This window comes from Prionailurus viverrinus, chromosome E3, assembly GCF_022837055.1.
Source record: "Prionailurus viverrinus isolate Anna chromosome E3, UM_Priviv_1.0, whole genome shotgun sequence".
In the NCBI taxonomy this organism is placed as follows: Eukaryota; Metazoa; Chordata; class Mammalia; order Carnivora; family Felidae; genus Prionailurus; species Prionailurus viverrinus.
Genome location: NC_062576.1, coordinates 3,213,868 through 4,333,565, shown reverse-complemented (window position 1 = coordinate 4,333,565; position 1,119,698 = coordinate 3,213,868). Strand labels below are relative to the sequence as shown.

General features: G+C 50.9%; 8 protein-coding genes, 5 long non-coding RNA genes and 1 pseudogene across 25 annotated transcripts; 4 read left to right on the top strand and 10 right to left on the bottom strand.

Moving 5' to 3' along the window:
• Positions 1 to 8,226: 8,226 nt before the first annotated feature.
• Positions 8,227 to 11,951, bottom strand: LOC125154570 (uncharacterized). The gene is made up of 3 exons (XR_007147835.1): positions 11,167 to 11,951; positions 9,512 to 9,638; positions 8,227 to 8,575 (listed from the first exon to the last, which is right to left on the bottom strand). It is a non-coding gene; the product is annotated as an uncharacterized LOC125154570 (long non-coding RNA).
• A 17,813-nt stretch (positions 11,952 to 29,764) lies between these two features.
• WIPI2 (WD repeat domain, phosphoinositide interacting 2) lies at positions 29,765 to 69,567 on the bottom strand. 2 transcript variants are annotated; one of them, XM_047837972.1, is made up of 12 exons: positions 69,297 to 69,567; positions 61,974 to 62,056; positions 43,290 to 43,459; positions 41,156 to 41,252; positions 40,414 to 40,511; positions 39,893 to 39,985; positions 37,136 to 37,206; positions 34,481 to 34,588; positions 33,377 to 33,541; positions 32,412 to 32,519; positions 31,455 to 31,585; positions 29,765 to 30,570 (listed from the first exon to the last, which is right to left on the bottom strand). In XM_047837972.1, exons 1-12 carry the CDS (start codon positions 69,368 to 69,370, stop codon positions 30,458 to 30,460), a joined length of 1,311 nt encoding a protein of 436 aa, XP_047693928.1. In that variant the 5' UTR covers positions 69,371 to 69,567; the 3' UTR covers positions 29,765 to 30,457. The 2 variants fall into 2 exon arrangements, with proteins under 2 accessions (XP_047693928.1, XP_047693929.1); XM_047837973.1 differs by lacking the exon at positions 61,974 to 62,056 and having other exon boundaries at positions 69,297 to 69,566.
• Positions 69,568 to 71,266: 1,699 nt separating this feature from the next.
• Positions 71,267 to 71,553, bottom strand: LOC125154656 (NADH dehydrogenase [ubiquinone] 1 beta subcomplex subunit 1-like). The gene has a single exon (XM_047839188.1). The coding sequence runs from the start codon at positions 71,551 to 71,553 to the stop codon at positions 71,302 to 71,304; it is 252 nt and encodes an 83-aa protein (XP_047695144.1). The 3' UTR covers positions 71,267 to 71,301.
• A 59,467-nt stretch (positions 71,554 to 131,020) lies between these two features.
• Positions 131,021 to 216,584, top strand: RADIL (Rap associating with DIL domain). The gene is made up of 16 exons (XM_047838972.1): positions 131,021 to 131,155; positions 131,841 to 131,910; positions 155,468 to 156,066; positions 191,662 to 191,894; positions 193,547 to 194,185; positions 196,188 to 196,225; positions 202,654 to 202,814; positions 207,018 to 207,130; positions 208,238 to 208,475; positions 208,998 to 209,170; positions 212,638 to 212,788; positions 213,724 to 213,914; positions 214,090 to 214,414; positions 215,402 to 215,541; positions 215,875 to 216,014; positions 216,288 to 216,584. Exons 1-16 carry the CDS (start codon positions 131,134 to 131,136, stop codon positions 216,391 to 216,393), a joined length of 3,339 nt encoding a protein of 1,112 aa, XP_047694928.1. The 5' UTR covers positions 131,021 to 131,133; the 3' UTR covers positions 216,394 to 216,584.
• Positions 167,425 to 171,760, top strand: PAPOLB (poly(A) polymerase beta). Its single transcript, XM_047838984.1, has one exon. It carries the CDS (start codon positions 167,604 to 167,606, stop codon positions 169,527 to 169,529), a length of 1,926 nt encoding a protein of 641 aa, XP_047694940.1. The 5' UTR covers positions 167,425 to 167,603; the 3' UTR covers positions 169,530 to 171,760.
• Positions 209,166 to 213,758, bottom strand: LOC125154548 (uncharacterized). The gene is made up of 3 exons (XR_007147826.1): positions 213,626 to 213,758; positions 211,769 to 212,065; positions 209,166 to 211,192 (listed from the first exon to the last, which is right to left on the bottom strand). It is a non-coding gene; the product is annotated as an uncharacterized LOC125154548 (long non-coding RNA).
• On the bottom strand, positions 214,477 to 217,431 carry LOC125154549 (uncharacterized). The gene is made up of 3 exons (XR_007147827.1): positions 217,009 to 217,431; positions 215,394 to 216,442; positions 214,477 to 214,915 (listed from the first exon to the last, which is right to left on the bottom strand). It is a non-coding gene; the product is annotated as an uncharacterized LOC125154549 (long non-coding RNA).
• A 2,298-nt stretch (positions 217,432 to 219,729) lies between these two features.
• AP5Z1 (adaptor related protein complex 5 subunit zeta 1) lies at positions 219,730 to 232,728 on the bottom strand. Of its 9 annotated transcripts, XM_047838980.1 has the most exons (19): positions 232,574 to 232,728; positions 232,243 to 232,314; positions 231,964 to 232,042; positions 227,680 to 227,817; positions 227,221 to 227,407; positions 226,240 to 226,384; positions 225,933 to 226,045; positions 225,360 to 225,528; positions 224,878 to 225,018; positions 224,559 to 224,596; positions 224,319 to 224,481; positions 223,675 to 223,853; positions 222,902 to 223,044; positions 222,483 to 222,623; positions 221,763 to 221,874; positions 221,386 to 221,483; positions 220,767 to 220,899; positions 220,474 to 220,688; positions 219,730 to 220,264 (listed from the first exon to the last, which is right to left on the bottom strand). In XM_047838980.1, the coding sequence occupies exons 5-19, from the start codon at positions 227,308 to 227,310 to the stop codon at positions 220,006 to 220,008; spliced, it is 2,139 nt and encodes a 712-aa protein (XP_047694936.1). In that variant the 5' UTR covers positions 227,311 to 227,407; positions 227,680 to 227,817; positions 231,964 to 232,042; positions 232,243 to 232,314; positions 232,574 to 232,728; the 3' UTR covers positions 219,730 to 220,005. The 9 variants fall into 9 exon arrangements, with proteins under 9 accessions (XP_047694936.1, XP_047694935.1, XP_047694933.1 ...); XM_047838979.1 differs by lacking the exon at positions 232,574 to 232,728 and having other exon boundaries at positions 232,243 to 232,522; XM_047838977.1 differs by lacking the exons at positions 232,243 to 232,314; positions 232,574 to 232,728 and adding an exon at positions 231,163 to 231,380 and having other exon boundaries at positions 231,964 to 232,210.
• On the top strand, positions 231,528 to 246,723 carry LOC125154550 (uncharacterized). Its single transcript, XR_007147828.1, has 2 exons — positions 231,528 to 231,801; positions 246,233 to 246,723. It is a non-coding gene; the product is annotated as an uncharacterized LOC125154550 (long non-coding RNA).
• FOXK1 (forkhead box K1) lies at positions 242,056 to 305,370 on the bottom strand. Its single transcript, XM_047838973.1, has 9 exons — positions 304,712 to 305,370; positions 258,209 to 258,394; positions 248,085 to 248,241; positions 247,402 to 247,548; positions 246,551 to 246,744; positions 244,442 to 244,608; positions 244,070 to 244,354; positions 243,034 to 243,258; positions 242,056 to 242,572 (listed from the first exon to the last, which is right to left on the bottom strand). The coding sequence occupies exons 1-9, from the start codon at positions 305,329 to 305,331 to the stop codon at positions 242,304 to 242,306; spliced, it is 2,250 nt and encodes a 749-aa protein (XP_047694929.1). The 5' UTR covers positions 305,332 to 305,370; the 3' UTR covers positions 242,056 to 242,303.
• Positions 305,371 to 306,302: 932 nt separating this feature from the next.
• On the top strand, positions 306,303 to 306,488 carry LOC125154858 (uncharacterized; annotated as a pseudogene).
• Positions 306,489 to 313,743: 7,255 nt separating this feature from the next.
• Positions 313,744 to 326,817, bottom strand: LOC125154547 (uncharacterized). Of its 2 annotated transcripts, none has more exons than XR_007147824.1 (5): positions 325,307 to 326,817; positions 320,844 to 321,124; positions 319,711 to 319,812; positions 315,634 to 316,004; positions 313,744 to 314,502 (listed from the first exon to the last, which is right to left on the bottom strand). It is a non-coding gene; the product is annotated as an uncharacterized LOC125154547 (long non-coding RNA). The 2 variants fall into 2 exon arrangements; XR_007147825.1 differs by having other exon boundaries at positions 325,357 to 326,817.
• A 104,109-nt stretch (positions 326,818 to 430,926) lies between these two features.
• LOC125154655 (uncharacterized) lies at positions 430,927 to 450,822 on the bottom strand. The gene is made up of 4 exons (XM_047839187.1): positions 450,700 to 450,822; positions 439,984 to 440,130; positions 432,645 to 433,329; positions 430,927 to 432,399 (listed from the first exon to the last, which is right to left on the bottom strand). Exons 1-4 carry the CDS (start codon positions 450,820 to 450,822, stop codon positions 432,206 to 432,208), a joined length of 1,149 nt encoding a protein of 382 aa, XP_047695143.1. The 3' UTR covers positions 430,927 to 432,205.
• Positions 450,823 to 508,449: 57,627 nt separating this feature from the next.
• Positions 508,450 to 1,106,391, bottom strand: SDK1 (sidekick cell adhesion molecule 1). Of its 3 annotated transcripts, XM_047838939.1 has the most exons (45): positions 1,106,334 to 1,106,391; positions 1,037,884 to 1,038,043; positions 1,026,855 to 1,026,961; positions 1,024,256 to 1,024,403; positions 864,737 to 864,870; positions 747,048 to 747,159; positions 746,138 to 746,328; positions 737,808 to 737,891; positions 733,902 to 734,096; positions 730,301 to 730,417; positions 728,625 to 728,792; positions 726,662 to 726,764; positions 724,137 to 724,313; positions 714,526 to 714,662; positions 691,885 to 692,032; positions 690,786 to 690,926; positions 686,221 to 686,402; positions 664,274 to 664,389; positions 662,321 to 662,513; positions 655,446 to 655,544; positions 649,455 to 649,646; positions 646,602 to 646,723; positions 622,605 to 622,714; positions 620,813 to 620,963; positions 619,972 to 620,209; positions 612,263 to 612,378; positions 610,778 to 610,967; positions 608,232 to 608,330; positions 593,925 to 594,119; positions 591,144 to 591,345; positions 584,449 to 584,552; positions 582,185 to 582,255; positions 574,550 to 574,685; positions 572,988 to 573,047; positions 570,970 to 571,071; positions 549,673 to 549,788; positions 547,946 to 548,132; positions 546,383 to 546,520; positions 540,642 to 540,803; positions 539,625 to 539,750; positions 530,983 to 531,147; positions 527,958 to 528,095; positions 525,031 to 525,151; positions 524,494 to 524,623; positions 508,450 to 512,122 (listed from the first exon to the last, which is right to left on the bottom strand). In XM_047838939.1, exons 1-45 carry the CDS (start codon positions 1,106,374 to 1,106,376, stop codon positions 511,871 to 511,873), a joined length of 6,378 nt encoding a protein of 2,125 aa, XP_047694895.1. In that variant the 5' UTR covers positions 1,106,377 to 1,106,391; the 3' UTR covers positions 508,450 to 511,870. The 3 variants fall into 3 exon arrangements, with proteins under 3 accessions (XP_047694895.1, XP_047694896.1, XP_047694897.1); XM_047838940.1 differs by lacking the exon at positions 572,988 to 573,047; XM_047838941.1 differs by lacking the exons at positions 608,232 to 608,330; positions 610,778 to 610,967; positions 612,263 to 612,378; ... (23 more) ...; positions 1,037,884 to 1,038,043; positions 1,106,334 to 1,106,391 and adding an exon at positions 594,602 to 595,307.
• Positions 1,106,392 to 1,119,698: the final 13,307 nt, after the last annotated feature.

Below are 1,119,698 nucleotides of genomic sequence, written 5' to 3'. Positions count from 1 at the left end.
TGAGACCAAGCTCCTGTACCGAGAGCGGTGTGGGCTAGACTTTGATGAGACGAACCAATCATGGGGACAGAGCGTAGTTCCAGAAGTCACCCGAATGTGTGCACCGATGAAGGTGGCCTGACGTGTCAACAGGAGGAAGATAGATTATTGTGTAAGTGTTGCTGGCGCTGGGGGGGGAGGCAATCTGAAAACAAAATAAAATAAAATAAAATTGGGTTCCTATCTCACGCCTTATACCCAAGCGGAAACCAAACCCTACCACCAACAGAATAACAAGAAAAAACTCCAGATTTTTGGTTTTTGGTCATCTTATAGGAAGAATGTTCTAAGGAAGGCCCAAAACTCAGAAGCCATTAATGAAAAGACCACTAAAAATAAAGTGTGTGCATGGAAAAGCCCATTATAAAAAAATGGAACAGTGGGGGAAATATTTGCGACACATATGACAGGTATTACTTCCTTAATATATAAAAAGCACGTGCAAATCAAAGTGGAAAAGATCAAATAACCAATAGAAAAGATGGGTAAAGTCCATGAACTGACAATTTACAAAAGAAAAAAAAAACAACAACAAAACCAAAACCACAGTGGCTCCGACATATGAAAAAATGCCCCAGTCTACACCTACTAAGAGAAACACAAATTAAAGCTATGATGAGAGGCTGTTTTTCTCTTATCAAATAGGCCAAAACCAAAGTTTGAGGCAAGAGGCCCTCACACCCATGGGGGTAGACCGTAGACTTGTACGTCTCTGGAAGGAAATTCCGCACCTCGGTCAAAATCTTTTTTTTTTTTTTTTTAATCTCTTTTTTTTTAACGTTTATTTATTTTTGAGACAGAGAGAGACAGAGCATGAGCGGGGGAGGGGCAGAGAGAGAGGGAGACACAGAATCCCAAGCAGGCTCCAGGCTCCGAGCCATCAGCCCAGAGCCCGACGCGGGGCTCGAACTCACCGACCGTGAGATCGTGACCTGAGCTGAAGTCGGAGGCTTAACTGACTGAGCCACCCAGGCGCCCCCCTCGGTCAAAATCTTTAATGCAGAAACCATTTGATCCATTAACTATCTTTTAAGAATGTGTACGTGATACTTGCATATCTGTTCAAAGCTATGTATTCAAGCGATATTTGTTGCTGTTTGCTAACACCAGAAGATTAGAAGCAACCTAAATGCACAACAATATGATGGTATACTATGCAATCGCTAAGAAGAATGAGGCAGGTCTACTTGTATTGATGTGGATCCGTTTACAAGATACACTGTTTAGTTAGGCAAAAACAACACCAACCAACCAGACAAAAAGCTGCCGAAAACTACGATGGCTAATTGTATGCATCAACTTTAGGCTGGCCCCTGGTGCCCAGGTATGGGTCAAACACTGTTCTGTGTATTTCTGTGAGAGTGGTTTTGGATGAGGTTTGCATTTAAATCGGTGGACTCTGAGGGAAGCAGATTGCCCTCCGTAGTGTGGGTGGGCCCCGTCCAATCAGTTGAAGGCTGAATGGAACGGGAAGCTGATCAGCCCTGAGCAAGAGGGAGTTCTGCCAGCAGACAGCCTTTGGACTTCAGCCACGACATCAGCTCTTCCTGGGTCTCCAGGGAGCCAACCCACCCTGCAGATTCGGGGCTTGCCAGCTTCCATAATTGTGTGTCAATTCCTTAAACTAAATCCCTGCGCACGCACACGCACACACATCCTGTTTCTCGGGAGACCCTGACTAATACAGTGTGCAGAATATGAAATCGTTTGTGTTAAAAAGGGAGAGCATAGGGGCCCCTGGATGGCTCAGTCGGTTGGGCATCTGACTTCGGCTCAGGTCATGATCTCAGGGTTTGTGGCTTCAAGCCCCACATTGGGCTCTGTGCTGACAGCTCAGAGCCTGGAGCCTGCTTCAGGTTCTGCGTCTCTCTCTCTCTCTCTCTCTGCCCTCTCTCCCTTGCTTGCACTCTGTCTCTGTCTCTCTCGAAAATAAATAAACATTAAAAATAAAAGAAAAAGAAAAAAAAGGAGAGCATAGCTGGGAGTGCTCACCGGCCCATAGGTTGTTCTGGAAGGATGCACCATAGGCAGGTGATAGTGATTGCCTTGGAGAAAGGAGCCTGTGGGGCTGGGGTCAGAGAAGGGACACTTATTTCTACTGTGGCCTTTTGCACAAGTGGAATTTTTAAAGGGGCGCACGCAAGATACACAATTGTGCACACGGTATATTCACTCCACACAGAGAAATGATTATAACGAAAACAACATTGGTCGTCACTGAATATTCCTCTGTGCATCTCCACCTTTTCCACAGTAAGCCACGGTCATCTGTAACGCTTTTTGCCACGCACATGCTTAGCATGGAAAACAAAATGTGCTTATGTGCAGGGACGCCTGGGTGACTCAGTCGGTTAAGCACCTGACTTCGGCTCGGGTCCTAGTCTCACCACTCGTGGGTTCGAGCCCCGCGTGGGGCCCTGTGCTGACAGCTCGGAGCCTGGACCCTGCTTCGGATTCTGTGTCTCCTTCGACGCACGGCCTGCCCCCCAGAGATGCCCGCTCGTGGGAGGTGAACGCCGGGCTCTGTCCTGTCTTCTGCGTAGCATCTCCCGCGAAGGGCCGGCAGACTCCCCACCGCGGCACTCTGCACGTGTACCGGGGACTCGGTGACTCACGCTGGCCACGGGGATGTCGCTGGTGGTACGGAAGCGTTTTCACCTCAGCACCGCCGCGGTGACACGGCTGGCCGGTCCCCCGAGAGACAGGAGACGTGTGACGCGCAGCCACGCGGCCGAGGCCGCCCCAGGAGCCCCCAACGGCCTGTGGGCAAGCCGGTCAGGGCGAGCAGAGCCACCTGGCTCGCAACCCTGTTGCGTGCCGCTGGCCCGTCCGTTACGTGGCAGCATTGCGGCCGTGGAGAGCGAAGACGTCGACTCATCGACGTTAGCCGTGGCTTTGAGGGCTACGCTGTCCTGTGCCCCGGGGACCTCGTGACAGATGCGTGCGCCCGGCCTTGCCCCATGCTGGGGGAGGGACTTACTGCACTCCTGTTCCGTCACCTGGGCCTGGACAGTGTATCCGGCTTGGTGCAGGGGGAGGCCGTGGCGGGGGAGGCCGTGGCGGGGGAGGCCGTGGCGGGGTCCGCCTCGTGGACAGAGTGAGCGGGAGCCTCGCTTGGCGAGTTCCAAGTGCTGTTGTAAATGGCCTCAGATGCTCCCCCCCCAAAAAAAAAAACAGGTCATCTTTCAGTAGGACGGCTACCAAGGCCTCCTCCTTGGCCTCTCGGCTTTTGACTCTGCCCTCCAGCCCACTTTCCCCGACACAGCGAGCTTTCGAAAAGGCGTCCTGCTAATTCTCCCCTGTGCTTCCTCAGCACGGCAGAGATTGAAACCCAAAGCCCTAAGTGTTCTGACCCGGCTGACCGCTTCCGACTGTTTCCTTCCACTTGCTGACCATCAAGGAGAGGCTGAGAAGGGGGCGTGGGCTCCGGGTGGGCTCGCTGTGCCTCGGGCCCCACCGGCAGGGGGGTTCCGCTCGGCTCCGCTCAGTCCAAGCTGGTGTGATTCCTTTGCAAACTTTGTGGGCTTCCTGCGTACCTGACTGCGCTATGCTCCGTTGGGCAAAAGCCACACACGCACGTCTGTCGGAGACATCTGTTTGGGGCCATGCGACAGGCACTTCAGAGTTTGAGGAGCCTGCTCGTTGAGCAGAGAGAGGCTAAGTCTCCAGATTCCCAGAAGCCTTTCCATCTAGCGAGAGTTTCAAGAGTTTCAAGCATGGCCTGGAGTGTTTCTTAGCCACGACTTTTACTGTGGACAGTGGCACCTTTGAGATTTTGCTCAACCTGACACTGTGTTACGTCAGCAATACTCTACATTTGATCTTTGCCTCAGGTGAATCCTTTCCCTGGGGCCCTGGGGTCGGTCTTTCTTTCTTTCATTCTTTCTTTCTTTCTTTCTTTCTTTCTTTCTTTCTTTCTTTCTTATTTGTTTAATGTTTATTTATTTCTGAGAGAGAGAGAGAGAGAGAGCAGGGGAGGGGCAGAGAGAGAGGGAGACACAGAATCCAAAGCAGCTCCAGGCTCTGAGCTGTCAGCACAGAGCCCGATGTGGGGCTTGAACCCACGAACTGCGAGATCATGACCTGAGCTGGAGTCAGATGCTTCACCGACTGAGCCGTCCAGGTGCCCTGGGTCTGTCATTTCTAGTGGCCCATCCAACCCACCCTCCAGGTGCGAGTCTTTGTGCAGGAACCTCGAGGGAGACACTGGCCCAAGCTAGACTTTCTAGAATAACTCTCACTGTTGCAGTGACGACAGCCTCCAGCCTGGCCATCCATTGTCCATCCTTCCCAAGGCACAGGGGCCGCCGCAGACCTGACACTCAGTCTGGGTGATGCGCCTCACCAAAGACCAGCAGGCGACTCAAAGCATCATCCTACCTCCTCCAGCCACAGAGTGGGCTTGTCTCGTTTTGGGGGAGAGAAGGACTCAGGATGAGCTTTAAAATAAACTTAACGTCTGGGTGCCCGAGTGGCTCAGTCGGTTAAGTGTCCAACTCTTGATTTTGGCTCAAGTCACAATCTCACGGTGCATGAGTTTGAGCCCCGTGTTGGGCTCCACCCTGACAGCATGAAGCCTGCTTGGGATTCTCTCTCTCTCTCTCTCAAGATAAATAAATAAATGAACAAACTAACAATGTCCACAGGAAGACCCATAAGACTTGTATTCATAAGGGTAAAAACCCGGCCACAGCCCAGGCATCCATCCATCCAGCAGGAGACGAGTCAACAGACCGGCTCCTTCCGCGCCACGGCGATCTACACGGCAATAGAAAGGAACATACCACTGATACCCCAGTAACTGTGAGGAATGTCAAGGGCGTTGCACCCACCGTGAAAAAGGCCGACCCCAGAGGGACTCCTATCCACTCGCACGAAGTTCTAGTCTAGGCAACACGGATCTAAGGTAATTAACATGGTGACCACCGTCGGGGAGGGCGGGGGCACAGGGCACTCTCCGGGGCCAGCGCAAAGCTCTCTATCTCGGCGGAGCTCCGGCTGCTTCCGCAACGTGTGCGTCTGTCACAACTCCCCAGGTGTCCGTTTTAGATTTGTGCCTTTCAGTGTTTGTGAGTTTGGCCTAAAAACAAAAACCAAATAGCAAAACAAAAACAACCCCCTCCCCGCCAAAAAGAACAAAAAGCAAAAAAAAAAAAAACAGAAAACAAAGCCAAACCCAATACTGACCTCTAGCTAATGACCTGCATGTTGAGGGGTGAAGTTCACTGATGTCTGCCACCGACTTTGAATGCACTAAAAGCAACGTGACGGGTTGGTGGCTGGCGAGGGGGACGCGGGGACGGGCAGCTGTCCCAGAAAGCCAACAGAGCAAATACAGACAGTGAGCATATGGGTGATCGCTGCACAATTCCTTCGGATCTCCTTTATGTTGAAAACTTTCATAATAAAATGTCGGAGGAGAGAGAAGGATCAAGAGAGCCCAGCGGCGCCCCCCGCCTGGCCGTCGCTGCTCCACGGGGGCTGTTTCAGGCCACGGTGGCTGTGCCATCTGCTTCCTACGGAGCTCAAACCTAATTTAGTCCCAACTTATTAACTTAAAGCCCATTAGAATCTTCCCATCAACTGGTATTTGCAGCCAACAGCCAGACAGAGAGAGAAGCGCGGGGCCTGCCCAGGACACACGCGGCCAGGGAGGGAGAGGGAGCCTCCCGGGGGCAGAGGGAGGGACGCCGCCTGGGCTGCCGTCCAGGGCCAGCCAGCTGGACGCGCCGGGCATGGCCGGGCTCCGCAGATCGCCGAGGGGCGGGGGTCTCCACCCCTCAGTATCGCCCCTGGTGCAGGGACGGCCTTCACCTCTGTCGCCTTCTCTAATTCTTGTGGGGACTGGGGCACCCCCCCCCCCCCCCCGCCGAGCCCCTTTTAGGGATGAAGAAGCCAGCAGGTGTGTGGTGGGGTGGGAATCCCCCAGGGATGCTGGGTCGTAGTCATACATGCACCGTTCTTCGCGCTCACAGCCACCCCCGGGGACGCAGAGATCATTGAGTCACCTTAGGGCAGGTCCCAGGGACCAAGGCATCAAAGCCTGTTTCTGACCGTGGGCAGAAAAGGCCCCTGGGACTGCCAGGCCCAGAGAGGAGAAGGCCCTTGCCCGGCATGGCCCGCCAGGACGCAGAGTCAGCCCCGTCTCTGCCCCCCCCAACCCCACAGTGACTCCGGGAGGGGAGGCTGAGGCTCGGAGAGGCGGGAGGGCTTGGCCCAGCCACACGGCGGGGCCAGGCAGACACTCGTCCCTTGCTTGTCCCTCCCTCGTCCACCTGCCCTGGGTTATGCCACGCCCTGGAACGTCACACCCTTAGACCTGGAGATCAAAGGAGTGGCCCCGGCCAGGGCTGTCAGCGGCCTCCTGGACTCGATGCCCCAGGCCAGCCAGCAGGGTCCCAGGGCTCCCAGGGCTGCTGCGGTCTGGCCCCGCTCCAGGAGCTTTTAGTAGGAAGAGCTCTTTATTACGGCTGCTGTGGATGAGGCTGGGGGGGAGCCTTGGAGGGAGCCCGGGACCTGCTGGGAGCCCTGACTCCCCCTTCCCTGCCATCCCCGCCCGCCTAGACCCTGCACAGCCTCTGCGACTCCCCAGCCCCACACCCAGCCTCCTGTGGCTCCCCCTCCCCCACGGTCCGTCCCAATCTCCTACCCACGTGGTTCCCTCCACCTGCAGGGACTGCCCGTCCACACACACTCGCCACTACCCTTCCGCTTCTATTCCTCTGTCCGCAAAGCCTCGGGGGCCCACAGTCCCCTTCTCCGGGGAGCCTCCCCTGACTTTGGCGAGGTAGGAATGACCCTGAGCACTCACTGGATTGTCAGGCATCGGGGAATCCTTACCTGGACCACAGCCCGAGTTACAGAGGGGGCTGAGGCCCAGAGACGTGAAGCCATTCGTCCAGCACCACACAGCTCAGAATCTTGAGGACTTAGCTCCTCCCTGGGTCTCAGGGCAGGGCTGGGTCTCCAGGAGGGCTCCGTAAGTGAAAGGGAGGATTACCGTCAGGAGGGTGGGGGGCACAGAGTGATGCCAGCCCAGCGTCACCAGATGAAGGTGACCAGATTCTCGTAGACACCTCCGTTCCCAGAGCACCTACACGATGTCTCACGTTCTGCTCTGGAATCAGCACGCCCATTTCACAGATGAGAGGATGCCAGAGAGTCACAGAGGCTGGCCCAGGCTCTCCCGGCAGCCTCCGCGGGAGGGGAGGGGAGGGGCAGGTCTGGGACGGGAGCGGGTGTCCCGCCGGAGATCGGCGGCCGCACCTGAGCCGCACCTGAGCCGAACCTGAGCTGCACCTGAACCGAACCTGAGCCGAACCTGAGCCGCACCTGGGCCTTACCTGGGGCTTGTCTTGCTCGGTCGGAAGCCTTACCGGTGCAGCTAGAAATTGCTCGTCAGACACGCTGTTCGCCGGAGGCTTTGTACTCTCTATTTACAAGAGGAGGCTTGTGAGCAAATTAGCAGGGTAACCAGGGAAAATGTTTGGCTTCCGTGGGTGGGAGTTGGAGCCATCTGTTCCCGAGTGCTGAGCAAACACTGGAGCCGTCGCGGGAGCTGGAGCGCCCGGCAGAGCCGCGGAGAGAGCTACCTGGCCCCGGTGGGCTGTGTGTCCCAGGGCAGGGTGCTCACCCTCTCTGGACCTCAGGGTCTGCCTCGGTGGGGCCGAGGGGCTGCGGCTCCACAACGCGCCCTGCCTGCCTCCCTTCTCCTCCTGCACACCCCCCCACCCACTGTGGTGTAGACGAAGCCCCTCCCAGGCGGAAGAAGCCTGCCAATACACAGCTCTCTGGGCCTTCCCAGCACCGGCCTTTGAGGTTTTAGTCGCCACTGGATTTGTTTTGTTCCCAAGCTGCCGAAAATAGCTTTATTGTTTCCTCTGAATATAAGGACGATATTTCGCCAGCCCAGAAATGTAGGACATAAACCAAGCGAGAGTCCCCCCCCCCCCCCCCCACCACCTTGGACGGACACATCCGTTGAGCAGAACGTCTCTGTGAGCAGTCCGGGGTCCACGTGTGCGGTGAGATCGCTGGCGAGAGATTGCAGAGACCAGGACGGAGGACGGCCACCCCCGGCCCGCACCCTTTCATCCTCCCCGCCCCCCCCCCCCCCCCCCCCCCCGGTCAAGGTCCCTGGAGCCCGCCTCCCCTCCCCTGGTCCTTTCCCCGACCAGAGAGAGCAGAAAGGTGGCGTCGGAGCCTGGCCGCCGGGCAAACCTGAGCTCCCCCCGAGCCTCTGCCTCCGAGCTGTGTGCTGCTGACTGAGCTCACTTGTCTCATCTGTAGAAATGGGTCACAATGGTAGCAACGGTGTCATGGGATGGCCGCTAATTACATCAACAGCGTGTGACGATCGCCGGGCCCGCGGGCACCGAATCGGTGCCCAGCGGCTGTCAGCGGCCATCAGCAGGATCAACAATCAAGTGTCCGGGGCGTCTTGCCAGTCGGTGACAGTCGATCCCGCAGGGTCCCCGCCAGGTATGCAAGGCTTTGTGGTGAGGCTGGACCGTCCAGGCCGCTTCCTGCCGGCTGCCTGGTGGAAGGGACCAGCTCGGGCTGCAGAGGGGCCTGGATGCCGGGCCAGCGCAGGAAAGTCTCGGCCAGGGATGCACCCTCAGCCCGCTCACGACCAGCGCGTCTGCGGGCGTGGTCGGCATCTGGGGGTCAGGCTGTCCCTCAGGCTGGGAAGGGGGCTGGATGTGGCCCTTGGGGTGGGGGGTAGTGGGCACCGTCCTCATCTCCCTCCACCCCGTGGGATTTAATGAGGGAACGTTCTAGATGCCTCAGCTCTGCCTTCCTAGGGCTGTGCCGGAGAACACAGCTACCTCTGGAGAGCTGGTTATTACATTCTGAGGAAATTCTGCAAGACGGGAACTCAGCCATTATGAAAAATTAAATGAACATACAAGTCTGCTTGGGATTCTCCCTCTTTCTCTCTGCCCCTCCCCTGCTCATGCTCCCTCCCTCTCTCTCAAAATAAATAAACCTAAAGAAAATTGAATGAACATACAAAAACAATACATTTAAAAACTCATCGCTTCTAGGGGTGCCTGGGGGGCTCCTTCGGTTAAGAGTCCGGCTCTTGATTTCAGCTCAGGTCTTGATCTCCTGGTGGGGGACCGAGCCCTGCTTGGGATCCTCTCTCTCCCTCTCCTTCTGCCCCTCCCCTGCGTGTGCTTGCTCTCCCCCTCTCTCAAGAAAACCAAAACACAGGGGCGCCCGGGTGGCTCAGTCAGTTAAGCGTCTGACTTCGGCTCAGGTCACCATCTCACAGTTTGCGAGTTCAAGCCCCACGTCGGGTTCTGTGCTGACAGCTCGGGGCCTGGAGCGTGTTTTGGATTCTGTGTCTCCCTCTCTCTCTCTGCCCCTTCCCTGCTCTCTCTCTCTCTCTCTCTCTCTCTCTCAAAAATAAATAAATACTAAAATTAAAAAAAACAAAAACAAAAAAACCTCGTCGGTTCCTGATTACCTTGCTTTTTTAATCTCTGCTCTGGAGGTTGTGTCCGCTCTATCCAGCTGGTGCCACGTGGTGATGTGCTATGGCGTTTCTCTTCCCAACTCTGCTCCTTGACATCCTGTTGGCATCTGGACATCGGCTACAGTGGGAATATTTACACCATGGAAACTGGTCACTGCTTCAAATCAGGGCTTTTCCCACGTGAGAGGCGGTGGTTACAGCACTTAACCCCGCACACTGCCGCTTTCCCTCACCCCTGCTCCACACGGAGCAGGGGCAATCCTCCCCTCTGGGGGTCCCTCAAACGCATCCCAGACAGTCCGTGCCCTGGACTCCAGCCTGGGGACACCGCTGTCACGGATCCTGCTTGGCCGCTCAGCACGTCTGTGCCCCCTCAACTGCCTGCCCGCGGCATCCGGAGCCCCGTCTCCCAGCACAGAGCTGCCCGTGTGCCCGTGGCACCCAGTCCCCTCAAGGCACCACCCCCGAGCTTCCCAGCCAGGTTGTGAGGGTCCTGTGGGACTGGCCAGGTCTGTCTACTTCACCGATCACCCCCAGGTCCTGCCAAACGCACCAGCCGCGGCCTGGGGCCCCTCTGGTCCCCTGTCGGAGCGGCCCTGACCCCCTTCTGGGGTCTCTGGGGACTTTTCTCCTGATGTGTGGATTAGTGTGTGCGTGGCCCTAGACCAAGGGTGACCAAGGGGAGTGTCAAGGGTGCATGTGTGGGGAGTGAACCCACGGCAGGTGGGCCTTTGGCCACTGGACCCTTGCCCCAGGCTCTGCAATTTTAGGGGCAGGGCTGACCCCAAGGCCCAGCCTCGACACCTTCACTCGTGTGGCTTCGTCCACCCAGAACACCCATCTGTGCCTTTGGAAGGCTTCCTGAGCTGTGAGACGACACCAGTGTTTGTGGTCATTATGATCAGGGGCTGCAGTGCTATGAGGTGGGGAGGGGTCCTGAGGCCCGAGGGCGTTTGCCGAAGGGGCTGCTGTCTGCCCTCCAGGGGCTGCTGCGGGCTCCGGAGAAGCGCAGTGCTGGGGCAGGCGGCTGTTTCATCCCGGGAAGGAGCTTAGCTCGGCTGCATTTTCCTAATCCCCATGGAGGATTATGGAAACTCAGTGCATGTCCCTTGATAATGCCATTTAAGGATTTAATAGGCTTCAGGCTCTCTGAGAGAAAGCCCAGACGGCTTTGTTCCCGACTCACTGGGTGACCTTGATCTATGGCTCTGTTCCTCTTTCTGTAAAGGAAAGAGGTTGGCGGTGGTCAGCGGTCCCTGAAATGTCATGTGTCCAAGGGCGTGGACTGTGGTCACCACAGTTAGTGTTGGTTTGAAAAGCTTCCTCACCCAATCTCCCTCTCCCATGGGGGAGGTGGGGCTGTCAGTCGCCGAGCAGGAGGCCAGCCACGAGACAGGACCCACGGGGACACAAGTGGTTGCTGAGGGATGGGCGTGTGGCTCCTGCGTGCCCCCCCTCCCCCTCCAGAACTTTCCTCAGAACCTCCGCTGGGTGTAGCTGGTGGGTTTCTTCCTTGAGGCTTCCTAACTTGGGGGCATAAGCTCAGGCTGCTGTAGCCAAGCACTGACGCGTTGAGACGACAAGCAGAACACAGACGGAGAGAGAGCCAACCCCCGGCGGTGCTGGGACCCTGGATCTACCCTTACCTGACACCCGCTCCGTGAGACGGTCAATTCCCTTTCTGGCAGAAAGCTGTTTCAAGTGGTGTTTGTGCTGCTGGGAACTGGAGGCGATGGCCGCTGGAGGAACAGGGGTTCCTCCCCGATTGCTGCGAGGAAACCCTGGATTTTATCAGATCTTCGGTGGGGCCCCCGCTTCCTCCCAAAGACTAAGAAGCCTCGGGGGAGGTTTCTTCCAGCCCTAGATGCCCAGATATCTCAGCAGCCGCTGACAGGATGACGTTGGCGGGTTCATCGTCAGACTCCCCTGGACGTCTCCCCGGGCTTGTCCTTCTGCCACTCCTGTCTGCGTCGCGCCCTGGGAGCTGCCCCGTATGGGCCACATCCGTGGGGTCTCTGCCTCCGGCTCGCGGTTGGGTTTGCTGGATGGAAGGCCCCGATTCTCTCTCCCTCCGCCCCTCCCCTGCTGGTTCTCGTTCTCTCTCAAAATAAATAAATAAGCCTAAAAAAAATGTCGCGCGTGGTAACGCTCAGTCGATGCGGAGGGTGAGGCAGGACGGAAGAGGCGGCCCCGGACTTGGCTGGGGGAACGGACAGCCGGTGGCCTTTACGGAGAGCGGGACAGGGCGTGCGTTACCCGGTGCCCCCCAAACCAGTGGTTCGCGCAACAGCGTGGCTCCTGCTTGCGGGTCTGGAGGTGAAGCGGGCTCCGCTGGCAGTTCTCGTGCTGTGTGCCGAGCGCGGTCACAGGCGGGTGGTGGCCCCTCCCCCCGTCCCGCCCCGTCCGTCTGCTGCCTGGGCCAAGGCTCCCAGTGCGGCGGATGGAGCTGCCGGGGCCTCTCCCCCACGTGGCGGCCTCACGGGAGCCCGACTACGTGGGTGGCGGCATGGTGTGGCTTCGACGGTGTCCAAAGGCCCAAGCCCCAGTACCTGTGAACATGACCTTGTTTGGAACTAGGGTCTCCGCACAGGTTCAGAGGAGGTCCGAATGGATTCCAGGGGGTCCTAGCCCAATGGCCGGTGTCCTTAGAAGCAGGAGACCTGGACAAGGACACATCATGTGACAATGGAGGCAGAGACTGGGGACGTGTGTCTACAAGCCCAAGAATGCCCAGGGTTGTGGTCATTCAGCAGAAGGCGGGAGAGTGGCCCGGGACAGACCCCCCCCACCCCGCCCCAGCCCCCGCTCGCCCCTGCTCCTGCAGAGGGAGCCAGGATCAAGGTGTGGGCAGGGCCATCTGGTCCTGTGCCCACCCCCATGTGGTCGTTCCTCTGTGAGTGTCTGTGCCCTGAAATCCTCCTCTTAGAAGGACCCCAGGCCTCTTGGATTGGGGCCCACCCTCGTGACCTCATTTTATCATAATTACCCCCTTAAAGACCCTGTCACATTTTGAGACGCTGGGGGTTCAGAACGCAAGGTTAATTTGGGGGTCACAATTCAGCCCACATGACGATGCTCTGAGTTACCCGGTTGTGGACTTTGTTGCAGTGGCCACGGGAGACGGGGACATAACTCAGGGCTCATGGAGCAGTTTTCCCAAGAGACACCGTGGCCTTTCTCGACACGGTCACTGCGTCCTCGTCCGCCCGTGGTGGTGGTCACGAAGGTCCGCCCGGGCCGAGCAGCTAAGGGTTTGCAGATGCCCACCGAGGGGGGCCTGGGCTGGGAGGAAAGGTGGGTGGTGAGAAAGAAAAGAGGGACAAGGGAAGTTACTAGAAATAAAGATTGTAGTCAGTGGAACCATATGCACAATATGACGTTCGGCGGGGACGCACACGATGTGCGTTGCTGGGTAAAATGCACGCGGGCCAGGTTTCTGGGGGGTAACATGTTCATGGGGAGAAAAGAGCTCAGTCCTCAGCCAAAGGTTCGCCCCCGGGTTCTCCAACATTTGTCTATAGAGCCCCGAGACGTGCAGGATTCGGGGGTGCTGCTGATACCCGGGAAAGCACTCCCACGCCCCGGCCCCCAGGATGTCACGGGGCGACACCTGCCTGGTTTGCAAAGTCCTGTCCCCAGAAGGGCTGTCATTCTCCCAGGGAGGCTCCAACACGGGGAGATCTCGGCCTCTGGGGCCAGTGGTTAACTCCCCCCCCCCCCACCCCGACGCATCTAATTGTCCCTTTTTAGCCAAAGGCTGTGAGGGGCCCGATGGCTTCCCCATCTCAGCTTTCCTGGGCTTGGAAGGGACATTTAATGATAACTGCGGCTGCCTTGTTGAGCCACTGGTTGCTGCGGGCGACTGGGATTTTTCCGTTTTGACCCAAGGAAGGAGGGAAGCTTCTCTGGGACTCTGTGTCCCTGCGCCCCAGCCGCGTGGCCGTGGGCAGGTCGCGCCTCCCTCCTGGGCCTCTGTCATCACGTCCACGAGATGGGGATGCTGCTGGGTCAGAGCAGGGGGCAGTCCTGGTTCTGGCACGGGGTCGCCCCCCTGGGACGCACCTGCCGGCCAGGCCCATGTGTGCGTTTGGCGGAAGCCCCTGGGAGCAGCTGCAGTTAGCGACCTCGCTTCCCTAGTCACCAGGCCCCCCGAGTGCCCGAGGGCCCTCCAAGCCACCGCCTCCTCCCCCGAGGGCCCCGCCTGGGCCTCCTTCTGCAAAGCACACTCAGGACCCCCTCTCTGTTCCCCCGGCCCCACCTGAGCTCTGCCCCAGACGCTGCCCTGGGGCCTGGCCTGGGACTGTCTTCTGCGTGCCTGTTGCACGTGTCCCTTGGATGCCGGCAGCTCCAGCCCAGCTTTCTTCTCGGCTCCAGGGATACAGAGCCAGATGCCTCGTGGCTGGGAGAGCATGTGAGGAAGTGGGCCTGGGGGCAGGGAGGTGGTCAGGGCTCCCTCCGGGCCTTACTTTCTGCTGGAGGGACCCGTGGGGCTGGTGGAGGGACGAGTCACAGAGGCCCGGTGACATCTCCGATGCCTCGCTCTGGTCCGGACGCCCCAGGTACGCCGGCCGAACGTTCGGATTGGGTTTCTGAAACTTGCCCCTGAAAGGGTCCTGACTGATCCAGCCGTATGGGTCCCTGCCGGCCGGTCGTTTGGCAGTCATGGGGGGCGGGGGGCGGTGATGACAGGTGAGATGCCCTCCCCACGTACGTCACTGCTTGTGACAAATGCGAACGAGGGGAAAAACGAGGGGCCGGCTACAGAATAACAGGGGTTCACGTAGGGGGTGGTCGGGGCAGGCCTCTGAAGAGGTGACGTTTAAGCGGAGACGCGGTCGAGCGGCGGGGAGGCAGGTGGTCCGTCCGTGGAAGGGGTCTCCTCACCTCGGGCCGCACCAGGAGCAGGGCAGGGTGGGGTGTGGCGGGTGACCACGGGGCCTGGATGAGGACTTGGAAATGGCAGGGGCCGCAGCTCGTGTAACCACACAGGGGCTCCAGCCAGGGTGGGGCAGGGGCCCGGAGGCACTGGAGCCAGAGACCAGGTCGCAGAGGGGGCCTTTGGTCTTTGTCTCTGGTCGCCCCCAGCTCCTGGCTCACAGCGCCCTACCCCCGCCTCCCGAGAGGGCCTGACCCTCCTCTCTCCATCTCCGTGGGAAGAATTCTGATTGGCCCAGCGTGGGTCACATGGCCACCTGCTGGTGAGGAGCGTGGGTGGTCGGATGGTCCCTGCATGGCTGGGGGAGGGGGAGAGGGGGGCTTATCCCAGGAAGGGGGTGCTGTTCCAGGACAGCAGAGGATGTGGCATTCAGAATGACGGGCGGTGGCCACATGACAGCATCTAGAATGTTCTTCAGGAGAGAGCCAGAAATTTAGAAGAGAAAGAGATTCTAAGAGTTAAGTGGGAACCAGCCCCTCGCATCTATTCTGGTCCCTTTGATCCTTATCAGTATTGTCAATTCCATGACAACGAGGGACGAGCGCTTTTAGGCTGCGAGCGATTTTTGTAAGCAACCAAGCTGATATTTTTATCACTACAAACTCTCCCAACGGCTGCTTTCTCGAGGGCTGCGGTCAGGGCGCGGAAGGGGCTCTGGGGCCCGTGGTGCCGCAGGGCTGGGGACGCTCCGCGTGGGCCTCAAGCGGGGGGGTCCTGTGACTTCATCCCTGCCGCTGGGCCCTGTCTGGCTCCTCTGGCTACCAGGCCCCCTCCCCTCTCTCCCCTGCAGCCCGTGTCCTTTGCCTCCTCAAGGACATTTGCAACCAGAGAGTGTCATCCGTTCACTCAGTCTGCATTTCACTTGAAAACACAATCTTCAGCTTGAGAGGCCGCGCGCGCGCGCACACACGCACACACACACACACACACACACACACCCACAAACACCCTCCCTGTGCCGACCAGTCTCTCTCCATGCCGGTGTCAAGATGGGCCTGGATTGAAACCTCACTCTGCTGTGTGTCTCTGGTCACATTTGTCAACCTCTCTGAGCCTCGGGTTTCTTATAAAATGGGAAAAGCCATCCAGAGCGGACGTAAAGGCCAGGGCTCACCTGGGAAGGCCCCGCAGGGAGCCTGGGGCCTGGTGGTCCAGTGGCCAGAGGCCCAGGGCCGTGCCTGGCACATGGTGGATCTCCGCTGTTCTTGAGCGGGACTCGGGCCACCTCGGGCCAGCGGCACAATTTGGGGCAGTGTCAGCCTCTGCAGCCCGGTCCCCTCCCTCACGGCCCCTCACGCTCCCCCGGTGGCCCCAACACACCAGCGATTTGCACCTGTCTGCCTGCTCACCCCCTCCCGGACGTCAAAGTCCTGTCGCCTGCAGCTCCCCGTGGGGATGTCCCCTGATGTCGCCTGCTAACCTCAAAGCAGGCCCTCGGCACAGGTTCACATGTCTTGCCCGTCTTCCCGAGAAACGCCAACTCCAGGGAACAGAAGCTGCTCCCGGCTCTCATCCCTGAGCCCCGGCAGGACCACGGTACTGTCAGGTTGGACCGAAGGGGTCCAGAGGCTCTGTGAGCCTTAGGACAGCAGCGCGTGGCTCCGAACCGCCAGCCACAAACAGCGGCCAAGCCTTGTCCGCCAGTCGCGGATGTGAGGACACAGGGCGTCCCGGGCTCGAAGGGTCCTGGTGCGTCGGCCAGAGGAGTCGTTTGCTCGAAACTGTGCTCCGCGGGCCGAAGGCCCAGGATTCCGGAGAGCCCTGCCCCAGGCCCGCGAGTGTTCCAGACGTCTTACTAGTGCGCATCTCTAGCGCTCACCGCAAGACCCCGGGGCCGGGTTCCGGCAGCGCCTCCAGCCGCCGAGCTGGCACAGCGCAGCCTCATTTCCCTGAACCGCACGGCCACTCGCCCAGACCGACTTGAGTTCCTGCCAACCTGGCCGGGGGCCGAGGCGTTAAGGGCGGGAGTGACCAACCTGCGTCAAGATGAATAACGTCGGCGTTTTCTGACCAGGAGAAAAACAAGAAAAGTCAGTAGGTTGGATGTAAAATGCTGTCACTTTGGAAGAGGGTTTGGCTGGTTCCTAGGAAGACGCACCGTCTTTCTACCGTACAATCTAGAAATTGTGCCCCTTTAGCCCCCAAAGGAGGGAAAAACTTAGGTCCCCACAAAAACCTGTACACAGGGGCGCCTGGGCGGCTCAGTCGGTCAAGCGCCGGACTTTGGGCTCAGGTCATGATCTCACGGTTTGTGGGTTCGAGCCCCACGTCGGGCTCTGTGCTGACGGCTCGGAGTCTGGAGCCTGCCTCGGATTCTGTGTCTCCCTCTCTCTCTGCCCCTCCCCTGCTCATGCTCTCTCAAAAATAAATAAATAAATGTTAAGGAAAAAAAAAAAGAAAAGAAAAGAAAATCTGTGCACAGATGTTTACGGCAGCTTCATCCATAGTTGCCCAAACTTGGGAGCCACCAAGATGTCCTTCACCAGGCGATGGATAAATACACTGTGGTCCATCCAGACAGCAGGATACTATTCAGCCCTAAAAAGGAATGGCCCATCAAAATGTGGAAAGACATGAAGGGGCCTTAAATGTGTATGTTTACGTGAGGAGCCAGTCGGAAAAGGCTGCATACTATATGCATATAGTCCCAAGTATATGACGATCCGGAAAAGGCAATTACAGAGGCAGCACCAGATCAGTGGTTGCCAGGGGCTCGGGGCAGGAGGGGTGCAGAGGATGTGCAGGGCAGTGAACTTGGTCTGTATGACATTATAATGATGGCTGGGGCTCATCACACATCGGTCCAAACCCCCAGAATGTGCACCAAGAGCGAACACTCACGTCAGCTGTGGACTTTGGCCGATTATGTTGTGTCCACATAGCTTCAGGGATTGTAGCAACATGCACCGCCCAGGTGGCGGATGTGGGAAATCTCTGTATCTTCCTCCCAGTTTTGCTGGGAGCATAAAACTGCTGTAAAAAATTTAAGTCTTGGGGCGCCTGGGTGGCTCAGTTGGTTAAGCGTCCGACTCTTTTTAAAAAAAAAAATTTAATGGGGCTCAGTCAGTTAAGTGTCCGACTTCAGCTCAGGTCATGATCTTGGGGTTTGTGAGTTGCACCCTTGCATCAGGCTCTGTGCTGACAGCTCAGAACCTGGTCCCTGGACTCCTGATTGCGGCTCAGGTCACGACCTCATGGTTTGTGGGATCAAGCCCTGAGTCAGGCTCTGCACTGATGGTTCTGAGCCTAGTTGGGATTCTCTCTCTCTCTTTCTCTCTCTGCCCCTCCCCTGGCTCTTTCTCTCTCAAAACAAAACAAAACAAAAAACTTAAGTCTTAGAAACCACTGGGAAGCCAGGCTTTCTGCTGCTCCGACGACCAAGCAAGTATTTGTTGAGGGGTTCAGGCAAAGTCTCTGGAGGTTTAAGACAAGTTCTCCGACCCCCTGCCACCGAGAGGAAGCTCCATGTCCCCTCATCTTGCATGTGCATGGGTCAGGGGAGCCGGGGGGCGAGACACTGGGTCACGGAAGCTTCTGGTGCTTCTCACTGGGACATCGGCTCCTTGGGAGACGCCCACCGCCCTGCAGGGCACTCGGTCACAGCCCTGCCCCCTGCCGATCTCTTGCAGGCTCTCAGAGCCCTCAGGTGACCCCTCAGGTGACGGCAGCGCCTGGGGACATCTGACTGCAGCCTCAGGGGAGACCCCAGCAGGGGACGGCCCAGCAGAGCTGAGGACCTGCAGACGGAATCCTGAGCGAAACAAAAGGTGTTTCAAGTATGTTCTGTGCAACTGTAACCAGAGCGGGGAGGAAGCATTTAGCCAGCTGGGCCCCTGCCAGGTCCTGGTGCCCTCTGAGGTAGGTAGGATTAGTACCCCATTTCACAGATGGGACAAGTGAGGTGCGGGGAGGGTGGACACCACGACCAAGGCCACACACAGAGAGGGGGTGTGAGCCCAGGGCCGTCTGATTCTGAAGCTGGGGCCCTAGGCAGACCTGCCTCCGTGAATGAGCCCGCGATGGTCAGCACTGTCCCTCCCCCCAGGCTGGCCAGCATGCTGACGTGGGCCCTGTCGGGCACTGGGACCTGCAGAGGGTCCCTGGCAGAGTCCTCTGAGGACGCCTGTGTCTAGCCTTCACCCACTGCTCTGGAGACCCCGGGTGGAAGCCAGGGAGGGTCGTCCTGCCCCGTCCCACCAGGTCCTAGAGGACCACAGCCTGAGGGACAAGGCCGCCCCGGCCGTAACAGGCAGCTCCTTTTCCAGGACCCGGGGCTCAGAGATGCCAGCTGGGATCTTACCATCCACCGGCTGGAGCCACCCGTCCACCTGCTGCGCCCCTACGTGCTTTGTGAGCGGTTCCTGGCTCCCCCCAAGTTCATCTCCCGGGGGGAGAGAGGGAGTCTCAGGCAGGTGGAGGTGCACCCTCCTCCCTCAGGGCCCCGTGCTCCCCGCGTGGGTTTTGAAGGGTCTGTGCGTGTGGTCTCCACGACAGCGGCCTCCAGCCTGGCATCATCCCCGAGTCTTTGGGTTATTCTGGTTCGCACGGTCCTGGTGGGCGTGTGGCAGCCTCCGTGGGTCGGTGATCCCCAAGGGCAATCGTGGGGGGCAAACCAGCGGGCTTGGCCGCTGAGCGTCCTCCCTCCCTCCCCCAGGTCGTACCCCACCCCCACTCATCTCCTGCCAAGTGGCCTCACCCCCGCTGGCACCTGCGGACTCAGGAGCCCGTGGTGCCCAGAACAAGAACCGTTTTAATAAATGGAAGGGTCTGGACGTAAACCAGGCACAGACAGCAGCGGGTGCTGAGTCAGGAGGGCCAACACGTGCCAGCCCCGAGGCCCAAATCCAGCCACTCCCAGGCCCCACGTGCCATGCAGGGCGACCTCCCAGGGCCCTCCCGGCAGGTGAAGGGGCTCACATGGGCGTTAAAGCGGATCGTTCGAGTTGTAGAAATGATGCAAGCCAACGGTTAAAGTCGCCATTAAGAATTAAATGACATAGGCGTATGATTAAATAAATAATACTCAAAATGATGGTTAGTTAGGTTTGGTAAGGCCACAGTTAGGAGACGCCTTTTGGTGGTTTCACACAGCTTGTTCGTGGGCTCGCCCAACCCGTGGGGGCCTCCTGGGTGCCAGCTGGTTCTCCTCCCGGCCGGCCTCGGGCCCGGGGTGGGGGCTCTGGGTGCGCCCAGTGGCCTTGGCCTCCTTCACACAGTTTCCAGATACTCAGCAGGCAGAAATGCTGGAGCGGAAGTGATTTCTTCTGAGATGTCAGAGGCGAAGAGAATTCTCACCTTCCAGAGGGCCTCGTGGAGGAAGGCGGGAGGGAACGGGCATCTCAGGCCCGGGAGGCCTAGTTGGAGGCACACGATGTGAGCCCCAGCTTCCCCAGTGATGGGTCCCCAGGGAGGGGGGAGGGGGCTCAGAGGAGGGGGTGTGGGCAGACACCCCCCTCTTCCCCCCCCACGCCCCCGCCTTGGGCAGCTCCTCCCCCACAGCCCCTCCCGGGCAGCTCCCGTGATGAGGAACCACCGTTCGGCTTTGCCCCCTCGAGAAGCCGAGAGGCTAATAATCTTTCTCCAAACACTTCACGCATGATGCAATCCTAGACTCTCCGAGTGCAGGCCTCACAGCCGGGTGAGTGTGAGGTTCCTTGGCAAGTGCTCTTTGTAGACTCTGGAAGAGGTCCCTGGCTTCAAGGAGAGCTTCTTGAGCTCTGCCTTGGAGGAAGAAAATGTACGCGTGCCGTGTTTGCAAATGGCCTCTGCTCTCAGCGCCTGTCCGGGGTGCGGCCTGGGAGCGCAGGGGTGAGAGGCCGGGCCCCTGCTTTGCCATTATTCGCCCAGCGGACGCGGGCTGTGGCTCAGCTCTGCAGGGGAGGTTGGACTAGGCCAGACTGGATGTGATGAGGCGGGTTAACGAGCCTGGTGCGGGTGTTTGCTACGACCTCTAGGTCCTTGGCTCACCGGAGGGCAGGAGGCGTTCAGCTGTGCCCGGGGGCCCAGGGGCCCAGGGAGAGAACAGCAGGTTGGGGAGGAGGGGTCGGGGTCATTGGGAGCTCTGGCTAGCCCGACTCCAGAAAGCAGCACTTTGTCGTGGGGTTTGGGTGATGAGGGAAAGGGCAGGACCGCGGGCGCCCCTTCTTTCTCTGTCCCTCGTCCCCCTGCTTCCCCCGCTTCCTCTCCGCCACCCACCCTGACCCCTGCAGCTGGGGCACGGCCGGCCTCTAGGTGCCGGCGACCTCCACCGGGGGGCCAAGCAGTGCTCGAATGTGCCGAATTCCTTCCACTTCCCAACTTTTTATTATGAAAAGGGTCGATCTTACAAAGTGGTTGAAAGATCAGTAGAAACAGACCCTCTCCTGGATTCACTCTGCCCTCCTTCCTTGCTGACGCCCAGCGTTTTCGTAATAGGTATACATCACTTTAGCATCCCAGACTGGTCATTATTACTGTCCTTACTTTTTGGTAATAGCCTGCATGTCTTTGCTCATCATTGCTTCTCTCCCCGCCCCCCCAACCCCCCGAACAGGATACATCTTTTCTTTTATTCTTCTATCCCTCTGCGCAACGGGTAATTATTCATTCACTGCACAAGTGTCACGGGCAGGTCGGACACTGGAGCTCTTCACGGAGCCTGGTCGCTTGGTCAAGTGCCGTTACTCAGGTCTTAGCGACGACCATGAGTGGCCTCCTTCACCTCTGTATTCTCTAAGCTCTGCTGGCACAGAGGACTAGTGACTTGTGTTGCCTTCACAACCAGGCACCGAACTGAACATTCTTTTGTGATCCGAACACATCTGCATGGGTTTTCTTGGGCTTTCCAGGGAGACAATCAGATTATTTGCAGACACCGGAATCCTGCCTCCTTCTTTCCAGGATTTTTTAAATTTTGCTTTTAATTGTGTACATAGGTACACCATAAAATTTCCTGTTTTAACTGGTTTTGAGTGTAGAGTTCAGTGGCATTAGGTACACGACCAATGCTGCATAGCCTTCACCACTATTTCCAAAGAGAAACTCTGTTCCCATCCCCCAAGCCCTCTCCACGCCCCTCCCGGGCCCTGAGCTCGGCAAGTGTCCTGGGTCTCCTTCAGGGCTGGTGGCCAGGGCCATCCTGTCCCTTGTCACTGGGCAGCTCTTCTGTGACTTATGTTTGGAACGTCTCTGTCCTGATGCCATCTCAGATTCAGGGTCCCACCCGAGGCTGCCGTCTGGATCTGGGGTCCCCACGCCAGGCACCTGGGCCGTGAGCCTGAGCTCACCGGTTTGCTTTTTGTTTCTCAACCTGGGGATTTCTCCGTCTTTCTTTGGAGCATTTATAGCTGGAGTGGGGGTGGTTCTGCGTCCGCCAGGTTCATTCCTGTTGCTAAAACCCTCCACGTTTCCCTACCAACCCACACAGACTCCCATGGCAATCCTTCCGTTTATGGAGCAGAAACCACGGTGCCTGCCTCCCCCGTGGGCTCCCGGGTGTCTCCTTTGAAAAGTGAATACTGCATCTATCCAACGATCAGTTGAAACATAAAGTCAGGCAAACACTGCAGAGGATCTGAGGGCTGAACAGGAGTTTGAAATGACAGCTGGGTAATCACATCTTCTCTTAACTGGCCTGTTTCTTTACCAGGTTTTATTTTAAGCGCCTCCAGCATTTGTGTGGCTATTGCGAACCTCTGCTCAGAGCTCTTTGGCAGCCAAGCTCTCCCCCGGCTTATGCAAATAGAAACCCCCCAGAAGGCAGCCCCCCACGCACACTGAGGAGCTCTGGGTTTCTCAGGCAGTGGAGGGACTGGGCCTGGGCATCGGGCCAGCAGCCTCTCCACCGCCCGCAGGGCCCCCAGTTCAGCTCTCCTGCCGTGGAGCTGGTGCATCCCTTTGGACACGAGGTGCTGGGAGCACCCTTTCCCTTGGTTTTAAAGACACAAATGCAGGGGCACCTGGGTGGCTCCGTCGGTTGAGTGTGTCCGGCTCTTGATTTTGGCTCAGGTCATGATCTCGTGGTTCGTGGGTTCAAGCCCAGCATCAGGCTCCGCGCTGGGGGGGGGGTCCTTGCTCTTCCTCTCCCTGCGCCACCACTCCCCCCTCCCCCCGCCCCACCTCTTAAAAATAGACAAAACTTTAAAGACACAAGTTGGAAAAAAAGACATTCAGTGTCCCATGGGGCTGGGGAGGGCGTGAACTGACTGAAATGCTCACAGGCTGCCAGTGGTAGTGAAAACCGGTACAATCTCGGGCAGTCTCCGAGGATGGCCGTCCCCCCTCTCTTCCCACTGCTCCACATGCAGAGGTAGAGCTGGTCTCCCCCTCCCTTAGACCTGCCCTGATCTTCTGACTCGTCCGGGTCAAAGGAACGAAGTCAACAGGACAGCATACCAGTTTTTATTTTGAAAAGAAAGCCAGCAGCCTCCACATTCACTCTTTGCAAGTCGGCCACCGTGTAAGAGGTCTGACCGCCAGCAAGCCACCATGCTGCAAGGAAGCCCAAGCAGCCACCTGGGGACGCGGCTGCCCGCGCAGCTGGTAGCAACTCCAGCCACGTGAGTACAGAGGCCTTTTGGGGGTTCGAGCTGATGGAGAGCGGCTGGGTCCAGCCAGATTGCAGTCGTGATGAACAAATGTTTCAAGCCGAGTTGTGGGCGATGTGCTCTGCAGCAGGATCTCTGTTCCGCCATAACCATCTTGGAAGGCTGGTGCCATCTTCTGAGGCTGCACATTGGTATACCTCATGCCCGGCCACCCCGCTCCTAGGGAATAACCCCACAGGAGTGTCCCCAAATACGAATACGAGAATGTTTGTAGCGACGATGTTCGGACAGCCCCAACCTGGAGACGTCCAGTAAGACCCACACGTCCAGCAAGAGAAGTACGTGTAAACAAGTGATGTCAATGTCACTTCCACACAACGGAAAACTACACGGCCACGATGACACGTGGGAATTTCCTGAAAAGCCAAGAGAAAAATGTACGTAGATGTCCTCTTGTAAATATATCCTCTGGGACAGTGGGGCTGTCTATAAAACCCAACAAAAAGTCTTTTCATTTCTTCCTCCATTCATGGGTCTGTCGAGTCTTCATGGATCCTAAGTGAAATGCTCCGTATTCGAGGAAGTTGCACGCTGCAAGTGAGGTCACCCGGGAGGAGGGGGCTCTGGGTGTGCAGCAGGGGTGCCCAGGGAGGGGAGACCTCCCGCCAGGCCTGAGGACCTGTCTGATGTCACATCCGGGAACCCGTAAGAGAGTCCTGGTGGCTGGGACATCGGAGGTGACCTTTCCCCTGCTCTAGGCTGAATGTGCCCCAAATCCATAGGTCAGATCCTAACTTTGGGGTGCAGCCCTCGCGAATGGGATTAGTGTTCTTATAAAAGAGACACCCGCGGAGCTCCCTTGCCCGTCCCGCCTTGCGAGGCCGCAGTGAGAAGACGTGGTCTGTGAGCCAGGAAGCAGCTCCCTCCAGACACAGAACCCGTCAGCCCCTGGGTCTGGGAAACCCCGCCTCCTGAACTGCGAGACACGCACGCGCCACACACGCACGCAACGTCACGCCCCTGCCGTCCGACACTTCCTGGCCGTCTTCTGGCTGCGACCCTAAACCTTCGCTCGGGCGGCCTCTGTGCCCCACACACAAATCCTTTGTTAGAGAGCAGATTCCAGTGTGGGGACTGGAAAGATAAGACCCCCGTTAATAGTTGAGGGAGAACACGATGTCGCGGCAGAGCTACGTAATCATGTAAAGAGATCAACTTATAAAATGCCGTCAGAAAAGCAGCTGGAAGGAAACACACCAAAACGTTAACCCTGCATCAGCTCAGGGTAGGGGTGGAGGTGGCCTCGGTCCTCTTTATCCATCCCTACTTTTTTCGGAATTGTCCGCACGGACCCTCTGCGTTTATGATCAGAAAACCGTTACCAATGTTTATGTTGAACACAGAGCGGGTGGGAGGGGCTTCAACCAGGAGGACCCCCACTCCTGTGTGCCAGGACCACCGCACGCCCGCTCCCCAGGCAGGAGGCAGAGGGAGCTCCCCCTCCCACACCGGCCCGCAGGCCTCCTGCGTGCTGCACCCAGGAAACGGGGCCTCTAGGCCCGCACCGCACATATGCCTGCACGGCCCCGCAGCTAAGACAAAGAGGAAGACGGCCGAGGGCCCCCTCTGTGGGCCTGCTCCCCACGTGTCACGCGCTGTGGGGCGGCTGGGAGAGTGGCCCAGCCTCATTGAAGGGCCGAGGAAAGGGACCCACAGTGTCAGGGCGAGGTGGCATGTCCGGGTGAGGCGGGACAGCCGTCCACCCCATTATGAAAACCTTACCTCGAGGGATTCCAAACAGTCTGCTGCTGGAGTGTAATCGCAAACAGACCATGTTTTATTTGCATTTTTTATTCAGAGAGGAGCCCAGCAACCGTGGCTCTCACCCGCCACTGCAATCGGTGAGCGTTAACAGAGTAAGCCGGAAGGTCTAAGCCCCGGAGGCACAACAGGGTAGCTACCTTTAAGTTCAAATCCAGCAAGTTAATGACGGCGTGTTCCCGCCTGTCACAACCGCGCGGACGGAACGGATGACAAGGCAGGTCCCCTTGGAGCGCACGGCCAGCAGCGACAGAGCCCCGTGTGGTCTGTCCCTGTGACCTCCCAACCCCGTTCCCTCTGAAGAGCCTAGCTGGTGACACAGCCAACGTGGCCTGGCATTTCCTTCCCCGAGAGGCTATGCGATGAGCATGACCAGCCCGGGGGGAGCCGGTGACCGGCCGCAGCTGGGAAGTCATGTACATGGAAGGGAGCGCTCCATTTAGAAGCCACCTAACATCATTATCCCCCATTACTACAGGTACTGCAGTGGTGACCAGGGCAGGCAGGGCGAGACTTCTAAGGGCTTCTTTTTACAAACTCACTTTATCTTACTTAAGAGCTTGTTCTGGGGCTGGCTCTCTGGAAAGCTGGTTTGAACAGGGCATCCCAAGGACATCATTTGAAAAGGTGGTTGGAGTTTGTAACGTTCCCCATTTAATATGCACCCTGCCTTCTTGTTTCAAGCGCTTCAATCCCTACAGGACCCGCGTGCCTTCGCGCGACGCCCATCTCGGCGGTCCCGCCGCGTGGACACGTCTGAGCCCGCTCGCGTCCCGGGCCCGACAGACTCCGACTAGACTGGGGAAGGTCAAGGGGTGTCCTCCGGGGAGAAAAGGGGCAGCAAAGAGCCCCAGCGCTCTGCCCCAGCCACCCCGCCTCACGCTCCCTTGAGACAAAAGGTCCAGACGCTTCTAAAGATACATCTTTGTGTCAATCCGCTGAAATAAGCACAGGAGGAAAAAAAAATTACAAATGTTCTCTGTAAAAAAACCCCACGACGACCGTGGGCGCGTGCAAAGACTCACGGGGTCTCGTGTGCCTCCCCGCAAACCGAACTGCTGCGTCGGCGCCCTCACACAGGACGGTGGCTGCCAGACCGAAGGCGTGCGGTCCCAGCAGGGACGCGGCCCCCACGGCTTCGGGCAGTCGCCCCCTCAGAATCTCACCTGCTGGGGTCCCGGCACGCCTTTTCTGGACATTAGACGTGTCTCCGCCTTCGACGTAAAAAGGAACAAGTCCTCCAGCCTGGAGGGAGGTCTGTGACACAGCAAACCGGTGCCCAGGAGGAGGCGCTGCCGACAGAAGCCTCCAGGCTAGCGCTGCGCCCCGGTGACAGCGGGGGCCCAGGCAGGGGTGCGGGCGGAGCTCCTCCCGCTACAGCCTCCTCCCCAAACAGAACCCCACGGCCTTGGGGGCGGGGCGAGCGCACGCACCTGCTCCACCCTGCCCAGCCCGCGAGGGGCGGCGTCCTGGGAACATCTGGCAGATGAGGCCGAGAACACTAGTGGACAGGAGCGTGTCGTCTGTTCCACAGAGGACAGGAATCAGCTCCGGAGGAAAACCTTTATGAGATGTCACTTGGGCTTCAGGACTCTGATATTCTGCCCAAGTGCTCGAGGCAGAAGGACAGCGCATTGAAACACGAGACAGATGAGGTGGAGGGCCTGTGAGGCGGCAAGGAGGCCGCGAAGAAAAGGACATCGCAGCTTCTAATTTCTTAATGCAGTTATAAACGCTAACAGCAAGGGGCCTTCCGCTCGGATGTGGAATCGGTAAGCACGTTTCCCCACGGCGTGCGCACACGCACACCTTTCCCCTTGGCCCCCTCAGGCGCACGTGCACCACACACACACACACACACACACACACACACACACCCTCCCTCTCCCCCTCCCCCCCCACCCATATACACTGGCAGCACATACAACGGCTTCACCTACAAAGGAAATGTAAGAAGGAACAGAAATTACAACTCAGTAAAGAATGATACAACATAGGAGTGAGGAATCGAAACAGTTCCTTTAAATTCTGAGCTTTAAAAAGATTTAATTTTTCCAAATTAAAGACTTTCCTGGTCAGATATCGGGGAAGGATAAGAAGGGTTGGCCACGCCTCAAAATCCAATTTTTTTTGTGCTTCACAAAATCCACAGAATGAAAAGGTACAATACGGGCCAAGGGTCAGGACCTGGTAGGAGCCCAAATATACATCAGTGAGACCAGCTTGGCAACGAGCTGTCATTGTACGTTCTCAGTAAGAAAGCAGTCATTCACAAAAGAGAATTCTATAGAAAGCGCTCCTCCCACACAGAACACCAATGGCTTGAACGCACTCTTTTTCGTCTGACACCACAGAACCCGATCCAAAACCTTTCCGCCCGTCCACCGTCAGTTTAAGAATTAAGTACACTTGTAAAGTAACTTATTTGGATTTTCAGCTGCACTAGCTACATACAGAGTCATACACACATGTTAGCCGAGGGCTCCTGTCATTCCCCGCATGCACAAGACAGGACCTACAGACACATAGGGCAGGGGACAAACAAAACCAAACCAGCATGGCCCACGCACACCCCGCAGACGGCCGCACAAAACCTCGGACGACAGCGAGAATGAGCCCGGAACTCATCTCCCACCACTGACTGGCCTGTGACCTGAGCACATCTAGTCTTTTCTGTACGTGACTCACCATCTTCCCCATGGCTCCCCAAATGGATCTGAGCAGGCAGCGCCCAGGAGCCCCTCCATGGCGAGCGGGGGGGGGGCCGGCGGCTGCAGGGGAGTGGGACAGACGAGGCACGGGCTTGTGGCCCGTGCTGGCGGAAGGGAGTCTGCTCTGGGGTGATCGTGGAGTCTCCCCCAGCAACCCTCCTGCCCAAGACCCACTCCCGCAGCTGCTCAGGGTCCTGGAATCCGGGAGTGGGAAAGGCAGGGACGACAGGGAGCCACGTGACCTTGACTGGGCCTTATACTCACACTGTTCTCGTTTCACCTTTCCCACCGGCTCAGTATTCAAACGAGAACCGAAGAAGGACCATCGGTTGCATTTGGTCACAGACGAATTTCTGTTTCAAAGGTTAACCGGGCATTTGCAGCATGTATGTCCCGTTTAGGCAGCGGCCCCTCGGGGCAGGGACAGGAGGAGACCGAGGCGCCAGGCCCACCCAGGCCAGCTGACAGTACGGTGCAAGGATCGGGGGCTGCCGCAGGCGTCTTCGGCTCCAGCTTCCACCTGACTGTGGCTTCCGCTGCTTCAGGAAACACAAAGGGTTTGGTCCCAGTCCACACCGTTCTATGAAGCTGGCTTCCAGGTTTTGTTTCCTACCCCGTGATTCTTTCGGAAGTTCGGAAAGTGAGGACATAATTAAGTTACTATCTGCGTACGGCTTGGAGTTCAGCACGTCAGTGCCCCGTCTGGTTCGGCTAGCGTCCCGTCTTGTTTAAGCCTCGGGTGCGGCAGCAAGAGTCCTGCTAATGTGCATCTCAGCGGCTTCTCCCAGATTTGTCCTCTCCAGCGCCCCCTGCATGCGCCTCCGGCCTGCTGATGCCCAGGCACAAAGAAGCACCTGGCCAGCCCTGTCGTTGTCCCTTGGGACAGGGCAGGCAGTGACAGTCACAGCCACTCAGGCCACCTTTTCTAAGCGTCCGTCCCACCATCGAGGAGATGGCGGCTGACAGGGCCACCAATCCCAAAGACGGGCAAAGCCACGCACTCCCGGCCAGGAGGAACGACAGAGCAGACGTGACTCCTCACGTCGCCACAAGCGTGCAGGCCGACGCAAAGGTACCCAGCTCGGCAATACTGAACACACAACAGGAAAGGCAGTTCTCTCTTTGGTAGTCAGGAGACCCTAGCTGAGGGCCCCACGTCCGCCACGCAGCCTCTGACACTAGTTTTCCCGTGAACACTCACCCTGGCCAAAGGCACCACCAAAGACATGGAGTGCAACGCCTTGCTCCAGAGGGAACAGCGAGTGGGCCTTCCGGGTCTGAGGCAGGCTGTGTCCTGCGCGGGGCCTCAGCAGACGCACACCCTATCATCCCCGTGACTGCGGGTCACGCTGGCAGGCGTGCCCGCCTCCAGCCTCCAGAGGAAAGTAGAGTATATTCTGCCCTCACCTTCGACTAATACGGCACGTCCACTCGTTGCCACAACTGGCGTTTCTGGAGATTTCTGCCACAGTCAGAGCTTACTCTGGGTGCCCCCTGCACCTAGGCTTTCTACCTGAACCGCCAGGCACACAGCCGCAGGCACTTGGAGCAGGTGCCTCTCCCCCTTCTCCAGGCCGCACGACTGCCAAGACCAGACAAACACAACCCGGAGCAGATGCCTCTGCCCCTCTCCCGCCTCGGTTCAAATGCCCGACAAAGGGAAAAGGGAGGGCAGATACATTTTTGCTTTTTCACTTCTATCCTTAACTGTCACCATTCCACAGAATCCACCACGATCCTTTATGCCGCTAACTCTGTTTGAACGGCCTCAAAACTTTACCTGCTAGGTATCTTGGTTTGGAATGCAGAGTTTGAGGTATCTGCGGTTGTTTCAGGCTGTGAAAACGAAAAGGGAAGCTGGGCAAACACTGGGACCCGTGACCACAGCCCCGCGTCACTCTGCTGGACAATTCCGTAAGACTAAATGGAAAAGGCACGTATCACACTGGAAGGCAGGCGCTCAGAGCCAACCTCCCCGTTTCTAGCTCTCTCTACCACTTCTGACGAAGGTGAGGAGAGCCCCTGACAGTCAGCGGGGCTCAAGGTCAGAGGACAACTCGGGTAGCCACCACGCTGTAATTCTGTGCTCTGTGGGTCCAGGGAGCCGCTACTAAATTCCCTAAAAACAAACAACCCCCCCCCCCCACAGTTATTCAACAGGAAAATTAAAGACCAGATAATTTAATCACACAAACCAGACCACTTTCCTCGGCGCTGGCCTTCCCGGGTGCTCTTTCAAGTTCACGTGCTGTCCGAATACAAGGTTTTTAATGCCAGAAAGAATCGCTCTCCTCCAATACCCACATGGAAAATAAGGCCAGAAACAAAATAAAAGTCCAACAAGCAAGAATTCCCAGAGTAATCCAATCTGGAAAGAATTTAATTAACAAAATAAAATGGGGAAAAGGGCCCGGGAGGGGCTCCGGGGAGTGAGCATTCCTCCCCACGGCTGACGCCCCAGCCTGGCAAGCCCACAGAGGGCTCTTGGACCCGCCGAGCAGGTCCGCCTGGACACCCACAACCACTGCGCGATGCTGCCGTCCCCCGAAGACGCTCCTCACTATATACAGATTTTAAAAACCAGACAACTGCGGGTGTCGTAAAGTGGCTTCTAGCTCTCCTCTCCTCTGCTGGCTTGGCACATTAATGCATGCAAAGCAAGGAGGTTTCAAGGGCTTCACCGAACAGTTAATTTTGGCAAAAAGAGAAAACAAACGAAAAGCTAAGATTCCTAAGCGGGATTAAAAGCCACTGAAGTGAAAACAATGTATTTCTCGACAGTATGGAATGACACTACGGCTACAATCTTTTTTTTTTTTTTTTTTTCTTTTGAAGTCTCTGCCGTCCTCTCCCCAACTCAGGTCAAAGTTCATAGCAGCATAACACAAAGTCCTCTGTCAAGCCAGTGTCCTCTGCTTCAGGGGTCAGAGTTCACAGGTCAAGTTCAGTCCGTCCGAAGAATCATAGGGGGGTGCTCGCTGTCTTCCTCCAGCCGCAGAGCGCTGGCCTCCTCCTCCAGACACGCGCCGCCCGCGGCTCCCAGCTCGTCGGCATAGGCTGCAAAGAGACAGCGCGGCCATGCTCAGGGGCGGTGAGGCAGGACGGCAGCAGCCAGCGGCCACGGAGGCCGCGTGGGGACACGGCCGTCGGCGTTGTTTACAGGCCGCGGCGCACACTAAGTCTGAACTGTCCTCCCTCTCTGACTACAAGCCTTTTGCGGCCTTGGGCAGCCCCAGGTGAATCAGGTATTTTCCAAAATTCATAAACGTCAAATGAGATGGCTACACAGTAAACGGGGCTTCCCGACAGCCGGGCCGCAAATTTTCCTCCACAGAGTGGGAACAGTTCTCGAACTGGTGATGCGGGGTGCTCGCCACCAGACACCCAGGGCCTTACCCAACAGAAAGGGCCACTTCACCGCAGAGAGCAATGGTGACACCTACAGTCTCCCGTGGGAGCAAAATGACAGGATCGCCCCCCTGAGGTCAAGGTGGTTTTGGGGGTGGGGGGTGGGGTGGACGCCTGCATGGCCTCCCCTGTGTCTGTCCCGCAGCAGGAGGGGCCCCGAAGGCAGGCCTACAATCCCATCCTCCCAGGGCCCCAGTGCCTCCCAGTGCCTCCCAGTGCCAAGGGGGTGCCGCACGCTCGCCCGGTGAGCGATCACACAGGACCAAGGGCGCCCCCTTGGCAACGTCAAAATTGAGGGTAATATTTTAGCAGCAAGCCAGGAACAATTCACACGCACCCAAAGCAGCCTGAGCCATCATGACTACTCCTTCGAAAACGAATACAAGTAGTTCAGCCTCGAACCACCCCCCCTTGCCAACAGCTTGCCTCAGGGCACCGCCTGTCCCGGCCCAAGGGGAAAGGGCGGGGGGGGGGGGGAGGGCAGCAGCACGGGCCGCACACATCTACCTCCGTGCCTGTGGCACAGCCCTTACCAAGTCTGGTCGGAGACGAAGGCACGTGAGTACCTGTGGCGACAGCCGTGCCGTAGGTCTGCGTCACTAGGGGGCAGTCGTGAGAGGCCGAGTCCAAGATTTCATTGGTGGTCTCCATGCTGCCGTCCAACCTGGAGGGAGGGAGGAAAACAGACGGCGAGGCCGTCAGGGATCCTCACCACTCAGCCTCGTGGGCCTGTGGGGCCAGAAGTGCCCAGAAAACCCAACAGGCTCACCCAAAATGGACACACGTGTGTGCTCCCTCCACTGTGCTGACTAGAAGCTCATTCCCTGTGTTCACTCGGATTTCTCACCAAGATTTCTACCTGGGAAATCTGGTGAAAGTTATACCCACCGAGATAATAATCTCCCATTTTTAAGACTGAGGATCATAAGTACAATCTGCTATAAAAAAAAGACCCCAGTTATAACGTTACAGTATTATAGTATCATTGTTAGGGGAATTCCTGCGTAATTCAAAAAAAGCAAAAGCAACAGCAAACTGCACTCTTCCCAATGAACAAATATGAATTTCTTCTTTTCGAAGAGAACACCTGTGTCCCACATTGAGGCAGCAGGCTCTCCAAGAACGCTCAGTGTACCGTGGACGACACCAAGAGCGTCATCCCTTTCCTGGAAAAGGCTAAGTTCCCGCCTCAGTCGGCCCGGCCCGGCCCAGCCCGGGGACGGACGAGCACAGCGCCGGCCGCCTGTCCGATCTCTACACAGTCACCGCACTGGGCCACCAGCAGAGCAGCGCCGAGAGCCGGGGCCCGCGCCCTCACCCAGTTCTGTCTGCGCAAGGGAGTCTCCTCAGCGGCACAGGCCAGCCCCGCGGGCACATGCCCGACTGTGTCACTGGCTTTTGGGGAACCGGGCAAACGCACGGCGGTGGGGGGGGGTGCCTGACATCACAGTACCCGCGCTGGCGGTGCTGGCCGGCTGAGGCCCACTTACTTGTGCTGCTTCATCAGGGTGCACTCGCCTCCCTCCTGGGGGTCCAGGTTGTACATGTACAAGTACCCGTCGGAAGCTCCCACCAGTAGCCGGGGAATCTTCTGAATTCTAGGAAGAATCAGAAGGAGCCCGATTCTAGGACCTCTGCTTTCATACAACATTCTTGGTAAACCAGGAGCCTCGCCTGTGGCACAGCCAGGAAGGCCTCTCACCCCCCACCCCAAAGGAGCAGAGTTAGTTTCGTGCGCTCCACTGGTGAGAAGAGAGATGCCGCCCGCCCGCCGCCTGAGGCCACAGCATGGGGGCTGCGGGTGCACTTCGTGCGAATCGACACCCAAGCCCACAGAAGAGCTGGGAACAAAACCACTTCCATGGCTTCTCTGAATGCTAAGCGTAGATATTTCAACTACGTTAGTTGGACAAAGAGGAGGTCAAGTAACGTTTGTTACGTGCACGGAATCACGAAGACGTGCTATCGCGGAATTTTCAAGACAGTATCTCCCTGCGTGGCTACACTCTGGACAATCCGACGAAGCTCACCAGGCACCTTGTGCATTCTGAAGCCCCACTCCAGAGCGACACAGACAGCCCTGGACTAGGTCACACTGCAGGTTCTGTAGGTCCCAAGAGGTTAACTATTGGCGGCCTCCTATAGTTCAGATTTAGGCGGTTTCTTTAGTAACACGACCAATATTCCCAACAGAAACAGAAAGAGGAAGAATTTTTGGATCAGAACAACGCAGGCGAAGCATTTCAGTCCAGTAACGGTGAAGAGGCACTTGGGGGTTCCCTCCACTTCCACCTAACTCTTGACCAAGCTTTGCAAAGGCCTAAGTTCCAGGCTGTTCCCGGGCCGGGAGCAACTTAACGGGGCCACACCTCCACCGTCTGCAGTGATCCGAGACCAGGCTCTGACTGGATGTACCCTGGCAGGAGAGAGAGAGGTGACCCCTGTCCCTACTCACGTGGCCAGTGAGCAGATGTTCTTGTGGCCACAGAAAGGCAGGCGGACTGTGGCAAAGGCTCTGCCCTGGTTGAACATTTCTGTTACTTGGGAGGGCAAGTAGCTGGTGGACGCCATGAGCACTTTCCCGAAGTACCCGGTCCAGGTGGTGGGCTCCTCCTGAGGTCTAGAAGGAAGAACCATTATCAGATACACAAAGGCGGACTCTCCGCCAAGACAATGACCAGGTCCCACTCACAGAATCAAGTATCAGCCCTGAAACCGGAAGAGGGGTTCCCCACACCTCGGGAAAAAGGGGCGTAGAGAACGACGAAGTCTCAAGAGACTGGGGACGCTGTGGGCGCATCTCCTGAGAAGGGTCAGAGGAGGCCTGTCAGGTTTCAGAACCTAGAAGAGCCTTGCTCCCCCCAGGGGGCCACACGAGACGGTGGCAGACGGGCAGGCTCCCCACTTTGCAGCAGAAGTGAAAGTGCACGGGGCCAGATTCACGACCCGCCCTCCGCCCCACAACTTTTCAACAGGAAGTCTACGGAAACCTCATGAGCACACATCTCAATTATTTCCCCAGAGCCCGATTTTGTTGCTGTTCACCTGGATGTATTTGTTAACTTATCGTAAATATTCCTTTGAGTGAGACAGCACGTGAACTAACAACACTCGACCTTGTGGGTGTCTTTTTAAAAGTTAAGAAAAGAACCTCTCCTTCGCTGCGCACACCCGTCAGAGTAACGCGGAATTTCAATCAATTGCTTTAAATGCAGAAACCACCTGTGGGCAGGCTGGAGCCAGCACGCACTCCCACGTCTTGTGCGGGTAAAGGCAGAGGTACGAGGGGACATGTGCACAGACCCCAGGACGTCCCTCTTCACACCACCCCCGTCCCCCAACCTCCTGTCCTGCCTCACTGCCTCATCTTTCAGGGAAGTCATTTCACCGCTGAGCCCACATCTGGTGACACTTACACGAGAGGCAGCTCCGGGGTGTTTACTGGCAAAAACGTCTAAAGGCAGGGCAACGTCCGTGCTGGAATTTCCACCCAGTCAGTGGAAAAAGTGCTTTGTATTTTTTTTTTTTTAAACAAACATGTCTCTGCAACTCAACTCACTTTTCTTTCACAGTCTCAAGTTTGAAGATGTGCACAGTCTCAGTGTTGCTGGACGCGGACAGGAACAGGCTGTCCATGCTGAAGGCCAAGGAGCAGATGCTCACACACCTGCGGGTGAGCAAAAGAGGCCTGAGTGACGCGGTCGCCCGCAAACCTCCAAGGGGAGATTAGCAACCTTTCTCCAAGGACTTTAAAGTCAGAGAAGAAAAGTTCTCGGAATTGGCATACTTGAGTCTACGGACATCTTTCTTATTCCTCTCCAGACGCTTTTTCAAAAATTTTTCTGAAGAAAAGAAAATGTTTTAAAGATAATAAATTAAGAGCAATTCTTTACCATACTGCTGGCTAATTTTCTTTGAAATTGCAAATAACAAAGGGATTCAGGGCTTCACTAAACCAGTTTTAGCTGAATCAGGCAGGATTTACAGCACTCAGGTTAATAAAACAAAGTCCAATAATTCAAATCCTCACAATTCTTAACATGCAAGGCAGACTGGCAACCTTGGTGGTATCTAAGAGGAAAGCAGAACTTTCAACACGCTCTGACTCTCCAGTTTATCTTAAAAACCGCTGTAAAGGGGCGCCTGGGTGGCACAGTCGGTTAAGCGTCCGACTTCAGCCAGGTCACGATCTCGCAGTCCGTGAGTTCGAGCCCCGCGTCGGGCTCTGGGCTGATGGCTCAGAGCCTGGAGCCTGTTTCCGATTCTGTGTCTCCCTCTCTCTCTGCCCCTCCCCCGTTCATGCTCTGTCTCTCTCTGTCCCAAAAATAAATAAAAAACGTTGAAAAAAAAAAAATTTAAAAAAAAAAAAAAAAACAAAAAACCGCTGTAAAAATCCCAAAGCCTCAAATGAACCTGCACTTGCTCCTGATACTGAGAAGTACAAGACGCGTCTGCCCCGTCAGGTCAGTACATGTTTAACGGGTGCCTGTGAAGTGCCGGTGTCGGGCCAAGCTCTGGGGATGAAGCGGGGAAATCAGGAAGGGCTCTTGCTTTCACGGACCTTCGGTGAGCCGAGTTCGCGGACAGTAATCTGCCGCAAGAAAGGAGAGCCGGAAAGTACGAGTGGGCGGCGCTAGAGACCCGTGGAGGGAAGGGTTGTTGCCACGCGAGGGTCAGCAGTCGGCCGGGTCACAGACTGACACCCAGCACAGGAGACCGCACAGGCGAGACCCGGTGCAGAGAGTTCCCTCTGAGGAGCGGGCGTTCAGTGTGGCCGGAGCTGGGAGTCACGGGGCCAGGGCAGCCGAGCTGGAAAAGCAGGCAACGGCAGGCCTCACGCACCACGGCTGGGGGGTCTGTGGTCGGCCCTGCCGGCAGGAGGCATGCCTGGAACTCCCCCAACGGGCGTGTGCTTTACTGACACTGACACCCTCAAAGAGCAACCTGGGCCACGGTCTGAAGAATGGACCGAAGGGGCCGACGACAGAGACCGAGGCACACAAGAGGCCAGACGGCGGTGATTCGAACTGGGAGGGCAGAGGCGGAGGAGACAGGGGGTTGGTGGGACTGACCCAGGGTGCCGACACCCCTGCCACCTGACTGAATGGGAGAAAGGAGCCAGTGTGGAGCCCCTCGACCCAGGCACCAGGTCGATGATGGCGGTGTTCACCAAGATCAGGCACGTGAGCGATGAAGGGCAGATGGGGGGCACCTTCTGGTGGGTCACCGGGGGCCCCAGCATCCAGCAGGCAGGAGAAATACAGGTGCGTGTCAGGAGAGCAACCTGGGCCACACACACAGGTGGACCCACCAGCACACAGACAACCCGGTTTAGGAGCCTGTGGGAACCTGTGGGGCTGCACAGCACAGGAGGAGAGGCTCCAGGGCAGAAGTGAGACACAGGGAGAGGAAATGGAGAAGCAGTAGCAGTAGAAAAATCGAGAAAGGTGAATGTAAGGAAAACCAAGAGAAAAAAAGGCAAGAAACCTAGGAAGCAGTAATGGGGAGGGACTGAGGCATCTGGCTTTGGAGACGGGACCCTAAAGCACGCGTGTGCCGTCTCTGGGAAGGACCCCAGGGATGAGAGGGAGTGCTGATGCACAACGCAAGGTTCCCAGAAGTGGGGGTGGCCAACAGCTGCAGGTTCTGGAAAACCTCCCGGCCCAGTTCCCGCCCTGGGGTGGGCACTATCGGTGGCCCCTTCAGGACAGGGACCAGAGCCCTAGAGCCAGTCCTGTGGAAGAGGACCCAGGGGGTGCCAAGTACAGACACGGCAAGGTGTGCAGACGGACAGGGAGATTAGTGGAGGGAGCACCAAACGCTGAGGGGTTTTCTGAGTAGAGGAGCAGGACAGGAGCGTGATGAGCAGGTCGGGAACTCACGGGCCTGCCACCTCAGAGCAGGCCGAGGAAGCCAATGGCTCCAAGGGGTCCAGTCAGGCCGCTTCCTCCTCATCCTTGGGCTGCCTGGCCATTGCCCTCTGTTCTGGGGGGGGCGTGGCAGACAGAAGAAAGCCAGCTGGCGTTATAAACGTGCTCCTTTACCCGTCAGGACGACTCCCAAGTCCCCTCTGACCGTCTGGCTGGGTTGAGAAACACTTCTGCATTGAAATGGGGCTCTCAGGGCTGCTTTAAGTTTCCACTCGATCCAGAGAACACACACCCGAAATCCAAATGTCAACTCCAAAACCAGTTCTGGGACTTCTGTATCTTACCTCTTAACTCCTCTCCGGAACTCAAAGAGTTTCTGTCCCTCTGGAATGGAAAACACCCTAATCACGGTCCCCTGTGACAGGTGAAAAAGGAAAGAAAAAGGGATTTTAACCGAGTGAGCCCAGCCTTCTGTCTCCTTCACATCAGACTGTGAAGGAAACACAAGGGGCGCCACTCACCGGCAGCTTCCACACGCCCCCTGCACGCCAGCAGCACCCCACTCTGCCCACGGGAACATTTCCCGCTTCTACTGCGTACTCAACGTTTACGCTTCTCTTCAAATGCGGCCGCTGTGACTCCCTGCTTGCTCTAAACCCCGATACCCTTGGAGTCAAGTGTGCTACAGTTCTGGTCCTTCTACGTGACGTGAAGTTGAAACTCTTACGAGCCGACCCTGCTGCACATCAGGAAGCATCACCTCACTCGGTGGTCTGAGAGGTTCAAGGACCGCCCCCCCCCCCAACCCCCCACCCGGACAGCCTCTCTTGCTGCTTCAGGTTGAGCTGCTGATCAAGGGAACCACTGGCTGGAAATGCTGCTTAACGGCCTAAAAACAAGTAAGTCCCAACTTATACACGGTAGGACCAACACTAAGAAAACCCATATGACTCAGGCAAAGGAGCGTACGAACGAGCATGTGCGGCCCTACTTCCCCGTGTGGGGATGAGCCATTCTCAAGATGCCACTTTCCTGCCGCTGCCCTGGAGAACGGGGACGTGTGCCTGGAAGGACAGGACTTGAACATCTGAGAGAGTAAGACAGAACACCCAAGAGAGTGAGCACGAGTAGTGCTTTTGACATCCAGATGTTAAAGAATACTAACAAGCTACGGTCATAAAACACACAGGGAAGAGACTCCTAGGAAAACCTGAAAACAGGTAGTATCTCAAATGTGCGGGGGCAGGAAGAATTACTCAGAGGGTCACCTGACACCAAATGCGTTTTGGAAGGTTCAAACTCTTTAGTGTGAAAACCATTCTATGATATCTGACGTGTTTATAAATAGTAAAAATAAATAAATACATAAGCTATAAGCAACCTAATTACAGAACACCAGGAATCGTTTCCTTCTGGAAAACGTTCTTTAAATATAGTGATTCTCTATGGATAAAAAGATACCAAATGAGTTTGCCATTCTTGAGACTTGAAAAGGATAAAATAGCACACTCATCTACAACAACAACCACAGCAAAGGTTTTGTCCTCTGTAGTCTAAATTTTCGGACGTAGAAATTTATTTTAATGGCATACCCATTGCGTAATACTAATTAACGGTGAGCTGGTAAGGAGCCTCGCTGTGCCCACTGAATGCAGGATCAAGCATATAGCTGGACACGGCCCAGCGCCCCGCGGGACGGGATGCCGCCAAGGGCTAACCCCACGCACCAAGAGTATTCGGGCTAAAAGCAAATCAGAAGATTGCTCTCCATTGTCCAGAAAGCTCCAGTTCTGTTTTTACCGGCCTTGAGGCTCCACAAAATGCTTTAGGGTGCTTCTCTGACCCGATGAGAACTACGGAGACGAGACTTTATTACCCAAGGGGTGACAGAAGCTCACTGCCACTGCCCTAGAAGCGAACAAGGCGACGACGCAATCGTCCAGTGGTGTTTAAAAGCAAGGCCAGGCTTGGAGTCCAAACCTCTGCTGCCACCCAGCTTGGTGACCCCGAGCAAATGATTAATCTCTCTGAACCCTCGATATGAAATGAGAATATGTGTACCTTGCTGGGGGATGGGATGGAGTCATGAATATAAAAGACCTGTGTCCTCGGTGACTAAGGGAGCCACAGATGGCAGTGCTGTTGTTACTGAAACTGGGGGACCCTTGCGGCAGAGTTCAAGCGGACTTTTCTCAAATCTTACGTGGTTGGCTGGCTCAAGGGGAGAGGAGACAGGAGGCAGGCTACCTAGGTTGTCGGTGAGCAAGCATCAAAGCACAGCTAGGCAGCAGGGAACTGCACAGAAGAAGCCGGAACAGAGGCGAACGAGATTAAGGAGACCAGAGGAGCTGCAAAGGAACAAGACGTAGCAGCCAAGCTGGGAAGACAGTGACGCCCCTCTGGTGTCAAGAAGGTGTGGGGGGGGAGAAGAGGTCCAAGCGGAAGGGAGTCGCCCTGTGCTGTGTGGGGAGAACCTTACAACAACCACATCCTTTGAACCCAGAAAGTCTGCTCATTGGAATCTCTTAAGTGAACCGAGAGGCACAAAAAAGATCTGTATGTAAGACACACTATTATCTATATTCCAAATGTGATCATTCCAATCTAAACAGTAGGAAGAACATAAATGTCCCCACAGGGTGACATCTCGGTAAAGCACAACCAAGTGCCGTACGGCCGTTAGAAGGGTTTTTAACTCTGCGAAGTACGACACACGCAGGGCGAAAGAGGATGTAGGTGATACATTCGGCACGGTCACTGTCTTAAGTGAGCAGACACAGAAGGAAAGGAAAGAGCGTGCACCGAAATGTGTTCAGACCCGCCCTGGGCGGAACCGCGTCCACTCCTCACTGCCATTCGGGTTCCCTGGCACCGCGCCCGCCAGCACCGTCTCAGAGGAGGACGTGGGGCGTGTCGCCCACACGCTTCCCACTGCAGTCCCGGCGGCTCGTCCCACGGCCGCCGCGGGGGCCGCTGTCCGTGCTGGTCTGGGAGCCGGTCGACCCAGAAACCCATCTGGTCGCTCGACTGTGTGAGCGGAACCGAGAAAGTGTGCCAAAGCCCCCAGACCGGGTTCCCGTTGGGCCACGCGGCAGACGTACCTTCTCCGAGGCGGTGGCCAGCTTGGTTCCACTGGCGTCGAATGCCAGCGCCGCCAAAGGACTGTCGTGAGCCGGGATCATGTTCGCAGCTCTCTGGAAGGCAAGACCGACGTGCCGTGGCCGCCGTGCGGCGAGACCACACTCCCCGCTGCCCCCCGTCACGAGGCTGAAGCGCTGACTGGCTGGGCCTCCGACACCATGCCAGCTGACACCAAGGCCACGTCCACCTGATTTACTGGGGGTGGGGCCCGAGGCAGGGCTGCTCCAAGCAGGCCGTCCGCAAAGTGGCTACAGTTCCCTCCGGCCCTTCCAGCGGCCAGTCTGCCCGAGCTCAGCACTGCGGGCGTGACCACGGGGATCCATCTGCAGGGAGAGGTCACCCGGACCTGCTGTGCCCCCAGGAAGGCGGCAGTGAAACCGCAGTGCCGAGCCACAGAAACGAGGAGGCTGAAGGCTCCCCGGCACCCGGTTCGGGGACGAGGACGTTCGAGCGAGTGACCCCAGCACAAAAGGAGCCTCACCAAGTTGATGGTGTCGAAGACCTGCACCTCTCCGATGGTCGCACTGCCCGGGTACGCCAAGTAACAGTTGTCGTTGTTTATCGACAACGCACACAAGCCTGTGGAAACACACGGAGGCCCAGGAGAGTTAGGACGAGAGGGTTTTCTGTTCCGCTGTTAGACAGAAGCTGGCATTTACGTAACAAAGAACGCAGACAGCAAAGGGGACCCTGAGCCAGCCCTGGCGGCTGCCGAGCGGGCTTGCTTCTAGCGCCACAGCCCCAACCACCTCCTTCAGTGACAAGATTATAAAAACAGACTGCAGGCCTTTGCTTGAAACCGATCAGTAACCTCAGAACTGGAAGCCGACGAAACCAATGGTTTACGTGGTCACAAGCCCGGCAGCAGAGGGAAAGCAGCTTGGTTTAAGATCACTACTTTCCAAAGCGGTCTATCCGGGTAGAAGCTATATGGACAAAATGGCTAATCTTTAAAAGGCAGAACCAAGGGCACTTGGGTGGCTCAGCCGGTTGGGTGTCCGACTCTTGATTTCAGCTCAGGTCGTGATCCCAGGGTTGTGGGATCAAGTCCCGCACGGGACTTGGCACTGAGTGTGGAGCCGGCTTAGGAGTCTCTCCCTCTTTTCCTCTGCCCACCACCTGCCCCCCCACCCCCACGTGCACACACACTCTCTCTAAAATAAAATCAAAATAAGTGAGAGGCAGAATCAGGCAATGACACTTTCTTCCCGCAACTCGTTTACCTGCAGGGTTCGGAGGGGTCTCCCTGATTGTGTGCAGTACCTTCATGTCCCGGATGTTGTGTATGTAGAGAGATTCCTCCAGGCACACTATCAGCCGCTAGGGAAGGGACGCAACAGAAAACCAAAAATAAAGACACAATGCTTGCTCCCCAGTCTTAACCGCCTCCTGGATACGGAGGCTCCCTGTTCCTTCCGGAACACCAGGCGGACTGGATGCTCGCGGCACAGAGGACGTTGGCCGTGACCGGGCGGCTTTGTTCCTCATTTACCACTCGTGTGACATCCAAAGCCAGCAGTGCCTGCTCCCATGACCATTTCTGCCGACTGTACCAGGACCTCTAACCGTGACATTTAATTCACTATTACAGACACTGGTGAACTACAGCTAAGAAGAGTTCATTTTGTGTTTTTGGTTTGTTTTTGTTTGGCTCACTCCTCCCCTCATGAAAAGCAGAGCAGGTGCCTTGGACAGGTCTGGTAAAGGTCAGCTGCTTTCAAAAACCCATGCTGGGGGTGCCTGGATGGCTCCGTCAGTTGAGTGGCCAACACCTGATTTCGGAACAGGTCGTGGATCAAACCCCGTGTCAGGCTCTGTGCCGAGCATGGAGCATGCGTGAGATTCTCTCCCCATCCCCCCTTTTGCCCCCTTCCCCGGCTTGTGTGTGTGCACATGTTCTCTTAAAAAAAACAAAACAAAACAAAACAGAAATAAAGCATGAATAAACGAATAAAGCATGGCAAAACAAGAATAAAAGCCTAGGGTTCTGTTTTTGTTTTTGTTTTTTTTTTAACGTTTGAGAGATGAGGAGCAAGAGTGAGTGAGTGAGAGAAAGAGAGAGAGAGCACACTCGTATGGGAGGGACAGAGAGAGAGGGAGACACAGAGAATCCCAAGCAGGTTCCATGCTACCAGCAAAGAGCCCGACACGGGGCTCAAAGTGACGAACCGTGAGATTATGACCTGAGTTGTAATCAAGAGTTGCTTAACTAAGTGAGCCACCCAGGTGCCATATCTGTCTGGAGCAGGGGTGGGGGCGGAGGGCAGGGACAGAGACACAGAGGGAATTCCAAGCAGGCTCCGCCCTGTCAGGGCAGAGCCCCACACTGGGCTCGATCCCTTGAGATCAAGACTTGAGCAGAAACCAAGAGTTGGAGGCTTAACCGACCGAGCCACTCAGGTGCCCCCAAAGCCTAGGGGTTTTTAAAAGCATGAAAACTCACTCTGCGCTCCCATTATTTTGCAGGTGCAGTTCACACCCCGCTCTGAGGAGAGTGACTGCTTGCAGCTGATGCGCCAAGGGACGATTCACACAAGGAAGACGGCCCGGCTCGCACAGTAGCTGGTGCGTGCACGTACACTTGTATGTTTTAGGTTCAAAAGCGTTCAACGGGTCACGCCTTACAATCCCCGGCTCTGACCCACTTCCGCGGATCACAGCCCCCCTCCCAGTCTGAATCGCACCAGCGCGCCCCCAGTGCAACCACTCCACCCGGTCGGACGCTGCAGACCCCAGCGCGGCGACGTGCGCTCTGCACCCGGCAACGTCGGCAGCTTTCCCTGCGAGGAATACGTGGTTGTCGCGGAAAAGCTGAAGGATCTTCAGGACGGTGCCGCGTTTTGTAGGGAAGCGAAAGCCATGAGGTGGTCTCACGAAATAAGCTCCGGTGCCAGCCACCAAGCGCATACTCCGGGCCAGATGTTTTTGGGAGTGTGGGGAAGACAGTAAGTTTAAAAGAGAAAAAAGAAGAAAAAAGGAAAAAGACGTCCACAGACGTATTTTTTAAGTAGCATCTATGAAAGTGAAAGAAGGGACGAAAACCCTGACGCCACTCGAGGCCGAGTGCGCATTCAGGGGAGCGCTAGGCTTGTGTCTTGACGAGAGTAGAAGTTAACCCGGCGGAGCCCAAGAACGTGCGCGGGGACAGTGTGCTTGGAGCAGAACCGTCGAGGAGACGGAGCTGCATCGGGGAGGCGGCCCGGGGCGAGCAGGACCAGGGCCCGGGGCTGGGGCCCGGGAGCGCCAGCTCTCCCAGGCCCCGGGGGAGACCGGGTGGCGGCAGGGCCAGCTGGAAGCTGCGCGGGAGCGGCGGGGCGGGGACGGGGCGCCTGGCGTCCTGGGCGCGGTGTCGCTCACCTGCCTGTTGAGTTTCACGGCCAGTATGGTGTTGGAGTAGCTGTAGTTGCAGATCTCGGTGCCTTTCTTGAAGTGGCAGACTTTCAGCTTCCTCGGGGCTTTGAGGCTAACGATGGCCACTAGGCTGCTGGAGAACAATCTTTCTACGATGCACACATCTTCGGTATCGGCTGAAAGTACAAAACACACACACGTACGTATTCGTCGCGACGGGCGCGGTCTGCTCACACACGCGGATGCACGTCGAAGTGCACACGCACGACCAGTGGAGCAGCGCGGGCTCACAACGGTGGTCGTGTGGCGATGCGACGGGACTGCGGGGACGGTCCCAGAACACAGCGGAGTGGGAAGATGAGCTTGGGGACAGACTACCCCCCGGGTCCACCCCCCTCCTCCCAGGAGGCCCTTCTCGCTCCTCTCTCACACCATCCTGCTCACTCCCGCCCCACAGCGGCTCACGGCCGGCTCCCCGGGCACACCCCGGACACACCCCGGAACATGAGCTCCCATGAGGACAGAGGCTTCACGTCCCCGCTCGCAGCTGTGGTCCTGGAACTTCCCCATCAGTGCCTGACAGGCGATGGGCCCCGAATAACCGACCTCGAGAGGACTCGATCTTTCTAAGTCTCATCTCCTCACACGTAGGCTGGGGACCACGGCTCCTCCGTGGAACTGTCGGGGGGCAGGGGGCCTGCAGATACCGGCCCGCAGCCGGCGCTCTACACCGTTATCTGCCTGCGCTCACTTCAAGTGGGGATACCCTCCACCCACAAGGTGATGTTAAAAGTAAGCGCACACGTCCTGCACAGAAAGCAGCAGATGCAACGGACCCTCCACAGATACTACCTCACACCCACCCCATCTCCGCTAATGCCCACATGGACCCCAGTCTCTATTTCTGAGCTTGTTTTCTTAGTAAATCCCCGGGTCGGTTCAGATCTAGGAGCAAAGAGAATCCTGGACCGTAGAAAAATCACAGAAGCAGCAATCCCCACTATTTCCACGGGCGGCCTGTCTGTGTCTGTCGGGATGCGGCTGCGGTGGGTGCTTCGAGCTCGTACCCGTCCATCAAGCCAGCAGCGACCCGGGACCTACCTCTCTGGACCTGAGCGGGGCACACAGAACAGAGATAACCTGACAGGCGCGGCCCGGGGACCCGAAGTCCTGACTATCTGAAGCCTCAGCGATGTTTCCACTGTAACTAAGATGCCCTTGGGCGAAAATTCACACAGAACACAAAATACAAAGTTACCCAAAAGGGCTCCTCTCCATTAGCTCTGACGCTGGATTTAAATGGTGTAACAAAGGCACACTTAAGTTTAGAAACCCAACTACTAGAAAAAATGAAAGAATAAGTTCCAAGGGCCCCTTTATGAAGACACACTATTTCCAGGAAAGCGCTTGGAATCAATCATTTCCATACGGATGCGACGGCCCAACGTGCTCAGCGCAACCAGGCGCTAACAGACCCGGCGGCAGCCAGAGCCATGTGTGTGCAAAGTGACGTCGTACATGCCTGTGGGGGGAACTACAGGCTCTTATGACTTAGAATAGGCAGTGAAATCAAGTGCCCGATTCGCAGTCCCTTTTTTACCCAGAACATCACTTCTTTCCCACAGCAGCGGGCTAACCTTTATGCAAACAGAGCAGGGGTCCGTCCGCAGCTCGGAGACCCGTCCAGGACCCGACTCTCACCTGGCCGACCAAACTCAGACGAGACCCACCCGAAGCCAGAATGCTGATCGTGTGCAGCAAGAACTTCCTTCAGGGCCCAACACTTGAGTTCTCTGACCAGCCCCTTCCCTCTGGAAATTGGCGGGGACGCTGCGTTAGGACCACAAGCCTGCTTGGTGAGCAGACGGTCCGCTGGGCCAGGAGGAGCTGGGAGGGCGCCTGGCGCCACACTTGCTGTGCAAGGTGTTCCGGCCCGGGGGCCAAGGGTGCTCCCTCCATCACTGTCCAATGTCTCCCTCTCCAGGCTCCCCCCACCAGTTACCCTGCTCCTTCTTCGGGATTCAGGGACTGTCTGGGGCGCATCTAATTGCGTTCTCTACTTCTCCCTTTGGCGGTTATCACGTTACCACTGGCCATCTGGTGGTGTCCCCCGCCAGCTCGGGCAGTACCCCCAGGTCTGGCACCGCCCGGCACAAGTGCAGCCGGTTTTACATTTGTTGGATGATTGAAAATAGGCCTAGGATTAGATTTTGGGTTGTTTCTCAAACCTTTCAAAACACCACCAAACGAAACACAAAAATCTCTCGAATTGGGTCATATCTAAAAAATGGGCTAATCTTACCCGTGACATCTGCTTCAGTGGTGAAGTGGTCCACCCACAAGAGCTACCTCTAAGGGGCAAAACTCCTTGGTAATGTCCAAGCGCATTCACGCTAACCTAAGCACAGGGCGATTGCTCCCCCTCAGTATGTACCGGGGGTGGATGCCAGGGACCGGGGGAGGCAGGCCCCTCAGGAAAATCAGACTGTAGTCTCAATTCTGTTGTTTACTAGTTACAAGACCTGGTACCCATTTCTTCCATGATGAAGTTAAAAGCTGGAGCCTCAGCTTTATTAATCGTAGGACAGGGAAATAGTGAAGAGAAGTTGGCATACGCAATACCGACTTCTTATTAAACAAGTAAATATTGAGGCACCGGGGAGGCTCAGTCAGTTAAGCGTCCGACTCTAGATTTCAGCTCAGGTCATGATCCCAGGGTTGTGGGATGAGCCCCGTGTCGGGCTCTGCGCTGAGCCTGCATGGAGCCTGCTTGGGATTCTCTCTCTCCCCCCCTCTCCCTCTGCCCCTCCCCTTGCTTGTGCACTCTTTCTCTTTAAGATGAAACAAACAAAAAAACCCCACAAAACTTACTATTAACTTACTATTATTCTGTGTTTGTAAATTTGCCTGGTTGCTCAAGTTTCTGCGTCACCACCCCCCCGCCAACTGAATACTCGTGGTCCCTGCACAGCCATCCTAGACATGCACAGAGGGGCCAGAAAACGTGGACGTGACTGACCCAACACCCCCAGCGGAGGCTGGACGAGGTGACACACTGCCTTCTTGTTTTCAGCTCATTCTGTGAACCATCATCCTTCTCATGGTCTATGTTCTCGTATTTTGTGCTTTTGGTTGGTGATGTCACTGTTTAAAATGGTCCCCAACCACAGTGCTGGCTGGTGCTCCCAAGGGCAAGGAGACTGTGATTGCCTTCCGGAGAATCATGTTTGTCAGATAAGCTTTGTTTAGCACGAGTTACAGTGTTGTTTGTTGTGAGTTCACTGTTGACAAATCAACAGTACATATTAAGGTAAGATGCCTTTAAACAGAACCTCCCATAAAGCAAGATCGTGTGTTCATTAGCTGATGACAACATGGTGACCAGAGCCCCACGGGAGCCTAGCCCCGGGAGCGATCGCTGGGTATTCACAGCGTATTTCCAGAACATGACCGCAACGGGAACTGACTGTACTTCCCTTCGAAGAATGGATTTTCACTCCTGTCTGACACAACCTTACTGACTTCACCCATTCCACACGCACAATGAGATGCGGGCCACAAGCTGTCCAAGGCCCCGAGGACGGAGCAGGGAACAGGAGCAGGCAGCACCCCCACGTGGCGCGGAGGCCGAGGAGAGGCAGGCCCAGGGCCCCGGGCGGCACGGAGACAGCTGAAAGTCAGGCAGAGGAAGAGAGCCAGTGAAGGAGACCAAGTGAGACCGTGGCAGCGGCTGTACGACCCGGGGGACGAGGCTGCAGGAAAGCGGCAGCAACCGCGGGCCGGCCGGCACTACCAGAGGCGGGGGTGAAACGAGAAGCAGTCACTCGCTCTGGGCCCGGGGATGTTATTTGGTGATCGTGACCGATTTTGATGGGGAAGTGGAGGCAGCAGGAAATGTGGAAGGGAGGGAGGAGGCGGAGGAGCGCAGGGAGGACAGTGGCTGCAGGCTCACCCGCAGGGGCCTGGCGGTCAGGCCACGCCTCTGTTTTGAAATAAAGGAGCCACGGGATCTATTAACAGAGACTGAGGACGCAGTCAAGCCAGGATAAATGGAGGAAAGAACTACTTAAAACCTGGGAGGTGGGCCGTGACAGAAGAAAGGTCACACAAGACAGACCCAGAGCTAACACCACACTCAAAGGTCAAAAACCGAAAGCTTTTGCCTCCAAGTTCAGGAACGAGACAGCGATGTCCTTTCTCACCACTTTTCTTCAACAGGGCGTTGGAAGTCCCAGCCACGGCCACAGGAAAGAAGAAATAAAAGGAAGCAAGAATATCCAATGGAGGGAAAGAGCCTCTTCAATAAACGTGTTGGGAGAACCGGACGGCAACATGTGAAAGAATGAAACTGGACCAAGTCCTCACACCACACACAAAAATAAAGTCGAAACAGATCAAAGATCGAAATGTGAGACCTGAAACCATAAAGCTCCTTAAAGAAAACACAAGCAGTGAGCTCTTCTGACCTCAACTTTGGCAACATGTTTCTACACGTATCTCCTCAGGGAAGCAAGACAAAAGCACAGATAAACTACTGGAACTGCACGGAAATAAAAAGCTTCTGCACGGCAAAGGACATCATCAACAATACGAAACGGCAACCTACTGAATGGGGGAAGATATTGGCAAATGAGATACCCGGTAACAAGTTAATATCCAAAATATGTATAAATAAAAAGACTCAGCTAAACACCAAAAAAACCTAATAATCTGATTTTTAAATGGGCAAAGGACCTGAATAAACATATTTCCAAAGAAGGCAGACAGATGGCCAACAGACACATGAAAAGATGCTCGACATCACTCATCATCAGGGCAATCCAAAATAAAACCACAAGGAGATATCCTCTCACACGAGTCAGAATGGCTAGTACCAGAAAGAAATAACAAATGTTGGCCAGGCTGCGGAGGAAAGGGAACCCTGGGGCATTGGTGGTAGGAGTGGAAACTGGTACAGCCATTTGGAAAACTGAGGAGGCTCATCACAAAATTAAAAATGGAAATACCACCTGATCCAGGAATCCCACTACTGGCTATTTACCCAAAGAAAATGAAGACACTACTTTGAAAAGATGCACGCATCCCTAGGCTTACTGCAGCACTGTTTACAAAAGCCAAGATATGGAAGCAATCCAAGCGTCCGTTGATGAATGAATGGATGGATAAAGAAGACGTGTACACACGTACGTACATATGTGTGTACACACACACACACACAGACGAATATTATTCAGCCGTGAAAAAAAGTATGAGATCTTGCCATTTGCAACAACATGGATGCACCTAGAAAGTTTTGTCCTAAATGAACTAAAGACAGAGAAATACGAATACCACGGGGTTCCAGTTCCTACGTGGAATCTAAAAGAAACACACACAGAAACAGACTCCTAAATACAGAGAACAAAGTGGTGGCCGACAAAGGGGAGAGAGGTGGGAGGATGGGCAAAGGTGGGTGGAGGGGAGTAGGAGGCACCGGCTGCTAGTTGTGGAGTAAGTCACGAGGATGGAAGGAACAGCACGGCGAACGTAGTCCGTGGTGCTGCCGCAACACCGTATGGTGACAGATGGCAGCCACACTTGCGGTGAGCACAGCACCATGCAGAGGTGCTGAATCCCTAGGTTTTACGCCTGCAACGAACGTAATGTTGTGTCAACTATACTTCAACTGGAAAAAAAAAAGGTAGGTCAGGAGATAGATAAAAACAAAGATACGCAGGTATAAATCATTGCCATGCTAGCAGCATTTCCCAGTTTGGAGAGAAAAGTCTGTCCTGGTTGTCCAGGAGACTGCCTACTGACACAATCTCCCTGGGATCTGTTAAGAGCTCCACTGGCCTTGTGCAGAGCAACGGTACTCATGGGATTCTAACACAAGGGGTCCTCATGCTTCTCCATGTGACCAAGTGTTTTCTGAAGGCCTTAGGAAAAGGGGAAGGGAAGACACATCCAAACTGGAAAGGAAGAAGTAAAACTGTCACTCCTTGCAGATGACATGATACTGTGAATGGAAAAACCTGAAGACTCCACCAAACCACTATTGGAACTTATAAGCGAACTCCGGAGTCACAGGAGACAAAACGAACATACGGAAATCAGTTATGTTTTATACACTAATAATGAGCTATCAGAAAAAGAAATTAAGAAAACAATCCCATTTACGATTGCATCAAAGACTATCAAAATACCTAGGATTTTTTTTTTTTTTTTTTTTTTTTTACACAGAGAGTGAGAGAGCATGAGCAGGGAAGGGGGCAGAGGGAGAGAGAGAGAGAATATTAAGCTGAGTGTGGAGCCTAACACAGGGCTCGATCCCACGACCCCTGGGATTGTGAATTAACTAGGAATAAATTTATCCAACACGGTGAAAGAACTGTACTCTGAAAACTGTAATGATGAGAGAAATTGGAGAAGACACAAATAAGTGGGAAGATATTCCATGTTCACAGATTGGAAGAATTAATATTGTTAAAAGGTCCATACTATCTAATGCAATCGAAGAGTGTCAACATAATCCCTATCAAAGTATCAATGGCATTTTTCACAAAACTAAAGAATCCTAAAATTTGAACAGAACCACAAAAGATTCTGCATGGCCAAAGCAATCTTCAGAAAGGACAAGTAGGCTGGAATTATGCTCTCTGATTTTGAACTACGCTACAAGACTACAGGAAAACAGTATGACACTGGCACGAAAACAGACACACAGATGAATAGAATAGACCCTGAGAAAAATCTCATGCATGTACGGTCAACCGATCTATGACAAAGGAGGCAAGACATACAGTGGGGAAATGCCAGTCTCTCCAATAAACGGTGCTGGGAAAACTGGACAGATACATGCGAAAGAATGAAACTGGATCACTTTCTCACACCATACAGGAAAGAATTAAAAATGGATTAAAGAATGTAACAGTGGAAACCATGAAACTCCTAGAAGACACCGCAGGCAGTAAACACGTTGACACAGGTTTCAGCAACATTTTCCCGGACCAGTCTCCTCACGCGAGGGAAACAAAAGCCAAAATAAACACACGGGATTATAGCAAACTAAAATGCTTTTGCACAGCAAATGAAATCATTGACAAAATGAAAATGCTACTTACTAAATGGGAGAAGACATGTGTAAATCATATATCAGGTAACGGGTCAATATCCAAAGTCTATTTAAAAAACTTACATAACAACACCAAAAAACCAAATACCCCAATTAAAAAATGGGTAGAAGACTAGAACAGACATTTTTCCAAAGACATACAGATGGCCCACAGGCACACGAAGATGCTCAGCATTACTAATCAGTAGGGAAATCCAAATCAAAACACAGGGAGGTATCTGTCAGATTTACTATTAACAAAAACACAAAAAATAACAAAGCGTTGGCAAGGATGTGGAAAAAAGAGAACCTTCGTACACTGTTAGTGGGAATGTAAATCAGAGTAGCCACTCTGGAAAGTATGGTGGTTCTGCAAAAGATTAAAACAGGACCACCGTATGACCCAGCAATTCCAAGTGTGGATATTTATCTTAAAACAAACAAACACACAAAAACAACCAAAAACACCAATCCACACAGATGTATGCACTCCTATGTTCACTGCAGCACTGTTTGCAATAGCCAAGATCTGAAAGCAGCTTAAGTGTCCATCAATGGATGAAGGCATAAAGATGTGCATACACACACCGACAGGTGAGTATCAGCCACAAAAACAAATGAAATCTTACCATCTGTGACATGAATGGACCTAGAGAATATCAGGCTAAATGAAATAGGTCAGAGAAAGACAAATACCGTATGATTTCACTTGTATGTAGAATTAAAAAACAAAAACAAAAAACAGAACAAACAAAACAGAAACAGACTCACAGATACAGGAAACAAATTGATAGTTACCAGAGGGGGAAGGAGTGGGTGGGCAAAATAGGTGAAGGGGATTAAGAGGTACAAACTTCCAGTTACAAAATAAGTAAGTCATGGGGACGTGACGTACAGCACAGGGAATACGGTCGGTAATACCGTAATAACTCTGCACGGTGACAGATGGCAAATGGACTTACCGTGGGGATCATTTCATAATGTATACGAGTGCTGCCCGCTATGATGTGCAGCTGAAGGTAATACGATATCGTACGTCAATTATACTTCAAAAAAAAACTGGCAGGGGCGCAAGGGTGGCTCAGTTGAGCATCTGACTTGGGCTCTGTCCCCACTCTGTCAGCGCAGAGCTCGTGTCAGATCCTCTGTTCCCCCCCACCCTCTCTGCACCTCCCCCACTCACATTCTCTCTCTCTCACAAATAAAGAAAACACGAAATAAACTTGGAAGGTGGTGAGATCCACTAAGAGGGCTGGTTTTAACAAGACGGGAATCCCTGCTTTGCCATCTGAACAGGCGGGAGATGGGAAGATGGGAGGGTTGCAGGTAGACAGACCATCAGCTGAAGGTCAGATGAGGGAAGTCCGTGCTCAAAGTACCGGTTTATCTTTGAAGCGTGAGCAGTGGTTAGGAGCTTTGAGGGCCATAGTGGTGGGAGGTTTAATGAGTGAAAACAGCCAGAAACAACCATCTCAGAGGGCAAGCAAATACAGTTATTAGAAAAATGCAGGACCATCAGTCTCCACCTGAGGCTGTGATAATAAATGCAAGTTCAACTAGTCAGAGGAAAAGTACATCAATTCAACAGATGCAGGAAAAGCGTGACAAAATTCAATGCTTATTCATGGTAAAAACTTAGAAACTTGAGACAAGGAAGAAACTTTTTCAATCAATAAAGGACATTTATGAAAAATCTACAGCCATACTTAATGGTGAAAATACTGAATTCTTCCTTTTAAACCTGGAAACATGGCAAGAATGCCAATTCTCCTCACTTTGTACTAGAGATTTTACACATTGCAATAAGGCAAGAAAATGAAGGGGGAAAAAAAAGGCAAAAGGACCAGAAAGACGTCAAACTATCTCTACTGCAATTGTAAGGCATCTACAAAGCAACTATTAGAACTAATGAGTAAATTCAGCAAAGTCACAGGATACAAGGTTAAAATACAAAAGTCAACTGTATTTTTACAGACTAGCAGCAAACAAATGAAAAAATGAAAAAATCCATTTACAACATTGTCAAAACCCAAAATATGAGTAATAAATTTTAAGAAGATACATGACCTCCATGCTAAAACCCACAGAACATCACTAAGAGAAAAGATAAAGAAATTTAAAAATAAATGAAGATCTATATAAATGGAGAGCTACACCATGTTTATGGATTGGAATACTCAATATTATTAAGATAACAATTATCCTCAAATTGACCTCTAGGTCCAATGCAGTCCCAAGCATGATCCCAGGTGACTTTTTTGTAGACAATGACCAACTGACTTTAAACCAGAAAGGCAAACTATCTAGAATATGCAAGGCTACCTTGAAAAAGAACAAAGTTGAAGGCTTACACTGTGGTACTTCAAAATTTTGTATATAAAGTTATAGTAAACCAAGCAGCGTTACTGATACAAAGACAAACAGATCAATGGGAGAGAATAAAGAGCAGAAAATAGATCCACACTTACAGTGTTGTTTTTAGGCACCAAAACAATCCAATGAGGGAAGAAAAATCTTTTTGACAAATGGTGGAAGCTACAGGAATCCATCAGCGGGGGGAAAAAAAAAAAAGGAGCCTTGACTCACACCACACACCAAAAGTAATGAGAGGGACCATGGAACTAAACATAAAAGCTGAAACTATAAAGCTTTCATAGAAAATGTGGAAAATATGGAAAAACATCTTCATGACCTGATGGTAGCCAAAATTTGTTCAGAAAGAACAGAGAAAAAATCATAAATTAAAAAAAAAGAGGGTAAATCAGATCTTACCAAAATTCAGAATATTTGCTCAAAAGATAAGACAAGCCATAGACAGAGAAAAAAAAATTCATAAAACGTGACAAAAAATATCCAGAAATTTAAACTCTGACAACACAATGAAAAGACAAACAATGCAATTGAAAAGGGACAAAATATCTGAACACACATTTCACAAGAGATAAGCAAATGGCCAGAGTACCAGTTTGCCTCAGTCAGGTAAGCGTCTGACTCTTGATTTTGGCTCAGGTCATGATCTCACGGCTTCGTGAGTTCGAGCCCCATGTCAGGCTCTGCACAGGCAGCGTGGAGCCTACTAGGGATTCTCTCTCCCTCTCTTTCTCTGCCCCTTCCCCAGGTGCACAGTCTCTGTCTCTCTCAAACAATAAAGAAAAACAAACTTAAAAAAAAAGATGCAAATGGCCAACAAGGGCATGCAAGTGCCCAACGTGATGAATTATCGGGAAAATTCAGATCAAAACCACAATGAGATCTCACATCACATCAGCATGGCTAAAGTGAAAAAAGACTAGTTAACACCAAATGGTGGTGAGGACGCAGAGCCACCAGACTCTCACACAGCACGGCGGGGGGCAGGGGCGGGGCAGCGGATACAAACTGGGACAGCCTCGTAGGAGAATCTGGTGGTTTCTCATAAAACAAAACACTCTTTCCATCCCTAGATATTTAGTTAAGATAAATGAAAACGTACGTTCACAAAAGGATTTGTACAACAATGTCAGTAACGATCATATTCGTAATTAAAAACTGGGGAAATTGTGGATGTTCGTCAATAAAACAATGGACAAATTCACATATTTATATACTGGGCAACAGAGATGCGTTAACAGTATGGATAAACCCCAGGAACATGATGCCGAGTATAAGAAACCTTAGCGAAAGCGCGTGCTGCGTTCCCACAATGTCTGTTCTATTACAGGCAAGTCTAATGTATAGCAGAAAACCCCAGAACACTGCTCGCCTCTCAGAGGGTGAAAGGGAGTTGGAATGGATCGGAGGGAGGAAGTAGAGTAAAAGGGAACTTTCTGGAGTGATGGTAAACCTTGATCGGAGATGTCTGATTTGTCAAAACACAGAATGTTTACTTTAGATTTATACATTCCACTGTATGTAAATATTATCTCAGAATAAAAGAACAAAAACAGTGAACTCTAGTTAGTAACATCCATGCTTAAGTATTTAAGCAAGTACATACTGATGCCTGAAACGTGCCTTGAAATGCACACAGGTAAGGTGGATCGAGGGCTAGATGCGTGACAGCATGAACACAGTACAGTGTTAACAACAGACTCCCAAGCGGTGTATGTACACGTGCAGCTGTAAAATACTTTCAACTTGTCCGTGTTTGAAAATTTCCATTAACAAATGGTGGGAAGCAGACATGGTATGTTGTGCGTTCGCCTAAATGCAAGAGCAGGAAAGTGTGCGGCTAGTGCGCTGGGGTGTTTGCTTATTTCTTCCATCAACTACAAGCTTGGAACTTTTTGGGAATTTTAAGAAAAAAATGCAGGTATGATTTTAGAATTTTTTTGGTAGTGGGAGGCCATAAAGCTATTTTAAAGAAGAACAATTTTAGGTTCATTTATTTATTTTTGCGAGGGGTAGGGATGAGCAGAGAGGGAGACGGAGAATCCCAAGCAGGCTCCATGCTCTCAGCCCGGAGCCGGACACGGGGCTTGAACTCATGAACTGCAAGATCGTGACTGGAGCTGAAGCTGGATGTTAAACGGACTGAACCAGGTGCCCCAGTACTATCTTTTTTAAGGGCAACTTGGCAATATCTACCCACTTAAAAATGTTCTTCTGTTGAGTTTATCTTCCCGACTCCAGGAAATTTACCTTATACCCTAACTCACAAGTGCGACAAAGATGCTCACTCAGCAATTCCACTCCTACAGGTAACCATCTACTCAAGAGAAATGAAAACCTATGTCCACACAACAACCTGCACACCAATGAACGCAACAGCACTATTTACAGCAGACAAAAGTAGGAGCGACCCAAGTGTCCACCCACAAAACACGGCAGAGCCACGTAAGGGAATACTATCGAGCAATAAAAAGAAATGAAGCGTTGGCACGCTCTCCTGCACGGATGAACTCTGCAAACGTTCTGAGTGAAAGAAGCCAGTGGCATCTGATTCCATTTATCTGAACTGTCCAGAGCTGCCGACGTGCAGAGGCAGAGAGTAGATTAGCGCTTGCCCAGGGCTGAGGCGGGTGGAGGGAAATGGGCAGTGACTGCTAATGGACTCAGGGTTTCTTTTGGGGATAAAAATGCTTTAAAATTAGATTATGGCAGGTTGTCCACCTTAGCAAATACACGAAAATCCACTGACTTGTACACTTTAAACCAGTGATTTGTATGGCATAGAAATTACATCTCAAAAAAGCTGTTAAGCCACACAGACTACTGGCGAATTGGCATCCTAAGATGTTAAGAGCCGATGTAAGAAGCGTAGGGCATCAGGGACGGAGGGTGGACACGAGGTGTCAGGCGGAGCCTCTGAGGAGGGGGGTCTTCTGGGAGACCCCGGCGCCCTGAATCCTGCCACGCTCACGCGGGCCTCGAGGTCTCTCAAACCACCGGCTCACATATGAACTACTGGGTTTTCTGGGGGAAACCGCTGCAACTCATCAGACTACCAAAGGAGCCAGGAACTAGGAAACGGCCGAGGCCCCGCGTGCAGGGCTGACGCACCAGGTCACCCCGCAGCTAACGCGTGTCTGGCACCACAGAGGAAGCGGCAACACCCCCAAAGGATCCGCTTCAGGGTCAGAGTTCCTTTACGTCCGTGGCACCGAGGGCCTGCATCTTGTTGGGAACGCAGCCACCGGTCTTCACGGACTATCGGGTGGTTTGGGTCTGTTAATTTTCTACCGTGCGGTTTCAAGAAGCTCTTTGCCATTTTCACATGACACCACACTCCCTAGAGCACGTTTCTTTTTTTTTTTCTTTTTTTTAAATTTTTTTTAACATTTATTTATTTTTGAGACAGAGAGAGACAGAGCATGAACAGGGGAGGGTCAGAGAGAGGGAGACACAGAATCTGAAACAGGCTCCAGGCTCTGAGCTGTCAGCCCAGAGCCCGACGCGGGGCTCGAACTCACAGCCCTCACAGACCGCGAGATCATGACCTGAGCTGAAGTCGGCCGCCCAACCGACTGAGCCACCCAGGCGCCCCCCTAGAGCACGTTTCAACGCGGAAAGATGCTCAGAGCGCACGTGCCCAGCGCGGTCACCTCCCGGCAAACTCAAGTCCACACAGCTCGGCCCTCCACGAAACCAGGGTGCACACGCGTAGGGCCGGTTACAGGGCGCTGCAACTGAATGAAAAGCAAGAGAAACAAGGCCAAACGAGGCTGAACATTTGTAATTATTGGAGGTGGCCTGTTAAGGAGACAATGGCACCGATGAGCACTCGAGTCACCACTAAGAAAGTGTGAACTCGATGCCCTCAAGGGTCACGGAAAGCTTTGCTCTCAAGGACCATTCTAGGTGGCCTTGGTCACAGTTTTTGACAAACATTCTTCCTAGAGATACCCTGTACAAAATTTAAGAAACAAATTCCTTGATTTAAATTTTTTCTCAATGCTTATTTTTTTTAATGTTTGTTTATTTTTTAGAGGGACAGAGACAGAATATGAGTGGGGGTGGGACAGAAAGAGAGGGAGACACAGAATCTGAAGCAGGCTCCAGGCTCCGAGCCGTCAGCACAGATCCTGACACGGGACTCGAACTCACGAACTGTGAGATCATGACCTGAGCCAAAGTCAAACGCTTAATCGACAGAGCCATACAGGTGCCCCTTTTCTTAATGTTTATTTTATTTTTTGAGACACAGAGTGTGAGCAGGGGAGGGGCAGAGAGGGAGGGAGACACAGAACTTGAAGCAGGCTCCAGGCTCTGAGCTGTCAGCACAGAGCCCAACGTGGGGCTCGAACCCACAAAACATGAGATCACGACCTGAGCTGAAATGAGATGCTTAACTGACCGAGCCCCCCAGGCGCCCCTAGAATTACTTGATGTGAAAAAGAACGCTAGGGACATCCGATTCTTGACTTCCGTTCTGGTCATGATCCCAGGGTCATGGGATCGACACCCTGTCGGGCTCCGTGTGGGGCATGGAGTCTGCTTAAGATTCTCTCTCTCCATCTGCTCCTTCCCCTGCTGGTGAGCTACCCCCCCCCCCCCCAAAGAATGCTGTTTGCTTCTGCTGGCACTACTTAGAACTGGCAATGAGAACACCTCTAAAGCACTAAGAAGCGAAGAAGAAACCATGAAACAAGTGACATAACACACTTGTAAACGAGGCGTGTCTGTCGGATGCCTGCAGCTCTCAAGAGAGGCAAGAGCCCAAACCTCATCACGGCAGATTTACGCAGACAGGCAACTGGACCTCTCCCCTTAAGATCCAAAACTACAGCCCACTGAAATTGACACTCGAACCAGCTGTATGTCAAATCAGAACGATCTCAAAAAGCACCGTTTCTCAACCCGTAGGACGCAGATGATGCCTGTCCGGTCAAGAAGGGTTGGTCTCCCGAGGAGACGCGCTCTAGGTCTGTGGAGGCGCTGCGGATGTCGAAGCAGGCACTGGTCACTTTCGCTGCTTATGTTCGATTTCACAACCGAGTGCCTCCTGACGCATGTTTTCCTAGCTCAGAAACTTAAAAATGCAAACACGCACAATATAGAATGTAAAAGAGCCAACTTTTCCTCCCAACCTAAGTGATATTTTACAAATAACGACCACACACCCTTCACAGGGAAGGGAGACCACACACGTGCACATTATGCATCTTCACACACACAAAGGACAGAGAGAAAGAGAATGACAAAACAAACAGGCAGGCACAGACAGCGGGCAAGGCGTACACGGGAGCTCTTGCAACTCCAGAAATTACAATAGTACGATAGGAAAAAATCTTCCACTGATTCTGGGCAAAAGGCTTTCTGTTGCTGTTGTTTGAACAAACAACAGAGTCAAGCAGTTGTCCATCTTGCTCTTCCCAAGACCAGTTCTGGCTCATTTTTTCTGTAACAGCAACAGCGACCGAGAGCAAAGATCTGAGTTTGTGATGCATGCTTGAGATTATGAGGGAAAGGCCAACGCCGGGCCTGCAGCAAACAGCGAGGCCAGGCATCAAGTATGTTCTTTGCTCTGGGTCTATTTGTGGAAAAACTCCAGAGAACAATCTCGGTTCAGCAGTTAACCTGTTTTTGAAGGGACGTTCTTTTATCTACTCCATAAAAGTGTATGTGAGAGGGGAAAGGCGCAGAAGGCTCCAGGAGCAAAAGAATTCAATCACTTCCAGTTTAAAGTATTAACCCTCGAAAAATTCTTTGTCCATTTCATCATCTATTTCTAAGGGTCTAAGTTCACTAAGAACAAAGGAGCCTATGTTCCACCTCACGGTGTTGGTCAGTAAATACCCACTCTTTGCACAGTATTATCAAGACATCACGTTTTGTTTTTGTTCCACCAAAAACCTTTAAAAAACAAGACAGCAAAAAATCAGTAAATAAACTTCAAGGAATCAGGTGAGTCATTAAACTGATTCAATTTGAGAAGTAAAGACCAGGTTTTGGTCTTCTTACCCCCTTTCTAAGCACTGGGTTCCAAATGGCAGCGTGGTGGGGGGTGGATTCTGTGGATTTCAAAGCAGATGACCCTACTCATTACAGCAACCAGGTCATAGCACAACTCGGGCTCCCCTGGGTACGGTGTTAGTAAAGGTTTCAGTCATTCACAAAGGCCCAGTGGAATCCACAGACCGGCTACCCTTCTTTGAAGAAGCCCTATCGGGAACAATCCTGCGTGGGGCCACGGGGAAGTGGGGAGGTGGCCAGTCTGGAGATCTGCACAACTCCTGGCCCCACTCGAGATAAGCAAGCACACTAGCTCACAGCTATCTTATCACCCACATCACATCTTCTGGCTCCATACTAGAAAGAAAAGCTTTCTGGAAGGAAGATTTAGTGAACATCAGCAGGCCAAGTCTGAGGACAGAGGAGGAGCAAAATCTAAGGCAGCCCACAGGAAGCGTGGAGTCAGGGCCGCTGATTACGTCCCTAGGAAGGGCCTGGCTGCTGGCCTTTGGGCAGCAACAAACAGCGGACTTGCGGGGGGGGGGGGTGGGGGGGGGGGACACACACGACACCCTCCCGATGGAGGCGAGGGGGCACCCGAAGGCTTACCTGCCTGCCGGGAGGAGGCCGAAGCCTGGGAGGGGCCAGGGAAGCCTCTGACCTCCCGGGGGACCACGAGAACTTCCTATTGCAAGCAACTGGCAGAAGAAACGAGATCGTCCCCCCAACATCTTCATCTTAAGTTAGCAGGGGTGGGGATGCAGGGGGTGGTATCTGGGTCTGTGCCGGCTGCCATGTGCCCAGCAGAACGCTGGACACGAATGTATTTACTCGTTCTTGGTCTTCCTCCATTTAAGTGCAAGCGGCAGGAGAGCAGGGGCTGCTAGCGCATCGCCACGGGCGGGGCAGGCTGGCACAGAGCAGGCCCTCTGCAAGCGCCCCCGGAGTGGACGGACCCAAGGGTGAAGGACACGCCTATCCCGTTACTCGATGAACCGCCCTCCTTCAGAGATCTGGAAGGTGAAGCGGAATTCCAAAGTGGAACGCTCACTCCGGAGGGAGCAAAGCGGACGACACGGGGACGGTCGCTCGGAACGGAGGTGCCGACGCCGTTCGGAGGGAGGAGACCCCGCTCCCCACAACTGTCCGCTCACTCAGGTACGTGAAACGGCACGTGTTAAATCTTTCCCCGAATCCAAACCCCAGTGTGACTCATTACAAGCATGTCGTGAGTACAGAAGCCCTAATTCTCCCACAAAGATTCTTAACTGGGGTCAGGCCACAGGCAGCCTTCAGGGCTGCTCGTTACATACAGAGAAAATATTTACAAACCACATATCTGACAAAGGACTAGTACACGGAATATTTAAAGAACTCTGAAAACCTTACATTAAAAAACCCCAGATCTGCCTATTAGAACACAGGCAAAAACACGGACGTGTCACTGAAGAGAACATACACGTGGCAAATAAGCCCACGAAAAGATGCTCATCATCAGCCACTGAGGAAATGCAAATCAGAACCACAATGAGACAACACTGTTCATATCGACCAAGGTGGTACAATGAAAAACAGCAGTAACACCCACCGCCAGCAAAGATACAGAGGAACCAGATTCCTCAGACATCACTGGTGGGAATGTAAAATGGTACAGCCACCTGGAAAATACTTTGGCAGTTTCTTTAAAAAAAAAAAGGGGGGGGGGTCTACCATATGACCCGACAGTTGTATTCTTAGACATTTATCCCAGGGAGGTAACAACTTATGTTCACACAATCTCTATACATGACTGTTCACAGCAGCTTTATCTGTAATAATAGTCACAAACTGGAATCAGCCCAGATGCCCTTTAACAGGTAACTGACGATACACTATGGTCCATCCACACCCCAGAATATTTCTCAGTAATAAAAACGAACTACTGACACATCCAACCGTTCAGATGAATTTCCAAGGAATGATGCTGAGTAAAAACAACAAAACAAAACAAAAAACAAAACAAAACAAAACAAAACCCAGTCCCAAAAGGTTACATATTTGCATTTCCATGTCATTTTTGAAATGACAACATTTTGGAGAGGACAGATTAATGGCTACTAGGGATTAGGGCTGGGAGGTAGAGACAGGTGTGGTTATAAAGGGGCAGCGGGAAGGACCCTGTGTTGTTAGAACCAACCAGCATCTTGGCCGTGTGTGGGGGAAACAGGAATCTGCAAGGGCGTTAAGACCATACAGAACTTAGGAAACACAAACGCATACAGGTAAAACTGAGGAAACCTGATCAGGACCAATCAACTTTGCTATCCTGGTTGTGGTATTACACTGTGGTTTCGCAAAATGTGACCATTGGGGGAAACCGGGAGAAGGGTATATGGGGTCTGTATTATTTCTTACAACTGCGTGTGTATCTACAATCACCTCAATTTAAAGTTATGTTTTTAAAAACAAAAATAAAGAGCAAAACATTACAAGCTCACTTATATAAAACAAAACCACACACAAACACAAAAGTATATCTTTATGTGTGTAACTACATACATGCACAGAAAACAAGTTATGTATGCAGGAAGAGCCCAAAGCTTTCTAGCAAATTCTCTCTGGGGAGGAGGACTCTATGCTTACCGTTTACTCAGCAAGTCCTACTGCGCGCGCACACACACACACACACACACACACACACACACGAAAACCAAAGAAACTGAGATCCAAGATGAAGTAATCTATCTGAAGTCACAAATAAGTGACTGAACAAGAAGTCAAAGCTCATATGACCCTTCTACAAGTCCATATTGCCTCTGACATGTAGGCCACTCGAATGCCGTAAGATGTCAAATAAATCATTCCTATGGGGGCTGTGAAGTTCTCAGTTTTCTGGAAGTGGTTTAAACAGAAAGATAAATGGTTTCACTGGCATTTAAAATGGGGAGAAATTACAGAACACTACACACAGCATGGTATCGTGTATTGAAAGACAACCCATAAAACAAGCGTCTCCGCAGTACATTTATAAACACGCAAACACGCACACCTTGGAGAACACGTACCACCCGTTCACAGCTGTCATCCCAGGAAGCCCAAGGTCAAGGAAGAGTACTGGTCAAGGGGTGTCTGGACTTTAATCACAGTGTTAGAGTTTGAGAATGCATTCCAATTCAAGTATACTTTGTCTATTTTTTTGTTTTGTTTTGTTTTTAAGAAGGGGGAAAAATAAAGCAAACACTTACTGCATTCATAGATCTGTTCCAGCTTATCCACAGAAGAAAGGGAGAAAAATTTATAACCGGACTTACTACCAACAGCTAGGGACCTGCAAAAAAGCCAAATCAGAAATAAGAGCTGATACGTGTAGACAATGATAATGCAAAAACAAGCTCCATGTTACCAACTAGTAACCATCACCTCTACTGAAAATTAGCACGAGTAATTTCACACAGTTTGTAGTGGGCGAGTGCTGGCTGAGCAGAAAAGAGGCAAGGGGCAGAGCCAGGTGCCCCAGCTCGCAGCCAGGAAAAGGTGAAGGTCAATAAAATACAGACCTTATTCTTACCGAAAACCTACAAAACCTTAAAGATTACTTTGACAAATAAATGGAAATAATCAGCCCTTAATTAACGATCCCCTCAAAACAAAGCGGGGCTCCTCAGGTGATCTGCTCTATGTGTGAGTCCAAAAGCGAAGAAGGCGGATGCTCCGAGTTTTAAACAAAGACATTTACGATGGTGGACGATGACATCCTTCTGCCTCGGCAGGGCCACGGCAAGCGCAGCTCAATCACCTATGTGAAACGATAGCTGAGCAGTGGGGTGGAAATAAAACAGACGGAAAAGATAACTTGGAAGCTGGCATGAGAAGACTGCACAGCTGACCTAGAAGGAAAAGATAAAATCACTCACACCTGACGCCAAAGCCACGGCTTTCGCCAGGAGGCCTGAAGGGAGCTCACGGGCTCCCCAGCTGCCACCCCCGACCCTGCACAGGTGCAGTGGCCACTGAGTGAAGCAGTTCCCCACCGGAAGATTACTACTCTCCAGAAAGTGACTGACCGCGGGGGGGCTGGGGGGGAACAAAAGGAAGTCCAGCTCTGAGAAACAGAGGACGAGCCAATCAAGCAGGATGCGTGGGGCGTATGGGGAAGCAGCGACTGGACGGTTCTGAATCTAGTGTCTGGAAAAATGTGCAGACAAGTGGAGGCAGAAGACAAACCAGAAGACTAGAAAGACTGAACACCGACGTTTCCTAGCGGGAGTATCTGCACACCAAGACAAAACTTAGGGCTACTTCAAGGGCTATTTCATCTATTAAAAACTTGAGATTTCCAACCCTTCTCTTGCCCATAGGTAGAAGAAATGTATTCCAAGAATGGAGCTACTGTAAGCACTATGAAATTTTTAAGTTGTAATTGGTTCATCTTAGAAGTATAAACAAAAGCAAAACTCTTTGGGGCACCTGGGTGGCTCAGCCGGTTAAGCGTCTGACTTGATTTCGGCTCAGGTCATGATCTCATGGTTCGTGAGATCGAGTCCTGTGTTGGGCTCGGCGCTGAGAGCGTGGAGCCTGCTTGGGAATCTCTCCCCCCTGACCCCAAAATATGTAACTTAAAAAAAAAAAAAAAAAAAAAAAAAAAAGCAAAACTCTTTCTACCTTTTTTTTTGCAAAAATACTTCACTGTTTTGAATTAATTGTATCAATGAGGTAATTAGATATTTTTACCTGTAAATAATTTGAAAAGCAATAAAGAAGCCAACAAAAACATAAATATCCAGAACTAAAAATAAGACGAAAATCTCAGCAGTCTATAACTTTTGGGAAATGTTTTCCAGATAACTAATGGTTGCTATTTTAAGCACCGATAGATTCTTTCTATTTTTGCTTAAAAAATGAAAAAGGTGTTCTTGTATATGCTTTCCTGTATGCCTATCACAAGGGGGTGGGAGATTCTTAACATTTTCCTGGAGTCCTATGGGAGTGATCATTAAACCTACTGTACTATTACAATACGGTGACCCTCTCAGACCCTACCAAGGAGATGAGGGTTTTGTGTGTGTGACCACAAATGGTCAGACTGTAGTGTTGAGCTGCTAAAAATATTTTCCATTTATTCTTTTGCAGAGAGGTGTCACTTCCTTGTGACCCTCTCCCCAGGATTAACAGCTCCTCTCCCTTTCTAATTTGTTGACTTAGAAACCCAATCGCCAGCCTTATTGACACTATATATAAAATAAGCTTAGGGAGGGCTTCTTTCATGGGCAAACTTAATGAGCTTTAACTGGTTTATGAGAAACTAGATTTTGATTCTATGCTCCGAACAAAAGAATCTGTCAAAACTGGCCTTTGGTGATCAAACATCAGAACTTTGATGTCCTTACAAATATTCAGAAACTGCTTTAGGATATTAAATACCTTAGCTACAATTTTAATTGTGTGGTTTGTAAAACTGCTGTGCACCTCCATCAATAAGAAATACAAGCACATATATTTCAATTATTTTTCCCTATATATCCATGGCATAGTTCGAGTATATATTTTATCAGTAAAAATGGATGTTTTTATTTATTTTTGAGAGAGAGAGAGAGACAGAGTGTGAGTGGGGAGGGGCAGAAAGAGAGGGAGACACAGAATCCGAATCAGGCTCCAGGCTCTGAGCTGTCAGCACAGAGCCTGACACGGGGCTCGAACTCAGGAACAGTGAGATCACGACCCAAGCCGAAGTCGGACGCCCAACCGACTGAGCCACTCAGGCACCCCCTAAAAGTGGATGTTTTTAAAGGGTGGTAACACCAATGATCAGGTTCATACATCCCTCTTTGGGACTGATCCTGCTTTTAATAATTTCTCATGATTTGCCTGACCATACAATGGCAGACATATTAATGGGAGAGGCACAGTAACAAGGAAGCTTGAAATTCCCTTATTAAATAACCTTATCCCCCAATAAATGTTTGTGTAGTTTTTTTTTTTTTTTTTTTTTTTTTTAAGGTAACACAATGAGATCTTTTACAGCCGAAGGAGAAAAACCAGCTTACTATCCTAGAAAAAAGGTTATATTTACTCAGTCCCACGTTTCAACACCACAGCCCGGCCTTCACCTGCGCCTGGTGTCAAAATCCAGAGACCCTGTTATATAGTCTTGAGACGAGGCCTAAGTCCTTTGCCAGGATGGGAGAGTGAGTGCTTGTGAGACATGCTGAGGGCCAATCCTCTTCATTTTCACCACACCCCCCTTTATTCCACTTCGAGAGCTTCCCTAGGCTGCCGATCCTGAGCCTTTTGGGGATTCTGCAGTTTACACCAGGTTGGCTCTCTGCTTTCTCCACCAGCAATCCGGATCACCTTCCTGTACTACTTGCTAGCTTCTAAAATGTTGCTAGTGACTCCTTCCTCATTCTCCCTATCCTATGGCTTTCAGTCTCTTAAAATATTTTTTGAGGGGCGCCTGGGTGGCTCAGTCAGGCTCAGTCGGCTGAGCGACCGGCCAACTCCCGATCTCGGCTCAGGTCATGATCTCAAGGTTCCGGAGGTGGAGCCCCTTGTCAGGCCGGTGCGGACAGCCTGCTTGGGAAGCTCTCTCCGCTCCTTCCTTGCTTCCCCCTCTCCCCACGGTAAATAAATAAGCTTAAATATATATCTTTGGGTAATTTGTTGACTGACATTTCAGTAGGGTTTTGGGAGGGGCCAAAACAAATGCCTCTGTGTGATGCACCATCTTTAACTGCAAGTCTATCACTGAATTGAAACTTGAGCGCTCAATATCTAAAAGATAGTAGGGGCGCCTGGGTGGCGCAGTCGGTTAAGCGTCCGACTTCAGCCAGGTCACGATCTCGCGGTCCGTGAGTTCGAGCCCCGCGTCGGGCTCTGGGCTGATGGCTCAGAGCCTGGAGCCTGTTTCCGATTCTGTGTCTCCCTCTCTCTCTGCCCCTCCCCCGTTCATGCTCTGTCTCTCTCTGTCCCCAAAATAAATAAACGTTGAAAAAAAAAATTTTTAAAAGATAGTGAATTTCCACTAAAAAAAAGCGTGAATCAGATCTTTCTCTTAACTCCTTTTTCTTTCGTAAACTCTTACCAATAGTTAGTCCCGAAAGGCTTTCCCTTCCTACTATCTTACTTGATTAGAGTTAGGTGGCAACAGTGCACACGCATAAAAAGGAACCCAAGGAGGACACCTCGTAGACCCTGGGGCCCTACTTAGTAAGTCTGCTCCACAGCAGGCTCTTCCCGCAGCTCCCAGCATTTCCACCGCAGGCCTCCAGCTGGTTAGCCCTGATGCCTTGACAACTCCATAGCAGCCGAGCAGAATTCATCTTTTGCCCCAAACCGAGTCCCCAAAATGGAATCACTGTTCACACTAGACCCAAACCAGAGACTTGGGAGTAACCTGAACTTCCCTGCACCACGCCTGTCCCACGGGTCACACCAAGTCCTGATGGCTGACTGGTCTTTTCTCCACGGGCCACTGCTGTTGGACAATATCCTCCTGGGTGACTGTCCTGCCCTCCTCCAACACTCCCTCTACCCAGCCGACAGAATGGCCTAAAACTTTAAGGTTGAAGGATCCTTAAAGACCATCTACAATCAAGCCTCTCGATTTACGGATGAGAAAAAAGTGGAGAGAAGGGACTTTCCCAGAATAACAACCGTAACTGTAGAAGAAACTCAGTTAAACAAGCATCTCTATGATTTTCTGGACGCTAACAACTTCAATCCTGTCAGCAGGAGACCTGGAGAATCAAGTCCCTTTCTTTATTCTACCCCTTTTTGAAGTGTAGTTTAAAAAGGACATCGCCAAATCACAGATTTCCCACTAGACGAGCGGCATCCACTGGAGGAATTTAGTCCTTGACATTTCCATTTCAGGGATACTCTTACTAGTTTGTTGACTTCAATTTCAAAAGCCAAAAATTCCTCCAAAGTAAACCGTTCAAACGGTTACTTTCAGAAACCAGCACTGGAACTAACCAGTTAAGAGCGAGATGACTGAAAACAACTGTTCTCAGTGCCTCTTTCACGGCTCTAACTAAAAAATAAACAAACAAATAGTAAAAAAACAAAAACAAAAACAAAGCACTTCTTCATACTTTTAGGATGAGAATCCTAGGAAAATTAACACAATATTTGAAACCATATTACTAGTACAAAAAGCAGGACAGATAGTTTGGTGTACAGGGAATATTCTTTTGTTAAGCATTATTGTGTAACATACATGTATTCTATTAAGTGAAATTGCTTCCAGATTTTCTCACTGAACACAGTGAATGTGGATCCTAGACCGACAACCTTTGTCTTGTGAAAAACTGTGTTCTTCTATTAAGTTCTGGAGACGGGTAAAGGAGACAAAGGGGTAAACTGTACAGCCTTTCCTCATAAACATGTCTATTTCTTCAAGACAAATTAGTCATTTTAATCAATGATTAAATCCTGTCTTCCCATTTCTTAATAATTTACTATAATCCTATCCTACTATTTCTTAACAGTTTACATTCGTGGTATATCAAGGTTTCTGGCAAATCCAAGTTATGACACAGAAACCTCCTGAACTTTCAGACTCACTGAGGAGTGAGAAAGCACGGGACTTCCAAGTGTGAAAAGGTCTAACTTCAGGCCAGACTGACATTTTCTATTGTGTATGTAATTTGAAAGCCCATTTGAAGTAACAGCCAAAGAGAATATGTTCTCATATTTGATTTCCTTTCAACATAAACGATGAATAGTGAAAAGCTGGAAAAAAAAAATGGTAGAAAACGTTTTGGAAATTCTCTAACTTACACAAGACATAAAAACCCAGAAAGCTAGCGTTTCTTAACCGATCTCAAAACACTAAGGGCTTGGGGCGCCTGGGCGGCTCAGTCGGTTGAGCATCCGACTTCGGCTTGGGTCATGATCTCCCAGTCTGTGAGTTCGAGCCCCGCGTCGGGCTCTGTGCTGACCGCTCCGAGCCTGGAGCCTGCTTTGGATTCTGTGTCTCCCTCTCTCTCTGCTCCTCCCCCGCTTGCGATGTGTCTCTGTCTCAAAAATAAAAACGTTAGAAAAAAATTTAAAAACAAAACCAAAAAACACTAAGGGCTTAAAAACCAATCTCAGTTTGAAATGTTCTATTCGCTTCCTGGGTTCACATAACATAGTCTATCCCGATCACAACCACTGGCAACAGGTTATTCAACATGCTTTTGCTGTGCTGGGTTTTACTCACGTGGAACACTAAGCGTTTGGTAGTTTTAATCTTTAAAGACTGCTACAGTATGATGCCTAAATTCACCATCCTCAAAATCCTACTTTTTGGGTAGAGAAGACAGTGGCAGAGTGGGAAGGACAGTGGAAGAGACTCGGGCCTGCCCACGCTCCACATTAACCAACTCTGGGATCCAGGCACAGCTCTGAGCCTTTGTGAACCTCAGTTTCCTCATCTGCACTTGGGAAAAGGGGATCTGCTTCCTTCTAACCTCAGCGCAGTCCCACTGCCGGGCCACCCGGCACTAACCTCACAATTCTGGGGCGGCGCTACCGAGTACCCGCGGCATGCCACGGACTTGATGCCTGCTTGCCATTGTACAATGAACTCTTCAATTAAAAAAATAAAATAAAATAAAAATCTCATGTTCTACTTTGCTGACTCCATTCCGCCAGTAACAACTCGACCAACTACTTACTATGAAGCCAATGACCCATTCCTCCTCACTTACATCACTTCCTCTTACTCACTTCCCAAGATGGCTCTCCTCCCTTCCACAGCTCCTTCCTTCTCCAGAAACTTCATCTAGTTACTATCCTCACAGGTCACCGAGACAGCCTCTGAAGAATCAGCTTCAGACCCATAGGCGTTTGGACAAACAGCGTTCCAAATCCATGGGTTGGCATCAGTGGGCCTCTCTGTCCCTAAGGATGGGCCCATTCCCTGAAGCACCAAGACTCCTCAGGTATATTTCTCTGCCACATCCCCCTTGACTCAGTTTCTCCCCAGATCAGAGGCCGGGATTAAGGCTAAGTTTGTTTCTTGCTCGGGCAGGACATCGAAGTTACCTAAAAAAAAAAGAACAACGAGACAAGAAGAAAGGGAAAGAAAGGAAAAGGGCACTAAGATAATGAAGAGACAAGGAGAAGGGCCGGAAGAGGGAAAGAGTGGGGGGAAGAGGGCCGAGGGAGAAGGGCAGGTGGGATAAGAGGAAGAAACCCACGCTCACTGCTCCAGAAGCGGCTGGGACAACAAGTCAAGGCACAAAGTTCTGCCCCAACTTTGTGAGAAGGGAGGTCCCAAAAGGTAAAGCAACCTATCCGTCGGTGGGTGAAAAGCCTCCTTATCTCCATCACTTTCCCCGCCCAGGGATCGCAGCTCCAGCGCAGCGCCCGGAGGGTCCCCGAGGGCAGCGCCCCTCCCTCCACGCTCCAGGCCCGCCCCCGGGGACGCCCCCGCCCGCCCCGGCCTCCACCCCGAACCTCCAGGCCGAGTCTCCGGCCCTGGGCCCGGCCTCAGGCTCCCGCCCGCCCCGGCCCCGGCCCTCGGGCCCGGACCCCCTCCCGGCCCCAGGCCTCGGGCCCCAACCCCCGCCCGGCCTTACGTGTTGTCCTGGTTGAAGTTGGCGAAGAGCAGCTGGCCGGCGCCGGCCTCGCCGCTCTGACTCGCCAGGTTCATGGTGGGCGCGCGGCGGGCGGGCGGGAGGGTGGCCCCGGCCGAGGGCTCGCGCGCGGGAGGGCGAGTCGGGTGCGCTCAGGGTCGGCGCCTGGCCCCGCTCGCCGCCTCGCTGGCCGCAGCTGGCTGCCCGGGGATCAACCGCCGCCTCATCCCGTGCCCGCTCTTGTTTATGCTCAGGAGCCGGGACGCCCTGCGCGCCGGCGCGGCCCCGCCTCCTCGGCGCACGGCCTCTCAGGGCGCAGGCGTATTGCGGAGGTCCCGCCCCTTCATCTCCGGCCAGGGCTGGGGTTCCGGTCGAACACGCGCACGCGTGGGGACGCGCAGGGGCGCGCCGGGCAGGGCTAGCCGGCGTACGGAGGAAGGCGCATGCGCAAGGGAAAAGTGAGTCCCTATGGCTTTATTAATATTAAAAGTGTCCGCTGTGTGCCTGTCCTTGCGCTAAGGGTTTCTGTGCAGCATCTTATTTGATGCTTCTGGCAGGCCTGCCTAGAGACGATTGCGTCCCCACTTTACAGATTTGAAAACTGAGGCTCAGAAGTGTTAACCTATTCGCCAAGTGTTCAATCTGAGAATTGTAACCCCGTTCTTTCCCTGAGGCGCCCGCTTTCTGGATCCGTGGCGGATTCAATCATATTTACGAGACACCTTCCATGTAAACTAAATGGGCCTCCCTCCCCTCAGAGAAGTTACCCCGGAACACAATTACAAGCCGGAGTACAAGAGAGCACATGATGAGGTCACTCAACCTAGACTTAAGGGACAGGGAATGTGCAGTCAGAGAAGGCTTCCTGGAGGAGGTAAGACCTGAAGTTTGAATAGTAGGTAACCTACGGAAGCATTCTGTATGGCCAAGGTTCAGAGGTGAGAGTGTGTCCAAGGGAACGCTCTGCTCAGCGTGTCTAAGTTTAGAGTGGGGTGATGGACACAAGATTGGGCTTGTGAAACTGGAAGTGGCCAAATCGAGCGGGGTGTTGTTAAGATACATTAAGCAAGAGCCTGAACATGATCTAAACAACGGGTTGCCATTGAAAACACTTAGGCAGGAGAATGGCACAATTCAATCTGTGCGCAGGGAAGCTAATTTTTCGCCCAGAGTCAAGAATGCGTTGCAAATCCTTGAGGAAACAATGGTCCTTTCCTTTAAAGGTGCTGGCTCTCCTACCTCCCACCGAACTCAAAAACTAGTTTGAGATGGATTGTGGACGTACTCGTGAAAGGTGAAACAGTCAAGTTTCTGGAAGAAAACATAGGAGCATGCCTTGATGGCTCTGGAGCAAATGAAGTCTCCCAAACAAGTACTTTAAAAAGTACTAACCACAAAATAAAACGTTAATCTTCATCAAAACGGAGAGCAACTGCTCAGGGCGCCTGGGGGGCTCCGTCAGTTAAGTGCCCCACTCTTGGTTTCGGCTCCGGTGGTGATCTCACGTTATTGAGATCAAGCCACCCTGCTTGGGTTTCTCTCTCTCTCTCTCTCTCTCTCTCTCTCTCTCTCTGCGCCTCCCCAGCTCACTCGTGCTCTCTTTCTCTCTCTCTCAAAAATAAATAAACTTTATGGGGCACCTGGCTGCTCAGTCGGTTAAGCAGCCAACTTCAGCTCAGGTCATGATCGCGCCGGCCGTGAGTTCCAGCCCCGCGTCCGGCTCTGTGCTGTCAGCTTGGAGCCTGGAGCCTGCTTTGGATTCTGGGTCTCCCTCTCTCTCTGCCCCTGTCCCACTCATGCTCTGTCTCTCTCGCTCTCAAAAATAAAGAAACATTAAATAAATAAACTTTAAAAACAACTTCTCGTCAAGACAGGTCAAGAAGGCAAGCCTCAGAATGAGTGGGGTACATAAGCTTTCAATACATACACTTGAAATACATTTTGAAAATAGTGTGTTTTTATTTCCTAATTTTTTAAAGGTGAACATTCTTTATTTCAGTCACAGCCTTTATTTCCAGGTGACTTCTTCACTGGGTCTCAATTCCCTTTTAAGCAACACACTCTTGTTCTGGGAGGCAGTTAGTTTTTCATCATTCTTTTTGTCTAGATAACATCCAAGGACAAATCCCACGGGTACAAGTGTATGTACCCAGTGGTCACAAACAACCTGAATTACGTTCATCACGGATGCTGCGCCCTTGGTGCCAAAAAACGGCTCCACGGCCAAGGGCAACGGCGAGCTCAGCCCTGTTGTACACATTGTTGACAAAGGACTTCTTTCCAGAAAGTTAGAAGAATTTCTACAAATCAATGAGGAAAATACCAACTCATTTTGGGGTACTTGAGCATGGTACTTCAGAAAATATCAAAACGGCTAATGAGCACCTGAGAAGGTGATCATCATTAATACTCATCAAGAAAATGCAAATTAAGAGCAAATGAGATACTACAAGCATCCACCTGTTAAAATCAAATACAAATGGAGACCAGACTCGAAAATTCCGAGTTGACAACGCCAGTGTCGTCATACAAACAAAGCTTAATTTAGCTTATTTTGCAAGACTAGGAAAAGCTAACTTGACCTTGCTTGTGCCTCTGAAAATCACAAGCGAAACCAAAGTAGTTCCCCAAAGTTGATGTGAGGCGACCACCAACAAATTTCCTTTTAGTTCAGAAGATTCTAATACTGTACCCAGTCACTAAAGAGCAAATAGTCATTGCTTCCACGCTCCACACTCTAGAAGCTGCTCTATGATGCTATACCTCCGAGCCTCATTCTGTGTTTTGGTGTGAGTGCTCCTCGTTTGCAAACTGTCTTTTTGGTGGGTGCACCAGAAACTTCTAACTATTACTTCAGCAGTTCGCTGATTTTCTTTTTTTAAGTTTATTTATTTTTGAGGGAGAGAGACAGAATGCGAGCAGGGGAGGGGCAGAGAGAGAGGGAGACCCAGGATCCGAGGCAGGCTCCAGGCTCTGAGCTGTCAGCACAGAGCCCGACGTGCTAGAACTCACAAACCCCAAGATCGTGGCCTGAACCGAAGTTGGACGCTTAACCCACCCTGAGCCACCCAGGCGCCCCAATTTTCTTTTTTTGTTCTGAACTTTTGACATAACGTGTTGGCTAAAATTAAAATGATTGAGGGGCGCCTGGGTGGCGCAGTCGGTTAAGCGTCCGACTTCAGCCAGGTCACGATCTCGCGGTCCGTGAGTTCGAGCCCCGCATCAGGCTCTGGGCTGATGGCTCGGAGCCTGGAGCCTGTTTCCGATTCTGTGTCTCCCTCTCTCTCTGCCCCTCCCCCGTTCATGCTCTGTCTCTCTCTGTCCGAAAAATAAATAAACGTTGAAAAAGAAAATTAAAAAAAAAAAAATGATTGACAATGCAAAGTGTAGACAATAATTGCAGAGCAACTGGAACTCTCGTAACACTGTGAGGAAAAGTCTTAAATGGCTAGACTCCGCGCCCCTGGCTGGCTCAGGCGGCAGAGCAGTGACTCTTGATCTTGGGGTTGTAAGTTCGAGCCCCTCGTTGACTGTAGAGATCACTTCAATATAAAATCTTTTTTAAAAAATGAATTGTTAGAATCACCTGGGAAAACCCGTTTGACAGTATTTACTAAAGTTAAACATACATATTCCCTATGACTCAGACAGTTCACTTCTAGGTATATGTACTCAGTGGTAACTAATGCATATTTTCCCCAAAAGACAGGTATAGGAACGCTCACAGCTGCTTTACTCGTAATAATCGCCAACTGGAGATAACCCAAACATTCATCTACAGCAGAATGAGTAAGTAAATGGTGGTACATTCATACAGAAGAATACTACAGACCAATTAAAAGGCCATACACATATGAGTGAATCTCACAGATACAATACTGAGTTTAAAAAGCCAGATGCAAAAGAATATATGAGGCCCTGTGTGGCTCAGTCAGTTAAGCGTCCGACTCTTGATTTCAGCTTAGGTTATGATCTCGTGGTTCATAGGATTGAGCCCACATCAGCCTTCATGCTGACAGTATGGAGCCTGCTTGGGATTCTCTCTCTCTCTCTCTCTCTCTCTCTCTCTCTCTCTCTCTCCCCCTCCCCTGCTTGTGCTTTGTCTCTGAGAATAAATAAACTTAAAAAAAAGGGGGCACCTGGGTGGCTCAGTCATTTAAGCGTTCAACTTCGGTTCAGGTCATGATCTCACGGTTTGTGAGTTCGAGCCCCACGTCAGGCTCAGTGCTGACGGCCCAGAGCCTGGAGCCTGCTTTGGATTCTGTGTCTCCCTCTTCTCTTTGCCCCTCCCCTGCTCTCATTCTGTCTTTCTCTCTCTCTCTCAAAAATAAACATTAAAAAAAAAAAAAGGATATATACTGTATGAGTCCATTTATATGAAGTCAAAAATAGGCAGAGTAGTGGTTACCTCTGGCGGGGGTTTGGTTCGGAGGGGACATGAGGGGAACCGGCTGGAGTGCTGGAGCTGCCCTATGTCTTGATTTCGGTGGTTGGCTACCTGGGCACGGACATATGTAAATGTATAAATATACGTATGTGAGTGCCCATATAGCCGATCGCCAGTCACCAGAAGTCAAGATGTAACACAGGAGCAGTGTCTTTAGTGGTGTATCTATCAGTTGGCACAGCTTCCTATGGACCATTATTTTTGAACAGAGCCACATAAAGAGGTGCCTGAAGAAATCTCCTGGGTTCTCGACACAGTTCTTGGCTTCATTTGGAAAAGCCACCCGGTTTCCCCTCGTTCGTCGGAATCTATCACTTTATCCAGGATAGTAACTTCTTCTATCGGTTCAGCAAGTGAGGATTTCCAAATGGCCAGAGGGTCGACTCAGTTTCCAATCTACCTGAACCATGAGTCTGTTCCCTGGAGTAATAGGGGTCCTTTGGGTACTAGAACCTCAAAATCCAGTGAGCCCAGGGGTGTGTGGACGGAAACAAAACATTTTCAGTGGATTATTCTTTGTCATATGCAAGAAGACCCTACCACCTCCACTCCCAGTTTGCAGGCATGTATCGCCTACTGTGGAATGACAACCCAACCCCACAGGGTGTGGTCTCTTAGCTGGTGCCACAACTAAACCTTCAGTAAGCCATTCTGCCATCTCTCTAGGCAATAGGGCACATGATAAGGACAGTGAATTCCAAGGGCATGAGCACACTGTCGAAGCTTCCTCACCACCGTGTGAACTTCCGGTCAGAGGAGATGGGGTATGAACTGGATAACCCTCTTAAAAATGGTCACCTCCCTACTTTCTTCTATTCCCCATCCCTCTCCTTGCTCTCTGTCTCTAATAGTACTTATCACTTTCCGATGGACCACAAAACGCCCCCTCCTGACCAGAACATAATCCTCCACTGAGGGAGGATTTTTGTCTGTATCGGTCACTGTGCGACCCCATTCCCTAGAATGCTAGAACTTAGTCCTTGAACAACTCAGCTCTGGGCTTCCATTCCTGCGGGCCAGAATGGGCTGGCGCTCAGGGCTGCTACCCACCCGCCCAGATTTTGATTCCCTGCTCTATGATCTGGGAGATGTTGGGAACCACGGACAAGCGTTGCTGGGGAGCAGACTGGGATTGCGCCAAAGAGCTTGACCTGCGTGTGACTCAGACACGCACCCTCGTGTCCCAGCTCCCCTGGGGAGGACATGAGCTGACATTCCTGATGGCAGACAGAGCAGGAAGGATGCTCTCCTGAGCTGCTGTCATCGCTGCTTCCCTCCCTCCTGTCAACCTTAGAACAGAACCATCATCTGCCGGTGCTCAAAAAACTCCCCAAGTATTCTTCTTATGTGCAACGTTCAGAGATGAGCAATCCTCCCACAGGCGAGTTCCTAAATAAACCCGTGGGTTAAACAGCTGGCACGGAGGAGGGAACTAAGGGCTGAGTGAAAGGGTGCTGGAGCGCACCTTGCATGAGGTGAGGCAGTGGGAGAGAGGTCGGGATACGCACCACACCGAAATCGCACAGGCATACCGAGATTCGGATCCTGGTTCCGATGCTCACGAGCTGCGCCTCATCAGGTGAGCCACGTAACCTCTCCGAGCATGTTTCCTCAACAATAACAAGGGCTAGAATAATTCACCTCTGGAGAATGCTGTGGGGGTTGAATGGGTGGGAAGGAAGCCCTTCCAGAATAGTGGAGCAAGAATCTCTGAAAGCCATTCCTCCATGAAGGCAAAGAGAACGCTGGCAAAAATGATCGAAATCAACCTTTTCGGAACTCTGGAAATTAACAACAAAAGGCTTGCAACCATCTAAGAAGCTTTCGTTCAAACAAAACAGCCGCGTCTCAGCGACAACAGTGAGATTTGTGGCTTTTTAATTTTCCCTAATCTCATCTCTCTATCCAAGATCCATGGTAGCCTTGAAAATCAGCAGCCTTACAACTGTGATAGATGTAAAAACAAACAGCCTAGTGGTCACTGGAGGCGGGCAGAAAGGGCTTGGAGCTCCCCCAAAAGCCCCATCCCCAGAGAATGGTCACTATTTGACCTGCCTGATAGTTTGCTGAAAAACTCCCTTTCAGAGCTTGTCTTTATTTGATCCAAGGGTTTGCCAGCTCATCCCCAAGACATTTGACCAAAACAATCATTGGCAATTGTATTGTATTGTATTGTATTGTATTGCAACTGCCTTGAGGTTACCAGTTAGGGCGAACAAGGGACTAAGCAAAACCAAAACTGAAACGCACAAAAAACAAATCCTTGAAAGGAACGTCTGGGGGATGAGATGTCCATAAGAAGCTTTGAAATGCTCCTGGCATATTCCTGAGAGTCCACAAAAAACTCTGAGACACACAAAGAAACGGGAAAGCATGGCCCCAAAACAAGGGGAAAAGTTATTGCCTTTGAAGGGACCCAGAGGGTAGGTTTAGTGAACAAAGATTTGAAAGCATCTATTACAAATAAATTCAAAAAACCCAAAGAAACCATACTTGAAGAATTATGAGACGGGTATGATGACCGTGTCTCACCGAAGAGAATCTCAATAAAGAGACAGAAATCATAGAAATCTGTTCAGAAAATACTAGAGGCCGTCAGGCTGAAATGAAGCCATGGAAGACAGTCACTCAAAACCACATGAAGAAATAAAGAGCACTTGTAAAGCTACAACGTAGGTAAATACAGAGATAGCCTGAATGTATTGCGCTGGTAACTCTTCTTCTATTTGACTTGAAAAACAATGGCATAAAAATAAATAGAATGTTGTATTGATGGACTTCAACTGTATAAAGATGTACGAAGATGATGATTCGGTACAAAGGTCTTCGTTTTCTTTTAGCACTGCTCAACAGTTTTCCATATATAGGCCTTGCAGTTCGTTGGTTAAACTCATTCCTTAGTATTTTATTCTTTTTGATGCCAGCATAAATGGATTTTTTGTTAGTTTCATTTCAGGTGACTCATTGCTAGCATATAAAAACTCTTGATTTTCATATATTGTTCTGGTATTACCCCAATAGTTTTGCTTCAGCGGATTCCTTAAAATTTTCTGTATACACTAGCACATTATCTGCAAATAGGTTTTACTCCTTCCTTTCTAATATGGAGGCCTTTTATTTCTTTTACCTCGGCACACGTCTCTGGCCAGTTGTCCCAGCTAAAGCCTTTAGCAGAGTGTTGAAGAAAAGTGGCAAGAGCAGACATCTTTGTCTTATTCCTGATCCTGGAGGGAAAATGTTGCGTCTTCCACCATTAAGTATGAGGTTAGCTCATGAGTTTTTTGTAGATGCTCTTTATCATGTGGGTGAAATTTCCTTCTATTCCTAGCGGTTGAGTTTTATCACGAAAGGTGGTTAGGTTTTGTTAAAAGCATTTCTGCAGCTATAGGATGATCACGTGGTTTCTGTTCTTTATTCTATTAACATAGTATATTACATTGATCAGTTATCTTCCTTTCTTCCTTTATTTCTTTCTTTCTGAGAGAGAGAGAGAGAAAGAGAAAAAGAGAGAATGTGTGCACAAGGGGAGGAGAGGGGCAAAGGGGGAGAGGGAGAATCTTAAGCAAGCTCCTCATAGGGTCACCCAGGAGCCCTGACCAAATGGAATTTATCCCTGGAATGCAACATAAGAAAACTGATCAGGGGCACATGGGTAACTCAGTCAGTTAAGCATCCAACTCTTGATTTGGGCTCAGGTCATGATCTCACGATTGTAGGATCAAACCCTGAGTTGGGCTCCAAGCTGGATGTGTAGCCTGCTTGGGATTCTCTCCCTCTCTCTCTCTTTCTCTCTCTGCCCCTCCCCTACGTGAGCACTCTCTCTCTCTCTCTCTCTCTCTCTCTCTCTCTCTCTCTCTCTCAAATAAAAAAATTTATTTTAAATTCCATTTGGTCATGGTATATAATTCTTTTAATTTTCTGTCAGATACGGTTTGCTAGTATTCTCTTTTTTTTGAGAATTGTATATTAGGAATATTTTTTTTGTAGGGTTTTCTCTCCTTTTGGTATTTTTCTCTAGCTTTGTGGTAAGATAATGCTAGTCTCATAAAATGAGTTAGTAAATGTTCCCTCCTTTTCTATTTTTTGGAAGAGTTTGAGAAGAATTGATGTTAATTTGTCTGTCAATGTTTAGTAGAATTTTCCAGTGAAGCCTGTGTATAGGTCATGCTGTCTTGTTTCTTTTCATGTCTCACAATTTTTCTCGAAAACTAGACATTTTAAATAATATATTGTAGTAACTTTGGATACTGGTCCTCTGCTCCTGCCTCGGGAGATGTTATTGTTGTTGGCTTGGTAATTTGTGTATTTGTTCGGTGACTTGGTTGAACCAATTCTGAGAAGTCAATCCCACCCCTGCATCCCTCAACTCTCGGTACGCAATTTCTGATCTCCCCACTCAGGTTTTTTTCCTCTCATTTTTGCCTTAAAGTTTTTTTTTAAACGTTTATTCATTTTTGAGAGACAGAGAGAGACAGAGCTTGAGCTGGGGAGGGGCAGAGAGAGAGGGACACATGGAATTGGAAGCAGGCTCCAGGTTCTGTCAGCACAGAGCCCGACACGGGGCTCAAACCCGTGAACTGCGAGATCATGACCTGAGCAGAAGTCAGAGGCTTATCTTTCTGAGCCACCCAGGCGCCCCTTATTTTTGCTTTTTAACCTGCCTACCTGGGGACATCTCTGGCTCCGCTTAAGCGACCGATGGGTCAAAGGTTCTGTAAGGCCCTAGGTCAGTTAGATTTTTACCTGCTACTGTTGTACGTGTGGCCTAGAAGCTACTATCACAGTTCAGAGAGTTTGTTTCTGCCTTCTGTTCGGCCGGAAACTAGTAGCTCAGAGTTCTTTCTATGGTCTCTCCCAATGGGGTGGAGCCCTGGGCTTGCACACCGTCTTTCAGATGGCCAGAGTTGACTTGGATAGCATTTCAACCCCTATGGCTTGCTTGGAGCCACCACGGAGGAATAGTAGCTACTGTCCAGTACGTGTGGGTCCGAAGTTCTGGTAAGTTCCTTGTGCCATTGAGGCATCCACCTGTTTCAGCAAGAGCTGGGTGTGGCATGGGGAATGCCTTGGAGTTTACCCTGAGTGCTGTTCTGAATGCCTTGGAGTGGGTACAGTCTTCCTGATTCCCAGAGCTGTCTGCCATCCCGGGAAGGCCGTGGGAATCTGCCAGATCTCCCTCCAAGCTTGGAGTTTTCAACTCTACATGACACCAGTCTTCTCCAGCATAGCTGCTCAGCTCCTCCTCCTGGAGCCTGCCACTTCCTCTGGGCAGGACCCTGGGCCACTTCACCTGAGCCGGGTGGGGACCAGATTTTCTGGGAGTGATGCTCTTGCCCTATGAGTGAGCAGCGGGGCAGGGTGGGGTGGCCGGCCTGGTCTTCGCAGCTTCCACTGCTGTGAGTGCAGAGTGAGCTGGGATGGGGGCGACTGGGGCCCCAGTGTTCTCAGCTGTGCCCCAGAGTGAGGGCTGGGCGGAACAGGGACTGGGGACTCCAGGCCAGTCACATGGCCTGGACCAGAGTTTCTGCAGTGCGGTTGGGTCGGAGAGTGAATCTGGAGCCCTGGACTGAACTGGGCGGGGGGGGGGAGGGAGCCTCTTTCCTTGGCTGCACCAGCCCTGGGAGGGGCTTCCGGAGCTCCGTGGCTCAAGGGTGGTGAGCCAGGGGGCATGGCTTTTACAGAGATTTAGTAGATTTTCTTGAATGAAAGTTTCTCTATTTGCCATGTGCCCTTACTAGCATTTCCAGAAGCTTTGAATGATTGGTTTTGAATATTGTCATCAGATGAATTGCTGTTTTGCTGGGGAGAGGGTCTACAAGTCCCCTTCCTCCAACATTATAGAGTTCTACAACACACCTGGGAGATATGTCCAACTTCTCCAGGGCAGCCTCCAATCAGGCCACCGGAGACTTTCCTCCCGTCACTGTCGAGCTCTCCCACCCTCCTGCCTGCCTTCCAGTCCATCAAACAAGTGACAGTGGCCGACCTCCTTGTTGTGGAAGCACTGAATAGCCTCTGCCTGTCCGGGTCTGGGTGGTCTGGCTCACTCCCATGGAGAGAGCATGAAAGAGAAACAAAGGACCGCCCACCGAGGTGGGAAGGCCTTGGAAGGGAGTGGTTCCCTGACCTGCTTTGGGTTTTCCCATCACAGGAATAGTTGACCCTAACCATCTGGAACTCAGGGGAGAGGTCTAGACAGAAGAAATAAATCTGGGAGTAAAAAATGTGATGGGAAGAGAGAAGCCACAAAGTGGGACATTCTAGATACCCATCAACTGGGAAATGCTGTTTTAAAGATGGTAGGGTGGCCATACAGTGGAATCCAGTAGCAAAGTGCCTTCAATCCCAGGGCCTGGAAATGTCCCCAGGGTATGCATGGTGTTAAGTGAAAACGCCAGGCTCACTATGTGACTGGTGAGGGGAGCATCACCGGTTTTCTCTGATTGGTTCCAAGTTGGAAGTGGGGACCAACAGGAAGGAAGCTGTCAGTTATCGATGGATCCAGTGTGGCATTTGAGGCCAATGGCTACTGGGGAGGTTGTCTGACATCCTGGACTGGTTGCTGTGGGTGGTAGGTCAGAGTTCGATCCTCATTTGTGGACTGGCCACTGCCCGTTTGTATATTCAGTCTCCCACATCCTCAATGAACAGCGTAGATGCTATCTCCAAAATACAGTTGGGAACTAACCACTCCCCCTCCCCATCCCCATCAACGTCCCAGGCACCATCATTTCTGACCTTGCGGTGAGAAAAGACTTCCTTCTGGTTTCCACGCTTTCACCCTCGCCCCCTTTCAACCAATGGGAAGCACTGCTCAGAGGAACCCTAAAGGCAGTGGGGTCATGGACAGCCTCTCCACCCCAATACCCAATCAAATCTAATTTCCTCACCACGGTCTACAAGCACCTGTTCTCTGCAATCTCTGCACCTGGGACCACCTTCCTTCTCCCAGCCCCGTCATGCTTCTTCTAATCTCTCTCTTCTCTCTTTCCCACCTTGAAGACTTTCCCTTTGCTTCCACTCTGCCCCCACCCCTGCCTCCCATCTTTCAGGTCTGAACGGAACTCAGACCAGTGCTGACCAACATCCCTGACCATCCTGGCAGCCAAATGGCCTTAATGCCATTATCCCCCTTCACAAAATAAACAAATCATCCCTTTGCATCATCTATTCCACTGCCGGGAATCCGTTTCCCATGATTATCTCATAGACGTCTTTTTACCATGGTTTCCTTTGAGCCAGGATCCAAACTACAGCTCTATATTATATTGGATGTATAATACATTGGATTATATTGGCTATATTATATATCCTCTGATCTTGGAAATCTCTCTTTTATCAGAACAGTCTCCCCGCTCCCAGTTTTTATGCCAGGCCATTTTTTTGCAGGGACAGGATCTGTTGTCCTACAGATGGCCCCACATTTTGGATTCGGCTGATTACCTTCCTGTGGTTTCATGTAACACGAGGATGAGAATGTTCCTCTTATCTCTTGTACTTAGAACTAGAGGAAACACATTTTGGCAAGAGGGTATCATCTGTGATTTCCAGAGCTGGGGTCAATGGGTCAAAGCTCCGTGCATTCTACATGTTGACATGTATTGCTGAAAAGGTCGCTCTAAGTTATACCCCCAGGAAAGTGGGTGAGCAAGCTGGTTCTCTGCCCCCAGCTACTTCAAGATTGAGCCCACTCCCAGATTTGTCATTTTTAATGTGTCATGATGTGATAATTCTGCTTCTGGCCACAAGAGGCCAGCAAGGCCCAGCCATTGGACCCAAAGGGACCCTCCAAGGCCGGATCCCGGGCTTTGAACCCTCTTGGGAGGCCTGGGATCAGGGGTGTCCAGTCATCAGGGGCTGGGTAAGTGGGACAGGGATGGACGACAGCCTGGGCATGTTAGAGAAGCCCCGATGAGAGAAGGGCTGAACGTCAGAGCCGGTGATCAGCTCCTAGAAATTTGAACACTGGGTGCGCCTGGGTAACTAGGTCGGTTAAGCATCGGACTTCGGCTCAGGTCATGATCTCGTGGTTCCTGGGTTCAGGCCCCGTGCCGGGCTCTGTGTTGACAGCTCAGAGCCTGGAACCTGCTTCAGATTCTGTGTCTTCCTCTCTCTCTGTTCCTCCCTCACTCATGCTCTGTCTCTCTCTCTCTCTAAAATGAATAAACATTAAAAAAATTAAAAAAAAGAAACTTTGAACACCGAACATTTCTAATGTTAGTTAAAGCTTATAATCCTCACCTCTAGCAATAACTGGGCCTACGCACACCACACGCTTGTTCTTTCTCTCTCCTCCACATACACACACGGCAGGTACAAACGATAGAGCCTTTTAAAAAAATTGTTATGTATATTGTAGGTCTTTTCAATTTAACTGAAATGTAATATATTATTTTAAAAATGTCTGTAATATTTATTTATTTTTGAGAGATAGAGGGCAAGCAGGGGAGGGAGACACAGAATCCGAAGCAGGCTTCAGGCTCTGAGCTGTCAGCACAGAGCCTGACGCGGGGCTCGAGCTCACGAGTCGTGAGATCACGACCTGAGCTGAAGTCAGACGCTTAAACCGACCGAGCCACCCGGGCGCCCCCGAAATGTAATTTAAATATAGCAAAATTCACTCTTACTGAGTGTACAGTTGTGTGAGGTTTTTTTTTAAATGTTTATTTATTTATTTTGGGGGGGTAGCATAATTGGGGGAGGGGCAGAGAAAGAGGGAGGGGGAGAGAGAAAGAGAGAGAGAGAGGGAGAGAGAGAGAATCCCAAGCAGGCTCCACGCTGTCAGTGCAGAGCCTGACGTGGGGCTCGAACTCACAAAGTATGAGATCGTGACCTGAGCTGAGATCAAGAGTTGGACACTTAACTGACTGAACGGCCAGGCGCCCCAGGTGTATGAGTTTTAACCGATTTATACAGCCATGGAACTACCCTTACAAGCAGGATATAGACGTTTCATCATCCCCCCAAATTCCTTGTGTCCCTTTGTGGCCAGCTTCTGCCCACCCCTGCCTCCCAGCCCCTGGAAACCACTGAAGCCTGTACATGGTGTGAGAAAGGAAAAGAACAATTTTCTGTGGCATATGAATTTCAAATTTCTCCAGCACCATGTGTTGAAAAGACTGTCTTTTTCTCCATTAAATTATCTTGACGTCTTTGTCAAAAATCGAAGGGCCTATTTTTAGACTCTTTACATTTTCTGCAGCTAATCTATGTGTTGCTTCTTTCCCAACGTCCGTAATGTCTTGATTACGGCAGCTTTATAGTCAATCTTGAAATCATGTAGTGTGATTCTTCTAACTTTGTTCTTCTTTCGGTATTGTGATATATATTTTTTAAAGTTTATTTATTAAAAAAATTTTTTTTAACATTTATTCATTTTTGAGAGAGACAGAGACAGAGGGGGAGGAGCAGAGAGAGAGGGAGACACAGACTCCGAAGCAGGCTTCAGGCTCTGAGCTGTCAGCCCAGAGCAGAGGGAGACAGAATCCCGAGCAGGCTCCACCCGGTCAACACAGAGCTCCATGTGGGGCTCAAACCCACAAACCGTGCGATCATGATCTGAGCCAAAGTCGGCCGCTTAACCGACTAAGCCACCCATAAACCCTTGGGTTTATTTTTATTTATTTATTTGTTTATTTATTTATCTATTTATTTTTGAGAGAGAGAGAGAGAGCAGGGGAGGGGCAGAAAGAGAGGGAGAGAGAGAATCCCAAGCAGGTTCTGCACTGTCAGTGCAGAGCCCGATGCGGGACTTGAATCCACGAACCGTTGAGATCAAGACCTGAGCAGAAATCACGAGCCGGATGTTCAGCCGACCGAGCCACCCGGCGCCCCGTTATTGTGATATCTTAATTTACAGCTTTAGAGCTGGAATCCCTGTCTTTTAGAGGTGAAAAACCTGAGGCTCAGGTAGAGGGTGTGAGTTGAGGTAACACACCTGACAGAAGCAGGAGCAGGCCTGGGCCCCCAGCCTCCTCCTTCCCCATCCAGGTGCTCTGTGAGTTGGCGACATTCAGATCAGTTGTTCCAAAGTCATAAGCCCTGGGAAAAGCACAAGCAGTACCTGTCTAGAGTTACATAACAAAAATTCAACGGAGTAAAATTCAAACATCTAGTTGGCTTTCTGAATCGATTCATGTCTCAGGCAGTATCCCCTCCAGCAAGTAGAGGGGGGCTCCGAAAGGCTCCAGGAAAGGAAAGGCGTTTCAAGACGGGGGGTAGAAAAAGGAAATTATTAGCAAAGAATCCATTGTTTTCGGCAAGGTCACCCTCTACAAGGGATGGATGGGGTCTGTTCAGTAAATTTCCTAGCGCTGACTGAGAAACTCGCCACGTTTGAAAGGGTTAAAGGTTACAATTCTGGAGATTTGAAAATGCAGTTGGATATTAGGTGCTAAGTCGCGGTTTACTCACTTGAGGCTCTTAACCTAAGAGACGCCATTTTGGTCCCCTGTCTTTTTAACATTAGATTAAGTTTTGTGTTTCTTGCACTTATAAAACAAAGACAGAGTCTTGAAATCTACTTACTACATCACACCAGATTTTGCGAATATTTTGAAAATGATATTTTCTTCTTGGTGCCCCAGGGAAAATTTTTAAATGAAAAGCCGGAGGACGGTAACCTAACGTGGGGGAGTCACCTCATCCTCTAGGAAAATATTTGGTCTTCCACTGATTCTTCTCCTGCTGACTTAGATGATCAGTACTGAGATTACCTGCTTGGTTGTTTTTTGTGTGTGTTTGTTTTCGCTCTGGGCTCTCCAAGTCAGTGGAGGGCCTGGATTTGAATCTGGCTTCATCCCTTAAGAGACTCTTTCCAGCCCTAACCAGTCCTTTGAATGATGCCCTTGGGCCTTCTGCAAATGCAGGTGTAACTTGGGAGCCTTTCCTCCTCCTCCGGGATTTGGACAGTCACTCCTGGGCATGCAGTGCTGAGATGAGGGGTGTCTGCAAGGCAAAGAACAGACGACCCGTGATCTGGCCCCCGCACACCTCCTTCTGCAGTCAGCTTCCTGCTCTCACCTCTGCTGCTTTGGAAGCTCGGGATGTCGATTCCTCGCTAAGTCATGAGTGGAGCAGACGAAAGAAGGGTTCGCTTGGAGGAGGTGAGAGGCTGGGACGAGAGTGCAGGGGACCCAGGGAGAGCCCGGACAGTTCAGAGCAGTGAGGCCTGGTCAGAGGAGGCGCTGGCCTCGCCCACGCCGCACCCCTTTCCCGCAGCTGTGCCCGCTGACCGGTGGATGGGACTCCCCTCTGCATCTGCTGAAGCCACTGTCCAGAGAGGCAGGGAGGGGCCCAGGGAAAGGCTGGGCCCCTCGCCGCTTCTTCCCTCCCTGCCGCTGCTGTCCACCCCAAGGATAGTCACCTAATCAATCTCCTTGCGCTTAAACTCCTCTCAGAGCCTGCTTCCCAGGAACTCAAGCTGGAACAGGCTGGTTCCTGGGAACTGCTCCTTTCCTTCCCGGGAACACGCGAAGCTGGCTCGGGGGCAGCAAAGCTGGAAAGGAGCCTCCCTGGCTGAGCAGTGACCAGGACAAGTCCTGTATCCCCCAGGCCCAGGCACACCGCAGGCTGAACGAAGAATGGATGGTCAGAGTCCCAGCTCTGAGGGAGGACAGGGCACAGGGGACCCTGGTGGGACAAACTCTCCAGCAGCTACACGCACCTTGTTAAAAAGAAAACCACAGGCCCCAAATGGCGTCATTTATGTGAAGAGCCCCAGGTCAGCACGCCCGGACTTAATACCTAACCTAACTGCAGTTCTATTCTCTCAACTGCCTCCCCCCCGCCCCCCCCCCCCCCCCCCCGCCCCGAAGTAACCTTTAACCCGTCAACCTGGAATTTCCTGGTCAGCACTAGGAAATCTACTGATAGACATTTTCCATTCCCCTGAGAAGGGCAAACTTGTCTAAAATAATGCATTCTTGGCTAATAATGTCCTTTTTTCCATTCTCTCTCTGCCTGTAAAAACCTTTCCTGCAGCCCAGCGGAGCCTCCCTCAGCTTGCCGGATAGAATGCTGCCCGGTCCGTGAATTGATTAGTAAAACCAATTATATCTTTAAATTTTACTAGGTTTGAAGTTTTGTTATTTAACACCATACATCACATGTAATCTGGAATATACATTATAAAATCTGAGATATACACGTGTATATAGAATACACAAGTGTCTGCATATACACATACACACATGTGTATATATACACGTGCATATATGTATAGATAGATTATAGCTAAGCTACAGATGCAGGTACTATTTGAAGGTATAGGGAGTGGCCGAGAGCCCAAAGAAAGTGGAGGGTGCCTTGAAAAGAGTGACGTTTGCAAACTGGTGGCCCCGTGCCTGAAGACGGCTTCAATGTGGATATCTGAGCTTTCATTATGTTTCCATTTCAGAGAGTTGCCCCATCCCTAGTGGCACAAGGGACTGATGGAGGATTTAAAAATTGTTCCTGCCTGTCTGCAGAGTGCACTCCACTTTCATATTGACCCCTAAGGTCTTTTTCCTTTTTTTTTTTAACGTTATTTATTTATTTTTGAGACAGGGAGAGACAGAGCATGAACCGGGGAGGGTCAGAGAGAGGGAGACACAGAATCTGAAACAGGCTCCAGGCTCTGAGCTGTCAGCACAGAGCACGATGTGGGGCTCGAACTCACGGACTGCAAGATCATGACCTGAGCCGAAGTCGGCCGCTTAACCAACTGAGCCACCCAGGTGCCCCTCTTTTTCCTTTTTTTTAAAGTTTTATTTATTTTTTAAAGAAAGAGACAGTGCTAGTGGGGGAGGGGCAGAGAGAGAGGGAGACACAGAATCCGAAGCCGCTTCAGGCTCCCAGCTATCAGCAGAGAGCCTGATGTGGGGTTTGAACCCACAAACTGTGAGATCATGACCTGAGCCGAAGTCAGACGCCTAAGTGACTGAGCCACCCAGGCGCCCCCTGAGTGTCCAATAAAAAGGAGGGCCTCAGGAAAGTGCCACTACCTTGAACTTCCCTAAGTACCTAAGGCAAGTACAAATTCTGCCGAAAGTCCTTCCTAACGCCCCGCATGGAGACCCCTCCAGTTCCCCACATTGGGCCCTCCCCCTGATTGCAGCCAATTGATAAACCTTACCACAGGCACCGGTCCTGGTAGTCCTTGGCTGGTGGGTACCTACAAGATGATCCCGTGGGGCCCGGACGCTGGTTCAAAGGTGGCATAAAAGGGAGGAGAAGCCATTTCCCCTAAAGCTCCAACAAAGGAGAACTTTAAACTGGGTCTGGAAGAATAAATAGAGATCTGCCAGGCAAACTAAGGAGGAAAGGCCTTCCGGGCAGAGGGAACAGCATCTGTGTAGCCACAGAGCACGAGAAAGCCATGCATGTTTGGGGGGAGTTTGGATTCATTTATTGCGTGTGCACGGTGGGTGAGGTCGTTTTTCTATCCTGATTCCATCCTGAAAGCAGTGGGAGCCACTGAAGGGTTTTAGGGAGAGGGGCTTCGTCAGACTTGCGTTTCAGAAAGTCACTCTGGTAGGGAAGATTTGTGGCTTTTCCAGAGACAACGAGGACTTTGCAGGCAGACACTGCTAGGCGTATATAGGGGCCCACGTCGTAGCTACCGATCGGGGATGGAAGTCGCTAGGAGGGAGGGGAAGGATCACATCAGAGGGTGCCATTGGGTCCTGGGGACAGATGGCAGAGGTCGGTCGTGTGGGAGGAGACTGGTGACGTGGTCAGGGCTCTAGGGAAGGGATGAAAAGCGCTGGTGGTTGGCGGGCGTGTGGTGGTGGGGGGTGTTATCTCCCTACCTGCTTGCCACTCTGCGCATCTGATGAGCCGGGAACACGGTAGGTGTTTAATCAGTGCCCATGCAGTGCAGGGCACTTCAGCACAGATAGATGTGCTGTGTGGCTTGCTGTGGGACTTGGCCTGCCTGAGCACGGCTCCTTGTCCGCAAATTAGGAACGGCACCTCCTACCATGTAGTGCTGCAGAGGGGACTGAATGGGGAGACACATTGCCAGTAATAACATCGGGCCCAGGTGGCCTTTGTTCCTTCAGTAATCCTGCAGGGTGGGTGCTGTTAACTTCCACTTTACAAGTGGGGAAACTGAGCCTCGGATGGGAAGCACCTGGGTTCAGGGCACAAAGCTAGGTGGAGGTGAAGGCCGGCCTCGGATCCTGGGAAGGCCGCGTTCAGAGCTTCCAGCTACGGCCAACCGGGCCCAGGGGGTGGTGTGGGGCCGCCTTCTGGAGAGGGGGCTGGAAGAGGAACGGCAGAGGGAAGAATTGGGTTTTGGCCAGCAGGGCTTGTGGGGCTGATCGCTCAGGTGCCCGTGGTGGTCACTGTGGCGGGGGTCGAAAGCTGCATGTGGAGATGAGGGCACAATGACACCCCTCCCCCCCCAGGAGCAGTGAAGGACAGGCTTGGCGACAAGGCCGGGGGAGCCCGAGACCACACAGCCAGCAGGAGATGGTGGGCTTTCACCAAAGGGAGAAGTTGCCAGGGGCCACTGGCCAGGGTTATATGGGCACAGGTGGCCTTTCGTCACTGCAGGGGTGGGGCGCAGAGCCAGGGGCAGGGGTGCCAGAAATCCCACAGTCCGTAGATAGTCCAAGGCTCGTCCGGTGGCTGCCACCGCTGCCCCTGGAACCCACCTCATCTCCTTCACTGGCAGGCCAACCCTGACTCCCTCGAGGCCCTCAGTTACCATAACAACCGGATCCCAGCAGTAAAAATAGTAACTTATTTCTTATTCAACTTTTTTTTGGTCTTGGAGAAAAAGAAAATCCATTTTGAGGTTTGTGTTTCCCTTCGGGGGTCTCCTCTGGGGCCTTGCTGAGTGCATTGCCAAGACCCGCTGAAGGTCAACAGCAGGCTGGGGCCGGAGGAGGCCAGCGGGCCGGCAGCCTGGGGAGGTCTGGTCCCACACCTGTGGCTCCCCTCAGCCTCAGGGCAGCTGCAGTCAACAGCCGATGCTCCAGGCCAGGGAGGAGGGGGCCACAGGGAGGTCAGGCCTCTGGGGCTTTCTCTTTTATAAAGACTGAAGGGACCTTTTTGGGAATTGAGGTTGAGGACTGAGGAGGAGGTATGGCTGACCCGGGGACAGGTGTGCCCTGGTGGGGCTGACCACAAGGCAGTCCTTTATTGTATGTGCGTGTCGGGAGGGGGGGGGTCATAACAATGGTGATAGAGGTCAAGGTCAGGGAAGAAGCCATGAAATGCAGGCTCAGAACTCAGAGCCTGGGAAGCTGGGCTCCAGAACAGCTCCTCTGGCTGTGTGACTTGTGGGTGGGTCCCCTGGTCCCTCTCAGCCTCTTTCCCTCCTCCACCAAGGAGACAGGAGACTCTGGTCACTATAGCCTCGAGCCTCGCCCATTCCTCACCGTGACTCCCAGTAAGAATACATTTTCATGCCAACCAGGACACAAAATGTACTCAAACAACTGAGACAAAAGTTGCCTGAACGGGACTTAAGGCTTCCCAGCACAATGCACTCCGGACCAGACGTCTCTTCTCTTTCTGCTTGCTGCCCACCTGGGGTGACTTCCTGGTCTTCTGGGACTTGCTTCCATTTGGAAGTGGTCTGATACGGCAGCCACTGGTCACATGTAGCTGTTGAGCATTGGAAATGTGGCTCACGTGAGTAAAGAACCGCGTTTCAAATTGCATTTCATTGTATTTAATGTAGAAATAAACAGATGCAGGAGGCTGGTGGCTGGTAGGTTGAGATGAGCGATTCGAAATCTGCAGATCCAAGGGGACTTCCAGCTTTGCCCTCCCGGCTCCTCCTCGCAGGGTGGGCCTGCTGCCCTACTGGACCCTCTGGCTCACCAGTCTAGCCCTTGACCTTATACTCATGCCCACCTTGCCCTCAAACTCACCTGGCCAAAACTGAGGTCACATCTTCCTTCACCTCCCTTCCCTGCTGCTTCTCCTCTGGTCTCCTCCCCCTGCCCCCACACCCTTAATGTCATCAGTACCCACTCAGCAGGGCCAGCCAGAAGCCCAGTAGTCGCCCTCCACTTCTAATCCATCAACAGGGCCTGGTGGATAAAATCCATCTAGGTCTCATAAACATCCCTATACCCCTTCTCTGGTCCCCACCTGCAGCCCTGCCTGCCCAGCCCCACTCACTGCCCCCCCCCCCCCGGCCCCCCAGCAGCCCTGCTGCCCCCTGTGAATGCATCACCTGTAACCCTTCTTGTCCTCACCAACACTGGGTATCTGAGCCCATCTCACGCCCAGCATTTGGAGTGCAGAAATGAATTCTGTAGGGTGGGATTGTTTTCTGGATGTGTAGTAGGATTCTCGAATAAAGCGTTATAAAAAGTAGCAGGGAGCTGGGGTTTGTGAGCATAAGGGAAGGGCGAGGAGGGGGAGAAGGAGATGCCTGCCCTTCAGTTTGGGCACGGGTCCTTTCAGGTTGAGGGCTGTTCTGCCTCCAGCAGTCCCATCCTGTAGGTGGTTCCCCACAACCCATCACCCGGGCCAAGGTCTCCTAAAGGAGACCACTGGATTTTGTAGAAGAACAGAGGCGGGTGGGCAGATTCCGGGTACGCTGGAATCCGACAACCAAATGCATGTACCCCTGTCTGGGGGATCGTGAGGGTCCCCAGAATCACAGTCTCTGGGAGTGGAGAGCTTCCCCGGAGACTGCGGCCATTCCCGGGCGGATCCCTTGGGGCCGTCGCGCCTCGCAGGCGCTCAAAGAAAGGCAGGAGGCGCTGGCCGCGGGGGAAGCGTGAGCTACAAGTATACTCCGGGGCCAGCGACGCCAGGGGCCTGAACGGCTGGCGCGCCATCAGTGTCCTCGCTCCCTCTCCAGCCCAGCCCCGGCCGGGAGGAGCGGGGGAGACAGCGGGGCTCCGTCTAGCAGGCCGTCACCTCGTTCTGAAAACTACCGGCGGAGGGGACACCGGGACAGGGAGAGAGAGAGAGAGAGAGAGAGAAGGGGCTGCAATCGAAGCCCCCATCCTTCCCCATTTCTCCTCCCTCCCCCAGCGAAGGCCGGAGGGGTCCGCAGGGCACCGGGAGGGGGCCGAGGCCGCGGGGACTAAGGCGATTGGCCCGGAGCCCCCCCGCCCCGCCCCCATCACCATCTGCTCGGGATTTGGCGTCGGCGTCTCGGGCTCGGGCTCGGCTCGGCTCCAGCTCGGGCTCCGCGCCCCCCCGGCCGCCCCCGCCCTGCGCCCGCCTACCTGCTGCTCCCGCGCCCCGCGCCTCCTTCCTTCCCTCCCGCGCTCCGTCCCAGCGCCGGTTGTCGGAGCCCCGGGCTGGGTGCCGATGGAACCGCCGCGATGTTCGCTCCTCGGCTCCTGGATTTCCAGAAGACGAAGTACGCGAGGTGAGGGCGGGAGCGCGCGGGGAGGGGGCGCGAGGGAGGGGGGCGCGTGGGGGATGGCAGGGAGAGGGGGGCACGTGGGGAGGGGGCGCTCCGGAAGGGGGCGTTCGAGGAGGGGGCGCACGCGGAGGGGGCGCGCGCGGGGAGAGGGGCGCGCGCGGAGGGGGCGCGCGCAGGGAGGGGTGGCCAAGGGTCTCTCCCGGCTCCGCGCCGCGGGGCTGGCTCCCCGCGCCGCCCGGAGAATTGGAGTTGATAGATGCACCCTAAGCTCGGCCGGAAGAAACCAGAAAGGAGACTTCGTGGTCTTTGTGAGCGTCTCGGCGCCCAGCTGTGCGCCCCGCACCCGGGAGCAGCGCGGCTTCCCGGCGCCTCCTCTCCTGGCGGCGAGTCCTGAGGCGAGTCGCTTCACCTCCCTGAACCTCAATCTCCAGGTCTCCAAAACGGGGATAATGAACGTCCCATCCGTGGGGACCACGTGAGGATTAGTGACAGGCGCTCTCGAGAGCACTTTGAATGGCGCCCGGAGCAGAGTAATCGCTCAGTTTCTCTCCGGCGTTTTTGTTAATGTGAAAGGTGCTGGCGCGCACCACCCGTGTGCCCCCACTAGCCCCTGCACTGCCCTTGTGCCCCGCACCCCGCCGCCGTACCGTTCCTCTCAACCCCCCTCCGCCCCCGCATCACACCTCCCCCCCCCCCCCCCCCCCGACCACGCTCGTAGCAAGCGGGAGGAATGAATGAACTGCTCTTTTTCGGTGGGGAAACTGAGGCCTAGGACCCGGGAAGAGCTGCTTGTACGTCTTGGCCTTTTCCCGGTGTGAGGTTTGTGGTCACCCCTGAGCCTCAGTTTCTCCTGAAATGGCGAGGACAGATACTCCCACCCAGTTGCTGAGTGAGAGTCAAGCTCCTGTTGGACTAAGTACACATTGAATGGGGAGGTTCATAATTCTTAAGTTTCTCTAAGATTTTGTGGGGTCCACTCGCCTGAAAGCTGGCGCGAAAACCCTTTCCTGCAGTTGCCTTCCGCCCCTGGGGGTCTTGAGGAAGGGCAGGCAGTTCTGGGATCGCAGCCCCCAAGGCTTTTGCCTCCTGCCTGGGCACCAAGAGGGCGCCCACCTGACGTGTTGCCCTCCCCCTCAGGTGTCCTGCTTCTGGGTGGAGGGGAAGGTGGTGAATTTGAGACGGGTTGGCATCAGTTTTGATACCCACATCCACGTGGCTCGTCGTCTCCTGGCACTTACCGAGGGTCCTCGTCCCCATGAGGTCTGTACCCATTCTGGTCAAACAGCAGAGCGTGATCACAGATGTCCAGGCTGAGCATGGCATCGGAGGTGGGGAGGCAGGACTAGGGCTTTTCCCGCTCAGTCTCACCCTCCATTTCCTGGGGGGGGGGGGAGTTCCTTTTCTCCTTCATAAAGTTGGGGAGTCCTACTGGGAAAGACGGATGCACAGGGGAGTTCCTGTGGGGTTGGTTTTTGGTTTTTGGTTTCTTTTGGCTGGAAGGTGGGAGGCACTGGCTGCTCAAATCCATGGGATCTTCTTTGATACGGACGCTTGGACTTTCAAAGGCTTGTTCTCGAGGGTCCTTTTTTGCTATGGTGAGGTCTAAATTGGTGGAGGGTTCCTCGAAAGGGAAGGGGGAAGCCTGGGACAGGAGGCCACATTTGCAGACATGCAGGGAGGGAGCTGTGAAGCCCGTACGGTGGGCCTTCACCTGTCGTGCAGCTGCTGTGTGGTCTTGGGTAGGTGTCTGAACCTCTCTGGTTGATTTGTGAGAGGACGGGAGGCTTGGTCGGAGATGTCTAGATTTGGACACTGGTGCAGCCCTCCCTAACTGGGATAGAGCTCTCCAGCTGGGTCAGGGGCTGGACCATGAGCTTTGTTCCTTTCATGCTTGGGCTGATGCCATTTCTACGGGTGAGGAGTCCAGTGGGGAAGTAGAGCACATCAGTTAGAACTATTTCTGTTCCCTTCCTCATTGCATGGCCCTTACTGTGGTGCCGCCTACAAGTTAAATTCCTAATGCAGGCTTCTTGATTGAGCAGATTTAATAGCGTGACCCAGTGCTGCTCAGGAGAAACGTCATACAAGCCACGTATATAGTTCTACAGTTTTTAGTAGCTGTTCCGTTGAGTGTGTGGCTGATTTTCTATCTCGCTGTCATAGAAAGGTAGCAAACAGGTGAGATGAGTTCTTAGAATATGTTGTTGTTAATCCTTGATACGCAAAGTGTTATCATTTCAACATATAATCAATGTAAGTGAATTATTCATGAGACTTTTTACATTCTGTTCTCACCGCAAGTCTTTGATATCTGTTTGTGTCTTTTATACTTAGGACCCACCTCACTTCGGACTAGCTATATTTCAAGGGCTCAATAGCCACATATGCCCGGTGGCTGCCATATTAAATAGCACAGGAATATCTTCCAGGGTGAGAGATGGGTGTTTGTCTTAGTCATTTTGGGCTGCTGTAACAAAGTACCGTAGACTGGGTTGCTTATAAACAATAGAAACTTACATCTTATAGTTCCGGAAACTAGACGTTCGAGATCAGGTGCCCCCATGGTTGGGTTCTGGTGAGGCCCATCTTCTGGGTTATAGACTACAGACTCACTGTATTTTTATGTGATAGAGAAGGAGCTAGCTCTCTGGTTGCCTCTTATAAAGGCACTAATCTCATTCAGAAGGGCTTCTACCCGCTGGACCTGATTATGCCCTAAGGGTCCCGCCTCCAGATGCCATCACACTGAAAGTTAGGTTTCAACATACAAATTTTTTTAGGGGGGGACACAGACATTCAGCCCTCAACAGGGTCCCTAGTTATATGCTGTGTGATACTGTAAAAGATGCTTTCCCCCTTTGAGCCTTTGCTTTTCAATGGATGGTTGGACCAGCTGATCTTTAAATTTCTAACCTGGAATCCTTAAATGGTTTATCTAGATGAAGAAATATATTTATCATATAGCTATAGGAATTAAAGGCTGTGTAGTATTGGTGCAGGGCTAGGGAAATTGACCAATGAAACATAATAGAGAGGCCAGAAGCAGATTGATGCATATAAAGACATTTGATTTTTTTTCAAAGACATTTGAAAAGAGAGACAGAGAGAGAGAGAGAGAGAGAGAGAGGGCATGCGATTGAGTGGGGGAGGGATGGAAGAAGAGGGAGAGAGAGAATCCTAAGCAGACTCCATGCCTAGCGTGGAACCTGACAGGGGGCTCGATCTCACAACCCTGAGATCGTGACCTGAGCAGAAATGGAGAGTCAGATGCTTAACTGACTGAGCCACCTAGTCACGCCAAAGACCTTTGGTTTTTGAGAAAGGTGGTGTTGCTGATCACCGGAGGCAAGGATGGTCTGTTGAATAAATGGTACCGAAACAATTGGCTATCTAGATGGAAACAATGAAACCGGAGCCCTACCTCACACCATACAGAAAAAAGCATTTCTGGATGGATTAAAATTTATAAGTGAAGTTAAAAAAAAAAAAAACACTTGAAAACTTTTAGAAAATAGAAAAGAATATCTTTTGGATTTCGGGGTGGGTCAAGATTTCTGACAGCATGGAAAGTTAAAACCGTTAAAGAAAAGGTGGATAAATGAGACTACGTTAAAAATTATGAGTTTCTATTCATCAGAGAAATGCCATGAAGGAAATAGAAGAGGTGCTGCAACCTTGAAGGACATGTCTGCAACACATTTAACCACCCCATTAATTAATATCCGGGGTGTACAAAGCCCTACCGTAAGAAAAGGACAGATAAGAGAACAGAAAATACAGAAATGCAAATCGTCTTGCAGATGCACACAGAGAAGGGAGAACACAAATGAGCTAAGAGCTGCTCATTTTCACTGGGCATCTGCCCTGGAGAAAGTGGTGTGCACATGCATCAGAGGACGCGGACATCTTAGCATCTTAGTTGTTCATGATGAGCCAGACATCCCAAGTGTCAATGGTAGAATTCATATGCTGGAATAATATCCTTTCGTGAGAATGACCTCCGCTTTCGGGCAACAGAATGGATAAATCTAGACGTCGAGAGTGGTAGCAAAACACGAAGTATGAATGCAATCGTTTAATGCTCAAAAACAGGCAAACCAACTGTGTTGTTTAGGAGTGCAGAGGAAGGTATGTGGAAAGCCAGAAAATGATTATTGCAAAATCAGCTTACTGGCTACCTCTAAGAGAGGTGGGGTACACAGGGTGTTTCTGGGTCCTGGCAGTGTTGTAATTAGTGACTTGGGAAGAAAAACAAGCCGGATTCTATGTGCCCTGTAAGATAGCTCCCATTCCCATGGGGAGACTCACCCATGTGGCCACGCCTCACTGCAGGGGAGGCTGGGAAGTGTAGTCCAGCTGTCTGTGTCCATTGCTGCCTCCCTGGGGCTCAGAACAGCACCTGGCATCAGAGAAGGTACCACTCAAATCTGTTGAATTAGTGGCGGTGTGACTTTGGACAAGCAAATTAACCTCCCAAGACGCTGGTCTACTCTCTTGCTTTAAAAATCTGACGTGAAAAGGGGGTCCTTATAAAGCAACATGATGGTTATAAATGCAGCATATGCTCCTTAAAGAACAGTTTTTAAATCATGGGGAGTAGGTATCAAAATGAAAGCAGTCGGGATACCTGGGTGGCTCAGTCGGTTAAGCGTCTGACTTCAGCTCAGGTCATGAGTTCATGGCTCGTGAGTTCGAGCCCTGTGTCGCGCTCTCCACTGACAGCTCAGAGCCTGGAGCCTGCTTCTGATTCTGTGTCTCTCTCTCTCTGCCCCTCCCCACTGACTGTCTCTCTCTCTCTCTCTTTCTCTCACAAATAAATAAACATTAAAAAAAAAGAAAGAAAGAAAGCAATGGGTGCCTGGATGGCTCAGTTGGTTTAAGCATCCCACTCAGGTCATGATCTCACAGTTTGTGAGATTGAGCCCCGCATTGGGCTCTGTGCTGATGGTGTGGAGCCTGCTTGGGATTCTCTTTCTCTCTCTCTCTCTCTCTCTCCCCCCCTCTTTGTGTCTCTCTCAAAGTAAATAAACATTACAAAAAATGAAAGCAACGGTCACCCTTCATCCTGCCATCTTGAGATCATCGCTGTGAAATGTGTTTTTTGTTTATTTGCAGTCTTTTTTCTGCAGATACCGTACCTATAGCTAGCATTGTATCCTAATTTTAAAAGTGAGACCTTCTGCAGTTCTGTGTCCCTTGTCTTTAACAATTATTCACCTGCTCAGTTGAATGTGTGCCTAACACTCCATCTCATCATCGCACCCTGCTTTATTTTATTATTTCCCACCTTCGGATGCTTAAGTTGCTTCCCGGAATCCACTTCTGTAAGTAACGCTGCTGGGGACGTCTCTGCAGCAGGGTCCCGGTGTTCAGGAAACTGCTCTGATCCATTGTCAAACCTGGGCACTGGCCACGTCCCGTGGGTCCCAAGTTCCAGGTGATGCGCACTGCCGAGTTTACAGTGACCGGGTCATGGGGCGCCCCCAGGAATGGCCCCTGTAATGCAATTCTTACCAGGGGTCTTGAAGTTGCTCCTAAGGCCCCGCAAGGGTCAGGGCCCAGCTCTTCTTACAGTGGTGTTCTTGGAGAGTGGAAAGAGCTTGGAGCTTGTGTTCTGATTCTGCTCATCTCTTTGCTGGCTTCTCTGGAGCAGGCTACTTATTCATTAAGCCTTGCTAGCCTCTCGTACCTGAGGCTAATGTGGGGTTGGTTAAGCGTACGGTGACTCCGGTAGGCTCTCTGTAGGTTTAGATCCTGATGTCCTACTACTACCCAGCGTCCCCGCAAGGTCATTTAGGACCAGCCGAGAAATTCTGAAGGTTATGGGTTTCGTAAACATTTTTTGTTGTTGTTCTCGAGGCGATCAAGATGTGTATGAGAAGCATCCAGTACAGGTATACAGTTGGCGCTCCAGAGTGGTGGTTATTTGTGTAAGTGATTGTTACTTACAATCTCTTTCTGGGGAGGGTTTGAAGCACTGTGTAAGAATCAAGCTTCTCAAGAGCCATGGGACTGCCCCGGAGAACCCTTCCCTCCTGGCAAGGCTTGCTCTGATGTCAGCAGGTCTCTGTGTCTGGAGAAGGGATGGCGAGGAGGGGCTTCCGGGTCCTGTGTCTTGCTGGGCGGCCGTGGGCGGGCCAGTCCTGGGCTTCGTGGAGTGGGAACCACGTGCCAGGCTCGTGACAAGCATCTTCCATTCACCATCTCATCTAGTCCTTAGCTGGATCTTATTTATTGTTGAGAGAGAGAGAGAGAGAGAGAGAGAGAGAGAGAGAGAGCAAGCGTGAGCAGGGGAGGGGCAGAGAGAGAGGGAGACAGAGAATCCCAAGCAGGCTCCGAGCTCTCAGCACAGAGCCCAACGCGGGGCTCGAACCCACGAACCGTGAGATCGTGACCTGAGCCGAACTCAAGAGTCAAGACGCTCAACTGACCGAGCCACCCAGGTGCCCCCGAGGTACCATATTCTGTCCCTGTTTGGTTTGCCCTCTGTCACGGAGCCCACAGTGAGGTTCACACCTGGACTGTCCTTGGCTTTTCTGCCTCCCACGCCGCGATGGGGATAATAATCCTCAAAGTCAGGTGATTTTCCAGTCCCCGGTGGACCCAGAGGCTAGAATCCGGAGTCCTCCCCGCTGCACGTGCCGTTGCACGGCCTGGCAGGGCTCTCAGAAGACACCGCCTCCTTCATTCATTCATGGACAGGCCTGCCCCAAGCATCTGTGGGGACGGACCGAGTGTCCCAGTGGAAGCCCACACACCATGTGTCTGAATGTTTAAAGTTAAAAATCGGGGCGCCTGGGTGGCGCAGTCGGTTAGGCGTCCGACTTCAGCCAGGTCGCGATCTCGCGGTCCATGAGTTCGAGCCCCGCGTCGGGCTCTGGGTTGATGGCTCGGAGCCTGGAGCCTGGAGCCTGTTTCCGATTCTGTGTCTCCCTCTCTCTCTGCCCCTCCCCCGTTCATGCTCTGTCTCTCTCTGTCCCAAAAATAAATAAAACGTTGAAAAAAAAAAAAATTTAAAGTTAAAAATCTAGCTAACAAGCTTTTCAACGAAACAGGTTCCGTCCTCCTCGGCAAATACGCTTCTACGATGACACGGGTTGAACACTCTGTAGAATGGTGGCCGTCATATGAATGAAGACGGGCCACTGTCAAGTAAGGAAGTTGAGTTTAGTTATTTTTACATGTGCCGCGGCCTTTGTGGCCAGGCCGGCGATGCCTGGGTGAGCAAATAAAATAAAGGCGTGCATAACTTAGTAGTTTATAGATTTCATACGATTTATTTTTGTCTTCGCTGCAGCAAAATCATTAATTATGTTATTTTCAGGATTTTCACGGAAATTGCATTCTCTTCACAGTGATCATCTAAAGTTGTGCAGTCCAGTGTAGCACTAACCACCTGTGGCTATTTAAATTCAAGTCTAAATTCATTAAAATTAAGTAAAATTAAAAAGCTAGTCCCTCAGTTGCAGAGGCCACATTTAAGGGCTCAGGAGCCCCAGGTGGCCAGTGGCCACCATATTGGACAACACAGACCTACAACATTTCTGTCACTGTGGAAATTTCTCTCAGAGAGCACTAGTCTAAAGGATGAAAACGCAAAATGTAATTTAAAAAATACCCGCAAAGGTAAATTAAACGAGATGTAAAAAACTACCTAAAATTATTTGTATTCTAGGATATCCGAAATTCTCTTAAATTTGAAAGGCAAAATACAAATGAAGATTGACAAGTGTAAAACTTATAAAGTATTTACGTAGTGGCTCAGTCAGTTAAGCATCTAACTCTTTTAAACTTTAATTTTTTTTTTCAACGTTTATTTATTTTTGGGACACAGAGAAACAGAGCATGAACGGGGGAGGGGCAGAGAGAGAGGGAGACACAGAATCGGAAACAGGCTCCAGGCTCTGAGCCATCAGCCTAGAGCCCGACGCGGGGCTCGAACTCACGGACCGCGAGATCGTGACCTGGCTGAAGTCGGACGCTTAACCGACTGCGCCACCCAGGCACCCCTAAGCATCTAACTCTTGATTTCAGCTCAAGTCAGGATCTCACGGTTCGTGGGATTGAGCCCCAAGTCAGGCTCTGTGCTGACAGCGCACAGTCTTTGGGATTCTCTCTCCCGCTCTCTCTCTGTCGCTCCCCTGCTCATGCTCTCTCTCAAGATAAATAAATAAACTTTAAAAAGGAGGATGAGGACAAGAAGGAAAGGAGGGAAAAGGAGGAGAAGGAAGGGAAAACCAGAGAAAATAAACTTGTTAGTGTTCAGAACTGAAAGGTCCAGGCATGTCTGAATTCAGGTACAGCTGGATCCAGGGTCTCAAAGGAGTCCCATGCCGTCTCTCTTTGTCTTCGGGCTTTGTTTCTTCTGCTGGCTGCATATCTGGACTGCTCACAGCCCTTGTGGACAGGGAGTTTCTCTTTCCTGGCAGGATCACCACTGTCCTGGAATCGAGTCTCTGTGTCCTGACTTGGATTGCATGCATACCCTTGAACCAGTCACCAGGGTCAGGGGAAGGGCTATGCCAGTCTGGATCTTTTGGAGCATGGAGTTTGGGAGTCGGGCATGGCTGGGGGGGGTGGAAGGGTGTGGCTCCATGTGAGCCCAATGGAACGAGAGGGGGACTGTGTGGCCAAAAACGAAAGTGATTTACATTTTATACGTGATTGAGGGGGGTAGATGCTGGATGGGACAGAAGCCTCGGAGACCTTGCGGCTTTGGGGTGGGTCGTTCAGGATGAACGGGAGTTCTGCAGAGGCTGGAAGCGGGAAGGTCACCGGAGAGGGCTGCAGGGGAAGCACAGGAAGGCAGGGAAGAGTCTGAGGCTGGACTCAGACCCTCTGGAGGGGAGGATGTGGGGTCAGGTCCCCAACTCCCCGGGCGCGCCCAGCAGCCGGCCTTTGTCCCATGGGCTCCGGGGTGCCATTGAGGCTTTTAGGCTAAGTAGCAAGGTTTCGTTTCCCGAAGGGTGGTTGCCATCCAGATACCACAGCAGCAGTGGGGGGGGGGGGGGTGTTCCTGGGGCCCCCAGGGGCTGGGGAGCAGCAGCGGGTGGGGTCTGCCTGTTCATCTCCTGGCAGTGGGATTGGCCGCTGTCAATTGATTGGTCAATTACTTGTCAATATGTCCCTTTACCCCAAAGCCTTCAGTGCGTGTGAATGTAGCACCGAGTACTCGCTTATGGAATGACATTTAAGAACAGAGACTGAGCTTTAAAAAGGAAGGGGGCGCCTGGGTGGCTCAGTCAGTTAAGCATTCAACTCTCGATTTTGGCTTGGGTCACCATCTCGTGGTTTGTGAGTTCGAGCTCCGTGTCAGGCTCTGCCCTGATGGTGTGGAGCCTGCTCAGGGTTCTCCCTCCCTCTCCGCCCCTCCCCCCCCCCAAAAAAGAAAAAAGATGCAAAAGGAAGGGGGCGCTGATACGTGCTGCACTGTGCACGAACCGTATGAGGACAGTATGCTAATAAGCCGACGGACAAAAGGACAAATGTGTGATTCCGCTTCTGTGGGGTCCCCAGAGTTGTCAGACTCAGAGACAAAGAGCAGACAGTGGAGCCAGGGGCTGGGGCGGGTGGGGGGTGTGTAATGGGGACAGAGTCTCAGTGTGGGAAGATGGAAAGTTCTGGAGACTACAGCGGTCACGGTTGCACAGCCGTGTGAATATGCTCAGTGCCCTAGAACGGGACACCGAAAAGTGGTTGAAACAGTGAATTCTGTGTTGAGAGTATTTTACCACAATTAAAAAAAAATATTAAGAAAATAAAGTCGAGGGGCGCCTGGGTGGCTCAGTCGGTTAAGCGTCCGACTTTGGCTCAGGTCATGATCTCACGGTCTGCGAGTTCGAGCCCCGTGTCGGGCTCTATGCTGACAGCTCAGAGCCTGGAGCCTGTTTCAGATTCTGTGTCTCCCTCTCTCTCTGACCCTCCCCCGTTCATGCTCTCTCTCTGTCTCAAAAATAAATAAACGTTACAAAAAATATATAAAAATAAATAAATAAAAATAATAAAGTCGAGCTGAAAACGGTAACAGAAGCGGGTCATTGATTAAATGTGAGAGGCAAGACAAGAAAAAGGGACTTTAGTGTTGAGGCACTATTATCTCACAGTGAGTCCGGATGCAGATTTCACCAACTGCCCCCTCACTGCCCCAGCTGCCAGGATCCGCTTTGGGGTGCACTGCGTAGTTTCCTTAGCCTCCTCGAGTCCAGAATTCATCTTGTGTCTTTTTCTATCAGGCATCGGTGTTTTTGAGGTGTCCAGGCCAGTTCTGTAGGCTGGTTCGTGTGGAGTCCCTGGGCTCGGTTTGGGGTCTCACAGATAGAGGCTCTGCTTTCTTTCTTTCTTTCTTTCTTTCTTTCTTTCTTTCTTTCTTTCTTTTCTTTCTTAGTATTTTTGATGTTTGTTTATTTTTGAGAGAAACAGAGACAGAGAGCGAGCAAGGGAGGGGCAGAGAGGGAGGGAGACACGGAATCCAAAGCATCTCCAGACTCTGAGCTGCCAGCACAGAGCCCGATGTGGGGCTCGAACTCACGAACCGCGAGATCATGACCTGAGCCGAAGTCGGACGCTTAGCCTAGTGAGCCGCCCGGGGGCCCCCCCGCCCCTGCCCCATTTTGGTAGAAGCGATGCTGCTTTTTTTAGGCTCCTTGTAACCGACAACACGTGTCAGTCTGTCCTTCGGTGTGATGTCTTCCGTGATCGCTCGCTCACGGGGGGGTCTTCCTGCTTTTCTCTCTGTAAAAGTATTATTCGTTTTGGTAATCAGTTAGCATTCGTGGGGAGGGAGTGTTTGGAGCGCATGTGCGTATTCCGGTCCTCATACAATGAAAACTTTCTCTTATAAAGGTAGAGAGAATAGCGTAATGAACCCCAGCCACCCCCTAGCTTCAGCTTAACGATTAGTAACGTTTTGCCAAATTTACTTCATCTCTGCTTTTTCTCTGTCCTAAAGTATTTGAGGACAAATCCCTCGGTGGTATGGGTGATATGACTTCAGTGCGCATCTCTGCCTGGCGAGGACTTTCTTCCTTAACCACACTAGACCCCCAGCCCACCCATCAGCATCGGCAGTAAGTTCTAGCCCTATTGAGCACTTGAATTGTAAGTTCTATTTAGTTTTTAAAAAAATTTTTTTAATGTTTTATGTACTTTTGAGAGAGAGAGCATGAGTGGGAGTGGGGGAGGGACAGAGAAGGGGGGGGAACAGAAGATCCGAAGTGGGCTCTGCGCTGAGAGCAAGGAGCCTGACGCGGGGCTGGAACTTGCAAATCGTGAGACCATGACCTGAGAGGAAGTCGGATGCTTAACCGACTGAGCGACCCAGGCGCCCCCGGGTTTGTTTTATTTGAGAGAAAGCCCGTTTACTGGACCACATGTAGCTGTCGGTTGCCATATTAGATAGCACAGCTGTAGAGGCCGGATTCGATTCAGGACCCACGTTCCAGGCAGGAAAGGCCAGAAACTTCTTGTTGCATCTCTCCAGGGGGCACGGAGGTCCTGTTTCCGGTGATGCGGAGATGGATCTTGGGACTCTCGGCTCCTTTTATAGTAGCCGGTTGCTCGGCAACCTGTCATCAACCGTCTTAGCGTCTGTTGGTTACTGTTGTCGGAATGAATGATTTCATCAAGTCTTGGGTTTTCAGAATTCCCTCTTAGTGAAGAAGAGAGACCCCGCCCCCAAACTTCTCTGCACTTAGCGCACCAAAGTGGTGGGATCTTTGTTATTATCCGACATAAAGCCGGGGTTCATTTCTTTCCAAGAAAGGCCTCGCGGAGAAGGAGTGGATGAGTCTGTGTAGACATTCTTAGGATGTGTGGACGATGTTTTGGGCTCTGTGAACCCTTGGGATGGCGTGTTTAGTGTGTGCGTGCGCGTGTGTGTGCACATGGCGTGTGCATTTGGCCCCAGAGAGGTATAGATCTCCCAGCAGGCAGCCACTTTGCACAGGATTGGGTGACGCAATCCTGGTTGTAGGGGGCGGAGTTGGGCCCAAATCTGGCTTCAGCATATCCAATAGCCCTCTGCTGTGGAGTTTCTGTGGCTCTACCTGTCTCGGGATGTACTCTGGACCCTTGGCCGTTGGCGGGGCTGGGCTTTGCCAGGGCACGTGGCGCTGTGTTGGGAAGGATGGTCGTTCAAGGCCTCTGCCGTGTTGCACGGCCAGGGAATAGCACGAGCCTGGAGGACACTGTTCCCGGGGAAAGGGTGGGCCACTTGTGGTGGCGCACAGCCTGGCAGGACGTGGGCTGTGAGGGTGGCCCCTCATCCTGTGTCAGAGCCCCCCGGCCTCTGTGTCAGAGTCAGGGGCCAAGGGCTCCCGGGGGCAGGGGAGATATTTGCTGATTTTCTTCACAAATTCCTCCCAGTGGATTCCGGTTTGGGACTCGCCTCTGCAAAGGTGTGGGATTTGGGAGGAGTGCTCTCCGCGCCGTCGCAGTGAGGAGGAGGTTTTCCGTGAGCTCCCCGGAAATGTTCTGGAATTGTGATCCCGTCATGACATCGGGGAGGGTAAAACAGCAGAGATGGGGATGTGGCAGGGAGGCCAGGGCGCATGGGCGGTGGCCTGTCCTTCTAGAGGTGGCTGGGAGGATGACAGACCCCAGTGCCTGGGGTGGTCTTGTCTGGGGCGGGGGGCTGTGGGCCATTCATTTTAGCGGCGGATCCCAAGAGCGGTGGCCCCCGAGGAAGCCCTGCGCCCCAGCATCCCTGAGTCAGGGGCTGGCTGTACTCAGCTGGCCACCTTTGGGTGCCTCATTTCCCCATCTGAAAAATGGGCTAGTCAGCCCACCCTGCAAGCTTCCGAGGACTTTGGAGGGGAGCCGGGGAGTGACTTCAGATTCATTTCAGGGCCTGCGCCAGAGAGAGCTTTGGCGAACGGAGCAGATGTGGGTCCCAGGCTCAGCGAACTGCAGCCCTGAGTGGCCCGGGAATGTGAATGAGCCTTGCAAACTGTGAAGTGCTGTACGAAGAAGCCTTTGATATCAGCACTGTGCCCAGATGGGATAGAGGCATTCAGAATCGTGCCGCTTGCTTGCCCAGGGGCCTTGTGGCTGCTGTCTTCGGAGGCCAGCTCATACTTGGAGATAATCTACCTTAGTTTGGGTTTCCCCAGAAGCAGACCCCGAGACAAGGACCCAAGGGCAAGCGGTGGGGCATGAGCACAGGGAAGGACACGCAGCCACCAAAGGGTGTGTCAAGAGGTGAGCTGGGGGCGCCCGGGTGGCTCAGTCGGTTGAGCGTCCGACTTCAGCTCAGGTCGTGATCTCATGGTTCGTGAGTTCAGGCCCCGCATCGGCCTCTGTGCTGACAGCTCAGAGCCCACTTCAGATCCTCTGTTCCCTTCTCTCTCTGCCCCTTCCCCACCGGCTCTGTCGCTCTCTCTCAAAAGTCAATAAATGAGCTTTAGAAAGAGGCAAGCTGGTTCTGCTTGGGAGACAGTGTGGAGTGCGTGTTGGGCTCTCCCTGCCGGGCCCAGGGGCCTGGCTGATTCTGCAGCTCGCCGTGTCCTGGCGGAGGCTGATTGCCATGAGCGTTAACTCTCAGAGCCTTAACTTGGGTGGGGGATGGGCTTGCCCCCCCCCCCCCCCCGCTGCCGTTGCAAGGGTTGCTGAGGTGCTGGCCCCCCACCCCCCAGGATTTCTGGTTCAGAAGGTCTCTCGCCGGTGGTCTTCCAGTAGCTTCGGTGAGGCAGGGGGCAGGGTGGTCACTGCTTCAGAGATGGGGATTCTCATTACCTCAGAGGGGAGGAGGTTCCCCGGGGAGCCACAGGGAGGGTGCAGAATGGGGGGCTGGGGTCTGCCCAGGTCTGCCCGGCCCGCGCTACCAGATGCACACCTCCCGGGGGCACCGTCCACGTGGAATGCCACGTGAAGCGAGGCCGTGGCCCATCTTCCCTCCAGACTTCCTCGGACCTGGCACGGGGTCCAATCTCCGTCCTTCCCACCCCTTCGTCAGTTTCCCCTTCCTGTTTCCGGCCCTCTCCCTGCTGGGATTTTGATCTCCAGACCATCGTGGAGTGGCACCAGCCCAAAAACTGCTTCCCAAAGCCTGAGCCAAGATGCTGTCTGCACCCGGGAGGAGCCTGAATTCATGAATGGACACAAAGAAGTATCCTGGGGCCAAGCTGGAGGAGGGGGAGGCTCTCAGGGCCCGGGGCCAGCTTGGCCCTGCCTGGGCTGTGCTGGCCTCTGCGGGACAGACAGACAGACTCCCTTTGTGTGGAAGCCAGGACAAATCTCTTTAGTCCTCTGTCCTGGGGACCCAGGGCCGCCACTGCCAGGCACGGCCCAGTCGGGGAGGGGCGGCCGCTATCGTTGTCCTGGGTCTGGGCTTATTTGGAAGAGGAGCACTTCTCTCTGGGGGCTACCGCCCTGGGTCCAGGCTCGGAGGACGGAGGAACCGCAGAAGCCCGAAGGCTGGACCTGGCCCTTCCAGCGTGAAGGGAGGGAGCGGGAGGGGAGGCGAGCAGCTGGGATCTGTTGGGGGCCAAGGTGGTGGGGACCCGGCAGGTCAGCCACTTTAGACCCTGCCTGGGGCAGCCGTGTTGCACCTGCTGCCTGTAGACCCCAGGGCAGGTGCGATGTAGAAAGCATACCCTTTTAAAAGTTCTTTTTAAAGATTTTAATTAATTAATTAGTTAATTTATGTTTATTTATTTTTGATGGGGGGGCAGAGCGTGAGCAGGTGAGGGGCAGAGAGGGAGGGGTTGACCTAGAATCCAAAGCAGGCTCCAGCCTCCCAGCTGTCAGCACAGAGTCTGATGCGGGGCTCGAACTCACGGACCTTGAGATCATGACCTGAGCCGAAGTCAGACGCTTACTGACTGAGCCACCCAGGTGCCCCTTAAAGATTTTATTTTTAAGTAATGTCTACACCCGACGTGGGGCTTGAACGCACAACCCCTGAGATCGAGAGTTACATGTTCCACCAACTGAGCCAGCCAGGTGTCCCCCCACCTCCCCCAAAGCATACCTTTGCAGACCCCACCCAGACCTAGCCCTTAGGAGCATGGCTGCTCTGTTTGTTAGCCTCTTACTCAAGTCTAATGTACAGGAGAGCCTGCCTTTTGATTTCAGCTCAAAAACTGGGGAGCCAGCACCCTAATCAAGATGCTAAACATTGCCAGTTACCAGAAACCTCCTAAATACCCCTTCCAGTCGCTGTCTCCCAGTCCCAAGGGTGCCCCCTGTCCTGGATTTTATCATCAAAGACTCCCATTGCTGATTCTTGAAGTTGATATAAATAGAGCCAGAGAGCGCGTCCCGTCATTCGGCGCCGTGTCTGAGATGCATCCCGGTTTCTGTGCTTGTGTCTGGCCAGTGTGGTGTTATGAGGCGTGGCTCTTTCGTGGTATATTCCCATCCTGCGCTGGATGGGCATTTGGGTAGTTTCCAGCGCTCCTGTAGGGACCAGCCCCCCTCCCTCTCCCAACTCCAATGTGCCAGGTTTGAGAACGCATGGACATTGGTTAGAGTTTTACAATTGACTAACGTAGCAAATGACCGTTGCAGTCAGTGAAACGCTGCAGAAATCTAAAGAAAACAATGGTGCGTCCCGCCCTTGTCCGCAGTCTGTCCTGTGGTGCCCCCCTTTCGTACCTTCTGCTTTTCCAGGTCAGCTCACTGGCCCTGCCTCTTGGGTGACCTTGGGCAAGCCCCTTATCCTGGCTGGATTGACTCATGTCTCAGGAGACTGTCTGCTCCAGAATTTTTGTAAGATCTTAAAAGGCTGGGACCGTTCCAAACTTATTATCTCAAGTCTGAACGACTTCATAAACGCTGTGAGATGATGGATTAATCAGTTATTTGTGAGGCATTACCTGTCGCACGCCTGGCTCTGCATTGGTACCGAAAAGACAAAGACGAATCGGGGCCAGCGTGCAGTCTGGGGGCCAAGACGGACCCAGAAACACCCAAATACGTGTTGCGTGCCCTGTGATAGGGGCTCCACAGGCAGTTGTGGGAGTCCAAACGCTCCCTGCCTAGGAGTGCTCCAGGAAGAGAAAGACGGAAGGCGGGCCACATAAGCAACCGCTCGTGCGTTGGCCTAGAGGTGAGAGAAGGCTTTTGCTCTGCAGTCTGGATGGGACTGTGAGGATCAAGCAAAGCTCTTCAGAGGGGCCTTTTCACCTGGGCTTTGAAGGCTGAATAGGAGTTCTCCAGCTGGAGAAGAGGGAAAGGGATTTTTAAGCCGAAGAAAAGGTGTGTGGAAGGCCCACAGCCGTGATGACTGTGGGCCACGAGGAGAGTGTTCGTGGGGTGAGGAGAAATTGCAGGGTTTGAGGCAGGGATAGGAAACAAAAGAAGCAGGTTCCCCTGGAACACAGGCTCTTCTTTTTTTTAGTTTGAGAGAGAGAGAGATCAAAAGCAGGGGAGAGGGGCAGAGGAAGATAGAGAATCTTAAGCAGGCTCCACAAATGGCCTGGAGCCCGAGGCAGGGCTGGATCCCACGACCCTGGGACCATGACCTGAGTTGAAATCAAGAGTTGGACGCTCAACTGACTGAGCCACCCAAGGCGCCCCTGTTCTTTTTTTTTTTATTCTCAGTTTGACACGGGCTCTTGTGCTCTGGGTCTGCCAGAGGTTTTCCCTGACCCCATGAGACCTGAGAGTCTTGGTGTAGGCTTTCTAAGATGGGAGGGACTGACTAATTTGGGGCTCAGGGGGACTGGGGATCACGGGCCACTTGTGGCCAGGGCTGCTCTGACCACTGGCCAATGAGGCAGTGATTTCATGAGCTGCGAGAGGCCTCTGTTCCCTTCCCTTCTTTGCCTCCAGATTCTCCATCCTGGAGAGGATGCCCAGATACATTACACTATAGTGTAAAAGATTGATAGCAGAGCCTTTCCCATCAGAACCACAGACAGGGATGAAAGGGGAAGTGAGTGCAGTGGGAAGAATAAACCAGGAATCAGGAGGTCTGGGGTCATATCTCAGCTGTGCCACTTCCTAGCTTGTGGCTTAACTTCTGTGAATCCCTGTATAAAATCACAGTCATCATCTCCCCCCCCCCCCCCCCCGCTCACTTTGCAGCAAGGTTCAGAGAAGAGGAGGGAAGTGAAAGCATTGGGTACCTTTTTTTTTTTTTAATTTGTGGGTACCACTTAATCTCACCTATATTTTGTTTTGCTTCTAAATGTTCACAAACTTTTAAATTTTTGTAAGCTTACTTATTTATCTTGAGAGAGACAGAGACAGCACGAGCAGGGGAGGGGCAGAGAAAGAGGGAGAGGGAGAATCCCAGGCAGGCCTTGCGCTGCCGGCAAAGAGCCAGACACGGGGCTTGAACTCATAAACCGTGAGATCATGACCTGAGCCGAAACCGAGAGTCAGATGCTTAACCCACTGAGCCGCCCAGGCGCCCCTCGTTGGGCAACTCTTAAGCCTGGGATGGCTGCCTCTGGCCTGCCCAGTGCCTGTGGCTGACACCGCCAGTTCATCGCCGCCCCCCTTCCTGCCACGCGTAGACTCACGCTCCGGGGCCTTAGAGATACGATGCTCCAGGCAGCCAGCACGAGCCCATGGACTTGGTGTGGGGGCTGAAGCCTGTTTGCTGTCTGTGCTGAGCCGGGTGTCTGTTTTGTGGTCCTGGGCCCCTGTGGCATCTATGTGTGGCACCTGGTGCGGTCCCTTCTCCATGAAGCTCTTCCTCCGGCCCGCTGCTAATCCCCTGGGAAGTTTTCAAAAATTCCAATGCTTGGGTCCCTCGCCTGGCAGTCCCGTTGTAATTGTTGGGGATGAGGCCTGGGCATCGGCATTTTCTCCGTCTCCCCTGGTGATTCTCACGCGCAGCAACATTTGCTCTGGCTCCTTCCTCCGACCTGCCAGGTGGTGATACGGCTGCGTCCCCAGTGGCCCAGGGTTTCGGGGAGGGGGTGACGATGGCACAGCCCAGACCCAACTCCTGTCCCTTCCCTGCTGGCATGATAGTAAGTCTTCCTATGTACCTAGATGTGCCAGTGGCCTCGTTTTTTTGTTTTTTTTTTGTAAAATACAGACTTAAAACTTACCGTTTTAACCACTTTTTAAAAAATGTTTATTTTTGAAGGAGAGAGAGAGAGAGAGCGCGCACGAGCAAGCATGAGTGGGGGAGGGACACACAGAATCCAAAGCAGGCTCCGGGCTCCGAGCTATCAGCACAGAGCCTGATGGTGGGGCTCGAACTCACGAACTATGAGATCATGACCTGAGCTGAAGTCGGACGCTTAACCGACTGAGCCGCCCAGGCGCCCAGTGTTAACCATTCTCAAGTGTATGTTTCAGCGGCATTAAGCATATTCACATTGCTGTCACCACCGCCTGTCTCCAGGCTGACTTCCGTTGTCTCAAACTGAGACGCTGTCCCCGTTCACGCCGTCCCCTCCCCCAGCCCCGGATACCACCACCTTCTCTCTGTCTCCATGGAGTTGGTGACTCTGGGGATCTCCTTCCTATACGTGGAACCCTACGTTATTTGCCCTTTTGTATCTGGCTTGTTTCATTGAGCATAACGTCCTCAAAGTCCGTCCACATGGTAGCAGGTGTCATAGTTTCCTTCCTTTTTAGGGCTGAACAATATCCTCCCATTGTGTGGCCGGACCACCTTTTGTTATCCGTCCATCTGTGACGGACACTTCGCTTCCACCTGTGGCCTCGTGTGGACCGTGCTGCTGTGGGTGTGCAGGTGCAATTCTTGTCCCGGAAGCGGAGCGCCTGGATCGGATGGTGGTTCTTCGTGTGGTTTCCGGGGGAGCCTCCATCTGGTGTTCCGCGGCGGCTGCACCATTTACGTCGCCGCCAACTTCTCGTCCTCGCCAACGCCGGTTTTCTGGTTTTGGGGGGAATGGTTGTGGAGTGGGGAGGCCTGACATTGGAAAGCAAGCCTTCTTGCCTCACTTCAGCACGTCACGGCACCTGTTCTGGGGGTGCTGCGGGAGGCAGACAGGGATCAGCTTGTACTGAGTGCCTACTGTGTGCAGGGAGCTCACGCGGCACGAGTCGTCCTCTGTGAGGCAGGCGCCGTTACTCTCCTAGAGCGCAGACGATCCTGGGCGGAAATACCGGCCCTGTCTTTATCTAGCTGTCATGCCTTAGGCATTTGGGGATTTGCTTTTTCTGGGCCTCAGTTTCCCCAGCTATGAAATGGGGCCAGCAGTAGGGCGTGCCTCATCGATGGTGAGGATTCACAGTAACAGAATCATTCATGTCAGTCACGCGCCTACAGATGCTGAGTGCTGTGCGCAGATTAGCCCGGTTCATCCTTTTATTATCCTCTGTGGGGGGTGCTGGGGTTAACCCCACTGCTCAGATGAGAAAACCGAGGACAGCTTTAGCAGCTTGCACATGGACTCGTGGCTAGAGGGGAGTGGTGCCAGGATTGAATCTGGAATGTCTGACCCCCGAGCTCTCAATCTTAATTATAAACTCTGTTGTGTGCTAGGTAGGTGATGAAGGAGGGTGTAAACCAAAGCAGAGGCGTAGGCAGGAGATGAGGAGACCCCCAGGCCTGGCTCCACCCCATCTGAGAAGAGCAGGGGGCGAATGGTACCTTGCAGTGTGGAACACACTCCCTTGCGTGCTGTGAGTGTGGGCTGGTCTCCTAGCAGCCCCCCAGCAGGCGGGTACCTCACACGTGACCAGTTCCACGGACGGCCCCGTGACTGCACGTAGGATAGAGGGGGCAGGATGGGGCTCTGACAGAGGAGCTCTCTCCCAGTTGCTTGGAGACCGTTGTTGGAATCACTGGGTCGTTACAGCGCCTGCATTTGGAGTGTTCGCCGAGTCTGATCTGAATTGCGTCCAAAGGCTGTCCTCTTTCCACTGTGCCCCACCGCCTGTCCAAACCCTGGAAACCCAAGCATTTGCCACTTTGATAAAGGACTAGGACAGGCATCTCCCGGATGCCAGTGCTGTATTAGCCAGGCCACCGAGCTTCAGCAAAGCATAATTTACTTGAAAGTGTTCTGGTATTCATCTTGGGAGGAGGAAAGGAAAACAAATTTGTGCCATCAATCCTTCCATCCATTCAGACTTCTATTTATCCACTTACCTCTTTATGTTTCTACCAAGCTACGTGCCTATCTCTCTACTCACATACTCATCCACCTACCCCTTCATCCATCCATCCATCCCACCCATCCATCCCACCCATCCATCCCATCCATCCATCCCCCTGTCCGTCCGTCCATCCATCCATTCCATCCTTCCATCCATCCATCCATCCCATCCATCCATCCATCCCCCCATCCACCCCTCCCCCTGTCCGTCCATCCATCCATCCATCCATCCCATCCTTCCACCCATCTGTCCATCCTTCCTTCCATCCATCTCTCCATCCGTCCATCCATCCATCCTTCCATCCATCCAGACATCTATTTTCCACTTATCTATTTATGTTTCTACCAAGCTACGTGCCTATCTCTCCTAGTCACATACTCATCCACCTACCCCTTCATTCATCCATCCCATCCATCCATCCCCCTGTCCATCCATCCATCCCTCCATCCATCCATCCATCCATCCCATCCCATCCATCCATACATCCCCCATCCCCCTGTCCGTCCATCCATCCATCCATCCATCCCATTCTTCCACCCATCTGCCCATCCTTCCTTCCATCCATCTCTCCATCCATCCATCCATCCATCCATCCATCCATCTATCCATCCATCCTTCCATCCATTCAGACATCTATTTTCCATTTATCTATTTATGTTTCTACCAAGCTACGTGCCTATCTCTCCTAGTCACATACTCATCCACCTACCCCTTCATTCATCCATCCCATGCATCCATCCCCCTGTCCATCCATCCATCCATCCATCCCTCCATCCATCATTCATATGCCACCCATCCAACCAGCCATCCAATAGCTCATCCATCCATCCATCCATCCATCTATCCATCCTTCGCCTCTGTCCATCCATCCCCCATCCATCCATCCCCTCCACCCATCCTCCAGACTTCCCATTTATCCATTCATCCATCCATCCTTCCAGACAAATATTTACCTAACTAGTTATTTGTCTGAGAAGGCATTTTCTTCTCTTTGGTCTGCTTACCTACCCACCTACCCACCAGCTAGTTCCACAGTCAGCTAATTGGAAATGTACTGGAAAGGATCGCTGTTGTCCTGCGGACAGTGGGAGAGCCAATGAGAAGATTTCATAAAGTCACATTATTTTCTGCTTTTCACGATCAGTTAAAAGCGGCCAAATTTGGGGAAAGAATGTTCAGATTTGGGGTCTGTAATACCAAGGTACATCCATAATGTCTTTAGGGAGCTGTGGGCATAAGGCAACGTTTCGCAGGTGCCGAGACAGCTCTTCCAGCTCTGTGATAGCTGGGTGAGGTGGGAAGACAGCCAAAGTCCACATACCATCCTTCAGTGCGTTCCTTTGCTCTGGACAGCCATGTGCTGAGTGAAGGGTCAGGGCTCCCGGAGAATGAGGTGGGGATGGTTCTGGAGGATGGCAATGACTCGGTTCACCTGCGAGACACAGAGAATGCTGGAACACTAGGGATCACCTCATGACCCCTGCCCCGGCTCAGCTCCTACTCCAGCCGGGTGGGCTCCCTCCCTGCCTCTGAACACCCCTCCTCCTTCCCGCTCCTCCTCTCCTCGTGTGCTTCCGTCTCCAGAAATTCCCTCTGCTGTCTCCGGTGTGACAATCATGGGTGTGAGATCACGCCCTGGCAGAGGACTGGTCTTCGTTGTTTAAGTCTTTACATCATAAAAGCATTGGCATCAGAGAATTTCCTTCCAACCTTTTATTTTGAAAAATTTCAAACTTGTAGTCAAAAGTTGCAAGAAACGTTCCATGAACTTGCCCGAGTGCCATTCACTTAGAGTCACCGGCTGTTAACCTTTTGCTGTGTTGGCTTTATCACTTCCTCTTGGCGCTGAAGCTTTTGAGGCTAAACTGCAGACATTCGGACACTTCATCCTCAAGCACATCGGCATGTATCTCAGGACACCCTTATCTCGCCCAGAAATCCAGCCCTTGGTACAATGCTGCGGTCTGACAGGCAGTCAGTCCATCTTTATCTTCCCTCAAGACCCTTAAAAGAATTAAACAAAAAATTTTTTAAGTTTATTGTTCTTGAGAGAGAGAGAGAGAGAGAGAGAGCGCATGAGTGGGGAAGGAGCAAAGAGAGAGGGAGACACAGAATCTGAAGCAGGCTCTGGGCTCCGAGCTGTTAGCACAGAGCCCGACGTGGGGCTCAAACCCACAAACTGTGGAATCGTGACCTGAGCTGAGCTAAAGTCGGATGCTCAACTGACTGAGCCACCCAGGCGCCCCTGTAATAGGTGATTTTTTGTATCTGGCTTCTTTCACTCAGCATCATGTAGTTGAGGTTTGTATGCATAGCAGGTATCAATATGTCCTTCCTTTTTATGGCTGAGTAATATCCTGTCATATGGATGGATCTACCCATCCATGTGCAGCCAAGGTTGAGAACCACTGACCTAGAATAAAAAAAAAAAAATAGAGGCCAAGATGGCGGAGCAGCACGGAAATTCTCTGCTGCTTTTATCCCTGAAATGCAGCTAGATCGGCCCCAAACCGTTTTGCACACCTAGAAAATTGATCTGAGGACTAACACAATAATCTGCATAACTGGAGCCACAGAACTTGGCAGGTACACAGCGTGGAGAGGTGAACTGGGGGAGAGAGAAGCCGTGGAGGGTGGGCAGCTGTTTTGTTGGCTGAGAACAACTGGCCTAACCTCTTATAGCTTCATCTCCGAATTGGAATAATCGTATCTACTTTGCAAGGATGTGGTGGGCTTTAATTTTTTTTTTTTAACGTTTTGTTTATTTTTGAGACAGGGAGAGACAGAGCATGAACAGGGGAGGGTCAGAGAGAGGGAGACGCAGAATCTGAAACAGGCTCCAGGCTCTGAGCTGTCAGCACAGAGCCCGACGCGGGGCTCGAACTCACGGACCGCGAGATCATGACCTGAGCTGAAGTCGGCCGCTTAACCAACTGAGCCACCCAGGCGCCCCTTTTTTGTTGTTTTTGTTTTTATTTATTTATTTATTTATTTATTTTTATTATTATTTTTTTTTCTTTTTGATGTGGTGGGCTTCAATGTGAGGTACTGGGACGGGTCAGCTGCCAGTAAGAAAATGGTACCTGGGCTTTCTGGGGCTTTCCAGGAGGAGGCAAAAAGAATGTCCATTCCTCGAGCACCAGTACGTGTCAGGCACTCCCGCGTGGGCTCTCGAGCCGTATTATCTCATGTTATCTGTAGGATAGGTAGTAGTTTCTCCTTATACATGCAAGGGAGCTGCAGCCTAGAGACATTAGGTAACTTCTCCTAGGCTTCAGAGCACCTCAGTGACTGTGCAGAGATTTTCCACCCAGCTGTTCCAAGCTCCAAAGTCCCTGCTCTGTCCCGTTCAGGATGGGAATTCAGCCTGTGCCCTTGCCTCCCTGCCAGCTCTGACTCGGGGAGCTTTCCTCGTGGATTTGCCCTCCCCACACCCCACCAATGCCATGCCCACGTGGTTATCTAAGCAGTAGGGCTGTCCGCAGAATGGGGATTGTGTTGTCCAGAGGGGAGGAAGAAAGGCCTCTTTCCCTCCTTTAGTTTAACTAGTGACAGCCTGCTGGGGATATCAGCTCTTTTAAGAGAAACTTCCCCTAATCTTGAAGGTTGCTATCTGACTGTCAGCTCTGTTCTAGAACATTCTATATTTTATCTGTGTTTCCTCTGTTAAAAATGACTCCCTTATCCGTCTCCTGGGGAACGGATAAACAAGCTGTTGTACGTCCAGACAGTGGAATAGTGCTCAGCAGTGAAAAGTCTATACAGAAGGAAAAAAAAAAAAGGATGGAAGTTTTGAAAATAATTTGCCAAGAATGGGAATACACCATCTAGGAGGGTCTGTTTTCTTCTTGTATAAAATGTGTTTGTCTTAGACACATTTTAAATAAATAAGTAAATCCCTGCTTATCATGGAAAGTTTCCTTCCATCTGGGAATGTGCTTTGACTTTCTAAAATAAATTCTTTCTGGGGTGCCTGGGTGGCTCAGTCGGTTGAGCGTCCATCTTCGGCTCAGGTCATGATCTCATGGTTCATGGGTTCAAAAACCAGATCGGGCTCTGTGCTGACAGCTCGGAGCCTGGAACCTGCTTTGGATTCTGTGTCTCTCTCTGCCTCTCCCCCACTCATGCTCTGATACTCTATCCAAAAAAAAATTAAAAAAATTAAAATAAATTCTTTTTAGGTATTAAAGTAAAAAACATAACAACACGCTGTGGTATGACTGTGTTGCTCCATTTACACGACATTCTGGAAAGGCAAAGCTGTTGGGGCAGAGAGCAGAGCAGCAGTAATGGGGCCGGGAACAGATGTTGGGTCCCCGGGGCGTGCGAGCATTTTGGGAGGGACGAAGGGGGTCTGTTCTTAATCTTGATTGTGGTGGTGGTCACACACCCATCTACATTTGCCCAAACTCATAACACAGAGTAGCAAAAAAAAAAAAAAAAAAAAAAAAAAAAAGGAAAAGGAAAGAAAGAAAAAAATTAGGCCACAAGGAGGGTAAAGAAAAAGTTCTTGGTTCTGGAGGGTTGTGGGAACTATTTCTTGGGTGTTTGCCCCCGGCCCCGGGGCCTGGTCTGCCGGCCTTTTTCTCTGTCCGCCTTTCTCCCCATTCAGTGGCTGCAGCGCGGGGCAGAGACAAGGAGGGTTTTGTGGAACCCAGAAACAAATAAGGGATTGCCCATCATGGGTCACCGCGGCAACGCAATGTCGCTCTTGGACCCGTGAGGCTGGCACTGTGGGCGGCTTTTTGGTGTTTGTTAAAGTCGGCGACAGGTGGACGGGAACTTCCTCAGCCCCAGACCTGGTTTCCCACCTTGAAGAAAGGCGTCAGCTGTGTCCCTGCCCGGTTGACCTCTGCCCGCCCCCTCGCCCAGTTGGCACAGCGCCGTGGGGGGCTTTGGGGCAGAATCTATCAAAATTAACACCGTGCATCCCTGTGTTCGTGTCTCTAGAGCTGCAGTAAATGACCATGTGCTTTGTGGCCTTAAACATATAGAAATCTGGTCTCCCAGCTCTGGAAGCCAGAAGTCCAAAATCGGGATGTCAGGAGGGTGGATTCCTTCTGGAGGCTCTGAAGGAGGAGCCTCTGTGTCTGGGTCCCAGCTTCTGGTAGCTTCAGCAACCCTCAGTGTCTCTTGGCATGTGGACACGTCACTGCAGTCTCTGCCATCACCGTCACGTGGGCTTCCACTCTGTGTCACCCCTCCTCCCACGGGGACCCTAGTTGTAACAGACCGGGGGATCGCCCTCCTCCAGGGGAACCTCATCTTAACTGATAATATCTGCAATGGCTCTGTTGCCAAATGCGGTCACTTTCTGGGGTGCTGGGGGTTAGAATCATCAACGTAGGAATTTGGGGGAGACACAGTCCAGCCCGTAACACTGGTTTTGTTGTCCTATTAAGTTTCCCTTCTTAACCCACTCTTGGCCACTGACAGCTTCTTCCTGGAGAAGGTGAGCTGATGGGCTGGTTGTTTCGGCCTCCCGGGGAGGCTGTGCTTTTTGGGGGGTCCCCAGCTTCAGGGGTGAGTCCACCCTTTTCTCTGTGACCCTGAGCCCAGAGACTCAGCTCCGGGGTCGAGTCTGCCCCTGCATGGGTGTCAGACTCTGTGGGTGTTGGCGCCCTGGAGCACCAAGCTCTGCTCAGATGCCTGGCCCTGGGGCTTGCTGTGTAAGGTCTTGGTTTTCTCATCTGTGTAATGGGCTCAGCAGGACACTGACCTTGTCACAGGTGGAGTGACCGCTGGCTGATGCAGGTGGAGAACAGCTGTCAGGGCAGGTGGGTGGGGGGAGCAGCCGTGGACCCCCAGACTTGTCCAGGTGCCGAGGGGCCAGCACGGGAAAACCAGACGCGGTGCGTGTCAGGCAGATGGCAGCGTATGGCAATGTCAGCCCCTGGGAGACACCCCAGCCTTCCAGCCTCCACACCCGCCCTGCACACTCCCGTCTGCCGGTCCCCGGGCCAGGAGCACCCTTTCCTCTCCGCCTGGTGAACTCCCCCGTCATCCCTCAACATCTGTTTGCGGTGTGCGCTGCGGAGGCAGGTGCCTCGGGCGTCGTGCTGAGCCTGTGCCCTGGGAGCCCTCTCCCCTCTCCGCAGCCTTCACCCTGTGCTGTGCTGCTCCTCTAATCCCAGCCAGCACGTAGTAGGTGTTCTCCAGTGTTTCCCGAAAGGGCGAGAAGCATTAATCACGCGGTGTCAGGATTTCTGCCTGGATCCTGTGCCTTCTGGACCGTGAGCTCCTTGAGGAGCTCGTCTCAACCCTCTGTCCTGTGTTCTGAGTGTAGAGCCGGCATACAGAAGGTGCTTAATAGGTGCTCTGTGGTCTGTATGGCGGAGGAGGCGCTGGCACATCCTCAGTGAAGTGTACTTAGCATGGATCCAGCCTATGGAACGTGCTCCATAAATGCCCTGTGAACTTCACTGGCATAGGTCCAGCCCCCAGAAGGCATTCAATAAATGCTCTGTGGTCCGCACTGGTGTGGTACCGGCATGTAGAAAGTGCTCGGTAAAGTCTCGGTGAGCTGGGCTAGCACGACAGCTGCATACAGAAGCTCGGTGTGTGAGTCTGAGACGAACGGGGGAACTGCCCGTTTTCCTGATCCTGAGCCCGTGTGGGCCAGGGAGGTGACCCCTGCCAGGCTGGTCCAGCTTGCCAGCCAGGTGCTTGTAGACCTCACCCCCCGGCTCTCGGACGCCCCTTCCCCGCCCTGCCAGGCCTGCCTTCCCAGCCTGATTTGGATACCCCGGTGCGGAGTCCTGCCTGCCGGACCCAGGCTGAGTGCCGGACCCCCCTGGGGGTGTTGCTCCCTACCCTCATCGCGGTAGCTTTCCCTCCGTGAAATGGGCCCCTTTTGTGCTTTCGGAGCTCCACTGCGGGACAAAGGAGAGACTGGAGGGGCCGAGGAATCTCCCCAAGGACTCTGGAACACCAGGAGTGCATATTGCTTAAGACAGTCAACTGGCTGTTCCACGTGTGCATCTGCGTCCGGCAGAAGTGAGGGCAGATGGTCACCGAGGATGTGCACACGGATGGTCACGAGGCAGAGTTCCCCACGATGGCCCCAAACTGGAAAGTCCACGTCCAGTAGATGGGGGGCATAACCGTGTGTGGAATTCCGTACGGCGATGAACACGGTCCGTCACCGCGTCCAGCGACATGAATGAGTCTCGCAGCCAAAGCAGCCAGACAAAGAAGGGTCTGTGCTGTGTGATCCCATTGATGGGAAGTTCAAGAGCAGGCCAAGCTAATCTATGAGGACAGTGTCAGAGGGCGGTTTCCTTGAGGGAAGAGAGTCACTGGGAGGGGGCCTAAGGGCGCTTTCTGAGCTCGGCCCCCTCCCGGGTGGTGGTTATTCTGGTGGGTGTGCGAGTAAGAATGGGTTGGGCTGTGCCCATGGGGAGCTGTCTGTGTGTCAGTAAGGAAAATGAGCAACAGGAAATGGAGAGAACGCTGTATTTAGCAAAGTTGTGCAACAAATGCCACACTGGGGATTAGGCACAAAGTAGTGGGTAGTCCAAACAAAGTGTAAGAGGAAGGGAGGGGGAGGAGGGAGATGGGAAGGCCAAGAGGGAGGGGGAGGGGAGGAGGAAGATAGGAAAGAGGGGGAGCAGGGGGAGGAAGGTGGGAGGGAAAAGGAGGTGGGAAAGAAGGGAGGGAGAGGCAGAGGAGGGGCGATGGGGAGGGGAGGGATCTTTTTTCCCACTGAGAGGGACCTGGTCTTCAGGCCTCCTGGGGATCCTGTGACCACAGCTGCTCCCGGCTTCCTGGCCCAGCTTCCAAGAATTATGTCTCTCGTTCCAGGTTCATGAACCACCGAGTCCCCGCCCACAAGAGGTACCAGCCCACCGAGTACGAACATGCAGCCAACTGTGCCACCCATGCTGTGAGTTGGCTTTTGGGGGGCCGAGAGCTGAGAGGGGGACGCTTCCAGGTGCAGGGGGAGGCAGGCTCTTTGCCCTTGGCGAGACTCAACATCTCCATTCCACGGTGATGTCCCCGCTGACATCAAGTCCTCTGTGGCCCTTGGAAGAGTGAGTGGGATCTCGAGGGAAGGCCATTTGGGGAGATTGGACTGTGGTGCTGAGCAGGCCTCCCTTTTTGCTCTTCGAACCTTCAGTGGCTCCCTAGTACCTGTACAGCATCTGGACTCCGTTACGAGCTCCCGGGCAGGTCTTAGCTCATGTGTCGGCCCACCTCCCACTGCCACGCTCTTCCCCTCAGGTTCCAGCACCTGAATGCGCTGTTTCCTGGATAGAAGGTACACCTCCATGCCTTTGCAAACGATGTTCCGTCTGCTTGGAATATTCACCGACTCCACCCCAGCCTCTCCTAAGAAACCCTCTGGGCAGCCTCTCCTAAGAAACCCTTTGAGAATAACGAAAGACCTAGACCTCCCCTGTCCAGCTCGGTAGCCACTGGCCCCGTGTGGCTGTTGCGCGCTTGACGTGCAGCTCGTCTGATTGGAGATGTGCTGTGCGTGCGACATACGCACCGACTCGGGAAGACCTGGCAGGAAAGACAGGATGTAAAATGTCTCCTCAAAATGTGTATGTTAATTACGTGGTCTTGTGGACCTGTCGGGCTGAACAGATAAAGTTTTGACATTAACTCCACCTGTTTTTCCTTTTAAAAACGTGGCTGGCCAGAACGTCTCAAATGACCTCTGGGACTGGTGTTATCCTTCTGTTGACTGGTGTTGCCAGAGACCCTTTCTTTAGAAACAGTGCTCCCGGCACACAGAATTGGGCGCACGTTCTGGGACTCTGTGCCCCCAGTGCTTCGGAGAGTTCTAGACTTCTCTTGGGAAGTGATTGATAAACCAGGATGTGACGAGTGAGGGGTTTTCCAGGCGGACCTGGTGGGGAGGGACGTTTTCTTCAGGAGGCGGGGACTACGTGTGTACCGTGACCTTCTCTAGGGCTGTGCTGCCCCACGTGGTGGCCGCCGGCTCCGTGGGCTGCTGAAACAAACTGAGATCGATCGCCACGAAATAGAATTAAAAATTCGCTACCTCACTGCTGCAGTCACGGTTCGAGTGCTCAGTGGCCACTGGTGCCTGGTGGCTCCCGTATCGGATGGTGGGGGTCTGGGACGTTACCACCTCGGAGGGAGGTTCCGATGGGCGGCGTGGATCTAGAGGAGAGGGTGGGCGGCGTGCCCAAGGAGGCTCGGGGTCTCCGTCCCTCCCCGGATTCCACACGGGAGGCTGGTCCTGCAACACCTGTTTCCACTCTGCTTCCAGCTCTGGATCATTCCCAGCATCCTTGGCAGCTCCAACCTCTACTTCCTGTCGGATGACGACTGGGAGACCATCTCTGCCTGGATCTACGGCCTCGGCCTCTGTGGGCTGTTCGTGGTGTCCACTGTGTTCCACACGATCTCCTGGAAGAAGAGACACCTCAGGTGCGTTCCACCTGGCCCACGGGAGGGGTGTGTGCCAGGCGGGGTGGCCAGGGCAGGGGGCGCAGCTGGCTGAGCCAGGAGGGGCCCGGGGCAGTGATCTTTGCCTCTGCGGGCTGGGTCCGGATCCCACCTGGGCAGATCACCTCACCCACATGAGGCTCTTTTGCTCCCCTGTGGGCACCTCGGAGAGCCAGCCCCCGGCTCCCAGGGTCGTTCCGAGAGATCCTCGAACCGTCAGAATGACCGTCCCCTTGTGGGCACCACCCCGGGTTCCGGGTCCTGTGCAGACATCACCCCTGATCTCTTCAGTAGTTCTGTGGTGTAGGCGTTAGTCTGGGGTTTGTATTTATTTTTATTTGTTACTCTTATTTTTTCTTCTTCTTTTTAATTTTGGAGAGAGAGAGCGCGAGTGAGCAGGGAGAGGGACAAAGAGAATGTTAAGCAGGCTCCAAGCTCAGCGCAGAGTCCGATGTGGGGCTCAATCCCCTGAACCGTGAGATCATGACCTGAGCTGAAGTCACAAGTCAGATGCTCAATCGACTGAGCCACCCAGGCACCCCTCTTTTTTTTTAATGTTCATTTTTGAGGGACAGAGAGCACATGTGGGGGAGTGGCAGAGAGAGAGGGGGACAGAGGACCCCAAGAGGGTTCTGTGATGACAGCAGAGAGCCCGATGCGGGGCCTGAGCTCACGAACCGCGAGATCATGACCTGAGCTGAAGTCGGACACTTCACCGACTGAGCCACCCAGGCACCCCTCTTTTTTTTAATGTTCATTTTTGAGGGACAGAGAGCACATGTGGGGGAGTGGCAGAGAGAGAGAGGGACAGAGGACCCCAAGAGGGTTCTGTGATGACAGCAGAGAGCCCGATGCGGGGCCTGAGCTCACGAACCGCGAGATCATGACCTGAGCTGAAGTCGGACACTTCACCGACTGAGCCACCCAGGCACCCCTCTTTTTTTTAATGTTCATTTTTGAGGGACAGAGAGCACATGTGGGGGAGTGGCAGAGAGAGAGAGGGACAGAGGACCCCAAGAGGGTTCTGTGATGACAGCAGAGAGCCCGATGCGGGGCCTGAGCTCACGAACCGCGAGATCATGACCTGAGCTGAAGTCGGACACTTCACCGACTGAGCCACCCAGGCGCCCCTCTTTGCTTTTAATTTTTAAAAACACTGTGGTGAATACACATAATGTAAATTGACTGTCTTGACCAGGCTTAGGTGTCCCTCTCAGGGGCATTAAACACAGTCACATGGCTGTGCAGTCGCCACCAGCATCTCCAGAACTTTCTTCATCTTCCGGAACTGAAGCTCTGTCCCCTTTAAACACTCACTCCCCACCCCTCCGCCAGCCCCTGGCACCCCCCATCCTGCCTTCTGTCTCTATGAATCTGACTCCTCTGGAGACCTCATATAAAGCAGCCATACTGTGTGTCCTCTTGTGTGTTGAAGTTACTGCCCGCATAACCAGTGGTGTCACTGTGTTGCCCGTGGCTGTCCACGTCTCTCACGGAGTGGATGAACATAATAGTACCTATCTTCTAGGTGGGATTAAAGAGTTATTGGTCACAAATTGCTTAGACCAGTGCTCTGCTTATGGTCCCTGCCCTATACGGACTAGCTGTTGTTACCGCTTTTATTTCTAGGGAGACGTGAAGTTAAACCATATATAGAATCACTGGTCGGATTTATTGAGAGCTGAAGTTTGCTGGACAGAACCACGCCTTGTATTAGTTACCTATCGCTCTGTAACGCATGACCCTAAATCACAGAGGTTTTGAGTAACTGGAAACCTTGGCTATCTCTCAAAGCTCCGGAGTCAGGATTTCAGGAGCTTAACTGCCCGGCTGTGGTTCTCGATCTCTGGGGGAGTCAAGGTGCTGGGCCTCGGGGCTGCTCTCATCTGAAGGCTTGGCTGGGGCTGGGGCCGCTTGTAAGGTGGCTCCCTCACCTGGTTGGCAGATTGCTGCTGGATGTTTACGGGGTGCTCAGTGCTTCCTACATGGGCCTCTCCACAGACATGTGGCTCATTTCTCCCAAAGTTAGCGTTCCAAGAGGACAAGGCAGAGGCGATAATATCTTTTAGGATCTAGACTCAGAAATCACACGCCATCCTTTCTGCAGCCCCCTGTTGGTTACATGTGTTTGCCTTATTCATCGTGGGAGGGGGCTACACATGGGTGGGCTTACCAGAAGGTGGGGCTCTTCAGGCACCATTTTGGAGGTTGGTTACCACACCGGGCAAACATATGGAGGACTCCAGTTTGCTCCTCAACGTGAGGTCACAACAAAAACAGCCAGTGTTTGTTGAGTACTTCTTCTTAGGCGTGCAAAGTACCAACTCACTTAACCCTCACGGCCAGCCCGTGACAGGCTGCGGGTATCCTCCCTGCTTGACAGATGAGAGAGCCGAGGCTGAGAGATGGTGAGGAGCTAGGTCAAGGTCATACAGTCCATAAGTGGTAAGGTTGGGACTCGAACCCAGGCCTTCTGGCTCCAGAGCCTGGATCTGAACCAGGATGCCAGGACCCAGAGGGTCTTTGAGGTCGGAGGGAGCACATAGTTTTCGGCGGGGGGCACATGGTTTTGTTGGTGTTGCATTTTGTTTTAACCACCAAATTCGTTCATCATTTGAAATCTTTTGAAAAGCCCAGTGTATAAAGCCAAAATGCAGGGGCGCCTGAGTGCCTCAGTCAGTTAAGGGTCTGACTCTTGATTTTGGCTCAGGTCATGATCTCGTGGTTCATGAGTTTGAGCCCCACATCCCGCTCTGTGCTGACGAACCCAGAGCCTGTTTGGAATTCTCTCCCCCGCCCCCCCCCCCCCGCCTCTCTCTGCCCCTCCCCTGCTCGCCTCTCTTTCTCTTTTTTATGTGAACACACGTGTGTGTCTCTCTCAAAATAAATAAACTAAAAAAAAAAAAAGCCAAAATGCAGAGTTGCCATGTTTCAAGTGCAGGCGAGGGGGTCCATCCTTACCCTTCAGGAGAAGGGGGGTCCACTGAGAGACCTGCAGGGGTTCTCCATTCAACCCCCAGGGTCATGGGGAGCCTGGTTTGAAAACCTCTGGTCACTCACAGATGGGGACCCGGAAGCCCAAGGGTCGTGGCTGGGTAGAGGTGAGCCCGCCCCCAGCCGGGATTCTTCCCCACCTGCAGGGAAGCATGTTTGTCCAGGGCGTGGCTCTGGGGCCCTGACCCTGACCCTGACCCTGACCCTGACCCTGACCCTTCTCTGCTCCAGGATGGTGGAACGTTGCCTGCACATGTTCGACCGCATGGTCATCTACTTCTTCATAGCGGCCTCCTACGCGCCCTGGTGAGCATCTGTGTGCTGTTCCCGGGAAGGGCTGGCTTCTTCTCTTTTCTCTGAATTTCTTTTTGTATTTGACTGGGTGACATGCTGGCTCGGCATAAAAGGGTGTGGGTAAAAAGATGCCCTCTGCCCATTCTTCTTCTAGAAGCAACTATGTATTACCAGTTTCTTGTGTGTGTTTCCAGAGTTACTTTGTGCTAAAAGAGCAAATGTGTGCACACGTACATACGTGCGTAGTGATATTGTAAATTTATATGTTTATACTTCTATTTTTCCTCCAACTTTAAGAACAAAAGGGAAGGATACCATACAAACTGCAAATTGCATTTGTTCTCGGTAATGTTGCCAGGGACACCTCTCTACATTAGTACATTGAAGTGCGGCCTTTTTTTTTTTTTTTTAACGTTGATTTATTTTTGAGAGAGAGGGAGAGAGAGAGAGAGTGAGAGTGTGCGAGCGTGAGAGGGCCAGAAAGAGGGAGACAGAGGATCCAAAGCAGGCTCTGTGCTGTGATCGCAGAGCCCGACGTGGGGCTCGAACTCATGAACCGCGAGATCATGACCTGAGCCGAAGTCAAGAGTCGGCTGCTTAACTGACTATGCCACCCAGGTGCCCCAAGATTTTCCCAATCTTTTCTTTTTTCTTTGTTTTTTTTTTTTTTAAGTTTTTAAAAATGTTTATTTATTCTTGAGAGAGAGGGAGACAAAGCGTGAGTGGGGGGAGGGGGGGACCAGAGAGAGGAAGACACAGAATTGAAGCAGGCTCCAGGCTCTGAGCTGTCAGCACAGAGCCCGACGTGGGGCTCGAACTCACAAACCGTGAGGTCATCACCTGAGCCGAAGTTGGAGGACGCTTAACTGACTGAACCACCCAGGCGCCCCTTCCCAATCTTTTATTTCTTTCTACAGCAGCATACTGTTTCCTGGCCGTCCCCTGTATGTGGGTATTTATGGCAGGGAGACGGTCCACCCCTTTGCCAAGAGAGACAGAACCTCAGTGAATCTTGTTGTTTGTGTATCATTTAGCACACACGCATGGATATGTTGGCTCAAATCGTATGAATTGCTGAGACGCGGCCTTTTCTGACCTACAAAAACGGCAGCTTTGTGTGGTCAAGCCTGATCTTTGTCCGATAAATGCGAGACTTGGACTCCTGGGCGGCAGGGAGTGAACCTTTGTAATTTGGTTAACTATTGCCAGATCACCACACATGGTATCAGTTTTAAACTCCCCCAGCGAGTGACCCGGGGTTTTCCACCTTGATTTAGTAGTAAATCCGGAAAGTTCTGAAATAAACACTAAGCTTCAGGCCACACCCGGGGCGCCTGAGTGGCTCAGTCAGGCTAAGCAGCCAGTTCTTGATTTCCACTCAGGTCATGATCTCATGGTTGGTGAGTCTGAGGCCCACACTGGGCTGTGCGCTCATAGCGTGGAGCCTGCTTTGGATCCTCTGTCTTCCTATCTCTGCCCCTCCCCTGCACACTTTCCCCCCTCCCCCCCACCTTCTCTCTCAAAAATAAATAGACATTTAAAAATTTGGGGGAAAAAGCTTCAGGCCATGCTCTACAAGTCTGGGGAGGCGGCTGAGCCATTGCACTCATGGTTGGTGAATGCGTACCGTGTGGCCGGGTGACGGTGGGCGTTTGGACCCCGAGGGTCTGGCTGGTGGATGGACATCTGGGACAGGACGGTGATGGCGTGGTAAGACAGCCCTGTGTGCGTGCAGCTGTGGGAGCTCAGAGGAGGTGCTGCTGTGGCGTGGGGGCCTTGGGAGGGCCGCCTGGAGGAGGTGTGCCGCTCTCAGAACGTGCGTGTGGGCTTCTGAAGGGTGGGGAGCCACGGGAAGGTTCGTTCTGTTTTCGCCTGGGAAATTTCTTTCTTTCTTTTAAAAAATTTTTTTTTTTAACGTTTATTTATTTTTGAGACAGAGAGAGACAGAGCATGAACGGGGGAGGGGCAGAGAGAGAGGGAGACACAGAATCGGAAACAGGCTCCAGGCTCTGAGCCATCAGCCCAGAGCCCGACGCGGGGCTCGAACTCATGGACCGTGAGATCGTGACCTGAGCCGAAGTCGGACGCTTAAACGACTGAGCCACCCAGGCGCCCCTCTTTCTTTTTTTTAAATGTTTATTTTTTTTTTATTCTGAGAGGCAGAGACAGAGCACAAGCAGGGGAGGGGCAGAGAGAGGGAGACATCGAATCTGAAGCAGGCTCCGGGCTCTGAGCTGTCAGCACAGAGTCCCACGCGGGGCTCGAACCCACGAACTGTGAGATAGATCGTGACCTGAGCTGAAGTCAGATGCTTAACCTACTGAGCTCCGCTCGCCTAGGAAACTTCTAGTTTTGGCCGTCATAAGTGAGGCGTTCTCTTTCATTATGTGTGCTGATGAGTGGGTTTTGTGTGTGTACGCAAAGGCTGTTGCTTTAGGAAACACGTCTCGTGCAGGTGCCGTGCCTGCAGAGTGTGCACCCGTGTCCCTGTACAAAATAAGCCGATTTTCACACACAGCGGCCCGCACCCAGCTGAAGCAGACCCCGTCCAGCGCCCTCGTCCCCCTCCAGGTTACCACAGCCCCGACACCTGTCGCCATATGATAGTTTTGCCTGATTGCTTATTTCGCATCAGTGGCATCCTCGTCCTTTCGGATCCCGCTTCTTCCACGGAGCACGTGCCTGGTGAGACCTACGGAGTCACGGTTGCCGCCCACCTGCTACTCTCCCTGCCGGACAGGGTTCTGGGGGCCGCACCTCAGGTGTCCATGCTCCTGTGGCAGGCTTTGCGTGGTGCCCAGGTTTGGGGGAGATTATGGAACCATGGTTTTCTGGCTGTTCTCATAGCAGTGTGGAGGCAAACGGAGTGTAGATGGGAGGCTGCTCGGGCTATTCTCCGGGGTGATGGGGGTTTGAAGCAGGGCTTCGATGTGGTCTTATCGTTTGGACCGAAGGGTCGCTGTCTTGGGAGCGTGGAGGTGTGGGGGAGGCTGACCCAAGGACCTAGGGGAGAAGCGGGGGCAGCCTGGACCCCAGGCGTGGCCATGGGGGTCGAGTGGAGAGGACGGACAGATTGAAAAGACGCTTGCAGGGCACTGAGTAGACAGACTCGCCGAAGGTGGGTGGGGGTGCAAGTGCCAAGGTTTCCTGGGCTGGTCTCCCCCCCACCCCCAGCTGCCCCAGAAACCAGCCCCGCTGTTGCCTGTCTGGGGACAGGGCAGACGGTGCCCCATGACCAGCTGGGCTTCAGGACAGGAGGGGACCTGCTTCTGTCCCCAAAACCAGTATGCTTCTGACCGTCGGATGCTCAGGTGGGCAGGCATATGTCTGGAGGCTTCTAGAATAGGCACAGGTCCTGGGGGAGGGGCAGCCTGCTGGAGCAGGCCAGGAGCAGGAGAGAGACCCCAGGAGCCACAGGAGGAGGGAGCTCGTCCCACGCAGCCAGCTGTGGTCAGCCCCGGTGTGCCCGGCGCACCACCTGCGGTTGCCAGGAACCGGGCGGTGTCAGGTTTCCTTTTGGATGTGGCCGAGTGGAGCGGAGCTGAGTTTGGTGCTCGGCTGCAGCAACTATCTTTGACATGGATTTCTAGAACGGTCCGTGGACTGTCCTCCCCTCTGCTGATTTAATCCCTGCGTTTCTCTTCTTTACCCCCGGCTGCGGCTGACTGGGCCCGGGCTCTGTCCCGGTCCTGTGCCGGCGGCTGAGGATAAGGCCGTAAGCCAAGGTACCGGCTCTCTCCCCTTATGGGACTTAGGGTCTCACAGGGAACACAGACGTGGGCTGTCCCAATACCGAGCCAGGAGATGAAGCACAACGGTGGTTAAGTGCCGCGAACACGGGGAGCGGGTAACGTGCCTTGGGTCTGCGAGCCGTTCGGGAGGAAGAATGAGCAGAACACGGGGGTCGATTGGATGTGAGGGAGGAGATAGAGAAGGTTGGTGACCAGTTTCCCGGCTGGAAAACTGACCACCTGGGTGCCTGGTGAAAAGGGGACGTGGGACAGGTGGTGTACATTCCTTCGGTGGGAACTTTTTTTTTTAATTAAAAGAAAAAATTAAGTTTGTTTATTTTTGAGAGAGACAGAAACAGTATGGGGGGGGGGGGGGAAGGGCAGCTAGAGAGGTAGAGAGAGAATCCCAAGCAGGCTACGCGGTGCCCGCACAGAGCCTGATGTGGGGCTTGAACCCGAGAAGCCGCGAGATCATGACCTGAGCCGAAATCAAGAGTCAGTCGCTTAACCGACTGAGCCACCCAGGCGCCCCTGGTGGGTACTTTTCTTTGAATTGCTCTGGTTCTCAAGCTGTTTTCTGCGGAGGCCTGGAGGTGTCCAGAGGACCACGGGGGGTGGGGGTGTGAATGACCGTGGGTTCCCCCCATCCTTGCCTCAGTCAGGAAACCCCATTTTTTTGTGTTTGTTTTTGGTAGCTTGGATGTAGGTCCACATGTAAGATTCCTGCACACAGTCTTTACTTAAATAAAGGTTGTAGAAGATGGTTGAAGGGCTCTGGCATGGTAGAAAGAGAAAAGCAGAAATATTTGTTGGAAGTTCAGCACGTTTTTTTTAGGCGGGGGAAGGGTTCATTTTCTTCTGTTAAAGTCAAGTTGAAATTCTCTGTGATATTTTAGTAAAAAATGTGGTTGGAGGCTCACTCCTCCCTCGCCCTTGACCTCCATACCAGCCCATTCTCCTTCTATCCCTTCCTCCGCCCACGCCCTCCATCCCATCTCTGCTCATTCTCCTACCCATTGGCCTATGTTGTGTCTGTTTGGAGATCTAGAAAGATCTTCACTGATGGTTCTTTTGGGTAATGAGTCAAGTTATTCATTTATTTTTACCTTTAAGGTTTTTAGTATAACTTCTTTTTTGTTGTTTATTTATTTATTTGAGAGAGAGGGTAAGCGGTAGAGGGAGAGAAAGAATCTAAAGCAGACTCCGTGCCCAGTGCGGAGCCCGACTGGGGGCTCAATCTCACGACCCCGAGATCGTGACCTGGGCCGAAGCCAAGAGTTGGATGCTTAACTGACTGAGCCACCCAACGTGCCCCGACTTAACTTTTCTTTTTTTTAAATTTAAATCTAAGTTAATATATAGTGTAGTAAGATTTCAGGAATAGAATTTAATGATGTGTCACTTACATATGACCCCTGGTGCTGATTCCAACAAGTGCCCTCCTTGATGCCCCTTGCCCATTTAGCTCATCCCCCACCCCTCTCCCCTCCAGCAACCCTCAGTTTGTTCTCTGTATTTAAGAGTCTCTTGTGGTTTGTCCCCCTCCCTGTGTTTATCTTATTTTTCCTTCCCTTGCCCTGTGTTCCTCTGTTTTGTTTCTTAAATTCCACATGTGAGTGAAATCGCACATGTGTCTTTGTCTATTTTGCTAAACATAATACATACACTCTAGTTCCATCCACGTTGTTGCAAATGGTAAGATTTCAATCTTTTGGATCGCCGGGTAATGTTCCTGTGTATTTACCACCTTTTCTTTATCCATTTGTCAGTCGATGGACATCCAACTTCTTTATAATGACAAATAGACTCTGAGCCACTTGCTTTTTTGTGGGGACAGGGAGGGCAGAGGTTTTACGTGAGGTATTCTCACTCAAGAAATTCACTCGAGAAAAAAGTGAAAGGACCCCTCCGCACTCCCCCCACCCCCCACCCCCCCGCCAAATCACAACCATCTTTGACTGCCCCTTTCTAGATGGAGCTCCCGCGTCCCCGTCAACAAGGGACTCGGGTCAGTGTCTGTGCATTTACAGGTCTGTCTTCACATGTGCAGATAATACAGCCCTGCTGTTCTCCACTCGCTCCCCGCCCCAACACCTGCCGGCATGCCTTGGAGATGTATGCGCCTAGTTGCAGATGGTTCTATTTTCAAACCGCTCTGACGGATAATTTGGTATAAAGAATTAATAATAGGAGATTGGAATAGTGGAGAATTGGTTAACCAGCGTCAGTGACAAATCCAGAGAAGCCAGGAGCGGCAGATACAAGGGACAACTATGGACCTGTCCCTCCATCCAGGGCAGACCTCCCACCTCATTGGAAAGGGTCTGGTCTTTCTTTTTTTTTTTTTAATGTTTATTTGTTTTTGAGAGAGAGAGAGAGAGTGAGCGAGAGCACAGGCAGAGGAAGGGCAGAGAGAAAGAGGGAGGCACAGAATCCGAAGCAGGCTCCGGGTTCTGAGCTATCAGCACAGAGCCCGACGCAGGGCTTGAACTCACGAACCATGAGATCATGACCTGAGCTGAAGTCGCTTAACCAACTGAGCCACCCAGGCGCCCCAAAAAGGGTCCGGTCTTTGCGCACGGGATGGCAGAGGAGCTCCTGAGGGGCTTGTGGGTGCAGCTTGCTGGAAATCAGCCCTCTGGGGTGCCGGGGGAGGCCAGCCACAGGACGTACCGAGCTTTAGCACTTGCTCCGTGCCGGGGAAGCTGCTGTTTGCTGGGTGCTCCTGGAACCAGCAGCTAGAGAGGCCCCTGCAGGAACCTAGAGCGTTTCGGTGCGGTCCAGTCGTGCAGACAGCTGCTCAGGGTGAAGGTCAGACTGCTGGACGGGAGTCCCTGACGGGGGAGGGGGCCCCGTGTGCAGGTGTGTGGGGCTGAAGACAGGATGCAGGGAGCAGCCCCCTGGCCTGGGCCACGGGCCTGCAGCATCCGGGACCTGCCGCTGTACCGCCGGCACCCAGGTCAACACCTGGAGAACAGCTGAGGCCAAGTGCTGGAGAAAGCCGTGCCCCTCCAGGCAGCTCGCCCTGGGGAAACAGCCTGGCTGAGCAGTGGAGAGAAAAGCCTGCTCCCCAGGGAATGTGGTGGGAGGACCGCAGGGGTCCGGAAGGAAGAGCCTTTCCTCCTGCGAAGCGTCTTCACTGCATCCCCGACAAAGCCCAACATCATGCCTGCGGCCGGGGAAGAATGGACTCGGTCTGGCTCCCTTGTCTCTGTTATCTCGGAGCAGGCAGAAAGTGGGGGTTTGGAGCTGAGAGGCAGGAAGTTGATAACCAGTCCCCCTTCCCCTCCTGGCAGACATTTGGGTACCTTCTGGCTCTTCCTGTGTGGTCCGTGCTGTGATGAATGTCCTTTCTGAGCCGTGTGCACATACCAAACAGCGTTTCTCGGGTTTTTCCATGACAGCCCATGGCCCATCTGGGGAGCCTTAGGGCACAGGCTTTCTCCGGGGTCAGCCTTCCTGTGGCAGGGAAGGGAGCAACCCCCCTCAGGCTGTGCCCTCGGCTCTCTCCCAGGTTGAACCTTCGGGAGCTGGGCCCCTGGGCCTCGCATATGCGTTGGCTGGTCTGGATCATGGCCTCTGTGGGCACCGTCTATGTCTTCTTCTTCCATGAGCGGTAAGCCAGGGCTGGGAGGGCGGGGGTGGGAGTGGGAGTGGGAGCCCAGGGGAGGCGGGGCCTCCTCTCTGCTCCTGGGGAGATGAGACCCCCCCAAGATGACTCCGAAGCGTGACGGCACTGCTCTGCCTGATATCCTGGGGCCGGGGCCCGTGGATGGCCCCAAGGCCACAGCCTGTAGGCTCAATCTGAAGAGGTTTTTGAAAAGGCCCTGTGGGTCACGTGTTGCCCACCTTCCCTAAACCGGGTTAGCAGATGACGGGGGCTCCCTTTACTTCCGTCCTGTTGTCGGGTGAGGAAAGGAACAGAGAAGCAAAAGGGAACAGTTGACTTCCTGGCACGCAGGTGTCAGTCGATGTGGCCACTCGGGTGGATGGAAGGCGGCTGCTTGGGCCCAGCGGGAGGAGGTGCTCAGATGACATGGTAATGACCGTCCGGGCTGGAGCGTGGCAAGCGCCCACACGCATGCCACACTCAGCATTGGCAATCCTGGCCTGCCCTCGCGAGGGCGGAAGCCAGGACCACCCAGTTCCGCCAGCACCTGCTGCGTGTAGCTGGGTGGCATCTGAGCCGAGGGGTGCTGGGCAGAGGGTGGAGTCCTCCTCACTCGGTCAGGGGTCCCCTCCTACCCAGCACGGGGAGCCTTATGCTGTCCCGAGGCCCAGATGGCTTGTCTTCCCGCCAGGTACAAGCTCGTGGAGCTGCTCTGCTATGTTATCATGGGCTTCTTCCCCGCCCTGGTCATCCTCTCAATGGTAAGTACCACCCACCCGGCCTGGGGGCTCCCGGCTGGCCGGAGGGACCCGGGGTGACTCTCGGGGTTGTCCAGTCGGAGCCCCTCCTCTGGCACACGGGCAGAGTGAGGTCTAGAGAGGCCGTAGAGCATGCAGCTTAATCCTGGGGGGGGGGGGGGGGAGGGGGGCTCGACTCCTCGGCTCTGCAGCACTGACTGTGCCCAACCTCCAGTGAGCTGTGACCCTCCACGCTTCAGCCCTGCTGTGTGTTTAAGGATTAAATCCCACGGAGAGGGATTAGAATGGTGCGTGGGACGTAGTACCCAGTTGCTAAATTAAATCTGTAATATAACATCCCTGGGCACGGAGGCAGAGCCGAGTCTCAGGACTTAATGATTACCCCCTTTGGTGTTGCCACATCCTAAGCTCCCAAACCAAGCCCAGAAAGGGCGACCAGGTTCCCTCACTGCACACTCTCTGAGCCCATATGGAGCGCGGGAGGCGTACCCACAGGATCCAGCGTCCTTGCACCGGGCGTCACTGGAGATGGGACACCGAGAGAGGATGCAGCCGGCAGCGCTTTTGTGGCCCCTGAGTGGCCAGGCCAGGGTGTACCCCCATAACCTCAGACTGTGGGGCATAGGATCTCCGGGTAGCTTTGCCCAGCCTGTGAGGGGCAGAGCCTTGCAGGGAGAGGACTGAGGCCCCCGCCCAGGAAGAGAAGAAGCTGGTGGCCGTGCATGGACCCTGTCTCCTCCCTGACCCTCAGTTGCCCCATCTGTGAGGTGGGCACAGTAAATTCAGCCTGCCCGGTACCCTCCCTAGGCCAAGTAACAGTTTATTATTTTTATACTGTTATTGTTGGTTGATGTCAAAAGGATATTCCGTGAAATCTCACAGGTTTGTTTGTTTGTTTTTTAAATTGTATGGGTTTTATCCTAAGCGTTATGGTTAGGAAGGTCTTCCTTTCCCCAAGTTTAGGGATAACAGTCACCAGTATTTTCTCCTGTTTCTTTTGTGGTTTAACCTTTAATAGGTAACTTTTCTTCTAACTCTTGTTTCTCCTGTACGTGGTGATTCCTCCCCGAATACTTAGCCAGTGATGTCCATTATCTGCCGTTGAAAACCGCTGTGTGAAACTGTTAAATTCATGCATATATGTGCGTCTGCTTCCGAGATTTCAATTCTGTTTCATCAAGGGGACTGTCTCTATCCTGGCACCAGACCATTTTACTTAGTGTAGCTTAATTGCGTTTTAATCCGTGGCCCCATTAGTCCTCCTGCTCAGCATTTTCCCGATGATTTGTATTTATTCTTACAGGTTGCTTTTTCCCCCCTCCAAGTTTATTTTCATTTAAGTACGTATATTTAAGTTATCTATTAAATATTAAATTATGTAATTCATATTAAATATTTTTAAGTTTCTAAAGTTAAATTATTTAAATTGCTTTTTAAAAAAAGTTTATGAAGTGTATTAAGTTAAATATTACACTATCTAATTTATATTAAATAAATATTTTTAAAGTTTTAAAAATCTTAAACGTACTTTAAATGTATTCTTAAATTTTTAAAAATCTTATGAAATATATTAAATATTACACTGTGTATTTTATATTAAATATTTTAAAATTAAAAAAAATTTAGTATTTAAACTTATTTAAAAAATTTTATGAATTAGGGGTGACTGGGTGGCTTAGTCCGACTCTTGATTTAGGCTCGGGTCATGATCTCCTGGTTTGTGAGTTTGAGCCCTGCATCTGAGGCTGTCAGCACAGAGCCTGCTTGGGATTCTCTCTTCTCCCTCTGTCTGCTGTTCCCCTGCTCATGCTCTCTCTCTCTCAAAATAAATAAAAGTTAAAAAAAAGTATGAATTATATTAAACTAAATATTACACTGTATAATTTATATTACCAAAAAAGTTTTTGAATTAAAGAAATTTAAATTTATGTTTAAAAAATGGGTGATGGGCATTGAGGAGGGCACGTGTCGGGATGAGCATTGGGTGTTTGTTGTATGTAAGCAATGAGTCGTGAGAATCTATTCCTGAAGCCAAGAGCGTGCTGCTGTATACACTGTATGTCAGCTAACTTGACAATGAATTATATTAAAAAAAATAAAGAAAAATTTAAATTTTTAAAATTTTTTAAAATTTATGAAGTATATTAAACATTACATTTTTATAATTTCTATGAAGTGTTTTTTAATTTAAAGCTACTAAATTTCTTTCAAAATTTTAATGAATTTTATTATATTGCATTGTATAATTTATATTCAGTAAGTATTTTCAAAATCAAAACGTTAAAAAATTGTATTTGAATTTATTTTCAAATTCTTACAAATTTTATGAAATATATTAAATATTACATGATTAATATATATTAAATACATATTTTCAAATTTTTAAAGACTCATTTAAATTTATTAAAAATGTTTTAAATTTTATGAATGACGTGGGATAAATTTTAAATTATACGGTATCCATCAACTTATGTATTGCATATTTAAGTACATGTATACTTGCATACATTTAAGTACTTATATACTTGTATATGGTAAGCATATATTTAAACACATAGTCACTGCAAAAAATGAGCCTGAAAGTATGTGGACGAGCCAAAGCCGCCTTCTGCCTTCTCCCAATATCCCGCCCCAGCTGCAACCCCCATTCTGGTTGCTGTGTGTCCTTTCTATTTATTTACATGCAAGTCCACGTGGCTTTGCAGACACGCTGACTTGGCTTTCTTCTAAAAAGACGAGGTGACACGAAATGTGCTGCTCTGCAGTGTGCTTTGCTCGCTTACCACGTGTCGTGGGCATGTTTCCATGACCGCCATATAGAGTGACACCCGCCTCATGAGGACGTTGTGAAGGTGGCGTCAGATAACCCACCGAGGTCGTTCATGCAGTGCCCGGCACGTGGCAAGTACTGGGAGGCGCCACACTCTCGAGGACTGAGCACATACGTTGGCGGACGTGCATCCCCCGGGATGCTCCGCAGCGGCTGAAAAGAATGGAGATGGCTCCCGCTGTGGGAATGCAGACCAATCCCCAGCAGAGGAGTGAATCCAGCATGGAGTCACAGCATGGTGGGGATGGCGTGAGCCCGTTTATCTGGAATGATCGAGAAAGATCGGTTCCTGTGCATAGTACATACGTATGAAGTGCATGTTGCGTATTGCACGTGGAGAGAACGTTTCTGGAAGGATACCGTAAAGCACTGTTAACAGCGGTAGCCTGTGATGCGTGTAAAAGTGGACCCAGGGGCATGGGGGGGTGGCATGGCAAGTTCTCACGCAGTCTCTGCTGTTCCTTTAACCACGAACGACTCCCTTGTTGATAGTGCTCATCTCTGAAGGCTGGGACTACTACTTTCTTTTTCAGTTTATTTATTTTGAGAGAGCGAGAGAGAGAGCACGCGCACTAGTGGGGGAGGGGCGGAGAGAGAGAGGGAGACAGAATCCCAAGCAGGCCCCGTGCTGTCCCTGCAGAGCCCGGCACGGGGCTCGATCCCATGGACCGTGAGATTATGACCCGAACCGAAATCAAGAGTCAGACGCTTAACCCACTAAGCCGCCCAGGTGCCCTCACTACTTTTCTCTTCGTATTTTTGGTTTGGTTTCTCTAAAATGTTTCACCATGGACATGTATTACTTTTAAAAAAATTGTGATAAAATATACATAAAATTGATGATTTTAGCCGTTTTAAGTATACAGTTCAGTGGCGTTAAGCACATTCACGTTATTGTGGATCTGTCGCCACCGTCCATGTCCAGAACCTTCTCATCTTCCCTAACTGAACTTCTGTCCCTGTTAGACACTGACTCCCTGTTCCTCCTCCCCAGCCCCTGGTCACCTCCATTCTACTTCTTGCCTCCATGCATTTGATGAAGTCCTGGGACCTTATATGCGTGGCATCCTACAGTGTTCGTCCTTCTGTGTCTGGCTTATGCCACTCAGCATCACGTCCCCCAGGTTCATCAGAGTTTCCTTCCTTGTTAGCTCGGAGTGAGATAGTCCATTGCGTGAACTGACAAGAACAGTGGTTCATTTATCCATTCATCCGTGGATGGACGTGTGGTTGCTTCCACGCTTTGCCTGTTGTGAACCTGGCTGTACACGTATCTGTCCAAGTCCTTGCCTTCACTTCTTTTGGGTGTATACCCAGATGTGTTAATTTTTAGAAAAGATAGACTGTAGAATATTCTTTGAGATTTTGATAGCACCGAGTGACATTTGAGAATTAATCTGGGGGGAATTGACAGCACATGTGGGGACACCCTTCCCGGGAATCTGGGGAGGCTCACCATGCACGTCTCTTTTCGTTGGGTGGGAGGGGGGATGGTGGGGTGCTCCCGGCCCTGCTGCCTGCTCTTCTGACCTGCGCCCCACCCTTGTTCTTGCCGACAGCCCAACACCGAGGGCATTTGGGAGCTGATGACCGGAGGGGTCTTCTACTGCTTGGGCATGGTGTTCTTCAAGAGTGACGGGAGGATCCCCTTTGCCCACGCCATCTGGCATCTCTTTGTGGCATTTGGTGCTGGCACCCACTACTATGCCATCTGGAGGTACCTCTATCTGCCCAGCACCCTGCAGACCAAGGTGTCCAAATGAGGTGGCCCAGACTGCACGGGGCAGAGCATCATGGGAAGTGTTTCTGTGAACGTTGGTCCAGAGCACAGCGCCCAGGCCCGTCTGCGTGTCCACGGGCAGAGCTTTTGATGGGTCTGAGGCTACTTCTGGTTGGTAACAGCCAGAACGTCCTTAGGGTCCCAGGTGAGAAAGAACACATTTAGTCATATTTACAGAGGAGAAGTTAACCCTGTAATGTGTTTCTATTCTAGGCAAGCGTTTCCTAATACAGACAACATTAATGTCTTCAGAAAAGGGAGCAGACATTGTCCTGGCAAACTGGGGGGGACCCTGGGCCAATATGTGCTCCTTAACGTCCTCAGAAATCTGTTAGGGAGTCAGTGGGTTGTTTGTACCCGACCGGCCAGGGCCTCCTCTGCTACCAAAGTCCTGGCTGGGGAATCGCGCCCTGTTCAGGGAGTCACCCAGCTTTAGATCAGGGATGGTGAATACCTGTGACCACAGCAGACATTACCAATCAACTGCAGCATGGTGCGGCATCAGAATTCTCCTCCAGGCGGTGCTCAGGGCAGCTCAGCACTCATGATGGCGCCTCTTAGCCTTTCTCGCCTGGCGTGCCCTGCACTGGGGTCGTGGCCACCAGTTAAATGTCTGTCTCCAGGCGGGGGAGCGTGCTTGCCTCCTGCATTCCTTCTCCCTTGTCCCTTTCGGGGAAGCCCCTGGAGTGGGCGGTCTGGGGGCAGTAAGGGGAAACTAAGGCAGGCAACCTGAGCATACCTGACCTTGTGCTCCACTGTAGCTGGTTCTCGGTGCAGAGAACCTCAGGGCAGGCGTTCTCTTCTTATGCTGACAAACCCAGAGAAGTTATCAGCCATTCGTTGGGTGGGGGGGCGGGGTGCGGTGGGCCTGGAACTTGCTGGCCTGCTCCACGTTTAGGGCTCGTGATGCCAACATTCGGTGATTCTTGCTTGTTGCCAATCAGTGGCCCTGAGAGGCTCCTCCCATGAGCCCCAGAGGGAAGGTTCCATAGGGATCTGGGCAGAGTGTCTCCAGTGTTGGGATACTCCCACCTCTGAAGCCCCCAGCAGCCCAATGTCAAGGCCTCCAGGGACCTGTCCTCACAGCCTCCTCCAGGGGCTGGGCTGGCCGCTCTGACCTGGCTCGTGGACATTTACTCGGGAGGGGATCCAGGCCCAGCCCCCGATCTGAATGGGAATCTCAGAATCTCTGGATCAAACCTCTGTCTCAAGGTAGACAGGCCTCAGTCTGCGACTCCCAACCAGAGTTGGGTGGGCAAAAAGACAGGATGCCTTATGCTTCGTTCTAGTACATTCCAGGATACTTCAGGGTCCCAGCATCTGGAATCTCCGTGTACCGAAGCCAGTTTTAAATCATCCAACACATTCCTGAGATAGGCGGGTTCTGAGCCAGCAGATGCTTTGGGGATTTTTTTCCTCTCGGGCCTGTGCGTGGGTGTGTGCGGGTGTGCACACACGCGTGCATGTCTGTGTGTCTCCGCTGGCACTCCCAGCCTCTGGAAGCTGCCTTCATCTGGTCTGCTCGCCATCAGTTGGGGTCAGGGTTGGAGGTTGGGGATGAGGAGAGGAAGCTTTGTGGGGGCGGGGCCCTGGGGAGGCGCTCTTCCCTGAATGGGGGCAGGGACGCAGTGCTGTGATCTCTGCCTGGGCCTGAGGCAGGGGGAGGGGCTCGCCTTAGCTCTGGGAAGCCCATCAGGAAACCTCCCAAAGCAAGGCCCCAGCCCCGTGCCAAGCTGATGTGAAAGTCCTGTCACAGCCAAAGCCCCGTTACGGGACCAGGCCTGGGTGCCTGGGACCTGGGACCTCAGTGGCTCTGCAGCTGAGCTCTTTATGTGATACCTTCATTTCCTGCCCCCTCCTCCTGCCGTTTTGGTCTTGCATCATTCCCCCCCCCCCCCCCCCGAGGCAGCCTGCCCCTTTGTGCCCCACACCTTTTGAGGCGCGGGTTCACCCCTCCATCCACCCGTCTCATCCCCACTCCTCCTTCAAAGCCCTGCTCGGGCGTCAGTATCGAGGGACTTCCGGCCTTCCTCTGACTTGGGGGGCTCCCGCCTGCTTCCCAACACCCCCTGTGCTCACCTGCACCACAGCTTTGATCTCTGTCCTTTGTCACCCTGGTCCTTGCACCTGCTTCCCGATCCAGGAGCTCTTTGAGAGAGGCACTGTGTCCTGCTGGGTCTGACATCAAATGTGGCATCTTCTGTTAGTAAGGGCTTGGGCCAGTTCCTTAACCTCTCTGTGCCTCAGTGTCCTCAGCTATAAAATGGGTATAGTAAGGCGGCACTTTGCAGCGTTGCTTGAAGGTTCAGTAGGATAACGAATTAAACTCCCAGCCTCGTATCCTCATAGCTCTCTTAGTGGTCCACGTGGGAACCAACCTCTGATAATGAAGGTGACCCCCTTCTAGGCGTGTCAGCGGTACTAGCCAGAGGAATGAATCACTAACGGTGGAATTTCAGACTGTGGACAGGCTGGTGAGGACACCGCTCTGTAGGGCCTTGACCACATTCCTTCCCCTTATTCCACTTCAGGGTGTTTCCTGTGAACCCTTTCTCTCCCTCAGCATCGTTGTGAAAGTGAGTTTCCCAGCATTCCATTTCATCTAAACCCAGACCCTGGACCTCTTCCAAAATGTGTCACAAACAGTACAGGAAAGGACAAGATGTTGCTCAGGCCATCCCCTCCTGTGGGTAAGCATTCTAGTCTGTGCATTGGACATGCAGGGGTGGAGAGGGCGGGACACTGGGAATTCAGAAGCCAGCCCCCTCTTCCTGGCCACCTTTGAGGCTGTCGTATGCCAGGACGACCCAGCAAAGTGACCATCATGCCCCAAGGAGCCAGGGAGGCGGTTTGCAGACCTCTTTGATGTTCTGGGTGCTTCAGCAGCTGTTCCTGAGTTAGGTGGACACTGCTGGGGTGGGTGAGGGGTGGGAGCCGGTGAGCAGGGAGGGATGAAGGCCGGTTGGGGAGGCTCCCGCCGCTTGGCCGGGCTGGGGGACAGGCCTGGAGGTGACAGCCTGCTGACTGAGTCCACTGGCGGTCGTCTGGGCAAGCCAGAGCAGGTGTGCTTGCTGGTGAGGCCTGCCTGCCAGCCGGTGGGACCCCCCTGATGGGTCCTGGGCAGAACTTGCCGAGGGTAGTCCCCGGGGCCAGCGGTCTCTCGGGCCAGGGGTCTTTAAGCCAACGCCACACACCAGACCTGCCTTTCTTGACTGGAAATTGCACGTGTGGTGGGAACAGGACGGAGCGTCCCTTCTCCCCGTCAGCATCGGGCTCAGGCTGGGAGCACCCTAGGAGGGCACCGGTCACCGGTGGGTGCGGGATGGGAGTCCCAAGTGGGTCTAGACTGACGGTGGGGGTGGGGGCCCCACACAGCGGGGTGATGTAGAGGGCTTCCCCAGAACGTGGGATTCCTGGGTTTTCTGGGGTTATCCGCACACCAAGCTCTCTTTTCCATTTCGTCTGCAAAAGCTGAAGCGCTGGGAATGTTTTCCCAGCTCAGGCCTCCTTTGGGAAGCAGGGGCGGGGACAGCTCAGGGGCTAAGAGGGGCAGGGAGAGCTCAGAGGTCTGAGAAGTGAGTCTAGTGACTTAGAAAGGCACCGCCTACCGTGCAACCCGATGCCGCAGGGTGGGCTCTGGGGACCTCATTGTGGGGTCCTGAAAGGATAGGTCCGGCAGCCGTTTCCACGTGAGTATGTGACAGCTACACTCACAGGCGTGGTGCACAGCGGGTCTGAGGGGAAGGAGCAGGAAGCTGGGAGGCAGAGGCCTCCCCAGATGGCACCCCTCTTGGGGGCCGGCCTTTATGCTAGTGGCTTCATAGACGCTCTGTCCATTGACTGACACAGTCCCCTCTGTGGGATGAAGCTCGATCTTACAGAGCAGGAAGCCAAAGCACAGAGAGGTTTGGCGACTTCCCCAAGGGCACCCAGCATCTCACCAGCAGAGCAAAGCTTTGAAGCCAGGACTATCTAACCTCCAAATGTCAGGGCCCTTGGCCAGATCTCCTATTTCCAAGGAAATGCACTACCCCCAAGTCTGGGCTGAGCATTTAAAAAAAAAAAATTTTTTTTTTTTGATGTTTAGTTAGTTTTGAGAGAGAGAGAGAGACAGTGCAAGTGGGGGAGAGGCAGAGAGAAAGGAAGACAGAATCCGAAGCAGGCTCCAGGCTCTGAGCTGTCAGCACAGAGGCCGATGTGGGGCTCGAACTCAGAAACCGTGAGATCATGACCTGAGCCGAAGTCGGACGCTCAACTGACTGAGCCACGCAGGCGCCCCGGGGCTGGGCATTTTTAATGATTGAGAAAGCAAAACCAAGCACTAGTGTGTGTAGCATTTGCTGATTTCCCTGGTGTAAATGCTCCCATGGCCAATTTCCAGCTACCACAGTGACACCACCAAAGATGCCTGGGGAGGGGATGAGCGTCTTTGACCCTCACAAGCCCGCACGGGCCCGCCCAGCACGCCGCTGCCCCACTGCTTCCTGACTGTGCCCCCTCACGCACGGAGCCGGGCCGGCCCGGGATGCCAAGTTGTGAGAACAAACCAGCTCTGCAGGGTCCCCGTGCGGGGTCAGGCGTGGCATTGAGATGCTCGGAAACGCCCCCTCGGGAGTCTGGAACCGGGAGCCGGTGGGACCTGATCCAGGTCCGGCCCTACGCTGGCTGGCACCCAAGACTTTCAGCCACGTCCGGCATCTCACGTGCGGGATGGAGATTGCGGTCAGCACACGGAACCGCTTTCTCTTGTGAACCGGGGGGGCAAAGGCCATGCCTCTGCTGGAGGAAGTCAGAGCAGTGATCATGACCCCAGGGCTTGGCCAGGGAACCTCCACAGGGCTTGGCTGAACCACAGATCCAGCCTCCCCCCCCCCCCCCCCCCACCCCGGGGACTGCTGAGCCAGTAGGTCAGGATGGCACTCTGGAGTCTGCATTCTTCCGGGTGGTCTGGACACAGTTTCTGGAAGCCCTGCTCTGGAGCCCATCCCCTTTGAGGCTGTGCCCTGCACGTTAGTGGTGGGGTCATAGAGTCAGTCTCCAGAGGACAGACACGTGTCCGGGGTGGGGGGCACCGAACCACTGCTCTTGCTTTGGGTTCTTTTTCACTTAGTTTCCCAGATTCGCGGCGTTAATGCCCCTTAGCAGCCTGTGTTTATGCACAGGCCATTCCTGAAATTGGGCTCTGTCACTGACGTTTTGTACGCTTTGTCCCAAGCCCTGTGATTTATGTCGTTTTTACAAGCACTCTAAGAGGTGGGTATGAGCCCATTTTACTGATTTGGAGACTAAGGCTCAGAGACGTTAAGTAACTTGTCCAAGGGCACACTGCCAGTATGTGGCAGCCATGGGCTCTCCCCTACTCCACTGTCTGCTCCCTAAAACACTGGCAACTCCCAGCCTGTGGATAGGAGCACTTGAAATGGTGGTAGGCTCCGTGTTTCTGTTTCAGCCGGTTCACGTGCTCTGAACGGTTATTGCAAAGGTGTGAGGCTTCATTCAATAGCCCCGTATTCAGGCCAGTGTGGGAGACACGGGCAGAAACTCCCAACCAGTCTTTCAAAGGACGCTCATTTGGGGGAGCATGCAGCCATCTGGCTCCTAGTGGCCGGGTGGCTGGGAGGGGCCGCGCTGTGTCTCTCCCTAGACTTTATTCTGAGGACACTCTGGCCGGATGTCGGCGCTCACCGCAGCAGCCGGATTCCCTGCGAGGGCTCCGAGCCCCAGGTCCCGACGGGACACCTGCCCACGCACAGGTGGCTGGCAGGAAATGTGTGGATCCCAGACCCATCGGCCTTTCTGGTTGCCTTACTTGAGGTGAGATGAGCAAGTCTGGGAGCCTGAGCAACGCTGACCTTGAACATGAGCCAGAAGGGGTGGCACAGCTCGGTTTTGTCCCCGGAGAGTGAGGATGAAATCGGGGCAGTGATATCCCTGGGGCACAGAGCCAGGTCGGGCTGGGGCCAGTGCCTTTCCGTCCCATACTTTTCTTTTCTTCCCTGGGTCCCGCAGCCCATGCTCTGGGTAGAAGGCTGTGGCGAATCCTGAGCCGTCCGGTGACTGGATGTGCAGCCCTCTGCTGCCTCTCTCACAGCCTGGTGGCTCAGGTGGCGTGGCTCCCCCTGGTCTGGCAGGGAGGAAGCACCAGCCCTCCCCCGTGGCCTTGCTTTCCGTGCGTAGATGTGAAGCTTCCCGCTTGCTGTGTGACTTTTGGCAGATTACTTGCCCTCTCTGGGCTTTCGTCTGGTCTGCTGTTAAAAAGAGCTGGTCGGGGGGCGCCTGGGTGGCGCAGTCGGTTAAGCGTCCGACTTCAGCCAGGTCCCGATCTCGCGGTCCGTGAGTTCGAGCCCCGCGTCAGGCTCTGGGCTGATGGCTCGGAGCCTGGAGCCTGTTTCCGATTCTGTGTCTCCCTCTCTCTCTGCCCCTCCCCCATTCATGCTCTGTCTCTCTCTGTCCCAAAAATAAATAAACATTGAAAAAAAATTTAAAAAAAAAAAAAAAAAAAAAAAAAAAAAAAAAAAGAGCTGGTCGGTCTTACTCAGCTGATTGTAAGCTGCTGCTGGTCCGTTTCCAAACTGTGCACGTCAGGGATGAGCACAGAGCCCAAACTGGCGGGCTGGCTGGCTTGACTCCGCATGGCAGATCCTTCCCCAGATTGAGGAGAGGTCCCCTGGGGGAGCAGAGGGCTGTGGACCCAACTCCTCCCGGGAGTAACACCGAGACCCTCCTCTGTGCCCAGACGCCTCTGATAGATACCGCGCAGGGAAAATAAAGGGAACCCCAGGGGACGGAGAAACACCATACATCACGTAGAGAAGCTCTGTGTAGTCTGGTGTCGACACGGGTGGCTATTTACGCGTAAGTCCACTAAAATGAAATAAAAACAGAAATTCAGTGCCGCAGGGGTACTAACCACATTTGAAGTGCTTACTGAGTAGCCACGTCTGGCTAGTTGCTCCCAGCGCAGGTAAAGACAATCTTCATCATCCCAGAAGGTTCCGTTGGACAACACTAGTACATCAGTGGTTCTCAAACTTTTTGGAAGCCCTTTGTGCCCTTAAAAATCGTTGAGGACACCAAAGAACCTGTGTTTATGGGCTATCTCTAATATTGACATTCATCACCCTTGAAGTTAAAAGGGACAATATTTGAAAATACCTATTCGCGTAAAGATAACTTCATTTCACATTAACCTAAGTAACATATTTTTCTACTCAAAGTAACTATTTTTTCGAAACAAAAGAGATTCCGGTCGAGGCGTGGCATTGTCTTACGTTCTTGCAAATTTCTTGAAATGTCTGGCTTAACAGAAGACAACTGGATTCTCGTGCTTGCTTTGACACGATCTGTGACCATCGCCTGTGACGTAGCCTCGGGAAACCTTTGCATGAAGTACGCGGAGGAACAGATAAATAATGGGAGGGCCTTGGGAGACTTTCCCCTTTGTGGTACAGTTGGTAACAAATGTTGCACACACCAACACTCTCCCAGAGCTGGAGCTGGAGAGGTGGGTGGGACTGGGAGGCAGAGGGGTTGTGAGCAACCCTCAGGGACACCCGGTTGAGGGCAGGCCCTACATCTTTACCGATCATGCCCAGTGCCCAGCACAGCACATGGCGCTTAGCAGGTGCTCGGTGCACATTTGTGGGGTGAGCGGGGTGAGCTCATTCTGTATCTCCTCCTTCTCTTCCGAGGTTGGGAAGGTGAGGCTATAGAGCCTCCTGCAAGCATCGGCCCTTTGCATCCAGGCTGCAGACCTGAGCTTGATATTTTTGGACAGCTGGTTTAGCAGCTTCCACTGCCTGCGGCAGGGTTCACCTTTCTCGGTTCCATCCCCCTCTTCATCAGCGTAACAGGCCATATACACCCAGCTCTAGACACGTACACATTTTGTTCTTGTATCTTTCTTGTATGTTTCTCCCGGCAGCACCTGGCAGGAGGGAATTGCTGTTTCCTTATTACATGGGGAGCCTGAGGCTGTTGGGAGAGGCCGCCTGACTTACCCAAGGTCATCTGGTGGTGCAGGGCAGGGCTGGAACCCAAGTCATGGCCCTGGGGTGTCACACCCTCCTCCTTCCGCTGGCTTGCTCCCTGTGAGCTGAGCTCTGGGGCAGCGGATGAAGGCCTCTCCTTGACGTCCTTGTGGGGCCTCGTTCTCCTGTCTTTAGCAACGCCATCCCTTGGCCGCTCAGTTCCTGAGCTGAGTCCGTTTTACCTGAGCCCCGAGAGGCTTGAGGATGCATCTGCATTCTCTGCTCCTGCCTTTGGGAACTGGCAAGGGCTGGGACTCTCTATAGGGGGCACGGACACTGGAGCCCAAAGCCTCTCACAGGGCCTGGCAGCCAGTGAGCCCCCTGAGTTGTGGGACTGCTGTTCGTTACCGGGGCGTGGTGGGCGGTGGGCGGCGGGTGCAGCCCTGATTGGTTATCCCGGGTCTGCGTGGAGTCCCTGTGCCCATCCAACCTGCTGTCTCCTGACAGCCTTCTCTGTGCAAGCTGGCCTTGTGATGGGCTCTCAGGACCGGCCTCCACCCTCGTAGTGGTGTTAGGAGGGGAGATGCATCACTCCGGCTGCAGCCCATATCAGGAGGGTCACCTGTGCGTCATGGGATCTGCCTGGCGTGGGTCAGCAGTCCTCCGTTTATTCCCAGATACCCGTCTCCCAAACCTTTTTGATTACTACCCATCAGGAGAAATGCATTTTACACTGTGATTCCAGTTTACACATCCGTCGCCGACGCAGCCCCAACTTGTGTATGAGCTACCTGCCCTGTCGGTCCTACCCCTAGCCATTGATTCAGGTTGCTGGTTGTAACCCACCAAGTGACTTTTACACCGCAAGAGTGGGTCTGAACCATCAGCTCTGGGAATCGTTCTGGGTGGTACTGTCCTGCAAAGCCGTGGGCATTGGTACTGGGTGCTTAGTGCCTGTTCTGCCGTGATTGGTGGGGATCGGCGCGGTGCCATACCTTGGGAACGTGCGTGCCCAAGGCCAGATGGGGACAGTTAAAGAGAAAGAAGTTAGGAGCCTCAGAGGATCTGGCAGCTCAGAACCCTGACCCCACTGAGAGGAATGCAAGACCAGATTTTTGGGTCTCTTATCCTGGTGATGATGGCCCTGGTGATGATGGCCCTGGGGCTGGATGGGTCATAGAAATCTCCGGCGAGCTGAATGCGTGTCTGCCTTGATTCAGGCAGGGCTGGGAAGGGAGACAGTGAATCTGTTTGAAACGTGAGGGGACCCAATTTTGCAAGGGCTGTTTTGCCTCCATAAGCAATTTCAAATTTCGGGCCCTGACCCCGCTGAATGAATCGCCTGCCAGTCCTGTTTACATTGCCGGGTTTCACTACGAATCTGTCTGCTTCTGTGCAGGAATGGTTCCTGTTGCTTGTTAAAGCCTTTCTTGGGGGGGGGGGGGGCGGGGAGGGGGAAGCGGGAGCTCTGACTGTCTTTTACACTCGTCTTTCTAGACCTAGAGTGTCTACGGCGTCGGGGACTGGCATCTGTGGCATGACTTTTTTAAAATGTCCTGCTGGTATTGGACCCTCTCTGTGTTTGTGAAATTGCGATTTTGTATTAACACAACGTTTGATAAACATTTGTAGGAAGAGGAATAATCCTGTCTGTGAATGTTCTTGTTCCCAGTGGAGTAGAAAGAATTTAAAAAAAAATAAAAATTCAAGATGCCTCACTCTGGCCCAGTTGTCTTCTTACAAATAACATCTGTCCATTCTTTTTATAAAAGCAGTCTCTGTTCACTATAGAAAACTTGGAATATTTAGAAAAGCATGAAGTAAACTAAAAAGCTTGCATTAGCTGTCTGTTGCGGTAAAACAAATTATCCTAAAATATAGTGGCTTAAAACATCCATAATCATAAACATCTCTCATGGCTACCCCTGGAAAAGACAGTCTTTTTCCATGGTCGGTAAGGTTCCAGCTGTGAAAACATCAAAAGCAAACACATCTTTTGTTTTCTTTTTCATTATTTTTAATGTTTATTTTTTATTTTTCTTTTTAATTTTTTAAAAGCGTTTACTTATTTTTGAGAGAGAGAGACAGAGTGCAAGCAGGGGAGGGGCAGAGAGAGAGGGAGACACAGAATTCAAAGGCTCCAGGCTCTGAGCTGTCAGCACAGAGCCCGATGTAGGGCTGGAACCCATGAACACTGAGATCATGACCTGAGCTGAAGTCGGATGCTTAACTGACTGAGCCGCCCAAGTGCCCCCAAAGACATCTTTTTTTTTCTTTTCTTTCTTTTTGCTTTCTTTTCCCTCCCCTCCCCTTCCCTTTCTTTTGTTAGAGAGCACGAATAGGGGAGGTACAGAGGGAGAGAGAGAATCTTAAGCAGGCTGCATACCCAGCACTGAGCTCAAGGTGGGGCTTGATCTCACAACCAGGAGATCATGACCTGAGACAAAATCAAGAGTCACATGCTTAACCAGCTGAGCCACCCAGGTGCCCCAAGCAAAGATATTTTAATCCATACCCACAAGTGACTTCCCTGTTGGTCTGGGTTTCCCTTTACAATGTGGCAGCTGGGTCCCAAGAGAAAGAAAGAGCCAGGCAGGAGACATAATGTTGTTCACGACCTAGCCTTGGAAGTCGTGTAACTTCACTTCTGCCTGCCGTGTTCTACTGTTGGACACTGCTAAAAAGTCCTCACGGGGGGGGGGGGGGGAGCCCTCCCAAGATCAAGGGGAGTGTGTTTTCTCGAGACCACATGTGGTCATGTTTGTGATTTTATGTTGTGATCGTATCACAGGGTGATATTTTTGGCTGGTGAAATTGATTCTAACTCCTACTTGGGATTGAAAAACAACTTTTCAACATGTTCCCCAGTCCCAAGACCGGGACTAGAATTTCCAGAGGCTTCACTACCTGAATAGTTGATTGATTAACTGCGGGGGTAGATTATTTAAGTCCCACCCAGACTAAAATCTTTAACAGTCAAGTAAATGTTCAAGTGCTGTTAAACGAACACTCAAGAGTAAAGTGACTTGACATCACTTATTTTAATGGCACTGAACCCTTTGTTTGAGCTGAACACATCTATGACCTCTGGCTTCATTTCCCATATATATGACTTGAATTCCTGTTTTCCAGTTAAATATCTTACCTGAGCTACATCAGGTAAGCTTACTGGAGCTTACTGAGCTTACTAGAAATCTACATCAGAATAGACGTATCAACTTTAAATTGAATAATTTCAAATATCATGAGTCCTGGTACCGTGTGCTTTCCCAGGGCATACATTGTTGACTGGAAGTTGCTCAGCATATGATGTGCCAAGAAAAATAACAATCGCTGAGTTTTGACTGATGAGTGTACAAGGAATGGCCCAACCCGGAGCACTGCTATTTATGGGTTGTGGCAGTGAGTTCATCAGGAATGGGATCCCAGGATTGTTTGGCCAACCCTTTCTAGTGATGCGGCCAGAAAGAAGGGCCAGGATCTAAGGCTCTCCATGTGCCTGCTGCCACCTGCCCTTGTCTTCTGGTCCCCTCAAGAGCCCTGGCTTTCTGCCTCTAGACCCATCACCCCTGGAAACCTGCACTTTGACCTTAACCAGATGCTTTTTCTTTGGGCTCCTTTGCCCCTTTGGTTGATTGAGTCCCGGGACTCTGGTGCCCTCTGGTGGCCACAGAGGGCAGCTCAACACAACATTTTATTTGTGGATTTCCAAAGGCCTTCAACCCTTTATAGTTTAGACTGGTTTTGCTCACCTGCCCATGGGCCTGGAGCAGGGATACGAAGATGAATAAAACTCAGTTCTTGTCCTTGATAAGCTTCCAGTTGAGGGGAAGCAAAGGAGATGGGTGGGAATCTCTTCATTCCTTTTGTTTACTCATTTAACCGCTACTGAGCACCTACCTAATAGGTACTGAGTATAGGCAGTCGGAGTCCCTCCCTTTACAGAACACAGATGCCCGTGGGCGTTAAATACTCCAGAAAATACATTTAGATGGTGATACATGCCTATGAATGAAATAAAACAGGTAATGAGATAGAGAATGACCACAGGGATGACCGTCAAGAGAATGGTCTGGAGACAGTAATGGGAGCTGAGTTTTAATGAGAGGAAGGTGCCAGCATTCAGACACAAAAGGAGGAGCATTTTAGGAAGAGGAGACAGCAAAGGGAAGAAGGCTTCAGAGGAGGGAATGAGCTTAGAGGGTTTGAAAGCAGGAGTTTGGTATGGCTGGAGCCCTGTGATGGAGGGAGCAGTGGGCCGGTCAGCAGGGCCAGCTGGGATAGGGTTTGAGCCCTGCCTGAGTCTCTGCAAAGGGGAGTCATGGGGGAGCGTGGGCCGAGGAGTAACATCTCATTTGTCTTTAAGAAACATAGTTTGATATGATGTGAACCCACGGGGAGCACAGGGGAGGCGTCTAGACCCAACTCCGGCAGTCAGGGAGGCCTTCCTGGATAAAGCGTATTAGTTATCCATTCCTGCATAGCAAACTGTCCCCAAACTCAGTGGCTTACATTAATAAGAAACGTTTATCATTGCACAGTTTCTGGGAATTGGGGCATAGCTTTGCTGGGCGGTTCCGGCTCGGGGTCCCTCACGAGGTGTCTTCAGCATCTTGGTGAGGGCTGCATTCATCTGAAGGTTGTTGAGGCTGGAGGGCTCACATCCAAGATGGCGCACTCATGTGGATGGCAGGCTGGTGCTGGCTGTTGGTTTCTCACCATGTGGATCTCTCTAGGGCTGCTTGAGTGTTCTCTCAACACAACCGGCAGCTTCCCCCAGAGCGAGGGATCCCAGAGAAAGCAAGGAAGCCACGCCTTTTATGGTTTAGCTCCAGAAGTCACGCTGTCATTTTGGCAGATCTCGTTGATTACGTAGGTCAGGCGCTCTTCAGCACGGGAGGGGACCCCACAGGGGTGTGAACACCAGAGGGTGTGAATTGTTGGGGATCTCCTTGGAGGTCGGCTGCCTAACCTGAGTCCTAAAGGAAGAGTGCCAATTGGCCAGGTGATGACAATTAAGGTTAGGGGCTGAACTGTGTCCCCTTGAAATTCTTAGGTTGAAGCCCTGATTCCCTCTGCCTCAGAATGCAACTGTATTTGCAGTTAGGGCCTTTAAGAGGTGATTAAGATAGAACGAGGTCATCGGGATGGGCCCTAATCCAGTGTGACTGGTGTCCGTGTAAGAGATTAGGACACAGAGGGGCACACAGGGAGACATCCATGTGAGGGCACAAGGAGAAGACAGCCATCTGCAGGACAAAGACAGAGGCCTCAGGAGAAGCCAAACCTGCGGACGCCTTGATCTTGGTTGGCCCTCTAGTCTCCAGAACTGTGAGCAAATAAATATTTGCAGTTGCAGCCGCCCAGTTTGTGGTATTTTGTTATGGCGGCCCCAGCAAACGAACAGACTTGAGGAAAGGTGTTCCAAGGCCTGAGCCAAATAGTTGGCATTGCTAGATCCTGAAGAGCGGGGGGCCGGCAAACTCTTTCTGCACAGAACCAGAGAGTAGTATTCATTCTCAGTTATTCCAGGCCTTAAGGTCCCTGTTGCAAGAAAACAGTTACAGACAATACATAAACAAATGGGTGTAGCTCTGTTCCAATAAAACTTTATTTATCAAAGCAGCAGCCCAGAGGCCATAGTTTGGCAACCCCTGCTGAAGAGGGGTGCAGGGAGGAGTGGGAGATGAGCCTGGGTCATGGTGAGAACCAGGCTCTGCTTTCAGCCCTGATACCTGCCTCTTGAGGGTCAAGGTTGGGCGTGTGTATATGTATATGGGGAGTCCTATAAAGGTTCTTACATGTATGGGGGGAGTCCTGTAAAGGGGATTGTTCGATCACGTGGTCTCAGGCTCAGTTCTTGGCTCCACCTGTCCGGCCTCTCTGAACCTTTATTTCGTCGTCTGCAAAGTGAGAGCGACAACATCTGAGTCACAAGAGTCGATGTGAGCTCTGGGGCCTCGCTAGAGCCCCTCACATAGGGTCTGGCACACTGTAGGTAGGTGGTCTCATAGATATCCGTTCCCAGCCTCCACTTTCCTCCTGCATGTATGCGATCGTTACTATAAGAATTTATACCCCAATAGCAAGATGGCAGCAAAAAGCTTCACTCCCAGGGGTAGAATTATGCATCTACACCCAAGACCACATGAATCCCCCATGTGACAAAGGGACAGTCTTTCACCAAGTGAAAGTCTTTCCCCCAGCCGGAGGGCTGTTGCCAAAGCGAGTTTTAAGGACACGAGCTTCTTTTAAAACACCTTATCCAACGAGGTTGTTGGGCCAGAGCCCTGGAGCTGACCTGGCCCCGTTTTGCATCGTTTTAAGCAGAGGCGTCATGTTTTGATTTGTCATTTAAAACTCTGGCTGCGGGGTAGGGGACAGATTGTAGGGGAGATGGAACCTGCCACCCTTGTCTCCTCTCAGTGTCTTAGATGTTCGTATACTGGGGCCGCTCCCCTTTTGGTAAGCGTTTGCTTTACCCTTGTCCCTCCTTTTCTTGGTCCTGTCCATTGGGGGACTACAAAGTGGGGACACAACAGCCCACCGGTCTCCCAGAGCCTTAGATGAGCAAGTGGCCTCTGAGCTTAGTGTGGCCCCGCCTCTCCAGCAGAGGCCCCACCTCTTGAGCTGGAGACAGGGGTGGGCCGCCTAGTCCTGTCTCTCCGCAGCCAGCCCGCCCTCATCTGGAGACCCCGCCCCGATCTTGAGGCCACGCCCACACCCATTAATTGGCCGGCAGGTGGCGCTGGCGCCCCGCCCAACATCTCACCAGCTCCGCCCCCCCCTTGAGGGCCCGCCTTCTCAGGGTCTCGTCCTCGTCCGTTGGGTGGCCGGCGGGAGGAGACACCGCCCCGCCCGTCGGGCCCCGCCCCGAAAGGCCTCGCCCCGCCCTAAGGTCCCGCCCCGTCCGTTGGGCGGCCGGCAGGAGGCGCCGCGCCACGCGCGGGCGCGGGGCGAGGGTCGAGGGCGCGGGCCGACGTTGGTGTGGGAGCCGCGCGGGAACGCAGCGGCGGCGGACTGTGTCGGAGGTGAGTGCGGGGTGCGCGAGGAGCGGCGGCCGGGGCGCCGGGGGCGCGGAGCCGGCCGGCGGGGAGGCCGCGGGGCGCGTGCTGGGGCAACGGGGCCCTCACGGGGCATCTCTTGGGCAGTTCTGGCCAGGCTTGTCCGGTTGCCATGGAGACCGGCTACGGTCGGGCTCCCGGGCGCCGTCCCGGGGCGGGGGGGGGGGGGGGTGGGACCCGAAGCGGGGCGAGCGCGGGTTCCAGGGTTCGCCTGAGGCCACTATCCCCTGAGACCCGGGAATCTGGCCCCCCCCACTCACTGCAGGGGACCCTGGGCCTCAGCCTCCCTGGTGCTCCCTTAGAGGGGGGTCTGGCATTGCGGGCGTCGCGGGGGAGCAGGGCGCGGGGGTCCGCGCCCTCCCTCCAGGGTCGGGTGACATTCTCCGGCCCCCCCCCCCGCCCCCGCCCACAGCCCGTCCCGGTTTTCCTGTTCACGCAGCAGCGCGTTCCCCACTCGTGTGCCAGCCGAAAGCATTGTCTCCCAGCTATTTCTGTACCACCTCCGGCCCCTCGACAAATACTGCATCTAAGAAAACAGATGCTGAGCTGGAGCTCCTGGGGGCCCCGCGGAAGAAACTGGTTTATTTCCCGTCAGGGAGCCGGTTGGTGGGACCGCGGGGGGAGCTGCAGACGCGCCGGCTCAGCGCACCGGCCCCCCGCCCTCAAGTGTTTGCTTAATCTGAATTGCCCGAAAGAATTTTGTCAGTCGCCAGTGATTACAGGTGTCTCCAGTTAGCACGGGGCCACCTCTCGTGCATTCCAGAGAGGAGCCAGTCCTTAATCCCACTGGTGGAAAAAGCCCCCTCTGAGGCGGGTAGCATGTCAGAATCACATCTGATTAAATTCTTTTTGTATTTGAGAGCCTTGCTTCGGCTGGAGCTGTCAAGGTAGGGTTTATGGATGGTGGGGATAAAGCAGAGCCTGAGTCTGCCCTCTTCCTTCCCTGTCCTGGTGGAAATTCTAATGGGTTCCACATTGTGTTGTTGGGCCGGCCGTGCGCCTCCACCCATTTCGTCAGCCCGGCACTGACCTCGCTGGCTTCACTCGCTGGTGTGACTTACGCCTGTTTTCATCAGAAATCGGATTCTTCCTTGAGAACAAGAGAAAAACATTCTCTAAGAGAAGCAGCAGCCGGTGTCCTGCACCCTTGGGCCCGCGTTTCCCCAAACATGTGTATGGAAGAGAAAGAGTAGAGCACGGGGCAGAAAAGGGCAAGGCGGGTCACGCCTCCCAAACCCAGGTCGGGTGACCCCGGGGGGCGCCTGCCCTCCTGCCCTTGCTGGAAACGGGTCCGGCACAGTGTGACAGACAGGCTGTCCTCCGCATTCTGTCTGTGAAGGATGCTGGCAAGGGAACACGTGGCCGCCACCAGTGGCTGCTCTCTGAAGATGGCCACCAAGGGAATGCCCTCGAGGAGAAGAAGGCTTCCCTGACAACACAGACCACACAGTCTGGGGTCTGTGTTCGCCGGGGCTCCTTGGGGCTTAAGGAGGGGCTCCTGAAGAGAACAGATCACACCCTCTCTTGCATTTTCTCTCGTCTTGACGTGATTTTGCTGACTTTGCTTTGGAATCCTGCTGAGGAGAAGGGAGGGGACCTAGCAGTGTTGTAGGGAGCTCACTTCTGAGGCCCTGGGAGGGGACCTAGCAGTGTTGTAAGTTGTTTTTTTTTGCTTTTTTAAGTTTATTTATTTTGAGGCAGAGAGCATGAGTGAGCAGGGCAGGGGCAGAGAGAGAGGGAGAGAGAATCCCCAGCAGGCTCTGAGCTGTGAATGCAGAGCCCGATGTGGGGCTCGATCCCACAACCTGAGAGATCATGACCGGAGCCAAAATCAAGAGTCAGACGCTTAACCGACCGAGCCACCCAGGGGCCACTCTAGTTCGTTCTTTCTTTATTTATTTTTATTAAAGTAGAGTTGTATACGCTTTAGACCTTGCGGAACCCGGACCCACTGCCAGACGCACAATAGCCGTTGCCTTCTCCGCAGTATCTGGGCGTCTTTCCCGTAGTTTATGGCGTGATATTCAAGTTTACGTTCAGACATCTTGAAAGGCAGAGGCTTCCAAGCCCCTGGGCCACTTTGGGTTTGGGCCGAGGCCCTGGGGCCTGTGCTTGAAGGAGGAGGCCGGCTAAGGCAAGTGTCCGTGGAGGGTTCAGGTCCTTTGAGAAGGTGCTGGCCCAGAGGCTTCTGAGCCGGGGTGTCCTGAGAGGCAAGCTGTGTACGTAACTCGCGAGCTCCAGTCTTCAGAAAGCTACTGCATAAAAGACAGCTTTGCGGTGGTAAAGCATAAATGACAGGCTGTACAACACGAGGAGGGTCCCCCACCCGCCCCTCCAAAGGGCAGACGTTAGTGTTCGGAACCTAGTCTTTGGTGCGTGGTGCTGGTGCGTGTCAGCAGCAGCTTGAAGAGTTCAGGCTTTTCTGAGGGTTGTATGATGGCGGACAGATCCCGGATGGTTCTAGAGGACTTGAGCGGAGGGTCTGCTCCCGAGCTTCCTTCACAGCAGCCCTGGAGGGAGGGACACACTTAGCGCATGTGACCGAAGCCGGGGTGCACGACTAGCAAGAGGCCCAAGCACAGTGTCAGTGTCGCAAGCACCTTACGCTTCGAGTTCCCTGGGCAGGGGGGGGGGGCGGGGGGGCAGTGTGGGTTCTTTTGTTCGCGAGGCTCCCTGGTGACTCTCTCCTGCCCTAGGCGGACAGCCTCACTTCCTGAAAGCCTTTTCCAGAGCTGCTGGAGCCAGAGGTGGGTCAGGACTGGGGACGCCGACTTCAGCTGAATGAGTGCTGATGTTTGTCACAGTGGAGGTGGGACCCAGGCCCCTGTTTCCAGAGCCTTGGGAGAGTAGACTTTTCTTGGTTAGCCTGTCTGATTTTGTCTTTGGCGAGGGCAGCAGCATAGAAGTGGGGTGCAGTAGTTAGGTGATGGGTCTAGATTTTCCAGTGTCCCCCACTTGCTGCAAAGCCTTGGTGTTTATGAAGCAGAGACTCTTCTTTTTCTCGTGCCTTCCTGCTCCCTACAGTGCTTGCGGGAGACCCTGGCAAATATCTCTTTAGAATTCTCAGACCCTTCGAGCTCTAGGGGCTTTGGATGGAGGATTTTTAGACACACCGAAGTGTCCCAGAGCTGTTTTCTAATTTCCCCAGCAAGATTGCATCTGTGGCCTGGACAGGGCCTGAATACCAGGCTGGATGCGGTGGGTGGAATGCATACATTCCAGTCATGCCTCCCCTGGTTCTGGAAGAGCCCTTTTGTGTCCACTGTGGTCGTGTGGATGTTGTAGGGCCAGGCAAGGGCCAGTGAGGGACAGCATTTGGGGGGGGGGTGTCTGTGTTTTGAATGTCTGATCACTTACCACTCTGTTAACGTGCCTGCGACTTTGCCTGTTTTCCTCCATCCACGTGCTTGCGATGAATTTCCCGTATTAGACGCTGCGGTGGCGGAGAGGCTGGGCTTGGGAGATCAGGCTTGCTGCCCTCCGTGGGCTGCCTCCCACGAGACCTGGCCAGCCCTGTGGCGATTCTGCCAGGCAAGCAAGCGCTCTCATCCCCACGCCCGCTGCCCCTCTTTCTTGGCTGCCTACCGTGCAGGACGCATGTGCCCAGCACGTCCCAGAAGCCAGAACCCTGCAGCCGAGTGTGTCTTACCTTTTGGTGACCTCATCGTGCTTCCTGGAAACGGCTTTCCTTGAAGGGTGCTTCGGGCCATTCTGAGCTGCTTAGTTCCTTGCAGTCCCTGCTGGTTGCAGTCATATTCTGCCTCAGGTGCTTGGCGGGGTGGGGTTGGGGGGAGACTTGGCCGAAGGTAGCATGCCCTCTGGCTCCGTTGCGGCCCCGGGCCCCGGGTGGCCGAGCCTCGCTCCCTCTTGTCGCTCATGATGGTTGATGCTAACCCACCTTACGTTTTTCTCTCAGGACACGGCCTTTACCCTGCCATCGGCCAGAGCCGTCCGTCCTTGTCCATGAAGGCTGGCCCACCATGTTTTATGGGACCCACTTCATCATGTCTCCACCCACCAAGAGCAAGCTAAAGCGGCAGAGCCAGCTTCTGTCCAGCGTGCTGTCCCGGACGCTGAGCTACAAGTACCGCGACCTGGACACCACCTTTTCCAGCCTGGGCGCCAGCGACGACCCCGCGGAGCTCTCCACCCAGCTCTCGGCCCCCGGGGTCCTGAAGGTGTTCGGGGACAGCGTCTGCTCGGGCACCCACTACAAGAGCGTCCTGGCCACGGGCACGTCCAGCGCCCAGGAGCTGGTGAAGGAGGCCCTGGAGCGCTATGCCCTGAGCCCCGAGTGCGCCAGCCAGTACGTGCTGTGCGACGTGGTGGGCCAGGCCGGCGACTCTGGGCAGCAGTGGCGGGCCGAAGGCTTTCGGGTGTTTGGGGACAACGAGAAGCCCCTCCTGATCCAGGAATTATGGAAACCCCGCGAGGGCTTGTCCCGGAGGTTTGAGCTGAGAAAGAGGTCAGACGTGGAAGAGCTGGCAGCCAAGGACGTGGACACCATGACGGCAGGTGAGAACGAGAGAAGGTTCAGGAAGAGCAGGGGCTGGTCAGGGGAGAATGAAAAAGGCAGAGGCTCGGGGATCCGTTTGGGGGAAAGCTCGTCTGTCACGGCGTCTGAGGACTTTTTTTTTTTTTTTTTTAATGTTTATTTTATTTTTGAGAGAGAGACAGAGTGCGAGCAGGGGAGGGGCAGAGAGAGAGGGAGACACAGACTCTGAACCAGGCCCCAGGCTCTGAGCTGTCAGCACAGAGCCTGATGCGAGGCTCGAACTCACGAACCGTGAGATCATGACCTGAGCGGAAGTCGGACGCCCACCGACTGAGCCACCCAGGCGCCCCTTGAGGACTTCTTAATCAAAGTTGCTGTGGAGACTGCAGTTGGTCTATACTGCGGGACACGTGCGCGTGCTGTAGTGGCTCCTGATGGAGTCTTGCAGTGTCGTAGGGCAGGTCCCTCCTTTGTTCCAGCTCCCCAGTCATGTCCTTTGGTGCAGACAGCCGTGCACAGCCGCGCAGGTGGCCGAGGGGTTACGGGAAGTCCCACGGTGCCCGAGGTGTGGGGTGAGTCTTTGGAACAGTCCAGTGAAGGGACAAGGAGGTGTGAAGGGTCTCCAGAGGTGACGGGGTGCCTGGGGCATTTGGAGGCCTGTGGGCCAGGGCTCTGTGTCTGTTTGGCTGGTTCAGCTGGTGGAGAGGAACTGATTATCTTAATAGGTAAACGCCATAAAAAATCATTTTCTTCCAAAGCCAAAAGACTGTTCGGTGTATCTCAGATCATAGTTGACTTTTTCTTAATTTCTTGTAGAAAATGGTGGCTTTATGCAGAAAAGGGGCTTGTGTTCTGTGGTCCTCAGCGGAAGGATGTTTAACGGCCTTAGGGGACTTGTCGTTTGATTTCACAATATCCCAGGATCGAAAGAGGCCTTGAGCACTCCTGACCTGTTGTGTGTGCCCCCGAGGGGTTGCAAATGCTCCTTTTCTCTAGTTCTGCTTCTGGCGTGGGGCCCACTTTGTACCTTCAGTGTGGAGATGAGCAGTGGAACTCCAGGGACCGGGGTCACTCAGGCCTGATGGGGACCTCCGTGTCCCACAGTCCAGGGGTGTGCCGCGGTTGGCATTCAGCAGCAGCGGTCCTCTGTTACCTCGGGCAGATCACTTCACCTGTGTGGCCTCAGTTTCCTGATCTGGATAATGGGGGCATGACTTCCCAGTCACGGGCGTTAGCGATGTACGCAAAGCACTTAGCATGGTGCTTGGCAGACGCCCAGGGAGTTAGAGTTGTGTATTATTGTTGACGTTTCCTGTACGTGGTAAGCAGTTTATCCTGTGTGCTTATAGGCAGAAGTTGGGGGTCCTACTGACAGGGGGGACATCTGATCGCTGATGCCATTTGGAGTTGCTGGCACGAGGCGGCAGTAAAAAGCTCGCCAACTGGAGTTGACATTTTTGCAGTCAACTCTCCCTGGCCCAGCACCCTAACGTCCCCACCCTGTGGGCCCAGGGTCTGGCGTTCCATCCGGCCCTGCCTTGCCTCGATCCAGCGCACTCTGGCCCCGTCATTCAGAAGATGCCCCAGGAGGCCGGGCAGACCTGCTGAGAGGCTGCTGGTGTTCAGCTCGTGGTCATTGTCCTGCTCGGTGTTTGTTCTGCGGGGCGGAGGGCAAAAGCGCATGGGTCTCTGGGCCCCGGGTGTCGGCTAGGACGTTGGAAAGCTTGCTCTGTATTGCACAGGTGAGGGGACCAGGGGCCAGAGGCCATCTGTAGGAAGGGGGTCTTTATCTCCTGTTCACCAACCCCTTACGGACGGTGTTCCTTTTACATCAGTCGAGGCAAGAGAAGGCCGCATTGCCCACGGCCTATTCAACTTGGCATTGGTTTTGCAAAACCTTTCAAATAAAGAGTCCATTGAATGGGACCGGTCTCACGGACACACTTGGCCGGGCCGGAGGCGGGTTGTGTTACCTGCCTGAAGAAGGCCTCCTGGACCCCAGGGAATCACCCTTTGCTGCTGGCTTTCCCTTGGGGCGTGGTCCGGGACTGCGGGGCCTCCTGACCGTGCTGTCCCCCTGCCAGCGACGGTAGAGATGGTGCGGTGAGGCCTGCGGAGGCTGAGCTGTCCGAGCGGACCCCGAGGAGCTGAAGGGGGTGTTTGGTGTTGACCTGGTGTTCCTGTGTCAAGTCTGATAACGAGAAAGAATCTCCAGCTTGTTGGTCTGCCCTGCTCGGGAGATGCCCCCAGCACCTGGCCGTCCTCTGGGTGCCCGGCTGGCCTGTGTGCCGCGCCGAGGCTGTGTGGTGGCATTTGCAGTGGTGAAATCAACGCCCACAGAGGTGGAGCGTTTTAGGGCCTGGGACGGTGGTGATTCCACCGCAGAGCAGCGCTCCAGGGCTTCTCTGTGCGTCTTTTCCCCCAAAGAGCAGGGGAGGTTGACCCTACAATTCTAGTGAGCCATCTGGAAAGAGTGGTGGTAAAGGCAAGGGACTGCCTGTGTGTGTGCACACGTGTGCAGGTGTGTGTGCATGTGCGTGCGCGGGAGTTAACGCTGGCCTTCTCTGGCTTCAGGTGACCGAGCACTGTCGCAGTGAAGGACTCCTCCGGTCGCTAGTGAGCCGGGGCTCCCTAGTCTTGGTTCAGAGTAAGCCAGAGCCGACGCCCCCTCCGGGCTGCTCTTTGGAGCTGAGGAGCAGCTGGGAGCGGGTGCCGGGTGCTGGGGACCCCCCACGGGCCCCTCTCCTGCAGGCTGGGGTCCGCTCACAATCCCGGGGCGAAGGAGGGTGTGCCAGAGGTTTCCCCGTGGCGCTGGGACGAGGATCCACGGGCTCTCCTTCCCCGTTCGGACCCTTGTCACGCACCCGTAGTCACGCACTCGGACACTTTGGGTTTTGTTTTCCATAAATATTGTCTTTTTGCAGCTGCCGGCTCCCCTGATTTCCAGAGTCTCAAAATACTGTGTGTCTGCTCTGGGAGGGGGCGGCTGGCGTGGGGGGGGGGCGCCGCGAGGCCCCTCCTGTGTGCGTTTTCCCGGAAGGCTGGTGTCCAGGGCCGGGAGCACTGACAGGCCTCTGCGTCTCGTCACCGACAGAGACAACAATCACTTCTGTGCACTTCGGGGTGGGGTGACAACCGGGCCACGTGGTCTTCGTCAGTGGCGTGGGGAGGGCGAGAGAGAAGGTGCGTTTGCGTCCTCAGGACGGAAGTGTGTGTTCAGCTTCGATTTCTCAACCTTGGCCTCAGGGACAAGTTAGGTCAGTAGTTTGCTGTGCGGGCCAACCTGTGCGCATTGGCGGGGATTCGGCGACGTTCCAGGCCTCTGCCCGCTAGATGCTAGCAGCACCCCTGCCGACTGTGACAACCTAACGTGTCTCTGGGCATTTCCAGGTAGCCCGGGGGGCAAACTTGCCAGGACACGGAGCCGCTGAACCGGACGGAGCGGCTGCACCGAGCGCCTCACCGTTGGGGCCAGCGGCCACGTGCCTTTGTGACCCTCAGGCCGCACTCTCCCTCCCGGGGCTTCCTGAGGACTCGGCGCCCTGAAAGCCCAGTGTCTTGAGGGTGACATATGGAGCTTCTTTTTCTGCCTGTGGATGCCTTTTCTGTGTGGCCTGCGTGGCCCTCAGAGGCTTGGCATTGTTCTGTCCCCTGCAGGCGGTGTCTCCTTCTCTTCTTTGGGTGTCTTCTTAGAAGAAGGCCAGCTTAGAGCATTTCTGAAGCCACTGTGACTCAAGGTGTGCAGGCCACGCATTCCAGGCATCTCTGCCTCTGTCACTGGGCTTGTGACTAACCGTCTACACGGTATGGGGGCATACAGTAGGTGCTCATTAAAAGCCCATTGAAGTACTGATGCATGGAAGGAGAGCCAGCTCCCAAGTTTCACTTTCCACGTGCATCCAAGACTCCAGAGTTTGGCTCCATTTTCTTTTCTTTTTAAAATTTTTTTAGTGTGTATTTTTGAGAGCGAGTGAGCGAGCCAGTGCGAGCAGGGGAGGGGCAGAGAGAGGGAGATGCAGAATCCGAAGCGGGCCCCAGGCTCCGAGCTGTCAGCACAGAGCCTGACATGGGGTTCGAACCCGTGAACCGTGAGATCGTGACTTGAGCCGAAGTCGGACGCCCAACCGACTGAGCCACCCGGGCGCCCCGTCCGTTTTCTATGCTAGGGGTTGGAGACGGGGCGGCGAGAGGGTGGTGTTCCGACGGCGTGGCAGTCCACTAGTGCCAGCTGTGGCTTCGAGCGACTGGGAGTGTGTCCCTCGGGTACCTGAGCGTGCAGCCCGCCACACTCCTTTCTCCTTTAGGCCCAGCTGGAGAGGCCGGGGGTGGTGGAGACGTCGTCTCTGAGCACCTGATTCTGAGTATGTGGTTCCTCCCACCTTCTCCTCCATGGATGGGCAGGCAGGGCCTTGGCCCCGGTGACAGACAGGGATGTTGAGGCTTCAGGGGGGCCCTCTGCTGTCTCCACCCACCAATTGTGCACTGTGAATTCTGTCCTCACACGTCCCCCGGCCTCTCTGTGCTTTTGACGTTTTTTCTTTCGCCGTGGATCTGATCTTTAATAACTTCTCTCAGGATGAAGGAGGCGATCTGGATTTTCTTCTCCTTTTATTTTAGGAGGAATCGACTTGTGGGTCTTGAGTGAGACTCTTTGAGCGTATTTGCGGTGATGGACTCATTGTGGGCAGCATTTATCTTACGTGGTTTGGTAGAAAGCAAGACAACCCCTAACTTTCCTCATCAATCTAAAAGCAGAAAAGTAATTGAGCTTAAAAGACATTTTTGAGGATTTTTAATTCAGAGAGAACATAAAATTGAATGGTTAGTTGCTCACAGCCCATCTTATCCTTTAATTCACTGCATAGTTTTTTTTTTTTTTTTTTTAAGTCAAGTCTTCAGCATCACAGAGAAGCGCAGCGGCAGCGGCAGAGGCAGCTTCGCGGCCCTGTTCCGGGAAGCTGGGTGGTGCCCGCCCGGGGCCTGGCTAGCGGCACCACCCCCTTCCCCGGGACTTGCCACCTCGTCCTACGAGGAGCCTCCCAAGTCAGGTGCTCCGTGCTTCCCACAGCAAACACAGGGGGTGGGCAGAGCGGGCACAAAACATTCGGAAGATGTGACACGTAAGAGGAACCGGCTGGGGAGGGCCGGTGTGGACGGGGCAGGGAAGGGATTTAGCCAATGAGGGAAGTGCGTGCCTGTGGGGGGTGCAGGCCCTCCTGGGGGGTTGGGCCGGAAGGGATTAGGTGTCAGGTCGACGGGATGAGAGAGAATACCAGACACCTGTCAGCCCCTTGGAGCCACAGGCCTGCACCTTTCTTCACATTTGGCCCCCAGTGGGGATGCTCCCAAGGTGAGAGCAGATGTTTATTGGTTGGCACGAATAACTAGCGATTCCGTGAACTGAACAGCACTGAACTCAGATTTCCTAAAACCTCTTCATAGTTTTGGTGAAACTGATTTTAAAAGTCTAGAAGTAGATTTAAAACCACTCATTTAGGGGGCGCCTGGGTGGCACAGTCGGTTAAGCGTCCGACTTCAGCCAGGTCACGATCTCGCGGTCTGTGAGTTCGAGCCCCGCGTCGGGCTCTGGGCTGATGGCTCAGAGCCTGAAGCCTGTTTCCGATTCTGTGTCTCCCTCTCTCTCTGCCCCTCCCCCGTTCATGCTCTGTCTCTCTCTGTCCCAAAAATAAATAAACGTTGAAAAAAAAAATTTAAACAGAAAAAAAATAAAATAAAACCACTCATTTAGCCAGCATTTGCTGTCTAACTAGTACAACAAATCCACCTGGTTCCCGAGGCCCTTCTGTGTTGTACCAAACCGCAGTAAAATGAATCAGCCTCTTGAAAGTGGTCTTGAAGGAGGCAGACATAAAAGCAAAATTTTGCATTTGGTTACACGGCAAGAGAGACCTCACTTGGGTTAACCGTGTGAAGCATTTCCAAGAAGTATTAACATATTAACCACTATGTTTTATTACCACTTAAACCGTGTTCGTATCTGTTGGTTCCCAAAAGTGACTTATAATTTTGGGGAAAGATTTTGGGGGATATATTTAAATCACATAGAATAGTTTATCTCATGGATTTATTTATTTGTTCATTTGTTTAGGGAGAGAGTAAGCTCAATTGCAGGAGGGAGAGGGAGAGAGAGACTCTTAAGCAGCCTCCACACCCAGCATGGAGCCCGACAGGGTGGAGGGGGGGCCTGAACTCACGAACCGTGAGATCGTGACCTGAGCCGAAATCAAGTGTTAGACGCTTAACCCACTGGGCCACCCAGGCGCCCCCTCTCAGGGTTTTAGATGATATACTCACGTAAACAGAGAATGCTAGCCAACTATCTTTTCTTCCTTCTGAACGTTGACGTGGCAGAAATGTTCGCTGAGGTCTGGGACACACATTCAGATGTGTCCAGAGTGACAGCAGTAAATGAGGCCCAAGTCCCCCTTCTTTGCTGTGCTGTCCTTGCAGAGACTGAGTCCATCTTTGTGAAAGAATACCGGTTCTCGAATGCCCAAGATAGGTCTGAACAGGATGAGCAGGGGTAGGGGGTATTGATCTCCTAAGCTCTGAGATAGGTGATAAAGTCGTGGTAACTGAAGGCATGTGGTCCGTGGACAGGAACATCCAAGCCGACGGAAGGAACAGAGTAGAGAAGGCAGAGGCAGACCTGTGTTGACTGACCCGGTGGGAATTTGGCACAGTGTAGATCGCGTCACAGATTGTGGGGAAAGGGTTTTATAAATGGTGTTGGGATGACTGGCTTCAGCCAAAAGAAGAAAGATTTCATAGAGAAGGCTTAAAAGGCACAAACCATAAGGGGAAGAGGTAGATGGATTTGACTGTATCAGAGCTTAAACTTTCTCTTCAACTGAGGACCGTGTATAATAAGATTAAGGTCTACCTGTGGTGCTGTAAATTTCACTCAGACCTGGTTTTCCATTGCCTACATAAACCACCTTATCCATTCCCCTAATCACGGGCACTCAGGTCGCATCTAGCTTCTTCCCACTACAAACACTGGCGCTCCCACCCTGTTGAGGGTCTGTGCAGAGTCCTCGGAGGGCATTTGTTTCCTACTAAGCGCTGACGGACAGCAGCTTCTCCAGAAAGGCTGCCATGACGATGCTGTGCTTTCTTGTGTGGTCCTTCCGCATCCTTAGGCACGGAGTATGAGCCCCTGGCCCTCAAAAATCTCCCTTGGAATCGCTCTTAAGTCAAAAGGTGCTGTAATGTTAATGTAGCAAGGGTCCTAGAGGCACACAGCTGTTAGAAAGTCCCTGTAGCCAACTGGTCTGAGTAACTGTGAATTGAGTCGCACGATGATTTCCCAGTGTGTACATTTGAAACCGGCCTCTACCTAATCAAAATTCAAGAACTGTGTCTTCTGGATATTGATTAGCCAGTGACTCGAAGGAGAAAGAATTTTATTTTTTGTGCTCATTCACTAATTTGTCAGCACATATTTGTTGGGCGCTACTCTGTTAGGTGCTGGATATATAGCAGTTGACAAAACAAAGACGTTGTGTTCTCATGGAGCTTAAGAGTCTAGTGGGAAGTAAAGACCAAGAAATAATCACACGAAAACCATACTTACACATTGTGATATGTGCTACGGAAGAAAAGCACATGAGCTAATTTCGCATGAAGGTTAGGGAAATTCTCACTGAGGAGGTAAAATGTAAGCCAGTCTTAAAGATGACGACACATTAATCAGGTGAACGGCAGCAGATACTTGGTGGGGCGGGAAGAGCTCTCTGGGCAGAGGGAACAGCTGTGTACAGACTCCAGGAAGAGAGAGAATGAAGCAAATTCAAGGCACTGAAAGGAGGCCCGTGTGGCTGGAGCGTGGGGGGAGCCGTGGGCCGTGGGGCTGGGGAGATGGGCAGGGGAAAGACAGACAAGCTTGGGTCGTTGGGTATTTTAGATTTAGACTGAGTATAATGGGAGGCCCCGAAGGGGTTAAAATACCACTCTGGCTCCCAGGCAGAAAATACTTGAGGGGCGCCTGGGTGGCTCAGTCAGTGGGGCAACTGACTTCGGCTCGGCTCACGATCTCACGGTTCGGGAGTTTGAGCCCCGCGTCGGGCTCTGTGCGGACAGCTCGGAGCCTGGAGCCTGCTTCGGATCCTGTGTCTCCCTCTCTCTCTGCCCCTACCCCGCTGGCACTCTGTCTGTCTCTCTCTCAAAACGAAATAAATACTAAAAAAATATTTAAAAAAAGAAAATACCTGAAAAGGTCAGTAATAGGAGATGATTAGATTATTGTAGGAACCTAGATGAGAGTTGGTGGTAGCCTCCAGTAGAGTTCGGAGGGAACACGTAGGGAGAAGTGTATGAATTGCAGGTATATTCTGGAGGCAGAATCACTAATATTTGTCAAGAACTAGATGTTGAGTGTGAGAAAGAGGGAGATGCTGAGAATGACTGCCAGGTTTCTGGTATGCCCAGTTGGGTGGATGGAGATGCCATGCCCTAAACGGTGACTACTGAGAGAGAAACAAATTATGGAGGGAGGACTAAGAGGTCTCTTTGGACTATGTTAAGTTTGAGACATTCAACGGAGGTGGTAGACAGGAAGTCAGATAATATGCATCTGCAGCTTAGAAGAGAGTCTGTTACAAAAACTTGAATTAAGCCGTAAATAGTTGATATTTAAAGCTGTGAAAACTGAGATCATCTAGGCAGCGAATGTATATGTGATAAAGAGAAATGAGGGCTTGATAACGGAAACTGGAGTGACACCAACTCTAGAGGCTAAGTCATAGCCTTATAGGCTGAGGAGAGGCCAGAGATGCACAATGCGGGACAAAGAGTGTGGTGCCACGGAGGCCAAGAAGAGGCCACCGTAGACCAAAAGAATGTAGACCATTGGATTCAACGACATGGCAGTCACCAAAGACCTTGCTGAGAGCTGTGCTGCTGGAAAGTGGAGCATGCAAGCCGTATTGAAGTGGGCTGAAAACCAGGTACTTCTATTCTTGTAATACGTGGGATTACTTACCCTAGAAAATCTTTCTGTATAGAGTACCTGGAAGGGTTGGTTGAAACATAAAAAAAAAAAATTCTCCTTTAAGATGCCAAGCCGAGTGCCTAAGAAAATAAGGTAGGTCGGCAGGGTTGAAAGAACCCCAAAGAGGTACTTTGAAACCTCAGAAACTTAACTGATTCTAAAGCTCTCATGGCTCTGGAGGCATTTGCCAGTCCTTGTAACCAAGAACCTTTATTTTAGCAGCTGCCCAGGAAAGAGGCAGAGCTTCGGGACCTACAGAGGTAGAGAAATGGAACTGACACTCCCAGATATGGTCGCAACTCTCAAAGGGTGACACGCTGAATGAAAAGATGGGGTAGGAAGAACCTGCTACCTGGTGAAAGGAGATGACAAGGTGTTATCTTTCTTCCTCCCTCCCTCCTTCCTTCCTTCCCTCCCTCCTTCCTTCCTCCCCTCCTTCCTTCTTCCTTCCTTCCCTCCCTCCCCCTTCCTTCCCTTCCTCCCTCCCCTCCCTCCTTCCTTCCTTCCCTCTCTGTCTCCTTCTTCCCTTCCTTCCCTCCCTCCTTCCTTCCCTCCTTTCTTCCACTCCTCCCTCCCTCCTTCCTCCCCTCCTTCCTTCCTTCCTTCTTCCCTCCCTCCTTCATTCCTTATTTATTTATTTATTTATTTATTTATTTAATATTTTAGAGGCAGACAGAGAGCACACAATGGGGGAGAGGGGCAGAGGGAGAAAGAGAGAAAGAGAATCTTAAGCAGGATCCATTCCCCGTATGGAGCCCAACACGTGGCTCAAGCCCACGACCCTGGGATCATGACCTGAGCTGAAATCGAGTCGGACGTTCAACCGAATGGGCCATGCAGGCGCCCCTAGAGTTCTCTTTCTTGACCTGGGGTCCGGGTGGGGAAAACTCCCCTAGAATGGAAAAATACTTTTCCTCTCACATGTGTTCGGGGTTCAAAATCGCACTACTCTGGTAATCTGGCTAGTCCTTGGAAGAGGAATTAAATTACACTGTACAATTTGATGACGTACAAAGACATCTGATAGAAACAAAGCAAGTCCTCTTTGGGAGGACATCCACACAGGCATCCCAAGCCTCACCAGAGATGAGCTCACAGTCCCAAAATTACAAGACACATGAAATGATGTTGGTCTGAGTTGGTAGAAAACAAGCTAGAATCAGATTATCAGGAATATTAAGAGTAGGAACCGTTAGTTATAGAATATTAAGTAAGGTTAGTGTTCAATGAATAAAAGATAGAAAGAAAACAGGAAAGAACAGAATGTCTTCCAAAGAGGCTGGAAAGATTTGGAAAAGAACAAGGTGTAATGCTTCTGGTGATTAAAGATGTCAAGTATTGAGGGGGACCTGGGTGGCTCAGTTGGTCAAGCACTGGCCTCTTGGTTCCGGGCTCAGGTCATGATCTCTCGATTCATGGGTTTGAGCACCACATGGGGCTCCGTGCCATCAGCCCAGAGCCTGCTTGGGATTCTGTCTCTCTCCCTCCGCCCCTCTCCCACTCGTGTGTGCGCACTCCCCCCCCCCCCCCCCAAATAAATAAACTTTAAAAAAGTATTGAAATGGATACTTCAGTGACGGCTTAAACAGCAGACTAACTGCAACTGAATCAGAGAACTGAGAGGTAGACCCGGCATCGCCCGGGGAGAAAGGGGAGGCGGGAGACATGGAGAGCCCAATGAGAGAGTCCATCACGTGTCCGCATGAAGCGCATCGGTGGTGGGGAGGGCATACTCCAAGGACACGCCTGAGAATCTTCCTGGGGTCATGAGACGAAAACCGCGCATCTTACGGTTCAGAAATCACCGTGTACGATAAGATAAGGGAAAAGTTTATCCCCCGACACCCGGTGGCGGTATCGCAGGACGTGGAGGGCAGGGAAGATTTGTATCGCCGCCAGAAAGACAGGTGAGCGGGTCGGCCGGACTGCAGACTTCTCAACAGAAGCCGTGGAAAGCAGAGGCGGCGCGGAGGACCTTCAAGGCTGGAAAGAACAGAACCGTCGACCCCGAGGTGCCGACACCGCTAAGCCCCCAGGCAGGCACCTGGCCAGGGAGGACGCAAAGGGACGCTTGGCAGCAGCGGACCCTGACCGCGAGGCGTTTCCGAAGGACGTGCGTTAGGGCGGAGGCCCCCCGGAAGCTGCTCCTGGAGAGGAAGTAGATCCGAGGTGCGAGGCACTGGAGATCCGGGCGGTAGGTGGTAGGTGTGCGTAAACGGTACTGACGAGGCGCACCCCTGCCCGCCTGCGCTGCCCACCCTCCCCCCCGCGAAACTACAACTCCCGTGGGGCTCTGCGCGCGGCGCAGGCGCCGTGGCGTGCGTGGCCTGCGCGGCCGTTCTAGAACGCCGCGCCGAGAGCCCCGGCGCCATGTTGGGGCTGAGGGGAAGGCAGAGAAGCGCTTGAAGCGGCGGGAGCGGAGAGGGAGCGGGAGCGGGTTGGACCCGGGCCGGCAGGAGCCCCGCCCCTCCCGCCTCAGCGGATCATGACCCGGGCGGAGGTCGCGGTGGCGGGGGAAGTGGCGTGGCGGGGCCGGCGCTAGAGATGATGCCGTTTCCGGTGACGACCCCTGGATCACAACAGCCCCCGCCGCCGCCCAAGCGCTGTGGCATCTCCTCCCCCATCAGTTTAGCAGCCCCCAAGGAGACTGACTGCGTACTTACCCAGAAGCTAATCGAAACCCTGAAGCCCTTCGGAGTTTTTGAAGAGGAAGAGGAACTGCAGCGCAGGATTTTAATTTTGGAAAAATTAAATAATCTGGTGAAGGAGTGGATACGGGAGATCAGTGAAAGCAAGAGCCTTCCACAAGCTGTAATTGAAAATGTTGGCGGGAAAATCTTTACGTTCGGCTCTTACAGGTTAGGAGTACACACGAAAGGTGCCGATATCGATGCGTTGTGCGTTGCTCCAAGACATGTTGACCGAAGCGACTTTTTCACCTCGTTCTATGATAAATTGAAACTACACGAAGAAGTGAAAGATTTAAGGGCTGTTGAGGAGGCGTTTGTGCCAGTTATTAAACTGTGTTTTGATGGGATAGAGATTGATATTTTGTTTGCAAGGTTGGCGCTGCAGACCATTCCAGAAGATTTGGACCTAAGAGATGACAGTCTGCTTAAAAATTTAGATATTAGATGCATAAGAAGCCTTAACGGTTGCCGGGTGACAGATGAAATTTTACATCTGGTACCCGACCTTGACAATTTCAGGTTAACTCTGAGAGCTATCAAATTGTGGGCCAAATGCCACAATATCTATTCCAATATATTAGGTTTCCTAGGAGGTGTTTCCTGGGCCATGCTAGTGGCAAGAACTTGCCAGCTCTATCCGAATGCAATAGCATCGACTCTTGTACGTAAGTTTTTCTTGGTGTTTTCTGAATGGGAGTGGCCAAATCCAGTGCTACTGAAAGAGCCTGAAGAACAGAACCTTAATTTGCCTGTGTGGGACCCAAGAGTAAATCCCAGTGATAGGTACCATCTTATGCCCATAATCACACCTGCGTACCCACAGCAGAACTCCACATACAATGTGTCTGTTTCAACAAGGATGGTCATGATTGAGGAGTTCAAACAAGGGCTGGCCATTACACACGAAATTTTGCTGAGTAAGGCAGAGTGGTCCAAGCTTTTTGAAGCTCCAAGCTTCTTTCAAAAGTACAAGCATTATATTGTACTTCTAGCAAGTGCACCAACAGAAAAACAACATCTAGAGTGGGTGGGCTTGGTGGAATCAAAAATCCGAATCCTGGTTGGGAGCTTGGAGAAGAATGAATTTATTACTCTGGCGCATGTGAATCCTCAGTCATTTCCAGCTCCTAAAGAAAATCCGGACAGGGAGGAATTTCGCACGATGTGGGTGATTGGGTTAGTGTTAAAAAAGCCGGAAAACTCTGACGTTCTCAGTATTGATCTCACCTATGATATCCAGTCTTTCACGGATACGGTTTATAGGCAAGCAATAAATACTAAGATGTTTGAGGTAGATATGAAAATTGCTGCAATGCATTTAAGAAGAAAGGAACTTCATCAACTACTACCTAATCAAGTGCTTCAGAAAAAGAAAACACATTCAGCGGAAGGTGTCATTTTGACAGCTTTGAATGACAACAGCCTTGACTTCTCTGTAGACAGTGAAGACGGCATGTCTGTGCCTTCGCCTGCTAGCATTATGAAGACCGGCCCGACGACTGGCAGCTGTCAGGGCAGAAACAGTCCTGCTCCTGCTATAATGGTGGCATCTGTGACCAATGTGCAAGTTACTGAAGTTTCCTTGCAACAAGCGAATCCCAGTGAAAGCTTGGGTGCGTCGGGGGAAAGCATTCCTCAGACTGCCTCACAACCAGCCCTTTGTCCGCCACCAAAGCCCACAGTTGCCAGAGTTGTTTCTTCTACACGTCTGGTAAATCATCCGCCCAGGCCTTCAGGGAGCACTGCAACAAACATAGCTAATCCTATAGTGGGAGTCTAGCAGACGTTCTCACCTCAGAAAGGACCAAAGAAACTAAAAGAAGAGGAACAATCTCCTAAAGAGACAGTATAACTCCACTAGAAACCATTCAGATAGTGGCTGGCCATCTGGAAAACATCCAGTACAGAACTTTTCAGTATCTCTGCTCTTCCTGCAAATCCTGCTCCTGTTACCAAGAATTCAGTAAGACACACCGAACTGACAAAAACAACCTCCAGGGTCCGTAAACAATATCTGCCAACTCAACCTGTCGTCTTCAAAGGCCACAGGAAGAGAATGAAGGGTACCAAACGAGATTTGACTCAAAATAGATTTAGCCTTATTTGGTAACTTCCTTTACTTGGCTAATCTTGATCAGAAGTCCAGGTTAGTAGGTGAAGCTAGAACTGTTATTAATGTGTCAGCAGCAGTTGTAGCAACTACTTTAAAGGACTAGTGCCCATAAAGAGAAAAAAAAAACAAACAACCCCTTCAGCTGGCAACCCCATGCCTGACATCTGGACTGGATTTATGTTTGATGCATTGTTGGGGAAAATTGGCAATACAAATTGGTATCAGAATTCGTTATACTGATGATGCACCGTATGTATATTTCTATTAGAAAGTAGAACTAATTTTAAGTTTTCCAGTTTGATGAATTCTAGTTTTTTCCTGAAGAGTTTTCTTCATTATTAATCGTCAGATGGGATGCCGTGGTGCAGTGTGTACTAAACGTCAGAAAAAGTGTAAAAGTACATCTAATTCGGTCTCTGTGAGGTAGCCATAACCCTTTAAAAGTGAAATGTCAACGCATAGGGTATATATTTGACATTGAAGCAGTAGATAGTCTTTGGTTTTGCTAGGACACAATCAAGAAATGATATATTGGTTTTATCTGTACAGTTGTTTTAGAGCGCGTACAATTGTTTTAGAGCGCATACAATCAGCAAACAGCAAATACAGTCTCAGAGCTAACAAAACTCCCTAGTCTCTTGCCCTTAATCATTTTTCCTCAAACAGAAAAGTTTTTGCCTCTCCCCTCACCCCAACTCCGTTCTCTTTGCTTGTATGCACAAAGTATGCTTGTATGCAGATTCATGAAAATACCTGGAATGCTAGTATATTCTTAACCGTGATATGAAGCCAACAGTCCTGTGGCCTCGTGGCACAAAACACTGGATTTTGGCTCCATGGCTAATATTTTACTAAAACTTTCCTAAAAGTAGCGAATTGGGAGACACGTTATTGGCCCTGGATGGCTCAGACGAGCTCTACGTATGAGAAATTTTGTATGCTCCACAGACTGTGCTAAAGTTAATTTCCAATTTTAACATGTAAGCGAAAAGCCATTTCCCCCAAATATTTAAACCAATTTTTATTTTTAAAGGACTCACTAAAATTCATCAATTTTTACATGTTAAGATGTAAAAAATAATTTCTAGCAAGCACTTGACATCTAGTCAGCTTTCTGTTTTCGTTTTATTCTATAAGAGATTAGGAATACCTTCCTTAAATTAAAAAAAAAAAAAGACCACTCATAATTAAGCAGCAGAACATCCATGTTTAGGAAACATGAACGGCCCAGATGTAGATGAATGGAAACGTAGTCTGCCTCAATCTGGACACAGTGAGCCTGACAGGTTTTCCAGTTAGCCTGTCCTGATTCCGGCCTCCCCCAGCCATGTCCCTTTCTACCACACGTGCATTTTTCATACTCAACTATAATTTCTTACGCCCTTCCCCTGTCCTAGATTCACTTTCCAAGGTTGGATTAGTCTTCCCTTTAGGCTCTGCAGTAATTGAGGATTTCTTTTCACCCTTACTTTGTGATGTCAAGTACACAGCGTTCCTGGTTTCCACGTCTGCCCTGTCAAGTCCTTTACCCTTCCGGCACCCTAGGTCAGGTGGAGTGTGCACAGTAACTCTGTATTTCAGGTAGCTGTGGGGTCAGGTTGGAATTGCCAGGCACGAATTTGGTCTTGTCGTTTCGTTAACGCATAGGGGAAAAGTAGTTTATTAAGTGTTTCACGTAACTATAATTAACCAAGCTGGAAACTGGGAACTTTCTAGTTTTCATTACCTGAATATCGGACTAGGTTTTTTTTTTTTTTTTTCACATGATGTACGTAGTGTCTCATGATGGGAGTTTGCTTTGTTTTATAGCACCTGTACCCCTTGTATTTTTCGAGCACTATTTTGAAAACAGATGATGTATTTCTCCATTAAAAACAATAAAAATAAATAGCAAAGAAGCAAGCAGAGGGGTTGAAATCTGACAGAGTTCAGATGCTCTTACATCGTTGCGGAGGAGGATAAAGACACTGAGGAGATTTTTTTACTTTGTTAAGGCTAGAATTGATGTTACAACGTGAGGGCAACATTTGAAAGAGTTAAAACTTCAGTCAGGTAAAAAACGGAGTGAAAAAACTCTAATCAAAAAAAGGCAGGAAAGGGGCGCCTGGGTGGCTCAGGCTCTTGATAATAGGCTCAGGTTGTGATCTCACGGTTGTGAGATTGAGCCCCACATCAGGCTCTGACTAAAACGGTCAGGATGCATGGGAAAACCGAGTGCAGCCGTGTGCTAGTTATGGGAGACACATCCAAAATATAAGACATAAAAGAATGGGAAACAAATATGCTAACAACAAGAAACTGTTGTAGTGATGATATCATCCACACCGATTTCAGAGAAGTCATTACTAGGGACAAAAGTGACCACTGCTTTAATGATGCTGATACATTTAATTAATAAGTCATGTACCAGGAAAATAGAGCGATTTAAAACTCATTTGCGTCTAAGAAATTCGCCTTAACATAAAGTAACATCACAAGCAAGGATTGGGAGAAATTGCCAAAAGTGTTGTCGTCTTAGATTTAAAAATGGCTCTTTCATCAATTGATACCAAGCAGACCAAAAAAGAAAACAAAAACAAAAAAAAAAGAACTAGGGAAACCGTTCTGAACACAACAGAGGCTGGCAAGCTTTTCCTATAAAGGGCCAGAGAGTAAATATTTTCAGCTTTGGGAGGCCATATGGTCTCTGTCTCACCTACTTAACTCCGCCGTTGTGGCGTGAAAGCAGCCAGAGACAATATGTAAACAGATGGCCGGGGCTTGGATTTGTTACCCATCCCCCTGGCCGGCGTCTGTCATTCCTTATCTGTTGGACATTTATTCCAGCACCCTCCACCCAACAATTGGAAAGTGCATCTTACTCTCAAATAAACACTGGGATGTGTAAAAGTTACCCTCCTAACTTGATCAGAAACTAAGATTCAGCATATTGCAAATTACCTGATTCGTAGAGCATGTTCTCTGACTACAAAACCGGTTTTTTTTTTATTCAATAACAAAAAGCCTAGAGAAGAACTTCCTGAGGAAGGCACACAAAAAGCTCAAACCACGAAGAGACGGATGAATCTCTTTAATTGTATCAAATAATGAACAGTGAAAAGTGAAAAATAGGCTAACGTGGGAAGATTTTATAATATATACAACTGACAAATGATTACTGTCTGGAATAGATCAAGGATGCCAGGAACAAGCTGTTTAAGAAAATCAGCTCGATAAAACATGGGCAAAAGAGGCACATAGCCGCCTCAGAAGAGGAGGTAGGAATAGGCAGGAAGTACAAGATACCCCATCGCATTAGCAGTGAGGAAACGTGAATTAAGAGCATAGAAGGTAGGTCTAGGGGCACCCGGGTGGCTCAGTTGGTTCAGCTCAGGTCACGATCTCTCGGTTCGTGAGTTTGAGCCTTGAGTCGGGCTCTGTGCTGACAGCTCAGAGGCTGGAGCCTGCTTCGGATTCTGTGTCTCCCTCTCCCTGCCCCTGCCGCCTCCCCCGCCCCCAGAAATAAACAACAAAAAAAGAGAGTCTAACAACATCCAGGCTGTGGAGGAGGAGGAGAGGGGTGCTCCAAGAGCGCCGTGAGAGCCGGAAGTACCTTGTCCCCCTTGGGAGCCGTGGGAGACCATTTGGACTCATCTGGCACCATTGGCCGGCTTGCGTGCCTCTGCCACCATACTGTGGGGCACCGATGTGCTTCATTTTACTGGTCCCCCGAGCCTTCGAGGAGCCATGCTGTGGGCCCCCTCTGCAGCTGCATGCAGAACTCTGCACCCCTCCACGTTACCTCCGGTGTGCACGTAAATGTCACGATCTGCGTATGTCATGGTGTCAGAGGAAGCCTTCTCCTGAAGACTCTGTCCCATGGGTCACCAGGGCACGAGTACAGGGGTGTCGGTATCAGCATTTTGTAATAGCTTAGAGCTTGAAATAACCCAAAAACCAAAAACGGAGGGACGGATAGAGTCGTGTTCGTGCGATAAACAGTACGGAGCTGCGAGATTAAATGAACCACAGCTACGAACATCAACATGGGTGTGTCTCGTACGGTTGAGGAAACAAGCAAACAGCGGAGAAATAGTGTGATATAAGCAAAACAGAGCAGTGTAACTTGGGGTTACCAAAATGTGTGGTCTAACCATCAATGAAAAATAAGGGAATGTTGAACACAGAATCCAGAATAGGGGTTCCTTTTGGCGGGGTGAGAGCTGGGGAGCAGGCGGGGAGGCGTAGTTTCGAGAACACAGGGAGCCTGGAAGGGTTCCGCCTTTTTCAAGTTGGATGGTGGATGAAGTGGGGTGCATTTTATTATTAGTCTAAGTTATAAATGCTTTCGTATAGGTGAAATCTTCCATGATCAAAAAACCGGTCCCAAGTGGGGTCTTGACAGCCTCTGTATTAATTAGGAACTGCATTTGGCCAGGTAACCGTCGCTGAACCCAATGCAGGTTTCTTTTCTTTGGCGATACAGCAGTGGTAGGTTCAGGGCCCATAGGGTGGCTTTCCAGGTCACCGCGGACCCGTGGCTCCTTCCGTGGCCAGCCCTCCCCGCCATTCCAGTTCACGCCTTCAGGCCGGAAGATCCCCTCAAATGCAGGATGCTTGCGGGGCTGCTGCCAGCACATCTGCCTTCGGGGCAGGAAGGGGGGAAGAGGGGGCCAGGCAAAGGTGTCCCCGCAAACCGTGTGCTCCTTCCGCGGCGCTTTCCTAGAAGTCCCAGCGGGAACATTCCCTCATCTCTCGCTGACCGCGCCTTAGCCGCATGGCCACGCCGGTCTGCAAGAGAGACCCGGAAAGGTGGTTTTTGTGACTGGGCACATTGCCTCGTCGTTCCTCACGTCATGCCGTTAGGAAGGCGGAAAGAATGGATACTGACAGGCAGTGATAGCCGACTCTTACACAGCCCTCAGATACATACAACTTCAAACACGTCCAAGCAGCTCAGGGATCCAAGACTTGAACGTGAATCAGAACTTGGGGGAGGCAGCTGATCTGGAATTTAGAGGAGGGCTGAAGCTTTAAATGCTCATACGAGGAAATAAAGACTGAAAACCAATGAGCTACCTGCCTACTTGATTAGGTCAAAATATATAGCTAATGAACTCTGCGAGAGAAGACAGGAAACAATATAGAGCAGAACACATGCAGGAGAGAGGATCAATAAAATGACAAGTGGTACCTTTGAAAGGACTACCCAAAACTGGCAAGACTGAGGAGGAGAAGTCCAGACGGTACACGAACAATCCCAGGTATAAGAGGGGATGGCGACAATTACACTAGGGGCATTTAAAAAAGGGGGGGCCTGGGTGGCTCAGGTCATGATTTGTGGGTTCAAGCCCTGCATTGGGCTCTGTGCTGACAGCTGGGAGCCTGGAACCTGCTTTGGATTCTGTGCGTGTGTCTCTCTCAAAAATGTATTTGTTTTAAAAAAGGATCTTACAGATAGCTTTTTGCTAGTAAATTAAAAAACTTAACATGCAACGGGCAATCTCCTAGAAAGGATACAGCCTACCAGAACGCACTCAAGAAAGGCCAAACCTTGAACAGGCTCCTCGACAGTGTGTGTGAGCCATTCAAGCATGCACCCAAACCAGACAGAACCGTGAAAACACCAGCCCCGAAGGCTGTCCAGGCCAGTTCTTCCTCATGCTCGAGGACAGATTATTCCAACACTGCACCTCAGACTATTCCAGAGAACAGAAAAAGCAGCAGCAGTTTATGAAACCAAGAAAACCTTCGTATCGGAACCAGAGAAGGGAAGGACGGGAAACGTGGGAGGGCCTCCCGTAGGCTCTCGTGCGTGGCGAGCCCAGGGCTTTGATTTCTCGCGGTACCACGGTTCTCTTTCCCGGGAACCAGCTAGGGTTTTCCCAGACAAGAACAACTCCTACCTCTGGGTTCTCTCCTTTCAGATTTTGGCCTAATGGTTTCCTTCACTCTCGTTTATGCCTCATTCGGCCAGTGTTGGTTGTTTTCAGTGGGAATGTTCAGCTGACTAATCCTGATTAGACTGCTGGATTTTAGGGAACGAGCCCTTCTCTTAACCTAACAATGCACTTGCATTTAACTTTACATAAATGAGTTCACACGATGCAAACGTTTTTTTCTTTACCCCGGCGTTCTGCTCTCTGCCATATCAGTGCCTCTGCCATTCTGACCCCTCCTGATTTCGTGTTGACATCCTAGTCCGTGCGTGTATTAGTTTCCTCTTGCCATATGATAAATTACCGCAAACACAGCAGCTTTAAACGACACGCACTGCTCAGCTCACGGGTCGAGTCCGCGTGGCCTGGCTGGAGTCTCCGGGTATCCCAAGGTTGAATCTGAGGTGTCAGCCAGGCCGAGTTCTTGTCAGGAGGCTCAGCCTTACTGTTGGCAGAGTTCAGCTCCTCGTGGTTAGAGGACTGAGGTTCTTGTCCCCCTGCTGGAAACCCTAACCACCACCCCCCCTCCCCTTCAGGCCAACAGCGTGGCATAGGCTACTCCCTTCCGCGAGTCTTTGACTTCCTCACCACTCGTAAAGGCTCATGTGCTTAAAGTAAGCCCACATGGATAATCTCCCTTTCACTGACCCCAAAGTGAACTGACTAATGAAACGAGTTACATCTGCAAAAACCTCTTTTACCATAGAAAAACAAAGCCTCAACGGCGGCACAATGGCTTCCACCTTGACAGGTCCCTCCCACGCCCTGGGGAGGTGATTACATGAGGGCCCGGTCACTCACGGGGGCTGGCTCATCCTGGGCCGAGACCCACAGCTACGTCCGTGGGCAAAACGCTCCAGCCATCTCCAGGCCCCACAGTCTTGCGCCGTTACGTATCCGTTCACGTCCAGATGCTCGTCATATACAGAATCCGAGTCAGGTGTGAGGCGGGCGCCTGCCTATATCCGTTAAGTGCAGCTCAGCTCTACCGCCGGAGGGCACAGTGCTCCCCACCCGCGGGCCGGTGGGACGGTTGGCTCCCCGCATGCGGCGGCCGGCCAGGTGCAGGACAAGAGTCGTGGCGTTCGGGGTCAGAAAGGGGGCAGTGGACGGCGAGAAGGAGTCGCTGGTGCAGGTGAATTTTGAAATGCGGCCAGGCGAGCCTGGCTGGGGGCCGTGGTGGCATTTCCAGGCCTGGGAACACTCTGCTGGCCGTCTTCTGGGCCCTGAGCCACTCTTTGCTTTTCCCGAAAGACGGGACTCTCCTGAGTGGCTTCTTCTGCCTGCTGCCTGTGGAGAGCCTCTCTCCGTGCCGGGCTCCCTCCGTCCCTGCTCCGAGCTGCTCGCTTCCGAGAACTTGCCGGCTGGGCCAGGTGTGGATTCCAGGGGCGGCCGGCCGTCAGACATGCCACGCCCAGGGACGCTCCTGAGATGGCCCTTCTCTATTTGCGGCTTCTGCTGAGAGGTGAGGTTGCCCTTAAGCTTCTCCAGGGCCCCTGATTTGGTTAAGAGAACCGACGAGCAGCACCCTTGGTCTCTTGAAAGGGTCTTTGGCCCGGCGCTCTGGCCTTCGGATCTTTTTGAGGCGCCAGGAGAGGGTTGAGCAGGACACCGGCCCCTCTCTCTGCGCCACCCTCCGACTCTTGGCCTCCTTTGTCGTCCGGAGACTGAGGATCTTCAGTCATCAGTCCCGGTTCCGTTCTGATTCACAGCTCCTGATGTTTCTCTCCCTCTTTGCCTCTTGGGACAGGTAATGGGAAAGCGGGTGGCATCTCCTGAGGGGTGTGCTCAGGCACATCAGTCACAAGTCCTGCTCCCGCATGGCGGGCCACCTTCCCGGGGTTTCCAGAAACACGCCCCCGTGTCCTCCTGAGCCTTTGCCACAGCCCCTTCGAAGTCCACACTCCCGTGACACACGATCCTGGTGTCTTCAAGGCGAGGTGCTCCTCGCCTTTTTCCGGGCCCTCCCAACAGGCACACGAGTAGTGGCTTCAAACCACACCCTTTCAGTGTCTCACGGATTGAGCGTGTCGGGAGTCTGGCATGCGGTGGCTGGGCCCTCCGCTCACTGGGTGGCTGTGGTCCCTACGGGAGCACGGGGCCCCTCAATCCCACATGGTATTGGCAGCGTTTGGATCCTTGGGGTTGCAGGACTGAAGTCTCCATCTTGTCTCTGCCTTTCCTTCTTGTTCCGCTGTATGTGGACCGCGGGCCCCTCCCAGCTCTGCAGCGTTCAGACCCTTGTCACACATGAAATCTCTCTGATTTCTGTGACCAGCTGGAGAAAACTCTCTGCTTTGATGGCACTCGTGTGATTAGGTTGGGCCCCCTGGATTGTCTCCGTATGGTAAGATCAACCCCTCAGGAACCTTAATTACATCTGCAAAATCTCTTTGCCCTTGAACACAGTCATGGGAGTAATCCCAGGAAGCGGAGATCGTGGGGTGGGGGTGGGGGGGCAGTCATTTGAGAATTCTGCCTACCATAGTGACCTTGTCTGGTTTGCCTGCGCTTGGGTAAGCCTGGACACACCTCAAACGTGTACTCACACAGGCTTTGATCAAAGTTTGTTGTTTTAGAAATGGGGCCACATACTTCGTTTTCCTACCAAACTCCTTTGGGAGATCTCTCCACATGTGTCAGAGTTCCCATTCACTCGTTTTAGGGAGTATGGAATATTCCATGGTGTGGATGGAGCACTATGTATATTTTGGGATCGTTAAGAATGCTTTTGCAAAACCTATTGCCATATATAATGTATTAACGCCGAATGTGTTAATAATTGCAAGATGGCCAGTACCTACTTTCGACTAACCTAAAAATCAGTGTTAAATTGAACACCGTGCCTTAATAATTACTTAGGATTCTTAGTTTTGTACTTCCCTGAAGAGCTCTCATAAATGGAAGGGTTTATTTAATCACGGACTTTCATCTCTGTTAGTTTCATGCATACATGAAAAGACAGGGGCGCCTGGGTGGCTCAGTCGGTTAGACGTCCGACTTCAGCCCAGGTCACGATCTCGCGGTCCGTGAGTTCGAGCCCCGCGTCGGGCTCTGGGCTGATGGCTCAGAGCCTGGAGCCTGCTTCGGATTCTGTGTCTCCCTCTCTCTCTGCCCCTCCCCTGCTCATGCTCTGTCTCTCTCTGTCTCAAAAATAAATAAACGTTAAAAAAAAAAAAATAAAAAAAAAAAGACAAACACCAGTGAAATAAATCCAGTGTCTTATCCCCCTTTTCCACTCCGGGCTGTCCGCGCCCACGTGCCCGTGGGAACACCCGGACGCACCCTTTCTGAGGAGAAGCCTCAGCTGTTAGCTCTGCGATTTTCTTCCCAGCCGTGGGCATGAAATTCTGCGAGTTCTCGCACGGCAGCCAGGAGTCACGTTCGCTCTTCAAGGAATCCTTAAGTGACTGAAAGACTGTAGCGCCGCCCCCTGCCCCGCCCCCGGAGGGAATAACAATCAAGTTTCCACCTCACGGCCGCCACCTGGCTGGCATCCATATGAATGTGGGATGCTTTCCAGTTTCAAAGATGCAAATAACGGGGATTTAAAATGTAGAGGACGGATGACGTATCCCCCCTGGTGTGCGTGTTCATTCATTCCTTCCTTTAGTAGCTGGAACAGGATGCACATTGAACGTTTACTTTTCACCAAAGTCACATGGGTGCACAGCTTCCCGTCACTAATGAAAAACAGCCAAGCCTCACGCCGGGCCCCAGCCTGCGCTTCTTCCCGATTTTTGCGATCCTAAGAGGGAATCGTTTTCATCTGTGAATGATTTTTTTTTTTTTTTTTTTGTCATTTATTTCCAAAGCTTAAAATAAGGAGCTTACCCTACAACGACTTGATTTGTTAAATTTCGGGCGGAGCTAGTGATGTCCCACCATGGGGTTGGGAATGGCCCTCGTTAAACCACCCAGCTCCGGTGGCCCGTGCTCTCGGTGAGCTTGGCGCTGGGGCTGGATTAGCCAGGGGGTGTACGTTGTTTCGGCCAGATGTGGCTTTTCAGAGCTGAAGGCGGGTCTGTGCAAGGGTTACTTGTCCTAGCGGACCGACCTTTAGCTTCTTGGAAGTGAATTACTGTTAGCATTGTTTGTTTTCTCTTTCTGTCGGTGCTTCTCTCGAATCCAGTTTTCCCCAGCCCTCTGCCAATTGTCCTGCTTCAGGATGCTCAGCTATATGGTGTATTTTATCAATTCCAGCGTTTTTGGGGTCCGCTGCCTCGCTTCAGTCTGGGCTGGCTGCCCCTGAAGGCTGCTCTTAGCTGTCATTCCCTTGGCGTCTCTCTGGGGAAGGAGACCCTGGTTTTCGCTGTCCCTTCCTCGTTCTAGGTCCCCCCCCCCACCTCCCGTCCTGGTGGAGTCTCTCCCCGGTGGCTTCCTGAGAAAGTGCACCTGGGAATTAAAATTGCTCAAGACCCTGTATGTCTAAAAAGATCTTTATCCTACTTTAACGCGTGATTAATAGTCGATCTGGGTGTGGAGTTTTAGAATGAAAGCAACTTTCTTGCTAGAATTTTGAAGGCGTTGGTCCGTTTCCAGTAACTTCCAGCGCCCCCCCCCCCCCCGGGGGGAGGTGCTAGACGTTGTGCTTCCTCACCCCTCGTGTTCAGTCGCTTTCTTCTCCTTCTGGAAACATCTCATTTCTCTATGCTGCTCCCTCCCAGCCTCGCTGTGAAGAGCCAGGCTGTGTGCCTTGGAAGGGGTGTGTTTCCACTCTGGTGTGAGTCTTGCCTTCTTATTTAAAAAAAATTATGGTCGTATCTGTTACCATATTTATTCAAATTATACCCAATTGCATATTTTGACCCTTGTGCGTTTTTAACCTCTCTTGTGTGTTGGGCTTTTAATGGGCCATTTTAATCTAAAAACTCAGGATCTGAAAAACTTAGAACTCCGTTCTGAAAAATTATGTTATTCCTTTGACGATTTCTTCGGGCTCTTCTGTTATTCAGGTTCTGGATCTATTTTTCTGATTTTTCGGTCTCCTAGTTTGTCTTCTTTGTCGTTTTGGTCTATTTGCAAAGCAGTTTCCTCAACTGCCTGTTCCAACCTGCGGGGTCAGCGTGGGGACCTGATTCCAGAGCAGTGGCGGGGGAGGGGGGTGAGCCCTTCTTTGGCGTCAGGATTCCTAATGGAAGGTTAAACCTGAGACCGCTCAGCTCTGGCAGGAGGATCGCCTTCTCCGGGGGATGCCCACCTGGCGGGCCTAGAGCAGAAAGTGGTCCCCGGGTCTTTCTTGTCTCTGTGTGCTGTCTGTCACTGTGCGTGCCACGCGGTCCTCCCTGCAAAAGGGCTCAGCGCCATCTCGTCATGTCGGGGGAGCCAGATAGGGCCTGGGGTTCAGAAAGTTCTTGCTTCTGCTGCCACACTGCTCTGGCTTTGCTGCAGTCCTGGGGGCTCTGTTTCTTTCTGTGACCGACTAACAAATGGCTTAAGCATTTTATCCACTCGGTTACCCGTTATCTTAATGAGGTGCTTCCTTCTAGAGAGGGGATGTTCTTTCCTGACCGAGGCTCGAATTAACGTGAGAAGGTCCAAGGTTTACCACAGAAACAATCCTGTCAGTGCTTTAAGATGTCATTTCTCTCCACTTAGAAAAACGATGTTCCCATCGTTGAAAATTTGGAAATAGGGAAAGTATAAAGAAGGGAACAGAAATCACCCAAAATGTCCCCTTATTATTCCAGTCTCTTCTTATTATTGGATTTCCTATGCAATTTAAATCAACCTGGGGCGCCTGGGTGGCGCAGTCGGTTAAGCGTCCGACTTCAGCCAGGTCACGATCTCGCGGTCCGTGAGTTCGAGCCCCGCGTCAGGCTCTGGGCTGACGGCTCGGAGCCTGGAGCCTGTTTCCGATTCTGTGTCTCCCTCTCTCTCTGCCCCTCCCCCGTTCATGCTCTGTCTCTCTCTGTCCCAAAAATAAATAAACGTTGAAAAAAAAATTTTAAATCAACCTACATCCACGTCCTCCGTTTTCTTTAACTTAGTATATTTATTCATATTAGGAATATAATTTTTTTTAAGGTTTATTAGAGTGCAAGTGGGGGAGGGGCAGAAAGGGAGAAGGGAGGAGAGAGAGACAGAGAGAAAGAGAGAGAGAGAGAGAGAGAATGAATCCCAAGCAGACTCTGCACCATCCATACAAAGCTTGATGCAGGACTTGAACTCATGAACTTTGAGATCATGACCTGAGCTGACCCCAAGAGTTGGATGCTTAACCGCCTAAGCCACCCAGATGCCCCTATAAACATAATTTCTTTTAATGTTTATTTATTTTGAAAGAGGGAGTACACACACGTGAGTAGGGGAGGGACAGAGGGAGAGGGAGAGAGAATCCCAAGCAGGCTCCACACTGTCAGTGCAGAGCCCGTCTCGGGGCTCAAATCCACGAACCAGGAGATCATGACCTGAGCCAAAACCAGGAGTCGGACACTTAACCAACTGAGCCACCCAGGCTCCCCTATGAACGTAATTTTTAATGCCATTTGAATGAGTACACCTGATCATTTTCCTATTGGATTTGAAGAATATTTCCCATTTTTTGGTGTATAAATAATGCTTATATAAATAAACATCCTTGTACCTAAATGTTTGATTCCTTTTTTGATTATTTCTGTAGGACAGCAACTTAACAGTAGTATTCCTTTCTGGAAGAATGGGGACATTTTAGATACTGATAGATCTTTATCCAATACTGGTGTAGATGGCCTATCTCGATAGCTTTTTTTATTTTTATTTTTTTCGTAAAAATATTTTTTAAGGGTTTTATTTATTTTTGAGAGAGAGAGAGAGAGAGAGAGAGAGAGAGACAGAGACAGAGACAGCAAGCAAGCAGGGGAAGGACCAAGAGAGTGAGACACAGAAACTGAAGCAGGCTCCAGGCTCTGAGCTGTCAGCACAGAGCCCAACGTGGGGCTCCAACCCACGAACCGTGAGATCATGACCTGAGCCGAAGTTGGACGCTTAACTGACTGAGCCACCCAGACGCCCCTCGATAGCTGTTTTTAAAACTGGGGGCAGATTGGTGCCACTTTCCATCCCACCAGCAGGATGTCCATTTCCGTATCTTAGCCATCACCTGATTCCATCATTTGAAATACTGACTTGAAAGAGGGACGTCGTCTCTCCCTCCTGTAGGTTGTTTCCTGTAGTATTTGTGAGGTCGAACGGGTTTTAGGATGTTTATGAATGTTTAGATTTCTCATTCTGTACCTGTCTCTGCTTTCCTCTTGATCGTGAAATACTTGACGCCCACGAGAAGCAGATACAGAATAATACCGTGAACTATTTGTGTACCCGCGACCCAGCTTAAGGAATAGGCTGCTCTGGACAGAGCCCCCCGGGGGACGTTGTTCCCTTTGAAGTTTTCCTGGGTACCTGGGGAGAAAGCTGGGGAGCTCGGGACATTTGCATTTTGCGTGGGAACCGAATCCCCGGGTCGCTTTCAGGAAGGAAGCGGTTCGGCAGCTCCTTGGGCGGAGCTAAGGGGTGTGCTGTGGAGACGGCGCAGGGGCAAGTGGAGGCTGCAGGGCCGGCGGCGGGTGCGGGTGGCGCTTGCCCGCCTCGGACAGCCTTCGAGTGACCAGGAAGGAGCCAGCAAGACTCCACTTGTCCCGGCAGCGCCCGGCTTTCAGAACCGCTGGTGTAGATGGTTCCCGCGCGTGGTCTCTGCGCCGTGTTCCTGGTTCCTGGTGTCCCCAGTGTCTCCGGCCGGCCCCTCTGCCGGCCAAGCCGCGTCCCCTGCGCCCTAGAAACACAAGGCGGTGTGGTCGTGAGGCCGCGGCCGGGTGCGTGGAGCTGCCGCTGTGAAAGGGGCCGCGTGTGGGAAAGGGCGTGGAGCGCGACTGCTGTAGGGTCAGTGGGAGGGAGATCCCCGCTTGCTTTTCGTGGGTGGACACGGATGGTCGCCTGCCCCAGGTCGCCCTGCCCCAGCCCCCCCACCCCCTCCCCGCAAGCCACCACTGTCCTGATTTCCTCATGCTCGTCTTGTCCCTTTTCTCTGAGTGATAACACCCGCGTGTTTGCTCCTACACGACGGTTTCATTTCACCTGTTTGGAGTATCGTTGGTCTTTGGGAAAAGGCTTCCCTGAGACCCTTCCTCAGCTCTCGCACAGCCCTGAGCTCTCTACTGTGTCCGCTGACATGCTCGTGTGGCTTGGTGTCTTATTCTACTGATTTGCTGTATTACAGTGATTGATTTACGTGGGTGAAATCAACCCTGTGTTCCTGGGATAAATCCCACGTGCTCTTGGCGTATCATCCTTTTCCTATCTTGCTGGATTTGGTTCGCCTGTGTCTTGTTGGAGACTTCCATGTGTTTCCTTGTGATGTCTTTCTTCGTTCTTTTATTGGACGTCACGAATCTGTGAACCGGATTCTTCAGTCAGTCCTAGAAAATTCTCAGCTCTTTTCTCGTCAGATGTTGCCTTTGTGCCATTGTACCCCTCTCTTCCTGGAGCTGTCTTTAAACCCGTCAGACCTTCTCACTCTGTCTCTTAGCCCATATTTTCTCTTTCTTGTCTCTTTGCACCACTTCCTGGGTAATTTTTTCCGACTGGTCTTTGGGTTCATCAGTTCTCCTTTCTGATATGTTTCGTGTGTCTGAAACGTTACATGGAAGCGATAGTTTCTGTTACTGAATTTTTCATTTCTAGAACTTGAAGTTCGTTCTTTTTGAAATCTGGCGTCACTGTTTATAATTTACTGTTCTCTCCACGTATTTCAAGGTGTGTTTTACTTTTTTACACAGGGCAGGCGTGGTTGTATATTTTGTGTATGATGATCTCAACATCTGGGCTCCTTTTCTTGGAAGGACACTTGTCATTGAAATAGAGCACACGGACACAAAAGTGCACAGATTGTAAGTGTGCAGCTCAGTGAATCTTCAAAAAGTGAGTGGACCGTGCAGCAGGCACCCAGGTCAGGAGACGGGGCGCTCCTGGGACTCTAGCAGGGCTCCCTCCTGGTCCCTCCCGACCGTGAGGCACCGACGCAACTGTCTTGACTCCTAACACCAAAGTTGGGTTTTTCTTCTTTTTGTATTTCCTACAAATGGAATCCTGTAATATCTACCTTTTTGTGCTTGGCCTTAATATCACCTTTGAAAGATTCCCTGATTTTGTTGGTTATGGAAGAGTTCATGATCATTGCTGTATGCTGTTGTGTAGTCACATGAATACACTCCAACTTGTGTCTTCATTCAGTTTTTGACGGACACTTGGGTGGGTTCCAGTTGGGGCTCACTAAGAATCACGCTGCCGTGAACGTACTTGGGTCTGTCTTATGGTGACGCGTGCATTTCTGTCAAGCGCACAACCGGGGGGTACAGTCGATGGGCCAAGTGAGTGTGCGTATGTGCTCGTGTAGGAGATCCTGCTAACCGTTTCTCCCCTAAGTGCGTGTGCCTGTTGACACGCCCACCACCAGTGTGTAAGAGTTGTGACTTCCGTTTTCGCTCTCACACTTGGTGCTGCCTGTCTTTTCACTGTGGCTCTTCTGATGGTTGTGTAGCAGTTATTTGTGGTTTTAGTTTGCGTATCTGATGATGAGGGAGGCGAATCACGTTCTCGTATGTTTAAATACCATTTCGGATGTTCTTGGCGGCATCTGTTCAAAGCCCTCGCGTGCTTCTCTGCTGGGTCGTCTGCCCCGTTCCTAGTGATTTTGGGGACGGGCCCTTTTCCTGAGGGCTGTACCACAAATATCCCCTTCTATGCTGCAATTGGCCTTCACACGTTTTGAAGAGAAGTTCTTAATGCGACGACTGGGCCAGTCAGGGAAGCAGAAACCACACCAGTTGGTGACAGGAACTTAGGCTGCGCCGTCCTGTGATGTCACCTCCAGTTCCCACCGGGCCCCAGTAACGGGTCAGGAGATGTTTCTAAAGGAAACCATCCAGGTGCCCCTCTTTTGAGATCTCTATAAACACAGTCAAATTGTCTGCAAAATAATTATAATCTTATTTCTTTCTTTTCAATTCTTAGACTTTCATTTGTTTTTCTTGCCTTAATTGTACTGGCGGACCCCCAGTCCAACGTTGAATGGAGGTGGTCATAGCAAGCATCCCTGTCTTATTCCCAAGGGGGTGGTGCTCCATATAGACTTGGTTTTGAGTTTTCTTTGCCAGTAGTCAGACTGGTCCTGTAAAGCTAGGCTAACATATTCCCATCCACCCGCAGTCCCTTTATAGGGTTTGATGTGAAAATGAAGTGGAATTAAATGCAAAATGCCCAGAGTAAGGCTGGCCAGGCAGTAGACAGGTGCTCACCAAATTATCTGTAAGTAGTTCCTTTTTGTGCATTTCGAATACAAAAAAGTTCACGTTAACAAGGATTGCTTGGTAACTCAGAGCACTCCATTCTGTGTCTTTGCTAAAGTAGAAAAGGGTGTTGCAGTTAAAACGGACTTGCTCGAGGCAGGTGTGCCTCTGCATTTTGCAGCAGCTACTGGAGAGTGTATTCAGCAGTGTATGCCCAACTTACTAGAGATCACTTAAAAGTAGTCAAATTCCCCCAATTCTAATAAAATTCCGTCACGCAGGACCACTCCGTTGCCACATCAGTCTTTAATCATCAATCAAAACCACATCTGAGAGACCATCAGCCCTGCGCACGCGCGGTGGGTGTAGACAACACAGATTTTCCAAGTTGTACGTATTCTTTCAAACTCTGAATCCCGGAGGGAAGAGCAAACAGGATTCCGAGGTAAAAAGCTACAGGTTAAATTTATTGCCCTAAACTTAGTGACGTTCAGGAAAGAGCTGTGTTTTTCTTTCCAGTGCTGTCCTGGAGCCAGCATCCAGCCCGTGACCGGAGCTCCGGTGACAGCTACCAACTGTTTTCAAAATTAATTTTGCCACCCCTGGTATGCACAGAGTCCTGTCCTCTCCACCGTTAGAGGGGACGTCTGCACCAACCCGATGTGGAGGGAAGAGGGGCTGCATTTAAAAGAGTTTGTGGCCCAGGGTGTACCCCATACCCCTTCTTCCCCTGCGCAGATGGCTGCCTCACCCAGGAACGTCTGATCCAGGGGATAAGGAAACCACGGATTCCTGTACTGCAGAGCCACCTGCTTGTGGGTTTAGTTCTGGGCAGGTGAGGGAGCTAGCTAGGGCCAGCGGCCAGGAAAGGGACGCACGGAGCTCCTTTCTGTCACCGTGTCCATTGTGGCCGATCTCTACCTTCTCTCACTGTCCCTATCACGGCCACACCTCCTGCAGGTTAGGAGCCCCTTCCCAGTTCCCCGGGTCAGAGCAAAGGGTTCAGGAGACGCACAGTGGACTCTGTGTGTCCCATCAGGGCCCGCGATTGACTTGTGATTCCTGTCGTTTCAGAACGTCCTCGAGTTGATTTACCCTCTTAAAATGAGGAAAGTAATCGCTTGGCTTCTGAGTCTGGTGCCTGTGTGCATTAACAAGTGTTGGGAGGTACCATGGTTCCCGCGTGTGTCCTGGGGAGGGGGGCGGGGCAAGGTGGTCCTGCGTGTGTCCGGCAGAGGTACAGGAGGCCTCCGCAGGTGGGTTACCCAGACCCCTGCTTCCATTTCTCTTGGGCCGTGTTTCTGGTTTTTCACCAGAGCAGCTATATAAGGGTGGAACGGGGAGCCCCATATCTGCCACCTTTCTGGGAGCTGACAGACACTTACCTAGAGAAAAGAATTAGAAATCCAAAACTCAAGTTAAATGGGTAGGTACTCAAGTAAGTTTAGCAAGTGCTCGGCGCATTTCTGCACCGGGGGCTTTGTCTGGGGACGGTGGAGGGGGAGTGCCTTGGCAGCAGTGGTCCAGAACCTTCCGGGCGCTTTTACAAAGTACAGACTCCTGGGTGTCCCACAGACCCCTGGAATCAGGCCAGAACCTCTGGCCCCACTGAGCTCAGTTGCACCGTAGCAGGAACACGTGTGGCTCGGCACACCCGGCCCATCGCGGGGGGAGTGTGGTGGCAGACGGGGTCTATTCTGGCCCGCCAGCCTTGGAGGGCATCTCCTTCACCCGTGGGCAAGGCCTGGCACTCTCGTGGGATGAATAGCTTCCACCTAGAGTACCGTGCTGTGACGGGCGTGCACCCCATTGCCCATCTATTTCATTAGATCTCCTCTGCTGAGTGAAATCCCCGCCTGGGGGTGGCGGGGCTGCTGGGTTGGCCTTGCTGGTGGCAGAGACCCCAGCCATCCCCCACCCCCACCCCCCATCAGGCTGCAGACCCGGCCGGCCTCTGCACCGCAGGCTCCTTCCTCTCTGCTTCTCGGCCACATCACACCTGGCCCGGGCCCCTGAGCACCCTGCAAACGCCCACGCTGTGCAGGCCAGATCCACGCCACGCGTGCCTCTGAAGGTTTCTGGGGTACGTTTGCAAGGACTCTGCCCAGCTGTGTGCCACCTGTCACCCTCCACCCAGAAGTGAGGGCCTTCTTTCCAAGTTGGGCAGATCTGTCCCGGTTTTGCATAGTGCTCAGATGCCTGGATCTGATGATGGCAAAGCTGAACTAAAATGAGCTGGCAGCAGGGGAAGGTGACTGTCCTTGTGAGCACTCTGGGAGCCACAGGCCTCCTCGGAGCCTCTCACTGGGGTCGGTGCTGGGCTTCACCTCTAGCGGCCTTGTGAGGATGGGGCCAAGCCCGGAACTGCACCTAGGGCCACAAGGGGGCCGTGGTCACGTGCCTGGTGGTGGGGGGGGGTGCCTGCAAGGTGTTTATGATTTTAACAGTATAAAGAATGATGTAACTGACGCCCAGAATTGACGTACAATTTATTCATGTTGACTTGGAGTTTTCTTATATAAAAGACACGGCATATATACAAAGTTATATATAAAAATACACTCTGAGCCATTATGTTCTTTGTATTATATATATCCCCAGGCTCATTCCGTCCCCACCTATGACAGCATTTCTCGAATTGACTGTGGGTCTTTTCTTTGAAAAAAATTTTTTTAAACGTTTGTTTATTTTTGAGAGAGAGAGACACAGCAGGAGTCGGGACGGGGCAGAGAGAGAGGGAGGCACAGAACCCGAAGTAGGTTCCAGGCTCTGAGCTGTCAGCACAGAACCCGACGCAGGGCTTGAACTCCGAAATCGTGAGATCGTGACCTGAGCCGAAGTCAGATGCTTAAGTGACTGAGCCACCCAGGCGCCCCCACCCCCCATTTTTTTCTAAAGTTTATTTTGAGACCGAGCAAGCGGGGAGCAGAGAGAGGAAGAGGGAGAATCCCAAGCAGGCTCCAGTCTGTTCTCGCAGAGCTGGTCGTGGGGCTCAGTCTTACGAACCGAGACATCGTGACCTAAACCGAAGTTGGGCGCTCAGTGGACCTAGCTGCCCAGGTGTCCCTTCAATGATTTATGTGCTTTTTAAGTGTGTAAAGAAACGGCCTCATACCTCAAGTGTTAAACCCCAGTCTGCTTTTTCCGCCCACCTCGGGTGCATCCTTGCCTCCCACTTTTCCCCCGTGGCACCTTCGTCCTGCGAACACATAGCTCCCACGGAGGTCGTGTGGCCTGTCCAGTGGCCGTCCTTGCACAGGTGTCTGTGCACGGGCGAGGGTTCTCCTGGTCGTGCCGTGAGCACGGCGTGTGTGGGGTCGTGTCGGGGTCGTGTCCGTGCAGGCGCGAGGGTCCTCCTGGCCGTGGGCGCTTCACCCCTGACAGACTCGGAGCCAGCGTTCCTCAGCCCCCACCCTTCAACACTCCTGTGGCCGCCCCCGGACCCAGCGAGGAGACCCGGAGGCCAGACCACGCTGCAGTGTTTGAAACTCCCCGGGAGGGTCTGTGTGCAGGCGGACCGTGGAGGGGGACTGCCTTGGCAGCAGTGGTCCAGAACCTTGTGGGCGCTTTTACGAAGTACGGACTCCTGGGTGTCCCTCCGACCTCTGGAATCAGGCCAGAACCTCTGGCCCCACTGAGCTCAGTGGCGCCGTAGCAGGAACCGCTACCTTCTGCAGCGACGCCAGAGACGCCGGCCCTGGGCACTGGGGTGTGGTGAGGCGAGTCTGGTGCTATGGCTCCATCCTGGATGGAGGAAAAGCTTGGCGGCTACATCATTTTGGATTGGTTTTTAAACGTTTCTCCTTCCGAGTGTGGCCCGGGGTTGTGCGAGTGCTGCCACAAGCCCTGGGGTCTGTGGTGCTAAGAGCAGCAGGGGGGCAGGGCAGGTGGGGGGAGGAGCTGGCTTCCACCGGTGCCCACCAGCCCCCCGCCCCTGTGCTCCCTGCCCCTCCCGGCCCCCAGGTCCTTCTGCCCCTCCCACCCCCCTGGCTCCCCCCCTTCCCCCCCCCCCCCCGCCTGTTCCCCCTTGCCCCCCTCCCCCTCTGCCCTCCCTGTCTCCTCCGGCCTGCCCTCCCCATCCCCGCCTGCCCCCTGACCCGCTGCTCCCCCGCTCCCCCGCCCCACCTCCCCCTCTGCCCGACCGCTCTTGCCTGCCAGTCGCTGGCTCTGCAGCAGGCACGGAGGAGCAGCGGGCGCCGGGCGGACAGCCTCGCACTGCGGCGCCTGCTGCACCGCCAGCCTGGCCTCCCGCAGACCCGGCCTCTGGCGGGCTGCAGAGAAGCAGGCTTCGTCCTGGAAGGGCCGCTCTCGGGTAAGGCGGCACCGTCGCTCCAGCCGGCCTGCCTCACTTCCTCGGGCCGCTCCGTCTGGTGTGCCTGGAACGGTTGTAGGAAGGCAGGCTCCAAGCGGGGGCGGGTGGGAGTCGGGAGAGGGTTCAGAAAGAAAGCGCCGGGGTCAGCTCTGCTCACTGGCCGCCTGGGCTCCAGTTGGCTTCTCAGCTTTCCAGCAGCGTTGGTGGCGGAGTGCCTCCTGTGTGTGTGGAAGAGTCTTTCGTGGCGGAGGGGGCGCAGGTGCACGAGTGAGTGTGTGGGCATGTGCGTGTGTTTGCACGCGTGTTTGTGTGCATGTGTGTGTTTTCGGACCCGGCCGTGTCGGGGGCGGGGATAGCCTCGGAGAGGAGCAGCCATGCTGCTCTACACAGAGACCAGCCAGCTCAGGGGACTGGGGGTCGAGGGCACACAGACTGCTTCCTCCTTGTAAACTGGGCGGGGGGGGGAGGGAGGCTGTGAATATTTCTTGTCTCATCTAATCACGGCACACACTCTGGTGCACATGCACCGTCCCCTCGCGCACGTAGGCAGCCCCCGCGCACGCAACCACCCCCAGCGCCCTCCCCCCTCCGCACACACGCATGCTCCCTCCCCCCCCCCACATGCACGCGCCCTCCCCGCACACACGCGCACGCACCCCCCCCCGCACACGCACCCTCCCCCCCCCCCGCACACACACGCACGAGCCCTCCCCCCTAAGGCCCTCCCCCCACGCGCGCGCCCTCCCCCCACGCACGCGCCCTCCCCCCACGCACGCGCCCTCCCCCCACGCACGCGCCCTCCCCCCACGCACGCGCCCTCCCCCCACGCACGCGCCCTCCCCCCACGCACGCGCCCTCCCCCCACGCACGCGCCCTCCCCCCACGCACACATACACAGAGGCATTCCCCCCATACACACGCACCCGCAGGAGCCTGGCTGTACACACACACACACACACACACACACACACACACACACACACACGTGGCCTGGCAGGGCTTTAGGGACAAGCCCCTCGGTGGCCCAGGGGAAGTGAAGGTGGCAGTGGGTTTGGCGTCCTGAGGGGAGGGCTGCCGGGTGGCTGGTCCAGGTGGGTCACTGTGTTCCCATGGGCGTCTCTGGACATGGACGGCTGGCCCGTCTCCTCTCGGGAACCTCGGAGGTGCCCCGGCCTCACGAGTCTCGCGGTCTCCTCTATAGCAGTTGACAAAACAGCGACTGACCAGCGTTAGAAGGGGACCCAGGAGGTCTCATTTCAGAAGGCCCCGGAGGCTCTGTTTACCTAACCGTGCTGCTTCCGTTTCAGGGATAAACGCCCAAGCCCGGAGGCTGCAGCGGAGCCGCGCCAAGGGGACACCGGCCCTGGCTTCGGGCGCCGCCCAGAGCCCCCCCACATCCCGGCTGCGCCGCACCGTCAGCGAGACCAGCCTGAGCTCTGCCACCGCCCAGGGCGCCGAGGACCCTGGCCCGGACGCCATGCGCTACTCCCTGTACGAGTCGCCCCACCTGCTGCTTCTGCAGGGCTACAGCCAGCAGCATGTGAGCCGCCCCCCGCAGCCCTGCCGCCCTGAGCTGACCGAGTGCCCGCTGGGCGTTGTCGTGGCAGACGGCCTTCTCGCCCGTTAGCTGCGTCAGCTGGGAGCTCCTGCGGCTACGGGCGCTCGCGTGATGAGGCTGGAGAAACGGGGTGGTGGGGACCACCACGCAGGGCTGTCCTGGATTCTGGGGGAAGTGGAGGCTTCCTCTGTGCTGTGTTTCCAGAGCATTCTATGTCCGGGCTCCAGGAGGAAGCGGCGGGGGAGAGGGCTCACCCGGTGCCGGGCCTCTCGGTACTGCTTGTCTGCCCCCTTCCGTGTGTGTCTTGGGCCGCGCCCTGCCATGCCTTTGGGGTCCCCGACACGGGTCTGCCCACCTGTCCAGACGACGGTGGCTGCTTGGCCAAGAGCTGTTGTGTCGTACAGCTTCGACTGTACCGCGAGAAGCTTTCCCCAAGGAGGCAGGGAGATGAGCCACCCGTCCCCGGCCCGCATGTCCCACCACTTCTGTGGGAGCCCTCGGCTGGAGGGGTGTGGCCCTCCGAGGTTCCTCGTCAGTCCCGCTCCGCACCGTAGGCTCTCCCTTCCTGCTCTCTGGCTCGTGCCGATTTGCCCAGCTCCCTCCCGGTGCCCGCCATGCAGTGGTGGGGCTGGCGGCGCTCAGGTCTTAGGGATGCCAAACCGGGCCTCGCGCTGGGCGAGCAATAGGAATTGATGAGAGGCCCGACGAGGGTTCCGGGCGAGGCTTTACCGGGGCGTGTGCTCGAGCACGAGGGCGGCAGCTCAGAGGAAGGAGTCCTCTGCTGACTCTGCGCCTAGAGGTCGGGGAAGAGTTTCCTCGAGAAACAGGTGGGGAGAGGGTGGCGGTGAGGCTTTAGAGGCGAGGGTTTTCTTAGCACTCGTGTACTTCACGGTTGTGCCTTTGTGCACGCTGTATGTTAAGTGTCCGTCCCGGCTGTGATTTTCAGCTTGTGAACGAGGGGAAGGTAAGTTGGGGGCACGCCTGGTGGGCCCCGCGCACACGCAGGCCAGCGTCGGGGGCCCATCGTGGCACATACCAGCAGGGGCCGGATGTTACGAGCGCCTTCGGGCACCGGCCCCTCCTTGAGGTTGGTGTCCTCCGTTATGCACTCCTGTAGGGCACGTGGCTCTAGGAGACACAGACTCCTGTGTCTTCTCTTGGGGAGGTTTTCTTATGGCAGCGTTGCATCAGGTTCCGGGAGAGGCTACAGTCCTGTCCCTGTTCCGTCTCGTGAGAAGTCATTGGCCCTCGCGAAGCCGGGGCCGCAGAGGAGGGTGCTGGCGCACAGCTCGGCACAGGTCACGCCGGGGCCTGGCGGCACGTGGCTGTGCCTGTAAGCCAGTGTCAGTGCCCAGCTCGGCCCTGTCGGGCCTCTGGCGTCTCACAGCTGGAGTCCTCCCCAGGGTGTCCGCTGTGCCCTGGAGGCTGCTCCGGGAAGCCCTCCTCCCTCGGGGACCGTGGGTGCCCAGCGAGGGGCGGGCGGGTGGCAGGCAGCAGGTTAGGAAGGGCTCCAGGGCAGGGGGGCCCAGGATGGCGAGCCGACCACCTGGAGCCGGGCCACCTTTTCGTTTCTTCCCCCTGAGGGGTTTGCCCGAGGTGTGTCCGGCCCTTGAAGTCTTGCGTTTGCGTTTCAGGACAGCCTGGTGTACCTGCTCAACCGGGAGCAGCACACGGTGGGCCAGAGGACCCCTTCCAGCAAGCCCAGCGTCAGCCTCTCGGCCCCGGACATCCTGCCCTTGCACTGCACCATCCGCAGGCACCGGCCTGCGGGCCCAGAGAGGCCAGGGAACAGGCTGGTCCTGGAGCCCGTCCCCGGGGCGCCCGTGTCCATCAACTTCTCGGAGGTGGGGGGCCGGGCCGTGGTGCTGCGCCACGGGGACCTGCTCTCCCTCGGCCTCTACTACCTGCTGCTGTTCAAGGACCCGGCGCAAGCCCAGCCCCTGCCCGCCCAGGCCCTGGCCCGGCTGCGGGCTGGGCCGCGAAGCTGCAGGATGTGCGGGGCCGCGCTCCGGGCCCGGGGCACCCCCCGCTCCGGCTCCACGCGCGCCGCCTTCCCCCGGCCGAGGCCGCTGCACCTGGAGTTCGAGCCCGAGGTGGAGGACGCGCTGCTGCAGAGGATCATGACGCTGGTCGAGCCTGGCGGTGACGGCCACAAGCTGGCCCCCGCCTTCCTCCTCTGCCTCTGCGTCCAGCACTCGGCCACCCGCCTGGAGCCCGGCTCATTTGGGCCGCTCCTGCTCAAGATGGCCAAGGCAATCCGAGAGACGGTCTGGGTCAGTCACGGGGCTGCCGTTTGCTGTGGTCGGTGGGGTGGGGGTGGGGGGCCGTTGGCTGGGGGCAGAGCTGGGTGTGGGCTGAGCTGGGTGTGGGCTGTGGGTGCCTGGGGGATGTCACGAGTCCCTCCTCTGACCGAAGGCCAGCTTTACTGCCTGTCCATACCTAGGGAGCCCAGAGCATCCCCACCGTGGCATTTCGTCCTCGGGGGTGGGGGTGTGGGTGGGGCTGGGGGCCGGCCACGGCATTGTGCGCTCCGGTCCCACGTCCGTCCCCCAGGCCCAGCCCAGCCGTGATGTGCCTCTGAGCCCTGGATACCCATTAGGCCCGAGTGCCCTGTGCTGTCTGCCTGGGGCAGTTCGGGCCTTGGCCAGCACTCGGCTATGGAGCCCTTGTCAGCTCAGGGCTGGGGGCCCGGGGCGGGTCGACTCTTGTACACCGAAAAGCTTGACTCCCTTAGGGTCTCGAGACCACCCACCTTTGGGCAGAGGTGTGGGGCCAGCCTGTGCCCTGTTAGAGGCTGGTTCACATCCCTGGGCTCTGCCCGCTGCCTGCCAGTGGCTCCCCTGCCCTCACGGAGGCGGCTCTGGGCACTGCCAGGCGTCCCTGCAGGGCCAGGGCAAGTGCTGCTGCAGGCGGCCTGGGTCCAGAACTCAGGGCCCCTCACCTCTTCCTGCCCCTCCAGGACCCAAAGCCTGACCGGTAGTTACACATGGTCTCCCAAAGAGATGCCTGTATGTCTTGGCCCAGCTCACTCTGGCTCTGCAGAAACTGGATAGATTTTTCAGATTAAGATGCACGTTTAAAATAATTGAAACCTTTTAAAAGCAAAAGCCAATATGGGCTGTCACCTCCCAAGGTTTGTACAAGTAATCCATGTGCATTGTGGCTATCCGAGGCCACCTCTGATGGTTCCCACGTGGATTGATGTTGGTATGGCCCTGGTGTGGTCGCTTCCCTCCGTGTGGTCAAGTGCACGGTCACGTGCGGTCTGTGAGGGCCAGGTGAAGTCTACGAGGTACATCAGCCTGAGCACTCTAGGGCCTGTGGTGACCGGGGGTCTGAGGTCACGGGTTGTGAGTTTCTACACAGCTCGCTGTCCTGTCCTAAGCCTGCTCTGGGCCAGGCACTAGTAAGTCACACGCTACGACGCGGGAGCCGTATCCCAAGCCCCGCTGAGGAAACCGAGGCAAGGAGGGTGTAACTTGGCTTGTGATGGAGCATAGAGGCGGGCGGGGAGCCGTGTGCCAGCCTGAGCCCGAGTGCCGCCCGTGGCTGTAGGAGGTGCTCCTGGGATTAGCCTTGTCACCCACCGTACGGGCGTGGAAGCCGAGGCTCGTGGAGGTGAACTACCTTATCCGTGGTCTGGGGCTCACGAAGGAGTCAGAATCCGGGCTACACCCTGCCTGCTTCCCCCGTCTGTCCACACACCTCAGCCCTGGTCTGGCGAGAGCCCCGTACGTTTTTGTTGTTCATTTGTCTGTCGGGCAGCAAGAGCCGTCTGTCCTCCGCCACTAGAGGTGGGCGAGCACGTCTTGGAACAAGTGGACCTCCGCTCTGTCAGATGACAGCTTGCTACTAAAGCAAGAGTAACTTCTCAGTTAAAAGTGAGGGGGAGGATATTGGCTAACCCGTGGCCGACGTCGAAAAGCGTATGTGTTAAGCTGGACGGTACGAGTGCGCACAGAATCTTCATCCTGGCGTTTGTAAGATGTCTGAGCTGCTTGACTGTTTCTGAAAGGGCCGCTTGTTAAGTCAGCTAGATGGTTGTAAATGATCTCTGTTGCAGGAAGCACGCAGGTCATATTCGGCAATGGAACGAAGAGATGTCACATCAGATGGAAAACCGGCCTTTCCGGCAGAGTTTCGAGTAAACAGTCCGCACAGTAGTGCCGTGTTTTTACGCGGACGGTGTGCTGGGCGTTTAGCGGCGTTCTCGCCGAGCGCATCCTGTGCTGTCCTGTCTTTTCTCATGCTTGATTTTTTTGTCTCTGATTGTAGGAGAAAACCAAAGAACTGGCGGAGAAGCAGGCACACCTGTAAGTATGGCCCAGCCGTTGCACCTGTCCCGTAGGGAGCTAGTTCCCCAGCAGACTTGCACCTCCCTGTGGAGCCTGGGGGGCCCCTGACGTCTCCGGGGTCAGCCGTGTGCTGCTGTCCAACTGTCCTTCTGCCTCAGAGTGGCTGTTTCCATTTCTGCGCTCACCACCCCAGGAAGCACTGTATTCGGGGAGTTTCTCCAGAGCACCTGTAAGACCAAGGGGGCGAGGTCCCCTCTGCAGCCTTGTCGTCCCCTCACTTCCCTGACGACTGTGCCAAAGCGAACCTGCCGCTTCAGGAAGTTGTGCAACCCTGATTTTGAGAGAAGGCGGCACGTTTCTGTTCTCCCACGTCTGTTTTCCCAGAGAGCGCTGTTTATGCTCACAGCACTGCTGGGACTTGGGAAGCTATTTGGCATTAAAGCGAAGACGTGTATATGCTGCGGCCCAATACAGCATATTGGGTCTCCCGAGCGGGCACCACGGAGAAGGCTGCCCACGCAGGGCAGGAGGTGTGCTCTCAAGGCCTTGTTTGTGAGTGACCAGGTGGGCAGAGGGCCGTGTATCTGTACGGCGGACGCTTGGCGACGGTGAGAGTGAACGCACTATGTGCTCCGTCTGTGTGTCGGAATCTGAAAACCGTGTGGAGCGGACAGGGCACCCGCACGTAAGGTCCACGGCGAAGCCGTCCGGCCAAGGAACGGACACGTGTGGTAACACCCCAAAGGAGAGCCACGTTGAGGGGGCTGGTCACTGCCCGTCGTCAGGGAAGGGCACACGGGACCTTAAGTCACACGTTGGTCCACTCCCGTTGATGCCTCTGCTATAAAGACCATCTGTCAAGCATGCCGTTGGCGGTACATGTCTGCTCAGGCGTCTTCTGCGGTCCCCGGAAGGGAAAGGAGCAATCGTCACCGCCCCCCTTTCGAAGGGAGGGATGCAAGCCTGGGTCAGGAGCGGCATAGGTCTGGAGTGGCCCAGCGGTCCCACCCGAGCCGGAAGTTGAGCACAGGGTTCCTGGCACTCGTCGGCGTGCACTCTCTGGCTCCCGTTGACGTCGGGAAGCTGGAGCGACTTCTGTGGAAGTGTTTGCTGATGAGCGATGTGCCTCTGAGGCGTGAGGCGGCACGGGGAGGCCCGGCCCTGCCGCCCAGCTCACCGGGGCAGCACTCAGCATGGCCCGGGCCCCACGGGGGAGTCCGGCATCAGAGGGTGGCGGCTGGCTCACCCGCGCCGGAGGGAACGGCACAGGCCTAGTGCACTGGGCGGCCCGTATCGCGTACGTTTCCCGTGTGAGGGGCTGGCCTTGGGGGCCTGGTGACAGGTGTGGCGGCCTCACCCCCAGCCCCTTGCTTTGCTCCGGGACAGCCGGGCTTCCGGGGCAGGGGGGGGGGGGTGTGGAGGTGATGGAGCTGAGGTTTCAGGGGCTCGTGCTGCCCCTTCCCTCCTCAGTGCCGCCTCCCACATCGGTGCCTGTGCTGTGGCACCCTGCTCACGGGGGAACCAAGGCCTCCCTGCAGCACCTCATGCCCATTTTGGGTTCCAGAACTTGTGTTGTTAGGGCCTAAAAATGCCTGTGTCCATCGGCAGGGATTGCTCCTTCTCCCTCCTTTGTAAAAAATTACAAATCGGGGCACCTGGGTGGCTCAGTTGGTTGAGCGTCCGACTTCGGCTCAGGTCATGATCTCGTGGTCTGTGAGTTCAGGCCCCGCATCGGGCTCTTGTGCTGACAGCTTGGAGGCTGGAACCTGCTTCGGATTCTGTGTGTGTGTCTCTCTCTCTGCTGCTTCCCTAGTCACGCTCTGTTTCTCTGTCAAAAATAAACATTAAAAAAAATTAAAATTAGGGATCACCTCCAAAATATAGAAAAGCACAGACTATTAACCACCCAAGAATCCATACCTGAATTTCACATTAACATTTTGCCTCACGGATGTCAGAGCTTTGTGCGGGGTGGTTTTGTTTAAATTTCGAACGACTGTGGGGCACCTGGGTGGCTCAGTCGGTTAAGCTGCCGACTTCAGCTCAGGTCATGATCTCACAGTCCGAGAGTTCAAGCCCCGCGTCAGGCTCTGTGCTGATGGCTCAGAGCCTGGAGCCTGTTTCCGATTCTGTGTCTCCCTCTCTCTCTGCCCCTCCCCCGTTCATGCTCTGTCTCTCTCTGTCTCAAAAAAAAATAAATAAACATTAAATTTCGAACGACTGTGGACTTTCACCACGCGCTTTTGCTGCCCCTGTGATCACGCCTTTTTTTCTGGGAATGCACGAATGTGGGTGCTGCGTTACCAAGTTTTCTGGACCACGACTGAATCCCTGGGAGTAAACCCTTTGTGATGGCTGACTTTTTAGGAGGGCGAGGTTCAGGTTGGTTGATGTTTTAATGAGGGTTTTCCCATCTGAATTCACAGGTCACATTAATCTGTGATTTTTTATTCGTGGCCTTTGTCTGTAATAACAGGATTCGCAGAGACTGAACCGGGCCACCGTGTGTGTTTTCAGTTCCCTGCATTGGTTTGTCTGAGGTGTGGACTCAGCTCTCACAGGTTTGCTCAAAGTACGAAGTACTTCCCTGTAAAAGTGTCTGGACGGCCCGGTTTTGCTGAACCCATTTCTTCGGTGATTACTGGCGTATCTAGTTTTCTGGTTCTGCTTACACTGATCTCGGTAATTTTTACTTTCGTTTTCAAAGTTATTGGAATAAAGTTGTTCGTTCTGTTCTCTTTGGAGTTTTCACGTCTCGTGTATTTGTAGTACTATCCCAGCATTTACATTGGTTGTATCTCCTTCCTCTTCTCTCCCTTTGAATTATCTTCCCAGGGATTCGTCTGTTGTCGTCTGTTTAAAAGGGCCAATTTTGTCGTTTCTGCTTACGTTTTCTTCGATTTCTATTCCGTGAAGGTCTTTATCGTTTCCTATTCTTGCATAATTTCTATTTTCTCTTTGATTCGTTAATTATTCGGAACAATATTTGAATTTCTTAAATTTGTATTAACAAAACCTTTCCATTTTGTTGCCAAGTAATAATTTCCCCTCGATATGCTTCCCATATGGATTAAAAAAAATTAGATCGTGGGCGCCTGGCTGGCTCCGTTAGGTGGAGCATGTGACTCTTGATCCCAAGGTTGTGAATTCAAGCCCCATGTTGGGCGTGGAGCCTACTTTAAAAAAAATTGTATCAGAGCAGTGATTGATTTGATCCGCTTTGGTTTATTTTTATTGTGGTAAGAACACTTGACGTGAGCGTAGTACCCCTTAGCGTTTTGAGGTGTCGGTTAGTCATTTCTGGTTTCTCCGTCCCCGCCCCAGCCCCTGGCAGCCGCCATTCTGCCCTCTGAGTCCATGAGTTGGACTGTTGAGAAATGTCACCTGAGCGACATCATGCAGTATTTTTCCTTCCGTGATTGGCTTATTTTGCTTAGCATAATGTCTTCAAGGTTCATCCGTGCTGTCGCGTTATTGCAGGATTTCCTTTATTTTTCAGTAATTTTTTTTTTAACGTTTATTTATTTTTGAGGCAGAGAGAGGCAGAGCATGAACAGAGGAGGGTCAGAGAGAGGGAGACACAGAATCTGAAACAGGCTCCAGGCTCTGAGCCGTCAGCAGAGAGCCCGACATGGGGCTCGAACTCACGGACCGCGGGATCATGACCTGAGCCGAAGTCGGCCGCCCAACCAACTGAGCCACCCAGGCGCCCCTCCTTTATTTTTTAAAAGCTGAATACCATTTCATTGTGTCCCCTACCAGATTTTCTTTACCCCTCCCTCCCTCGGTGGACGTTTCGTGTGGCTCTGTGTCGTCCTCCTCGCGCCTGGTGCTGCGCTGAGCAGTGGGGTGCGAATACCTCTTGGAGATGCTGATTTCAGTTCTCGCGGGGAAGTAGGCAGGAGCAGAACTGCTGGGTCCTCAGGCCGATTTTGAGGAGCCTCCACACTGTTCTCCACGGCGGCCGCGCCGTTCCTGGTCTGCACTCCCGCCGACAACGCAGGAGGGTTCCACCTTCTCCACGCCCTCACTGACGCCTGTTACCTCTTGTCCTTCTCACGATGGCCATTCCAACGGGGGTGAGGTGACAGCTCATCGTGGTTTTGGTTTGCGTTTACCGGGTGGTGAGCGATGGTGAGCGCCTTTTCACGAGCCTGTCGGCCACCTGGATGTCTTTTTTGGAGACCTGTCTGTTCGAGTCTTAAACCTTTTCTTGAATCGGGTCGTGAGTTTTTTTACTTTCGAGTTACAGGGTTTCCTTACGTGTTTTGGAAATTAACCACTTAGCAGATGGATGGTTTACAAATCTCTCTCCCACGCTGTAGGTTGCTTTTTCACCCTGTTGGAGGTTTTCTCTGCTGTGCAGAAGCTTTTCAGTTGGACGTAGGCCCACTTGTCTATTTTTGCTTTCGGTGCCTGTGTCTTTGGAGTCCTATCCGTGAAATCGCTCCCACTCGGTGCTCACCTGAAGGGATAGGCCGGACCCGTTGCCCGGTGTTTGTGCCCCAAGCGTGTGGCCTGCGGCTGGCAGGTGCCATGCCTTCGGGGCCACCTCGCCGGGGTTCGACACCGAAACTCCCACTGCCAATACCTGGTGGTTTATTTTTCAGTAGAGCCCGTCCGTCCTTTAGGGTTCTGAGAAGGTGACATCGAGAGGGGCAGTGAACGTGGAAAACAAAATGGAATCAGGCTCTGAAGCCCCAGGTTAATCCTTTTCTAACAACCCCAAACTCTTTGCGGCTACGCGCCTGCCTGCGTCTGCAAATGGGCGCGGAGCACAAATGTGGAGGAAGAGCATGGGGAGCACGAGCGTGCGGAGCACAGACGCGGAGGAAGCGCGCGAGGAGCTGTGCAGGAGCCGCGGCGGCCACAGCCCCGAGCAATGAAAACGAGGAGACGGAAGAGAGGTCGCACCGTCGGGGGCACAAGGGGAGTTGTGTCGGAACAACAAAACCAAAACCGCAGGCACGGGAGGAAGCGCGACAGGGAGCCCGAGGCCCCGCCGCCTGGGCCCATGGTGGCTGCCCCAGGGGACGACGCAGCCTTGTCAGCCCGCCACCCGTAGGGCCCCCGTGGCTTTGCCCGTGAGCCTCGTTGGCCGGACCCTGGACGCCACCCTCACGAACGCGCGCAGCTGCTCCGGCCGTGCCCCCGGGACTGCGGGTCAGCCTGCCCCGTGTCACCCCTACCCAAGCCCGAGTCACAGCTGGGCGGGGCGATTTGCCGGCGAACGGATCTCTGCTCACCCGTCAGAACAGTCCAGTGGGTGTGGTGGCGGCACCAGCGCGACATCCTGGCTGCGGGCGCCTCGGGGGTGTCCTCACAGGCCGTCACAGGACAACCCGCGGAACCGCTTCCGCACAGCGGGTGGGGCGACACGAGGGACTGTGCCCAGGAGGATGGCCGTCGACCTCTGAAACGGGAAATTTCCCGAGCTCGGCACAGCCTCGCCCCGTCCACCCCTCAGACTCCTCAACCGGTGGTTGAGTGGGGCCGGTGCTGGGGAGCTCCCTGTCCCAGCCGGTGCCCCCAGACACGAGGCCCTGCATCCTAGGGGCCGCGGTGGACCTGCGCTTGGCGGGAGCCCACCGGACCCCGGGGGCGAGTGGCCCGGAGGAGCCTCTAGGTGCCGGCCTGGGAGAGGAGCGCCTCTGGGGCCACCTCCACCCCAGGCTGGCCGTCCCCAGGCTCGTAAGGGGAGCAGAGGGACGAGGAGCTTCTCGCCCCGTGCCTGGCGCCTGGCGGCTTCTGTTTGGACCGCCGCAGGGACACGCGCTTGGCCCTGGCGGAAGAGCCCGTGCGACGAGCGTGTGGCGGCTCCGGGAGCCGCGGCCGTCGTGGAGTCCTTTTTCTAACAGTTCCCTCTGAATCTTCAAATGAGACACTCTGATGGCTGCTTTTGGATGCACGGACTTCAGGCATCGTCGGGCTTTTAACAAGGTAGTTCTCAGCTAGTCTCGCCCGTGCGCCTCCTGGAACAGAGGCGTTACCGTTCGTTCAGTTCGTCACGTGAACTTAACACGCGGAAACTCCCGTCTCTCGGACACGAACGACACACTCGTGCTGCTCGTCCTGACAGCCGTGCGCCCCATCTGTCCGAGCACATGCGCTTGCGCGCGCCCCCCCTCCCCCCACCACCGAGCTCCTTCATTATCTCCTCCGGAAACCGGAGATGTGCAAACAGTTCGTTGACGAGAGTCACTGGCACTGGCCGTGGGTGCTGGTGCCTTCCTGCGAGGTCGGAGGTTTGTAGACGGGCCTCTGGCTGTCGCGGGTCGAACGGCTTATATTTGTACCTCATTTCCCAGCGTGACGCCGGGAGGCCGACGGGTCACGGCTGGTTGGGGTGGCGTCCCGCTGAGCAGAACACCCTTCCGTGCAGACTTAGCGCGTTCGGCCTCCCTGGGCGGCGGCCACGAGTAACCGTTCGTCTTGTGTCTTGGCAGCCAGGAGCCCCTCTCTCTGGCCGGCTTTACCATGGCTGGCCTGGTTCCAGACCTGCAGCACATCCTCTTCTGGATGTCTAACTCGGTCGAGCTTCTGTACTTCATCCAGCAGAAGTGCCCGCTCTACATGCAGACCTGGGAGGAGGAGCTGGATGTCACAGGTACCGCCGGGGAGCGGGGCGCGCGCCCCGTCGCCTTGCCGTCCAGCCGCTAGAACAGAGGTGGCCTCGTGTCAGGGCTCCCCACGCGAGGGCGTGACGCCGGCGGTCGGGCCAACCCGGCTCTTCGCGCCGTCCTTTCACGCACAGCGTGCTGCCTGGGGGGCGGCGGACACGGGCCTCCCGTGTGCCCCTGCGGGAAGAGGACGGTGTGTCGGCCCTGGGCCGTCCCTTACGGGTGCACCCGTTTCAGAGAGCAGCCACGCTGCCGTTGGGGGCCGCGACTGTGACCGCGACTTGCTGGCTTTGGGGCCTCACCTGCCCGGGGAGCCCGCGTTAGGTTGTGTGAGCCACAGCCTGACGTGCTGAAAACAGAGACCGAGGGGGGCAGTCCTGGCGGGCTTCATGAAGAGGGTGGCACGGGCCGGGCCCCGAGGCCGGGCGGGATTTCAGCGGCTGTGTGTCTGCATCGCGGGTGGTGGAACGAGGCGCAGGGCCGTCCCAGGGGCTGGACCACAGCCTCACGTGGGGGAGCCTGGTTTCGCCGCTCGCTCGCTTGCTCCTGTGTGGCAGAAGCGGAGCCGCTCCCTTCCCCGTATCCCTGTCGTGGGGCTTCGGCAGCAGAAGCTGCAGGGGATCCCGGGTAGGCGTGGTTGGCAGCCGGCCTCTGGAGGCTGCGCCCAGAGCTGGGAAGGAAGCCCGGCAGGCAGGCGGGCCGGGGCCTGGCCAAGGTGCCCCTGTGGGGTCGGTCTGCCAGGCCCTGCACAGGTCCGTGCGCTAGGCTGTGTCTCCAAGGAGGTGGCCGCGGGCTACCGGTGAGAGGGCCCCGAACCCCGCTCAGGTGGCACGGGGTCCCGCCGTGCCCCTGCTAGGAGGGGCTCCTGGCGGTGACGGTGAGAGGCCGCGGTCTGTGTGGCACAGGCCGTCCTACCCCGTGCCAGGCTGGCGTCTGGCCTCGCGAGCCAGGTGAGGAGGCCGGGCTGCCAGGTGGGGGCCGAGGGGAGGCCGAGCCAGCGAGCGTGTCTACGTGTCTTCTTGTTAGATGTGGTTTCTTAGTGTTTTCTGGTCCCCCGCTTCACAGTGTAGGGGACATTGGGAACGTCCTTGGGCTTCCGTGGGTATGCGGAGGGAAGCACCGGATCCTTCTGCGTCCCAGGGGGCATTCGGGCCCGCTGGCCTGTGGCCTGCAACCCTCGTTGCCCTTGGGCGGACGTTGCGCCAGATGTGCACCTTGACCTCCCAGGGTGGGCTGCTCTCTGTGCACAAACCTGTGGCAGCTGCTGACCCGGCTTTTCCCCTGAGCGTCAGGTGAACAGCCGCCTCTGTGTGTCCCCAAAGCCAGGGCAGTCGCTCTGCCTTGGGGAGCCCTTGCGGCTCTGCTCCAGCGGCCCGGACGGTCCCGACCTCAGTGCTCCCGGGACCCAGGCCCCTCTCTCTCCAGAGCCTGCTTGTCGTCCTTGGGGGCCCCGGCTTTTCCGAGCAGAGGGGCCTCTCTTGTGGACATGGCCCCGGCCAGTGAGCACCCGGGCCTCCGGCTCGTCTGTAAGCGCCTGTGGTCCTTCTGTACTAGAGGTTAGGCGGTCGGGGTGCAGCCGGGGCGCCCTTCCTGCTCTGGCTCCAGCAGAGTCAGCCAGGAGAGCCGCCCCCTCCACGGCTCTCCGGCACAGCGTTCGTGGGCGGGTCCCGCTCACGCCCCTTCTCTCTGGCCTAATCTCAGACGCTGTGGTCTTGGGGCCCCACCGGGCCTGCCTCCCCAGGCCAGGGACCCCGCATCGGGCTGATTTCCATGAAAAAAGCTATTTGGGGTTGACGGGGGCTCTGCTTCCTCAGCTGCCGCCTCTGCTCTCAGAGGAAGTTATTTTTGGTCCCGGGCCTGGGTGTCCTGTAGCCCAGTCGATGCCGGGAGAGCAAGGACTGGGATGGCCGGGGTCCCGCCTCCACCCGCCCCTGGGACCGCTCGGGGCCGGGGGAGCCACGGCAGGATCTGAACGTCCCACAAACAGCGTCCTGTGCGGTGCAGGCGCTGGAGAGCGCTGAGGAAAAAATAACATCACCAGAGGGCAAAGGCAAGGTTAGAGCCGCGTCTCGGCCTCCTGACCTGCAGCGGGAAATTTCTGTGGGAAGAATTCTGAAAACAGACGTCACGTCCCGAACGCTGGAAAATCGCCTTTTCGTTCCGCAAACAGTCTTTGTTGTCTGAAGCTCTTACCCAGGACGCCTCGCTCACGCAGGCACACGGAAGGTGGGCCCCTTGGGAGGGGATGTTTTGAGAGTCCTTGGGGAGCCCTTGCGGCTCTGCCTCAGCACCTACAGATTTGGGGGCGTCGAGGCATGGGCCCCACCCCCGAAAAGGCTCGTGGGGGCCTCTGCTTAGCCTGTAGTGTTTCTGCTGGCTTTCCAGTGATGTGGGAGGGACTGTGGCGGCATCTGTGTCTCCCTGTGGCCGCCGAGTCCTGGCCTCCTCTTCCCGTCATCCCTCCTCCTGCCAGAGCCCCCACACCCACACGGGAACAGGCCGGGACAGGCTCGTAGCTTGCAGGGTGGCGCCCAGGCCCAGCTACGGTGGAAGGGTTTGGAACTGGTTTCTTGGTCTCGTTCCTACTGGCTTTGAGTGGCTGTGAGTGGCGGATGGTCTGCGGGTCTCGGCAGCAGTGGGCAGCCTTGCGTGTTCCTCTTGGCCTGGGAGGCTGTCCCATGGGGGTGGGTCCCACGAGACCCCACAGGCTGGGCTCTAGGGAGGACCCCCGGCAGGCGAGGCAGGCGTCTGGCTTCCCAATCCAGACGGGTTCCTGGGGCGTGAGCCCTTGGGGTGTGTTCTGTGGGTCCAGGGGCAGGAGAGCCCCGAGTCCGAGAAGTGTCTCGAACAGTGGTGCATCCAGGTGTTTGAGGGATGGGGTCTCTGACGGACTTGTACGCCGTTTCCATTCTGTTTGTGCAGCAGTGGGCGGCCTGGGCCCCCGTGCTCCCGGGAGGGCCGCTTCAGTGCTCGGAGCGATTCTGGGCCCCATCGGGCCCAGCACCTCCCTCCCTGCTCTGAGAAGAGGTTCCTTTAACGGAACGGCTGTAGCAGGGGCACCTGGGTGGTTCTGTCGGCTGAACATCTGACTCTCGATTTGGGCTCAGGTCACGGTCTCACGGTTTGTGGGTTTGAGCCCGGGGTTGGGCTCTGCCCTGACAGTGTAGAGCGTACTTGGGATTCTCTCTCTCCTCCCATCTCTCACTGCTTCTCCCCTGCTCCTGCTCTTTCTCAAAATACATAATAAACATTAAAAAAAGAAGAGGCTGTAGCAGAATGAACAGTGGCCGAGAGCCGCGGGTCTGCACTGGACATACCCGTCCAAGCTGCCCGGTTGCAGCTCCTGTAAAAAAGTGAGGATCTGAGGGCGGCGGAGGCAGAGGCGGGGCCTCCAGGCCCCGGGCAGCCCTGCTCGGCGCTGGTGGGACATGGGGTGCCTCCTGCATTTGGAGGCCCTTCGGGACGGTTCTGCCCTGTTGGGGTTCTCTGGTGTTGGTGTCCCTGTGGCCGATCTGGCGTCTTGACTTCACGGGAACCTCCAGAAGCAAGGAATCACCTGGCATCCGCGGAGCCCCTCCTGCCACGCTGGGCAGGCCCCCTCTCGGCCCCCGGGGCTCAGTTCCAGCTACGGGCTGGGGAGGCCCACCCGCTGGGGCCGCATGGAGCCGGGCTGCCTCCCTCCGTGGGGCTGTCCGGCAGCCGGGCCTCAGCTGCGTCTTCTCTGTGGTCTCTCCGGGATGCTGGGGGGGAGAATGGGGCTCGTAGGCCATTTGGATTTCTTTCTTCTTGGAAAAACGTCACAATTCCGTGGAGTGATGGTCTCCTTAGGAGCTTTGGCCAGGTGTTCCTTTGATCTGTGTCTGGAGTGGGAAGTGACCGCAGGCCCTGGGGTCAGAATCCGTATTGCTGGGGCCGCTGGTTCTACCAGGAAACGTGTCTGAGATCTATTCGTCAACGGGCTTCAGAATCCCTTGACGTGATGCTTCAGCACCGATGGGCTCGGAGTCACGGTGCCCGGACCCCTCGGCCACCTGGGCCGGCGTCTCATCCCTGGGCGCCTCGGGGAGGAGTGGCAGTCGGGCCGGGGGTCAGCCGGCCGCGCGAGGCGGCTCCCCAGACCCGAGATGGGACGGGGCGAGCGCAGTCCGGAGGTAAGCGCGCGGTGACCGTGCCCCGCTGTCTCCTCGCAGGCTCCAGGGAGTCCCTGCTCTCCTGCACGCTGACGGCCAGCGAGGAGGCCATGGCGGTGCTGGAGGAGGTCATCCTGTACGCCTTCCAGCAGTGCGTGTACTACGTCTCGAAGGTACGGCACGGCCAGGGTGTGCGCCTCACCCTCCCCTGGGCGGGGAGGGCTGGGGACCTGGGAAGGATGGAGGTGCTTTTGCCACCGTCACCCGAGGGTTTCGAGCTCCGACTGCCACCTCGGCACACCTGAGCCCAGTTCCGGGTCCTCTCCCTCCTGGCCCGCGTCCCCCTCATCCTGGGAGCCTGCGGCTGCGCAAGCGCCAACGTCGGGGAGCAGGAGGGGCGGCTGCTCGGGGACGCGGATGTTGGTGCTCATTGTGGCGACCAGAGGTGGTGGTAGCCTCCGGGTCCGGAGGAGTCACTTACCCCGTCCCAGCACACAGAGCAGGGTGCGGGGGCGAGTGGAGAGAGCAGCAGCCCCTGGGGCAGGTGGCGCCAGCTGGGGGATCCAAGGGGACTTGCCGAGACCGAGCTTTGACTTGGATTCTGTGGGGGACGTGTCCGCGGAAAGCGAGAGGGGCCGGTTGGACAGGGCACTCTGGGGACAGTTCCCCGTTTGTTCTGCGTGGAGACCCGACACCCAAGTCCGCCAGCTCCGTGGTCAGTTGGTGACGGCTTGGGACCCCGTGTGAAGGGTCTGAGCTCGTGTCCTGGCCCAACAGGAACGAGCCCCCGCCAATGTACTCACCTCTGCCCCAGGGGTCTGAGCAGGGCTGCATCCCCCCCTTAACGGGTCTGTCATCCCAGGATCCCCTTGAGGTGTGGTGGCTGCGAGGACCCCCCCCCCTCCCCCCGGAGGGGATGCCTTCGCTCGTGTCTGGGGAGCAGCTGTTGATGTTGCCCTGCCCACCCCCGCCCCCTGATGAGTGTGGGCGCCCGCAGTGCCGCCCCCCAGGCCTTCAACCAGGACCGTGGCCGTAGCCCCCAGGCTGTTGCCCCTGGCTCAGCTCCCCGGGAGGGGGTGCTCCTGGTGCGGGGGGTGGGGCGGTGGTCCTGGGCCAGCCAGCAGACCCCCCAGCCCGTTCTGACGGATCAGGACCCGTGGGCTGTGCCAGCAGTCTTGCCAGGCTCCCTGCGCCTGTGAGTGTCACCTGCCCCCGGTGCCCAGAGCTGGAACCGCGTGCCCGGGGGCCAGACGTGCTTGGTGTTTCCCTCTTGCCCCCAGTCGCTGTACGTCTGCCTCCCGGCCCTGCTGGAGTGCCCCCCTTTCCAGACGGAGTGCCGGGAGAGCTGGTGCTCGGCGTCCCCGCTGCCGGAGGAGACGCGCCGGGTGGTGTCCGTCTACCAGGCCACCCTGGATCTCCTGCGACAGTTCCAGGTGCACCCCGAGATCGCCTCCCAGGTGCTGGCCTACCTCTTCTTCTTCTCCGGCACGCTGCTCTTCAACCAGCTCCTGGACAAGGGTGAGGCTGGGGGGTGGGGGCCCGCACAGGCCTTGCCTGGTCCTTTCTACCCCCCAGCCCCGTGGCTGGGAGCGGAGGGAGGGGCTCAGAGAAGTGACGTCCCTGACCCTGCTTGCTGCGCCCCAGACCCTCCTCGCTTCTGGTGCCAGCTCCTTCCGGCTGGGGGCCCTGCCCGGACTCGGGGAGATGAGAGTGGTGTGAACTTGTGGCCCTCGTGTGTCTCCCGTGTGGCTTTCCCGGGCTGGTCGGGGTCCACAGGCGGGCTCTAGGCCTGACGAGGCCTCGCCGTAGGGGTGCATTCCTCTCTGCTTTCGGGACTCGGCGGCTGTCACAACCCCTCTCTGCCCCCCCACCCCCCCCCCACCCCCCGCTTCACCCAAAGAGGGGCCCCAGAAACGGGCCAGTTGCCTTGGAAACCAACAGCAGGCACCGAGGCCCGTTGTCAGAGGCTCGCAGGTGGAGAGGACAGGCCCTCCCTGGGAGACGGCGGCCAGCACGGCGTCCCCTTCCCGCCCCCTGCAGGCCCCTCTCTGAGTTGCTTCCACTGGCCCAGAGGTGTCCAGGCCTGTGCCCGCTTGCAGCAGCTCCTGGAGTGGATGAGGAGCACCGGCTGTGGGGAGGCCGGGGAACACTTCTTCCGGAAGCTTTCCTGCACGCTCAACCTGCTGGCCACTCCCCGAGCCCAGCTCATCCAGGTAGGAGGAACGCACGAGGTATCACTTCTGGGGTCGCCAGCTCACAGACCAGGCGTGGGCCATGGATGTGGCTTCGGGGCTTCTGAGACCCTGCAGTGTTGCTTCCGTTCCGCTTCTGGTCCCACCTGCAGGCAGGATGAGGCCCCCCCGGAGGTCTGTGTCCCCAGTCCCCGACCCCACACGGCACGGGGGATCTGCACGGACCCCGAGATGGGGAGATCACCCTGTCCGGCGGGCCCGGGCTAACCACGCCAGTGCTTACAAGGGCAGACAAATGGGTCAGATTGAGCACAGGAGGTGGGCCCCGACCGCCCGGCTGGCTCTGAAGATGGACCGTGGGGCGTCGTGGCCTCCGCGAGCTGGGAACAGCCCTCAGCTGCGGGCCAGTGCAGAAAGGGGAACTTCCGTCCCGTCGTCACAAGGAACTGAATTCGCACGACCCACACCAGCCTTGCTGAGTCCCGGGGGTGGGCCCGACACCGGCTCGGGGTCTGAGCCCCCAGAACCGCAGCGGATGCGCGCACGGTCATTTGTGGGAAGAATGACAGGAAGCGAGTACGGCACGGTCCCCTCCCTCGGGAGCTACCGGACGGTCGTCACCGATGCTCAATGAAACCAGTGTGTCCTTCCCTGCCTGCAGGACACGGAGCGTGCCGAGGGGTGACGCGAGTCTGGGGGGACGGTGGACCTTCCCGTCTGCTGTAAAACCGGAGCGCTTCCCTTCCGCTCAAGGACGCAGCACAGAAATCTGGGTGTCGTCACTGTCGCTCTTAGTAATGGATGGTGGCCGCGGCTGCCTTGCCGAGCACCTCCGAGGTGTGACCCGCGGAGCGGGTCGTCTCATTTCAACCTCCCGTGACAGTTGCTTCCTGCTGGCTAAGCCCCGGTGCCACGGCCGGTGATGGTTCGGCAGAGACCGAACCTGCCACGTGCTGGGAGCCACGGCTTGTTCCAGTATCTTTTGAGTTACTTGATTTTGTTCTTTTAATTCTAAAAGCGCAGCAGGAATTCACTAGAGACAGTGCAGAAAACGGGACCTCTGCATACAGATTGCAACCTGAACCTATGCTTTTGGCCTCCTCCCCAAATACCACTCCGCAAAAGCAAAGCGTAAGCCCACAGGGACCGAGCAGGCCGGGGGAGGAGAAACACCGCAGGGGCCGGAAAGCGGAGGCCGGGGGGGTGACTGCCCACGGAAGACGTGGAGCCTCGAGAACAGGGCCGGCGGGGACTGAAGGTCCGTGGAGCGTGCGGCTCTTGATCCTGGGGTTGTGAGTTCGAGCCTTTGGCATGCGTATAGTAAATACTTGAAATCTTGAAAAAAATCGAGAAAATTCCTTGCAGCGAAATTCCACACAGCAGCGTGAATGCCCAGGCCCAGGCCAACGTTAAATACGAGGTTGAGCCACAGTCTGGCCCAGAGGGGCACAGGTGGTGATTCCCGGGGTCTGGAACGCAAGAGCAGGCCGAGCGGGGCTGCAGCGGGGGACAGGCCTGCCCGGCAGGGGCCTCCTCCCGCGGCCACACACTCCCCTCTCTTGCCCTGCGCTGGGAACACAGGCTGTCGTGCTTCACGTCTGTGCGGTTTCTGTGTGCGCTTCGGATCTCAGCGGCCCCTTCCCGCACGGCCGGGCCGGCCCTCCCCCTGTGCTTACTGCTGGAACATTTAAGACAGGGTGTCATCCTGACACCAGAAGGGTCATCCTGAAAAGGAGGGCTTCTGAGGGAAGACAGAGAACCTGCTGCGTGCGGGAGGCCCCGTGCTCTTTGTCAGAGGGGGCTGACCGGACAACGCTGGCGTCAGTGACACCCAGGCAGAGGCTGGAGGACGTGGCCATCTGTCCCACCACGAGCCAGCCTGGCAGACTGAGCACCCGCTCGCTTCCCGCACGAGAGCCAGATGTTCGAGGACGCAGATCCTGGGGCGACAGACTTCTCTGTAAAGGGCCGGGAGGTAGATAATGTAGCCTTTGTGGGGCACGTATAGTTGCCGTCCAGAATTCTTCTTCGTTGTTTTAAGCCCTTTAAAAAATGTGAACACCACTCTGAGCGTGCAAAACTTTTCCGGGAGAAAAAACTTAAAAATTTATATTCTCCTAAAGATAAGAGAACCAAAAAGATTTTTGGAAATTCGAATCCTGAGAGTAAAGACAAAGGGTCCAGTGGCAAGACTGGAAGACAGTCCGGGAAATCTCCCAGACAGTAGACAGATGGTATGAAGGACAGGGGAGGGTGCTGGGTCCCTGCTGGTGGCTTCTGGGCCTGATGGCTGGCACCCTCCTGACACCAGCCCCAGACAAGGAACAGCCCTGGGAAGGAAGTCTGGATTCTAGGACCTGGGAGAACCAGAAGGAACGGAGCCGGTGTGGGGGGATGGGGCTCCCAGTCGCGGCCCTACGTCCCCCCCCCCCCAAAGTAGCCTTAGGGAACGGTTGTTCCTCTGCCGGAGGCACTTGCCCCCCACGGCCCAGGCCTCGTGACCTTGGCAGTAAAGTGAAGCTAGAGGGAAGCCGAGGAGAGGAGGCCAGACGGGAGGGGAAAGAGCGGGGGCCTGGCAGCCAGGGAGTCCGAGATGGCCGCGCCCACCCCCAGACCTACCTGCCCCGAGGTGCTGGCAAGCGTGGCCGATGGCTGAGCAGTTCCGTGGCTGCACTTGCACAGAGAAGCCCAGGGCTGCCGTGTGGAGACCGTGGGCCAGAGGAGCCCGTGAAATTCCCACAAGAAGAAAGACTGCACGCGTCCCGAAGACTAGCCCTCAGCGTGGTTTCCGACTTTCAAGAGCAACGCCAGAAGCCGGGGATACCCGCCGTGGAGGGCGACAGCGTGGGCCGGCCCGCCGACTGCGGGGTCAGCAGTGGTCCTCGGGAAACCTTCGTCAGGAAGCTGCTGGAGCGTCTGTGTCACAGAAATGGGGGTTAGCTCAGAGAATTGGAGAGAAGTTTCCAGAAAACAAGGGAGGAGGGGCATCCCTGGCCAATGGAGAGCAGGGTCGCGGGTAACCGTGCCCGTTTTCTTTTGTGGAGCACGAGTCCACCCTTCTCCTCCCCTCCCCCTTTTGGGCTGCTCGTCCCCCTCCAGGAGGCCTCCCCGTCCTGGAAGGCTTTGCCTTCACGCGCGTCTTCAGCTCTAGGGGTCGCATCTCTTCATGCTGTGAGGCAGGAATCCCCAAATCCCCGGGCTCTTTTCCTGGCGTCTCAGCCCCACGCGGTGCCGTGGGGGGAGGCACGTTCAGGGGACCCAGCCCTCGGGGTGGTGCCTGCTGGCCGCTCCCCAGAACGGCCGTCCCACCTGGCGCTCCCCGGGCCACCCACCCCTGGCCCTTCGGGGGCCACGGCCCGGGGTGTGCCGGTGGGGAGCTCGGACCCTATACCCTGGCCCCCAGAGCACCCAGGAAGAAGATCCTCCCTGGCGGGGGTGGGGGGGGTGCGCGTGGGGCCTCTGACCACACACTCCTTCTTGTCACCCAGATGAGCTGGGCCAGCCTGAGGGCTGCGTTCCCCGCCCTGAGCCCAGCCCAGCTGCACCGGCTGCTGACACAATACCAGCTGGCCTCCGCCATGGGCCCCATGAGCGCCTGGGAGCCCGATGCCCGGGACAGCCCCGAGGCCTTCAAGTCAGGTGAGCCTGATCAGAGGCGGGAACAAGGGGCCGTGGGGGTCGGGGTGGGAGCAGGGGAGAGCCTCCTGGGGGGACTTCCAGAAGAGCTTACAGAGCCTATCTCCTCCACGCTGGTGCCCTGGAGGCTATCACAGATGGAGGTCAGGGAGCCCACAGCCCGGTTCCGACTTTGCGGTCAGGTCCAAGGTCCCACCCAACATGGGGACTGATGGCAGGGCCTCGCTTGGTGCACACAGCCCACCGGGAGGAGAACAGGGTCTCGGCGTTGAGTGCCAAGATGGTGGGCGGGCCCCGCACCCATGTCTGTTCACACACAGCGTACGTGTACGTGCACGTAACGTTTCTCACGAACAGATGCGCGTCTCGTCGTTAGCATGATACACGTAACGACAATTAACAGAAGATAGAAGATACGGCTAGAAACGGGGCCTCGGGCTCGGTTCTCCCGTGCCCCGTCGCCCAGGGCATGGCCGGTGGGAGGGACCGCTTGGAGCAGGACTCTGGGCCCCGCTGGCCCCTCGCATCCCTCCTCACTACCGGGGCCTGTCCCCGGGTGGGCTCTCTGCTCAGAGCTGGTGCAGGTGTTGGCCTTCCCGCCGTCTGAGCATGCCCTGTTCTGGGACTCAGGGTCCTGGGGACCGTGCAGGATGCAGTCACCACGGGCCTTGGGAGCACCACAAGGACAGGGTGGGGGGTACAGAAGCAGGGGGAGTTGGGGGTGGGGCAGTGGGGGTGAGGCAGCTCGGGCCTCTTCCTGGGTGCTCACTGGGACGCAGAAGGGCCGTGGTTTGGGCGGGGTGCCTTCGCCCGAGTCCCACGCTCCCGTGTCCCCGGTACCTGCAGTGTCAGGAGGGGGGGTGGCTGGTGGGCCCGGGGAGGGGCCGGGCGTTTCTTCTTGGCCAGCGCGGTCACACCGTCCTCCCCGCCGTCGGCAGAGGACGTCCTGGAGTCCTACGAGAACCCCCCGCCCATCGTTTTGCCGAGCGAGGGCTTCCAGGTGAATCTGGAAGCGGACTGCCCGGACGCCGGCATCTACCAGCAGCTTCTGTACCTGCGCCACTTCCTGTGGAGCCTGCGGAGCAAACCCAGCCCTGGCGCCGGGCCTTCCCAGCCGGGGTGCCTTGAGGTACCCGGGCTGCTCTGGCTTTGACCACGGGGCTGGTGAGGGCAGCCAGCACGGGGCCTGGCTGCTGCCTCTGTGGCGCCTGGGGGTCCCCAGAGGCGGGGGTGGCCCCTGGGGTCTCCCACTGTGGCGGGCCGCTGGGCACCTGAGGCCTTCGTCCCTGTCCCCCCACCCCCAGGGCCCGCAGCACACCCCCGAAGGGCCCCCGGGGGGCCACAGCTGCCCGCAGGGTTCCAGGGGAGCTCGTGAAGCCGGCCAGGTGCGCCCTCCTCCTCCTGCGGGGGCTCCCCGCGCACAGGGCCCTCCAGGAAGGCAGAGCCGCGGGGGCCCCCAGGCTGGCGTCCTGCACGTGGACTCCTCGTGCCTGCTCACGCCTCCCGGCACCCCGCTCGGCCTCGAGCCCGCTGTCCCCGACTGGCCAGAGCCCGGCGGCACCTGTGGGAAAGTGCTCCCGGAAGGGAGGCCGAGCGGGCAGAGTGGCCCCCGAGGTGCAGCTGGGGAAGGTAAGACCTGTCCCCAGGCTCCCAACAGCCCCCAGTCCCCCCCCTTCCCCCCTCCCCGGCACCTGGGCGGGGCCCCTTTGGGTCACCGTAACCATGCGGCCCTAGGGGCACGTTGGGCCTGGGCTTCTGGTACCTGCCCACGAACGCCCGTAGCCCGTGCTGGGCAGGCTCTAGGGGCCACGTGAAGCGGGCGCAGGGTGGTTCAGGCCCCCGTCGAAGGGCACAGGGTGCACGCACAGCCGCCTGTGGGACGAAGTCCCTCCCCCCAGGGTGGAGGAAGGGACGGCTCAGGTGGTGTGCACCAGGTAGGAGGCTGGGGGGAGGGCCATGAAGTGCAGGGCAGAGCAGCCCCCGGCAGTGCCGCCCCCGGCAGTGCTCCTGCAGACTCTGGGTGTGCCCCAAGGCCAGGGGTCACCTGGGCAGATCCGGGCCTGAGGCAGGGCACCTGCTTGCTGGTGAGGGGACTGCAGCCACACGCTCTGCCTGAAGGCCTGATCTGACCTGTGGGGAGAGAAGGCACAGGACCCTAGGTGGGGGGCCGCAGAGCTGACAAGTCCCAGCTCCGGCAGGGGCGGGGTCAGACAGGGGGGTGGGGGGGGGAAGGAGGCGGAGTCACCGCTTAACGGGTAGAGGGAGGGGAAGGGAGCCCTGGGGGGACCTGGAGCAGAGTCCACCGCTCAGCCTCTGGAAACAGCCAGGCTCTGGGAGGGGCTGCCATCCCGGGCCGTCACGAGGGGGGAGGACGCACACCCCTTCCAGGCATGTGGGGGTGTGGCCCACAGGCGGGGCCGGGATCCATCACCCCCCGGTGGTTGGAGGGGACCTGCTCCCCTTGTGCCCAGATGGGCATCTTGTCGGAGCCGCGGGAGCATTTCCCTGTGGAGGAACGGCGGAGCCCGCTGGGTGGGGACAGGGCGGGACAGTACCGTGGCGACGGCACGAGCCGCCCTCCCCTTCCACCCGTGGCGTCTCTTCTCACCTGCCCAGGAGACGGCGTGGCTCCGGCGGCCGAGCCCCCGCCAGCCCTCTCCAGCCGCAGCTCCAGCGCCGAGGACTTCTGCTACGTGTTCGCGGTAGAGCTGGAGCGGGGTCCCTCGGGCCTGGGGATGGGCCTGATCGACGGGATGGTGAGCGGCCCCCTGGGCTCCTCCTGCTCAGGACCGCCCCACGCAGGCCCACGGCTCGCGCGGTCACTGGGAGACCACGGGTGGGCAGGGCAGGAACGGCCGCGGGCTCGGGACCGGGCTCGGTGGGGCAGCTCGGTGGCGCTTGAGAGAAGGGCCCGTGCGGCAGCCGCTTCCCCGGCCGGCCGTGTCCCCTCTGTCCTCAGGGTACCGGGTCTGGGTGGGGGTGGGTGCTGTCCGGTGTTGCCGGTGCGGAAACGCCGGAGCCCACGAGAACGACCCTCCCCCCCCCCCCACCGGGGCCCGCCCAGCCCTGAACTGCTACTTGGCCCACAGCACACGCCGCTGGGCGCCCCCGGGCTCTACATCCAGACGCTGCTCCCGGGCAGCCCCGCGGCAGCGGACGGCCGGCTGGCCCTGGGCGACCGCATCCTCGAGGTGAACGGCAGCAGCCTGATGGGCGTCGGCTACCTGAGGTACGCCCGCCCTCGGGCCCGGACCGGACCGCCCAGCCGTTAGGGGAGCCCGGGCCCCTTAGCCCCGGCCCCCATCTTAGACGAGAGAGCACGCGGGCTCGGCCCCCAGCCCACTCTTCGACCTCTGACAACACGGCAGCCCCAGCGGGGCCCCTCGGGGCCGCGGGGGGGGGGGGGGGTCCCCAACCCAGGCACCCCGGGAGCCCCACGCACCCCGCGGCTGGACCCGTGGTGGGTCGGCCACACCACGCGTCTCCCCTGGCCGGCTTTCAGGGCTGTGGACCTGATCCGACACGGAGGAAAGAAGATGCGCTTTCTGGTTGCCAAATCTGACGTGGAGACGGCCAAGAAGATCCGCTTCCGCACCCCACCTCCCTAGGGCGGGCTGGAGGGACAGCTGTGCCGGCCGTGCCGTGTGGTCACGTCGCCTGCCGTGGATAATGTACATCTTAGTGTATATTTTATTTATATGACAGACGATACGAAGTTGTGACGTTTGTTACAGAGCTTTTATGTTTGAAAATTTTAACGGAAAAGTATAGATTCAATAAACTATCTTTCGTACTCTGAGAGGCTGGTGCTGCGTGCAGCCAGGGGGGGTGCCGTGCTGGGGTCCCCAGGGCCTCCCCCCTCCCCACCAGCCTGGGAGAGACCCTGGGAGGACACGGGATCGCGGTTTTAAGGGAGTCTGTCTGCCCCCCACCCTGCCCAGAAACGAGCAGAGGGGAGGGGGCAGTGGGCACGCCGGTGCGGGGCCCTCCTGGTAATCACAGGCTCAGCACCCGTCCAGGAAATGGTCTAGAACCTCCCTGAGAAGGTTACAGTGAGGGCCTTTACCCACCCTGAGTACCTGGATCTCCTCCCCGCAACTCACGACCCCTCCCAGTTTCTCCTCGGATTGTGGAAGCTGAGGCTCGACCCTAGTACCAAGCTCTTAATCTGCCGTGGGGCTGGTGTCCACTTGGTCACCGTCCCTTCCCGACAGGAAACTCACCTCCTTGGCTACCAGGCGGCCGAGCGCGTGCGGGGGCGAGGCCGGGTTCGCGGCCCGGTAATAGCGCGGCTCCGACATGTCCACGCCGGGCGTCTTTAGCAGGGTCCTGCGGCCAGTGTACCCATGGCTCCCGTGTCGTCCTCACAAGTCAAGGCTGGGCTCTGGGCCCGGGTCCTCATCTTTGACAGGAACAGACACCTGGGGGAGAAGGGGTTTCCGGCGGGTCAGTGGCAGACCCGCCCCTCACGTGGACAGGGGTCTTCTGAAGGGTGCACGGCCACCCGAGTGGTGGCCTAGGTCTGGCGCGGCTCCCTGCTGCCCTCTGGTGGGCGCAGAAGACAGGCGCGCTTGCGTCTGCCCTGGGCCCTTTCAACGTGAGGCTCCTAGATTCCGCCTGGTTGGAAGCACCACCCTCTACTAAGTGCCCCAGACGCCGGGTAAGACGTACTTGCATGAGTTTCATCTTAGGGGCACCCGGGTGGCTCCATCGTTTCTGTGTCCAACTCGGTTTCGGCTCAGGTGGTGATCCCAGGGTCAGGGGATCGGGCCCCGCATTGGACTCTGTGCTACACATGGAGCCTGCCTAAAATTCTGCCTTTCTACCCTGCTTGCGTGCTCTCTCTCTAGACAAAAAACATTTGAAACGTATGATTGAACCCAAGAGATCAATTCTGAGAGCCCCGAATTGCAACAAGGGCACCAGTTCAGAGAGGCCAGCGGCAGCCTACGGCCGGCCGGATTACAGGTCTCGGTTCCTCACTGCTCTGCGCAGAGGTGACGGAGCGTGGAGCCACGTGGCCGTGGGTCCACATACCTCAAGGCCCCCAGGGGCCGGTACCCGGGGAGAGGCGACGAAAGCAGAGCTCACGGCAGGCTGAGCTCCCCGGGCCCGTTACACACAATAGCTCACGAACTGCTCCCAGCCACACCGCCGTGGGACGATCAACACGTTTTCCAGACGAGGAAACGTGTGCAGGAAGACGGATTTTCTCTGTCTCTAGCCGTTACCCCAATAACGCTCTGGGGGAACAAATGACAGAACTCCGTGTCTCCAAACAACGGCACCGACTCTCAGCTCAGCCGGAGGTACTTCCCCACTCCAGGTGGGGTCCAGGTCTGCCCCACGCTTCTCCCGCCTTAGACCGACAGATCAGCCAGGAACGTTCTCCTTGCAAAGCAAAAGCCAAGAGGCCGAGCCCAGCTCCCAAGCACATTTCAACCCCCATCACTCCTGCCCACAGTCTGTCCGCCAAAGCGGGTGGGACCCAAGCCCACAATCAGTGGGCCACCCGCGACCCACCCCCCACTCCCAATCAGGCCACAGCAAGGGTGTGGGTATGGACCCCAAACCCAGGGGAACGAGAAATCGAGGCCACCGAGTCAGCGTGCCCCTCCAGGGCCAGCCGGGATCGGTACTCGGGTAGTTTGTCTCCAGACGCTTAGGCACCGCAACAGTTCACCCGGCCGAGAACACGCGAAAGCAATGTCTGGGTTGCCCGAGCTCTGTGTGCAGCAGGGAACCCATCTCCTCCAAGTCTGCACTCACCAACTAGTTAGTACGCAGATTTGGGACCCCCACTGTGTGCGGACGAGCTGCGCGCTGACGATGGCACCGCAGGCACCTTGCAAAAATAATACTTTTCTCTAAAACATATATTCTCAACCCTGGCCTTCCGGCCTGGAGCTCGAGGCCCACGTGGGGTCGGCGCGGGACAGGGAGAGGTCCGCGGACCCCGGCCTGGAGTTGGCGGCTCACGCGGGGTCGGTGAGGGGTGCGGGGAGCAGCAAAGCCGGGTCTGCCCCATCCCGGGAGGACCAGGGTGTCCCTTGGCGCGCCCCGCCCCGATACCCGGCTCTCTGCTCCGAGGGCGCGTCACCTGTCGCCTGCCGGAACTCATCCTGAGGCCGACTGTCGGAGCAGAAGCGGGCACCCCTTGCCCGGCCAGTCCCGGGTCCGGGCCCCCCCGGCGTCCACCCACCTCCGCGGCTGCCGTTTCTACAGGTGCCGGAGCCGCCAACAGGCAGGGTCCGGGCCTGGGGGCGTGGTGAAGGCGGAGCCGGAGCCGGGGCCGGGCCTGGGGGCGTGGCCGGAGTCGGGGGCGGGGCTGGCCCGGAGACTCCCGCAGCAGCAGCACCACCTGGTGGCCCGGGGGCCCCCTCGCACCGGGTGGAGCTGGGGAGCAGCCTAGGGAGCTGGTGTGAGAGGTGGCAAGCTGACCTCAGTGGCGTGGGGGCAGGAGGCGCCGAGGCTGGGGGCAGTTTCTCGCCCCACCACACCCATCGTGTCTCCCCCACTTGCTCTAAGGCTCCGAGCAGCAGGCGGGCGTCAGGGTCCCCGGGAACCACCGCCGGAGCCCCCTCTTAACGGCAGGAGGCTGTAGGCCTGAAGTCGCAGCACCTGCAGCCCACCTGGCAGGGGCCCCAGGGGCCCCAGGGCCCATCTAGCAGGAGGCGGGCGAGAAAGGACGCGGAGCCGAGGCCCTTCCGGGGGCAGCTGCACTTCTGGGTCACCCTGCTTCCTCCCTGCCGGTATTCGGGCGGTTCTTTCTGGGACCTCCGGGACGCCATGGGGACGGAGCAGGCAGGAACGGCCTCCGGTGTCTGGTGTAGCTGCACGAGGGTCCCCAGGGCCAGGTCTCGCAGACCAGCAGTGCACCCCCACTTCTGGCCCTGCCCCCCTGGGTGGAGGAAAGCGCACAGCCCCTGCCTTGTGCACACAGATACTTGCAGAAAGAGGTTTATTTTTGCTGTACCTTTTCTTGCCCGAAACCAGGAACAGCCCGAAACAGACCAAGCAGATGCCATCCAGCCCCAAATCATACCTGTGTTACCACACGGCCCACCAGGGTTGGAGAGACACACAAAGAGCCACCGGCTGAGGACGTGACGGTCCTGGCAGGCACTGAGGGACCCAGACCCACCCAGGCCTCCTCACGTCCCCTCTGATCACGGAAGCCGAGGCCCGGCCCTCACGCCGGGCTCTTCGTCACCGTCCTTTCACCCCGGCAGGAGGCCCGTCTCCTTCTCCACCAGGCGGCTGACGGTGCGCAGGGCCAGGGGCAGGGCCGTGTTGGCGTCGCGGTGGTAGCGGGGCTCGGACACCTCCGTGCTGGGCGTGAGCACGAACTGGGCCACACTGGGCATCTTCAGCAGGGTCAGCAGCTCAGCGGCCCGCGTGCGCACGGCTCCCGCGTCCTCCTCGCAGCTCGTGGAGCTCGGGGCTGGGGTCCTCATCTTCGACAGGAACAGAGAGACCCTGAGGATGAAGGGACCCGGGTCGGCTGCAGACGTGCCCCGCACGTGGAACGGGGCCCCCAGCTCGTGGGGCTCGAGCTGGAGAAGTGAGGCGGCCACGCCAGCAGCCTTCCCCCCGCAGAGCGGACATCGGGGACCGGGCAGGCATCCGGGGCCCATTCCCTTACCCACGGGAAGCCTGCGGGTTTCCCTGTCCGGCCGCGACCGTACCTGGGAATCAGGTCTTGGCTCCGGGAGGCCAGCTTGGTCAGCGTGGTCATGAGCACGGTGACGACCTGCGGGGGACACCTGGGGAGGGCGGCCGACGGGCGGGACTGGGTGACCTCGAACAGCACGGCCTCCAGGGCCTCGAAGAACCTGTTGATCTGCTCCACGGTGCACCGCCGGTCCCACGATACGGACAGATACTCGCCGATGGCCCACACCTGGGTAGGGACAGACCTCAGCCCCCTGCGGGCCGCCCGCCTCGGGAGCAGGGGTGCTGGCAGGGAGGCCGGCCTTACCACGGAGGCGAGCATGGCCCCTCGGCCCTGGATCCCGCTCACGCTCCCCACGAACTCCAGCAGCTCCTTCGCCAGCTCCACCACCAGTGACGGGTGCAGCGCGCACAGGGCCAGGAACCGCGAGCTCAGCACCCTGCCCGGGGAGGACCCAGGTGGGCCATGGCCGCCCCCAGGCCCCGGGCCGCGGCCCCTCACCCAGAACCACAGCCAGGGTACAAAACGGAAGGCTCTGAGCACCAGGTCGGGGTGCAGATAGTTCCAGCCCCTAAAGGAACCCGCGGCCCCTCCACCCCCGGGGAGGAGGCCGGGGCCGGCGAGCGGCCTGGGCACAGGCCCGTGTGCATCAGGCTCTCTGAATGGAGAACGGGCAGCCCAGAGGGCTCCATGGAGAGGGACCTGGGCCAGCACGGAGATCACAGACCTGGGGGGAGGGACGGACACAGGGACAGACACAGGGACGGAGCGCTGGCCCGGTAGCTGGGCCTGGGGGTGACGCTAGGTGGCAGCTGGAAGGAGATCAGCCACGGGGGGAGCGGGGACCTGGAGCTGGGACCTGAGAGGGGACACTGAAGCTGTGGGGTGCGGGGTGCGGGGTGCGGGGTGTGGGGTGCGGGCCCACCTGTGCACGTGGGCCTCGTACTGCGGCACCTGAAAGAGGGAGTCGCTTCTCTCCAGGAGCAGCAGCGCCAGCTGTTTGGTCAGGGCCCCGTCGGCAAACTGGGGGTCAGGAGGGAGAGACCGACTCAGTCCCGGTCCCGGTGACATCACCTCACGCCACGCTCTGCTCCGGTCCCAGCCGTGTGCGCCAGTCCCGGGCAGGTCCCAGGGCCCCCGTTCTGGGGAGGAGGACGGGCCCCACCGCGGCTCCCACCCTTCCCCGTGACTCTGGCCGAGGCAGGCTCTGCAGAAGTCCATTGCGAGGATGCCATCCCTGCGCGCGTGTGCAGCCCGTCCTCCCTCCGGGCTGCCCCGGGGCCGCGGGTGTGTGAGGCTCACCTGGGTCACCGCTGAGAAAAAGGCCTCAAGCAAGGTGGGCACGGCCCGGGCGCACTGGACCACACGGGCGCAGCTGGCCAGGGGCTGCAGCAGCCGGTGGAGTGGCCCCAACCTGGAGGACACAGCGCGGCCCATTGAGTCTCCGCCCACACGCTCCCCAGAGCCCCCACACACGCCCTCAACACATGAACGGTGGGCCGGGGCCTGAGGGAAGAGACGGCGGTCAGAGCGCCACGGCCCGGGCCACGTTCTGTGACACCGGCCTCCTCGGAGCAGGGCACGTGTCACCACGAGCGTCTTCTACCGCAGCTCTGCCCCCGTCACCAGGATGGAACACAGGGAGGGCTGGAGTGGGGCCAAGCTGCAAGGGATCTGCAGTCAGGACGCCCTGTTCTGGTCCCCAGGCTCCTCCTCCTGGGGCATGCTACGCCTCAGTTTCTCCATCTGTGCAATGGAATCTCCACGGCACGTACCTCGCAGGATCACGAAGACTGACCCAGGGCGCCGGCAGGGAGCTGAGCACGAGGCCCACGTCCAGGGAGCACCCATGATGTGGCCACTGCAGGGTGGCGGGGCAGGGGGGGTCGGCCGTGCCTGCCTCTTCGCGTCAGGAGGCACAAGGCCCAGGGGCAGAAGCAGGGTCCCACCATCCCTGGAGCAGGCTCTGGCCACACACAGCAGGTCCCAAGGCCTTGGTGCCGCACCCCAGAGTCCCCCCACCTCTCCGTGGTCCCGCTGGCCGTGGCACGCAACAGGTACTGGAGAAGACCCTGGAACTGGGGGTCCCGGGAGGCCTCCAGGCAGCTGGGGATCTTGAGGGAGGGGTCCCACAGCGGCCTCTCGGATGTGGCTGGCGACAACCTGTGAACAAGCAGGTGCCTGAGGCCGGGCTTAGCTCGTGGAAAGACAGAACAGACGTCTCCGGGATATCACCACACCCGAGCCAGCGGGCCTCAGGGTGACGGGAGCAGGCCGGGGGCACGGTGTCTGCAGGGTGAGGCTCCACCTGCGAGAAACGGGCTGGGGGCTCCAGGGCCCGGGGATGGTGCCGACGGGAGGCAAAGAGCCAGAGGGAGGCGCTGTCATCGGGGGAGAGCAGCGGGGGCGGGGAGGGGCCGAGGCACGCCCCCGGGGCTCACCTGAGCTGAAGGTCCAAGGCCGCAGTCAGACAGGGCAGGTCCAGCAGCGCATGAAGCACCTCCACGGCTGTGTCCGCGTCCACCAGCGACGGCAGCAGAGCCACAAACTCGGCCGTGAGCGGCGGGCTGTTCCAGGCCAGGAGCTGCAGGGACAAGCGAGGCGGCTCGATGGGAACGGGAGGGCCCGTGTGGGGTGCACAGCCCAGCAGCAGGGCCGTCGTCTGGGAGCCCACGGGCCGCCGCAGAGGGAGGGCGCCTGGGTCCCGGGTTGCCCATCGGCAGCGGTGAGGGTCTCTCCTGTGATCCTGGAGCCTGAGACACTCCGGCCTGTTTGCCCTCTGTCCCTGCTCTGATTCTGCGTTTGCTTTCTCCCGACAATCAACGTCATCTCTTTCCACCTGCCGTGTTCTTTTTTTTTTCCCCTCTAATGAAAGGACGGCGTCTCTAGCCGAATTTGCAAAGGCCACCCAGTGACCACGACCGGTCACAAAAGACATCGCAAGTCAACAGCACCAAAGGGCTGGGCACAGCAGGCAAGGCTCCCGGATGAAGGGCTGACCGGATGTGACCATCTGGACAAACCCGTGAGAATAAACCGCCGTCAGGCCCCCTGTTCCTCTGAAGGGGGTCAGCACAGGGCTCTCTCCCCGCCCCCGGTGTAGGTGCTGTTTCCGTGTGACGCATGGACCCCCAGGCCGCCCCACGGTTCACCCTCCGCCCTGTACCCCCCCCGGCCCCCAACCCCCGGCTCTGGCGAGGACGACAACACATGCCTTGAAGAGGTTGGGGAAGCTCCGTTTGAGAATGTCCAGGTTCCTGCCAAACAGGGGAAGGTTGTCTCTGCAGAAGCACGTGAGCTCGAAGGCCAGCATGGGGCTGTGGAAGAACTCGGAGGGGGTCCTGGTGAGCAGGTGCCGGAGGATGGCTTCCGAGTCCACCGCGGCCGCCTCCCCTGAAAAGCACCAGCAAGGTCAGGGCCGGGGCCCCGGCAGGTGCGTCCCCATCTCTGCTGCTGGCTGGGGTCCCTCGGGGTCACGGGCCAAGCCTCCGAGGCCACACGTGTCTCCAGGACACCAGGGGCTCTGGGGTGTCCACCCCGCATGAGAAAAACCGGCTGAACTACGTTCAGCTCTTCCCGAGAGTTTCTGGTTACAGACCGATCCTTCTGAGGGACGTGATGGGGAACATTCTTTGGAAGGTACTGGGTTCCACGGCCCCTTCCACGAAACTCCGGTGAACCCTCACGGCCAGGAGTTCTGAGGTCAGCGTAAAGTCGCTACCTTTTCATTCGCTACATCGACCCGCCGAAAAACGACACAGTCCCTCAGAGAGCGAGAAGAGACAGGCTGTCCCAGGCCGGGAACCGGAAGGTTCTCCGGGCAGCCCCCGGGAGCCCAGGCTCAAGGCGGAGGCTCACCGTGGTTCAGGAAGAACTGCGCGATGGGCAGCAGCGTCCGCACCCGGGCCGGGTCCCCGCAGAGGCGCGCGTGCAGGGCCTTCAGGCAGGACAGGGTGCGGTACAGGAAGGAGGGGTCCTGCCTGCAGAGCACGTCTAGCACCAGCACGGCCTCCACCAGGCACTGCGGGGACGTGGGGACACGGGGTGGGCTCGGGTGGAGCCGGGGAGCCCCGCATGCCCCGCCCGCCCCGCACTTACAGCTTTCTGCAGGTCCGAGTCCCCCTTCCTCAGGGCTCCTGCAGAAGGAAGACGGCCCCCTGGTCTCTGTCAGCGTCACAACAGTGATCGAGGGGTGCACTGTTCTGGAAGCTCGAGGAGAGGGCGGGGAGCCATCCGGGAGCAGAGAGCGGCCCCCGGGGCGGACGAGACATTGGGACAGACGCCCGGGAGGGCCGGGGACAGCTTCTGTCCACTGCCCGGCTCCCCGGGGTCTACGTCTGGAACACAAAGCCCCCCGGGAAAAAGAGGCTGCCCCACGTGCCCCACGAGCAGCCTGGGACGCGGCCCCGGGACTCACGGCGGGTGCTCTGCTCCGCCAGGCGCTGACAGTACTCGAAGGCTTTCTCCCGCAGCCACTCCCGCGGGGGCAGCAGGCGGCCGGCGGTGGAGCCGGCCGACAGCACGGACAGCGTGGAGCCCTCCAGCTCCGACCTGTCGTCTGGAAAAGACAACGAGGCACTCGAAGGGCGCCCAGGCCAGCCTGTCCGGGGGCGTGAAAGTCACCGGAGCCGGTCTCGCCCTGAGCAGGCGCTCCCGTGGAGTGGAGGTGTCCCCGCCCACAAGTCCAGCCGGTCTACACTGCCGGTCAGACCGCAGAGGAGAAGGGGCTCGGGGGAGCTCTCTGGACACCCTGATGACGCCTGCCCTCCGTGATCACTCTGGATCCCGCCCCAGACCGGGCAGGGCCTCTCGGTGCCGCTGAGGCTCGGCCGGGGCTGCCGGCGCCGCCTGGAGCCTCCCCCAGGCCCCCCTTCCCGTGGCTCCCCCACCACGTCCCACCTGCGTCCGGGGCGCTGGGGCCCTCGGGGTCGCTGTGCAGCAGCCAGGCCCGCAGCATGGAGAAGGCCTGCACGTTCAGCCACTGGTCCTCTGTGAAGTGCTGGCCCGTGGACAGCACCGTGAAGAAATCCGTGGCCACCGCCCCATCCACCTCGGTGACAGGGCCAGGCTGCGGGAGGCAAGGAAGGATGGGCAGCGCTGTGGGGACCCGGGCTGGGGAGGGCGGAGACCACGCGGGAGCGGGAGGGAGCCCCGCCTTCACACCGGGTGTGGCCGTCCACGCTCGAGAAGCAGGGCGGCCCCCGGAGAGGCATAAACGCTAGCGCCCGAGTGGACACGGCCCTGGCAAGTAAGCGATGCTCGCCAGCGCGTTTGGCACATGACGTCTCGGGCTGGGGGGCCATGACCCTACGAAACCCAAAACTCCCTCACCCAAGTGGAGACACAGAGGGATCATTCTGGAATCAAGGCGGGTGGAAAGACGGGAGGAGCTGAAGGGACCCTGCGGGCGAGGCCGGCCAACGTGGCCGGGGGCCGCCCAGGGACAGGAACGGTGGGAGTCCCCAGGCTCACCTGCCGGGCTCTGGGTGTGGAGAAGAAGCCTCCGGAAGTGTGCGCCACCCCTTGCTGGACGCTGGCGTAGCGGAGCCAGTCCACCAGCCGCTTGCTGAGCTGGTTGGTCTGGTCTATGGGTCAGGGGAGGTGGGAGAGCGGGGATAACAGGTGGGAAATATGTAAATCCCCAGATGCGGGCTGCAAGGGCACTCGTAGGTCTTTCTAGAAAACAAGCAGCTGCTCCCGACAGGGTGCTGTGCCCCAGGCCGCCCCGGACCACCTCCCTCTGCGCCGCCCGCACGGGCCTCTCCGGGAGGACGAATACCTTCGTGGAGGGTGTGCGGGGCGAGGTGGGTGATCTTGGACACGACTGGGAGCAGGTGCCTGGGACTGGGCCCCTCGGGCTGCCGGCTCTCGAGGATCCTGAAGACACGCTGGCCCACGCTCCTGACCTCCCCCTTCAGGTCACCCTTCAAACAGAACACAGGTGGACAGGAAAGCAGTGACTTATGTCGGCGTGAGAGCGACAAGTCATTTTGGTCTGAAAACTTCTGGAAAAGGACCGTCCGGTTCTGAAGGCTGCTGCTCTACTAGCATCGTTCTTTCGGTGACGTCACCTTTTACCCGTGTCTAGGACTGGGGCCTGGAATGGCCTTCATACAGCCCTGCTGCTTCCCCAGAGAGGAGAGGAGACAGGAGGAGATGGGGGTAGATAGGAGTGGGGGCGGGGAGGCAAGAGAAAGCGGTAGGTGGGGGGGTGGGGAGGCAGCGGTGGGGGGAAGCAGGAGGTGGGGTAGGAGGCAGGGGGAGCAGGGGGGTGGGGAGGCAGGAGGGGGAGGCAGGGGGAGGCGATGGGGAAAGGCAGGGGGAGGCGGTAGGTGGGTGGGTGGGGAGGGAGGAGGGGGAGGCAGGAGGAGGCGGTAGGTGGGTGGGTGAGGAGGCAGCGGTGGGGGGAAGCAGGAGGTGGTGGGGGGGGAGACGGGGAGCAGGGGGGTGAGGAGGCAGGAGGGGGAGGCAGGAGGAGGCAATGGGGAGAGGCAGGGGGAGGCGGTAGGTGGGTGGGGAGGCAGGAGGAGTGGGGGGAGGCAGGGGGATGAGGAGAGGTAGGTGTTTCTGTCACTTCTACAAGCACACAGGTGTCGGAGGACTAGTACACGAGCGACAGCCGGAAACATGGCCGAATGGAGGGGGAGGCCAAGCCGAACCCGCCTGTGCCGCAGGTTGGTGCCCGCACAGGGGCCGTGCGCCGGCACCCCAGGGTGACCTAGGGCAGGGAGGCCCACTTAAGCAGGGACGGCCACGTTACCTGGGCCAAGAGCACAGAGGCCACCAGACTCAACTGCCGGGCGCTCTGAATGTGGTCACAGGACAGGCTCAGGTCGTCGCGGGGCGACATCTCTCTCAGGATGGAAGCGCACAGGAGCTGGAGCTGCTCGGGGCACTTGGGCGAGCACAGGGTGGCCTGCAGCAGGTGCACGCAGGTGTCCTCCAGCCTGGGGTGGGGGGGGGGGGGGCAAGGCCGTGTGAGCAGGGGCCATGTCCCAACAGGAGTCCCCCTGGGGCCACCGCCCCAGACCGTCCGGCAGGCAGAGAGAACGTTCTGGATCCGAGGGCCTTCAGCACTGGCTCAAGTGGACGTAAGACTCAAGCGCCAAACGCCTACGTTTGCGCCAAGCTGCCCCGCGCTGGCGGGTATCCGCCTGCGGCCTCTCGTGTCGGGTGCCTGGCCCGGGGCCCGCAGCACCCCAGAGACCATCACACTCACTTCCTCTTGTATTTTGTGGCTGACACGATGAGGAAGAGCCTCTGCAGGGCGTCCACGGCGTCGGGCCCCAGCTCGTCCTTCTGCAGCAGGTTAACGACCCGGGAACAGAACTTCTTCAGCTCCTCGTCCCGGATGTCCCTGAGCAGAGAGCGAGGTCAGCCACCTGGTGTGCTGCCCTGAGCCATGGACAGAGCAGCTCTCGCACGGGAGGAAACGCCCATCGAGCAGGGTAGGCCGGGTGTGGGCGGGAGAGCGATTCTACCAAACCGTGGCACCTCTGCCTCTCGTGGGGACCCACCTGATTACCCGGCCTGGTTCCTCCCTCCCTCCCTGGGGCCCAGCCATCACCGGGTCCCCTCCCCCCTCCCCTGGCGGGCAGGGCCGTGGGGAGACCACCACTCCCGACAGCAAGCCCCGATAGAGACCACACGCATTCGGATTTGGTTGTCCCAGGAGCGGAAGAACTAAAACCGATTGGTTTTAGGAGTCCGTATTAAGGGAGGTTTAGTTTGAAGTAAGTTGCTTTTCAAAAGATCCGCTCAACGAGCCTTGACCTTCTGGGACAAGAGCAGAATCTCATGTAGTAAAGGACAAGTGTAGTGACACGTAAGGTATGACTACTACATACAGCTCCTTATTCCAGGGTTTAATCTGCCTGGTTAAAAATAATATCTGTTGAGCGTTGACAACTGGTAAGACATTGAACAAAGTCTCAAAACGGAAAGCCGGTTTTAAGTTCTGTTTCAGTCCAGAAGCTAAGAGAAGATAACATGCCAAGGAGACGCGGTCCTAGGGACCTCCGGGGTGGCTGGTGGGGGGGGTGTCTCGGAGAAGGCCCCCATCTTTCCCCGAGCCATGACTAAAGGCCACCGAATCCCCGCTGGACCCATGAGATGCTCGAACTCGGGAGAGTCTGGAAATTTGAACCACTACAGATGGGGCATCTCCAGACTCGGGCTGATGAGAAGGTTAAGCAGACATCGGGAGCTGGGGTCCTGGGGTCCTGGGGCTGCATCTCGTCTTTCCTGTTCTTACTTGGAGGCTGGCGGATAAATCTCCATGAATCTGCCACCACTTCAGGTCTCCCTCTCCCCTCCCGGCCCATTTTCATTTTTGTTTCCCTTTGACGTAGCCAGAGTCGGATTCGGTGACTTACCACGTAACTGGCGCTGTGGGGGGAGGGCACAGAAAGACAAGAGGCCGGGCCAGGTCGTTTCTAACCAGGTTAATGGGACCGAAGCTACCAGACCGTCTCAAAATAACATGGGAGGCTCCTCCTCCCAAATGAATCCTTTCCAGCATGTTCCCCATGTTGCAGGATGCTTTCTAAAACCCAGTCTGCTCCAACCCCTCAGTGGCTCCCCAGGGCCATCAGAGCCAAGCTCCTACCGACCCTAACAATGAGTAGAGGGTCCCTGGCCTTCCTTAGTTGGTCTAAGAATCCCACAGTTCTGTTTCCCCTGCTCTTGCCCCCGCCCCGGCATTGGACCTTCTGCCTGAAATACCCCTGACTTTATCCCTTGCTGGTTATCTCCTCATGGAGAGCCTCCAGTTGGCTGGAGCTTCTGGAACCGCCCCCTGACTTGCTGCACTCTGCGCACCCGTTCTCAGAGCCCCTGTCCTTCACTCAGTCTTCAGCTCACAAGCGATGCTCCTGGCCGCTTTTTCCACCCTTGCTTTCCAGCTCTGAAGAATTCAGAAACAAAAACTCACTCCAAATCCTAACTCCCGGACATCGGCAACTTAAAGTGCTCCCCCAAATCACAGGCTTCATTAGAGCCAAACAGAGTGAAAACCAGTGACACCTGATAGGGACTAGCTTTCCTCAAACGCTCAGACAGAGGAATTGCATCACACGTGTATTTCACTTTTGGATATCAAACCGCACTCTACCTTCAGACCACCCACACTCACCCGTCCAAGTCAGCGCGAGAGAAATATTTAGATGGTGAGGGCTAGTCATCCTGCCTTTCATTCCACGAAATTTATGACCAGGAGCAGAGGGGAGTTGGGAGAAGTAAACCCACTGAAGTTCTGAGTGGGTGTCTGTTCTTAGTGTCGTCTCGCAAGAACGTGGGCGTGGCCATGTTGCATCTTGAGGGAGAGGCTAGTATTTAAAGATACCTATTTTCACTTCTTACAACCCCTAAATTCAAGTGAGCAAGAACCGTAACATTGGAACTTGAATATCGGAGTATCTGCCCAACAGTGATGGAGACACAGACGGGGCCACAAATCGATGAGGCACTTTCCCAGCAGGGTCATTTTGGCCACATATTTTTGCCCCGTTCACAGCCTTTAGAACTTAATATACATTCAAGATCTCACTTCACTAAATTACAGCGGCTTCAGCGATCCTAATCCTTCCCACCAATCGGTCCAGCGCCAGATGGAGTTTGGGTTTTTTTTTTTTAAAAAGTTGACCACGGGCGTTTTTCTGGATACAAGTAGCTTCAAGTCTTACACCATCTGATGACGGTGGCGTTTTAGCCCTGGCCCCCTTTCTGCTTTGTCTCATGACCGGTTAGTTGGTGGGCAAAGGGCTACCGATGAGTTAGTGGCGATCCAGGGCCAGCTGGGGGCCAGAAGCAGGTGGGTAATTTCTCCGCTTATCTAATCCCTCCGCAGGAAGGCGTCTTTCTAAATCGCAAAATCCTCCCTTGGCTCCCCCACCCCTCGGATGGTATCAAACTCCTGAGCCTGGCGCTGTGCTCGCTGCTGTGGCTCAGTCCCACCAGGCTCTCCAGCCTCTGGGTGGCTCTGTGCTCCTGACCCCAAAGCATGTGGGAGCTTCTGGCTGTCCCACTTCCTGCTGGGCGTGGGGCGGGGGTGGCTCTCACCCACAAGCCTTCGCCAGTCCGCGGGGCCCCATCCCGGGCCCCCAACCCCAGACTTGGACGGCGTGGCCTCCCCGTCCCCCTGGTCGCTAGAGTGGGTCCAGGAAGGCTGCTTGGAGTCGCCACGCACGGGTCGCCTGAGACAACCTCCACCCCCCCCCCGCCCCGAGCCCCCAGGGAAAGGTCGGGGCACCTGGCCTGGTGGAGCAGACTCTCGGCCCCCGCCGTGAACATGTCGCCGCCGCCGCCAACACCGGCGACTCCGGGAGTCCCGCCCGCAGCCCGGCCCGCGGCCCGCCACTTCCGGGTCGCGTCACGTGTCGCGTCACGTGGGCGGGGCGGACAGGCCGCCGACCAATGGACTTTGGTGGAGCAAGTCCGAGGGGGCGGGGCCGTCAGCGCTCGCGCCACGGGCCCAGGTGGGTTCGTGGTTGCCTCAGTGGGCTGCGGACCCTGGAACCTTGAGACCTGGGGCCCCGAGACCTCGGAACCTCGCCCCTCCCCCGCGACCCCGCAACCCCCAGCACCCCGTGACTTCAGCACCTCAAGGCCCCAGGTCCTCCCCGATGGATTCCGGGTGCCCGGTGCCCTTAGGGGGCGGCCTGCCTCCGGCCGCAGCGCCATTGTCCCACTTGTAGGTGGTTACCTGACCACAGACGACACCGCCTTCTGCGGGTCCGCTGCTCACTAGGACCTGAAACGTGAAACAAACTGCGGCGTGTGGCAGTTTGCAGGGAACAGCCGAACGCCTCAGCAGTGTTTTCTTCTGAGGCTCCCCTCTGTGTGGCACCGATCTAGGCTCTCGTGGTGCTTTAGAAAGTCTTGCTCGATGCCCACCACAACCCCGGGCTGCGGGCAGCAGGCCTAGAGAGGAGTAGTTCTGGGGGAGGTGTGGCCACAGTATTCCCACCTGCAGACTGGGTGGAGGCGCAGGGCGATGCCCCGGGGCGGTGACCATGGTGGGTGGGGAATGCTGGGCTGGGCAGGCAGGGTGCTGGCGGAAAGGGTTTCCAGAGGGACTGGAGCCCAACGTGATCCCAGAGGCCCTCGGGCCTAGGGGTGGGGAGGGGCAGGCCTACTTCCTGGGGCTTGCTGCACCCGAGGGGGGACTGATGTCGGGCAGCAGGATAGAGAGTGGATGGGGTGGCCCAGGAGACAGGGAGGTCGCCCCAGTGAGGCAAAGGCCACCAGGATGGCAAGTAGGCCTTACCCCCCCCCCCCCCCCAGCTTACAGTCAGCAGGTGGTCAATGATCGACTATGCAAATGCACAGCTGCCTAGCAGTGGTAAGTGCTATGGAGGGAAGAAAAAGCTGAGTGGAAGCAGGGCGCTGTGGGAAGTCGGGTGTCTGGGCAGCGTGGTGGGGCAGGGGGGCCTCTGAGGGATGAGCAGGAAGGACACACCTGATGCCAGAGAGGGGGCGGAGGGAGGACCAGCCAGGCACTCACCTGCCAGAATCCCGGACGTGGCGGTCTGAGATGCCGCGCCGGCACCCAGGAAGTGCTGAGGGCGGCCGGTGCCGGGGACCTGGAGACGGGGCCGCAGAGGTAGAGGAAGGGAGCTGGCGAAAGGAGTCTGTCCTGGGTGGTCTTTACGGGAGGCCTGCTCCATGCCCAGCACCGCAGGTCAATGATCTCCTCGAACCGGGGGACAGCTCGAGTGGTTTCATTACCACCATTTGAAGGATGGGTGGACTGAAACTGGGGAAGGCGCCCAAGGTCACACACCTGTCAGTGGAGAGGCGCTCGGAACCAGCGGGGGTGGGGGGGGGTCCCCGGGGCAGCCACACTGTGCGCTGCCTGCAGAGGAAGGGCCAGAGAAGTAGCGTCTGGGAGAAGGCGGGGCCGTGGAGGTCAAGTCCTGAGAGCCGCTGAGCCTGCGCGCGGGGCAGGCACGGACTCGGCCCAGCTGGCACAGGTCGGGTCCAGTCAGGCGAGAAGCACCTGGCTGTTCTGTTCGATCCCGTGGGCACGGGGAGTCGCAGCTGCTGCCGGGAGTGGGGAATGGGCAGCAGGTGGGGCGGGGGGGGGGTCCCAGAGCCTGGAGGGGAGGAGGCACCTGCGGACGGCTGGCCCCGGGCCGGGCTGCAAAATCTAACTGCAATCCACTGCCCTGCCGTTGCTGGAGCGTTTGCTGCAGGAAGCGGCCAGGAGCAGGAAGCACCCTCCCGCCTTGCGGGAGCACCCGTGTTCCGTGTTGAAGGGAGAGGCTGGCGCCGCGGGGCCGGGTCTGCAGAGCCCCAGCCCTGGAATCACGAACACACAGGAAGTTGGGTGTGAAAATACCGGCGGATAGCTCACTAATGACCCGTGGTTTTGGTGCGAGTTTACTGGCTCATTGGGCCACCACATAGACATCAGGCCCAAAGGTTAATGGCATTGGGGAGCCTGGGTGGCTCGGGCAGTTAAATGTCGGACTTCGGCTCAGGTCGTGATCTGGTGGTCCATGGTTCGAGTCCCCACGTTGGGCTCTGTGCTGACAGCTCGGAGCCTGGAGCCCGCTTCCGATTCTGTCTCCCTCTCTCTCTGCCCCTCCCCTGCTCGCACTTTCTCTGTCTCTCAAAACATGAATAAACGTGAAAAAAATTTAAAATTCAAAGGTTAACGGCATTTAGACCTACAAAATTGGAGACCTAGAAAGGAGTTCAAGTACTAATTTCATAGCTTAAAAAGTGTTTATTGAGGTAAAACATATGAGGAACACCAATTCTGAGTGAACTCAACGAGCTCTCTCATTTCTATCATTCAGTGGTACGAAAGTAAACGTTCAGCTAGCTCGTTGGGGGGCACAGGGGCTGACTCGTAGCGTTTGATAATTTCCGTGGTGTAAATACTCCCCAAATGGCAGAATTCCAAGCTGCCAACGCGACGTCACTGGGCAGCCGCGGGAGCCAGTTACGGTTTGACGGTCCGCCCGCTGTACAGACGCCATGGGTGGGGGTGGCCCAGGAACACAGGGACAGGGAGCAGCGAGTGACGAGTCGAGTACTCACTACCTTTGTTTCCAATGTAATTGAGAGAATTAAAATTCTTACCGATGGCTTTAGCAACGGGCTCACAAAATTCCCGGAGGTGTGGCAGGCGGCTCTCACGAGCGGACCCCGCACACCAATGTGAGGCCGCACGGCCACCGCCCCACTGGCTCGCGGTGCCTCACTTTTGTCACTGCGCCTTAGTGCTGCCTGCTCACGCTTCCTACACGTGCCAGCCGACGGCGTTTAGCCTTCGCCGTGGCTCAGCCCGACGCCCCGAGAGGCGTCCGTGTGGCGGTCTCGAGCCGTGTTGTGTTCGGCGTGTGACTGCAGGGCGGGTCGCCGCTCGCCATTCTACCGTCGGCGAAGAATGACCCGGTTGGTTTCCGGATTCTGGCAGTTGTGCACGCAGCCGGGACGCAGTCTGTCGTCTGCGGGGGGGGTGCGCCCGCTGGCTTTGGCATGCACCCCGCTTCACGAAGCGGCTTCGCCTGCACCGAGAGCTTGGCCGTGTGCCGGGGCCATTCCCTCCCTCCCCGCGCACACACACCCCAAGCACCTTCCCAAGGGTGATATTTGACTGCTTCTTACAACAACGTTTCCGTTTGTGTAGACTGGCATCTTAAGGTCTTACTGGTGAGAAATGGTCGTCTTGATCAAAACTGAAACTTGGGGCGCCTGGGTGGATCAGTCGGTTAAGCGTCTGACTGTTGATTTTGACTCAGGTCACGATCTCACGGTTTGGGAGTTCGAGCCCCACATGGGGCTCTGCACGGACGGCGCAGTGCCTGCTTAGGATTTTCTCTCTCCCCCTCTCCCCTTCTATTTCCCCAAATAAATCAATTTTTAAAAACTTAAAGAAAAACAAACTGAGACTTAAAAAGCTACACGTTTCAGAAGGACGCTAACTAGCCAGCGCAGCTCACAGAGCTTATTCTCACTCTTGCCCGTCATTCGGCTAAAATCCTGAAATGTCCCGACTCTGTTAAGGTTGAGCTCAGGCTTACAGTTAGCATCTTGCGGTGGCGGTGGGGTAAGGTGAAGGAAAGCAGGGTTCAAGCTTCAGTTACAACCGCAGGCAACCGCAAAACCCGAGAGAGGCCAGTTGTTTGGCTCGGCGAGGTGACGGGGTCACGTGCACAAACGCTGGAGAACCTTGACCAAAGATGCGTCTGTGACAAATGCACGTTTCTATGAAATCCCAAGTCAGGACTGGCACCCTTCTTACGACGGCTGAAATCGTAAACCCGGCCGGGCTCGCAAAGGGGGGGGCTCTCACCACAGCTGTCGTGCACGATGGCCTTTAATGCACAGAACGCTGTGAGGCAGGGGGCCCCATTTTGCAGATGAAGAAACAGGGCTTCTTGGAGGCGGAAGCCCCCCCCTACTGAACTGTGAACCCAAGTCTGTCCAGGCTCCGCCCCCGGTGGGTGCGAGGGCCCACCCGCGAGGCGGCTACGGGCGTCGCGTCGGTGGGCTTCCCCAACTTCGCGGTCGGTGCCTGGGAGCCGGTGGAGGCTCCGCCGGCCCCTCTCCGTCCAGGGGCAGACGTGACTTGTCCTCCCGTCCCTGGAGCTGCAAACACGCACACTCAGGGAACTCCCCGGGGCCCAGGCCAGGCCAGGAAATCACAGGCACCTGTCCGTTGGCTTCTTCCCGGGAAAGGGCTACCGGGCACAGTGGGAGAAAACACACCTTCCCCAGGAACGGCCCCCTGGGGTCAGGCACCCCCCCTCCCCGCCCCGCCCCCGCGCCAGGGAGCAGACAGTGGCTGGGTGTCCACCCATCTGTCCCTCAGCAGTCACTCACAAGGACCACACAGAGCCCCGGGTCACTTCTGTAATATATAATTTTATTTCTGGTTATAGAAACAAATGCTAAGAGGAGAAACAGAACTTCCCCATCCACATACAACAGTTTAATAGATAAAAGGACAGTTAAAATAAATGGAAAACAAAAAGTAGAAATTTGCAACTTTGTTATAGCTTTAAAACATTAACGTCTGATACAATTAGAAATCACATTCAGATCTCAAACTTTTTAAAAAAAAAGTATGGCTCCTTATTAAAAAAATACTGTATCCCATTTGAAACGATAACGCAGGCAGGCCCAGCGAGGTGGGCCTCTCGTCTTTCCGAGGACGGGAGCGGACGGGACCGCGGGCCGTCTGCCACCTGCCGGGGCATCTGGGTCCCTCCCGGGAGGGCTTCCCACAGACGGACGCCCGCTGCGGGCCCAGGGAGCCGAGCCCTGCAGCACAAGCCACTTTCCCGTCCAGCGTGCCAGAACCCAAGTCTCCACTGCGTGGGCAACCACCGCTTTTCAAGCACTGATGATGAAACATACGGTGAAAAGATACTTCAGACAGCCACTGTACAAACACGCTCACGCGTGCACTCACCCCCAACACCCGCCCCCCCCAAGTCACTTTACAGGGAAGGTAATAAGCCTCTGTACTGGTTTAATCCCTCATCATGCGGGCCGTGCTGCGGGCACGGGGTTTGCGGGGCTGATCCGGGCGAGAGTCTGGGTCCCACTTTTGTCTCATTCCTCCTTCACCCCATCCTGAAATACAGACTGAGCCGCGTAAATTAAGTATCCGGGTATCCAGAAAGCCTTCCGGGCAGGGAGCTGCGAGGGAAGCAGGGAAGGGCCAAATTTAAAATGCTTGATTTTAAATCCCATATTTGTGGATTAAAAAAGGAGAGGAGGAGGAATCTGGGTCAGTTAACACAGAAACTTAGACGTGATGAGCTTAAGAGGCAGCAGGCACAGGTTGACATCCTTCACGCTGGTTAACTTTGTGCGGGGAAAACCCACCCGAGTCAAGGCCCTCTTGCGGTGCGGCCAGCTGGCTCAGCACTCGGGGCGACAGGTCACTGGGCGCCTCGGGACTCTGGGAGACAGCTCAGAGGAACAGCCCTGCCACTGCAGCTAAGGAAAACATTGTGCAACGTGCCAGACGATGTAACAGCAACCCAGGGCACGTGGCCTGTCTACACGGCCACATCCCTCCCGGGCCTGGCCTCCCCAGCACTTTCTACTGTTTCTGACGCGGAGTAAACCACCAATAAATATTCAGATGAATCAAATGAGCAAACTATTCCAGAAGAGATTCCCGAAGAGAATAAGCCGGAATTCTTCCAATTATCATCTGAGTCCTAAAATACCTGGGTTGGAGCAAAGAGGAGAGAGCCGCCTGGAGACTCGCCGGCCCGCCTGGGACGAGACCAGAACCTGCGGAGGGAGCGGCGGACGCAGCTCCGCCTCCCGCCGGCCCCCGGGGGCCTGCCCCTCACGTTCCCCAGTGCACCCAGATGCCAGCAGGTGCCAGGAACGGGGACAGACATGCCCAGAAATGAAGTCACTGCTCCGTTCACTCTTTGCTGACTCCTCACGGCCAAAACCAGCGGTTAGGAGAACTGAAAGAGACGGGGTCCCCAAGCCTCACTAACGCAAAGAATTTCCTCCCAATCCTGTGTAGCAATGCAGTGCAGCCTCAGCCCCGGGCGGCGGGCAAAGCTTCAGAGGAAGCCCCGATTGGGAGCGACCGGCAGGAGGGCCTCCAACCACTAGTTGGCTGCGCTCCAGCGTCCCGGGGACCAGGCGTGTCTGGGGGTGGAGGCAGGGGTCGTTTTCTAGACGGGAGCCGGGCCTCCCGCAAGCAGCCGGCACGGACACTCGCTCTTATGTGGTGGAGGCACCGTGGGGTCCGTCAGGCTCGCAGAAGTGATCCTGTGGACGTCCGACCTCCGTTTAGCTGTCCTGTGTCCCCCCTCCTGGGGGGAGCGGGCGCAGGCAGCACCCCTATTTTCTTCCTGGGGCCCTGGTGCCTCTGCGAGGACCTCCTAGGACACGGTGGAGAGGCAGGTCGTGGAGCGAACCTCCAAGTGGCCGCAGGGCCGAGCCGGGGTTGCCGAGCGCCTTGGCAGAGACGGCCCCACACGGCCTGGGGCCCCTGAAGACTCTGCGGGACAGGCGGTGGCCTCGCTCAATGCAGGAGGAAAACGATTTTCCTCAAACGCAGCCGGGCAAGCGGGCCTGTGTTATTTCAGTTTGGAGTACGCGCCTGTGGCTGCGTCACAAAGTCCCGTCCTGGAGCCGGCACCAGGGACAACAGTGGAGACCTCGGCCAGCTCCTGGGGCTGCCGAGGACCCACCCGGCCAGGTCCTGAGCATTTAAAACCTAACGCGGGAGGCGAGGCCTCGGGACAGAATGCGTAAAAGGAAAGGACCGTATAAAACTGGAAAACAAGCTGAAAACGAGGGACAGACACCCTGCAAGAGACTGCGGGCGCGGCCACCCCTGTGGAGGCCCGTCCGGAGGGCGGCCCCACACGGGCACGCGGACAAACTTACATTCTTCTCAGAAAATATTGCTTCGAGGCTGAGGTATCACAAAGGCGGCTTGCGGGGGGGCTGGGAGGAGACGTTCTTTGCTTTAAGCCAAGCTAGCAGTGGGGCTGTGGGTCGGGGGGCCTGGTGGGGACTTTGGGTCGGGGGGCCTAGTGGGGACTGGCGGCCACGTGGCCGGGCTTCCTCTTAGCAGCTCTGCCTCTTGGGACCCGCGGAGAGTCGCGGTGCCTAAAATAAGCAGCTCACGATCCCCTCAGCATCTGTGAGCACAGCTGCCCTGACCCCTTTTCTGGGGGAGCTACCGCCTCTCAGGGGCGCGGGGGGCGGCGCTGTGTGACCCCGAGATGGCCCTGCGTCCCGCACGCAGTCGCTGGAGGGCAAAGCGGAATGTGAGGCGTTTGGAGAAACACACACCCACGGGACTCACTTCTGGGCTCTAAGAGCTCGGGGAACATTGTTTCTTCCCTGACGCTTTCTCACGTTCAACCACACGTTCAACTAAGCATCTTTTTTCAAATGAGGCCTGTTTTTGTCTCTATAAAGAAACTGACCCCAAGACCAAAGGCCCGCCTTCTTCTCCTGAACTCTGAATGGAGCGACCTTGTGCGCTCCCTCTGGATGCTCCACGGAGACCCAGTCTCAGAGGAAAGGAGAGCACTGATCGAATCATGCCCACGGCCCCAAACTGGTCTTCCGCCAGCCCCGGTGAGGAGCAGGAAAGGGACCAGGAGGTCCCCGCTGAACCCATCGGGGCGCGGCGGGGCCCCCGCCCCCCGGCCGTGGCGGCACCCCCACCCCGCCAGCTCGAGAATCACAGAATAGTCATGTTAGTGACTCAGAAATCCCTCGTCACCTTCGCAATTTGGCCTGGCTGTTAAACAGAGAACAAAGGGAAGACCGCAAACCTTGAACGTGAACCCACCAGACCGAGAGCGGGGAGTTGACGGGAGCGGCTGTAAGCACGCGGACCCGTTCCCCCCCCCCCCCCCAGCACAGGGCTCAGTGCACCCGGCCATCGGTCCTGCGGTCCCCAGGGTGTGGGCCGAGGCCGAGAGGGCTGTGTCCCAGGACAGGGGTGGGGGCAGTTCTGGCAGGTGTCTAACCTCACCGGGGGATGTGAGCCCTGTTACCTTTACGACTTGACAGAGAAAGAAGGTGGAAAAGGACATCTGCCGGAGCCGCTGACGCTCTGCCTCAGCCTGTCCTTGCACCACTCAGGACGGCGTCCGTGGCAAGAAAGACGCGGACCGCTCGTGAGGTCCACCCTACGGTGGCAGGGGCCGTGCCTCTGTGGCCTTCTGTGCCCCGCACCGTGGCACTCACTGGGCCCTGTGACACGGCCCGTGAGCTCTGGGTACAGGCCTTTTCCTTCCATTGCCCACCAGACCGTCCAGGTGGGAAACGCTCAGCTACTGAGTAGTTACTTCTGTGACTTCCTTCCTGTGCAGAGAGGGTGTTTTCCTGCATCTGGTGCCGGTCGACGGGGCGAGAGGTCAAGCAGCAGACAGAAGGGAAGCCGGGTACCAGGGGGAGGGGGCCCGAGTGCCCTGTGTCACGATGCAGGGGAGGCGGGCCCTTCCCAAAGCCCGCACACCTGCCTGGCCGCCCCCTTCACACGCACCTGGGCCCCCGGGTGACCAAAGAGAAGGTTCTGAGACCCCTGAGACCACACTGACAACAGGATGGTGCCGGGATCGAGCTGTTTCCGCTTCTCCCCCACTGGTGGGGGCTGGCCCACCCTCTACAACCCACACCTGTGGCGGGTCACACGTGGCCAAGATTCTGAGGGTCGCGGTTCCTTGGTCATTTATAGCCTGGCACTCTTGCTTCCAGCGTGGGGGGGAGACCATCACTCGGTCGGCTCTGGGGGCACAGAGCGACCTTTTCACTCTAAGGTGCATCTGGTCCCCAGGTGCAGGCTGCCCTCAGCCTTCCGGCCACCAGTCCCAGGCCAAGGGTGGGCAGGAGCAGGCCCGCTCTTGGGTCAGAGGACCGTGAACCCACCCAGACGCCCACCGTCTGTGAGCCCGGACGGGCAGCTCCCCCAAGGCCTAGCCCTGCCCTTCTCAGTCCTGTGAGCTCCCCACGAGGCAGAACCCACCGATGGACACCCTGCCCTCTCTCGTCTTCCCTCTCCTGGAACCACTGCCCGAACATGGGGTGGGTCATCCCCAAAAATGAACGGAAACCAAAGCGTCTCCAAAGCCGGGCAAGCAAAAGGTCGGTGCCAGACTCACCAGACCCGGCGAAGGCCCGAGGCTCTCCCGCGCCCACGCTGTCCCGCGTCCGCGCCCACGCCGTCCTGCGTGTCCCGTGCAGGCTGCCGGCCCAGCGTTCCCACGGGGGCAAACCTGGGGCCGTCCTGCCGGCCGGTGAGCAGATACAGTCCCCTCGGCAGGACCTCCTGACAGCCGACCTGAAGGCAGGCCCTGGGTTCGGATCCTCCCAGGTGAGGCCCTCGCAAGGGGCAGACTGCCTGTGCAACGCCCACCACCCCACCTGCCCTCTCACGCACACACCGGACGCTGCGGCAAAGGACAGAGTTTATGAAACAGAAATCGCCAACGCGGAACACAGTGCGGTTTCCCATCACCGAGGACGGCCCGCCCGGCCACTTCCACCCCAGTGTCACCGGAGGCAGCGGGTGGGGACTTCACAGAAGAGCTTCTCTCCCAGTTGAAGTTGGCGCCACAGACACGAGCGGTTTGGGGCTTGAAGAATGTCGGACCAGGTGTCACAGGCCGGACGGGAGGACACTCTGTATTTGTCCTCGGCGACTGACGACCACGGCAGTGAGACAGAGCCCGTCCGCCCGCCCCGGCCACGGCCCGGCCACGCTTGGCACATAAGCCCGTCTTGCCTGAACGGCCTCGAGACTGTTCTGCGGTTTCTCCTTCGCTCCGAGCTGGCGCCTGACCCGGCCCGCCAGGCCCGCTCCTTCTCTCGGGGGCTTTAGGGGCCGAGCTCGCTCCCTGTCGCTGCCGCTGGGGCGGGGGCCTGGGGAGGCAGCTTTGCTGGTTGGAGACCGATGCTGAGGACAGGCGACTTCCAGGAAGAAAAACTGTTCCTGCTGGACTTCTGTGCAGGGCCCGGTGTCCACCGTCAGAAAAACCAGTGCTGGGGCGGCCGGCCAAGTTTAGAGTCGCTTTTCACAGACCACTTGACGTTTCCTGAGAATGTTCTCCGAGAGGAGCTGAAGAGCTAGAACGTGGACCCCAAACTGGGCTATAAACCAGGAGTGCGGCGGCCTCACCTCCGGCTGTGGTGACGGCTCCAGGAGGCACGGGGCGTCTGTGAGCGCAGGGCCTCGGTCCCGGGGAGCCTGGCGTCACTCGCTGGTCACGCGGCCAGGTCGCAGGCAAGACCGATGGAGGCAGCAAGAGCCGAGCACAGGGGCGGTGTGGCCCCGGCGCTGCGGGCACAGGACCCGGCCTGACTTACAGCAGGAGGTACGTGTCGAGTGGTAAAGCGACCGCCACTTGCTGACGGTATCCGAGAGGCGCCCGCCAGCGCTGTGCGTCCCACGGCGTCCAGGCACCGGGGCCTCAGGCCCGCGGAGGACACAGGGCTCGCCGATGCCCGGTTTCGGGGCCTCTGGACGAGGACCCTCGGCCGCTCCCACCCACACAGCTTTCCGCCCCGAACGCCAGTCCGGGAGGCCGTCGATCTTTCTTGAAGTTAGCAGACAGAGCGGCAGGATTGACTCGTCACAGGATTAATGCCAGTAAGAAGCCCAGGCCTACGGCCGTCACGTTGTCCACAGACGCAGACCTCACAGACACCTGCTTCCTTTCGTGTTTATCTCAGATTTGAGATGAAGCCTGAATCCCACCGTTTCAACAAAATAAGAAAGCCAAGCCTGAGCCCCGCACCCCAGATTAATGCCAATGCTTTCTGTGTCGCTACTTTAGGGAGAAAACCCCACGGGACGCTCCGGGCTCTGGCAGCGCCTGCCTTCCTCCTGCGCACTCCCAATCCGCCTCAGAGAGGACCCGTGCCGCTGCCGTCCCCTCCCTCGCACGACGGCCTCCGTCTGGGCCTCCGGGGGCCACGGGTGCTCCGGCAGCCTCGCCTCTGCTCGCGGCTAAGTCTGCCCGTGATCCGTTCCTCCGGGCGCCGGGCCGCGGCCTCGTCCCCCACGCCCTCGGCCACGGGCCCAGGAGAGAAGACGGTGCAGGAGAGAAGGAAATAAAAACAAAGAATTCCCGAATCATACAATCAGCGGTCTGAACTTGTTTATGTGTTTTGTTTTAAACCACAGCAGGGGCAGGAGACAGAACAGGGAGGACGAGTGCGTCCAGGTGCGGGTGGAGGCCGAGACCGTCCTGTCCGTTTGGCACGTGCGCAGGTCACCGTGGAGCCTTCTTGTCGCGGTCCGCAAGCGGCAGGGGGTCGGCGGTCAGGGCCTGGCTCCAGAATCCCTTATGGCGAGCGTCCCACTCGGCCCGTAGGCAGGCGTCTTCACTCCCCGGTTCCGGGTCCCTGCGGGCCGGCGGCCGTGATCACCCCGGCCTGCGCGGTCACAGTCCCACTGGGCTCCTCTACGCGCGACCTTTTGACCTCGGGCTCCCCGGTAGAAGAGGCGGCGGAGGCAGCGGTGGCCGGGGCGGTGGCGGTGGTGGCCGCGGCCGCCGCCGGCTCCTCGGGCCCCACCTCGCACACCCGCGTGACCACCACCGGCGTGGATGAGCTCGCCTGGGCCGCCAGGAGTTGTAGGGGGCTGGTGAGGGCTGGGAGCGGAGGAAAGAGAGGTGCGCGTTGGCGAACGGCCGAGAGCGGCACACGGGGAGCCGCTGCGGGAGGGCCGGGCCGACCACGCGGGCACCCGGATCCCGGCCCCTCGCCGGCTGGGCCTCGAGGGCCGCGCCCTCCCCGACCTGACCCTGCTCTCGCCTGGGGGCCCTCCTCTTGCTGATCTCTGTGGACGCCCGGGGCCCCCGCCCCCTCCCTGCAGCTGCACCCCTGCTTCAGTTCCCGCCGGGACTCGCCGCCCACCTCCGTCTATTTTCCGACCCCATGGGTGTGAGCGCTGGGCCGTGAGGACTCTGCCTTCGGCAGGGCGTCGGCCCCGGCCTGACCGGCAAGTCCCCCGCGCCGAGGGCACAGAGGGATCGACCGGACGTTCTCGCACGGCAGGCGCTCCGCGCAGAGCGACCGGGCGCAGAGGGGCAGGGGCCGGGCAGGGCCTCACCGTAAGTGCTGCCGGCTAAACTGTTGGTGGGGACCGCGTGCTTCCCGTTCTGAGTGACGGCCCGGACCGGTAGGTGGTGCTGACCGATGGTCACCGGAGTGGCTGGCTGCAGGATGGTGACCGTGTGGCCGGGGACCCCCGGGGCCATCTGACTGGCTACCGTCTGGATGACGCGGCTAGCGGCGGGGATGGTGGCGAAGGCGATGGTGGGCTTCTCCTCCAGGCCTGCAGGAATACAGTGTGTGCGAACCCCGCGGGCCCGCCACGGCGGCCCACGCCCATGCCCACGCGAGCCGCGGCAGGAAGTCTGTTTACGGGGGGGATCGGACTGCGGCTTTAAGGCATCGGCGCTGGGGAAAACACTTTTCTCAAAAGAAAAATCCTACCGACGAAATACATTTGAAACGAGAAAAACGATGAATAGCGTTTTAGAAAAACACTGCCGGAGCCCGAAACATAAAACAGACGAAGAGACGGTATCATGTGGAACGAAAAGGCTTGCATCTGGAGTCACAGACTTCCTTCCCCAGACGCCTTTGTCGTTACGACGCGATCAACAGGCGTGGGGGCCGCGAGGAGGCGGCCCCGGAGTCAGGCTCCCGCCAGCATCTTCCGTGCCACGGGCTGCATTCGCGAGCACCCGTTATTCCTTGGGCCCAACGTGCCTCCCGTAGGAACCTGTAGCGGTTTTTAAGCGACTTCCAAGGACTCCCCACCGGGGGCCCCAGAGCAATGCTCCCCCCCACCTCCCAACCCCCCACCCCAGCCACGGCCTCAAGCCCCACAGCCCCGCACCGTTTCCTCGGGGTCACGTACACCCGAAGGCACGACCGCCGAGGAGGGTAAACAGCACGGATTTACAAGGATGCGCTCCCCAAGAAACCCGCAGCAGGGAGACAAGGAGGAGCAGCCTGAGAACCCTCGGCCCCCGGAGGGAGCGCGTGTCCCCAGCACGCGGGCCTTCAGCCTCGTAGCCCAGGCTGACGGGTGACCTTCCGGGCACCAGCCCGGCCCGGGGACCACATGACTGCCTCACCTCTTGTCTCGCTTCCCAGGTCCAGCACGGCTGTGCCCGCCGCTTCGTGGGCGGCTCCCGCCGAGGCCTGGCTGGCGAGGATGTACCCGTTGGCGGAGCTGGCGGACGTGGTGACCACCCTGAGCATGGTGACAGGGGGAGCCTGCTGCACGACGTGGATGGCGTGGCCGGAGGGCTGCTGCGCCGTCACTATGGACGCGGGCATGTAGGCGACGGGCTTGGCAACCAGGCTGGGCGGTCGGGGAGGCACGGTCATGATCACCGGCTGGGCGCTGACGGGAGAACCTGCACGGAGGAGGAGCACGGCCGCTGAGCCTGCGCACACGAGGCCCACTTCCGCCACGTCGCGTAAAGGCCCCAAACCACTCTTACCGGGTGCGCTTTGGGAATACCGATACTCTGGAACAGAAGCTAACTTTGACCCGAAGTCAGGGTCGTGTGGAACGGGCGAGCCCTCTCGAGACAGGCACTCTGGGGTCTGCAGGCCGCTAGAGCGAGGGGACATCAGCCCAGGGTGGGTGGGCGAGGCTGGAGCACTCCTACGGAAGCAACGAGAGAACGAAGCACGGCGGTAAGCACGCGGGGCGAGGAACGAAGACGGCATCTGAACGTGAACGTCGGCGCATCCGCGTCTCACACGTCACCTGCGCCAGCTTTTCCTGACGCTCTTCTGTTCTCGCGGAGAGTTTCCAACACCAACAACGATGCTGTCCGATACACGGAAAGGCAACCGGGCCCTGAACCCAGCGAACGGGAGGACGCCGCGTTATTCGTGGCTTCCCAGCAAAAGCCACGCTCCAGAGCATTTACTTCCTGAAAGGGACCCGCCAGGCTTCCGCAAAAGTGGCTCAGTGTTCCGTGTTAAAATCACGAGCTCTGCTGGGATGGGCACAAAGCCCCCACCAGGACAGAGGACACACCTACAGGCTATTCATCTCGCAGGAAGGGCTGCTCCCTCCGCCACCGTTCTCTTGGTTCGAAAACGGCGATCCCATCTGGCTCCTGCCAGTGAGGCTGGCCCAGGACCGGCTACGCAGCACAGGGACTCATGTCCCGTGAGCTGAGTCACAGGGTCAACACAAACCCTCAGAGGCAGGACGACGGGACTGCCTGGGTGCAGCTGGGGGACACAGTGGCCTTCACTCTGCATTCATTTATCACCATAAACTCCCTCGTGAGCGGCACCCTGGTCTCCCCGGGCACGGACCTGGCACCCTGTCCCCCGCCCCCGGGCCCCCAGTCTTCCTTGCTTCTCCCATCTGCCAGCTGGCTCGTCTGACTCCAACCCAGGCCTGGACCCTGTCTGCTCATTCCCATGCTCCAACCGGTAGTCGGCCTGGGTCCCTCCCAGTCCCCGAGCCTGTGACGGTCGTCAGCCCTCTCTAGCAGGACCTTACCCTGCACCAAGCGCACCCTGCTTCCTGCCCGCCTCCCACCCAGCACAAACACACCCGCTGCCTCCCTCCTCGGCCACCCGGGCTCTGCAGCCACGAGAGGCCCCCCTCTCCGTAACACACAGCTCACGCGGAAGCCGTGCTGGGCTGCCCTCCCGGCCTGAGGGTTTCCCGCCTGCCACTCCCCTGTGCCTTGTCACGAGATGGCGTCCCTAACTCCCAGGGTGACCCTGGGGCAGGCCCGCCCCACGCCCTCCCACAGACACTCCTTATCGGGGTTTCCGGGCAGTGCTGGGCGCAAAAGGCCAGCCCCGTAACCACTGCCCCAGCTGGCGGACAGGCTCATCTACAAGTGAAACGTAGTGCTGGTCACCGCTAGGCTTTGAACTGTGTCCCCAGAAACCACCAGTGCCTCAGAAGGGGGCCTTGCTTGGAGTCAACTCTTTACGAAAGTGACGGAGTTGGATGAAGTCACTAGGATGGTCCCCAGCTCAGTGACCAGAGCCCTCAAAGGGGCACTCTAGACGCACGTGCCCGGGGAGAACAGGGCGGGATGATGCAGGCGGAGGTCGGGGTGATGCTCCCACAAGCCTGGGGGCCACCGGTCGTGGCCAGCAAGCCCCGGAAGCCGGGACAGGCCTGGAGGAGAGGACGCGCCCGGCCGCCCCCGTGGCCTCTGGCCGCGGAAGCGTGGGACAAGGGCGGCTGATGTTTCCGTGGTCGGGCCTGTGGTACTCTCCCCACAAACTAACCCTTGTCACTCTCACAGAATTTCTCTCCACGTTCCTACCAAGCAACATGGGATCCGGAAAATCTGAGCTCCGTTCAAACGTCCCGAATTCCGACCTCACCAACGTGACCATCGCCTTTGTTCCAATTTCTACTTCGGTCACAGTGTCGGCTGCTGAGAGCTGACAGGTCAGAGGGGCAGCGAGCTGTCCACTCACTCTGGTGTTACAGACCTCACCGGTCCTCAGACAGTCTCGCTCGAGAAATACAGGTGACAAGTTTAAAGCACCCAAAACGCTACTGTGACGAGCCGTCTGTGGAAGCTGGCCTCTGACCAAGGGGCAGCCCGGAGGCTTACCTGGACGACAGCGGCCCGAAGGGGGTGCGGAAGCAGGAGACGCCCCTCTGCCTCCGTTTCCGGAATGCCTGTTCCACGAGCTTCGCTTCTGAGGCGGGGTCTATCCGCCAAAAAGACCCCTTCCCAGGCTCCTCCTGGGAACGAGGGACTTTAATAAAGTAGCGGTTCAAAGAGAGGTTGTGTCGGATTGAATTCTGTGGACAAGCAGAGACATTCGCCAGTTAGCACGCGGCAAAACAAACTCCGTATGTGAACGCAACAGGCACGAGACCAAAGATGATGGGGCGGCCCGGAGGTGATGCCAGCGAGGGCGCTCCACAGGCCGGCAAGGTAACTGTGTTTTACTGGCAAGTGCAAAGGCACGGTGGTAGTTTTTTTTCTATCAAAATCGAGCACAGCATTCTTTCCAGAAAAAGTGGAACAGAGAGACAAGCCATAGGCCAGGCGTATGTCAAGTTTGAAACCTGTACTAAATCAAGTAGCCAGCGGGAAACAGCGACCGTGGGCAAAACAAGTGAGACACAGCTCAGTTAGGTCTGACGGTCCCCGTGCACGCGGGCTGCCGTCTGGGCCCACGTGTGCGCCCATTTCCAAAGTAGCTCGGGACTACCAGGGGGGGTCAGCGTGGAAACGTAACAAGGCATATGTATCGCCCCTCCCTGCTCTGGCCGTTGGAGGGACAGAAGACTGTTTCGACTCCCAGGGGCCGTGGCTCTTTGGAGACAGACCACAGGTCACCGGCGAGGACACCCCTGTACGGCTTTCGGGCTTTCAGAACACGACCCGCCCGTGGGCGCCCTGGTCCCGGGGCAGCGGACCCAGAGCCCGGCTTCTCGGGCTCGAGGCCTCACCTGCCAGCCTTTGTCAGCCGTCCGGTAGTAAGGGTAATGCTTGGTGATGTGGGCGTAGATGCCGCTTAGTGTTAGCTGCCTGTCCTGCGCGGACGAGATGGCCTGCACGATCAGCTGAGCGTAGGAGTAGGGCGGCTTCGACTCGTCCTGAGGAGACAGGCAGCACGCGGTCAGCGCGTCGGCGGCTCCAGAGGGCCGCCCACGGCCCCTCCGGCAGGGCGCCCTCCCCACACGGACCGACGGCTACGGCGTGCCCGCCTAGCCCCGTCCCGGCGACCGCCACCCGCTTCCCCGACGAGCGAGCGGTGCCCCGCGCCTGCCCCACGCAGGGAAGACGCAGAAATCTCTCACTTCCTCTACAAAAGGATTTCAAAACAGGTATCAGACGGGAATGAGCCAAGATACACAGCTGTAAGGAAAAACTTGTCATTTTTCCTCAAAGACTAATTAACGCCCCAAAGCCATCCCATCACGGGCAGACGGGACGAGGGTGAACAGTAAGGGGGTGCAGGGCGGGAGAGAGTAGCTCCCACGGTGCCCAAACGTGCCGCCAGCAAGCGGGCTATTCCCGCAGCGTCCCGTCCCCCCCCGGGGGCGCCTCGCTTTCACGCCAGCGCCTCCGCGCCCACTCCGTGCCCCGCGCCCGGCCGCCGCGCGGCCACATGCGCCGTGAGTCCCGAGACCTTAGGGCTGTCCCCTCCGGACGCGTCCGCCTGCTGCTCTGAGGCGGCCTTCGCGGCAAACTCTGCGGCCAGCTGCAGGTCTGAGGTCACGTTCTGAACAAAGCGGTAGCCGGAGGACCCCGCTCCGCGCGGACTGGCCGGGCAGGAGTTGGGAACGCTGTGGAGAGAAATGACACGTCCTAAGTTCTTGACCCCGAAAAGGACGGCTGGCGGTGCAGGATCTCAGGACCTACCTGGGTGATGCAGGGGGACAGAAACTCTGACCCCCTTCTTCTCTATGTGACACAGCACCTCCCCTTTGAAAAAGGCTGGACCAAGTGTGACCAGAGACAGTTCGTGTCCACGCACGGCCAGCGTAGCAGTAGTTTCTGCTTGTGGTGGGCAGCTGTGGGCCCTGATGGGCAGGTTTCCGGGACGGCCACCGGGTGGCTCCCGTCCCCACTGCAGACCGCCGGGCTGACCCTGCCCGTGGCTGCTGTCGGGCGCTCACGGGCCCACACGAGGGCGCTGTGGGCAAAGGCTGGGGAGCCGTGGCGTTCAGAGAGGGCGTGAGCACCTCTCGGTCGGGCCCTCCCCAGTTCCTCCGGAGCCACGGCCACCGCTTCGACTTCTGTCACTCACGTTGGCTGTGAGTGGAACCACCTATGGCCCAAGGCCACTCTCGTTCCCGGCGGGTCCCGAGTGGCTTGCAGGGCCCCCGGCCGCTTCCTTGCTGGAGCCCGTCCGGCCCGGCTCACCGGCGGGCTCTGGTCTAGTGCTCTCGTGAACAAGGTGGACTTTGGTTATCAAACTACAACAACATTCTCATTTTGAAAACCAGTTCTGTTATAAAATTTTCAGAGGCAACAAATGACACCGGGAGTGGGTGACAAGCCCAGGTAAAGGTGCCCCTGCTGGGACCTGACCAGACCACGGACGGGCCCCCGGCTTCAGGAGAGCTCCTGCAAAGCCAGTACCCCAGTAGGAACCATCCAGAGCCCCATTTCCCTGCCCGAGTGTCCTGCCCCTCAGTGTCCAGAACCTTCCTCCTCCCCCCCGGCCCAGGACAGCAACCACCGGCTTACGGGTCTGTCTCCCTTTGGTAAAGGCAGGAAACAATTAAAAAAAAGCAACTTTTTCTTAATTGAATTTGGAACCAAATACACAGACCCCAAACTTACAACATGAGGCGTGAGGGGAAGACAAAGGATGTCACTGGTGCCACGTTCACATACTCGAAACCCAGCTGCTCAAATACAGTCACCCCACGTGGCACCAGGCGGTGGTTCAGCGGTCACGCAACCCCGACGTGAGGACTTTTCCCGAAGGTTCTGCCCTGCACTCTGCCAAACGGTGCGGCAGCAGAGAAGGCACCCGCCAAAGGCAGCCCCATCAACCCCGCGTCATTCCCAGATACACTCCACGCCCCGTCTGGACCTGAACGCAAATAAAGCCAAACGGTGCATCTTCCTCTAGAGCACGAGGGACGAGACCCGGAAACATACCTCCCGGACACAGATTCACACCCGACCGGGTGGCTGGTGGACCCATAACCGCGTGCCGCCCTCACAGTGGAGAGGACACACAGCGGCCCGTGGGCTTAGGCCCACGGGTTCCCGCCGCCCGTCCCAAGTCACCGTTTTGTGAAAGACTATAGAAAACTTGCATTGAACTCACTGAACTCAGAGAAAAGGCTGTCTGTCATTCACCAAAGAATGATTGCAAATGGAAGTGACGTATAGGGTAGCAAAAGCAGGCTCACGGAAAGGAGAAGTGGGGGCGGCCCCGTAGCACTTTCTACGGCGCCCGGCGGCTCGTGCTGGCCAGTGCTCCTGGGGGCACGCAGAGGGGCAGGTTTTGGCCCAGAGCTGCCCAGCAGGCCCGTCCCAGGCGGACGTGTGTTTGTGTGCACAGCCCTGCGGCCTCAGAGCAGCTAGCTTCTCCGTGAGCCCCAATCAGCTGTCCCCGCAGGCCGCCTCGGCCGAGAGGGCTGTGCCTGGTACCCGGCCGCCCTGATCTCACACCGCCATCTGAAGGGAAGGACGACAGAGAGAGGCCACGTGAGCCTAGGGAGGCCTCAGGCAGAGCAAAGTTCAGTTCAAGGACAGGCCTCAGAGGGGCAGGTGTGGGGTGGGGGCCTGGGGGCCTGGGCTTAAAGCAAGGCTCCCGCCCTGGGGAAACCCACCCAGACATTCAGAGCCCCATACCAGAGCTGGAGCCTACCCCACTGAAAATCTCCCTGACTACTAGCAAAATCTGGAAAGCATCATTCTTCTTCTTCTTCTTCTTCTTCTTCTTCTTCTTCTTCTTCTTCTTCTTCCTCCCCCTCCCCTCCCTCTCCCCTTCCCCTCCCCCTCCTCTTCTTCTTCTCCCTTCTCCTCCCTTCTCCTTCCCCTTCTCCTTTTCCTTCTTCAAGTAGGCTCCAGGCCCAACATGGGACTTGAACTCATGACCCCCAGATCAAGAGTTGTGTGCTCTATGACTGAGCCAGCCAGGGAACCTGGAAAAAGTTCTTAAAGTATAAATGCACTTGTGTATCTCTAGAGGGGACGGGACAGAGAGGACACGGTGGGGCCCTCCTCGGATGCCAGACTTCAGCAAAGAACTGCTCCCTTGGTGGGGTGGGGGGGTGTCCCCAACTGCCCAGGAACCTGGGACATCTGAATTTGAGCACCAGAGAGCAGCAGCGGACTCCCAGCAGCCGTGACCTACCAGGCGTCACATAAAACAAGTGTCTGTTGTTCCCGAGATTAAAGGTGGAAATGAAGCTGAACGTGCATTTCAGTCCACTGCTCATCGACCCCCCTCTTATGGGAAAAGTGCTCCTGAGTCACATTTTTGTTTCAGGCGAGAGAGACTTAAGGTGCTGAGTGGCGGCCACCCTGGACTGGGGCCACTGTCTCGCCAGGGCAAACCCAGACTGGCTCTGACAGCCCAGGCCTGGAACGGGACCTCTGTGACCACGCAGGTCACAGCTGCCGATGACACTGCGTCCTATGTTTACAAATACTGGAAAAGAAGGAACAGCCTGATGGGAAAATGCATCTTACTGTGGCGATAAGAATTCAAGCTGAGAAAGACCAATCGGACAGGAGGTCAGCCCAGGATGTCCGCACATGGAAGGATGTGGAGTGTGGCCTTGACCTCATCCCCAGAAAGGCACACAGACTGCATTTACGAGCGGTGGGAAGGCTGCTAAGGCACTTTCGAGGGGCAAGGAAACGCTCTTAAAATCTTAAAAAGAGGATAAAAGGAAGTTCAGTGAAGGATGGGAGGGGAGAGCCTTCCAGGAAGCTGGCGGGAGAGGCGGGAGAGGGGGTAAGGACACAAGCGGAGGCCCCCTGGAAACAGTAAGGTCGTCACGGACCCACGGACTCTTGCGCTCAGAGGGCAAACGTCAGGTCTAAAAGGGTCAGCATCCAGAGGGGCACCGGACTCGTTAACAGCGACACTCAAAGCCAGAAAATGGCTTTAAATTCCGAGGGAAGAATGTGTCCCACTGAGAATTCTCCATGTAGCGCAACCAAGAAAAATGATGATTTCCTACATTTACTTGTCCTGTACCCCTTCCCTTCCCAGGAAGCAACCGGGGGACGTTCTCCACTAAAACCAAGGAGCAGGTTGGGGAGAACTGCTGGGCACAGGGAGTCAAGGTCAGAGGTGCCCCAGGCTGGGTCCAGGCGGAGGGAGCCCGGGCTCCTGAGGAAGAACCCGGCAGGTGTGAGGGCTGCGCGGGGCAGAGGGTGGCCGTGCTGGGCACAGGGACGTGGAGACAGCACCAGACACAGACTCCCGGCAGAACCGTCAGCGCCCAGACAGGGCACGGTGGGGGCTGGAGCTGCCACCGGCCCACTCGGAAAGCACCGCTGCCCACTGCACCCACAGCCCTGGTGTCATCTTCTCGGGAGCACGGGGCGGGCAGGCACGACAGAACCCCGATTTCCAGTTAGGAGGTCAACGCGGCACACGCCGAAACCCGAGAAGCCAAGAGAGCCGTGTCGCGGACCACGCAGAGGTAAGCAAACCGGCAGGGCGCTCGGGGTGGGGGCAGGACGGCCACGACGGTGCCACCGCGGTGGGCCAGGCCAGGCCAGTGCTCCTGTCACCACGTGCGGAACGCTTCAGTTCATCTGCCACCTCACGTCCTCTCCGGATAAAAACCGGCTTTTTGAAAGCTTAACGGAAACCAGTTAGTGCCGGCACCATCCCTGTGGGCACCAGCCAAACACCATGCTCGCCCGCCGTACACAGTCTGCTGGGCCTCGGTTTCTGATCTGTGAGCGGGGACGGCAGCGCCTGGGTCTCCCAGCGTCATGGTGGACACGAAGGGCAGACGCGCGTCCAGCCCTCAGACGCCTGGCGTGAGCGTCGGTAACAGTTCCTGTTTTCATTACTGTTCTTAAAATCTTGTGGCTCGTGACTCTTAAAGAGCCTATTTTATTTCACTTTTTTTTTTAGAGAGAGAGATGGTGTGCACTCAAGCAGGAGAGGAGCAGAGAGAGGCAGAGAGGGAATCTTAGGCAGGTTCCACGCTCAGCACGGGGCCTGACGTGGGGCTCGATCTCACGACCCTGGGATCATGACCTGAGCTGAAATCAAGAGTCAGATGCTCAACCGGGGCACTGGACGACTCAGTCAGAGAAGCGTCTGACTTCGGCTCCGGTTCACGAGTTCGAGTCCTGCATCAGACTCCGTGCCGACAGTGTGGAGCCTGCTTGGGGTTCCATCCCTCTGCCCCACCCTCCCCCACCCTCTCAGAAATGAATAAACATAAAAAAAAAAAAAAGTCAGATGCTCAACCAACTGAGCCCCCCAGGCACCCCGAACGGCGTACCTTAAACAAAATAACCAAATCTGAGAAATTCACTGCCTCAGCATAAGATGCGCAGATGACTCGGAACGCGAGACCACCGCGGTGCGGCCCCTGAGAGGAGGACACCGGAAAGGGCTCGGATGCCGCCCAGGAGGGAACTCACAAAACACTCGTGCGGCCACTGCGGTGTGGCGACGCGGAAAGTCTCCCAAGACCCGGCGCGAGAGGGGAAAAGGTCGTGCGGAGGACACTGGGCCGCACGGGGCCTTCGTGGGGAGGACCGACCGACAGCAGCCCCCATGAGAACGTCTGGCGCAGGTGCACGCCGCGCCCCCGTCCTGGGAGCGCCGGTGCGGGGAACCTGCGCTCCCTGAGATGTCTGAGCTCCGCGTGACGCTTACACGGCATTGCTGTAATCTGCAAGAAGCGAAAGAACCGGCGAAGAAAATCCACAGAGGCCAGCTTCTGAGACCTGTCTTAGCGATTAAGGTAAACGCAACACTGTGAAGTCCTGGGAGGCGACTTCAAGGGCCCGCCTGGTTTCTGCAGTGCGTTTTGCCCCGGTGCCCAGTCAGCGAACCGGCTTGAGTTGCTCCTCGGCCGGGACTTAACTAGGTGTGCACGTCCCAGGGGCGGCCCGGTTCGAGCGGACCTTGCAGGGTAGCCACCCCCACGTCCCCCTCAGCTCCAGGCCTCCAGGTCCTTCCCGCTTCCTGCTTCCCCGCGTGTGAGGCCTGGGCAGGGCCCTGTCCCCAGGTCACGTGCCCGCGGGAGCAGCAGCACAGCAGGCCGCTTATGCACACGGCCCTTATGCACACAGCCAGCCTTTATGCACACAGCCGGCTGGGGCCGGGATTAAGCGTGAACCTTCAAAGGGCCCCCCCTGAGAACCGGGAAACGGCCACCCTGGGAAAGACAAGAACTTTCTCTCGACATGTTGGAGCCCAAACACACCCTGGCCCGGATTTCGGCAGAAGGGAAAACATAAAGTACGGGGAGGGCCCACCTTTCTGTGTGGATGAACCAGTTTTATTTCCCTGGAGTTTTCAGACAGGGAAAGGTGGGGGTGTGAGGTCCACAGGTACAGGTGCTCGGAGGTCAAGTGGCCTCCAGATGGGCCACAGAGGACAGGGCTCCCCGACCGGCCGGCCAGGATCCCTGCTGGCCTGAGTGGAGAGCCACACTCATCCGCAGGTCGTGCCGGAGCACGTGCAAAGGCTGTGGCGACAAGCCGTGACCGACTGTGACCCTGACGCAGGAAACGTCACCCCAAGGAAGGGCCCGAGTCTGCCTTTCTCCCGGGGACGGAGAGCGGCCGAGCTCTATCCAGTGACGAGGCGGACTGGCGATCGAAGACCACGGTTAAAGGTGGTTTCGTTCTGAAAGCGGCAGCTTAGACTCCGCCAGACTCCACAAAACAAACTGCTCTGGTTTCCGTCTCGACCTTGAAAAAGTTCAAGAAGCGCCTTCTTAAAGGGACAGCTCCTGAGGCTGGCTCTCGGCGAAGACTAGCCCCCTCTCCTCCTGCGCTGCCTTTTCTCTGGCTTCTGGTGGGCACGTTCCCCAAAACTCGACTCTGAGAGCCTTTTTTAGATTGGTCTCTAGCTTTGTAAAACCCAGAAAATGATTAACCAATTTCTCCTGAAAACACCACTTCTTTGCAAAGCAGAAAAAAAAGTCAATAAAATGTTGCTGAAGACAGCAGAATTTATTTCAAAGAGCTTCATTCATTTTCTGGGTGGAGTACATCAGCACACACACACACACAAAAAGCCACCCCACACAACACAAACAAACGCCCAAAAACAAAGCAAAAACCCAACCACAGGCGCACCACACCCCCTAGCCAGCGGGGGTGGGGGGGGTGGGGGGGGGGTGGGGGGGGGGTGGGGGGGGGGGGGAGGGAAGCAGAAAAAGCCCAAACAGAAAGGAAGGCAGGCGGGGTCCAGAGGGCGGGGCGGGGGCTGTTTATTAGCAAGAATCGAGAACGTTCCTACAGGGACTGCCTCTCGCCACTCCACTCGGAAAACCCTGGAGGAGACAGGGGCTCTGGCTGGGCAGGGTGCTGGAAAACCAGGTCCAGGGAGGAAAGCAACCCAAACAGAGGCCCCCAGGCGGCCCGGGCGGGCGGGGATCCAGGCACACAGGCCAATGGCACGAGCGGGGACACAGGCACACCAAACTAGGAGAAGAGGAACCTCTCCTCCCGCTGTGCTGTCAGGAGGGACGGGGGCTGTGACGGCTGCTCACTCGGGGCCCCAGGCTGACAGCCCCCAGCCTCGTCCCCTCCCCCTCCCCCCCCCCCCAGCTGCAGGGAGGGGGCGTCCCAGGGAGGAGGGGAAGGGTGGCTGGTGTTTGTAAACATGAGGCTCCACCCCGGCACTGGCCAAAGTTGAACAGGATCTTGGCTAGCAAAACCACAAGGGCCCCAAGGTTTCTAAACACTCCATTGGATTCCGCGGCGCTGAGATAAATGAATGTAAACAGAAATCCTTTCTGTGATAGTTCATAGGCCAAAAACGGAGAGGGCCAGTCCCAAAGTGACTACTTTCTCCCCCAAATATCCTGCCAGATGAAAAAGAGAAGCAGTCTCTCCTCGGGGGTGGGGACACAGCCACTGGGGCCCAGCCCAGGACCGGCCCCTCAGGAGCCTGTCTTAACCGCTCCACTGCTCCGGGAGGGACCACCTCCCTTCTGACACAGAAGCAAAGTCAGCGCACGGGTTTGAACAGCTTCCCCGGGTGGCTACTGCGTTCATGTGGAACACTACTGGAAAATACATCTATTTTCTGAAGCCCTCCAGGTACAAAGCAGCACATTTTTCTTCCTTCGAAAGCATCCATTTGGCTGGCTCATGAACCGATTATCAACAACCCCACGCCCACCGCCTGCTCTGGTTTTGCCGGAAGCCCAAGGCCCTCCGCGGCCCGACCCCACGGTGGGACCAGCCTTCAGCTGCCAGCAGCGTGGGCACCAAACACCCTCGGCCGCCGTGCCCACTGCTGCGTCAGGGGCAGCTGGGTGGAGGTGTCAGCCCGTGTTACGTCCCTGTATCAGCGTCAGGGAGACGTCATTCACCCGTCCGGAGCGTACAATTCAGTGGTTTGCGGTGTGTTCCCACGCTGCGCAATCCTCACCGCTCTCCGATTCCAAAGCACTTCTGTCACCCCACAAAGGACCCCCGGGACGGGTGGCAGGCCCCCGGCAGCCCCCCGTTTTCTCCAGATCCGTCCGTTCCAGACGTCTCCTGCCAACGTTGCATCTGCCTGTTTTCACGGGCCACCCGCATCATACCAGCCTATCGGTCCTTCGCTCCTTGTCTGCGGCCAAGTAACGCTCCGCGGTAAGGACACTCCTCGCTGTAATTTGTCCACTCCGTAGCTGACAGACAGCTGCGTCGTCTTCCCGTTGGGGCTATTGTGACTCACGGTGCCCTGAGCCCTCGTGTGCAGTGTCTGCCCGGACCTCACGCTCCACCGAGTCGCCGAGTCACGTGGTACGTTGTGAGGCGGAGCCGGTCTGTTTCCCAAAGTGGCCACGTCACTTCACGGCCCATGACCTTTTCAAATCTCGGTATGAACTACACACATACGAGCAAGCGTAGGAACGTTTTCGTAGCGGGAGCATAAAACTCACGTTCTAGGGGCGCCCGGGGGGCTCAGTCAGTTAAGTGTCCGACTTCGGATCAGGTCATGACCTCATGGTCCGAAAGTTCAAGCCTCACATCGGGCTGGCTGCTGTCAGCGCAGAGCCCGCTTTGGATCCTCTGTCCTCCCCCGTTGGCTGTCTCACTTTCTCTCTTTCTCCCTCTCTCTCTCTCCCCAAAATAAAACAACTTTAAAGAAAAAAACCCACGTTCTAGGTTAAATTCAAGTGAGCTGTCTGAAAGAACAACGAGATCACGCGCTCAATGGTGGGTTTTAGAAGGGGGCCGTAGGGCCATCCTAGAAAGCTGGAAGGGGCGGAAGAAGAGGCAGCCTCCTTGTAGAGCTGCAGGACGAGGCTGAGACGGGGCAGGTGTGGACGGAGCTGAACACAGGACCCAACACACACGTGGTTCTCCCGAGCCTGCAGATCTGGCCTCAGCGACTCCCCCCTCCCGCTGCTCCCGCTGACTGGATACATGGCCAGAAGCAGAACTCAGGTCCCAGCCTTGGGTTCTAGGCCAGGCCAGGTTCAACGCTGCCCCTACCATCCTCTCTGTAAGAGAAAGACACACCTGCTCGCCGGCCCTGCAGGCAACGCACTCGACGCCAGCTCAGTGCAAACGGTTCCCAGCTGACGACCGACACGTCCCAGCAGGAAGACAGAAGGCGCCAGAGGGGCATGATTCTTACACGAAGGCCGAGCGGCACACGGCTCCAGAACCCAGGCCCGCCGGAGTGTGGCTGCGCGGTGAGGGAAGGCTGCCGGGACGGCAGAGCACCCGCCCGTGCCGCGGCGGTTTGCAAAGCGTGGCTCAGAGGCGCCCCTGAGGATCCGAGACCCCGCCGGGAGGCCCGTGAAAGCAAAACCATCTTCGCGGCAAGACGAAGCCACAACCTGCCTCTCCCAGGGCTGACACAGTCACCAAGGCGGCAGCCGCAGGGGAAGGTACCGGTGCGGGAGCCGAGGCACGGCACCGAGGACACGGGGGTCACTGCACCCCTGGGGCCACACACGCAGCGAAGAAGAGAAAGAAAGCGAGCTTCGCCGAAAATGTCCCCAATGAAGCAGCAAAGTACTTCATTCAACCTGTGTTAAACGGTGACCCTCAGACACGTCTTCCACTGGGCTTTGCGACGACACAGCAGAGGGCAGGACCTGAGTGGCACGGGGAGTCGAGAGCCCAACCCGCCCCTCTGTGCATGATCCCCCACGGCCTCCGCCCGAGGGTCCTCTGTGCACCGTGCCAAGGACGAGAATCCTGAAACCTCACCAATAAAATTGAGAAAAACAAAGTTCCAATCCTGGTACGCACAGGCGACTTCGCAACGTTTTCAGTCTTTAAAGAACTCACACCTGTGCCTGTTTTCACGCAAGCCCCGCATCCACACGGCTGCCGCCTGAAAGAGTGAGTCAAGAGGCAGTGACTCCTCCCTCACCAGACGAGAGAATTCTCCAGAGGGTTCTGTAAGGAGTCAGGTCCCTTGGACGCACTTAAAATAGTTTCAAAATTTCCATCCACGCCCCGCTTTCCAGAGAGACACAGGATGCTGTAGGAGACCTGGGTGACCCGCGTCACCTTGCTCTTTCCCAGACAGACTGTCAGGGTGCAGGGACCCTGGTTCTGTGACGGGGACCGCGTGGCAAGGGCTCACGGCCCACGGACAGGCCAGGGCAGGCCGCTCACCTGATGGTGCCGGTCGGGGAAGGGACGGGGCTGACCAGGCTGCGGAGATCCGGCTCCGGAATGTGAATCTTCAGAGGGGAGATCTGCGGGTAGAGGGGCCGGAGGGGAGACGCCGGGGCCTCCTCCTGACGGTACAGCGACGTGAACTGGATCTTGATGGCCGTGCTAGGGAACCGAAGGGTGCACCTGCAAGGGAAGGGGGAGCACACGTCAGCGCGGGAGATGCGGAGGAGGGCGGAGAGTCGGGGGGGGGAGGGTTCTGGATCGCCAAGCAACGGAGCCCCCACCATCCGTCACTCTGGGTTCACAGAGCGAACCAGAAATCCTCTTTCTGTCGCGGTCACGGACACGGGTTCTTCTTTCCCTGCACGTGTGAAGAGAGACACAGACCCCGACGGGTCCCCAGCAGAGCTTCAGACACACAGAGCCACCTCCCCTCCCCTGGGATGGCCACAGGGGGACCTGAGGGGGGTTCACTGGCTCGCAGACAACGCCTGTCTGCAAACTGACAAGCCACGGTCACCGTTCACACGGCGAGCTGACACACAGACGCCCACGCTGCGGCTGCGAGACGCTACGAAGCGTGACAGAAGAGGCAGGGCCCCCTCCCCAGGCTGGCGGGAGCCTCACGGAGAAACGGGACCGTGGGCCGGACTTTGGGCCCTGGTTCTCCTGCGGGCAGGTGACTGCGCGCAAGCAAACCCAGCCTCGCGCATCCCAGTCAAACCCCGCGTGCGCCCGCGCGCGTGTGTGTCACAGGAACCCAGGGTGGCCTCCTTCCGAGAAACGTCTGCCTTTAAAATCCAGACATCACTCATCCAGAGCGCCCTCTGCCTTCTAGACGGACGGACCCTCAACAAGTCACAAACAGAAGCGAAGACCCAAAGGGCCAAAGGAGAGCAGGCTGCCCGCACACCCCCGTGGCAGTCTCGCCGGTGGCAACGGCTTACAAAAGGCTCTTTGGGAAAAGCGGGGGGTGTGGCGGGGGGGCTGGAGGCGGCACACGTGAGCTCCCACCCCCGACGCACGCGCCACAGTCTCAGAAAGGCGCTCCCGTCGCGCCAAGCGAATCACAGCTCGGGCGCGGGTCAGGGTCGCCCCGGGGGCAATGGTGCCGGGCCACCGCCAGCCGGCTGCTGGCCCCCTCCTGCCGTACTTCCGACTCGGTACCGGTGTTTACCCAGCAAATACACCTCCAAACTGCCATGGACGCGGCCAACGCCCCCTTTTCCTCTCAGTCAAGTAGTTTTTAAAAAGTGAGATTTAAGAACAGGTCAACATAGGTCCTGAGACCACGCGAGGCCGCGAACGGGCCCGCTGTGAGCCCACAGGTACTCCTGAGCCTTGCAGCGGGAGGACGGCTTCTCGTGAAACGACTCAGCGACGTAGGCAGGCATCTGCTCCGACGGCCAAGCTGCCTGCGCCTCACGGGGAGACCGGCAGCAAACCGGCCTGACCGGCCAGGACCCATTCTTCCAGAGACACCTGAGCGCAGGGGCTGGGAGTCTCGGCCAAGGGGGGGAGACCCCGCAGCCAGGCCGCAGACTCCCAAGGCTCTGACCCACAGGCGCCAGGTCTGTATTTCCGAACCTAAAACCAGAACGAGGGGATTCTGACGCGGTTTCCTGCTCCCGGGCTGATTGTGGGGGATGCGGTCTAAACGCCAGCACGTCAGGGTGGGGGTGGGGGCGGTCTGTCCCGTCACGTCAGCATCGCCCCCGCGGTTCTGCCTAAGGCCACCCGCGGCCATTTCAAAATATTCTGTAATCTTCTGCTTGCAAAAGCCACGGTTTGAACCGTTTGATGTCGCTTCCACGTCCCTTAGCTCTCCCACAACCCAACAGACGTTTCCTTCGTCGGTATTTTGGCCAGGAAGGTACGTCACGCATTTTTCTATGACGATGAGGTCCGTGGTGTCTCCAGACCTGGAGGCCTGTCGGCTTCTGAGGGCACAGAGCCCACATCCTTCCCGGCTCATGCCCGAGGGTGGGCCGCCGTCCCCGAAACAGAGGGGGGAGGAAGGAGCTGGAACCGGGGACGTGGCCGAGGGCTCCACACGCGCACACCCCTGTCCTGCAGGGTTGGCAACGGAAGCGATGATGAGGAACGTTTGCAGACAGCTTCTCCGTCCTCTCCTGTCCCTTCCTTCGGCAGCTGCACATCCTCACAGCGAGGGGCTGCCACCCGCCAGCAGGGCGCGCGGACGGAGTTCCGTGCCCCGCGCTGCGAAAGCCCCCACGCTAACAGGAGATCAGAGCGAGATCAGAGTGTACTAGAGTCGTCCAGGCAGCCAGAGGGAGGATGTGGCTTTGGCCCATGACAGAGGTCACAAGGCAGGGGGCGATGTCAGAAACAGGGCTTCGGGTGAACACAAGAGCTGGGGGTGCGGGATCCCTGGACCCGGAACAGGAAAGCCAGGCTCCGGGGAAAAGCCAGGCTCCGGGCGGGAGGGTCTGGCCCGGGGCTACATCACTGCAGGACCAGAGGGCGAGTCTCAGCAGGTGATGGAGGCGCCCAGGGAGGGCACCGCTTCCGGTCCGGTGCAGGAGAGGTGGTGGGCTGACACGCAGGGGGCCAACGCGAAGGAAGAGGGTGATTTAGGGCCTCACCTCACCTCCAGGGAGCTCAGTGCCCTAACCTCTACGGCGTTCGGTGTTCTTGGCTAACAAAAGCGGACGCTTCGAACAGAAGAGATGATCTCTTAGGCACTTTCCAGTTCAAAAACCAAAGATTCCAGATAACAACACGCACACGGGTGGACTTCTCAGTAAAACAAAACACAACATTTCGTGGGCCAGGGATTTCGGTCAGCAAATTCGTAGCGAAATCGAACACCATCCAGAACTGATTCAAACAGGGCAGTTTCCTACTGGAAGAGTCATTTCCAATTAGGGTTTAACAATAAACATTTTCATATTATTTGCTGTAACAGCTATTTCAAAAGCAGCTCCTGACTCACTCTTCCAAAAATCATCCCGAGGCAGACTGTATCCTACCTGGGAGAAACACCAGGAAGCTACATGATTTTAAACAGACATCTCCCCAGGGTGCTCCCGGGTTCGCCAATTACTTCTCTCCCTACAAAACTTTCATTCTGGGTTAGGGCCCTAGTTGGAGTTTTAATGAGCATGTTTTGTAATTAAAGCTATTCTCTTGAAGCTGTTTCCATTTAGGTCTCACCCCAACCATAAGCTGCACACCTGCCTTCAGTGCCCGGGACCCCGACTGCAGGTAAGCCTGTGTGTCTAGAACTCACTAGAAATCACCGCCCCGGCCTGCAGCACAGCTCTGCCAGGGAAGCGCCTACCTGGGAGGGCCAGCCCCTCAGATCTCCGCATAGCGTCCTTGTCCTGATGGACAGAGACAAAGTGGGTGGGTGGCGGCCTAGGGCTGGGGGGAGGGGTGGGGCGGGGGAGCCAGCTTGCAGGGGTGGTATTGATTATGGCAGGAGCTGCTCACCAGACTAAAAACCACTGAACTGGACAATTTAAGTGGGTTAGTTGCGTGCTATGTGAATTGTATCTCATTTGAGCTCTTCTGAAAAAACGTTCTTGCCCTCAAGCCCTCATGCTTGGGGTCTGCCCCAGGCTTGCAAAGGTCCTGGGGCCATCTGGACGCCAAAGGCTCCTGGGTGAGGCCTTGGTTCCCCGGAAGCGGCCCTATTCAGCATCAGGTCAAAGATCACAGCACGGAAGTCTGGCTCTGCTGCTGCTCAAGCTCGAATGAGCCTAAGTGATTTGGGGGGCCCGGGGCGCTGCCTTACCCTCACTTCCGCTTGGGCCTTAAGTGGGAATCCCACTGCCTGCCCTAACAGCCAGGAAATTGTTGCAGATAAAAATGGCTCATTTAATCCTTACCGATACAAATATAAGTACCATGGTCTTCATTTTAGACCCAAGAAATAATCAGAGAGGGAAGTACAGGCGAAAGCTTCCAGAAAAGGTTTTTTTTTAAATTTTTTTAAAGGCAACAGAGATTTCATCTCCAGAGCTGTTACTGCCCCCACTCCCCAGGGCCCGCCTCTCGCCCCACCGCGTCCCCACAGAGAGGGTGACCCACAGAAACACTCCTGGGCATCTCACAACGAGCAGGCAAGGACATCCCACGCTGAAAATGAATGACTGAAATTCTGCACGCCAAACAGGGCACCCCCAACCTTTCTCACATCCCCCAGCGGATGGCACAGGGGGCAGACCCGGCGTCTGTGGCCCTCGTGAAGCCCATCGGACAAGGAACCTGCCAGCCGACCAACCCGGCACTCGCGGCAGTGGTCAGCGGTCAGCGTGAGCACCTCGCTCTAAGCGCGGACAGGGAAGGACAGACATCTGGGAAGCATCTGCAACAGGAAGCCAGGGACCAGACAACTGGGGGGCCCAGAGGAAGCAGATAACTGAGGAGCAGAGGGGAAGGCAGACCACCTGTGTCTCCCAGCTGCCCAAGGGCTGAGGGCCCCAAAAGGCACCTCCTGGACAACCAGACGTACACAGAAAATAAATCTTGGGAAGTAAGGCTGGATGAGACAGGAAGTCACCTCCCGAAAAGACAAAGGAAACTGGTGGTTCAGGCCGGGAGGTTCACATCTGGACAAGACCCACTCCTCAGAGAAGCCCTTTCAGGAAGCTACGGGGAGGAAGGCTCCGGATCCCACAACACAGACCGCGGCCTTCGAACCACACCTTGCTTCCCGGCCATCACAGAAGCCAGAGCTTGCTGCAAGGCAGCTGGGGACGGCCCCAAGTTTAATTCCAAACACAGGCGCTGTTTCACCAGCAGGAAGTGAGGACACGAATGTCAGAAGCTGGAGGCCGTGCACCTTCCCCCGCGGCAGCGGACAGCGGGCCCCGTGCGACGGAGCCTGCCACCGTGACCGGACATGTGGGGATGTGCAGTGTCGGTGTCCACGGGGACGCCCAACGTACGGGCTGCAGCACTGGGAAGGGCCCAGGCTTTCTCACCGGGCTAGAGAATGGGGAACCAGGCTGCTGAGCCTCGAGCTTCGGGGGCCCCGGGATGGAGCAGACAGCCCCACGCCTGATACCAGTAACTGAAAGACCCATTTTCCAGGATGACACCTGGCACCGGAGACCCCTGCCGTGGTTCCTGGACGCGGACAGGACCCTGAGCAAGCAGCCGGGGCGCCTACCGGGCTTCTGTGGAAACTGCAGCCCAACAAGGCACAAACCCGGCCGGCAAGGTGTGACCTTCCCACCCCGCCCTGCATCAGGTGGGACGGGCCACTAGGAAGCGCATCAGCTCCAGGGCCCGCTGCAGACGAGGCCAGGGAGGCTGGTGGGCAGAGATCCTTCCAGAAGCAGATGGAGGGATGGGCCCTGTGGGGCACAGGCTTGGAGAACGTCCGTGACCAGTGAGTGGGTTTCCTGCTCTTCTCTTTCCCAAGTAAGAGCTGGGATCACCTGCCCCTGCTTCTGCTGGGCTCAGCATTGCAGCAGGACCACCTGGAGCGCCCTGACAGAGGGATGCGCTTGTCACCAGAGATCCTGGATTTTACGGGCTGCAGTCACCGAGGGGGGCTTGGGGTTGCCTCCTGTAACGATAGGGATGAGTGTTTTCATGTTGGAAGAAGGGACACAAGCATGTGGGTGGTCAAAAGGCGGACTATGACAGCGACAGCCAGTCCCCTGGACACACGTCCTCTCTTGCTCTTACGGTGAACTAGCTGGACAGCTGTGCACACTTCTCTGCCTCTCCTGCAACCAAGGGACCGTGCTGGTCAGTGGGATGTGAAGACTTAGGCCCTGAAGAGGAATAGTGTCGCCACTTCTTTCTTTCCCCTTGGCCACAATGCCAGTGTGATGGCAGGAGCTGCAGCAGCCATAATGGGCCATAAAATAAATGGACATCGGGTAACAGGACAACATAATGGAAAAGAGCTTGGAGCTGCTGTGTCAGCTTAGATTAAGACTGTTACGTGCAAAAAATAACCAGCTTCACCCTGGGTTTTTTTTCAATGTTTAGTTTTGAGAGAGAGAGAGAGAGCACAAGCAGGGCAAGGGCAGAGAGAGAGAGAGAGAGAGCACAAGCACGGGAAGGGCAGAGAGAGAGAGAAAGAGAGAGAGAGAATCTGAAGCAGGCTCCAGCTCTGACCTGTCAATACTGAGCCTAACGCAGGGCTCGAACCCAAGAGCCCAGAGATCATGACCAGAGCTGAGGTCGGATGCTTAACTGACTGAGCCACCCAGGTGCCCCAACGTAAGTTTAATTTTAAACTAGCTTATTTATTCACTCTTTTAAAAAGTAATTTTTAAGAGATTTTATTAAAATATTTAAGTTTATTTACTTTGAAAGACAGAGAGAGAGAGAGTGAGCGAGCATGGGGTAGGGGCAGAGAGAGAGGGAGAGACAGAATCCCCAGCAGACTTTGCACTCAGAGCCTGATGTGGGGCTCAAATTCACAAACCATGAGATCACGACCTGAGCCGGTCAGATGCTTAACGGACTGAGCCACCCAGGCGCCCCAGCTTCACCCTGGTTTTTTGACCTTAGTTAAAAAAACCAAAACTACACCCTAACTCTAAACAGCTGAAGAGCTCTCTAATAGGAACCACTGTGCAAACTATGCTGTGTACTCGTGGACGAACGTCACGCAGCCATTTAAAAGGACGCTTTTCATCACCGTGCACCTCTGGACAAATCTCGAATGCATCCACCTGTTTTCCCCATCGAGGAGAACGGGGTAACTATAGAAAATCCTTCGTAGGGTTCTTTGGAGTATTAGGCAGAACGGTCCAAGCGCCCACAAAGCACCGGCCCATTGTGAGACGCGGTGATAAGTCAAAGCGCAGAGACCAGCGGCTCAGAGTGGTGGCGAAAGGTGTGGGATCCGAAATCAGACAGGCCTGGGTTGAGAATGGGCTGCGGGGATGGCGTCGGGGGGCCGGGGAGGTCTCGGCGCAGCGGCAGCCCGGACGCAGGAACGACACAGAGCGCGAGGCCCGGCACGCGGCCAGCCGCCAGCCGCCAGCGGCACGGCATGTAGGTGGTGGTGCTCTCAGAAGGGCCGGCCGAGAGGGGAAGGAGCAGCCCTGGGGGGGGGCGTGGGGGCGGCCTCCCAGGACCCCCCCCCCGCCACCCGGTTTCGAATTTTCCTTCGGTGTTACCGTGTCCTTTCAGATATGAGACATTCAAGAATCTGGGGGTGGAGGGAAAGTAATACTTGATAACTAGTCCTTCGGGACGTTGCGAGGCGTGACGGGTCTTCTGGAAAATTCACGGGGGACCGACCCCGGCCCAGTTCTGCTGTGTGGTCTGGCTCCGGGGGCGGGGGTGGGGGGGAAGGTGGACACACGGCCGGGCCTCGAGGTCTGAAGGGGAGGCCGGGAGGCCGGCCGAACGTGACTCCACAGACAGGCCCCTCCCTTCCCGCCCTGCCCCAGTGCCGCGGTGCCGGCAGACGCGATGAGACAACGCTCATGGGGTGGCCGCGGTCCGCGGCGGTCCCCACGTGCCTCTGTCTGCAGTGACGATGCCAGAGGAGCTGGATCGTTGGAGAAAAACAAGACCGTTCGGGAAACGGTTTTGAGACACTTTTACGTATAAAATCCCCAAATCAAAAGACTCTGGCAATCTTATTTTTTTCAACCTAAAACATCTGTTTTTCCTAAAAACGAAGCACATTTTGCTAGAATACCCAGAAGCGCAGAAGGGAGGCTGTGGGACACCCTCGTGGCTAAGCTGGGGCCGTCGGTGGGGGCCGCAGAGCACAGGCGGGTCGGCAGGGCAGGAGCGACAGGGCAAGCCCGGGCCAGGAAAAGCAAAGGGGAGCCGATGGCCGAGGCCTCGGGAGGGCGGGAGGACCGCGGTCCCTGACCGGGCGCCGGCTCTCTAAGGCCCCCGACGCAGCGCCCAAAACTCCAAGCCCGACCCCCTGTGTTCAGTCTTGGTCCCTCTTCCACGAATCAGGGCTGCAATCTCCACTCTGCACCAGCCTGCCCCACCTTCGAAGTGACCCCTCAGCCTTGCTTTCCTGGGCTGGCCCGGCCACACGGCTGTGCCCTTGGCCGGCTGCTCCCGGGGAAACAGGTGGCTACCGACCCGGCTCCGATCCGGGTCCCTGTCTGCGCAGCAACAACGCAGGTGTGGGAATGAAATATGGCGGATTTAAGCATTCTGGTTTTTTTTTTTCAATGTTTTTATTTTTATTTTTGGGACAGAGAGAGACAGAGCATGAACGAGGGAGGGGCAGAGAGAGAGGGAGACACAGAATCGGAAACAGGCTCCAGGCTCTGAGCCATCAACCCAGAGCCTGACGCGGGGCTCGAACTCACGGACCGCGAGATCGTGACCTGGCTGAAGTCGGACGCTTAACCGACTGCGCCACCCAGGCGCCCCAAGCATTCTGGTTTAGAAGGAGCTTTGTTTTCTTCTTTGTTTTCTTCTTCTTTATGTGTTTTCCTATGATCTATATTTTTTTAAAATAAGGACAATATATTTTTATAATCAGGTCAAAAAAATCTACTTTTATAGGGAAAAAAAAGAAAAAAAAGATAGGATATTTAAGCCTCTGTGGTAAATAAAAAACGCAGTAACAAATGCAGCCAAAGGCCTGGTCAAAGCCAGGGCTCCTTGGTACAAATGGAGGCTCAGCCCCCATGTGAGGAGCCCCCCGAGGAGAGAAGGGGCAGGGGACCCCCGAACTAGACGGGAGCCCCTGGAGGCCCACCCTCGCCTCGCACGTCCCGCCAGGTGGGCTCACGGCAGTCCCGGGGACCCCCTGCAGGAGGCGGCTAGGGAGGCCCACCTGGGGTTCATTTCACCCACCCTTCTGGGGAACAACATCCTGCTCCCAGGAGACCCCTAGCAAATCGGGACGGGTTCTCTGGCATCACTCGGAGGATTCCTGCTCACTTCGACAGTGTGACTTGAAGAGTGTGTGGCCATGTGTACAGTGTCACTCGGCTGAGGCCCACTGAGTCATCCGGGAGGGCGAGGGCCCCGGGATCCGCGCTCTCAGTGGGCGCCCCCCCGGGGGAATCTTACTCCCGGGGAAGCCTGGTGCTCAGGCGTGTTTGGGAAACTACCTAAGACCCCAGTGAATGCAAGGTGAGGGGCCAGGCATGCCTGCTCTGTCCCCTGGCCCCAGGGGAAGCCCACGAAGCGACCCACCCCCACGTGGCCATTTCTATCGCGCCACAGAGAAGGGGCCTTAGACACAGACCTGCCGGCAGCGGAGGCTCAGGGTCCCTGGGGGAGGACCCCGGCCATCTTCTCAGGGGCATTCTTAGCCCTTGGTGGGAATGTGTGGGATTTAACACAAATCAGAAAAATCACCGTGTAAGGCGAGCTCCCAAGCTTTAGAGTTTGGAAAATCAACGGGACAGAAAGTCCAATATACCTCCCAGACCTGCCTAAAAATCACCAAAGACCCTCCAGCTGGGTGAATGGAGGAGCCACAAAGGTCAGAACTAGCACCTCCACTGTCCTGGCTTCTTAAAGGTCAGTGCCAGACCGAAGAGGCCGCGGAGGGGCCGTCCCGTGCCGCAGACCACAGGACCGGACCGCACGCACCGCAGTCACGGAAACAGCACCGCGGCTCCCTGGGGGCGACGCGGGACACAACGGGGCCATGAGCACGAGCACTTCGAGTTCCCTCTTCCCTTTCCCTCCACGCGGATCCAAAGAAACGACTCCAGGAAGTTTAAGTGGCTTGACCTACGGATCTTACAACGCAGCCACAGTATCTCCACGTCACCACTCTTTCCCGGGGGCCTATGTTCTTCCAGATTCTGTCCCCTCGGTGCTCGTGCCCGGCTCAGGGCTGCTCAGCGCCCCTCAAGCTCCTTCGGGCAGGTGCCCGCACCGCGGCCAGTCTGCTCTCCTGGCACACATAGAGCACACACCTGTCAGAGCGCACGACAAGTTTCCCACGATGTATTTCTGGAATCGAAAGTCCATCAAGAGGTAAAGGTACATAAGGCAGAGACAGGAGAAGAGAATTCTCATCAGGGCACCGCACGAACCACAACATGGAGGGCAGCAGCTACATCTCGGCCCCGGTGGAGTCGCCGAACCACAGGGAAAGGACTAGAATTTTCTGGTCCTAGATTAACGTCGCAATGATATGGACAACACACCTTCACTGTGCTTAGTGGAGTCAACTGGCGAAAGAATCAGACAAGGTTTGGGGCAGCGGAGGGCCATCGCTTCACCCCCGGCCGAGGGACTGGGGACGCCCCAATCCGCACGCACACTTTCCCGAGAGAGTCAGGTGGATATGGCACTGCTCGCGGCGGCCCCGAGTTCTCTGGCCAGGATGCCACGGAGATGGGGGGAGGGGGGAAGTCTGCACAGCCACCAGCACCTGCCTGACCTACACCCATGTGACCCAGGGACGCACGCCCGAGGGCCCTCTGGACGCACAGCGTCTCCGCTGCTGGAGCACAGGGCGCTTGTGCAGGAAAGTGAGGACACCCGGGAGGCCCAGGAAAGCGAGGACCCCCGGGAGGCCCAGGAAAGCATCATAAATCACCAAAAAGTAAGTAATCGTCACATTTACGCTTTGAAATGCTTTTCAGAGAGCACCAGTAATGCCCCCTCCTCGGGTCACGGACCCCCACCCCACGGGGCACGACATCCAGGTGACATTCAGAGTTTAGGACCAGTCGGGTAGGACACTGCCAGCCGCTGGGACGCTGCCGAAGGAGAGACGTTCTGCGTGAGAATGATGTGAAAAAACAAAGGTCTTTTGCCTAAGGCTTAATTAGCGTGAAGTTCCCTAATGATACAATAACAGTTAAAACAGCGTGCCACGTATCGGCACATTGAAGGCTCTAAACACGTTAACGGCCCAAACACCCTGCTTTTCTGGACACTTTAGTTTTATTTAGATCTGCGCATTTTGAGAATATTACAAAAAAGCCGCCGCGTTATCATTCCCCCCCCCCCCCCCCCCCCCAGAACAGAGGAGCAAAGGGAAAGATCCCGGGCCGCAGCCGCCGTCGAGCTGTGGAAGGAAGGGGAGGAGAGACCGACAACGGGGCAGAAATCAACTCTGTGTGTTTATTTTCTGGATTCTGGAAACTCAAAGAGGCCCGAGTTCAGTTTTGTTAAACTTGGCAGAGGAAATGCCTTCAGAAGCTGCAGGCAGAGCTGGGAGGGCCGGCCAGAACGGCGTCACCACCACGACCGCCCGAACGGAAGGTCTGTAGCAAGGCCCGTCCTTCCGCAGAGAAGCGTGAGTTCGCCCAGAACAGGGCCGTCCCAGGCAAACCCGCGAGGCCCCGCGCCCCCGCCTCCCACTGGCAACCCTGTCCCAGTCGAAAGTGATGTTTCAAGGCCTTCCCTGCTGGTCCCGTCCCCAAGGACAGCAGCAGAGCTCAAGACAGAGCCTGAAAACATAACTCCAAGTTCGCCTCCACCGAGAGCAAAGAGTCTGCGCCGGGCTTTTATTTCTTTAAAGTTCCATTTGTCAAAACACCACAGGGAGAGCAGAGCGCCCGGTGCCCTAACGCTGTGACAAATCACGTCCTTGCTTTATCGAGGCCCAGCTCAGCTTACTTTCCTAATTTGGAAAACGCAACAGGCGCAGGCGCAAACCGAAACCTGCACGGAGCTGTGAGGGAGGGACCGTGGGGCGTGTGCGGCTCTGCCCCGGGCTATCTGGGAACCACGCTGGCGTCCGGCCACTTTCCCGGGGAACTGAAGGCCTGTGACAGGGCCCGGGAAGCGCTCACGGTTGGCAGACGGGGCGCTCTGCGCCGACGTCTGAGCCCGGGTGGAGTCTGCTCCCAGCCCCGCGCCCCGCAGCCCGCAGCACGGGACGGGGCGCGCTGGCACCCGGCCGCCCGGCCCCCAGGGACAGGGAAGGCGCTCTCCTGCTCTCCTGCGGTGACACCCCGCTGATACCTTACAGAGCAGCACCCTCTAGTTGACCTACAGGGCCCCTGCAAGCTTGCTTCTGTCCTCTGCTGTGGCAAGAGGGACACGGGGTGGCGACCTCTGGGTGTTCCTGTGAGCAGAGCTGAGGACTGTCACCCTCAAGTGGCAGCCCCCAGCGGCCTTAAACGGAGCCCAGTCACAGAAGGAGCCCTCACGGGCAAAGCTAGTGTAGGAGGTTCCGCGGGGGTGGCAGGGGGAAGGGTTGTGCTGGGTGGGGGTGCGCACGACGGCCGCCCAGGCAGGTTTCTCCCGGAGAAAGTGCAGAAGGCGGGGCGCCCACTTCCCTTATTCCTCCCCCCAACTTTTTCCTCCGTGCCCAGGCTCCACCTAAAAGCCTATTTCCCAGCCATCTCCACAGTGGGGGATGACCAACGAAAAGTGAGCGGAACCTCATGGGCAGGCCATGCAGAAAGTCCCCGAAGAGGAGGACACACAGCTACCGAGTGAGCACTAAGTGCCCATCATCTCTTCCTCCACTTCTCGCCTAGGACAAAACTGTGATGACCGGTGTACCAGCAACCACCCTGCACAAGGAGGTCACTTGAAAATGAAAGCCTCTTGCTAAGAATGGTGAGACAGAAAAACAGAAGCAGCCTTGATATGTGCTGAGCCCAGCCCGGGCCTCGACTGCAGTCTGTGACGGAGGCAGCAGAGCTACCCTGAAAACACACACACACACACACACACACACACACACACACACACACACACACAGCAAAGCACCAACCTCTCATCCTCTGCACATCCTTTATACAAAACAAAACTGCTTGGCTTTAGAAAGGAAAAGAAGCCAGGGCTTTCTGCTGAAGAAAAGACTGAACTATTGTCCACACAGCAGACCCCAGGAGGGTGGGCCACGTTTCAAAAGCAGTTTACTGCACAGCACGGCTCTGGTGAACACACCAGGAGCTCCTTTTGCAACACCATTATCATCTGGGCTCACACAAATTAAGAAGCCAAAATGCCAAGGGCCCTTGAAAACCTAAGAAGCAGAAAGACACAAGGTCACTTAAATTTCTTAAAAATTAAAGGTAATTATTTTGAATGATTATCTGCCCGAAAGAGAGAAGGGGAGGAAGAGCGTGCTTCCCGAATTCCTACAAGCACCCACTCTTTATGCCGTAGCCATGGCGACCCTGCCATGGCAACCAGGAAGCTTGTCTGCAGGGAGCAGGGGCAGATCTAGGGACACCAGACAGGGAGGTTCAGGCCCGCCCGGCACAGCACGGCACAAGCTTTATCTTCGCGTTCAGTATGCTTCTGACCAGCGACATTATTCAAAGGCGGTCCTGGAAAGAAGTCAGCTTGGCACATTCAAAAATCAACAAAGCGAAACAGCTTTGAGAAGACGAACTAGGCCCACGTTTTCAGGCGTCTGCCGACCAACAGGCTGCGTTCACCTCTCAGGGGTGGGGGGCGGGCAGCACCCACGTCCTGCAGGAACGGGGGCCACGGCCAGTGCCGGCTGGCGCTTCCAAGCACCAGACACGAACTCCCACGGCACCATTTAAGACAGGCCCACCGCTGTCATCCTCGTTGGGACAGACGAGAGAACCGGGGTTAGGGTCACCAAGGTGAAAAACGGCGGGTGCGGAGGGCACCTGGGGGTTCCCGACGCAGACTGCCGTGGTTTTGACCGCACACCTCCAACAGAGAGTGCCGCGCACGAGGCTTCGGGACAAGACGCTGGCGTTTTGGGGGCTGGACCCAAACCCAGCAGAGAATGGAGAAGGAGCGGGGATACGGTGGGGGGCTGGGCAAGGGGGGCCGCCTTGCCCTCCTGGCTTTCCCGGGGGCCAGTTGTGGCTGCGTAACATTCTTGTAGATCATGCTCCTGAGAGAAAGCCCACTGGAAACCCCCCACGACGTACACGAGAGCTTACTTGCCGCGTAACAAGTGAGCCCTGCCTGTCTCTGTGGCGGCGAAGTCAGCCACGCCCAGCATCGTAGCAGGACCCCCACTCACCTGGCACCATCACCAGTGGGGGCTCCGGACAGCCCCCTGGCCAAGATGTGGAACACCCGTTCACAGAACACTTCTTTAACTAAGGAAATGCTGCCAACAAGCATCAGAAGTGCAGGAGAGGATCTGGGCAGCACCCTGGAGACGTTCTAGACAAGAGAGTGTGGATGGTTCCCGGGGCAGCAACACCTGGGAAGGCAGCAGGGGAAGGAACAGCGAACATTCACCGAGACACCCCCCCCCCCCCCCCCGCCGGTTCCCTCAAGTACTCGGGGCAGGACACGACCCCTGCCTCCGGGCGGGCGGGTGCGAGCACAGGACGTGGGGCAGGACCCCCCGGGGGCAGGGCAGCCACTCTGGGGCATGGCAGGGGGTGCTGTGCCTGGCTCCTGAAGGACACAGGCTGCCCTGAAATTTAAGAAGCCCAATTGTGAAATGAAAGCAGTATGGACGTCTCCTGTTTCCCCTATTAAAAAAATTTTTTTTTAATTTTTTATTAAAATTTATTTATTTTTTACTTTACATCCATGTTAGTTAGCATGTGGTGCAACAATGATTTCGGGAGTAGATTCCTTAACGCCCCTTAGCCAGTTGGCCCATCCCCCCCCCCAACCCCTCCAGGAACCCTCTGTTTGTTCCCCATATTTATGAGTCTCTTCTGTTTTGTCCCCCTCCCTGGTTTTATATTATTTTTGTTTCCCTTCCCTTATCTGTTTCGTCTCTTAAAGTCCTCATATGAGTGAACTCACAGGATATTTGTCTTTCTCTGATTTCACTTAGCAGAATACCCTCCAGTTCCATCCACATAGTCGCAGATGGCAGGATTTCATTCTTTTTGATGGCCGAGTAATACTCCATTGTATATATAGACCACATCTTTATCCGTTCACCCATCGATGGACATTTGGGCTCTTTCCATCCTTTGGCTATTGTCGATAGTGCTGCCATAAACATGGGGGTGCATGTGCCCCTTCAAAACAGCACACCTGTATCCCGTGGATAAGTGCCCAGTAGTGCCATTGCTGAGTCGTAGGGTAGTTCTATTTTTAGTTTTTTGAGGACCCTCCACACTGTTCTCCAGAGTGGCTGCACCAGCTTGCATCCCCACCAGCAGTGCCAAAGAGATCCCCTTTCCCTGCATCCTCGCCAATATCTGTCGTGGCCGGAGTTGTTAACTTTAGCCATTCTGACAGGTGTGAGGTGGTATTCGTTGTGGTTTTCATTTGTATTTCCCTGATGATGAGTGATGTTGAGCATCTTTGCATGTGCCTGTTGGCCATCTGGATGTCTTCTTTGGAGAAGCGTTTATTCGTGTCTTTTGCCCATTTCTTCACCGGATTATTTTTTAGAAAAACATTTTAATGTTTATTTTTGAGAGAGAGACAGAGTATGAGCGGGGGAGGGGCAGAGAGAGAGAGGGAGACGCGGAATCCGAAGCAGGCTCCAGCCTCTGAGCTGTCAGCACAGAGCCCGACGCGGGGCTCGAACTCACGAACCGCGAGATCATGACCTGAGCCGCAGTCAGACGCCCAACCGACTGAGCCCCCCAGGCACCCACTTTCCCTATTTGCTCCGCATTTTCCTGTGCTCCTCACTGGAAATCTAGGGGATCATCTAACTAACTTTCCACACAGTGCAACATGGGGTGCCGTCATCATGCGTCTTAAACTGTGTCACGTGGGGTACCTTGAGCCGCGGTCACCAATCGGAGGAGGAAATACCGAATGACACGTGGAACCCACTCCAGGTTCGCTGCGAACACACCATTGAAGGAGCAAAGCCAACCCTCGACAACCTCATGAGACACCTAAGTCGGTGCTGAGCAAGTTTTCTTTTTTTCAGGGTTAATTCGGGGAAATTTTAAGTACTTCCAGGCCAGTTTTTAGTTAAAAATTAAATTAGCATGAACTTCCACCAAAGCCTGAACATTCATCAGATGCCAGGCTGGAGCAGGCAGGCCTGCCCGTGGGTTCTCATCACCGAGCTTCCTGGAGTCTCCTCCCACACCCTGCCCTGTTCGGTGGGTGGCTGGATGGCCCCCAGGGCTCCCTGTGCCCTGCCCTCTCCATCCCATCCCCTGCCCTCCACATGCCAGCGGGACCGTCTTCCTGAAGCCCCTCATCAAGTCAGGTCCTTCCAAAGCTTAGAAACTGTTCACAGCTCTCGGAAGACAATGCAAACTTCTGGGCCCTGCAGGACCGGCCCCACCAGCCTCCCGGATGCCATCCATGCCACGCGGGGCCCTCCCTCGGCCTCCCTGCCCCGGGGCCACCCTTCTGGGCACGCTTGCACCCGCCCCTGCCCTGAGGCTCAGCGAGGACACTTCAGTCGTGCGCGGCAGCCCCACACCCTCCCTCCTCTGCAAGCACTTGGCTCTTGTCCCCGCAGCACACGCTGCGCTTTGTGAGAACACGAGGGCTGGGTCCGTCTCTCTCCCCTCCGTCCTGCCCGCTGGCCGGCCGCCTCCCCAGGACAGAGCCGGGCCTTGCCCATTCACCGTGGTGTCCGGGGCCCGGCACGCACGACAGGTGTGCCAACGCTCGGTGAAACGGAAGGAAAGGAAACTGTCCCTGAGCTGTCAGCCCAGGATTCTCCTGGGTGGAAGGCTGGAACCATTCTCATTCCCAAAGTTTAGGAAAACTCTTGCTGTAATTTGGCTTAATGACTGCCGACAGCCAAGATTAGAATTAAGACCGTTTTCTAGAACTACCACCTGCCTACAGGAAACAGGCCTGGTTGTCACAGGGAATGCCACCTTCTCACCAAGGCCATGGGCGGGGGGAGGGGTGTTACATCATCCTCAGAGGCCGCAAGGCCACAGGGGCCGGCTGGGAAATTCTGGGGGGTTTCCATCCACTTTGACTAGAACACACAGTGCAAGGCCCCCAAAGCCCCAGACCCTGCGTGAGTCTGCGCTCCTGTGTAATAAGCCACAACCAGATCTGGACGAAAACGGGCCGTGAGGAGCGGCACCCGAAGGTTCACGGCAGAAAGTTAATCACGTGGAAGGTCCCAACAGCAATGGTAACAACAATTACACAAACGAACCGAAAGTCAGAGACGTGTGAGACTTTCATGGAGAAAAATTACAAAGCGTATTTGAAGGACACACAAGACCTACACGTGAGTTTGTACGACACGTCTGAGTCTAAGGAAGCGTTTGGCTATAGGGGAGGAAGGACAGACACCGAGCCAGGAGGCAAGGAAGAGACAGCATCACAGAGAGACAGACGGTGAGGCTGGGGACACACGAGGCCTCGCTCTGCTGAGGCCCAGAGGCAGCCACAGACCCACGGTGGACGCGAGTCCCTGCAAAAAAAGCTACGTGCACTAGGGCCAGGGACACGAGCCATCCCTACCATGGACAGGGGTACACACCGTCCCCTGAGGACTTGGGGACAACAGGCCAGGGCAGAGCTCGTGAGGCAGGCCGGCCCGGGCTGGGAGCGATGCGTGCGCACAGGGCACGCCCTCAGTGTCCACGGAGGGGCGACCCCCACTGCGCCCACCAGCGTGGTATCGGAGGCCTGATAAAACACAGGATTAGGACGAGACCCCGAAGTCTTCGACCATCACACGCCAAGCGTCCTGTTTCCGTAAAGACCACCTGTCATACCAAGAATGGGGAAGATTGCAAATGAGAACAGACACCAGCACAGGACGACGCTCATGCCCGGATCCCGTGACGAGGATTTTAAAGCAGCCACCGCGAGAACTTCACGCAATTCCAGACGCGTATAGTCATGCTGACACAAAGAAAGACCCAGAGACTCTCAGGAGAGAAGGCGGATGTGGAAGAGCCGGTGGGATTTCCGAACAAAAGCAAACCAGTAGCTGAGGTCAGGGCTTGGTGGAGAGCTTCCCGCAGAATGAAAAGAGCCGAGAAAGGAATCGACAACCTGAGGCTAGAAGGACAATTACCCCCGAAGAACAGAGGAGACGGGCAGAAAATCGGCGACTGGAGTCTCAGGCACACATGGCACTTTGAATAAGATCGAACATCCAGGGGCACCCGGGGGGGCTCAGTCGGTGGAGCGTCCAACGTTGGCTCAGGTCACGATCTCATGGTTTGTGGTTCGAGCCCCGCGTCGGGCTCTGTGCTGACGGCTCGGAGCCTGGAGGCGCTTCGGGTTCTGTGTCTCCCTCTCTCTCTCTGCCCCTCCCCTGCTCACGGTGTCTCTCTCTGTCTCTCAATAATAAATTAACGTTAAAACAATTAAAAAAAAGAAAAAAAAAAAGATCGAACACCCACGTCGTGCAAGGCCCCATAAGAAGAGAACATGGGGGAATAGTCAACAGATGGCTGACATTTCCCCCCAAAAGAGGTAAACCTACATATTCAAGAACGCGAATGAATCCTAAGCGGGATAAACCCAAAGAAATCCATGCCGACCTTTTGAACACTGATCTGTCTTGAAAACAGTCAGTGGGAAACAACACATTCTCTACGGGGGGAGAAAGTCAAAATTCAAAAAAGTTTTCGGAGCTAGAGCTTGGACTTCTTAGACACAACACCAAAAGCACGGTCCGGAAAAGAAAAAAAAAAAAAATCAACAAACCGGATTTCATCATCGAAACCATGGGCGTGCGTCTGCTGGAGCCGGCAGAAGGTCCCCAGCACCGCACGCGGGGCAGAGGCTCACACCTACGAGCGTCACAAGTCTCAAAGCTCAGCGGTAAAAAGCAAACCACTCAGTCAGAGGGTGGACAGGAAGCACGAAGAGGCACGTCGGTTGAAGGGGGACCACGGACGGCAGACGAGCCCACAGGAGGCGAGCACCGATGCCGTCAGCGACTGCAAAGCAGGGACCCCGCCGGGCCGTCGCCGCGCACCCGGCGGAACGGCTGCGATACGAGCCGGCGCCCCCCAGAGGCCGGCGGGATGGCGAGCAGCGGGGTGTCTTCCGCCCTGGCGGCACGAACGGAAAGTGGCCGTGTCTTCACCTAAACACACGCCAACGGGTTCGCAGTTACAGCCCGGGCCCCCGTCCAGTCCAGCCCGCGCCACAGCCTTACTGGCGACCCCCACGCTGCAGACGTCCCTCAGCGGGTGAGGGTTAAGCCGAGGGGGGAGCCGCTCGGCGGGACTCAGACCCTCGGCGGCAGGGGCCACGGGCTGCTGGGACACGTGACGGCTGCACAGAAGGCGTGACGTGGTGTCGGAAAACGGCCTAACCCTAAATGACAAACGCCGGCGCCGGAGAGCGGACGCGTGGCTGCAGGGGCGGCACCAGGGACGGCCGTGTGGTGCTGGGACAGTCGTGCGTCTCGTGGAGGTGGCGGTCCCACAGATCTACGTGTGTGGCCACGCGGCACAGCCACGCGCACGCCGTGACACATCAGCTTCCTGGCTCTGATTCTGTCCCCTGACCACATGCCACCTAACAGGTGGGGGCAACCGGGTGACGTACACAGGGGACCCCCCGGAAGCATTCACGATTTCCCGTCAACCTACTTCAAAAGCAAAAGCGAGCCTGCGGAGCCCGGACCCGCTGTGGAAGGCCACGCCCCGCTGCCGACGGGGTCTCCCCGGGGGCAGGACCCTCGGTCTCCTTCACTGCGAGACCGGAACACCGCGCAGAGGGACGTGAAGCACGTACAGCGGCACGTCCACGCACGACGGTCCGCACGCGTCAGCAGGAAGAGGCGGTGAGGAGGCGCAGACGCCTCTCGCTCCACGGCTCTTACGACAGAAACGACGGGCCCGAGACCAGAACTCAAGCACGGCACCAGCTCGAGGGCCGCGCCCTCCACGACCTGCGCAGGCTCCGATCACTCTCGAAGGGAGCGTCGCCCCGCTAAAGCGAGAGCCACGGAGGCGCAGTAACACGTTAGAGCGGGACTCGGAGACACGGCTCCAGCTCTGCCGGTCCCGGACGAACACACAGATGCCGGGGCGACAAAGGGGTGCCGGCGGGTGTGGGGGGGCAGGTGCAGGTGCAGGGTGGTCCCGTGCCCCACTCAGCGCACGCCCCCCTCTTGCCCGGAGAGCCGCGTCACCTGGAAAACCGGATACAAACCAACAACTGGTTTCAACTTCCGTTAAAAAAAAAAAGACTCGAGCCATCAGCCTAAAATAACTCACGAGACTACGACGTGCCCTCGTTGCTATGCGTCCTCACCTGTGTCAGCCAGCTCCGGGTCTGTAAAGTGGGTGCTGAGGCGCTCGTGGGCTGCTGGCGGGCTAGGCCCGCCCGCGTGGCGTGCCCGACCCGAGCCCGGCTGGCGGCGGCCGTGCCCCGAGGACACGTGGGCTCTCGTGGGGGGAGGGGCGGCTCCCCTCCGGGCGGACCGGCCTGGCCCGCGTCTGTGCTTTCTTACGACGTGGACGGCCTCGGCGCCCCGTTCCACTGGGGACACGGCCTCCCGCAGACTCTCAAGAGAGGCACCCTATTTCCCGGCCCTTATTTCTGGTCCTTTACTGACAGATTCCGGGGGGCGGGGACCAGGGTGAAGTCCGGCAACTCCCCTTCTGGGAACAGCCTCGGAAGGACTGTTTTTGCCTGCTGTTGTCGTTGTTGTTTTCCCCTCCGTGAGCCCTCCTGTCGGAGACCCCTGCGGGGCCCGGCCTCCAGCTGTCTCAAGACACACAGGTTACTACCAGGCCCCCCGAAGCCGCCTGGCCAGCCCAGCTCCTGTCGGTCGGTTACAGAGAGAAAAAAGAACTTGCGAAGTTTCGTGTTTCACAACACCAGAGTGTTTCAAAATATCCTATTCATTCATTCCAAACTTGGCTCTGCCCGAGCCCAGAGCCGACTTGATAAACAGCAGGCTTCTCATAGGTTAGGCATTTCAGCCTCTGCCACCGGCCAGAGGGCCCGAGTCCCAGCCGGTCCGCGGGAATGCAGGACGGCGGGGCAGAGTGGGGTGCGTGGGGCGCGTGGACTGCGTCACCGCGAACTGTGCCCGGGCCTCGGCCGGTGCCTCCACGTCTGGGCCCCACGCCACGCGTAACCCTGGCCCTGAAACAGCAGCGTCCCTCGGACATGCGCTTTGCCATCAAATGGAAGCTACCGTTAGGATCGCGCCTCGAAATGAAACGGCCACACGCTATGGGACAATTCCACCTACGATCCCTTTGAGGATTCTCATACAGAGACATAGACAAAGTCGAGAAACTCAGTTCACCCGAAGAGCGACCTTTTCACCCCTAGGCAGAACCCGATTTTTGTTGTTGTGATTTGGTTCCCGCAGCCGGGAAGGAAGACGCGGGACAGTGCTGTGCGCCGCGCACAATTCCACGTGCACACAGACTTTCTGAAAGCGCGCGTGAAAATCATGGCTCCGTGGAGAAAAGGAAGTCAGGGTGGAAGGGACACCTACTCACGAAGAACCAGAAACGGATTATCTGGGAGGGAAGCCAGGATGAAAGAGAAAAAGGTTGTGGACTGCATACCCTCTGAGTTTTTTATTTAAAAAAAATTTTTTTAATGTTTACTTATTTTTGAGAGAGAGAGAGAGAGCAAGCAACCAGGGGAGGGGCAGAGAGAGCGAGGGGGACACGGAATCCGAAGCAGGCTCCAGGCTCCGAGCTGTCAGCGCAGAGCCACACATGGGACTTGAACCCACAAACCCTGAGATCGTGATGTGGGCCCAAGTCGGATGCTCAACAGACTGAGCCACACTGGCACCCCTGTTTGTTTTTAAGAGTTTATTTATTGTTGAGAGAGAGACAAAGAGGGAGAGAGCACGTACAGGGGAGACGCAGAGAGACAGGGAGACAGAGACTCCCAAGCAGGCTCTGCACTGTGAGCACAGAGCCTGATTCAGGGCTCGAACTCACAAACCGTGAGATCATGAAGAGTCAGACGCTCGACTGACTGAGCCCCCAGGCGCCCCTGCCTTTGAGTTTTGAACTGCGGGAACATATCACCTTTCAGAAAACCTTTAAATCAACATGGATAAAACGTTCCTTTTTGCAAAAGCGAAACAAGCAAAAAAGCACCCTACTTTTAGACACAAATGTAAGACCTGGATCTTATCTTGACACCCCGGCTGTGTCTGGCTGACCGCGGAGGCCAGGGGAGGGTCCCCACCAAACTCCACGCGTCTCCTCTGTCCGCGTCCTGTGTGAAAGTGATGAGACCCGGGAGCCACAAAGCAAGCGCCTGTCAGTATTCAAAACTGGACGACTGCAGAAACCTCCTGCAGATGAGCAAGAAATCAAACGGACGGTGGCTGTCAGACTGGAATCTTCTGTCTGGGAAGCCGCCCCCTCACGGGCTCTCCCGGAACGAGTGGCCACATGGGCTGCATGGCCTGGTTCTTTCCCCCGTGGTCTTCCCACGGCCCGAGCTTGGTCAAGGCAGGAGCCCAGACGGCCTGCACCCCCTGGGCCTAGCTCAGGGCCTGCCACACGATCACCCCGAAATTATTACGTAAAACAGTTGCTTTTCACCACTTGAAGCTCATACGATGGGCTGTGAACAGTGAATAACTTTCTCTGCTGACTATTTAACAAAAGTAAGTAACTAGAGAATTAATAGGGCAGGAGGAGAATTTTATTTTTAAGTCACAAATTCACTTGGATAAATTACCTAAACCAAGGTTATCTGATTGTGAACCTGGATGTAAAGTTCACGAACCGATGGGGACCAGGGAGAGGCCCACCCCTCAGAAGTACCTATTATCCCTTTTTTTACCATATTTTATTCTTTTAAAGTTTATTCATTTATTATTCCTGAGAGAGAAAGAGAGAGAGAGAGCACGCACAAGCAAGCAGAGAGAGAGGGAGACACAGAACCTGAAGCAGCTCCAGGCTCTGAGCTGGCAGCACAGATCCTGATGTAGGGCTCGAACTCATGAACTCTGAGATCATGACCTGAGCCGAATTCAGACACTTAACTGACTGAGCCACCCAGGCGCCACCACCCCCCCCAGCCCCATTTTTATGTTTTTTAAAGTTTATTTTGAGACAGAGAGGGTGGGGAGGGGCAGAGAGAGAGGAAAAGAGAGAGAATCCCAGGCAGGCTCTTCACTGTCAGTGCAGAGCCCAGCAGCACATGGCTCGAACCACGAACTGTGAGATGATGACCAGAGCTGAAATCAAGAGCCAGCCGCTCAACCGACGGAGCCACCCAGGCGCCCCTCTTACCATAATTTTAAAGTGAAATCTCGTTTGGAGTTCTACAGAAGTCACAGAGCTATGAGCACCGTTTAAAAATAAGTGTCATGTCTTGTCAACTGGAAATACACAGAACAGAGAAACGACTCTCCTTCCCCCTCCCCGAGCACTCCATCCACATCAGCCCTGCTCTGTGTCAATAAATCTCACCCTGGCTGTTTGAGCAGTGTTTAATCATAAATGGCTCCGAATGCACTCACAACTATAAACAGAACTAAATGTCACCTATCGGAGCAGCAGATTAGCAAGGAAGAAGACGGAAAGCCCGAGCCGTGTGTACAGAGAAAGCCAGATGGCTGGGACGTTTAAGCTGCAGACAGACAGGGCCATTTTCAAGGTTACAAGAATAAATCCAGAATTCAGAGAGCAGTGGCTTGATTTTGTCAACTCTTAGCACTCCTTCCGAGGAAGTCTGAGGCGCCAGGGTGCTCAGTGGCTTGTTACAAATGCGTATTCCTCCTCCTCCGCGGTGCCCGTCAACAGCATTCCGCCTCCCCCGTCTGCAGAGATCATTCTGTAAGGTGAAAGGCGCCGGGAAAGATTCGGAAGTAGTAACCTCCGCTCGTCAGAGGAGCGGGCTGTCCTCAGGGGGGGACCATGCACTTCACACCATCCGCAGGGCAGACGGCGGTTTACGGCGCTGGGCTCGCTCCTGTCTGGAGAGCCCTGCTGGAGAGCCCGTCTCAGCAGGTCTGCGGACAGACCCGACGGCAGAGCGGAGGGTCCCCGGTGGGCGCTCTCGCTGCGTCTCACTTCAGATGCCATGCTCGGACCTCATCGGCACTCTCCCCATCGGTCTGCGCGAAAGGGCAAACGGACCCAGGAACTAATAACAGGCACGTACGATCCGCCTTAAACATCAAGCCTAGTTCGGGACTTGGTAGGAAAGGACTCCTGAGGCGCCCCAATCACCTGCCACCCTCCCTCCGCGCACGGCGCACACCGCCCAGCGTGTCTCGCCCTCCTGCCTCCCTCCAAACGCGCACCTCCTTTCCCGGCCTGGGGGTCGGTCGCCCGCTCCCTGGAGGCCCTGCCCCGCTCCCAGGCTCGGTTCATCTCAAACCCAACTTGACCTCGCTCAAGGCCGGCTCGTGTCTCGGCATCCCCGGCGTGCTTCTCCCGGAGGCTGCGGCCCTCCGAGGTCATCTGCACATCTGAACGCTCCCTTCCTGTGGCCGTGCACGGGACCCAGCCTGGCGGGCTGTGTGCCCCTGGGGAGGGACTCCACGTCTCGAAACCGGGCCCCTCCTTCGTAAAGCGTGAGGGCACTCACCTGCCGCACGAGATTAAGGCGAGAGCTGTCGGTGGGCCAGCGTGCCCGCCACGGGCGTCATGTCTGCTCTGCTGCAGGCCTGTGGCCACCTCACCCCAATCCCCCTGCGGCCGCTGCCGACTCAGGTTCCTAAATGTGCTGCGAACCACATCACGTGCCTCCTTGAAAAGCCTCCAACAGGCACCTGCGGCCACAGAATTTTCAGCACCTTCCCAGCCGCTCCACTTGCCAGCGTGTCTGAGGTCCGCTAAAAGCACCACACCTTTCTACACTCCGCATCCAGATGGGCTCTCTCGCGCTGGACGGACCGCTGGCTGCTTGCCGAAACCGCGTCTGCCATTGGGGCCGCAGCTCAGCAACACTTCCGGCAGCCCCTGCGGTCACGTGCGCCGCCGGCCCACCACTCCTGGGCCGACACTGTGCAGGACGGGGGTACGCCCGCTCCCTGCCGCGACCCCTCCCACGGGCTGGGTGCGCGGCCTCTGTGGCCCCCGGGGAGAGGCTGTCCTCACCGCCTCCGGGAGGGGCTGCCTGCTGCTACTTCCTCTGTTTCGGTCGCCGCGCACCGGTCATCGGGTGTGCCCGCTACTATGCCCCAGCTCCTCTGACTGACACATCACGCACGAGCGCATGAACGCTTGGCTGGTGCGCCTGCTTTCCCGGGGCTGCCCTACGGAGGAAACCTTCCCGGTGCAGGAGCTTCCCGTCCTTGCGTTTCTGGTGGCCCCAGCGGGACAAACATCAGCGCAATGCTTCTGAAGCCGAACCAGAATGAACCCTGCCCCGGGCCGGGGCCTTGAAGCAGCGTCTGTTTCAGGAGCAAAAGCAGGTGCCGATCAGGGATCAGGAGAGGCGGGACCGAGTACCAGCTTCGCCGCACGCCAGGTTCTCAGTGCCCTTCCCGGCTCGGAGCCCCTCTCGAGGCTGTGACTCATGGTCTGGTTTCCCTGAGCACCTAGCGGCCGGGACGGAGTCTCACAAGTGCGCCAGAGGCCACACTGACGGAGGCCACGTCTGTACTGAGGAAGAACCACGCTGAGCAGGGGGAGGAGCACGGAGGACAAGCACGGTGACGAAAACCAGCAGCAACACCGCGGCGACCACGAAGCAGGACAAGCCAGGACGTGCAGTGCCTAGCTGCACGCGGAGGAGCCCGGGGTTCCATCTGAGCTCAGTCTCCATTAAAAGAGTCTCAACCTGCACAGAGTGTGGGGACAGGCCTGTATTACACTGCTGGGCGGCCAGCCCGCCCCCGAATGTGGCCCTCTCTCTGGAGCACGGGACACACGTCCTGCTTAGCGGGAGTCAGACCTGGTGGCACAGCTTCTCTGGAGTCCACGTGATGTGGTAATTAAAGTCTAAAACAGTCCCCTGGCTCAAATCCCCAGTTCAGATGTCAGTTAAAACACGGACCAACACCACTGGTCCTGAAGCCAACATGTACGGGTCTCTGTCGACGAAGCTGGTTGAGTGTGAAGATCCTGAGGTAGGAAACTCAGTCGTCCAGGACTTTCCAAGGCTTCCACCATCCCGGGAAGGAAGGTGGCATCTGCACTGCTTTACAGATGAGAAAACTGAGGCCTAGGGGGGATAAGTCACTTGTCCAAAGCCATCCAGTCACCAAGGCAGCAACTGAGAGCTTCTAGTTAAACCCTGGCTTTCCAGCTCCTCAGATGCAGAAATGGAGAAACCGAGTTTTGTTAAAAATTTCAACAGCAAAAACCACCAGGACTGCCGCTGAGTCAGCCTCGCACCTGGCAACTCAATCTCACACGGCCGCTTTCTCTCGCCTGCTGGTCTTTCTCTCCTCCAGCTTCAGCGTGACATGGGGGGCACCGGGCACCGGTCCGCGCACCTCCCTGCAGGAGCCCACGCAAGCCCCCCGCTGCAGGGACACGGTCCCGCCAGTCCCGCCACCATGCAGACCAGGGGCCGCAAGCTGTCAGCGAGCCGTGACGGGGCGCGAGGGCCGCACCAGGCCACTCAAGCCGGGAGCCGTCACTACGTGTGGAAGCTCACGCCTCAGAAGTTCAAGCCGATGGCACGATATGCAGCTTGGACTTTTTATTACGTGAATGAAGCTTCACCTTTCCCTGCCGGCCGACCACACACGCCTGCCATGAAACTACCAACCGTGCCCACGTGTGGGGAAGACATGGTCTGTGTTCCCGGATGACAGCCCGAGTTCCAGGGTAAAGCCCCATCTTGGCAGAAAGGGCAGCACTCACCAGGTCCCCTTGGGAGTCACCACGGCCCGCCCAGAGATGGCCCAGGCCATGGCGCACCCCTTCAGGCTGTGATTCACCCACAAACACTCGTTAGGTGTTTGTTAAGCACCCGGCTCTGTGCGGGCCCCAAGAAGAAACATAAATGACGGTTTCTCCTGGGAGGCAGGGCCTATGACCTAGTCAGGGGGGGCAGATAAACAGCCATGTGACAGGTGCTGCATTAGAGCGACAAAGACAGGAGCCATGGTGAAGGGCTGCACCCCACCCTGGTACACAACACGGGGAGGCAAGGTGTGCATGGCCAGAAGGGGGGGGGCTGTCCGGGAGACGGGTGGAAATGGCACTCGAGGCCGTGAACAGCACGGAGAAGACACCAGGGGACGCGGGGATGGGGCTGCTGGGTTCACAGCCACCCGGTGTTCGACTGGCCACATTCACAAGAGACGTTTCCCACGAGCCTCCTCAGGAGGCGGCCTCCGATGCCACCCCTGCCCACCAGCCCTCGAGCCCACGGGGCAGCCGAGGCCAGACCACACCCCACTGTTCGCGACACTGTGGCTTCGCTGCAGAAACATTCAGAGCAAAGTCCTGCCCAGGGCACACAAAGGAAGTTGAAGCTTCCATCATTCGGGGCAAATCGCTATACTTTTATCACACAGGTTTGTTACACCCCAGACCCCTCGTCCTCGCTCTGCCACGTCAAATCCCCTACTAAACCGAGAAAAGCACTTTGGGTAATATAAGGTCGAGTTAGATTTCAACATTTCCAACCTTTCCTAAGGGAATGGTCTCCCCCGCCCCCCCCAGCCCCCAACGTTCCCCCGACCTCCCCCCACCTCCGCAGCCCAGATCCAATTCCGATTTACCCAAGGCAGCAGCCACTGATAACCCAGCAGCCTGATCAAAGAGTCAGGAAGCACATCCGGTTTTCCGAAAGGAGGCTGGGATCCTCTCCAGCAACCAGATGATGTTTACAAAGCAACCAGCCTCGTTTTAGAGACCTCCACACCGGCCGTCCTGCATAGAGCCCCAAACAAAACGGGGGAGTGGTATCCTCACCAAACAGAACCTGAAAAGGCCTTTATTCCTTTATTCTGCTCGGGGCGGCCCTTGACGGGCCCTTCAAAGGGCACATTCCTACCGCCCGGAAAAGCCGGCCTTGTCCTTGCAAACCGGTCCTGACCCAGGGGCCTGTGCAGGGCAGCCCCTTCTTCGCCCCTGTGTTTACTCAGAACCGGGAGACCGTGTGAAAATCTGAGGATCACTAACAAAATAAGCTTCCACACTCGTGAGTCAGAAGGACCGTGTGGCACCAGGGGACGTATGGATGGGAAAGACGAGTGACGACGGGCCCTTCCCAGATGGAGGGGTGCTGGCGGGGCGCAGGCGGGGCGCGGAGGTCATCCCGTGGGCCGCTCTTACCGCCACCCGCCCGCTAGGGCAGACCCCGTGTCTCTGAACATGTTCAGTGCCGTGAAGAGAAGAGATGCGCCTGGGGAAGTGGGTCATAAAGCAGATTAGCACCGTGGAATAAGGAATCATCCCTCCGAGAGACGCCCGGTTTCAGCCCAGGGTCTACTGAACTGGCTTCATTGTTATGTAAATCACACCCGAGGTCACGTCCATTTATCCCCACGGTCTGGTCTGGTCTACTCATGGGCAGTGTTCTCTGAAATAAAAACTGAGCAGACCCTCTTTCCCGGCCCAGCACGGCTTGCCTCCGGGTCCTAACTTCCAGACGTTTCTTTCCTTGAGAGTCTGTGCGGCACCTGCCCCCACCTTCCTGCCCGGGTGCCCGACACATGAATGGAGACACGTAGCATCACAGGAAACGGGAGGAGGGAAAGGCATCGTTCTTTCCCTGCCGGCCGGCCGCTGGTCGGGCCCTGCCTGGGCTGTTGGAGCCTCTTCTCTCTCCCGCGAAGGCAGCAGATGCACAGGCTTGAGTCTGCACTTTTACAAAGAAACCGCAATGGAGTTCAGTCAGGGTGTAAAGCAGCTGAGCCGTTTCCAGGGCAGAGCTTTTCGTGAGCTGTCGCGTTATCCGTTTGTTTTCCATGAAATGATCTGCCGGCCCTGCAAATCCAAAGTGCTGGGGAAAAACGGCAAGTCTCTGCAGACCCTGGAGAGCCAGCAGCCCCTCCTGCCCTGGGCTCCAGGGGGACTCGGCCGGGCCGGCTCTCGCTGCGGAGGACACAGCCCCTCGCTCGCCCCCCAAACACAGCTCTCTCGTGAGAAGTCTGCAGCCCGGAGCTCCAGGCCCTCTTCTGCACCACCCCCCCACTCTGAAAACTTTCCAGAAAAAACTAGCAATCACATTTTGCGTTGGGTTACCGCAAGCGTTATCTGGTCCAGTCCGACGAGGACAGTGGGGAGGCCCCTTCCTGATAAGAGGGAAGCACAGGAAGCAGGACCAGGAGCCAGGAGCCGCCCGACACGGCCTCCTCTGGGGCCGCCCCCGCCAGCCTGGCCGGCGGACTCCCCCCCCTCCCCCTCAAGCGTCAGGCCACAGGGACAGGCGAAGAGGCCAGAGGCGGACTCCTAGCTTGGGGGGGGGGGGTGCAAAGCGGCCCTAACCTCCTCAGTTAAACAGACATTAACATAAAAAAGGCGTCTTAAGGTCTGACCGGTGGGATTGGGATCCCCAGCGATAGTGAAATTGCAAATCTGCAGTTTCAGCAAAGCTCCTGCTAAGGCTCTTTAAAAAGGAAGCAAGGAAAATCAGCCTTAGCCGGTGTCTCTGTGGAGAGCTATTCATGGCTTCTTTCCACGTTTCCACATTTTCCAAGTTTTCTATAAGCATGGATTGCATATTTAATACCAAAACGTCTGAAATAGTAAAGGTACAGAACATAAAAGCTAAAAAAGGTACTTTTTTTGGCTTTCTGGACAGAACGCAGGCTTCTAAAACAAACTCCCAAATAAACTTTAGTATTAAAGATTTTTAGCTTTCTGTTTATTACCATATCAGCAGTCTGGACTCCTCCGGAGAAAAATCACTTTGGATAGATGAATTCTCTGAAGAGACAATCATCTGCTCCTTTAAAAAGTTACCGACTTGAAAATTTTTGCCCATTTTTTTTTTTTTAGTTATCTTGTTAAAAATACATCTTACCTCCCTGGCTTCGTAGGTGACAGTGAACAAAATGAAATTAACATTCTGAAAGCCATAAAAGATGAAGGCTACATGGAGTTATAATTTTTTAAAAATGACAAAATTACGATGAGAAAAAGTAAATTTGAGTTAAACGCAGCAAATCCCTACACGTCAGAATTCCAGTTCAATCCCTTAAAGGCTAGAAGGCAAGAAACTTGAAAGATTAATTATCCCCGAACATGGGCTGCACGTATCGCCAGAGCTCCCTGTACGGCCGCCGCACATAGAAGGTGCCGGAACCGGAGAGCAGAGAGACGCTAAGCCACGCATGCACAGGGAGGAGGGAACCAGGGCACGCCTGTAGGAGCCATCCTGGCAACGACTATCCAAAGTGGGGCTGACCAAGTTCTGAGAGCCTCCCCACATCACCTCCGGGTCAACAGAGGCGGGGGGGAGGGGATGGTGGTTACTCAGGTTCTCCTCTGCCACCACACGTTCACCAGCAAAGAGGCCCACATGAACCCTACGACCTGGTGAACCACAGCAGAAACACCTGCGTGCATGGTCCTCACCGTCCCAGACCTTCCAGCTTAACGGGGCAGGCAGGGGGAGGGGCGGAGGGGAACGTGTCCTATAAAATATGTGCCCAATTGTAAACAACACCAACACCCTGAAGAAATGCAGACTGCAAACAATGCGTGCCCTGCACGGAAGAAGGTGGACGGTGCTCCAGGCAGGGGACAGAGGGGGCTGAGGAAAGGCCGGCAGGACAGGAGGGCGGCGGGGACGCGGCGGGGACGCGTGCATGAACACGTGCGGTAAGGGGCGCACGTGCTTGGACTGGCAGCCGAGTGAAGATGACAGACGCGGAAGGGGGCGCGGGAATAGGCCGCTCCAGAGACAGAGTGGAAGGGGAGCGCCCGGGGGGGACAGAGCTGCGGTTGGGGAAGATGCACGCGGTCGGCGGCTGGCCGCTGGTGACAGCAGCGTGAGCGTACCGGATGCCCCCGAACCGGACACAGAGATGGGGAGAGCGGCCCGTTTTACTTTACGTATGTGTCACCACGATTTAAAGATGAGCTGGAGGGAGGGGCTCCGGCAGTAGCTGACCTGCGGCGAGTGGCTCCTGGGCCCGGGGTGCTGACAGGGGCACCTGCCCCGGCCGAACACGGGACGGGGCAACTGCCTCCCGGGCCCACTCAGCGGCCCAGGCTGGGCTCCCACTCCTGCTTGACACCCGCCCGGGAAGGCCCATCTCAATCTCACTGGCACTTAAAAAACCAAACCGATCTACTTTAGAAAAATTCAATTCACTGGACACAGGGTCATAAGTCGAAATAAGTATTAGGGAGAATCTTACAAGAAAGGGCAACACGTAACGCAGACAAGCTGTTCCGCCTCCACCTGGCCCCCTGCCCTCCCCGAGGCACGAAGCCGGACGGCTCCCTGGGACAGTGTGTGGCATGTCGGCTGCTCAGTGAAGCGTACCCCTCGTGTGTTAGCGGAAGCGCCCCCCCCCCGGCCGTGGACACTCGGCCTTGAAGAGGAGGGGGCAGGGCGCCCCGCACAGGGCACACCTGCGGGGGCCCACGGAGCCCCCGAGAACCTGAGGGCGCCGCAGGGGGAGCCGGGACACCCCCTCCCTCCTTCCCCACATCCTGAGCCCGTCCCCAGACACGCTAGTCTGGCCCTGTCCTACCTGCTGTTCCCGTGGCATTGGTCTTGCCGCTGGTCACCCTCAGAGGGCCCCACGAGTGCCACCCTTTGTGTGACTCCAGCCTTCAAGCCCCTTTAGCCTACATACCTTCCCGTCCCGGTGGCTGTCCGCCTGTCTTAGCAGACGGTGACCGGGGCTGAGGACAGCCCGGGTACACAGAGGGCTCTCAGCAGCTGGCGATACGTTCTTCGGGCTCCATCTGGAAGTGGCGCGATGGGCCAGCGTCCAGGTCCCCCGGGTGCAAGAGGGGTCGGCAAGGAGACGTTCAGCTTGTCCGAGGTCACCCTGTGTCTCCAGGGCCCTCGGGCACACGAGCCGGGCCAGGGAAACAGCACGCACGCCCTCCCCAGCAAGCCTTCTTCTGGCCTCTCCTCCGCCTTTCACAGGCCCGGGGAGCAGAAGAAAATGCGGACCAGGGTGTGGGCTGAAGATAAGCAGGTGCTGGCCCCGGATGGTTCCACCGTGGACTGTGCCTCGGCTTCTCGGTCTCCAATCAGGGACGGGGTACTCACAAAGTACTCGGGAATCTGTGCTTTCGCCAGGGCTCCAAGGGCAGGGTCCCAAGCCGGCACCTCGAGCTGTCCGAGTAATTGTTCCCACGCTATTTTGCCAAGCAAGCAGGAGCCAACCTTCCAAGCATACGGACGCATACTCTCAAAACAACAGGCGCACGCACACATTCTCCCGCACCGTTAGGTGTTCTGCACTCACAGAGACGGGCAGGGATTAGCGCACAGACGTGACGTCCGTGACTCTCACCTCCCCAGATGAAGGCGTGGCTGGGGTGGTCCCTCTAGCGTTTCCAGCAGCCGTGGCTCCATCTGCAATGTTAGCCTGAAGCAGTCACAGCACACTCAGCAAGATGAGCCGGAAACGCGGCCAGAGTCCGGAAGGGCCTTCCCACTGTCCAAACAGCATTCTGAGTCTCAGGGAGGAGCCAGCCCCTGCCTGGAGCTTCCCTCAGGTCGTGTGGTTTCATGACTGAAGCTTTTCGTTTTGCCACACAGAAGGAAACCATCGTTCTCAACGACATTCGGTCCCCGGCACGCGGGTGGATAAAATCCACCCTAGACCCCGGGCTCCGGAACTTTGGCGCACACTTCCTTCCTTCTGCACCGTGAGGCCAGGCAGCGCTGGGGACACCTGGGGGAAGTGAGGACTCCAGGCCCTGGACAGGTGGCTCCTCCTGGGTGCTTTAGGGACCTGTCCACACGCACACGCACGCACACACACGCACGCACCGCTCCCACGCCCTCAGAGCCAGCCCAGCACTCGGCCCTACAGACCCTACTGACCGCTGCCACGGTGGCCCTGCTGGGAATGTCACCGCCCCCTGGAACCTTCCGGGGCCTTGGGCCCTTCAGTCTCTGGCCTCCTCTGTGGGTGCCCCGTCCGCCCCCACCCCAGCCACTGCACCCACAGGTCCCACCGCTGGGAAGTCTCTGCCCTCGATGCTTCCAGTCAGTAGCTTCTGCTCGTAACGGAGATGCCAAAATATCACTTTCCCACCCACCTGAAAGTCTCTGGCTTCCTCACTGCACCCCGCACCCCCCAAAATGGTACCACACGCTCACGCTTCACGATCGTGAGGTCTCCCTCCTGACCCGGCCCGCACCGCGAGCACCCACGTGTGGACGCGGGTAGAAGCGAAGGCCTCAGTAACCACCTGGCAGGGGGCATGCGGGCCGGGGGGCTGAGGGCGGTCTTCCCAATGCCGTCTGCTTTCAACGTGGAGATGCCGGGGCCACCGCGCAGGGCTGCAGACGAGCCCGGGGACGGGGCAGGAGCCCAGAGCCACCCCGGAGCAGGTGCGAGCAGAGCAGGCACAGGAGCTCGAGCCGAGACACGGAGGGGCTCCCGGTAGCCAGGCGCACGCGGGAGCGCTGGACGTGGTGAACGGGAGCCACCCCGGCCAGAGCCGAGAGAACGGGGGACAGGTGGGACAGCAGGCTGCAGGACGGGAAGGACGGGGGCCCGAGCAGCAGGGCTGTGAAGAAACAGGAGGCCTCTGTGTCTGACCGTGTCACCCACGAACCAGTCTTCTGGAGAAGTGGAAAACACACGTAGCGTAACGGGCAGATTTGTGAGGCCACTTCTGTACGTCTGCCCCCATCCCCTGCAACAACTGAAACAGGGGAAGTGAGACAGATCCGGAGCTAAACTCCGAAGGGTGGCTGCCTCTGGAGAAGGGACAGAAACGTGGTAGGAAGGGGGACTCGGGGCCTGCTGTCATCTGCGGGGTGTTGTTTCTCTATTCAAAACAAGGCCTGGGGCGCCTGACCGGCTCAGCTGGACAAGCGGCCACTGATCTCGGGGTTGTGAGTTCGAGCCCCCATGCTGGATGGAGAGATTACTTAATAAACGCAACTAAAAAAAAAAAAAAAATATATATATATATATATATATATAGGGGCGCCTGGGTGGCTCAGTCGGTTAAGCCTCAGACCCTTGATCGCAGCTCAGGTCTTGATCTCTCAGGGTCACAAGTTCAAGCCCTACGTTGGGCGAAGATAAGTAAAGAAAAGAAAAAATAAAACAAAACTCTAAAAAGCCTTGAAAGCACATGACACGATGTGGACGAGTGCCAATTCTTCGTGGGTCACAAGCACACATTCCGTCATCTTCCATACTTGTCCGTATTCGTAAATGCCTTGACGTGCAGACCAATCACCGGATCAGATCTGGGCTTCCGTCCCCAGCTGCCCGCTGATCCTCTGCCGAGTGCCCTGTGTCCCAGCCAGGGGACGTCAGACCGCTGCACTGAGGCTGGCTTTGCTCTCAGCGTCCCGCCCCAGTGCGGGCCGGTCTCTGAGCCCCACGAAGGGGGTTCAAACTGATCCACGGGAAAATCCGAGTCTGTCTTTTCAAATCCCCACCCTCTGCGCAAGCAGCTCAGAGAAACACAAGAAACAAACCCTAGTTTGCTCTGATTGCACCGCCTTGGGAGCTGCGAGGGATCCTGGCCCACCCAAGCCCAGTCTCCAGCCAGCACAGACCGGATGCCATGCTCTGTGACACCCTGCCAGTGACTGGCACCTTTGCTGGAGGGCGGGGGCCAGACTACCCCACCGAGCCGGGCTCCAGGCCCTGCAACAGCTCTCCCACCACAAAGGAGATCTCACTTCGGACACCTGGACGCCTCACAGAGCAACAAAGCCTCTCCTACACGGTCACGGTGACAGCAGCGATGGCAAGGGCCTAGGCACGTGGAGAGGGCACCTATACACCAGACACTGAGGTGAGCACTTTGGCCCACCGCTTTTAGTTCTCGTAATTCCCCAGCAAATGGGGAGTGTGCCCATCTTACAGACGGAGCTTGAGGTCAGGGCACCTGCCCAAGGGCACCCAGCTGGGAGGGTGACGATGCAGACCTTTTAGATGCTAAGCTCCTGTCACCTCTGGTCACCGTCTTCTGCCAGGTTATTTCTGCACTCAGACCTTTCCTGTTTGCTTTTTTATTCATTCTGCCAACAACTTACAAAGCGCCAACTATGTGCCCAGCCCGGGGTCACTGGTTGGTACTGGGACGACAGCAGTGAATGAGGAAAGCACAAACCAGCGCACCCCCCACCCCCACCAGATCATGTCAGATAAACACACTACCGACCCTACAGTAACAGCGGGATGGCCAGACCAGGGGCGCTGTGGGTGCGCAGCCCCGGGCTCACCTCAGCGAGGTACCAGGAAGACTGCCTTCGGGAAGCAGCTTCGGAGCAGCAAGGCTACATTTACTCTGAAAGGCCCCATAAGCCTTCCTGGTCCGGCTCCAAACAAGAATGGAGCCCACCATCAGGGTACCCATTCTGTGTTATCTGGAGGTTCTAGCAAACTCGACAAGATGCAAGAAGAAAGGAGATAAAAGGTAGTGGAAGAAAGACACAAAATAATCATCATTTGCGGATGAAAATTTGACCTAGAAAACGCACGCAAAACGGGAATTTAAAAACTGTTACAAGAATGGTAACAGCGACTAGATACAAAATAAGCATTTTATTCCAGCGCCGAAGGGCAAATATTACTTGTTAACTACAAAAGGAAAAACAGTAACTATCGGGCAGAGAAGCGCAGTCAACACTTCTACCAAGGGATCCTCGTCACCTGCACCAGGAGGGACGCTAGCACTGGAGTGGCCCTGGAGAAGGGGAGTGCTCTCGCTCGGGCTGTGGAGATGCCTGACCCGAATCTCATCAGGACTTGGTCTTAACCAGTCAAATCTAATTTGAGAGGCATCCGATAAGATGACTGTCCTATTTTTTTTTTTTTTTACGTCAAGGTCAACACAAAGAGGGCCAAGGAGCTGTCGCAGAGCAAGGAGGCCAGAGAGACAGGGCACCCAAACACAGGGCTCCACACTGGACAGGACCCGGGACACCGTAAAGCGTGCTACTGGGGCACCTGATGGCGTGGGCACACGGGCCGTGGACTGGAGGGCGGGGCACGAGGTCCCCAACTCGGTGACCAGACCGCGGCCACGGAAGATACCCCTACTCCAAGGGAAAAGGAGGCGTCGTATGCGTAACCTGCCCTCAAGCAGCACAGACACGTGTAGAGAAAATACTAAAAGCAAACATGGCAGAAAGTTAAACATGGAATCTGGGCAGAGGACAGGAGTGATCTGAACTAGTCTTAAAGCTTTTCTGGAAGCTTGTTTTTAAAATGCAAAAATCTAAAAATAAATTATTATAAAGTTCGTACAAAAAAAAAAAGAAAACACACACACACACACACACACACACACACAGAGCCCTCCTTTCCTACATGTCAGCACTAACCCTTTCGAAAATAATCAGGGAAAAAAGATCCCATTATTGACAGTGACCATCCCCAAGACAAATATATAAAACACCGAGAATTAAACATAACACCTCAAGAGACACAGGGGCTCCACGTAAAGAAAACCGGTAACGATCTCGGCAAAATGTATCACTAATGGACTGGGCTGCCGAGTGCGTGCGCTGTTTCTGTAAAGGGCCAGACGCTGAATCTGTTAGCTTTTCGGGCCACCCCACCTCTGCCTCAAGCAAGCAGCCGCAGAAACCATGTCAAGGAACGGGCACGGCCGTGCTCCCGAAAGACTTCATTTACAAAGACAGGCGTCTGGCGGGACTTGCCCACAGGCTGCGGTCTGCTGCCAGGGCCCCGAGGCGCTGAGACCGGCTGACCGCCCACCGGGGCGTTTCCTCTTCTTCCCGGACACACGGCCCTCCCGCGGAGCGGCCCTGGGCCGAGCTCTGGTCGCTGGCCGAAAGCCGGGTGCAGACACCGCCACGGCCCGGAGAGCCGAGCCGACGACGGCGGGTCCCCGATTTCCCACGTGGAGCACGGGGCTCCCAACCACGAGTCAGAAACACCGATTCCGGGCTTTCCGTGAGCCAGACGTTGGAATTTGTCCCGTACGACAAGCAGCAGGCCACAGAAGGTTACGTGCGTAAGTAGGGGTTTCGTGTTTCGTGGCCTCCAAGCGCTAAGTGCAACGCTCAGTGCAGGGAGCTCAGCCCTGCCCTCGTGGGCTCTCGGCTCCCTGCGGGGCCGGCGGGGGGGGGGGGGGGCGTCCACGACCAACAGTCACACCAGAGAATGACCAGCCATACCGGTCACGGGCGTGAGCAGGCGTCCGTGCAGGCGGCACGCACACTCATTTGTTCACAAAGGAACTTCAAAATCTGTGAGCGTGTAATGTTCACATCAAGCCACTGGACTCACAAGCACTCTGTCGACGACCAACGGGCACAGGAAAGCCAGGGCCGGAAAGGGCCACGGAGTTTGAGGAACGCCGCTTCCCACACCAGCAACCGCGTGTCTTCTCTCTATTACCCACAGGCATCAACTTTGGGTCCCTCGCTTCTCTGCTCGGCCCTCAGGCTTCGAGAACCCGGGCAACAGGCGAAAACGCACACCGTCCATGCTCACGTGTCTGCGGTGCCGAGGAGCAGAAGCCGACGAGGATGGCCGGCCTGTGCAGCCACAAGACGTTTCAACGTCCTTCCGGAAGGCCACGGCTGGCGGCCGCCTCGCCTCACCCCCCCCGGAGCCGCAGGGAGTCCGCCTGAGCCCCAGGCCCGGGCCACACCTGTGGGGCTCTCTCACCTCGAGCACCCTGCAGAAAACAATACGCGTGCCTCGGGGGTGACGGGTAAACTGAGGCAGCGGCCACGCCCGCCCCGGGGGACCCACAGACCGGCCACCTCTCCAGGCCAGCGGCACGTGCGGCTTTGTAAACGTGAACGAACTTATAGACCAAACAACTGAAACCTGAGTTCTCCACTCACTTCGGCCATATGTTAGACGCTCACCGGCCACACACGCCTCGTGCTGCCATCTTGGATGGCGCAGACACAAAACATTTCTATCACTGCAGAAAGTTCTAGACTCTCCGTGAGATCTCCTGTTGGCTAACCCAAGGGGTCAGCAGGTCTGGAAAACCTGCTCACACCACAGTCTGCAGAGAAAAACACAACCGCTAAGAAAGCCCAACATTCAGCAGTGTCCTCGCATGCTGGCAGCCAAGGCAGGGCTATAAATGTTCGCAGTTGATACGGAATCCAACCAGAGGGAGGTGGCTATTCTTGAGGGAAAGATGTTTTCCTCAAGCTGTGATGAGTCACTGTTCCCAGCTTCAGGGGTGTACCAGCCAAGCAGAACGGATATATTTATGTCCCCAGGGGTGGAGGCAGACAGACACAAACTTCTGTTCACGGAGCTTTGCAGCCCCCAAGCTGCCTGCTTTGCCACCGGGACCATCAGACTCCACTGTCACGCTCTTTCTGAATCAGCTCCGGAGGGTTCCTAGGCTTACAAGCTATTTTTCACTGCCTGTGTTCCCCCACGGCTCCACGGGAGCATAGAGAAGGATCCTTAATTTCACCGGTAAACTGTAACCAAATCACGTGATAGGAGGGAGTTTTTCTGGGCAGGTTTCTGATGGACAGCTGGCCCCAGCCACTGCCCGTGCACGTGCCTGAGCCCAAATCACTCACGTGGCTCAGCAGTGTCGGGCGGGAGGGGTCCTGGTGGACATCTTCCCGAGCAGCTCGCTAGGCCACCGATCGGCTCGGGCGTCAAAGGCACAACCACCACACGACCTCAAACTCCGCAACTATGAAGTTTATAAAATCCAGAATAGCTGTGAAAGGGGGCAGTGCGAGTCTGTGGGAAGGGCCCGGGAGGGGTCAGAACGCACTCGGCGTTTCTGCTGGTCCGTCTGGAAAAACAGCGAGTACCTTTTGTTATTGTGCTACAAACCCCAGAAAGCAGAGTCTCTTCTGAGCAGACAGAAGGTCAGTGCTGGGCCCTAGGATACTGATTTACTGTGAGGAGGGAAGAGAGATCTAGGGGGGAAAATACGAAATCAGGGAGGGAGGGAATGCCGGTGTTTATCGAAAGTTGGCACAGTTTTTTAGAAGTGTGCTCAGAAGGGTTTCGAAAGAAATCCCAAACGGGGAGTTATTTCCATAAAAACACACCTCCTCTGTCACTGACACCCCGTGAGGACTCTCACAGTTCTGTGTCCAGACCCTTCTCCCTGACTTCTCCTGGTGGCCCCACTCCAGTGGCTGAGGGGGGACAGCAGGACCACCACCTGGGAACCAGGAAGAAGGACGAGGGCCCCCATGCTCTGCCTGGTTATAGGAAGACAACAGAAATAACTGACAAGATGGGAGAGCCCCATATGAAATCATCAAGAATTGACTGTCCATACAAGGGAAAAAAAAAAAAAAGCCACCTAAATTTAAGCCTAATTAGGTCATGAGGTGCTAACAAGGCCAATGACTACATTACATGACTTTTTTTATTTCTATAAAAATACACTGTGTCGCTCAACTTTTAAAGCAAATTTTACAATTAAACTACATCAAAATGTCTGATCCTTTCAAAGATTTCTATTTTCCAAAAATATGACCTGCTGGGTTCAAGGGGGCTCAAATTTACCGACCCAACTTAAGACAAAATATGCTTTTCTTTATATGATAAGACATACTGACATCAGAAGATCTGCATAATTCAATCGATACTTCCCCCAATAATCAACCAATGCATGAGGTCACAAAACCAAGCCGGGCAATGAGAGATTTATTCTAGATGTGAGACAGAGCAACAGGTTTTAATGTAACGGAGAGAGAACACGTCCACCGATGATGTGTCAGACTCCATACTGCAAGTGACCCTGAAGAAACTACCACCTGTCAGGTTCTGGGGAGGCGTCGAGGAACGATGTCCACAATCATCTGAAAGGCGCTAGGATACCCCTCCCTCGTCCAGCCCCCTCTCTGCGTGAGGCTGAATTTCCTTCCCAGCGTGAACCAAAGCCACCTACCCCCACAGACGAGAGGCACAGCAGCCAGGACATTCCAGCCGTCTTCGATCAAGCCAGACCTGAAGCCTTTTCCAAACACCAAACACCCTACTCTAAATGTCTGTGTTTGGGGAAATAGAGTGGTTTTGTCAAGAACAGCGATTCTTGAGATACATTTATCACTGCTCTTTCTGAGCAGGTCAATAAACACGTGTATTTGAACTTCTCACTTCCAATCGCTAATACGCTGAGGGTGACAGACAGCCCCACGTGAATGAAAGCTCTCCGGGGTCCCCAGCGACGTGTGAGGGTGTGGAAGAGCCCTTGGACGCAACATCTTGAGTCCTGCTGGAGAGGGGGAGGGGGGCGCCCTGGGGAAGAGGGGCAGGCCAGGGGAAGCCCTTCAGCAGCGCCGGGCCGGGGCTCAGGGGCAGGGCGTTGGGCGGCCGCTGTGGCTTCCAGCAGGAAGGTGACACAGTCACAGCCCCGCTCTGCGCGCACGTGCAGAAGAACCAGAGCCCCGCTTGCCGAGGAAACAAACAGAAGATACATGTGTGCCTTTCTGGGCATGGTGGAACACGTGACAGATGACGAAGGGGAAAAGGCGTCTTCTTAAGCAGACCACGTAAAAATAGCCATTTCTTCTCTGCGTGCCTCCCGGAAAGTACTCGTAGGAGAGGGGATGCCACACCTTTGCAACCGGCTCATGACGTAAGGCTGGAACCGTTATGTCCGAAGAAAGCAAAACCCGCACTAACACATCTTCGGCCTGTCATCGGGCTCCTGGAAGGGGGTCTGGTGAGGCCCCAGGGGCACGGTGGCAGGACCAGTCAGCACGAGGCCGGCGGGGACCCGCTGTGCTCACGGCCTCTGTCCAAGACTCCTGGGCAGTGCACAGCACACCCTCACGGCTTCCCTTTCTACGTTTATGAAATACACGTACAGCCAGAGATTCCATCTGCTTTCCTTTAAATCCATCAGGAACCTTTGCCCAGAAAACCGGAAACTTGTGAAAAGCGACAGCGGCGGCGAACATTGCCCACGAAACCTCCTTGCAAGTCACGATGCAAGGGCCCATTTCCAGGAAATCAAAGTAAAAGCATTTATATAATCCTCTCCTGTTAATATGAAATGCTTTAAATGCAGGGTAATTATGGAAATGAGGCATTGCTGTAATTTGAGTTGTCATTAATTTACCAAGTTTATCCCCTGACATTCACAAGATGCAAAAACAGCAAACAGTAAATTACTGTATCTCCAAATCAAAAGCTTTCATTTCATTTCAGCTCATAATTGTAAACATAGCTGTCTTTTTCGAAAGCACTGACTATGAACGTCATTAAAACTCTACACAATACCCTTTGGGCGCCCACCAACCCTCTCCCTCTCCCAGTGACAAAGGCTTTTGTAAAGTTATTATAAATTCGATTTCAGCACACGCTCCATGATAAGTAATATCCTTCTCACAGGCTCATTGCTAAAATACTACATACGTCTTCCTATGTGGGTGACAGGCCCAAAAAAGTCAGCGTGAACTGAATGTTGGAAAGGGGCACACGTTTTCATTAACAGGGATTTCGCGTACCGGCTCCCAATGGGTTACGCTCCCAGAAATAAGCCCTTTCCAAGCAAACGTTTAACAAGATGACAGTGTAACTTTGAACAAATATCCACAAGTGATCCACAACAACTGCCACAGGGCAAGAAAACCAGAGTGAGGGGTGTATCTAGAGAAAATGCGCATCCTGTATTCTGGCCCACGCCGTGCGGACACCATGCGGCCGAACCCACGGCTTGGTCTCCTGAGCGGCTCCTCCTTCCACGGGCACGTCTGAGTCCGGCAGCCTCCACACCCACACCATCTCTTCCCTCCTGGGAGGCCCCGGACGGGGACGTTTCTTCCTCAGAGGCCCTTCTGGCCACCTGTCTTCTCTCCAGTCCAAGGCGCGCAGTCTCTCTTCGCGGCGGCTGGGAGATGAGCTGACACCCTCTCCCGTCCCGAACCCCATGCAGCACACAGTTCCGGCCATGACCCAGGCTCCGGGTCGCGAGGGGATCCTGCGGCCGCGGCGGACAGGGAGGCACGGCATCGAGAGTGAGGGAGAAAAGCAGTTTCTGCTGCCTGGGATGCTGCTGTCTGCAGCAAATCTGGGGCATTTTCCGACTACTTTCAAAATGACTTCAATCTGATAACTACTGCTATGACGGTTAGTGACTGATTCCATACTTTTCGAGGGACCACAGCGGAACAGCCCTGGGAAGCTACAGGAAACGATCTCATACGTGCTAAAATGCTCTGCTGGTCACAGTCAGTCACCTTCCATCACGGTCCGTGTGCGGAAGCTGAGAGCCCTCCCACGGGCCGCTCACAGCATGTCCTTCAGAGGGGAGCGCACGCCGGCACGGCCAGGCACCAAGATCACCGGCCACGGTACAGGCGGTAACCAGTCTACGGGCCTAGGCAAGGACCGTCCAAAGGCGCGAGGGGAGACAGACAGACATATCTGCTTCCTGACAGACACACGCCCTACCGCCTAAGAGGCAGCTCAGACAAAGCAGCATCAAACCCACGTCCGATCAGATCTTAGCCCCACTACTAACCTACGTAAGGGGAACCATGGGAATCCAGTCCACAAACGCAGGCTGCAGAAACGATATGGGGCAAACGAGCCCATCTCTTCAGCGAGGGAAACAGAGACGGATGGAGCCTACAGGTGACAAGAGATGTGAGTGACACCAGCCAAACAGGCTGTCTGCACCTGATTTAGTTCCTGATCCAAATAAGCACAGTGTAAGAAGAGAAATTCACGAGACAGCAAGGGGAACGCACACAGTGGCCGGAAGTTTGATGACCGTGAAGAAATTATCGTTAATTTTTAAGGTTGATAACATTGTGCTGAAGCTTTTTAAAAAAGGATCTTTGGGGCGCCAGGGTGGCTCAGTCGGTTGGGCGGCCGACTTTGGCTCAGGTCACGATCTCACGGTCCGTGAGTTCGAGCCCTGCGTCGGGCTCTGTGCTGACAGCTCGGAGCCTGGAGCCTGTTTCAGATTCTGTGTCTCCCTCTCTGACCCTCCCCCGTTCATGCTCTGTCTCTCTCTGTCTCAAAAATAAATAAACGTTAAAAAAAATTTTTTTTTTAAAGGATCTTTATCTTTACTGAAGCGTTGACACACAGAAGGAGATGACATTTGTGACTTCCGTCCAGATAAGTGGGGGCCGCAGGAAAGCTGAGTGGGGACGAAGGAAAAGTAAGCCAGGTCACGGCAGGCTACCCCCAACGCCAGTGACGGGTGCATAGAAGTTCACCGCTCTATTTCCAAGTTTGAAATGTTCTGTCATAAAAAGTGTCGGGGGAAGGACAAAAGACCCCTGCTCGTCCCCAAAAGGTTGGAAAACACGGGAAAGGAAAAAGGGAAGAAAGGACCCTGTGATCTTACCACTCCCAGAGGCCATCGCAAACAGAAGTCTTGTTTGTACTGTAATTAATCAAGTAGCCCATGTTTATTACAAACCTGTTTTTTAAAGAAAAGAAGGCTGGAAAAGAGGGGGCAAGAGCACGTGGGGGGCTGCGTACGGGCCTTTCTCTGTGTGGCTCACACATAACATCGACGTCAAGTTCCAAATCTGAGGGCGTAAAGAACTAGTCACACGCACACCGTACCCACCCGTAAAACCAGGGAACGGGGTCCACGCGTCCCCGGGGCAAGTTGACTCTCCACCTCAGAAAACCGCGTGAAATCAATGCCACCGCTTTCCCCACGGACGCTGCAAATCTCTCCAGTTACTCATGAGTTCATTCAACAAACACAACTCAGCTCTGTGCACGCACTCCCCGCCAGTTCCTGCGCTGCGTCTCCAGGGAGGGAGAACCGCGCCCGGCCCAGTCGTGGGGAGAAATGCTGGACTCGCGGCTCGGGAGGCCCGGCAGAGTCCAGCGAGGTGCGTGCTAACTTAGGGGCGTGTATAACTTAGCACAAGTCATAACGGACGCGCTTCCCTCCCTGAGCGTCCCTACGCACTCAGCACGGTGGAGCCCCGCAGCCGCAGGCAGGGCCGGCTCTCAGTGTGTCACAAGGAACTGTTTTCCCACCGGTCATTCAAAAACAGGGAAGTTTTGGGAAGACGTACCTCTAGAAATAAACTGGGGTACATTCTGGTATTCCTCTTAGCCACATGCTTTCTTGAGTGGGGAAGAAGAGCGAGGAATGTGCAGCGAAACCTGTCCCAGGGACGGGAGTTGCGTGTGACGTCCCCCATCGGGAAAGGGTGTGTCTATGACCACAGCGCAAAAAAACAACAAAACAAAACAAAACAAAACAAAACAAAAAAACAAGGCCCCAAGGCTCACGCACCTGCACTCCATGAAATCCAAGCATCACCAAATCAACGAAATGCCAATACGATAGGAATTTTAAATTTATGGTAAAGAAATTCATAGCTTCAAATACTAAAAAAAAAAAACCACATTGTTTTAATGTTTAATTATTTTTGAGACAGACAGAGAGAGAGCAGGGGAAGGGCAGAGAGAGGAAGATACAGAATCGGAAGCAGGCTCCAGGCTCTGAGCTGTCAGCACAGAGCCCGACGCGGGGCTGGAACTCACAAACCCTGAGATCATGACCTGAGCGGAAGTCGGACGCTTAACCGACGGAGCCACCCAGGTGCCCCCATAGCTTCAATATTAATGGCAGAACCATGTACCAATGCCTGAGAGGAAACAGACATTAATTACTACCTTTCTTTAAAAATAACGAATTTCCCATTTTGGGAGTGACAAAAACGTACACATTCAACTTCCTTGCGCTGAATTCATTAAAATTTCCTGAGTGCTTTCGGTGGGCCAGGCCAGAGAGCCTAGCTCTGAGAAGCTGACAACAGCCATTTCATATGCAGGATTACGGAGTTAGTTTACGATCTCTAAAACAGAAAAAAGCGAAACAAAACACAAAACAAAACATAAACCCACTCAAACTGCCAAACACGTCAGTCAACAGGCTTTGTCGGTTTTCAGAAGCAAACGGGAGGGGAGACACGGACGTCCACTTAATGTTTCTCCTTCTGCCCGTTTGTTCTGTTCTTGTGATTTTTACATCACTGCCTACGTGGAGATTGCTCAGAAGCTCGTCTCGAGTCAGACACAGGCACAGCGGGGCAGAGAGCCGGGTCAGCCACAGCACAGCGCTCCAGACGCGCCCACCAAGGAGGCAGGCCCCTCGAGGGCAGACCTGAGATGCACCACGAACACCCACCACGTGTTACAGGCCACAGACCTGGGACTGGCCCATCCTGAGGCTGATCTGAGGACTCGGCGGGCTAACACTCCGTCCCTTCGAGTTCCAGAAGATACCGTGGGCTCTAGATTCAGCAAGCTAGGCCCTAGTTAGTGTACCTATTCAACAACTGGGCAGGGCGCTCTGAAAATCAGCCTCCAGTATACAGACAGGCATTAGCAGAAACAGGCCTCTAAGAGCCCCAGGGCGGGGAGGGGAAGGCGCTGTTCTGCCTGTCACTCTCCCAGGCCCTGAAATGTACTGAATGGCCCAGAACAGAGAGAACAAAGTGGTAACAAACACAGGATAGAATAACTTTGTGACTCGCCAAGCCCTGATTTTACCCAAATACATACCTTTCAAGTTTGCAAAATAAAGGTCTGTTCTCACACCCTAAGCAGGAATGAGTCACTGCTGGTGTTGCACTGGGAAACTATTCAGTGCAATATTTACAAGCCAGCACACCGAGACCCTGGGGAGGGGAGAAGTTTACAGAAACAAGCTTTGGGTGCCGGGGATCACCCCAGCAAAAATCCCCTGAACTCTCTCATAAAGAAGAACACTTAGCCCATCAGAGACGACTGTGCAACAGGAAGCCGGTTGGAGAAATATAAACACTCCGTGAGGAGTTAAAGGCAATTACTACACAGAAACAGAAAGTGCCCTGAAGAGGAAGCGGGGCAGGTAAATAGGCTTTCTCCTCATCAACAGACCTTGAGAAAGCAGGGATCGCAGGAGCAGAGCCCGTGGGGGAAAAAGTGGACGTGGGAGCCAGAAGACAAGGGAAAGTGAGTGAATGTCGCTAAAAGCACGCTTGTGACAGTGGCTGTGCCACCCCTGGAACCGCCTTCTCCCTGCCCTCCCCCCCCCCCTCACCCTGCTGTTTCCCCTTTGGGCTCAGGAATCCCAGGCTGTGCTACAAATGCTCAAAGTGCTGGGTACCACTGCCCCACCCCAGGAGCAGCGCATTCAGGGGCACTGAGGACCGAGCACTTCCTGCCCTGTTCCTCCGCCCTGGGAATGGGAACGTCCCTCACACGCCCAAAGTCACTGCCATTGACTCGGCCCCTAGCGCGAGGGGGTGAGGGGCGCACCTCCCCGACCAACACCTCCCGATGCAATCCTTTTCAGGAGTGCGTGCAGGGGCGACCCCCGGACTCAGGCTGGGCGGGAGTCAGGGGTGTCCTCCGGTCCAGGCCTGGCAGAGGCAAGGGCGACCCTTATGGTTCAGGCTCGGTGGGGGCGGGGCGACCCTCGGAGCCCAAGGCCCAAGCAGGGGTGGGGGCGGGGGGGAGGGTCAGGAGTGGACCTTGTGTCCCGGGTTGAGCACAGATCGGACCTGGGTTGGAGAACGTCCCTGAGGCCCAGGCTGGGCGGGGTCGGAGGCGTCTCCGGTGTCGGGCAGGGCGGGGTCAGGGCAAGGTTTAGGGTGACCCCAGGATCTAAGTCAGGCTGCGGATCCGGGGCGGTGGTCGGGAGTGACCCCGGGACGAGGCTCGGGCCCCGGGTCGGGGTGACCTCTGGGTCCGGGCCGGGCCAAAGGCCGAAGGTGACCACGAGTCGGGAGTCGGGCCGAGGGTCCGGGTGACCCCGGGGTCCAGGCCGGGCGGGGCGGGGAGGGAGCGGGGGCGCGGCAACTCACTGTTTGGGCAGCTGCAGGGCGGGCGCGCCGCGCCGCTGGAAGGCCCCGTCCACGAAGACGCCGTTCTTGCCGAGGCAGCGCAGGTAGAAGTGAGGCTCCTGGAAGCTGAGCTGCAGGTGGCGCCGCGAGATGAAGCTCGACAGGCCCATGCTCAGGTCCACGGAGCCCTGCGACGAGTTGCGGCCGATGGTGACGCTGGGCTGCCGCATGAGGAACTCGAACTCGCGGCCCTCGAGGCGCGCCAGCGCGGGCCCGGGGCTCCTGCGCACCGAGGCGGCCGCCGCGGCCACCAGGGCCTCGCCCGACGCGGCCCCCGCGCCCGGGCCCGTCGCGCCGCCCGCGCCGCCCGCGATCGCGGCCCCCGCGCCCCCCGCGCCCGCGGCCCCCGCGCCCCCCGCGATCGCGCCCGGCGGCGGCGGCGGCGGCGGTGGCGGCGGCGGCGGGGGCTGGGCGGGCGGCGGCGGCGACGGGGCGGCGGGCCCGGCCGCGGGGGCCGCGGGGGCCGCGGCGGCGGGGAAGGCGGCGGCGGCGGCGGCGGCGGCGCACAGCACGGGGCTGCAGGGCGCCGAGCGCAGCGCCAGCAGGGCGCGGGCCCCGCTGTCCTCGCCGACTTCGGCCATGTTCGCGCAGCTCCGAGCGGCCTCCGGCGGCGGCGCGGCGGCGGGGGGCGGGGCTCCGCGGGGCGCGGGCGGGCGCGGCATCCCGGGCCGGATCGCGGGCGGAGCGGAGCCGGAGGCCGCGCGCGCTCCCGGGGCGGGCCGGGGCGGTGTCCACGCCGGCGGCGCGCTGCCCTCCCCCCGCCCGTCTTCGGGTGGGGTGGGGTGGGGTGGGGTGGGGTGGGGTGGAGGGCCCAGCGGGGGAGCGCTGCCTTCCCCGCGCTCGCGTCGCGGGGGCGGGGGACGGGGACAGGGGAGGAGGGGACAAATGCCCTCCCACTCCTGGGGTGGGGGTGGGAGAAGACCGGGGAGGGGGGACGGCTGTCCTGCCCCAGTTCCTGTCCTTGGGTGGGGTGGGGGGGGCCGGGAAGGTGGGGACCGTCCTGGGGAGGGGGGAGGGACGACTGCCCTCCCCAGCCCCCCCCCCCAGTCCTCGCTTGCGGTGGGAGGGCTGAGGAGGGGAACCCCTAAAAGTCTAGCTGGAGAGTTTTGCTCCTGGGTCACTGGGCAAAGGGACAAATGAGCTCAGCAGTCTCTGGGGCCCACACGCTCCACCCCCCTAGCCTAAACTGCCTTCACACTTAAGCACCTGAATTAAGGGTTTTCTACTGTAAATGGAGTTTGCCTAAAGATGCTTGCGATCCCTGATGTCTGTGTTCCTTTTTGGAATCATTTATTCAATCAACTAACAGCTAGATCAAATATCCCGGGACCCAGGCTAGGCACCGGCTTCAGGAAGGCAGACACAGCTTTGCCCTTCAAGCTGTTTACCTGCTCATCCGGGAAGAACATGCCTGGCCAGTGGGGCACTGGGGGCCAGACCCCTCTAGTACCCCTCTAGTACTACGGAGGACCCCCATATGCCTTCCTAATTCAGCCAGGCCCCCTGAAAAGGTGGCAACGTTCCCACATTTCCATCATTTAATAATTGTCGAATACTTACCTGGCTGGGGAGATACCATGATCATGAAGGTGGTTTTCCCAGGACGAGGCTTGTCCATTGCACTCCACATGTGCTGACCCCTGCGACCTCCCCAACTGCAGAACCCTCCACTGCATAATTTGGGATAGTGGGGGAGGAAAAAAAAAATGATTGTCAAGTGTCAGAACACAGACCCTCCCTGGTGGAGCTAACAATTCAGTGGGAGATGCAGACGTGGGTCAAATGCATGTGCTAATAAATACAAAATCACCACCATCAAAAATCCTGTGAGGCATTGCTGGGTGCTGACCTGAGAGTGTGTGGGGAAAAGGGGCCCCCCAGGGTGAGAAGTTTGCCTGTTTACTCACTTTCCAGCCTGGACGTGCAGGACGTATTAACCAATCATCGTCTGAGCAAATACAGAGGTACAAATGGAGATAGAGAAGTTTGTGGTGCTGGCGGGGTGCGGCAGGGGGGCGGGGGGTTGTAAAACATTTTTATGAAAAGCTGTCACAAGAAAACATACTTGGCAGAGGGAAGAGGACAGTAAAAACAGGGTCAGGGATCTCTTCCCTAAGGAATGACAGTTGATCTGAAGTCCAAAGATGATTTGGGGTGAGGGGGGGTGGGGAGTCTGGGGGATGGGATTCTAGCCAAGGAACAGCATGTGTTAAGGGAGGGTGGGACCTTCAAGGGACTGACAGGTCACTGAGGATGGAAGAGAGAGTGACCACGTCAGCTGGGCCAATTAGGCAAAAAAGCCTAACGGGCCATGTTGGGTCATGTAAGGATTTAGGTCTTATCCCACCGGCCATGGAAACCACTGAGGGGTTTTCGGCAGAAAGGCACACGTATTTGACCCACGTATTTGAAATAGAACCACTGGCTGTTGTGTGGAGCTCGAGTCAGAAAGTGACTGTGGGAGGCCAGTAAGGAAGCTGGTAACTCAGGCGAGGGGACAGGGCGGGGGCCGAAGGAGAGAGGTGGACAGAAGTCGGGGCAATTCGATTTCTAGGTATAAACCCCAAAGAATTGAAAGCAGGGTCTTGAAAAGATGTTTGTACATCCATGTTCACAGCAGCACCAAAAGGTGGGAGCCAGAGTTCCACCCACATGTGTGGCCAGACAGCCAATGGGGTATCAGTCACTCGGCCTGAAAAAGGAAGCAGGGGCGCCTGGGGCAGGGGGGTGCTCAGTGGGATCAGCGTCTGACTTCCACTCAGGTCACCATTTCTTGGTTCGCGCGTTCGAGCCCCGATTTGGGGTCTGTGCTGACAGCTCAGAGCCTGGAGCCTGCTTCGGATCCTGTGCCTTTCTCTGTGCCCCTCCTTCTCTCTCTCTCTCAAAAATAAACATTAAAAAAATTTTTTTTACATTTATTTAAAAAAAAGGAAGGGAATTCTGACACCTCCTCCCCCATGGATGAATCTCGAGGACACTGTGCTAAGAGAAACCAGTTGGTCACAGAAAGTCAAGTATGGTATAATTCCCCTTATATAAGGTCCCCAGGGTCGTCAGGTTCTTAGATACAGAGAGTACAAGGGTGCGTGCCAGGGGCTGGCGGAGAGAGAGGTAATGGGGACACAGTTTCAGTTTCGCAAGATGAAGAAGTTTTGAACACGGAAGGTCGGGATGCCCGCACAGTAAGGTGGATGAACTCAGTGCTACCAAGCTGAAGGTGTTTAAGATGGTAAAATTCACATGGTGTATTTTACCACGATTTTTTTTTTTTTTAAGAGTGAGAGATTTACATACAACCTCCAAGATTCTTTCTTCTGGGTCATCTGAGGTGACTTCTCGCTTTTCGATGCCTGGTGTGTTGGATGACAAGAGGTACGCTGTGTATATCCAGGCCCCTCCGGCTGAACTTACCGTCCAATGTGAAGGCTCAGGCCCAGACCGACAGAGCTCCATGAGTCTTTTCCCAAGGAGCAAGTCCACGCGTGTTGGTAACACCAGCAGCTCGTGGGCTGCGTCACGGTGACCCTGCCAAGTCCAGACACCCACTGCATTCCTTCCTCCAACAGCAAGCCACTGGATATCCTGACAGCTTCAACAGACGGCGCGAGGAAAGGGCCAGTAAAAGGCCATTAAAGAAGCAAAATGCAAGACGCTGACTTCTTCTCGCTCTGTCCAGGTCTGGAGGGCATGGAGAAGCGCCTTCACGAATCGGGCACTCGGAAAAGGAGCAATAAACAGCTTGCAAGGGCGAACCTTGTCAACCTTTCGGACCCTGTGACCGTCAGGCTCTTACCCTGATAGAAGCTCCTGGAGCTGGTTGCAGAAACAGAAAGAAATAGAACTAATACCAAGACACTAAACCATCAAGAAGAAAAGTGGGCTTTATTGGGAGGTGACAAGACCGTGTTAAAAAGAGGCAGGGCACAGGGGCACCTGGGTGGCTCAGTCAGTTAAGTGGCCGACTTCGGCTCAGGTCACGATCTCACGGTTTGTGGGTTCGAGCCACGCGCCGGGCTCTGTGCTGACAGCTCAGAACCTGGAACCTGCTTTGGATCCCGTGTCTCCCCTTCTCTGCCCCTCCCCCGCTCACCCTCTGTCTCTTTCTCTCTCTCTCAAAAATGAGTAAAAAACGCTAAATTTTTTTAAAAAAAGAACAAAAGAGGCAGTGAACTATCCGGAGAAACACCCCATTTAAGAAAAAAAAATAAAAGAAAACACAAGACAAAACATGAACAGGTTATTTATCAAAGAAGATATATATGGATGACAGACAAGCACAGGAAAAGAGTCTCGACATCACCCCTTGTTGGGAGTGAGTTGAAACGAGACATCGGTAGACACCTACTGAAGTTACTTAAGGAAAATGACAATACCAACTGTTGTTGCAAACGTGGAGCGGCGGGGGGCTCGCTGACCTAGCTGGCGGGATGTGCACGACGATGCTACCGCTTGAGAAGACAGTTTGGCGGTTTCTTATGAAGTTCGGCAAACTTACCTTCTGGCTGGTGGCCCCATTACGTGGCTTTAACCCAAGTGTAATGAAAACTTGCGTTGGTACAAAAAACCTGTACGCAAATAACCACCAAAAAGTGGAAACGCCCCAACGATCCCAATGCACCCCAACTGGGGACCGATTAACAAATTGCCGTCCAGCCACGCGGTGGAATACAACGTGGCAACGAAAAAGAGCCAAGTGCGAATCTGCAGGAGAAGACGGGTGAACCCCAAAATGCCCCGGGTAGGCTTTCATCTGCAGGACGTTCCGGGAAAAGCAAAACTATAGAGACAGAAACAGGTGAGCGGTTGCCAGGGGCTGGAGGTCTGGGGAGAGGCTGACCGCAAAATGACATGTGGGAATTTGGGGGGCGGGGGAGGGGATGATCGTGGTGGCCATTGCGTGACTCTGTGTATCTGTCAAAAGTAGCAAAACTGTGCACTAAAAAAAGCAAATTTTCGGGGCGTCTGGGTGGCTCAGTTGGTAGAACGTCTGGCTTCGGCTCAGGTCCTGATCTCACGGTTCGTGGGTTCGAGCCCCGCGTCGGGCTCTGTGCTGACAGCTCGGAGCCTGGAGCCTGCTTCGGATTCTGTCTCCCTCGATTGCTGCCCCTCCCCCACTCAGGCTCTTTCTTCTCTCTCAAAAGTGAATAAACGCTAAAAAAAAAAAAAAAAAAAGGTTTAAAGCAAAATTTCCTCTATGTAAATAGTACTTTAATTTACAAATTAAAAAATAAAAATACAACTCTACAGAGCCTGCGTTATAGGCCCCGAACGTGGATAAGAGCCATACCGCCCAATTCAGAAGCCACTAGCCACGGCTGGCTATTTGCATGTATGTTCTAATTAAAATGAAGTAACATTAAGCATTCCATTCCTCAGTGCCATGAGCCACGTTTCGAGTGCTGGACGTGGAGGTCCTTATCCTGTGGCTCCCGTCCTGATCACTGCAGATAAAGAACATGCCCGTCATTGCGGAAAGTTCTCCCGGCCCAGCCGCTCTGAGGGTGGGGTGTGGCCGGGCTCCTGCCTCCGCTCTCTCCTGTCTTTACCTGCCAAAGTCGGGAATCGTGCCAGGCACACGGTGGCTGTACCAGACCTGCAAAGAAGCGATGCCCTGGGCCCCCGACGGCCCTGAGGGGTTTTCACCCTCGGGCCGGGGTGGGTACGTGCAAAGCACAACAGAGCCCCAGCAACAAGAAAGGGTGCCTCTGGAACCCTCAGCGTTAGAGCTGGCTGAGTCTGAAGGCAGGTAGATGGGGCCGAGGAGGAGAAGCCGCAAAGTTCGGAAGCTCCTGGTCCATACCTGCATCCTCAAAGGGTTGGAACTCACTTAATATCTGTCAAATGCCTCCAGAACCCAGACCTCTGTGTTTGTATCGTCTTCCCTTTCCCGTCTGCTGAGTGTTACTTCCTGCTGCTGCCCTATCCTTCTGGGATGCTTCCTGTGGCCCCAGGACTGCTTCCTGCCTGTTCGCGGCGTCCTGAGGGCTTCCTGTCATGCAGCCACGGGAACTCTGACCAGTGTGGAGCAGGACTGCACTTTTGTACAGCTGCAAAAGACAGCCAGAGAGAGAGAGAGAGAGAGAGAGGCTGTGTTGCTCATCTGTTGCTGGGTGGTAAATGGCTCCAACGTGATGAAAACACAAGAACACATATCACCTCAGTTTCTGTGGGCCTGGAATTGGGGAAGGAACGACTCAGCTGGGTCGTTCTTGCACGGGGTGTCTCAGGAGGTTGTGTCAACGTGTGGGTCGGGGCCGCATCTCCTGGAAGTTTACCTGAGACTGGAGGGTCCACCTCCCAGGTGACGAGCTCCGGCGAGAGCACTCGAGGAAGCCCCACCCTGCCGTTTCTACAGTGTCCCTGTGGTTACGCGGTCACCCAGTTCAGCACGGGAGGGGCCTCCGCAGGAGTGTGGCCACCAGCAGGGGAATTGGAAGGAGTGGGGGGTGGCGCCTGGGTGGCTCGGTCGGTTGAGCGTCTGACTTCGGCTCAGGTCATGATCTCACGGTTCGGGAGTTTGAGCCCCGTGTCCGGGCTCCGTGCTGACGGCTCAGAACCTGCTTCGGATCCTCTGCCCCCCTCGCTCTCCGCCCCTCCCCCATTTAGCAGCCAGACAATATGCTGGTGATGATATGCCGGCTGGTGACATAGGACAGAGCCAACTGTGTTGAGTTGCCACAGTGAAGTCAAAGCGGCAGGAAGGTGTGCCGGAGGGGACACAGGCTCTGGAGCCCGCTCCTCTGTTACCCAGTCACGTGACCTTGGGCGAGTTATTTGGCCTCTCCGGGCTTCAGAGTCCTCGGCTATACCGCGGACTTAGAAGGGTGTTGGAGGGCTTACAAGAAATAATGTCGATGGGGCTCCAAGACACTCGGAACCTCATTCACATTGCTTCTGGAAACGCAGAGCGCTTTACAAGAACAGGCTGGGAGATGAGGAGAGCCAGACTCTTAGCCCAAAGCCCACCCCGCCCGGCAGGCCTTGCAAAGCAGAGCCCCCTGCACGTGTTGCAAGACAGGCCGCTTCCCCTCGCCCGATGGACACCCCAGGGGATGTTTTTCCCTCCTCTGTTAAGACCTGATGGAGACTCTGGGGGCAAAGCTCACGGAAATGTGGGGCGGACCCCTAGGGCTGAGAGGTTTTCGTTCTCACGCTTGTCCTTGTCGCGAGGCCAGCATCCACCGCGTCCATCCTGGGGGGGCTTCTCTGGCCCCCGCTGGGTCTCCCGGCGCCTCCTGCTCTCGGACTTCTGTTCTGGAAAGCTGTCTCCCCCACTTGGGCACCGAGGTTTGCCCCGTGGCCTCCCTTTTCTGGCCGATCTAGGAGTTGCTGATTTTCAGCGTGTTCGTTCGGCTTCTATCGTGTGGCGTGGATCGGGGGGGCAACGTGTAAGCTCCGGGCACGAGGGACCGGACACGGGAGGTAATCGTACGTCTCCCAGCAGCTGTTTCTGCTTCTTGGCGAAGCTCCGTGCATCCTCTCCCACCACTAACTGCTCAATGCCCCTCTTCCTCTGCCCCTCCCCTGCTGGTGAGGTCTCTCTCTCTCTCTCAAAAATAAATAAACATTAAAAAATATTATTAATATAGTAATAGTTTCCACAGGGGTTACAGTTTGAAATGATAATATTTGGGATATATTGGCTTAAATAAAGTGTATCACTGAAATTAATTTCACCTATTTCTTTTTACCACTTTAATGCAGCTCCTGGAAAATTTAGAACTTACATCTGTGCCTCTCATCTGTGGGTCATATATTTCTACCCCACGGTGTGTTAGAGGCCAGTGAAACTTTTCTGGTCCGGTCAATGTTTCTGTCTTCATGACGATGCTTTCCATTTGTGTTAGAGCAGAGCGAGGGCTCCTAGCTATCAATTCGGTGCCTCTGTGTGGTTGTGGTGTGTTTTCCTTCCTGTTTTAGTTGCCAGGTCGCCTTGTGCAACTCGTAGCGTCCGAGGGGGTCTGCGCCTGTAGCTGAATCTGCCCGAAGGAGGTGCAGAGACGGAAGGAACGTGCAGACTGTCCGGGAAGCTGTGCTGTGTCTGCCCCGGGGTGTTTTGGTTTTCGGCCAAGGAAAGCAACACTGGCCAACTTAAACAAGAAGGGAATTTATCGGCGTGATGCTGGACGGTTCACAGAACCAAAGAAAGCTGAGATCCGGGTTCCCGAAAAGGGTGGGAGTCAGCTGCCGTGGGGATTAATAGCAGAGCACCCCAAGGCTGCTCTCTCGGGTCGGGGTGGGGGGTGGAGATCAGCTCTGGCTTCTCCCCTTTTCACACCATCCCACATGAGCTGAGCGAGAATGTCCAGGAGACAGCGGCTGACTGGCTCCCCGAGGCTCCGGGCCCGGGGCCTGGATCGAAGGTGGGCAGACCACGGAAGACGCAAGCAGAGGCTGGCCCTTACTCACAGCAAAGTCTGGCCACTGTTAGTAGAAGGGGGAGGGTGTGCCGAGCAGGCAGAGACAATAGACGTTCACTGCCTCACTCCTGCCTAGTGTTGTCAGTGGCCACTGCGGGACGTGGCCAATTCAGCTTTTTTTCTTTCTTTCTTTTGAGACTCTTAAGTTCATCTTTTCAAACTTTAAAATATGGAAGCATGTACCAAAGAGGACAGAATAATAAAATAAATCTCCGTGTATCCATCCATCCCCTGGCTTCCACAACGATCAACTTATTGGCAGGCTTGTTTCATCTATAAGCCCACCCAGATCCTCCTGTATTATTTCGAAGCAAATCTCAGGCATTATATCATTTCCTGTAACTCCGTATGCATCTCTAAAAGACAAGAGTTTGTTTTAAAGAAACCATAACCGTGATATTATCACCGGTAAAAGACTCCCAACAATGTCTTAATATTATCAGATTTCTGGCCAGTGTTCAGATTCTGATTTTTTTTTTTTTTAACGTTTATTTATTTTTGAGAAAGAGAGAGACAGAGCATGAGTCGGGGAGGGGCAGAGAGAGAGGGAGGCGCAGAATCCGAAGCAGGCTCCAGGCTCTGAGCCGTCAGCACAGAGCCCATTGTGGGGCTCGAACCCACGAACCCCGAGATCATGACCTGAGCCGAAGTCAGACACTTACTGTCTGAGCCGTGCCCCTAGCGTCTCCTTTTTTAACAACTTTATTGAGGCCTGACGTTTTCCGTATTAAATTCACACAGTTAGTGTATGGCCTGATGACTTTTAGTCCTGCCCAGTTTTCAAATGTCTTAGAACGTTTCCGTCACCAGAAATGCTCCCTTAGCACTCTTGCAGCCAAGTCCTCACAATCTTTTCACAATCTAGCGAAAAGTTAAACATACACTCAGTGTGCAATGCAACGCATCCACCCCTAGGAATCTGCTCGAGAGAAGTGAAAACACATGTCAAGGACTACTCCGTGAATGTTTAGAGCAGAATTATTCATGAAACCCAAGCTGGAAACGACCCGTATGTCTATCATCTAGTGGGCTCATTGAAATCAAGTGTGCTCCGCACGAGCGGGGACGGGTAGAGGATACGTGCAACAACACAGATGAACCCCAAACCTTGTGCTCAGTGAGGGAAGCAGACAGTGGACCACACGAGGAGTGACTCCAGGCATAGGAAAGGGGTAGAAACGAAATTTTAGAGGCGAAGGCGTATCGGGGCTGGCCGGGCCGCCCCTCCTGGGAACTCTTCTCTCTCTGTCCTTCTCGGAGGCTCTCACTGGAAACTGGTGCTTTCAGTTCTGCAATCCCAGCTGCCCTAAAACGGGGGCACACGAGGCCCGGCTACTTCCAGAAATAAACGCAGAGAGAACAAGATACAAATTTAGATATCGGGAAACGTCCTGCCATGTGCACTTTAAGAATCATGCCTTTATGTCTTGAAACAGCGATACTTTGGGGGCGCCTGGGGGGCTCAGTCGGCCAAGCGTCCGACTTCAGCTCAGGTCATGATCTCGCGGTCCGTGAGTTCCACCCCGCGTCGGGCTCTGTGCTGACAGCTCAGAGCCTGGAGCCTGCTTCAGATTCTGTGTCTTCCTCTCTCTCTTTGCCCCTCCCCCCACCTCAAAAAAAAAAAATAAATAAAAACTTAAAAAAAAATAAAATCAAGTAAAATAAAATACATGAGCAAAAAGCTCTCACTTAGTCCTTCCTACAAAACGCTTTGTCACCCACACAGATGACAGTATGCTTCCGCCCCTAGGTTAGCAGAGCCGACGGCACACGGGCGCCGTGGGTGTGGGGACAGGCACTGGAACCAGACCCCCTTAGGCTTCAGGTGTGACTCCAGCACTAACTACCTGTGTGACCGTGGGGCTCCCCATGCCTCAGTTTCCCCACTGCCTGTAAACCTCCGGACTAAATGAGGGTCATGTGTGTAAAGGGCTCCGGGCAGCGCCCGGCAGGAAAGCGACATCCCAGTCACGCTATTCAGCACTGGGTTGACGCGCCCTACTGCCCCTCAAGAATCGTCAAATCTGCTCGACGGCCACTAATTTCTCCTGTTTCAACCTAAAATTATAACCGGGACTCAAGTTTAAAAACACAGGCCCAAGTGTGGGAGCGCAACCAGAGATCCCCGGAGGTCTGCTCGCGGGAAGACTCGGAACCAAAGGCCGTGAGACTAAATGAAACTGGTCTTTACCAATTCCACGCCACGGGGGCGGGGGCTGCTGGTCTCATCCTCCCCCCACGCACAGCACCGCGTCCCCGATGCGAAGCGGGAGAAAAGGGAGAAACAAACGCAGCTTCCCACACGTGTGAAGACGTTCGTATCTTAGGGAGGGAAATGGAATTCGAGAAGTCTAACTTCTGGCCTAACTCCCAGCCATTTACAAAAAAGCGTGGCTGTGCTAGACACAGTTGGTGCTCCGGTAATTGGAAGCAGCTGAAATGCAGCCTCTGTTGTGCGTGTACCTTGCGGATGACGTGGTGTGGGGAGGCCACGAGACGCGTGTGAAAAGTGCACGGCCCGGCGTCCCTCGGCTGTGCAATACCTGCCGATCGGAGTTCCCCTCTACGGTTTATCCTGTTGAGGCTCCAAAGGAAAAAAACAAGCTGGCTGAGAGAGTCTGACGAAGTTTACGGTGATCGGAAAGATGAAATCTATAAGACAGAATGCTGCTCAGTCTTTTACGTCTACCACTGCCATCGAGAATGAGCAACCAGCTGTTGAGTTTGAAGTGAGCTGACACATTCGCTTCCAGGTTTGAAATCCTCCCTGGCAAGCGTTTTCTTACCGTGCCAACAGCAGCAAATATAGGCCCTGAAGGAGATTTACAACCAACCTAGAATAAGAAAATAAGTAACGTCTGAGAAAAGGATCAAATAAATATAAGGTTAAAAAAAAAAAAAGAGTACAGGACCCCCAAGATTCCTGAACCTCTCTCGAAACCAAAAACCCCTGATTCCCTTGGAATCATGACTTGGAAACAGTCATGCTTGACCCTAAGCACAGAAAGACAATGGCAGTTCCTGTAACACCTCCGTGTTTCCCTTTGGTGACGGTGGTCACCCAGCAGCGACCCGCCACGGGCGGGCCAGATTTACCACCCAGTCCCTCCCCTACAGAAGGTAATTAGCCATCGAAGATTCAAAACGTGACAAGATGGAGATCATTCTCCTCTGTAGGATGCCGGAGGTGAAGCCGTGTTCGAGCGAGGAAGGCGGGGGCGCTTGTCCTGCAGGTGACCGCCGTCAGGAGTCCTGGCTTCTGGTGGGTGTGACCCAGGCGGTGTCACAGGGTGGTTAATGATTATCGTCTGCAGTTAAAAGGGCAGAGCCTCCTAGCAGCCTCCTCCGTATCCATTCTGCACTTCCTCTGGTTAGTACAACTCCGGTTTTGCCCAGGAGGGTACGGAGCCCAGCTAAAACACAGCGTGTCTCAGCCTGCCTTGAGGCCAGGGGTGGCCACGCAACGTTCTGTGGCTAACGTGCTCAAACAGAGGTCACAGAGCTCAGGATGACAGACTCGCTTACCCTTAGAGTTTTATCACGTTATGTGTGCAACCTTGAATAATGGGTTGCATTTATTTGTTTTTACGCTTTTTATGATTGGAATGATACTGCATAGGCCTTCTTGTTTATTTTGAGTCGGGGGAGAAGATGCAGAGAGAGAGAGGGAGAGAATACCAAGCAGGCTCTGTGCTGTCAGCACGAACTGCGAGATCACGACCTGAGTCACGATCAAGTCGGATGCTTAACCCACTGAGACACTCAGGCACCCCTGTGTAAGGTCTTCTGTGTCTGGCATTTTACAATCAAATTGTTTGGACCATGTGTCCATAGTTTGCAAGTGGTCCATTCATTTCCAATGTTTTCTAGCATTTCCCCTGTAGGAATATGCCATACTTTGTTCATTCAACTGTAGATGGACATTTTCAGCAATTACTCTAAGAACACTTCCCGTCTGTATATCCCGGAGCACAGGAACACACATCTCTCCAGGTGCTTCTCAAAGTGTGGTTCCCTAGATCAGCAGTGTCAGCATTACCTGTGGACTTGTTAGAATGCAGATCTGGGGGTCCACCCAGACCTTCAGACTCACATTCTGGGAATGGGGCCCAGAAGCCCCCCAGGAGATTTGGACACATGAGAACTTCTGTTCTCGGTTATATATCTAGACGTACACTTGGAGTCACAGGATAGGCAAACTTCAGATCTCCCAGATAATGTCAAACTATTTTCCAAAGCCTTTGTCCCAATCTGCACTTCTGCTTACAGTGTATTTCAGCCCCCCTTGCTCCATATTTTTGCCATCACTTGGCTCGGTCAGACTCTTAAATTGTCAGCCTGGAAGCTATGAAGCTGCCTCATCATAGTTTTAATAGTGTGTGACATAGTTTTAATAGTTTTGTGTGACTTCTGATGAGGTTGAACCTTTACTGGCCATCCAGATAGGCCCTTCCATGCAGTGCCTGTTCCAGTTTTTTACCCATTTCTCTCTTGGGTCATCTGTTTTTGTTTTGTTTTGTTTTGTTTGTTTTTGTTTTTTCCTCATTGGTTTGAAGCTCTTTAAATATTTGGAAAATGGGTCTTGGTTGGTTATTCCTGTGCAGGTTATCTCCTTCCAGTCTGAGCAAAGCTGTTGCTACACTTTGAGGAACAGCTTCTTGATTTTAATTTAGTCCGGCTTGCCCTGTTTTCATTTATGATTGGTGCTTTCAATGACTTGTTCAAGAAGTTATTCCCTACCCCTCAGTCATGAAGATGTTCTCCTACAGTGTCTTCTAAAAGATTGTAGCTCTGCCTTTCACATTTAATTCTTTGATCCACCTGGAATTGACTTTTTGCATACGATGTGAGGTAGGGGTTCCATTTCTTTGACAGATGTGTACGTACATAATTTTCTTGGTATCATTGGTTGAAAACTACGTCTTTCCCCCAACAGCTCTGCAGGGCCACTCTGTCACACACTGAGTGCTCACATGTACACAGATCTGTTTCTGAGCATTCTGGCGTCTCCTCTATGTATTTGTGTATACTTGGATCAAGACTACACAGTATCGGATGCCATACCTCCTCTGCTGCTTCCCTATAGCAGAATTCCTCCTCTCAGAGAAGCTTTAGGTGCCTTGGGTCGGACTGTTCCCTTGCCCCCATTTCATAGGGTCAGGATGCCTTAAGAGTTGTCTGTAATTTTGCCCTGGCTCACACACTTCATGCCCCCTCTCCACACACCATCCCTGCCTGTTGACATCTCACGTTTCCTGCAAGGCTGCCCTCAAATGCCGACACCTCAGTTCACTGGCAGCCAGAGTGATTCCTTCCTCTTCAGACAGAGCCAGTGGGGAGGATGACTGCATGAGAACGCTGGGGTTGCTCTAACGAAGTACCACAAACCAAGTGGCTTAATCCACAGAAATGCATCGTCTCTCAGTCTGGAGGCCAGAAGTCTGAGATCGAGGTAACAGCAGGGCCAGCCCCCTTTTTATGAGAACCCCAGTCACTTTGGATTAGTGGCCACCTACTCCAGTATGGTTTCACTTTAATGAATGACATCTGCAATGACCCTATTTTCAAGTAAGGTCACATTTGGAGGGACTAGGGGCAGGGTTTCAACATGTGACTACTGCAGGGACACAGGCTGACCCAGAACAATGACCATATACTTGATCATCTGAAACTGGGACATTTTAGAGAGTAAAATAGGGCAGTAGTAACTGTACCAGGCTCAGTGTAAACTGTGAGTTCTCTGGATAATCCACAACACGTGGGTGCCCTACGGAGACGAGGGGGAGGTTCACATCATGCAAACACGTCTAACTTCGGCACTGGCTCAGTTAGCAGGTTTTAACTGCAAATAACAGAGAAGCCAACCCAGTGTGGCTCTGACGCAGAGGGGATTTATGACCTCACGTGTAAGAACTTAGGAGAAAGGACAGGCCTAGGATGTGTTGATTCAGTGACTCCGTGGTGCCATCAAGGACTCCATTTCTCTCCACCATGTGGCACCTGTGTCCTTGATGTATTGATTCTTGTACTTTTGAGTGCCTGAAGCGGCCCTGGGCCCCGTCTTCCCAAACCAGGATCCAGAGACCATTTTTGCTTCATGCATCTCTTTTTAGGAACAAAGACTCCAGCCCACTTCCCTTCATGTCTTGTCGGCCCAAATTACACTCCCCACCTGTGCCTAAGCCATGGGGGATGTGGGACCACCACACCCTTCCTAGCTTAGTCGTGATCCTCTCTTAAGAGCTGGGCCCCACTTCTCCTGCAGCAGATAGTAAGTATGTATCTGGACAAAATCTGGGATCTCTCTGCAGGAAGAGGAGAAGGGTGGGCGGGGGCTTCTAGGTAGGCAGCAAAAATGCACCTGCCACAACAGGGCACAGGGCCGACGGTGAGGACCGGCAGCGTGGAAGGAGGTAAAAGGAGAGATTCTCACAGCTGCGTGTGGAAGCAAAAAGTAGGCCCCTCGAATCTTCACCACGTTCATTCTTTCTGGGACATTTATGAAACCCAACGTCTTGGGGAGCCGGCAGTGGTACTCACGTCTCGTAAGGTGGAAGGTGTGATGATTAAGGTTAGATGGTTTTGTTTTGTGGCCCTGGACGGAAGTCACTTCACAGGGGATCGCTCTGCAATGTGGCATCACTAGAGAGTACCAGTGAGAAACAGGCAATCAGTGAAAATGATGGTTACCAAGCCACAAGCTAGCACAGCAAGAATGGAATAAAGGGGACTTAAAAGGGCCACGGAAATCAATCAGCAGAAAAAGGCGGCATACTCGAGAAAAAACACATCGGAGAGCCAATCCAGTTTCTGCTAAATTTCATTTTTAAAAATGACACTTTCCCTGATTTGAAATGCAATATATGTTCATTGTAGAAAATCAGGAAATACTTATAAAAAAGAAACTAGTCGTGTGCCTAATCTCACCACTGACTACTTTCAATAGTTTGGGGCATTTCCCTGAGAACACACACACACACACACACACACACGCACACACACACGCACACACACGCTCACACTCTATCTCGTATCTTACCTTTTTCATGTCGCGTTACTTTGTATGGTATTTCCCCATTCTTAAAAGTCCTCAGTCGACATCATTTTAATAACTGCCTAGCACACACACTGATCAATCACTCTGCAAAACACCATCACTTTGTGCTTTGGAATGACTATCACAGGGGTGTGGGTGGTGGGGAGGAAACGGGGAGATGAGAAGCTAAGTGCCAGCATTACTCACGTATCCACTTGTTGGATTGTGAAGTTAAGCCAAAGGCTTAGCCTCCTTCTGATCTCTTCTTCAGTTTGGGGAAAAGAAAGCCTGTGTCGAGGACGGGGTGGGAGGAACGTCTCTGATTTGTGTGTGTGTGTGTGTGTGTGTGTGTGTGACAGGGGAACCCTGTGTGTTGATGTGTGCTGTAAACCATAAAGCAAAACACAAAACTTTCCGATTATTAGTGACATTTTTCAAAAAGATAAGCCATCGAGCGCTTGAGCCCTTCCTGGAATAATAGTGAGCTAATAGGTACAGTAAGGTACCCAGCTGTACCTTAAATTTCCTCCCTTCACTGGTGTGATGGATCCTTAGGAAGCACTGAAGAACCATTATCCTAATCATCTCTCCTATTAAGAGTGTCAATTTTTTAATAAAAAAAAAAAACAAAACTCACAATGGCAAGGCTGCAGAAGTATTTTTTTTTCACTGTCCTCGTAGGATTTCCCTGCTATGTGACAGTGTGTATTAGGCCAGACTAATTTCCAGTCATTTTATTCTGTTAACCTTCAAGGAGTGATCAGGCCTGGTTGGTCACAGATCAAGCCACATCATCTGTTTCTCAGGTTTATTATTTCGGCAAGGAGAGCATCTGCCCTCTTGGGTTGAGACGTCATATTGATCTCCCAGTGTGATGATGCTATGTGTCCCCCATCCTTCCCGTTGTCTGCGCCATACCTGTTAAAAAAAATTGTTTTTTAATGTTTATTTTTTGAGAGAGAGAGAGAGAGAGAGAGAGAGAGAGAAAGCAAGCAGGGGAGGGGCAGAGAGAGAGAGGAGACACAGAATCCAAAGCAGGCTGCAGGCTCCGAGCTGTCAGCACAGAGCCCGACGCGGGGCTTGAACTCACAAACTGTGAGATCATGACCTGAGCCGAAGTCGGACGCTTAACCGACTGAGCCACCCAGGTGCCCCATGCCATACCTGTTTTAGATTCACGGGACTACTGCTGTATCCAAAACATGCCAGATTTTGTGTTTTGAAGTATACCTCCCATGTTGAGGCCTTTACAATGAATTGCATCTTTATCCATCTGACTTCCCAAGCTGAGAGGATGTGATCGTTTTGATACACTTCTGCCCTCATGGGAACGGATGGCCCTCAAATGTTCTTCGAGCCAGCTTTTTTTCCCTTTTTTTTTTAAATTAAATCTTTATGGAAAGGAATGTGCTTCCGTTCAGAGGCATAGAGGCCGCTCCCCATCCTGATAGGGGCCACAATATCGGGACAAAGAGGCTGTTTCTCTCTGCAACAGGACAGTCCAAAAGGCAGGCCCGCAGATATCAGGCCTGGTCCCCAGGAAATGAGGACTTGTCTTGGGGAATGATGGCTTGGTGTTTCTGTTCAAAAAAACAAGCCAAACTCACATTTACAGAATGATGCTTAAATGCGAGATTAGTTATTGGTTAACGCAGAGTGGCAACATCAGAAAAAAAAAAGAGAGACACAGGAGTTAAGAGTCAAGGCTGTGTCAGAGGCTGGAGTGAAATGGGATTTTTTTTCTCTTTCCCATCTTTTTCATATGTGTCTGCTTTCAAAAAAAATCGTTTAATTGGGTCTTTTTTGCTTTTTAAAATAAACAAGGAAGGGGCGCCTGGGTGGCTCCGTCGGTTAAGCGTCTGACTTCCACTCAGGTCATGATCTCATGGTTCGTGGGTTCGAGCCCCACGTCGGGCTCTGTGCTGACAGCTCAGAGCCTGGAACCTGCTTCGGGTTCTGTCTCTCCCTCTCTCTCTCTGCCTCTCCCCCACTCGTGGTCTGTCTCTGTCTTTCAAAAATAAATACATGTTAAAAAATTTTTTTGGGGCGCCTGGGTGGCGCAGTCGGCTAAGCGTCCGACTTCAGCCAGGTCACGATCTCGCGGTCCGGGAGTTCGAGCCCCGCGTCGGGCTCTGGGCTGATGGCTCAGAGCCTGGAGCCTGTTTCCGATTTTGTGTCTCCCTCTCTCTCTGCCCCTCCCCCGTTCATGCTCTGTCTCTCTCTGTCCCAAAAATAAATAAACGTTGAAAAAAAAATTAAAAAAAAATTTTTTTTTTTAAGTAATAAAAAAGTAAATAAAACAAGGAAGGGGCCATATGCGGGCGAGACCCCTTACTCACCACCCCTGCCTTGTCTACGGAGCACACAGACGGACTGGTCACATTCCAAATCCGCACCCCCCCTCCCCCCCCCCCGCCCCCCGCCCCCCGCCCAGCTATTCTTGTTTGTGTGAGTCCCAGAGGCCCCAGCATCTTGTTAGTGTCATACTGGAGAGGAGTTGGGGAATCTTTCTGCTCAGGCCTCTGGAAAGCTCTTCCTGCTTAGAAAAGAGGTTTTGTTTCTTTTTGGCCTCTGAGGCACCAGAGGGAGTGATTAATAGGGAACCACCTCAAGATTTCAATAGAGCAGCAGCGTGGGCTCCCAGGGCGGGCAGGGCCTTTGTTTGGCAGAAAAAGCGGCCGATAAAGCCGAGAACGGCTGTCGGCCGGGAGTCCGGTCCTCAGGCCTGCTCGGTTTTGTCCCTGCCAGGCCAACCTCGAGCCCCCACGCCGGTCTGGGAAGATTCATCTGCCTGCGTCCTGGGCAGGGTGATTAGTAGGAGCTTTCTCCTCTGGGGAGGGGGGTCAAGTCTGGCAGGCAAAGGGGGGACCCGGGCTTCACGAAGCGCTCAGGCTGGGCCGGGGCCCAGAGACCCTGCTCTCTTTTGTGAGGTCCCGCAGGCAAGAGGAGGGCAAAGGCACAAGGGCGGTGATGGTGATGGTGGCACGCAGGCTTGCGGGGCAGGGGTGCGGGAGGGCTCCTCGGCGGAGGCGGCAAGGTGGCCGGGCCTTTGGGCGTCTGTGGCTGGGGGAAGCGTGCGGGCCTGGGACTGGGGACCAGCCTCTTCTGACTGCAGGAGAAGCGGGAGGATGGGGACGAGGCCCAGCGGAATTAAAGCAGGAAGCGGAGCAACAGCCGGGAGGCCCAGGCCCGGAAACCGTGGCCGGTGCGGGTCCCACGCTGGCTCGATGCTTCCTTGTGTGCGTTTGCCCGTGAGCGTGAACGGGGGCATGAGCGGGTAGTTGTGGCCACATCGGAGTGAGGGGCAACGGGGTTGTCAGAGCCCAGAATCCCCGCCTCCGTTCTAACAACTGCCGAGGGGCGGGCAGGACGGCAGCATCCCGTGCGGATCCCAGAGTCAGGCGCTCAGCATTCGAGAAGCCTCTGCCAGCTCTGAGCACGTGGGGCCCCCACCCCGCGCAGGCCGCTGATGCTAGCGTGCCCGACGGCGGCTTCTCTTTAGCACAAAAGTGCCTCCCGACGAGGCCTCAGAGGCCAGGGAGCGTACGGGCAGATGTGGGGAGTGTGTTCGTCAGCTCAGCTGCCGTAACGAGCACACCACAGCCCGGACCACTGACAGACAACAGATGCTGATTTCTCACGGTTCTGGAGGCTGGGAGTCCAAGGTCAAGGTGCTGGCAGATGGTAGCCAGCACGCAGAACGCCTCACGGGGATTTAGCTATGACAAAATGGAAGCCAACGGGCCCCGCCCACCTTGCCTGACTCCAGGGGAGCTGCAGACACAGAACCCAGCATCCACTGTCCGTTGTCCCTCGTGTCCACAACCGCCCCCCCCCCCCCATCAATGCAACAGCTTTTACATGACAACCTAATCAGGATGCGAGCTCAGCCGTCAACTACCAGAAAGCTCAACTCAAAATGGTCTGAACGATGCCCAGTGTGTCCATCCACATGACCAGGATCTGGATGTAGGGGGAATTTCAGGGTGGCTCGACCCCATGGTTCCAGCCACCTCAGACAATGATATCTGTGCTCCTCCTGTGGCAAGCCCCACGGCCACCACAGCTCACGGTCTCCCATGGCATCTGGAGAGGGAAAGGCCTTCCCTTCTCGAGGCTGTAGCTTAGGAGGTAAGAACCCTTTTGGGGAAACTCCTATCAGACAGACACCTGACCTCTCCCAGAAGGCTTGGGGGATGGCAGACAGTGACTGACTTGGGTTCCTGAATCACTCACTATGCATGGTGTAGACCCATCTGTGCCCAGCTGGAGTCGGTCCCCCTCCCCGCCCCCTGACGGCTCCATAGCGGGTGAGGGCAGCAAGGGATGATGGCCACTTAACACGGTCCACTGAAAATGGTGGCCTCACTGAGACCTGTGCAGCTGTGCCATGAGGCAGGTACTGTGGTCACCTCCACTTGAAAGGAGAGGACAGGGAGGCCTGTTGGGACACACAGGTAGGCAGGAAGCTCTGGCACAGAGGTGAAAACGAGGCACAGGAGGGGCGCCTGGGTGGCTCAGTCGGCTGAGTGTCCGACTTTGGCTCAGGTCATGATCTCTCAGTCCGTGGGTTCGAGCCCCACGTTGGGCTCTGTGCTGACAGCTCAGAGCCTGGAGCCTGCTTCACATTCTGGGTCTCTTTCTCTCTCTCTGCCCCTCTCCTGCTCACATTCTGCCTCTCTCTCTCAAAAACTAAATAAAAACATTAAACAATTTTTTAAAAAGAAAATGAGGCACAGGAGTCTAGCTCCCGACCTCACACCCACCGCACAGCTCGTGGACTCAGGACAGAGTCATTGCGGGCTGCGGGCGGGGGTGGGGGGGGGTGGTGAACCCATCCCAAACGGAAACCCACCTGGAGTTTCCTCACAGTGACACCATCTGAGAGCATTCTGGGCCAACACCGGGGTACGGTTCTTGCCTGCTATTTTCATTGTGCAATGTTTACATTTCTCCCCAACTTTTTAAAATGGGGAAATGTAACATTTCACACATACATAGAAAGGTGCATAAATGTAGCAAATGATGACATATTCACTTTCTGATGCAGTGTAACAAACGAGCACACATTTAGTAACTGACAAAGCACAGGTTGGTTACCTCAGGCTCCCCAGGGAAGGAGTCAGGGGTGGGCAGAGCCGCAGGCTCACCGTCTCCTGCGTAATCCAGGTGGGGGCTGGGCTTTGCTCTCGTCTGGAGGCTCCACTCTTTCCGGCTCATTCAGGCTGCTGGCACACGCGTGTCCTCGTGAGCACACGACCGAGGGCCCCAGCTTCTTTGTGGCGATTGGCTGGAGGCCACCCTCAGGTCCTGGAGGCGGCCCACCGTCCCCTGCCACGGGGCCTTCTCCAAGGGCTGTTCATGTGGCTGTGGCTCCTGCAAGGTCGGCAGGAGACTGTCTCCAGACATCATGGGATCGTGGGCGTGATGGGTGTGACATCCATCATCCTTCACATGTGAAGGGACACAGTCAAGGGAACGAGGGCCTACCCCACTCAGCAAACACTGCTGGTCATAAGCACATGATGGGTCGGGCTCAGACTCAGGGGGAGGGGATGATACAGGGCACTGACTCGCCGGGGGTCACCTTGGGGGGCGCCTAAGTGGAACCCGGGGGAAGAAACTGAACATCCAGGACCAACCCAGAAGCCTAGCTTACACAACCCCATCTCCACTTGGAGGTGACACCCGTGCGAGCCGGAGCTGGGGCAAGAGAATCAAATGTTAAATTTTCAGGAATTCTGTGGGCTTGCGGTTAAACAGACATTATCAAAAATTAAATTATAGAAGTTTACAGTGAAATCAGTACTCTTGATAACAAGGTCTCAAAACACGTTACTTCTCAATTATCCTACCGTGACCTACGTGCCTTGGGTTACTTCCATTTATTGGATCCATATGCTGGAAAGAGGGTTCCCAAGCCTCATTCTGACACTCCATGTTGGTTCAGGCACCCCACATTGGCCGCTTGAAATCAGCCATCAGAGAAACATTTATATTGTGGAAATCTGAACATGCTACAGTTCAGAGCTAGAAGGCTGAATCTGGCCTTTGCTGGAGCTAAGAACAGCTTTCATGTTTTGAAAGGGTGGTAAAAAAACAAAACAAAAGAAAAAATATGTGACAGACACTACATGTGTCTGGCAAAGCCTAAAATATTTCCCATTTGACCCTTCCGGGAAAACTCTCCCAACCTCTAGTCTAGACTTAAGAAAGTAATGGAGAAAATTAACAATGTAGTTTAATTTAAAATGTTGCCAAAATTTTGACCAAAATGTGTCAACTCTGTATCCTTTACATTGTAACCGGCAGAAAACATGGAGGAAAAACTGTATTTGTGCCCTATGGGAAAACCATGATCCAATTTGGCCAAGAAGTTGCTCATGTCATTGATGAAATTCTTTTTGGCTTCAAAGTTCGTATCACATATTAATTACATTTAATGACAAGTTTATTGGGAAGCAACTCAGTTTGACAGATCATGGGTGAATTTCAACTAGAGACTGGCTTTGGGTTTGAGAATTACGGGGGGGGGGGGGCACCTGGGTAGCTTGGCTGGTGGGGCATCTGACTTGGGCTCAGGTCATGTTCTCTGAGTTCGTGAGTTCGAGCCCTATGTCCCGCTCTGTGCTGACAGCTCTGAGCCGGGACCGGCTTCAGATTCTGCGTCTCCCTCTCTCTCTGCTCCTCCCCCACTCACCTGTTTTCTCTCTCTCAAAAATAATTTTTTTTTAAAAAAAAGAATTACTCAGGGAAGAGAGGGGCACCTGCCTGGCTCAGTCAGTTGAGCATGGGATCTTGACTTCAGCTTGGGTCATGATTCCAGGGTGACGGAATAGAGCCCCACGTCCAGCTCCATGGGTGTGGAGAGATTCTCTCTCTCTCTGACCTTCTCCTCCGCTCACGCTCTCTAAAATAATAATAAAAGAATTCAGCAAAAATAAACAAAAGCATTCTCTGAGCATCAGTGGGCTCTAAGAGATTTACAAGAAAGAATACTGTTTGTTTTATCATTCTTTGTGGAGGGGGTGCTGCCCATGCTTGGTTTCAGCTAAATTTGAAATAAACTCATGTTTATGCACATGCACCCTGCCCCAACCACTTGTTACAGTAGCATCAGCCTGATCTTCAGGGTAAGTACTTCCTGCCTTTTCCTGATAACCAGCTTTAGAGCTGCCTCTTCCCTACACGTGACCCAGGCACCTTAAAGGCTGCAGCAACGTCCAGCACACAGTAGGCATCGAATAGATGTTGCTCAAGTGGGCAAACTAATTTTGACAGAGCAACCAGCAGCGGCAATGCAATGGTGAGCCTTTCCGAAAAAATGGCAAAAAAAAAAAAAAAAGTAAGTCGGGGGAAGTCGGCTTTCTAACCTCTGCAAGCCTCCTCAAATCTTTTTTTGAAGCAACAGGGCATAAAATCAAAGGCGGGCGGGGAAGCGACCGCTCTAACAACGGCACAGCCTGGGGGCTCCGCGAGCGCCCGGCCAGGTGACGGGAGAGGCCGGGCGCGTCGCCTCTCGTTTGCGCGGCCCCCTCGCATTCAGCGCGCACGGGGCACCCGGAGAGCGTCCGCGGGGCCGCCGCGCACGAGCGCAAACTCGGGCTGGGCAGGCAGCGGCGGGGGCCGAGCGCTCCGCCACCGGGGCCACGTGGACGCCGCAGGCCCCGCCCCCGCACGGCGCGGGGTCTTGGGGCCGCCCCGGCGCCGCGCGTGTGACCTTGGGCGGGCCGCCCCCAGCTTCCCCTCGCCGAGACCCCGGGCGGGCGGGAGGACGCGCGGTTGTCGCAAGGACGCAACCGACCCACGCCCGGTCGCGCGCAGACCGGAAGGCGCGTCGTGACGCTTGGTGCGCAGGCGCGACGCGCGGTGCGGCGCGCGGGGCCGCCACCAGGGGGCGCTGCGGGCCGCCGGCGCCGTTGGGGGAAGGGAGGGTCCGCGCCGGGACCGGACCACGTGCGCACCACGTGGCGCACCCGGCAGCCCCGGACCGCGGTCGGACGGCCGGGCCGGCCACGCCGCGCCGCGCCGCCAGCAGCCGCCAAAGGCTAAGGGATCGGTCTGCCCCTGGCGCCCCTGCTGACCTCTGACCTCCGACCCCACTACCTGTCGGGTTGCCCCTCGCGGGTGGCCGCGCGGTGTGTTTATAAACAGAGCTCTCGGCGGCGCCCAAATCCCGGATCGCGGATCGACTCCCGGGGAGCGGAGCCTCCTGCGCATGCGCCCCGCGTCTTCCGCGGGGCTCTTCCTGCGCAAGCGCCTTGGCGGGCGGAGGGCGCCGTTGCGCCGGGCGGGGACCCGTCGGGAGCGGGAGGGCGGCGGCCGGGACAAGCTGGGTTCCGCGGTTGCGGCCCAGCTGGGCCCCGCCCGCTCCTTCCCGGGCTGCGTTCCGCGGTTGCAGCCCGGTGTCCTGAGTCCGGCAGATGAGGTCCTGATCTGAGGATCTGAGCCTCCCCCCCCCCCCCCCCCCCCGTCCCCCGCTGTCCTCCCTGGCCCACGTGGCCCTGGGGCCAGTCCCCACCCAAGAGAGCCTTTAAACCCAGCAGCCCCCAGCCTCCCCCCTCCCCCGCCCCGTGCTGATGAATGGGTGCTCGAAAGGTGTTTACACACAGTGGGATACTGCTGAGCCTCAAAAAGCAAGAAAGATACTGTGTTAGCTGTATCTTGTCTCGATGAACAAGGAAGACAGCTCTGACCCAAGCCACGAGGGCCACGAACCTGAGGCTGAGTGACAGAAGCCAGACACGGAAGGATCACTACTGCATGATTCCACTCACAGGAGGGCAAATTCATAAAGACAGAGAGAATAGAGGTGCCCAGGGGATGGGAATTCTTTGATGGGGACGCAGTCTGAGTTTGCGAAGATGAAAAAAAGTTCTGGAGACGGATGGTGTCAGCGGCTGCACAGCGATGTGAACGTGCTTAATGCCCCTGAATCCTGCACTTGAGAATGGTTAAAATGGCAAAGGGTGTGCGGTGTGTGTGCTTTACCACATCCTCCCCAGTCAGTATCACATCAAGTTCTGCCAGGCAAGATCCTTTCTATGTTGCAAAAGGCCCCGACCTCTCTCATCCCTGCCCACCTCATCTCGAACCCCTCCGGCCCCAACCAGTCGCCTTTCTTGCCTAGAACACACCATCTTTGCTGCTCCTTGCTGTTCTTGCTGAAAGAAATGCTTGTCCCTCTCATCTTCGCACGGCTGTTCCCTTCTCGTGGACTCGTCCATTTCATACACATGCTTATTTTCTGCCAGGCATCATACAAGACCGGGCGATGCACAGGTGATCAAAACAGGTTAGGACCCTCCTCTCATGGACCTTATAATCTGGCAGAGGGTATAAACGCAGAAAAATGTCAGATGGTGTAAGTACCGTTAAAAAAAAGGCATGAGGCAACTGTGGACCGGGGATCTAAGCTAGATGGGGTAGGCCTGAGCGACTCACTGAGAGCTGGTGGCCTGAGCTGAGACCCTGCAAGATTGGGAGAGGGGGAGGAGGGGTTTCTCGGAGAGAGAGGGCAGCTGGGGCAAAAACCCTAGAGGCCAGAACCATTTTCGTGTGTTTGGGGAGCAGAGAAAAGACCAGGTGGGAGGAGTATGCGAGTGAGAGAGAGGTTTAAGAAATGAAGGCAGGGGGCGCCTGGGTGGCGCAGTCACGGCGCCTGCGGTGACGCAGCCTGGGTGGCGCCTGGCGCGTCCGACTTCAGCCAGGTCACGATCTCGCGGTCCGGGAGTTCGAGCCCCGCGTCGGGCTCTGGGCTGATGGCTCGGAGCCTGGAGCCTGCTTCCGATTCTGTGTCTCCCTCTCTCTCTGCCCCTCCCCCGTTCATGCTCTGTCTCTCTCTGTCCCAAAAATAAATAAACGTTGAAAAAAAATTAAAAAAAAAATCACAACTATTTAAAAACTACTGGGGGGCTCAGTGAGTTGAGCATCCAACTTCGGCTCAGGTCATGATCTTGCGGTTTGTGAGTTCAAGCCCCACATCAGGACTCTGTGCTGACAGCACAGAGCCTGGAGCCTGCTTCAGATATTCTCTCTCTCTCTCCCCCCCCCCCCCCCCGCCTCTGCCTGTCCTCCAACTCTTTCTCTCAAAAGTAAATAAACATTTCAAAAAAAATTTTTTTTAAACTATTGGGGCACTTGGGTAGCTCAGTCGGTTAAGCATCTGATTCTTGATTCTGGCTCAGTTCACAATCTCACAGTCGTGGGATCGAGCCCCAGGTCAGGCCTGGAGCTGGGTGTGAACCCTGCTTGAGATGGTTTCCCCCACTCTCTCTGCCTTACCCCCCACTCAAGTGCACCCCACACACACACTCACTCACTCAATCAATCAATCAATACTACTAAAATAACCCACCAAAATAGAGTACGCAGTACTGTATCAAGAACTTTAGAATCGGAGTGCCTGCGTGGCTCAGTCAGTTAAGCGTCTGACTTCAGCTCAGGTCATGATCTCACGGTTCCTGAGTTCGAGCCCCACATCAGGCTCTGTGCTAACAGCTCGGAGCCTGTACCTGCTTTGGATTCTGTGTCTCCTTCTCTCTCTGCCCCTCCCCCACTCACGCTGTCTCTTTCTCTCAAAAATAAACATCCAGGGGCGCCTGGGTGGCGCAGTCAGTTAAGCGTCCGACTTCAGCCAGGTCACGATCTCGCGGTCCATGAGTTCGAGCCCCGCGTCAGGTTCTGGGCTGATGGCTCAGAGCCTGGAGCCTGTTTCCGATTCTGTGTCTCCCTCTCTCTCTGCCCCTCGCCCGTTCATGCTCTGTCTCTCTCTGTCCCAAAAATAGATAAACGTTGAAAAAAAAAATTTATAAAAAAAAAAAAGAAATGAAGGCAGACCCGGGGCACCTGGGTGGCTCAGTTGGTTGAGCGTCCTACTCTTGACTTTGGCTCAGGTCGTGATCTTGGGGTTCGTGAGTTCGAGCCCCGCGTCAGGCTCTGCACTCGTGGTGTGAAACCTGCTTGGGATCTGCTCTCTCTCCCCCTCTCTCTGCCCCTCATCTGTGTGCACAGTCTCTCTCTCTCTCTCTCTATCTCTCTCTCTCTCTCTCTCTCTCAAAATAAATAAACTTAAAAACAAAAAAGAAATGGAGGCAGACAGGTAAGTGCTCCTGTTACTTTCCGGGAGGGAAGGAACCTCACACTCGCTTGGGAAAAGCAATTATTTTGTTTGGCCCGCAGTGTGTAGGTCAAGAGTTCACTTAGGGCTTAGCTATTCCGGTGTTCGCTTGGGGATCTCAGGCAGTTACCATCAGGTATTGGTGGGGGTATGGACATCTCTTTTTTTCTGATTTTAGACATAAAAAAATCTATTTTACAGGCATGCACACACATGAGCGTGCATACACACACACACACACACACACACACACACACACACACACACCAGGTGCTATATAACTTATTGAGCCACGTTCCTGTGTTTCCCATAATCACTGCTGATGACTTTGCAGTAATAAACAGAATTTGGTAACTGGGCACAGAGAAGGTCCTAGAGGTGTGGAATTGTCACATCTAAAAATGTTAGAAAAGAGGTCTAAACCAGTGATATTCGAAGTGAGGTTGTAGACCACTCCTGATCTGCCCACTGTTTCCTGGTCTGTGACAAGAAAGTGCAGACATTGGAAATAAACATTTAGAAAGTTCTTTAGGGGGCGCCCGGGTGACTCAGTCAGTTGAGCGTCCCACTTCGGTTCAGGTCGTGATCTCGCAGTCTGTGAGTTCAAGCCCTGTGTCGGGCTCTGTGCTGACAGCTCAGAGCCTGGAGCCTGCTTCAGATCCTGTCTCTCTCTCAAAAATGAATAAGCATTACAAAAAAATTAAAAAAAAATAGTTCTTTAGGAATTTGACTCTTTTTTTAAAAAAGTGTTTATTTTTATTTTGAGCAAAAGAGAGCGAGCAAGCACACTCGATCAGGGGAAGGGTGGAGAGAGACAGGGAGAGAGAGAGACAATCCTGAATCCCAAGCAGGCTCCAAGCTGTCAGCATGGAACCCGACACGGGGCTTGATCCCACAAGTCGTGAGATCATCACCTGAGCCAGAATCAAGAGTCAGATGCCCTACCGACTGAGCCACCCAGGTGCCCCTAGGAATTTGACATTTTAATGACATCCGAGAGTGGATCCCATGGACTCATCATCTGTTTTGTAAAACACATTGAGAAGAAGACCACAGTCTGGCCCTTCACTGCACATGGTTTGGGAAGGACTGGAATCAGTAAGTCGCCTAAAATGTTTGTGCACGGCATGAGCCGTATCTAGAAACACAAGGCAACTGGAAAACTACTGCAAGATGAGTGGATGTGAAAACAAATCAATAGCATTTCTATGTACAAATAGCAACTCCTCAGAAAATACAGTGGAAGAAAAGATCCCTTTTCCAGTGCAAAATAAATGGAGACACCCAGAAATAAAGCAAAAATGTGCAACGTCTGTATGAATGATTTGCTCCCTTTAAGAACTGGAAGATGCAAGAGGTTTTCTGGACAAAATTGAGGTTAAGAAGGACCTTCACTCACTTTGCAATAGGCCTAGAACACATCCAAGGAAGCCACGGTGTGGTTCTGGAAACTTCATGGTTTCTCGAAGGCACGGACGAACCCACGTCTGTCTCCTTGAACCTGCCTTGTCTAGATACTTCACGTAAATGGAATCACACGGTATTCTTTTCTGTTTGTCTGGCTCCTTTCACCGGCTATCGTGTTTTCAAGGCTCGCCCACATTGTAGCAGGTGTCAGCCTTTCGTTCTCTTTTACAGCCGAATAATATTCCATTGTGCGGACCGACCACGTTTTGTTTCTCCACGCATCTATTGACAAGCACTTGTTGATGAACATATTCCTTTCGGCTCTTGTGAATGATGCCGCTGTGAACATGTACCTACCGGTATCTGAGGCCCTGTTTTCAATTCTTTCAAGTATACAGCTGGGACTGCCAGTTGCTGGGTCACGTGGTGATTTCCGTTTTACTTTCTGAGGCACCGCCAGCCTGTTTCGCACGGCAGCCGCACCTTTCTGCGTCCCCACCGGCAACGTGTGAGGGTTCCAATTCCTGCACATCGTCACCTGCCCTTGTTAATTTCCGTTGTAAACATTCCATCCATCCTTACGGGCGCGAGGTAGTGTCTCACTGCATTTTGATTTGCGCTTCCCTAGCGATTAATGATGTTGAGCATCTTTTCACGTGCTGGCTGGACATTTGTGTTTTCCCTGGAGAAAGAAATGCCGGTAAATATTAAGAAGTATATTAGTTAAATTTAAGAAAATATTTTTTCTGTGTTTTTCAATGACACCCCAACAAACGTAATTCAACACGTATTTCATCAAACTTTATGAGCAAGATCGAAAGAGAACAGGAACCTAGACAAATGATGGTTAACACGCAACACAAAGAAGGGCCTAGAATCTACAACTCTCCAGTAATAGCATATCTAGCACCCAGAACTTGATCTCTTTTTAAACAAAATATTGAGAAAATATTCTTTAATTTTTTTTTAATGTTTATTTATTTTATTTTATTTTATTTTTTTTAATTTTTTTTTCAACGTTTATTTATTTTTGGGACAGAGAGAGACAGAGCATGAACGGGGGAAAGGCAGAGAGAGAGGGAGACACAGAATCGGAAACAGGCTCCAGGCTCTGAGCCATCAGCCCAGAGCCCGACGCGGGGCTCGAACTCACGGACCGCGAGATCGTGACCTGGCTGAAGTCGGACGCTTAACCGACTGCGCCACCCAGGCGCCCCAATGTTTATTTTAGAGAGAGAGAGGGCATGAGCGCGCATCAGTGGGGGAGGGGCAGAGAGAGCGAGAGGGAGACACAGAATCTGAAACAGGCTCCAGGCTCCCAGCTGTCAGCACAGAGCCCAATGCGGGGCTTGAACTCCCGCCTGCAAGATCACGACCTGAGCTGAGGTTGGACGCTCAACCGACTGAGCCACGCAGGCACCCTGAGAAAATATTCTAATATAAAGCAAAAGCCCTCAAGCTTGGTTTTGTGTTGGAATAACGGGGAAGTTTAAAAACAAATTAAACTGGGGTCTCTAGGAATGCTCACATCAGTATTTTTTTACAGCCCCACAGGTGGTTTATTTCAACATGCAGATGGCCTTAAGACCGGCATTCTAGAACAGAGCATCTCAGACTTGACCGTATCTGTCTGTGAATCACCTGGGGGACGGGTTCAAATGTGGATTCTGATCCAGGAAGTCTGGGGTGGGGCCGAGCTCTGGGGTATTGCGGATGGTGTCAAATGAGGGCCACATTTTGAGTCGCAGAAATTTCCCAGGTGCTGCTGATGCGGATGCTGTTGGTCGCTGGACCACGTTTTGAACATCAAGGATCGACTGGGGCCTAAGAGCAGCGGCCGCTGGGGCTTGCTAGAAAGGCAGGCTCTCAGGCACCACCCCCGCCCGCTGCCTCGGATGCTGCATCTGACGAGGTCCCAGGTGCCTGCTAGGCATGTAACCCTGGGATGAGCCCCGGTCGAGGGTCCTCCCTGTCTTGGCCCTGTGGTCTCACCAGCTCATAGCGGAGGGGACGGGCCGTGAGTGTCTGGGCTTCTGGCTTCTGTCCCTGGAAAGCTCTGAACAACTCCCTGCCCCCCACCTCCCCCCAACCAAGGGAGAATAGTGATAAGTGACTGTTTCTCAAGTGCCCCGACCTTTCTTGGATGGAATGCCCCCGGTTAGGAGGAGGATTTCGTGTTTGCGGGCCGAGTTGGCCGCGCCTCTTGTCATCCTGGAGAGGGCAGTGCAGGACGGCAGTTGAACAAGGCCGTGGCCGCAAACCCGCAGCAGCTCCTCCCAGACACTGCCATCATCCCTCCCACTGTGATCCCCAGAACTGGCCCCGGTTCTCCCCCAGGGGGTCCCAGCCCTGAGCTCTGGTTTCCCCACGGCGGGGGTGTGAGGCAGGCGCCCCACCCCGAGCCTGATGGGGGTGGGCGGGGTTCATGTATATCTGCCGCAACAGGAGAGCGTTCGATATTCCACCAGCATCTCATTGACTGCCTACTGTGTGACATGCAGCCTGCTACGTGCCGGGGACCTAGAAGGCAAAGCGAGCCCACAGTGCTGGAGCCTGCCCAAAGCCACGAGCCAGCGCTGCCGCGGGACAGCTGCCTGGTGCTCGGGGCGGGTATAAGGAGGGTGGTGACCTCATCTGGGAGGTGAGATCTAAGGGACAGACAAGGAGCCCGGCAGGAAGCACACGTAGCGACTTTGAGGCAGAAACCGCATGCGTGTCAGCACATCCGTATAGTTTCCAAAGATCACTGGTACAAACTGGTCCCAGGCAGTCAAAGCTGGGATTTACGGGCCATCCTGTTACTCAGAAAGGGCAAGCGCTTTTCGGCAGGAATGGCCCCAAACGGTGAGGAAATACCTGTCCTCAAAATAATGAACGCGTGTTCCCAGAGCGGGGGGCGTGTGCAAGATGTGGCCCTCGGTCACGCGGAGAAGTGACCGCCCGGCTCTTGTCTGCAGAGGACTGCTGGTTTTACTGAAAAGGTTGGAAACCGCACGTGAAAAGAAAAAAAAGAAACAGGAGGCCAGCGTGGTTTATGAAATGGCAGATGGGTGGTGGAGGGTGTTGGGGTTGCGTGGAGTTCAGAGGGGAGAAAGTGGGTGCAGGGGGAGGACGGGGGCGGTCTAGGTGGGTGAGAGGCGGGAGGTGCAGGTGAGGCCAGTGTGGGTGAGTTCTGAGGGACGGGCCGGGGGGGGGGGGGGCCAAGCCTGATGCTGTAAGCCAGAGCCGTTTATCCCGGGCTCGTCCAGCCCGGTACCCGGTACCCGGAGGAAGAGAAAGAAGTCTTCTAGGGCTCGTCCTGCTGAAACTCCCCAGAAGCATCCGCTTTATCTTGCAAAATGCTCATACATTTTGGATTTGACTCTGTGACAGAGGCACGTTTAGCATAAAAATAATGTTTTGAATTACTAGCTACGAGATTTGAATTTTCTTCCTTTACACTTCCCGACAGTCTGAGGTTTTAGGAAGGCAGGCGCTTCCCTGTTTCCCTGACCCACTCCTCAGCAGGACACAGGGGCCTGCACGGAGGCTTCTTCCCCGGGGGGCATCAGGCCCTGATGGCCTGGGGTCAAATCCCGGCATGGCCCCCCATGTGACCTGGTGGGGGAGACCCTTCTCTGGTGGGTGCCTGGGCTCCCTGAGAGGGGAGGAATCTCAGGACCCACCTCACAGGTTTGGGTGAGTACTGAATGAGTGAGTACCCATAAAATACTTAGCACGGCACATAGCAAATAGTTGATCAACGTCAGATGGTAAGATACTACGTTAGTCAGTAAATGGGAGATGTTATGGTCACCAGCATCACTGACAGGTCACGGGCATCTTGAATGGTTCCCACTTCAAAAAGTGTGTCCAGGTCTGGAGCGGGCAGTCGAGGTCCTACGAGTTAAATTGTTGTGATTTTGGGGGCCGGTGGGGGTGGGGGGGCACATTCTGACGCATGAGGACCTGGCTGCCTTTGGCTCTTGGAGAAACCACACCACACCACCAAGTTCACCAGCTGGAAAGACCGGGGAGGGGCCCTGGAGAAGGGGGCAGGTTGCCCACATGTCCTGGAAATCGATACGGGAATTGGATCTGGATGAATCTTTGCCCACCTGCCCGTTGGGTCTGGATGAATCCTTGTGTCCCTCTGAAATTCATCCGCTGAACCTGGGCCCTCGGGTGTGGCTGCATTTGGAGGTCCCGAGGGTGGGGCCCTGCTCCCACAGGATTAGCGTCCTTATTAGAGAGCTCGCTGTGCTCTCTGTCACGTAAGGTCACGGCGAGGAGGTGGCTGTCCGCAAACCAGGAAGAGAGGTCTCACCAGAAACGGCCTGTGCGGGACTTGACCTCGGACTTCCAGCCTCCAGAACGGGGAGAAAGTATATTTCTGTGGTTTAAGCCGCCCAGTCTGTGGTACTTTGTGACGGCAGTTGGAGCATAGCTGGTGCAGGGAAAGAGGCCATCATTTATTAGACACCTACTGTGTGCCATGCCCAGAAGGCTCTGCACAGATGATATTTTTAGGCTCAGAGAAGTGTGTTCTCACCCTTTTCTCCAGCTCTCTCCCTCACTCTGTAATTATGCATTCTTCAGCCTCTTTCCTCATTTTAATGGTCTGTATGTGTGTGGGCCTTCTGCCGGACTCCCAGCCTCTCATGGAATACTTGGAACAAGCAGGTGGTGAATGGAGGCACCTGAGGTGCACAGTGGTCCTCACTGAGCCCTCGAAACACGGAGCCCTCGAAACAGGCAGGGGTGGGGTGCCTTGTGACAAATGCACACATTTGGACAGTTGTGGCTGCGAACGGGAACCGGGTTTGACTGGCTGCAAAGATCCCGGGCCCCCCACAAGACCCAGCTGCCTTCAGTGGGCTCGCGTGTAGACATGGTGAGCTTCCCAAGACGGGGGGGTTGGGGGGTGCCACTCTGGGGTCCAGAGGCTGCTCGTGGACGGGAAGGATGCTCGGTTTGGGAGGGACATCACTACGCCCTTCCTCCAAGACTGCACTCTGGTCTTCATGGTCACGGAAGGCGGTCACCGGGGGCTTCGCCCATGTACCTGCTGATGGGACTCCCCGCCACAAAGGGTCTACTGGACCTTTTTTCAGATTGTTTAAGTTCTTCCTTGTCCTGAGCTGATATCTATTTCCCTTGTTTTTTTTTTTTTTTTTTTTTTTTTTTTTTAAAGGTACACAGGACAGAGCCGTGAGGAGAACCTTGAGGTCTTGAGACCTTTCTCTTGCTTGAACAGCAGCCCATTAATCACAGCTTTGCATTTAGTTTTTCGCCTCTTCTGAATCTGTCTCACTCCACTGCCCTCAGCCCCTATTTGTAGAACCCGCTCACGGGAGCCGCCTGAGGACCTCCGCCAAATGTCTGGCTGCACCCCAGACGCATCGTCTCTGGAGTCTCCCCTCTCAGGAAGGGAGAGCTTCCTCTCGTATGAGTGGTCTCTGGATCCAGGCGGTCCCCAGAGGACCCCCCGCTCCTGCCTTGTTCTCCCGGGGTTTACGAGACTTCAGGACTGTTGCCCAGCCAGACGTGGAGTTCTGAAGCTTCTGGAATCTGCCTTTTTTGGCAAAGAGGCACAGATGTTCATCTCTCCTCCGCTGGCACCTTCCCACCGCTCGGGGCTCTGTGAGGGCGGGGGCTACATCTGTCACAGTCACCGTCCCGCTGGCCCGCCGCGCCCCCAGAGCCTGGCAAAGAGGACGTGTGTCCTCGGTAACTGTGTCGATCTGCCCTGAGCTGAGCTGACGCCGGTCCGACAGTCTCGCTCATAGGCTCTGTCGTGTCCGTGATCCTTCCGATTTCCCAGCTCTTCTCAAAACACGGCATATTCCTTTTTGCGGCTATAAAAGGAGCATGTGCCCACTGGGAATCTTGAAGGTGACCGAACCAAAGGCAGTCCACGCTTAGGGCTCGAAGGTCACGAGTACCAACGGTTCCGACCCTGGCATCCACTCACCTACTGAATGTTTCTGCCAGGGTGTCTCTAACGCATCTCAAACCCCACCTGACCCCAATCGGCCTTCTCGTCTTCCCCTTCACACTGCTCCCGAGTTCCCAGACTGGTTCACAGCATCGCAATTCACCGGATCGCCCAAGACAGAAGTCTTACGTTGCTTTCCACTTCACCCCCAACATCCAATTATTCATCAAGGCTTGCCCAGTCTTGCTCCCCGGAATGCGGCTTCTCATCATTACCGCAGCTTCCCCGGACTCTAAAACAGCCCCTCATCACCGCTCATCTGAATCATCGCAGCCACACGCTTACTGGTCTCCCGACCTCTCCGGCCGGGGCGACCTAATCTCTCCAGGGCTGCTGGGATAAGACCATATTATCCCTCTGCTCAAAAAACGTCAGAGACGCACCGTTTTCCACCGAAAAATCCAGCATGACATTCAAAGCTGTGTCTTCATCTCCCATCTACTCAAGTGTCACCTCCTCCAGGAAGTCTCCTCTGATCTTCACGACCAAAATTAACAACCCCATTTCCCTGTTCTCCCATGGTGCTTTCGCTGGGTGCCTTTAACAGGTCTTACCCATCATTTCATGGTTTGTCACATAAATCTCTTGCTCCCTCTCTGGACTCAGGAGCTCATCAGTACCAGGGACCACTCCACTCACCGTCGTGTGACCCGAGAGAATCACAGTATTGCTCGGGTGGATTTCAGCACAGAATTCATCTGGACATAGAAACTGGAACTTGAAAAGCACAGATATGCAATCTGAGTATCACCTTTGTTCCCTGGCACTTGTGTTTTCTAAGAGTTTTCAGTTAAAGTGTTACATGGATTTTTGTCTTTCAAAATTTTTTTTAATGTTTATTTATTTTTGAGAGAGATAGAACAGGGGGGTGGGCAGAGAGAGAGGGAGACACAGAATCCAAAGCAGGCTCCAGGCTATGAGCCATCAGCACAGAGCCGCCCCATGCAGGGCTTGAACTCATGAACTGTGAGATCATGACCTGAGCCAAAGTTGGACACTCAACTGACTGAACCACCCAGGCTTCCCTGGATTTTTGTCTTTTAAACACTGAATTTAGATTTTCTCTATTTAAAGTTAAAATACATGTATTTCCCAGTTACTCATTTCCTCTGATTTTGCTCGAGGAATCTCCTGTCCCTTTCCCACTGGATACAGTTCAATGGCAGTGAATGGGGTTTATAATCAGGAGGGACTCTGCCCTCTACCCAGCACACAAGGCATCACACGGCCCAAGCTAGACCCAACTGGATGCTTCTTCCTCTGGAGCTGAGTCCTGGGCAAAAGAACAAAGGGTCTACAAAATGAATGGAATTCTTTTCCATGCCCCAACTTGTGGGATGTGCCACAATTAGGGCCTCGCCCCTTGTGGGCTTAGGTGACACATTTTTGACAATTACAATGAGATGGAAATTTCAGGGCTCCAAAGGGTTTTGCCAATAATCTTCTTCCTGGTACTCCCAGCTCTCTGCTGGAGGCAGGTCTCCTCACTTCCTGGACCTCTGAGCTGGCAGGGCTTACCTGGCGTGAGGGGTGGATGCAGGCGGCCCCCCATGCTTTACAGCTTGCCGTGGTGGGGAAGTCTTTTGTGACGGAGAAATGTGGGCACAGATATTCATGACTTATGTTTTATTTGAGACACTGAGAAGGTAAGTTTCTCCCCGGAAATAGATAAGAATAAACCAGCAGGATCTCCCAAGAGGGACTTCTAGAAGGCAAATGGATAGACTTCTCTGTTTTTCTTCTTTTCCCAACCTAACGCTTGGCTTCCAGGAAAGGATGTGGTTTGCTTTCAGACACAGGTGACCGTTTACTAACCCAGCTGCTGCTCTCTCGAGAAGGATTACCACACGCGGGTGAGGAGGTCACCCATAACTTTGTGGGTGTGGTTCTTGCTTCTTAACTCTCCAGCTGCCTCCATTCTTGCCCGTTTTTAAGCCAGGTTCTCCAGTTTCTTGTTGGTCCTGTGAGCCCTGGATGGCTCAGGGATGAGTTTGCAGGCAGTGGAAAAAGAGTGACTTAAATATCAGGCAGCTGGTCCGGTCTGTGGCTCCAGAGAGTCACTAATGTCACAGACTATTCTTGTCTCTCTGCTCTAACCATCCTCAGCATGGCGCTTCGATCCTTAAGGTCACGTAATGTCATCATTGCTGCTGCGGCACCAGCCATCATGTTGATATTCCATACAGGAGGAATGAGGAAGGAGGAGGGTCAAAAGGGCATTGCCAGTGCAGTCAGCCACTTAAAAACGAACAAACAAGCCAAAAAAAACCCTTTCCCAGGATTCCAACCCATTGGACTTCCATTTATATCTTGTCTGCTGTAATAATGTCACACAGCCACACCGAGTTTTAAGGGAAGCTGGGCAGTGGGGTTTAAATGGACATGTTCCCACTGTGACAAAGATCAGGCTTCTTTTAGAAAGGGAGAGAGAGAGAGAGAGCGAGCGAGAGAGAGAATGTTGGGTGGGCAAGTCTCACTCTTTGTTTTGTCTCAGCCCCCAACATCCTTCCTAGGACTTGTTTTTGATTAGATTAATTTGAGTTGCTTTCTGTGACTTGCAACCAAAGAAGACTGAAACCGTAACTTATTTATCTAGATCTGTCGTGGGGGAAAAGGGAAAATACATGAAAGAAAAAAATCAAAATCACCTGTAATGCTACTCTCCAGGGATAAATATCGTCAATAATATATTAATAACAGTAAATATTCTACTAACTTGTGGTTTTTCTTTTTCTTTTTTAACATTTATTCATTTTCGAGAGATAGAGAGGGACAGAGTGCAAAGCAGGGGTGGGGTAGAGAGAGAGGCAGACACAGAATCCGAAGCAAGTGCCAGGCGCTGAGCTGTCACACGGAGCTCGACACGGGGCTCGAACCCACGTATTGTGAGATCATGACCTGAGCCGAAGTCGGATGCTTAACCGACTGAGCCACCCAGGTGCCCCCCAAATAAACACAACCTTAAAGAGATGCAGCCTTCCACGCCACATTCAACACCTCGTTTTTTTGGTTTCACCCTGGGGTTTGTGTGCAGCTGACGGGCCACCATTATGGGGCTGGCCACGCTGGTTGCTCGTGGCTGGGCTCTGTTCCGACCGGCTCGTGCCAGGCTGTACTGACCGTTCAACATTTCTGTGAATAAATGACCTATTTTTAAAACTCTTTATTTGGAACAAATTCTAGATTCTCAAGAAGTTGCAAAAAAATATATACGGGGAGGTCCCCTGAACTATATCCAGTTTTCTTCAATGGTAACATCTTGCATAATTATAGTACAATATCATACCCAGGAAAGTGACGTTTGTATAAATCTGTAGAATCTACTCGGATTTCACCAGTTGTGTGTGTGCGTGTGTGTGCGTGTGTGTGCATCTGTGTGCACATGCAGTTTTGTGTCATTTTATCTCATGAGTAGATCTGTTAACCAGCACCACAATCCAGACACAAGGAGCCCCCTTAGGCTGTGTCTTTACTCTGTCACACCCACAGATTGGCTTTTTTCCTCCACTCAGCGTGATTCCCTTGAGATTCGTAAAAGTTACTATGTGTATCCACGGTTTGTTCCTTTGTATTGCTAAGTAGTATCCGTGGTGTGGATGTAACGCTTTCCTTGAAGGGTACTGGCTGTTTCCAGTTTGGGGCCATTATGAAGAAAGCCACTATGAACAGTCGTGCACAGGTTTTTGTGTGCACGTAAGTTTTTATTTCTGGGCGAATATGATAAGTGCATATTTAGTTTTGTAAGAAATCGCCAATTTTCTAGATGGCTGCATCATTTTACGTTTCTGTCAGCAACGTAGGCAGGATCTAGTTTCTACGCGTCCTCACCGGCACAGGGTGTTGTCTGTTTCTTTTTGTTTTAGCCACCGTGGTAGGCGTGTAGCGATAGTTCACTGTGGTTTCAATTTGTGGCTAATATTGTCGAACTCTCTTCATGTGCTTAATTCCTGTCTATCTTTTTCAGTGAAAGGTCTTTTGGTTCCTTTTCCCCATTTTCCAACTCGATTTTATTTCTGCTATGGATTTTTGAACGTTCTTTTTAATACGTATGTATTCTAAATGTAAATCCTTTGCAAAATAAGTGGTTTGTAGAGGTGCCTGGGTGGCTCAGTCGTTAGATGTCGGACTCTGGATTTCGGCTCAAGTCGCGATTTCGCGGTCATGAGATCAAGCCCAGCGTCGGGCTCTGTGCTGGGCCTGGAGTCTGCTTGAGAGTCTCTCTCTCAAAAAAAAAAAAAAAAAAAATAATGGTTTGCAAATATTTTCTCTCCATCTGTAACTTGTTTTTCATCCCATTAACAGTCTTTTTTTTTTTTCCCCTATTGAGATATAAATGACACACTGTAATTTCGTGCTTTTAAAGCGCACGGTCCACTAGTGTTTAGTGTGTGCATAATTTTGTACAACAGTTAATCACTATAAAATTCCTGAGCATTTCCATCACTCCAGAAATAAACTCCAGACCCATTAGGCAGCCCCTCCTCATTCTTCCCCTCCCTCCAGCCTTCACATCCACTTTGTCTCCGGATTCGCCTGCTCTGAGTGTTTTGCACAAGTGGAATCACACCACACGGGATCTTGTGGGTCCGGCTTCTTTCTCTCAGCAGCATGTTTTCAGGCCTTACGTTTTGCAGGCTTTCCGTTCCTTTTATGGCTGGACAGTATTCCCTTGTACGGACAGACCGCATGGCGTCGGTCCATTGTTCGGAGCTGGATTGTGTCCTCCAAAAAGGAAATGTTGAAATCCCAGCCCTCCGTACCTCAGAACCTGACCTTATTTGGATACAGGGTGGTTGCCCATGTAACTAGTAAAATACAGTCATACTGAGGATCAAGCCCTTAATGACTCGCGTCCTAGTAAGATACACAGAAGACGGCCACGTGACAACAGAGGCAGAAATTGAAGTGACACAGTCACAGCCCAGGAAATGCCGAGCTTGGCAAGACAGGAGCCCCCTCCAGCTCCCGGAGGGGCGAAGCGCCTCCGACACCTTGGTGTCAGTCGTCTGGTCTCCAGAGCTGGGAGACCGTACACTTCTGTGGTTTGAAATCACCTGGTTTGTGGCCGTGCCTTTCGGCAGCCGGAGGAAACTCACACATCCACTCGTTAGGGCCCTTTGGATCGTCTCCACCCGTTGGCTGTTGTGAATCATGCCGCTGTGAACGGTCCTGGACAGGTTTCTGTGTGGATATTTGCTTTCAATTCTCTTGGCTCTGTACTTCGCAGGGGAACTGCTGAGTCATATGGTTACTCTGTATTTAATTTTCTGTGTGTGTGTGTGTGTGTGTGTGTGTGTGTGTGTGTGAAAAATACACGTAACATGAAATCTATCATTTTAACCATTTTAAAGTGTAGGATTCAGGGGCACTAAGGAATCTGCAAATTGCACAACCATCACCATGATCTAGGTCCAGAACTTTCCCCCCACAAACTGAAACGCTGTAACCAATCCCCCTCCCCCCTCCCCTAGCCCCTGAAAATCACTATGCGGCTTTCTGTCCCTATGGATTTGCCATCCCTAGTATCTCATCTAAACGGAGTTAGACCATATGCGCCCTCTCGTGTCTCGTCCTCTCGTGTGTGGCTTCCTTCACTTCCACCTTCCAGTTCAGCCACGTTCTGGCCTGTGGCAGTACTTCCTTCCTTCTGTGGAGGAGTGGTACCTTTGAGAGAGAGAGAGACAGAGCACGAGTAGGGGAGGCGTAGAGAGAGAGCGAGAATCCGAAGCAGGCTCCAGGCTCCCAGATGTCAGCACAGAGCCCGACGCGGGGCTCGAACTCACAGACCGCGAGATGGTGACCTGAGCCGAAGCCGGACGTTTACCGGAAGAGCCCCCCAGGCGCCCCGAGGGTTCTGTTGTTCATAAGCCACCCAGGCTGTGGAACTTTGTTGCAGCAGCCGGAACAGACTGAGACGGTTTTGCCCCGTTTTAGAACATAACTGGGCTCCCGTGCTCAGCATAGCGTCTCCAGACTCCCAGATACTATGTTGCCGGAGACGGGACTTGTTTCTTCTCACTGCTGTACCAGGTTCCATCACCAGAACAGACCACAAGCGACCACCCACCACCCGGGGGACATCCGGGTGGTGTCCAGCTTTTTGCCTGTCACAGATAAGGCCGCAGGGGACATTCTGGAACGCGTCTTCGGGTGCGTCCGGGCTCTTGTTTGTCTTGGGGGACGTCATGGGGCATGCACGCAGCTCTAGCAGGTGCTGGCAGATGTATTTCCGAGGTAGGCGTACCATGGGGTGCTCCCGTGTAAAGGGGGAGACTTTGCTTTTGCCCAGCCTCTTATGGAGTTGCAGTTTTTCTTTGCATTTCTTCGGTGGGTAATAATGTGCAACAACTCCTGGGGCACCTGGGGGGCTCCGTCGGGTAAGCATCCGACTTCGGCTCAGGTCATGATTCGCCTGTGAGTTCGAGCCCCACGTTGGGCTGTGTGCTGACAGCTTGGAACCTGGAGCCTGCTTCGGATTCTGTCTCCCTCTCTCTCTCTCTCTCTCTGTGCCCCTCCCCACTTATGCTCCCTCTCTCTCCCTCGCTCTCAAAATAAATAAATATTAAAAAAACATTTTAGGGATGCCCGGGTGGCTCAGTCGGTTGAGCATCCGACTTCGGCTCAGATCATGATCTCATGGTTTCTGAGTTCAAGCCCTGCGTCGGGCTCTATGCTGACAGCTCAGAGTCTGGAATCTGCTTCGGATTCTGTCTCCCGCTCTCTCTCTCTCTCTGTGCCCCTCCCCACTTATGCTCCCTCTCTCTCTCTCGCTCTCAAAATAAATAAATATTAAAAAAATATTTTAGGGGTGCCTGGGTGGCTCAGTGGGTTAAGCGTCCGACTTCGGCTCAGGTCATGGTCTCGTGGTCCGTGGGTTCGAGCCCCGTGTCGGGCTCTGTGCTGACAGCTCAGAGCCTGGAGCCTGATTCGGATTCTGTGTCTCCCTCTCTCTCTGCCCCTTCCCCACTCATGCTTGCTCTCTCTCTCTCTCACTCTCTCTCTCAAAATATAAATAAACATTAAAAAAAATAACGTGGGACACCTTTTCATATTCCAACTTCCCACTTAATGCTATGTTTGAACAGCACTCACTATAATCCTGAGAGGTTGGCATTCTTGTGTCGTTGGACGGATGGGGACATTTGGAGGGCAGAAGGGGCCGGCGGCTTGCCTGAAGAGGAACAGCTGGTACATGGTGGATCCCGGATAAACTCGGATGACAGGGCGTGAGCTCCTACCCGCTGAACTGCAAAGAAGCCTTGTCCTAGGACAGGAATGAGCTCTTCTCCGTCTCGAACTGGAGGAAGACGGGCAGAACTCAGATCAGCCCTTTATTTATTTTCTTCAGATCAGCACGTGAATCACTGGAACCCGGCAACACACGGGTTAAGAAGGCTCTTTGGGGAACAGGCTTTGCTCTCCCCCACGATAGCCCCTGCTGTTATTTTTACGGGAAAGCATGTTCTGAGTTCCAAGCCCGGATGCCAGAGGGAGGCCCGGTGCATGGCTCGTGGGAGCCTGTCTGTGTACCCAACGAAACCATCACGACTTGAGTAATAGCGAGTCCTGGAAATGATGACGGCCGCTTCCAAGCTTGTTGCCAGCCACTTGCTGGCCTTTGCAGAAACCTGAGACGCAGGCATGTGTGTAGGGGAGGCGGGAGGCGGAAGTCCCCGCCAAGGAGTCTCAGGTTGCGCAATCTCCACGACGCTAGAATCCGTTTTCCCCTCCCATCTCGGTCAGGCTGCCGGGGAGCAAACCTGGTGACGGAGATTGGTGTGCAAGCCGTCCTCTGAAGTCACGGTCCCAGGGTGGTCTGCAAGGGGCGGGGGGAGGAGACCAAGAAGCCAAGCGGGGATGGGGTTTTCTTCGGCAAAGTCTCCCCAAGGGTTTGTCTAGGCTCGGGCGGAGGAGCTGGGCCTTCATATCCAAGTACCTGTGTGTCAGTGACCAAGGGTTCACCTGGGGACAGAAGCCCCGGGCAGCTCTCAGCATCCGCGTGTGCACGCGAAGTAACTGCAGGTGCACGCCGTGCGAAGCAAAGCACCCCAAAGACCAAGGAGGCCGGAAAGAATCACAAGGCTTCAGGGGAGCTCCCAGAGCACACTGGGGGCCGCCGGTCTTGCTGGACTCACACCAATCAATCTCATCCAGCTCCAAACGTGTGATAAGTTGTTCAGTGAGGTGCCGATACCTTGTAACATTTTCGTTGCTTCCAGAAAACAAGAGGCCAGTGATACTTGCCAATGGCAAATGCCAGAAACAATGTGAGCCGCAGCCAGAGGCAAGGATTCCTGCTCACCAATCCGGGAGGTCAGCCTGTTGACACAGCCGATCCAAGGAAGCTGGCCTCCTGCAACCACACACCGTCTGTGATTCCCGGCAGCCCGGGAAAGAACGTTACTCCCAGAGGCTGGGACGGCGGCCCGGCGGTTTTCTCTCTCCGTCTCCTCCGAAGCCTTTCCCTGCCCGGTGACGCGTGGGACCATCTACCGTGACACTGTTGATCGGAACTCAGCATGCTGATGGAAAAGTGCAAACGCGTGAGTGTGTACAGACGGGTGGATTTTCCCAACGTGAACTCATCCATGTGACCCCCTCCCAGGAGCCCCTCAGGACGTCGGGAGATCCCCCGGGCGCCCTTTCGCTCCCCTCCCTCCGCCCCCTCCTTCCCAGGGAAGGTGCCATCCCGACGTCCGACCCCAGAGGCTAGTTCTGCCCGCCACGGACATTCTATACGAGTGACATCACGCGGGGTGTGCTCTTTCGCGGCCGGATTCGTTCACGCAGCCCCACCTTTGTGAGGTTCGTCTGTATGACGGTTTGCAACGGCGGTTTGCTCTTGTTCCATCGTCGTCTACTGTGCCGCAACTTCTGGATCCTTCCCATCACTGACGGGCATCAGAGCTCGCTCCCGTTTGGGCCGTTGGAAACGGTGTGCCTGTGAGTGTTCTAGAACGTGCTTCTGGGTGCGCGTATGTGTGCATACTGTTGGGCGCACACCCAGGGGAATGCCTGGCTGTCCGGTATTTGCATGTTCAGCTTGATGAGGTGCAGCCTGTTTGCAAAGTGCACTGATTTACACGCTCGGAAAAGTGCAGCTGTTCTGGGGCCTGCACCACCTCGCCAGCACTTGGTATTTGGAACTTCTGTTTTGCTTGCCACCCAGTCATAATGCAGGGAATGATACACGTTCATATTCTCCACCCTTACGACTGCGGCTGGTTTTTATAACATCTTTGTGGGAATCGTAAAAGGACCCTCCTGCCTTAAGACCCTTCCGCCGGATGAAAATGTGATGAAAGCTGGTTTTGTCAGAGCATGGCATGTGACTGCCCTCTGCTGGAAGACTGCTGAAATTCGTAGTACAGAGCCTGGATGCCGGCGATGGAAATGGCAGCCTCTTAGGTGTGGTAGCCTTGGGCAGTGCACAGTGTGGTAGCCTTGGGCAGTGCACACCCTGGACAACCACACATGGTGACCCTGCCACTCTTCACTCTTGTTCACACACACTGGAGGTGACGGTCAGGACTGGGCAGAGGCGGCCCAATGAAAGCTCACAGAATGATGGCCCGGGGACTGAACCTGGTCTGCTGTTTTTATTCGACCCGCAGAGGGGGAAAAAAATGGAGCTAATATTTTAAAATTTGGCAGATTGTGTCTAATGATCTGGAAAAATCTGAGAAATCAGAGAAAGTAGAGAAACTGGGCCCTCACTCCCAAATTATAACACAGAGGCTGCTCTCCATGTGTCTCCAGTTAGCCTTCGTCTCCGCCAAGCCCGATTGTCCCTCAAGCCTTAGTCAATGGCTATAGCAAAATGAAACTATGCTAATGCAGCGTTAGATGCCTTCCCCAAGTGTCTTCCCTTATGTATCAGCAGTCTTCACTGCTGCTGGAGGCCTATAAATTTTTTTATTTTTTATTTTTTTTTAATTTTTTTTTCAACGTTTATTTATTTTTGGGACAGAGAGAGACAGAGCATGAACGGGGGAGGGGCAGAGAGAGAGGGAGACACAGAATCGGAAACAGGCTCCAGGCTCTGAGCCATCAGCCCAGAGCCCGACGCGGGGCTCGAACTCACGGACCGCGAGATCGTGACCTGGCTGAAGTCGGACGCTTAACCGACTGCGCCACCCAGGCGCCCCTGGAGGCCTATAAATTTGTGACCACTGGTCTTGATACTGATGAAAAAAACCCCACCCCAAGCTGATCCTTAGATCGTAAGATCAAGTAACCCCTATATTCTTTGTGCTCTAGTGAAAATCCCATCAGACAAGGTTTCGGTGGAATCATAGGGTCGAAGGGCTGGAGTTTGCCGGCCCCAACTCCTGCCCCAAGGGGTTGGTGCTTCACCAGCTGGTGGCCCAGGAAGGGGGGAGGTGGGGGAATGTGGCGGGAGGGCTGGGTGAGCAGGTGAGGGTGAGGGGGCTGCATCTAGAACCTGCTCAGAGGGAATCCGGTGTCCCAGGGATCGGGGCTGGGACAGTGTAGCAGCCTGACAGTTATGGGACTGAGACAGAGTTGACGATTTTGAGGGAGAGAGAGAGAAAGAGAGAGATAGTGTGGGGGAGGGGGAGAGAGAGGGAGACACAGAATCCGAAGCAGGCTCCAGGCTCTGAGCCGTCAGCACAGAGCCTGACGCGGTGCTCGAACTCATGAGCTGTTAGATCGTGACCTGAGCCGAAGTCAGATGCTGCACCGACTGAGCCACCCCGGCGCCCCATTATTGGGCACTTACTATGTTCCAGGAACTGCGTCACGTCAGGTAGCCTTCATAACGATGCTGTCTGCCCTACTGTGTGTCCTCTGATAAGCCCTGTCTTGTAGACAAACCGAAGCCCGAGGCCCAGATCACACTCAGGGGTGGCGGGAGGGCGGGTTTGAACCCAGACCTTCCTGATTGCGGGGCTCCAGCTTCAGACGCCTTTTCTCTTCTGCTCAGAGAGTGTCTGATTTAGAAGCAGAACCTCTTAACTTGTGGCACCAGGTGGAATCTAGGTGGGAAGACAGAACTTTGTAATAATCACAGATGTGTTGGTCTGGTTTTGCTGCTCTCTGGGAGATGTGAGTCCTTTTGATTTTCGATGTCACGAACTCTGAGCGCCCACAGGCTGAAAACCACTGATGTCCTACCTTATCTTTCTCTTGCAGGGCCTCCCAGAGTGACCTGACGCTTTGCACAAGGTCACACGTCCCGTCTGTGCCACAACCGGAATCGGGAGCCCGGGTCCTGACTCACTGATTTTTCTCCACCCGACGTGCAGTCTGAGTTTCCAAATCCGGCAGGCATCAGAGCACGCTGCTCTTTAGAAAGATGAGCCAATTTACATTCTTCCCCGGCAGGCCGCGGGCTGCCCCCTCTCCCGGAGAGCCCTTTTTCGAACTGACATCTGTCAGCAGCCTTGATCCGTGCGTGGCTTTTTCCAAGCGGTGGTCCTGCTCGGGGACCTCAGCTCAACTTTGATTCCAGCCGCGGCACACGGGCAGCCCCTCCCGGCTCCAGTAAGACGGGTCGTGCCCTGGCTGCGAGGGACAGCGTGTGGGCAACCGGGCCCGCGCTGTGCCCTTGCAGGGGTGGGGGAAGGCTCCCATGAGATGCGGGCACGCAAGTGTTTGGAAGAATCATGCGATGTTGGGCAAAGGCAGAGCGTTAGGATTGCGGTCGGTGGGGGAGCGGGCTGGAGGAGGAGGCAGATGGGCGGGTGCCGCGTCCTCTTCTGGAGTCGGGCCCAGAGCCCAGGGCTCCCCTCCCTTCCCTCTGACAGTGCAGGGCTCGCCAGGTTCTGTGCCGGCAATCGAGGGAGCGCCGGAGCTCTCTGACGCTGTGGCTCGGCACTGGAGCCTCCCTTTGGAGACATCTGCCAGCGAGATTGGAGCAAAGCTCCTTTGAGGCCACGAAGAGGTGATTGTTTTGCATTGTGTAGGAGGAGCCATCCAGGGAAGGAGAAATTTCCCTCCGAGAAATTCAAGAGGCGATGCCGGAATCCTGTCAATTCCACGACTCACGGAGCGGGGTCTTCGCCTTTGTAGGGACGGGTGCGGGGGATGGGCAGGGGGCCGTGACGTGTGCGGGGTCCTTCCTTAGCGGGCAGAAGTCAAAACGGGTGGGATGTGTTCATTCACGTACTTCCTCATTAAAAAATAATTTACTGGCATGCATGCCTCGCCTTCTGTATGGACCCAGCCCTCGGGGCCCAAAGTGCAGGCAGAAATGGATACCCACACGAGTGACTTAGGAGGGCACCGAGGTGGGAAGCGTCAATGCTGCTGGGGAGGTGGGTGTCAGGGGGTCTTCTGGAAATGAGGTGGCGTTAGCATCTTAAAGGATGCATAAGATTTTCCCAATTAGACAAAGAAGGGAAAGGCATTTAAGGTGGAGGAATGGCATGAGCAAAGGCCCTGTGGCTGGCAGGAGCGGGGAGGTTTTGAGCATAAGGGATCACCTGGGGTGGCTGGAGCATGAGGCGCTTGTAGAGGAGGGGGAAGCCCAAATCAGGCTGTGGAGATCCTCTGACACTGCGGTGGGGGGCTGTTATCACTCCTTGCCTCATATTTCCACGGGACGGAGGCTGTCTCTAGGAAGGAAAAGCACCATTGGAGGACTTTGTCTGCCTGCCTGTCGCCAGAGTGACACAGTGTGCTCAGAGGCACAGCAGACCTGTGGCCCTGGGTCCCCTCTCCCACTATGTCCCATGCGGACGGCCGGGGAGGTGTGCCATTTGAGATCCAGACCTGTCCACGGCAGCTAAGCTCCCGGGGGGGCTGGATCCTGGAATGTCTGGGTGGAGCAGAGCCCCCAGCCCATCAGGAACGGCCCTGCCCGGGTCTGGTCCAGGGATGAGAAGGGCATTCTTGCTGCTTTAAGCCCCAGCACATCTGGGGTTGGTTACAGCAGGTTGCCCGAGTCTGATACATCAGGTGTCGGGAGAGGAAAGGGCAGGAGGAGAGGAGCGGAAGTGACCCACGAGAGGGACTCCTTCCTTGGGGTGCCTGCAGGGGAGCCATGAACATGCAAGCACGCAGCAACATACTCACCACTAGGGGGCGCTGATTCACCCTGGGCACCAAGAGCGGCTGAAACTAAGCTTTAGGTAAAAACAAAGTGCACGCACACACACACACACACACACACACACACACACCGTGGAAAATGAATTCCAGTACTGCCTGTAATCTACAAGTTTTGTATTTTTCAAAGAAGGTAACAGCCAATGATTTACTGCCCTAAAACTTGAAAATAGATTATTTGGGGTTTGGGCATGCTGACATACACCGAATTGTCTCTCCTATTTGCATAAAATATGTGATTTCCTTGTCAGTGGTTGCGTTCCGTCTCCAGACAAAACTCTGAACGTGCCAAAGTGATCTTACACACCGCACCACACACGCTCTGGATAAACCGCTTGTACTCAAATCTACATCTCAGCCCTGCCTCTGGGAGGACCCAGATGAAGACAGCCAGCTATGATCGCCAATTACATAGAAAATGGTGATAAGAAAACCCTTGACATTGGGGCTTTAGTTAAAATTGCATTTCCAGGTCTGGGGCTGTACGTCCACCATAGACCTTGAAATGTGTGGATGTCTGATCTTATCTACTCAGGCTCCCGTGGAAACTGCCCCTTCTCACTCAGCCCGCCCCTCCAACGGCCGTCTGATGGTCGCAGTGGGAACCGCCATGTTTGTTCGGCGTCTGCTGTTGACAAAGTCCCTTGCTCTGGAGGCGGCTTCACCACAGCTGATCCAGGCAGAGACTTTCCTGGTGCTAAGAGACTCCAGGTTGGCTGGAGTTGGGCACAACTCTCTCGACCCCAGGTAGAGAAACCCTGAGTGCCTTTGGCAGAGACCATCTTCTCCCCGGTTGGCCAGGCATGCCAAGAAGGCAGAATGGATGCCTGGGTTCCCTCAGGTGCTCTGGTTCCTGGCTGTGGTCCATTCTGGAGCCGACACTCACATTCTTACATCCCTAGTCTGAAACTCCCATCTGGTTTTGGTGGTAACCCAAAGAAGCCAACGAAGTCCTACCTCACATGGAAACGGAGGCTCCCAGGTGTCCACAGAGGCTTGTCATCAACGTGGGATCCAAGTGTGTTTCGTAGCAGATACTAACGGAGTCTGCAGAGTAGAAAGCTGTACAACAGCAACAGTCAGGGCAGCATGGCTTCGGCTCGACTCTGTCAACCAGAAACGCAATTCATCAAAGCCGTGCATTTCCCAAGCTCCCCGTCGGCCTGACGCGTCACTGTGTTGGGAGATGATTTAAGAGGGAGCCGATGCTACAGAGGAAGGGGACAGGCGTGCATTAAATACAAGCAAGCAAACAAACAAACAAACAAGGGAGGAGAATGGCTGGTCACTCTGATTGCCCCAGGCTCCGTGTATGGTTCCGAGAGTGACATCGGATCTCCCATAACCCTATGGGGAGTCCAACGTGGGATGTTTCCTTCCTGCTGCAGCATCGACACAGCGCAGATTCACAGGGAAGGGGGCAAGGACGGGGCATGAATTCAGTGCTGGGTCCACCTGGCACCTTGCGAGGCACCCCACTGGGTGTTCATAGGCGGCTTCCTCAAAGCAAACCAGGGAGCAGCTGTCAAGAGAGGAATTTCTCTCCTAGAAGGCAAAGGTGGAGTCTTAAGTATTTACAGTCTGAGCGAGGATCTGGGCCCATGGGCGGTGCTCAGTACATACCTATAAAATAACGAATGAGTCCGTGAAGTCTAGTCTTCCCAAACTGCCCAAGTGCAAGGGGAGGGGACACAGGTCCCATCCCTCCACGGGAGGGGTGTCAAGCTAGAGCAGGTGGGATGGGAGATGATGTCCGTGGTCCCTTTTGGAAAACACAACCTGCCTTAAGACTAGAGGGAGACATGGGGCGCCTGGGTGGCTCAGTCGGTTGAGCGGCCGACTTCGGCTCAGGTCATGATCTCACTGTTTGTGAGTTCGAGCCCCGCGTCGGGCTCTGGGCTGACAGCTCAGAGCCTGGAGCCTGTTTCAGATTCCGTGTGTCCCTCTCTCTGACCCTCCCCCGTTCATGCTCTGTCTCTCTGTCTCAAAAATAAATAAACATTAAAAAAAAAAAGACTAGAGGGAGACAGTGGCACAAGGGAACCAAAAGATTTGCAAGAACCTTCTGCCAATCCCACGGAGGATCCATGTTCCTGGTTTAGATAAAGGAAATGGGGTAGAGGGAGCATGGTCTGTGGTCCAAACTCGGCCCATCCACTTATTCCCAGAGTGACCTTTGACCTGCACCTCCCTGCACCTGTAAGAGCTGGCACATGTGATGAGCGGTGGCTGGGATGCCTGTTGGCGTCACCGCTACCGGTTACAGCGGGTCGGATCTGCTGCAAGGCCCTTTGCCCTCTTAGTCACTGGGCGTATGGTCTGTGTGTGACATGCCCTACATCGATATGAAGACTGACACGATCTGGCCCTGACTTTGGGTGTTGGGACAAGGCGGATTCTGTGTGGGGGAGGAGTACCGCCAGACGAGGGACATCTGGGGAGTCCAACGACACAGAGGTCCGGTGTTTGTCGAGAGAATGGCACGGGCCCAGGGAGCCTGGGGAACAAGGCTGGAGGGCAGCCTAGTGGGTTGCGTCTTGGCTGGGGACCTGCCCCGGGTGGGCTGTGTGCTTGCAAAATCGGAGTCAGGGGGATTTAGCGGGGGCGGCCTCTGGCTCAGAGAGATCCCACGATTCTCTCCAGGTGGGCATTGCAGTTCTCTCGTTTTCATTTTTTTATTGTCTTCCCATCCCAACCTCCAGTAAGAGTCTCTGGGTCAGGGTCGGGGTCAGGGTCAGGAGAGGGCAGATTTTGTGTCCCGCCTTCTAAAGGGAGGTGTCCAGACTTGGCCTCCACCCAGAGGCTGGGCTTGGGCTGACTCTAGATTCCCCCAGGCAGTGGGGTGGGGACCCCTGCCCCTCTCTTGGGAGACAAAGCTCTGCAGTGAATTTCGGCCAACGCTCAGCGCCGTCTTGTGTGAGCAGCACCCCCCACGCACGTCTTGTGCCTGCCTTTTTCCATCCGCAGTCTGTCTTCCTTCCCTAACTCCCTCACAGGGATACAAAGTGCCTGCAAAGCACTTTTTTGTTCGTCAGACAAAAAGAAAAAAAAAGGCACTACCGAGATAGAAGATATTATTAATACCTCACGATTGTAAAAATGGTGATCAGGGAATTGAATTAAGGCATTATGGGAGAGCTGCGGTAGTGAATATTTTAGAAATAAAACACACATGATAAAAGAATTATCAGAGCTACTAATTATAGAGCGGGGACTGTTAAGGGAACAGAGGAAAGTCTGCGCTGAGGGGAAAACGGGAAGAAAATTGGTGAACGGAGAAATGGAAATTAAGCAGGAGAGAAATATTTACGTGCGTTGCCTTTTCTGTTAGCGTCACCTGAGATGTGATGTGTAGAATCGAAAGGAGTCGTTCGTTTAAAGAGGAAAGTGGTCATTTGTTAAGAACGATTTATTTTATATTTTTACGCTGACGTCAGTTTCATTGAGGTATAATTTACACCTAGTGAAATGTCCCTTTTCCGTGTGTGGTTCCATGAATTTTGACAAAGATATTGTCATGCACGTTCCCCTGCAATGAAGATCTAGAATATTCCATCACCCCACTCAGTCTCCCACAGTCTGCCTTATGCCACCGTCTCATCCCCGGAGATGTCCTGCTCCAAGCCAGGAAGGACTTCTTGATGACCGAATCCAGCAGACATCTTTGAGATGGTTCAGATGTTCATTCAACTGAGTTGGGCCGGGACGAGGGTGTGCCCAGAATGGAGGCACGGGTGTGTGGGGGGAGTAGAGGAGACATGGAGGAACTGAGACCACAGGGTCTTAATCCTCTTGAAGGGAGAGGCCAGACTGCCCCATCAGAGTGTTGAGGTTGGGACACTGGATAAGGTGTGAGGGGGGCCGGGAAAGCCGGGAAGCATCTGGAGGAAGAGGAGGAATGAAGAATGTCCCGCTTCCTTGTCATCAAGGGGACGGGAAGGTGAAGGGAAGGAGCGAGGCAGGGCTGGGTGTTGGGACAGAGGCAGGGGACAGGTGACGAAGACGCGGCTCTGTGTCAGCCTCGCCCACCAGATCCTGGGTCGTCGGGGACTTTCTCAGTGCAGCGAGGGGCTTCAGGGACAGGACTTCCAAAACACCTGGCTACCACCTCTTTCGTTTCAAGATGAACTTGAGCAGATGGTCCAGTTAGATTCCCTCCGCACCTGTCTCCTGCCACTGTAGGATGGGGTGGATGTGGGCAGCCAGCTCGGACCAGAAGCCTTCTAGTCTTTGCTGTCTCCAGAGCCGAGTGTGACCTTGCACTCCAGGACAGCTCAGATGGCGAGACTGAGTGGCAGAAGCCAGCCTTCTGCCCTGATGTCCTCAGAGTCAAAGAGGACACTTCTCAGGGCTCAGTCCTCGTTTCTTCCTGACATGCTCTCACTTCCTTGGTGACCTTGGCTGCACTCAGAGCAGATGTCCAGCTGGAGCTCTGTCCCACGCAGCTCCTGGGACCATCCTCTGAGAGTCTGCCTGGTACTCTGCTCCCACCGTGCCCTGGCTCCCTTCCGTGTCCCTGTCACACCTGTCCACCCCCCGCCTGGGCACAGGCCCCTCTCCAGGAACACTGTCCCCTTCAGGCAGATCTTTGTTGACATCGGCACCTTCCTCAGCTATCGGGCGCCCTCCCGGCCACCTGAGCAGAGAGAGCTCACCAAGTGTCCAGGGGCTGGTGGGGTCACAGACCCAAGGTCAAGACAGAGCTGCCTCTCGGGCCTCATCCAAACCAGGTCAGGCCAAACAGAGCCAAACTGACGAACCAAACAAAGCCACTTCCTGTAATTCAGACTCCGTGGCAACTGGCCTGTGCACGTCTCTAAGGGTGTCTGTTTCGTTCAGCCATTGTCACGGCCAAATGACTTAATCTAGAACATTTTCTCGTTCGGTTTAAAACAGATCGCTCAGTTTCTTTAGAATTCAGAATACGAAACTCAAAAGTAGTTTCCACAGACTCAGGAATGCTGTACCAACGGCCCTCGGATCTCACGGAGGGCGACCTCGCCTTCTGACTGCAAACAGTTCACACCCCAATGCAAAGCACTTGAAAAAACAAAACAAGCCAAACAAAACCCCTAGACCAGCCCACAGAAAAAAACCAAAGATTAAGGATCTTTCATGCATCCTGCCACCCGGAGATAACTGCTACTTCTTTTCCGCTAGTTTTTATTTCCACTGTGGCTTTTAAATACATGCCTACACCCGCACACACACACATACCTCACACAGACTTACAGGTTGTCCGTGATCTACGGGCAATGATGAAGTTCTGTATTTGTGTAAAAGCATGAGCACGCGTGCTTCCGAAGCTAACTGCATCGTCGGTGGCACATCTGAATGGCTCCCTTTTCCCTTCTGCAAGGGGTTATGAATTTCTTTTTGCATTGTAAGTATTCTTTCCTCAGTATCCGTTTCTATAGCCCTATGGTATTGATTGTCCAGTTAACTATTATTTTTTTCATGTTTATTTATTTTTGAGAGAAAGAGACAGAGCACGAGCAGGGGCGGGGCAGAGAGACACGGAATCCGAAGCAGCTCCAGGCTCCGAGCTGTCAGCACAGAGCCCGACGCGGGGCTCGAACCCACGAACCGCGAGATCGTGACCTGAGCCGAAGTCGGCTGCTTAACCGACTGAGCCACCCGGGTGCTCCAGTGATTTTTAAAGGAGAAGTTTCTTGTGCATACTTTCGATCCTTGGGCACGTTCCCAGTTTCCATCTCATTTAGCTCTCCAGGCCACTGGAAGGGAAGTCTTTGGGCCATTTTGCGGGAAACTGGGCCAACGGAGGCTCAGAGAAGCTGTATGGTTTTTTGTTTCTTGTTTGTACCTGGAGTTAGAATTCCTCACCAGGTCCTCTTTAACCAGCAGCCTCTTTCACTGTATCTCAGCTGCCTTTAACTCAGAGATAAATTAAAATTCTCCAGAAGTTATCTCTAAGGCGATTTTCGCTTCTAAAATGATCTTTTAATAACTTTGAAGAGCCTAAGCAATCTCTCCAGACTTTAATGTACATTTTATATGCAAACGATGCTGGAATTCATAAAGAAGCTTGATGTGTTGTTATGACTTAAATCACTGGTTCTCAAACTTTGTTCCTTGGAGCTGGGGTGCCCTGGGGCCATCACAGCACAGAGCACAGGGTGAAGGGGGCAAGTGGGAGTGTCCTCTGCCCATGTGGGCTTGGACCATCCCAGCTCTGATTGATTGCCTGTGACTGTTCGTACTGGGGGGGGCGGTCTCTGACTGTATGTGCAGGGACGGTCTTTTTGAGAGAAGTATTTTGCTGCTAATAAATCAAATATAACAGACTAAGATGTTCTCTGTGAGTTTATGACAGAATTGAAGACCTCAGATTCTATAATGAGACGATTGCAAAGGCGTGATCCTGTGGTCTAGCTGTACAGTCAGGCTCTGCTATTCAAAGGAATGAAGCAGAGAATTTGGCCCACGTACGATTTTAGGTGGCTTAGAAGAAGAATGTGTGTTAAAAACAGGAAAACACACATAGATTAAAATCCGCCTCAGGGGACAGCAGAGTAGAGTGTGGCCCTGGTGAAGGGCTGCCCCGGGAGGGAAGAAAGAGCAGAGAGGGCAACATGGGGACAGGGGCATCCACTCTAGCGGCCACTGGCCACACGTGGCTCATGAGCACAGGAGAAGTGGCAAATGTCACCAGGGAACCTCCGTGGGGGCTGGGGACGGGGAGACAGGGGTGAAGCTGGAGGGGGTGGTGCTGCTCAGAGGGGTGGGGCTTGGTAGCCACGGTTAGGATTTTGGACTTTGTCTTAAGAGAAATGGAAGCCACTGGCGGTAGTCAGAGGACAGCCAGACGGACACAGTGGGAACAGAACGTGCGTGCAGAGAGCAGTGCAGAGGGCGCAGGGGGCCCGGAGGGAGAGGAGGAGGAGGCGGACAGCTCGGGCTCAGGCACGGCTGGGGAGGCAGAGGGACGTGGATGGAGTCTGGAGGTCTTTGGGAGGTGACGCTGGCAGGTCTCGGGTTGGGTCTGGTTACCCCGATTAAGGGACACAGCCTCAACCAACAGCATCGGGCAGAGAGGCTGCTGTGTGAGTCTGGAACCAGGGCAAAGAAACATGTGCACTCCCACCTGGTTCTTGTGTGACACTCGCTCTCGGATACGGCCACCGCGCTGCAAGGAGGCCCAAGCACCCCACAGAGACCACGCGGGGATGCCAAGTGTAGGTGCCCGGGCGCCCCGGTGAGGTTGGGGCCTGTGGGCCAAGTGCCAGACGTTTGAGCAAAGAGCTCCCCTCCCAAGTCACCTCTCCCTCCTGCCGCGATGCCAGCCCCTGGCCTCCAGTCGAGGCCCCCAGGTGGGAGGGCAGCAGACCCTTCTGTCCCCGCTGCGCCCGGCCCAATTCCAGACTCACAGAATCCACGCACAGAACGACGCCACCTGGGCTCTCGGGTCTGGGGGGGGGGGGGGGGGCGGCGCCTCCTGGGATGCCCCTGACCTCTCGGCCTCTGACGCACAGCCTCACCTCCTGGGTGGAGGCCTCCCTTGGGCCAGGGAGCCCGTGCGGGCGGCTGCTGGGAACGGCTTGCTTTGGTTAGGCCGAGCCTTCCCGTGTTTTTATCCCGAGAGGGTCTTTGGGACCGTTGCACACCCTCTAAAACTCAAACGAATTAAGCTTCAAATTAATTAAAAACGTAAGGCAATTGATCTGAAAAGCCGTGTACTGAGAGCAGAAAGGAGGTGGAACCCGAGCCTTAGACGGAGGGCTGGAGGCTGCTCTGCCCACCGAGTGGCTCCTGTGGGGGATGCGGCCGTTTCCAGTCAGGGCCCCTGCTGCTTTCCTCCACGTCAAGGGAGCCTCGGTTCTGGAATGTTCCACTGCACCACCGTGTGCATGAGGTCCCCGCTGCTGCTTCTCGGAGCCTGACAACCAGCCCATCTGTTAGATGGAGGCAAAGCCGGCCCAGACGAGGCCCCGGAAGTGACCCTTGCCCCGATGCAGTTGGAAAAGGTCCTGATAAGGAGCGCCGCTCCTACGTCTGCAGGCCCCCGTGTTCCCGACCCATCACATGCGTGAGCTCGTTCTGCTGTCAGAGCGACTCCATGCCGGGGAAGGTGCTGGGGATGGGGGACTCACCCCTGGAAGGGCATTCAATGCCCCTGAATGGGTCAACTTAAAACAGTTCACTTTATGTGACGCGAATCTCACCTCCATAAATGATGGACACATCAACAAAACAAACGCCTCCACGGAGCTGACTGTTACAAGCCATTGGACGAAGAAGGACTTTGGGCCCAGAGGTGACTGGCTTGGCTCCCAGCAAGTTCATGGGGGACCCGGGATCTGAATCCAGGTTTTAGCTCAGAGTCCGAGCTTTTTTTGTTTTTAAGTTTATTTATTTGTTCTGAGAGAGAGAGAGAGAGAGAGAGAGCTCCAGAGAATGGAATCAAGGCAGGGGCAGAGGGAGAAGGAGACAGAATTCCAAGCAGGCTCCATGCTGTCAGCGCAGATCCTGATGCAGGGCTTGAACCCATGAATCGTGAGATCACGACCCGAGCGGAAACCAAGAATCAGACACTTAACTGACTGAACCACCCAGGTGCCCCAGCTTTTGGTTTTCTTTTAAAGGTTCCCCCACCTCTGCCTGTCCTGATCATTTCCACACTACCTCAGTTACAGTCTCTGTATGATAGGCCCCATCGTGGGTCTTACTCGGTAGCACAAACCCTCCGACTTTCTCCTCCTCCTGAGTCTTTCCCCTTCTCCACCATCGCCCTGTCCACGTCCAGCCTTCTGCATTTCCCTGTGAATTTTGGTGACACTCCCCTAGAAGACCGTTTGGCAGGACCTCCCGGAGCTGAACCGGTTTGCACCCCACAGCCCGGAAGTCCCACTCGGGGCCAGCCCTCGAATGAAACGCAAGCGCAGGTTCACCAAAAGACACGTACCGGCACGTTCCTGTTCAGCGGCACAGCTCAGGGAGGCCCCAAGCCGGAAACTGCGTGGCCGCCGGTAGGGGGACGGTTGAGTGCGTTGTGCACGGTCACACCTTGGAATGCTGCCCGGTGGTGAAAATGAAGGAGTTACCGCCACACGTGGATGAATGTCACAAACGTAATGTTCAGGGGGTGAACGAAGGCAGACAGAGGAGGAGTCATCCGTGTGATTGCATTTCTGCAAAACACAAAACCAGCCTCAGCTCATCTGTGCTGTCGGAAATCGAGAGAGAGGGTAGCATTTGGGGGCATAGTTGACTGGAAGGGGGCCCGGGAGATTTCTGGGGTTCCCGTCACGTTCTCCTCCTGGGTCTGGGTCCACGGCCAGATGGGGTTTGGGAAAATACACCGAGCTTCACGCTTGTCTTCTGTGCACATCTGCACGTAGGTGACGCCTCGGTAAAAGGTTTTTAAAAATGGGGGGGGCAGGGGGGGCGCTTCACTGCTTTCCAAAGGAAGGACAGCTAGTTAACTGTCCCTTAGAAGCCTCCTGAACGGTACAGACTGGCGGCCCTGGGGGTGGACATTCTCTGGTCCACGTGGCTCCTCCAGATCCTGTCCCCTCGCCCTTAATGCCCTCCTCTTCTCTCCACCTCCTCCCAGCCGGGAGTACCCTATTCGTCTTGTTTCTCCAATCTCATCTACGTGTGAGAGAACATTCTAGTTCTTGGGGCCCAGGCTTTTGAAACTCAAAAAGCCAAGAAATGACCGTCTCAGTCTGTTCAGATACCACAACAGGGAGGGGGTGGGGTAGCTTTTCTCACTGTCCTGCAGGCTGGACGTCCAGGTTCAAGCCACCTGCACGGTCATGTTCTGGTGAAGGCCTTCCTGGTTCATAGATGGCGGCCCGTCCCGCCGTGTCCTTACGGGGGGGGGGGCGGGGAGCTCTGTGGGGCCTCTTGACGTGATCCCGTGTTGTAAGAACCCTCCACCTTCACAACCCGAGCACCTCCCAAACGCCCAACTTCCTAACACCATCACCTTTGGGGGTTAGGACTTGAACACGCGAATTTTGGGGGGCCAGTCTCTCAGAGGGTAGCTATGACTCACTTTCTTTCTGCATTTCTCCTTTGCCATTTATTTACTGAAGCACGACCGGCAAGGTCGAAGGAACTATCAGGCACGAAAATGTAACCAGTGAGGTTTTGAAATCAGGCGGAGGTGATGGCTCGATACCATTGTGAATGTGCCAAATTCCACCAGACTTCACCCTCTAAAAAAGTTCGTCTTATGTATGTGAATTTCAGCCCAACAAGATAAAGAAAGGCATTCGTTAATAATTCAAAGACGGTATCGCATCGCATTATGGCATATTCTCTGAGCCAGGTGGAGGGGTGAACCCTGCACCTTTAAATCTATCCTTGTTAATTGCGGTGAGCTGAAGCTTCTGGCTGTAGCAAAGCAACTTTATGTGATTAATTCAGCAAATGTCATGGTCAAGAGGACAAGCTGTGGGGCAGGCTGAATGGGGTCGAGGCTTGGCTCTGCCACTTACGAGTTCTGTGACCTTGGCAAGATTTTTGATTAAAACAAAATTGTTCAATTATTATCAACGGCCCGAGAGGAAATGCCTGACTGTTCTCCCACAGCCTGTGTTTAACTTGTAACGTCTGATGAACTTTCACCCGAAGAAATGGCGAGTCCAGCCACGAAACATCCAAGAAGGAAGAGGGTAATCAGAAGTCATAACGTCCCCCGCATGGTTCCAAACGTTAAAAGAATGAACCACCGGCCGACGAAGAACGCTTCTGGGAGTCACAGATCCTGAAATTCTTTGTGCTTCTGTCTCTTTATCAGTGAATCGGGAAGTGATAACCCACCCTGTCTCGGGGCAGGGACAAGGGGGTTTGGAGCCCGTCTCGGCAGAGGGGAGCTTTGCTGCTATTGTTGTGACGATTATTACTATTAATTCATCTGTTGGTTTTGAGTGAGCTCTGTGAGGGCAGGAAACTTGCTTGTTTTCTAGAACTGGAGACTCCACTTTTTTTTTTTTTTTAATTTTTTTTTCAACGTTTATTTATTTTTGGGACAGAGAGAGACAGAGCATGAACGGGGGAGGGGCAGAGAGAGAGGGAGACACAGAATCGGAAACAGGCTCCAGGCTCCGAGCCATCAGCCCAGAGCCTGACGCGGGGCTCGAACTCACGGACCGCGAGATTGTGACCTGACTGAAGCCGGACGCTTAACCGACTGTGCCACCCAGGCGCCCCTGGAGACTCCACTTTTAACAGAGTGCCCAGCATTTGATAAATAGTTCAGTGAGTAAGTGGATGAATTATGTTAATGTTAAAATCCCCCAAAGTCTACGCTTTTATCTCTGAGGTTGGAGACTGAACACTTCTGTCTGCTATGCCAGTTCTCAAATTCTTTGTGACCCCCTCGTGGTGCCCAGCAGGGTGCCCAAGAGGCTCTAAGAACACGTTCGCTGAATGAATGGTCACATCACGATGCACACTTTTTTTTTTTTAAAGTTTATTCACTTTTGAGAGACAGAGAGAGACAGAGCATGAGCAGGGAAGGGGCAGAGAGAGAGGGAGACACAGGATCCGAAGCAGGCTCCAGGCTCCGAGCTGTCGGCAAAGAGCCAGACGCGGGGCTCAAACTCACAAACTGCGAGATCATGACCTGAGCTGAAGTCGGACGCTTAACCCACTGAGCCACTCAGGTGCCCCAACGACAGACACTCTTACGGCTCTTTGCATACAGAGATTTTGATGAGCGTTACTTTGTGGTTGGAGAGAAGTATCCCTTGGGAGTCGAGCCTGGTGCATAGAGCCCCTGATGCTCTGGGTGAGTCTGGGGAGTGTCAGCTGGTGGAACCGGCAAGCTTTGTCCCCGGCAGCTGGGGGAACCACGCAGTTCCGACCGGCTCCCGTGTCGTGGACCCACCAGCAGGGCTGGCTGAGCTGAAGAGACGGCCTGTGTGTCTTTTCCGTGGACGGCTCATCCTTGTAGCGGGAGTCACTCCTTACACGTGGAATCCTGCCAGGACTGGAGGGCCGGCCTCGGGGTGGGCAGTGATTGCTGTCCGGGGGGCCCCCTGGGACCGCAGAGCTCTGCGGGGTTGGCGTGGACCAGTGTGCGTGGCTGAGGCTGCAGCAGACCGTGGCTGTGAGCGTCTGAGGCCAGAGAAGCTCCCGAGAAGACGAAGCCGGCGATCCAGCAGGACCGGCACGGGGAAGCGGCCAGGGTGGTGGACACAGGCTGTCACCTTCTGCTTGTTGACAATGCTCTACCTCTGGCTTCTCCTGCCATTTCCGTAAGTAACTTGGCTTTTGCAGAACCCCACTTTGGTGCACGACTCACTGGCGGCCCTGATGGCCCTCCTCTGTTTTCTGAGAGGGAGAGAGGGAGAGAGGGAGAAGGGGAGAGAGGGAGAGAGAGAATCCCAAGAGGGGCACAGGGGGAGCCCGAAGCGGGGCTCAATCTCATCCAATGTGGGACTTGAACTCAGACAGTGAGATCATGACCTGAGTCCGGGTCAGATGCTCAACAAATGAGCCACCCAGGCGCCACGTCCTCCTCCTTTATGGTGACCCATCTGTCCCCCAGTAAAAGGATGCTTCGACCTCCTGTGTGCCAGGGCCCGGCCAGGTCACCACGGGGAGCCCCACGCCACCCTCACGTTCTGATGAGCAAGTCTTGTCTGCCCAGTTACCTGAACGCTTGACTGCATTTTGCCTTCGCCTTTCAAAATAATACTCTTACAAATGACCTACTGCTAAAGCTGGGAGCTGGGGGGCTTCAAACAGAAACGTGTTCTCCCGCAGTTTCAAAATCCAGGCGTCCAAAGGCCCATGTTCCCCTGAGGGCTCCAGGGGAGGATCCTTTCCTGCCACCTCCAGCTTCCGGGGGCTCCTGGGCTTCCTTAGCTTGTGGCCGCGTCGCTCCGATCTCTGCCCGCCATCTTCACACAACCTTCATCCGTGTGGCGCCCCTTGTCTCCAACCTCGCTTCCTTCTCTTACAAGGACACTGGCCATCGGGTACGAGACCCAGACGCAGGATGAGCTCATCTCAAGATTCTTCATCACGGCCTCAAGGACACGGTCTCCGAGTAAGGTCACATTCGCGGGGGCCTGCAGTGCAGTGCGGGCTGGGGTGTATCTTCATGAGCGACACTGTGGCTGCCGAGGATGAGGAAAGCGCTTGAACGGATTCCTCTCTCAGTGCCTGGCAGACAGCGGGGTCACGTAGCCTGGAGAAGGAGGTCAACTATTCCCACTCAGGATTATGCCGGTAACTTCCGTCTGCTAATGTGTTTTCCTCCCAACCTCAGTCGTCCCATGTTTGAACTTACACACACCTTTAGAGAGAAACTTCTCAAGCATTAGCTCTGGGCTCCCAGCTGCAGATCTGGGGGTTGGAGGTCCGATCGACTGGCCGCTATCCTGGGTGTGGGGAACGGGAAGGGACAGTTGGGTTGCATCCAGCGCCTGGAACTGAAGGAGGCCCCGTATGCAGTAGACAGGTACTAAATTCTTAGCGACGGCTATTAAAATGATATGAAAAACACAACCGCACCGGGAGGTTTGGGATTCCTGTCATCCACGCGTCAATTACCATCTGGCAGGTAGAGGGCGGTATCCAGGAATGAGAGGGAGCCCGGGGGACAGATGTTGCAAGGAGAGATATTTATCCATTCCCTTCTTTCGGCTAAAAGGTCGTTGGGAAGCCGGAGTTCCCCTCCCTCCCTCACCTGCTTCTAAATTGGGCGGACTCTCCTATTTAAATCTCAGCGAGAGTTTTGATTCTTTATGATAACATCATCCATTACGGAAGGCCTAATTTGGACATCTAGGGATGGCCGCCACCTGCCTCGTAATTTATCCGCCTTCGCATTTCATTTGGGATTTGGAAGGCCGAGATAGGTCAGAAGCTACACGCTTCTGCCTTTTTCGGTTTGGATTTACTGTCACATGCAGCCAACAGAGAGCGAAGGCTGCAAATCCCCGCTCTCACCCCTCGGGCCCTGCGGAAGACTTTGGAAAATTCCTTATCAAAAATCAGATGCAGACATCCCTTCTCCATATTCAAGGACAGCGGCCTCGGGCAGGCCCGTCATCTGCTTTCACAAGGCTTTATCGAGCCCTCAGACTCGGCATATTTTTCAGGTTGTAAACCTAACACTAGGCGTTGTATGAAAATCCTATGTCCCTTGCATCGAAACATCATTTGTGTTTACAATTAGCTTCCTATCTGCACCCCTCTGTTCCCACTTTCCTGAGACGCCCGTATTTCCCAGGACCGCACAGATGGACCTCACGTTGTGTTTCCCACTCTCCCCCTCCTTCCTTCCTGTTTCTCGTAGTGTGGCCTTGATCACGTTGGTTCTCCTCTTGAATGTCTCACGGGCCACGTCGTGGCCACGATGCTCTGAGCATCTGACTCCCCTTCTTCTCCCGGTTCCCCGTGAATGAGGCTCCCGAAACCGTTTCTCCAGACATGCCTTGATGGCTCTCTTTCGTGCAAATTTTACTAACTGGCTCCCAAAACCGTCCGTCGTGAGGTGTTCGTGGGCCCGGCTTGGAGACTCCCAGGGAGATAGTAAGACCGCTTCGAATAAGAGACAGGTCCAATAAGATTATGGGAAAAGAAAAACGAATCAAAGCCATGAAAGGGAACAAGTAAGATTCCTCAAGGACTAAGCTACTGTGATTACATTTTAAAACTTGCACCGGAAAGCCTAGTGGTCTGGGCAGTGAGGGAAATAGCACTGCCCGAGTCACGTTATTTAGTGGGGAATAAAGCTGGCTCGTTTGTCATTTTCTGGTTTGAAACTATAAAAGGACTTTCTTGGTGGATGTCATACGAGGGACGACACTAACACAAAATGCAAGATAGAGACGATCTTGACCTGAAAGCCTCCTGCCCACCCCCCCACTCCCCGGCACCCGAGACATCCCCTCCTTGGGGACACTGCTGTGTGCCTGAACTACAATGCCCCCCGCCATGGGACTGAACGGGCCGACCACCCGAGCACAGGGGACAGAGGCGCCCGTTCCTTGTGGGGCAGCACCAGCCGAGCTCCGGCATAGACTCTGCTCTCCAACTACCTTCTGCTCCCTGTTGGTGCCGCGAGGGGCGTGGGGTGGGCTCCGGGCCGACGGCTCCCTGGAGCCACTCTGGGTCTCTGACGATAAGACAAGCTCATTAATTTTACCCGGGAAAGCGGGCAGCAAGCGGGTTTTTCCACAACCCTGGCTTCACCGCTGGCCAAAAATCATTACCTGGCCCAAGGGAAGGCCTCAAAAATGATGATGTGACGTCCGCGACCAATCGGCAAACCTCAGCCTCACCTTGGTTTACCTGTCCCTCGACCTTGGGCCTTTCCTTCTTGGTTTCTTCCCCCGTGTTGGTAGAGGGCACCTTCTTATTTTTATTTATTCCCAGGCTTACTGAGATGTAACTTACAAAGGACACTGTGAAGGCGTCAGGTGCACAACGCGGCCGCCCAGCTACGTGCATACACGGCAAAGTGCTTCTCACGGGAAGGTTGCTTAACTCAGCCTTTGCCTCACATTTGGAGCTTTCTGAGAAGAGATGCACCATGGTACTTTTTTTTTTTTTTCCTTTAAGGGCTTGCACACCTGAATGTGATTCTGCTTGGGGGCTAGTTTAAGCATACAATCGTAGGAAGGTCCGTAGGCTTGGCGTAAAGCTCATCACTCCTCACGGTGTGGGGGTGGGGGTGCTCATCTGGCCAGCTGACCAAAAACTGGGCAGCGGCTTGGCCAAGGGGACCCATAAAATTAACCATCACAGGAACAAAAAGACATTTCCCCCCTTTTTGCCTAGAAGAGAACTCCCTCTGGGCTATTACTGCTGGGTGAGTGCTGTCTGAACCCCCTCTTTTGCTGCGTATGGTTGCAAATCCCAGCTTAGTTCCTTAGTAAAAATGCTCCTTTTCGCGGGGGGAAGTTCTGGGGTTTCAGACTTTCCAGAAATGGTGCCGGAGGCCCCACCCAGCAGTGGCCAGGTGTAGCCCAGGGCTCTCTTGTCTGCTGTGAGGAGTCTCAGGTGTCCCCTCAGCTGGCAGCCCGGCCCTCTGGCTGATTCAGCCCAGGACTTCCTCTTCCAACTTGTAAGCATCCTCGAGAGGCTTTTTTCTTTCCTGGCAGGTGCAGATTCCCAGGGAGGCACAATCGTACTTGGTATTGGGAGAAGCGCGTCCAGGGGGACCCTGGTAGAGGCTCGTTAAGCTCGGTGTGCTAGAGTCAGGCTGTTCTGTTCCTGGCACACGCTCTTAAGGAGCCTTGTTGTTTCCCTGGATGGTTCTGGAACTTCAGTTTCCCGGGCAGCCCGAGATTCACCTTTGGGGAGTTTGCACACACTTGCAATCTCTCAAGCATTGGCAACCTCCCCCCCCCCCCCCCCGCCCCGGTATTTCCACGGCTCTAACTCACCCTTTGGCACCTGTGACGTCTTTTGGGTGTTGAGAGGTTGAACCAGGGCTCTCTGCTTTACTTCGGGCACCTTCTCAGCAGGCGCCCTGGGGCTGACTTGAGCAGGGAGGGAGTGTAACTGAGGTGAAATGGTGCCTGTCTATTGATTTCAAGTTTCGACCTACAAAGGGAGAATCACTGATACGCTAGAAAAGAGATGCTTTGGCAAAATTATTAGGAAGTTAATGTAACTGAATGCAATAGACTCGCGGACACACAGACGGAATGCTGGTGGGGCTGTTGAGGCTACTCCAGCTGTGATCCTTCGCCCCAGGCCGGGTGTCTGCGCGGAAGGTTAGGCGCTCGCGACCAGAAGGCCAGCAGCCAGGGTCTCTACTACAGGAGGCTCTCCGCTTTGGATTTCCTTTCCTGCAGACCTGACCTGAGCCTTGTTTCTGAAATCCCGCTTCTCCCGCTCAGGCCCTCAGTGCCCAATTACCGCCTAAGAACTTCCTGGACTTCCTTCCTCCGAAAAAAAAAAAAAAAACAAAAACCAAAAAAAAAAAAAAAAACCCCAAAAACGACAACAATAATTTCCTTTCCACTTTTCCCAGATCAACTCCTTCGTGGACGCACCCCCACACTCACAATTCCGGGGCCCTGTTTTGCACAGTGAAAACATCAAAATCACAGCCGGAACTCAGCGACGGGTAGTTTTGTTGTTATTTATTTAAGTGACAGAAGTGAACACTCGGAGCAAGTGTTTTATTTATTTTTAAAATAACTGTATTCTTTTTTTAAGTTTATTTTCAGAGAGACAGAAACAGTGTGAGGGGGGAGGGGTGGAGAGAGAGAGAGAGAGAGAGAGAGAGAGAGAGAGAATTCTAACCAGGCTTCATGCTGTCAGCACAGAGCCAGACCGGGGCTGGAACTCACGAACTGTGAGATCATGACCTGAGTGGAAACCAAGAGTCGGACGCTTAACCGACTGAGCCACCCAGGCGCCCTAGAGCATGTGTTTTAATATTAGCTCCATCTTTTTTGGAGAAGTGACACTGTCCCCTCTTGTCCGTTTGCGGTGGACGACTGGAGGGCAAGTCTCCCTTGTCATTCATCCGTCCATCACTTTCTCAATCAACAAACACGTCTCAGACTTATGGAAATCTGCTAGACTGAAAGAGGTCACTGGTGTCTTAATTTCCTAAATCCACTGGAAATCTAGCAGGGCTCCTGACATCAGTGAACAGGGTGGTAACTGGGGGTTCAGAGCCTGCAGGCCACGCTGGCTTTCCCTCAGCATCCATTTTCCCACGTGGCCCTGGAGGTAAGAATTCAGACAGTTATGAGATTTAGAGACAACCCACGTCCCACCAAACACGTCAGAAAGAACGGGGTTATGTGGTCTTCACAGACAGGCTGAGATGTTCGGACTCTACGGTACTCGCAGACAGTTCGAGACAGACTTGAAATTCTCCGTTTCAATATTTCCTCTGTCCTCTCTCCTTTTCCGTAAGACGTCACTAACCCCTGCGGTGACAGGTAGTAAGTTGCATTTCATCTGCTCCGGGTCAGTTCTGTCCTCATTAGGGGCAGGGCTCATTACATTTAGATTAGTAATATGTTTTCTTTCTTCTCCTAGGGATTTTGTGATTTTGATGCAAAATGTTTTATAAAGCAATGTGGGGGTGAGTTCTGGAAACTTCCACCTGACAGGCTTGCTAGGATGAGGCCCCTGTGGTGTGGAGGTCTCTGTCGAGAGCCCCTTGGGATGAAGCCCTCTAGCGAAAGATTCTGGAGCCTTCCCTTCCTGGATCCCATGAGTCACCAGGTCGAATGTGAGTCAGGCCGGGAGACCTGCAGTGCGTCACTGATCTCCGGCCATCGGTGTCCAGGGACCCCCAGCGTGGCTTTCTGTCTCGTGATTACCCATTTCCCCTCCTTACATCCCCTTTAACTGCATAAAATGCATTATTTCAAGTCCTTGTAATGTTTGCCCATCAATGCATGTCATTACCTCTTTCCCACGTGATTCACTTTTCATTAAAAGCCCCAAATCCCTTATTGAAATTTTGGATTAAATATGTCATTTTGAAAAGTGGGCTATGGGGCCATCGGTGGGGAGACCATTTCTGTTCAACTTTTCTTACTTTCTCTGCAAGGGTGGGGTTTGTTTGTTTTATGTTTTAACATTAAGCCAAGATTTTTCTTTCAATAAAAAAATACAGAAGAGGGGCGCTTGGCTGGCTCAGTCGGTTGAGTGACCGACTTCGGCTCAGGACATGATCTCACGGCTCATGAGTTCAATTCCTGTGTCAGGCTCTGCTGACAGCTCGGAGCCTGGAGCCTGTTTCGGGTTCTGTGTCTCCCTCTCTCTCTGCCCCATCCCTGCTCGTGTTCTGTCTCTGTCTCTCTCAGAAATAAATAAACATTAAAAAAAATTAAAAAATATGCAGAAGATTGGGGCGCCTGGGTGGCTCAGTCCATTAAGTGTCTGTCTCTTGATTTGGGCTCAGGTCACGATCTCATGATCTGTGAGTTCGAACCCACATCAGGCTCTGTGCTGACAGCATGGAACCCGCTTGGGATTCCCTCTCTCTCTCTCTCTCTCTCTCTCTCTCTCTGCCCCTCACCTGCTTGGCTCTCTCTCTCAAAATAAATAAACGAACTTAAAAAAATATTTATTAAAAAAAAGTATACATGAATATTTCTGTACTCCAGTCTATGGACTTGAAGGCATGTAGGATATTTCTAGATCACGGTGGTTACAGATGTGCTGGGGTTTGGTGAGGCCGAGGGAGGGGTGGAGTGTGGGGCTGGGCTGCTCACAGCCAGTGGGGGTGCCCCTCCCTCCACCCCTCTTCATCTTCTCTCAGTGGCCAAAGAGAGGAAAGTTGAATATATTCACACAGAACTGATATAAATAATAAATAGAAATATAAATAATAAATAGAATAATATAAATATTTCTCTATCTACCCATATCTAGTGAGGTAAAGCAACGTTGTCGCTCTCTCAGAAAAGACCAGATTTATCATGTATTTCTGTGACATAAATACTTCCATTGTGGTCCATTTCAAGCTGGTTTGGCATCCAGCTCACAAAATTCCATGGTGGTGGTGGTTGTGGTGTGTGTGTGTGTGTGTGTGTGTGTGTGTGTGTGTGTCCATCCAGGTGAGTGTTTGTTTACAGGTGTGTGTGTGTGTAAAAGGGTGTATGTGCATCATGGGTATGTTTGTGTATAAGTGTGTGTGTGTGTGTGTGTGTGTGTGTGTGTGTGTGAATATGTACGGGATGTGTGCACACACATTAAAGGGCAGGATCCCAGCAGTTGTGTTGGGACATCGAGGTTCCTGGCGCCAGTGGGCTGTGCGGGTTGAGGGGCAGCGTCTCCCTGGATTCATTAGCCAGCTCGGCCACCTGAAAGCTGGGGGATCTAGTTATTCAATGCTGGGGAGCCTCAGTTTCCCCATCTGTGATACAGGGATGATAATGGCACCTATAGTGGGGTTTCTGTGAGGTTGAGGACGTTAATGCAGTTGACGCTCTCCTGTGATATGAGACACCACCGAGCCACCTAGAGTGCTGGCCAAGGTCGCTGAGATTCGTACTTGCTGCACAGGCTCTTGTCGGCTGCAGAAGCGACGCAAGTTGCCTGGTTTGGCACAGGTCTATTTTTTTTTTTAAAGTTTTTTTAAACGTTTATTTTTTTTTGAGACAGAGACAGAGCATGAGCAGGGGAGGGGCAGAGAGAGAGGGAGACACAGAATCTGAAACAGGCTCCAGGCTCCGAGCTGTCAGCACAGGGCCCGACGCGGGGCTCGAACGCACGGACCGCGAGATCATGACCTGAGCCGAAGTCAGACGCTCAACCGACTGAGCCACCCAGGCGCCCCTAGCATAGATCTATTTGCTGAAGAGCCAGCTTGCTGAATGACTCAGTCCCTGGATTCCTGAAGATACTTTCTGGGGTTCAGTTCTTCCCCCACGCCTGACTCTGTGATGTGAAGAAGACGGTTTTCCTGGAACACACTTTACTAATCTGCATCAGGACGTATGTCCTGCCGTGACACCTGCCCGTCCCTTGCATTGTCCTTTCTTGGGCCCCCCTCGGCCCCCATTCTGTGGGCACACCTTAAGTCCACACTACCGTCCTATTTTTGTGGAGGGATGTCTCTGTCTCTGACATTGAGACGAGAGTGATGGAAGTTTCTGGGCCTCATGTCTTGCAGTTTTGGCGAACAGACTTATCTTGAGTTAAGAACGAGAAGGAAACGCTGGGCTTAGAGCCAGACCACGTTGTCATGGCCGCGGCCACACTGGCCAAAGCTCGACCCTCCTGATCCCGGTGGCTTTCAAGAAGCTTACGTCATCAAGCCCACGAGCCTTTGTGTCATGCCACGAGAACTGGAACTAATGGTTATTTAACTGGCCTGTTTGCAGAGTGTGTGGCCTCTGCACCCGCACCTGCCTCTGCGCACTCTGGCTGCTGCAACAGAATGGCACAGACGGGCCGGCGTATACACAGCAGGCGTGCATTTCTTCCGTTCTGGGGGCCAGACGTCGAGGATCAAGACTTCTGCGGATTCGGTGTCTGGCGGGGCCACTTGCTGGCTCATCCCCTGGCACCTCACATGGCAGGAGCAGAAGGGAGCTGGCGGGGGCGTCTTTTCTAAGAGCGTGAACCCCAGTCCTCAGGGCTCCTCTTAGCACCACCACTGTGGGGGGTAGGCTTTCGACCTGTGAATCTGGGGGGAGGGGACACGAGCCTCCAGACCACTGAATTAGAAGGTGGCCACGCAGAACAGATGATTCCTTCATTCACGATTCGTTCAAAATCAGCGTGCCCGCGGCGGTGCACCCAGGGCCCAGGAATGCAGAACTGAGCCAAGTGTGTTCCTACTCAGGGGGTCTCGTTATTATTATTAATGCAACGTCTTTAGTGTATATACAGTGTGACAGATGTCCCCATAGGCACTTTCATGAGATGCCGCCAGGTTTTGGGAGGAGGAAGTCAGGAGAGGGGGCATGAAGCCGTGCCCTCCGTGGTCCCATGCCACCTGTGTGGGAGGTGCCCCGGTGAGGGTGTCCTACTGGCATTTCTCCGGCTGGTGTCTGGCCCGTGGGACCTGCCAGTGAACGGTGACAGGATCGACAATCTCGGTCATAAAAAAGGTGCCTTGGGACGCCTGGGTGGCTCAGTCGGTTGAGCGTCCGACTTCGGCTCAGGTCACCATCTCACAGTTCGTGGGTTCGAGCCCCATTTCGGGCTCTGTGCTGACAGCTCAGAGCCTAGAGCTGCTTCCGATTCTGTGTCCTTCTCTGCCCCTCCCCCGCTCACACTCTGCCTCTCTCTCTCAAAGATAAACATTAACATTTTTTTTAAAAACAAAAGAGGTGCCTCAGTGTTTGGAAGGAGGTTTTGAAATATTGAAAATATTGAAATATTGAAAAACATAAGGGCAAAGGTAGCCAGCACCACACCCTACTGCTCAGAACCGAGAATTTAAACCATTAATGTGTTGTTTTGATTTCAGATCAATATTTTCTAATATTTAAGGGCCTCAGGAGAATGCGATAGAGACGAAGTACCCTCTGTACCCTTCCCCAGTTTCAATCTTTCTTTTTCGCTCCCCGGAGGCAGTATCATCATAAATTTGTTATGTGTTTGCCTACTCTATTTAAAATGATTTCATCACGTTTCAATGAATATGTATTTCTATACCATATTGCAGACTATCATTTCATGCATTTTCAACTTTTACACAAGTTATTCGTTATGCATAACATCCTAGAGCTTGATTTCTCATTCAATGTTGTGTTTTCCAAGCCACAGACATCTTGACACATATATTAGCTTACTAATTGTAAATGCTGGACAGCATTCTTTTTCTGCCGAATGACTATTCTATGATTTATTTATAATTTTTTCTCTACTGATGGACATTTAGGTTGTTTCCACTTTTTTTTTAATTAATGTCTATTTATTTTTGAGAGAGAGAGAGAGAGAGACAGAGCACAAGTGGGGGAGGGCGGAGAGAGAGTGAGGGAGACACAGAATCTGAAACAGGCTCTAGGCTCGGAGCTGTCAGCACAGAGCCCGACACGGGGCTCGAACTCGGGAATCGCGAACGGCGAGATCGTGACCTGAGCCGAGGTCAGACGCTGAACCGACTGAGCCACCCAGGCGCCCCGTCCACTTTTCTGCTCTTACCAACAGTGTTGCAAAGATGCCTGTACATCTCCTGGTGGAAGGCTGCAGTTTTGGACCGCAGCGTGTGTGTGCCATACCAGATCAAGCCACAGCGCTCTCCAAGGCACAGGACCAATTTACAGAGCTTGCACGTTTTAATGCATCTTTCTATTAAGGCCCCGGTGTCGTCAGGCTTTTTGATTTGCCAGTTAGAGGTGCGAGACGGTAGCTCGTCGCCAGCCATGTGCTGGAGCTGGTCTGGATCCCAGGAGAGCCTATCGTGGCAGGGCTCGGGGATGTCACGACGTTAGTGTGGAATCGGCTCTGAGGGGAGCACCGGCACCACGGAAGCCGGCCAACACCGCCAGTCAGGGTTTTCCTCTTGGGGGGCCAGGCAAGAAGCACTGACCAGCACAGCGCCGAGGTCCGCTTTCCTCCCCGAACCCGGTCTCCTTGACCCCCAGGTGACGAGGTTGAGGAGACTCCTCTTTTTGGTGGCCGTAAGTCTTACACAGGGTAGCTGTGACGGCCGTCACCGTCACAGAATTTAACAAGGTGGCGGCCACCCCGCTGTTCCAGACTGAAGGGGCGCCAGCGAGAGGCTCTCCTGTAAGCAAATTTTAAAATACATACACACCGCACAGGTCTCTTTACCGAAAGGCTAGGCAAACACATATTTAAATACGTTACTACCCCCTGTTCTTAGACTCCTCTACTATCGAATACTTTTGCAGCTTTATTTTTCTCAGTTAACAATAGTTTTGGGAATTTGTTGTACAGATTATGTTATAATCGTTTCGTGCCTTTTTACAGCATCCAAATGCTCCATTTTAGGGGTCTACCACAGTAGGACTCAGTCCCCTACTCATGGACATTTGGGTTGTTTCCAGTCTTTTGCGTATATAAAAAATGCTACAGTAAATAGATTAACGCATGGCCATTTTGCATTTTTGCTAAGGTGTATTAAGGATCGATTGTTGGGTGCAGAGTTTCTGGGTAACGTATAGAACATGTTTGTTTGTTTTTCAACAGCTTTATTGAAGTATAACTTATATACCATAAAACCCAACTGTTGTAAGGGCAGGCTCAATGGTTTTTAGTAAATTAGTATCTTCTGCACCCACCCGTTACCCTGTTTTAGAACAATTCTGTCACCCCCCGCAAATTTTCTTGCGTCTGTTCCTAACCTCAAAGCCAGGCAATTATTGGGTTGCCTGCCATCTCTGAAGCGCTATCCTTTCTAGAAATTTCATATAAGTGAAATTATACAACATGTAGACTTTCGTGTTGAGCATAATGCTTTTGAGTTGCAATTGTGCTGTTTAATATATTAGCAATTTCTTCCTTTCTATTAGGGAGTCAGAGCCCAATGTGTGGATGTATCACTTTTTGCTTATCTATTCACCAGTCGATGGACCTATGGGTTGTCTATTATGAGTCATAATACCACGAACATTCGTGCACAAGTCTTTATGTGGACATATGTCTTCATTTCTCTCGGGTAGAGACGTACGAATGGAATTGCTGGCTTATGAGTGTACGCTTAACATTTAAAGCAACTTCCAAGTGTTTTCCGGTTTTACATTCCTACTGACAGTGTGTGAATTGAAGCCCCTCCAAGTCCTTGCCAACTGACAGTCCTCTCGATTACAGCTCCCTCAGGAGGTGTGATGGGGTTCCACAGTAGTTTTAGCACGCGTCCCCTTGATGACTAATAATACCAAGCATTTTTGCTTGTGCTTATTAACTATTTTTTGGTGAAATGTCTCTTCGAACCTTTCACTCATTTCTAATTGGGTTGTCTTCTTATTATGGGCTTCCTAGAGGGGACTTACATATCATGCAGGTTCTTTGTCAGATACATGATTTGAAAATACCTTCTTGGGGCATCTGGGTGGCTCAGTTGGTTGAACGTCCGGCTCTTGATTTTGGCTCAGGTCATGATCCCGGGGTCGTGGGATCGAGCCCTGCATCAGGCTCTGTGCTGAGTGTGGACCCTGTTTGGGATTCTGTCTCCCTCTCTCTCTCCCCTCTGCCCCTCTCTTCTGCTTGCATGTTCTCTCTCTAAAAAACAACAACAACAACCTTTCTCTGTGGTTTGTCTTTTTGTTTGCTTAATGGTGTCTTTTGGAAAGCAACAGTTTTTAATTTTGATAAAGTCTCATTTATCCTTTTTAAAAAGGATTGTGATTTTGTTGTCACACGTAAGACAATTTGGCCTAACCCAAAGTCACAGGGCTTTTTTCTTCAATGCTTTTTTCCTTCTAGACGTTTAGGAATTTAATTCTTACATTTAGGCCTAGGATCCATTTTGAGTTTGCTGTTGTACACAGTGTGAGGTAAGGATATCGACCTGCGCCATCACTGTTTATTGAAAAGCTGATTCTTTCCCTTTGTGTTGCCTTGGAGTCTTGGTGATAAATCAACGGGCTACCCATAGGTGGGTCTGTGTCTGAGTTCATTTCTTGCTTCTGTATATCTCTCTCCTTTCAGTAGGCTTTTAAATATTCTTTGGACGGGATCACTTTCTTTTTCTTTGAATTGGTCTTTTTTTACTGTTCACTGTAGGGCCTCTTCTTCTTGGGAATCTGGCCCGGGTACCCTTAAGGTTTGGGTCAGGCGAGGTGTTCACGGGTGTCTAAGGCTGTCTTTTGAAAGCATTTTCGTTACTCAGCCCACCATTCCCAGTCCCGGTGGGCCCCTGCCCCATGGGACACAGTACTCAGCTGGGCCAGGAACCACCCATCTCCTCCGGCTTGCCTTTCCTTGGAGTCTTCCTAAGACCCTAGAGATGCCTAAAGCCTAGGACCCTCTGCTATACACACCACAAAGTCATGAAGCGTGCATGTTTATGGTCATTATATGCCCACTGGAATTACATTCCATCTCCAAATATTTGGGTCTTTGCTCTCTGCCCTGGATGGCTGAGAAACTGCCCGGTTACCATCATTCCTTCATGCACCCTCCCCACCACAGCCCTGGCCTACCGGGGAGACACGTGTGGACCAGCAAACAAGTCGCCATACTAGTACTTGAAAGGATGGGGCATCTGACTGGCTCAGATAGTTGAGTGTCCAGCTCTTGGTTTTGGCTCAGGTCATGATCTGGTGAGCTCATGAGTTCGAGCCCCATCCAGCTCTGCACTGACAGCGTGGGGGGGGGGGGCTGCTTGGGATTCTCTCTCTCTCTCTCTCTCTCTCTCTCTCTCTCTCTCTGTCTCTCTGCCGCCCTCTCTCTCAAGATATGAAAGGACAACCACAGAAATACAGACAGGGCAAAGGGGTGGCTCCCAGAGAGACTGGTAAACTCTCCCAGCATGCTGTAGGTGGTCAGATGGGAGAGCCTTTGGAAAGTTGACGTGTGAACTGGGTTTGGTTAATAACTAGGATAAGGAAAGGAAGATAACCCCAGGGACAGGAAAGAGAATGGTCTACCCTACTCTGGTGTAGACCAGCAGAGTGTCACCAGGGAGTCAGGAATCGGTGGGATCGTGACTTAAGTATGTGACTTCACCCCACTTAAAAAGATGTTATAGACTGTGACAAAATACATATAACAGCTTAGCCGTTCTTATGAGGAAGACTCCGTGGTGCTGAGAGCATTCGCACTGTTGTGTGGCCATCACACCATCCATCTCTAGAACTCTTCATCTTGTAAAACTGGAACTCTGCCCCCATTAAATATGGACTCCCCACCCGCCTCCCCAGCCCTGAGGACCCACCCTTTCATCTTCTGTTTCCCTGAACTTGACTACTCTGAATCGAGGGGCACTCCATGATAGAATCACACAGTATTTGTCTTTTCGGGACCAACGTTTCACTCAGCACAACATGCTTAAGGTTTATCCGCATTGGAGCGGGTGTCAGAATTTCCTTCCTTTTTAGGGCTGAGTTCTATTCTTTGGCACGTATGTATAGGCCATATTTTGCTTATCTGTTCATCCGTCAACAGGTACTGGGTGGCTTTCTCCTGTAACAGCGTCACCAAGTAACACTGCCATGAACATGGGTGTGAAAATACCCCTTCGAGGCTGTCGTTTCTACTCTTTAGGGTGAATACCCAGAAGGAGAACTGCAGGACCATATGGTCATTCTCTTTTTAATATTTTGCAGAACCATCATACTTTTCCCACAACCACAGTACCAATTTCACATGCCCGCCTGGAACGAGGGTTCCAATTTCTTCACATCCTGGCCAACACTTATGGCTTTCTTTGTTTATTTTTCTTTGGGTGGAAGCCATCGTAACAGGTATGTTCACCCCACTTTTGACAAGAGACTCATTTATCTCTGAGCCACTGGATTGTAAAGATTAGCTACAGTTAATGAATTAAAAAAAAATTTTTTTTATGACCAAGGACTTGAGTGAGGTCAGTCAAAGCTTGGTTCTTTGCATATCAACAAGTCAGTGAGGGTCATTTCTGGATCGTCAACCACCAGGTGGTATTTTCATTGCAAACCTTGCCAGACAGGTTCTAGTTCACCTGCCGGAGCTCTGACTGACCCCTGCTGCTGCTGACTGACCTCTGCTGCTGCCGAGCCCTGTGCTCTGTGAACATGAGCTGCTCCTTCTGGAACAAGGGAACAGGGCAGGTACCGAACACAGGGAGGAGGAGAGAGAGCAGGTGAAAGTCAGGGAAACAAGGACTTATTTCTGAGCATTGCCACTGAAAGCTGGAAAAGGTTACCTTTTGGTCTCTCCTCTTTTTTTTCTCTAAGTGAAATTGTGTGAGTCCTTGGCTCCCTTTAATCGGATGAGAGAGTGTTGGATGTTCTTGACAAGCTCACGGGGCTGTTATAAGGATCAAATGAGATTGTAGATGAGCAAGCACTCAGGTTTGAAGTGCTACATCAATGTACGGGATTATTATTAATCTCCCACTGATCTCTTAATACAGAGAAAAATATAAGTCTCATCCCTTGGGGTTTCCATGGCAAAGAGATGGCTGTGACTCTCCTTGCCCCGGCCCCGCCTCCCTTTGTCTGCTGGATCCAAAGTTCCGGCCCTGGAAATTTAATCGCCTTTGTGCATTATTACCCATCAGACTTCACTGAAATCGGAGGTTTCGAGTCTGTTCTGAATCGGGCGCATGTATTTGTTTTGGCTGGCTCGTAGAATGCTTAAGAATCTTTTTGTTTTGTTGGCAAATTACAGAAGTCAGGAGAGTCCCCGGCCAAAAAGCAAAAATCTGGGTTTCCGACATGTTGGGAAAAATGAGAAGACAGGGCCACGTCAGGACCGCATTTCTACCTGCTAACAAGGGTCCTTTCCCCTCCTGCCTGGCTCGCTCTGGGGGATTGAACGGCAAGTCTGAGGTGAGCCAAGGACCTTCGTGAGGATGGCAAGGTTGAAACCGACCGGCAATCTCCTTGGGGAAGTTGTGGACAGCACTGAATGGGTTTGGCGAATGTCTGATTTTGATGTGTCGTGGTGTGTGTGTCCTTCCTGGGGCCTGGATGTGGTCCTCGTCCCCGTCTGCTGGTGACTTAAGTCCCTCCGAAATGCTGGGAAGCAGTGTCAAGTCTCAGAGTGATTTTCAAAAACTCACTTTCAGGATAAGCCTACATGACGGTTCGGTTTTAGGAAGAAACACATCCCAGACAAACTTGGAGTGTAATCGGATAAGGGGATCCGGGATGATGAAGGCGTCCAGAAACCAATGTGTGAAATAAAAAGTCCTGGGGTGATGCCAGCAAGGTGGTCGAATAAGACGTTCCTCACACGTACTCCCCGCCCCCAACATTCATGGACAAACACGTCTTTGTGGGAGCCCTGGAATCCACGTCGGAGACTGGAGCCTCGGCACAGCCCGAGACCAAGGTGAGGATTTGGGGAAGGAGGGGTCTGAACCCAGGCAGCTGGTTTGCCAAATGCAGTCCTTGCCACAGCCCCAGAAAGAGCTCTGTGCCCCCAAGAACTCGGCCACGCCCCACCGGGCTTGACCCTGTCATCGGCACCGAGGGCGCGGCACTGGTAAAAACAGACACGTAGACTGATGGAACAGAGTCGAGAACCCAGAAACAAACCCATGCGCATATGGTCAGCTAATATTTGACAGGGAAGCCAAGAATACTCAGTGAGGAAAAGACAGTATTTTCAGGAGCGTTGGGAGAACTGGGTGTTCACGTGTAAAAGACTGAAACTGGACCCCGTCTCACACCACTCCAGAGAATGAACTCAAAATGGGTTGGAGATTTGGATGTAAGACCTGGAACTGGTCTAGAAGAAGAAAAGGGGGAAAAAATCCCCTTGATATTGGACTTGGCAATAATGTGATGATGTTTTGGATATGACACCAAAAGCATAAGCAAAAAATAAAGAAAGGAAAATAAACACACGGGCTTCCATAAAACTAAAAAGCTTCTGCACAGGGGCACCTGGGTAGCTCAGTTGGTTAAGCATCTGACTCGATTTTGGCTCAGGTCATGACCCCAGGGTCATGAGATTCAGCCCCACATCAGGTTCTGTGCTGAGGGGGGGGCCTGCTTGAAATTCTCTCTCTCTCTCTGTCTCTCTCTCTCTCTCTCTCTCTCTCCCCCCCCTTCTGCCCCTCCCCCACTTGTGCGTGCTCTTTCTCTCTGTCTCTAAAATAAAATTAAAATAAAGTAAAATAAAATAAGCTTCTGCACAGCAAAAGAAACGATCAACAAAGAGAAGAGGCAACCTACAGAATGGGAGAAAATACTTGCAAATCATTTATCTGATAAAGGGTGAATGTCCAAAGTACATAAAGAACTCATACAACTCAGCAGCAAGTTAATAACAATAATCAATAATAATCTGATTAAATACAATGTGGACAGAGGACATGAACAGACATTTTTCCCAAAGAAGGCGTACAAATGACCAAGATGTACATAAAAAGGTGCTCAACATCACCCACCATCAGGGGAATGCAAGTCAAAACCATAGTGAGGTCACCTCACACCTGTTCCAATGGGTGTCCACGGGGATGTGGGGAACAGGGAGCCCTTGTGTACTGCTGGTGGGAATGTGAATTGGTGTAGCCACTACAGAAGGCGGCATGGTGGTTCCTCAAAAAATTAACAACAGAACTACCACATGATCCATCAATCCCACCTCTGGGTATATATCCGAAGGAAAGGAAAGCACTATCCCCAAGACGTGTCTGCACCTCCATGCTTGTTTTAGCATTATTCACAATAGCCAAGACACGGAAACAACATAAGTGTCCATCAATGGATAAATGGACAAAGAAAACGTGGTGTGTGTGTGTGTGTGTGTGTGTGTGTGTGTGTGAGATATGTGTGGTTTATATATATATATAAAATGGAATATCATTCAGCCTTAAAATGATAAGGCACAATGCCATTGGTGACAACATGGATGAACACTTTGAGGGCATTGTGCTAAGTGAAATAAGTCAGACAGAGAAAGACAAAGATGATACGATCTCACTCACATGTGGAATAAAGAAGAAGAGTCAAACTCATAGAAACGGAGAGTAGAATGGTGGTGGTCAGGGCTGGGGGTGGGGGAAATGGGCGGACCCACTGGCCAAAGGGCACAAACTTCCAATGGTGGCATGGCTACGTTCTGGGGATCTTGTGTTGAACATGGTGACTGTAGTTAACAACATCATATTATATACTTGAAAGTTGCTAAGAGAGTAGATCTTGAATGTTCTCACCGTCCCCCCCCAACACCATCGTAATTATGCGATGTGATGCATACGGTAACTAACCTGGTCGTGGGGATCATTTTGTAAGGTATACTCGTACTTTCCGGGTTGTTGGTCCGTTGTCTTCTAGCACCAGTGCTGCCAATGAGAAGATAGAACCCAATTTGACTTTTGTCAAATTGACAAGATTGTAGGCAATGGACAGATTGTAGGCAATCTGTTTCCTTTTATTTTTGTCTGCTTTTTAGGACTTCCCTTTTATCCTTGACGTTTTGAAATTTCCCAGCGGTGCTCTGTAGGTGCTTATGTGTTTCATGCATTCTGATCAACTTCCAGTGAACTCACTCAACCCCGATACTAGTGTGTTTATTTAACTGTGGATAATTTTATTACTAATTTTTTCTCCCCTTCATTCCCACAATTCTCTGCACATGAAATTCATATTAGGTGGCTCTTGGAATGGTTTGATTATCCAGGAAGGAATTCGTTTTTAGCTGTATCAGTGTACTGGTCACCTGATCTGTTGAGTTTTGAGGTTTTAATATCGTATTTTGAACTTCTTTGACTTGTGTTAAGCGTCTGATTCTTGGCTTCGGCTCAGGTCACCACCTCCTGATTCGTGGGAGTGAGCCCCACGTCGGGATCTGTGCTGACAGCTCAGAGCCTGGAGCCTGCCTCGGATTCTGTGTCTCCCTCTATCTCTGCCCCTCCCCTGCTTACGTGCACTCTCTCTCTCTCTCTCTCTCTCTCTCAAAATAAATAAACATTAAAAAAAATAAGTTTCTTCGACTTGTAATTGGTCCTTTTGTAAAACTCATTCCCCTTCCACCTCCGCTTCTACGCACATATCTGCTTTACTCTCACAAGGTGTTCTGTATCTGGGGCAACAAAAAACTTTATGAGAAAACAGAAACCTTTTCAGTGTTACCCAGTATTTCAAATAGCTTGAAAATTATGCATTCGCAGTTGACCTTCACCCTGGTCAAGTGCGGGAAGATGGGAAGGAAGTAACGCAGCCAGAAGGGCTGCTGTCTGAAAAAAAATTACTCCTGTCAAGGCTAACGTTACCGATCTTGAGATTCATTTTAAGCTGAAGCAGCATGCGACTTACTCTAGTCCCCAAAGAGGGACAAGTAAGCTAAGCAGACATTGCCTAAAAAGATTCAGGAACTCTGCCACTGCTATTCCGACTTGTCACACAGCCCTATCCGTAAGCCTAATTTTAGAAGCGTTCCTTGTTACAAAACCAGGACATTCTGTTTTCGTTCAAAAAGGAATGACACACAAGTCAGTTCAGCTGCTTTTAATTCATAAAACAGATTTAAATTTAGCTGAGGAAATAGAGATGTTAATTGCGGCATTATTTATAATAGCACACATTGGAAACAACCCAAACGGTCAAAAAGAAGGAAAGGAGAAAATAGATCATGCTACATTCAATCAAAGTATATTATGCAGACATCAAAAACGAGACCTATGAGGAGTCAGTGGCAAGATGAAAAACACTTATATAAGGTTAAGTGAAAAATGGGACGTAAAATTGTATGTGTCTACAAATTATACATAAAAATGTATCATTATGCATATGTAAAATACACTTGAAAGTAGGGAAATACAAAAGAAATATAAAATATAAAAGAAAAGGCAATGAACTGGGATGCTTTCCTAAGAGGGAATCTTTTTATTTTTATTTTATTTTATTCATTTTAAAAGATTTTATTTTTTATTTATTTTAATGTTTATTTTTGAGAGAGAGAGAGAGAAACAGCATGAGGGAGGGAGGGGCAGAGAGACACGGAGACACAGAATCCCAAGCAGTCTCCAGGCTCTGAGTCATCAGCACACAGCCCGACGCGGGGCTCGAACTCATGGACTGCGAGATCGTGACCTGAGCTGAAGCCGGACGCCCAACCGACTGAGCCACCCAGGCGCCCCGAAAGATTTTATTTTTAAGCAGTCTCCACATCCAATGTGAGGCTGAAACTCACAACCCTGAGATCAAGAGTGACATGCCCCTCCAACAGCCAGCCAGGCACCCCTTGTTTGCTTTTTAACGCCGAAGTTTTGTAACCTGAGCTTACTTTTAAAGTATTAAATCATTTAGGAGAATATTTACCAGAGGTACGGAATGTGATAGAGAAGTCAGTGGACAGCCGGGAATTCTGGGTTCTGCTCTGGGCTTGGAGCGTCCTTGAATGGCTTTAGCTTTTGTGTTGCCTTTGGGCTATTTGTTGTTGTCTTTTCCCCTATAGTGTGTCATATCCTGTGTACTTCCTATTTTTTATTTTATTTTATTTTTTATTAATTTTTTTATTTTTGGGAGAGAGAGTGCGAGGGGAGAGGGGGAGAGAGAGAGAGAGAGAGAGAGAGAGAGAGAGAGAGACTCTTAAACAGGCTCCATGGTCAGTGCCGAGCCCAAGTTGAGGCTCGATCCCACGACTCTGGGATCATGACTTGAGCCAAAATCAACAGCCGGATGCTCAACCAACTGAGCCACCCAGGCGTCCCATATCCTGTGAACTTTCTATACTTCGAAAAACCTTCTAAAGTTCTGCTGTAGTACTATTATGTGTTTATTTTCTTTAAGTTATATTTTCTGCCATTTTATGGGATTTGGAATCACAGGACAGTGACACTTCAGTGTGTCATTTTGTTATGTCTCCATTGTTTATTTTTCATAGACTAATCGCAGTCTTTGTTCTTCGAATGGCATTTGTCCCATAAATCCTTGTTTCTTATAAACCATAAAGCCTCATTCAGTTGTTTCTAGAAACTTAACCCGTGAAGCCAGGCATAGGATAGTATATGCTATTTGTAACTCAACTTTAAGATTTATTTCAGCCTTTAGTAATTTCTCGCCTCTTTGAGTTAAATGAACGTCGTATTGCTCATGGTATTGATTATGGATCTAGATTCTGGCTCTTTGTTCCACACAGCCTGGGTAGGAGGAAATGTTCAGCACTGATTATGTGACATCACACCGAAAGTCACAATGCGTGGGCTCTGCTTTTAGCCGACGCTCCAGCTTACGGAGCAATTTAATCTCGCCGTATCAAGTTTGGTTTTACTTGACACGTATTTCACGATGAACCACCCCCTGTATTGGCCAGCCGGGGACCCATTCCTTAAAAAACAAACAAACAAACAAACAAACAAACAAACACAGCGTCAGTGGGTAAATGTTCATGGGACTAAACTGTGGGTGATTAAGATGGCGGTTCCATAGCGGTCCACTTTTGAAAATGTGGCTACTAGAAAAATGTAAAATCACACATGTAGCTTACATTTACATCTGCGTTGTATTTATATTAGGGCTGAAATAGAGAACCCAGAAATCGATCCATATGCATATGACTGATTTTTTTAGCCTTTGAAAAAAATGTTTATTTATTTATTTTGAGAGAGAGAGAAGGAAAAAATAGGAGTGGGGGAGGGGCGGAGAGAGAGACTGTGCTGTCAGCGCAGAGGGCACAAAAATGATACAAAAGCAAATTATGATACTTAAAGACATTGATAAACTGGACTTTAGAAGACGTTTAAAACTTCCTGTTACAAAACCATTAAGTAAACAACAGGGATCACTGGAGGGGTTTTTCATTTGTTTGCCACATTTGTAATATGTAGATTTTACAAAGGGCTCTGGTGATACATATCTTGTTACAGCTCGATGATAAGAAGATGAATTGCCAAATATTTGAAAAGACAATTCACAAAAGGTGATACTGTTGGAAGACAGCTCCTCATGGGTTTCTTGTATTCCTGCATGGTCCAGGCCACCTGCACAAAGAACGCGCTGGAATAGCAAGCCCGTGCTGGAAGCGAGAGACGCTCCCAGAGAAATGTAGAGAAATACCTCCCTGGTGATGTCTCCAGATAGGAAAGATAAAATCTTCCCCTTCTTGAAATATTTGCTTACCTTCCGGGGGAGCGAATAATCTTTCTCTTCAGGGAGGAGGACAAGCAGATATGCCAGCAGCTTCACGAAAGTTCAGAGGCTTTCGACTTTAGGGTCCTGTGGTGCCTGCACCCCACTGCACGTACGGATAACCTGGCCCTCGGTGCCTGGCCCTGTGGGGATTAGGGTAGCACACAGGATGCTGCTCTGTTTATCGTTCTTGCTGTGAGTAGTAACCCCTCCCTGTCTCTGACCCAGGGGTCTTGTGTCCTTCTGCTAGGAAACGGATATAAAATTATGGCAAACCAAGCACTTGGGATGCAAGTTCGGTAAAATCCCAGGCCCTTCCCAGATTTGGACTTAACGCTTTTGGCAATGAGGCTGGGGTACTGGGCTTCTGGACGAGGCAGATGAGGGCCCTGAAGACCAACTGGGGGGACCTGAGGGAAGTTCAGGAGAACTGGTACTTGACACAGTGACCATCCTGTATGGTCAGGCGGGTGACACGGTGTCCTCTGGTTTATTGCCCACAGATAGGATGGTTTGGAGGTGGCCGTGGGGTGGAAGCAAGTAGCCCACATGGGGTTTTGGGTGTTGCCCTCTCCTGCAGGTAGAGGGAAAGGGTTGTGCGTCCCAGGGCTGGCAGAGGGCTTTGGGTGGATTGTGGACATTGGGAGACCGGTCGGTTGAGCCACAAGCGGTGGTCGTGCTGTTGAAGCCTGAATGCCAGAGACTCGTTCTCCGTGTCGCCCTCTGCCCCTCGGTGGCTTTCGGGGTTCAGGGTGGGGCCGAGGTCTCCTCGTGCCAAAGGAGGACTGGAAGCCTGGACATTCTGTGAGGAGAGCATCTCAACTTCTCTTTCTCTGTTGGCCACGGGTACCTGGGTCACCGCCGTACCTGGTCCTGCGGGGGAAGGGGCACCGGGCGTGGTGGGGGAGGAGAGAAGCTACTGTGACGGTTTATTTCATGCGTCACCTAGGAGGCTGGTTTTGGATGAGATTCACATTGAAAGTGGTGAATGCTGAGTAGGCGGGCCGCCCTCCAAATGTGGGAAAGCTGTATGTGCAGAACCGAAGTGCGTTAAGCCCCTGCCGTTCGCTGCCATCGATGGATCGGCATCTTGCGGGAATGCCTTTAGCTGTAGGGGACAGACCGAGCATGAAGACATTGCTAACTGCAGTCCCTGGGCTCCAAAGGGAGGCAGGCTTCCCCAGGAGGACCTTTGGGGTTTTGGACTTGTGGCTTTGGCTTGCCTACTAGATACATGACTTTTGAAAAGCAGCTATTAATACCTTGCTACTGACCTTTTTCTGAAACTGAACGCCTGACCTCTAGATGTCTGGGATTCTCTGCCCGACATTCCTCTTTTGGGGGGAGTGAGGAGCCCTGAAGACAGCAGACGGACTTGTATGAGAACGTGGCCGCCGGTCTCCCACTCCGCTGCCTTTAGCAAAGGAGTCGCTGGCTCTTTTGGGGCCGTTCATTCACAAAATTTCCCCCAAACACCTGCGCTTGGCTAAGCTGACATCCGCCAGTGTCTCACAGGGGAACACGGCCTCAGCATGGGCCGTGCAGGCTGAGCACGGACAGGTCTTTTCCACCAGCAAGAGGAGCTCAGACTCTCAGACCAGGGCAGGTCAAGGACACCCCGATTTCAGGTCATGAACTGTGGAAACAGATCACGATTGCTGAGTGAGCTGGCTGGGTCCCTCCCAGAGGTAGGACAGGGCAGGACAGGGTTCCTGCCGTGGATGGTAAGGTCTGCGTTCACCGGGCACTCGCTGTGTTCTCCGAGGAGACCCACGGGAAGCACGTGGTGGACGGGGCTTGAGACTTGTCTTCAGTATTTCACAAACAAGGCCGTGTGAACATCCAAGGGCATGACTTCTGTGCGTGAGGGGAGGTGTGCATCCAAAGAGACAGAGCTCTGGGGTTGCAGGGTGTGAGAATTGAAAACCTTTGGAGATGCTGATAAATTACCTTCCCAAGCAGGATAAAATGTGCTGTTTTTCCTTGTGCTTTTCAGTCTATGGCTTAAAATATATTTTCCTAAAACGTAGAGTGTCTGGCTTATGTTTCATAACAGTGTTTTCATTTGAAAAGCTCTAGTGCCGCCTAGCACCTGATACGTCGTTTTCCACTCGGAAACACTTCCCGAGCACCTACTCTCCGCCGGGTGCTGTCCTAGATGTGAAAATGCAGCCGGAAGCAAAACAAAGCCCCTCTCCCTCGGAGCTCCAGCTGGGAGTGGGTCAAGTCAGCAGCACAACGCACGCTAGCGGAACGGAGGTCAGGCAGTGGCGGGAGCTAGGAAGAGAAGTAGACGCGGTCGAGGGGGTGGGGAGTGCAAGGGGGTAGGGGGCGCAGTCTTCTCTAATGTGGTGCCATACACACTCAGAGCAGAACACGTCCGGGAGAGTCCACATAAGTGGCCCCAGCCAGAGGCCGTGGATGGAGGACCATGGATTTGGATGGCCCCCAGACCCCTCCTGGACCAAGCTGACGACAGTTGCCAGACCAGGGAGCAATAGGGCTTTTTTTTTTTTTTTTTAATGCTTATTTATTTATTTACAGAGAGCGAGAGTGAGTGAGAGCATGTACGCAGGGCAGGGGCAGAGAAAGAGGGAGAGACAGAATCCCAAGTAGGCTCCAGTCTGTCAGCACAGAGCCTGACGTGGGACTCGACCTCACGAACCACGAGATCATGACCTGAGCCGAAATCAAGATCGACGCTTAACCGCCTGGGCCCCACAGGTGCCCCACAATAGGGCCTGTTTTAACCAATGGTGTACACACCGAGGGGATCATTCCGTTCTGTCCATAGCAGAAGTTGTCAATTGTTCATCAGCAACCCCCTGTCTGGGATTTAAACCTTGGCTTTCCGCTCAGGGCTTTTTCTCCTGGGCACACTCTCCTCTGCCTTTTGAACAGACTCGACTTTGTGCGTTTTATTTAAGCTCTGATTAGTCTTTGTTTTCATTTTTGACGGTATCCATGCCGATCTAAATAAAATAAAGACACAAAGAGTCAAAGATGTGAAAAGGTCAGAAGTAATTTTTATTCATCTGCAAAGCCTTGCACGGAGGATTAGCTTAATTTCGGTGTCTTTGTTGTCTGTGGCCTCTGAGTGATTGGCTGCCGATCCCTGCTGAAACGTGGTGCCCCGGCGGGCTCCCACCCTGGCAGCCGTGCCATCAAAGATGACCACCAGCAGAAACTAACTCCCCAAAGGCTTTCCAAGCAGGCCTCTCAGACAGCGGAAGGCCAGACAAATGTCTCCATGACACTCAGGAAACCGAGAGAATTTACTTTCCGTAAGAGCAGGTGAACTGCTAGAGGTTTGCGCTGGGCTTCCAGCTGTCTGGGCTTCGGAGGCACGTCATTCTGGTGCTGACGGAGCCTCCGTGAGGCTACTCCGGATGCCCAGTGAGTGGAAACGCACGGAGCCAAGAGCTGAGCCATGATTCGACAACGTTCGCTCACGACGCTGAAGACGGCAGTGAACGTAGCAGCACTTGGGGCACAGACGGTGTCCTCGTGGTCTCCAGTATTATCCTGTGCTCTTCAATAAGGTACGACATGGAAAATACTGTCTGATGCCTCGTACTTCTAAGTGGAATGTATATACTATGCTGCACTCTGATGTTACTTAATTTTGATGCGTTATGTTTATAACTTGATGATATAACGTGACACAACGTGGCACAACATAATATAATACGACACAATATGATATTCATAGGATTACTTGGTTGTTTGGGCATCTCAATCCTTGGAGGAAGAGCTTTAAATCAGATAGAAAGAGCAGAAATCCAATTTGATTGTTAAATAGCTGGGATTTAATCCACCCAAACTTTGCTCACTAATTAGGCTGGAAGTGTGCTTCTTGAGCTCTAATGAGCACATAAATCGATAGTGATCCTGTTTAAGATGCGCAGTCTGGTTCAGAGCGTCTGGGGCGGGCCCTGAGAACCCGTGTGTCTGACCGGCTCCCGGGGGGGCCGGATGCCGCGGGCCCGTGGACCACATGCTGAGCAGCAGGGACTTGTGCGTCTCCGTGGCCAGCGCGGAGACGCCGTGTGCCTGGTGTGGGTCCTGCGGGTTGAGATCTCTCTCTGCAGCCAGGCAGACCCTCTTGAGCCAAGAGCAGCCCCCACTTTACTCCAGCTGTTCTGTTTTTCTATGCGTTACACCAGGCCAAGAACCAGCGGAACCATCTGTATCGTCAAATTCTTTGGATTTCAGGGGACAGAAAACCACAATCCAAGATGATTTTGACGAAAAGGAGGCATGGGTTCCTGCATTTGGAGTGTCTGGGAACAGGCCTGGCTTGAAGCATTTAAGTGGTGTCACCTGGACCCAGTGTTTCCCCACATTCTCCTGGGTCCACGTGGCACCAGGAAGGGGCTGGCTCCCTTGTGTCCACACGAGCGTGGGCTCCTATCCTTCCGTGACGGGCCCCAAACAGCTGGCCACGTCGGACCTCACGTCCTCCGAGCTCCAAGCTCTGACCCAGAATCTTAGCGGTGTGTTGTTGCATCTGATTGGCTCCTGTTGGGTCACAGGTGCCCATGACTATACAAATCACAACTGTCAGTGGGGTGCCTGGCTGGCTCAGTCAGTAGAACATGTGACTCTCCTTTCTTTCCTCGTCTCCCTTCCCTTCCCCTCCCCTCCCCTCCCCTCCCCCCCCTCCCCTCCCCTCCCCTCCCCTCCCCTCCCCTTCCCTTTCTTTCTCTTCCTTCTTTTATGTTTATTTATTTATTTTTGACAGAGAGAGAAAGAGAGCCAAGTGGGTGAGAGGCAGAGAGAGGAGGACAGAGGATCCTGTGCTGACAGCAGAGGGCCCGACGCGGGGCTCGAACTCACGGACCGCGAGATCATGACCTGAGCAGAAGTCAGATGCTTAACAGACGGAGCCACCCAGGCGCCCCAGAACGTGTGACTCTTGATCTCAGGGTTATGAGTTCGAGCCCCACGTCGGGCACAGGGATAACTTAAAAATAAAATCTTAAAAAAAAAAAAAATCACAATTGTCAGCGATTGTGATTGAATTGTGTCCCCAAAGAGATGTCGAAGCCCTAACCCTTAGTAACTGTGAATGTGACCTTATTTGGAAATAGAGTCTTTGCAGATGTAATTAGTCAAGACGAGGTCTCGAGGGTGGCCCGATGACTGGTGTCCTCATAGAAAGGGAAGTTTGGGCACAGGGACCGGAGGGCACACAGGGAGAAGGTGGAGATGGGGGGATCCCTCCACAAGCCCAAGAAGGCCCAGGGTTGATGGCAAACCACCCGCGGCCGGGAGAGAGGACGGAGCAGACGCCCCTCGCAGCCTCGCAGGACCCACCCCCGCCACCCTGCCCTCAGACACCCGGCCTCCAGACTGGGAGACGGTAGGTGCCGCGGGGTAAGCCACAGGCTCCGTGGCCTCTGTTTCGGCGGGCTCAGGAGACCAATACCTGGGGCAGCGCGGGACCCACCACGCTCTCCCGGCTCTGTCCTCCGCTCCGTGCCCACCCCCGTGACCTCCCCGGGCTGCCCTTCCTTCTCCCCTCTGCGCGCTGCCCCGCTCCTTCAAGCGGCCCGTGAGGGACGCTCACCACGTGCTGATTGTCCACCCGGAATCCCCGGGGGCCAGGGGGCAGCTAGGACAAGTGCCTTGGAGGCCCGAGTCTCGGGAAGCCGGCCTGAGCCGTCCCGTCCTCAAGCCTCCCTCATCTGGGGTGCTCAGCTCGAAATCTTAGCACTTGCTCCTCGCGGCACTGCCTGGACCGTCGCCTCCTCTCATCGTGGCTGCAGCCAGGCCTGGGAGCGGAGGGCCTCCGTCTCGCTCGGGCACCATAGACGCACCAACTGCCAACTGGGGTCTAGATTTGGGAGGAGAAAGCTGAGAGCTCCTCTGTGGCCTGTGTGTCAGGAGAGGGACCCGTTTACCTACGACGTCTTTCCTCTCCACATCCCGCCATTGTTCACGTTTGTATACGGCCCGACGTGCCTCAGCGCGGTTCCCGAGAACCCGGCCTAATTTACGACGTTAGGAGGCAGAACCGCTCCTGCTTTTCCGAGAGGTTTAAAGCGAGGAGTTATTAGCGGGAGCGCCGGCTGTTCATCAGCCAGAGGGAAGCGCGGGCACCGCTCCGGGGCTGGTGCTGTGTGTGACAGCTTGCCCGCCAGCCCCCTGCCTGCTGCCGGCCACAGGCCCCTGCCACGGGTCTTCTCAGGCTGAGGGACAGGGGCTCCGTTCTTGCTCAGCCCGTAGGACTCTGGCCACACGCGTGGCTGGCGAGTCCCTCTGTGCAAGTCCCAGGGCTCTCCCCTGACTCCGGCTGCCAGGACTGAGAGACGAAAAGCTTACGCTAATGGCGGGGAGGGCCCTCCCTCTCCAAAGAGCCTTGAAACAGGATAAGAACTCGGTCAACGAAACATCAAATCGGCGTTTTATTTGCCCAAAAAGGACACCGAGCTTACCACTGAGGCAAGGCTGGCTTTTTTCCTCCAGGCAGAATGGGTGGCTAGATAGGGCTGCGTGGGAACAGCGGGGGACTCAGGAAGAGCGTAAGTGATGACAGACACGTGCACAAGCAGCTATCATTGCTGCCCTCGAGTGCCCCCTTCTGTGGGCTTCCCCAGCCTGCTGCCGTGGGCACTGACCCTGGCCCAGGGGGTGTTGGCGGACATGACCTGAGCAGGAAGTTGAAGCGTGCCTGTGTGACTGAGCATACACTCTTGACCTTGGCCTTCTACCCTGACAGAAGAAGAGCGTCCCCTAAGTTGCTTCTGTCCTTTAACCTGGACCCCAAGTGAATACACGGAATCCCTGAGGAGGACGGGGAGAGGCCAGACAGACTCGCAGCTTGAAGAAGCTGGGACCCCCCGACTGAGCCCAGCACAGGCCAATAAATGCACGTCATCTTTCTCTGCCACTGAGATTTTTGTGGCTGCTTGTCAGGCAGCAACAGCTGACTGGTACAGGGGGCAAAGGCCCCGGGAAGGAGTTGAGAGGCGAAACTGTCTTCCGCAGGGGCCCTGCTCCCGTATCAGAGACCACAGGCCCACGCGTGGGTTTTTCAAACACCGAACTCTTCTCGCCTCCCTCATTATGATTTGCGGGATAATGATGTCATTAAACAGCTTTTAGAACTTTCACATTAGCCAAGTGATGGGATCGTAACCAACACTTTGGCGAGATTTCAAAACCGAAGGGGAGTTGAGGGGTGGGTTCGTTTGTAATAAAATGAAACGACTCAAAGGTTTTAGTTTTCAATTATGAAAAGTTCTAGTGCCAAAGGCTCAGCTATGCAATCTGGTCCTCAGCTATTTTCACTAATATCTCTTCTGTACCTGACACCCAGATACTCAGTCAGTCAGTGGTCATCAGGGAGCTCTTATCATGGGCAGGGCTGTGTGTGCAGCCGGGGGGTGGGGGGAGGAACAGAAGTGAAAATCCTCCCCACTCTTCGGGAACTTACAACTTAGAATAAACCTGAGCTGCCAAAGAGATCAATTATTCATTTAAAACGCTAAAAGAGCTTTCACAATGGGCTCTTTAGGCACCTTTTTCTAAACCATCATAATGATTTGTGTTTATTTTAAATAACTTACCAAATATAAAAAGGCACAAAGAAAATACAGATTGCCAGTAATCCTAACACTCAAATAACTGTTGTTAACGTTTTGATGAATAACTTCCCAGGCATTTTTTCAAGGCATGAACACAGTAATTTTGTACACGCATTTCCTTTTTTTTTTTTTTTTTTTTTAAGTATTGTATTGTTCTTTTCAGTTAACAAGGCATGGCCATCTTTGCGTATCGGTGACCATCGATCTGTAGCATAATTTTAATGGCTGCAAAGTAATCCTTTGCACAGATATGCCACGATTCGCTTCATCAATTTTCCATCAATTTAGATTGTTTTCTGATTTTCTGGTTATAAAGAGCAATGCAGTTAACACCCTCCTACCTTTGGGTATGTGCAATGGTCCCCTTATGACCTTAAGACAACTTGTGATGCCTAGAATTCTTAGGTCAAATGTAAGCTTTTTTGTATCAAGCATTGGATATATTTGGGTACCCTGACTTGCAAGGGCTCAATTGCAAATGTCTTCTCTCAACAAAGTTAGTCACCATGATTAGATGATTATGTCACAACCCAAACATGTCATGGATCTGAGTCTCTCTCTTGAGGTCCAAGGCTGTTCTTTTCAAGTTTATAAGTTGGTTCTGAAAGCCTGATGCCCTCGTGACTCCGTCAAAAACTTTGAGGGTTGTTCCTTTCAACTAATGTTTGTTAGTCCTTCTCTTCCCTGTGGTAAGGTCCGGCCCGAGGTAGGGACGGCCATGCACGCGCATCCATGGAGGGACTGTCGTGCACGCGCACCTGCGGGAGGGACCCAGGTGCTACTCATCTCTGCTGACTTCGGCTCTAACTTGCTCTGCACACTTTATGCTTCCCCTCCCAGCCCACTGACCCACGATAATGCTTGTTTTCAGCAAACCAGTGCTGATCTCCCATCGCCACACACCTCTTTTTGAGCTGGGAAATTGTGGGTGTTGAAAACGCGCAGCCTGTAGACTCACACGTCCCCACTGGCCCGCGATGGTTAAGGCTGCTGGGTTCACCCACCTTCGCTCCCGCCTTGTTTCTGTGGGTACATGGGCGTCGGCTCTCCTGTTTCCCACCCTTTTCCACCCGCCTCTTGTCTTTAAGAGGCACATCTAAAGCATAAGGCCCACAGAGGTTGAAAATAAAGAGGGTGGACGAAAAGGCCTATCAGTAATACACCACCCAGAAGACACTGTACTCGGGTAAACAGTAGGCAGAAAGAGTTCAAGCCAGAACGCGTGGGAAAGCATGAAGCCAGTCTCTGTGCGACAGCACGGGCTCTGTTCAGTGAGAAGGGATGGCCATCCCAGATGTGGAGTACCTAACAAGACAGCCCCATACGGAGGAAGCCAAGAATGGACAGAGCTGCAGGGGAAATGGATAAATCCACCTTTCCAATTATTCCAATTATTGGAAGTAATCAGACAGCAAATAAGCAAGGCTATGGGAAATCTGCACGGAGCCTGAGCATTGGCCTAACGGGCCTGAATTCAGCCTGAGGGCTGTAGACCAGCCTGGCGCCCATGGGTGGTGAGCGGAGTCGGGGCCGTTGGGTAGCCCCTACCTGTCTGACGGGATGGCTTTCAGACGGCCCATGTCGTCCGATGGCATCGCTGTGAAGTCAGAAGCTAACACGGAAAGACAAATTAAAAAATGCACACTGGGGGGGTTGCCTGGGTGGCTCAGTTGGTTAAGCGTCCAACTTGGGTTTGGCTCAGGTCATGAGCTCGAAGTTTGTGGGTTTGAGTCCCACGTGGGGCTCTGCACTGATGGTGTGGAGCCTGCTTCGGATTCTTCCTCTCTCTCCCCGCCCCCCACCCGCCCTTCTCGTGCTCAAGTTCTTTTTCTCTCTCTCAAAATAAATAAACTAAAAAAAATGCACACTGGTTGGGAATTTAATAACATATGTGGCTGGATAACTTGGGGGTTAGAAAAGAATTCTGGATGGAAGAATAAAAAGAGCCAAAAAGTTGATTATCTTCGGGGGAAAAAAAACCCAAACTAAGGATTGCAGACAAGTTTCTGGAGACACTGATCAAGGCCCAGATAATCATGTTTTATATGAAGAATTATAATTATGGATGAGGTGGAGATTTAAAAAATAGAAGAATACTATTAACAGACACCGTTGACTTTAATTCTTCCAGCAACTGTATTTTAAATTTTTTTTTTTTAACGTTTATTTATTTTTGAGACAGAGAGAGACAGAGCATGAACGGGGGAGGGTCAGAGAGAGGGAGACACAGAATCCGAAACAGGCTCCAGGCTCTGAGCTGTCAGCACAGAGCCCGACGTGGGGCTCGAACTCACAGACCGCGAGATCATGACCTGAGCCGAAGTCTGATGCTTAACCGACTGAGCCCCCCAGGCGCCCCCCAGCAACTGTGTTTTAAAATCTCCTTAACCTTTATTTATTTTTCAGAGAGAGAGAGCGAGAGAGAATGTGTGAGCAGGGGAGGAACAGAGTGACAGGGAGACACAGAATCCAAAGCAGGCTCCAGGCTCCGAGCTGTCAGCACAGAGCCCGATGTGGGGCTTAAACTCATGAACTGTGAGATCATGACCTGAGCTGAAGTTGGACGCTTAACCACTGACTGAGCCACCCAGGCGTCCCCGGTGTCTGTGTTTTATAAAGTCACCACGGACTCTGAGTTAGTGAATACTGAACCGTGGCTCCCGGACTGAAGTCGGGTTGTGTTACTGCCAGCCTCTCTGGTCACGACATTTTCATCAGCCGATCAATACATCACCTTGTTTTATGTGCATTTCTGTTTAAAGACACCTTATTGAATATATATTGTTGATTCATTAACATTGAACCCACAGCCAACAGCGCTATAACTCACGCCTGAATAAAGCTTAACTAAGTCGCGTATTTTCTCTGCAAACAGCCTCCTGGCACTTATGAATCCTAGAAAGCATGCTAGCACTGTGCTTTGGGGGCCTTTTAAATAGCAAAAAAGCACAAAAATGCAAAAACCATGGCACCAAATAGATGCAGAAAGGACACCTGTTTGCACAGCGAGAACCAAACTAGAGGCCAAGGGCTGCCTCCCTCGACCGTAGCTAAGAGCGTGTGGATTGTGCGAATCCAATCTTTCACTGCTCCCCCCATGTCTGTGGATGACCCCCCAAACTCTGCAGGTGTTTACCTTGAGGTTACAAATAGGTTTTCGTGTGTACCCAAAGTCAGAAATTTGGAATCTGTAAATAAGGAGAATCAACTCTATGTGCCAACACTTTTTTTTTTTAGAGCAGTTATAGGTTCGTAACGAAATTGAGAGGGAGGTACAGAGGTTTCCCGAGTGCCCCCCACCCCCAACACAGCGTCCCCACTGTCAACATCACTCACCAGGATGGCACATCTTTTACAGAGGATGGACCGCACAGACGCATCATCACCCAAAGTTCACGGTTCACCTTCAAGTTCGTCCTTGGTGTGGTACGGCCCGTGGGCTTGGACAAATGGATAGTGACACTCATCCGTCATTATAACATGACACGGGATGTTCGGTGCCCTGAAAACCCTCTGGGCTCCGCGTATTTCTCTCTCCCCCTCCCCCACCCAAGAAACCACTGATCTTTCTACTGTCTCCGTAGTTTGGCCTTTTCCAGAATGTCATATGGTTGGAATCACACAGTACGAAGCCTTTTCAGACTGCTTCTTTCACTTCAAAATATGCATTTGAGTTTCCTCTATCTCTTTTCGCGGCTTGACGGCTCATTTCTTTTCAGCACTGAATAATATCCTGCTGTCTGGATGGACCGCAGTGTATTTATCCGGCACCTACTGACGGGCACCTCGGTTGCTTCCAAGTTTGGCCGTGGTGAATGAAGCTGCCGTAAACATCTATGAGCAAGCTTTTGTGTGGACGGACCTTTCCCGTCGGTCTGGGTAAACTGCCAAGGAGCGGCACTGCTGGGTCCTACGCTAAGGGCGTGCATGGGTTTGTAGGAAACCACCACACCGTTTTCCACAGCGGCCGTCCCACCAGCCCCGAATTCGAGAGCGCCTGCTGTTCACATCTTGACAGCGATTGGCGGTCAGTGTTCAGGGTTTTGGTCGTTGCCATGGACGTGCAACAGAACCTCTGTTGCTTTAACGTGCGTTTCCCTGATGACACCTAATTTGGCCAAGGTCCACTTTCGTCGAGGCAAAGCACAGAGCTGAGATGATGTGGAGAATTTTACCGAGTTCCTGGACTCAGCCAGACTCCAAGCTGAATGAGGGGGAAAACTGGTGTTTTAGTCACCGCTGACTTTCTGGTACTGAGAACGGGGCTCGTCGGATGATAGAAGCCTTATCTGCTGAGTGGATCCTGTTCGTTAAGCAAGACATTAGCACGGATGTGTTCAGGAGTCAGCAAATGTGGCCTCGGTCTGTCATTATAAATAAAGTTTTATTGGGATACAGACACACCCGTTTATTTCCCTGTTGTCTAAGGCTGCTTTTGCACTAAATGGCGGAGTTAAATAGTTACAAATAAGACTGTCTGGCTCCCCAACCTGAAGGCTATTTATTATCTGGCCTTTCCCAGAAGTTTACCTGGCCTCGGATTATCTGCCAGGAGGGCAGCATTTTGCAGAACGGATGGGGCACCTGTTTCGATTCCTCAACACTTCCTTTTACTTTATTTGTCATCGGTTTAGTCACACGTTGTACCGAGGCCTCAGATTTTATGGATGGCCAGGGAGCCAACATGTCTTTGCTGGTGTTCAGGCTGGTGGGGTGGAAAGATATGTAAATGTCTTTTATGTTTTATTTTATTAATTTTTTTTCATGTTTATTCATTTTTTGACAGAGACAGAATGCAAGGGGTGGCGGGAGGAGGAGAGAGACAGGGAGACACAGACCTCGATGCGGGCTCCAGGCTCTGAGCTGTCGGCACAGAGCCCGATGCGGGGCTCAAACCCACGAACCGTGAGATCATGACCTGAGTTGAAGTCGGACGTATACCCGACTGAGCTACCCAAGTGCCCCAAGATATGCAAATATCTTAAAAATAATTTTTTTTTTAACCTTTTATTTATTTTTGAGACAGGGAGAGACAGAGCATGAACAGGGGAGGGTCAGAGAGAGGGAGACACAGAATCTGAAACAGGCTCCGGGCTCTGAGCGGTCAGCACAGAGCCCGACGCGGGGCTCAAACTCACGGACCGCGAGATCGCGACCCGAGCCGAAGTCGGCCGCTCAACCGACTGAGCCACCCAGGCACCCCGTAAGATATGCAAATATCTTAAAAGTCCACGATCCTCACATGTAACTCCGAAATCCGGAAGTTCTGCAAACGGAAAGAGTTTTGAAACTCTTTTGGTTGCAAAACCTGACCTGAACTGATGAGACACTACTTATAATCATTATTTTCCCCGCTTAGTCTGAATATTCATGTGTTTTCCTACAGAAATATTAATGGGTTTGATTACAGGGTGCTGTCCCCCTGGAGCCTTCAGGATTTTTAATGTAATACAGAGCACATGCATGCATTATCTTTCGGAAGCTGCAAAGTTCTGAATTCCCAAACACATCTGGCCCAAGGGTTTCAGATAAGGCACGTGGGCCTCTCACGGCAACATGACACGATGGAGTTCTAAGTCAGTTGTAATCAGTGCTCAGCTTTGAGCTGGAGGCCAGGTGCACGCAGTTGGGGTTTTGGGGCCTTGAGGAACGTGGTGGGTACCTGGCGGCTGAACCCCGGCCGCGAGCGCACCTGAGGCACTCAGGGCAGTTGGGGCGAGACACAGGAAAGATGGGGCAGTTGTGCCAGAAGAACTTTCTGGCTGCTCCTAGGACTCATCCACCTCCAGGCGAAGTCGTGATATTTGTGTTGCCCTGGCGTGCTGTCCGTGCTCCCTCTCCCGGACACCTAGTGGTCTTGAGCTGGAGAAGCCCTGCCCCCCCATCACACTCCGGAACGGGTTCCGCCAGGACTGTGTGCCCCTGAAATGATAGGGAGCCCCCCTCCCTGGCTCCTGACGTCACTAGTGCAGGAGTCGGTGCGGGCAGCGCGTCTGGGGCTGAGCCTGAGCTGCAGGTGGTCGCGGAGAGCGGGCGCCCAGCACTCGTCCTCAGCCCTTCCCCCACCACTGAGAAGCAGGGCCTCGTCGAATGTTCGGGGCCGAGATGCTGGCTGGCAGGATGAACGGCGGGGCTGGAGTATGTCGGAGAAGGGGGATGACAGGAGAGCAAGACGGAAGCAGAAAACCAATGAGGGTGTCCGCTATCCTTCAGTACTGGTTTCCTCTTCTTGTCCACACCCGTCTTTGCATTTTCCCCCCTTCTCACTTGGGATCAAATTATGCTTTCAAAAGCTAGTCATTTTTTAGGGACTGATTGAATGACTTCATTGACTTGAAAAGAACTTTCTGCCAACTGGCTTTAATTGCTTTTTTCCCTTTAAATCAAAGGTGCTTATAGTCAGTCCTGGATCTCCTCCAAATTAAGTGATTATACGTTGTTGCCGGGATCCTCGCCTCTAATTTCCTCCAAGTAAATGGACTATTCACATCCCTGCCTAAAAGTAATGACCCATTCACAGAGGGAGCACCTGCCAGTGTGCGTGATTGCCTTCCCGGGGAGAGGTGAATTTGCACAGGTAGGAAACTCCCTCAGAATTCTGATAGAAAGGACCAAACTAGAAAGGCAGAAAAAGGTCAGGGGAACGGTCGGGCACCAGGATGACAAATTGAGAAGCACGGTGGCCGTGATCAAGTTGCTTCTCCCCTTGGAGTCGATTCATTAAAACGCGGGGAGAGACAGCGCTCATCCTGCGAGCACATCCCTGCAGGAATTGTCAGGGGGACACGGTGGCGTCGTTGAGGACGACGGTCCGGGAGGAGACACAGCTCCAGCACAGACACAAAGGCGGCCGTGAAAAGAGGCGTGATGGGGTATAACTGTGACGCCTCAGGCAGCCGCCGCCGGGTCTCCGGCCCCACGTCTGTTTTCCCAGCCTCTGTGCCAGCAGCTCTTTGTGTGACACCAAACCCCTTGGAAAGTCAGTTTCTGGGGTGCCCTGCAAAGCACCGAATGCAAGTTGCTATCATGAAATATAATCTCGTTAGAACAAATTGCCCAGGCATGAAGGTGAATTAGCTAGAGACGCCGACTGGTGGGGAACTGCCTGATTTGGTGATTGCCATCTGCTCAATTATCAGGGTGATAATTATTTGAAATGACCTCTCAGCCCATCTCTAGGATAGCACAGGAAGAAATATATTCCCCGACACATTAACTGGTTTTATTTATTTTTTTTCCTTCTCACTTTTGTGTCTTAGCTCCGTTTGAACGCAGGGAATTTAGGACAAACTGACACTAGATAGGGGCACGTGGGTGCCCGTGTGAAGCGGGGGGAGTTAGGAAATGTATCCCAACAGCATCCCCAGATGGGAGGCTTCTGCTATGGGAACAAAGGAGGGAAGAATCCAAGAAGGTATCACAGCTGAGAGAAGAAAGAGGAAACGAAGTTCCTGCCTCGTGAAAGTCACTCTCTACTCAGCCTGTCACCTCCTGCAAACATCGCCTTCCTTGGTGGCCTCTGTGGACATTCTTGGTGGCTCAGTCTGCAACGTGGGTGCCTTCACTAACCTTCCCAGTGTCTCTCTCCTCCAGTGTTTCCAAGAAGATGCCACCACGTGAGGGGTCAGGAAAACAGTGCTGAAAAGCAGACACGGTCCCCTCAAGGCCTCCAGTGTAGAGGAGGAGACAGAGGAAGCCTTCGTAAACCATGAATAAGTCATGGAATTACAGATTCTGAATGGCCACAAAGGAGAAAAGGCAGTGGAAGAGAGAAGCAGATGGAAAATGAGCTTAGGGAGGGTTTCCCAAGCCAAGACCTGGAGGAGGAGGCATCTGCTTTGCAAAGGAAAGATTGTGTGGAACAGGACCTACAAAGGTCCTGAGGCAGATTGCGGCAGGGTTGTGTCCAGTAATTCAGTAATTTTTTGGAATTTCTCAAATAATTTGCTAGAGCAAAAAAAAAAAAAAAAAAAAAAAAAAAAAAAGAAAGAAAGAAAAAAGAAAGAAAAGAAAAAGAACAGACTGGGAGTGAGGAAATCTTCATGGAAGGAAGTTGTCAGCACCTTCCCAGAAACTCGAGGTGTGTGTCTTCAAAGGCTGACAATCCCACCTTTGGCTTTGCCTGCGGGTGAATTATTTTTCTTGTTCCCGTGTTGGCAAGAGAAAGAAGTAAATTAATAACCCCTAAAAGAGCGTGTCCGGGCCTTACGGTTTATGTTTAAAGATTTAACATCACCCATTTATAACATCTTCATTAATTTACGAGGTTACAATGCTGTAAGTTACCTAAAACTCTTGTAGAGGTGTCGTAGGATGGGAATAAATACGTAAGTAATTACAATGATGGTGTCTTCTGAGCCTGGGGTCGGAGAAAATAAACCATCAACGGTTTCGGGTTATTTGCTCGACTGACCGCAGACTGCCGCTTTGTTGTTAATAAGTTCAGTAATGGAGAGCTTTGGAAGCGTCAGGAATAAAACATAACACTTGGAGAAGAATTTCATATAAATTAATGACATCATGCTCGAGGTGGCAAAGCGATCGATAAATACACAATAACAATACACAGAGTAGCCAGAGGCCAGTCTCATGCGGTGTTGGAAGCTGGGCTCCAGGGGCAGACCCGATCGCTGCCACGCCACTCGTGACTGTCTGACCTTGCGGAGTCACTCAAAATCTATGCCTCAGTTTCCTCATTGATGCAGGGGCAACTTCGCTGTCACTCACCTCACCATTTTTTGGGGGCCCTCATGTACTGTAATCTGACCTGACACTTTGTACGGGCTGTGAGCTGAGAATGGTTTATACATTTTTTTCTTCTAATTTTCTAATGTTTATTTATTTTTGAGAGAGAGCACAAGTGGGGGAGGAGCAGAGAGAGAGGGAGACACGGAATCCGAAGCCGGCTCCAGGCTTTGAGCTGTCAGCACAGCTGACACGAGCCGTGAGATCGTGACCTGAGCTGAAGTCGGACGCTCAACCGACCGAGCCACCCACGCGCCCCTGTACATTTTTCAATGGTTGTGAAAACGAAACAAAACAAAAACCCAGAAGAATACTATTTTGTGACATGTGAAAACTATGTGAAATTCAAATTTCAATGTCCGTAAATAAGGTTTTGTTGGAACACAGCCGCGCCCACCGGTTTAGGTAACACCTTGTGGCTGCTTTTGGCCACACGGCAGCGTGGGCAGTCAGATCGAGACCACACAGCCGGCAAAGCCCAGGGTGTTTTCACCAAACCCAGCTGCCCAGGGGTGTGGAGGTGCTAACCAGCACCTTGCCGTCGGAAACGCAAGCTGGACTGCGACAGACAGAAACCTGGTTTTGTGCCAAAGATACAATAAAGGTTACAATCATGCCGTGAACATTTAATTGTCAAGTAAATGAAAGGTAAGAATCACACCAGAAAAAAAATGAGTACACTTGAGGAAAAAATGTATATATACATACATATATATATATGTATATATACATATATATATGTGTGTGTATATATATATATATATATATATATATATACACACTCTCTCTGTCTCTAAGTATGGATTTCAATAGAAACACAAATACAAGTTCAGTAGGACATCTAGTTTTCAAGTTTTTTTTTGAGGGGGGGGGGGCTCACGTGGGAGAGTGACAGAAGGAGACAGAGAAAATCCCAAGCAGGCTCCACACTCAGCACGGAGCCCGATGCAGTGATTGATCTCAAGACCATTGAGATCACGACCCGAGCCAAAATCAAGAGTCAGCCAGTCAACTGACTGAGCCATCCAGGCGCCCCTCAACGGTTGGTTTTTAAATGTGTATCAGGTTAATAAAGCCGCCTTCTTTCCCGAACATCTCAAAATGAAACTTTTCATTGCCTCTGAGCCCAGCTTTCCTTCTAACCAGCCCAACTGGCTGTTTACGCGGCACCATTTAGCGGCTGTGTGTTCCGTGGAAGTCGAAACTTTATCTTCCAATTACCTTCCATGCTCACTGGGCTTCAGGTTCAGGCGGAGACAGCGGTCAGTTTTGGCATTTACGGCACCCGCGTTTGGGAGTTTTCCGTGACGCGACCCTTTCCCCCAAGGATGGGTCTCCCGGCGTGTGTTCCTGTGACACAGTCTGAACCAAGATGGGGCATCAAGAGTTAGGGCAGGACGTTTCTCCGCCTTTCCCTGAAACATCTGCGGGAGGTGATTCACGGCCTTCCTCTGAAAGTTCGAAGTTCTGTGCTTTTAGGTTTTCCAAAAACAGCCTCATGGCCTCTGCCTGCCAGAATCCCAGGCAGCCGTCTTCAGGATGCAGAGCTCATCTCAGAGAAACAGTAGTCACGCTGCTCTGGGGAGGTCTGCCCTTGGAATGGGTACTTCCTTAATGCACATTCTGTCCAGGGTCTTGGCACAGATGGGAAAATTGCTTTAGCATTTCGGAGTATTCCTAATCGGCCAAAACTGTTTAACTGGAGCTCATAGTTATGCAATTCTCGATGCTAGAATTTCTGATACAGGGGAACCATTGTCCCTCTTCCTACATAGCTCACAATTCAGAGGAAGAGCAAGGACAGAGATGGACTTTATTCTGAAGAGCAAATCACAGAGCTGCCACAGGACGAGGACACGGAAATCTCCTGTCTCCAAGCGGGGCCGGAGATGTCTGGTGGTTCCATCAGCACTAGCCTGCTTGGAGAGAAGGCAGAGAATTTACGTGGGGCTTGAGAAGATGGGGAGAGGAGGAGCCCTCTGGAGCAGGAGCGGGTTGGGGTGCCTTCGCGAGAACCCTTGGGGTAACGTGACGCGAACTGTGTGCAGTGGGTACCAGGGTCCCTCCTGAGAAACGCAAGGAGACAGCGGTGTGGAGAGCCCCCTGGTGGCAGGGCAGAGAACGAGGGCTCCTCGGGAACAGGCTACACCCCGTCAATGGCGATGGGAGCGAATGCACTTGCTGGTGGTGGTGAGCGGACGGTGACCCAATGCGGACTCAAGCACTGAGCTGCTCGCAAGTGACCCCCATCCTATGAAGACTGCCTGGTGGGCTTGGCGACTCAGCAGATGGGTGGACTGCAAAAAGCCTGGGGTTGTTGGAAGCAGTCAGATGGAGGAGGCCCTGCTTGGGTCGGGGAAGTGGAGTGAGATTTCCAGCAGGGAGTCCCTAAGGGGACCCCACAAACACCCTTCAGAGCATCTGCCGTATCCTGGACGCTCCGACCTAGATCACAACCATACCAGCCAAGCAACAGCTTCCTTCTCGTTCCTCCCCTTCCCCCGACGGAGCCTGACCCTGGGGGACCGATGGTGACAGCTGGTGAGTGCGGGGCCCTTCTTCTTCACACAGAGGTTGTTTCTGTTTTTGCTTTTGCTTTTTTTTGTTTTTCGTTTTTGTTTTTTGTTTTTTCCTAAAGGCAGCCAGCCCAGCTGGTGGAGGAAAGACGTTTCAGAGTTAACGAAATTAGAAAACTTTTACGCTTTATCTCTGGAAAACAAATGCTATTTGTTGATAGTTTCTGGAAGTGACCCAAACCGCTTTGTGATCTGCCTGAGATTTCACGAAGGGGTGAGAAGAAACGGAGTTCCAACAGCCAGTAGCAGGAAAGAAGGAAGGTGCTTCTGTCTGCTCCTCTGAGGCCAGCTCCATGGATCAGAATCTTCTGTGGGCTTCTCCAGGAAGGACAGAAAGGCGTAAGCCAAATGAGGGATTCACTGTCCTAATTCAAGACAGCCCATCCCTTCCAGGCCGTATGCGGGGATTCGTGGCTCATGGTGGCTCCTCAAACATCCACCCTAAGAGGCAAAATGTACTGGCACATACAGCCAACAGTGCCCCGAGGTCCGAGGGGCTTACAAGAGGTGTCCTCAAGCTTGGGTGAGGGCAGGGGTTTAGCACTGGGGCCGTATCTCTCAGGGGCACACGGGTGGGCTTCAGAGGTTCTCCAGACTCCATAGGACCGCGGGCAGAGACCGTACACGTTAATGTACATTTTTGTGGGGGGAAAACGTAGCCTTCATCATTTTCGCAAAAGGGTGTTGAAGTTCCTAGGTCCGAGATGGAGCTGCTCCTGCCTGGGATGCCACGTCCGCAAACCCGAACGCTGGGGAGCGCTCGCAGTCCCTGTAAATGCTGCGCTTGCCCAGACGTGCTACCAAGGCAGCCAGTGCCCAGCCTCCATGGTTTCCTCGTTCCAGCCTCCATGGTTTCCAAGGAACTCCGTGAGTTCCCTACTCATGGTTTCCTCGTTCTAAATAAGGGCAGATTTGCAACCCCTCCAATCGGCTAAGGACACACGCACGCTCCTCATTCCCTCGACTGACCTGCAAAGAAAATCCCCGGCCTTCTGGCCAATCAGGCCATTTCCTCACTGTGCTTCTAACGCCCCATAAAACTCGCTCTTGCCCGAAACCCCTGGGGAGGGGGCATGTTTTACAGTTTGTGGGGCACTGCACTTCCCACCCCGTGATTGCTTTCCCTGGAATGAAGGGTGTCACCCTCACTACACAATTGCTTTATTTTTGTCACTTGACAAGGGTCTCTGACCTAAAAACGGTAGCTCTTTTGGTGCCAGGAGCCACTTGAGCCAGAAGGGACAAAAGTCCCACCCTCGTGCCAGGGGGAACGGCCTGGGGTCTCCAGAAGCAGACACAGTGATGAAGTGTGGGGCAGGATGGTCACGGCAGCCCCCAGCACCTGCAAAGGGAACCGGAGGAAGCAGGAACAGTCAGGTGGCCGCCGTACGAGCCCAGGGGCCCTGGAATGAGCAGCACCCTGTCCCCGGGCTGGGGTGGCCCCGGAGGCTGCCCTGGAGCTCCTTCAGCAGACGTAGAGCCCCCAGGAAGCGATGGCCTCTGCAGGGGAGGCTCCCTAAGCTGGGGGTCCCGTGGGCACAGCCCAGTATCCCCCACGGGGATGTTGCCTGTCATTCAGGATCATCGAAACCAAGCCCTCCAGAAAGATGGTCTCCCTTCCCGGATTTGCCTTCCTTGCTCAGAGCCTCGGGCGGGCACCTGTCCCTGCCATCCGGATAGCTTAGGCTCATGGCCACAGGCGGCTCATCTCGCATGTGCTCTGGAACGCTACTTCAGAAGGCGCCCAGGCTTTTAAAGAGCGTCACGTTTGATGTTCAACTTGGTACCCTTCCCACGAGAGATGCACCATTCCAGTTTCCAGAGCGTCGCCACCGCAATTTCTAAAGCGCCAGAGAACAATCGGAAGAATCCAGAGAACGCCAAGCAAGGTGCCCAGAAGGGGCATCCGTGGCTCCTTCGAGCACCAACCTGCTCCACCTGGCGTGTCCTCCCCAGGACGGAGCGCCCGCCTGCGCCGGCTCACGGCCTTGTGGGGAAGTCTCGCCCTGGTCAGACTCAGCGTGGACTCCTCTGCTGGAGCACGTGTCTCACGCTGCACTTGGCCAACCCCACTTCTGTATGTGTCCTCTTGGGGTGAGGGGACGAGGCCCTCCTGTCTCAGCACGAGAGGGGCGTGGGTGGGCCACTGCCCTGCATCGGCTGCCGGGAGGGACCCGCGGGCCGCGGGGACAGACGCCCATTGCTGAGGCTGCTCCCGCTAAGCCTCTTGTCTGTGTGAGCAGAGTGTTCCATCCAACGGTGGACTGTGTTGTGTTTTCCTTGGCAACCCCGATGCCAAGGCGCAGTGGGCGAAAGAGCTTGGATGTCCACGCCTGGCGGCCGGCAACGGGTGCCCCGTGCCCAGAAGTCTCGCCCCGCAAAGTACTGTTGTGAGAACCCCCTGTAGGAGAAACGTAAGGGGCAGTATATGCAAAAGAGCTAGAATATATCAGGTTGTACCTGAGTAAGCCGTTCGTCATGATATCATCCGTGGCATTTCAAGAGTCCTAGCCCAGTTGTAGGAGACACGGAACTGCTTTCTTTTTCCCTAGTAAGTAAGTTCCAGGGCCATAAATTTCATGCAACTGTCGCTGGTATGGAGATGAGGAACCATTGACCAACATGGCTGAGATGAACTCACAATTCTGAGATCTGATCTGACGTACCGCACAGAGAATCGTAATCCTTCAATCCATCCCCCACCTTGGTCATGAATTTAGATCAGGATGCCGGGTCTGGGAGGGGGAGATCTCTGGAGGCTCCAAGGGAAGCGAACTCTGCGGTTTTGATTCACCATCACCAGAGCCTGTGGCGCCTACAGACATAATGACCAGCATGTGACCGGAGGGGGCGTGGGGGCAAATACTGATCCCTTGAGTAACCCAAGCGTTGGATGGAAAACTCATTTGTATATTAGTTATCATTCTTAGAAAGTCGCTCTTAGAAGTGAGACTATATCGCTGCCTTGCTGTTGCAGAGAAGGAGAGAGACCCCTCTTTCCGAGGCGGTGGGTCCGGGGCCACATGGCAGGCACCTCACTGAGGACTTCCGCATCCTTGACCCTATTACCAATACCTCTGATTTAGGGGAAACCAGCCCTGCTCACATCCTGCTTCCCGGCGCCCTCATTCTGGCTGAGCCCTGAGCCCTCTGCGAACCTAGAGGTTGGAGAAGTGCAGGCTCTCCCGGGAAGCTAGGGAAGGCCCGCGTTTGATGTCATTCCCTTTCAAGAACTTTAAAGGCGCCCAGCTCTGCAGGTGTGGGAGACAGAGATGCCACTTGGCAATATTTTTTGTGGAAAAGATCTGTGAGTTCCAGTTAACCACAGGCTTACTTGGAGCCAAAGCAGCAATGTTCCTGTAAACAGACAGATAAATCGGTTCCCAATCATAGGAACTGCCACCACCAGTAAAATGTCTGTTTTCCAGAACACATTTGGGCATTGGGTTCGATTTCTCCTTCGCAGGTCAAGAGAGACGCTGACGGGGGTGCCCGGGTGGCTTAGTGGGGTGAGTGTGTCTGACTTGATTTCTCAGGTCAGAATCTCATAGTTCGCGAGATCAAGCCCCAAGTCTGTCAGCACAGAGCTCGCGTCAGATTCTCTCTCTCTCTCCCTCTGCCCCTTCCCTGTTCGTGCTCTCTTTCAAAATAAATAAATATTAAAAAAAAGAGACACTAGCCAATTAAAGAGAATTGTGATGTCGGGAGGGGTGAGTCTGGAAAGCACGTCGCAAGAGAAGGGGACGGAAGGACTGGAGATACTTGTTGGTAAAGGCTAAGGCGCCTGCAGGCGGTGATTTGGTAGAGGAGGGTTCCTTCAACACCTGCGAGGAGACGCTTAGGGTGTGCTCTAGACACCAGGATGTAGCAAGAACCAAATGGATAGGGTACCCACCATCAGGGACCCGGCATCTGGGGGGCAGAGCAGGTAAGGGGACACATACTACAACAAACTAACCAGTATGGTGGGTCGGAGGGAGGTGGATAGGGCCTTGGGAGCGTGGGGTGAGGTTGCAATTTTAAACCAAAGGGTCAGGGAAGACTCTAGAGATGATGTGACGTCGGAATGGCCCCCGAGAGGGGAGCCCGGGTGCCACGTGGGTGATGCAGGACTAGCACGCCAGGCAGAGGGACAGCTGGAGCAAAGGCCCCGAGGCACGAGCGGTGGGAGGGGGGATGGGGACTGGGTCAAGGAACTCCCTGTGGAACACTGAGCTACCTCGTAAGCTGGGACCTTGGAGGGTGCCGTCAGCGCTGAGGTCAGCGTGGAGGCCCGAAGGGCAGCCCAGACAGCAGAAAGGGGCTGCGGGCTGGGTCCAGGCCAGTGGCAAGGAAGCGTCCAATTCTGAAGGGGCCTTGCGGGCAGAGGGACGGCGGGTCCTGATCGGCCCTCACTCCCTGGGCCTGAGCATTGTAAGGACGGGGCCGTATTAGCTGAGCCAGGAGCACGGAGAGGGCCCGGGCCGGTGGCAGCGAGGAGGCCTGTTGGAATAGGAGGGAAGGGAGTGGGAATCTGAGTCTCAGGGGTGGCGGGGACTCGGCTGGGGCCCCACCAGCATGGAGATGGAACCGAGAGTCCCCAGCACGGGTGAGGCGGCCACCCAGGCACAGGGCTTATTGGCAGAGGGACCAGAGCCTGTGCCTGCCCGACGTGACAGGAGGGGAGGACGGTGGGAAGTGGCAGAGGGGTCCGGGAAGGAGCCTCTCCCCTCCCCCCAACGAGAGCCGGCAGGGAAGCCCAGGGGGATGGTGTCCTTGTCCTGGGAGCCAGAGAAAGCGGCGGACAAGAAGAGCGGGGGGGGGGGGGGGGGGGGGGGGGGGGGGGGGGAGGGGACCAGTGATGTCACGTGTTGCTCCTGGGAGCAGCGAGACACAGGCTGCAAACAGAGCACTGCTCAGGGCGCCATTCTGGTGAGTCCACAGAGGGCGGCTGAGCCGCAGTGAGCCGGGGAGACGGGAGAAGGGGAGCCGGCCATGGTTCCAGGAGCAGCATCAGGACCCGCGCTGGGTGGCGTCTGGAACAAAGAGCGTATGACCGCTAGGGTGGCCCACGGCGGACACTTATCAACAGGAGCCCCTGTACCGGACCTGGTCCGCCCGAAACCCACGCGCACATTCATCAGGAACATCGTGGCAAGGATGTCTGCAGCAGGTGGAAGGTGGCGTGAGATGATCTGGAAGGCCACCTGCAGCTCTAAGGCTCTGTCGTTCACTCTGTCGTGGGATCCGTGAAAGTCACCTGCGGTGGCCACACGGTCCGCGGGAGTGAGAACATCTCGTCCCGGTGGCAGCATTAAGGCAGACAGACGCTCTCGCAGGAAGCTTCTGTTTCCGCCCTGTGTTCTTTTCTTTTTTACACTTGTATTTATATTCCCAGCTCCTCTTCTTAAGCTGCTGAACGATCCAACTCCCCAAAGAGGATGAGGATCCTTCGTCGGATCAATAAGCAAGATAGAAAGAAAATCGTCCAAAAGGAACTTGCACAGTAAGCAGGGCCTCCCAGCAGAGAGGGAACAAATGTTCCTAAATTAAAGATGAGAATGAAAAGTCTCTCCAAGATGGCGCTGCATGGCGTGTTCACAGGCCGGGCGCGTTGTTTCCCTGAAAGGAAGGTTTCCAGGAGCCGCGGAGGGGCCGGCTGGGCAGGGAAGCAAAGTCACGCCGTCACTTTCAGTAAGAAGGTGGCTGGAGTTTTGAAAAAGGTGCGTGGTGCTCAGTGTGGCTTTTCACAAACGTTACTCTATGTTTTGGCCCGAATGATTCACGTCTCTGGCATCACGACCCCATCGTGCCCTTTTATTTTCTGCGAGGGTCTGTCACAGTTGAAAATGATTACGTGTCTCCTGCCGATGTATCCTCCCTAAAATGTGAGTTCCACGAGGAACCTCAAAAACCGTCTCTGTCTTGTAGATGGCTTGGCATCTAATGGACGCTCACTGTGAATCTGTTTACTAAATTTGATTCTACGTGGTTGAGGCGATGGCACCAGCCTACTTCCCCAGGGTTGGGAGTAGGTGAAACTCTGGGATGGGCCCTAATTAAAAGAGATGTTCACTGTCAGACAGCAACCATTCCCAGCTCCCTTCTCTATTGTTTACCTTCCACTTTGAGAACAGAAAATGGCCAGATGTTGGCTTTCCAGTATCTTGTTTTTTCTTTTTTTGCCACAAGGGATTGTCACATGTCACAATCCTAAGGGGACGCACTGATGGGCTTCAACAAAAGCTCTTCCTCTGGTGTTTATAAAAGAGAACAATTACAGGAAATAACCTTTGGCCACTGCCCCTATTGTTTCCTGCTTTTGAGGTCATGACGCCCGGAGCTGCAGCAGCCACCTTGTGACCACGAGGCAACAATCATGAGATCAAAAACTCACATCTTAGAGATGAAGGAGCAGAAGAATGCAGTGATCTTGGATCTTTGACGACTCTTTTAAGCTAAGGGCAGCCACCACATGTCTCCTTGCCAAGCGAGTAACTCTGTTAGTTGAATTTTCTGTTACTTGCAGCTAAGCGCATTTTATGTGATATGACAGCTGGCACATGGATGGCATCTGTAAGGTCAATGCTGGGCTTTCTAGTCAGTTCCCAGGATGCTAATGAGTCAGGTTCTTGGTTGAGTCTTGAGTTCCCTATGTCTAGGACCACGTGGATGCCTGGCCATTGGTGACCGACTTCTACAGAATGATGGAGAGATCCTCTGCCTGCAGCAATGGGTCTGCTGTAGGCATCTCTGAGGCTTTGTGTTGTCACTTTAAAATTTTTTTTAAATGTTTATTTTTGAGAGAGAGAGAGAGAGAGAGAGAGAGCACGAGATGGGGAGGGGCAGAGAGAGAGGGAGACACGGAATCGGAAGCAGCTCCAGGCTCTGAGCTGTCAGCACAGAGCCCGACGCGGGGCCCGAACCCACAAACTGCAAGCTCATGACCTGACCTGAGCTCACGACCTCACCTGGCGACTGAGCCACCCAGGTGCCCCCGTGGTGTCACTTTATACAGGGTTAAGATTTCGGGAGGATCCCTGATGGAGGTTTGGACCTTCCTCCTCTGAGTGTTTCTTGCTTCAGATTACTGACAACAACTTAACATGTAAATGCAGATATAAATTCAACTCCGCTCCTCCTGCATCAGCAACACCAGAAATACACATGTGGATAAAGGACAGGCTCTGCCCTTGAGATGGGGTGGGCATGAGAGCACAGAGGAGGGAGAAGACAGAATCGTAAAATAATTGGGATATCAAGTTACTTACAATAAAAGCATGCATAAGGAGTGGCGCTATCATCGAGTGGAATGTTGATGAGCTATCTTTAACGGCTATGTTCTACTCGGCAACGAGAAAGAACAAAATCCTGCCATCTGCAACCACGTGGATGGAACTGGAGGATATTATGCTGAGTGAAACAAGTCAGTCTGAGAAAGACAGATATCATACGTTTTCACTTATATGTGGAACTTGAGAAACTTAATGGAGGACGATGGGGGAGGGGAAGGGGAAAAAATAGAGAGGGAGGAAAACCATAAGAGACTCTTAAATACAGAGAACAAACTGAGGGTGGATGGGGAGGAGAGGGGCGAATGGGTGATGGGCATTGAGGAGGGCACTTGCTGGGATGAACACTGGGTGTTGTATGTAAGCGACGAATCATGGGCATCTACCCCAAAACCAAGAGCACATGTTAGCTCACTTGACAATAAATTTTAAAAATGAGTTAAAAAACCCAACTATATTTTATTTAACTCTTAGAATATTTTTGAAATAGGTGTTATTACATTTTTTGACTGAGGGCACTGGGGCACAAGAGTTTACTAACGTGTTTAGCCGTACACAGTGGGGAACTGGGTCACCAGAAATTGGCCTCAAACCTGCATTCCAGTCAATTCCAATTTCCCCCGTACTTTCCAGCCATTGGAGGTAACGGATGAAGCCAGTGCACACGTAGTGGGTTGGGTGTGCGTGGTCTGTGACACCTGTGGAGGGGCTGTTTCCCAGGTGATGGCTTACTCCCCCCCGGTTCTCTGGGGGAGGGGGGGGCTCACTCCTGGAACCAGCTGCCATGCGATGAGGGAGCCCAACTAGCGCCTGCCCAGGGACCGCAGCGAGGTCACAGGTGGGGATCCCGGCCACCAGCCCAGCGCGGGTCCCGGCGGCCAGCTGGCACCAGATGCCGACGCAGGAGTGAAAATGACTTTGTGTGTGGGCTGTCCACGTGGTAGCCATCAGCCACGTGAGGCCATTTAAAGGTAAACTAATTGAAATTACGTGAAGTTTAAAATTCAGTTCCTTGGCTGCAACGGCCCTGTTTCAAAAATGCTCAAAGGCCGCGTGATACTGTGTCACCCCAGCTTTCGAGGTTGCCCAGCGGAGGCCTCAGACCTGGAGGAGGAGACGTAGGCGACAAGCCGCCCCCAGTGACCCGATTCTGGATCCACAGAACCTGGGAGCATAAGAAGGTGGTCGCTTCCTGCCTCTAAGTCTTAGGTGGCCTGCTGGGACCCCAGGGAAGGGCATGCTGGGATTAGCACAGCTGGGTGTGCATGGGCAGTGCGTCTGGACCTGAAGCCCATCCCGGCCACCCTGCATGTCAGTGTAGGAGCTGGAAGGGACCAGAGTCACGCGGCTCCCGTGTGGAACCTCCTGTTCTCGGGTGCAGGTTACCCGGAAGGTTTGCATCCTGGCCTTGTTTTGGCAGTGGCCTTGGAGCCTCGCCGTGAATCATGAGAGGCTGGGTCGCCTAAGAGGCGGCATCCCGTGGACAAAGTGCCTCGCTTCACCTCCATTTTATTCCCTATTTGCCGTCCACCAAGGTTACCGGTGATTCCTTTTATCGTGACTTTTGGAAAGTGATAATAAAAAAAAAAAAATATATATATATATATAAATTTCACTTTGGGTGTAATAAAAATCACATATATTTTATAAATAGGAAAGCAGCGGCTATGACCAAGGTGTTCCTTGGGGAATAAGAATGAATGTGTTTGAATGCTTTTTTCTCTACCTGGCTGTCAGAAAATCTGTCATTTGGAGTAAAAATCAGTAACAAGAGTAAAAAAAGCTGTTGGTTTGGAGTAACATTTAAGGTGTAGGAGACAAAGTTCAGATCTATTAAAACCATGTCTTCGGTCGCGATTTTTCTCTCTAAGATCCCTCCCAGATGTAAGGTGCGGAGGCGTGGAAGGGGGTGTCTCTGGACAGTGGCCTGCAGGCCTCGCTCCCTCTGGTGTGGGCCCCACGCTCTCGCAACACAGAGCCGCGGGCTCTCACTGGCCTAACAGTCACTGTCGCGACAGCTGCCTTCTCCGCAGAGAAGGCCGAGTAGGAGAACAAAGCAGGATGGTGGAGATAAGGCACTCGTTTACCAATATTTCTTCCTTTCTTTCTCCAGAATTGTTGTCTGGTGTAGAAAAGTCAGACAATGAACTCAACCAGAAGATACAAGAGGGAAGTTGCCCAGAACTGTGTCCGCCCACCCCGGAGCCCCTCGCCAAGGTCTTAGGCCTCGACTTATCTCCATGCAAATGTGTGTGCAGCGTTTACAAACTCCGGGTTACGCTACGTGGGTCTGTGATGCTGTGATCTGTCTCTCTCGCTTGAAAATATACGCTACTTCCCACGCAGTGTTCTTCGAATTCAAAAGAACTTTCTAACCTGAGTTGAGGAAAACAGGATGAATAATCAATGCTTTTTATGCTTATTTGCCGGTTGAAAACTTTAAAGATACGGTCTCTTGGGTCACAGGATACAAATATGTTACCTGAAAAGATGTTATTAACTGGAGGACTTAAGTAGGTTCAGCAAGAAAAGGAAGTGACGATACGCATCTCTAAAGGATGCTGTCTGTGGGGCTGGGCCAATTCCAAAACAACTCTTTTGGATGTGAACCGGGAGTACTGAAATTTCATGAATGGAAGCAAGAGGGTGGTCTGTTTGTAGTAAATGTTCTCTCTGGGATCTCTTTGTAAACATTTAGGGAATTTTGGCTGGCTCCCGGGGGTTAAGGCCCTAGCATTTCGGGGTGAGGGTGAAGGTCCTCCCTGGCTAGTGGTTGCTATGGACTCTGGGTCTCCTCCAAACTCCTGTGCTGAAGTCCTGGAAGTGATGGTTTCAGCAGGGGCCAGGAAGGTGGAGCCGTCCTGAGGGATGAGTGCCGAGTGGAGGAACTCGAAGGAGATGGCTTGTCTCCGTCTCTGCCTCGGGAGGGCGCAGCCGGAAGGCATCTATGTGCAAACCAGGCAGAGGACCCTCACCAAGAACCCGTGTATGCAGGCACCCCGATCGAACTCTCAGCCTCCAGAGCAGCGACAAATAAATGTTTGTTGTTCAGGCGTCCAGGGTAGGGTAGTCCTGTTAGGGCAGCCGTAAGGTGCGCTGTGTGCTGTTGCCGTCCGGGCGCCTCCCAGACCACCCCCAGGCCCAGCGATTCACCGGAAGGGCTCATGAACGAGAGAAGATGCTACACTCACAGGGAGGGTTTATTGCAGCACAAGGATACTGGCTAAAATCGGCAGACAGCACCCGTTTCTCCCAGCAACGACCCGTGACGATACGTGCGGAGTGCCGCCCACCGGGGACGTTCACTCACACCTCGGTGTCTAGAGTGCTCGTTGGGGTCCGTTTCGTAGGCGTGGCTGACCACCCACGTGGCTGAACTTAGTCTCCGGGCCCTCCGGAGGCCAAGCTGATACTGTGTGGCCCAGGGACGCCACCATAAATCACGTCGGCAGTGTTGGCTGTGTGGCCTGGCCCGGGGCCCCGGGTAGACAAAGATACTTGTGTCAGGCAGGATATCCTAAGAGCTTTGGCAGTCAAGGGCAAACCTTTCATGTGCGGCCTTCGGACAACCCAGAGCTGCTGCTTAATCCTTTCCAGGCACAGGCCCCCTCTCACAAGTGGCCACCTTATCCACGCGCGCCGTGGTTTAGGCTTCTCCAGTGCCGTCCCTGCCCTTGACTTGGAGTTTGTCCGGGGGCCGAGATGACAGACGATGAGTGAGCTGTCAGGGATTCCCTCCCGCCCAGCTCTCGCCCTTGAGTCTAATTAAGAAACTAAGAAAGGACTTAAAAAAAAATTTTTTTTTTTTTAATGGCAGGTGGTGAGGTTCTTCCTGATGTGTCGGTAACCAAAGAATGGTTGGATAAAAAAGGAATGCCAGCTACACAGAGCCGGGAAAGCTCGGACTGTGGTCAAAACGTGAGGGGGCTATTCAGAATCTCACGGGCCCAGGCAGAGAGCTGGTAGTGTTTAGACTCCCTGGGGCCTCGGGCGGTTTAACGAACACAAATGTAGGCTAGTGGTTCGAGGGAAAGCATAGTGGATGTGAAGGAATCGTGATGTGTTTTTTTTGGGGGGGTGGGGGGAGTAGGGCTCTCTTTTTATCAGGATGTTATTGTTTATACGTTAGTGTTCCAGGTGTTCACATCATTACTATGACCTCCCCATTAAAGGCACTTTTAAGTATTTTCAGTAGACGACTTTTTTTTTTGCTTGAAAAAATCCTCAAGGTGAGCAGAGAATCCACAGACACACACACACACACACACACACACACACACACACACCCCTCCACATGCCACACACATGGGTTAAGCAATCAAGCACTCAATACCAGACTTTTGCCGCAAAGCATTCAGTGGACAACAGGCACGTCCTCGTTAAAGACGATGGAAATGCAAATGACAGGCTTACTTATCACTGGCAACACTTAGAGACACGGACTGTAGTAAAGGCTGGTGAGGACGTGAATCGGGAGGAATATTCATGAACCCGCCAGAGACCGCGGCAATCGATGCGATGACCTTGCAGGCCATCTGCCGATACCCAGGGCTGGAGGGGCGCCCACACCCGCCTGAGAGCCACTCCAGCACCCGGGGCGGAGCCTGGAGGAAATCCGGCCCACGTTTGCAGGGACTTGTTTGGGAACATGCAGCACAGCAGTGTCACGAAGGCAAAACCACGGGAAGAACACAAGTGTCTGTCACCAGGAGACCGGGCCACACGACGGCGCCCGTGGGTATGGCCCCTGCGTCCAGTCGCAGGGTCCCGTGACGGAGCCCAATCGGCACTCATGCGGCGGGACTGGAAGTGCGGGGTGTCAGCAGCCCCCAAGAGCTGTCCCCGACGTCGGCTGCTGGAGGGTGGTGGCTACTGAGCTCACGGGCCTGTCCTGTGTCTCTCGGAGCCCCCGCAGGGTGGAGCCCCATGCTCCAAGCCTGAGCCAGGCTTTCCTTTCCCTTGTTTGTCTGGAGTGATCCCAGCAGGCAGGGGTGCGGACTGTTATTTCAAGAGTTGTCATTTATTACTACTATTTTCATTTCCCTCCAAATAAACGACCTGGCCCCCAATCCCCGTCTTAGGGTCGGCCTTTGGGGAAGGGCGGCCTAAGACGCGGCTGGCAACAAGCTGTCTCTGGGAACATTCCAGAAATCCTCTGCAGATGTCCTGCCGGCTCCACTGCGAGCAAGAAGCACTAATCGTCTCTACCTCCCTCATTTCCCTCTGCTGACTCCCCGTACCCTCTTCTCTGTAGCTGCCCCCCCTCAAACCTCGGGCAGGAGAGGGAGGCTCTGGCCCCTGACCATGCCCTGTGTTGTTTCTGGACGGGAGCGCCGGCTCGGAACTTGCTAACCACACTCCCCAGAGAGGTTGATCTCCACAAAACTCCTCCGGGAAATCTCCGCAGCTCTCAGTGCAAAAATCTCTCTTCTGCTCTCAGACGTTCAGATACCCGAGAACGGACTGACTTGTGTCCAAACGAAAGCGCGCGGTTCTATCCGAATGTTTTCATAAAGGACCCTGCTGCTCACTGTGTCCCCTTGTCCTCATATTCTGGATGCTGGCTACCCCCGCAGACTGGGGAGGAGTGTTCCTGCTGGAGTGACTGATTTTCAAACGGAACATGGACGGAAGCACCTGTATGGTCGCCCCTGAAGACTGTGTCCTCTCGGCAGCAAGGACAAGTCTGATAAATGATTAAGGATGAAATAAAAGAAAAACTACGCAGTGATCCTAATTTTATTTACAGTAACGGCTCATCAAGTCCACGTCATTCTAGCTTGAAACTAGTCATTTTAATGAAGTGCAGGACGAAGACTGGAGAGGGCTCTGGGCCCCCAAAGCGGAGTTAGTGAGGCTGAAAGCCGGGGTGGCCCAGGTCTTTTATGCGGCCTCAGTCTCTGCTGGAACAAGAAGGGTTATACAACGGGCTGACCACATAATTGCTTTTGGCCCCAACTGGGAAAATTCTGAAATGAAAAATCAATGCTAAAATGGAGATAATGTGAAAAATACTTATTTTTTGGCTGACAAATTCGTTTCATTACCTTGGTGGACCTACAGTGCTTTTCAAAAACTGTTTTCAAAACATACATGTTTTTTAAAAACCTCCAAAATCTGTGTGCATTAAAGGAAAAACAATTTAAAATTCTTTATATTTAAGAACATATCTATACCATAACATACTTAAGATAGTGTTCATCTGAACACTGGATAATCACGTGGGAAGGATAATGATCCCTGACAGCTCTTCTCTTGACATATTTCTGTTCTTACCCACATCTTCTCCTACTATAACATCACTGATGTTCTTCTGAAAAACAAAGTTTTTTAATGTGTTCTACTTTATTTTTCATCAAATTGCCTGCAGACTTCTTCAAAGTGGCTTTTTTATGGCCCATGAATTTGAAATCCTCGATACCTTCCATCAGTTTTTCCGTTTTTCATATTACTTAAAATTTTTATTATTTATTTTTGAGAGCGCACAAGTGGAGGAGGGGCAGACAGAGAGGGGGGACAGAGGATCCGAAGCAGGCTCTGTGCTGACAGCATTGAGCCTGACGTGGGGCTCAGACTCACAAACGGTGGGATCATGACCTGAGCCCGGGTCGGATGCTCAACCGACTGAGCCACCCAGGCGCCCCTCATAATATATTAGATTGCAAGAAGGCTTCCAGAAGGCTTCCCCGTGCAGGTGCTGAGGTACCTGTAAGCTCAGGACAATTCCAGTGAACAGAGACTATTGTCAACTGTAGTAATTTTGTTTTACAATGTGTTAACATTTCAGTCCAAATTTTTTTTTAAATTTTTTTTTCAACGTTTATTTATTTGTGGGACAGAGAGAGACAGAGCATGAACGGGGGAGGGGCAGAGAGAGAGGGAGACACAGAATCGTAAACAGGCTCCAGGCTCTGAGCCATCAGCCCAGAGCCCGACGCGGGGCTCGAACTCACGGACCGCGAGATCGTGACCTGGCTGAAGTCGGACGCTTAACCGACTGCGCCACCCAGGCGCCCCCATTTCAGTCCAAATTTTTACAGGTCCTTTCTGCTTCCATCCAGAATACTTTCTGCTGACAAATATTTTTATGAATCAAAATTCGTGAACTATGTTTACTCTATTTATGATTCTTTTGGGTGTCTCGCCGACCAAGGATGCTGGGAAGTTGTATGTACTAAGTATCAATGTATCCAGTAAAAAATAGAAGCTTCGTCAAAAGAGTCTTCCTGTAAGTCTCAGTACTCCCAGACACACTTTTAGAATTTTAAAATTAAATCTTGTCATGGGTTGAACTCATATCGTGTAACGTGTTTACCTCCACGCTTGCTTCTGTGGGAACACATTCAATACCTTCCTGATTGCAGACTTTATCTTCAATAATTGCATTTTGCGAACATCTTCAAGTGCTGAAGATCTTCTGGAACTCTGTGATTACTTTAATTAAATATTTCCAACTGATTTTTTTTTAAGTACACGCAAAATTTGGAGGATTCATGTATTTTTTAAGAAGTCACTTACCACTGTAGGATACTTCAACAGTTTTCTCTAAAGCTTCAGACATTTCTGAAATGCAACCACGGGAAAGCAGGAGAGAAAGTGCCAAGTTTTAAAAAAGTTTGTCACTGGTTTCATTTCAGGATTTTTGTAGTCAGGTTCCTCTATGCCTAAGTAGAATATCGTAAACTGTGACAGGCAGGGTTTCTTTTTCTATGGGCAGAATATTGCTGCATATTTGGAAGTAACTGTGTGTGTACCTTATATGGGTCCAGGCAAGTTTTTGTCCCGCAGATCTTAAAATGTAGTGCGAATGCTGTTTTTTTTAAAATTTTTTTTTTAACATTTATTCACTTTTTTTGAGACAGAGAGAGACAGAGCATGAATGGGAGAAGGTCAGAGAGAGAGGGAGACACAGAATCGGAAACAGACTCCAGGCTCTGAGCCGTCAGCACAGAGCCCAACGCGGGGTTCGAACTCACGATCGCGAGATCATGACCTGACCGAAGTCGGACGCTTAACCGACTGAGCCACCCAGGCGCCCCGTGAATGCTGTTTTTATCTCAGTGTTGTTCTCCATCAAATGTGTACCGTACGACCACCGGCCCCCACTTTTTAACTCTAATGTTGAACTTTTTAACTGAAGTTTCAAAGGCATTCATAATAATTTTAGACATTTTACCTTCAACAATATGATGCATTTTCTTTTTTTTTTTTAATTTTTTTTTTAACATTTATTTGTTTTTGAGGCAGAGAGAGACAGAGCATGAACGGGGGAGGGTCAGAGAGAGGGAGACACAGAATCCGAAACAGGCTCCAGGCTCTGAGCTGTCAGCACAGAGCCCGACACGGGGCTCGAACTCACGGACCATGAGATCATGACCTGAGCCAAAGTCGGCTGCTTAACCGACTGAGCCACCCAGGCGCCCCAATATGATGCATTTTCAGAGGCTTTATTTTGATCATAGGAATTGGATCTGAGAAAAAATCAAACTCTAGTTGGAATGAACTGATTTTCTATTATAAACATTTCAGGGTGCCTGGGCGGCTCAGCTGGTTGAGTGGCTGGCTGTCGATTTCGGCTCAGGTCACGATCTCACAGCTCAGAAGTTCGGGCCCCGTGTCGAGCTCTGTGCGGGTAGTGCGGAGCCTGCTTGGGACTCCCTCTCTCCCATTCTCTCTGCCCCTCCCCAAATTGCACGTGTGCATCCTCTCTCTCTCTCAAAATAAATAAATAAACATTAAAAACAGGAAAGAAACATCTCACGACTCTGATACAAAAGTGGCATCACGTGGCTGCTTGTGAAATTCGTCCCCTAATGAAGTGAGCGCATTGGCAGCTACTCCTTCACTTCTGTGCAAAAGCGATGAAACTCAGGAGTAAAGATGAGCGACGCCAATTTAAAAGAGCGATCGTTTGATCCAAGGAGAAAGCCACGCTTGGAAGATTACTATGTGAACGTCACACCTGCACACGCGGTCACGTGGTCGTCTTTGAGCAAAGTTCAACGGCAGTGAACTTTTGCAGTGGATGCTAAGCTTCTCTGCCTTTTTCCCATTTGCACACGGGGCGGCGGGGGGCGGGGCTATCACACAAGCCAGTTGTCAGTGTGTGCTAAATACGCACTTCTCCTTTTTATCTTCAGTTTATTACTATTTTAAGAGTTTGCTGCTAAATAACAAAAGCATCACTGAACCGCGCGCTACACAACTATTTGCTGACTTACTCTGTGCAATCAACGTCCGAGCCGATGCAGCAGGAGTATCTGGGTTATTCTAACACACCCGCTGGCCGGGCTGCCTGGGCTGCATTTCCCACGTGAGTTTCACACGCTTGTCTGCCTTTCTCACCGGCCTCGCCAAATGGGCGCCCGGCAGTTAAAACCTTCTGCAGCCAAACCACAGCCAGCCAGGCTGAGTTCCTTCCCCCGCCCCCACGCTGGACGGAGTTAGCTGTGTCTGGCCTCTCCTGTCCGAGCTCCCCCGCTTTCATCAGCAAGCCTGCTTTGTTTCACCAGCGAGACCCTCACTAGGAAGAGAGGCGACTGTTTGTGCCGGAAATACGTGAGAAGCAAGGGACGGGTCATCACCATGGGCGCTGCACGCCTGTCTGGCGCTCGGCCGGACTGCCGGGTGGCCCGGGTTTTGCGCACACAGAGCGTGCCCTCCGCACGCGGCCATCGCAGCAGGTGTTGCTCCAGGTGGGGAATCCGAGATGAACGCCAACCTGGGACAGAGGACGTAAACGGGTACTGTTTGAGGCACATCGGGAAGTGTGGCCACCCTCGTGATGATAGATGAAGAGACAGACAGACGGATGACAGAGATGAAGGCAGGATAGCTAGAAGGTCGATACACAGGTGACAGATGGCACGGAGACAGGACAGATGACAGGTAAACGCACGACAGACAGACAGGTTTGCTAACGGTCAATTACGTCTACAGCCAACTGTAGGGATGGCCCAGGTGTTTTCCAGAACACTGCGGAGCTTGAGTTACCTGCTCCAGGGAGCCATGGCCGCTACTGGTGGAGCAGGGAGGTGATGCTCTAGGGTGCCTTCTGGCGAGCCCGGAGCTTCCTAGTCTGGGCGCTTCTCAATACCATTTTCACGGTGCATCTTCCACCATGTCTCCATCTTCCCCCCAAGGAGGCATCTGTGGGTACAGAGGCGTCCCCACCCAGGGCACTAGGTCAGGGAGCGCCCTGGCCTCACTCCTGCCGGGCTCCAGTAGGAGGCGCTGCCTCTCCCTATGTGCGTTTCCTGGCTGGCGTCCACTGAGCAGTGGTCCTTGTCCAGATCCCAAGATTCGGTGGGCGTCCGCAGGTGATTCCTAGCTAGGATAATCACAGCCTGGCCAGTGCCCTTCTCAGCGGGGCCGCTCCTTGTTGGGGTTGGTGCTGAGACCCCATCTCATGCCCGATGCCAACAGTTGTCTCGCTTTGTTATCGTTTGCTTCAGGAACGCCTCCAAAACCAACTGATCTGAACCACAGATTTCCCAAACAGACTTTTTCCAAGATATGAGGTTGCTCGACCGGTAAGACATTTGCTTATCAAACAACTGTATTCACCAAAACTCCTTCTAGATCCTTGCCTTACTGTGCCCACCAAACCTAAACTATTACGTCGAGAACTTTGCACAATCCCAGAGATGAGGGGGCCAAAGGCGAGGTGGGGGCAAAGCGCGAGCTAGCAACCTCGCCCCCCCCCCCCCCCCCCCCGCCCCTGCCAGGTGGGGTATGTGTGACATTCCTCAGATACTCGCAGCCGTCCGAGGACAAAGGAAGGGAAAAACCAATGGCTAACTGTCAGAGATCAGTCACTCAGGATATGAGCTTCCGTCAGTTTACCAAGGTCTTCGTACATCACAAGAAAAAGGCAATCTTACCAAGAGCCGAACCTCCAGAAACCCACAGACTCAATTTCCTGGAGCCCCCACATCATCCTCCCCTCCACAGTGATGTAGGGGACAAAGGTAAGACGAAAATAAAATAAAATAAAATTTCTTTATAACCTGCAGCCCACTGACAAACATTTGAGATAGGCAGAGTATAACATTCCTCCAATTAACTCCCGACTGTCTTGTCTCAATGTTAATGCTTTACTAGAGGGAAAACAACCTTAGCTCGACAATAACAAGGCCTCCAGTATCTTGTAGTAAACAGACACATTTGTAGTATCTCTGTAGCATATGAAAGTCCTTTTGCAAACCTCCCTTCTTCCTTACCTCCCCCAGCTCCCAGGGCACTCCTCACAACCCCAGCACAGCTCTTTTTGCCCAGGGGTCCTGACCCTGTGCTCTGATGACATCAAAGTCCTTCTGCACCGAAGACGTCTCAAGAATTCTTTCTTGGCGGTCAGCTCCAGACCCGCCCCCACCACCCCCAAACCCCATCACCGGTACGGTCTCCCTGTCCAAAGCCCCACCCTAAACCAGCGAAGACGCGTAGTGGGCTGAATGGTGGCCCCCAAACAAACGTCCACAGCCTCATCCCTACAATCTGTGAATGTGGCCTTATTTGGACAAAGGGTGTTTGCAGATGGAAAGAGGGGTCTCGAGATGAGGAGATTCTGCCGGGTTGTGTCGACGGTGCCTGACTTCGGTGACAAGTGCCCTCTCAAGGAACACGGGGGCGGGAGAGGAAGAAGCACTGTGGCCACGGAAGCAGAGACTGACTCCAGCAGCCACGAGCAGCGGGGGGACGAAGACCGGATTGTCCCCTAGAGCCTTTGAGGGGAGCGTGGTCCTACCAGCACTTAGTTTTGCACCTCCGGCCTCCGGAACCGTGGCAGAAGCAATCTCCATTTTCTTTTAAAGCCACCCGGTGTGTGGCGGTTTACTACAGCAGCCACAGGAAACGGATACAAGCCTCTCGCCGCGGAGACCCCACCCATGTGTGCCCCGGACCCCGTGTCCGAAGCGCGCCTACTGCCGACGAAGGGTCGTACCTCGGTTCCGGGGGTCCGACGCGCGGCTCTGCTGGCTCGGCAGTTACACGCGGGCCTCTGGGGGGCCGACGGCCGATCACTCTCTTCCCTCGTCCTGCACGCTGTGTCTCGGGGCTCCCGAGGCTCTACAAAGAGGACCAGCGATACTGGTGTAAAGACACGCGTGAAAGGGAGAGAAAGGCACATGGAGGGGGCGTCGCTTCACGTGACGATTCTCGCTTTGGAATATGTTGCATCGTCCCGGGGCATCTCGATCCAGAACACCGGTAAAGTGATTCACTTGTTGTACCGGTCACACATTTACTGGGTTTGTGTGTTTGTTTATATGACATTTTACCAGGGACCTTGGGAAACTAGGGTTAGAACAGAAAAATAGTTCACGGCGTGCAGAGTGGAGAATGCTTAAATAAAGTAGATTAAGTGGGAAGAAAACACACATCTAAAAGGTGCATTATGGAGGCTTAATGGGCTATAATGTATGAGTATTGATGCTTCGCCCAGGATGGGGCCCCTTCCCGCTGACAGCGGTCACTGCGCACAACAGGAGAATTACAGCATGCTTGAAAATACCCAGAAAGGGGAGGAATCGCAAATTTAGTACCACTCAACGTGGCTGCTTAAAGACGTGCCATTGTGTCGGTGTCGATACGGATCAGCGTGGCACCCACATGCCCAGATCGTCCGAAACAGTCCTGCTTTCAAATCCTCGTCCTTCGGTCAGATCCTGTGTTGTCACGTGAGCACTGGGTTACAGGGAGAAGCCCAGCCAACCCTGGGAACGATCTGTTTGTCTATTCAAGAAATATCCGAGTGACACCAAGTGGAAAGTCACAGATCTCGGACTCTGGTACTACATGACCTGTGACCTCGGGCCAGTCGCTTCGGCTCTCCCCGAATCTGTTTCCTCCTCGGTAAAGGAAGGTTGGTAACTGGTACGGAATAAATGAGACCACTCATGTGTAGGGTGACTTTGTGGAGAATTCACCCGGTTCCTCCTCTTCTCTGTTTGTCCCTGAACGTTGTCACTTATAGCCTGAGGACTCCACCCACCCACCCCCGCCCCTTGTGGCCCTTGGCCCAGGGGGACAGGAACATCAAATCAAATCATCGGATTTCAGGTTTTAAAGAATTAAAGCCTGGAGAGAAGGCGGCGAACTTTGGTGTAAGCACCGTGGAGTCAGCATCTCCAAACTGGTGTCACAACAGGGGAAATACATTTCCGAATCTGGGGGGAGAAGCCAGTTGGAAAGAGGCTTCTGCACCCCATGTCCTCCACCGGGTGGACAAGAAGGGTAGAATCTTCTGGAAAGTTCTGGATCTGAGCATAGAGGGGATGCCTGCCTTCCTTCCAGGCATCCAAGGGGTCCTCTTCACCACTGAGGTGTGGGGACAGCAGAACAGAGGCTAAGCAGGTGGCTGGACACAATGGTCTGAGGCAGCATCACTATGCTTTCTGTGGTCCCTGAGTAGGAGGGGCAGCAGCCAGGTTTCCTTTGCAGTAGGCTGTGTGGAGAAGGCAGCAGAGGTCTGTGAGTTGAGACCCGGAGGGAACACGGGGCTCCCAGGGACTTCCGAGCACCCTTTGGAGCCGTCTGGAACCCTCTGGAACCTTCTGGAAGCTTGTAACGCCCAGGAAGAGGCAGAGTCTGTCTCCTCTCTTGCATCTGGGTGGGCTCTGACAGAAGAAGGGACAGCTTCCACCATGCATGCTGGAACGCTGGATCTTCAGAGCCATGCAGGGAAGTCTGATTGTCCTGAGGTCACCATGTGGTGAGGAGGCCACATGGAGAGGCCGCGAGACTGTGTGGAGTGGGCCCTGCCCCATCCTGCTGTTCCCGGCCCACATGCCGTGTGGGAATGAGAGACCTGTGGCCAGAAACGCCCAGCCAGACCCCTCGTGACTTTGTGACCCACGAGAACTGCAAAAAGTAAGAAATAGATGTTTTCGTTTTAAGCCTTTAAGTTTTTGGGTGACTTGTTAACGTCGCAATCGAAACCTAAAACCAAGGCTGAAACCACCGAGGACGCCCAACACTGTGAATAAACCTCTCACTGGAGGGAATGGAAGTTGAAGAAAAGCTCACTTTAAATAAACGTGTATTTTATTGTTTGCATGGTGGTTTCGAGCCCTGGAAGTTTATACCCATGCTGCCTGTGTCCCTCGGCAGCTAGCAGGGTCCCCAGGGCCCCCCAGTGCTGGGTGCACAAGGCTGGGTGTGATCCAGGCTTGAGGGCCTCACGCTCGCCTGCCTGGAGCTCTGCTGAAGAGGTGGGGGGAGCGCAGCCCCGGTGGTCCTTCCGGAATTTATTGGAAGAGGAGCGTAGAGAGTCCAGCCCATGAGTGGTCTGAGGGCAGCGTGACGTCCCAGCACCCCAGGGTCCTCTAGAGCCCATCTCTGGCTTGGGGCCCAGCCCATAAGGGAACCTAAATCAGTAGCCCCTCAACGGGAGCCCAGCTCGACCCAGCCCTGAGCGTGGTGTGGGCTGGGGGCTGGGGAGGGGACTCCGCAGCCCATCCCAGGCGGGTCTCACAACTTTGCCTTGTATCCTCACTCCTGCTCCCACCACCCCCAGCTTGACAAGCGTGAGCTCATTCTTCCTGGGAGCTGGATAAGGAGGAGGGCACGACATCACAGCTTACCAAAGCCTCCCAGAGCACACCGATTTGAGTTTCAGTATTGCCTTTACAAGATACTCCCGTCCTGCAAAACGAAAATATGGCCGCGTGTAACAAAAGGAATATGGTCACCGAAGACAGGAAAAGGGGAGTTCGAACCCCATCTACAGTGGCCAGCCTCCGAGCAGGCCCCTGATGGATACTGTCCTGGTATTCACAGCTTGTGTTGTGCTGGGCTGGTCCGTGTGACCTGTAGGACACAGCAGAGGTGACGGCTTGTTTCTTTCTACATTGGGTTATTGAAGACACTGCCCATCTGATGAGGAGCTGAGGCCTCCTGCCAATAGCCTATCCTCCAACCCAATCGAGCCTTCAGATAACATCAGCCCTGGCTGACAACATGGCTGCAGTTTCCCGGGAAACCTCAAGCCAGGATCACCCAGCCAAGCCATTCCTGAATTCCTGATCCTTAGAAACCACGGGGGATCATCAGTGTTGCTGCTTATATCTTCTAGGGTGTGGGATAATTTGTTACACAGCAAATGTAACTACTATACCATCTCTCCCAGTTCTTGTTGGGTAACCTTGAGCACGTGGCTTCCCGTTATTCATCCATAAAATGGAGACATCAGTGCCCCACCCATATCCCCTTGGCCCTACCAGGGGGGTCCCCACGGCTGGGTCTTACACTCACTAGCAGCTCCCTGTGTCCCCTGCCCAAGTCCATTCTTGTGCCACAGGCGTGTCCCCGGCCCACGCACATTAATGCCCTGGGAGAGGCCCTCCGCCAGTGCAGACGGGGTGGTGGGTGGGCACCCCAGCTCCCTTGCTCCTGGCGGGAGGGCACTTCCGGATGCCGTGCACAGCTTTTCGGAGGGCCTCAGGGGACATTCGTCACATTCACACACCGGCTATCCGTCCTCCTTGTCTGTCTCGCTGGCCCACTCCCTGGCTGTGCTCCCTGGGGTCGCTCTCAGATGAAATACTTGTTCCCAAATCCTTGTCTCAGGTTTTGCTTTGTGGACAACCCAAACTAAGGCGTCCTGATCAACTGAGGTGTCGTGGGTGATGGGTAGTTCTCTTCCTTTCAAGGAGCCTGGCCTGGAGCGCTTGGGGGCAATGGTGTGCTGCCCCTGAGACACCTTATTCAGAGTGCTTCAGTCATGGTGCGGCTTAGTCGTGGGTGACTTCCTGTGTATCGAGTCCCTTCCTCTCCCTCCTTTCTCCTTTCCTTTCCTCCCTCCCTCCCTTCCTCCCCCATCCCTCCATCCTTCCTTCCTTCCTTCCTTCCTTCCTTCCTTCCTTCCTAACTTCCTTCCCTCCCTCCCTCCCTCACCACCTCCCCTCCTTCCTTCCTCCCTCCCTCCATCTCCCCTTCCTTCCCTCCTTCCTAACTTCCTTCCTCCCTCTCTCCTTCCCTCCCTCCCTCCCTCCCTTCCTTCCTTCCCCCCTCCCTCCTCACCTCCCTTCCTTCCTCCCTCCCTCCATCTCCCCTTCCTTCTTTCTTCCCTCCTTCCTAACTTCCTTCCTTCCTCCCTCCCTCTCCTGTCCCTCCATCTCTCCTTCCTTCCTTCCTTCCCTCCTTCCCCCTTCCCTCCTCCATCCCTCCATCTTCCCTTCCTTCCTTCCTTCCTTCCCTCCCTCCTTCCTCCTTCCCTCCCCCATCCCTTCCCTTCCTTCCTTCCTTCCTTCCTTCCTTCCTTCCTTCCCTCCCTCCCTCCCTCCTTCCTTCCTCCCTCCCTCCCTCACCTCCCTTCCTTCCTCCCTCCCTTCCTTCCTCTCTCCCTTCCTTCCTTCCTCTCTCCCTTCCCCCCTCCCTCCCTTCCTTCCTTCCCTCCTCCCTCCTCCCTCCCTCCCTTCCTTTCTTCCTCTCAATTACATTATGTGCTTTTTATTTCTTTTACATGTAAGAAACAATACCTAAGCATAGAAGGCTTAAATTTGAATGACGAGTTGATGCATGAACAGAATGAACTCAAGGAACAGTTTCTAAAATACGTGTAATTAAATTCTTTCTTTCCTTGGTGGTCCCTCTTCTAAAGAAACAAACTGTACTGTAGTGAGTTTTTAAATTTGTTTTTAATGTTTATTTTATTTCTGAGAGAGAGACACACACAGAGTACAAGCAGGGGAGGGGCAGAGGGAGAGGAAGACACAGAATCCGAAGCAGGCTCCAGGCTCTGAGCCATCAGCACAGAGCCGGACGTGGGGCTCAAACCCACAAACCGCGAGATCATAACCTGACCTGAAGTCAGACGTTTAACTGACAGAGCCACCCAGGCCCCCCGTGTACCCTAGTGATTTTAGGAAAGTCTTTGCAAACTCCATAAAGGAGGTTGTGCAAACATCTGGACACTCAGGGTACGAGTGGTGAGAATTATCTGGGACCAGGGTGGGGGGTGGGCGGGCAATGAACAAACTAAACAACCCGAAAGGCAGCTCAAGGCGTCTCCTTCATACTGAATGGGCTGAGCCAAGCTTCGGGGGTTCTCGTTATTCGTAGCTCTGTCCTATGAAGTGACTGAACACCCAACTGGCGGATTCCGGGGCGACTTCCGCGGGGAAACGCCGGGCTACGTTCCGGCCGGCCCCCGGTCACACTTGGGTCGGTCAGTCAGGCCAGAACGTGACTTTGTGCCGTCTGTGTCTGGCTGGTGCGTCTTGGCCAGTATACGCTAAGGACGCGGGAGCTGAGCCCAGGACGGACAGCACCACGACCCCGGCCTGAACGGCGCTCAGCTCTCCGCGCCTCGGCCGCGCAGCTCGCGGCAGCCTGAGCTTGGGGACACCAGCGGGCACCTCCGCGCCGCGCCCGAGGGCCACTGTGACGGCAAAACGCCCAACGGAAAGCACACAGAGGTGGAGCGCGTGCGCTCCACGGCCGGTGAAGGGGACACTTGTCGGCAGCGCGGGAGCGGCCGTGGCAGGCAGAGCGGTGGCCTCGGCCAGCCTCCGCCCGAAGCGAGTGTGTCGGGCCACCGTGAGGGGAGGGACGGTGGCCCCTCCGCAGGTCCGCTTCCGGAAGGGAACCCCAGCGCGGCAGGATCTGACTGTCGGGACTCAGGCCTCTAAAGAGGCGGTTCGGTTAATGTGAGGTCATGGGGTGGGCCCCCGCCCAACCCGACCGGGGTCCCAGGAGGAGCCCGGGACGCACAGAGGGACCCCAGCGGCCCCTGGCCGCACAGGAAAGGCCGGGCGAGGCCCCGGCGGACCGACGGAGACCCCTGGGCTGGCGGGACTGCACGTGTTCCCAGGCGAGCACGGAGGCGCCGTGAGCACCGAGGGCGGTTTTGAATCAATCTTAGCGGGGACGCGGACCCGCGAGTGCCGGGTGCACGCACCGCGGGGGGTCAGCTGGACCGCCGCCCAGGCCGGCACCCGGGGTCTCTGTGCAGCCACCATCGACTCTGACGGCGCCAGAGCGCCCGGCGAAAACAGGCCGGGACCTCGGAGTCCCACACGAGTGGGTAAAACGGGGGCCCGTCGGGGAGAATTTCTCACCAAGAGCCCGGCTCAGCGCTCTCTGGGGTCTGTGGTTCCCCAGAGCAGTCACACTTGGCGTTCCCTTCACAAACGTCGTTCACTTCATTTTAAGTGCTGAACATCGTTTAGGGGCCAGAGCCCGAGGCGGGGGACACCCCAAACCCGAGGGGCGCGCGGGCTTTTCCCGCGCACCGACGCCACGTGGACGGGTGCCTGGCCGTGGGCCCTGGGCAGCCGCAGCTGGGCACCGAGTGCTGACCACTGAGCGCTGGGTACTGAGCACTGACCGCCGAGCGCTGACCACCGAGCGCTGGGTACTGAGCACTGACCGCCGAGCGCTGACCACCGAGCGCTGGGTACTGAGCACTGACCACCGAGCTCTGACCACTGAGCACTGACCACCGAACACTGGGTACGGAGTGCTGACCACCGAGCTCTGACCACCGAGCACTGACCACTGAGCGCTGGGTACTGAGGACTGACAGCCAAGTTCTGACCACTGAGTGCGGACCACCGAGTGCTGGGTACTGATCACTGACCACCGAGCACTGACCACCGAGCACTGACCACTGACCACCGAGCACTGACCACCGAGCACTGGGTACTGAGCACTGACCACCAAGCTCTGACCAGCGAGCACTGACCACTGAGCGCTGGGTACTGAGCACTGACCACCGAGCTCTGACCACTGAGCACTGACCACCGAGCACTGACCACCAAGCACTGGATACTGAGCACTGACCACCGAGCGCTGACCACTGAGAGCTGGGTACTGAGGACTGACCACCGAGCTCTGACCACTTAGTGCTGACCACTAAGCACTGGGTACTGATCACTGACCACCGAGCACTAACCACCGAGCACTGACCACCGAGCGCCGACCACCGAGTGCTGACCACTGAGCGCTGGGTACTGAGCAGTGACCACCGAGCTCTGACCACTTAGTGCTGACCACTGAGCACTGGGTACTGATCACTGACCACCGAGCACTAACCACCGAGCACTGACCACCGAGCGCCGACCACCGAGTGCTGACCACTGAGCGCTGGGTACTGAGCAGTGACCACCGAGCTCTGACCACTTAGTGCTGACCACCGAGCACTGGGTACTGATCACTGACCACCGAGCACTAACCACCGAGCACTGACCACTGAGCGCTGGGTGCTGAGCGCTGACCACTGAGCTCTGACCACCGAGCAGTGGGTACTGAGCACTGACCACTGAGCTCTGACCACCGAGTGCTGACCACTGAGCGCTGGGTACTGAGCACTGATCACCGAGCACTGACCACCGAGCGCTGGCCACTGAGAGCTGGGTACTGAGCACTGACCACTGAGCACTGACCATTGAGCGCTGGGTACTGAACGCTGACCACCGAGCTCTGACCACCGACCGCTGACCACTGAGCACTGAGTACTGAGCTCTGACCACTGGGCACTGGGTACTGAGCACTGACCACCGAGTTCTGACCACTGGGCACTGGGTACTGAGCACTGACCACCGAGCTCTGACCACTGAGCTCTGACCACTGAGCGCTGGGTACTGAGCACTGACCACCGAGTGCTGGGTACTGAGCAGTGACCACCGAGCTCTGACCACTGAGCGCTGGGTACTGAGCACTGACCACTGAGCTCTGACCACTGAGCGCTGGGTACTGAGCGCTGACCACCGAGCTCTGACCACTGAGCGCTGGGTACGGAGCGCTGACCGCTGAGCACTGGATACTGAACACTGATCACCGAGCTCTGACCACCGAGCACTGACCACCGAGCACTGGGTACTGAGCACTGATCACCGAGAGCGGACCACCGAGCACTGGGTACTGAGCACTGACCACCGAGCACTGACCACTGAGTGCTGGGTACGGAGCACTGACCACCAAGCTCTGACCACCGAGTGCTGACCACTGAGCGCTGGGTACTGAGCACTGACCACTGAGCGCTGGGTACTGAGCACTGACCACCGAGAGCTGGGTACTGAGCACTGACCACCAAGAGCTAGGTACTGAGCACTGACTGCCGAGCTCTGACCACCGAGTGGTGACCACCGAGCACTGGGTACTGAGCGCTGACCACTAAGCTCTGATCACTGAGCGCTGACCACCGAGAGCTGGGTACTGAGCACTGACAGCTGAGCTCTGACCGAGTGCTGACCACCGAGCACTGGGTACTGAGCACTGACCACCGAGCGCTGACCACTGAGCGCTGGGTACTGAGCGCTGACAACCAAGCTCTGACCACCGAGCACTGGGTACTGAGCACTGACCACCGAGCTCTGACCTCCGAGCACTGACCACTGAGTGCTGGGTATTGAGCTCTAACCACTGAGCACTGACCACCAAAAGCTGGGTACTGAGCACTGACCACTGAGCGCTGACCACTGAGCACTGACCACCGAGAGCTGGGTACTGAGCACTGACTGCCGAGCTCTGACCACTGAGCACTGACCATTGAGCACTGGGTACTGAGCACTGACCACCAAGCACTGGGTACTAACCACTGAGCGCTGGGTATGGAACACTGACCACCGAGCACTGACCACCGAGTGTTGACCACTGAGCACTGGGTACTGATTGCTGACTGCTGAGCTCTGACCACCGAGCGCTGACCACTGAGCGCTGGGTACTGAGCGCTGACCACCAAGCGCTGGGTACTGAGCACTGACCACCGAGTGTTGACCACTGAGCACTGGGTACTGATTGCTGACTGCTGAGCTCTGACCACCGAGCGCTGACCACTGAGCGCTGGGTACTGAGCGCTGACCACCAAGCGCTGGGTACTGAGCACTGACCACCGAGCACTGACCACCGAGCGCTGGGTATTGAGCACTGACCACCGAGCTCTGACCACCGAGTGCTGACCACTGAGCGCTGGGTACTGAGCATTGACTACCGAGCTCTGACCACCGAGCGCTGACCACTGAGCGCTGGGTACTGAGCGCTGACTACCAAGCGCTGGGTACTGAGCACTGACCACCGAGCGCTGGGTACTGAACACTGGCCACCGAGCGCTGACCACCGAGCGCTGGGTATTGAGCACTGACCACCGAGCTCTGACCACCGAGTGCTGACCACTGAGCGCTGGGTACTGAGCACTGACTACCGAGCTCTGACCACCAAGCGCTGACCACTGAGCGCTGGGTACTGAGCACTGACCACCGAGCTCTGACCACCGAGTGCTGACCACTGAGCGCTGGGTACTGAGCACTGACTACCGAGCTCTGACCACCGAGCGCTGGCCACTGAGTGCTGGGTATGGAGCAATGACCACCGAGAGCTGGGTACCAAGTGCCGACCACCGGGACAGCGCATCCCACGGCCACATGGACACACCTCTCGGCTCCTTCCCAGCAGTCATCAGGGATTTGCACGGACACATCTGCCCTTTTAGCCCGAAACCCCTCAGATCGCTGGCTGGGACTTAAAGGGTGACTGCAAGGGGTGAGCAGTACTTCTCATGATTCCCCCCAAATACTGACCCTGTGACACTGGCCCCCTCAGCACCTGCTGCAGCAGCAAGACTACGGCCCAGGTGGAGGCCCTCCTTAGCAACAGGTGGCCGTTACGTGCCCAGCTGCGGCGAAGAGCCTCTCCCTTTACTCCCCAGGCACACACCTTACTCCGCGTTTTGACCAAACGGCGCCATGCTTCACGGACTCCTGCGCGTTTCAGAGAAGCTCTCAGCGCCTTAGCGAGGACCTCGTTTAATGAAATGTGTGGATGTACAATAATTATTTTTAAATCATGGAGACGACAAAACTTTGTATATCCTAAAATTAGATTTTTTTCCTCTTCAGAGTTGATCAATTAGCAATCTTCTAGATAGAAAATACATTTGCGTGGTTCCAAGTTCGGAAGATACAACACGATCCGTGAGGAAAATCTTCCTTCCGCCCCTGTGTCCTGCTACCTACTTCCTCCCTAAAGAGGAAACCGATCTTATGGGCCCTCGTGTATCTGTACGTTTCCACACTCTTGTTTCGTGCAGGTGGCTAAATAGGTGTGTGCGTGTGAGCACATCTGTGTGTGTGCACACACACACGTGCGCTCGGAGTCTAGCACATTCGCTAGATTTCTTGTTTGCTCAACCACTCTCATTCGTAGGTTCTGAATTTGGGGATTCGCCTGCTTCCTAAAATCTGTTTGCACCCCGCACATCAAGGCTCACAGTGTAGACACTCCTCGGAATAGGGAAAATCCGAGTCTTGCCACTTCCACGCTCCCAGCTGAGGTCCAGCAAAGCTACGCTCCACATTCTTGTCACTGTTACTACTTTTTTAGAGAGTGATTTTTGGTCACGCATTCGAATTAGCTGTTGTTTTATATGTTCAGTATTTTTTTTTAACCTGTATTTATTTTTGAGAGACAGAGAGGGACAGGGGAGGGAACAGGGGAGGGACAGAGAGAGACACACACAGAATCCGAAGCAGGCTCCAGGCTCCGAGCCGTCAGCACAGAGCCCGACGTGGAGCTTGAATCCACCAACTGCGAGATCATGACCTGAGCTGAAGTCGGACACTCAAATGACTAAGCCACCTAGATGCCCCTGTTCAATCATTTTTTATATATTAATGTCTTCCTTCCTTCCTTCCTTCCTTCCTTCCTTCCTTCCTCCCTCCCCTCCCTCCCCTCCCTCCCCTCCCCTTCCTCTCTTTCTTCCTGTGGTTTTACATAAAGCACAAATCTCCCCTCCACTTGTGACCCAATTTCACCCCACTTCCACTGCTGATTCTCAACATTCGCCCTTCACTCCCAGGGGATTGTGTCTCCAGGGCTGGCATCCAGCTTCTGTGGTTGTGGACAGGCCAAGGCCCTCCTTTCCCAGAAGTGACCTTTAGAAAGACTCTTTCTGATAGGTGCAGCCACAGTTGGTCACATTTCCTGTTATTCACCAAGACAATCCCAACCAATAGAGAAGACAGCATGGTGACAGCCAGACCTCAGCGATGGGGCGGGGCTGGGCTGGGCCTGAGGACATTGTTGCACCTGGGCTGGGGTGAGGTCGAGCTTGGAGGTTTTAGTTACACGAGCCGGTAATGCTGTTGGGTGAGAAGCCATGTGGCCCCTGCACCAAAAGCTTCCCCAGTGACTCTGGAACGACCCTCTATACATCCGTGCGGCTGCCATTCGCTGGGTGTCCTTTCGTGACGGGCACGTGTCCTGGCCTGGGGATTTCCATCGTCAGATAGCGGAGATCTATCTTGTTCTTTGGAATGTGTCACGTTTCCCTAATTCTTCACGTTCCTTGTAGCGTGGCATTGGTGTCTGTGTATTTAAAGCAGCAGACCTCGCCCAGGTTTAATGGACTGGCTTTGACTGGGACAGACCTTCACCATCAACGTGGCCTGACGTTCTGGGTCGTTCCTGGCCGCCCCAGATGTCCAGTCTTCCCGGCTCCCCTCCCCAGGAGCCCACAATCTCTTGCTCCTTCTGGTGTCCGACTATGCCAGCTCCATGCGGGGCAAGATAGACACCGGCCCCTCGGGTACGTATTGAGCGAGCCACCCCCCCCCCCCCCCCCCCGCCGGCCAGCGGACCGAGGAGGACCGTGGCCATCTCAGCAACTCTCCTCCACCTGTCCTGTCACTCATGGAACGAATGACTCAGGCCACCGAGGTGGGTTGGACCATTGCAGAGTTTAAAATGGCTTTCGATCACACAATTTGAAATGGTTGCCTTTAGCCATTTAATCTTTAGCCGTTGCTTCGGGCAGACACGGAATAGATCACTGTCCAAAGGAGAGACGCATATGGAACCCCGAATTTTAAATATAAGCTAAATAGAATAGAAAAGAAAAAGGAGTCTTTACATTTGACTCAGGTTGAAGCCCAACAGCCCTTTACTAGGTCCGCGAGCTACGTTGTATACAGAATGGCACGATGAGCTTCCTTTGTATGTTAACCACTGGCATTACGAAAAGACGTGCAACCCTGGAGTCAGCTGCCTGGACGTGCGTGCCGTCCGTGGGGAACACGGTCTGTATTCCGTCGGCCTCTGCCCTGCCATGTGCAACTTGTGACAAACCCCTGGCGGCCTGAAACTCTCTCTCTAATCTTTTCACTTAAAAGTAAAACACAACACTGATTTAAAAACAATCATTTGAGGGGCACCTGGGTGGCTCGGTCAGTTAAGCGTCGGACTTCGGCTCAGGTCATGATCTCATGGCTCGTGGGTTCGAGCCCCACATAGGGCTCTGTGCTGACAGCTGGGAGCCTGGAGCCTGCTTCGGGTTCTGTGTCTCCCTCTCTCTCTGCCCCTCCCCCCACTCATGCTCTGTTTCTCTCTCTCTCCCTCTCTCGCTCTCAAAAATAAACAAACATTAGAAAAAAAACACAGTCATTTGATTGTTTTGAAAGTAAAGATTCAGGAATTTCAAACATCAAGCCAATTTATGTCCATTTTTAGGATGTAATGAATAGTTGAATTTCAATTTATATTTCCATACTCGTTTACTTCTAATTTTTTGCAAACAAATCAAGCCTTTTGTACAGAGTTTATTGGAAAATACCCGTTTCTCTAGATTTCATGAAATAAATATGGTTGCAAAATAACTTGTGTTTAGGTAGACTTGTGAAATCACAGTGCCTAAAATGAAGTATTTCGTCTTACAATTCCTTCTTCGTCATACACGGTGTGTGCACGTGCACAATTATCTGCTCATCTCGGCTGGGGCGGAGGACTGCCCTTCCTGGGGACCCCAGCCCCTCACGCTTCTGGCTAGACTTGGTGGTGGGGACCAGATGAGGAAGCAGTGACAGCCGCTGTTCCCAGAGGAACAGCAGGTCAGGTCGGAGGGGCATGGACAGAGCCGAGGGGCTCCGGGGTCCCACTGCCCTCCTTGCCTCCGCTCTGCCCAGGGCTCCACGTTACGGACCCTCCACACTCACCACCTGCACACCCTCGGCTGCCTGTCCGGAGGCATGGCAGCCACACAGGATTCGTGGTCCTGTCCCCAGCCTTCCCGGGCGCAGCCCACTGAGGTTGTGGCTCGTACCGGGCTTCCTGACGTCCCCCCAGGAGCCACTTGCCCTGTGCTTCAGGGGGACGCTGAGTGACTTCTCCGGGATCTCCCAGTTCCGCCCTCTAAGTGTTCATCTCCCCAGCCTACCCCACATGTCTCTAAGTGTCCAACGCCTGTAATGCACCCCCCATCCTGTCACACTTGGGGTGGCTCTGCTCGGCTGGCTGAACCCTAACAGATACACTGAGAAAAAAATTTGTGAGATGGCTAAAATTCCCAAGGTGGTTCCCGTGATTCAGAATAGGCTGCAAAGCCCTTGACTCTCAGGCCTGCCACTTGACCTGCCCACTCTCCAGGAGCTGTTACTGTCGTGCACGAGACAGGGTGAGCAGGGGACATCTTGCCCTGAGTGTGGAAGCTTACATTTTGGTCAAATGACGCTTCGGTGGTTTTTTTTTTTTTTTTTCTGCCTGCGAGATCTCAGCCCACTTATAAGATTGTTATCCTTCTGTTTTCTTCTTTTTTCTTTCTAGTCCTTTGTGGGCTTGCAGAGCCTGTCCGTCTGGATGATATTGTCTGTTTCTGAGACCCCTGGTCTGTCTACGGCAGGCAGCGCCTAACGAGCAGGTCTCATCTGGAGGTTCCAGCATTTTCCAAGGTTGTGATTTCATTTATTGTTGTACGGATTTCAGGTCAAGTTTTTCTTCCACTACTTCAAAGTCCCTCTTTAATCATTTTCAGGTTTTCATGGCAGGTTTTTCTGCAGGGATTTTGGGGCGGTCGATGTCACACTCTCGTCATAACGGCGTGCAGGGTGGTGCGAGCCCCCCGTTGTAACCCCATTCCTAGTATTCCTTCTCCCAGCATTCCACGCTCCAGCCAGATCCACGGACATTGCACACACTTCCTTTCCACGTAAGCCTTTCCCTTCCCTGAGCCGCCTGTGGACTCTCAGTCTGAGCTGCCATCTTGGGAAGGTTCTCTGGTCTCCCGGGGGAGCGGAGCCCTCCACCATGTCTCTGGGTCTCTGTGGCCCCGGCTCATACATCTGTAACGGGACCTAAGTGTTTTGTGCATGGGGCACAAGTCTGTGTTTATTTCCGGCTCACACGTCGGCTGGTCGGCTGGGATCTGCTCGAGGCCGGGGTTGGCACTGCTCGGCTCCAATGTGAGCTCAGCTCAGGTCTGCTGTGTGTGTCTCTTACTCTTCTAGGATCTCATTCAGGGGCACCTGAGGCACGTTCTTCACGCGGGGACGGCCTACGTGCAAGGGGGCGAGCCCAACCGGATGAGCGTATTTTGACCCTTTGGACCTCACCCCACTGGCCAAAACGTGATGTATGGCCAAGCCCTGTGTCCAGTCGTGGGGAAATCCTCTGCCTGCCATGAAGCCACGGCAAGGACGTGGATATACGATCTAACTACAAGAGAGCAAAGAATTCACGCCAGTGATTCAGTCTACCCCAGCGCACTTAAATATGTGTTGCGTCCACAAATATGGAATGTTCAGGACATCCAGGAAGATTCCTCATGGTTGTACAGAATTTAGCAACTGCTAATTTACCCACATGCGAGACTAAGCTTCTTCTCACCTGTCCCCAGCACCACTCCATCCATTTCTCTTTTTTAATTTATTTAATTAAAATTTTAAGGTTTACTTATTTTTCAGGGAGAGAGAGACAGAATGTGAGTGGGGCAGTGGCAGAGAGAGAGGGAGACACAGAATCTGAAGCAGGCTCCAGGCTCCCAGCTGTCAGCACAGAGCCTGATGCGGGGCTCGAACCCACGGACCGCGAGATCATGACCTGAGCCGAAGTCATACACTCAATGGACTGAGCCACCCAGGTGCCTCCCCACCCCATCCATTTCTAAAGCAGCAACGACTGCCTCAAATCAACCTGGGGGTCAGCACCCCAGGGCTCAGTGTCATAAGCTGACAAGAGCCCCTTGACTGGGGCTGTCCAGCCGCATCGTGAAGCCACACCACACAGCGCCATCTGGGTAACCCTACGTTCAGCCCTACCTTTTTCTCTATGAACATTCCCTCATGCATCAACAGGGAACAAAGGGCTGAAACCATATTAAATTTTTGAAGACCGTCTTATTTATTAGCTCATCATGGTAAGACGAGTTTTGGCGTACGCATGGCATTATTAACAAAGCTTACAAAAGAGCAAATATTTTGGCTCTTTATTGTTCTTTTCTTAATGTTTGTTCTTTGGATTATTTGTGGAATTCTATTAAAGAAAACCGAGGGAGATGGGCCCTTTCCTGCTTCTGGCCCACTGATGTTAACCTGAGGGATTTTTTATACAGTGAAATTTGTTTTTCAGGTTCGCTTTTGTCATGTTGGTGCTGAATTTTCCATCACCATTTGCAGCGAGGCAGAGGTCAGGAATAATATGCATAAATATTTATTTCCTAAAAAGTTAATTCTTACTCCTAAAATGATTTTGGAAAGTTGAAGGGAATAAATTTTCATCATGTAGCAGAAAATGCTGAATAATTCAGTCGGCATTTTCAAACACCTGCCCACGAAGTAAAGGAAGGCGCATTAAGGGAAGGGATGTTTGGAGCTGCTCAGACGGGGAGATCGGCCGGCGGCACCGAGGGTGGGAGAGGGACGGGAGCGACACAAGGGATCGAACCAGTGAAGGACGCAAAGCCTACTGATCTGGTTCCCATCACTCGCGGCTGGAGAGGAGAGCAATGCCGACACTGTCCTCTCGTTCATTGCTGGCACTGGGGCGTCCTGCCCGCCAGCCTGCCTGTGTACCTCCTTCGAGAGGGCAAAACTCCAGACTCGCGGAGGGGAGGAGGTTCTGCTGGGAAGTGTTTCATTATCATCATTTTCTACAGAAAGCACATGAACTGTTTTAGGGCGCTGTCTCACTGCCACGGTACCGCGGCAATGACGAGTTTTACAAAACGCCTCATCGGCGCGGGCGTCTTAGCTTGGGCGACGTTGACCGTCTTTGTGCGGCCGTGCGCTGCACCACGGAACGTGTAGTAGCAGCATCCCTGGTCTCTGTCCACCTGATGCCAGGAGCTCTGCTCCCCCAGGGGGACAACCAAAAAATGTCCCCAGACATTTGCAAATTGTTCCTCGGGCGGGGGCGGGGGGTGCAGGCAGGCTCGCCTCTGGTTGAGAACCACTGCTCTCATCCAATCTCAAAACAATTATGTGGTTGGTAATCAGGGACATGCAAACCAAAACAGGAATTAAATACTATTTCCCCCACTAGGTTTGCAACCATATCGAGCTGGATAATGTAGAATGTCGGCAAAAGGACAGGGAACAGGTTGTTCCTGGCAGGAATGTTAGAACAAGTATTTAGGGGGAGGGCATCGGTAGTTTCGATTGAAATAAAAAATGCACATATCCAATGACGGAGACTTCTTTCCAGTATCAACCAGGAGAAATAGCGACACTTTTAGATAAGGAAGCATTGAAGCAGCGTTCACTGCAAAACTACTTGCTATAGGGAAAAATGGAAAGCCTACGTGTCCGTCCACAGATAAGTAGCTAATTAAGTCATTGTGACTGGTGCTACGGACTATTTCGCAGCAGCTAAAAATAATTAGGTACATCTGTCTGTACTGACATGGAGTTCGACAGAACATCGAGACACAGCATTAAGAAATAAAAAGCAAAGTTACCAAATGAAAGGTACTGAATAATTTCACCCATGCTGCTCTCTGTCATGCACACAGACACCGCATTTTGTTTAGGTGCACGTTTCTGTACGCAAATAGGAATACGTAAAAAAAAGATGCAGAAACACTGGGAGTGGCAGGGCCACGATGGCCCCCATCTCCTTTTCCTTAGGGATTGGTGAGGGCTTGGTGGCAACTATGCTGGGAGCTTGGAAGGAGAGGGGCGGGGAGGATGAGTTGGAGGAGGAGAAGGAGTTGAGAGTCTGCCTTTCAGAGCAGTGCAGACATCGAAGAAGCTGAGGGGGGGGGGGCTCTGGGGAGAGAGACTAGGGGGAGGCATCGGGGGAGACAACGCGGACCAGCATGTGTGCAGAGGGCATCAGAAGCGCGTGTTCACAGCAGCATCATTCACAACAGCCGAGATCTCGGGGGAAACAACCCAAGTGTCCACCGGTGGATGAATGAATCAACAAAATGGAATCCATCCAACGGCTCTTATTGAGCCACAGAAAGGAAGAAATCCTGACACCTGCTACAACCTAGATTAACCTTGAAAACATGATGCTGAGGGGAAGGAGGCAGACACTAAAGGCCACATACCGTGGGATTCCATTTATGTGGAATGTTCAGAGTAGGCGGATCTGTAGAGGGAGAACGCCGGCTGGTGACCGCCAGGGGGTGGGAGTGAACCTCATCATCAGTCATTGGTAAAAGTAATTTTTTTTTTAAAAGTAGGCACCGCTTATTCTGGGAACTAGGGAAGAAAACAGGCTAAGCAACTCTTCCATAATACCAGAGCCAAGAGCGAACCCTTTACGGATTCACGTCTGCGGTCGGGGATGTGGAAATTCTCACCCTGTTAATCGACAGAAGGCAAATACTTGGATTCCTGGCAAAACACCAAGGTAGTAACTCAACTTTGCCAAACGCTTCGTTGAAAAACACGGAGGAGGCACTGACCTGGTCCTCAAGGCCTCGGCAAGTAGAAACGGTCACGAAAACAATTATGTGATAGACCGAGTGCCAAAAGGATGTTTCTCGTTTAGGGGGAACACAAAGAAGGAAATTCCGAACTCCCTGGGAAGCTTGGAAGAGGAGGAAAACCCCTGAGGGAGGTCCTCAGTCTTGCTGGGGGGAGAGGGCCGGCAGGGGAGAGCCTGAAGGTACCTCCAAGGGCACACAGAGCACCCGTTTGAGATGGCAGGAGACGAGGTTTACCTGCAGGCGGGCCTCTAGCGTGAGGGGAAGGCCGTCCGGACTCCGGCACGTCCGTTAGGTTCCAGTCATCTGCTCCTTTGTCCGCTATCCCGTGAGAATTTCAGCTCTTTTCAAACGCACGTCCACGTCCCAACTACTCCTGCCCTCATTTTAAGAAGATGACTCTGTGTCCTTCCCCACGGAGAAAAGGGAGGTCACCAGCTTGAAACGCCTCTTGACTTCCCAGTCTGTGTCTATAGGTCTCCCTTCCTTCCACCTGCTATGGCGGGGGGGGGGGCGGCGGGGGGAGGAGGTGTTACCCCAAGTTAGGGCCCGGCCCTCCCCTGGGCCCTAGAGCCCCTCCTCCACAGTCTCCCTATGGTTTACATCTCACATGGTGTGGCACAAAAGGGGCACCTGGGTGGCTCAGTCGGTTAAGCATCCAACTTCAGCTCAGGTCATGATCTCACACTTGGGGAGTTTGAGCCCCATGTCGGGCTCTGTGCTGATAGACGGGAGCCCGGAGCCTGCTTCCCATCCTGTGTCTCCCTCTCTCTCTGCCCCTCCCCTGCTCACGCTCTGTCTCTCTCAAAAATGAATAAAAGTTTAAAAAAATTTAAAAGAAAAGGAAACACTGGAAGGCCCCGGTTGCTTCTGCCATCAGGCTGGGGGTCTCTGCAGCCGCGGCCAGGCTGAGTCCGGCCCGCTTACGCGGCTTCTCGGGCGCTGCCCGGTCCTGGGTCCCTGCTCACCTGGCCCCGCCGCCCCACACCCTTGCGGTCCTGCGTCTTTTCCTGTGTTGCGCCTGTCGCGGTCTGTGAAGCGTCTCCGTTCTGGCTTCACTGGCTCCTCGTTCTCTCACGAGATCCTAAGGTCCAGGGGAGTCCCGCCCCGCCCCCCTTACTTCTGCAGCACCAAGCACCGCGCCCGCCTGGCGAAGATGTGCTCGGTACACGCTAACCACGTTTACTAACGTTAACGGAAACGCGGACTGGCTTTCACACACCTGGGAGGCTGTATCAATACTCTCCAAATGCGTGCAAAAATCACCACAATCGCTCTCGTCCTTGTTAGCCGAGAATAAATTTCCCACTATTGCCCATCTTTTGAGCTGGAAGGAAGTTTGGAGGAGACACGGTCATCGACCGTTTTAGGCTAACCAGCCCACAACCGAGCTAACCTTGTCGTCTGCAGGCCCCCGGTGGTGGGGGAGGAAAGGGTGTGTGGTTAAGTGGGGACTTGCACAGAAACCCGAGCTGGAACCCCGGAGTCCCCTTCATTCCCCTGTGAAAGGCAGGCCTCTGCCAGGATCTTGACGTGAACTTGGCAGACTCATTCACTCACGTCAGTCTTAGGTTTCAAGATCTTTATCGTTTCCCGAGAGCCTGTTATAAGAAGGTCACAGAGAAGCATGAGAATGGGGGACTGATGTCAGGGCAACAGATTTTCCAAGGATAAAGTCGCACAACACTTAGCGAAGATCTTCTCTGACGGGCCCCAGCCTCCTGTCCAACCAGCAGCCCGTTACCGGTCTGAGCGGGCCGCCTAACAAGGCGCCACAGGCTGGGCGACCTTAACTACAGACTTTGGTTTTCTCACACCTCTGGGGTCGTAAAGTGCAACACCAAGGTGTCAACAGGTCTGGTCTCCCCTGAGGCCTCTCTCCTTGGCACGGAGACAGCCACTGTCTCCCCGTGTCCTCACGTGGTCGTCCCTGCGTGTGTGTGTGTGTCCTGATCTCTTCTCGTAAGAACTTCAGTCTTCCTGGAGGAGGACCCACATTAATAACCTAATTGTAACCTAATTACCTCTTGAGTAGGAGACGCTGTCTCCCGATGCAGGCACACTCTGAGGCCTTGCAGGTTAGGACTCCAACATGTGAACTTGGGGCAGGGCATAATTCAGCCCATCTACATGAGTAACAACGGACAAGGTCAGAGAGGACACAAGCACATACAACCCTGTCCCGAGGAGTAATGCCAGAATTACATATTCTTTGAGTGATATTTGGATCAAAAGGAGAGAAAGCCCACCATGACTCATAGAACACACACTTTTTATCAGCCTGACATGTTTACTTATCATCTAAATAAATTTGGAGAGCAGCCCCCACAATGTCAGCAAATCTGACAACGCAGTCACTGGGTACGACACAGATGGGGAGTAAATGTTTAAAGAATTAATCAAAGACATTTTCATCAGCGGGTGGCCCGTGCTACTGTAAACAAAGCCCGTTTCTCATCCTCTCCGGGCATCTTCACACACCTCTGGAGACAATCCCTCTCCCTTTATTTTTCTATCCACTGCCTGGGGAAAGTGTTCAAGCTGCTCAGGTTGGATAAGAGGTATTTTTAGGCAAACGGAACCCGTGGCTCTTCCTTGGGTCTTTTCTGACCAAGGGTCCCTGATGGTGCATCATCTGACGAGGGGCTGGGGCTAAGCTATCCTATACTTGACATCTTTGCTGGTTTTTGATTTCATAAACAAAAAATATTTTGCCTTTAGGGTTTTCCTTAGCAGAAGACCTAGGAAAAAACCCCATTTGTTCTGCTCATAATGCTTGTGGAGCCATTAGTATTTGCCAAGCATGAAGCAGGGTGCTTGCCTGGGTGGACCTGCGAGCTTGTCTCTGCCTTGGGGTCGAGTCTCTCCATTCAACAGTAAAAAATTTCTAGATGTTTCCAAAAGCGTGGCCCAAAGATTTCTTTTGGTCAACTGGGACACTTGTTAAAAATTTAGATTAGAATTCCCTTATGAACATATCTGTGAAACTCCCATTTCCTCTATGCTCCAAAAAAAAAGAAAAAAAAAAGAAAAAGAAAAGAAAAGACTAATAAAAGAAGCAAACTTTGTTTTCGGCAATGAAAGTAAACTCCACAGAAAGAGAGATGCTCCCGAAAGCATCTGCCTTGTGATGACAGCTGGTGCAAGGAAGCGGAGACACGTCGAGGACAGATCTAAGGGGTGACAGTCCAGATGCCACAAAGCTCAGAAAACATCAGCAAAAACACAGTTCTGTAGGGCCAGAGACACATCCTGACGGGCACAGCTTTCATTTGCTGTTCCATTGTGGGCAGGGGGGGGGGAGAAAAAAAGGATCGACAAATGCCCCCACTGGAACCACGCGGGTTTAGAGATGTCAAGAATCACGAAGACAGGCCACACAGGAAGCTGTCTGTTCTGGTTGTAACTCACAAGTAAGAGCTGGCATCATGAAGGCTACAACCGGGTCCTCCCTGCCCTGACTCATGCAGTAGTAGTAGTAAGTAATATATACAGAGAGACGTACGAATATGTCTTCTTACTTATGTTACTACATTTATGTCTACATATGTCTCTCTCTACGAATACATATACACATATATCTACATGATGTACTAAAAGAAAAAAAACAGCAGCAAATATTTATAAAGAATACTCAGATATTTTGCAACGTGTATTAGTTTCCTATTGCCACTGCACAAAAACTGCCACTACATTAGTGGCTTTAAACAACACAAATTTATTATCTTACAGTTTTGGACGTCTGCTGAGACTGGAGTCGCTGGGCTGTGTTCCTTCTGGAGGCCCGGGGGACGACTGTTTTCTTGTCTTTTCCAGCTTCTAGAGGCGCCTGCATTTCTGGGCCCACGGCCTCTTCCTCCAGCTGCAAAGCCAGTAATGGCCAGTTGAGTTTTGGTTCTATTTTACCACTCTGACCCTCTTCTTCCACACTCCAGGGTGCTTGTGATTACATTACGCCCACCCAGATAATCCAGGGAAATATCCCTATATTAAGGTAATCTGATTAGCAACCTTAATTCCATTTGCAACATTTATTCCCCTTTGCTACATAACACAGCGTATTCACAGGGTCCATGACCTAGCACGTGGATATTGTCCTTGGGGGCGACACTATCCTGCCTAGGGCTCCACAGCACAGAGAGGAAAACGGCAAACAACCACGTCATCGTGAATTTTTAAAACCTTAAGAAAATGATCTCAAATAAAGGAGACCACAGATACAATGGCCAAAATATCAGGTGAGAGAGAAGGGGGATAAAACAAAAGTTGACAGAACTCAGGAAAAAGAATAAAGAAAGAAACAGAAAGAAAGAAAAAGAAAGAAAGAGAGAAAGAGAGAGAGAGAGAAAGAGAGAGAAAGAAAGAAAACCATCTCGGGAATGCAGAGAGAGTCGGAGGAAGCAAAAGGGATGCCACTGAGGCCAAAACTCATACAAAACAACAGAGCCGTAGCCTGCCTCTCATTAGAGGAGAGAAAGGAAAAGAAAAAAAAAAAAAAAACAACGAAAAGAGACACAGTTTTAAAATGGAGTGCAGAGCGAATGACACAGAAGCTGTGGGAGAAGAAACCACACATGTTGTAACTGGAGTCCTGGAAGGAGGAAACCAGAATGGGAGAGAAGAAATATTTGAAGACATGGTTCAAGAAAACGTCTTTGAAAGAAAAGAAGCCTGAGCCTGCGGAGTAAAGGAGCACGTCAGGGTATGCGGAGCGGAGAACGCTGGAACTCGCTGGTCACTACGCTTCAAGGATGAAGAGAAACTTCCTTTGGGCAGTCATGCAAGAAAAGGGAGACAAGCTGAAGAAAAACCCAAGCAGGTCTCAGATGTTTTTATAGCAACATTTAAAGCAAAAAAAAAAAAAAAAGAAAGAAAGAAAGAAAGAAAGAAAGAAGAGAAATCCTTATAACATTCTCACGGAAAGAGGTTGTGAGCCACAATTTTACATCCATCCAAACTCTACATAGAGTGTAAAGGCTACCCACAAAATACCTCTGACGTTAAAGACTAAGAAAACACCATTCTATGAGGCCTTCTTGGGGCAATTACCAGAGGATCTACTCCAGCCACGCAGTGTGTGCCCAGAAAAAGGAGGAAATGTTTCAAATTCTTTTTATGAAAAGAACATAACCTTGACATTAATACCCACCAGATTGCGGTGGGAGCAGACACAGTGATGGCAACAATAAAAAAACCTCTCACTCACGAATGCAGATGTAAAAACTCTAAATAAAATATATTAATGGCAAGATTTCATTCTTTTTTTATGGCTGAGTAATGTTAATTATACTTCAATGAAAATGTACTGAACGAACTAACCCAGTAACATTTTCGAATCCATCATGACCAAGTATGTTACGTGAGGAGTATAGGAACAATTCAATTTGAGGAAATCTAATGAAATCATATAATTCAAGGGAAATGGAAAGATCATCTTCATTTTACGCTAAGGGGGCATCTGAAAAATTTCAATATCCATTCCAATTAAAAAAAAAAAGTACTCAGAGAAACAGGGGTAGATTCATACTAGCTTATCCACCATGGATACATAATAAAACATTTATCCTAGCTCAAAACCCAGCGTCATTCCTAATGGCAATCCCCTAGAGGTGTTTTCACTAGAATCAGCAACATGAAGACGATGCTTTATTATTATTTAATGTTGCACGGGGCGGGGGGGGGGGTGGTTTCTAGCCTATGCGAGGACACAAGAGACACCACCTAGAGTCTCACCAAAAGGATGATACACGGGCCGCATCAAGCCTTGGGATTCAGTTGCCAATTAAGTGAGGGTCACGCTGAACCGTGCTGTGGGGTTGCAATCAGCCCCAGATACCCCAGAACTTTCCACAGGTAAATTGCAAGAAAAAAAAAGATGTAAGGGAAATGGCGAAATTGAACGCAACTTAAGAGACAGCACGATTTTTTAAAGTGGGCGAGACTGAACCGTGGTGTCCTAGGGATACGCACTGGGTGACCTACTCAGGAATGACAAGAGGCGATGGCCACATAGCCCAGGAGGGTGGTCACTTTGTGCAGAGAGGGGAAGTTGCGACGGGAAAGATGGCGACGGTTTCTGAGGCTGTTCCCGTCCCAGGCGTAGTTTACAAGGGTGTCTGCCTTAAGACCACTCATTAAGCTAGACATCTCTCTTATGTGCTTTCCTGTACAGAAATTTTATTTTACCATAAAAAGGTTCTAAAAGTGCTCAGCTCTGCACAGCATAAACCACCATAAAAATACCAAGTCAGAAGACAAATTGCAACACTGTGTTGGCAACTTCGATCAGAGGCAAAGCACCGAAGACTTTCTTCAAATTAACAAGAAAAAAAAAAAAACCCACCAGTTTATTGCAAAAACTGACAAAAGACATGAACACGGGGCCCCCAAATCTACAAAAGATCTATGTCTTTTCGCTTCACTTGAGGGGGTATCCATGACGGCGCTTGTCAGGATTTCTGGTTCCCCCTCTTTTCCGGCCCATGTGCCTTTGAGGTCATGTGACTGGCTCTGGCCAATGGCATGAAGCAGAAGGGAACCTGTTAGTCGTAGGTGGAAGCATTTAAATACCCGTGGAAGAGGGTCTGGCACTCCCCTCCCTCTCCCCTCCCTCCTGCCCAAGTGGTCCTGGGAGCGCGTTTACTCCCAGGAAAACAGAAATGAACCCCTGCACGGAGAGCAGCTGCAGAGACATCGCTCAGTTCCGCCAGGACCTCAAGTGAGCAAGACACAGACCATTTCTGTTCCAAGGCACTGAAATCCAGGGGCAGTCTGTTGCACAGTGTCACCTAGCCTATCTGAGTGTTACGGATGTCCTAGGCGTGCCCTGTGACAATTATTATCTTGGTCCAGACTAGGGAGAAAAATGCCACTGTTCCCAGCGGTGAGCCATCGACTGCATTACAAAGTGGCGAGGCTTCTAAATGCAGCTGATAAGACGAAAAAAATGACAGCCATTTTCGTAAAGCGGAATATCTTCGTATTTCAAAATGCTATGCTGCAGACAATACGTTTTGATGACCACACAATTTCATTTCCTTTGTGATCTCAACAAATGCACTCTATTATGAAAGAAATAACCGCCACTTTCTTTATTTCACTTATTTATTCAACAAATATATATTGAGCGCCTACTCTGAGTCTGGCACTTGGCTGGGTGATATATCAGGGAATAAAGGAAGTAAAAATGCCTGCTGGCCTAGAGTTTACACTCTGGTGGGGAGACATGGACAGTAAACACACATAGTACATAAATAAAGGGCACAGCATGACACGAGGCGTTAAGGGCTGTGGAGTAAAAATAGAGCAGGATAAGAAAGATCGGGAATGCTGGGGGAGGTGATGGTATTTTAAATGAATGGACAAGAGAGAACTTACTGAGAAAGTGACCTTCAAGCAAACATCTGAAGCTGGAGAGATGACGAGCCATACAGCTGTCAGGGGAAGGGTGCTCTAGGGAGATGAAGCAGTCTGTGCAAAGGCACTGGGGTATTAGAGGAACAATGAGGAGGCTGGAGTGGAATGAATGATAATGGGTGAGTGAGAAACAAAAAAGGGTAGAGAGAGAGCAGTCGGAGGACCCTGCAATAACCCATCATACGGAAGCAGGGGAGCTCAGATTCTGGGTTCATGCTTTCAAGGTGGAGGCTACAAGATTTCTTGACAGTTTGACTGTGAAATGTGCAAGAGCGAGAAATCAAGACTGTCTCCCAGGTTTTAGCCTGAACAGCTGGCAGGAAGGATACAATCGACTCGGGCAAGATCCTGAGTACAGTGGCCCGGGGAGGAACCCAGAGCTCGGTTTCTGGCACGTCAACCATGAGACGACTATTAATCGCTGTGTCGGATCCCTGTGCAAACTCCGGTGAACTAGGCGGTCTAAAACAACAGAGATTTCTTCTCTCACAGTTCAGGGCACTAGTCCCAAATCCCACAGGGGGCTCCAGGGGAGACTCTGTTCCTGGCCTCTTCCAGCTTTGGGGTGATCGGTATTTCTGGGCTTCTGGTACCACACCGAACTCCACCTCTAGGGTTACGCTGCTTCCTCTCCGTCTGTGTGTCTTTCATAAGGGTGCTTGTCATTGGATTTAGGGCCCGTTGAGATAATTCAGGCTGCTCTCGTCACAAAGTCCCTCAGTTACATCAACAAAGACCCCTCCCCCCAACCCACCTTTTTTTTTTTCTAAATAAGGTCACAGTCACAGATTTGAGAGATTAGGATGTGGACATATCTTTGGGGGCCCCCATTCAGCACCCCCCATGTGTCTTCAGTGGTTTAGGGAGGGTCTTTCCGTGGGGAGACTATATGGGGATTGTGCAAAGCTCTCGACATAATGGTTTAGGTTTGGTGGGCACAATAAAGCAAGGATCTAGAAGGAGATTTGAAAAGTACACAGTTGTCTGCCAAGGAAATGCTTTGACCAGTGGAACAATCTCGAGTCCCAGAAGGCTTGTTTTTGGGAACTCTACGGTTCAGATAGATTGATTCTGAAGACGTTCCTGAAGCAAAGAATAAAGTCCTTTACTGCTTTACAGCTGTAGGTGCCTGAGCGAGAATCCCCAGTTCTCAGCTCCGGTAATTAAGCTGATGCTTAGGAAAGCTGGACTCGGAGCTCAAAGGGGCAAGATGAATATCCTGACCTCCCTCCCTCCTCTGGCCCAGACGCTTGGAGCGGATGCATGTTACGGGCAAAGGAGAAAGCGGACCACAGAGAGCCTCTGCTGGGTCCACTGCCGGAGCCCTGGGTCAATGCTGCTTCTCCATGGGCCCCGCGCGTCCCCCGGGGGCACGGGCCCTGTGGCAGGGGACAACGGCACCACCCTTCCACCCACAGCCGTCGTCCAAGCGGAGACACCAAGTCCCATCACGTGGTTAGCTACCATGTCATCATGTCTTCAGAGCTGGGTGAGGTCTTCAGGTCATCTGCTGTAACTCTTGCGTTTTAGGTGGGGAGCCCCACAGGCAACGGTTAAGAATCTCACCGCGCTTCTCCAGGGCCCTGATGAGAAGGCTGGCTTTCGGATCCCAACTCCCGTGCTCCGCGTGACGTCTTTGCCCTGGCTACCTGCAGACCCAAGGAACTGATGCTCAGAGCGCAGCAGCATCTCGGGTTAGAGGAGTTTTTGTGACCAGCAACAGAAACAGAAACTAGTTAATTAAAGCCGAAAAGGAATTTATTAAAAGGATCAGGGTGCTCACAGACCTCCAGGAGGTCTCAGAGTCGGGCGTGGAGGCCGCTTTGCTGTGAGCAGTGCCCCAGTTCACACCGGCTGGAAGACGCTGCGGCCCCCACCCCGGGGCACTGACAGATCTGTCCACCCCACTGGCCTCTCCGGTCCCTAACACTGGGGCTCTGGACACTGGACACAGGGGCTCTGCCGCGGCCACTCCTGGCGGACCGGACCGGTCCCGTGAGGTCTCTGCTCCTACGCCTACTGGCTCTGAATCCAAGCTAGAGCCACAAGCCCCCGTCTGGCTGGTTGGGAGGCGTGAGGGTGAGAAGCCGGCACTTCCGGCCTGTCTGGCGGGAGGTCTAGGGGCAGATTTCCGAGTCCCCAAACACAGAAGGGGCTCAGGGGCACGACGGCCACAGTTGACAGCAATGGTCACAGCAAGAAGCTGGGGTGTGCCCACTTGAGACAGTAACAAAATAATCCTACCTTCCTAAAATGCAATCTGGGTCACGTCAACTTTCAGCACATCCTATCTAGTGGCCAAACAGTCCGGTCACCTGGTCAGGGCTCGGCGGTCAGCTCCGGGCTGTCTGACCAGGCTAGCTCTCAGCACAGCCCCCACCCTGTCTCCGCTTGCCTACCACAGGCCACTTACTCGCCCCACCTCACCCACTAGGTTTCTTTTTTTTTTTTTTTTAGGTAAAATGTGCATACGGCAAAACGCACTAGTCTGAAGAGATATGATTTGATGGGTGCTGACAAGTACACACACCTGTGAAAGCCAGACCTCTATCAAGATCTAGACCTTTCTATCACCTGGCTCATTCTCTTGTGCCCCCTCCCTGGTCAATCCCTGGAAACAACTGCTGATTTGCTTTCTGTCACTACAGATTTGTGTGTTCTAGAATTCCACGTCCATGGAACAAAAGAGTACATCCTTTTATCGTGTCCAGCTTCTTTCTCTTATCAAGATGCTTGTAAGCATCATTCAGGCCACCGTGTGTGTGAGCAGTTAGCCTAGGCTGTCTGCCCAGTGTGACAGGATGTAGTGGCCCATGGCAGATCGCAGAGAAGCTGTGACCTCTGCCGTTTTCATTTGAATGAGGATGGTTCCGATCGCTGAGACCAGCTGAGAAAGGAGGAAAGGGGGTCGGGTGGGTTCAGAACCACCTTTCCCAAGCACCACAGGCAGGCCCTCTCTGTCTCCTTAGACACTGACGCTTTTAGGTGAGTTTTCGTTTGGGGATGAAAAGAAGTTTCTTGTCTAAAGGTCATCTGGGGGAGCGTGGGCTGGTAACCTAGGTGAGCTCACCGGCATCTGTTCTGAGAACTGAGCGCACCTCCAGATAGAAACCACTTTCAGTCGAGTGAGGTTGAGATTTTTAGAAAGTCAGTGAACAGACATTTGGCTGCCCGGCGTGGGCAAAGCACGTGCATGACTCCATGGAAGATTCCAGAAACCTCTAGACTGTACCTGCAGTGGTCCACAGCCTCACTGGCGAGAGGAGCCACACTTGTCCGGAGCCCTTGCTGCGTTTCCACCGTGAGCTACACTCAGTCCCGTTCAGAGAGCGCAGGTCTCGCAGAAAGCCTGGGCCCCTGACAGGCCGTGGCTGAGCTCTGAAATAGAAGGAAAAGAGGAGAGGGGGTGACATGTGCCATATCCTCACCGTAGGGTTGCTGGTGACACATTTTTGTATTTCTGCACAGGTGCAGCTTTTTGGACACATGCTCCTGAAACGGGATCCTGGATGAGGACCAACTTGGGGAGTTAACTGCAGGCGTCGAGAATTCCGGAGAGATTCGCGGAATGCTGCAGGAGGAGGCGGGGCGCAGTCCTGGGACGCCGGGCTTCCCTGGCCCCCAGAGAGGCTGATTTACACCCAGAGGGTTGGGGCGAAGATGCCCTCGGGGCCCCTCCCAGGCCACTAACTCACTATGAAGCTTTCTGTGTTGGCCACATCTCGCTTCTAGGTGCCAATTTACATAAGGGCACAAAACAGAGCCTATGGGTTAAGGACACAGAACAGAGGCCGACCTGTCCCACGCGACAGCCCCGCGGTCCTGCGTCCTGGCCGTGGGGTGGGTGGGGCTCCACACCACACGAAGTCACCCGAGACCCAGGTCCGTTCCCTCCTGCGCTCTCTCACCCCCTAGAATCCTGTCCACACGGAACACAGTGGAAGCGGCATTGCTCCCGCGCCTGCTTTCCAGCCTCCGAACAGAACGGAAAAGTGCAAACGTCTTAAACAAGCCGCTCGCGCTTACGCCTGACGCTGCTCACTTCTCTTCTCTCACCCCATTGGCTCCTAATAGTCACATGACTACAAGGGGCTGAAAAGGAGGCTGGGAGAGTCCTTCTGCTTACCTCCCATTGGCCCTAATAGTCACATGACCACATGTGCTTGGTCGGGGGGGAGGCTGGGAGCTACCCTTCTGCTCACAACCCTCTAATTGGCCTCTAGTAGTCACATGGCCACATGAAGCTGAAAGGGAGGCTGGGAGATGTAGTCTCCAGGTTGGCGGCCCTGTGCCTGGCTGAAAACTCCATTAACATGGAAGAGGAGAGGGAGAATTGGGAACACGCTCAGCCCTAAGTCCTTGTGGGATGGCAGAATTAATTCGTCAACCTGGGTGGGTTTTCCTTCTCCCCTGCCAGGGTTAGGCTATAAACACAGCTCCGTTTTTTACAGCCCGGCCTCCCCTGCATCTCTGGACCAGATGAGGAGGCGGCAGGTGCGGCCGCCGGGTTTCGGGGGCGAACCCCTCATCCTGGGACGTGCAGGTTACCCGATGTGCTCCTCGGCTGCCAGCGGCCTTCCCGCATTCCTCCACTCCCCATCCCGCACGGTTCTGCTCCCTCCTGCCCGGTTGTCAGTCCGGACACGTACTTTGAAGTCTGTGGGCTGTATCTATTTTCTGGATTTCCCGAAAATGGAGTTTATGGGGTTTTTAAGTCCTCCTTGTTCTTTATGCATGATTTCCAGGAGGAGACGTAGAAAAATGGTCTTATGTGGCCACGTTCATTCCGAAAGGCAATGGACTAGTTTAACGAGTCACTTTATTCTGGTTAGGAGTCAAGGACTTAGCCTCTCTGGAGACGGTGTTAAAAGGGATTTCTCTGTGGGGCGAAGAGACTGCGGCAAGTAGCAATTTAGGCTGGCGACAGAAAATCGGCTTGATTAACGACGACAAGATCAGACAAGGAGGGGAGAATGCATCTGAGTTAGGGTGGAAAGCGGAACAACCTTGATAACATTGCTCTGGGCAAGATGTGAGCTGCTTTCCCAGCTCGGAAATTGGTCCAGATGTGCCTCGGGTAGGATCATAGGTAATGATCCCACAAAAAAAGTAAGAAACTACAGGAAGAGAATGTGTAAATGCCACTGAGTAAACGCAGAGAGATGTCCGTGGGCCCCGGCATCCTGCGTTGGGGGCAGGAACCAGCTTGTAGAGTTACCGAGAGCAGAGGTCAGGGAAATGTGCTGTGCGGGCCACACTGACTACGTCCTGTGTCCCCGACCCATTCCGGCGCCACGTGACTGTGCCTTGCAGCACATTTTCTCCACAGCATCCAGATTTTCCTTCTGAAGCAGAGTGCTGGTCTCAGAGCCAGAACCATGAACACTTCTGTTATCATAATGAAAACCACCACCAGGTTAACTCTAGACATTTTGTGATGGATTTGGATAGATAAAAGCAGCATGGCTTTCTTCCCGGAACGTCTCCGTTCAGGACATCCTCGGGAAGCCAGGTGCCCTGCGGGATGCTGGGGACGTGGTGTTCCACTTTACAGGTAAGTAACTGAAGCTCAGAGGCCTCGCGTGTCTTGCTCAGAGTCACTAGGATATGCAAGCGGTCAGGTGGCTTGGGTGGATACCACTAACTTGTCTGTAAAAATCCTCGTGCCTTTCTTCCTTGCTAACAGGAACCCGAGTGTAAGGCTGCAATGCACCTAGCCCCAGATGATGACTTATGATGCAGACAATCATGACAAAGCTGTTTCCCAGTTCCTCAGTCCCTTCTGCAGCTAGGGGGAGCCATAGGAAAACACTGTTACCTGTGGCTCTAAAAAGCTTTTTGGTAAAAAAAAAAAAAAAAAAAAAAAAAAAAAAAAAAAAAAAGAAAAAGATGTGGCTCACATGACTTTTCCCACTTCCTTCCTCTCACTGCCTTGTTAGCAGATGTGATATCTGGTGCTGCTGCAGCCATCTTGTGACCATGAGTGGGGGAAAAAAAGAAAGAAAGAGAAAGAAGGAAAATCCTGAGTCTCAGGCTTAACATGGCCTGGGTCCCTTATGGTATTATTAAAACAGGTAAAGCAATGCCAGCAGCTGCCTACCTCCAGATTTCTATGAGAAAAATAAGCCTCTCTTTTATTTATTTAAAGTGTCTTTATTTATTTAGAGAGAGAAAGAGAGAGAGACAGAATGAGTGATAAGGGGAGGGGCAGAGAGAGAAGGAGAGAGAGAATGCCAAGGAGGCGCTGCACTGTCAGTGCAGAGCCCGACATGGGGCTTGAACTCACCAACCATGAGATCATGACCTGAGCTGGAGTTGGATGCTCAACCCACTGAGCCACCCAGGTGTCTCAAGCCTCTTTTAAAAACCCATGTTGTTCAAGTTGTCTCTTGATTGTAGCCAAATGCAAAATTAGAATGTCTTCAGAGCTGAGCCTAAAGTCCTATGGTTTCCACTCTACTGTGGAGGCTGCTTGGCCAAAGACACATAAGCAGGTTCTCAGACTCCCAGCGAGTCTGGCAAAAATGTCACGCCACAAGGTCAGGCTGAACAAGTCACGAGGCTGAGTCTCACCTTGCTGGATGACAGTCACCCCAGTCCTTTCTTCCCAAGGCCTCACTCAGCCCTAAGTGGAGCCCGCCCACACTCGAGGTCTGAAGCGTGTGTGAGGGCGGGGCAGGTAGCTTTGCCGGCTGAGGACCAAATGCACTGAGGCAGGGAATCGGTGGCAGGTCTCGTCCTAGAGGAGCGTTTGGAGTCTCCACCCCAGGCAGCCCTGGGTAGGCCAGCCTGCTGTTAATGCAGCACCGGCCCTTCCCGGATCCTTTGAAGCGACTGGCAAATTGCTGTTTTTCTATGGAGAAATACAGTTTCCGTTTTTTGCAAAACAAATTACCCTAAAACTTAGGGGCGTGCAACGATACTTTTCATTTTTCTCATGATTTCGGGGACAAGAAGGTGAGGAGGGTTTCAGGCAGTTCTCAGTTGGGCCACTCATGCTGCGGCCGCCAGATGGTGGTTGACATTCAGCTGTATGAGGACCTGGCGGGACGGGCATCCGGGATGGCACGTCCGGTGGCCTCCCTCCTCAGGCTGGCGGTTAAGGCGGCTGGTGGCGGAGCGCCTGTGGCGTGGCCTCTCCAACAAGGTAGTCTCAAAGCTGCTATATTTCTTTTATTTAAAAAATTTTTTAATGTTTATTTATTTTTTAGAGAGAGAGATGGAGCGCTAGCGGGGGAGGGCAGAGAGAGACGGAGACAAAGAATCCGAAACAGGCTGCAGGCTCCAGGCTCCGAGCTGTCAGCACACAGCCTGAAGCAGAGGTCGGACAACATGAACCATGAGATCATGACCTGAGCCAAAGTCGGATGCTTAACCGACTGAGCCACCCAGGCGCCCCTCAAAGCTGCTGTATTTCTAACATCGTGTCTGGTTTCCTCCAGATGCCTCCAGAGCAAGCATCCAAAGAGAGAGGGCTTTTTCTGACCTGACCTTGGAAGTCATACAGCATCACTTTTCAATTCACCCTGCTGGGTCACGAGCAACTCACTGAGGTCAGCTTTGCTGTGGCAGGAGGGACACAGCAGCAAAGAATTCTGTGGATGAGTTTTTAAAACCAAACACAATCATCTGGAAGGAAATTCTTTCTGCTGGGGAACCATCTAGAAGGGAAATGCGCTGTTAGCCAAGACAACGGTACTGAAGGCAGAGATGTCCCTACACTGTAGGCCATTTTTATAATTGTTCTGTTATTTTTTAAATTTTTTCAACTTATTTATTTTTAACTTAAAATTTTTAAATTTTTTATTGATGTGGACTTTTTTTTTTTTTGAGCATCCATTGCCTCTTTCTGATAGAAATCATATGTGTTAATTGTGGAAGCTCTGGAAAGCAGAAAGTTAAAATCATGCCGCACGTAATCTCATCAGAATTTGAACCACTGGTGACGTTCTGACAAGTTTCCTTTCAGCACTGTCGTCCCCAGGATGATCTCAGATCACATGTAGTTCTATGCAGGCAATGAAACGGGATGGTGACTGGAACAGGCCTGGGGACTGGGGAGTCACTGCCTTCGATGTTGTCAGGGAGGCCTCTCAAAGGGGGTTTCCACTGAGACCAAAATGAGGGGCGACTCGGTGGCTCAGTCACTTAAGCATCTGAGTCTTGATTTTGGCTCAGGTCACGATCTCACGGTTCGTGAGTTCGAGCCCCACGTCGGGCTCTGTGCTGACAGCTCGGAGCCTGGAGCCTGCCTCGGATTCTGTGTCTCCCTCTCTCTCTCTCTGCCCCTCCCCTGCCCAGGCTCTGTCTGTCTGTCTCTCTCTCTCTCTCTCTCTCTCTCTCAAAAATAAACATTAAAAAAAAAAGGATAAAAAGACTTGGGCAAAGAACAGCCAGTATAAAGGCCCTGAGGTAGCAGACGATCTGGAAGGTCTGTGGATGAGAAGCGGGTCTGGTAAGCTTGGAGGGCGCTGCATTTCGGCAGGAGGCATAAAGCAGGGTAGGTGTCGTCAAAGACTGGGCTACGCAGGGCTTGTCTGCCCTGGTAAGGAGGGTGGATTTTATCCTAAGCGTGATGACGAGTTTTAAGCAGAGTGGAGAAAGTGTCCAATTTAAAAACAACCTCTCTGCGTCTGATAGTTTGCTGGGGCCACCATAGCAGAACACCACAAATGATGTGGCCCGAATAACAGAAATGGGTTGTCTCACCATTCTGGAGGCCACACGTCCGAGGTCAAGGCGCCTGTGTGGTGGGTTCCTTCTGAGGCTGAGAGGGAGGGTCCGCTGCAGGCCTCTCCCGCTCTGCTTCTGACGGGGCTCCAGCAGCGTGTGCCACTCCTTGGCTTGTAGGGGCATCGCCCCCATCTCTGCCTTCATCTTGATGTGGCCTTTGCTCGTGTGATGTCTGGGTCCAAAGTTCTCTTTTTTACGAGGATGCCTGTTGTATTGGATTCGATCCCGTCCTGATGACCTCATCTTTAGCTGATCGCCTGCAAAGACCCTATTTCCGAATCAGGTCACGTCACAGGTACTGGGGGTCAGGGCTTCAGCATCTTTTGGGGGCTGGGCGGCACAATTCAGCCCACAAAATCAGTGTTGTGTGGGTAGATGAGTTTGGGAGCAAGGGTGCAGGGCAGAAGTCTGACCTCATTTCCTGAGCTTTGTTCTCTATTCTCCAGTGGTCAGAGGCCAGAGGCAGGCAGAGTCCCTGTGCTGGGCTGACCGTGTCCCCACCGGCGGCCTACCCCTGGCCCGCGGCTGTGAGGCTCCTGTGAAGAAATCGGGCTCATGAAGGTCACCAGGGCCAGGCCGAGCAGGCCCCCCAGGACTCAGGGTCCAGGCTTCTTACCAGCGTGAGCCTCGTTTTGGCCCCGCTGTGGCGAGGCCGCTCCGTTCTCTCCCGTCCCATGACTTTCGTGGGACAGGGTGACAGACACCTTGCTGGCAGGTCTGCTTTGTCTGACATGCTCTGTATCTTTGTCGTTATCGTGGGCCCAGACCTGGTAGCCTGATCCCAGGTCTGATTAGAAGAAAGCTCTTTCTGCTTATACTTAAAATTCAACACAGCAACTCTGAGAAAGGAAATATTTAAGATCCCGACGTCTTGAGTTGAGATAGTAGATCCATGGGGCTTAGCAGGCGCTTGAGGGATGGGACTCCTATGGGCTGAACTGCACATTAAGTCACATCTTACAGTCCTGACGGCCGGTATCTAAGAAGGGCTTGCGTCTGTAAGTGGTACCTTGGAACAGGAAGGGGTAATTAAGGCCAAATGAGGTCCTGAGGGTGGGCCCTAATCCAGTCTGACTGGAGTCCTTCTAAGAAGAGGAGATCAGGACACAGACGCGCACAGAGGGACAACCACGTGGAGCCACGGGGAGAAGATGGTCATCTACACACCCAGGAGATTGGCCTCAGAAGGAACCAGCCCTTTGGAGCCTTGATCTTGGACCTCCAGCCTCTGGAAGGGTAAGAAAATAAATCTGTGTTGTTCAAGCCCCCCAGTGTACGTGCTTTTTTTTGTGGGGACCCCAGCACACCGATACGGGGACACAGGATGGAGATGTGTTGCTAGGGAAGATGAACAGAGGTTTAGAGTATGGGGACCGTCCCTTCATCCAGGGATTCCACATTTACAAGTTTGCCAGCTCCTTTAAATTTATTTGTGACCCTGAGATGAACACCCATGGCGCTTTCGTGGTCATTCACAGACCTGTGCACGGTGGTGACAGATCTGAGTCACCCAGTGGGCATGTTCCTGGCTACGATGGAGACAGGCCACCCTCTGCCTTCTTGTTTCAGCTCATACCTTTGACTTTCGTGCTTTTGGCTGGTGACTCCACTGTTTAAAACGTCCCCAAGCTGAAGCCAGGAGTCCACGAGTCCAGCGGTGATGATTCCACGATATATACAGGTGAGGTAGGCTGACCTTAAGCAGAAACGCACGTACGCAAGGTTATGTATTGATCTGTTCACGAAAACCTTGTGACCAGAGGCTCCCTCGGGAAGAGTGTATTTCCCCCGGGAGCGATGGTTCTGTACTGGAGATTCAGCTTTAGCAGCGGCTTCATAGAACACTTTACGGAAGGGACGTATCTTGGCTGCTCGTGCGTGAGCGAGGCGCTTTGTGTTCACGTGCGGACATCATCCACCCATCCGTTTCCACTGTTTCCGTCAGCAGAGATGATAACTGAGTGTTCTTTCCACATGGGTCGGTCCCGATATCAGCATTTTTGAGTCACCTACTGGCCTTCATATTTAAAAAAGTTTTTTTTTAACGTTTATTCAAATTTTTTTGAGGGGGGGAACAAGTGAGGGAGGGGGAGAGAGAGGGAGACACAGAATCCAAAGTGGGCTCCAGGCCCCGAGCTGTCAGCACAGAGCCTGACATGGGGCTCGAACACAGAAACTGTGAGATCATGACCTGGGCCAAAGTCAGACGCTCAACCAACTGAGCCACCCAGATGCCCGTTGGCCTTAATTTTATATCAATGAGCATTAGGAGAGAATACGGTTTGTGCCAGGCTAGAGGCTAGAATGTCTTCATGTGCACGTGGCCACGAGCCCAAGTGCCACATGGTGGGTTTGTGGAATTAACACCTTCAGTTCCAGTAAGGTGGGGGCGCTGGCATCTATTCGCATTCTAAATTGGACAACAGGGGTACCTGGGAGGCTTAGTTGGTTAAGCATCTGTCTTCAGGTCAGGTCACGATCTAGCAGTTTGTGGGTTTTGAGCCCCGCGTCGGGCTCTGTGCTGACAGCTCGGAGCCTGGAACCTGCTGCAGATTCCGTGTCTCCCTCTCTCTGTGCCCCTCCCCTGCTCGTGCTCTGTCTCTCGCTCTCTCTCGAAAACAAACATTAAAAAAAAAAAAAAAGTAAATTGGAGAACAAATTCGTTTCTCTTTGAGAAAAGGTTTTCTTGGTTTTATTTAATTTTTTTTAGTTCTTAGCTTGAACTTTGGTTTTACTTTTGATCACCTGGGGGCAGAGCTCTCTTTCCATCAGATGAACCATAGAAATTTCCCAGAAGGTAGACGAGAGAAATTTAGCAGATTTCTAGAAGGGAGGACTATTTTAAAATAAGGGGTTGAGAGTGCATTTCACTGGAAAGGGAAGGAGAATAAAGTCCTTTTATCCCTACATTAACTCTGGATTCTGAAGTCTGAAAAGAAAGTACCGCCAGGGTCTCCCCATTTCTCCCGGATAAAGGACCCAGAGCCACGTGACTATTGATTACAGACCTTGGAAAGGCGGAGAGGGAGCTGAAAGTCAAAATGAAGGGCCATCAAATAAGGAGAAATACATTTTTCCTCTATTGAGATATGCTCTATATTTTAGCCCAGCGCCCATCGGGAGATATAATTAACGTTGGGCAGGCGGACAAGACAAATCACAGCAAACTGATTCAGCAGAAATCATATCGGAGCTGGTTACTGACCTCAGCAGGGGAGAGAAAAAGCAATCAAGGAGGCTCCTAGCTGCCAGTAAATGAAATGCCCGCTGCCCCTCCCCCCCGGCAACGCAGCCCTCTACTCGGGATGAACGATTGGTAATCTGCACGCAATAAAATAAGAACGGCACATAAACAATACTCAGTGTCTTAAAAAATGGAACCATTAGTGTTACTGCATATGCGGCCCATCCTTTCCCTCCTGAAACGTATGAAAGATTCCTTCGCCAGGGCCAATTAGGATCTTCCACCCCATGTGCGAGAAGGCCACTTATTATGGGTGACAACATAATGCTGAGAAGATGCTTAGAAATAAAATCCAAGCCGTAATCATTTGCCTGAGTAAGAGTCCCTGGCTTTGGCAGCCTCCTGTATTTGCTAAAAATTCTCCTTTCCACAAAGGTTAGGTCTCTGTTTACTATTTATTACTGTGCGTGTGTGGCTGGTGGGGGGTGGGGTGGGGGGACGGACGGGAAACTTGGTCCACAACTTGGGTGTGCCAGCAATGGTTTATGTCTTCCGTGTCTTTAAATCTGTGTAATTTCATCTCTGCTTGGCCGGTGGGAATACAAGAGGCCTTTTTACGACGCCCTCCCTCTGAAGCTTCCTCTATAGACTGAGCCTCGCCTTTGGAGTTCCAGGCAGGGCAAAGGCGGCTGAGAGGGTGCTTGGGGTCATAGATGGGTGAACGCAGGGACCCCATCGCCAGCTCCCACGGACCCTGCGAATCTGAAGCTTTACTGCTGCCTCGGAGCTAGGTGTGGGGTCCTGGAATCTCTGGTAAAGCCGGGAGTTCAGACTGAATCCACATCCCTGGGGACAGCTGTCTCTGAGGTCTGGGCACAGTTTGGCAGAGGTCCCTGTCTGTCCTGTGGCCTGTGCTCCACACACCCAGGAGATACTCCTTTTTTATCTAAGAGAAACTCTCTGCCTCCACGTTTCCCTCAGGAGCTCACTTCTCTCTTCAAACTTCTCCTTCCTGCAAAAAGAGTGGATTCACATTAATCCGCGTTTCTCTTCTCCTTTTGGTTTCTAAGATCCCACTCAGGTCCTGGTTCTGGGTAAGAACCTGTGTTTTCCCCTGTATCCAATGACCCTGATTTAAAGCACCACCAGTGGCGATGCCAGCGGCTGCCATGTTTTCCCTCCAGCCTGGGTTTAATGCAGCTGGAAACCCAGATGTGAGCTGTGGGGCACAGGCAGGGCGTGAGTGCTCAGGGGAAGCTTCTAGCCCTGGCTCAAAGATGGAAAAAGGGAACCCTAGTACCCAGAAAGCACAGCAGTGGCCTGGGCTTCCTTTTCTTCCTTCCCTCTCCATTCCCCCATTGTCTCATCTCCCAGCCCTCGGACGGTCCCAGAGACAGTGGCTGGCGAAGGGGCCAGTGGGAGCCCAAACTCAGAGAGGGGCGCTTCCTTCTATGTTCAGTGGAGCTGGGACCCTCAAAAGGGCACCAACCCTGGGGACTTTTCTCTCCCTGTCCTCCCTCCACGTGGGCCCAGGTGCAGTCCTGATCGCACAGGTGGCCAGCAGACCGCAGTGACCGGGGCTGTAAGCCTTGGCCGGAGGACCATGAAGGGGAGCCTCAGAGATGTGGAGAAGTTGTACGCTTAAGGTTGAAATGATCCTAAATACACTTCCCAACAACAGTTGAATTACATGAGGGATTAATGGCGGGAGACAATTTGGGAACCTCAGAGAGACACAGAACCAAAAAACACACTCCTAAGTAACCCATGGGTGAAAGAAGAAATCACACAATTAAAAAGTATTTTAGCATGAACGAAAAAAAAAATGCAACATACCAAGATTTACAGAATGCAGGCAAAGACTGCTTAAGGGACATTTATAGGAATTAAACAAAACAAAACACAAAGAGGGAGGGATGGTTCAAACCAGTCACCAGCCTTTCCACCTTAAGAAACAAGAAAAAGAAAAGCAAGCAAAACCCAAAGCAAGTAGAAAGAAGGAAGTCTTAAAGATTACAGCAGGAATATGATAAAATAGAGACTAGAAAATCGGTGTAGAATAGTATCAACAGAACAAAAATGGGTTCTTGAAAAGACCAACAGAATTGACAAACTGACCAAGAGAAAAAACCAGAAGGGTCAAAATACTAAAATCAAGACGGAAAGAGACGGCGTGCTTAGTGACTTGGCAAAAATAAAAGAGATTATAAGAGAATTCTATGGTCAATTACAGAGATAACTGTGATAACAGAGGAGAGAGACTGAATTAGAAATAATAACAACAACAATAATAATAATAATAATAACAACTTCCCATGAAGAAAAGCCCATAACCAAATGGCTTCATGGGTCAGTTCTGTCAAACATTTAAAGAAGAATTAACATTAGTGCCTAACGAACTCTTCCAAAAAAGAAGAAGAGGAACAACATTTATGAACTAATTCTGAGGCCAGAATTACCCTGATACCAAAACCAGACAAAGATATCACAAAAACAAAAACACCCCAACACTACCCATCAATATCCCTTATGGGCAGTGATAAAAAGAATCCTTAACAAAATACTAGTAGATGAAGTCCAGCAATATATGAAAAATATATATACTATGACCAACCGGATTGTACCCCGGAAAGGGAGGCTGGTTTAAGACATGAAAATAAATCAATATAGTAAAAACATCGATAGAATAAAGGACACAAACCATCTGATTGTCTCAATGGACACAGAAAAAGCATTTGACAAAATCCAATACTCTTTTGTAATACATTCAACAAACGAGGAATAGAAGGGAACTTCCTCCACCTGGCACATAGCATCTATGAAAAACCTGTACTTATCACAGTTAATGGTGAAAAACTGAAAGATTTCCCACCAGGATCAGTAACAAGACCATTATGCCTGCTTTTACCACTTTTGTTCCACGTTGCACTGGAAGTTTCAGTCAGTGTAGTTAAGGAACAAAAAGATATAAAAGCATCCAGGTTTAAGGGGCGCCTGGGTGGCGCAGTCGGTTAAGCGTCCGACTTCAGCCAGGTCACGATCTCGCGGTCCGTGAGTTCGAGCCCCGCATCAGGCTCTGGGCTGATGGCTCAGAGCCTGGAGCCTGTTTCCGATTCTGTGTCTCCCTCTCTCTCTGCCCCTCCCCCGTTCATGCTCTGTCTCTCTCTGTCCCAAAAATAAATAAACGTTGGAAAAAAAAAAATTTAAAAAAAAAAAAAAAAAAGCATCCAGGTTTGAAAGGAAGGAGTAAAGCTCTCTCTATTTGCAGAGATGTGATCGTATATTTAGAAAATTTCAGAATATACACTAAAAAAACCCTATTAGGACAAAGGCCAAGGTTAGCAAGGTTTCAGGATGAAAGACTGACACACAGAAATCACTTGTATTTCTCTACACTAGCAGCGAACAATTCTAAAATAAAATGAAGAAAACAATTCCTTTTATAATAGCATCAGAAGAATAAAATAATTAGGAAGAAATTTAAAAAAGGAAGTTCAAAACTTGTACACGTTAAACTAGGAAGCACTGTTGAAAAAAAGTTCAAAAGATCTAAAGAAATGGAAAGACATCCCATATTCATGGATTAGAAGACTCATTTCTATGATGGCGATGTTCCCCACATTGGTCTACATATTCAATGCAATCCCTATCAAAATCCCAGCTACCTTTTGTTGTTGTTGTTGTTATTGAAATTCACACACTAATCCTAAAATCCATATGGAAATGTGAAGGACCCAGAATAGCCAAAAAAAGTCTTGAAAAAGAAGAATAAAAATGAGTCCTAACATTTCCTCATTTGAAAGCTTGCTACAAAGCTACAGTAATCAAGATAATATTGCACTGGCATAAGGATTGACATTTGGATCAAGGGAATGGAATTGAGAGTCCAGAAATAAATGCTTATATTTATGGTCGATTGATTTCGAAAAGGCTGCCAAGACAATTCAGCGGGAAACAATAGTCTTTTCAGGATATGGTGCTGGAATAAGTAAATAGCCACACGCAGAGGAACAAAGTGGGCCCCTTCCCCGCATGATACACAGGTATTAATTCAAATGGACTGTAAACCTAAGGGCTAAGCTAACACTACAAAATTAGAAGAAAACACAGGAGCAAATCTTCATGGCCTTGGGTTAGCCAAGGGCTCCTTGGATATGACATCAAAAGCACAAATAATAAAAGAAAAAAAGAGAGAAATCTGACTTTATCAAAATTACAAACTTTTGTGTTTTCCATTAAAAAAATTTTTTTTCATGTTTATTTTTGAGAGAGACAGAGCTCAAGCAGGGGAGGGGCAGAGAGAGAGGGAGACACAGAATCCAAAGCAGGCTCCAGGCTCTGAGCTGTCAGCACAGAGCCCGACACGGGGCTCAAACTCGCGAACTGTGAGATCATGACCTGAGTTGAAGTCTGATGCTTCACCAACTGAGCCAGCCACCCAGGCGCCCCTTTTGTGCTTTAAAGGAAAACATCAAGAAAGGGAGAAGACAACCCACGGACTGGGACGAAACGTTTGCAGACTCGTATCTGATAAGGAACGTAAAACCTCTTAACAGCTCAGTGATAACTGATTTTTAAAAAATAACCCAACTTGGAAAAATGCGGGCAAAGGATCTGAACAGATATTTCTCTGGAGAACACATGCAAAGAGCCAAAAAGCACAGGAAACGATGCCTCACATCCTTACCATTAGGGGAATGTGATCAAAACCATGAGAAGCAACCACTCCCTCCCCCGCCCTCCCACCCACAATGGCTGCCGTCACTAAGACAGAAGACGCAAAGCGTGGGCGAGGACGTGAAGCAAATGGGACCCTCCCGTGGTGATGGCAGACACACGGAATGGACTGACCACGTTGGAAAGCACTTTGGCAGTTACTCGAGACGCTAAACACAGAGTGATCATCTAGCCCGGAAATTCTGCTCCTAGGTACACACCCAACAGAAACGAAGACACACAACCTTGTACGTCAGTGCGCAGGCAGCATTGGGATAAAAGCTCAAAAGTGGGACGCAACCCAAGTGTCCATCTTTCCTGATGAAATTATGTGCTATATCCATGCAGTGGGATCTTTTTCAGCGCTAAGAGAGAACGAATTACTGACACATGCTGCCATATGGAGGGGCCTCGAAAACGTGTTAGATGAAAGAAACAGTGACCAAACAGCACACACTGTATGATGCCCTTTATCTCAAATGCCCAGAAGGCAGGTCTTTGGAGAGAACGTAAATTAGTGTTTGCGTGGGGCTGGGGATGGAGGTGACGTGGGGGGTGAATCCTAAGGTACAGGGTTTCCGCTGGGGGTGATGACACTCTTCTAAAATTAGATCCAGGTTGGTTGGTGTGAATATACTAAAATCCACTGAATTGTGCCCTTTAAATGGTGAATTGTATGGCACCTGAATTCTCTCTCTCCATCTCTCTCTGTCTCTTTCTATACATATATATATTTAAAGAACCAGCACAGGATTCTGGCTGATTCTAATGACCTCTTTACCGCTGACATCAGAGTTTTTTTTTTAATTTTTTTTTTCAACGTTTATTTATTTTGGGGACAGAGAGAGACAGAGCATGAACGGGGGAGGGGCAGAGAGAGAGGGAGACACAGAATCGGAAACAGGCTCCAGGCTCTGAGCCATCAGCCCAGAGCCCGATGCGGGGCTCGAACTCACGGACCGCGAGATCGTGACCTGGCTGAAGTCGGACGCTTAACCGACTGCGCCACCCAGGCGCCCCTGACATCAGAGTTTTTAAGTGTTAAAATATCGCAGTATTCTGGGCTGAGGTCTCACTGGTCAGCTCCTGTTTTGGCATGTGAAATGGCACTGGGCTTTGGCCCAGTGTACTCATCAGGATGGAAGCCTCTGTCAATCTGGGCGAGAGCTAGCAGGTCTGTGACGCGTACGTTCAGGTCCCGAGCAACCCCAAGCCCTGTCCTGGTTAGAACCTCCACCTCTAGAGACGGCCATGGGCACAGCAGGGCCGCTGAAAAGGTAGAAGTCCTACCTTAAGGCGGCCCTGGTGCACAACTCCAGGGGGCACTGTTGATATTGCGATCTATGTAGGGGGCGACCTCTCGTGTGAATGACTGCACCTGCCGGCTCACAAGCTGTGTCCTTACACACTCTCCGTGAGTTCTCAAAGCCAACGATTGCAACCGGGGGATGTTTCTTTCTTTCTCCATGTTCCTGTGGCCCATTTGAACCTGCAGAAAGGAAGACAGGACACTATACAGAAGCTCATGAAACCACCCCAGATTTATGACTCTTGCAGCCTCAGATTGCTGCCTGAGGAAATGACACAAGGTGAACGGGTCGCCCCCGACAGCAAGCCACACGGGGAGTCACTAAGGGAGCCCTGAGGAAGGGGAAAGTCTGGTAGTAGTTGTGTTTTCAGCAACCTCTTCCTGGTTTAACTTTTATCCGCCCCCGCCTTATAGGATGGGCGTAGCGAATGACCTTCAGGCGAATGCTACAGGTGCCACACGGTTTTACCTTTCCCCAAATATCGAGACTCTGAAACCATAGTTTTAGGACCATGAGTATAAATGTGAATGAACAACAACAAAATCTACTGGAGTAGGTGGTGGGATAAACCAGACAGAATGACTGGGTTCATAACGCAGCTGGTTAATCCGAATCACATTATTTTGTTTGGCTCCAAAAATGACACTCAATCTTCTTTATTATCTGTGCCTCAGCTGCTCTCCAGGAACGTTTTAGTAACTGTTGTTGACAGATTATGAGACGGCCTGGCTCTCCGAGCTAAGAGGGTTTTTGGATTTCAGGGTTACACTTTATTTTTTCAACTCTCTAGAAAATTTGGGTCACCTTGTGCATTATTAAGGACGTTTCACCATCCGTGTTCATTTGCGGTGGCCAAGGATGGAAAGTAAGCCAGGATTCTGCACAGCCAAATTCAAAACGTGGAGGAAGAGTGTTTTCCACGGGAGGCAAGTGGCCTTGAAGGACCAGCACCTGGTCCTGGTGTCCACAGGGACGTGCGCGCCTCTGAAGCGTTCTCCTGGTTTCTGACAAAACACCTGCTGTGAGCCAGGAGTGACAACCTCTTCCGATGAAAGAGATAGTAGATTATCGACTGGGAATCAAAAAAGAAGAAAGCAAACCCAATGACATGTTTTTGTTGTTGGTAACAGTTCAGTTTTTTGTTCTGCACAGGGGTCTGGAACGGAAAATTAAACCCTGATCTCCTTCGTTAGAAACAAAGAGCCGTTTCCTTATCCAGGTCCGACATCTGTCTGTTCTGCTTTTGCTTCGTCAGGATTTGTATTTGATTGTTTTCGCCTACTTGTGACTCATGGACAACTTTCAGTCTTTTTTTTTTTTAATTTTTAGTATTTATTTATTTATTAAAAAAAATTTTTTTTAACGTTTATTTATTTTTGAGACAGAGAGAGACAGAGCATGAACGGGGGAGGGTCAGAGAGAGAGGGAGACACAGAATCTGAAGCAGGCTCCATCAGCACAGAGCCCGACGCGGGGCTCGAACCCACAAATTGCGAGATCGTGACCTGAGCCGAAGTCGGACGCTCAACCGACTGAGCCACCCAGGCGCCCCTAGTGTTTATTTATTTTTGAGAGACAGAGAGACAGAGCACAAGCAGGGGAGGAGCAGAGAGAAAGGGAGACACAGAATCCCGAGCAGGCTCTAGGCTCTGAGCTGTCAGCACGGAGCCCAACGAAGGGCTCGAACTCACAAACCACGAGATTATGACCTGAGCTGAAGTCGGATGCTCAACCAACTGAGCCACCCAGGTGCCCCAACTTGGAGGCTTTATCTGAGTTGACATCACTACAGACTTTTATTTAAAAAAAGTTTTTTTTTCTTAACGTTTATTTATTTTTGAGACAGAGAGAGACAGAACATGAACTGGGGAGGGTCAGAGAGAGAGAGGGAGATGCAGAATCTGAAACAGGCTCCAGCCTCTGAGCTGCCAGCACAGAGCCCCACGCGGGGCTCAAACTCACGGACCATGAGACAATGACCCAAGCCAAAGTCGGATGCTCAACCAACTGAGCCACCCAGGCGCCCCAGCATCCCTACAGGCTTTGAAAACTGAATCACGCGATTTTCTGATTATAAGGTCAATTCACGTTAATGGTAGAAAATTGGGGAAATGCACAAAGTCACGGATGCAACAACAATCACACCTCCCAAAAGCGAGCGTTCCAATCTTGCTGTGCTCTTATTTCCAAGCAATCCTTGCACGCTATTACCCAGTGCTTGCCATACGTCAGGCACTGCTCTGTTCAGTATTTTTTTCTGTGCACATTTCTCTCCGTATTTACTTACTTTAGATCCGGATCTTGCTTTCTCCCCCCTAACGTTTTATCGGTTGCATTTCCCCAGGCCATTTGGTAGCGTTCTCACTGGTACGGAGAACTGCCATACAGGCTTATGGTTTATTTAACCGTTTACTTATTTTTACTTATTTAGGAGATTTCTCATTTCTGGTTGTTAGTAACTCATATCTTCACCTAAGCTTTTGTGTGTTTATTTAACCGCTACTTAAGCATAAGTTGCTAAGTGAGACTCGTAGTCAAAGGTATAAACATTGTACACGTTGTGAATGCTTATGCCCCAATGGTGCTCCAGAAACATTGTGGGACTTTTCTCTTCAGTGAGCAGTTGAATGAAAACATCCATTTCATTGTACTTATACTAACGCTGTATGCTTTTTTTTTTTAAATCTTGAGGCTTCAATTTTTAAAACTTTATTTTTGCATTGTTTTATATTTTTGATGAATATATCAAACATTGTACATGTCTGGTAGCTATTTATTTTTTCTAGTTTCAGAACTTGCTTTAAAAGTCAATTTTTTTGAGGAGGAGCCTGGGTGGTTCAGTCGATTGAGCGTCCGACTCTTGACTTCGGCTCAGGTCACGATCCCAGGGTCGTGTGTGGGATTGAGTCCTGCATCGGGCTCTGTGCTGGGTGTGGGGCCCGCCTCAGATTCTCTCCCTTTCCCTCTCCCTGATTTCCTGTGCTCTCTCTCTCTCTCTCTCTCAAGAAAAAAAACAAAGCCATCATTTTTCATACACACTGCAAATGTTTCTTCCCACTTTGACTTTCCTCTTTTAATTTTGTTCGTGGGTTTTTTTTTTTTTCTCCCTGATATCAGCATGTTAGTATAATTTCATTGATCTCTGTTGCCATTTCGTTCACATTTTTATGCCTGGAAAATCCTTTCTACCTTCCTATATACTCCCTATATTTCTTGTTACATGTTGGCTTGGTTTTTACATTTAACTCTTTAGACCGTCCATCATTTATTCTGGCACATGATCCAAGGAGGGAAACCAACCATTTTTGCCCATTAGTCACCCATCTAGCTGCACGTCGCCAGTGAGTCGTGGGTGGTGTGAAACGCCCTGGCAGATACGGACATAACGAAGCAGGATCTGGGGCCCCACTGCTGGCCTTCGTGTCCCCAAACCTCTCTGTGCAATCCCTAAAATGCAGAGAATAGCAGACTTGTTTTAAACATCAAATTACTATTTTTAAATAGTTCTCCTTTGAGATGTAATTCACATACCTACACATTCACTGATTCAAAGTGCATAATTCAAGGGCTTGTAAATATATTCACGTGGTGGCATGTCCGTTACCATAATCAGTTTTAGAACATTTTTATTACTCCCCAAAAGCATCCTTGAACCCTCAGGCGTCACCGTTCAATTCCTCCATCCACCCCAGCCCTAGGTACCACTAACTTACTTTTCTGTCTCTATAGAGTTGACTATTCTGGCTTTTTCTTACAGAGGTAATCACACCATAAGTGGTCTTTTGCGGTAAGTTTCTGCCACTTGGCGTGTTTGCAAGGCTTTTGCGTGCCCCTGCACGTACCCATACTTCCTTCCTTTCTTTGCCTGAATTCTGTTCAACTTCATGGCTATACCATGTCTCACTCACCCATTCACCAGCTGACGGACATTTGAGCCGTTGCTCCTTTTTGGCTCTTATGAATTACACTGCTGTGGATATTCCTGATGCATTTTTGGGTCATCGTTTACTTTCATGTCTCGTGGGTGCACACCTAGGGATGGAAATGCTGGGTCATACGGTGACTCTGTTTAATTGTTCGACGAACAGCCGGACTGCTTCCGAAGTGGCTGTACCAGCCTACGTTCCCGCCGGTAGCATGTGGGAGTTCTGATTCCCCCATGTCTTGGTCAACCCTTACTATTTATCTGACTTCTTTAAAAAATTTTTTTTTAAATTTTCTTAATGTTTACTTATTTTAGAGAGAGACAGAGTGCGGGCAGGGGAGGAGCAGACACACACACACACACACACACACACACACACACACACAGAACTTGAAGCAGGCTCCAGGCTGCCAGCACAGAACCCGATGCAGGGCTCAAACTCATGAAGGGCGAGATGATGACCCGAGCCAAAGTCGGACGCTTAACCGACTGAGCCACCCAGGACTATCTGACTTCTTGATTACAGCCGTCCTACCTGATGTGAAATGTGGGTGTGATCTGCATTTCCCTGCTGACTAAGGAAGTATTTTTTCACATGCTTATTGGCCATTTGTATATCTCCTTTGGGAAAAAAAAAACAGAATATATAGACAACCATGTCCTTTGCCCATTTTAAGTTGGGTTACTTGCTGATTATTGAGTTGGAATAGTTCTTTATACATTATAAATAGAGTCCCTTGTCAGATCTAGATTTATATATAAGCACAGTCCCAATCAGATACAGGATTAGCAGGTTTTTTCTTCCATTCTATGGATTTTCTTTCCAATTTCCTCATGGTGTCCTTTGAATCACAGAAGTTTTTAATTTGATGATGCCTTACTTTATCTATTGGTTCTTTTGTTGCTTACTGTTCTGGTGTTGTATCTAAGAATCCATCCTGATATAAAGTCACAAAAATTTCCACCTACATTTTATTCTGAGAGTGTTATACTGTTAGCTCTTACGTTTAGGTCTTTGATCCATTTGGAGTTAATTTTTGTATTTGGTGTGATGTCAGGGTCCAATAGTCTCAGCACTATTTGTTGAAGAGACTATTTTTTTCCCCAATGAATGGTCTTGGCACCCTTGTGAAAAGTCGCCTGACCATAGATGTCTGGGTTTATTTCTGGACTCTCAGTTCTATTCCCTTGATCTTTATGTCTAGGCTATGCCAGCACCACACTTTCTTGATCGGCACAGCTTTGCAATAAGTTTTGAAATCTGGACACGTGAGTTCTCCAGTTTCGCTCCTTTTCAGGACTATTTTTGCAATTCCGTGTCCCTTGAATTTCCACGTAAGTTTTAAGATCATCTTGTCAATTTCTTCAAAGAAAGGGATTCAGGAGGAATTTTGAAAGGGATTGTAGTGAATCTGTAAATCACTCTGAGGAGCATTGCTGCCTGGGAAACATTAAGTCTTTTGTTCCATTAATATGGGATATCTTTCCATTTATGTAGATCTTTAATTTCTTTCAATAATGGTTTGTAAAGTGTGAACATTTTATACTTCTTTTATTAAGTTTATTCTAATTCCTTCCGATGCCATTGTAAGTGGGACTGTTTTCTTGATTTATTTTTGGATCGTTCAATGCTAGTGTATAGGCTTTTAACTGACTTTTTTCATTGATTGGCCTTGCATCTCGCAAACCTGCCGATCAATTAGTTAACATTTTAACCAGCAAGTATCTGGCCCCTAGTAAGAGTAATGTAGCTGCTGAAAATAATGAAGCAAAATAATACAGTGAAATGAAATGAAACTGTCATGTGACACCACAGAATGGTCCCCACGGCTTTTCTTTGTGGCACGGTACGACTCAGACCACTTTTTCAATTTCTTCTCCACCTTCTCAGGTGTCCAAAATGTTCGTGAGTTAACTTTGGCCCCTCACAGTTACCTGAGAAGTCATTTGTTTCATCTAAATATTCAGATTTGTTGGTTGATTAATAATTATTCATCCTAAATCCAGAGTTATTCCAACAAATATCGGGAAGTGGGAGACGGAATGTGGACAGAGAGTGAGCTCATTTCTGTGTCTCGTGTAGCAGGAGCCAACAGAGAGTAGTTCACTCTTACTAAAAAACAACGGTTCAAGGTTTTCTTTTAAACTCAGCAGTAGCCACTAAGGGATAATTAAAAACTGTCTTTTGTGGGGCGCCTGGATGGCTCAGTCAGTTAAGCATCCGATTTTGGCTCAGGTCATGATGTCTCAGTTCGTGGGTTCAAGCCCTGCGTCGGGCTCTGGGCTGACAGCTCGGACCCTGGAGCCTGCTCCGGATTCTGTGACTCCCTCTCTCTCTGCCCCTCCCCTGCTCACACTCTGTCTCTCTCTCAAAAGATAAATATTAAATAAATTTTTTAAAAAGTTTATTTTTTTAATTTGAAATTTGAGTGTGGTTGAAACTAAGGGAAAGTTTCTCATTTGAGGTGGGGTGATTCGGTCATGGCACAGTGTCATTCTCGGTCTGTGCACTGTGCTCCTGTGTCATGCTCCCCTGTTCACGCCACCTTAATGCCTTGTCCCGCTCCCATCGCCTTCCTCCACTCCCACCATGGGCAAATATTCTTTCAACGCCTATCTTTCATTTGTGTTTTTTGCGAAAAGTGTTTTGTTGCTTTGTGTGGCTGGGTCTTTAATTTATGTAATTGTTTTGTGCCCTGTTGTCATTCTTTTTCCATTTTTCCATTCTTCACCGGGCACTGTGAATGTAATTAAGATCCATGTTTCTGTCTATATGTCTAACCCGCCAACTCCTAATGCGTGCATTGTGCCATATTGTATGATCCACCGTGTTGTGCCCATCAGCCTCCTGTGCTGATGGCCCAGCTGGCTTCTATCTATTGTATGTGCCCTGCAGACTGTGAGAGAAGCACCCTGGGACGTATTTCCTGTGGCGGGACTGCTAGGTCATCGTGGGGATGATGGCCATTGCTCTCCAGACTGGCCGCTCCGCTCTGTATTGCCACCACCAATCTACGAGGCTCCTCCACCTCCTCGCCCCCCGCCATCCCACCCAGTAGGAAGGATTTGATTCACCAAAACACCCTAGCCAATGGATCTATGGATCCCTCACTGTGTCATTAAAGACACAGCCCAACAAGGGGTCTGGCCCTTGGCCCGTGGCTTTGGGAGGTGATCTCAAAGCCCTTGGGATGTCATGCTTGATAGAAGTACGTTTGCTTCCCCAGGGGCCTTGGGTCACGCCAAATAGTCACATGATGTGAATTAGGGTGGGGGCCGTGGGTGTTGCAACATCAGCGCGACCTCCAGGGGGGCCTGAGGTCAGCCACCCGGAAGTCAGTCGAGCTTACACCCCAGGGAAAGTCGAGGGCACCCCAGGGAAATTCCTGGCTCAGAGAAGCCTCCTTGGCTGGCGATGCTCTGCACGCTGTGTGACATCATTGCAGGAAGGTCATACTATGCATGGCTCCGCCTGGGAGGGGGCAACCGGAAGCCCCAGGCTTGGAACCTTCTGGGACCCTGCCCTGAGCACCGCTTTCCTGGGCCTTTCACTGTATCCTTTCGCTGACTGAAACAATTACCATGAGCCCAACAGCTTTCAACAAGTTCTGTGGGTCTTTCGGCAAACCACTGAAGCTGAGGCTGGTTTGGGGGACCCTGAACTTGTAATTGGTATAAAGAGTGACGGCGGTCTTAGGGACCGTTCCCTGACAGTGTATTCCCAAACCAGCCCGGCTTCTCGTGGACACACCCCAAAGCCCACGGGGACGTCCAAATCAAATCCGATGAAAAGTAAAACAGTGCCGTGTTGTGTCAGTCTCTCTGCAAGGCTCCATGAGAATGGCGGGGGACGGGCATGACCGGGGAGGACCTCATAGCGAGGAGTGCACACCTCCCTCAGGGCGGCACCACAGGGAGGGATAAACCAGGGGCTCCAATTCCCCGTTTCCTGCACGGATCCGAGGTCCAGGCAAGGAGAGCATTAGGACCAGGAGAGAGCGGAACATCTTTGCTTTTGGACATTCATGTAAATTCAGATGATGGAAGAAGGCCAATGAGTGCTTGGCTCACTGCTTTCCCCCAGCACCTGGTGAGTACAGATGAGGCCATACTGGTGGCTCTCAAGTCCAACGTGACCGGTGTCATCATACGAAGAATGCCGCATGAAGAGACAGACACGTGGAGAACGCCAGGGGAAGGTTGGAGTGACGCCATCATAAGCCAAGGAGCCCCCAGGAGCTGGGACGGAGGAGGACGGACGGGAGGCGGGGCTTACGACGGATCCTCCCCCGGCGCCCGCACAGCAGTGTGATTCTGCCCACACCTCGGTCTCAGACGTCTGGCCTCCACAACCGTGAGCCGATACTCCTGATGGTTAGGCCACTGGGTTGGTGGTACCTTGTTAAGGCAGCCCGAGCAAACTCATACAGCGGAGAGTGGAGCCGTCGTCCAGGACCCAGGCTTGCAGCACGGCGGCTCTGAGTGGGGACGGACGGGCTTTGCATCAAAGGCTGGGCCTGCCTGGCTGGTGACATTCTTACTCCAGGTGAGTACAGAATTAATCCCTGCTGTGCCTGACTTGTTGTGCAAAGCGATTTAGTTAAATAGGTTCCAGGTGATTCCCCTGATTGTGACCAAGAGGCTTTATGCGAAAAAGGACGCAGACTTAATATCCTTCTTTGAGGCTGTGCTTGTTATGGATCCAGCCCACACGCGGGGCTGCTAAATCTTCCTTGGTTCGCTGCTCGCCTGGGCTTCCGATGCCTCCATGCCTGCCTCATTTGTTAGGCTGTGACCCCACAGCGAAGCCGGAATGTGACTCGCTCATAACCACAGCTGGAAAATTAAATTTTATTTTCAACACATCTTTACCCTTCTTGCCGCTGATTTGTCTGGCTCTAAGCCAGTCTCCCTATGGCTTTGGTTTTAATATGTGGCCATAAACCCCTCAGTGTTACAGCCACTATAAGGTGGTCGTCACTTTTTCTCAATACAGTTAATTAAATTCCAAGCACAGTGTGCAGACGGAGATTATAAAACTCCTTGGCTGGAGAGGGTTGGTAGGACACATCCAGGCGAACATTCAGATTATCTTTTTACAATGGTGTCAACGTGGAATGGGAGGAGGCCATCTGTGACCGGACGGGAAGTGACGCTTTTAAGGTCCTTCCAGAAATTCCACGAGGCTCCCACCTTGAGATATCTACCCAGGAGAAATGAAGACATAGTCCCCGAAAGGCTTTCCCGAGAATGACGACAGCACTTTACTGGCTTTAGCCCCAAACTGGAGACAGTTTAAACGTCTGTCACCAGGAGAAGGGTACATTGCTCAGTAATAAAAAGGAACAAACAACACAAAAATACATACTGGATGACTGCATTTTATGAAGTTCAAACAGCCAGCAAGACTAATCTATAGTCACAGAAGGCAGGACAGTGGTTCCTTATGATGGGCGCAGATTGCCTTGGGAGGAGCGCACGGAAGCTGTCTGGGGTGATGACCATATTCCATGTCTTGACATGTGTGCTGATGGCCTTGGTATGTGTGTTTATCAAAGCTCAACTGGGGCGCCTGGGCGGCTCAGTCGGTTAAGCATCCGACTCCATTTCGGCTCAGGTCATGATATGAGAGCCCTGACACTGAGCCCTAAGGGAGACTCCACACTGACAGCACAAAGCCTGCTTGGGATTCTCTCTCTCCCTCTCTCTCTCTCTGCCCCTCCCCTGCTCACGTGCGCACATGCTCCCTCTGTCTCTCTCTCTCTCTCACAAAAAAAAGGTCCAATTTATTAAGTGTGCTCTTATGACCTGGGCATTTCACTATATGCATATGTCACCTTGTAATGACAAAAAGGTGCATGATTATACAACCCTGAGTTACCAGAAATTTGAGTGCCCCGCCCACTTACCTCTCAGGACAGAACTCCTCGGGCTCCGGCTAGTGCTTGGGATGGCGGTGTAGACGGCAGGTGGGGATGGTGGTGTAGACGGTAGATGGGGATCATCACCAGCATTCCCTTGGAGGTAGTCACCCCTTGAACTCTGTGGTTTTATTCCAGACCCTTCCAGACATCCCCCTGGGGATAGAGCCTGTGGGATTCATTCACACCATATTTAGATTCTCCATCTGAAGGAGGACCTCACGGGCAGGGTCCGCCTGCTGGAGAGAAGGGTGTTTATTAAGTAGCTGCTGCATGAGCCTGGCACATGCTGCTAAGAAAATAAGGACTTCTATCTTTCTGAATTCTACGAGGGCACGTCTGCCCGCTCAGAACTATCTCTAGAGGAGGTGCTGTGAGCTGCAGGTGACATTGGGTGGAACTGTCCACAGCTCACTGGACGTCATCATGACACGTTTATGTCTCTTCCAGGGGGTTAGGGGTGGTTTGGCTGTGCGCTGCAGGCCCACTGACTGCTTGTAGGGTTGGTACAACCTTTCCTTTCTCAGAATAGTCTGTGTCTACGTGTATATGGACGTCTGGTGGGCACTCGCCGTCTCTCTGGGATGGCGGACTCAACGTGGCCTAACTTCTCTGACCCCGTCAAAATGTTCTTCCCGACTCCCCCCTTTTCTGTCAGTGGTCCAACCATCCACCCGCTGTCTCAGGCACAAAACCTATATGTTTTCCTTGATTCTTTCTTTTTAAAGAATTTTTTTTTTCAACGTTTATTTATTTTTGGGACAGAGAGAGACAGAGCATGAACGGCGGAGGGGCAGAGAGAGAGGGAGACACAGAATCGGAAACAGGCTCCAGGCTCTGAGCCATCAGCCCAGAGCCCGACGCGGGGCTCGAACTCACAGACCGCGAAATCGTGACCTGGCTGAAGTCGGACGCTTAACCGACTGCGCCACCCAAGCGCCCCGATTCTTTCTTTTTAAACACACCCCGTCCAAGCCATCAGTCCCACCTCCCAAAAGTCTCTCTGATCCAATCGGTTTCTCTATATCCACCGTGGACTTCTTCCCCACCTGGACCTCCACCTCCTCACTGACCTCCACGCCTCCATTTTTGCCCCCTGCATCTATCCCATCACATCACCCCTGCTCAGTGCTTGTCACTGCAGTGAGGTCAGAAGCCCCACTCCATCCCATGGCCTACAAAGCCCCTCGGAATCTGGACCCTGCCCTCTCCCCCTCTTGTACCTCCTTGTCCCTCCACCCAGAACTTTCCATGGTAAGGCTGCCTTCTCAGGATCCTCCCGAACACTGGCTCTGAGGGATGCCCTGCACCCAACCCCAGCCCCAGCTCTGCCCCCTCCCCATTCTCTAACCTGCTGTCCTGTTGTATTTTCTTCACTGAACGGATCACCATTGCCTTTCTCTTGCTTATCACCTGTGTGCCTCCTCCCCATCCAGGAGCATTTATGTATTTGCAGGGCTCAGGGCCAGATGGAAATGCGGGTCCCCTCGTCTAAAAATTAAGAATTTCAAGATCACGATGGTGGAACGTTAAACCCAGTGTGGGACTCTTATGTTTGTCTGGGTGTTCCCACCCACGAAGGCATCCCTGTCTCCACCTGTCATACCTGGAAGGTGAGCTCCTGGAGGCCAGAACCCTTGTCCTGCTTGACCACCACCAGACCCCTGCGGCCCTCCACCTGGCCTGCTCAACAAAGGTTTGCTGCATGCACAAAAGTCAGGCTACTTTGCACACACTGGGTAATTTCAGCGTATTCTTAACTATATTTATTCTCTCAACACATTAGTGCTGTTGAGGCAGGATTCCCACTCTGCACCGTTCTGTGAGATCCTGGAGTCAACATCTGGCATCATCTAACACATAATTATTGATTCAATGGTGTCAGCGTCCCCCCATCTGAGAACATTCTAGAATTTAGGCTCACACTTAAAACATGAGCCTTCCCTATGAAGGCTCCCAAGCCACTTGACCTTATTGGGCACGGCACTATTTCCTCCTGAAGTTTCTCTTGCCCCTCTGGGTGAGTGGCTAGGTTCCGGGAAGCAGAGACCCTGGCCAGGCAGGTGGCGGCTTGCAATCACCCATCCCATGATGTTTAGTTGGAAGATGATGGTGGGGGGAAGGTCCTGGAAGGGGAAGGATGACGGAAAGATGGCAACGGCTCATGGAATTTTATGAGCTGGAGGCAAGAGCCCATAAAAGCCAAACCCCTCAAAATACAAATTGAAACCACAATGACATATCCCTTTACACCCATTAGGATGGATATTAAAAAGAAAACAAAACCAACACGCACACAACCTAGGCAGAAACAACTGTCGGCAAAGATTTGGAGAAATCTGAACCTTGTGCACTGCTGGTGGGAAGACAAAATGGTACGGCCGCTGTGGGAAACAGTATGGCGATTCCTCCAAACGTCTAGAAAATGACCACAGAACCCAGCAGTTCCGTTTCTGGACAAATACCCCAAAGGACTGAAACCAGGGTCTTATTTGCACATCTGTGTTCACAGCAGCATCACTCACGATGGCGAGAAAGGAGGAAGCCACCCAAGTGTGCACCGATGGATGAACAGATGGACTGGCGACCCACACGCTCACACACACACGCTCACACACACACACACACACACACACACACACACACACTGGAATGCCACTCAACCTTAAAAAGGAAGGAAACTTTGACACCTGCTCCATCATGGGTGAACCTTGAGGACACGATGCTGAGTGAAAGAAGGCAGACCCAGAAGACATTATGGGCTGAGTCCACGTCTGTGAGGTCCGAGAGGAAGCAAACTCACAGAGAGGGAGAGCGGGATGGTGGGTACGGGGGGCTGGGGGGTGGGGAAATGGGGACAGAGTTTCCATTTTACGAGACGAGAAGTCATAGAGATGGAGGGAGGTGATGGCTGCACAAAATCTGTGCCCACCGCCCCTGAATGGCACACTAAAAACGGTTAACACAGTCAGTTTTATGGTTTGTGTATTTTACCCCGATTTAAAGAACAAGCCAGCTCTCTGTTCAGGAGACAGGCCCCTGGGCGCCTCTGGGCCGTTACCTTTGGGGGCTTGGTCGTCTGCGCCGATTCCTGGCCGGCATGGGCGTCCGTCGATCGTTTGCTGTAGGAAACCCATCGGGTCCGGGCAGAGACTCGGGGGCGGGGGGAGTGACGATGGCGAAGCTGACAGTGACCGGTGTCCGGACGCCCCTCGCTGCTCCCTTGGGGAGGGCAGGGAGGCTGCCGCCTCGATGCCCCCAGCCTTCGGCCGTGTCACATCTGGACCGTCCCCGCAGAGCCAGAAACCGGCCACCTCCTGCCCTTGCCTCCTACCGTCTGCAGCCCAGCGCCCACCTCCCGCCCTGCCCGTTCCCTTGCAGAGCGCAGCCTAAGCAAAATTACTAAGCAGGAATTTCTGCCTCTGTTTTCATGTGAATTATTTTTTAGATGTCTGTAATTTTTGGACATTCAAAACTATGATAAAAATTAATTGTAAGGCAATTGCTAAAGATACATGCTGCTGTGCAGTTACGTGTTTCTTCCCAGACTTTTCTCAAGCAATGTTTACGTGGATAAGCTGACATTCCGTGCACAGTCTTCTGTTTTGGTGTTTTCCACGTAGCATTACCACTTTGGCCTTTTCTCGTGCCGTAAAAGACTCTTCTGCGTGCAGCTAACGGCACCGGGACGAGATCCCACCATGTGACCATGCCGTCTTTTCTGTCACTCTTGCTGTGTTTCTAATTTATTCCATTTTGCAAATAATGTTCCAATAAACATATCTTCTTGAGAATCTTTTTTTGGGGGTACACATTTCCAACTGTCATATTGGAAAAGACTTCCAGATTTTTTTTTTGAAGTGGAATCAACGGGTTAAAGGTGGGAATTATTTTATTTTATATTTATCTATTTTTTATAAGCATTTTTTCTTTTTTTCCCGAAGTTTATTCATTTATTTTGGCGGGGGGGGAGGGAGAGAGAGAATCCCAGAGCCTGATGTGGGGCTCGAACTCAAGAACTATAAGACCATGACCTGAGCCCAGATCAAGAGTTGGATGCTTGACTGACTGAGCCACCCAGGTGCCCCTATTTTATTTGAGAGAGAGAGAGAGAGAGAGAGAGAGAGAGGGAAAGAGCCTGCATGAGCCGGGGAGGGACAAAGAGAAAAAGAATCTCAAGCAGGCTCTGTGCTGTCAGCACAGAGCTCCACTTGGGGCTGGAACTCAAGACTCTGGGATCGTGACCTTAGCTGAAATCAAGAGTGGGAGGCTCAACGGACTGAGCCACCTGGGTGCCCCAAGGGTGGGAATCATTTTAAAACTTGCCCCACTGTGTGGCTACCTGAGGAGGCTTGGTTTCCATATATTTATTTACCACTGTAAATTTGTACAGAAGCATGGTTTATTTTCTTGACAGTAGTATAAGGTTCAGATAATTTCCTTGTAGGAATGTGAGCTGAACACTTTTTACTTTTTTCATTATTTATTTTTCATTGCTTTCTAGGGACTTTCTACCAATGTATAGTTTCGCTGAGTGTTCATGCCTCTAACACTTCCCACATTTCATATGTATACTTCATGTGTATGTAACGTGTACATATTATATGTATGTACATATATACACATACATAATATACATATACATATAATATGTGCACATATATGTATACGTATACAATACATATGATAATATATAATTATAATTATAATAATTTAAAAATTCTAATTTGTTAGTAAAATAGAACACAGCGCTTAAAAAAATCTCTATGTTTTTGGTTACTAGTGAGGTTGAATATCTTCCCACACATTTATTTACAGCTGTATTTCTTCTCTTATAAAATTTTTTTTAACATTTATTTATTTTTGAGAGAGAGAGACAGACGGAGCATGAACGGGGAAGGGTCAGAGAGAGGGGGAGACACAGAATCCGAAGCAGGCTCCAGGCCCCAAGCTGTCGGCACAGAGCCCGACGCGGGGCTCGAACTCGTGGACCGCGAGATCATGCCCTGAGCCGAAGTCGGACGCTCGACCGACGGAGCCACCCAGGCGCCCCTGTGTTTCTTCTCTTATGAGCGTCCTTTGAATGTCCACCTGTGGAGCCTGGGATTCTTCTCAGTGATTCACACAAGCTCTTTATAAATTCAGTCTGGGAACACCTCGTCATATTTTTGCAGATACTTTGCCCCCCTTGCTGTTTGCAGGTTGAATGAACTGGTGTTCTTGGGGTTTCTCTCTCCTCCTCCTTCCTGCTCCCGGGGGCTCTCTCCCGCTTTCCCGCGAGGGTCAGTGTGAACAGGTGCCGTGTGGAGGCGGCCTGGGCGGTCGGGGGAGCCTCGGGGGCCTGGGGTCTCCGCGTTCGGGCAGCTGCTCACCGTGGGGTTCGGGCGGATTCTGTAACTTACGTGAGCATCAGAGAAACGTGGGACGGGGTCAGCGGGACGGTGAGGAGAGAGACCACTACGTGAGAACACGCAGCCCTCGTAAGAGAGCCCCGCTCTCGGGGCGCCACCGCCTCCTCCGCCAACGTCGCTTTCAAGCACCATTTCTGCTTTCGTGCCAGAAGGACAGCACAGCTGCGCTCAGAGAGGGTGGTGGCGAGGTGAGAACACACAGCAAGAGGAGAACGGCCGTAAGTAAAGTAAGCGGGTCTGCCGGGAGGGAGATGCGGCCGAGGAAAAGCTTTTTCTGTGCCACGAGCCTCGCCATTAAAGAGAAATCTGAGAACAGAGCGGGCGTGCTGCGTCTGGGGACACGCAGAGCAGTCTTGGGGAGTGCAGAAACCGCTTTTGAGACTTCTCTTTGCATTATTTTGTGTTGATCCTTCAAAAAATGCCAATTTTGGAGTATGCTTTATTACGTACATAATATATTCTCACAGAACTACATGTGGCGCTTCATAAATAAATAAATACACGCACACGTGCGAAGCTCTAAACGTGGCTGCTCGCACGGGTGTGCGGTCAAAAGAGCTCAGAGCGCCCGGAACACACGGGGCGTGTGGATAAAGGCTTTGCTCTATTCTAATCGACTCCTGTGAAACCACACTGCAGCACGTGGGGAGTCCTTCCTAGCCATGTGGAGCATTTCTTTACTTCTTTATTTGTAAGCCGCAGGCTGGCAAACCGCTTCCCCACACTTGAGCTTATTAGATGCCCACAGCAGCCCGGGGAGCTGGCGGGTTTTGGGTTTCTTCCAGGGCAGCTGCGGGGAGGGCAAGGTTCCCCAGGGAGCACCGTGTGCTTCAGGGTGGGGCAGGGAGGCCCCCGTGCTGCATTTGCTGGGAGGAGCTCTTTCTGCCCGGAGGAGGACCAGAGGGCTCAAGAAACGGCACATGATCTCCGCGGCAGCAGTGGTGGGGAAAGTCACCCCTGTTATTGACGGGATCTGTGTCCACACCGCAGGAGGTGCTGCTGAGGACGTCCAGACTGTGGCCCCCCAACATCCGGAACTCAAACGGGACTCAAACTCTAAGGGAATAAAGCAGAGGCGGCAAAGGGGTCAAGAGTATCCGGGGACCCCCTAGCGCACCTGTTGGCCTCCTCGCTGGTCCCGGAGCCCTCGCTCGGAGCTCGGTGGTGTTGGACTCCCCGGGCAGATCAAGGGAATAAAGGGCACCGTCCTCCCATCACACGTGTCCGTGGCGTAAAGGCTCTGCCCGGACCAGCGAGCGATGTCACGACGTGGGCGCAGGAGAGTCTATGAGGGGACACCCACGGTCTCCCCCGCAAAGCTGGTCGTCTGCCTCTCCGCAGAGGGTCGGAGAAGGAATGAATCATGGAGGTCAGCGTCGCGAGGGGCTTCGCCAAAAAGGTGAGCTACAAGATGAGCCTGGAGAGTGGCAGAGAATTTCAGTAAGCGGAGCAGAGCACGAGTGGGTGAACGTGTTCTGTGTTCGGGAGATGCACACGAAAGCCACGACAGGCGTCCTCTGCGCCCCCGCCAGAATGAGGAGCCGCTGGGACACACAGACCTCGTTGCTGGACACACAGAGTGGCCCTCGGGACTTGGGAAAACAGTTGTGCGGCTTCTCCTGGGCACAGACACGTACATGCTCTCACGACCCAAGAAACCCCCTCCCGAGTAGGTGTCTGGGAGAAATGGGTGCTTACGCCCCTGAGAAACTACGTCCAAGTATCTTTGTAGGAGTTTTTGAATTATTTTTAATTATTATTATTTTTTTTTTTAGAGAGAGAGAGCAGGAGAGGACAGAGGAAGAGAGAAAAAGATGGAGGGGGAAGAGAGAGGAAGAGAGCGAGAGAAAGAGAGAGAGGAAGAGAGAGGGGAAGGGAGAGAGAGAATCTCAAGCAGGCTTCACGCTCAGCATGGAGCCTGACTCGGGGCTCGATCTCACCATCCTGGGATCATGACCTGAGCCCAAATCAAGACCTGACGCTCAACCGACTGAGCCACCCAGGTGCCCTGTTTGTAGCAGTTTTAATTATGAGAGTTCAACCCGGAGATTCCCAGCCCTTCGTGAACCGTGGGCTGGAGATGCCTGGCGTATATTCGCAGCGAACTGTAGCCACTGTCTGAAACAGTTCTCTCAGACACAACACGGAGCAGAGGAGACCGGACGAATGAGAGCCCCAGAACAGCCCTAGGGCGTCACCACACGTGCACGAAGTTCAAACACAGCCGAACCTCGTCCACAATAAAGAGGATGAACAGGCAGAGAAGTAGGAAACTGGCTGGGGGTTGGGGCGCAGGTGGGGGGGGGGGAGAACAAGGGGGAAGGACCACGACGGAAACTTCTAGAAGCTGGAAATAGTCCGTATCTTGATGTGGGCGATGGTCACACAGGAGGGAACAGATATAAAAATGAGGCCACTCTACACTTAAGATTTGTATGGTTACTGCATAGGAGTTATATCTCAATAAAAGCGGTTTTAAAAATAACCAAAAACATCAGCGTCTGGGTGGCTCAGTCGGTTCGGCGACCGGCCCTTGATTTCGGCTCAGATCACGAGTGATGTCACAGCTTGTGAATCTGAACCCTGCATCAGATTCTGCACTGACAGCACGGAGCCTGCTTGGGATTCTCTCTCCCCGCCTCTCTCTGCCCCTCCCCCTTGAGCGCACTCTCTCTCAAAATAAATAAAACAAACAAAACAACCAAAAATAATCATCAAACTAAGAAAAAAAAAGGCCATTTAGGTAAGGAGAAGAAACCACATTCCAGTAATTCACGGGAGAGGCTTCTTGTGTCTTTTTTGGGAAACCAAAGTCTGATCTTTTGAGTCATTTGTCCCCCTCACATCCTTCCCGAAGCAGAAATCCATACCTTTGCAAAAACGTTTGTCCAAGTCATTGCCTGCTCCGGTCCTCGTCACCGAAGGCTGTAACGTGTCATTCGCCCAGAGCTGCAGGGCAAGTGCTTTGAAACGCATCAGTTTCCAAAGCAAAATGGTCCTTTCCTTGAAGCTTCGTTGAACAAGATGTGTTTCGGAGACTGGAAACATGCAGATTTGTTTCGTTTCTGAGAACGACACCCTGTACTTGAGGGCCGCTGAGCGAGTCTGCTGAGGTAGATGGGGAAGGCTGTTGGGACATTCGGCAAACCGTGGGTGGTGGCTCCTCGGGTCGCCCATCGGCACCGGCGGGGGCGGGGCAGAGACGGACGAGGGCCCAAGGCGGGCGGGCGGGCAGGTGCCTTTCCTGGTACGGGTTTCCCACGGAGAAGAGAGTTACAGGGGATCCGGTGGGTGGCATGAAACGTGCCCGTGGCAGGCGCCCAGCGAGTACTCGGATGTTGAACGAATCAAAGAATAAGCAGGAGGCCCGAAGTCTCTCTTTTGCTAATAGCACAGAGCCGGCTCCAGAAAAACCGTCCAAGTTACCCCCTGGCTTTTCAGTTCTGTCCCCTCGGCCTCCCTCGAGCGCACCCCAACCCCCAGGCCCCCACAGGCGCACCTGCCCTTCGCCCAGTCTCCCCGGCAATTGAGCCTCGAAGACACCTGTGACCCGTCTTCACACTGAGGCGCACTCGCGAGTTGGGCCGGGAGGGGGTCATGGATGAGGTGCAGGGGAGGGGGATCTGCACACTAATGGGGATCAGCACTGGAGCCTCTGCCCCGAGTGTCCGTTCCCTGGCGGAATCCCGGCCAGGAACCCCGGCAGCTCCACAGGACGCGCGTTTGCACAGCGCGATGTGCCTCTGGGCTTCACGGCCTGGCCCGCAGGTGCCGGAGGCCTCGGGCCATAATTTCCAGCTCCAGTAAAATCCTCACATATCTTTTTATACCTGTTCTAAATTCATTTGGGCTCTGGGCCTTTTAGGCCTCGCTAATAATGTGCAGGACTGGGACGAGGCAAATGGGGCTCGTCTGGCCTCGCGCTGTCATCTATAAAAAGGGGAAAAGAAAACCCTGAATATTTATGCCTGGGAGCCTGGCCCCAGACCCCCCTCCATCCATCTTTTCCAGTTCCCGGATGCCGTAAAGAGCCAGCGGCCGCCCCCCTCCTCCCCGAGGGCCACACCACTCGATTCCACGGATGCGTTCCCAGCCACTGCTTTCCTGGGATTTTACACCAGAAACTCTCTGCAGCATTTGCTGCGGGGAGACATCTGGGGGCACAAGTGACATCAAAGCCATTTGGCATTTGGTCATTGATGTGCCCGTGGGTGACCAGCGCGGAGAAGGACATTTGGGTGCTCAGGGATGCCCTGCTTTCCGGAAGTTCACTCAATGCCACCTCGCTTTTACGAAAGGTCAACAGCAGTGCCTGCACTAACCGGAAGAAAGCTGAAGAGGGGATTTTGGATTTTACGAAAAAAGCTGGTTTCCGTGCTAATGAGGGTCTTTTATGAACGGGCATGGCGGACTGTGGACTTTCAGGAAGCAGGGATGCTTTGCCGTACGTCATGGCGGCTTACGGAAGGTTTTACAGACACGCTCTCTCTGGGTTACCGGGGGAAGCCTGCGTCTAATGGAAGCCCTCTAATGACCACGACTGTGGAAGTCAAGGGGTTTCGGGTGGATGAAAAGAGGCATGACATATTCTGATTCATTAGCTTGAGCATGAAAAGGACTTTAACTTCACTGCGGCTGTTCAAATGTTTCTGGAGCCCGAACTGACTTCCCTGCTTTTGCAAATCCTGTCTGTGAACATAAATCTTCCTAGGATCATCTTAGTTGAAGCGATCACCACACTGGAGAGGCAACTGGCCGGAATTCTAGATGGAGGGATCTCGTGGGTGTGTTGGCAAACATTTACCGACTGGCTCCCTCCAAGGGTAGACAGTCTGGTTCGTGGTGTTTCCCCAGTTTCATGATGCAATTACTCATGTGTGGCTGAATTCAAGTTACCAGCTTGATATCCCCGCACGTCAGTGGGGTTGACGCGTGTATAATTGGCTCTCACAGCTGATTCCGGCCAGTGGGCGTGCCATTTCCAGAAGACTTTTTTTTTTTTTAATTTCAACTATGAATGTATTTTGCCTAAAAGCAAGTGCACATAAAAAACAGAGGGATGAAATGGTACCATAGGGGTCATCCCACTGTATCCCAGTCTGGCCAAATTGAGGGTTTGGGTTCGTTTCTGGCTGAGAAAAAATGTTGAGATGGTACAACCTCTGTCCTTTCCTTTAAGGCACTGTTAGTCGAGGGGCGCTTGGGGGGCGCAGTCGGTTAAGCGTCTGGCTCTTGATCTCAGCTCAAGTCACGATCTCACGGTTCATGGGATCAAGCCCCATGTTGGGCTCTGTACTGACAGTGTGGAGCCTGCTTGGAATTCTCTCTCTCCTTCTCTCTGCCCCTCCCCCGCTTGTGCTCTCTTTCTCTTTCAAAATAAATAAATAAACTTAAAGAAAGATGCTAAATAGTTGGATAGGAACTAGTCCAACAAAGCTCATTGTGGAGCTTGGCTTTTACATTTCTCTCTGCTGAGAGACTGGTCTGGACTGGAGAGCATGCCTCACACTCACCCCCCTTCCCCCTGCCCCACCTGCCCCCCACGCCTTGTCCTTGAAGAAGTCCTCCCCATCCCTGGCTCCGGGGGAAGGGAAAGCCACGTGGGTTCTGCCGGCTGCTCCCGTATCACTGCCCTCCACCTGCAGAATTCCCAAGACATCCCTGGGTCCCCTGGGTTGGGCGGATGGGGACAGAAGACACAACGGAAAACAATGGCATCGCCATACTTACGTTAGAAAACTTGAGTCCTGGATACCTGCTCCTCCCCTTCCCTCCACCCTTCTTAAAAACACAGATTTTGGTACGGCTAAACCATCCTGGTAGCCATGTGTAGTTTCTCCAGCGGAGAGAAGCCAGAAGCAGGGGTGTGCTGCCTCCTCAGGGAGACCCCCCTGGACCCGGGGTACCCAGGCTGGTGGAACTGGTTCCTTCCCTTCGGTGCCATAGAAGTCTGCCACCACAGTGTGAGTAGCATGGTTATAGGTGCCATTTTACCGTTGGTGGCTGGCTCCTAGCAAAGCTGTATCGGGGAGAGACAAGCCGGATGGGAGAGGATGACAAGGACAGAGGAAGAGAGGAAGGGAAACCGATGATGGAAAATGAAAGATGTTTCAAGACCCTGACTCCCCCCCCACCCCCACCCCACCACAACAGCTCTTTGGGGCTGGCTGACTGGCCAGCACTTACCTCCTGGAGGTTTCTGGGGGCGAAGGGTGGGGACGTGACAGTTCTGAGCTGTTTTCATTTGTCATCCTTGGCGAAGATGAGGCTTGATTCCAAACTTCCATTTCAACCTCAGTTCTAAAGCAGATTAAGTGAATGAAAACAGGTACAGCTCAGGGTCGAGAAATGGCTTGGGAGTTTCTCCAAGGAAGGATTAGATGCATTACCGAGAAAAGAAAAAATAAATGGACTCAGATGATGTGCGATGCTGCCTCTTTCCAGAGCATTTTTTTTTTTAATTTTTTTTTTCAACGTTTATTTATTTTTGGGACAGAGAGACAGAGCATGAAAGGGGGAGGGGCAGAGAGAGAGGGAGACACAGAATCGGAAACAGGCTCCAGGCTCTGAGCCATCAGCCCAGAGCCCGACGTGGGGCTCGAACTCACGGACAGTGAGATCGTGACCTGGCTGAAGTCGGACGCTTAACCGACTGCGCCACCCAGGTGCCCCGTTTCCAGAGCATTCTGAAGGGGCACGGAGGCAAGGTGCAGGCTTGGGCGCCGTGTGTGGACAGCCACGACCGAGCTCCGCGTGTGCCGGAGGCCGATGGACCTCTGTTATCCTCGTCAGGGTCTCAGACTCGTCCCCTCTGCTGAGCAAGCCCGTCTGCTTCTCTGCTGGGAGTCCAGCTGGGGGAAATCATTAGGCATGGATGTTTCTGAGTGAATCGTTTTTAATCTAATGTAGCTTGCCCGAGGGAAGGCTGTTGAAATCTTGCATGAAGAGTAGATAATCTCTTGGATGGTCATCCTTTTGGAGATGTGAAGAAACCCGGGTGTCTAGGGGACCTGTGGCTGATTTAAGCCAAATCTGAGGCTGGAAACTGGGACTTTGGGACTTTGGCCACTAACAATATGTTCAAAAACATGGGCAGGATGGTGAAGGAAGGGATTCACATGTGGTCTTGACCCTGAAGTCCCCACCTAACTAATGCCCAGTGGTAGAGATTTGGTTGTGACGACCAGTGGTGGCGAGACAGATTTTTGGACAGAGGCCTGCCCAGGACCTCTCGAACTCCCTGTCACGGAGACCACCGCTGGTGAAGGCTTGTAATCCACTGAAAGTGCTCAGATCCTGGCTGCCTTGACATATGGCCATGTTAAGTTCAGCAAAAGGATAAATTGTATTGTTCTGGATGCCACCGTTGGGCAGATCTAGTCATTTTACATTAACCTGCCTTCACTTTCCAAATGTGGCTGCCAATTCACGACGACCCCTCCACATCTTAGATGCTGGTGCGGTTGCCAAGAGCCACACCGTCTCTTTCAATGCCATCAGAGTCTGAAATGACTCCAGGGCTATGAAAAGGAGCTTCAAGCCTATCATCTGATGATTAATTCCTTTCCCAGGTTGAGAGGGAGGGAAGGGTTGTCACCAGCCCAGAAAGCTCAAGTCTAACTAGCTTCTGGTCGGAAACAGGCAGGGAAGAAGCAACCTCAGGCTCCAACCTACCCTTTGGTTGGGGAAAAGGGTGTGAAAGTCCTTCATCGGAACACGCGTGATGAGAACAGTGTCCAGGAGACCAGGACGAGCTGTCTGCCTCCAAGATGCTGTTGCACACACCACGACTGCCAATGAAACAGGCAATGACGTTATTTAAGAAAGGTGGCTCGGTGGGGCACCTGGGTGGCAGAGTCAGTTAAGTAAGCGTCCGACTTCAGCTCAGGTCATGATTTTGCGGTTTGTGGGTTCAAGCCCCGCGTCGGGCTCTGTGCTGACAGCTCGGAGCCTGGAGCCTGCTTCGGATTCTGTGTCTCCGTCTCTCTCTGCCCCTCCCCAACTTGTGCTCGCTCTCTCTCTCTCTCTCTCTCAAAAATAAACATTAAAAAAAAAAAAAAAGAAACATGCCTCAAGCCAAAAGGTCCTGGTTGGCTAGTCTGGCATTTTGATGATTTCTTTTCTGAGAACATCAGTATTATGCAAGCTCCTATCATCTCCCCCTTTATAGCATAAACAATCTGCGTGCTTAATTTTCAAGATAACGCCTGATAGGATTTCTCTCCCTAGCTGGTTCCATCCACCTCCCATTTTATCAGGCATCTTATGCTCCAGCCGGGTGGAGAGCTTTAGTCTTCACTGTGTCCAGAATATGCCAGGACCCTTCTTCCTCATTCTGCTTTGGGACACGTAATTTTAAGAGGTCAGTTTTAAGAGTTTTGGCAATTGTGATCACCAGCGTGCAAACTAAGATGTACACATGTCCACCACCTAGAAAGGCATGGTCGATTTGCTACCCACCTCCCATCCCCCAAACCACCTTCTGGTTTCTACCACCACAGGGTTGGGTTTTTTTGTCTGTTCTCGGACTTCATAGGATGACATCCTATTATCTGTATTCTTTCCCGTCTGGCCTCCTTTGCACAACATAGTGGCTTGGGAGATTCGTGCACACTGTGTGTCAGTAGTTCGTTTCTTCTTACGGCCGAATAGGATTCCATTGCATGGAATTTACTTATCGACTTTCCAAGCAGATCCACAATGTAATCCATTTCGTGTTGATGAATGTTGGGATTACGAACAAGGGTTTGTGTTTGACACATTTAAATTTTTCTCCGGTGAACTCCCAGGTAAAGACTCTCTGGGTCACGGAGTAAACGTGCGTTTCATTTTATAGGAGGCACAGATCTTCAACGTGGTGGAATCACCTTACACGCCCACCAACAATGCGGGAGTTCCAGTAGCTCCATCAACCTTTTATATTGTTAGCCATTCCAGTGGGTGAGAAAACAGTTCTCTCCTTTCTGTTTGACTAACTGCTCTTCATCCTTCGAGACAGCTTGGGCACCACCCTTTCCGTGTGGCTTTCCGGCTTTCTGCTGTGCTGAATTTTCATGGCCTCAGTGACGAGTTTGAACCATCCATGAACTGTCTCTTACAGCTGTGAGCTTCCTGGGACAGAAGTTGTGCTTTATGGGTCTCTGCCCCCAAACAGTGCTTAGCAGTGTTCCTGGCCGGTGGCAAGAGCCCAAACGAATGTGACAAATGAATGAGGAGTAGAGACAGAGTTAGAAGCTAGTTTCTGGTTTTGAAATCTTGGCATTTCTGATTCTTTTAAAATGGGCATTTCAAGAGATGTTGAGGTCAAATTGTATAAAGTGTGATCAATATACTGATTGATGGTTTTCTTTTTTTTTTTCAAAAATTTTTTTTAACATTTATTTATTTTTGAGACCGAGAGAAAGCATGAACAGGGGAGGGTCAGAGAAAGAGGGAGACACAGAATCCGAAACAGGCTCCAGGCTCTGAGCTGCCAGCACAGAGCCCGACACGGGGCTCGAACCCACGGACCGTGAGATCATGACCTGAGCCAAGTCGGACGCTCAACCGACTGAGCCACCCAGGCGCCCCTATGGTTTTCAATACCATCTCCCCTGTCCTCAGATTCCTCACTGGATCACAGTGGGCAGCAGCACTAAAATTTGTTTTGTTTGAAGCCCACGACGGTAGAGGGAGATTGTGAAGGCCGGGCTGCACTGTCCACAGCACAGAGTGCCTGCCTAGGTTGTGTCTCTCATGTGAGCCTGTTTTAAAGAAGTCAACCTCCATGCCCACGGGAGAAGGTGCCCGTCTTGCTACAGGGTAGTGGTGGCCTTCTGCTTCACCCTCATGGTGACCGCTAGTGCCCTTGAGGCCACCTGGGCCAGCTGGGTCCCCGGTGACCCTGTGTCCTCTGTATCCTGCCCCAGCATGTTGCATGTGAATTGATCCACATCTCACCCACAGGACTCCAAGCTTCTCATGTAGCCAGCTCTGTTCCTACACATTTCTCAAGACCCCACTCAGGTCTCACCCCATCCGAGAGGATTCCGGAAATTCTAGTCCTTGCCCCATGCCCGATTCAGGGCCCTGCCCACAACGGAGGTCCGAATATTGGTTGATTAATTTTCAAGGTGATGAGGCCTCCAAATCCACCACGTGAGATGGGGTCTTCTACAGCTGACATGACAGCGGGCACTGTGTTGGCTGCCATATTCCCCGACTGGCTGACAGGCGGGCTTTTGTACCGCATGGTGGAGAGGGAGAAGGCCCAAACTGCCTTACCTTGAGGAACATTCCAGTTCACATTTCAAAATCCCCTGGGGAAAAAGAAAGCCCTGTTCCAGGTGATCTACTGTTATGTCAACAATGCTCAGACGCTCAGGGGCCCCCCTTCCACCTTTCCATCCGTTGTGTCCCGACGTGGCCCCGTGTGATGGCTCGGGCAGCACACGCACAAACACTTGTTAGGTCAACAGGAACTATTTTAAGGTGAACTAGAAAAACATAGAGTTAGTACATGTAGTTTAGAATTTCTAAGATATTATTTCATAAGATAAAGCGACAATGATTTAGGTTAAAAAAAAAAGTACAAAGTTCAACGTAAAGAAAATCATGGAGGGGATTATAGTACAGTGTTTGAATATGGATAAAATGGTGAAGGTGGTACCTGAACGTCGAAAAAGCAGTGGCCTGTCCCAAAGCCCTGATCACGACAGAAGACGATGCGTTAGGTCATCCCCTCTGGGCCTGTTGGGTTCGCACCCCGGGGGTGGGAGAGGAAGTGATCTACGCACCTGCCTGTGGGGCTCAGCCACCGTTTGACCTGAAAAATCAGCACTGGTTGGTATCTGCACTTGCAAATTAGTCTAAGAGGTGGCAATGAGCTTCAGTGGATGGGGCTTTCCTCACGTACAGACCTCGTTCTCGAGGACGCCCCACAGACAGGGACGCTGCGTCTACTCACTTCTGCCCGAGCTCTTCCTGCCTCGCTTCCAGGGTTTTGAAATCTTTCTCTCTCCTCTTCCTGCCTATGGCCATGTCTGTTCCAGAACGTTCTGTCCCTCTGTCCCATGACACACTGATACTGCTCTCCTCTGAGGCACCTGCTGTCCCTCGTGCCTGTCGTGAGCACCACGTCCTCTGAACATCTGAAGTGACAAGGTGATGGCTAATGTCTGCAGTCTGGGGGCCGTCTGTCTCCTCACACCTTCGTCTGGGGCACTTGGGTCCACGTGACTTAGCCGAGGACCTCCAGCATCTGACATGTCACACACAGCACTTTACTCTGCCTTGTCTCCTCGACGGTAGTTCGTCTCGGTGAAGCCCTCCTGTCGCTCACAGATGGCTCAGCACACATCGCAGGGATGAGCAGGGAACCCTTCCAACACCCTACTGACCCTCCCCGAGACCTCGTCCTGCTTTGGGAATGCTTCCCTGCCTGGATCCCTGGATTCCCCCTTCCACCACCCCCAGGACTGTCCCAAAGGCCCTGTCGAGGTGGACAGGAGCTTCCTGAGGGTCCGACAGACACGTATCTGAGGGCCTGGAGATTTCTCACGCTTCTCCAGTGTCAGGATCCTCCTCTGTCACCCTACTGCCCTCCCACCCCATCCTCACCCCTACCTAGCTGTCCTCAGGCCCCCAGATTCCAGGGGAGAGACAGCACCTCCCCTCCCCAGCCTGCTCCCCCCACCCCCCCCCCCCCCACAGCGACAGGCCCAGGAAGCTGCGTTCCATTGGCGACTCAGCAGCAGGAGCGTGACGCAGGCCAGCAGGTGCGTCCACATCTCCGAGGACAGGCCTAGAAAGATGTTCACGTCCACAGCCTGGAGAGGACTGGGCAGGCACTGAGAGCTGCAGGCACATCTACAGAAGTCCTTCTGTGTCACTCATTTGACTTCTGTTATGAGTCTGTCCCCAGAATGCCAGCCCGTGCTGTCTCTTGCATAATTTCCCTTTCTAATAAAAGGGAGGTGAAGGCTTTGCCCCCCACTAACTTCCCGGCAGGATCTGTGCTTTGGCTTCCAAGTGCTGGGCTTGTCCCTGAGCCGAGGGCACTCGGTGCCCCCAGCCTGCTTTAGGGACACATGCCGAGTCCTGGGAGGAAGGTATACGGTCCCTGCCAGTGGGAGGGATTTAACGATGTGTGTCAAACACACCCTGAACACCAGGGTTTGCTGAGACCCAGGGCACTTGTAAGGAGTGACAGGATCTGTATCTGTGGTCCTCGCGTCAGCTTTCCTTCCTTCCTGCAATGTTCCCTTCAGCACCGCCACGGGGCTGTGTGGTAAGGACACAATTTTTACACCTAAATGTGGATTGGGGGTCACAGGGGGAGCCTCATGGGGCTGCAGCAAAGACTTGAGACCAGTGAAGATGGCACATGGTAGCCAGAGTCTGTGTGGAGGGACGGCCACACACCCCGCTGTGGCTGGCTGCCTGGATGGGAGCAGACCGGGGGGGGCAAATGCCACCCTGAGCTCTGGTGCACCATCAATTCTCCCCAAAGAGTGTATTTTTTTCTTTGTTTTTATCCTTACACATATAATCCACAAATACATCTTGTTTTTCAATGTTAGCAGCTTTATTGAGGTATAACTGACCTATCACAAACTGTACATATTTAAAGAGAACAGCATGAGATTACACACAAACACACACAAGTCCGCACCCCCATCAAAGCAGCCAACAAAGCTGCTCCCTCCCCAGACTTTTCTCGAATCACGCCCTCCTGCCCATCCCCCACGAAGGAATTGTCACTGTGGATTTGTTTGCATTTCCTAGAATTTTCTTTTGTTTTTTTTTTTAATGTTTATTTATTTTGAGAGAGAGCATGTGTGAGCAGGGGAAGGGCAGAAAGAGAGAGAGAGAGAGAGAGAGAGAGAGAGAGAGAGAGAGAGAGAGAGATCCCAAGCAGGTTCCACGCTGTCAGCATGGAGCCCGATGTGGGGTTCCATCGCGTGAACCGTGAGATCATGACCTGAGCTGAAATTGGGAGTCAGATGCTCAACCGACTGAGCCACCCAGGCATCCCTGCCTTTGCTAGAATTTTCTATGGGATGAAATCATGTTCTCTGCTTTGTCTGGCTTCTTCACTCAGCGCATTTCTTTCAAGACTCGTCCGCGAGGCCACGTGTATTCTCCATCCATTCTTTCTGTGGCCGAGCAGTGTCCCGCTCTCTGAATGTACCGCGGTGGGCTTATTACTTTCCTGCCGATGGACATCTGGGCTGTTTCTGATAAACAGCCTTTCGTTCTGTGGGGTAAAATACCCAGAAGACCTAAGTTATAGGTCTAACCAGTACGTGTTATAGTCAGTCATTTTCATTTTAGTCCCTGATAGGTGGGCAGGGGTATCCCACTGTGATTTTTAAAACTTATTTTATTAATAAAAATTTTTAGGATTTATTTTTGAGAGAGAGAGAGAGACAGAATGTGAGCAGGAAAGGGGCAGAGAGAGAGGGAGACACAGAATCGGAAGCGGGTTCCAGGCTCCGAGCTGTCAGCACAGAGCCCGACACGGGGTACGAGCCCACGGACCACGAGACAATGACCTGAGCTGAAGTCGGACGCTCCACCAACTGAGTCACCCAGGCGCTCCTAAAACTTATTTAAAACGGTCACAGATACACAGGGGGTTGCAAAGTTATCACAAAGAGTTCCGATATACCTTCACCCCGTCACCCCCAATGGTTTCATCGTACACAGTGACTGTACAACCAGGAAGCTGACACTGGTACAATGTGTGTGTGAGTAGTTCTGTGCTCCTTACCGCATTCTGGATCTGTGGAACCACTGCGGCAATCGAAACAGAATTATCCCATCACCACAAAGCTCTCCCCCCTGTATCTTTTCACAGGGACAGCCACCTCCCCACCACCTCTCTCTGTTTTCCATCTCTATAATTTTGTCATTTCATGACCGTTACATAGATGGGACCGTACGTTTGTCTTCATGTTCACGCAGCACGTTGGTGAGCAATTTCCTTTTTTTTGAACTGTGCTCCTCTGATTGTAGCATCAGCCTAGTACTTGCTTCATAAAATTGGCTGGGAACAGTTTTCACCTCTTCTATTTCCTGGAATAGATTCTACAGCATTGGTGTTAATTTTTCTTTAAATATTTGGTAGTGCTCTCCTGTGAATCCATCAGTGCAGAAATTTCTCCATAGGAATCTTTAAATGACGAATCAATTTCCTTGATAGCTATAAGGCTATTCAAAAGATCTATTTCCTACAACTCCAGTGAGTTGTGGTAGTTGATCCTTTTCAAGGAATTCATCCATTTTGCCTAAGCTGTCAAATTTATGTGTGTAGAGGTATTTGTAGTATTCCCTTATTATCCTTTGGACGTTTGCAGAATCCATAATGACGCCCCCAGTTTCATTCATAATAACTGTGTCTTTTATTCTCAGTCTTGGTGGAGGTTTGTCCATTTTCCTCACTTTTTCAAAGAAGCAGCTTTTTGTTTTACTGATTTTTCTCCGTATCTGTTTTTAATTTCTTTGATTTCTGCTATTATCCTTAGTATTTACTTCCATCTCCTTGCTTTGGTTCTATTTTTCGGTTCTTTCTCTGTTTCTGGAAGTGGAGGCTTTAACTATTGGCTTCAGAATTCCCTCACTTCTGATGTAAATATTCAGTGCTATAAATTTCCTTCTCAGAGCTCTTTTAGATGCTTTGCATTTTCATTTAAATTCAGTTATACATATCTTTAAAATTTTTCCCTGAGACTCCTTTGACCCACGGATGATTTAGAATTGTATTTTGTGGATATCAAATATGGGGAGAACTTCCTGTTATCTGTCCGGTATGGGTTTGCAGTTTGAGTCCGATGTGCTCTCCGAGTATGTATTATGTACAATTTCAATGCTTTTAAATACATTGAAATGTGTTCAATGGTTCAGGATATGATCTTGGGTAATATTCCATAAATACATGAAAGAAACTGAGTATTCTGCTGTCTTTGAGTGGGTTTTCTATAAACGTCAATTCATCCTGATGGTTGATGGTGTCGCTGAACTTTTTATGTCACCTCGTTGTTTTTTTTGTCTAGTTGTTCAGTCAACTGTTGTGAGAACGGTGTTGAAGTCTACAACTGTGACTGCAGATTGGTGTTTTTCGCCCTTCAGTTCTATGAATTTCTGTGTGTCATATTTTCAGTTCTGTTGTCTAGTGCATACATATTTAGGATTGCTGTAACTTCTCGTCAGACTGACCCTTTAATCATTATGTAATGTCTCTCTCTGTCTCTGGTAATTTTCTCTGCTCTGACATTTACTTTATCAGATTTTATATAGCTCGATTTTATAGTCCTTATCTTTTTATTTCTATTAACTTTTTTCTATTCTTTTACTTGCGATCCACCTATATCATTATATTTGAAGTAACTTTACTAGAGAGAACAGTTTGATCGTTTCCTCCCTGCCAATCTCTGCCTTACACCTGGCTTATTTAGATGATTTACATTTAATGTAATTATCGAAGTGCTGCCCCTGCCATTTTGTTTTTTGTTCTGCTGTTCATTCTCCCTATATTCTGTTTTTCTGTTTTCCCTGCCTTCCTATGGGTCACGTGAGCATTTGTTTTAGAACTCTGTTTTTATTTGTCCAGAGTGATTGAGTCTCTTTCAATTTTTTAAATCATCGATCTAGAATTATAAATGTAAAATATAAATATATGTATATATTAAGAGTCATAGGCATCTGAGGCACGTTATGTGTCTCACACGTACATAACTTACCAGTCTATTTGTGTTGACATTTTATGAGTTCAAAGGAAGTGTAGAGACTTACATCTCTTTTCATCCTTTGCCCTCTCCATTTATAAAATAACTGTCTTCAATATTTCTCCTACTTACAATGAGAACATATTAAAAAGTGTTATTTGACTTTTGCTTCATAATTTGGAAGCCTCAGAAGGGAAGGAAAGGCCGCCATATTTACACATGTTTCTGTCTGCTGTCCTTCCTTCCTCAGGGTTCCAGTTTTTTTTTTTTTTCTGGTTGCATTTCCTTCTTGTCTGAAGAGCTTCCTTTAACAATGTTCTTTTAGATCTTCTGGCTATAAATTCTAGTTTTCCTTCATCTGGCACTGTCCTTATTCTCCCTTTATTCCTGAAGGTTACTTTCTGCTGGATAGAGAGTTGTAGGTGACAATTCTTTTCTTTCAGCACTTGGAAAATGTGTCACTTTTTTTCTGGCCCCTGTGGTTTCTGATGAGAAAATACCATCATTTGAATTATTTTCCCCTAGACTTAATGTCCCATTTTCCTCTGAATGCCCTCAAGATTTTTCTTTTCTCTTTATTTTCAGAAGCTGGACTGTGATGGGTCTTTCTTTGAGTGTATCTTTCTTGGGGTCACCCAGCCTTTTGATCTTGTACACTTATATCTTTTCCCAATTTTGGGAAACTACAGCCACTATTTCTTTCAATACTTTTTCAGCCACACCCTCTTTGTTTTCTCCTTCCGGGACTCTGATGACCCAAATCTTGTTACGGAATTTTGTTGTAGCTTCGAATGTCTCTGAGATTCTGTTAATTTTGTTTTTCAGTCTATTTTCTCTCTGGCGTCTGGGTTGGGTTATTTCTGCTGTTTTACCTTTGACTTCCCTGTGTCTTTGGTGTGTCCTCCCTCTTCTGTTGGTGAATCCCCCACCGTGACTTTTTGTTCGGGTACCGTGTTCTCCATTTGGTTATTCTTTATAGCTTCCAACCCTTTGCTGCATTTTTAAATTTTCATCATGTTTGTAATTGCTTATTTTCTTTTTTTATGATGGCTGCTTTAAAATCCGTGTCAGATAATTCTAATGGCCGCGTTACCTTGGTGTTGGCATCTGTTCACTGCCTGTTCTCATTCAGTTTATGGTCTTCCTGGTTCCTGGATCTGGATCTTATTTAAACCTGACACCAGTCCAGAGGGGGCAGAGGGACGCTACCTTGTTACCGCCGGGTGGGGGCAGGAGTTCAGGTTCTTCATGTGGCTTCCATGGTCTGCTGGGTGTGGATGTTTCTCATTACAGTCGAGCGGAGGGGAGGTTGGGCTTTCAGGCTCCCTATGGAATCTGTGGGTGGAAGGGGGACAGACATCTCACTACTGTCATCCGAATGGCTTCTAATGACACTGGGTGGCGGGAGGGGCGGGGCTAATCCTACCACTTAGTGGCGGTGGAAGCCCTAAGTCTCCGCCATACTCGTTTAGCATGACCCCCCACCCCCCCCCACCCCCCCCCCCCCGTCGGGGAGGTGGAAGGAGGCCAGGCTCCCTCCGGGTGATGGTGGAAGCCCAGGTTCCCCATGTGATCTTGGCACAGTCTCAGCTCTCCCCTTGGCCTGATCTGGAGTCACCAGGCAGCAGCAGGAGGGGGAGGAGTGGGGACATCTTGTCACACACAGCCTGGCGAGCTGCGAGTCTGAACTCTCTGTCTTTGCTGGCAGGGGTAGAGCCACTGTTTTTGTCTGTGGCATTTGGCTGGAGTAGAACAGGCATCATCTAAAATGTTTGTTCTGCTAGGTTGCCTTTTCCTGGGCCTGTGGCTGGGGAGAACAGGCTTTCCTGGGAGCTTTTTAGTCTGTACCTGGTCCGGGTTACTAGGTTCCCACCTGGGAGCTACATGAGGCCACAAGGAAACCCGGAGAGTCACTGCTGTGTCCTTCCTCAGCTCCTGAGGTCCTTGGCCGGTCTGCCATCTTCTCTCCATTCTCCAGTCTTTTGTTCGTTTTATCTAAATATCCGGGATTTTAGCTGTACTTAGTGGGAGGAACAGAAAAAAACAAAAGCACACCTACTCCATTTTTTCCGGAAGCAGGTCTCTTTTCTGGGTCTTCTTTCTAAACACTTGTCCTCCCCTCGTCAGACCCTCTGTATTCGGATCCTTCCCGAGATAATTATTTCTCTTGATTCAATGCGTTTCTTCATAGACCTTTCCCCCTCTGTATTTACCTACACACATTCACACACAGAGAAAAGTATGATTTTGCCTTTCGTAAAGAGTCAGATGCTGTATGTGTTATTCTGTAGTTTGCTCTGTCCATTTAATATGTCTCGGGAATCACCCCATGTCAATACACAGCACTGTCCCCATTGATTTTAGCTGTCATAAAAAAAGGGAAGCGTCTTCCATATTATAAATAAATGTAATTTATGTAACTACTCTGCTACTGAAAAACTTCACGTTACCTATAATTTTTTGTTACTATAAACAGCGGTGGTATTAATATCCTTATTCCTGGCTGTTTGAGCACAACCCTAGATTGGGAGAAAATATCTACACATTGTGTATCTGGCGAGGAACATGTATCCAGAACATATAAAAAGGTCTCAAAACTCAATGATAAAAAGATAAATAGCTTAATGCAAAAATGGGCAAAGGGTTTCGAGAACCATTTCTCCAAAGGCGAGAAATGAATGTCTATCACACACGCGGAAAGATGTTCCACAGCATTAGGCTGCAGGGAAATGCAAATTAAAACCACAATATACTACCTTACGCCCACTAGGATGGCTGGGGTAAGAAAGACATACGATTACAAGCGTTGACAAGGACATGAAGAAAAGCCCTCATCCGTCCATGACGGGAATGCAAAACGGTGCAGCCACGTGGGCAAACGGTCTGGCGGCTCCTCGAAACGTGAGCGTTACCTACGGCCCAGCAATTATGGGTGTACACGTCGTACGTGTGGACATACGTACTCAAAGGAAATGAGAGCCTACGTCCACACAAACATTTTTATGCAAATGTTCATGCAGTATTATTCACAACAGACGAAAAGGAGGCACCATCAGTGTCCGTGGACCGCCAAACAGACGGACAAAATGCGGTCTAGCCACACAGTGGAACATCACCGGGCGAACAAACTAACGAAGAACGAGTTGCTGATTCACGGCGCATCTTGAAAACCTGCAGCTCGGCGAAAGGAGCCAGTCCTAGATAGAGGCCATTTGTGGTGCGATTTCATTTCTGCGAAACGTCTGGGAGACGAACAGTGGTGGAGACAGGAGGTAAATTGGTGGCGGGTCAGGCCGAGGGCGGGGGGCGGCTCAGGGACACGCGGTGAGCGGCCGTTAGCGGCTGCAAGGTTTACTTTCAGGATGGCGAACACACTCTGAAGCCTGAATGAGGCCATGGTCGCCCAGCCCTGGTCACGTGCAGGTCAGGATGCTGACGTGGAGGCTGTCAGCAGGGGAGCTACGGGGCCCGGCCCGCAAAGCGTCTCCCGGTAAAGCTGCCAGGAAAACCAGAAACCCGGCGGTGGTCTCACGTAGCCTGTGGCCATGGTCTGCCAGCCCGTGATCTAGACCGACGACCCCACCGGCTCCGCCTGGCATCTGCCTTCTGGCTCAAAGACCCAGGGCCCTGCCCGCGAGGCCCTTTAATAAATTCTCGGCGACCGTCCGTGGCACAAACCAAACAGCACAATGGGCCGCGCTCTGGATTTTCTAACGTCTTCTCAGAAGAGCTGTGTTTACCATTTTCTCCGCCCGTGAACCCCGTATCTCGCGGGATTTTGCGAGGTTTCATCTACTTGGCAAATCTCATCCCCCCTTCCTCAAGTAACAGTGTGGCGAGGTCCATCGAGTTCCTGGTGGAAGGGCCACCTTTTCTCTGAGGCCTCAGTACCCCCCCCCCCCCCAGCTCTGCTCCTGTTCCTGTTACACTCACCACCCTGAGCAGCCTGTATGGTTTCTGGATTATGTTGACTGTTCATTTCTGGATCCCCTTCCCTGAGGGGCAACTCCACAAGAGGGGGGTGTTTTGTCTTCCTCACCGAGGAGCCCCAACTACTGAGCCATCGCACAGAGCTGGGGAGAGGTCTGTTCAGCGAGAGGGCGACTGTTCTGTACTCTTTTCTTGTTATTTTTTTTCTTTTTCCAGAATCAGCTATCATTTCCTGAGTATGCCAAGTGTCCCCATTTCACAGACGGGAAAACTTGAGCTCAGAGTCAGTAAGACCCCACCCCTGGTCACACAGCCAGTAGGGGTGGGACCCGGTGTGAATCCAGACAGTGGGCCTCTGGAGCCCACCCTGTGGTGCCCACCAGCCTGGGGCTGACCCCTGCGGCCACTCTGGATGGCTCGTGTTTCGGCCCCAAGCAAAGACACCTGCACGTCCTACGAAAGGTAAAGGAGAGAACTCTCTGTTGGGCATTTGGAAACACTGAAGGTATCCTGTGAAACCCCCTCACAGGATCTCTGTGAACCCCGAAAGGGAGCGGGCTGGCCAGTTTAGAAACGACTCACGGACAGTGAGAGCGTATGGCTCCAGAAAACAGGAAGCGACATGCAGGTCCATCAGGATTTAGAGACACGGAAACAGACGGTCCACATGCTCGCACACCGCCGTCGTAATCCGCGGGGGCAAGGCTGGGAGGGGGGCCGCCCCAGGGTGGTGTCGGCAGCTGCCGTGGGGGTTCGGCTCCTGGAGACCCCTGAACTGGGAAGACGGCCGTGCAAAGGCTGAGCCTCCGGGGGACGGAGGCAAACACAAGTCTCTCAATCCTGGGCATTTTGCAATGTCATCGTCCCCCTTGGTTAGCTGGCTCCTGTGGCCCGGCTCTTTCCTGACCCCTGCGCGGCAAGGAGTCTCTCTTCCCATTCGCTAGACGGGAGCGGGGTTCCAAGGGGGCTGCACAGACCGGCTGCTGGTGAATGTGGCAGACACGGGCACTGGGTGTTTTGAGTATGATGACTTCATCTAACCGACTGCTTCACCCGGCCCGGCATTAATCTTCCGGCTTTCCAATCATCTCTGCTAATAGCCGCCAGGATTCTCTGCAGCCTCATTGAGATTCCAGAGCGTCTCCAGTTTTAGTCCAAGCTGGATTCTGAGTCACTCAAAGGCCACAGAAAATTCAGACCCCAAATTTAGTGGTGATTGTTCTTGGCATCATGGAAGACAATTGTTGAGTAGAGGCCACTCAGGAGGCCAGGACAGGGAGGAGGTGATGGGGGTGGGAGAAGAGGGAGCAGGGCAGGAGAGGGGGACTTGGCCACCTCTGTTTTCAAGTCACGAGTTACATATGTAAATATGTCCAAAACTTCATTAATAATTTTAAAAAATGCATGACAGTCTGTAGTATGACAGAATTCTAAACGGAAGCCGGGACTGACCGAAGGTACAATTTCTTCGCTAAAAGGGCATTAAGTTGTTCCAGGACAAAACGTGGACCGCAGTCCTGTTCCAGGGTGAGGGGCTGAACCAGGTGGCGGATCTGGTTTGGGATGGTGTGGACGGTGTGGTCTCGGTGTGGCTGGCGTGGGGCAGGTGGGCCCCCCCGGCAGAGCGGGTGCCTCGGTCTTCTGCGGTGCGTCCTCTCGCGCACGCCTGGGCGGCCAGGGCGGGGATGGCTCGCGCACCCACTGTGCGGAGGCCCCATTTCTTGCTCACGGTGCCCTGAGCTGGCGGCGGAGGTGACCACGGGAATGAACGGTCACGGATCTCTGGAGTCTGCAGGCTGCTTTCCCACTCACTTGTCCCCTAAGTCTCAAAAGAGCTTAGTGTTTCATTATAGCAAAGCAATAAATCAGAGAGGATTAGCGAGTTTCCCAAGACCACATAGCTGGACGTCTTCGAATCACATCAATGTCCGGCACCCAGGATGCCCAGGAAGGACGGGCACTGGGGAGGAGGACAGTGGGTGTCCGTGCCCTGGCACTGCTCCATTTTCCTCTTTTCTGTTTGAAAAGATAATGGGGAGCCCAGGTGGCTCAGTCATTTGGGTGTCCAACTTGGGCTCAGGCCGTGCTCTCACGGCTCGGGAGTTCAAGCCCCGTGTTGGGCTCTGTCCTGACAGCTCAGAGCCTGGAACTTGCTTCGGATTCTGTGTCTCCCTGTCTCTCTGCCCCTCCCCCTGCTCACACTCTGTCTCTGTCTCTGTCTCTGTCTCTCTCAAAAATAAATAAAACGTTAAAAAAAAGATAATATGTGTGCATGGCAAAAAGTCCAGACAATACCAAGGTCGGAGGCGACCACTGTTACCAAGGTCTTGCCTGTCTTTCCAGAGATGGTCTCCACACATGCAGACGTGTGTGTGTGTGTGTGTGTGTGTGTGTGTGTGTGTCTGTGTATGTCTATGCACATGCATGCACACGCATGAGTGACAGCATTCTTAATTTTGCTCACAAGGGCATCACTTGAAGATTGCTCTGTGCCCACAGATGTGATTGCAGTTCATTCTGCTCAACAGCTGTGTGGGTCCCAGTGTGTGCGGATAGCAGAATTCATTTCCTGCTGCGGTGGCCTGGGGGTGGCCTGTAGTAGAGGTGGCACAGGGCCGGGAGAGCTCACGCAGGGGGTGGTGAGTCGGTGCTCCGGAGGCAGATGGTGAAGGGGGGGCTCCCCTCACCGGAGTCCCCAGGAGGCTGGGTGGCCTCTATCGGAGATGTGCCGGAGGCCTCTGAGTGGCTTGTCTGGATTTCTGTCTGGCTTCTGTCACACATCTTCTCTGGAGCAGCCGGTCCCCAATTTCCTGACCCTCAATGTTCTTGAAAAAACATTGCTTAAGACCGAGTGAGCACAGGACCCCAGCTGCAGCTCTGGGTCTCCATCAGCCACATGGGATTTTCCCCTTGGGCTCCCTTTGGGGACCCCACGGGGCTCTCTGGGCCCCCAAGTCAGCAGGCCGATTATGCCGTCTGCTGGTTGGAGAATCCCACGGAAACATCTCAGGATGCCTCAGAAACAGGAATTTGTTATTAAAATATTTGAACCTGGGGCGCCTGGGCGGCTCAGTGGGTTGAGCTCAGATCATGATCCCAGGGTCGTGGAGCCTGCTTGAGACTCTCTCTCGCCCTCTGCCCCTCTCCCCTGCTTGTGCGCCCACTCCCTCTAAAGTAAAAGAAAAAAAAATATTGAACCTGGATCACATTCAATCCCATAACGTAGCGGTGTGCTCAACGACTGTAGAATATTGTCTTGTCCGGGGAGAAGCAGGACGTTTTAAGACCGCAGAGCCCAGCATTAACAGCTTGGAATTTTCGCCCTTGCTTGGCTGCTAATTGACTTCAGCCATTAAAGGGAAGGAAATTCTGGCAAGTCCTGAGGTCCTTGAATGAGCAAAGCTGCGGCCACGTTCAGGTCCTCCAGCGGTGGGCGTCTGGCGAACCCATCCTTTCGGGAAGATGGGTTGTTCAATCCGAAGGTTTGCAAAAGCTTCTGTGGTTCCCGAGCGTAGTGTCCGTGAATGGCTGCACCTCACGACGGACCCACTTGTGAAGGCCACGCAAACCGGCCGCCACGCCATCGAATCCTGGTTTTCTCGGGAAACACGGTGCAGCCCTGGCACCAGCCTCCAGACCTGTTCTCGAGCTGCCTTTTCCTCGGTGCCCTTTCCTCGGGGCCCAGGCTGGAGGCAGAATCGCCTTGGCGGGATCACCTCGGGATCGTCAGGCCGCGGAGGCTGCGGGGTCAGGGCCACCCCCGGACGCTGCCAGCTCCACATGCACAGGGCGTGTCCAGGTCACGCCCTCCCCCTCCCCTTTCCCACGTCCTGCGCGGTACGTCCACGGGGCCCACAGGGTCCCCCGCCCGCGGCTCAGGTCAGAGGCGGCAGCTGTGTGGACCAGAGGCCACGAGCAGCCAGCAGGGCTGTGGCTCCAAGTCCCCACCTGCCCGAGTCAGCCTCGAATAATCCCGTCGGGTGTTCACACCTGTCGAAAAACTGTCTTCTTTTTTCTATTGTCCCCCAAATGCCTCGTTTTGCAGAAAACGCACCTCAGGCTTCCATCCATAGCTCACTGGGAACCAGCCCCCGCCCTGGTCGGTGCATCTGTTCTGTAAGGACAGTCTGTTGGTCTGGCCTGAAACCGTGAGCCCAGGCAGGGTGGCTGCGGCACCCAGGGCCGAGGGACCCTCCCCGGGCTTGGCTGCCACAGCCTCCCGCGGTGCCTCTGTGGCCTCCCGGGCTGGCCCATCGGGCAGGGGCACCGCGGGCGCTCAGAGCTCAGGCCCGAGGGGGACGAGGGCCCCCCAGGGGCAGGAAACAGGGTTCTCCCCCTGCAAGGAGCTGGACGGTCTCAGGCTCACCTAAGCGAAGGGGACTCATGGCAGGAATGCCGGGAGCTTGCCCAGCCGACAGGAACCCAGTTTGGAAACTGGCGGAGAGCAAGGTGATGTCCCAGGTGAGATTCAGAGGCGCCCCTAGCTCGCTCGTCTGCTGCCAGAGAGTCACGTTCCCACGAGGGGGCCGCAGGCCACCCCCCAGCCTTGCCTAGACACTTGTCACCTGGGAGGTCGGCCTGGGGGAGAGGTGATGCCCCAGAGGCAGTCGGGGTGCGGGTGGGCAGGGAAACGCGTTCTAGTCGGCCAAAGCGCTAACGGCCCGTCTCTGCTATCTTGCTCCTGGGGCCCAGCTCTGCTCAAGCACCCTGGCGGTGCCCTGGCCCCCAGTGTCCCGTGCACACGCCTGTGGGTGAAGGAGGGGAGGACCCGGAGACTCCCTTTCCTCAGCGGACGCCTGATTCACGGTGTGCAGGTCCTTGTGGCCCCCGTGGCCCCCGCTGCTTCCGGGCCCACCCTCTGGGGTCTGGGGGCCTGGGGAGTGGCTCTGCAGGACTCGGGAGTCCTGGCTCCTCCCAGTCAGGCGGGGGCACCCAGCATGTGGCCGCCACGCTCCCTCACCTTCCCCATCTTGTCCTCAGAGCAGAGAAACCACTGTCAGGGCTCTGTGCCTGGGACACTCACCCACGTCGCTTTTCCATCCCGAGACGGTCCACCTACCTGTCACCCAGCAAGGGAGTGGGGTTCTGTTCTCCGTGACGGGTGCTGCCTTTGGAAGGTCCTGCCATTAACTTCCCAACAACAGTGGTCATCACGACGCGGGCCGAGCTAACGAGTCCGCTCTCTTCTTGTCAGCGCTGGAGGGGACGCCGGGGAGGATGAGGCCGCCCGCGTGCCCGCACACTCCCGCCAGGCTCTGGGCCGTGCCCACCAGCACCCGGCTCCTCCGAGGCTCTCCGTCCCGGGCTCCCAGGAAGGCTGGGGGAAACAGACCCCTCCTGGAAGGCAGGGCGGTGGCTCAGGACCCCGGCTCTGCGGCCCCCCTAGCCGCCTAGGTTTGGACCGCCCCCTGCCCCTGTGCCAGCTGGCTACCCTGGGGCGGATGGCTTCACCTCTCTGGGCGTTTCCTCATCTACAAAACAGGAGCCCTGACTGTGCCTGCCGCACGTGGATCGACAATGTTGAAGGACACAGAACATGCTTGGCAAATGGTACGGGTGCAGTAAAGGCAACTATCTGGGACACGGAGGCTGCGGTTTCTGAAAAGTGTGCAGGTTTCAAGTTCACATTTCTGGAGGGTGGGAAGGAGAACAAGGGAAATGTTCTTACCTCTGGCTTGTCCACGGCGGTGCTGGCTTCTGGAGCAAAAGGGCGAACTTGGGACCGCAGGCCCCAGTTCTCCTGTGACCCGGACCCCCATCCTCCCTGCGGCCGGCAGCCCTGCCCCTCCCCCGCACAGGTCTTCCTTGCCTGCGCGTGGGAACCGCCTGGGTAGCTTTCAGAACCAGAGCCGAATGTCTGGGCCCAACCCCCAGAGATCCTGGCTTAGCTGATTTAGGTGTCACTGGAACACCGGGACTTGTACACATTCCCGGGGATTCTGAAACCCACCACGGCCGAGAACCCCTCTCTGAGGCTGGTGGGACGTGGGGAGGCGGGAAGCCAGGCCTCTCGGGGTGGGGGGGCCTGCACGGAGGGGAGATTCCTGCATTGCCGCCAACCCAGGCTACATTCCGTGGGGCGCAGTGTGTCCTCCGGGCTCTGTGGAGTCTGGCGGGGGGGGGGGGGGGGTGCTGGGGCTAAGGAAGGCCACTGTTGACAGGATCCGTGGCTACGTGGTGCCCCTGACCTGCCTGCCTCTCCCCGGGAGCGCTTAAATCCCTGTGACCTCAGTGGCGCCCTCTGTGTGGCGTCTGCATCTCGACAGGCGTGGGGCCTGGGACGGCTGTGCATGTGGTTCAGGACCGCACTGGGGCTGAGCCTCAGAGCCTAGTCTTTACAGGCCTAGAATTCAGGAGGCATTTCGCCAATACTCGAAGAAAATCACGAGCACGTAAGGAACAAAATGATGTTTTTATTAAAAATCGTACCCCATAGCACCTCTCTGTCATCCTACATTTTTTTTTTTTTTTTTTTTTTCCAAATGAGATCTGGGATTCTGCACAACTCCAGAAAACATTGCCGGGAAAACTTCAGGACTGACCTAAGCTCTCGATAAATCGGAAGGCGACGCTGAGAGGAATGGAGAGGACCCTCAGCAGACTAGCTCGGGTCACGGGTTGCTGCGGTGTTCCCGCCTTCCGGACCGGATCCAGGCTACTGGGATGCCGAGCTAAAGAGAGCCAGATTTGGATACGCGGGTGGATTGCTCGTTGGGAGAACGACTACACCGTGTGCCGAGAATTGGTAAAAACTAGAGACCATGCTACGATCCGTGACGCAAACACCATGCTTCAGTCCAGTCGTGGTCAAATACAAGCACAGCATCAAAAGAAGTTTACAGCGTGCGCGCGACCCTTCCTCCCCGCGGCCTGGACGGATTCCCTGGCCGAGGGCCTCTGCCGTCGCTCGCGGCGCGGGGGACGCGCCCCCACGTTGCCCTACGTCACACCGTCCTCTGCTACGACGCTGAATCGAGTACGCCTTACAAGCACGGCGGTGAGTGAAACGGAAGGCAAGGCTGGGGAAGGACAGGGTTCGCTCTGGGCCAATTTATTCAGGAAGGGGTGCGTGAGGCCTTGCTGATGTGCTTAATGCCCGTTGGGTGCGGGGACCGCCCGCAGCCGCCCCCGCCGCTCACCTGCCTGGAAACCTGTGCCCTGGTGCCCGGGCGGAGAGGGCCGGCCCGTCCCGTCCCGCCAGCTCCGACAGAGCTCGGCCCCGCCTGGCCGCTTTGCTGGCTCACCCGCACACGGGAAGGACAGCTCATCGCCCAACGACCTGCCCGGTGAGCGATGAGGGAGTGCGTGGGGGGGCTCAGCCACCGCTCACCGTAAGGCACCCGAATGACGTCACTACAGAAGAAGGCAAGATGAGGACATTTCATCCGGTCGTGGTTAGAGAAGCGTTGCTTGTTCTGTTCTTAGGACGGAGATTAAAATCCAATCAATACCTATTCTCCTATGGTGTGGTGTCTGTTTTGCTTCCTACCAGGTGAGAGGCTGGGGACTGATGCCCGTGGACGCCCACACTGCCCGGGGAGGCTGAAACCTAACTGCGGACGCCCAGTCTGTTGCTTTGGTGCAGGTGTCTCTCATGGGCCAGGGCCCCCGAGGGACAGGGCGGGGGGCGGGGGGGGGGGGGGGAGCAGGTGCTAACAGTCCGTCAGCAGCCACGGTGCCAGCAGAGCCTCAGACAGACGATCCCATACACAAAAAGTTCAGTAAAAGCAGAGAAAGAGAAAGTACAGGAAATATAACGAACCTGAAAAAAAGCTTCATGTTGTCGCAAAAACCCCAAAGCAAAGAACACACCTCCAACCAAAGGGTCCTCATTCTGAGACGTGACAACACTTTCCCCCATATTTTAAAGCGAAGTCCGTATGGCTTAGAGCTCGAAGTGCACAGAAGGCAGTTTGTCCGTGTTCTCCACCGGGCGTCTGTCTTCCAAGAAGTTCAGCTTGCAGCCTGTCGCCTCGCGCGGGTTCCTGCCCCCTCGCCGGCCGTCCTGGGGCCGAGAGGACGGAGCCGGGCTTGGGGCCCCAAGGTGCGTCCTGTCCAGTGAACTGTTGGGGGTGATTCTCACGCACAAGTGGCTTTGGGCAGAGCATCTAGGATTTTTGGTTTAGAATATTTCTGCCTCCGCTCACAAAAAGAAGGCAGGAAGGAGAGAAGGAAGGGAGGGAAGGAAAAGGAGGGGAGAGAGAGAGAGAGAGAGAGAAGGAGAGAGAGAGGAACCTTTCCACACCATCAACTGTTGGAAAAACTGAAAAGGGGCTTTTCACCCAACGCAAAACTCTCCTTGGCCTCCGGGGGCCACAGGCGGCCGCTGGGAAAGCAGAGGGCCCGACGGAAGTGTAGACGGACTAGAGCCGAGGAGATACCACACGCTCTATATGGGGCCACAGGACCGGCTCCCCTACCGTCAGGGCACTGGCAGGTCACAGGTCACCCCTGCTCCTTGGGGGTGTCGACAGGGTGGCTGTGCATTGTCATGGCCACCCTCCTGCTAGCGAGGTGGGGACACGGGGCCCTCCAGGAGCTCTGGGCGCCCGCCGGTTACACCTGGACCTCGGCTCCGGCCTGGGGGGTTGGCTGACGGCTCCTCAGTCACCTCGGCCACCTCTTGGAAGAATAATGTGATGGCTGGAGCCACAGGTACACTTCGGGCTCTGGAAATTTCAAAGTAGTTCATGCTATTCTCACGTAGCTAAAAGATGAAAACTAAAGTAGCAAAGGGGGAAAAAATAGTTTCCAGAAAACCTGTTAAGGCTGAAAGCTGGGCTGGGCTGGGGGCAGGGACAGCAGCACTGGCGGTCAAGGCAGTGGGCAGCGGGCGGGACAAGGAGACCGGGGCGGGGGGGGCGCTCGCGGGAGGCCTGGCGGGGAGGAGGCAATTCGGGGCCCCACTTTCTCAGAGCTGTTTCGCTTTATTTGGAGACACCGACGCTTTCCGTCTTTCTCATGTACAAAGCTAAACAATTAATAAAAAGGCACCTGGAGACAGCAGAGACTCATTCATTTCATGTGACATAGTTTAAAAAAAGATAAAAAGATTTAAAAAATCCTCTGGTTAACAACGCACGCCTCTTACACAACAAGCAATTCTGAAAGCGCCGTCTTGCTCTCTCTGGGTTCGCGGGGTGGGCCGTGTGCTGTTCACGGGAAGGACACGCTCGAGAAGGGAGGGCCCGCGCCCACTCGCAGCCCTGGGGGTGGGTCCCTGCTCTGCGCCGTTGGCTTCAGGCAAAGAAAGGAAGACAAAAGCCCCGGGGATTTCACCACTGGAAGGATGCAAGGTGCGACCGCTGAGCCGTCAGCCGGCCAGAGGACCCCCCCTCGGAATCTCTTGCCCCCTCGCCAGGAACCTGAAAGCCGATTCCTTGCCTACAAACTGCGGAGTGAGAATATTTCAGAGATGGATGGGGTCGGGCCGAGAAGCGCTCAGCCCGGGGCACACACTTCGCTCCGCAGAGGCCAGGAGCGGGCGGGAGCAGGCTGGTTCTCCGGAGGCACAGGAGGTAGAGAAGAGGAAGCAGCGGCCTGGACGTGGGCGGACATCGCACTTGGCCCCCGCTCCTCCTGCCCCCCTCCCCCCGCAGCCTCCCTACTTGGCGTGGGATGGAGACACCCAGGACTGGGGGGGTCTGGGGTCCCCTCGCCACCGCACCACGGAGATACACCTTCTCGTAAAAAGAAAAGAAAACAAAGAAACCCGCTTCCTGCAGCGATGTTACAAAAAGCCGTTAAAAAAACCTTTCTAATTGAAATCTAGTGTTCACAAGTAGGTAAAATCATCACTTATCAGAATTCTTGTTTGAACAAAAGCTTGAGCTCAGTTACTGGAGTTGATTGTCTTAACAAAAGGAGGCTGGAAGGTGCGCGGAGGCCCCGCCGCGGCCGTCACACGAAGGAGGAGAAGCCGGTGAGCGGAGTCCGGGCGCCGGGGCCCGCGGGCGCGAACACGGCGCTTTGTGTGGTGACCACCGTGTGCAGGTGCGGCCCCGCCTCGCCGCCCGCCACCGCCTCGTACCTGTGCGGGGCGCGCCCGCCCGGGGCTCGCCGCTTCCACGAGTTGTAGTAGGTGGGGTCGCTCATGTAGTGGTTGACGAAGGAGTGCTGGGGGGGCGTGTCCTCAGATTCGGAGTCGGTGCCCTGGGGAGACAGCCAGGTGTGAGCAGGCCTTGGGCGGCAGCAGGTGCCGGGGAGGGGGTGGCGTGGGGGAGGGCATGAGTGGTCATGGGGGAGGGGGAGGTCAGCCACAGAGGACGGTGGGCATGGGAAGGGGACGGGGTGGCCGTGGGCGAGGGCAGGGGGCGGCCTTGGTGGGGACCCGTGGCCACGGGAGAAGGGCAGGCACAGGGGGAGGGTGGCCACGGGCAGGGGGGCTGAGCTGGAAGCAAGGGGTGGCCAGGCGGCCACACCAGCGAAAGCCACCCAAAGTGAGCTGGCTTGTGTCCACGGTGTCCCACCCTCTTCCCTTCTCCCGCCCCCCAGGCCACCCCACACTCCACCCGAGGTACGCCTCCCTCCCCCGCCCGAGCTCAGCACCTCCACTGCCCTGAGACAGGGACCACGTGCTGTCCCAGCTGCCCAAGTCTGCGCCTGACCCCTCAGGGTGTGTGAGCCCGTCCCAGGAGGGGTCTGCACTGCACTTCTGCCCCAGGACATGTCTACACTTCATCCTCTGACCCGGGAGAGGTCTACACAGCCTCAAGGGGGTGCTCTGTGCCCTCCCAAGGCAGAGCTCCTGCGAGGGGGTGGGGGTAAGAATGGTCCAGGGTCCTCGGCTTGCCCAGGACTACGGTGTAGGCTGCACTAGACCGAAGGGAGCCGGCCCTGAGCACACATGGAGGTGAGGACAGGGTGACCTCTGTGGGATACAAATGTCCGTGTGATGTCACATCCGTGCAGATCTCAGAGGGGAGGCTACCGAGGACAGGGGCCCTAGGGAGCCACGATGTCTACAGCGGCCGTCGACTCCTCCCTCCCCAGGCCCTGAGACCTGACCCCTCCGGCCACACACAAGAGCCAGCCTCGTTGATGGGTGAAGGCCCGGCTGAGGGGGTTTTCTCCCCGTCTTTATAAGAAAGTAAACCAGCAGATTCCACTGAGAACATTTAGTCCACATAGTTTCTATGTTCACGTTCTTAAAGCAAAACCCTGTTTTGTGGTTTGGGGACTGATGTGAAGTCACTGAGGTGCCATTAACAGAGACAGTGAAGACCGTTTTCCCAAGAGGGTGGAGGCTCCCACCTTCCTGCCCCAGAGGAACTTCGAGTACCCCGGGGGTCCCTGCCGCTTGCCCACAGGCTGGCCGGGTCGGCTGCTGGGCCCCACACGAGACACGCCCCCCACCCCCCGCTTTTGAAAACACAGTGGGTTCCTCCCTGCACTACCGGGGACCTCGCAGAGGCCACTGACGCCTTGAAAACGCCAAATACGGGTCTACAGACACGCAGCCATCTAGCCTTTCGAGTTCAAGGCCAGGGCGGGAGCCTGCGGCTGGATAAAGCATCTCCATTCCAAGGTGCCCTGCCTGGGCTCCGTCCCTGACACGGCCACACCCGCCCTTTTTTCTCTCTCCAGGAGGGTCTCAGGAGGCCCGGCTGGTATGAAGGTGTGGGACACCCCCAAATGCTGTCTCAGAATCAGCAGGAAAGTTTTGGGAGAGCACAGATTACTGGGTATGCTTCCTGACAGACTGGGCCTGTGCTAGGGCTGCGGACTTTGTGTTTCTCAGAAGCTCTGGGAGGATTCCCATCAGTGGCCAGGCTGGAGTGAGGGCAGGACTCATTCGATGTGTCGGCTGTGTTGAGACTGAGGGAAGGCAGAGGGTCCCTTGGTGCTCTGAGTCACTGTCCCTCATCTGATGGGGAGCGAACGGCCCACGTCATGCTCCATCTGGGGACTGCGTCCTGTCAGCCGGTAAGAGCAGGTGGCACCTAGGCTGTGCAGAAGCCCCTTGTGGACATGGGGGGAGCTGGACTCCCAGGAGTTTCCAGACACCGACTCGAAAATCGGGATCTCACTGGAACATTTACAGGAAAGTAATGGTAAGTCACAGATTTGGGACTTCTTGGGACCTGTGCGTTATGGCACAGTCAGGTGTCGGCAGCTAAACACCTCTGTGGTTCCTCTGCTTTGTACGGAGTTAGAGCTCACATAAGTGCAGGTCTGATGACTGTCCTCTCCCGACACAGCCCGAGATGCAGGGAACATTAGTTCCTCCATCACTGGGCGGTGAGGGTGACAATAGACCACAGACCTAAGAGCAGTTTCTTTTTAGGAGACGCGACTACATACAGATTAACCCCTGCGGAGTCCCTGAAACCGCATGGTTCCTTTTGTTCCTATTTTATGGATGAAGAAAGAAGCTCAGAGAGACGGGCCAGTTGCCCAGCATCCCAGGAGGGGTGGGAGCCGAGGGGGAGCCTTGCAGCCCTGGGGCCCCTGCTGGTGCGGAACCGGTTCTCTGCTCCGGGGTCTCCTTCGTGTCTGCTGACCTGACTCACAAACCCCCGCTCGTGATTCCAAAACCCTCCGTGCTCTGAAAATCAAAAGCGGTTTTTGTAGCTCACCTGGTGGCAAAGTCTGACCTACGTGGAGCTACTTTGGCAGCTATGACCCTGAGCTGAACTGACGTGCAACTATTCAGTGTGGATATTTGCAGATTCTGCTGCAGAAATACTAACGTGCTCGTAACGTAACGTGCCCTGCCGGGGATGCTACGTAACATACGATGCATATATCCCACCCCTGAGGAACGCCGAATTCTTAAACATATCTGGCCTGGAGGGCTGCAGGTGAAGAGATACGGCACGTGTACTTCTGGCGGCTAAGGTTTATCCTTCGTCTGTTTTCCAGAGGCCTCGAGGGGCTTCTGAGGCAAAGCTCTGTGTAAACCGAGACAGGCAGGAATGACAACAAGGGTCACCTGAAGGAAGCTGGCGGGATCCGTTATCGGTCCCTGAGTTGGGTCTGTCCCTTCTGTAGACACCATATCTTGGTTCCAAATTCCTGACTTAGGAGAAAAGAGCTCATGCTGAGCTATGTCGGGGGTGTCGTCCTCTTGACAAAGTCACAGAACACTCAGGATTGAGGCTTCACGCACCGGGGTCAGAGGTCGTGGTCATCTGACGAGTGAATGTAAGATTCAAGGTTTTCTCCTCTTCACCCTGTACCCTGTGGTGCTCGGGCTGCCCCGTCCCCCCCTCCCCTGGTTGTGCATGAGGAAAAACATGAGCAAGGGCACTTAGGTTCAGTCTCCTCGCTCTGTATCTGACACTGGCCAGGGACAGGGCGGGGCCAGACCCAGTGCCGTATCACAGCCAAAGGTGGCAGAAATGAAGAAAGCCTTTCTAGTAACACTTTGGGACACTTTCGAGCACAGCCGTATGAAAGGTTAGAAGGACACTTTATGTGCTCGGTCTTCCGTCAGGTCTCCGCGTCGGGGGACATCACCACACACAGAAGTCACCCGTGCTGGCGGTTCCACTTTGGCAGACCTGTCGGGCACCCAGGTGGTGACCCTTCGGGCACCTCTCCCTCTTCTTGCTACCCCCGTCCGCCCCTCCTCCTGCAGCTGTTTGGGCCGTCGAGAAGCCGGGCTCCCAGTGGCCAAGTGGCACTGGGTGGGAGGGGGAGGGGTGGCAGTCTGGTCTAGAAGGCACTCCAGAGTTCTTGCAGGAGGCAGCCTTTCTACGGGCACGTCCAACCTTGCTCAGGTATGAATGCCTCCCGTGTCCCACCCCGGAGTGCTCACACGGTTTCACTGGACATGTGTTCAGCTGTTACATCATCCGTATTTTCCCGGCCACGGACCTAAAGGTCCTATAGCATGGAGAGAGGGCTCGGTGACATGCGGGTGCTAAGAAGAGGCCCGGGGGGGCCGTCTGGCTCACAGTGATGTCCCAGGTCTGGGCTTGGACCTTCCCGAAGGAACCTCAGGAAGTGAGCCTTCTCTGCCTTCCCTTGTCACATGGGCTGAATGGCTCCTCCCTGCCTTAAACAGTGACTGGCTAGTGGGTATACATGTGACTTAAGCTGAGCCAATCAGAATCCTCTCTGGGACTCTTTGTGCTGCATAGGAAGGGCCCCGCCCTTTAGGTGGCTACGAGCCCTGAGCGGGCAGGGCCCACAGACCCAGCCAAGAGCCGCTGGGAGAGGTTAAGACCATCCTGCAGAGAGACAGGAAAGGCAGGAGCCCAAGAGCAGATGGTCACATGACACACAGGCCAGGCTTCTTGGAGCCTGCTCAGCCCTCCCCATTACCTCCACAAGAGAGCAGTGACTTAAATGCCATCCTCCCCGCTGCCTGCTCTGTTTATTGTTTATATGACATTATTATTTTTTAATGGGGATGTATCTTAGTGAGCTAGAATTACTGACGAAAAGGCAATGCTGCAGGGTCCTATTTTTTTTTTTTTTTAAGTTTCCTGTGTGATCCAAAGTAGCGATGTGTGTTGGTTTCCCCGGAAACCACAGAAGGACAGCAGGTGATTGGATGTGGTGGCAGTTTCTAAAGGTGCACAGATGCCTGGCAAGAAGCTAAGAAAGATAATCTCAACACTCTTGGTATTATATTTTCAAGATGAAGAGTCAAATAATACTAGGGAATTAATTAGGTACGGGGTGGTTGGTCTAGGTTGGAGCGGGAGAGATTTTGAGAACTGTTTCTTGGGATCTTGAAAACAATTTTTATAATGCGACTTCAACAGCAGTCCTGCGTGAAAGACAAAGCCTCTCATCCCTAACCAGAGACAGACAAAGGGCCACGGCTCATGCCACGAGACACTGACGGCCTAACTCACAGTGGCTCTCGTCAGGTTCTTGTGCTCCCATGATCCCATTCACAGAATTTCCACTTCAAGCACTGTTTCTGAAAATAGTTAAAAACGTGCTGGGGAGAAAAGGACGGCATCGCCGTTTTCGTGGTGAAATATTAGCTTCGCAGAAGACCTCTTCCAGCAAAGGCTGCATAGGGTTTCTGTCTCCTTACTTCCCCGGGCTCTGGAGAGGAAGGGGGCCGGGAGGAAGGGCATTACCTTCCTCACTCCTGAGCCACATTGGATCAAACCATTGACTAAGTCCAGGGCCAAGAACGTGTCTTACTTTCCACTCCTGACATCTCAGTGTACAATGTTTTTTTTTTTTTTTATTTAAAAAAAATTTTTTTTTCAACGTTTTTATTTATTTTTGGGACAGAGAGAGACAGCATGAACGGGGGAGGGGCAGAGAGAGAGGGAGACACAGAATCGGAAACAGGCTCCAGGCTCCGAGCCATCAGCCCAGAGCCTGACGCGGGGCTCGAACTCACGGACTGCGAGATCATGACCTGGCTGAAGTCGGATGCTTAACCGACTGCGCCACCCAGGCACCCCAGTGTACAATGTTTTTAAACCCAGACGCTGCCTCTGGTAGGGAGGATCAGTATCTGAAATCTGAATGCACGGGGCTCCTGGGGGGCTCAGTCGGTTAAGCATCCGACTTCCGCTCAGGTCATGATCTCACGGTTCATGATGAGCCCCGCATCGGGCTCTGCGCTGACAGCTCAGAGCCCGGAACCTGCTTCGGATTCTGTGTCTCCCTCTCTCTGTCCCTCCCCAGCTCTCTCTCTCTGTCAAAAATAAATAAACTTAAAAACAAAAACTGAAATCTAAATGCAAGTACAAGTCACTTATTAGGTGGTCCTCTTTGAAACAGGTGCTAAGCGTACGTTCTGCTGCCCCACCCTGGGTCTCTTCTCTCTGGGACCCTTGCTCATCTCTCTGAGGGCTCTGTCTGCAGTTCAGTAATTTGCCTCTATTCCTGTGAATTTGGGGTTAAGGGGCCAGGCCAGAAATCATCACCATCTTTAGGAAACCTTGGCCCATGTTTCTCCCCTCTGAATATCAGAACCATCCATTACAAAGGCAAAAGGTGCTTCCAGAATGGCCGGTGAGGAGCCAGCAGATTGCCTTCCAAGAGAGACAATGATTTAACTGGAGAAAGTTATTTTATAAACAGGCCTCTAAAGTCGCTGGGAATCGTGGCCGGGACAGAGAGCAAATGGAGGAAGATTTACTCCACCAAGAACGGCAAGAGTCTGAGGCACTCGAGCCGTGACCTGCATCACCCCCCGCCTCTGACCCCCAGCTCCGTGTGACAGCAGCTCGGCAGGTGTGGTCGAGAGAACCGGGTTCCCTTCCCTCACCCTGTCTTTACCCCTGGGCCGGACGGTCTACACCACTTGTGGCAGGTTGAGAATACTGAGCCCCAACGGCCCCTGCCTCAGCTAGCTTATAGGGAAGAAGTTTTATACCAGAGGGGCAAGCCCAGAAGATCGGGGACTGTCGTCTCCACCCAGTGCCCTACCTACACGGCAGGTATGTCCCTATGGGCGAAGAGGGCCACTGTCCCCACCCCCAGCTTTGGTGCTGTGACACAGAAGTCCTGCACGGTGGGGAGAGACAGTCCATTAGAACAGAGAGATCCTGACTCTCCTAAAGGGAATGGCTTTGTTTGGAACAAAGCATGCCTAAGGGCACTGCCGAAAACAGTGGAATCCTTCCGCATAAGACATTAAGAGGAAGATGGTAGTTCTGTGATTGTAACAAGCGAAGCAATAAACCAGCCAGAAGTTTAACAGAGAGAACCACGGAAAGAGACAGCTAAGGAGAGCCTCCTTGGGGTCAGAGCAGAATTCAGATTGATAACATCCTGCTACTGCAGGAGGGCTGCCCCTTAACTGGAGCAAGCTATAGCGTAATATATAGCCCAGGGCATCGTGAAAAATAATCGAGCTAGCAAGTGGTAAAGGTTAAGAGCTGGGTGTGATACCAATACCAACAGACCATCCAGAATCTTAATAGGGGGTGAGAACAAGAGACAAAGAAAGCCTGGCTGGGACCATCGTCATCCCTGGTATTCAGGGGTCCTGAATGTGTTCCTAAGACTGCACTTCTCAGGAGTGTGGCATAAGAGAATCCACCCCTGGGGGAGACAGTCTTCCACTGAACTAGTCCAGCCAGCCCACTAAACACGCAAACAACGAGAATGATCCTCGGGGTAGAGGATATCAGTATTCGGTTGGCACAATACATTAACAAAAATGAACTGTTTTCAGAAAAACAGGACAGTGTGTTCCACACCTGCAGCAAAAAGCAGGCAGCGTCTGAGGAGACGCAAGTGTTGGCAAACAAAGATTTTGAAAGCAGCTATTACAATCTAGTCATAGAACTAAAGGAAGCTAAGTTTAAAGAATGGAAGATGATAATACTGTGCCAAGTAGAACATATCAATAGAGAAATGATTTTAAAAGAACCAAATAAGAAGTTTTGGCATTGAAAAATACAATGGCCAAAATAAACAATTCATTGGAGGTGCCCGACGGTACGCTGGGTCTGGCAGAGCAGAGTCAGGGCACAGGGATGTATCAACAGAGATTATGCACTCTGGAAAACAGAAGAAAAAGCATGAACACACATGAAGGAGAAGAACAATAATGAAAGAAAAGAGCACCTGACATATGCAGGACAATGCTGAGTACACCCACACACGAGATGGTCATGAGAGCACCAGGACGAGAGCAGAAAGACAGAAGAAGAAAACACAGGGGAAGAAATGGCTTATGACTTCTCAGATTTGCTCAGAAGCATTCATTTACACGCAGAAAATCTCCATAAACACCAAGTAAGTCCACACCCAGACACCTCACAGTCAAAAAGACAAAGAAATTCTTCAAATCATGGACAAGGGAACTCAAATAATGGTAAGAGTTGGCTTCTGATCGGAAAAAAAAAGATGGGGGACAGAAGGCAATGGGGAAGTGTATTCAAAGTGTTGAATAAAAACTGCTAACCAAGGATCTTGTGTTCAGCAGAACTGCTTTCAAAAATGAAGGTGAAATAAAGGCATCCCCAGGTAAGTAGAGGCAGGAAAACTCATCACTATCCAACCTGCCTTACAAGAGATACTACAGGAAGCCTGTCAGGTTGAATGCAGGTGACATAAGCAGAAGTGTAAAAGAAAAGGCAATGACCAAGATGATCACACATGGGCAATTACGAAAGATAGCATCTTTCTTCTCTTACCTAAATTAAAAAGCAATTGCATACAATGATATGTATATAATTGTATTGTTGGGCCTATGATGTACAGAAATGTGACATCTTTTTATTAAATTTTTTTTTAACGTTTATTTATTTTTGAGACAGAGTGTGAGTGGGGGACGGGCAGAGAGAGAGAGAGGAAGATATGGAATCTTACACAGGCTCCAGGCTCTGAGTTGTCAGGACAGAGCCCGACCTGGGACTTGAACTCATGAACGGCGAGATCATGACCTGAGCCGAAGTCAGACGCTTAACTGACTGAGCCACACAGATGCCTCAGAAATGTGACATATTTAACAAACAGAACAAAGGAAGCAGCTGAGTGAAGAAATGACGCCCAATGGTAACTTGAATCTGCTGGAAGAAATGAATAGTATACAAGAAGGGTAAAATGGTAAACTCCAGATATATATTTGCTCTCCTTTCTCATCTCGACTTCCTTAAAAGATGTAGAGTTCTGTAAAGTAGTAACTATAAAAATGCATCCTTGAGTTTGTAACATTATGGATTTACAGACATCATGTATAATCATAAATGACAGCACAGAAAGGGGAGGAGGCCAGAGAGCTATATAGGAATAAAGTTTTTATACATCACTGAGATTTAGCATAAATCTTAAGTAAATGTTGATACTAGAGCAATCACTAACAAAAATAACTGAAAAAATAGAGTAAAAGCAAAAACAAGAGAATTAAAGTGGTACACTGGAAAACTTTCACTTAAAAAAGAAGAAAGTAAGCAGGAAAGAAAGAGGAATAAAGACATGAGACATATAAAAGACAAATATCAAAACAGCAGATGTAAAGTCTACCTTAGCGGTCATTATATTAAATGTGAATGGATTAAACAATCTATTCAAAAGGCAGAGATTGGCTGAAAGAAAAACCACTCCAGCTCTATGCTACCTGTAAGAGATACATTCTAGATTCAAAGACACAAATAGGTGGAAAGTACAAGAGTGGAAATAACATACTATGGAAATAACATACAATGACCAAAAGAGACCTGGGATGGCTGACTAGTATCAGACAAAATAATCGTGAAGGCAAAATTGTTACTAGGGACAAAAAGGACCATGCTATTCTGATGAAGGGGCCAATCCATCTACAAGACAGAACTATTATAAACATGCATCTAAAACAGAGCCCCTGAAACACACGAAATTAAACTGGCTGAATTGGAGCGAGAAATCGAGAGTTCAACAATAGTAGTTGGAGACTTGAGTACATGAATGGACGGCAGAAGATCAGGAATCCAGGTGACTGCCACAACACTGTAAATCAGCCAGCCCTAACAGACACATCCAGACCATTCCACACAACTGCAGAATAACACTTTGTTTTTTCAAGTGGATATGGAACATTGTTCTGGCACAGACCATGAAACAAGACTCAATGCATTTAAAAGGAGTGAAAATATACAAAGCATGTTCCCAGACCACAATGGAATAAAATTAAAAAAAAAAAATCAATAACAGAAGGTCATTTGGGAAAGTCACAAATATGAGAAAATTAAAAAAACACTCCTAAATAACCAACGTTCCAAATGAGTGAATTGTGTGGTATGTGAATTATATCTCAATCAGGCTGTTTAATAAATGCGGTTCACAGCAAACTCTTCCATCTGAGCTGGTGCTTCCAAGATGACGGAAGTCCCCAGGTCCCTCTGTTGGGACCCTGTGAATATCTGGTGCTTACACATCTCCCAAATCCATAAGGTTCACAGATAGGACCCAGCAAGATTAGAAAGCTAAGAACTCTGGAAAAAAGATGGGCCTCACTGTGTCTACCCGAGGACCCAGGAGCAGACAGGACACAGGCACGGGAGTTCTCAGTGGACTCCACGGGACCTCAGCTAGAGATGACCGTCAGAGCTTCCTGGGGGCCTGGACCCCAGATCCTAGGAGAAATTCTGCATGTACATAGAGCGTCCACACCTCTCGTCAGCTTCCTGATAGAGCCCTTGACCCCAAAAGCATTAGGAACCATGAGAGGCATCTGTGGGAATTATAAAAGGAACCCCTTCCTCCTGGCACAGGGCTTGCCAAGAGGAAGGCAGGCCCCTCGCGCACTCGGCCACAGCCGTGGAGCTGGGACGGCTCAGTTCTGGGTGTCGGGTCTGCTGGGAGGGACAGCACTGGAAGTCTGGCTCAGGTCGGCCACTCAAGCTCACCCCACCAGCATGTGTGCAGGGAAGACGTAAAAACTTCTGTAAGCTTCAGCTTTGTCCTCTATTATATGAGGATCACCGCTACCTCCCCGCAGGGCTTCGTGTGAAATCTACGTCTCTCTCTCCTACGCCTGCCCTCCTCCCCCACTCCCCCCATCAGCTCCTTCCCTTCCTCCTTCCTCCACCTCTGGACGTGCGTGTTTGTATGTAGGTATACGGGCGTGTGCACGTGTGCATACGACTAGCTCGGTGCCTGTATACGTTTACTAACTGTCTGTAAAAACCAGCTGAATTGGCATCTCCAAATATCCCACAGGCATGAGAGGACAAACAGACTGCTGCCCGTCTACCCACTTTGAGAACGCTCCCATGAACACAGAGTTCAGAATTTGTGCCTCCAACTCTGGCCGCTCTCGACATGGCCGCTGTCCCCAGGGGTCAAGAGGAGCCGGTGGAGGCCAGGGCCTGGCTGAGCTCTGGATGACCTCAGACTTAGTCTTGCTGGCTGGCCAGCGAGGAGAATCGCCCTACCTCATGGGACTGGTGTGAGCATTGAGAGAGCACGCCTGGGCGCCTGGTGGCTCAGTCGGTTAAGCGTCCGACGTCGGCTCAGGTCACGATCTCACTGCTTGTGGGTTCGAGCCCCACGTCGGGCTCTGTGCTGACAGCTCGGAGCCCGGAGCCTGCTTCGGATTCTGTGTCTGTCTCTCTGCCCCTCCCCTGCTCGCACTCTGCCTCTCTCTCTCTCTCTCAAATATAAATAAAACATTAAAAAAAAAACAAAAATGGAAGAGCGTGCCTGGACCATAGTGATGCAAGCAGTGCCTAAGCCCCGTTGGACCGTTGTTCACTCCACCCGCAGGGTGTGCTGGCGAGAACTGAGGACAGACGCCCAGCACAGGCCATGCGAATGCATCTCGAAGTTGCTGGCACACGCAGTGCCTGCCGCAAGGCCATCGTACCCCTTTCCAACGTGCTGCTTTTGGTGCAAGCAGCTAGAGAAAGCTAGACAAAAGCTGCTGTTTCCTTCTCACAAAAAGCCAGGTCACTTCTGCAGCGTTTCACTTGAGAGCCCTTGACTTCAGACAAATGCAACATCGGCTGCTGCTTGCTGTTTGCACCGTGCCCAAGGCAACGGCACAGACGGGGCGCCCGGCGTCCTCTGTAAACAGGAAACTTGAAGCAGAGCGGACCCGGTGTCACCTCGACAGCCACCTGCCGTCCGTCTCACTTGGAGTTCACATACTAACCACAACTTCAAAGAAGCCATTTTATTGAGCCTCGGGGCTTGATAAGGCCTGAATTCGGGTCCAAATGAAGGTGGGACTTATTTTAGATTAAATATTGATTTAGAGTATGGATGTCAAGAGGTGGGGCAGGTGTACGTGTCTAGCAAACAGCTTGGTGATTTTCCTCCCTCTCAACACCGGGCACGTCTGAAATAAAGACGTTTAGGACTGATAGGGACCCACCCCTCAAGCTGTCACTTCGGCTGGCTTTGCTCCTTAGGGTCAGACGCTGTCAGACCCTGAGGCAGCACGCTTGTGGGGAAAGGTACTTCCCGGGGGCCAGGGAAGGCTGACACCTCCTGGAGTCTCCCACGGCTGCCTCCTCTCCGGATGACGCCCTCCCCGGCCTGCTCCCCGACGGAGGCCTCGCACTGTGTGCTCAGCTGCACACGGTGAGCACTCAGACACACAGGAGGCCTCGCAGATGCAGGCCCACGGGTCCCGGGTGGGGGTCACATCCGCGAGGGCAAGACCCCCCTGGTCCATCTGCTCAGTGAGGACAGAGACAAGCCTCAGGTCAGGGCTCACCAGACCCTGTAACTGTCCCTGAACGGCGGTGGCTCAATCCCGCTTCAGCACAAAGCGGGGCGGGTGGGAGGGGAAGGGGCTGTCGGGCGCGGGGTCCCAGGTTCTGTGGGTTTTAGGGGCTCAGGCCGTCTGCCACTCCAGCCGGGGTCTAGAGGGCAGGTTCTATGGTCACCACCAGAAAACACAGTTTATTTACGGAAGCCAAACGGAAACTCAAGTGGCTTCGGGACCGGAAGCCACTTTGGGCGAGGTGCTGATGTGAGAGCTGGCCCGGGGGCAGTGACCTCTGGGTCTGAAGGAGTCCCAGCATGTACTTTCCTCATCGGTCAAAGGGACTCATTTGCCCCTGGCCCTGCTGCCCCTCAACTCCGCAGGGAGCAGGGGGGCAGCACCTCGGGAAGGCAGAGGGCTTGGCATAGAAGCAGGGACAGAGGCCATGTGCACTGACCTCAGATTCTGAAGCGTCCACAGACTTCTCCTTGAGGTTTGTGCTCTCGGTCAGCACGGCGCTGTTGTATTTGTTGCAGATGTCCTCGTCTGAGTAGTGCAGCCCGCCGGGGCTGGGCCGGGGTGGGGACCTAGGTCAGGACGCCGCCCACGTGACGGACACGGGCTCAGATATCCGGGCCGCAGCAACCTCCCCGGGGCCCTCCTGACCCGCCCTCTGGCTGCTGCCCTGTTGGGATGGGTGGACGTCCATTCTGGTGGCACCCGTCTGCCCGAGAAGCAGGGACTCCCTAACGCTCAGCCAGCCTGCGGGCGCTCGGCCTCCCGAGACCACGCCCCTCCGCGCCCGAGACGGGCCTTCTTTTGGCATCTCTGGAACGGGAGGAAGGATGCCCCGGGCCCCCTGCCATGTGCGCCCCCCTGAGACTCAGCGCGGCCCTGTTGGGTTGTGGCGGGTGCCTGTGGGCACGGCGACACGCCCGCGGCCAGACCGTTGGGCAGACGTGGCCCAGGTAGGTTACGGGCGCTGCGTCCCTACCTGGTCCCGTTCTTCTTTGAGAAGGTGTTCTTGACATTGAGGTGGCGGCTGTTGAGCTCCAAGGCGGCAAACCCTCCGTTGTCCAGGGTCACGGTCTCCTCCACGTTGGAGATGTTCTTCCCTAGAGCCAGGACGGGAGAACGGGTTCATGTGCTGCGGTCAAGGGCTCGCTGCGGGTCTGCGGGCCGCACAGGTGCTCGGCCTACAGGTGTGCGGAGTTCCCGCTGGAAGCAGGGCCCAGAGCCCGGCCAGACCCGCCTGGGCGCGCGGGGTGGGCGGAGGCTCGCCGGGGAGCCGGCAGCGTATTAATCGCAGCGCTCGGAGCACTGTGGTGTTTGCTTTGTCTGACACCAAAACACCAGCCTTCCTATCAGAATTGACGGAGGAGCCCTCAGGGTGCATGCGCATTTTTTTTTTTTTTAAAGTTGAGAATTAAGTATTTTATACATTTCAAAATGACGACCTCACGACCACCTAATAAAACAGTAAGTGGAAAGTAGATTTGCAGGGGGTGACAGTCCAGGGGACACGGGGTCTTTCTGGGGTGGTGAAGATGTTCTAGAACCGGCTGTGCTGACGTCCGCACGTACCTGTCAACACGCGAGAAGCCACTCAAAAAAATAGGTTTACAAATACACGTGAAAATGTGTTCTAAACTATGTCGGCAGATCGAACGGATAACCGTGAGCTTGGGAGAAACCACAGGAGACGCCGAGAGTCCCGTGTCTTCCTGTCCTCAAGGCTGTCTGTCCCCTTCCCCCAGAGTCCTCCTGGCCCACCGTCCCCTTCTTTCAGCTCACAGCCCAAGCGTCACAGGACCAGAGAGCATCTTCCAGACCACCCGAGACAGCGACCGTCCTTCCCCCTCCCCCTCTTCCTCCTCCTCCTCCTCCTCCTCCTCCTCTCCCAGAGATGCGTAGAGCTCCCCCCGTGGTGCTCATCCAGCAGCGCTGTTTTTCACCTGCTTGCGTGTTCCTTACCGTCCACCTCCCATCTCTCCTGGCCAGACCACAGCCCTTGGAGGCAGGGACCCCACCTGTTTTTCTCCCGCTGTCCTCGCCTCCAGGACAGGGGCCACTTCCAGCTTTATTAAAACCCCACGGCGCCCTCTCCGCTTTGAACCAGCGCCCGCCCCCCACTTCGCGAGGGGCCGAAATGCTCTAGGTGCACGCAACAGGAAAAGCCGGCAGGACAGGGACCTGCAGATGCTGGGTCATTCGCCGGCCAGTAGGGGTCTGGGGCTGACGGATGAGTGGGTGGGCAGGTAAAAAGCAGTATCGGGAAGGAAATCCAACGAGGGTGGTGTGTGAGGGAGGCTGTCGGGCCGGAACGGTGAAGGTTTAGGGTCTGTGTGTCTCCCGGCAGGAAGGCAGACATTCGAGTAGACACGTAGTTTTTTCTTTTTTTCTAGGCTTCAATTATGATGTTAAATTAATACTCCAGGGTGAGGCTGAGTATCAGAAGCTGGGGTCAGGTCTGGCTTTTCGGGGCTGTTTTCCAGATGCAGAAGGAGAGTGAAAAGCGGGGAGATTTTCTGTGTGCCAGACACAGGATTCTGGAATAGCATTAACTCAATAAAATGACATGCCATTCATACATAGTAAATCCCATAGGAATAAAATCTGATTTACGAACACTTGTTAGAAGTGAATTTATACAGAAAAAAATAAACCCTTTCTTGGAGGGATGAATTGCTTAACGCCAGGAAAGCAAACGGTGAGGCGCCTGGTTGTGTTAACCCGTTAGGTGCAGGGATGGATGGAACTGGGAGGCTGAGGCTGGGGAAGCCGCTCAGCCCAGCCCCTCGTCCCCGAGGGCTCACGGGGCCCAGCTCCTTTGCAGGAGGACCCCACCAGGGAGCCGGCCTCCTGGGGAGCAAAGACAGAGGAGCGGTGGGAATAGCTCCAGCTACGGGGCCTGTCCTGCCGCCCTGGTGACACCAGGGAGCTGGTCACGTTCTCGGCCAAGCTACAGCTGTGATGGAACAGACAGCCGTGGTTGTGCCAAGAAAGGGTCTCCTAGGTTATTAGGAGAAGTGAAGAAAAACCGAGAAGAATAAATGCATAAAGGGTACTTATCTGGCACGTCCAGAGTGACTTGTTTGCTACGTGTATAACTGCCATGGGCGTAGAGATACGGAGCCCCATGAACCCCGAGGGGCTCCCTCACCTGCCAGGATCCCAGAACCCCGAGGGGCTCCCTCACTGACCTTCTCTGTTGATACTTCTCTCCCAACAGGCAACCACTATTCTGTCTTCTGGAAACTCCCACTCATTTTGGTGGTTCCGGACCTTCCTATAAGTGGAGTCCAGCTTTGCCCCGTGTTCGTTTGTCCATTTCTCTGATGGGGGCGATCCACTCAGCAACAGACACTTACTGAGAACCTTCTGTGTGCCAGGAGCTCATACTGGGGAGGCAGCGGCGAGCCGGGCGCCAGAGGGCGGCGGAGCTGGGACGTGGGGTTTAAGGTGAGGTACAACTCAACCGCTGTCTGGCTGAACCCCGCACCTTGTTTCCATCGGCGGCTCCCTGAGCCTCACCGACGCTTCGGAGACGTGCCCAGCACTGCGTTCCCGTGACACTGAATAGTCTGGTGATTCATCTGGTCAATGCTTCTGGCTAACGCGTTATAGATCACGTTCAAAAATACCGCTGCATCTGGGAAATGGTGCTTATGGGGAAAACAGACACAAGGAGGCCAAAATGACCCAAGCGACGGACAGGAGACACAGCTCATTTGCGGGCAGAGCCAGGGCCAGAGTCCGGGCCGCCGAGCTCTAGGATGCCTGTGCGCTGCACCCAGCCGCCTCCCGAAGGAAATCCGCTGCGCCTATCTTATCACCCGCAAAGGGGATGCTGGCCCCACAGACCCTGGAGAGATGGGAGAAAACAGTGGCGGGGGGGGGGGAGGGGGGCAGATGCCTCACCTGTGCCGCAGTTCTTGTATCTCTTGTTCTGCCCGTGCAAGACCAGAGCAAACACCACCAGCAGCAGGACGATCAGGCTGGACAGCGCCATCACCAGGAGGAACCACCACTCCCCGTAGAACGGGGTCTCCACTTGCGCTGAGGGGCACACCAACACAGTCACACGTGATGGAGACTCCTGCCTCCTGTCCGGGAACAGGTGGCGGGGCTCCGTGCAGGGTGGGGGCGGGAAGGGAGGAGGCGATGAGCCCCGAGCCACGGGGAGGACGGAACCACGGGCTGGCGTGGGTTCCAGCTTCCCAGACCCAGGCTCAGGCGTGACGGGCTCTGCGGCCGCTGCTCCTTCTCTGCGGGAACCGGGCTCGGGGCCCCCGTGGCACCCACGCTGCCCTTTCCCAGAGCTCACCCTGCCCTTGACCATCTACACTGTCCTTCATGCTACTTCCCGTGACCTCCACTGCCCGCGGGTGTCGTCCGGGGTAAAGACAGGAAGGATCGGAGTGCCTGGATGCCCTCCCCTCTTCTAGGGCCCAGGCTTCCCTCCCGGATGGCCCCACGCTCCCCTTACCCTCTCCACCACGGCCACCACCCACCCCTGCCTGCCACAGCCTCTTCTCAGGGGGCTTCTCCTCTACTGGACTCACCCCAATCCACTCCCTACACTGTCACCAGAGAGATCTCGCTCAGATGGAAACAAACCGTCCCTTCCTAAAAGCCTTCGGTGCCCCACGTTAGCCACGGGGCACAGTCCAAGCCTAGGGGCCCCGTGGTCTGACTCCTGCTCACTCCCGGTGCTAGATCCCATCCACCCCTGCACAGAAGCCTCCCCGCTGGCCTGTTCTGCCACACCAGGGCTCCCCAAGGGCCGCGGTTGTAGTTTATTTATTTTGCGCCTCCAGCAAAACTGAGCAGAACTGGCCCATCTTTCCCTATGTTTTTTGAGGCACCGAACAGAAAAGGTTCATTTAGAAGTTGCTTTGAAGAAGGATACCCTTCTTCATCATGTTTTATTCTGTTTACTAAGAAGAGAACAATGGGCACTGTTTCTTGTCGGTGCCGGATGGCCTCGGGGTCCTCCCCGGAGAGCTGGTTCGGAGGGAACAGGAAGCCTATTACGGGTGAGGCCAAGGTCCACCTTCTAGCCACCGAAATCCACAACAAACACATCTACCTTGTGTTAAATCTCTCACTGGGCAGGTGAAAAATGTGTGCACGCTGGGGTTGAGAAAGGGGGATTGACTTTGGATAATGTAACAGCACAGGGGTTCCGGGGAGCTGGCGAGCATTTGGAGTCCAGACACGGTAAGTGGTTTTCAGGCTGCACGTTAGGGCCCCCACGTAATGAGCCAACAAACCCCAGCCGACCGCCCAGCGGAAGAGGCCCAGGTGGGCCTGGAAAGGAAAGGCCTCGGTGCCCGGAAGATTCTCACCCGGGGCAGATCTGCGGTCGGCCCCGCCTGCTGGCTGGTCTGAAGGGTGAAGGGAGCCGAGCACAGTCCTGCCGGTGGCCACGGTGGGCGAGGGGGTGCGGGGGGTTTCAGAGAAACAGCACGGTCACAGACCCCATGAACAGCAGGGTAGGAGCGCTGTATTCTCCTGTAGGAACCAGCTTTTGCCATCGGCCGTGTGTGTGTGTGTGTGTGTGTGTGTGTGTGTGTGTGTGTGTAACCAGAGTCTCTGTGCGTTTGGAACCGCTTCATGTTGACTTTCCACAGGTGAACCAACAGAAGCTTGAATTGGGGAACTGGGGTGACAGTGTCCAGGGATTCCTTATTCTAGTCTCTCTTTTTGGGGGTGTATTAAATTTTTCACGAGGAAAATGAAGGAGATGAGAAAAATTTGGTGTGTTAAAGTCTAATTTGTTAAACAACTGGCGGTGTGCCATGTCTCCTCCAGGCAGACCCCCTCACGGGCCACCGGGACTTAGGGGGCCCGAGTGCACCCACGGACACTATCCTTGTCCAACGGCAAGTCCAAAGGCAAAACACGAGAGGTGTTTTCAGTGACACAAGAGCAGTCAGTAGCTTAAACAGACCTACGTGCAGGGGAAGTGAAACACGTTTCTCTTACTGTAGGGACGCCCGTCTGGGTCTCTGGCCTTGCCGGTGACCCTGCCTGCAGGGGACGGCCAACTTCTTTTCTGAATCGCCCTCACCTGGCTCCCTACTATCCCTCCAGAGTGGGCTCCCAACTTGGGCTGCCCGGGACAGGGGAGGGGGGGGGATCTGCTGTGGAGCCCCCGGGGGGGGCATTCTCCAAGCAACCCCCAGTAACCCTGGGGCTGAAGGCAGCTTTCCCCCCACCACCTGCCGTCTGAGACTTTGTGCTGCCTCCTTCTGCTGTGCCCTCCCCACTGTGCACCCTTCACCACCCAGACCCCCTCTTCTGAGAAGCCCTTCCTGACTCCTGGCGGTCACTTTCTCCCCATCTGTTACACCCCCGGCCACAAGGCTGGTGACGGTGGCTAGTCTGTCCAGCTCTGGGAAAGAAACCTCACCTCTCCCATCCAGAGTGGAGCCGGGGCCTCACCCTACAGGGTGGCGACCAGCACGGGCTCACGTCCCCGAGGCCCCCCATCAGACACAACCTATGTCTGGCGCTAAGACACTCCCCGGGGGCGTCTGCTGGGGCGACTTTTGCATTTTAGGCATCACACAAGTCTGCACCGTAAGGAGCCTGCAGCTCATGGGAGGGCTCAGGGCAGCCTTCACCCCCGAGGGCACTGCTCAGCCCAAGTGGACTGCTCTGACTCCTGCACAGGCCTCCGATTAGGGAAAAGTGAGACAAAAACTGAGGCTTGCTCAAGCGGAACATGGTAAGGGCAGTCGGGGGGCCTGGTGGTGGTGCCACGGGCTCCCATGCACACCGCTTCCCCAGCACCGAGTTCCCCGGGCCCTCGGCGGGGCTGCCTACACGAAGCACGGTGTTGTCCTCTGTCTTTTCGTGACGGCCCCATGTCTCCCTCTCCTCCCTCAGGGGACAGGGCTGTGTCCTGAGATTCCCCTGCTTGGGCAGGGCTCCCTACCTGACACGGCTGTAGAGGGGCTGCTGGGCTCCCCGTAGCCCGCCTGGTTCACGGCCACCACTCGGAACTCGTACGTCACCCCCTGCCTGAGCTTGTCCAGGCTGACGGTGTAGGAGGTGGCACTCCGGGGGATGTCCTTCGCAAACATGTCCCACAGGCCTTCATCTGAGGACACAGCACCGGAGCAGAGGTTAGGGTTTTCTCCCGCCTTCGACCTGGCGCCCGCCCCGCGGCCGGCTCACCGTGGCCCTCGCGCAGTGCAACTGACGGGAGAGCCAGAGCCCGGGTGGGTTGCACGGGGCCAGGCTGGGGACGAGGTCAGCCCTCTCCCCGACAGAGAGACCCTGCCAAGGCCCTGGGGTGGTCATGGCATGTTCCTGAACATTCTCCTCGCCCTGTCACATTCCCATCAGATTCCAGGCCTCGTCTCTGCTCTCTGACTTGATGTCGTCTCTAGTAGGAGCTCTGGCGTATAGAACAGTGCCTCACAAGGAGCGCATTATGTGAGGACATATACGGAGGCTGCTTGGTAAAAAGTGGGCTCAGAGCCCAGAACGTTCATGAATTATAATTTCCTTTACAGGCACAGGTATGTGATCCTTTAAAGAGAGCAGGAGGTCCGGAGAGGAAAGGCACGTTTGAGTATGCACGCACACGTGCGGACAGCTTTGCAGAGAGCTGAGGGTTATCTGGCACCAACCTGCTCGCGCACCTTGGAACGCCAGATGCGCTCGGGTGGATTAGCCCAACAGCACACAGGAAGAAAAGTGCTGGCGTATAAGTCTGTGTTTGCATAGGATTTAGAGTTTGCACCGATTAAGCCCTTACAGTCACAGGTTAACGAAGGCACGGACGTGAATGAGGTTTTAAAGGCACAAACCTCTGGACGGGCAGAAAAAGAGCACAATGATCATTTATTCCTCAACTTTCACGTTGACACTCATTCCTCACCGAGGTGCCCGTTACGGCTAATCACGTCAAAATGGCCGGCCGGCCACAGCTCCAAGTCCCACCCCCGACCCGACACGCTGAAGTTTGCACACGGGGTGGCTGTGGGCTGTGGTTTTCGTTCTGAGTTTGCATGACAATGACCAGGAAATAATGGGCACCGAGAGTGCCCCCTGCTCTATAGCCCTGCTCTGCCCCGGTGGCCCCTTCCTCTCCCTCCACCGCCTCCCGTTCATTCACGCGTTCATTCCACAGACACTCGCGTGCTCACTCTTTGCTTGGGCTGTTCTGCCCATCGGGGAATCAGGTGAGATTTCTGCTCGCACGAGCAGCTCCTAGTCTAAGGGCAGTGTGCGGAGGAACATCAAGTCATTTCACCCTTTCAGACTCGTCTTGACCTCACTCCTACACTTTAGCAAGGGGGTTGCCTCCACCAACTGGCTTTCTGAGCACTCTTTCACATTTGCCTTTCGGCACCACGGTGCCCTCCGAGTCTTCAAGAGTTCAATAAATATCTGTTGGGGTGGTCCATCCTTCCATCCATGCACCCACTTACCTCCCCTTCCTTCCTTCCTTCCTTCCTTCCTTCCTTCCTTCCTTCCACCCACCCATCTATCCATCCTTCCTTCCTTCCGTCCATCCATCCACCCACTTACCTCTCCTTCCTTCCTTCCACCATCAATCCTTTTATCTATCCATCATCCATCCTTCCATCCATCCACCCATTTCCCTTCCTTTCTTTTCCTTTCCTTCCCTCCCTTCCACCATCCTTCCTTCCATCCATCCATCCATCCATCCTTCTATCCATCCATCTTTACCTCCCCATAGCACTTTGCAGGGCCTAGCACAATCAGCTTTTCAGTAAACAACCACCACCATTTTATTTAGCACTTACTATGAGCAAGTCACTATTCTAAGCGCTTTAAATGTTGACTGAATTGTTTCTTTTCTTTTTTGTGTGTGAGAAAGAGAGGGAATGGGGGAGAGGGGCAGGGGAGACAGAGAAACAGAATCCTAAGCAGGCGTCGAGCCTGAATCAGGGCCTGATCCTGTGACCCTGGGATCATGACCTGAGCCAAAATCAAGAGTAGGACGCCTAACCAACTGAGCCACCATGGTGCCCCTGCAGTGTTTTTCTTCTAAAAGGGGAAGACAATTTTATGCTGTAAAAAAGACAAGCAAAAAAAAAAAATATAAGCTCTTTTAAACTGGATGTTGCTTGAACCACTGCAGTGCAGGGACTAAGTGTGAAAGGAATTCTCAGACTGTTAAGAGCAGGTCTGAACTCTTCTGGAATGACTTCTCCAAGTGTCTTTTGCATTAATGTTTCTGTAATGCTTTCCTGCTCCCAAAGAAAAAAAATTATTTCCCCTTCCTCCACCGTCACCTAAAGGCCACATTTTATTTTAAGCGCTCTGTCACAGCCCCAGGAATTGTGTGCATTTTTCATAAAAACATTTTAAAATATTGATATAGAATCTCAACACAGAACAATTTATATAGCAATCCGTTTACACTGAAAAATGTTGGGGGAGGGAGAGTCATGCCGAGAGAATTTCCTTCTGAACTACGAGAAGAAAATGTTCACATTTTTATTTTGCTTAATTCCTCCTTGCCAAAATTAGCACATTTTGCGTTTTAGAATTTGCTTCTAATTCACAGGGCTATTTATCTGTACTGATCTTTACATCGTGATCGTGAGTGGGTAAGAAAACTTGGCAGCTGTTAACGCGTCCACTCTCTTTCCCCACCGTGGATTGTTTTTTTCTCGTTTGTATTGTGCCGTTAAGTATCTCAATAAATCAATGATGGAGAAAAGTATCTCTACAAATTAGGGGGGAAAATAACATTACAGAACTATTAGCCATAATGAGGTTTGTGCAACTGATTTTCCATGCATAGGGATAATCCCCAGCGTCTGGATTTCCATCTCAATCAACACTTGAGAGCAGTGTGGGCCTTCGCTCGCTCCAAAGGCGGTTCTGGAGGTCCGATTCAGCCAGCCCTCAGACCCAGGTGGGACTGGCCCCCACTGGGATGCTCAGGGGGCCCCAGCCTGCCTTCCCGTCTGCGCTCGGGGAGCTCCTGTGTCCAGATACCTTCCAAAGCTGCATCCCTGAATGGCTGATGCCCGTGCTGTGTCCTCTGCGGGCTCCGGGGCGTTGGACTTCCTGTGGGCGTGGTCTTGATGTCTGTGGGAGGGGGGCCCGTGGCGGGGAAGGGAGCCCAAATCACACTGGTATGCGGGGCCTGCCCCCTATTCCTGGACGCCTGGGGGAGCACCTCCCTGGACTCTCGCCACTCAAACACCTGCCAGGGACAGCAATCCTGCCCCCACCAGCTTAGCGTGGGGGGGGGGACCCCTGAGAGAGAAACTTTGCAATTATCCCTAAAGACACTCCAGGTCCCACCAGCCTCGGGGCAGGTGGTAAGAAGCCACACACACGGTCTGGCTCCTCAGCGGGCTCATGTTTCGGGAAAGAACGTGAACTCTTTGTCTTTGCCGCCTGCAGCGCATTGTCTGTGCGTCAGACACGGGGAAGCAGCCGATGGTCAAGGTCCTTGTGGAAAGAACCTTCTTCCGGTCTGAACGGTTTTGCTGCCTCACGACAGGCCTGCTTGCGGCTCACAGAACAGGCATCCCGGCCTCTCCCCCGCCCCGGCAGCGGGAGGCACATCTGCTCCCAGACGATGTCCTAATAAACGTGGGAACACGAACACCTCTCTTCTGGATCGAGACGGAGCCCAGTTCGGGCACATCCGCGGGTCACTCGATTTATCCCTCGAACGCCCAGAACGGAGCTGTGTGCCGCAGGTATTCAGGCGGATGCCAGGCCAGCACGAAAGTTTGATTTCACGGACAATTAAACAGGGTCTCCGTGCTGAATGAAACTGTCACTCACGGGCCCGAGATTTCTGGTTCCACTAACTCATGTCACCAACAACGTGACTGTCAGGCTGTGGCTCAGAGCAAACGGACGCCTGTCGGACGTGTGTTTCTTAGACGCTGCCATTGCTGTCGTATCCGTGGTCAATCTCGGTCCGAAATTTGACTGAAGCAGGTGGGGCTCAAACATGAGGCTAAATACCTCGCAGGGCAGGAAAAAAATTTCCCTTGTAAGGCAGGAGACAAGCGGGGACGAATGTCTAGAAGCAAAGGAGGCCTGTGACAGGCTGAGCCCAGCGGGCGGCAGGGCGCCCGGGCGGACGGGCAGTCAGCGGACGTGGGCGCGAGGAGGCCGGGAGTGGGTTCCAGGCCGGGCGCCATCGGACCTGTGCCCGCAGCTCCTTCCCCCTGCTGAATTTGCTGACTTGGGAATTTCCATGGGTTTTAAAACCTTTGGGAAAAGACTGATTTTGTTCCTTGTTCAACTGAAAATCCCTCGGCCAGAGGCTGACGGTGGGGAGTGGGGAGGCGGGTGGGGGGCTCCCAGGGGGACTCCGCGTGGATGAGGCAGGTCCAGATCGGGGATGGGGACGAGGAGGGACCAGCTCTCATCTCTGGGCTAAAGACGCTGCTTGTGAAAAAGGCAATACAATGTCTGTCTGCACCGGGTACGTCCTACGTATGTATTTCATGGCTGCTTCGGAGAGGAAAATATATTTATAGTTCCCTCACTGCCATTCCGGTCTATTGTGTAAATATGTAAATTAGGTTTCGTGATCTACACAGTAAAATGCCTTGGGATAATTTGTGTAAATAAATCATCCGCCTGTGCCCACTGCATAGTCTCCGTCGCCTTCCAGGGAACTTGGCGACGCGGATTCGGAGCAAACGTGCACGCAACCAGAGAGAGGAGTCTCTGGCCAGGCTGTCCTCGCGCCTGCACTCCCTGACTGTCCTTCCCCGGAGTAAGGGGGACTCTGGGCTCCAGCCCGACAGTAATGTCACCGCCGCCGTCTGGTTCCGTCTCCACGTTAGGGAAGCAGTGAGCTACTCTGGAGAGATTGTAGGGGTGACAGTTGAGGGTACAGAAGGGTGAGGGGGGCTGCCCGAGCCCGCTGGCCACCTCGAGGTGCCAGCCACCCAGCTGATCAGCCACCTGCCTCCTGGGGGTTGAGACAGAGACTCAGCTGGACAGGAAGACCGGCAGGCCGGGCAGACAGGTGGGGGTTCCAGGGGCCACCTAGTGCCAAGCGGCTCAGGCTTCCCAGATACCCAGGGGTATGCCGGGTGTCACCTGTGTGCCGGGCGGCTCCTGCCCTCCCCACCCCCAACAAAAAATAAGGCCTCCTCACGAAAACCCGGGCCCGTCCACCAAATCCCCACTCCCTTTGACACCCACGCCCCTGCCTGGAGAAAGTCTTGCCAGAGAGCTTCGGTGGAGAAAATAAGATAGAGCGTTTAATGTGTTGTGTAATGAGGCCTGTAATAGATGGCAGCTGAGATCCAAAGCCCTAAGGCACCAGCAAGGTGTTTAAATATTGACAATCCATAAAAGCATTTCATTTGCCTCTGCGTCGCTGCTGGCCTCAGTCACGGGAGGGAGGAGGCCTTTCTGCGGGAAGACGGCGAAGCCCTGCAGCCGCTCTGCTTGGGCGGACGGTCTGAAAGGGGGAATCAGTCGCAGGACGCCAGGGGAGGCAAAATCTCTCGCGCCCGCTGAACGAGATGGCGTCTTGCAGGCCGGCTTCCCGTGGCGTCTCAGTCCCTGGGGGTTGGTTTCCACGTGGCGGCACGACCCCCGGGCCTCGCTGGTCTCAGGAGGCGCCCGCTCGGCCGAGGACCTCCGGGCGGGGGGCTCAGTATGAGACCCGGGCCGGCACCCCGATCAGCTCTTCCTCACACACCCCCTCGCAGACTCCCTAAAGCTGCACTTCTGGCCAACGGGCCACCGGCTTCCTTCGCTACGGTGGACGCGTGAGCATCTGATAACCTGATGAGAAATTAAATGGCTCCCCAGGCAAGTCTGAGGATCAATACCTTCTCTTTCCTCAGAAGGTGCCAGAATGTGCTCTGCGCTGTTAGGATTCCGAGCCCTTGCGCCCGTGTCTGGATGCTGCCGTGGCACATTCCCCACGGCTGATCTCTGACAGGAGAATGCTCGTTTCAAAGACGTGCCGTTGCACTTGACTGAACAGGACACCGTCCGTGGGATACACTTACGTATTTTAAAATCTTGGGTGGAGCTTTTTCTGTTGAGATAACTGTAGAGCCCCACACGGTTATGGGAAATACTACGGAGAGATGCCACGCGTCCTGTATCCGGGGTCCCCCGACGGTATCACCCCTCAGAACAACAGCGAGGCATCGCAACCGGGAACTGACGTCGACATCGTCCAGACACAGAGCGTTTCCGTCGCCCCAGTGACCCCGCTGTGGCCTCTCACATCTATACATCCACTGGGGTTTTTAACACTCTGTCGGGGAACAAGCGTGCGGGCCGAAGGAAATGACTTGGCAAAGGTCTTCCACTTGTGTCACCGAGGACAAGCCTTCTTGTCTCCTCCCGGTGCCATGGACCTCTCCGGCAATCTGCTGACTCTGAAGGGAGCCCTTCTCAGAACGGCTTTAGATGCAGAAAATAAAACTAAGAAGGAAGCCAGCTATGCTGCTAATGACTGTAATTACCCAGAGCGAACTGGAGGTTCACAGCAACCCTGTGTCCCAGGGATGCTGACTGTGTGGGTCACGTGTGGTTTTCGATGTGCCTGTTGGGCTCCGTGGTTCTTTGGAAGATGGGGTGCAAAGGCTTGGATTCCTCCAGGGCCGCGCTGGAGCACAAGTTCCAGGGAACGTCTGGATGGCGAGGCCCGCCACCTTGTGAAACACCCACCGCAGCCGGGTCAGGATGGGAACCAGTGTGGTTTCTACTGCTGACAATTCCACAGGTTGTGAAGCTACTTACGCGGTTTCAACCCAACTGTTGTAGGTCAAATTGTGACCCCTCAAAATTCACGTGGTCGAGGTCCTATCCCCAATGTCTCAGAATGTGACCTTATTTGGAAAGAGGGTCTTTGCAGATGTAATTAGTCAAGGTGAGGTCTTGGGGGTGGGCCCTAACCCGGTATGACTGGTGTCCTCATAGAAGGGGAAGTTCGGGCACAGGGACAGGAGGGCACACAGACAGAAGGTGGAGATGGGGGGGAGGGGGCGGGAAATCCCTCCATAGCCCAAGAAGGCCCAGGGTTGATGGCAAACCACCCGAAGCTGGGAGACAGGACGGAGCAGACTTCCGCTCACAAGCTCACAGGACCCAACCCCACCACGCCTGTCCTCAGACACCCGGCCTCCAGACCGGGAGACAGTACGTGCCACGGGGTAAGCCGCCTGGTGCGGGGTACGTGGTCAAAGCAGCCAGAATACACGAACACGCCTACGTTCATAAGGGAAGAAAATGCTGAAGGTCAGTTGGTGGTGAGCGATGTCCACAGATCTCCGAATTCTTTCAGGAGCCCTTGGTAGCCTGAAAGGGCACAAAGGAACCTTTGCAATGAACGCTCTCCCTAGATTCGGGAGAAAGCGTCGAATTCCTTCCTTGGGGTCCGTCCGTGCAGGCTCCTCAGCCCTCGGCTGGGCCCAGACCTCACCAGGCCTGTATTCGAGGCTCCCGCCAATCTCTGAAGGTGCCGTGGGATCAAGTGTCCTCGGCGGAGAGCCTGCTGTCTGCTCTCGGGGCCGCCGGCTTTCAGAGGGACGGGGCGGGGAAACCCAGTGGCCGCAGGAGGCCCGTCGCCCATCTGCGACCCTCCGTTTCCAGAACAGGCCGAAAGCCTCGCTCAGCATAAGCTCCAGGACCCCTCGGGGCGGCACGGTGAACGTGTGAGTTCAGGGGCTGAAGAACTTTACATATTGCCTTTGACGGGGCCTGTTTGGGTCTCAGGCGCCAGATTTCTACCTGGAAGTTTCTAGGAGGTGCTTACAACGAGTAACCTCTGAAAAGCACTTCGATGGGGGAGGGGCATCTGGCACAGTCCTAAGTGACTTCGCAGCCCTTCCCTCTTGGTGTGATAGCTCCTTTAAATATCCGGCTAAAATGACGCCCGGCGCTGAGGGTGGGCTCTGGCAGAGGGCTCTCTGCCCGCAGCCCTGGCGCACCCTGTATTTTCGTGCTCAGGTGCTCACGATTGAAGGTGCAACCACCTGCAGGCCACAGTGGACGTGCTCGGTGTTCTCTGCATTGGGTGATGCCCCCATGGCTCCAAGGAGTAGTAGCCGACTCCACGCAGCAGAAATTGATCTTCCAGCAACGTCCATGCTTCGTTATTACAGCTGAACGGGAGGAAGAGAGCGAAAACCCTCCTCGGGCAGATAGGGTAGGGAATGGACCGAGACCTCATTTTCGGGAGCCTAAAAGATGGGGCAGAGGGCGTGGACAGGAATCTGTGCCCTGACCGGGAGCGAGCGGGACTCTGTCTGTCGGGCAAACAGGCGGAGCCTGAGGCGGGGATCCGAAAACACTCTTGGATCTTCCCGAGGAGCCGCAAGTGTCTGTAAGCGTCCCTGTGTTTTCATGTACATGTTTCTGAGGATGACGACGACCGGGCTCTGAGGCACGTGTACTGTGGCCAACCATCGAGAATCTCAGGCCCGCGAGGTTACGGCGGAGGGAGGGACGTGCCTCGCCCTTCCTCGAGTCGCCCTCGTGGTCTCCACATCTTTAGAGAGAGGCCAAGCAGAGGCCGGAGGGCCCTGACACTTGCCTCCGCTAGGCTGAACAGGCTCCTTGGCAGGTGCCCAACCCCCTCCTTACCTGAGGGCCTGACCTCGATGACGTAGCCCGTGGTGGGAGTCCTGCCCACGCTTCCCTCCGTCCACTGCAGGGTTAGCTCAGAGGCGGACTTGCTGACCGAGACATCTCTGGGGGACCCCGGGGAGCCTGTGGGATAAAAGAGACAGGGGAGGGTGGACGTGGGCACTTGGGGGCTTCTCATCCCACAGGGGGTCGGCGGCTCTGGCCAAGTTCTGTCTCCTTCCCCAAGCATCTGGCTTAGCCTCGCTCTGTCACAGTCTTCTCATCCTAGACGTGGGAAAGCCACCCTGGCCTCCCGGGTTGACCGGACGTGAGCAGAGATGGGCCGTGCAACGGGCCCAGGATCGTGCCTGGCGTGGGGCGTGCACCCTGTGAACTGAGGTCCTGTCACCCTCGCCTTGCTAAGGTTGTCAACAAATGCCAAACCCATTTAGGTGGGTGGGAAGCCACGTGGCTCCTCTTCGTGACGTGAACACTTTAAGATTTTCTTGCGTATGGGGGCGCCTGGGTGGCTCAGTCGGTTAAGTGTCCAACTTGGGCTCAGGCCATGATCTCGGTCTGTGGGTTTGAGTCCCACATCGGGCTCTGTGCTGATAGCTCAGAACCTGGAGCCTGCTTTGGATTCTATGTCTCCCTCTCTCTCTCTGCCCCTCTCCCGCTTGTTCTCTCTCTCTCTCTCTCAAAAATAAACTTAATAAAATGTAAACAAAAGTTTCTTGTGTATCTAATTTCAAAAATTCATTTTTCCCAAGTTTTTCCAGAAAACAGCCCCAAACTTGACATGCTTAACACCGAAGAGTTTGCTGGTCTGCACCTAACAAGCCTGTCTGTAGACATTGCTGCTAACACAGGTGTTTGGAGACACCCATGCTGCCAGAACATTCCTGCGTTTATGGCCGCTCTGGGTGGGCCAGAGCTGCTTGCCGGGCAGCGAGGGGGGACCCTCTGACCGGACGGAGCCCGCGGTGGGCCGCTCGCGCTGCACCGGCCGCGGGGCCCCGGCGGAGCTCCACTTACCCTCGGCGGGCCCGGCCGTGACGTTCGCTTGCAGCTCGGGCCCGTAGGCGATGGTCCGCGCTTGTACACGGAAGAAGTAGGTCACTCCTTTGGTGAGATCCCGGACCTTCAGCCAGCGCTGCCAGTTCCCCTTCACATCCACCGTCACCACCTTGCTCACCCCTGGAACCACCGAGAGCAAAGGCCAGGAGGTGGCCGGAGTTAGAGACGCGGCCGGATGCCGCCTATTCCACCGCGACCATGAGGACCGCGTCCCCAGCTTGCCGAGGAACTATTTCTTGCAGTTAGGAGGAGTTTAAGTGGTGGTGATAGCCAATTTTCAGCACAGATAAGTGTAATTAGAGTTTAAGCCTGATAAGTGGGGCTGACAAACCCAAGAGCCAGCCTCACGGCACGGCGCGGGGAGGTGGCCCAGGTCTCCCTCACCACACCGGGGGGGCCCCGTGCTCCTGCCCCCGGCCCGGGCCCCCCTCCCCTCCCGCTGCACTCTGAGCCGCACCGAGCTCTGTGTCACCTGTGCAGGTGACCTGGAGCCTCCTGACTTGGGAGGAGAGAACGGGGAAAAAGAGGCAGGAACTTTCATCATAGCTAAAAGCTGGGCTTCCTCCAAGTGGGGCTCTCCAGCCTGACTGGGCTGGCTAACCAGTGGCCTAGAGGCCTCCGGCCCCTCGTGAGAACTTTCTCCCAGACTCCGAAGCAAGGACGGAGAAAGACTATCGCTGCAAATATCACTGCCCAGGTTCAGACAACTCTGACCACGGAGAGACAACGTTTTCGCTCATGAACACACAGACGAAGAGAAAGTGTTGGTTGTATTCGGTGTAGCTGGAGAACTGAGATTCCACGTTTCGGGAGGAAGACGCACAGTGAAAATCATACGAACGCAGCATTTTCCAGGACGGAGATGGGGCTCCCTGGTTAAGTAAGTTTGAAGATGATGTATTACAAAAAGTCCTCGTAGGCTCTCCACTCGGGATTTCTGAGAGCTTTCAGCATACCGGTGTCTACGGCTCATCCCCCAGAGGAGCAGGAAGAGGTGAGGTGGCCCCTCTGACACTGGTCAGCAGAGCCCGCCAGGAGCACCGCCCGGCACCTGCCGTCCGCCCCCAGCGCGGCCCGCATGCACCGTGAACACACTGCCCGGCGTGGCCACCGCCGGGCCTGCCCTCAGTGCGAGCAGCCAAAGCCATCGGCACCTTCCATCCCCGTGTGGCCCTGACCTCAGAAGAGCCCAGCCAAGTGCGTCCTTACTACGAAATGGGCTCATCCTTCAAACTCATCAAAGCGAGTGTCTCTTAGCCTACAGCTCTCCAAGTACCTTCCAGTCGGCTCGCCGTGTTCATATCGTGCCTTTTATAGAACACTGATTCAGCTAAATGACTCCCTTCCAGATGATTTCAGAGTGATCCTGCCTGCGTTTGAGTGACCTCCAAATTTGAGCTTTTCTGTAGAGAAACAGGGCCGTTTCTGCCCAGGGAGCCTGGCCCTCACCCTGCATGGCTCAAGGAAGGGGTCTGGGATGCCAGTTTGCACACACACTGCCCATCATCAGCAAACGGATGGGGTCCATTTGGATGTAAAATTAATCTGGAGAGCACCCCCCCTCACTTTTTTTTTTATGTTTTATTAAAAAATGCCTTCCTTTTCCCCAGAGCAGAAACAAACCCATGTATGGATTTTGTGAATTCTATCCCACTAGGACGTACAGCTAGTGTGGCCTCCCCTGCATCTCAACTATGTCACAATCTTATTTATTTAGTCCATTTGTAAACCGTGCCCTGCAATACAAAGCCCCGGGGTGCAATCGCATAAAATACTACCGTTTAAAACATCTTAAAAAACATAAAAGTAACTCTGCCATAAAACCCGTTCCCTAAGAACACGGCTCCTGCTCCATGTGGCTCGGTGCTCCCCACCGTGACCAGGGTACTGGCGGGGGACGGCGGGGGAGGAGCCGGGCCTGTCTTCTCCGTGGAGGGATCGCAGGCAGGGTCTGCCCGTGCCAGGTGGGTGTTCTGCTCTCGAGGAACGTCCGGCCGGCCAGGAGGCAGGAAAAACGGCCAGCAGAATCGCCAGCGGGTGAGACGACCGTTTGACGGCCTTCCTCCCTGTCTTTGCCGCACAGACAGGCCCTCCATGTCCTTAGTAACCACCTTCACGGGAGGGCTGGCGTTACCGCAGAGTTAGTAGGATTCCAGCCCCAGATGTTTTCACCACACTTGCAACCACATCTCTTGGAAATGCAGCGGTTCTGTGAGGCATTTTGAAGAACTGGAAATTGTTAGGAGACCTGGTTGCCACCCCCGTGATTCCCTGGTGGAAATCCGGATCCAACGTGAAGGAGGCAAGGGTTGGGTTCCTCCGAGAGACCCCCACTCGAGAGGCCCGCACGCTGATCAGACCGGCCAGCCGATGCCCTAGGGGAGGGGACAACATGCTTCTCGGGGAGACAAGGGTCTGGGAACGGAGGCGGGACAGCGAGGGCCGGACGAGGGGCCGGACGCTTTGACCTCAGCCGGGCGCAGGACGCCGCTCTGTGTGTGCTTCCCAAAGCTGCCTTCTGTTTAGCCACTCGGAGCGTCTGGTCCTTTTGCGTATGTGACAGCACGGCCTTACTTTCACCTGAAAGATCCCCTCTTCCCCTCTCCAGCCTCAGGTCAAAATGCCCCCGACGGGCCTGGGGGCGGAGAGAGGCCACAGGAAAGTCTCTCCTGCTCTGAGTTCCTGCCCTCTACCGGCCTGCGTTCCTCCTTTGGCCTGTGTGGCTGCAGAGCGTGGCCAGCTAGAAGGGCAGCTAGAAGGGGTCGGATCTGTCGGCTGCTGTCTGGCTAAGCCAGGGGCTCTGGCAGATGCCATCAGACCAGGCAGGCACATGGTGGGACCCGGAAAAGCAACACTGGTGTTGGCCAGTGGTCAGGGACACCCCCGGAGGGTCACAGGGTCAGGGGCACTCAGGAAGAGGGCTGGTGGGTTCTGCTCATGGGGAACAGGCTGTTTGCTGGGTTCCAGGCAGGGAGGACGGGTGGGGGTGGGGGCGAGGCCAGCCTCACCCCCGGCTGGAACAGGGGCAGAGCGGTTTCAGGAGGGGGTCTGCGGCTGAGAGGAAGGACCCAGCGGAGGCCCCTCCGACTCCAGCAGAGTCTGCAGCTTAGCGGCAGCTGTGAAGCAACCGTCCCCAGCCCCAGGCCCGGACCAGCCGCATGACAGACGAACAGGAATCAGGGGGTCGGGGGTATGCCCATGCCGCCTTCAGGGCCAAGGTTTGGGGGTCTGGATGGTTGGGTCTCAAGCGCCCAGGGACTGCACCCCGAGCTTCTGGAGAGACCTGTGAGCTGCTGACTGAAAGTACCTTCTCCTGCCCGGTTCCAGAGCGTACATACTCACTGCCAAAGACAGGAAAATCCAGGCAGAGGAACCAGCCCTCCCGACAGACAGGAGGGCCAATGGAGTGACAGAGGGTCTTACTACTTGTGAAAAGAGGCGAGATGCTTGCGACCAAGAAGGTCTGCCTGTTGTCACCAGAGAGGGAGAGGGGAGGGAGGGAGGGGGAACAAGGGGAGAGGGTGAGAGGGAGAGAGGGAGGGAAAGGGGGAGAAGGGGAGAGGGAGGGAGGGAGGGGAAGGGAGAGGGGAAGAAGGGGTAGGGAAGAGAGAGAGGGAGAGGGAGAGAGAAGCAGAGAGAGGGAGAGAGAGAGGAAGAGAGAGAGAGGGAGGGAGGAAAAGAGACAGGGAGAGAGGGAGGGAGGGAGAGAGAGAGAGAGAGGGAGAGAGGGAGAGAGGGAGGGAGAGAGAGGCGGAGAGGGAGAGACAAGCAGACAGAGGGAGGGAGAGAGGAAGAGAGGGAGGGAAGAGGGAGGGAGGGAGAGAGAAAGGGAGAGAGGGAGGGAGTGAGAGGGAGGGAGGGAGGGAGAAAGAGGCAGAGAGGGAGAGAGAAGCAGAGAGAGAGAGGGAGGGAGGGAGGGAGACTAGTGCCATGGGCAGCTGTGACATGCTGGTGACGGCTTCTCCCGCTCCCCGCTGTGACGTTTGTGGCACGTGTCCCCCCCAAAGCCCACGTGCTCCAGACATTTCCCCATCACGGGCTCTCAAACCAGCCCACCTGGGGCCAAACCCCACGTGTGTCCGCATTCTCCACCTGCAGGCCCTGGGTGGTTGTCTTAAGGGCTCGGAGCCTGATTTCTTGTGAAATACGAATAAAGGCGGCCCGGCCACCGCGTGAGGACTCAGAGAGAGCATGTGCCCTTGCTCGGAGCCGGGTGTCTAGACGGCGTCTGGTGAGCCACGGCCGTGCTGCTGCAGAGGCCACGTGACCACGGCCCCGACAAAGCCCGGGGAACCAGATGTGCAGGGTCATCTCCCTGGAAGGTAGGGGGAGGCCGTGGGGACAGATGTGTAGCGAGCCGGCAGGACTCCGGGACGTCGGAAGGCAGAGATCGGGGGATCGCGATGCAGGGCCCACCGTGGCTCCCGACCAGGCAGAGGCCACGGCCACGGTCTTGCCTGGATGGTAAGTACTTCTTTATAAGACGAAGGCAGCCAGCCCGGGGGCCGAGGCGTGCATGCCACGGAGTTTCTAGAGAGATTGTACAAGCCCATCGATGCAGAATAAGTCACTTATTTGAGGAGGTACAGGAAAACCCGTACCTTGATGGGGAGGGGCTCCAAGGTGGCTCGGGGCCATGATTTTTGGCCATCCTTTCCCCGATGCGTGTGGCACTAGTTAAAAGGCGTCTGCAACGCCCGGGCCACCTGGTCCCCACGCAGGCACTGGGCCCTGAAGAGGACGCAGCGGGTGTGGCCGCGCCATCTCGGGGCCGGGCCCGTGCCCTCCGCCATTTCACACACCGCACACCCGTACCGCCTCTACTGTTATTTACCAAAGCGCATCCATCGCTTGTCTGAGACTCTCTCCCCTCACGTGTTTACATCTCTGATTTGGGGTTGATGATGCCAACATACTGGGCTGCGGTTTACGGCCGGCCTTTTTTCTTTCTTAGCACTTCGTAAAATAACAATGAATCTTAGAGTCGATAATGGCATTTTAGATTCGATGAAACGAAATCTGGTGCTTAAATTTTCCTCAAATCAGCCCCCCGTTTTACTTGAAAGTACTTATTTTAAAAGGAAACTTTTATCACGGCTTTAAATGGAGCGCCAATATTATTAGATGTGTTGGTTATATTTTCTCCTCCTAGGCATTAAATAATCTACAACGTTTACAGTCTGGCCGCGCGCGTTTCCGGGGGAAGCCCGCCCTGGGCCGGGCGCCCTCCTGTGGCACCGGTGCCGGGCACAGAGTGGGCGAGATAAAAGTGCCCGCGGACCCCTCTGACAGCGGGGCAGCGGCGAGCGGGGAGGAGACAGACGCGCCAGAAATTACAACGGCACCAGAGACAGGCAGCAAGGCAGCAGGGGCGGATCAGCACCTCCGGGACCAAGGGGCGAGGGTGCGCTCCCGTCTCTGCCCCCTTCCCGTGCAGCGGGCGGGTCCCCCGGGCTCCGCCGCGAACACGCGCATCCCCGGTCCCCGCTCCACACCCCCAGAGCCCAGGCTCCGAGCCCCTTGCTAGGCGCTGCTCGGCTGGCACCCCCTCCTGCCCGGAAGCTGCTGGTTTCCTCTTCTGTCCCCCCGCCTCGTACTGGGCTTTACGCCCTCCTCGCTGTGCCTCTGGCTGGCAAGACTCCCCGCCCTGCAGACGCTGTGGAGTGCCGTGCCCTCCCCACGCGCCCCCCTGGCCTTACCTTGCACAGGCGCTAAGGGCTCGTAGACCACTCGGTAGCCCTGCAGGACGCCGTTGGCTGCCACCGGCTCGCCCCACGAGACGTTAAGCGTGGTAGAGGTTATTTCTGAGAACGCCAAAAAGCTGGGGGTCCCCGGAGCTGGAAGAATGGGATGGGAAGGGACTGTTGGTAAAGCTCCTTTATAGACCATTTCCACACACGTCTGTGCCTCCACGTACGATAAAAGCGCTACTAGACGTTATTTTCAACTCCGTAAAAGTCTCAACGCCGTGCGACCACCTCTGAACTTTCCAGGATCAATCAGACACCTGGACTCTCTCGAGAAGAGGAGACAAGATGATGGGGGTTTAAACACAAGGAGCCTAAGGGACGCGGTGACAAAAGCAGAAAGATGAGTAAAGAATGAAATGCAGACAGCCCCGTTTTCTAGCAGCTGCTCCCATCCCGTTCCTCTGGGGACAGCAGGGGCTCTGAGGCCGTTGGTGGTTCTGCCCACCTCTCCTGGCCTCTCCCTTGGGGCCCCAGCCGGCCCTCCTCTGAAACGTCACAGTGTCCGCCCTCGGGCTGAGGACAGGGGGGCCCAGTGAGCCCCCCGGGTGGGGGGAAGCTGCCCGCAGAACGCAGACAGCCAGGCGGGTGGCCGGGTTGCTGACCCCGCTCGCTGCCCCCTGCCTGGGCTCCGTGTGGGGGTTGGTGCCCGGAGCAGTCCCCAGTGCTCTGGTAAGGAACGGGTGACCCACCCTGGATTCCAGAAACGGCCCCTGTCCGGCTGCTGGACGAGACCCAGAGGAAAGAGTCCCGGCACGCTGGCCAGTCCTCTCTCAGGCAGGACGCAGGATGCCTGGGAGCCCCGAGCGGGACAGGTCTCCCCGACTTCCCCAGCCTTACACTTCCTGGGTCCCACAAAGTGCATCCCAGGTCCGCGGGACCAGGGTTAAGCTGACATCCCCTTGGAATCCTGACTCACTTCCTAATGTTCTCTAGGCCGCTGGGGAGCTGGCACTCATGACAGAGGGAGCCACGTGCTGTGTGTGTGGATGTGGGGCCACAGGCGGCGAGGCACGTGGCAGTGCAGTGCTCTCGCCTGGCTGGTGGCGGGTGTCTGAGAAGCGGCTGCAAGCTGTTGCGGGTGTGGTCCTGAAACCCGGCGACCCTGGAAGTGCCCGACGCTGTGGCCTGGGCTCGGCGTACAAAGAACTCACTTCCCCCGGGATCTGGACACGCCGGTGCCGAGCCCCAGCAAGAAGCTCCCCGAGGGAACCGGAAGGAGGCCTGGGTGTGGAGGCGGAGCCCTCCTGCCCTCGGCGACCCGGGAGGGTCCTCGGGAAACAGGTGCCGTCTCACGGGCGCCGCCGCGCAGCAGGCCAGGGCTGGGCACTGGGGAAAGCAGCTGAATGCAACCCAGGCCTTTCTCTCCAGAAAGCCCCGGGCACACGACAGCCGTGCGTCACAGGCTGGGCAGAGCAAAGGGCTGTGGGGACAGGGAGGGGCCGCTCATCCAGCCTGGCTCGGCCACCCGCGGCCGTGGGGAAGGGGCCCCCGCGGAACACGCCGCTCTCCTACCGGCCTGGTGGGTGCGCCCCTGCCTGGGGTCACTCCGGGGCCCGTCTCCAGCCGCGTTGAAGGCCGAAATGCTGACCCGGTAAGGGGTGTGACCAGTCAGGTTCTTCAGTTTCAGCACGGTCTCTGGCAGGAACAGGACCTTCATCTTCTCTGTTTCGTTCTGGCTGTCTGCCTCCCAGTAGTAAACCTGCCGATAAGAGCCAGAGGTTGGAGGCGGGCCACGGGGCCACGGGGAAGGGGTGGCAGCCCTGGTTTCTAAACTGGTGGGGGAGGTGCCCAGTGAGCGCTGGGCAGGACTGGACCTCGGCCTGTGTTTTTCCTGGGTTCATTTTGCCCCCCACCGCCCGGCCTGCACATGCTCACGGGTGGACTTGAGGCCCAAGCACAGAGGCTGGAGGAGGTGGGTTGGCAGGACCGTTTCCCTGGACAGCCAGCCGAGAACCACTGCCCCGAGCCGGCGCGAGCCCGGCCGCCCAAAGACAACACCCACCTCAGCTCCGGGGGGGCGAAACCCAGCCAGGCCACGAGGGCCACTGGCCCACAGGGCAGAGAGCCGCAGAGAGCTTGGGACAGCTTTCCTGCCCCCACGTGGGCTCCCGGCCACGAGCACTGCTGACTCCTGCCCGCAAGATATGGTCCGGTCCTGCTCTCGGAACTGAGCAAATCTGATCCTACGCTTGAACAGGCCTTACTGACTTGAGATCAATACCCAAGTTCAATGTCTTTATCATTAAGGAAATTAGAAAACATATTTTGGACATACATAAATAGCATCTTGCCTCCAAGCTCGTAAGACTTCCCATTACCTCATTAATCACTGTAACAGCCCTGCCGTGGAGAAAGGTATTTATTTTCATAAAACACTGACCAAAATGATTTTTAAATGGACATTTAATTGGCCCGATAGTCATCAGGGCAGGCTGGTCCACAGAAGCTGATGACTGACCAACCTGGGCTCCGACATACCAGTCGGGGAGAGTCATTCGGGAGAAGGAAGGGGGAGTTTTCAAGGGACGGCCCCGGGCTGCTTTCTTCAGGCTGTTTTTAGCTGATCCTTCTGACTTCTCTACGAAAACGTGGCCTTCCAGGCAGGTGTGCAAGGAGCTTCCTGCCCCCAGATGAACCTACTCTGGGTAATTACTCACTGGCCTCCTGTCTTTCCTTTGCCCCATCTCCGGAATGTTGAGCTTACGTGGAACCTTAGTGTGGTGGTTCTCAATGTGGGGTGCCTAGGAACCACACCCCTGGGGGAACTTGCTAGAAATGCAAATTCTTGGGCCCCCTGACCTGGGCCTCATGGAATATTCAACAGAGCTCCAAGGGCAGGGTCGGGGTGGAGAACCTGTTCTCTTCTGCCAGATCTGTTCTGCTGTCACAAAGATACTGGAGGCTCCCAGAGTGGGTGCAGCAGCAGGGAGGGTGCTGGGCGGGGCCTGGGAGGGAGGGGCTGCCGGGCACAAGCCAGCTGCACGGTGAACCAGGCCCCCACCCCCAGGCCGAGAGGCAATGTCAGGCCGAGCCTGCCCCAGCCGCTCAGCACCGACCCCGGCTCTCCGTCCTGACCGTCAGCTGTGCGTGCAGGGGCAGGACGGAGTGAGCCGGGGGCAGCAGCCGTGGCATGCAGCCAGGGTTCCAGCGAAGCCGCTGGGAACTCTGTGGATTTAGGCCACTCTCCGGGCCTCCAAGTGACCTGGAAGGAAGAGCCAAACCATGCGAGAGAGCATTGCCTTGTAGCCCTGGATGTTCCCGTTCTGGCTCTCCGGTGGCGGCGGCTCCCACGTGACCTCCAGCTGGCTGGCCGTGAGCGGGGTCACCTGGACGTTCTGCGGGGCCATGGCCGGGGCTGGGGAGAGAGCAGCACAGGAGAGGGGCTGAGATGGCTGTTGGCGCGTGTGGGGCCCCTGGCTCCAGGGTGGGCGGCCTCAGAGCCTGCCCCGGGGCCGTGCAGCTTTTAGGCCAGGGAGCGCCACACACGCCCTTCCCGGAACCACGTTTTCAGTTGGCATAAAATGGAATCTGGAGGATTACGAAGAAAATTATATTAATTATAATAATTATATTGAGACGCGGTTGGCAGAGTGTTCAGAAACAAAAGCGTGATCTGGTCATCTGCGTGCGTCGTGGGTGGGCGTGGGACGTGGGTGGGGGGGCTGTTGCTGAGCCAGCTGCGGGTCCCGCTGGCCGTACGCACCATGCTGTCGCGTTCACGGTGGAGGGAGGCAGTGCGTTTTGGACGGAACGCGGAGAAAATGAGGCACCCACGTGTCCGTCCCAAGTTCAGGAATCTCGCGTCGTGGAGCCTGGCTCCCCGGGTCTGGGCCGTCCTCCAGCGGTGACAGGACCAGCCTAGGCTGGTCCCCGTCCCCTGCCCTCTACCCAGGCCCCTTATGGCTCAAACTCTGAGGACCCAGTCCTCGATTGCGACCCTGCCCTACCGCCCTGGGGACCACGCTGTGCCCGGAGAGGCGGAGAGGACACCGTGGCCGTGGCCCGGCAGGCGGCCCTGGGGAAGCTGGGATGGCACCGAGAGCACGTGTGCACACACAGGACACGTCTCCGCTCCGTCTCTGCATTCCTTGCCGGGCATCTGTGCGGGACGCACTTCTCTCTGACTCCCGGGAGTCCTTCCCTTCTCCCGCCTGTGTGCACCCCAACAGGGCTGTGCTGGGCTGGACCCCGGAGCCCTGGGAGCCGTCTGGGGGGGCTCGGCCCGCGGGCCCACGAGCACTGCCTTCCGACTCAAGCACGTTCCCGGCCACGCACAGAGACCACGCAACAGCCACTGTCCGAGGGCGACAGCCCAGCACGCTGGCTCTCGGGAGAGAACGACCTTCGAGAGTCACCCCTTCCCCTCTCCCCCCCCAGTGTAGAATCAAATAGTAATTAACACCCACTCAGCCTGACACCGACTATTTATTTTGTTCTAACTGTGTGGTTCCCGTATTATCGCTGCCCACCCTGCCGTTAATGGAAATGTTAATAACCCACACCAGGTTGTTGTGACAGATGCTTGGCCTCATTATCAGAAATTCTTATTTACCGCTCCATTAAACAACAGAATCACACAAAAAAACAATTCAATCAAAACTAACTGGAGGAATTTTAACAGCCACATTAATAATCCAAAACATAAATAAAGTTAATGTCTTTTGCATGTTTGCCATCGGCAACTCTATCGCAAAATTACTGTTGTACAATTAAAACGTGAAAGGCGAAATTGAGCACGGCCATTACCCCGGTAGTCGGTTAGAACTGTCTGTGCGTGGTCTCCCCCGACCTCCAACCCCAAGGTTTCCTTTTCAAACCCTGGGCCCACGACCCTTCTCTGGACACGGAGGTCCACAGAAACTGGTGCTTCTGCGGGCTCGAGGCGGCTCCTGGAATTCAGGGGCCACGTGCCTGGACAAGACCCGCCGGTTGCGTGCGGGGCGGCTGAGCCACATGAACTGCCGTCCCCAAGCTGAGATGCTCCGATGTGCCCACCAGCTGTCCTGTCACACAGAGCTTTTGTGCCGTAAAAATGCCGCAGGGAGTGAGGATTTTTTTGATGACGACACAGGCAGGGAAGAGAGAGAAATGTGTGTAAACACAGAGCAGAGCGTGTCGGTTTCGAGACCTACTTTTCTGGCTCCCGGAAGCTTCTGGGTCTCCGTCCCTGCAGGATGACCTGACTGGGGAAGGTCCCCTTGTGTACGGCCCCAGATGCAGTTCTGGTTTGGCATGGAGCATGTTCGGAGGGAACTGATGGAGCCTTTGATGAGCCCTTGTCTGATGGCTCTCCCCCCTTCGCCCCCGTGGTGTATAGAATGTTTTGGGAACATGCGTGAAATCAGTTTTTAGAAGCAATTTAGTGCAGCGCGCTCTGGCATTTGCTGATAGCAGATCGCCTGCAAACAGCACCGAAGAGGGGCTCACAAAGGTGAAGGCGCAGAGTGGAGATTCTCTCTGCACATCTCATGTCGGGGCTGATGATGCCGCCACACAGCTGTGAGCCAGTCCTTGGCAGCCACGGAGCCGCCAGAGACAGCACAAGCTTTTAGAGGCACCCTGCGCCTGGAGATTTCTGGAATCTCCTGGGCTTCTGGCTGATTGTGTAGGGAGGCCCTGCAGGTTGGGTGCTGGGGGCTGCACGCTGGCAGGCAAGCCCCACAGAGCAGGACGGGCAGCTTACTCAACCCCCTAGGCGGACTCGCTGCCCCCGACATGGCCACCAGCCATCAGTCACTGGGGAACAAACGGCCACTGGAACAAAATGGCTGTCCCTGGCTCAGTCTTAATTTGCTGGGAAGCAGAGAGTGCTAGCTCATGGCCACCTGGCTCCAGGCCCACTGGATCACCAGAATGACCTGGTCACTTAACAGTCCTGAGCTACAGACCCTCCACCCTCCACCAAAACATCGTCCCCTCCCATGGGAGGGTCATCCATCTGGCCCGTGGAAGTCTCTCTCTTGCAGGGACCCTGCGGACCCTCCGCCTCTGACTCTAGTTTGGTCGATTACAGGGGAGTGGTAGTGACATGTGGGTAGGGGTGACATAGGCCACCTCCCAGCAGAAGCTTCCAGAGGGTTCCCTGGCCAGTTACCTCCTCTTTTCCCGCAACCACCTGACCTAGCAGGTCCTGCATGGGGACTGACCCCTCAGTCTGTGTCTTTGAAAGAAGATGACAGGAAGCTGGAGAGAAAGAGCTGGCCTTGAAGGATGGGGAAGGTGCACGAGAGAAGTTGCCACTGGTGTTTCAGCCACGCGGAGTCTGTAGTTATTTGTTGCCATGGCACAATGTGCTTGAAATTTCCTAAATGTCAACCGGGCCTTAGGCTTGGTGCTGAGGGGTAGGTGGATACAAGGATGCGGAAACAGGTGTAACAAGAGAGACAGGTCACAATAATCATGATACAGGGTGTAACGTGAGGGCAGGTTCCAAGGGCCACGAGAAGTCACTTCTGGCTGGGGGACACAGGCTCTTTCCTGGAAACAGAGTATCCTTCAAAAATGGGGCAGATTTAACATGGGACTACGGGCCAGGGAAGCACGGGCGAAGTAAGAGACAGGAATGGGAAGGGCGAGGGTACGGAGGTGACAAGGCAGGGTACCTGCTGGGGTCACATCAGACAGACAGTCATCAGATGCCAGTGCTACCTGGGGCCACACCAGGCATCTATTCATGCTGAACCATGCTAAGCCATGCTAGGCCATGATAAGTTATGCTAGGCCATGCTAGGCCATTCTAGGCTATGCTAAGTTATGCTAGATCATGCTAGGCTATGCTAGGCTATACTAAGCCATGCTAGATCATGCTAGGCCATGCTAGGCCATGCTAAGCTATGCTAGGTTATGCTAGATCATGCTAGGCTATGCTAGGCCATGCTAGGCCATTCTAGGCTATGCTAGGTTATGCTAGGTCATGCTTGGCTATGCTAGGCTATACTAAGCCATGCTAGATCATGCTAGGCCATGCTAGATCATGCTAGGCCAAGCTAGGCTATACTAGGCGATGCTAGGCTATACTAAGCCATGCTAGATCATGCTAGGCCATGCTAGATCATACTAGGCTATGCTAGGCTATACTAAGCCATGCTAGATCATGCTAGGCCATGCTAGATCATACTAGGCTATGCTAGGCTATACTAAGCCATGCTAGATCATGCTAAGCCATGGTACGCCATGATAGGTTAAACTAGGCCATACTAGACCATGCTAGATAATTCTAGGCTATGATAGGCCATGCTAGATCATGCTAGGCCATGTTAGGTTTCTACTTTCATTTTTTGTAACCCAGTGATTCATTATTTGGGTAGAGCAAACTTTTAACGGAAACTTTGAGGATCATTGTTAACATTTTAATGTAACAAGGTTAAGTATTTCTTTATATAATCAAAAAAATTACACATTTCTCAGTTCACTTTAATTACATCAACCCCTTTCTGGCCAAACACTCTTCCTGATTTCCTGTCGAAGTAAATAGGAAACAGAATTCTCTAATGTAGTTTACCTTCTCAGCACACTTGGCCAGCACATCTGTTCCCCTAAGCCAAGATACCTGGAGACAGGCTCCAGCTCGGGGTAATTATCTAACCTCCGGGGCCTTCGCAATACATAAAGGAGGCTTAAACAGATCATGGCTCTTCAGCTCAGTGGGGGCCAAGTCAGAACTGGAGACAGAGCAATGACTCAGAGCAGGGAAGTCGGGAAGGAGCAGAATCTCAAAAGGTGAGCCGGGCCTGCAGACACAGAGGCTTCGCTCCCTTCTGGGCAGGGGTACAGTTCACAGGAGAAAGACAGGGGAATCACTGCCGTCACCGAACATAAAGCCTGAGGCCCACGGTGCCCCACGAGGCCGCCAGCCCTGCCTCGAGAAACTCAGGGTCTGTCAACGACCATTCGGTGCGACATCACACGGTAGTTTTTTTAAAAGCCTGCAACAGACAGTTCAAAGTGAGAAGATGGTGTTTTATAAATCCGTGATAAACAGAGAAGACGAGGATGGCCCCTTCCTCAACCTCCAGCCCCCTGTCTCCAGAAATCTGCAGGGCCTTCTGTAGAGTGCTCTCATCTAGTCTGACGGCTGCTGGAATCCTAGCAGCCCATGAGGGGCGTGACAACGGCGTTGAGGGCGGCATTGAAGCGTGGCGTCTGGGCTCACTTCACCCTCATGGCCCGCAGAGGCGGGGGCTCGTCGCCGCCATTCATGCAGGGGAGGCTGGGGCCGGAGAGAGCAGGACCCGGCCCCAGGTCTCCACTCACCCCCCACTCTAAGCTGGGCAGCTCGGCTCGGCTCCCACCTGGGGGTGGGCAGGGGATTCAAGGCCACGTTCCTGGGGTCCTGGGGCAGCCGCCTCGGCCCAGCGCCTTGTCACTCAGGCTGGCGCTCTGCCCTCCAGCTCAAATGTCTGTCTTTGCTCCAATCACCTCACTGCTGAGCCAGAACAAACACAATTCTAAGGAAGCTTAACAAGAAAAATCAGGAAACTGGTCACAGAAAACCTATTTTTCAAAGTAATCAATGCCACGGACTCCAGGCTACAGAGGCTGCAGGCCGGAGGTTGTGGGAAAAGCCCTGGGCGGCGAGTTTTAGGATCCAGGCTCAGCCTGCGGGACCTCGGACACAGTTCGGTCTCCCCGAGCCTCAGCTTCTTTTGTAAAATAGGAGAAAATACCAGACTCGGTGGGTTTCAGAGACGAAATGAGCTAAGTCTTGAGAGGGTACAGATCAGCGGCCAGCAAGGAGGAGGCGCTCTGTAAGGCGGCTTGAACACGGTGTCTCGCTCCAAGCTCATTCCCCCGCACTCGCCGACTGGTGAATGGCCCAGTGGGTGCGAACGGCACATTGGTCCTGCTTGGCCTGTGTCCCTGCTGGGACTGTCGGTAATTAAGTCACTACGTGCTGACGCGTTTAAACGTCCGACTTTCCTCACGGAAACGTCCGTCTTTCCTCCTCATGAACCAGGAGCTGGACAGGCATGTCCTGGGCACTCTGCCTTCCACAGCCCTGGACGCCGGTACCTTGGATCATGGAGACACTCCGAGGACCCGCCTTCTGCTCCCCGCACCCTCCCTTATGTAATCTCCTCTTGGGAACACTTGCTTCCGACCACGGAACATGGCAGACGCGGTGGCCAGTGGCACCGTGATGAGCTTGCAGGAGACTGTGTCTCTCCACAGCTCGTGCCCCTCCTGCCGGCCCTCTGTCCTGCCCCCTCCCGTACCCGCTCTGACGAAGCCAGCGGCCACGTCGGGAGATGTCCCATGGAGAGGCTCATCAAGGCCTCCGTCCAACAGCCCACGAGACACAGTCCTGCCAACGACTACACCAGCTTACAGATGGACCCTTTCCCGGTCCAACCTTTGGATGAGACAGCAGCCCTGGCTGGCACCTTGGGAGAGACCCAAAGCGGGGGATGCAGCTAAGCTGTGCCTGGATTCCTGGCCCCCACACGCTGTGAAGCGGCACAGGTGTGTTTCAAGCAGCTGCGCAGGGAAAATTTGTTATGCAGCAGTACACCCAACAGGCAGGAAGGCCCAGACTCTGCACATCCTGGGCTCTGCCAGACGGGCTCGAATCTGGTGTAGTACCGCTCATAAATGTGGGATTTCATGGTGTTCAAGCAAGAACTCCTGTTATGTCCAACACGTGTTCATAACTGGTCCAGACCCAGCTCTGGGCTTGGCACCGTGAGGGTGCAGAGGAACACCGCTCCGGGCCTTCTGATCGATAGACGTGCCGCAGGAACTACGGAAGTCTGGAGCTTGGGGGGTTTGAGGGGTTCTGCTACCAGTGCCTCCAGAGCAAGGGCGAGGGTGAGATTGGGAAGGCTCTGAGTCATGACCGAGCGAGCTTGGACGTGTGGCAAGGAGGAGGGAGGCCCAGGCAGGGGACTCAAGCAAGGGACAGGGCAGCAAAGGTGTGCTGAGGACACTTAATCTTCCCCAGCTTGGGATGCGGGCTGATCTGGGATCACGTGGCAGCTGCAATCCCAAGATGCTGGTTTCAAAAACCATGGCTTAAAAAGTTGCTTCGGGGCACCTGGGTGGCTCTGTCGGTGTAGCATCTCTTAATTTCGGCTCAGGTTATGATCTCACAGTCTCTGAGTTTGAGCCCTGCGTCGGGCTCCGTGCTGACGGTGCGGAGCCTGCATGGGATTCTCTGTCTCCCTCTCTCTCTCTGCCCCTCCCCTGTCCACACATTCTCTCTCCCTCTCAAAATAAATAAACATTTTAAAAACTTTTTTTTAATAAAAAAAATAAAAAACAGTTGTTGCAACAGGCAGGGAGGTTGAGGCCTGAGAGTTTCAAACCCGTAATCGCAAATGTGGCTCTGTCACCGCTATTTCAGTGATCCAGGTGAGCACCGAACATCTGATTTCATCCAGTGATGTTCCCTGCTTTCCGCCATCATCGATGCTGTCCCCACCTGCCACCGACTGACTGCCACCACCTGCCGGCAGGAGATGCAGGGGTGAAAGCCGCTCAGACAAGCCAGCTGTGCACTGGCACCTGTTGCTGGGCTTTTCTCCTCGCCTACGCAGGGACCGTCCCGCCAGAGCAAGACCCAGGCCCTGCCAGGCCACGACTGCATTATAACCACTGGCGGTCTGTGTAACGCAAACCACAGCCCGCATCCTATGCGGACTGTATTCGCCAAACTCAAGTGAGAGGAAGGATGTTTATCCTCACGTCACACCTTCGAAAACTGAGCCTGAAGGGGTTAATTTGTTTGGCCCAGAAGGGGCTGGATTTGAACTTGGGTCTGCATAACCAGAAGGCTGTGTTGCCAAGGAAAGGGCTTTGGGAAGCTTTCTGTGAAGGGCCAGACAGCATTTTAAGTTTTGAGGGACACAGGTCTCTGTTGCAACAACTCAACTCTGCCTCTGAACGGCAAAAGCAGCCGCAGACAGTAAGCAAACGAATGGGCGTCTCAATAATACTTTATATAAAAACGGGCACTGGCTGGATTCGGCCCCTGGGCCTGGTTTGCAGACCCTGCTCTGAGTCAATACAGAAAGGGCAGGGATGGGAAGGGGGTCCTCGCCTGCCAGCTTTGTCATGTATAATGAGTCGTGTCGTGTATAATGAGGAATGTCCCCGGCCACCAGCCTCCCGAGCTTGTCCCCGTGACGTCACCCTGGACCCGTCAGGTACATCGGGAACAGCCACCAGGTTCTGGCCACCGGGGACCCCTGTGAGGGTTGAGGGACGGATAAGTACGCGTGTGCCCGGGCAGGCAATGGGGGGCCCGGGAAGTCTGGAGAGGCAGGTGACACGATGCAGGAAGCCCCAGGGGATGAGGCTGCCAGAGACTGGCTTTATTCATGGTGCTCTCATTTCTTTTAAAGAATGAATAAATCTTTTTTTTTTTTTTTTTTTTTTTTTGGGAGAGAGAGCACAAACAGGGGAGGGTCACAGAGAGGAAGACAGAGGATCTGAAGTGGGCTCCGTGCCGACAGCAGTGAGCCCGATGTGAACCTCACGTGAGATCGGGACCTGAGCGGAAGTTGGACGCTTCATCAGCCAAGCCACCCAGGCGCTCCCGTGGTTTTCTCAATTTTTGAAACCCCATGTTCTGATTTTGATTCCAGAGGGCCTTGTTTTCTAAGAAAAATAGCTTCCTTGGATGAGGTGGCTACACTGATGTGTCCTGCCACCACTGACCAGCTGAGCATTCCTGGAGAATTCTCCGGAAGCTTGGGTGCTTCCGTTTTTCTCACCTGTAAAATGAAGGTCACCTCTGAGCCCCACACCCAATGGGACGTGGCAAGTTTGAGCCAAGACAAAGGACACTGCAGGCAGGGTCGCAGGGTGTCTCCCCCCAGTTCCTACTCTCCTCCCACGTCCCACTGCCGGGACCCACTGTGCCCGATGCCAGGGGACCTCCAGGCAAAGCTCCAGATCAAAGGAACCGGTTGAAGAAGTCCGTGTCCGAGTGAGGCTAGGGACCAGGTCGCCAGCAGGGACACGCAGAAGTAAGACTCCGCGCTGCACAAGCTGGGCTGCCCCTCACCCCAGCTCTGACAGCGGGGGCGGGGCAGCTGCAGACCTACGGACGCCCTCCTCCCCGCCACCAGGGAGGCCGGCGCAGACCTTCCTGCTTTACAGGAAGGGAAGTGAGACAGCGTTCCGACAAGGGCAGGCTGGAATCTGAGCCCAGAGCGTCCTGTTCCAGGTGTGGCCTCAGGGATGCTGGCCTGCCCCAAACAAGCCGGGGAGGTGAGAGCCCACGATCAGCTAGTCATCGAACGACTACAAGGCACGTGCTGGGGAGGTCAAGGCACAAGAGAGGCCTGGGGCCTCGGGATGAAACTTGGGGCATCTGTCCCCAGGCAGCAGGTGCACCTCGTGCAGGATACAGATGTCCGTTCCTCCCTCCAGGGTGAGCTGCAGGCTGTGAGCTGTGGGGCATGCAGGGGGCCCCCACCACGCCTGGGCCAGAGGCGAAGAGGCAAGGAGGGCTTCGTGGGGAAGGACCTGAAGGCTGGAGAGAAGAGTCAGGTGGGGCCAAGTCAGCTTTAGCCATCAGACGTCTCTCCGGAAAGGCTTTGTGAGCGGGCAGGGAGCACCGTGGCCACAGTCGTACTCTTGGGGATGACAGGGCTGCACCCGGGGAGGGCACTGGCCGTGAGGACCGGCTGGGCGACTGCTATGACGCCACAGGCAGGTGAACGAGGGCGGTGGCCACAACAAAGGAGAAAGTGACAGAGTGTCTTTGATGTCGGGGACCGCAAGTCAACAAATGGTGACTGGCCGACGGGTCATGGGGATCGAGGACTGGGGGGAACCAAGGCCATCACCCGAGGGGCCGCGTGGGATTTGGGGATGGATGGAGGCATTGCTCCCGGGACCACACACAGGAGTAGACTCGGGAACCGCGTGGCCCCTGAGGATGTGGGAAGGAAGGCGACTGTCCTGAGAGAGTGGACCTACAGAATGGAGTGAACGGCACCAAAGAGAGGGCCAAGGCGGAGCCGGGAGCCAGGGTGCCACCGAGACCGAGCTGGAGACGGCCGCAGTCAGAGCAGGTCAAGGGCAGAGCTGGAAGCAGCCTTAGAATTTCCAACAGCAAAAGGGGCTGAAGCTGCTAAGTCTTGAAGTGGAGGAAGGAACCGAAGGCGGAGGGGAGCTAATCCCCCGGGAGCCTGTGTGCTGACTGCATGCTTGATCATGTGAAGAAGGTGTTATTAATTTTTCTAGATCTGATAATGGCTTCATGGTTTTATATATATATATATATATATATATATATATATATACACATATATATATATATACACATACATATATATGTATGTATACACACACACACTATATACGTATGCACATATGTGTGTGTTTAAGGAGTTCTTTTAGGGATACGCGCTGGGGATGTTTTTGAACGAAACGATATGATGTTTAAAAGAAAGGATACGATGTCTGAGAAATGCTTCTGAGCCAGTGGGCAGAGGGCACAAGTGCAAGTCCCGAGGAAGCAAGACCCCGCGTTGGTGCCGCGGCGGAGCGGGTGGTGGGGGCACAGGGGCGCGCGAGGCTGGCCCGTCTGCCGCTGGGTGTGCCGCAGGCTTCCCTGCTCAGCGGTGACACAACAAACAAAAGGGAGAAGGTTCTTGAATTCAGGAAGAGCTTGGCCGGGAAGGAGAGGCACAGGCAAGGCCCCGGGCTCCGGGGAGAGACTCTAGGGTTGGAGCTCTTTCAAATCCACCATGTGGGGACGATGCCTCCCTCCCCCCAGGGGAGGACCCGTCGTCTATGCACCCAGCAAGCACGCCAGTCTCTGTAAGGCATGAAGACCGTGCAGCCGGTAAGGCTTGACCCTGAACAGCCACGCCCCCTCAGAGGTCACAGGCCAGGCCATCTCTCTGCCCAGAGTGTGTGCTGCCCAAGGGCAGGGCCTGCCTGGGCCTTTCCCCCTTCAGTGGCCTCTCGAGCTGCAGAGCGAGTGGGCGCTCGGCCGAGAAGTCTCAACCCATCACCAATATGGTAATCAGACAAATCTCCCGAGAAGCTGGCCGAGGACTTGGACTCCGGATTGCACGATGTTTGGGATCCTTTCCAGATACAGCATTAGGCATTCAAATATTCTCCATAACCTTCCTACAATGATGGAAATTAGGTTATTAGAAATGTCATTTATCTACCAACATCTCCTGGGCCTCACGTCTGCTAGGAGAGGCAGCAATCCAAGGCGGGGAGCTGCATAGGGAGCCCGTGGCACGGGAGAGAGGCGTCCGGGATTGGGGGGCCAGGAGATGCTCACTGTGGCCGGAGGGGTCCCAGGGGCCTGTCTCAGGAGCAGATTTTATTTTCCCCCTACAGACAGTGGGGACCCACTGAGCGGTTGAAACAGAAAAGTGATGAGATGAGGGTGGGTTGGGGAAGGATAACCCACGCAGGGTGTGGAGGGTGGGGTGGACATGGGGATTCTGGAGGCTTCCACAAGTCCCTGCTGAAGGGCTTTCGCTCACACCTGTGGACACAGTCCGTGTCCCTCGAGGCACTGCAGCCCCGCCCAGGCTCTAGGAGACTCCTTTCCTGCCCTCTGTCCCGGGGAGCTTCTCACTGCACAGTCGGCTTGGTCCTCGCGGCCCTCCTGGCTCAGCCCTCCCCTCCCCTGCTCAGTACCCTATCCCCTGTGTGCTTGCAGTGGCTTTATAGTTAACACAGCTGCCTGGCTCGGTCATCTCACTCCCCTCATGGCCTCTGGACAGGGTTTCCTGGGAAAAGGGATGCTGAAGACTGCCTGGAGGAGGTGGCAGAGGGCCAGGACCATACCTTGCAACTCTCCCTCGCCTGGGGAGGGGAGGGGCAAGCTCTTAATGTCCTCATCAACATCTGCCCAGTCTGCCAGCGTCAGGCACGGAGACACTGGGGGAGGCCCCTTGGTGGGGACTCTCCAGTCTGGACTCGGAGGCAACGGCTCATCAGGTGTTTGTGCATCACGGGAGCCCCAGAGGGTGAGAAGGAGTCTATGGAGCCGCCTCCAGGCCAGGTGAGGAACTCTGAGCACCCGCTGCTCATCTGAGAGCCACGACAATGATCCTGCCTGGCGCGCGGCAGGTCTTGTGCCGCAGCTGACGCCCAGGCCACAGATCATGACAGCCCGTGTGCGAGCCGTGCCTCCACCTACACATGGCCTGGCCGACTGGCAGACCGGCCACCGAAGCTGCCCGTGGTTTCCATGCCGTCATGAGCCTGCGTTCCGCGAGTAGTAACCTGGAGATCCCGCTCCACGAGGACGAGATACCGTGGGCCCGCGAGACAAGACCTCTGCACGAGTACCGCTGACTCTTGGCCGCACAACCATCCGAGGCCAGGGGCGCTCAGAGCCTCCGCCTGTCCCCTGGAGTTCGAGACCAGCTCTGTCTGCCGCTAGGGGGAGCCACAGCAGCGAGGAGCCGGGAGATTGGGCTCCCAATCCAGCCAGCAGTAATTAAAAGCTGACAAGAAAGGTGGTTCGCGGCTAAGTCTCTCATTCTCTGAAAAGGAGCAAGGCAGTCGTTCCCAGATTCCCTTCAGTCTTGTGACGCGACACACAGGCTCAAAGCCACCCGACGGCACCTGAAACAACCCAAGGACTGCAGTGTAGGACCGACTGTTTTCCCTCTTTAGCAAAAGGTGTCCTGTTTCAAAGGACCTGACCTCTCGTGGGCGCTTCCTCTCGCGGGCCCAGGAGGAAGTCCTGACTCCCTCTTTTGGAGACAGAACCTTGCCAGTCCTTCTTTTTCCCAGAGGGACAACTGCGGTGCCTGGAAAGCCAGGTGGGCCTGGGACTCTGGCTGCCGTGGGTACAGTGAGGACAAGCTGCTGGGGTGTCAGGGCTCCCAGAGATCACCCTGCCCGGACCCAGTCCAGGTGACTCCCAGGGTGCAGCCAAGGGCACGGCCGCTCCAGGGAGGGAGGGGGGCGGCGAGGGGGAGAAAGGTCTGCTGAGGGAGGGTGAGCTCCGTGACTCCTCGGGGCACTTTTATATCTGTTTGGAATGTGACACACGTTCCGCAAAAACCCGGCAGAATTTGTCAAAATGATGGCAAAGTTCCTAAGAATGGCTGAGAAGTTCTGTAGGACAAAAAACAGGGCGAGTGCCACTAAACAGGAAGAACGCGTAATAAAGCGGGGGCGGGCAAGGGGACGGTGGCACCAGGGCATCGGGAGGAGAGGTCACGCGGAGATGGTGGGATCGGAGCGACGTCTCCGAAAACCGACCCCTGAGAAGCTCACTTTGACCAGGCACCAAGGCCGATTCTGGAGGCGTTGGGGGGCATCTGGGAGAAATGAAACCGTGAAAATCTGGAAGACAGTCTAGCTACACGTGGGGCTCCTGGATGCAAGTGGTGGTCCAGCACGTCCAGGGCCCTGACACACAACTGGAACACAGGGAAATCAGCAACGAACAACAGAAAAGGGAAAGCGTGGGCCACCAGCAGGGTGGAACGTGACATCCCTAATGTAAACGGAGCCCTCACACATCAGCCCGAGAACAGGAAGCCGGTGTGAAACGCACCGCCTACAGTCACGGGCAGCTAATGGCAGAGCAGTGACTTACAGGCCTGAGGACTGAACAACAGTGACATAGATTTTCTCCTAACAGACGAGGCAGGACCTAAATGTGGATGCAGAGAGGCCACGAAACCCACATCCTCGTCGCCACTAAGCGGGGTGTCAGTGTGTTTAGGTTCCTCCAACAAAAAATCGCTCATGTCCTTTGAGCCAGGAGTTCTGCTTCTAGCGTTTTCCCCCAAGGAGAGAACCAGAGAGGTTTTAAAACACTGGCAACAGTGTTCACAGAGGGTTTGTTTGAGACCGTGAGGTCCCGCACCCAGCGCCCCATGCCAGCGTCCCCCGTCGGCAGAACAGCAGGAAGAACCCGAGAGGTTGTTTGCGAAGGTCCCCTGCCAGCTGGACCTGGCCCGGGCCTGCCCCATTGGTACCACCGGCCTCGTTCAGGGGAGGCCTCACCCATGCAGCAGTGAGCCCCGCTTGCCCGCTCCCCCAAACCCCTCGCACAAACACACCATTCACCAGATCCACACGTGACCTGGCCAAAACCACAAGTCCCAGCTCCTTTGAACCAGCTTGCAGCCCCCAAGCCTCTCCTGTGTGGAAATTCTGGAGTCCCCGCTGCTTCCAGCCCCAGGAGGGGGCTACCGATGCAATCCCAGACCCGGTCTGGAGCCACCCCTGCTGGACCCCGATGCAAAGGGCAAGATCTGGAGAAGCCTCGGGAGGCTGGGAGGGGGTATTTTGCCCCCCACAGAAGGGCTGGGCCCAGAGACCCTGCAACATCGGCTGGACCGGCGGGGCAGAGAGGACAAGTGCACTCCGAGCGTCTGAGGGCTCAGCGGGAGTGGAGGGGTCTCCTAGCCTGTCCCGAGCGGGAGCACGTGTGGGTTCCACTCAGCCTCCGTGGATGGGCGGGCGGCACACATAGGTTAATTCGCGCACGTCCACAGGAAGGTGCCGGGGCGCTCACGCAGGGAAGGAGACGGAGCAGCCAGACTTGGGAGCGCATGTGGCCTCTGTGCCGGGGCACCGGGACACAGGGGCTGCACCGGCCCGGCGGCCCCGACTCCCCGGGGACGGCTCTGCCTCGGGCCTTCGGTGTGCCAGGCCTGTCTGCAAGTCCACGGGGATGGGGAGGCTGGGAAAGCCAGTGCTGGGCTCTCCACAATCGAGGCAACGGAACAGGAGGCCCAAGAGGAGACTTGGTTTGGATGAATGTCCCAGCTGGGCCCCTGCTGAGCTACTGCCAATAGCCCAGCTGTGTCGCAGAGCAGCCCCCACCCCCAGGCATCACCAGGGCCTTCCCTTTCATCTCTCGTCCCCCAGCAGCGGGAGGGCCTTGGGAGCGGGCGGTGCTTCGGGCACTGGGGCCATTCCATTTTACAGGATGGAAAACAGAGACCGGAGTAGTAACCACCCAAGGACCTGCCTCGCGTGCTCCCCCACACGCGTGCCCTCCTGCTCTCCTCTGTGACACAGGGCAGCTCCCGAAGGCCAGAGGGGCTGCTCAAAGCTCTGCAGGGTTTTGACCTTGCTCCTGGACCCTGGCAGAGAAGCGTCTGTCCGGGGCCAGTGACACCATGGTCAGGCCAGGGGAGGATCCTGGGCCTGGTGGCTGGACCCCTCCTGAGCCCGATGCCCATATGCAAAAGAGACGGGTGGCTTTCCCCCTGCAGGACGCCGTGGGGCCTGAGCTCCCGAGCCCACCCTGCCCAGAAGCCCTCGGAAGCAGTGACCCGCCAACATCTCTGCACGGCGATCTCTATGATGGCAGCTTTTCACAGCAGGAAGTGAAAGGTGAGGCTGACCTTGTGTTTCCTCCCCCCGAGCAGGGCTGCTTCCCCGAGAGGCCCCTGCACACGCACTCCTCCCCTCCACGGCAGCCCGCCTCGCCCCAGGCGCCCACGGCTCTCCTCCTCCTGCGTGTCAGGTGATGGGTGGAGCCCCAACGGGATCATCCGACCGCACACCCGGGTCATAGTGTCCGCCCGGCCTCTGTGGGCTCTGCAGCGTGCCCCGTGGTCGTGGAGCCAGACCGCAGTCTCTGGGCCCATGGCCAGGCCCTGAGCATCAGGTGTGTCTGGGCCATCAGCTCAGGCCCAGGCCGAGCACTTGGCTGCCTCAGTCACTTTCTGGGCCAGAACTGCTCCCGGCCGACATCTCCCCGTCAGGGTTCCACTGGGTGTTCTCTCCTCTGCCATGACCAGCTCGGCGCTCTAGATGGGCTCGCGTGAGTTTGGAGAGGGACTGCATTCTGTCTTTAAAACTGGGCGGAGGGGCGCCTGGGTGGCTCAGTTGGTTGAGCATCTGACTTTGACTCAGGTCATGATCTCGGGGTTCGTGGGTCCAACCCCGTGTCGGACTCTGTGCTGACAGCTCGGAGCCTGGAGCCTGCTTGGGATTTTGTGTCCCCTTTATTTCTGCTCTCCCACCCCCCACTTGCGCTCTGTCTCTCTGTCTCTCAAAAATAAACATTAAAAACAAAACGGAACTGGGCCGAGGCTCAGAGGGGAGGCAGAGCTAGAGGCGGTCAGGAGCGGCTCACCTTGTCCCACCCCTGAAGGGCAGGTGGAACGACAGCTGTCCATGCATCCCTGGACCAGGGCGCCAGGCCAGGAACCTCTCGTTCTTCAGTCTCACCGGATCTTCACCATGACCCTGTGATAGAGGCCTCAGGAAATCTAACCTCAATCCACAGAGGCTCTCACAACACCCCCTGCCTCCCAAATAAGGAGGCTCGGTTAGAGCCCACCAGCGGCAGGGACGGGCTGCAGCAGACAACAGCAGAGCCGAGCGGGGGCTGCTGGGCTGGCGGGTCGGGGCAGGTGCCGATGGGCTGAGGGGTCCCCACACTGTGAGAATGAGTGCCGTCATCCCCCTTTCCTGGCTGCAGGAGCGGGAGGGTCCTCTGCTTCCACGACCCCCACCATCACAGGGAGAGCAGGTGCTCCGGCCCCACGGGTCACCCCCAAGCGTTCATGATGGGATCACTTCTTGATCAGAGTGGAAGAAGATCTGAATGGAAAGCCCTGGGCTTGGTTTGGGGCCAGTCAGGTCTGGTCTGCTGAGTTTTGTGAGAAGCCCTCAGGGTGTCGGGGCTCCTGGGCTTCTGTCCTCCCTGAACGAACAGCGGCCGCAGGGCAAACGGGAGCTGGGGCTTCCCAGGGGAAGCCTCCCTCTGGGACCTCCACGTGTGTCCCTGACCCGGGGTCTCCACCCTCTGGGGTGCCGCCTGCTGTCATTTGTCTCTGGTGTCTGTGCCTCTGAGCTGGGCTGCTGGCTTCCCACCCCACCCCTACCCCCACCCCCACCCCCACCCCCACCCGCCCACAGTGCTCCAGAGTACTGCTGTGTTTCAGGCAGAGTCCTGAGGACGTTGGGGTGAATCGGACGGGTTCTCCGCTCCGTGGGGTGCACAGACACAATGCAGACGGGAAGTGCAGGAGGCTGTGTGTGCAGCATGTTCTGGGACAGGGTGGGGAACACGGGGTCCGCCCGCAGAGACGGGGAGGCAGCTACTCCCCCGAGGTGCAAGCCCCGAGCCCGGGCTGTAGGAAGGCTGGGGTCTTCCCGGGGACGGGAGGCGAGAGCAGGGATTCTGGGAGGCAGAGCTGGTGTTCGCTCCAGGGGAGAGTGGCCTGGGAGGCCTGGAAATACAGGCAGGGGCTCATGTGCCCGGCCCTGGCCCAGGGCAGGAGGGCAGCCTGATCCCGCAAGTGGGGGCCCATCCTTGAGTGCCACGTGTCTCGGAGGCCAGGATGTGGGCTCCTTTCCGGAACCGAGGACACAGAGAGGGGCCTGGAGATTCTACTAGGGACGACGGGAACAGCAGCCATGCCACGGCATCCCCAGACAGGGCTCTGCACCTCTCCCAGGGAGAGTTCTGGCCGCCAGTGCTATGCACCCTGCTACAGTGAGCACCCATTCCCCTGGGGATCCTCCCTCCCCTTCGGTCCCTGTGCTTCAGGTACAGATGACATCGCCGGCTTTGCGGCCCTCAGGCCATTGGCCACAGCGTCTGGTATGCAGATGGGTCATAAAGGCAGGCTCGGGAGAGCCAGTGGGTTTCCCCTGTGGGTGCTGTTGAAGGCAAACTCCCTTCCTGCTGCCTGGAGCTGCAGGGCCACTGAGATGAGAAGCCTGCCCAAGACAGGAGCAAACAGGAGAGTGGAACCAACGGGGGACAGCATTCCAGCTTGTTAGGATGCTGGATCCAGCCATGCCTGAACCCGTATCCGGGCTCTTCAGCTGTTTTCTGTTACGTGAGTTAATAAATGATTCTTTCAGCTTAAGCCTGTATGCCTTGGGTTTCTATCTCCTGCAAACTGGAGTCCCTGCTGATGTATTATCTTTATCGATTTGTAATGCCCAGACTCAGAAATCAATCTCAACGAGAAATTTCCTCAAAATCACCTTGTCTCCGTGAAATGAAACAGACTTGAATATTATACATTTGGGCTAGACTGAGACCTTTTGACTCAAAACACCTTGCTTTGCAGATGAGGCCCGGCAAGTCGAGTGTCTGACCCAGGGTCTCAATCATCTGTTCACGAATACTGACCGGCCCTGTCTGTCACATTTCGCACATTCATCCTTTGGGTGGGACAGACGAGTCAGGGGCAGAACCGGCATGAGGACCCAAGTCGCCTTAGTCTTAGCTCACAGTGTTCCCCTCTGCTCCGTGATACCTCAAGGCTGGGCCCAGAGTGGTTAAGTGACTTGCCCGTGGTCACACAGCCAGGTACAAGGGACGGACTCCCCTGCGGCCCCAGGGCAGCTAACATGAGCACCGAGAAGCCTGCTTCCCCGTCTTCTCCACCGAAATACCAAACGCCCTCCCATTTCATCACCTGGGGCCGTGGTCCTGCTCCTTCCCGAGTCCCGAACCTTAGGGCCCAGACCCTGGTCAGTGCCCGTTTCCCTCCGACACAGGCAGGCAAGTCTCACCCTTTCTCCCCCGGGGTGCACGGCACCCCCTCTCCTGGTGTCCGCCCGCCCTCTCTGCCTCTGTGTTGTGTCCTCGGGAGGCTGGAACTCACATTATGGTGGAAGCAGCAAACACACAACCTCCCTCCCTGCCATCACCCATCCGAGGTCGTGCGGGGAGAGCAGACCTGTGGGGCCACGTGCCTGGGGGTTTTCAGGTGTGGCTCCGAGGGGAATCCCCTGGCGCAGAGCCTGGACCTTGGCACTTAGCGGGCTCGTCTGGTCCCTGTCCCCGCTGTCTGCCCGGGGGAGGGAAGGGGTGGCCTCCCAGCACCCTGGCTGCCCACTTCCCAAGGGTTCACTCCTGCACCCTGTCTTGCTGCCCTCCCCTCCCCTGTGTCAGGAAGAGCGCTCCGTGGAGAAGCTTGGCCTCACGAGGGTGCCTCGGGCAGCAGAGGTACGAGGGTCACGGCAGTCAGGGGCAGATGCCGCCGTCACTCGTCGCTTTGCTTCAGGATGAGGCATCACGGATTAGCCCTGCCCCCCGCTTACTCCCGCCCGCCCTGAGACATGAATTCCATCCACTTCCTGGCAGCTGATGTGGGCGCCTCCTGGTGCCAGGAGTCCCTGAAGTTGCTCTCCTGCCTCATCTTCATGGGAGTTTGGGGGCCTCTGTTCGCAGGACAGTAAAGGCGTTCAGGTCTCCTTTGGTCCTAAGCTCAGGACGAGGAGCATCTTGAGACGTGTGGTCGTGGTCCCGTGAAGAGGAAGCCAGGCCAGTCCCATCTGACAAGGGAAGGCAGAGGTATTCACCGAGCTCCCAAGGACCTGGGCACAGAGGGAGAAACGTGGAACTCCTCCTGCGGGGGTGTCGGAGAGCTTTCTGGAGAAGAAGCCACTGGAGCAGGGTCCTGGGCGGCAGGGGGAGGAATCCAGGGCTCCGGGGGAGCAGTGCTGCACACACTGCATACAAGTCCGCTTGGGGGCTTTAAAGCCTTTCTTGGTACCTCCTGCACGTGCCCTTGGCAAGACAGCTGGCTCTCCAGAGCGTGTGCGTGGGGCCAGATGGCCCTGGAGCCCGGGCTCGGTGGCTAGAGCCTCCCTTTCCTGGGGGTGACGGGTCCAGGAGGCTGAGGCCGGGCGAGGTGGGGAGACAGCATGGGGCGCAGGTGCGTGAGGGGTGAGGGGGGCGGCAGGACTGGCCTGGAGGGAAGAGCCGGGGCGGGGACCCCTCCCGGAGAGGGGAGCGAGACAAGGGGCCCGGGCCCCGCCTGCGGCCTCCTGCCCACCGGGGCTCGGCGTCAGCTCAGCACCGCTGGAAAATCCCCGTGCGCCATTATTCACAGCGGCTCTTCTCCCAAAACCCAAACGGCGGCGACAACCCAAGTGTGCGTCAGCGGATGCAGAGAGAGAAAATGCGTGTGCGCAGAGCGGGATACTCCACAGCCACGAGAAGGAACGAGGTGCTGAGATGTGCTACGAAACTCGAAAACGCGTTCAGTGTAAGAAGCCAGGCACAGGAGCACAAACATCGTGGGATTGATTCCACCCGTATCAGACGCTCCGAACGGGCGAGACAGGCTTCAGTGGGGGTGGCGGCGGGGAGGGGGGGGTGGACAGAGGAGAGGGGAGGGACCGCCGGATGGCGAGGGCTCGGCTCTGGGAACATGGGCCTCCTCACACGGCCAGCGGTGAGGGCGGCACAGCATCGTGAATGTGCCCCAGGCCGCTGAGCGGCTGGGACGGCGGAGTTTACGTCGTGTACAGCTGACCACGGCCCAAGACAAGCTGACGGGCCACCGCGGCATAGAGCACGGAGCTGGGCTTCCGGCCCGTGGTGACGTGGCCGGCCGACACGGCTCCCGGCGCCCACCTGCCTCCCCCCCTGGCCGCAGTCCTTTCCCTGAACGTCCGCCCTGGTCTCTGGGTTTAAGGCTCTGTCTGCTTCTAGCGACCCCCGGCCTCGGGTGCAGCTAGAGCCAACGAGGGGGAGGGAGACAAGGGGCCCCGGCCCAGCCTGGGCAGTTCAGGCACCACTGATCCCAGCTGGCTGGCCGTGCCCTCCCTCTACCCACCCGCCTTGGTGACCCACGTGGGCCCAGGTACCAGAATAGGACTGGAGCCCCACGCTTACAGGTGGCGGGTGCCTCGTCCCCTCCCTGCCCGTGCTCCTGCCTGGCCTCCATGTGCTCCTGGGAGGCCAGGGGCGTCTGCCCCGAACTCCGACTGCCCAGCCCCCCACACCGTCGGCTCTGAGGAACCCGTGGGGACAGATGTGAAGAGAGGCCAATGGAACCTGTGCTTCAAGCATCTCTTTCCCTCATCCCTTGCTTGGCCTTTCCAGAAAAAGCCTGCCAAGTTAGGCCCCCGGCGCTGCCATCTGCCATCTGCCATCTGGTTTATGACTGTAACCTCTCCGAATTGTGAAAGGTCACCTGACGCGTTTCTGTGGGCGGGCCCAGTGGCCAGACCTCCTTCTCCGAGCCTGGGGCTCTGTGCTCAGGGGAATTCTGGTGGTTCCCGGCCCAGAGCACGGCCCGCTCACTGCCCCCACAGATCCGAGCCGGGTTCCCCCAGCAGAGGAGGAGGAGAGCGGGCAAGGGCCCTCGGGCCGGAGGGGAGGCAGGGGACGGAAGCCCGAGCCGATCTCAACGCAACACGATGCTTCTACGGAAGGGACAGCCCTTGAAACAAACTCAGGATCCACGTCTTATCTAAAAGGGGTACAAGCAACGATCCGGGTGGCTTTCCGAGGCCTGAGATGGGGCCATTGCCAGGAGGTCAGGCTGAGGCCCAGCCAGGGACCGAGGGCGATAGAGTACAAGCATCCCCTGCAGATGCCAAGGTCCCCACACGCCCGGATGCCCATGCAGGCCGCAGCCTGTCTCCCCTGGAGCACGTCCTGCTGAGCGGGAGGGCTCCAGATGCCAAACAAACCGTCGGGCCTGGAAGCAAGATTGGGAAGCATCACCCCGGCCGTCGGGACTTTCCAGCCCTCGGCAGATCCCGACTTCCCAGCGGTGACCTGGAAACCTCCCGTCCTCCAGCATCACGCTTGGCACCCGAGAGCGCCAGGCCAGGCCTCTCGGAGCTCAGGGGCGCTGGGAACTTACCGGCCTCGCCGACAAAGACCTCGACGGGTGCGCTGGCCGGGCTCTCGCCGATGATGTTGTAGGCCGTCAGGACGACCTCATAGCGCCGGTATTTCTTCAGATCTACGGGTCAAAGGAGACAGCGGTCAGCTCGCCCGGGCCCATCTCCCCGCCTGAGAACCACACCAAGGGGCCGGTGCCACCCGGGAGCCACGGGGGCACGTCACGAGCGTTTCCTTCCTCCTCCTTCCCTGGCCCGGGACTAAAGGTCACCCTGTGCAGCAGCAGAGACCCGTCCCACTTGCACTCAGGGTAAAGGCAGCAGCAAGGCCCCCTTCGGAGGAAAGAATCGAGGTGACAGAGTGTGACGTGGGCTTTGCCGCTGGGTCCAGAATCTCTCTGTAAGAACTGACAGAGTGAGACCCTGGTGGTTAAAAAGGAAATACATTGGCCTCGGAGTCTTTAACAACCACATCCTGGGAAGAGAAGGGTGTGCGAAGCCACGTATATAGGATTACACAGGGCACGCGGCAAAAGCAGCCGACCTTTGAGCCAAAACATTCTGGAAGGTTGTCCCGCTGGTGGATCTTGTTTCGTCACAGCCTGGCTTTCCTGAAGCCCAACGTGCGGGTCTGACCCCCTGAGTGAGTGGTGACTCGCGCCAGGCTTCGCATCGTGCCTCCTAGCGAGCCGCCAGTCAGCAGAGGTTCGGAGCCTCAGGACGCCGAGTTCCTTCCACCCCAGCCTCACAGAGGTGCCCACCGGGCCCAGCAGGGTCCTCTCCCCCACTCTTAGCCTTGCCGAAGCCCTGATGCCTCGGAACCCACCGCCGTAGCTTGTTAGTTTCCACCCCGGGACCGTGGGGCTCTTCAGTGTTACCTGAGACAAGCCAGGGCGTATGTGGACGGGGTGTAGTGGGGCCCCTCTCTCGCTTCAGAACCCAGACTGAAAAGGCGGGAGGGAGGTCCGGCCAGGAAGCCTCATCTCTGGAACCCGGGCTGCACCTAACCCTCTGAGTTGATCCTCAGCCTGGGACGTATTACGTGCGCACAGGGAACCAGGCAGTAGATGGGGATGCGGGGCAGATGACAGACGATGGGGCGTGTTTGGGGCGCAGTGTGGAGGAGGAGAAAATGGCTCGCCCGAGGCCTGCCCGGGCACTACTGGGATGCGATGGGATGGCACTGGTAAGCCCTGGGAGAGCACCCCCCTTGTACCCACATTCCAGTCCAGGGAGGCTCCCTGCACGGAAGGGGGTCCCATCGGGGGCCCCCTCAGCCCCACATTTGGACCGTGAGACCCTCTGAGGACCAGGAACACAAGGACAAGTGACATGGTGCCACCAAAGGGAAGGGGCGAAGGACGGACGGATGGCCAACATGGGCTGAGTGCACGCGGTGGGGCGCCGCTCAGCCTTGGGAAGGAACAGTGTCTCCAGCAGGCTCCGGCAGGGACAGAGCTCCAAGGGGAAGAGGACAAGGGCTGTGTGGTTTCGCTCGTATGTGTCCCCGAGGGCTCAGACGCAGGGACAGAAAGTGGAAGGTGGGCGCCAGGGGCCGGGTGGGGGGACGAATGTCCACTGGGGACAGGGTCTCACTGTGGGAGAGAAAGGAGCTCTGGAGGCTGGCGGTGACGGGCGCACGCGGTGGGAGCAAGCTTACGGCTCCTGAGCCTCACGTTTCCCAACCGCTAAGACGGTAAATTTTATGGATATTTTACCACAGTCAAAAAAAGAGGAACAAGAAAAGGCCACAGGGAGCCAGACGGGAGATCTCGCTCAACCTGACTTTCCTTTCCGTCCCAAAGTCAAAGACCCGCTGTCAGGAAAACCCCTTCCCAGCCTCAGTTTCTAGAAGTTTCCTTTCCTGTCTCCCTGATGGTTTTGGTGTGTTGAGAACAGCGTTTGAGAGGGGAAATTCCAGAAATTAGAGGCGTTAATCCAAGCTGCTTTTCACTGGGTCCACCGAGAGGCCAACTGGCGCTGGCCCCGGCCTGCCCCGCGGTCACAGCGCCTCCTGCTGAAGGCGGCGTGCACTTACGTGTTAATTCATACGTCGTTAACGTGGAGCTGCTGTTCACGGTCTTGAAGCTGCTTTGGGCTATTAGGGGCGAGCAAGGCAGAAAGGCAGTTAGCACGCGGGGAGCGGTTATTGCAAACGATGGGCCGCGCAGACGGAGGGGACGGCGCCTCGCTCGGCAGCCGCTGTGCCTCCCACACTGCCCGTCCAAGGGCCACAGAGACCACGCCGCCGCCTGAGCACTTCCTCGGGGCTCACCAGGGCGGGGGGCGGGGGGGGGGGGCTGCACTTCTTCCTGCGACAGCCAGGCGCCCGGCCCGTGACAGGTGGGGCCTGCGCTTACCCTCTGATTAATAAACGCGTAGGATTAGAATCTGCCACAACAGCACAAACAACACTAGAGGACACGGGCTTCTCCCAGGGTGCCGACTCTTCCAGACGCCCCGCGGCAGGTACGGCTGTCGGCCTGCCTGTGCTCAGGTAAGAGCCCCACTCTGATGCGGGCTGGCAAGCCACAAACCAAGAGCACAAACCAAGGACCCAACCACATCCTGGCTCCTTTTATTTGGTTGTTTCGAATCTGCTACAAAGCCCGGGGGGGGGGACGCTGTCTGGCCATCAGCAGGGATCACCTGTGGGGTGGGGGCGGGGTGGCCAAGAGCCTGGGCAACAAATGCCACTTCTTCCTGTCAGCACCACGCCTGGGGCGGGCAGCCTCGAGCCGCTGTGGGTCCGCGGCCCTGCGACCCCTTGGTGGTCGGTGGCGGACAGCGGGCATGTGGTCCCCGAGTGGCACGCTCTGAAGCCACAAGGAGGTTGAGGGGCCAGAAGTACCTTCTGGGACACCATCTGGGGGACGCCTTCTGACCCCCTTCTGAGAGGAGGATGGGAGAGAGCAGCGGCCTTTCCAGAAGTTCCAGAAGCTGCCTCTGCCACTGTTGCATCCAAGTCCTAGCCCGAGCCAGGGGTACCGGGAGCAGGGGTGAGCAGGCGGATGGGCCCCAGGAGAGAGGAGGCGCCACTCCATGCAAGGGCTGTGCGTGCACCGAGGCCGGGGAGCCCCCTGACTGGACCCCATCGGGCAGCGGCCAGCGGTGCGATACCCCCGGAGGGCCCGGCCGGTCTCCTCCCTCCCGGCCACACTCCATCAGCCTGACGCACCAGGGGCTTGGGTGAGGCCGTCCAGGAGCCCCTCGGCTCTTCCTGCCTAAGGGCTCCTGACCATTTAGCTTTGCAGGGACCCTTGTGAGTCACGCCTTCCCTGGTGTCCTCGGTGAAATCCGTCTCCGGGGCAACCTATCTCCCGGGACTCCTGCTCTGCGAAGCCTCCCCGGTTACCCCCCCCCCCCCCCCCCGTGGAGTTTTCCACGGGCCAACACCTCTCTGCATGCCGGGGCTGCTGCAGGGACCCGTCCGCCCCAGTGGCTGCGTTCACCGGAGGCAAGCGGCATCTCCCCTGGCCCTTCAGGGCATTTCCCACCATGCCTTGCATGCAGAAACATGCACACTGGTCCCCCGGGGCCCTCGCTGCCCGCCTGGGAGCACGCGACGGTGCCTCCTCCGGGAAGGGGAAAGCGTCTCACCTGTGAGCTCGGCCCGTAGAGCCGAGGGCGTTTTGAGCGTCTTGGAGGCCGTGGCTGAGGAGGCCTCGGACTCCAGCTCCCGGTAGTAGATCCGGTATCCCTGGAGGAGGCCGTTCAGGCTCTCGTCTCTCGGAGGCTGCAAATACATCACGGTCAGCCCACCGGAGGGGTCTGGCGACCTCTGCTTCAAGTTGAGTCAGCCAACAGCATTGGGTGGGGGGGGGGGGGCATCACTGATTCAAACAGGCGGCTCTTGGTTATTTACGAACAAAAGGGCCAGTGCCACATTCACGCAGAGGAGCACAGGGGACCCTGAGGCAGAGGGCCAGGCTGTGGAGCCTTCTCTGAGGGCCCAGGTTTTCTGGTGCTGGTGTGTGGGCACCGGGCCTCGTGACCCGCGTGCAGTCTGTAAGAGCCCCCGTGGGCAGGGGACCACGCCCAGGTCGCAGAGGGGCGAGGGAGCTGCCTGTTGCCTGGTGAACCCGGGACTCACGAGAACTATGCATGCAGCCCGGCTCTGCCTCATCCACGGGCTGACCCCACCCTGTCCCTGATGGCCATCTGGGCTTGTGGCAGCCTCACTGCCCCCCACCACAGGCTGCTCTGCATGCCAAGTCAGCCCCACTCTGCCCTGACTCAGACCTAAGCTGGAGCCCCTGGGCGCTCCCCCCCCCCCCCCCCCCCCCCCCAGCGTCTGCTGGCATGTGACGGGCCCAGGGTAGGCTGGGTGCCCATCACCCTTCAGACACCCCGTGGAATATGAATGGCGGTAAGACAGGCCCTGGGCTCAGAATTTCACCCGCACTGGGATCCGCTTCTCAGCCAAGGCCCAGCCCACATTCTCCCTCCCATCAATTTCTGTCGATTAACGAGTATGGGGATGGCTGTAGCAGCCACATGCCAGCCAGGGGGCCAGGGGCTCTGCTTCTGGTGTTTCCTCTGGGATACTCAGCAGATAAGGACAAGAACCACCCAAGCTGTGGCCAGACAGACGGACAAAGGGCACCCCAGGACCCCTGGCTGCAGGGTCACGAAGTCTGTCTGGGGACAGGGACGCAGGGCGATTCCCAGTGACCCCTACACAGGCACTGTCTATAAGATGTCACCAGCGCCTCAGGAAACACTGTCCTGGTCCCAGAGTAGAGGCCACAGCTTTGTTGTAAGAAAACCCCATTGTTGTGGTGGGTTGAACTGTGTCCCCCAGAAAGACACGTTGGTATCCTAACCCCCATTACCTGTGGATGCCGCTTTCTTTGGAAACAGGGTCTCTGAAGATGGTGAAGGTAAGAGGAGGTCATATTGCAGTAGGGAGGGCCCCAATCCAATGACTGGTTTCTTTTTCGGAGGGCAATTTGGCTTTATTTATCAAAGTTTTCAATGCACTTGCTTTTTAATCCAGCGATTACGCTCTTAGAAATCTACCCTACATAAATGTTTGCAGGTATGTAGTCCTGAGTCCTACAGATACAAGCTAAGGCTACCAGTCCCCCCAAACCCCAAAACAAAGTATCTCTGGGTCTTTTCAGTGACACCCAAAGACAACAAGACGACCTTCAAGCCTGAAGGTCACTGGCAGCAAAACTGCTTGCAGATGTAATCGTGCACTTTGGACTGATGAACAGGTATTACGATGGTTAATTCACACAGGGAGCCTGAGCGTTCAACATTATCTACTCGGTAAAGTTGAAGACAAAGCATATTTTAGGAAGCAATTTAGAATCCAGCAATCATTTGATAAATACTGAGACGACACAAAGGTCCTTATAAGAGGAGAGAAATTTGGACACACAGGGAGAGCCTCGTGTGTGCAAGGAAGCAGAGACTGGAGTAGTGTGCTGTGATATTGTGACCCCCAAGAAAAATATTTGTTCCTTCAGGAGGACAAAATCTGCTTCTCATATACATGTCTTTGTCCAGAGCGACAGAGGTGTCTTTTGTCATGTGAATGAGGTGACACTTGGACCTCACCCAGGGAAGTGTGATCAGAGGGTGGGAACTTTCCGGGGGGAGCAGGGGGGACCTTTCCCCCCGACTTCTGGGGAAGGGAGAGGGACCGGAGGTTCAATCAGTCACCAATGGCGACTATGTAACGAAGCCTCCATAAAACCCTAGAAGATGGGGTTCGGAGAGCTCCTGAGTCAGTAAACATGCTAAGATTTGGGGAGAGGGGAGCACGTGGAGAGAGCCTGGGAGCTCCGTGCCCTCCCCCACACCTGGCCCTTGGCACCTCTCCCACCTGGCTGTTCCTGAGCTCTACCCTTTCACAATAAACTGGCAGCTCATAAGTAAAATGCTTCTCTGAGTTCTGGGAGCTGCTCTAGTCAAACCCGAGGAGAGGGCTGTGGGAACCTGACTGAAAGCCGACAGGTCAGAAGCACAGACCGTCACCTGGCACTCGTGACTGGCCTCGGAAGTGGGGGACAGCCTTGTGCGACCGAGCCCTTATCTCGTGGGACCTGATGCTCTCTCCAGGTAGAATCAAGTTCAATTCCAGACACCCTGCCGGTGTTGGAGAATTGCTTGATGACGTGGGGAGGCCTCCACACACACGCTTCGGAACTGGATCCAGAAACGCATTGGTGCATCTACAAGCTAAGGACCGCCAGAGGTGTCGGCAGCAACCGGAAGCCAGGAAGGAAGCTGATGCCTTGGCTTTGGCCCTCTGGCCTTCAGAACCGTGTGAGAATTTGTTCCTGTCATTCGAAGCATGCGGGGTGGAGTAACATGTTGCGGCAGCCACAGGACATTAGCACATCCTTGCCCCCGAACTCTCTCAATGCAATTCTTACTGTCTGAACCCAGGGACCAGAGGGATTCGGATGCTCTGATAATCCTGTTCTATTTCAACCCTTGCTACCCACAACCCAAAGAAACCAGGCAGATTTGGAAGATGCAGTATCCTGTTGTCCAGACTCTCCAACGGCATAGCTCACGTAACTCATAATGATGTAGCTAGCCACGGCATACACGCAGGCCGGTACCAGAGGGACACGGCGTGCCTGGTATATTCAGGATGTTTTTGAACACGAGAAAAGCTCGCATTAATTCACATGCAGGCTGCCTCCCTCACAGCCCCAGCGTGACAGTGACAGCTGACAGCTGCAGGGGTAATCTGACCTCTGACCTCTGCAGGAAGGCTGCAAAGGCCCCAGGACCTGACTGTGCAGGTGCACAGGCCAGAGGCACAATTGCTTGAGGGTAATTTGCTTTTCATGGAGAGAGAAGCCGGGGTTTAGGGAGACTGGCTTTCACTTGCCACAATTATCAACGAGCAGGAAGTTGGGAGTTCGGGAAAATAAGTGTCCTCCCTGGGGCCCAAATGGGGTTCTCCAACAGGCAGCAAATACCCCGCCCACGGCATCTGTGTCCACACACATCCCGGGCTGGAGGGAGGAGGGGAAGGGCCGAGGCCGCTCATCCTGGGCGCACGAGCATTTCTAGCCGAGGAGGAGAGGGTGGTCTCCAGGTGCGAGGAGAGGGAGCCAAGCCCACGTCCCACAGGCACAGCCGCTACCCGCGACCGGGCAGGACCCACGTGTGGCAACAGACTCACTGGCGGCTGCTCCCGAAATGCCCTGGCGCGGCCCTCCCTGCAGGAGCCATCTGGGCTTGGGGAGGGGACAGGTGACCATGCAGCCCGGAGGGTGGCCTCCTTAAGGCTGCAACAGGTCCTGGCCCCACAAAGGGCAGGCTCCATGGAGACTCCGGGGTCTGCCGCACGGGATGCTGAAATGGGTTTAACCACATTTTCTATTCCTGGAGTCTGGAGCAAACCCATCTGTCATTTGTGAAAGAGGCCTCTACGACTCTGGATGTCCTGGGAGGCATCAGGAGGGCAGCTCCATGCAACACACAGAAAGTTCCAGAAGCCATGGGCTGAGTTCAGGCTCTGGAATGGAGTCTTGGCTCCTAGCAGTGTGGGCCTGGGCCGGTTGCTCAACCTACCTCCCAGGCTCAGTCCCGTATCCCTAGCAGGTGGAAGCCTGGCTAGACTGTGTAGAGCCTCCTGTGACTCTGGCCAGAAGGTTCCCTTTCAGCCACAGACCTGCTTGTCCAGCCCTCGGCCCTGACCACACCGCGCCTGTAGTTTGCGATTCCACGCGGACTGGAGGCAAGGCCACGTCTGCGTCTTTTCCTTTCTATTTCCCCGCTGCACCTGTGGCAGGCTCTGGTCACAGCAGGTGCTCGCTCCGTGCCTGTGGGAGCGAGCGGGGTTTGCTGACGTCCCAGATGACCCCATCGATGGTTAGTTTCATCCTGGACTGGCCGCCTGTCTGGGAGATGCTTGGGCCCAGGAGGCCCTAGAAAACCTGGTTCCGACACGCCTCCCTTTGAAGCCTGGTGCTGAGTCCCAGGGGCTGTCACACCTCTGAGCCTTTGCTCTGTCTGTGCGTGATGCCCGGATGCCCATCCCTCTGCCTTCTACCTGGGGTGGGGGCAGGAAGCATTCATCCTGCAAGACACAGCCAGAAGCCCCCTCCCGGCCCCCCTGACGAGGGCCGATTGCCCCCCCTCCACGTCTTCCCACGAATGCGTCATAGGGCTCAGCCCGGTAAACAGAAGGTCCTCGAGGTCTTGACTGGGTCTTGTCCACCCCTGAGGGCTCAGCACCCTATGCAGGAACCGGTCCTCTGCAGGTGATGGAGAAAAGGAACAAAGCCAAGATACGTCCCGAGGAGGCCCCACTGCCCGCTGTCCAGGCGGGCTCACCGTCCTCTTAGGAAGGCGCCTGTTCCGGCACCGAGTCCACCCTGTGCTGAGTCCAACGTGCACGATATGATCTATGGCCTAAGAGGGTGTTTTTCTGCTCAAAAATGGCCTTGACCTCCACTTAGAGAAGTCTGCGGCCACACAAAGCCAACCGCATTTGAGTGACAGACTGCAGGAGCCCCCGGAAGTTTCAGAACAGCCAGCCTGAGTGCTGCGACCGATTCAGAAGCGTGTCTATTATGAGCTGCACTCGGTATGGACACAATACCATCGCTGTCTAGAATAGAGGCTCAAATCCTTAGATTTCAAACAGCACTGGACCCCATGAAAGGCAGAGATCGATTATCCTATCAGGAAAAATCAAACCTGACAGATTCGACACAGGGGCCACTCAAGTGGGTCAGCAGCCTTGAAATTACAGGCGGCGTTTGCATTTTTAAACAAATTACTGGGGGGAAAAAAAGGGTTTACAGGTGAAACGTTTCATTTGGAATGCAAGTCTATATTTCAACGGAGTCTCTTTGTTCTGTTCGCTCTAATTTAGTGAATTACTCATAATTTTAATTATGCTTCAATTGCCTGGCAGTCGACAGGCATTTATTTCCACAATACGTCGTATTGACCACCTCCTGCTCTGGGCTTCTGGCAATTAGTTTGTTCCACTGGGCTCGGAACAGGGACAGCCGATGGCCACACATGCCAAGTTCCTTTGGTGCAGCTACCCACCATCCACGGAGCCGTCCAACCGCAATCGCGCGCTCAGGGGTGGGGTGGGGGGCAGGGCGGGGGGGCCAACAGCCGCTGTGTGGAGGTGAGGGTGCACCCCAAGCCTCGGCGCGGCCTCGATCGTAAAGGAGCCCACCTAGCGCCTGGCAAGCCAAATGGCGCGTCTACAAAGAACAAGCTCATTTTCTGGTAGAATTTTGCACAGTAGACAAGACCCATCTTTTGGCCGACTGAGTTAGTGGAGAGTGGGACACAGAAGCTCCCGGGACCTTGCGTTGCCATTCTGAACGTCTCCCCACCACCCACCAAAGGCCCTCCTGCAGCCAGACGTGTGGACAGCTAACAGGGCTCGCATCAGAGACCTCGGAGGTCACCTTTGACCTCCCAGTGTTACAGAGGAGGGGCCTGGAGCCAGAGACGCCTGTCGGGGTCATGGCGGTCCCCCCGCGAACTGGGGTCTGCAGACCAGAGTCCTTTGTCACTTAGCCGGGGCTCCATGATGCGGTCCAGGGAAGCAGCCTCCCAGAGGCAGGCCCTCCGGTGAGGCCGGAAACTACAGAATGCCACAGCAGCCAATTTCCACTTTCACCGGATGACGTCTGGAACTATCTCCTGATCACCTTTAAGGGTTCCCTCACCCCTGGGAGGTGTCACTTAGCAGCAGAGAGTGAAGAAGGGCCCACAGCCACTCTGTCAATCCCTGGAGACTACCGCGTGCTTACTGGAACCCCGGGCTATGGAAGTCCGGCTCTCGTCCGGGAAGAGAGGCTTGCCAAGTTCCGCCTGCATGGGTCTCCGGGCTGTACTCCTCAGTCGTGGCCAACGTGCACGTGGGTGGTGCTGAGTGGCCGCATGTGGGGAGGCAGTGGGAACCTTCGGCGGTCAGGAGCCACCACCCGAGAGTTCGGGAAGCCCCCTCGCGGCTGGTGCCCACCCCCCGACCCTGGTGTTCCGGGGCCTCCCGACTCGGTGCTTCTCTCCCTCTTGCTCCTTACTGGGCTCCAGCGTGCCCCGTCCCGGCTGCTGGAGGCTGTCCACTTAGGACAGGTTCCCCAAAGGTCACCTCTGCATTTCCCCTCTCCCTCCCCACCCCTGCCCTTCATCTCCACCCTTTCCAAAGGAATCCCTTCCAGCCTCCCTTCGTGCCAGCCTCTGCCCCCAGCAAGGCGCGGCCTCTCTCTCTCCAGGGCCACACCCAGACCATGGCCTCCTCTCGGTTCCGGCGTCACCTGGGTGCCTTCACCTCCAGACCCTCACACCGGCCCCTCTCCTCCTGCCGGCACTCTCCCGGACGGTCCCCTCAAGGAAGAAGCCCACGCCGCACAGACCCCCTCTGCGGCCCACCGGTCGGAGGCAGACCTCACCTCACTGCGGCCACGAACACAGACCAGGGCACCGGGCCCCACCTCCCTACCCCACGACCCCCGGCTCCAGGCACTGCCCTCCCCCTCCTCAGGACAGCCGCCCCATTCTGGCCTCAGGAGCCTCCTCGTTGGCCAGAGCCCCCACGATGTGCTCACCACTGCCCTGGGCCCCTGCCCGGCCCGGCTCCAGCCCGGCTTGTGAACCCGACCCCCTGCCTGGTGAGCCCTCTCCCTCAGACCTGGTCGGTTCCTTGGCACTTCTGCCCCTCTGTTATTTTTGTTCTCGATGCACGGTATTGTTAGTAGAAGCACCGAAATTTTCCAATTTGGCATAGAGAGGGCACAGTGTCCTTTCTATGTCCTAATACAGCGCTGTTTAGCAGCCCAAGATTATTTGATTATGTAGGATGGCGTGCCTTCATTTGACTCACTGCTCACTGAAGATTCAGACCTGGGAGTAGGGAGGACTCCCCGCGGGTATCTTGTCTGGTTGCAAATGATTGTTGTAGAAAAGACACCTCCACAGGCTATGGTTTCACTGCCCTGTAGGACACCACCCAGTTCTGTACGTGCCATGGAGGCCTCGCTGGGCCACCCTTCTCCAGATGCCTGGAACATTCCGCCCTGACACTGGGCACCAGCCCTGCCGTCCTGCTGGCCCTCCCCGGTGAGCTGCATTCAAGCTCATTCCCACACGCGTGGCCCTCAGGGAGCCCCGTGCACTGCGGCCCCGTCTGCACGCCAACCGGGCTGTTTCCTCTGACCGGCGGCCCTGACGAGGGGCCCGGCCTCCGACAGTGGCGTAGGAAACACCCTGTGATTCCCTGGCCCTTACCTGCCACTGGATCAGAACGGAGGAGGTCGTGTGCGGTGTCACCGAGACGGAACTGGGAGGCTCTCCTGGAACTGGAATCCAAGAAGGAAGAAAGCCAGGGTTAGCTGGTCTGGGCTGTACTTGGCCACCGTCCCAGAGCCAGCCCTCTCCTGGTGCTGGTGAGGACGCAGGGCCGGGGCCTGGCTGGGGCTTGGGAAGCGGGCCAGCCAGCAGCCCCACCTCCCTCCCTTCCCTGTGGATGCCCTTCCCCACCCAACTGCAAACGGGAAAGAAGGGACCAGATAGTGCCCTGCCCTTACCCCCCAGGCAGACCCACACAGAGACGCAGGGCGCATGAGGCTCTCTCCCTTGGGAACCCTGCCCGGGGAGCCTTCCTGCTGGTTCCACATCTTCTCAGGGGCCCACGACACCTCCCTCGGGGAGAGCCATCAATTTTTTGAGGTGCGTAGGTCAGAGTGGCTCTGAACAGGACAAAAGATCGGGCCAGGCCAGAGTGCTCCCGTGCTCACGCGCGAATGTGACTGTCACGGAGGGGTGTGACTGCTAGTGGCTGAGGGTCGTCTGCCCGTGGGCGTGGCCCTACACGCCGGGAACTAAAATCCTGCAGCTGTCCGCCATGCCCACCGCTGTGAGATCCTGAGGCCGTGCGTTAAGTGTTCCTGAACGGTCACTGACTGGAATCATTTAGGCTGTTCTCCCCACCCCGTCCCACGTGACTAGCTAAATCTTGGTCCCCGGGTCACCTGCTCTGTGAGCCTGCTCTGTACCTGCCGGGGCACCCAGCCCCTGGGACCTCAGCCACACCTCCAGCCCCCCATCCTGCCTTCTGGGGAGCTCTCTCTACCCTGCTCTCTGGCCTCTTGCTGGTCTGTCTTAAGTCGGAGGTGACCCTCATCCAGCTTTCTGGATCACGCCCGATTACAATTTCGGTGGGGGGGGGGGGGGGGGCTCAACAGCCCAACCACCATAGTAAGAAAACGTTTCTCAGCAAACCATCCACATGTTGAAAACCCCTGGCCCAGGGCTCCCAAGCCCTCGAGTCTGAGAGTCTCAGCAGATCTGTGGTTCTGGAGACAATACAGTGCAAACACAATGCGAACCAACTGCAAAGAGAAAACTGCGAGTCTCAGAAGAGGAAGACAACAGGCCAGGTGCCTCAGAAGAAATGATTTAAATATCAAAGGATTGAGACAGGCCTTCGGGAGCCTGGAAGAGGCCCCTGAATGTTTTTTTCTTTTCAGAACAGGCCAGTTCTGACTGAGCCCCGTAAGGGAGGCCGCGGGGTCCTGCTCACTGGCTTGCAATTTCCTGAGACTCCCTACAAAATCAGCTTGTTCTATTTGCTTCTTTTTGCCAAGAATTAATGCTTCGTCTCAAATAGCACTTGAGTTGTGTTAAACGTAAGATTAAAATAGAGGAGCCAGGGAGATGACCAGCTTTTTGAGGGGCCTGTTCAGGCCGTGGGCCCCCTGGGCGTGCTTCCGGAAGGGTCCCGGAACGCCTCTGCCGGTCCTCCAGGGCGCCGAGGCCGCATGCCGGTGAAGCTAGGCTCCCAGGCCATAAAAGAGGAAGACAGAAACTCTGGGAAGGAACCCAGCGCTGCTGCTGGGCGAGCGGAGGGCTCAGGCTTGCGGCCTGGGACGAGGGCTGCAGCACTGAAAGCGGGCCTGACCGCGGGGGCGGCGCCCCCGGCGGGACCTGCACCGATGTCGCGGCTCTGGCCCGGCCCGGCGGGATCCGCACACAAAATCACACCAGCTCTTCAGCCCCGCTCCTCCGAGGTGGGAGGGAGCGGGTCAAGACCGCCTGGAGCTTTTAGGGGACCTCGCCCCCATCCGCCATGGCTTACCGGTGTGCTCTTGCCAAATGGCAAGACTGGGGAGTGGTTTGTGGATGAGAAAAACACGGGGACACCTCCGAAAACCCAGCCGCCCTGCGACATTTATTTTTAATGACTCCATAAATTATTCAATTTCTGGGTTGCTGATGGGTCGAAGAGGTTTGGAAGCCAATCAAAGAAACCCCCGTTCCATCTGGAAGCCCTTGAAGTCGGCCTCACGGCCACAGGCTGCACGGAGAGCTGGGAGCCGCGTGCTGCTGACTGAGTTCTACTGCTCGCGCCACCGCCCTCCCTCCCGCGGGTGACCCCTTCCTGGCTCCAGATGAAAGCGGGGCCTCTCTCTGCAAGCCCGTGTCCTGGTGCCCAAAGGTGGCAGCCGGGAAGGGGCCAGCGTCCGCACCCGCCGGGGGCCCGGCCGGCTCACCGTCTTGCAGCGTGGTGACGGCGTCCGTCTCCGCACTGAAGTCACTGTCCCCGATGTCATTGGTGGCTTTCAGGCGCAGCTTGTAGGAGGTGAAGGGCCTCAGCCTGAAACACGGAAGAAGGCTGAGTCCTGAGCCCTTCCCCTCTGCCCCCTGCCCCGGGGCTCCGGCCGGAGTGAGTGGGCAGCTGGAGCAAGACGCGCCGGGGACCAGGGAGTGAGTCCTGCCCGGGGAGGGGCCCTCAGACTGCCAGCTCTGCCTGTCTGGGAGGGATTTCCAGACAGGAGGGGAGCCCGGAACTCCCTGGCCGGGAAGGCGGTTTTGCTTTGGGCTCCTCCGGCGGGAGAGGGGGGGAACCACCTCCTCCTATAATTAGCTCCTCTCCTGCAGAGGAAACCAGTGCTCTCTGAGGGACTCGGAATTCTTCAGGAGGAGCTAATTACCACATCCCTCACACCATTCAGAGCGTGAAACCGGTCCTCCTAACCACGTCCTTGCTCACCCGTACGTGTTCCTTTGTGCAGGTCGGCGCTGGCCGGGCCCCCCCTCCCCGCCCCTCATCCCTGTTTATGCAGCCGGACGCGGCACCAGCTTCGCCCCGGTTAACTGCACGGCAGCCCTGTGGGGCGCATTCGTGGTGATTCCCGTTTCAAGGATGGGTAAATAGAGGCCCAGTCCCGTTAAGTCCCTTGCCCGCTGCCAGAGGGGTGTAAATGGCCCGGCCAGGGCTGGAGGAAGACCTTGTCATGAGGCCCCCCCATCCACTGTACCTAAGACCGAGATAATGCCAACTGTCCAAGGCGGGGAAACGTCCCCTCCCAGCGCCCGGCAAGGATTTACGGCACGCTGCTGGCTGCCACCTCTGGACCACCACCGTCCTTTCTTTCCTCCTTTCCTTCCCCCACATCGAGCAGTTCCGTGCTGACGGGGCTGGTGTGCTGAGCTCCGTACGTCGCCCAAGACTAGGACTCAGGACAAACTTCTGTGCAGAGGACACTGTCTTCGTCTGGTCCTCGGCTGGACCGCTCCTGTGGACGCCCTGGTGTCCGTCTCCCAGACCTGGAGAGTAGCGTGACCCCGGGCTCTGCCCCTCCCGTCCCTCAGGAGGGGAGGTGTGGCCCACTTCCTCCGCTACCAGCAGGCAAAGCCCTCACCGCCTCTGAGCCGGTCCACTGTCCTCCCTCCCAGGCCAGCCTAGAAACCCGTGGGCTTCAAACCAAGCCCCGTGGAGCCTGGGAGGCTCCGAGGGGCCCTCTCGGAGACCGGGGTCCCCACACCCCCTGCGTCAGCCAACAGCGGCCCCACTTCCGTCCGGCTCGCGAGTGGGGTCTGGGTAATGATGCCTAGAGGAAGGATTCTGCTTTTTCTGCGAGGTAACTACTGTTGGACCCACGGTCAGAAGAGTCTTCCTCTAGCCCCGTTTTCACGTTGCTCTCCCGCTGAAGATGGTGGGACGGGATGACACTGTTTCTGTCGGCCGGCACAGGACACTCTTCCTTCAAGCCCCGCCGAGACGGGGGCTCGCCCTGCTGTGGCTGGTCCGCGACTGCAGGCCTGTCTCCCGGCCTCTCTGCACCCTGGTTCCACAGCTGGAAAAGTGGCGGGCGACCCTGCTGTGGCCCCGGCTGTCCTGGGGGTGCTCCTCTAATGTTAAGGTTTTGTTTTATTTCTTTGAGAGACAGAGGTAGAGACTGGGCAGGGGAGGGGCAGAGAGAGAGGGAGACAGAGAGGGAGAAGCAGGCTCCAGGCTCTGGGCTGTCGGCACAGAGCCCGACGCGGGGACTGAACCCATGAACGCGAGATCATGACCGGAGCCAGAATGGGATGCTTAACCGACTGAGGCACCCTGGCGCCCCAATCCCGGGGGTGCTTCTAAAGTGCCACCCTTAAGAATGATCTTTGCTCCTGGACTCTGGGGGAGATCTCCTCTATTAAGTTAAAATAAACAAGTAACTTCCCATCTGTTCTTAGCTTCCTAGGAGCTATTTCACTGAATTCTGGTGCCAACCGTGGGCTTTTCTCCTGCTTCCTGCCTCACTCACCGGAGGCCCCCGTGTTTGGATTAGCTTCTCCTTCTTGGACTAGAGGGCGGTGGAGGGCCAGCTGCCAGGAGCGTGCACTCTGGAGCCAAACTGCGTGCACTCTAACCCGTTGTAACCTTGGGCAGGGTGTCGTGCTGCAGGGGCACCCAGGTCGTGAGGTGGGCGTGTGGATCACACTCAGAAGAGGCACGTGGAAGAGACTCTGGCACCCGGTGCGTGCTCACCCAATACAGGCTGTTCTCCTTATCATCACCGCCCTCTGGTACCAGCATACGTGGCCCCAGGAAGAGCCCGTCCCACCGTGCTCGATGCCCATCTGTCTCATCTCCCCCGCCGTGATCTGTCATTAGCTGTTTCTTCCTTGACCACCGTCTGCCTCCTCCACCTTCAGGACTCCGTGCGGACAAGGACCGAGTTGACCTCGTTTACTGCTGTGCCCCCAGCACCAAGAACAAGGCCTGGCACCTAGGAGGCGCTCGGTGAACGTCTATGAGTGGATGAATGAATGGATGGGAATGAAATAGTTATCTCCAAAGCACCCTGGGAGGGTTGAATGTGTGTAACCATCAGCACGGCGTCCGGCAGGCGGGAGATGCTCCGGAAATGCCCCTTGTCACCGTATGCAGAGCTTACGTTTACTCGGCGTGTTATATTTAAGCGCTTGGGTGGGGGCGGGGGGACGCGGCTTACAGTCTGGGTTCCTCCCACCGACCTAGAGGCAGTGTCCCCCACACAGAAGGAGCTCCCGAGATTCATTCATCCATTTCGGTTGTAATAATGAGGCACAAGTCCTGAGGAGTTTAGACGTCACCTACCACTGCCTCTCTGTACTTAATACTACCTGTAAGGTACTGAAAACACCTATTAAGAACTCAGGATTTGCATCACAGAGAGCAAGGAATATCGAACCCCTGGATAATATCCTTGGCCAAATTTACCTGACTTCTCACATGGCTTTAGTTTTAAAGATCACACAGAAGGAGGAGGAGGAGGAGGAAGAGGAGGGCAAAGAGGAGGAGGAGGAGGAGGACGACGACGACGAGGACGAGGACGAGCAGACCAAGAACGCAGTGGACATGAGGCCAGCGCACTGACTTTAGTGGAATCCCTGGTGCTTCACACCCTAATCCCCTCTGGTCGCGGTAGTTTGGGCTGGGTCCACGGTGTCCCCGTGGGGATGTGCAGAGGGATGGCAGGACGCATTATCACTGGATACGCAGCCATCACCTGAGCTCACGTTGCCACCATCCCACCCTAGTGACGTCCAGAATGTCCGTGTGGCTCTGGGCTCGCGGACCTTCTCCTCCTGGACGGAACTGCATTTCTGTGGGCGGCAGTCACCCACCAGGGACCGACGCTGCCTCGGTGTGTCCCTCAGCCCAGCGCCACCCCTCCTGATCCAGAGCCACGTCCTCTACATGTGGGGACGGCCCCTCGATGCAGACGGTTAAACTTTTTGCTTAGAACTTTTGTTGAGACTTTCAGGTCTTCCGGTCATTAGCGGATTTCATGCGATCGGCACAAGTAACATGTCAAAAGAATGTAAAAAAAGGAAGGAAAACGTAGCTACCAGAACACGTGCCACGGGGCCGCGCAGAGCGCTGCTCTCTCGGGAAGGGGGCCGGTGGCTTGTTTCTGCTGACGGGCGGAGGGGGCCCTTTTGGGGGCTGATGACCGCTTCTCCCACGGCAAGTCCAACTGTCCGGAAACACGGGCCCCCTCCTCTCCAACACGAAGTCCCGTGCACGCCATTGGTCTGTTTGATTTCAGGAGATTCCCTGACAGGAAAGGCCGGTGGATTTTACCTTCCCCCTTTCTCCGGGATGGTCACACATGGAGGTGGGGTCGTTTTTATCCGCAAGCACATTCTAATTAAGCCGAGCACCAGCGCAGCACAGTGGAGTTTACGATGCAAGCTGGGCTGGCTCGGCCGCGCCCTCCCGACCCTCGGGGGGACTCAGGGCCCTGGGAGGGCGGCAGCTAGGATGCTGTCCTCCGAGGGGCTGAGAGCTGCGCCTCTTGGGTTCTGGGGCTGTCGCTCCAAGGGTAAGTGGGGTGCTGGCAGAAGTGGGGGACGGAGTGGGACTGCTGGGGACTAATGGAGGAAAATCTTGGGGTCGCAGAGCTGAGGAACAGCGAGGTCACCCCTCCGTCTCTGTCTTTCACACATGAGGCAACGAGGCCCAGCGAGCCTGTGCGGCGGACCTTCCCAAGGCCCCGGTGCTGCCGGGCTTGGTGGACTTCGAAGGCTTGGCGTCTGGGTGATACGACACCAACTGCAGGCCCTCGTGCATTAGCGGGACAGTCCGCGGCCGTGAGCTTGGAGCTACAGACCCAGCTGGCACCAGAGCTGAAGGGCCCCGAGGGCCTCCCTCTCTCGTGCGGAGAAGCGCGGCTTGTGTCTCCGCCTCTGCTTCCTCATCTGCCAAGTGTGGTCTGGACGCCTGCGGGCCTGCGACGGACACCGTGCGGAGCCCCGAGGAGGACAGAATGCCGTCTGGCGTGGGGACGACAGTGGCAACGACAGCGGCTTTGATAGTGACCGCGGCGAGGAAGACCCCGCGGGAGCCCTGGCGGTCTGAAGCCTCCAGATGAGGTCCCAGAGGTGAGCACCACACGGATGCCACTCCCGCCTGCTCTTCCTACAATGAAAAGTGTAATCACAGCTGTAACCGTATCTAGTTTTCTAGACGCCAGCTCGCCAATGCGCACGTCTGAGCCACCGCCGACCCTTCCGTGGGGGGCCAGGCCGCGCCTCGGGCCCCGCTGGACACACCCCTGGTGCTGGGGGCTGTTCATCCTCCCTTCCGGACTGATCTGGTGCTGCCGGCATCATGTGACGGGGGGGGGGGGGGGTGTCACTGGGCCACGAATATCATTTGGGTCCCCGGCAGCTGGAGCTGTAAGCTGACGAGCCGCCCTCCTTCTCAGACTGCAACCCGCCCTGAAGGCCATCTGCAAAGGGGACATCACATCTGAGGGCCACGACAGAGATGCTGGGAGACCCGTGCCACCTGCTTGGGGCAGCTCATGGATGTGCGGGGAGGACACATGCTCCCCACCACTGTCCGGGCCCAGCGCTGCCGGGACCCGCGTGTCACTCGCAGCCACACAACAGCACGGAAGGGGAGCACTGAGGAGCTGCCCAAGACCGCCCGCGTGGCACCTGCACCTGGACAACTGAGGCCTCAGTCTCTGCTTTCCTGCGACGCCCCAGTGCTGACCATGCCCACGTGTGCATCACACGCCACCTCGGTCATGTGCTCGCTCCCCAAACCCTTCTCTCCAGGCCTTGCTGTTGCCACCCGCTGGAGGCGGTGACGGAGCCACGCTCCAGCCCCCACGGCGCCCCGCAGCCTGCACTGTCCCTCCGGGGTGGGGGGGGGTGAGGGTCGAGACTGCTGCAGGAGCCCCCACCCTGGCTGCTTTCCCTCCGCTCGGGTTCGGCCAAGGGCGGGAGCTGAGTCCCGCGGCCTGGCAGAGGGGGCGGGTCAGGACGCCATGGCAGATGCTGGGGCCGCAGGCAAGAACGACTCTTCAGACCCCGGCTCTCACGCATAGAATGGGGATGGCGGTCTCCCCCCACCGGTCCACCGTGAGGGTCTGATGAGAAACGTGCGAAATCTCCCAGGACGGTGCCCAGAACCAGGGTGCGGGGGCGCCGAGGACGCGGTGTTGGGTCTGAATGACGGCCAGCCTGGGAAATAGCATCTGGCCCTCCTCTGCCCTCCCGAGAGGGGCTGGCCGGGCTCCTGGAACCCTGGGAGCCCGTGGGACGTGTTCCTCAGCGGCCCCCTCGTGGCCAGATGTGAGCTTCATGGAAAGCGACCGTGGCCAGCGCCACAGAAGGAGCACAAGGAAGATGTGGGGCCAGCTCCCTGGACAGGCCTGCCCCCGGATATCCCGGGGCTTCTGCAGGGCGGTGTGAGCAGTGCAGCCCGGGCCCACCATGGGGACGTGGGGCCTGAGGTCACTTTTGAGAACCCTCACCTAGACGGTTACGGAGCCTTCCTCCCCCGCCACAGAGGGGGAGCCCTCGTCCCTCACCATAGAGACGGGTGTCCTTGACCCCACCGTAGAGGGGGGAGCCCTCATCCCTCACACTGTAGAGAGGGGTGGGAATGGGAGAAGGGTCCTAAACGAGGCCATGGGAGCCAAGAGCTGAGCTGTGGTGGTCGGTGCTGCTCCCTTCCCCCCCTTGCCTGGTGGCTCACTGATAACTGGATACATGCGGGGTTCTCATCGTGCAGCGGGGACGCTCCTCCCACGCCCCTGATCAGCCATCGCGAACGGTTGACAGGGGTGGGAGCCGCCTGCCTTGCTGACTACGAGAGGGAGCACAAAGAGAAGGTGCGACTCTTTCAGCCCGCAACACCCCTTCCCCACGCCTCCCCTCCTCCACACCTGCGTCTCAGGGGGTAAGGCGTGGGGCCCACGCTTCCGGGCTCACGTCCCCATCATCTGTGCCTCTTCCGTCCCCGGGGCCTGGGCTTGCAAACCACCTGCGCAGGGCGTGCGTAGAAGGCCAGACCCGGGGAGGCCCGAGTGGGCTCCAGGACGCGGAATCCTGGTCCCTGGCGGAGGGAGCGTGCGCTAGGAGCAGAGACGAGAGCAGGCGCCCGTTCCCCGGGGAGGGCCCTCCCGGCTCTGGGTACCTTTCGACAGCACAGGCCGTGGCCTCGTGGCTGATGGACGAGGAGTACGTGTGCCACTCTCCCCCAGGCAGCTCTCGCACCTGCACGGTGAAATAGCGGATGGGGGAGGCCCCGTCGCTGCCCGGGACCCACTGGAGCCGGAGGCTGCGAGCCGTCACTTCTGCCTGGGGCACCAGGAGCTCTCTGGGGGGCGCCGGCCGCTCTGCAACCCAAAGAGAACAGAGCAGGGGCGGTGAGAGGGCGCTTCTCCGGGAGGGCTCCGCGGGAGCACAAGCCTGGGGACTCGGCTCCCCACGGGATCAGACAACGTGGAGATGATTGCCGCACGTGGCTGGAGACCCCGGCTTGCTCCCGGAACGCGGCACTGTCAGCGCAGAGACAGAGAGGTGAGCCCACACGTGCCCCCCACAAGACCACCTCCGAATGACACCTGGGCTCTTGCGAGCACCTCCAGGCCCCTCTGATCTCGGGCTCAGTGCGTCTGCCGTGCGGAGGCCGACCCGAGCCTGACACACGGCGGCGTACAGCTCAGCATCCCCGGGGCCGGTCACTGCCGCCCTGCGCAGCGGCGACAGGGAACGCAGGGTGCACGGGGCCAGGACCCCGCTTCGGAGTGTGGATCGTTACCGTCCCGCGCCTCCTCGCCCATTGATTCCAACAGGGCGACTCCACACAGGGAGGAATAATTGTTTAATGGTTTATCATGAAGATTATTGATTCGGAGGAGAGTGCGTGGTGGGTAATAAAGCAGCGACTGACTGCGGGCCCTGCGGCGACGGTCTGGAGGAGCGCTTCCGTCCTACCCGGTCAGCAGTCCTCTCGCAGGGCTGGAGCTGGGGCTGCCCGCTTCCTCATACCCCCTTGCCCCTTGAGCACAGCTCCCCTGGGCAAAGCTTTGCTGGGCCCCCTCTCTCTGAGCCTAGAGCACGGAGGGCCTGTGGGCCCTGGAGGAAATCCGCTGAGCCCCGTGGACCCCAGGCAGGTGGTGCGGGGGTTTGAGGTAGGAGCTGGGGTGTGGACCCCAGGCAGGTGGTGAGGGGGGGGTCGGGGTGCGGGCTGGTGTGGGTGAGGCAGATGGTGCTGGGGGTCGGGGCATGGGCTGGGGTGTGGACCCCAGGCAGGTGGTGGGAGGGGTCGGGGCACGGGCTGGGGTGCGGGTGAGGCAGGTGGTGCGGGCGGGGGGGGGGGGCAGGGCATGGGCTGGGGTGTGGGTGAGGCAGGTGGTGAGGGGGGGTCGGGGTGCGGGCTGAGGTGTGGGTGAGGCAGGTGGTGCGGGGGGTCAGGGCACAGGCTGGGGTGCAGGTGAGGCAGGTGATGCGGGGGTTCGGGGTGCAAGCTGGAGTGTGGGCCCCAGGCAGGTGGAGCAGGGGGCAGGGCACGAGCTGGGGTGTGGGTGAGGCAGCTGGTGGGGGGGGGTCGGGGTGCGAGCTGGGGTGTGAGCCCTAGGCACGTGGTGCGGGGGTTGGGGCACGGCTGTGGTGTGGGCACACGTCTCCCAGCCCCAGCAGCTCCACTGTGAACCAGACCAGGGTGCCTCGTGAAGGGCACCCGTGTTAATGCCTCCACTTGGATTTAAGTCACATCAGACCTTTAGCAAACCTGTGTCTTTCCCCGTGCTTTAGAAAGTGCTGGATTTCCCTACAGGGCTGCACGGATTCTGAGGAAGGTGAGAGGCTTTGGGAGTGGCCCTCAGGGCCCAGGGTTGCTTCCCTGGCACTGAGAGCGCTGGCCAGACCGCGTCCCGGACGGGACGAGCCTGCGGACCTTGGCCGCAGCTGTAGGAGGGGTTCTCCGGGGGCCCGTCCTCTGTCCCAGAGCCCCGTGCTGGGGGCCATCGGATGGACCGCGTTTTGGGCTGACGGCGGGGCCCGCGTGTGCGTGGCCATCTCCTCCACCTGCTTCACGCTCTGGAGGGCGCTCTGTGACCCTGGGATTTCTGTCCTCCAGTTAATAGCAGAGATGCTCGTGGGAGGAGGGGGCAAGCATCTCGGGGAGGCTGCAGCTGCTCTGGGGTGGGCGTCGTCATCTTTGGGGAACTGAGGCTCAGGGTTTGGGGTCACGGGATTCACAGACAGGGGGAGGGTTCAGCCTTCGAACCTGCAGCCAGAGCTGCCAGGGTCAGAGGCCCGGAGCGGTGGCCCCTGGGGAGGAGGCTGCTGAGGCAGATTCCAGAGCGAGGCTCGAGGGCAGGGCCTCGGTGAGATGGGAGCCCGCAGTGGATTTCTGTGGCAAGAGCAGTGTCCACGCAAACCACTGGATCCGTCTGGGCCCAACTTCCTCTTCCACAGAATCGGGGCTTGCAGCGCTCTTGCCCCCAGGCTTGGTGAGGACAGACCAAGACGGTGCTTGGAACGGAGGAGGCGCCCGTCCAGACAGATCTCCCTAGGAGTGCTGGGCAGGAAGCGTGCTTACCGAGCACCTGCTCGACTGGGCACGTGGTTTTGGACATCAGAGACCAAGCGCCTGCCTTCAGGGAGCTGCCCTTAAACAGGGGGATTCAGTGCAGCCCTGGGCCAGTGACACAACCTCTCTGAGCCGCGTCTCTCTCGTTAAAGCTGGGACATTCGTGCCTCTCTGGTAAATGTCAGGCCGTGTAGGCACCCTATGGTAATGTGTCCGGCTACAGGTGTGGCTCAGCGGGTGCTTGATAAATGCATGGGTCCTGGAGCCACCCAGGGCCCGACCCAGGAAGCCGTGGACCCAGCAAGTCCCCGGCTCCCACGCGGGGCCGTCTCTCCCCGCTGTGGCACCAGGACAGCAGATTCGGGTCTGAGGTCTTACCTCTCTTCTCAGTGGTGATGACGGTGGCCTCCAGTGGCTCCCCCCAGCCCTGCCTCGTCTTGGCCGACAGCCGAAAGATGTAGGCCGACTCTGGGGCCAGCTCCGTGGCCGTGAACTGCCTCACCGTGGCGCCCACCTCCACCGTGGTGAACGTGTTGGGGCTGCTGCTGGCCAGGCGGTAGGCGATCTGGTAGCCTGCGGGTGGGGCAGGAGGGCCACCCGTCAGTCACGCAGGTTCGTGGGGACCCCGCTTTCCCGCCACCCCACCACCCCGCCACCACCCTGCTTCATCTCTCCCGCTTCCTTCCTCCTCAGCCAGCATCTGACAGGTAGATGTGGTGACACATGGAGCCTCTGAGCGCTGAGCCCCATGACTCTCTTCCCCCTTCTGCCCTCCGCCACCCGCCCCTCCCCTCGCAGGGCCAAGGGCCGTGCCTCCTAGAAAGTTCTTTCAAAGGTGCCCTTCTCACATCAGTGACTCGTCACCCTCCCTGCCGCCCGCCCCTCCTCTGTGCCTCCCGCCCCAGGAAGTGCCAGCACCCCACCCCTGGGCTAGGGGCTCCACCGCACAGAACTCTCCTGGCCGGGGGGCAGCGAGCTTCAGCGGCTCTGAACGTCTCCTAAAGTTCCCGGTTATCAAGGGATTGTGGTCGATCTGATGTTATTAATGATCACACCTCCCAACCAGGCTGCGCCGGGACTGCCTCCACACGTCCGAAGAGGCCACCTGTTGGACCCGGCCGGGGACCCGGTGCGCCCCGCCTTCTCTCGGGCACCGACGGCTGTGCGTCCATCTGCACTGGTGAAAACCAGAACTGGTGGGCGGGGCGTGGTGGCATCCACAGGGCAAAGCCCTCCTGGCAGTGGGGGGGGGGGGGGAGGGCAGCCAGCAGAGCCCAACCCTGTGCCCGCCAGCCCTGCCTTCCCTGGCCTCCCGGGGGTGGCGCGGCCGCCAGCGACAAGGCCGCAGTACTTGCACAAGACTGCCCGCCTCTCCGCGAGAGACACCCTTCCGCCTTTGTCTTCCTTCTGGCACCTTCTCTGGCTCCACTGGAGACCGAGCTTACCGGCATCTTCCCGGTTCCTGCACTCGGTCTTCTGTGAAACCACACAAGGAACCAGTCTCGGGCGGCCACATGTGAGGGGGGGACAACTCTGTGTGATCAGCCAGAGAGTGCCCCTAGCACGAGGCCCCTGACCACGGCTGGCCACAATCGTGAGCACACACATTGGGGGACAGCACCCCCCCTGCCCTCTTCCCCCTGCCATTCACGGGCCTGGTATCTGCAGGACCTGGAGCTCGGGCCCCTGACTGGCTGTCATGGCTGCGGCTCTGCCTCCGATGGCGCCTTCTCCTCGCCGTGACAACCAGCTGTCCCCAGCTGCCCCGGTGGCCTCCGGGCTCTGGCCAAGGTGTTCTGCTAGACGCCTGTCCTTTCCCACTCAGTGACCGACAACCCAGAGGGGCCGAGCCCCCCTTGTCCGTGCCCTGCCCCCCCTTTTTCTCCCTCACACGGTGTAGGTGGGGAGCCTGGGGTTCGGGTGCCGTGGGAGCCTGGTCCCCGTCCTTTTGAGTCTCCTAGGCACCTAGTATCCTGAGGGTGAGGGCACCGTGGTCACTGTAGCCCCCTCATGGGGCTCTCCTGCTGACTTCCTGGCAGCCTTGCCCCTCCGAGCCCTCGCGACGGCCACAACAGGTAGCCTTCGTACGCTCGCTGGGTCACGAAGCAGTACAGCTCAGACGGGGTAAGTGGTCTGCCTGAGGTCACACAGCAAGTGACCAGAGGGGGTGGGACTGGAGCCCTGAGTCTGTCTGGCTCAGCCCACGCTTTCCACTGAGTCGTATACTGTTCCTGTGAATAGAAAATCTCCACCCCAACCTTCCAGCAAAGGGAGAGCGTCCCCTTGCCAAATCCTGGGTACTCGAGACCACGCATCCCGAGCGCCGGCGATACATGAGCATGTCTCCAAGGGAAAACAGCGTGCTGCGGCGTGATGAGCACGTGCTCTGGGAGCGCACCTGCCTGGGCTGTGGTCCAGGCCCTGGGAAGTCTGTGCTGTGCGACTGCGAACCAGTACGGTGCCCCCTCTGGATCTCAGTCTGTTAGGCGACGTGGGGCGGGGCGGGGGTGGGCGGGTGCTGTCCAGGTTGCCGTTTGGTGCATGCTGCATACTAGGGGCGGGGCGGGGGTGGGCGGGTGCTGTCCAGGTTGCCGTTTGGTGCATGCTGCATACTAAGCCGGGCACAGAGTGGGCACCGAGCGTGGCCCATCCATTATCCAACGGCCCCTGCTTCCTGGGCCGGGACTGTGCGTCTAGGGCCTGCGTCTCTGGCTTGCTGCCTTGTGGCTGGAACTCGTCCTCTTGTCTTGGAATTAACATTCATCTAGGAAAACTCCGAGCGTTAAGCTGCCTTTTTTTTTTTTTTAAACGAAGGCATTAAAATGTTATATTGAAACATTTTGTCATTACTCTTCGGGTTGTATTATACTCAACACGGCTCACGAATAACACAGGAGTGCAAGGAAGCACTTTCAAGACAGTCACCTCCCACCCAGGCCCCAGCTGGCAGGTCCCCTCTGCTGGCTCCTCGTGTGTCTTTCCGGTGAGAATCTGAGAGCACGGAGACACGAGCCCTGCCTTGCTAACGAGAGCGCACGCGGTAGTGCAGGGCGCATCCGGGCTCGCACCCGGCCTTCCTCGGTGGCACCTCTGTGGTTGGCATGTGCTCTGTCAGAGGTCTGGTCCTTCCAAGGTTTTCTCGTCTGTTTGTGGTTCTTCTAATACACATGCCTGACGGTCACGGTTTCCATAAGGTCAGTCCCTGGTTCTTCCTAGTCTCATGGACCCCGTGGACGGTGGTGAGGTCAGCACACCTTCCCCTCTGGCCTGTGGGCCACACGGCGTCTTTTAGTTACGGTACCGCTTTTGTTTCTCTTCTGGTCTTGACCCTCACCCACTGCTATGAAAGTTATGTAAATCAAGGCTCTTACCGCACCTCTAACCTCGGTATGTCCCCCTCTGGCTCTTATGAGTCGCGTTCTCATTTTTATCTTGTCGGGATTTGCAGCGGAACTACGGGTGAACAGCAAATTTAAAGCGGCACGCAGAGTAGATCAAAGCTCGGGAGGAAACCAGGCACCGTTCCAAGGCAGTGTTGCCCGCGCGGGGACACGCTTCGCGTACAGAGGCTGATGTGAACCTCGCATGAGACCGGGGTCCACCAGGGGCCTTGGTGACGACCCCTTCTTTCCACCTGACCACTGGAGGAGAGTGGGCGCCCAGCACAAAAAGCACCTGACCGATGTCATTAACGTAAGCGTATTCCTAAACTAGAGAGAGAAACTAAGGGAAGAAGGGTATCTTCCAAAGACAAACTGATCTCGACAATGAAGCACAGAGGCCACTCTGGCAGCCACAGACATTATGCATAAGAACACGATCAAACATGATGTTTTCAAAACCTCCAATATCCCTGCTGGTGATGAAGAGTCACCAGCCCTCCTCGAAGGAACAGAAACTAACTCTGCATTAAAAGCAGGCTTGGGCCCTGTCCAGGTACACACTGGATTTCTGTGTAGGATGAGCTGGACAGCTTTTGTCTTGACGGCATGAGAACACAGGCCTGCACCTGAGAGAGTAAGGAGTGGATATGACCCCCTCGCACACGCTCTCCCAGCGTCCGTGTGCAGAGCGGGCAGACAACTGGCCACGGACGCACACGTCTTGGGAGACTCCCCAGGCAGCCCGGAGCCCAAGGCTGCCCTCAGCCGCAGCAGCGGCCTTCACTCTGCACGTGACATCTCGGATGTCCGGAGGTCCTGAGCCAGGCTTCAACACCAACACGACTCCCGGCTCCTCATTTTCAGCCGCTGGAGCAGAGCAGCACAGGTCACTCCCGAGATGCCGTTTCTGCATACCGATTACTTTGGGTTAAAGTTACCCAGGAATAGCCAGTGCGGGAAGGACACTGTGACCCTCCTCTCTCCCCCTGAGAGCAGGAAAGAAGTCTCCCACGGGGAAGGTGCCTTCCCCACAGCAGGAGGAAGAGAGGCCCCCTTATCCCGGACGCGGGCAGTCTAGGGCCTAGATGGCCGCATGAATAAATCTTGTTACTTCTTCACTAATTTACTAGCCCAAGCCCAAACCCTGTGGTCTTGTCAATTCTTCACAAATTTATTGTTTCTTTGTCTCAAAGGCATTAAAAACTGCTGCTATGGTCACATTTGAGCCTCTGATCTTTGGGGCTCATACACATATAAAATTAAATTTTTCTCTGTTTCATCTGTCTTTTTAAAGAATTTTTTAATGTTTTATTTGATAATTTTGAGACAGACAGAGACAGAGCACAAGCAGGGGTGGGGCAGAGAGAGAGAGGGAGACACAGAATCCGAAGCAGGCTCCAGGCTCTAAGCTGTCCGCACAGAGCCCGACGTGGGGCTGGAACTCACAGACTGTGAGATCATGACCCGAGTCGAAGTCAGATGCTCAACTGACGGAGCCTCCCAGGGGCCCCTCCTGTTCATCTTCCTTATGTCAATTTAATTCTTGGACGTAGAGCCCAGAAGGGAAGAAGGGAGAAGTCTTCGCCCCTACACTATGAATAAAGAAAACAATTAGCCCCCACTTACTAGAGCCAGTGTATTTCAGGCACAGGACACGTGTCACATCACAGCAGTCAGTGTTACCCCTGGGGGCAGGGAGGGGGCACAGGAGCAGAGGACGGATCTGGGCCTTCAGCATTAGAGCCACATTCTGCCCGGGAGGCCCTGCTGTTTCTCCTAGCTCCCTGCTCTAAAATGGTATAATTCTGGTGACTGGAAGAAAATGGAGACGAATGGAAAACAATCTGGTCACTCTACAGGTCACCTGCAAGGTGACTGTGACAATCTGGTCACCTGCAAGGTGACTGTGAGGGACCGGGAGAAACCGCAAGGTGTTCTGGACAGCGAGAGGCTGACCCCCGTGCCCGGGCAGGGGGGAGGTGATGCCAGCAGAGCAGAGAGGCAGAGACTTCCAGGGCCACAGCTCCTCCAGAGAGGAAGAGTTGTTTCAGAAAGCAGCCAGAAAAACGGGTTGTGTGCAAAAGCCCCGACGTGCCTGCGTTGGGAACGAGGTCAGGGCGGTGCCTCAAGTCCCTGGCAGCAGGGCCTGGGGTCAGAGCGGCCGCGAGGTCCGGGGGGAGCGCGACAACCCACCGGGAGCCGCCCTGGCCCGGCCGCAGGTCGGCAGGTGACACGAGGACCAGGACTCTCCGGATGTCACGTTCCACGGGCGGCGGTGGGCACCGCTGGCCGCACCGGTCAGGGGATGGGCACAGAGCTGGCTAAGCAGGGCAGATGCCAGAGGGACGCCCGGGGGCTCTGTGCACACAAGACACTGTCTATTCCAGGGGTGCCGCGGCTTGAGTCCTGAGAGGCCCGGTCGGCTCCAGCCTGGCCTGGAGCGAAGAGCTTTTTCGGGAGGCGAGCCCAGGAAACACGGGGAGTGGACGGCAAGCACGAGGAGGCAGTCGCCTTGCGGGTCCCCAAGGCTCTGCCTAATGGGAGGCGTGGAGAGGGCTGCTGCGTGGTCCCCCAGACTCCCAGCGGTCACGGGCTGAGGGCTGCTGGCGGGCAAGTCCCCCCCAGAGGACCGGTCCCAGGGCAGAGGGTGCAGCCCGGCGGGGCCCCCGGCAGCTAAGGCCTGGGCAGCTGGCCCAGAGCAGCTGGAGAGCCTAGGCTCTGAGGGCCGACCGCGCCCAAGGCATCTGCGACAAGGTGACCCTGCCGCCCAGAGGTCACTGATCTCAGGGACCGCTTCTGGCCATCATCCTTCTATGCATAGGGACTTGAAACAGAACTGATTTTTCTCCAAATGCAGGCTTTTTGTGTCTCCTCGCCACATCCCAAAAGCCTCATTTCTTTTTTTCCCTTCAGAAACTCAAGCTTTAGTGGCTGCGTAATATTCCCCCGTGTGAGCCGGCCGCTGGAGGCGCTACCAGGACTGACTGGGACAGGGGGTGTCCGTGGCGGGACCGCCCTGGGCTCCTCTGCCGCTGAAGCACGGAGGCGACGATGCCCCCCTTCCCACCGCCATGGCGACGACTCTGGCGCATCGCGTGCGAACCGCAAGGCACAGCGTTGCCACCCGTGTGCAACTGCAGGGCATGTGGGCTGGTCCGTCTGTCTGGGACCCAGCTCCTACGCGAGCCACTGGGGAAAACCCCCAGCCCGCGGGTCACGTCCGTCCTTTCCCGTTATTCGCCCTGAAACTGGGCTCATGCCCTCTCGTCCCCGTTCTGTGGCCTGGTGAACTGAAGACTGACACCTGTGTCTTACGCTGAAGTGTCCTGAAAACGTCCTAGACTCAAGGGACACTAGAAGAGAGCCTTCTGTGCAGAAACGGCGAGAGGAAGCGGCTGAGCATCCGTTCTTGCGTTTGCGGAGAATAACGAGCTAGTGCTGCGGGATGAGAGCTTTCGGTGGGAGAGGCTTGTTCTGTAATTACAGCTGCAGCGAGGTCAGAAACATCAGTGTGTTGAGTGTCACCGTGCAAGGGCAGAAGGCTGCGGTGGGTGTGAGGAAAAGAACAGAGGAGCCGGATCAGTAGCAGGAGTGAAACGCGGCCCGAGCAAAGTCTGATTTTTAAAGTGCTGGGTGAAAAAGAATACAGGCATCCAGAGGGGCAAGGCCAAGTACGAGCCACACTGATCCAAGGCTAAGATGAAAACCGCAGCGTGAGAGACGGCTGGGCGGTCTCTGATTATGCCCAGAAGGCGGAGACAACAACGTGCATCTAGAAAATCACAATCAGAAGAGGGCGTGTGCCTCATGCTCCAGACAAGTTCTAGAAGCATCAGCTGCGCGGGACGCAAGAGGAGGTTCTAAGATGCTGCTGTCGCTGGGAGCCTCCTGGGGGGTCTCAGCCGCCTCGCTCGGACGGGGTGACTGCAGGCTGACACCCGGAGCCCCCTGCGGGACTTGCGTGTCACGTGGCTGGTGGTCACAGGCTTCCCGGGCAAGCGAAAGGGACCAGTCTGAGAGTCGCCTGCTCAGTGACACATCCCTGGGCCCCGGGAGGCACCCTGCCCAGAGGCCGCGTGGCTTGTTGGTTTTACGGCTTATCCGTGAGGGCTGGGGGCAGACAAATGCAGCCGTGGATCAAAACTATGTATTTGCAAACATGGATTATGCTCACTGGCGCTCCTCTCAGCAGAGCCCTCGCACACCCTTCTGTACTAAGCCGAAGGTAAATGTTAGGCCCTCGGTCAGCAGGTGGAGGTGGGGGAGGGCGCCGGGGTGCCTGGTGGGGGGGGGGCAGACCCCGTGGGTTTAAAGAGCACACGCGTCACGTCGGCTTCATGGCATTTAAGGGAGCGCGGAGCAAGCGAGGGAGGGTGGCGGTGCCCAGGGTGGCTCTCGCCGCATCCCCCGAAGGCAGGCTCTAAATGCTAAAAGCTCTCCATGGTAAAATATTTACGCAAATAAGCAAGCGTTTTTCCCTGTCGGCGCCCGGTGGTGTTTCGTGCCGTTAATCTTTTTTGGAAATGCAAGAACACGTTTTGCTACAGATTACAAGAGCGCGGGCTGCCGAGGAGGCTCTGTAGTCGGAGGGCCGTGCCACCCGAGCGTGAGCATTGATTCAAGGTCTCTGGGAGCCAGGCCTGCAGAAAGCCGTTTCCCTTTCTCTCCCTTCAACACCAAGCCGGACCTTTAGGAACTGTTTTCTCATCTTCCCCACAGCACCTGCAAGTTGGTGCGCTAGCTGTAATGATATCCAGGTGACGGGTTGCCCAGACAACATTTGTTACTGTTCAGCTGAAGGCCATTCTGACGGAAGAGGCTCGAATGTGGTGTTTTTCTGCACGAAGGGGGGACCAGGCACCGCCTGGCCGTTCGTCCGCTTTGCCGCGGTTGGGATGCTCAAAGCATTTAAACACGACCCTCTCCTTACCTGGACTTTTGTGACCGTTAGTGAGCCCCAGGGCCTCGGGGGGTCACAATGCCGACTTCTGAATGTACTTTAGGAACACCGTATAGCCTGACTCCAACCTGCCTTTCCTGATTCTTCTCCCTGTCTTGTCAGCACGAGACCTCTGTTCCCCCCCCGACCAGGGCAGAGGAGAGCAATGATGCGCCTCCCGCTGGCGAGCACCAGGTAGATAGATGCTGGTGCTGGGGGACGGCTTGGGTGACTGGAAGACACCCTCTGGTCCAGGAGACAGGATGAAATACCGAACAGCCACGCGTTCGAGCTGACATTCGTCGGGTGTTTACTACATGGCAGGTGCTGTCCTAAGTTCTTCACACACAACTCACTCAACGCTACGAGGGTGAGTGCTATTCCCATTTGAGGGATGGGGGCACTGAGGCACAGACAGGCTCAGGAACGTGTGCAAGCTTACCCACGCTGCCACTCGGCCTGTCCGGAGCACAGTGCTTACAACACAGGGGAGAGTAAAGCAAGCAGCCCGTGATCCCCGAGTTTATGGCGCAGACCGCAGCCGGCTGGGGACGCAGGGGAGGGTGAGTCACGCCCACCTGAGGCTGTCTCAGAAGCTTCCTGAAAACAGTTGGCTGAGTCAGATCCCGAGAGACAGTGTTGGTGCGTGTTGCTGTTCGGCCTTTCCTCTCGCTGGGTCTTGCCCTCTGCGGCCTGAAGAGGCCGAGCCCCGTCAACCCTCCCACGTGTCCCGGTCCTGCCACCACGTCCCCGGTGGACGCGGGGACCAGGGAGCGCTTCCTGAGCACATTTCACAGGACACGCCTGCAAGTCCTGGTTGGGAGGAGTCCTGCCACTCGGAGTGAGGGACAGACGGAGAGACAGCAGCCCTGGGGAGGGCCAGGTGAACGCCGACCCCACGTGACAGCGGGGGCCACGTGACAGCACCGGCTTCACCCACCACGGAAACGGCAGACGACTGACTGGAAGACGCACACGTTTGCGGTCTGTGAACGTCCCTGTGCCCAAAGTTAAACGAGCAAGTGTGTGGCAGATAATATTGTCAACGATCGTGCTGGCTGGTATTTACTGGGTTAAGTTGTCTGACCCCGTGTCGTGGCACTAACACAGCAGGGCCAGGCCTCCGAGCCAGACCGGACTTCAGGGTCTGGGCTCTCGCTCGGCCATTTGGTACTTCGATGCGGCCCAAGTGTCAGGCACGGAAAAGCCAGTGAGGAGAGGGTTAATCCCCAAGAGAAAAATGGTCAAAGGGGGTGTTAGGGGCTGAATGGCAATCCCCCCAAATTCTTAGGTTACAGTTCTAACCCTGAGCACCTCCAACGTGACAACGTATTTGAGGACAGGGTCTTTATTTTATTTTATTTTTGAGGACAAGGTCTTTAAAGAGAGGATTAAGGTAAAATTAGGTCACTAGGGTGGGCCCTGGTCTGGAGTGACAGGTGCCTCTACAAGAAGGGGTCACGGGGACGACGAGGCGAGGACACCAGGAGGAGACGCCGTCTGCACGCCCAGGAGAGAGGCCCCAGGACCCGCTGGCCCTGCCCAATGCCTGGGTCTCTCGCTTCCAGCCCCCAGAGTTGACAGAAAATAGATTTCTGTTGTTCTGTGGCTCTCGATGGGAGCCCCAGCAAACTAGTACAGAACATAAGCTGGGAATTCCCAAAAGGAATAATAAAAAAAAAAAAACAAACCCTGACGGCTAATAAACTGTGAAAATGACCCCCATATAAATTTTACATTTTAGCTATTAAACTGGCCAATATATAGAAACATTAATGTAGATGTTGGTGAGGGTGGAGTGACACGGGAGCCTGTGTGAGGGGCACTGACGAACGGTGCTTCTGGACGGAGAGTGTGAAGTACAGGTGAAGAACCTTAGAGATGTTCCAGCACCTTCTCCAGGTCATTCTGCTTCTGGCCTGTACCCTCGGAGACCATCGGAAATGCTGTGGAAATTGACCTCTAAAGACGTCACTTGCACCTATTGTTTACGATTGCTCAATTTGGGAGAAGGTCCGTGTTTTTAAAAGTTTCAATTGCAACGTATCTGCACGTAAACGTTACGTCATCTGAATGAGCGTGTTCTCGCTGCGGACCCCCCAACGGTACTGGAGTATATAGTGTCTGCTTCCGGCAGTGTGGTCAACCTGATGTCCCGAAAAACCTTCCTGCGAGGACAAATTGATAAACATGACGTCAAGAAAAGAAAACCTTCTAAGTGCGTGGCTGAACCAGCAAGCGAGAAGGAGAAATTACAGAGATGGAAAAGGAAATGCCCAGACTCGCAAGGATGGGCACGCACATCTGGCGTTGAGGAAGCCATTGGGGAAACCCAACGTAAAACCACGACAAGGCACCATGTGAAGTCTTCCAGAATGGCAAAACATTTAGACTCTGAGGCTGTCGAGCGTTGGCACGGATGTGTATGGCGGTGGGGGTGCTGGTGGGGGTACAAATCGGTGTCACTACCTAGGAGAATGGTCTGGCGTCATGGGCGTCACCGTGCAGAGCTTGGAAGGTACAGACTCTGTGGCCCAGAGAGGCCGTCCCCGGGGGGTGGCCCGGGGAACACTCCCGCGCACGCACCAGGAGGGGAGCACCAGGCACCCGTGTGTTGCAGACATGCTGGGGGCACTGCGACCGTCCCGGCCGGGGGATGGCCGGGCAAGATGCTGTGCGCACACGTGGACAGCCAGTGTATTTGTGACGTGGGAAGAAGAGAGCAAGGTTGCAGAAAAACCTGTCATCGGAGTTTGTATGAAATCTAAAGACATGCAGAACTAGTATTAGATTTTTAGGCTTAACTTCAGCTCTGGGGAAATCACGTGGGAAACCACCGGGGAGATAAACACAAAATCCCAGAGGGGGCCTGGCGGGCTCACCATCTCACACTGGGCAGCAGGGATGCGTGTTAGTTTACTGCCGTCACGACGTAAACGTGCTAGAGAAAAGAGGTTCCTGTGTAAGCGTGAACTATTTCATAATAAAAATATCAGAACAGCGACCGGAGGAAACAAAGATACTCACATTGTTTCGGGGTGGTGGAATTGTGGGTGATTCTCATTTCTTCCTGTTCTTTTTTAAAATTTTGTTTTTTTTTTTTTTTTAGAGCTTATAGGGAATGTGCCATTTTTGTTTTCAAGTTGTCCTTTTTTGTCATGAATATTTCAAGCATACAGAAAATACTGGAAATGCTATAGAGCGGACACTCATATATTCATCACACCAACTGAACACATATTGAGATTTTTGCTAAATTGGACTGTTTGTTTTCATATTAGACGGGAGATGAGGCAGAAAGAGTTGAAGCCGTCCGGCGGCCCTACTGGATGTTCTTCCTCAGCGTAACGCCCATCGCAGCTCAGGTTATGTTCCTGCCCACGTGTTCACACCTTCCTGTACGCGTGTACCCGTAAATGACGGAAAATAACGTTTACACAGTTTCTGAAGGTGCAGGAATGTTCTCAGGCTGCACATACCCTCCCGCGACTTCTTTTTTCCCTGAACAAATGTTTCTGAGACTCACTTGTATTGACTTGGGTAATTTCGTTCATCATTTTAACTGCTACCGTGTTTTCTGCTGGGTGAATATCCCAAAATATACCTTTTTATGGTCTTACTGATGGACACTCGGGTGTCCGGTTCTTGGTTTCCCCTGTTATTCAAAGCGATATTCAAAGCCAGGAGTGTCCCCGACCGTTTCTCCTTGGGTCCCGGTGTGAGACGTCCTCCAGGGTTTAAGAGCTGACGGGCTCCCGGGAGGTAGAGCGCAGATGTGTTCACCTCGCCAAGACGTTCCCAGATTCTTCTCCAGAGAGGCTGTGCCGGTTCACATTCCAAACAATTGCACGTGAGTGTGTCTGCTTCCCCACATCTCTGCCTCACCTGGGTGGTACCACACTTTCTATGGCTCTCCATGTGAATAATGTAAGATTCTATTCCGTCATGGTCTGAATTCCCCTTTTCCAAGTGCTCTTTCAATCAGAGGAACAGATGTTAGAGAGACCCTTAAAAATAAGTGACAAGAGTTTACTTTTGGACGGCAAGACTCATGTGATTGTGGTCGGTGCAGGAAGGCAGGGACGGGCGTGGAGAGAATGTGCAGGTACAGGTGACATCGAATGTGACGGTAAAGGCAGAGAAGGGGCAGGGGTCTTCCCTGGCAGAGGACCAGTAAGCACAGGGGGCTGGTGCTGGCGGAGGCCAGAACCTCCCCAAAGAGGAGCCCGGATGAGCAGTTCAAAATCAGAGCGCGGGTCTGTCTGCACTAAGAGAGAAACACACATGAAACGCTTACTGGCCTCCCCTCCATCTCCCGTGGGGTCCTCCTGTCAGAATGATTCTTATCAGTCCACGATGGCTACAGTGGGCGCAGCTACGCGGGGCGCAGAACTAGCACCAGCCTTGGGACTGGAGCATGGGCGGAGCGCAGAGCCGAGGGGGGCTGCCAGGCCCAGGGCCGTGGGGCCTCCCTCCCCCAGCAGGCAGGGGAGGCTCTGCTTCTTGGAGACTCCGGGTACTGTGACAGGTTGGAATTCACACTTTGTGCTCCAGACATGTTTCCTGTCTCACAGCAGGCTGGGGACGTCCCCTGGGTAATCGGATACGCTCCATCCGGAAGAGGCAGCAGTCTGCGCCCTGTGTGGAGGGCTCCAGAAAGCCTCTGCCGTAGCCTATGCCCTGCACACCACCCTCCGCCCCAGCTCTGGAGCTCCAGGCGCAGGGCCCAACAGGTGTCTGAGATCCCGTCTCGTCCGGACAGGATCCGAAACACATACTTCAACAGGGGCTTCTTCGTCTGCTCATTGTGATTTGAGTAGCAAATACCTATAGTTCCCAAGGTCACCCAATTCAGAAATACCGTGCTCATAGCAAGACGCCCCATCTAGTGACTCCAGGCACCGCCCAAGGAAGAGTCAGACCGAGGAGGGCCACAGCCTTTGTGCAGGCGACTGAGGTACGCCCCAGGCCCCGTCTCCATGAAACAAGAACTCAATAAATATCTGCCTCTCCCTTTAGTTATTACCTAAAAGACAAATCTGATTATGTCACTTTGCTGCTCCCAAGTCCTTGGGTGACTCCCTACTGGCCTCAGCACACGTGAAAAAAAAAAAGTGTTTTAATGAAGCGAACCCTTCTTTGAACCAAATCTTAGAATCCTAATGTCAGAAGCAGGTAGACGTGGTGAATTTTGCTACCTGTCTGTAAGCTCAGGTTTCTGATCTGACCACCCAGCACACAAACTGACACATTTGGGGGTCTGCCCCACATTGGGATTAGGGACACACCCGATCAGAGGGCTGGCCCGGGTCTGGAGAACATACTGTGCCTTTTGATGCCTGATTTCACACATCAAGGCCTAGGAGCACCCCCTGCCTGGTGCAGCCGGCCATCCCCAGCAGTCCCCGGCCCGGCCCACATCTCCAGGCCTGGGTCTGTCTACACAACCAGAGGCACAAGACATTCCGTCTGGCTGAGTGGATGACCCTCTTCCCTTCCTCCAGGGCTCCGGAAGCCACTTCTTTGCAAGATCCAGTTCCAAAGCGGCCTTCTGTCCACCGAGAGCCCCTCGCCCCAGGAAGACGTGCTTTGGGGCATTTCTCGAATCTGTGTCCCATCACCTATCATGTTGCACTGCATTTGGGCCTCTCCCCGGTGCTGCCCTGGGCACCTCACATCTTGAGGACGGGCGTATCTTATTCAGTCCATACTGCCCACCACGGACACGATGCCAGGCATACAGGAGGCCCTTAATTCGTCATGGTGAGAATGTGAATAAATAAAGGGACTGATGATTTTTTAAAAAATACAACTTGCTGCCTTGGGGGAACAAGGAAAAATTAAGGCTTTTCATCAATGTTATCAGAGTTGCCCCGCTAAAAGTTAAAAGCAAACAAATTTCCGGGGGACGAGGGCACACATAATTCACTCCGGAAACTTCTTCAAAGGATTAGGCGCAAGCCCTGCAGCAGGGGATGTCTCCTGGAACTTGGGAGCAAAGGCCAGGCCTCTGGCTCCCATGAAAAATGAGCCTGTTGTATCCCAAACACACATGGAAACAGCCTCGTGGCTTCGAAGCTGAAGGAAAGGCCAATCACACACGGTACCGTTGTGAACCGCGAACGAAAGGAAGAGGTTCTGGGTGAACAACGTGGAAATTCCCACCTGCAAGGAAACCTCAGTGCTCAGCTCACAGAGCAGCCGAGGGTCCCACGTTTCTCAGCGCGGAAAACGCGTGGCCACGGCGGGCAGGACTTTGTTTTTTCCCCCAACCTCTTTGATGTGTAAAAAAAATAGATGAAATCAATCCAACTGCTGTTTCCCTCCGAGCTACGACCTGGTACATCGCGGCCGCTCCCTCACCCAGGATGATGCCGTTGGGCTCCTCCGGCGGCTGCCACACGATCCGCACGGACGTGAGTCTCACTTCAGGAAACACGAGCCTCACGGGTGGGCCTGGGGCTGGAGGGAAGAAGGGAGACCGTGAGCCAGGTGCCGCTACGGTGCTACGTGGGTACGTGGCGAGGTTGCGCGCGACTCTGTGGGCCAGCACGGCGGCTCTGATCACGGATGGGACGCTCTGAGTCTACGACTGACTTTTGCAAACTAGCTCGCTCTGCGTGGCCCCCTAATGGTTCTGAGAAAACAGCTCATTTTGAACCCAGCTCATCTGCTTTCCAAGTTCCGGAAGAAGTGCTCACAAACCGTGCTAGGCGTCCCCTGAGCGTAAGACCTGCTCTCAGCAGGCCAAGCTGAGGGTCGAGGTTTTGCCAGTCTGGCCCGAATCCGGTCTGGGGCTCGACACCCGCTAGCAGGGGCTGGATAAACCAGGTGGCCTCAAGTCCCTCCCAAATGACAAAGTAACATGTTGACAAACACTGATTTTTCTCTTATGCACACCACCCCCTCCTGCACCGTCCTAGAAAACGAAGAGTTGAGGTGCACAAGCGCATATAATTCTTCGGTGCATCATGACTGTGGCACCGTTTAGTAACAGGGTCATAGCCCGCGTAAGATACATTTACCTAAACGGAGAGGCGAGGAAGTGCGTGGCCTGTACCAGAACTTCTGGTTGGAACTTAACTGATTGATTCCCAGGTAAGAGGCCATGGGCACAGAACGATCGATACAACAGGATGATGTGTGTTACAGTCACGCGGGGCTGTGGGGTTCTGCCTCTGGCTATGAAGCTGAGAAGAGCATTTAAGATTTTAAACCTGTGTTCAAAAATTTTTTTTATTGTTTATTTTTGAGAGAGAGAGAGAGAGAGAGACAGTGGGGGAGGGGCAGAGAGAGAGGGGGACACAGAATCCGAACAGGCTCCAGGCTCTGAGCTGTCAGCACAGGGCCCGACGCGGGGCTCGAACTTACTAGCTGAGCCGAAGTCGGACGCTTGACCGAATGCGCTACCCAGGCGTCCCTAAACTTGTGTTTAAATAAACCTGTGTTTGGGAACACCTGGGCAGCTCAGTCGGTTAAGAATCTGACCCTTGATTTGGGCTCAGGTCATGATCTCACAGTTTGGGGGTTCGATCTCTGCATCGGGCTCTGTGCCAACAGCTCAGCCTGGAGCCTGCTTGGGATTCTCTGTCTCTCTCTGGCCCGCCCCAGCTTGTGCTTCCCCCCTCTCTCTCTCTCAAAATAAATAAATAAGCTTAAAAAACATTCAAAAAAATGAACCTATGTTTGGCAAAATAAACGTAAGAAGGAGGCTAAGGGCTCACAGGCCAGGGCCAATTCATACATATGCAAATTCTGACGTCAGCCTTGGTGGCACGGACCTCCTGTGCTGTCCCCAAGGCAGGTCACATAGATCACACTGAAATGAGGGGGTAGAGAACATGCTTAAATTCCGACTCTGAGAGAAGGAGAATCATTCCTTGACTTCCAACCTATACTCTCGCAAGCAGCCCCTGTAACTGACCGAGTTGTGAGGCCCATTTTCTCACATGCCCCTTTTACTTCTCGTCTCTGTGACTCGGGACGCCCTGGCTTCTCCTGTCACGCCCCAGCCCCCCAAGACTCCGCGTCCAGGATGGGATGAGCACGACACCGAGCCGAGCTCCTTCCTGTCATCAGCTGAAGCCCGATGCCCGCCCTGTCCCCCTGCAGGACAGGAGGCCTCCGGCTCACCAGCCCGAGTGCCGTGGGGGCTCATTTAATGACTTCAGCAGACACGTGGATGAAGACCTACAGCTGGTCCAATTCCGTGAGAAGCTTCTGATCCCTGAGGTGAGTTTTGGGGGGGGGGGGGTGGGGGGTGGGGGGAGGAGATTGGTGTTTTCCCCCAGAACACCCTCCCCCGCCGAACATTTGCCACAGTCAGCTTAACAATAAAAATGTAAAAGAGATAACCTTTAAGTGTTTGACATCTGCAAAGTGGAAAACCATATTTACTGATGATTTAGACTTCCATAAAAACAGAGCCGTCAAGAAGCGCGTGCTGTTCCCGCCTGGAGGCAGGCGTGCCGCCCCCCCCACCCCGGAGCCTGGGAAGAGCTCTACCCAGAAACTTCTGGCAGCCTCTTGGCACGCCACGCAGGGTCTCCTGGAGCTGGGGGCGCCGCGAGGGCGGGGGCGCCCAGGTTGGGCTCGGAGTCCTTCACCAGATTTGTGCACACAGCCCCGGGAGAAGCGGCCGCGGGTTTTACGGCCCCAGCCCACCCGGCCTTTACTGCACTGCCTGCTGCCAAGTTACGGCTGAAATTCGCACAGCTTCATAATTAGGCTGTAAAAATTCACTCCGGGCTGAAATTGGCCATATAAACAGTGACTGAAAAACAATTCTGTTTTGTTTTTCTCAACTGAAAAAAAAGGCAAGGAGAAAAAAAAAAGGGGGGATCTGAAAATTAAGTACAAATGACAAGCATCCAAACTGTTCGGGCCGTGGGAGCACCCGGCGACCGTACCGTCATCCTTGGTCCGCTCCAGGAGGAGGGGAGAGCTGGGGACTCCGTTCCCGATGCGGGTGAACGCCAGCACCTGGAGCTCGTACAGCACAAACTTCCGGAGACCCGTCAGCAGCGCCGACTGCGTGTGGTTCCCGCGCACGACGTGGCTGCGGGGCTCGGGATCCAGCTCTTTGGCCCGGAACAGGATCTGGAGCATCAGCACACAAGTGCACGGTCATGAGGGCGCGCGGTGCCAAGAAGGGGTCTCAGGGGCACCGGGGCTCCCAACCCCAAGGCAAGGACCAGGCGACCGTTGCCTCCCCTAGGACGGCCGCGTTTTGGCTTGTGGACCCAGTTTCCACGTGCGGTGTTCCGTGGGGGCGAGCGGCCCGAGACGCGCTTTGTGAGATCTGGGGCACATGGCGGGAGCCACAGCAGCCACAGCCACTGAAACGAGGACTCGGTCACAAACACAGAGACGTTCTGCTTCCTCCAGGAGCCTGCACCCCACTCCGTGTCCCAGCTTATTGGGAAACTGGGCTCTTGCCTCAGGAGAGTCGCTGCAGTCTGCCTGAACCCCAGGCCGCAGCTCCCCGGGGCTAGGTACTGCTGCCCCCACACAGACTCAGCACCTCGGGACGCTGCCCTCCACGGCCCCGCCTGCTCCTGCCCATTTCCTAAGTCCTTCCTCAGAGCTCACCCTTCTGGAACTGGCCCCTCAGTGACCGGAAAGCAACAGAAGATGGGAATCTCCAGGGAGCAGAGTGACTAGAGGACAGCAAGCTCTTTTCTCCAGGACCCAGGTATGTGGTGTGGAGCGTGGCTCACTGGACCCACTCCAGGGGACCATCACATCCCATGGGGCCTGAGGGAGCAATCAGAGCTCCCTGGAAGGGAGACGCGGGAACAGGTGGGGAAAGACAGAGACTAGGGATTGAAATCACAGGACACCCGCAGGCGACAGGCAGAAGTCTGCAGCTGGCCACGTCTGGGAGAATTCATCCTGCTGCCTGGAGGAGGTGACGGAACAGAACACAAGCGGCTGTGAGACTACACCCAGCAACGGCTCCCAGAGAGGCTGGAAGGCGGTCAGCCCCTCGCCCCGACGCCACTGCCTGGACTTCCCGGGGTACTGGTGTGCAGGCATGCGTGCACGTAGCTAAGGACAGGGACCTGACACGCACACCCTAGAAAACACTGGCTTCCGTCCCATACCTAACCTCAGAGGCAGCTACGATGACGACTCCCATTTCACAAGCCTGGAAGCAGAGGTTCAAGGCTAAGTAGGTGGCTACTGTGTGTGCCTTGCTTTAGTCTATGGTAAGAGGTCACGGCCACACCGAATCCCCAGAGGGTTTAGATAAGTTTAGATAAGACGCCAGACAGGAATATCACAAAACGGCAGGTGCAGTCGGTCTGGAAGAAAACACAAGCTCCCTGGTTTAGGGGAGTGGCATGTAGTCCCATTACAACTTACGCGAGGACGGTCACCTGAACGCGTACCTTGTAGCCCAGGATGAGCCCGTTCTGGTCCTGTTCTGGTACCGAAGCCCATGTCAGTAAAATCTGGGTCGAGCTCACAGCCTCCGCGGACACATTTTCAGGCGCGGCTGAAGGAACTGCCAGGGATGAGTTAAATAGGTTGGTACCAAAAATCTAAAGGCTTCTATAAATAAAGGCCCAACTTTTACCCAAACAATCAAGTTGTCCTTGAAAGAGCAATGAATTCTGAGCCTTTTGGAGTGATCAGATTAAGCCTGCAGAGATATAACAGAAATGTAAATCTCTTTAATATTAGCAACAAATTCCACAGATCCGGGGTATTTAGATGCTCAATTTTACCCGAATCTGCCCAGCAAGACAATATGCTTGGGCTGTTTTCATATTAACTTGTGGGAGCTACAGGCTTTTCTCTCCAGGGGGAAATCCTCACTTCCAGACCCCGGTTCAGGGATACCTCTAAATGTGGTATTTTGTGAGGGCGGCAGGGGTGCTGGAGAGAGCAGGTGACGTTACCATGCACATGACAGGGAGGGGAGGGAAGATCGCCCATGTGCTCAGTGCACATCCTGTGCTACGGGGTCTTCGGATCCACACTCACATCTAGGAGCCGCATGAATCCAGTGAGGCAGGGGTGAGCAGCCCCGTGCTGCAGGTGGGCAAACCAGGGCTGGAGAGCACGCCATCCAGTCGGTTAGGTGAGTGCTTTTTATACAAAGGGATGGGCCTCCGGAGGCAAGCTGTGCAAATCTTACCCGTGCACCTGCAGGATAAAGTTTGACTCTCTCCTGTTTACGGATGTCACCGAACTAATTCTATTTATTTATTAATATTTTAGAGAGAGAGGGAGAGCGTGCTTGTGTGAGCAGGGCAGGGGTGGGGAGGGAGACAGACAGACAGAAAGTGAGAGAGAGAAAGAATCCCAAGCAGTCTCACATACAGCCCAACACGGAGCTCGATCCCATGACTGTGGGAACGTGAGCCAAGCAGAAATCGAGAGTTGGACGCTTCACCGACCGAACCACCCAGGCCCCCATCACTGGGAGCCCCATCACTGAACTAATTTTGTCCTATATGTTTCCAGTGGCTCAGAAAGAATGTGTATTGAGACAACCATCAAACTTTAAAAGGCGAGTCTTTATTTTCTAGATAATCTCTCGGCTTTGATAATTTTCTCGTGAACCCATTTAAACTGTATTCAGATGGAAAAGGCAGGTCTAGCGTCCCCCAGCAAGGTCATGGCAGCATTCAGGATCACAGTGTCACCGGATCCACATCCCACCAGGATCCAATCCGCCGTTTAGTCACAAAGTATCTGAGTATCTTAAAGTTGGTAAAAATAAACCAGTAACTAATCTTACCCTTTCTCTATTTTGAGGCAGCTTCAACTCCCTTTCCAATCTGCCATCTTGAGTTTGGGGACAGTCCTAGAAATTCCTTTTCATTCAAAACAATCCCGATTACAATGCTTCTTTTCTCCTTCATTTGCTCCCTCTCCTCCACAGGATTTCTCACTGCTCAGTCTTGATTTTTAGGGCCTCATTTATCCTTATAATATATCATAATAAATCATAAGATGTCATGAAACCAGTCAGATCGTACTTCAAAATCGGAAACGTCATTTAAATGTGGTTCAAAATGTTCCGCTCCGTGCCTCCCACACCGGCTCTCAGTATGCCTGTGGCCACACCATATGTAAGTGCCCACGTGTGGCCACCCTCACGAGGCACGGTCTGAAGTTTATTCTCCCCCTCAGCTCCCTCCGCTCCCTCCCTGCTCATCAGGTGCACTCCACCACTGGGCTTTGCGACCCATACCCCCCTCCTACCCACCCTCGAGGGCTAAGCGGTGCCTGGCAGGGTCTGTTCTTGGAAGGGGTGGATTTCTCTGTTGGGAGGGCACGTGTTCAAATTCAGCAGGACCAGGGAAGGCAAGACATCAAAATGCTGCAACAGGAACTGGGGGGTGGGGGGCTGCCTGTCAGAGGTGAGGGGCTGCCTCCGGCAGGAGGTTCTGGAAGTACCATGCAGAGGTGGAGGTGCCAAGCTCCAAAGATCCAGCAACACTGGAAGAGAATGTGCAGGTCGGGAGGGCCAATATGCGAGCACTGGTACTCTTGCGGGGAGGGATCGGCCTAAGAGGGGCTCTGAGGACCCCACTCTTCCACCATGAAGAGTGTCTGAGGTCTGGGGGTGCCTGGGTGGCTTAGTCAGTTAAGCATCCGACTGTGGCTCAGGTCACGATATCATGACTCATGGGTTCGAGCCCCGTGTCAGGCTCTGTGCTGATAGCTCAGAACCCGGAACCTGCTTCGGATTCTCTGCCTCCCTCCCTCCCTCTGTCTCTCTGCCCCTCTCCTGCTCACTCTCTCTCTCCCTCAAAAAAATAAAATAAACGTTAAAAAAATTTTTTAAAAGTGTCTGAAATCTGAATCATCACATCTTGAAATGAAGATCAAAAACCCTATTATTCAATTTGTGATGAAGGCACCTTCCGAACCCAAACTCTTCTAACTGAACAAACATCCCATTAAAAACTAAAAAATAATTTTCTGTAAGCCAGAACCCTCAAAAGAAGAATGTGGTAGCATAAAGCAACGCTTAGGTTGTGAGAACAATTCTTACTCTAGATCAAAAACTTTCTCAACAAGTGAACCACAAACGTGGCAATACCAAAACGGATCCGGTTGGTGCCAGGGGCTGCTTGTGCTTCTCCGTGATACGTACACACATGTGTTGTTGTTTTTTGCCAACCAAGACAAAACACAAATCTGTTATGCCTTTTTTGTTTTGATACAAAATCTGTAGCCCGGTATCACCTGAAACATAGAAATCCCTACAAAAATAAACAACATTGCTCAAGAAAGTCTACTCAGAGTTACCGGGTAGGAGGTGACACAGATGGTCTGAAGAGGACAGAGCGAGAGGAAAACATCTGGAGTGAGTTTACGCAGATGCTGACAGCCTCAGCATTCTCCTCACTATCCTGAAGGTAGCTTTGCAGCAGCTGAACAGATTTCTACAAAAATATAGTCTCACTTCAGCAATTTTGACGTTGGTTCACTTCGTTTTTTTGAGAGTGTTCTTTGGAAATGTAACAAAACAATATTATTTTCCATTTTTATTACAATTCATTCATCTTCACGTATCATTTGTACTTTTCTGAACAGAATCCTTGAAAAGTAATTTAGCTGAGTGTAAAACTTGAGGTTAAGTTACTTTCTCTTAGCTCCTTCAGGATTGTTATGATTCCATGATTCCACCGCCTTCTGGCCTCCACTGTCCTTGAGAAGTCGGCTTCAAATCGTCTTGCCTTCTGCAGGTAAGATGCCTTCACTCCAAACAGTTTTAAGATTTTCCCTTTGGCTTTCAGGCTTTACACTTGCAGCATAATGCATTTTGGTGTGGACATATTTTATTCTGCTCAGGAGACGTATTTCTTCAGTCTGATAAAATATCAATTCTGAACCTTCTCAGCCGTTATCTCCACATATTTCCTCACTCTCTTCTCCTCCCTCCTTCCCCTCTGAGACTTATTAGATATGTCAGACACTGTCATTTTATTCTTTATGCCTTTTAACCTATCATGTTTTCAACCTCTGTGTCTCTGTGCTGTATTTTATTTACTCGTTAGAGTTACAGTTATAGATTACTCATATCTAGCTTTCAGTTTGAGAATTCTCTCTTTAGCAGTGTCTAAACTGCTTTTCACCTCAATTGTAGTGTTTCATTTTCAGTGGCTGTGTCTTTTTTTTTTCTTAAAAAGTGCTTTCAAAATGGCATTTTATCTTTAAAGTTTCAATGCTTTCTTTTCACAGTTTAAGACTTTAATATTTATTCCACCTTTATTGAGATATAACTGATACACAACATTGCATAAGACTAATGGGTGAAACATGTCAATTTGTGATATTTATTGCAGAGAGATTACCACCATAACATTAGCTAACACCTCCTTCGGTCAAATAACTATTGTTCCTTTTTGGTGGTGAGAACATTTAAGATATATTCTCTTAGCAACTTTGTTTTTTGTTTTACAAAAATTTTTTAATGTTGGTTTATTTTTGAGAGAGAGAGAGAGAGTGCAAGTGGGGGAGGGACAAGAGAGGGGGACAGAGGATCTGAAACAGGCTCTGCACGGGCAGCAACAAGCACCCAATGCGGAGCTCGAACCCACAAGCTAGGCATGACCTGAGCCAAAGTTGGATGCTTAACCAACTGAGCCACCCGGGCACACCTCTTAGCAACTTTAAAGTAGTATTATTAACTATAATCACTATGCTGTACATAAGATTGCTTAGAATTTATTCATCTTGCAACTGTAAGCCTTCAATAATTTTAAACATACTTATTACATATTCTCTTTCATACTAGTATGTACTTTAAAGTAATCAGGTCCTGTTTCCTTCCTTCCTTCCTTCTTCCCTCCTTCCTGCCTTCCCTTCCTCCCTTCCTTCCTCCCTCCTTACTTTCCTCCCTCCATCCCTCCCTCCTCCCTTCCTTCCTTCCCTCCCTTCTTTCCTCTCCTCCCTCCTCCCTTCCCTCCCTCCTTCCCTTCCTTCCCTCCCTCCTTCCTTTCATCCCTCCTCCCTCCCTTTCTTCCTCCTCTCCTTCCCTTCCTTCCCTCCCTTCCTTCCTCCCTCCTTCCTTTCCTCCCTTCCCTTCCCTCCCTCCTTCCTTCCTTCCTTCCTTCCTTCCTTCCTTCCTTCCTTCCCTCCCTTCCTTCCTCCCTCCTTCCTTTCCTCCCTCCTCCTTCCCTTCCTTCCCTCCCTCCTTCCCTTCCTTCCCTCCCTCCTTCCCTTCCTTCCTTCCTTCCTTCCCTCCCTCCCTTCCTCCCTCCCTTCCTTCCTCCCTCCTTCCTTTCCTCCCTCCTCCCTCCCTTCCTTCCCTCCCTCCTTCCCTCCCTCCCTCCTTTCCTTCCTTCCTTCCTTCCTTCCTTCCTTCCTTCCTTCCTTCCTCCCTGCCTCCCTCCCTCCCTCCCTCCCTCCCTTACTAAAAAGGATCTCATTATTACACATGACAGAGTATTCCCTTGTGTGTTTGGCAAAAATTGTGAATTCATCTTTTTCATCTTTTAAAAGTTGTTTTTTATCTGGGACAATTTGGCTGTGACAGTATCTCTCCATAGACGTTTCCTTCTTTGGTTGCCCAGAAAGTCTGGCCCAGGACCACGTTTCTTTCTTTCTTTTTCTTTTTCACTTTTTGTCTTAAAAAAAAATTTGTTCTGTTTTTGAGGCCAGTGAAATCGCTTATTGGGTTATAACACGTAACGTTTCAGGAGGAGTGGATCACTGTCTCCCCCGGGGTAAGAAGCTGGTCATTGAGGATGTTCCTCAGGGCCTTCCGATGACATACCAAGTGTACCGTCTCTGAACCATGCTTATTTTTTTTTTCTCAACATTTATTTATTTTTGGGACAGAGAGAGACAGAGCATGAACGGGGGAGGGGCAGAGAGAGAGGGAGACACAGAATCGGAAACAGGCTCCAGGCTCTGAGCCATCAGCCCAGAGCCCGACGCGGGGCTCGAACTCATGGACCGCGAGATTGTGACCTGGCTGAAGTCGGACGCTTAACCGACTGCGCCACCCAGGCGCCCCTGAACCATGCTTATTTTAATAACAGCACTTGTTATCGTCCATCTTGATTTTAGATTTTATTTTAGCCACCTCAGGGGTGCGAACTAGCAACTCACTGCGGTTTTCATCTTCATTTCCCTGGCAGTGAATAACACTGAACATCCTTTCGCGTGCTTAACTGACCATTTGTCTGTCTTCTTTGGAACAATGGATATTCAGATCCTTTGTACAGTTATTAATTGGGGCATCTTTTCATTTGGAGTTGTAAGAGTTTTTATATGTACATCACGGACATAACTCTCTTATCAAATGTATGATCTGCAAATATCTTCTATGATTGGGGGACTGTTTTCTTTTTTTAACTCTCTTCATGGTAGTCTTTGAAGCACAAAGCTTTTAATGTTAATGAAGTCAAATTTTTCTTTTGTTGTTTGTGATTTTGGTGTTTGGAACCAAGTTTTACATTAATTTCTTTTCTACAAGTCTCTGGGACAGTGTAAAGGCGGAGCCCCAACCTGAGTCGGGCATGGGACCTAGAGTTACTTTGCTTCTTCCCATTCAGCGTCCAGGTAGACAGGTAGATGTGGACAAACTTCCTCGGGCAGAGCTTTTCAGTCTCTTCTTTCAAAGATGGTACAGTGTTCAGGAGCCTTGTCTGTAGGCAAGTGTCTCGATTCCAACCCCCCGCCTTGCAGAGACTCACGGTTGAACCTCCTTTTCCTGGATGGGCACCATGTCCTGAGTCCTGCAGCTCCCAGGATGGATGTCCCCTCCCCGTGCCAACCCCCTGGGGCAGCCACCGCACCAGCTCACCACCCAATGCTTCCGTCCCGTCGTGTCTCTGACACATGGGGATTTCTCCTGTTTTTCTTATGAGGACAACCAATAAATTCAAAATCCCCCCTAATTATATTTTGTCCACAATTTTCTAGTTAGTAACGGTGACGCGTTTTTTTTTTTTCTAATATTTTCTTGGTCTGCCTGTTACTGGAGTTAGAACAGTCCCTTAGAATGTTTCAAGTTCTCTTCTTTGTCACAAAGACTCAGACACTGAATAGAGCTTTTTAAAAATCCATGTGATCAGACAGCCACAAGCTGAGCATACAGTCTCAATCTTTTATTGCTAACGTAATAAAACCTACAGCCGAAAAGAAAGCCAGGAAGGCATCTGAGGCAGCCCCGGCTGTTCTGGCAAACCCCTCTTTAAATGTCAGTCCTCTTGGAAGAGGAACGATACATTTCCACCCGTTCAGGAGAGAACCTAGCCATTTCAGACCAGGCGGAAGGAGCTGGTCTGTATCACCATACCCTTTCAATAGGACAGCAGCCCTTTTTTGGGACTCCATAATGTCAAACTGGGCCAGCGAGGGTCCCCAAAACCACAGGTCAGCCCACAAAGCCCAGAAAGTTCAGGGAACACACTGGTCCTTACCAGACCGCAGTCCACATTTTTGCCTGTTGACCCCAGACACTTCTCCCTTCCTCCCTGGCAACCGGCGGCAACCCCGAGCCAGGCGGCTCTGCGCAGAGAAGTGCGTACCGTTTCTGGAAAGATTCTAAGGGTCAGGCATGCCCGCTGTTTACTCTTTCTTCTCCCTCTGGTAGCTGGGCACAGATGACAATTAGTCTTACGGCACAGCAGAGCCTGGGTCCTTGAGTCACCTCGAAGAGAGCCACCCCCTGAACAGGAACAGTCCTACTTGGTGGCAACTGAAAAGTGGACTTCTATTGTGCTAAAGCCACTGAACCTTCGAGGGGCTCTTTGTCAGTGCAGGTGAGACTATCTTAAGACGCCCACAAACTACTTTGTCAAGAGGAGGTCCCGAGGGCCTTGTGCTATAAAGATCTCCCTTAGGAACTCTGTACACTCTTGCTTCTTATCACTGATGGTGAGAACCGTGCCTCACTTCGCAAATAATACCGTGAATCCAGCCCCCCGTAAAATCCGTCACTAATTTCAGATGAGTGGCATTCGCTCTAATGACGTTCTACTTAAGTCACGGTTGCAGTTGACCTGATTACTGGGTTAGGAGAGCGTGGACGTAGACACAGGTGGGGACAGAGCCGATGAGACGCGATGACGGGGGACACGGGTGGGGGCTGAGCCCCGGGGCAGGAAGAGCCCCCCCACCTCACCTGACTCGCGCGTGCGGCCCCGCACCGCCTCGCTCCAGGGCCCGGCGCCGATGGCGTTGAACGCCTGCATCTGGAGCTCGTACTCCGTCCACTCCTCCAGGCCCTCGATGGTGAACTCCCTCTCCAGCCGGTCGTTGATGACCTGTGCCAGTGCCTGGGGCCGCAGGTCGGGGCGCCAGTACTTAATCCTGTAGCCCACCGACTCGGGGTTCCCGTTGTACTGGGAATCGGGCAGGGGCTGGAAACAAACGACACCCGGGGTGAGCCGGCATCTCCGAACTGCCACCTGTCAAGGCCGCCAAGCCTGGGTCCGTCTTATGAGGCCAATTCCTTGGAAAATATTTCCCGCGGGGAACACGCTTGGAACCTTTACCGCGTTTTGTCCCCCCAGAACTTTTCTTCCGTTGATTAAATGAAACCCTATCAGTAACTTTGGCTGGACGTAATTTCTTTTAATACATCTTGGCTTAATTTTGTGGGGGAAACGCTCTGAATAAATATCAGGCTGGCTCTCGTACAAACATTGAGTATTGGCTTCATGTTGACCCAGCTTAAGGACTTACAGGTCCAGCTTATGGCACCACTGGTTTCCCTCCCCCAGAGAATATTCCTCAGTTCCAAGAAGCCAGTGAGTGATGCTGCTAATTAATTAACAGGGTCTCCGGGGCTGGTCTGTGACCCAAGCCCAACGGGAAAACGCAATCCTTTTTGGTTTCACCAAGAGGTTAGCTGTGACTAGGACAAAGCCGTGGCCAATGCATCACTGAGCTCTGGTTTCACGCTAGGTCCTGGACACTGGAGATGACCGTCCCTGCCGCCAACTTCCGGCCCCCCAACTCACCACCCAGCGGAGCCGCAGGCTGGTCTCGCTAGCAGTCCGCACGGTGATGCTGGTCGGAGCCACGTCCGGGGGCGCCTGCAGGGTCTGGATGACCCGGGAGGACTGGCTGAAGGGGCTGGCACCGACGATGTTCACCTGCCTCATTCGAAATCTAGAGGCAAATGGCAAAAGGCAATGTGGAAAGATGGACAGAACAAAAAAAACCCACAACGTTCTCGGAAGGAGGCATGTGTCCCTCTGTGTCATCAAGGCTGCCGCTCAAGGGCACCTTCTTTCCACCTGGTTTCATTAAAAATGCAAATTGCGTATCTGGTCCTTTTCCCCCAAAACCTCCAAAGAATGGTAAATTCATTGAAACTCAGAGATGCCACATTCCCAAGTGCAGCGTAATGGAATGGGTTTCAGGGCCAGAAATCTGTGTCGTCAGATGCCACCGGCTGATTCGAGTTTGGGGTAAGGACAGGGGGTTGGGGTTCAAAGAAGCAGTTGACAGAACTGGAGTGTCAGGATGTCACGACCAATGGTGGCCTCGAGAGTCTGGTGTCTTTTCACCAGAACGGATGCCCTCACCCCATTCTCTGTCGGCTCAGGAGAGGTGCACTGGCCCCAGAATCCGCACCCCAGGACCCGAACCCCATTGGCAATTGGGACCCGAGGCAAATCAGACTCGTCTCCATTTCCTTACCTATAAAAGGAGGGTGGGGGCGGATGTGCTTTAAAGCTTGGTTGGGCTAATGTTTTCAGTTCTCTGTTATTTGTATGTCGATTACTTGGAGTGAACTTTTGTCCAATAAATGTACCCTGAGCAAACACGCATCTATTACAGAGTCTGGAATAGGACACGGACAGGGGTCTCTAATCACAGTTTCTGGCCTTCGAAGCAATTGTACAACTGACATCAATTTCACATGGAAAGCCTGGAGGCCCTGCAGCTCACGTGCGGAGAAAAATATTTCTCGAAAAGCGAGTGCGTGGTGCCTTGATTCATCTGCTCTAATCTGAGGGAGGCTGTTAAAACGAACAGAAGCTTGAACAGCATCTCTCATTAGGCATTTAGGAAAAAAAAAAACGTAATGTCGGTATTATACTCAAAAAAAATGTTCTTTACAAAGATGCAATTTCACCTTTTACTCTCTGAATTAGTCATTCTTAGTCTTTTACTCCCCGATCTTATGAAAAGTATCCGTACTGGCAGAACAGTGACATTATCAAACTCAACATCTGGCGATAACTGGAAATTTCATCTTGGTCAATGATCTTACGGGAAGTTATAACATCTCTAACGGCTTGTGATCATGCTACCCTTTGTTAAGGCCAAGGATTTACTGCCTGGATAGGTTTCAGGATCAAAAAGCAAAAGGTTAAATGGCATGTTAAGTGCTTGATTAGTGAGGCCTGCGGCTCCTGGGCGTTGCAACGGGAAGCAGAGGATGTTCAGTGGAAGGTGCTTTGTTTATACACAGGCTGTTGACAGGCGCAAGGGGTCACTGGGCTTTGTGAAGACCCACGTCTGGGCTGCCTGGGGCTTTTGGTATTAAGCCTAACTTAAGAGTGAGCCATCGCAGCTGGTGTTGAAGGAAGGAGAGCTGCTAATCTGGCCTCGGGGATATACCCTCTCTTGGAATCCTCCTGAGGATTCATGTAACGTGAATTCAGGTAACATGGACTGTTACCGCTGCGGAGAAATGCCTCGGTCACATACACAGAGCTGGGTTTTGGTCTTGCGGGCTGAAGCCACCCGCTGGCCTTGCCAGCCCTCCTCCTGTGGCGGTCTAGCACCCGAGGTTCTCACCTGTAATGAGTGTAGGGTGTGAGGTTTGGGATCTCCAGCGTCTGGGCGTCAGGCTCATTCTCCTCCTCGTAGAGGCTGACCCACTCCTCCTCCTCTCCAATGGCTCCAACCTGTGGGAGATAAGATCGTGAGAGGGGACGGAGGAGCCGCAAAGCAGATGCTGCCGTTTACACCGTGTGCAACTGCCTGGTGCGAGTCGCGCTGGGCAGACCCACCCCGTGTCCCGCACACGGGCAGGTTAGTTGAATCTTGCACACACCTTCGGTCTAAGCCTTGGAGATAAGGCTCCTGCCAAGTCCAAGGTCCTGCCAGGGTCAGGACCCAGAGGGCGGGGCCTGAGGGTGAAGTCTCTGGGGACAAACGTCACGAACCTCACACCCTCCCGTCCTCCCTCCTGCTTAACAGGTGAGGATGCAGAGACAGTCCCAGAGAGAAGACCTGGCCAGGATCCCACGTGACCCCACGTGGCCGCGTGTCCTCACTTAGGGTCCAGAGCCATTTCCACCACACGATGACTGGGGGGACGGAGTCTCTGCCCACTTCTGTCCCAAACACACACTTTTCAAAGAACTGGCGCTTCTTCAAAGAACCTTTCGCGGAGAAGGACTGGCCGCTGCCCGGGAGCCAGACCAGCAGGCCAAGTCAAGAGACACCATGACCTTACACCAGCGAGGAGAGCCCTGACTCCACATCCCTGTGTCAGGCACACTCGGCCTTGTGCAGGCTGTGTGGCTCTGGGGGACCCAGCGGACACACGTGGAGGGAAGGCTGGAGCACAGAGGGAGTTTCAGGCCAAACGTGCCATGCCGAGGTGGGTCATTCCAGGGCCCTGCGCTTTTAACACTTCATAAAGGTGTCAAACGACACAAATGAGCAGAAATGTGCTCGTTAAGCTTGCAAGTGGCCAGGGGGCTGGGGGACGGCACAAGAACCCGAGATCTCGGAAAACCGGAGGGCGGTCCAGGAGGGTGAGGAGGAGCCTGAGCGGACACAGTGCCGACAGGCCCGCTTCCTCCAGAAAGCTAAATGCAGACTCGAAGCTCTAAACACCCCATGTTGAAAGCACGGAAAGAGTCTGGCCGTTCCTCGAGAAGTTAAACAGAGGACGACCATATGGGCCAGCAGTTCTGCTCCCAGGGGGACGCCCGGAAGCTGGTCCTCTAGCAGGTACACGGGTGCACGTGTTCACGGCAGCTCTGGCCACAGGGGAAGGCCACACAGGGGCCCACGGGCGGACGCGCGGATCAACAGCTACAGTGCCCCCACACCATGGACTGTGCAGCTGTAGAAAGGAACCTACAACCTACAAGGTGGGTGAACCTCGAAAACGTGACGGTAAGTGAACGAAGCCAGACCCCAAAGGCCACATATTGTACGTGCATTTCATGCAGTTCCCAGAATAGGTAAATCCAGAGTCAGGAAGCAGATCGGTGGGTGCCAGGGGCCGCAAGGAGGGAAGGGTGAGTGACTGCTTCACGGGTACAGGACTTCCTCTCGCGGTGATGAGAACGTTCCGGGACCGGGTGTTGAGCAACATCGTGAACGCACTGACGGGTGAACTGTGTACTTTGACACGGTTAACTTTATGTTACGTGAATTTCAACTCCGTTTAAAAAATCAAAAACGTTAAAATAAAAGGTGGGATGACTGGTCAAAACGTGTGGTGGAGAAAGATCCGGAGGTCAGAGTCGATGCACGGCCCGGGAGTCAGAAAAGCAGCAGGGTAGTCGAATGGGCAGTGAAATCAGGGAAAGATGATGGAGTCGGCACAGCTGGGGACAGGTGGGTAGCCTCCAGGACCCTTGCGCCGGTGGAGGCTAGTCTCCCCCAGTCATCAGCACGGGGGCCCCCACCGGAGCCTGCAGAGACACAGAGGTGAAAGAGGGAGAGAGCAGACGTACATCGAGGATGGTGCACAGAACGCCTGTGTTGGAGAAGGGAGGGTCTAGGCTCACCTGGGTTGGAGGAGCTGCAGAAACAGACAGCACTAAGTGCCCCCAGGGCCCAGGGCCGCCACCGGCCTCCTCCTCTGTGCCCGTGATGTGGAAGGGGCCCAAAGGGGAAGACTGGCCAGTACTGACCATGGCCTGGGTCCGTGCAACGCAGCCGGGCAAACGGAGGCGAGCCCCCGCCGTGTGGTGTCAGGGAGCGCACCAATGTCCACTCAGAAGCCCTGCCCGTGGCCCGGCGTCCAGCCAGGGGCAGACCCTGCACGAATCTGGGGGGTGAAGGAGGGGAGCTGGCAGATGAACTACAGGGCGGGAGGAAAACCACAGCTGTGCCCCAGACTTGGGAGGGTCTGCCGCGGTTCTGCCCCACGTAGAGGGGACCACACTGTCTGTTCAGCACCGTTCTAGACGTTAACAAGATGTAGGCACGCCTCAAAGTCAAAACGCTAACAGTTCAGCCGAACTGTACTGAGTGTCAGGAACCCCCTCGATCTGGGCCTCATGGCAGGGTGTCGTGGTTTCTGAGTCCGAGGTGACAGGTGAGCTCCTCTCCGTGAAAGGGACCCTCGGGAGACTGAACTGCAGCACTTGTACCATTTCTTGTAAGACAAGTTTAGGGGGAAAAACGGAAAGGAGGATGAAAGGAAAAAGGGAAGAGATGACTTCGGTTTTAGGAGAGTCAGTTCAAGACCTTTTATCTCCTGTTTGAGCCCCTATGGAGATGCCTCAGAGGGTGCTGGGGAGCAGGGCGGCCGGCGCTCGGGGCACCGAGTGACAGAGGCAGGTGTGGGCCGTGGGCACCTGCTCACCACCAACAGGAACCGGGACACGAGTGCTGCCCCGGAGCACTGTTGTCCTGACGTGTCTGTGCGCATGGAGGGGGGACACGCACGGCAAGTGCCATTTATGGACCAAATCCCCAGGCCCCACCGTGGGGGCCCCTGTGCTTCTGCGAAGGCACTCCTTTCTGCTATCTCCCTGTGTCCCCAGCCCCACCCCTCCAGCCATGGCTGCTTTATCAGAGCTCCTGGTATAGAGAAATACCCCGGGCTAAGAAACGACAGGGCTTGGTGGTGGCAGGCTTTTGGCCTCAAAGTCTGGCGTGTTTGGATTCCATCTGTCTGGTTGCCTCACTGGCCTAAAGCATTCATCTGCCGGCCCGGTGACTGCCCTGACCCCGTGGACGTCACTGGCCCGAATGGGCACCGGGGGCTCGGAGCGTGCCCTTGGCCATGCAGCCACTGTGGTTGCCGGGGCTCAGCACATGGCCTCAGCGGGGTCAGCAGGGGTCGCCTGCCCTGGGTTTCTAGCCTGTTCCGCTCACATGATTGAGAAGACGGGAGAGGAACTGGCAAGGCCTCCTTATACGCTACTCGAGAAACACTGCAAGGCATCCGTGGAGGTTGCAAAGGCAGGAACCGGCTGGCATGGTCCCCCGGGGGCCCTGGCCCGCAGCTGCATTAGCCCCACGGCTGGGAAACGTGAGGGGCCGGCAAGATGACACCCGCTTAGCGTTCCTGGGAAAGAATGCCACTCCGCACTGGAGAGCCTGTGCAGAGAGAGCTCCCAGGTCCTGCCGCCATGTTCCCAGCCATGCCTAACACGCCTTCTGAGAAGGTCACTGTGGGTCGAGTGCAGGGCTTCTGTTTTGCGGAGGGGAGCCTCCGGCTGTAGGGCTAGGATGAATGGATGGGGACACCCAAGGTCACAGTTCCCTGCCTTCCCATGGAATGCTCCGTCTCCTTTTTAAACAACCTGGATTTGAACGGGCGCCAAATTAGCGGCGAGCCCAGGTGGGCGCCGCGTGGTCCGTTTGGCTCTGCCCGCCACTTCTCCTTGCGAAGCCAGTCTGTCATTGCCCAGAGGCATCACTTAGTCGCAAACACCTGCACCTTGCAAAGGCTCTTCCCACCCTCGAAAGTGTGCCCCCTCCCCACTCCTGTTTTTGCAGCCCATGAGCTCCTCCAGAAGCTGCAGGGCGTCCGGGGCTTTGAGAAGCATCCAGGAACGCCCCTGCCCCCATGCCACTCATTCTGCCCTCTCAGGGCATCTTCTGTGTCCCTGAGATACAGCGTTCCTCCTGCCTGTCATATCCTTTTAAAAACATGACTCTCCTATGAATACACAGTACAGGTCAAAGATTCCTTTTGCTTGTTGGTCAGGGAACCAGCAAGGTGCTGAAACGGGTTCAGAGAATACCAGAGTCAAAGTGCAAGGACTCCACCAACGAGGACACACGTTTTGCCACAAGATGGCAAAATTAGGAGTAAAACCGGTTACAAGAGCACGGCAACCCTTATCTCTGGGTGCGGAACTTTCAATCTTCTCTAAGTTCTAACTTAGAACATCTAACTTCACAGAGCCTGAGCCAAATCATAAATAGTAAGACAAACACAATCACGGTCCTGAGGACAGACGAGCCGGAGGCAAGCTCATGAAACCAGACCCCAGGACAGGGACCAGCCCGCTACGGCCCGAGGGCCAAATCCGGCCCACCTCCTCCTGTTTTTGTCAATAAAGTTTTATTGGGACACGACCACACTCGGTGGTTTGTTTCCTGCCAATGGCTGCTTCTGTGCTGCCAGAGCAAAGCTGCTTAGTTACAGCGGAGACTGTCTGCCCGAAGGCCTAAAGGATTAACTATCGGGCCCTTCACAGGAAAAGTTTGCCAACCCCTGGTCCAGCGCTTCACCAAAAGGACAGGCAGTGCCCCTCTGCCTCCTTACTGAGGTGACTTGCCATGTTTGTCTTCCCTTTTGTCTGCATGAGAGCCCCCGGTCAGGTTCAGGGTCTCACCCCTCACTGCCCCACCCCGGGCGTCACCCCCAGGAGCCGTCCCAACCTGTTGGCTTCATATACAAATGTGCAGGATTTCAAAATCAGTACTGAAACGAGGTTGTCTTGGGCTGAGCTCCACAAGCAAATTATTACCGAAAATGTAATTTTACTTACGGATCTCCGAAGCAGGGGAGGAGGAATGCTTAAGTTTCTATAATAAAGGGTTTACATTTTGATCTGAAGCGACCAGAATTCTTTTTCGCGAGGAACAGAAGTCTTCTGACACTTGCTGGGCTCCTCCGGCTCTCTAGTGAGATTTCAAAACCATCACGATGGAGTGTTCTAGAAGTAACTAGCTGTTCACTAATGATGTGCTGGACATACAGTGTGGCAGCGCTCTTTAAAGATGAAACAAATCAGAGCTCCACGGGGAAGCTGGGATTTTGACGGTTTTCTTCTTCTTCTTCTCCTTCTTCTTTTAAAGCTAACAAATAGCACTTTACAATACTTAATACAAAAGCAGAAATGCCACACATTTCAAACACCACTCATCAGGGGGTGGTCGTTAGGATCCATTAAGGAACTGCTGTCCTTCCAAAAGCCACGTTCCTCCTGGAGGGCTCTCATTGGCTAGTCCACCTCCCTGTCTGGCTAGGGGGCTGGGCTCCTTGGGACACAGGTGCTCATTTAATGCCTGGGGGTCCCAGAGCCCACCGCCCTCGCCAACTCGGGTTTTCCATCAGAACGGGAGCCGTCTGCCCTAGGACAGCCTGCAGCCGGCGGGGCCTCTGAGAAGTCGAGCGGAAGCCAGCCTGCCCGGGCAGGACCCCCAACACCCCGCTGAGGCCCTGGAGGCCAGAGGAACGGCTGCTCCCAGGACGGTCATTAACCTCATCCTCTGAAACGTACCGGCAAAGGAGAGGATGCATAGGAACGGGCGGCTGTGCCGGGAGAGGTGGGGGGGGGGGGGTGGGGGGGGGCTTGGTGGCATGAGAACACTCTCCTTTCACCCACAGCTAAGAGAGGGAAAAGACTCTTCAAGAGTTCATTCCAGGGAACCCTGCCAAGCCAAGTGCACCCTGCTGGCTGGAACTCTGGTGTCAGCAGGAAAACTTGCGTGTCCAGCAACTTCCACGGCTACCAAGGCCCTTCTTGCTCTGAGCGGCGTCCCCCGCGCCCCAGCCAAATGAAGCGCCCCGGTGAGGACGCGGGACAGACGGGGCATCTCCGCATGACTCTGCTGGCCAGTCGCGCACGACCAGGAAGGGGCTTAGGCCGTCCGTCCGTCTGGAACCCTGATGAGTCCTTGGGGGGGCATCGTACCTGCACTTGACCGAGGAGGGTTCAGGCTCTGCAACAGCCCGAGCCGGGATCCCCAGTCCTCCCTCCTGTTCACAGCTGTGCCCGCTGGTTACTTATTTATTCTTTTGTAATTGTTTAACATTCCCTCCATCTGCAGAAGCAGGACTGTGACGTGACCGCTGGGTCTCCTACCATGTGCGGCCTCAAGGACACTGGGTTCTCCTGCCCCCCTCTGGCTTTCCAGCTTTGTCTTCTCTGGTTCCTCCTTTGCCCCCAGTGACACCCGAATGCAGTGTCCCTGCAGGTGTGTCCCGCCCTCCTCCTTGGCCTCCCTCAGCGTCGGTCTCCTTCCTCCTAGCGTTCGGTGTCCCTGCTCGGGTGGCTCAGACCCCCGTGTGTGGCCTGCCTTTGTACTGACTACCGGGTGGACGTTTCTAAGTTCTGCTCACGTCTGAGCTAGCGCCTCAGACCTGACCCTCCTGCGACAGCGCCTGTTCTGCCCCCACCCCGGCTCCCCATCCCGCTCCCTCCCACCCTGCCCGGTGCTCACAGGCAGGCTGCCCTGCAGCCTCTCATGGCTGCTTGACTCCAGGGACAGGACCTGGCGTAGAAACTCCTGACCTGTTGCTCGAACGACTCCGATAGGTAGTGTAGTCAGCGAACTGAACACAGCAGAATGTGCTTGCTTGTAAGAGCCTCCCTGCCTTAAGACCAAAGGTTCGGGGCTGCCGACGGCTGGGCGCAGGGTCTGCGTGCTCACTGGCCTGGGGAGTCGCATCCCTGACTGGCGGTTGGAAAGCCACCAATCTGGCGGGGCCCTGACCTGCCTCTCGGTGAAAGAGCTGGCTCCTCGTCAGTCACCCTGTGCAGTGCACCTGGGTATGTCCCTCAAGTACAGGTCCCCAAATGCTGCAGCCGTGACGGGCACTCTGTGCGGGGGAGCTCCAAGGTCATCCCTGCTGCTGCCTGCTCCTGCTCCTTGTCTGTGCCTCATCCCACCCAGTCCTCCCTGTGTTGCCTCCCGTGGGCCCCCCCCAGGGTTCCCCCACTTTATACACAGTCCCCAAATGTGCCCCCACCTGAAAGAGCCATCTAGGGACGGTTTTCCCATGAAGCCTTCCCCTCCCGTGAAGAGGCTTCTCCAGCAGGCCATCTGTGCACCCAGGACAGTCCCTGCTCTGGAGCCCGGGTTCTGAGCTCGGCTGCCCGGGGTCTGGGGGCCGGTTGTATGCAGCCTGGGGACCGGGCCATCCCCCCCAGTCTCTCCCCAGCCCATGCAGGTGGCCTCCTCTGCATCTGTCCCTTCTCTCCCATCAGATACGACCCCTCTCACGGACAAACGGGACACCCACACCTCCCTGTGCCACGGCCCAAGATCCTGAAATGCCGGCGAGGACTTGGGCCCCCACTCTCCGAGTGGCGTGCAGGGGGAAGGTCGTGAAAGGCATGGGGGCGTGAGAACCGGCCTGCTACCTGCCGCCTGCTTTGTGATGCGGGGACCTCAGCCTTGCCTGTAAAGTGAGGATGGAAATGACTCTCCCCCGGATGGAATGACTGCCCCCGGAAGTCATCTCCGAGGCACCCTGCTCGGACACCAGGAGGTGCAGTTTCCCATGATGCTTTCACTGCAGAAACTCACCAGGCCGTTCACACGAACCCCCGCACCCCTCCCCCCTCCCACAGCGCCTGGGCACACCCCCCGCCCTGCAGCCGCCCCCCGCAGGTGCACCAGCCACGCTTTCAGTTTCTGCATCTGACCCCTGACTTCTGGGGCCCTGCGGACCCTGGAGCGGCTGCCCCAGGAGGCACGCAGCCGAGGCCTAGAGAGAGCAAACAACTTGCCTGTGACACAGCTTTCGGTCCATAGCCCACACTGTATCCCCTCCTCCAGGGGGCTCCCGAGTTCTGGGCCACCGTCCCCCTGCCCTCATCACCCAGGGCCAGGGACCTATGCCCCGGAGCCTCTTGCTTTACTCAAGCTGGCCAGGCTTCAGCCTGCCCTCCTGCCTCCCCACTCTTTCCCGCAGAAACCAGAGTAAGGCTCTCGCCCAAGCGCCACCTCCCCTGGCCTCCTGACAGGCCCTGGGGCTTCCCCCTGTGGCCCCGTGTGGCATCCCGTGCCCCCTCCTCTGGGAACGGTCAATAAAGACTGTTTTTTCAGTGAGTCATCTCCTGACCTGGTGGCCTCGCCACACCTGAATAAAAACTAAGTTTGTATTTTAAAACAAAAGGTGCCATGTAATTTTCCAACTCTGCCTTTTGCGCGGCTGTTGTCTCTGCTCAGAACGCCCTGCAGCGCCCGGCGCCAACCTCGCCTCCGCGGAGCCCTCCTCGGCTGTTCAGGCCAGGCCCCCATTTGCTTTCGGGCTCTCTCTTAACGGCAGGTCTCATCCGTGTGAGCCAGATTATATGCCCGCTGTCCCGCCCACGCCCCCACCCCCACCCCCACCCCGGGCTGTGAGGTTCTGGAAGTCTTTGTAACTTGGCGTTGGGCACCAGACCGGAAACCTGTAAAACAGGAGGTGCTTCATAAATGTCTGCTGGATGAACGGGTGACTGAATGACACAAATATAAAACCTGGTGCCTGAAAAAATGGAACATGGGTGAACCTAAAAATCCAACAGGAGAATTAGGACGAAAGGTTTAGAGCGGTCCTCAAGATGAGTAGAAAAATATTACCCTCGTAAAACTTAATTTGGTTTCACAGTTGTGATTTCTATACGTGTTGACCTCTCTTTCCGGAAAATGACATGATAAAACATTTCCCTAGGTCCCTACCTGCACCGTCACTGATGCCATGATATGTGCTGCTCTGTGGTATTTTTAAAAGTCCCGTAATAGGACCTAAAAGGATCCGATAGACTAATGAACAAGAAGGCTGGTTCAAGCCGTTCATCTTGTATGGATTTCCCAGGCTGGTCAAGAAATAAGGGAGAAAAGTCATTGTCAGGGTGTCATCAGGCACAACCAAGCAAACAATAAACACTTTGAAATATCCGCGAGTGACGTCGCAGTCACCTAGCACGGCTGTGCCTCAACGCTGAGCCAGACACGTTGTCCTGGAACAAAGAGGAGCCCACCTTGGCACATTACGCAGGTGACCGCGTCATCATTGAAGGAGCCATTAGAACTGGTGACAGCCCTCCTTTGCATACTCTACAGACAATTTAGAACTAATGTCACTCTTTTTCTTCCTATTATGAGAAAGAAATTCAACTAGTCAGAGTTTATTACAGCCGAGCTGCTGACAGATACGCCTGAGAAGGGCCACAAACGGCTCTAACCTCCATCCCTAATGAGGGAAGGGGGAGATATAATTAGTGATTACAAGTCCCCACCTACAGATCTCCGAGTGATGAGGCAAAAAACGTCTGGCCTGTGACCCTGCTGCAGACGGGACACGCTGGAAGAGGTGACAGGAGCCAGGTGGATGGTTAGGTAAGGACAGGAAACACCGTGAGAACACGGAGGCTCGCCCACGAGTAGGCGCTTGTGCGGTGACCTGCCCCCAGCAGGCTTTCCGGGCACCCTCCTCCCACGCAGCCAGCCTGCCTGGGTCCCAGGTGAGCGGCCACAACAGGACAGACAAGGTGCCCGGTCTTGCCGAGCTTACGTTCAGTCTCTGGGGACCCTGTGACCGCGTAACAAACCAAGAAGAACCTTTCTGCGGGAACGGAACAGGGGGAGAGGCTCTGGGCCCTCTTGGCCCGTCTGCCTCACCCCCCTGGTTAGGACTTGGAGCCCGGTATCCCGGCTGCGTTGGATGATGGGTGCGGAATAGGCAGTCCCTCTGTGCACTCAGGTGGCCCGTGCCCTTCAGGCCGGGGAAAGCTGGGAGCCACCGAGGGCTGGCGGGGGAGCCCTGTTGCCATTCGTGGCATAATTTATACCAGGAAAAGGAGGCCAGGGATTGCCGGACTTAACATTTTTCAAGCATGGATTTGGGTTGCTCGTGAGTGAGTTCTAAGTACCGGCGGCTTGACCCCCAGCTGACCCTCTGGGCGCTCGAGCCCGGGCTGCCTGCCAACGCCAGGAGCTTGGGCCTTTTCCCGACTGCAGGCCCCACGTCACAGGGGACTCAGCCCTCCTCGGTTCTCTGGGCATGGAGTACCTCCCGCCCTGAGCTCGCCTGGGCCCCGGGGCCCACTCTGGCCTGGGCCTGCCTGACTTTCCAGGTGTTTCTGGGTGCGGCCCTGCATCCTCACCACGGGCCTCCCCAGGAACGCAGTCTTTCCTCAAACGTTTGCCTTGATTATTTTGATTATGCGCTTCCATTTATTAAGTGCTTAATACGTGTGAGTGCCATGCTTTCAATGCCCTGCTACTCCCACCATGCAGCAGGGTGCCGGTGACCACAGTCGGCCGCCAGCCAGCGCTGCGGACTCCCCTATGCCCATCAGCCTGGAGCCTGGCTTGTCAGCAATGCGCCTACGCTCCTGCTTTGGCGCTGTGCTTTGCCAGTCGGCCTGTCCCTTCCTGGTCTGGCCTCCGGCCATACGGACCCCACAGGTCCTTACCCGTCCTGCCCATCCTAAAAAGGTCAAGGGCAAAGCTGCAGCTCTAAGTATTTTATTGCAAAATCCTAGTATCTCAGCCTCCATATTTCCAGGTTTGCTCTTTAACGTTCGGGTGGGCTCTTAAAGGGAAGAATACACTGAAAATAGTACACAACTCCTACTTTCAAATGCAACGTCTTCATAAATTCAGCCTCCTTCAGGCGCCTGGGTGGCTCAGTCGGTTATACATCCGACTTTGGCCTATGTCATAATCTCGTGGTTCATGGGTTTGAGCCCCGCGTTGGCCTCTTGCTGACAGCTCAGAGCCTGGAGCCTGCTTCCGATTCTGTGTCTCCCTCTCTCTCTCTGCTCCTCCCCTGCTCATGCTCTCTCTCATTCTCTCTCTCTCTCTCAAAAATAAATAATCATTAAAAAATTTTTTAAAAACCTCAGCCTCCTCTGAGGCCTGCAGCCGTCTGCTTCCCCTGCATGGCTGGACATCAGTCTCTCTCCTATTTGTCAGAGGCAGGGCTGTATCTTCCCCAGAGGCTACGGTTCGGCAGAGCACGGGCGTGGCAAGGACTCGACCACAAGGAGTGGCCAAAGGTGCAGACGGGAGGCACATCCAGCTGAAGGGAGTGGAGAAGAGCTACGGTCCCAGAATTCTCAGGTCACGCTTGGCCTAAAGCCCCGGGCAGCGTGGGCACGAAGGGAAACACTGGGGCTGCTCGGGCATCAGCTTAAGAGAAAGTCGACGCACTCGTCCACCTGGACATTTTCCCTGCAGCTCGCCGCTGGCAGAGATTCGCTGAGAGAGGCCGCGGCTGGGCAGGCTGGGATATGCTCGCCCGGGGAGCTGCGCTCACAGGTGAGCCCGCCAGCCAACGGGAAAGAAAACGAAGCCTGGCCATCCCCTCGCCAGCCCGAGATCCAGTCCCTCGGCAGGAAGTGCCCCGGGAAGCAGAGAACCTCACTCGCACCTCAGATTCTTCCAGGGACGTCTCTCCACATGCCACTGCCGTGGACACCGGGGCCACCTGGGGCATCCCTGACGCCCCACCCGTTCCATCTCCGCTACTCTTTAGTTACCGGGAGACTGCAGTCGGCAGGCGTGTGCTTTATTTTATTAGCCCGTAACACGCTCTACAACAGTTCCTTTTAAGAAAATGGTACTATTATGCACAAATAAGCACTAAGTGGGCTCTTCTCCCCTCCCCGTTTTCGGGATGGAAACAGCTTTATCTGTATCACCAGCAATCTTCAGTACAGGGGACCTGCTCGAAGCAACCTTTTGAGAAGACTAGATGTTATTTTGGCTATTAGAGCACAGCAAATGGCTGCAGACGGCAGGGGTCGGCAGGGGTGCCGAGAAGGCAAGCAGGAACGGAGCGGCAAATGAGAACATAGAACATTTGCATTTTCCCCTTCTATGCGCGCCATAGAAACAGGGGAAGAGGTGTTTTGCTCGCTCTATAGTCAAAGGTTACTAATTAAGCAAAGCGTTACCGAACGAGAAATACCTATAGAAGCTGCTTTCTACAACTTGAACCCACATCTGAGCATCAGCTTATCACGCGGCCCTTCAATGCATTGCTCCGAAGATCTTTTATCCCATAATTCACTGAAGATAACGCCAAGTAATACGAGCCTCCCGGTGCGCTTTAAAAGCAGTCAGAATCTAAAGGAAACTTTTCTGCAAAGACCGTATGATTGAGAAGTGGGTCAAAGGGAAGAAAACGATGCTCTCCTGCCACAAAGTGTTTGGTAAGACCCAAAGCCTCACACCTGTAAGGCCGCTCAGCCATCGCCTGCCACGACCCACCTTCCTGGTTCCTCGAGTCAGGGTGCAGACGCCATCTCCTTCCCGGGCCTCTGCCACCGCCTGAACCGGTGAAGTCTCTCCTTCCCGTGTTCTGCTGGCACCTGGGGCCCCCTAGGAACTCGCCCCCTGCTTCCCGTGTGGTATGTCGTTGAGTGGCCGACTTCTCACTGGACCCAGTGTTCCTGCGTCTCTTTCCTCTCTGAACTCAGGCCCCCCGCCAGGCACAGAGCAGCTGTGAGAGGGGATGCTGGAGTCTCACAGCATAGAAAGCCTGGGCTCAGCTTGCATCTGTCCAAAGAGAATTAGGTGAAGAATGTTCCAGAAGCTTTCTCCTATTCCAACTATAGTCTCAAGGGACCTGTTGTTCTGAGTTTAGGAAAGTTGGAGCCTGGCTGGCCTAGGGAACCCACGGAGATGTTTTCGCAGAAGCAGCTGGGCCAGCTGAAGCGAGGCTTCATGGAGGGAACACCACATGGGCGGGCAGTACAGACGAAAGTCAGGGGCACAGGTCAGGGACACGCCTGCAGGCTGGCAGGCACCCGGAAGAGATTTCATTTGTAAAGTGCCCCTTGCCTAGAGAGCAGAGGCACGTGTGTCTTAGAGAAGTAAGTATGACAAAGCGTTCGAATTCTCTAGCAACCCCTCAAGATGGGTAGGAATATCTGTTTTACAGACAAAGAGCCAGCGCTGGGTGGCCTGCCTGCAGCCGCCGGCTGGGATGGGTAGAGCTAGGATTCAAGGTCCAGGCTCTCTGACCCCCAAGCCTGTGCCATTTGTCCTCAGGTCACCGACCATTTCATCTGGGCACCACGTATTCTTGGTGAACTTGTCCGTGGCCTTTCCTGGGGGGTGAGTAGGAGGTGATCCGTGAAAGGTGGTGAATGCCCAGGGTGGCATGAGGAGAGGGTCAGGATAGGGTTTCTGGAAAGATCTCGTGGCCAGAGTCCTGGCCCCGAGAGCGAGAGGAGGGGCTGCAGACCTGCTCTTCTCCTGGAGGGGCCGTGCGAGTGTTAGCAGGTGATGTGGGTGGAGTGGAGTATGTTCTGCCTGGAGCTCCCAGAAAACTGGACCCTGGCCTAGCGGTGAAGTGCCTGCCAAGGCATTTAAGGAGATGCTCATCGGTTTACTTTTCAAGGCACACCCTCTGCTATATGCCTCCGAGGTTAGTAGGAACGGGTCGCAAATAAAAGTAGGATTGGTTTGGCCAAAAAAAAAAAAAGAAAAAAAAAAAAAGGATATTCATGCTAACCTTTGCCGCACCATTATGAAATTTTCTTGGGATAACTCAGTGTATGTTTGGAACCAGTCCAATGCGTTCAGCCCAAACTGGATTAGTATGACATAAAGCTTGGTAGCGGTCTGTTGATGGAGTCAATCCAGGTGTTTGAGGAAAAGGGCATCTTCTTCACGTGGCCAAATGGTCACTAGAGAAGGGCACGCCGGCTCTGTGACGGAAGTGATGTGGGGCTCCCAGCGCACAGAGCGGTAAAATGCTCATCGCTTGTCCTCTGTCCTAAGCAGCCCAGGAAAAGTCTTTAATCTTTACCTTCTGGGGTTTGGAACAAGGTTTCTTTATACAGATGAATGTTTACAGTTTAGGAACACTGAAACACAAGCAGTTCAGATAATGCACTTTAGGGGGAAAAAATTCTCTTTTGGTTTTCAAGTTTCAACCATCTGTACCACTACCAGAATTGTTAGGCTTGCTGAGTTAATTTTAAGACACCTTAGAGAGAATATTTGTCAGGAACTTCCCGTTCGAGCAGTATGGCAGACTAGATAACCTTTAAGGTTAGCCTCCCACCCCCAAAGCCAGAGCAGGGCTGGATACGGCACAAAAGCTGTGTCTTCTTAGATGCCCGGCCAAGCGCTCGGGGAGCAAGGGACGTATCTTGAGGCCCATGTCAATGTGACATGTAGCTGTGGCCAAACCCATTGCAAAATCTAAGCAAGTGCTGTCTGTGGGAGGAGACGCTCATAATAATTACAGCCTTTAGGGATACAGAAAAACATGGTGGACGTGAAATACTGGACATAATAACAAGTACAACTGGCTCAGAGTGAAGGAGTTTTAGAACCCTGCACCACCTGGAGGAAGACGGAGATAATGGCTAACTTTAGATTTTGATAACTTACATTTGCATGTTACGATTTTAAAGGCAGCTGGTGGGGAGGGAGGGGGGTCAGGACCTACATCCAGGCAGCTGGCAGCCGACTCGGTTGGGAGGAAGGCCCACATCTAGGGGGATTTGGCAAATCAGTAAGTAACTGAAGTCAGTGGGAGCCAAAGAAGGGCTAGTGTCGATGTGGAAAGGGGCGGCCTGAATACACAGGGGGCTCTAAACTGTATTTGGAGGTGCTGGTGTGAACTAGTGGCTTTCGGCATATACACACAGACACAGAAACAGACGGAGGTGTGGGTGTGTGTGCACCTGAGCATGTGCATTTCCTAGCTCTGGGCACTGAGGAGGCCTGGACACAGTGACAGCCAGTGGCAGTGAGCCCACGTGGTGCCCAGATCTTGGTTTCTAAATACCACTCTCCACTGAAAGGCCCCAAGGTTCCTTGGAGAAAGGGCTGAAAACAAAGAGGAAATAGTACGATGAACCTAGAACACCTGGTTTTGCCAAAAAGCAAGGGTGTACTTCGAGCGGCGGGGGCTTATGGGGAGAACATGAAAACCAGGGGGGAGGGCCTCCCCCTGCCGGTGCGGGAGAGCCGGGGCACCGACCCACGTTAGCAACGACAGCAGATTACAATCTGTTAAGTAAAGTAGGAATCCAGGAATCCATTCTGATATAAACAACTGAATGAATAAATAAATGAGGAGAGAAAAACTGTCTCCTACAGTAAAAAGTCCAATCAATAAATGGAGAAGAAATTACTGAATTAGAAAAGTCACTATTTGGTGCCCTCATTGTACTAATTAATTCAGGCAAGAAATTTCAGTGGATGACAAAACCGGTGGGTATGAGCAGGAAGGGGAATGAGATTTTCACAGAATCTCTAAATACCTCCACACAGAACACTTACTCACTGTGAAGAGGAGGAAAGCGGCTCTACCGTGGAGAAAGCCGGCAGACCCCATTTTAATCGTGTGAGCTAAATTAACTCCACCAGTCATGGGGCCTATCAATGTCTTATTAAACCCAACAGGACGCAGTGGGAAGAACCCAGCACCACTTCTGCGACTATCTGACCAAAAATGGGTAACCTGATTCTAATCCTCAAGAAATTTACAAACTCGAATTGAGGGGTATTGTAGGAAATGAATGGCCTGTAACCTTTGACACTGCTAAGGTCATGAACATCAAGGACTGGCTAAGGAACTAACCCAGGTTGAGGGAGACTGGAGACTGTGTGACAGCCGGGGGCAGAGTGTCATCCTGGGCTGGATCCTTTCCCACCGAGGACATGTTGGGACAACGGACTGAACTTGTATGGGGTCTCCGAGTGAAGGGAGCTCTCTGTGGTACTCTTAAAATTTTTTAGTAGTGCTGCAATACTTTCGAGGCCAATGGCACACATGAACTTCAGGGCAATCTCGAACTCCAGCTAAAGCTTTTAACCGACAGCTACAAACGGAGCCAGCGAGGAGCACAGCAGCCCGGGGCGCACACCCGGGGAGTCCACCTTCGCCACATGGGATGCTCTCAGACCGACCTGGGGGAGCACGACCCCTGCGGAAAGGCACAGAGCCCGCCCAGACCATGCTGCCCTGGGAGGAGACATGGAGAGGACGGATCACTGCGTCCCCTTTGGAGCCCAACGCCCAGGGTCCCTGCAGTCCCTGTAGTTTTTAATGCACCGCTCCACCCGGGAAGTTATCACCCACACAGCAATCCCCTCCCCGCCCCACACTCCACTCGCTAAGGCTCAGCCAGGACTGGGAAACCAAGAGGGTCTTGGGAAGACGCCCCTGAGGCTCTGGTCTACGCCCAAGTTCAGAGTCAGCAGCCCTGCCTCTCACATCCCTGAAGGGCAATCCAGTCTTTGTGAAAACTGTGGAGAAAATAAACTATTGATCTTAAAAGCCTAACCAACCACCAGAAAAGGCCAGGTTCACTTAAGAACAAGAATACAAAAAATCCTGGCTCTGGACTAAACCAAACGGAAGAGCCACCGTGATCAAGTCGTGTTTATCCCAACGCTGGGATGGTTGACCATTAGACTATCAGCACACATTGTTACCAACAGACGACAGAGAAAAAACCACAAATGACTCAACAGATGCAAAATAATATTTTGATAAAAATAAACTTCTTAATGATTTTTTTTAAATCCTAAAGTACCAGGAAACAACTCCTAGCAAACCAGGTTTAGAACAGAACGGTCTCAATGCAATACAGCTAGCTATAAAAAGGGATGACTGACCAACCATAAATGTTTTCATGTCGTAGTTGATAACACCTTAACAGAATTTCTTGAAAGGTAGTAATAATATAAACGTTGTTCTATCACTGCTCCAATTCAGTACACGACGGGAGGAGCTCCCCTCCCCCCCATCAAGACAATAGATCAAGTACATTAAAAGAAACAAAAAAAAAAGAGAAATGAAGGAGATAAAGATTTCTAAAGAAGAAACAAAGCTGTCGCTTTGAACAGATGATAGGACTTCTCTGTAGAAAACTGGAATAGAATTAATAAAGTAAGAAGAGAATTCTCAAAAGTTTCTGGCCATAAGGCAGACTGGCGGCTTAGAGCCAGTCATTAAAAGAAGAAAAATATTCAAAAATCAATTGTGATTCTACAGGCCAGCAGAATGTCAAAAAACGTAATTAAAATTACACACACGTTAATTAATCCTCAGGGCGATCTTGTGAATAGTACTACTGTCCTCATTTCACAGATGAGATTAAGGCTCACAAAGAACTTAAGAAATACGTCCAGGATCACAGAGCAGGGAGAGAGGGTGAGGAAAAGGGGGGCGTCAGGTCTGCCTGATGCAAAGCCCATACTCTTCCCACCGCTGTTGTCAGGTGCACTCACTGCCCTTGATTTTCCTGCCTTTTTCAGAGCAGAGCGAAGGCAGGAATAGAGAGCCCAGGGCTTTTGCCAAGGAGAACACAGCCGAGAAAAGTAGATGTAAACAAATGGGAAGACGTAGCATGCTCCTGGACGGAGGACTCGCCATCGACAAGAGTAGCCAGAAAGATCCGAAACAAGTCAAGCGGTGCGTGTGCAGTGGCGGGGGTCAGGAAGACCTTATCTGATACGAAAACGCATTTTAAAGCCTCTATAATTAAAGAATGTGGGATGACTGCATGAGTAGCCAGACTAAGAGAATAAAAAGTTCAGAAATGAACCCAAGCGCATATGGGAATTTAATATTACAAATCAGGAGGAGGAAAAAAAAATCACAGGAACTTTTTATTAAACGGCTTTGAGATAATCACAGAGTTATCTGCAAAATTATAAAAATGGATTCATACCTCACTCCACACATAAGGACAAATTCCAAGCGCTTGGGGAGCTAAACGCAAAAAAAGCAAGTCGGACAGTGGCGGCAGAAAGTGAGGTGAGTTCCTTTATCACCAGAGGGTGGGGAAGACCCTTCTCTGACTGACAACGCAAAAGCATGCAAAAAATGATTGATAAATTAGACGCGGTTTTTTCTTTTCTTTCTTTCTTTTTTTTGGCATGGCGAAAATTTATATACACAGCTGATGGGAGTACAAAATGTCCCAACAAAATGTGGCGATTTGCTAATGTCCAGAAAATTTACACAGACAGTCACTGTCTGATGTAGTAAGTCTGCTCCCAGGAATCCACCCCCAAAATTCAAGACGATTGTGCAAAAGGCTGAAGACCACCTTAGTGCAGAATAACACCCCCACCCCGGGGAATCCCACACCGTCATTCCTGGGTCCTGTGCGTATGTTACCTGACCGGGCGAAAGGGACTCTGCGGATGTGATTAAGGTTAAGAACCTTGAAATAGGGAGATTATCCTGGATTATCTGAATGGGTCTAGTCTATTCACCCGAGTACTTACAAGTGGCAGAGGGGGACAGGAGGGTGGTCACAGTCAGGAGATGAAAGGAGGAGGAGGAGGAGGAGTCAAGGAACGAGAGAGCCTGGACCGGTCACAGTTGGCTGGGAAGGTGCAGGAAGGGGGGCCTCGGGCCCAGGAACACGGTGGCCACTGGAAGCCGGGGGTGGTGACGGTCAGCTGGGTTCTAGGACCACGAGGAGGTGAATTCTGACAACCCCTGAACCGGAAGGACACGGATCCTCCTCTGGAGCCTCTGGACAGGGACGGAGCCTTGCCGACACGCTGATTTTAGCACAGGAAACCCACACTGGACCTCTGGCCCACGGAACCGTGACAGAGCGCGTGGGTTTTGGTCATCGCTTAGGGCAGAAAAGGGAGGGCCCCGCTGGCGGAGTCAGCCAGTGCTGGCACACCGGCACCGGGGACAGCTGCGTCTGCGCCAAGGCCCGACGGTGCACGCGGCCTCCCGGACCTGCTGTCAGGGGGACAGAGCGGCGTGCAGCCTGCTGCGTTCGGAGTAAGAGTGTGGGGCACAAACGCGTATAGCTGCTTATGTTGTGGAAAACAGAAAAGGATAAACCGAAAACCTAATGTGAGATTTTGGGGGGACAGAAAGAGGAACGTAAATTTCTCTGAATACACCTTTTTTATGGTTTTGACTCTGAGCTCTTGCAAATGAGTTACACGTTCAAAAATAAAATCGAACTTACAATGTGTTAACAAATTTTTTAGAAAATGATTTTTAAAGAAAATATTGAAGCAAAAAGAACAAAGCCAAACCAGACCTTGAAATGAGTGAACCTAGTTTTATATTAAGTTGATGACTCGACCAAACAGAGAAAATAACTTAGAATTCAGGATTTTGACTGTAATCTGTTGTAGCATAATCCAGTCCAAGGACAAATACTTCAACTGCATTCGGGACTCTTATTGTGAGTCGTACCGTTGAAATTCTATTTTTGAAACTTTTTATACAACAGTAGGATAAAGAAAGTAAGTAATGATGCTAATTTTTCTAAAAACAATTTTATAAGAAAGCTATTTCAAGTGTAAATTCAAAGTTAAAGTAATCTTACATTTGAAGTGGAAATACCAGTATGAACTCATAATGCTTCCTTTCTCTGTACCCTGAAAAGACCCAGAATGCCCAGCTGGAGGCAATGAGCACCCCTCTCCCACCCTCGGTGCCCAGACTCTTGTCTATAAACGCCATCTCACCCTAAAGGAAACCAGGTAGGGATGACTCCACCTGAGCTGGAGCTGTGCGGCAGGAAGGCACAGGACGATCCCGGGACATCCTGCTGTACAATACCATCAAGGACTGGGATCTCCAGGTGAGGAAGCTCAGAACAGGAAGGGCTGCCCACTGGCCAAGATGCGTCAAGTTTAGGTTCAAGAAGAATAAGGGCTGAAGGCGACTGAAAGCGCACGGAATACAGTTTTAAAAATTATGCTTTCATATTGATAATTCAGGAAAAGTTACAGCAGGGGGAAGGAAGGGAGGAAGGGAAGGAGGGAGGAAAGGGGAGGGAGGAGGAAGGAGGGTGGAGGGAAGGAGGGAGGAGGAGTGGGAAAGAGGGGAGGGGGAGTAGAGAGGGAGGAGAAAGGAGGGGGGAGGGAGGGAGGAGGAAGGGAGGAGGAAAGAGGGAAGACGGGAGGAGCGAGGGGGAGGGGGAAGAGGAAAGGAGGGACGAGGGAGAGAGATGTGTTTCACACTGGGAGTAAGCGGGGGACCAGTCCCTTACTGAGACTGGGTTCAGGAAGAGGACTAGGCACTTATCCTGCATTCAGGGTGACAGACCTGCCTGAGGGACGGACAAGGGACGTGCTTCTTTTCAGATGAGAGAAAACCGCTAAAGATCTTAATGGAATACTGATTTCAGGGCAGGCCCTCGACGGCTGAGACTGCTAACTAGGAGGCTGACAGGGACGCACAAGCACAGGGACAGGCTGCCCGTCAGTCTGGTGTCCCCGAGGGCGGGACGGGGGCCACTGTGTGTCCCGGCTGCCATGTGAGGTGACCAGCCGCACAAGGGGGAATCCACAGCAGTCTGCCCTCGTCCACGGTTTCGCCTGGTCCAGAGGCGGGTGAACCTCCCCCTGACTGACACACGTCACAGACACCGTCATTCCTGCTTCCATCCGGTCCTGGGGCATCTTACACCTCCCGTGACCACCCAGAGTGGTGGGGGGGGGGGGGGGGGGAAGGTGGGTTGGTGCGGTCAAGTGTTTTGGGAGACAGTCCACATTCACATGACTTTTCCTTCAATGTATTGTTATAATTGTTCTATTTTACTGTTAGTTACTGTTGTTCGTGTCTGACTGCACCTAATTTATAAATTAGACTTCATCGTAAGTATGTACATCTAGGGAAAAACACAACATATACAGGGGTCGGCACTGCCCCGGTTCCAGGGGTCCATTGGGGGTGTTGGAATGCATCCCAGAGGATACGCTGGCCCGGGTTTTGGGGTGAACTTCCAGTGTGCAGGAGACATGGGGCCAAGGAACAAGTGACAGCACAGGGAGGTGAAGCGTGTCCCTCCAGCGTGGGACACCCAGGCGACAGCTGCCTGGGACTCGTCCACGAGGCACTGGCATGGTACCACAGGAGGGCTCTAGATGAAGGGTCCAAACCTGCAGAGACAGAAGGCAGACTCACCCTTGCTGGGGATGTGAGGGGGGAGGGGGAAGAGTGCCGGGGGTCATAAAGGGCACACGGAAACTTCTAGGGGTCATGGGTTTGCTCATCAACTTGACCATGGTGAGGGTTTCGTATTCAGAAGAATACGTACAGCTAAGCCAAAACCTTCCAAACGGTACGGTCTAGAAATATCCAGTTTATTGTATGCCAATTAAACCCTGATAAAACTGTTAAGAAATTTCTTTAAACAATTTAAGAGTCATGACAACCAAATGCATACTGTCAAGTCTGTGTGGATCTTGTTTTTCATCAAAACCATAGTAAAAAGATATTCTTGGGAAATTTGAACGTGGACTGATTATTAGATGATAATGAGGAATTTTTAATTAACCTTATCAGGTGTGATAACTGAATTATAATACTGAAAGTATCTATATTTTACTTTTATTTTTATAAAGGCTTTATTTTTTAAAGTTTATTTATTTATTTTGAGAGAGAGAGAGACAGAGTGCGCGAATAAGCTTGCAAGAGCTCCTGGCAGAGACAGAGGGAGAGAGAGAATCCCAAGCAGGTTCCATGCTGTCGGCAAAGAGCCCAATGTGGGGCTTGATCTCATGACCGTGAGATCATGACCTGAGCCCAAAATCAAGATTAGGATGCTTAACTGACTGAGCCACCCAGGCGCCCCGCAAGTATCCACATTTTAATGTAAAGTTTTTATCAAAGGAAATACAGACATGCACACAAGTGCACCAAGCACGGGCGCACACACAAGATGAACACACATATGGAGCCCAACTCCAGACCGAGCAACACCAGCAGCATTATGGGGGCTCCAGCCCTGCTGTCCCCCAGTGGAACTGTAAGACTCCAAGGGGAGCCAGGATTCCAATCCCAAAAAGTACTTCTTCTTGTTCTGGAACTTTACATATGTGGAATCAAACAGTATATACTCGAAACACAAGTCTGGCTTCCTTTGCTCAACATCATGTTCATGAAATTCATCCACATAATAGTTACACGCACCTACACTTTAGAGACATGTGCTAGAAATCTGGCGGGGAAACGGTGTGTGGTCTGAGCTTGCTTTAAAACGCTGTGGCTGAATCAAATCAGCACACTGTACACCTTAAACTCAGACAGTGACTTATGCTAATTACATCCCAATGAAACTGGGGGGGGGGTGATGATAATGGATAGATGTGTGTGTGTGTGTGTGTGTGTGTGTGTGTGTGTGTAATTACGTATATGTGTATCTATGGGTATATAAAGAAGTCAAACTGCCTAACCAGATTGGCTGCTCACATTACCATTCCATACACAAACATGACCACATAATTCTGCACAAATGACTTCACATAATACAACTCCTACTACCTTTGATCTGCTCGTTTGCATTAAATAATATGTACGGGAACACCTTTCTATGTCAGTAAGTCAACAAATGTAATCTTTACCATTATTTTTCATAGCTGCATTTTATGACATAAAAGCATTAAAAAAACAGCTCAGCAACAATAAAGAGGGGGACTAGATGAATCTAGGTAATAGAACAGATGGGTCTAGGTCATGGGTATATGGGAGTTCACTGCGTTACCGTCTTTACTCTCCGGTATGTTTAAAATTTTTTATGTTAAAATTAAAGATGTGGTCGTGGGACAGCAGTACTGAGCAAATGTCCTGTGGCAGAGAAACTGCTCTGTGTCCACCACATCGTTTCCTCCTCTCGGGCACACTGAGAGCCGTCTCAGACCCCCTCACGTTAAACTGGAGCCATGCGACTGAATTCTGGTAGACAGAATATGGACAGAGCACCGTGATCCCCGCTGGCCCCAGAGGCATGAAGCGAAGCCTCCGTCCGGTGAGCCACCACATCCCTGTGGCCCCGCCGAGCCTCACGTGCAGGCCTAAAGCTGGGAGACCTGCATCCGTGGCATCCCCGGGGTGCAGCCCTCCCGTGGGCAGTGATACAGAGGGCACCACGTGCTCCCGCAGGCCTTGCCCAGCTATTTCTGAGGGACCTTGAGACCTAGAATTGGTTTTCATGAGATAGAGTGATTTTCTCCCATAATTTCTTCTGTGTATTTTAAAGTTCGCTTTCATCATCTTGATTCCCATTCACTGGGGACCTGCTATTTTCAACTTGACGTGGGGGGGGGGACACTTTATTTCCTAAGGAAATAATTGTTGTGGTCTCATTTATCGATGAGTCCCAATGAGCAGGTTTGGGCTTCCAGAATCCTGCAGAGGTTTTTGGAAATAGTTGCTTAGTGAAAGCTTTGAGGATCTGAATAGAATCTGTTCCCTGATCGACAGCCAATATGCAGGAGTGACTTATCTCGCAAGAGGGCAGAAGCACAGCTCTGAGTGTCGCTGGCACGTTCCTGCAGACAAGAATGGTCCGGAGACGTTGCTGTTCCCATCACTTGTCTCTTTAGCTTTTTACCTCCTGTTCTTGCTGGGACATGGAACCGTGGCCTGTGTGGCACTACCCCCGTCTCCGGGACCCCGTGTGACCTGCCCTCAGGCCTTCCTGCTGGGTCCTCCACTGCGATGTGCACGTTCCTTTCCCAGCACCCTGAGCGTCTTTCTCCCAAGACAGAAACCCCTCCTATTCCTTTTACTGCCTGGGACAAGCATGCTGTCCTCACGGCACGTATTCACGCACGCGTACATTTGGTGGCTAATTGTTACATGGAATTAAAAAGAAATAAATCAAGGATGCTATCCAATTGGGTACCTATTTGGAGTCAAACTTGAATGTGAGCACTAGCAATCACTCCTTCCGTGGCCCGCAGGCTCACGTCCCTATCTCCCGTGTCCGTCCACATCCTGCCCCCAGCAGCCTGTCGTCTCCAGTCTCTTGTCCTGCAAACACGACCACCTCCCCAACCACTGTCCCGAGGGTCACCGCGCTACTGACCGGTCATTCTTCAGAGTCTCCCACCACCACACGCAGGCCCTCGTGTGGCTCTCTGGAAAGCCCTCCGTCCGCTTCCGCGAGCGCGTACCTGTCCCTCTACGATCCACCTGGAGATGGACGTCTTCCCGTCGTAGCCGGGGCGGAACTGAAGTGTGGCTGAGCGGGGGCTGATGTTGGAAATGACCAGGTTGGACGGGGCACCAGGGAGCTCTAGACAGGAAAGAAAACATGGAGAGGCGAGGTTCTGAGAGCTTAGGAAACGCATCAAATGTGTCAGCAAGGACACGGTCTCAAGACGCCCAGATTTGCTTTCAATACCCCTAAGCGAGAGGCACTGCTTCCCCGGGACGTGACCCCAGCACGATCCTTACTTTCCTAGGGCCGTCCATCAGGCCCCACGGCCTCTGCAGTGGGGCGAGGACACACGCGGCCCCAGACGATAAACTCGGAAGGTGGGACTTACTCGTGTCTCTGCACAGCCCGTAATTAACAGCTACAGGCTGAGGGAAGTAAGCGTGAGCGGATGTCATTCTTCCTGGCCCCAGAAAGAGCACAGAGACCAAACACCCACCGTCTCTCTGGTGAGGACCGTGAAGCCGGGGCAAGTGGAGCGGGGCGGGCGGAAGACAGCAGGTGCCGTGTATCACTGTCAGGTGCGCGGGGTCCTGAGCCTTAGGCTCCCGGGTCCGGTTTCCAAGACAACCACATTCGGGTGAAAATGCAAGGCTCTCCCCACTCTGCCTGAGTTCAGTTGCTCCGGCAACGAAATGGCGGGGTGGGGGGGGGGGAGACATGCCCACCCTGGGAGGTTACATGGGTCTTTGGCCTACTCACCGAGTGGAGACCCTCGGGCAGGCTGCTCCCCCAGAGAGCTGGTCCCGCTAAGAAGCGGGATACCGTGAGTCTGAAATATGGGCTCTTATCTTGGCAGCACAAACGGGGAGGCTAGGGGGATGGGGTGAAGCCGGCAAGGATGCCGTGCAGGCAGCAGAAGCGGTGGGCAGCCCGCGCCGTGTCCGAGGAACATGTCGCGCTGGGGGGGGAGGGGGCAGGGGGCTGCAAACCGGGACGAGCATGGGGACAGTAAGGCCGTGTGAGCGGTCAGGACAGCACTGGCACAGGCAGGGTCCTCAGGACATCAAGGGTCCTTCCCGAGTCTAGTTTCATGACTCTGAAGCAGGAAATGTTTAAATCGAAGGACAAGTGACTCTTGTCTTTGTATTTCTCAGCTCGCTGGACTCTTTATGTGGTGCTCCAGACATTTAGTGGCTGTGAGCTTGAAGTGCATGAAGCGGAGCACAGTCCTCCAGCGTGATGTGACGGTGGGTGTGAGTTTGCTTCCAGACAGATCTCCAGGCCCTGGACCCGTGTCCAGCTGCAGGTGAGTTCACCAAGGTTAACTTGGCACAGCGGGGCCCTCTCCCTGCGAGTTCTCTCTCCGTGGTGCCTCCGGAGGTCCGTAAGGTGCCCGAGCCGACCCAGGGGGACCTGGTTACACGTGGTGATGCTCCCCAAGTCGCCGTCCATCGCTGAGCGTGAGACAATTCTCACACGTCCAGCGTCCCGCCATCATCGCTGGTTATCAGGGCGTTAACAGTATCTTAAACGTGTGCCGTGGGAACGGGCTGTTGATGGCGAAGAAACGAATCTTTCTGGCAGTCAAAGACTGCTCTCTTTCAAAAAGCAAACTCATTTTGTAAACGCATTTAAGAGACACCGGACTGCCTGGAAGCATGGTCCCCGACCACCTGAGCACCTGCTGCAGAGGCAAATCCTCCAGTCCTGCCCCGCATCTGCGGGCCCCAGAAGTCCCTGGGATGCGCTGTGGGTGGCCGTGCCGACCCGCCACCTCAGAGAGAGGGTGCGGTGACCAGGTATCTGGGGACAGAGACTGGCTTGGGGACACCTGCCCAGCTGGCAGAGCGGGTGGCCACTGGCCTCTACAGAGTGTCCTACGAGGTCGCGCTGCTCAGAGGAGAGGAGACACCATGCCCTCCTCCTTCATCGCACCCAACTGGGGGTGGCGGCTGCCGAGCTCTCTCGTGAACGTGGCCCCTGTGAGGAGAATGCACTCTTTCCTGGGCGGATTTCTTTTTTTACTCTATCCATTTTATTTGCTTTGCGTCCCTTCCAGATTGCACGTGTCCCCCTTCCAAGAAAGCGGCTGGGTGTGAACATGGAGTGGGAGGGAGAGGGAGGCGGAGGGCACGATGGGGGGATGTGCAGACTTCAGAGGGGGCTTCAGGGCCTAATCCTCGAAGACCAGCCAACACGAGGCAAACTGGCATCTTGTGAGTGGCCAGAGACTGACAGCTGGAATTACAGTCGAACCGAGAGCCCACAGCACTTTCCCGCGTTCACTTGTGTTTGTGAATTCCCAGGAAAAACATGTATTTTAAACAGAAACTTTAAGATTAGAGAGAAAAGAGTTGAGTGCCATTCTCCAAGGCTGGAGCGAGCGTGCTGCATGTTCGGGAAGATAATTGAGTCCCCGGCGCCTGGGGACGCGTCTGCCTCTCCCTCTGTCTGCAAGATCTTTCCTCCCCTGCCACCTCCTCCAACTCCTTCTTATCTCCACCCAAGTCTCCATTGTGTAGTTCGGGGAATGAAGTTTCATGCTTCCTGTTCTCGGTTTCCACACCCACATCTCTCACCGTCTTCCCTGCAGGCCCCGACTACCGTTTCCCTGGAGGGCCGCACCCCACGGCCAGCTCGCTCCCCGGGGCGGGATCCCCCCCCACCCCGCCACCCGACAGCAGGTGCTGGCAGACGGGGCTGACTCAGGCCACAGGGACCGCTTCCCACCCCACCGCCAGCAGGAAGCGGACACCCCTCTCTTGAAGGTCCCCGGCGGCCGGAACACGGAGCTGCCTTCAGCCCCAGGCGTCGGCGTTCTCTGAGGGCAACATCCTCAGACGAGCGGCAGCTGGGCTCTACTGACCTGGCGGCACTCCGGAAGAAATGGTGGACGAGGTCGCCAGGCCGGCCCCCGCCGCGGTGACGGCAGCCACGTCGATGGTGTAGGTGGTGAGCGAGGACAGTCCTTGGATTTTGTATTCGTGAGTCGTGCTGTTGAGGGTGTGGGTGAGCCGGGAGCCGTTCCTGCCGTATACCTCCCAGGAGACCTGGTAGCCTAGGAGCAAGAACAGAGTTAGCCGGACCTCCCGGGAGCCGAGGGCACGCCAGATGCGCTGTGTCTGAACATCCGCCACAGCACGGGGGGCCGGGAGGACGCGCAGCCTGCCCAAACCCAACTCGGAGTCGGGCCCCTTCTTCTGCGGCCCAGTGCGCCCCCCACCGGCCCACAGTGCTGTCCCCGCGCCCCCCCCGCCCCCCCGCCCCGAGACCCGGAGGGCTGCCTGGGTTTGGCGACCTCAGCCCCCGAGCTGGGTGGGTGGCGGAGAGAAGAGTGATGGCCACCAGCCTGCTGCGCCTGATTTCAACTCTTGTCAAAACGTGGATGCGTTTCATCAATATTTCCATTTTCGTAGGCTGGTATTTTCATTATACCCTGCTCTAAATCAGGAGCTAGCTCCTGGGTTGCAACTAATTTGTGGAAACACTGCCACTTTCTCCCTCATGAAATGATTGATTGACGCTCTCTCCCGCACAAAGTGCTTTGCCTAAAAAGTTCCTCTGGGCCCGGGCGCCACTTCTACTGCTCCCCACCTTCTGAGCCTCCCGTTTTCCTGGTGAAATTTCTCCTTCCCCTGGACGCCGTTCCGTCTGGGGCGGGGGCCGGCGGGGGGCTCAAGATTACAGTTTAGTCAGCCTCGGATTCCACCGTGATTTTAGGCTCAGGGAAACAAAGCCTCAGCAAGATCCTGAATCGGCCCCCCGTGGAGGGGAGTTTATGTGATTAGGGACCCTTAAGAGCGGCTCCTGAAGAGGGAGACAGTGATGGAGAGCACTCCCGGGCCCCCCGGGGAGGGGAACCACCGAAAATGCTTGCTCTTCTGTCTTTCCAGTCAATAAACTCGGGACACCGAAGCACTGAGAGGAGTCTTAAAGCTCATTCTGATGAAGGCAATAAATATAGTTAGAAACTTGTGCTTGCAGGTAAATAAGAATTTAGAGAGCATCTTGGGACTTTAATATTTCGAAAAAAAAATTAATGTCAGAAGCTGCTGCCTGTCTGCAGTCCCACAGCCCGGGGGCTCCTGGGCACGGACACCAGGCCCCCCAGCTGGGCGGTGCCGATCAGGCATCCGGGGCAGGAGGGCAGCAGAGGGGTCCCGGCCACTGGCCGCTGGGTGCCTCTGCGTACATCACCTCCGCCCGGGCCCCTCTGCTCTGCTACACCCATCTGGGCTGTGGGCTGCCTGCCCGCCTCCCGCTCGTCTCCCCTGCACAGGGCCCCACAGGTGACGCCCCACGCGGCTGCCCTGCTCCCCCTACACCCCAGACTCTCCCTCCTCACCTCCCGCCCCACATCCTGCCTCCCTCCTTCTCAGCGCGCCAGGCCAACCTGTTCTTTTCATTTTGTCAGTTCGGAATTTGGATCTAATTGTACGATTAAAAATAAAATTACTGGCTTCAAACACACAGTTCCTGGTGTTCGGGGGCGTCCTGAGCACATCAGTTCATCTAATCCTCACAGCGGACCTTCCGGGTCAGAGCTGTCGCTACCCCCTTTACGGCGGGGAAAACTAAGGGGCAGAGAGGTCCGTGGGCTTGCTGGGAGTGGCCAAGGGTTTCTAGGGCTGGCCCGGGGCTGCGTGCTTCCCCACAGAGCCCCCCCCCCGTGCACGGCCCTGTCGCCGAAGCCCTGACCCTGGCTCCACCTGGCACGTCTCTGAGCAGTCTGATGGCCGCGTCTTCCCTGAACCTACAGCAGGAGGCGTCGCGAAATGCTAAGGGCTTGGCCATCAGACAGTTTTATCTGTTTCAAAGCTGTCCTTCGTCAAACTTCACGGAAACATGGCATGTTGCTCGTCATGGCAACCTGGAGCCCAAACCCGATTCGAGTCCTCAGTGGGGGGGCCTTGTTGGAGTCCGTCAGCATCACACCTGGTCGCCGGGTGGGCCACGACCCTTGCGGATGCAAATGAAACCGAAGGACACTCATCTGCTCAGGAAGGGCGCGGGAAAGCTCGGCTGTGCCTGGCGGCTCTGGCCCCGGGGGCGTTTCACCTGCTCCAGCCGCGAGAGGAGGCAGGAGGGGCCGCCCGTCCGGCGCCCGGCGCCTTCAGCGGGCCTCCTACCTGCTCCAGATGCCGCCTAACGGAGACGAACGGCCGCAGGAGCTTCAGAAATAATTTTCTGTTGATCTGAAGTAAATTCTCTACAAGAGAGCAGTACATCCAATCACAAGCTGTCTGTCTGCATCCTGGCCCTCATAAATCAGAGTTTACGCAGGGAGAGTGGAAGATGCTGGAATTTACAATAAGCGCAATGGGCAATTTGCTCGGCGGGCAGGCCGCCCCTGCTCGGGGCTGCCTTCTCTTTCTGGCCGTGAATTGACTGGGAGGCGGATAAAGAACGGCTTCCTCCGGGCGTCTCGGCCACCGAGCGCCCCACGCAGAGGACCACACCGTGCCGCTGTCGTCGGCCCCAGTAGCAGCTGCACTGACAGGGAGCCTCCAGAAGGATGGTGGGTGGCTTTGGAGGCCGGGTCTGCCCACAAACCAGGCTTTCCTTTTGCTGCACTTGGTGAAATCCTCCCCCCGGAGCCCGGGGCAGGCTCTGTGTTGCTGCTGGCACGCCCCCCGGGAGCCGGGTCGAGGGAGGGTGCTGACCTGTCAGGGCAGCGCCGCCTGGGCCGGGGAGGGCCTCGCCGAGGGCAGGGGTCACCGGGGAGGTGACTGGGGGGCCCGTGCAGTGAGGCCAAGGAAACCACGGCCGTCGGGCCTCGGCTCCGCTAGGCCCTCTTCCTCCGCAGGCCTCCCCAGAGCTGCAGGGACCCGGGCACGCTGTAAAGTTTGCGTGGGAAAGGGGACAGCGCAGCCAGACAGAGGGAGACGGGGACCACGTGGCTGACAGGGGAAGCGGGGCATCCGTCCGTGGCTCTGAGGTCACGGCGGTGCCAGAAAGCACCAGGACGCCAGCAGCCAGGAGCTCCGATGGCCAAGGTCCATGCTGAACAACACGAGGCTGCTGCATGTAACCACAGGTATTTGTTTAAATAAAATACGAAAATGAATTCATTAAGCCCTATTAGCTGGCAAGAACAGATGATCGTAAATCGCGAGTACTGGCAACCACGGCTCAGCCGGGGACGCCGGCTCTGCTCGGTGACTTCGTGCACCCGCGCGCCCACCAGAAGATGTACACCAGGAGCGAGGTGTGGGGTGCGTTCACAGAGGACGGGGCGGGGGCCAACTGTGTCTCTGTCGGAAGGGAAGTCTCCGGGTCCATACGTGTCCACCACGGAGCCCTAGCCAGACTTCTGAGACACGGCGGTCACGGGGCCCAAGCGCGCAGATGTGGACGCCTCGCCTCTGAAGTCGGCGCTGAGCACAGCCTCGTTCCGGCCCTAGGACTGGAGCCGACCCTGAGAGATCTGAGCTGGATGCCCTTTGCTTCCGAGGGCAGTCGTCCTCTGTGCGCTTCTCCCTGGTCCTGCTTGCTTTGCTTTTTCCTCCCTCTGTGTGGCAGAAAACAAAGTTCACCTACACCGGCTGCTGCTGTCTACGAGGTCCTGCTCTGCCCACCCACACTCTGTTCAGTTTCTTCGCTCCAGGCAGCAGGAGGCCTTTGTCGTTTCGCAGTCACACCTGCGATCTGATGGATGCTGAGGGGACTGCCGGATACACAACGGATCTGGGCCCTGCTGTCCAATTTCAATAGTGACTCTTCCCTTTTCCTGGAGTGACAACGTTGCTGACAGGAGGCATTTCAAAACGTTACTCCGAGGGCAGAACCAGACCCACAGATGTACCCTGGTCGAAAGTCAGGGTTAGAGGCCGCATCGGGGCCTCTGGCCAAGCTCAGGAGACAAGGTAGTGTTTTGTGGACAAGCAGGAGAGGTTGGCACCAGGAAGTTTCCCGACTAACGGAAGGGAACAGAGGAGTTTAGGGTAGGAAGGCAGTCCCCAGGCTATGCCTTAGGGCACCCGGGACACGGCCTGGAGCCCCAGAAACAGCGCGAGGACACAGTGATGCTGGGTGTCTCCCACCTGTGTCCACAGGGGACCACGGTTCTCAATTTCAGGACCACGGCATGCCACACGCCTTTGCCCACATCCTGTCTTTGCAGAGCTGGGTTTCTGGTGGTGTCGGCGATACAGAGGCAGGTAGGCTTCCGTTAATTTCAAATTCAGCTGTTGAGATGTTTGCATATAATTAAGTTTTTTGCACCAAGTGACCTCATCCAGAGAGCTGCCAGGTGTGTGGAGACACTCGGTGGGAACCCATGACCCCAGGAAGACGGGAGCCCCTGGGTCGGCGTTAGGAACATGGTGTGAACCCCACCGCCGTCACACTGAGGAGGGAGAGGCTAGAACACAGACACTTGTCCCCCCCGTGCCGGCCATGTGACCCTGGGACGTCGACACCAGGGTCTCAGACAGGGGTTGTAAGAGGTGCTCTGTGTGCTTGTTCCAAACTAAACAGGATCCTGCAATGCTGAGGTGCCTGCCTGTGGTAAGTGCCCGGGGTCGCCACTGCTGCTGTCTAGGACGTGGCCCCGAGGCCGGGCAGCGGGGACGGACGTCACTCCTGGTCTCTCCTATGCACAGCTAGCATGAGCGGGCTTCTGGAGTGTCGGGCACAGGAGGGCCTCCGTGGGCTTCTGCAGGCGGTCAGGCTATCCGCTGAGGGACAGATTTGTCACAGATGCACAGGAAGGATGGACACCACTCGCTCAGGAGCTGGCTCCCCCTGAGGCCTCAGGGTCCAGGCTTAGAGGGCCGAGGCAGGAGCCCCAGACATGACAGGAGATGCTGCAGGCAGAGTCCCAGGGCGCGTGGCCGCGCTGTGGGGACACGAGTGGCTGGCTTGACATTTCACAAAGCGCTCAGTAAACGGAAGGGGCCGGTGGCGGCCGCAGCTCTGGATGGTGCTGCGCGCAGCCGCCCGGGGCCTCCTCCCTACGGCCCCACGAGGGCTGTACCACTGTCCAGACAAAGAAACGGAGGGTCTGAGAGGTGAACTGAAGCCCTCAGAGCCCCTGAAACAGTGGGACACGGTCCTTCCCACCTTTACCTGAGGCCGAAGCCTGCATGGCTGTTAACCAAACCCAGAACTGTTTTTTCAAGCCAAGATTTAAATTAAACCTGAACCTAAAAGGTGAAGCCTCTTCTATACGAAAAAAATCATCAAAGCCCTACAAAAGACAAACCGCTCCCCAGAGACGCCTGAAGTCAGAGGGGAGCCTGTCTGAGGGCGGGGCAGGCTGGCCGCCCCGGTCAGCCGGGGTCCTCCGAAGACCCTGTACGGGGGGCCAGGGGCAAGGAGCCCGAGCCAGGACACCCAGGCCTCCCCGTGGGGCTCCCGGGGCCCTGGCTACTGCCGGATCGCAGCGTTTTAGCAAAGGGTCTGCACACAGTGGACGTCTGGTGCATGCCTGCTGAAGGAGGGCCCTTTGGGCCTTAGCGTCCTCTGAGAATCTGTCATGATATCGGCACATACTTTGCCGCATCGCCTTGAGAATCGAGGGGGACGGTGTGTGTGAAGGGATGTGCCACAAAATGCCGATTCTCCCTGATCAAAGGCTCTAGAGGTTCGTTAAGAGAACGCATGGAGGCCTGACCTCTGACTCGAAAGCTGTGGCCCACAGAGAAATACCCCAAAGGACGTGGGGCCCCAGGGGCATGATCTCGGGCGTGGCGACCAAGCCCTCTGCCCTCTGTCGATGGCCAGGTGGACACGTCCGCTACCTAAAGAGGCCGTCAGTGCACGTCTACCCGGAGGGCTGTGCGGGGTATGACCAGGCCATCTCCTTGCTGGGACACAGTCTGCATTTCCTTTTTCAGAAGACAGGGACACTAACCTGTAATAATGCCATTTTTTTCCAGAGGCTCCTGCCAGCTGACCTTGAGGGATGTGTCCAGAATCTCCGTGAAACTCAGATGTCCCACAGCTCCTGGTTCTAAAAATAAGTTAAAAACAAAGTCGCCTGTTAGCACAAGAGTCCCTTCTCTTTGGGTCAGATTTGTGTGGAAAGTTCTAACTCGGCAAGGGCAGCCCGCAGGCCAGAGCTGAAGGAAACGCCAGTACAAATCCTGCGGGGGTGAGGGATTTCGAGGTGGAAGGTGTCTGGGCTCTGGGCACGTAAATTATTTTGCTCAGCTTCGTCCCAGCCACGCCGAGAACCCAAGCGACGGGCCGCGGGAGAATGCCACACTTCACTCTCCTTCTCCTCGATCTGATCTAATGAGAACCACCAGGCTGGCTGGGTCCCGACAAGCAGCCCCAGGCACCCGGGCGTCCGGCCTGTGAGGAGCCCTGCCCTGTGCAGCCGTTCTCCTGACACCAGAGGGTCGCGGGGTGGAACGGCGGCTTAACGAGCAGCCGGCCGGACTCAAGGCCCGTCCCCGACGCAGTTCCTCACACTCTCTAGTCTTCGTTTGCTTCTCTGCACAACGGGGACAATAAAAATAACTCCCTGGGCCAGGCAAATGTGAGAATAAAGCTGAATGAAACAAGGGCCCTGTGAATAAAGCTGAATAAAACAAGGGCCCTGGCACAGAAACGCTGCCTGATACCGGCCGCTATTCTCAGCTCTGCGTTGTCCTAGTATCCTGACAGTCATTTGTGAGAGGCACCCAGACAAGAAGTCCCAGAGCCCAGAGTGAGGTGAACAATCCACGGTCATGGACCCTCAGGGCCAGGGACCCCTCGCCTTGTGGCACGCAAGGTCCGGAGAAACAGGAGGGGAGCCGGGAGGAGCTGAGGAACCCAGTCCCCCAGCACAGGCCCCCACCCCCTGGGGGGGGGGGTTTGGCGGTTCCTGCTGAGCTCTCTGCCCCACATGGCTCCTCCAGTCAGACCCCAAACATGCCACACTGAGATCTTTCTAGTAATAACACAGTGCAGTATGTCAAGCTTAAAATAGGAGAGCGCGAAGTCATGGGTGACGCGTGTTGGCCGTCTGGCCAGAGAGCAGAGGAGGCTTCCTTGGGAGAAGCCTCACCCCCGTGCCGGCTCCGGCCAGCCTCGGTTGCAGACGGTGGATTCAGAACGCGGTGCTCGGCTGGTACCTGGACAAAGCTTCCTAACGCAACTTGTAATTTAAAAAAAAAAAAAAAATGGCAACAGCCTCGGCAGATACACTTATCTGGGTGGAACTTTCAAAAGACTTTTTATGGATAAGCTCAAACACTGACAAATGCCACTCTCTGAGTAGGGAAGACGGTAAAATAGAACGGTTGTTGAAACACGCTCATCTGCCTCCAGTTTTGAGTTTCCAGAAAGACATTCTGATGGATTTTTGAACTGACTTCTTTTTTTTTCAATCGATAGAGCAGCAAAGAAAGCTTTTTGCTCCTTTTATATTCTCAGTGTTTCTGCTTCTTGGATTCCTGCCCAAATATGCTGTCCTCCAGCTCTGCTAGAAGCAGCTGGCAATGTCTGGGCTTAAAATTTATATTCTGTTTCCTCTTTACTGTGTTGCCCACCCTCCCCTCCCCAGCCCCCGAGTTCCCATCGCGTGGGAGCTTTGTGGAAGGGGGACTGCTGGCTGCTGAGCTAAGGGAGGTGCCGTCAGCCAGAGAGCAAGGGAGGCCGTCCCTACGGCCCCCATGGGGCCAAGCTAGCACCCGACCGCCACCTTTCCGTGAGACAGTTCACATTCTGAACAGGAAAAACAGGCTCCTTGCCTGCCTCCCCCCCAAAAAATTGAGACTCCATTAAACAACTCTCAAAAGATGGTATCACTTCCAGTTTTCTCAATTGCCAAGAAAGAAATGTCCAATTTTTCTTTTTACCTACTAATGGTGGGTCTAAGTGCATTTTGTGTTCTATTTCCTGACCACAGAGCTTAATGGGATGTTTCCCCACCATTTCTGTCCACTAACCAGCAACAATTGGGCTTTCTTTCTTTCTTTTTTTTTTTAAGTGAAGAATCGAGCCAGGAATTTTCTCTCTTGTTTGAAAGGAGTCATCTTCTGCCACTTTGTGGGTTTTTTAAAAAATGTTTTTAAATGTATTTTTGAGAGAGACAGAGCATGAGGGGGGAGGGGCAGAGACAGAGGGAGACACAGAACCCGAAGCAGCTCCAGGCTCCGAGCTGTCAGCACAGAGCCCAACGCGGGGCGTGAACTTGTGAACCATGAGATCGTGACCTGAGCCAAAGTCGGATGCCCAACCGACTGAGCCCCCCAGGTACCCCCGCCACTTTGTGTTTTTAATGAATATTCTCTGGGAAGAGAGGTCTGCTACCCAGCTCGACCTGGCTGCGGCTTGAGCAGAGACAGTGCCTTGCCTCTTCTGCCAAAGAATGAAAACACACACATAATGGAGAGCTACAAGGGGGATTCTCGTAAAGTGTGTCCCCCACTAGCTCCCCCCCCCCACACACTGTCTACAGACGTGAGGGGGCTGTGCTTTCCTACACGAGTGCAGAAAGTACCCTTCATCCAGGCAAGGCTGCCTCCTTCTCTGAGACCCCACACGGGTCCCCTGCGTGCCCCCTCTGTACCCTCAGTCCCCAAACCTGCAGGTCCCGCGTGACTGGGCTAGAGTCCAGTGGCTTCCCCCTTGTCTTAACCCCCGCCCCACAATCTGCCCACCCAATCCTTAGAGTGACTTCATGTGCTTAGGTGGCTTTAACTGCCTGGGATCTTACAGCACAGACACCCTGGGGTAGAACTGATTTCAAATGTTTCCATCTGTGCTTAGACCGCATATGCAGTTACCTTCCCTAACTCTTTCTCGGAAAGTAAGGTCACAATTGAGAACTGCCAGCCCTCCCCAGTCCACTTCAGATGCCCCTCCGCTGCCCATCGGCCACATGGGCCCAGATGCCCCACAGCCACTGCCCACCCGGTGTGTCCCAGTCCAGCCCCGCGTCCTCACCCCAGACCACTTTTCCACATCTTCACTGCTGGCTTCTTCATCGACAGTCACATGAACCTCAGCATGTTAGGCCATCCTGGGTGATTCTTTCCACCCCTCTATTAACGAGTCCCCCTGTATTAATGAGCACCCAAACTCCCCGTGACACGTCTTCAGGATCCATTGCCCCTTGTCTCCACAGCCTGGAGGTGGGCTCTTGTAATTTCGTGCCTTCTTCCCAGCATCCTTCACCCATACCTCCAGTCCAACCATCACAAAACCCCCAGACAGAGCTTCTAGAACTACAGATCTGTTCAAATAGCACCCCTAATGGAGAACCTCCTGTGGTTCCCCAATACCCAGAATGTCTTTGTCCAAGTGCCTGAACTTAGCGGTCGAGACTCTTCTGGGTCAGCTCCCAGCTAGTTTTCCCAGCTCATTCCCTCCCCCACCCCCACCCCGTGCTGCACTGCAGCCACACCCAACATGTCATACCCTGTCACACTCGCACACTCTCCTTACCACTGTCAGTTCTATTCCTCCTCCCTGGAGTGGCCTCAGCCATTCTCTGCGTGAGAAGCTCAGCTGTCAAACTGTCACCTCCTCCACAAGACTTACCCCACACCCCACCTATTTTCTGTCCCTCTTTGCTGGGCGGCTGCAGCCCCTTCTCCAGACCTCCCTCCTCAGTGGCACTGGCCTCAGCCACGTCCCTCATGTCCTATTAGGCCGTAAGCTCCAAAGGCAGAGGATGTGCTGACTTATCTTTGTAACCCTTGCGACACCCAGCTGGCTACCTCGCACATGGCGGGCATTCCACAGACACGTGAATGTTAAGTGTGCAGACTTGTTTCTGTGTGGGACAGATGGATGAATGAACCAGTCAATCAGCATTTAATTATGATATAATTACAGTAGGAACAAGACTTGATGAGATAGGCACACATCCTTTTTTTAACTGAAAGAGCTAAATGCGATCAGTGTTCTCCTTTAATCCTAAACTCTGAGGGCGGGGGAAGGGCTGCATAACATTCGCAGCTGAAAAGCAGGTTCCACAAAAGAATGCACATTATTCTTTCCAAGCACTTGCGATGAAACATTTACCAAGACTGACCGTGTGCTGTGCCATAAAGCAAACTTCAATGAATTTAAAGGAATTGAAACTGTACAAAGTGTGCTCTCTGACCATAATGGAATCTAGCTAGAAATCAGTAGCAGAAAGGCAACAGGAAAATCTCCAAACACAAGGAAACTAAATAGTACACTTCTAAATAATTCGTGGGCCAAAGAGGAAGTCTCAAAACGAATAAAAATACATAGAACTGAATGAAAATGAAACACACTATAGCAAAATATGAACACGATATATCAAAGTATGTGGGATGCAGCTAAAGCAGCGTGGGGAGGAAAATTTATAGCACCAACTGTTTATAACAGAAATGAGTTTAAATCCATAGTTTAAGTACCCACATCAAGAAATTTAAAAAAAAGATCAAAAAATAAACCCAAAGCAAGCAGAAGGAAGGAAATATTAGCAGCAGAAGTCAACGAAACCAAAAATAGGAAAACATTAGAGAAAACTCGATGAAACAAGAAGTTGGTTCCTCAAGAAAAAAATCAACAAAATTGATAAATCTCTAGGAAGAATGACAGAAATATAAAAGGAGAACACCACTATCATAAATGAACAAGGAACACAATGACATATCCTGCAGCCATGGAAGAAGGGACTACCGCCAGGAGTGTGACATCCACACACGTGAAAATCACAGATACTGAGACCAAGCCAAGATTAAACAGACGACTGAACAGTAGTATAACCATGGGAGAAACTGAAACGCTCCCCCAAAAGAAATTTCTAGGCCCAGAGGATTTCACTGGAAAATGCTACCAAACATTTAAAGAAGGATTGACACCAATTTTATGCAATTGCTTCTAGAAAGTGGAAGAGGGGGAGAACACAACCAAATTTATTTCATGAGGCCCACATTTCCCTGACAACAAAACCAGGCAGACATTAAGTACAGGAAAATAAACCTGCAGACCAGTATCTCTCACCAACTTGGATGCAAAAACATCACCCACAAATTATCAGCAAACAGAATCCAACAACATGAAAAATAATTACAAACTGTGACCAAGTGGGATTTACTCCAAGTGTGCAAGCGTGGCTCAACATTTGCAAATCAATCCACCGTTATCTGTCCACTCGCTGAAAAGACAAATCCCATAATCCTATCGCTCCATGCAGTCGAGGCACCTGCAGAATTGAACCGGCAAGGTAGTCACAGTCACAGGGTGGAGCGAGAGCCGGGTTATGGAGAGTGTGACAGGTTAGGGGCCCACGTAATCGTTTATCTGGGAAGGAAATGAGCTCACTGGGAGCTCAGCGGGTCAGGGCAGTCAGGGAGGGATGAGGGAGATCTGAGAAATGGTCAGACTCTTCATCCTCCGAGAGAAGAACTGGGGTGTGAACAGGATTCTGAGATGGCAGCTAGGAGGAGGAAGCTCATTTTGGACGGCCTTGACCCCTATAAATGCTGCCTCTGAGCACTGCAGAGGCTGAAGTCACAAGGAGCAGGGAGGTCAGAACCCCACCGCCACATTGCCCATCGGGGTCATCGGTGGAAAAGGGGGCCGGCCACACCCTGAGCTGGAGGACAGACGAGTGGCAGCCCTGGGTGACACTGTCTTAAATGTCTACTAGTTTCAACTGTCCTTATAAACAGAGGACACACTCACTGTAGAAATGAGATACGCGGCAAAATCCAAACAAAAATGTAAAATAAACTCCTGATCACACCACATAGAGATAATAACCGTCAAAAATGTGACATACTGGGTGGCTCAGTCTGTTAAGCGTCCCACTTCGGCTCAGGTCATGATCTCGTGGTCCGTGAGTTCGAGCCCCACGTCGGGCTCTGTGCTGACACCTCAGACCTGGAGCCTGCTTCGGATTCTGTGTCTCCCTCTCTCTCTGACCCTCCCCCGTTCATGCTCTGTCTCTCTCTGTCTCAAAAATAAATAAAACATTAAAAAAAATGTGACGTATTTTCTTCAAGGTCTTTTCTTATCTCATGGAGTTTTATACAAGTTTTATACAATGTTTTTATAAAATTTGGATCTCATACAGTTTTGTATATTATTTTTTCACTTATCATTAGATCATGACCATTTTCTCTCTAAACTTTTTTTTTTAATACTGACGAAATATTTAGTATATTGTCATTCCATAAGTTTTTCAGTTACACCCCTCTGGAATATCTGAATGTTTTTCTTCTTTTTTTGTTTTGCAGTTGCAAATAACTGCAGTGAGCCTCCCTATGTCGGTGTCTTTGTGCACACGTGTGGTCATTTTCTCAGGTGACTTCTCCATATAATGCCTTCCGCAGTGTCATCTGGTCTGAGGGCAGAGCAGGAGCTGGTGTGAACTGACTGGATAGAGACAACACCGAGTCAAGGTGCTCAGAGGGGCCCAGGGTGAGATGCCCTGGGGAGAGTCAGGGAAGGCGCAGGCTGGGGGGCCTGGCAGGGCATTCTAGAAGATAAGGGGGTTGGAAGTTGAAATCTGGGGGAAGAGAGGACCAGCAAGATGAAAGGCTGACCACAGGGCTGAGACCAGACTGTTTCTCTTTCTCTCTGAGCTCTGTCCGCCCGCCAGGCTCCCAATCCCAGGGACCACCTTCCACCACTCATTACCATTACTTTCCACTGACTATCTCCCTAGAGCACACACACCCCGAACACTGAGGACATGGAGGTTCCTGATGACCCTCCGTGGGCCCTGCCCAGCGCTGGAGGAGACAGCGGTCGGGGCTCCTGGAGGGCTGACTTTGGCTGCTGGTGCGACCACGACAGATGGGTACTCACTGTCCTCATGAGTCCGTACGAGCTGAGGCGTGCTTGGAGGCCCGTCCCCCGGAGTGGTGAAACACAGGACTGACGTGAAGTAGGCAGTGAACTTCTTCAGGTTCGTTATATACCCGTGGTGGGCTCCATGGAAATCTGGCGCAATGGTGACCACAGTGATGGCCTCCGGGATCTCTGCGGGCCATGCCAGAAGCTGGGACGGGACAGGGTGAGAAAGAAATCCTTTTTAATTGTATGTCTTCATTCTCAAGTCTGTATCAGAATCTTATTTTGTGGTTGACGTAACTTCAAAGAAAGCCACGTCACCATCAAGAAACTCTGTAAGTCTAACGTTTTAGAGTCCCACTTAAACATACTGACTTTAAGAGACATCTCGTAGATTGTTGAGATCATATATTTGTATGTATTTGATACGTGTCCATATAAATAAAATCTCTACTTTAACTCAATTTGAAATAACCGACATTCCTCAAACTTTCACTTACGCTTCACTTAAAGATGATGCGGGATGTACGTGTTTTCAGACACTAAGCAATAAAGACGACACCATCTTTCTTCAACTTAATCAGTACAACGAGACACGGACACAAATATTATTTCCAGAGAGTCACCTACTCTGGCTCAAAAAGAAGCCCCCTGATTCAATGGGAATGAATCTTAATTATTTGTGATTTATGTCACACTGCTCTTCTGAAAAGAATTTTAGGAGGTTGATTACAGTTTTAAAGAAAAATAGTGCATCTACATATTCTAAGGGATGTTGTTTTCACATGCGGGCAACATCGTGTATGAGTGGGACTTCTAATTCCTGTGACGCCAAACATTTGCAGGGCTAATCAGGTCTGAAGGCTGACCTGCCTCAGGACACAAAGCGTATTTATAGAGATCAAACCGACGTCGAGCCATCGAATGAACGCTCTGGTCTTGCCAATAAGACCTGACAGGAAAGCCAAGGAGGCAAAATCATCTTGGTTGATCTGATCATTATGATTTTCTTTCAAAAAAGCTTCTGACTGTAGATTCTTCTGGGGAATCAAAAGAAAAGAAAAGAAGAGAAAAAAGAAAAAAAAAAGAAAAAAAAAAGAAGAAAAGGCAGGACAAATTTCTAGCTACATCTGCCACGTAGTGAAAACCAAAAAGCGTTTTTGTAAGTTGAATCCAAATGGGGAAAAAAAGGGAACCATGTGTCTAAGGAACTAATACCCGCCGAATCTGAAATTACCAAGAATGCGAGCGGCCTAGGTGGAGTCCCTTCCCCATGAAGATCTTCCGTAAGTCTACCTTCTAATGCAGAACACCTGTGAATACGTTGTAGGTAAAATTAACACAGGACCCCGGGCCAGCTAGAAGCTGATCCAGTCGGCAAGATGAACTATACTTTGGGAAGTTATGTCCAAATACACCTGTGAAGGTAATATGTTCTGGTAGCTAAGGACAGAAGGAGGTTGGATGGTGGGGATCGGTCTGTGTCTCTACTTCAGTCCAGGTAGGTGTCCTACATTCTCTGGTCTCGGTTCTATAAACAGAACTCTCCCTTAAATCCAGAGGGGGAAGGAATAAATGCCCTTACTTGATAGAAATATCATTCACTTGCGTCCAGTGCCCTTTGTTCTTCTGAGAGGACTCCTTGCCGGGAAGAAGTGGTTTGTACAAATGCTGATTCTAATCAATCGAGATAGGTTTCCCACTGGTAATTTTAAAACGAATGGCTTTTTTCAAAAGAAATTACTCTGTTGCATCTGAAACGTCCTCTTGAAAACTAACAATTTGAGTTCCTGAACCAGTAGAAGTGATAAGACCTTGGATAAATGCTGACCACCCCCCAGCCCCGACCAAGGTCGACATACACTGTAGCTTGGTGCAATGGGTTCTTGATGAGATGAGGGGTGGGCAGCCCACAAGACCAGAACACGGCACGACAGCCACCCAGGGTTCTGAGCTAGGTCCGGGTACCTTGTATCCCTGGTTGATGCCATTGATGAACTGCTGAGGTGGAGGGTTCCACAGGAACTGGATGGTTGTGGAATTCACAGCGTCCGTCTGCACATTCTGGGGGGGTGCGGTAGGCACTGTTCCCGGGCGGTCGTGGAGGACAGCAGGGCAAACAGCAGGAGCACAGTAGGGAGAAGAGAAGAGAAAGACACCCTGAGCTGCCGTTCATGATTCACAGGCAATTACGCCATCGAGAAGAGTGAAGTGTGATGAATGTTTTTGGAGGCTAATAGTGGCATCACAAAGAAAAAGAACTAGGCTATTTCTCATTTTCTTCTGGAGAATTCTTTAAGGCATAGGCGGAGAAGTGGACTGGATCATCTCCTGGGTGACGCTTTCCCAGGAATCCCGAGATAAATAGCTAATGAAAGCTTTCTCTGGTTTCTTTTTTGGTTACTTGGCGTGTGAGACTCAGGCAAGGTTTCATCTAGAAGCCCCTCCCCCTTTAGACACCACTATGTTTCAAGCCCATTTATCCTTCGTATCGAAAAAAAAAAAAAAAAAAAAGGCATCCTTTCCCATATGGATTATTCATTCATTTGGAGGCTAAATCTCTCTTGGTCTGTTACGGGACCACCATTTTGAGGATTTTCCACTCTTGCTGTCTTTCTGTTATTGACCAGCTATATACGTGCCAAATGGCCTGCCTTCCAGGAAGTCACATTCTAGGGGAGATACTCATTTGACGGATACAGGCAAATCGCTCCCTGGAGCAGGAGACTCCCGGGGCAGACTCCGTCCTAGGAAAGCACGGAAGCCTTCAAGTCAGGAGGCATCTGGACTAGGCCCAAAAGGACGGGCCTTGAGAAAGGCGCTCTCCATCCAGAAAATGGAGCACGCAAGGCCTGGTGTTTATGAAATCTCTGGTGCACTGTGAGAAAACAGTGAGCGTGGTCAAACATGGGGTGCACAGGGGCAGTGTGGCTGAGGAAGTGGATTAGGTTGCTTTGGGCATCGCCTCCTGTGCCGAACCCAGTGGTTGATCACATATACGGTAGGCAATGGGGGAATCAGAAGTGTTGTGGAAAAGGCAGTGATGTGACCTGGCGAGCCGGTGGAGGATGAGAACCCCAGCGGCCTCAAAGGAGGGGACTAGCACCCTGGGGGTGACATCCAACTTTCTGCAAAGGAAGGTTGCTTGTTTCAGAAACAAGACACAGAAACTGAAAGGATCTTTTGGCTCAAGGTAAAGAAACAAAGACCACAGTCTCCTGGCCCAGAACATGTGGGAACAGAGCATGGTCCTGTTGAAAGATCATCGTGATCTCTCATTATTCTCCTCTTGGAAAGCTCATCTCATTAGGCAGAAATAAAAACGCATAAAATTTGCCCAAGCCCCTCAACTGGGCTCTACAAGTCACACTCTCTTCCCATCTGCTCCGGACCCTGGCTGCGCTAGACCTCAGACCCTCCCTCCACCAGCCACCGAGTCCACGGTCCCGTTCCCCACTCAGCATTTGTGGATTAAAAGCGCCCGGGGGGGGGGGGGGGTGGTTGCGGTGCCTAGGATGCAGAAAGCTGGGAAAAACCTCACATCCAGGAATAAGGAAAAGCTGAACTAACTACAAAATCTTAACTTTCCTTGAGCCCACAGAAAGCCGAGGTCGACAGGACAACCCGGTGGTCTGGAACATTTTAAGAAAAGACAGGCCTCTTGACGGGTCAGAGCGTGAGGGCCGGCTCACCGGTGACACAGCAGGGCAGCACCATCGGGGACACCGTACAGCCGGGTAAGGGAAACTCAGCTAAACTTCCTAATGAGTCGCCAGCGGCCAGAGGACGGAGGGCTTGGCTGGTGCCGATGCCCAGACAAGTTCAATACGGACAGACAGATACACGAAGGAGAGAATTGCAACGGCCTTCTCGTGAGCCAGAAGGCAATGGAGTATGATATGTTTAAAGTACCGATGGGAAAACCTATCGTCCCGGGGTTCTTGTCCTGTGGAAGCATCATAAAGATGTCTTCCGGAAGACGAAAATGGAGAGAATTCATTACTAGCAGACCCGGACTATGAGAGATGCTGGGGGAATGTGCTGTCCAGTGGACACCCAAACCGCATGTCTACGTGGAGAAATGATTTCCAGACACGGTTCAAATGAAGGTAGATCTATTTCTTTCCTTGTTTTGACTCACTCTCAAACAGAGTTGACTGTTTAAAGCTACAAGAGCCGCGTTTTCTCGGGACTTGTAACGTGGGTAAGAGTGACGTGAACGGCCCCGACGGCACGAAAGGTGGGAAGGTGGCGCCAGAAGCATCTGTTGGTGAAGTTCCCACGCTATGCACGGGCTGCACTTCAAGAGAAGCTGTAATTCACTAAGGATATAGATTTTAAATTCCAGAGCAATCACTATGTGAGTTTGAAAAGAGATACAGAACAAGACAAGAGGGGGGAAAAAAAAACAATGTAGATACAAAAACAGCTAGTTAATCCCAGAGCAGGCAGGCAAAAGAAATAGAAAAGGAGGAAATAGAAAGAGGGGACACGTAGAAAACAGTTGGCAGGGGATAGATTCTAATCTCACCTGCTGAGAGTCCCATAAAATGTCAACAGTCTGAACGGAGGGATAAAGGACAGACTCCCAGATGGGTGAGGAGGAGGGAAGAAAAGGAGCCGCTGGGAGAAGAGCACCGAGCGACTGCGCTTTTCTCCCGGAAGCCGCGCTCTCTGGACGCAGGCTCAGTGCTGAGGTTTCGTGGACTGAGACTCCATACAGCCTTCCTGTCCAACGCTGTGATGTTCTCTAGAACATAACACTTGCAGAGAACTGGGATTTTGCATAAATTAAATGAGCAATGAGTTCCTGGTGTCCTCAGAGGACATCTTGCGTCTTTGCAGTGCTTTGGGGACAACATGATCATTGCCCCAAGAGGCTCGTGCTTTCCTGGTTTGGGCTGGTCACTCCAAGGTCAGCGTGTCTCTGGGGTCCACCGTGGTCTCACCACCACGGGCCCCGGGGGCCCTGGGGTGACCCGATCAAGGACGCAGTTCTGTCTTGCCCAGGCTCTTTCACCTGGAGTCACGCGAAGTCAGGAGGTAAGGATGGCTCGTACCACACCCTTGCACCGAAGCTCACGGAGCCGGACGCCCTTTCCACCCCAAAGTCACGGGACGGAGATTCTGGAGCCTCAGGTTCCTTCTTCTCACCCACCCTGGGCTCCATCCACAAACTCAGCAGTTCCCCCCGGGCATCCATAGGCTCCCTGCTGCCCTAATTACTGTCGCCGGAAATGCCTCACACGTTCATGGACAGTGGAATAAAAATCCTCTCAAGTGAGAGAAAGAGCTACAGCCAGAAAATCTTTCTCGACACAGCTTCCGATAGAGGCTGAAAGACCTTCCGGGTGGAGGGCGGAGGGCGGTGGCTGGGACCTGTCTGCAGGCTTCACAGGAGATCTGAGGGGAGCTGTGGCCTCCCACTGCTCGCAATAAGGCCTCAGGGGCATTTTCTCCCCAGATAATTAGCATGTGAAGTGTCCTCCTTTCCTGTCCCTAACTGCAGGCCTTGAAGAGGTTTGGTAAAGTGACAAGTGTGGTTTTCCACACTTCTTTTTCTTTTGTGGTTTTCCTTGCTTAAAAAAAAAAATACATTTTCTCTAGATAATTTCCCCAGCACTGAACCCAGTATGTTCTCAGTCTTAAATTCAACACAGCTTCAAGCCGTTCAGCACTGTCTCGATTCTCACAGCCAAGGACGAGGATCTCTGTCGTGAGCACCCAGCACCCAAGGGCACCGAACGACTCCGGCATGTGAAACAAAAAACCACAGGAGTTTTAGAAACAGGAATTTATCCGCTATGGAAAAGTCTGTGGTGGGATAACGCAATGGCGGGGGGGGGGGGGGGGGGGGGGGTATGGTTCTTGGAGTGGGCCAGCAGGAGGCGCTGCAGGGCCCGTCAGGCGCCTGGGATGGGCCACACCAGCGCCCAGGTTACTGCCGTCTGTCAATTTTTCAGAGTGGCAAACTGTGGTCTGCAGCCACTGAAACACTTACAACTGTTGAATTACACTCGAAAACTATACCCATGTATGCATTGCACGTCGCTAAGTGAAAAAAGCCGGTCTGAAGAGGCCACATACTGTGCGATTTCAACCGCGTGACATTCTGGAAAAGGCAAAACCACGGAGGCAGTCAGGTCGGCGCTTGTCAGAGGGGAGGGAGGGATGTGAAGAAAGTGGAGCACAGAGGATTTTTAGGGCAAGGAAACCACTCTGTGTGAGGTTATAATGGACACGGGTCACTATACTGTCATCAAAACCCATAGAGTGTATGCACCGAGAGCGAACCCTAATGTGAACTCTGGGTTGTGGGCGAGTGATTGTCAATGAAGTTCACTGACTAACAAATGCACCACCCTGGGTTGATCTTAAAGAAATTTCCTTCTCCCTCCTTCCCTTCCCTTCTTCCTGGTTAGTCATGTAAATTCAGCAAGAGTGGGTTCTTGATGGATTTCAAAATGAGTCTACTAATTTTAGAAATCGAAAAGTATTTTAAAATAATAAGCTATATAAATAAATCAACTCATTAAAGAAGACTACAGAGTTTTACTGCTCCAAGTAATTGACTTTTTGAAATATTTGGGATAGAATACACAGTTAATATTTATATGTCATGAATTTTTCAGATTTTTAGTTCTTTAATCAAATAGAAATGAATGTCAATACTGCCTATGCAGGCTTTTTTTTTTTTTTGATTTTTCAACTCAGTTCATTTGCAAACATTCCTAAGAATGCATGTAACAAAACTTTTATGAAAAGTTGATTTCTGAAGTCGTTAAGACCTACAGTCCATTTTATGTACTTTATATTTAAGTATATAATATTTATTACAACTGTTCACATCTATATCATTAACACTATTTTATATTTACAGAGACATAATTCCCCAGCATAACGAACAACTTTCTGGTTAATGGGAGTTATTAGGTCCACCTACTCCGAAAGTAAAAGAACTTTCTACCCGAGGAATGTCATGGCAATGATTGGAAATTGAGATGTGTGCTCGGATAATCTTCTCCTTCTTCAGCCAAAATTTAGTACGTGACGGGAAAGGAATGTGATGAAGTGACAATACCAGGCAGATTGCAGCAACCCCTTTCCCCAAAGCACTGATCTTACACAGAAAAGATCACAAGTGGGAAATTGCCTGTAGCTACACAATGGGAAGGAAGGGTATTTATGAGTTTGGTTGCAACCGTATCAGATCAAGTTCAAGAAGCTGGTTACGTTGTCCCGCACTTGAGAGCGAAAGCCAACAATTCTCCTGCAACCCCAGAATCACTCTTCTTTCCAGACTGAGTGCAAACTGTCAGCAACGAGTCTGAGACCGATGATGCACGGGGGATAGGAAAGGTTCTGTTCTTGAATGGCACTGTGAGACGCCGTGGATGATATGTCGGATGACCCAGAGAGAGACAAACTCAGTCCAGAACATTATTAAAGCAAAACGTCCTGAGTGACTCCTTCAAAAGAGATGGGTAGAACGTTACTTTGTTGTAAAAATACATACTCGAGTTAGATTGAGTGTCCCTGTTTGTGAAGCATTCCCTGTATTAAGCGTTATGAGGGCTCAGAGGATACACCTAGAAGGAGGTGAGGAAGTGAGGACAGCTCATGAGAAGATGCTCTTCGAGATGGCAGCTAGTGAGGCCTCGGCTGATCTAAGCTGTTGTCCCAAACTGAGGCCGAGGGACTAGGCTTTCCCATGCCCAGAGCATCGAGCCATTAGCCACAGGCTGACCATAGGAGGGGGGTCCTCTTGAGTGAAGCAGTGGGCAGTTCCAGGAGGGTCACAGCAGTGAGCCCTGAGCCTGCTGGGTGCCGGCACTGGTGATAGGCGTGTCCCCCACAGGAAGTGATCTGGGCGGGGGGCACCACAGTATACCGCACACATAGCAGACATGCTAGGAAGGACGGAATGGTCACAGTTAAATGGATGCTAGGAATAAATGTGTATTTATATGTATCAAAGAACACATTTGTAAGCGATGTATACCAAAGCCAAAAGAAGGGTATAAAGATTTTACTGCAAAATTCAATCTGAAAAGCCTGAGATTCCAGAAATCCATTGTTTCATTCACAGAGAAATTCTCCTCTGTAAGTGGTGGCCTGTAGGCCCCCCCGAATGCCGCATTGAATGACGCTGTCAGAATGGTAAATCTAATAAAATTCAAGCATGCTACAGTCCCACCTTTTTTTTGTCGTTGCTTTGTGAAAGAAAAAAAATGGCATCCCTTTTTGACAGAAGCTTTCCTTTCGAGGGATTCAAGATAACGCTACACGTCAGGCGAGGTTTGAAATATCAGCACTCATCAATCTGTGACGGAAACTTTTCTGGTTTAATGACCTGGGCTAAGTTTGTCTCTGGGCCATCTGACATGCCATCCATTTGTCCTGTGATAGCATTCCTCGAAAACGGGGACTTCCCTGTCTCCCGTTTCAATTCCAGGTGGAAGCCTATGGGCTTGTCCGAAAGAAGGGTCTTGCAAGAGTGTGTGAACTGAACAAAGCAGTTATGATCACTGTCATTAGTTTTACTGACTGGGCCTCCCTTTGAAGATTTGTTGAAGGATGAGTTATGGGCCCCAACAATGGCGTAGTTAACTGACATTTTTGAGCACCTGAGCAGACGGACACAGTGGAGAACTGCCGAGATCTTGCCGAAGTATCCTGACACGTATGGGTTCAAAGAAGAAACTCCGCGTGGTTACGGAGTTAAAAACTGTGCACTGGCGATATGGGATTGATTTTATAATTCTAAAGGAGTCAGCGTTTGAACTCTGAAGGAAAAATATTAAGACTGGCAACAGCTTCTGTGTAGATCCATAGAAATGCCCATTATTTTGAAATACTTGATATGAAAAACATTCGCTCAGAATCCAATCCGTTCACCTCATCACAAAAAAATGTTCAACATTATGTCTGTCAAAGAAATAAAAGGAAGAGCTCTTAGCCTAAAGAAATTATGCCCGTAAAGTGCAATTTAAAGAGGCTGAATTATCTGCATTCCGGTTAATGGCAAGGAAGAAGTTTCTCCTAACTGGGTGGAGAGAGTAATAAATTATCTTCAAACACGTGCGACCACCTACTTGTACAAATACTTCCTCGTCAACGGTAACTTCCACGTGTTTGAAGAGGTTAAAAGTCTGCATGCAGTCTAAATGGAGCCATCCAAGGAGTAAAACCAGATATTAAAAATGTTACGTTCATCCATCAGGTCAAGTATCTCGCTATACGTCCTGAGATTTTTGATCGGGAAGGTTTATACAAATTCACCACATAATAGTTTCCTTTACATTCTCCAAAGGTGACCAGAGAGGCTTTAAAGAAATACTATTAGGAATCCATGGACTAAAATGTATTTGAAACCTTTCATTCACTTCACTGCAGTTTTATTATTATTAATTTTCATGATTTTCATATTTTCCCAGGTTTAACTCATGGGAGTCTCGCCAAGTGGGCCTGAGTCTTTCTGACAAGTTCTCCCTGGCATTTGATAGTTCGTTTTTTTTTTTCTTTTTTCTTTTTTCTTCTCTTTTTTCTTTTCTTTTCTTTTCTTTTCTTTTCTTTCTTTCTTTCTTTCTTTCTTTCCTCTCTCCCTCCCTCCCTTCTTTCTTTTCTTTCTTTCTTTCTTTCTTTCTTTCTTTCTTTCTTTCTTTCTTTCTCTTTCTTTGCTTTTTGAGCTCTCAAGATCTCACAGGCTCACCTTATGGGATACCTGCTGGATAACTTACCTGGAAGCATCCATTTATTTATCCAAGAAAGCCCGTTTATTTCTGTGGTTCCTGGGAAGCTCAGTGCGAGGGGATCGGTTCCTATTTCTAGGCCTTTTAAAAAATTCTTTTTTTTTTTTAAAGGTAAAACATCATACTACTATTTCAAACTCAGTTTCTTTGATAAAAATCTCCATTCCTAATGACATCGACATGATACTTACTTGCTTTACCTCGTAATGCTCATGCAATTGCCTTAAAACCCAAACTCAACACCACCACCACGTGACTGCTGAAAACAGTTGTAGACCTTTCTCCCTCCCTCCCTTCTTCTTCTTTTTGGTTTTTTTTTTGCACCTAGAGTATATCCTGCTAGGGACATACAGTCAAGTGACCATGTTTTAAAGAGACCTGAAGTCACTGCTTTCTGTTTGGTTATGCCACCAATTCAATATGCGCTCATATTCATTTTTTAAATTTTTGCCTTCAGGTTTTTAGAACTTTCTATAAGTGTCTTAAAATTGAGTTTTATAAACGGATACAATAGATACATGGTGTCAAAGTTGATGGAAGCCCGGTATCTATTTCTGTGCCCCCCCTTTTCCCTGCAGGGGCTGTGCTAGGAATGCCCGCCTTCCTTTCTTACGGCTGCAGAATGGCTTCCGTGCCCGGTTTGTTCCCCCAGGACGCTGCTGACGGACGTTTGGGTAGGTCTGGTCCTTCTGGAACCTCTAGCGCTGAGCTGGACCGTCTCAGGTACGTGCTGCTCCATTTTTTTATCTGTCTCACTGGAGTAACTTTCTACAAAGCGGAGAGTGGACACTCTGCCAGTTATTGGCACTAGAAGTCCCACCCGTTTGGGGTAGAAGATGAAAAGGAATTCGCAATAGTTTTAAACGAGACAGGTAATTTCCATTTTGAAATGTCTGACGCTTTCGGAGATTATACAAAGACTTTTTTCAAAATCGTTTCATAGCGAGCTACCAAGGTAAGCCCCTCCCCCTCCCCAAATCCGTGCCGTGTGGCTCCCGGAGACGAGGACACTCACCACCTCACCGCCCTACAGCCAGGGAAACCCAGATACCAGAAGCGTACCTCGTCGTCAGGTCCTCCGGCTTCTCCCGTGAGGTCCCCTGCGGCGGTAGGGTCCGGTCCAGACCCTGCGCTGCCTTTACTAATCCTGTCTCTTCAGTCTTCAGCCTGGAGCTCCATTTCTCCTCGACTCTCGTGGCCTGGACATCTTGGGATATTTATTGCAGGCTCATCTGTCACGTCAGTTTGTGTTCGTCCGATGTTTCTTCTCGGTTAGGCTCCAGCTATGGATCTTAGGAAGGAGGAGCACAGCGGTGTGCTCCGTTCTCCCCTCGAGTCCTCTCTGCACGATTGTGATCTGTGCCATCGCCGGGGAGGTTCCCTGTAACCACCTGCTGCCAGGTTGGGCCTCAGCAGAGTTATCCTTTCCCCCTGTAATCCATACACGCTTTGGGAGGAGATACGGGGACCCTCCTCCCACTAGTCGCGGCATCCAGGGTCGGGCGCCAATCGACCTCTCCGTGTTTGTATCACGCTGCATTCTCAGTGAAGAAGTGTGCCCCTCTTTCAAGCCTTATCACAGAATATTGTCAAATGTTCACATTTTGACCAAAATGACAGGCGAGAAATGGTGTCTCTGTGTAGCTTCACTCTGTGCTCCTCTCATTGGTAGAAGGGAGCATCTTCTCACGGGGCTAAGGGCATTTGCGCTGCTGTTGATTCTATTTTCTTATTTCTTGACTTCTTTCTTTCGCATACTGGTCTATTACTTCTCTCTTTTAGAGGCTCTTGACAGAGCTTAATGTGCAGCTAATAACTTGTCTGGGAGATAATTTTGTCTGCTCTGTATCTTTCCCCCCTCTGCTTATTGTATTTTTTGGTATACAGAATATTTTAGCTATTTAAACACTTTATGTAGTCAAATTTATCATTTTTTTCCATTTATTGCTTCCAGATTGTGAGTAATAGAGAAATTCCCCCCCCCCCCCACACACACACACACACACTTCTAGATCACAGGGGAATTCACTGGTTTTTCTTTTCTGGTACTTCTGCGGGTTCCGTTTTTAATATGGACATCTCCGGTCTGTTTGGAATGCACCCTTGAATTCGGTGCAGGGAGTGGACCCGGCTTCGTCTTTTCCCACAGAGGAATCCACTTATCTCGATACTACTTATCAAAAAGCCGGTCTCTGTTTACCCTTGCAAGATGCCACTTCTACTGGGTACTAAATTTCCACGTGCAACCGAGTCCATTTCCGGATTTCCTACTCCATTCCATTCACGCACCAACCCCACACCTGGGTAGGCACCCGAGGAGGTACCGAGGCATGGACACGTACTCCAGTACGTACAGTCGACTCGGCATCACGGTTCTGTTCGATGACATTATGACAGCCGGAGTTCTGTCAAAGAATCCTTCCTCTGTGAAGCTTCGTAGAGGCAAGGGCCATACAAATGGCCCTACTGGCGGTGCAGACAGAGGAGGAGAGGAAAGGGCCACCGAGGCCACGTGGTTCACCCACGGCACCCAGATGGGTGGCCCCTCAGCTACCGTCGGCACAGCTTCCAGCTCCACGTTCCCGCCGTTCCGGTCGCGCTGAACCCCTGCCGTGTGTGGCAAAGAGGCTTTCCCTCATGCTCGACTGAAACCTCTCCTTCCACGACTTCTGACCAGTGATGCCCATCTGCCTCCTGGGTAAAGTGTCCCCCCCACACACAGCTGTTAGACTATTTGAAAATCACAGGAATGTCCGGTTGGGCTTTACTACTATGGGCCAAGCGGACATCCTGTTTCTCTGTTTCCCATGCGGCAGGATTGAGGGAGCACTCACTGCCCACTCTATACCGGTCTCCTCCTCCGAGAAGCCTTGGTTTTCTCCCCACCCCTCACGTTGAGGCACCTGGAGCCGATCTCAGTGCTCCAAGTGCCCAAATGGCATCCAGCCAGACAGGATTCCTTGGCACTGCGATCTGCCTTGATGCGGAAACATACGGTCTGTACAGACGAAGATTATGGTCTCAGTCCTCCTCGGGTCTGCGTTCGTCTATCCCCTGAGACTTTCTATGGTGACTGTTGGCAAGTCCTGTCTCCCCGTCTTGTTGTCACATGACTGGGGTGTGTGTGCGTAACTGAAGTATTTTCCCTCATACCTTTCACGTCCCAACTTGATTTCTTTTATGTTCGGTTTGATTTCAACCATCAATCTAAGAAAGCAATTTATTTTTTACTTCTGATCTGGGGATAGAATACACGAATTATCCCCTCTGAGCCGTGACCCCTGCATATTTGATGCGCATGCCATCTCTGTTCCCTCCAAGTCGCCAGTAGAGGTGCTGACCAAGAAAAGCCCGGAAGAATGATGGGTTTTGCGTCTGGAGTTATCCTCCAAGTGGTGGTGTATCAGGCAAGTTGCACTCTTTGGGTGAAGCCAAGCCCTGGGAACCCATCGAATTATTCTGTCATCCAATCTGTATTTCCCCATCTTGGCCACAAAGGTGCTTAGTGAGTGAATTAGAAAATGAATGAATGAGTGGGAATCAAGCTACAGAATGACTATGATATTTGGATCTATCAACTCAGTAACCCTCCTCCAAAAGGAAATGAGGTTGGTGGGATGTGGTTCATTCTGAATGACCAAAGGGGACTCCTAGTGACTGCTTCCTGACAATTATAGACTCAGGTCTCTCGATTCTTCTTTGAAGTGGAACCTGAAGTCCTGTCCTCTAGCGAGTGTTTTTATAGCTTCGTGTACACATCTCCTCTCTATCCTTAATTTCTCAACAGAATTTCTGTTGAATGTGTTCTTCCTATCCTTTCTGACATGAAACTCATCCCTTGTCACAGTCTATTGTTCGAACACAAATCCCATTAACCTTGACAGGGAACAGATCAAGCCACAGGAAAAAGGTTACTAAAACATGATCAGCTACTTGACTTGTCTGAAGTGTAGCCTCACCTTCTTAGAAAATGCTGAAGACACAAGTGTGGAAGAGAGGCTCTTCTAGATTCTGGTCTCCTCCAAGCACCCGTGCATTATTCTCGGTGGCTGGTCGTGGTCCACACAGCTCACTCACCCTAATTTGCCACTGACCACTGCCTGTATCTTCCTTTCTTTTCCGAGTCATGACCTTTACCTTAAGGAAGACTTCAGCCTCCTACCCAACCATCAGAGTTTCTAAACCACAGCTGAGATTTCCTGTGAGACACACCATGTTCCTGCGTTCCCCACAGCGCGTGCCCTGGTTCATGGGAAGAACCACTTTTCTCCAGCTGACGGTACTGACCCTCCCCGGGCACGATCCCCCTTTCTTCGAAAATGCCAGAGACATAAATATGGAGAGACTCACAGCGTTCATGGTTTCGGCCCTCTGCTACCTACCAACCTCCAGAGAAGTGAGTCTCAGATCAGAGTCACCAGAATCATCTGGGGGCTTCTTGAAACACAGACGGCAGGCCTCGCCCCCAGACTCTCTGATCCAGTGGGTCTACGTGGCCTGAGGATTGCATTTCTAACAAGTGGTGCAGGGACCCGACTGAGAACCACTGCTCTGCAGTTTCTTTTCTGCCATTTTCTCTTTCCTTCCCTCCCCCCATCCTCCCCGTGACGATCACCTTTCATTTCATTTAGAGCCGGTTAATTGGTTGGCAGAAGACCCCACTCCTGTCCTCACGAGCCTCTTTGCCACCTTTCCTGCCAGGAACGTGTACTGTTATTTCCAGCCCAGAGAACCTGAGATTATGCTGGGCGAGCAATTTTCCCGAACCATTCTCTGCAGCTGAAAGGGTATGTTTCATTCAAGTATTCAAACAATATTATGCAAATTGCGCAAGCTGATGTGCAACACCCTTGAGTAAATTCCAGCCTAGCGTTACAATTCATCTTGGCTTCCGTCTACACAAATGGCAGAATCGGTTTAAACTAACGGCCATTCTAAACGAAACTCTGCTGACCATAGAGCTATCTGATGTTTTGGAGACGCACAACATGTCAGATCAAATGAAGAAGGTGACACCGGGAAGTACCAGCTCAGAGATTCACGGTGCCTCGTGGGACAGGGGACACGGGCGTCCGGGCTTCTGTGGGAGGAAAATGACTGACTTCTGCACCCTGCTTATTAGCCCCATCAGACTGACGTAAACCCAAGCGAAGAGTGCCAAGCATCCCAGGGACGATGCTGTAAAATTAGCTGAACTTAGCACGGAATGAAATCACAGTGCTTTGCCCAACACAGTTTTTATCTATTAAGGTAGCACCACCTTATCTGTTAGAGATAAACTGTGAAACGCAGTGTGTTATTGCAATAACGGCTCACCCTTCAATGCCCTCAAAAGCGCCGTCGTTTTTCCCGGTCGGTGAGCACCTGGCGTGAGGCCATGCGGGGCCCACCTTGCCTGGGAAGGAGTCTCCTCACTTTGGATCCGCTGGCCGGGGCGGGAGCTCCCGGCAGTGCCTCTGCGCCGTGCAAGGGCACACGGGTCTTCCGTCTTCACCACAACTGCGCACTCCCTTTTTCATTATCCATTATCCTTGGAGTAGATGATATCAAATCCTAAGGGCTGCAGCGTCTAGAGCCAGAACTTGGTGGGGATTCGTGGGCGTTGACTCTTCCGGGCAATTCCCCAGAATTAAATGCACATGCCTCTCAAAGAGGGGAGCAGCAAGCTCGTTATGTGGAAGAATTATTGGCTACGCAGTGCTGCACGGAAGTCTCTATTGCCATCTTTGTGGCGGGTGTGATGGTTAATTCCAGATCGTTACAGGCCGCGGACAAGTTCTTGGGTTGTTATGGTTCTTGCCGTTTTGAGACACCGGAATGTTCTCACTGCATTAAACATCGCTAATGCGTTATTAGGGGGACAGATCTTGGATAAATAAGCTCAGGTCTCTTTTAATGACCTGAATAAAAAAATAGCATTTTAATACTTTAGAAGTTGTGTGTGTCCCTTTCTGAACTTATTTTCCCCCTTATTTATTTCGGGACCAGTTTTAGGCTGGAGGGGCATAGCGTGTGAGGTCAAGCAGGCAGGCACTGGGCTTTCCTTCGAGCTCCTGAGACCAGAAGAGGCAGGAGGGGAGGGAAGGCATCACGCTGGATATGGAGAGTAAATTGAGACAGCACCGGAAACTAACATAGAAACAATCAGCGTCTGTCTTCAATCAGACATACATTTATGCCTTGTCTATTTACATACCAGGCATTGTGCTTGGATTTGGAGATACAGACACAGACCCCGCCCTCGAAGAGCCCCCAGGCTTGTAGGGAAGACCAGTCTGTACATGACCAAACAATATGCTGGTCACAGCAATTTAAGACCGGTTCGATTTTTCCCTGTGTCTTCCTGTGGCAACTGAAGGCCAAGTCTTACCCTGGGAAGCCCTCCTCCCTCACGAGGTCATCTGCGCAGATCCAGGGGCTGGAACCCTCCTACAACTCCTGGATCGTAGCTCTGCGCCCAGGCCCGTTGCCTGCCGTACCCCCGCTCGGATCCCTGTTTGGGCTTTCATCGTTGGCTGCGGTGGCCTCTCCCTTGGGGACCCTGGTGCGTCCTACAGGCCAGTGGAGGGGCCTCTTCTGAAAGGGACACGGGTTCAGCTCAACCAAACGCCCTGTGTTGCTCGAATTCAGTGGTTTTCAAACTGCAGGTCTCCCAACGCACTAGCAGACCAGGAAATCAATTTAGTGGCCGTGGCCAGCATTTATTAGAGAACCCGAGAGTGAAACGGAATGAAACAGGATGGCAAATATCAAAGAACACCACACAGTGTAGGGGGGACTACTGTCGCACGAGCCTTTTGTTTCAGCTGTGTGTGTGTATGTGTGTGTGCGTGTTTGTTCATGTGTGTATCTGCGTGTGTGTGCACGTGTCCTGGGTTTCAGTGTGAAAGACATTTCCTCTTGTGGACTACACACCCACCTGCCACTCATCCACGAGTGACGTGAGATCTTGCTTCTTTTCTGTATTCAAGCTGCACCGGAAATCTGGAAGTAATTTCTGTCCATGGGTGATGCGTGCAGAATGAGAAAAGGAGTGCTAGGTTTTCCCCAGCATTTCCCAGCCATGTGACTTGGGGAAAGTGAGTTACCTCTTGGAGCTCCCGTTTTCCTCTGCGGAATAACAACAGACACCTATCTCTGTCCGGGGGGCAGGGTGGGCGGGGGGCGATGACCAAGGTGAGGCACGGAGCACAGGTGCGCAGGATAAGACAACAAAAACTGGTCGGGGGTGGCTTCCTCCAAAATGCTAGCTTCCTCTTCTTTTCTTTCCGGAAAATTCTAAAAGCCTGAATTAAGCCCAATCCTGATGGAACATCCCACATCATTTTGTTCAGTTCTTAGTGTTTTAGGTGACTCTGGGAGAATCTGGAACATTATCCTATTCTGTAGGCACAGCCTGCGGTCTAGAAAATCTTAAGGATTGAGAAACAAATCTTTTGTGCAATGTCATTTATGCCACATTGAGAATTTCCCAAGAGGAGGTACGAATGGAGCTTGCAAACAGAGTGTTCATTTATAATCCTCACTTTAGAAAACCCTTCAAAGCCCAAGTGAACATTTAGGGGCTTTTACTAATGTTTTAGAAATGTGGATAACCAAATGTTTTTTCCATTTCTCTTTAAGTATGAAATATTTCCCTTTCATTAGAAGGTAATGTTCCAAAACCAGAATAAATCATTATAGCGCAAAAATACCTGTTCAAGGAAGAAAAATGATAAAGAAATAAAACCAGAAAAAAATTAAAACCTGGGTGTGTTCAAAATGATGATGTATAGTATCATTTGTCTTTGGACCCTTTATAGAAAAGCCGCATCTGCATTTTTATGAACACAGTGAAGAAACGGACGGAAGTTCGCGGGTCTAGGCTGGCATATTTTGGGACCCAGCCAGCATCTCTCATGCTCCAGTAGTGCGTAGGATTCCACGCTCAGGGTCACCTGAGGACTTCATGGTCACACAGTATCTTCACGGGGCTTTCGTGGGTAGTTGCAACATTTTTAACAAAGCCTGAATTTGGGAACCAAACATCGCGTGAGCCTTGAATTTGGACCACTCACTGCTTCAAGTGACTACAGTACTTTCTCTCTCCTACTAAATGATGGGAAGGTTGCTGAAGTTGACACTGGCAGTAAGAACAATGCTGGTAATTACACTGGGCATTTAGTTATGCAGAACTTACACGCTAAGGCTTTTTCTACTTGCAACCGAGAACATATTGATTTCTGGAGCATTTTGAAAGAAATTCCTGAGTCAATTTAAGTTCGCTTCCATTTCATTTTGGGTAATCACACTGGAAATTTGACGAGCGGGTTCCGCGTTTGCTGGAGTTTTGGTCGCAGCTACTGGGACAGGAGGGACCTTTCCTCTCACCCCTTGGAAAGTTCATGTGGCTGTGACTGTATCAGAATTTTGCTGCCCGATTGGTAAGTTAATAAGTCGCATTTTAAAATGCCTGGAGCAGAAAAGGTCACGGAGGCACTGCTAATAAAATCTATTCAGTGAGATTGGCAGACAGTGGATGGGGTGGGGGTATGAAGGGCAGGGGAAGTGAGAAAGTTTATATTAAATAATCCTTGTGTGTCCAAGGTGTTAGCCCATGCTGAGAATAGAGAGAACCAAGGTAGGCCCCAGACGTTTTTAGCAGATCTCAGTAATAAACGGGATTGAAAAGAAAAAGGGGGCATGTGACAGGGGAAAGGTGGGTTCACATTTCTTCAAGGATCCATACCACACTGTGCTGAACTCAAGGCACAGATGACTTATTTTCCTTCGAGAGCTTCCATAAAGAAAAGAGACTCGAGACCAAAGACGTGTGCCCAGCAACACGCGGGTGCCTGCCCCCGGGGCAAGCGCTGACCGATCTTTTCAGGTCAAGGGCTGCCTGTGCGCCCTTGACTCTGCTCCCTGGGGCCGAGGCTGCGACATTTGGGAGTTCTCTTTGAGAATGACTGTGCACCATGTCACATGCAGCCTCACGTCGGCGAGCCGCACCAGCTCTTCCTGGCGTTCTGATGCCTTCTCAAGAGGAGCGAAATCCAAAGAGCTTATTAAAGTTGGGACAAATTACATCTCATTTCCCCTGACGGGTCAGGCTTGCCGCTTGGCTGAGGGGAGGAGGAAGAACCAGGCGGGCTGGCCGGAAGCCTTATTCTTCCCGAGGCGGGGCGTTTCCAACTGTTCCCATGGCGTCCTGATGGACTCCAGAGTTATGTGCGTATACGTTCCAATAACTTTCCAAATTAGGCTGACAAATAATTAATTCTATGAGTTATTCTCCTCCCCTCTAATATGCAGACATTTAAATTATTCTCTTTGCAGCTTCAAGGGCCAACTCAGGCCTGCAGGCTTTCTCTACATGCGGCACCAGCAGCCGGGGGCACCCCAAGCCCCAAGCTCACCGACAGGGGCTCCCAGGGGCAGCAAGCATGCTCAGCTGGTGCCCAAACAGACCACGAGCTGAGGGTCTGAGGCCAAGGGCCTGGGGAACTGTGGAGCCGCTTGCTGCTAATTCTTAAGTGGGGGGTTCCCAAGGATCGTGGGGCTCTCTGCATGCGGCTGGCTGTGAGACAGACGATCGAACAATTTTATATCTAGAACTTGCATATCCTCTGGGTTTGACTCCGCAGCAGGAGTCACTGCAAAGAGCGAGGCAGAAACCGCCAGCTACCCTCTACTATCTGTCCCCCCTTCCTTTCTTAGCAACAGACAGAAATGTATCTGGCGGAAAGAGCACCTTTCCGGGCTTCTGGCATGGAGATATTCGGTGAATTGTAAGCATGAGTCAGCAGTAGGTAGGACTTCTAAGAAAGTTCGCCAAAGGCAAACATACTTGCATATGTGGCCACAAGGTGTACCCCTGTGCCTTCCTCATAGAATGTGGACGCGACCGCTGGCATCCCAGCAGCTAATGTGCAACCATGAGGCAAACGCTAAAGATGGCAAAGTGAAAAGAAGGAGCCTGACCGTCTGGTGACCATGGAGCTGCCGCTAAGACCCTGTGCAGCTGAATGCCCACTCTTGGGGAGAGAAAGATAAAAACCCACCTCTATTTTGTTTTAAGCTGTTATTTTGGGTCTGTTTCTAGCAGCTGGACTCCATTTCCAACCACTACAGACAGCTGAGCCCCAACACCTCTGATGTGGCCCTACCATGTAGATCCCAGTAAAGCCGCTCTTTACGTCGATGGCATCTTCCTCTGTCTCGACTGCAATCCGAAGCATGCTCGCAACATGGGTCTTGTGGATGAATGGGGGTGAGCACACATCAGTGATGCTGCTTTCTTCTGCAGCTCACTCTTATTTCACAAATGTTAGTCTCTCCTCGCCGCCTCGGATGCAAGTCCCAGGTCTGACTCTGTGTTGGGTGTGTTCCCTACTCCTGCTCCGTGCCACAGCCCATCACTGCGCACACAGTAGGCACACGCATCAGTGCCACAGCCCGTCACACAACGCTGAGCACACAGTAGGCGCACAGATCGATCTTGAGATTTTACTATCAGCAGAGAGATTGCGCCCGTTTCTTTCTGAACGACTGCGGCTGCAGAAACATGCAGATACGGTAGGTTCCAGGCACTGGGCGTTGCCACAGAAGGAGGAACAAGAACAACCTGAGCATCCAGGACACTGGCTAAGAGCTCAGGGCTCTCAAGGCCTTTCTCTCACAAGGAGTCAGGGCAGATGAGCTTGAGGCTCGGAAAGGTTGATGTGCTTCTGGAAGGCAGGTAAGTAGTAAATGTGGAGTCAGGCCCTGATGGACTAGAAGAAGGGGCTGTTTCTGGGGGTCAGCAGACAGACAGATGTGTGGGAGGACAGCTCACAACCCTAAATTATTCACGGCCCCTCACTGTGGCCATTTTCCTTTCTGATGCGGCCCCTCCCAATCAGATCACTTTCTCTCTGGTTTATTCTGCCCCCACTCCAGACCAGCTTCCCCGCCCCCACTCCTCGGTTCTTTCCAACTGCAAGTCTAAATGCTCTCTTACTTGTGTCCTGTCTCGGTGGGAACATTGGTTCCGGGACAGAATTTACCGGTTCCCTTTTGTTCGGCTGGGGGTGGCTGACCAGGACGCTCCCGACGACGGGGGCCGGACGGGAGCAGTGTGAGTGCACACGCTGTAGGGCCGCTGCCTCCCCTGCTCGTGCCCTCTCCTGATACCTGACAAGTGCCACGGCCAAGCCCAAGGGACAGTTATGCCAACACTGGTCAACAAGGGCTCCACCCTGATTTGTCCTGGGGCTGAGGCTTGCCCCTCACAGGAGGGTCAGGCTCAGAGGCTGTCGAACGCCTGAGAAGCTCTGTCCAGGGACCAAGGGACAGACGTAGGGTTAGGAGTCGGGGAGGGTCTCGAAACACAAGCATAGGGTCCTTTCCCCAGGGCGTTAGTCACGTGAAGCACACAGGAAGAGTAGGGACCACACGTAGGGAAAGGGCTGCAGGCGCGAGGGAGGACAAGGGTGCCGTGCTGCCTGCGTCCATGCTGAGGTGAGGAGGGCACAACATCAAAGCAGAAACGCCCGCAGCGAGGGGAGGTGTGAGTCACGACCTTGGCCCCTGGGTGCCCTGTGACCTGCAGGGGCCCCGGGCTCTGGGCTCCAATGCCAGCCATCCAACGCCCAGACGAAGAGAAGAGGACCCAGCTGCCGAGCCAAGATACAGACGGGAAAACTGCACACGGCATATTCAGGAACTTGGGCTCAGCAAGAGTGAAGAAAAAGACGGACACTGGGAACCACTCTTGCACAGAGAGCTAATGGGAGTCCCGCTCGCACCAGGACGAGGAAAGCAACTCCTTCCAGGGAGCTGAAGCAGCCTCAGTCAGCTTCTCCATCCGGACGATCACCGCATCCAGAGGTGGGAGCCTGCCCCGCCGGCCCCGCGCCCCGGCATTTCAGACCAGCTACATCGAGCCGGCCAGCGTTCAGCTTGCTTACGCGTCAGTGGTTACATCGGACCTGCCCTGTTCTGTCCTATCCCCGCCAGCGAGCCGAGGAAGCAGCTGGGCACCCCCGTTCACACTCCAGCGACCCAGGGACAGGTGCATCTCGTGAGCGTCCTCTGCCCCGCTGTCTCGAGGCACACGGAGGGAACAGAGGCAAAGTATTTTGAAAACTATGCAGCACCACCCGAAAGCGCCAGCCACGCCCTCCTCGTGGCCTGCGTCACAGCAACAGGGAACTCACTGGTTCACAGCCAGACCACGTGCCCTTCCGTCTGGAGTTGCTGAGGCCGCGGGGGGCCCCCAGCTCACGCGCACAGCCGCTGACGGGTTGGCCTTCCTAATACAGCATTTTGCTCATGTTGCTCCTGGCCCTCAACCTTTTTTTTTTTTTTTAATTTTTTTTTTCAACGTTTATTTATTTTTGGGACAGAGAGAGACAGAGCATGAACGGGGGAGGGGCAGAGAGAGGGAGACACAGAATCGGAAACAGGCTCCAGGCTCTGAGCCATCAGCCCAGAGCCCGACGCAGGGCTCAAACTCACGGACCGCGAGATCGTGACCTGAGCTGAAGTCGGACGCTTAACCGACTGCGCCACCCAGGCGCCCCGTGGCCCTCAACCTTTAATGGCTCCCAAGTACGAGCCAAACTCTAGGGCTGAAGCTCTCCTCAGCTAGGTGGGGATCTGCCCCTCCATGCCCCGCACAGGACCCGAACACACCAGTAAGAAAATGAAGCAGTCCTAGTTAACAGTAATAGGCGATTCTTAATAGCAAATTCATTATTTTAAGTATTTCTAAATCTACTGTCATTAGGTAGGCGAATTAAAGCAAACATTAATTGTCCAGGTACTTAGCCGTCTCCATTTTCCGGTGAGTAATCGAGACTCACGTGCGGACGAGGAGGTCCTTCCCGGCTGTCTTGCATGTTAAGTATTTCCGCCAGGCACATATTTCACCATGGAGACAGAACTGACTTAATTTATAAAGGAGGCTTTAGGGACTTACGGACGACGAGAGACAGCCGATCGATCAGGGGTGATGATAACGGTACGCAATATCAAGGAACATGAGGTCTCAGGCATGATTTGGGGAGAGAAGTGGGCAGTTAGGAATATCATCATTTGAAAAAGGTCAAGGCCTGGCGGCAGTAAAAATGCCTAAGCAAATAAACCCACACCCGTTGAGTCGGGAGAGGCTAAAAGTGCAGAACGGGAAGAGCTGTCAATTTTGTGGGGAAACTGTTATCCCCAGGCAGGGACTGGGGCACCAAGACAGGGTCCGTTTTCTCCTGCTGGGAGCACCGACAGTGGACGGTGCTTCCAAATGCCAGCGCTCCCTGGGGCTGAGACCCGGGTCCTCTAGAAAACAGTTGGGGGCTCAGCCATAAAACGAGGGGGTTGGGTCGCAGCATATGAAGGCAAGACCCCACTGGCTTTACGACATCCTGACTGGCCGTTTTCGGAAGGGTGCTGTGGGGAGGAGTTTTTACCCACCTAGTAAATTATTTGGCTTGTATAACAGAAAAAGAACTCCCCCCCCCCAAAAAAAAGGCACACCGAGTTGCAAATTCCATTACCAATAATCATAGTGCATTACTAAAACCAAAATTCTAAATAATCGTTCTCTTTGGAAAACGCTCTTGGTATCACATGGGACTCCACGGCCAGCTTTACCATGTAATATACCATTATTCCATTTAGAAAAAAGCAATTCCACAGATCTTTCTGAGAGTAAGTGGACTAACTAAAGGATGTGTGTGGATACTCCCTGGCCTAAGTGCCCAGAAGAAAGCATCTGGAACGTTCTCTGTGTCCCTTCTACAGTATTGCGATAGTTGAGGAATAGAGAGACTCAATGACAGGTGACGAATTCCCTTCTTCTTGCCCCCCGGAGGACCAGGTCCTTCATCTTTATCTCTAATTTTTTTTTTACATGTATTTATTTTTGATAGAGACAGAGCGCAAGTGGGGGAGGGGCAGAGAAAGAGGGAGACCTAGAATCCGAAGCAGGCTCCAGGCTCCGAGCCGTCGGCACAGAGCCCGATGCGGGGCTCGAACCCACGAACCGCGAGATCATGACCCGAGCCGAACCCCCTCATTTTATGGCTCAACCGACTGAGCCGCCCAGGCGCCCCTTTCATCTTTACTTCTAACGTGCTCTCGTCAAACTCGACGTGCCCTGCTCCCCGACAGAGACCGTGCAACCTCGCGGAAAAGCAAGCTTACCTCCTTGTAGGGTGTACTCAGTCACGGCCCTGCTGAAGACTCCCAGGCCCGCCCCGTTGTAAGCTGCCACCTGGATTTCATACTGGGTCCAGATGATCAGCTCGGTCACCAGGCAGTAGTTGACCTCCGGGCTGGTGATGTTCCGCTGCTGGTGCTCCCCGGGCAGGCCGGCCAGGCGGTACCTGCATCGCAATGTGGAGAGACGGCTGGCACCAGGATGCGGGGGTACCCGCATGGATTCCACGCAGTTGGAGGGAAACGGAGTCAGTGAACAAGAGTGAAGCCAGAGGTCAGCCCCAGACAACACCGCTTCCTAAGCCAACCCCTCAGACGCGGTGTCACTGAATCTCACAGCGATTATGAGCTCTGGGCAAAATGGAACCGACTGTGTTGCTGTGGAATGCAACTGTGTTACGGTTAAAGAAAAATTATAGCTTTTTAGTGTGAGTCGCCTGGGGGGCGCGGTGACTTAGCACCAGAAATTCCAGGCACGGCTCCCGTGTCGGGTGTTGCCGTCAATAACGATTGTGGAGGGACAGCTTTCCTCCCGTGGTCCTGAAACGTGGGGAAAAGCAGAGAGGCGGGCGGCCCGCTGCCTCTCCCGTCTAGGGTTTCTAGATTTGTTCACGCAGCCCCAGAACCAGAACGAGTGGCTTTCGGTGGTGTTCCCACGTCTAAAATACTGGCCGCATGCTGAGGTGGATGGGCTGGGCTGTTCGTTAGGGGGCCTTCGTGGGCGAAACGGGCGCAGGGTTCCGTGTACGGCTCCCGATGGTGGCGGGGCTGGCTGCGGTCGTCAGGCTGCAGCACACAGAGCGGAATTCTTGCGGCGTGCACCTGACCCTAATACAGTGCTCTACGCCGATTTCACCCGTGTTCCAGAAGGAACTGTGTGGAACAAGCGGAATACTTTGCACGCTGCATCTGCCTTCCAAAGTCACATGCACGACTCGGGACTTAGAAAACGTATAAATTAGGCAATTGCCACGTGTACTACCCAAGGGCTTTTGTGGCATTATTTGGGGTAGCGAATGCTTTTCACAACTTGGTTTTTAGAAGTGCACTGGTTCCCCAGGGTGGAGTGCGGGGGCGGGTAGCGGGAGACAGTGCCTTGGCCGTCACATAGCTCCCGAAGCCTCCAGATCCTGTCCGAGCAGCGGCTCTTGGCTCGGGAAGATGTGGCTTTGTCTGACGAGAGGGAGAGGGTGAGGGCTGAGGGGACACAGGGCGAGAGGACTCTTGATGGCAGGTTGGGGCCACGGGCAGAGCGCCTGGGCACAGAGGGGAAGGCCCAGCAAGGCTACTGCCGTCGGTGGGGGAGGGGAGAAGAAACCCAGAATCGAGGCCCTTCAAGGGAAAACAGAGCTCTCCAAAGAGGATGAAAGCACAGAGACTGCAACATAAGGTCCTTCGAGAAAATCAGGACTTTCCGAGGGCAGCCTTTCAGCCACAGACCATGTGTGCAGGTGAGGCCCGTGCAGTGGGAAAAATACAAGATCAAGAACAGGCAGAACCGGAATAGTGAGAAGGTCCCAGGCCACCTCCTGCCTTCGCCTGAAAGGAGGTGCAGCTCGCCTGGCCAGAGGCGTGGGGGACGGACACTGCTCCCGTGATGGGCAAAAACAGGGGCCAGTGCCTCACACCGCATTTCTGCTTTCCTATTCCATCCACTTCTGACACCGACTGACTTGATATTCCTTTACTGAACTACCTGCGTCCCAGCGGGGGTTAAGTTCATTTATGTAACATCACGGCCTTCAAGGCAGCGGCCCATGGGGACACAGGCATGGCATGGGATAACCCACAAGCCAGGTACTCCCACTCAAATTCCCCATCTACAAAATAAACAGCACCGAGACGGTGAGAGAGCCATTTGGAAGAAGGCAAGGATTGGCTCCACGGCAGCACCAGGGCACCCTGGCGTGTGAATGGCACCCAGGACCACTCATAATAACCAATATGGCACATACCGGGCAGTCACTTGAGAAGATCTCGTTAATGTGGAGGCATCTCTACGCATGACACATTCCAGGGAAAAGCAAAGACGTGAGCTCCAGAAGGAGCTGGGAAGACGACTGATGAGCTGGGCGGCCTCAAGCAAACTCTTAACTTCTCCGAACCTTGGTTTAGAACTCCCGGGAAGGACATAATAATGGCCTTCCGCTGGGTTTTCGCAAGAATAAAACCAAACGATGGACACAAAGGAGACGTGACACTGTGAAGCACCCTGTAAGTGTTTCTGGTTATGAGAACACTGCTCATCCAGGAAGGACGTGAAGCCCGTACGAACCGTATCTCCTGGACCCTTGTTTATAGGATCGTGTGGAACAGACCACAGGATTCATGTCTTAGAAGCGGCCGCCCTCCTCTCCTCTCTGCAGCAGGCAGGCTGGCCCATTCCGACCCGCGGCTCGGGTGCTTTTGTAACATTCACAGGATGTCTGGGAAGGTCACAATTAATAACAGAAGCACAGGGCATCGCCCTCTCACTGGTGGGATACGTTGCCTGGGAGACTGTCTCGCACAGAACAAGATCATTTTTTTATATGGAAATAAACAGAAGAATGTTTTTAAAGGACATAACCCCTATACTCCTCTCAAAGAAGCACCCTGCCCATTATTATAAATATTTTATTACTGTGCACACATCCTAACTACTTCTCACGGCCAGAGCCGCGACGGTGATTTATTTCCATTTTGTTCTTCCATGGGCTGTGCTAAGGCTCTGACACAGAGTCTTGTGCCCTGGAGGATGCACACTTGCACAAAGAGCTGATTTGCAGACCGGAGGATTATTCGGAAATGTTTCCAAGCAAATTTGTTTTGGCATGGGTCTTTAATTTCTGAAAACTTTGATATTCACAGGCCTTGGATAGTGCACCCTCATTTTAGGACTCCCTTGATTTAAACCCCTACAAACACAGATGCCCTCCTTCCCAGCACTCGACTCTCCCAACATATCACAGAAAATCCTTTTAACAGCGGTAATCCCACAAAATGGAGAAATGTGCAGTCCCCGACGGGGACTTGTAACATCAGAGGGGTTTCATTATTAAGCCCCATGCCCCGAGCCTGGTTCTGCAGGCTGACTTTTAAAGTCCTTACTTGGCAGCTGGAGCCTGAGGAACCTTTTCTGTGTGCTCAAGAAAAGAAAGAGGCGGCCGAAAAGACAAGCATGTGAAGGGCCGGGTGGAGGGCAAGGCAATGATTTTCATTAGCTGATGAGCATGGGACAAGAGTGACAGCTGAAGTGAGGGCCCAGGAGCGGGCAGGAGACCTGGGTGGGGGGGTGGGTGGCCAGCTAGTTTTCTAGAGGGATCTGGGAACCGCCCAGAGCCCACAGGTGCCCCTGTGCCAGGTCTCTTGTTGGAAGGGGGAGGACACTTGGAGGCAGAGTGACCAGAGAGACCCCGAGTGCCGACTCCAGCCCTCCAGCCCCTGTGGGCCCCTAGGGGTCACACTTAAACCCCTTCAGGTGGATAATGGCCTAGCTTATGTTTAGAGGACAATTCACATGCTTGAGGAAGACTTGAGAATAGCAGGAAGTGTTGGTGATTGGCTAATTATACGTACATGTGGATAAAGGTGTAATAAATGAATGGATGATTACATAAATATATACTGGAAGGAATGGTCCTCCACATGCAAAGATAACGGAGCTAAAAAAGCTATACCTTCATAACTTCTTACATTTGTCTAAGAAATTACATTTAGCCCCCTGAGACCTTTGTCCACCCATATTTTCTGGTCACACGCTCAGAATGGGTGCCAGAGGCCTGGCATTGGGAGGAAGGGAGTGGCGGACACCCGCTGGGGAGGCTGGGGAGGGACACGCAGTGCATGTTGGTGAACAAACGCGTCCGTGGCTGCACGGTCTGTTGGAAGTGATTTCATAATTACCCTCTGAGACTGCTTTTCTTTTTCCTGCTTGCTACTGTGTCAACAAACCACTGCAATGATCACATCTGGTGCAATTTCAAAATTAGCAGTAGTTTTGGCAAAAGGGACTCCTCGTCCCTTAAACCCAGCCAAGATCTGGGAGAGCCCTCTCGACATCCTTAGAAGCCTGACCACCCTCACAAGGCAGAGAAAACAAAGCGGCCACAACGTGGGGCCACATATGGCCTGCAGAAGAGTGAGCTCGGCCTGCACTGTGGTCCAAAACGGGCCGACTTCATTTCTGACATTTAAAAGCTGTGAGATCACAGGTAAAGAGGTAGGTTTTTAAAACATTTCTTTGAAACACTAGAGGGCCTGGCAATACTGAACAACGTGCTAGCCAGCATGGGAACGACTGGCTAATGATTAAATCGGTTGCACTACTGTTAGTTAAAAGTTATTACAGTAAATAATGTGTGCCCCTGGATTCATGATGGAAAGCACACCCTGACCCCGACTCATCACGTCCCCCTTCAATCTCCTACCAAATGTCACCATCGGTGCGGGGCTCTGGTGTGCACATGCTAGGCCGGAAATGCAGACGCTCTCTGCAAGGCCACCCCCAGCGAAACAGAGCCCTGACTTCGTGACGACAGCCTCGAGCCGGCCAAGCACAGGCTACTCGCCTGAGGATGTACCCGCGCAGCACCCCGTTGTGCTCCGTCTCTGGGGGCGGCTGCCACTGGACCATGATGGACTGATTGGTACGCCCGCTGGCCACGATATTCTTCGGGGGAGCGCTGGGCGGCTCTTCGGGTAACACCAACCTAGACATAAGATATGGGCAGGGAGAGACAGATCGGCATCCGAAACAAAGGGTCCCCACCTGCATTCTCTGTCTCACTGAATCTGGAGCCCAACTACTTTAGAAAATTGAGGGATGAACCGAGCAAAGCACACGGCTGATCCTGCTAGCATGACAGGCAGGAAGCGGGGACAGCGAAGGCAACGTAATGGAAAACCGGCTAGGCAAGCACCAGGGCAGGCGCAGGAGGTGACCTGACTCTGTCTGAAGGAGCGGCACCTCCGCCCGGGAAGGGATCGCAAGCCCGAGCGGGCCAGTCTGCAGGCCCACAGCCCGAGACTCCTTCCACGTTGCTTTTCCTTTGGCTCTTTCGACATTTCTCACATCACACTCCCACATTCTGAAAAAAGTCATTGAGGGCTCAATCATGCCATGATTCGGGCCCCGCGAACGCTCAGGCGGGTTGGGGAGGGCACGCAGGAATGCGTGGATGGGAGGAAGCCATTTTCGCAGGTCACATCTGAATGGGCTTCCACAGCAGCCGCCCCAGGGCCGGGGGAGCGGCAGGGCCACTCGGGGATGCGACGAGCCCGGCCCGGTGTTTACTTGTCCCAACAGCGGCACCAGCTCCCTTCGTGCTGGTGGCCGGGGTAGACAGAGGGCGCAGAAACACCGTCGGCTGTGTGCTGCATGTATGCAGAGGCCTATGCGATCTGGGACGATCTGTGTCGGCCCCTCCAGGGCACCACGGAAGTCTAAGAAACTTCCCTCAGAGCGATTAGGGAGAACCCCGCTAGGCCAACACACGAGGGACTGTGTTTCTCTCTTGGTTACAGTAATTCCTGCCCACGTTGTGGCCAACGTCGCTAAGGGGGCAGGGTGGTTACTTGGATCTATTTCCTCCTCCTAACTGGACATTCCGTCTTGTTTTCAGGCCCGAGCTGCCCCTCATCACCACGGAGGGCCGCGCGCTCACACACCTGCTCGTCTCTGCGCTGTACTGACCCTTGCCCACTTGATTCACGGCACACACCCTGAACTGATAGGTGCGAGCTGGAGTCAGGCCGCGCACGGTGACGCCTGTCATCTCGGGGCCGACGTTTGACAGATGCACTTTCCACGGAGAGTCTGGAAGAATGAGCAAAGTGAAATCAGAACCATACGAGCACACGTCTGAATGATAACAAGTGAAGGCGAAACGCGTCCCCATAAAGTTCTCTCATCTGCTTTCCTGGGCAGAGAGAGCAGACAGCCCCGTGTGACAGAAGTGGAAACCAAGGCTCGTGGCCACATGGCTAACAGCCGGTAGCCTGTGGGCCTGGCGTGAAACTCGGGGGCCCACTCCAAGCCCAGCGTACCTCCCGTCGTCCCCCATGCTGCTGTCAACAAGTGAAGGGATTTTTTTGCTCAACCTGCATGTGGCAGTTTAAACGCAACCAAAATATTCCTCGCTCCTGCGCTCTCTGTCAGCTCACACGGTTAGGCAGATTGCAGATTTGTCTCCCAGAAAAGGATGCCGCACATGTCACCAAATGATAAATAAAAACTATATTCATTAACATTTTAATAAAAGAGGAAATGAGCATGATAAAGACAGATGGGCTGTGCATTTTGCAACCCATCTGCGTGGCGGCCCATTACAGCACCGCACCCCTGAGTGGCTTTGGCTGGAGGGAGGCGTAATGAAATTCGCAGCGAGTTTAGGATATCTTTGCACCCAGCCCGCGGGCAGGTGCGCAAGAGCGACTCCGTCAGCCAAATGGGCCCTCGCCTGGACGGCTTCAGGGGATTCTGCTGGGCTCCTACACCTTTGTAGGATTTTTTTTTTTTTTTAACAGAGTTTAAACACGCTTTTTGGCCCCATCATTTCACAGAATGATGCCCCGGAATAAACAAGACCTGGCAGCGAATTTGAACACCCACTGTCGCCTCTCATTTGGAATCGTCAGGACGCCAGAACTGCATTTTCAAGTTATCAGTGAAGTGAAATGGGGAGGTCAGAGAGGGGGCTTCTTGCGGAAATCAAATTGTTTGTCTTGTTCCTTGGAAGTTCCTTGTTCCCTCCCTCTCACCCACACCGGAGATGGTCAGAGAGGCGAGGCATGATTTCCGTGACGGCGTCAGACGAGGCTCACGTTGCCGACACCGCGGGCTGTGGGCATGCTCCACACACAGCAGAAGAACCCAAGGACATGACGCTCAGGACTCACAAGCCCGTGCCGGGAGCGCATCGGGAATGCACGCTGGGTCCTTGGGAGTCACCACGAAGTAGCTACAAACCGCTTCACAACGAAATGAGGCTCTCGAGGGCAGCTCGCGTGGACGCTCACAGGGAGCTGTCTACTGCTAAGCTGGAGTTAGCTGATCCCCCAGCAAAAAAGTTACGCTGCTCTGCAGCACGAAGCCAGTTGGGCTACAAAGGCTGAATCTTTTTTAATTATTTCAAATAAAGCTGCTTCCAAAAATGGCTTTCTGGGAACGCGGTCCTCACCACCAGCTGGGCATTTCAGTGTTCTTGGCCTTTGATTCTCGGTGATATAGGTAATCTACGCTTGATGAAGGTCCCCCTCTCTTTGTGTTTCCTTAAAACTGCCACGTGTGCATCCCCAGTTAACTCCAGAAGACCTCACACCAATTTGCCTTTTTGCTTTGGGAGTCTGAGACCCTTCTAGAAGCACCAAATGGCTCGTGGTGATCCGGTTCGCTAAGCAGGCTCCTGTACAGAAAACAGCCATTTGTCCACACGGCCCGTGGAAGAGGCTTCTGTCGCATCCACGTAACTGGACTTGATTGGGGAGCAGGGCCCGTCCCTGCCAAGTCACAGTCCAGTGGAGATAGTTTTCATTCTGAAGACAACACACACAAGTGTCCACGGCTGGCCACCATTCTTTCACGTACAGGTGTCTATTTCTGTTTGAGTTTCTTCTGTAAAAAGGGTGGGGGGGGGGGGCAAGTCAAAACCACAGTGAGACCCACCTCCCACCCAGGGGACGGCCACTCTACAGAAAGCAGAGAATGGCCTGGGTGGGTGAGGACGGAGAGAGGCTGGGACCCGTGTGCTGATGGTGGGATGCGGAATCGTGCACCTGCTGGGGAAGACAGTATGGAGGCTCCTCTAAAGACTAAAAACAGAACTGCCTTTTGGTGCAGCTGTTCCACTTCAAAATATAAACCCCAAAGAGCTGAAAGGAGGGGCTCGAAGAGCTATTTGTTATGAGCCCATCTTCACAGTAGTATTCACAACAACCAAAAGGTGGGAGCAGCCGTAGTGTCCGTGGATGGATGGATGGATGGATGGATGGACCAAACGTGGTCTCTCCGTGCACTGAAATACTATTTAGCCTTGATAAAAGAAAGAAAGAAAGAAAGAAAGAAAGAAAGAAAAAAGAAAGAAAGAAAGGAAGGAAGGAAGGAAGAAAGAAAAGCAATTCAAACACACACTCTAACACAGTTAAGCCTTGAAAATAAGGCAGTCACGACAGACACACAGTGTAGGATTCCACCTATATGAGGTCCCTGGAGGAGTCAGATTCGCAGACACAAGGTCGAACAGCAGCTGCCAGGGGTGGAGGGAGGGGGAGACGGGGAGTCCCGTTTAATGGGTACAGGGTTCCAGTTTTTCCAGATGAAAACAATTCTGGAGATTGGCGGTACAATTGAGTGTACTTTAACACCACTGAATTGTGCGTTTAAAACTGGTTAAGACAGCAGATTTTAGGTTATGCATATATTACTGCAATTAAACATTTGTTTAAATGGTAAAAAAAAAAATGGGGGAATAACACAACTCCCAAGACAGTCATGGTGCAGAAGAGACGCGCACTGATGCCTCCAGCACAAAGCCTGGCCAGCGGTGGATCCCAGTGCTGGACATCCGGTCCCCCTCCCACCGTCCCCTTCACCCCTCCCACCTTCCCCTCCCTGTCCTGTGCCCCCAACGACCAGCCTGGCAGGGCTGGGCTCTTTCTTACTCATGGGACGATTCCCCTGTTCTTCTCATGGGGGCAGCTCTAGGCCACCTCTCTGTCTGGACCCTGCAGCAACCCTTGCCTCTGTGTCCTGAGTCACAAGGCTCCACACCTGGGCAGACCTTCCCTTTGGAAACTTCCTCCCGGACTGCTCTAATTCGAGAGTGCCGCCTACTCGAATTAGAGCGGCACCTGACTGACACGGTGCTCGATAAAACGTCCTTTCTCTCCTTCTTCTTTTTCTGTAGAGCCTGTCAGTAAGCGGACGGCTCACCTGCTCGGTCAGGTAAACCGTATGGTGCAAGTTCAGAAGGGGGCAGAGTCAGAAGGATGGTGGGGGAGCCCGCGGACTGAGACGGTGAGTGTCGGCATGGGGGCCGGGGCAGGGGCACCCGCTGCCTTGCCCGCCCAGGTGCCTTCCCTCCCAGATTCTGCCCCGTGGGATCTGCTCCTTCACTCGGAGTATAAACAACTCCTCAAAGTGTGTAACCCCATCCGGGGGATCTGCTGATGATAGGCAACAGGGCCTATTAGTCTGCCCTGTACCCTGGGGTCCCGCTCAGTCTGCGGGCTGCATCTACAGAACTCTTTATTTATTCTTTTCCTCCTTCCTACTAGAAGATAAAAGGTCTGGCAGGAAGAGAGATTAAACCGAGCACTAATACAAATGAACCTGATCCATCTCACAGGCACTCTGATTTGTACCAAAAAAAAAAAAAAAAAGTAGTTTGGGAAGGATTTGCTCATTCACAACCCTCTGAGCTGCAAGCTTGCCGAGACTGTTAAAATTTAAATAGCAGGTCTGCTCCTGACAATCCATAAGCAAAATCCCTTTAAAAGGTTCTCCTCCAGGTCCTCAGAAAAAAGTACTACAAGATGCTGTCGGAGGGGCTGGAATGTAGAGGAGTCTTTTGATAAAGGAAACCATCCCATAAAAGTTACAATAGCTTTTTCCTCCCCTTCAGGGACGCCTCCTGCCCTCTGATCTAGAAGCCTAAGGAATTTCAGTCTTCTCCAGTCGGGCTATGAAACAAACCTCTGCTCCACAAAGAGCGTCACTGATCTTCCTGTTACCTTCAAGTGCCCAGAACCCCCGAGGAGGTCACCGCTCCTTCGCCCTGTCTACTGGTCAAAAAGCTGGTGGCTTTCGACCTTCACAAAGGTACTGGGAGCTTTCTCCAATAAAAAAGAGCATTATCATGTTCTCAATCAAAGGTATCTTAGGAAGGGAAATGCTTTTTCAAAGAAAAATTCAAATGCCACAAGAACCATTATTATTAATGCCCGAGGTCTATATGGCCGCTGGCGGTCTGGAAGCGTGTTTGCATCTGTAGGCACATGGATCTTCTTGGGGAGAAGGCATCATCTCCTCTCTGACAGATGAGGAAACCAAGACTCAGGGACACAGAAACAACTCCTCCCAAACCTTACAGGCTGTCACTTCCCAGACGTGGGGACGGATCAAACACCACTAAAGGCAGAGGAGCTGGGCTTCCAGCATCTCCTTGTGAGTGAGTGGGAAGTACCCAGCAAATGCCCAGGCACCCCTGACACACACACACACACACACACACACACACACACACACACACACACACTCTCTCTCTCTCTCTCTCTCTCTCTCTCTCTCTGTCTCTCTCTCAAAGAGAACACACAAAGCCAAAATCCGAATGCAAATTCACTCCAGTCTCTGGGCAATAAAGGAGATGCAGGAACGCATTAAATGACACCACACGGAAGCCATCAGCCAAGCCCCGGACTTGGGACATTCTATAGGACAGACGCCCTGGCCTCTGTACCAGGCAAGGGCAGGGGAAAGGGGGGTGAGGCTCTTGTTGATGAAGCAATGGACAGACCTCATTTGGATCTGGATTTGGATTCAAAAGAATCAACTGTGAAAAGTCATTAAAAAAAAAGAAAGCATTTGAAGATGACAAAAGGAAATGAAAATACATCCCATGCTCATGGATTAGAAGAACAAATGCTGTTAAAATGTCGGTACTACCCAAAGCAATCTATACATTTAATGCAATTCCACCAGCACTTTTCACAGAGCTAGAACAAACAATCCTAAAATTTGTATGGAACCACAGAAGACCCCGAACAGCTGAAGCAATCTTGAAAAAGAAGAGCAAAGCTGGAGGCATCACATTTCTGGAACTCAAGGTATATGACGAACCTGTAGTGATCAAGACAGTACGGTCCCGGCAGAAAAATAGACACAAAGATCAATAGGACGGAATAGAAAACCCAGAAATGAACCCACAACTCTATGGTCAACTGATCTTTGACAAAGCAGGAAAGGACATCCAAAGGAAAAAAGACGGTCTCTTCAACAAACGGTGCTGGGAAAACTGGACACAACATGCAGAAGAATCAAAGTGGACCACTTTCTCACACCATACACAAAAATAAACTCAAAATGGAGTAAGGACCTAAATGTGAGACATTTAACCACTATTTAACCACTAAAATTCTAAAGGAGAACAGAGGCAACAACCTCTTTGACCTCGGCCGCAGCAACTTTTTACTCAACACGTCTCTGGAGGCAAGGGAAACAAAAGCAAAAATGAACTACTGGGACCTCATCAAAATAAAAAACTTCTGCACTGCAAAGGAAACAATCAGCAAAACTAAAAGGCAACCGATGGAATGGGAGAAGATATTTGCAAAAGACATATCTGATAAAGGGTTAGCATCCAAAATCTATAAAGAACTTACAAAACTCAACACAGAAAAAACCCAGTTTGAAAATGGGCGGAAGACATGAATAGACATTTTTCCAAAGAAGACATCCAGATGGCTAAACAGACACATGAAAAGATGCTCAACATCACTCATCATCACGGAAATACAAATCAAAACGACAATGAGATACCACCTGACACATGTCAGAATGGCTAAAATTAACAACTCAGGCAACAACAGATATTGGCGAGGATGCGGACAAAGAGGAACCCTGTTACTCTGTCAGTGGGTAAGCAAACTGGTGCAGCCACTCTGGAGAACAGTATGGAGGTTCCTCAAAAAGTTAAGAATAGGACTATCCTATGGTCCAGCAATTGCACTACTAGGTATTTATCCAAAGGATACAAAAACACTGATTCAAAGAGATATATGCACCCCAATGTTTACAGCAGCACTATCTATAATAGCCAGATTATGTAAAGAGCCCAAGTGTCCATCAACTGATGAACAGAAAAAGAAGATGTGGTTTATATATACAATGGAATACTACTTGGCAATGAAAAAGAAGGAAATCCTGCCATTTGCAATGGCATGGATGGAGTTAGAGAGCATAATGCTAAGTGAAACAAGTCAGTCAGAGACAAATACCAAATGACTGCACTCACATTGTGGAATTTAAGAAACAAAATAAAAAAACCTAGAGCGGGGGAGAGAAAAACCAAGAAACAGACTCTTAACTATAGAGAAAAAAACAAGGGTTGATGGAGGGAGGAGAGTGAGTGGGTGATGGGCTAGATGGGTGACGGGGATTGTGGAAGGCACTGGTGATGAACACCAGGTATTACGTGTAAGTGATGAATCACTAAATTCTACACCTGAAAATAATATTACACTTTATGTTAATGAACCGGAATTTAAAGAAAGACATTTAAAAAAAGCAACTAGAGACATTTAAATATGGACTGAGTATAAGATGATATTAAGGATTACCACTAATCTTGTTGGGTGTGATGTCCTTTACTTGAGCTATGTAGTGAATCACTTAAGGTTGAAATGACATAACGTCTGGGATTGTCTTAAAAATCCTCTAGCAAAACAAACAAACAAGGTGGGGACTTGATGAAACAAATACGGTAATATGCAAATGGTACTGACAGTGAACACATGAACGAATATCCTGGACCTTTGTGTATACGTAGCACTTTTCATAATAAGAAGTTCCTAGAAAGTGACTGTTTTGTCACAACATTGCCAGCACTGAGCACTGGGACCGTATTAAGTCAGACATTTGGTAGATGAAATATGTGATTTCACTGATGCTTTGCCTTGTAGTGTTTCATATTATGAGAATGCGCGTTCTTGCATTAAAACAACTTCCCCTAGGTCACAGAGCAAGTTAAGTGGAAGAATTAAGATGCAAATTTTATTCTTTTCTTAATTCGAATTCCAGTGCTCTTTTGGCTGCAACAGTCTGAGTATTGTGTCTCCTAAAATATAAGCTTCAGGTTAGAATAAGAATGGCTACCCTTTCAAGGAGCCGCCCACAGGATGAACTCCACCAGAATCCGTTTTGCTCATTGGTAGATCCTGGGCACTACAAGAGTGCCCCACGTGAAGCAGGAACCCAATAAATATTCGTTCAGTGAAAGCACCTGCCACGTCCCGGGCACTCTGGGTAACCGTGTCACACACTGAACCTTCATAGTAACCTCATGGCATTTATGATCATCCTCTTGCTCATGCAAGGAAAGGTGGCACTGACCCACGGATCACGATCTGGTCCTTCCACCGTGGGGGCAACTCCCAGACGGAGGCAACTTTGTTCTTTTGATGTCTCTCTACTGGTCATAATGAGTGTTAAAGCTCGCAAGTCAAGGGCTTGGTCACAGAGGTGACCCAGAAGCAGAGCTATGCTCCTGGCCCAAAGCCTTCGAGGGTTCAGTCATGTGGCTCTCCTTCCCCACACAGGGCTGTTTAGACACTAAGTGGAAGTTCTCTGGGCTTCTTGGTAAGGTACCGCACTCTCGGGGCGGGCGCTTGGATGACGCTGTACTTCCCGGTGCTTAAAGCTTTAGCCTCTCCAGCACCCACAGCGATAAGGTGCGTTGATGCCCCTCCCCACCACGTGAAGGGAAAGGAATGGCACTTTGCTTCGTGCTCTTCCTTCCGGAACCCCAAAATGCTGGTCTAGTCATCAGAAAAATATCCACAAATCCCAACCTGGTGATGTCCTACAAAACACCTGAGCATCAGTCCTCAAGGCTGTGAAGGTCGTCACAAGTCTGAGAAACTGTCCTGCTAAGAGGAGGCTAAGGAGACACAGCGGCTAAATGTGGTGTGGTGGCCTGGACGGGGTCCAGGGACAGAAGAAAGACATTCGTGAAAAACTGAAGGAATCCTGAATAAAGCACGGACTTTAGGTAATGATAATACGTCAACATTCGTTCATGGATTGTGAGGCAGGTACCACACAGATGCAAGATGTCATAATAGGGGAAACAGGGTATGGGGCTTTTGGAAATTCTCTGTCTTCACAATAATTCTGGAAACCTAAAACTCCTCTAAAATAAATCGCAAGAGAAGAAAAGGCCTGTCAGAGAGTTGGTGAGAACCAGGAAGGAGAGGGCAAGCTGTGGCCCACAGCGCAGGACTCACGTGGGAAGGCCCTGTGTGGTGTGAAGAAGACAGCCGTGTGTGTGAGTTCACACGGGGAGGCCCGGATGGCGGACTCAGAGCCTTTGCTGCACAGAGTTTCAGGCCACCGTGATCGTTCCCGACGCTGGAGCCCTGGAGGACGGGCCGTCCCAGATGTGGCTCACTGGCACCTCTCAGTGTCTGGGGGGCCTGCTGGCTTTGGGGGTTGGTGACAACATGGGGCCAGGTCCCCCACAGCTGTAAACAGTCATCACTGAATGTGCGCAGGGTAGGAGGCTAGCGTCAGCTCTGGGAGTCGGAAGGACGGAGGGACCTTGGGCTCGGCCCGCACCTGCACTGGCCCTGCCCAAGGCCCGCAGAAGCCCTTTAGGTTTTGAATAGATTACCATAACAAGGGCTCCAAAATTACTGAGCCATACAAATCCTGAGACCACCCAGGGAACCGTATGCCCGGGGAAGTAATACAAAAAGGTGGAAAAAAATACGTACATATAAAATATGTACTATGTTAATTATATATAAATTATATATATGTGTATAAATTATGTATATAATTACATATGCATATATAAATTATACATATATAATTATATATGTTATATACACACATAAATTATTTATATAATTATACATACATATATGACACAATTATATACAAATTATATGTACATATATAAGTTATACATAAATTATATATGTATATATAAATTATAATTATATACGCATATATGAATTATATATATAATTACATATAAATTGTGTATATAAATTATTTATATATAAAAAACACATCATAGAAAGTACGAATTCATTAACGAAAATCTGTAAAAGAGAATAAGAGCAGAAAATAAAACAAAATAGGCATAGATCCATTCTACAGTCTTTTAAAACTGTTTTCAAGATTTTTTGAGTGCTTTGTGCAATTATTTTCAAGCTTCTCGGAGAGCAGTCCGCCCTACGTGTCGGCGTCCAGCTCACTGAGCTGCGGGATTGAGTGTGGCGGGACGGCTACCGTTTGCTCCCCTACGTTGAAGTTCCCGCCGTCCCGTGAGAGAAGCGTGGTTTCTGGGCCTAGCCCGGGCCCAGTGAGCTGGCACCCCAGGCCCCTCTCCCACTCAGGAGGCAAGCATGCCCGGCGTCAAGCAGCGGTTTCTCTCGGCCTATTCAAAGGTCCTGTGGACACCGGGAGAGAGGCAGGAATGCTAACTAGTCCTGCAAAGGTCAGAAGATCCTTGTGCGGGGCTCTGGTTAGAACTGGTCGCCAGAACGGCAACACTCGAATCAGAGGGGATGCCGCAGCGGCCCGTTTGTGTCAGGTGGTGGAGAATCTTCAGCATGGACACTCTGGAAAGGACACGACCAGGTCCTCGGGACAGACGGGACTCCACCGAGGCGGCACACATCTAGCACAGGTGTCAAAGAACGCTGTGGCTCGGGCCTGCTGTGGCGACCCCGGGAGATAAGGCTGAGGCCTCGGGAGGGCCGGCCATGATCCGCCAGGTTGGCCGGGGCCGAAAGACACAGACCTGAGTCAGGGAACTTCACTAGACCGGGACAGGGCGGGAAGCAGGCGGCTGCTGCCCAGCCAGGACGAAACCCCAAGGAGCAGACAGGTGAAGTACGGTGTGGTTCCCCACCTGGGGAGGGTTCCGTGGCAGACGTCCCCTGAGAAACAAGCAAGTGTGTGGGGCTGGATGGGAAAAAATGCACCGAGTTTGGCCTTCGAAGTTAAGAACAAAAGCACTGAGCATTTGCGAAGTAAATGAATCTCCCTCCCTCATGAGGGAACATGGCTAAGGCAATGACAGGAAAGGCTTTGGGACCTTACATGGTTCACATCTGAGGGACTGGCGCCTGTGAACTGTGGGTAAGACCCCAAATGTGCCTGAGGCTCGGGTCCACAAGGGGACACACACTCCCGGCGAGGGCCTGAACTGGAGAAGCCACTTGCTTCGGAGAGGTGGAAAGAAGCCAGGAAGGCTGGAAGCAGGGATTGGACAAACCCAGAAGCGTAGGGGGAACCGAGCTGCGGGCAGGAGCCATACCGTGACGGTGGCAGTGCACCCCCCACGACGGACAGCTCAAACCCTGGCTGGCCGGTGACAGGGTGGAACTGGGGGGCCCTCTCCGCATAAAAGGGGCCCCCAGCTTTAGGGAAGACACATCCTAGGGCCACTGGTATTCTGCACTGAGTGGTCACAAGGGGCAGACCTGTGCATCAATTTGCATCGGTGTGGGACAGGCTTGGGAAGGGCCCCCCACGAGGTGAGCAGAGGCTGTGGGAGCCTCTGTGGGCTCCCTGCCCACCTCCACATCTTGCGGAGTACAGAGAGAGAGAACCCCCAAGCCCTCCACCTCAGCCCCTCTCTGGGCCTATGACACAGCAGGATAACAAAGATCAGTAAATATCTGGGACACTGGGACAGTAAAATCCTGCATGGATTTTAAAATGGGAGCAAATGCCCTTAACGCGAGGTTCCGTATGCAAAAGCCCAAAGAAAAATGAGCTGAGCCATAAAATACTTCCTAACAACTCTGAGATTGTTAGAAAATACCTGTATGAGCTACGTTTAGAAGACGGCATTCAAACGATTTGAAGCACAGAGAACAAAGTCTCAGCAACTTGGGCAAGCAAAACGGCACAAAGCCATCGGCTTTTAAGTGCGTCATCGCAAGCGGGGATGAAGATGTTCGACATACTGTGTAGTGACAGTCGGGAGCGGCTTCCACACGGAAGCAAATGAGCTCGTGGGGAGCAGTGCGCAAGACAGCTGCCCGGCCCTGCCTGAAAAGACTCTGTGGCCACAGAAGAAAGAGCTGAGCCACACGGCCTCGAGATCCTCTCTGCGGAGGAAAAAGGACCCTTTCCGTCTCTCCTAACGATGCCGGGAAGGGGCTCGGGAGAGGCCCCGGGCCCCAGAGAATGCCCTCCAAAAGCTAGCTTCCGACCAGCTGTGGACGTGAGGTGCCCCACTCAAGAAAGCAGTGGCCACTAGAACGTTCTCTACTCGAGAAAAGACACGCCGCCTGTGGGAAATCGCCACCTCAACCCCAAAGCATCATCTCAAACCCAGCACGCTCCGGCCAGGCTGGCCGATCATCCCCCCAGACTGACGCCTCAGTGTGGGCTTGCAGCCCTCCGGCCCAGACCCGGGGTTCCCGGCCGCCCTTGGCCCTCTTCCTTCCAGGGAACTCAGCCATCAGTTCAGAAAAAGCAACCTCCCTGCTCTCTCCTTCCGCCTCTGAACCTCACACCACCACAGCCAGGTCCATCCACCAGCTTCTAGATGTGCCCACACGGCGTCGCTCAATGACTTTGCATGGCTCTCGATGGTTTAGGACTTTGGTCTGGCATCACTTGGTCCCTCTGTGTGCGGGCGTGTGTGTGTGTGTGTGTGTGTGTGTGTGTGTGCGCGTGCGCACACGTGTGCAGTCTGCTTTTATTTTTTTTAAGTTTACTTATTTATTTTGAGAGAGAGAGCATGAACAGGGACAAGCCAGAGAAAGAGAGAGAGAGAATCTGAAGCAGGCTCCACACAGAGCCTGAGGTGGGGCTCAAACTCACAAACTGAGATCATGACCCGAGCCCAAACCAAGAGTCAGACGCTTAACCCACTGAACCGCCCAGGTGCCCCTGGAGGTCTGCTGCCTTTAAAGAAGATTTAAACATCATTAAGTGAAAATACACATAAAATTGGATATAAAATAAAAACACAAATCCAAAATCACGAAGGAGGGGAAGACAGAGGGATGTTGGGAGCACCCGGGATGACTCAGGTATCCAGCTAAGCACTCAGTTTAGCTTCGGGCTTCCTGGAGGCCAAAGGAAAAAGCACCGCGCTGGATGGCAGAGTTTGAAAAGAAAGCTGCGGAATTGCTCAGGAGAAACAGACATGTCTTCACGGCAGAGACGCCGGCCGCAGGGACGACTCTGCCCGAGACCCAGCGAGAGAGGCGGAGACCCGGATGTGTTCTTCCAACCTCATGTTTCTTCTGGCACGTTTTTAGCAAAGAGCAAGTACGGTATTAACTTGAGGGAGACAGTGTTCCTTTCCAAGTTAAGGAAAAATACATTAACTTCAACCTTGAGGCTCAGGCACCTCATGTGGTGATGGTGACCAAGTTCCCCACCGCGTCACCTCTGAAAGGCGCATAGAAGACGGTCCTCCGGGAATCTGTGTCAGGGCCGTGGAGCTGCGGGATGCTCGTGTGTGGAAGGTGTAGGGCGTTGCTAAGTGGAATGTTAGTATTTTAGGGATAATTTGCTTAGAAAGAATACATTTCCATAAAAATTTAAAAAATCAGAAGAACCACGAATGGGAGGAGGAATGTATTAAACGATGAAAAACTTGTTTCAAATCAATATCATATTCATTTCTACGAATTTCAGGAACAGGCCAATCCAACGTATGGAGGAGGAGGGCTGCCGAGTGCCTGCCCTTGCCGGAGAAAGACTGTGGAGAAGGGTCAGGAGGGAACCTCCCGGTCTGCGGAAACATTTCGTATCCCATTTGCGGTACGAGCTATGTGCTGTGTATGTATTTGTAAAACTCGCTTAAGATCTCTGCATTTCATGATATGTAAATTATGCATCAATAAGCAACCAAAAGTCAATATCATGTATAACAATAAAACCCTGGTAGATATTCCACTGAGATCAGAGAGTGAAAGAGAGGCACTACTGTGCTGATTATTCTTTCAAATTATTCTAACCCTGTAAGTTTTATTTTATTTTTAATTTAATTTTATTTCAGAGAGAGAAAGGGAGAGAGCATGAGTGGGGGAGAGGGGCAGAGGGAGATAATATCTCAAGCAGGATCCACCCTCTGTGCAGAGCACAAGGCAGGGCTCGATCCCACGACCCAGGGATCATGACCTGAGGTGAAATCCAGAGTCGGATGCTCAGCTGACCGAGCCACCCAGGCGCCCCTACCCTGTGAGATTATTTTTTTAAAAAACAGGAAACAATAAGTTTCTATTACTTGGAGAAGATATGATTGCCTACCTTGAGAACAAAGAGGACCGGTTGGAAAATCTTTAGAATAATAAGAGAATATGGAAAGCGGCTGGATGGAGAACAAACACTGGAACCAGGGCCGTAGCCACGGCCCAAAATTTAGAACCAGCTGCCAGACAGAATAGAAAGGAGATCCCATTCTCAGTAGCAGTAAGACGGAATCTTAGGATGACCTCAACAAAAAAGTGTCAAACCAGTGGGTGCAAACCTGCCAACTTCCCTCGACGATTCAAAAAAAGAGCTAATGCAACGGAGAAGCATGTTATTTTATGGATGGGAAGACAGAATCTCCAAGAAGTCAGTTCTCATCAAACTTCTCATAAGCTTAATGTCACTAAAAAGTCAATGGGACTATTTTTGAAACCTGACAAAATAATTCCGATTTTTTTTTAAAGAAAAATAAACAGGCAATAAGAACTAGCAAAAATCTGATAAGATGAAAGAACTTTGCTTTATCAGCAATTAATACACATTTTGGAACTAAAACAACTAAAATATAAACCAGGTCAAAAACCAGATGATGAATCGATGATCCAAATAAACCCCCCTAAACAGACTTTTATATAAACAGGGCCTCTTAATACATAAAAAGGGACACATTCATAAATAAATGGATTATTCAATGAACTGTGTTGGGAAGATGAGGGTCATTTGGAAAAAATAAAAATTCTAAGTTCAAACTTACATCTAAGTTCAGATGAGTTTTTAAGAGTTAAATGTGTGAAAAAGTAAAGGTTTAAAAATCAGATGAGAGGAGCCTGGATGGCTCAGTCGATTAAGCATCCGACTTGAGCTCAGGTCATGATCTCACAGTCCATGAGTTCGAGCCCCGCATCGGGCTCTGTGCTGACAGCTCGGAGCCTGGAGCCTGCTTCGGATTCTGTGTCTCCCTCTCTCTCTGCCCCTAACCCACTCGCACTCTGTCTCTCTCTCAAAAATAAATAAACATTAAAAAAAATTTTTAAAAACCCAGATGAGAACTTATAGAACATGTATTTTATGCTTACAAGTGTTGAAGTATCCAAACATAAAAGCAGCGAAATAAATCGTAAACGAAAATACCAATAGATTTAACTATATAAAAACCAAATACTTCTGGATGTCAAAAAGTAATACACAAAAATCAAGAGTAAAAAGTAAATTGAAAAAATACGTGTCACAGATGACAGGAAAAAAACCCTAAGGCTTTGATACAAAAATAGAGGAAAAGAAATTGACAGATCATAGAGACAAAGCACAAAAAAGCCAAGGAACTTGGAAAAATGCGTTCAGGAGGATCAGTAATCAAAGGATAGTGCGAAGTAAAAATCCTCTGAATGAAAACATAGGAGAATATCTTTGTAAACTGGGGAGGAGGAAAAGTATTCTTTAGTGTTTCCTTCTGGATATTTTCATGTGCTGATGTCCTGCCTTTGCTGGAGACCTAAGGGCCTGGTTTGCCTATTGGGGGATTCGATATGGCTGCTAGTGCTACTTGGAGCAGGAGACTGGGGACAGCATCACCCACCCCCAGGGGGAGACCTGGGACACCACCCCCACAGAGGGGGAGAACCGGGAACAGCACACCCCCCAGATGAGGAGATCTGGGAATAGGGCCCCCGGAGAGGACACCTGGGGGCAGCTCCCCTCCCAGAGGAAGAGACAGGGGGCACCGCTTGGAGGAAATGCTACAAGGGAGTTGACCTGAGACAGAAGGTAGGAATGGGGAGAGAATTCCAGACAGGCTGAGCGAGGGGCAGCGGCACCGGGAATCAGGCGTGTTCAGGGGTCTATGAGCCACACCTTGTCGCTCAAGCATAATCAGCGAAGTGAGTGGCTGGAGGTAAACCTGGAGAGGCAGGTGGCAGGCGGACGGAAACAGTGCTGGATACCACGCTCATCGGCTGAGAATCTAGACTTTAAGCGATGAAATCTCTACATAGGAAAGAGGGCTGGCTATCTGGCTAGAAGATGGGCTCGGGACTAGTGTCTGAGCTGTCTGGAGCCCTACGCGCTCTGGGGGCCCTGAAGCAGATTACGGAGGCACACGAGGCTCACGCGCAGCCCTGCCGTGGCGCCTCCTCTGAGGGGCCACAGGGTTTCGAGCGGGGAAAGGCCTTCGCTGGGGCACACGGGTGTTTGGAAGGCTCCCGCTGGCGTCTCGGTGAGGGTGGGCCTGAGGAGGCGACGTGGAAGGACTCAGGTGATGGGGAGGCAGCCAGTCGGGGCAGAGGTGGCGGGAACGGAGAAGGGTCACGGGCTGGACAGACACGAGGTCAAACGACAGAAGTTACTGAAGATTTGTGGAGGACGGGGGACGGTCTGTGTTTCTAACGTGGAGAAGAAGCTACTTGGGGGAAATGTGATGAGTTCTAGTATGACAGTTTGAGTCTGCTGAGCCCGTGGGTCAGCTGGGCATGAGTGTCTGGGGCCCAGGGCCGAGGTCAAGGTCATGAACACGTATTAGGGCGGCAGCTTGGGGGCGACAGGTGAGCCATGGCGGCACGGGGGTCACTGCGGGGGGCGGAGGGGTGGGCACAGGTAAAGACCTGTGGGCTGAGCAAGCAAAGCAGAGAGTGCCAGCATTTGCGGGGAGGAAAGGAAAACGTGGGCGGGATGGCCCGAGAGATGGAAGGATAAGGGTTAAGAACCAAGAGGGGGGCGGGAGTCGAGCCAAGGGAGCCAAGTGCTGTGTGTGGAGGGGGGGGTCCAGAGCACAGGTGCACCGCCTTTCAGGACGACCACGACCACGACCAACCGCCGCCTGTCTTTCAGGACAGCGATGTTATAGCTTCCATGGGAAGAGCGGCTGGTGTCAATGAGAGATGAGGGGGTGTCTCTCCGGTGAGGAGGGAAAAGCCCGGAGGGAAGCAGAGCTGGAAGAGAGAGGGTGGACAGGCATTAAGTCCCGGAGGACCTGGGGCAGAGGGGCCAAGGGCGTGTGTGGAGGGCAGGAGTTCAACTCGCAAGGGACTGTAGTGATTGCTTTCACTCTGTGCTTGAAGTAATTTCTCAATTTTTTAAAGATTTATTTATTTATTTTCAATGTTTATTCTTGAGAGAGAGAGAGAGAGAGACACAATGCGAGCAGGGGAGGAGGAGGGGAGGGGCAGAGAGAGAGGGAGACACAGAACCCGAAGCAGGCTCCAGGCTCTGAGCTGTCGGCATAGAGCCCGATGTGGGGCTTGAACTCAGGAACCACAAAATCCAGACCTGAGCTGAAGTTGGACGCTTAACTGACTGAGCCACCCAGGTGCCCCATTTTCTAAATTTCTTTTAAAGAGAGAGAGAGAGCATGTGAGTGGGGGAGAGGGGCAGAGGGAGAGAGAGAGGGGGAGAGAGAGGGGGGAAGAGGGAGAAAGAGAGGGGGGAGAAGGAGAGAGGGGGAGAAGAAGAGAGAGGGGGAGAAGGAGAGAGAGGGGGAGAGAGGTAGAGAGGGGGACAGAGGGGGAGGGGGGAGAGAGGGGGAGGGGGGAGAGGGGGAGAGAGAGAGGGAGAGAGAAGGGGGAGGGGGAGGGGGAGAGAGAGGGAGAGAGAGAAAGAGAAAGAGAAAGAGAAAGAGAAAGGGAGGGGGAGAGAGAGAGAGAAATTGAAAGAATCTTAAGCAGGCTCCATGCTTAGCATGGAGCCTCACGTGGGGCTGAATCCCACGACTGCAATCACGACCTGAGCCTAAATTAAGAGTTGGATGATCAACCGACTGAGGATCGACTCCGTCTGATCCTCGAGCTGAGCCACCCAGGCGCCCCAGTTTCTAAATTCTTACCAGTGAGCATGCCTAAGTTTAATAATCCGAGTTACAAAGTTATTTAATATTTTAATTAACTTCAAATATTTTAAGGCGTGATGGCCAAACCGTAACTACAAATACCCACGTCTGTTAAAAAACTGAGAGAAGAACTCAGTGGAACGACATAACCTGGATTTTTTGTATAAGTGGGTTTGTCACCCGCAACTACGTGCCGGGGGACACGAGCTAAAGCTGGGAAAAATTCACGGGAAAGGGACCATCTCTCCAGGTGGTGAAAGACCTCAAGTATTGTATTCGAGCCGTGGAAGGAGGGCCTTCGTCCAGTCCCGCTCACGGAACACACGAAGGGCTCAGCTTGGGGCACAGACTAAGCCAAGTGCCGCCTCTCCCAAATACCCGGGTTATCACGGAAGCTCACGGAAACCCTTGCAGGGCTCTCATCCAAATACCAAACGAACACATCCTAAAGGTTCTGGGTAGCTCATTAATTCACGAAGGAGCCAGTAAGATGCTACCAATGTATCAAGAGGGAGTTCAAACGGCGCACCTGTGTCAACAATCAGCAACGCCGAAATGAATTCACAAACAGGTGCGAGCTCGGTGGGTCACTATCTCTAGGGCCACAACTAGTGACTCCAAGAACCACTGATAACCAGACGCGATGTATTTGCATTTCTATGGACAAGGATGATTTGCATTACTTACGTTTTCTCCGCGGCCTAGGGAGCTGTAACACAGCTAGAAAGCAATGAAAGGTGCCGGCCTCTACGGAGTCAGAGAGCCCCGCAGCCTGCTGCAGGAGCTGCGTGGTAATCTGTGTTTGATCTGTCTCCGAGTCCACTTCAAAGCCTCGCGCAGGGCCTTCCGGCGCTGTCCCGCCTTATCGTCATAATCTCAAAGAAAGATTACTCTTGATCCAATTCAACGAGCACTTAAGAGACTGGGCCAAGCGCTCTTGCTGTTCCCTGCAATTCTCCACCAGTTTACGGGGTCCGTGCTATCAAGCCGCAAGAATCCCTGTGCCCTCGTAACGCAGGCCCCCCAGGCTCCCTTGTCTCCCACTAGACCCCATGTGTTCTCAGCACCCTCCTCCCCCAGTCATGTACCTCGAACTGGGTCTTGGGACACTGCTGCCCTCCTTGAGCCCCGGCTCGGCAAGGAGACGTATCAAACTCTGCAGAGCGAGGCGATCCACAGGACGCCCGTGAGGGCCCAACACGCTCTCCGTACGGGGTTTCAACTCCAGGCAAATGCACGGACAAAGGCTCAGCTTAAGCTCCAGAGTTCTGCTCCATAGAAGCTCTGGAGAGACCTCTTGAAACGGCTGGCATGTGGTGAGAGCAGGTGCTGCAAGGGGCCTGCCCCCCCCCTGCCTCCACTAACCAGGCCAGTCTGGCCCCTGCAGGAGGCCGGGTTTCCAGGAGAACGGCATCCCAATCAGCCTGCCAGGGGAAGCTGGCTGCAGACGGTGTCCCAAGTAGCCGGATGGATGGACTGCTGGATGGAGTCATTTAGAATCGCCCACTTGCACAGCGTGGGGTGTAGGCCAAATATAATTTCCATTTTACCGTATTGCTGCTAAGCTGTTCTTTCTGACCATAATTAGCTAGCCTGTTCGGCTGTTTCTTTTTTTTTTTAAATTTTTTTTTTTTTTTTTTTTTTTTTAAATTTTTTTTTTTTTTTTTTTCAACGTTTATTTATTTTTGGGACAGAGAGAGACAGAGCATGAACGGGGGAGGGGCAGAGAGAGGGAGACACAGAATCGGAAACAGGCTCCAGGCTCTGAGCCATCAGCCCAGAGCCCGACGCGGGGCTCGAACTCACAGACCGCGAGATCGTGACCTGGCTGAAGTCGGACGCTTAACCGACTGCGCCACCCAGGCGCCCCCTGTTCGGCTGTTTCTTAAGGACACCGCTTCCTAATAAAAATCCAAACCAGATCCTTGGCCCAGGGGACAGTGCTGATCTTCCTACTGGCTGTGGCTGGAAGGCGGACAACAGGGTGGACAGCTTCCACATAGCCCGCACTCGTATCCCGTGCAGTAGAAATCAGGATCGGCCCAGAGACGACCACCTAATCCACTCTAGATTTTTCGTGTAATGATAATAATGCTTGGGGCAAAAATAATAATAGTGTAGAATACTCTAGATTCTTCTATATCACATGCTCTGGAAGAAAACCAGATGGGAGTCTCAGCCAGCTCCAGAAAGGTCCAGGCAGGAGAGTCAGAGGCTAATGAGGGACTAATGATGTTCTTAGGACCCTCTGCAGTGATGTGAAGGGACTGGACGCCCAGAGTCATCCCGTCTGAGCCAGGCTCTCTGTTGGCCATTACGGGTACAAGGAGTATTGGGCCCAGTCCGCCCTTAAGGAGTTCAGTCTTGGCAGAAGGCACACCTGCAGACCAGCAGCTATTACATGTGGGACTAAATAGTCAAGGGGAATACATGGAGTGGTGTGGGGACTTTCAGTCTGGGCACGATGGGGTCGTGGATCAAGGAGAGGTTTAGAGGAAAGCCATCTTTGAGCTGGGACATGAAGACCGAGGAAGAGTCACACCCCGCCCCCCCCCCCCCCCCCCCCCGCAGACGCTCTCACATGACCCGGCGACCTTCCGGCCCAACACCCCTGTCGTAGTCCCTGCGGAAGCTGGCTGCCTCTGAACGTGCCTTGAGCCTCACGCTTTGGGGCTGATGCTGCCCCTGTCCTCTGCCCGGCCCAAGGGTCGAGGCCTGTCCCCTTTGGAGACTCTCTGATTGACCTCGCACTCCCCCAGCACCGGCGCGTACCTCGGTGGGAGCTCGTTATGGGGCAGGACGCGGTGACGAGCCTGGCCTTCCCCCTGCCGTTAACCAGCGGGGACTGGTCTCCTCGACTCCGCATCCCGGCCCGTGGCAGAGTGCTCCGCGTGAAGCAGGTGCCCGACGAGGACCTCGTGTGGCGTGAATGGACAGATGGATGGAATGAATGACTGCGTGTGAAGCCCATGCCCGATTCGAGCAAGATGCCTGACTGGCAGAGCCGAGAGCTCCCGCAGTTTGATGAGAAAACAGCTGGTGTGGGCATTTTGAGGCAGTGTCTTATTTTAGTAAATCAAGGATGGTCAAGAACCTGACTTCCAGGAGGGGGTCTAGGACTGTAACCTGAGTCCACCACAGGGGGCGCTACCGGAGAGACCTGAGTCAGTTCACCTGCTGAGTGCCTACCGAGTGTTAGGGACCCAGGACACAGACACGAAGGACACCCGGGCCTGGTCTCTGCTCCTGTCTCACTCTCTCCACGCAGACCATCGTCCGGTCCCACGCTTCTCACAGGTCGCCTGACCAGAACACCCTGAGGAAAACCTTACCTTCTCAGGTGTTTTTAATAAATACTGCCAATGACTCCCCTCTGAGCAGACAGCCGTGTATAGACAGGTCCCCATTCGCACCCTGACCCCCGATGGGAAGGAAGAGACCACATCGGCCATCAGAGAAGCCTCTGGCAAGGGGAAGCAGGGCCTGGGCATCGGGCACCTCGTCCTCAGATGGTGCTCAAAACGGAGGCCGTCGTCGCCAAGGGTGTAAATTTAGAGACGCAGGAGTTGGGACTAAAATGCCCCTTCTGGGACATCCCTCCATGGACTGGTTTGGGAGGTGCCCAACGCAAGTACGGGCAGGTTCACGGAGCGGCTCCCTTTAATCTCTACACAGACCAGAACCCAAGGCCACCAATGCCTTCACCTCTGTCATTCGCCACCGAGGTGTGAGAGAGAAGCATTTGCCCCGTGAGACTTCTCTGTAAACGCCTGATACTCATTAAGAGCAGGGCCTCCGGAGGCAGACAGCCTGGGTGGAGTCCCGCCCTCAGCCACCGCTAGCCGTGTGACTTCCGGCCAGGGACTTACTCTGCACGTCGGGGCCCTGAGCTGTGAAATGAGCATCAACCAGTGCCTGCTGGGGCATGGGCACGTGATGATCTGAAGGAGGATACAGCATCAGGACGGAGGGGAAGTACAACAGACAATTAGCAGAAGCTCAGTGAATTAAGTCAGCAATTACAGAAGAGCGTGCGAGCTGGCGAGCGCCTAGGAAAAGCGGTCACCAAGACCGTAGGACGTCTCTGCCTGCAGAACTGAGAGGGCCAGCGAGCCATGTGGACTTTGGCCAGGCTGACTCAGGTTTCAGCAGAGGGCACCCCGAGAGAGAACCATTCCCAGCTGTCCTGGAACAGGGACCCAATGATAATGACAACGTCGCTATGAGACAAGCCAGGGGCCCCATGATGTTGACCGTCACAGGAGTCCAGCTCCTTGTGGCCTGGCTAGCTCCTCGCTGGGGGAGGCCCAGGAGGAGTTTGGAATAACGGTCGAGGGAGGACGCTAGTTTGGATGGTGAAAGCTTACACTGAGCCAGTGTGCTGGAAAGGGTCTTCAAGGAGGTGACAGTGAAGGGTGACGGTCCAGCCCCGTGAGCATTCCAGACGAGGGAAACGGGGCCATGCGGGCAGCCCATGAAACCAGCGTGGCTGGCACATGCCGGGCACAGAGCAGAGTGGGAAGGGGGAGGTAGGTGACAGTGCTCAGGCTCTGAGGAAGGTTTCCTTCTAAGCACTGTGGGGGCGGGGGGAGATGTTAAGATCAGTGTCCCTGCCTGGGTAAGAATGCTTTGGAAGAGAAGAAGAGTAGAGGCAGGGGCACCAGTTGGAGGCTGTCCTGGTGACAGAGACCGGGCCCTGCAGAGCTGTGTCCGAGAACACAGAGCGCGGATGTGGGCGTGGGGTTGGAGAAAGGGGCCCAGGGCCATTGGTGGCGTTCGTCACCAAGGAGGCCTTGGGGCTAGAATGGAGATTAAAAAGGCTGCACCAAGGCACTGAGGATGGTCAGGGTTCGAAGGAGTTGAATTCACTCTGGAGGAATGTGGGAGACCACTGGACAGAGACATGGAGGAACGGGGCCCTGAGCGTGACTCTGAAGGATTAGGATGCTGGAGAACCCAGATGTCAAAGAAAAGACGCCCCTTGGAATCACAGGGATGCCCCGACTTCCCGAGAAGAGAGTGGAGGGGGCAGGAGAGGAGCCACTGGCCCACAGAGAGGAGGGGAGAACGGTGGCAGGGCGGGGAGCAAAGCCAGCTCCTCCTGGCGGAGGCCAAGGCGTGGGGGAAGGGAGAAGGGGAAGGCCCAGAGAATACTTAGCCCGCGTCCGAGCCAGAGGAGACAGGCAGAAACGCTAACTAGTGCTGTTGTTGGCTCCCAAGCAGCCCCAGGGGGCGGCCCTATTCCCCGCGTCCAAGTTCACCCTTGGGACGGTCCCAACGGGTGTGCGCACAGCCTCCCTGTGGGGCTCAGGCCCAGATCCGGGCTTTCACGGGAGGCTCCCTGTGCTTCCTTCTCGTCCCTCCCAGCCTCCCACGGCACCCTGTATCTTTCCCAAAAGCCAGAGTGGGGTTTTTCATTTGGAACTCCGTAAAGCATCATCACATCTTTCTACTGGTTTGGGGTCTGTGCCAGAAGTGCAGGTCAAGGACACTGAGTGCGCGGAGAGACATCCGTCCACGGCAACAACTCTGCTTCAGCACTTACTGTTTTCAGACAGCTCCACGATGTAGTAGAGGACTGGGCTGTTTCCGTCAAAGGGTCGAACCCACGAGAGCGTCACGGCGTGGCTGTGGGAAGAGTTCAGGCCGGCCAGGAGGTTCTGAGGTGAATGAGGCAGTTCACTTGGGCGCAAAGGAACAGGAAGAAAAAAAGGGTGCACATCAGAATCGACGGTTAGCCTGGTTCTCACATCGCACAGTCCCGGTGAGGAATGTTTTGAAAACGGAAACATAAACTATGCCCCGGACACAAATTCTGACCACCTCTCCGCCCGAAAACCTTCTCCATTCACAAAGTGGTTGTTTCGCCAAAGAATTTTGATTTAATCCTTCTGGTAGAGATTAAAGGGATGATGGCTTTGGGATTAGATGGGGAGGGAGTGCCAAGTTTTACACAGTATAGTATTTAATTGAGAAAATTCAGTCAGCAATTTGTTCTTACAACCCGAAGCTGTTAATGGGAAGGCGGAGGGCCACAGAAACAGGAAAGGGCCTAGGAAATAAGATTTAACTTGGGAAATTTTGCAACCTAGTCACTTGGGCTCATTCGCCAAAATGCCCACAGGTATCCCCAGAGAGTGGCTGCCTCTTCTTTGACCACATGACGTTGTGGCGTCATTCTGTCTTCTGCGAGATAACGGGGTTCGGGGGAAGAACTCAGGGGAATGTGGAGAAAATTCGAAAACCCCATGGAAATAGTAAACAGAACATCAGCAGGGCTGTATAATGGAAACACAGTTGAAGCAAATAAATACAGAAAGGGGTTTACTAATAGAAAAGGTCTTTACTGGGATTTACTGGTGACAAAGCTTCAAAGTCCAGTTGTATGGTTTCTCCTCAGTCTGCAACCATACAATCCCTTCTTTCTTTTCCTTCCTTCCTTCCTTCCTCCCTCCCTTCCTTCCTTCCTTCCTTCCTTCCTTCCTTCCAGAGAGAGAGAGAGAGAGAGAGTAAGTGCAGGAGGGGCAGAGAGAGACTGGGAGAGAGAATCCCAAGCAGGCTCCATGCCGGCAGCACAGAACCCAAGGTGGGGATCGAACTCACGAACAATGAGACCATGAGCTGAGCCAAAATTGAGAGCCGGATGCTTAACTGACTGAGCCGCCCAGGCGCCCCGGCAATCACAGCATCCTAAGTAGCCCTAGTCTGGTGCTTAACCTTCATGTCTCACAAATCTGGGAGCAGCACCCTGTTTCGTGGCCGTCGGGAACAGCTTTCTCTATAAACGTCCTCAGGTGGTACTGGGAGAGGGGTGCCACGTGGACCCGTTTCACCCACTAGCTAGTCTGTGGTCTCTCTGAGACATCAATTACTGCTGACCCACATAGGTCAGCACAAAGAGCCATAATTATACTTGATATTTTTAATTTAAAAAGCGTACTCATTACACTTTGAAATTTATTAAGCTGTTATGTGTGTGCAGCTACCTAAGAAACACAGCTCTCTCTAACCCAGGCACACGGTTAATAAACAAACTAATATTTCCAGTGTAGACGGAGACTTTAAATTAGTACAATAAAGAATCAACTTGAGCCTGAAATGTTGGCTTGTTTTCTCTTTAGTTGTGAATTAGGTTTTAAATCAGAAAGGGAGCTTTTATTTCTGTTGAGCTCTCCAGTAACTGATTCTTCCTTAAATTCCCAGTGAAGACGCCTATGAAGGACATGCCAGGAAAAAATATCTCTTCTCCTTTCCCTGTGCCCCATTTTCCTACTGGAATTGGGTTGTTCTCAAACCAAACCACAGTTGTTGAAATCGTCCCAACCTGAAAACAAACTGAGATAAACTTGGGTAAGTATTCCAAATAAGACTGTCGTATCATAAAGAATTGGTCTGGTCTTTGCCCCAGCTCCCTGGGGTGGAACTTCTAAGCCCTTGGAATTTCCTGAGGGGCTGTCTTAGCTGTTCACGGTGGGCCCGTCAGGCCACACCTGTGTTTTGCCAACAGCGTCACTCGTGGGGGGGGGGGGGGCCCTGCAGAGTTCCAGGAGGGGGCTCACCTGCTGGAGAGACCAGCCGTGTGGTTAGAGGGCTGGGGCGTCGAGCCAGTGAGATCAGCCAGACCTTCTGATCTCCTGGAAATGGAGGGGCGGGAGCAGGGGCCCGAGCCAGTGATAATGACGCCCCAGCCAAACTATGGACACCAAGCTCAGCTGAGCTTCCTGGTCGGGAATCGGACACGTGTGGAAGCTTTGTGTTTGGGACCCTCCCAGACCTTGCCGTTGCCTGTCTTTGTACGTCTGGTCCGGATTTTATCCTCTATAATAAGACCGAAATCGGGCACTTAACCGAGTTCTGTGGGTTGTTCTAGGGAATCACCCATCCTGCTGGGGTGGCGGGAAGCTTCAAATGCTAGGGGGTCGGTCAGAACCACAGGTGGCCCGGGGGCCGCGGAGCTGCGGCTGGTGTCTGCGGTGGGGCACGGTGCCCTTCACCTCCGGGGAGTCGGTGTCAGGACCGCACTGCAAAGACTTGCCCAAGCCGGGAGGCTGGCTGACGTGACCAGCACTAACTCAGAGGACTGACAGGGTGGGTCGGTGCCCGGGACCGTCGTTCATGTGCGGACACTGCCCCACACAGGCCCGAGGCCCCCCACCACCGACTCACCGCCAAGTCAGGAGACGTGCGGGTGGCCCGAGGCCCTGGAGGCAGACGCAGCCCCCGTGAGAGCCTGAAGGGGCCGGGGGGATGGAGAAGAGGTCCCGGGAGGCCCTGGGCGGCATCTTACAGTGGGCAGGAGGCACTTCCAGTGACACGCCGCAGAGGGATTCTCTCTGGGGGTTGACAGGCACGGATCATTCTCCTCACTGAAACTGGGGTGTGGGGCCCTTCTTTGGGTCGGTGGTTACACTGCAGAATCTCCACTCCCACCACCGTCCCCCCTTCACACACACGCGCCTCTAAGTAGTCACCACGTCCCACCTACCCTCCTTAGAAACGCCCGTAACGCCAACCCGTCTGCTTTGTTGCCACTGACCAGCTTCAGCCCGCCCGACACAAGCTGTCCCAAGGGCCACGCCACACGGTCCTCCCGCCCGTCCTGCCTGCCGCCGCCGTACGGGGTCCTGCCATGTGCTCCCCGCTGCGCCCGTGACGACTCCCTGCTACACAGCTCAGCCTCTAGCCCACACTGGCTGCTCTCCTGAGCGTCACGCTTCCAGCCACAGTGAAGGCCTTGTGGCTCGCCGAGTCCAGCCACCCCGTGACCTGTGTGCACTCACACGGGACGTCCCGTCGATGGGAGAGTCGCACCAATCAGAAAATCCATCTCAGCCTCCGAGGCTCGGCTTCCCTCTCACCCACGACTAATTCTTGAGCAGAACCAACCACTTCTATCTCACCGCAATCTACACATTTTTCAGTTCAGGAAACATCTTGAAGCCCTACGGGAGCAGGAACCCTACTGCATCATGCTTGATTATGGATCTGCCTCCCTTCTCCAGGGAAGGAACATTTCTCTTCTCCCTTCTCTGCCTTTTTTCCTTGATCTTGGCATCGCCAACGCTGGCATAGAGTGGGCACACAGTAAAATGTGGGGCGGACGGATGGGCCAACCGATACGGGAATGGATGGGTTAACAAACGAACACTCCCCAAGCCGGGGGCCATATGTGGAGTGTAGGGACACGGAGGGAGAGGCTGTCACAGTCCTGCTCTCGAGAGCTGAGACGCTGAGGAGGAGCACGAGGCCCGTATACAGGCTGAGACGAGGCAAGGCATCGCAGGTCAGGAGCCGTGGGATGGTTCTGGAAATAACGGTGGGCAGAATGCAGGGCGGAGCTGCAGGAAGGGCCATCTGTGGAGGAGGTGGGGGTCGCATGGCTGGGAGGGGTGTGGGTGAGCGGAGGAGGAGGGAAGGCTCCCTTGGGCACGGAGGACAGGAAGGAGAAGGGGCTGCTGAAGGTGCGGGTAAGACTAGGGGGAGGTTTGGAGCAGCAGCGGGAACGCAGGGTTTGCACTGAGTCATGGAAGAAGGCAAGTGAGAGACACCCGTATTCAAAATTTCTGGGCTATGTGTGTGACGTTGACTTTCCAGGGCTACAACTGGGACCCCAAGGGCGACTCACTGGAAAGTGTCTGAGAGACACAGGAGGCAGTCAGGAGAGGGGACAGACCGGGAGACAAAAGCTGGGCTAGAGGTTAAGGAGCCAGCATCCACGGCCGACATATACATCCGGACTCCAAGAGGAGATCCGGGGAGCGAGAGGTGGGGGCACACGGCAGGCTGGGGACAAGACTGGCCATTGTGGACCCGAGGCTGTGAAGAGACAGTCTGCTCTCGTTCAGCCTGTGGCCCCCGAGAAACTCCTGTGTCCCCACACACCTCGTCTAGGGGCCTTAAGTGGCTGTGCAAGATCGAATCCTAAATTCTGAAAGTACAGCTTTCCCACAGCTGGGAAAATACGGGGCTTCTCGCACTCGATGTCAGATCATGCTTCTCTTAGCCTAAAAGGAGGGCCCAGAGAGGACCGATCTGACCGGTGACCGGATAGCTTCTGTTCTGGGGGGGTGGAGGGTTGACTACTACTCACAGCCACTTCCTGTGGGAGGGGACACTACTTGAGAACTTCTCTGTGGAGGGTTCTCACCACAGTCCCTCTGTCGGCCCCTCAGAGCTTGCTGATTCTCACTCGGCATGTGATTCTCCTAAGAGGGGTTTGTGATTTCCCTCTTCCCAGCTGATCAAAAGCCACCTACAAGAAGGCCCTAAGGTCTGCTAGAAGTAGGCACCCTGAACAGCAAAATGGCAGCCAGGTGCCTGAGACGGAGGCGACATTGAGAAGACCGTGGAAATGAAAAGGCAATGTAGCTTTGGGACATTTAGTGTAGGAACAGGGACCTAAAGCCCAGCGGTGCCCAAAGACATGATGTGACTCATCATCAAGAAATAATGAGCCCTCATCCACCGCTGCCCCACAGTCCTCTCCATGGGCTCATGGTCACATCCAAGATGGTGGCCCAATGCTCAATGTGATGTTTTACACACTGCAGAGCTCAGAGTCAGAAGGAAATTTAGACCTTTCCTAGTTCCAGCCTCTGTCCTACAGGAAAATCCCCTCTGTGATACCTCTTGTGTTCAATGTTACCTGTTTCCCAATGCAAAGAACTTTATAACATACATTGAAGACGTAAACTGTTTCTTTAAATGGTGAGTTTTGGTTATCGGGAAAATTAAGCTTTGCGCAATACTTGCCTGACCATCAATAACCGATAAATGAGGCTTTAATATATTCTGAGTCCATTTCAGAGAATCTGATCTAATAGAAATAGACTATGTCTTGGCGTTTCTCTGCCAACTTTGAAAGGAGATAAATGATCAGCAGAGCAACTCACAGACAGGGATCTGCAGACAGGGTGACAAATGAAAGAAATCTGCGAACAATAGAAATGAGGCTGGTGCCGAGTCACTTTGTGATTTAAAGAGAACTTGGGGGTGGGGGGGGGACCCCTGTCAAGCCAATTACACCACAAGACTACCAGACACTAACAACGAGACACGGGGACCGTAGGGAAAGGGGATTAAGCCAGGTGTGTTTGGGGAAAACAGCTTCGAAAACGACCGAAAGCAATTGGCAAAATTGTGGCTGTAGCCGGCCTGCTGTGCAGCAGAGGCTCAGGTAAGTATTTTTCTATATGGAAGCACGGCCCCTTTAACGCACAAATGATGACCTGGTCAAACCCAGCTTCTCCGACTTCACTCTGAGGGTGAAGATGACGGGGGGCCTGGCAACTCTCGAGAAATGGTGTTAAATTGTTCACTCCTTATGATGGCTTTGTGAGGGTTGGCTTTACTGAGAGAAATCTCTTCCCTGCCTCAGGGTCCAAGTCTTGCAGTTGGCTCCATAAATTAAGTTTTCTCTGTACTCCAGACTCCTAAGAATTAGTCTCTGATCTCGGAAGGAAAGATGCAAAGCTAATTGGGTCTTTAAATGATTAATAATCACTCAATCCAGAAAGCCCTAGCAGCCTAGTTCCCCTGGTGTGTTCAATGCAGCAAGGTGCTCTGGGATGTGGGGCGTCCCAAACCAGCTCCTTCCCGAGAGGAACTAGCTAACTAGCAGGAGAGGCACGCCCAACCAACCAGTCGGGGACGGGCCGGTTCGTGATGCTCTGTGGACGGTTAATTTATAGGGCACAACCCGGGACCACGTGGATTTGTGGAAGCCTCTCCTCTCGGGGAGGCGATGAAGGCAGACCCCTCAGAAATTACTCCTCCTCTGTGATCCCCATTACGCAAGCCCAGTTCAGCCTCATGGGGGCGGGGGGGGGGGGGGGGTGAGGCTCACTCTGACATTTACTGGACATTTATGTACCGGGCACCATTCCAGGCATCGAGAGCTCAACGGCAAACAGACATACCTAGTGTGTCCGAGGGTCACGGAACATAGTCAAAAATAAAGCAGGATAGAAGAGAAGCTTCCTGAGCCCGGGTGTGGGAGGATGCTTTGGTGAAGGCGCGATGGTGCTTCTCGTGGGACAGTGAGCAAGGAACAGGAGCCATGACTGGGTGAGCTGGGTTCCAGGCCAGGGTGGTATAAACATTGGTTAGTTCAAACCTCACAGTGGCCTTCTAAGGTAATGGTAACGTGCCCATCTTGCAGTTGAGAAAACCAAGGCTGAGAAGTGGGCTAAGCTGCCCCAAGTCAGGAAGAGCTGGAGAAGGGGGTCCAGTCCGGCCTGGCTGGTGGAGGGCACCTCAAAAGGTACCTGTAGCCCTGCCAGGACCGCGATTTCTCCGGCACTGTCCTGGGCGTGACGGGCCAGGAGTCCAACCAGGCAGGCACAGAGGATGGAGCTAGAACACGCAACACACACACACTGAGAGCAAACCGACGGATGGTCTGCTTCTGAAAAGCCCACTTCTGATGCTGCTAATTTCTATATTTAACTAAGTAGCTTTTAACTCAAGTGGGGAGGCAGGGGAAGCAGGCTTTCAGCCTCTTTTGAAGGACACTATTTAGCTGTAAGTACCTCTCAGTCACTTCTGCAGTATGAGATTTTTTTTTCTTTCCTCTTCTTTTTTTTTTTTTGTCATCAGAGTAAATCACAGAAATGTTACCGAGCTTGATTTGAAAGTTCTCCGAGAAGCACAAAATGCCCCTCAATCGTGAGTTACGACTATTATCATTACTATTGTCATTACTGATGTCGTACAGTTAAGGCCTATCTGGATCTAAAGACAGACCAGGCTATAACCTACAACTTCCTCAATTCATTCAGATTTGCAAGAGTGGAGTGTTTATTACACTCACAATTCATAAGGAACCGCTGTCTTCCAAATCAGTTCTGTAACCCGCTGTACCTCAATTGGTTTGAATCACAAATCTGCAAATATTTCTATATTTAGAGATGAGGTGTCTTACCATTACAGAAAGCCTATTATTTTATAGATATGGCAACATTTGCTGAAAAATGTATTTTACTCAGAGGAAATCAAATAAGCAAATAGAAGGGAAGATATGTAAATCAGTAGACCATAGAGGTAGTGCAGAATAAAAAGCATGCCCTGCATTGGAAGCATGCAATTTTGGCTTCTGCTGACAGAGTCCTTATGAAATGCTAACACTCATTTATTTGTTACCAATGACGGATGATCTAAGAGTTCTCATAGGTAGCTTTAAAAATGTGAATAGCACAGTGGATCGTGTGAATGTGCTGGATGTGTACTCCCAATATTGTCAAAATTAAAAAAAAAAAAAAAAAAAACAATTCCCAACATGATGGAAGGAGGAAGGACACAGGCCCAGATCCGACAGGGGGTTTGGGCGCCGGGCTGGCTCCCCGCAGTGGAACATGAGCCTGTGTGCCCGGAGGGAGAAGCCCCGGGCATGTGAGCATCGGAGGGAGGGCCCAATCGGGAGGAGCCCCGCCGGTGGCTGGTAACCTACACACATTTATTCGTTCATGCATGCGTGAACCACCCGACACGGACGTCGGAGACCCTGTGGTGTCCCAAAGCATCGTGAGCCACTCAAAATGCAAGGCCTGCCATCCAGGTGTTTTTGCTTCAGCAGTGAAAGCATCGTGAAAACAGGCTCTTCCGGTGCACAGGCCCAGTGAACACGGGCACTTGCAGCCCATACGATCAGTGCAATGACAGAAAGTCCAAGCAAATGCTGGGAAGCCGTGAGGCACCCTGGGGTCCCCACGCAGGGGTGACCCTGTGGCTGAGGCCTAAAAGAGGCAGGGGCCCTTCAGACGGCGATGGCAGAAAACACGGCCACAGCAGCCCGAGGCCCTGGGCGGAGGACCAGGTGAGCCCAGGAGGGCAGGAAGGGCCCAGGGCTGGCAGGTCCAGCGGCTAAGGGTGGGGCAGGGACACCTGGCACTTCACGCACACTCACAAAGCTGCAGGGCCACAGCACCTGACCCCCGCAGACATCCCGCCCACCTGTGGTCTGGTGACTAACCGGGATGACCTTCACTCCCAGCAGGTGACCGACCGTACGAACGAGAACAAGGAGTCGCCCTGCAGATGCCAACCAGGCAGGAGAACAGGCCTTTCCGGGTACTGGAGGCACAATTCAAGGCTCTTCTGGACCAGCTGCTAAACACCATTAACCCGTGGAATCCCAGAAACAGAGCTAGGCCAGGCTGCCATCTGTTCATGTGTTCACACGTGTGTGCAACACACCCAGAGGCCCATGTGCTGAGCCCTTAGCAAGTATCCTTCTCCCGTGAACCCCCTCGGCTGGAGGCTTGGCTCTGTATGCAGACTGTTCATGTTGTACGTTCAGGGAGTGGCTTCTGTCTATAGACTCCTTCCTGGACTGAGGTGGGCAGACACCAGTAGGAAAAACCTCTGAAACGGCCTTTTCTAATGGCCTCGCACGGCCCACGTTAGCCAGGGCTGCTGGCCTGCACCCCTGGAGCCCCTGCCCTGCTGCTTTGTTTGCAGATCTTACTTTGGTATGGTTGTGCTCAGGGACTGTCTGGGAGGCACCATTCTTAAAGAACAAATAACTACATATTAGAAAAAGGAAATTTGTCAGCAGGCTCTTTAGCCCCTGCCGGGGAACAGAGAGGAGCTGCATAAAGAGGCCCAGAGACGGAGGAAGGCAGTGGTTTCCCTCCTGGGCCCTCGGGACCCCCAGGAGGTCTCGATCAGCTGCTTGCCATTTCCAGGATTTCCAAAGACTTCACGGAAAGCAGCTGTTTACCCACAGAGAGGCAGGTGGTGTTGACCTCAGTGCGCCACGTACCTGGCTGTCACCGAACGGTCTGGCCTCAGTGGGCTGGCCTGACATTCCTCACCGAGTTCTGTGGGTGTCACGTGGCAAAGTGGGCTGTTGCTTACGGGCGCTGTGGTAAATGGGTGATATGGTGCCAACGGGGGAGATAAGGTAATAATAGGAGGGTGAAAACCAAGTACCAAACCATCTGAACCAAGAGTGGAATGTTTTCATTTCCAGGTTCCAACAAAACCCGTAAGTAAGCCTGTACGCCTGTGAGGCATGAGGTCATGGCCTCTGACGGCTGGCTTGGGGACCCAAGTGGCATCACACGCACTAAAAACAGCCACTTGGACTCGGGATGGCTGACCATAGCGCTGCAAGCAATCAGGAGGTGGTTAACGCTCCACGGCGGCAACACTCACATCACCTCCAGCCGGGCCGTCCTGGAGTCATTCCCCCCTTCCGAGAGGATTTCACAGGTGTAGTCTCCGATGTCACCCGACCACGTCTGGCTAATGACAAGGGACCCGTCCTTCTCCACCACGATCCTGGAACTGCCAGATGGGGTGATGATTGCATTGTCCTTTTTCCACACGTAGCTGTGGGCCAAGCAGGGAGTCGTGAGTTAGGAAAGCTCTCCAGTTAGGATCAAGCCAGAGGGTTAAGATCTGGGCCGTGAGTGACCGACGGCCTTGTGAATGAACCAGAAGCCACTGAACTGTGTGCTCTTTAGATGGGTGAATTTCATGACATGTGAATATATCTAAAAGAAAGAATAAAGAAAAGCAACCAAATATCTTGGCCACAAGACAAAAACAGATGCTGAAGTTAAAAATGGGTCTGTGAAGATCACTGAGAACACCGAACTGGCCTTTGGGTTTCGAGACGGGAAGTCTGTACAGTGTCATGATCACACATGTCACTTACTAACACTGTACCTCGCACTTTGCCCAGGAATGTTCCTGGAGGACAGGGGTGCTGCCTGGATAGGGGGCAATGACCGTCCCAGAACTCCTCAGAGTGGAATTACCCAACTCCTGGAAAAAGATCACACCCTATAAACTTGTTTTCTTAAAACTGCACCTCTTTCTCATTTAATGCTTTAGTTATGACAATTTTAGCACATTTTTCTTTTCAAATGTAGAATCAATTAAGAGCCTGGCCAGCCTTTGGTGTCAGTGGTCAGGGGTCACCACTTACTGCTGGACAGCGGGACATAACTGGCTTTCCTTTCCAAAATAATGTGCTCGGGTTTGCAAAATGTACCCAGCTCTTTAAAGGTTTAACATGCACAGAGCATAGACATTAATAAACTGCTTATCTGAAGTTACCCTGAGACGGAACAGACGTAGTCCCCCAAGAAGGAAATGAATAAATCGTTCGCTCTGGGGTATGACGTTCGCCTGAGATCATCCCTTGGGGGGGTTCTCTCAGAGCAGAGGAACCCTGGGGCGAGCAGTGCCCCAAGAGTGAGCCATCTAAAACCCCTCCGGAAGGAGGCTCCGGTTCTGTTTACTCACACATAAAAAGCTACGAGAAAACCGCAAAGGTCCAGAGGGATTCCGGGTGAGCTCTTACAGTTGCAGAAAACCAGCCTGTCCTTCTCGCTCCTCTGGAATCCTACTCCCAAACCATTTAGAAATGAATGTGCTCTTTTCCAGGCAACATCTTTAAGATGGCCTCCGTGGACTCTCTCGGTAATCTTTGGCCTGTTAGTTTTTGTTGGTGGGTTTTCCTTTGACATTCTTGCAACTAAACCAAACTTGGTTTTTGAGCTCTCGGGAACTCGAGAGAGCCAGGTGAAAGCACAGAAACTCACGACCTGCCAAACATCTGCTCAAGAAGAGTAAGCAAACAGCTCAGTCTCTGAATCCAGTTAACGTATGCGGCAGGGGCACCTGGGTGGCTCAGTCCATTAAGCGTCTGACTTCGGCTCAGGTTACGATCTCACGGTTCGTGGGTTCGAGACCCGCATCAAGCTCTGTGCTGATGGCTCAGAGCCTAGAGCCTACTTGCCATTCTGTGTCTCCCTCTCTCTCTGCCCATTCCCCGCTCATGCTCTGTCTCTCTCTCTCTCAAAAATAAACATTAAAAAAAAAATGTATGTGGCAGCAGGCCCCTCCCTCTGCTCACAGTGAGGTGTTCAAGAAGGAAGGAAGGCATCTTGAGTCTATCCATTTGGCTAAATGTGTGCCTTCTGGCTGGGCTAAGGCCAGACTGAAAATTCTAGGATGACCGTATCATTCTCTCTAGATTTATTTTCAGGGCTGGTTCTGAAAATTAAAAACTATTCTGAAGGTGGCAGCTCTTTGGGAAGAAGCTCACCACCCAGTCACCTGTGTCTGCTGCCCTGCATTTCCCCAGAGGGGCACAGTTTTCATCATTACCCTCCTGCCTGAACTCGGACAAAGACGGGATATTACAATCCCTTCAGTGAGGCTTCAAGGCATCTAGTTCCCGTGTTTACGTGCATTTTCGTCTACATGCACGAGGTGACCGTGGCCGCCTTTCCTCTGGGTACAGGTCTGCCTTACTCCCCATCTCACCATGAAACCACCCTAGAGCAGAGGGAACCCCTCTCAAGTCTTACACAGCCCAGCATAAACGCTGCTGAAATCCTATTCGATCTGTCCGGATTTTTCTCTCATTAAGTATCAGCCCCTGACAAGTACGTTTTACAGATAGTGTATTAACCTTGGCAGAAAAATCATGAAAAGCTGTACTGAAGCCACGGAGTGGAACATAGCTCACTGTAAATAATACATAAGGCTGGAGTGGAAAATGGGATTTGTGTGATTAATGATGGAGCCCAAGACCGTGCGATGCCGTCATCAGGGATCTGCGGCTGAAATCAAAGTTGCCCAAATTCTCCCTTTGTATCTCAACTTCATCTCCTAAGCTCCCAGAACATGAATGAGCCCCAAACGCTGTGAGTGACTGAACTGACCGGAGAGTGATCCGGGGGTCATGAGTGGCTCCGCAGTGCAGAGTGGCCGTGGTCCCCTTAATCACCACGCGGTCCTCGGGAGGGTTAACGATGGACGTACGATCTGGGAAAACACAAGTCACAACTCAGACAGAATTACATGCTTGAGACTTTCCTCCCTCAGGGGGGAATGAATTGGTCACCTAACATAAAAGCCTCCAAGTTTTCTCTGATCTTGGCAAAACGAACGTAAATGGAAGCACTCAGGGAATTGGAAGCAAGCTCTCCACGGCGCGGCCAGGGCAGTCAGGCCTCCCCTCCCCTCTGGGGCCGCTCCCCAGCCTCTCAACCCTCCTGAGGAGAACGCAGACTGTATGCAAATATTCATTAGGTTCTGCGGTCTTAGGTTAAAACCGTGGTTCTTTCCCAAGATTATCAACATTCTGGTCATTTCTGCTGTCTGCACAGCACGTCATGACTTTGCAAAGTGCTTCCATTTGTATTGTTCTATTTAATGCTCACACAGCCTCGTGGGGTCTGTGACAGCACCACTCCCAGCTTCCAGGACTAGAGAGTGGCGCTCAGAAGTGCAGTGGCTCGCCAAGAAAGGCCCGGCAACAGCCCTGTGGCCGGTGAACCCCCCCACCGTGCACCTGTGAGGTGGACCCTGCTCTGGCCCCAAGGAACAGAGCCCAGAACATGGGAGTCCTAAGACTAAGTCGGGGCCCAGTCTGACCGCCTGGAGCGCGGTGTCCCAGAAAAGACCTGAGCTTTAAACTGGGTGTCTGCGGAAGGGGGAGGGTGGAATCCCCCGCAACCGCACAGAAGAGAGTAGGTAAAGGGTGGGATGTGCTCTGCAGACCCCCCGAGAGCACACCCATCACTCTAGTGTTGCGAGGTTTTGAATCTTAGCAGATCTACAGAACTTTCTGGAGGGTGACCTACAGAGACGCAGACATAGTTCTTCACAAGCTGTTAAATGTCAGGTTCACATGTTAGGGACACAAGACAAATCAGAAATGGTCAATGGAGTGGGCCACGAGATGGGATAAGACCTCTTTTTTGGTACCGGAGAATATTGGGGGAATTCGAATTTGTGCCTCTTTAAAAGTCCTGGTGTTTTTATAACACCTAAATAAATTAGAAGGGGTCATTTCTCAAAGTGGACACAAACTGTACCAGAGAGAACCAAATGGACATGAAATAAAGCACGATAGTTCAGGTTCTCTTTAAGGACGGTGTTTCAACAAATGAGTCACTGATGCCAGTTAAATTTTTCTCTCTTCATAGAGATAAGCTTTACAAAGATCAGTGAGCACTATCTTTTGCTTTTTTGAACAACGATTTTTTTTTTAGTCCTATAGATTATGGATGAAGCAGAGATGAAAAAGTACACCGGGAAGTGAAGTTAAAGGTGGGGCAGAGATACTTGGTAATGAATCCTTATGTCTGGAAAACAAATCATTCTCCAGTTCAGAAAGCTGTGTTACAGATAAAGACAAAAAGCTGGAGAAATCAAAAATTTTCAATTCACTCCTAAGATATAAAAAACACTCACGTTTAATATACTAAGAGTGTTTTAGTTGGTTAAAATGATACTACAGAAAAAACATACTTTCTATAAAATGTTATCTCTTGACTCTTAACTGTTAATTCTTACACAATGCTAATAAAATTAACCAACCTATCAGTTTTGTTGTTTGGGCTAGTTTGGGATAATATCTCCTACTCCACTGACTTCAAAAAGTCAATCTTTAATCTCTCCTGAAATGTCCCATTAAATCTTTGAATCCATTTTCTAATTATTCTTTTAGAAACTGAAAAATTAATTACTCAACAGATTTCTATAAATTAGTTGTAAAAATAATCATTATCTTTTGATTAAATTAGAGAGTCCAAGGGCGTATTGATATCCCCTAAGCACAGCTGACATGATGATTAAGCCATGATGAACAGAAGGTTCCACGTGGCCTGTGGTCCTTACTCCACACAGTCAGTGCTGCAGACGCGCTCAGGGACCCCTCCGTGTTGGTGGCATAGCAGGTGTAGTTGCCAGCATCCTGGATGAAGACGGGGGTTATCTGCAGACCCCCGGATTCCAGAAGCATAAACCTAGGAATGCGCACAGAGCCACTGGCCAAAATATGTTTTCCTGAAGAAAAGTAGAGAAACGGGAATGTCAGCACCAAAACCAAGAAAATAACTTGAAATAATCATAATAAGGTGGAAACCGTATGTGCAAAAATAACCAAAGCAGTTTCCTTTCGCATTATTTAGGATGACGGAGACCAAGAAAATCTTAATTGTGCAATACTGAGAAAATGGGTTAAACCAGTTACGTCCATGTATGTATGCGACTGTTATCTTTGGTGACTGACTCTGACTTTTCTTTATACCTGTATACATCTGCAGATTTTCTATACAAAGCTATCATACATTCTAAATTGGGAGAAAAAATATATACACAAAAGAGAAGAACCCCCTCTTGCTTACTGACCTGCATGTTTAACAGCTCTGGTCTGGGTGCAGGAGTCACATGCTGGGAGAGGTGAGAAGCCTCTACGTGGTTCACCCAGAGGAGGGCGCTCTGAGCGTGACCAGCTCATTTGTGTGAACCCGCACAGTTCAGCATATATTTGTTAAGAATGGATCGTGCGTGCTGTTCACTGAGGGACATGTGTGCCTTTGTGTGGAAGGGCCTGGGAACCACAGAGAAAGCCCATGACGTGATGCCCCTCCTCATGGGGACGGAAAACAGGTAGAATGGAGAGGGTTACGTGTCAGATGAGCCTGTGCTAGAACCATCTTTCCCTCTCTCCGCTTTTCTATTTTAGTAAAGCTCTCTGCCTTTGACGTCACTCTGCTAAGTTACACACAGGGAAGGGATCTTGGAAGGTCCTTCTGAGTCTTGCTGTCCATGAATGCTTCAGACTTTGAGCCTTGGCAGAATCCAGTCTTTGGTTTCTCTTTTTTTTTTTTTAATGTTTGTGTTTATTTTGAGAGAGAGAGAATGCACAGGGGAGGAGGAGAGAGAGAGAGAGAGGGAGAGAGAATCCCAAGCAGACTCCATGCTGTCAGCGCAGAGCCCAACATGGGGCTCGATCCTGCAAATGGTGAGATCATGACTTGAGCCGAAATCAGGAGTGAGATGCTTAAGTGACTGAACCACTGAGGCGTCCCTCTCTGCCTTTTTTAAAACCAGGTACAATTGACGTCCATATCCTGTTAGTTTCAGGTGTGCATCCTAGGCACCTTTCTTTCTTAAAGAAACAAGGGTATTATTCTTCATTTCGAATATTGCCTTCACTTCATAAATGGAGAAACTGAGTCCTGGAAGCACTTCTCCAGATCCAGCACCTATATTTCAGGCAGCCCCTCACACGCCTAAGGTGGCCTATGAAGGGCTTAGGCAGAACACAGCGATATTCACACATTTTGAAAAAAGTCTGTTTGCTCTTGGAGACGTAAGCTCTGTGAAGCTTACAGGGCACTGTCCTTCTTACTCAGCCGGCACCCGCACCCAGCAGGTGCTCGACAGACGGCTACTCATCCTTACTGACCGAAGGCAGGCGGTGGGGGTAGGGGGCTGAGAACACGAGCCTTGGCCCAGGGGCCCTTTCCCACGGTGGCCAGGCTGTGGGGGCCGCGCAGGCTACCCACCTCTCCTCCAAGTGATGGCGGGCTTGGGCGCCCCGGACACCTCGCACCTCAGAGTGGCTGTCATCCCGTCGGTGACCGTGGTGTCCACTGGCAGCTGCGTGAACGCCGGGGCGACATCTAAGCGGGAGTGAACAGTGACATTCTCAGGGTGCGCCCCCCGGACGAGTCCAGACCCGCCTGCTGGGGGTGGCCCATATGGACTTTTATAGGACTAATCACACAGAACTGCAGCGACAAAAGATGAAAACCTTTCAGCAGTGACTATAACCTTCAGTTACTTGTCCCTCAGGAGCTGCCGATCTGTGTTTACAACCCAGAGAGAAACCCAGTCCGTGATGTAACGGACACGCGGTGGCAAAGTGCCGGGGCCCAGGAAGGGCTGTTTCAGAAGAACGGTAATGAGACGAAAGACATTTATTTAGATAAATCTAACAAGCTTGACTTCGTTACTCTTTAAAAAATAGAAAAAGCTAATTTTTGACTGTTAAATATTAACCACAAGATGACACTTTCATGAAATAATCAGATTTGAAGCCCTTCGGTAAAGATTTCCAGGAAGTGTTGTGGGCCCAACTGCTAGGGGGCCTTCTTGTCCTGGGGGGTCGACACGGGTCTCCAGCTCTCAGGAGCCCGGAATCGGACCGAGACAGCCAGGGCGGCTCAGGCCGGCTTCAGCGAGGGCTCACCTGACTGTGTACCACTTGGAGAATGATTAAACTGGAAATCGCCGAAGAGCAGGGATCTGTGTGTCCCAAACCCTGGGAGGGCCCCACAGGAGCCTGGGCTGGGGTTCCCAGGGGGAAGCGGATGCTGCTGCCGGCCCGCCTTCCCCCAGGCGGGAGTCCCTACGAACCTCATAGGTGCCATGGGTGCCATCCCCAAAGCGTAGCCTAGAGCCCTCTGCTTCCTTGCACCTGTGGGGCCACCACCTGGACAGTGCAGCGGCCTCCTACCTGGGCCCAAGTCTTCCGCTCCTCCCTGCGCTGGCCGCTCTACACCCAGCCTTGGGTGCCCTTTGGGACCTATGAAGGATACCCCACCACTCCCTGCCGGAGGCCCTGGAAAGCCTCCCGCTGGGCCTTGGCCCTTGACCCCTCCAGCCTACCTCCTACCATGACCCCTGGCTCCTGTATCCCCAAGCTTGTTCCTCGAAGGCACTTGCAGCGTCCCCTCCCTCATCCCATGACACGCACATCCCCCAAGATTTTGCACCTTCGGACCTCAGCTCCCGCACCGTCTCAGGGAATGATCCCTGGGCGCCCTCAGAGGCGCCTCCCGGGTCACCATGGGCCTGGCCTGTTGTCTCCTCTCATGGCCCTCATCCCTGGCTAGACGAGCTCCTCCTCTCCTGCGTGTCTCCCCACTTCATGACCTCTGCCCTGGAAGGGTGAGAACCTCGCGTGTCTTCCTCAGAGCTCCATCCCCGAGCCTGACAGACCCAAGTGCCTGACAGAGATGCTGAATTAAATGTTTGTGAAATGAACGAATAAATATTGATTGCTTTACATACTATATTTTCTTTTCACTAAAAGGGTTTTAATTTGGAAATAAAAGCCTATTTTGCAAAACCGTGTACTTACAAAACAGAGAATGTAGCAGTATCATTATTGTGTATTTATTGTTCAATCCCCAGCTGCCATGGTAACCAGTTTGGTAGCACTTTTCATCTAAATTTCCCATCTGATCCTTGGAGGAACCTTGTGAACTGGGCTGAGATGGTTCAATTTTGGTGATAAAACTGAGGCTGAGAATTAAGGAATGTGTCCTAAGCCTCTCACTAGAGAAAGGTAGGCAACGACAGCCTGTTGCCTGCTTCTATAAATAAAGTTTTATTGAAACACAGCCAGGTCCATTTGCTCAGTACTGTCTGTGCCGCCCCCACGCCACTACAGCAGAAGCCAGTGGCTGTGACAGAGACCACGTCCCTCCGAGCTGAAAATACTATCTGGCTTTTTACAGAAAAAGTTTGCTCCAATCAACAGAACCAAAACACAACCTACTGGATGGGAGAAGATATTTGCAAATGACATAACTGATATTTTGGTTAGCATCCAAAATACATAACGAACTTCTACGCCTCAACACCAAAAAACCAGATAATCCAATTAAGTTAAATTAAACAAATAATCCAATTAAAAACACGGGCAGAAGACATGAACAGACATTTCTCCAAAGACATCCAGATGGCCAACAGACACATGAAAAGATGCTCAACGTCACCGATCATCAGGGAAATGCAAAACAAAACTACAACGAGGCATCACCTCCCACCTGTCACAACGGCTAAACTCAACAACACAAGAAACAAGTGCTGGCAAGGATGTGGAGAAAAAGGAACCTTCTCGCACTGCTGGTGGGAACGCAAATGGTGCAGCCACTGTGGCAAACAGTGTGGAGGTTCCTCAAAAAGTTAAAAAGAGAGCTACCCTGTGATCCAGTTATTCTACTCCTGGGCATTTACCCCAAGAATTCGAAAACACCGATTCAAAACAGACTCTTAAGGACAGAGAACAAACTGGTGGTTGCCGGAGGGGAGGGGGGCGGGGGATGGGGGAAACGGGTGACGGATGAAGAGCACACTCATCGTGATGAGCACGGAGGATGGAACAGAATCATAGAGTCGATGTACCGTATACCCGAAACTGACACAACACTGTATGTTAACTACACTGAAATTAAAATGCAGGCTAAAAAAAAGAAAAAGAAAAGCCCCACAAGCTCCCGGCTGGCGCTTTTAAGATGTGCTTTAAATAATCCTAACTGATCAAAACTCAGCTTCTGGCTTAAGTACCCACTGTTATTTCCACTGTTACAGTCATCCAAACCAGAGGATAAACTTGACCCCTGGGCCAGATTCAAGGAAGTGGTCCCTACCGTACCAAAACAGACACACGATTCCTTAAATTCATTCATTCTGGCAGACAGGAGCCATCTGCATACTGACACGATTTGCTTTCTCAAATGACTCTCACACCTGAGGATATCAGCATTTTGCCTCCAAAAGGGCAAACATGAAAGGTATAATCCCATCATCACTAAATTCCACTTCACTTTAGAAGAACAATATTACAGCTGTGGAGATGAAAAAGAAAACCCACAGATACAGTGAAAGCCTTTACCTTTATTTTATTTTTCAAAGACAGAGTGCCAAAGTATTTCTGTTAATGGGCTAATAAAAGAAACTTACAGAAGAACTATAATTGTTCAATAAAACTAAAATAGAAAATGGATATAAAAAATGGGAAAGAGATCAAAAGAAAAAGATTAGGAATGAGCTATTCACTGAATAGTTCTTCCAGCTCTGTCTAGAAAAATGCAGATTTTTCTTTTCTACTTCTCAGCGGAGAAGACGGCTTGAGCGCCGAAAAATCAAGGTTTGTGTAAGGGCAGGTTGGGCACCAGGACGTGGGGGCAGGGTGTACCTGCTGGGGCTGCCGAGGGGCTTAGCACATGGGCTGCTCTCCGCCTGAGATGGGGCCCCTGCCGTGGCCACTGCGCCCTGCCCGCTGACCTGAGCAGATGCTACTCAGCCAAAAGTTGGGAAGCCCTGGCCCGAGGGCCCAGCCCGGATGGCCTGTCTTTCCCGACGGGCAGTACTCACTGGTGACGTCCAGGTACGTGTAGGTCTGGATCTCCCCTCCTTCGTTACTGGCAAAGCACTGGAAGATTCCGGAGTCCTCTGGACGCAGATGCTGGATGCGCAGGCCTCCGCTCGCAAGCATCTTGTATCGAGGATTGTGGAGCTTGCCGATGGAGACGGCATCCTTGTACCACTGGAGAGTGGGGAGAGGGACCCCTGTGTAGGAGTAGAAAGAAGTAGGCATTCGGAAAAATTAAATTCCAAGCACTATACACGGGGACTGAGGCAAAAATGTCTCAAAGGCTGCACAGCGATAGGCTGGTAGGCATTTTTTCATCTCTTAGCCCCTCCGTCCAACTCGTATGGTGTTGTTTTTCTCATCTCTGTGAAGACGCGGACACAGAGGGGCACCACAAGGAGTGGGAATGAACTCCTGACGCTGGGCTGCAGATGGTTCTGGACTCCCGGAGCCTGTGCAGGTTTGTGCTCTGGTCGGGAGGGAAAGGGATCCCAGCTGTGACCGCCCTCCAGACAGAAAGGGATGGGGAGAAAGGCCCCTGTCGCTCCGCAGGGCTGACGCTGCCCCTCGAGGCTGGGGGTAGGGTCACGGGAGCCGGAGACGCACTTGGGAAGGAAGCGGCCCTTGTAAACTCCGAATGTTGCTGCGAAGACAGATGGCGTCAGTACACACGCATCTCTTCGTGCCCGGCAGGTGGTGGGTGCACAGGGGCTAGAATGACTATTACTACAGCCAACAGCCAAAAACGTGCCCCGTGTCTTCACCCCTCCCCCGCCTAGGGAGCTGGGCGTCACCCTGATGGAAGCAGAGGCCTGCCGTGGCGGAGGGGCGATGGCTGACGTCAGTGCCCGGCGCCTCAGGTGCAACTGGTGTTCGACCGCGCACAGGGGAGAAGTCGCCTGTCCCCTGAGATGCATGTGAGTCCAGCAGGTGGCAAGAAGGGGCAGGGACGGCACCATCCTTGCCCCTGGGAGCTAATGGCAGCCTGGGCGGGGCCAACACTGACCGGGGGGACGGGAGGGTCAGTCTGAGGCTGAGCGTCCCTTCCTCACCCTGGTGATGTGACAGAGACAACCCAGGCCTCGGTCAGAGGGACTGGAGCTCCGCGCCATCTGGCTGGCCCGTCTGATGGAGGGTGCCGTTGGGTTTGGGAAGGGTCTACAAGGAGGACAAAGGACAAGCTCACAGGGGCAGAGCCCTTGTATTACACGAAGGGACTGTCCTTGGCCGAGAGCATGAAGCCCCCTGCCGCTCGCCCCCCACGTGGCTCTGCTCAGCACACGGAGCCCAGGCAATGAGGGTGCGCACACTGCGCCCCCCCCTTCACTCCCCCCCCCCCTCCCCTGCCGCCCGGCGCCTCGCTGCACGGGACAAGCCGTGACTAGGCAGAGGCCACGTTCCTTCCCTGGGCAGCTGCCCTGGGAGGCTTGGGTGACTGACAGTGGTGGCCACCGCTCCCTGGCCCTCCCAAGCCGCCCAACACGGGTAAGCTGGGAAGACGCGACAGGCTGTGCACAGAAACTCCACCACAGCACCAGACCACGGCATCCCGAACCGTGGTGGGCACACGTATGCTTGCCGTGGGCCCGTGGGAAATGCGCAGAGATGTCCCGGCTGCTTCCGTACCTCAGTTTCTCTATGCGTGAAATTAATTTAAGTAAAGCACGTGTCGGCAGTGATTCATGGTGAAAAGCACACCAAAATCACTTGATTTCAGATGCTATGTAGGTGTAAGATGTCTTCTTTAATAAATAAAGTTAACGTTGTGAAATATTTCAAGATAATGTATTTTCAGATTCTGTTCTTTGCCTTAATTATGTTTCCTGTCACTTTTCATTAAATCAGGAAATTAAAAAAAATCCATTTCAAGGTAAAAGCATAACCAATTCATGTAAAATCTCATAATAGCAATTACACGATGTAGCTTTCATGAAGAATAACCACTTCGCATACTGCTATCGTTTCATTGTCAAAATTAAAAGAAAGCAGTAAATTATACAATGGCAGCGTTGAAAGGCCTGTTCGATACATATTTACAAGTCTGTATGGTAACAAGCAGTTCACCCTGTAGAAATCATGCAAAAAAAGCATTCTCTTGTCAAGGGAAGAGCTTAAGATTGTCATTTATCGAAAAATAATTGTTAGGATATGGGGAACTCAGTGCCTTTCTATTTTAGGGCAATTTAGTGGCATAAAAGGAAATCTTATCCCCTGCAGGATTGCAGACTCTGCCTTCTAAAATCCGAGCACCCTAAATACTGCATAGCTTCACTTTCAGACCATCGTGGACCTCAAAAAGATAGGTTTATGCAAAAAAAGAGAACAGGGGCGCTCAGTCAGTTGAGCATCCTACTCTTGATTTCAGCTGAGGTCATGATCTCGTGGTTCATGGGATGGAGCCCCACGTTGGGCTCTGTGATGGCAGCATGGAGCCTGCTTGCGATTCTCTCTCTCTCCCCCCCTCTCTCTCTGCCCCTCCCCTACTTGTGTGCATTCTCTCTCAAAATAAATACATAAAATGAAAAAATAAAAATAAAAAAAGAGAGAAAACAATACAACCTGTAGCTAGGGAGAGCTTCCCATGTCGCTCACATCACTCTCCTCTGCCCCTCCCCAGGAGGCCTGGGCAGAGCCAGACCAGAGGAGGGTGCGAGCAGGACAGGTCAGCAGGGCTGCTGTGAGCTGACCAGGGGCTGAGAACCGAGTCCCTCAGCCAATGCCCTCTGGGCCGAAGCACAGTGGGTAGAGGTGCCCATGGCAGACACCGATCACTACAGGAACCATCAGGGCTGTTCACAGGACACCACTACTTTTCAGAAACGAAGAACGACATGCCCGGACCTGGGGACTGGTGGACATGTGCTCTGGGTCCCAGGACCTCAGCTCTTCAGGAGAAGCCAGGCAACCTGGCCAAAGCCCTTGCTTTGGTAGCTGATGGGTTTGGGTTTGGATCCTGCCTCCACTGGCACGTGACCCCCAGCAGGTGGTCCAGTATTTAATGAGATGCTCCTGCATGCGAGATGCTGGGCCATGATTTTATAAGTAGCTCCTTTCATCCCCCTGGCTCTGTGCCTTGAGCACGTTACTTACCCTCGCTTTCTAAGGTCTTGTTTTCAAATGTGTACTCTGAGATAATAGTATCTCTTTTATGAAGCTGTTTTGAAGATTTACAAAATCGTGAGCAATCCTTACTCCCCGAGCTCTTAGAATAAAATACCCAGCCGTAAGATGGACAGGTTTAAACATTAAAAAAATGTCCTTTTTCACTGACAGTTTCCAGAGCACTAGCATAGCTATTGTTAATGAAATTGCCTTTAAAAAGCTTGTCTCAGTTATGGGTTTTAGTATAATTATTTGTGCTGCCTGACAGGCAATGGAGACTATGGACAGCTCATAATCAAGGCATGGGGACGAGGGGGGAAATTACTGGAATAACAAAGAAAAAGTCAACCCAAAACTGGAAAGGAAAAAAAAAAAAAAAGGAAGAATTTCCTGTGCAAAGAATTTAAAACCATCTCTCTTACTAAGGAGAACACATAGGCGTGAGCCTCAATCACCCCACGGACAAGAAAGAAGTTCTTGCCCCAAGTCTTGGGGGGCACACTGGTGGAATCAGAGCACTGGAAGACAAGACTGTCTGTCTCTGTCGGGACGGATGGGGTTAAGGCCTCCCTGTCGCTCCTGTGGGTGACAGGTACTATCTCTGCTCTGCAGGGGAGGAAGCAAAGGCTCAGCAAGGCCAAAAACCTGCCTCAAGGTCACATGCCCAGTAACAGAGGTCTGCTCTGTTCCAGAGGCCCTGTGATTGACGTCACTGTCAACGTGTGTCCCCATAACGATGAGGATCCCGCCCTGGAAAATGCCCCTCCGCGTCACGGCTGTGTGGGGAGCAGCCTCCCCACACTCACCCATTGCTCGACAGACGATGTCCACGGTTTCTTCCACGTCCACTAAAATCCGACGCTCGGGCTCAGCGGTAAAATACGGTGGCTCTTTAAACAAGAAAAAAAAATACCACTAAGCAAAAGAGGTGTATTTCAGATGACCTGTATAGCCTGAAAAAGCTTGGACTCCTTTTGAAAAGTATTTCCAAAAAGTTCATTAGTTACCATCGTGCACACAGACTCAGAATTCGGCGAGCACAGGCCAAAGGCAATTTATATTCTAAGGTTTGAGAAAGCAAATTACTACTCAGGGTGATGGCTACTTTTTCGTTTATGGGCTTGAATCATGGAATATCTTAATTCACGTTTTAGAAGGACGATCCCAAGAGGTTCATAAAGGTTTATATTTACAGCACAGTATTTTATAGGCCAGTTTGCTTCAGTATCTAAACTAAGCACCAACGCATGAAGCATGTCAAATAAAGTGCCACAGCCAGGCATCCGGCCTGTGTCAGGGCCTCTGTCACGACAGCCTATTAACATATTTCTTTAAAGTCTTAGCAGTTCTCTTCTCCAAAATATAGATTTACTACTTCAACGGAAGGCTAAATAATAGGTAAGAGAAGAAAGAAAAAGGGCCCCTCATCCATCTTTAGTTGCAGAGGAAAGTCCACTGCTTGTATATCTCTACATACTCCCCTCGCTTATTCAACAAAAAATAGTGGGTGTATTAAACAGTGAATCTCCTTGGAGAGTACACTGCAATATTTTTCTCGGTTTATTCAGCGAAACTTCAACAGTGGTGTGGCCAGATTCATCCAGTATGAAGGCGGTAGTGATTTCATTATCACGATAACAAAAGGCTGCAGTATTCATTTGCTGCGTGATAATTAATTTCTGGGCACGGTCTTCCCAGAGTGGCTTATTTTCACCGTAACTGTGTTGAAGGTGGACAGTACAGCTTGGCATGCCTCCTATACCGTTGGGGGCTTCAAAACAGAGCAGAGCCTAAGAGAGGGAAAGGAGAAGTGGAAACACCCTTTCCGAGAAGTGAGCGAGGGGCAAAGACCGAAGGTCTCTCATGAGGGTAAAGTGTGGCCCCAGCTCTGTAATCACCGGGGCCACTCAGGCGGCCACAATCTGCCCGAACACCCGCTCTGGCTGAGGCCAGGGCGGCACCCTCACTGGAGGACACAGACCCCTCTACTGGGCTTTGGTCGTGTGTAGACCGGGCCTAAAGACACACCACAGAGATTTACAGTCTCTTTTCAAGGTGGTCTTCACTGCATACACTCAAATGTTCACATTCAGCCAGATTTCCTCCATCAATAATCATGACAGCAGCAATATTTGTATTCTAACGATGCAGGAGCAGCGTCCCGTCAGGGCCCTTGTGTGTAGGTCATGCCCCATATTCATCAGTGAATGCTAAAGTCGATATCTACCTCCACGGTCCGATGGAAGGGACGTGAGGGAAAAGGAAAAAAAAAAAAAGACCAAGTGAAGAAGTCAACATTTGCCTCTGGTTAATTATGGTTCTCCTTTTTTAAATTAAACATCGTATTTTGAGGTCATTGTAGAGTCCACACCATTGTGAGAAATAATAGAATAGAGACCCCAGGCACCCTCTACTTAGCTCGCCCCAACAGTGACCTCTTGCAAAAAACTACAGTCCAACATCACACCCAAGGTACTGACAGTGACACAGGTGACCTGGCCTCCTCCCACCCTCCTCCCGCCCCCGGTCTTGCTTGTACATGTATGCGGGAGCGCGCACGCGCCGGTGAGGGTTTAGCCCTACACGATGTTACCAGGGTGCAGGCCTCTGTATCCGCTGTCAAGAGGCAGAATGGGTCCGTTACCCCAGGGTCCCACACGCTGCCCTTTCACGATCATGGCCACCCAACGTCCCATCCCTCGCATCCGGCAACCACTCCTCTGTTCTCCGTGTATAATTCTGTCATTTCAAGAATGTGACAGGAACGGAATCACACAGCATGTGACCTTTGGAGCTGTTTTTTTTTCACTTGGCCCAAGTCCCGTGAGATTCATCCAAGAGGAAGTGCACTTTGATGATAAAAACCCACACAATGAATGGTCAACGTGTCCAGGACCAGACAGCCTTCCCCAGGTACCGGGCTAGCATCCTGGTGTCGCCCCTCTCTCCTCTGCGACGCCGCAAGGCTTCCCCCACGTGCCAGGGAAGGACCCAGCCCGGGCTCAGAGACCTGGGGTGCTCTCCACACGGTGGCCCGAAGCTGGCGGGAGCTGAGCGGAGGCATGGCTCTCAGGCCGGGGGGCATCAGAGGCCTGGCCGAGGCCACTCATCTGCGAACACTGCCATTCCCGACCCCACACAGTTAGCATGGGCGCCTCGCCCCACACCCTCTGCAGCACCAGCGGCAGGGCCGTCAGGCTCCCCGGGCACAGTCTGCAAGGGCGTCCGGCCAAAGCTTGCAAAGCGCTGTCTTCTCTCCTCTGGAGCCGATGACCAGGGAGGTTTTAGAGGCGGACAACGAGGAAGGCCAGGAATGGCACGGACAGAGCGTGTTTGTTCATTTACTCTTGCCCTGTTCCTGAAACTTCTCCAGGTGGCTGAGCAAAGCAGAGTGGGTGTGCAGCGGCCAAGACTCTGAAAAGGCCTGCACAGCTTCTGATTGTGATGGTCTTGTCTCCCCCACCATGTGCACGTGACGATTTCTCTCACTGCTCACCCTTTGTATTAACATAACTCAACAGGTGCTCAGAAGACCTTTTTCTCTGGACTCCCGGGTACTCTTATACGTAGTCAGCTGTATGGGAAAAAGCGGGGGGCATAGCGAGCATATTCACAACCAAAGGGCTGTGGGTTGAGTACTGGGGAAAATCTGTCGTGAACGAGTTGTCTTGCGCACAGACTTGCGGCCACTTAACCTCCGAGGGGCAGGTGTGTGTCTCAGCTAATTGGTAGCGACCCTTTCTAGAAAGGGCACACTGCCAACAGTGGTGCACACCGGAATTTCAAAACTTTGCCACGACTGCAGCCAATAAAACTGGGGATGGCAACTAACACTTTCCTCTCTCTCGAAACCATACGAAGACATCAAGGAAACGGTCCCATCCCGGGTTGAGAGATGGCGGCCACGCTGATCGTCCTCCACATCCGCCCAGGGACCCCCACTGCCCAGTCTCGGACCAGGATATGGGAAGTCTCCCTGGAAGCCTAAGACCGGAGTCGCTGTGAAATTCTCCACCCTCCAAAACGTCAGGGACTTCAAGCACTCATTCCGGCCTGGTGGAGGCAGCCATGGCAGACGGTCCATGTGCGCCAAGGATTCGTCACACTCTCCCGCCAAAGCTCCCAAGTGTGATCTGCAGGGCCGGTCCTGAGTAGGGCTCACAAGACCCATGCATGCCCCCTGTTCTGTCTTCCTCTCAGCTCCAGAATGGCCCACTCACTCCACGGTGTGCCCTTCTGGTACCATCGTCCACACCTGGTGTCTCTGTCCATTGCAGTGGGAAGAATGGCCCCGAGGTGTCCACCCCCTAGTCACCAGGACCTGAGAACATGTCACGAGGGCTACATGGCAAGATAGCCTCAGCCGGTGTGATTAAGGCCATCGACGTTAGAGCGCAGAGCTGGTCTCGGATTAGCTGGGTGAGCCCAGTCCCATCGCCGGGGCCCCTAAAAGCAGCAGCTTCCTTGCCGTTGGCAGAGGAGATGAACTGGCTTGTGCTGCTGGCTGTGAAGAAGGTGGCCCGGGCCAGGGGGAGGGGCTCTGGAGCCTAACGGTGACCCCGAGCGACAGCCAGGAAGGATGCGGGGACTCCAGTCTCACAAGCCACGCACAAGCCCATGCACAAGACTCTGCCCACCCCAAGAGAGCCTGGAGGTAGATCCTCTCCCAAAACACTCAGGAAAGACCCAGCCCACTCAAAGCCTTGACGCTGGCCTCCTGACACCAGCAGCAGAGAAACCGGCTGAGCCCGCCCGCAGGGACTCGGGGACCCGAGCAGTCCCTGGGCTCCAGCTCCTATGCAGGAGGCAGCTGTGGGCAAACGCCGTGTCGGTCGTGAGCTCAGCCCTAGCACCCTTCTTCTGCACAGTGCCCCCGACCTCCTCGGGCAGGGTCCCCCCTCCACACTGGAGCTTCCATGGAGAAGGACGGCGTCCTCCTCATCGCCATCTTGGTAGCGCCCGGCACGGTCTCAGAGGAGCCGCAAAAACTGTCTGCTGGAGAGAGATACACTGGAGGTTACCAAAGACCTTAAATCCTTGAAGCCCTTCGGGGAGCAGGTGTGTCCCATTCATCTTGGCAAATCCTCCCTGTTCGCGCTTGGCCCACGCCAGTGCTTCAGCCCAGGGGCTCGCACACGCTGTGCCCTCCACGAACGGCTGGCGTGTGGGCAGGAGGGCAGAGACGGCCTGGGAGCCCCGGGGGACAGACGGTCCCCAGAAGAACACCCTCCCTGCTCCCTCCTGGGGCATCACGGCCAGCCCGCCAATCCCGCACACAGGGCAAACGACCCAAAAACCCCGCTGGTTGTTCGCCTTGTATGAATTTTCCTCGCTTTAGAAACAGCTCTGTAACAGCTCTGTTTTCTGAGCTTCATTCGGCCATGGCCTGTGCTACAGAGACGTTCTAGCTGTGACGGGGCACCAATGATTAACGTGGGTGCTTCTAACACAGGCCATCTGGAAAACCAGAAAGGAGGCATCTTGAGTTTATCCTAAACCAACGTGAATGAGTTATAGGGCAGCGCGAGAGGGTTCGGCTCGCTGTAGGATTCTGTTCTGGCCACGTGCCAAGACAGCCTCTGCCCCCTGCACCTGCCGTGTGAGGGTCAGGGCGCCCCTCCCCACAGCCTCGCACTCACTGTGCTGAGTTGTGACAGCCTCGTGAAGGAGCTGCCTCCCGCATGAGAATCCCTGATGCCTGGGGGCATGGCTACCTCTCCACCCCTCTGCCCTCGGCGCTCCGTACGGTGTCAGAGATGGAGACTCGATACATGGAAGTGGAGGAAAGGAAGGAAGAGCAAGACGGGAGGAAGGGAGGAGCGGGGGAAGGGAAGATTCTATGTTGGGGCTCGGACATTTGAGAGGGGCTCGCTCTCAGTTCGGTACAGGTAGAACTTCGCGATTGTGGCACTGTTATCAGCCAAGAGACGTTACGTGTGATTTGTGATTCTGACGACAGTTACGGTATCGGAGTTCCTGGATGATCTGCGTGTGCAACACAGAGACCGCTCTCTACTGCACCCACCCTCCCCAACCCGTGTGTGAGCGCAGCGGGAGCCGGCGTGCCAGGACGCCGGCGCTCACTGGAGCAGGGCAAGCGCGTGAACGGTGGTGACAGGAGAAAGCGTCGGTCTGCCGGTCGGGACCGGAAGATGGGCGCAATATGTCTCACCGCGTCTGAGACGTTGCAGTCGTGGGTAAGAGGCATCGCTGTCTTATTTACAACCAAGAGAGGAGAAAACGCTTCCGTGGACTGTGAGACACATCCTGCTTTCAGAGACGCTACTTGTGGAAAACGTGTGCCATGTGACCAGCTGCTGGTAAACAACCAGCGTCCCCCGTGCTGTGACAGAGTTGCACCACCAACTAACAACGCCGCTGTTTTAGTGCTTCTGTGACCAGCACTGCCTTTTACTGCTCACGGTAGGAAGCGGTACGATCTCCTACCTCGTCTACGTTTTACAGATGTGGAAACTGAGACCAACAGAGGCAGGGGGTGGTGCTGGGAGAGTGTGAGCCCGGGCCTGTCCCCACAGCCCGCCCTGTTACATGCGGTGCCCGGCTGACCCACCAGGATGCCCACACGCACGCTCTGGAGCAGGTGGTGACCTTGGGGAGGGTCTCGAAGGACACGCAGACTCACCACCAGGTGAGGTGGGGCCTGGGGTGGAAAGGCATTCATCCCAAGCACAGGTAGGCACAGATGCTCAGAGTCTGCGGGCACAGAGTGCTGGGTCGGCCTCCCGGAGACGCAGACAGGGAGACGAGGTTCATGGCCACGGTTTACCTGGGAGGTGACGGAAACACCACCGGGAGAGGCAGGGCAGCTGAAATGAGCATGTGACCAAATCAGCTCATCTACTGGGAAAAGCCAAGATGGAGCACGACCTCCAAATGATATCCCCATCACAACAGAGAGGGAGCTCCACTGTCCACCCGGCGGTCCGTCAGATCTGTGTTCCAACCTGCCACGTGGTGAGCGCCTGGGCTCCGCGTGGTACGTGCCTGGCCCTGTGCAGTGGGCGCCTGGACTCGGGGGCCAGGGAAGGCCACAGGAAGGAATGGCGACGCTGGCGGTCAAGGCAGGGAGGGCGAGGGGACATGCCGGCAGACGGAGGCGTCTGCCTCACCACATGGGGTGTGAGTGGCAGGGAGACGGGGGAGGCTATGGAGGAGGCTGTGGAAGGGAACATGGACCCAGGAGGCCGGCATTCCTGGTCACGCAGGGTCACCAGGACCTCCGGCAGGTATGACACTGCTCGCGGCCAGACCCCCGCGATCCCCTTTAAACCTCAGAGATCGAGCGACACGCCAGAGAGGCTGACAGGCGGAGTAGAGAGCGGCCACTGGTCTGTCTTGTCTCGTCAGTGCGCGATCAAAGTGACCGAAAGCCAGTGCGCTCCCGCCTTCTTCCAGCTGCCTGTGCAGGGACACCTCCCTGCCCGGCCCCACGGGGCCTGGGGACCCTCCCTCCATGATCTCCCAAGCCGCTCCGGATTGACAGAGGCACTCTTCAGGGCTTTTCCAGGGTGACTCAACCACAAAATCCTACCTGTCACAGCAAATTCTTGTGAATAAAAGGGGATGTAAATCCACATTTACATTCGCAGACTGTATACCTTTAAAAGCCAGGACATGCAGAGAGACGGGAACTCTAGAGAATACAGAGCAATCTGCTTCGGAATTCAGCTGTAAATGCAAAACCAAAGTTCACATGATAGACTTGAATATTTTTAAAAGGAATTATGATGGAAACAAACATTCTGGTTTCCAGGAAGATAAATTTCTTCTCCTGTTTAAATTACCTTAAAATGTTTTAACACAATCTAGGGCTGTCTCCTGGAGACTTCCATGCCGCAAATTTTAATTTTGGTTCGCTCTGTGCTGTCTGTGCTCATACAGCTACACACAGACCCTCGTGGGGAGTCCTCGCAGGGAAGGGGGCTGTGGTGTTTCTGCCTCGAAGGCACAGAGAGCGAGCCAGCCAGAGAGCCAGCACAGCCCCCCGCATGGAGTCGGCAGCGGTGTGGGTCTCCAGGCCTGCTTTCCCGATACTTTAAAAATCTCTGTGCTCTGCTCGGAGGGGCTGACAGGTTGGCGTGTATTTGACAGAGTCGTTCACAGGCCGTGGAGCCTTTTCACAATGACTTAAAGGAACGTGATGCACTGTGGGCAAACGGCCTTTTCTGCAGGATTTCTCCGTACTCTGGCCAATGTCATATGAAAATAGGAGCTTTTATTTTTTCTTAATTTGTGAAGTGGTAAACGGCAAAATATGTCACGTGAGGAGCCACTACCTTGCCCGGGGCTCTCTGCGGATTTGACCCTTCTCGTTTCTGGCTCTCTTCTTCCCGAAGAGGAGAGAGGAGGTGGAGATCCCCCTTCCTGGGGTCGGCCTCCAGGGGACCTCTTACCTGTTGCGGCTACCACTCGGCTGCACAGGTCACGACGACAGTGACCGCAGCCACTAAGAAGACCAGAAAGTGTTACAGGAACTGAAGAACGTAAGAAATAAAGGCCCTGCCTCACAACTCAGGGTCATCTTCTCTCAATCCGAAAATAAAGCGAGGCCTCCCTCTGCCACCACACCAGGCACGCCTCCTGGGCACCGATGCTCGCCAGCAGGCACCGCGACTCCCGTGTGCCTCATGTTAACTTCTCGCTCTCCTAGGCTCAGGAATGACACTTGGCGCACGTTCTAGGGGGAGCGGCTCTGTTCCCACTTTTCAACCTCATGAAAGGTATTATCCAGAAGTTTCTTTTTCTGGGTCAAAAGATCTCTGAAAACTGATCACGAGAGCCCGGTGAGAGTAACAGAGGAGCTCAGGGGTGCAGGGGTCGGCCCAATATCTACGCCACAAGGACCTCACCCCCATCCCCCATGCTTTATGACCGGAAGTATCCAGAATACCACTTCTAGTAGGTACTCAGAATATCAGCGCTTTGGATTTAAGGGGTTTATGTTCTCAGAAAAGGAAGAGCGGGGTGACTTTGGAAGCTCATCTAACTGCGCCCTCATCTCCTGAGCGAGAAAGAAAGCCGGTGAAACGCGGGTGTCGCTGTGCCGTTTCCCAGTACATGCCCGTGTGGGACTGCCACCTGAGGCTGCGGGTGACGCTAGGCGGCTGAGCATTACCTATGATAGAAAGAAAGGCTTTCGCCGTGGCTGGTTCGAAAGTGCTTCCCGTCAGTGTCGCCTCGCAGACGTATGCCCCGGTGTCCGCGGACGTCGGGTTGCTGATGGTGAGACGTCTCCCAAAGCCGTGGAGCCCACTGGTGACCCTCATCCCGTTTCTCTTCCAGTTCACGCTCAGCAACTCAACAGGCCTGGGAGAGCATTAGTGACGATAATTGTGAGTCACACAGACGGCAATAACAATAATTTGAGGCATTCAGCACAAGCCTGACAAAGCTAATTCTACCAGGAACCATGGCGGGCTGAACAGTGGACATTTAAAAATCAATCCAGACACAACTGTGCTCCCTTGCGGCATGCGTCAACAATACACTGCGCTCAAGGGCTACTGAACAAGGAGAGCTAATTGCAGCAGCAATGGACCATAAGTGCTAACGACTCCATGTGCTCGGGAAAAGAATGTTTAAAATAAATACTACTAGGGGACACGGCTACACGGGAGGCATGATCACGGGAACTCGATTCTGGAGCCACCACGAGCCAGGCCGAGAGCACCTTGGACTGCGGAGGAGAGGAGGGATTAACTCTTTCCAGTGCCCCCGTGGGATTTCACTCCTGGCTCGCCCTCGTCTGGAGTCTCCGAGGAGGAGGATCTCCACAGTCCCCCACGGCTAAACTGAAAAGCGGTGCTTTCCGGCACGAACATCACTGTCAACGTAGGTACTGTGGCACCAGACTTGGGAATTCGGCTCCCTGTCTTCCCGGCCCGCTGTGCTCATAGCCCCACTGGACACACAAGGCCACCGTTGCTACAAGGGCAGAGCACGCATGTGGCGCGTCCTTCCACTCCAGATAAACCTCACGGCAGTTATACGGGCTCTGTAGGCCCAGGGGGCGACCAGCAGCATACCTGGCGTTGGCCACGCATTCCAAGGTGATCTCGCTGGACCCGGCCACCACGCTTCTGTTGCCTGGGGGGATCACAATGACGGGAGCCACGGTTTCGGGGGCGCCAGCATCTCCTGTGGCAGAGAAAGCAGAAGACCATGGGACCCTCCGAAGTAGGGAGGATGTGGAGACTGGAACAGAACTAACAGGGGGTCTTGTCGAGCCACGGAGACGGGACGCCCGGGTGTCAGGACCCTACCCCAACCTCCCCCCGCCCTCCCCGTGAGAAGCCCTTGGGCGAGGACACTGTCACTGGCCTTTATCCGACCGTGGGAGCCTGGTGTGAAACCCACGGCCGGTAAGGGTACGTTCTGGTAAGAAATCGAGGGAACCAGAGCGTCACAACGCCGCCTGGCCGTCACGTGGCTAAGGACTGTGAAGTGAGGAACGTTTTCCGAACTGCTTGCTGACTTTATTTTTTTATTGACTTAAGACTTTGCTTATTGAGTTACCTAGTCCCCCCACTACTTTCAAATCTGCTCAGTTCCACAAATATTCCGCGTGTCGGGCACTCTGCTGGGCACGTGTGGTGTTCGAAAGCGGCCGGCTCTCGTACTTGGGCCCAAAGGGGACTCCCCGGAGCAAACACATTCAATCAACAAAGGGTTCTGTTCTGCCCGTGTACTTTCAATCCCTTTTTCTTCTCGGAGAAGTAAATATCCTGAATCCACCTCTGTTTTGCGAGTATCAAACTATAAATAATTTAGCTCCTACTTCTGGTGACAAGGGAGAAAAAAAACCAGCACACGTTTTTGCCACTTTTCTCTAAAATCCATGTAGTATCGAAATCAAACTACCCACAGTACACTTTACTGCTGTTTATTTGGGGGAAATGATGACGGATCAAACATTTCTAGAACAGGAATTTCCATAAAGGGTGCAGACGGCAGAGACTGGAAATAAAAATAAATATAAGTTCTGCGAATGTGAAATGTTTCATCTAGCGCTTGATGCTGGAGAGCCTGGCGAGCGTGGGGGCTCTGGCAGGGACCAGTCCTTGGCCGCCCGACCGCAGCGGGCTGGCGCCACCGAGAGAACGGTAGGGAAACCGAGGACTGGCTTTGGATCGCCACTAATTCTCCACAGCTCTGCGTCCTGGTTTCATTGCTTAAGCGGTACGTGAGTTTTGAATGAAAGGTTCGTGTCAATTAAAAACAAAACTTGATGCAGGCAGGGCCAACGAATTATTTTTTTTTAACTGAACACCGATGACATTGATGGAGGCCGGCTTCCCGGTGTCCCGGGGCCTCCTGGAAGGCTGAAGCGGCCTTCTCCTTTCCCGGCCTCTTTGCCTCCCAAGTGAGCCCCACAGGGCCTCTCTGACAGCCTCCTTCTGAGGCTCTCCGCTTCTAACTGCAGAGAGACCGTTGGGCTGGTTACCAGATTCCTGACGACACGCCGGAGTACAGACACTTTCGTGATGGGGCAAAGGACAGGAGCCGACTGCCAATCAGATTAACAGCCTGCCTGTCATCTGTGAAAGTTGCTGATGAGGAGAAATGACCTGAGAAGCTAATATTTGCAAATAGTTATGTGAAGTGAAGAAGGGCAGCAGTGAATGCCGAAAGGTCACCGAGCAAGGTGCTAATTTGGCATTAATCACCGCTCCGCCGCTGCGGCAGAAGAGGAAACCCGTGCTCAGCACTTGTCACCACCCCGGGGAGGACGGGCCCCAGGCCGGGCGGCCTCGACTGCACGCTGACCCCGGGAGACCGTGCATGGGACAGAGAAGCACCAAGGCCGAGCTCACAGCTCCCCGGGGGCGGGTGGGACAGAGCAGTGACACTCTGTCACGGGTCACGGCCACACCGAAACATGGAGCAGCCCCTAAGTGTGCTTCAAGTGGGGCGGTGACCATTTCCACAAAACCCCTTCGCACACGCCGATGCACCTGTTTCGGGAGGCCCTCACCCTGCGGGGTTGGCGGCACAAGTCCAGTGACTGCTTGGATTTGATTCGGGGCACAGGACACTGGCTGAAGAAGTGGGTGTGAGAGCTGCAGGCTGAAATGCGGTCATTCCTAAACGGAGCATCTGTGACACACGCACGGGGCCGCCGGCGAGGTGTCCTTGCCTTACGGGAACCACCACCAGCAAGATCACAGCACGGTCTCCTGGCTGTAATGCTATGCATTTGCTGTTGAAGCTGCCATGACCACTTTTTGGCAAAATTTTACTGGAGTGCCCAGAATCCAGATCTCGCAATAACAGCAGGGACGGTGCTCATGACAGAACACAATGCTAGAACACTCTCTTCTTTTAAAAAAATGTCTTTAAATTTCAATCGAATCCGACTGGGCACGTGGATTAACAAGGCGCAGAAACGCCCCTGCCCCCGTGTGACCATCTGGTGTGGCAGGTTCGAACTGTCTGAAGACACCTTGAATCCCAGAGAGCAGAGGTCTCTCCCCTGAGCCATGTGTCCCATGTGTCCTCTGTGGAGGGGAACCTCACCCTGTGTTCATGTCTGTCCTGTTTGGCTGCTGAGAATTCTGCATACAGCAGCGGGGCACGAAGTAGATTGTTCCTGAGACAAACTGTTAACTCCTCCCTCTGTCTCCAGCTCCGTGTCGCAATTAGCCCCTCCGTGGTCCAGCGCCAGGTGTCCCCAGGCCGACACTTCGTCCCCTGTGGCCACTGTCCTAACATCTGACAGCTGCTCTCGGGAGCTGGCTTCATCTCCCGCCTGCGAATCGTCCTGTCTCTTTTCTTCTGTCATTGCGCACCTCAGTCTCAGTCTTTTGCTGCTTTTTAGAAGGTTTTTGCCTCTTTATTAAGTGACAGGAGCATTAGAGGTGCTTTATCTGCCATTTTTAGCCTGTCACGCAGACTTATCTGCCAATTTTTTCCCCACATTCAATTTTTAGAAAAAAAGATGCAAAGAAGAATATCCAGCATTTTAAAAAGAAGAAAGCGACCTCTTTATTTCTGCTATTCCATAGTATCTGAGATATAAAAGCACCCGAAATCCCTAATGATTGGTTATTTTGTCATAAATATTCCACAATAATGAGTCACTGCTGCCTCCACTGGGAATATTACCCTCTCCTTCAATGCTCTACACGAACACGGGATTTTTAAATGCCATATGCCGACGTATTAAGAATTACTTCCGAGAAGAATGAAAACAAGGGAAGAGGGAAGGTAACCGTGCTTCCCCACGTTCCCAGGTAGCCACCGTCACATCACTAAATGACTTATAAACGTCTCCCCATTTGATCTAACGAGACCAGAAAGTACCTACTACTGCCCCCCGTTCACAGACGAGGAAACTGAGGCCCAAAGTCATAGGAGTTCAGATGGCAGAGGAAGGATTTAAATAAAGGAAAGGCTCCACCCCGAATCCATCATCTTCCTTTCACGTAACCCCGTTTACTCCTGATAAAAACTCTGGTTGTGCTAAGTTAACCAGAAATTAAGTAACTAGAACACGCCTTCCCCCAAGCATTTCCTTAATGGAGACTTTACTGTGGTGTTTTCAACTGAACATCTCCCAGGCTGGTTTTAGGTGGTTGAGGTGAAGGTGTTGACTCAGAAGAGGCTTTCCGCAGAGGTCAGCAGAGGTCAGCAACAGACGGGCACCGTGCAGCCCCAGAGGCAGCCGCTTTAGACGGAGGCCTCTTTGTGGTCACGGGAATACAGCGCCTGAGCACCGTAACAGCACCTCATCCCAGCCGGTCTCCCCACGGAACCCCTGAGTCACTACAGAGCTGACTAGGGGAAATGGTCCAGGCTGCGTTTAATTAAAAAAGTGCATTTAGGGGCGCCTGGGTGGCTCAGTCGGTTAAGCTTTTGACTTCAGCTCAGGTCATGATCTCGTGGTTTGAGAGTTTGAGCCCCGCATCGGGCTCTCTGCTGTCACTGTGGAGGCCGCTTCGTATCCTCCGTCCCCCTCTCTCTCTGCCCCTCCCCTGCTCTCTCTCGCTCTCAGAATTAAATAAATGAACATTAAAAAAGCATTAAAAGTACACTTCAAGAATATCAAATGTCTCAAACAACAGGAAGGTTCACCTGAACTACTGACCCGCAGAAAGGCAGCGAATGAAGTGGGGTAAGGGACACTCTGCTGTGCCACTTCAGGGGGGAGGGAAAGTCCCAGGAGAGAGACGCGGGGTTAGGGGACCCAGCAGCGGTGGTGGTGGGGCGCGGGGGTGCAGGGTGGTGCAGGCACCCACTGCCCTGGGAGGTGGGGGGGGGGGTTGTTGGAGGAGCTACTGGGGATGCAGGCTGGAGCCCCGAGGGCACGGGGAGACGTGTGGGGTGAGGGGTCAGATCGGGGAGGCCTGCGGGCAATATTCTGAAGGAGGATGGGAACCTCTGCCCACTCCTCAGATAAAACTTAAACGACAACTACCACGGGATCTGGCAATCCCAGTTCTGGGTACAGACCCAAAGGAAAGGACAGCGCTATCTCAAAGAGGTGTCTGGGCCCCCACGCTCACAACAGCCAAGACACGGACACAAATTACGTGCCCATCTGTAGCTAGATTAAGACACTGTGGTATATCTACGGAGTATAATTCAGCCATTAAAGAAAGGAGGAAATCCTGCCGTTTGCTACAACATAGATGAGCTTTGAGGGCATCGTGCCGAGGAGATAAGGCAGGCAGAGAAAGACAGTATTGTACGATCGCGCTTACACGTGGAATCTGCAAAAGTGGAGCTCCCAGCCACAGGACACATCGGTGGTTGCCAGAGGCAGGGGTGGGGGATATGGGTAAAGGCGGTCGAAACCGACATATTTACCTATAAGAAAAACAAGATCTCGGGATGTAACGTGAAAAACAGAGGTCTCTTGGTATTGCCAGACATCCGCCCTGCGGTAAAAGTGTCCCTAGCTGGGAGCCACTGGTTCTAGGCCACACTCCTAGTCACTGGTACGGGCGGAAAGAAAGAACAATCCTTCATAGTTTTTAAAAGAGACAGAAAAGCCACTACTGTTGTGCCGTGATGGCTGCACAGACTTTCCCTTACTGGGGTCGCCGTTTCTGCCCGGATGGTCTTCCCAGGGCCCAGCGCTGCAGCGTGCGGGCGAGTCCAGACGCCGCGTCCAGATGGCTGCCCACGGGCGTGCACCCAGCCCGCACACCAGACACCAGGGACGTTCTGCGCACACCCACTTCTGGGGCCGTCGGTCTCCCATCCCTCCCGGCGCCCCCCCCCCCCCGCCAAACCTCGCTTCCCCCACTTCCTATCTCCCCAAGTTTCTCTGTGAGGACAGCCATCTTGAGGGCACGCAGTGACCCCACGCTTGCTGCTGACTGCCAGCCCTCGCTTCCGCTGTTCGACCCGGATGCGTGGGCATGGTGAGTAGGTGCCTGCCCGGTCCCTGGAAGCAGACCCCATCAGGCTCCCCTCGCCCCGGCCCCAATCCCAGGTCCTTCTGCTCCAAGCTTCTCTCCCTGCCCCCAACCGTCCCCACTGAGGCTCCCCTGTGCCCGACAGCTGAGAGGCGCAGTCCTGATGAGGACAGTTTCGAGCCCAGTCAACCTAGAAATACCACCACGGCTCCCAACTGTTTCGGAACAAGTCACCTAACTTCTCCGAGCCCTACCTTTTTCATTTGTAAAACCGTGAGCACTTCACGAGGCCGTTATAAGCAGGGGCCTGCATGTGTACGAATGTGGGTGTGCATGTGTGTGTATGCCCGTAGGTGTGAGCGCACACGTGGTGCCCGGCTCACAGAAGGTGCTGCACGAACACAGGGGCTCCTTATTAACACGGGGGCTCCTTGTTAGTCCTGGGAATTGGGAACAAAGCCGTCACCCCCTCCTCTGCCCCAGGGCTCCACCCATCTCTTCCGCCAGCACTGACCTCTGCACGGGTGCCCTGGAGGTGCTCGGGCTGATGTTCCGGCTTCTCACCAAGGACGTGTGGACGAATGTGCGAAACCTCCTTGAAGCCTCGAGAAGGCTGCGGCTCCATTCACATTCGTAGCCCGGAGGCAGAGCCCACGCTAAGGGCTGCGAGCACTCAGACATTTCCCTGCGCCCTCCTTACACAGATATCAACATCTCATTAAAAATGTAGACTTCTTTCCAAAAAGAGTCTGTGCCCTTAAAGAAGTGGAATTTTCCAGGACATCTGAGGAGGCGAATCCTGCATTTTGGTTCTTCTCTGTTAGCACCACGGTCTTGAATTTCCTGATTCACAGAGGATGTTCGTGGCAAATAGGCCTCAGGAAATCTTTGCAGCAGCCGGCTCAAAGGTCGTGGGTCCACTACCTGCACAGCCCATGTGCCTCCCTGGGCCACGCCACAAAATAATGAGCCACAAATGCTGCCCTCAACCAAAAGGTGCCGAGTCACATCTGCCCTGAGATACGAAACCCGTGCACGACTTCATGTAAACATGTACGAAATGAGCAAACCGAACGTCCTTCTCACACAAGAGCAGACGTTTTCCGGGAGGAGTGCCTGTGTCGGAGGAGAAACTGGTGTGATAGCTGTCGCACAGCCCAAGAATAGAAAGACTGTCTGGCTCTTCAACTCCTCATGTGTCTCCAGCAATGGGGTTTTGATTTTTGTAAAGACAGCTCCCACCAAGGAGCCAGCAGGTAATGGGAGTCTACAGGATGGCTCAAAACCTCAGAATCTCCCTGCTCCAAAGAGAGCTGGCCCCAAATTTGGAGGAACAAAAGAGAAAACGGGGTCGAAAACAAAACCGGAGTAAAAGACAGCAAAGGCTCCCCGTGCTGAGCGGCACGTTCCCTGGTCTTCTTTCTTCAACGCCAATAACAACAGCAACACATATTGGTTGTGGTGTGCAGATGACACGGCGGTTACAGAAATGCTTTAACACGTAGGCAGCTGGCTATCCAGACGCAACAACAGGGAACCGCTCCCCCCCCCCGGCCCCCCCCACCCCCCACCCCCCCGGCCCGAGCCAGCACAGTCAGTACCCTGGCTCCTTTACCACGTGGCTCTCATCTCACCGCAACATCAGATGTGCGCGTAGGTCTGCCCGCCTTCTGGAATAAGGAGGGACATACGCGTTACTCATCTTTGTATGAACGAAGTGCCTTGGCCATACCAGCCCTTCTGCAGGTACTCATTAAATGAAGAATTACGTCTCGCCCAAATAGAACAGGTTGGCTACTGTTAGCAGAGGATTACCACCATAGGGCAGGAGCAACACTGATTATCTCTTATTTCAGGCGCGCTACGGCCAGGCACGGCGCTGGGGATTCAGTTTTAACTGCACGAGGTCAGTGTCCTCAAGGGGCTGTGGGTTTAGTGGAGGAAGATGTCCCGTTAACAGAGCAAGTCCTACCGGGTTGTCTGGGGCTAGGAGAGGTGCAGGGAGGGGGACAGCGGCACACGGTGGGTGTGGGCCGGTGAGTTAATTCTGCCAGGGGAATTAGGAAAGCCTGAGTCATGTCCTTGAAAGATGGACAGGCAATCAGCAGATAGAGAAGGGAAGAAAGGCATTTCAGGAACGGAAGACAAAGAAGGCAGAAGGCAGTCCAGACTGTTTGGAAAGGTACGAGTTGCTCTGGAGGGTGAGTGGGTCTGGGTGTGGCAGGGACGGACCCGGAGGTGAAGGCCATGGCCCTGCTTGGTGCTGGGGACTTGATCCAGTGAGGAACGGAGTCACTGAAGGACCCAGAGGAGGGGTTGAGACGAGTAAGGGATGGTGGGAGGCCAAAGGGAGGAGGGAGAGAGAACAGAGGGGCCTTGGGCGGCTGGTTTATATGAAGTGCTCCCAGTCGCTGGCCTGAGTGGTTCGGATGGACGGCACGGCGACTCAGGGGTGAAAACACGGAAGAGAGAGCAGGACTGGGGGTGATGACGTTGGCATGTTAGGGTGGAAGAGGAGGAGGGGCCGTACTTCCCTCAGGTGCCTGTGGGGCGTGTAGGGGGGCAGGTGCAGAGGGCATCGGCCGCTCGGCTCGCAGACGGTGACCGAAATTCTGATGAGAAGACGTCTCTGTGAGAGTAGGAAGGGCAGAGAGCAGGCCCGGGACAAAAGCCTGTGGAGGGCGGGCACAGAGGTCCACAAGGGGCCGCAAGGGGTCAGAGAGGGGAAGAAAGAGGGGATTTTACCACACGAAGGAAATTAGAGCTCAGGCTATGGGTTCTTCCAAGTGGACAGGAATTCCCACGTGTAAAATCAAGGCTACTTCTCAGTTTTTGAAGACGGATCTTTGTACCTTGGGGGACAGCTGCTAAGGAATGCAGGGCTACCTACGGGCGAAAACCCCGCCCTCCGCCGACCAGGGCTTCACTGTAAGCACAACACAGCACAACACCGTGAAGCTGGAGGGGCTCTTTTGTTCAGTTCTGCAGCTTGGTTTCTGCAAACAGGCTGGCGCAGGCCATCCCCAACCTGCTTTCTGACAGAAAAAAGCGTAATTTAATTAGTCAATCTTTCGTGATTCTTGACCTTCTCCCATGCATAGCAAGGGATGTTGGTGTTCCTCTGGGGGATGGGTGGAAAGCACTCCAATATATTCCACTTAAAGAAAATCAGGTGGCTTCTCAGTTTATCAATTGCTTTTGCAACCCCTTGGCGTCTGTCATCTTTCTCCGCATTATCAAAATCGCTCCGCAAAGGGATTAGTGCCTGCCTGCAAGAGCGTCTCAACAGGTGTGTCTGACCTCTGGCCACCACGGGGAGCCAGCCTCTCAATAGCGCGAATCCTGCCATGCTGAACCCCCGGGGTACATATTTTTAAGAGACTGACAGATCCCCAAGTCTCTCTCTACGATTTATGTGCATTTGCAAGAACTCCTAGAAATCAAGATTATTATTTGTTTCATTAAAATGGGCTACAGTGAAAGGTATGTCAGCAGCAGGCAGACCGGGTCATTCCCGAGGACGTCTTGAGGTGGTTTTCTCGCGGCAGAACTTGGGCCACTGTGACAAGTGAAATAAACAGCACGCCATGTCTCCTGACAGAAAAAAAATTCACCGAGCAGAAGGTTCCTCCCACCTCTTACCTACCCCCAAGTTCGTGTTTTCATTTATAGTCACCTCCTGAATTTAATTTCTGGGTTACTAATCTGTTGTGTGTGGAGGTGTCTAAGGACACTTTCCTTTCCTTTCCTTTTCTTTTCGACGCTGCGTCCCCGGTCCCGTCAGCCGGAGCCCGGTCAGGGGCCGCGTGGGTGTCAAGGTGGTGCAGTGAGAGCGAGGCGGGCGTGCGGGGCTGGGGGCGAGCACTGGGACAAACCCGATCGCAGACGCTCTCGCGGGTCCCTTGCGAGGACAGGGTGCCAGCTGACCCCATTCCTGTTTACTGTCCAGCGGTAGGAGGGAGAGAAAATGGGAGGAAATACAGCAGTCTATCCCATTTACAATTTTATCTTTGTGTGTACTTCCGTTTTTATCTCAATACGCTTCTGGGCCCGTCTATTGACAAGAGACGATAAATAAAATAATATGACAGTTTGACAAACAATCTAGCAGTTTCTTTTCTCCTTGTTTATGATATATTTGAAAACACGCACATTCGGAAACGCACGGACCGTACCACGGTGCGTATTTTCATCAGCTTTTTACTGGGTGGAGGAAAATGAAGGTGACAGAGACTGTGGCACAGCGGGCCTATTTCTCTATTTGGGGATGCGCACAAGTGGGTAAACACAAGGCAGGATTTAGGAACTGTGTGACTGGGGACTGGAGTGATCCAGAGCGCACCAGAGCTTTTTATTTAAACACATGTGAGCATAATCTACCAGGTAATGACAGAAGAGCCATCACCAACAGAAAAGCTGGACTATAGGCGGTTTGGGCGGGCCAGGGGGGTGGGGTAAGATGAGGGATTTTTCATGAGTTGACGTCACTTTTCTGAATGGCATGGTCAAATTATTGAGACTGTGATGAGGAACAACAACAGATCACTTTTAGTTTTAATTAAGAAATTCCCTTGAATAAATTTGCCAAACATGCAAGTCTGGGCATGAGCCCAAGCCCACCAGGGCAACTGACGCCCATCTGAGGCCATTAAGCCAGGACAATGGGAAAAGGCAGGACCTCTTGGCAGGGGACTCTGAAGGCCTGATCCTCCTTCAACCCCAAGCTTGAAGAGCTCTCTGGAAAAGAGTTTTCCTCCAAGTTCCAATGAGAGACACAAAATATTTAGCGGTTGGTGCATTTAGTAAACTGTAAGGGAGGGATAAGAACCACATTTGATTTTTCTTAATGGCCATCAAGCCATCATTGTGAAGACACAAGCTACAGTGACTGATGACCCCTGCCTCTGCAAGCCAGGGGGGCTCCGCAACAGGGCCCACCCTCCGCCCTGCCCTGCTTTTCCCCTGACTTAAAAAAAAAAAAATAATGTTTTATTTATTTTTGAGAGAGAGAGACAGAGAACGAGCAGGTGAGGGGCAGAGAGAGAGGGAAACACAGAACCCGAAACAGGCTCCAGGCTCTGAGCTGTCGGCACAGAGCCCGACGCGGGGCTCGAGCTCACAAACTGTGAGATCATGACCTGAGCTGAAGCCAGACGCTCAACCGACTGAGCCACCCAGGCGCCCCTCCCCTGACTCTTTTTTTTTCTTTAATTTTGTTTTTTAACATTTATTTATTTTTGAGACAGAGAGAGAGCATGAACAGGGGAGGGTCAGAGAAAGAGGGAGACACAGAATCCGAAACAGGCTCCAGGCTCTGAGCTGCCAGCACAGAGCCTGGCGCGGGGCTTGAACCCACGGACCGCGAGATCATGACCTGAGCCGAAGTCGGAAGCTTAACCGACTGAGCCACCCAGGCGCCCCTCCCCTGACTCTTAACACCATCTGACGTGCCGCTTGCTGGGCTTGTTAGTTTTGTTTATGTCTGTGTCTCTGCACGAGTCCACAAGACCAGGAGCATGGGCGTTTGCATTTCCTCTGTTCTGGCTACACTCCCAGGCCTCGGACAGTGCCTGATGCTTCATCAGGTGCTCAGCCAGTGCCTCTTGAGTTAACACAGAGTGAAGGTGTTGGGACAAGTCTGTCCTTCCTGTGTCTATGGGGGAACTCCGGATGTCACAGAACGAGGAGTAACCACCTTCAGATCATGAGAGCGGTCTCACTGAGAACCATCCTGTTCTGGAGCCCCTGGCCACTCCCCAGAGAGCCTCCCTGACATGCCAGCCGAGACCAGGTCCCAGGTGACCACGGTCGCCTCTGTCATAGCGTCTCCTCCACGGCTCGATATTCCTGAGCTTCAATCGCACCAGACTACGCGGCACTCTGATGCATCCTGGCTGTCCCCCTCGGACCCGAATGCCCCCACTTGTGACAACTTTCTCTATTCCTACCCCCTGCCCCCCTCCGCACTGCTTCCTCCTGAATCCCACCCATGCATCCAGACCTGGGAATACTTCCTCCATGAAAGTTTCCAAGGCCCTCGGTTACGATGATCTGCCCTCTTTGTACATGTGCTGGACGTTTTAAAAAACTATTATTGTGGTTACATCTACAGAACATGAAAGTTAGCAGTTTTAAGTGAGTTAATTCACGTTGTTTTGTAACCACCCCCAACCTCCATCCATGGAACTTTCTCACCTTCCCAAATGGAAACTCTGTCCCCATTAAACACTACCCCTGCTCCCAACAGCCCCAGCCCCTGGCACCATCATCTACTCTTTATCTCCAGTTTTACTCTAGGTATCTCATATAAATGGAACCATACAGTTTTTACCCCTTTTGTGACTGGTTTATGTTACCTCGCACAGTATCTTCAAGGCTCACACACGCTGTAACATTTGTCAAAATGTCCTTCCTGTTTGAGGCTGGATAATATTCTGCTGTCTGGAGGGACCACATTTTGTTTATCCAGATGATGAGCGAGTTGATCATCTTTCCATGTGCCTCGTGGCCGTCTGTACGTCATGTGTGGAAAATGTCTATTCAAGCCCTTTGCTCGGTTTCTTAGATCAGGTTGCTTGTGTGTGTACTTGGTTACTTGTTGAGTTGTAGGAGTTCTTTATATATTCTGGATATTAATCCCTTATCAGACATATGATTTGCAAACACTTTTTCCCTATTTCATGGGTTGCCTTTTTACTCTGTTGGCGGTGTGCTGTGATGCAGAAATGTTTCATTTCGATGGAGTCCAATTTGTCTATTTTCCTTTGGTTGCGTGTGCTTCTGGTGTCATAGCCAAGAGGTCATCGCCAAATCCAATGTTGTGAAGCTTTCCCCCTGTGTTTTCTTCCAAGGGTTTTACAGTGTTAGGTCTTTGATCATTTTGAATTCGAATATGCTGTACGTGGGGTAAGGCGTGTGGTACACTTTCTGCATCTGTTAAAATGCCTGGAAGCGGGTGCTGCCCATGTCCTGCCCATAGCCTCTGTCACTCACCCCTCATGTGTGAACCCAGGGCTTCCTGCCAGTGCCTGGGAGGGGTGGGGGTGGGGGTCCCACCTGAGGTCGTTCTCTGGTCAGGGCAGTGGTTGGTCGTTCATGCTGGTCTCAGCCTGTCAATAACCAGGGTAATGACAGGGCCGGCTGTTGTGGTCCTCATGACAACTGGAAGACACCTTCTAGTGTCTTCCAGTGTCCATCGGGAAACTTTGAAAAAATGCATGCTTAATCTTCACAGGCTTGGGAATTACACAGCACACCTGGGGTCACACGGGGCGGCCTCAGGTACGGAGGGAGAGAGAGCACGGCCGGGGTTTCTGCTTTTATTGGGGTTGACGGTGGGGGCCTGGGTTTTGCAGACTCACTCCTTATTGGTGAATTTAAGACATAAAAGCAGGAATTTAAAGTGGCCCAGGTGGTCAGTTATCAAGATCAACTCGGAGCTCTGAAATAAAGGAGCCTCCATGTGGGAGGCAGCGGGCTCTTTATCCAGCTCCGCAAGGTGGGCCTGTGTTTATTCCAAGATAGCCATCTCTGAACTGGTGCCTGGGCATCACAGCTTAAGTCAGCCACTTGCATTACAAAAGGGAAAAACAATAACCTGTCAGGGCTTTCCACTACACTGGCCTACAAGGGCGAGGCGGATAGACAGGCCAGGATGCCAGCAAATTAATGTCCCTGGAAGCTGTTCCCCACCACTAAAACATAAGTGGCATGAAAGTGGCTTTTCATCAGCCTCCCGAAGACTCCTGGGTACCAAGGACAGGTGCTCCCAGAGGCAATGGGCTCCCTGATACCCCCTTGTGGCATCTTTCTCCCCACCCCGTCTCCTTCACACACCCCTCTACCTGTACCTCCCGGGGCCACATCGAAGTAAATGAGTGCACTTGTTCCCGGGCTCACACATCGTTTCCAGGGGAACAGGACGATGGGAACCTATCTCCTTCGGACAAGGGCATTCACATGAGCAGATGTGCCCTGTCCACTGCAAACTCCTTGAAGGCACGTGATGCTCAGAAACCCCCTTATGCTCACAGCCTCTGGCAAACAGTAAGTGCCTACTAGACGGTCGCCAAATTGAAGGAACCTAACTTCACATTTTCCACATAGATGTCACTATCTGTTCCTAAAATATCAACATCTCTTCCCTGGATGAGTTTCACAGACACGTGTCTGGAGCGTAGCACAGCTCGGCTCCTGGGGTGTGTCTGTGACTATGTGCCAGGCTCAAATCCTGCTGAAAATCAGATGTTCTTTACAAAGCATGCGGTTCACAAACAGAATCTGTAACTAGAAAAGTGTCTCTAATAGATAAAACCAAGAACAGAGAAATTCAATCCTGAGTCCCTGGAGAAAATAGAAAATTAACTTAACAAATGCTTTCAGCACATGAGAGAACGACGAAAGAAAAAAGGAGATAAGAGAGGAAGGGGTCGCAGTCTGTTCAGTGGAGTTTATCTTGAAAATCACAACTGCGCCCTCCTCCTTAAAATACAATAAGGATATTTAAAAAACCAGCCTAAATTGAAGGTATTTTCCCTTGCTACGGATACTACCGTTCAACTCACAGGCTAGAAATTATGGCACTTGATGCTCCAGGTAAATTCATAGTCTGGTTATCAAGAAGCCAGCTCCGGAAGCCATGCCGTTGGTGAGCGCTCCTGGGGCTGTTATGTTTTGAGGACTTTGCTGGATCGGAACAACACAAAATAGAAAGCTTCATATATTACGTCCTTGCCCAGCCGTGTGAAAACATGCAGAGCTGAGGGCCAACAGTGGGAGAAACGGGTTTCTCGAGGCTTTGCCGCTTCCTTACCAGAAGGGGCACCTCTGGGGCAACAGACGACCCTCTTTCGATCTTTCCCTATAAGGCTGATATCTTAATTAAAACCAGAGCTTCTCAAATTAGAAATCCAAAGCCAAGTAAAATCTCTCGTTTACATATTTAGTTGTTTCACAAAACTAAAATTCTGAAAGGTGGTTATACACAGGACAAAGATTTTATCAACCATGTGGCATTTTCTTATGTATCCCCATGTTCGACACAAATATATCGATGCACCTTTCCTCTGCTGTGTTTTTAGATCATCAATTTCTCCTTTCTTTCATCCTAGAGGAGGGCAGACTCTGAAACAGAAAATCCTGCAGGGTTTCTATCCTAACCATCTTAAAGCAACTGTGAAATCTGAATGTTCCCAAACAATAAACAGTGAGTGACAGACAATCGAGTCCTCCAGCCCTATGCCTTCCTAAGTAAGTTCAGGAATAATAGAACAGCACTCTGTTTCCTGATATCAGGATAAAGGAGCATTTCTTTCTGGAGGAAGGAGTGGGGGCTTCACCTTACCCCATCTCTAGGTGGGCCCGGCAAGGGCTGTCCCTCTACCAACATGGTGGCACTGACTGTCCCCGGTGCACCAGGGCAGATCCTGGGCATGGCCTCATCGGCTCCTTCGCATCCAGACTAGAGAGCCCTGACCCTGAGCAGAGCCAAGAGTCAGGCTCAGGATCTGGCTGTAGAATGTGCCCCATCCCATCGGGGCACACAGGTAAGACAGGAGGAGCGCGAGTCTTGGTTTTCCTCTACCACCACCCCTACCCCCGCCCCCATTCACGGTGTGCACTCTTTTTTCTCATCTATCATCTCTGGGAGTTTGGCGGGTCACTGTCCTTGACGAGGTGCACAGCAAACAAGGCCACACAATGAGCCAGGGCACACGGGTGCTTTGAGAATGAAGAATGAGAACTCATAACCGGAGAGGTATTTCCCCTTCTGTTTTCCTATCTCTTTTCTTTTGTTGGAAGTTGCTGTATCAGAATTACCCTTGGGTGTCACAACACAGGTACAAACAAATCAGGAAATCTTAAGAGAAGAAAATATTTCTTTTCCTGTCTGCCCTAGCTTCCATTAAATGAATAAAGTCAGTCCCACAGTGCAAGAATAGAGTACTCAGCTAGAACAAGACATTTTCTGATATGACCCAAGGTTATCTATTTAAACCAACTGGTTCTCTACTCCATCTGCTACGAAGCAAGGTTTTTTAAAATGTCAACACAATCTCATTTATATTTTGGCGTAAAATCAACACGAACAATAAATCTAAGGTTGATGACAGAGACAGAACACATAAAGCGGAAGGCGTGTATATAAAGAATTAAGTGTACAAAAACAAAGTTGAGATCCCTCTTAAGATACACACTTATAAATACATTATCACAAGTGTTACTGAGAGGGGAGTGTATTGCTGGAAGAAACATAAGAAGTCTATTCACAGAGACAGGAAGGCAGGTGAACAAAAAATAAAGTCCTAATCCCATTTATGTGGTTATTCAAATACATTAAGAAAGAAGCTGGTCAGTGTGGGCCTATTTAAAATGTGGAGGGTCGATGATTACTCAGCACATCTGGACTGTGCAAACTATCAGTTCAAACAAACGAACACTACGAGCACATTTCACATACTGAGCAGTCTTCTGTAGTTTTAAAGCAGCATGGGTATTCAGCTTTCTGTGAGGCAGCGTGAGTAACAGACTTATAGAGAATTTATACGAAATCCAAAAGCAATTATGGCAAATCATTAAACAACAGGCACTTCTGCCAAACCTCTCCCAGAGCTACCGATAAGAGGATGCCATCTATTTATTTAAAAATTCGACTTAGTCTCTGTTCAATCCATGAGACAACTCATCGATAAGCAGTAAAATGCCTGATAAGCCTGCACACGGGGAGACAGAGAAAGGGGCTGAAGCCAGGATGGCAGTCTTTGGGTAACCAGAATAGGGTCAAATCAGGCTGAAGATGCTTGGTGAAACTGAATGAGGAAGACGGAGCAGTATTTTAAGGAGCCTGGAGGCGACAGCGTTTGACTGAACATAAGTCAAGAATTCTCTCCGATCCACAAGTGTATGGCCAACTGGTCTTTGACAAAGCAGGAAAGAATATCCAATGGCAAAAAGACAGTCTCTTCAGCAAGTGGTGCTGGGAAAACTGGACCACGACATGCAGAAGAGTGAACGTGGACCTTACACCGTATGTAAAAATAAACTCAAAATGGATAAAAGACCTAAATAAATGTAAGACAGACAACCATCAAAATCCTAGAGGAGAAAACAGGCAACAACCTTCGATCCTGGCCGCAGTAGCTACTTAGTAGACACGTCTCCAGAGGCAAGGGAAACAAAAGCAAAAATGAGCTAATGGGACCTCACCAGGAGAAAACCTTCTGTACAGTGAGGGAAACAATCAACAAAACTAAACGGCAACTGACACAATGACTTATCAGATAAAGGGCTAGTATCCAAAATATATGAAGAATTTTAACAAATTCAACACCCAAAAAAACAAGTAATCCAGTGAAGAAATGGGCAAAAGACATAAACAGACACTTTTCCCAAGAAGACATCCAGATGGCCAACTGACACATGGAAAGATGCTCAACATCACTCATCATCACGAAAATACAAATGGAAACCACAGTGAGATACCACCTCAGACCTGTCAGAGTGGCTAAAATTAACAACTCAGGAAACAAGAGATGTTGGTGAGGAAGAGGAGAAACGGGAACCCTCTTGCACTGTTGCTGGGAACGCAAGCTGGTGCAGCCTCTGTGGAAAACAGTATGGAGGTTCTTCAAAAAATTAAAAACAGAACCATCTTACGGCCCAGTAATCGCACTACGAGGCATTTATCCAAAGGCTCCAAAAAAGTGCTGATTTCAAGGGGCACATGCACTGCAGTGTTTATAGCAGCACTATCAACAACAGCCAAATTATGGAAAGAGCCCAAATGTCTTTTGACTGACAAATGGATAAAGAAGATGTGGTATATGTTTACAATGGAATATTACTTGGTGATCAAAAAAAAAAAAAAAAAGAAATCTTGCCATTTGCAACAATGTGGATGGAAGTAGAAGGTATTTTGCTAAGAGAAGTCAGTCAGAGAAATATAAGTTATCATAAGATTTCATTCATATGTGGAACTTAAGAAACAAAACAGATGAATATAGGGGATGGGAAGGAAAAATAAGATAAAAACAGAGAGGGAGGCAAACCATGAGAGACTCTTAAATACAGAGAACAAACAGTTGGATGGAGGAGGGTGGGGCTGGGCTAGATGCGTGACAGGCACGAAGGAGGGCACTTGTTGGGCTGAGCCCTGGGTATTACATGCAAGTGATGAATCACTAAATACTATTCCCGAAACCTTCATTATACTAGGTGTTAACTACGTTGGATTTGCATAACATTAAAAAAAAAAAAAAAGAACTTTCCCCGAAACTATTTCCCCAGAAAGAGGGAACTGCCTTTGGTGGAGTCTTTGAAAAGTGTCCCAAAGAAATAAATCGTCCTTTATTTTGAAATTTAAGTACTGTTTGCGAGAAACACAATAGCCTAAAATAACAACTTGTGGCGGTTCCTTGAAGGAGTCAGTTTTTGGAAGAGGCGTAGAAATTTGACATGGATTTAATAATTATTTGCTGAGGGTGTGACCTCTTATGGGTAAGTGGTGGTTCCTGTCGTGTAAAAGACTTTCACGTATTGTTTGAAAAGCAAACCGTGAGTGTGGTGCGGCCACTCTTCTGGATGATAAGGAGCCATGAAAGATGAGAAAACTTTTCACAGAGCAACACAGGTTTCTCTAAGATACACTGGTAAGTGAAAAAAAGCAAATTCTGAGAAGTGTGCATAATGTGTTGCTTCTGAGGTAGAAAAGGGGGCAGAAATAAGGCTATGCATGCATATTTGCTGTTATTTACAGAAAGAAAAACAACAAAATAACAAAATAAAAATAACTCGGTCAGACAGATGAGGAGATCGCTATGCTTTTACAACCGGGCTTTAAGAAATGGCTAAAGATAAGATGCTCTATATGATGATAAAAGTAGCCAGTCTGAAACACGTTTATAAATGCACCTTTCTTCTCCCAAACATGATTCAAAATCTATCTTCCTCAGAGTCTTTTCTGGTTAATTAATTTCAACCCACTCACTAATTAGCTTAATTTAACATCAGTATTTTCAGTTTCCGGAGCGCTGAAAACCACATATGGTTTCACAAATATTCTTAAGATCTTTTTATTTGTATCTTCTAAGTCAGTGCTTCTCACACCTTCAGGTGCACACCTGGGGACCGCCTGGGTATCCTGCTCACATGCAGATTCAAAATCAGAATGTGCATCTAATCAGCTACCAAGTGATGCTTGTGCTGCTGGCCATGCTCTGGTAGCAGGGCTCCTACCGGTTCCAAGGGAAAGATCATGCTTTGGGGCACGTGCGGAGCACTCAATACACTCAATACAAGGCAACCAACCCCTTGCTCCTCAAAGCGAGCTGGGACGGGCAGCACAGACCTCCCCTGGGAGCGGGTCAGAGGGGCAGGGCTTTGGGCGCCACTCCAGACCTAGTGAATCAGGACCTAAATGCTAACAAGCTTTCGAGGCGATGTGTGTGTTCGTTCGATTTGAGAAATTCTGTGCTAGGTGATGTTACTCTTCAGTTAGGATCCCATGCACCTGTTCCCCAGTGAAGTAAAAGTAAACACATGAAGACACTATGTTTTCACAGATGTGACTTATCAGGAAATAGTCCCGCTGGGGCGAAGGAGGCAAGGCCTGAGACAACCACCAGGGAAAAGAGGCAGGAGGAAACCTGAGATGCACCCAAGGATTTCTGTGCAGCAGGGACGTGCCCAGAGGAGGACACCACCAGTCTGGTGGGACTTGAGTCCTGCAGAAGAGGAAGCAGGTAGAAGGCGGGCTGGGCCTTAGCAGGCTGGGCCTGCTGGAAGGTCAAGAGAGGACTGATATGCACAAGGAAATCGTGAAAATGTGGACGCCACGGTGTGGGGGAGGGACGGTTGGGTGAGCAGACACCAATGAGGTATGGATGAGGCACAGAGGGCAAAGGTCAGGGAAGGCAGATGGGAGGGAAACTGAACAGAATTAAAGATCCCATAGGTGGAAACTTTTTGGAGATCGTAAGAATTACAGCGAACGCTCGTTAACTGCTTATGTGGGCCGGACACTGTGCCCGTCATCTTGCGTTCATCCTTGTGTACGTTTTCTATTGCTCCCATTTTGACAGAAAACTGAGACCGGCAAGGTAGCTCACCTGCCCAACGTCCCATGGCAGAGCTGGGACACAAACCCAGGGCTTTATGGCTAGGAGTTGTGCTCTGGACTACTACCCGTCCTGACTCCAGTGAAAGGTCCAAGCAAGGTGTGGCCGGACACGAGCAGCAGAGGTAAAAGCCCACAAAGGAGACAAGACCAAGAAACTCCGCAGCCAGAGCCTCAGTTCAGAGCTGACCTCAGCCTACACTCCCTGGAGCACCAGCCCCTCATCCGCAGACCCCGACACCCACCCCCATACCTGCCGATTCAAGATTCGCCCTCAGCTGGGGTGGGACATGTCACCCTAGCGATGCTCACCACCGTTCTGAGTTCTCCCCTCCCTCCTGGCACCCCGTCCCCTACGAGTTAGGTGTGGCGATGTGACAGGTTTTGCACATTCAAGGAATATGTGAGTCCCCCATGCCCCGTGCAGTGACCCTAAAGTCTCCTGCGGAGGTGGCTGCACCGCAGAACAGTGACACGTGTGACAGCCAGGTCTGGGCACCTTACAGCGAACGGACCCCTGTCCCCTACAAGACCTGCAGTGCACGGGTAATGAGTGAAAATAAACTTTGTTGTCTGAGCCACTGAGTCTCCAGGGCTGTGTATTCTGATGACCCCCTGGGCTCCCTCTCGCGTCTCCCTGCACCCAGATGACCGGCTCTATTCTCTGCATTTCTCTGGTCCCCCTCCTCTAGCTACACCTCTGCTGCTTGCCTCGAGGGTCAGTCTGCATGGACCGCTGCTTCCCAGCCACCGGGCAGAATCAAGGGTACATGCAGTCAGTCTCAAGATTTCACGTCTCTTGACCTAAACTGCGCCATGCCACGCTGTCACAGGTGCTTTTTTATTTAAAAAGTTTCATCACCATAATCAAATAATATTTGTACATGTCGGTAAAACGTGCAGATGTTAATCAAATTAACTTGCGAAAGGTTCTGGATGATGTCATAGAATTGAGGCATTTTAAACTAAGTAATATTATTAGCTCACCACAGGGAACTATATGCTAGAAACATAACGAAAAGATTTGTTCAATTAACTAGAGAATTCAGACCAAAAAATCTACTGGCCCTTTAATCAACTGGCTTGGCAGTCTGATGGTTCTGGATACAGTAGATAATGACTATAATTTATGTTAGCCGAGAATTCGATTAATTTTCCTATACCTTTTTTGAAGTTATATCATTAATTGCTATTAATGCTTCCTAATCAAGATGGAGCCAGTCACCAAAACAATTAACCTATTTCTGAAGGTGCAAATAGAAAGATAATTCATCAGTCTCCCAGTTTTTTCCCCCTGCTGCAACACTCTCCTGGCTTTTGTCACTAAATATTCTTCTACTCAGAACTCACAGCGGCCGCTGTCAGCCATCAGGAAAAAACAAAGAATGCGTTCATTTGTAAGGGTCGCTCCTGCAGGTTCTGTGCGAGGAACAACCGTTTGTTAACTCACGTAGGAACCTCAGTCTCGACCACAATTTCCTCCATCTGAAGACATTCAATGAGCTAGGTTCCCGCAAGGAAATACACCTGAAAATTCAATCTGTGTATGCAATTAGAGGCTGTTGTTTTTCCTGCCTTCTCTGAAGTGACCTCAGGTACGTCCAGACAAATGAGCTGGACCAGCCAGCGCGGGCTGAGGCCGAGGAGTCCTCTCCTGCAGCGGCTGGGGGCTGAGTGTGCTCTGGGGATGCCACGTGGCTCTTTAGAGACGGTGCCGGGGGTCCAACGGCCTGGGGGTCTGGCGTTGCGCCTCACCAGCTCCCTGTTTACCCCTTTTACTATGGGAGAAGTGGGTTATGCTGTGTGAGGACTAAACGAAAGAACATACGTAAGGTGATTATAACACATCATCTGGCACACAGTAGATACTCAACAAACCGAAAGCCCCAAAACATCTGATTAAAAACATCAGGATCAACTAAAGATCCCAGCATTTACTGAATGAAAAGAAATTCTCTTTCAATAAGTCATGTGATTGCTTTGGAACGGCATATATTTTTAAAAGGGTTCTTAATCGCCAATATGTTAATAACCTTCGACGTATATGTAATGTGTGGCTCAGTTAACGCCCCCAAGTCCACACTGGAATCTAAGGAGGAAAAGAGTGTCGGCCCCGACCAGCCCATCATGCGAAACAAAGTGAGCCAACGAAACCTACGGGTGAGTGGATCACGAATCCATCTGTGCTCTGAAGCCCAGTATCAGGTGTCCTGGGGGGCCCCAAATTAAGCCCTAAGGGCGACCAGGCGACCCAGGCCAGCTTTTACTTACATTCAGGTTCCCGTGAGTCCTGCTGGAAATCTGGCTTCTGCCTGTTCTCTCTGGTAAGCCAAAGGGATTACTGTTCCTGTTTTACACATAAGGAAACTGATATGTGGAAAGTCCAGCAATTTGGGAGCCCAGATCCACGTGACCCAGGGCCTGTGTGCCTAACCACCATGCCTTCCTGCCTCTCAGAAACCCTCCACCTGCAGGGACAGCCTGGGCCTAAGGTGTGAATCTGACCTCAGTACCAGGTCATGACCCTTCCCCGCAGCCAACCCCAGAGAAAGCTGGGGACAGAAGACAGCGACAGACCCACATCTGTGGCACCTGCTCTGTGCCAGGCTGAGCGTGCACACCTTGTGGTCATTCTCGCTGCTCCCAACGGCCCAGAAGGCCAGCTCTCGGGGAACGTGGGGCTTCTCCTGGCGGGAAGGCCCATGGGCAGGCCTGCTCAGCACGGCAGCCGCCGTCCTTGCCACTGTACTTGCCAGTCAGGCTCCTGGCCCTGGGGCCTCCACCCTCCACTGGCGGAGGGGCCTGATCTGGCCTCGCAGGGAGGGGCTGTGAGGGCTCCTCACGGCCCCCTCCTTCCTTCAGCCGGCCCCCTTCACGAGAGGATGCGAATGGGGCAGAGGGTTCGGAGGGCTTGCTCTTGTAAACTCCCACTGGGGGACATACAAAGGTGGTTCAACACCCAGTTCCTAAAAGGCCGTTCCCATCCCATCAGTGGGGGAAGACCGGAGTGGTGGCCAGCTCACAGTATATTTTCCACACATCAGGGAAAGCTGGGTGTCCCCCCGAGCAGGTCACAGAGCGCAGCCTCAGCAGACATTCCCAGAGCATGCGCCCAGCGCCAGGAAGCCTGGGGCCGGCCCGTTAAGCATGCCGATGGGCCCAAGACCGTGAGACGCCCAGCAAAGCATCCTCTGCGCATTCATTCACCTGCCTTTTGTTTCTGGATTAAAGCTCTTTGCTTTGGTGACTAGAGATCTGACTTCTGGTCTCTTCTGACGATAGACACTCCATGGCTTTTGCCAATAACAACCCGGCCGTTGGAACAGGTCGTGCACACGGCTAACTGCAACTTCTGTGTGGAAACGTGAATGTGCTTTGTCATCTAAGCAACCTTAGAGCTCAGGGTTATCTACTCAGCTTCTCCTCGCTGCTTTTTCTTCTTCTTCTTCTTCTTCTTTTTTTTTTTTTAACGCCAGTTGTGTTAATAGAAAGTAAAAAGTTCCCAAGCTGTCAAGCATTCTTTGCAGGTAAATGCATGGTCTGCATTTCCACCTGCTTTGGTGATCAGACGGTTCCCTGGCAAGAGGGTGCCCGGCACGGACTCTTACCCAGGTGGTGGTGAATCCTGAGGGACACAGCGGCTGTCCCGTTTGCTTTATCCTATGCAGTGTAAGCAGACAGACCTTAAGCTACAACGGATAAAGAGAAAGAGGGGAAAATGAACGGACAAAATTAATTGTCAAGGGTGAAATTAAGAGGCCACACGTAGCCCATCATGCTGGGCTTGAGCCTCTAGCTGACGTCCCCACACTGCAGCCGGACGAGAGTTACCACGGCCAGGGTCAGGAACGAGGATCCAGGAGCTGAAGTACCAGACAAGAGGGTGGAGGAATCACGGCAGACAGGAGGAGGGTCATGGGTGAAGAAATCCATTATTATCTTCAGTGGCACTTGGTAAACTTGAAAATTAACATGCCAGACTCTCTGAGGGATGGCCCGAGGGAAAGCTTCACAAGGGGAGGGAGCGGAGGGAGCGAGCCTGGGGACAGGCGGGGTTCTCTCGGGAGTCGGGGAGCGTCCTGAGCCCTGTTTTCATCAGCGACAAATGGGAATGTGAGAGGCCCGAAAGGAGCTGTGGAGGCGCTGGCCCTTCATCTGGTTCGTGGTGCTCCAGGCCCCCAAGGGATGCACCTGAGCCCACAAGGTCACAGCCCTGTCACCATGACAACGAGCACCTGCTCCTCCCTATGACCCAGCCTCGTCTCCCCTGGTCAGGGATGGTCTCTTCCTGTCATTTCCACGGCTCGGGCCAGCCTTCTGCCCCGGTCAAGTCCAGTTTGCCTCTCTTCCGAGGAATCATCCAGGGGCCACGCCAGGAAACAGTCCCGCTCACCTCTGTCCTCTCGCGCCTCTCTCGCCGCTGGTTATCAGCTGAGCCCCGTCCTCAGGAGCCGGCGGGAGCCCGGCTCCTCCCTCTCCCCGCACCACTCACCCCGCAGCTGAGGACACAGCTTCCCACGGGCCTGTGAGTCTCTGGGGCAACACTCCTCGGGTCACCCTAAATGCCATCATTAAAAAGACAAAATCCAAACTTTTGCCCCTAGGTGATCTGCACTCGCTCATTGTGCACTTCTTAAACCCACCACAGAATTTTTAAGAGCATGAATGTGCCCCATCTGAGGCAAAGGCACTCTGATCTGAAACTCCCCATCTGCAAAAGGAAAGTCAGAGGGACGTCCCTTGGGCCCTGCTGGACAACCACCCACCCTGGGGCTGGGGATGGGGGAGGGGAGCACCCTTCCGTGGCCTGCTCCGGAAAGCCCACAGGTGTTGGCACGAAGGGCTGAACATAAACTCACACTTGTTGTGAACCTGCTGTGGACAGAAATCAGGTCACAGTAGATGATCCGCTCCCCAGCTTCTGAGGGCCCTCGCGTCACCGGAGGGCTTGTGAAGGCACACATTCGCGGGCTCTGTCCCCAGAGTTTCTGATCTAGTGCATGTGGGGTGGGGTCTGACAACCTGCACCTCTAACACGCACCCAGGTGATGCGGACCCTGCTGGCCGAGGTACCCCACTTTGAGAACTTCCTGAGCACAGGTGAGCATGAGTGAGAGAGAAGCAGATCCCCGGGAACCTCTGGATTGTTAAAATGGGGAAAGAATCCCATTAGCCCTGAGGTAAAACTACCTTCATCCCATCAGGGCGAACTGCAGACACCTCACTACAGTCTACACGTTCATTAATGTGACAAAATAAAAATTAAGTAATCCTAATAATAAAGCCCATAATGGAAAAAGTCCATAATAAAGGGATCAATTAATTTAAAGACTATGAAGAAGTATCCCCTTTATGAAAAGAACACTTCCGGAAATTTCCGAACCACATTGACTCAGATGACTCAGAAAATCTGAATCAAATGAAAGTTCCAGTTAGCGGGGTTGATAACATACTGTAGATATGAAAACAGAAAGATCTTAGATCAGGAAAGATGGCTTTTTGATGAGCATACAAACTGCCAAAGGAAAAGGTACAACAGAAGCTCCAAAGCGCAGACTGGGTGGTGCCTAAGATCAGATCAGTGACTGTGGCTGGAATTGAGAGTTTTTTCTGGCATCTCGAGACAGCAGGTAACTGAGCTGTAATGAGAAGATGAGTGAATGGAATGCTGATCCAGGAGGCCCCGTGTGGGCACAACAAGGATTCTAGAAGGTGAGAAGAGAGTCTGCGAGAGGCCAACGTCAGTCAAATTGACAACGCAGACAGATGGCCACACGCGAAGAAGGCTGGCTTGCGTCTTCGAAGGGCTTCCTGCGCACCAAGAGGGAGAGAGCCCCTACAGTCCTGTCCCAGCCGAGCGTCCGGGCTTCAGGACAAAGAAGTACAACTCACAAAGAAGCCAGAGAGAGAAAACGTGCTATCAACCCGAAGAGAACAAAACCCGAACCCCACACCCTCCAGATTTCTTCTCCACACCATGAAACGCTAGAACAGAATGAGGTAACATCTACAATGTTTTAATGGAATCAGGTTGTCAGAAAAAACATTCTGAAGATGTCGACCACTGGCCATACCTTTTCTAAAGGACTCTGACAGTGTTCTTCCATGTGACACCCCGTGTTTTCCTGATAAACACTGGACACGCGGCCCTGACGCACAGGGCACGTGCTCCCGCCCACCTTGGGGGCAAAGGGAAGTAAGCAGGGAGCAGAGGTGAGAGGTCACAAGGCTCCTGAGGGGCCTCAAAGTGCTCCGGGTCCAGGGAGTCTGTAGCTCCGGCTTCTCCACCTGGAGTACCTTGTACCTGAGCTGCAGGAGACACCTCGTTTCCTGTGGTTCGCGTGAGCCCCGGTCCCATTTTTAGACTGGAGCTCACAAGCATGTGTGGGCGTCTATTTCTAATATAACTCAACAGCTGGACCACAGCATCCTTCAACAGGTCATTTCCACTTCCAGGAATTTATGGTAAAGAGATAATTTCGATGTTCACACAGAATGTGGCTAAAACGATATTCACCATTCTGTCTGTAACGGTGAAAATCGGGAGACCATCTGAACGTCCGATGGTCAAGAGCTAGGTAGATAAATCATGTTTGTTTAAAAAAGGAAACTAGGCAGCTATTTAAAATGATAGTAGGTAGTTAACACTGTATAAATAATGAAATATTCAGTAATAAATCTTACAAAATAGAATACGTGGTATAAGCCTGTTTTGCTAAAAATGTTTCTTTTTATTGCAGGAAATATGTATGAAAATGTTAACCATCATGAGTCTGGGCTACAGAGTTGCAAGTCGTGGACGTCTTTCTGCTTATCTATCTTTTCTCATCTCTACAGTTAACATTTATTACTTTGGTAATAAGAAAGAAAAACTTTTTTTGAGAGACAGAGAGAACGCGGGGGAGAAGGGCAGAAGTAGAGAGACAGAGAGAGAGACAGACAGACAGACAGACAGAGAGTATCTTAGGCAGGTTCCACACTCAGTGCAGAGTCCGACCCTGGGATCGCGACCTGAGCCGAAATCAAGAGTAGGACGCTCAACCGACTGTGCCACCCAGACGTCCTGCAAAAAAAGAAACTTTCGGTTCCCACAGCCTCTTATTTACATCTGAGTAACAGGAAGCACAGAGTTGATCTGAAATTTCTCTGTCTCTGCCTCCTTCGCCCGAGGACCCGGGTAATGCTCGCGCACTTGTGTCTGCAATGCCGGGGAACGCCACAGGGGCCACTCAAGCTACCGCCTGCGCCTTCCTTACTTCTGCGAGGGATTTTCCGGCCTTTTCATACGGTAGCTCAGCCCTGCTTTAGGCTGTGGCTCGCTGACACTTTACCACCTCCTCTTTCCACTCTTATCTGTCCTCCCTCTTCACCATTCGGTGCTGGTTTGTCCTTCAACACCCTTCCACTGCCCAATTCTTGGTCATCAAAACCACCCTAAAGTAAGACTCCCAAATCTCCATCTCTAGCCCCAGCCTGGTAGCTTAGGTGCCTATTTGCCTTCTGGAAATTTCCATGCTGGGATCTAAAACGCAGTGTATCAAAGCAGAATCCATTATCTCATTGCTCTTCCTGTTCTTCCCCCCAGACCTGCTCCTGGGTCATCCAACCCCTGGGAACCTCACCATCACCCAATCGGCCACTCAGGCCGGAACCATAAAAGCCACGGAAGACACCTGCAAATTAACACGTGTGGATTCTGCAATCTCCCCCAAACTCACAAGTGTGTCCCTCTCTTCACCGTCACTGCCACTTTCTTAGCTCAAGTCCTAAGACATCACATCCGGCATACTGCAAAAGCCTTCATTCAAGCTGGCCCACATGCTGCAGCCAGAATGATCTTCCTGAAACACCCCTAGTTTTGAAATCCTTCCGGAAGGAATTACTGTCACCTGTAGAACAAAGTGCAGGAGGCTCGGGATACATGGCACATTCTTCCCCTCCTGCTCCAGACCCCTCTTCCAGCCACAGGGCGGGGCGGGGGGGGGGGCAGTCATCGCCGTCCCTGGGATGCTCCCCATCTGCATAGGGTTTCCTCTGGCTGCACTGTGCTTTCACCCAGCCCTCCCTGCCGCACCCCTGCATCCCCAAAGGCCGGCTAACTGTTGTCTCCACTGTGAAGCTTTCCCAGACCTGGTGACTCCCTCGGGCTAACGAGGAGCCCCTCCTCTGTGACCCGAGAGCCCCCGTGCTTACACTCGTGTCACAGCACTGTCTCTGAGTGTAGTTTTGCTCTCCTCCCCTCAGAGGACCGTGACCCGACTCCGGTGCAAGTCTGAGAGGCGAGGTGTGGGCACGGCCCGTGCCTCGTGCAGCCTCAGTGGAGATGGTCCTCACGAGTTGCACGTACGGTCCCCAACTAGACTGGAGGTCCCTTTGCACCCCATGGGCTCTGGCACAGCAGACAATTGCTAAATCGGGATCCTGAAGTGCTCAAGATGCTGGTGCTCCTAGAAGCACAATCTGCAGAGCACAAAACGCGTGGTGATATTTCGGCCACACTCCACGAATTCTCAGTTTACCAGGAGGAGTAAGGAGTAACTCTGGTCCCTCTGACGCCACCCATCCACCCCTCCAACTGCCATCGGTCATCACCGGAGGTGGGGCGGCGGGCACGTGGCCTCTCGATTCCTGACCTGCGGCATCAGGGGGGCCTTGTGGCCCCGGTGAAGGCCAAGTCCGACTCAGAGACAAGTGCGATGCTGGGAACGCCGGCACACCGCGTGAGCATCAAACCCAGCAGTCCACCCCGCGTCTTGCCTCCGAGGACAACGAAGCGTTGCTTGGTCACAGGCACTCTTTCACCCTGGCCCAGGGGGAGAAGCCCGACTCCTAGGATCTGCGGGGACCGCGGGCGGGGAGAAGGTGAAGGGACACAGAGGGAGACAGGCAGCAAAGACGGATTACGTGGAGAGGAAGTATCGTTAATAACAGTGATTATATTAGTGATAGCATGAATTATTCATATTTAGCGAGCGGCCACGGTATTAGCAATGATAGTAATAGTCCTGAGTTACTGGACTAACGAGGATGGCGCTGAATGTTGTAATAATAATGGACAGAAGGATAATTCTGTGCCCACAGATCAATCTGAAAAGAAGTGAAATGTGACAGTGTGGGTGCTGAGGATGTGTCCGTGGGAAAAAGGCGGCGGGAAGCCACACGCACGGACACACGAGAGGGGGAACCGGGCAGGAGAGCGGCCCACCCGAGGCCACCCCCAGAGGCCGAATGGATTGACGCACGGGCCCCCGAGGTTCTCAAGACGCCACAGTGTGGAGATGGAGGGCACGGGGCCCTGACCTCCCTTGTGTTTGGGGTAGGAAGGCAGCGCCCTCGGCAGCGGACGGGCCCCAGTCAGAGGAAATGTTGCCGCACGGCCTCTCAGACGAGGGGGCGTCTAAGAGCCATGAGTTGCACATGAGGCCCACAAAATGAGCTGCCCTGGGCCCCTCAAAAGAAAACAAGAATTGCCACAGAAGCTGTTTCGGCTTTATTGGGACTTTGACCAGAATCTCTGAGCCCTAAACCTTCCTCTCTTCCCTCGGTGACCATAAACGCTGAGCGCGCGAGAGGGGGGTGTGTGCACGTGCGTGAGCGCGCACCCACGTGCCCGTGTGCACAAGCAGGAAAGGAACTTTGAGAACGTCTGTTAGAGATCTTAGTCTCTCCCTCCTCCAGAGCCGTGGAAACAAGAGGCATGACTTATGTTTTGAATTTGATAGCTGGCCGTGTACAAGTTTCCGTAAGTCTCGTTAAGGAGTTCGGCAGTGCTCAGACAGGAGCCTCGACTTCCTTCTCACCACCTCCACCCACCCCTCAGGGTCCAGTTCAGACGCTAACTCCTGGTGCCCCCAAACACGCGAGGCTCTCTCCTCCGGGTGCCCAGAGGACCCCGGCTTCTCCCCTCGGGAAGCCTGTTATGTGCCTCTTACACCCTGGCTGGAAGGACGCTCCCTGTCGTCTGCTCTGGGACAGAAGCCCTCACAGCTGGATGCCTCCTGCTGGAGCTGCCCTGGGGTCAGGCACAGTTCTCAGCAGAAAGCAGAGGTTCAGTAAACATTAGCTGAACACTGCGCATGATGAGTGGTGACTTGGAAACAGAGACACTTGCCTGCGAGACAATGGATAGAAATCAGAGACTTAATGCTATCAAGGGATTGATTTTCATTTAGTGCCAAATTAGATTCAAAATGATAAGCCTGAAAATAGTTTTGAATATGTGTGGTCCATGCAACAGACAGACTGTATTTTCTATACCACTTGAGGATTCATTTGATGGAAAACAATTGGTGATGCAGAATTATTTTGTTAAGGGATGACAGGAGAATCTTAGATGGGGATCTGCCTTAGGCTTGCGAGCCTTTGGGCCCAGGAGAGTCACTGAAAGGGAGAAATAGTGTCAGGCACTGGGGTCTGGTGAGAACTTTGGTACAGTGAGGGTGTACCTGTGCCTAAACCAGGAAGTTCTGGAGAGACGAACACCCAATGTCTGTCTGTCTTTCTACCTACCTTTTCCTCTTCCATCAAATGGCAGATAATAGGAAGTACTGTGTATAGAATTTGGCAGGAATGTTGTTACATTTCTCTAATACCCAATAATTCAGTTAAAAAAAAACTGGTACTCAGCGCTTTTCCTAGACATAGAATGCACATGTACGCGCGCGCGTGCGCGCACACACATACACACACACACACATGCGCGCGCGCAGAGGCAAAGTGTGTCATACAGGAAAATATGAATAAGCCAGAGCCAGTCCCTAAGTAATTGTTGGAGGCCATGTTAAACCTTACCGGGAAATTGCTTAAAATGACTGATTTGCCTGTAGCACACATGAGCAGTCAACTTTCCTTTGTCTTCAGAGACAAGGCAGCAGGAGTACAAATAATCCTTTTTTCTACCAGAACATTAAAAAGAAACAGGACAGGCTTCTCAGAGTTTAAGCTCTCCTTTCATTTAGTGGAGGTGGTAAAAAAGGATAAATAGACGAACAAACAGTAGGTTGCAGAATAAAGATAAAAAGTAAAATATCTACGTATGTACCAAATGAATGATCACCCCAAATACACCTGGCCGGGCCGGGCTCTTTGATGGAGAGCTCCTGGTAGAAGGTGCATACAGAGTATAAGGACCAGTAAGTCTCCTGCGGCTCAGCACTGAGCACTGAGGGCCCATCATCAACTTCTGTAACTTGGAAGTGGCTGCAGGGATGGGGTGCCTGGCTAGGATACATGCTCTCGCGCCCCCCAGTACTAGGACTCCCTGCTCCACCCGGGTCCCTCCTTCACTGCTACACTCACCAGCTTTGCCAAAGAGACAGCGAGAACAGGGGAGACCCGAGGCTCACCCCACCCCCTGCCACTGCCAGAATGTTCATTCTGTTCATTTGAAAACTATCCTTGACCCCTTGGGCTCCCAGGGCCACCTAGGCACAGGGTCTGTAAAGGTGAGCAGTCAGTGACTGTGAGGTTTCCAGGAGAAATGTGCCCCACAAGCTGCACTGACAGACGGCACACGGTTCGGGTCTGACACCTGCACCCACATTACCAACACCCACGCAACACGGGTCCAGTCTCACCAGGCACTTAGACCACAACATGTGTGCACTTTTGGAAACTTTGGAAATGATTTTTTTTTTTAAATTTTATTTTTTTCAACGTTTATTTATTTTTGGGACAGAGAGAGACAGAGCATGAACGGGAGAGGGGCAGAGAGAGAGGGAGACACAGAATCCGAGACAGGCTCCAGGCTCCGAGCCATCAGCCCAGAGCCCGACGCGGGGCTCGAACTCACGGACCGCGAGATCGTGACCTGGCTGAAGTCGGACGCTTAACCGACTGCGCCACCCAGGCGCCCCAAGGAAATGATTTCTTTTTAAAAGTTGAAACGAATGCAGGGGTCTCACTGAAATTCTCAAAAAGCACGTCAGTTGCCTAAATTGTGTGTACACATCCCAGTTAGCTTCCAATTACCAGAAGGGCTGTCACGGCCCCTCTGCAGCTCCTGTGGAGTGGCCCACGCCACTGTGGCCGGCAGATTCCCCCCCGTCTGTCCTCACGCAAAACACATGTGTGCAGGAGCAAACCTCCGAAGCCCCTGCCTCCGCCATCTGATCGTCCCCTGCAACGCCGCAGCGGCAGGTAAGTCTGTGCACAGCAGCCGCCAATACACCGTTTCGGCTGCAAACGCACCGTTTCAGAGTTGTGGGAGCACGAAAACAGTGTCAGCCGTTAATCTCGTGTTACCCCGTCTCCGCTCAACCTCACTGTGACCTCAGCACCGTCTCCCTACGTGTACACGTACATATGCACATTTCTTCATTTCCCCGAACTTTGGACTTACTTTCTGCCCCTGCCATCGATCTCAGAAAGGAGAATACGATAACCATTTAAAAGATTTGACATGAAGCCACTAAGACAGAAGAGCATAAGAAGATAAAGAGGAATGGAGAAAAGGCAAACACCATAATAGCTCAGACAAGCAACTTACAGCAGCAACTTGCTTGCTCCTAATTATGATAAAGGCATAAATGAACTGTGTAATGTGCGCACTTTAAGCCACGTATGAAGAAAAACTGCAAATGGGCTTGCAGCAAATGCAAAATAGGAAGCTACCCCCAGTCCGGGCCCTTGAAATTGCTCCCTACCTTTCCTCAACATCTGGAAGGGGCCTCTTAGGTCTTTATGGAAAGTGGGAAGCCTCCGGAAGAGCAGACACCGTCAAGGAAGGAGGGCGGTTCAGTAGGATGAGCACCGGGCTGTGGCCCCAGCACTGCCGTGAACCACATGTGTCCTCTGTGGCAAGCCAGTCACCCTCCGGGCCTCCTTCTCTCTGGCTCCCGTGATTCTCAGACAGCACACCACGAGATCAGGGAGACAGATGACCAGGGAGAAACACGAAGGAAAATCAAAGAGAAATGGGTAGAGGGCAGCATCGGTCTTGCCCCAAATCAGTTTCCTTATTTCTGCTGCACCCACAGCGACCAAAACAGACGAAGAGGTAACCTTGGGCGAACTTACGCAGGCAGGAGGGTTTAATGAAGGAAAGGCCATTGGCAGAGCAGGGCTATGTTCCAGGGAAATAAAGGACTGGAGGCAGGAAGCAAAGGTAGAGGAGAAAGCCCAGAGCGGGGAGACTAAAGGAACGGATCCAGAGGCGGCCAGAGGCCTGGAGCTGCTAGGAAAAGGGCTTCCCCTGAACCAGGGGCGTTTCCAAGTGATGCCCCGAGGGGCGGCCTCACCCTCATCTCTACCCTTTTCCCCCTAGAAGCCCCCTAGTTCACAGATCCCAGGGTTAGAGGGAGGGGAGGGGGAAGACAGGAGGCCACGCCCCGCTTCTGGCTGGGGCTCTCCCCTCTGAGGCTTCTCCGGTGAGGACACAGGGAAAGGAGTGACTTGTATGTGTAAGGGGAGCTGGCGCAGGGGGAGGGCCAGGCTTCATGTACTTCTCAAACATGTGGGTGTCTAAGGGAGGAAGCAGGTTTCCCTCCTGTGCTGTCATGCGGCCCAGGGTCCCCCAGAAGCCCGCTGGGGCTGTGCATGGGGCTGGGGGCCACGGCGGGCTTTCTGTCTTCAGCCAGAAGCTCAGTGCCAACAACGCGGCTTCCTCCCTGGGGAACTCACAAAGCCCCCGCACGGCCGCCCCCCGCGAGAACGCGGTTCTGCGCATACGGGTGTCACGCCTGTGCATGTGTCCGCGCACAAACACTGAGGGCTTACCAGGTGCCAGTTGCGGTGACAAAGAGGCTCTGTGGTCAAATGACCCAACGGAGGAGTCCCCCTCTCTTCGGAATTCACCATATGCACATTAGCATACGAACCAAAGCAAGCAAAATCTGCCAGCAGCCAGGGCAGGTTCACTCCCCTAGTGGAGGAAACACAATTCGGAAGCTAGGCCTCCAGCTTCCCCTCTGCTCGAGAGACTCCCCGTCCAGAACACAGCTGTCGTGTCTCCAAGCCCTTCCCTGAGGACACGGAACAACCTCCAAGCTCCTGGGTCACCTGGCTCGTCCCACACACCTGCCTCCTGCCCTTTGTTCCAAGTAAAAGGCCCTGCTCGCTGCCCCTCCCTCTTCCCTTGCGGGCGCCCAGCCTTCAAGGGGCGTCTCATTCGCATCCCCAGCCAGATGATCTCTCCATCCCAGCCCCCAGGGCACTTGTGAGCAAGCTGCACCAGATGACGACCTTCGCACGACCATTGAACACCACCGTGGGGGAGTTCGCACAGTCCCCACGGGCTCCAGGGCCAGGCCTGCTCCCTGCGGTGTCCCTGACTCACTGTCATAGCCCTGTGACCTCTCCTCCCCAACACCTCATAAGGCTGGGGACAAAACAACGGTCCAGTAGGGAACCGGGCGGCCTGGGCCCTGAGCAGCTGGAAGCCCTTGGGGAGGTCACCTGAATTCCTCTTTCCTTAATCGTGAGGACAGGCAGGCGTGGTGCAAGACGAACATAGGTTTGAGTCGAACACTTCCACGGGCAGCCACGGTGGCCGTATGAGGACACGTCCCTTCACACTGATCCATGTTTTACGTGTCATTTCCACTTCTGTCCCAGCTAAAAGAGAAAGGCTCCACAGAGCCTCCCAGCTGGGCCACTCTGGCTGCCACACAACGGAGCTGGCGTAGGGTCAAGGGCGCCATCTTGCCAAGGCCCTGCAAAACCATCAGGCAAGGAGAGCGGAAAGCCAGGGGAGCCGTGAGTGTGAACTTGAGGAAGGAGGAGCCATAGGACACTGAGGAAGAAGCCCGCTGTGCCCCACAGCATGTGTCACATTTATGGGATACAATAGGTCGTCGATTATCCAGACTAATTGGGGATTTAACGATCCGAATAATCAATTTTTCTGGGTAAGTGCTTACGATGGATTTGAGAGGAAGAATCATCAGCTGTTCAGGCAGAAGGGTCAAAGAGTGGCCTTTCAGGTGACCTGCTTTCCACAAAGTTACACCGCGGACGACTTCCAACAGGCTACAATCGCAAGGCAACTGCCAAATAAAGATACTCGCTTCGACACCTTTCGACTGGGCGTGCCCAGATTGCATGCTTGTACACGGAAGCCCCTCTGGGGTCAAGGGCAGGCCCTAGAGGCTTGAGAAGGCTTCTGACCGGGACGGTAGCACCAATGTAACAGAATGGTCTTCTAGCCCGTTAATACTTCCAGTGACCTCGGAGAGCTCAGGCACCTTCCAGAACGCTAAGGAAACAGACTCCCTGGCCAGAAGAAACTGGCCTCTTTCAGCAATATTCTGCAACACGCAGCTATTTTCCCTGCACGCGCAAATTTTCCCACACAGACGGGCTTTGTAGACATAATACGGCTTAAAAATGTGCCTCACAAGAGATGCTTTTGAACAGAGGATTGTGCTGTCGTGGTGTGGCAGCACAGCAGAATAATCTGTTTGTTTCATCTCTCTCAAATGCTCGCATTCTCCCTCTGCTGTGGTTCTGGGCGTTGGAGAAAGAACAGAGGTGCAGAGCACTGCACATTCCCCCAAAAAATAATGGGACCGTCTGCTGATGCAGCAGGAGGCAGGGAGCCAGTCACACACTGTGTCATTGTTTTCCCTGCGAAGAAACAATGCTCCCACATCAGCATCACCCAAAAAGTGAACGGTCCTTTCAGACAGTCTCTCCATCCGTGAGCACCCGTATTATTTTTATACATTTTAAATGAACCCTACCCTTGGCCACTACTTCTCGCATAAAACAGTCACTTCCCTCGGGGTGTAAATGCGCAACGATCCCTCCGGCTCATTTATGCCTTTGAGGCTGTGTTGCATTTAACTCTTAGTCGAAAAGGGCTGATCTTTGTATTACAAGGTATCTTACTTTAAGCAAGTAAGGTACACAAAGAGACAAAGCCATAGATCATGGGAATTAAGAGAGGCCGCTTTAATCACTGAGCTTCTCTGCAGTGAATTTCAAAACATACGTACCTAGAACACGTGTCTTTGTTTATTCTTAGACATGATACAAGCTCATGTTGTGTAGCACATAGAGACAAAATCCACTTATACACACTAGATAACTAGAAGACAACGCACCAGGCACCATGGGGACCACTCACATGGCCCCCGCCCTCTCGATGCTTCCCGAGCCTGTCATCTTTGGGAGGGCTGGGACACACTTTGCTATAAATGTGCTGCAAGGTGGCCATGCCAGGCTAATTGGAGGCCAGAACGAGAGGATCGGGGATGCTCCTTGGAATGGGCCCACCGCACCCCACCCCACCCCACCCCACCCCTGCTCTACCGGGCACTCCTCATGCTGGCCAACAGCATCACCCACAGAGCAGATGGGGCATGTGCCCCGTGGCAGGGGCAGGATCTAACACTGGAGTTACTGGTGGCCATAACCCGAGACTTTGCTTGAGAATGGAGCCACGCTGGAGGACAGACGTGCCCGACGTGGAAAGAAACCCAGTCTGATGAAGTGAAGCATGTGGGGCTAGCCGTGTCTGAAGATCGCCTGTCCCTGGACCCTTCCATTACCCGTGACAAGAAATTCCCTAAAGCGCATTCCAGGAATAAATAAACTCAGGGAAACCAAGAGGAAAATGGGCCAAAAGCACAGCCAAAGGGGCTGCCTTCCAATCCACTCGCCACCCCTGTCTGGCTGAGCAGAGAAAGGCCATGCGGATGAGCCTAGGTTCAGTTCCTGACGGACCATTCCAGAACTCCGAAATGACCTACGCTGGTAGAAAGAACATTTACAGAAGCAGGAGACTTCAACCCATGTCTCTCAAACGTGGCTTATTCCTTCTTCACTGCAAGGCATCAAAAAACTGGTTTCTTTCCCTCCTGGATCCCCCAGAGGATGCTGTCTTTTCCTCACACCTGCTCTATGATACCTGGGAAGACAGGGTACATTTATTACATATTCGCTTCAAAACAGTATGATTTCCCTTTTGACATCAAAAAATGTATCAGAGGTGATTTAGAGGAAAGAGACAGGACTCTAATGTCAGCTTAGGTGCGATAGGAGTGTGAGTGGCCAAGCACCAGAGGACTTAAGGGAGGGGCTGTAGTGGGTGCTTGGGGTGGCTGGAGCAAGCGTCAGGATGTCCTGGGAGCAGGCGCCCCACGCGAATCAATAAGCTACGTCCACATGACCCAGCCATCCTGGTCACAGCTGATCGGACCTGGGTGGGCATATAACCGGCAGCCTATGAAGGGACCTGCCAACCGTGGCCTTGGCACGGGGGTTCTGGCGGGTAACGAGACAAAGCACTGTTCCACCTGGACTGAACAGCCTTCCCTGCAGTCCTGCCTTCCTACGGCCCTGTGCTTGCGCAGTGGGTTCTCCATCACTTGCTGGAACCAGTATGAGTGTTTGTGTTTTGCAGCCCAGTGTGCCGGGCGTTCCAGACACGCACCTGGCGTCCTCTGGGTAGGGAGCTGGGCTCTGCGAGCGCCACCGTGCACGGCTCTTCCGCCACCCTCCCCACACTTTCCATCACCTTCCCTCCGCCTGCCTCACTGACCAGTACCCGCGTCTCACTGCCCTGCTATCACAGGAGCAAGCACGTTGTAGGGGCTCGGTAAGTGCTTGCCAAGTGAGGGAAAGCTGAGCAGGTGAGAAAGACGCGGACACGGTACATCGAAGCAGGAGCGAGTACAGTGCTGGGGCATCGCCCCAAACCCCAACAAGCGCCCACAGGAAGGGACAATAGAAATAAGCAATACATACGACAACCCTTGCTCAAACTCTTGTAGTCCCATCGAAAATAACACTGGATGCACCTGATACACACGGCTGAGGAGTCATCAGTAAGAACTGGGCAGTTCAGGGCTGAGAAACATTGGCCCAAACCCTGAATACCATGAAAGTTAACCGAAACAGAAGATGACATAAGACCCCCACTCCCTCTGCTGCTTTGCTATATCTCTGTGATTTACTTTGCCAAGAACATATTTTTAAAACCACAGTATCGCCATAGGACCCAGCGATTCCATTCCCAGGTGTATACCTCGAAGGACCGAGAGCAGGGACTAAGACAGATACTGGTATGTGAATGTTTGTTACAGCACTAGTCACAACGGCCAAAAGCTGAAACAACCCAAATGTGTACCAACAGGTGAATGCATAAGCAAGTTCTGGTACATTCATACAACGGAATATTATTCAGCCATAAAGGGAATGACATTCTGACACCTGCTAGAAGGTGGATGAACTTGAAAACATGCCCTGTGAAATAAGCCAGACACCAAAGGACAAGTATCATTTGATCTTACTTATATGAAAGATCTCAAGTATGCACATTCATAGGGACAAAAGGTAGATTAAAGGTTATCAGAGTGGCAGTGGAGGAGGGAACATGGAGTTATTACTTAAAACACACAGGGTTTCTTGGGGTGCCTGGGTGGCTCGGTCAGTTAAGCGTCTGCCTTTAGCTGAGGTCATGATCTCACAGTTAGTGAGATCGAGCCCCGTGTCGGGCTCTTCATTGCGTGTGCAGAGCCCACTTCGGATCCTCTGTCCGCCTCTCTCTCTGCCCCTCCCCTGCTTGTGCACGCACTTGTGCACTCTCTCTCTCTCTCTCAAAAATAAATAAATAAATAAAAACAAAAAAAACCCACAAAGGGTTTCTACCTGGGGTGATGAAAATGTTTTGGCAATGGATATTGGTGACGGTTGCACAACATGGTGAATGTTCACACCACTGACCCGTACACTTAAAATGCTTAAAAGGGTTATATGTATTGTACCACAATAAAAAAAGAATCTCAGTAGATTTCTGATTTTAGGTACATGACAGAATGAGCTATAATGAATCCCATTCCTGTTATAAGCACATAAAAATCTGGGTGAAATACAGGAAAGACAATTTTTTTATAGTTTTTTAAATTTTTTTTTAAATTTAATTTTGAGACAGAGACAGAGCATGAGCAGGGGAGGGGCAGAGAGAGAGAGAGGGAGACACAAAATCTGAAGCAGGCTCCAGGCTCTGAGCTGTCAGCACAGAGCCCGATGTGGGGCTCGAACTCACGGACTGTGAGATCACAATCTGAGCTGAAGTCAGACGCTTAACCGACTGAGGCACCCAGGCAGCCTGGGAAAGACAATATAAAAGCCAGAGCTAAGCTTGGTGGAACAAAAAAGGATAATTAACATGCATCAGAAAATAACAAAGATCAAAAATATAAAGAAGTACCACCTATGTTCTGTAGGACTCCTTAATCTGAAAAATTTCAGTTCCGGACCAATAAAACCATTGAGACGATGGCCCAAAGAGACACAAAACCATCCCACAACAACACGGCTACAACCCACGAATGTAGGGATTAGTTACTAATGAGGGCGAGCTGACACACGGACAAAATACAGCCACTGTCAGGAAGAGGCGCCCTAATAAAAAAGCAGGTGTGATACCCACACCCTGAATTTGAGAAGATGGAGTAATCTGAGAGATGCTGTAAAATAAGGAAGTTTGAAGCTATGGAGAATAAATGAAAACTGGAAATTCTAACCAAAACCAGAACGACATGAAGGAGAAAAAAGGCAGATTTTGAAAGCGGCAAACACAACTTCTGCAAATGAAAAACACAGCCATTGGAATAAAAAAATTCAAAGGTGAGGAGAAACATCAGATAAGACAGAGCTAAAGTGAAAATAATTAACTGGCAGAGAGGTCAAGGTTTCCCAGAATGTAGCAAAGACAGATGGAGAGACAGACGCTACGGAAATGAGGCTAAGAGGAAGCAAGGTGAAATGAGGGAGTCCAAAATACGTTTAAATAGGAGTTCTAGAAAGAGAGACAAGCAGAGAAAGAAAAGCAGTGCTCTGAAGAAAGAACAAAGCTAAGAATTCTGGGACTGATAAGACAGGATTCCTCAGACTTAAGACTTAAGAAACAGGGTGATTCTGAGGCAGAACATAATCTACGCAGCAAAGCTAATGACAGCAGAGACGAGGAGAAAATTTTAAAACCACCAGAGAGAAAGATGACCCACCAAAGAAAAATGCAACTGGAAGCAGATTTCTCATCAGGAAAATAAAGTGGCTGGAAGAAAACATCAAGAGGTTGAAAGCAAGTAAACTGTCAACCTAGAACTCTACACACATCTAGACTATCGTCCAGGATTTAGCATGAGATCACCTCCCACGGTACACAGACGTGTGCACAAGTCTGTGGCGTTACTTGTAGTTGAAAAACACCGGAGGCCATTGAAATGTCCACATGGAGGGGACGGGCAGGACGAAGTGCGCTGTGAGGAGTGTGTAATGTTGTCGAAAAGGAGCAGTGAAGACACGCACGCGCTGATCTCCAGGGTAGAAATAGAAAACAGAGCAAAAGAGGGTGGTGATGAGCAGAGAAGAAAAAAATGCCAGTGTATTTATCGCTGTAATTCACATACCATAGGAGTTGCCATCTCAAAGCATGCGGGTGAGCGGTGTTCATTATATCCACAAGGGTGGCCTCCATCAACACGGCCTGATTCCGGAACATTTCACCACCCCAGCACCCATACCTTCCAGCACCCCCTCCCCACGGCCCTCCAAACCCTGGAAACTGCTAATCCACTTTCTGTCTCTAGGGGTTTCCCTATTCTTCACATTTCCTATTGAGGGGATCATATAGTAAGCGGGCTTCCTTCACGTAGCATCATGTTTTCAAGTTTCAGCCATTTTGTACGATGTAGCAGTATTTCCTTCCTTTCTGTGATGATAATATTTCACTGTATGGATATACCACATTTTGTTTATCTGGCCATCTGTTGTGGACGCCTGGGTTCTTCCCACCTTCTGGCTATTATGAATAATGCTCCTGAAAACGTTCACGTACCGGCTTTCGGCGGAACGTATGTTTTCTCTTCTCTTGGGTATTTACCTAGGAGTGGCGTTGCTGGGTCACATGGTCAACTCTAGATTTAACTTCCTGAGGAAATTTAAAAGTGTTTTCCATACAGCTGCACCACTGAGCATTCCCACAAGCATTCCACTTTCTCCACATTCTCGCCAACGCTGGTGCTGGTCATTTTCCATTTAAAAAAATCGTGATCACCAAACTGCTGGGTGTGAGGTGGTATCTCATTGCACTTTCATTCCCGTGTCCCTTACGACTCATGATGTTAGGCATTTTTCATTTGCTTACTGACCATTTGCTTATCTTCTCTGAGGACTATCTATTAAAACTCTTTGTTTTTACCTTAGATTGTGTTTTTTTTTTATTGTTTAGTTTTATGAATTCTTTATACATTCGGGACACCTGGGCTCAGTGGGTTAAGCATCCAGCTATGGCTCAGGTCTTGACCTCACGGTTCATGAGTTGGAGTTCAAGTGAGCTCAAGCCCCACTTCGGGTTGTCCTCTCTCTCTCTCTCTCTCCCCCCCTCTCTCTGCCCCTCACTCACTCACCCTCTCAAAAATAAATCCTTTATATATTCTGGGCAATAAACCTTACCAGACATAAGACTTGCAAATATTTTCTCCCATTCTCTGGTATATACTTATTTCTGCAAAATGAAACATAGAAAGGATATACCAGAAATGTATGAAGCAATGTATGGGGCATGGTTGAGAATGAGGAACAATGTATAGATAGAGAAGGGGGTAGGTAGAGCTTCTCTGAGTGTATCTTTTCATGTAGTTTGGACTTTTGAATTATGCTAATGATTTACATTTCCAAAAATATATTACTGGATAAATAGGAACCAAAAGTTTTTCCTACAATTGATTCATACAGAAATGAATGAACCCAGTGGGTGGGAGATGGGCTAGATGGGTGATGGGTATTCGAGAGGGCACTGGTTATTACTTATTTATTTATTTCTTAATATAATTTATTGTCAAAGTGGCGAGTATACAGTGTGTAAAGTGTGCTCTTGGTTTTTGGGGTAGATTCCTGTGGTTCATCCCAGTGAAGGAGGGCACTTGTTATGATGAGCCCTGGGGGTTGTATGTAAGTGACAAAATCACTGATTTCTACTCCTGAAACCAACATTGCCCTGTATGTTAACTAACTAGAATTTAAATAAAAATTTGGAAGGACAAAAAGAAACACTAATATATGAAAAAAAGAGAAAGAAACAAAGCTAACAGTCCATCAAATAGATAACGTACAGAAGAAAAAGAAAGTTTAGAACCCAGTATCTGACTGCAAGCCTCAAGAGGGTATCTTGCAAGCACATAAAGGATGAGAAAGAAATGTTGAATTGTATTCAGTGACTTTGAAGCAGGTAGCTGTACTGGTGTGGCAATTGGGAAACAATCTAGTGTGAACTATGGGATTGAAAAAATGAATAAATAAATTAATGCTGTTGGAAATCAGTGTTCTCCTTGTGGGAGAAGTGAGATACAAGTAGGAAACAGGGGAAGGGAAGAAAAATTCCTATGATGTCAATATTTAACTGGAATTTAGAAGTGCCAGTATAAACTATTAAAAAAACAAACAAGAACTGCTTACACACACACACACACACATGACACTCTTAGAAAGATATAAATATATAACATGTAGTTATTATATATGATATACAATACCTCCCGTATATTATATACACATCCTTGTCCCATCCACTGAAAGAGCCTAGAAGCAGTAGTACCTCATTAGTAATGAACACACCCAGTTCTGAGAAATTAGGTTCTAAAGGCCACATGCCCCACAAAGGAATCCCAGCTTCTTGGAACAATGGCCGATTCCAGGGCTGTGGCAGGGAACATTCAAGGTGATCCCGGAACACCCTGTTTTGCCAGAAACTGAGAGATGCTCCGAACCAGGTAAGAGCGTGTTGAGAAGACAGGAGACGCTTTGCACGGACTCCCACCAGCCAAATGTGGAACAATCCGGGCCTCAGAGTAACCGAAGGCTTACATTACAACACTGAATTACTGACAAGAATGCACGGTTCCCTTCTAAAAAACTTGAAGGGCGGAGGATGGAGGAGACAGTGCAGCTCCTTGCACAAGAACGCTAACCGAACACACAGACAGATGGTGGAGGTGCGGAATGTTGCAGAAGCGCACCCGTCACGGTAGGATCAGACTGGGGCGGGACGCTTCAGCGGACTTGAGATCACTGGGTACAGACTACACTGGGAAACACAACAGTTACGGAGCATCAAGGTTTTACCACACTGGTTTTTGACTAATTACAAAGGGAAAATGCACCTTCCCGTTTGGAGAAATCTGCTGGCCTCCCCGTTCACCCAAATAATCACTTCACGAAAAGTCGTCAGTAATGAGACCAGCTGACATCCTGCAGTGCTGGGGTGGAGCGCGAGCTGGGCACAGTATCACCAGGATGTTTAACCTGAACCTAATAGAAGAGAAACAATCAGACATGTTCAAGACTGAAGAACACTCTACAAAAGAGCTGATCTGGGCTTTTCCAAAATGTGCATGTCAAGACAAACAAAAGGTCAAGGACTTCGTAGACTAGGGGCACGAGAACTACCGCAAAGGATGACCCTTAACTGGACGCCAGAGCTGAAAGCAAGCGCCGAAGCTCTTTATTGTTATAATTAGGGACATTTGGATGTGGGCTATACATTTGATGATAGGGCTAAATCAAGGCTAAATTTTAAAGAGTGATCATTCTACTGTGGTTATGGAGGGGAATGCTTTTGTTCATAGTCTACAGATGCTGAAATATTTAGGGTGGGAAGTCTATGACAAATTCTCAGAGGCATCAGTCTAACAAAAATGTGTGTGTCAGGAGAGCGAGAGCGACAGAGAGACCAACACAGACAGACACAGACAGATAGACAGACAGAGCGAGAGCCAAAGTGGCAAGAGGCTAACCATCAGAGAACCTAGATGGAGGGTATAAAATATACATTTTATTCATCTTACATTTCTGCAGGTTGAAATTTCCCAAAATAAAAGGAGGACATGAATCAGGTAAAACAAAGATATTTTCAGTTTTTCCATAGGAAATGACTTCTACGGGAGGTCTTGTATGAGTGGGAGGAGGGGGTGTGAAAGCCATGAGGAGTAAAAACCATGCTGGCAAATCTAAATAAACACTGTGAAAAGTAATTTTGTACATTATTATAACTAACCTGGGGATTAAAAACAAGATAGATCCAACACAGAAGACCACAAAGATAGGAAATACAGAAGACAGGTTGATTGGTGTGGAAGCTGGAAAGTCCATTTATATTCAGAAAGTGCCGCCTCATTTTAGACTCCATTAAGTCAATTGTGCACGATAAATATTTGAGGGTAACCACTATAAAATGGAAATATTTATGTAAATTAAAAAACACACAAGTGATATTCTATAGAATTACGGGGATGGAAATGTATAATAAAACAGGAAACGCCGGGTGAGGAGTCGCATCAAATTCAAGTTAATGGCTTCCACTGCAGACAGAGAGGGGATGGGAGGGGGCAGTTTTTCTGTAAAAGTGCTTCATTTAAAACGTTCTTTCTTCTTACACGTTGGTGGGGTACATGCTACCAAATTACAGCTTTCTACATGTCGGAAATATCTCACAGTTAAAATTTTTTAGGAAGAATCCCTCGGAATACTTTCTAATTCATACGGTCAGGCAGAATGTGAGCGAGGGAACCAAAACCCAAGGGGAGAACTGCAACTTGCTCTGACAATTCCTTGCAGCTCAGATTCGCAGCAGGCCCTGGGGGAGCATGGGGAGTAGGGCACTCTGGTCAGAGTAGGGCACATCTGGTCCCTGGAGGAGTGTCAGCCTGCCGTGACCTCTGAGGACACCTGACAGTGGAAAAGGACATCAGGGCAGGGAGAAGGTAGCAAAACCAGATGTGACACAGAAGGGCACTCAGACCCGTGCCGGGGCAGGTAGGGGAGGTGTCCGGACCGTCTGAGGGTGCAGAAGCTGTGGCTCCATTTCTGCAGAGCTTACCTGACCAGGAGTTAAGGTGAGGGCTGTACCTGCATTTGTGCTCAATCTCCCCAAAGGTCCAAGGGAGCCACACTGCTCCCATTTCAGAGACAGGGAGACTGAGGCACGGAGAAGCTGAGTAATTCTCTGCAGGTCACATGGGACGGGGAGACACAGGACTCGCACAGAGGTCCTTTGGAGCCCAGCTCTCAAATGGGCTGTAACCTGCAGGCGATGGCGAGGTATTCGAGAACCTTCACCAGAGGAGGGCGTGGACAGATGTGCCTCAGACACGCCCAGGGGATGCTCTGTGGCAGAACACCTCTGCGGGGACTGAGCGCGAGCGATCAAAAATCAAGGCCAGGCCAACCAGTGCAAGCGCCTCTGTTTTCTAAGACAGTCCTCAGGCCCTGATGTCCCACCTGACCCTGGGAGGATTACAGGAAAGACGGTATTTAATAAAGTTCTCATAATTAAAACTGAAACCAGAAAGAAACTCAGAATCATGCTGATATAATAATAAAATAAGGTATATACGGACTGGATCACCTTACTGCATAATTAGAACACCACTAATTCACAATTTGTTATAATTCACTTAGGGACTGGGCTGAAGAAAATCTACATTTGTATAAAGAGAAACTTTTCTCTCAGCAAATCAACAACATAAGTGACATTAGAGAGTTGAGAATGTCTTTGCACTTATAAATGAAGTTCACTGAAATAACATCACAATCTGTTTATTAAAACATGTTCCCAAAGAGCTTTAATTGCTAAGACTTAGTTTGACAATCAAGGGCGACAAGGTGCCTTGAACACAAAAGAACTTAAATTAGTCATTCACACTTTTTATGAATTCAGATGACTTATCATTAGTCAGATTTACTGAGCGGCTGCTCTTTTGTTTCAGGGGCCATTATTTTCTTAAGGACATTAGGAGGTAAAAAGCAAAAGACAAATGATAAAGTTGGAAAACACATTTGCAATACACAACATCTAAAGCCAATCAAAAATGGGCAAGGTACACGAAAAATAAGTAACTTCATTTTCATTGTCTTATGTTCATTATCACATGCACATATAGTTTCCCATATTTTAGCCTGAATCTTTAAAAGCTGGTTCAACATAAGTCTTGGGGAAAGAGATGGGAATGACAGAGTGACAAGGGCTCCGGACAAGAAGGCGGAAAGTTCCTCCGGGCTCTGCGTGTGCTCGCGTCACTCGTTCCACCAGGGAACCCTCTGCGACCGCGGTGAGCCTGACTGTGCCCAGCTCTGGGGCCGGGGCGGCTGCCAGCCCTTCATCCAGGCCTTCCTGGATCGCCTGGGCCGGACGCAGCCTCCCTAGAAATTACCGAGGAACCCCAGCCGGGCTTTGCCAGCGCCTCCGGCTCCCACCGTGGCCACGGACGCCCCCGCGCCCACTGCGTGCGCCCACCCTGCCCCAGCACACCGCCCACCCACGCGCGCTCACCCCGCGGGCACGCAGGCCACCCTCGTGCGCTCACCTCTCCTGCATGCCCGCCGCCCACACTCAACTTGCAGCCCACGGAACCCCCCCCCCCCCACCAGTGGCCCCCCGGTTGGCACACGTGGCTGCACGCGGTAAACACAGCACTCACGCACGGGAGCAAGGGGGGAGAGGAACGGGCTGAGAGGGGCAGAATGGGAAGGAAGGGCAAAGAGTGGGGAAGAGAGGAGAAAGGAAAGAGAAAGAGAAGAGAGGAAAAGAGAAGGTGAGAAAGCAGGAGAGGAAGGAAGGAGATGAGAACGGGAGGCAAGGGGATGTGCGCAAACGTGGCCAAGCAGGTGCATCCATCGTCTCCTCGCCCTGTGGGGGGCTCCACGTGACCTATGTGTGGGCTCACAAAAACCTGCAGACACGGACTGGACAACGTGGCCATGTGGCCACCAACAGTTGAAGAAATTTAACACATTTGTGGAAAATAGCATTTTTTCCCGGTAGCCAAAAGTTGGAAGCACTCCACTGGCTACTGACAGCTGCACGGAGAGACAGACCGTGGTACACGCGCAGAGTGGGGCTTCAGCCTTCAGAAGGAGGGGATTCTGACACATGCCAGGCAAGGACGAACCCTGAGGATGAGATGGCGGCTGCCGTATGCTTCCTCCTCTGTGAGGTCCTCAGAGGAGTCACATTCATGGTCAGAAAGTAGATGGCCGTGTCCAGGGGCTGGGGGAGGGCAGGTGGGGAGTCGGTGGGCAACGGGGACAGTCTCAGGTGGGAAGAAGAAAAACTTCTAGGGACGGATGGTGGGGTTGGATGCGCACGATGTGAGTATGGAATACTACTGAACCATATACTTAAAATGGTTGAGTTGGTAAACTGTGTTATGTGTGTTTTACTACCATTAAAACATTTTTATTTAAAAAGACAGATGAAGAGGACTTTTGCTTTCAGCCATGGAAGAGTAAGAGGAATCTGACTTACTCCCCCACCTTAAACAGAAAACCAAGTATATGCAACAATGATGTTTAGACACTGGACCATGGGCCAGCACCATCTCACAGGGGTTTCCAGGCAAGCAAGGGAACCCAAACATCCCAGGGGGCCTCCTTAGTCAGGAAGACAGAGTTCAGCATTTGGGGGGCAAGGAGGCTAAAGCTTGTGGGGCAGAACCCAGGCAGGAACCCGTGTACGCACAGCCCCAGAGATCTGCAAGGGAGTCCCCTCTGGTCCCTGCTGATGCTGAGCTGTACATCTGTGGTCTGTGTAAGGAAGGAAACCAGCAAGGTATCCAAGGGAGTGGGCGCTGAATCGTCAAAGGAAAGGTACAGAGAGGACAACACCAGGAGCCCCAATGGCCAGAGTTTGTGCTCCCGCCACACCAGGCATTGGATAGACTTTACCCCGAGCAGACCAGCTCCCCCAGAAATGTTAAAGCGGTGCCTTCAGGCAGAAAGAAAAGGACACTAGATGGAAAGTTCGATGTACACAAAGGAATAAAAAGCACCAAAATTGGTAAATATGTGAGTGAATATAAAAGCCTTTTTTGTTCCTCATTGAAAAAAAATTTAAAAGAAAAGTCAGAGGATCGGTAAAGATACAGCAGACTGGGACAATTTTATGACCAACTTGACCTGATATTTTACAAAACATTCCAACAGCAGTAAAATACAAATTCTTTGTAAGTGCACACAGAACATTTGCCGGTATATTCTGGGTCATAAACAAATCTCAATAAGGGTAAAAGGACTGAAATCATGCAAAGTATATTCCCTGACCACAAGAGAATTAAATCAGCAGTCCATGACAGAAAGACTATCTGGAAAATCCCTAACAGTTGGGAGCTGAACATCACACTTACAAATAACCCATGGGTCAAAGGAGAAATTACAAAGGATATTAGAAAATATTTTGTCATGAACGAAAATGAGAAGCCAACGTCTTAAAAATGCACCTAAATCAGTGCTTCGAGAAATATGTATAGCATCAAGCACTTATGTTAGAAAAGAAGAAAGGTCTCAAGTCAGGGATAAGAACCCACTTTATGCCACTTCAGAAACAAAGAACACTAAGGGTGGGAGGGAGATGGAAGGCGAGCAGGTGTGCCTGGGTCCTTCGGGGCACTGGCATTTGTCCTCGTGCTCACGGCTTCTAAGGGGCAAGTGGCTGCACTCTCCCCAGTTTTACGTGCTTGTTCCAGGCGGGAGGAAGGGAGAATGGCCAAGTGGTGCTAGCCACGTCTTTATCCCAAACAGAACCCTTTCCTGGAAGTCCTACCCAGCGGCCTTCCCTAAATTCTCATTGGCTAGAAGTCTGTCACGTGGTCACGTCTAGCTGGGGGTGCCTGGGGACTGCCCCTTGGGTCAGGCAACCTACAGTGTTGGCCACGTAGGTGAAACAACCTGATTGACCGTAAATCGCACACAGAAGTGAGGGATTAGCCTAGTTACGCCCAATAACCAAACATACGGATCAACTCTTGCAGCCATCATGAAAGTGAACCTACGGGTACCAAGCTCCCGAATTACTTTTGATCACAGTCTCTTTCTTCAACTACAATGGTTCCCCCCATCCTTGTTGGGCATTTTGTGCTATTCTTCTTATCCTAGAATAGAAACTTTATTGCAACCATATTCAAAGGGAAAGTACCAGGAGACTCAGAGGAACGAACGAGCAAAACACTACCAGGGCTATGTTGCTAACTGATAGGTATGACGTAAAATTGCCACCATTCTGCCTCTGCCGCAGCACACAGGCCGCATATAGTGAAGAGCACCTATTTTTGGTGGAGCTGAGGCCCTGACAGTGTAGCTGTCCAGGGAGGTGCCCCCACAGATCGCCAGGAGATCCTGCTAAGGCAGGCACACATCCCTTTCGGCAACAGGGCCCATCCGGGGAGGCCTGGACACCCCGTAAAGGCAGTGGGGGAAGGGAGCCTCGCACCCCACCCCTGGGGGGCTGGTGCCAATGCTCCACAGAGGCTACGAGCAGGTTTTCCGGACAGACGCAGAAGTCACGGCTTTGCACAGTCACTAAGCTTCCAGGTGCAGGCTGTGAGGCCCCCAAGCCCAGAAGGCTAAAGGGAAGCTATTAATTTATCAGAACCATGCACATTTTAAAACTGCTCCTGATTTAAGTTGCATGGAGAGGTAAATTAAATTTTATGAAAGCTTTGACTTTTAATACTATCGGCAGTATATTAAAGTGTTCTGAAGATTATTTATGATACATATTTTCTCAAACTGGTCCGACTCCAATGATGGAAAGCATGAATATCTCCAAGCAGGAAGTACTTAAAACGCTCTTTGCCATATTTAGAATGCGGGACCTGGGAGACGTTGCTCAAGAACTTTCCTTGTCTTTCGGTGAATTTATTCTCGTACCTTAAACGTTGCTGCAGGGGTGACCACTGTGGCACTGGCCAGGAACGCTGGCAGTCACGCTGAGAGAGGCGCAGGAAGGAGAACGCAGACATATGGCAGCTGCCGGAGGTGGTGCTCAGGGCAGGTGTTCCCCTGACACCCCTGCTCATGTAAACCCTGTGTTTCCAGAATAGACCATGCTTCCCTTAAGGCAGCTGAGTTTTTTTTTTTTAATTTTTTTTTCAACGTTTATTTATTTTTGGGACAGAGAGAGACAGAGCATGAACGGGGGAGGGGCAGAGAGAGAGGGAGACACAGAATCGGAAACAGGCTCGAGGCTCTGAGCCATCAGCCCAGAGCCCGACGCGGGGCTCGAACTCACGGACCGCGAGATCGTGACCTGGCTGAAGTCGGACGCTTAACCGACTGCGCCACCCAGGCGCCCCAAGGCAGCTGAGTTTTATATACATGTTGCGGGAACTAGCTCTTCATTTAGGATGCTACCATAGTTTGCTTGATAACTAAAGGCAGTAATTTTTTTAAAGAAGTCTCTGTTGACTTGATGTGTGGGGGTAAAATGCCGGGTTGTCAAGCCCTGTTTTAAGTATAAGCGAAGAAGTGAGTATAAGTGACCGTGTCATAAATTTCAGAAAACTAGTGTATTTGCCCTCGTACTCCACTTGACAAGAGCAAGAAACTAAGGGGATTGTGAAGTTTCCTTCCCTGTCTGATTCGGTTAAGTCTTGCAGGGACCCACCCAGTAAGTGAACCGCTCCACGTCCTTAGGGCAGAATGCTGGCCGGGAAGAACCGTGCCCTAACGCAAACAACGAATAAATGGTTTACGACACTAGAAGTAAGGTCCGTTGAAGCTAAACCTGTGAAATCCTTAATACTTGTCCAGGAAGTCAGAGTTGGCAAACAATGTCAACTGGCAACTGGGTGGCCCAGGAGCCAGGGTCAGCCAAGGAGGGGATCGGGGCCAGGTGAGCCGGCTGGGGTGGGAGCGGGCCACAGGGGAGAGCTGTGGGGAGATCGGGAGGGCCTGTGGAGATGTCCGGAGTCACCCAGAGTGCGGCCGCCCCTGTGGGAATGAACTCCAACTTGGACCGCACCCTCTGTTCCTTCACGGCAACCAGAGCGGCGGAAGCACATTCACAAGAGGAGAACTAGGTCGGCGACGAGGGCTGAGACCTGACGTCCACGGGACACTGAGGGACTGAGGTGGTCCCACCCGGAGGAACTCAGGAGGCCGGGAAGGCCCGAGGGCTGGGTTCAGGCACTTACAGAGCTGCCTGTGAAGCAGGGGCCGCCCCTAGCACTGGCAGGCACTCGCGCGTTCGTCGTCCCAAGAGGACTGCGGGGTGCCCGGACAGCCAGCTGTACCGAGGGAAAGAGGCACAAAGCCCCCTTCCCACGGCCACACAGACCAAGAGTGGCAGAGCTGGCTTCGGCCCCGGGTGGTTTGGCGCCCATGCTCCTGACTGCTTTGCTTTGCTGTCCCTCGACACCGGGGGAACGGGGGCCAAAGCTCACTGGTTAGGGTCAGATTTTGACTCTCTGTAACGCAAAGTTTCTTCACAGCGAGAACTGTGCAAAATAATAACCCTGACAACAAGCCCGGGAGTGAGGTTCTGCTGTGCTCATTTTGAAGACAAGGAAACAAACTCAAGGAGTTTAAGATGGCCCCAGTTCCACACCTGGTACACGGCAGAATGCGGTTAAAAGTCATGTCAGCCTGGTTCCTAAACCTCTATGCCTCCTACTGCTGCCCCGACTCCTCATCACCTAGCACGCTCCCTGTGGTTTGGCAGGCAGTCACAGCGTCGTCCTCAAAAGCAACCCAAGGGGCGCCTGGGTGGCGCAGTCGGTTAAGCGTCCGACTTCAACCAGGTCACGATCTCGTGGTCCGTGAGTTCGAGCCCCGCATCGGGCTCTGGGCTGATGGCTCGGAGCCTGGAGCCTGTTTCCGATTCTGTGTCTCCCTCTCTCTCTGCCCCTCCCCCGTTCATGCTCCGTCTCTCTCTGTCCCAAAAATAAATAAAAAACGTTGAAAAAAAAATTAAAAAAAAAAAAAAGCAACCCAAGACTCCCTCCAATCGAACCCTTTGCTAACAGCTGAGAGGGACGTGGGATCCAGAGGAAAAGCTGCAGGCCTAATGTGTACACGTAAGTGGTGGCGGAGCTGAGGCTGGAACTTGGGGTCCGTAACTCCCCAGAAGGTTCTCTCCGCTGCCCTGAGTGGGATGCAAGCTGGATGACCTCCCAGGCTGGAGGTTGTCCAGGTCTGTGGGTTTTATCACACGGAGGATCCTGACTCAGAAAAACGCAATCCAGTGGGTCCGGATGATCCTCCACCAGGTTCCTTTATGGAGTCTACAGCTAGGAGACATTGCATCACTTGTTCGAAATTGTTTGCCTCCACCTGGCCTCATCGTGACTCCCCAGAGGCTGAAGGACGCACCCACCCCATTAGCTCTGGGCCTGCCACATGCCTTGCAGGAGGAGGTGATGGCGTGCCAGTGCCCAGCAGAGGCCTTACCAGGTGGCGTGGGTTTCCACCGGCCCTCTGGGGACCCTGTCCCTCCACTGCTAGAGGAGCACGGCCCAGATGGTGGCTGCTCACCTCAGCCCTGGTCTTGGCACGAGAAGGCTTGGGGAGCAGGGCCAAGCTCCACGGATGGCAGCTGAGTCACAGGATTTCTTAAGTGAGAAATAGATGTTGGTCGCTGGATGCCACAGAGAGTTGGGGGCTGTTAAGTCACTGCAGCGAGAGCTGACTAATGCAGAAATTGGCACGAAGTAGGGGCTGTCGTAACTAAAACCCTGATATACAGGGCATTCGTTTTGGGTCTAGGCAATGGGAAGCCAGAAAACTCTTAGGGGAGGTTGGAAAAACGGCAACCCAAGGCATGCAGCACTGGAACATTTAGCAAAAAAAGATCATCTGTGCTAGCTTAGAAGGTAGAAAATGTACCTACTGAACCCGTTTTGAAACAGCATGTTACCAGGTGAGCTGGGTGTTGTGGGATGCTTCTGCATCCTGTATAGGATAGAAATGACCCGCCTCCTTCAAAAAATAATTTCACTGCTTTGCAAGCGCAATTGAAAGGGAGTATAGAAAATCCTCATATTCCAGGACTTGCAGATTTGAAAATGGAACTATTTCTCAGCAATCAAGGGTGGCCATCAAGGCACAGCCTGTTGGCAAAGACCAATCAAAGGGATGGCGGTTACCTGCCTTGTTGGAACACCCCCACTGGGTCAGGGTGGCCCCGATGAAACTGCTCAGTTGCACAAACTGGCCTAGAGAATGACACCCAGACTTTGGTCTCACAGAGGCATCGGGAACTCAAAGTCCCTGCGCCTGACTCTAGAGAGAGACCCAGGGCTGGAAACGACTACGAGTGCTACATGCGTGTGAAGCTGCCCGGAGCCCCAGATGAAAACAAACGCAGTAGTTTTAGGAGGCAATAAACACACTTGAGGCTGAATTAAAACAGACGGTGATTATCTGAGATCTACAATGACCCTTGGCTTCCCTCTTTTTTGTGGGTAGCAAACAGGTTAAGAAATCTGCTGGGCTGTGAGGGAGGGCCTGTCTCCTAGTGCCTTCCTCGGAGGCAAACAGGAGATGGAGAAGTTCTCCCAGGGGCCTAACAGCAGACCAGTCCCCACTCCCTGGTCCCTCGGGGACCCCCAAGTATTTGCCTGGCGGGTACTGGGGCACACATGGATCGTTGTGGGGCTTCCTCCCTTCTTCTTTCCAAATGTGAGTGCTACTGAGCCAATCCTGTCTTTGTTCTAAAAATGAATATGGGGCGAAGGGGGAGAGGGGGTGGGAAAGGAAGGGAGGAAGCAATTAACATGCCTTTTTGGTTCATGAGAAGTTAGGTCAAGAGAAGCTATATCTGGACACGCTGTGGATCTCAACGGCCTGAACTGTGACACCGATGCCATAAATCTAGGAGACTTCTGGGCTATCTTGAAGCAGGGAGGACTGTAGTTCCATGTGGGAGGAGGGTGAATATGCATGGCCAAGAGGGCAGAGTGCGGCAGGCTGTATCACATGCACGCCAACACCCCTCACGCCCCTGCTCATGCTGTTTTCCCAACGGGCCGGGGATGCCTCCCTGCCACGTTTCCTTTGGCCTCGGGCACGTGACCTGTTTTGACAAATGGAACAGGGGAGGAAGCGACGGTGGGCCAACCGGCTGCAGAGGTTGCAGGAGGCACTGTGTGCTTCTGCTCACCCTCTGGAGCTTCTGCACCGAGGAACACGTGACCCAGACAGTGGCTGCTCCACCAGAGCCTGGGCCCCCAAACAAGAAGCATGGGCACCGGCCGAGCTGAGCCAAGCTGACAGGGAGACCCACAGTGAGAAATAAAGCTCATGGCCGTGAGACCCTGAAATCGGTAGAGTATTTGTTACCAAAGCAAAAAACGACACAGTATTCACATAACAACCACAGGCCCAGTGCTACCTGTCGAGGCTCAGGGTCATCTTCTCATGAGTTTTTGTGCAACAGCCTTAGTCAACAGAAATATCATCCAAGTCAGACACGTAACCTAAATCTACTGGTAGGCACAATGAAAACATAAACAGAAGGTTTACAAATGTATTTGATCTCAGCCTACATATCTACTATATTATCACTTGAACACGTGATCAACAGGAAAACGTAAGCATGCGATGGCTTCCGTGTTTTGGAACTAAATCTTCAAAACATGAACACACTGTGTACTCGTGGAATACTGCAACTTGGAAGGGCCACGTTACGAGGGCTCAGCAGCCACGGGTGGCTGGTGGCCACCGTGCCGGGCAGCAGGGGTCCACACCTTCCTGACCAGAACTTCCACAAGTGAAAAGAAACACAGGCACAGAATTCCAGTCTGAGGTTGCTGCCAACGGTCTACAGGACTCTTGGTGGACAGGGGTGTCGCGGCACAGTCTCAAAATTAGGGACGAAGCTCTCGCCCAAGCGTCTTTCCGCTTTGAGCGCTCAGGCAGTGTCAAACCGACACAAGCTACCCAATCGGCCAAGGATTCTTGGTTGTAAATGGTAGAAACCAACTCAGACTACCTTAGCACAAGCAAGGAAGAGGAGAGGGGGAGAGGGGCTGCCTGGAAGGTTCTCAGGAGCTTATAGAACTGGTCATACGCTAGCTGGCCAGTCTTGGAAGACAGGCCAGCAGGAGCTAAGGTATCTCTGCAACAGCACACTGCCTTCTGGTGGGAACAGTGTGGCCAGGTTACTGCCGGAGGACCTGTCACCTGCAGAAACCACCACGGTGGGCTCGGAAGCAGCCACAGCTGCTGTAAAGGAACCCAGCCATCCCTCGGTGTCTGTCGCCCGTGCTGCCTCCTGGGTCCTGGGCGCCCAGGGCCATGATGGGGAGAATCGCTTCCCTTTCGTGATAACTCACTGCCATCTTCACCCATGTGAGGGCTTGGGGGCACGAGGCCCTGTCCTAGCAGGAAGAAGTACACAGGATTCACCTACATACTGTTATATCCTCCAGGGCCCTTTTATATTTGGCTGGATTCTGGAGGCAGTGATTGGACATCACTTTCAGTCTCCATTCATATCAGACTTAAAGGAGCTAAGAGCAGCTTGTAGGCTTAAAAAAAATTTTTTTTGAAAATATTTACTTCTGAGAGAGAGACAGAGAGAGACAGAGAGAGAGACAGAGCATGAGCAGGGGAAGGGCAGAGAGAGAGAGAGAGAGAGAGAGAGAGAGAGAGAGAGACAGCATCTGAGGCAGGCTCTAGGCTCTGAGCTGTCAGAACAAAACCCAATGCGAGACTTGAACCCACAAACCGTGAGACTGTGACCTGAGCCGAAATTGGATGCTTAACCAACTGAGCCATCCAGGCGCCCCTTGTGGACCTTTTAAAATTTCAAGGTCCATAGGACAATAAGGGCTATGAGTGATTTTGTCAGGGTCCTTTAAGTGGCATCAACATGTCTCATTTAAAAATTAATAGCAACAAAATCACATTATTCCCTTATCTCCACTTAAAAGATATCAAATTTCATAGTTCCTTCTTAAAGTTGTGGCAAATTTCCGAAGTGGTCATAGATTCGTTTCTAGGTAAAATGAAAAGAGCTAGAGTGAACATAGCTTATCAAACAGAATAACAAGAAAATGACTCAAAAGAGGTGAAAACCTTGCCAATTCTGCACCCGTAACTTACACTGCTCCTCACAACGCGTGCGTGCTTCCTGCCAGGATTTTCTGTTCCTCCATACAATGCAAAACCGAAATCTACTGTTCCACAAGTACTGATAACCCCAAATTAGAGCTACACCAGAATTCGAAGACCCTATTCGTGTATAATTTATCAAAGTCATTTCTGCTGTGGTGATATTACTATTGTTTTGTGATGATATACTGTACAAGATGCCATTATCAAGGAATTAGATTCTGTGAACAATGACTACAGTAGCAGTCTGTTAATGCATCACCATTGATTTATTGGATACGTTTTCTCTTGGGGCTTTCAAAAGCCTTTGTAAAGCGGTGCTGCACCAGGGCACAAGACCAGGGAGCCCCCCGGGGTGGGGGCAGGTGCAGTGTGTGTCCTGTTTTGCTCTCGGCGGAGGCTGCAGCCAGTTCCATCCCAGGGGCCAGAGACTAGACTGTGGGCAGGCGGGGCAGAGTTAGGAAAACGGCGTCAGATTGAGGGACAAGTCATCGTCATTCGGAACGAGGACTTATTTCCACAGTCTTCACGACAAATAGCCAAGTGAGGACAACCTGGGAACAGCCATAAAGGTAGGATTTCCTCCTTTATCAGCTGGAATCTGTGCAAGGCAGGCAGAAGGCACCTGTTATCACTGAGGAAAGAGGGAAGTCCAACTTCAAGCGTCCGTTTCAACAGAAGATGTCCAAGGCCTTCCTAAGTCACCTCTCAGCTGAATCGCATATTTTTTTAAATACCATTTGGAAAACATCTGTACATCTTTCGTGTTAAGGTGGTAAGAACCACATGATTGTCACTTTCCCCCCCTGGAAAACAACAAGACAAAGGGAGAGATGGCCAAGTGTAAATGACAGCTTGCAGACCTGCCATCAGTTGCTGGAGGAAGAAGGGAGGATTCACGTGCATTTTCTGGTTGTTGAGGTATCAAAACACCAGTGGGAATCAACAACTGTTGACTGCTACCCCACGACGGTGTTTCACGCCGAGATCGAGTCCCAGCTAGAGCTTGACAGAGAGAAAAGAAGAGGTGTTTAACTACTCTGACCATGTATGAAACGGAAGGTATTCATCTGCTTCAAGAATCACTAGGACCAGGGGAAAATGACAACATGCTTTTTTGATATGTTAAATAAGCAAACAGATATATCTTATTAGTAATAGCAATCTTGGCTCTGGGCATTTCTGACGAATTAATGAGCAAATAACATTTACAGCCCAAGGCCAAATTCTTCTAGCCTTTCAGAGATCCCTAGGAAATGCCCTAGGACAGCCTTGATCAGGACTACTTAATTATCATTCCTTCTCTGAGAGGGGAAGACAGTTCTGACCCTCACTCGTGCCTGGTGTCCCTCCATCACTCCCTCTGGGCACTCAGGACTGTACTCCTCAACCTCCTTGTGACTCCTTGGAGCCATGTGACAAGGTTTGGCCAAGGCAATGGAAACAAAAATGGCATCATCGTTTCAGGACTGTATTAGTGACAAGCCCAAGCAGAAGTCTCTGGTCACTCTTCTGATCAGGTACTGGAGAGCTTGGGATAAGGGACACACGAGATGGGGACTGCCCAATCCCCAGGTCCCCACGCGGGCCTGGTGTGGGCTCCATGAAAAATACACCCATGCATGAAACCACTGAGATTATGTGTGTGTTTGTAACAGCAGTGGAACCTAGCGTATTTATTGCTCAAAGTTGGAATCACAAATGCATCCCTCCGGCAAACACATTGGCCTAGACTAGCTGGCTTCCCTTCAGAGTGGGCTGAAGTTTACTCCTTCATGGAAGCTAGCTGGCTCGGTGTCTCAAGAGCCAACTTTTGGGGCAAGGGCAGGGGCAAAAGACGTCCAACCCGGACAGAGGCAGACACGAAGCTCACAAAGCAACTGCTGAACTGAATTCCAGGTTAGATATCCGGACTGGCAGGAAGGAGGGGAAGCTGCCACAGTGCGAAGAACAGAGGTACCTCACAAGTGTTACCTGAAGCAAGTTACTTAGCCCACTAGACTCAGATATATCGTCCGTCAAGTGAAAATACCGTAACGCCAGCCTACACCCACCCTCCGCAGCCCCGCCACACGGCGCACGCTGGCCAGCCTCTCGTGGCCAGCATCTGGATCACGACGCCCGACGGCTCTCTGGATCACGACGGCCAGCATCTGGATCATGATGGCCCGATGCCGGAGCCTGCTCTGCCTTCATCCACAGAGGCCAGAGGTGCCAGGGGATCAGCCTCCGCTCTGCGCAGCTGGGACGGGTCGTACGAACACCGCGGTTCCCTCCCTCATCCCTGGGGTGGGGTAACTACCCCGTGTGAGGTGCACACCGGCTCCAGACTTCGAGGGAGGCACTGAGCTCTGGTCTCCCAAGTACTGCCATGGAGATCATAAACCTCCGACGGGCTGCCTCACCTTCTCTGTGTCACATGTCACCCCTGTCCTAGGACTGCCTCCTCAATGCACTACTTGCCCGCGATCCTTGTACCGCGGGAAGCCTCTGGGACATTAAAAACCCAGAACTCAGCTCAGGGTCTAAGTGGGAGAATTCAAAAGGAGACAGCACGCAGAATGCACTCCTGTGCCCTGTCTTCGGAAAGAGCTTAATAGATGTTAACATTTGTTACTGTCGTCGTATTTATGATGAACTCTGGGAGGAAAGTAGAGAGGAGAGGCTTCAATGAAACCATATGCCTAATGAAGGCTGGCATTGTGGTGTGAGGGGAAATGAGGTAGACCAGGGGTCAACTAAATAATTAAGCAGCATCCATCCTGTTTCCTGAGAGATACCACAGCATTCACCCACGCTGGAGACAGAACGGGCACCCATGTCCTGCCCAGCACCGCCAGGAGGTGAGGGTGAAGGGCTGGGAGTGCAGGCAGGACGAACGGCCCGGGATGCTCGGCCCAGCGGACCCGGTACTAGAGAGCCATCCAGGGTTCTTGCTACGAGATGCAGACATAAGAATCAACACCCCACGTAAAGAGGACAATCGTCAGAGGCCTGCGGCGCACTCTGTACAAAATGTGAGAACGTGTGTCACGAGGAAGTTCCACCCCCACTCCCCGTGCGGTTGGCCCCACGAGTCTCTGTACTCAGGGACCCTGTCCCGCAGGCAGCAGCCGGCTGACCTTCGTTGGTTCACAAAGCAGCCGGCCGTGAGCAAGCGCCAGTGCATTTACAGCTCTGCCCGGAAACCAGCCGTTCTGGGCTGTCAGGACCCAGCACGTCAGGCCACCCTCAGCCAGATTCCTCGCGTTGTACATGCATTCCAGTCCAGCTATGGCAGGCGCAAGCGGGCAGGTTCAGGCTCAGGTACGCCTGCCCTGCCCCTCCCCCCGGGCAAGAGCAGTGCTACGGGGCTGGCGTCCGAGAAGCCCTGGGCCAGGGCAGGTGGTCGAGGGAGATGGCCTTCCTTCCCACCCTATCCCTTTGCGGTTTGTCCACCCCGAGTGCCAGGGGCCAAGGGTGAGGAGAGGGGGTAAGCTCTCTGTGCCGCGCCCCCTCCCCCCCCCCCCCCCCCCAGTCCAGGCTTCAAGGCCAAGGCCTGCTCATCAGCAGAGATGCCCCCACTGTCTACTTTGTACTGACTACGGTGCAAGCAGGGTTGGGGGGGGGGGTTGTCACTTTTTGTTTTGCAAGTTCCAAGGAGCCACATCACAGGTGCATTCTAATTATGGAGACCATGTTGTTCCACGAGAGGAATGTTCTGTGTGCTCCTGCACGTGCTGGGCTGCCCCTACTGCAGCCCCTGTCCCCACCCTCCCAGGAGCCTCCTGAAGCGGGGACTGTCCTCCGCCTCCAACATCTGTGTTCCCAGCACCGAGCCCGGGCTTGGCACACAGTAGGCGCTCACAAACTGCTTGCTGGAAGGATGTTCAATAACCACAAAAATAAGGTTAGGCAAGGCCTGGAATCTCTCTTGAGCCTCAAATTCCTTATCTAATCAGTGGAATTAACTACTCCTTCTCTTTAAGGTTGTCGTGAGAGTTGAAAAGAAGCGTGTGCCCATGTGCCACACGCCTGGTGCATGTACGGACATCAGTAAACGCCCAACAGCAACAACAAAGTAACATGGCCAGTGGATTCAGCTCAGACATACCGAACACGTTTTATGTGTTAGGAACGGGGAATTCAAACGCAAGAGGCCCTCAATGAGCCCGAGTCTGGGAAAGAAACAAGCACAACCATCAAGAAGCAGTAAACAAATCACTTAGGAGACTGTCGACCTGGAGAGGAGCTGTGCACGCCTCGTTACAAGGTCTGGCCTTTACCTTCTGGCAATGGGCAAGACCAGGGATTATCTGTGGGGGTGGCCACTCAATCGCTCCTGTGCAGGGATCCTCCAGGACCCTACTGGAGGCCGTGTGGGGCTTGAGGAGAGGGAGGAGGCCTGCGGTGGCAGAACAATGAGACAGCACGTCAGTGAGGACGACCGGGTCCGGGGCGGCAGCTGGAGGAGAGCAGGGCCGCATTCAAGACGCGCTGTGTCAGACCACCAGGCAGAGTGGTCGCTAACTGGGCCCTCGCTGGGGAAGAAGCCCGCAGAGTGACTCACAGCCTTCTGCTTCTGTCTTCATAGTCAAGTCTACATCTCTCAGAAGGGACATGAAAGGCCTTAATACCGTGGGGCCATCAAAGTCCCCCTGGCCCATGTGTCTGGCTCTCTGATTACCCCTCAGGGTGAATTTCTGGAACTCAGCTTTGCAACGAGGCAGCTTCAGATGACACAGAGTTTCTCACACGTGTGTGCACGTGCACACACATGCACACGCACACAATATATGGCAGACACACTGTGACTGCCCAGAGAACTTCCCCTTTCAGATATAACCTCTTACCAAGGAGACCAATCTTCTTTTATAAGTTCCCTTGAGACAGAGCAGACTCTACAAAAAGGGCCATACAAGTCCTTAAGCTTTGAAGAAACCTTGTTTTTCCCCAAAAGAAGAGTTAGGAGAAACTTCGATGTGAAAAACAGAGAAAAGTAGGGGCCACCTTGGATAAAGTGTGTGTGGGGGCGGGGGGGAGGGGCACTCCTAGACCCCCGCCCACCAGCCAGCCAGCCAGCCAGCCAATCTGCTTAACCCTTGGTGGGCGGGGGGCCTCTTGGCACCTTCACGGGACCCCCAGGCTCTGGAGAACCCTGCAGAAAAGCCTCCCGGAGCCAGAAATCATGGCAGTAACTCAGACTGAGAGCTCCTATGTCCCAGTTTCTTATAAGGCTCACATCTGTGTGGCCCTTGTAGCCAACACTTGTACTGATCTATGGAAATGGGGCATATGCTCCATTACTGAAATTACATTTGAAAGGAACAAACGCCAGAACGGTCTCTTAGGTATGCATGACTAAATTGTTTTCTGCATCCATACAGGACAGTAATTCAGAGGAAGCAGAAGAAGTCTAAATTATAGAATATTTTTAAAAAATTCAGTTTCGTTCATTTTAACCGCTCAAATGAATTGCAGGCAAAGTGGTTCCAAGAAGACACCCTGCCAAGCCTGCTTTAATCAAAAAAGAAGGTTCGTTTGTAAATAGTGACATCAGCCGTTATCGGGAGTCCTTAAAAACAGTTTGTTCATGTAAGTAGGCAGAGCGTGCCCCCGACGATGCTTTTTACATTCTAAATTAGCTCCATGCACACCGTCCCCGTAGAGCAAGGGTAAATTTCGTTCCAGGCCAGGCTAGATGATCATAAATTCTCAATGAATAGAATCCAAGTGGAGGTACTTAATGAATCCAAGCAAAAATTCTGCAAGGACAGAATCAGTATTTGGGGTCAGATTACAAAGGAGAGAAGAAAGATCAAAGTAAGCCTGACAGAGAGGCACCTCCGGGAGAAAGAGGGTCTCCTGGTGAACCCTGGCTTTGACCTTCACTCCCAGCATCCCAAGGTCAACTTGCCTGTACCATCCCAGTTGGAAGGGAATCGCGGGGTCTTCTCCCGCCACCATTACCTGCTGATTCCTCTGCCCACCCCTGAACACGGAGGGAAACTGCATGGTGGCCACTCAGGAGAAGGTAAATCTAACACATACTTTTTTTTTTTTTTTTTAAGTATTTACTTATTTCTTGGGAGACAGAGAGACAGAGTGCAAGCAAGGGAGGGGCAGAGAGAGAGGGAGACACAGAATCTGAAGCAGGCTCCAGGCTCTGAGCTGTCAGCACAGAGCCCGTCGTGGGGCTCGAACCCACAAACCGTGAGATCCTGATCTGGGCCAAAGTCAGACACCCAACCGACTGAGCCACCCAAGCGCCCCTAAATATAACACATTCTTAGAGACACTCGAATAAAAACCATTTACATGGAGAAGCCCCTCCAGGGGACGGGCTCACTGCGGATCTGCCCCTCTCGACTGTACTGAAACTGAGTCCTCCAGACATGAACCTCCTCTTCTGTGCTCAGGGGCGAACAGCCAGCCAGTTACCATCTCTTCTGCCCATCCCATGGCCGTGTGTCTCTGAAGTCTGTGCTCAGCGCCTCCTGCGGCCCCATCTTCCCGGGACTCGATGGCCCCGGCCGCACAAGGTTTGCTAATGAGTCCTGCCTTCCCTGGCTGCAGCTCAGAGCCGTGGCCTGTGGTGCTGCAGAGGCTGGGGCCTCCACGGTGCTGGCGCTGGCTCTCAGCCTTCCTGCTTTGCTACGTTCTGTCGAGGCCATGTCAGCTCCCGTCACGTCACCCTGACCAAGAGGACACGTTTTGGGGGAAACCAAACAAGAGGAGATGGATAGATGCAGCACAAGCAGCCATCTGGGGGTTCGCGCAGGTGCTGGTGAGCCAAAAGATTTTTGTTTTTCACCTGTCACCATGTTCTTAAAAAAAAAAAAAAAAAAAAAAAAAAAGACAAACCAACCCAGGGCATTGTTTTAAAATGTCACCACACATCTGTGCATCGGTGCACTTGTATTTTGATCTTGGCCACACTCCAGGGAGGCACGAGTTCACGCAGGGCCACGGTCCTGCTGCTGTGGCCGCGGGCAGCCGGCCGTGTGGCCAGAGTGCTAATCGCAGGGGCAGGCCCTCCTCGCCTGCTGCCCGCTGCTGCGGCTCTCTCCCCGATTCGTCAATCTCTCATCGCGACGTGTGGCTGGGCTGAGGCCCCAACCAGCTGTTAGGAATTTATTTCTAATAGAGCTAATATTTTAAAATCAATCCTGCCCGAAATTGAGGCACGCCTGACCGTCCCAAAGTCGTGGGACATACCCTTCTCCCTGCAGAGCATGGCGAGAATTGCGTTCGTTAAAAATCTTTTCGTAATGACATCCTTACTATCAAAGGGCACAGAGATGATTGACCTTGGCATCTAGGATTAAGGCAGCATTATTTTTCTTGATTACCAGCAGCAGAATAGAAGGGAAATTATAAAGCCATTGAGAGGATTAATACAGCCTTGATCTCTCTCTCCTGGCTCTTTATCTCAAGTGATTAAAATTCTGCAGGAAGAAAAGTGGGCATGTAGCATACGCCGGCTGCCACAGACAGATACAGTATCAGCTCCATGCATCAGCTCACTGTGACAGCCGCGCAAAGGTTAATTATGCATGCTGTATATAGTTTTAATCACTTTAATCAGAGCACTGTTCCGCTACAGACCAGGCTATAACTTTCCTACAAGCAGGGGAAGCACTTCAGGCATGGCGGTGTTTGTGTAGGGGAAAAAAAGAGGAGAAAAATGGTACATTAACCACAAAAAAGAAAGATAATGCAAAAGCTATTGACTGAACAACAAGATTAAACCAGGTGTCCATCCTGAACACGCACGGAATGGCTAAGTGAGCTGCAGGGCTGGCCTGCGAGCGGGGGCCGGCTGCCGGCTGCTGGCCGGTGAGGCCGTGATGAATCTTCTCTGTCCAAATTCCGAGGCACAGCCCAGCTCCCAGGGGCGGGGGCGGGCGCGGCCTCCAGGAGTCAGGGGGGCTGTGGCCTCTGTATCCAACCAGTTCTGTGGCCGTAGGCAAGCGTTACCCCAAATTACCTTACAGGCACTTCTACTGCCCTGCACGGTGTTACCGCACCTCCACTGTTACCTAGTAACCGCAAGGTCGGCACCAGGTAATGACACGTGCCGAACATTCGTATCTGGATTCTGACCCAGGTGCGCCATCACAATCTTGCAGGATCAACACAATCTTCCTGCAAGATCAACAATCACACACTGTTGCAAACTGCCGTGTTTGCCCTTAAAATCTCGTGGTTTGGTTTCACTGTCCAAGGCTAGAACTACTAAAAGCTTTATCAGTGCTGTAGATACTCCAAAACCTAGGTAGTTTATTATTACACAGAGAATATTGAGAATTCATTGCCCCTGGAGAAAGAGAGAAGAGGGGAGACCAAAGGGTATGTTCTCCCAAAGAAAACTCACTGACTCTCTGATATAATAGTTAAAGTTGAAGGAATTGTTGGGACGGCTTTACATTTTTCATTATGACCACCTGTATTAGAAAACGTTACTAAATATTTTTCTGATCTTAACCTGGTGGCAATGACACGGGTGTGTTTGCTTTGTAATAATTCACTCAGCTAAGATTTTTATACTTTGCCGTATGCATGTTATACTCATTAAAAAAAAAAATTGTCACAGGGCAGCCCTGAAGTTAGGAGAAGACTAATGAACCCCCCAGGACTTTCCAACATAGGAAGGCAGGGGAAGGGGAAGTGGTCGGCAGGACCCAGGATACTCTTCCCGTCCACCCTCTGACCTGATGCCTCACTATGTGCACCTCTAAAGGAGCGGCCGCCCAGGACCCCAGGATTCTGGAAAATCAGTTTCCATAGTTGCTGTGAGGGGAGGACTTGCTTTATAAAAGCTATTGTTTAATTTTTAAATAAGCGAGGGGTTTTTTTTAACTTTAATATGAAGGCATTTTTTTTAAAGATACTATTTAATTTTAGGGAGAAAATGGTCTTATCAGAGAACATAGAAAGATTTTATTTTATTCTAAAACTCCCAAATGTGGAGATGTGGATATTACTTATGCTTTAAGGGGAGTATAATTTAGAGTCGCCTTTCCCACATGCATTCGGTGACACGTTTCATAACTTAAATACATGTTCTCTCTGTCCGGCAGATCCACATCTAGGATACGTTCTAGGAACATAACTGTGTATGTTTTAAAGATGAATGTATAAAGCAGTTCCCTGCAAGTCCATTGATGGCCACTGACCCAAATTTATTTAATTTGGGAAGCCCATATACTGGCATTCTGTGATGATTTACTTACTGACGTGGAAACATGTTTGCAACACAGCAGCTGAGGGAAAGGGAGGCTTCAGCACATTATGTTTAGCACATCCCCATTCTTGACCACGTTGGTATATTTTTACAGGAAGGAGTCTGGAAGAATAGAACTCAAAAGTCGACGGTAGCTGACCGCACGATAGGGTCACAGGTGACTTTGCACTTCTTTTCCATCATTCTTCCGTATTCTCTCATTGCTCGATACTTTTACAAGAAAAATTGAAAGGGGGGAATCACCTAAAGATTTTTAGCTGGGAAAGGGAGAAAAGTCTCCATTAGATACAGGTCATCTCTCTATCAATTAACCAATCCCCAAAAGAAGTGAATTCAAGAGTAGGCAGCAAAGGAAGGAGTATGCTCTCTCTCTCTCTCTCTCTCTCTCTGCCAAGTCTGACACCCAGCAATGTCATAACAGCAGCTGCCTTCTGCTGAGAGGCTACTAAGTGCCAGGAACCACTGTACCTTGGTCAGTCCTCTTAACAACTCTGCACGATAGGGACTATTTTACCCACACCAGGAAGAAACTGAGGCTCCGAGATGGTGGCCTTTCCATGTAGGGGGAGTGCAGAAGAAGGGTAAGTCCAGGTGCTCTGGGCCAGACACGGCCCAGGGGCTCTGACGGGTCAGGTGGCCATTGTGATTAGTCAGACACTCGTTCTGATCGATCAGGTGCCGTTCTGATTGATTAGGGGGCTGTTCCTGGCCAGAATCTGAATCTAGAGCTCTTGATTCTGAAGCTGGATCTTCTAAGCTATGAACATGTTGCCTCTGAATCTAAGAATTAAGATTTATACATAAGAGAGGGAGGGGTCAGAGGGAGACAGGCTATTTACTTAATTAAACAAGTCTTTGCTTTATGAAAAAAAAATGTAGAATTCATTTAAAAGGAAAATCTCCATTAAGATATATTTCAATTCCACAAAAATAATTTTAGAAACACTGAATAAAGTACGACAGAGCTGTACTAAAATGCCTAGGTTTATACTACATGTTAATTAACGTGAATTTCATAAAATTAAAAATAAAAAAAAATAAAAAGCTAAGATTTGGTGAATCGGCTCCACGTCTATATACTGCCTTAGCTATAAAGACCTCACGTGGAAGTGTGGTCACATATCTTGATTAAAAGTGTCACCAGGACAAAAGAAAAGACAATAGTATCTACGTCCCTTCAAAAAATCTTTCCTTTGGCCACTTGAGATATACTATAGCATTGCGTTTTGAGTTCTGAAATCTGAAATCTCAAATGTAATCTTCAGTATCTTAAACTTGAAATATCTTAAGATATTATGAGCTCTCTATGGTCCTCTAACTTTTCACATCTTAAAATTATAAAAATAACACCCAGAGAAAAAGCTCTGTTCTGCAAACAGTTACTAAAAGCATCTATTCGCTTAAACAGAACAAACATTGGTAAGACGACGCTTACACCGGATTCTTCCTGTCCTGTTGAGAGCCTAGGAAATTTAAGTAATGATTCCGTCCACATCCCACCATGGGAGATCCGCAGAAGAGGATTTGTAACACTCGATGTCAAAAATGGGTTTTGCAATCTTTAGCTGACCACAAATTCCCAGCCTAAAGGAGACCGGTGAAAATGGCACCAAAAAAGCTAGAGAGCAGAAGAAAAACTGGGGAGAAAGTTGTCATAATGCTGGGAGTCTGATCCTTCCCCTCATTCACCTCAAGTCAAGGGACAGAAGCTCTGGGGACCCTGGGAGAGTGTGCACGTGTCCCTGGAGGTCTGGGGAAACAGCAGGCTGGTATCCCACGGCCTGGAGACCGGCTCCAGTGCCTGCGGCAGGGGACCTGCCATCTGGAGTGCAGCTGTCCTCCTCCTGTGGCAGCAGGGCACAGGGCCACCAGGGTGGATGTTCCCTCTGGACCATGTAAGAGCTTTCACAAGAGAAATCCCTGGAGAGTAAGAGGGGGGAGAAGCTAGAAGCATAGCGCCTGCTGGCTAGGGGCTAAGAAAGGAGACACAAGGACCCACAGGTTGAAGACAGGCATTCCTCCACGATAAGGGATCCCAGGTGCAGGCTCCCCGGCACGAGTGGATCTCGGGAGTACGGCTGGGGCTCTCCTAAGAGACTGTCACCTGAAACACCCGTGCAGGTTCACGAACATGCATCCTTTCTTTATGTCCCCTTCCCCCACCCCAACCTCTAGCCAATCTTGGCCGCTCTATCCCTAAATCTCCAAGCTGAGGGGTTCATTCGGTAAAAGGCATGGCTAGCTGGAAGGGACAGAGTATAAACAGAGGTGGGGACCAAGGAGACGCCGGTCACCTCCCCCGTTCCCACTGTAGTGAGTCTGACACAAGCCTGAAGGTGGGGGAGCGCAAGTAGCTCAGAGCATTTCCTGTATGTTTGACCACACGACTTGCTGTCTACACAGAGATTATCTAGAGTATTACGGTGGCGGTGGGGGAGGGATGTTCATTGTTCTGACAGTGACTAGAAACAGAAAAGGCAGAGGCTGGATATGGTGAATTTCTGCCTCTATCTCCTCCCTGTAGAGACCTGGAAAGAGCCTCCCATTGTCACAACGAGCAAAACACTGGACAAAGTGCAAACTAACAGCTTTTCTTGAACCTTTCAGAGAACAGAAGTTGAGGGCAAACAACCCCAAATCTGGAAAGAGACAGGCACCTCCACGGAGAACCAGGACCCAGGCATTTGCTAATATGGGGCAGACACCATTGAATACAACTAAGGCCCAGAGGAAGGTTCGGCTAAGTTCTAATGATTTGCCCAAGGCCAAGAGAGGGCTAGCGAGAGTGTGCACCATGCCAGGGCTCACAGGCAGAAAGGGGCGAACAGCCTAGTGCAAGGTTTTCCTCCAGGACCCCAACCAGGTGCTCACAGGGAAGACCAATGGAAATCCTAAGGAGGCTCCGCTGTGGTGCTGGCTGGGGCCAGGGAACAGCAGCCGTGCTGAAATTCTGACCAGACTTATTTCTTCTATCCCCCTAAAAACAAAAACCATACTCTATAGGGGGGAGAACAGCACAACATGGCCTTAAGGCACTGCTAGCCACCTGGTGCAGGTGGGAGAGGGGAATGGTAGTCATTACCCAAACTGCCCGTACCCTTCTCTCCTAAATCCCCAAAGGAATGAAAGCCTTAACACACAGAAGAAAGAGCAACAACACTGTAGCCTGAGGACACTAAGTACTCCTTGTAAGGCCAGGCTGGGAAGTGGGGGCCAGGGGAGGGGGTTGGCTCTACCCTAGAAGGAAGACTGGAATGTGCGCTGGGCCAGCAGGATGCATAGAGGGGGAACGGGAACACTTAAGGGCCACAACCCCGAGCACAGGTTCACAGAGCCTGCCTACCAGCGAGACCTAATCAGAACACAGGAGAATGCCCTCTGTCCCTGGACCCCACCCAGCACGAAAAAACAGTGAGTGAGAGTAACTAGGGATACAGTGGGGATTCTGCCAGAGACAGGATCCCTCAGGAGCGACGCAGAGAGAACACTCAAAGACTCATTGGGGGACTCAAAGACAAGTGGGAACATACAAGGGGGACAGAAAAACCCTCTGGAAAATTAGCCTACGCTGTAAACACAAGATATCACGAGAGGAATCTGAAACCTCCAGGCGAATGAGGGCCACCATAACAAGGCCAAGGCCAACTTGAAACCCAGCCCGATGCCTGACAGAATTAACATACCCTCATATTAAAACACTAGCAGAAGAAAAGGCAGGCTTATCTCTGAGCATAAAAAAAAATATTTACCTAAGTATCCATCACCCATGAAGTATCTTTCAACAAAACCTATGAAGCATGTGGAAAAGGCAAAGAAAAACGCTCCATGGAGAGAGAAAACAATCATCAGAGACAGACTTACGACACGATGTTAATGGTGGAACTATCAGATGAGGAATTTAAATCAACTACGGTGAATATGTTAAAAGTTCTAATGGAAAAGGCACATAACATACAAGATCAGATAGGTAATTTTACACAGAAACAGAAACCATAAGGAAGAATTAAGTGGAAATGATAGAAATTAAAAAACACAGTATGGCAATGAAGAATGCCTCTGATGGACTCATAAATACCTCTGAAAGAAAAGACTATTGAACTTTAAGAGAGAGAAATAGAATAGCAATCATCCAAACTGAAATTTAAAGAGGAAAAAGAAAGGTGCATAAAACAGAAGAAAGCATGCAAGAATTATGGGAGAATACAGTCTAATACACACATAATTAAAATCCTAGACAGAAGGAAAAGAAACACTTGAAGAAATATTGGCCAAGAATTTTCCAAAATTAGTGGCAGACTCCAAACTACAGATCCAAGATCAGAGAACACCAAACAGCATTAAAACGAAACAAAACCTCTAGATATCATATTCAAACTGCTGAAAGCTGAAGACAAAAAATCATGAAGGGAAAAAGGGGGGGGGGAGATATTACTCGCAGAGGAACAAGATAAGAAATACAGAAGACTTTTTGTCAGACACCAGGAAAGCAAAACGACGATGGAATTACATCAAATGTTAAAAGAAAAATATCACTATAGAATTCTATACCCAATGAAACTCTCCTGCAAAAGTGCAGAATAAATAAAGACCTTTTCAGGCAAAACAAACAAACAACATTCTCCCCCAAAACTCAGGGAATTTATTGCCAGGAGACCTGAGCTACAAGAAACATTAAAGAGAATTGTTTAGGCAGAATATGACATAGATCAGGAATGTTGATACACACAAAGAAATAAAGAGCATCAGCAAAGAAAAAAGTGAATTTAAAATAAAATAAGGTACATTTTATTATTTTTAAGTTACTTAAAAAGTACTAAGGCTGTAATCGCAACATTATATTGTGGGTTGACAGCACATTTAAAATTAAGTATGTGACAATAATAGTAAAAGAGATGAGGGAGAGGAATTGAGAATACTCTGTTATAACATTTCTCTACAAGTAAAGAAGTATACTATTATTTGAAGGTTGACACAGATTATTTTAAAATTTATATTGTAAACACTATAGCAGCCATGACAAAAGCTTCCAGAAAACAGAGATAAAGTCAATGAAACCAAAAGCTGTTTTTTAAAAAAGATATTAATAAAAGTGATACACTTCTAGGCAAGCTGATTGAGGAAAAAGAGACAAGACTCAAATTCCAAATATTGAATGAGAGAGGAAACATTGTTGATACCATATACATTAAAAAGATAATAAATACCAAAAATAATTCTATGCTAATAAATTTGACAACTTAGAATTTTTAAGAACAAATTCCTTGAAAAAAAAAAACTACCAAAACTCACTCAAGGAAAAAAAAACCCTGAATAGTCTTAACAAAATTGTGTGTGTAGTTGCAAAGTTTAAAAATGAAACAAACAAAAAATAAAATTCAAGACCCAGATATACCGTCACTGGTGAAATCTCTGAAACATGTTGATTCTCCTATGCAATCTCTTAGAAAAAACAGAAGATAAGGGAATACTTCTCAACTCATCTTATTAGGCCAGCATTATTCTAATACCAAAATTAGATGAACACATTATAAGCAAAGAAAACTACAGCTAAATGTACTTCATGAATATAGATGTAAATATTTTCACAGACTAGAAAATTGAATACAAAATATATAAAAGTGTACAGAAGAATAATACATTATTGCCAAGTGGAGTTTATCCCAGTATTGGAAGGTGGGTTCAATATTAAAAAAAAACAATCAGGGGCACCTGGGTGGCTCAGTCAGTTAAGCATCCGACTTTGGCTCAGGTCATGATCTCACGGTTCATGAGTTTGAGTCCCGCATCAGGCTCTGTGCTGATAGCCCAGAGCTTGGAGCCTGCTTCAGATTCTGCCTTCAGATTCCATCTCTCTTTACCCCTCCCCATCTTGTTCTTAGTCTTTCTCTCTCAAAAATAAATAAACATTAAAAAAATTTAAAAAAACCCCAATTTTACTTACCATATTAATAGACTAGCTAAGAAAAACCATATAAACATCTCAGTAGATGCAGAAAATGAATTTGATAAAATTCAACATTCATTCATGATTAAAACTCTTAGCAAATGAGAAATACAAGGGAACTTTATTAGCCAACTATAAGATAGCCCCCCAAACCTGAAACTGACATCATACTTAATGAATAAACATCATTTTTCCCTTAAGGACTTTTCCCTTAAGATTAGGATCAAAGAAAGAATGTCTTCTCTCACCACTCCTACTCAACATCCTATTCAGTACACCAAGGCAAGGAAAGGAAGTAATACAGAGTGGAAAGGAAGAGACAAAACTGTCTCTACTCCAATGTCTATGTGGAAACCCTGAAAGGACTTATGAAATGTCTATGTGGAAACCCTGAAAGGACTTATGAAAAAGTCCTAACATTAAGTGATTTTAGCAAGAGAACAGGATACAAGGTCAATATATAAAAGTCAATTGTATTCCTGTTATGCCAGCAAGTGAACAAGGTGAATCTGGGGGAAAGGAGATAATCCATTATTTACACTAGCACCAAAAACAAAAAAGACAAGAAAGGCTTAGATATAAATTTAACAAAACTTGTGCTGGATGTGTATGCTAAAAACTATCGATACTGATGAAAGAAATTAAAGAAGACCTAAATAAATGGAAAGGTATACCATATTCATGGATTGCAAGTTGAATGTTGTGAAGACATCAAATTCTTTCCAAACTGATCTACAGATTCAATTCATTATCAGTCAAATAATTTCTACAAATACCTGACCAGTACCTTTCAAAAATGTCAAGGTCATGAAACACAAGGAAGAAATCAGAAACTATTACAGATTGGAAAAGACTATGGAGACATAACAACTAAGTGCAGCATGATAGCCTGGAGTGGATACTACAACAGAAAAAAAAACATAAGTAGAAAAACAAGTGAAATCTGAATACACTCTGTATTTCAGTTAATGGCAATGTACCAATGTTAATTTTAGTTTTGAAAAATGGGTTAGGATTATGTAAAATGTTAATGTTATGTGGGAAACTGGATAGTCTACAAAATTCTCTGTATTAACTATGCAACTCTTCTGCGAATCTAAGATTACTTAAAATTAAAAGTTTACTTTCTTTTAAGGGGCGGCTGGGTGGCTCAGTGGGTTAGGTGTCTGACTTTTGATTTCAGCTCTGGTCATCATCTCATGATTTGGAGCATTGAGCCCTGTATCAGGCTCTGTGCTGACAGTGAAGCTCTCCCTCTCTCTCTGCCCCCCCCCCCCCACACTCTCTTTCTCTCAAAATAAGTAAACTGAAAAAAAAATTAAATGGCACTTGCTAGAGATTTCCCCCATGGGGTCAGGGAAAGACTAGTCTAAACACAGTGTTTCAAAATGATAAGAGACCAGAATAAAAGCTATTTATCTAAAACTGACATCCTTCTAAATCCTGCTTGTTCAATGCAACAGTTATACCCATATTGAAAACTTATTTCATTCCTGATAACCATCATTTTCCCCCTGGAAATTGACACACAAGGCCAGCTGCCTTAGCTTAAAAGGGACAGAGAACTGTGAAAATAATGAGAAGTGGCAATTACTTGATATATTAGAATGAGAGAGTTAAGTTTAATATATCACACTAAGGCCAGCTGCCTTAGCTTAAAAGGGACAGAGAACTGTGAAAATAATGAGAAGTGGCAATTACTTGATATATTAGAATGAGAGAGTTAAGTTTAATATATCAAAAACTCACAGAAACTCTGGTTCCTAGATCATAATATCTTTATGAAGTTTTCAAAGGTGAAGTATTAAATAGTTTTACATAAACTTCTCTGAGTGCTGACAAAGGCTTTGTATTAAAGAATAATGCATTTTTAAATGCCTTTTATTATTTTGATCATTTTTACTTCTCATGACACAATGACAGTAGTCCGTTTATACACAACCTTACATTACACTTAGGTGGATGATCCAAGATAAGCCCCCAAGATGTTCAAGTTGTAACACTGAGGGAACAATAAGTATCAGATGGCATTTCTTTGGAATAAAACTATTTTAACAGCGTTTTCTTTTTCTACCCTGTGGGAACAAAAGGAACCCCTGTGTGATTTGTTACAGGCAATGTGTTATGTTGGCTTTTAATTCAACCGTACACTTTAAGCTCCTCCCTTTTGCTGGGCAGAATGACATTCCAACGCCCAGGTGACTGCCTGAGGGAGCCGATGTCCTGCTCCAGGTGAGGTCTCAAAATCTTCAATTTCAAAGAGTTAAAAATAGTGTGACTACATTTTCTTATCAGCAAGGAAAATCCACGTGGCCTGTGGAAACCGACTGTTGCATGTGCAGGGGGAGAAGCAGGGGAGGGGTTACTAAGAAGGCGAGTCAGTGTATTGGGTCAGCAGCCCAGTGACTTCAGAAAGCTAGAAGCCACTCTGACTCCTAACCACCCCACTGCCCTCTGGGCTTTGCTCCTCTGATCGAGATCTTAGAAAAATGAAAAATACAGCTGTTCCCACTGTGCTCGTTTCCACTTATTTTTTTTACAAGAAATCTTCAACTGAAAGCATTCCGCAGCCAAGTAGAATGCCCCAGAATGACCAGAATTAGCTTTGTTTTTCCTGAATGAGAAATATCAACTTCATATTTCTGTTTTGTATTATTGCTTTCAACAGTGTAACATGGTAATTTACATTTTCTTATATAGAGCAATGATATCATACATGTCAATTATTCATCTCAGAATATTAAGCGACAAAAGAAAGCTATATAGTTGTTTCTCATCCAGAAAGCTAAAATGATGCCAAAGGAAATGCCTTTTTTATAAACAGCAGCTCTTGAACATAATTTCTTTGTGTGTAAGTTAACAGAGTATCTGCAATTTAACTTTTGTTGTGAAGAAGGTGCATGCTATTGTACATAAAACTTCTGCATTGGAGGTTCCCTTAGTTTCCGGAGAAATCAACAATCAACAGGAGTGTGGGTTTCCATTTGTGCTAGTCTGACATTAGGATGTAAGTCTAGACTGTTTATCATGGGGGAATGCAGAATTAAAATACGGGCAAATACTTGTGGAAGAAAAGTACAGATGAAAGAATAGGGTTTGACCGTAGTAGCAGATCGTATTACATTATCTGGTTATGAAGACCTCCACGTGTATTTTTTTAATCTAGTAGCAATGCAAGTTACGTTTTCAACAAAAACAGCAAATTTATTAACCAGATGTCACCCAGTCTGTAAAGTCAACTTTGATAAGGCAGTTTTCTTTCCCTATTTCTTTTTTAATAAAGTCTGGTTCCTCTGTACAGACAGTTTTAATCTCATTATATCAAGAGTCTGTTGGATGGTATTTAATAATCACTGAGCCTCCCTGACATAAACCCCCTGCTCCGACGGTACCAGTCAATGGAGTAGCTAAGCAGCACATTTTCCACAGTCAATGACTGGTGGCAGGTTTGTTTACTGTTCATTAATAAACAATAAACAGTAACGCTCCTAGTGGGTAATGTCAGGTTACGTGATTGTATTTCCTCCCAAATTGTAAGGCTAACCTATGACTCACAAGTTTGGGCCTTTCTCCTGAACGTGCCAGGCCACCCAGGAGCAATCCTTCATCACGGCAGCTAAATATGCCAGGATTAACATTCTGCTAAACATGTGAACCGAAATTACTCTTCAGTCATGAAATAGGTTTTTTTTTTTTTATGAGAAGTTTTATGTAATCTGTGAACTCTGAGCATCTCTAGAAAGATATAAAGGGTAAGTAATGGGTCTGCCAAAAAAAATATTTATCTCTTCCATGAAAGAAAGAACATGTTAATGCAGTCGTAAACCACACACAGCCAATGGATGATAGCTAAGAAATATAACACACCATCATTTCTAAAGAAAATCATGATTCAAATGAAAAACATTATCTCAAAGATGAAAAATAACCTAGAGATCAATAAGTATATTTTAAGTCTTAAAAATGTTTTAATCAAAAGGAGCTACACTTTTATATATCCCCAACATCAAAATAAGCAGATTCTAATTCCTTAATGTACTTGCAGAAAATTTGCTTTCAATGAAGAGTCTATTTTTTCTCTGCTGGGTTGAAGGCCTTTTATTCTTCAGCCAGTCTGAACTCATGTCCTCAGACAGACTGACCAAGGCCAATTCTTATTTCATTTGAATCTAACATGATACGATCACTAAACAGGCTTTTTCTTGTGTCTGGTGGAGCCTTAATTTGGCTTCCTTCTGTGTTATCACTTGAAAGATCACAACTTTACCATCAGCTCTCAGAATGAACTCCCCCCATACCCACACACACGTACTGGCCTGTCTACACTCTTCTAGTGTCTAGCCCATCATTCTTAACTTGCCCTAAGGACAGAGGAAGGAGGCGATGGCCGTGTCCCTCCAGTCTGAATCCCTGCAGGGAACCCACAGCGAGGTCACCCCACTTGGGGAACACTCGGTGTCTTGGTGACCCAGCTCTCATGACCAGCGGGATCACGTTCAAAGTCTTCAGCTTTCTCCCCGACTGTTTCTCCGTTGTCACTACCTTGAAAACAGGACATGTTGTTCCCACACACATGTAACCATGATGGGCTTCCCCAATCTAAACAGCTTGGTTTCTATAGGAGTCAAAACCTAAATTCAACTTCCCCCTTGAATTAATCTGTGGTTCATGGATTCTGAGTGGAGGGAGCCCATAACCTTGCTCGAATCATATGAAGCATTATGTATGTGTTGGTTTGGAGAGTCAGTCCATAGTATCCACCATCTCAGACCACACTCCCCCTCAGTAGCTACTGTCCAGCTACTCCGGCCTTCTCTCCTCAAAGCTGACAAATCTCTTCCCTCCTGGGGCCTCTGTCCTCTCTACCCGTCTTCATCATTCAAAGCATGTAGCACTCTCAGGAATGACTGCCGTCAGGTACTTGTTGACTTGCTTGTCATCTTTCTTCCTCTCTGGGAGTCCAGTAGAGCAGAGCCACCTCTGTCCTGCCCACCACGGAATCCCCAGATCCTGACACTGGCCACAGTAGTGAGATGCTCAATCGATACTTGCTGGATTAATACGTGAATGAATCAATCTTTCAAAGTGGCTTGAGATCTAAGAAAAGCTCTCATTTGGTTGTTTCACATGATGGAAATCAGCCTCCCAGTAATCAAAAGGACTGTATGTCATATATTCTAAAATATCTTTAAAAATCAACTAACATAATTACAATATTCTATTCTCTTTGTTTTCTGATCTATTCTTGTGGCTTTCTTCCCTTTCAAATGTGCATCGAATCTCCTTTCAGATGTGCCTTGTTCACTGTTGTTCTCTTTGCCTTTCAAATGCAGATTTAAAGTTTGTTTAAAGTTTGTAGCTTACTTAAGACTTCCCTTCCTGTGAATCCCAACATCATTTCCAGAACAGTGTGAGTGGGTTCTTGGGATCTTGGGTTGTACCTGGGTCATGGAGAAGAAAACCTGTAAAACTGGTGTGTTAAGAACAGAGGTGAAGGGGCACTTGGGCAGCTCCAATGGTTAAGAGTGACTCTTGATTTCAGCTCAGGCCATGAACTCATGGCTTTGAGATTGAGTCCTGCATCAGACTCTGTGATGAAAGAGCACAGCCTGCTTAGGATTCTCTCTCTCCCTCTCTCTCTGTTCCTCCCTGTGCTTGCTCATGCGTGTGTACTACGTCTCTCAAAATAAGTAAATGAACGTTAAAAAAAAAAAAAAAAAAAAAGAATGGAGGTGAAGTGGTCGCCTGGGTCCAGCTGGCTGCTGTTCTGTCATTTCTTCCCAAAGGCAGAAGTTTTCGTAAACGGCCATGTCACACCTCAAAAATGTTTTGAGTTTGTGGTCCTATTTCTACCACGTCCCGACATCCCTCCAAAGGGAGATGAATGAGATACCTACCCTTCTGCACTCTGCCCCTGCGGAGCTGACTCACCCTTTCAAGCCAATCCCACCCTCACTCTTCCAGGAGGATCCACATCCACCCAAATCCCTCCTCTCACCACCCTCTCACCTCCCCCAACTTCTGCCCGCTTTTCAATGGCTCCGATACGGCTTCCTATAATCTTGTCTTCTTGGACATGCTGTACCCCCAAGACCAGGGGCAAAGACATACTCTCCTCCCCACTCGTCAGTAAAACATGCGGGAGGAAAGAGGGCTGGAGTCGAAGGGAGGAGGTTTGAGTAGTGGGAAGCTGCATACGTGTAGGGAAAACGTGGCCATGGCTGGCAACCCCGAGATGCCAGTAGCTGAGATCCAGTTCAAGCAGGGACAGAGGAGAGTCTGTTAAATATGGAGGATTCCCACTGGAGAAAATATTTCTTATCCACTTCTGTTTTCTTTTTGGTGGAGAGAAGTCCATCCTGATCTCTCTCTCTCTCTCTGTCTCTTCCTCCCTCACCATCTCCCTCACTGAGGAAAGAGATGTGCCTTTAGCTAATTAGTGAATTTGGCAAAAACAAATGAACAAATGAGATATTTAGCTTAGCTCCTCCTTCCTCCTCTTTCCTACACAGGCTGTCACCAGGAGACACATCTGCTCTGCTCTGTCACCTCCTTGTGGGCCAGCACATGTGCTATCCAGGCCCATCTAAGACTCAGGGACTGAGTTCAACACTCGTTTTGGTGTTAAGAAACCCACTTTCCTGTAGATCTTGGCCACATTCACAAACTCTGCTTTATTAGTTATAAAGATAATATTTTACTCTCCTATCCACTCTACCCATTTGTCTTATTCTTCAATAGATTGAGAACTGGGGCTGGAAGGAGAGGGTACTGTTTATCGGGCTCCAGAAACTTTAACAATTGTTAACATATGTTTACTTTCTCTCCCTTCCCAAACCCTACTAAAATGACAGTAAAAGATTTTTTAAGTTATTGGTCTGTACAAAGCAAAGCAGAAGAGGAGCTATAATGAATTTTTGGAGGAAAAAAAAATGATGGGAAGTTACAATTCAAATACCTGTTTAAGATGCCTTTAAAAAGTGAGGCAATTTATACTGTAGAACCCAGAAAAGACTCAGGCCTTGTAGACTGCAGTTATCACAGGAGGTTTGGCTGAGTTTGAGGCTGGAAATGCTAAATATCTCTATACAGAGTTATTGGCGCCTTCTTCCCAAATGTTACATAAAAAGAATCTCTTTGCTGTATGTAAAGATATTAGAGGTGAGCCAGCTCTAGACAGAATTGTGTTAAAAACGGACTGGTCAAAAAACAACAGTGTTGGTGAGGATGTGGAGGAAAAGGAACCCTAGTGTGCTGTCGGGGGAATGCAAATTGGTGCAGCCACTGTGGAAAACAGTCTGGAGGTTCCTCAAAAAATTAAAAATAAAACTACCCTGTCATCCAGTAATCTCACTACTGGGTATTGTAGAATACCAAAGAATACAAAAACACTATTTCAAAAGGATATATGCACCCTGATGCTTATAGCAGCATGATCGACAATGGCCAAATTATAGAAGCAGCCCAAGCAGCCCTTGATAGAAGAATGGATAAAGAAGATGTGTCGTATATATACAATAGAGTATTATTCAGCCACAATAAAGAATGAAACCTTGCCATTTGCAACAATGTGGATGGAGTGAGAGAGTATGATGCCAAGTGAAATAAGCCAGAGACAAGTACGATATATTATTCACGTGTGGAATTTAAGAAACAAAACATATGGACAAAGTAAAAGCAAAAGAGAGACAAGGCAAGAAACACACTCTCAACTGTAGAGAACAAACTGCTGGTCACCAGAGGGGAGGTGTGGGGGGGCGGGGGGATAGGTGAAGCAGGCGATGGGGATTCAGAGCACACTTATCGTGATGGGCATGAGGTCATGTATGGAAGTGCTGAATCACTATTCTGTGCACCTGAAACTAATATGACGTATGTTAATCATGTTGGAATTAAAATGAAAAAAAAAAAACCAATAAACAACAACGGCAACAACGTATATTGAAAAAGGAAAAGCGGACCAGTCAGCTACTTCACACCCATTGGAATGTGCACTGTGGCTAAAATGAAACAGAAAACAAGTGTTGGTGAGGACGTGGAGATGTTGGACCTCTCCCCCCCCACCCCAGGGTTGCTGGTGGGAATGCAGCCATTGTGGATGGCAGGATGGCAGTCCCTCAAAAACTTAAACACAGAATGACCACATAATTCAGTAATTCCACTTCTGGGCCTACGGCCCAAAGACCTGAAAGCAGGGGCCGGAACAGGAGTTTGGGCAGCCAAGTTCACGGCAGCATGATTCACAGCAGCCGAAGACGGAAGCAACCCATGTGTCCACTGACGGATGAATGGATAAACAAAACGTGGTCCATGCATACACAAGCGGGATATTACTCAGCCTTCAAAAGCCAGGAAACTTTGGCCTATGCCACAACACGGATGAACCTTGAGGACATGATGCGAGTGAAGCAGGTCAGTCACAAAAGGACGAATCCTGCATCATTCCACCTGTATGAGGTGCCTCAAGTCGTCAAGTTCATAAAGACGGCGAGTAGAACAGAAGTCAGGGAGAGTGCGGCGAGGGGGCAACAGGGAGTTATTTTTTGTAATGGGGACAGAGTTTCTGTTTGGGAAGATGAAAAAGCTCTGGAAACGGTAGTTATGATGGTTGCACAGCAACGTGAATGTGCTTAGTGCCACTGAGTTGTGTACACAAAAAAGGTTAAAATGATAAATTTTATGTAATGTATATTTTACCACAATTTGTTTAAAAGAAGGATTTGCCAGGCAATCAGGTGCTGAAAAGGGCACTAAGCCATCAGCGGAAATGCTGAGGAGAGAGAAAAAGTTTCTTCCAGAACTCCTGTTGGCGAAAGTTGTCTCATTAAGACCGTTTATGTGAGAAGCAGGGCGCTCAGGGGACAACATCTGCTCCTGGCATTCCTCCTGAGGTGTTTGCAATGTTTGGCCAAGTAGAATATTCCAGAAGCTCCAGAATATTGAGCTCAGAGAAGATGCCTCAAATACACAACCAATTCCTCAAACTCCACTTTTGTCAGAAGAAGGCTGACATTTCTGATATATATGAGGAATATTACTCACATATTACGCACTGATATTGCCGAACAAATAATTCAGATGATGACCTTTTCCGAATCAAGAATTAGGAAGCATTACCTGAGAAAGGGATCTTTCTGATTTGTAAATATGAAACGTGTGATACAAAACACAATATCTGATAAGGTTGCAAAAGTTGTCTTTAGTTCTACATTCAACAACACATAGCTTTATTGAAAAGAAGTGTCAAAAAAAATCCTATTCTAAAAAGATACAATCACCACATCCAACCACACAGTCAGACAGCACTAGCCTGGAGAAGCTCTCTCAACCAGGGGTTCTCCATATTTTCTTTTTTAAAGTTTAATTATTTTTGAGAGACAGAGAGAGAGAGAGAGGGAGAGAGAGAGAGCGAGCATGTGGGGGAGGGGCGGGGGTGTGTGTGTGGAGACAGAGGATATGAAGTGCACTCTGCTGCTGTCAGCACAGAGCCCGATGTGGGGCTTGAACTCACGAATTGTGAGATCACGCCCTGAAGAGAAGTTGGACACTTAACCGTCTGAGCCACCCAGGCTCCCCCAAGGGTTCTCCATCTTGGTTGCGGACTGGAATCATCTGGAAGCCTAACAAAGCGCCCTCCTCGCCTGGCATCTTCCCCTGACGTTCTGATGAAATCGCTCTGGGAGGGTTCTGGGACTTTCCAAAGCTCCCCACATGGCTCTAATATGCAGCCGTGGCGCAGAGCTGGTCTAAATAAAGGAAACCAATTTCCTGATCATTGTGCAAGCAGACAGATCTGGAGATGCAGTAATTCAAATGAGATGTTTGTGCAGGAAACTCCCACCGTCAATGGCAAGGGGCTTTTTGGAAACTTGCTCTCACAAACATTTACATGCAATAACTGCCAGGCGCCTTTGTTTTCTGCTGGGTCACTGAAAGCCGACAGCTAGAGCCTCGTGGGTGACACTCCCCCTGACGCCCGGTGGGCCTGCGGAAAGGGGCCCGGGAGCCAGGAGGCTCCAGCTCCTCAACAGCTGCTTGGATTGTTCTCTGAAGATCCCCACCTTTACGCCGGGAAGGGTAAACACAAACTTCTAATTCAGTAATCAGGACAGATAATTGCATCCTCCTAATTGTTTTCTTTTTTCAGCTTAGGTTCACATTGATGGGAGACGGTAAAATTAGTCCACAAGCCATGTGAAGTTTGCTACTTTGCTGATTAAAGCTTTAATTGATTCGGAATGTTTTACAAATCAATCTCTGTGAATCACTTGAGGCGCATGAAGGCATCTTATAAAGAAGTGTTAGCCCCAAATAGGGTTTTGAATGAGCACCAAGTTAACAGACAGCCCTTCTGGTGGAGGCATGCGAGTTCTCCATGGTAGGAAAATGAGTCTTGCTTTCTCCCATTTGTGTTCAAATTACTCTTTCCATTTCTTTTTGGTGGTACCCAAGCAGCAGGGGGGTCAACTAAACCTCTTCAGTCTGAAGCACACAAGCACTCCCCATGCCCCAAAATGTCTACATAGTGATTCCACCCCCCCACCACGCCCCGCAAGGACCGGAAGGCGAGCAGTGCAGAAAGGATGGATGGAGATGCTCTGACGTGACAAAGACATCAAACGAAACGGGTGGATTTTGTCTCAACAAAAAACCCGCATCACTGGAGCAACTATCAGTGTTCTTTCCCCATCTTTAGGCACAGGGTTGCACGGACCTGGGTGCACAGTAATGCCGCATGCTGGACGTACAGCAGGCCACCTAGGCCTCCTCCACTCAGGAGCTGTTTCCAGTTGATGCTGGTACAAACACCCTTCTGTACGCTTCCTTGCGATCACGTGCAAGGAAGTATTTCTCAGAAGTAGAGAACTGAAGACGTACAGAGCCTGAGAAATAATCTTCATTTTAACAGATATTATCTAATTGCTTATCAACACGGCTGCATTAATCTACACTACAATTTACAGCAGTTTGAAATTTTCATTTTCTTATACCCTGCCCAACACTGGATATTACCCAACTGGATACTGGAGATCATCAAACTTCTTAAATGTTCAACAATGTGATGAGTGAAAATTTACAGTCTATTTTAATTTGTATTTCCTAGATTGAGAGAAAGACTGTCCATCCTTGCATAAGCTTACTGGAAATATGCATTCACTTTCTATCAACTGCTTCTCCTGTCCTTTGCCTATTTTTTATTTTTTTACCCTTGAGATATCTTTTCTCACGGTGATCGCTTCTAGAATGTTAAGTCTTTGTAGATTAACTGTATTGCAAATACTTACTTTTAGTCTGTCTCTTATCTCTTAATTTTGTTTACAGCGTTCCTTATTACACAGAGATTTTAGATTTTGACGTAGGGGCACCTGGGTGGCTCAGTCAGTTAACCACCCAACTCTTGACTTCTGCTCAAGTCATGATCTCAAGGTACGTAGGATCGAGCCCCGAGTCAGGCTGTGCTGATAGCGTGGAGCCTGCTTCAGATTCTCTCCCTTTCTCTCTGCCCCTCCCCTGCTTGCATGCACGTTCTCTCTCTCTCTCAAAATAAACATTAAAATTTTTTTTTGATGCAATAAACTATTTTACCAGTTCTCTTACTGCTTTACATTTTTGTTTCTTAGAAAGGTCTTCCCTATACCAATATTTTCTAAGGATTTGCAATTTTATGTTTTACATTTATTTATTTGGAATTTATTTTGATAAGTACAGGGTGAATGAGAGAGGTGTCAAGGACACTGTGGTTGACTCATCAGTATTGATCCAACCCCTAAAAACTGGTCTAAGCCAATGACCATCTGGTTCTCCCCTGGTGACTGTAACTGCAGTTGATCTAATAAGACGAAAGAAAAGGAACTTTCAAAAGAAAAGGACTTTCTTTCTGTCCTGATGAGGAGGCATGAAACCCACACTGCTACCAGCAGTCACTCTGATTTGGGATGAAGCCAATGCTGAGGATGCTGAGGACAGTAAAGCAGAAAAGCGAGAAGAATCTGGGGTCCTGGTGACATCACGAGCTATGTGATAACAAACCTGCTTACAGTTAAAACAAGTTTGAATTGAGGTTTTCTGTTGCCCGAAGTCCCAAGCAACCTAACAGGTAACTAATGGGTAAGTGGATCTCCCTGCATACAGGGGCCACTACCCTGAACTGCCATAAATAGAGGCCGCAGAGAATGAGACATCACAAAGAAAAGCCACCTGAGAAGGAGGCCTCCAGCCCGGCGTCCCAGCGGACAGGTGGGTCAGAGATGGACCTCCCAGCTAAGACCTTCCTCTCAACTCATGAACCACAAAGTTGTGAGCAAAAAAAAAGAGAGAGGTTGTTATAAACAATTAAATATGGGGGGTAGCTGTTACACTAGATAACCAAACAGTATTGTGCCTTCCTGCTCCAGTGTGACAAATTTATTACTTTATGATAACAGGGAAATTCTTTCCTCTTTTCTTAGCACTTGTGAAATTCGTGCTGGGGACTTGCGCTTCCAGGAAGATGGCATAGACGCATTCCCCAAGCTTTCCTGCTAAATGAGCACACCTGAAAACCCTGGGCTTCACGTAGGAAGCAAACCCACGGAGACTCTGAATGGAGGCTGAGATGTCCCTCCGAAATTTTTCTGTTCTGTCCTCATCCTCCCTCTCCAGGGAAAGCCATCATCAACGGTTCAGCACGAGTCTTTTCCGGATCTTTTCCAATGCATTTATCCGTATGTACATGTACTAACAATGTGTATAAAGGACTGTTTTGTGTTTTTAAAAATAAGTTAATCATACTATGTGCTTTGTCTTGTAACTTTCTTTATTGCACAGAAACATGTTGTGGAGTTTGTGCCATAGTCTATTTAACAATCTACCTCATTACCCTGAACAGAGCCATAGTATCCCATCATATGGACGTACTGGGGTTTAGTAAGCCATGTCCTTTTTGAAGGTTTCCATATTCATCCTTAAATAAACTTGGTAAATCTCATCACTGTGCTGACTTTATAGAGTCATCTGAGCGGAGTTGATATCTTCCCATAACTGAGTTTTCCATCCATGAACATGTTATACCCCTCCATTTGGTCCTTCTTTCAGAATCTTCAGGAGAGTTTCCACAGATTCTTATATATTTCTTGTTGGATTTATTTAAAAAATATTTTCAAAGTTTAGCTTACTATAGTGAGAGCATGTTTTAATTTTTATTATCTTTTATTTTTTATTTTTGAGAGAGAGAGAGAGGGAGTGGGTGGGGGGAGGGGCAGAGGGAGAGAGAGAGAATCTTAAGCAGGCTCCACGTTCAGCATGGACCCAACAAAGGGCTCAATCCCAGGACCCTGGGATCATGACTTGAGCTGAAATCAAGAGTCAGACGCTCAGGGTGTTGGGTGGCTCAGTCGGTTAAGCATCAGACTCTTGATTTTGGCTCAGGTCATGATCTCGTGGTTCCTGAATTGAGAGCCCTGTGTCTGGCTTGCGCTGACCGTGCAGAGCCTGCTTGGGATTTTCTCTCTCTGCTCCTTTTCTGTCCCAGCACAGGAGCCACCCAGACATCCCTATTAAGTTTTTCCAAATAGTTATTCCTGATGAACAGGAAACTGTTAATTTTCTTCCATTTAATCTTGTATCCAGGCATCTTTTAGGGCTGTTTTATAAATCCCAATCCTCAATAGATTATTTTAGGTTTTCTGTGTCAGCCATCACATTGCCTGAAATATTGATACTTTGGCCTCTTTATGGTTATCTACACCTCTTTTCTTTCCTGCCCTTCTGCCCCTCACATCTTCTACTTCACTCCCCTCCTGTTATTTCATTTATGTCATCAGGATAATGTAACAGCTGGCATCCTTGCCCACATCCAGACTTCAAACTCAAGGCTTCTAATAATTTACCACTTATTTGTTTCCAGTAGATTTTTTTAGATCTCCTCTATTGGGTTAATATGCTTTTCTTCTATTTCCCCTGGCAAACCTTGACCATAGATTGGAGTTGTTTCACAATGTCATTCTGAACATCCTCCCATTTTTAGGTGCCTAACCCACCATATTAATTACGACCATCAGAGTTTCTTGTTAGATCCCTTTGAAGCATGACACATCTGTTATTTTTAATACTATTTGACCTGAATTCTAATTTATCTAATATATTTTACAAAATATTGTTAAATCAGATTTTTATTATGGTTAACATTTGTCTGATATGTCTTTGTGTCTTATTTCCACCTTCTTACATTATTTGAAAAAATATTTCCTGTAAATAGCATATAAGTGCTTTTTAAAAATGCAATCTGAAAGGCTTTGTTTTTTATAAACATGAGTTTAGGCACATTTACTGAGACTTCTCATCTGTTTGTAGTAATCTTGCTATCTTGTTTTATATATTTATGCCCCACGATTCTTAGTTGCTTCTTTATTTTTTTTTAAATCCTCTTTTCCTGTTCTCTCTTGGATCGATCTGATCCATTCTTTTTTCCCTCCAGTAGTTTGGAAGCTACACATTCAATTTCTATTCTTCTACTGGCTATCCTTAACATTTTAACATTTACTTAAACATACTTTTTCCTTCTGTCTAGACTTAATCCGTAGGCATGTCCTTCTCCTCGAAAAGACAATTAGTACACTTTTTCTTCATTTCTCCACTACTCCTCCCTCCCTCTCTTCTCTCCAGACCATCAATACCTCTCCCTGTTGATGACTCTTGGAATTTTAGTTCTGTCTTGATAGTACCAATAAAACACATTATTTAGATTTAAGAGTAAGGTGTAGCAATTCTTTATTCATTACTGCTTCATTCGTACGTGGTGTTCTTACTGCTGGAGTCGGTCTTTCATTAATTCTTTCGCAATGAGTAGGTGGCGAATTTCTGAGATGGTCAATGTCTGCAAATGACTTTGTGCAAATGTCTTGAAAGAGAGTATAGAGCTTTATATGCAAAGCTATCTTCCCTCAGAATCTTGACTAGAAGTAGTCTATTTTTCTTTCAGGGCTCTTCTAGGATGTTGTGTTGGGAGGTTTTTTCCCTTGTTTGTCCTGGCGCCCCGGGACATCTTTGTCTCTCTTCCATTATGGAGGTTCCCTGGTATTTCTTTGCATATCACTCCCCCACATTCTCTAATGTGCAACACCTGTTCCTAAATGCCGGCTGCATTTTCTCTGACCGCTCACTTTCCTTCCACCTACATAATACCTCACGGTCGGTGGCCCGTCCAGGGGAGTTCCTAAGCCTGTTCTCCAATCGTGTCCGCTGTTTCCTCCATCTACCGCATTTTTATCTCGACAACCAGTCTTTGCTTTCCAGGATGTGCGGTTTTGACCCAGGAAGTGCTTTCTTGTATCTCTGCTAGATTCACGATGTGTCTCTGTTCTCTGTCGTTCTCTTCCACTTGCTCTCTTCGGTGCCTGCTGGGATGAGTAATCTTGGCTGAGTCTGTGTCTCTCTGCTGGGGCTTCCTGGTTGCCTAGTGGCCCTGGAGGTGACGCTGTGTGTCGGAGATTCCACAGGAGAACACCGGCCGCGCCCATTCCCTGCGGTGACAGAAGCTGCTGACCAGGGTGCTCACCTAGCTGATCTCCAGGAAGGCGCGCTCTCCATTGCTTATGGAGGAACTGATTCTCCCCCGGGGACACAGAGCACTCACTTGCAGGCACCCGCCCCCTCAGGACACACAGCGCTCACCTGTAGGCACCTGCATCCCTGGCGGAGAGAGCTGGGTGGGGAAGCACGGTGTATGCAGACTCCTGTGGATGCAGCTCCAGGGCCCAGTGAAGCCCTCGGCACTGGCACTGCCCCCCTCACTGACCCCATCTCCCACCCACTGTCCCCGTCTCCCATGCCTTGCGCTGGCAGCCCCCACCCCACCCCGTCTCCCACCCCCTAGCACTTTCCCCACCAGTTGGAGGCTTCCTTTCAGTCACTCTAATCTGCCTGGCTTCATTTTTTTTTTTTTAATTTTTTTTTTCAACGTTTATTTATTTTTGGGACAGAGAGAGACAGAGCATGAACGGGCGAGGGGCAGAGAGAGAGGGAGACACAGAATCGGAAACAGGCTCCAGGCTCTGAGCCATCAGCCCAGAGCCCGACGCGGGGCTCAAACTCACAGACTGCGAGATAGTGACCTGGCTGAAGTCGGACGCTTAACCGACTGCGCCACCCAGGCGCCCCTGCCTGGCTTCATTTTTGTTTCTATTCTTTGGTGTGAGAGGGAAAGGCGATGGTAGATTCTTAGTCTGTCATCTGACCTGAAACCCTCAAATATTATTCCTGTATTTTCAGAAGAAAATATTACAGATAAAGCCAAATTGTTGCTTTTATGTTTTCTAATAAATACAGGCACTCAAATGCTGTTGCATGACTCTTTTTATGTTTTTTTTGTTTGCATGTCTCTTTTTAAAATTTCATGAGCAAAATATTTCTTACCTCGCATTCCATTCCCACTGTCTAAGATCACCATCGTACCCCAAGATATCGGGTGATTCTCAGCACTTAGTAACAGGTCCCGGAATAAGTGCAGAGACTGCAGGCAAGGCGATGAGAGGGAAACATACTTAACACTTATTGAACGTCTCCATGTTCTAAGGGCTCTCCTTACGGAATCTGATTTAATTTGCACAAAACCCTGTAAGCTATGGATTGTTATGATTATCCACATTTTACAGATGAGGCACCTGAGGCTTCAAGGGCTGAGGTAACCTTCCCACGCTCACAGGACTGGGAAGCAGACTTGAGACCGGAACCGAGGTCAGAGGATTCCTGGAACCCTGCTCCTTGATCGGTAGAGAACTTGCTCCCGTGACCTGTCGTGCACTTCTGCCCAAAGCCGCACACACACACGCATGGGGGGCTTCGTCGGCTTGTGCTCCATACCTGGCCTTGGGATCCCAACTGGCCCTCTGTTCCAGATGTCCAGAGGGGTCAACTTGCCTCACCATGTTGAGCCATTCCGGGCCGGCCCTCTGAAACGGATCAGGGAGGGAAGAGAAATATGCAGATGGCCGTGCTCCTAAGATTGCGAGATACAGGAAGAGACGGAACAAAACCCGGAGTGCTCAGGACTGCGCAGAGATCACACACGGGCAGCGTATCTCGCCCTGGGGGGAACAGTTAGCTGGAAGCCTCGGCTGAGGGGCGGATGCTCTGCCCCGGACCCTCAGAGGGACTCAAGCCCCTGCAGGGGCTTGCCCAGCCGGGAGGGTGGATGTCGTGAGCACCCGATCTGATGTACGAACACTTCTCTGTTCTTCCCTGTGCTTCTCTCTCCTTTATGTTCACTAATTCCGTATATTCCTTCCCCTTAAAATTAATACAGCCTTCCTCCACAAAACAGTGTGCCTATCGTGAATTACTATTATTCAGAACACTTCTCCACCATACTGGGCACTGGATTTGGCTCCCACGGGTCGCCCATGAAAGGGAGATTTACTATAACAAGTACTTTATTCCTGGGAGTTATAATCTCTATTCTCAAATTAAGAAATTTATAAGGCTTGTGTTTAATATAAAATATGTATACGTGTACATATTCAAAATCTAATTAAGACGTTTTTCTAGGGGTGCCTGGGTGGCTCAGTTGGTTGTGTCAGACTCCTGATCTGGGCTCAGGTCTTCATCTCACAGTTCGTGAATTTGAGCCCCACAATGGGCTCTATGCTGACAGCACAGATCCTGCTTGGGATTCTCTTTCTCTCTTTCTCTCTCTCTCTCTCTCTCTTCCTCTCTCTCTGCCCCTTCCTTCTCTCTTTCAAAATAAATAAATAAACTTAAAAAAAAAACAAAGTTTTTCTAGCAAAGCTTTCAATATTAAAATCACTTGATTTAAAAAAAAACCCACAAAGGCTGTGAAACAGAAGACAGAATGGGTCGTGAGGTCTCGGAGGACAGTCGTATTTATTGCTACATCCCCAACAACTGACACTCAATAAATGCCCTCCCAAATTGTTGAATAAACAAGCAAATAAACTCCAGGATCTACACGCAGGACTGCAAATATTTGCAAGATTCATCTGAACAACAGACTGCTCTCCGTCCTTCCAACCAGCGAAGTCAGCACGCGCAGGGGCTACTCCAACCAGTACACAGCCCGGCCCCACGCCGCTTGTAGGACAGAATTAACCAGTGTAACCACAAGTTAAGGTTCTGCCTTCGTGCCAGGTGATTCCCTCAGAAGGACTGAGGGCGGTGATGACCGTGACAAAGGTACACAGTGTTTCGAGACAAAAGAAACATGTTTTTCTTTCCTTAAGTAGCATGTTTTAAAAGTAAGTTTCAAGACACGAAAACAAACGGCACATCTCTATCCCTTCTCAAGACTCATACAACCGATGCGCTCCCAGGGGTGAGCCCTGGACCCCGCGGCAAGGCAACCACGGCTTCCAGGCGCGCACGGCGTCCTTCAAAGGCCTTCTGCCCTCGTCACTCTGCCCTGGTCATTTCTGTGCTTCCACAGGACTGGCCAGAACCATTTTTGTAACTGAAATTCCAGAATGACTTGAATAGTCCCAAGAAAAACCAAGAGTAGACCCCCTTCTCGTACGTCGTGCGCCCGGACCAAGCGGGATGCCCAGAAGACGCTCCAGGAAAAGCAATCTTCCCTTCTCCTTTAGTTCCCCGAGATGAACTCCACTTGAACTCCACCAGCAAGCTCTCAGTGCGCCGACAGCACTAACTGGGGTACGATACACCTCCAACACAAACCTCCTATTAGGACCCCATGTTTCTCTTAGTTGTCAAAATCCGCCAGGGGTGTGAGAACGAACTGCTTTACTTATACATCTCGTTCTTTAATAACACAGCTTTAAATCTTACTTGTCTTCCTCCAGGAGGTGTCCGAAGCCTTTCAGCCATTTAGTTTCACCATCCAGTCCTTCTCCAAAGGCCACTTCTTCTGCGTCCACCACGGCCGCCTAGGAGGACAGCATCCTGGGACGCCAGGTGAGACCCTGCTGTGGCTTCCCGCAAATCACATACACCTGCCTAATGCCAGCGGCTGTCACTTAGCAAACGGGGCCCTTTTTTGTAAAACACACATCTTCACAGCACTTGTGTGATTGGCAAGTTTTCACATCAAAGATATTACTTATCCCAATTATTATTTCCTCGGGATTGGTATTTTCACAATATGGCTCCATTAAAGCTCACACTGACGACGAAGGCAGAGTGATACACACGTGAAACCAAGAAACGCGTGACGCTTCTATCTTTACGGAAATATGAAGTATCAATTAGTTTGAACTGAGATTTTGGATATGTTAAATACTTGTAACATCACTAACATGAAGCCGAAATTAAATATCACTTTCTTAAGAAATATGAAAAAAGGATAATTCCTCCGTTAAAATGTTAATATCATCCAAATAATTCAATTTCTAAAAAAGACTATATCGTGTCTTCAAGAAAGACATTGTCTCCTAATAGCTTATTATTCATGGCAGATAGCATCCTTGTCTGCTCTTAATAAGCTTTAAATGCATTTTCATAAAAAAGATAATTTTTACTCTGACAAGTGAAACTTCCAACGTGTATTGTATAATTTTGAGTTACTAATAATGTACACATGGGATTTTTTTTTTTTTTAGTTGGTCCGTCAGACAATTTAGAAAAATTTTTAAGTGTCTTATTTTGAGGGCCGCCTGGGTAGCTCAATGGGTTAAGCATCCGACTCTTAAATTTGGCTCAGGTCATGATCTCACAGTTCATGAGTTCGAGCCCTGCCTCAGGCTCATTACTGACAGTGTGGAGCCTGCTTGGGATTTTCTCTCCCACTCTGTCTCTGCCCTTCCCCTGCACATGCTCTTTCTGTCTCTCAAAATAAATACACATACATTTTAAAAAGTGTCTCATTTTAATTAATAAAAACTATAAATACACAATAATTAGAATAAGATCACTGTACTCACTGCATCACTGTACTCAGTAATATGAATAATTCTATAAAAGCAATAATTAAATAACAATAATTCACATTAGGCCCTCTTACACACTTGACGTGTTCTTAACCCAGAACTTCACACATTCCTGTGATGTACCTGTCACTGCTCCCCCTGTGAGACAGATGACCAGCAGAAGCAGAGGGGATGCTCGGGGGCTCCCCCAGGGCTATGGGCCTGCCAGCAGAGCGGCCAGACTCAGGCAGGCGGCCTGGCCCCAGGGCAGGTGTCTCTCACCCCCAGGGGCCATCTCTGCTAAGTGGCTTTGGTTATAAGACAGCAGAGAGGAAGACAGTAAGTCAAACAGAGGAGGAAACGCCTTCCTTCCATATTTTAACTTGCCAGATACCATCTAAGAAACTCTGCCTTCTCTCCAGTTCCTACCCAACTTGTGAATTACTGGTAATTTCAACTTGTGAAAATACATATTATTCTTAACTTCTGAATTCTCTTTTTGTAAAGCCAATCTGTTACTGTGGTGCCAAGCACAGCCTTCACAATTAAAGGTCTGCCTGCCTTTCTACCTTACGCTCCCTAGGTGAGCCTCAGAGCAGCTTTTTAAAAAAGATTTATTTATGATTTTTGAAAGTTACATAGATAGGTACAATAATAAGGAGAGAAAGGAAACAAATGATCCCACTACCCAGAGGACGGCGTGTTGTACTGTAGGTAATGGCCACTATCAGCAACATTCCAATCTATTATCAAAATAGCTGCCCTGGCAGAATCATCTGTCAAACGGATTCAACTTCCTGCTTTAAATTGAAATTCACCAGTCAGTATAAGGCTCAAGAGATCTTCCACATTCTTATTTTCTTGCCATATTCTCACAAGTAAAAAATTACCCTCTCAGTCAATGAATATAATATCAAACTGTGTAAACAGGTTTTTCCTCAAAAATGATCTTCCTAAAGAATAAGTCTACTTTCTTGCATTTATTTAAGAAGTTTAATGTCTTGGCATCTGAAACTACCAATTCCATTCCAGCTGTACACTGGGCGTTGTGCTTAACCTAGGGATCCACAGTCAGAAGGGAGGTGAAGTCTGGAAAGGAGCTCGGGCCTTGCCAGGTGAAGCAGGTGCAGTGACCGCCGGGGTGGGGGTGGGGGGCGTTATGACAGATATATGAATGCGTTCAGGGCTGCATATGATTTCAGAAGAGAGAGAACATGTGAGCCATCTTGTAGATGTGTGGGCAGAAATAAAGGGGGTGAGGGTACTCTGGGCCAGGGGACTTGTTCAAAGTGCAGCAGAGCAGGACAAGGGTGAATTAATTTGGGGAGAGGTGGAAAAATTTGCAAAAACTGAAACTTCATACATAGGCTAGGACAGGTGTAAAGAGTCTTAAATACCAGCAAGGAGTGAAGATTTTCAGATCTGGAGAAGGCAAGTGGCCTGTTTTAGAAAGAGAGCTCCGTTGTCACTACTGGGAGGTGCCCGGGGTAGGGCAGCTGCCATGGGCTAGTGGGGAGGCCACTGCAATAGTCCAGAGTATGGTCTTCAAGCCAGGGACACCTGCCCCTGGGGTAAGGTGACCTAAGGAACATTCTAAGCACAGGCACTTTTAAAAGAATCAATTTCCAGATACCCAACTTCCATACGTGTTTTCCCTAAAACCACCTGCCTGAGAAGTCTGAGCTCCAGGCCCTCCCCCCTCCTCCCCTTTCACTGCCACCCTCCCACTTGAAGAAGGAAGGCTAACCTGTCTCCATCCTGAATTGCAAGGACGTGCCATGTTGAACAAAACCCTCTGGCTCGCAAACCGAAGAACCAACTTGAGTCGCTCTGATTATGGTACCAAAACATAAATACCCTTGAACCCACCTCATCGAGAGAGACGTTCTCATTAAAATTTTAAGTTTGATAATTATTTATGAAACGTGTAATACACTTAATGGTATTCTGATCAACCTTCGCAAGAAAGTATGATAGGGTGATCAATGACAAGTCTTGAAGCATAAAGTAACAGTCCATTGGGATAAAATCCCGCAGGGGGGTGGGCAGAGTAGAAGTCAATGATGTAGCAACACCACCGTCAACTGTCCGAGAAAACATTTCTCACGGTCTTTGGAAACGGATGTCGATTATCAAACCACTATGGTAATTAGCTATTCCAGTGGATCTGTTCAGAAGGACGAAGTTTTACTTTTAAATGTCCATATTTACAATAATATCCCTTGCAAGTATTTACACGTGTGAAAACGGTACTAAAGGTGTGTGAGGAGGTGGACGGCTTTCACGAGTTCTTTCAGGAGGAAGGGCAGCAAAACTGCTGGAGACTTCTCCCAGGGTGGGGGAGGTGACGGGAGCCCGAGTGAGTGTGGGCATTGGGACAGGGTCCGCAAGCCTGAGGCACGCGGGAGCTCGAAAGAGGGGGCTTTGCAGCTTGTACACCAAGTTCAACCCTGCTTCTAGCACTTACTGGTCTTGTGGCCTTGACTAGCACCATGTCAGCAGGTTCCTCTGCAAACTGCCTCCCTCAGCGTAGCAAGTCATAGACCCCAGCAGACGCTAAATAAAGTTCCTATTATTTCAGAAATAGAACCGACAGAATTTGGGAACTTCAGGGAACTAGATGAGAAATTTAAGATGATCCTATGATTTCCAGGTTTAAGAAGACTTGGTTACTAGTGAGAGCAATGGGTATGGGCAAGAAATGAGGCCCTGTGTTACACAGACTGGCCCGAGGAGTCCATGGGACACCTGGCTGTGTGAGACCCAGTCGCGGCCACAGTGCGCACAATCCCAAGAGCAGACTTGGGGCTCCAGGCCTCAGTGATTGACACTAACAGGAAAGAGGACATTTAATGGGGGAAAGTGGCCAAAAAAGAAAGAGTGGAAGACAAATCCTGGGCAGATGTGGAGTCGTACAGGTCACTTCTGACCCACTGGTGGCAGTGGCAGTGGAGACCAGACCCCAGAGGGCTGTGGAGGGTGAAGGCCCCGGAGCAGGGAGCCTGAGGGTGTCAATGGCAACCAGAAGTTCAGACATGACAGTGGAGGTGAAGGCACTGAGTGTGCCTACAGATTTGCAGGGGAGGCTGAGTGGACAAGAGACAAGGCGGAGCCAAGCTCCTGGAGAAGAGGAGGTCAGGGAAGCGGACGTTTCTGAGCTCAAAGAGGGGCAGAAATGCCCTTCCAGGACTGGAGGGAGGCAGACAGAAGGCGTCAACACACACAAATCTGAGGGACTTTATACAGGGGTGGCTGGCTTCTTTTCAAAGGATCAGGGAGGTGTGCAGGGACCTGGGGCTTGCGGAAAAGTCATCTGAACATCAGCTCTGCTGGAAGGTGGGTGCTCTACATCATACTCAGAAACGACCTATCACAGGTAATCAAACTCCTTAAAGAAATGTCCTTCTCTTGTGAAAATCGGAGGGCAGAATTCCCTTAGCACAGAATTCATACCTTATGCTTTACCTATTTTTTTAAATTTGATGTTTATCCATTTTTGAGAGACAGAGTGTGAGCAGGGAAGGGGCAGAGAGAGAGGGAGACACAGAATCCCAAGCAGGCTCCAGGCTCTGAGCTGTCAGCACAGAGCCTGACGTGGGGCTCGAACCCACAGACCATGAGCTCATGACCTGAGCCGAAGTTGGACACTTAACCGACTGAGCCACCCAGGCGCCCCATGTTCTACCTGTTTTTATGCAATAAACATAACTTATAGGAAATCTTTACTGAGATCCCTTTAACCAGGATATTAACTGCATATCCAGAGGGATGTGCTGGCACGTTTTTCTTTTCATGGGTGTGTATGCACATGCATGCGGCTGGGTGTGTGGCCCGTGAGTGATGCTATTATTCAGTTCAGGAAAAGCAATGTCAATTATCAGCAACCTAAACTTATAGTTAACAAAATTTCTGGGGCTCTCTTTCCTCCTGCTATCTGTGAGTTACTCTCATTTACTTCAAACAGAAACGCATATGTGTTATCAAGAAATACAAACCCACCCTTCTTCTTTAAGTAACTGGGAATATGGTCTAAAATTATTCAAGTGGATGGGGCGCCTGGGTGGCTGGGTCGGTTAACTGTCCGACTTCGGCTCAGGTCATGATCTCACGGTCCGTGAGTTTGAGCCCCGCGTCGGGCTCTGTGCTGACAGCTCGGAGCCTGGAGCCTGTTTCGGATTCTGTGTCTCCCTCTCTCTCTGCTCCTCCCCTGTTCATGCTCTGTCTCTCTCTGTCTCAAAAATAAATAAACGTTACCAAAAAAATTTAAAAAAAATTATTCAAGTGGATTTCTGTAAGGTTGCATATAGGAGAGCGGTTTAAACATCATTTCTACTGAACTTATTCCAGAAACCACAATTTCAATCTGTTTATACTGGTGATCCAGTCACTTCCTAAATGCATCCAGTAATTTATTTTATTTGTATTATTTTGAGGCTCGTACAGCAAGCAACCTGTTCAGTGTTAAATAAATATTCACTGCAAATGGATTTTCTTTTTAATTGACCAGGTTGCATTTGTTAAAGAGAAAAAACAAAAAAACAAAAACCTGCATTGAGAGAATCCTATCTGGAATGCCGAGGGAGACCCACAGCTTACGGGACCCTGAATCGAGAGCTGCGGTTTTTTTAGGGCGGGTTGGCGGTCCGTCTTCAAGTCCGAGCAGCGCGCCCAGCACATGCCAACGTGAGGCCCTCTGCCCACTCTACGACCTGCTCTGCCCTCCATTCTGCGGGTGGGTTTGCCCGACGACTCAGATGCAGCTTTACGTTCCTCCCACCCTCCAGACTGAGGTAGCTTGGTCTCCCAACTCTGCTTTCCTCCCGCTCTGCTGTCCCCAACGGGGCACATCCATGAGCACTTTCTGGGTCACTGCTCTTGAGCCACCCTGGCTCTCCGGACTCCCTTCTCTGAGGGCTGTCCGGCCTCCCCTCCCCGGGCCAGGCCACGAAGCCCTGCATCTTGTGTGATAACAGATGTTCTGCTGAAGTATATATTCCGACTAATAAAGTATTATGTTAAAAGCCCTTCTCTTAAGACAACAACATTTATTTGGTAAGTAATGAAGGGATCAATTCAGGAGGTTCTACTCGTAATGGATTGTGAACACAGGATCACACGTTTTATTAAAATTAAGGCTCTTGTTTAGTCAAACCAAATCAGAAACGTGGTAGGTAAACAGATTTGACTTTTGTCTCCAAGGCCCGAGGCAAACAGTGACGTCATGGGCCAACTGGAGAGCTGTAGTAAGTTAAGTGGTACTTTTGAAGGTGATTTTTTTCTCTAACTTCTTCATGATTGAAATTATAGTTAAGGAAGTGGACTTTTCTTTGGCTTCGTGAAAGATGGTCTCATAGCTGTCTTTGCAAAAGAGGTGAAGTTACAGGAAGCTGGCTGTCTGTAGACTTCAAGCTTGACTGTTCCCTGAAAACCAGGACAGCACATCCAGGCCCCTCCAGGCCGGCACAACCGGGGGCCGTCCTGGTCAGCCCATCCGAGCCTGCCCGACATCTCGGCCGTTAGTTCGGGGTGGACCTGACACCTGAGTACCAGCCTGGAGCCCACTGTTCTCCTCTCATCGCCTGCCTCTCTGTACTTCTCCCTGTGCCCTTATTACTTAGAATTGTGACTGGCACTCTCCCCTGGGCTAAGAAAAAGTTTCATCAGTGTAACGTTTACGTAACGTCTGCAACGTATTCTTTACATACCTATTCCGTGGAAGTTTGGTTTTGTCGGGCTCATAAAACACAAGTTGAGATGGAGCCCACCTGGTTCCAAGCCCTCATTTTACAGATGAGAAAACTGAGCCCCAGGCCCCCAGCGGCCCCAAAGCCTCCACAGCCGCACCCGGGGGTGAGCTCTCTCCGAAACAGCCTCGCGCTCCGCATCCTCAGGCCAGCTTTGTAATAGGGCCCTTTTGTTTAACAGGGTCTGAGTGCCCGTGATAATACTGTTTCGGTTCTTAGAGAAACTAATTAATTTTCATCAAAAGCACTACGAATAAAAAAATCAGATGTGCTTCAAAATGAATTAAAAGTAATGAAGGAATATCGCCAACTGAAAACAGGTTGATGTGAGTTAATTCGGAGAAGAGGCAAGTCCTACTTGTAGGTGATAGGGTTTTAACAATTTCTTCCTCACAATAAAAGCCCCCCCCCTTTTTTTTAAGTAGCCAGAGACAAAGTTAATAAATCACAGCCCATCTGTAGTCCTAAAGAAGACCATTCGAAACCAGAATATTCAACTTGGTCCAGATCACAAGGCGATGTGAGCCCGTGCTCCACGGGGTCCTGAAGTAAATGCAAGTCAACAGAGTAAATGCAGTCAAGTGGTTCTGGTGTTAGGAAGACGGCCCTGCAAGCCCGCCAGGCCAGCTAGAGCCCCGCGTCGAGGAGGCCAAGGGCGCGGGGAAGGCATGGCAGCCCTGAGCTGCACAGGTTCCTGCACTAAGTGTGGGAGGGCTGCTGACGAGACCCATTTCTTCCTGAGTCCAGACTCACTGGGGGTGTCGGCGGGTGCCGGATGTATCTTCACCAAAGAGGACTATGGGTTGGGCCACCTTGCCACCAATCGCTGACCTACGTCCTTCTGGGACTCCTTCTCCAAAGAGACGGGTTTGCCGGACCTCCACAAACAGCACGGCACGTTTCCTGGCTGCACCTCTGGTGACACATTTTCCTCCCGCACAGACTCGGACAGTCCTGTCTGCCCTGGGTTCAACGGCGTGAGGGAGTAAAATTCCAGGGGCGTGGAACGACGGGGCCAGCACTTCAGCTTGTCCGGCGGGGTGACCCAGACCTTCCTCAGAGCATGTAGCTGACTTGCCCCGGGCGCTACAGCCCCCCACTGCCTATTACTGTTGGGTGTGCAGCGGTGGGGACATACCAGAGTGTCGCCTGGGTTTCAGCTTCCTCCCTGCCCCTGTTGGGGGGCAAAGGCTCGGGCTCCTCATGGTCACTGGTGCCGACTCCCCAGCCAGCGCCTGTCTTCACCTGACTGTCCAGGGAAGCCTGGTGCACCCCCCAGTACAGCACCGTCTCCCATAATGCAGGAACTCCGAGAGAGCAGAGTTTAGGGACAGGAAGCATAACCCCCAAACCGGGTCGGTTCGGGGAGGGGAGGACTTCCCTTCACCACGTCCTGACGGCCATTCGGAAGGGGTGCATGTTTCCGATGGGCCAAGGGTGCTTGGGACCCACGTGGGAGTCGGTCCCAGGCTTTCACTCCTCCATCGGTTGTTAGGACCCTTTCCCACAGAGGCTGGGGTCATAAGATGGGGCAGAGGTGTCGGTGCTGAAGAAGTCGGTGACACGAGGGCTTGGGGTTACCTTTCCTGTAATTTACCACCTTCTGTATCTGCACAGGCCCAGTCTCGAATGTGCCGCCCTCCTGACTTGGAGGGTCTCATGGCACCCAGCTTGTGACGGGCAGTTCTGGAAAATGGTCACTTGGTGCTCAGGGTCCACGAGGGCCCAGAAACTCATTAGAGCAGCATGTCTGTCCTTCTCAGTTAAGAGCGGTTCTCTCCCACAGAAGGAGTGAGCCTGCCTCCATCTGGGGCCCCGCACCACAGCGCCACTGAGGCCACCACAGACGCGCACAGCACCCGCCTCCAGCAAGGATGCCTCTTGCCCACGAGATCTGCTGGATCTCAGGGCGTGAGCCACTGGGGGGGGTGTGCCGCTGGATGTGCCGGCACCCTCTCTGATCTGGTCCCTCTCCTCAACACCGACAGTCTTCTGAGTCGCCCAACAAATGGCCGGCGGCAGGGTTTCCAAGGGCTGTCTGCCCAAGAGGCACTACCAGGCCGTGCCTGTAAGCCGCAGACAATCAGCCGCGCCACCAGGACCCCTGGCCAACAGGTACCTGGGGCTGAAGACCGGTGAAGCTTCCAACTCTCCCACTGAGCTGGCCCTCCTGGTGCTCAGCCCCTAGCCGTCGCCCTAAACTAGCGTGACGCTCAGAGCCGGTCTGTGTGGATTCTCTCCAGAGCGGTCCTTCTCCAATCGTGGAGAACACCAGAATCAGCCAAGGGTTCATTAAAACCCAGATTCCTGGATCCCACTCCCAGAGATTCTGGTCAGGAAGTCTGGGGTGGGACCCTGCGAATCTGCACGTCTACCAAACATCCAGGGGCCTGTCCCCGGACCACCCTTGGAGCAGCTCTAGTCTAGAACTGCTATACCAACAGCAGCTGCACCCGGGGGCGCTTGTCAAACCTGAGTGTGCATATGAATCACCTACGGATCTAGTTCAGGTGCAGAATGGGACTCAGTAGGACTGAGATGCAGCTCAAAACTCTGCATTCCCAACAAGCTCCCAGGATGATGGTGGTATCCTTGGTCCTAGGACCACATGTTGACTTTAACCAAGTAATTCACAGCACTGGCTCTGTGTGTGTGTGTGTGTGTGTGTGTGTGTGTGTGTGTGTGTGTGTAGTCAAAGCACCTGCGTGGTTTTTTTGTTTTTGTTTTTTTGAGAGAGAGAGAGAGAGAGAGAGAGAGAGAGAGAGCGCGCGCACGCGCGCAAGCAGGGGAGGGGCAGAGGAAAGGAAGACAGAATCCCAAGCAAGCGCTGCCATGTCAGCACAGAGTCCGATGGGGGGCTCGAACTCATGAACTGTGAGATCATGACCTGAGCCAAAATCAAGAGTTGGACACTTAAATGACTGGGCCACTGGGCGCCCCTGCGTGCCGGCTTTAAAGAAAGGTCCTGAACCAGCCCAGGTGATTTTCATGGGCACCTAGGGTTAAGACACTATTATATACTGAAAATATTTTTCTTCCATTTTGTCACTTTTCCTACGATTATTGTTTAACTTACTGGCCCAGCACTTTTATAAATTTTGTGTGATTTGTCCTCTGTCTGTCCTTCCAGTTTTCCCACTGTCCTGGCATTATTGCCACAAACATTTGGGGGTTCTCAAATCCCCTCCCCCACTTCAACTTTCATTCACAAACGAAGCATACACTTTGCATTTACCACTTTAAGTGACACAGTTTTCGGGTATTTTTGCCCATTTACTGCATAGAAGAATTTTGCAAAAACTATATCCCCCTCACATACACGTTACATTTAATTCTAGTGTGTTTTAAATAAAACTTTAGATGACACTTTTAAATGTATCCAAAGGGACCTAGATACGATTGTGATTTCATACCAACTATCATTCATTCTAAAATCTTTTTAATACCTGGAAACTTTGCATCATTCCTTTTTCTCAATCCATGCATAGAATTTTATTTACTGTAATATATATTATGCTTGAGAGTCTTTTATCACACTTCTCTACACAAGAAAAGATAGAGGTTTCATTATTTTTTTTTTCAAATTCCATGATCTGAAAACTCTAAATGTTAAAAATTCTGGTTGGTCATCCATTATAATTATTATAAATAATAATCACACCAACATTTATCATCACAAATTTTCAAAAATACTGAACATGAAAAAGTTAATTTTATTGGGAATACATCTTTTAGTGGATGAATGGGATTTTTTAAAAAAATTAGCTCATGTATTCATGGATGAATATTACTTCCAGCTAAAATGAGAAGGCATTCAGCATCAATTTTATTTCTAGTTTTTGTTTTTATAAATGTATGCACTTAGAAAACTTATTTTCATAAACAAGCATATGGCAATGGAAGGAGTTTCATTAGAACACTGTCAATTCTTTCGCATCATTCCAATGACTATGCCCAAAATTACACAGTAATTTATCATCACACATTATTTTTAATGATCCATTTGCTGACAACTTGATGGGGTCCTCCTTCAATTTTGCTGAAAGCATGGAACTCTAGGCCACCTGACTTTAAACAGGATTTCTTATCCAGTTGTTACAGTCACCCACTTTCTCAGCACTGGCCTGTCTGTGGAGGTGTCCTTTGTCTGGCAAGCGGAGGGCTTGGCCTTCTAGAACAATGCAGCGGGGAAAATCAGGAGATCCTGGAAGGAATGCCCCTCTGGGGTGAGGGGCCAGAAAGAGAGCTGTGAGGGAGGTGAGGGGCGCTCCCTCGGACGCAGCTGTCTGGGAGACGGGACGTGTGTCTATCGTGGAGGCCGACTCCCATGGGCCATCCATCATGGAAGATCCTTGCAGTGACTGAGCCCCGAATGGAGATCCCTGATCTGGATTCCCCTTCCGTTAGTGGTGAGCGGCGCTGACATGCCTTCGCCCACACTCCTGCCCGCAGGTACCAAGCCGCCATCGTGCGGCGTGAGATACTGTCCACGTTCCTCGTCTAACTTCTGTGTCCCTATTTTTGACAGAGACTGGGTACGGAAGATTTCTTTAAAGTAAGAAACACCGTAGGGTGAACATGATGACAAATCACACCTGGCTAGTCTGCTTATTAGGGACACAGCCGGGGAGAGTTGGGGCAATGGCCAGAGGAGCAGATGTGCCACGGAAAGTGAACCACTCCTTCTCAGCTGGGGCTGACTGATGTCTTGAGGGGGCATGTGGGTCCAGGTCACCAGATCTTCAATGCTTATGTGGAATCTCCTGGTTTTTAAAGCATTGTTCATATTTCCAGTTACGTTTCAGCAAGCTCTTATCTCGGAAGTTGGTATGTCAAAAGTCTGTGAAGCTTCTAGAACCCATAGAATAGAGAAGCTTCTATTGACCCCAAGCAATGCTGTTTTCCCTTCATTGGGGTCATCTTCCTCCTCAGCAGTTCATCTGACTGCTCTTACTCAACCTTAAGGTCACGGTTAAATATCAATTCCCTAGGGAAAACCTCCCCAGTCCCTCTGGACCTGGTGGGTGCCCTACATTGGGGTTTCCATAGTGACCTGTGCTCCTCTCCATCGTGGCTCACATGCCTTTGTTTCAATTATCTCTTGACACGACCATCTCACCCTTGGCTCCCCTAACTGGCCGAGGCCTTGCTCAAGGCTTGGTGCACAAGAGATATCCTATAGATAACTGTGGAACACAGAGATCAAGATTTCCATGTCTACCCAGGCAGGCTAGGCAGTGACCACCCACTTTTAGGGGGTGCCATTAATACAGACTCCTAGAGACCCTGAAGGTGCAGAGCTAGTGACTAACCAATCACATTTGCTCCCTGCACAAAGTGCTCCGTGGCCACAGACCTTCGGTAAATAAGCCTTTGTCATCTCTCCTGCTTGTATGTGCAACTGCTCTCCAGGAGTCCTGGGAGTCAAAGTATTGCTGGTCATGACAAGCTCTTAATGCTTCTAGAAAATTCCAGGAGCACGTACCATCAGTGATGGGCATTTTGTATATGAAGTGCTATGCGTTCTTATAGAACTGTCTCATCCAACATGGTAGCCTCTAGCCACATGAAGCTACTAAAATTAATTTAAATTAAATGGCATTTACAGTTCACTTCCGCAATTTCACTAGCCACATTTCAAGTGCTCAGTAGCCCCATGAGGCTAATGGCTCCCATACTGTGCAGTACAAACAGAGAGCATTTCCTTCATCACAGACACTTCTACTGGATCACAGGTCACAAGTGAAATGCTTCGAGAGCAGATAGCTAATGTGAAAGAATAAGGCTAAGATTCAGAAACACTTCTCTCCAACGATGAGGCCTGTTAACACAAATACCCAATTCACCTCAAGAACAAAGAGACTTAATCCCTCACTCTAAAACACCTGCCCCTTACATTGCTTTAAGTCTGCAGTAATTTAAAACCCACAATGAATATTTTCCCCCAATATTGCACTCCACAGGCAAACGGAAGCCTCAGCCCTGGGAGAATGCACCCAACCACACAGCCTGTTGGACCTGGGAAGGTGGGGCTGGGGCGACCTATTTGTCAGCTATTAGTTCTCCCTCCCTCTCTCCCTCCCTTCTTTCTTTTAATTAATTAATTAATTAATTAATTAATTAATTAAGAGAGTATGAGTGGTACAGGGAGAGAGAGAGAATCTTAAGTTAGGCTCCACGGACAGCACGGAGCCTGACACAGGGATCAACCTAATGACCCTGAGATCATGACCTGAGCTGAAACCAAGAGTCGGACACTTAATTGACTGAGCCACCCAGGTGCCCCCTGTCAGGCATTTTTTAAAACTGGAAGAGTTTCTCTTGATGTGTAAACACTGACTTGTGTCTTTTTACAGTATTGTGTGGGCTATGCAAAACACAGTAACGAGCAAACAGAGCCCACAGATGGCCAAAGTAGGCATGTGATCTACAGCAGTGCTGTGCCTTAGCAAAGAAACCACAACAGGGATAGGGCAGTTATTATGCACTAAATTGTGTCCTCCTAAAATTTATATATGGGTGTCCTAATCCCTAATATGTATTTGGAGAAAGGGCCTCCAATTAATGAGGTAATTAAGGAAAAATGGGCTCAAAAGGACAGGGCCCTAATTCGATGGGACTGGTGTCCATATAAGAAGAGAAAAAGGCACCAGATCTTTCTCTCCCTCTCTCCATGTGCACAGAGGAAAAGCGACGTGAGAACACACGGCGAAAGCAGCCATCAGCGAGCCAGGAAAAGAGGTCAACTCTGCTGGCACCTTGTTCTTGGACTTCTAGCCTCAGGAATTGTGGGAAAATAAATGTCAGTTTTTTAAACCCCAGTTGGCGGCATCTTGCTAGGGCAGTTCTAGCTGACTCATGTTGTAGTTGTAACTTACACATCTAGGTTATTTTATGTAAATGTATAGAAGTTCCATATGTAACTTATATATAAGTTACAAGATCAATTTTTACAAATCACATATTGAATGGCTTAAGAGATGAAGAACCTATATTAATAGTCCATTTGTAAAGCAACTCATCTTTTAAATTACAGTCTGACACCCTGGGCTTGCAGAGCCCAGGCGTGAGCTGGCACTCTTTCACATGGCTCAGTTACTTTTGCCCAGACGGGACCTGCTCGTGAGGATAATGAGGCCCACAGCGTGATGGCTGTAATTCTACTGACTTGCCCTATTTCTCACACAATCCATCTTTTGAAAATTTTCCCTATTTTCTTTATATATGCCTACGCCAATAGTCATACAAATAAGAACTATTATAAATCTTCCCCCCAGAAGTGTTTCTTCAACGTGCAATCTTGTGTATCTTTATATTTGCCAATTAGACCTTTTCCAACAGGCAAAAGATTAGACATGGAGGAGACAGAAGTCCAGGACGAGTGGGAAAATTACTACTCCCTCACTTAGGGCATCCCCTACCACATCAAACATGCTTGCTTGCTTTTCTGTCCCACTAATGCAAGCTGTGATGGCAGAAACCAGTCTACCTCAATCACGGTTATATTCCCAATGCCCAACATAGTGCTGGCACTTACTAAGTACTCAATAAATATAGGCTGAGTGAACATATTAGCAGATGGATAGATGGACAGATGGATGGATGGATGGATAAATGTTCTGAAAGAAGCAGGAGTTTAGGTGAAACGTTCAGGGACAGCAAAGAGGTGGAAACGCAGAAAGGCAGTGAGGTGACTCTCAAGGGAGTTTAGGAGAAGAGGCTGCTTTGGACAGCAAGTCTAAGGAGACAGGCTCATCTAACTTCCAAGTGCAACTGTGCAGCAACAGCATGGATCTCACTCTCAGGCACCACCTCCCACAAACCACGTTAGACTGGGCAAGCTTTGCCCACTGCACTGCACGCAGCGGCAGAACTGGTAGAGAGACTGACCCACAGAGGGAAGCCAGACCCCAGGGGGTCAAGGGAAATCATAAAACAGGAAAGAAGTCAGTCAATAACTGAGGAGATGCCTGGGGGCATGCCTGCCACTTCAGGCACCGTAACTGAATCAGACAAAGAAATTAACAATTAGAAGATAACCAGAATGTCACAGCCATAGAGGACTTAAGTCATTTCATCCAGCGTTTCGCTTGAAGACCACACGCTCAGACTGGCATTCGGGTCTGGAGATAACGTGTGATCAAAGTGATACATAAAGTCACAAGAATGAAGGGGTTCTGCAAGGAGAATGAAAACTGCAGAGAAACAAAAAGAAGTATCGTACCAAAGGCCTACACAATGCAGCTCCTCACATCTGGGGGCAATGAGAACCAGAAGGAGCTATGAAGAGCGAAACAGAAGGGGCAGGGCCGGAGGAAGGGCCAGGACAGGGTTGGAGGGAAGGCTCCTGCAGAAGTGGAGGCGGGGGATGCGGAGGCTGGGCGAGCGGGAGGAGGCGCCTGTCCCTGGTGCTGAAGGATGAAGATGGGAAATCACGCGCTGGGGTCTAGCACTCTCGCTCCTTCACAGAACAAGCACTGGCAGGCCGCATGGATTCTCACGCACTGCTGGTGGAATGAGGGGCAGCCTGCCCTCGGGGAACACGCATTCCGGTAAGAGATGAGGATGCTACACTTAACTGGAACGCGTGTCCTGGGGACACTGGTATGGAAAACGGAACAGACAAGAGGGCAGCAGTTGTAACCGTCCTGAGTGGAATGGAGAGTAGTTCCACCCCAAACCTCCTGGTCTTCACCATCTCACTGGGAGAGCGTGTCTCTGTAAATGGAGGCAAGGGCCAAAGAGCTCGTCTGATGATGTTTTCCCAAGCTGGCGGCAGAACTCACCAGCCCCTACATCCACTCCACAGGGCGTCCCCCTACATCACGACCCTGCCATCTGCTCGGGGTCTGCCTCTCTGCTCAGCAAAGCTTGAGCTCATGAAAGGCAAGAAGGTGTGTGCCTTATTCATGTCGTTTCCTCAGCATCAAGCATCATGCCGGCACATATTAGATGCTCAGTGTTTTCTGAGTGAAATAGCAGACACAAAATCTCAATTTTTAAAACGAGGGGTCATATACGCTGGGACAAAAAGGAAGCACACAGACTGTAAAGGCCCAGAGAAATCACAGGGCAGCCCTGCCCACTGCCCCTTCCATTCAGACGTGTGTGGAGCGATGGCCTGGGGGAACTCCAGAACAGCAAAGCACACGAAGTCCTTCCACAATGATGAGAGGTTTACTTTCTTATTCGTCCTTGAGGATTCTTCCAGGCTGGAGTGATATTCAGAATATATACTGATGGACATGCCAACGTGGTGGTAGGGGCACCAGCCAGTCAGAACAGAAGCTGGCAGGGGCACAAGGGTTCACCTTCAGTCCAGCAGGTAAAACTTGAGTAATGGGTATGATCCAGCCCATCTTTTTTTTTTTTTTAAATTTTTTAATGTTTATTTATTTTTGACAGAGAGACAGAGCGTGAGAGGGGGAGGGGCAGAGAGAGAGGGAGACACAGCATCTGAAGCAGGCTCCAGGCTCCAAGTTGTCAGCACAGAGCCCGAGGCGGGGCTTGAACTCACGGACCACGGGATGATGATCTGAGCTGAAGTCAGACACCTAACCGACTGAGCCACCCAGGCGCCCCACGATCCTGCCCATCTTAATGGGAACACAGTGTCCAAGGAACTAGAGCCTCCTGGATTTCTATCCAGTACATGCTTACTGTCATGATTTTTTAAACACTATAACTAAAATGAACAAAGAAATAAAAGGCTCAGAACACTGCCTACTCATTTTATACTTCTTTATAACAGTAACATTTTTTGCATATTTTTTTTTCCCAAGACTATTTTCTCATTTCAGGAGAAGCTTTCCTCCATAGGCTAAAAAAGTGTGAAACCACATCAACTTTCTGAAATCAACTAATAACCCAAGGTCGAGTCCTGTATGTGGTCTTATACCGACGTCATTTTGACAAGGGTGCTTCCCAAAGTCTCAAAGAATAGAAAGGGAGAAGTCTGAAATTGGAAGCACGTTTGTGCTGGAAACCTTCCCACCTGAGGGCAAACATTTGTGTAATTCCAGCCTGTCTGCATTAATATAGCCACAGAGTGACACCCTGATGGGGGAGTATACTGGAGTGTGCTGTGGTCTTTCCAGGAAAATGAAGGGAGTGCACAGCGTGGGGCCTACCATGCAGGTGGGATACAGCCCCCAAGTCCATTCCCAGTAAGATGAGCAAACACACAGCTAACCGTGCAGAGCCAGCCGAGTGGGTCGCCAGCACGGCTGCTTTTCCAGCTCTGACGCCGACTGTCAAGTCTACGCTGGGGACCCACGTGGAAGAACAGCCTTCCTTTCAGGAGTTCCATCAGTGCTTTGGCACTTGTGGGCTTGTGTCTCAATGCTGCTCCCTAGGAATATCACAAAACCATGACAGCCCACAGACTTGGCAGGTGGTCATTCAGGTGTGGAGCTAGGGTGAACCAGGGAATTCTCAGCTCACGGTTTCCTCATCTATGCAACCACTTAAAATAACAGTCTTTGGGCCGTGACCTGAAAAAGCCCCGCCCCCCCCCATACCCCTGGGCAAATAGCAGGTCACACTGAGAATCAGCAGTTATATGTCTCACAGGCCCTGTGACATCTCTACCAAATACAGAGCCATACCAGGCTCTGATGGTAGGAACTGACTTTGTGCCTAGGAGGATATGGCTGGAGACCATAAAAGGGGAGAGGGTATAGGCAGAGTAATTACCCGGAAGAACAAAAACTCACAGGTGGAGACTGTTGCTAAGAACTGGCTAATTAGAACATACAGTGTCTACATCTTAATATCTATTTCTGGTTCCTCTTATTTCTGATATAAATTCCATGGGTTTTCACATCTCGGACGCACATGTTCTCGGAAAAGTGGGGAGTCCAGCTCTCTGGATTCAGTAATGGTCTTTAGAGCAGCTGAGTGACCTTTTACTTTAACAGAAGCTTTACCTGATTTTCTTAAAGCTTAATTTAATATTCACATGCATCCTGTAAAGATCTCCAGCTTTAATCACCCGCTGTAATTGCCTTCTATGAGAGCTGAAAGAACATCATTTACAGTGATCAGCCATAAAACATTATGACTTAGTTGTAAAGGCAGAACTGAACTGTTATCAGAAGGTGGCTGGTTGTCAGGCTGCAAACAGAAAAGCAGCAACCAGATTAAGAACTTTCAATGTGATTTTAAAAATCGAAAATGATCTGCAATATAAATAATGTCAATAAAGAAAACAGAGACCGTCTCTTTGGGAGAAGACAGACTTGGGTGGAAAGTAAGCCACGTAATTGACTGTGCGGCCTTGCACATATTATTTCTTCCCTTTGTTTCCTTGTGTGTTAAATGGGGATGCCAGCGACCTCCTAGGGCTTTTTTAAAAATGGGGGATGAAATCATGTAGAGTATCTGCATACTGGACCCAGAGCAGACTTCGGTAAATGACTGCTGTTCCTACTGTTGCAATGCACTGCATTTCTGGGTCCCCTCCAAGCTCTTATGCTGACATCCTAACCCCCCAGTGTGGAGGCAGGAGGTGATGACATCAGGATGTGGGGCCTTTGGGGGGTAATTAGGTCATGAGAATGGAGCCCTCATGAAGGAGATTCATGCCCTCCTAAAGGAACCCTTTCCACCATGGGAGTATATAGTAGGAACTCGGCATCCCAGAAGAAGGTTCTTCCCAGAACCTGACCAGGCTGGCAGTCCCCAGCCTCCGGAGTCGAGAGGAGTAAATGTCTGTTGTCCACAAGCCAGCCAGTCTGTGGTGTTTTGCTACAGCGCCCAAGCTAAGACAACGAGTATCACAGGCTTTCATCACGCATTAAGCAACATCCTGTCTTCCTATCCTTCGGGGAAAGCCCGAAATGGATGTTAGCACAGGAGGGAATCGGGCCTGCCCTCCACGACACCCTGCAGTCACTGAGGCTGCTTCCTCTCTCCACGTTCCCTCCAAATCAGAAAACCACATCTCATTTTTCTGAAGCACGATCTACAAAGACATTTTAGCCCAGCAAGTAGGACAATGTGAGTTTGCAAACCTTGGAAACTCTGAAGAAAGACAAACTAAACATGTGTTTCTTAATCAGTGACTTCAGAACACTAAGCCCCTTCATAAAAGGCCAGGGGACAACATGAAAGTAAGAGTGGGATTATTTAGTCCAGGAAAGAGTAAAAGCTCCGACACAAGGGAACTTAACCACGGTCACCATCTGTATCCAACTACTGAGTAAACACAGTTTTTCACAGAAAACTCTATTTACAACTAACAACTGGTTCTGTGGCCTCATCTTGGCTGATAACCATTACTTTGTTTAGGATTTCCCCAGACGAGATGGGTAATGGATGTATGTTAGATTTGATAAAAATGATTGCGAGGAAAATTCAATTTTCCATCCCCCTTGCTTGTGCCCTCTAAAAATTGCTTATCTTTTCATATCAATTATAGCGACAGGGAAAGCAGATGAAGTACTTCAATGAATGTGACATCCGAAGTGATCCAGGCTGGGAAGGTACTTACTGCATGAGTAAGTCACAATGTTGAGTCCCTCTCAATACATGACAAGTTTTGAAATGTTCTGTTTAATTATTAAGAACCTGCAATGAAAGGATGTCAAATTCTCAGTCACCTGAATGCAAGCATGCGGCTGCTTGTTGGCTAAGGTTAAGAAATTAGATCCCAGGGTTAAGGGTAAAATTATTAGGGTTACATCCAGCTGCAGCCTTAGAAGCGCCAGTTAGAAGACTCCTGTGTCGAGATGTCTGCACAAAAGAATTTAAATTGATGTATCTCACAAGGGGACAGGAGGGGGGGGGGGGTAGTTGTGAAAAACATTAAAGGTGGGCTTTGGGGGAGATTTAAGGTCTGATTACAAAGTCACTACTAGGTGACAGTCTGTGCCCTTGGATAATCATCCTATCCTAGAAAAAGCAAGTGAATGCTGACACTCTGTCTACTGAATGCACCAGCTGGAGCAGCTGTGCTCCACCCCGCCGGCTGTGGCTTGCTCTGGGGGCAGAGTCCGCCAAGGCCAGTCACCAGCAATGGCTGGGAAGACGAGGATGGCCGTGCGCGTCACCAGAGCAGACCACGTCCTGTTCTACGCCCACATAGTGTCTACTGCATCCTGGGTGACAAGTGACAACACACCCTGCTGTTACGAATGCTCCGTCACCGAGTGCTGACTATCTCCTCTCCCACCCACACAGTTCGGCAAACCTGTGCTCACACTCTCACTCATGGCCACCCAAGTGTACCCCTGGCAGCTGCAAAAGGGTGCCAGCCTCCGAGCTGCATGTGCGTGAACAGTACACGGAGACTGAATGTTTATGGGGAGTGGTTCTGAGCTCAAAACAGAGCTTCCTTTTGAAAACAAAACCAAGCTCCTCTGAGGTTTGAGTGTGGAGAAGCTCTTAACGGAATGTCCAGTTCAACGGAAAGGTTGCTTCCTGAGCTCTCTATGCCTTCTCCTCTGGCCTGGACACGGGTTGGCCACCAAAGCACACCCAGTGTGCAAAATACATGCTGTTCCTTTTTAAAAGGAAAATCTAGGGTGTTGGGGGCTCAGAGAAACTTTGTATTGAGTCCCTAATCCCCTAGTCGCAATTCTTGTGATTTTGGTCGATGACCCCAACCTTTTTGGGGCCTTGGAGCCCTCAGCTCGGTAATGGTGTTGATCACGGACTCACAGGCTGTTGTGGGATTCAACAGGGAAAATGTCCGTGAAACACCTACCTGCAGCTCAAGGCTCATCAGGGCCCTGCTTCTGCCTCTCCCTTGGGGAATCACTTAACAGCACACTTATTTATAAATTAGCATCAGAGCTGCATATAGCCCAGAACAGTTTCTGCTCCTACATCACCTAGAAGAATTTTGCCAAACTGGGTTGTTCCACAGCTAACGTTAACATCTAACGCTTTTTAACACACCTTTGAAGGACTACAGAGAAGGGAATTTCACATGTATTTTAATTTTGGATATGTTAGTGTATTTTAATAAAGTAGAAGTCTGTGGCCTCTTTTATAAGTATCCGAAGGAATCTAGGCATTTGATAGAGCAGGTCTAAGGATTTGATGCACGTTGTCACCCATTTGAAAAAAAGACATCAACAAGCTTTAATTTTTAGTAGCCAGAAATCTGACCTCATTCCTTTTTCATCTTGAACCTGTACTTTCATTCTATACCTCCCACAGAATTTTATCCTAATTTATTACATTTAATGATTCCAAGTATTTTATTGGTCACCCTATCATAGCCTCTGACAAAATATGCATATAAATTAAAATTTCCCAGCAACCATATGGCTCTGGGGTTAAAAAAAAAAAGTTCTCTTGGATTGAGTTACTGTTACAATTGTTATTTGTACTCAATTAATCAAAAGTATAACCGATTTTGATGAATATTATATATACATAAAAAAAATCACTGAAAATGCCTCTCTCCCAGAAATGGATAGCCGTGTACCCTGATTCTTTTTTTTTTTTCAACGTTTATTTATTTTGGGGACAGAGAGAGACAGAGCATGAACAGGGGAGGGGCAGAGAGAGAGGGAGACACAGAATCGGAAACAGGCTCCAGGCTCCGAGCCATCAGCCCAGAGCCCGACGCGGGGCTCGAACTCACGGACCGCGAGATCGTGACCTGGCTGAAGTCGGACGCTTAACCGACTGCGCCACCCAGGCGCCCCTGTACCCTGATTCTAATCCTACTTCTTTTCCGTATATATAACTCCTTTGAAACTATGTTCGTAGAAAAGCAGATGACGGTGGAAGGAATTTTGTTACCTGGGTTTCTCTCAGTTCTTTTAGCCCCTTCTGAACTCCACATGGTCATTTATTAGTTAGGATAGATCGTTTTTTGTTCCAGTAGCAAATAAAGCGTGGAATCACAGTGCTTGGCACACAGAGGTGCGTTCCCCGCTCCCTAAGGCATCATTCCACTGGGGGCTCTCTCGGGCTGTTCTTCCAGTATCTGGACAGCTTCCAGCCTGGGCTCCACCATCTCCAAAAGTGGCCTGGCCACAGGGAAGGGAGAGCGTGAAGGTCACTTGCTGCCTCTTAAATCCCTGGCCTGGAAGCGATGTGCTTCATTCCACTCACATTTCATTGACTAGTGTTAGGCGAATCGCCCCCAAACCACAAAGAGGCCAGGAATGTCTTCCTGTCCTACAAGCAGAGGCTGCACTGATATCAGCAATCTTCAAAAATTATTTGTAACAAAAAGTCAACTGACACTGCGTTTTGGTCCTGCCTCATTTTGCAGACAGCAAGACACCGAAGCACCTAATTTATACAATGATTTATTGGAGTCCTTCACTTTCTCAATCCCGATACTGACATTTAGGATTACCCCTTTGTTTGGCACCTGGACACTCACACCCTCACTTAATGCCTGTGTTAAAGAATCGGGATGAGTGTGATTTGTGCCGAGTGAGAGAGGCAACTGTGGAAGGAAGAGAGCTCCCTGAAACTCAGGCATGCTCAGGCAGATCTGGCTTTAGGAAGAGTATATGAAAGCACCTGGAAATAGATTCCGCAAAGATTATGCGTGCCTGCTTACCCCCTTGGAAATGTGTGTGTGTGCCCTGAGAGGTCCGCATAGGCGCTTTGGGAGACTAAGGATACTTGGTTACCCTGAATACACTAAAAAGTTGAGGGCAAGTTACAATTTATGGTTTAAACTGACTCTCTCAGACTTGCCAATGGTGAGATTAGGCTGCAATCAGCCATAAAGGGGAAAGAAAGGCAGCATGGGAAGAGAAGACAGACAAGAGCAGGTAGGTAACAGAAATAACCCAGTTTTGTCTTGTCCGCCGGGCCTCATTGGTCTTTTTTGTGGTTGTTGTTGTTGTTTGTTTTGTTTTGCTTTAAACTAAGTCTGGTTGAGAATCACCAGTTGTACTTGATTCTAAGCCTGTCACTAACCCATATGAACATATGCCTGGGGTTGAGAAACAAAACAGAACTAGCTTTTTTTTTTTTAAGTAAGGGCTTGAACACAGGGCTTGAACTCACGACCCTGAGATCACAACCTGAGCTGGAATCAAGAGTTGGATGCTCAATTGACTGAGCCACCCAGGCACCCCTAATCTATGTTTTTAAAGCAAAGCCATAAGAAGAAAACTAACCTTTGATAATGCCAGGTGTGTTGGTGGGATGGCCCCACATCATACACTGTAATTAATGCACATTCTCTCAAGGGGAGAACCAAAAATGTTCATTTTCAAGGAGGTAGACAGGATGCCCTCATGTATCTGTCTGCTCTCAGAACTTGCCAATGGGCTGTGGTTTCACCTTCCCCCAGACAGACGTATTTGTGTCGAGTGGACCCTGGAACAACATGGGGGTTGGGTTGCTGACACCCCGCACAGTTGAAAATCTGTGTATAACTTTGACTCCCCCAAACTTAACTCCTAATAGCCTACTGTTGCCAATAACATAACACTCGATTAACATAAAATTTTGTAGGTTTTATGTATTACATGCTATATTCTTATAATAAAATAAGCTAGAGAAAAAACATCATTAAGAAAATCATAAGGAAGAGAAAATACATTTACAGAGCCGTACTGTGTTTATCGGGAAAAAAACGTGCATGTAAGTGGACCCATGGAGTTCAAACTCGTGTTCTTCAAGGACCAGCTATATTTGGTTTTAACTAAACTAACTGTCACAGAATAGATAACCAGACACAAGCGTTCCTGGCAAGAGGCACAGATTGGAGTCACTCCACAGGCAGCACAGAAGAGGACGACGAACAGCGGCTCTGCATCGGCAATGATACTGGATACACAGTCCTCCTTAAACAGAGGTTGCAAGAATTTGTCCAAAAAACTAAACAGCAGGAAGACAACGTAAAATATGGATTTCCACTCAAGAAGTGTCTATTGTGCCATGAGACACGAACTAAAGATGGAATGAATCTAAAAATTAATGAAGGGGAACCTCACTGAAGTCGGCTCGGGGGCTAGAACGGGAGGCTGGAGTGACATCACTCGATGTCTCTCACAGGAAGAAATGTCTATTACAGACCCAAGAGAAGAACAATCAACAGGAAAGAAACCTCAGCTACAGGGCCCGCAGGCCAAGATAATGCAATGTGTGCCCTAAACAAAATCAACCACCCTGCAACTCAGCCAACCAGGGACCGTCACCACCATGAACCCTTGTTTCGCCCCAATGGATGTCTGTTCAATCCCCCCCCCCCCCCCCGCCACATACAACTTCCTCCTTCTTCTCCATAAAACAACGTTCCTCTCCTTTGTTTCTTGGATTTGCCTATGGTTTTGCCATGGTTTGCTTGTCCTGAATTGCAATGTTCTGTTATTCCTGAATAAACTCACTTCTACCGGTAAAATAACTACTTGTCTTATTTTTAAGATTAATAAAATGTTCAAGATTAGCAAGACACTAAAGATACCACTTATCTCTTTCGTATCTCTTATGCTTATAATCTGTAAACAACTGAGTGTGCATATGTTAGGGTGAAGGCTCAAGGCTTATTTCCTGATGGAGTGCCTACAAACACGCTTTAGAGACCACAGCCTACACTCAGTTCTGCTCACGCCCAGCCCCAGGATCCCCGGGCCAGAGCACGTCTCATTACACACCCCACTTAGAAGGCTCAATCCGTCCTAAATGATTAACTCATCACTCTACCATAAAGCACACGACACTTGCTATATGTGTTTCTCAAAGTTCTGGTAGTAAAGGTCCCTACAATGTGTAAAGCTGTAGCAGGATTCTAAATTGATCATTTGTGGGAGGGCCACAGTCTCTAGACAGGTTTCCAGTAATATTTCAAACTGCTACTATTGCTTTGGGAATCCAACCCACGTCAGAGCACACTTGACAGGCTCATGCCTTGCCCCCTCTCTCCCTGAAATTTTAAGGCACAAAGAAAACAAGAGAGAATCTTATCTGGGCACACAAAAGTCAGGTTTCACCGGGCAGCTCTCTCAGACGACTGTTTGACTGTTCCTGGACATTATTCTCAGGAATCCGGTCTCAACTACTAAGCCTATATGAGGTCTGCAGTCAAATTAGCATTATAGAGGACAAAAGAATGTTAAGTGGTCTTCAGAATGAAAAGCCACGGTTTGTCAGCCCGAAGGAGGATCAGCTAAAATGATATGCTAGCTGAGGACTTTGTTTGAAGAGCAGGCATTGAAATGAAAGACGTGAAAACACAGGAAGGAGGCAGGTGGCCGTGTCTCTCTCCCCCTAAGCCTCCTCCCCGGCAGAGACTCTCATTACGCCTGGCGTCCTGCGCATCGGGTCAGAAGTGATGATGTGTTGAGGTGTGCAGGCGGCCGTCACACAATGATGGATTGATCATCGTGCGGAATTCCTCTCATCTCCTGACTCTACCCTTTTCTCTGATTTTAAGGAGAAGCTCTTATTCACATATTCATTCAGTTCAGAAGATCTGATCCACAAAAGTTAACTCAATGTAAAATCTTCAAAGCAAAAACCAAAAGCAGGTCGACAGGTTTATAAAAGCTTGCCTGGGTCTGACCTCAGAATAGAAACGTCTACTCTCGGGTGAGTTCAGCCCATTCTTTTTCTGGCGTGCACCTGAACTGCGGGAGCCAGCGATGAAAAATTCACGCAGGGCGCTTCAACGGTCCCACCTATGTCCTTGACATCTGCTGGCTTCACGTCACATCACAACTTCAAAGCAAATCCACCCCTGAGATGGCAGCAAGCTTTCACGGGGGAGGAGAACGGAGAGTTCAGAGATGGCCTCTCCTTCAGGACAGGAGGTATATCTGTGCAGCACATGCTACCATTTATCTTCTTGGCCAGACAAAAGGGGGAGAAACGTGAAGAGATGCGAGCGCCAGCCACAGCCATGCACCAACAGCAGGCGGCACCATTATGGGACTGCATTTCCCCGCTAATTGTCACGCTTTTGTAAACATTTATTTATTTCTATTTAAATCCTCTTTATCTTCTGCTTCCCATACGCTTCCAGTGTAGGTAAAGCGTTTGGCAACCGAAACGGTGGCGAGGTTTTGAACTCTCAAGTCCACAGTTGTTGGGGAAGATACATCATTCTCCCTGGGGGGGCTGGGTGTTAGGGCATCACTCATTTAGATGTTTGGAGGCAAGGCCGGCCCCCCTGTGCTCTCCCACCTGACACTGGGCTGTCCTGCAGGGGGGACAGCTTATTCTTACACGATAGGAAACGAGAGGTGGGGCCGCCGGGCACTCTCCAATTTCAAATCAGCTACAGTACAAGGCACCAGGAACTCAACCTCCAGTTACCCCTACCAACCTCAGTCGTATTCACTACAGAAACATTCTTTATTTTACTCTCCTGATGCCGAAGAAAAATTTATCTTCGTTAAATGATAATTGGCGGTAGCATCTTTGGATTCTTCAGAAATGCTGGCTGGCAAGTTTTGAAAAAAAATTTCATCAATCTTGTTTGGTGTTTTTACAAAGCCTCCATCAGAAAAAAAAAAAAAAAAAGAAAGAAACAAAAGATGTGTAAGTGTGCTGAGGACACCTCATCCCCAAGCAGCCTCCCCCGGTGCTGCAGGGAGTCCTGAACTATAGGTTCTGCCACTGTTCCGGAAGGAAGCGACATGTAAACACACAGTTCTGGGGTTTCTGCAGATTTATCAATTTCCTGATCTTTAGAGGTTTCAAAATAGGATTTTTAGTGAGAAAGCGCATAATTGAGTGCCATTTAACTTTCAGCTAAATCCAATATGTCAACAGAATGTTATCCTAAGAATCAAAATAAGGCCGGTTCCTCAACCTTCTCATTCTTCACATTTTACTTGGGCCCAATAAAAAGCAAAGACTATATAAGGAAACAGTAGGCAGCTTTTCTCCTGAGATTTAAAACAAGTCCGTCCGTATCACCAACCTCTTTATAACCCACCTTCTACACATTTTACCCGGTGCCAATGAAAAGATAAAAATACACAAGGAGCAAAATGCAAGGCAGTTAATTATAATATTTATGAACTACTCCCAATACACTTCTGGGTTGGAGTAGAAACTGAAATTACTGAAAAAGCATTTACATATCCCAATTACCTAACGCTACGGTATCCATTAGTATGGCAACTTGCAAAATCACTGTTTTAGTTTTGTTTCCTACTGGCCTTTCTACAATAGGCAATGTAGAACACCATGGGTTCAGACTATTTCATAACTCTTTGATGTTAGCATTACATTAACCAGAATATTTGTGGAATTTTTTTCTCCCTTCCAACAGACTGAGGCCAATTTCCTTGTTTCTGACCTAGAATTTTACCAGTTTGACCAATTATTATCCTGGTAGGTATATCACAATTGAGTGATAAATCTATTTTCTAAATAGAAGAAAAGGCTGTAATTGTAAAACTTGGAAATCACTAAAGCAATCAATCTATTTAATAATGTGATTTCCATCTGTTGTTATCGATACTGAAAAAAATTCTTGAGAAGTCATATTTATTTCCACTCTGGTCCTTTAAATATCAGTACCTCCTGGCCTATATTTTGTGAACACCACACCTAGTCGATGTACATAACTCTCCACAGCCTTAAAAAGGCCATGGGGACAGCCCAGTCTGGGCCCAGTCTATAATCTGGAGATCAGGTTTCAATTCCCAGGAACAAAGGGGCTTATGGCAGGATAATGGCCACTTGGGGGCACTTACCAGGAACGTGAGGGGACATAGAAGCCGACCAGGTAACCCCAGGGTCTCCTACCCCATGTTTGCTACAGACATTCCCTCGGCCAGCCCTACTTGGCTTCGTGCAATCGTATCCCTCGGGGAGCACAAGCAGCAAACGCTATGATCCCAACCCATGAATGAAAGGAAACTTTTCAAACCCGAGGGGGAAGCCACTGCTCAGAGACATTTCTCAAAAAGGTGACATCTGCTACGATACAGACAAAATCACTTACTTCACCCTTGTCTGATGTGATCACGGAATTCTGAAGTCTACAACTATTTTCCACCTGTATTTTCTCAACACAAAATCACCTCATTTCATCCCATGAAGCTTCATGCTGCAAACGCCTGGCGACGGGCCCCGTGAGACGCACGCTTTAATCTTTTAGGTCAGAGTTTTTGCTTCTGGTCATTTTCCCCTTCTCCAGCAATCAACTCTGGGAGAATTCCTAGAGACCTCTTCAAAGGCCAAGTGTTTAAACTAAGTTTCCTCAGACTAACATTTCTGTAAATAAACTGCAGGTGTAACGGTAATTGTGCGTGTTCTCTTCACAATTCCGTTAAATCAGGTAGAAAAAACGGTCAGCTCATTATGATTAAGAAACACTGCTAATTTGAACACAATATTTATGTCTTCTCAAGGATTTTATTTTTAAATTAACATAACCTGTGCCTAATCTAGTCTCAAATAAGGTTCATTGATGGAACTCCTTATAAACCAAGATTTGTTGTTAAAAACAATACACGTTAAAAACGATTTTTGAAACCCCCAAAACGAATAAGATCTTGCAGTGGGCATCACCTGCTGTGTTCACATTTTACGCGTACAGCTTCAAAGAAAGCAACTATTGACAGTGGATCAATATCGAACCATGGCCACCATCCTAGAGACAGAAGATTGATTGCAAAGGGCCCCGTGAGACACGCATTAATTAAATCAAGACTTTATTGCTTTCAGAATTATCATGTGGCGTCTCAAAACTCACCTGCTACGCTCAGGTGAACGAGCGGGCTGGTCTTGCTGTCTCCGTTGCGTTCGTTGACGGCCTGTGCGTAGTAAACCCTGGCATCACCCGCTGTCGCTGCAAGGATCACCAGTTGATTTTCCAGTGTGATGGCTCTGTGTCAGACAAGAGACAGCGTCAGAGCCACTCCACAGCGCTTCTTGTTCGTAAGGCAAATTAGTTTATCAGGCCAACAAGAGAGGCGTGTCCAGGGCTTTAAAAAGATCTCGAAGGACAAAAACACACAGGCCGAGCTGAGGCACATGGCGGTGGCTGAGCCTCCTCTGGCCTCGTCCACACTCCAGTAGGGAGGCTTTGAGCCCTCTGCTTCCCTACTGACCCTCGGTTGTGAGGCGCTCACATATCCGGGGTTAGTTAAAAACTCAGAGCTTCCCCTGGGAACTTGTAACAAGTTCAAGAAATCCCAGAAGGGCTGGTCTTTTTCTTTCAGGCAGGGCCGTGAGATCACACCATGGCCACAAACTATAAATAAACTCTCAGATGGAAGGCGGAACCGCCCAAAACCTAGACGGGGGGGGGGGGGGGGGGGGGCAAATGAATTTGCTGCGGTTTTCTCCGCCTCCCAAGGAACCTCATTAGAGTTTCTGTACCTCTATTTCTCAACTGGCAGGTAGAAGAAAAGTCGCCAGGGGGCATGGTGCTGGCCCTTTCAACTGGATTCTCCCATAACTGCTGATGCCAGGCCTGCTCGTCCTTCACCCCAGCCATCTCCCCGCCCCGCGCATTTCACAGTCTGACCCCTCCTCACGGAGACTTCCCATAGAGCCCAATTCTGCTGCAGGAAAGAACCTGGGAGACACATTTGACCAGCCACCCTCTCTTCAGAAATGAGAAAACTGAGGAACAGGGAGGTTAAGTTATTCGTTCAAGGTAACCTAGCAAGGTAACAATACCAGAGGGAGAACACGATCTTCCCACGTATGAACAGATGCTCTGCCAACCAGATCACACCCAGACTCACCAGGTTATTCAAAAGAAGAGGAAGAACAACAAAGACACAACTTCCATAAATCCAAGCAGCTTTTAATTAAAATAAGCTGTCCTGGTATCCTCTGCTCTTGCTCGCATTTGTAGATTTTGCTACAAAACACAAAATACAAAGGGCGGCCTCCCACTGAGAGTAAGACACATTCTGAGCACCAAAGGGCTCTTAGTTCCCAATGCTGGGAGCACCTTGGGACCTGAAGTGAGTCCCACGGCTGCACACAAGTTGTCATTCTACAGGAAATACGTTTATTTGTTCATTTTGTCTTATCTTGATTAATTAATCCATTTATCTATTTTAGAGAGACACAGAGGGAGCAAGCGAGCAAGCACGCGAACGGGGGCAAGAGGCAGAGCAGGCCCTACGCTCAATGTGAAGCTCAACGTGGGGCTCGATCCCACGACCCTGGGATCATGACCTGAGCCAAAATCAAGAGTCGGACGTTGAACCACCTGAGCCACCCAGGCGCCCCTATTTGTTCATTTTAATCCCAGGCAGTCGTAGCCCTTCCAAATCCAGATAAGGTCTCCATTCTGGTAACAGAAAAAACACAGAAACTGGGTGATCTGTCACGGGGAATTTTACTATAATAATAATTTTTTCCTTCCTGCTACCTTCTGGAAAGCTTTTTCAAAAACTCAACTTTTATACATTATACAAGATTATCTTGAGAAGTTAACTGCTTATTCAGGGTTCCCATACGATATATTGCAGCTTGAGGTCTCTAAGACTAACTCACCTCTTTCTCACAAAAATTTCCCTATTAACAAGTTTTCAATTTTTATTCCCATAAAAATACCTCAAAGAAGCTGTACTATAATTATTTATGACTCCTTTATAGATTCCTTTATAGAACCACAGAAATTGTTCCATTTTATTTTAGTGCACGTCACACCAGCACCTAAAATTAAATATGAATATTTATTACACCTGAAGTTACACCTTAATAGTATAACTTTAAAAACTGAGTACGTCATAACTTTTTTCCTTAACATCTGATTTTTGCCATAGTAATTTCAAATATGCCTATGATTTCTCAGAATTATTCTGCAAAAATGCCTATTAATTCTCTATATTACTTATGACATTGTCTCAAGGCTATTAAAAATTAAAAAGTACATAAAGAACAAAAATATTAAAGTTTACATCTATGATAATTTGTATCTTTAAGCCCATTTTTTCTTCTAGTTTTTAATTTCTAGACCATTTTAAGTCAAAACTTATGAGGAAAAACTTGTCTATGCCAAAAAAGACACCGCAAAAATGCCAAAGCTTTGGAGAACATTAGATTAATGAGGACTTTATTCTTTCTTCCTCTCCAACTCTTTCTGAACAGAGCATGTCTAAAGAAGAAACTGATTTTTTTAATGAAAATTAAACTATCTAAAGACAGGTATCTTAATTTCAGATAATTCAGATAATTGTTATAATGGTGGCGAAAAGAGAAATTTAAAAAAATTTTTTTAAATGTTTATTTTTGAGAGAGAGACAGTGTGAGTGGGGGAGCGGCAAAAGAGAGACGGGGACACAGAACCCTAAGCAGGCTCCAGGTTCTGAGCTGTCGGCACAGAGCCCGACGCGGGGCCCAAACCCATGAACCGTGAGATCACAACCTGAGCCGAAGTCAGACGCTTAAACGACTGAGCCACCCAGACGCCTCTGAAAAGAGCAATTTTTTTTTTTAATTTTTTGTTTTTCAACGTTTATTTATTTTTGGGACAGAGAGAGACAGAGCATGAACGGGGGAGGGGCAGACAGAGAGGGAGACACAGAATCGGAAACAGGCTCCAGGCTCCGAGCCATCAGCCCAGAGCCCGACACGGGGCTCGAACTCCGGGACCGCGAGATCGTGACCTAGGCTGAAGTCGGACGCTTAACCGACTGCGCCACCCAGGCGCCCCATGAAAAGAGCAATTTTTAAAGACAGCGGAGCAGGTACCACATGTTCATTCTTCTTCCCCAACAGACCTTGATTCTGCTGAGCCCACACCTTGTGTGGGGCACCACACATGCGGGCAAATCGGCCCATTCGCAGCACCAGGCATGTCTCTTGGTCATCGGAGGCCAGTACAGGTACCGGTGCCACGCTCAAGACCATCAGGGGCTGGTCCGGGACCCAAGTTGCCCAGCAGCTGAAGGAGGCGGAGCTTGCTTGGGGGGGAGCTCTCACCCCTCCCGGAGGCCAGGCAGGAAATGTGCTGTCCTGAGCTGCAGGCAGCCACCCTTGCAATGCAGAGGAAAGGCGGCGCATAGATAAGAGCAGGAGGAGGGACAGAACTTTGAGAGTCAGAGCAACTTAGTCAACAACCTGAAGGCAAAGATGAGGAAGTATGCTGAGTGATCCTTCAACATGACTCTCACATGTGTCCATAAAATATTCTGTGAAAACGTCTGGTTACTGAGGTGGGGGTTGACTTCCAACATTGATTCCACATCTCCAGCATTTTACACTAGCAAAGTGGTTTGCAGAATTGACCCCAACTAGTCTAAGCTGATCATCGTAATCCAACCCCTCTTGCCAGTGACTGACAAAGGAGACCGGGCTTGAACCAGGTGGCTTTGGCATGTATGTGGTGACTGTCCCTGCTCTGGGGCAGCTGCCTCTAGGCCCCTCTCACCAGATGGAAGGACAGGGTTTCCAGGGCTGGGCACCAGGGCTTTTCTCCCGCCACTAGATGCGAGCAAGGAAGCGTGTTGTCCAGATGTTCGCAGTGGCAATGGGGTGACCACGAAGAGAGCTACCTTAGTGTGACGCTTATGACGTCGGCAGCAGGAGAGAGAAAAAAGAAAGAACTGGGGTCTTTCACCTTGCCAGCTGCCCCAGTCAATGAACCACATCCTGCAGCCCATCCCGTCTCCGGGCTTGCTATTTCGGGGAATGAGGTACTTCGTTCATGTTTGAACTTGTGTAAGTTAGGGTTTCTGTTACCAGAAGTCACATAAATCCAGGTACAGCATATACAGTAGCGTCCCTTTAGAGTTCAAAAAGAGAAGAAGGCATTCTCAGGGCATGAAATGTTAATAGTTCCTGTTGAGTGGTACCATTATAACTTATTTTCTTTCGATTTCTGTGTTTTAAAATATTTTTCCAATTTTTCCAGGATAAATCACTTTTGTTACAGAAGAACAACTTTCAAAATGAACGCAAGGGCACGCACTGAATACTTTGCCCATAATATGGACTACTTGGCTTTTTTATCACATAATTCCAAAGTACTAATTTAAAACTTACATTGACTCTGCAGGAAAATTATAGTATTAAGCCAGAGAGATTCTTCCTTTATTTTAACTTTATTAAAATAAACGTATGTATGGTTTTACATAAAACTATTTCCTTAGTCTTCCCCATTTTAATTCTACATTTCAAAATGAAATCTTGTAATTCTAATTCTTTGGGATAGTGATAAAGATAAGAACACACTAACTTAGAAACGTAATCCAGTATGGGTAAAATGCACCACAGCTTGGGAAACCAGAGTGTCAGACTCATGAAGGACAAGTTAAAGGGTCACCTGCTACTGACTATAAGCACAGGGAGTTTTCAGAGAGAAACCTATCAGCTGTCCTTCGTCGTGGGGCTGCCCTAAGGAGGAGATGCTGTGATTCACAAGAGAGCTCATTTTAAAGGGCACGTTCCAAGTGCCTTTGACTCTGCACTTGATTCTCCTAAAACTTTCTTGAGGCAGTAAGCAAAATAAGAATTCTCTATTTTGGGAAAGTTAAAACCTCAGAGAGTTCCTTGGGGTCTCTGACCGCCAGCACTGATCAGAATCCCCCGTGAGGGAAAAACGCCCCTGGGTGCCTAGACCCAAGGGCTTATGCATGTGATGTGTGGGGTGGGGGTGGGGAGCCAACCAGGGGGCACAGCTACAAGTGAGTTTCCTGCCACACCTGCCAACGTCCGAGGACGTCACATTCTGGACGCCATAAAGAACACCTGCTTTCCAACCTGTGGCACAGATACATTAATTACAGAAGTGCCCTTGGTAGTGGAAGAAAACAGCCCAGCATGCGCCTCACCTTGGAGCTGCAGGAATGGAAGGGCAGATGTTCGCACGGACTGCCATGGGAAGAGACGTAAGTAACTGTGTCCACTGTTCAGTCAGCCTGGAGTCCCCAGGCCTAACTCAGAGTGGAGGAGATACGAAGCTGAACCAAGTGCATACTGCCCATATCCCAAGGAGCTCAGATTCAGTGTTCCTTTTTAAAACTTAACTTAATTAAAAAATGTTTATGTAGTTTTGAGAGAGAGCAAGCTGGGGAGGGGTGGAGAGAGAGAGGGAGACAGAGAATCCCAAGCAGGCTCTGCACCGTCAGCACAGAGCTGGATGCGGGGCTTGAACTCACGAACCACGAGGTCATGACCTGAGCCGAAATTAGGACTCAGACGCTTAACCGACTGAGCCCCCTAGATTCAGTGTTTTTACAAACTACAGGAAGTAATAGGAAACACTTTATTAACTTTCCCCTAAGAGTGGCTGTGGGCCCAAAGTGGCAGTCCCGGGGGACATCCAAAAAAATCTCCATGATGTGCCTCAAAACTTTCAATGCAACCCATCCTTGGGCTTTCAAAAAAAGATAAACGGTCTTCGATTATCAGTAAGTTTTTTGATCCTTGACACCGTTCACACAAACTGGATGGTAATACATACATTGATTTATACATTATGATAAAAATTCAGCGAAGGGTTCAGTAAAATAAGAACTGTGCCCATAAAACATAAAAGCATAACTTGGGTTTGTGGTTTTACTATCACAAATGGTAAGGCAGCATTTGATTAAGCTTGTATTGATATTCAAGTACATTTTTTTAAAAACTTTAGAGCACAAGGAAATGAAGGACATTATTTTTAGGTCCTTAAAAACACAAACATCTAAAATGTTCTCCGTGTTAATTAAACAATTAAGTTTTGAATGGAATGGTTTAAGGCTTATTGTTCTGAGTAGAGCCTGCATCTCAAGCCTTACAGCCTCACAGCTACTTCAAGGCAGACAACTTCAAAATTAATGTACTCCCATTACTGGTATAGTTATAAGAACTAAGATTGCTTTCGAGTAGTTTTGGCAATAATGAGTCTCTGGATATTCAATAAACGTTAAGGCACCGGAACGTCATGTGTATTTAGCCACAAAGTAAACACGTGCTGCTGACCGTTTGCGGTGGGTGCAGGAAGAACATTTTGAAAGCAAGTGAAGAATGTGGGAGGCCTGTTTCTTAGAATTTCAAACCAACAGAAAGGACGAGGTGAGCTGAGCAGACAAGAATACTCAGGATAGATGGCGGAAACACTGGGTACATGGGATGGCAATTCAGCACCATTGTACCGGGAACACAGCCCCCAAGGAGAAAGGCAGCCATCAGATGTGAGAGGGGTGGCTGTCCGGTAACACACACAGTGTCCTTCTGTGGTAGGAGAAAGACCACGAGAGATGGAAGAAAGAGACAGGGAGGGGCTGGGCCAACTTGCCACCAGCTTAGTTACCAATGTGGCCCACGCCTTGCCAAACATTTCAATTTAGTCCACAGAGGGGCTCTTTTCTATAGCATGTATAGGTAGTTTCATAAGGGCAAGTATATGGGGAAATAGAGGTAAATTTATATAAAGTCTTCAACGTAATTCTTCTATCCTATATGAAGTGTCCACTCTTAATTACAGATACAAGTGGGAGTACATTACGGGATAGGATGTCTGAGATGATTACCACCTTAAAACTGTTTGGATGTGAGGTATATTCAACACTCACATGTTCTGCCTTATGCACACTTGTCCCCCAGTATTTAAGCACAGAGCCTGACTGATTCATACATGTTGAATGAATAACAAGAAGAAAACATACAGGTATTCATTTTTCTCTCTTCATGATTAAGCTTTCAACTCCATCTTGGTGCCAGAACCCAGGCCAGGAAAGAGATAATCCAATCACCCCATGAGTCCGTATGGAGTGACTGCTGTGTGAACGACACTGTCCAGGGAAGGTAACCAGGGAATATGGTCCCTGAACACAAGGAGGGAAGAACACATCCAAAAGACAGAAGAAGAAAATGGCAGCCGTATGAAGTCCCCAATGCGTATTGTATAGAATGTTAAAGGAGGAGGAGCCAAAGAGTCAGCCAAGCCACCAGAAAACGTGGAGATCTGACATCTATCTTCCTGGTGACAGCTCCTTAAGAAGTAAAATGCAGATGTCACATTAGAAACACAGGCCAGGTCCTCTAGCCCAAAACATATGTAACACCTCAGGAACGGGGGGGCTGCCCCTGGAGGTGACATGGAAGGAAGGACCGGTTTCCTACCCACGTGTCTGGCCTTCGACCCAAAGCTCTGGCCCAGGGCTCCTGTGAGACAGCACATGTCCCAAAGGACAACGCGTCCGAATTTCTCCCAACCGGTGGGCCTGGCCCGCGGCTTTGCAGACTGCTTGCCAGCAGCACGAGCACGGGGTGAGCATCCCGGTCAGTAGGCCCAGCCGTGGCAGAGAAACTTCCGGGTGCCATAAAGAGAAGCGGAGAGGACACCCTCCTGGGCACAATGTCTGTCTCTGAATGAGAGCAGAAAGGACACCAGAGCTCAGAGCTTCTTCACCTTCTTCAAGAGCAGCTCCTGGCGGCCCGAGATTAAACACGGCCTGCCTTCAAGGTAAAATCTCCAACGGTCTCCAGAGAAGACACCCCCTCTGTCCGCCAGTACGAGATCACGGCAGATGATAGGCAGGAACTCCGTGGATAAACCCAGGCTGAAGTAATCACAATACTCTGTGTACATGCAGAAAGGTTCTTGAAATGACCAGGCAAGTGTGGCCCATGTGGATGGACAGGCCCAGAATCAGGTCTGGCTCTGATTTGTTCCCTCAGCTTCACTACTTGGTTTTTTCCATCTGCGCAACAGGAGTGACCATATTCCCATCAAAAGGACCTTCGTGAAGTACCAATCAGGCAACGACGTGAATGAGCCTGACACGGCGTCCTCACTCGGTGTTTGCTGAACCTGAATCTGGCTCCTCAGTCTATCAGGCGCTCTGTGTAGGTAGTAAAATACTAAATGCAGTCAAACGTCCTCCTTCCAGGGTGAAATATCAAATACTTGGTAGCATTCTACTTAACAGACTGCGATGCAAACACGGCCGAGTCGCTCAATTACCAGATTCACGTCATAAAATGATGCAGAGCTGCTACTACCTAAAGCCATCCGTGCAGGAGCTGGACCAACGCGGCAGCAGGCGGGCCTAGGAAACCTCATTTCCAGGCCTTTCCATCCATCAACTGCCCCAGCAGCAACACCCACTGTACAAGACCTTAATGCCAGAAAATTCCTGGCCTCCTCTCGACACATGTTGACGTGTCGTAAACAGAATCGATCCTCCTCCTCTTGGAAAGATGCCGCGGATCAGCAGAGACGGAAGAGAGAGGGAAAAATTACAGGGCAACTTGATAAAATTCCTGGAGGGTGTATTTCATCAGGGGTTTTTTGCCCAGGAGAAATACATCTGTTTACAGCAGCGCTTCTTAAATTTTCTAGCTGCGTTGATTTATTTGCTTGTTTATTTTTCTAGTTCATTCATTTTATTTTATTTTTATTCTTACTTCTAGCTACTTTAAAAAAGCATTTTAGTGAATGTATGCTTGATCCAGGGCCTTTTGTTATTTTAACTAATTGTTCCAGCTCTAGGCACAAGGAAGTGACCAGGAGCAATTTCTGGTGTGGTCATATGCAAAAGAGAGGAGTTGGATGAGGAAGGTTTAAAGAGTGCTGAAGTTTAGGCATAAACATTTCCAGGCACACTTCTCCCCTCCCCCCACTAAAACAAACAACCAAAAAATTAAAACAAGAAAAAAAAAAAAAAAAACAAGAACATGTAGTCTTGAGGTCCCCAAACATGAGAACTTACCCAGACGTAAAATCTACTCAAACCAGAAACCATCAACAAGGATTCCAGAAAGATGGCTAAAACCCAGGCAGGCACCAGTGGAAGTCTCCCCAGAGGGGGCTCTCCTGAGATCCTCCACATCAGTGGACAAGTCTGAAATGAGTTCACTTTATTTTTTTCAAATGTTTATTTTTGAGAGAGAGAGAGAGACAGAGTGTGAGCAGGGGAGTGGCAGAGAGGGGGAAGACACAGAATCTGAAGCAGGCTCCAGGCTCCGAGCTGTCAGCACAGAGCCCGACACGGGGCTCAAACCCGTGAACGGTGAGATCATGACTGAGCCGAAGTCGGACGCTCAACCGAAAGAACCATGAAGACGCCCGTGATGTAAGTTCACTTTATCTTATATATGGCATAATAAAAACAAGACCTCAGTCAGCCCCAAAGCCAACGGGCACTGCCATGGTCAAGTGACTGAGCGAGTATGCAGAGTGCGTGTGTGCCCTTATGTGACCTCTGTGACAATCAGCCCCTCCCAGAGCAGTGAGCAAGTGAGGCGGACCCAGCCACTCCCACCTAGTAGGTTGGGTCGGGAGGCTGAGGCTGGCGATTCAAGCATCAGACAAGTCAGTTTCTCTCCGCATCTCCTTTTCTCCAGAATAGAGCATAGGGAGACTTTCTTCCTTCTGCAGAAGGGGCACTGGGCGGAGAGCACCTGACCCTGGCTCCACGGGGGCGGCGCCCGTGGCGGGGTGGGTCCTCCTGGCGGGATCAATCACAAGGAGCGGCTGCCATGAAGAGGGAAAGGTAGGCGGGGCCGCTGGCGGACCCCCGGGGGACACGGCTCCTGGGGATGCTCTACCCGAGCAAGTCAGCCACCATCACTCCTCCTAGAGAAACGTAATTATCACAAAAAGGTCCCACTCTTTGTTAAAGTCTGTTTGACGACTAAGGGACAAAGCTGTGCCCGCAGAGCACAGGTGTCCTCAAGGACTACAGCTGGTCCTCAGCGGCGCCGCGCGCCCCCTGGAGAACGCGAGCTCCCCAGACTACAGGGCAAGATCTTCGCGCGCAAAGACAGAACTCTGTCAGCCAGGAAGATGGAAATAAATCTAGAAGAATAGCCAACTTTCTCTTAACGACTTTCCTTCTGGAAACCACGAGTAGGGGCCATGGCATATGCGTGTAAACAGAAGGCGCTTACGCACACAGCCTGGCAAACAAACGTGGGAAACGGTCAGTCCACAGAGAGAAACGGACTTATACACGAAGCTGGGAGGTACTTAAACCCCGGGCTGCTGAACTAAACCCTCAGGAACCATTACCACCTCCCTTGCTACCGTGACATGAAAATCTCTCCGGGGAGAGCTGCCGCCCCTCACGGGCTGAGCTGGGCCGGGCGGCCTCGTATTACTGCCCCCCACCCGCGCTGGGGAACCCGGCACAGCCGCCGGCTGGGAGACAGCCGGCGGTGTTTTCCCCTGAGTTTGGACGGACTCCTCTGAGTTCCATTTCAGCGGCGGTGAACCTGTTCGTTTGGAGGGGTCTCCCTGAGGACGGACCCCCCCCCGGCCACCCCCAGTCATCCCACCAGCTGGGGCTGCTTGCAGGTGTGGGGAAGGGGCAGTAAGCCCCTTTCGACCATCCTCCTCCGCAAAGGTGCTCTGCACTCCTCACGGAATGAGAAGATCCAGACTTTTCTGAGCATGTTCTATGGGCCTGGCATCATGCTCAGCACCCTGCACGCATCACTGGCCCCCCCAGGCTATGGACACAAAGCAGGCTGCTGGTCTGTCAGTGGGGGGTAACACAGGTTGGGGTGAGAAACAAATGGGGTAACAGAAAAAGCGATTGGCCCAACGCCTGGCCTATGCCCCGGACTCAAAAACGCTGAGCTAAGGTCTCATGCCCATTCTACAGACAGGAAACAGAGGCTAGAAGAGATGAAGCAACTTTCCCAAGGAAAGTTGAAGAATTGAGACTCTAATCCAGTCTCCTCCACCCCACCCCAGAAAAATTCCCGAAAGTTCCCTCACCTGAGTCTCCCTCGACCCAGGTAGGCAAGAGGCCAGGAACAGTATTTGACACAAACCCTCGTCCTGGCATTCAGCAGGGTTGAGGCCCCAGGGGTAAGCCTCTCCCTCCCTGTGCTATCTGTCTCTCTCTCTCCCCCACTTCTCTAGGACTCATGTCTGGCTCCTCAGCAGCTAAGACAGTGCCCAGCATGCGGCGGTGGCCATGGAGCTGGTGATGCACTTGGGTTTGACAAAGTCCTATGGGTGGACATCGACCAGGAGGACAAGTGCTCCACAATATGCCAGATCTTGACAGAGGAGCCCCGTGCCTCTGAGGTAGAGAAGCTGGAGGTGAGGATCCCTCTGAGTGTCAGGGCAGAACACCAAAGCCAGGCCTCCCTGAGAATTCTGGTAAGAATTCTCTTCCCTACTAGGTCCAACCGTTGTTCCTACTAACAAGAGGCAGAAATCAGAGGCGTGGGGTCGGCTATGAAGATTAGTGATCATTTCCTTTGGAGACAGACAATCTTTTTTCTCAAGAACTACCCACTTCGGACTTGCCCAGGAAAAGCTTTATAAAACCATTTGATTTGGACATTAGGATGGGTCTAAAATGAGAAAATAGGCAGGCAACTCAGATTTGCGAGGGTAAATGGTGATAGGCCCAAAATACAGCTGTAAATAACTTAAAGAGGACCATTTTGGGAAAGTCTAAGTATATTGAAACATTATTAACCATGACAATGCACCCGTGAGATACAGACAGCGTGCAAATTTTAGGTAGTATCACTCATAGTGCCTAGATACCCCCCAGGAAAACACAATGAGGGAAATGGATAAAAATAGTAAAAAAGGGTAAGAGTCATTTTTCCCAACTCTCTCCACATCCTTCCGCGGTTAATGACCATGCAGTTCATCTCCATGACAGACACAGCCCAGTAACATAAAACAGAATTGCTTCCACTTGTCTTAGAGACGCGCACCGTTGTCCATCAGGCGCTGGTGTGTTTGCTTGCAGTCCTTGGCCACATTCCTCAATTTTCCGTCTGCCACAAGCCGTGTGTAAGTAGCGCCCGGGCCCAAAATGATGAAAATGAACCAGGGGCTAGGTGTGAACACAGTGAAAGACCACAGCCAACTGTGCCAGAGCTATCCAGAGGTAAAGACCTCCAAGACCCCCCCAAGGAGCGGTGGGAAAAGGAGCGACCCAACTCTTTGCCTCCGTGTGCAGTGCATTCAGCTGCTCCGAGGCTACAGAATGGCCCCCAAGATGGCCTCGTCCCCACGCCCAGAGCTTGTCGATAGGTTATGTCACACAGCACAGGGACTCTGCAGATGTGATTAATTATCCCGAGATGGGGAGATGATGCTGGACCATGTGGGCAGGTCCAAACAATCACAAGGGTCCCCAAAAGGGCAGACAGTCAGGAGAGTCAGAGCCAGAGAGAGCGCCGGCTCCGAGGGTGGCCGAGGGGCCACGAGTCCCAGAGCCCGGGAGCCTCTAGAGCTGGCGAGGTGAGAAACAGATTCTTCCCCACACCCTCCAGAGAAACGAAGCCCTGCACACATGTCGATTTTAACCCCGCCGGACACACTGTGGACTTCTGACCTCGAGAATGGTAAGAAAACAGATCTGTGTTGTTTTCAGTCAGCAACGTTGTGGAAATTTGTTATAGCAGCCACAGAAAACTCCTTACGAACTAGTTCTTTGGGCTCCGTTTCTTCATCTCAGAAATAAGAGACCTCTACCCAGCTCACAGAGCCATCGTGTGTATTAAAAGGAAGTCTGAAGTATGTGCACGTGCTGAGCATGGGGCTAGGGCCTGTCAATATTCAACAGCTCGTGTCCCACTCACACACTGTAGGGGGACGCAGTGCTTCCTCTGAGTGTCACCATTCGTGCACTCATATTTGCGATGAGTGCATTTGTGATGTTCCAAACATGAACATTTGCAATCTCTTCTCCCTTTCCTGTGGGGCCTTATCAAGCAGTTTGGCGGGGGGCGGGGGGGAAGCAGAGTCTAGAGAGAGAGGAGGGTCTTGGGAATTCACACCAAGGAGAGAAACACAAAGTCTGGAAAGGATCAAGAAAGGAAGGGGGAGAGCAAAGAGGCCAGGCCTGTGGGAGGTCACTGTGAGGGAGGACAGAAAGACAAGTTTTATGGTTCGCAGGAGTTTAATTCTTTGAAAGACTGGTAGTGATCTGAATTGCTCTGACCACTTCTTTCTTGGATGGGCCATATTATATTTTTTTGTTTTGCCATCAACAGAAACTAGCTCAAGATGTATTTCTTTCATTCATTCATTCACTCATTCATTCATTCCCTCATCTGGTAATTAATTATTGAACCCCTCCTGGGAACTTCTCTGATAGATAAGGGAGTACCAAGAGGTTTAATCAGTGGCCACATTCCAGCAGAGAACTGTGAAGTCAGGCAGTCTCTCACAGTAGTTAAAAGTGATGTTTCCAATTTCTGATGCCAGAATGTGGTCTCTGCCAGGGAATGTACAAGATGAGCCTTGGACATCATGTATCACATAGGCTGGAAACGATCAAAGCCTAGGTCACATCGAAAGGGCTCAGGATTCAACAGAGGAATTTTTCAGGACCCTGAAAGGGTGTGATTTCAGCATCATAATAAGGCATAGAAATCAGAAAGGAAGGTTTCAGGGTACAAGATAAGCACACAAAAACCAATTGTATTTCCCTGTAATGGCAATGAACATGTGAAGACAAAAATTGAAAACATAATATCATTCGCGATTGCTCAACAAATGGGAAAATTATACTTATGTGAGTATCTGGAAAGTATGACTAGGACTTCTACGTGAAAAAGTACAAAATCACTGGAGAAAGAGACCAAAGCTCTGAATAAATGGAAAGCCATATCAATTTCATAGATTGAAAAATAATAAAGGTATCATTTTTTTTCCTAACAGGTAAATAAATTTAATATGATACCTATCAAAATCCCAGACATGTTTTTGTAGATGCAGGGGAGATTTTTCTAAGACTCATAAAACAGTATGATATTGGTAGATAAACAGACACAAAGATCAATGGAACAGAATACAGAACCTAGAAACGCCCAGGGAAAAACATCCAACGGATCTTTGACCACGGTGACGACGCAATTCAACGGAGGAAGAAAAGCCTTTTCAACAAAGGTGTGAAAGCAAATGGACACTCACAGGGAAAAAAATTATCCTCGACCTAAGCCTTCTACACTTTAAATGAAAATTAACTCATAATAGCTTCAAGATTTCTATTGAAAGGCAAAACTATACAATTTCTGGAAGAAACACAAGACAACCCCTTTGGGACCTAGAGCTTGGTGCGGAGTCCTCAGACAGGACAGTGAAAGCATAACCCATAAATGAAAAAAAAAAATCAATAAACAAGATGAACAAAATAAAAACTTCTGTGAAAAACCCTGTAAAGATAAAGGCATGCTACAGATGGGGAGAAAATACCTGTAAACCAATATTCAGGACTGACATAAGGACACATATCTAGAATACAGAAACAACTCTCAAAAGTCAACAGTGGAAAGAAAAACAAACCCAATTAGGAAACAGGCAAAGGACTTGAGAGGCATGTCACTGGAAAGGATATACGGATGGCAGAGGAGCCTATGAAAAGTTGCTCAATATCACTAGCCATGAAGGAAATGCAAATTAAGACCATGATGAGCTCCGAGTACACACTTATTAAAACAGCAAAAATAAAAATGGTGACGCGGAGAACCTGCAGCTTTCATTCACTGCTGGCAAAAATATGAAATGTTAGAGCCACACTGCAAAACTGGCAGTTTCTTTAAAAATTTAAACATATACTTACCATTTGACCCAGCAATTGCACTCCTGGACATTTATCTCACATAAAAGAAAAATTCACATCCACACCAAAGCCTACACACAAACGTTCACAGCAGCTTTATTTGGAAGAGTCCAAATCGCAAAGCAACTCCAATGTCCCTCAATGGGTGAAGAGTTGGACAAAGTTTGCTGCCGCCATACTGCGGAACACGACACCGGCAGTGAAAAGGAGCTACCTGTTGATAACACACAGCTCGGATGGACCTCCAGGGCGCTACCTCACTATTGAGTGAAGAAAGCCAATCTCAAAAGATCACACGCTGCAGGACTCCACTTATATCGTCATTCTTGAAATGACAAACTTATGGAAATGGAAAACAGGTTAGTGGTTGCTGGTAAGGATGCTGTAAGGGAGAGAAGTGGGTACAACCACTTGGGAGATCTCTGAGGTCGCGGGGCGGTTCTGTGTCCTGATGGCAGTGCTGGATACACAACGTACACACCTAACAACACAGCACAGAACTAGACACACACGTGGTACCAGAGCCCATCTCCTGGTTTTGAAAATTGCACGGCAGTTATGTAAAATATGGCCACTGGCTAAAAGATACGTGGTGACTCTCTGAGGAAAGATACAATTCTTACAACTTTCTATGAATATATAATTATTTCATAATAAAAATTAAACAAAAATAAAACAAACAAACAAAAAAAAACTGATGCCAGAGAAAAGCAGAAGGAACACTCCGAACTTGTTCCATGGGACAGAACGGTGGGGAATTAAAACCAACAAGCTGTTCTACCCTCCCAGAGCACTCCAGTGTCCAGGGTTCTTGCCAGTTTACTAGGAGAGACAAATGCTGATGTTTGGGAACTGAATCGTAAAACAGGATGTGCCACATGAAACCAAGGTTAGAGGATCCAGACAGCACCAGGTGCAAAAGGCCCTGAGGTGGGACAGGTGTGGTGTGATAAAGGGGGTCCGTGAAGCCAAGGAGGTGGGAGAAGCTACATCATCCAGAACCTTCCAGATCTTATCAACAGGAAGTCCACTTCTTGCTTTGGTCAAGCTTGAAGACAGTCTGGGCTCAGGAGGGAGAATGAAGGAGACAGGGATACTGACAGCACGGTGACAATCAACAATGGGCATAAATAAGGTACATAAATGTAGTTACAAGAACGCAAAATGCATAACTGAGGCCAGTCGGTAAATCTAAGATAAAAAAGGGACTGAAAAATTCAGTAGACTCTCAGGGTCATGAAACAGGAATTTATGCTTTTAATTATAACCTTGCAATGATATTGAAAAGAGCATAAATTACATGCACTGTGCTCCAAAGAAAGGTAGAGACATATTAGAGAAGTTTTCATTAAAGCTACCACAAAGAAAAAAAGTTACGGTGATAAAATATTATTTTTGGCTATTAATTAAACCCTGTAACATATGCAACAGCTAATTACACACTAATGCCTCCTAAATGAAAAAGCATCTCTGTCTTCCTTTGCTCAAAAACTATCTGCTTAGTATAGCTAGTTCAACTGTGCTGTGGGATATACTAGTAAAATAAAGAAATTTGCTAAAAACTACATTTGACTGTACAAACACCTGAGTTTGGGACATTTCCATTATGGTAGGAGGAACAAAGGGGCTGATACGAAGAGAAAGTTGAAGGGAGTTAGTCACCCAGAACCCAGACTCAAGATGAGGACAAATGTGCTGAGCCAAGAAAAAGCGAGGCCAGCCTTCTGGTACACCTGGGCTTCTAGAACGCCTCTGCGGGTGGTAAGATATCTCAGAGGACACAAAGGACTTTCCTCTTTTGATGCAGGAATAAGCTGTGTAGGAGTGATGCTGGTAACTCTGAATACTGTGGTACTTTATGAATTATCTGGTATGTGACAGCAGTGTGAACAGCAGTTTACTTTGCAAAAAGAAAAGTACTAGTTAGTTAGGAGCACGTCAACGTACCTGGACACTTTAACCAATGAAGAACAAGAATAAAGATATGCATATGCCATTACTCAAAGGCCAAGCTGACTAACAGATGATAGGACAAGATTTTTTTTTTAAAAATAAGAAAACAGAATTGCTCTCTTCCCTTCAGTTCACCTACCGTCCTGAAGGCTGCTCATAAAAGGTTGCGGATCGAGTACGAAATCCACACCCCTGCTGGAATCTAGCCAAAAAATATCCGGTTTTTACTGTACGTACTTGAAGGTTCAAATGAAGCCTGTGTAAAAACCTTACTAGCTACATCGTTTTGGGAAAGGTGTATTGTTCCATCTCAGAGACAATGAACCAAAGCTTCACCCGGAAAAGGAAAAGGAAAAGGAAAAGTGTAGAAGTTGGGAAAAAAACATGAACCAAGCAGTCATGACATAGCAATTCAGTCAGTAAGGTAATTTCTAAATAGATGCCAAGAGCAGAAAGCTCCAAATTCGCCGTGCTCAAGAACAAGGAAATCCAGGCAAGGGCAGAGAGAAGTTACAGAGTCTCAGCTGTCAATCTAGAACACATGGTATCGAACACAGTCCTGTGCCTTCCACCTGGAGAAGCCAGAAGAGGTCTCAAGAGAGTAAGGGGGGAAGTGGACAGACATGCCGTGCTTCCAGACAAGACAATTACTGGATCATAAAGATAAAATGTCTTTCTAGATTCAGTTGAAAAGTTTAATAAGATTTTAAAAAACACTCCAGTTGAACTTTCTGAAAGTGGAAAATAAATATTTTTGAAGTTTATAAGAGGAATGAAAAAGTAATAAAAGACCCAAAATTGTTGTTTAAAGGAAGAATAAAGCTCCTATCAGATAGAGAATGACATAAATCCATACTACCATAAATAATGATCGAATGGTAGACGATCGAAGGAGGAAGGACATATTCTCCTGACCGGAGAATCTGGATTAATAAATATAGAAAGAATGGGAAAAGTAGAACAGCCACTGCAAGAAGTTCACAGAAATAGTTCACGCAGACAAGAGCCACTGATGAATGGTAGAATGAGCAAGCAGAATTTTAAGAAAAACAGGATATTTGTAGGACCTCAAAGGATCTACCCCAAAGTATTTATTGTTTGTGGTGGTTTAAATTATGTCCACAAATTCTCTCCGGTGGGTGGGGCTTGCGTGTGGCTGGACTGAGAACACAACGTGGGGAAGAAGCAGTGACTTTGCAGGGGACGCACCCAGCTGATAGCACCTGGACCAAGTGACCACGACTGACATCTGCAGCCGTCACTGGGGCCAATGTCACAGGCCCCGATCTGATGAGTAAGGAGTTCACCCTCTGGGATGCTTCCTCCTTTTCTACAACACAGCCTCAACATGAGAAAACTCCAGACGAGCCCAAATTGTGGGACATTTTATACAACAACTAGCCAGTGCTCCTCATCAAGACTGTGAAGGTCACACAAGACAAGAAAAGACAGAAAAGGGTCATGGGTTGAGGGAGACCAGAGACATGAGGACGGAATGCCACGTGGGGTCTGGATTGGAACCTCGGCCGGGGAAAGGGCATGAGGAGAAAAACTAGGACAATCTGAACAAAGTCTCTAATATAGTTAACAGCATTGTACCGAAGTTAATTTCTTAGTTTTGATAAATACACAATAGTTATGTAAGATGTTGATGTTAGGGGAAGCTGGGTGAAGCAGACTTCGAACTCTCTTATGGCTCTTGGCTATCATTCTACAATTATTCAAAAATAAAAAGGTGTTTTGGGGCGCCTGGGTGGCGCAGTCGGTTAAGCATCCGACTTCAGCCAGGTCACGATCTCGCAGTCTGTGAGTTCGAGCCCCGCGTCGGGCTCTGGGCTGATGGCTCAGAGCCTGGAGCCTGTTTCCGATTCTGTGTCTCCCTCTCTCTCTGCCCCTCCCCTGCTCATGCTCTGTCTCTCTCTGTCCCAAAAATAAATAAACGTTGAAAAAAAAATTAAAAAAAAAAAAAGAAAAAAAGCAAAAAAAAAAAAAAATAAAAAAAATAAAAAGGTGTTAAAATGAAAGCGAATAAAACAACAAAAAGGGGACATCTGTACAGAGTAGAGAGCCTCCAGGCAGACCATGATACACACGCAAATAACAGGCAGAAAAGGAAGAGCTGGAGGTCAACAGAATGGGAAGAGAGAATTCAACAAAACATCAGGGAAATGCTAGCCAGCCACTCAGGAGAGAGAAGGAATTAGATCCTTACCTCACGCCACACAGCAACATGAAACTCCAGTGAGATTTCCCAGTGGAAAAGAAATTATGGAAAGAGACTTTACATGAAGATGTTGCACATATCCCACAACCGTTTAGAAGACTGAACTGTAGAAACTCGAGTTCAATGACCGTTCTGTATGTACCGTTGAGAAGGAAAAGGTAGGGAAAGACATAGAAAAGCATATAAAATGGGATCCCATTTTTACAAATGGCGGCTGGCAATAAAAACTGCGTGGCCGCATCTTTGCGTGTGCGCACGCGTATCATGGGACTACAGGACTATGCAAAGAAAAATAAGAGAAGATACAGTTTAGGTTACCGACATGGACTGGATGAAAAGAGACAAAGGAAGCAGCAAGGAAAGGGAGAAAAGATGAACAGGAAAACACATACATGAGCATATTTCTGCACATTTAAAATTATAATGTGCATGTGTTTGAAAATATTAAATTTTAAGAATTAAACATTATAAAACAAAAATTTACTAATTGCTGAAGGTTTCAGTGTAGTTTTCTGAACGTAAAAATTACATAACATTTAAATTACAAGAGATTAATAAACCTGACTACGTAACATTTGTAATTTTAGTTTATCTTAAATAAAAACAAGAAAATTGAAAGGCAAACTGGTAAAAACGTAGAAAACAAGTACAAAATTCATTAAGCAGTTAAAAATGAATACTGTGCATTTGAAAACTGCTCAGCACTATGAATTACCACAGGAAAGCAAACAAAAACAAGGGGGACCACTACTGGCTGTCCAGTCCAGAGGCACACAGAGCAGTCCAGTGCTAGGACCCAAGGGGCCACGGGGAGACGGTGAGGGGCCGTTGCATCCTGGGAGTCTGTGCAGGTGGGGCCAACGGGGGTGCTCTGGGCTGGGTGTCAGGTGTAAGAGAGAGGGGGGCCCAAGATGAACGGAGCCGGCACTGGGTTGGGCAGGAGGCACAAAGTTGTATCCGTCTTCAGGGGGGTCTGCTTCCAGCGAGGGACACCGACTTGCAAACAGGAAAGTAGCCTCAAAGTCTCGCTCTGAGACCCACTTCTATCTTCCAGTACCTTCTTGAGTAAGAAATGCTTGTTCACAGCCAAAGTACCCTCTCTCTATTTGAGCATCATTCATTTTTATCTGGTCTTCCATTGGGCATCCCACTCGCTCCTACTTAAAGATCTCATTCACCTTCCCTTTATTAGCCTATACTGATTAACTGCAGAACTATTTTCTATCCCTTTACTCATTTTTCTTCCTAAAATGTCCCAGGAAACAGAAGGTAGGACTGTAAGAAACCCAGAGAGGGAAAGAAAGGCCGCACAAAGCATACGGTTCCGCATTACCGGCCCCAGCCAGCTGCCTGGGCCTGCAGAGCAGTCCGTGAGTTCTAAAGCCAAAGGTTATGAATTCTATTTCTTCGCACTCTCGTGATGTCTGTGCGTGCGTCCGATCATGAGTCATTACCTTCGCAGAAACACGTTTTATGAGAGCTACAGCTAGATTTATTGTCTCTCTGATATTATGCTGAGTGTAACCAGTCAATTCCACATTCCAATTGACTCGAGGAAAAATTCAAATGGGTACAAACCCACGCTGTGACTTTATCGTGGAGCCAGGTGGCATGGGGAGGACACCTGCCACTTCCTAGAGGTGACACCTCAGAAAGGGACATTTCATGTCAGGACTCAGCTCTCAGTCTACTGTGATGGGTTATAACACATCAGTGTCACTTTTCAATTTACTGTGATTTAACTTTTCCTCACAGAAACCAGAAAGGAGAGGATGCTGCTGAAAGACAGACATTTAACAACTAGCTGTCCCCAGGGAAGAATTTCCACGAGCGCAGCCTGTGCTCCTCCCGCTGCTCTTTACAGACACTGATGCCCCTCTCGTGCTCCACTTGCTTTTCAAAAAAAAATTTTTTAAGTTTATTTATTTTGAGAGACAGCGCATGAGAGTGTAAATGCAGGAGGGGCAGAGAGAGGGAGAGAGAGAGAATCCCAAGCAGGTTCTGCACCATCAGCACACAGCCCAACGTGGGGCTCGATCCCATGAACTGTGAGATCATGACCTGAGCCAAAATCAAGAGTCGGAGGCTTCACTGACCGAGCCACCCAGGCGCCCCTCAGGCTCCACTTTCGAAGGAGTTCTGTGAATTCTGTATTTGTTTCTAGGCCCTTAAACTGCTCCCTCTGTCATAAACTCACAAAACGGTCTGTAAGACTTGACTGGCCCTTCTTACAGGCGGGGCAGGGGTGGGGAGGGTGCACTGACCGGCCAAGTCTCGTTCAGCCTGGCATGCCAGGTGACATCAGTTTATGAGACACCATATCCAATATTCCTGTACAGAAAAATAAAAAAACCCCGCAGCACGGCACGTCGTCCAGTGGAGGTATGACGTGGGGACAAGGTGGCCGAGTCCCCACCGATGGGATTCACCTCATGTGCGAGGACGTCTTGCTGTGGCCAGGAGGTTCTGGAGTCAGTGAGCTGTACGCTCACCTCGGGAAAGTTCCCGAATCCCATCAAAGCCCCACCACCCACCTGAGAAGAGGAACGTGCATGGCCCCCGGGGCAGCCGCGGGAAGGGCACGAGCCACCACTAGCCATGCTCCCAGCGGAGTGTCTGACACACAGCTCACACTTCACAGAAGAGTAAGGACAACAGCGATACAATCCCGCCATTGTCGTTTATGATTAGTCCAGTCATGTTTCCTTAAATGACAAATTGAGTGCCTGAGATTTCACGTAAGGCAACAGAGGGTCTAAAGCAGGTGTCTGCTGGGCCAGGCGCGTGAAGGGGCCAGGGTGGCGCCTGGACCCTGAATCCAGAGCTCACCTCCTTGCTACATAGTGTTTTCTTGCCTTCTTTCTTTTCTTTCTTTCCTTTGTGAACGTTTTCCAGCCTTACTGAGAAATAACTGGTATATTGAAATCTTTTATTTAAAAAAAGTATCGTAAAATATAAAATAAAATTCCCATAACGGGCATGTTAAGTAGGAAACTTGGGCCAGTGTATTTGACCTGAGGCTGGGAGACCTCACATGGGCAGCGCTTTATGCCTTCAACTGCAAGCTGGGTGGTGGGCATTCGTGCCATTCTCCTTTAAGTATTTTTGTAAAACTTAAAAATAACTTATAACATGTTTTTTAAAGGAGATACAATTATAATATGTAAAATGAACTCAAGGAACATACTAGAGATGCCCTATAAAGGTACTATGTTTATATAGAGAACTGACGGTCCCCACAGGGGAGGGGATGGGGGATGGGGGATGGGTGGAAGGGTGCACTTATCATGACAAAATAAAATGGTACAGAGGTAACGTTTATTAAAACGAAGACAACTGGACCAATGCCAAGTCCGGGACCCCACTCCCACACGCAGGCACTTTGGAGTAAGAGGCTTCAGGAGTGGAGATTTTAGCACTCTCCCGAAAGCACGGCAGGGAGGGGTCCTCACCAGGCTCAGGCTGACCAAGCTCCGCTCTCCCCGGGGACTACAGCTGTGTGGGAGTGTGCCCCCCCCCACCCCTTCCCCCGGCTCAGCCCATGCCCTTTTTGTGATCCCAGGATAACAGCGCTGCCCAGCTATTAAAGAACCAGCTATCTGAATGCTGACACCCATTTATACTTTAAATCTCGCTTCCAACAGCTCCGTAAGGGGCAGAGGAGTGGAAGGTTAAAAAAGATGCGGTTTATAGCTTCCCAAATCTGAAGTAAAAACAAGATTGCTCAGTTGCTGACAAAAGCTACAGAGCAGGCAGATGAGAAGGCAGCAGAGGCTGAAAGGGCAGAGGCTCAAGGGTCTATTTAAAAGTCTGCACGAACAAAGAAACCAAGACTATCGAAAGCACAAGGAAACCTTCATAAGCTCAAAGTGACCATCATTGTGTGCGGAAATATGCAGTGTCGGTCATGTCAACGGTTGGGCAGGATTTTCTTTGTAGAGCATGAAGATCTTCAAGTACACAGCTTTCCTATCCATTAGAAAATACATCCTATGTGTAGCTGATTAATCTATTAATAATGCTCACGTCTTTTCAAAGAGGAGTAGAAGACAAGATTTGAAGCTAAGTGAGTGAATCACTTCTAGGGTCTTAACAATAGTGAAGGGTTGCCTTCAAATCTAGAAATGTTATCTTTCTTTTATAGAAACAGACCACAATATTGAACCTATAACCCTTACATGTTACTGTAACTTTTTTTTTAAAGGACACTGGGTAGAGAGTTTCCTAACAGGACATCGGTCTTCTTAATAGTATGAATTTTATCATCATCCCATTTGTAGGATTTCAGCCTTTGACCTTTTTTCCATTATCTCCCACACAATTCTGTATATCACTGTGAAGTGAATGTTTTTCCTTCCCATGTATGAAAGGCTTGAGGAGTTACTGCAATGTTAATATTTCAGTGTCTCAAAGCTACAACTAAATACATTCACTAAGCTTTGCTTTCTCTGTTAAAAGCTAGGCTGGAATGAATGCTGGAAGTTACAGTGTATTGGAATCTAAGCAGGAACGACAAAGGCTCTGATGCTAAGTAAAAAAACTCAGAGTGAGATGTATACAGAACCAAATAGCATGGATGGATGGATGGATAAACAGGTGACTGTGTGTCTGGATGGATGGATAAATGAGTGGATCGGTGGGGGTGGGGGGATGGATGGATGGATGGGTAGGTGGATGTGTGTCTGGATGGGTAAACTGCTGTGCTGATGAGTAAGTGGATACATAAATGTATGGATGAATGGGAGAGAGAGAAGAAAGGGACATTCAGTTGGACAGTGGGAAAGAAAGTGAGAGCATAAAAGGCTGATATGTGTAACTCATTTATTCATCAACAAACACGGGTCAGCTCTTTGCTGGGCCTGCTTGGCAGGGGAGCACTGAATATAAAGATGTGTAAGATACATCTTTAAGATGTAAGAACATAATATTAGTAAGGCAAATGAAAGCATTACCCCTTCAGCGTTTACTAGAAATGACTGAAGAAGAAAGGGAGCAGGAACGCAAGAAGGGAAGGAGGAAGTGGCACTCAGGTGCCCGGCTCCCAACCCCAGCGGCAGCTGGTCAGGAACCAGCCATTAGGGGCACAGAAGTGGGGGTCCAGGATGGTCTAGAGCCAGGCAGTTCTAAGAGGCCTACTTCAGGTATAAGGGACCTTTGTTCCATATCTGGCCAAAGGATCCAGAATTGAATACACCCTCCACACCTTGCACTGATCACGTTTGACTAAGTCTATTTCAAAACGGATTCTCTTCAGAGACAGGGAACTGGAGGCTTCCTGCAGCTGAGACAGCACTTGGTTTGAGTCCCTGCCTTCCCCAGTGTTGGCATCATCCCACTCAGCCTGACACGGGGTCTGGAAGGAAGGAAGATCAAGCAGGGGTCACATCAGCAGCCTTGTTCCATTAGTAGGATCTGGAACATTGTACTGCTTTGGACTCATGACCAATGGGCCTGGAGGAGCCTTCGAACCACAGCTGCCACAAAGTCTTTGCTCAGGTCCCTACCATGACATGGTCCATGTGACACGGTTTCTGCCATATCCCTTTGTAATATCTGAAGCCCTGACATCTAAATCATTCAAACCTCTTCCCAAGGGCCAAATCTGCTTCCAAACTCCCATCTTACTAGCTGTAGTCCTACAAGGTGGGCTCATCTAGAACTTTATGCTCCTGTTCACCTAAATTTTGGGTTTCTTTGTCTAGCAGCTCAGGACTTAACAGTGCAAGCCATGGTCTGGGGGTTTCCGCTTAACCAGCAGTAACGTTAACTGCATATCAGACATCGTACAATCCCCCAAATGTGAAATACTCCACAAGACAGGCTGGGAGGTAGGCACTGGTACTAGAAACAGGCTCAGAGAAGTAACTTGTCCAAGGTGACATAGCTAATGAGGGGTAGAGCCGGGGTTCAAACCCAAGCAAAGGCTCCGGGGCAAAGCTCCCCTGACCACTGTAAAAGCTCTAGCTAATCTCCCCACACTTTTGACTCTCTCTGACCCCAGCAGTCCCCTGTCCCACTTCTCACCAGGCTCCCGGGCCCACTCTCAGAGACAATCACTTTCAAGCCTTTAGCTTTGGCAAATGTTATTTGCCTCCATATGGGTCAGTTGCCAGTGACCCCAGCCCCATACCTACCCTGGGACAGTCCCTGGCCCTGGGATGATGGGCTGGGGCTCTGCAGACTGGTTTGCAGAGTCCTGTGCTGGCCAACCATCTGCTCAGTCAATGATCGGCCCGAGAGACACTCAAAGGCAGGAAGAGAAGGGACTCCTTCCCCTAGCCAACTGTTGGGGCTGTTGACCCAGAGACACCATGTTCTCATAAAGCAATGCTTTCTGAGGGGCTTTTAGAGAGCACTGCTCAGAACCGCATACAAATAACCTAAAGGTAAAGAAATGATGACATGAAAATAGTGCAACACACAGATTTCTAATGGAGAACATTATAAAATATGGCTTATTTGCCTACAGGAGCTAACTGCATTTCAAACGCAGACAGGGTGGCCGACAGCACAGATGGTCGCTCAACTCCATCCCATCCCCTGTGGCCGACCGTCCAGCTCGGCAGAAGCTAGAAAGCTCAAGACGACATTTGCAGATTCCGGCTTTCACGCGTCGACTGCACGCGCCATTGCAGGCGGTGGAGGAGCGAGGGGTTCACATGTCTGTTTCTCCTGAAGAGCACAGACACGGGGTGTCCCCTTGTGGGCAGCAGCGATCGCAGAGCTTCCGAGGACTAAGTCTTTTACTTCCTGGGCGGCAGGATACGCTCCTGCAGACGTCGACACCTGAGAGGCTCTATCCTGGAGCTAACGGGCAACACAGATGTAGCTTCCTGCCTCCTGGCCCAGCAGAGGGGGTGTGGGGCCAGCCCTGGTGGCACAGCTTTGGGACTGCCCGCCTCCTGCTCCTCCCGGGAACCCCACTCCCCAGAGGGGGCCAGGCCCTTGCACTAAGCTGGGAGTCATTCCCAAGTCATTCCGAGAGCCAGCCCCGCTGCTGAGGGCTCTGCGAGCACGTAGCTCCCCCTCCACCTGGCATCTGCAGACAGGACTGTCGAGAGTGGCTTCTGTCTGTCTGCCTCTGACGATGGCAGCGGCAGAACTCCGGTGGTCCTGAGGAAGGAGCGGCCCAACAACGCGAACTCTTAGGTTTGGAAATGCTTTTATGCAGAGCTTCACAAAGCGTCTACACGTCTAAGGGACAGCGGAGACAGATAAGCTACATTTCTGCCAAGCAGTCAGCTTCACTGCGGTTTGGGAGCACGTCTCTGAGTTAGCTGTTTTATGGTGAACTGGCCATAAAGAAAGGACGACTGGATAGGGCCAGCCTAGGAAAAAAGGAATCATCATCTAGAGGAACGAGTCTTACTATTTACAAAAAGGTACTTGGGGAATCCCTGAGATACAGAAATTGGGGGAACCAGAGGAGATTTTGCACCAATGCCTGAGAAAAAAACAGTATTTTAAAACTGGTTGCTGCATTTATTGCTTCTGCTCGTATAGGTTCATGTCTAGGTGAAGAAGATGCTCTTCAGACCAGTGAGGGAGGAAGGACACAAGAATGTCTTCAGTGAGATCATTTTTACTTTGTTGCTGGGCTTTGGCACCCTTGCTTTTCTGCAAATGAAAACAATATTTTCTTTGTCCTCTCCTGAGTTAATCAGAATTTAGATGCACATAGTTAGAAAAAAGAATCTTGTCAAGTACAATTAGTATTCAAACAATGCTGGAAAATTTAAATTAAGTGGGCAACAGGGAAAGAAGATTAAGGACTACGCTACACGCAGAAAAGTTTTCTTTATGGGATTTAAAAAAATGATTTCAATAGTAAGTCTTCTCTGGGATGAGAGAATTTTAATGACAATGAATATATTGTCCAGAGAAGTCACATTTCCTATTTGCAACCTGAAAACAAGAGCAATGTTACGTCAACCACCACCACAGCGAAAGGGAACCGATGTCCATCAATTCGCTTTGAATAAAGGGAGAGAACAATGTTTCTAACCCACCGATTCTCCTTCCATCGTCATGTTTTAAATAAGATGATGCAGAGCTCTGGTGATACATTTGAGATGAGCTAGTGTGTTTCGGGAGGGGAATGAGAAGAGCCGGAGGGGCCTGTAGGGCCCCACATGTAGGGTAGTACTACTTACGCACATTCGAAAAAAAAAATTTAAAGGAAGCACAAACTGTCAAGTGCCCAGGAACAGGTGGGCTCACCCCTTCTCTCCCCGCAGCTCTGATGCAAGCACTCGTCTTATGGCAGAGAAGCAAAGACCGTAAAGAGCATTTATCGGGAAAAGTTCACGTGTTGTCAGGGCAAAGATGGCACACGGCTTCCTTCCATTCCTGGGACACGGACGCAGCTCCGCTGATCACAAGACATCCATCCAGGGGCATCCTCTGCATTTTTACCTGATTCCTTCTACGTGGAGAGGCTCATAAAGGCACAAACTGGAATCCTGTCTCCCTCTTTTGTGCTCTATGAACATGACTGTCATTTGGCCAGAATTTAAGATCCAGAACCCAAAACCATCTGGTATGTTTTTAGGTGGAAAAGAAGAGAAAAGCTACTAAGTAGAGGCTACAAAACCGGTGATCTGCTCCAACTGCTCCGAGCGTTCCTCCCTTCCAGAGTCACAGTCACGAGAAAACACCTTTCGACCCTGCAGCAGCACACAACACAGCGACGGATTCTGCACGAAGATGGCAGCTGTACAAGAGGACTGGGTCCCAAGTCAGCTTGGACGCGCTTCTGTGAACCTCGCAAATGCTACGCCCCAGAAGGAGGGAAGGGAAGGGGGAGAGGGAGGAGAGGGAGACCACCAGACAGAACCCCAAGAAAGAAGCAAAACGCAACACGGGAAACAACGTACCCGTGGGGGCTCCAGTACACAGCAGCCTTTCCTTTCTGGAACTGATCCCATGGGTATGTCACATACGTGAGCACAACCGTATTATCTGACAACGTCAGATGACCAGATCCGCAATCTGATAAAAGGAGGTAGTTCACTAAAACTGTGCTCAGCTGAGATTGATACCATATTTACTCAATATTTACCTCATGATTTACATAGGCAAACAAGCGCGGGGTCATTTTAACAGGACGGTAATGTGAGTCACAGGGGAGCAAAAACCGTGGGCGTGGGCCTCTGAGTCTGGGACGCTTTAGGACATTTGTGAGAAACTGCCTCCTCCCTCCTTCCACCCTTCAAACACGGAGCTCGGGAGGGTGCTCGTAATCATGGGCAATTGTATTTTTCGAGCTACACGCCTACACTCATTGACTAGTTTTCCAAATATATTCGGTTTTCTACCCCCTTTCCCTCCAGCAGACAATTATGTTATGAAGCATTTACAACAATATTCTGTTAACAAAATTATTATTTAATTTGCAATGCTTTCCCATATTTTCTTTTCTGTTTTCACATTTTCTAGGCAGACTGGCCTCAGCTGATTAATTATATAATTTTTCCCCCAGATCTTCAGTTAGATTATTCATTTTAAGTGGCATTAGAGGAAAAGAGATACGATATTAAGATCATCATTCGTGGATGTTTACACAGAACCACGGTGGACTCAGCTGACTTTGGCCTTGACCGTAACATGTATGGGACGCTTGTTTTTGCAACACTAAAAGAGCGTGACTTCCGGAACAAAAACCAGCTGTTGTTCAGGGCCTCCCATCTGTCCTTAGAATCATTTGTAATTCAGGTGGCTGTGGCCCTCACCCGCTCAGGAATGGGCATTTGCTGCAGGCCGTTTTTAAACTCTGCTGGTCCTAAAAGAGTTGCTTTCCCAAGCTCAGTACAGACAATTTACGTAACTTCAACTCCACACCAACGCTAGGCAGGAGTTCTTGGACCAGATGGTACATACACCTAGTCTTAAAGACAGTGTGTTTATTTTTTATATCAATCAATTTAAAATAATACAATTACAAAGGAAACTCTGCAGAATTCTTAGCCAAATGATAAAAAAGGAACATCCATAATTTAATACTGTCTTTGTTAATTTCATTTTACTCTAAGGCATTCAATTAAAGTGTCATGCATAAAAGCTGCTGCTTCAACGGATCCCAAATCCTATTAAGTGTCAAGGATGTTAAACGTACAAAACTAACAGATTCTTGAGTCTGAAACCGTCCAGGTACTTTACGGTGCTGCCAGCTAGCCTCCCACCTGAACAGCGCTGGACTGGAGAGGCGGTTCACGATGCGTAATCATTGAAGCCCTGGAAATAATCGACCCCACGGGGCCCTTCAACCTTACTCAGTTTACATTAAATAATTATGAACTCATCATTTTGTTCAAGCTTGTGTTTAAAGCCAGCCACTCCACTGAGTCTGTTCTGTTAGAGTGAAGTATGTTTTAGTTTATGGATCATGCTAGATTCATGTTTGATCTAAATACACTTCAGCCTCCTAGAGACATACAAAATACACACTCGTGTTGTCAATGCATAAATACAGATACATGGGGGCCGTCTGTTCAGATGGGTGGGAATGACTAGATGAAACAGAAACATTCTCTGGCTATTTTTGTCAGATACGACAAGATAAAGAACGTGAACTCTAACCCAGCCAGTTAAATCGAGTTTCTCAAGGAGGCTTTTGTTCAAAGTCCAAAGCACTTAACAAAGGAATTATTTTTAAAATCTAAGCCATGAAGCCTTGTTCTACTATATAGGGTATCACCTTGCTTTTTCAGGCTGACGTATTTCTTTTAGGAAAATGCTATTAAAATGTGGACTCATGTTAGTACAGAAAATTCTGGCTTCAGATTAACCTTTCTTAATAGGAAAAATGAAATGCACTTGAAAAGGTAGAAATGTCTTTCATCTTGTATGCTAGTGGTCGTTACCAAGATGGTGGCCATGTCACAGAAAATGTGTGGCACCATTTGAGTTCTCTGAACACAGACCCAGAAGGTCCCCTTTGCCTGAAAGGGGAAGGAGAGAATAATCCAGAAAGACGTCAGGCTACTTATGTGAAATAAAATCATGTCTGAAAATACTAGCTACCAAATAACAATGCCCGTCATCCTCCGTGATCATTTCTCAGCAGGAAGCTAGAGTTGGTACTATCCAGAACTGACCAGGTGGGGGACCGCATCTCCTTTCATAATCACCTTAAAGTGGCAATAACTTAAGGATTTCTGTGAAGTCCCTGAGCTTAAGACAATTACTGCAAGATAATATGTGAACATACATTGTAAGATGGCCCGAAAAGCTGTGAAGCGATGGTCAGTCAAAAATCTCCGAACAGCCGCACCGGGCTCCAGGCAACACGTGACACGGTAGCTGCGAGAGCGGATACAAGTGGCAGAGAGAGGACTCTGGCTCCCGACAAGTCTGCCGTGGCAGCATCAGGACAAGGACACGGGTCTCAGTTCCGGGCCGGCCCTGCCACGAATTTGCTAATCCACATCGGAGGACGCTTCCTCGCCTGTAAAATGACAACCGTACTACCTGCCCGGACTACACACAAGGTGAGGATCAAGTTGGATTATAGGAGTAAACACTATGACGGCCATAAAGTCGTAGTTAAACATTAGACTATTGGTTAAAAGACTTAGGGATATCTATTAAGCAGCATACTAATAAAGGCAAATTAGGGCACAGCCATCTGAATGTAACGGGTGGGACAAAAGTCACTTGAAGATCAGACTTGTGTTTCACTCAGGTCCGCAGTTAAAACATTCATTTTATGTCTCAAGTGTTTTTATCATAATACAAAGTTTACAGCCCTTCGGTGACACCTTTATCTCATCCTACATAAGTGCCAAGGGTGTGGAGAGCAATAGCGAAAAGGGTGAGCTATGAAACAGATTTCAGACAAAAATATCATCATTATTAGCAATGAGGAGGCAGGTGTCTGAGGCACTGGAAAAGCACAGAGATGAAAATGAGCCCTTGGTGAGTGGGGAACGGATACAGATCTCTTGCCGGATCGGCATTCGTGCGGGTATACACAGCTCTCTGTGATACAGCTCTCTGCGTGTTACCATGGAGACTCTGAGAAGTTTTACTACACGGTTATGCAAGACTACTGCTGACATTCTTAGGTCTCTGTGACAAAACCAAGGTTGGTTTCCATTGTGTGCCCTTTCCGGATTTATCCTTGTCCAGGAAAGCATCTCATGGGTACGTGATTTAGGTCTCTGCTTTCATTGTTCCAGAAAAAGTATGTTAGCCAACTATCTCCTTTTCTTTTTTCTAGTGGTTATTTCTCAAGTTATTTATTGTGGGCCATTAATAATTTGCTATGGTCAAAAGCTATCATACGTAGTAAATGCATCCTAGAAATCCCCGCCCCTTGCTGGGTGGTTTACACCCAGTCCTGTATCGTTTCCATCCAAGCCTTGCAGGAACTCTGTGAGACAGGTGAGGGGGCGGCATGGTGGAGAAGGGTCACACAGCAATCGACCTGGCCCAGCTCTTCACATGGGGCAAGAAATGTCAAATGAGATGCAGAAACCGATCTTATTTGTTCAAGTGATAGAAATAGAGGCCTTAAATTATCCAAACATGAATCTGACAGAATATATTTTCAGGATGTAACTGGGAAGAAGAACAGGGGTACAATACAGATATGAAAAACAAGTGTCCCTTCTGTGTTCCCAAAGCCCCTTGTATGTACATCTCCAATAAACTGTCCTTTACACACTGAATTGAAACTGCCTGCTTATGAGTTTATCTCCCTTGAGAATAGAAAGTTCCTCCAAAGCAAATACCTTTCATTCATTCCCTCACTCTAATATATTTATTCATTCAACACACACTTATTGAGCACACACTCTATGTGTTTCCTAGAATATTCACGGCCTGAGGACTGTGACCTGATGCACACAGCAGGTGCTGAATGAAGGACACCGTAGATGACACAGGGTGGGAAAGAGATTACAGTTGACTAAGACAGCAACAAGTCAATCAGTGCAAAGACTGGTAACAGGCGAGGAAGAATCAAAGACATTAATCAAATAATTACTTCATTTAAAAGGTAATAATGACTAAGCATAGGAATTAAACAGGAAAAAATGAGAATAAAAATGTTATGGAAGGCTGAAAACTACTTTAAAAACACCAGCCTGTAATTCATAGGGGCACACGTACTCCAAGGTTTATAGCAGCGTTATCAACGATAGCCTAATTATGGAAAGAGCCCAAATGTCCATCAACTGATGAATGGATAAAGAAGATGTGGTTTATGTATACAACAGAATACTACTTGGTAATGAAAAAGAATCAAATCCTGCCATTTGCAACAACGTAGATGGAACTAGAGGGTATTGTGCTAAGTGAAATAAGTCAGAGAAAGACAGATATCATAAGTTTTCACTCATATGTGTAAATTGAGAAACTTAACGGAAGATCATGGGGGCAGGGGAAAGAAAAAGACAGTTACAAAGAGGGAGGCAAACCGTAAGAGACCCTTAAATACAGAAAACAAACTGAGGGTTGATGCGGGGGGAGGTGGGTGGGGGGACGGGCTAAAGGGGTGATGGACATCGAGGAAGGCATTGTTGGGATGAGCACTGGGTGATGTACGTAAGCAATGAATTATGGGAATCTACTTCTGAAGCCAAGAGCACACTGTATACACTCTATGTTAGCCAACCTGACAATAAGTTATATATATATACAAAATAAAAACATAAAATAAAAAATAAAATATTTCCTCCCTAAACAAAAAAAAAAATAAAATAAAAAATAAAAACATCAGCCTGAAGGCCAGGACCAACCTGTATGTGTCAAGGACGGAAAGACGTCAGGCCTGGGACAAGCCCACCTGTGCACACTAAGGGAAGCTTCCTTGGAAGGTTGGGAGGCTATCCAAGCAAAGCCACAAACAGCTTCAGGGAAAATACAGAGCATTAGGTTGAACTGTATGCAACTGCCAACATTCAATGCCTCTGACCTGGGAAATGGCAGCTGCACATGGTTCAGCCCAGCAGAAATCAAGAAGGCCTGAAGAAGGCGAAACAGTGAGGAGACACTGTTAGGAGCGCATAAGAACAAACACCTAGAACTCTTTCTAAACCTTTAGTTTCACCTGTATTTCCTGAAAACCAGCACATGAAGAGCAGCGGCCCAGGTAACTCCACAATAACTGGGACGGAACACTTGTGAGGGGATTTTCTCCAGGAACAGTAGTGGAGGCATGGGAACAGGACTGCCCACGGAGCTGAGCTTGCCGACCAGCATCTGGGCACTCCAGCCTTCACGAGCCTTCCACTGGTGGACCCTCCAAAGAGGAATTACCACACAGGCAAAAGGCTTCCCTAAGATGGGAAAGCCCGAGTTTGACAATTTAATAATCTCATTTAGTGGCCCGTCATGGTTTGTTAGACTGAGGATCAGAGTTACCTAGATATTAATACCACAAAATAATTTTAAGAGCTCAAAGAATAGAGAGTTTAGAGGATTAGAAACCCTGGAAAAATACCTCCAACTTTGAGAACTAGTTTTCAGATTATAAAATCGATGTGTAATTCTCTTAGAAAACTTGGAAAATACAGAAAACTGTCAAGAAATAATCTGGCAAAGATACCAAAATTTCTGAGAAGGTAAAGCGTATTGTTTTCCATGGTGGATGGCTTAAACTGTATTTGTTTGAAAACCAGATGCTTCCCATGAAGCAAAGAGAAATGCCACAGACGTCAGTCTCTGTCAGCATCCCCCAGACAGGTTAAAGGGATTCAGAACCCAATTCAGTCACTCATACCGGTGACAGGGAGGACGAGGTAAACTTATTATTAATAAGAATGGCCTTGATTCTTCCTCCTCCCCTGTCTCTACAGTCTATGCAATGACTTTGAAGTGCCTCCCAATATAAGATGGGGCCTACCTCCCCTTCTTTGGATCTGGGCTGGTCCTGTGACCTGGCTCGGGTGACATGACGCAGGGGAAGGGGTGGGGTGCCAGTTCCGAGCCAAGGTCCACTCTCCTGCAATGCTGTAACCGCCATGCACACGGGCTCCGGCTGGTCCGCTGAGGGGTCAGAGACCACGCTTGGAGGAGGGCTGCTACCTCCCACCCTTGATCGGCCCACAGCCAGGCAATCCCCACATGTGTGCGGAAGCCAGTCTAGATCAGCAGAGCCACCTGCCTGACCTCCCGCTGACCACAACCACGCGGTCAGCACGTTTGGGCTGACCCGGCCCAAACCAGAAAATGCACACAGGTGACCCAGACATGCATGAGCAATAAGAAATGCTAACAGTGAACAGGGAGGCAAACTGGTCAGAGAAAGATCACATGGGGCATTTATCACCTGCCCAGCCAACAAAAGAAAGTGACCCTCCCCGGTGTTCCCCAGCCCCCAACATGGCAGAGAAGGGAGCCAAGGCAGGCTCCTCCCTCACATGAAACAAACAGAGGTCCTCTCAACAACAAAAGGTGAGCCCAGCAGCTCCTATAAACAGGCAACGGGTCTATCAGTCAGGAGCCCACTGAGAATAAGCAGCCCAAAGAAGGGCTTTTCTTCCTTAGCAGGCCTAAGATCCCTTTCCTCACCAAGACATAGCATGTGGCTGGCAGCCAAGACAAGGGGACTCTCTCCACAAGGACCCAGGGGGTTCTCACAGGTGAGACCTCCCCACATTGCCAGGTGTCCTGAGCCTGGGAAGTGCTTCCCACCCCCCACAGGCAAAGGAACCCAACCAAAACAAGAGCCTGGTATCAGAAGCTCTGTCTTTTCCCTCAAGCCTGAACATACTCTCCCAACCCAGAGGCACCAGGCAGCCCTGCCCAGAACTCTTTCTGTCCCATCAGACAGGAGGCCCCAGGCAGCCCAGCCTGGAACTCTTTCTGTCACATCGGACGGCAGCAGAAAACTAGTGGGAAACCTGGAGGCACCAGACAAACCCAGCAGACTGAAATAGCATCACAAGGGCTCTGAAAACTAAATTATCATTGTTGTGAATTTGACAGTGCAAATGAAATGGCCCAATTCTTTGATCACAAACTATCCAAGTTCAGCCCAGATGAAACAGACAACCTGAATAGTCCTACGCCATTAAAGAAATTAAATTTGTAAAACCACAACAAAACTTGACACTCCCAAAAAGAAAGTTCCCAACCCAAATGGTTTCACTGGAGAATTTTACCAAACACTGAAATACAAATTAACACCAACTTTATATAATCTCATCAAGAAGATAGAAAAGAACACACCAAACTAATCTTATGAGGCCAGTATTACCCTGATACCAAAACCAACAATGACACAAAAAGGAAAACTACAGATAAATATCTGTCAATAACTCTGATGTAAGAATCCTCCATAAAATATTAGTGAACTGAATCCAAGAGTGTATAAAAAGAATTACATACTTATGACCATGTAGGATTTATACTGGGTGTGCAAAGCTGGTTCAACATCTGGAAATCAATTCATGTAATCCATCCTAAAGACAGGCTAAAAAAGAAAAATCACACAATATCCATTGATACAGAAAAACCATTTGACAAAATCCAATATTCCCAATAAAAATTTACAGTGAGTATACAGTGGAATTATCTCCACTTAATAAAAAATATCTACCACAAACCTACACTGAACTTGATACTTAAGGGTGAAAGACAATGTTTAGCCTTAAGTTTGAGAGTAAGGCAAGGATGTCTGCTCTCACCACCGTTATCCTGTGCAGTAGTGGAAGTTCTAACCACAATGGCAAGGAAAGAAGGTGGAGTAAGAGGCATGCAGATTGCAAAGGGAAAAGTGAAATCATCTCCATTTACAGATGACATGATTATGTATGTAGAAAATTCCAAGGAATCCACAAAGAAAGACCTCCTGGAACAAATGCCTTAGTTGAGCACAGTCACAGGATACAAGACAAACACAAAAATCAACCACAATTCCATACATCAACAATAAACATGTTGAAATTACAATTAACGACACAATATGATTTACACTCACTCCAAACAAAATGAAAAACTCAACTATAAACTTAAAAGAGTACACACTCTGTACACTAAAAATTACAAAATGTTGATGAAAGAAATCAGAGAATTAAAGAGATGGGGAGACACACTGTTCATTGAATGGAAGATGCCTCATGGTAAAGATGTTGGTTATCTCTAAATAGGTCTGTAGGGTTAGTGCAACTCCAGTCAAAATCCCAGCAAAAATCCTGTAGATCTACACAGACTATTCTAAAACTTATATGGAAAGCCAAAAGGCACGAGACTAGAATAGCTACAACAGTTTTGGAAAAGGATATTAAAATAAAAGGAATCACTCTACCCTATGTTAAGACTTGATACAAAGCTACCATAATCAAACAATATGGCAGTGGCAGATAGACACACAGATGAGTAAAACAGAAAAGACAACCCAGAAAACCAGACATATGAAGAATTAACTTTTGACAAAGGCACAAGAATAATTTCATAGAGGAAGGATAGTGTTTTGAACAATTGGACATTCATGGGGAAAAAGAAAATTAACCTCAACCTAACCTTCACGTCTATATAAAATTAACTCAAATCGATTATAAATGTAAATGTAAAACTACAACACTTTTAGAAGAATACATAGGAAAAATTCTTTGGGGCTTAGGACTTGGTGAAGAGTTCTTAGACTTGACTCCATTAGCGTGATCCAAAAAAGGAAAAAAAAACCACACACACAATAAATGAGACCTCATCGAAATTTAAAATCTTTGCTCTGCCAAAGAGTATGTTAGGTGGATGAGAAGACAAGATACAGACTGGGAGAAAATATCTGCAACCTACACATCCAACAAAGGACTAGTATCTAGAATATATAAAGAACTCTTAAAACTCAATGCCAAAAAAAGTCAATTTGAAAACGGGGAAATAATATGAAGACATAAATGGAGTATGTGGATAGCAAACATATTCACATTATTAGCCATTAGGCAAATGCAAACTAAAACCACAATGAGACAGCACTGCTCACCTATCAGGATGGCTAAAATACAGTGAGAAGACCAAGTGCTGGCAGGGACACCGGGAAACCAGACCGCTCCGACGTTGCTGGTGGGGTGTACAATGGTACACACAGGCACTCTGGAAAGCAGTTTAGCAACTTCTTATACAACTAAACATACGGTGACGACACGATAACATCTTGGATATTTATCTCTGGGAAATGAAAGCTTCTGTTCACATAGAACTCATACACAAATGTGCACAGCAACTGTATTCGTAATAGCCAAAAACTGTGACTAAACCAAGTGTCCATCAATGGCTTAATGATTAACAACACTGTGCTACGTTCACACCATGGAATGCTACTTAGCAACAAAGATGAATGAACCACTGATACGCAAAACAACATGATGGACATCAAGGGACTTATGCTGAGGTCCAATCTCAAAACCATTATCAAAAGGTTACAGGCATGCCACAGGATGCCATTTCTACAACCGTGAAATGACATAATCACAGACTGTGGTTGCCAGAGGACAAAGGAGATGAGGTGGAGTCAGTGTGGGTGGGTGTGACCGTGAAAGGGCAAGAGGGTCCCTTGTGGTCTGGCACTATTCTGAATCTTGACTGTGGTAGAGACACAAGAACCCACACATGTGACAAAATCACACAGCTCTAAATACACACACAATGAGCACAAGTAAGTCTGGGGACATCTGAACCAGATTGGTCAATTTCTCCAATGTTCCTATTCGGGTTGTGATACTGTAGCACACATTTGCAAGAAATCACCACCGTGCAAAATGGGATAAAGGGGACATGGGATCTCTGTATTATTTCTTACAAGTGCGTGTGATTCAACAATTGTTTCAGAATCCAACGTTTCGTTTTCAAAGCTGTACTGCTCAGAAGCCGGTGGAAGCCACAGATAGGGCACCGACAGAAAGCAGCATTACGGCAGCCATTTCACAGCTATCACTCAGCACAGGGACGAGTTGTGGTCATGACAGAACACAGCCCCTGGGGACTTCTGGCTCCCCAGGGAAGTGCTTCACCCTGCTGTGCTCCCACAGCAGGTGCACCCAACGGGATGGAAGGGAAGGGCAAGAGGAAAGCGGACAAAGGACACCTTGTCACGGGAGAGGGCGGAGGAAGAGGGAGAGCAGGCTTCAGAGGGACGGGCACGGGAGGTTCAGAAGACTTGATCGCTGGTGACTATTTCTAGTCTTCGGGATGCCTACAGCTGTGCACCGCGGCTCCAGGCTCTTCAGGGGCAGAGTGTAAAGACTTCCCGTCAGCACGCGAGAACATGCATACACTTCACTGCAGACCTTCGGCGGCACTGGAGTTTTCAAGAAACAGCTCGAGACATTCCGCATGCAGGACCCACGCCCACGTGATCTTATCAAATTGTCAGACGGCCTCAGAGACTGCCACTAGGCCAAGAAGTACGGCAGAGTTTAATAATAAAGACTTGCTTATTTAATGCAATACTGTCTTCGAAGTTAGGGATTTTTTATTTCACGTCCTTCAAATGTAAGGGACAAGATGATAATGAAATATTTCGTCAGCATGTTACCTCTGCTGTCGCTGCCCATTACAATGTTCTCCTCGAATGGGGGGGCCGTTACGCCTCTACTTTACGTCCAGTACACCGATCTGCCACACGTCCTTCAAAGCAAGTGTCTGTTGAAACTTCCATAGGGGAGAAATCGTTGCTACACCTGCAGCCACAGCCACCTTAAAGAGAAGGGAACTAACAACCCAGAGAAGGGATGGGCATTACTGAGTGCCAGCATGGCAGTCAGGAGCCTGGGACGGCACCAGCCTTTTGCCTCCTACTTGCTGTGCATCCCTGGGCAGATGAGTGCTTTCCGGTTTCCATCTGTGTGAACGAGGGTGAAGTCAGCAGTGCCAACCGACACTGACCCTTCTGTGTTGTGAGGCCGGGAGGGGAGAGTCATGGAAATGACTCAGAAAGGTAACTGGCCCCAGGTAAGTGCACAGAAATTCTCTCTCCTTGCTTTGCTAAGAAGCCAACCCATGACAATGATGACCCTGAAGGAAGAAAACCATCACTTTGTCTTCCTAGACTGTTTGTTTCCTTCTGGAGAATTCCAAAGTTGTTTTTTTGTCTTGCATTGTTTTGTGAGGCAACACATCCTAGTTTAGAGCCTAGAGTCAGGCTTCGGATTGCCTGGTTCCAGTCCAGCTCCTCCGCCTAACCCTGGTGCCTGGGCACCTCAGTTGCCCTATTTCCTCATCTGTAAAGTGACGAGGAGGAGAGCGCCTGCCTCTTATGGCTGCTGGCCGGTGAAGGGAGCTCACATCGTTAGCCAAGAGCGGTGCCTGCATTCGGGAGGCGTTAGCTATCACGGATTTCATTTTGTGTTAACATGAATAATTACGATGAAAATAATGGGGATTTAACAGGAGGAAACCTGACCATACCCTCACCCTTGTGGGCCTCGTCCCAGTAGGCTCTCGGCACTGCCCTGCACTTTTTAAAAAACATCTTTCTGGGCTGCTGTGTTCTCCTTCTTCCCGGCAGTATTTTCAAACCTTCTTCACTGAGCCCCCAGGTCAACTCCCTGATGCCAGTCCCAGAGCATAAGTGGGATTCCCAGCCTCAGTGGGTCTCCTGACCCCCCACGGGCCTCTCCAATCTTTTCTCCATAGCACCTCCGTGGCCACCCCACCCCTATGGCCTCTGCCTTCTCCTCTCCCATCCTTACCAAGGGGCCTCCTTATGCTGTTCCATTCCTCTCCAAACTTCCCCAAGTGGATATACTATTTCTACTTCCTCCCTACCCCAATTCTTCTGGCTTTTCCTACTAAGACTACTAATAGGCTCCTCATTTCCAAAGCCAAACAGGACCCCTGGGACCAGACACTCTGCCTGATACTGCCACTTGTCTTTGATGACATTTAAATACAACCACCTTTGGGTATATTATTGGAGAGGCATTTACCTGAGCGTGCCCCAAGGAATAATCATTATCCCTTCATATCTTCAATTCCCGAGTGTCTTCACATAATAGCTCAATATATACTTGTTGTCTACCAAGAAAACTAATTCCAAAAAATTTATCAGAGCAACACAATTCCTAATTTCACCATTAACTAGTATTTCCAAGAAAAACTAATAACAACCAAAACCTACTTTTTATTGATCCTTTAGTAAAAGTCAGGCACTATTCTAAGTGTTTCACGTTATATTATTCCATTTAATAATGATAACTCTATGAAGTAGGTACAATTACTCTCACTTAACAGATAAGGAAACTGAGGCACAGACATGACTTGTCTGCTAGAGCCAGCATACAAATCAATCTACTGTGGCTTCAGAGACCTCACTTGTAGCTACCATTCTTCTTATTTCCCAAGGTAAAAAATAAGATAACACACTTTGCAATTCATGGTGGCTGGATCATTTTCTTGGAATAAAAGAACTTCCTAAGGCATGAATTTAGAAAATGTTCAGACTGAGAAAAAATGGATAACTAGTTTTCCTATTTTACATTAACCAATGCAAATCAGATACCAAGGAGATAAATATTATAATAATATACAAGAATAATGCCCTCTATAAATGAATATTAGAATTTTGCACATAATTCGAAGAAATGCCAATCCTCAAACACGACATTTCTATCCATCACAGCAAATCTTGCCCAACTGGCCAGAAATGTCACCTCTTGGAAAACAGCCATTTTCAAATAAATGATGAACTTTTTAAAAACAAGTTCTTATGAAGCAAATGATTAATTTTTTGCACTGTGATCTTATTGCTACTAGGTTTTGTCTTTCAGTGAGGATGATGAACTGAGAAGGAAATAAATAGTTTAAAATGTGATCCAAGAAGTATTCTCAATCCTGTTGGACCCAATGTCTGCCCCCTTTTAAAAAAAAATATTTAAAAACGCCAACTTCACTCTTCTGAAATGAAATTCATAGATAAAGCAACCAGCTTTCACATATAATTTCAAGAAATCAATATTATGCCCCAACCGCAACAGAAAGGGTGGAAAAGGGGAAACAATGTACATTGACCATGCATTTTAATCTGTAAATGTGTAAGCCTGATGACACTGGAGGCACTGGATGCCTGTACCTTTTTGGATGAATATGTCTGTGTGTAGAAATATATGTTTAAAAAACCATTCAGTAAGACGGCACAGGAGGACAAGAGAGTAGAGGTATATACAGGTGGACACCAGAGCAAGACCCAGCGTTAAAAGGAAGGAGAGCACACACACATCAACGCAGCAGAAGCTCCCAAGCAAGGGCTGTGCTAAGGAGACAGACATAAAAGACCGAATTCATTATGTTCCATTCACATGGGATTCCTAGATGTCAGAATAATAGTTACCTTTGGGGGGTAGTTCGTCATGGAAACATTTTACATTCCCACCGAGATGGGGCTTTCATGGATGTATTAATATTTGAAAATTCATTGGGTATGGTACATTCACATAATGGAATATTATTTACCAATAAAAAAGGAACGACCTACTGGTATACCAAATGACGTGGGTGAATCTCAAAACCATTATGTCTAGTAAAATAAACCTTACCCATATACAAAGCATCAACATTCTGTAGGATTCCATCGTATGAAGTTCTAGTATGGACTAAAGCAATGACTGTCAATTTTGGGGGGGCTAAGTGTTGTCATACAGTCCTAAAACTGTAATTCTGAGAACCCCCAAAAGCTCTGACTTATGTTGATACCTATTTCTATTTATCATATTAAATTTTAAACTGAGACACTTACAAATATTTAATTCATTAAAGATGGTAATAACAAACCTTACATATTAACATATATTTTATGAAAGATAATTATATTTTCTAAAACAAATAGTTAAGAGAATGGTCCTGTTTTACATTTTTGAAAATCTCTTTAATGTCTGGCTTAATAGAAGACAGCTGGATTCTCATATCTGCTTCTGCATTCAATTTACATATTAAAATACATATTCATTATGAATTGCTTTCTTTTATTTCTCCATACTATCAAGGCTGCCACATTATATTGATTTTTTGAAATTGTATGTGTGGCTTTTTTTTTTTAAATCTATGAATTTCATTGCAGGAGAGTGAGGAAGCATGATTAAATATTTGGTATAAAAAGGGGGCGGGTATTTTGTTCAGGAGCATTGAAGATAGTGCCTTAGATCATGTTTTAAGTATTGATTCCTCCCTTAGCTCATCATCCTCACTGAAATATAGAGCCCGCCAGCAAGGGCACAACCACACAAAACGTTACTGTGGAACTGGGAAACCCCACTGACCAGTCATCAGAGAATGAGATGGAAAAGGGCAACTAACATCTAAATGCAACAAAACTCACGTGGACCCCATGGTCCTCCTTTGAGGGTTTCACGGTCACCCACGCGTCCCAGATCAGAGCTAAGCTAAGCAATGACAACAAATATCCAGAAAAGTGGTATTCTCTGGGGCTCAGGACAGTTTGGCCGGAAAGGGGCATCAGGGAAGTGATCAGGGCGATAGTGATTTTCCATAGAGTCGGGGCCTGCTATACACAGAAGTATGCAGTTGTAAAAGTGACTCGAATGGTACACTTACATTTTATGCATTTCATTGCATGCAAAATTTACCTTAAAAAAGATAAATGTTGAACACTAGTTAATAGTATGTGTGGTGAAGTGTTTAGGGGTAGAGTGTACTAATGTCTACAACTTACCCTGACGGACTGGTGGAAAAATAGAAGAGTGCACGGGTGGACGCGCGATGAAACAAATATAGCAAAATATTAATTGTAGAATCTCGGCAGTGGGTATAAGGGTGTTTACTTTATAATCATTTCTATGTTTGAAAACGTTCATAATATAATGCTGAAAAAAATTCATCAAGGTGTATACTTAAGATCTGTGTACTTTATTATATGTAAGTTATTTCTCAAGAAAAAATTTTAACTATTAGACAATTAAAAATATGAAGGTTAGGGTAAGTAATAATGGACTAAGCTTATCTGTAAATGATGAGAGAAAGAGGAAATAATATTTATTGAAATAAAGCTCCTAGACAAATTACACATTATTAAAGTGAAGAAAAGGAATATGAATAAGGAGGATTACTTTTAAACGCAGTGTTAAAACAATTCGCCGTGCTCATGCAGGATGGGGTACTGACACAGTATCTCAGAAAATATACCTCACGTCTTGAATCCTCATCATGTGCCAACCAACAGCTCAGATCGGGCCTCCGATACTAACAGGACAAGAACTGAGGGGCTGTGACACAATGGACAGAATGACACTGTGGACTACTGGGGGCAAGCAACCCCGGGGGAGATGGAAAAAAACAGGAGGCAACCCCCGAAATCAACCGCCCAATTATGTGATTCTCTAACCTATTTCATAGGATCATAATGCAAAAATGAACAAAATACAGAGGATGACAATAACATCTTCAAAACTTCTGTTAGTACAGGGATTAAAAAAAAAAAACCTTTAAAATGTGATCATCCTCACATTTCACGTTCCTCTACTAAGTAAAAAGCATTTGGTTTGAAGTCTATTGCCACGGAACTCAGATGCCCTGTCACACGATTGCACGCCACAGCCGGGAACGAAGGTGGGCACAGGTGTGTTTGCTGGCAGCTCAGACTCTACAGGGCCTTGCAGAAATGGTGAGTGGCTCCTGGTATAGTTCCTAACAAAACAAAGTACAATTTTCCCTGTATTTACTCAGTAATTGCATTTGTGGAGGATTTCAGTCCATGTTAAGACACTGCAAAAGTGCTACTTTTTATTTAAAAAATGGGAGAGTAGGCTCTGTGATCAACAGGGTGTGTGTGTGTGTGTGTGTGTGTGTGTGTGTGTGTGTGTTTAACCTGTGTAAACATCCAAAGGGACACGCGAAAGACGTGAGGACACAGAAGTGTCTTTGTCACGGAGGCCCATCCTGGGCCCTGCAGGTATTCTAGCCTGGCTCCTGTCCTCTCGATGACTGCCATCATTGGGACGACCAGAAATGTCCCCACAAACACCCAACGGGAGGCAGTACTACCTCCACCAAACACCAACCTGAGAGGGATAACGGACTGTTTTAGAAACATCTACATCTTAACAGCAGAGACATCTTCCCCAAAACAGAATTAGGAGGCCAGCATGTATTCACTCCCAGCTCATTTCATGTAGAAACACTTTCAATCTCTTTAAACAGTCTGTGGCCAAGTTGTGGTCGAAAACAACACAACCCCACAAATATCTACTCAGGCACACAGTCACTACTGATATTTTGTGACTGTAGTTGGCCACAAAAAAAGCATTTCAAAGAGCAGCTAAAGAACTGTCATGTGAGGGGCACCTGGGTCGCTCAGTCGGTTAGGCATCCGACTTCAGCTCAGGTCATGATCTCGTGGTTCGTGGGTTCGAGCCCCACGTCGGGCTCTGTGCTGACAGCTCTGAGCCTCCTTCGGATTCTGTGTCTCCCTCTCTGTCTGCCCCTCCCCTTCTCATGCTCTCTATCAAATATAAATAAACAATACAAAATTTAAAAAAAAATTACTGTCATATGAAAACAGTATTTGCTTATTCCTGCCTCGGGCTGGATTTAAACCCCTGAGCTGAAAGTGAAAAGCTCCACATTCCACTACTCAAAACTTAAAGCAAATACAAAAACTTCACATTTGTCCTTAAACATTGCCCTTCTGATTTTGTTTTCAATTTTCAGAGAATTCAACCTCAGTGTTGCAGTGCCACGTGATCTCATAATGTGACCGTTCCCGCCTCCACGAGTGACTTCGCAACTGCTGCCAGGCTACATCCCACCCTAATCAAGTTTGTGTCAAAACTCCTGAGTCATTCCTATGTCCTCTCCATTCCTCCCCCACATTCTAGATGTTGTCTGCCTTTGGGTGTGTCTCCCTCTCTCTCTCTCTCTTCTCCCCACCCCCATCATCCCTGTACAATGATTACACCTAGTTTTTTAAGGCAAGAAAGGGTGCAATGGTCCAAGAATTCGTTCATTTAGATGAGCTTCCACCAAATAACTAAATTGATCACCAAGTATGGATCAAGGATCAAAAGAAAACTGTGCTTGATGAATACAATAACTACTGGGCTTTTTCAAAGAAATTACAGACAAAAAAAAAAATCTGTCAGCTTGAAAAAGCCATATGTAATTTGGCAATCAAAATGCCCAGGGAGGAAAGGTGCTATTCCTTTTTATATTTTTATATGTTTGTATTCTAGATTTATTGTCTACATTATCTACATATAGACTATGTATATATTCTAGATGATGTTTATATTCTAAATAAACAAAAGTTCTGCAAATGCTTACATTAAAATGAAATGTGTAACACGTGACCCTCTCCTGTGTATCAGCCCAAGTGAACTAAAAATGTAAGTTTACAAAAGATTATGGAGGCAAGTGTTTGTAGCGGCTTTATTTATCATCACCCCCAAAACTCAAACATCCTCCAACAGATGAATATAGGAGCGTATCACGATACATCGAGACAACGCACTACTACTCGGCACTAAAAGGGATGAACTGTTGATTCACACGAGGGCGTGAATCAATTTTAAATGCACTCTGCCACACAAAAGACTCGAAGATGCCATTTAGATGACACACACGAAAACGGCAATACCGTGTGGTCAGGAGCAGAGCAGTGGTTTGCCGGGGTTTGGAGGGAAGGACTGGCTTACAGGGAAGACACACGGGGTTTTGAGGGCGATGCAACTGGTCTGGCGGTGGCGGTGGCCACACAACTCTCTGCTTCTGTGAGTCTCATGGAAAGGCTCCCCATGGAGGGGAGGTGGTGGGGGGGGAAGGCGCGCACTGGTGATGAGCAGCGGGCGAGGTGTGGAAGCCTCGAATCACTGTCCTGTCCACCTGGAGCCAGCATAACACTCTACATTAACTGATCGGAATGAAAACAAACAAACGAGCAACAACAAAATCAAGAAAGGCTCGCCACAGAAAGAACTTCGCTGCTGACGAAGAAAAGTGAGTCCGGACTGGGGCAGGGGGTGGGGGTGGTGGTGGGGGTGGGGGGGTGGTGAGAGGCAGGAGGGACGCAGGCTGTGATCGGGGAGTGGCCACCGAATGAAATGCACCTGGGCCACAGGGCCTCGCGGGCAGGGACGGGGCTGCCGGGACAGCTTTGCAAAACAGGGTCTGGTCCCGGAAGGCTGGCCCAGAAAGGGGCTCCCTACAGACGCGGCTTAGGTGGTGCCTTTGTTTCTCACAGCGATTCTGAAGCAGTGTACATGGATGACAGGGCTGAGTGAGTGAATCGTAGACTTCTTGCTGTCAGAGAAGGAAATGACAAACGGAACAGAGGAAAACGGAGTGAACCCGTGGTCCTCCGTTACAATCAGAGATGCCTGCATGAACTCATGGTGTTTGAAAGATGTGCACACACAGGGACGCCTAGGTGGTGCAGTCGGTTAAGCGTCTGACTCCAGCTCACGTCATGGTCTCATGGTTCGTGAGTTTGAGCCCCACTTCAGGCTCTGTGCTGACGGCTCAGAGTCTGTAGCCTGTCTTCAGGTTCTGTGTCTCCCTCTCTCTCTGTCCCTCCCCTGCTTGCACTGTCTCTCTCTCTCTCTCTCAAAAATAAATAAAAACATAAAAAAATAAATTTAAATGTGCACACAGACAGCTAGGAAAAGAGACTTGCACGTTTATGCAGGTTAGAATATGCTCGGTCTGTGGAGAAACCTGGAAATGTAACAGTCCAGCAGTGACCAAAACCCGGCACTCAGATCCTAGTTTCTAATCTCACTTGCCAATAAAAGAAACCAGGGATCTGGTTAATGAACCATTAGAAACTGCTGATTCTGGGGCTGGTGCAGGGGATACATAAGAGAGACCTGGAGTACCTCATGGTGCCAGAGGGTGAGGATGTTCCTAGGAAAAAATCAAAGGGACAGAGGAGCCAATCCAAAGAAGCTCCAAGGTCAAAGTTGAAACCATGTGAGCCACAAATTAAAAACAGATGAAAACCCAAGGAATAACATAAATGTCCACATGATAAAATAAATGACTGAATAAAAAAAAATAGATGAGGAAAGGGACAAATCTTCATTACAGAAGAATTTCAAATAATAACTGCGGAAGAAATAAAGGAAACAGAACATAACCGTGATAACTGCTACAAGCAAGACCTGCCGGCAAACACGAGATTTGGTGGATGCGAGTGTTAGGAGACACAGATGTGTGCACAGCCTCCAAGTGCCTCCCCTGGAATGCCTACCGATCAGCATCTGCCTGCAGAGGACCGGATGCTCTCCCCTCCATTGTGGAGCACAGCTCCCCTCCGCCTGAGGGTGGGCTGGACCAGTGACTTGCTTCTAAGGAATTACAGCATAATAGGAAATCTACATCTGCTCTCTGTCTGGGGTCCTGGCATAGATTTCTTAAAACCCTTGGAATTTTCTGAGTGATAAGGGTGACAGCAACATCTTTGGCTCCAAGGATGCAATTTTTGGAGGGCTCCCACATAGCTTCAGAGGGCAGAGGTTGGTTGCCCCAAAGGCTGAGCACTGACTGGAAGCTTAGAACTTGTCCTTCAACTCCCCCAGCCTCTGGGGAGGGGCAGGGGACTGGAGACTGAGTTAATCACCAATGGCCAGTGAATTCATCAATCATGCCCATAAAATGAAACTTCCATAAACACCACTAAGCTAAGGGGCGTATCGAGCTTTTAGGCTGGTGAACACATGTAGGTGCTAAGAGGGTGGCATGCTCAGAGAGGGCATGGAAACTTGGCACCTCACCCCCACCCAGTCGCCGACCCCGTATCTTTGCTCTGTGCCCCTCCTCCGGTGGCTGTTTCTGAGTTGCATCCTTTATAATAAACCAATTATGATAGATAAATAAAGCACTTCTCAGGTCATTCTAGTGAATTAACAAACCTGGGGAGTGGGGTCATGAGAACCCCTGAATTTGCAATTGGCTGGGTGGAAATGTAGGCAGTCTTGGAACCCCATTTGTGGTTGGCACCTGAAGTAGAGGCAGTCTTGTAGGGTCTGTGCTGACTCTGGAAGTTGGTGTCAGAGCTGAATTGGAGTGTCAGAGAATTGGAGAATTGGTGTGGAAAAACATGAAATATTTGGTTGGTATAAGGAAAAAATCTTTCAGGAATAGAATGTTGGGAAAAAATAGGAAGTGTACCCTGGAGAAACTTGTCAAACCCTACCTTCACCAAGTGATCAAAGTTCCTATCACCAGGAGTAAGTCATGATGATATGCATCCCCAGAGACGATGTCATGGAAAGGGCACTTCACCTCTGTGGTATTTTCCCCCCAAACCCATAACCCCAGTCTAATCATGAGAAAACATCACACAAACCCAAGGGGAGGAATTCCACAAAATATCCGACCAGACTCTTCAGAAGTGCCAACCAAGGTCATAAAAATAGGGGAAGACCGAGAAACTGTCACAGGTTGGAGGAGACTAAGGAAACATGACAACAAAATGAAACTTGAGGCCCTGGGGGGATCCTAGGCCAGGAAAAGGAAGTGAGGAGAAAAAGCGGTGAAAGAGAAATCAAGATTAAAGTTGTTTTTTTTTTTAAGGGTATGAACTACTGACATACATATGACAATGTGGATGTGTCATATGCCTTGTGCTGTGTCAAAGAAGCCAGAGCAAAAGCTCCATTTTGTACGTTCCATTTATAAGATACTCTGGGAAAGGTCAAACCATAGGGTCGGAAAACAGGTCCATGGTTCCTTGGGATCAGGGGTGAGGGAAAGGCTGACTACAAAGGAACATCAGGGGAACTTGTGGAGGTGACACTCTGTATCTTGATTATGGCACTGGTTACTAGACTCTACGTCTTTCAGAAAGAGTGAATTTTACTAGATACAAATTAAAAAGTAAACTTTAAAAACATCCAATTATCCTTCTTAATTTAAAATTTCCTGAAGTATATATTCAATTCACACTTTGCTAGACTTATTTCTCAGTACAAAGTAAGAGAATGAATACACAAAAAAGCCCCTGGCCAGGCCCTGGAGGACAAGAGACCCCAGGCCCCGTGAAAAGTCTGGAAGACAAACACACCCTCTGTGCCAATGGCCCAGGACTGTTGGGACTGGGTCAATGACCATGACTTCTTTACTTTCATCCCCCCAAACCCTTTCCAGCTCAGGACCAACCTAGAAAGCCAAATATGCTCCCCAAAGCAGCCCTTGGGATGCCCCCTTCTAGCGAGCTGCCTCCAGCTTCCCCAGGCCAACAGCCTCCAACCAGACACCCAGCCTCCCCTTCTCTCCTTCCTCAGCCCTGCCTTCCCTTGGCCTGCCTCTGTGTACCCCCAGGAGCAGGGCTCCCCTGCTAGAGCAAACTATGAACCAAAATGAACCCAGAGTTTATTTTCACAGAAGCAAGACCACTTTATAAAACAAAAGCCTTATCAGAAATTGGATAGAACGTCACCCAGGCACCACACAAGCAGCAGGGCAGGATGCTCTGGGCCACAGCCGAACAGGAAAAAGGACGCTCCCTGTGCTGCCATCCACTTTCAAAATCACCGAGTCCTTTGAACTCCCGTATTTCCCCAACTAACGCTGCCATTAGGTGCCCACTAGCTGTCCGGTGAAACCCGTACAACCTCATCAAATGAGGCTTTCTTTCATCACGTCGAATTTCTCACTGAATGTTGTAACCACCGAGAGGGACTGAGAAACCAGCTGGGGCTGTGGCTGCTGTCCACATTGCTGGACGACTTCGAGGCACCAGGAGACAGGAAGGAAGGATGGTGTCAGGGAAAACAGGGAAAGAGGACGAAGGAGGAAAAGGGAATCGGCTTTTTTAGTAAAAGTTGACTTTGCTTGAAAGGATATAACGGAAGGACTGCCTCCCAGGACTGATAAAATGATTTCACTTCACAATAATTTAACATTTTAATGCTTCCTATAAAAGAGTTTTCTTCCTCACCACGTAAAACAGCTTGCCAAGCTATCTGAATTTCAGGGGAAATATTAATATGAGCTAAATTAGCTGATGTAAAATTAAATTATTCTGACAGAACAACACCAAGCAAAATTCGCTGAAAGAAGCAATAAATTAAAGAACCTTCTTAAAAATGCAATATTCAATTATAACTTAAATATATCCCTGGGGTATGAACCAAGACAATTGTATTAAAAAGTAATATGAATTTCTCAAAGAATTTCAGTTTGGTTGAATAAAAACTCTCCAAGAGGCAACTTCATTAGCCAGCATAATATCAATGTATGTGACGTTCCAAGACTCTTGGAGTGGCTGGCTAATTTAAAACATCTTTTACAACCAACTTCCATATGGCCTAGTCATTTATGCTTATACTTTGGGTAGAACTCTTCAATGGAAAGCCAAGAGGAATGTTAGAAATAGCAAGTTTTCTTTTAGGAAGATATTCCTCATCAAATCATGTGGTTGTTTTTTGTTTATGTTTTTTTGTTTGCATTTTACTCTTCTTCAGAATTTTATTAGGTGATGTTGAATTCTTACCAATTTACCAGTATACCAGTATTTTATTGACTATAGTATAAAGATAAAAAAAAAAAAGACAGCAAATAGCAAAGGGTCCAGTTCTTGCTCCTTCAAGGCATGCCTTTCAGGAATGTGCTATTCGCAAATCACAGCCATATTCAGCCACAAAACCCACTTCACGAACCTAGGAGTGTCATTTGAGGATCTCACTGATGAGAAAAACTCCACTATAGTCAGGGTCCTCAGAGCCTCCCTGTGATAAACAGGTCTACACATGCTCCAGCTTTCTAGAGGGAGGGTCAAGAGCCAACTACAATAATCTGCAAGAACTTTTCCTATCTCGGGGTGGCTGCAACCCCACCACGTTTATTCCTGCTTCTCTCCCGCAAAAGGCTTCTGCCGAGCATTTCTCTTCCTTTGCTATAAAGGTTAAGTGGCACTACCTCTAGTTTAGAAAATTTTCACTCCTTGTCTCTCTTACTAATAGTGATGGTGATGTTTCTGCTTATTTACAATAATGAAATATGGCTTGGACATCTAAAGTTTCCTGGAGAATTCAGAAATCAAGTTCACAAAATGACAGAGTTTATACTTTTTATGTCCATAAATTCAGGTTATAAAAATAGTAAAGAAATTGCTATAAAATTCCTACCAAAATTATACTAGACTATTTCCAGATCAAGTAAATCATAAACTAGTTATGATACCTAGTTATGAATTAGTATATCTGGAAACAGTGTCCCCCAACCCTTGGGTTCTCCAAATTTTTGATCATCATCTCAGACATCCTATTGATCATATGGCAACAGAATTCAAAGACCACTTGGGAGTTCAGTGCCTGTTCTTTTATTTGGTTAGAGAACTAGCAGCATCAGCGTTGACCTTCACCTTTTCGTGTAGGGGGACAGAAATTAGTAAAAGTTGGAATTTAAAGCTGAGATAACAAAACTAGATCAAAAAAATATTCAAATATACTTCCTATCTCTTTACTACAAATACTGTTGTAATTTCAGGGGGAGAGTAAATATAACAGACTGTGAAGACAAATAAAGTCAAAATGGAGTGGGGAAGCAATGAAGGGAGGGTTACCATGCATACAACCACACCACGGCAACATACCTTATATACTCTGCAGGAAGAAGCAAGATTTTCTCCTGGCCCGGCAACAACACAGCCAATTAGAGACCACGGCTGATGACAAAGCAGAACTCAGCCAATGAGAAGCCATAACCCAGCCAATGAGAAACAAGAACTTGGCCAATGAGAAGCCACCCCAACCCCAAACTCTCAGTCTCCTCCAAACTTTGTTCAGAACAACCCCTCCCACCCCCACCCCCTGCTTTATTACAGAACCCTCCCCTCCTTTGCTCTCTAGACTTGCTCGCGTTTTGCCTCGATCTGTGCTGTCATTAATTCCTCTGCTCTTCCTGAGTAAACTCGATTTTGCTGGCTGAAGTGCTTACCTTTTTCTTGTAAAGGTTGACAAGACTCACTACTTATTTACAGGTAACAAATCAAAAGTTTTCACACATTGTTTCCAATAATAAGGTTTTTGCCTTGGAAGATGAGTCTCTTGATTTATAACAATAAAAATGCAAAGAAAGAAATGAACCCCATACAGACCCAGATGATATAAATTCACGCTAGAATTCTAAAATCAAACTCTCAAAAAAGCAATTTCTGTAAATGCCGTTTCTGAAGGCATCTCCTGGCATATTTTTTTGATTTCTTAAACGCAGAAATGCACTTTGACCAAGGTTTAAAACTTCTCCCAAAGCTCAGTCACAAATAAAGTTTCCTCATGACCCTTATTTTCTCATCTTGTTTGCATTTAATTCTATTAAAATCCTAAGGTCAGATGACATTAAAAGTATTGGGAGCTCTTGCAGAATAGTAATTATGTATCAAAGTGAAGGCACGGGAACTGTGATGTTCAGGAAATGATTTAAATGAAAGAAAACCAAAAGAAAAGAGTCTTTGAAGTCCTAAACATGCATTAAGATAAAAATAATTGATCTAATAAATTCATTACATAAATTGCAGTTCTTAATAACAGTGAATAAAAGCTTATGGAAGACAAGTTAACAAAGTCAGTTTCAGGCTCAACCATCAGGCCGGGTAAGATGAAAACAAAAGTTGCAATATATATTCTATTCATTCACATATGCAGCAACTTAGAAAGCGTTTAATTAGTTAACTTTCTAGCAAAAGGTTGTTATGAAATGTAAATCACAGAAGGTGAAAGACACACTTTTTCCGTTGGTAAAGAGTTTATTTCATCCTCTGCTCAGTGGGAATATGCCTCACGTGAAATACTGTCTTAGTCTCTGGCCCATCATTTGTGGTGTTGTCTGTTTGTTTTTAAATTAGATATACCCACATGGATTTTACAAGTGAACCAGGAGAAGAAATGGAAGTAGGAAACAACTTTCCTGAGGCTTTCAGGGGACAGCGGTCATCAGAGGAAAGTGACCAGGAGGGCTGTCACAGCTCAGGTGTGTCCATCGCTGAATAAGGCGGCTCCAGGGCCCCCAGCACATGTCCTGTCTCGGACCCTTCCCAGAACCCGTCAGCTATGTCTGATCAGAGCTCGGCACCATCATCAATGAAGTGTTAAATAATTTTTGAGAAAAAGGACCTTTCAAGAGGAAGTCTGTACAGCTGTCAGCAAATCCTCACTGGACGAGACTCAGGCCTGTGAAAATAGTCCACGCTGGACAATTAACGATGGCTAAGTAGGCTTTAGGCTTTTGAGAAGTTAGCCGCACTCGCCACCCCTTGCCCCCCAAGCTCTCCTTTCTTGCGGCCGGCATATCTGGCCCTGCCCTCACATTCTGTTTGCTATGCGCAGCCTCGTGAGGTGAGACGCTTTGGGCACGGCAATGAATTATGAACACAGACACCGAATTCAAGGTTTATGGGACAGGAAATAAAGAGGGCATCATCCTAGTTTTGTAGCTTTTTATTTGATACCTTGAGAAATATCAGACCTTCAGAAGGCTGAAATGCACATGAAAACCAGTGGCTGAAATTTAAGTTTCATGTCAGTAAGGGCCCAAAAGTCCTGGCATGTCAGAAACGCTAGCCCCCAGGGCTGGCAGTCAGGCAGGGACCAGCGGGAATGCTATGGACCCACACAGAGAGGGGCTCCCACGGCTTTCTCTGGGACAGCAACGTGGAGCCTCGAGGTATTGCTGTGCCTGCAGGCCCATTCTAGAAGGAAAAAGTAAATTCTCAGGAAGAAAAGGTTCTGCACGTGATTATTACACAAAGAAGCATAGCCTTGACACATCCCTCGTCTGTCTGCTCTGCGGTCACCGCCATCAGGCATCGTCACGTGATTTAGGCAGAAAAAGGTGAAGAAGAGAAAGGTGTGAATAGATGGTAAAACAGGAATCTTTTATCCCATTTGACTCCACCAAGTATCTTTTATTTCATTAGTATACCTATAGACAGCATCGCCTATAAGTTACACATTTAAATACTTTTACACTTGTTGATTTGGCACATGAAAGGAGACGTCAAAATTAAATGGTTTGCCTTATTACTCACTTGTCTGCAATGCAATTAACACCTCTTTCACATTCCTTGTTGTCCATCTACTCACTTTTTTTTTTCTTGAATCAAGCATCTTCCTTTAGAGATGTCTGTAAGATCTTACTAAATCTCCAGTCCTTCTTGGCCATGATAAACTGATACTATTAAGTGATTTTTAATTGAAGCAAGGCAAAATAACCATATATTCTGAGAGTAAAACATCTTTGCCAATTTTATTCAATAGATTAGGTCAATCTCAGGCTAGACAAATAAATCCTGTCTTGGTCCCTAAAGACACATCTGACCATAGTCTGTAAAGGCCCGCATGAACTTTGTATTAAAGAGTGTGAAAAAAAATCCGGATGCTAGCAACAACTCATATTAGACTAAGGTACGCTGGAACACCCAGCTGGCAGAGGGGAGATTTTGTTTTCACTTTGTTTCTTTAGAGCCCTGTGTCCGAATTAATGTTTTTTGCTGCTTTTTACACCAAGAGGGCTCCAGCCTGGGGAGCCGTAGGGCATGTTACTACCGCTGGCCCGTGGGAGACTGGAGCTCTGCTGCACCAGCCCCCCCCCCCCCCCCCCCCCCCCCGCGTCAGCCCAAGAGGAGCGCAGGCCATGGCTCCCGGCACCTTACAGCGGGCAGAAGGGATGCGACGTGCCTTTCCTCTTGCCGCGCTGGGGTTTAGCTGTGAGCAAGCTGGTGCAGGGGAAGGGGCTAGACTAAGCAGCAGGGCCACTTCTGTCATTAAATCAGAACATTGCTCTCTTTTCTTATTTCAGATCAAGAGGCGGTATTCTCCCTCTTTAGTGCATTCATCCATTTGACTGTCCGATCAGATTCCGGAGGCACGGAATAGTGAGAATACGATCTGTCAAAAAATTCCCATTACTGGCATGTTTCGTCTACATAAGGTTTGTGCCTTTATTCCCCACTACCCCGAAATTTAACCTAAACCACAATATCATTATTGCTTTTTAAAAAAAAATTTTTTTTAAGAGAGACAGAGAAAGACCACACGCAAGGGAAGGGGAGACACACACACACACACACCAAGGATCCAAAGTGGGCTCTGTGCCGACAGCAGTGAACCCCATGCAGGGCTCAAACTCACGAACTCAAGGTTATGACCTGAGCCGAAGTCGGCCGCTCAACCTACTGAGCCATCCTGGTGGCCCAGAATATCATTATTGTTCATGAATTTCTGTACAAAAGGAAAAATTTATCTAGATATGACAAATCGGATATCCCTGAACTGTAGCGATGCTGTGAATAACACTGAAAATAAAAGCATGCAGTAGTTGGGCTGAGCTTCTTACGTACAGTAATTATATGGTTGCACCACGTACTTTTGAATTTTAAGATTTGTTTTTGCTCCCAGTCAAATAAAACAGGAATGAGACTTAATTCACCCTATGATTTTCCTATGGTAACAAAACCAGAATTTTTACAGTTCAATACATGAAGCATGAAGAAACTGAACATGTATTAGAATTTCTAAAGCTAGCCCAGGGCTAGCTGGTTTCGGTCTCTCTCAGATCCATATGATTGAATAATATAGTTCAATAAAAACGTCGAAGCTTCAGGGTCCTTAATGGGAAAGCATATACTGAAGGAGACCTCAAAGGGACAAAGCCAGCATGAGCCCAGACTCTATGCCATTTAATGGGTGTTTGCCTGTATCATGTCTTAAGCCCATTTTAATATATACAGACCACTCATTTAACTTTTCCAAGATAAAACCAAAAGTATTTTCCTGAAACAATACATATTTTTCTAAGTAAACAGTAACACCTATCCACTTAAGAGAATTAAGAAAATAAAGGAGAATATGAAAAGCACCTTCATCCCAGCACACAGAAGACTCCGGCATAGCCATTAGGAGAAGTTTCCGTTTTTGCATGTATAGGCACACAGTTCTATTTTTCAAAACTGAGATTAAACTGCACCTGCTGTTTGCATCCATTTCATATCATACTAAATATTGTATCATTAGGTGTTATTAAGTATTATTAGATAATATTAACAATTATACGCTTATCAAATGATATTCAATACAGTCATAGTCATTATGATATACAATATAATAATGACCACACACTTGTATTAAGACATTAAAATTATATATTGTAAGACTGAATCAGTGTCTTTTTTGAAAACACTGTTTTTCCTATCAGTTTCCTGGGTCAAATCTTTAATGCGCATGGAAAGCCTCACGCAGTGTGACCCCTCCCGCCTTCCCAGAGCCATCACGAGCCCTTCCTCTGTGTCCTCCCTGCGCCACTGCTGGCCTTCACACACGACATCCCCCCCCCACCCTCTTCTCCCTGACTCTTACTACTTTTTCGCGTTTCGGCTTTTACAGCTTCTCCAGGGAAAACTGCCCGATGGCCGTCCCCAGCACACACAGGTACTCACACCCAGGCCAGGCTAAACCCTCCGGTGGAAGGCGCTCATTATGTCTAGCACTTCCTCTTTGATCACTTAATTTCTCTCTTATTTAGTTCATGTTTGTCTTCCTGTCTTCATCAGCATGTAGCCAGCTTCCTTCCGTACCTACTTGAGCCCCGGGACCGAGCATAATGTCTGAGCACACAGAGTCCATAGCATGTTTGAACAGCTTTCAGAATAAATTCCTAAGAAGAGAATTCCAAACGCTACCTAAGTTCAAATGCCTTCAGTAAACAGTGGCCTGTATCCCTCCAGAAAACAGCACAGCAAACATGTTACTCAAAGTACATGTCCTTCAAAGTACACACAAGCACAAGGGGCGCTGGGGGGCTCAGTCGGTCAAGCGTCCGATTCCGGCTCAGGTCATGATCTCACGGTTTGTGGGTTCAAGCCCCGGGTCAGGCTCTGTGCGGACAGCTCAGAGCGGGGAGCCTGCTTCAGATTCTGGGTCTCCCTACCCCTCTTGCCCTCCCTGACTAGTGCTCTTGTCTTTCTCTCTCTCAAAAAAATGAATAAACATTAAAAAAAAAAAAGTACATTGGGGCACCTGGGTGGCGCAGTTGGTTAAGCGTCCGACTTCAGCCAGGTCACGATCTCGCAGTCCGTGAGTTCGAGCCCCGCGTCGGGCTCTGGGCTGATGGCTCAGAGCCTGGAGCCTGTTTCCGATTCTGTGTCTCCCTCTCTGTCTGCCCCTCCCCCGTTCATGCTCTGTCTCTCTCTGTCCCAAAAATAAATAAACGTTGAAAAAAAAAAAAATTAAAAAAAAAAAAAGTACATATAAGCACTAATGACAGTACTGGTATTTTCTAAATGTTGTCTTATTTCAAAGTAACAATGATAATATGGTTATTGATGTTTTAAGCTGCAACTTTAATTACCAACGAGGATGCTTTTTTCCATACATCTACCTGCTACTGGTAGTTCTTGTGCGACACCCTGTTTGTCACCACACCTGCATCCCCCGTCCCCCAAGTTTCTATAGAACATCATTTTCTAGGGACTTAGCCATCTGCCTCAATACTTACTGGAAAGTCATTTTTATAATCACTGCTTTCTTGTTCCACCTTTGTTGCTCTTAAAGCAAGGGTCTTTTATTTTGCTTCAAACTTTTGTCTTCTTACTGCTGAATTATTTAGCATCTTCAGAACTTAAGTATTATTTTATCAAAGTGCCACGGGTATCTTCCAGGAGTTTGAAATTTCATTAAGCCCATCTATTGATCAATTTAGAGGGAAACAGTACCCTCACAGGGTTGAGTTTTCCCAATCAGGAAACGGGATTGCATAGCCAAAGATTTTATTTCTATTCCTTTGTAAATTTAGACTTGCCTCACAGAGGTCTTATACACAGCGTAGTATACCTCCTCCAGACATTACAGTGCTTTGCAAATTTCCTTCCAGATGTTTTCTAATATGGTTACTGCGAGTTATACAGGAAAGCTAACTGAAAAAAATTCTTACATTGTGCAAGAAGACATATAAAAAAGTATACAAAATAAAAATAAATGGAACTATGACCCAGATCAAAATACAGAACCTTGGAACATTCCTGCCTGAGACCCCTGCAAGAATCACTCCTCTTCACATCAAAATGAAAGGCTCCCAAGTGTACTGATGCATTTCTTGATACATCTATGTGTTCATCTCTACACATAAGTTTTGCCCATATTTTGAACAATATAAAAATGGAATTATAAAACAGCTATTCTAAGATATTGACCTTTTAAATTAAGAATACAAAAAATAAAATACTGTGTTTCACATTTATTCCCTCCACGATGCTCTTCCATTTTTTTAAAAAATTCTTTTTATTCTTTATTTTTGAGAGAGAGAGAGAGAGACAGAGACAGACTGCTAGTGGGAGAGGAACAGAGAGAGAGGGAGACACAAAATCTGAAGTAGGATCCAGGCTCTGAGCTGTCAGCTCAGAACCCGGCACAGGGTTCGAACTCACGAACCGCGAGATCATGACCTGAGCCGAAGTCAGACACTTAACTAACTGAGCCACGCAGGCACCCCAATGCTCTTCCATTCTTTATGTTGACCAGAGTTATTTTCCTTGTCTCCCAAGCGCTGCTTTGAACATTTCTTGCAAGGCTGTCTGCTGGCAATAAATTCTTCAGTTTTTGTTTGAGAAAGTCTACTGTTTGTCTTTTGTTTGAGAAAGTCACTTCTGAAGGATAATTTTTGTTGGATATAGAATTCTAGGTTGCTGTTCTTTTTTTTTTTTTTTAATTTAATGCTTTGAATATTACACTCTGCTCTCTCTTTGCTTGAATGATTTCCAGCAAGACTTCTAATGTAATTCTTATTCTTTTTTATAAATTGTTTTAATGTTTATTTATTTTTGAGAGACAGAGAGAGACAGAGCATGAGTGGAGAAGGGACAGAGAGAGAGGTAGACACAGATCCAAAGCAGGCTCCAGGCTCTGAGCTCTCAGCACAGAGCCCAACACGGGGCTCAAACCCATGAACCGTGAGATTATGACCTGAGCCAAAGTTGGATGCTTAATCAACTGAGCCACCCAGGCACCCCAATGTATTTCTTATTCTTGTTCCTTGCTAAGTAATGCATTTTCCTCAATCTGTTTTTTTCCCCCAATATTTTGAATGTGCCTAATAGGAGACTTCTTGGAATTTATCCTAATTGGTGTTCTAGGAGTTTCTTGGAGTAGCTAGAGGTTTGGTATTTGTAATTAATTTGGAGAATTCTCAGCTATTATTACTTCAAGTATTTCTTTTTTTTTTTTTTTTTTTTGAGAGAGAGAGGATGAGTGGGGGAGTGGGGCAGAGAATGGAGAGGTAGAGCAGGAGAATCATAAGCAGGCTCCACACTCAGCCTGGAGCCCAGTGTGGGGCTCAATCCCATGACCCTGGGATCATGACCTTAGCTGAAACCAAGAGTTGGACACTCAGCCAACTGAGCCACCCAGGCACCCCTCCTTTAGATATGGTTCTTCCTCTTATTTTCTTTGTTAACTATTTTGAGAGAGAAGAGACAACACACACATGAGGGGGTAAGGGGCAGAGAAAGAGGGAGAGAGAATCCCAAGTAGGCTCCCTGCTGTCAGCACAGAGCCCGATGTGGGGCTTGAACTCATAAATCATGACTGCAAATTGGAATGCAAACTGCAAACTGGACACTTAACTCACTGAGCCACCCAGGCATCCCATTCTTATAATCATATGCTACACTTTTTGTTAATTGTCTAATAGTTCTTGGATATTTTTTCATTGTGTTTTTTCTCCTTACAATCCACTTTGAGAAGTTTCTATTGATGTATCTTCCAGCTCACTGATTCTTTCCTCATCCATGTCCACATGACTAATGACCCCACTGAAGACTTTTTTTTTTTCTTAACAGTTTTTTATTTCTAGCATTCCCTTTGATTCTTCTTTGGAGTTTCCATCTCTTTGCTTATACTACCTAGGGCTGCATGTTATCTTTTTTTTTTTTCATTAGATTCCTTAAAATATCAATCATACTTATTATAAATTCTCTATCTGGTAATTCCATAATCTCTGTCATATCTGAGTCTGGTTCTGACGCCTGATTTGACTATTAGGACTGATTTTTCCTGCTCTTTATTTAGTATGCCTTATAATTTTCTTTGAAAGCCAGGAATGATGGAAGGGATAACAGAAACTGATGTGAGGAGGTATTTAGTGTGAGGTGTTATGTTAGGCTGACTAGTTGCTGGACTGTATTTAACATTTTCTGTAGCTGTAGTACCAGAAAAAAGTTCCCTTGTTGTTGTCCCTTGTGTTCCTGTTGTCTTTGGGGTCCTAAAAACTCTTAAATACAGTCTATGTCTTGCAGCTGTCCCAGTTGCCCTCCACAGTGGTTATATAGCAGCCCTGCTGATGTGGTGATAGATGCATGAGAAGGGGAGTATTCTGTGATCTTAATGTTAAGTCCCAGTTTTTAGTGGGCCTGAGTCCTTGTGCTGAGACCTATAGAAGTACACTAGACCATTTTTCTCTTCTCTTACACGAGACAAGAAGGCTGGAGGATTCTGAAAGTGGCTAATTGCCCTGTTCCAAGGTCAGATAAGGCTCTGATGAGATAGTTTTCCTTACAGAGCTGGACTTCATAGGGAGAATGGTCTGGGTGTGTCTCAAAATGGTTAATTTTTCTCTTCCCTGCCTGCAAGGAGAGAACTTTTCTTCCATGTTTACAGTAAAAATCAGGTGAGATTCCAGGAGATAAACCTATAAAAGTGGGGAAGCCCCCTAAGACCGAGCCTCCAGGAGTTTTAAATTTCCAGCCGGTGCAGAGTCAGCCTCCAGTAATACATCAAGACCTACCACTTAGTGTTCTGGTCATCTAGTGATGTGGTGGCTTCTGTTCAGGTGCCTGACCTCAGTTGTGATTCTCTGTATTCACCTGTCTCTCAGCCTCTGGGGTGGAGGTCTGCTCTGTGACCTTAATTCCCTGATGGCTCTTTACCAGTGTGATTGGTTTTCTCATGTGGATTCAAATTACCTTCTAGAGTCATTTGCTTTTATTTATTTTTTTTTTAATTTTTTTTTTTCAATGTTTATTTATTTTTGGGAGAGAGACAGAGCATGAACGGGGGAGGGGCAGAGAGAGAGGGAGACACAGAATCGGAAACAGGCTCCAGGCTCTGAGCCATCAGCCCAGAGCCCGACGCGGGGCTCGAACTCACGGACCGCGAGATCGTGACCTGGCTGAAGTTGGAGGCTTAACCGACTGCGCCACCCAGGCGCCCCTAGAGTCATTTGCTTTTAGCCTGAAGAAGTTCCTTTAGTGTTTCTTATGAGGAACACCTGATACCAACAACTTCAATTTTTGTTTAGCTGGGAAAGTTTTTACCTTTGTTTTTAAAGGATATGTTTATAAGATGTAAGATTCGTGGTTGTCAAGTTTTTTCCTCTGAGCAGGTTGTATGTTATCCCACTGCTTTTTTGGCTTCTGGCGTTTCTGATGAGAAGCCAAATGTTAAGCTTACTGGACTTCCCTGGCAAGTAACGACCCATTCTTCTCTTTTGCTGCTTTCAAGATTTTTCTCGGTCTTTGACTTTCAGCATTTTTATTCCAATGCATCTGTTCATGGATCTCTTTGGTCTTTATCCTATATAGAGTTCATTGAGCATCCTGGATGGGTGGGTTATTTTTCAATAAATTGGGGATGCTTCCAGCCATTATTTCTTCATATTTTTTTTCCTGCTTTCTCTCTCTCTCTCTCCTTTTGGTATTCCCATTTTGCATATGTTGGTGTGCTTAATGGTGTCACATTTCTCTGAGCTTTTTTCATTTTTCTTCATTCTGTATTCTCTTTGTTCTTTGGCTTTCATAACACTATCAACAGATTTTCAAGTTTGTATATTCCTCCTGCCAGTTCAAATCTACTGTTAGCCCTTCTAGTCAATTTTTTTTTTAATTTCAATTATTGTACTTTCCAACTTTAGAATTTCCACTTGGTTCCTGTATATAAATTGTTTGCTGATATCATCTATTTGGTACAAATTTTTCATTATACCTAACTTCTTTAACTGTGGTTTCCATTAGTTATGTGAACACATTTATAATGGTGAATTCAAGGCTTTTCTGATAAATCTGACATCTGGTCACTCTCACAAGCAGCTTCTGAGGACTGCTTCCCCCCACCCCTCCTCAATGTATGCCACACACTTTTCCTGTTTCTTTGCATGCATCAGTTTTCTTTTGGAAACTGGACATTTTAGAAAATATATTGTTGCAGTTCAGGGTACTGGTCCCCCCCCCCCCCCCCCCCGCCCCATGGGGCTTGTTACTACTTATTTATTGACTGGCTGCATTATTTTAGTAACGTGTATTTCCCCCCAAGAATGATAAGCTTCCAATGTTGCTCTGTGGGGATACTGATGGTCACCCTGGTGTAATAGTGGTTTTTGTAGGGGTCTCTTCCTTTCTTTTCATGAACATGCCCAGCTGTTAAACTCTACTAATTTCCAGTTGACTGCTTTATTGTTTCCAATAATAGCCCAAGGCCTAAATTAGTCAACAAATGAACTTAAACACATTCTGGCTTCTCTGGAAGAATTTTTTGTTTTAAATTTGTTTTATCTTTATTTATTCTTGAGAGAGAAACAGGGTGTGAGCAGGGGAGGAACACAGAGTGAAGGAGACACAAAATCGGAAGCAGGCTCCAGGCTCCGAGCTGTCAGCACAGAGCCCGATGCGGGACTCAAACTCATGGACCATGAGATCATGACCTGAGGTGAAGTCAGACGCTCAACCGACTGAGCCACCCAGGAGTCCCTGGAAGAAGGGCTTTTGAAGCCGGTGTCCGCCATTTGTTCTCACTTCACGAGGACCTCCCTCCCATTGCTTGCCAGGAAAAATTTCTTAGCCAGGGTACTGGAGCTAGGAGTGGGGACAATAGCAAATTTCTGAGCGTCATGCCCCATCTGCCTCTTCTAGGAGCTGAGCTCCAAGGGGAGGGGTAGGGTAGAAGCCTGAGGTCCTCTTAGCTTACCTCTCCTGGCATGGAAGCACTGCCTTACAATCCAACAGGAGCTGCAGCAGGATAAGAAACACTGATGTCCCACCCTTCTTGGGAAAAAAAGCCCTCTAATGGGGATCTGGAGGCAGAAGGAGCTCTGTGTGCTTGGCCTTGCACTCTGGAGTGGACTGTCTACCTTGATGAAGCTGGGAATGATGAGGAAGGAGCAGGCTTGATTTAAATTCCACAGACTCTCACCTTTCTAAAAGGATTTCTGTAGCTTTTCTTCAACAGATTTTTATTTGTTGCTTGTGCTCAGGACAATTTCTAGAGTCTTTAAATGCTGGGGTTTTTTTAAAAATAATTTTCATTAGTTTCACCGTGGAGTAGGTCAGTGGAGCTCTTCACACTGTGATGCTAGAGACTGATATCATCTGACTTTTTAATATTCATTTTTTGACTAATCATTCTTACTGACTTATCTTACTGGTGGCAAAAATGCTAAAAAGAGAACATTTATACATTGCTTTTATTTTTAAATTGAAACTTGTTTTAAAATTCTATTAAGTACTTAAATTCCAGTATAGTTAACATACAGTGTTCTATTAGTTTCAGGTGTACAATACACTAATTCTATAATTCTGTACGTTACTCAGTGCTCATCATGATAAGTGTACTTTGTAATCCCCATCACCTAATTCACCCATCCCCCACCCACCTCCACTCTGGTAACCACCAGTCTGTTCTCTATAGTTAAGAGTCTGTTTCTTGGGGTGTCTCTCTGTCCTCCCTCTTCCCCAACCTTGTTCATTTGTTTTGTTTCTCTACTGCTTTTAGGTCAAACTAGACGAAATTGCCAATATCCAGCCATTTTGATCTACGAAAACAGCTACTTCATATTATTTAAACTGTTATGTGGTTAGTACAGTTCTAAATGCTTTTAAATATATATATTTAAATATATAAACATATTAAATATAAATATATTTATATATAAATATATAATATATACATACATATTATTTTCACTAATCCTTAAAACAACTTAGGTAGGTACTATTATTACCCCCACTTTACAGATGAAGAGAGCGTTTATAGAGAGGTTAATTTGCTAAAAACCTCACAGCAGCACGTGGTTGACCTGGGATACAAACCCACACGGCAAGGATATACCTTCATAATTACCACAATGCAGTGACGAGGAAGCGCGTGGCACGCTGCGGGCAAAGTGCAGGCTAACAGCACCCCCGCCCCCCAGGTGGAACATGTGTGATGTTCCTTGGACACTCCTGTCCCCCAAGACCAAAGAGAGGGGTTTAAGTGCTTGCCCTGGTGATGTGAGAAACTAAGGCAAATGAAAAATTAAATTCCTTTACTGCCTACAACCCATTGACAAGTCTTGGAAACCAGCAGAGCGACCTCCCTCCAGGAGCTCAGCTGCCTGAATGATGACACTGTGCCAGGGGCAAAAGACAATCTTGGCTTAACATTATCCTGATCCCCCAAGATCCTGTAAGTCTACTTTAGCATATAAAAATTCCTTCGGAAACTTCCTTTATCTCAAGTGCCCCAAGATACACGCTGGCAATCATACTCCAAGCTTATGCCCTCCTGATATACATCTGAAGGGTCTCGTGCCTGGGGTTTCACTAAATGGTAACGAATGGTGTTTTCTCGACAGTACCTAGCCCCTCAAAGTCCTGGAGTCCTTGATTCCAAAACACCTCAGAGAGGGACTCTATCCCTAAACCTCTCCCAACCTGAGGATACATCATCTGCTACCCATCAAAGCCCAGTGCAGCTCTTCCTGCCCACGGGTTCTTTCCCTGTACTTTAATAAAATCACCTTTTTGCACCAAAGATGTCTTCAAGAGTTTTCTAGGCTGTCAGCTCGGGACCCCCACCATCACCCCAAAAACTTCATCAATAGGAACTCTCAAATTAACAGTTTCAATCAATTACTTTGGATTTTCTGGAGAGACAAAGACATCATTTGCAAACAATGATACATTTTTCCTTCTCTCTCTTCCTTTCCGATAGTGTTACTACTATTTACCACGTCTAATTATGTTGCTGTTCCGTCCCTTCTATTTCACACACTAATTCTGAAATCACTAAAATACAGCACACTTACATATGCGCTACGGTTCAGGTACATAAACGGCAATTCAAGAAAATGAGCAGGGGCCGAGCTCAAAATCAACACACCCGGGTATTAGTGGTTTCTCTACGTCGGTAACTAGGTACATCTCTGGGTAAGACACTCACTGTGTGCTCCCTGGCTTGCACAGTAGTAAAGTTAAAATGATCAAGCATTGTCCATTCCAACAGTTCGATGTCTTTCTTTGGCGAATTAGTGACATACTGACAGGGGATAGATGAGATTGTAAATGTACGTGCCAGGGGTCCTAGCTTAAAAGCTTTATATAATTTGCATAAATCTGCATGCTGAGTTCAAAAGGCACAAATCTGTAACATTGAAGTTAATTAGGGCAAACTACTAGTTAATATGAATCGAGTATTCAAGAATAACACAGACAAAATATACAGTTTTTAAAACCAATTGTTTTAATCATTTCCTGATTAAAATCACTAAAATAAGCTTCATTCACATATGGCAGTCAGCGGGGTACACAACTCCCACAAAGACCACTGCAGGAGAGCAGGGTAGAGACGAAGGGTGTCCCAGGGGCTGGGATGACATGGGCTGTAGATTACTGCTTGGTGCTCCCGTGGTGTAGGTGGGGCTGAGGAGGGAGCATGAGGCAGGCTGGGGGCAAAGCAGGAGGTAGCATCCCCCCCCCCAGGTGGGAGATGTGTGGCATTGTTCACTACCACCACCGCCCCCCCCACCCTACCCCTACCGGGTGAGAGATGAGTGACATTGCTCAAGTACTCCTGGCTGATAGAGATCACAGTCATGCAAGACATAGTCTCCATCAGTTTACAAATATCTTAGTAAATTACAAGAAAAAGGCAATCTTATCAACAGCCTAATCTCCAGAAACCTATAGCTCAGTTTCCTGGAGCCCCAACATCACCTTCCCCGCCATAGTGATGTGGGGAACAAAGGCTAGAAGGAAATGACAGGTGAAATCAAATTTCCTTATAACCTGCAACCCGTTGACAAATACTTGCAGCAAATACAGAGTAGAACATTTCTCCAGAAACCTCCTGCTGCCCTGATGTTAATGCCTTGCTGGAGGGAAAACCACCTTAGCTTGACATTAGTGAAGCCTCAGGTATCTTCGGAGGCCTCTACAGCACATCACAGTCCCTGAGGAGGCCTCCCTTTTGTCCTTACCTCCCCAGATTCCACGGTGTATAACCAGTCATGCATCCCAACCCCAGCGCAGCTCTTCCTGCCCACGGATCCTGTCCCCGTGCTTTCATAACATCACCTTTTTGCAGCAAAGACGTCTTCAAGAATTCTTTCTTGGCCATCAGCTCTGAACCCCATGAACCCCACCATCACTCCAAAACCCCATCAGGTTGACAGGGTCTTTCCAAAGTTCTGGGTGCTCCAAAAACTCTCCTGGACAAACTGAAAACATTGCCACCAGTTCCCTGGTCGGTGGAGGAGGAACTGCCCGGCACTTCAGAAAGTACCTACTGAAGCGGGAAACAAAGGCAGAGGGAAATGGCAGATAAAACTGTATTTCCTTGTAAACTGCAGCCCACTGACAAACACTAGAGGCAGGCAGGGTAAAATTTTCTCCAGGAACTAACCCTAACCCTATTATCTTAATGCTAATGTGTTGCGGAGGGGTGGGGAGCGGGGACCTTAGCTTGACAATAGCTAGGCCTCTCGTATCCGGTAAGACTTCTTTAGCATATGAAAATCTCTTTGGAACCTCCCCCTTGACTGTAACCCCCCTCCCCAACTACCAAATGTATAACCAGTCTCTCCAGAGGGTTCCCATGCTTTAATGAAATCATTATTTTTGCAACAAAGATATCTCAAGAATTCTTTCTTGGCCATCAGCTCTGGACACCACCCCACCATCACCCCCAAAACTTGATCTTCTAGAACACTTTGGGGTGTACGAGGTGGTAGGGTGGGCTGTTCAATGAGATGTGGCCAAGGCAGCCAAGTGTTCTGTAATCTGCAGACATTCTACTCCCTGCGATGCCAGGGGGCAGCGGGCAGCACATCAACTGCAAAGTCAGGTTCCTGACAGCTCTTCTGTACACAGTGACTCTTCCTGCGTCCACACCCGACTGAACCACAGTTCACCTGAGAGGAGCGTCTCCAGAATGGCAGAATAAAAACTGCCGAAAATCCAATTATCCATTAAATTAACGACAACAGTGGCAAAACCTTTTTCAGAGCTCTGGAAATTAGTCAGAGGCTAATCCAATGAGTGTTTATTAAAGAAAAACTGATGACCCTTGTCAAAACCAGCAAACGTGGGTGTTTTTACTTGTCCCATCGCTATATCCCTCTCCCCACTTCCACAGGATCCTTGAAAACCAACAGCCCTGCAACCACAGCAGCCATGCAAACCAAGTTGCCTTGGAGCCACTAAGTGGAATAGAAGAGAGAATTGTTACTAGTTTGTCGGTCAAGAAGTTCCCTTGAAAAGCTCCATTCTTAGCGTTTACCTTTATTTGGCCTCAGACCTCACTCTGTATGACAAGTGCTATCCCTTGTTTGCAACCAATGCCCAGCAATGGCATTTGTTGAAAATAATCCGTGACAACTGTTCACTATTGCAGTAGCCTGAGGCAGCAACACTAGTGGGAGCTATCAACAGACTGATAAAAAGCTTAAAAGGGAAAAACTGGGGAATGAGATGAGTTTTGAAAAGCTGAGACATTCCAGGAAATTTAGAAGGCCACATACATGGGCAGGACTTTGCACATATGTAGGAAAGAACTGACAAAGCCGTAAAACTTCACCTCTGCAAGAATGTTGCAATATATGAAAATTAATCAATATAAATACATTCACGGAATGAAGGGGAAAACTATGTGATCTTCTCAACTGACACAGAAAAAGCACTTAACAAAAACAAATACCTTTTCATGATAAAAGCACCCAACAAAGTGGGAATAGAAGGAAATTATCTCTCGGGGCACCTGGGTGGCTCAGTCAGTTAAGCTTCTGACTTCGGCTTAGGTCATGATCTCATTGTTCGTGTGTTCAAGCCTCACATAAGGTTCTGTGCTGATGATGGAGAGCCTGCCTGAGATTCACTTGGTCTCCCTCTCTCTCTGCCCCTCCCCCCATCTCAAAAGAAACAAATAAACCTAGGGGGAAAAAAGAGCAATTCCATTTAAAACAGCATCAAAAATTAGCATCAAAAAAGAAGAAAATACTTAGGAATAAACTCAACCACGGAAATAAAAGACGTGCACATTGAAAACTACAAAATATTGCTGAAAGAGATTAAAGAAGACACAAATAAATGGAAAGACATTCCGTGTTCACAGATTGGAAGATTTAATATTATTAAGATGTCAATATTACCCAAAGTAATCTAGGGATTTTAATGTAGGCACTATCAAAATCCCAATGCTGTTTTTGCAGAAATAGAAAAATCCATCCTAAATTTCACATGAATCTCAAAGGACCCCAAAAAGTCAAAATAACCTTGCAAAAGAACAAAGTCAGAAGTCTCACACTTACTGATTTTAAAACTTATTACATATCTGTAATTAAAATAATGAGGTACTGGCATAAACACTAACATACAGACCAGTGAAACACAATAGAGAGCCCAGAAATAAACCCTTTCACATACATAGTGAAATGATTTTTGACCAGGGTGCCATGAACATTCAATAGGGAAAAAAAACATTCTATTCAAAACATGTATTAGAAAAAGTGGACATCCACGTGAAGAATGAAGTTGGTTGGACCGTGAACTTATACCATAAACGAAACGAACTTGAAATGAATCAAAGCCCTAAATGTAGGACCTAAAACTATATAACTCTTAGAAAGAAAGCAGAAGAAAAGCCTTATGAGATTGGATTTAATATGATTTCCTGATATGACACCAGAAGCACAGTTGGCCTGTAGGGAAATGCCAATCAAAAATACGTGGGGCACCTGGGTGGCTCAGTTGGTTAAGCGCCCGACTTCAGCTCAGGTCACGATCTCATGGTTCATGGGTTCGAGCCCCACATAGGGCTCTGTGCTGACAGCTCACAGCCTGGAGCCTGATTTGGATTCTGTCTCTCTCTCTCTCTCTCTCTCTCTGCTCTCTCTCTCTCAAAAATGAATAGACATTAAAAAAAATTTAAAAAAACATATTGAGATCACCTGACATCCACTAGAATGGCTGCTATCAAAAAGAGAGAAAATGACAAGTGTTGGCGAGGATGTGGAGAAACAGGAAGCCTGCTAAATTGGTGGGAGTGTAAAATGGCATGGCCACTATGGAAAACAGTGTGGGAGTTCCTCAAAAATTAAAAACAGAATTATCCCATGATCCAGCAATGCTATTGGGCACATACCAAAAGAGCTGAAAGCAAGGTGTCAAGAAAGAATTTGTACCCCCATGTTCAGAGCAGCACTATTCACAATGGCTAAGAGGTAGAAGCCATCCGAGTGTCCATCAAATGATGAACGGATAAACAAAATGTGGTCTACCCATACAATGGAATATCACTCATTCTTAAAAAGTAAGGAAATTCTGGGGCGCCTGGGTGGCGCAGTCGGTTAAGCGTCCGACTTCAGCCAGGTCGCGATCTCGCGGTCCGTGAGTTCGAGCCCCGCGTCGGGCTCTGGGCTAATGGCTCGGAGCCTGGAGCCTGTTTCCAATTCTGTGTCTCCCTCTCTCTCTGCCCCTCCCCCGTTCATGCTCTGTCTCTCTCTGTCCCAAAAATAAATAAACATTGAAAAAAAAAATTTAAAAAAAAAAAAGTAAGGAAATTCTGACATATGCTACTGTATGGACGAACCTTTGGGATGTTATGCTAAGTGAAATAAGCCAGTCACAACAAACAGACAAACCACAAACACTGTGTGATTTCACTTACATGAGGCACCCAGAGTAGTCAAACCCAAAGAAAGTAAAGTAGTACAGGGGTGGCCAGGGGTTGAGGGAGGAAAGGACCAGGTGGTTGTAAATGGAGAAGCTCTGGAGACTGGTTGTACAACAGTGTGACTATACCAAACACTACTGAGCTGTACGCCTAAACATGGTCAAGATGGTTAAATTATAAGTTATATGTATTTTAGCACAATTAAAAATAAAAAATGAAAAAGAAACAGAAACTGAGATGTAGTAAAATAAATGAGTGAAGTAAAAGTATTAGAGGAACACAGAGAAAATCCAGAGGGTTTTCTAGCTCCCTAGTCCAAGGCCCTCCTGAGTTCTAGCTGGACTCCGGCCCTACGATTCCGAAGACACGTCTCAGAATCTAATTATAAATTCTCCATTGGGCTTAAAGCACTTTGAGTGGTTTTCATGCGACTACAGGAGCTCTAACGAACACGGGCACATAAAGGAAAGTGGGGGACACTTGACGCGAAAGATGCATTGCTTACTTCCTAATTCTGCCACGAGCTTGTTTTGTGCTGAACTTGGAAAATACAGACTACTGGGGATGAAACATTTTGCGCAAAAAAGGCTGATCCCAAAGATATTATAACTTGTCTTCGAGAGGGAGGCTGTTCATCTCAAAAACCACACAGTAGATTAAGTGGCTTAGACACACATGAGCCACACTTACAACAAATGTCTCATACATCTCAGAAAGAATTTGGCCTCCAGCCTTTGATATTATACACTGACGTCCTCCAACTGGAAGAGACCTAGTGTTTAATTAATGGGTTATTTCATTGGACCAAGTTTTGGAAAGGAAACATTATCGAAACTGCAAACGCTAACTCATCTCAGGTAATACGTTTAACTGATACATTTAACCCTCTTACTGAATTACGGACTTAACACTGAAGGAGCAGTTCCATTAAAATTCTAAAATGAATCTATTCAAGTATCGTTTTTAACATCATCTATAGTGAATCAAAGTCAGAAAGCAGATTTCACAACCTTTTATTAATCTGGATAGATGTGTGAAGACAAACTTAACATTCTTTTTCATCTAGTTATGCCAATGTTGATTTATTCTCAAGCAGGTCACAGAATTCAGGCATCCCTCCCCCGCTCCTTACAGAGCACCAACTGTGCATTAGGCTGGTGCTCTAGAGTGGCAGAGTCTAATGATAGAAATAAATAAATTTTATTTAAAGTTTACTTATTGAGAGGGAGCATGTGTGGCACACTAGTGGGGGAGAGGCAGGGAGGGAGAGAGAGAATCCCAAGTAGACTCCATACCGCCAGCATGGAGCCTGATGTGGGGCTCAATCTCACGAACCGTGAGATCATGACTTGAGCTGAAATCAAGAGTCACATGCTTACTGACTGAGCCACCCAGGCGCCCCGACTGGAATAAATTTTATGACAACTATAGTTAAACACCAGCATGATCTCACAGGTAAATGAAGAGAGCTATTGCTCCTTAATTCCAACCACCTGTCATGAAGATAAAATGGGTTCTACGAGCCTTCGACTTACTGGGAACTTGGGCCACAGCAAAGGCGCTTTCACTACGGGCACAACCAGGGCACGTGGCAGGTCTGCACCAACAGTTCGGGACGTGCTTTCTCAGGGTAGGTGATCTGAGACGTTCTGGAGTCTTATGAAAATTAAACTCTTGAGCCCACTCCTTGGAGAACCTAACTCAGTAACTGGGGGGTGGGAGTCCACGCCAAGGGTCCAAGGTGATCCTGACGGCATTCAGATTCGAGAGCCATCTGTCCTAACAGCAGTCACTGTAGGGCATGAGAACTGGGGTAAACTCCGTGCAGAGAAGGATGAAAGACAACTGGTTTCCGAAACACCACTGAGGGGAGCCACTTCTAGCACCCCACACTCTTCCATTCACTCCTTCATTTCATAAATATGTCCTCACCACTTTATTGTTAGTCACTGCACCAAGGGCTAGGGAAGCAAGAGCCAAAGAAGACAGACATAGCCTTGGGCACTCAGGGGCTGGGGGTGATGCAGATATTAACTGCCCTATAAAATGGAGTGGGGCTCGAGAAGGCAGCCGGGGACAGAAGCCACAGCTCCACAGCCACTCACCTGTCAACACTCTGACCCCAGAGCAGGGAAACTCAGAAGCTGCAGTTCTGAAGAAAGAACCGAGTGAATCCACTTGAATTAAAAGGGATGCTTCTACTGCTTGTGATCTCTGTGTATCAAGGGTGAAAACTAACTCATGAGACAGTCTCTATTGAGTGAAATATTACAAATAATTTCTTGGGCACAGCCACCTAACTGTACACATTCAGAACGCTTCCCAATGTAGTAACTATTCTCATGCCATCCTGTTCTTCAGACTAAGAATCCACTGAAAAATCAGAATTTGACTCAAGTGGCCTATTTAAGACACCAGGTGATAAATTTAAAGACCTTTTAAAGACCTAACACATTACAAAGTTAGACATTCATAGTGATATATAACACCTTCTTTTTAAGAAACTTGTCAAACGCTTCTATGCTTATCATTGAATTCCATATGGTCCATTTTATTTAATTGGGAAAAAAAACCACACAGAGTCCCAGGGATGCGGTGCTTGCCAATGTATAGACCAAAAGGCAAGCCCACAGCTCCTAAGATTACTTCCTAGAAACTGGGTTGTCCCCTTAAATCTCATTGTTAGTTTCTAGAAACAGGGCTGTCCCCTTAGATCCCTTCCTAGAAATGGGGTTGTCCCCTTAGATTCCACTGCATGGCTTCCAACCAAAATGCTCCCTCTCCACAGCAAGAATGGCCACTTGAGGAAACCGTGAGCAGCTCCTCCGAACAATCTAGTCACCACCCTTATAGTCCAGCGAGGGTTAAGCCTTGAGCTGTCTCATGGGCTCTGCCTTATGATGCTTACTGTAGCAGCTATGGAATCCTGAACTGAAGGCTTCATTCGCATCCTCTCTGTTGCTAAACTCCTAGGCATTTCAGTGTCTTGATTAAACAAATAAAGAAGACATATTGCAAGGATTAATTAGTGTTTGCCTCTCAGTCTCAGAACATCCCACATGGAGAAATGTGTTGCCAGTAAGAATATAAAAGTATGATTATTAGCATCGAACAAAAAATCTGCAAAGAGAAATAGTTAAGATTGAGAGAGGACAGATGGGAATGAGTAAATATGAATGGCATGAAGTAGAAACTTACCATGTAAACTTTTAGAAAAATCTTCCTTATCTTTACCTTGGAACGTTACAAAGTTCCACTTTATTCTATTTTAAAGAGCTCCAAGTAACATGGTATATCTCTCCTCCCAAAGTGCAAAAATGCATTTTGATATTCATATATGTTTATCAATTCTTCTGTACCCATTTGATCACAACAGTTCAAAAATCGGCAGTTTCCCCATGCCCTCCTGACAAAACACACAGACAGCTGGAGGTCCCAGTTTGCGATTCTGCACCGCCTACTGCTAGAAACCAGAAAGCCAACTGGAACGCATACGTCTTCCTTCATCATTTCATCTTAAAAATAAAATTAGCAGGAGTTTCTTCTCCATGGGGATTCCATTCTGTTTCTTCATAAATCTATATCCTTCTTTTATTCAGTTCTCTGAACAGGCTGTATTAGAGTAGTGTTTGCATTCCTGGGGTTTCTGTCATCATCATGTAGGTGATAGAATGATCACAGATGGAACAGGTTAAGAGACAGAAAAATTACCAACTTAAAATGTGTAGTCAAGATGTCTGCTGAGGTGGATCTCAACTAGCAAGCAGACTAAAATCCATAATGTGTTTTGCTCCAAAACGACAATACCAAAAATAAAAGAATCAGCACGAGAAAAGTCCTTCTGACAACTAGCAGGTATCAACTGGCTTGCTTAGTATTTCACCAGTTCTAGAACATCTCCACCTCCCTGTGTCCACTTTCTGGAGTAGCGTCCTCCTGCGTGGAGGCTGGACTTGGTCACGTGACTTGCTTCACAGTGGTTCAGTAGCAAATGTAACACAAGTGGCAGTTTGAAAAAGCATTTGTGAATTCCTGCTTTCTCTCCTGGACCCTTTACTGTGAAAACACGCCCATGAGAGCCTTATGGAAAGATACAGGAGCCATGTGGAAGAGAAATGCGTCCATGTGAGGCCATCCTTTATCAGCCATTCCCAGGCATCCTGCTCTCTATGACCATGGCTGTATAAGTGAGCCCAGATCAACAGAACACCCAACTGACCCAGAGACTCATGAGGAATAACAAAAAGTTATTCTTTGAAACCACTAAGTTTGGAAATGGTTTGTTACACGGCAATAGCTAACTGATACACTACTCAAAAGACAAGTAGAGAATATAAATTGAGAAACAAAACTATCAAAATAAAAACTACCCTAAGGTTCATCTGGGACCTTAAGCCTGATGCTGTATTTCAAAGACTGATGGCATAACCATGAAAATGCCTCCGGTTTGGGAGCCAAAGTAAATATCTTCAAGGCTAGAGTGTGGTGGGTACAGTTGCCAAAACAGCTGATTATACACCCTCTTGCGCCCTCCATCCTCTTACCACATCTGAGGCCCTTCCACTTGGCTTGCCTTTTGATCTGTTTGCTCTAGCTACTTTCCTGGAAGGAGTATGGACCTTAATTTTGTGAGTAAGGGAAAATGATCTAAGATCTGGAACCCAAGCCACAACTCTCACATGCCATTGGCTTCTGTCCCAGAGAAAAAGGCCATTTGTCACCTCATCCTCTCAGTCCTGCTGCCAGGACACTTAATCTTCTGACGGGCTCTTCCTGCTGGCACCAGTTCCCTCTCTGCCTTCCTGGAGTCTTCTCGTTCACATCTCTATTACCCCCCATGTCCTATGTTCCTGTCATTTCACAATCTGCTCTTTGAAAAAGTGGACACAGATGGTCCCAGAAGATTCAGAGCCTTGGCAATAGTTTCTTCCATCCACTGGCTTCTCTCCAGAGCTCCTACTCTGACTAGGGATAAAGAAAGCAGCCTGGCACCTCAGCTGCCAGATTCCCTTAATGACAGGCGATAAGGCGTGAAAAATATGTTAGAATCCCCACCTGCATTAGCAGACATTTAGTAACCAGTCGCTGCCTGTGGGGTTAAGATGTCCCTCCCATCTGCTAGGGTGACCACTTGTTTAGCCACTGATGTGAATATTCTCTAGGTCACCTATGTCTCAAAGGAATCCTCATTAATTATCCTCATTCCCAAGCTGTAAGCCATTTTCCCTTGTGAGGACAAGGATTTTCTTCCAGAGACCATCAAATCCATACGTATCCAAGCACTACCTATAGACTGAATACGCAGTGGGTCTCACACAGACACATATGTAGTATTGCTTTTCAGATGTTTTGATTAATAGAAATTACTACAAACATTGCACTAAATCCGTGGTTTTTGTGTGTGGGGGCGTACGTGCACACAGCCCCATTATACGTTTTCTCACCTTCTCACTTACTGAATAAATAAGAGGTCAATGATTACGTGAGACTCCTAGAAAGTTTTGGTCATTAAAAAAGGTCTTCAGGGGTGCCGGGGTGGCTCAGTCTGTTGAGCATCTGACTTCGGCTCAGGTCATGGTCTCGCAGTTCATGAGTTTGAGTCCCGAATCAGCTAATGGCTCAGAGCCTGGAGCTGCTTCAGATTCTGTGTCTCCTTCTCTCTCTGCCTCTCCCCCACTCATACTCACTCACTCGCTCTCTCTCAAAAATAAATAAATATATACATACATACATACATACATACATAAATAGGTGTTCCTATTCAAACATGCTGAGTGGCAACCACTGTTCTAGAAGTCATTCCACAAGTTCCATTCTTAGGTTGACCCAGGGTCACAGATGTTCTCTGGGATCATCTAACATCTTTTACACCAAACCTAATATAACATGTCTCAGGGTCTAGGCAAAGGTGCACCAGAAAAAAACTGGAGACAACATAAGCAATCGTGTGTTTCTCAACCTGGGCACTACTGACATTTGTGTCAGAGAGTTATGGTGGATGGCTGTTTGTGCATCGTAGGATGCCCAGCAGCGTCCCTCACCCTTCACCTGGCCTTCACCCACAAGATGTCAGTAAGCACCCCTCTACCCAGTGTGACAACCAAAAATGTCCCCAGCTGTTACCAAGTGTCCCCTAAGGGATAAAATCCTCCCCCTGCCCCTGAACCACTCATCTAGACTGCCAGGAATATCTGAAGACATTACCACCAGAGCAAACACTTCCAATGTCAACATCAGCAGTGAAGAGTCATGTTGACAGGGCGTGCCCTTGATATCATGCGATGGGAATGGCACTTGACTTCTGTGATACTCTTCCACACACTTACTAAGGCCTCTGTCTAACCATGGAAATAATATCAGAGAAACCCCAAATAAAGGATTTTTTACACAGTATATGACCAGCACTACCCTAAAATTGTCAAGGTCATAAAAAACAAGGAAATCTGACAAACTCCCAAAGATTGGAGGAGCCTAAGGAAAAATGGGGCCTAAGTGTTAACAGTGGGATCCTGTATGATATCCTGGGATGGAAAAGGAACATTAAAAGTTAAGAAATTCTGAATAAAGTGTGTAGTCTGATTAATATGCTTTGTTCTTGATCGTTCATTTCTAATTGCTGTCCCTGGGAAAAACAGAAGGATGGGCAGGGCAGAACCAGCCTCACAGAGAGAGCACAGAAATAACGCAGAGGGTTTCGGCGCCTGTTCGTGACAAGCTGGTGGTAAACGTTAATGGTAAATCCAGCATCACACTTTCCTTCCAGAATACAGAGCAATGGAATGAAACCATTTCCTATTTAGGGATTCTGATTACACATTAGATCAGCAGACACAAACAAATAGAACTCTGATTAAATCAATATGGCAACAAGGTTGCTTTTTAAACTAGAAGTAACTTGCTTCTCTATCTGCCATGTAAACAATCAGGGAGGCATACTTTCTCCAACGCCTCTTTATGATGCAGGTGAAATTTTTAAAAATCAATTCCCTTAAATAGAGGGAAACCTTGTTGTCTCCCTAACAGCAAGCCTGCTTTCTTGTCACAAGCATGTCATGGCTGTAAAGACTGAAAGGCACGTCCCCGAGAGTGTCACTTCAGAGACCTACCTTATTCATGATCTATTTATCACGGAGACAGGCAATTACAGTTTGATTAGCATGTAATGAATGGCGTTTCTTTCCAATATATCTAGCAAAGTGGGTGAGCAAAAACCTTTTGTTGTGATTTACACCCCTCTGGACTACACAGGAAAGAGGTGGTTAGTGACAAGACATTGGGTGAAGGGGAGACTGGGTCTGGTGTTAGACTATTTCCTACAAACTTGGAACCAGGAGGTCTGCTGGCTCTGTGGTGAGCTATGACTTCCCCCGGCTCCCGATTCCAAGAGAGAACCCAGAGTTTGATGTTCCCCACTATCAACATTTTAATGTTTTTGAAGCATTAAAAGCTTACATCCTTTAAAATTTCACTTGTAATCTTGGAAATGATTCAGTAACAAAGAATAAAATCAGAAACAACTACAATGCAGTGGATTAAACCCAAATAAAAACAAATATTCTGGAAAACTTACTAACAAAATATAAAACAAAGAATTCACTTACTCCTTTAAATGAAAACATGTAAAGAAGTGACTAAAAGGCAACCGACAGAATGGGAAAAGATATTTGCAAGCGATGTATCAGATAAAGGGTTAGTATCAAAATCTATAAAGAACTTGCCAAACTTAACAGTCCCCCCAAAATAACCCAGTGAAGAAATGGGGAAAAGACATGAATACACACTCCTCCAAAGACATCCAAATAGTGAAGAGACACGTGAAAAAATGGTCAACATCACTCATCATCAGGGAAATACAAACCAAAACCACACTCAGATACCACCTCACACCTGTCAAAACGGACAAAATAAACAATTTAGAAACAACGAATGTTGGCAAGGATGAGGAGAAAGGGGAACCCTCTTGCACTGTTGGTGGGAACACAAACTGGTGCAGCCACTCTGGAAAACAGTGTGGAGGTTCCTCAAAAAATTAAAAACAGAACTACCCTATGACCCAGTAATTGCACTACTAGGTATTTATCCAAAGAATACAAAAATGCTGCTTTGAAGGGACACGTTCAACCCAATGTTTATAGCAATACTATCAATAATAGCCAAATTATGGAAAGAGCCCAAATGCCCATCAAGTGATGAATGGATATACACACATCCATACATACCTACACACACACAGTGGAATACCACTCGGCGATGAAAAAGAATGAAATCTTGCCATTGAAACAATGTGGATGGAACTGGAGTGTATTATGCTAAGTGAAATAAGTCAGAGAAAGACAAATATCATATGATTTCACTTACATGTGGAATTTAAGAAACAAAACCGATGAACATAAGGGAAGGAAAGGAAAAATAAGATAAAAATAGGGAAGCAAACTATAAGAAACTCTTAAATACAGAGAACAAACTGAGGGTTGCTGGAGAGGAGGTGGTAGGGGTGGGTTGAGTGGGTGATGGGTATTAAGAAGGGCACTTTTTGGGGAGGAGCATTGGATGTCACATCTAAGAGATGAATCACTGGGTTCTACTCCTGAAGCCAAACTACTCTGTATGTTAACCTGAATTTAAATTGAAAAAAAAAAAAGTGACATTTAGGCCTTAGAACATGCCACACGGCTACCAAAAGCCACCATTCTGTAAGTAAGAAGTACCTAGAGCAGAGTTACCATTTCCAGTTTCGCTGTTCGCATATACTACCTATCTTAACATCCAGAAGCATTAACTTTATATTCTTCACTGACCAGAGTTCATGGATTTTAGTAAGCATACCTCTCAATTCAATTCTTCAAACAAAAGTTTCTGTCACTCTAGGGGCCATCACATTTTGCTTGAAGTAGCGTGAAGATCCTTACAAACCAGATGCTAGTATTAGGCTGAAACGCTCTTGGCCAAGAACATCTCAGATACCAAGACTCTTCCTCTTGCAAGTAGGAACTCCTGGTCCGTCTCACTGGGATGCTGGGATGGCGGAAGGTGATGGGGCTTCGAGCAAACTACGAAAATCAGCAATTTCTTTTCCCCTGAAGAATTTTAACGGTGTCCCTCTTGCTGAGACACTGGTGCCTGAATATACCCTCACTTTTCTCAAAACAGTCATTATTTGGTGATGTAAGCATGTTTTAGCTCAGAATCAATTGACTGTTCAATACAATTGAGTTCCTTCTGCAGTAATTTCAGAAACTTTATTACAGTAGTAAATTGTGGTTTCAAATCAGATGTCATTCATGACCAGGCTTACAGGGGAGAAGATGACAATATGCTCTACTGCTGGCTCTCACAAGTTTCTTCTCTCCAATGGTCTTGGTTTGGGCAACAGCAAAGGTCAAGGGCATAGGCTAAGTGTGCCAGGAACAGAGGCTGCTTTGACTGCTTCCTCAGTGCGGCTTCCCTCTCTGTTCCTGGGGCTCCTGTATCTCTCTACTTGTTATTTATGTGAGACAGTGGAAGGTAAAAGATGGGGGTTTTGAAATCACAGTAGTGTTACTGATAGTATTAATGTTTACTTAAGGGGATTCTTAATTACAGATTCTTCTGTAATTAGAAGACTTTTTCTAATGTGAAATTTGTCAAAACCTGAGTCATCTTCTGATTTCGAGGAGAAAGACCAGAGGGTTATTCTCCAAACAGTACATCTGTGGACCTGTCCCTGCCCTTGGCCATGCAACAACATTTTAAGATGCTGAGGTCATATGGCCCTAGTTGTTAAGGTCCAGGCATTCATTGTAGATCTTCACTTGTGAGACTCCCTTCCTTGACCCTGCGGTCTCCTACCTCTCTGGTAAAACTAAGTACATTTTCTTGGAATTTTCAGAATGCCCCAGAGAGTATTCTTCCTTGACTGAACTCTAACCAGAAAAATCAATTCCTCGGGGCACCTGGGTGGCTCAGCTGGTTGAGTGTCTGACCCTTGATTTCAGCTCAGGTCATGATCTCATGGTTCGTGGGATGGAGCCCCATGTTGGGCTCTGTGCTGACAGTGGGGACGGTGATTGGGATTCTTTCTCTCTCTCTCTCTCTCTGCCCCTCCCCCCCACATGCTGTCTCTCAAAATAAACTTAAAAAAATTCCTGGGGTGCCTGGGTGGATTCCTGGGGTGCCTGGATGGCTCAGTCATTAAAGCCCCCAACTCTTGATTTCAGCTCAGGTCATGATCTCACACTTTGTGAGATCAAGCCCCGCATCAGGCTCTGTGCTGTGCAGAGAATCCCAAGAGTCTGCTTGGGATATTCTCTCTCTCTCTCTCTCTCTCTCTCTCTCTCTCTCTCTCTCTCCCCCCTCCTCCCCCTCTCTCTGCCCTACCCCCTGCTCCTTCACTCTGTCTCTCAAAAATAAATAAAACTCAAAAAAAGAAAGAAAAAAAGAAAAACCAATTGTTCTATCGACTGAAAACGAATTCAACTTTCTGGAACTTTCTTTCAAGTACTTGTCTAGGCCCCTATTTGGGGAAAAAGAATGTGGCTGAAGAGGAAAGTACAAGCAAGTGTGGCTGCAAAAAGCTTCCGTGGCAGCTGGGCTGGCTGCCCACCAAATTCCATTTTTGTTGTTGTTTCTAAAATGCAATTTATGTCTAGGGAAGCAGCTGTACCAGAATCTGTATTTCCAAGCCCTTTTGCAGGTAGATGGGGCCATATGACAAGTTCCCTTCAGTGAATGTTGGCAGGAATGACATGGCGCTGCTTCTAAGCAGAGCTCTTACTAGGGAGGCCTGCCTCCTCCTTGCCAATCCCCGCCCCCCCCCCCCCCCCCCCCCCCGGCCCAGACCCCCTCCAAAGGCTGGGGCAGGGCCAGCAGTGACTGGAGCTACAGGATGGAGCAAGCCTGCGTCTCTGAATCACCTTGAGGAAGACAGCAATCCAAGGACCAGGAGCGCCTATCCCGAGCTTCTCTGTAGAAGAGAAGGACTTCCCTGTGTTTAAGTCTATCTGTCACCATAGTCTAGCCTGACAGAGTACACTACGAGGACCCTTGGAAGGTACAGACACAACCGCATGACAAGTTTTCACCTGACCTCACCTCTCGGCACCAAAAAATAAATTCTGCTCAGACGTAATAAGCTGACGGTGCAAGAGAATGACTTAACATGCTCTGCTTTTTTCTGAAAGCATGAAACGTCTCCTTACAATACTCAAACTTCAATAATGGAAAGAGTGCGGTTGGAAATTCAGGTTTTACAATGACAAGTTATACTATCATTAGCCCAACAAGCCAGATATAATTCTCTCACTTATCTCTCCCTCATTCTGTTACTAACGTGTGAATAAAGAAAACTGACGTAACCTCCTTCAACTTCTGTGCTCATTAAAATCAGCAAGACACTGTGGCAGCCCTTACAAGTTTATCTTAGCAACAAGTACACTTTGCAAGAGCTTATATTTAAGATATAAACATTTTTTACCCTAGTATTGCAGGAAAGTACTCTCTGATTTCTCTGGTAATGATATAAATTTATGTCGATACCTCAGTACGCAAAGGTAACTTATTTATTTGGTCTAACTTATGTAGTGTCACATTTTAAACTCTTAATTTATTACTCAACAGGGACAGTTAACTTTTGAGTTCAGAAGCTTTTTACTTTAGCACACACTCGAAAAAGGCCTGAGACCAGAATTATATAGTCACAAATTCCTTCCTAACGGATATGCTATCTGGCCTTGCAAAAGTTACTTAACCTTACTGTTTCTGTTTCCCAAGTGTGAAATTGAATATTATATGTTACCTCTTTCTTCTCCCAAAGAGTATAGTGAAGTTTAAAATTTGTAAAGCAATTTCAAGGTGAAAGGAGTTTATAAATACTAAGTACTCAGGCTGCTTCTCCTCTCTGACTTGGGGAAATAACGTATTTCTTGAGAGTGGAGGAGAAAAGTCCAAAAGGGGAATGAAAGTGTGGCCCTGGAAGCCAGAAGCCCATCCACTCCAGTGGTGGGCATGCCCCAGTGAATGGCCTTGGGGATATGTGACGATTCCCATCTCCAAGGACCCTGAACCAGGTGTGGGGCACACTTGCTTCCCCAGAACACGTTTGGGCATCGTGGGGTGTAGGGGTGCTGTCAAATATGTTATGGCCCTTTGTAAGCACCCCCTGTGCGTCCAGCACTGGGTGGCGTGCTATGGAGGGTATGGTGCATTCGTAAGGAGCTTGGGGTTCTGAAACAGCACATAGACACAAATACAGGATGGAGGCAACATACAGACAGGGCAAGGTGCTCTGGCATGCTCGCCCCCTAGTGGTGTCCCCGGCAGTGACTGGGATAGCCGGGCGGCTTTTGCAGATTAAAAGCTTTTGTATAGGCTCCGAACCCGGAGCTGACTTCCTGGGAGAGCCCTATTCTTGTGGCTGCCGTGTCAGGGGAGAGAGATGGCCTTTTGATTGTTTCTCACTTTTAGCTCAGCCATTCTCTCTGTTCTGGGGGTTCTCGTTTCTAACGGTCGCTTCGGAAGCCTACCCAGCCAGAGCTTTCTTTTCACATAAATCCTCTTAGCAAGATTTACTGCAGATAATTATGAGAAAATCATCGGGTAACAGACATAGGAGGGGGAAGATGAAAGGATGGCGGACGGTCCACGAAGTTATTCTGCTACATATTCCTGAGTCCAAGTAAAGTGACGCAGAGTACGTTTCCACAAGCTCCCAGCCCTGGATTCTCGTTTCTTATGGGGCGTATCTCCTCTTCTCTCTTCTTCCCCTTCCTCAGGGAGAACACAGCACACGCTCGGACCCCATTCCAACTTCCTCTAGAAATTCCAGATTCCATATAGCAGATGTCTTGTTAGAGCAGAAGTGACAACACGGGGTGACTTACATCATAAGGGGACCAACAGAGGTGTGAGCCAATCACTGCAAGACCGTTCTCCAAAATTTAGAAGCTTTTACTTTGAGAGACTTATTGTTATTTGATTTTTACATATTCAAATTGTATTTTTTAATGTATTTTTAAAACCCTGAACTTGAAATAATTAAAAAGTTGCAAAGTAACATATCGGAAGTTACTCCCCCTAACCAGGTCTCTGAGAATGTTTACAATGAAATTATGTTGGATTTTTTCAAATGCTTTCTCTTTCAAATGCATCAACGGATATGCTCATAAAATTTCTCCTTTTTAGCCTGTTGATATGCTGGATTACACAGATCAATTTTCAGATATTGCACCAGCATTGCATACCTGGAATAAAATCCACTTGGTTGTGACATATAATTCTTTTTATACTTTGTTGGATTCAATTCGTCAACGCGTTAAGGATTTTTGCGTCTATATATGCAATGGACACATTTTTTCATAGTTTCTGCTTTTGTTCTTTTTTACCTATTTTTCTACTTACTGCATGAGATTTTTCTTCTTTAAATGTTTGGTAAGTATCTCTGATGAAAACATCTGGGCTAGGAGATTAGGGAGGAGGGGGCTAATTACGAATTAAATTTCTTTAATGTCAGTGAACTATTCAGAGTATCTATTTTACATAGGTTGAGTCTGGATATTTTGTAGTTTTTGAGAATCTGGTCTAATTAATCAAAAATATGAGCATGAAGTTGCCTATAGTATTATTGTTTTAATAGCTGCAGGAACTATAGTGTTATCTCCTATTTCATTCCTAATATTAGTGATTTATGTCTTCTCTCTCTTTTCCTTCTTGTAGGTTCTTAAGGTTGGCACTTAAATTATTCATTTGAGACCTTTCCTCTTTTCTAATATAAACATTGAAATGCTATAAATTTTCCTCTCAGCACACCTTTAGTTGCATCCCACAATTTTGGTCTTTTCTACTTCATTTTCATTCAGTTCTATGCATTTATTTCCTTTAAGACCCTTCCTTTGATCCATGAATTATCTAAAAGTATGTTATTTAAAGTCCACATGCTTAGAGATTCTCCTGTTATCTTTCTGTTCATTCACTTCTAGTTGGTTCCACTACGTTCACAGAACGTATTTTGTATGATTCTAATTATTTGCAATTTGTACTGAGGTTTGGTTTTATGAGCCAAGACATGTTCTATTTTGGAGAATGTCCCACAGCCCCTTAAAAGAATGTGTATTGGGTAGAGTTGTCCTACACCTGTCAATTAGATCCTGCTGGTTGGCGGTGTTGTTCGGTCCTTCCATATCCTTGCCATTGACTGTTTCTGTCAACTGGTTAAGTCCCCGAACAGAACTGTGCTGTGCCTCTGTCTCAGGTCAGTCTCTGTTTCCCGTGCTCGAAGTTGTGATGTTAGACACAGAATGGGGAAGCCTATGTCATTGCGGTGGAGTCATACATCCATCCTTAAATAGTGGCTGGTTCTTCCCTTTGTGGTTGTCTTTGGCCTGAAGTCTCTTTCATCAGATATGAATGTAGCCAGGGCTGCTTTTTCTTAAATTAGTGCTTGGGTGATACAACTCTCCACGTGCTGCTTTCAACCTGCACGTACATCATTATGTTTGAAGTGGCTTTTGTAGTTGCATAGTTTTTCAAATCTTCCCCGCCAATCTCAGTCTCTTCATCAGTGTATTTAGACTGCTTATTCACTTTGTGGCTTGTTCTTCTGTTCTCTTCTGTTGCCTTACTGTGGGCTAGCTGAAGGATTTCTGGGATTTCGTCTTTATTTATAGTGGTTTCTAGTCTCTCATTTTGGGCAGTTTTCTCAGTGGCTGCTCTAATTATTTCAGTAGACACAGGTAACTTGTGTCGGCACCCCACCTCCTGAGATGAAGCAGCACCACTGTATGCAGCATTATAACATCTTCAACTTCCAAATATGATGTAAGAAACTCGTAAGGAGGAGGACAGTCTGTTTTGTTTACTTTCATCCTACCTACCTCTTTGCTCTGCTTTCCTTTCTGTAGTCCGAAACTCCTCCTCTGCTCATTTCCTTTCTATTGGGAAGGCCTCCCTCAGTCATGCCTCAAACACAGGTGTTGTCATGACACGTTCTCTGAAGGACATTTCTGCCAGGCAGAGATACAGAATTAGCAGCTGGCAGTGCCTTTTGTCAGCTCGAAGAGTTTTAATATTTCTTTACTACTTATAAATTTAAGTATGATGCATCCGTGAATAGATTTCTTTGCTGTTGTCTCCTTCGGTATTCACTCAACTTCTTGAATCTGCAGGTTTGTGGGTTTTTTCCAATCTGGGAAGGGTAGGGGCATCATTTCCTTGAAGGTCTTTCCAGCCCCACTCTCCTTCCCCTTTCCTTCTGGTGTCCTGGCAATTCGAATGTGAGATACTGGGTTACAGCATCACAGATCCCTGAGGCTCTGTTCTCTTTCTTTCTTTTCTATTTTTCCTTTGTTGTTCAGACTGAGTAAATTCTGTTGATCTGTCCTCATTGTTCTCTATATTCTAGATCCGATCCTCGTCATCTCCACTCTGCTACTGAGCTCATCCACCCAGCTTATTTTGATTATGGAATGTTTCAATTCTCTAATGTCCTCTTGATTCTTTTTTTCTAATTTCTTCTTAGCTGAGATCTTCTAATTCTTCATTTGTTTAACAAGATTTAATAATTTGCCGTTGAAGCACTTTTATGAAGCTGCCTTAAAATCCTTGTCTGGTAACGCCAACGTCTGGTTCATTGCAACACAAGCTTCCGTTGATCGTTTTCTCATTCAGGCTAGGGTTTTCCTGGTTCTAGGTACAGTGAGTGATTTTCGACTGTATCCCAGACATTCTGGGTATCATGCTGAGACTCCTAATCCTATGTAAATATTTTAGCAGGCAATGCTAGGTTTCGTGGATAGGATCTAGCCTAATTTTGCGTCTGTACTTCCAGTGACAATTTATTTTTCAGAGCTATTCAGGTCTCCTCCACTCTGTAGGGTGTGCTGAGGCCCCTGCTCTATCCCCAGTACTACTGTCTGTGGGGACAGAAGGCACTTCCGTGGGCTGCCCTGTGTCACTGGCTGTGAGGTGAAGGGTGCCTGGCCCCGTGGACCGCAGAACTTCTCTGGGCCATCAGGTGCAAGGTAGCTTCTCACTCAGTCTTGACTGGTGCCACCTGAGGAGGAAAACCCACCGGGTCCACCCTCTTCCACTGGAGATAGATCAGAAAACGCTGGGTCAGATAGGTTTTAATTTAATAAAATTTCTGGTAATGTTGCATACATTAATTCATTTATAGTCTGTAGTTCATCTGCAAAAAGTAAAATAAAACCTTAAGTCTGCGATTATATTGGACAATTTATGACAATCCAGCATATTTGTGAGTCGTGTAGCTTAATATCTATCATTCACTGATGCTAATTACTTGTGCAATTATTTAAGAATATAGTGAACAATAAGGACAATCACAGTTTTAGCACTTAACAGATTTTAAGTCATCATCTGAGAGGCTGAACCAACTGAGAGATAAGCATTCTCCCTACTTGATTCTCCATTTATTTTTTATTTAATTGAGTTTTAATGCTACATAATATTGATTAACAACCTAAAAGATTAGAATTATAATCAATCTAAGCCCACACTGCATTCTCTCAAAGCCCATTTTAAAGTCTAAAAAACGGTGTCATTTATTAATTTCGTTATAATTTGCACTTAATTAGAACCTCTCCCCGTTTGAGACATACATAAAACAGCTCATTCTGGCACAACTGGAAAGAAGATATCTTACAAGAGCAAATTTCTCAGATATGTAATGCCCAATGCTTCAAGGATGGAAACATGTTTTAGAATCACTGTTTAGACAAAATTTTCTGGAATTAACTGTACAGCAGGGCTCTTCCTTCTTAAATAAAATGTACTGGTGACATTTAACCTTTTCTTGATGTCTCAGGACCATTTCCACAGTCTGTATGCTGCTCTGTAACGTGATAATGACCCCAGGTACTTACACGATGTGTGCAGAATGCACAGCCCTTTAAGGGCACTGTCTTACTGGTATGAAATGTGGAAAGAGAATACAGTCATCATTCTCAATTTGGGAGGAAACCAAGTCTCTGGGAAGGTAAACGACTAGTCAAAAATTAAAGAGCCCACCAAAAGGCAGATAAAGGGGTTCAAAAAGCTAACATTCACAGTGTGCTTTTATAGAGCCAAAGCCCTTTTCCTAAATATTATTTCATTTAATTTTTATAAAACTTATTATTATCCTCCATGTTTTATGAGGAAACTGAGGCCCAGAGATTTTAAGCAACTGTCTGGTCACAGAGGGAGCAAGCAAAGCCCTACGTGCAGATCCTGAGCTGTCTGTAGTTCGGGGGTTTTTAAAACCCTTTGGATCTAAAGTCCAGAGCTGTTTCTGCTGCACTGTATCTGCAGGGTTATTCACACCTTCATGATGTGGCTTCAAATGCGTGCGCTGTGTGATCCTCGGTTCCACATTTCGCATTCTTCCGTCCGCTCTGCTGCCACGGGCTGCTGGCTCACTCTTTGCCGCCGTCTGTATCCCGGCCTCTCACTGTTTCTGATCTGACATTTCAAATGTATTTGTGGACCGAGATGAAACGGCCTTTGAATTAGGGTCTGAGGAGCTCTCCCTTTTAAATCAAGCCATGAATTACTGTGACGTCTATCGTGGCTGTGTAAAACCCGTTCTGCTGATTCCCGGTTCTCATTTATGTTCCTGATGGCAGTGGTAACCAGGTCTTCGACTCATCAGCAAGGGACGGGCTGTGACTATGTCACCTTATAAGCGATACTACGCAATAATTAGCTAAATATTAAATTATGGGGTTTGCTTTCAAGGCTAGCTCATTCTCCAGATGAGAACTCCAGTTCAGATTCTGTGACTTAACGATCGAACATTGCGACAGAAAGCTGTGGAAAGGTATCTGATGAGTGATTGGATCTTATTCTAATAGAGTTGACATGGGTTTGAAAAGATTCGTTTTTGTACTTTCTGTTCCAAATACCGAAGTCTAGACCAAGCCTAATTCAATGAGGAAAGACCATGTTGGGAGAAAGAAGTAGGGGATGTCTAAGATCATGAGAACGACCGCCGCCGAGATTCTGGAGGGAAAGCAGACAAGTGTGATCATATAGTCCTTCCCTCTCCAAACCCTTTCTCACTTTCAATGTTTGGAAACCAACCTCCCTCCCTTCCTTCCTTCCTTTCTCTCTCTCCCTCTCTCTCTCTCTCTCTCTCTTTCAGAACCAGATTTCTCGTGGCATGGAGAGACAAACAACCACAATCGTACTTCACATGGAGCCTCAGGCCTCGGTTCCCAAATGATTTTGAAGTAAAATGTCACTCTGTCTTATCCCAATGGAGGAAGACAACGTCTCCACCATCAGTGGCTTTGCTGAGCAGACAGACGCAGCTTTGAAGCAGGTGTTTACGTCAGGGGTGCGCTCCCACTGCCCGGCTCGCGGGGGGCGGGGGGTTCCCTGCACCCTCTGCGGCCTCTCCCTGCCTGAGATCCCCCGGTCCCTGGGCGGACTCCTGCCACGGCCCAGGTGGCAGCAGGGGTCCCCTAGCCGCACAGGCGTCCCCTCGGTTGTCTCTCTCCCCTTCAGACGGGCTTGGGGCTGACACAGCAATCCGTATCCTGGGTGCCCAAGTGTGTGGGTCTGCACCTTCTCAGAGGCTTCTGGAAATGTTCTAACACAAAGAGCGAACGAGCGGTACGAACAAAGGGGAGATGTTGGGAGGCCCCCAGGCCCTTCGCAGGGCCACTCGCTGCATATTCAGCCACAGGGAGACTCCACTCTCTTCGTAACCTTTTCTGACCCTTTACCCCTGAACCAATTTTCCTGGTGGGCAGGTGTACTCCTCGCGGTGTGTGTGTCCACAAGGGAACTACTGCATATCTGCTTATGTGCCCACTGCCGTGTAGGTCACGAAGCCAGCGAAATCTTACTCATCTTTATAACAACGGGGGGGTGGGGGGGGTGGGGTGGTGGTGGCAATTATTGTTAGGACATCAGTGAGCACCTGTTTTATTCCAAACGGAAGTCTTTCACACACATTTTCTCACAGAACCCTCACAACAACCTTCTTACGTAGATACTGTCATTAGTCTCAACCACAGAGAAGGAAACTGAGCTTTCCAGAGACTAAGTAACTGGCCCAGGTGGACAGCAGCCCGAGAGAAGTCTCCTGGAGGGTCACCCGTGCCCGTCCCGCCCCAGGCCTCTGCCTCACACAGCAGCCAAGTGCACAGGACCGGGCCTGAGGAAGCTCAGAGTAAGCACTGTGCTCAGGATTGAATTCCAAATGACATAAATGGTCCAAAGGGCCCCAAAGGGTCCGGTGCCTGCTTTTCGCTGTCCCTGCCGCCGGGACTCTTGCCCTGACTTATCACACTCCCAACTCACTTCCTCCTGCTTGTGCGGTAAACTCGGCTGTTCTGCTTTGGGGTCTTTGAACTTGCCAGGTACCTCCGTGGCCTGAAACGCTCAAACCCCAGGTATTTGCTGGCTCGTTCTGAAACTTCAGGAATCAGCATGAATGTCACCGACACAAGAAGCAGCTTTCCTTGACCACAGGCCAACCCACCACCCTCATTACAGGAAGCCTTTTCCTTCATATAATTTCTAGCAAAGTGTTTATTTGTTAACTGCCTGTCTGCCCCCATGTAAATCATATGAAGTCAGAAGTCTTATCTGTCTGATCTCTGATGCATCCCTGAAGTGTAAGCCCAGAACTGAATGACTATTTGATGACAAAATAAATGAGTCCTCAGCAAAGGTGAGGGAGACTACAGTCTCCTAAGTTAATGGAGAACATTTTCAACTCAAAAGAAAAAAAAAAAGAAAATTTAAAAAACTAGAAATATTTTTATGTTGTCCAAATAAGTCAAATCATACCATTTCCTATGATAAAAGAGACAGCATATCAACTTCCTTAAATTCATAATTCGAACTTCTGGACACAAAGCTATTCTAGCTTCTGAACAATAAAAACTGCTATCAAATTACAGTTGATGAGATCACAAAAGCACCTGCTGAGAGTCCTTTGGAAGTAAAATTTAATTTTAAAGTCTGAAAATGACATGAGTGTAAAAGAATAGCTTTCAAATATGCTTTATATTTTAGAGACAAATCTCTCTATTACAACACGAAGCCACAGTGATAAAGGTATCAGCCGGGTACATATTAATGATACAGCATTCAGTATGCTAGATAACTGCATATGGCAATCTGAAGGCAGAAATAATCAAATGCCAGTGCAAACATTCCTGGGACATTTCCCAAGACGTGGATGAAGGTCGGCTGCTGAGACTATCGGTCCATCAGCCTCTCTGTTGCTTTCTCAGTGAGCCAGGAGCCCCTCCCGTCCAAGCACTAGCACAGCCGCGGTTAACGTGGGGTGTGAAGCACCCCACTTCTCTGCCTGAGACCATTGTTCTGTTTAACATTTGAGAGGAGACAGTAGGTGAGTGAAGACTGTTCATGTAAAACTATGGACCGAACAACTACTGTGAAGGACTGAGACAGACTGTTCTCATATCACAGCTAGCAACAACTCCAATCAGAACTCTGTCCTAAATAATTCCAGCATGTGGGCTTTAATAAAAAAAATTCTACTTGAGCAGTGGATGTTTTTCTGGCCTCGTTAAAATGGCATGAGATAACTGAACGACCAGTGAACAAACACATTCCCGTGTGTCCAGTATGTGATGATCCAGCATCGAGCTGGTTGTGCAGGGGTACTGCTCATGCCCCGTCTTATGAGAAACCCAGGTGGGAAGACAAGATTGCAAACACGGGAAACAACAGAACAATTCATTAGAGGACACCACTGGCTGTAAGCATCACAGAATCTGTCACTGAAAAGACAGACAAACATCAATTGCCTGTCTGTCCTGAAGGGATTGAGAATATAAAATGCATTGTAAGCAGTCTCTAAAGTTCAGTAAGAAATGTTTAGAGTTTTAACGAAATCTCTTTCTCTGAAGTCAAATAGTATATCAAATAATTTAAAAATAAGTTACCCAGTGATAACAAAACTACAAAAAGGCACGGAACATGGAAGTCTGAGGCGGTCCGGCACACCTTCGTTCCCTGGTGCTTGCAGTGGAGCTGGTCACCAAGGTTCCGGGAGGCAAGCATTGAGAGGAGAAAACCTGGAATTTCTAACCCTTGTCAACTCTAGTGAGTCAGATTCTCCTTTGAACTTAGAAGCTGAGTTCATCCCGCAAAGTAGCCATGCGTCGATGCAAATCAACCAGCACAACAAAACTACACACAACGAGGCAGCGACCAAGGCACCAGGCTTGGGATGGGGGACAATTCTCACCAAAACATCTAAGAAGACTGCTTTTTAAAGACCAAACACTTTATTTTGAAATAATTATAGATGCACAGGGAGTTAGAAAAATGGTACAGAGATAACCTGTGCGCCTGTCACCCAGATTCTTCTAACGGACACTTCTTAGGTGCAATATGGTGAAAATCCTACTGCACTTAAGATGATTCTATGATTTCATTCTTTCTCATCGCCAAATAGTATTCCATTGTATATATAAACCACATCTTCTTTATCCATCCATCAGGTGATGGACATTTGGGATCTTTCCATAATTTGGCTATTGTTGTAATATTGTCATTTCAAGAATGTTATGTAAACAGAATCTTGCAGCATGTGACCTTTGTGACAAGCCTCTTCCCATTCAGGATAACTCCCCTGAGATCCACCCAAGAGGTCACCCTGTTAATAGTTCATTCCTTTCCGATGCAGACTAGCTTTCTCTGGGACAGACGCCCTACACTTTGTTCAATCGTCAGCCACTGAAGAATGCACAGGCGAGTTCCAATTTTTGGCCAGTACACACACTGCTTCTGTGAACAACCAGGTGCACGTCCTGTGTGGACACGGGTCTTCATTTGTCTGGGATGAACTGCTAAGTCTTACCGTCAGTGTATGTTCAGTTGTTTGTTTGTTTTAAAGAAACTGTCAAATTACTTTCGACAGTGGCCAGAGTATTTGACCTTGCCACTAGCCATGTATGATCGACCCAGTTTCTCCAGATCCTCAGGGGCATTTGGTATCGTCACTCCTTTTTATTTCAGCCATTCTCGGAGCGACTTCGACGTGCCTCCCCATGGTTGTGACTTGTGGTTCTCCGACGGCAGGAGGGTCGGACACGTCTTCATGTGCTTTATTTGCTGTCTGCATATCCTCTCTCATGAAATGTCTCCTTGTGTCTTTGGCCCATTTTATAATTCGATGTTTTCTTGAAATTTCGAGAGGCCTCCATGTGCCCTGAACACGAGTGCTTTGTCAAATATGTGGCTGGCAAATATTGCATTACAGTCTATAGCTGGTCTTTTCATTCCCTGACAGGCTCTTCAGCAGAGCTGAAGTTTTAAAATATGAAGAATCCCATTTTATTGCTTTTTTCTTTTATGGACTGTGCCTCTGGTGGCCTGCCTAAGAACTCTTTGCCAAATCCTAAACCCCGGAGATTTTCTCTTATGTTTTCTTCTGAAAGTTTAATCATTTTACATTTAACATTTAATCCAACACGTTTGGAGTTAATTTTTGTAGCAGGAATAGCGTTTAGGTCAAGGTTTATTTTCTTGCCTATGGATGTTCAATCACTCTGGCACCACTTGCTGAAAAGACCATTATTCTTCCTTCATTGAATCTCTTTGTACCTTTGTCAAAAATCGGTTGGCTGTACCTGTGTGGCTCTATTTCTGGGCTCTCTGTTCTGTCCCATTGATCTACATGTCTGTCCCTATGCCAGTACCACAGAGCCTTTCTGACTTTAGCTATCTAGTAAGAATGCAAATTGGGTAGACTGAATTCTCCCGCTTTATCCTTCTTTTTCAACATTGATTCGGCTCCTTTGCTTTCCCACATAAATTTGAGAATCATCTTTTCTATACCTACAAAAATATCTTCCTAGGATTTTGAGAGGAATTGTATTAAACCTACACATCATTTGGGGGAAAACGGATTTCTGTTACTCCACGAAAATGCCACGTCTCCCCATATATTCAGATTTTGACTTCTCTCATTGGTAATTTATTGTGTTCGGCATCAGGCCCTGAACTTGTTTTCTTAAATGTATACCAAATTATTCATTTTTAAAGCAATTGTAAAAAGTATTGTGTTTATATTTCAATTTCCATATGTTCATCATTACTACATAGAAATGTGGTTGATTTTTGTATGTTGATCTTGTATCTTATAACCTCACTAAACTTATTCAGAGTTTTATTTTGAAGACTCCTTGAAAGTTTCTAGGTAGACCATCATGTCAACAGCAAATGCAAAGTTGGTGTTCTTCCGTTCCTATCCGTATGCCTTCTATTTCTTTGTTTTTCCCACTATCGAGCTGGCTAGAATCCCAGTACAATGGTGAAGGGGGGCTGGAGAGTGGACATCCTTGCCTTGTCACCAAGCCCGGGGGAAGCACTCAGTATGTCACCACTGAATAGGATGTGAGCCATAGTTTTTGTACATGTTACTTATCAAGTTCAGAAAGTTCTCTCTATTCCTAGTTTACTGAGATTTTTTAGGAATGGGTTTGAATTTTGTCAAAGAATTTTTCTGCATCAGTTGATATGATCACATGATTTTTCTTCTTTAGGCTGCTAGCATGCTTGATTGCATTGATTGATTTTGAACAGTGAGGCAGCCCTATATAACCGGCATAAATCCCAAGTGATCATGATGTATAATTCTTTTAGATATATTGTTGAATTCTATTTGCTAACAATTTCTTAAGGCTTTCATGTTCATATTTATGAGGGATATTGGTCTGTAATTTTCTTTTATATATGTGTATTTCTGTATGCTTTTTTCTGGTTTGGGTATCAAAATAATACTACTGATTCATAAAATTAACTGACGAGCATTTCACCCTCTGCTATTTTCTGGAAGAGACTGGGCAGAACTGCTGTGTGTGCGTAGCGGGGGGGGGGGGGGGGGGGGGTCAGTTTGCTTGTTTGTTTTTGTTTTACTTTGTTTTACAGTTTGGTACAAATCTCCAGTAGAACTATCTTGGCCTGGAGATTTCTTTTTAAGAAGGTTTACAATTATGAAATTGGGGCACCTGGGTGGCTCAGTCGGTTAAGCATCTGACTTTGGCTCAGATCATGATCTCACATGCCGTAAGTTCGAGCCCCACGGCGGGCTCTGTGCTGATGGCTCAGAGCCTGGAGCCTGCTTTGGATTCTGTCTCTCCATGTCTCTCTGCCCTTGCCCCACTCATACTCTGTCCCTCTCTCCAAAAAATAAATATTAAAAAAAATTAAAATTATGAAATCAATTTCCTTACTAGTTATAGGGCTTTTCAAAGTGTTTAGTTCTTACTGGGTGAGCTGTAGTAGTTTGTGCTTGCTGGGGAACTGATTCATTTCATCTAAACTGTCACATTTATGCATGCAGGGTGATTCATAGTGGTCCCTTATTTTCCTCTTGATGTCTGCACTGCCTGTAGAGTCATCCCATTTCAGCCCAGATATTGGTAATCTGTGCCCTCATCTGTCGGTTTCATTAGAGGTCTATTTTATTGATTTTTTTAATTAGCTTTTTCTTACATTGATTTGTTCTATTTTTCTGTTTTCAACTTCATTGCTTTCCTTCTTTGTTCTTTTCCTTCCTTCTGCTTGCATTGGGTTTACTTTGCTCTCGTTTTTCTTGTGTCTTAATGTCAGAGCTTTGGTGGATTTGACATTTTTCTTCCCTTTCTGATGTAAGAAGTTAATACTATAAACTTCCCTCAATCTGCTTTAGGTGTGTCCCACAAAGTACATTATGTTATGTTTTAATTTTCATTGAAAGTACTTGTTTTGTACTTTCTTTGACCCATGGATATTTTGAAGTATATTGTTTCCAAGTGTTTGGACATTTTTTTGCTATCTTTCTGTTATTAATGTCTGATTTGATTCCACTGTGGTGAGAGAACACACTCTGTGTGATTTCAGTTATTTAAAATGCTTAGTTAAGGTTTCTTTTTGGCCTGGCACAATGACTGTTTTGGTATGTGTTTAAGGAGAGCTGAAAAGAATGCATCCTCAACTGTTGCTGAGTGAAGAGTACTATAAATAAACACCAATTAGAGCCTGCTGGTTGATGGTGTGGCCGAGTTATTCAAATCCTTGCTGACTTCCTGACTAGTTGCTCTAATACTGAGAGAGGGCTAATATTTGGGTCTCCAGATGGAAGCGTGGACCATGATTTCTTTCACTTCCATCAGGTTTATTTCACAGATTTTGCTACTCTATTGTTATACATATTTAGAACTGCTCTCTCATCCTGGTAGACTGGCCCTTTATTATGTCTTTGTCTTCAGTAATCTTCATTGCTCTAAACTCTATTTTAGCAGGTATTAATCTAGCCAGTCCTGAATTCTTTTGATTTATGTGTGTACGGCCTATCTTTTAGGTCCTTTTACTTTCAATGTACCTACATAATTATTTTGAAGTTAGTTTATTGTAAACTATATAATTGGGTCACGACTTTTTTTTTTATTACACCAGCAATTCTTTGTCTTTTCACAGGTATATGTTAACCATTTATACTTACTGTAATCATGGATATTTCAGGGCTTAAGCCTACCATTTATTTTTTGTTTGCTGTTTGTTTTCTCTGTGTTTTAAAAATTTTCTCTGATTTCTTTTTCTGCCCCCTTAAATGTTACTTGAATATTTTTGGAAATTTATTTTGATGTATGTAGTGTTTTTGAGTGTATTGTTTTGTATAACTTTTTAGTGGTTGTTCTATGTCTTACATTTTATCCACTTAACTTATCATGGTGTATTATAGTCAACATTTTACCAGTTTGGGTGAAGTACAGAAACCTTACCTCACTTTAAATTCCTTATCCTACCCCATGTATAATCTTTGTCGTAAACATTTCCCCTACATTGCCTATAAGCATTTTGCAGTGTTATACTTTTTCCTCCAACCATTAAACATAATTTAGATAATTCACAAGGATGCTCAAACTATTCCAGAAAACAGAAGAGGAAGAAAACTTCCAAAATATATCCTATGAGGCCAGCATTACCTGGATACCAAAACCAGGCAAAAGCACCACAAGAAAAGAAATTTACTGGCCAATATCCCTGATGAACACAGATGAAGAAGTCCTCAACAAAATATAAGCAAACACATACAAAAAGATCATTCACCAGGATCAAGTGAAATTTATCCCAGGGATGCAAGGAAGGTACAATATTTGCAAATCAACGTGATACACCACATCAGCAAAACTAAGGATGAAAATCATATGACCATCTCAACAGATGCAGAAAACGCATTTGACAGAATTCAACATCCACGCATGAAAAAAAACTGTCAACAAAGTGAACTTAGAGAGAACATACCTCAACTCAATAAAGGCCATATGTGGAAAACCTGTAGCTAACATCCAACCCCCATGGTAAAAAATACTGACAGCTTTTCCTCTAAGATCAAGAACAAGACAAGGAAGCTCATCCTCACCATTTTGATTCAACATAGTACTGGACGTCCTAGTCACAGCAATCAGACAAGAGACAGAAATAAGAGGCATCCGTGTTGGTAAAGAAAAAGTTAAACTGTCACTATTAGCAGATGACATGATATTATACATAGAAAATCCAACAGACCCCACGAAAAGACTACTGGAAGTAATGAGTTCAGTAAAATTGAACGATACAAAATTAATATCCAGAAATCAGTACCATTTCTATATATTCATAAAAAAGCAGTAAGAGTGATTAAGAAAACAGTATCATTTACAATTGTACCAAAAAGAATAAAGTGCCTAGGAATAAAATTAACCAAAGAGGTAAAAGACCTGGACTCTGACAACAAAAAAACACTGATGAAGAATACCGAAGATGACACAAACGGAAAGGTATACCATGCTCATGGACTGGAAGAATTAATACTCTTAAAATTTTCTTACTATCCACAGCAATCTACAGATTCAGTGCAAACCCTATCAAAATACCAACAGCGTTTTTCACAAAACTAGAACAAATAATACTAAAGTTCATATGGAACCACAAAAGACCCGGAGTACCCAAAGCATTCTTGAGAAAGAAAAACAAAGCTGGAATTATCACAATCCTAGATTTCAAGATATACTACAAAACTGTAATAATCAAAACAGCTTGTACTGGCACAAAAACAGATACATAGATCAACAGGAAAAAAAAGAGTGCCCAGAAATAAATACGTGACTATATGGTCAATTAAACTATGACAAAGGAGGAAAGAATGTACAGCGTGGAAAAGACAGTCTCTTCAATCTTTTCTGGTAACAGTCTTGCTGGGAAAACTGGACAGCCACATGTAAAAACATGAAACTGGACCACTTTGTAACACTTTACACAACATTAACTCAAAACGCATTTGAAGAACTAAATGTAAGACCTGAAACCACAAAAACCCTAGAAGAGAACACAGGCAGTAATTTCTCTGATACCAGCTGTTGTAACATTTTTTTCCAGATAGGTCTCCTAAGGTAAGGAAAACAAAAGCAAAAATAAACTATTGGGACTATATCAAAATATAAAGTTTTTGCACAGCAAAGGAAATCATCAGCAAAGCAAAAGGCAACCTATTAAAGGAGATATTTGCAAATGATATATCCAAAAAGAGGTTAATATCCAAACTATATAAAGAACTTAACTCAATGCTAAAAACAAACAATACTTTTTAAAAAAAAAATTTTTAACGTTTATTTATTTTTGAGACAGAGACAGAGCATGAACAGGGGAGGGTCAGAGAGAGAGGGAGACACAGAATCTGAAACAGGCTCCAGGCTCTGAGTTGTCAGCACAGAGCCTGACGCGGGGCTTGAACTCACCGACCGCAAGATCATGACCTGAGCCGAAGTCGGACGCCCAACCGACTGAGACACCCAGGCACCCCAAACAATACTTTTTAAAAATGGGCAAAGGACCTGGGGTGCCTGGGTGGCTCAGTCAGTTAAGCATTCGACTCTTGATTTTGGCTCAGGTTATTATGATCTCATGGTTCATGAGTTCAAGCTCTATGTCGGGCTCTGCTCTGACAGTGTGAAGCCTGCTTGGGATTGACTTTCTCCCTCTCTCTCTGCCTCTCCCCTGCTGGTGCTTTCTCTCTCTCTCAAAAATAAATAAAATAAACATTAAGAAAAATAAACATTTAAAAATGGGCAGAGGACATGAAAAGGCATTTTTCCGAAGAATACATACAGATGGCCAAGAAACATGAAAAGATGTTCAATATCACTAGTCATCAGGCAAACACAAATCAAAACTGCAATGAGATACCACCTTATACTTGTTAGATGGCTAACGTAAAAAAGACAAGAAATAAGTGTTGGTAGGGATGTGGACGAAAAGGAACCCTCATACACCACTGGTGGGAATGCAAATTGGCACAGCCACTGTGAAAATCAGTATGGAGATTCCTCAAAAAATTAAAAATAGAAATACCATATGATCCAATAATTCCATTATTATTTATCCAAAGAAGATTAAAAACACTAATTTGAAAAAAATGTATACACCCCTGTGTTTACTGCAGCATTATTTATAATACCCAAGATACGGAAACAACCTGTGTCCATTGATAAATGTATAAAGTAGTTGTTATACACAGACACAGGAATATTACACAACCATAAAAAGGAAGAAATCTTGCCATTTTTGACAACATGGATGGATCTAGAGGGTATAATGCGAAGTGAAATAAATCAGGCTGAGAAAGGTAATACCATATGATTTCACTCATATGTAGAATCTAAAAAAATGAATAAACAAAAGGCAGAATCAATCCAGTTAATACAGGGAACAGAGTGGTAGTTGCCAGTGCAGAGGGGGTCTAGCGGTGGGAAAAATGGGTGGAGAGTGGGAGGTACAGGCTTCCCGTTATGGAACGTATAAGGCACAGCATGGGGAATAGTGGTCAACAGAGCATAATGTATGAACTTGCTGAATTACTATGTTTTACACTTGAACATAATGTAACATCGTGGGTCAACTACACTCAAATGAAAAAAGAAAATTCCCATGGAAAGAGAAGTCTATTGTATTTATCCATTTTGCTCTGCTATTTCTTCCTGATGTTCTAAGATTCCGCCCAATCCCTTTTTCTCCCTTTATCGTTTCTTGTTTTCGGAGTGCTTACTTTAGCTACTCTTTAATGGTAAGCATTATAGCAGTACACACTCTTATTTTTCCTTCATCTGAAAATGGCTTAACTTTCCCTTCATTCCTGAAAGATAGTTTTACCTGATATAGAATTAATGGTTGACAGTTCTTTTCTTTCAGTATTTGAAAAATGTTCCGCCACCTTCTTATAATCTCCATGGTTTCTAATGAGAAATCTCATTACAGTTTTTCCTTCGGCTACATGTAAGGTGCTGTTCTCCTTGGCCACTCTCAAGACCTTTTCTTTAGTTTCAGAAGTTTATTATGTTTCTCGGTGTGTATTTTTTTGGATTTATGCTATTCGTAATTCACTCAGCTTCTTAAATTGTAGGTTTATGTGTTGTGCCAAATTTGAAAATTTTCAAGCATCATTTATTTGAATACTTATTTAACCCCACCCCTCTTCCTTCTCTCCTTCTCTGATCCAGATGACACAAATGTTACATTTTTTTGTTGTATTCCCAGTAGTCTCTGGGGCTCTCATTTTGGATTTTTGTTTTGGTCTATTTTCTATGTTGTTCTATTTCTATCTTCCAATTCCTGGATTCTTTTCTCTTCTCCTCTCCTTTATCCTGTTAAGCCTATCCACTGAAATGCCTTTTAATTTAAATTATTCTGTTTTTCAGTTGTAAAATGTTCATTCTGTACCACTTCCTCTCGTATTTCTTTGCTGAGACTTTCATGCGACCTTCCCCCCTCTTTATTTCTAGTGTGTTTGTAACTGCTCATTGAAGCACTTTTATGAATGTTTCTTTAAAATGCTGGTCAGATATTTCTAAAATCTGTGTCATGTCAGTGTCTGTTGACCCTGCTGTCATTCAAGTTGAGATATTCCTGGTTCTTGTTATGGTCACTGATTTTCAATGAAAACCTCGGCATCTCGAATATCATGCTGGGAGATTCTGGATGCTCCTTCACTCCTCTAACCTTAGCCAGCCTCTTCGGTCACCGCTTTGGTAGATGAAAGGTAGCCTTGCCCTCAATACTGCCAGATGGGAGTGGAAATCTAAGATTCCTACCTGGCCTGCACTGACATGCAGGTGTGGGGGTGGTGGGCTCCTCATTAGGGCTGGGTTGGGGTGGGGGCTCAGGCTCTGCTGATACCTGACACTGTTGGGGCGGGGGGAGCCTTGTTACCCCACTTGTTACCACTGGTGGAAGTGAAAGTCTCCTCGGCCTCCTCTGACGTGACCCAGTGAGAAGAGAGAAGGGCATTGTGACAGCACCACGTGTGAGTGAGCAAAAGTCCAGGCTCCCCACACAGTCTCCTCTGAAACAGGGAGGAAACTCATTACACCCCAGATGGATGTAAGCCTTGGCTGCACACTCAACTTCTTTTTTAGCGCTCTGGTCAGGGGTGGGGGGTGGAGAACCTCATGGCAGCCTGTCAGCAGGACTAGAGTCTCGACTCCTCACTTGGCCTTTGCTGCAGTAAGGCGGTTAGTGTCGAAAAGGTTTCTGTCTTGCTAGGCTCCCTTTCTATGGTCCTTTATCTAGAAAGAGCAGGGTTTCTTGGAGGCTTTTTTTTTTTCTCTGTGCCTGTCGGCATCTGGGCTTTTGGCTTCTCTGGCATCCTAGCTAATGAATATGAGGCAAAGAATAATCTCGGGGATTCCACCGTGTGTCGTTCATGGAGTCTCAAGGCCCCTAGGCAGCCTGCCTCCTCCTCTCCACCATTCAGAGTCTTATCATACATGTTTTTTGCACAGAATGTTCAGGGACTTTAGCTGTACTCTGAAAGGAGGAACAGGGAAAAGTATGTCCACTCCATCTCTCCAGAGGCATGAATTGAGAAGATTCTTTCAACAGTTCTTCTTTCTTTTCCACAGACTAATGATCAGCAAAATAACATTCAAGGATCATTAGCACATGGAAACGCCAGAGGAACAACAACACAAAAACCTACATAGGAGTGAAGTAGGAAGAAGAAATGAATAAATTATGAACTTACACCAAGTTCAGAAGAACAAAACCCAGCTGCCTCATCTGTTAGCTTAGGACAGAAGGGAACGACTGAGAAAGAACTGTACGGGGCATAGTAAGAAGCCAACAATCATTTAAGAAAAAGGGTGGAAGGGCACCTGGGGGGCTCAGCCAGTTGGGTGTCCGACTTGGGCTCAGGTCATGATCTCACAGCTCGTGAGTTGGGGCCCTGCGTCCGGCTCTGTGCTGACAGCTCGGAGCCTGGAGCCTGTTTCGGATTCTGTGTCTCCCTCTCTCTCTGCCCATCTTCAGGTCATACACGGTCTCTTTCTCTCAAAAATAAATAAACCTTAAAAAGTTAAAAAAAAAAAAAAGTATGGGGCGCCTGGGTGGCTCAGTCAGTTGAGTGTCCGACTTCAGCTCAGGTCATGATCTCACAGCTCGTGGAGTTCGAGTCCCAAGTCAGGCTCTGTGCAGCTCAGAGCCTGAAGCTTGCTTGGGATTCTGTCTCTCTCTCTCTCTCTCTCTCTCTCTCTCTCTCTCTCTCTCTGCTCCTAACCCACTTCCATCCTGTCTCTGTCTCTCTAAAAAATAAATAAACATTAAAAAAATTATTTAAAAAAAAAAAGAAAAAGCATGGATTTAAAGTATGTGAATATCATGTGGCCTTAGGAAGGAAAAACAGAAGAACTTTTTTAAGATCTCAGGTCAACACTTAATGCAGCAAAGCGGGAGAGCAGTTCTCTGTATCATTAGCCAAGTAGCACTCGATTCCATTAGATGAAGATGAAGCCCAACTGCTGAGGAAAAGCAGAGCCAGAAGTTCCAAATCAGTGACTGACACCCTAGGGACACACTGTGAATTACAGCAGAAAGAAAGGAAGGAGTAATTAGCATGACACAAATTTCAGTATCGTGGCTTTTCTCACAATTAACAGACACGCAATTTAAAAACCACCTTGTACAAAATCACTATTGCTATTTTCCAAAGGTAACAGAAAGAACCTAACAAGGAATGATTGACATTCCCTTCATTCAGTCCACCTAGCTTTGTTATCAGAGTTGGTCAAAGACAGCTAGAGAAAGAAAATCTAGAAAATAAAAGGTTTCTTTCACATTGCAATTCTTATTCAAAAACCAGAGAGAATACATCCCTTCAAGGTCCTCAGAGGATTTCTAAACTATAGCTTCAGTCAGCGCAGCTGTTCTATATACAACAGGAATTTATTGCACATGCCATGTTATTTATGTTTTCTTTTAGGAATTGCAACGGTAAGTATTAGAAGTCTCCTAGCTACTGGTGTCGACACCCTGTGGTATCACAAACAATGAAAAGCCCCTCGTTTACAGTGAATCAGTTTTTATAATTACATTTCAGTCTCTAATAAACAATTAGACTAAATTCAATAAACTATTTAATTATAACAATTAGACAATCAATGTTATGAAATAATTAAATCTGTTATTTTGTATTAAATACAAAATAACGTATTTAATGTTGTTTTATAAGTTAGCACCTAGGAAGGAAGAATTTTTGAATACCCTTAAATCCAGATGACGACGATGCAAAGGAAGAGAGAAAAGTATGCTCTCTGAGAAAAAGAAAGTTGGGCTACATATTTCGGAGCATCAACACCCAGTCCTAGGTCAAGAAAATAAGAATTACGCTGGAATCAGTGAGGGAGGATTTTCATCATCACTGGCCTGTGATCCCATCAGTCATTTGATCATCACTCACTTGCTGTCTATGCCCCCAAGGAGGCAGGCTCAGCCAATGTGTGGGCGTGTCGTACAATCTGCATAAACAGAGATCCTGTTACCTGAGGCATCTGCAGTGAGAAGGCTGGCCAAGAGGATGGATTGGAACCAGGACCACAATGAAAGGCACGTGTTATTTGTGAGTCCCAAGGCAGAGAGAAGAGGGTAGGATGTGACTGAGGCCCTTGTGTCCCTAAGAGGCAGTAAAGGACATGAGAGCAAGAAGGAAGAACCCAGGGAGACTGGTCAGAATGGAAAAAGGAGGGTCAAATTGAGAATGCGCACGGACACCAACATTTTGGCGACAAGTCAGGAAAGTAATGGAGAGAAACAAAGGAAGACACACAAAAGAATAATGTTGAGAAGTCAGAAGAGATATGTGGGAAAGGTGAAAGTGGCAACGGTTCGAGATACTGCAGAAGGCAAGTGAGGTAAAAAGTGGAAACCGTCCATTAGCTTTGATAACGGGGCTGTCACCGAAGAACCAAGAGAAGGCAATTTCAGTGGTAACGTCTGGGGGTTAGTGCCAATCTTCCACAGCATCCCCACTGCATATACTGGCTATTGCCTCATATCTGCTTCTCTGTTTATATTACTCAGATTAAAAAACACATTTTACAAAGGAAATCGGGAAGCGTATACATGACAGAAACTGCAATTAAATACACTTAGTCGAAACACATAATGCATTGGAACACGTCTCCATGTTTTATACCTCTGATTTTGCAAGGATACTCACATCTAAGTCTAGACCTCACATCTAAGTATGACAAACTATTATTTGGCCATTACAATGATTTTTTACCTAGTTCTCGATTGATGAATGAAAATGTCTACGATACAATCTTAGTTTGAAAATGTTTACAAAAGTTGATCACGTAGGATCTCAATAACAACAACATACATAAAGAGAGTGGACATGTGACAAAATGCTTGTAACTGTCTACAGAAAGTAGCATTTGGGGGACTTACCCCGCTGACTTATATCCTTCGGTATTTACGCGACGTATCACAACAAGCAGGCATTTTGAGTAATTTCCCTAATCATGAAAAGGAATAGTTAAGTCCTACTATAAGGACAGAATCAATTTCCCGTCTTCCCACAGGTATGTCTGGAATGCAGGCTCTTTGAGGGAAACACCATTTGATTTGTGTGAAGCGGCTAGAACAGACCACACTGCCTTAGAAGAGAGCTAGGTTCTAACGACTCTAAGATTATGTGCCGGTAATATTCTTCGTCATCAGGAAAGTGTGAGTTCCACAGTACTACAGAAAAGCTGCATGGCACAGCGTCCCTCTGACTCTAACATGCCGAACAGCAACCTCTGGGCCTGCTTTCTTGGGTGAAGGATCTGCCTACTGAAACAGTTTCAGAGCTTGGCTGATGAGCAAGACACAGAGAGACCAGAGCAGTGAAATGCCTATCATTACAGGGTGTGCTTGTATGTCTGTAGGTGTGTCTGTTAACTTTTCCTAAAAGAAATGATTTGCAAGGTTTCTGGGGGGCTCAGTCAGTTAAGCATCCAACTGTTGACTCCGGCTCAGGTCGTGATCTCATGGTTCGTGGGATCGAGCCCCACATTGGGGCTGTCAACGCAGAGCCTGTTTGGGATCCTCTCTCTTTCTCTCTCTCTCTCTCTGCCCTTCCCCCAGCTCACTCACACACATTCTCTTTTTCTCTCTCTCTCTCTCAAAATAAATAAACTTAAAAAAAAAAAATGATTCACACAAGGCTTGCGTGTTGCTACAAAGAATCCTATTGTTCTAGTGCACTGTTTCACAAACTTGCCTGGCAATACGAATTATCAAGGCAATTTGTAAAAATGTAGATTCCCAGGCCCAAGCTCCAGAATCAGAATCTCAAGAGATGGCCTAGAAATTTGGATTTTTTAAATTTCCCAGGACACTAACCACACCAAGATCTAAGTATTATTTTCCTGAGAGTATTCTAGGCCATCTACTGAATCATTCACTTTCCCAATTTCACCTTTTTCCCTTTGCAACTATTCCCATCAACTGATACACACCCATTGCAGAGGAACCTAAGTGCCAGTGATAATCAGAGACTCCCAGGTCTATAGCTATAGTTTCCAGTCTGACTACCTGTCAGCCCTCCTTCCATGCATCCTGCAAAATCCGCCAGAAGTTGGCTGCTGTTCCCCTTGTCAGGACTGACCACCCACTGGCTTGGTCTAACTAACAGGGTCCAAAATATCTACATCCTTTCAGCCACCGACTCCAATTCTGTAAGTCAGACTGATAATCAGAAATGTGACAAAGATTTACACTTTCATCATCACATCAGGTAAAAACAAACCAAAACCAACACAAAAATCACAGGACAAAACTGAAATGTGTCCAAATAGAGAAATTTGTTAATTTCCAAATAGAGAAATAAAAGTTAATTTACGGTACATGACTCAAAAATTGTTCGGCAAACCGAAACTATGCTTTTAAAGAATATTTAACAATAGGAGAAATTCTCACTATTTAATGATCATTTAAAGGAAATAGCAAAACTGGACATGTAACATGGCCCCAAACGCACACACACGTGGGCACACACGCATGCACACGTACAGGCACACACAGATGGAGACAAAGAAGGGGAAGAAAATATATCAAAATGTTAATGCAGGTATCTCAGGAGGGTGGACAATCTTAGACTATGTTTTCTTGTTATATTCCTATATTTTCTAACTTACCTGTAAGATTTTAGAATCAGAAAGAATTTTTTAAGAAAAACCAAGAAGTCAAATTGCTTGGGGTCTCTAAATTGTAATTATAGTTACATTAAAAATTATTTATACAGTTATTTATGTAATGTTTGTCTCCCCCACTCAACTGTACGTAAAATCAGAGTAGGAGTCATATACATCCATACAGCTATATTCTGGGTGCCTGGCACATTGCAGGAAGTTAATAAATATTGATAAATGGATGAATAATAGAAAGAAAGGAAGAAAACCAGGAGGAAAGGGTAGGGGGGTAGGGACTGGGACAGGAAGGCCTAGCGGGTCTGACAGACCAGGAGCCTGTCTACCAACTTCTCCAGAATGCCCCCCCTGCCCAGCTGCTGCCGGGTGTAGGATACCTGCTGAACATGTATACGTGAATAAGTGGGTACACGGAGATTTACTTCTTTTCAATTTCTCTTCAGCTTTGTTGAGGTATGACTGACACACAGAAACTCTAAGATATTTAAAGGGTATACCATAGTGACTTAATCTACATGAACATCGTGAAAGGACACCCCCATCTAGTTAATTCATGCACGATGACTCATTTTATGTGTCAGCCTGACCCAGATAAGAGATGCCCTGATGGCTGGTCCAACATTCCTGGAGGTCTGTGAGGGTGTTTCTGGAAATGTCAGCATTTGAATCGGCAGACTAAGGTCTGCCCTCCCCAGTGAGGGTGGGCATCATCCAATCCGTTGGGGCCCCAACAGAACACAAAGGTGGAGGCAAGGTTAACTCAGGCCTTCACTTCGAACTGGGACACCCCTCTTCTCCTGCCCGTGGACGTCCACGTCCCTGGCTCTCCGGCCTTTAGGACTGCAGTGACCATCGGCTCTCCTGGGTCCCTGTTTGCAGATAGGACATCATGGTGCTTCTCACCCTCCAAAATTGTGTGAGCCAATCCCTCGTAATAAATCTCCTTCTAACTATCTCTATATATCCTATTGGTCGTTTCTCTGGAGAACCCTGACCAGCACACCCAATTACCCCCAACACCAACCCGTGGCCTCTGCTCTGGTTTGTTCGGCGCTGATACAGAGGCTTGGCATCGTCATGGTCTCAGCCCCAAATAACCGTTGCTTTTGTCAACTCCGTATTGCATTTCTCACGCAACTGCTACTGACTTCTCCTGTGCTTCATAAGCCCTGCTCCGCCCCCAGCCTCTCGGTCTCAGCACTGGGCCCTCTGTTTCTTCACTGACACCATTAAGTACAACGTTCCCACCTAATTTTGCATAGCCTGGATGACGCTGTGGATTAGATGTTACATCATCTTAGGCTTCCCTGTGCCTTTCCCACTTTATCACGAACGCAACGGCAACATTATTCTGTGGCTACCCACTTAATGACTGTCTTTTCCGCTTTGTCATCAGCGAGGCAAGAGCAGGGACCACGTCTTCCTCGCTCACTGCTGTGTCCCCAGACCGCAGACCCCAGGGCCACAGCTCTGGGTTCTTATGTGCAGGGAATGAGCCTGGGGATCAGGTCCAGCGGGAGAGGGCGGAGGGCAGCGAGCCTCTGAAACGGGCACCCTTCACAGGCCTCGCACCCTGCTGCTGCTTCTGTCTCTTCCTCACTCCTAGGCATCACCACACGAGCATATTACCCTAAAGTCGTTGAAAATATTCCACTTCAGGCAATGGCACAGAGGGTGCAAGTGCCCCCCGCCCCCACAAGCCCCAGCTTCTGCCTTCTGTCTGCACCACGCCTGCAGTCCATCACTTGCGGCGGGAACGACAGCATCCGGTACACCCCCCACCCTCACCTCTCGGCAGGGCCCCCTTCCTCTGCGCTCACAGGCCCCCAAGGCCTCCGTGTCATCCTTCTCTCCTCCTCAAGGCCACCCTCCCTTGCTTCAGCTCCACCCCTCCTTTCCCATTTCCAGTCAGGCCTCTCTGCCCCCCGCCCGGCAGCCTGCACACACGTCACTGCCACTGGGTGCTTCTCCGAGGCAATATCCTAAGCAATGGGCAAACATGTTTGCGAGAGCATTTGGCAAATATGTTTTACAACTTAACAGGTCAAATACAGAACGTTCATTTCCACACAGATGTCAAAACAAGTATTTCTAAACCCTCTTGGCCGGGAAGGGCTGGGGAGAGCCCCCCCGATCCCTCCTGACTTTATGCCTCCCTTCAGCACCACAGTTCCGGAAGACGAGTCTCCACCTGTGGCATTCACTTCCTCCCCACCCGCACGCTTACTAGGCTAGTCGCTCATTTTTTCAATAGTGAACATGTGCTCACGGCACGGAAGTCACAACACCCCCAAAGGTAGCGGGAAAGCATCTTCCTGCCATTGGTGTCCCTAGCCCCACACCCCCCTCAGGCAACCCCACGGTCAGTGCCTTGCATATCTTTCCAAAGGGCATATGCACACGTACATTCTTATTTGTACTTTTTTTATTCGAATGGAGGCATTTGTGCACATTTTTCACCCTTTGCTTTTTTTTCACTTAAAATATCTTGGAAGTATCTCACATCAGGATATCCAAAGCCACTTCCTTCATTCCTTTTCCCTTTAACTGAAGTATAATTGACATACAATATCCCACTAGTGTAAGATTTGCTTTGTAATTAAGGCAAGAACTAATATACAAGCACCTATTGCTTTCTTCTCTGACTTTAACGCATCCTAAGCACAAGTGAAACCAGACCTGACAGGCACGGATACGCCTTCGTGTTGGTGCTGAACGACCAAGGTCATGACAGGAAAATCAGTAAGATTGGTTCACATGGATCATGTCAGATAATAATCTTTTTATTTCTTTGTAAAGTACCATACCACCAGAGAACATGTGTCTCCTACTTTTTGTTGTGAATACCGCCACCTCCTTACACAGGTCCCTGAAAAGAGAAGAGGACGTTCCACTTTCCGAACCACTTCCAACATCTGGCAGTTCCGTGAAACTGCTGTTTGTGGATTTCCACAGCTGAAGCGGGGAAATCGCCCACTCTAGTCCAAAATTCAGCCTGTGATTCACCTTGCACTTCAGGGACCAGCCAGATGTCTTCACATCATTAGACATTCTTGTCATATGGCATTTTTACTCTGCTTTGTGATAATGCTAAAACTTAAGAAAAATCCGAGCCACTTTTTTCTCTCACTAGTCTGAAATTCAGAAAGCCCTAATTGGTTTTCACATACATTTGAATTTATTCATGTTGAAAGGTAATTCTAGGTACGAAACGTTGGTGTAATGGCCTGAAATAAATTGGTGAGCTTCCTGCTAAATAAAAAAATGAGAGACGAGTAATTTTTTTCAATTTTCAACCTCACAAGTTGAGGATATTTTCTTCCAAATAACTTCCTTGAAGAGGAAAATCATCTGACAAGGACAAACACACTACTATATTTGAGTATTTCTAGCGGGTCACAGTCTTGTAAGGAAACATTAGCTCAGTGAAATGCCTCTAAGTCCAAGCTAACGTATTAGTGTATTTTATTTCCAAAGTGTTTTGAGACCACACATTATGAAAGGTGTTATATAAATGCAAAGTACTAGTTTTAAATTAAATTTTCTTGGAACTCAAAAGACAAGTCATATGGCTTTTATTAATGTAAAGTTTATCTTGACCTTGCAGTGGAGAGTATAATCAAGTTGAAAAAATATTGGTATAATGTTATAGGGGTTAAAACTAATATGGAATCTTAAAAAGAAGAAATGTTTTCCTACTTTCCAAACAAGATTGACCGTGTGATGCTGGCTTGGTGATTTATCTGTAAAAGTTATACTGTGATCTCATAATTCAATATCGGTCGGGCTGCTCAATGCATGATTTATTGGGTTTCTCTTTCTCCTAAATGCCAGCGAAAGACATAGGCTATCCAGTGGGCTTACTTTTTCGCTTACTACATGTAAAATAGAAGCTAGAGGAGAATTATAAAAGGACAAACCCTTGCCACTATAATTGAACATTAACAATTAGCCTCAAGTGAATTATTACAATTTGGGCAAACAAAAAAAAATGATATTTACCCACAGCCCTCAAAGGAAAAATAATCATTACAGGGGAAAAAAAAAAAGTCACTATTGTCTGGTGCTTGAGGCCTAAGTGTAATGTGTCATTTCACCCTAGATTCCTGGTGACCATCTACCCAGGCGGGGCTGGCCCAGGCGGGACTGGCCACGACGTCAGAGCCACAAGGGACAATGTGCATCGCTGCCCTGAGAGCCACCAAGCTCTCCGTCTCAGCTGCCATTCCTAATCTGTTCCAAAGGGTAGACCTGCTCTGGGTTATAAACCGTAAACCCCTCCAAAGTGCTGCTAGGTGCTTCTCCGAGGCAACATTCTAAGAAATGGACAAATATATTTGCAAGGGCATTTAGCAAATATATTTTGTAGCTTAACGGCTCAAACATAAAACATCCATTTCCACATAGATGATCAAAACAAGTATTTTTACACTGGAAAATATTTTTGTTTGCAATAGAAACATGTTCTGGCTGTCAAAACATTTCTAAATAAAACATGATTCTTGCAAAAGGTATTTAATTTGGCAAATATGTGCTTGTGTCTACATAGACTCAAAGTGCTTTAAAATTATGTATGGACTCATCAAAAATAAAAATAGCAACTTCCAATCGTTTGCTTAATCTATGAAAACAAGTGAGCAAAAGCTTCCCATTGATCACTAATCTAATCCTTGTTATAATTAAATGTGAGAAACAGATAAGAAAGCTGAGGCCTGCCCGGAGAAGTTAAGTAGTTTGTCCGATGTTTGACTAATAGGAAAAGAGCAGGACTGCACTGCTCACAAGCAAGAACAGTGACACGTTTGAGAGATTGTCAAACAAAAACAGTTCATCTTCTCATGTAACAAAATCCCCAGAGGTGGGGAGCCGGGCCAGCACACTTGTCCCTTCTAACTTTCTACAGACGAAGGGGGGATAGGGGACCAAGGGGCCGGATTGGCATCATCTTCCTAGAGGGGGGTTTGGCCCACGTTTTCCGTAAAGAGCTGGACAGTAACAAGTTTCAGGTTTGCGGCCACAGGGTTTCCGTCACAACCACCCGGGGAAGCAGGAAATCCGTCGCTGGCGACCAGTCTCAGGGCGACGGGGACTCAGCACGGGGGAGGGCAGGTACACAAGGTCGGAAGAACAAAACCAGGGTCCGGCTGGGAAGCCAATTGGCCGCCTGGCCTGGTACCCACCATGGAAGAGAGGCAGAGCTCACATCTAGGTCCAGAAGACTCCGCCGCCCACGCTCCGACCCACTGTATGATTCTATCATTTTGCGTCCAGAAAGTGCACCTCAGAATCCGCACGCGTCACAAGTGGAAGGTACCCTGCATGCCGTGTACTCCAACATACTACGATTCTAGAGGAGGAAACTAAGGCCTGGAGCGTACGTGACTTTCTAGAGGTCCGCGGGCGAGTTGGCAGCGGAGATGACATGTGCCTCCCGATTCCCCTGCAGCACAGCTACTGCTCCTGCTTCTCATCGGAACAGCGCACAGTGATCCCAGCTCGGTTTGGCGTGCCCGAGGTCACACCGCCAGGAAGCAGCAGAGCCGCTGCGCTGAACTCGCAGAACTCGGGCCAGAGCCACAAACCGCCAGGCTGTCCTGACCACCTCCTGTGCACCGCACTGCTCTCCGGGACTCCGGAAAGGCTCGGCACGCTCCACAGAACGCCTCAGGTGCTATAAATAGCGGTAATACCATTAACTCGGCTGTACACAGCACACAGAAGGAGGCAGGAAGCAGCGGCATCGTGACCACAGCGAGCACCGGTTGTCCCGAAGTTCTTGATACATGGGCTGCCCTGGATCCAGTTAAAAATGGCTCCCAGGGCAGTTTCCTCTTGGAAGTACTCTAACCTTTGGAGTAAAGCCTTTCTGACAATCTTTGAAGGCGTCACGGCTCCGCTCTCATTCCCTTAATCTGAGCTATTACGGGCTCTCTACTCTGATCGTCAAGGTGCGGCACCCAGCTCACAAAAAGAAGAGGGTGGTCCCCATGGTGTTTTCAAAGAAATCTGAAACTGGAAACTTCACTTGGGAAAATTACTACTTTTTCCTTTTCTCCCCATGCATCCTGAGAGGCCAGAAAAAGCAAGACCCTATCCCCTTTGTGTCTCTGTAATCTAGAAGAGGCAAAGCTCCTTCCCGTACCTTCCGAAGCCTCCTCACAAGTGACTGCACACATCTTGAGTTCAGGGCACACCTCGGGGCCCCATCCCGTGAGCATCCCTTCCTCTATCTGCTGGATGAACGCTTTAGCAAACTCAGCCTTTTCCAGAGAAAGGCTGACTCCACGGCAGTGGTCAAAAACAACATGGTGACACTGGCATGGGCACAGTGAGATGCAGGGCATCCATCCCCACAGCCCCCAGGACCCCCTGTGTTGGCCTTCAGAGTCACTGGCACTGCCCCTGCAACCTCTAATCTGCCCGCATGCCTTTAAGTTCATCACTGCCACAGTGTCACAGACAGAATCACACAGCATGTGGCCTCTGGGATTGAATCTTTTCACCACCTTAATTCCTTGAAGACGCACCCGAGTTGTTAATTCCTTTCTGTCACTAAGCTGTATCCCACAGCTTAATTAACATCACCCAGTCCAGGGACTCTGTTTTCTTGTGGGTTTTTTTTTTTTTTCAGACTTTAGTGATTAGGAACAGAAAATGCTATGAATATTCATGTACTGATTTTTATGTGAACATGACTTTCCATTTCTATGGGGAAAAAATGCCCATAGGAAACCGTTTGTTTTAAATGCTGCCTTGATCCAGTTTTGAGGCCCTGCCTGGAGGCCAGTCAGCTGCCCTGGAGCCTCGGGCACGTCCACACCCGGCCTCCACCCTGACAGGGCTCTCCTGCCACAGGACCGCACTGCACTGGCCCTCACTGCTCTGGGGCCAGGCGCCAGCAGCCGAGGACAGCCTCCAGACCCTGCAGCCCGCTGGAAGAACTCTCACTAGCCAGTCCCCAAGGAGCCCAGACAACCTGGACAGTAGCCCCACCCTGCTCGCCGCAGTCTGTGCCCCCCACGGCTGCAGCCTGCAGCTCCGTGCAGGGCAGGACTGGGGCCGGGCCTGGCCCCTTGGCGTTCTGCGAACAACCGGCTCTGCCCTTCCGCCTACCCCGGGGTCAGTGAGCTGCATCTGGCCGAGAATCTCATCGTTAAACCTTACCAAACAGTCCAAGAGTTCATTCAATGGGTAGTAAGTAATCGCACGCTTAGTTTTATTTAAAAAACTGCCAAACTGTTCCCATGGTTGCTGCACCACTTTACCTTTCTGCTGGCAAGGTGTGTGAGTGACGGTACTGGGTTTTCGGTTTTTGCTTTTGATCAATTTGAGGAAGATCCCCTTGATTCCTAGTTTGCTGGGAGTTCTTAGAAGGAATAAATGGTGAATTATCTCACAAGTTTTTTTCTGCATAAATTAATATGATGTTTTTTCTTCTTTAGAGTGTTGATATAGTGGATTACATGAATCAATGTTCAATGTTGAATCAGCCTTTGATAGTTAACTGAAGCAAATCCTACTTAGTCATGACATGTAATTTGTTTTATACATTGCTGAAACTGACTTGCTATTTTCTTGAAGACTTTTATGACTAAGGGTGTGAGATATTGGTCTATAGATTTTACTTTTTTTTTAACTGCCTTTATCTCGTTTGGGTATAAAGGTAATACTACTCTTCATAAATTGTAAAGTGTTTTCTGCCCTCCATTTCTTTGGAAGAGATTGTGTGAAATTGGTATTCTTTAAAAATTTGGTAAAATTCTCCAGAAATTCACTTCAAATGCAGTGACATTGGAAACTGCATGGAAATTCCTTCCTCGGGCAATTTTTCTTTGCAAATTCGATTTCCTTATTGGTTATGAGACTATTCAGGCTATCTACTTCATCTTGGTCGAGTTTTGGTGGTTCTTCCTTTCTGAGCTACAGTTCAGGTCACCTAGGTGACCAAATGTTTATGTGTAGACTTGTTCATATTATTCCTTTTATTTTTTGCAGGGCCTGTAGTGATTCCTTTCATTTCTAATATTGGTGATTTGGTTCTTTCTTCACTGTTCGTCCTGCTATACAGGTTTGTCCACTGTACCGATCTTTTCAAAGAACCAACTTTTTTTAATGTTATTTTTTCCCCATTTTTGTTTTTAATTTCACTTGTTTCTGCTGTTGCCTTTATTATCCTCTTCTGCTTCTTTTGGGTGTATTTTTCTCTTCTTTCCCTAGTTTCTTGAAGTGGGAGTTTATACTTTACTGATTGAGACTCTTCCTTTTTTCTAATGTAAGCATTTTAGGCTATACATTTTCCTCTCAGCCCTGCTTTAGCTGCCTCACAAAAGTGTTAACATTTTGTATGTTATTATCATTTACTTCTCTGCATTTTTTAGAAGTTCCTTTGTTTTCTTTTTGACCCAAAGATAATTTAGAAGTATGTTGTTTATTTTCCCCATGTTTGGGGATTTTCCTGTTGTTCTCCTGTTACTGATTTCTACTTTGATTCCACTAAGCTCAAAGAGTATTTCTGTGTGATTTCAATTAATTATTTGATCCTTGTTTTATGGCTCCAGATAATGCCTATCTTTGTGAATGTTCCATGTGTGCTTGAGAAGACTGTTTACTCTGTTTTTGTTAGGTGAAGAGTTCTATATATGTTAGTCCTATGTGTTGTGTTTTCAGTTGTGCTGCATCAGTGCTGATTTTAATTGGCATATTTATATCAGTACATTTAATATAATTTCTGATATTATAGGGCTTAAATGAGCCATCTTATTACTTGTTTCCTGTTTAGTTCATCCAATTCTTCTTACTCTGTTTCTTTTTATCTCCCTATGTGTTATGTAAACATTTTTTGGAATACACAGTGATTTATTTCTAGTGCTTTTCAATAGCTTTATAATGTTTTCTTAGTGGTTGATGAACTATCATAATATACATATGTAACTTACCACTGCAAATGAACTTTAAAGACCTGACTTCCGCTAAGGTCTCTTTACTTTCTCCACTTTTTCAATATAATCGTTTTAATGTTTACTTAAGATATACTAAGCACCATATTAGATGATGTTATAATTTTTGAATATATGATTACAGAAATTCAAGAAAAGTAGGATAATCAATTATATTTACCCATATTTCTATGTATTCCAATATTCTTCCGTTTCTGAAGTTCCAAGTTTTCTTCTGTTATCATATTTTTTCTGTTTAGAAAATTTCCTTCAGCTATTCCTTAACGATAAGTTTGCTAACAACAAAATTCTCTTAATTTTCAATCACCTGAGTATGTCTTGATTTCCCTTTCATTCCTGAAAAATGCTTTCATCAGATATAAAATATGCTGTTGAGTTACTTCCTTTTAGTTTTGAAAAATGTTATGCTACTTCCTTCTAGCCCCATGGCTTCAGATGACTACTGTCATTACAATTCACGTTTCCCTATGAGTAAGTAATGTGTCATTTTGCTCTGACTTCAAGACTTCCCTTTACTTTAGCGTTCAGAAGTTTAATTATAATATGTCTTGGTGTGAATTTTTTTGCATTCATCTGATTTGTGGTGCTCAACTTCTTAAATTTGTAGGTTTATGTTTTTTGCCCAATTTGGGATGTTTGCAGACGTTATGTCTTCAAATACTTTCAGCACAACCCTCCTTCTCCTCTTCTATGGGTCTTGATGATATGAATATTAGCTCCTGTTATTGTCCCACAGATCTTTATGGGTCTCTTCATTTCTTTTTTCAGGCTATTTTTTCTCTGTGGCTCAGACTGGGCAGATTCTTGATCTGTCCTCTAGTTCACTGATTCAATCCTCTATCACCTCTCTTCTGCAATGGAGCCCGCCCATCCAGTGAGTTTTTATTTTGGTTATTGTTATTTTGGTTATTTCTCTGTTCTTTAATTTCCATTTGGTCCTTTTTTTGTTACACTTCTTTGCTGAGCTTTTCTATTTTTCTCAATTCTTTGGAGTTTTTATTTTGGTTATTGTATTTTTCAGCTCTTTGATTTCCATTTGGTCTTCTTTTTGTTACACTTCTTTACTGAGCTTTTTCTATTTTTCTCATTTCTATGGAGAGAATAATTACTTGTTGAAGTACTTTTATGATTAGCTCCTTTTAAATCTTTTCTAGATAATGCCAACATCTGATTTCTCTCTGTACTAGTGTCTTTTTACTGACTTTTCCCATGAAACTTGTTATTTTCCTGGTTCTTAGTATAAGAAGTCATCTTCAGTTATATCCTAGACATTCTGGATAGTATGTGAGGACTCCATCCTATGTAATCTTCTCTTTTTAGCAAGCATACCCATGGTTTATGTGTAGCATAAAGGCCAGGTGAGTGTACATGTTCAGCATTGTACCAGGCTCCTCCAACACTGCCCGGGCAAAAGCGAGGCACTGACTCCGACTACGTCATTGCCTCTGAGTGAGTATAAATATCAGTTCCACTATGGGCCCCAAAGCCACCAGGAAGTAGGAAAAAAGGCGGGTTGCTTTCTTGCAGCACAATGGACCCGAAGCTCCTGTCCCACTGGGTGCAGCTGAACCCAGTGTAGTGTGTGAGGGCAAATGGTAATGAGCCCATCTCTCACCAGCTCCTTAGGTCTGTCTGCTACTGATCTGGAGGGAGGCTCAGCTCTGGTGTAGAGCCCACTGACAGAAGCCTGGTGGGGAATCAGAGCACCACCTGTTTCTGCCGGGCAGAGGGTGGAGGACTGGTTCCATGCCCAGTCCCGCCAACACCACCCAATGCGTCGAGCAGGGAACCCGCCTGTTTTGATGGAGCGGGGAACGGGCAGAACATCAACTTTCACAGGGTGAGGTGATGGAGAGGGGAGGGATACCTTTTCCATTCCTTTGGCTAGAGTGGCACAGAGGTTACCAAGAGAGATTTTGTCGGTAGGTTACCCTCTTCCTAGACTTTGCCTAGAACAAATAGGCTTTTCTTGGAGCTCTTGTGTGTGCGTTGGTGGTTCAGATCACAGTGTCTGCGGCTCCTTGTCTAGGATACATGGGCAGCAGTAAGAAAACTGGGGGAACCCGCAAACACCTTGATCCTTAAGTACCCAAGTCCCCAGGTAAGCCTCTTCCTTCTGCCTTTCACAGATGTCCTCTGCTTATGTGCTGTGTTGTGTCCCCGGAATTCTAGTTGTAAGGTGAGGATCTGGGGGCAATGGGGCGGCTCCACTGTGGTAGAACTTGAGGTCAATAAATGCTTTCTGGATGCCTGTCATGTGCCAGGCACACATGAGATTCTTGCCCTCATGAAGCTAATTAAATCTTAATAAAAGATTATACAAAAAATGATAAGAATAATCTGTGAGGAATGCTTTCATAAGGCATGCCAAAATCTACCTGCTCCTCACAAAAATGTATCTACTCCTTCTAGTCTGAAATTGTTTTTTAACTGGTTCAAAGGCATGTATCTCTTAAAGATAAAAGGCATATACGATCATTCATTTAGTAAACAAATATGACAAGTGCAGAGTATATGCTGGGTCCTACTGTAGGTATCGGGAAAGCACTAGAACAAAATAATAAAAAGCCTTACATTGACACAGCTTACTTCTACTGGAGGAGCCAGGCAAATACAATAAACATAACTCGTAAGACGTCTGTAATACACATTCATTCAATCAATTTGCTCACTGTCAATGCCTTGCCAGGTAAGACCTTGCCTGAAAATCACCCTTGGTAAAATTTGCTATTTAATGTATAAATCCAGATGCCTTATTTCAGATCCTCCTGTTTTGAGAGAGGAGGGGAGGCTGAGTGTAATGGGAGGCACTGTGGAGCTAATGTGGGAAAAGGATTCTCAACCAAGTAAGAGAGAGCACAGGAAGGGGGGGTTGGCAATGCTGAAGGCGGACATCCTGGCGTGCAGGGGTCGGAACCTTTACCGCAACAAACAAGTGAGGGCTGACCCTAGACAGCCCAGTGTATACATGCGCGTCGGTGGGAGCACTGCCGGTAGCTCTGTTCCAGATCTCAGGACAACAGTGCATGATTTATGACAGCTTCATTAGGAGGGAGCTTTTTCCCCCTCTGGAAATGCTAATTTATGAATCACAAAAACTGCCACTTTCATCAATGAGAAGCAGCTGTGGCATTGTTGAATAAGTATTAGAATCAGAAGACAAGGTTTGCATTTTAGCTCTGCTGTTTAGTACGACTTGAGGTAAGATCCTTATTTTCTGGTGACTGAGTTGTCTCATCTGTGAAGTGAGTAAAATCATATCTACGCTGTCCATCATCTCCCAGAGTTGTCGGGAAATCTCAAATATTTTTGAAAATTTTGATGTTTATTTTGAGCATCAAAATCTTCACCAGGCGATGTGACATGCAGATCCTTTGCGATTCTATCACACAGTTGGGGCGTGCGGGTAGCTCAGTCAGTTAAACGTCCCACTCTTGATTTACAATCAGATCATGATCTCACGGTTCCTGAGATCGAGCCCTGAGTTGGGCTCTGTGCTGACAGCACAGTCTGCTTAGGATTCTCTCTCTCCCTCTCTCTCTTCCCCTCCCCTGCTCATGCTCTCTCTCTCAAAGTAAATAAATAAAACGTTTTTTTAACACATAAAATTCTATTAAACAAGTGCTTTAACTGATATAAGGGTATTTAGAGCTTTTCTGATCTCATTCAGCGATTGTCATAGCTTCATTGCAGAGACACTAATACATCTGATTACAAGATGCTCTTAGAAATCATACCATACCCATGGTAAGTAGGTAATATACAGAATATAGACTATATTATCTTTCCAAAATTTGAAAAATAAAAATTCTGAATTCCCAAATATGTCTGGTCTCAAGGGGTCCAGCAAAAGGATTACAGACCTCTATCCATTTTAACCTGATTCAAGTGAAAGGAGGGTTAATCAGTGAAGAAAAAGCTATCATTTATATGTAACACCCATGGATTCATTCAATTTATTCTTTCAACGAACAATTTTTAAGTGCCTACTATGTCCTGTGGTTATAGGTACCGGAGATACAAAAGAGAAAACAAAGCAAAACAATATCTTGGGAGATTATACCCTAATAATGAAAGACATAAAATAAATATCATAAATAAGTATATTAAAAGGCAATTAAGTGTAATGGAAAAACTGAAAATAGGCATTTTCTCATAAATTTGGGAACGTGCTTGTCTTTATGACCCAGCAATTCCATTCCTAGGCAAAACGCAACAACAGCACGTGCACAGGTACACCAGGGGACACGTGTGACAATGGCCATAGAGGCACTGTTTCCAGTAGTCTAGTTAGGTAACAATTCAAAAGTCTATTAATGCTAGAATGGATAAGCACACTGTGATGTATGCATACAACAGAATATTAAGTAGCAATAAAAATGAATGTGTATTTTCTAGAACAAGTAGAAGTTTCATGAAAATAATGTTGAGGGAAAGAGGTCAGACACAGAAAAGTATATACAGTAAACTTCCATTTATATAAAGCCCCAAAACTCAACGAAAGCACTTGGTGGGGGGGTGGGGCAGGGAATTACAAGCAATCACAGAGCAGCTAACATATATAGAAGTCAGGAGGGTTGCTGCCTTTAAGGGGGAGAAAGGGCAAACCTGGGGCTTCTCAAACGCTGCAGTGACCCATTTCTTGACATTGCTTCTCCAAATATTTAGTTTATAATAATTTGTTAAAGTGCACAACTCGGTTTTAAAATCATAGATTTCAAACGGTAACGGATTCAGAGAAAGATGCAGGTATTGGACGGAAAGGTCTAGTGTGCCCTTCACCCAATCTCCCCAGAGGCACAATCTTCCATAACCAGCACAGGTGCTGTTAAGTCCCCAGCCCTGGTTTGGATGTCACCAGTTCTACAGGCACTCATTTGCATGTGCACACAGTTCTACGCAAGTTTAGCACGTGTGCACCATCCGTGTGACCATCACCACAATCAAGATACAGAAGAATTCCTCTCCCCACAAGGATCCCTCGTGCTCCCCCTCTCTCTTGACACCCACCCCTCTTCCCTCCACGGCCCTTCCAAGCCCTCCTCTGTCTCTAACTCCTGGCAACCATTCGTCTTTCCTCCATCTCCCTGTCATTTTGAGGATGTTATATAAATGAAATCATACCGCATATAACCTTTTGTGATTGCATAGTTTTCACTTGGCACAATGTCCTTGAGATCCACTCAAGTTGTTGTCTGTAGTATTAGTCCATTCCTCTTTGTTGCTGAATAGTGTTCCACAGTATAGACCACAGGTGGTTTACACAGTCACCCACTAGAGAACATTGGGGTCGTGTCTAATTTTCGGCTAATTACAAATAAATTTCTAAATTTGGCTATTACAAACAAACCACTGTCGATTTTTTTTGATGTTTATTAATTTTTGAGACAGAGACAGAGCGTGAGTAGGGGAGGGGCAAGAGAGAGAGGGAGACACAGAATCCGAAGCAGGCTCCAGGCTCTGAGCTGTCAGCACAGAGCCCGGCGTGGGGCTTGAACTCCTGAACCATGGGATCATGACCTGAGCCAAAGTCGGACACTTACCCAAGTGAACCACCCCGGCGCCCCACAAATGAAACTGCTACTCATGTTTGTGTGCACGTTTCTGTAGGATCCTAATTCTTCACTTCTCTGGAATAGGCACCAAGAAGTGTGATCACTGGGTCATATGGTAAGTGTATGGTTTTCAGAACGGCTGTGCCTGTTTACACGCCCCCCAGCGATGCATGGGTGATTCAACCTCTCCACATCCTGGCGGGATCCGGTGCTGTCACTAGTTTTTATTTTGGCTCTTCTGACAGGCATCGTGAAATCTCATGGCGGTTTGAATTTGCATTTTCCTAATGGCTCATGATGTTGGACATGCTTATTTGGTAGGTTATTTCCAGCTGGATACTTTCACTGTTGAATTCTGAGCATTCCTCACACATTCCCGTTGCAAGTCCTTGACAAGAGCACGGCTCGCCCACCCCCCCTGCCTGTGCACAGCGTCTCACTGCATCTTCTTCACAGCAGCTGCCACGCAGCACAAGTTTTCGGTGCTGATGAATGAAATACAATTTACTCATTTATGAATCATGTTTTTGGTGCCATGTCTAAAAAATCTTCACTAATTCCTAGGTCCTGAAGATTTTCTTCCACATTTGTCTCTAGTGTCGCAGGCTTACATGTTATACTTTCATCTAAAGTGGGGTTTTTTTCGTTTGTTTTGTTTTTGCAGGAGGGGTGAGAGTTAGGTTGAGGTTCATGGTTTTTGCCTGCAGGACGTCCAGTTTCTCCAGCAACATAGGCTGAAAAGATGATTTTTCCCTCCATTGAATTGTTTTCTTTAAAATTGTGGTAAAATACACATAACATAAAATTTATCATTTTAACCATTTAAGTGGACAATTTAATAGCATTGAGTATATTCAAAAAGTTAGCCAACCATCACCACTATTGACTTCGAGATCTCTTTCAACATCCCAATTGGAGATTGTGCCCATTAACCGACCATCCCAATTCCCCCATCTCCCAGCCCTGGGAACTGCCACCCCACTTTCTGTCTCCAGGAATTTGCCTGTTCTAGATACCTAATATATTGGCCCTTTTTTGTGTTTGGCTGTTTTCACTTCGCATGCTTTCAAGATTCATTCATGTTGTAGCATTTTTCAAAAATTCATTCCTTTTTATAGCTGAAGGATTCTCCACCATATGTACAGACCACATTTTGTTCACTACTCATCTGATAACCACCAGAGTTGTTTCTGCCCTTTGCTATTGTGAATGATGCTGCTGTGAATGAGCATGCAAATGCCTAAGTCTCTGCTTTCAACTCTTTGGGGTCGATACCCGGGACTAAAACTGCTGGATCATGTGGTAATTTTGTTTAACATTTTGAGGAACTACCAAACTTTTCCACAGCCGCTGCACTATTTTCCATCTCATCAGCAATACATGAGGGCTCCAATTTCCCCACCTCTTCCCAAGGTTTATCATTTCTTGATTTTTTTTTCTTTCTTTTTTTTTTTTTTTTAGAAATAGCCATCCTAATGGGTGTAAAGTGGGTATCGCATTGTGGTTTTGATTTGCATTTCCCAGATGACTAATGATGCTGAGCATCTTTTAATATGCTTTTGGCCATTTGTATATTTTCTTTGGGGAAGTATCTGTTCAAATAATTTACCCATTTTTTAATTGAGTTTTTTTTTTATTGAGTTGTGGGATCCTTTAAAAATATGTATATTCTGGATATTAATTTCTTATCAGATTTGAATTTGAGATATCTATTAGATGTCTAGCTGAAGATGTTTTATAAGCATGATAAAATTTCTAATAGTAATTGGCAAACTACAGCCTGTGGGCCAAATCCATCCCAGCCAGGCCTGTTTATGTGGCCTAAGCTAAGAAACCTGAGGTCACTGTGCCTCTATCCACAGAGGTCCAAATGGATACCAAATGCATCCAATGCTCTACCACTCACATTTTTGGCCCAATTATCTGCCTTGCCCACAAGGATTAATCCAATCATACCCTTTCTCCAGTGAGGGCTGAAGCCAACTTCTTTTGGCTCACAGGTGCCAATTTTGTGCTTTTCTATCCAGCTCCACAAGAGATGATGCTGTGGTGGTAGCTGAAATCTGCTTTAGTGGAAGTATTTACACCATGGAAATCGGCAAATGCTCCCGATTAGAACTCTTCCTTGCCAAAAGCTAGTTATTAAACATTAAACAGCACATCACTGCCTTTTCCCTGTTTATGGGTAAAGTCCCACAATCTCCGCTCATCTCGCATCTCCTGCACTCCCATCCCTAGACACCCCTGCACATCTCTTGCTCTGCTGCATTCCTCAGCAGTCCCATGTTCTTTAACCTCTCTCATCATGCCACGGGGGCTCACAGCTGAACCTCGGCAAAGGCTCCTGTCTGGTCCACCTCTTCTACAAAAGCTTCTGGCTTCACCTTGCTCCACTTGGAACCTGGCTCTCTCCTACTGACCCTCTCACCCCTACAGCCCTCTCTAGACTTCCTGTGGCTGTGTACCACCGGACTTAGAGCAGAAGCAACTGTCCCCCTAGCTACACTGCTCTGTTTAATCCTCTCTACCTCTTCCTTACCTGCCTCTGTCTCTAACATCACGTGATCTGACTTGATTTCCACTATCCCTCATCTTGTAGTCAACTTCTGATGCCGTCTCTACCTTATTTTTTATGACCTCTTGACTCACAATTTCCACATGCACACTGATAGTCCTTTAATCCACGTGTGACCAGTCTGTGCTATCCAGAGATATTTCCTCATTCTTTCCTTTTTGCCTTAACAGATGTCCAAACTTCAAAAGTTCTTAAAAACTCTATGATCATGGGGCGCCTGGGTGGCTCAGTCGGTTAAGCGGCCGACTTCCGCTCAGGTCATCATCTCGCGGTCCGTGAATCCGAGCCCCGCGTCAGGCTCTGTGCTGACAGCTCGGAGCCTGGAGCCTGTTTCAGATTCTGTGTCTCCCTCTCTCGGACCCTTGCCTGTTCATTCTCTGTCTCTCCCTGTCTCAAAAATAAATAAAACGTTAAAAAAAAAACTCTATGATCAAAGAAATTGCCTTGTTATCATCTATTACAACTCTTTGAAAAGAGGCACCTGGGTGGCTCAGTCGGTTAAGCCTCCGACTCTTGATCTCAGCTCAGGTCTTGATCTTGGGGCTGAGTTCAGACTCTGCATTGGCTCCCTGCTGGGTGTGAAGCCTACTTAAAAATAAATAAATAAACAAAAACAAAAAATAAATAAAAAATAAACTCTTTGATACAATCCATTGTTCTCTAAAAAATAAATAAAATAACCTCTTTAAAGGGATAAAACTACTGTGTTCCTATTTTTAAGATTGGTTTATAATCATCTTACCAATAATAATTATCAACATTCAAGAAAAGGTACTTAGGACTGAGCTTTATCATAAAATACTCAAATGAAACCAACACTCGAGGCATGTTTTCCTATACTGAGGTGAAAACTATTTTGGCAATAAATGAAGTGACCCTGCCAGCAACCACATACGCAATACAACAGGGAATACAGTCCTGAAGAGAAGCTCCAAGTTGATGACAGACTTTTTACCTTCCCACCGTCAGACAAAACTACCTACTACGTTAGGAGAGCATAAAATTCAAAACAACGTAGGTCAGAAATTAAAGAAGAAAACTGTACTAAGGCATCTCACAAGAGTGGATCAACTCCTCTGGCAAATCCCAGCAGGACTGCAGTCTCCCAGTAATTTTACTTTAACATCTTAAAATATTTGATTATAAATTATTAGGTTCTCATGTGAGCTAATAAACACGGAAAAAGGACAGGATTCTGAAAATAAGAGCCCATTAACCAAAGCCATATAACTCGAGGGAGAAGACTCTTCCAGACAGCAAATGCTTTCATCCCATCTTTCTTCCCTATTGACACTGTCCAGCTCTCAGATATTTCCATCCAATGAATGATTCTGTTGATCAGGAACGGCTCCCACAGGATTGATGATTGCAATGCTTCCTTCTAGCTACACACTTCCATCCTATCAAATGTAGTCAATGCCCCATCTGTAGGATGAAAGTATTGCAGATAGGAATCAATCCCCTTTGGAACTCATTTTCTGAAAAGCTCGGTGTATCATTAAATTTAGGAACCACTGCCTTTCAAATTGGTCAAGTGCTACAAAAAGGTATCTTAGTACTTTAAGTATTTATTCACTACCAGCCTGAGCTGCCCTATAGCCAAAGAAAGTTTAAAAAAATAACAAGTTATCCTCTCAAAATGATAGAAAAAAGAAAATGAAGAGGGAATCATTTGGAATCCTTCCAAAGTATAGTGAAAGATGCACCTAGGAAACGTTTCACTGTTTTCAAAGTTGGAATAGAGCTTTTACCCCCAACTCACTGCAGATACTCAAAGGTGGGTCCCTCAGGCTGGGGGTCTATTCGGGCACAAGTGTGTTCCCTGCACGCTTAGCGTGCTCTCACGTTTTCTCACTCCTCTGTATCATGTCCTTCATGGAGGCAGTGCTAGAGTCTATGGAGATCACTCCTGGACTTACCCAGGCACTCATTTCCAGTTCATCTTCCTCAGCCACACATCCTCTCTTGATGCCTCAGTTTTTGTCTCAAGAGTTCACAGAAGCATGAATTCAGATGTAGTTTTTCATAGTGGCCTTTCCTTCAAAACAGGAAAGTACTTCTAGGTTTTGCGGGTGGGGTGGAAAGCATGAACTACTGGCCACAGTGTAATAACACATGACAGGCCCATTCCTGTCCTGCCTTGAGGACATTTCTCCTCTTACCACAGTTACAGGCCTCACCTTTACAATTCTCTGTCCCTCAATCCTACAACCCTTCAATTTAGACACATAGTCACTGCACTGTGACCCACCACGCTTCAGAGTTACCAAAAAAAATTTCTTAAAACCTTCAGGAGACTTTATATCCCAAAACATTAAGTTGTCCCAGAAGCCACAATGACTTCGGAGGAGCTACTTCCCAGTTTCCAAGGTCCCCCTGCCTTTAGCTCTAAGCGACTGCCGTGTTAGGGGTCATATCAGCTGTGAGGGTGAGCATGCTTCCTCACGTTATGAAATAGAAACAACCCGCGAGCAAGCAAACAAAAAAAAACCTTCCCAACCTCACAGACATGTGAGAGCCAATTAAATTAGAAGAAAAAAACAAAAACCTTATAAAATGTTTCAAGATTTCCCACTAGTGCTATAGATTTCATTGCTTGCTCTTACTTTCTACCTAATTTCATTATAAAACTCAAGAATGCTTTCGATTTTTCATGACACTCTCTCCTCAAGGATTGTTTTTTTGAATGACAACAGCAACAATAACAAAAAATGTCTTTGGTTAACTAACTAGAGAAAGCCAAATTTAAATAATTTTAACTTGGATGTTTTTTTTCCTATTAGCTCAGTTTTCAACTTGTTAACAGGTATAGTAATGATCATACAATCATATAGACTATATGTTCTTCTCAAACGTATTGAGAAAGACAGATAATATTGCAGTGTACATTTCAGATGTTGAAAATAAGAAAAGGTAACAATCAAGGCTACATTCACTGGGTAATATAGAGATAGTATTCTGGTTTTGGGGGGGTGGTGTCTAAATTGATTCCATGTATTTCTTAGAATTTATGATTGTAAATATTAGAAAATAGGTAAGAAATTACTTTGATGTACCTATACTCATAATGTAGAGTCAAAGGAGCTTTAGAGAACATCAAGTCCAACTTAGTCATTTTTCAGGTCGAGAATGAGGCCCAGAGAGGGGATGTGACTTGACATTTAATGGCAGAAACAGCAGGAAAGGCCAGATCAGATTCCTGGCTTAGTGTTTCTTCTTTCCTCTAGCAACATTTAGTGAGCACTGACTCCAAACAAGACCAATGCTGTGGAATCAGTGATGAGGCAAAACAGCCCATTCTCATCCTCAGAGAGCTTACAACCTAACGGGAGAAATAAACAAGCAAGTCGTTACACAATGACCCGTGTTCGTTATAACTGTCATAACTACTGCAAAGAAAGATACAGGATGTGCTAGGAGAACAAGTAATAAGGGGCTGGACTTGGTGGAATCAGGAAAGTTCCATAGAAAAAGCCACTTGTGAACTGAGCATGGAAGGGTGACCATATAATTTACTACACAAACCAGTAGTAAAGGGGACGCCTTAAAAATAATTAATAGGTGTTAAGTGATCTACAAGAGACATGCACTGGGTCTGTCCTGGCCCAAGGAGGATGGAAGGTCCTCCCTGAACAGGCTAAGTCCTTAACCAGGTGACACGATTGGAGCATCCTGGCAGAAAGAAGCGCCAGTAGGAATTCCATGAGTCATGAGGAATGGCAGTTTCCTCAAGGAAATAAGTTAACATCTACTGGGGGCTTCCTAAATGTTAGGCAATATGCTACCACTTCACACATTTCTGCATATTTAATTCACAACATCCCATAAGAACTTGTCCAAGACCACAGCTAGAGTAAGCAAAAAAACAACAACAAAGATTCAAATTCAGGCAGTCTGACCCTAGACACTAACCATTACACAAAGTGGCTTGGCGCAGCTTCTGAGACAGAGAGACGAAGCTGAGAAATTAGGCCAGGTGAGGAAGTAAGGAACCATATTATATAGACCTTATAGGTTACATTAGGGATTTGGTTACTTGGACCAAGATACTAATGGACGTTAAGCACGGAAGTGGCATCACATTCACGTTAACCAATCATTCTGTCGACATGATGAATGGATTGAGAAAACAAAAATGGACATGGGGATACAAGTTACAACACTCAGGGAGAAATTTATGAGAGAAGCAGCAGTTCAGCCAGGGATGGTGGCAGAGGTGGACACAGAGATGTGAGTGGGTTTGTGGGATATGAGGTGGTACAATAAAAAGAAAATGGTGATTGACCAGATGTAGTATTGGAGAAAAAGAAGTATCAAGGACAATTCCTTGGTTCTGGCTTGGACCACTGTTGGATGGTGGTGTCATCTAGATGAAGAAAGGAGTACTGGAGGAGAACCAGCATGTTTGTGGGGTGAAGCAGGACAGAGGGAAAACAGGATGGATGTGCCTTTGAAGAAAAATCTAGGAAAATACCATGAAGAGGCCACTAAATATGTAGGTTTGAAGGTCAGAGCAGTGGGTTGGGCTGGTGAACTAATTTGTGAGTCGCTGGCAAATACTATAGCTGGTATGTGTTAGAGGAAGGTGACCTGGCAAAAAAAAAAAAAAAAAAAAAATCCAACAGGAAGGGAAAGCAAACAGGATGTATCGTTTTATGGAATCAAGAAGAATAGACTTCTTAAAACAGAAGGAGAAAGTGAACCAAAGAGTCAAGTGAACCAGCTAAGCTTAAGCAGGATAAGAACAGAAAATGAGTCCATTTTGGCGGGAGCAGAAGCAGAGTATCATGAGTTGATGTGTGAAAAGGAGGTGAAGAAACACTGTAGAGCCTGTTCATGTCCCAAATATTCTCATAAACAATTCTGTAATATCATACATCACATATACCTCAAAAAGCTTCATTTCTTTTTCCAAAAAAAAAAAAAAAAAAACTATAACAAAGTCCAGAGTCACTAAGTATCTATATCATTTCATAAAACAAAAAGAGAACCTACACAAGCTTTTTCTTCCCTCTCTTCCTACATATTTTTGTGTTATGAGATTTTGGTCTCACATTTTAAATTAAAAAAAATTCAGCATGCAATTAAGACTAGTCAATACATTTTACCACTTTACTTTTCATTATCACTCCTTATATTCTACTTTTCCCTTGATTCTTTTCCTTTTTCCTAGAATGTACCCGTTTTTAATACATTCAAAGAGATTTGGTAAGTGGTAAACTTCTTGAGGCATTATGTGGCAGATTTTAATTTCCAAATGAGTCACAACAATATTTCCCACAAGACATGCTCGTCCAGATCCTTGCCACCTCTCTCATTAATAGATGACGTCTCTTCTCTTGAACCAGGGCAGGCCTGTAGGACTATCTCAGCTAATAATATAACTGTGAAAATAACACTGTCTGACTTCAAAGTTAGTCATAAAAGGCAATACAGTTTCCACATGGCTCTTCCTCTTGGGACATTTGCCTTTGCAATCCAGCTATCATGCTCTCAAAGAGCCCAGACCACATGAAGAGGCCCATGTGGAAAGGAACTGAGGCCTTTGGCCCTCAAGCCTGGATGGACCACCCATGCAGAGTCAACATCAAGTTGCAGGCATGAGAGGAGTCATTTAAGAGGAGGAGTGTGCTGCCACTAGCTCAGCTACCCTAGCTGACAATATGTGCAACAAAGAGAAGTCTTCCCATCCCTGCCCGAATTGCAGATTTGGGTACAAAATAAGTAATTTTTTTGTTTTGTGCTAAGCTACTCAACTTCAGGGTGGTTAATTAGGCAACAACAGATAATAAGGGCATGCTGAAGGTCTTAAAATGCCATTATCCCTCCTTCCTCATGGATAAATGATAGGTTAGCTAGGTATAGAATGATAGGTTTCTGATTATCGCCAACGAGAACTTTGAAATTTCTTATAAGTTTCTTATAAAGGTAAACATACAGTTACCTTAGATGCAGCAAGCCCACTCTAGGAATTTAACTCAGTTAAATAAAGACTATACTTACACAAAAACTTTTTTTGTGGCCATTTATAGTAGTTTTATTTGTAATTGGCCCCAACTAGAAATATCCGAAATATTTGGTGAGGAGAATAACAAACTGAGATACATCTGCACAGTAAAATATTCCTAAGGAACAAAAAGGAAATGTGGGCATACCTTGAGAATACTGCAGGTTCAGTCCCAGACCACCGCAATACAGCAAATATTGCAATAAAGCAAGTCAATGAATTTTTTTTTTTGGTTTCCCAGTGCACATAAACATTATGTTCACCCTAAACGGCAACCTATTAAATGTGCAATAGAAGTATGTCCAAAAAACAATGTACATACCCTTGATTAAAAAATACTTTATTGCTAAAAAAAAAAAAAAAAAAAAAACAACAACAACAACGCTAATGATCATCTGAGTTGCAATCTTTTTTCTGGTGGAAGGTCTTGCCTTGATGTTGACGGCTTCTGACTGATCAGGGTGGTGGCTGCTGAAGGCTGGGGTGGCTGTGGCCATTTGTTAAAACGAGACAGCTTTGAAGTTTACCACATGGACTGACTCTTCTTTTCAAGAAGGATTTCGCTGTAGCATGTGATGCAGCTTGATAGCATTTAACCCACAAGAGAACTTCTTGGGAGTCAATGCTCTCACAACTTGCTGCTGCTTTATCAACTAAGTTTATAGAATATTCTCAATCCTTTGTTGTCATTTCAGCAGTCTACACAGCATCTTCACCGGGAGTGGCGTCCATCTCAAGAAACCACGGTCTTGGCTCGTCCATAACAAGCAACTCCTCATCCCTCACAGTTTTATCATGAGATTGCAACATTCAGTCCCATCTTCAGGCTCCCCTTCTCATTTCAGTTCTACTGTATTTCCATCACATCTGCAGTCTCAGGGAATGGGAGGGTCCGAGGAGAGAGACGGGGGAACAGCCAGTTGATAGAGTGGTCGGAATACACACAACATTTATTAATTTCGTTTGCCATCTTATGTAGACACAGTTCATGGCACCCCAAAAACAACTGTAATAGTAACATCAAAGATCACCGACCACAGATCACTATAACTAATAACAATGAAAAAGTGTAAAATATGGTGAAAATTATCAAATGCCGTTAGAAAAATGGTGCCGAGAGACTCGCCTAACGCAGGGTTGCCACAAACCTTCAACTGTAAAAACCGCAGTATCTACAAAGCATAATAAAGTGAAGCACACACTGAAACAGGATATGCCTGTACTGATGCACACACAACAACGCACACGAACCACAAATGTATTATGCAGAAGGAGAGACTCCAAACTCAACAGCCTCCAGTATACGCTCTAAGATTCTGTCTGTATGACATTCTGAAAAATTCAAAACTATAGGGGGACAAAAAACAGATCAGTGATTGCCAAGGGCTGGTAGGGGGAGATTTCAAAGCACAGGAGAGTTTTCAGGGTGATGGAGGTATTTTATACCTTGATTAAGGTGGTGGATTAAGAACTTCATGTATTTGTCAAAATTCACTGACCTGTACACTGAAGAGGGTGAATTTTATACTGTAATTTTTTTAGTTTATTCTTTTTAATGTTGAGAGACATAGCATGAGCGGGGGAGGGGCAAAGAGAGAGAGACACAGAATCTGAAGCAGGCTCCAGGCTCTGAGCTGTCAGCGCAGAGCCCGACATGGGGCTCGAGCTCATGAACCACAAGTACATGACCTGAGCCGAAGATGGACTGTTAAGTGAGCCACCCACGCGCCCCTCTACTGTAATTTTTAAAATTAAGGAAAAAAAGATGTTACCTCTGGGCAGAAAAGACTCAGGGCTAGAAGAGGTTGGGAGAAAGACCCGCTTTATTTACGCCACGTACACAGCACGAGGACACAGATCTTCCGGAAATGAAGCACAGCCACATGCAGGGGCAGCAGCACCATAACAGGACGTGCTGAGCCACCCGGGACGGATCCAGCATTCTGTCTTCATCTCTCCCTGGGCCTCATGCCTCTCATTTCCACTTCCCTGTTAGCACCTGTCGCATATCACCCTTTGGAGAAGTGCGTCCTCTGCTTATTGTGGCTCCCCTGTAACCCTCTAACTCTAGATGATACGTGCCTTTGGTTTTTCCAAGAAACAACTGTACAGGCTTTATGGTGTCCGGACTTTTTTAGTTCAGCTTTCTTTAAAGATTATGATTAATCAATAACAAGCCGATGGACTGACTGCTGTTTCAGAGGAAGGACTCATGCGGTTCAAACATGGTCCACCAGTTTCTGCCCTTCAGCAGGAAATGTGATTGTAAGGCACTTCCTAGAGGAAGAGGAATGAGCTGGAAAGGTTCACTACAGGTCAGCAAATGGGATTTTTCAGAAGGTGTAGATTTAATGGAGCCAGGGACAGGGTAACTGAGACAAAGAAACGACATAATTAACCAGAGGTAAAGACATGAGAAACAATAAGATGTTTCAAAAATTGTAAGGGGTCTGTTCTGCCTAAAGCACAATACTTTTTGGAGCAGGATTAAAAGAGATAAGCTGGGCCAGCTCAAGGAGATGTCCACAGGTGGACAGAGGGACCAGAACATGGGGGGAGGAGCCAAGGAAACAGGAGACATGTAGTAACTCAGAAGAAAAGGCTACTTGCAGAAGCACAGTGGCCAAACTTGATTTAGGTGTTCTCTGCTCTTCCTGAGGAAGGACTCTAATTAGTGAGGGGGGCAGGGTCAGGGCAGGCCATCAAGCAGGCTGGAAAAAAGAGCTTCAAAGAACAAAGATTTGGCTGTGTTTCTCTGGCCCAATCCAAGAGAGAAAAAGAGATTGATGTGGATGCATATAAAAAAAACCCAGGTAGACTGCTGTCAAGATAGAACAAAGTGTCTAGCCTCACTGTGGCTCAGAATAAATATTTTGTTACAATGTCCTAGCTCCTTTTGTCTGCACAGAAAGCAATTGTGTAATACCAACTTGGCTTCCTAGATACTGTGATACTGGAGAGAGAGTGGCCTAGAGAACAGATACGAATGTAACAGTCATTGGAATGTGCTACCCCACATTGTAAATGGGTGTTTGTCTCTCACGTTACTCTCCCTCCTCTGAGGAGGATCCATTTCAAGAATTCAGACAAAAATGCAAAAATGAAAAGACAACATTTTGGGATGTGCAGAGCTCAGGACTGATTCTGGACGTGGTGATGAATCACTGTAAGAGCCGGCTAATCTTCCCTGGTAAGATGTTATCTCTTCTTGGTGAAACTACAACTAACAACAGATTTCTGAGTAGCTCTGAATACCAGAAAAATAGATGAAATTTAATCATGAATGAAATAGGTAACGCTGAGGGTTTTCTTTTTAATTCAGTATGTAATCACCAGAGTGAGCGAGATTTAGGAAAATCTACTTGGTGAACCGGAAGACGGAAGCAGGAAAGTAATAAGCCGACAGCCAGACAGAAGGTAGTAAGAACCTAAAATGATGGTGGGTATGCAAAAAAGGGACAGACAGGAGAGAAAAGGAAGAACATACAGGGTTTCACACCATAGCTGAAAATCACCAGTAGGTACTTGGATTAGGGACTCGACTGTGAACGGCAAAATCATAAGGCTTTAAGAAAATAATTTAAGAGAATATCATCATGCCACAGGACAGGGAAAGGTATCTTAAACAGTTACCATACAGGAAAAGGTTGATGAACACAAGTGTAGTAAAAGTAAACTCTTCTCATCAATAGACACCACAAGAGGAGTGACAGGACAAGCCAAAGAGATGTGGACTTATGCCCAATATCCATAAAGAACGAGAAACCAATGAGAAAAAGGTAACTTAATACAGAAAGTGGGCAAAAGATCTGAATATTTAAACAGACACTGCACAAAAGAGGAAATGCAAGTGACAAACGGACGTATAAAAATATACTTAACCTCATTAAGTAATCAGGAAATGACAAAACCGTTGTGGGGCGCTTGGGTGGCTTAGCTGGTTAAGTGTCCGACTGGCGGCTCAGTTCATGATCTTACAGTTCGTGGGTTCCAGCCCCGCATCAGGCTCTGTGCTGATAGCTGTGAGCCTAGAGCGTGCTTCAGATTCTGTCTCTCCTTCTCTCTCTGCTCTCAAAAATAAATAAATAGGCACTTGAAAAACAAAACCATTGTGAAGTGTGACTATACACCCACTTGATTGGCAAATACTTAAAAGCCGACGATTCCACCTGTTGACAAAGAGTTGGAGGTTTTAACTCCTGTGATGATAGTAGGCATGTAAATTGTTTGACCATGTGAAAACTGTTTGGAGTATCTAGAGAAGGTAAAGATAGGATGACCCAATGACCCGACGGCCCCAGCATCAGGATGCATGTGCCAGAATATCCCATAGCAGGTCATTCACTGTAACCATAAATGCAACCAAGATTAAGGGAATCACTAACAGAACAATAAATTATGGCATATTTGAGCAACGGAAAACCATACATCAACAAATGTAAACAAATCACAGTTACAAACTACAACGTAGATGAATCTCAGAAGCATAATGTTGAATTTAGGAAGACACAAAAGAGTACATTCTGTTTGATTCCATTTGTTTAAAACAAAGATACTGGGGCGCCTGGGTGGCTCAGTCGGTTAAACGTCCGACTTCGGCTCAGGTCACGATCTCACGGTCGGTGAGTTCGAGCCCCGCGTCGGGCTCTGTGCTGACAGCTCAGAGCCTGGAGCCCGTTTCAGATTCTGTGTCTCCCTCTCTCTCTGACCCTCCCCTGTTCATGCTCTGTCTCTCTCTGTCTCAAAAATAAATAAATGTTAAAAAAAATAATAAAAATAAATAAATAAAATGAAGATACTAAGTGGCAAAACTCTAAAGAACAGCAAGAAAGTATGACCACAAAGGTCTAGTCTTCTGGAAGAGCGGAGGGTGCTTGAAAAGGAGCCCACGGGATGGTGACGGGTCATGTTCAATGTGGGAGTGAGAGGTGGTCACGAGGGTGTGTGCCCGACAATCACGTTTCACTCTCTACACTGACGTTTCATGCATTTCCTGCATCGATGCATATTTCATAACTAAAGCACCCCCCAGTAGGAAAATCTACAGGATTGACAGTGAATGTAATGTGGGTAGTAAAGGGAAGAAGGAAGCAGCATGTGTAAAACCTGTGTGACTGGGAAAACATTGGTGGCATTAGTTGAAACGGGGATACCAACAGTACGGCTGGAAGAAGACGGTTTACAATGTAATGAGCTGAAGGTGGTAACAATTTCATACTTGCAGAGACACAGCAATGTTGAAGGAGAAGCAAAGGTAAGAGCTACGACAGTGAAAAAGACAGGTTTAATTTTTTCTCTTAGGATTGCTGTATTGTGTTTATCTTAATTCCACAGAAGTGCCTTCCTAAAATAAATTAGTGTATATAAAATCAAGAAGGGACGGAGGGTGCGTGGGTGGCTCAGTCGGTTAAGCACCTGATTCTTGATGCCGGCTCAGGTCAGGATCTCATGGTTTGTGGGTCTGAGCCCCACACGGGGTTCCGCGCTGACACCGCAGAGCCTGCTTGAGATTCTCTGTCTCCCTCTCTCTCTCTGCCCCTCCCCCGTGGGTGCTCACTCGCACGCGTGCTCTCTCTCTCTCTCTCTCAAAATAAACAAATAAGTAAATCTAAAATACATAAAGCGGTTAAGGGACACTTTACAAGTATTGGCTGTTAAAATCTCAATGCCATGTGCCTCTAGGTCTTAACCAAACAAAGCGAGAATGAGAGCTACGGCTCTCGTTGTGACAACGGTACAACCTGCGAGTTATTTTCTCATGTGAGGCCCCCAAGTTACTGCAGGGCACGATCCTGTCACGCAGCCAGTCCTCACCAGAAGTGCCAGGCCTCGTGGGTCGGCTACTTACTGTTTTCCACTTAGCCCCAATTTTTCAAAAATCAGCTCTAAAAACTGATTTTAGGCCAAAATGTCGTTCTACAAATCACTCATGTAAAAAAAAATAATAAATGTTATCATTTTAATAATGGAAGAAACAGAAGCTGCAGAGTCCCAAAGATGCATTTTTGATAATCACATACTTATAATAAAATTACCTCTGAACAACTGCATAACCTTCATGATATGTATTTCCCAAATGCGAATTTACCTACAATGAGGTCAGAATAACCGGGCAGGGTACAGAGACATGCACAAGATGCTGCAAAGGTCATAATTCACTGGGATTTTTATTTCTGGTATCATTTATTTTTCTTCTAGGAGCACTTAACAGAAAAACAAATCCCTACCATACAATTTCCCAAACTAACAAAGCACAAGTCCTTAAAAAGAAGAGTAAATTAAAAACCCATTTCAATTCCAAGTTCAAAAAGAGCATGATGTGATCCCGCCAGCAAACCTTGCTAGTGGCTCAGCAGATACATACAGGTAGGAGGACACATAAGATTTATCCCTCATTTCCAGCCCGCAAGACTGCAGACAGGAAAGGCAAAAGTCAGCTTACCTCTCCAGTGACACTGTTAAAATGTGCTCTCTCTTGGATTTCTTAATTTCCACAAATGTACTTTAACAGACACACAGTATGAGAAGAAATCTAACATTAGACATAAAAAAATACCGATTACTTGCTCCACACCAGGAACTCATTTAAGGCTTGGGGACACACAGGGGACTAAAATGTGGTGCTCCTATCTAAGAAGGTCACAACACAGAGAGAAACCAACAAGCAAGGCCATTCCATCATATAGCTGACAGGACCAACGACGGAGGTAAGTATGGGTGATGTTGGGCCACACAAATCACTGTGAACCTGGTCTCAGTGAGCAGTCAGGCTGAAGGAAGTGGCCTGAGAAATATTCTCAGAGAAAGGGATATGGAAGATGACATCTGAAGCCGAAAGTAAAACCCAGTGAGGAGAGTGGCATTCTAGGCAGGAAGCAGCATGTGCTGGGGAGCAGGTGGGTGCCACAGTGTTTGGTGTGGCTGTGTTGTTAATGGTAAGGGCGGGGGGGCGGGGGGGGTGGTGGACATGAGAGGGTCAGAGGCAGGCAGGGGCCAGGCCAGGAGGACCGCGGCTCAGACTTCAGCTAGAAGCAAGGGGAGACCACAAGAGACCTTTAGAGAAAGGGGGCTACGGGTGACTAGCCGAAGAGCTGTCTAGCCTCCGGGGCAGAGGCTAGACTGGCGAGGGCCCGCGGTGCACAGGACAAAGCTGAGGACCCGGACATCAGTTGTGGGCGTTTGCAGGAGCCTAAGCAGAAAAGCTGACGGCCCGAACAGAGGTGGTGGCAATGGAGGGAGAGAACTTTCTGACTAACTAGGACCCAGAAGGCGAAGTACCAGTGGACTCCAAGGAATGTGGCAGAAAGTGGTCTGAGTTTTCTGGCCCCTTCATTAATGAAACCACCTGAGAAACCTTTTTATCTTTATCTAAGAGAAAGAGAGCACGAGTGGGGGAGAGGGGCAGGGAGGGAGGGAGAGAAAGAGAGTCCCAAGCAGGATCCACGCTCAGTGTGGAGCCCGACGTGGGGCTCGATCCCACAACCCTGGGATCGTGACCTGAGTCAAAATCAAGAGTCAGACGCTCAACCACCTGAGCCACCCGGGCGCCCTGAGAAACCACCTTTATCACTAAAAATGAATTGATGTCTGTTAACAGAAGAAGGAAACACAAGGCACCAATGCTCAATGTTTCAAACATGAGTAAAACGTTTATCACTTTTGTCTCCCACTCTGAGGCAAGGGGAGCGGTCGACAGACCACAGACTGCTGCGGGGCCAGTGTTGGCGCAAAGATCACCTCTCCACGGTCACGATCCTCACCCCAGAACAATCTCACACACCGCTTCGTGCCGCCTTCTGCTGTAGCCTGATGCCCCTGCCAAAGGGAGGGGGGAGGGGGGGAGGGAGGGAGGGAGGAAGGAGAAAAGACTAACTCATACGATATCAGGCACAACACCAAGCCTCCTTCCTTCACACATTCACTCATGCGCTAATTAAACCCGTAAATACTTCCCAAGGACACACATGCGTGGTCGTCGTGATGTACACACAGGACACGCAGAGTGAAAAAAAGGAAGCCCCTGCCTCAAAGAATTCCAGCGCAGCTCGAGTCAACGTGGTACAGCGGGGCTAAAAGCAGTGGTACTCACTTCTGTAAATGCTGTATACATCCACAGGAGCTCTCCCTTACGTTAAAGAAAGCTCACAGAACTTGCTCGAAGCTTTCCACGGGTCAGGCTAGGAGTTGTAAGGTGCGGTGGAAAGGGGGCTGAGGCCCCATGACCAGGTGGAGAGGAGACCGGAGGCCTCCGGGGTGCATAGAGACGGTGTTCCGGCACGCGGGCATGTGTGAGCAGGCACAGGGAATTCACACCCGAAGCCTCCTTCACAGATGGGGGCCTGTCTGACAATTTCATAGGTTTGGGGAAAACAACAGCACAAAGTCCACTCATTTGTAGACACTTGTGCCATTATTTCTCTACTTTTATGTAAACTCCAGGGTTTCTGAGTCAAAGAACTCCCTCGAAGTACTAAAGGTCCTAATCATTCTGCTTTTAATATGGCTCCTATCTCCTCTCCCTGAAATGCTAGACGGTTCTTTAAAGGCACTGCTATTTTTCCAATACGAAGACACGCAAGTGACATTCTGTACTTCTCAGAGGCAGCCCTCCTCTGTCTGGGAGCCACAAGCAAGGTGTCAAGTTGTTAGAATTCATGGTGACCACACCTGCTTCCACAGCCAGGGGAAGACGTTTCCGTGGCAAGAAACAGAAGCATACCAAAAGCTGAATCCTATGGTTTCTGTTTTCCAAATTTATCGGCCCAACAGCACGGGCTCTGAACGACCCCAATCAAGTGGGCACGTGAGAACAGAGGACAAACACTACATTTTCTCATCCTACCTTTCACAACACGACGGCATTTTAGCTGCAGCCGCCCTGAGCTGTGAGGGCCATCGACAGCCTGGCGTCTCCGATCGTAACAGTGGCTGTGACTAAGAGTATCCCGGAGACACACCCTGGTGTCACCCCTCTGACTTGCCTCGTATTTTGCATCTCCTTCAAGGCACGCGTGTTTTCGCCAAGCGTTCCGCCAGGAAGAAGGAAAAACGTCTCCCTGTGAGCCTGTGGGAAACCCTCCCTGAGCTCATGCCGACAGGTGTGCTTCAACAAGCTTGAGCGCAGTTCAGATGGAAAATGCGCTAGAAGGCTGTAAAAGGCGTGACTAGTCACCAGCCACTCTGGGAGCCCGAGATGAGGCACTGGGGTCAGGGAAGACCTCACAGTGAGTTTTTCTCAAATCTGCAACGCGCAGCATCCTATGCAGCCTATCAAGTTTGTCCTACAGGGACAGTGATCTATTCGCCAGCAAAATGCCGTGAGAACAAATGAGGTTCTGTCCGTGAAACATTCCTGCCCTGCTTAGCTTCTACAGGAGAGCTGCTAATGTCAGATTTACTTCTCTTCTCTCTGGGCTTCCTTACAGATGCAGAACCTTTGACGCTAGTAGGGAAAACTAGCAGGGAAATGGCAACTCTTACACCCACAGGAGCCGGAAACGACAAGCGGTGTGTGTCTGAACAAGGACGCCAGCGAATGTGAGCGCTAAGCTGGGGCAGCCCTGGGCAGAGCTGTCACCTACATGTCACACACGCTTGCTCGCTAGCCACCTGATGTATACAGTATCTCTATTTCCTCACCTGATCCAATGTTTTCCTGTACAAATCCCTCAATTCCAGCACCAAGCTCTAAGAGGACAACTTTTCAGAAAGTAAGCAAACAGAACCAGGAGAAGGAGAGCAGAACCAAGATGTGGCTCGGGCATAAATTCGACTTCCCTAAATATCTTATTTAGTTGAGAACTTTAAGAAATAATATGCGTGAAATGAGCCTTGGTTTTTCTAAGATCCCCCCAAATTTATGCCGTTTGAAGACTGAAACGTCTCTGCCTCCTGTTTCCTCAACAAAAGAAGGTGTGTCCCTGAAGGGCGTCATGACAGGTTCTGATCGCATCTTTAAAATCCGCACAACTCCGTTACACCCCGCCCCCTAAGACCGTTTCCCCGCTGCCCCATCACCTCCATCTTACCTACTGCTACTGAGAACTTGGACTTCTGTTCACATAAAGGATTAAGGAAATCATTTTCACGCCTCCAGATAGGATGAAAGCAATCAGAAATACAAAATGCAATTTTGCTTTGCAAGATTTACTTCAAGAGAACTAACACCAAAAGAATACTAAGACCATTGACTCTTCCTCCATTTGGAACATTCAAATTAGTAAAAATACTGATGAGAGTAACCAGAGCTCCTAACAGTCATGATGTCCTTCTGTGATCCAGGTGCTGGTCTAAGCCCTCTAATTTCGCAGGTGCCACAGAGAGGAGATCCTCACCATCCGATGAGGCAAATATTGATATGGTTCCAGCTCATAGAAGAGGAAACTAAAGTAACAGAGAGGCTGAGCACCTTGACCAAGGTCACACAACTATTAAATGGCGGAATCAAGGGTGGAATTCAGGCAGTCTGATTTCAGAGTTCATACTCCTAGCCACCATTTTATGTTGCTTCTTTGCAAGTTGTATTTATTATCCTTCTTAAAGATACAAAGCAGAACAGAAGATCATAGAAAATACTAAGACCAGGGCATTTTCCAGTAAGTATTTAGAAACATCATTTTTGAATTTTAATCATTAGATGCTTTTCAAAATTTTTATGATTGCCACAATTCCTTATTTCATCATTAGATCAAAAAAAAAAAAAAAGACTAAAGTTTATCCAGGGCATTTACAATTTATTTAAATTCGTTTAGAGTTTGTTAGACAAAAGCCAGGCACTAAAGAGCCAGACAGACATCATACTCCCAACCAAGGGCCAGAGATCCTCCAGCGGCAGCCTGCCGGGTCCTCACACCCCAGCTTCAATTAACACAAGTACTGGTTCACATTCATTTCTCTGGACCACGTTCTTATTTGTAACTAAATGTCATTCAAGAATATTAACCCACAGATAGCAGTTTCAAGCCATATTATGAGTTCTTTGTTCACACCAAGTTTGAGAATAAGAGAAGGGTAATAAAATTATTTTTTATACAGTCAATTAGTTATTCAAAGAACTTGGCACCACACAGGTTTCAGACAGAATGCCAAGCTCAGCAAAGCAAGGGCACTGGTGATCTGCATCGTCAGAGTAGGCAGTCATGGTTTGGCAGTGATCTCACTGAACGAAAGGTATGTGTGAACATGACGGTGAGCAAAGGTGGGCCTCATGAGGGTAATTTCTAAACTCCCGAAACTACTCAGCAGAGGTAATTCACAGAGCTGCTGCGTGTGTTAAACTATTAGACTCTGACTATAAAAGCAAAGGACGCACATTGCGTGTGTGACTGAAGCTGGATATGATGATTTACCTTGTCTAATAATGAACGGGCACATCTAGACGCAAGAGGGAAGGTTCACGAATGAGTTCTAAGGATGCCTCCCCATGTGTAACCTTCCAAGGTAAAACAGTACAATTCCATCAGCAGTGATAAACACCGAGCACAAAAACCTGAACAAACGTCATCCTGGGTGAAGCATGAACTAGTGCTGTTATGGCTGTTTGATCCCAACTTCTAATCTGTCCACAACACATTTTATCTGGAGGACCTTCTACCCTATGGCTGTGGCAGAGAGCGAGAGCGGACGTTTTCCCAACCAGGCTGTGCAGCTGAATCCATCGTGTACGGGTTTCCCAAAGGGCTGCTGAAAGCTATCGAACAAAGGGGCTTCCCCAGATCTTCTTCTCTGCCTCCCCCTCCTGCACTTTGCTGATCTCCTCTTCCTAGTCCTTTGTCTGTGCTCGACTTCAAGACCACATGTGGGCTGTAACCAGGTAAAAAGCTCTCTTCTTAGCGACTCCATGACATCGAGTGCTCCTGGGTGCCCCCTCCCCCTCTAGTGGGCTCTCTCTTTTTGTGGGCACCTTCTTTCTCCAACCTTCACTAAATGTTGGCGTTCTCAGCTTGCGCCTCTTCTGTCTAAAATCTCTCTCCCTAGAAAGGCTCGTCTACCCCTGCGGTTTTCAATACCACACGTACACCACCCGCATATGGATGGGTCCCAGTTTCATATCCCCAGTCAGATTCCCCACTGGAGCTCCAGGCTCTGGACTCCCAAATGTCCAGTTGATCTCTCCACCCAGACTTTTCACAAGCATCTGAAACTAAATGTGCCCCCAACCCATCCTTACCCAGTTGCCACCATTCTAGGACATATAAACCCAAGGACTCAAATCAGAAACAAGGAGCCTGACTCCACTATACACGCACTCCATGGTAAGTCCCGTAGATTCTACTTTTTACGTATACCCACTTTGCCATTATTTATTCATACCATAACTACTGGTTCTAATTTAACCTATTACTTTAATTCGTCCCCATTTCCTCTTTCCCATCTTAATTCAGGCTATGTAAGTGCCTCCTGCCAGGATGTTTGCAAGAGCCTCCTAAGGATTCTGGCTCTCCTTCTGCCCTCCCTTATGATCCATTCTTCACAGAGCAGCCAGATTTCCTTCAAGCCAATCCGATTATGGCATCCTCCCTGTCTTTCGACCACACTTAGGATAAGCCCGCAGCCCACCTCCATAAGCACCAGACAGGGCCTTGCTGACTTCAGGTAGGCCTAACCCCTTACTCCCCCCTCCCCGGGGCCACAGCCTTGCCAGCTTCCTTTCAGGTCTCCCACCCCACCAGGCAGGTTCTTTCCTGCTTCAGTTTCTTTGTCACTGCCGTACCCAGAATGCCCAGCCCCATTCCTTCAGATTACTACTGCTTCTCCTTCCTAAAATTTTGTTCTACATACTATATCCTAGAACAGGGCTTTTCTCATCACCAGATCCTCTTTATGTGTTTGTTCGTGTGCCCATTTCTTGGTCTGCCTCCCCCTTACGACTGCGAATCCCATGAGAACAGGGACCTGTGTGACATCATACGAGTGCCTGCCAGAGTGCCCAACACAAAGGAGACGTCGGACAAGTGTCTGGTAAAGAAATGAAGGACGTCTTTTCTTTACCCAGGTAGAATTCAGCTCAGGAAAGGTCCCCCCCACCAAAAACAAAAAACAAAACAAACAAAAAAAACAACCATTGAGATATTTAATGACGATCAGTTTAAAAAAAAAAAGAGAGAGAGAGAGAGAGAAATCAACTCAATAAAGACCACTAAGTATCAAAGGGCCACAGCGTATTATTCCTTTGATACGAAATATCCCAAACAGACGAACGCAGGAGGATAAAAAGTAGATGACCACTGTCAGGGCCTGGGGGTGGGGACAGGGGCTACAAATGGGTCTGGGGTTCTCCTTCAGGGTGGTGGGAATGCTCTGTCACACGGTGGGGACAACTGTAAGCTCTGAATATCCTTAAGACCACTTTAAAAAGATGTAATCTTCAGGGGTACCTGAGTGGCTCAGTCAGTTAAGTGTCTGACTCTAGATTTGTTTGGGTTCAGGTCATGATTTCCCAGCTCTAGAGACTGAATCCCATGTGGGGCTCTGTGCCATAGCACAGAGAATCCCGCTTGGGATTCTCTCTCTTTCTCTATCTGTGCCCCTCCCCTATCTATCAAAATAAATAAATAAACTTTAAAAAAGATGTATTCTTTAAAAAGAATTTATGATAGGTGAATTACAGCCCAATAAAGCTATCCTACAAAAAAACAGGGGTGCCTGGGTGGCTCAGTAGGTGAAGCGTCTGACTTCACCTCAGGTCACAATCTCATGGTTTATAGGTTCAAGCCTCGCACTGGGCTCTGTGCTGACAGCCTGGAACCTGAAGCCTGCCTCAGATTCTGTGTCTCCCTCTCTTTCTGCCCCTGCTTGTGCCCTGTCTCTCTCAAAAATGAATAAACATCAAAAAAAAATGTTAAAAAATAAAAACAACAAAGAGGCTACGCAGGATGAACTACGAAGAAACGGCTACAACCCTCTCACTAGGTTACAAGCCCTTCAGAGCCAGGATTGTTTTATTGATCTTTTTATCCCAGAGTCTAGCACAGTGCTGACCACCTGATGGACTGAAGGGATGAGAGACGACCTTGACCTTGAAATAGGGACTGTCACCTGGACGCAAATTAGATCTACCTAGTCTTAGGTCAGCTCTGATTACAGCAAGGAACAAAAACCCTCATGAGAAAATGAGTCCACGTTACACAGATAGGACACTTTGTAACTCACACTGTATCTTTTATCTGGTACCATATTTGATTTTTGCGAACAAAAATAAAAGTATAAAAGTGTAAAAGTGCTGTGAGGGGGGCAGGCTGCCTTATCATCATCTGTATTTTACACATAAAAGTTAACCTCACAGAGGCTGTGGACTTGCCACTGGGCACCGGGTGCACGTGGCACTGTGGGGCCGAAGCATGGGCGCCAATGCCCAGCAGAGGAACCCTTTGCCATATCAAATCCCGTATGGGCAACCTAAGATCAACTGTGTCATAAACACTCATAAAACTAACCAGAAAGGCATCATTCAGGTGCTGAACTCAATCCCAGCTCAATCACTAACACAGCAGTTGACCTTAAATCACATAACCACTTCCTTCCCCCATTCAGTCATCCACAAAATTGGTGTGATAAGACTTCCTCGGCTTCCTTTGCTCGAGTGCCACGAAGATTTAGAGCAGTCTTGCGGAAAGACGAGGCAACGCATGACCCTCCACAGCATCTGCGCTGGCCGCACATCACTGACCTGCCACTGGGAACTTCATCCTGAGGACGGCCAGCTCCTTCGATGGCTCATCAGAGCCCCAGCCAACACAGTGGCAACGTGTCTCACACCAGACATCCACCGGAACTGCCTTTACCCAGTCATGTCACACATGAAAAAGCGGAGCCCCTCAGTCATTAAGTGAGGCCTGCCCAGAATCAGAAAATGACTGAAGAATACAGCTGGCTCCCACAGTCTGCCCATCTTACTTAATCCCTTGCTTCCCAAAGCCTATCCTGTCGTCACACACTCTCCATTTGTGTGGGGACTTCAACTCACGGTCCACGCTCCTCGATCGCCTTCAAAAGCGTGACCGCCAGGACTCCGCGGGCTGTAGTGTACCCTCCACCCCCTGGAAATGCTTCTCTTCCTACGTGGGGACACAGGTCGCCGAGTGCAACAGCACCCCCTGCCCAGCTGAGCTGGCCCCCCACTTACCTGTTTGCCTTTCTTGACCCTCCCCATGCCCACACCGCCTCAGTCTCTGCACGTCACAGCCTCCGGCCAGTCCTAGCCCTCAAGTGCACACGGGCCCAAGAAGGGGACACAGCACGTGACTTTCCCCGAGCTCTGAGCACATCCCTTCCTTCCTAGTGTTCCTTTCCCTCCCCTTTTGTGGGGTAGAACTTCACTTTGGTATCCAAGATTTCTGCCTAAGGACTCTGGGACAAGACCAGATGAAACGAGGCTTGCCATGGCACAGAGCCCCCAAAGTGGCCATATAAACTGAACTGCACTCTGCCCACTGACTCCCCATGGAGAGACAAGATGATAGGCATCCTGGAGCATCACCAGAAGCTGCCCATAAGGACCACGCCCCATGTTTGGGTCAGAAATGAAACAAAGTTACCAAATCTTCTTGACTTCTTAACTGTAGCAGTATCCCCTTGGCCAGAGTCCAAAGCTTATTTCCTTCCTAGGGAGTTTGGTGCTTCAGGAGTAACTTTCATGGATGATGCCAGGGCAGTTAGGTACTTGTTAAATAAACAGACAAGTGAATGAGTAAGTGACCCGTATTTGGGAGAGAGTAACACTGACAATGATAATCCAAAAGAGAAGCTAATAAAAGTCACTTAAATTTGACTGTGTAATGAACTATCCATTAGACGTACGGGCAGTAATGCCTCCCTAATTACGCAGCTAATATTAAGACTGGCTTGAATTTCCCAAGGACATTATAACCGGGGGGAGAAGGAAAGTGGGGTGGCTGAAGGGGCAGATCTCCTTATATTCTATACTACCAGGGGCCACTTGACCAAGGATCAAAAGTTCATCATGAAAACTACCTAAAAATCCATAGCTCCAAATGAGGTGATAGTTGACTTTCAATACTAATCCGAGTTTATGTATATGGAGAGTATGATGAGCAGAGGTGGAAATGGTAAGAAGAGTAGCACGGCATTACATTGACAGGTTAGCAAGTGTTTTCACATCTGTGATTTTATCCACCAAATACATGTTCCCTGTAATAACTCGAAGAGCTTGATAGGCTAACTGCTACTTACCATCTCCAGCTGAGAGACCCAACTACATTACCTTTGTTGGGAACAGTTAAAGGACTTGCCCAAGGTCACAGGGCTCCTAAGTGATGGAGCTAAGACTGGGACCCTGGTTTCCTGAACCTTAATTTGATGTACATGGTCCCACACCACCTCCCCACAATGAGCCAAGTACACAGAGCCATGTCCTCATTCATTCAGGCGATATTCATCCACTCATCTAAGAAGCATTAGGAGGGCCAAGCGCTGTGCTAGTTGCCAGGTCCTCAAAAACAAAGAAACAATCCATTTCCAAATGGGCAAAGGAACTGAGTACACACATTTCCGAAGAAGAGATTCAAATGGCCAGCAGGTGCATGAAAAGGCACTCAACATCACTCATGAACAGAGAAATGCATATCAAAACCACAATGAGACCCCACCTCACACCTGTTAGGGTGGGTATTCTCAAAAAGACAAGAGGTAACAGGTGTTGGAGAGGATGTGGAGAAAAGGGAACCCTCACGCACTGCTGGTGGGAATGTCAACTGGCACAGCCATGACGGAAGACAGTTGGGAGATTCCTGAGAAATGAAAAGGAGAACCGCCATACAATCCAGCAACTCTAGTTCAGGGTGTGTATCTACAGGAAAAGAAATCGTTGTCTCAAATACAGGTGTGCACCCCCGAGTTCTCTGCAGTATCACCCACAGCAGCCAAGACACGGAAACAGCCACGTGTCCATCAACAGGTGAATGGATAAAGAAAATGTGATCTATATTTACGTACATATGTATGCACATATACGATGGAATGATATTCAACCTCAATAAAGAAATCCTGTCATTTTGTGACAACATGGATGAACCTTCAGCACATTATGCTCCTTGAAAAAAAGCAAGACAGAAAAAGACAAATACAGTACGATCTCACGTGTACATGGAATCTAAAAGAACTGAATTCGTGGAAAGGAAACGGATCAGCGGTTGGTTGCCAAAGGTGGGGGTGGGAGGCGAGGGGTGAAGGTGGCCAAAGGTATAAACTTCCAGTCACAAGACAAGTCCTGGGGATGCAATGTGTGTGGTGAGTAGAGCTAACCACACTGCATTGCTTATCTGCAAGTTGCTAGGGGAGTAGTTGTAAAAACTTCTCAGCACAAAAAGGAGGTTTAACCTTGTGTGGTGACGGATGTTAACCAGATTCATTGTGGCAATCGTTTCGAAACACACACACATATCAAATCTTCATGGTATACACCTGAAGCTAATACACTGTTACAGGTTAATTATGTATCAATAAAGCCGGGGAAGAAAACCACAAGGAAAAGCTTTTCCTTCATTCCAGAGTTTACAACCAGTAGCAAACAACCTATACATGCAAGAGGATGGACAGATATATGACAGCCACAAAGAAATACATGATTTGCTAGTATACACTATTACATACGATTAAAAATGCCTCTTGCTCAGACTGTTGCCATTTTGAAACATAATGTGGATACCGATTTAAGAGCTAAAAAAAAAAAAAAAAAAAGCAGGTATGATTCACATAACACATTCCAGGCCTGGCAACTTCAGAATTTATTGTTCATTAAAACTGTATTTTAATTATCCTGGTTTTAATTAAAGTATTATGTAGAGTTGGTGAAATGCAATTATGTGCAACTGACTTGAGATGTGTAATAGGCTAATATTTGTAAAGAAATGCATTATTGTCACTAGATCTGCTCTTGTAAAATGAAGTGGTGTTTTATTTTCAAATGAAAAATTGGTACATAGAATATTAAAGTCTTGTCATTAAACACTACACTGCCAACTCAAATGGAACCAAGTAACTCTAAGACCCCCACCCCTGCCCTTTGGCCACTCACGCTGCTCGAAACAGTTCTCTGCCTGTGAGGTACCCTTATCCCAGAGCAGCAGGTAGAGCAGAAGCTTCCCACACGTGCCACACAAACGTTACTGAACAGAAGATATGTGACAACCTTCGTTCCGGCCGTGTGCATCACGGGATAGAGCAGGCCTCGAGGTCGGTATCCGCCGCCACCGGCTGAGGCCCCAAACCTGATCTAACGGCGTTTAAAGGGTAACCTTTCGGGGCGCCTGGGGGGCTCAGTCGGTTGAGCGTCCGACTTCGGCTCAGGTTACGGTCTCACGGTTCGTGAGTTCGAGCCCTGCGTCGGGCTCTGGTCTGATGGCTCAGAGCCTGGAGCCTGCTTCTGATCCTGTGTCTCCCTCTCTCTCTGCCCCTCCCCCATTCATGCTCTGTCTCTGTCTCAAAAATAAACAAACATTAAAAAAAAATTTTTTTTAAAAAGAAAAAGAAAAAAAAAATAAAGGGTAACCTTTCATCCCACAGTGTCAAACTACCTGCCAACCTGAAACAAAGTCTGAACTTCTCACGGCAACCTCGGCCCTCCTCTCACGGTGCACAGCGGACGTGAAGCACGGCAAGTGCAACCTCAGTCAGCGCTCTGCAGGCCGTTCACTGAAGCAACGTCGCACTGCCCATCTTTCTCTGACCTGCTTCTACGGACACTAATATGCCTGCAATATCATCGGCTCAGACAACGGGACTCCTCCTGGGTGTGGTCGGAACGACAAAAGGAACTTTCTAGGGGATGAACCAGCACGTGGAAAAGCCCACAGGACACACCGGGGCAGAGCACATTCTCTACCCCGGGGTCCCTCTCTCCCAGCTAGCATTCGGTTCCCGGAGACAACTACATACACAGCCTCGTCTACACAGGGCACCATTATGGTAAGCACCAGGACATAATCTGGGAGGATGAGTGACAGATAGTACAGGTCATCTGTCACTTCCTCAAACATGAGTTGGTAAATTACTTCTCACTCTAAATCTCAGGACAACTCAGGAGGAACAGACGAGTCTCCCTGCTCCCTGTAGGAGAGGCACTGTGAGGCTATGTGACCTGTCCCAGGATAGACACCTCCTGGGTGGGTGTCTCAGTCCATTCATGTTGCTATAAATACCATACATGGCTTATAAACAAAAAACATTTGCTTCCCACAGTTCTAGAGGCCAGAAGTCCAAGCTCAAGGCACTGACGGATTTGGTGTCTGATGGGGGCCCTCTTCCTTGTTCACAGCTGGCTTCTTGCTCTGTCCTCACAAGGCGGAAGCGGGGAGGGAGCTCTCTGGGGTCTCTTTTTAAGGGCATTAATCCCATTCACGAGGGTTCCGCCCTCGTGACCTAAGCACCTTCCCAAGGCCCCACCTCCTAACACCATCACACTGGGGATGAGGATTTCAACCTATGACCTGGGGTGGGGGTGGGGGCGGGAGGGCATAGACAGTCAGTCTCTAGCGGTGGGATTCCAAAGTGCCAGATATTGGAGCCAAGCACCCAGAGGAGCATTTCCAGAAGGGCTTCCTGGTGTCCAGTCTATGCAGGGCAAGCGCCACCAAAGCCATCAGTGGGCACTTTTATAGTGCCCATTTCTCCTCCTTCCAAACCCCAGCCCTTTGCCCCCACGGGATGGAGTTACACCACCATTTACTCTCCACACATCCCCTGCTCGGCTTCTTCTTGCTCGCTCCATTTGCCCAAGAAGGACTCTCCCGGTTCTGCTTCTCCCTTGGACTCCTCCTCCTGCCGTCATCCCAGGTGGCTGAGCACCCTCACGCTGCGAACCTGGGTGTCTAACCCTCTCACTTCTGCTGACACTGTCTTGCATGCCATGTCAGCCCCGCACCCAGGGTCACTCCCTTAGCCTTGCCAAGCCTTATGAAAGTTCCATTCATCACCATTCAACCTCAAATCCCTCAGGTCCTAGCCCAGGTCTCCTGGGGAACAGAGTCATTCTGCAGCAGCTTCTGTGTGGCCCCACTCCGGGTGGGTGAGGTCACAGAGAAGCAGGAAGGAGGGAGGGAGGAGAGAGTACAAAGGAGGGTGGGGACCCAGTGGCCTCAGCTTTGCAACTGGGGACTCCCAGGATGACTTCAGAGAGGCCGCTGGAAGCCGTGTCTCATCGGACAGTCCAGTGGACTTATCTGTTGGCCCACCCTCTCTCTCCCCCACATACCCTTCTAGGGGTCCCTAAGGGCCGAAGTTTCACGCCACAAAAATTTACCTCTGGCCACCATTCTGGATAGCACCACCCGGTCTGTCCCTTCCAGCGGGAGGAGACACCAGCTGTCTGGGGCTGGAAGGAATAGCCAAGGTGAAGATGAGAGGACCTGGGGGGCCCAATGCAGCACTTCCCCTCCGTTCTCCACTCATTTCCACTACTTCACAGACTCCCACAGCCCTCTGACTCTGCCGTGCAAGACCACCCGTCACTTCTTCCCTCAGACAGCTGAGGGCCATCAAATCTCAAATCTCTGCAAACTACCCTGGACATCCTTATTTTTACTCCCATCTGACAGGCGAGACTTCACCGTCTCTGAATCCGATTAGCCATCTTCTGTACAACTACACCAGAATTACTAAACGTTACTGAAGAGATCCATTCCCGCAAACCACAACTACACATGTGCGCTCAGAGGGTCCCATGAGTCTAGCGAGTCTCTTAGTTTGCTTGGACTCTCTGGATGGTTATCTTAAGCATCTTCACATCTCTTCCTGTGCCACAATCACTCTAAACTTAAACCTCTTCCCAATATGCAGAGAAGATAAAAATCCACAAGCCCTCAATTTCCCACATCAGCCAAGCCACATGCATCCACACCCACATAAGGTGTCTGTCGTGTTACAGCGGAAGCTGCCCTTCACTCTACCGAAGGCTCCCCTTCCGGAAGGGCCCCCGCACACAGGGCACAAACCTGCGGACCCACCCTGCCGAGGCCTTCCTTCTCATGCCCCCTCTGTGGGTGCCCAGGCTGCCTGGCCTCTCACCTTCTCCAGACCTTGTTCCTCTAGCCACACTCACACTCCCTTCACTCTTCACATTCTCCTTCTCTAGTGGAGAATTTCCACTAGCATACGGATTTTCTCTGGTACCCCCCCCCACCCCCCCCAACCATCTTTTAAGAGAGAAACAGAGAAAGAATGTATGAGGGACAGAAAGAGCGAATCTTTTTTTTAAATGTTTATTTTTGAGAGAGTGAGAGAGAGATACAGACAGGGAGGCAGGCTCTGAGCTGTTGGCACAGAGCCCGACATGGGGCTTGAACTCACGAACTGCGAGACCATGACCCGAGTCAAAGTCGGAAGCTCAACGGACTGAGCCACCCAGGGGCTCCTGAGAAAGAGAGAATCTTAAGCAAGCTCCATGCTGAGCACAGAGCCCGACACAGGGCTCGATCCCAAGACCCCAGAATCATGACCTAAGCCCAAATCAAGAGTAAGATGCTCAACTGCCCGAGCTACCCAGGAGCACTTGGTATTTCCCACCTTAACGGAAAAACAACCCGCTTGATGTCAGGTACCCATTATGGATACTCACCATTTCTCTACAGCCATTCTTTTTTTTTTTTTTTTTTTTCTTTTTCCCATGTTTGCTTATTTTTGAGAGAGACAGAGTGTGAGCTGGAGGCAGGGTAGAGAGAAGGAGACACAAAATCTGAAGCAGCTCCAGGTTCTGAGCTGTCAGCACAGAGCCCGACACGGGGCTCGAACTCACAAACCACAAGATCACGACCTGAGCCGAAGGCCATTGCTAAAACAAGTGAGCCACCCAGGGGGCCCCCTTCAGCAGCCATTCTTAAAAAAAAAAATCCCAAAGAATCATCTCAACCTGCCCTGCTTCAGTATCTTTTACTTAAATATATTTAAACTACAATTACTAAACATTTCCTAACTAGAAAAAAATCAAACAAAGACCAACATTCCTAATATTCCATTTCCTTCTAGATTCAGCATCCTTTCTCCTCAAGCCCACTGATGGCAGTTCTCTTAGCACACGTTTCAGAGACGTCAACTCCCAGTCTTGTCTGAAAATATCCTCAGGTCTCCCTCGGTTTGGGAGAGCAGATTAGCCGGATGTGGGATTCCATGATTAGAGTTAGGTCCCTTGGAAGGGTGAAGCTATTATTCCGCTATCTTCCCTACTCTCGCTGTCAGCTGAGATCTAATTGTTGTTCCTTTGAGGCAGCCTGAATTACACGTATGGTTGCTGTTAAGGTTTTTTCTCTGACTTTGAAGTTGCACAGTGACACTCGAACATGTCTAGATTTGGATATATTTTCATTTATCCTAGTTGGAGCTTCATCTGCCTTTTGACTCTGAGGATCCATCGTTTTAGGAAATACTATGACAATTATCTCTGAACATTATCCGCACCCCGTTCTCTCCATTCTTTCCTTCTGGACCCTTCTTAGGGCTCAAGTGATTATTCTATCCTCTTCATCTCTGAGCCTGTCTTCTATATTTTCTGTCTTTTTTTATCTCTGTGCTTTATTCTGAGTTTCTTCCTCATACCTACACAGGATAGTATTTTTCACTTCAGCTGCATATTTTCTGCTCTTTCATCCATTCAAATGACTTTTTATTTCATTTATTTTTTAAAGTTTATTTATTTTGAGGGGGGAAGGAGAGATGGAGGGAGGGGGAAAGGGGAGGGGGAGAGGGGAAGAGAGAGAGAGAGAGAAAACGAACGGGTGGGGGAGGGGCAGAGAGAAGGAGAGAGAATCCCAAGCAGACTCCACGTTCAGTGTGCAGCCCAACATGGGGCTCGATCCCATGAACCTTGAGACCATGACCTGAGGTGAAACCAAGAGTCGGACACTTAACCGAATGAACCACCTGGGTGCCCTTCAGTGGACTTTTTAAATAAATGATTATATTTTTCCCTTCGAGAAATGCAGTTTTTTCCTATTTGGTTCCTTTTAAAATCCACACATTAAAAGATATTCAACATCATTAGCCACTAGGGAATGCAGACTAAAAACACAGCGAGTTACAACTGCACACCTATCAGGATGGCTAAAGTAAAAACAGTGACTCCAGTGAATGCTAGTGAGGAGGCTGAGACTAGATCACTCACACGCTGCTGGGAGGAATCTAAAAGAGTGCAACCGCTCCAGAAAGCAGTTTGGCATCGTCTTACCAACACTGAACATCCAGCTACCATATAGCCAAGCCACTGCTCTCCTGGGCGTTTATCCCAGAAAAGCAAAGACTCTGTTTACACGAAAACCTGTACACGCACGTTTACAGCAGCTTTACTCACAATGGGGGAAAAGTGGATACCACGCAGCTGACCTTTGGCAGGTGAGCGGTGGTGCGGGCGGTGGCACCTGGACCCGCCCCAGGACCACCACACGAGGAGGGGCCGAACACCCACACAGGCGATGAGCTGACTGAATCGGAGGATCACAGTGAGTGAAGAAAGCCAACCCGAAGACAGGCTGCAGGATTCCATTGGCACGACATTCTCTCAGTGACAGAACTAGAGAAACGGAGACCAGATCAGTGATTTCCAAGGTCTGGGGTGGGTGTGAGGGCTGGAGCGAAGCCGTGTGGCTATGAACAGGACACAGAAGGGACGCTTTGGTGATGGGAATGTGCCGTGTTTTGACTGTATCAATGTCCATAACCTGGTTGTGAAACTGTCTGACAGGATGGCAAGAGAGCACCATCTGGGGAGACCGGCTAAAGGGACCCTGTGTTCTTTCTTGCAACTCCGTGTGAATACACAATCAACTCAACATACTAAGTTGATTTAAAAGTGGGGGAAAGGACAAATACTGTATGATTGCAGTTACAGAGGGACCTGGAAGAGTCAAAATCAGAGACAGAAAGTAGAGGGACAGGTGCCAGAGGTGCCAGGGGTGCCAGGGGCGGGCACAGCGGGGAGTTACTGCTTAACAGGGACAGAGTTGCAGCGTGGGAAGAAGAAATGGTTCTGGACGAGGATGGTGGGGACAGCTGCACAGCACTGGGAACGTACTTAACGTCACCAACCTGTACTCAGAAACACAGTTAAGATGGTAAATTATACGTTACATGTATTTTACCGCAATTTCAAAACATTTTCCAAAAAAGCACCAACTCCTGCAAAGACTTCCTACTGCGTGTGGAATAAATCCAGGTTCTTTCCCAGACCCTGGTGACTCCAGGTCCCATGTCCCATCCAGTCTCTTCCCTTTGCACTCTCCCTGCCCCCTTTCCTCCTCCCTGACCACATGACAGTCCCTTCAGCTTGGCAAATACAAGCTCTTTCCTGGTTAGACAAGTAATCGCTCCCAAGAATATTCCTGGCTCCTCACTCTCCCGATAGAGGCTGAGAAAGCAGTGAGCACAGGGGGGACAGCGTGGGCTCTGACACGACCGGCTGCTGGCCTCTGTCCACCTCAGCCCCCATCAGTAAGCAGGGATAGTAACAGGACGGTTCATTCGGCTGCTGCGAGGATCTCCTTAATTATTACGTGGTTACGTGGAAAACACTTAAAATAGCGCCCAGCACTCAAAAATGTTAATAATTGTTGTTACTATCACCTTGAGAATGAATGCTGAAAGAAGCAAGACACAAAAGATTGCATATTCTATGGTCGCATTTGACAAGAAATTCTAGAATAGAAAAACGATCCTGTGGCAATAAAAATTAGATCCGTGGGCAGGGCTGGGGGGCACAGGACTACTCAGTGTCCCAGGAACGTGACCGGGAAGTGCCTGGCATCTGTCACATATTTGTTAAATTCATCAACCTGTGTGCTGGCAATCTGTGCCTCGCGCTCTACGTCACTCTCCCCGCACTACGTCACGGCGAAAGTGTCCCGTTTATTAACCTGTTTCCACGTGAGACCACAGCTCACCGATGGCAGGCCCTTCCTGGCAGCTAGTACAGTGCCAGCGTGAAATTAGCACTCGATAAGCATGTGCTGGAGGAGTGAAAGGAGACGGCGGGAGAGGCAGAGCCGGCACTGCCCTTCCTTCAGTGAGCATCGCTTGAACGTGAGCGCCAGAAAGGACCTCAGTGGTCATCGAGCACACCTTCCTCATTCTGACCTGAGAAAATGGAAGCAAACCAGAGTAAGTTATCTGCCCAAGGTCAGAATTAATGGTGGAAGCAGGTCTGGAGCCCACATCTTCTGGTCTTTTTCACTAACACCAAATTTGGCTCAATTCACACGTATAGACATACTCTATAAACATTCACAGAATGCTCATAAAATATAACATTTTTAAAGGCATATTATTCTGAAAGCCCCGTTAACTATAAAAATATTTTTACAACCAGATGTACTTCATTCAAGCATTAAGTTGGGACTTGCACCGCAAGCGCTAATTTAAACAAATCTTTCTTGACGCGATTGAAATGAAATGGTAATAAGTTAATGGACATTCAAGTGTGTGAGCACGGACAATTATGAGGCAGGCTGTTTCCCCATCGCCCGGGATGCCGTTTACTGCCCGTACTTCTAAATTCAGATCACTGCTGCCAAGGCATCCCGTCCCGCGAAACTGACCGGAGGTTGAAATATTGAACCTGTGAGCTTCGCATTCCCTGCAAAACACTTGCGAGCACGCCGTGTTTCCGCATTCCCGTCAGGTAGGGTACAACACGCAATCCGAGCACGAGGGCCCGCAATTAGGCAGAAGAATGGCACCACACAGAACAAGTTTCTGCGTCCTAATCTGATAACTGCCGACGTAAATCACCTCCTGGAGGTAAGAGAAATCCTGCACGACATCGGCATTCACATTTCGCGTTGTGAGAAATAAAAGGAAACAAAGGACGTATATCAAAACCCAAATAACACAGGACAATTTTATTATCAAATTAGACTGTATTTATAAGACAAGGCTATACTCATCTTTGACATGCAGAGATACCAAACTAACTGTGTGGATTCAGTCAATCAGAAAAATAAACATGCATTTTTTTTTTTTTGCAGCTTCTCAGATAAATAAAACCTGTAATTGCCTCTTCAAAATTCTGAGTATAACTTACTCTCAATTCTTTCAAAGTATTTTTGCCTTTCGAAGATATGTTTATACCCCTTCATCAATAACATTTTGCTCAAGGTTTGCTATGCTCCCCCCCGCCCCCCCCTTTCGGTGAGGAAGTTTGCAGATATCACATGACTTTCCTTCACACTTCCTCATTCACCCAGACATTCCAGCAGCGTGTATCTGCGGGGTCAGACCCAGTTCTCAGAACAAGGAGGGCTTAGCCAGCCAGCACCCAGGGGAGGCTGACACTGTTGGAGGAGACGGTCGACACATGCCACACGGGGTCGTGACTCTCACCAGCTCACGGCTGAAGGTGAGACGCGAGAACGCTGCTGGCTGCCGGCCCGTGCCGTGTCAGGGGGCACTGGCACTGAACCCGGGTGCGCCAGTCATGAGACTTCGCCTTTTCTTCTTTGTCCCACCCCCCACTTGCGAGTGCCCTCTTGCTTCTGCAGCTCCACTGCCCCTCTGCTGTGTTACCTGACACGGTCACAAGCTCCAGCATAGGACCTCACATCCTCGGGAAGCCATTCAGGTGCCGACTCACTCCCTGCTCCTGGGCAACATCCCGGTGCCACCCCGTCCCCTCCCTCTCCTGGCTTGGCTCTGATACTCCAATGCACGGTCTTTTAGCTCAGCCAGAGTCATCCTCTGTGACCTGCGGCCACAAGCATTTCAGAGATACGAGGGAACCCTCTGGGTTTCGCTCACTGGCTTGTGTGTGTCACACAGAGCTGCAGAGAGCTTTAAATGTCACGAACGCAGAGCCTCTGCTTCTTTGCTGACCTTGAGTCTGATACATCCAACCATCTCATGAGTGCATCCTCCTGACCATCTACTGTGCGCCTCAAACGCGTACAAAACAAATTTCAGACGCCATCACCAACCTCCCCCCAACATACACAAAACTTGTTTTGCCCCCAATCATCTCTCCAGTTCAGGAAACGGTAACTCCATCCCATCGGCTGCTCGGGCCAGAAGTCTTAGATTTTCCATGGCGTCCCTCCTCCTCCCAGACCTCACATCCAATCCGGCATAGATCCTATCGATTCTATGTTCAGAAGAGACTAGCATCTGACACTTACCACACCACTCAATCTGAGCCACCTCAACCATTGCAGCAAACCCCTAACAGGCCTCCTGGTCTCTGATTCTGCTGCCCCAGAGCTGCCCTATTCTGAACATAATAGCTGCCCTGTTCTGAACATAATTCCTAACAGAAGGGTCACAAGGAAGAGTGCATGGCTGCTCCGCTCAGATCCTCAGAGCAAACGCCAAGGTCCTCACTCTGGCTAAGACAACTGTTTCTAGGACTCAGGCTCAGCCACTTCCAAAACCTCACCTCCAGCCCTCTCCCTGAGCCCACCCGGGCCACGCCTCCAACGCACCGGCCATTCTGCTCCCTCACCTGCTCCTCTCCCTGATTTACTCCCAGGCCTCCTCCCTGACTCCTTCCGGTCTCTGCTCAAAGGTCTCCGGTTATTATCAGAGAAGGCTTCTCTGAACGCACATCTACAACAGCAACCCACCGGAACCCCTCTCCCCACTGCACGCCCGGCTTTATTTTCTCCTCTCTGTAATCACCAGCTGGCCTATCACGTCTCCTTCCACTTGGAGACGGGCTCCCTGAGGACAGGGCGTTTCTTTGGTTTCCTGCGGCACAGCCGGTGCCTGGAACGGTGCCTGGCAGGTAGTATGCCCTCAGGACGTATTCGGTGAATGAATCGGGAGAAAAAGCCCAAACTTCCATCAGAACTGTGTGAGTTTTTCATTTGGCCTCATTCTCCTGTGAATGGGAAGCAGCTCACATCCACCTCCGGGACACTCACTTCACTTCAGCTCCTTTTCCGGGATGTGATGAAGTTTTGCCGCTCCTTTTGCTACTCGACGGAAGCCTCCTCACTCAACAAGTATGTGGTGCAGGAGCAGAGAGGCTGCTGGTGACAGGGTGCTGGGCTCAGCACACGGCAGCGGCCCTCCGTCTCCCGCTGCCCCTCACCCAGTGCTACACAGACCTCATTTCCACCCCATCCCCCGCTAGGCCTCGGAATGTTGTAAAGCCCGTGCCTTAATTGGAAAACCATGTTTGCCTTCTCTTTTGTCAAAAATTTCTGAAGTTAGCGACTTACAGCCCCAACACAAGGGAATACATATAAATAACACCCTCACAGGCACGCTCAGGGCTACGTGGGCACGACGGTTTGTGTGGGCCTGTGGCTCACGCCGACCTATAGTGTTTCACACCGAAGGCTGACGTTCTAAAAGGGAGAAATAGGAACAAAAGTAGCATATGCAAAAAATACATCAAAGACACAAAGAGGGTTTGGCAAGACAAAGTGAAAAGAAGGATCAGCCTGATGCAGACACGCCTGGCGCGGAAGCCAGAGGGCCACCGGTCAGCTGTGTGCCCTTGGGAGGGCCATCGAGCATCCCGTCTGCAGTCCTAGAGCTCCAAGCACAGCTGACGGCAATGGTGAGGATCAGGGAAGATGGTTTCGAGGAGGTATCCAATAATTAACGGCCGCTGTTAAAACTGTTACTAGGCCATCCAACAAACTTTTCAAGTCAGGAATTATCATCAGAATTGTTGTTTCCCTTAAAAGCGAAAAAAATTAAACTGTAAGCCGAAAGCTCACATTTTGAAGATCCCGCGGTAATGTTAACAATAAGGGGGTGGGGTTGACGAGACCAGGCTCCTCCTCCCTGTGGCCAAGGACCACCTTCCCCTCCCCCTCCCCAAACCCATGTGGTGGAACGGACCACAGATAATCAGGTTACAGGAGGTACAGAAGCTTGACCTGTTTCAACATGAGTGAAACGCTTTGAGCCAAACATTTGTTTTTAAATGACACCTTTGGTGGCGCAGAACAGATCTAACGCCATCTGACTTTTGTCTGCCAACCATCCAGACAGGGGCCCTGCAGAAATGCCCTTCCAACTGCCATGCAAAGCCGAACTTTCTATCTCCGAATGATGTATAAACTCGCAGAGAAAACCACACACATGCTGATTTATGATGTCCTGCACAGCAGGTACTTAATAAATACGGGGGTGATGATGAGGTGGAAAATATGAAACTTGAAGGGCCTTACAAATGTGTAAATATCCCTAATCAGCCTCATCTCATCTCATCTCCTAAAAAAGGGATCACCGGCATATTATTCTACTGACATTGGAGATTCATCAATAGCTTCGCAGACCATTTGTTTGATGTGACACCAAGTTAAAACCTACTTAGCATCTTTACATCATTAGCTCACCAGGAATTCAAGAGTCTTTGGCAAGAATCTGCAAGTAAAACAAGAAAAGCTTATCAAGTTAAGACTTGTTATTTCACTCTACCTCCTTTCATACTTCTCGAATAAATGCCGACACCTAGACCACAAGTCAAAAACGAATTGCCAGACGGCGACCACCGTGGGCCGTGCCCCCATGGACATGAAGGGAAGCTCCAGGGTTGGAGAAGCTTAATTTGATCCCCTCATCCTCCCTCACACCTCCTCTTCCCCAGCATTCTTCCCAAACTGGCCCAGCCATGCTGGGCTCAATGCTAGAACTCCCCAGAATATTTTGCCGGAGTCCATCTCAGCTGCCTTGTGGTCAACCTAACAGGTTTCTAAAAGAATGAAAAATTGATCCCCGTTCTTCGTTTCACCGACCTGAAGAGGCATTTGCTATCAATGGAAGCAATATAAAGTTGGACACACAAGCAACTCTTCCCAAAATAAGGAAAAAGGAAAGCAGGTTCCCATTTTCTAAGGTAATTAGAATTTTTACTAACATTTTTTTTCATTTAAAAAAATTTGTTTAATGTTCATTTATTTTTGAGAGAGAGACAGACAGATACAGAGCTTGAGTGGGTAAGGGGGAGAGAGAAAGGGAGAACAGAATCCAAAGCAGGCTCCCAACTGTCAGCACAGAGACGGATGAGGGGCTTGAACTCAGGAACTGTGACATCAAGACCTGAGCTAAGATCAAGAGTCTGATGCTTAACTGACTGACCACTCAGATGCCCCATTAGCATTTTTAAATGTTGTGTTTATACACTTCAACAGTCTTCCTGTTTCCAATAACAAGAGTAAGAAACATTTGTTAAATGGGATTCAGAATGGCCTAAGGTCAAGCAGGTTCAGATGCCCGGCTGGGAGAGCATGACAGCTGGACTAGAGAAGGGATCCCGTGGATGGGCAGGCAGGAGAGAAAGCAAGTCTACACCCCACAGTGACTTTCAGAGTTACATTTAAAACCTACTCAGCAAACTGTGTATTTTATATATATATATATATATATATATATATATATATATATATATATATATATACATACACATACATACATACATATATATATACACACACACACATATACATATATATCCTTTTTGGAAAGAACAGAATAAAAAAAAGCATTTTCTTCTCATGAATCTTTGTATGAGTGCAACCATCTGATGGTGTAAGTACTTGACTTTTAGCCCAAGCTTATAGCATTTCAGGATTCTTTCAGAAATGCTCATCCCTGCAGTGTTTATATTTGGTATACTAACTTTAAATTGTATTGGAAAATGCCCACTTATGAAATACATATGAAATGTTCTCTTTTAATCACTTAAAGCTCTAAATGAAGAAAATCTGTTTGGCATTAGATAAATACCTTGAATGCGGAATAGGCAGGAACACCTTGAAATAATGCTTAACTAATCACAAAGCAGTATTCTGCAATAGATGCCGAACCACTAATTAGACGAAGGGAAATAAAACTGTCACGGCAGGATAAAAGGATAAAGAGAAATAAGCAGTAATTACTGTTTTATCGTCAGAGAAAGTGGTATCGAACATGGTTCAGTAAAAAGAGGGAAAAAACCCCCACAGCTCTCTAAGTAAATACCGGCACTCATTAAATTAGCACTCAGAGCTAAACAACTCAGGGACGACAATATCTTAAAAAGCGCATCCAGAAAGGGAAAAACGGACCACAACGACCAAGTAAGGATGCTTTACTCAGGGCGGGCGGCACTCTGCAGACTAACTTCACGGATGACAATTTCCTCAAACTGCCAAAACATTTCCCCACCAGGTCCTCAAAGAGCCACTCACCACGACCTGGGGAAGGACTACGAGGCCACATCACTCTTCTCAGGGCTTAATCGATACAGTGAACTTCATTAAATGATACATAAATGGTGCCAACAAGCGCGAAGAGTTGTATTTTAAAGTTGGAGCAACTTACATTCTGCTGCTGGGAACGATCTTGTGCCCTTCTCTAAACCACGTCACCTGCGGTCTGGGGCAGCTGCTGATGGGCAGGAAGTCGAGAACTGCTGCGTGTCCTTGAGAAACCGTTTTCCTCTGGTCCGTATCCATGAAATTTCCCATATCTGCAGAGAAAAATCAGACCCTTTGAGTTCTAGAAAACTACTTGGTGTGTGTGTGTGTGTTGGGGGGGCGGTGGAGGGTCCAAGATGGAAATAACTATGTATTACAGCAAAGTCACCACCGGTGCTTTAATTAAACTATAAGACAAGAAGAGACTGAGCAGCAGTGCTGACGAGGGCAGATCTGGTGGGGAAGTGAAGCGGGAGGCAAAGCCACGCGCCTCCAAGGTGCCCACGAAATGCATTCATCAGCAGAACTTCGTGGTCTCTGTCGCTGCAACAACGCGATGAAATGTTTGCAACTGATTTGAATTCTGGAATAAACTATGGAGAAGCATCCTACCGCCACAGAGACCTTAGAGTCTCCCTTAGCTATCCGCCAACTCCCCAGTTTCTCAAGCTAGTTCCACCCAGGCAACCACCACTGCCCGGTTCACTTTCTCCTTCTTTCCGTTGCTGGGGTGACTGTCTCCCTAACAGATCTTTTGGAAGAGAGATTTTTTTTTTCAACCACAAACTTGTTTTTACAGGGTTCTCCAAACCCCAATACTGTTGACTTAATTAGGGACAGGTAGGCTCTGTTGCAGCCTCTTGTGCTACTGCTTAACATTTTTAAGAAATGGGGTCACAGGAAAAAACGAAGTCATTAGAATGTGGGCAGAGGACACCAATTTTTAAATTAGTAACATTTGAAACTTTTGAAAAATGTCTATGTTAGGATTAGAGAGATACATGTGTATACACACAGATTTGACTTATATGCTTTTTGTCTCAATGTATTTAATTTGGCATAGTCCATAGCAAATCTATATTATCAATGGAATTTTTATTCAGAGGAAATTATTTCCTATGTAATAAACAGCATTTAATATTCTAGGAGATGAAACAGATGAGGTGAACAGTCACAGTTATTTTTTTTTTTTTAATTTTTTTTTTTCAACGTTTATTTATTTTTGGGACAGAGAGAGACAGAGCATGAGCAGGGGAGGGGCAGAGAGAGAGGGAGACACAGAATCGGAAACAGGCTCCAGGCTATGAGACATCAGCCCAGAGCCTGACGCGGGGCTCGAACTCACGGACCGCGAGATCGTGACCTGGCTGAAGTCGGACGCTTAACCGACTGCGCCACCCAGGTGCCCCCACAGTTATTTTTAAAGTGAAGCTCGTTAACAAAAAGGAAGAGAAAAGAAAGAAAAAAATCTAAGAGCCAAAGATAAATTTCTAGAAACAAGGATATAAATAATTAACGAAGAAAAAGTCCAAAATTTAATTTTATTCAATAGAATTTAATACATTACCATAAATTCCAAGCTGTTAACTTATTCAAATATGTTTGGGGTATTGAACTGAAATTCATATTTATTAATTATGTTTTCAATTATTCAATTGAATACAAGTTCCAAATTATCCTGCAGTAAGATTTAGCTGAGTGACTTCACCACAATTCAGAAAAGTTAAGCCTTCCTAGTAATTAAAAACATAACTAAACGTGTAGAGACAGAATAGACGAGTAACTAGAAATTGTTTTCTTTGATACAGTGACACTGAAAACTATAGGCCTTACCTGTGGTCAAAATAACAAAGAGAAAATAGTGTCTTTTTTGGTTGGCACAGCCCAGTTTAGGAACTCTCGAGTTCTCTCAAATCCATTATAACGTATTAATACGTAATTTAAAGTAGCATAACAATTTCTGCTTTCTTTTAAATGAAGAGACATTTCGGTAGTAAATTCAAAATGTAATAAAGCTGACAGGCCGTTTTAGAAGGACTCTACCTTGCCAGGTTTTGGACTAGAAAAGTATTAAGTGCTTTGTGCAGACCAGCTTGTCTCTCCAATTCCTGCTAAGGACGTGCAAACTCCCTGCATTCTGGGATCTCCCCTTCAGTTACTTTCAGAAGCCGCATTCTCTAAAATGAGTCCTGCCCACAGAGAATGCATCAGGTCCCCAACAGTAATACCTAGACAGTAATACCGTCTAGGACATTACTATCCGTGTACTTTTTATCGTGGAGCTAAAGGATTTCTAAACAAATTGCTGGAAAGAACTAATTATGAACTGAAGAAATTTTATCTAATTGGGTTTAATTTTTTATTTGAAAAACATTTGAATCTGAACATAACAATGATAATAAAAGCCATGAGCAGCTAATTCATAAAAGAGAAGGCATCCTTTTCATTTTTTATGTCTTTTTGTCCTCCACAGTGCCTGACAGAGCCCCTGACGGGTGAATTTTACACAAGTGCTATTTGCCTCATTAGCCCCATCACCATCACTGGGCCAGCTACACTGGCTACCTGTCTCCCAACAAATTTTAGCAATGACCCTATCCCAAAGAGAATCTAAGACACAGTCTCAATTCCCACAACAGGTAACGGTGATTTTGATCGGCATTCCCCACAGACACTCTGTTTCTGTGATTCATCACTTGGGGACTTTTCCAATGCACACATACATGCAACTTGAACTTCTGATCTTCTCTGCAAGAGAGCTCCCATCCTGTTTCGCACCACACAGCGGTAAAACCCAGCGTCAAGCCTCTGTAAGGACGGGATGATGTACCTGCCAAACACCAAAAAGAAGTATTAATGGTTCTGTGTCTAGAGCAGTTCTGGAACCACATGTTGCAAGTGTTCAACAAGCATTTTTGGTGAACCGTCTATGCAATCCTTCCGTGGCCAACACGCTTACCCCAAATGCAAATTACTTGTGACATTACATAATCGATGTCTGTCTCCCCAGCTAGGCGGTCAGTGGCACAAGCAACCAGCCTCTAGACCTGCCTGGTTCATGACTGTGCCCTGGCACCCAGCACGATGCCATGCATGGAGTACTTATCACGCACAACTAGCTGAACACATAACAAATGTGAAACAGCTGAAGGTCATTACATGTAAACGAGACCTTTCAACAAAAAGTGTTATAATTCTGTCAGAATTTCTAAAAGTTATTTCTAGAACTGGAAACCATCTTTATATAATGTGTTGTGTCACTCTATGTAAAAATTCAAGCAACACTTTCAGGATGAGACACGGGTGTCATCGAGGCAGAGAGCAGGGACACTCAGTGTTGCAGACCACCCCCCCCAACATAATTCACACACTTCCTTTGCCCACTTCCCCACACACAGTCTGACATTAACTTTAAAAACATTTTGGATAAGTGAAAGGTGGTTTCACTTGTATTTTCCATTGTCGTGGCTGTAAGCAATCGTCATCCTTCAAATCAAAGTCTTTCTAAAAACTTCAGTAACATTTCATAGTAGAAAAAAAATGTACTTAGAAGATACAGTTTCCATAAAAGCCCTGCTTTAGGTTTATGGTTAGTTTTATAACTGAGGATGTTTTGAAATCCATAAGCAAGTAAGATTTATAACCAAGGATCACTTGAAGTGAGTTTTACAGCTCTGGAGCCCCAACCTTTCACAATACCTGAGAGAGTACACTAACTGGTTTCTAGGCCATGATCACAAACAAACCAAGAATGAGGCTGAGTCCTGGCTACTTCGTACACATGGGAAGGTGCGTACTACAAAAAAGAAAACAGAGAGCTAAAACCCAGTCTTAAAGGTAGCCTATCTTCCGAAAAAGAGAAAACTGAGTGATGCTATCCTTCATTACAGAGAGGTTCCGTACATAATTATCATCAATTTAAAACTATTTCTCCTAACAAAGGATAACCAGAAACTTTTAAAACTCAGGTACAAAGCACCACGTATGGTAGGCTTTCTTGGCTCAGTTCCTAAGCATAGCTTGAAATCACTTATATTCAACTGATTGCTCAACTTTTTATTCAAGTATGTCCAATTAGTCAACCTGAAAAAGGAACTTAAAGGCCTAATTTTTAAGTGAATAAAACACTTGGACAATATAGGTAATTCAGCACTAAGCAAATATTAATCAAAGTATGTTTTCCCTCTGATAACCATCTTGACAGTCCCATGACAAGATTAATAAAATCTTTTATGAAAAAATATCGCTGAGTTTTAATCTTCAAAATTTTATTCTATTCTGAGGAATGGCTCATCTCAAACACAAAATTAATTAGTGTGGATAATCAGAGTAAGATCAAACTGAACACAAAGAGTCAACGCCATTTATTTAAATGACAAGTCAAGACTGGAAGGATGAGCAGCTTTGATGGTTACATAACTGTGATTATAATAAGGAGGGGTTTTGAGATTAAGTTGACACAAAGCCAACATGGGTGTTTTGAAATGAAATAACACGAGTCACAGGAGCACGTGTTTGAAAAAAACCACACGCACAGTGTCACCTCTGCAACATGTCCGCGATTATATAATTGTTATCCATTCCTTTTTCTCTCTCTTGCGGGGTCCTAAATAGATTTTAAATTCTTATGAATTTCTACAGTAATCGTATGTACTAATGCATGAAAATAGCAGTGTTTTCAAACCACAGGGAGGAGCAGATACAAAATTGAGTATTAGGCATATGCTGTTCCGTACCAACTCTTTAGTCTCATGTCTCACCAGGGAAAAAATATACAAAAAGTTGCAAAGTACTCCACCTATTACAGGAATTCCTACACAAATTATGTTCACCTAACAGATGGGAATATTCACTGCAAGCCCATTGTTTATAAACACACATTTTTAAGCAGAGAAAGTTTCCTGGCTCTTTAGAAGAAAGTATGATAAAATCTTAGCACCATATGCCACCAAAATATAGAAAATGCCTGCTCCTATTTCAAATAAACACAGCAGGGAATGTTTGTATTCACTGGATAAAGGCAGAGTCTCTACTAGACTAACAGAACATTTTCCAGGGCCAGTTCGTTATCAGGAAGAGCAAATTAAAGAAAATCAAGCACAAAATCACAACAAAACCAAGGGTTTAAACGTCCATTTCTGCTCAAGTAGGAGAATACCTCAGTTCTGAGCTGCCTCTCAGGATGGGCCACATGAACCACCTCAGGGTTTCTCTAACAAGCAACCTGAGCTCCAGTTCGGCCCGTAAACAATGGCCTGACTAGCCCTGCCTGGAGTGAATGTGTGACCTGGTTTGGGCTGCTTAGGATCTAGAGCACTGTCCTGTGTTCGGAGAATTTTCCACTCCGTGGGTCTCAGTGGAGGCAGACCCCTGAACACACGTACTCTGGGTCTTTAGACCTGAGGCTGAGAAGTGGGGCTAACGGAGAAGCGGTCGGATGGCATCGGTGCCGGGGCTCAGCAGAGCCCGGGACCAGGGGCACAGCGTGGTGTCCAGTGCCAGTCGGGGCAGAGGCTCCAACAACGGCATCCCGGGCCCAGTGGGACCAGCGGCAGGAGCCCCGGGGGGAACGGCTCCCGGGCCGATTTGGCTATGAAGGCTCCTTCAGTCTGCCGGTGGTTCAGGGACCAACCCGGCGTCCAGGCAACAACTTCCTTTTCCATTTCCGTCGGAGAGAGTTTGCCCCTGTGGCTCGTCCTAGAACCCCCCAAGGCCTACCCTCCAGAGCACAGCCAAAATAACCGCGGCTGGAAAATCTTTTCACGTTACCAGGCACTCACCGTGGCCAGAGAAAAGCCTAAATAATGCCTCTTGGAATCCTCTCTTTTAGAACTCATGGCTTCCTGGCAAACCACTAAGAACCATTAGGTGATAAACAATCCCCCCAAAACTGGGACAGATAAACCTGTTCTGAGTTTTCCTGAATGTGCAGCGCTAAAAGCTTAGAAAGTGTCTGACAAAATGCTGCCTGGCTGTAGACTGGCTACTTACTGTTGAGCGGTTCTTCCAACAACAACGAGCTACTCTAAGGACACAGGTCTAACAGTCCCACCGTGGTTCAGAATAGCGAAGGCACATCCGCACTTCTCCCCCTGAAGTCAGGTGACATAATTCACAAAACAGAACTCTCATGCCCATTAAAACTAGATCTAAGGCACAGGGCGCTGGCATAGCTCAGTCAGTTAAGCATTGGACTTTGGTTCAGGTCATGATCTCACAGTTTGCGAGTTTGAGCCTCACACCAGGCTCTGTGCCGTCGGATTCTGTGTCTCCCTCTCTCTCTGCCCTGCCCCTGCTCGCACTCTTTCTCTCTCTCAAAAATAAACAAACATTAAAAAAAGAAAAAAAAAACTAGATATGAGGCTCTTTTCTTTGAATGGGGGTGTATATTCATTTCAGGGCACTTCAGATAAGACTATCCCCCACAATTTAATTTTTTTATGCTGGTATAAAAATATCTATTTTGCATGAAAATAAACAACCAAGTTCTATAATAAACTTTCCTATCTTGGCCCAAAGCCCAATCTTATTCAAAGTGGGAAAAAAAGGTTATGAAAAAAAAAAACAAAAACCGTAAGCCACTTATACCTTTCTTGGGATTACTTTCATTCTCCTTTTGTGAGAGGAGATGATAAATAATTAGACTTTCAATTCTATTTTTTATAAATTTCCTATGTGACATTAAAAAATAATAATCACAAGTGGAATGAGTCTATAGCTGGCTTCTTTCACAAGCAAAATACTGAAATGAAAACCCCAGACTGAAATACGTTAAGGAGATCTTAGGACCCAGAGCTGTAAACAGCATGGGCCTATAAGGGATTCTACTTCTCGGAGCCAAACTGTGTAAGACTCGTTCATTTGAGCCAAAATATAACTGTGATTATTGTGAGCTGGGCAGTTCAAAGAGGACAGGACCAGTGGAGAATTAAGCAGCAGAAAAGAGTGACTATAAACCAAGTCGGGAAAACTGAAACCAGACAGCTGGGGGCACCACGCCCTTGCGCAAAGACACGGGTGGGTGTCGCGCTCAGTTCAGTGAGATGATGGAGAAACCAGTGGGTCATCACATGTCACCTAACGGAAGAGTTCTGTTAAACAGACCTTTCCTCTTGGTGACTGGGGGACACAGCAGATCAAAAGCAAAACAAAACAAAAAACATGTAGAGGAGTCTTTCCCATGGTGTAGTAATGAAGCCTAATTAGCTGCTTTGTCTCAGGGTCTGAAGATTTCTGAACACTGATCTCACGTCTTGGAACACTGCTAAGCCCACTTACTAGTTTTAGCAGCTCGTTTATAGATAATGTCACATTTTCTACATAGATGATATAGAAATAAAAGACCTTCCATAAAAGACATTTTTATGTCTTACAATCTAGATGCTATTTCTTTTGTATTTTTCTTCCTTATTGCACTGGCCAGTAACACCACTACAGGGACCAGAGGAGCTTCCCGCACTGGGGGGGGTCTGTAGGTTTCATCAACTGGAGAACATCTGCCATCTGATTTCTTCAACTATTTTTCCACTCCTGCCTCCTTTGGGATTCCAAACACACTCACATTAGACTCTCTGAAGTTGTCCCGTAAGTCACTAATGCTCTTTTCATTGTGTTTGATTCTTTTTTTTTTTTTTTTTTTGTATCTGCCTTTCATTGTGGATAATCCCATTGCTGTATCTTTAAGTTTACTATCATTTTCTTCTGCAACATCTACTCTGCTACTCTCCCATCCAGTGTGTTTTTCATCTCAGATATCACAGGTTTCATCCTCAGGAGTTTGATTTCGGCCTTTTAACATCTTGTATGTATTTAGCTTTGATCACAGGGAATACAGTTATGATGTTTCAGTGCCTTTCTCTGCTAATTCTAACATGTGTGCCAGCTTTGGCTCGATAGATTAATAGATTGATTTTTGTCCTCCTTAAGGGTCATGCTTTCCTTCCTCTTTACATGCCTAATAATCTTTGATTCCATTCTAGACATTGTGGATTTTACCCTGTTTGGTGCTAGATATTTTTGTATTCCTATAAACATCCTTGGGCTTTGCTCTGTGATGCTTCAAAGATACTTGAAAGTCGTTTGATCCTTCCTGGTCTTGTTTATAAAATCTTAGGCAGGATCAGAACTGCATTTGGTCAAGGGCTAATAATTCCCACTACAGACCGAAGATACTTATGAATCCTCTATCCCATAACCCCATAAATTATGAGAATTTGGGGTATGGCTGGTGAGAACAGGTCCTCTGCCCAGCCCTGTGGCGAGCATGGGAAGTACGGCCATCACTTCTGGGCAGCCCTTTCCCTGGCCTTGGGGAGTCTCCTCACCAAACGTGCTGATAAATATTCTGCCAAACACTCAACACAGAACTGCTGTAGACCTCTAGATTCCCTTTCTCGGGCACTCGGCCTTGATCCCTCTGGATTCTCCAATCTCTTCAACTCAGGAGTCCTCCGGGTATTAGCACCCCCCCACCCAAAGCCACAGCCTGGAAATCGTGGCACAGAAGAAAAGCTGGGCCAGTCAGAGGGCTCGCTTGGTTTCTGTCTCTGGTTTCTGGTTTCTGTTTCTGGTTTCTGTCTTGGGTACAACTGTTTCCTATACTTTGTCTAGTTTTACGTTGTGCAGATTTCCTATCTAGGATTCTCTTTTATGTCTCCGAGTGAGGCTTTCCACTTTTCTTCGTGTAGCTTCTTATAAAGGTTATTCCCAGATATTTAAAAATTTTTGTTGATACTGTGAAATTTTTCTTCTTTTTATAAGACATAAGAAAAAGTTACTTTGTCCTTAACCACCCCTATTTTCTTACTGGAATAAAAAAAAAAAAAGAATCATCCATCAAGTTTCTATTGTTTATACTGTCACAGAAACTGAACCACAGAGACGGGTCACGTAAGGAGATACAAGATTTTTAGCACTTCACAGTATCCAATTATTCTTCCTGGTATAAAATGAATAGTACGCCTAGCACTAAGAAATTATTGGCTTAGACATCTATCTACCTGTATCCGAATGTAATTTTTTATCTCCAAGTAGAAAGTAATTGAGAATAAATACTTTCTGGGGGGAAAAAAAAGAGACCCATCTGCCTTTGACAGCTATGCAAACCTGGTTTAATGACCTAACTATTACAATTGTGGCTACAGGATCACCTATGCCTGAATGTGGATATAAGCATCCATGGGATAACATTTGCGACTCACTGAAATTTTGGGGGCAGTTTGTAACACAAGCAGCAAAGAAAATGCTATTTCCAGTCAAAGCTGGAAAAGCTGAGTTTATATTATTTTCCTTTTATAGGATTAGCATTTTCATACTGACATCAAAGGGGGGGGGGAGGGACTCAATTTCAGAGAAAAAACCACTACCATTTTCATAAAGTAGCCATGTTTTTCAATTTGAGACTTAGAATGTCTAATGAAGGTTAACATATGACAGCTGAAGGTGCTTATTGGAAGGAAGTAGATGAAAGAGTAATTTGAAAAAAGAGCATGAGCTTTTTGGACAGCGTTTATTTCTTGAAAAAAGGGAGGACAAAATACTATGGATCCTTGACAGCCCATCTTGGTGTCTGAAGCCCTCAGTGAACAGAATATAATTTATCACATTGTTCCCAAAGTGTTGGTGCTTTAGAACCACCCATTTCTTCCTACTAAGTTTCCAGGGAAATGGGAAGGAAGCATCTACCCCATTGTAATGGTCCACGTATAATGAGCCGCCCCTGCAATCCTGCCTCAGTGACCCACAATGCTTTGCCTTCCTGAGGATTATGCAGGGAGTGTCAAATTAACAGGTAAAATTTCTAGTGCAAAGAGCAACGCCAAAAAACCTCCATCTCCTTGCACATTTTCGAGTGGACACCAGAACTGTTTTACCCTAAGTCTCAGCAGCTGCACATATAATAGTGGCATGGTGTGTGGTTTAGCATTTTAGAATAAAACTATTACACCGCTGTTTTACATGGATCCAATGGAATATAAATAATATAATGATTTTGAAACACATCATCCCTTCTTTAATAATGAACTCTTTAACAGATAGGAACCTTCATACTGCTCCTTTTTACTCTTTGAACTTAATTAGTAGGTCTATTTATCCCATAGAATTTTATTCTTATGTAATATATTGTTATGCTTCAAAGATACTTCTTGATTATCCATCATACTTCTCTGAAATAAAAATACACAGACAAATGGCAATTTAAAAAGGATGTCCTTTGATCAAAACATTCTAAGTGCTTAAAAAAAATTCTTCTGTATTACAGGGTCACGGCAACTATTATTATTAGTTTATCAAAAAAAATAAATGTATCACAAACTCTGAAATATAATTATTAAGCATTAAAAACTTAGAAAATGTGTCTCTTAATGGGAGGATAGTGGCTGGCTTTTTTTTCAATTACTTTTTATTTCACTGAATGGCAAGTTATTTACTATTAGAATAAATAAAATTGGATAGAAATTAACAACAAAGAGAAGGTACTGACCACATATTTGCATACAGTTCATTTAAATCTAAAGAGTACACGGAAGAAGGAAATAAACTAGAGAAGAGATTGAAGCATAGCAACAATCAAAACACAGGAAAGTAATGAAAAAGGATATGGACTTAGAATCTCAAATCATCTTTTTTGCAGAAGTTAATGAAAGTGTCTTCTGAATAAATGTTTGAGACAATACAAAGCCCTAACTTTCCTATCATGCATGTTCTTCGTACATCAAGATACAACATGGATCTGATGGAAGTAAACACAACTTTCTTCCTCCTCCTCCTTGAAATGTGCCACTGAGCCTTCAGCCTCATTACAGAGGAGGGTGAAATGCAGACACAGTGTGCTTCATTAAAGAGTATTTCACAGCTTGTTTCTTCTTTCCAACAGCTCTGGAATACTCTGCTTCTGCTACGTGTAAGTGGACACACCCCGGGGCGCTGCTGTGAGCATGCTGCCCGGAGAAGACAAGGTGCCCTCAGCCGTGGAGATCTAACTTGCACGCGCTCTTTCCTTTGCTCTCACTACACGTCCCTTGAGGCACAATATATTCTCTGAGGACAGTTGGAGAATGGAAATGGTGGGGTTGTCTCAAAAAAATGGTACAGCTCTTGCTGCCTACCTATATACAACATGCCTCAATTTTTTTTTTTTAAAAATCCAAGAATGGTCAAAATATCCCATTTCTAGAGCCCTGCTTTTCCTTAAAAGGAATATGTATAGACTAGAGACCAAGTAGCTCTTCAGGGGTTGTTTAAAAGAGCCCCTCATTTTGTTCAAGCCAAATATTTGGACCTAGGCACTCGTCCTGCACCTGAGAGGCAGTTCCACAGGAGGACTCAGATGGGGAAAGTGAGCCTTCCTTCGGCGAACTGGGGGAAACAGCACAAAAGGGCAGAATCCCGGGTGTCTGCAAAAAGGCATGTTCTCAGTCAGCTCAACCTCAGAAAACACACATATGGAAACTGAACATCTAGAAAGCAATTCCTTTGCCACTATCCATGACCACATACCTCAGTCTGAACACCATCATTATAGATCATCCACATTACTATTTTTTATACGGAAGAACAATCTGGGTTCTTCTGAGACTTCATCCCTTTCTCCCAGGGGCATACAAAACATTATGTCATTTCATTTTTATGAGAACCCTCTGAATTGTGTTTTATTATACCCATTTTACAGATGAGAAAAGCAAGATCAAATTGGTTAGGTAACCTGTCCAAAGTCACACAAATAGTAAATTGAATAGAAGTATCCGAATTCAAGGCACCTGCTGTTAAAGCCCATTACTCACACATGCTTCTCATTTCTAAGCTTACTTTTTGTCTTTTTCTTTCTTATGCCGCTCCTAACAAACCAAGTACCCTAACGTCTCATTATGATGATATACAGTATCACCTAGGATTTATTAGCAGATTGCTTGTGGGCCAGAACATACACTGTTTTACCTACATTAGAGCCTTTTAACTCTCACAACACGACAAATGAGGTACGATCAGCCCCATTTCGCAGACGTTAAAAGTGGAACTGATAAGTGGCTGGCAGGAGATCACACCGCTAATGCTAATTGGTAGTGAGCTGGGATTCAAACCTGGGTCTGTTGATGTCAACATGCTCGTAACTATTACAATAAATTGCTCCTACAACAGCAGATACTCTGACAGTACAGGCCTGATCATGAAAGAGGAGGTCACAAACTCTTATGTCTACAAAGGGCAGGGGAAGAAGAGAACTGAGCAAAGCAAGTGTGGCATCATACAGATGATGTGGGGACCAGAGCACTGAGAGCCAGAAGGGCTATGCCCTTCCTGAAGGGGAGCACTGGCCAGCACCTGCTTCTGTAGGGGGGAGGGGGGGAGGAGGGTTGTGGAGGCCAGAGCTGAGTGGCCAGGCCTTCTGACTGGTCAACAGGGATCAGAGAGTGGATTTTTATATGAAATCTTACAATTTTATTTTATTTTCAATATATGAAATTTATTGTCAAATTGGTTTCCATACAACACCCAGTGCTCATCCCAAAAGGTAAATAGCAGGTAACTTTTTATTTTTTTAAGCTTATTTATTTTGAGAGGGGGGAAGAAAGAAAGAGAACAGGGGGAGAGAGAGAATCCCATGCAGGCTCTGTGCTGTCAAAGCAGAGCCTGAGGAGGGCTCGATCTACTATGAGATCATGACCTGGGCCAAAATCAGGCATCGAACTCTTAATGGACTTAGACACCCAGGTGCCCCTCTTTTATTTTTTTATTTTTTTAAGTTTATTTAAGTAGTCTCTACAGCCAGCATGGGGCTTGAACTCACAACCCCTCGATCAAGAGTCACATGCTATTCCGACGGAGCCAACCAGGTGCCCCAAACCTCTGACTTTTCAAGAGAGTAGGTGATGGGTTATGCCCCACGTTGAGAACTCATTACTCTATTTAAAACACCTCTGAACAGCCAATTCTCTTAGTTAATAAATAAGAGCATGACATTGCTGATTGCACTGATCTGGGGACCTTTTGGACTTTTTAGGAAGTCACTAGTTCTCCATCCTCCTCAGAACTGTTGCATCTGGTATAACCAGCCCACACAGAAACGGAAGCTAAAGCTGAGATTCGAACCTGAAAGACCTTGGCACCACAAGGAGACACGGAGGCTCATGAGCTGGTGCCACTGGTGCTGGGTGAAGCCACACCTCCCATGTGGCTGCATCTCGTCCTCGTCCCCGCTCACTACTTGTTCTCTGCCCCGTGTTGGGCTCACTGCAGCCACACCCAGGACTCGAGTGAACATCCTTGCTGGATGAGATGCTGTGCTCACGCCCCTCCCCCACACTTCCATCCTCCCTGTCCTGACTCTGAAAGTTAGCCGGGTAAATTTTCTGTTGACGACTCAGAGCTCCAGAAGCTCCTGATTTAAAGATCTCTGTCTAAATATTCATGCTCGTTGAATACGAACGACACTGGCGGGTGGGGCCATTGCCACAAGAGTGCAAATTTATCACACGAAACCTGTTACCTGCATCCCTCTGTAACTACAACTTTTTTCAGTCTGGTAATTTCGCTAACAGACTTCCTTTTACAAATATAATGATACACCTCCCAGGTATAAATACAATGTCGATCAGAATATTAAATCACATTCTAATTAAATCTATCCCTTTAATCCTAATGCATTAGAAATTCAATCAAATATTTTCACCTCTTGTGCTATTATGGCCCAAAAGGCAAATACTCTAAACACATCAGCCTGAAACGGAATCTTATTTTCAAGCAATCAATTACTTATATTCGCTGCTGTAGGTGGTGAGCTCACTGTCATTGTGCATCCACTTGAACTCCAAAGGCCAGCTCCCTTCAGCGAGGCAAGTGAGAACAAGGCGGTTGCCTTCCAGGTGAATCTGCGGCAGGCCTGGCTCTGTCTTAAAATACGGCACGACATCATCTGAAATATAAAAAAAAAAAAAAAAAGAGAAAAAAAATTGAATGAAATACACATGAAAATGGCATACATCCAATTAATCAATCACTTATTTAAAGAGACCTAATTTTAACAAGTATAAATGATGGCTATTTGGCCCAATTAAGTAGCCAATCATCCTTGACCTCCTGGAAGCATGTAATACCCTAGATAATATTTCAAAAGGCTGAAAAGCTCAATGATCAGCACCATTTGAAAACGTGACAAATTCATCCAACCTATTTCCATTTATGATTAATACCTCTTTAACAAAGGGGCATAGTGGGTGATCTCTAGTCATGCAAGTCTGGGTTTCAACCAGGCATTTTATTTTCAAAGTGACCAAGGGATAGCCACTTGGTATCAAAGTGGGCTCTAAAAGAAATGTTTCCATAGAGACTTCAACTGGTTAAAAAAACAAAAGACAAGCAAGATTAACATGCACACATAAACGACAGGAATCACAATCCATCTTTCATCACACACACACACACACACACACACACACACACACACCCTGTCTCTTTAGGGACTTCCGGTGGGCGAGTAAACTGGAAACCTCCGCGTATTCCGGTGGGCGAGTAAACTGGAAACCTCCGCGTATTCCGACAGTAAAAGACTACAGAGCAGTGGGAACGCAACAACTACTGCCACGCACACCCCCACACATGAATCTCAGACGTGTGCAGGCCAAGAAGCCAGACAGAAAGAAGTTACTACAGCATACACTCCCATCCAAAAGTTCATAGCAGTTCAAAATCAGGCAGGACTAATGTGTGGTGTCAGAGGTCAGGACCAATTTACCTCTGCGGGATAGAACAGTGGAGGGGTGTAACAGGGAGGTGTAACGGGCAGGAGGGGCGTGTAACAGGGGGGCTCACTTTGTGAAACTTCACAGAAAATTGTTCTATGTAACGTGTGCAATTTTTATACGTATGCTTCAATAGTTAAAACATGTGTGTGTGCACATGTATGTATATATACACACATGTACACACACACATGCATATATGAACATGGGACACTTAGCTTCTAGTTCCAGCCCCATCACTAACTTTCTACATGACCCTGCTCAGGGCACATGGCTTTCTGCTTCTTCAGCAGTAAATTAAGGAGAATTAGATGGCTTGTCATTTTTCTATACAACCCCCCCCACCCCACGTACCTGCCTCATCTGCTTCCTGTCTCTATTAGGCCCCCTACCCTCTCTACTCATGTATAAACAATCCAGCCATGCTCACTTTTTAACTGTTCACCAGGCTAAGCCCTTTCCATCTCGGGGCCCTTTCTCTGTGCTCTTTCCCAGCCCTACACTGCTCCCCAGTTCTGTGACTGCAGACTCAACCTTCAAGTGGACCCAACTCCTCCCCACCAATGTGCCCCAACAAACCATGACATTTATTTCAGTCAGGATACTTCTCAGACAATGAAATTGAAGTATTAATGGATCACACCCAATGCACAATATGCCCTATCTTGATCACATCTGAATTCCCAGCACCTAGAACAATGCCAGGAACAAGGCAGATATTGAATAAATATCTCGTAAATGAATCAACAGAGTAACAATAACACAGATAAGAGTAACAGCTAGTAGTCACTCAATTTCTCCTATGTGCCAAAAACTGTTCTAAGTATCTTGTAGGTACTACCCGATTTGATTTTCTTAAAAGCCCTATGAAATACCAGATGCCATTATTATATTCATTCTACAGATGGGTAAAAGGGAGACCCAGGGAAACTAAGTAACTTGGTCAAGGCCACCCAGACAGTGAGTGGTAAAATCATTTAAAACCCAGATCATCTGTTCCAGAATCCACCAGTTCTGTATATTATCACTCGAAATGCCAAGGGTTTCTCACTGAGGACAGCCTCTTCTCACGAACCCATGTTTTAACTTCAAATTTTGGGTTACTCTGTGGAATTACTAAAGTGGAGTATTAAATTACTGCGTTTTTAATAAATTAAGAAACAGCATATTAACACTGCTAACAGAGACTGTATTTTTACAGTAAACTGGAGTCCATATAGCCAGTTTCTTTGGTACTTAAAATACAGAATTTAAATATACATTTGACCCTTGAACAACATGGGCAGTAGGTGCACCAACCCCCCCCACCAATAGTCAGAAATCCCCACACAACTTCTGACTCCCCCCAGAAGTTAACTACTGATGGCCTACTGCTGACCAGAAGCCTTACTCATAATATCAACAGTTGCTTAACACGTATTATATACTGTTTCTCTTAACGCAGTGAGCTAGAGAAGAGAAGAGGTTAGGAAACTCACACGGAAGAGAAAGTACCTTTACAGTTTGGCACCACAAAGAACCCACAGATAGGCGGGCCCACAGCTCAAACCCATGTTGGTCAAGGACCAGCTGTGTAGAGGTTGTTTTGCCATTGTGCTGACCGCTGCATTCTACGACTGGTGTATCGATAATACAATATCACCAGTCTATTACTAGTATCCATTCAAATAATTAAATGTTAAATTGTACTTGTCCTTGTGGTAAGAACATATAAAAAAGATTTAACCTTTAGCCTACTTAATGAGATGCCATGCAGAAGCTAAGGGCTAAAAGATCAGTAGGAGTCAGACACTTGAGTGATGTCAGGCACAAAGGCCCTGTGGTGGTAGCAAACATGGGGAGTGAACCTGAAAAGTACAAAAGACTGAAAAGCAAGCAGATGTGCAGGTGCAGAGAGAGTGAATGGAAGCAGGGTGAATATGGCCCAGGCCTTACAGGGAGTTGCAGACAAGGCAAGCGAACATCATGGTTTCCACATCATCGCTGTGTGATTTTCAACGGTGCCACTTCACGTTCAAAAATAATCCTTGTGTGCATGATACTCTACATGGAAAACCCGAAAGACTCCACCAAAAGACTCCTAGAACTAATACATGAATTCACCAAAGTAGCAGGATACAAAACCAATTTACAGAAATCGGTTGCATTTTTATATGCCAATAATGAAGCAACAGAAAGAGAAATCAACAAACTGATCCCATTCACAATTGCACCAAGAACTATAAAATACCTAGGAATAAACCTAACCAAAGATATAAAAGATCTGTATGCTCAAAACTATAGAAAGTTTATGAAGGATATTGAAGAAAACAGAAAGAAATGGAAAGCCATTCCATGCTCATGGTTTCCAAGAATAAATATGGTTAAAATGTCAATATTACCCAAAGTAATCTACACATTCAATGCAATCCCAACCAAAATTGCCCCAGCATTCTTCTCGAAGCTAGAATAAGCAATCCTAAAATTTGTATGGAACCACAAAAGACCCTGAATAGCCAAAGTAATGTTGAAGAAGAAGACCAAAGCAGGAGGCATCACAATCCCAGACTTTAACCTCTACTACAAAGCTGTTATCATCAAGACAGTATGGTATTGGCACAAAAACAGACACGTAGACCAATAGAATAGAATAAAGAACCCAAAATTGGACCCACAGATGTATGGCCAACTAATCTTTGAGAAAGTAGAAAAAAATATCCAATGGAATAAAGACAGTCTCTTTAGCAAACCGTGCTGAGAAAGCTGGACAGCAATGTGAAGAATGAAACTAGGCCACTTTCTTACACCATACACAAAAATAAAGTCAAAATGGATGAAAGACCTAAATGTGAAGCAGGAAACCATCAAAATCCTAGAGGAGAAAGCCGGCAAGAACCTCTTGGACCTCAGTCGCAGAAATTTCTTACTAGACACATCTCCAAAGGCAAGGGAGTTAAAAGCAAAAATGAACTACTGGGACCTCACCAAGATAAAAAACTTCCTTACCGCAAAGGAAACAATCAAAAAACTAAAAGGCAACCAATGGAATGGGAAAAGATATTTGCCAATGATGTATCGGAGCAAGGCCTAGTATCCAAAATCTATAAAGAACTTACCAAACTCCACACCTGAAAACAAATAATCCAGTGAAGAAATGGGCACAAGAGATAGACACTTTTCCGAAGAAGACATCCAGATGGCCAACAGACACATGAAAAGATGCTCAACGTCACTCCTCATCAGGGAAATACAAATCAAAGCCACACTGAGATACCACCTCATGCTGGTCAGAATGGCTAAAATGAACAAATCAGGAAACTAGATGCTGGGGAGGATGTGCAGAAACGGGAATCCTCTAGCACTGTTGGTGGGAATGCAAACTGGTGCAGCCGCTCTGGAAAACAGTGTGGAGGTTCCTCAAAAAATTACAGATAGAACTACCCTACGACCCAGCAATAGCACTGCTGGGAATTTACCCAAGGGATACTGGTGTGCTGATGCACAGGGGCACGTGTACCCCAATGTTTACAGCAGCACTTTCAACAATAGCCAAATTATGGAAAGAGCCCAAATGTCCATCAACTGACAAATGGATAAAGACAACACGGTTTATATATACAATGGAATACAACTTGGCAATGAGAAAGAATGAAATCATGCCGTTTGCAGCAACATGGATGCTGAGTGAAGTAAGTCAGTCAGACAAAGACAGATACCAACTTAACCGAAGACCGTGGGGGATGGGAAGGGCGAAAAAAGAGTCACGAACTGAGAGTGAGGGAGGCAAACCGTAAGAGACTCTTAAATACAGAGAACAAACTGAAGGTGGATGGGGGTGGGGGAGAGGGGAAAGTGGGTGATGGGCACTGAGGAGGGCACCTGTTGGGATGAGCACTTGGTGTTGTAAGTCAATCTGACAATACATTATATTAAAAAAATAAACAAAAAATAGAGAAGATATTGCTAGAAAAAAAAAGGCCTTGTGTGAACAGTAAAGTATGTGACCACCCCACCATCGGCCTTGGTCAAAGCACTGCCAGTGTGATGGTGATGAGTATGATTAACCATTATTATAAAAAGGCAGCAGACAGCCTTTGAAGGAGCTGTACTGTTAAAAGTTCATCTGGCCGCTCCACAGAGAAGGAATTAAGAGGGGCCAGAGCAGAAGGGGTAGACCAGTTAGGGCCGCTGTGGTGATCAAGGCAAACGCATTCAAAGGAGACGGTGGTTTGGGTCAAGGTAATTGCAGTGGTTGTGGTGGAGACGGACAGAGATGGGTGGCTTTAAAACAGCATCTAGGCGGCAAGAGAAATTCGTGATGGACTGAATACGGGAGTAAGGGCGGAGGGAGAAGGAGTCTCAGGTCTCTGACTTGCCTGATTTTGTGTTCCACACCCCCCCCTCCCCGATTCTGTTATCAGTGCCGAAAATGCAGTGAGAATGAGCCCCAGCTGCTGTCCCGTAAGAGGTTACGTCTCTGCCTGACACAGGGACAGAAGCGGCAAAGCGTCAGCCACCGTGACCGAGATTGGTGACTGTGAGACAGGAGAGCGGCCGATCCTCGCTGCTCCAAGGCTGCTGCATGCCGCCTGCTCTGAGCCACTCCGCAAGTGTGTCCTCCAGCTGTAACCGCCAGCAGTGAAAGCGTGTCCGGCGTCCCTCTCTGCTATGTACTTCGGCTAACGCCGTCCACTGTCATGACCCAAGTGGCCTCATGAAGCTGAACTGCAGTGACTGTGGCTCTGGAGGCTCAGAATGGACCGAGCTCTGGGCTTTAATGCCCTGCCATCTGAGCCATGCTTAACAAAGGAGAAAGAAATGCCACTTCATACGAGTCCTGTGTCCTACAAGAATGAGTCATAAAAAATAAGTCTTTTGAAAGAAAAAAGCTTGAAAACAGACACTCAAGAATTTGAATTCAGTTTTTACAACTGATGGAGCATCATCGATTTAATATATTATAGGACTGTTTTGAATGTAAATGATTCCATAATTCAATTTTTCCTAGAATTCATAGTTTACTAAACATGCCTATACTCCATGCAAATTATTCTGTGTACTTGGGTCTAGCAGGAAAAGAAATCTTCATGAAGAGTAGTTTCACACAGCAGATGAGCAAATATCTCGTGATCCAAATGACCACAGGAGTGTGGTCAGTGCAGACACTAACACTTATGACAGAAAGAAGGGAGGTACATATGCCAGGGCTCTGGGCTCTATGTGCCTAAATTACCGTCATTACAAGTATTTTAACACAGATGAGCCGGTGTGCAGAATAACAGAGTTATCTCTGAGCCCAGCACTGTTTACCACTGAAATATATGCAGCAGATCATGAAACTAAGAGGGCATGAAGGCAGCAGAGCACAGAAGCTTTGGAAACAGAAAGAGATGCAGAAGGGTTGGTATCAGGTCTGCATAGATTCTTTAAAAAGCAGGTAATCTTTATACACCTTAAATGCAACAGAGAAAAGTCTGAAGAGATCCATAAACACAAAAATGATTACATTACCTCCTAAATACCATCATCAAACTCTGACCTGGGGAGAAGTCAATGGTCCACCTGATACTCTTTGAGGGGTGAGTGTGTGTGTGTGTGTGTGTGTGTGTGTGTGTGTGTGCGCGCGCGCGCGTGCACGTGTGTGTTTTCCCAAATAACGACTAACAGTTTTCCCTTTCCTTGAAAAAAATGAACATTATGTATGCTTCGGTATTCTTACAATGAACATTAAAGACTCTGGAATAAATTAATATGGAAAACTCGGAAATTTCCATTTTCACATACTTTTAAATAGAACATAAGTCATTTATGAACGAGAGTCTCGTCTGCCTGGATAATACAGATTTACGGTCCACCCAAAGGAGAGAAATGGACATAACTTTCTCTCAAGATAACATCATAATTTTATGATGTAGAAGTCACCTCCCTAAATGGACTTTCAAGGTCTGATTTAATGGAAATGGATTTAACTTTACCTGTTCAATGTGGAGATAATCCCTCTGCTCGTCTACAAAGGGGACACAACCCCAACCTCCACAGTAGAAATCATCCACTCCTGTGGGAAACTGGCAGATGAGAAGCCCTGAAGAGAACCAGAGACTGTGGTCACGGGCCCACCTACCATGAAGAAGGGGAGCTCGCCATGGGTTTTAATCATCTGCTCTGTAATGGAAAATCATGGCTCTACACCAGAAACTCTGTCGTGGCAGAGTGGACAGGAATCAACTACCACATGGCAAGAAAGTCCAACTTCAAGGTGCTCGGTGACTCTGCCGACGAGAGGTCAGTCAGCATCATCATAATCGGTTCAGGGCCTCACCTTTTCTCTCCCATTTAAAGAGATGATGAATAGAAGAAGTAATAACCAACTTCCACGTGCACCACAGACGAGGCGGGTCCAAGGCAGACGAACCCCACACATTCTGGACAAGCGACGGGGAGTGCTACTTGGCAGTCGTCACCAGCAGCGTCAGTTGGCCGAGGGTCCGGCGGGAAGGATTAGGGATCGCAGCGTGAATGGAGCAATCAGCTGGAGCAGGACCTTTTATTACTGAACTCTGCTCTCTCGATAGCTGAATTTCCCAAGGCAACTAATCTTTTGCTTTAAACCACTAATCTTCCTTTCAAAACTTCTTTTATATCAAATTCAAACATTTTCCTGCCCTAAGCTTATGAATTTACAACTAACAGAAAGTTTTATTTTTCAAATCCCAGTGAGAAACAAAAGCACAGGGCATAATGTATCATTTGTGAACACTTATTCTGAAAAATATGGGTAGAAGATCCTTTTCTGGTAAATATAGTCATTCAAATCCCAGCTGCTGGCAGGTCATTATGTACACCTACTGAAGCCGGGAATTTAATCTCACAGTGTGTTGTGCTTTTTCATAATAGTAATATTAATCTTTTTAAAGGCAACAGTTGTGCATTTCAAGTATATTTCTGAGGTAAGATGTGAACATGATCAAATATGTTCTACTAGTTAAATATGCACATATGGAAAGGTTGCCCTTGAATGCTGTGAGATGACCCTAGAAGATAATCTTAGACCAAGTCCTCCATATGCTTGAGAACAAGCTGATTCAAGTTGCACTTTTTTTTTTTTAATTTTTTTCAACGTTTTTATTTATTTTTGGGACAGAGAGAGACAGAGCATGAACGGGGGAGGGGCAGAGAGAGAGGGAGACACAGAATCGGAAACAGGCTCCAGGCTCTGATCCATCAGCCCAGAGCCTGATGCGGGGCTCGAACTCACGGACCGCAAGATCGTGACCTGGCTGAAGTCGGACGCTTAACCGACTGCGCCACCCAGGCGCCCCAAGTTGCACTTTTTAAAAATATTTTTTTAATGTTTATTTATTTTTCAGAGAGAGACAGAGCACAAGCGGGGGAGGGAAGAGAGGGAGACACAGAATCCAAAGCAGGTTCCAGGCTCTGAGCTCTGAGCACAGAGCCCAACGTGGGGACTGAATCCATGAACCATGAGATCATGGCCTGAGCTGAAGTCAGACGCTTAACCAACTGAGCCCCCCAGGGGAAGCTGCACTTCCTGTGACCACCTACACCGACTGAATACCCACCCCCCCCCCCCCAGGGGAAGCCACACTTCCTGTGACCATGTACACAAGTCGTGTGGTGGTTACAGGTGGAATGGAGAAGAGGAGGAGGAAGAGGAGGAGGAACAGGCAGCTCTGTCATCACAGCTAACCTTCAGGCTTCATTCTCCTAGATTATCAGAAATATCTTTAAGTATTTTCCAGGGATATAGGCTTTCAAATAGAGTAGGAAGGTATCATCATTTTCCATGGGTCTAAACAAATTAGCCAACCTCTCAGTATGTTACTTTATATATTTCTACTACTGCCTGATATAACAGGGGCGCCTGGGTGGCTCATTAGGTTAAGCGTCCGACTTCAGCTCAGGTCGTGATCTCGCAGTCTGTGGGTTCGAGCCCCGCGTCAGGCTCTGTGCTGACAGCTCAGATTCTGTGTCTCCCTCTCTCTCTGCCCCTCCCCTGTTCATGCTCTGTCTCTGTCTCAAAAATAAATAAACGTTAAAAAAATAAATAAAATAAAACACAATAAATGAGTATCAGAAATTTCAGGGCAAAAGGCAGCTACAGTTGAACAAACATAACATTTATTTCTTTAACATAATAAAAACCCCCTCTTATGATCGCTACAACACAGCGTGTTTCCACATCTAACCTCTCCAGCACGAGTGACATGGCAGGACCCAAAGTGTCACTGGAAGCCAAGAGGCCACTCTGCACGGCAGCATCTCGGATCCAGAGCCCGAGATCCTAACCACCCTCCCATCCCCACACAGCCACGCACAGAAGAGGTGCAACGGAAGTCCGGATGCTGCTGTCCCACACTCACAAAGGCCCTTCTCCCCTCCTTCCCGGAGCATCCACTGAGTGCCTCCTGGCTGCTGGGCCCCGGGGATCCAGTGGGTCCCTGCTCCGAGGAGCCTCGGTCCAGGAAGCCAGATGCTGGCCAACCAGCGGTGGGAAGGAGTACCGGTGCGCCAGAAGCCCAGGGCAGGCTGACTCGGGCTTCACCGGGGCTAAGGCACCAAGGGTCACAGAAGCCGAAAGACCCAGGGACATGTCCCAGGCTGCTTCAGCTACCCAGCAGCTTTCCAAGGCATCTGGGGCTGGTTGAAGAACTGGCCCGACCTCGATGACCAATGAGAATTTCCTTAGATGCCCAGACTCCTCCGTCGAGGGAAGAAGTGGACGGGTGCAAACCTGTGTGTGTGTGTGTGTGTGTGTGTGTGTGTGTGTGTGTGTGTGTAAGAGTGGGAGTGCGTGCGCGCGCACAGGCACGGCCTGTGAAAGGTGAGTGGTGCCGCGGGAGCATCCTGGCGGCCAGGAAAGGCCTGGGGGGGCGCGTGAGGGGGTGTGGCGGCAGCAGCGGCAGTGGAGCTTGGTTGGGGACCGCGTTTCGGGAGCCAGGGGCCAGGATGCCTGGGCGGACGGTATGAGTCCTCTCCCAGGGCTCCATCCCACTGTCTCCTGGAGGCACCACAATCAGAAGGGAGAAAAGCAGAAGAAAACTCACATTTCACATTCCCAGATCTCACCGTCAAGTCATCATTTTGGACTCCAAAGTGTGAGCAGCAAGTGTGAGATTTTCTGAGTAGAGGCCTGCGTCTGCAGAACCATCTTGGGATGTGATCTGTGCAGGGGAAATCCCGAGAGGTGGGGGGCCTCAGGTTCCTGTTAAACAGCACTGCCGACAGCTTGATGACACATTCAGTCAGGGGGAATCAAACTCTCTATTTTCTCTGAAATCAAGGCGAATGAACAGCATATTTAAGGGAGCATGTGGGGCGAACCGCCCCATCGAGTGTTTTCCCCTAAGAAACCACTCACGCTTTCACTGAAATTAATCTTCTGTGAAGCTTGTGGTAGAAACATAAATGGTGGTATTTATGGTACTGCTTTGATCCTGCACTGTTCTAATGTATTTCAGCATATAAATTCATAAGAGGAGGAGGCAGTGGGACAACAACAGTTCCCCCACTTCTCCAAACTGAAAGAAGCTTCCAGCTCTCCGATATTTTATTTCAAGGTAGAACTGCACTAAATTGTCATTTCTATGGTTTGTAGTGAAAAAGGATGACCAACCAAAATGAGAGAAGAGTTATCAGAAATAACCAACGTTTTTCTTGAATATGGTACAATATTTCTTTCTAATATTCTTTCAAATAATCCTAAAATACAACTCAGATTAAATAGAAGGCTGCGAAGGCCAAGAACAGAAACTCAGAAGTGACCTACCCTGCCCTGCTTCCAGGTTTACGGGGGGTTTATGCCTCACACGTACTGACATAAAAACTGGGACTCAAAAGATACCTCGGATTTTAGAGCAAGGAAATTACGTGGGAAGAGAACTTAAGGATATCTAAACTCAAATAGATAAGGTCTATTGATTTTAGCAAAGTTACAAACCATAAAGTCTTCTCCAGGGGCAGCACGGGTGTGTGGCTGTGGCTTATAGCAAGGCCCTGGGGCCAGACAGCCGGGGATCAAAGCTCTGTCGGTAGCTTCTGAGCTTGGGGAACCTCCCACCTCCTATGTGTGGGATTCTCAATCAACAAAGTAATAAAATCAACCTCTTTTATAGCAGCAGTGCTCAGACTTTCTGGTCTCAGGACCCCCTGATAACTTAAAAAGAAATTATTAATAACCCCAAAATTCTTATTTGAGTTAGATCTTTCTGTATTTATCATATAGGAAAACAGTAACATCAAAGTTATCGCACGTTACAACAAGACAGCTATGAAAAATTAATTTTCTCAAATAAAAAAATACTATTGAAAAGAATGACATTGTGTTTTTTTTCCAAATTTCTTTAATGTCTGGCTTAATAAAAGATGACTTTTGCATTTAATCTCTTGCAATTATGTTGTTTCCATTGAAGGACATGAACAAAGTCCAGCCTCCCAAAGACATGTAGCAAGTGGCATATACAACAGTTCCAATTTCTAATTTTTACTTCACAGTTCAGTTTTTATTTTTAGCAACCAATCCTGTCCATTGTTTTTCTTCATGCAACATTTTCATCATACTCAAGAAAATGTACCAATTACCCAAGTATGAATTACCACGGTTTGTCTCTTAGTCACAATTTCAAGTAAAAAGGGGGAACCATGAAAAAAGCAGCTCACAACACGAGCAATCCCACAAGGACGTGGCCTCGAGACAACAGTCGTATTTCAGTACAGAAAAGCGTTTTATGCAATTCCCATTTTGGGGGACACTGAATATTAAAAGGACGTGTGTTAGACTCAGAATTCAGTAAAACTAATGACTTTTACTACTCCATTAAGAAGATTCTTAAGAGAACTAGATTTTCTTTTTTTAACCGCACGTTTGTGATGGGGAAGAACGCCACGTCAACCACGAAACTTGGGTGCCACCACCATGATACACCTGCTCAAGGTATGGGAATTTCCTCACGATTGCTTCTGTATTATCAGTAAACACAAACAAAAGTCTCCATGTTATAAAATGTGTGTGACTTCTTGGACGCCCTTGAAAGGGTTTCAGTCTCAAAAACCAGAGGTTCTTGGACAACAGTGGGAACTGCCACCCTAGAGAGTTCCCACAAAGATGAAATTAGCCAATGTGTGCTTAGCACAGTCCCTGGTACAGAAACACAATTTTTGTGTTAGCTTTTATTAAAACATACTGTCAAAGAATGAAATTGCATGTTCCTACGGAATTTTGAAACTTGAACTTCATTCAAAGTACATCTACTTCTGGCGTTCAAAATAACACACATAAATCAGGTTATACTCTTAAAAGTCAATAACTATTAAGCTAAAGAAGCTGTTTCAATTTACAGAAAAACAGGTGTTCACATTTTCAATTATTTCAGAATTCCAACAAAACCTAAATATTGATCTGATTATTTATTCTTTCATTCAACAAATATTTATTAAAGGCCTACCAGGACTTCCATGAGATGGGAATACAGATGTGAATTTTAAAAAAAGTACTGAAATCACATCTTCACGGAGCTTACATTCTAGTTCACAGAGATAAACAAAAAAACAAATGAGAAAAATACATAGTACAGTTTGTGCTGCTACAGCTCCTATTTCTCTTACATAAATTACGTTGTAAGTGGTTGATAAATAAGGAAATGATATCAGTATAACGTGAAAGTTGTATTTATTTATGCATGATTTTTTCCCCAGGATATTAATGCTACAGTGTGATCACCATCTTTAGCATTTAGTGAAGAATAACACTTAGAACTATAAGGAAACAATTATCAACAACAACAACAACAACAACAACAACAAATAAAACTATCCTGAAATTAAAGAACGACCTTCCTTAGTTTCGTGCTAGTGGCTGGTTTGGGGGCTCTAAGAACCAGCACGTTACACTTCTGAGAGAAGTAAACGCAGATAAATAAGCTGGGAAGGCTTTTTCCTTTTTATCAAAACAATAAATCAATGAAGAAAGTCAGGAGTATTATTGTTTATTAGTGTGCTGGTTGTAAAGCTCTATAGGTTTGAGTGGTCTGCCCTGAACACTACTTTTCCCATAAGTTCTGTTATTTTAGTGTATAATTTTATAGAGTGCAGAATTTTTTCAGGAACAGATATATGAAATAATAAGAAAAATACCTATATATCAGATAGTGATAAATGCCATAGAAAAAACGTGAGAGAGAAGAAGAAAGAATTCAGGGGAAAGGGCTGCATTTTTACATGTGGAAGATAAGATCAGTGACAGTGAGTTGGGATCAGAAGGAGCTGGGGAAGGAGGTCCTGCACTTAGGAATGGAAAGAGCATTCCAGGCAGTAGGAAAAGTGAGTACAAAGGCCTGAGGTGGAAGTGAGCATGGGGTGTTGCAGGAATGCTAGGAGAACCAATGGGGGGTGATGAAGAATGAGTGAGGGCACTTTAGGGACAAAAGAGGCTGAAAAGGTAAGGGCAGGGGAGCTCACAGGCATTTTAAGGCCTCTGGATTTTGCTTTATGTGTCATTGGAAGTCAATGGAGAATTCTGAGCAAAAGAGGGATATGCTTTGCTTTAGGTTTTCACTGGTTCTTATGAGTCAGTGTTGGGAAAAGGCTGGAAGGGCAGAAGCTGGGCCACAGCTCAGGAGGATGTTGTGTGAATCTAGAGGAGAGACAGTGGTAACGTGGTCCATGATGGTTGCAGTGAAGGCAGACTGAACCAGACCTAGGGTATATTATAAAAGTAAAGTTAACAGAAATCACAGAAGTAGGAAGTGGGGTATGAGTGAAAGAGAAGAATCAATCACAACATCAAGATTTCAGCTCAAACAAACAGGAAAGATGCCATTTCCTGAAATGGGGTGAAAAGAGGGGGTTTACAGGGCTCAATGCCAAACACGTTAAATAGGGAGTTTGGTTAATGCAGTATATGTGATTTTCACACAAAAATGCAAAATTAACACTTGGGACTCAATAATTAGATAATTCCAAGTTACCAGTTTTATAGAAAAAATTCAGCTGCCTTAAAAAATAAAATTTTGCCAGAGATATGAAATGTGTAAGTTAAATAGCCATTGAAACAATTTTAATTTGGTAAGAAGTTAAAATTCAAATATCCTAGATTCTTTTAAAATGACAAACCAAAAATACAACTTATCTTTATTATCTAAAGATTTTAAAAAGCTCCAAAATAACTTTATTCTGAAATAGATGAGTTCCCATTTTTCCCATCAAGAATACCTAGTTGGTATGTCAAATTTAACCATGCATCAGACTGGGAGAAAATGAGTCCAGACAGAGAGGCAAAATTGTGCAGTAGTTGTATCACACCTAATTTATACGTTTTTTTTTTTTCCCCCAAGTGCCCTTAGACTGTTCAAGATGCACCATATCCTGGACCATAAAACAAAACTCAATATACTTAAAAGAAATGAATTCACACAGAGTATATCCTCTGGCCATAATGGAGTCAAAACAGAAATCAAAACTAAAAAGACAACAGGATTATTTCCAAATTCCTGGAAAGTAAACAACATTTTAAATAATCCATGAGGCAAAGAGAAATTCTAAAAGGAAATATAAAATCTGTAGAACTAAATGAAGGTAAAAATACAACATACCAAAATACATGGGACACAGCTAAAGCAGCAGTGAAAGTAAACTTGTCATTAGAAAAGAGGAAAAGCCTCAAATCAAAAATAATATATTACCTCAAAAAAAGAAAAAGGTTAAAGTAAGCCCAAAGCAAGTTAAAGGTGTAATAATGATAAAAGCAGAATCAATGAAATTGAAAAGAGAGAATACAGGAAATCAATGGATCAAAAACCAGGTTTTTCAAGAAAAAAAAGGGTAAAGCTCTGGAAAGATTGAATGAAACACAAAGAGAAGACACAAAGCACCAATACCAGCAACGGAGTAGGGGAGAGAGCACCTCAGATCTCACCATCATTTAGAAAAGGAATACAATGAGCAACTTTAAACTCACTAATTTGAGAACTTAGAAGTCGTGAACTAATTCCTTAGAAAATATAAACGACAAAAATTCAACCAAAATGAAATCTACAGCCTGAATAGTCCTGTAACCAATTAAAGAAAGTGAATTTGTAATTAAAAAGCTTCTGAAAGAAAAATCTCCAGACCCAGATGGTTTCACTAAGGAATTCTATCAAACATTTAAAGAATTAACATCGACTTTACACAATGTTGTCCAAAAACCAGAAGAGAAAGAAATGTTTCCCCACTCATTTTTTGAGCCTAGTTTTACACTGATACAAAATCTTGGCAAAGATAATGCCAAAAAGTCCATTATATACCAATCTCTACTGAACTCAGACACAAAAATCTTCAACAAAATATTAGCAAGTCAAATAAAGTAATGTATTAAAAGAATTATACGCCAAGATTGAGTGGAATGTATTCCAGGTATGCAAGGCTGGTTCAAAATTTGAAAAATCAATCAGCATAACTTACCATTTCAATGGGCTAAAAAAAATTCTGTGATCTATCAATTGAGGCAGAAAAAGGACTGGACAAAATTCAACGCCCATTCACAAATTTAAAAAAAGAAAAAAAAACACTCTCACTAAACTGGGACTAGAGAGGAATTTTCTTTTAAAGAACATGCACGAAAAACTTAACCTCTAATAACATCACACTCAACAATTACAAACAGAATACCTTTCCCTTAAACTTGGTACCCAGTCAAGGATGTCTGTTCTCATGGGTCTTATTCAGGGTCTAGCCACTGAAATGAGGAAGAAACTAAGGAAATCAAACACATACATATTGGAAGGGAAAAATAAAATTGTCCCTATTTGTAGATGACACGATTGTGTCTGTAGAAAATCCCAAAGAAGCTACACACACAAAGACACAAACAATTCTGTTTGATTTTGGTAAAAGTTTTAAGTGACTTTAAAAATGAAATCAAATGTCACAGATGACCTGACCTAAGCCAGCGGCTATGCTTGAAGTTTTCACCTGAAGAGTAGAATGCTACAATCAGGTTAGATTGACCATTTAAAAAAAATTGTTAACATTTTTGGGGCACCTGGGTGGCTCGGTCAACCGACCGCCTATTCATGCTCTCTCTCTGTCTCAAAAATAATTAAACGTTAAAAGAATTTTAAAAAAATTTTTTAAACATTTTTATTGATTTTTGACAGACAGAGGGAGACAGAGCAAGAGAATAGGAGGGGCAGAGAGAGAGGGAGACACAGAATCCCAAGCAGGCTCCAGGCTCTGAACTGTAGGCACACAACCCGATGTGGGGCTCAAACTCACAAACTGTGAGATCATACCCTGAGCTGAAGTCGGACGCTTAACCAACTGAGCCATCCAGGCACCCCAGAATGACCATTTAAAAGAAAATAGAGAAAAAAGGCCAAAAAATAAAGAGAGAGAGAGAGAGAGAGAGAGAGAGAGAGAAAGAGAATGAGCATGGTATTGTCAGAGAGATGCTACTTTAAATCAAAGAAACGAATAGTGAACCTAGAGGAAGCCCAACACCACAAGTACAGCCAAGTAAGTTTGACAGAGGTGTAAAACAAACTGAATAGAGGAAAGATAGTCTTTAAACAGATGGTGCCAGAGCAACCAAAACATCCAGAAGTCAAATAAAATGAACCTCCACGTAACCTTCTTACTGCATATAAAAACGAACTCAAAATGGATGAGTTTAAGCATAAAATTAAAAAGTGTAATAGAAAATATTGGAGAAAATCTTTAAAATCTACAGTGAGACAAAGAGTCTCAGACCTGATCCCAAAAGCACATTAAAAAAAAAAAAAAAAAACCAACAATCAAAAAAAAAAAAAACCCACATTGAATCTTACAAAATTTTAAACTTTTGGTCTGCAAAAGTCCCTGTGAAGAAGATAAAAAGACAAGCACAGATTAGGAGAAAATATGTCCAAACCACCTATCTAAAAAAGGACTGGCATTTAAAATATATAAAGAACACTCAAAAATCAACAGTACAAAACAAACAGTCTAAACAGAAAATAGACAAAAGGTATGAACAGACATTTCACTGAAGGCGATCTACAGACAGCAAATAAGCACATGGAAAGATGTTCCAGAGCATTCATCATCGGAGAAATACGAATCAAAAGCATACTAAGTTATCAGTGCACACCCATCAATCACAACGGCTAAATTAAAACACAGTGACCACACCAACTGCTGATCACTTAAGCAGACAAAACTGGGTCGCTCAGAGCATGGCTGGTGGACGTGTGGAGCCACTCAGTCACTCTGGAAAACACCAGGACAGTTTGTGATAAAATGAAACATGTATCTACCATAGAGACCCAGAAACTGCACTCTTAGGAATTTATCCCAAAGAAATGAGGACTTGTATTGACATGGTAACCTGTCCGAGATGTTAACAGCAGCTTTAGTCGAACCAGCCAAAACCTGGATGCAACCCAGGTGTTCTCCGAAAGGCCAAGAGCCGTGCCAACCACAGCACACCTGCTAAGGAACACGAGGGGCAAGTACCTGGTACACAACAGCCTGACACACTCTCCCCAGAGTTCTGCTGAAACAACCGAATCCCAAAGGGCATATGCAACATGACTGCTTTCGTGGAACACTGCTGACATGACAAAATTATAGAAACGGAGAACAGATTAGTGGGTTGCAAGACCAGAAATGGGGGCAGGGGGTGTGGCAATGGAAGGGTAACACTGGGGACTTTCTACGCCCACCGCACTGATGGCTGCAGCCTGGTTGCAACACCTGGGCAAGACACCGCCACCGGGGAGCACTGAGCAAGGGGCAAAGGGGTGCACGCGATCTCTCCGTATCACTTCTAACAACTGTGTGTGAACCTGCCATTATCTCCAAGTAAAAGTTTGATTAAAACAAATGCACTGTTAAGTGCATTGTTAATGAATGAATATGAAGGCCACAAAGTGGAAGACAATATTCTGGTAAAAGTGGTACCAATTACATAAAAATGCCCACAATGCAGTGATGATGGAAGATGACATACAAATAAAGGAGCAAACAGCCTGAACGTGGACTTCGCAAAGGAAAATGGACAAATAGCTCAGAAGCACACAGGAGGTGCCTGGCATCACGGGACACTACGGACTACGAGGGCGAAAACCGAGAAAAACAAACAGCAGTAAAGGTGGGCAAGCTCTCCGCTGCTGAAAAGACTGTAAAAATGACACAAGCGCTTGACAAAAAGGTTTGGCGATTTCTCATAAAATTAAATACCTACCCAATGACCCAGAAATGCCGGGCTTAGATATTTCTCCAAGAGATAACACTCAAAGAATTGCCCACACGAATCAGTTGACCGTAGCGTTATTTATAAAGCCCTGAACTGAAAACAAGAGACATATGTCCATAAAGACAAACAAACTGATCAACCCAACACCGTGAAGGATTCCAGACCTCATGCCAGGTGAAAGAAGCCAGACGTAAAACTGCCCATCTCACGTGACTGCCGTTGTACGAAATTCAAGCGCAGGCAAAAGTAACCCGTGTGGAAAGAAATCAGGAAAATGGTTGTCTACAGGGATGGAGCCCGGTTGGCAGGGGCGTGCATGAGGAAGTCTGCGGGGGCGACGGAATCGTTCTCCACCTGGACGGACATGGTGGCCGCGTGAGGCCACACATCTGTCAAAACTCAGGGAATTGTACCTGACTATCCGTCAATTTCACTACTGCCAAACTCCACCTCAGTCACAAGTCCAGATGGCGTACATCTATCCACCGTTTCAGGACGGAGACACACGTTCCTCAGGCCCTGCCTCAAGTGCTCTAAGGCACCGACTGTTGTGCGCGACAGCGGCCGCTGGCACAGTAACACGTACGCTCCGTGCGATCCTGCTAAGGAGCCGGCTGCCTGTTACTGCACCTTCAATCCCCCGCCACCATTTAACGCTTCCTGTGCATCTTATCTCCCAGGCAGATGGACAAGCCAACAGGATTCGAGTTCCTATTTGTACTACTCACGCTACTGTCGGACAATCATTGAGCATTTACTGTGTACCAAGGGAGACACGTTTTAATAATATTGCAGGTATTGCCACAACAACTCCATCAGAGAGAGGACCTATTTTTATGCCCATTATACAGATGAAAATACTGAGAAAGAGTTTAGGTAACTTGTTCGAGACCATAAGATAGTAAGTGGTAGAGTCAAAGTCAAACCTCTGTTGCCTAATTAATTCCCGGACCACACACTCTGTCCACCGGCCCTCTGGTTCAGAATGTAAACTAAAAATGAACAGAAATAGGTGCGTCTGGGTAGCTCAGTCAGTTAAGCATCCAACTCTTGATTTTGGTTCATGTAGTGATCTCATGGTTCATGAGGTCAAGCCCCACGCCCCATTTAGGAGTCTTTCTCTCTTTCAAAATAAATAAAATAAAACTTTAAAAAAATGAACAGAAACATAACTGCATGATGAAATACTAACATCAGTGCTGGCGAGTTTCCTATCAGAGGGAGCGATTCATGCTTCTGTTTCAAAAACCAGAAAATATGCACCAAATATGCCTCTTACCCAAGACCAAGCTATGTGCAGATCAACACCATTAGAAAAGCCATCAAGGACGGTCAGCGCTGTAGCAATAGATTCCACACAGGTAACAATGGCTAGGGTAAACTGAGGCATAAAAATGAATAGAGGTAATCTCCCACAAGCAAAATTACATAAACCCCAATACTACAGAAAACCACTGTTAAGTGCCCCGTGAATAGCTTATATAATTCATGCAAGACGAAAATTAAAAAAAAAAAAAAAAAAAAAAAAAAAAACCTTTAAAAGAGGGAGAAAACTGGCTGCATCTGACTGCCATCTTCTAGATGCTGAGAACAAATAGGAACTCACTGTGTGGCAGAAAAGGCATTTTCCATGTTGCCAATTTAATTTGTAGAAAATTAAAACACACAAGGAGAGATGAAACCAAACGAGATGATCCCTCTACACATAAAACTATTAGGAAACGATTAAACTCTAGACACTAATGATGACTCACTTAGCTTTGTCTAGGGCCAACATTTTCTTACTGTTAATGAGATGCACATAGGACTAAGTACACTTACCTCAAACTATCTTCGCTCTCATCATGGTTACAAACTTTATAACAAGTAGGGGCTGATATTTCTTGTATCTTTTATCTTATACCTAGTTTTTTTTTTTTTACAACCAATAGTATATTCAGGCTAATAATCACATGAAAAATGTTCAACATCAGTCATTAGAAAAATCAAAATCAAAATTACAATGAGATAACCCATGCCAAACCACCTACCTGAAGGGCTATAGTCAAAAAGACAGTCACACGTGCTGGGAAGAGTATGGAGGAATTGAAAACCTCATTTGTTGCTGGTGGGTATATAAGGTGGAAATAGTCTGGCAGTTCCCCAAATTGTTAAAGCAGAGTTACCATGTGACCCAGTAACTCCACTCCTGGGTATGTGTCCAGGAGAAACGAAATGTGCGGGTTTTGTCCACACAAAAATCTGTACGTATGCATTCACAGCAGCATTATTCAGAACAACCAAAAAGTGGAAGAATTCCAAATGTCTGTCAAGAGGCTGGATAAACAACATGTTGGTATATCTATGCCATGTAATCTTATTTAACAGTAAAAAGGAATTAACACATGACCCATGCCTTGAACCATGTTGAATGTAAGCAGCCAGTCACAGAGGACGATATGTCATGTGACTGCATCGGTACGAATGTCCGGGACGGGCAAATCCATACAAAGTAGATTGGTGGTTACCTGACGGACAGGGAAGCAGAGCAAGAAGGGGGGTGGGGGATGGCAAGAGACCGCTAGTAGGCTCAAGGATTATTTGCATTAGAGTATGGTTATGTCTGCACAACTCAACGTACTGAGAACCTCGAATTGACACTTTAAACAGATGGACTTCATGGTTATACATTGCATGCCAACAAAGCTGTTAAAATAACATATTTGGGAAATAATGATAGCTATTTGTGCTACGCGTGGTAAGTACTATTATTTTTACTTTCTTACTGATGGGGAAACTGAGGCGCAGAAGGGTCAAGGAATTTTCCCAGGGATACAGAGCCGGCAAGTGGCAGAGTCAGGACCTGTGTCCACAGAACATGTCTGCAAAATTTATTCTCTTGCTCACTGTGCCCTGTGTCCTTTTGAAAAGAGCCAACCATGAGTGTTAGCAGTGGCAGCGAGCAAGAGGAGGGACAGGGAGACTGGAGAGGACACAGGAAAGATGACAAGAGAAACAGGGAAGGACAGCTGGCTAAGGCTTTCCCCCGGAGCTGGGGTTACCTTCTTTTGGATCAGATCCTTAGGCGAGGCTGACCAGAGCTATCTGGGGACGGGTTAGAAAACCTTATGAAAAGGTGTCCCCAGAGTTTTCTTCAAAACAATCATGTTCCAAACAAGCAGAATTATACAAGGATGAGGTAAGTACTTTCAGAACCACCAAGGTCTCCAACTGAAGCAACATTTGAGGGAAGGTGGGAAGAGACGGCCCATGGGGAAAGGTCTACACTGCCCAGTTCTTCAACACTACAAAGGGAGGCCCAGGGTGGGCAACTGGGAGTCGAACTCTGTGAACGCCAGTGCCCCCTGTTGGAGGCACCGAGTGCTGAGTCAAGAAGCATTACTGTCTAAGAACATTCTTAATGTCGAGAAATAAGCCTAAAGACGAGTAAGACTTCTTAAAAGAACATTTCAACCCTACCTTGTCGTCACAGATACTAACTCAAGTCAAATACCTTCCCCCACAGGTCGTTGGAGGCAGGCTCTCTTCCGTACCCCCGTTAAGTCCCATCTGCAACGCTACTTTGCATGGGGGTCAATGTTTTTACAGAGGAGCTCTCTTTCCTAGGTACATGCCTCAGCTCCTTGTCAGCCAGTAGAAGGGAGGGGGGCAGGGGGGCAGGAGGGCACGGATGCCACGTTACTCATCCCCAGCGGCTCCTTTCCACCTTCACCCCAAGGATATTCACAAGCAGCGCACTAAAAACCCTACAGCAAACCAGTCAGTGCTTCAAAACCATACAGCAGACAGAGACCTGAAAATTGTCAGATAAAATGTTTAAGATGTGGCAATCTATATTTTCTGTTTCTGTATTTGTGACTCCACTAGGCCAAGTTCCTCTTTGTCTAAAGCGGTGACATTTACCCAAACAGGGCTCCCGCAGCAGGAGTCCCCGAGCCCCACCTGCCCGCTGTGCCTTACACAATGGCATGGAAAGGAACGTCTCCTGGCAGCTCAGAAAGGAAACACAACACCGAGATAAGTAAACAGAACAGAATCCAGCTGAGGGAAAAATAAATAAATAACGTTCGCGGGGCAGAATTCATCAACTACACTACACAAATAGCATCATTAAAATGTGGCAGGAATGACCAGGAGGTAGACAGAAAGAAAAGGGCAGTAGGTGGAGTAATAATTATCTAGACTATTAAAAGACTTAAAATAGAAGGCAGTTTCTCAAATTTGCAAGGCTCGAACCTTGAACGCTCCTTCTCATTACACAAGGATTCTGTTATTCTGAAACGTATGGACGTAAAGGGGAGTGGGGAATGGCAATTATATTTTTAAATGGCGTGCAATCTTTTTACCAGAGGTAGCTGACATTTTATAGTAAGACATCATTTTCATTTCAAACTGTTGGGTGATTCTTATAATGACTCGAGGAGCTCTAAAGAAATAAAGTACCAGCAGGTGGTCAGTCAAATACTAAGAAATTCCTCACTCCACAGGCAGTAATCAGGTTGAAATACTTCCTCTATTACTTCCAAAAATAGAGCAGATAGTTATACACAGGCCTTCCCAGTTTCAAAACTATTATTTCCACAAACAGTAAAAATATATTGGTTTGTTTCTGCGTAGAACCATCAATAGCCTGGTTTGTAATCTGTATCAGGGAATCTAAGAAAAGTAGCTTTGGGGGGAATTTTGGACATCTTTGCCTCTCAAACTTTAGACCCCTGATATTGATATACCTGCAAAAGTTTGAGAATCACCAGTTTAAAGGTTTTCTTCACTATGGACAAATTTTGCAAGCATTTAAAAAATAACCGCTCACCACCACCACCAAATGTGTTCAAAGATTTCAGAGAGTTCCAGGAGCAGTGGTTCCATCATAGTCATTAGCCCTTTTCCATCAGTGCACCGCAGGCCCATTGCAAATTCTACCAAGAAATACACCAAAGGCCCCAGTGCATGTTCTTTCGAAGGAGGAAGCCCCAGCCATTACTGTGATTGATTTTCTGTATGCCAGGGTGAGCAGCCAGGACGAGGGATTTCTTTAATTTTATGACTTTCACAACGTACCCAATGCCAAGGCCTCTGGGCAGACACACAAAGGACATCCAGAAAGGAATTAATAATGGTACGGCCTCCCTTAGGTGGCCAGTGATCCTCCCCACGTCAATCAGATGCAAGTACTGAATTAACAGCTAGGTCCTGCCGTACCCTGCAGGCTCAGAACAGCTGAAAAGGGGTCTATTGGGAGGTCTCAGAAACTTGGGTCCTGGCACTCAGTATTATGATGCTGCAAAAGGAAAAGGGTCATCCTTACAGTAACTGCCCTCTAAACATAAAAACTTAAGAGGTAAAGGTCAGCCCTTTAAATCGCCAGTCAGTTGATCTCAGCTGCCTGCCTCACAAGAGGACACTCTGAAGTCAAAATGCTAAAATGCAGAGATCTATAAAGACATCACCGAATATAATTAAAGAATGATTATAATATAAACAGTGGTTTTTAACTTTGGATGCACATTAGAATCTCCTGGGGAGTTTTTTGTTTTTTTAAATGCTGTTTCCCAGGCTATACCCCAGGCCAATTAAATCTTGAGAGTCTGGGCGTGAGGCCCAGGGAACAGTATTTTTCTCAAGTTTCTCCTGAGATTTCTATGTGAGGCTGAGGTTGGGAACCCCAGGAAGGAGCTGAAGGATATCACACACAGTTAGTTGAAATTAGCAATCTTCCCTAAAATATGTTGACTTTCAACTGTAATTAATGGCACTCTGTTGCATAAAGCAAGAAATTACTGTGATTTAGTGATTTCATTATTTAACATTCCTCTTTTAATTTTTACTTGATTTTATTTTTATGTGCATGAGTGGGGAAGGAGCAGAAAGAGGAGAGAGAGAGAGAATCTCAAGCAGGCTCTGAACTGTGACAGCGCAGAGCCCCACATGGGGTTCGAGCTCACAAATCGTGAGATCATGACCTGAGCCGAAATCAAGAGTCGGTCAGTCACCTAACCGACTGAGCCACCCAGGCGCCCCGTAAGTATTCATTTTTTTAGAAGCTAAACAGCATATTTTCAACTGCCAATTCACCCTTTGGTACAGTTTACCTAATTTGTTATATAATTTTATTTTATTATTTTTTTAACATGAAATTTATTGTCAAACTGGTTTCCATACAACACCCAGTGCTCATCCCAACAGGTGCCCTCCTCAGTGCCCACCACCCACTTTCCCCTCCCTCCCACCCCCCATCAACCTTCAGTTCATTTTCAGTTTTTAAGAGTCTCTTATGGTTTGGCTCTCTCCCTCTCTTTTTTTTTCCCTTCCCCTCCCCCACGGGTTTCTGTTAAGTTTCTCAGGATCCACATAAGAGTAAAAACATATGGTATCTGTCTTTCTCTGTATGACTTACTTCACTTAGCATAACACTCTCCAGTTCCATCCACGTTGCTACAAAAGGCCATATTTCATTGTTTCTCATTGCCACGTAGCATTCCATTGTGTTTGTTCCACAGACTTTGATTTTCCAGTTATTCCACATCTGCCCCAATGTATTCTGTCTACAGCATTATCCATTTACATTTTGATCAAAGGACATGGAAACAAAAAAGGGGGTAAAAAGTCTAAATCAATCTATTCTTAACTTCACACCATGCGTGTTCCTCGTTCAAATCCACTGAACTGCAACTCTGACCTGGGAGCACCCGTAACAGGTGATGAAACTAGACGGGTACCCCCAAAGCTCTGCGGGCACAGCCTGAAGCCCGCTGCCACAAGCAACGTTTTTCAATTTTAGTTTTCAGTTTTCCAAACCCATGCGTAGGGTACCTCTATCCCTAACATTTGTGATTGTGCTGACGTGAAAACCGACTTTCCACGCGTTACGGCTTTTGCGTCTGTCCTAGCCTAGCACCAAACACCTAGCTGAGGAAGCACACAGTTCTGGTTACGTAGAGACTGTGAGGAACACAAATACTGAGTCTGGATAATGCAAAGACCCCATTTATCCACATTTCCGGGTGGCTCGAATAGTATTATTTGTATTTTATTGTTGTAAGACATTATTATGCAAGTAATATCACACTGTCTTTGAAACACCGTAGCCACGGAAGCTGACACTAATAATAAATGTAAAAACTGAAGGAAGACACTCAGCCCCGAGAGACAGTGCCGATGAGCAGCGAGTTGGGACACTGACGTCCAAGGACCCACACACCTGTGCCATCAAACCCCTCTGAGTCTCAGTTTCCACAGCCACAATGTGGGGGTAAGAAGGCCTGCCCCCATCAGAGAGACAAGAACCGAATGAGTTGGTATTTGTCTGTACAAGCGCCGTTAGCCAGTACCGGTACCAATTAACTCCTGCCCCTCGTATATGATTCGGTGTTTCATGTCAAGAAACTAAAATCCCAAGCGAAAAGGAACTACCTCTTGTGGTAAATGACAACTTCAAAATCATTTTTGACAAGCGGAAGTCATGTGAAAACGCCTATCAAGACAAAGGAGAGCAAATCAAATGCACATTTTGACTCTTTTCTTTCTTTTGTTTCGATCTTCCAAAAACAGTAACCCAACGCAGCTCTGCTTCTCTTCTCAAGTTTCTCACATCTAATAAATTACTTTATTCCAGAACACAGCAAGCAGAAACTAAATCAACCCAATACAGATGTTGATAAAACCCGATCAATTTAAAATGAATAATTCAATCAGTGAGGTGTCCAAAAGGTTTCACTAAATCTTTTCAACGTCTTTCTTACGCGTAACACAGAGCTACTGACTGAAGAGATTTTCATCTCCTCCACAATGAATCTGGGAGCGCACCCTCAGGACCCCGAGACTCGGCACCCACCCAGCACATTCATCATTCTCACACAAGTCACAGAAGAAAAACTAAATGCTTTGAGCCAGGCTCTTTTGTAAGTGATTTTCTCAGCCAGGAGTTTCTTCCGTTTGCATGTTCCTTTGTCCTTCGTTTTTATTTCCTAAGCTGCCATAAACTGCAAAACTGTTCAGTATAGACAACAGTCATTAGTATATTACTGAAATAGATTTGTTTCAATCAACACATTAAGTATCTGCAGATTAAAATAAATCCTGCTAAAGGTATGATGCTACTGATCTGACATTATAAACCCTACAGCCAGACTGTTGACCTAGTCACGCTCTTCCTAAATTAACAGGGATATCTGCTTTCATAAACCTTAAATTTGACCAATAAAACAGATTGTAACAAGTCACTTCGTTTCTCTGTAATTCACCTTCTTTTTCTTTAAAAAGTGAAAAACAGAGTGAAGGACTCTTGGGTTCCCAAAAGATTCACCTAGCATCCCTTTAAGTGCTGAACACCCCTGGTATATTTGAAATAAGATTCAAATTACAAAGAATTGATTTACCCATAGCTTTTCAAGAGCAATTCTGTATTGGCACAGACATAGGTTTATTGGATCAATGAGCCGTCCAACACATTTTTATTGAACATTTAGTACATGGAAAGTACTGTGCCAGCTACAGAGAACACAAAAAAGAAGACAGGGTCCCTGCCCTGGAGAAGCTTAGGACTTGGATGTGGAGATCTGACGAACACATGGAAAGCTAGGTAATGACCCAAGAAAGGTCATGGAGCCCTGTGCTAGTTAATTTTATGTGTCAACTGGACTGGGCCAAAGAATGTCCAGATAGCTGGTTAAACATTGTTTCTGGACGTGTCTGTGAGGGTGTTTTGGGAAGAGATTAGCATTTGAAAGGATAGACTCAGTAAAGTAGATAGATGGCCCTTCTCACTGTGGGTGGAGACCATGCAATCCACTGAGAGCCTGAATAGAACAAAAAGGCAAAGGGAGGGTAGATGGCCTTGCCTCTGACTGATGAGTGGGGACACTGATCTCCTGTCCTCGCTGGTCCTGGTTCTCGGGCCTGCAGACTCTACTGGAATCTCTATCATTGGCCCTTGGCTCTCAGGCTTTCTAACTACCACACCAAGCTGGGGTCCAGCATGCTTCCTGGGACTTCTCAGCCTCCACAATCATGTAAGCCAGTACTTATAACCAATCTCCCTCTCTCCCTCTGTCTCAGATAGACACATGCTGTGGGTTCTCTCTCTGGAGAACCCTGATGTCAGCGGCAAATGCTCGAAGTCGCAAACCCTCTAACCGGCGATCCCAGTCCCCTTCCTCCCATACTCTTACACTCCTGTCTTTGGCATCAGTGTGACAGCCACATTCCCAATTTTTCCCCCTTGTGTTAGGACTTAGCTATTGTGTCTGGACCCATAACCAGCCCTCTCAACAAGATCTCACATACCCCCAAGCATCCCTCCCTGACCTACCCCCGGTCCATGCCCACCATGCCCAAACCTCTGCACCGTGCCCACTGCCCTTTCCTCCTCCTCCAGCCCTCAGTTACACCGACTGCTTCTCCGCAGGGCTAGCACACCATTTGGACCCTGGCTGCTTTGGAAACAATCTCTTATGGTGTCCTTATCACAGTGACTCTCTCACACTCTCCAGCGGGTCACCTCTGCAGAAGTGGCAGTGTCTCTGTCTCCACGGAGTGCTTTCCTCTTGTCTGCACAAACATTAAGAAATCCCCCATGACATCCAGATGACAGTTAAGGTTATTTTGTCCTTGGACAGTGGAATAAAATTGCTTCTCTTGTCCTTTCCTACATCCTGTGGGAGGTCCAGAGCCCTCCTCAATTTTGCTGCTAATCCCCAAAGGCATGTTCTTGGGGTCATATCAGCTGGCCACACTTGCTCAGCTCACAGCTGCTGGCCCCACGCCTGGGTTCTTCTGCTGGTCTGTGCTGACCCAGAAGAACTTAGCCTTCCTCCCCGCTTTTTCTGGCATGACTTAAATTCTTCCTCTTCGCTCCCTCCTGCCGAAGACCCTCATCTGTGCATGGCCACACTCAACTGCAAGACGGGACAACTGAGCGGCTCTGCCCTCCCCCCTAACAACCGCAGACCTCTCTGCCCCTCTGCTCTCCCAGGCCACTCTGCCCCGGAAATCAATCTCCCCACTTTATAAAACACAACCATTCAGCCCTCTTCTCCCCCCGCCCCCAACCCACCCACTCTGGAGCCACATCTGCCTCCTCAAAAGCTCGCTGGTGCTTCTGCTAAAACAAAGAGCCACAAGCTCTGTCTCCTTTAGCAACACGGGCATGGCAGACGCCCTGAAAATGAGCCCCCTTTGTACTCCCTTTGCCACCAGTCGTGGAAGACAGAAGAGACACAGACGTACCTCCCCATTGACAAAACAGCACATCTTTAGAGGCGAGAGTGGCTACCACCCACTCTGCTTTTAGGTTTTTCTGGTCTCATCTACCCAACCCTTTTCTCATCCCTGACGTACCTTCTAGCTCCCACCCCACCTCCCTCCAGTACCGAACTTCAAATCTTAGCACCCCCAGAGCGACCCCCTGTCCCAGCGGGAACTCGCTAGTGACCATTTGCTGAGTGTCAGCCTCTTCTTTGTGACACCTGCTGCCCCACATGCTCAGGGCACCACCCCTGTCATCGGTCCTCACTCTCTCCAGAGCTCGTCCACCCAGCCATCATGCCTACATGTTCCCGCTGCTCGTCTTTTCCTACTCGCCCGTCAGCACATGCAGCCTGCGCCACCACCCACTTCCGGCCATCCGCGACAGACTCCCCACAAACCTTTCCCTCCAGCTCCTCTACTCCCAGTTCTGATTCACCCCATCAACTCCCTACCCGGCGTCTTTCCTCTCCTTCTTGTTCTCCCGGCACTACTGGGAAGCTGGCCATCCTCAGCGCTCAGTGCCCCAGTCTAGCCCATGTATCCACCAGACAGCAGCCGCCCCAAGTAAGCCCAGGGAGACACCAGCCTCAAAGGCTCAATGGCAAAGGGATTTTGCCTTTGTCCAGGTGTTCCAGAAAGCAGAGCCTGAGGCAAGGACTACACGCTGACACTTACTTTGGGAAGTGTAAGCTAGACAGAAAGATGTGCAGGAACAGACGCTCAAAGTAAGGAAAGACACGAATTAGTGGGTCATCCCATTATGGCCACGGCACAGACTCCGAGACGCGTCATGTCACTTGCCAGACATGTCCAAGTACATGGGATGTCTCTGAGAAGTTCTCAGAAGCACACCTATGCGAGTCCGTGGAAGGAGAAAGGATGGTAAATCTACCAGCCCAGTTCCCTCCCAATTCCCACTGATGGAACTTCACCTCTGGAGGAGCTAACATCCCCAGGAGCTCCAGGTTACACCCTCCAGCACCACGGGTGCTGCCCTGGGATCACTGTGGATGTGGCATTTCATCCAAGTTCAGAAGTGGAGGGGCACCTAGAGCAGAATTACGTCGCAGTGAGGGGCCAGGCGGGGCTGGGGCTCTAAGTTAAACAGGGCAGGGAGTACTGGGCAGGTAGCACCCCAAAAAGGAAGAGGAGGCCGAGGGAACCAAACAAGGCAAACCCACTCCAGTTCCAGGGCCAAATACTTCTGAAACAGCACATAATGTATCCCCCTCCAAGAAGTCACAAAGCATAGTATAGGCTCTAAGAAGCCTTATAACAAAGACCTGTTTATTTCCAAAACTTAATTAAGCAAGAACCCTTTTTGCTCACGACACTCCAAATGTTTGTAAAAACACATTTTATTTATTTTTAATTATTATTTACTTCAAGAGAGAGAGTACACATGAACACAGGATGGGGGGAAGAAAGAAAGGGAGAGACAGAGTCCCAAGCAGGCTCCGTACTCTTAGTGAAGAGCCTGACACGGGGCTCGAACCGGATCACGACTGGAGCCGAAATCAAGAGTTGAACTCTAAACTGAATGGGCCGCCCAGGCACCCCAAAACATACTTTGGGAAGACTATTCAAATCAACTTACTGTCCTGGCCATAGAAACTTTAGAAACTTCTCCCCCCTCAACAATCTTGGTTAGCATTGCTTCCTCTTGGGATGGTGAGGGGCAGGGTGATATCTGACCCCACACGGGGGTTCTGGCCGTAGTCCGTGGGCATGTAACCTTTACCCCAACAAGGCTGGCCCTCTCACTGCTCCACAGGCCCCAGGCTTCCCTCTGCTGGTAACGCTCCCACCACCAGAAATGCCTACCACCTTCCGTCTACTGCCGAACTGACATGCTGTCACGGACACAGCCTTCTCTGCGCGGGTTCCTCAGACCCCGCAGGTGGAGGTCTCCCCCCTCGGCCTTCCCCTGCACACCAACCTCTCAGAGGGCACTTAGGACTCTGCCTTTTATTACTGATCTTTTTTTCCTTTTCAAAATTTAGAGGCCAAAAAGCCAGAGGTGAATATGTTATTCATTTCTGTATCTCAAGGAGACCCCCAAGTCGAGGGTCTTGCCCATAACAGCTACTCAGTGTATGATAAAAACAGTAAGTGCTCTGAACTAGATAAAAACAACCTCTCGTAGACATAAATACAGGTGTGGATTCCGATGTTCCAGCTGCTCACATATTTCCAGTGATAGATTGCTGACTCTTCTTGTGTTTTAATACTGTTCTAAATAGAATCGGATTTCAAGGCAAATAAAATATTCTTTACGAATCAGTCACCTTTAAGAGCAATTTGGCACCAGAATAAGAAAGTTTCTAAATGGTAACATAATAAACAGAAAATCTGTTTACTAAGAAAGCAGTTTACTCCCAGAAAGAGGGAGAATATTATTTTAGAGCAAGAACTGCCAAATTTACATACTCTTGGGCATAAATGATAATCCTCATTAGTCTGAGAGCTGTAAACAAGGGCCTGCTGATATACGGCCCACATGGCTACCACCAGGGCCTAAATGTAAGAAACAACCAGAGGCTTGAAAAATGTTTACACCAGCTGGTCCACAGTCTCCAATTTGCTTTCTTTAACAAAATGCTTTCCTCCCCCCCAACCCGCCCCCATCCTCCTATAGGCCTGGGCCTGAGTCACAGAAGGGAGGACCAGAGATGCAGGCTGTTGCGGGCTGGTGAATCCTTAGATATATGCCCACCACCCGTGCGATTCCTTTATGGCTCAATGCAGTCCAGCCCTGCACACGGAACTCCTCTCCACAGCACCCCGAGGTCCCAATTAACAAAGTCACAGGCCACCAAACTGGGCGGAGAGAAGATGCTGGAAAACTGCGGGAGGCCTGGGAAGGAGAGGGGCTTGCCCCAGAGACCAGGGTGAGCTCTGGTCCTGGAGCGGTAAATCCAGAGCAAGGACTATCCCTCCAGTCCGTTACTTGCATAAAACCCCCTTTTCCTGGGAGAAGTAATGATGCTGCAGGGACAACACTTGGGGGGTTTGGGGGGGCGGTCAGAAAAGGGGAGGGAAGCCAGGGAGAGATGCCGCCTAGCCTCTTGGGCATTACGAGCTGGATGGCCACCTCTCACCACGGTCTCTTCATCCAATTGGTCTCAACAGCTGCAAATCTCCTTTAATCTGCATCAACCGAGGCACTCACTGCCTGCCTGTCTGGTGTGTGGACATACTGGGGATGGCCTGAAAACCCAGGAGGTAAGGAAATTCCATCTCTGCCCTGAAGAAGCTTATAACGTGGTCGGGGGATAACATATCCAAACAAAAACTTAATGCGAGCCAGTTCCCTCACTTGTGCAAGACAGAAAGCTTTCCTCACAAGAGTGCTGAAGAACAAAGTTCTCGGTTTATTTCACTTTCACTTAACACACGTAGAGAATGCTTAGCAGTGTCTGACACAGACGGGGCTCGATAAATAGCAGAAACGTGAGAAGTTCCATGGGATTCCACGGAAGGAGGGAAAGCCCTACTACGAACCTACTGCAGAGGGGGCTGCCCTAGAGCTGGGGCAGGGGGGCAGCTCAAAGAGCCCATCCTGGGGCGCACAGAACCCCAGAAGCACACCCAGTCCCAGGCGGCCAGCCTAGTTGAGAGCTCCACAGCCAGACGGTCGGGATCAGTGTGCTGCTGTGACCCACCTGCTGGCCCTGGGACGCTGGGCTGGGCGCGTCCTTCCCCTGGTCTCCTTTTCCTTGTCTGTAAAACGGTGTAAATAACAGGCCCCACCCTGGAGCACTGTTTATACTATTACAGTTACTGGCCCCAGAGGAGGTGTAGAGAAGCCTAAGGAAGCGCAAAGCGGGGGAGGTGGTGCTACTGCAGCGCGTCTGGGATCCAGATCGAAGGCACCGATGGAATTCCAAGCGGGCTCAGAGGCAGAGAGAACGCTCCGGCACGGTCAGCCTCCAGGGGCATTCGTGTGCGGCCCTGTCTCTGCGAGGCGGACCGACCGGACACAGGGGTCAATCAGCAGGCTGCCGCCAAGGCGCGGGGGCAAGATGAGGAAAGCTGGCCCACAGTGGCAGAAGGGCAGCCAGGCGCCCGCCAGCCAGCAGGGCAATGAAACCACCACTCCCCACAGGCGGCTTTAGCTGTCTGAGCACAGGGGCGGCTGACTTCCGTAATTCCCAGGTACACACCTTCCACCTGAATCAAGGAAGCATCAGGAACAAAAGGTAGAAACTCCAGTTTCCGGGACAATAAACGCTCTTTTTAGTTCATGCACACAGGCTTAACAGGCAGCACACAGCCACATACATGACCCTGTGTAGATGCCACAGGGGTAAGTAAGTAACGTCTGCTACACTGGAGAAAACGGAAGACTTAACTACCACTGGTTTTTGGTTCTGTTTTCTTCCGGCAAGTTAAAGATACTGCAGCTTCAGTACAGCACGACTAAAATATTCAAGTCGAGAAGTTATTTGCTGGATCGTGGGGGGCATGACGCCCATGAACTACAGCAGTTCCTACCGACCACACAGGAAGGTGTGGGGATCTCCAGCCGTGACCACAGCCATGTGGCTGTACTCAGGGACTGCTTTCCGGCTGGCTCCCCGGCCCGAGGAAGGCCCAGGCTTTCTCGAAGGGAGGCCTGTGCTGCCTGCCTGCACGTGCTTCCGGGTGGTTCACAGTCACACTGCAGTGTCTGGTGTAGTTTCCAAAGCCCTCATCTGGGGCAGGCCGCTATCAACCTTGCAACCAATGGTGACCCCAGGGGACCTACTCAGGGGTGGTGGCCATAAAAGAGATGTGTGAGTAGCAGAGCATTACCATTCTACACTGTGTGTGGTGAGCCATTCGCAAGAGTTCGACGGAACCAGTGGTTTGCCGGAAAACTTTGCTGCGAGTTAGACACGGTAACCTAGCTCTCTCTAATTACAATTTTCACTCTGTTCTAAAACGTGAAGTCAGATTCATCATTTTCCTCATTTTCTCCCTTTCTTTCCTCCTACCACTGAACATAATGCAGGTAAACAAACACATTCCTAAGAGCAGCAGGGACACCGAATCACTGCTGACCTGGGTCACGGGGCAAGAACTGGGCCGAGATGAAAGGCCTATTCCTCTATTCATCTCCTATTCCTCTGTTGGCCATTCACGGGCCTCGCTCTGGAGCTTACACTTTTAATAAAAAATAAATAATAGATTTACAGCCTCCTGGTTTGTAACAAGACAAACGCTATTGTGTTTTGGGTTTCAATGATACATGATCGACTGGGAAGCTTGTTTTTAATTCATTCCCGTAACTTTAACAGAACAAAGAAAACTTGACGGGCTGGAATGCTATTAATAAGTTGATCCCCAAAACTTTCTCCAAATAGATTTGCTGCCTTTACCAAGATGGTCCCTTTGAAGCTCCCACTTAATGGAATTTTATTGCTTATCTCTAGATTTATTTTGCTTGATCTTTAAAAATCAAAAGCCAGTTGAAACCACTATTGATAGCCAATGTGCTTTTTCTTCCTCCAGAAAATGTACAAATGTATTCTTTTAGCTTAAATATCAAATGAGATGTTGGTCTGGACTGAATGTTTCTGTCCTCTGAAAATTGACATGCAGAAGCCCTAACCCCCAAGGAGATGGTATTTGGAAATGAGGCTTTGGGGGATAATTGGGATTAGACTGAGTCATGAGACTGGGGCCCTCCTGCTGGGATTAATGCCCTTATAGGAAGAGACTCCAGAGTGTTCTCTCTCCTCTCTTTCCCCACCACGTGTAACAGAGCAAGGAGATGGATGCCGGGTAACCCACGAAGAGAGCTCTCACCAGAAACCAAACTGGCCAGCACTCTGATCTTGGCCTTACAGCCTCCAAAACTGTGAGAAATACATTTCTGTTGTTTAAGCCATGCCTGCCTCAGTCTACGGTATTTTGTTAAGGATGGCCCAAGCAGACAAACACAGATGTCAGTTCAAACCCTATTAGGGCTGGTCTTCTGAGAAGCAAAGGAGGTTTCTCTGGCTCCTCATGAGAGCAAAGCAGTAGTAACTCGACAACTGGAAGGGGCTGGAAGGAGACACTTAAGAGAATTACTCCCTTGCATTTGGATACACCAAGCGGCTCTAACATGACAGCTCACACCCATACATCTACAGTTCAGAGGAAGTGCCTTTTACATGGTTAATTTGTGAGCCTGTCAGTTACTTCTTTTCTTAATCCAGAAACTCTAACGTCCTTGTTCCAGGAGGTTTTCTTCCCAACTTTCCCCTTGTTATCACTTGTTCCTTTATTCCTTTATTTGGTATAGCACCGAGTATGCTTCTTACCTTTAAATGCACTGTTTTCCTTCTGAGCTTCAGGAAGCCAGGCAGGGCCGTGTTGCCACCATTTCTCTATACCTGACTTCAGCCGCATGGAATGCTTGTGTGGCGGGGAGGGGTGTAAGGAAGTCACCGTGCAAATGGCAGCCACCCTGCACGCAGCACTCACCAAAGTCAGGGGTGTGGGAAGGAGGCTGGGGATACCTCCCAAGTTTATACACTCTGGCAACAAGAACACGGGCCCCACTGGTTACTGAAACGCAGGTCTGGCATCAGTTAACAACAACAGAAATGTCAATGCACGTAGCAGGTCAAATGAAATCAGGGACTACCAGTCGGCTTTGGAAAGACTGCTGGGCCTCAGCTGCGAAGCCACCCTATCCACATCGTCACAGTAAACCATTGGGACTCCTGCCCTATCTTCAGAACCAGCGAAAACACCAACTCTGCCAAAAATGATGCCTCAAATACAGCCCTGCCTTTAATAAGTAATCAACAAATGCACGCAGGATTGAAGAACCTGTCAGAAAACCAAACAAAACATAGTGTTCAGGTCTGGCATAATCACACACTCAGGTTTCCTTCCTTTCTTCCTCCCTCCCTGCTCTCCTCCCCTCCTCTTCTCCTTCTCCTGTCTTGATGAGCACTGGAATGAGAGAGCGGAAAATGGAAAGAACAACAGAGGCTTCAAGGACCCCAGTTGAGCCCTAGAACAGAACAGAAATCACAATGGGCACCTGGCCCCAGCACAGGAACACAGCCCAGTTCCCAGAAAACCTTCATTGTTTAGTTAGCTTTGGCCCAGAGCTAATCTTGATAACCCACCCAACCCCTGGGGAGGATCATTCGGTCATTGTTCCTTCTCTTCAAAAGCTGGCTTTGGACGAAGCGCTCCCTAACCAGGCTCTGGGTGCGAAGGAAGACAATGCCACTGTGTCCTCCTGGGAGCACTGAGGAGGCAGCATAAGGCAAGCTGAGGACGAAGCACAAGCTAGCACCCCCCACCCCCCACTGGGACATGTGTGATGTTCCTCGGACACTTCTGACTGCCCAAGGACAAAGGAAAGGACAGAAAACAAATGGTTCATTTGATAAGAGTCTCCGTCATTTTACAAAGATCTTAGCACAATTACAAAAAAAGGGCAATCTCATCAAAGCCTAAAGTTCAGGAATTCCCTACTGTCTTGATGATCATGCTTTGCTAGAGGGAAAAACCTCCTGAGCCTGACAAGAGCTGGGCCTCCAGGAATCTGGGAGTCTTTTTTAGTATGTGGAAACCCCTTTAGGAAACTTCCTCTTGACTTTATCTCCCCCACCCCCATAGTATAGAACCAGCCACTCTTCACAACCCCAGGGCAGCTCTTTCTGTCCCGTGCTTTAACAAAATCACCTTTTTGCACCAAAGATGTCTTCAAGAATTCTTTCTTGGCTGTTGGTTCCAAACCCCACCATCACCCAAAAACCTCATCAAGCACCGCTGCTCCTCAGTGGGCAGCTGCATCCACTGTCCTGGGGCACAGCTGACACCTGTTCCTCCCCGGGCCCAAGAACAAACAGATGCACCCCACTGCCTGTCACCGAAGGCTATATGGAACCCCAGGGCTGGCCCAGCAGAGAAGGGCCCCTCGTGTCGCCTCTCCAGCTATCGACCGGGCCCACTGTCCACGTCGCTGGGGTCGCTGCACTCTTCTGGCCCTCGCAGCCGCAGCTCAGCACCAGCCCCTTCCAGGATCCTGGTCTGTTCTGCCCCTGCCTCTGCCAGCATAGTGGCTACTCCACCAACCTGGCCCAGCCTCCACTCTGAGACCTCAGAAACTTTCTACGTGAAGGATTTTGTCAGAGCCTGGCAATATTTCATCTATAGCTCCCCCACTGCTCTGGGATAGAGCCCAGACTCCTTCAGAGCAGGTTCAAGGCACTGCTCGAGCAGGGCCTACCTGGTCCCACACCCGGGCTGCACATACAAGTTCTGGGTGCTTTGTTCTCTCCCTCACTTCCGGGTGCTCAGGCAGCAGGCTGCTTCTGCGGGAACACTGTTTGCCTCACCGGCTGTCACCAGCTTCCACCTGTCAATGGGGCACCCTCCTGTAGCCCTAGTTGGGAACACAGGCCAGTCCTCCTGTGGGCCGGTGGGCAGGACTTGTGGGCAGGAAGAGCTGCACTGAGGTTGTGAAGAGTGGCTTCTTCTATACCATGCAGTTGGGGTGGGGGGTGGGTAAAGACAAAAGAGAGGCCTCCTGAGGGACTGTGATGTGCTACAGAGGACTCCTGAGATACCTGAGGCTTCACTAATGTCAAGCTAAGGTGGTTTTCCCTCTAGTAAGGCATTAACTTTAGGACAGTAGGGGGTTCCGGGAGAAATGTTCTACTCTGTATTTGCTGCAAGTTATTTGTCAACAGGCTGCAGGTTATAAGGAAATTTAATTTCACCTGCCATTTCCTTCTTGCCTTTGTTCCCCCCATCTATGGAGGGGAAGGTGATGTTGAGGCTCCAGGAAAGAGAGTCTATAGGTCTCTGGAGATTAGGCTATTGATAAGATTGCCTTTTTCTTGTAATTTACTAAGATATTGGTAAACTGATGGAGGTTCATGTCCTGCATGACTGTGATCTCTATCAGTTAGCCATTTTTTTTTTCCTTTCCTTTGTCCTCGGGCAGCTGGGAGAGCCTGAGGAATGTCACACACATCCCACTCGTCGTGGGGGGGGGGGGGGGCGGGGGGAGGGTGCTAGCTCGTGTTGGGCCCCCAGCCTGCCTTACGCTCCCTCATCACTCCTGTAGTCCTAGTTCCGGAGAACACATGCCCGTTGCACCTTGCACTTCATCACTATCACACTTACACGCAGCTTAGCCCGTGCACTTGCCTGAATGCCCCAAATAACTAAAAGTTCTATGCGGGCACTGAGGACATCTGTCTAGTTCACAATTAAATCCTCTATACCCACTATCATGCCCTTCACAAAAACAGGTACTGGATAAACAGCCACCGATGAATGGCTGTCCGCCTTCTCTCAACAAAGTCTGTCGGGATAAAAACTAGTAAGAGAATAATAGAATCCACCATTTATAGAACGCGTGCACTGTGAGGCATTTACGAGGCCCTTTTGTATGTCTGGCTTATTTAATCCACGCTCTTTCTGGCACATTCCAGTGGTCTCCCCTAGGGTCAATCAGTGATCTGTGTCTTTCTAGAACACACGGGAGGGATGAGTCCAGTCAGATACGGGGCAGGCAACATGTTGGTCCATCTAGCAGGAAGCTATGCTTTCTTCAGCCCCTTCTGTCAATCCCCTTAAAATACGGCAAATGAGGTGACTAACAGAGGCTGGACGCTTTGATTAAACACGAGAAGAGAAGCCAGAAACCAACTATGTGGACTGGCCAGCCAGGCAGGAACACGGTAAAAACGGTGGGAAAATCCAGCGCTCCACGTGTGCCGGTGTAACCAGCTGAAGGTGGTGGTATCTGACTTCCTTCCTCGGGAAGAATCTCTCCCTCTTGGAGCCCAAATCACCGACGCCTGTGCCAAGCCCAGGTTTAGACACCCATTAAGAACACGATCTCTCTACTCTCGTCCTGAAGGTCTAGAAGATACTAATCCCACATCCTCTGCAATGAGGCGTTCTTGCTTTGGACGGTCACAAATTAAAAATCGCTTACTTTACAAAAGTTCATGAGATACGATTAAACAAATTAAAGGTCTGTCAAAGGAACAGAAAAAAGAATGTAAGTTACTTGAAATTACGAACTGTTGACTTATCAGTCTTCCTATCATCCGTAGTATTCTGATAGTAAATACCCAGTAGATATGCATTGAATTGAATTAAAAAAAAAATCAGTCACTTCTTGCTGATCTGAAAGTTTAATTTAACAGGTCACTGCCCTTCCTTTGATGGTTAGGCAATGGTAGTTAGCCAATTAATCCTGTGTATTTAGACGTTCGATAAGGAGATTTTGAGGATTTTCCTAATAGGATAGCAAGTGAGTAATTTAGGTAAGAGAAAGGAATAAGAGAATAAGAAGAAAATGACTGAGGGCTTTTTAAGGGAGAGGCAGAGGATTACCAATTAGCTTAAAAAATACAGCAGATTTAACTTGACATTAAGAAAACAGGTCACTTGACACTTCCTTGTAACTCACGGTAGAAACTGCTTGTCCGAGTTAAAAATCTGATCACCAAGAAAGCTGTGTTCCATGAGCGCCTCACGTTTCTCCGAGTTGATTTTTTTACAAGGAGTTTTGGATGAGCTAACAATAACTTTTCAAAAACTGTACTTGGGAATTCCTGTATAACAAACTCTAAAAGAAAAAGCTATTTCATTAACAACAAAGATAGCCTAAAATAACACCAATAACATTACAAACAAGATTTTGCAGAATGATAATATAAAACAGCCGTATACAAACATGGGTAATATGAAATATAAAATATATTTGTATATACAGAGAGAAGAACTCCACCTGTCACATTTAAGTAAACCATCAACTTCAGTAACCCAACTCTAAATCAAATAACACAGGGCACTTAACTCCAGTATCAAAAATAAACATTCCACTAGGAAGATCCTAATTTCATTAAACAAATATAGTGGAGAAAAAATACAAAATATTAGCTACTTAGGAAAACTTAAAACAAATCTATGTGCTTTAAGTACAAATGTCTCCGTACATACTCTGACAGGGAAATTCTGACTACAAATGATAAACACATAAATCACCATAGATTAAAGAAGCATGCATGAAAAGCAAGCAAGCAAAATGCATTCCAGGCATTTGTGGACTGACAAAAATCACTGAACAAAATAAAGAATATTAATTTGTGTTAAAAGAATGCACTTTATGGCACGAAGCTTGAAATGCCCCTGGGGACCCATCCGTTCAAGTCACACCCGCCCGCGCCTGCCTCTGCAAGCCAAGCAGGGGGACGAGACCAGACCACTACCATCTGTCGACTATGACGTGAGTTACTGATCATGTTGTTATAAACAAAAGTATCATTAGAAAACAAGAAGTGTCTCCAGATAAGGCAGAGTTTGAGAGACTCTCACAAGGGCGATGGATTAAATGGGAATCCTCACCATCCAGTGAGAGGAAGACAGTGGCTTGGGGAACGGGAACCATTAGCTGGGTGATACCAAAGCGGCAGCTCGAGGCTTGTTCCAAACCACCTGGACGCTGCTACTACACCGAGAACAAAGCGCCAAAGGCTTCTGGCCCCGCGTCTCTCAAAGGATGGAGCTGTGGTGCCGGGTTTAGGACTGTGAGGAAAAGACAGCAATTAGCGGGAAATGATGGTCAGTGATGGTTCTAAGGCCACAGTTACAGACATTCTGAGGCTCAGCCAAGCAGCAGCAAAAGAAAATGGTGGTTTCTCACACTTAAGACACACCGAGGGACACACTTCCCAGTAAGATAGCCGGTGCCAGCAAGTCTTAACCACATGTCACAAAGGACAGACATGAACAAGTTTAAGGTCAAATTCTTCCTCCAAAAGTAACACATGTGTAACGCAGGACGACCAAGTTCAAAAATGAAGTTTCCTTCAATAAGTGCAAAGCAGAAGCCAATGACTCCCAGGGGCAGAGACACTGGGCCTCCCCTCTCGGGATCGCTGAGCTGTCACTGAGAGAAAGGTCTTTCACTTCTGGTCCTGGCTCCCACGTCAGGGCCACCTCACTGCCCACATGGACAGGCAGCCCTTTGGGGAACCTCATAAGGCCTTATAATTGGGACACTGCTCATGAAAGCAGTGTCCTCTACATTAAACTTCCCACGAAAACTACCCTCTTGTCCCAGCATCATGAGTGACTGCGCTTCTCTGAAACAAAGAATTTGCTTTATCTAACGAGGCTTCGGGATGAGAACACTGGCTGGGGATTCCCTTTTCCTGGTGGCTGCTATGCACTGTTATCACGAAAATCAGGAACTTTCATGGCAAAGGACCTAGTCTCCGCATCTCTCTATTGGCCTCACATCAGGTCCTAGCTTGTGGGCCTACTTTTGTTTTTTCTTGTTCTTGTGACTTCTAACTGATGTATTTTTTTGTACTCTGTATCACTGTCACCAGCATTTTTCAAGTAAGCAAGAGTGCCTCAATTAGCCATCCAACTTCAGCTTAGCTCGTGATTCCATAGTTCGTGGGTCTGAGCCCCGCATGGGACTCTGCTGTCAGCATGGAGCCTGCCTCGGATCCTCTGTCCTCCCCCATGCGCTCGCTTGCTCTCTCTATTGCTCACTCGCTCTCTGAGCCTCCCCCGCCCACGCTAGTTCTCTCTCTAAAATAAACATTAAAAAAAAAACTAAGCAAGATATAAATTTTAAATGAGTAAATAAATATAAAAAATACCAACTCATTAATTTTTCAAATGAGAAAATTAAGGTCTAAAGAACCATTGATAGTGACGTGTAGAAAAAACATGCCACGCTAAGTATTCAATAATAAATTAGAGCAGTTAAACTCAGAATAAATGTTCATCTGTATAATGAAAAAAGATGCTAAATCAATTTGTCTGTAATTCCTTTGGGAAAATACTTTGTTTAGTAACAACATAAAATGGATATGTGCGCCCGAAGATGGAGCAGACCTCACTGGCATCTGAGGAGCCAGTGATCATCTGAAGGGATCAGGTGGTCAACAACAGCCATCACAGATGACCCAAGGTGAGTCAATGCCGGAAAAGACCACCTCCTATCAGGGAGTCTGCTAAAGGTAGAGTCACCAGAGGTATGTCACCAAAGGTAGTGCCATTAATGACAAAGGCTCGGTCTGCCAACAGTCTGCTCTTTACCGAAGACTGCTGGTACAAGTCATTTCTGAGGTCCTTTGGCTGTGGTAAAGAAAAAACTTGAGGGTCACTGAATGTGCACAAGAAGCCCAAAGGACACCAGAGGAAAAGGTCAAAATTCAACTAGACAAAAACTCCTTGAATGTTAATCATTTTAGGGACTCACAGATGAACTACCCATAGTCCCTGACCAAAAGAATGTGAAGTAGAATGAGGAAAAACATATGTATACTCTATACAAAAAGCAGTGGTGATGACTCGTCTCACAGAGAGGTATGGAGTCATGGGAGCGAAGAGAAGGAAAACATTTTCATCTGGAGGGAAGTTCGGGACAGCGAATCAGAGTCTAAGGTACCTAACAAAGATTAATACAGTAAATGAAGTGATCCATACATTATCATTAGTGACAGCGATTTAAACAACAAATCTCTTAACAGCCACTCTATTGAAAACACGTAGAATGAAAAGGTGGGTAAATGACCCAGATGCTGAGCACATCTGAATCAGCACACCATGGAAACGAAGCATGGTTTTACATGGTGATCTCTAAGACATTCTACCGTGTAACATATTTTTTTGTTTGTTTGTTTAGTTCCACCGAGGCAAGGATTTTTGCCTACTTTTTCTTTGTTTTTTAAGTTTATTTATTTTGAGAGAAAGAGTGTGCACTGTGGGGGGGGGGGGGGTGCAGAGATAGAGGGAGAGAGAGAATCCCAACCAGGCTCCCACTCTACCAGCACAGAGCCCCGACACAGGGCTTGAACTCACAAACCACAAGATCATGACCTGAGCCAAAATCAGTTACCTGATGATTACCTGACTGAGCCACCCAGGTGCCCCTGACCTACCTTTTCTAATGCCAAGACATACTCTGGACATTCAATGAATATTTGCTGAATGAACAAATGAATTGATACACCTCTTAAAAAAAGGTTTGTACCAGTTAACCCATGCTCTGTTTCCACGAACAACCCTATAGTGACAGCGACCATTTACTGAGCATTTATCATATGCCAGGCGCTCTTAAGATCGTGTTACAGGTTCAAGTCCCTTAATTCTCAGAGCCCATGTAAAAGTCAGGCACGGAGGGACAGAGGTCTTGCCTGAGGTCACACAGTCAGCAAACTGCAGAACACCACTCTCCCTCTCTAGGCAGATAACCTGGAACGAGACCAGATAAATCCACGCAAAGATGTTCATCGCACCAACGATGTTCACTGCACCGTTCCTTAGAACCCTGAGACCATCTAACGTGCTTTGTTGGGTCTCTCTTTTTTGAATGTGCTCTTAAAAATACATATTGTTCTGTGCACATGCACATTTAACTCAAATGAATCCTGGTGTTATCCTACACATCTCCCTCAGTTTCCTCCTCCCCACGCTGCTGTTTTGTGACACGTAACCTGGCTCTCTGTGGACAATACCGGGAGTCGTTTCCAATCACTCGCTGTATGTAGCTTCGACACCCCACCCAACTGCACTGCTAGAATGGCACCCAAGCTTCCTTCCTGCCTCTGGAAATCAACATTGCCACCAATACCTCCTCTACATCCATTCATCAGTTACTGACAACGCCCTCAGATACACACCCAGGAGATTAATGCTGAACCAGAGCCTGTGTTCCTAGTTTGATTAAGAACTTCCAGACTGTCCTCCACTGTAGCCGAAAGAGTCTGCATTGCCACTATTAGTATATGCGAATTCCTTTACTCATTTTTCAGCTTTCTAATGATTACTAGTTTAATAATGATTATCACATTGTTGCTTCAATTCTCATTACTCTGATTACTAATGAGTTTGGTGATTTCCTCACATGCTGGCTAGCCTTCTGGGTTTGCTCTGTTAGGAAATAGAAGCTAGGATGTCTTTCTCATTTTCCTATTAGGATTGCTATCCGCTGTTTTGGGGAAGTTTCTTGCAGTTCTAGGTAGTGACATCACACACATCATCTCCCATCTGTCACCTGTCCATCTGTCTACAGATGGCTTCAGGGCACAGATATTCAAAACTTAATCAAATTTATCAATTTTCCCCTGTTGCTTTATGCTTTTGTTGAAGTTTATCAAATTCTTCAAAAACACACAAAATTTTGGAAGAGATTTAGTTGAATTGAAAGGTTAATTGGGGAAGAACTGAGTGAGGCCTTCTTAATACCACATCCAAGAAAACAAAAAGTCTATTACTCACATAATCTTCTATTAGAATTAAAATATTTTATCTGAAGAGATATTGTGCATTCTTAATTCACACTATATAGTTTCCGTTATTGTGAGTGATATGTTTTATGGTAATTGGATATTACTAATAGAGGAATCACATTGATTCTTATAGATTGGTCATATATACCCCCATGTCACCATACTCATTAGTTGTAACAATCAGTTTATTATAGTCTGTTAATGAAGATGACCTTATTGTCCATAAATAATGATAATTTTATCCATTTCTTCCAAAACTAAGTTTTTACTTCTTTTTCTTCCTGGGTAGCATTCCTCAGGACATCAGTGCTAGGTCAAGCACCAGCAGAGACAGTGAGAGAACAGACAGAGATAGAGAGATAAAGGATACTTTTGACCAAATCTCTCAAACTTCATTCCACTCTACCTCTGTCTAAATAGGTCTGGAATACAGCTACGTTTCTCAGGCTTCTTTGAAGCTAAGTTGTGAGTGAACTTGGGATCTGCCACTGGAGGGGCCCTCTCCAGAGATGTGCAAGAGGGAGGCAACGCAGAGGACGCCCCTGCTGTGGTGTGTGCTGGAAAGCCAGCTGGGGAGACGTGTTTCTCGGGCCAGGGTCTCCACCTGGGCGTCTAATTATCTGCTTGCAGGGGTCAAACGCAAATCGTCAGGAAAGTGGCAGCACCAACAACAGCCTCTTGCCCTCTGGACCATAACTACTGTGGGGTGACCTTGAACTCTGCCCCCAACCTGTTCCTCCAAGCCCTTCCCACAACTTAAGTACCTAATCCACTACATCTCTTTCCACCTGAAAACACGCAAGGACTTGCTTCCTGCACTAAACCGCAAAAGACAGCAGCTCTGCTTGCCTCCTTCCCAGTAATAGAGGGAATTGTCCAAAACCCCCATTCAGGGTAGTCTGATACAGTTTTTGGTTGGTAGCCTGAAGGAAGTTCCCTTCCGTTCCTAAGACGTCAGCTTCGTGTGTCTCTCAAATCACAAACAGGTGTTGAACTTCATCAATCGCTTCTGCTACACCATTTGAGGTCTTCGTACTTTTTCCTTCGTTCTTTTAATGTTACATTCATATATTTTCTGACACTGGCTTCAACAGCTTTAGGAGCTGGGCATCATGACCTGCCTTCTATTTTATGAAAAGACCTATAAAAGATACTAAGTGGTTTTTCTTAAAGGTTTGCCAGAAATCATCTGTAAAATTCTCTCTGGAGATTTTGGGAAGAAAGGTCTCTGACTACATGTCCCATGTATTGATGTGATCATACATTGACCTCTAACCGTGTTATCCTCTTATTCTCATGGCAATCTTGACATTTTATATTTTTTCTGAAAACATTAATTTTATTTAGTTTTTTCTCCAAATTTACTAGTAAATAATATTTGTTCCAATGTTCTTTTATCATTTGAAAATGTCTTTGATCTATAGCTATTTCCTATTTTTTTATTTCTTTTTCTTATTGTTCAGTCTGTCGGAGATCTTACTTATCTTTCAAAGAACCAGGTCTTGATTTTCTTAAATTTCTGTTATCATTTAGTGTTATTATTCTGTATTTTATTGTTTTTAGTACTTACCTTTATTTCCTTCCTTCCTGTTTCCTTGTTTTGTTGTTCTTTTTTACCAACGTTTGAGTGGACTGCTTAGCTCACTTACTTTTTAACCTTTCTTGTTTACCGATGAACTTAAGACTGTAAAATCACTTTAAGCATCACTTGAACTGCATCCCACAGTTGTGACATTTAATGCCTTCATTATCTTTCAGGTCTAAATAGATCATCATTTCATTTTTATTTCCCTTTCAACCCAAGGGTTCTTTAGAAATATGTTATTTACTTCATAACCACAGCAGTTTTATCGGGAGGGAGGCTGTCATTTACTGATAATTTCTTATCATATGGCACAATACCGAAGGACCCTAAAGTGTACCACTCCCGTTCCTGGGAAACCCTCGTGGCTTCCTGGATGGCACCATACATGCTTTGCTCTCTAGAACCATCCCATAGGAGCCCCCAAATCACATTCTGTTTGTTGATGCTACAGTTTTAGAAATATTGCTAATAGTCTTACTAACCGTGTTGTCCAGCTCTTCTCCATGTCTGCTTATTTTCTCCACTGCAGGGCTTAGGTTTCTGGGAGCAGTGTTAAAACTCTCCCAACATAACTGCTGATTTCCTCTCTCCCTCTCTGTGGTTCTAACGTTGCTTTGTGTATTTTCAAGCTGAATTGTTAAGGGCCCGTATTTTCAAGGAGTACACCTTGTTCTAACTCTCTTTTTATCAGTACGTAATATCCCTCATTCTCCCTCACCTTCCCGTGAAGTTACCACTACTTTCTCTCGGTTCCTATTTGTGTAGGAGATCCCTTTTCTATCCTTTTATTTTCAACCTTTCACTGCCTTTCTTTTGAAGTCTGTTTCTTATACATAACTCATTTCTGTGACTGGTCCATCCAGTCATAGAATTTCTCTGTATAATGGATAACCCAGTAACCTGCATTGTAATTACTATCACATTAGATGCTGGCCACTCTTCTCATATTTTCCATTTAACGTGGTCCTTTCTCTTTGCTTTCTTCCCCCATCCCACTCCCTTTCCTATTTCTGATTAGACAGATTTTCCTGCTGGTTTCAAAGCTGTACCTCTGTTTTTGTATGCAAAGTAGCTGAACATAAGATCCTTTCTTATGTTTTCATGCCCCTGCAGTCACTTCCCTTTCATTTCCCCTCCACACCCAACAATGCAGATCATGTCTGGAATTTTAGTCCCAGATTACTTGGGCTATGGTTTCTCTTTTCTTTAGATCTTGACTTTTTTTTAAAGGCAGTGATAAAGCCAATTCCCGTGTCAGGACCTACAAAATGGAGGCAGCCCCCATGGCCCTGTCCACAGCACAAATCAACTCCCAAGCCAGCCTGCACTAAGGGAAACACTTGTCAAGGAAATCTAACATATAGCAGTCACAGTCTTCCAACTCCGCTTTACTTTAGCTAGCTCACCTTACTCCAGAAAACAGGACCTGCTGGCCTCTCCGGGAAATCCGTGGCCTCCCAGCACATCAGGCCCTGTTTCCGCTTCCCTGCTGCCCCCCAAACCCCTCAGGAACAGCGTTTCGCTTTGTCAACAATCCACGGACTCTTTTCCCTTGAATAAAGGACATCAGACCTGTTACTAAACTGGATTATTTTTTTGACATTTGACAACATCAGTCAACTTTCCTAGGGGATCTGATCCTCCTCACCTCCCTGCCGGGTGTTTATTACCCCGCATATTTAAACGCTTCCTCCAAACAGACTTCAGGGTGGGTGTTCATACAGAAAGCTGTTAAGGGCTTGTACAGCTGAAAATGCTTATTACGCCCTCACATGTGTGTGTGAAAATCCAAAGTAGCGGGGAAGGCACAAGCAGAACTGAGTGTACACGTACTTAGGGCCACTGAACTGCCCACCGAAGAGTCCGTAAAACGTGTTTATTTTATACGGCATTTCTTCCAGACTCTCATGACATGCCTGGCGGCCCCCCCGCAGGCTGCAGCTGCCCACTCCCCAGAGCTACCCAAATCCCAGCCGGCTCCGGTCTCCACGAGAGGCCACCTGTTCTTGTTGTGAGTTCTTAGCACTCAAGCTTTTCCACCTCCTCCACTTTACGAAGTCAGTGTCTATGCTGCCTTATGATCTCAGTTCAAACTACAAGCCTACATACCATTTTTTCCCTTTAAAACCTACACAGGAGCGCCTGGGTGGCTTGGAGGGTTGAGCACCGGACTTCGGCTCAGGTGATGGTCTCGAGGTTCGTGGGTTCGAGCCCCGCGTCGGGCTCTGTGCTGACGGCTCGGAGCCTGGAGCCTGTTTCAGATTCTGTGTCTCCCTCACTCTCTGCCCCTCCCCCGCTCGTGCTCTGTCTCCCTCCCTCTCTCAAAAATAAACATTTAAAAAAATTTTTTTTAACTTACACAGGAATATACCAAATTATTTTCTACAATGAACAGGACTTACTTGAATAAATAAAAAATGCTGTTCTAAAGAGAGGGTCAAAGCTGGTGATGGCAAGCTATTTTTGGAAACTGTACAATATGGTCTGAATTCCTTGGAGACAGGATCTGCCTTGCACTCAGAATCATTTTTCACTGGGGCACTGTGCGGGTTTCCCAAACACCCAAACTCTATTCCCCGGGTGAACCCGGGCTCTGAGACAGCATACCGTGGCCCCACGGCGCGGAATCCTGTCCGAGATCAACTTTGCAAACATAGCCGCAGGATGTTGAAAAACAGAGACCTCAACTATTTATTACGATTGCATATTTTCTCTGTATTCTCTCCCACTGGCATTTTTGTTAAATTAATCTTCCTCAATGCATTTTAATAAGAAAATGAAAGCAATGTGAATTTAAAAAGAAAACTATGAAAACAAAGTGAAATATTCTTAACTTACGGGTTTCTTACAAAAACATGCTCGAAATCCAAGTCCAGCCCCATAGTGAATTCTGCTTAAATACATATTCAGAAAAACTTACTTAGTTTGCTTGTTAGACAAGGGAATATATGCTCTTCAGAGTTTGGCCTCTGATGGGTCTCCTGCAGCTTCAGCAGGCAAAAATGTAAAGGGAACAACATGGAGTCCATATAGAAAAACTAAGTAATCAAATTCAAATTTAGGAGACCAGCCTCGACTCAAAAACAGTTTATTCAACACTTACTACGTACCAGGCAGTACACCTGGCCAGCAGCTACCATTGAAGGAAAACAGACCCTGATTAGCGACTCTCTTCAGGAGTGGTCTGCCCAGACTCTACAACACGCTCACAGTTTCTACTAAGCAGAAATGCACTGGGATATGTGGGAGTAAATAGGGGACCAGAAAGGAGACGGTGGTCTCCCCGAGAAGCTCTGACCCTGATGCGGAGAGCAAGCAGGAGCCACAGTCAGGAGGAGGAGTGAGAAAGTCGGCACGCAGTTGACCTAACAACCTAAGGAAGTAGGCTTTAGACTTCGGGGTAAGCATTAGGGCTCTGAACCCAAGGAAAGAGTGAGGGACAGTTAAAAGACCCCATTCTAATACAACTCTGGTCACAGATCAGAACTAAACTAAGATTTCGTGGCCTGACTGGGACGTGTCCGGTGCCACCCTAGGCCACTCTGGTCAATCTTAAAGTCTAGAGGTACGATTTTTGAGAGAAAGGGGGTCGGGGGAGGAGATAATTAATGCTTTCAACACATAAAGCAGATAGTACATTAGGTGTGGTGTCAAGAAAAAAGATAATAAAGGGGGAAAAAGGACATGTCTGGTAGTAGGTGTGAAATTTTACATGGGATGAATGTGAAATGACCTCACTGCCAGTGTGACTTGTGAGGAAAGACCCAAACGAGGGATAGGAGGAGCCACCTGGACCTCTGGACAAAGAGCAAGGCTGGCAGAGGGAACAGCAGCTGCAAAGTCCTGAAGCAGCAGCGAGTCAGGGCACACTGGAGGCCGGAGTGTCGGGAACAGAGATCAAGGCGGCGAGGTCATGGCACGGGCTAGGCAGGACTCGGGCCTTCACTCGGATCAGACAGACCACGCACAGCGGCCGTGCAGGGCCCCACCCGGGCCTGACATGCGTGCTCCCGCTGCCACGAGGACACGAGACTGGGGCAAGGGACAACATGTAGAGATCAGTTACGAGACTACTGCACAAAGCTGGTGGAAGATGTTAAAAGCTATACTGAGGCACGTTAAACATTTTAAGAATTTACTTGAGCAAAAATGGACTGGAGTGGGGCAGCAGCAAACGGTGAGTGTTCAGGAGCCCTCTGCCACAGAAGCCGGGGGAAAGACCGAGAAAAAGTGCGGAAGCAAAGAAAGAGAATTGACTGGCTATAGCTTTAAGACTAGTTGGCTGTTTGTGATCGGTCCTGTTTAGCGTTTTGACTTTGTAACCTTAAGGCATTTACAGGCTGAGATTTTAGTTTGCTAGGGCACTAAAGCCTCTTCAGGCTAATGGCCTCCTTGTTTAATTAACTCAACAGAGATGATGGTGCCAGTCTGGTAGCAGTAGAAGGGGCGATTGCAAGTGATCAAATTCAGGATATATCCGTAAAGTAGAAAAACAGTATTTCCTAATAAACTGGATGTAAACTCAGAGAAAGCAACAAGTCAAGGATGATGCAACAGTTTGTGTGTGTGTGTGTGTGTGTGTGTGTGTGTGTGTGTGTGTGTGTGTTATTTTTCCCCCAACCAACTGGAAAGGTAGAGTTGCCATTAACTAAGAGGATGAATTCAGGGGTAAGGAAAAGGTGAAAGGCATAATTTGGATGTCACCAGCATATACATAGTCCTTAGATAGGAAGTAATTGATTGCACACTCGTATTTCTCAAAAGCTTAACAAGTACCCTAAAGATATGTTAGGCATATTCAGGATATGTACAGCACATTTTCCAGATGCCTATTATTTCAGGATAAATAACATTTACATTGTTTGTGATAAAATAAACAATTGTAATAGGAAGCTGAATTCAAAGTTTGTATGAGTTTTTAAGATAAAACACCAGACTTCAAAGGAATGTGCTTGTGACAGGTTGCTTTGAGCTACATTCTGGTCTCCTGGGGCTGTGAACTTCTCTCTTCTGCCAACACAAGTTTTTCTGTGTTCTTCCAAGTTCTGAGGAGTTCTGAGGTTTATTCAACATCAATCATCTTGAAACATTTATCAACTGTCAAGCACTGTACTGGGGGGTAGGGCCAGCATGGTGAACAAAAATGGACTCCCTGCCCTGGTGAAGTCTATAGTCTGTGCTGGTGATAGTAAGTTCACCTGCTTGTTCCTCTTTAGGTGGGTTTTTAAAGGAAAAAGCACAGTGTCAACTTTGTCTGCACTTTGCAGGATTACCTTGAAGTTCAAATATTTACTATTGCAAAAACAGTTTAGAAGCTGGAAAGAGATATTCAAGTGACTTGAGTGGACACTGTTTTCACAACAGGGCTTCAGAGGGATCAAGTGAAAGTTACAGCAAGACCACAGAAGAGGACAAGTGATTAGCTCCATCCGAGGAAGCTGATTACTACATCTGGCCACGGAACGGGGCTCCTAAGTATCCTAGCACCAAAGAAGACTTTGACATGTGCGTTTTTCTTGTTGTTGCCGCTATCTAGCAAAAGTAACACGATAATTTTCTGGTAGAGAAAATACCGTTTTCCAGAAATGGACCCCAGCAAAGTTCACAGGGGTCTCGGTGCAAGCCACACTGAAGGACAGGGCGGACATTAACATTCACTACCGTTTCACAAAGGACAAAATTGCACTGTTCAAACGGAGGCTTCCTATGCCTATGAGCTATGAGGTCAGGCTGCACAGTAGAAAGTTACTAAATTATAAAACCCCTGCAAGAATCGTTATTTTGTAGTGTTTGGGATTTTATTTCCAAGTGCCCATCTGACTCTTATAATAATAAAAATAATTACTTACACATCATAGTTCGGTTCGGCATCTGAGTTACAAACTAAAAGCTTCGAGGAAAATACCTTCGGTTGCAGAGGACAGGCTCTCTTTCTATTTTCAGTCTTAGGTTTTCAAAACACACATCCTGCGTGTCACAGGAAAGTTTAAAACATTCAGCCGCTGCTTCTCATACCCATTACTCACACATCTGCCTTCAAACACTCTTCGCAACATCACCTCTAGTATGGCAGAAAAAAGTGACTCTATGAATTTGTAGTGGAATACATATTTGCCCATTAAAATTTATGGTAAATGTTTATACGTATGCCTTGTGTAAATGCTACCATTAGAAACATCTCGGTAGTCTCTGATTTTGACAGGTTTGTCATATATGGGGGAAAAAATTTCCCCGAACTCAAAAATCATTTTTACATTCATGATTCAACTATCACTTCGATGTCCTGATCACTAAAGACCCAGGCCGCAGCGGCAGCTCCTGGCTCCCAGGGGCCACCCTGTCGGCCACGTCTGGGTCAGCCCTGGCATGACCTCATACGGGAGCAATCTCAGGCTCCCTGACCACACAATTTGTGCTGCACCAAACACCGCCTGCCTGTCCCTCTCTACAATTCCTTTGATCCTATGACCTACTCTAAGATCCTTCCAAGAAATCCTGTGTGCCAGCAGTTTCTTTGAGCCCTATGAAACTGCCATTCCTCCAAGTCGAAATGGTCTCATTTGGCAGCCATACTGGCAGTTTCAACCCGTCCTCCCTACTAAGTCAGGTCAGGTTTATGCCACTTGGAACCTAAAGAGTCTTCAGTGAGTACAAGCGCCAGTACTTAATGGAACTTTCAAACTATGTGACAGAGACAGGAAAAATATATATATTATCTAATACTGGTCATTGCTGATAAAGATACATAGGCACACACGTATACATACAGGCACACACTTTCAAATTTACACATAGTATGATGCACACGATCGCAAAAAACTACTAGCCGCGCAATGCGTCAGAGTAACATCGCAGCACAGCTGTGTCCCTGAGAACACAGGTTCTGGAACCACACTTTCCGGGTTCGACTCCTAAATCAACAAGTTGTTAGCTTTCTTTAAAACATTGAGAATTTTATAGAGATATCTGCAGATTCGCACGCAGTTGTAAGAAATAACAGAGAGATTCTGGGGACCCTTCACTCACTTCCCCGCAAATAGTAACATTTCGCAAAACTATAGTAGGACATGGGACAGGAACTGATGTGGAGATAACCCACTGCTCTTCCTGAGATTTAGCAGTTTGACTTGTACTTGTGAGTATGAGTGTGCGTGTGTGGTTCTATACAACTTCTGCACACGTGGAGGTTCATGTGTCCGTCACCACAAGAATCCTGGCCAATGCTCTTCTGTAGCCACAGCCACCTCCCCCATCAATTTCCTTGATGGGAGGAAACTCTTGTTTGCCTTTGGGTTGTTTGTAGTTGTACACAAACTGTCCCTTTCTTCTTAGTTGGTAAATACATGAGAATAATGTTGCCCCTCATTTTTCTTTTAATGGCTTTAGGATCTGTAGTGTTGCCCCATCTCCTTCCTGTGTTAAGTGATTTGTCTTTCTCAGTCTTGCTGGAAATTTATCAACTTGAATGATTTTTTTTTTCTTTTTGGCAGAGCAGCAGCTTTTTGCTCTCTTGATGGTCTTGATTCTTTTCCTATTTTCAATTTCATCTATTTCTGCTTTTTATTATTTCCTTCCTTCTGCTTGCTTCAGGGTTATTGTTTGTTTGGGTTTCTCTGTTCTTCTTTTCCAAATTTCTTAAGGTAGGAACTGAGATGATTGGGGACATTTCATCAATTGTATGTAAAAATTTAATACTATAAATCTCCCTCTCTGAACCGTGTTACCTGTATCCCACATATTTTGATATGTTGTTTTCACTTCCACCTGGTTCTATGTATTTTTATTGCCTTTAAGACCTCTTTGGCCCATGTATCATTTACAACTGTGTGATCTCATTTTACCTGGGGACTTTCCTGTTATCTTTCTGTTAGTGATTCTTCGTGTGAATCCACCAAGTCCTAGAAATGCCAATTAAGTCCTGTTGGCAACAGTGTTGTTAAGCTCTTCTCTACCCTTGTTGATTTTCTGTCAGGGCCATCACCCTGTCTAGGTTCAGCACAAAGGTCCTGGCCTAGTTTTGTGGGCTGTGGTTCCAAAGACCGCCTAATTTTCAGAGTCTTTATAGCGTTCTTTGGTCTGCTTTCTTTGTCTGGGGCCAATGGGACACCCACAGGTCCTGCTGGTGCTGCCTGAGAGGCTGGAAGGGCTTTCCCCAGCCCTGGCTGCCTCATGGCTCTCAGTGGAAAGGGGGTTGGTGATTAGGCCAAAGGCTGGAAGAGGCTTCCCTGGCCTAGTGCTTACCGTGACAGGATCCCGTTCGCCTGTGGCTCCTGGCCACCTAGTGTGTCTCAGCACGGGAGAGGAGTCTCAGGTCCATGGTGACAGAGGCTACTTGGCTCGGCCATTAGCTATGGCAGTGTGCTGCAGCAGGAAGTGCCAGATGCCCAGATGTCTGTCCAGGAGAAGAGCCATCTGAGGCCCAGCAAGGATGGCGCACGCGTGCCCTGGCTGGTGAACACTGGAGGGGCTCCTACTGAACTCTCTTGCTGCTGTGGCACGCGGCACAGCTTGCTCCTGTGTGACCCAAGGAAGGAAGGCACCCACTGGAGCTGCCTTGTATCACTAGTTCGGGGGTCAAGATGGGCCAGGTCTGGCTGGATCTTCCTGGCAAGGGGAGTGTGGTAGGCCCTGCCATTGTATGGTTCCTCCAGTGCAAAGGTCCCAAAACATGTCACCTGCTTCTTCCCACCTTTCAGAGTTCTTTTCTGCTCCTGCATTGTTTCTAGGGTTTAGAGTTGCACTTAGAAGGGAGAAAGAAGGAGAAATAGACCGTTGCCCTCTCGTGCAGACGAGATGTCCGAAGTTTCTCATTTTTTGACATGGAGCAAAATCTCCTAAGTCTTAGATTCATCACTGGAAAATTACTGTCTCATAGATTGCAGAACATTAAATAGATACCACATGTAATGCTCTTAGCTCACTACCTTCTATCAAATAAGCACTCAGAAACTACTAGCTACTGTTAGACAGTATAAAGCAATAATTAAATCAAATTAAACATATGAATAGAAAAGGCCAGAAGGAAACCCATTAAATAATTATACTTCTAAATGGTGACATCGTTGGTACTTTTAAATGTCCTTCTTTCATATTTCTCTGTATTTTCCAAATGTTCTACAATTAACAGGTTTAAGTTTGAGAATAAAAAACGTTATGAAAATAAGTATAACCTACATATGTACCGTATCACTCTTAAGGTACTTATCTAAATATCTTCCTCAATCTTCAGATACAGCAAGGAATATGATGGAAGCAACAGCAAGATCCAAACTTATCTTCCTTTTCTGGGTTTATGAGACAGAACAAAATGAGTGGGCTTTGTTCTGAGAATGCAATGATTATTTCAGTCCTTCACCTCCCTTAACCCCTAGACTGACCTAATTAGCAAACTGCGTGACAGCTAAGATAAATAGCTTCATAGGATTCACAGCCACGAATAAGGCTAAGATCCTACTCTGTGGTCAGTCTGGCTCACAAACACTGACCGGAATCAACTCAACAGAAAGGAGCTCTCTGAAATGTGATCCACCAAAATAAATATAATTACTTCCAAAGAGAAAAATACTATCACAAACTAACCTATCAGCAAATTCTGCCTTCTTTTCAGACTCTGTCAGCCTAGATGTGTGGGGAGAGAAGGCAGGTAAAATTCCAGCAGCCTCTGGAAGGGGGAGAGGCTCCATGAGCATACTCCCAACAGAGAGGTCCTGAGGCCCGGGGCCTTGGTTTCAGCTAACCAGAAAATCCGATCTGACCCTTAGGAGTTGTTTCAAACTAACACCTGAATGAAACCAACACTAAATTTTCTCGGTAAGATTAAGGTTTTGTGTTCTTTTGTAATGTTTTATTATTTTTGAGAGAGAGAGAGAGAGAGAGCGAGAGCGAGAGCGAGAGCGAGAGAGAGCGCACATGCGTGCAAGCAAGCAAGCGGGGGAGGGGCAGAGACAGAGGGAGACACAGAATCTGAAGCAGGCTCCAGGTTCCTAGCTATAGGCACAGAGCCCGACGTGGGGCTCGAACTCACGAACCATGAAGTCATAACCTGAGTGCAAGTAAGATGCTTAACAGACCCACACAGTCTCCCAAAGATTAAGAGTTTTTTAAAGATTGATAAAAAGATTCACAATTTCCAGGTTTAAATAATTCCGTTGAGCAAATTTTTCTTTAAGAAAACTTTTAAAGAAAGTTTGTGTTATATAAAACTTCTAAATTTAGGGAGAAAGTGAGGTCGGCTAAATTGATGTTTCTGGCTTTATTTTTGGATAGCATTAATTCCAGAAAAAAGGACAGAAGAGGCATGCAAGCAAGCTGGAAGTTAAACTGACTCGAAAATTATTAGCATAATGATGTATAAATATATACATAATTATCCCATTTTTGAAGCAAAAAAATTTCACTGAAGGTTGTGTCCAACTTTAGGCTTGCTTGACCTATAAAGTGAGGGAGAAACACTGCAGCTGACTTACTATTTGGATTTGAAAACTTTTACCAGAATACTCTTGGCAGATTGTATTACATATGAATATTAAAAATTCATTTTATTTCAAATATCATAAAATAGTGCACAGATGCTCATTTTAAATAATTCACGTACCCATCAGGTACTGATATAGTAAAGTAATATGATCTATATTAATAAATATTGCATTATGAACACAGATGTGCTTTTTTTTTGGAGGGGTTGTAACTATTAAAAACATCTATTCCTGGCAAACAAATGCTACCAATAAATAAAACACTAAAGATCAAAAAGCAAAGAGATGTTAAAGCAAAAAAAGAAAATTTAGTTTGCATGACTTAAAAGTAGGTGGGGCCATTAAATCGGTGGTTCATTCCCCTACCTTGCTAAAATAAACTTACTAAAAGCTGGTTGAGTTTATCCAACACTTGTACAATTTTTTTTTTAACAATCATGGATGATTGTTACCTCTTTTAACAATCATGGATGATGAATGAAGGTTCAAAATAAGCCAATATGTTCATTTCAACTAGGCACCTGAGCAATACTGCAAAACATAAAATTATAAGAAGCTCATCTTTTCCAGAATAAAACACCTCTTAGAAATATCAAAACGTGAAAACAGAAGGAAATATGACAAGAGCTCTCGCAAGATGTCTGTTCTTTCCTAAACCATCACTTGTCATAGTAATAATATCACACAAAGCATGCGAAAAGTTCCTGGACACACCTGTTGAATGGATATAATCAGTACAAGAGAATCCTGACTTGTTCTATGTGTTCTCAAAGTTCACCTTTAGTAGCCTTCTATCAAGTATAAGGATGGAGGAAAACAGAACTATTTCATCAGAGATGGGCAAAGATACTCTAATTAACACAATTCCAATAAAATCAAAGAAGGGATAACAGTAAGTATCCAGCAATAACAAGGACAGGTTTTGGGGGTGGAAGGCATGTGAGATCTGTGCTATAACCAACTGGTCCAAAGGGACTGCTCTAAACCAATCCCTGGTAACACGCGCAATACCTACGTAATTTTTACATTGCCGTACGTGTTGATTTTGAGTATACTAATTCATCTGAAGGGAAGAAATAAAATGTAAAGGTTTAAAAGTTTCAGGCACTGAAATATTGGTTCATTTAAACATCACAAGATACCTAAAATTTGCAAATTTCCTAATAAATCACTGGTAATCTGTGTTATCTCAATATATGTTCATATATACTGAGATACATATATCCATAAATCTACTGAGAAATACATGTATGCATGTATATATATTTGTAGGTAAAGCTAAAAATTCACATTGACTTCACAAATATCTTCATAATTGTGATAGTTGTGCTGACATTTAACAAATATTATGTTTTTTATGTAACATATCTAAATATATATTTTTAGATGCACATTTCGGGAGACTGCAAATGGAGCTGCATTGTTTTATTTTAGTGTCACATGCACGGAAATAGGATTTTTTCCATTCTGGCTAAATTTAAACTAGGCTATCTATGCAAAGAAAAAGAAGTCATGATTCCAGGCTCTGTTTGCATATTAATTAGTTTACAGTGACTAGAAGGGCAATAGTAAAAAACGGTGCCTTTATGTGCATTAATAAAACTGTCTACACAAAGAACGACAACGTTATTGTTCATGTCCAACTTACACAACGCCTGTACTTTTCACCTCACGGCACAGTAGTCTAAGTCTGTGCTAAAAAGTAAAACAAAACCAAAACCCCCATTGCACAGGACCTAGGTAACTCTGATCTCAAGATGTAGACGCTCTAAATTCAGTCTGGAGTGCACTGTGATTGATAACACATCTCCACCCTATTTCACACGGAATACTGTAGGACATAAAACCCTCTGCTCTAGAAAGAACTTTCTTTCATTTTCCTTAGGCACAAGGGATAATATTTAGCACGATATATTATTTAAAAATTTTAAGTAAAATGGCAACTCACAAGGTACTCTATGTACATCAAACAATTCGTGAGACGTCTTTATTTCAACTCTGCCTCTTGTTGGTTGCAGATGAAGGCACAAAAGGTATGTGCAAGAAAAATAAAGAATGCTGTACCAACCCTGTGGTGGCTTCCACAAAGAGAATGCATCCTCACAGGAAGACTAGAATTCATAGAAAGCACAGTTCATGGCCTTCGGAATTAACCTAGTAAATTCTAGATTCTATCAAAAAGAACTGTACACATGAAAGATAACAAAAAAAAGGAGTAAGTCTTAAGATAGGACACGTTTTTAATACAGCTTGGAAATATAATGTACTTCCATCGAACAGATAATGGAGAGCGACAGAAACCATGTTCACAGCAAGCTCTCTCTGCCAAGAGATGTAATTCCGAGACTGTAAGAGTGGAGGGGCTTCTGAGCACAGCACTGTTGGTATGTGGATATGCTGGAAAGGAGAACCCTACAGCTGCTGTCTCTTGGGACTGGATCTTAACAGAACCCTCTGAATAATGCTAGAGAAGGAGACATTTGGGATCAAAGAAGTGATATTTTCTTTATGAGCTTATTAACATGTTAAGTCGTAACAGATGATAAAATGGATAAAAAATATTAACTCCAGATTTCACATGAAGTCCTAAGTTCATCAGAAACTTGAGTGCAATACTTCTCTATAACAATGATCTATCTTTAACAGAAAAATAGTGAGATACTGAATGCAGCACAATAAAATCATTACATCCACACACACAGCCTTTCTGAAAAGCAATTTCAAAATGCATTTGAAAAGCCTTAAAAATAGCCTTTAACTCAGTTATTTCCTTCTAAGAATTTGTTCTAAGAAAATACTCATGCATCCACTTGCCAATTTACATATGAGGATGTTCATCACAGCATTATTTATAATGACCAAAAAATACCCCAGAACAATCAAATATTGAGCAACAGAAACGTTACTCCTTTAGGAAACATAACACAATGACATCTATCAACACTTAAAATGTACCACGTGGCTTTGGAGCAAGTCACATCTCAACTCGAATCCTGTTTTTACAATTTGTGTATTTACAATGTTTAGCATGATAATTTATCTGAAATTAATTCTTGTACATAGGGTAAAAAAGGTGCCTAAAACTATTTTCCTCCAGAAGAATGGGCAGGTATACCCATGATACTTATTAAATAAACCATCTTTTAAGTGATTTTTGTCAGCATTATCATACATCAGATCTTCATATATACTTGGATCGCTATTATCTTAAATAGTGAGCTATTAAATCACTTAAAGCATAATAAAAATATTAATATTTAGCATTCAATATTAATTTCTAAACCTACTACTAAGTATAACTTTAAAACCTTAGGATTAAACTGTAATAAAAATATCTAAAACTCTACGAACAAACAAGGTCATGTGCCTTAGAAGAAAACAGCCAGTGCTGGTCAACTATCAACTCTATATACACTATATTTTTAAATCAAGACACTCAGAGATTCTCCTCAACTCATTTGGTTCGATCAGAAGGAGCCACCCCCCCAAATTCATATATTGAAAACTACTCCCCAGCGTGATAGTTCTAGGAGGTTGGGGCTTCGGAGGGTGGTTAGGTCATAAGAGGGAAGGCCCACCCGAGAACTCCCTTGCCCCTTTCACCTTGTGAGGTCACAGTAAAAAGATGACTGTCCCTCAACCAGAAAGGGACTCTCACCAGACACCAAATCTGCCAGTGCTTTGATCTTGGACTTCCCAGCCTCCAGAACTGTGATAGATAAGTAAATGTCTGTTCTTTATAGACAATAATATGGTCTATAGTAGCCTATAAGGACTAAGAAAAAGACCTTTTATATCTTTCTGATATTTGGATTTACAAGTCTATCTTGCTGAGATCATGAGTTTTAAATGCTGGCAAAATGAGTAATTTTATACTTTTATTTTACAAAACCCTAAGGTAAGTAAGCTAAGAATGAGTCCACATAAGGAAAGACTTTAGTCAAAACGCACTCACATGACAGACTTCTAGGTTTCAGGACACCACCTCTGCAATTAGACAGTTCTACAACACAGAAGAACCAGGGGCTTTTTGTGAAATGATGGTCTTTACACAGTACATTTTGGGCAAAGGCCACCGAGCAGCCCACTGCTACCTTTCCTTCCCTGAATTCTTCATGTCCCCTTCACATATTTGGTGCTGGGCCTTTGCCACACTTTTGCTGTTCTTTCCCTTTTCATATGCTGCCCTCCACTCCCTTGCACAGCACCCTGAATACACGTGAATACAAAGTAACCATTCATGGCTAATACACAGGATATCATAAGACAATGCATTTACAGAGCCTTACTCTTTTTTTTCCATGGTTCTCGTACACCATCTCAACTGATGCTATGTGAGCTCCAACAGTCATGACCTTCATTTTCCACAGGAAAGAAACAGAGGACTAGGGGGGTTGAGTAACTTACATAAAGTCAAATATTTATTGGTAGCATTATGGAGCTGTAAACACATACATTTTTATCTCATTTCGAGCACCTTTCCCGACACCACTGCTGGTGCAAGTGTGGTCCCCCGGGGCAGCAGTCTCCCACCTTCTGAGAACTTGGATATGTGGATTCTCAGTCCCCACCCAGACCTGCTGACCAGGCTCTGGAAGCGGGATCCCTCAATCTGGGTTTTGGCAAACGCTCCAGGCTCCAGGCAACTCTGACACACTCTCCGGTTGGGAGAACCACTGTTTTACGCTGCAAAGATTGAGGTTAAAGTGTTTGTCTAATTATGTTCAGCAATTTCATAAGAACAAAAATATGTTAAGACTCGACCAAGAATTGTTAAATTCTTTAAATAACTAGATCATGCTAATTTAGGTTTCCCTCATCCTGGTACACTCAGTGGTGGAAAGAACGAAACAAAAACATACAGAACAGAAAACCCTTACCAAGTACAAATTAGCACAAAGAGCTCCTCAGCTCTCCAGCACTAGTCACGGCCACTCCTACTTGCACCGGCCCCACCAAAATGAGCAGGGCACAGGCGGGGGGCTCAGAAATGCCATCTTGCTTCAGCTGCCCCCTGCACCCAGCAACACCCCCCCCCCCCCCCCCAGCCGCCAGCTTGTGAAATGTTGCGTCAGCAAAGGGGCTGCAGCCCCAGGCACTGGGGGGACAGGGCCGCAGGCTGGCTCTACCTCACTCACCGAATAACCAGGTGGCGCTTGTGAGTATGTGCTAGGCACACAGGACACGAAAGTGACCCCTCGTCCTTGAGGAGTTCACATTTGAATGGGAAAAAAACCACGGCCAATTCACTAATATTTGAATTAAGCCTTGAAGGAAGAGGACTCAAGGAGAGTTCCAGCAGGCAACAGCCATGAGGAAGCCCCACCTTGCTGGCATCCGCCCACGTCCACCTTTTCTTCCCCCAGATCCTCAGGCGAGTTCGGCTAAAATTGATCCTTACCACTAGGCCATCTGGCAATTCCACCCAACTGTTTACTTGGTGCCCGGCTACTCGCTTCAAATCCCTTCATTAATTCTCTGCTGTTTAAGTTGTTCCCCCTCCCAACAGCTTTGACACCAGTGGCTGTTCTCATTCTGCACAATGCGGAAACATCTCTAGCAAACAAACAAGGAAACAAGCAAACAAACAAACAACCGCACTTACGGATGTGTGGTGCAATCCTGCTGCCCACAGAACATTTGGGGCCTTAGTGGAACTGCGCTTCCCGCCTGCTCAGGAAGTGACGTCACCTCGCGTCAGCCAATGAAACGCACGCAAAACCACAGGGCTCACCCTGGGGCAGAAGCCTAGGGGCCCGGGAGCCACACACCTGCTGCACCCCCCTCCTCCCAGACAGGTATCAGCAGCATTTGATGCGGTAGCTCCTCCATCAGCCCAGGACGGACGGCACTGAGCAGAAACCCCCTTGCCCACCCACAATGGATGCGTGGCCTAAGCATGAAACAGATGAATTTTAACAACTCACACTCCCAGGCAGCGGTCTCGGGACACCCCGCTCTGGAAGGTGCTACAGGTGGAATGCTGCTTCATCCGTGCCACTTCCTACCCTGCCTCAGCTGACAAAATGCTCTGCATTAAGTTGCAAAGGAAAAAACAAACAAACAAAAAAAAACCCGTGTTTTAAATTATTCTGGCAGTTACAAAGTGTTGGAAACCAAAACGGATACATATGGTCCTTGGAAGTGAGGAATTCTTACAGAACTGTACCAGAAAATTTATAAGCAGTCAAACATGTCTCCGTAGGCATTTAAAAATGAAATCGATGCTATAAAGGCCAGATAGTCAAAAGCATTTACTAAAAGAGAAAAGCCTTTAGCCAAGAATAACATTATTTATGAGCAAAATAATTCAAATACAAAAACTATACAATTGTTATGGTTGAGGAAAGAATGAAACAAGTTGAAAGGAGCACAGACACTTGGCAGTAACAATCTGTGAATAAAGGAGTGATCATTTCTCAAAAATAAAGTCCTTCTTGATGGTAAAAACAAAAAGTTTATAAAACTCATGCTGCTACTGGTGATTTTACTGTCCAGTAACCAATAAATGAATATTCTGAAGTCATTTAAAAGCTAACATTCATCAAATGCTCTGAAAGATGATCTTTTTGTACAGAATAATCCAAAAATGAAATACAAACCATATGTACATCAATAGGACTTGAAATGCATTATAAAAATGAAGTTCTTATTAATTCCCGCCCATGTCTGTAAGCATACATAACACAGCCTGAGAAACATACTGAAGGACATTTCAAAGTTTCTCCCAGAATAAGCGAATGGCCGTCTTACGGATCTCCCGACCTGCCTTTGTGCGGCGATGTGCCCTCTGGATTATCTGCTACTAGATGTGGCTCCTGAAAGGATACTGCTCCTCAAGTGCAGACCATGGGAAGGGGAGGTCACCACCTGCCTGACCTGCCCAGCCCATCCTGCCTTGTCAGGATGGCTGCCCAATAGGGCGGGGGTCTGGCCTTGTGGCTTTACCTTCGCAACCACAACAGATAATGACTTCATAAAACAGAAATTAAACGCTTAGAGAAAACCAGGGAGGCCGAGGAGAAGGGGACCTACTTCTTCAAAACGCCAAAACCTATCACAAATGCCCCCTCAGTGACAACCCCTCTAGGTGAGATCTCCATTTTTCTTGCTAGGGGTAGAAACATTACTTTCTCAATTTTTAAAAATTAAATTAAAACGAGGAATAACCTCAGTTACCTTGGAGACATAGCTCAACACATGTTGACAGGACACTTGAAATACAAATAGGACATGACTTCCAAGCTTGTCCCAGACCTGAGGATGAAAAGAGCAACAACAAATACAAACTCACCCGGGCTGATCTGCCCCAAAGGAGGCTCCAGGCCCCAGAGAAGACGACAAGCACTGAAGGGTTGGAGGATGCTGGCCCTCCCCTTATTTCTGGTCCCTGTTCGAGGGGAGTTTCTGGTGCAAGGATAAATCCTTTCACTTTCCTTCCTAGAAGTCTTCCTTTGTTTTTGATGTTTTTTTCTCATTTCTCCATTTACTCTTTAAAAAGGCCCCTGTTAGAGCTCTACGCCTTCTCTGAAGGTACTTCTGGCAAACACAGAATAAAAGAGCCTCTTAAATACAGCAAACCAACCGGTGATTGCCGGGAGAGAAGGCAATGAGTGAAACAGGGAACAGGGATGGAGAGGTACAAACTTCCAGTATAAAACAACTGAGTCACGGGTATGAAACGTACAGCATAAGGAACATAGTCAATGAGACTGTAATCATGCTGTAAGGCGACAGATTGTGACTACACTTATCATGGTGAGCATTAACGTACAGAAATGTCAAATCAACATGTTGTTGATAACTAACATAACATTGTATGTCAACTATACTTCAGTAATAAAACAACAACAACAAAAACCCACCAAGCCTACCACATACCTTCCAAGAGAGGTTTAAAGAGAAACAATAATATCACACAGCTGAAAGCTACCGCAAGGTGTTTTTATAGATGAAAATAGCTTCTATTTTAAAGTTTTTGATAGTTATATTGACTACAGTATCAGTGCAACTTTAATAAAGCAATGGAGCAAAGATACTCGTGAAATGCCAACCTACCATATGCCAGGCCTGGCAGCATGAACTGGGCATACTTAAGCCTTAAGTGTTTCCCATCACAGTCCCTATGCACTGAGTCCTTCTCTCCTACAGACCCAGTGCTCTGCCCTGGAACAGGAGCAAGGGCCGTGCTGGACACACAGGCCTGCACAAAGTAGAGCCATACTCATGATCTCTACAAAGCAGAGGGTGAACAGGATCTGTGTGATATACTCGATCACCCTTTCAACATTCTTCTTGGGAGAAAAGTAACGATCTAAGTTGTTTTCTGTGAGACTTCCACAGTCAGTAGATTTCTGCATGATGGTTTTACTCAAGGAAGGTGTAAACTATGTAATATCAGGCTTTGACATAATAGAAATTTATCACAGATTATTTTAAAAAACTCTCACTCTGAAAGAAATTTCTCGAGGCTGGCATTGTCCCTGACTACTTACCCATCAATTAAGTTTTTAAATCAATGTGAAATATATCTCAAACTATAAGTTAGTGTTGGATTTTTAGTTTATGAAGGCTTAAGTATCTACCTAGCCCTTATTCCCCTGAAGATTATTTTTTATTCCTTTGTTTGAATGATATAGTAACAATATAAGGACATTTAGTTCATCAGACTGTTAACCTAAATGGCTAATAACACATTGGGTTAATAGTTTATTTTCCTGAGTCTCACACTGGAGTGGTATCTGTCTGTCCTAATGAACAGATCCAATCTATGTCAACAATCTTTTGTTGAAAAGCTCCCCTATGTCAGATACATGCCGCGATGCAAAAATTAATGACACACACTTAAGGAAGCTGGCAGTCTTACCGAAAAAAAAAAAAACAAACCAAAAATGTTATTTGGTAAGTGCTCCCTTTATCCAGGGCTCATACCAAGGGTTATAGGAATAACAATAAGGGGGTGTTAAGGAGAATTCTAGCAGTACTGACATTTCCAAGTATCCTTGAGGAGTAAGGAGGAGTTCACCAGAAAGATTAGAAGCAAAAGGGACTGGGAGTAGGTGGGACGTTCCTGGGCCAAGGAAGACACATGGGAAAAGACAGGGAGGCACAGAATGACCAGCATGTGGTATAGATTATACCCACTAATACCTACTGCAACACAATGATAACAGTGAATCAACCTATGTAGCTTTGAGAGTACCAAAGTACACGTAAGGAACACCCACGCAGCCTTGGGCATAGGAAAGCACGTGGAAGGAACTTGGCAAATGGGTTTTGTTTGTCCAACCAGACAATTTCTAACTTGCACGAAGCAATGATTAATTTACAATTACAAACTTTTTACTTCAACAAATAAAAACGAAAATCTCTTTTATTAGTCCAATATATGAGATAGGATATATGCTTTATACTCAAGGATATACCTTGTTCACTTTTGCCTTGAAATGCATATGTCACTTGAAAAACATTGATCAAGTTTAGCAAATAGAAATAATTGTGCCAAATGTTTGAGAGATTTCGGAAATGTGTTCTTTGGTAGATAACATGACAGAAAATTAATACTGGGACTTTAACTGGGCTTCCCTCCAATAAAATAAAACCTCCTGGATTAGGATCTCCTGTCATAATTCTCACCAGACAGACCAGATGAAGGCCCATCCTTTCATGGTGAAGATATAAAAAGAGTGGTTTCCTTGACACTTTCATGTAAATTCCTTGAAATATTTTAAATATGCCTTTAAGGTATTATATTACAGATGCATGAATAATGGTTTTCAAATGTCAAATTAATTTATATGAACTTGGGTCCTTTTTTGCCAAAGCTTTAAGGAAATAACTTTAAAAATAAGTTCGATTCCATTGATGTCTAAGTCACGGTCTAGGCCTGGGTATTTAGGCCAGGCCAGAACCAGCGCTTAATGCTAATAATGAATTCTCTCTGTATTCACAACGGATTCACTGTGTTCTCTGATTATGTGATGTCTCCACACCACACATACATCAGAGCACATCTCCATCATCCTTCCCCAGATTTCCTGAAAGTCTTTCCTCCTTTTGATTCAAGTTTACTGCTCCCCTCTAGCTCTTTAATTGTTCTTTGTCAAGCCTGTGAAGGGACTCTTTCTCCCAACTGCCCCTCATATGAAGGTTCCCACCAGTCCGGTCCTCCTCCTGTTTGGTTTTCGAGAAGCCACAATGCGAAGGACTGCCCCAAATCTGACCCACGCATGTTTTACTGTTTCCTCCAAGTACTACAAATGTGAATTTTAAAATCAGGATATTTCACATTACCGTTTAGAGTTTTGCTTAAATCTGAACAACTGGGGGCTCTGTCACCGGGTCTACTGGCTGTGGCTGGACAGCAGCTGCCCCATCAGATAAGGTTTGCGCTCTCGGGCCAGCCCGGTCTATCCTGACGCTGAGCCACGAGCCAGAAGCAGCTTGCCACCCTAAAGTAGGCACTCTTCACTCATTTGTGTGGATCCCACATGCCCTGAGCTGACAAGCCTGGCCATGGCGATGTACCCAGTAATTTCTATAGCCTCGCTCATGCCCATGACTCACCTCGGTGTGGATGATCACCATGGTGGTAAGTGCCTCATTTAATCAGTCTGTAATTGTTTATTGAGCACCCATACATTCCATGATTGTGCCACTTGTGACATATGAGTGGCAAAGACAAATGAGATGTGGTGCTGCTCCCGAAGAGCCTGCAATTCAGGGCAGGGGGCCAGGCAAGTACTCCGTCTCTGCTGAGCTCCAACCCACCAGTCTCCAGACCACAAGGACCTCTCACATGGACACTCTGATGCCAGCAAAAACTCAGCCTGTCCGGCTTAAAACTCCTGCCAGAAGCTCCCTCCTGGGCCCTGCAGGTGGCAAGGCAAGGACCCATGGCTCCTCTGTCACTTTCCCAGTAAATCTCATAGAAATATGGGATTTAACAGTGATATGAGAACAAACAGTGTTCGCACCAGGCATATACCAAGTCTCTGAAGGAAATGCTAAACACAAAGCACCAACTCGGTGGTCTCTACGGCCATGCTCCAGTGTCGAGGAGAATGCCCTAGCTACCGGCTCCCCAACAAGCCCTACCCGTGGAAAGAAAACTAAGCAGCCTGGGAACTAGGTGCCATGAGCGAAGAGGAGGGAACGAGTGGAAAACCTCTCCCGTGGGTCATCTTCTTCCCCTAACGGTGGTGGGAGTTTTCAACACAGAAACAACAAAACCAGAAGCCATTTCTTACCAGCTGAGCCACGCCAGTTAGTGACCGGGTTGAAAAGGCAGAAGGGAGATGATGCCAAATGGGGAGAATGGACAAAAACAGGAAAAGGAGGGCAGCGAGAGGAGACCCCTCGGAGAGACCCCTGTGCATCCCGGCGCCTGCAACCATAAAGTCGTGACAGCAGTACACATGTGTTTGGGCTTTGGGGTTTCTTTTTTCCTCTCTGGTTCCTTAAAACATTATCCAACTACCATAACAATTCCCTCTCAATTTCTCCTAAATTTCCCCTAAATTATTTAGGCCCTCACTCGAACTTCATGCCATTGTGGGGTGAGGAGTGTCTTAAACTCCTAGGTCCCAAACCCACCACGGGAAACCCTGGGCTGGCAGATACGAGGGGAGCTTGGGGACCTAATCAATTCCCACATGAAAGGTACCTTGGTGACACCCAAGGTACTTCACAATCTGGCACCACCTTCCTTCCCAGGTAAGGGGGATGCGCCTTAAGAATGAAGAAGGATACGTTGCTGACAGGGTAACAGGAAGATGCTTGGAGTCAAAATTACACGGATCTTCAGAAATACAGAAATTCACCACTTATGAACTGGTCTCGGCATTAAGACACAAAATTAACAAAGAGACCTCTATTCCTAGGACAATTTAACAAACTAACAAACAGGACTTCCAACATAAAGACAACAGAATGGAAGTGTGTGTTTACTTCTCTTCTGAAACGTCACTGGAACAACCGGGAAAGGATTTTCAATTAAAGGTGAAGGGAACACAGCAGAGAACAAGACGGATTGGTAGAAAACGCTACACCTGAATCCAAAATTAGCAAAGGGGAAACTAGTGTAAGATCCCCAGAGGTTCTCGGGGGGCCTGACCTACCCGAGGAAGGAAGGAAAAGGAGGAAGTAAGGAGCAGAACCTGAGAGGCTCTTAAACTGCCCCCCCCCCCGCCCCTGCACCTGGATGTCCTTCTCCACTGTGCACAACCAGTGCCTGCCCTCTGCCAGCAGGACGAGCACTAAGAGAGGACGACACAAGGGCACCTGGACTCAGAGAACTAACTCTGGACGAGCAGCGTCTGGATACCTTCCTGGAAAGAGGGAGACTCTCTGAACTTATGCCAACATACCCCAACTCAAGCTCTTGGATGCTGGAAGCCCAGCTTCCACCCTCTAGACAGGGCAGAGATAGAATCTTCTTCAGGGAAACTGGCCTGCTCAAGGGAGGAACACTTAAAAATGACAACATCTCAAACCAAGTTCCCTGACTCAAAGGTCCAGTCAGACCACCCCACAGCCAGAGCTCCGGCAGCAAATGGCTCAATGTCTGATTCACAGTAGCGACTTAATAAATACTTGCTACAGGAAACGGGGAATTTGTCTGTTTCTGGTAACAAACTTGCAGTCTGTTGCACTTTTCAATCCCAAAGCATCAATCACCATGCTGTTGTGGAGAACTCCTCACCACCGAGTTCCTCAGCATCACATTCAAGGTACGTCATTCACAAGCGGAGGCTCTCCGACCTTGTTCCCGATCAGAAGCGCTAGGAAAGCAACAGGTACAGAGTCAGCGAAAGAGCTCCGGCTCACAGAGACCTCAGACCACGCTCTGGTTCTGGCACCTCCTAGCCACACCACTGGTCCAGTTATTTAAACATGAAGATGAATAGAAAGCGTTTTTAAAGTAGTGACGAAGACACATAAATACTGATATGCCGTTGAATGAAACAGACAGAAAAGAGTACCCAGAGTGCAGTCCCATCCATATGATGCTCCAAACAGAACAAAAATGAGTGCATATCATCAGTATCAGGTTAGCAGTGGCCTGGGTGGAAGGGAGGCGTTTATTTAAAAAGGATTTGAGGGACTTTTACGGATTATTGGAATGTTCTGTATCTTAAGTACAGTGGGTAAAAACTCTCATCAAAGGGTACTGTAAAAATCTCTGTTTTATTATACATAAATTATATTTCAATTAAAAAACAAAGAGACTGGGGAAAAAAACAATATTTTTCATGAGGTGTGATTTAATAGTCAATCAAGAATATGGTTTTATAATTCAACTAAACAACAGCTGATTGATAATTACTTCATAATAGCACAGTACTTTTTATTAAAATGGATTTCCACAATACAATGTCAATTCTTAAAAATATGAAATATATCTTAAAGCATAAAGAAAGGAAAAAACTCACTTCAAATTCACCACTCAATATATGCATTGTTAACATTCGCTTTACTTATTACTTTCGGACATTTTCTTTGCACAGATTTTTAAAAATCATTCTGCTAACATAACCCAAACATGCAGGGGGAACACTAAGAATTAAGAAATGAAGAACTAAAAATTAAATTTCTTATTAATTTGTGAATTAGGGGTGCCTGGGTGGCTCAGTCAAGTCAAGCGTCTGACTCTTGATTTCAGCTCAGGTCATGATATCATGGTTCATGAGATTGAGCCCTGAGTCAGGATCTGCACGGTTAGTGCTTGGGATTCCCTCTCTCCCTGCTCCACCTCCCTCCCCCACACTTGCTCTATCTCTAAATAATAAAAACTGTTAAAAATTGTATAAATTATAGCTGTCAGATATTAGTTAGAAATAAATATGTTCAGCGGTTCAGCGAATCTGGAATAGAGCATGGCGGTTCTTCAGAAAATTAATAATAGAACTATCCTACAACCCAGCAAACGCACTAGTATCTATTGAAGGGATACAAATGCTGATTTGAAGGGGCACATAGCACTATCAACAACAGCCAAATTAGGGGAAGAGCCTAAATGTCCATCAACTGACAAATGGATAAAGAAGATGTGGTATACATATACAAAGCAATACCACTCGGTGATCAAAAAAAAAAAAATCTTAACCATTTGCAACAACATGGATGGAACTATAAGGTATTAGGCTTAGCGAAGTCAGGGAAAGACAAATATATTATTTCATTCATATGTGCAATTTAAGAAACAAAACAGAGGAACACAGGGAAAGGGAAGGAAAAATAAGATAAATACAGAGAAGAAGGCAAACATAAGAGACTCTTAAATACAGAGAACAAACTGAGGGTTGCCGGAGGGGCACCGGTTGGAAGGGGCTAAATGGGCAAGGGGCATCAAGGAGGGCACCTGCTGGGATGAGCACTGGGTGTCATATGAAGGAGATGAGTCACTGGGTTCTATTCCTGAAGCCAAGACTACACTGTATATTAACTAACTTGAATTTAAATAAATAAAAAGGAAGAAAACAGTTCACCAATATGTTTACAGAAAGTCATTTCCAAGCATAAGGGGGAAAAAGTAAGGTGCTAAACAGTACATGTGTTGTGATTTATGTGTATGTACTGACACAGGCATGAAAACTTTCTGCAAAGACATACAGGAAACGTTAGCAACGATGAGCTCTGTCACTATAGACTTCTGTTTGCTGTTACTCTGTTTTGTTTTCAGTGGGGGGTGGGAGGGAAGACGTTCATTTTTCATTTTATACAGTTTGAGAATGTCTGAGCTTTCCCCATCATCATACACACACACACGCACACACACACACACACACACACACAGATCATTTCCATTAGTTAATTATATGTGTATTACTTCAAAACGAAAGACTTCTACAGACATATTTTGTCATGTAATAAGGGAATATTAAACAGCTACGTGTGTAGTACAACTCAACCTGGAAACAATCCTCTTAGTTCTCAGGCCAGCTTTCTTCCCACACAGTAGCCACAGAATATCAGGGAATCAAATGTTGTTAAAATTAACAAGGAAAGTCTTCAGCTTATAAATGCACCTTTCAACCCTGTATATAATTATAATAATGTACATTTTACTATTAAATTAAACCAACAAATAAACAAGGGGACTCCTTCTAGCCCACCACAGTTTTAACGCAATATAATAACTTCCCCACTTAACATAATCATACTAATGACAATTAATGTCCAAACTTTTTAATTTTATTAGCTTCGACAGTTCTGAAATAAATTGGTCCATTTTATTAAACAATAAGGCTAAATGCATTTTTGTCCCTTTACAAGACCCTGAGCATCTGTTAGAACAGTGGTTTGGGGAAAATATCTATCACTGCCCCTTCTACGAAAACGACGGGCTTGCTTAGTGATACCTGCCTATTCTTTTACACTGGTTTAAAACATTTTAATTATTTTACATGAAATAATTTCTCAACACTAAGTATTCGGAATGTAGAAAATGACCCATTATAAGATCTTATCCTCATGAAGGGTCACAGTAACCAAGTATCACTTAGGAGGAGTTCTCAACCACAAGTGGCCAGCAGTAGTATGAGGAGACGTGCCACAACGTGGATGGGCCTTGAGGGTATCACACTGAACAAAGTCAGTCAGGTGGAGAAAATACCGTATGATTTCACTCATACATGTAGGCTCTAAAAAAACAAAGCAAAGCAACAGAAAAACAAATTCACAGGTACGGAGAAGAGATTGACTGTTCCTAGAGGGTAAGGGGGGTAGGGGGACGAAATGGGTGAAGGCGGTCAAGTGTACGGCCACAGATAAAAACCAGACTTTTCAGAGTGACCACTTTGTAGTGCATACCGATGTTGCTTTACAATCAAACTTGAAACTTATATCCCGATTTTCCCTCCATTAAAAAAGAGATGCAAGAGGCGGCAATGAAGAAAGAGGAAGAAAATATCCTCCAAGAGCTAAGAAAGAAACACTGTGAAACACCGAACAGGGGAAGCCAAAGAGACGGACAACAGGAGAGAAAACCAGGTTATAAGAGGAGGACCGGCCCAGCAAGCCCAACAAGAAACTAGCAAGAGCTCTGAGCTCTGAAAACATAAAAGACAAACAGGGAGGGGCGCCTAAGAGGCCCAGAAGGTTAAGCACGGCGGACTCTGGGTCTCAGCTCCGGTTCAACCTCAGGATCTGGACTTCAAGCCCCGTGTGGGGCTATGTGTCAGGCTCCACGCTGGGCATGAAGCCTACTTCCAAAAGACAAAAGGAAAACTGTTGTCAAAGAATATGGAGTGAAATGGGAAAATGTAAACAACGTATATTAAATAAAAATGTGGTTATCAGAAAAAAAATTAAAAAATAAAATAAAAAGACAAAAGGACAGAAAGGGAGAAAGGAACTATCAATGAAGGAATACCAAAGACCTCCCAGGACGTGAGCTTCCACATTCCGGGATAAGCAGATGACCTGGCACTGCTATTTTTCATCCTAACCTCACGGTGCCGACTGGCTTCCCTTATAGAGTACAGGCACTACACTGATAAAAACAAAAGCACTTAAAATGTGACCCTTGCTGCCCGGAGAACATACAGAATTTATTCTGACACCACCTTCGGAACAATACCACTTGTATGCTGAAGTCACATGCAAGCTCTCCCTTAACCTCTCCTTTTCAAGTCACACTAACTCTGCTTCTGTAAATCTCCACAAGTGGGTCTTCTTACTCAACTTTCAGTTTACGCAGTAGACTTCACAGCCTTCAGCCCTGTCTGTACTTGGAAATGGAATTCTCATCAGAGTCTGATCAGCACCAACATTAATCTTCAAGGAGGTGATAAGAGAGCATTGGCTGTTATATACCATACACATTCGGGATTTTCACTGTGCCATCCTCTATCTTTGTCACATGGTTTGGGCTGGCTGTAACACCAGAAGCATTTCCTTTCACACTTCTACGTGCATAATTCGACTATTTTCCACCTGTATTTGGGTGTTTTTATTTTTCTACCAAATGCTATGCATCCTCTAGGCCTCGGGTGCCCGTGTTTGTTACAGTGTCCCCATCTCTGTCTCCCTCTTCAGCCCCATATTTTCTCCATTTCCTGAGTGCTTACATTTGCCAAGTGGATGGTGCCTTTGAGGACGACTCCAGAGGCAGGGAGCAGACAGAACAAAGAAGGAAAAATGGCAAGAGACGACAAGGGATTACACCAGGACCATGTAACAGAGATGTAGAGGGAAGCTTGTAGAACTCTTTAGGTTGTAAACCAGACAAAACTGAACATAGACTGTGGAGAACTTCAGGACTATTCTCTGGCTTTCCAGTCTAGGTAGGAGGGTGAACAACAAGAGACCCATCGAGAAAGAACAGTCTTTTATCCACCAAGACAGACGACCGCGCTCTTGATCAGCAGCTGCAGTTAGCACCTCAGTCACAGTGGAAAAGCACCAGGCTTGGAGACAGGCGACTGAGTCTCAAACCCTCAACACTGCCATGACTTGGTCTGTTAAACCAGGGTGATTCCCCGAATGCTCTCTTAAGGTTCTGTTTACTCACCTGTGGGGGAACGGTGAAGGTACCGGCTAGGACATCACATACCGTGAGTCAGTGACCTCTCAGCTACCAAGCTTTCAGAACAGAGCTTTATCCAGACCAATCTGGGGCAACGTGGATGCCCGACGCAGGAGGAGGAGAACGGCACTACAGCAACATGCCTCCCTGGGCCTCACTCTGAACCTCCTGGGTTCTGTTTTTCCATCAACAGGAATTCCTAACAACTTGGGTTTCACAAGCCATGGAGAACAGAAAGCAAAATCATAAAGGGTGCAGGAGGAATTATCAGAGACACATACAACAGCCAGGGAAACAACAGCTTATTACCAATCCAAGGAGGAAAAAAAATTCAAAAGGAGGCGTAACGCTCAGCTATTTCATGTCAAGGTAGTGGTCCTGAGTCATCAGAAAAAGAGATTAAATTACACTGAGTACCCTCTGATTAAGAAAATGTGCAGAAGAAGGTAGAAACTGTATAACTTATTTTATAAAGATTTCCATCAAAAACAGTTAGATTTAGAAGATTTTAGTCCTTGAAGGTGTAAGATTCAGTTACCTGGAAAACTAATTTATGATCAGTTACCTGGAAAATTCCATCTTATTCTGGAAAATGACCAGATAAATGGGGTGTCACTGAATGTGCTACTTCGGTACAAATAAATGAATCAAGTTTAAAACAAAAGCTCCTTAATTTCTCAGCTTATTTTACCTGAGCTGCAAAGTATTTCCTATGAATTACTTGTATGTTTAAAATATTAATGTGTAAAACTTTACATTGTTCAGATAAGCATAAGTAGTAAACCAACATCATTTCTTTTTCAAGAATAAAGTCTCCCACATATTACTTCTATAAATGTCAGTACCCAGATGGAAGCAAGAAAAATAAGTAATGAAATTAAGTGAATTATCTACACAAATGGGGAAGGAAATAGTATGGATGATTCTGTGTGTGTGTGTGTGTACACACACACACACACATATTTATATATTTTTTTCAATGTTTATTTTTGAGAGAGAGTGTGTACAAGCAGGGGAGGTGCAGAGAGGGGGGTGTGGGGGACAGAGAATCTAAAGCAGGCTCCGCAGTGACAGCAGATAGTCCGATGCCAGGCTCAAACTCACCAACAGGGAGATCATGACCTGAGCTGAAGTCAGTCACTCAACCGATTGAGACACCCAGGTGCCCACCAAATAATGAATATATTAAGATCACTTATATTTGACTATGTGAACAGTGACACAAATAAATTCCCTCTACAGTGCTACATTCCAGCCAATCTACATTCCCTCTGGCTAAACTAAGAATGTGGCTAGGAAAACTTGGGTGTAAAAAATCTGAAAGACATTGGGGCGCCTGGGTGGCGCAGTCGGTTAAGCGTCCGACTTCAGCCAGGTCACGATCTCGCAGTCCGTGAGTTCGAGCCCCGCGTCAGGCTCTGGGCTGATGGCTCAGAGCCTGGAGCCTGTTTCCGATTCTGTGTCTCCCTGTCTCTCTGCCCCTCCCCCGTTCATGCTCTGTCTCTCTCTGTCCCAAAAATAAATAAACGTTGAAAAAAAAAAAAAATTTAAAAAAAAAAAATCTGAAAGACAAATTAACTGCCCAAATTTCAGGTAGTTAAAATTCAATTTTTTTTTAATTTTAAAAAAGTACAAGTTAAATTTATCCTCAATTTGGCCTTCCAAATATCCATTATTCAAATAAAGACTAAATTTCTGCCGCATTTCTCCTAACCCATGAATAACTAAAGTCAAATAATCATCAACAATTCAAGACAAAACTCAGGCTAAACAGAGGACTTGCACTAAGCACTAATATAGGGCACAGATTAAAACCAATCCAAAATTTGCCCCTGAATTATTCAAGTGAAAACATGGACTTATCAAAAGATCCACATTTATACATCAACTGAAAAGATCCACATAGTTCAAGGATCATTTAACATCAACCGAAAAGATCCACATAGTTTGAGGGTCAGTACCGTGGCCTGACAGTCGGGAAGAGATCCATTATGCAGACTAGAGTTCACATTAGTCAAATCTTGTTAGACTCTTAAATGAATGATTCATTCGCTGGTACATGAAGCAGAGCTATTTTGGTAGAACATTCTAACAGCACAATTCCAAACATCAGCCGTTTCATTTCCAAACCAATGAAAATTTAACAGGGATGATCAACGGTACAATAAGGATGTTGCATGGAGAAATGAATTTTAGTAATATTTAGATATGACCTTCTGAATAGTTGCCTATGTTCTTACACACAGAGAAACAATAAGGTAAGCAATTAATTCTTTCAGGAAAAAACGTTCTCACGTAAGTCTGTTGAGAGATGTAACGTCACAGACTCTCCAGTATTACTCCTCAGGAATTCAACGAATGCTGGTATTCCAGCTCTGACTTCAGCCACTGCGACTTTCATTTTTATTTCTCAGCCATGCACATATGTAACTCCATACTCAACGAAACACACGATGTCTTCAAACACACAATGTTACTTATATGCCAACCAAGCTATTTGAAAATAAGCAGTGGGTGCCTGGATGGCTCAGTTGGTTAAGCGTCCAACTCAGTTTCAGCCCCACTTGTGATCTCACTCTTCGTGAGTTCGAGCCCCACGTGTCAGGCTCAGCGTGGGTCTCTGCCCCTCCCCTACTTGCTCTCCCTCTCTCTCAAAATAAACTCTGAAAAAAAAAAAGAAAGAGAAAACAAGTAGGACTCTGTCAGTAACACCACAAACAACAGGAGTACACTCACTCTTCCCACTACTGTTCCTTCTATCCATACACTTCTCTGTAAAACAGGAGTGAATATTTTAAGTTCTCTTCCCTCCTTCTCCTTTCTGGCTTGGTTTTTCTAGTTCTCTCATGGGTAATAGACATTCTAAGAACTAGTTTAAGTAAATACCTTCTATAGGTTATCACACAAACACAGTATGATATAAAGACATTTCCTTTAGTAACTTGGAAAAGCCTAAAATTTTTAAAGTTTCTTTAAAACAAAACGTTTATTTATTTTGAGAGAGAGAGAGAGAGAGAGAGAGAGAGAATCCCAATCAGGCTCTACACTGACAGCACAGAGCCCAATGTGGGGCTCGAACTCACAAAGCATGAGATCACGATCTGAGCCGAAACCAAGAGTCAGTCACTTAACCGAATGAGCCACCCAGACACCAAGGAAAGGCCTAAAATTTTAATACAATTAGCCACTGAAAAAAACATAACATTCATCAACTTTCTTCAGAAGGGTTTAAGCAGGAGAGTAATGAACATGTGTGAGAGATACCACAAAAACAGTTCTTGTACCAAAAACACCTAATTCCTACTCTTAGGCAAGTTGAAATGGGTCATGTCTAAGACTCCGTGGTGTACTGTATAATTATTTTAAAATGTACGTCAATAAACTCATCATCATTTGAGTTGGGTACATAATGGGTACTTACATACACATCATTAGTGCAAGTATAAGTTGGCACTAGGTTTGAGGAATAGAATTTAACAATACTTTTCAAAAGTCCTTAGAAGCTCTTACTCTTTGATCCAGTTAAGACATTCTTAGAACTCCACCCCAAGGAATAAGTCTTAAGTACAGAATTTTATCCAGAAAGGTATTCATCACATAGTAAGCAAAGCTTAGAAATCTGAAGCTACGCAGTGTGGAATTAGGACTGATTTATATGATGGAATACTACTTTTTTACATTAAAGGGCTCTTCTAAGTAATGGTAAAAAGAAGGGGAAATGGCTATGAGGTACATTCTGTTTAAAAAAGCAGGACGCAGAAGTGTATATATAGCATGATGTCCACTGTGTGAAACCACATCAGATGAAGAGTAAATAAATATGCTAATTACATGAGTGAATAATTTGCTTTCTTCCTTATACAATCTCTATGCGCACAGGTTTCTTTTAAAGCCGGGGCGGGGAGGGGGCTGAAGATAACGGTTACAGAGGGGACTTGTGCTCTCTACTGTAGGTGTAACAGAGTTCCTGAGCGCCTGGGCGAGATGAGCTGAGCTCAGGCTATTTCACCCTAGCATGGGGACATACCCTCAGGCATCTCTCCAGCCCCTCAAGTGCCTTCCCGGTCTGTAAGGGGAGGACCCCAGCTGGGGCCCGGCCAAGCCCTGGCGAGGGGGAGTGGCACGGTGGCCACTGCTACAATACTGCCTAGCAGACCGGTCCAACACAGGGATCAGAATGAGACCAGATCAGCCACCATTCTCGAGAGCGATCCCATTTTGCCTTAAATTCCTGTTCCTTGATTTCAACTTCGGCCACAAGAAGGACTTTCGGCCCCTGAGTCTGTCTAGCATCATGCAGATTCTTATCCCCACAGAATTCTCTCCATGCAGCGAGAGGATTCCAACTCCCCCTCTCCTGACTTCCACACCCTGCCGCTCACTCTGCCCCATGGACACCGCTGGCCCTACCCCTACAACACCCTCACCTTCTTCCCTGGGTACCCCGACCCTTCCTTCTTTAATCGAAAGCCAGGCTGTCCCCTGAACCCCCTCTGTAGGTGGCAGCCATTTTTTCTCCCACACCCCCTATGCCACAGCTGGTTCCAGATCTTTCCCCTCAATCAAAGCTGGCTACAAATTTGAAGGATTAGCCTTGAGTCACCTGGATTATTCTCCTATTGCTGCTCTAACAAGTCACCACAAACTCGGTGGCTTAAAATGACACAAATTTATTAAAGTCATGGAGCTCAGAATCCAAAATGGGCCTCTGTGGGCTAAAATGAAGCTGTCACAGGGCTCCATATTTTCTGGTCCCTGCCTTTCCAGATGCCTCTTCTGCGTTCAGGGACCCTTCCCCCACCTCCAAAGCCTGTGGCTTCTCTAGTCTCTCTGCTCCACCGCCGCCATCACGTGGTCTCCTCTGACCTCCTGCCTCCCTTCGCAGAGGCACCTTGGTGATGGTTCTGGCACACCCAGACGACCTCACCATCACAAGAACCTTCATGTAATCACATCTGCAAAGTCCCTTCATCAGGAAGGCAACGTATTCATATTATTCTGCTTACCAGACCATTCCACTCTCTGCATCTTACTAAGACCAGCTACTTACCTGCTGGGCACCCTTTCCTGTCACTGGTGAACAGGCAGCACCAAGGTACTGCCTTTCTCACACCATCATGATATCTGCCATCATGCAACACACACACAGAAGGACCATCCATCATGCTGATCTCTCAGTTCTTTGCTGCTGTCATTTCTGAAGAACTTTTCTTCATCCCAACTCCGTCACGCCCTTCCATCATTATGCCCTAGAGACTTTGACAAAAATCCCACTCTTAACTGTCCTGCCATGTCCCTGGCCCACCGGCTTAATGACCGAGGCCACCACATTGTGCTGCTGGGGCCGTGCAACCAGGCGGTCCTGCTGACGCACCCCAAACAAGACCTGACTTCCATTGAGATCTCCAGCCCACAGACCAAAAGAACATCTCTACTGGCCACTCCTCTGTCCATGTCCTACCCCAACCTCTCCCCAGTTTAGATTCCATGGTCCATCACTACAGTCATGCTCTCACAAGCACCCCTAACTCCCTAGTTCCCCTCTCCCTCTATCCCAAAACCCGGAGAGTCCAATATCAATTAACCCAATGTTCTACCCCCACCTCACACACAAACAGCTTAACATGGTTCGTGAAAGACACAAGAGTGAGATTACTCATTCCGACTTTACAATGATGAATCCCCAAATCTCTCGCAGCCATAACTTCCTAGGAATCTAGACGCCTACACACAACAAGTACACCAAGTGCCTAGGACGTGGTTTCTAAATTCCATCCTCTACTAACAGGGAACCAAGACTCCTTGAATGAGTGGTTGATTCCACCATAAAAACAAGATGAGCCTAGAAAATGTACCTGTTCAAAAAGTAAGCACTCACAATGATGGAGGCATGACAGAAAGGCACCGGACCCCGCCTGAAGGGGCTCACACTGACGGAATCCTGGGCAGTTTGAGCACCAAGATAATGAATGGCGGTAGCAGATACAACACATAAGGAAATGGAAGGGAAGGAAAAGTCCCTCCTTATGACAGAATGCCTGCTAGTAAGTGTGGAAGGAATGACGGTGTTAAAAAAAAAAAATCACCCCCGCAGCACGATGGCTGATTGAGGTGGCAGTCATCAGTGGGTGCTCACGTTGGCGGGAGGATTTGCTGAGGAACAGAGTATTGGTGCAATCTTGCAGTATCCTCTCCCAAATACCGATCAGCTACAAATGGCAAACTGGTGACCAGGTGACCAGGGCTGACACTGCCAGTGGTGGAACAGGTAGACACGGTGTGTCTCCTGATAAGACTTGCTAAGAAGAGAACACTATCAATTCTGTGGGGTTTCTGCCAAAATTCCAGCCTGAGTGTGGACAGGAGGAAACCCTGGACAGACCCAGGCTGAGGAGCATCCTGGAAAATGAAAGGCCTGAACTCTTGACAAGCATCCACAATGTGAAGACAGGGAGAAGACCAAGAAACTGACGAAGACGAAAAGAGACAGGAGACACAGCCAGGAGAGGGGACATGTGGACGCCGGAGCAGAAAGGAGATGGCGGAGGTTGGGATGGACACTGAAATGTGAACAGGAAACAGTGCTGCATTAACACTGATTTCCGGATTCATATGTCTATTGTGGTTATGCAGGGCGTGTTTTTATGGTTTTGTGCATTTCGGGGTTTTATGTTTCTTAACAAATGCAAACAACTTCACAACCTTGCCCATCTAAAAATCCTCCGCCTTGAGGACAAATCCTCCATTGACAAAAAATCCACACTCTTTCTTGTGCCCCATGAGGTCCTTGGTTTGCCCCTGCCGTATCTCCAACTTCATCGTCTTCCACTCGCTCCCTAGTTGACCACCATCCGGCTCCCCGACCTTCCCGCCACCCCTCAGATGCTCCACCCGAGCTCTGCTCCAGGCCTCTCCGCCGGCTGCTTCCTTCCCTACACTGTCCTTCATTCCATCACATGGATCAGGCCTCTGCTTGGACGGCACCTCTCCCAAGAGGCCTTCCCTGACCACACCCCACGTCTTCAGTTCTGTCTTCACAGGCTAACGCCATCTTGTAGCTTTCTACTGGGTTCTATTTATCTGCTTACTGTCCGCCCCCTACACTGGCAAGTGGTTCCGCCAGGGGCATCATATTCACCACAGTATTCCCATTACTTACACACCTCACACTATGGGTATTTAATAAAGATTTGCTAAATTGACACGTTAACAGAAACGTGTACGTAACAAACTTTTGTCAAAGAGAAATATCATCATCTAAAGATGTAGATTCGCTCACTATAAATGGCAAAATAACAGTTAGTGACCACCAGCAACATTAAGAACGGACCCCCAGACCCGAGGTGTGCCAGCAAGAACAGAATTTATGTAATTACACAATACTAAAACTGAAGATAGATTTATAGCAATTGAAATGACAACCTGCCATGTGAACATTAACAAAGGTAAGCAGAGAAAAGTCTCAAGAATAAAGACTTTCAGAGGTGCCCAAATGACAGATACCTTCCTAGTAATATAAAGCTAAGTCTGGAAGACATACCCAGGATGCAAAACTGCATACTCCAATGGTTTGCATATGCATCAGGAATGAAAATCAAGCAAATAAAAGACCATCCATGGCTCCGTGGGGCCATGGAAAAAAGAAAAAGAAATAGAACCAGTACACAAATGAGACAGATTGATGGCATGGAGGAAAACCTGACAAAAATAAATGGGACTGCAGGAAACACAATCATGATGGTGAAAAAGAGAAATGAAAGCAACCATCTCATCCCGCAGTCCAGAGCAAAGTGATGGAGGAAACTACAGCAACTAAAAATAAAAATTCCATCAAATAATTATCTGTAGACAATGAAAAAATTTCCAAATATATATGGAATATGTATAGTCACATTACTGAATATGGGGAAAATAAGCGATGTAAAAAAGAGGCTGATAAGATCTCAATCTAAAAACAATCATTATTAAATGGAAGTTGGATCAAATCATAGGGGCAAACAGTGACTTTAAAAATTTTCTCCAATATACACAACATATTGCCAGTTTATAGTGAAATTGGTATCATAACAAAAATATGTGATAGGTCCCACAATGTAAAATTGGATGGTAAAAACAACAAATCATATAAAGGCTGAAATGTGAATTGAGAAGAGGGATATATTATTATCTCATTAATCTGTACCCCAACCCCATCTGAAGTCCTTGATCAATTGTGAATTTTATTTAAGTGAACAAAATTGCATACGAAAAATACATTACATTAAATGCGATAGTTTTTTGGTTTTTTGTTTTGTTTTGTTTTGTTTTTTTACTGGTCAGAGAATAGGGAGTTAAGGAACTCCAGGGAGAAGAAATCATCTACAAATCAACTGAGACAGCAAGTAACAGGGCAGGTGGGGGAAAATGAGTGGAAGACCAACTCTAAATACAGCTTCCATGTTGATCCCACCTGTTCCAGAAGCCATCCCTTCATCAGAAATGGGACTTTAAGAGAAGAGAGAGGCGACAGAATT

Excerpts from the sequence above, each read along its gene's own strand:
- FOXK1 (XM_047838973.1), bottom strand. The coding sequence starts at position 305,331 with ATGGCCGAAGTCGGCGAGGACAGCGGGGCCCGCGCCCTGCTGGCGCTG. Across the intron at positions 258,395-304,711 it reads GCCCTGCAGCTGCCCAAACA|GTGCACCCTTCGGTTCCCTA; the intron begins GTGAGTTGCCGC and ends CTTCCCTTGCAG. Across the intron at positions 244,609-246,550 it reads TTCGGGCCGCTGTCGTCCAG|GAGTGCTCCAGCCTCGCCCA; the intron begins GTAAGCCTCCGG and ends TTGCTTCCGTAG.
- RADIL (XM_047838972.1), top strand. The coding sequence starts at position 131,134 with ATGTCTTCTTCTTCCATGAGCG. Across the intron at positions 156,067-191,661 it reads CGTGGACACCATGACGGCAG|GGATAAACGCCCAAGCCCGG; the intron begins GTGAGAACGAGA and ends CTTCCGTTTCAG. Across the intron at positions 191,895-193,546 it reads AGGGCTACAGCCAGCAGCAT|GACAGCCTGGTGTACCTGCT; the intron begins GTGAGCCGCCCC and ends TTTGCGTTTCAG.
- PAPOLB (XM_047838984.1), top strand. The coding sequence starts at position 167,604 with ATGATGCCGTTTCCGGTGACGACCCCTGGATCACAACAGCCCCCGCCG.
- WIPI2 (XM_047837972.1), bottom strand. The coding sequence starts at position 69,370 with ATGAACCTGGCGAGTCAGAGCGGCGAGGCCGGCGCCGGCCAGCTGCTC. Across the intron at positions 37,207-39,892 it reads TGGCCACCGCCTCGGAGAAG|GGGACCGTGATTAGGGTGTT; the intron begins GTACGTCTGCCG and ends CACCTGTCACAG. Across the intron at positions 32,520-33,376 it reads AACATCTGCTCACTGGCCAC|AATTCAGAAGATTCCCCGGC; the intron begins GTGAGTAGGGAC and ends GATTCTTCCTAG.
- LOC125154655 (XM_047839187.1), bottom strand. The coding sequence starts at position 450,822 with ATGCTGCTGCGCTCTGAGCATCAGTTCCTTGGGTCTGCAGGTAGCCAG. Across the intron at positions 433,330-439,983 it reads TAAAACTCGTCATTGCCGCG|TCAGTGCTCAGTACCCAGCG; the intron begins GTACCGTGGCAG and ends AGAGCTCGGTAG. Across the intron at positions 432,400-432,644 it reads TCGGTGGTCAGTGCTCGGTG|GTCAGAGCTCGGTGGTCAGT; the intron begins GTCAGTGTTCCA and ends CAGTGCTCGGAG.
- LOC125154656 (XM_047839188.1), bottom strand. The coding sequence starts at position 71,553 with ATGTGTACAACAGGGCTGAGCTCGCCGTTGCCCTTGGCCGTGGAGCCG.
- AP5Z1 (XM_047838974.1), bottom strand. The coding sequence starts at position 230,750 with ATGTTCACGGCGGGGGCCGAGAGTCTGCTCCACCAGGCCAG. Across the intron at positions 222,624-222,901 it reads GCCTTGGACCTTCAGCTCAG|GTTGTCGCCAGCCACATCCG; the intron begins GTGAGCCCCGGG and ends GCTTGTTCACAG. Across the intron at positions 220,689-220,766 it reads GGGCCATGCTCGCCTCCGTG|GTGTGGGCCATCGGCGAGTA; the intron begins GTAAGGCCGGCC and ends GTCCCTACCCAG.
- SDK1 (XM_047838939.1), bottom strand. The coding sequence starts at position 1,106,376 with ATGCTGAGGAACTCGGTGGTGAGGAGTTCTCCACAACAGCATG. Across the intron at positions 1,026,962-1,037,883 it reads ACCTACAGCAGCGAATATAA|GTACATCATCCCGTCCTTAC; the intron begins GTAATTGATTGC and ends GGTGTTTGGCAG. Across the intron at positions 746,329-747,047 it reads GAATGCGTGGCCAACGCCAG|GCCTGTTGAGTTGCTGAGCG; the intron begins GTATGCTGCTGG and ends ATGCTCTCCCAG.